Raw genomic sequence first — 1,153,433 nt, forward strand, 5'->3', positions numbered from 1 at the left:
TGATTTGGAGTGCCTGGGACTCACGTCTGAGCATACCCAGCCCACTCGGGGTGAAAATTGCAAAAAACACATTTGATGGACAGAATGCAGAACAATGTCTTACATTTACCCCAGTACAAAGATCTGGGCCTAAATCCATCGTTTTTTGCACTCCACACCACCCTAGGTCAGACAATGGCTATATGCAAATCAGCCTTGACCCTGTGCCTTATGGGAACAGTCCAGCCCGAACTACCAAGCCATGTCTTTCCTAGACCGGAATCAAGCATCCAAGGACCAGTTTCTGGCTATCAGCCTTCTTCAGCCTAGATAGCTTGACTCCAGTGATGTGGAGAGCCTGGGACTCACGTCTGATCATACCCAGCCCACTCGGGGTGAAAATTGCAAAAAACACAGTTGATGGACAGAATGCAGAACAATGTCTTACATTCACCCCAGTACAAATATCTGGGCCTAAATCCATCGTTTTTTTGCACTCCATACCACTCTAGGTCAGACAATTTAGTATTTATTTGAACGTCGTGAATAAACACGGCACAGTTTGTTCTATTCAATAAGAAGCTAGTGGGGTTTGATGTGCTGTGCTAGCTGCCCTGACCCGCGGTGTTTCTGAATAAGTTAAAGGTCCACCCTGACCTTCATGTGCTGCTTCTCATCTCTTTTCCTCTACTTGTGAGGAAGAGTGACGCTCTGAACAAACAAGGAGGCCCAATGAGGGGGTTGGTTGGGGTGCTCCTTTAATTTGCAATAAAAAAACCTTTCCAGTCGCTTCAGAGCCCCGCGACCTCTCTTCACCGAGGAGACATAACCGAGGTACGGTGGAAGGGAGCAGCACGTGGGGGTGGGGTCTCAGCCAGCATCTCAACTTCACGCACACAGGCTCTCTCTCCCACTGACCACGACCAGTCGTACATATGGCAATAGCAAAATTTCACTAACCTCACAGGGCCCTCCACCTCCAGTCTGTCCAGGCGGCCCCCGGTGTCACTGACTTCTCTCCGCGACGGTCGGTGTGAGTAAGATATTTCATGATTCAAAGGGGGCGGTAATAACAATAGCTAGCATGTGGTGCCCGAGCAGATGAAAGCCGGCCGGACGGTGCCGTAGTTATAGGCAGCGCTACCTCTAAAGATGATGACATGCTGCGCTTCCCGCAAACTATCCAGCAGCAAAATAAACTGCGCGCGCTTCTGCAGTGATGTCTCACCGTGATGACATCAGCCTGCCAGTAAGAGCCGAGCCGGGGCTGGGCAGTTACATTCAACCAGGATACATTGTACTAAAGCTGCCTTAGCTCGGCTGAATCCCAAGCCTGCTGAAGCTGCCACAGACTCTGTTTTAATCAGGCTTGACAGTCAGGCTTGACAGTGACAACCTCAAATACTGACAATGCACTTAGCTTTTAAATACTCTTATTTGCGTGACAATCCTTTAACATGCGGTAATGCGGTAATGTAACTAAAAATGCGTTAGTGTCACACCGGATGTGTGACACTTGGCAGGGCTGGCTCAACATCCTACGATTCAAGGTAAATCACATAATCTCCGCTGACTAAAAAAAAAATTTATGTGACCTTGTGCAATGTATCTACTGCTCATGAGAAGTGATCCAATACCTTTGGGTCATGTGTGCGCTACAAAAACAAACACACCAGGATCACATGACCAGCACAGTGCCTTCCTTTCACAGATGGAGACGAATCTCCCCTGGTTTTAATGGTGGAAGTCAAGAATCCTGCATCTCGGACTTGGACCCTAACACCATCAGGGAGAGAGGTGCATGGAAAGTTCCTCCGTGTTTAGGGTCCATGTCCTGGCTTCACATGTCATTGTCTCTCATCTCGAGCTCACTTGTAGGAACTGCCAGTCCATACGCCATCTGCGTAAGCATATGAATCCCATTTATCATAATTTATTTTCACAACAACTGATGTCTTGAAAATTAAAGGTGGACAACCGCGTTCATTTTGGTCAGAGTGCAAGTAACACCCCTGAGCTTGTTGCCCAGTGCTGCGGCACAGGTTGCGCTGCCCTAAAGCCAGCCCTGTTTTCTCTTCTCCAGGTAGTTCAGTCACTGGTCTTCAAGGCAGTTTGCAGCAGCAATTCTTCTTTTAGGTCAATGCAGGCAGTGCAGCATATAGATGCTGTATGCAGGGGCGTGGCTTGGGCGCCGATGGCGATGGTCGCCTGAGAGCTCGGCTCCGGGACTGAGCCCGGATTTATCCTGTAAATCGGAGGCTGCGGGGCACCCCAGACCCCGCATTCGGCTGAGCGGACCGACGAAGACCTGCCGGGGCCCTTGGTGGGGCTCGGACGAGGGTTGCTCCGGAGTGCAACCGAAGTTTGCGGAGTCGCGGAGTGCGACCCAACATGGCGCCCGGACTTCTTTGTCCCCCTGGCCGGACCCACTGACTTGGAGGAGCGTCGCAAGTGGCGACTTGCGCCCGACTTCGCCATCCCCGACTGCTCTGTGCACTGGCTGTCTATTGGATCGGATTTCTCACGACGAGTTTGCACTCGGTTGGGTGGCCGGGCAGATGCCCACGTTATAGGGGACCCCGGGAGCGGACGCCCTGTGATCCAGGCGGTGGCCCGTCTCGCGACTCCGCACCTAGCTTCGTCTTCCCGGCCAGCCCACTTCCATGGGAGGCGCGACACCTTGGCGCTACACATCGTCCAGTGGAGTTGGAGACCCTCACCCTGGATCTCTAGCGGGTGAGCGGGCCTGCCTGGCACGGCGACGGTTGTCTCCGCCCCCTCATCGGTGCCCTCGGACGCCGTGGCGGTGGCGTGAGTCGAAGCGGAGAAGTCTCCACAGGCCCTGGAGACGGAGGTCTCCTGTACTCGATCTGAGGACCAGTCGCCGGGAGGGTCGTGGTCGACACCTGCACCCAGAGACGCCTACTCCGGGACCTCCACGGAGTGCCCCCGGCGACATGGGGAAACCTAGAGGAGCCAAGGGGCCCACCCCGACCGCCTCGGACTCGGAAGCCCAGGACAAAGAAGAGCTTGGGGACCCAAAGAGTTCTGATGGCGCGTCGATGCAACGGCAGTTCGACCGCGTCCTAGAGGCGATAACGACCACGAGATCGGCCCTCCAACAGGACATTGCCCAGGTGGCGACGAGCCTAGGTCTCCTCAGAGCGGACCATGGCAAACTTTCGGACCGGGTCAAAGAAGTGGAGAGCTCGGTGAAAACCTTGGAGCCGGCGCAGCGAACCTTGGCTGCGACGATGAAGGATGCCCTGTCCCGAATTGCGTCCCTGGAGCAGAGGGCGGAGGATGCGGAAAGCCGCAACAGGCGGAACAACATTCGTGTCGTGGGCCTCCCGGAAAAAATCGAAGATGGCGACATGGTGACATACTTGGAGGCCTGGCTCCGTGACACGGTGGCCCCGGAGGGGCTATCCTCCTTCTACACTCTGGAGCGTGCCCACAGAGTCCCGGCGCGGCCGCCGCAACAGGGACGCCCCCCGAGGCCGGTGGTGGCGCGATTATTGCACTTTCGGGACAGGGATTTAATCCTCAACGCCGCCAGGCATAATGGTCCATTCAAAGTAGCGAACAGTCAGGTGAACATCTTTCCGGATTACACCTACGAGACTCAACGCAAGCGTTTCTCCTTCCTGGCGGTCAAGCGCGAGCTCAGGAGCGAGGGCATCCAGTACTCGCTTCTCTACCCTGCAAGGCTCCGCATCATAGTCGACGACAAAACTCAGTTCTTCGACACCCCGGAGGATGTCTGTGCCTGGCTCGAGCTCTATAGGGCAGGGAAAGATGGCTTCGGCTCCTCGTCCCAACAGGCAGATGAGCCGGAACAGAGGCGGCGATCCAGGAGGATCAGGAATCGCCGCGGCCGCACGGGAGGGCCCTCCACTGCAGAGACGTCGTCGGAGCGGAGGGGAGTGCTGGAAGTGTTGTCGGAGTTGTCGGGTGCACGGGACGAAGCCATCGAGGAGGAGGAAAACCTGGGTGAAGAGGTGGCACCATCAGACTCGGAGGACTCAGTGACTGATAGTGCCCATACACCGGTGATCACACCGAAATCGGTGGAGGACCTTTTGGATGGACAAGGGTAACGGGGTATGCTGCCTTATTTTGGGTGGGGGCCCGGCAGGGGGGAGGCGGTTGCCGTCCATAAGCTGCTGACAACGAGGGGGGGGGGGGTGCCCCTGTTTCTGCCCCGGGAGAGGTTGTCGGCACTGTTTAGGGCTTGCTATGGTCCTGGTGGCCTAAGCGTCGAGGGCCCACTGCCTCCACCCGGCCCGCACCTGGCCCTTAAGGCCTTCCCACGGTGGCGACCGTGGGATTAGTTGGGGTTATTGGGTTGATGGAAGGCGAGGTTTGGATGGGATCTAGATGGTATAGTTTGGGTCCTGTTCTGGGGTGGGTGGGTGAGGGTTTGGTTCGTTCTTGGGTGGTTTGGTTTTGGTTGGGGGAAATGGCCGCCATCAGTGCTGGGAGGAATGATGTCTTTTTTTTGTGGGGACCCGGATGGGGAGATTGTGCGAGAACGTTATGGGACAATGGCTGATGTTGCTAATTTGAAATGTGTCACTTGGAACGTAAGGGGGCTTCATACTATGTCCAGGCGCCACAAGGTCCACGCTTATTTAGTGCGTAGGGGAGTGCAAATGGCGCTGCTGCAGGAAACTCATCTGAACAAGGCGGAAGGGGCGGCGCTACAGCGTAGATGGCGGGGGCAGGTCTTTTCCACCTCGTACTCCGCTTATGCCAGAGGGGCGCTAATATGGATCAGGGCGGGGGTCCCCTTCCAGGTCACGAGAACAGTGGTAGATCCGGAGGGGCGATACGTGGCCATCTCGGGAACACTGGGAGGGAGGGACTTGAACGTTTGCTGTGTGTATGCTCCTAACATGGACCAGACTGCCTTCCTTTCCAGGTTATCGGGCTCGTTGGCCCACTTCTTCTCCGGGCCCCTTCTGCTTGGCGGAGACTTCAATTCTGTAGTGGACGTAGACATTGATCGCTCGCATCCACCGCTTCCCGATTCTCCGGTTCGTCGCACAGCTAAGGGTCGTCAGGATTGGCAGACTCGCTGGGGTTTGACGGACATCTGGAGGGCGCATCACCCCGCAGCTCGGGATTATTCATATTTCTCGAGCCTTCATGAGTTACATGTCAGACTAGATGGCTTTCTAGGGTCGCCCGAACTAGTCTCGGCGGCGGTCCGATCCGAGTACTTATCCAGGACCATCTCGGACCATAACCCCCTCCTGCTGGACCTTCGCTGGTTCCCCGGGAGGCCGGCGGTGCCCACCTGGAAGCTGCAACCCGAGACCCTTGAGGACAGTGTTTTCAGGGCGGACCTGGGGGACAAGGTGGTGGAATTTTTTGCGTCCAATGGCGGCACCGCGAGTACCAGAGCGTTAGAGTGGGATGCTTTTAAGGTAGTGGTGAGGGGTTACTGTATCTCTAAGAAGGTGGGCATGAGGCGTGTTATCCTAGCTGACTTAGATGCAGCGGATCGGAAACTCCGCGAGCTTGAACTTCGGCGCCCCGGGCACCCGGAATTGCAAGCGCGAACGGCGGAGGCGAGGGAAAAGGTGGCGGCAGAGGTCGAACGGCTCCGCTGTTTTGACTATAAGGCCTACACGGTCCGATCCATCGCAGAGGGGGACAGATCGAGCGCGTTGTTGGCGTGGTTGCCGAACCCTACGCGCCAATCCCAATCGACGACAAGTATGCGACAGGCAGACGGCACCGAGGTACACACCCAACCGGAGATTCTTAGCTGCTTCCGGCATTATTACGAATGTTTATACTGTAGTCGCTCCGCACGAGACCCTGACCGACTTGAGGATTATTTACGTCCACTGGAGCTCCGCACGGTGGAGCAGGAAGTGGCGAAAGCCCTGGGATCCGACATTGAGCTGGGGGAGATCCGTGGGGCCATCAAACGGATGGCGAGAAACAAGACCCCGGGCCTAGATGGCCTGCCGGTGGAGTTTTATGCAGCTTACGCTGACCTCCTAGCCCCTCGACTATTGGTGGTCTACAGGGAGGCGAAGAGGCTGGGGCGACTCCCGAGCTCGATGTGTGAGGCGTTGGTGGTTCCTCTCCTTAAGCCAGGCCGCGACTCGTCCGACCCGGGGTCTTACCGTCCCCTATCGATGCTGACGGTGGACTATAAAATACTGAGCAGCATCTTGGCCTCGAGGCTGCTAGGACACATGAGTTCCCTGGTGCATGTGGACCAAGCTGGTTTCATCCCACGACGGAACACGACTATGAATATCCGCAGGTTGTTCCGTTTGCTAGGGGAACCATTCGTGGATGCCCCGTCCCCGGTCGTCCTGTCGGTGGACTTAGAGAAGGCTTTTGATAGCCTGGAGTGGGACTACCTCTGCACGGTGCTGCGGAGATTCGGCCTCGGGGAGGGCTTTGTCAGGTGGACCACGGTTCTATATGCCTCCGCGTCGGCCAGGGTCCGGGGGGGACCGCTGGTCTCCTCGCGGTATCCGGTAGAACGAGGCACGCGGCAGGGGTGTTCACTGTCCCCACTTCTCTTTGCGCTGGCGGTGGAGCCACTCGCACTGCACCTTCGATCGGGAGCCCATTATACGGGCTTGTGGACGCCTGCGGGCCCGCATTATGTTTCACTATATGCGGACGACCTGTTGCTCTTCCTGGAGGACCCGCTCGACGCTTTACGTGGAGCGGCGGGGGCGCTCACAGAGTTCGGGGAGGTCTCGGGTCTCCGTGTGAATTGGCCCAAGACCTGTCTTTTTCCGGTACGCAGGGGCACTCCTGCCCCTGCCCTAAGTAGGGAGATTAGGTGGGAACCCGACTGCTTTAAGTACCTCGGGGTATTTGTTTATCACGACCAACCTGACCTCCTAGATGGGAACATTGCCCGCAGCATTCGGGCACTCCGAGGCTGCATGGCCTTTTGGGCCACGCTGCCGCTTTCGGTGGCGGGACGGATCGCCCTGCTTAAAATGGTGGCGCTTCCCCGGCTATTGTACTATTTCCGGACTCTACCGATCTGGGTCCCACCGGCCACGTTTCGACTGTTACGCTCCATGGTGGTCGGATTCCTCTGGGGATCGGGCCGCCGGCGGGTGGCCCTCAAGACCCTGATGAGACCGAAAGACGAGGGGGGGCTCGCGGTGCCGGACTTTGAAAAGTATTATCTGGCGGCGCAGCTCCAGACCTTCACCCAGGAGGTCGCCAGGGAATTCCGGGGCCCGGAAGACGGGAGGGGAACGGGCATGGCCAGGCATGTTCTATCCTTTATAGCGCTGCGACAGCGATTGGCCCTTCGGGACTTGTCGATGGAGGAGCGGACTATCCGCCTGTGTTGGAACCGGGCCCACGCCCGGGGCCAACTGAGGATCCCGTACGCGCCTGAAATACCGTTGGGGATGTTGACGGCCCTCCCCCATGGAGGGGATTGGTCACGCTTGGCGGCCTGGGAGGATGCCGGTTTACAGCTGGTTGGGGATCTATACGAGGACGGAGCGCTCTTGTCCTTTCAAGATCTTATTGACCGCTTCGAGATCCCCCGTGGTGACTTTCTGCTACACTCGACCATTATGAGAGCGATCCAGGCACACTGGAAGAACGGGCAGGAGGAACCCCCCTTATCTCAGGTGTGCCAGTACGTGATGATGTCGGCGGGCACGGTGAAGGCGGTCACTTGCCTCTACGGCAGGTTGATTAACGAACGGTTAGCTCCTCTCACCACTCTCAGAAACCGTTGGGAGGAGGACATTGGTAGGGAGATCCCGGAGACGACTTGGTCCCAGTTGGTGAGACGAGCCTGGAAGGGCACACGCAACGCCCGTTTTCAGCTGGTACACTATTACGTTCTCCATAGAGCGTACCTGACCCCGGTGAAAATCAGGCGATATTTTGCCACGAATTTGGCGGCATGCCCTAGGTGTCCGGCTCCGGAAGCGGACCTCCTACATATGTTATGGGCCTGTCCAGGTCTGTCATCTTACTGGCGGGACGTAGAGACGACCCTGGAGGAGGTGACGGGGAGAGCCTTATCATTCGATGCGGCGGTGGGGCTCCTGCACTGGTTCCCCCATACCCCCAGAAATAAAATTTCTAGTAAATTTATCGACCTAGGGCTCCTCCTGGCTAAGCGAGAGGTGACCAGGAACTGGAAGGCACGGGTTGGTCTGACAGGCAGCAGATGGCACAGTGAGCTTTTGAAATGGGCGGCGGGGGAGAGCGCGCTGAGATGTCAACTAGCTTGGAGGCAGCGTAATGAGAAGGCGCAGGAGGCCGCGTTGGAATGGGAAATGTTGGTTCAGGCCCTCAGGGATTATTGTGCCCCCAGCGACTCTGAAAGTGAAGAAGCGACTCGCCCCGAGTCCCGGTAAACATTTGTACTGATGGTCCTATTGCTTTCCCCGTGGGTCCCAAGGCAGATCCTGTATAGGTGGCTCCCTGGCGCTGGTGGTGGGGTGGGGTGGGTTTTCTTTGATTAGTAGTTCTTTGTGGGTGGGGGTTTTCTTTTCTTTTCTTTTGGGTTTATAGGCTTGTTTAGAAAAGCAGATGACGGACAGTGAATCATCCGGACCAGCTCAAGCATCCTACTGATCCCCCTCTGTATTTCGCCGCCCGACCCCAGGGTTGTGGGCCGGATGGCTGTGTTCGGGATTGAAGGTGGGGGGCCAATGGGTATTATTCTGTTGATACTGCCTATGATACAAAGCTGGTCGATACTGTAACGATTTACTAATTCCTGCAATAAAAATATATTAAAAAAAAAAAAAAAAAAAATAGATGCTGTATGCACTAGGATCCTTGTGTTTCTGGGTGAAGTCGGAACAGGAATTACGTGATATGAGGGGGAGGTGTTAGGGTGAGGTTCTGAGAAAGCATGACTTAATGTGCAGTGTGTGAATGAATGTTGAAGAATAAAGACATGTTTAACTGCAGCTCCTGTGTGTGGCGTAATCTATGGTCATGTTCCAGGGGCTGGAGAAGACGCTACAACTGGCAACGAGGGTGGGATACATGTCTGTGAAAAACAAGACTGATCCCTCTGAGACTTTGCAATGGTATTGCAAACTGCTCATGCGTGTCGTGTGTGCCCTGAATCGATGCAAAGCAGACTGCAACCGGCACATGTACAGTCAAAGCCCTGCCCCAGCCCACACCCAGCCACAGAAGCAATCGACGGACCTGTAGAGGAGCCTATATCAAAACGTCCGTCAATTCCGTCAGTGAGTCTGTCGGCAGAGATGCTGCACTGCACCCTGAACATAGAGCATCTGTTCATACAAAGCAAGAATATAACTACAACACCAACAAGGTACAAGAAACAGAGAGCATACTCTCAGCCAGGGGCGATTGAAACACTTGTACACATACATCTGCATTCAGCGGATGCTTGCAGAAGGTGTCGGAACCACCTTGCACACCAAAATCATTTGAACGATATGTTCTAACACAATGGTGGCAGGAGGGATCGCAAAATATAATGCATCCATGTTTTTAAAGCCACCCCTGCCATTTGACACATTCGAGAAACAACATTGGTGGCAGATGGACTGCATGGATTGATTGAAACATTTGATGACTTCATAGATGCACTAGAGGAGGAAGATGATAAGAAAATCATCAAATAATAAATCCTAGCAGTTGATGGAGTAAAAGAAGCACTAAATACATACCCCCTCCTCAACTAACCCGATCTCTACAATATATAGTATTACGCAAGAAAATAGGAGGCCACTACTCTCTAAACCACAGTCTGATTGGCAAAAAGACTTAGGCTGAGTAATTGATGATGAAAGCTGGTGATACTGTTGTGAGGTCACTAAGCAAATTTCCCTGAATGGCAAGCACCGCCTCATACATTTGAAATATGTCAATAGGACATACTACACTCCTGCCAGTCTGTACAGATACGGTCTTAGGGATCTGCTCTCTGTCATCGTTGCTCAGAGACGAAAGCCACCTTGATACACGTAGCATGGAACTGCCCCAGAATATCGCAGTTTTGAGAAAAGGTCTTTCAGACACTGAATGATATCACTGGCCTTTGGCTCACTCTTGACCCGTTCTTGGCGTTACTAGGCTATCATAAGGGAGTAGGCTGGGAAGAGCTGTGGCTAGTTGCAATAGGTCTATTGCTGGCCAAAAGAAGGGTGGCAATGCGCTGGGCCTGAGGCCTGACTCCTACTAAAGAGGAGTGGCCTAAGGACATGGTATACTGTAATTCCCAGGTGGACACGTACAGTGAACTCCTCCCCACACATAGCAGACACAAGTCCCACTGGCAACTGTTCCAGCAATACTTGGGGGCCAGGAATCAGGGGAACCTGATGGAACAGAGGACGAAGAACCCAGTACGCATCCCACCATTGCGGAGGCAGGGAAATAACACACGCATTACCCTAGGACAGCTTAAAACTGATTGTTTACTTTTCTGTGTCCAGGGCAATGAGGGACTTAGCTGTGATGAAAAGGCTATTGCTTATTTGAATTGTGCTGTTTCCTAGAGTACGCAACCTATGTTTTTAAGACTCTGCTTGCCTTCTTTTCCCTTTATTTTTTCAAGAAGAAGTCTAACTGTATTGGTGTTCTGTTGTTTGAAAAAGAATAAATAAAATAAAAAAAATAAAAAAGAAGCACTAAAGAAAGATTAACAGACTGACGCAACATCAAACCTAAAGGTGAAAGAAGCGCTGGAAGCCAAGTTCAATCAAATTCAGAGTGTTGGGCGATCACTGTCGTCCACACTCTGGAGCCCACTGGTGTTGTCATTTTTCCAACGCTTACATTGGTGGACACAGGGTAATTTTTTTACCCATTACCTTGTAGTAAATTATGGTAAATAGTTTTGGCCTTGGTTGCATAGGCCATTCATGTTTTGATGTATATATTGGTCACTGCCCTCCCTTTCTCACTTACCCTCACTTTCGCACATTGCTGCACGAATTCCGCTTTCTCCCATTTTGGGGCACCTCTGCACAACTTTATTGACAAATATGCTGTGTTTTGAACATGTAAACATATGTTCAACATGATTAAATGTGTTTAACATGTAAAGTATTGTGTGTAATTAATTTAACAGGCGATGTTGAAATCCATGTTATAGTTTGCTTCCACTGGGACCACCCCCTTCTTGTACAGTACTATATCCAGGCCCTAGTGACGTCTCTGGGTCATACCCATTGCTTTGTAACTGTAGAGAAAGAGTTGACTACACTTTTGAAACATGACATAATTGGGCATTCCACAGGACCCACGCCACGGGTTTCACCCATAGTAGTGGTACCTAAAAAAGGACTGTAGTGGAGTGGGGTACATTTGTGTTGATATGCATCTGTCGAAGAGAGCTATTGAGAGGGAGAGACACCCTGGTCCCCATATAGAGGGCATGATGATGCAACTGAATAGAGCTAAAGTCTTTTCGTGTCTTGACATAACGAATGGATACCGCCAACTCGAGTTAGAAGAAAACTGCAGATATATTACCTCTTTTTTCACTCATGTTGCGTTGTTCAGATACAGTAGAACGAGTTTTGGAGAATCTTCGGCTGCTGAGATATTTCAGAATGTTATCCGTTGAGTACTGGTCTTTTGGAGAACCCAAAAAGTAAACGATAAAGACCTCAGACAAGCGTGCCAGTTACTTGCTAACTGAGATTTCACTTTTAATGCAGTGAAATGGGAATTTCACAGGACCAAATGTAGGTTTGTATTTTGGGGACATATTCTCTATTTCTATTTAGAATTATTTATACAGCGCACGTACACCAGCGGTTTCTTGGCGCTAAAAACTGAAAGAGGTCAGAGCAGAAAACCCGGGGTAAGAGAAAGATGAGAAACTAAAATTTGAATTAAAGGATTTGGCGAAAAGGTAAGCCTTGAGTTGTTTCCGGAATAACAGGTATGAGGTTGAAGCTCTGAGCTCTGCAGGCAAAGAGTTCCAAAAAGTCGGGGCGAGGGTCGCAAACTTCGAGCCTCCCCATTTCTTTCTTCGAAACCGTGGGACAGTAAGAAGGGATTGGGAAGATGACCTCAGTTCCCTAGATGGAACATAGGGAATGATCTCCGAGGAGATGAAAGCAGGCGCCGTGCCCAGTCGTGCCTGAAAGGTGATAGATGCAAGCTTAAACTGGACACAGGCCCAGACAGGAAGCCAATGTAAAGATTTCAGGAGGGGAGTGGTATGGGAGGATTTAGGGAGTTTGAACACCAGGCGCGCCGCCTGGTTTTGGATCTGCTGCAAACGCCGAAGACTATATGCAGGGATACCTGCATATAGGGCGTTGCCATAATCCAGGCGGGATACGACCATGGCAAGAGTGATAAGTTTTAGGGCATCAAATGAAAAGAAACGGGACACCTTGCGGATAGTGCGAAGGGCCAAAAAAGAGGAAGAAACCACAGAACTAACCTGGGAGTGAAGGGTGAGTTGGGAGTTGAGCTTGATGCCTAGAGTTTTAACTGAGGTAGAGGGAACAGGTGGGGCACCAAGGGAAGGGGGCCAGAAGATGGGGGACCAGGGGCTGGATGAACCACCCGTCAACACCAGCTCGGTCTTGTCTGGGTTGAGTTTAAGATGGTTGTTGTTCATCCAGTCTCGGATGTGAATCATGATAGTTTGAAAGTTGGAGACAGAGTCGGGGGAAGAGGAAAGGTTGAACACAAGCTGGAGGTCATCCGCATAATTAAATACAGTGACCTCCATTTGTTGCAGTGAAAAGATAAGAGGGGAGATGTAGAGATTGAATAAGAGGGGGGAAAGGGAGGAACCTTGGGGAACCCCGCACTGAACGTCGCGGAATTCCGCAGTGAAGTCACCCAGGCGAACTGCCTGGGTGCGGTCCCTCAGGAAGGAGGATAACCAGACCAACGCGGTACCCCCGATCCCCGCCGCCCCGACACGGGAAAGTAAGATGGAATGGTCCACCGTGTCAAAGGCGGCAGAGAGATCGAGGAGAACCAGGGCCTGAGGTTGGTTGGTATCCATTCCCTCCCTGAGGTTATCAAGGACCGAAAGCACTACGGACTCCGTGGAGTGTGCGGGGCGAAACCCGGCCTGGCGGGGGGCAAGAGCCCCGTTCTTCTCCACGAAAGAGCTCAGGGCGTGGGTGACGTGACGCTCGAGTACTTTCGCCAGGAACGGTAGGAGAGAGATGGGACGGAAGTTGGCTGGGATTGAGGGATCGGCACCAGGTTTTTTCTGATAGGAGATTGACTCCAGATAAGGTACAAGCAATGTCATCCACTCCCCCCCAAGATGTTCCCATGCAGAGATCCTTTCTGGGCATGGACAGTTATTGCTTAAGATACATTCATTGATTCGCCACAGTGAGTGCCCCTTGCCAAAGCCAAATGTTCCTTTTCAGTAGTCTCCTGAATGCAAAAATGACCCTGAAATGGCCTGCTTCTACCCCAACCTACACACTGATGTCGCTGTAGATGCAAGCCCCATGGGCTGGGGGCAATCCTAGCTCAACACAACAGTCATCTCAATTCTCAAAGACACATTGTGGCCTATGTCAGTCAAAGCCTGTCTGAAACAGAACGTGCCTACTATCAGCTGGACAATGAGAGTTGGTTGTGGTGTGGGCCTAAGAACATTTTTATGTATTCCTCTATGGGAAATGGTTTACTGTCATCGTGGATAACCAGGTGTTGCTCACTATTTTTGGAAAACACAAGGCTAAGATGCTCCCCTGCATCAAAAGGTAGGTGTTGAGGATGCAAGAGTACAGCTGTGAGAATGTGCAAAAACCTGGGAAGGATCAGAACCCAGCAGATTACTTTTCATGGATGGTGCAACATCGTCCTAATTCAACATCCAGGACGGCGGAAGAATATCTAAATTTCATTGTGAGGTCCAGCACACCAGAGGCTCTTTCTGTGGACCAAATCATTGCTGCCACCAACACAGACAAAGACATGACTATCATAATAGTACTAATTTAGATACACACTGTAAATATTGGACCCAACAGTTGTGCCCTCTAGCCGATGATACTGAATTCCAAAAGTTCAAAAACATACAGGATGAGATCGCAGTCGCACAAGAAGGCATAATACTGAGAGGCTCGAGAATCATCATACTTGAGAGCCTAAGGCAATGGGTCATCAAGTTGGTCCATGAAGGACACCATGGCAGTATACTAGTAAGAGAGCATTTACAGACAGAGTGTGGTTACCTCAACTAGATGAGCAAGTAGAAAAGGAATTGAAAGCATATCTGAAATTGAAAGAACATCTGCAATAAGCATGCACAGAATTAATCAGCATTTGACTCACGAGTGAGGTTGCGCACATCAAATCAAATTGAACGATGAAGATGGAAGAAATAGGTTTTCAGTGTGGGAGGTAGCCACAGTAAATAAAAATAAAGGGAAAATATAGTTATTTGTTTTATCAATCAATCAATCATAACACTTGTATAGCGCGCTACTCACCCAGAGGGTCTCAAGGCGCTTGGGGGACGGGGGTCCGCTACTGCTCGAACAGCCAGGTCTTGTGTTGCTTCCTGAAGGAGAGGTGGTCCTGGGTCAGCCGAAGGTGGATGGGGAGGGAGTTCCATGTCTTGGCCGCCAGGTAGGAGAAGGATCTGCCTCCGGCGGTGGCTCTTCGGATGCGTGGTACGGAGGCGAGGTCGAAGCTAGCGGATCGTAGCTGGCGGGTGGGCGTGTGGAAGGTCAGGCGGTCGTTGAGGTACTTGGAGCCCAGGTTGTGGTGAGACCTGTGTGCGTGGGTGAGGATTTTAAGTTAAGTCTAGTTTTCTCCCAAAGCTCAAAGATATATATATATACACATATATATATATATATGTATATATATATATGTGTGTGTGTATATATATATATATATATATATATATATATATATATATATATATATATATATATATATATATATATATATATATATATATATATATATATATATATATATATATATATATATATATATATATATATATATATATATATATATATATACCCAGCCTGTCGTGATAGCGTAGATACCCAAGCCACTTGCAATGGCGGGCTGAGGTGGGGTCTCGAATCCCAATAAATCCAACCAAGTATTGTTGCAACAATGTAACAAACAATACGCCATGGCCACAGCAGTACTTTCAGCATGAATTTTTGAATCCAAAGACCAAATCACTTTACGCGTTTCGGAGCGTCCTGCTCGTTTTTCATGAGTAAAAGTGAATTAACATATATATATATATATATTTCTCCAACACACTTGTTTTTTAAAACGAAAGTAGACGGCACTCATGAGCTGTAGTTTTTAAAAGTGATTTCATGGCAGACCCCCTGCCCCCAAGACAACAGACGCGTTTCACCAGTAAGGCTTCTTCAGTGTCAACCCGTGCAAAGGAAATTACACCATTTTATCTCCACCTCTCTCACAAAATAGACAGAGAACTAAAGCGCCGAGTACTTAATGGCGGCCATCTTTCAACATGTTGCATTGTAAAAACATTGCAAAAAGTAAACATTCAACTAGTAATACATGGAGAATGGTGTCAGTAAAGTGCTTGTGCGATTAAAAACATGTTTTTCTACAACCACATACATTTACGATATGTTACTTACAAAGCGCATGTTAACCCGTTAGTAATTTAAAAGAGAACAACTAGAAAAATAATCACTTTTGGATTGAGACACAAAAAAATCCATATTTACAATTACAATTCATGAATGTTGCATGTATCATGAAACATTGACATGGTTTCAATCATGATTAAAAAGTGTGACGATTATATCACAAAAGCTAGTCTCATTGCAAAAGCCCCATTGAATATTTGATAAATACCATTACAAAAACGTTTCCTCTAGTTCAAGGGTTATCTAGATAATAACATGCCTACATTTTGTTGCACTGTATGTGCAATGATGATAGTATTGGTTGTTATTTGTTTGAATTCTTAAGATTTCATCAGGACCCTTTTGTTTCTTTTTTCTTTTTGTCTAGCCCTGTATGGGCAATGATGTTAATATGGCCTTATGTTATAGTCCAACAGTGCTGGGTAGAAGAGATACTTGGGGAAGTTATCAGTATTTATCTGTCTATTTTTCGGTTCTTAGTTGTACTGTATCATTTTAGATGTTTTAGATTTTGACCAGAGGACCCCATTTCACAGTATTTGGATCTTATGGTTATTCGAGGTGTACCCAAAGTTTCTCATCATTATTCAACCCCCTAGGCTGCAAAGTCCGGAGATCGATGATGTATTTAGATTCTAATGCCCTCAGAGATCTAATCTTGTCCCCACCTAGTTCTTTATTCTCTAGTTGGTCAATGAGAAAAAAGGTCAATAGATCCCTATTGCTTTTATGGTGGATTTCGAAGTGGCGTGCCACAGGATAGTTCTTATCTTTATTTGTTATGGCACGCATGTGCTCCAAGATACGCTTTTTTGATGGGTTTATGATACTCCCAATGTATCTCTTAGAGCAAGGGCAGACCAGGCAGTAAATTACAAATTCTGAATTGCAATTCAGAAATTTACTGATCGTCCTGGTAGGTCGTGGGTCATTGGGTCTTCCCTCGTATTTGGTCCATTTTTTACTGTGTTTACAGGCTTTGCCGTGCATGCAGGGGAAAAAGCCTGGAATTAAAAAATAAATAAATAAATAAATTAATTAATTAAAAAAAAATATATATATATATATATCCATAAGGTACCTTTATCCGTTAGAATAAAACGTCGCCGACACTCAGAAAGTTGCTGTGCACGATAGATTTAATAAGGCAGGAAAACAACGCATTTCGCTTTACAGCTTAATCACGTTTACAAAGTGAATCACCAAACCATTGTCCTTTTACGGTTTCTCTAAATCTAGAAAGAGGACAAACCACCAAGTGTCTAAAACATAGGTAACCTCATGGCAGACATGTTTGAAGGAGCAAACGGAGTTGTGCACAAATTGTATTCAAGATATAACTCAAAATATTTTCAGTTGTCGTCAAAAACATAATATAAGTAAGTGACAGGAAAGCCAAGCAAAACATAAATAATATAATTATATGTGAGATAATTGCGTTCTAGCGTTCGGCCCCATGGTTGTGAGATACAAAGTATTGAAACTTTATCAAATGCACAGAATCTTTTTGCTCAAGTGATAGTAGATTCAGCGAATAAATCACAAGAAGCCATGCCCAAGTGGGCAGACATCCCCGTCAGAGCTGCACACGATATTTGTAGTGTGAGAAAGTCCAAGCCCCAGTGGGCGACTGCACACAAATTATTTACAATGACTGCAATTAAGGTTCAATGCAAATTCCAGCACGCAATGTTCGTTTTAATGTGGAAAAGTCCAAGCCCCAGTGGGCAAATGAACAAAAATTATTTATAATAAATGCAATTAAGGTTCTGTGCAAAGTCCACGCCCCAGTGGGCAAATCATATATATAACCAGTCGTAAGATGTATATCCATCAGAGGAGTGTTCCATGACCAACGCTTCCACTGATTTTCAACGCAGTTTGCTTAGCTAGGTTTACTGGCTCCAAAGTCAGTCACATCAAATCATGAGGTACCTAAGCAAAAAATATCAAAGAGGGGAGGGGAAGTTAAAACATTTTAACTAAAATGCTATGCAGACAGTATAATCATTTCATATTTACAGATTCATTCAGCAAGATGTACTGCTAATTCTTCATGCAAATTCAATCCATTAGGGGTCATACTCTCAAAGTCAATGATGTAACGGGACTCGAGTTGCCCTAATGCAAGTTTCTTGTTGCCCCCTCGTGAGCCAAGGGCAACCTTATCTATAACTACCATCCTCACTAGGTTTTCGTTCTGGAAATGATGGCTGGCAAAGTGGCGAGCAAAGTACTGTAGGTTGAGATTTTTGATCGCCCTTAGATAATGGAGGACTCGTTCTTTCGCTTTCAGAATAGTACTGCCTACGTACCAGGGGTTGCATGGACAGATGAGTACATAAACACAATAGGTTGTGTTACAGGAAAGGGTCTTTTTGATCAAGAAAGTATTGCCTGTAGTTGGAACTATAAGTTCCTTCTAGTTAGTGCTGTTCCGGCAGGCCTTACAGGATCTGCAACATCTGAATCCTGGAGTGTCTCTTGACTCTATTTTATCCACCACAACATTCTTGCTCAAGTCGTCTTTCAGGGATCTACATTTCCTGAAAGTGATCTGGGGGTTGTGGCCCAGGTAAGGTTTCAAATGATGATCTGTTAAAAGAATACTCCAATGTCTATTGAGAATTTTACGGAGATCCTGTGACTGTGCAGAGTAGGTGGTAATGAATCTCACTTTTTCATCATTTTCCTTGATCTTGTTGGGATTGAGAAGTTCATTTCTAGTTTTGGCATCTACTCTTTTACAGGCTTGAGTGATCGTTTTATTTCTGTAGCCCCTTTCACGAAATCTGTTACACATGACTTCCTTCTCCAGTTCAAATGTTGCCACCGTTCTGCAGTTCCTCTTCGCCCGTAGAAGCTCACCGTACGGGATGCTGTCTACTAGGTTTCGAGGGTGAGCACTTCTGGCATTCAAAAGACTGTTGCCACCTATAGGTTTGCGATAGAGGCTGGTAGTTATAGTATCACCCTGTACCTCAACTTTAATGTCCAAGAATTCAATCAAGTCTTTCTGGATGTTTTCTGTGAACTTCAAATTAAAAGTGTTTATGTTTAAGGTCTTGACAAAGTCCCTAGCTGCATCGATGCTTCCATTCCAAATCATAAAAATATCATCGATGTACCTAAGCCACAGGGCCACTTCGTTGTTAAATTCGGCTAGTTCGTTGGACACCTGCTCCTCCCACCAACCCATGAATAGGTTGGCATAACTGGGGGCGAAGCAGGTGCCCATAGCCGTGCCCTGTGACTGTCGGTACATCTTGTCATCAAACATAAAAAAATTGTTGGTCAAACAAAATTCAATGAGAGTGACTAGCATTTGGGAATGGCCAATGTAGGAAATCGATCTGGACTTTAGAAAGTGTTGGACAGCCCTGAGTCCTAGATCGTGCCTAATGCAGGTATAAAGTCAACTTGATATATATCAATCACCTAATGGCAGTTGCCAGTAGGTAGTTATAGTTAGGACCTATTTTCCATAGGAAATACGCAATATTCTATTCCCAATAACTTTGGCGCCGGTCAACGAATCTTCGCGAAAGTTTGAAAACTCATGGGGCGCTCCGGTCCGCTCCTATCCTAAAAGTTTCAGGGTGATTCGTCAAGCAGGGGCCAAGAAAAAAGGAGGTCCCAAAACGTGTTTTCCTCATGCAATTTCCCATAGGAACTTTTAGCCGCAGCTACAGCCCGAACTGCTGAACGGAATTACACCAAATTTGGCAAAGAGGTAGCCCTTGGTTCAGAGTCGTGCCTTTTTGTTAAATGGTGTAAATCCGTTCAGTAGTTCCTGAGAAATTCAAAAAATAGTGGTGAAAAAATAATTTTCCCATTTAGACACTGTTATAGCAAAAACTGCGGAACTGAATGACACCAAATTTGGTAAAGAGGTACTGCTTGGCTCAGAAAGCGACCTTTTTAAAAATGGTGTAAATCCGTTCAGTATTTTGAGAAATTAAGGAATAAAGCTAGTGATATCTATGGCCGCGCAGAATCCGGGCACACTTGGCGCACCCTGCTGAGCACAAGCTGTATGCTAATTGTCTGTCAACCCTCCAAATCAGGAAGTGTTGGCAGCCATCTTGTGCCTCTGTAGAATCAAAGCACAAGAAAGCAGATAAAAAAACTGTGCAAAATGCAAAAGGGGGCAGGGTAGAAATACCCTGACCCCCTAGGCTTGCTTAGGGGGTCCCACAAGGACCCCCAGGGCCAACAACATATATATAAATATATATGAAACCAAAGCTCTTCCTCAGCACGCTCTGCACTCGCAGACACCGCTTCCATGCCAGCAAGAATAAGGAACGGACCAACGAAGTCAGCAAGATGTATATTTATTCCAACAGAACCAGCGACGCGTTTCGAGCAAAAGAGCCCTTGTTCACGCTGCAACATGTTAAGAATTATAGTGCTTTTTTATATACTTTTAGTGATGACATCACCACCCCCTAGTGGTGATCACCAGTGTCACATGTGTAACAAATAGTGAAAACATACTATCGCTGTTAGTCTTTCCTTGCCCATGTCACAAAAAGACAGAAAACGCAATTACTGGTTAAATCCAAGTAATGACCAACAAGCTAGATTTAGCCAGTTACTAGAGACCTAAATGTCACAAAATATAAACAATCAATATACATATTCAAGAAGGCATAATCAGCCATATGTAGTATTGCTTATAGCATGTGCAAATCTATACATTTAGCAGCGAGAGTTAAAGTGCAAACAGTGTATAAAAAAGTGCAAAAGTGGAAGAATCTCAGAAAGTGCAAAGTGCATGGATAAGCCGCGTTACCATCGGAACAGAGATACCTAATACTTCATATTAATCTACATTCTCAATTTCCTGAGTTAATAAATGACTGTATTGTTAAATAGAAGGTTCTCTAAAAGTTACAAATGGTAAAACTGTGTATTACAAAAGTTAAAAATGGGAATATGTAAAAATAATACCATATCCCATATATACAAATGATGATCTACTGTACAGTAAAAAACCTATACAAAAAGTGAAGAATATTTCATAATATGTCAGAATAATACAGTTCAATTGTATAACTTAACAGGAACTAAGTAAAGAAACTTTGATACCAGAATAAATACAAAACTGTAAGATGCTGTAAAATAGATGGAAGTGTATGTTAGAAAAATGCATATTCATGATGAGATCTTAACTTTGATAAATACATACAACAGTGAACCTAAAATCGGTACAATATAGGTGTTAACAGCTATGTTGGTGCTTCTGTGAAATGTTACTCCTAATAGGGAACCTAACTAGGAGAAGAAGCACCAAACGTCAAGGGATACTGGATAGCTAATACGTGCAGATAGCCGTGACTAGATGCATCAAAGAAGAAATTTACAAATATATATATATATACTTTAAAATGGCAAAATCCGCATAGGGTGCGCGGATTTAAAAAAAAATGAGGCACGGGCTCCTGCGCTTCCTTGGTAATTAGCCCCCGGAGGGCCAAGTCCCGGGTGCAATATTGTTAATTGGAAAGGGGACCAGAGGGGCCCCGGCAGCCCTGGTGACCGCCACCCCCCTGGGCTTTTTTTGAAATGTGTGCAGGTGACTCTGAGCCCCCGCCAGCCCGGGGACCGCCACCCCGGGGCTTCAAATTGAAATGGGTGGGGGGGGGGGCTCAAAGGCCCCCTCAAGCCCCGGAGACCGCCACCCCCTGGGGCTTCATGACAGTATATGCGGGGGACTCACGGCCACCCCACAGCCACGGGGACTTCCACCACACAGGGCTTTAAAGTTTATTCGTGGGGGGAACATCGAAACCCCCCCAAGCCCTGGGAACCACCACCCCCGGGGATTAAAATGAAATATTCAGTAGCAGGGGCACATGGCCCCCTCGCTGCCCCGGGTACCGCCACCCCTCCAGGGATTTTTTTTTATTTTATAAACCTGGGTGGAGGGGGCTTGAGCCCCCCCCCCACACACCATGGGGACCGCCACCTCCCCGGGGCACTAAGTTTTTACATTTGGGCGTCCTTTATCGACCCCCAAGCCCCGGGGAACATCATCCCCCGGGGCTTTGAAAATGTTGGGGGGTGGCGCGCGGCCCCCTCCTGGAGCCATTGATGGCCCTGGGGACCACCACCCCCAGGGCCGGCTCCTGCAGTGTCATGGGGTGCCCACCCCGGGACACTGCTCTTTGCTATGGCAGGGCGGGAGCCTCGCGGTTCCCGGCTTGTCATAGCAAACTTGGTTTGCATTTTAAAATAGAGAGCAGGGATGTCATTTGAGATGTCATGAGTGATGTCACTGACCATGTCATGAGTTATTTAATATATGACGTCATCAGCAGTGCATTGCGGGCGCGTGAGTTATAGTTAGCTGAACTAACTATAACGGGGGAATGTCTATGGTTTTGCACGAGTGAAATGCCCAACTAACTATAACGCCCCTGAAACCTATGGTTTGTTCAGTGAATTTCTAAGTTTTTTAAAATGCTAATTCCTAACTATAACATGTCTGAAACATATGGTTTTTTCAGTGAATATACAGGTTGTGGAGAGATCGTGATTACAGGTGTATATGTGGGATTTTCACTACCTTTTAAACAAGCAGACATAATGCTCTGTCATTACCTGTGCCTTTTCTTCAGTTTCTAATCCTGCTGATTAATCTTCTTGACATAACAGTATGACTTAGCAATAGCTCTATTTTACTTGAACAAAAACAAAACAAAAACAGCTTTAACTTGTCCATTATTTTATGCATACTGAAATTAAGAGTTCACGCATAGCATTAGATAGATTAATTTTGGATTGTTTTCATCGGCAGAGATTGCGAAATTTCACTTTATGAATTTGCAAGGTTTGTAACTTTTTCCAAGTCTCCAAATAAAAAAATAAATATCTGAAAAACTTTTCCCCAGAAATAGGTTTTGTGTTTTTTTCTTCACTTAATCTTTTTGCAAAGTTTTTCGTCCAAACCTTTTTTTTGTAAAACCTTCCTAATTTGGGAAGTAAAACTGAGTACCAGGGAATAAGCAACTTTGCTCAGCTTCTCCCATCCACAGTACTAAGCTCTATCGTTCAATGACATTGGTTAAGTGGTGCAATATTACATTAAATAGCTAAGTTCTCAATATTTTAATGCCTTTAACTAGTTATGATTTGAGTAGCCTTGAATAAAGATTAGAAACTGTTACATGGCCCTTCCTAATAGCACCTGGGGGCATATTATCAAGACAGGCGATACAATTATTGCTATTTTAGCTGCAGAAAACTGCAGCTAAAACGGCGATAATTTGCTTGATAATATGCTCTATGGAATTCCAATTGAAGCCCATGTTAGATGTCCTTCACATCTAACATGGGCTTCAATTGGAATTCCATAGAGCATATTATCAAGCCAATTATCGCAGTTTTAGCGACAGTTTTCTGCCGCTAAAACGGTGATTATTTTATCGCCTGTCTTGATAATATGCCCCATAGTTTCAATGGGCTTAGATTTACCAAAATGACCGGGGTAGCCGAAGTGACATCATGTATCCCTTGTTGCTCTGTGACATGACAGGAAGGGACATCACTTTATCCTAATGACAGCTCAGGAAGTGACATCAGGTGATCTTTGACTATCATGTTGTGATAGAAGGGGTGACAAAATGCCTAATTGAAACACTGGACAATGCAGGAGGTGACATCGTAGATCAAATACTATGTTAAATTAAGTAAAACACTTTGAAATGTAATTGAAGCACCAGCAAATACCCCAAATTAAACACAGTTAACTATAATTAACCAAAATTATATCAAAATGTTACCAAATAATGCTAAGATAAGAAGATAAAAATGCATGCAGAACTCAAAAGTAATACCTAAAGATGTTGATAAATTCAGCTCTAATGTGTAAGATATTCATGCCTGCAACATGTGCATTGTTAGCCTGCAGGGAATTACCACAGTAGTAGAATCAGAGACTCTTTGCCACTGCTGCTGGTGATCAAACAAAGTGATGGACGTGACGTCGTGCAGTACACATGCAGCAGTGTAGGTCCATCTAATATCCAGACTGTTAACAACGATGAAATAGAGGTAGATACAGAATGAGATATCTTTTTTTGTCTCAGAGCTAGTAATACAGAATGCAGGCATCTTTATTTAATGGGAATTCAGACTTTCTTGACATATATACTTTAATTAATAAAATGGAAAAGAGATGGGTACAGATTTAAATCAATGTGAATTTCTTGAAATCCAATAAATCTGTAGTTGCATCTCTTCTCGCTTATCGTTGTCATGTGGCGCATAGGGACATTGTCGCTTTTCACTAACTTAGCATGAGCACGTTGCAGCTTGCGTGCTGCTTTGCACACGTGTGGTTACTTTCTGCAGGTTCCTGGGATTTTGACTGAACATTATGTCAAGGTCGAACAACAATGCCCCTTGTTATTTTGTTCTGGCCAGTCTGTAACCTTTAGAAAAAATATACAGATGCAGCTGGTGTTTAGACTACGTACTTTGCTTCTTTGTGGGGTACACAAATTAGGGAACACACACTCGGAGAGGGATCTTTTCAGGGAGAAGACCGAAACAGCACCTGTAATGTAGATCTACCATCTATAGGTAGAGATAAGGGGTCTGCTGACAAAGCCCAGACATCTTCTATCATATAATAATACTTCTTCATAGCAAGGGCAGGGGGTTAGGCACTATAGTCCTTTCTCCATTGTCTTTTTATGATCAATCAATCAGGGATTTATAGAGCGCGCTACTCTCCCATGAGGGTCTCAGGGGGTTGGCGGGGTGGTGTGGGGCAGCTCTGGATCAGTCGAAAAACCAGGTCTTGAGTTCCTTCCTGAATGTGTGCAGAGTACAGGAGCGTTGTATGTTCACCGGGAGCTCGTTCCACGTCTTGGCTGCGATGTAGGAGAAGGCGCTCCCACCTGCTCTGGTGCTGCAGATGCGGGGGACTTCTGCCAAGGCGAGGTCGGAGTAGCAGAGATTTCTCTTGGGTACAGGGAAGGAAACTCTCTCTGTGAGGTATTTGGGTCTGATGTTGTTGATGGATTTATAGGTGTGTTTGAGGAGTTTGAAGGTGACCCTCTTCTCGACGGGGAGCCAGTGGAGGTCTCGTAGGTGTTGGGTCATGTGTTCATGGCACAGTGTCCTGAGGACGAGTCTGGCTGCGGAGTTCTGGATGGTTTGGAGTTTGTATAGCAGAGTTCTGTTGAAATCCGGCGTAGAGGGAGATGCCGTAGTCCAGTCTGCTGGTTATCAGAGAGTGAGTGACAGTCTTTCTGCAGTCGGGGGGATCCATTTGAAGGTCTTGCGAGGATGCGCAGGCAGTTGAAACTGGCGGAAGCAACAGCATTGATCTGGCGGGTCATGGAGAGGGAGGAGTCGAGGATGATGCAAAGGTTTCGTGTGTGGTCTATAGGGGTGGGTGGATTCCCGCGGGTGGAGGGCCACCAGGTGTTGTCCCAGGCAGAGGTGCAGGATCCGAGGATGAAGACCTCGGTTTTCTCTGACTTGAGCTTCAAGCAGATGTCTGTCATCCAGGCTGCGACGTCCTTCATTACTTCCTGGAAGCAGAATCTGGTGTCTTCGAGATTCTTCGTGAGTGAGAGGATGAGCTGGGTTTCGTCAGTGTAGGATACTATGATGAGCCCATGCTGTCTTACGATGGTGGCGAAGGGGCACCATGTAGATATTGAAAAGCGTGGGAATGAGCGATGATCCTTGGGGTACTCTGCAGTTGATATCAGTGGGTTCAGAGAGGAAGGGAGGGCATCTGATCCTCTGTGTTCTGCTGGAGGGAAAAGATTAGATCCAATCAAGGGCGGCTCCTTGTATCCTCCCGTCGTGAAGTCTGGCTGCTAGCGAGTGATGTGAAACAGTGTTGAAGGCTGCAGAGAGGTCTAGAAGGATGAGGACCGCAGTGTGTCCCTGGTATAGTAGCATGCAGATGTCATCAGTGACGGCAAGGAGGTCGGTCTCGGTGCTGTGGTTGCTGCAGGATACTGACTGGGAGGCATCTAGAACGGAGTTCTCTTCGATGAAGGCGGTCACCTGAGCGTTTACAAGCCTCTTGGTAACTTTGGCCGCGAAGGGGAGGAAGGGGATGGGCCTGTAGTTTTTTGGGTCTGTCAAGTCAGCCGTTGGTTTTTTGAGGAGGACTTTGCCCATTTCCAGTTGTCTGGGAAGATTCCAGATCTGAAGGAGGCGTTGCCGGTTCATCCTTGAATATGTGCTGTGGGCAGGGATCCGTTGGGGCTCCTGAGTGGGTTTTCTTCATTTTCGCGGTGATGTGTTCGACGATGGCCGGATTCCAGGATGTTACTGTAGGTTTGTCGCGGGGGTGGGGGCAGGGGAGGTGGTGTCCTGCATCTGTTCGCTGAAGTTGTCCTAGAGGACCTTGATCTTCAGATGGAAGTAGGAACTGAGCTTGTTGCAGAGTTCCTGGGAATATGTGACGTCCGTGGCTTCGCTGGGGGTTTAGTGAAATGCTGTATGACGTTGAAAAGTTCTTTGGCGTTGGTCGCATTGGTGTACACTTTGTCTCTGATGAAGGTCGGTTTTGTGTCTCTTATGCGCTGCTGGTATTCTTTCAGGGCGCTCCTGTGGTTGTTCCGTGGTTCCATGGTTTTCTGGTTTCTCCAGGTTTTCTCTAGTCATCTGCAGGAGCGCCTGGCTTCTTGAAGTTCAGTTGGTGAACCAGGCGGCCTTCAGAGGTCATTGTTTGATGGGGTGGCGGAGGGGAGCGAGCCTGTTGGCGCAGCTGGAGATCCAGCAGTGAAATTCTATGGCTGCAGCGTTTGTGACGGTCGTGGCGCTAGGGGGGGCTTGGAGGAGGGTGGTGTTGAGGTGTTCCTCTGTGACTTTGCTCCAGTTCCATCGAGGGGGGCGCGGGGCGGGCTTGGGTGCGGTGGTGGTGTTGAAGGTGAAGTGAACACAGTGGTGGTCTGTCCAGGGGGGCTGGGTGGTATGGCTGAAATGGGTGTTTGTCCCTCCTGCGAAGATGGGGTTAAGGGTGTGTCCAGCTTTGTGCGTGGGTGTGTTGACGAGCTGCTTCAGTCCGAGGTTGTCGAGGTTGTCCAGGAGAGTGGTGGAGTCGGGGTTGTTGCAGTTGTTGAGGTGGAAGTTCAGGTCCCCAAGTGGAATGTAGTCTGGGATGACATCTCCCTTCATGAATTATGGACTAGCTGCTATGCTGACTATATTTGTATTATGCATTTTTCTGTTTGTTGTGGCACGTATACTGCATGCTAGGGCACAATTAAAATAAATATTTTACACTATTATGTGACTGTTAGATCTTATTGTGGACGAGCACAAGACTGCGAGCGAAAGGGTGTGTCTTGCTATCCCAATTCCTGAGAGATCTGGGAGTGTTGTGTTCTAGGGTGTCTATTAATCTGCTTCTCTGTGAGTAGGAGAGCAAGTGAGACACTATAGCTAGTCGGTCCTGGACTCATGGGTACTATGGTGGTGGGATGACTCAGTCCCCATACACCATGGTCCTATAATCCTTCCCATTGTTCAGTTTAGTGCAGAATCCCTGCAACATCCTAACACACACTCCTGTAGTATGTGAACCCAAAAGCAGCTTTTTCATGTACCTCTTGACCTCCAGCCCCCACCTAGTGCAATTCCAGTTTTGGGTCCTATGTGCCTCCTACCATACAATAAGAACCACTTGTCTTTTAGTACTGGCACTCACAGACAGCTCCACAGTCACCTCACTCCAGAACAGTACATGCACCAACATGCAGCTATGCGGTTAGAGCTTAAGCCTTGTGTGAAGCACCCAGCCCAATTCTTCCAGTACTGGCACCTGAAGTCTGACCTGCAGCACTCAGCGCTAATACTCCTGTACTTCTGTACTGGTTCATGTTGTCATGTACATCAGTCATGCCTTGCAAACACACACCACTGTTCTTTGAGTACAGGGACCCACATGCACCCATACACCTCAGTCATGCCATTTTCGTCCAACTCTGCTCTTCCAGAAATGGCACGCGCATTGAGGACTGCCTTATGTCTCATTTCTTGTACGTAGCAATCATCAATTATTCTACTCATGCTAGGATGCCCCATAAGCTCCACCATGTTCCTCACTCCCCACCTACTGCTCTGCTAGTGCAGGGATCCAGAAGCAGCTCTATTAAACATCTGGTCGTCCAGTTGTAGGACACTGTTCTTCTTCTAGTTGTAGGATCAAAGGTAGGTATGTAGTCCCATCTATGTACCTGCCAATTTTTACAGTTTGTCTATGTGTGATGTTTCCATTTTTCTGTGCTCTTGTGTGTGACTTTTCAATCCCCTGTGTGACACTTTGACTCCCTATTGTGAGTAGAACACAGCAGTTAAGCCCAGGTAATCAAATAAATGATATTGTAGCCGTTACTCCTCGTAATGGTCTAGAAATAGCCTTAAAACATCTCTGATTCTCCTGAAGTGCTTATGTAATATTTCTTACCCATTTTGTTTTTCTAGCATGGTTGTACTGGAAACCTTTGTGATCAAGGTCGGACTGGCCTATATGGCAGTCAGCCCCAAAGGGCTGGTCTGATAGTTCATTGAGTGGGCCAGTTTATGACTGTTTATGGGCCTGTTTGTGTACTACTGATTTCCCTGTTACAAAAAAAAACATTGCCTGCACCAAGCTCAGATCCATACAGTCTCACATGGGGAACAGCGTTTACAATGCAACTTTTACAACGAAGTACCTTTACGAGGCAACCATTACAACGCAAGTCATTACAACGACTTGCGCTGGGGGGCGCTCTAGGATAGTGAATAGTTTTAATTTACTATCCAACACCTTCCCTACTATCCACGGGGACTGGAGTTGGAATAGTAAATTAAACTATTCACTATCCAGCGCCCCCCAACGCAAGTCGTTGTAACGACTTGCGTTGTAAAAGTTGTGTCGTAAAGGCATGCGTTGTAAAAGCATGCGTTGTAACGACGTACATCCGTCTTACATACCTAGCGAACATCTATACAGTGGGTCTTTACAAGTTAAAAACTGCCCCAATTTGCAAACATGAACCACTTTTTTTTTTAGCTTTCTAATTCACAAGTGGGGCTACTTTTATTTTGGTGACTGGGTCTATTTCTGTCCCTGTCTGGCGTTGAATGTGCTGCAGGAATAAACAATATACAGAGTCTTTTGGTGACTCTCCCTTTGTTTATTAAAGTTGCATGTTATGTCCAATACCAATGTGAAAGTACAAATCCCAGAATTCAATGTGTTATTGAGTAAAAAGCAGGCATGTTATTGGAAGTTATTTCAAAGGTTCCAAAATCAGCATGACCAAAAACAGAACACATTGCATGCCTGAATGCCTATGGTTTCTGCTGGAAGTTATTCAGCCTAGTTACTCATGTCAACATTTAAATAAGTATGCAAAATGTAACACTCACTACAATTCTACTAAATAGAAGTGTACAAGGTTCTGACGTCGAATGCAAAATTACAACAATTATAGAGCCCTCACTACAAATCTCCCCACTTGTGATAAGAATGAATGACTTGACTTGTAAAACTTCATAAACAATAAATATTTTCAAGTCTCAAACCCACCGACTGATACATGGTTACTGTCATGCATTGTAGAAATTGTGACATTCACTAGAGGTCACAGTCAACCCAGAAATGATCAGACAAGTAAGATGTCGTCCAAAATGATAACATTCATGTTTTTGTAACAATTTCAAACATTACCTAAGTATACAATCAATTTTATAGCAAATTATATCAATTGACCCAAAATCTGTGGCACAAAACGGGTAATACCTGCTACGAAAAATGATTCTGGCAGTTAGTGCAGCATCATTAACAAGGTGACATCATGACATGGTGAACAAGCTGTTGTTCCTAATAGTGGTCACGTGACCTCATTGTGTGACATTATCAGCCAGTATTGTCTTTTTAACTAATATGTTGTTTCATTCAGGTTGATGTAGGTTTTCTTATCATCATTTCAAGAATGGGGGGTTGGCTAAAACCCTAAACTGGCTGAAGGTATTACACATGCCAGCTACCTGTACTTTACATAATTAAGTTACTTAGTATAAGGGTAAGAGTTGGGGTAGGGTGCTGTTAAAGGTGGTTCCGGACACCAGACAACTTATCTCTCCCATCCCAGACAATGCTGCGCCTGCTAGCCTAGTAGTAGTATGCAGGCCAGCCAGCCAGGCACTCAGCTCAGCTCAAATCTTGTAGTAGTAGTAACAACAGTCAGTAACTAACTGTGTAGTACTACTCTCTTGCATTTCTTGTTCTTCATCACAGTACACGGGACCCACATCTGGGCATTCCCTTCCCACATAGGGTGAACAGCAAAAAACACAAGATGATGGACGGAATGTTGCACAATGGCAAAACATTCACCCCCAGTCACAGATCTGGGTTTAATCCATCATTATTTTGCTCACCAAGCCACCCCAGTTTAGTTATTAATGATGCAGCAGGTGCAGTGACACAAGGTTCTAGGGCCCCTGCTGGTGTCCAAAGCATTCCTCAGTAGCATGCAGCCAGTGCTGCAAAATGTCTGGCTTGCGGAATACCAATGCTGTGTAGTTTGATTTCACCTTGTGCCTCTTTCATCCACCACCATACACCCTCTACCACTTTATCAAACTAACGGATTGCTTTTTTTCCCCCTGCTTTCTACCATCTTCACCGTTTTTACGTCTTTCTCTTCTTTCTTTTCTGCCCTTCTCTCTATTATTCTGGGCCAAAGTCTGATGATGAAATACGTTTTTATCCCCAAAACTGAGTGGCAATCGGCCGCACCCGGAACCACCGGCTCAAATGAAGTACTGACTGTGGCTGTTGGAAGGGAATTGTGGCATGTCAGTCTGTTTGCACAAGGACATCAATAGTCCATTCCAAACGCCTGAAAACTGAACTCCTTGTCCTGTGCAGACTTATCTGTCATTGGAGTTGCACACCAATATTAAAAGCCCCCAGGACAAGGATTCTCAAGCTTGGGGCAGTCTGTGACCTGATAGGCCTAAGGGCGACATCTCCCCTTTTCAAGTTGAATTGTAATAGTTGCAAGTTGCAACTTTTACAATCTCAAGCAAGCTGCTGCCACGAGAAACCCCTGTTTTCTCAACTCTGGTGCATTTGAGCACAGGTAAGTAAAATGTCCCTGGTCCTTTTTTCCTGGTGCTGTCTTTTCTCATTAGAGGTCAGGGGTTGCAAGGGCATTGCTAGGGATCGCAGGCGACCTCCAAATTACGCCCATGAAAGTGTCCTGTAGTCATTGGTCAGGATGGTATGGGCTGAGGGGGTATATCTTGTTGAGTGATCCAATACTATTAACTCCTTCCATGCTCATGCCGAGCTGAGCTCGTCATTAGCCACGGCCTCCGGTGCTCATGACGCGCTCAGCTCATCATGAACTGTGGAACGCTCGCATGCGGGGATAATTCCCCTGCTGTGCTGAGCGTTCCACGGGAACAGGTGAGGTCATGACGAGCTGAGCTCGTCATGAGCACAGGAGCGCCGTGCCTCATGACGAGCTCAGCTCGTCATGAGCATGCGGGTGCCGTGCGCGTCCCCCTTGCCCCCAGCACAGCGGGAAAATAACCCCCGCAGCGAAGGGGTTAAGGAAGTTGATCTTCATCTGAGGACGCCAATAGGTCCTCTCTGCTGACACACAGTTTAGACATGCTACTGAAATCCGAAATTCCTTTCCCTCTTATTGAATTTTACCTCTACTTCTATTATCTTTACTGTAGTTGGCAATTTTCTTGCAGGGCAGTTTTTGCTCATTTACTCCTAGTTTGGGTTCCCTCAATAATTGGTGATTAATTTTATTTTCGATGATCTGATACATTGTTGTGGCCTAGTGACACTTTGATGGAGGGGGATTCGGCCAGCAAGAAAGCTGCTGATTTGCTCTCAAATACAGTTATTTTGGCATGGCAGTGTAGGGTCAGTAGGTGCCTTGGTGCTTTTGACCAGTCATTTGTTGCTTGTTCCATCACTGAGGTGACAAAAGGTTAGAATCAGTTATGTTTGTCTCTTATTCTGCTATAGGGATTTTTAAATATCTTAAACAATACAGTGATTTTGTTTGTGATCGTTTCCTTTGTTCTAAAAAGACTTCCGTTTTCAAACTACTTCTTTAGGTAAACCTTAGTGTGCATTTTGTAGAAATGTTTGTCTTGTTTTCTTATCGATTTTCACCCACAACATTCAAGTATACTTGGAAGTGCAAGCTGGACATGCTAGTAAAGTGCCCTCATGAGGCAGAAGACAGAGATCCTACTGAGAAAAGTCGAGATGCATTTCAACCTCTTTGTATTCAAATCTGTATGTAAGGAATCTACCATTACATCTAGGAACCTTTAGAATTATAGATGGGTAACAGTGAGTTCCTGGTTCTTTTTAACTGAGGGGTTCTGAGTGACATCATATAGGCAACGAGAGAGAAGATTGAGTTGTCTAGGATGTCACTCAGAACTCTGAGGTGAAAGAATCCCCATAATTTACTTTTTATATATCTATATTTTATGTTATGCATGGCTCCCAAAATGATCTGCCCCTGCTTTCAACTACTGCACGGGGGCTGAGGAATAATGGGGGAGTCATAGGTAACATGGCCTCCTCTCCCTGACCCAAAGGTAAAGAACAAATATCCTACCTGGCATCCTTAACCAGCCCCCACAACCTTTTCTGCCTTCCTCCCCTCTCTGGCAACTGTGCTTTCTGATATCAGTCAAAGCAGACAAGTAGCTTTGAGCTGAAAGACTCTCAGAGATCTGTCATCCTGACCTAGCAAGTCTTGATGACGTAGCAACTGGGGGTAAAGAGTTTTGTTATCAAATATTGCTATGTTATAGCAGTGAGTTATCAGATTTAGAAACAGAGAGCCATAGGTAACAATGCAAAAATCAACATGGAGAATATTGGATCAATCTAAGTATTTCAGACAGATGCCCTCTCTCTGCACCCTAAGTACTGCGTGTACACATATTTATGGGGGTTAAAATATATAAAGTCTACCAGCAGTAAAACAGAAACTAGAAAAATACGTTTTTGGGAAACCTTATAATAAAGGCGCCTCATATTAGAAGACACCTTAACTGACAAAGTATATCCCTTACAGTGGTATAGATGACTAAAGCTGGGTAAGACAAAAGTAAGGCATCCTAGCTCTGATTTACTAATGCTTTGCATCAGCACCAGTGAGTCAGAAAGCAGCAGCTGTGATTTCCTCATCATCACCATAAAATCTGTATTCGGTTGACAAAAACAACCATAAAAGAACACAATAAATAAAATACAAAATTACCTCAATAAACCTCTCATACATGAAATGCATCTCAAGTAAAAACCCATCATAAAATACAGAACAAGGAAGTCAATCCGGTCTGGATCTCCTGGATGTTAGTGCCGCCCGTAAAAAGAACGATTCAGAAAAGGGGGTGGTGATGAACAGAGTGTCTGAATTAAGCAGACCACTCTTACCCAGTCCAAAGATCAGGGCTTGATCCATCACCGTTATTTATCTCACTGCACCATCCCAGCTCAGAACCTGGCTATATGCAAATTAGTCTGTCCCTGGCCCAGTGCATCATGGGAACAGGGCAGACCAAACTACCAAGCCAATTCTTCACCAGACAGGAGACAAGCTTCCGGGGACTGGTTTCTGGCATTTCAGCCGTCGTCGGCCCGGCTTGCTTGAATCCTGATGGTGCAGTGAGCAAGGGACTCATGTCTGAGTATACCCTGCCACACCAATAGTGGCCAAAAACGGTTCAGAAAAGGGGGTGGTGATGAACAGAGTGTCTGAATTAAGCAGACCACTCTTACCCAGTCCAATGATCAGGGCTTGATCCATCACCGTTATTTAGCTCACTGCACCATCCCAGCTCAGAACCTGGCTATATGCAAATTAGTCTGTCCCTGGCCCAGTGGACGACGGCTGAAATGCCAGAAACCGGTCCCCGGAAGCTTGTTTCCTTCCCAGTATAAGAATTGGCTTGGTAGTTTGGTTTGCCCTGTTCCCATCATGCACTGGGACAGGAACAGACTAATTTGCATGTAGCCAGGTTCTGAGCTGGGATGGTGCAGTGAGCTAAAAAACGGTGATGGATCAAGCCCTGATCTTTGGACTGGGTAAGAGTGGTCTGCTTAATTCAGACACTCTGTTCATCACCACCCCCTTTTCTGAATCAGCCCGTAAAAAGAACAGCACAGTAAGCAATTTCATTGGGAAGCATCTGCAGATAAACAGGAGCTGGGTGTACTTGTGAAAAGTTCAGGGATTCCAACAGTGGTACTAAAAAGTGTTTTCTGGCATGCTATAATAATCACAAACTATTACTAAGTGAAGGGTGTCCTGTGGAGACCTATTGTCGCAGACGAAGGGCACCCTGCTCTCAGAATGGACCCAACCCTTAGGAGAGGCCAATAAGTGGTGTAACATGTTAAACCTAAACCTTGAACGTAAAAACCTATCATTCTGATTATGAACCTGCAGTAAGTGTAGCTCTATACCCTGAACAGTCTTTAGGAGCATATGCCCCAGCACAGAAAGTTTCTCATCTCAGTCTGTTCTCTTGCTAGCTGAGCCCACTCAAGGAACAATCGTTTGATACCATTCAAATCCTGAGAAGGCAAATAATGGGGTGCAGTAAAAATAGCTGATCTCTCATGCGAAAGAAAGGCTGACTTAACGTATAATAGCCAGGAGATTCTATATGCCTGGTCAAGGGCCATGCAATCCTCCCTTGGCCAGATCTTAATCTAACATACTAGTTGGCCAAGAGCCACTATGTCTGTTATATGACTAAACCCAAGCTCTGCATGCTCTGAGAATGCAGGGATGCTTTGCGGACATTGTGCTACTAGTTGTACAAACTGGTTTTCTGCTACTTGTAATTTATCAGTCTTTTCAAACCCCCCAACCTCGCTTCCATACCTTAACAGGGACAGACATTTGGCCTAATACATTTTTTGTAAGACACTTGGAGACCAAGATTCCATTCGAAGTGCAAAACTAAAAACCGCCACAGTGAATTTAAGAAACTCAGATATTTTTCCCTCTATGAGGGGATTACAGTTATTCTTTGCATCAAATAGCACCCCTAAATATGGGAAGACGGAAACTTTGCCATGGGTATGACCGGCCACTTTAAAGGTTTTAGAGCTGGTATGGCATGGGCCAACATTTATAACATTAAAAATTAACAGATAAGTCAAAACTTCCCATGAAAAACACAAAATTGTCCAGGGGAAGATTCAGACCCCTGGCCGTACGAGCCATGAGGACTGCGTCATCGGCATGTAACTGCACGGGAAGGGGTCTGGTACCCACCTTCAGGCAATCAGCCTGAGCAGATAGAAGGGAAGCTCCGGCTCATTTACATACAGGGTGAACAAAAATGGTGCAAGAATACACCCCTGTCGTACACCTCTTCTTGTAGAAAATCATTGTGTGCGAGCTACACCCTGTGAAAACCACACTGAGGCGGTGTTGTCTGCATTTAAATTGTCTAAAAAGGCCGCACTGTCCGATCCACACCCATCAGTTAGCGCAAAGGCCCAGAGTTTAACATGATTGACCCTATCAAAGGCGGACATGAGGACCATAAAAGCTAAATGAAGGGATTCAGACCAGGCAACTGTGTATTTGTTTATTATGAGATAGAGATTCAGACATTGGTGAGAAGTAGACCTATGCGGCCTGAAGCCATATTATAGGTCACCAAGGATCTTGTTCTCATTTGACCATTCTAGTATCCTATTGAGTATCGATGAATAAATCAATCAATCATATGATTTGTAAAGCGCACTACTCACCCGTGAGGGTCTCAAGGAGCTGGGGTGGGGAATGCTGCTACTGCTCAAAAAGTCAGGTCTTGAGGAGTTTTCTGAAGGTCAGCAGGTCTTGGGTCTGCCGTAGGTGGATGGGGAGGGTGTTCCAGGTCTTGGCGGCGAGGTGGGAGAATGATCTGCTGCCGGAGGTCGCTCTTCGGAAGCGGGGGACTGTGGCGAGGGCGAGGTCGGCAGAGTGGAGCTGGCAGGTGGGGGTGTAGAAGCTGAGTCGTCTGTTGAGGTACGTTGGTCCGGTGTTGTGGAGTGCCTTGTGTACGTGGGTGAGGAGCTTGAAGGTTATCCTCTTGTTGACCGGGAGCCAGTGCAGGTCTCTGAGGTGGGGTGTGATGTGGCTGCAGCGAGTGATGTCATGCAGAGGCGTTCTGAATGCGTTGGAGCTGTCTCAGGAGTTTGGTCGAGGCTCCTGCATAGAGGGCGTTTTCATAGTCCAACCTGCTGCTGACAAGGGCCTGGGTGACTGTTCTTCTTGTTTCAGTGGGGATCCACTTGTAGATCCTGCGGAGCATGCGGAGGGTGTTGAAGCAGGAGGAGGAGACGGCGTTGACCTGTTTAGTCATGGAGAGGGTGGAGTCGAGGATGACCCCTAGGTTGCGTGCGTGTGTGGTCGGTGGGTGTTGAAGCGGTTCCCAGTGCGGTCGGCCACCAGGAGTCGTCCCAGGCCAAAGGGGTGGATCCAAGGATGAGGTCCTCCGTCTTGTCCGAGTTCAACTTCAGTCGGCTGTTCCTCATCCATTCAGCGACGGCCTTCATTCCTTCGTGAAGGTTGGTTTTGGCGGTGTGGGGGTCCTTGGTGAGGGAGAGGATCAGCTGGGTGTCATCGGCGTAGGAGATGATGTTGAGGTCGTGCCGACGGGCGACGTGGGCGAGCAGTGCCATGTAGATGTTAAACAGAGTTGGGCTGAGGGATGAGCCCTGGGGTACGCCGCAGATGATCTCGGTGGCTTCGGAGTGTAAGGGGGGAAGGCGGACACTCTGTATTCTGCCGGAGAGGAAGGAGGTGGTCCAGTCCAGGGCCTTCTCTTGGATCCCGGCGTTGCGGAGGCATGTTCGTAGTGTGTGGTGGCAGACCATGTCGAAGGCGGCTGACAGGTCCAGGAGGATTGAAGAACCGGGTTTTAGAACCCAGCGGCGCCAGGGAAAACGCCCGATGTCTTCAGATTCCCCTGTCCTGGCAAACAGAGACACGGGACACTTCTAGGTGACATCAAGGACCAAGTTTATTGGTTGCAACCAGGAACAGAGATCTACGAAGCACAACACGGGTGGTTCGCTAGAGACTGCACACCTTCATAGAGCGAGACATCGTCTTTTATGCTAAAATTCACATTCCTGGCTAGCATCAATTACGTTCAAACTGGCCAATCAAACAGTGACATTTCAAACATATCGCATGACGACAAACCCACTTTTCCGTTGTCCAGCCCACCAGAAATGACTAGGCAAAATCCAACATTCCTGCTCGGACAGGCCGGACGAACCCATAATAAAAGGATCTCAACCCAAACCATAATTAAGCCATAAAAAGGAAGGAACAGAAACAGATGAGAAGCAAGATAGAAGGGTGTGTGCGTGTACAATAAACTCAGCAATGTCCTGCTCTTTGATATTTATCTGACCAGCTGCCTAACTAGGAACTGGCTCAACAAGGTCAGCTTCGGGCAAGGGAGTCAGCTCGTTCAGGTCACATAGAAGTCAGCTAAAGGTGTACGTGTCCCGAAAACTCGATAGGCCGCAGTCATCGGCCTATGTGAGGGCAACCACAAAATGGCTGCCGTACACAAAATGGAACCCGAAGGTTCGAGCGAAATCCCTGAATACATAGTGTTTCGATTGATCGATTATGACGAAAAACACTCGTACATGCTGCACTCATCATTTGTGGTCCGCTGATACCAAAATCGTCTAGATACGACGACCTTTATTGAACGGGTTCAGAATCACGGAACCTCAGGCCCTCCTTTTGACCTTACATAGGCAATAAACCCACACTCACGTCAATCTGAATCTAGGTCTATATTCATCAGATCATCAAGATGATGCTGTAGCATCATCCTAGTACTTAGCACCTCTCTCTGGACAGGTTTTCTTGCACACGAAGTAGCACAAAGGCCACAAATAGCAGGGGCACACTGTACACAGAGGCAGAACAGGAAAAGGATAGCTAAGATCATCCCAATGATCATCAGAATCTTCCATCCCCACGTGGATAACACTCCCCATAACCATCCCATCAACGACCAATCTCCTTTGTCCATATGTATAGACTCGGAGATCTTATGTAGCTTGGAAATGGCTTGGAAAACTGTCGGAGCGTTGTCTGGAATGAAAATGCAGCAGCTCGATTGAATCAATTTACACACCCCTCCTCTATCTGCAAGTATGACATCTAACGCAACTCTGTTCTGAAGAGTCATAAGGTGATCCGACTGGAGCTCAGCAGTCAAGTTACTAAGGGCACCGGCAGTTTCGACTATGGTGGACTCAACCACTCTCGTCAACTGCCGAATGTTCCTGCTATTAGCCATAGGTCCCCAGAACGGCAGAAAACCCTTCAGAAAATATCCCAATTCTTCTCCTTACTGAAGACACCTCTAGCAACTCTTGTCTTGTGGTAATCTGCCGCAGCTGTATACGTGGGAGGCAACAGGAACAAAACAAAACATGTGCCCGAGAAATCAGGGGGCAACCATGTGTACGCTCTATCGTAACAGACAAAGTAGGTACCCTTAGCTGCTAGAAACGAGGGAGAATTCCGGGACGCAAAAACATACATCTTAGTACAGATGCTCTTCCCTAACTGAGCTCTCGGATTCCTGCCATTACCTTGCAGACAATAATGACCCTGATGGGGCACTATCCAAATCGGAGGGGATCTTTTCGCTCGCTGGTTAACACTCAGACTAACTCCATATCCAGTCAAGTTCCATCCAACATATGCTTGTAACTCATCCCTGGGAATAGTTCTATACGAGTTGATATCTCTACTCATATTTGTAATTCCCATTACCAAGGCTTTATTACTCGAGTTACCTCTCGCGGAACGCAGGGGATAGATTTCAATGGCATAAGTGAACATCTTCTGAAAAGCCCACAGAGAACTATAGTAGCTAAATGGCAGAACCAGGTAAGGAATACCTTTATCGGTAGTATGGGGCATAAGACCACACACCCAACAATTAGACGTGTTTACTACTAGCTGGTGTTAGTGCAGAAGCTGAACGAAGGAATTATTAGCAAATTCCATTCTTCTAACAGTTTCATGTTCGGGCAGAGGGTGAAAAGAATGTGAAGAAACAGTAGGAGCAGGTATAGGTTGTGCAGTGGGTACAAACGTCACTTGAAAAGAGAATGTCACATATCCAATTAGAAACATCATTAAGCTGAACAACATAAACAAACACAATATTAAGCTTGAAGCTCATTCTTTCAACAGGTCTCTCCATTTTGAAAAACTCCATCCTCTAATCGTGCTGTTCGCGGCGGTAGGGTGTTCCGTTCTAGGGAATGCGTCTGTCAGTCCAGGGAACGCCCTTAGACCAACCAGAACCATCGACCTAACGTCTTCGGCTTGCACTCCAAAGACACCGCGACCTTACAGCTGAACCCGGATGGCGGTTCGAAAAACAAAAATCGATCAAAACAGTTTCTCAGAGGAGAGCTAAACCTTAAAAAAATAGCAAAGAAAGAATTTATCTCTTTATTAGTCCAACGACTCTCGGTCGCAAATTATAACGGCCTTTGCCAGGCAATGTCTCATCTTGAAACAAAAGCTCAGGTTCAGAAGTGTCCAAGCGATTCGATGAAGGCACAGCTTCTTGCAGAAGATCGTCGCTTTCTCGTTCAGTGTTCGTTTCAATCAAACGTGCATCGCTAAAAGGCAGAAAACGAGGCACGGTTTCAGTTTCTGAATCAGGAATGTCTTTCTGGACCCACCGGTCGTACGGCAGAGGCAAAGGAGCCCTCCTACAATGTACGCCGTGGATCCAGTTCTTTTTACCACGCACTCGCACTGCTGAACGCGTGGCCAAAAGCACCAAGTAGGGGCCAATCCAGCGGGGCTGCTCGTTCTTGGCCCGCTGTAAATTCTTGATTAAGACCCAAGAGCCAGGTTTGATAGCTTGTCCTGGATCGTCAGATGCTTGTGGCAGTGTATCATGAACCTGTTGGTGCAAAACACGCAATTTAGCCGTCAATTCATAAAGGTAATCAAGCAATACAGGGTGCTCTATCTTGCTAAATTTTGTCGGCCGCGGCACTCCCCAAATATTTGCCGGGCGACCAAACACAATCTCATATGGACTAAGTCCCATTCGCGAATGCACAGTCATTCTTGTGGACAAAAGTGCTAACGGCAAGGCATCTGGCCACTGCAGACCAGAGCTCTCTTGGATCTTGGCTAGTTTTAGCTTAAGGGTGCCATTATAGCATTCTACTAAACCAGCTGATTGGGGATGATTTGCAGCGTGAAACTTCTGCCTTATTCCTAATCCATCACACACTCTCTTCATCACTTGACCCACAAATTCACTTCCATTGTCACTCCAGACCATTCTCGGCAAACCGAATCTAGGGAAAAATTCCTTGACAAGGGCTTTAGCTGTGGACAAGGCAGTATTATCTTTCAAAGGGTATGCTTCCACCCATCTTGAGAAGGCACAAACAACAACAAGGACATACTTTAAATTATTGCACCTCTCCATGTGGATGAAATCTAGCTGCAAATCCTCAAACGGATACGTCGGAGGAGCAAAATGACCAGCTGGAGTTGGAGTTCCCTTACCAGGATTGTACATCAAACAAACCATACAATTCTTAATCAAATTCTCTGCACACTTAGGAATACCAGCATTTTGCCATACTGGAGCCAACAACTTGCAAATCCCTTTCACACTGATATGAGCCATTCCATGAGCCATCGTAACCACTGGAAGTACATACGCATCGGGTAGCAACCATCGCTGATGCTCTGACAACTCAATCCAACAACCATTCAAATCCAATTTACCCTTACTTTCTCTCCATTCATTCAACTCTTTCTCTGTAGCTTCAGCTTGAATGGACTTCACGCTCTCAATCGTATCTTCACACATACTTCCATCCGGAACCCATCTCGTCGGACCCGCAACATACATTCGACTCATCACATCTCTCGCAGTTTCTTTCGCAACTTCGTCTGCAAACGCATTACCACGACCAACGTCATCAGTAACTTTCTTATGCGCACTGCATTTCACGATCGCAACTTGCAATGGCAAAGTAAGTGACTCAAGGAGTTCATTCACCAACTGACCATGCTGAATCTTAGTCCCATGCGAAGTCAGGAACCCACGCTCTTTCCACAATCGTCCAAAACTATGAGCCACACCAAATGCATACTGGCTATCGGTATACACAGTCACTCGTTTCCCTTTCGACAACACACACGCTCTTGTCAATGCAATCAACTCTGCTGCTTGCGCTGAATTATGTGGGATACGTGCAGCTTCAACAATCGTATGCAAAGTCGTAACAGCATATGCCGCAGTCGTATCACCATTCGGAAGCTTGAAGCACGAACCATCAACCCATAAAGTACCATCACATTCTGCAAGAGGAGTTTCCCTAAGGTCTATCCTCCCTTTCATTTCTTCCTCTGTCCTAAGGAAGCAATCATGCTGTTCAACAACATCTGTCTCAACTGAAATCGGCAACAACGTAGCTGGATTCAACGTGTTGCATCTCTTTATATGCACATGACTCGCTAAGAGTGTAAATTCGTAACCTGACAACTGAGCACTAGTTAAGTGCTGTATCTTGGTACGATTCAATAAGGTATCCACTGCATGTGGAACCATCACCATCAATGTATTGTCCATCACCAAACCAGCAGACTGTCGAATAGAAACAGCCGCTGCCGCTGTAGCTCTCAAACAACTCGGCAGCGCTCTTGCTACCGGATCCAAAGTCAATGAAAAATACGTACATGGACGCTGCTTATCACCAAACTGTTGAGTCAAAACTGACAATGCACATCCCTCTCTCTCGTGGACATAGAGTGTAAAAGGCTTGCTGTAGTCGGGAGTACCCAACACAGGAGCCAAACACAACGCATCACGCAATTCTGAAAAGCTTTTCTGACATTCGTCAGTCCAAGGAATAGGATTTGGAGTATCCTTGACAGTAAGAGCTATCAAAGGTTTCGCAAGGAGTGAAAAATTTGGGATCCACTGTCTACAATACGACGTAATACCTAGGAAAGCACGTACTTCTCTCTGTGTCGTAGGCACACTCATTTGCGCAATAGCTTGAATTTTTTCTGGGGTCAACCTTCTTCCATCCTTCGATAAGAGGTGACCTAAGTAGATTATTTCTTGTCGACAATATTGCAACTTCGAAAGGGACACCTTATGATGGAAATCAGACAAATGACGCAACAACCACAAAGTAGCCTCTCTACAAATCTCTTCATTATCAGCAGCAACTAACAGATCGTCCACATACTGAATAAGAGCAGCACCACCAGGTAAAACAATCGAATCGAGTTGTGTTTTCAAGGCCTGACTATAGATCGATGGACTCTCACAATAGCCTTGAGGAGCGCGCTTAAACCGGAAACTTCAGCCTCCTAAAGAGAAGCCAAAAATATCCCTACTCTCGACGGCAATCGGGATGCTGAAGAAAGCATTCTTCAAGTCAATCACCAAAAACCAGGTAGCAGAAGCTGGAATCAGAGTCAGTAAAGCAGTGATATCTGGCACAACAGGGAATTGCGGAAACAACAATCTTATTCACCTCGCGAAGATCGATCACAAACCTATATACAGGCGGCTGTGAAGAATCAGTTTGTTTCAAAACAGGCAAAACCGGACTATTGCACACATTACCTCTTGTCTCCTCAATTACACCTTTCTCAATCAGATCATAAATGATCGCAAAAAGCGCTCGTTCACCATCACTAGAAATCCGATATTGGGGAATACGTGGCAATCTAGCATTCGCTTTCAGTGTCACAACATATGGCGGAATCTCCAAAAGACCCACATCATTAGGACCAGTAGCCCAAAGAGAATCAGGGAGAGAAGACAATTCAGCTGGAAGTCGATCTCTAGACAAGTACATCGGAGAGGTCACTCTCTTACCCAATGTAAGCTGTACTCCTGAAGGAGAACAATATAGCGTCGCATACAATCTTTTCAACAAGTCCAATCCCAACAAGTTCTCACCACAACCTGTCGTCAGAATAAGGGGTGCTTCGAATTCATAAGGTCCAACAGAAATAGACAACGGACTAGAAATCGGATTAGTAACCGGGGCGCCAGAAAAACCTACTGAAACATTCGTTAAGCCAGACAAAGGTGCGCCAGGGAGTTTAGAGTGCATAATAGAACTCTTTGCAGCACCAGTATCCAACAGAAAAGGCTCTGACACACCAGATGCAACCACTTTCACATAAGGTCCACTCTGATCTACTGGAACTGAAACAACTCCCTCTCTTTGTCTATGGCTGTCCTAGCAATCATTACCATTCATATTCTCACCTTCGACGTAGTAATTGTCCGCATAGTACTGAGCCGTCCTACCAGACGCACCATTCTGCTGATCAAAACTATTCATTGAATTCTGCGGAGGCAAGGGACGCGCATTCTGAGGCACACCACGTCCTCTACCTCTAGGAGCTTGCTGAACACCTCGACCTCTCACACCAGAAGCACCATTCGTGCGCTGCAACGAAACCGGACAACTACTCTTAAAATGACCCTCTTCTTTGCAATACGCACACTGATTAGGGCCTACAGAAAAACGCGGTTGAGAAGACTCGAACCTTTGCAAGTTTCTCTGATATTGCTGAGGTTGCTGATAATCACGCTGATTATTACGAGGCGGATACGCTTGCTGTAAAAGAACCTTCGTCTTTAATTCTTTAGTCTTCTTGTCGGCTCTATCTTTCTCGTCCTTATCTCTATTCTCGTAGTACTGGGCAGTAGCCAAAATCTGCGCTGGCGATGAGACAGCCCAAGCACTCTCTGAATCCTTCAACTTATTGCACAACTCGGGAAGCAAATTATGCACAAACTTGTCAACGAACAACCGTTGACCACCTTCCGTACTCATGTCCTGACCACTATGGTCGACAAACGTCTCTTCAAACCTAGTGAAGAAGTCAGACACACTTTCGTCTTTCTTCTGCTTACATGCAGACAGCTTGTCCCAATTAACACTCATGGCAGGCATCAAAGTCTTCATATAATTAACAATCCTACCAGGGAGGTCTGCAACTAAATCCTCTGGTTTAGCACCACCAATTTGTCTAGCATCTGCAGCACCAATATTAGCCCATTTATCACCTAACTGTTGTGCATGATCCGTATGACTAATCATTCCCCATGTGGGCTGTGGAACAACATTCCCAAACAACATATCTATGTCGGCCAGATTCATAATACATGAATCCGCAGTCTGTGATAATTCCTTATAGTACCCTGCAGGATTTTTACGTGGATCAGGCAAAGACTGCTTAAGGGCCAAAACTTCAACTCGCTTCCATGGAACATGTACCCAAGCACGCTGTAAATGAGGCAGAATATTGGATTAGCATTCGGATGTCCCTCCCTCCAAACTGGGGGAACCTCTCTCATCGGATATTGTCGCTCCTTTCTCCTAACTGAAGAATCAGGCTCAAACAACGGCCTAGAAGGAGTCTCACTCCTAAACGACAACAACGACGCAATCGCTCTCCCAACATCAACACCCACTATAGTTCCCTTCGCAAACTCAGACTGTAGACGGAACAACTCAGGCTTTGCTCGTCCCACTTCACCATCTTCCCATTCTTCACGAAGTAAAGTACACATCGTCCCAAAAAAATATCTCTGCTTCGGTTCTTCCCATTGCCGGAAGACATCCATAACAGACTCTAAATCATATGTCAAAGTATTAGTAACCCATTTACGTGCTAAATGATCCAACACTGTTCGCTCATCGGGACCAGGCAAATGGCTATGTAATTGTTTACACTCTAAAACAGGGGTCATACTCGATGACCCAAAGAAAGGAGACAAGAGACTAGTAACAGTATCTGTCATCCTCTGTCGAACAGAAGGAGAAGTTGATAAAAGAACAGGAGACAAAGCAGAATGAGAAGAAACCTGTAGTAAACTACTTCTCTGTGGTGCTCTGCTTATTGGAATGTTGATGACATCATAGAATGCCTGGGGTGACTCTCTGGCTCTTAGCGTCAGTTGATCTACTCAGGCTGAGCTGATGAGAGCTAGCTCCTGGTGGGGTTCTTCTCCTGTTCTACTTATCTACATCTGTATCTATTATCTTAGAAGGAACTTACAATAAAGGAACCTATACCTACAGTGGACTCCTGTACTTCCTTTACCACAGTTTGGCGACGTTTTAAAAGAGGATGAACCTGTGTGTGCATTAAGGATAAAGGTCAACTAAGGATCTAAGAGACTACAAGTTGAGGAACCTAAGAAACTAAGTACTTAAAGAGACTTTAAATTCAGACTACTAAAGGTAATGCCCAGCTGACCCAACCAGTGTCCTCTTCCACCTGGACAGCCTGCACTCTGGGCATGTGTTTTTTTTCGTTATCTTTATTTGATGTCTCCTGGCAATCTGCGTGGATTTGTGCTGCTGCTTCAGCAACTTGTTTGGATTCACTGTCTGCAAGTTTGATCGGAAGAAACAGTTTGCCAGCGTAGAGTGAGAGCTGTGTTCGAGTGGTTGGAGGCAGAAACAAGCGTTTTCAAAGTTGTCACTTTGGCATGTTAATGGTGACATCGATTGGCAGTTTATTCACATTTTCCAAGTGATTTATTGTCTTGCCAATGCCGTTCTCAGCGGGCGCATTCAGAGCTCACTGCTATATTTTTTTTCTAGCGCATTCAAACGGGGGCTTATCGTGAGAGGACTCGCCACAACGTTGGTCAATATAGCGCATTCAAATCCGCGCTTATCGTGAGGGGACGTGGCTCTACACTGAACATTAATCTCGGAGGAGTAGGCGTCATTTAAGGTGGGCCGTTGTGCGTGTTTGAGGAGGCTGGGCGCACACGCTGTTTTGCCGGCGAATGGGGAGGCACTTTGTCAACTGAAGGTATTTGTGCTTAATGACAGTTCAACCGCTGCTCTTCTCACGCGCACAGTCTTACCTGTCTCGTGCTGTCTCCATCGTCGACCGTTGGTCACAGGCGATCTTCTCTGCTTCCTGCCTGCTGCCCATCTGATGACGTCTCTAGAATGCTTTGGGGTATCAGCGAAGCTGCATTCTCTGCTCCTGTGACGCCTTCCTTGGAGTGACGTTCCTCACGCTCCTTACGTCTCTATGACTGACGTGGCAGCCATTTTGTGTATGTTTGGTTGCCAGGACAACAGCTTGTTCCGTTTCCCGTGTCTGAGGTCCGCTGTTTGTTTCCTTCATGACGCGTTGAACTCTCTCCAATCCCCGCGCTCCTGTGATGTTTTTGTTTTTTTTTCTTGCATACCGCTCCACAGAGTGACCCGCGTCAGCACGTCCTTTGACCATAAGCGGAGTATATTTACAAGCAACAGTGTCAGTCAAGCGGGGCATGCTTACGAGCAACAGTGTTTTTGGATCGTCTCAAGCCTACAGTTGTGCTTTTGGATCGTCTCAAGCCTTCACCAGTCCCGTGATGGTTCCAGTGAAAAGCCGCACTTGCAGAACTTATTTCTTCTGTGCATGGTCAGGAATTTTTCACTTGTGTGCCTTTGTTCAGCTTTTGCCTCGCATCTTCTGCGCTTTCGAGGTCTGCTAGTTTCAGTTGGAGCTGCTTGCAGGAACTCGGGTGAGAGATCGCTCACCGGAGCAATGTGTTATTTATTTATTTATTTGTTTCTTGCAGCTATTTTACCATTGCACATTTTTCAATCTAGCTTTATTTTGTGGTGGTCTGGTATGGTGTGTCGCAGACTTCTCTTGCTCTAATTTAAATTCTGTATGGTGTGTTTGGTCATGTCCTGGTTGGATGTTGTTGAGTAGTCAATTCTCATCCACATTTTTAAGGTTTGTTTTCTCAAAAGTGTGCTTAGTGGTGTGTGTGTGGGTAGTCATGCCCCTTTTGGGTTTCTTGAGTTTGCGTCATATGTTTGGTGGTAGTCCATGCCCTATTTGTTCCCACGAATATAGTCCTGCGGTGTACCCTACTTAGGGGAGGTTGTGTGTTTGAGTGGGTAGTCAATGCCATTTCTATGTGTTTTCTGTGGTAGTGGTCTGTGTGGGTAGTCCATGCCCCATTTTGGTTCCCAGGTATTGTCCTGTGGTGTACCCTACATAGGGGAAGTGGTCTGTGTGGGTAGTCCATGCCCCATTTTGGTTCCCAGGCATTGTCCTGTGGTGTACCCTACATAGGGGAAGTGGTCTGTGTGGGTAGTCCATGCCCCATTTTTGTTCCCAGGTATTGTCCTGCGGTGTACCCTACATAGGGGAGGTTGTGTCTGTGGGTAGTCAAAGCCCATTTCTTTTAGTTTTTTTTTGTGGTAGTGGTGTGTGCGTGTAGCCCATGCCCCATGTCCCAGGTTCGCTACCCTGCGGTGTACCCTTTTGAGGGGAGGTTGTTGATTTGTGGGTAGTCAATGCCCTATTTCCAGGTTGTCTTTCCTGTGGTGTACCCTACTTTGGGGAGGTTGTGATTTTTAAGTATTAGTACCCTGTCTTCCCTATTTTTGGTGGAGATTGTTGAACATCGTTTCTTTTTGACACTCTGCTTCTGTCAAAGTCTACCTGCCTGAGATTCGTGGCCAAGGGTTTCATGTTGGTGGGACTTTGTGTGAGAAGTTTCATTTTTTCTCTGTCAGATTGTTTTGTTAGGGGAGCTTGTATAGGGTCTGTGTCTACGCTTGCCTTTGTTTTTTTTCAGAGGGTGTTCTCTCTGGTGTACCCAGTTGGCAGCGTGACCATTTTTCTTTGCTACTCTACTTTTTATTCATTCATGCCATGTTTTTACTCTAAGGGAAGGGGATGTGGCATATAGTAGCATTTTGTAGTTTCTTTTTATCTAGAATTTAGCATGTTGTTCTACTTCTGCTCATACTTATGACTATAGTATTTCTGTTCATGCTAATCATACCTCATGCAGTACTTGTTGTACTTTATTTATTTGCGTACTTCACTTTTGTACTTTTATGCAATGTCACACTTGAGGTATCTTTGTCTGTGTTTTCTTCTTTCTTTCCTCATTCACTAAGGAGAGAGGATGTGTAGTAAACTACTTCTCTGTGGTGCTCTGCTTATTGGAATGTTGATGACATCATAGAATGCCTGGGGTGACTCTCTGGCTCTTAGCGTCAGTTGATCTACTCAGGCTGAGCTGATGAGAGCTAGCTCCTGGTGGGGTTCTTCTCCTGTTCTACTTATCTACATCTGTATCTATTATCTTAGAAGGAACTTACAATAAAGGAACCTATACCTACAGTGGACTCCTGTACTTCCTTTACCACAAAACCAAAGTCGGAACAGTAGCAGAAGGAGTAAACAATACAGGAGTAGGAGTCACAGACAAAGGAGGTAGGAAAATCGGCAACCCTTGAGAAGGCTGCGCCAAAGGAGTAGGAGCCATCTGAAGAGGAGCTGGTGGTGGCACAATAACAGGAGGTAAAGCAACCGGAGGTTGCGGAGGTGCTGTAGCACTTGCACATAAGGGGGTGGCGAATTCAGCAAATGAGACATCAAAGGATCTTTCTCAAGGTCTTTCTTTTCATCTTGCTGTTGAGGTAAAGCTGGATAGCATTTATCAATCGCTAGTTTACGTTGCCTTTGCAACTGCTCACTCTCTTGTTCTTCTACGTTATCTCTAAACTGTATAGCAGCTTGTACCATTGACATACCTCATTCTCTTTTATTTCTCTTCGCTAACTTAATTTCTTTCTGTTTGGCTTCCTTTCGCCAGAGGCGGAAAGAGTCAAACATCGCTGGCCGGGCTTTCTTCTTGAACAGTTTAACTTCGAGATTATCTAAAATCTCTGCATCATAACTACCATATTGGGGCCACTTTAGGACACCGTCCTTCCTAGTATACTTAATCCATACCTCATTATACGTGATAAGACCCACGCCATGTTTTAAATAGAGCTCATAGGTCGGAGTTCCAATCGGAGGCACCGGACACGAGTCCTCCAATCGGGAATCCCTATTACAACCACAACAAAATATCTTTCCAAATCTGCAAAGACCAGGCATCTTCGCTCACTAGTCTAGCTTCAAACTTCAAGGGAATATCGAACACGATAGCCTCGTGAATACACAAGTCCCTCGGCTTTGGAGCTTGCAAGTCCCAAATCAAAGGTCCCAAGGGGATACCCAAAACAAAACTAAGGACTGGGAGACGCTCCACTCATACTTAACTGAAGTATCGATGACGTCGCCAGAAGACCCGTTTATCGTCTCGCTATACAAATCGTCAAAAGGCTTCCAAGACAGGGCGACAGTCAGGGCAGCAGTCCTTCGTAGCCGTCGGAAAGCGGGGAACCTCGCAGCAAAGACTTTCGGACCACGACAACATACAGGGGGCGATGAAGTGGCAGGCCTTCCTCCAGAATTTTCGCACGAAGCCCCTCACGATCTTCAGGCTTGGACCGGTACCGCTGAAGTCGCCCCACGTTGGGCGCCAACCAAAGAACCGGGTTTTAGAACTCAGCGGCGCCAGGGAAAACGCCCAATGTCTTCGGATTCCCCTGTCCTGGCAAACAGAGACACAGGACACTTCTAGGTGACATCAAAGACCAAATTTATTGGTTGCAACCAGGAACAGAGATCTACGAAGCACAACACGGGTGGTTCGCTAGAGACTGCACACCTTCATAGAGCGAGACATCGTCTTTTATGCTAAAATTCACATTCCTGGCTAGCATCAAATATGTTCAAACTGGCCAATCAAACAGTGACATTTCAAACATGTCGCATGACGACAAACCCACTTTTCCGTTGTCCAGCCCACCAGAAATGACTAGGCAAAATCCAACATTCCTGCTCGGACAGGCCGGACGAACCCATAATAAAAGGATCTCAACCCAAACCATAATTAAGCCATAAAAAGGAAGGAACAGAAACAGATGAGAAGCAAGATAGAAGGGTGTGTGCGTGTACCATAAACTCAGCAATGACCTGCTCTGATATTTATCTGACCAGCTGCCTAACTAGGAACTGGCTCAACAAGGTCAGCTTCGGGCAAGGGAGTCAGCTCGTTCAGGTCACATAGAAGTCAGCTAAAGGTGTACGTGTCCCGAAAACTTGTTCGGCCGCAGTCATCGGCCTATGTGAGGGCAACCACAAAATGGCTGCCGTACACAAAATGGAACCCGAAGGTTCGAGCGAAATCCCTGAATACATAGTGTTTCGATTGATCGATTATGACGAAAAACACTCGTACATGCCGCACTCATCATTTGCGGTCCGCTGATACCAAAATCGTCTAGATACGACGACCTTTATTGAACGGGTTCAGAATCACGGAACCTCAGGATGAGGGCCGCCATTTCTCCGTTTTCCAGCAGGGTCCTAATGTCATCGATGGCGGCGATGAGGGCAGTCTCGGTGATGTGGTTGCTGCGGAACCCGGACTGGGAAGGGTACAGGATGTTGTTCTCCTCGAGGTAGCGGGTCAGTTGTTCATTGACGGTCTTCTCAATTACCTTTGCTGGGAACGGGAGTAGGGAGATGGGCCAGAAGTTCTTGAGGTCCTCGGGGTCGCCTTGGGTTTCTTGAGTAAGGCACTGATCTCGGCGTGTTTCCAGCTCTCCGGGAAGGTTGCTGTTGCAAACTCTTGGGCACACTTGGTACACTTGGTAAAGAGAGAAGCCTTGAGGAGTGTAGGGTCCACCTGCACCCATTTAAGTATTCTACCCTGGTCTACCAAAGTAATACCCCTTCAAGCCCCCCTGTTACCCACTTCGGATGGTAAAAACCTCAAAGGCTAGGGACAGGGGATTATGATCACTAAATGGGCTTCAATTACATCAGATTTAGAGATGAGCAGGAACAGAGGAGCAGATACTAAAATAAAATCAATAATCAATGTGCAGCACCTCCCCTTGAAGGTGGACTGGATGCATTTACAAGCTTGTCCAGGTCAAAAAACAGATTCTGGGATGCGAAAATGGCACCAAGCTCAACACCTCCCTTGGAGTGGACAAAATGAAGGCCCATTTGGTGCATGCATTTTTATTTTAAGGCATTGAATGCCAAGGGCCCATCACACAGATGACAATTGAAATCCCCTACGATAACTAATAGTTCCTTCCCCGTGCTAGTCGGCCAGCGGGCATTCAGGGCAGAGTTAAAAAGTGAAATACTGGAGACCCCGACCTGCCTCCCCATAGCATTATAGAAATTAAAAAGTGCTATTGGGGGGTACCCAGTACTGAAATCAAAAACCCTTGCAGCATTGGAGCTTCTCAGTGCAGGTCATAGACATACCCACTCAATTCAACTGCTAAAAAAGTAATTAAACCCCACATGGCCCTCCCTGCCCCTGAAGGAACAGCAGGTAGAAAATAAATCTTATAGCTTTCCAAGAAAAATGTGTTCTTTACCACCCACGTTTCCTGGAGGGAAATTATCTGATAGAAGTTAACAAACTGCTGCCAGTTAAGGTCAGTGAACCTAGCAGAAAGACTTGCGACATTCCAAGACAAAAGGTTCCAACAGTTAAAAGGCTTTGGGGAGACCTCTGGCAGTAAACAGGAAGCAAGAGGCAGGGGGAGAGAGCTCTGAGAAGGCAGTCAGTCACACAACTCCAGACCACTAAGGTGGGTAAACCTATTAGACGTGCTCAATAGGGGAGACTATCGATGATCCAAGTGATTACTGTCAAAAAGCCCTCCCTCTGTACTGCCTGAGACTGGGGGCGGACAATAAACCCTGTTGGGTTAATAAAAGAAACCCAGGGGGAGGGCGACTATACAAGACGTATCAGATATCCTCCTCAAAGGTAGGGCAGAAAACGCATGAGCCACAGTCGAGGGGTTATTAAAATTTACCATCAAACAGTTCCCTGCCCACCTCTTGATGTTCGTTCCTACCGAGCTAACTCTCCAGGCCTTTATGATGGACACAGCTAGCCCCCGACCAATATGGGAGTGCAGACTAAACCAATGTACCACCTTGTTATTTAATTCCTGAAAGGATTCAGGGTTGGTTCAGGATGGAACATTCCCTAGGACAACTATATAGGGAGTCACCTCCAAAGGCAAGTTAAGTACATCCCCAGAGTTAAGAAGAGGAGGGGACATAGGGGATTGTGTGTTAGGCCTTTTATCTGAGGTGTCTTGGATTAGAGGGTTCACCGGAGCCTCCATGTTGAAGCTCGCAGGTTTGAGCACATTTATAGAGGTACTTGATACAGCGGAAAGCATACCCATATGGGAGGCAGAGAGCATGTGAGCAAGGGAAACAGGGTTAACATGATTCATTTAAACAGCTTGGTAGCTATGCCCCTGCTGTGATGCCCTCGCCAGGTTAATGAAAGCCCAAATTTCAAAGATTCGTAATTCAATCTGTGTGTGCCTAGACATGATCGGATCTAGTTTAGCCTTTAATATTACCTTCAACTCAGATAGGAGATCCCTAACAAGAGGGAGGTCACCCTGAGAGGATCTCACTCCCTCCAAACATTAGAAAAATTCCAAACACGTCAACCTTCAGGAGAGAAGCAAAGGTCTTCCTAATGAGCAAATACCTACCCTAAACAACGATTGATCATCATCTGCAGAATGGTTAATTGCTAGTCGCTGCATAATCCTGTAGGATACATCCTACACAAGAAAGATCACAAGACCATCAAAACAGACATGGATACATCCTAAACAAGAAAGATCACAAGGACACCAAAACTGCCATCTACATAGATATAAGAGTTATGCCATATAGATATGATATAGGTGTTACCTCAACAAGACAATAATGCATGTAAGGATAAACCCACCAGTTAGTTATGAAGGCACGTTGGGCGGTACTCTCCTACAATTGATGGACCCTAATCGGATTTTGTTGTAACAAATACTAAATGTGCACATCGGAACCATCTGTATGATATTACTGTGATACCCGTTGTACTCCTAAATGAATCTAATCTTGTTCTGTTGAAACTGGTACGAAATGGTACGCGCAGGAACCATATGTATATATATATATATATATATATATATATATATATATATATATATATATATATATATATATATATATATATATATTACTACTGCTATAAATGTATTCGAAACAACTAATGGCATATAACTGTGAAGCGCTCTGATACCCATGGGTTATGTTCGGGCTATACAAAACTCTATAAATAAAATAAAATAAAAACATTATAGGGTTGGTTTGTGCTGCCATATTGACCTGCGAGCTACCCAGGACACTACACTGAACCGGCGAGAAAGACATGGAAATCGGTGACCAACCGTCCATAAATTTCACTGACTGTCCGTTATTTGGAAGTCACGTCCGTTGTCCGTGACGATCCTTCTTACGGATGCCTTTTGTCCGTAATTTGGGGGGTGACAGCGACCTCCACCGCTCACCTCTGAGAAGCCTCAGTGTTCTGAGAGCTCACTGCTGGGGTCGCCTTGCACTCCTCTGTGCTCAAGAGCAGCCCCTCCCCCAGGGCTTAATTTGAGCCGGAGCTTGCCGGTGCTCAGCACCGGCACTTAATTATGGGGGCCGGGTCTATCACTCGGCATTAAAGTGCACCTGTTCTCTGCCTCATTTTCATTTTTTAGACTCGTGCGTGTCTCTGTCTGCGTGCGCACTGACTGGTGCGTGGTGATGACTCTCTGGCAGGCACAGAGTGTGGCGCTGCTGTGTATTACTGTCAGGCAGTGGCACTGAGTTACTTAAAGAAAAGAAGTAAGATTCAGAAGAACAAATTAATTCCACTTCCCCAGGCGCGGCGCAGATCAGGGCCCCAGTGGGCGCCGGTCGGGCGGGAGAGTCCGGGACTTGCCGTTGTAAATTGTAACTTTTGTTACAGCCTTGCAGGGGCCAGGGGCAGGCACTGGGCAGGGCTTTGCTGCGGGGTTGGGGCTGTGCGCGCCAGAGGAAGTGACGCGTGCGCAGATTGCATGCAAATGCATTGCACGCGCATTTTCTCTGCTGCCCGCCCCTGCATAACCGCACGTCCGCACTCCGCACCTCTTCCCTCGCCCGCCCAAACTCCAAAGTTGCTGGTGGGTGGGGGAGTCGGGGGAGTCGGGGACTGAGACTCGACTCGGAGTTGGGAGCGGCCGGCGACTGCGGAGCCTCTTTAGTGGTAAGAAAGCGCCATACAAATGCTGCAATGCCTTCAATAAATAAGCTGCTAGTGCGATATTACCAAGAAAAACACTGCAGGGGTGTGCGTGACGGGTATATCTCTGTGGCAGCACAGGTAGCCCTCGTGGTGCATGACACCCGGTACAGACTGGCATAGAAGGCACCCCTGGCCTCCCCCCCCCCACCCCCACCTGCTCCTCCACCCCCACTTCTCCCCCACCCCCTTGCTATGACCTAGTGGCTTCGGGCATTGATTAAAAAGGCAATGTAATTAGGAGCGCTGAGACCTGCTGCCTCAGATAAGCCACTGATGCCCCCCCCCCCCCCCCCCCCCCTCGTAGGAGCCGTGAGTCGACCAGCGGCGGCATCCCACAGCCAACACCCCCCTAGAAACCCCTGCTACTACCAACACAAACTGCATGGATGCAATCCCCATTCCCCTATTTAAACTCATGCTACTGCCTGCGCAAACTGCATGGATGTAACTCCTTTCCCCCTCTCCCCCGTAGGAACCCCTGTCGCTACCAAAACAAACTGCATGGATGTAACCCCCTCTAGAAATCCCTGCTCCTACCAACACAAACTGCATGGATGTAATCCCCACTCCCCATTGACCCTAATGCTACTGTCTGCACAAACTGCATGGATATAACCCCTGCCCCCTGTAGAAACCCCTGCCACTGCCAACACAAACAGCCTGGATATAACCCCTGCGAGTGCTCACAGTCACTGCTCAGCAGGTGAGGGCGACCTGGGTGCGAGGCGAGCGAGGCAGGGCAGGGCCAGAGGCCTGGCAGTGGGGTGAGATTGCTTATTTAAATCCTCATATCTTTGCGAAAATGTGTATGTCTCTAGAAATCTCAGAGCTAGCCCAGAGGAACGCAGCATTTCACTGTTGGAGAGTTTCATAAACTTAATGTGTCTTTTAACAAAATTAAATAAGACAAAAAGAATGCAGGTAGAGCATAAACGAGGGATAACATGAGAGCGGAGGCACTCGTGCTCTGACGCCCTTATTATAGATTATACTAATGGCTCGAATTTAAAAAATGGCACTACAGAAGCTACATTCATGCTGACTGAAAGAAGACACCAGCTAGGAAACTACGTACTGAATCTTGCCAACACTGATTCTTATGGAGCCAAAATACAGGATTATTTTTCTCACATGCTGAAATTTGGTCGATGAAAAATATGGAATATTTATGATTAACACTGCCAGCTTCAAAACTTATCGCTAATGTAAATTAGATTTTAGTTTTCCTTCCTCGTTATGCTCTTTTGTAAGCTAGAAATAAATATACTTTAATTGTTTTGTGAGTAAATGCAGATTTGAATACTCTTGAGTAACACAAAGTACAAATAATTATGCATATTTTCATTGGTGTATATTGTTAGTCTCAACGCTTATATGCAAAATTATACATTATACCCGCATTGATATTTCGATCCGTTTATCTTTATAGACCAGCATTCTTAAAGTCCATAAACAAATAGCGAGACATGTATGGTGAGTTTATGTATCTTGCAAGGCATACCGTTGATTCTTCAAAGTGATTAGGGTAAGCAGGCGGCCTCCCGAGAGCACATCTGAACTGTTTAAGATTCCCTTCATCCAACGGCACAGCTTGCTACCTGTCAGGAATTGGAATTGTCAGACAACAGCTGATAGAAAGCCCATGGATGCTCCAATTTTCACTCTCTCATCAAACATGCTTTGGGATGCAGCCACAAACAGCTTTATTCAGGTGTGATGTTGTACACTTTGTGACGAGTGTTGTTCTCGATTGTTAAAAATCACATGCTCCAGCCTATTGAACCGTGGTCCGTGGCGTGAAGTGAGCGTGATTAATTTACTGGTGGTGGCCAGACCAGTGAGTCGGGTTTTTTAACACTGTGATTGGTTGACCCGACCGACCGACTCTACCTACCACTGCTACAGCAGCGCTGGCGCTGCCCTGGAGGCAGGGACAAGATGGCCTGGGGCGGTGGGGCCTAGCCCTGGGGGTAGGCCGGCGCCGGCCGAATTTGAAATAAGGCAGGCAGCTGAGGCGGCAGGTGAGTGAGGTGAGGCGAGGCGAAGCAGGGCTGGCAGGGCCTGGGGGCGGCGGGGGCCGCAGGCGCAGGATTACGTGTTTTTTTTAATTATCATTAATTTACTGGTGGTGGCCAGACCAGTGAAAATGTGGGTGGAGCCAATATAGTAAGTGGGTGGAGCCAGTGGATGAAGTGGGCGGAGCCAGAGAAAAGTAGGTGTGGCCTCTGGCAAACATTTGAGCACCTGCACTTCATTTTTTACAAATTAAGCACTGCCCTCCCCAATCTCTCACAGACTGTGATGGACCCATTGTTCGTCTGTCTGCCGGCTGATTGTGGCACACAGAATGACAATGGGGCAGACTAGGAAATTAAGGCATGTGTGGGCTTGAAGGCAAGGAAAAAGAAAAAAAGAAGTTACGCATTAGATGGAAGTAACATTGTCCAGTTACTTTAAAAAAAGAAGCATATGTAATCGGTCACACATTTGTACAAGTTGGAGCTTTTGGCATTAAAAATAACAATGTTTACCTAATACCTAATATAAACTCATTTTGACTTGCACTTATGTTGGTTGTCTATTTACTTATATATTATTGTGCGATCTCCTCTGATGTGTCTATAAAACTTACCTTTTGTTCAAACGTTTTGTCCTGAATTTTGACCTTCTGTCCTGAATTTTGACCTTTTGTCCTAAATTTTTACACTCACCATCCTGAATTTGCGCCCATGCCTGTTGGTCACCCTACATGGAAATAGGGCTCTGATGATGAATATGATCCCCCTCATTCACCTCCTGGCCTCTACCCTGGCATGTCGAATTGTGTGATTCATTCAGTACACTAGACTCCGGGGAGGGGCAAACTACAAGAGGATACCTATTTCTTTCGATACCACCACCACAGCCTGATTTAACCCCTTAAGTGCGGCGCACGTTCAGCGGACGTCCCGTGCACTACCTTGGTAGTGCTGCGCACGTCCGCTGAACGTCGCAGCCCGCCCGCTTAATAGAACATTCCGAACTGGGGCAGAATGTTCAGCGCAGCGGAGGGGTTAAAAAACCATCAATGGTGGAAACACAAGGGGCAATCGTCGGGGATTGTGCCTTAACAGGTGGTGCTTTCCTCTAACCCATGTTTATAAACCCTTAGGTCACCCCTCAAAACTCCCACTCCACTCAGCCCTGGGAAAAAAAATAACAAATCCTCAAAGACAAGAATAAACAACAAAGTCAAACACCCCTATAACAGCCCCCAGGATATATCCCTCAAAGGCCCGTACAGTCTTGAAAAGGAATGCAAGTATTCGGGGTGAGGATAATTGCTTAATCTATGTGCAACTAACCAGGTCCAAGATAGGGGGGAGAGCAGCATCCCTCTGGATCAGGACCCCCTACAAGAGATCAATATTTGTAAGTCTGACCCAGTGGGCAAACACACCTTCCCCTGTGGCACGAGCCCAGGTGGTTGGATAGAACAGGGGGTTATGGGACCTGTAGTCTGTCCCCAGCGGCAGTGCTGACACGCTCCGGGGTTCACCCCCACACAGATGGTAAGTCCTGGCATTCCTAGTGAGTAGTTATCAGGCGTTGGCCCTCCAAGGGCAGCCAAAAAAGACAAAGTTCACCCCTGGAACAGTGATGTCATTGCAGTGTTGTTGAATTGTGGGCGAGCCCATCTCTCCCAATTGCGTAGGGGAGAGATTAGTTGGGACCCCATGCACATGATGGCAATGGGCTGAACTGTCGTATGCCACTTCAGCGTACTAGGAGTTAATAAAAATCCCGGGGCTCCAGGCATGATTCAGTTTTCTGACCACCACCTAAACTCTGTGCGTCCCGTCCGAATTTGCGTGCCTTGTGGCTAGGCCTGTGTTCTCGCCACACAACACCACAGTGAGCAGGAGCAGCCCCACGCTGCGAGAATGCAGCTTCACTTAAGTAGCCCAGGTGGTAAGATAGAGCAGTGGGTTATGGACCAGTAGTCTGTCCCCAGCTGCAGCTGCAATAGGCGCCGTGGCTCACCCCCACACAGATGGCAGGGTTTGCCGTCCATGCTGAGGGGCAGATTTACAATAACTGGTGCATCCCTGCATATCAGCAGGGATGCGCCAGTTATTTTGTGTCACGGCAGACACCTCTTGCGCCACCATGGATGCGCCGCATTTACAATGGCAGTTCGGGCCGGACTGTTCCCATGAGGCACAGGGTCAGACTGATTTGCATATGGCCATGTCTGAACTGGGGTGGCTGAGTGAGCTAAAGAATGGTGATGGATTAAACCCAGATCAGTTGACTGGGGGTGAGTGTTTGATTTGCTTAAACGCTCCATCATCCCCTTTTGTATCGCTTTGTTCGCCCTAAGTTGGCAGGGTATGCTCAGACCTGCGTTCCTTGCTCACTTGGCCACCGGATTCAAGATAGCCTGGCTGATGAGGATTATGAATCCGAAACCGGTCCCAGGATGCTTGTTTCCGGTCCAGGGAAGACATGGCTTTTCAGTTCGGGCTGGACTGTTCCCATGAGGCACAGGGTCAGACTGATTTGCATATGGCCATGTCTGAACTGGGGTGGCTTAGTGAGCTAACTAATGGTGATGGATTAAAGCCAGATCAGTTGACTGGGGGTGAGTGTTTGATTTGCTCAAACGCTCCGTCCATCATCCCCTTTTGTATCGCTTTGTTCGCCCTAAGTTGGCAGGGTATGCTCAGACGTGAGTCCCTTGCTCACTTGCCCACCGGATTCAAGATAGCCTGGCTGATGAGGATTATGAATCCGAAACCGGTCCCAGAATGCTTGTTTCCGGTCCAGGGAAGACATGGCTTGGCAGTTCGGGCTGGACTGTTCCCATGAGGCACAGGGTCAGACTGATTTGCATATGGCCATGTCTGAACTGGGGTGGCTGAGTGAGCTAAAGAATGGTGATGGATTAAACTCAGATCAGTTGACTGGGGGTGAGTGTTTGATTTGCTCAAACGCTCCGTCCATCATCCCCTTTTGTATCGCTTTGTTCGCCCTAAGTTGGCAGGGTATGCTCAGACGTGAGTCCCTTGCTCACTTGGCCACTAGATTCAAGATAGCCTGGCTGATGAGGATTATGAATCCGAAACTGGTCCCAGGATGCTTGTTTCCGGTCCAGGGAAGACATGGCTTGGCAGTTCAGGCTGGACTGTTCCCATGAGGCACAGGGTCAGACTGATTTGCATATGGCCATGTCTGAACTGGGGTGGCTGAGTGAGCTAAAGAATGGTGATGGATTAAACCCAGATCAGTTGACTGGGGGTGAGTGTTTGATTTGCTCAAACGCTCCGTCCTTCATCCCCTTTTGTATTGCTTTGTTCGCCCTAAGTTGGCAGGGTATGCTCAGACGTGAGTCCCTTGCTCACTTGGCCACTGGATTCAAGATAGCCTGGCTGATGAGGATTATGAATCCGAAACCGGTCCCAGGATGCTTGTTTCCGGTCCAGGGAAGACATGGCTTGGCAGTTCGGGCTGGACTGTTCCCATGAGGCACAGGGTCAGACGGATTTGCATATGGCCATGTCTGAACTGGGGTGGCTGAGTGAGCTAAAGAATGGTGATGGATTAAACCCAGATCAGTTGACTGGGGGTGAGTGTTTGATTTGCTCAAACACTCTGCCCATCATCCCCTTTTGTATCGCATTTACAATGTGGCGCTCCATGGGGCAAGAATAGATAGATGCGTGACGCAGCATTGCTGGAGTCGCGTCGCAAGCGCGACGCAGCTCCAGCAAGGCTCGGGGTGCCCCTATGCCTAACATATGGCATCAATCCTTACGCCTGCTTCAAGTAGGCGCAGGGTTTTGACGCAGTACAGCCGTAAAAGTGACAGAGTGAAATCTTGAGGATTTCACTCAGCCACTTTTAGGAGGTGTTCCTGCGCCGTAACGCCCCTCCCCCCCCAACTGCGCCGGAACGACCTGACCCATCTCCCTAGATGCGTCACGTTGTAAATACCCTGCAGCATGGCGCTGGCTTTGCGCCGTTGCTGCGTCACAAAAGTGACGCAACGGCAGCGCAAATGTGGCATATGGGGCTTGTAAATCTGCCCCATAGTAGTTACCAGGCCTTGACCCTCGAAGGGCATACAAAAACAACTATGTTCACCCCTGGTGCAGCGATGCCGGCAGGAGCCGATGCTGGGTGTGGAGGACAGAGGGAGTTGCGCTGCAAGCTGGAAGTACTATGGGGGGGGGGGGTGGAGAGCCTCCCCAAGAGTCCTGGTACCAGCTGCCAGTTCACCGGGCTAGGTCCCCCTCTCCTCACCTCTACTCTTATCTGTGGTTGCTGGTGCCCACTATGGGGGAAGGTGAATTTATTTTCCATCCCAGAAGGTATTTTGGGCTGGAAAGGAGCCCTTTCACAACATAAAATCCACTTTGTGCTCCTACGTGTCAATGGAGGGTTTCTGGGGGTGGATCAGCTCAATCACCCCAAGGTTTTGATACTAAACCCAATCAACTAGGGTACCCTGGCCGAACTCCCGCCAAAAACGTATGCCTAGCAAAAGCAGGTATAAACAGTCTTTGCACATTCCCTACCAGGTTGTAATGCACAGCTTGGTAGGAAACATGCACAGCCTCCTAGTTCCTGGCAGACCAATCGCAATGCTGCTGTCATTGTAACAGCAGCGTCCTGATTCGCTTAGGGGAGCCTAGGTGCTTCCTGCAGGACAGGACAGGAAGAAGATGAAGAGGGCAGAGAGGAGGTGGCGGCTGGCCGTAGCCAGTTAAGTCCTTTTTTGTTATGTTTTTTTTCCCTTACCCTCGCCCTTTTGGCCCCACCACCCAAGTGACCCTAACACAACCCAATAGCACAAACATAGCCAAAGCTATGATTAACATCTTCTCAAGAGTAGTATTCCCAAGGGAACTATTAACGGATCAAGGGACCCCATTTGTTTCTAAACTCATGAGGTAGGTCTGCCAACAGCTGAGAATCAATCAAATCCGTACTGCAGCACATCCCCCACAAACAGATGGACTTGTCAAGCTCTATAACACAACCTTAAAGAGTCCCCTAAAAAACTTGCTAGATTTGGAAACACTGAAATGAGAAGATATGCTGCCCCTTGCCTTGTTTGCCATCCGGTTTAAAGAACAAAAAAGTATGATATTTTCCCCATTCAAGCTTCTTTATGGTAACCAGCCCTGCTCTCTTTTGGACATGGCTGCAGTGGGAGAAGGAGAAAGATGGAGCTAAACCCCAACTGGAGTACGTAACCACCCTAAAACCCCATTTGGGCCAAATCCACAGCATAGGCAAATCCAATATAGAACAGGCGCAAGATTGCAAAAGAAACAGCACAATAAAAAAGAAAGGAAAGGTCCTTCCACCTAGGGAATCCCACCCTATTAATGATGGCTTCTTCTGCTCACAAACTATTAGGACAATGGGGGGCCCCTATGAGGTCACAGAGAAGGGGGCTCCTGTCACCTATCATATAGAGTTAGATCGCAACAAAAAAAGTCCCTGATTTATCACATTAATCTCCTGGAATAGGAAGGCCCTGTGCTAGTAGGGCTGCTTAAGAAAAAACCTCTATTGTTTATGCAGAGCATGGATCCAGATCTTCCAGCTTCCCTTAAGAAAGAGCTAACCCAGCGGCTTCAACCCCTTCAGAATGTGTTTTCCCTGACACTTGGTAAAACTGCCCTATTGGAAGACCCATCCTTATTTCACCATGTAAAAAGGTACAGTTGGGACCATATCACATAACTGAGGCGAGAAGAGATACCATAGAACAGGAAGTAAAGCAAATGCTACAAACTGGCATTATTGAACCTTCAAACAGTGAATTGAATTCCCCAATTGTCTTAGTCCCAAAACCCGACGGGTCTGTAAGGTCTTGCATCGACTTTAGAGAGGTGAATAAGATTTCACAATTTGACACATACCCACTTCCAAGAGTAGATAAAATGGGGGAGAGATTGAGAGAAGCTCAATACATTAGCACTCTGGATCTCTGTAGGGGGTACTGTCAAGTAGCCCTTAGAGAACAAGACAAAGAAAAGACCTGGTTTTCTACTACAGGAAGGTTATATAACTTCACTGTATTGCCTTTCAGTCTTCATGGGGCCCCAGCAACTTTCCAGTGCAAGATGAACACTATACTTAAACCACATGAACAATATTCAGCTGCGTACACAGATGACATTATTATATACAGTTCATCATGAGACCAACATTTGGAACATCTACAGACTGTTTCCATCCTCTGGAAACAAGCGGGTTCAAAATCATCCCTGCCAAGAGTCACCTAGCAGCCCAAAAAGTCAAATACTTAGGGTTTCCTCTGGAGGAAGGTCACATATGACCCTAAGTAGATAAAGGAATGGTCATCTCCAATGTTTCCTTACTCAGAAACAAGAGAGGCCTCTGTGCCTTTTTAGGTCTCAAGAGTATTATAGAAAGTATATTCCCTGCTTCTCACAGATAGCAGTAGCCTTGATGGGTTTGCTAAAGATATCCACAAGCACAGTCAATGCTGCGATAACTTTCCTCAGAGGACCTGAAGGCCTTCCATAATCTGAAACAGACCATCACCTCTAAGCCAGTAATTATCAGCCCTGATTACGCTAAACCTGTCATCTTACAAACGGATTCAGTCGAAAGGTGTCCGGGAGCCAGATTGATGGTAAGGGAGAGGAACGCCCCAATGAGTATATCGGCAGGACACTGTACCCCAGAGAAAAGAACTACGCAATGGTGGGAAAAAAGCCCTAGCCATCAAATGGGCCATAGAAACATGACGTTACTTTCTAGAACGCTGAGAGTTTACCCTCTTCACTGATCATGCCTGTGGAATGGAATGTATCCTACATCACTGTGTAGAAGATACAATTAACGGGGCATGGGAATTCTATGTGGGGACAGTTGGGAGATAATTTGAAGATGCTGGACTGCTAAGATGAGATGCACAGTTGCTAATAAAGTACATTGAACATACTCATATCTCTGGAGTATACTTTACAAGTTGGCAACGGGGAGTAGCTCTGCATGAACACATGCAAGAAATGAGAAGTGAATGAAAAGGGAAAAGGGAGCTTAAGAGTAAAAAGAAAGAAGAAACTCCATTACCAAGGTGAGCCGAGTGCGAGCCAGGATAAACGTGAAAGAAAGCGTGTGGCGGAATTGAAAAAAAAGGAAGAAAGAAGTTGAAAGAACTTACGGCAATAGACTATTTTAGTAAATGGGTTGAGTTGGAAATTGTTGAGAAAGCTGATGCAGATACAGTAATTACATTTTTAAGTGATGTGTTTTTAAAAGAAGGATTGCCAAAAAGGATAATAAGTGACAATGGCACACATTTTACGGCGTTGAAAGTGGAACAATTTTTTTAAAGAAATGGTATAGTACACGCAAAGACATCAGTGTATCATCCCTCAGGGAACGGTGCAGTTGAGCGATTTAATTGTGGTATTAAGGGCACTGTTAGACCTGTCTGCTTTTGAGGGTCCTCTCACAATTATGATTTATTTTGTCCCCTTTGGCCTCTGAGTGTTATTATTCTTTTTTTTTTCATGTCCACCCAGATTTTTGGTTGTCAGCATTGACTGAGGGGCTAGGTGTTCCTTGAGTAGGACGTTTTGCCTTTCCCTTGAGGCCTAGTCATCCTCATGAAAATTTAGTGAGATCCAAGAAACATAAAATGGAGTCCACCAACTGTCATAACGGTCATCACCACCAAGCTGACCTATTGAGTTGCATGAGGAAGGTTCTGGAACCATCTGGCAGGTTCCAGTGGACTGGGGTCAGCCTATAAAAGGCCAGTACTCAGGTGGCCATTTTGTGTAAGCCTGTGACCAGAGAGGTAGCAGTGACCAGTGTGGAGAGAGGCGAATTACAGAGGAGAGCTTTGCACCAGTAGGGGCGCAATTGACCTGTGGCCGACTGTGTTCTACTTGGATGTGACCCCCTTGGATCCGACCAAACCCCACTGAGTGTGAGTATCATCTTCGCACCTGGACTTTCACCTCAAAGGCACCGGAAATTCCCTTGGTGTACTTTGACCTTAGCGGGGGTTCATACACCCCAGGGACACTCTCGCTACTATTCTCCCTCGTTACCCTGTGGTCCCGGCACCTCAGTAAAGAGGTTAAGTGAGCAGGAGACGTAATCGCCGCATTGTCAAGGCACACTCACCATGAGAAGAGAGCAGCAGTGTCCGTGGCAACTGCGGGGCGGAGATCCAGCTAACCTGTGGGGAGTTCTGTGAGGCGGCTTTGGTGATCCCGGGTTGTAGCTGTTCTGCGGAGCCGTCGGAGCAGACGACGGACCAACAGCAACCAAGGCGGGGCGAAGGAAGAGCTTCCGGAGCCGTCCTCAACGTCAGCGGTGAAGGCGGACCTACGCAGAGGGAGGAACAGCGCTCGCACTGGTGAGGAGATCGGGAGGAGTTGTGACGCGCCCTGTCAACACCATCGGTGGACGTCCCGCCCTTGACCCGGTCGCTGTGGAGAAGCGTCCCATGCCGGCCCCCTGACCCCTGAGGTGAGGCGGTTCCCGAGACTGTTTCGCACAGGCCAACGAACTCCGGCAGTGTCAAAAGTAAGCTGGGGCATTGCGGGTGTGAAGGCTGGAATCAGTTCTTGGAGGAGCGGTGCTTGAAAGGGTGACAGGCGATTCCCGTATGAACTAGAAGCCGGCCAGAGTATTCCCCTGAACTTGACTGCCACAATACGAATAAGCCAGTAAAGGACCAAATCTTACAAACACGAGGAGAGTGAGAGGATAGAGTGGAACTCGTGGGGGGCTGTGGAATAGAAATCAAGGAGGTGAGGAGAGATAGGCACAATCTCTAACATTAGGGAAAGTGTAGGTACCGACCATGGTCTGAGGTAACAGTATAAGCAGAACCTACTAAGCTGTATGAGTGTCAGCAGGGGTGATGTCACTGGGGCCAAAGTGAAATGTGATGTTAATGTGCCTATTCTTTCCTAGTGGAACAGCCGTGCCAACCCTTGTGACGTATTGTGTACAGTGAATGTTAAAAGTGATCTGAACCTGAAGCAGCGGGGGTGAAGTATACTCTGGTTCCTTCTTGGGAATCTTCTAACTCAATAATCTTTCTGTATGCAACTGAAATGTATTGATTTCTCTAAGAAAAAGGAGGGTCATGTAAACTGATACTGAAACGTGTAATGTAATGAAATGTAATAAGTGATAAAAACTGCATTCATTTGAAAGGTGATGTACTAATGTAACAAGAGAGCTATCAAACCAAAGAAAACAGAGTCTATTTTTATAAAGTACGAACCTTATTTTCCTAACAAGGTGTAGTGTCATTTTTGGAATGGATGGGCGCTGAGTTCCTGAGAGGTTTTATGCAAGCTTAGCACACTAAGCCTTTGGAAATAGTCTTCCCCTCTGCGCCATACTACCCACGTGTTGGCTAGGAAATCCCTAGGTCTAACAGGTACTATTCAAATTGCTTGTGAAAATAGAAAGAATTGGGAAGTTGTGATAAAAATAATGCTGTGGGGCTATCGTTTAACACCATCTCTTACAGGTCTCAGTCCATTTGTTCTAACGAGGGGAAAAGAACCACTCACTAAAGATAACATAGATGGATGGATAGCACTAAACATATTGAATGGTCACCAGAGAAAGTAAAAGAGAACATTATTAAGGCACAACAAGTGTATAAAAATAATTTTGATACAAAGAATGTGACAAAGATGGAAGATCCAAATGTGGGAGATTGGGTAAAAACAAAAAAATGGGGAAAAGTAGCTAAAGGAGAAAGTGTGTTTTCTAAACCACTTAAGGTGGTAGAGTGTTTAAAACATTCTGCAAGATTGAGTGACGATCGTGTATGGCATATGAGTCTTATAGCCAAGTGTAAGAATATTGAAAAAGCACAGAAGGAAGATGTTGGGGGAGCTACAACCATAATTGATGATTGCTTGTGGGAGGATGAGATTGAGATTGAGGATGGAGTGGAGCTAGAAGAAACACTTGGTGAGCTAGGAACCATAGAGAGGTCTGCAGAAGTACAAGAACAAGCAGAAATGGGTTCTAGAAGATTGGAAAGAATGGGAAGAGTCATTCATACTCCTCACAAGCCGAGAGTATGTGCTGTCATAGTTTTATTGTATATTGTAAATATATTGTATATAGTTGTTCAATGTTGTATCATTATCATACACAGGAGGGGAGGGTGTGGTGTTGATACATTCCATGTTTGGAATGTATCCTATATCACTGTGTTGAAGTTAGAATTAACAGGGCATGGGAATTCTATGTGGGGACAGTTGGGAGATGATTTGAAGATGCTGGACTGCTAAGATGAGATGCAGAATTGCTAATAAAGTACCTTGAACATACTCATATCTCTGGAGTATACTTTACAATGTCCCACTTGAATGGATGGCTTGCAGCATGGGCAATAATGAAAGGTTACTATGCTTGTCCTAGCCTTAGAGCCATTTCACTTTCAGGTCTTGCACAGGAAATGAACAGACAAGGCAAATGCAGATTGTATTATCTAGATATCCCCATGACCTGTTTCTTTCTAGTAAGAAAGTTAGGAAAGAGGGATGTGAGGAAACCCGCCCAACTCCCTCTACTTACTGTGTGTTTATCCCGACAGCCAACTGCAGGAACCACCGGAACACCTGTAGAGAAAATAAAGATAGGATTAGACCAAGGAAAAACTCAACCGCACTAACAAAGGACTATTGTGTCTTTGGGCAGAGAGGTGGAGTCACCATCAACCAGAGTCAATTCCGCAACAAAGGAGAAGTCGAAAAAGGTATCGGCATAGGTAGACCAGAGAGCAAAATGAGGAAAGAAAAAACTGATACAACAAAGAGCAGCAAAGCTGGACGCCATTCAGTGCAGTTGACGAGTCGGAGGATGCCGCCGACCTGGAAGAGCTTCCTGACTCTTAGTGCCAAGAGTGGTGGACACCCCAGGAGGACACTGAAGAGCCACTGCAACTCAGGAGAGTTGCAGTGTAGCATGTGAGTTACTAAGGGAAGGGTGGGGTGGTTATCGAGGTTGGAAGGGTGGAAGGACTGGTCACGGTGAGGGTAGGGCAATAGCGGAACGAGCACTCACTCGTTTTTAAAAGTACTGTAACTGAGATTTTGGAAGCAAGGACTCTTGTTGACAAGCTAATTTCCCTCACCTAAACCACACAGGGCTTTGAATTAAAGTAGCCTTTGATAACACCACCACTAATATTTGGGTAGAGAACAAAGGGGACACAAGCCTGTACCCTAAAACCAGGTGAGGTTAACCTGGTGAGAGATTCGTACTCTGTAAGAGGGGGGGAGATAATGTCTGCTTGAATAGGGCTGAGAAGCAAATGGTTCTCCCTAGGCACAAAACACTCCCACAAATACCAACCCTTTTTTTCCCAGTCTTAACCCCTTCCATGCTCATGACGAGCTCAGCTCGTCATGCAGCACAGTGCTCGTGTGCTCATGACGAGCTGAGCTCGTCATGACCACACCCATTTTAATTGTGGTCCAGCACAGGAGGAGAAACTTGCAAGCAGCGATGTGGTTAAGGATTCACCTAAGGGTGTGGTGACAGATAGGAAAATAAGTATTTATTAATGTATACTTACCGCTATTGTTTCTCATTTTCCTTTTGGGAACTCTGGGCAGGGGCGTATCCCAGGCCCCCGCAGCCCCCGCGGTGCGGTGGGGACCCTGTGCTCTAGGGGCCCCGCTGCAGCCGTCAGCCAGCAGACTGGTTGCAAGGTAGGTATTTTTTCACACTTAAACACATTAGAGCCACTTTACAGTGTTTGACAGAGAAGCGCTACCTTTGTTTTCTCCTCTCTTTGAACAACATTGTTTTCCCTTGGTGGGAATGTCCACCTTTCCTTGAGGTACTGAAATACCTGCTTGATGTGTGAATTGGAAAAAAATGTGTACAGCGGCTGTGTGTTCACAAATGTGGTCTTTTTAAACCACACTGCCTATGTTTTGTAAGGATATAAAAATGGACACTGAAACAGGTCCTTTCCGGGCCCTTTAGTCATTGCCTTAACTTTTTAGGCAAAAGCACTCCCTAATTTCTGAATAATGAGTGTAAAAGGAAAAAGGTAACCATGTTGTTCCTGCTTACATTTCACATGCTTGACTTAATCTTGCATTCCCTATGAGAGTTTGCTTTTTATAGTATGTTGTTATTTTTTTTAGGCAGCATATTACTCTTGTTTATTGCGTAACATCCAGTTGTTTATAGCGGGTCAGTGCAGTGCAAGTTTCTCTCAGTGGGGCAGTATGGTGTTCAGTGGGGGAGAGGATGTTGCACTATGGTCAGAGCTACTGAATTTGGAACTGAGAAACAGGGCCGGACTGGCCATAGCGGGCACCGGGCAATCCCCCCGTGCACCGCACGGGTTGGGGGCCGGTTTTGGGCCCCTGGGGGCCGTTTTTGTTACAGGGCCATTTTTTTTTTTTTTTTAAATTTTTGAAAACCTTTATTGTGCACATGAAAGGAAACAAATACGGGCCTACAACCACCAGGCCGGCCACGTTACATTGAGCACAAGTGCTAGCAATACGGTCCCCTAGCGGCATCAGGTGGCATAGCATCACGTAACAACAGTTACACTGGTAAAGTCATGCCGTCAAGGAAAAAGAGCGCTGAAGGTTACATTTTAAAGTTTTTTCCGATCCAGAGAAATCAATGAAGAATAGGTGCAAGGAGAGCTGAGTCCGTACAGTAAATCCCAACATGAGTAGGCAGCATAAGTAGTAGCAACATTTGGGTTGAGCATCTCGTCAGAGTGGCAATACAGTAGAGAAACAAACTGAACAACTGAAGTCATGCCTGCGCCACCCCCCGCGCCACCCACTCTCTACTAACCCCTATCACAGACCCAGAACAGAAAATAGGAGAAGAAAGCGCAGAAATTTGAGAAAAAGGCCCATAGAAACTAAATAAGAAAAATAAAATTTACCCCCCCACCCTACACCAACGCGGAGGCTACGGCCTACCCCCCCCGACAATGTGCCTGTCGCCCTTTAACGAACCCGAAATGCAGTCCAAGAGAAGAAAGAAAAGAAAAGGAAAAAAAAAGAAAAGAAGAAAAAATAAAGAAAAATTGGCTCTTATATATAGAGAGTGAGAAAAGGCCATCCTAATCTACAACTCTCACAAAATACAAGTGAAGCGGGAGGAGGAGCAATTCCGAATGTTCCCAGCCCCCCAGCCAAAAATACTATCCCCACACAGTATACGACAACTCAGAAATAGGTGATAATGCAAAAGCAGTGGGGGAAAGGCATCACATCATGCATCACTGAGCAATTTTAAAAGTCCTAATCTCACCCATTTACCATACTACATACACAGCATTAAATGCGGAAAAACATTGCTTCAGGTGAGAGTCGGAAGAATGTGCCCCCGGACCCCCCATACCGCACAGAACCGCCCTCCCAACTACAAAAGAGGAACAGCATGACCCCGCACTTTTGTCCATAAAGGGAAAGAACGTCACACACATCACAATCAACATTTGCAGGATGTAGACAAGCCTGGGTCCCCACTTGTCGATCGGAAGGCAGGAGAGATCAATACCACAAACTATCTGTACCACCGGTTGCGAAGACATCCTCTACCCCAACTATCAGTAACAGAATAGGACCGGCATGTTAAAATGGCAGTGCTAAATGTGTGCAAAAAGCAAACCAGAAGAAACAATTCCAGACTAGTCCCCGCCCGCCGGCATACCCTCACAATAGTAGAAACCGCCTAGCCCTGGCCCGACCGTGGGCGATCCCCCATCCCCTCCCCACACGCAAAGTCCATCCCTTCGGGGACAAAGAGACAAGATGGCCGAAGTGGGGGAGGGGGAGGGACACAGTCACAAAATGGACGTCGTCGGTCTCCAGGAAAGTCACTGAAACACATTGAAAGTCCCATCAACTCAGCCAGAGAGTAAAAGTTCCACCACCGGGAATTGGGAGGCCCCGGGGACGAGGCACGTAGGGAGGTTTCAGGCCGAGTATTTGCTGAGCCCGACAGCGGTAATGCTGAACAAGGCAGGAAGGCAGGTGCAATGACGGAGGAAAACAAAGTAGCACTAACCGGTCTCATAACTGGTCTCGAGTTGCAACAAGTAGCGGTGGATACAGTGGCAGCTTTGTCAGGGATCCCCGGATACCTTGTATCCCAATCAGCCAGCTGCAGGTGTGAATCCAGACTCCTCGATGAGAGAACTTTCCGCTCCCACTCCCGGTCGACCATGAGGGCATCAAGCTTCTCGCCCAGCTCACAGTAGCCACGTCTCAGCGCCACTCTTAACTCACCCAGAGCCACCATAACATCCCCGTTTGACCACACAGGCTGTGGGTCCTGCAGTTTCAGGGCAGGGAAGGGCGAATGGGGGCTGGTTCCCTGCCGGGACGTGGAGTCATAGTCCCAATGCGGAGGCAAGCCGTCGTCCTCATGGGGCAGGCAGAGAGGCGTCGCCATCTTTCAGGTAGAAGAACAACGGAGCCAGGAGTGGGGGTCCACGAAACAGCACCGATCACCAATTTAAGCCCCCATCAACTCCAGGGTCACCACTCGGCTCACGGTTCCCACGCGGAGCCGGAGCGACCCTTCTGTATAGTCCGGTTGGAGGAAGGGGAGGGCTCGCCAGCACTAAACAGGAGCAACAATGGAGTCGAGGCAGCAATGAAACAGCATCCAGCAAGGAGGTGCGTCACCCCTCCAATCTAGTCACGCACTCGGGCTGTGGAGCGAAGGAGATGTGATATTCCGCCGGCCCGCATATGAGTGTCTCAGCTGTAGACGACAGCGGCTCCGTCCCCACTGAAGTGGCGAGCAGGCAGCCCGACCATCACGGTGCTCAGGGGGCCGGCGGGACGCGGAGGTTCAAGCCGGGGTCCAATGCAGCGAAGTCGTTCCAGGGATAACTGCGGTTGCCGGGCAGTCAGAGGCTCCGGAGTAACGCTGGCGAAGTCAGCTTGGCATAACGCACATCCCGCTAGCGAAATGGCGAAGGATAGTTGGCAGGATGAAGGTGCGGGAAACAAAGGCTGGCGGAGCCGAGAGCCTATACGTCCGCTCCGGTCGCCATCTTGGCTCCTCCCCCTACAGGGCCATTTTTGCAGCATAGCTGCAGAATCGGTCCTGTACCAAAATCGGCCGACAACTGGCTTGGCAAAGAGCTCGGCGGCACCTCCAACCCCCCCGAGTGGGGCAGGGGGGGCAGCCGAGCACTTTGCCAGGGCCGGTTGGGGTTCCCAGTCCGAGCCTGCTGAGAAACCAGGTTCAGCCATTATGACCAGTCTCCCAGACCACTCTCCTGCGGGAGCACGTTCCCATGCTAGACCTTAGAAGGCCCGCAAGACTTAGAAGCCATGGTGTCTTAGCACCAGCAGGTGAACCCTAGCGGTGGCAAGTGCGGGGTAACCTTCTAGGGCTGTCCACCACGATCCAAGAAGATCACCTCCAGTCTTTGGGTCAGCAGCACACCCTAGAGTGACAGTGACTCTGTCACTGAGGTCACAGGACCCTGGAGCAGGGTGGCTCTAGGGCAGTGCGACCACGCCGGGCACTGACTTTGGGTGGGGGGTCGTGTTTATAAGTATAATATGGTTTTTAAAGCACTTGCTGCCTCCTTCCTGGCCTCCAACAATTTTCGGCAACAATAAAAATGTCATGATAATTCCGGTGATTAATGTTCTTAGTAGAGAGAGATGCTATTTGTCTAGTGAAAGTTTTGACTCATAAAAAGGAAGTGCAGAGGGTTAATGTGCCTGCTGCTAAGAACATGTACCATGCAGATCACAAAGTGCACATAATGTAAATAAGTCAGGGGGTTAAAATCCTAACATAGAACAGTGAGCTACTAACTGGCATGTAAAAGCTGCTTGCAAACTACAAGGTATAAATTAAAGCGTTATGGTTTTTCCCCAGTCGGTGAATATCCTAATGTTGCAAAAAAGGGTTCATTTGGGTAGAAATCAATTCTGATTATTAAAGAGAACGCCCAACCATGGTATTACGGTTTGAATTTTGGTTTTGTGTTTCTCCAGACCAATCACTATTAAACTATACTGCCTACTAGTATGGTTGTCATGTGACTCCTACACCTTGTAGTCCTTTGTCTTATATACCATTTCCTATACAGTGATTTACACACATATGAATGATTGTCTCTGTGTAATATGTATGATGTAAAGTGCTCTTACACCCTACACTGGTATTAGTGGCGCTGTACATTTTCTGATACTTTGTTATTTTGACATTTTTACATATGCTAACAGTCTCTGCAAAAATGTTTCCTTATTAGTACCAGTGGAACATACAACTGCACCAGTGAGAAAGGTGACCAGTCAACCTTTGCAAAAGGGCCTCCACTTCACAGCAGCACAAGTCAAATGTTTTAGTAACCTTTGATCCGTTTGAGCTATAAATAATTTGTTAGTTACATCGTCAGAGTATGCAGCAGATGATGTATTGTGCGGAAAATAAGGCAGAGCCATAATTATGTGGAAAACATTTGCAAACCAGGATATTTTGCCATTCATGTTTGAACTGCTCTTGTGGAAAAAGGGAGGAGAAGTGCTGATGGCAGAATCTCCACGGCTGGGAGACAAATGGCTGTGATTCCACTTTTAAGGATATTTGGGACATTCTGTGATTGCAAATATCCCACTTTGTGAGTGTATTTTAACGTCAATAACAGTTCAGTTCAGTTTTTAACGTCTTTATTTCGATTTTTCATCATAAAAGACACACATATAAACAAAAATTACATTAAATACAATTGGTGTGACAAAGTCATAAAGTCATAAATATTTAAATAACCATACTAAGCAAATCAGAAAAAACAAGACAAAAACAGTTAAGGCAAGACAGATATAGTTAAAAATCTCAATTAAACATGCATGTAAAGACGTCAGGAGAAATTATAAAAACATTTGAGCATATATAAAAATGGCAGATCATCAATACTGATAAAATCATAGGCCAAAAAATCAGTGGGATAACATAATATACAAGTTATTCAGGTCATAATACTATGAACTGACTGACTTAATCCTTATCAGCCAAGCCCACCCAAGGAATTTGGCCAATCCAATGGTTAGCCATTCAGAGGTGTTAGTTCTCAACATGTACAGTGCTTCACTACTCACTCGGGTGTTTAGTCTAGTACATATAGGTTTCAGCCACTTATAACGTGGTTCACGATAAGCAGTACAGACAAATAAAAAGTGACCTAGTGTTTCTTTACAAACGGTACAACAGGGGCAGAAGGTTGACTCCGTCCTCTGCCAGCCGCTAGTAAAAACCCTCAGAGGTAGTGTACCTACACGGAACTGATGGTATAGTTTCCTATCTAATGTTTTAAGGATAACATCCCAGTATACTTCTTTATTGGGAACTGCTTTATGGAGCAAAAACTGGCCTGTCCAGTTCGATTTCTCTGAAAATGCCACGTGTTCCGTTTTTACCATGGACCAAAAAAGAAGTTTAAATTCATTCTTGGTAGGAAAGGTTTGAGAACCTGGCTCTGACCAAAGCAAGGGAAGACCCATTTCGGTAAGAGTATTCTTAATTAGCTTTAGCCATGGTATATCACCTGCCCCTTGTTGCATTCTCACATCCTGTAGTTCACGGGCAAACATGGCCAGTTCCGGGGTGGACCATATGCGTCTCCATAACGCCACCATCCTATAGAGGGCCTGGTGTTTAATGGTATACATGCCCATGTCCATCAAAAGTGGAAGGACTGGTGTTGAGGGGGGGAGACTAACTAAGTTTCGAAGGAATTTATTCTGTATCCTATCTAGGACAGCCAAGTCCACACATCCCCAAATATCGGCCCGTATAATATGGCTGAGCTAATTTTAGCACTATAAATTTTAAGTGCGGGCAGTACTCTTTTAGTCAGGGAGCACCGCTGCTCTTTTACTAGACAACCGGTCAGGCGAGCAAATTTCAGACTGAGTGCCTCAACTTGATCTTTCCATCGCAACCTATAATCCAAAGTAACACCAAGATAAGTCATTACATCAACCTGCTCCAGTCTAGACCCATTCATTAAAACATGGCCCCTCAGTGGCTTTTTCTTAGTCAGGACCATGAACTTGGTTTTATTAATATTGATCTCAAGATCGTTCATATTGCAAAATTCCATAAATTTATTTATTGCTGCCTGTAAACCCTTCTGTGTTTTGGCCATTATGAGAGTATCATCTGCAAAAATTAAAAGAGGGAATTTGGTCCCACCCAGTGAAGGAGCATCAGTGGGGGTATCTGAGAGGAACTTGACCACCTGGTTAATGAAGAGTATGAATAGGGTGGGGGCCAGGACACAACCCTGCCTCACACCGCGGGTCACGGGGAAGGATTCGGTAACCTGGCCCTGACGACCCCATCTGACTCTTGCAAAGTTTCCCTCATGCATCCTAATGGTAAGTTCTAATAGTGCAATAGGGACCCCCATCCTTCTCAATGCTGCCCACATCTTCCCTCTAGGGACCAGATCAAACGCTGATTTGAGGTCCACAAATGCAGCGAAGATCTTCCCGTCTCTCAGTAACACAGTTTTCCAATAGATCATGACAAATCTTAATATCTGATCAACTGTGCTAATGTGGGCCCTAAAACCCGCCTGCATTGGAGACAGAATATCTACTTCTGACATCCACGTATGGATTTTCCCTAACAGCATTCTGGCTATTACTTTTTGTAGGGCATCAATGAGGCTGATGGGTCGGTAGTTTCCCGCATCAGATCTATCCCCTTTTTTGTGCACTGGCAAAATCTCAGCCCCTTTCCAGGAGTTTGGGATCCTAGTCCCTCTAGCTATAGCATTTGCTAAGATTATTATGTACGGGACCCAGTGTGTTTGATCGTATTTAAAGAGGTCCGCAGGAATGCAGTCCATGCCGGGGGCTTTGCCATTCTGCACTTGTTTAAGAGCAGAAATAGCTTCAGATTCAGTGAAAACAATGTGATCAAGTGAGGACACCTCAGACTGCACACTGGCATCTTCCCTAATAGTAGTAAGGGAGATCCGATCCGTGTGGCTGAACTGTGCCTCATAATGCTTGACCCATTGCTCTGCAGGGACGTGGTTTACCGGAGTATGTAGTTCCCCCGACTCTCCCCATTTCACAACCTCCCAAAATTTTTGTTGGTTAGATGAGGTGCTTGCCTGGTATAAATCTAACCAACGCTGATCATCCCATTTGATTTTTGCCGCTTTTAATGCTTTCTTATAATTCACCCTAGCTATCCTTATATCCGTACATGATTTGGATTTAATAGCACTTAACAGAGAGCTGTGGGCAATACTACAAGTCTTATCATACCATTTCAACCTAGTTTGTGCTGGGACATTATTTCTTCCTTTTACGGGTTTAATAAAAAAAGACTTAATTTTACTAAAAAGAGACTCATGAATCGTCCCGATTTGGTCAAGTGGGGTACCAGCCTCAAGTATGGGTACCATCAGTTTTGTAGCCGCTAAGACCTCCATGGCAACCCTGTTGGTAGTAGCAGGGTTGTCTAGGAACCTAGCCCATCGTACCCTTCTGCAATCATTTGTGAGACCAGCGTCTGCTGTATCAATATTTGTTGCAGAATTCATGCGGAGACCCTCATGCACTGATAATTTTATTACCAGGGGGTTATGATCACTCTCAGGTCTAGTGACTACTTCCATGTCCACCAATATTTTCCAAAACTCTATCTTTAACAAAAAATAATCAATGCGGCTCGATGTCAGGGAATTATCAAATGTAACTTTTCCCATCGGGTCTGATTTGGTCCTTCCATTCGCTGCGCGTAAATCCCATTCAAGACAAAGACCCAACCACTGCATAACTGCCTCCGTGACTTTTTTAATTGGAGGAATAGACAAAGGGGGAATATTCCAAATCTGATCAATTTCCCCATAACCCCCGCTATCAAGATTAGGAAACGGTTCGAAAGAACAGTTGAAATCACCTGCCACCATGACACATTTGTCACTACTAATGTTATTCAGTAGGGAGTCAAGTTCAGCTACCACTCCCGCAGGCTTCCCACCTGGTAGCCCTCTTGCATATATGTTGAACAAAAAAAGGTCCTGGTTATTTTTACCGGTTAATTTCAACGCTAAAATGTCATTGCTCAGGGTAGGAAGGTCTATGATAGTAATAGCTAAGGATTGTCTAATCCAGATAACTAGACCTCCTGAAGGGCGACCCTTAGGTCCTTTACAGGCTGGTTTATAGTAATTAAGGTAGCCAACCCGATAAATAGCGTCAGTTGACCAGCTTTCCTGCAGGATAATTACATCATGTAAATCCACAAAGGAGCCCCAATTGGCCTCTGACACTTTCCCCTTTAAACCCGCTATATTCCAAGACAAGACTGCGAGGGTGTGAGTTGTTTTCTCTGCCATCTTGGCAGTTAGGTTCACAACATCATTAGTGATCGAAGGTCTAGGAGTACTAGACGAAAAAGTTTCCCTTGTTACCACCCTCTGTGTTTTTGCACTAGACCCTGGGACAGTCTCTACCCCAGGGGCACTCACATTAATTGGAGAGCAAGTTACTACAGCACTAGAACGCCCAGTAACCGATTGTTCTACTTCATGTCAATCCACACCTTCCAGACCGGAAAGGGGAGCAAACCGGTTCGCAAGGTGGGGATAAAACATTGGATAAAGCGGGGTGTCAAAATGGAATCTCCCTCTAGACCTGTCCCTTCTTGAGTGATGAAACGGAGTGTGGGATCTATTTGCATATAAAGCTGGGTAAAAATAATGCAATAGTAAAGTTTGTACATCCCCAACTCTACCGAATCTTGGTTCCCTGCAGATGTATTCGGCAACCCAAGGCTCTCTAAAGCTAACCACCACACAATCCCCCTCAAGATCTTTCTTACCAAAACCTATCCAATCCACCCTCCTTACATTAAGTATTTCAGGATTTAGGTTAGGAGGGAGTGGCCGGTTTTTATTGAGCCAGAATGTAACCTTATTATAAAGATCCTTGTGTGTTTCCCTCTTGCCATCTACAAGCGGAGCCACGCCAGTTAAAATAATTGTATAAGGCACTGACTCCGGTGGGAGGTTCACACACTGTTTCTTTGGGATGGGTTTGGCAGTAGGCTGATGACTTATATTTTGGCCCCTAGTAGAAGTGGGGTTTTTCTGGACCTGCAGGTTTTTTACAGGCTTTGGCCTTGAAGGGTTCTCTGTAGAAGCTGCTTTCTTAGGAGCGGGTACAGTTTTTTGTGGGGCCTTGGGTATAGAGGGTCCCACTTGTGAACTATTACCCCTCGCTTTATTATTCATCATGACGGTGGGCTTCGGGATGGTCGGGACAGGAGGGGTCAGACCAGCAGTTGTTAAGCTGGCGAGGATTCTGTCAGAGGTCGCTATATTATCTTTCACTAGCAAATCTAAGGAATCCATTTTAGTGTTTAATAACCTTGTCCTTTCAAAAAGTGGTAAAAGTAGAGATTTGAACAGCAGCTCAATTTTAGCCAAAAATATCCCTTCTGTGATGCTAATCATGGTCTCACCTCCCCCTTGCTGGGCAGTAGTGTTAGTGATGGGTAGCTGTGGGGGGGATGGAGTGGCATTTCCCGACCCCTCAGTTTGTTCCTCCATGTCCGGTGAGTCTATCCTCTTGCGTTTCCCAGGGTTATGAGTGGGTGTTTGTTGTGGTTGGGAAAGGGAATCCATTAGTTCAGTACTAATATTGAGTTTTGGTGAGTCTGAAAGACCAGAATTATCCCTGGACTGATCTAAGTAAATGGTCCCGCTATTTGGTAAGTTATCATGCGCAGTATTAAAAGCACTTTCCTGGTTTGAATCCACTATCTCCACAGTGTGAGTCTCAGAAGCGGTTGCCAACATTCCTTCTACATTACTATCCGCGTTCAATGTGGAGAGTGGGACAGGGGAGACAGCCTCATTAATTTTACCTAGTGAAGAACGCTTGCCTGTAATAATATCAAGCGAAAGACGTTTTTCAACCAAGGCGATCTCCTTCTCTAGTATAGCAGTAGAACGTTTAAAAAATTTGATCAATTGTACCAGTGAAAGTACCATTAGAGGTGGAGACCTGAACTTGCCTCTCTTTACCAGACCTTAAGGTCATTTTTATTATTGTTTTTAAGATACAACGAGTGGGACTATTACCAACCTCAGTACTCAATCAGTAAAGCCACTCAGGCCACAGTATTTTTCCTTCCAGATATGGGGACTTAAACGTCACTTTAGACACAAACAGTAACAGTAATAATTATACCAGTTAATAAGGCTTAAAAATAAATAAATAGGAAGAAAATGTTAATAATAAGGCCCAGCCCGGCCTCCTCCGGCCCCGGACGGCCACAGACGGTCCCGCCCTTGTCCCGGACTTCTCCCGGTCGCTCCCGCTCGCTCCCGCGAAGCGGGGATACTACGCTCCTTATGACTCTACAACTATGTCCACATTGGATGATAGGCGGGGGGGCGTGGTCAGCCGGGAGAGCAGCCCAGGTGTTGGTGATTGGGCGCGCAGGGGCTCCTGGACACTGGAGTCCCCTGCCTATGCTCGCAGCCCCGCTGGTTCACTCGCCTGTCCCCGCGCTCCTCCTTAGGTCCTTGGTGCTGCCTCCTGGCAAGCGACGCGCTGCGGGACCCGCGAAGCGGGTCCGGCGAGTCGTAGAGACGGTTGAAAAACAAAGGGTCAGCTACACAGCAAGTCCGCCGTGCTCCTCTGGCGTCCTGGTGCTGGCAATCCGTTTGGAAAAGGGTCCCACAGGCACAAGGTAGAATCGGCTTTTACCTCCGTTGGCGGGGGCGTGGCCAGCGGGGAGAGCAGCCCAGGTGTTGGTGATTGGGCGCGCAGGGGCTCCTGGACACTGGAGTCCCCTGCCTATGCTCGCAGCCCCGCTGGTTCACTCGCCTGTCCCCGCGCTCCTCCTTAGGTCCTTGGTGCTGCCTCCTGGCAAGCGACGCGCTGCGGGACCCGCGAAGCGGGTCCGGCGAGTCGTAGAGACGGTTGAAAAACAAAGGGTCAGCTACACAGCAAGTCCGCCGTGCTCCTCTGGCGTCCTGGTGCTGGCAATCCGTTTGGAAAAGGGTCAATAACTCATATTAAACCTTAAATAAACATGTGTATCTATTGCTTAAATTAAATAACATAATAAGTTGTAGTTAGTTAGTTAAATGGGAAACAAATACTAAACATTGGGATATTTTGCTCTTTCTGCCACACCTCTGACCCAATCTAGGCATTACTACCGCCCTCTGATTCTCCGCCCACAGTTCCCCTACCTTTTTCCCCCCACTTCGACCACTGCTTCCATTGTATTTCTTATTATGGGAGGGGCCGCTATCTCGTTCTTGTAAAATGGAGTGCGCGTGGATCTGCTCATTTCTGGAATGGGTCAAGCTCATTACCATGGCGGCAGGGGGCACGCAGAGGAGAGAACCCGTTATAGGCTCAGGCAGAGGCGCAACTAGAGAGGGCCACATTTTGGGGTGGGGGGCTATCATCAATTTGGGGGGGGGCTAATTCTTCCAGTGATAGCCAAGAGTGGAGATGCAGGGACTCTAAGAAGGGGTGAAAGAACAAAGAAAGCCTTGTTAACAAGTAAATGGTCTTTTAAAGACTTGTGAAGTACTCTGGCGAGGCTGTGTGTGTGCCCGGGAAGCTGTCTCAACCCAGGTGGACACACATGATGCGGGGTGTATGGGGGTCGGGGTGAGATTTGAAGCTCTTTCAGCCCAATGGGGGTTGCACGCCTGAGCTCAGGTGCATGTTTTCATTGTGTGTAGGGGTCAATGCAGGAGAGGGAGTTTTGGGAAGATGAAAGTGCAGGATGGAGCTGCAGTTGAGTGGGGGGTGGTGCCATTGGGGGATATGGTGACTGAGGCAGATGGGTAGCAGCAATATTTAGATGTAGGGGACAATCATCTGATACAGCTGTAACTGGGAGGTCAGTCATACTGTGAGACATAAGTGTAGGAGAGTAGGATCTGCTTACTATGGTTACCCCCACTTTTTGGTGTGTTTCACTGGTTTATCGACTTTAGTCTGGCTGTGGCCCTGCTAATCAGGACCACAGCCTAGCTGGTCTCTCTCTAAATTGATATCATGTACAGTAGGTACACACCAGATTGGTTACTGGGTTACCCTTGTGAGTCCCTAGTATATGGTACCTTAGGTACCAAGGGCATTGGTACCTCAGAGGCCTACTAGGGGCTGAAGCATGTATTATGCCACCCCTGGGAAGCCTTCCAAAATGGCACCACAGGTCTGCACTTGCAGCATGGGTAAGATGGTGTAAGCATCCCTTACTTAGATATAGTATAACTATATCTACCTTTTAAAACAGACACATGTTAACCTATAAGTCACTCCTATGGCAGGTCTTGACAATCCTGAAGGCAGAGTGCTTGGTTTTGTGTGAGAGGATGCCCTAGCATGAGCTGAGCCCCTCTGCAGTTTTCTGAAACCCTTCCTTATAGCTGTTCTGTGATATGGCCATACCATATACTCTTAAGTGCATTATAATCCTTGTGGTTAATGCTAACTTTGGTTTGGCGTTATCAAAACATGTTATGTTTGGTGTCAAATACTTTAGAATACTAACCCCCTGCCAGTTCTGGCGGCGGGGGTAGCATTCCACTCTTCTAGAGGGAGAAGACATGTACACACTTAATTTCCCAGTGAGAGTTTAAAAGAGCCTCAGCATCACAAAATGGATGCTGCTGCCACAGACACAGGTCTGACCTCCTGCTGCTAGACGAAGCTCTGGTAGGGGCGGTCTGGACAATAGGTTTCCTGTCCAGGGAGGTTCCAGCACTTTCCCAGACAGTTTAGTGTATTGGGGCAGGGTGGGTTGCATTCAGTGAATGCTTTTCATACACTGCCTGGGGCACACAAGGTGCTCCATGTATTTCCCAATTCAAACCGGTTGCTGGGGCACTCTGCCCCAGGTCTGGCGCGAAACTAGGTGAAGGGGAAGGGGTGTAACCAACCCCCCCCCCAGGTCCTCCCATAGGTGGGACCTTAGAGTTAGTCCATCCCCTAAACTTAGTATAAGAACCCAGTCCCTAGGACTTTAGATTACCCTGGATGAAACTCTAATACAGAAATCTTGGACCTTCGACATTCCATATCGACTGTAAGATGGAAGGAATCTCCCTTGGGGTCAAGGAGTGACCTCCCTGTTCAAACAGGCACCAAAGAAGCATCTTGATGGTCTGCATTTTCGTATCCCGAAGAATCTGCAACACAGGACACAGACTTCCCGACATCTCCGATGCTAACACGAGTCCCCAGCAAAGCTGAGACCTGTAGCTATCAGGAGAGACGTGGGACCTGAACTCCTGGACATCCTGCAATTTTGTACGTGCGCCTACATACCGAAGTTTCCCGAAGTTGTGCATTGGGGTATTTGAAGCCCCTGCCCGAGCACCTTTTGCACCGAAGCTCAGAGGCCTACACTCAACGAGTGTTCTATGGGCCCGCTTTCAGCACTTCTGCTCGAGGCTCCTTCGCGATCTCTAGTCTGTTGGCTAGTGGATCCCCACGAAGGACAATCCTTTGTTTATTGGGCTTTCCTGGTCCCTTCAGATGTGCCCTGACTCCCCTCCAAAGGGTGAATCCCTCAGACCTTACTGGCCTGCACCAAAGCCAATCTTGTCATCTTGCGTGGGTTGCTGTTGCCAAGGCTTGTTGGGTACAATCCGTATTCTGAAGCTGCAGCATTCAACATCATTCGTGGGACAGCTCGAATCCAGCTCCTGGTCATCATCGACGCCTCCTGGTCCTCATGGCTGAGGAGTCAAGCTTCACCTACTTCACCTGAAAACACCGACATCAGCTGGCACCTTCTCCTCGCCATCCTGGTCACTGGCTAATGAACCAGACTCTGTCCCCTCTGCTTTCAGGTTCTTTTGATCTCTAATCCACCCTTGGATCCACCCAGACACTTTTCCTCTGGCCGCCTGCAGCACTTCTTCACAGCTCTCCATTCGAATCGACAACGAAACCCCAACACGAAAAGATACATATGCACCCGGCTTCCCTGGGTGAGGTAACACGAGTACTCTGGTGCTCCTGTGGGTCTTGACTCTTGAAGTGTCTAGTTCTGAAAGGGTTCCATCATAGTTCACTCCTAAGTGTCCTTCTTCTTTAAAATCGTAACTTTAACTTTCGCCATAGAATTCAATGGTGATTTGCGGCTGTGTTTAAACACTGCATGCGTCCCCCGTGGGTCTCCTGTGTCCCTACCTTGGGTGGTTCCTTGTTGCCCCAGCTGTTCTACAGGCCCTAAGCCTAAATTCTATCCCTCATGTGGTTCTTATACCATTTTCATAGTATATGGTTTGTGAGGACTCTGGGGCATAACGTATACTGTGCTATTTACTTTGTGCTATTTAAAGTTCTTGTATTGTACTTTTGCCTCTAGCCTCATAAAGAGACTAGAGGGGTTGTGTTTAGAATAAATACATATATATTTGATATATACCTTGTGTGGCTCTCCTTTCATTTGATTATTCAAGGGATTATAACCGGTAAAACAAGCTCCTTTACATTCCTTCAAGGCTTAGCCTGAAGGCTGCTCTCCACAGCTACCACTAGGATAGCTTTCTGTAAAGGTTGTCTTAAATCTACCATCAATAAGGGTCGTTTGGACTGGTGCAAGATGCCCACTAGAATAGTGGACATCATATGCCAGGCCAACTTCTCACAATAAGCACTGACCATGAGGTGGAACATGTTTCAGTCCTTGTGGAGGTGGGCTGCGTGGAAGGGAGGTGGGATCCTACAAAGCATTTGTAGCACAAATTGTGGAAACATGTTTTGCATTTTAATTTCCAGCCTCTGTGATGCCTCTCTTCACCTTCATCCCCACCCTTCCTTTTCCCAGTTCCACTGGCAACCATTAACCTATTAAGAGTCGTCACTAGCTCGGGCCGGAAGCACACTGGGTGCATTCCGTTGCGGCACACTCCACACTCCATTCCATTAATTTTAGGTGTTGCTACAGAGAGTCCTTGCTGATAGCTAAGGTTCATGTCACTAATAAACAACAGTCCACAGAGTGGGCTGTGGGTCAGCTGCCTCCAGCCACTGAATTGTTTGAGTCGGCCCCCTTCAGCATTGCTTACTTAAAGAGTATTTCCAATTTGTATAAAGCCATATGTGTATTGTGCTGCTTTACATTTTGGAGTGATGATTGGAAAAGAGTCTATCTCCACCATCTCATATGCACAGTTAATGTAACTTCTTATAACCATATTTTGTCTCTGTATTCAATGACTTTGCACCACCCTCCTGCTGACTTTGTGCCTAGAGTGATTTTGCACCTAAATGTTTTTTTGCCCCAAAACAATTTTTTGTCTTAATTTTATTTTTCCACCCGAAAGCGTCTCATCAGACCCAGCTCTTTTTTCATCCAAATCTGATTTTTCAACTAAATTCAATTTTGTTGAAATGTGTTTTTGCTCCTAAAAACGATTTGCACTCCTAAATGTGTTTCCAGGTGCCTGCTAAATATGCGCTCCATATATTTTTGCACCCATAAGATTTAGATCCAAGAGGTGACAGTGCACCCTGCATCATTTACACAAAGTGAATTTACTCATAAATGTGATGCTGCACATTTGTGTTAATAAACGTTTTGCAAACCTATGCTATTGTTGCACCAATGGTGCTTTTTCACATGAATGAGCTGCCATCATATCAGTGTGAAGATTCTTCTCGCCACGCAAGGACCCCCATTGGGGACCTGCTTTTTTCACCTTCCGAATATTCGTCCAGGGCATTGCCCCTGCCGAATTCTTCATTATTCACCACGGACTGCCCCGCGAAAATAGCTACAGACATTAGCTTATTTTGAAACACTGCGCTGAATTCCCTTCAGCTCTACTCCACCGTGGATGAAATTGAAATTGTTATTTCTTTAGGCAATTATTTTCTGTCCTGAGGATGAACCAATATTATGTATGGTTCGAAACGTCGTCAACCTAAGTGCAATAAATGCATAGCTGACAATAATTGTTCATGCATATGTGTATATAGTGGATTATCTGTTTATGATTTATGACATTCAGATGACCCGATTTTGCCTACTACTTTTGCGTTTTGTTTGTGTCTGTCCAGTGGGTTAGTCGGACATCGACTGGTGTCCTACTTCCATCACACTCTGTGTCTTATTTCTCTGTGATTACTTTTATCAAGATATTAAACTGTCCGGCTGGACATTTCTTAAAGAATATTGTCCTATTTAGTCTATATTTATTCCCTTAACATTCTTTCCTTTGTCTAAGGACCACTGTTTGTGAAAATAAATCATATCAGGTTCATGCACGCCGATTACCCTCTTGTGACAACTTTTTTCTGCAGTTTCTGTCTTTTTTTAGCGATTTTGCAACTTCATTTCATTTTACACTATTGCCACACTACTATGATAACCAGATCGTGCGACCCAAAAACCGTGACATTTCGCAAAAATTAGAGGAAGGACGACAAATGTACAAAAAATAAAGTGGCAAAGAATGACAGCCCTCATTCACATAGACACACACAGAAGAGACACTAAGAAAATAAATAAAATGTAATTTTTAAAACCAGCAACATACCTGTTAATTAAATTGCTTACTTATAACAGCTGCTTACTAGCCATGCTTTGGAACACCTAAAAAAGAGCCTCCCAGTGTTTCAGTTTACCCTCTCAAAAAACCGGGACATGAGGCACTTTTACCGCAATCTGACTGGACAACTGTTGAAAAAACGGGACCATCCGGGCATATCCGGGACGCCTGGTCACCCTAGTGTCACACTACTCCTGTTTATGTTGTACCAAATGTGATTTTGCACCTCGTTGAATGGGCATAACATAGGCCCCGCAGCTCCTGCGGCGAGAAGAAGCCCCCAAGCTCCAGAGGGTCCCCTCAGCACAGCACCCAGAGCCCCTGAATGAGTTGGAGGGGGCCCATCCACGTACCTTGCAGGGGGGCCCCCTCAAGTTTCGTTACGCCACTGACTCTGGGTGGTGCCATTCCAAGGGGAAAATACCTCTGAAAAACATGACGAATCAAGATGGATTACTTGAAGATCAGCAGGTCATGATTCATGTTTGCATCCAAGCTTTATTCTTTATATCAAGTTACAATAAACATGAAAATTAAGAAATACATTCAGCCTCCGCGTTTATGTTTCTGCCCAGCCGTCCCATAAAAGTATTTAATACTTCTTGCACATGGCGTTGTTTGGGGAACCCAAAAACAAGTCAGGTTATGTTGTGTGTTTTAAAGTGACTTATTTGATAAGCATGATGGCCTTTGGCAAAATGTCAACAAAAGTATGTGTCAGGACAGGTACTTATTATTCAGCTGGATGTCAGTACCGGCTCTGTTGGTTGGAATGTTGACTTATTGACTCTTGTTAGGGAGCAGATACTCTTTGGCGTCTTTTATAAAAGATGGCGTCTCTGGTCCCTCATGGATCATTCCAGAATCCGTGGCCACAGCATCTTAACACCAACAAGCGAATGATGTCACGTCCTGAATTGCACTGCTGTTTTTACAGAGGCAAGATGGCAGTGCAGTCATAATCTGCAAGTATCTCTTCTCAGAGTGTCTAACTTTTTGGAAATACACTTCTTGGTCACAATTGGCAATGCTAATATAAAAATCTGCTTCAGTGCCTGACAACTGGGTGCTTGCTGGGATGCTCATAAGAATATTAGATAGAGGTAAGCTTGATCACCATTCAGCAAAACAGTTTTATTCAAGCTATGTTTTTAACTGTACTGTTTGATAATTTTACTGTTGGGAGAAACCGGGTTCATGGTTGAGTGGGGTGTTAACCATGCTCAAACAACAGCCATAATCCTTGTCAGGGTGAAGTACAAAAGTCACTAAATCCACTTGAGCTTGGCCCAAAAGCAGTTAGGCTTAACTTAAAGGCAATGTGTAAAGTATTTATATAGCACCGAAAAAGTAATAAAATGAAAGCACATGACAAGAAAAAACCAACACCAATTTAGAAACACTAGAGTAAATTTTAATTAAATATTTGATACCAAAATTTTAATTAAATATTTGATACCAAAATGAAAAAAAATCCCATCAGTAGACACAGAGGGCCCGATTCACAGAATGAATTTAAGACTCAATCCTAAACTTACTACTATTTTGGTATTCACAGAATGAATTTACTACTTTTGTTATTCACAGAAGTTAGGATTTTGTCTTAAGTTTGTCTTAAGACAGATTTAAGACAAAATCCTAACTTAAGTCTGTCTTAAGACTGTCTTAAATTTGTCTTAAGACAAACTTAAGACAAAATCCTAACTTCTGTGAATACCAAAAGTAGTAAGTTCATTCTGTGAATGCCAAAAGTAGAAAGTGCATTCTGTGAATGTCAAAATAGTAGTAAGTTTAGGATTGAGTCTTAAGTTCATTCTGTGAATCGGGCCCAGAGTTCTGAATTTTGAAATTTAAGGTTAAAACTTGTGCCTAAAAAATCAAACCGCAGAGATCTAGTCAAACGATACCGGGTTAAAGTAAAAAAATATTGCAGAATGTGATGGAGCCTGAGTCGGATACAAAAAGTGGATTGGGTCCGGTCAGCGCTCACAGTTGGACTTTGAAGAAAAAAGTCTCTGAGAAGGGAGAATGTTAGATTTGGAGATCTCTAGTTGGCACATGTAGGTACTTGTGACAAATAGGGACCCTTGCCTCGAGTCAGGGTAAAGGGGTACACTCCTAAAATAAACCCTGCTCACCCCCTTGGTAGCTTGGCACGAGCAGACAGGCTTATCTCAGAGGCAGTGTGTAAAGCATTTGTGACCACATACAGTAACCAAGTGACAACACTACAGATGGACACAACACAGTTGTATATTAAAAATAAGTATTCTTTATATAGATTTAACACAAGACCACAAACAACAAAAATCCACAATACTATATTTAAAAATGGTAGTTTTAGCTTAGTTCTGTTCAGTTCTTAGGATGCGACACTTTAAGTCAATGTACCTTGTGATGCGCTGCACTTCCACAACAAACAGTGTTGCAGCTATGGTAATGCGTCAAAGTTCCGGTGCAAAGAAATAAAGACGTGAAGATCTTCCAGATGCGGCACACTTCTCCGATGATTCGAGAAGTATCAATTCGATGTGTCAGCTGCAGCGGCGACACCCTTGTTCAGCGATGCGACGGCAACAGCCTTGGCTGTGGCACTCTTCTCCGACGTTGCGAGAGGCTTCCACACAATGCGACAACTACAGCGGCGACATCCAAGATGCAACCGCAACAGCTCCGACAGCGGTACGCTTCTCCGTGGATGCGAGGTGCTTTTCTTGATGTGGTGCAATTGGACAGCTACAGCGGCGACATCCACGACACGACGGCAGCAGCAGCGACGGTGACACGCTTCTTCCAAGTTGCGAGACACTTCTCTCGATGCAGTGCAATACAACAGCTACAGCGCCGACATTCAAGATGCGACGGCAGCAGCAGCAACGGCGACACGCTTCCTCTTCGTTGAGGGACGCTTCTTTCGATGCGGTGCAACACAACAGCTACAGCCCTGACATTCAAGATACGACGGCAGCAGCTTTGGCGACACGCTTCTTCCTCTTGAGTTGTGCTTCCACGCAGTCCCTCAGAAGGCTGGAAACAGCAACAGGCACTTTGCAAGGAATTTGTTGTAAATATCATTTTATCTTGTTGCATGTTTTAGTCCATTCTTTATCTTTATGGTATTATGTCACATTGAGAATATGCTGTGTGTTCTTTGGCATCCTGGCTTCCCTGGCATTCCAGATGTGTCAGTTAGAGCTTGGCCAGATGAAGAGGTGCACGTTTCTTTCTGTACTGCAATAAATCCTTACAAAGCTACCTTAAGACATCTATTGGATTAATCTTTCATTTACAACATTTTTGGCGACTTGGGAAAAGAACATCTGACCAAGCAGTCGAGCAATTTACTCTGCAGTGGAATCTCCTACAGATCAGAAACGGTACCTGAACCCACGGAACACGGAGTTATCGTGTGCAGGACTTTAAAGACATCCTTATGATGATGTGGTATCAAGTTGGTGCAATTTCAAGTATTTAGGTAAGCGCTATTTAAAAAGGTAAAAAGATTACTTTTCGGATATCCAATAGCGCGTTGCCTAGCAACCAGTGACGTTTCAACAGTGACTGTTTGTTTCACATTGTCACTACGTTGATTACAGTTGCCAAGCAACCAAGTGCGTCGTGGTTATGGAGCATTGTCTTCCAAGCTTGATCATCACTGCATGGGTTCTTGTTGCCAAGCAACTAAGAGCGTCATAAGAAAACGTCTTTCGTTAGCCTGCCCTTCGTCAGCCCGCATGTATACGTGGTGCGGCAGCGGCCATTTTGCTGAATCCAGTAATATCGAGTTCATTTATAAAAGGAACCCGATCGAGTGTGCATTACGAAGCAAAGCATTTCTACAGAAATTAAAAAAGGTATTTGCCGTGATACTCTTAAAAGGATGAAGAAGCGATTGTTTTGTCTACAATAAACAGTATTTTATTTTTCGTGGATTAAAGTGCTTCACCTTCAGCGAATCAAGGCATCGTTACAGCTTAAAAGACCTTTGGTTCAATCTATTACTAACTGACTATTTCATCAGTGGAGATTACGATGTAGATTCCAACAATACTGTGACTATTTTTTATATATTTTTTTTTTTTTAGGCATAAGTGAACATTTACCAAACAACATATACTGTGTCTAATTTGCTTTTCAGTCAAAAGTAATTATTACATAACACTACCCTATTATCTTTAATACAATATCATAGTGATGTCTAAACAGGTAAATGTAGCTTTGCCACCACAGTTCTTAAGTGAACCTGGGAATCCTACAATCTCGTGGGAAAATTGGATAGCAATGTTTTATAATTACATAGAAGCGTTAGATTGAGAAGAATTCTCGCCTAAAAGGAAAAAAGCTTTGCTTATGACTACTCTTGGTAAAGAAGGGCAGAGAATCTTTAAATATTTGCCTCAAGTTCTACCTTCTAGTAGTCAGTCTGGATTAGATGAATTCAAAGAGGCAGTAGCTAGGCTTGAAGTAAGATTTGCCAAAGAAGAGAACTTAGTAATGAATCGTTACAAGTTTTATAAGAATAAGCAAAGGGAAGAAGAGTCAATTGATGACTTTGTTGCTTGCTTATGCGAGTTATCGGTGAAGTGCAATTTTGGTCAAATGACCGATGAGCTAATTCGCGATCAATTGATTGTTCACTGTAACAATCGTAAGATACAGGAGAGACTTTGGGCTGCAAACAATCCAGTGTTAAATGTAGCAATTGACCTGGCCAAGGTAGTAGAGGAATCTGAAAAATGCATGACAGAACTACAAAGAAGTAGTTTAGAGCAGAAAGTTTCTGAAGTATCAGAGAAAAGTTCTTGTGTCAGTGATATTAGTGATAATGAGTCTGCCGCTGTAGCTATTGTGAGGAAGAAAGGGTATATTTTACAAAAGAAAAATTTTAAAAGCAATGTGCAGAACAAAATGTGTTCAAAGTGTGGCAGTTTCACACACAGTTCAGTTGCAAAATTCTGTTTTGCAAACAATAAGGAGTGCTTGAAATGTGGCAGAATGGGGCATTTTGCGAAAATGTGTAAAACCAGTGCAAAGAACAAAGTAGCTTTAGTTGGTTATCAAGATAACTTAAAAAGGGATACGAACAAGATATTAGTTTTAGAAGATTCCAATGTTAATGTGTGTCAAGAAAGAAGAGAAATTAGACCACAAGCCAACTTTCGCTTCAATAACATAAATATATGTCTTATGGTTGATTGTGGGTCTAAGTGGTCTATCATTCCTAAATCAATGATGATTCGTGTTTGGGGTGATAAATCACTTATATCCAGTGATATTTCACCAACAGGTTATCAAGAAGAGAGAATTGATATACTTGGTTATTTTGAGTGTGACATTGTTTTTAAAAACAGGTCAACATTTGGAAAAATCTACGTATCTGTTGATTGCCCCCCCGTTCTTTGGATTTCTTATTGCACTTGGACTCAGGATGGGACTGGTGACCGCAGTAGGCGCATGCATGCTTGAACTTGCACTGCCCAGGGGGCCATGTGCACCCTTTACCATTGAATGCCCAGCATGTACCTTTCTTCTCGCCCGGCCCTCCCTGGGAAGTCCGAAAGGGCTGCCTAGCCGGGTGATCCCTATTGCTTACGCTCTCTAACCAAGCATTGACCTCATTCTGATCCCAACAAATGGAGGGGTTTTCTTTCTTCGCCCAGCGAAACTCCCTATCGTATGTCAGCCAGGCAGAACCGCCATGAGTGGCGTGCGCCTTTACAATCTTATTAGTATAAAACACCAGCGGAATCGCCAACTCTGGCCTTTTTTCCAACAACACCGTAACATAGACGTGAAAGCCGAACAACCAATTGGTTATAGACTCCTCTATCCTAGGTCTCCGATCTCGGAAGGAATGATCCTTCCCATCCCTGTCCTTGTAATCCTCTTCTCGCCTTTTCGGCCTGATAAGGGAGAATATATCTACTTAGGCACCTCTCCAAATCTTGTCTCGCATTTCCGTACTAACATGCGTAGCTGACATCCCTGACTGGGACAACACGTTCCCCTGACTAGTTCCCACCTCGCTGCTCCTTAGCGTAGTGTCACCAGGCTTACCTCCTGTAGGTGGCACCGCTATCGCTGTCGCGGGGGGCCGTGCTCCAATCGCTACGCTGGGCAACGCTTTGCGCGACTCAACTAAAAGCGCCAACTGCCTCTGAATATCCTGCAATGCGCCCTGTTCTGTGACCTGCGGGGGCACCCACGGTGCTGCCGCCCCAGCGCTCCCTCTCTCTAATAACCTTTCTGGGGCTGATAATTGGCCCACTAGGGTGGAAACTGACACCAGCAAGCTATCCAATGGATCGCCAGCAGTTGCCACTGCGGCCACCGGCTGCGGTGGGAGTGGTGCCGGAGGGATCGTGACTAATGGTACCGCGCCTCCCGGCGCCAACGCCCTAAGCACCTCCCTAATCTCAGACAAAACTGACCCCACTGGGTCTGCTGGTGTGACCACACCCGGCTCAGGATCAGAAGGAAAGACCCATTCTGCATCTAAAGGAGGAGTGGGGACGGGACCTACTGATCCCTCCGGCAGGGCTAGGCCTATTCTTCGTCCCTTTCCCTTTTGGCTGCGCCTTGGCCTTCTTCGTTAATGGCGGACAAGCAGCCTTCGGTAGCACCCCCCTGCGCAGCCGCTCTACTACCTTGGGCTGCTCCCCCTGGGAAGAATCACTCTCGTCCCCACTATCGGGGGTCTCCTTGCTCAACTTTTTTAGCAGCAATTTCATAATCTGCGCTAATTCAGGTTCAGAGTCCTTTCGCTTTTGTCCACCCTTTTTTGGCGCCATGCTAACTATCGCGTGCTTCGCACTACCTCGCTATAGCACCTAACGCACCCTGAGTTCCCTGTTCCCACACCCCTAAGCACCGTTCACGCCGCCTGGCAGGAGCCCGCACCACTAAGAACCCCGCACACAGCCGTAAGCCCCGTAAGGCAGCGACACTCCAATCCCTACCCTGCACCCACCGTGACTCACGGCTGCCCACGAGGCCCCCGAGGCACTCGACCCCTTACCTGGCTACACGAACGATGCTCAGTCCTTCTGCTTCTAGAATTTCGGAAAGCCGGCCTGGATCTCGAAAATGGCCAGGAGCCGGCGTGAGCAGTCAGGTATCCAGGAGTGATAGCGGGAACAGAGACCCCAGTCACAGGGAATTGACCCTAAATAGGCCCAGAGTCTCCACCCCCTGACCCTCGGGTCACGCGATATCGCCAGAGCGGAAATGGGTCGGCCGGACGCCGATTGGGCCGTCCGCCCGACCAACCACCAGAGACCAGGAGCGGGCGGGGTCCGGAGAGGCCGGATCCTAAGTGCGCGCGTCGTGATTCTCCACGCTTGTCAAAAACCAGGTCAACATTTGGAAAAATCTACGTATCTGTTGATGGTCCACCCATTTTGTGGTGGATGCATCAATATGATCTCCATGTCATTGTTAATCCCAGAGCCGAAGAACAGGTTATGGTGATTGATGATGTTAGCACTGATGATTTTTTACATAAGTTTCAAAATGTTTTAGAGAAGAACTAGGAGAACTCAAAGGTTATGATCACAAAATCTTGCTAAAAGAGAATGCAATTCCTACACAACATAAAGCAAGAAGAGTACCCATTTCGGTTAGAGATGAGGTGAAGAGTGTAATTGAAGAAATGCTTCAAGGGGGCATAATCGAGCCGGTAGAGGCTTCCACATGGATTTCTCCAGTGGTTGTCACCCAAAAACCAGATAAAAAAATCAGATTCTGTGTGGACCTTAGGTCTTTAAATAAAAATGTGGTTGCTGATGTATTTCCTTTGCCTAACATTGGAGAGCTGGTCACTACTCCACATGGTGCAAAATACTTTAGTAAGTTGGATCATAAACATGCTTATCATCAGATTCGCCTACACGAAGAGTCTAAACACCTTACGGCCTTTATCACCAGTGAGGGGACATTCCAATTCACAAGACTACCTTTTGGGCTCATATCAGCTGCCAGTGTATTTCAGAGGATGGTCTCTGAAATTTTTAAAGGTATCTCAAAGGTATTGTTGTTTCAGGATGACATCCTTATTTTTGGTGATAATCAGGCAGAACATAATGAAGTACTTAATCATGTTTTGAAAAGAATCGATGATGCAGGTCTCACACTAAGAAAAGGGAAAGATTCATTTTTAGTTAAGGAAATAGAATACTTAGGTTATGTGCTTGCTGCAGGTGGAGTTAGGCCAAAAAAAATGTGTTGTCTGCAATTGAATTGGCGCCTTACCCGGTTGACAAAGATCAGCTTAGATCCTTTATGGGGCTGATTGAATTCTATGCTAAATTTGTGAGGGATTTTTCCAGTAAAACAGCTATCTTAAGGGACTTACTTAAAAAAGTTGCAAAGTTTGTGTGGAACCAGAACCATACTAATTGTTTCAATTTGATCAAACGTGAATTGTGCAATGCAAAGGTACTGACAGCTTTTGATATTAAGCGCACTTCAATTCTTATGATAGATGCAAGTAGCATTGGTTTAGGGGCTATTTTACTTCAGAGACACGGCAATGAGGAGAAGACAATAGCTTTTGCCTCTAGACCTTTGACTTCTTCTGAGTCAAATTACTCTGTAATAGAAAGAGAGGCGCTTGCTGCTGTTTGGGGAACGACTTATTTCAGGACTTACTTGTGGGGTACCAGGTTCATCCTGCGTTCTGACCATAATCTGTTGGTGAATGTGTTAGCTCCTGGTGGTGCAGGCAAGGGTTCACATAGATTAGCGAGGCTGGCCTCTAGATTACAAGATGTCCAGTTTGCCTTACATTTCATTCAGGGATGGAAGAACATCCAGGCTGATTGCCTGTCCAGACTCCCTGCCGTTGATGTTAATTGTAATAATGTCACATTGGAATTTCAGGAGGAAAGTGCTGTTGCGTTCTTTAATGATGTGATTTCACTAGGGGAGGGTTCTTTCACTAAAGAAGAGTGGTGTCAATCTATGGAGAATGACTTTGTTTTGAAAAATGTCATGGATCTTATCAGAAAGGGCTCCAGACGGGAGAGTACTGTTGAACCATCTGTTAGGCCTTTTATAAAGATCATTGATGAACTATCTATTTGTAGGGACATGGTGATTATGAGAGGTGACTGTTTTGTTCCGCCTCATTCTTTAAGAGTCAAACTCCTTTGTCTAGCCCATGAAGGTCATCTAGGGCAGACTCTCACCCAGCGTAGAATCAAAGAAAACTTTTGGTGGCCATCCATGGATTCAGATACTGTCTCTTTTGTTGAAAATTGTAGTTTTTGCAAGGAAGGTGAAAAGAGATTAAAAATTGTAGGAAGTCAAGGTGCTGGGGAAATATTTTCATCCAAGGAGTCTTGCAACAGCATTAGTTTAGACTTTATCGGTCCAATGTCTGAGTTGCCTTTCGGCCAGCGTTTTGCGATTGTTGTTATTGACAACTTCTCTAAGTGGGATACTGTGTCTTTTGTTGGTGAAATAACCACAGATTCAACTATCGATTTTCTTAAAAAAGTCTTTATGGATGAGGGTTTCCCCTCTGTGTTGATAACGGACAATGGGACCCAATTGCTGTCTAGCAAAATGAAATTATTCTTGGTTAATTGTGGTATTTCACATCATAAGACCAGTTTGTATAACCCACAAAGTAATGACATTTGTGAGAGGGTGAACAGACTAGTTAAGGGCATAATACAAATGACTTGTTCTTCTGGGTCGTTTTCAAATGACAAATTTCAAGAAATGGTTTGGGCGTACCGTTCCACTCCGCACAAACAAGGTCAAAAATCACCATTTGAGTTGATGCGAGGTAGACCTCCCAACACAATGTTGACACCTTTTTGGTTAAAAGGGAAAAATGATGCTTTGACAACACCTACTGTTCTGGATACAGTCTCTTTGCCTATTGCAAAAGGTGATCTTGTAAAGGTGAAACCTGGGCGGATTTCTAAAGGATTGTCAAAGTTTAGAGGTCCTTTTGTAGCCAAGTGTGCCTATCCTCGTTTTGTTCTTCTTGAGAATGGGGAAAAGTGGAATTACCGAAGGGTGGCGTTGTACCAAAAATGTGGCAAAACCAAGTCAGGTCTTACAGCTTCTGCAAAGGTCGGTGACTCTAATGGTTATATGCTTGCCACGCCTTATGGTGCGTCTCAAGGTCGCATTGTGAGTAGAAGAAAAGAAGGTGATGTTGATGCCTCCCACAGTCTGGGTTCTCAAAGTGAAATCTGTGGTGCTCAGAATATTGATTCTTCTTCCATACCTAATGATTCTGCCAGGAGCTCACACATTCGCCGTCCTCCTGTTTATCTGGATAACTATATTTGTTGAGCTTCTGTTTACTTTATTTTATTTTATTTTTGATGTTATGTTTTATTGTTTTTTTTAATGATCAAGGGAGGGAGATGTGTTGTAAATATCATTTTATTTTGTTGCATGTTTTAGTCCATTCTTTATCTTTATGATAATATGTCACATTTAGAATATGCTGTGTGTTCTTTGGCATCCTGGCTTCCCTGGCATTCCAGATGTGTCAGTTGGAGCTTGGCCAGATGAAGAGGTGCACATTTCTTTCTGTACTGCAATAAATCCTTACAACGCTACCTTAAGACGTCTATTGGATTAATCTTTCATTTACAACAGAACTCTGGGGGGCTGGGGGTTGAAGTCTGTTGAAGTCTGTTGTCCCTGAGACTTCAGCAGGAGGCGAGCTCTGTTTCAAGCCCTTGGAGATCCTTACACGTAAAATTAAAGTACACAAAGTTCCTTTCTCCTTCCTTTGGCAGACAGGCAACCACTGCAGGCCAATCCCCCAAGCAGCACTTCAGCTTAGGGGCAGTCTCTTCTCAGTTTCTTCAGGTTCCTCTCCTCAGCAAAGGTTTCTTCTTATTTGTCCAAAAGTGATCTAATTTCTTGGGATCAGGGTCCCAATATTTATACCCCAAAATCCTTTGTCCTCTGAGGGCAGAGGGGCCTTTGCGCAGTGTAAACCAGTTCTGGAGCACTCTGTTTACATGACTCCTTCTTTCCTTTCACAGGGCAGGGCTGAAACATCAGAGGCCCCACAGGAGGCGGAACCAGCATTGTGTAGGGAAAGCACAGCCTTGGAGCACTTTGTTGACAAGATTCCTTCTCTTCTTTCACTGTGCAGGGCAGAGACATCAGCCGCACCACAGGAGGTGGAGGCATCATTGTGGAAGGCAGGCACAGCCCTATTCAGGTCCCAGGTGCTACTCCTCTCACCCATCTAGATGCAGATCTCTCTATTCACCACTGGGCTGACTCATTCTGTCTCTTGGAATCCCCCAGCCCTGTCACTCAAAAACACCAGACAAGGAATACACAACCTAGCAGATGCAGGCTTGGATAATTAGATAAGAAAATACCTACTTTCTAAAAGTGGTATTTTCAAACACAGAATGATAAAACCAGCTTCACTAAAAGATGCATTTTACCATTCTGAGTCCAGGCATACTAAACTCCAATTTCTACCATGTTCTCTGAGTCAGTTAGGATTATAAAATGTAATAATCTAACTGTCCATTCTGGCCTATGGAGAACAGGTAGCCTTGCAATGGTGAAAAAACGAAAATGGCTGCAATTCACTATTAGGACATGCCACACACACCAGGGCATGTCCTACCTTATACTTACAATGCACCCTGCCTTTGGGCCTACCATAGGGGTGTCTGATATGAAGAAAGGGGAAGGTTTAGGGACTGGCAAGTGGGTGCACTTGCCCAGTCAGCATGACAGCACCAGACTGCACACAGGATCTGCAATGGCAAGCCTTAGACACACTTTTACAGGCTGCTTCTTTGGGTGGCACAACCAGTGCTGCAAGCCCACCAGCAGCATTTGGATTACCAGCCCTGGGCACTCCTGGTGCACTGTACTAGGGTCTGACTCGTAACCCTAACCAGGCCATTATGGAATCACCAATTAATACATTAATTTACAATAGGGAGCACTTGCACTGTGGCACTGGACAGCAGTGGCACACTGCCCTAAGTATGTAACACCAGCAAAGACACATGAGGCAACGGCAAAAATGAAAGGGAGACCCACGCAAATGGTGCCAGGTCTAACAGAGAAGTTCCACGGTGCAAGGCTGCAGGCGGTGCCAAGGTGGAGGTGTTGTCGGCAGGGAGAAGCTATACAAAGTTGCAGTGGAAATTTATACGTTAGTGGCTTAGTCAAAAATCTGCAGTGGGAAGAAGCTGGCGACTGTAGTTGTTGGGAGTTCCACAAAGCTGCATATCCCTTTAGCAAAGGACCACTGAACAGGATTTGCAACTGCGAAGAAGAACATTGTGGTAGCAGCCCCAAAGGCAATGCACCTTAGGCAGCTAGAAGAGGTGTTTGGCCCCAGTCTCCTCTTGGTTCTCAGAGTACTTTTAGCTAAACATTTTCCAGGTCCCAAGTTTTGGATTTTGGCAACATTAACACCACCACCAAGGGTCCAGGACTGGCGGGGCACCACTCCCAGGTGTGCGTTTAAGAAGGTTGTATCCTTTTCTGTCCCTGAGGCTTTGATGAGGGGGCTAGCCAACTACCCATTGGAGTCACTCTGGTAGCAGGTCTGGGTTCAAGCAGGTGAACAGGGTTCAAGCAACAGGACAGGCCTCTGAGGGCTCACAGCAGGCTTCCGGCAGCAAACCAGTCCTTACAGGTGCAGCCAAGCAGTTATCTGAAGTACACAGCAGCAAGCAGTCCTCTGAAAGTCCTTTTGCAGGTCCAGAGAGTGAAGTTAAGTGAAGATCTGAGAGTACTATTTTTATACCTGCGCCTGCTTTGATGTAGGGAGATGCTTCAAGAGATTCCTACTGAAGTTCTTAGAATGTACTGCAGACACTCTGCACTGGTGTCAAGTCCTTAGTGTGAAGGAAGGGCAAAGCCTATTTATTTGCAAGTTAGGCTGTGCCCAGCTACACCCTCCACTCATCCTGCCAGTGATGGCCTTTACAAGCACACCTGATCCCTCTATTGTGTGGGTTTCTGGGAGCAATAAACTAATTCCAATTTCCAACTGCACCCAGAAATGTGACCCAGGAGCAGGCTACAAGCACCAAATAGGGCATAAAAACACCAACTTTTTAAAAGTGACATTTTCAAAATTGTAACTTAAAATCTGACTTTACCATCAAAGAGGATTTTAAATTACAATTTATCAGACGCCAAACATGAAATTACCACAAGAACTTTAGCACTTTTTAAATGTAATAAGGCAACCAAATGGAATCCTATGGGAGAGGTGCACCTCACAGTAGTAAAATATGAATTTGTGAATGTTTCACTCCAGGGCATGTAAAGCTGAAGAGTACACGTCCAATCTTTCAATTACAATTCACTGTGCTCTATGGGTCCATAGGCCCTACTATAAGGGTGACATATGTATTATAAGCAGAGTTTAAGTCTTGGCAAGGTTTTTTTCTGAGTTGAATTGGCAATTTAAAACTGTATTCAGTCTTAAAGGGCAGACAAGGGACATGTTTTAAATTGCAACTTAAGTGGGTGGCACAAAAAGTGCTGCAGGTCAACTAGTAGCATTTCATTTAGAGGCCCTTGGAATATAGTATACAACTTTACTAGGGACTTATAAGTAAATTAAATATACCAATCAGGTGTAAGACAATTTTACAATGTTTTAGGGAGTGAGCACAAGCACTTTGGCACTGGTTAACAGCAGTAAGGTGCACAAAGTCCTAAGGCCAACAAAAATAAATTCAGAAAAAATGGGCGGGGGAAGTCAAAATGTTTTTGGTTGGCACTGCAGAAAGGATCAAGACCAACAACTGTGAATAAGCTGTTAATTATTGCATGTTCTCGATAATTGTTTTAGTGTTTTATATTTTTTGTGTTCAACTACCATTTTGAATTGCCAATGAAAGGTTACATTACATTTTGAAAGAAGAGCTGTAATAATGCAGAACCCTGAAGCATTTCACCTGGCACCATTACCAAGTGGGGCATAAGGTGAGCCGTGACCCCTCTATTCCAGACCCTGTGTTGCTTGCAACCATCCCCACGTCTACTCTGACACTCTTGCTAAACTCCATATCCAGGCAAGGAAGAAATCATGGCAGCAACGGCAAAGGCAACCAAGGGGAAAGGAGAAGAGCATGCCTGGGAAACCCCTATCTTCAATTTCCATTAGGTCATCCACATGGTGACCAGTGCCAACTCTGTTCCTTGAATGTGAAAAAAGGTATCAAGCTATATTGTATTAAATCTAAATTAATGTTGATATATTGTGGGACTTCTTATACCTGAGTTTAGGAACAGTACATCTATTATTAGCCCCATCGCCGCGGGCCTAATTTACCCCCCACGACGCGGGGTGAGGGGGGCCGCGCGCGGCGCTGCGATGCTGATGACGAGCTTGGCTCGTCATGCAGCATGGTGGCGCTGTGCTGATGACGAGCTGAGCTCGTCATGGCCCCGCAAGCTCAATGGAACACCCAGCACAGCGGGGTAATTATCTCCGCGTGGGCGTTACCATCAGCATGGAAAAGGTTAGTTTACCTTCGCAATATTGTGGGCTTTAAAATTTAGGCCACACTATTTCGGATATACGATTATTTTTCAAAAATATTCTAACATACAGACTCAGACTTAAAACAGACTAAAGCAACACAGTGCAGCAAGTAACGTTGCTGCACTGCGTTCTGTGAAAAGGAAACAGCAAAACATTGTCACATCTATTAAGATCCGCCTTCGTTCACTCTCCCTGCACTGGTGCACATTAGGCTACCATGCGCCAATGCAGACATCCATGCGCCATAGTACATGGGAGTCTGTTTTGTCTGACGCATAGTGTTTTCTGGCACAAAGGATCCCTTCCTGGAAAAAACTATGGCTTTTGTCAATTTGTATGTGTACTGTACAATGCTGCACACATGTAAAGTGGGAAAAACGGAGGAGGCATGGGACTTTGGCACAAATCCAAATCTACAATTCTTTGTAAATAGGGATTTATGTCAAAACCCATGAGTGGTTGCATGAGAATCCCCATGCACCACCCATGGAGCTCCCCTTGATGCAAAGTTAGACAAAGCAGCGCATGGTGCAGCTTTCCCTTACTTTTGGTTACTATCCAATGAAGTTAGTAATGTGTGTTGGATAGTATATGCCACCTGAACAGCTTGCGTCAGGTCTGTGCTAGAAAAGAAAGGTAAAGCTGACATAAAGTATTTGTAAATCTGTGCCAGAAACACTGGGTCATAGTTATGGTGCCCACATGAAAGAAAAGGTTGGTCAGTGCCCACAATTGATGCACTGCCGACTGCCAAGAAATCAAAAAGGATAACAATTTAGGAAACTTCCTTCCTAATTCCTTGTTTTATTTGATAAGGGGGGACACAAAAGCTGAGCAAAGCTAGAGATTGAAAAAAGTTGCAGGAGATGAAATAACGCTTTACAATCTACCACGGGGAAAATAGGGAAAATAAAAACCAACGATTTGGCAGGTAGAGCTGAATAAAAATAAAATTATTAAAATTATTTAGGAATTTAATACCATAGAAAATTCAGTACAGCGGCTTCTGAGATTTCAGCCTGTATTATAGAAAAAAAACAGGACATTCAGGAAGCAATTTTATTAACTTCACAGATTGCATTTCCTTTTGAAGACCGGAGAGGGAGTTAGAGACCTTTTACTTTGAAGTTAGTGTCAGAAGACCAGATGGCCAGGTGCTGATGAGGGCTAAACCACCAGGGTCTCCAGCAGATGTTTAAAGGGCAATATTTCTGAGATTTAGTGAGCAAGTTACGGTTCCTCTGAGCACAAAAATGTGTGACGAATGATTCATGAAAGTGCTGGACAATTTTTAAAAAATTAAGTGCTGGATCTTACAAACACAGCGATAAATAGAATTGAATTGTCCATCATGAAGCATAAGACCACAGGGTCCTTTTGGAGAGGTTGAAGGAATTTGCTCCTATCTTTTTGGGAGGCGGAGCACGTATGCGAGTAATGATAGGGGAGTAAACCTTATCATCAGCTACCATCCCTACAGGTTGGACCATTATCCCCAACCTTGTCGCCTTGAAAGGGATAGGGAAATCAGAGGCAACACTAAATATTTGATAATTTCCCAAAGCAGGTTGGATTAACACAATTAAACTGTGTGTTAATGTGAAGAGGAGAAAAAGAAAGAGCTCCCATTACGTTTTAAGGCTAGAAAAAAAAAAGAAAGAGCTCCCATTATGTTCTAAGGCTAGAAAAAGTATGAGCTCCCATTTGTTAGAAAAAGAAAGAGCTTCCATTATGTTCTAAGGCTAGAAAAAGAAAGAGCTCCCATTATGTTCTAAGGCTAGAAAAAGAAAGAGCTCCCATTATGTTCTAAGGCTAGAAAAAGACAGAGCTCCCATTATGTTCTAAGGCTAGAAAAAGAAAGAGCTCCCATTATGTTCTAAGGCCAGGTTATGTTGGAAGTCAGAACTTATCACTGTCTATGGATGCTGAGTGGAATGCTGCGGGGTCATTGGAGTTTTTACTTGTGTGGGCCTAAATAGACTAAACAGCTCTTACAACCATTTCTAAGGGACTTGGCAAGACCCTCCTGGGAGAACTGGGAAGCTCTTTACCACCGAAACCATCCCGGCTGTGGCAAAAATGATCCGGCGGAAGAATATATGGTCATTTTCATAGCACTGCTGGATATGGCTTCCCCTGTGCATGGCATTGAGCTTTGCTTGACAGAATAGAAGTGGACCCAGAAAGACCCAGGAGAGAGGTGTGGCGCAGCGGCCAGGGCAGCTGATTCTGGAGTGCGGGGCTCATGGCTCGATCCCCGGCGCTGGCGGCAGCCCAGCCCAGCACCCTGTGACTCTGGGCAATAGCTGGCTTAATCTCCTGATGACCCCCAGCGCCTTGAGACCATTAGGGGTGATTAGTCTGTGCTTTACAAATACCGGGTTATGAAGCTGGAGCCATTTGAGTAAATTATGCACAGAAAAAGACTTACAATTTTGAAAATTTGATGGGATACATTTGTGAAGGACATGACTGAATCCAGAGCAGTGGGCAGCAGTCATTATCCAGACTCTGTCAGCTGGAATTTGGCACTGATAAGCAAGCTACTGTCTGATGGCCCATTCTCCAAACACATCATCCTGGACTCCGAGCTCAAAATGGACCGCCAGATCAACTCTGTCTCATCTTCCTGCTTCCACATCCTCCGCCTCCTTCGTAAGACCTTCAAATGGATCCCCCTCGAACACCAAAAGACAGTCACTCACACCCTGGTCACCAGCAGACTCGACTACGGCAACGCACTCTACGCCGGAATAAACAAAAACCTCATCCGCAAGCTACAGAACATCCAGAACGCCGCCGCAAGACTGGCCCTCAACCTGCCAAAACACTGCCACATCTCCCAGCACCTGCGCACACTCCACGGGCTCCCCGTCGAGGTGAGAATCACCTTTAAGATGCTCACCCACGCACACAAGGCCCTCCACCGCACCGGACCAGCATACCTGAACAGCCGACTCAAATTCCGCGCACCCCAAAGGACCCTACGATCAGCCCAGCTTTCCTACGCCGTGGTCCCTCGCACCAGAAAGACCAGATCGGGGGGGCCGTTCCTTCTCCTTCCTCGCGGCCAAAGCATGAAACGCCCTTCCGCTCCACCTCAGACAGACAACATCGCTCCCCATCTTCGCAAGAAACCTCAAAACCTGGCTCTTCGACAGACCCCCTCCTTGATGGAATGGAACCTGCACCCCCCTCCCCCCACCCCTAGCGCCTTGAGACCCTCACGGGTGAGTAGTCGCACTCTAACAAACTCCTGATTGATTGATTGATTGATTGATTGATCATAGGACCTGCAATCAGTTTTCACATCGCTTCTGCCTCTTTTTTTGAGTTACGTGTAAGGCCTCTACTGAGTGCTTTTCGTCAATCATTTTTTCTCAGTGGATGAGAAGGCTAGGTACTCTACTACACTAGAAGCTGTACTTTAGAAGCTGACGTGATATGGTGCTGTTGTGCCGTAGCAATTATTATTCTCCAAAGAGCCATTTAGATATCAGTTTCATAAGGGCATTTTCCAACACATGATAGGTTCCACACAATAGCTCCCTGCAGGAGGTTGCAACAAAACTGATGCATCTTAGCCAGGTTCACTCTTTCTGGCTGGGTGCCCCACTCATTTTGAGGTACATTTGGTACCAAGCAGAACAGAACTGATTAATGTATTGGATTCCAGTCCCATCACATACACGGAGGGGACTTCAGAGGTGTAATCCAATTCCATATCTAGGGTTGTTACACCAAGGGTAAGGCATCATTACAGGTCACGAGCCAGGGCATTACCTTGGTTGACATACTGGCCATCCGGAAACACACTTATGCAAGACTCAATCGGGACAGTTGTGCTTCGAAGGCAGTGTCCTTTGGCACAACTGTTCCTTTCTCTGTGAAATACCTATAAGCCATTTCAGCCAAAGACAGGTGATGCAGTAACAGTGATTTCTGGTGTTCTTGTGTATTGCAAATGTGAATTGATGATGTTTCATGGAATATGGACTATGATGGACAAGATGAATATGATCCTAAAGTCTTGGAAACATACTTGAAAGCTTGATTACTGATGCGGGGGATCATAGGTGCAGATGAACTGTACGGCATGTGGTAAATGCAACAGAGACAAATCTTCAACAGTATCTTGAGATGGAACAAAATGACTTTCAGTACTCCAGAAATCTGTTGTGCAAATCAGAGAAGAGTATCAACGATGACTTTAAGTTTGTTTTGAGGTAGCAGGTAATATGCATGCTCCCAAGAATACCACTCACATTACAAAAGGTCAAGGTAATGAAGGACCTCTACCCATGATTCCTGTTATTGTGGGGGAATGCAGATAGTGACTGTGGTGCTTTGTGTGAGTCTGAGTGGTGGAATATTTATAACATATGCATATATTTATAAAAGCGAGTCCCAAATTGATTGGTGAGTGATTGACTTTGTGGACGAAGTAAAGATTAAAAACTGTGGGACAAAATGCTGGCCCTCATGACATTTCGCATTCTACTAAGACAATGAACATGGCTGTAGGGATGTGGATCATCTGCTACTTTTTATTTAGAAAGTATTATATACTGTCCGAAACATTTTAAAATCCTTGCTTGCATCTTTCTCTTGAACAGTATTCAGTGATTAAGAATTTTGAAGGCTTTTAGAAGGGCAAATAATGATCTGGGTAAATGTTCCACTGTTAGAAATTGGGTTTCTGGTTGGCAGAGGTCGTCCTGCTTCGCGTTTGTTATGCTGCCATTTTGTTGTTGTGACTTCCAGCCCGTCTCTCCACCCCGCTCCCGCCTCCCAGCTGACCCTCCCTCACTCCGCCCCCCCACTATCCACTTATGACAGCGTTCTCGCGCTGCGGACGCGCCCCATGCGCGCCGAAGGTGCGCCAAAGGTAAGCCCGTCTACGCCCGTCCGCGCCTGGACCGCGCCCAGCGCCAGACCCGCTGGGCCCCGTAAAACCCACTCCACCCGCATAACATACGACGCCGCAATCCTCTCAGCACTTAACACCGGCCGACCGCCAAACTGCTACCAAGCCGCCCTAGGACACACCCATTGTCCCTTCACCTGCCACTCCTGCAAGTTTGACTGCATCAGGACCCACACCAAATCCACAAACTCCAAACAGAGCTCCGACAGCAACCACCTGAAGTGCATCCTGCTCAACACCAGTTCGGTCCACAGACACGCCATCGAACTTTGGAACCTACTCGACACTACATCGCCGGACGTCGCCTTTCTTACAGAAACATGGATGAACGCCTCATCAACGCCCGACATCGCCATAGCCATCCCGGACGGCTACAAGATCACCCGAAAGGACCGCATCAACCAAACAGGAGGAGGCATCGCCATCGTCCATAAGAACACCATCCGCATCACGACCAGTTCTGACGATAACCTCGCAGCCGCCGAACACCTTCACTTCCAGATCCACACCGACCCCAAGACCACACTCAGAGGCACCCTCATCTACAGGCCACCAGGACCCCGCACACAATTCAGCGATGACATCACTGACTTCACCAGCCCACACGCCCTCCCCTCTGAGGACTACATTCTTCTGGGAGACTTCAACTTCCACCTCGAAAAGAACAGCAACAGCAACACCACCACCCTTCTGGACAACCTTGCCAATCTCGGACTCAAACAACTTGTTGACACCCCCACCCACTGTGCCGGGCACACGCTCGACCCAATCTTCACATCCAGCAAGCACATCACCTTCAATCACACCACAGCTCTTCATTGGACGGACCACAGCTGCGCTCACTTCAACTACAAAAAGACTACACCCCACAACCACCCACAACCAATCCCCTGCAGAAACTGGAACAAAATCACCACCGATCAGCTCTTCACATCGCTTCACCAAAACCCTCCTGCCAAATCATCGGATCCAAACCTAGCTGGCACCAACCTCACACAATGGATCACCCACAGCGCTGACGAATTAGCACCCTTGAAAAACCGTCAAATCAAGCAAGGTAGCAAAACAGCCCCCTGGTTCAATGATGACCTTAAGATATCCAAGAAGATCTGTCGCACCCTTGAAAAAGCCTGGCGAAAAAACCCAACCACCGACAACCTAGCTACCTTGAAGAACGCCACCCGCAAACACCACCAACTGATCCGATCCACCAAGAAATCAGCATTCAAGGATCGACTCGACAACAAGGCCCACAATAGCAAGGAACTATTCAACATCGTCAAAGAGTTCACCAACCCCACCGCCGGCACCAATGACATCACTCCCTCCCAAGACCTCTGCGACTCTCTAGCCTCGTTCTTCCACAACAAAATTGCTGACATACATAACAGCTTTGGAGACCAGTCCGGAGACCAGTCCACCCCACCCACCTCCGAACTAAAACCCCCCTCCAACAACCTTTGCGTCTGGAACCCTATCACCACTGAAGACACCATCCACCTGATGCACTCCATCCACTCAGGATCGCCAACCGACCCATGTCCCCACCACATTTTCAACAAAGCAGACTCCATTATCGCACCCCATCTCCGAGACGTCATCAACTGCTCCCTCAACTCCGCTACCTTCCCGGAAAGCTGGAAACATGCCGAACTGAGCGCCCTCCTGAAGAAACCAACAGCAGACCCCACTGAACTTAAGAACTACCGCCCCATTTCGCTCCTCCCATTCCCTGCCAAAGTCATTGAGAAAGCCGTCAACAGTCAACTCGCCGCCTTCCTCAAATCCAACAAATCCCTCGACCCTTCACAGTCCGGCTTCCGAGCCAAACACAGCACCAAGACCGCCCTCATCGCAGCAACAGACGACATTCAAACTCTACTGGACAACGGAAAAACAGCTGCCCTCATCCTACTCGACCTCTCCGCAGCCTTCGACACAGTCTGTCATAGCACCCTTATACAACGCCTTAGCAACGTCGGAATACAAGGAAAACCTTTGACCTGGATATTGTTCCTCGCCGGAAGAAACCAGAGAGTTTGCCTCCCCCCTTTCATATCAGAGGCCACCGAAGTCATCTGCGGCGTACCACAAGGATCATCACTCAGTCCCACCCTCTTCAACGTATACATGAGTCCCCTAGCATCCATCGCGCGCCAACACAACCTCAACATCATCTCCTACGCCGACGACACCCAGCTGATCGTCTCCCTCACCAAAGACCCAAACAAAAACAAAACCAACCTACACAAACGGATGAAAGAAGTAGCCGAGTGGATGAAGAACAGCCGTCTAAAACTGAACTCGGACAAAACGGAAGTCCTCATCTTAGGATCATCCCCCGCCGCCTGGGACGACTCATGGTGGCCACCGGCCCTGGGAAACGCACCCATACCAAAGGAGCACGCACGTAACCTGGGCTTCATCCTTGACTCCTCCCTCTCGATGACCAGATAAGTCAACGCCGTCTCTTCATCATGCTTCAACATCCTACGTATGCTCAAAAAAGTCTTCAGTTGGATCCCCACCGAAACAAGAAAGACGGTCACCCATGCACTGGTCACAAGCCGACTGGACTACGGAAACACCCTTTACGCCGGAACCACAGCCAAAATACAGAAAAAACTCCAACGCATCCAAAATGCTTCAGCCAGACTCATCCTAGACATCCCCCGCCAAGCTCACATCTCCGGCCACCTGAAAGACCTCCACTGGCTCCCCGTCAACAGGAGAATAACGTTCCGTCTCCTCACCCACGCACACAAAGCCCTCTACGACCTAGGACCCGAATACCTCAACACGCGCCTGTCCTTTTACACCCCCACCCGCGAACTACGATTGTCTAATCAAGCCCTCCAAAGATCCACCATGGGGGGAAGATCCTTCTCCTACTTAGCGGCCAAGTCCTGGAATTCTCTCCCCATCCACCTCCGCCTTACGCAGAACCACCTCTCCTTCAGAAAACAACTAAAAACTTGGATATTCGATAAGTAAAGTCCCTCCCTCAAGCGCCTTGAGACCCTCTGGGTGAGTAGTGCGCTATATAAATTTTAAACTTGAACTTGAACTTGTCCAAGCCGGAACCACAATCCTAGTCATTGTAAGTCAGATGCACACTCTAAATTAACCTGTGCTCACTCTCTGGCTTAACTTAAGAGGCAATGTGTGAAGTATTTGTACAGCACTTAAGACAGAAAAACAGTGAAAAAACACACAAAAATATACTACACCTGGTTCGACAAATAGAGCTTGATTTCTTGAACAAAACAAGATAAAAATGACAAAACTGAGTTATGAATTTTTAAAGAATATCTGCAAATATAGGGACATATGTATCAAATTCCGTTGTTGTCATTCTCAAATAGTGATTTTTTGAGAATCGCTATTTGAGAATCGCAAAACGGGATGTATCAAATAATTCGCAAATATTTTGCGATTACTTGGCATTCCTTAATTGCGATTAGCAAATTGCAAAATCGCAATTAAGGAATACCTTCCCATTCATTCCTATAGGCCAGGGGGGCCATAGGAATTAATGGAAAGTCATTCTCAATTTGCGATTCGCAATTACAGAATCGCAAATTGAGAATAATTTCAAGGGTGTCATACTCATAAGGACACCCTGATGCACCCCTGAAATGAGCATGTGTGCGCATATTGCGCAATGCCCTAAGGGCATATATGTGTGCCACATGGCACTTTGAAAAATGCCAAAAAGTGCATTTTTCAAAGAGATCGCAAATTACCATCAACTTGAAGTTGGTGGTAATTTGCGATTTCTCAAGGAGAAATCGCACCACTTGGGTGCTTAATACACTGCATTTAAGGAGTTGCAATTTGCGATTCCTTAAATGCTTTCTCAAAATTGAGAATCGCAAAATTAGCGATTCCTTAATAATGTGATGCTAAAATGTCTCATACATCGCATTTAGCGATTTTGTATTTGCAAATGCAGTTTTTTTGCAAATTGCAGCGTTTGTGACTACAAAGTCGTTTGATACATGTGCCCCATAGTGCCCAAAAGCACGAATCATCAAACAGGGCTATCTGGTCGCATTTGACCAGGTCTAATCAAAAAGTTCATGTCAACCACGATGGTGTGCAGGTCGAATACAGGGACCACCTTGTTCTGCTGAAAAAGTACCTTGTTGCGACATCGACAGGGCACGATGCATATAGCAGAGGAGGGGATGAGTTATCCTCGATCCCTCACGACATATGCGATGTGTCGGTTCTGAGTCATGCAATTCAAGATTCAGCAGATTCTTCCAATGTAGGTGATGCGTTGTCTTTGAGCCGCATAGTCAGCGATGCAATGACCTCAAAGTTTGCAGTGGGTTGGTGCCAAAGGAGATGTGGCGGTTCTTCCCGGCACAACAATGGCGATGCACAGATTTTGTTAGTTGCAGCATAGAAAACCCACTTCCAAGGGCCCAGGACTGGATTGTCACCCCTAGGCAGGGCAAGACTCACAGTTGGCAGAGTCCAGGTGCAGTAATAGAGTTGTTGGAAGTCTTTGATGTCCCTGAGACTTCAGAACAGAGGCAAGCCTTCAACCTCCTGGGTCAAGCATGCCGCACCCCCGCTGCTGCTGCTTCAGAGACAAGGAGACAGTGAGTCTCTGCCGCAACCTTGGTGACTTAGCATTGACCCCGCGGTTCAGATGAGAGTTCTTCATTTTCCTTTTTTCTTTAATTGTACCCTCTATCGCCCTCTGTTGATCTATGTTTATTTTGTCACTGGTTCTTTTTGCTTTGCACAGTTGTTTTGTCACTGTTTCTTGATATTGCACTTTCTTGCTGTTTTTCCGCTCCTTGCCCTCCTGCCTCTCTGACAGCCCATCTCACCTCCCAGGCGTATTTGTGGAGGCTGCTGCATGGCCACACTGTGGACGCACAAAAGGCATGCTACATGAAAGCTTGTCTACGCCCATCTGCACCTGGACAGCACCCAGTGCTATAAACCCTGGTTCTTCCACCCTGCACAGCCACACCACTGTAAACCTTCAAGCCCTGGATCTCGGACAGATCAGCAACTGCTGCTGCCATGCATCCCCATGCACCACCAGAGGACCATTGTCCTGCCAAGACTGCTGCTTCACCTGCAGCACCGAAGCAACCAACAACATCAGAAACGCCGCAGACAGGACCGTGTCCACCACGTCAACGAAGACCACCGCAGACAAACTCCGGTGCAGACTACTCAATGCAAAATCACTCATAAGACACTCCACGGAGATCAGGGACACAATCTCATCCATCATCCTGGATGACATCTTCCTCACAGAGACCTGGGTGCATGTCATCTCCGAAGGCTACAAGATAACACACCGGGACTGGACCAACAAACACAGAGGTGGAATTGCCATCATCTACAGAGACACAATCAGCTGCACCACATCCCCAGATGACCCAACTCCGGTAATGGAGCATCTTAACTTCCCACTTCACTTCGACTGAAAAAATACCATCAATGACACCCCTTCCCACAGATCTCCAAGGCCACGCCCTAGCTTCTGCAACACCAACCTCATCACCCTGATCGCAATCTACTCCAAGCACTACATCTTCATAGGAGACCTCAACTTCCACCTCAATGAATTCAGCAACACCAACACAGTAAAAACCTGGACAGCATGAGCATTATTGGCTTTAAGCAACTGTTCACCGACCCCAACCACAATTGCAGGACACACACTCAACCTCATCTTCATCTCCAGACAGAGTCAAGTACAGCCACATCACACAGCTGACCTAGACCGACCACTACAGCATCCCCTTCACCATCTGAGAATCCACTAACAGCTCTGTGCCCCCTAGCTCCATGCACCAAGACTGAAAAAATATATCAGAAGGCCAACGGATCAACACCCTCTGCTACCATCTACCATCTCCCAGACCCAAACCCGAACCTAGAACAGCAGCAAAAAACATCTCCCAGTGGATCACAGAATGGGCAGACACTATTGCCCCCCCCAAGACAATCACATCCAAGCACCAACCAAAGAAGCAAGCTAGGTCAGCAAGAACTTGAATCTACCAAGTGCAACTGCCAGTAACTAGAAAGAAAGTGGTGCATCAGCAAAAAGACAGAAGACTGCACCACCTTCAAGACAGAACTCAACCAGTACCACCGCCTCATGAAAAAAACTAAGAAGAATGCTGTAGCAGACCGCATTGAGGCCAGCACAAAGGAACTCTTCGCCATCATGAAGGAGTTCTCCAATCCCGCCCCCACTGAAAATGGCATTATGTACTCCCAGGAACTATACAGCACCCTAGTGGACTTCTTCAATGACAAGGTCTCAGACATCCACGCCAACCCTCAATCGCCAATGGGATCAACCACCTCACACCTCACACCCACAAACCTCAGACACATGCCCACCCACTGGAACCTCCTCACCATGCAATACACTATCTCCATCATGAACTCAGTTCACTCAGGAGCACCCACGGACCTCTTCCCCGCCACATCTTTAATCTCAGAAGCAATTCAATCGCCAACAAATTTAGGAAAGTCCTGAAGACCTCAATCACCTCGGCCTCCTTTCCTGAAGACTGAAAATACACTGAAGTAAGAGTCCTCCTGAAAAAACATTCCACAGACCCAGAACTACCGAAGAACTACCAGCCATCTCTCTACTTCCCTACCCAGCAAAGGTCCTCGGGAAAGCGATCAACCAGCAACTCTCTCAACACCTAGAACCCCGCAACTTCCTGGACCCCTCCCAATCTAGATTCTGAGCCAACCTAAGCACTGAGACAGCACTAATTGCAGCCACCAGCGACATCAGAACAATCCTGGACCGCAGAAACAAATGGTAAGCTTCATGCTTCTGGACCTTTTATCCGCCATCAGTACCATCTCCCATCACATCTTGATCAACATACCGCACACATCGGAATCCAGAGAGAAGCCCTCAGATGGATCACCTCATACCTCACTGGAAGATCTTAGAGGATCCACCATGCACCGTTCACCTTGGAACCCAAGAAAATCATCTGCAGAGTACTCAAAGGATGGTCCCTCAGCCCCACTCTCTTCAATGCCTACATGACTAGCCCCTGGCTGACACCGTAAGATCACACAGACTAAACATCTTCCCCAGATTATCCTCTCGTTATTCAAAGCCCCCTCCACCACAAAAGCCAACTTCCACAGATGAATGTTGAATTTCGCTAACTGAATGAAGGACAACTGTCTCAAACTCACCACGGACAAGACAGAAGTCCTCATCTTCGGGTACAACCTATCTCCATGGAACGATGCATGGTGGTCCGCAGAACTCGGTCCACACCCCACCCCATCAGACCACGCCCACAACCTCAGCAGCATCTGGGACAGCAAGATACCCATGAAGAGGCAGGACAATTGAGTCTCATCTGCTTCTGCCTTCTTCCACAACCATTGCAAGCTCCGCAAGATGTTTAGGTGGCTCTCAAACAACACCTGAAAGACTTTCATGCAGGTTCTCATCACCAGCAGACTGGCCTACAGAAACACAATCTACATAGGATTCACCACACACCTCTGGATGAGACTTCAGACAATCTAAAACTCAGCAGCAGACTCCTTCTCGACCTCCCCAGATGAACCACATCATACCCTACAACAAGAATCTACACTGACTCCTGATCCATAAAAGATGCTAGTTCCAGATGCTGACCCATGCCTACAAAGCCCTGCACAACGAAGGACCAGCATACATCAACGAATGCCAGACCATCCACCAGCGGACCAGACACCTCAGATCTGCCTCCCTCTTCCTCACAGACAACCCATGGATCCGCAGATCCAACAGCGGAGGTCATTCTTTTTCGCACCAGGTTGCCAAGGCATGGATCAACCCTCCCCTGAACCTCAGGACCGCCCGCCACTCCAGCAATTCAAGAAAGATCTCAAGACCTGGATGTCCGAATGAGGTAAACCACAATGCAGCAGCCAAGAGAACCCGATGGGTGATTTGCCATGCTTTACAAATAATGGATTGATTGATTGATTGAAGCCAGCAAGCCTTTGGAATCATTTTGGTTATGGAGTGTAGAGATGCAGGTCCAGTTCTTCTTACTCCCAGGCAAGGACAGCAAGCAGCAGGTCAGACACAGCAGAGCAGAGCAGGAGTCCAGCAAGAAACAGCAGAATAACAGTCCTTTCTGCAGCAGATCAGTCTTTCTTCTTGGCCGAGTATCCTCAAGTCCATAAGTGTACCGATGTGCTAATGTATATATACCCAGTTGTGCCTTTGAAGTGAGGGAGTCTTCAAAGATACTCCTTAGAAGTGCACAGAGTCACTGCTCTTAATGCCCTGACTCCAGACTCACTACACAGGGTATGCAGCCCTTTGTGAGGGGAAATTGAGGTGTCAGTGTCAGCTCCTCTCTCACATCCTGCCAAGGTTGGCCCAACAGGATGTGTATGAGCCATCAGTCACACCTAAGCTCCCTTTGTGTGTGGCTATCTGGAAGGAATGCACAAAGCCTAGCTGTCTACCATCCCAGTCATGTATGCTGAGACAGGCACAAGGCGCAGAATGGTTTAAGTAGGAAAATGGAAAATTCCTAAAAGTGGTAGATTTGCAATTTAAAATCCAACTTTAACATATGTTGAGATTTTAAATTGTGATTCCAGAGACACCAAACTTGAAAAGTCAATCTTTTCCCAATTAGATATTACACTTATAAATGGTCATAAGGTAATCCCAATGTTAACCAATAAGAGAGATAAGCCTTGCAGTAGTGAAAAACGAATTTTGGAGTTTTACACTATCAGAACACATAAAAACCAAAGGTACATTTCCACATTTTTTAATACACTGCACCCTGCCCTTGTGGCTGTCCAGGGCCTACCTTAGCAGTAACATATATACATTAAAAACGTATTGCAGCTGGCAGAAAGGGTTACCTTGCCAAGTCCACATGACAGTTTAAAACAACACACACAGGCTCTGCAATGGCAGACCTGAGACATATTTAGGGGGGCTACTTAATCAGTGCTGTTGGCCCACTAGTACCATTTCATTTACAGGCCCTGGGCACATGTAGTGCACTTCACTAGGCACTTATAAGTATATTAAATATGTCAACTGTGGGGAAGCCAATGTTACCATGTTTTAAAACAGAGAGCACATACACCTTAGCACTGGTTAGCAGTGCTAAAGTTCCCAGAGTCTTAAAGTCAGCAAAAATGAAATTAGCAAAACAAGAGGTCAGAAGGCAAAACGTCAGGGAAAACCACGTCAAGGATGCCAGGTCTAACAGCCACTCACTTTAAGATTTTTTGAAGGCTGATGTTTATGCATCCGTCCATCCAGTCTTTGCATGAACAAGTTACTTGGTTTGGAAAATATTGAAGATGATATAGTAAAGGCAGTTGACCAGTGGCTTGTGGGTGCTAGAGAGTAGAGTACAGTGCTGAGTGGAAGAAGATACAAGAGCATACATGAGAGCATAACGATCACATGTCTTTAGTTCTAATGCCTTCTTTTCTGGCAGTGATGTCCAAGTGTCAAAGCACAGAATACAATGAGTTTCATCTCTTTCATTAGTATTACAGTCACTTTTGTAGCCATAGAGCATATTCCATTTTTCAAATCAGTGGTGTTGAGGAGTTACTCCTAACCGAGTTTTATAATTGTCTTCCCTTGTTTTTGATGTTAGGTAGGACAAGATTTTGCCTAAGTAAGATGTATTATTCCATTCTTTGCTCTGAACCACTTACTTCATGTAGGTCGTGTACATTCTCATAGATATCAGTGAGTGCAAGTATTGAATTTCACGGGAAGCTCAACCTGCTAAAACTTCAAAAGAAATTAGGTCATTTGGGAGTTGGCTAAAGTTAAGACTGGTCAATCTCCTTTCTCATAAGTGGGTGTTTGTCTTCCATGTTCCTGGATATGAGAACTTCTTTTTCATTTGGGCAAGTCTGGTCATTATTGGACCGCTGCGGCAAATACCGGGCACCCAACATTAAAGAAACAGGGGATCCTCACTTGTGTAATAACGCTCTAGACCTAGTTGACATGTGACTACTATGTAATTCAACTACAATAGATTCTTTGCAAGCCAGTTCATTCTGTACTGACACAGTTCTCATCTGGATCACTCCTCTCATCGTCCCACGCTCTTTCCATGTTCACCAAACCTTTAAAGAAATGGACTATCATCTGCTAAGAAGGACTATATTAAGTGAGGAGGCGGGCATGAAATTGTTAGCATTTTAAAAGTAAGTACTTACAATAATGTAAAGCCTGTTGCAAGGGATTTCTATGTATCATAGTGTATGGGAATAAGGAAACAATTATTGTCTGACATAAATTATCTGAACCACATATTGAAAGATTTGGGAGAAGAATAATTAGCAAGTTCGAGTTCACTAAATTAAGACTACTGGCATTGTATGCACAAACTGATCTTAATAATGTCTATTCACAAAAATCAACATCTTAAAAACAGGAACCGTAGATACATGATTTCTAAGCTACTAAGCACTAAGGAAAGTACAAGTGCCAAATGAAGGCGATGTTCATAGTAGGGCAGGATGTTGGCACAATTAGAGTATGACTGTGATGAAGTGACGGTCTGGTAAGCTTTGCTAGTGGATCTCGTAGTAGGTTTCCTTTGGAGTATTTTTTGCTATGAAGCTTTGCCAGTCTCAGTGGTCAAATGTTTTACTGTGGGATTCTGTTTTTGTTTGGGTTATTGGTGTCTCCCAGTGAGGTCAGATACCATGCTGAAGCCAGCAAGTATCCCAAGAGGCGGTTACTGCCAAAGTAAAGGGGTGGGGCGGGGGAGAGGGGGGCAAATAATAAAAAATGTAAAAATCACTTTCCTGCTGCTCCCACTGCCGGCTGCCTCGGTGCTCCTGTTTTCCTTGAAGACGTCCAAGGGCCAGCACAGGCTTCCAGATTCCCCACTCGATCCAGACGCTGCAGATGCTATGAGAGCATCACCAGGATTGCTCTGAGTGGCCTGGTTAGGCTCTCACTAAGAGACTGAGGGGCATATTACCTAGAAGTGTGTTAGAAAACGCACAACGCACATTCCCATATCACTGGATTTTTTCGCCGTGATAGCGCGCAATTATCAATGTGCATCACGTAGGCAAAATGAAATCCGGCAATAGTCGGCGATATGGCACATTAGCGCATGAAAACAAACCTTGTTTTCATGCGCTAATGTGTGCATTGATAATATGGGGGGGTGGAATCAGCATTATGATCCACACCCCCATGTTATCAATGCCCTAACACCTGGTCAGAGCAGGCTTTGGGAGACCTGCGATAAACGAGTTTATCGCAGGTCTGCCGCTCCCAACGCCTGCCTTGGTAATAGGGTGTTCCCACCTCCAACCACATTTTACATGTGGTTGGACGTGGGAACGCCCACTTTGCATGTCATTAGCGATGTTTGTCGCCGACATGCAAAGTGGGCTTGAGCCAGGCGGTAAAATGCCCTTGTGGATAGGGCTCTAGAAGAATCGCCGCTTTCTTGGCACAATTTGCCGAAAAAGCGGCAATACTTCCCCTTGCTAATATGCCCCTCAGACCCTATGCCATTTCTCCACCCGACTGTACAATGCAGCTGGGTTGGAAGTTTGCATGTCAGTCTGGCTGGCCAAACTGACATGCGCACTTACAGTGTTGCTGTCTGTCACTAGAGGACTACCCGGCCCATTCCCGCCCTACACTCGGCAGCATTGGCTGTCTTTGAAAAATTAAATGATAAAATTGTTTTATTATTGTTTTATCATCTGCAGTGGGGCAACGCTCCCCCGCCATTACGGAGGAGCCGCTGCTGAGCATCCCTCGAAGGGAGATACCTTTTCCTTCAAGGGAGAATAGGTGCAACCGGAGTATCAACCCTGCAAGTACAGTGCGAGCTTTTTTCTCTGATAGAACTTGAACAGATAAGGAAACTGCAGTGAAAACGCTGCTTCTTGATAGAAAAGTAAAGCAGAGCAGCAGTGGTCCAAGTGCCTAAATCTCACAAAACAAGTAGAGCTTGGGAAACAGAAATGCACGCTTCCTAGTCACAGAGCAGGTATAATGCGGACAGCAGCACTCACAGAGCAGGTACTATTTCATGTCACTGCAGAACAGATGCAGCATGTTAGCTGCAACGCAAGCTTCTCTCTCTCACAAAAGAAAAACCGAAGCAGAGCTTCCAATTCCTGCAAAACAGGCACAACAACAGCAACAGTAACACTTAAGATTCAATCACTCACAAATCATGTTCAGGTATGCCATCAGTGGCCTGTGGGAGATCTGTAGATCAGGTACTTAACATACAAGTGCTGCCACCACTTTCATTCAGGGCATATTTCGTGCTATCTCACTTCATGCCTCCTTCACCCCCCTCACAATGCTGCCAGAAATGTCCCTGTTATTTTTCGAAAGTCCTGCTGAAATCACTCTAAGTCCCTCCTTTGCTACTACAGCTATCATTGTTGCCACATCCTGTAGTCTTACTGCTCTTCTAGTTTTTCCTTCATTTCCTGCTGCTGCACTTACATTGCACATATGCCAATGAACCTAAGATCTCATAGGCTTTGGATTTGCTATATGTACTGAGAGATATCTTATTGCGGTGTTAAAGAAGAAGGAGGGAGAGGTTAGTGCTCAGTAGGGTCATTTAATGACAAACTACCGAAAACAAAAATGCACCTCCATGATGCTCTTATGTTCTTCCCATTTCTTCACTGTCCTTTCTGATCTCTATTTTATCCCCGGTAATTAATATTCTCCTATTTCTCTTGCTATCATCTATCTATTTTCTCCCTAGTCATTCTCTCACTTTCTTCTTTTTTGATCTTTTAAAGTCTCTACTTGCCTTTTTCACTCATGTTTATCTCTTTTACTAACATTTCTCTCTTCTAAATACATTCTTGCCTTCCTCTTGTTTCACATTTGTCTTCTCTCAATCTCTCCTCCCTTTCACCTGCTTGTATCTAACCATCTTCTTTTCACCAGCTCTCTTACACGTTCTCTCACACTCATCATTTTTGTCCCCTCATGCACTCCTCTACCTTTTGCATATGTCCTCTCTTACTTTCGCCTATCTTCTACTGCTATCGCGTTCTCCTCCACTTGGAGCTAGAGCAAGGATGCTGTAGCTGAATGCGCATCTTTTTGTACCACCCCCTCTAGCATTGCAGTGGTCACCATCTCATCTGACATGAATGTATGAAATTGGGTTATTAATTGTGGAGCAGTGTGGCCTGTACAAGTAATATGTACATAATTGAATTTTGCCCTTACTAGAAATCAAGTACTCAGTTGTAGCACTTGACTCTCTCTCAGGGTAGCAAAGCAGAGCAGTCGAAGGCCTACTCAGAGGGGTATTCAGACAGAATATCGCGTTTAAAATATTGACAGACAAGAATATCGAGTCAGAGATACTGTGACATGGAAATATCGACAGCAAAAATATAACTGCCAAGAATATAGATTGTTCTGTAAGTAATATTGATTTTTAAAATATCAAAGTCATTAATATTGTTTCCAAAATATCGTTGTTTAAAATATAGTTTTTTTAAATATTGTTCTTTATTTTAGTGTATATTTTAAATGTATATGATGTGATTTTTTAGTAGTTACTAAATTGAATTTGATAATATTTTGTGTTTTTATTTCCGTATCGAGTTGTGGGGTATAGGGTGGAAAGTACTTTAATTATAATACATATATGATTTTTTAATGATTAATTTTAGTGATATTTAACTATGTTAATTGTGTTATTATTTTTTAAAGGACATTTTATGTGTGGGTTGTGGTGTCATGGGGTGATGTGTGGGTAGTAATTTATTTCTACTTAATTATTCATTAATGATTAACATTCATTCATTCATTCATTGAAATCATGTTGTTGGATTATAGGGGTAAAGTGTGGGAAGTAATTTATTTTGTAATTAATAATTATTTGCTAAATATTATTAATGAATAATTAATTATGGTAATTGCTTAATTCGTTTTTTGGGTTGTGGGGTTATAGGAGTAAAGGGTGGGAAGTAATTAATGTTTCATTACTTGATAAGTATTTGGTAATTAATGTTAATTACTTGATAATTAATTATGTTATTTGTTTAATGAAATGCGGGCTGTGGGTTTTATAGGGGTAATGGGTGGGGAGTAAATGAATTTTAATGAATCAATAATTAGTTGTTAAATACTATTAATTTTTTATTTGACAATTAATGGTTTTAATTGTGTAATTAAATGTCTTTAGTTTGATTGTAGGTGTTGGTTATAGGAGTTATATGAGTAAAAGGGTGAGAATTTTGTTCATTTTAATGAATTATTATTTTGTTTTCAATAAATAATATTTGTTTAACCCCTTCCATGCTCATGACGGAACGGTTCCGTCATGAGCGTCGGTTGAGCTGTGCTCATGATGGAACCGTTCCCTCATGAGCCGATAGGCTCATTAGAACCTTCAGCACAGCGCGAAAATTCGCGCCGCACTGAAGGGGTTAAGGGTGCCCATTCAAGTTAGGCCACATTGCTATTATCTATCTAAAATCATTCTTTTCTAAATGCTGATATATCAGAGTGCTGGAAAGGATCCATTTTATGCCCAATATTTAAGAGCTGAGTGCGGACCTCAGCAGCAACCTATAGATTGTTTGCCCTACTTGACATTGAGGGAAAAGGTTATGCCCGATTTTTATTAGAACATTTAGAAGCCTGGGTAGCCAAGGATGACATCTTGCCTTTTTTTCAAACAGGATTCAGGGTTAGGACATCCACTGAAGACAATATTCATGCTCTCCCTTTCCTCAGGTAATGTGCCTTTCAGAAAAACAAGCCACCTCTCCTGTGGTGTTTTATAAATTACAGTGCAGCTTTTGATAAGGTGGACAGTGCTACCTTTTGAAGGTAGTTTGCAGCTTGGGGTATACTATCAAATCTGCTAAGAGCTATCATCTCATTACACACAGAGACTTAGCTTTGGGTGAAAACTGGCTCATTGACGGTTACACAGAAAGTTCAATCAAACCGTGGGCTGAAAGAGGCCTGTGTTCTGGCTCCTATGCTGTTCAATCTGTTTACGGCTGATTTAGGGAAAGTACTGGATGCCTGTAGTTTGGTTTCTCAAAAGCTAAGTTTGGTCTGCTTGAAAATAATTCAATACGTTGACAACATTGTGGACCTGGATCACACCAAGTTGGGTTTGCAAAGGGCTTTGGGTCCCTTAAATAGATTTACAAAGCCCAACCATCCACAGGTCAATCAGTCTAAAACCAAAGTCCTGATATTCAGTGGCTACCGACAGAAAAAGATGGGAACTTGGCATTTGGATGGTGGAAAGACCATCACTACAGCAAGGCATTAAAAGTACTGGATGTGTGTTTCGAAAAACTGGATCAGCCGTTGCCCAAGTGAAAGACCTTAAAAAGAAGGCAGCAGTTATTTCTCATAGGATTGGCCAATAAAATCGCATATTAAGTAGTGCCTCTTCTGCCCCTATCTGAAGAGTAACAAAGTCAACCTTAACCACAGCCCTGCAGCATGGGCATTTTGCTTATCCTGTTCACTAGACACTACTCTGGAGTTATGTCACATCAGAGCATACAAAAAACTATTCCATCAGCAGCGACATGTCCGAAACTCCAGATTAAGACTAGAGCTGGGGCTAGTATCTCAATCAATCGAGTGTAAGGCATCAATGTTAAAATAATACATCAAGAGCAGGACGGTTCCGAAGAACTTGGTAAAAAGCCTTTTGTATACCATGTATGAAAACTCAGTTAACCCATGGTCCATCAAACTAAATGAAGTGATCCTGTTATTCAAGATTGAAGTTTCAGCTTTTGGGAATGGTGACATCCCACACTCTGCATGGAGGACAGCCATTAACAAGCAAATGTAAGTGGCTTCCTGGGAACAGGATTTTTCTCGCTGTTGATAGCCAAGGGTTGGCGCAGCCTCTAAAGGATTCCAATCATATTGGGAAACCACAAACATATTTCTTGGATTCCATCAATGCAGTTACTTGCGCTCAAATCCTTTATATGGGACTACTTGTGTTACCAATAAGGGATTTTAACCCGCACTGGGCTGGCTCAGGTGTTAATAATTGCAGGCTATGCCACAATTATCACGAATCATGGTTTCATTTGCTGTGCTGCTGCCCCGCTTTAGATTATCAAAGGCGATTACTGGTAAAACGGTATGCTTTAATAGCAGATTACCTGGGGTGTCGAGAAAATGCACTAAAGTCATGAATATTTTAAACCCACTTTTGTTGAAAGCACAGGCCACAGCCACCTCTTTGAACCAGCGCCAAACGTTAATTACATAATTTGCAATGTGTACTGGGCTACCTGCTTAAGAGTGAGTTAGTAAGATCTGATTTGGGGAATTGTGTTCTTAAATAGTGTGCTCGTTTAATGGGTTAAAGCACAGCTTTCCAAACTTTTCATGTTGGTGACACACCCTTTTGTGAAAAAAAATTCAGGGACAGGGTAACACGAGGAAGCGCAGCGAGCAAGTCTGAACCACCTATGGTGGGTTCGGGCCCCACACCCCTCACACATCACACACACACACCCCACCCCACACACAACCCCACACACACCCCACCCCACACACACCCCACCCCACACACACATCTCCCACACACACACATAACCCCCCACACACTCAACCCCCCCCCACACACTACCACAAACATACAACCCACACACCCCCCACACACACACACCACACACCCCACTCACCCAACACACTACCCACACACAGAGACTTGAGGGGTACTGTTAAAGGGTACCAGTGAGGAAATCAGTGGCGGAGGTGGCCTTTCCCTCCATCTGTCTCCCTCCATCTGTCTCCCTCCGACTGTCGCCCTCCCTCCCTCTCTGTCTCAACCCCTCTCTGTCTCACTCCTTCTCTGTCTCCCTCCCTCTCTGTCTCACTCCTTCTCTGTCTCCCTCCCTCTCTGTCTTCCTCCCTCTCTGTCTTCCTCCCTCTGTCTCACTCCCTCTCCTTCCGACTGTCTCCCTCCCTCTGTCTCTCTCCCTCCCTCTCTGTCTCACTCCCTCTCTGTCTCACTCCCTCTCTCTCCCTCTCTCTCACTCCCTCCCTCCCTCTCTGTCTCACTACCTCTCTGTCTCACTCTCTCTCTGTCTCACTCCTTCTCTGTCTCACTCCCTCCCTCTCCCTCCGACTGTCTCCCTCCCTCTGTCTCCCTCCCTCCCTCTCTGTCTCACTCCCTCTCTGTCTGGTATGAACAGCATATATATTTATTTACCGACATTTTATGTGGTCAAGCTGATAATTGCGGACACCATAAGTTACTTTCAGAAACTCAAGGACAAATATTTGGAAACAAACACATTAATTTACTAAAAATGAAAAGTTGTTATAGGGCGACAAAAAATGATGTATAATTAAGAAAAATGACAAGGTATTTTTTTAAGGATAAAAATTTACTAAACATGGCAAACTGATATTTTGGAACAAAAGTCGTGTGCTTAATATATTTCAAGATGATAGTCGATTCATAATTTGAGGACACAGTGATGATATTGAATAATCGGTCAATTGCAGAATGATCTGCCTTACTGCTGAGACGGTTGTTTCATCGATAAAGTGGAGCCATCTTATGTTCTATATTGGTAGATTTTACTAGCTTGTTAAGAACACACATAACAGCTGCCTGAGAACAGATTCTCTTCCAGCAGAGTTGTCCGTCTCTGGTCTCTCAACCAGCAAGATTGAGCTAATCTGATAGACATCTCTGCTAACTGCTGAAAAGTGTGAAATCAGTAACGTTTCATGCTTTCATCAAATAAAGCAGATAATCTATCAAAAGAGGCAGGCGGTAAAACTGAATGCAAGAGGAGCAAAAAACGAACACAAAGTTTTCTGGGTGTTGGCAGTTTCACACTGCACACACACATTATTTCAACTACTGAAGAAAGCTGTTTTTGAAGATTTGAAAATTGCACTATCAATTCTTTTTGTAAAAGGCACCATTTGGTCCATTTGTTTTCCTTTGTCGAGTGGGTGTGTGATGAGATGTAGACAGGCGCGCAACACCCTTTGGCCTCAAAGGGCTTCAGCACCCCTCTCTCCCCCTCCTCCCCCATCGTGTGTGGCAGCCCGGGATGAGACACTTCCCAGGCCCGCTCACGGTCGCACCCGACCACTTCACAGGTCGTTAAAGACCTTGTGCCTGTTAATACAGCTTTGTTGTTGCTTGCCCCTTAAGAGCCCCTGCAGCTCCACTCTGCCGATGCGACACACCTACATGTGGGTCGCGACACAGTAATGTTTCGCGACACAGTGTTTGGAAAGCTGTGGGTTAAAACCCTTTTAGTATGGATGTCTTTGCATTTTGTATTCAGTTTGGTCTCTTTCAGTTGGTTAACTATAATGTTTTAGCAGCAGAGTTGTAAAGAGTTATTACTATTCTAGTTATAAGTGCTAGATACTTTGATGCATAGGTACCTTATGGGGCAAGCAAGGGTATGGGATTTAAGTGTTCCCTAAACGAAGATTATAGTGGGCATTTTTGGGGGGTATCTTCCCATTTGGCATCTCGCTCTTGGAGAGGGAGATGCTAGGAGGGTAGGCTAGAGGTAAGAGGAGTGATAGTTCTAGGCACCTTAAAACACAGGTGGTATGCTGGAGGTACTAGGTGTGATAGTTCTAGTCAGCACAAAGCACTTTTTCCTTCTTTATAATATTGTTTTATTGGTGTATATTGAAAGGCATTCGTTGGCAATTTAGGTTGGTTAATTGCATTTATGAAACAGCTCAGTGTATACATAGCCTACCTCGGACTGTGGCAACTTCTTCCCTTGATTATGAATTTTAGAGATTATGTAATTATGTTTTACCTTAAGAATGACACTGCATATTTTAGACCTGGTTAGACCTATGCCTGCATTTTTAAACAAGGTATATTGCTCAGATCACCCAAACAATGGAATTTTGCTAATTGTATTGTTAATTAAGTATTCTGAAAATTCAGTGTATCATGTTGATTTTTCTTTTTAAATTGATATGGTTTTAACTAACTATATAATTGACGTATTCTTTTCGTACTTACCATAGGGGTAAAGGGTGGGAAGGTCATTCATTTTAATGAATTATTGTTTAGTTTTAATAAATAATATTTGTTTAATTGACAATTCATTTTGTTAATTGTGTTAATACATTTTTTGTTTTAGACTATGTTTGGGTTGTGGGTTTTGTGAGGTTTGGGGTGTGAAGTAATTAATTTTAAGCAATTAATAATTAATATTTTAATTATTATCAATTAATAATTTTATTCTTGACTATGTTAATTCTGTGAATACTTTTTGTTACATTTTATGAGTGTGTTTTGTCGGGGTATATTGTGGGAAGTACAGTAATTTAACAAACTTCTGATTGATTGATTGAGTAATTATAAATATTTAATATTTAATTGATGAAAATTAGTTTGTTGATAAATATTCATATTAATAGTGTACATATTTATTTGATTTAAAGTTACTTTTTAGGTGCAGGTTGAGAGTTTTCAGGGGTTATATGGTGGGAAGTAACTAAATTAAATGCATGTAATACATTATTGTTAAAAAATAATTTTTGAATGAAATCGTTTACTTGTATGAAAAATATTTTTATAATATTTGTAGGTATTTGTGTTATGTATTTCAAATTGTAATAGTTTTTTAAATTAATAGTACATGTATGTGTAGATTTTTTCAACATATCTATATTTTTTTAATTTAATTTGTTTTTGAAGTAATTTTATTTTGTTCAAGATAATTTTTGCATTTTACTGTTGCACCAATTGGAGTGAGAATAGTAAATTATACTCCTCTACAATCCATCACTTTCCCTACTGTTGTACTGATTGGAGTGGGAATAATAAATGTTACCCTTCACTATCCAACAATTTCTCTGATGTTGTACTGACTGGAGTGGTAATACTAAATGTTATCCATCCGCTATAAACCAATTTCCGTACTGTTGAACTTATAGGAGTGGAAATAGTAAATGTTACCCCTCTGCTATCCTACACTTTCCCTACTGTTCCACTTATTGGAGTGGGACCAGCAAATGTTACCCCTACGCAATTCACCACTTTCCGTGCTGTTATATTGACTGGATTGCGGATAGTAAATTTTACCCCTTCGTAATAAAACACGTTTCCTACTTTTCTGCTGGCTGGAGTGGGAATAATGAATTTTACCACTCCGCTATCCAACACTTTCCCTACTGTTGTACTGACTGGAGTGGGAATATGTCCCTTCCTGCACATAAACAATCTGAAATGGTATTTTGAAACTTCTATTTGTGCTACTTAATGCATATCTAACAAGTCAATTTAATCAAAATACATTTATTTTATACAGTACATAAAAAGATCTTTTTAATTTCGTTATTACATTTTTTTTTAAAACCATCATGACAATTCATCTAATTATCAACAGTGAGTATTAATTTAAAAACTTTTCTTACAAATGTACAGTTGTCTAATTACAACATCAATTTTATAAACAAAGAACACATGTTTTTGTATCAAAGGACATTGTGTCACATAGAAAAAATTGTATCAAAGAACAAAGTGTCCATGCAGCGTTTCGGTGGTTCTTTTTGTTTTCTTGCCACCTTCTTCAGGACTTATTCAAATTTCACAACTTTTTCATATAATTCATAAAAGTCAGATAATACATCTAAGTTCCTATTAACAGGGAATTTCTGTACCTGCAGGCATATTCAAATCGTGTTGCATCTTTTCAAGGACATGTTTTCTTCAGATATTATCGTTTATGATATCTTGAGAAAATTAGATTTTTTTTCAGACTAAGTGGAACCCCTTGGTACGCAATCTCCAGTGAGTAAAAGTGTTTTCACCCTCAGTTTTATCTGTTTACTCTCCTGTTCCAATTTCGCACGTAGTTTAATTAGTCTCATCTGATACTTTCTCATTCCACTTTTATATTTCAGGGCCAATCTTTTTCAATTGATCAGACCCAAAGATACTCCTTTCCCCTTTTGTCTTCAGCGATTCGATGTAACAGCACTCTGGTGCCGTTGAAAACTGTACACCTAGGCTGCAATGGCATACATGTAACATGTTTAAAAAGGCAACTAAAGTGAGTGGCACAATAAGTGCTGCAGGTCCACGAGTAGTATTTAATTTACAGGCCCTGGGCATGTGTCAAACCACTTTACTAGGAACTTATGATTAAATGAATTGTGCCAGTTGGGTGTAAGCCAATTTTACCAAGATTAAAGGAGAAAGCACAAGTACTTTATATTGGTTAGCAATGGTAAAGGATGCAGAATCCTAAAGCCAACAAAAATACATTCAGCAAAACAGGAATGGGGAAGGCAAAAAGCAGATGAGGGCCAGGTCCAAAAGCATCTACGTAGTGCTCTCTTCCCCAAAAATTAATCTAACCCTCTACTTTGTCTGACATACAATTGTTTATTTATCAAACCTCCTCTTTTGGTCCCTTGCTTAGCATTCATCTGTTTTCCATTTCATAAAGGCATACTCTTCACACCATTCCTTTTCTCATGCCCTCAGCTCCCTTTTTCTGTCTCACGTTGTCTCCTCAGCCCTCCCATTTCACACATTTTATTTTCACGTCTCTCCATCTCTCGACAACCTAGGGCCATATTATGGCTATAGTGCACTGTGCCACTCTGTCCTGAGCCACAAACTTAATATGTGCACCTGACACTAATTACAATGCAGTCACATTCTCACATTTCCCTATGGAAGCATGTGCGCCGTTCAGATTACAATGCTCGGTTTCCGGGGGCTTGTACTACGCCCATCAACCGGTTGAGCACAAGCCCCCATAGGGAAATTGAGGTTGTGTTCATCCCTGCACCGCATGGCAGTCACTTCAACATGCTTGCCACAAGGTGCATGGACCAACAGGGGTCACCGTAGGTGCCCCCTCTATGGTGCACCCTCAGCCACCAATTTGAAAAAGGTCTATAGCCAAGTGAGAAACATTGATAATACTAAACAATATATATTGGAGACACTAATAAAATGTATAAAGGTATTGCCCAACAGTACAAAAACTAATTACCCAAATGATGGATCATTTATTTATTTTATCATTCATAGATCATGTGTGTATTTTATCTTTTTTTGACATTTTCTTTCTTTTTTCTCTTTCTTATATCGATGATTTTCAATTCATATACAAAAAGTTATTAAAATCGCACAACAGACAAACAAATAGCATAAGACAGGGCAGATGATGGAGGCAAAGCGGTAGGGTAGTTACTATGCATGTTTCGGCTAGGCAGGCTTCCTCAGGTGACCGTTTATTGAAATCAAAACTATCCAGGTCATATATAGAAAAATGAAAATGTATAATTGCAGCCAATCGTCGACCTCTCATTGTGCTTTTTAAGCTAGTAATACATGAGGGTAGATATGATGAACTGAGCCCCAACGTCCAATTATTGTAGTAGTGAATCCTGACAGTGGGCCTTGTATTTATAGCATATTTTTAGCCACGTTCGGTTTATATGGACTTGTACCTTGCCGGAAGGGATGACGATTCTGTGAATAATATGTTTAAAACAGTTGAGGTCCTCTGATCTAAATCTGACGGCTTGCGAGTAGCCGAGAGCCGGGAGTTGGGTGATATCTCGTGTTAAATATCTTCCTGAATTAGAAAGGCGGTGGCAAGGTATGGCTCTCGGTAACGATGTCGGTGTCTAATAGGTGCCTGGTTACAAACAGGCCACCTCAGCCACCGTAGGCCGTTGTTTGAAGGAGGTCCTGCTAGGGGCCCCCAAATTTGCTTTCCGACAGGCTTTCCATGTTGGAGAGCCTGGCATGGAAAACCTGCTGGAAACCAAGCATTGTAATCTGAACAGCGCAAAAAGCCGTCCATATGGATTACTTACTGGTTCTGACTGTCGAAAGCCAGTCGTAATGACCGGCTAGTTTCACATCTAACAGCCTAAATTTTAATTAGGCGGTCGGAAGTGAAACCGACGATCTCGGTCAGAAAGCCTCCGACCCAAGGTCTGAGGCTGTCCGACCAAGGTCGGAATCAGTCCCTATGTCAGAAAGCATATTGAATTACAAGTGTGCTGGTTCTAATGCAGACACAAACTTGCCAATGTGTGTTTACAGTCTGTGATTTCACCATCGAGCAGTTGTGAGACAGAAGGGGCACTGACTGATGCTGCTTCTTCATAGTTCTTTTTTCTAAGGGAAATAAAAACAAAAACATTTCTTTGTGTTGCTGATCTAGGCCATATCTGAGAAAATCCAAGAGTGGGGAAGAAAAGAAGCTACTGGGCTTCACGTAAGGTTACCAGGTAACTTTAAATTATGTGGAATGCCATGGTCTTGTGCTGAGCACTCACTTAACAACCTAGTGCATTCTGCCGCTGACTGTGTGACCCGCAGGGGAACATGGGCAGGATAGCGCTTTAGTCCCACCCGGCAAAACTCCAGCCGACACTGGTGGGGCGCCCCACCCCGTGTCCACCTTTCACAGGCCAGGGGAGGGCCTACATGTGGGAGGGGCGAACCTGGTATATCTGCCACGGTGGCCAAGGCCCGGCCTCTCTCCATCCCAGTCTCCCACGGCTCAAGCGCTGTTCCCACCCTGACCCAGCAGCTTGAGCAGCGGCGCGAAGTAATAGAATGTTGTAATGTTCTTCTTTGTGTTGCAGGCGGAGTTACAGGGCGATCTGGAAGCAGACGGGTACAGTAAGGGTACCTCTGCGGCAGAAGGGTACAGTAAGGGTACCTCTGCCTGGCACAGTAAGGGTGCCTGAGCCAAGGACCAGGAGCCGAAGGAGTTCCGGGAAACAGCGACGGCGCCCCGTTAGTCCTTCGGGCAGTCGGGGGGCCTGAACCAACCGGGGGTGTGCCACACCGCTCCGCCCCGACAGGGGGGCGGGAGTATAATGAAGTTGGTAATGTGCTGCACCGTCAGAGCATCGACTCGCCGTGCAAGATGGCTCCTTAGGCATGCAGGACAGCGAGGGGCTGCCTGCTTTGGATCGCCCGTAAGATGACCCACCTTTAAATGTCATATGTGTGTTGTATGAAATAAACCTGCAGCAGTTCTTTCCCATAAATATGTCTCCAGAGTTTCATTGGGGAGGAATTGTATATATGTACAGGCGGGCGGGAGTGAATGGCGGTGTGGGCACTATGGGGTTTACAGTTCTGTTGCACATCAAATGAATACATTGGAAAAAAATGGCGGATGACAGTGTGTTGCAGAAGCAAAGAGCGTGCTTTATGATGCTGTCCCTGATAACACTGATTCATATGATAATCTTTGTATTTGCATATGCAAATGTGTATTTAAAATAATATGATTTTAAAGAGACGATCCATTGATTTATTTTGAATTCAGCACTTGGAAAAGAAGGAGGGGCTGAGAACCTGCTCCCAGGGACCAGCAGGCAGCGCCTGAGGAGGTCTGTGCATTGTTACTCATTACCCACCTTAATGAAAGTCACATTGTTGGCTGGTTACAGGGGTCGCTGACTCATCGCTCCGCAGGCAGTGGTTAAAGGTTCAGAACAGTCTGTCCCAGGCCTCTTTCTCCTCCTTAGAAGCGGTGTGGGTTGTGTCTCCAGGCGCCTCGAGGCAGAGAAGGGAAGCAGCTCCTGTTCAGACTCCAAGAAGCAGTCATCATGGTAAAGACGATGCTGGAAAGAATATGTGGCTGAGAAATAGAAAGGCAAGATGGCGGGTCAGACCAACTCTTTGGACAATCTGATTTGCGTTTTCCTTTTAACATCAGTAGAGGTGAAAAATGGGAATGGTCTAGTGAAAGATATTTGGAAAGAATACGCAGCATCTTTGAGAAGCAGGGAGAGTTTCATGTAGTCCGGTTTTGGCGCGGGATTCTTTTCCTGTGGAGCTGAGAGGAGTTGAGCCTGGCCAGTCATAGATGTGCAAGGCACTGACGCATGGTTTGTAAGACGTTTCTACCTCTGAGCCACAAGTTATGAAACCTGAAGGTCAAGTCAGAGAAGGCTATGATTAATTAAAACAGGCCGGTTCTGTGTTAAGGCCACTGCAAGCATCTGCCTTATTGTCTCATCACAGGGTGGCGCATCAGGCTGCCTATTGTACCAAATTGACTCAAAAAGGCGGCGGTGCTACAGGAAGGGGAACTTGCAAGTGACAAAGTATTATTTTACCTGAGTTTCAGTAATTCTTTGCGCAAGGGCAGGCTAATGTCTATAGATGATGAGAACTTTTATTGGATAAATCAGTGGCAGTATGCTAAGGGTATGGCGTATGCGTGTGTATGGAAATTAAAACATCTTTGAATATAGCATATTGAATCAACGCTTGGCGATACAAAATCTAAAGATTCAGAGTAGTAGGGAGTGAGAGCAATACGATCAAAGAAGGTTTAAGGAAAATACAAAATATTCAGGAGGCAAAGAGGGTCTGGCGATTACCAATCACTCTAGGAAAACCATTTTAGAGGGGAGGCGATGGTTAGGAAATGGTGGTTGATTTAACTTTTATTTTTTCCTTCAGAGTATTATATAGGAGAACTTGACCCAAAGGTATCGGGTATCAGAGCGCTTTACATGAGCACCAGTTGCGTTACACAAGGACACATTCATTTTATTTTGTAAGGCACGATATGTCCAGAATCACAAGATCTTGTGCGTCTTTGCCAAGACTCGAAAAGATTTGAAGGGCGACCGCCCTTGCCATTAGGCCACATACGCCTAGTATAACTTATTTTGATCATGGGACCATTATGCTCGTGAGAGATTAGCTGGATACTAACCCCCCTCCCCCCCCCCCTAAATAGCTTGCTACCCTTATTCTAACAAATACATTTTTGTTGTATGCCGTTGTGGTGGTGCAACATAAGCCTTCATTCCAAATTCAAGGTTAACCTGAGAAAGAATGAATTTCCTCAGGGATCAGAATGAGGAGTTGTGTGATGATTTTTATATTCTCAGAGTTATCCCATGATAGATTCTGGCCGGTCAAACCTGCTGAAATATATCATGAGAAAATGTGTAGGTTAAGGCAAAATATGCAGAATGTGGAGTATTAAATACCAATTCTGCTCGCTAGGTCTCATTTCCATGTTAAGAATTCAGAATAGGAGGTATTTACAACAGCAGGGAAAAAACTCCTTGGCCTCTGATAAGTGGTCAATATCCTATACCTGCCCTTTCCCATACACAACGCAAGTACACGCACAAGCACATAAATGAAAACTGCACACATGCGGTTAAACACACACAGATACAACATGCACACACACACATATGCATATGCACACTCACACATGTATGCACACCCAGGCACACACATGCACCTAAGAACCCATGCACGCGCACCTGCTCGCATACACATTTAAAGGAGCTGCTGCACAGGAATGCATAGACCAAACAAAAGAAACATGTAACATCCTCAGGTGGGAAATCTTAAACAAGGAACATATTACTTCATGCGATAGAGACACGGTCACAGATACGGTTTTCTAATGTTTCTTGAGTTAGAAATCCCCTAAAAGCAGAAGACAAGTGGCATTTTGCAAAACAGTAACAGTTTTTTGATTGAACATTACAGCCGGGAGAAAAGTTACAGGCACAAGGACTGGGGAGGAGTGCACAATTTACAATCAGTATGAGGTAGTCTTTTATACAAAACATGGTGAGTCGCAAAAAGTTTCCAGCATACCATATATCATGAGGAACGTTGGTTGCTGCATTTGGAGTCGTAAATTAATTGTCTAATGGTTACTACAGGTGGAAAACGTGTCCAGATGTCCGGCACGGGTAGCGTGTGATCAATACCTGTGCTAGGTCCTGATTGGCTATGTGTTCCTAACTCATGTGGCATATGACTTTTTATGGTGTGTTAGGAGTGCGCCTAACCTCCAACGGCCATGTGCGCTTTGTTGGGGTTATCTCCCTCGACCCTTTGTGATGTTGCTGCGCCTATCTGTGGATTGATAGTGCCAGCTACACACCCTCCCACCTGTGACATATCATTCAGCAATCCCAGGCTTTGGTCTCGGGGCATGCTTGACTACATATTTGCGAGTCAAGGTTGTTGTGGAGTTTACAACGGCTATTCTGTTAAAAAGGATGAGATTTCATTTTCATCGATAAGTGCATCGATTTCCATATTAACACTAACTCTGAGCTGCAATGGGACACATTTCTGCTTTTTCATGATTTAGCCAATAAGTCTAGTCTGGTTAAATACAGTTTTTTGATTAGTGCCTATGAGGTGCAGACATCCATATTTTATGAAGACGCAATACTGCGTCCAAATACCACAGTAATCCTGCTCTGCTGGAGAGCTGTATGATTGAGCCAGAGGTTCACTAAAATGTCCACGTCAATTATTTCAAACTACAAAGACATTTTAACAATTTTTTCCTGTTTTTAAGTGCCCTCATTTTTGGTTGATAAGTTCAATGAAACCCAGGAAAATACGCTGATTCGTCCAGGATCGCACTATTTGTGAGGAGCTGAGATTTGGCGTCATAGCACCTTGATCCACATTTGATAATATAGCCAAAGGTCACCTCTCCTAAAACTTTTATGCAGGTGAATTTTGCAGAATTTTGAATTAATACAGAAGCAGCCTGCTTTAAAAGGCTTTGAAATATTTTCATGAATATGAACAAGGCATTCGAAATATTTATTGACTTCTGATATCCAGCAGAGAGAGCTGGATGTGGCGGTAAGCAATCTGGATCAATGAGATGAAAGTCTTTTTAATTTATGATGCAGTTATTAAATTCCAGTTGCCTGTTAGACCCTGAGTAATCACTGTTGCTGGTACGTGCCCGGCAAAGATGCCCTTCGAAGATCGTACTGGTAATATATTAATCTGGATGGAAAGAAAGCGAATCATTTACTGAGAAAATCAATTGACAACAAATAGCTAAGCCATCAGTAAAGCTACAATCTCAAGGACAAAGAAAAAAAATAATATTCTTCAAATCCTAGGCTGCCTTGGCGCTCTGCCGCTTTGGAAGGATTTTGCTCTGATTTCTCACTCCTACCGTTAAAATGGAGCTGTGTTCGCATCAGATGCGAAACAGTTAAAAATTTGCAAACATTTGTGACAAGATTTTTCAATTCTATTAAGGACATGGAGGCTCCGATTAATAAATGCAAAGAATGAGAAGCATAATCGGAGCCTACGGTCCTGACATAGAATTATTCCTCAGGCTCAAATATCCAAAGATTGGACAAACGACAAAATGGCTGCTGCCAGTGAGCACCTGTGGTGTAATAAAGAGTATTTTTGCAGATGGCGCGCATGGGCGTCCGCACCCAGTGTGTGCTAACAGCCGTTGTATCTAATTGGCAGTGATGGAAGTTTGAAAGCCTCCCCTGTTGCTGTTGGCCGATTCCAGAGCGAATAAACCTACGGGTGTGATTTGGAAGGTGCATATTAAATCGATGTTAGTTGAGTGGTATCAAAACATTGCAAGCAGCATGTGAAAGCATTCAGCTAATGTTCAATCAAAACAGTCAAATCAAAACAGTTTGACGATGACACATTTTTGTGTTGATTTTAGGCTATTTATGTAGCGCAACATTTACTCTAATTGAGAAACTAGGCTCTGTGGGAAGGATTGAATAAGGTGAAATTGAGCTATGGGTTTCCTGTGATTTAAAAAAACATGTTTCCAGGTCTTAGAGAAATCTGAGCACAAAGGGTTCAAGGTGCAGTTCCAGTGCTGGAGAGGTGCAGAGCAGGGCTCCTTGTAGTGGAAAGTTGACCATGAAGGAAAATGTAATAAATAATTAATTTTCCCTCGTTGTCTGTCGAAATCCACCCCCACTGGGCCCCCCCCTCTTAGCTGCATTGGCCACGGCTGTGCCAGGGAAAGATACGGATAAAAGGAGGCACCAGCAATTAGTATTGGAAGCTGTACTCAAAGTTGTCTTTGATAGAAACGTTGGCCCTGATAAAGTCAGTGGTCTACCTACCATAAACGAAACACGTGTTGGCTACATTTTCGTGTTGAATTGATCGGACACATATGAAAATTGAAAATAAGGTGGAGTTTACAACTACAACTACAACTACAACAACTTTTGTGGATAGTTGTAATTTAGACATTGGGGCTCAGGAAAATTTGAATTAAATATACTTCTTGTATTCTCCCACAAGAAAAGATGGCCCAGCTTCATGGAGCATTTCTGAGAAATACAGGTTGATTTCAAAAGGTTACTTTTATGGATGGGTAGCAATGTAGTAGGCACAGGCAGTTGGGAACAGAGTCAAACTTTTTAAAGTTGAAGATGCATCTCACCAAGATATTTTGGATTTTATGTAAAAAATTAATGGTCTTTTTCTGCAGATCTGAGTAGGTTGAGCTGCCATAGTCCAGTCACAAACAGACAAAAGCGTTAGCTACTGTCACTCTATGCAAGAAAGTAGGGAAGGGAAACATTCTGCACAGAGCATGAAGATGACTAAGGGATGTCTCTATAACTTGATTGATTTGGTTGTTCAAATCGAGCTCAGAGACTATTAAGAGGCTAAGATTCCTTACTACACTGGCCGGAGTGAGAGAAACTCAAATTCATGAGATCTAAAGCCAAGATTCCTTGTGGCATTCGATATTGTTGAATGGAAGAATTTCTGATTTGGCTGGGTTTAATCTAAGAAAACATTTGTTCATCCACGGGTTCATTTTTTCCAGGGTAGGGGTGGATCTAGTGATTGAATAATCAGGATTGCATCTGAGGTTAAACAAAATCTGTCTGTCACTGGTGTGTAAGTAAGTTATCACAATAAACAGTTCTAAAAGCATGGCCAGTGCACGAATGTATAAATTGATAATGAGGTGGCAAATAGCGGACCCGTGAAGGACATCCCAATGCAGAGTTAAGGTCGTGGATGAGAAAGGGCGTAGTTGGACTTGTTGACATCCGTCAGAGATAAACATTGGCACCCACTTAAGGACGGTGCTTTCAATGTGGTGCTGTTGTAACTGTTGAATTCATGAATGGTGATCAATAGTGGTGAAAGCAGTAAAGAGATCAAAGAGTATCTACTACACAAGGCCATCCACTGTTTGCCATCATTCTTAAGTCATCAATGACGGAAGATATTACTGTTCCAGGGCCTTCCTCTAGCCTCTAATATGCTTAGTTATTGTCCAGGATACTATTTTCTTCTGGAAATGACTGTAGTTTTGAAGTTGCAACCTTCTCTAGTAGTCCCACTAAGAATGTTAACAATACGAATGTCCCATAACATGCTGGGTCTTCTGGATTTAAAGTGTGCTTTTTCAAAAAGGGACATGTGGTAGATAGTTTGAATGCTAAGAGGACATTCCCTGCAAGGGAATAGTTAATGATCCGTTTGAGATAGGGAACAGTGATGGAGCTAAGAGATTTCCATTTGACAGTGGGACAGTTATCTGAAGGGGAACAAGATTTGTTGATATTATAGTTTGCAGTCTGCATCCAGTATTAACGAAAAAGTGGTTTGGATTCCTTACGTTTGTGGTTGGATCCAACTCATTGCTGGAGTGGACTATCGCTGGACCAGCAGCAGGGCTATTTTTTCTAATGTCATTGGCTTTGTTATGAAAATGACAAGATAATGCATCAGTGAGTTTTTGGCTAGGGAGGATATGTCTTTTGTATAGAATTTGGGCTTACGCAGCTGTAGTAGGGATTTGAAAATGTTTGAGATGTATTTTTGATGTTAGTATTAGTTGGGCATATTAAGTTCTTTATATTGTACTGACCCAGTGGTTGTATGTGTGCAGTTGCTTAACCTCATAGATGCTATTAAACATTCCTCCCCAGTGCTGCGCTGTCCATTGGAACTAGTGCTGAATGGACGTCCAATGGTCGTGCGCAGCACTGGGGAGGTAGTGCTGCCGTCGGCCAATGCACCGAGGCAGCACTTAAGGGGTTAATGTGTCTAAGTTTGCAAAAGGGGTTGTTTAACTTCGAGCAAGTTCTTTCTAACAGTTTTAGATACTCCTATTTTCTAAGTTTGGTGAAGAACTAGGGACAAGACTTTTGGAAATCCCTTTTTTCAGGGTGTGGTTTTATCTAGATTAGCAAAAACAAATAAATTAAAGTTATGCTCCATTCCATTAATATCTGTTAGCTCATTCATTTATCATGTGGGAGGCAATTAAATGAAATTGTTTGTTGAAGATTGATTCATTAACTAAACTCCAGTTACGAAGTATCTTACATTCTACATTTTGGTTGATGTTTGTCTGTGAGAAAATGTAGTTCCAATTTTATTCTAATTGAAAATAAATATGTTTTTGGGAGAGAGTGTGGTCCTCAAACATACACATTTTTGTTTTTAACAGATATTTGTAAGTCTGGTTATGTGTTGAAGGGGATAAGCGCCCACCTCTGGTAATAGTCACAATCCTTGTCAGAGTGAATCCTAAATTATACTGAGCTCAACCCTCTGGTCGGTATAGCACACAATAGATGGGCTTAACCTGTATTAGAGACAAAGTTGTAAGTATTTGTTCAGCACTAAACCTGTAATAAAGTCATAATGAAAAACAATAAAAATCCTTGAAGAAATTCAAAACATTACACCACAATAACAAAAATCTAATAAAGAGAACCAAAGATATGAATTTTTAAAGTTAAAGAAATAAAGTCAAGAAGCAAAAAATGACAATGACTGTCAATAGTCACATAGGAAGAGGAACTAGGCACAACTTGACCATGATGCGATGGAGAGTGGGTCAGATACACCAACCAGGTGTGTTATGTTCAAAGATTTAACTTTCTGACTTCAGTCCTTTAAGTCCCAGTCCACCACAGGAGAACACTTCTAAATCACCCCTCGGACCTCTAGGGAGGTATTTACAGACTTACAGGGTGCCAAGAAGAGATCAACAGGAGAGTCCAGTCCTGTTCCATTTGCCACTGGCCAGCTGGGCACCTGCAGGAAAAGGTCTCTTCTTGCTAATTGAGGTCAGAATTATGACTGTTGGAGTCCACTTCTTTGTCCTGGGTACAAGAGGGGGAACAGGTCAAGTCTTCCAGACTCTCCTGAAGTCTCTGACAGCAGGATCAGTCCTCTTCTGTTCTTACATAGGTCCAGGAGTGATTTGAAGTGAGTGAGTGGAAATGCCATATTTAGGCCTGTGGGATTACCCTAATGAATGGCATGAAGAAGCCTGGAGCTAACCGTACCCACTTTTGGAATTTTCAAGATGGCTGAAATGCTTGTCAGCACTGAGGGCTGGGTGTCTTTGGTGTGTATGTGGGCATGTGTGTTGGGTCTAAAATAGTAATCTCTGTGTTTTACCACATTTAGCTCCAACATCCACTTTGATGAAGTCCCTGTACCCCCAATAACATCAGATACAGAAGTGTTGTAAAACAAAGTTGAGCTTTCAACAACCATCAGTGAATACACAAAAATTGCTATGGAATTGTGTTTCCCTCCTTTGTGGTGATCCTCAAGGATCATATGACAAGACCCCCTTAGACCTTTCAAGTAAGATTTGGCATTCAAATAGGACATGAAACTTTAAAGTCAAAAAGGATCCTGTCAGCCCCCCTTGCATACTCTTTAAGATTCCGAGGGGGTCATCTAGGCCCATTCAGGCAGGCTTATAGTTTTGCTACTAGGGGCAAGTTCACAACTCATTCATGCCTATTAACCTACTGATTTTTCGGCTGGCCCAAGTAGGAAAACAAAAATGCAGATTTAGATTCTTGTGGCATCAGGCAGGGCAAATTCAACTTTTAAAATTTACATTTACATCTGGATTCACCATTGATTTGGATTTTTAACGACTATTAAGCATATTCAATTGTTTGCTAGTTCTGTTTCTGAGATACAGGATTAGTATTTAATATTGCATCCAATTGTTTTCCAATGGAACAGCCAAACCTGCTACAGTGAAATTTGCTTTGGTTGCATTTTCAATGTAAGAACATGTTTTAATATTAAACTTTCAAGGACAGAGCGATTATTGCGGGGGAAAGTGTCCCCTAGTTGCACTGCTTACATCCCAAAGGGGATGTACCTGAGTTCATCAAATTCAACACACTTTTTTTAAAGCGCTTGGCTGATGCTTGAATAAAGTTTCTTTTTAATTCATTTTCATGATGATGAAATTTAAAGCATCTAAAATGTACCCATTCACATGCAAATCAATGCACAAAATAATGTTTAATTCTCGAAATTAAACTATAACAATACATTTCGGGCTTGACGCCCTTCATCAGGGTATTTTAGGCTCTGTGGGATAATTAAAGAGAATGAAATTAGAAAGAGGTCTCAAGGGGTTCCAAGTTTCTTTCCCATCACCAGGTGGTATGTCTGACGGAACACCAGTAGTCGTAAAAAATGATTTATAAATCGGATTGTGAATGTGCTCACCATGTTAACAGAATTTTTAAACAGTGTGCTGGCATGCGACCAGATGGTCTGGTGCAACGAGGTGCCAATATGCATGAACAAACGATCCATGAGTCAGTGGGTGCTTCCGGAGTCAACAATATGTGAAGTACTCCATATTGGTTAATAAATCAAGGTTTGTTGTCGGCCTGTAATGACACCTTGAGTCATAGCTAGAGATTCCAATGTTTACAAGTGGGTACTCTTACAGACTAAAGGACACAGTGAGATATAGGTAGGGTTAGTTCAGGACACAAAACAGGAATGTAACTAATCGTTATTGCTCTAAGTGGGAATACACACCTACTAGCCCGCTGGTGTTAAACACAGGTCATAGAGGTATGAGACTGGCTTTGTAAGAATCATGGAGTGTTAACAACTATGTTCGGGGTGATCAGTGCAGGTTACGCACCAACTCGTAATTCTTACCCCACAAGTCCACTGTTACGAGTTCCAGTCCGTCACCATGTTCCTAGTGAAGTGTGGAGGTGGAAGTGGGAATGTCTTTATGCGTGCTAACGTTAGACATAAAGAAAGACTGTTGATAACTGCACCATTGGCGCCATTCGTAAATGGTAAAGAACACCGTACACACATTGTAAACCAATAAAATCAGTTACATTTGTGTGTTGCATATGAATATGTTATGTTATGTTATGTTATGTTATTGGTATTTATTGTGCGCACAGCTGCTCCAGCAAAGGAGCGTCCTGGCGCCACTAACAAGGTAGAACATAACACAGCAAAAGGTCGAAACAGCCAAAAGGAGAGACTAAAACAAGAAAGTTTTAATGGCTTTCCGAAAAAGCATGAGATCTTCCAGCAGACGAATTTCCACCGCGAGGGAGTTCCAGATGGTTGCTGCTTTAACACCGAAAGAGCGTCCACCGGCACGACAAAGCCTGAATCGAGGGACCACGGCAAGAGCCTGGCCCAAGGAACGCAGAGCGCGTGTTGGAACATAGAAAGACAGGAGATTAGACTGAATCTGGGGGCCTATGCCCTTCAAAATTTTAAAAGTCAAACAAAGGACCTTAAAATGGATTCTCTTCCTCACTGGTAAGCAATGCAAGGAACGAAGAACATTGGACAGAGGACAGTATCTGGGCAGGCCGACTATCGCTCTGGCAGCGGCATTTTGTACCCGCTGTAGGCGGGTAATTTCTGCCTGATTGGCACCCACCAGGAGAGAGCTGGCGTAATCCAGGCGAGACATGACTGTGGCCTGAATCACCACCTGCCTGGTTGGGGCATCAAACAATTTTAGAACGGGTCTTAAACCCCGAAGAACGCCAAAACAGCAAGCTGCTGTTTTCTTGGTATGGCCAACAAAGGTGATACCAGTATCAAGCCAGACTCCCAGGTTTCTTAGTTCCGAGACCGGAGTCGGAGTCGGTCCCAGTTCTGAGGGCCACCATCTGTCACCCCAGAGCTCCACTCTCTTGCCAACAATCATAATCTCTGTCTTGGTGGCATTAAGCTGGAGACAGTTCGCCGTCAACCAGCTGGCCACCGCCTTCAGTCCATTCTGAAACCTTGGGGCGCCTTGTTCCGCATCCCCGCTGAGAGTAACCGCCAGCTGAGTGTCATCGGCATATGACACCAAAGTTAGGCCCCACTGCCTAGCGACCTCAGCCAGCGGTCTCACGTACAGATTGAATAACGCGGGGCTCAGCGAGGATCCCTGCGGAACCCCCATGGCCAGAGGCTGGAATTTGGACTTGAAGGGAGGGATAGCCACACAGAAAGAACGATTGTCGAGGAAGGAGCGGAACCATTGCAGGGCCTGTCCCCCCACTCCGATCTCCTCTAGCCGGTGCAACAGAATGCTGTGGGAAACAGTGTCAAAGGCGGCGCTGAGGTCTAATAATACCAGCGCCGCCGTCAGAACAGCATCCAACACTGCACCTAGATGCTCTACCATGGCAAGAAGGGCTGTTTCCGTGCTGTGCCCAGCACGAAAGCCGTTCTGCGTAGGGTCCAAGGCATTGGTCCGGGCAAGATGTTCTGACAAGGCCAGGTTGACGTGAGCCTCCGCAATTTTTGCTGGCCATGGTAACAATGAAATGGGGCGGCAGCTTTCGGGTTTCGAGGGGTCCAACGAAGGCTTCTTGATGATTGGAGAGACCACGGTCTGCTTCCATTTAGTTGGAACCACCCCTGAGTCCAGTGAAAGATTGACTAGGGAACACACTGCCGAGCGCCCCAGAAAGGACTGTTCTCTAAAAAGAGCGGGTCTTACTGGATCCGACGAGAGCCAGATTTGATCTGCGAGGCAAGTTTATTAAACCCCTCCAAAAGTAGTGGGGGAAAAGAGTGCAGGGTAGCATCGCCTTGAACCCCATCTAGGACTCCCAAGACAGTCCCCGTACTGGGGAAGGCCCGGTAAATAGCCTGGACCTTCTCCAAGAAAAAAGACTTCCAGCAAGTTCTTTCTAACAGTTTTAAATACTCTTATTTTCTAAGTTTGGTGAAGAACTAGGGACAAGACTTTTGGAAATCCCTTTTTTCAGGGTGTGGTTTTATCTAGATTAGCAAAAACAAATAAATTAAAGTTATGCTGCATTCCATTAATATCTGTTAGCTCATTCATTTATCATGTGGGAGGCAATTAAATGAAATTGTTTGTTGAAGATTGATTCATTAACTAAACTCCAGTTACGAAGTATCTTACATTCTACATTTTGGTTGATGTTTGTCTGTGAGAAAATGTAGTTCCAATTTCATTCTAATTGAAAATAAATATGTTTTTGGGAGAGAGTGCGGTCCTCAAACATACACATTTTTCTTTTAACAGATATTTGTAAGTCTGGTTATGTGTTGAAGGGGATAAGCGCCCACCTCTGGTAATAGTCACAATCCTTGTCAGAGTGAATCCTTAAAGTCACTAAATTATACTGAGCTCAACCCTCTGGTCGGTATAGCACACAATAGATGGGCTTAACCTGTATTAGAGACAAAGTTTTAAGTATTTGTTCAGCACTAAACCTGTAATAAAGTCATAATGAAAAACAATAAAAATCCTTGAAGAAATTCAAAACATAACACCACAATAACAAAAATCTAATAAAGAGAACCAAAGATATGAATTTTTAAAGTTAAAGAAATAAAGTCAAGAAGCAAAAAGTGACAATGATTGTCAATAGTCACATAAGAAGAGGAACTAGGCACAACTTGACCATGATGCGATGGAGAGTGGGTCATATACACCAACCAGGTGTGTTATGTTCAAAGATTTCACTTTCTGACTTCAGTCCTTTAAGTCCCAGTCCACTACAGGAGAACACTTCTAAATCCCCCCTCGGACCTCTAGGGAGGTATTTACAGACTTACAGGGTGCCAAGCAGAGATCAACAGGAGAGTCCAGTCCTGTTCCAGTTGCCACTGGTCAGCTGGGCACCTGCAGGAAAAGGTCTCTTCTTGCTAGTTGTCTCCATGTACCTTTAACAAGAGGTCAGAATTATGACTGTTGGAGTCCACTTCTTTGTCTTGGGTACAAGAGGGGGAACAGGTCTAGTCTTCCAGGCTCTCCTGAAGTCTCTGACAGCAGGATCAGTCCTCTTCTGTTCTTACATAGGTCCAGGAGTGATTTGAAATGAGTGAGTGGAAATGCCATATTTAGGCCTGTGGGATTACCCTAACCAATGGCATGAAGAAGCCTGGAGCTAACCGTACCCACTTTTGGAATTTTCAAGATGGCTGAAATGCTTGTCAGCACTGAGGGCTGGGTGTCTTTGGTGTGTATGTGGGCATGTGTGTTGGGTCTAAAATGGTAATCTCTGTGTTTTACCACATCTAGCTCCAACATCCACTTTGATGAAGTCCCTGTACCCCCAATAACATCAGATACAGAAGTGTGGTAAAACAAAGTTGAGCTTTCAACAACCATCAGTAAATATACAAAAATTGATATGGAATTCTGTTTCCCTCCTTTGTGGGCCTCCTCTAGGATCATATGACAAGGCCCCCTCAGACCTGTCAAGTAAGATTTGACATTCAAACAGGACATGATACTTTAAAGTCAAAAAAGATCCTGTCAGCCCCCTTTGCACACTCTGTAAGATTCAGAGGGGGTCATCTAGGCCCATTCAGGCAGGCTTATAGTTTTGCTACTAGGGGCAAGTTCACAACTCATTCATGCCTATTTATCTGCTGATTTCTGGCTGGCCCAAGTAGGAAAACAAAAATGCAGATTTAGATTCTTGGGGCATCAGGTAGGGCAAATTCAACTTTTAAAATTTACAATTACATCTGGATTCACCATTAATTTGGATTTTTAACGACTATTAAGCATATTAGATTGTTTGCTAGTTCTGTTTCTGAGATACAGGATTAGTATTTAATATTGCATCCAATTGTTTTCCAATGGAACAGCCAAACCTGCTACAGTGAAATTTGCTTTGGTTGCATTTTCAATGTAAGAACATGTTTTAATATTAAACTTTCAAGGACAGAGCGATTATTGTTGGGGAAAGCGTCCCCTAGTTGCACCGCTTACATCCCAAAGGGGATGTACCTGAGTTCATCAAATTCAACACACTTTTTTTAAAGCGCTTGGCTGATGCTTGAATAAAGTTTCTTTTTAATTCATTTTCATGATGATGAACTTTAAAGCATTTAAAATGTACCCATTCACATGCAAATCAATGCACAAAATAATGTTTAATTCTCGAAATTCAACTATAACAATACATTTCGGGCTTGACGTCCTTCATCAGGGAATGTTAGGCTCTGTGGGATAATTAAAGAGAATGAAATTAGAAAGAGGTCTCAAGGGGTTCCAAGTTTCTTTCCCATCACCAGGTGGTATGTCTGATGGAACACCAGTAGTCGTAAAAAATGATTTATAAATCGGATTGTGAATGTGCTCACCATGTTAACAGAATTTTTAAACAGTGTGCTGGCATGCGACCAGATGGTCTGGAGCAACGAGGTGCCAATATGCATGAACAAACGATCCATGAGTCAGTGGGTGCTTCCGGAGTCAACAATATGTGAAGTACTCCATATTGGTTAATAAATCAAGGTTTGTTGTCGGCCTGTAATGACACCTTGAGTCATAGCTAGAGATTCCAATGTTTACAAGTGGGTACTCTTACAGACTAAAGGACACAGTGAGATATAGGTAGGGTTAGTTCAGGACATAAAACAGGAATGTAACTGATCGTTATTGCTCTAAGTGGGAATACACACCTACTAGCCCGCTGGTGTTAAACACAGGTCATAGAGGTATGAGACTGGCTTTGTAAGAATCATGGAGTGTCAACAACTATGTTCGGGGTGATAAGTGCAGGGTACGCACCAACTCGTAATTCTTACCACACAAGTCCACTGTTACGAGTTCCAGCCTGTCACCATGTTCCCAGTGAAGTGCGGAGGTGGATGTGGGAATGTCTTTATGCGTGCTAACGTCAGACAAAAAGAAAGACTGTTGGTAACTGCACCGTTGGCACCACTCGTAAATGGTAAAGAACACCGTACATACATTGTAAACCAATAAAATCAGTTACATTTGTGTGTTGTATATGGATACAAGTATGTACGATGTAAACCCTATCGATACGAATCAAATCGCACCAAATTATCATCCGAATATACATGAAGTCAGAAACTAGGATCTGTAACTAGGATCTGAAGCAGCTGTGTGGAATGTGGATAATTGTGGTAAACTTCTCATTGTCCAACCAAAGCCAAATGTAAAATGCTTAAGTGTCATTTCCTCATTCTAATCATTGGAATGTAGCCTGTGTTCAAAAATACTCTGTTCAAGAAGCTATATCTAAAATAAGAATGGGTCTGTACCCAACTCCGGAACACTTGGCATGTGCTATAGAGCACTTAATGGCAACAGAAATGTGCCTTGAGTGCAATTGTTAATATGTGCATAATGTTTGTTCATGCGTGTCTCTAAGAGGTAGATCTTAGTTACTCATCCATGATTGAATCCATATAATTGTATAGCGAGGAGCAATTATGTGTCATGTGGTTATTCAAACAAATGGGGTAATGTGTGTGGAGCCATGTGGTTATGAAGTGATTCACAGGAAGCAACTGGATTCAATACCATCCTTCAAACCATTCAGGATCAAAGTTTCCGTTCTCTTTATCCAATAAGTTTCTCTTTGGAGGAGATACTTTAGATTGTCTCTTCCCTCTTGACACTGTACAGTTTCCGGGGTACACAGTCAAAATATCGAATTTTTAATTTCGATTTACACTTATATCGAGTTGCTAATATCGATGGGACAGAATATCGATGTCCAGAATATCGATGGCCAGAATATCGACCCTAAGGTAAGTAATATCGAAATTACTTATATCGATAGCATATATATCGATGTAAGTAATTTCGATTTACTAATATGTGTTAGAAATTTTAGTTAAGTATTTAAATTAATTGTTATAATATGTGTTTAATATGTTTTTATAAATAAAAAATATATAAAAGTAAATAATATGTTTTACTACCAGAGCGGGTTGTGGGTTTTTAGGGGAATAGGGTGGGAAGTAATTTATTTGTAATTAAATAATTATTTTTTAATGATTAATTTATTTTACAAATACATATTAATTGGCAATGAATTATTGTAATTGATTAATTGATTAATTAATTGATAATTTATGTATATTTTTAAGTAAATTATATGTTTTACTACTGGAGCGGGTTGTGGGTTTATAGGGGAATAGGGTGGGAAGTAATTTATTTGTAATTAAGTAATTATTTTTTAATGATTAATTTATTTTGCAATTAAATATTAATTGGCAATGAATTATTTTAATTGATTAATTGATTAATTAATTGATAATTTATGTATATTTTTAAGTAAATTATATGTTTTATTACTGGAGCGGGTTGTGGGTTTATAGGGGAATAGGGTGGGAAGTAATTTACTTGTAATATTAATTAATTTTGGGTAAAGGAGTATTTTTAGGGTTCAGGGTCAGTTTTGGGTTTTTGGGTAAAGGGGTATTTTTAGGGTTCTGGGTCAGTTTTGGTTTTTGGGGTAAAGGGGTATTTTTAGGATTCAGGGTCAGTTTTCAGTTTTTGGGTAAAGGGGTATTTTTAGGGTTCAGGGTCAGTTTTCAGTTTTTGGGTAAAGGGGTATTTTTAGGGTTCAGGGTCAGTTTTTAGTTTTTGGGTAAAGGGGTATTTTTTGGGTTCAGGGTCAGTTTTCAGTTTTTGGGTAAAGGGGTATTTTTAGGGTTCAGGGTCAGTTTTTAGTTTTTGGGTAAAGGGGTATTTTTAGGGTTCAGGGTCAGTTTTTAGTTTTTGGGTAAAGGGGTATTTTTTGGGTTCCGGGTCAGTTTTCAGTTTTTGGGTAAAGGGGTATTTTTAGGGTTCAGGGTCAGTTTTTAGTGTTTGGGTAAAGGGGTATTTTTAGGGTTCAGGGTCAGTTTTCAGTTTTTGGGTAAAGGGGTATTTTTAGGGTTCAGGGTCAGTTTTCAGTTTTTGGGTAAAGGGGTATTTTTAGGGTTCTGGGTCAGTTTTCAGTTTTTGGGTAAAGGGGTATTTTTTGGGTTCAGGGTCAGTTTTCAGTTCTTGGGTAAAGGGGTATTTTTAGGGTTCAGGGTCAGTTTTAGGTTTTTGGGTAAAGGGGTATTTTTAGGGTTCAGGGTCAGTTTTCCCTACTGTTGCACCCACTGGAGTGGGAATAGTAATTATTGTTAAGTAAGTATATATTATATATGATTTTTAAATATTATTTTTCTTATTAAATATGTATTATTATTTTTTTTACCAATATTATATATATTTAAATATGTTTAAGTAATTAATAAGTATTATTTACAGTATTTTTTATGTTATTTTAAATCCAAAAAAAATCGATATATTTGACAACGATATTTTTAACATCGATATTATTTTTTCGATATTTTGGTACTTACCATGTTGTACATAGGGCGTCGATATTTTTGCTATCGATATAATTACGCCGATATTTGTGTAGGTCGAAATTCTGTCTGTCGAAATTCTGTCATAGATCCCGTTTCCGGTACCATGAACCACAGATGGTACAAAAGGGGGTGGTGATGGACGGAGCATCTGAATCAATCAAACACTCACACCCAGTCAAAAGATCTGGGTTTTAATCCATCACCGTTCTTTAGCCCACTCTGCGACCTCAGTTCAGACATGTCTATATGCAAATCAGTCTGACCCTGTGCCTCATGGGAACAGTCCAGCCCGAACTGCAAAGCCATGTCTTCCCTGCACCGTAAACAAGATTCCGAGGACCAGTTTCTGGGGACCGGTTTCTGGCATTCCAGCCGTCTTCAGCCCGGCTTGCTTGAATCCAGTGGCACAGTGAGCAAGGGACTCACATCTGAGCATAACCTGCCACACTTATGGTGGCCAAAAGCGGTACAAAAGGGGGTGGTGATGGACGGAGCATCTGAATCAATCAAACACTCACACCCAGTCAAAAGATCTGGGTTTTAATCCATCACCGTTCTTTAGTCCACTCTGCCACCCCAGTTCAGACATGGCTATATGCAAATCAGTCTGACCCTGTCCTCATGGGAACAGTCCAGCCCGAACTTCCAAGCCATGTCTTCCCTGGACCGTAAACAAGCTTCCGAGGACCGGTTTCTGGCATTCCACCCGTCTTCAGCCCGGCTTTCTTGAATCCAGTGGTGTGGAGTGCATTGGACTCGCGTCTGAGCATACCCATCCCACTCGGGGTGACAAATGCGAAAACCACAGTTGATGGACAGAATGCAGAACAATGTCATACATTCACCCCAGTACAGAGATCTGGGCCTAAATCCATCGTTTTTTTGCACTCCACACCACCCCAGTTCAGACATGGCCATATGCAAATCAGTCTGACCCTGTGCCTCATGGGAACAGCCCAGCCCGAACTGGCAAGCCATGCCTTCCCTGGACCGGAAACAAGCTTCCGAGGACCGGTTTCAGGCATTCCAGCCGTCTTCAGCCCGGCTTGCTTGAATCCAGTGGTGTGGAGTGCATGGGACTCACATCTGAGCATACCCATCCCACTCGGGGTGACAAATGCAAAAACCACAGATGGCAGATGCTATGGCCTGTCTTCATGAAGCGCATAGCCGCTGTGGATTGGGTGTTTTCTGTGCGATTGTTGCTGTTATTGACCTTACACCCGGTTTTCCTAATATATGTAAGACTACAAGGGCATTTCAATAAGTATGCAACTTTTTTTAAGTCGCAACCAGCTATGGTGTGAAGTTTGATTGTAGTGCCTTTCATTGGGTGGGTGATGAATTTCCCTCTAATCAAAATATTGCAGTTATAACAATTTAAACCGTGGATCGTTCCTTTATGATTGGACCTTTCTGTAGAACTTTCTTTAGCTCCTAGTAGTTCTTTGATCTTTTTCCCTCGTTCATGAACGAAAAGGGAGTTTTGAGAGAACATTCCCCTGACGTCAGGCTGTTTTAAACATAGCCTAATGTTTCATGACATTTCTTTTGAGATTAGCGCTTCTTGTGGAGAATTTAGAGACAAATACCATTCTGTTGGTTTTATTGTGATTGTATTTGGGTTTTAGAAGTTGTTCTCAGATTTTGTTGTTTTGCCTTTCAATGGCGCTGTTAAGGATCATGTCCAGGTAACCTCTGTCTTTGAACCTCTACACCATGTAGTAATTACTTTCTTCTAGGTTATCGAACTGGACACTATCCTTTTTACTCCTAATACTTGAGAATAAGGTAAATAAACGTTAGGGTTATTCTGATAAAAGCTGTTGAAATGTAGCAGGTTATTGCGGTTGGCGGTATTCCTGTAAACATTGGTGTCGAAGGGATTTGTTAATCTTGGTTATCAATATGTCTAAGTAAGAATGAAGAAAACAGAATCTTATAAATGGCACCCAGCCTGAAATGCTTTGGGATTTTTGAATTTCAAGAACTAAACCCTATTTTGTGCGTCGATTTGCATGTTAATGGATACATTTGAAATGTTTGAATTTCATTGTCATGGAAGTGAATTTAAAAAGTTTATTCAAGTATCAACCAAGCGGTTTAGAAATTTTTTGGGGAATTTGATGGACTCAGGTACAACAAAAATTTGAAACGCCTTAGTTCAAAAGGCGATACCCTACTGCATGCAAAGAAAACTGACAAAAATTCATGAACAATTTATTCACACAGGAGTGTTCCAGCCAGCCCTTTAGCATTACACGTTTGTATGCCCTACTTTTAAATACCATTGCCCTTGCTTCTATGGGCAATCAGGCTGACATAGGGGGGGTTCATAAATATTTAAAAGGAAGGTTTAAGCTTGTCGAAAGGGTTTATTTTGACAGGTGGAATTTGCAGTTGAAGCCTGCTCAGCCAGGCTACTGGTGGCAGGCCAGCAGTCACATTAAGATTATCATTGTAGTGGGTTGAACACCAGATGCTCCAGTCCACTTGTGATATTTAAATTACAGGCCCTAAGGACACATTGATACCATATACTAGGGAATTTTAGGTAAGTTAAGGTACGTTAAATATGGCAGTCAGGAGGATACCAATTTTACCATGCTGAAATGAGGAACACAGCACTTTACCATTGGTTACCGGGGTAAAGAGCACACTGTTCTCTAGCCAGCAAAAATAGTGTTTGGCAAAAAATAAAAAAAACAAAAATCAGACTAACCCTGCAAAAAGGGCAGCATTTCAACAATATTCTTCTCTTTTTCACTCAACTGGTCAACTTTTGCCCATCCACACTTCCTTAACCCTTTCCGTGCTGATGACGGAACCGCTCCGTCATCAGCTGCGGGTGCGCTGTGCTGATGACGGAGCGGTTCCGGCATCAGCATGCCGCCGCCCAGCGGCCGCCCCGCCCACTTAGCGCTGCGGCGGAATAGCCGCCGCAGCGATGTGATTAAAGTCTTCCCCTTTTGTAGATCTGGTTAGGGGCAGATTTAGCTGTTGTCCAAAGCTCATTTAATCACCAACAGGGAATTGAACAGCCATGTAAAGAGTGGGGTGTTTGCATCACCCATTTGTTGATCTTTATCTGCAAATGATTGTGCTAACCGGCCTATGATGTAGCTCTATCACTGATAACTGATGGAAATACTGTAAATGCAGATCCTTACAGCAGGAAGGTGCTTTGCGTGGTGTAACCCAGGGAAACATATAGTAGAAAGGGGTTGTGCATCATGAACTCTCTGCAAAATACAAACACATGTGCATTACGTTGTCAGCTCTGTGGAAAAACACCACAGAAATGGACATCATATTGTTAAAACATGAGAGACGCTATTACAGCAGTCTTTTGTTCAGGAGGAACAGCAAATATCTGTTGTTTTATGTTTTGCATTTAGGTGAAAGTGAATCATAGTACTTTTCTTTTTTCAAGTAAAATCTGTAGGTGATGATTGATTTACTAAGCACTGGCTTATGCTTTTAGAGGTTTTGAGCGTCTACCCTATATCACCTCTGAGAAAAACACAGCTATACTGTCACACAACCCTGAGGGTCAAGTGCCAAAGAATACACTACGGCCCACATGCATCATTATAGGAATTTGTGATTCCTAAATTGCGAAAATTAAGGAATCGCAATTTAGGAATCGCAAATTCCTATGCATCAAAAAATCGCAAACGTTTTTGCGATTTCCTAATTTTCCTTATTTGTGATTCCTTAATTGCGAATCGCAAATAAGGAATCGCTTTACATTGATTTCTATGGGCCTAGAGGCCCATAGGAATCAATGGGAAGGCATTCTTATTTTGCGAATTCGCAATTAAGGAATCGCAAAATGAGAATGCAATTTCAAGGTTGGGGGGGGGGTCCAAAGGACCCCCCCTGCACCCCTGGAATGTCATGTAAGTACATTTTACTCACACACATGTCCCAAGGGCATGTGTGTGTGTAAAATGTAAGTTTCAAAAATGCATTTTTTTGCATTTTTTAAACTTTTCGCAAATTACCATGAAGGTTCACTTCATGGTAATTTTCCCCTTCCTAATTGCGAATTCGCAAATTAAAAATAATCATGCATAGCATTTAAGAAATCGCAAAATTTGCGATTTCTTAAATGATATCGCAATTTGAGAAATCGCAAAAAATTGCGATTTCTTAAATTGCGATAATAGAAAAATAAATGATGCTTCCCAAAAAGTGATTTTGGAATCGCAAACGGCCGAATTTTGCGATTCGCACCGTTTGCGATTCCAAAATCGCTTGATGCATGTGCCCCTATGTGCCCAGTTTAGGCCAAAAAAAGAAGTGTAGGAAAGTAGAGTATTATGTGGTGTGGGGGCTTGACCTCACCATGTAACCATGTATCCCAAAGCTGGTCCTTGGATTCACAATAATAAATACTTAGCTCAGTCCTAGTAGCGTGGGAAAGTGCAGTCAGGTTTTACTACAGGAATATGTGTTAAGCATTTCAGAGTACTTACAAGGATGATAAGTAATTGGCACAACTGGAGAGAAATCTGACACCAATTTATAAAAGTAGAGTGCATTTTATCTTAATTTAGACACCAAAATGAATGGAATGGCATACATATAACCAGATTTTTTAAACAAAATTAAATCAGTGCAGAACAATACATGAAAAAGATAACATTGTGGTCAATGGGAAAAACCACTAGTGGGAAACTGTCACTTGAAGGTTGAGTTACATGGAACCCTTACAGGGTTAAGGTCATGCGGGCACCTGGACCAGGCCATGACTGAGTCCGGGTGCAGATTGTTCTTGGCGGAGCAGGAGCCTCGTGGGTGCTGATTTTAACGCTTATAGGGTGCTGCAAGCACAGAATGCAAAAACACAACAGATACACAGCTGCTGACTCTTCATAATGCTTGCTTGGTGTTCACTGTAGATGCTGCATTGAGTATGGGGGTCCGTTACCGGATTGGTGACCAACAAACCTTGGCTGCGGTAAACACAGCAAAAAGGTATTGGATATTCGCTGGGTCTGTGGGAGTGAGGTGGCCGCCTGAAACTTCGGAGCAGGAGAGACTACAACAATGCACTGGTCCTCCTGGATTTGACTGATCCCCCAGAGGGCCCGATAGCCAGCAATTCTTTGAATCCGGTGTGTGCTTTCACCTGAATTTACAGGGAGAAGTGCTACTAGTCCAGGGGATTCTGAGGGTGCTTCTGACTTCCACAGGGATCCCTCTCTTTGGGAGTGTTGAGTTTTAGTGAGGGTCATTCACTCCGTTCCAAGTCTGTTGCCACAGGGTCTTTTGCTTTGGTGCGGTGGGCAAAGTCCTGCTGTCGATGACACAGGTCTCCTCTGGGTCCTTCCTTGATGGAAGTTGTTCAGATATGAGGTTATGGTGTCAGGGGGTTTCTTACATCCTAGACCTAGGGAAGTTAGGAATGTGGGAGCCAGTAGCCAATGGGCAACTAGTTCTCCACTAGGAGTCAGCCCTGATGCATATAAGAGGCAGTGCAGCCTGGGAGTCCACCCTGATGTATATCAGAGGAGGTGCAGCCTTTGAAGCTCGCCATCTTGATGTGCCACTTCACCAGCCTGCTTGGGAGCAGGGAGGTGTGACCTCCTTCCTGCCTGAACCTTTGTTCCTGACCCCTGGGAGTGATCACACTGTTGGGCAGAAGACAGAATCCTGTCTTGGCGGCAGCAGATGCAGGAAAGCCTGTGCTGGTCAGTCGGAACACAGTAAAGCTGGGGCAACCAGGTGGGCAGCATCTAAGGTTGTTATCTGAATGCATGCCATGTCACCCAGGGCACTAGATTTGACATGACGTATTTCGGTAGTACCATAATGAAGCTGCTAACCTCAAGAATGCCCGAGCGACAGCCCATGTTCTCCTATATCCTACTCATAGCAGTTTCCAATGGGGAATGCCACTATTGGGACATATAGGCTTGCACTTATATGTCCTCACCTTTAATATAATGCACCCTGCCTCCCGGACTAAGGAGGACTACCTTGAGGGACCCTCACATATATTACAGGTAGTGCATATGGCGAGGGCAAAGTTGAGTTTGGGCAGTTTGCACTGCTCCTACAGTCTGAATGCGAAAAAGGAGAACAAGGGAGACCCTACTCACAATTGAACCAGGGTAAAGTGTTTATCCAGAAAAACAATGGTTCCTGTGGCATATCACTAAATAATTCTACAATACATTGGGCACTAAATGCCTATCCCACTATTGGAAACAGGGTGGCAAAGAGAAAAGACACAATTACGTCCGCATCAAACCATTCTTTTATGTAAATTTTTGATTGAAAAAATCAACAATGCTTTCGACTACAACATATACTACAATATATAAGGTGCAATGTGTCCCCAGTGATTTGTGAAGTAACCAAAGAAACAACGTGTGTACATTTAGGTGAACTATACAGGTTACAGTTGTGACTATTTACAAGAAAAGAGACATGACTCCAAGAAATTATTTAAATCAATCATAGAACAGTTGCTACACAATCATAAGCACTGTGTGAGTCTCATTCGCCTCCAGTACTTCGACGGCGTTTCGACCCTTAGAGTGAGGGTCTCATCAGGACAGGGAGTGTGGGACGACTAAAAAACATAATATATATTGTGGAATTATAATTATATGTAGTCGCCTTGAATATTAGTAAATATTCTTGGAAAGGTGAAGTGATTTACCTTGGAAAGGGCTAATGGATGTAAAACCCATGCGTGTAGAAGTAAAATAAATTTACTTACAGTGAACCCAGCCGGGCACTGTCAGAGGGCAGATAAGTAAAAGCATAGAATTAGCCACATGAGCGAAAACATCAGGATTATGTATCTGGAGCGACCCAGAATAAACAACTACGCCACTGTCATAGACACTTTGGTAGTTGTAGTATCTCTGTATCAAAAACGGATGATGACGCTGCTTAGCAAAATCACTCAGGGTTCTGTGAATGTAACAAATGGGGTCTAAATATTTTATACACTGGCAATAACTATATGTTTATAAGTGCTAAATACTCATCACATTGTGATGCCTACCTGAGCCCGATGTGGACTAGCACAATCGCTAGTTTCAGTAATTGAATTTGTGTGCAAACGGACGGTGCCGTCAATGCGCGAATTGGCCAGAGGATCTCTGCAAATATAGTAAACGATATCCAAGTTTAACATGGGCTGGCAGTCACCTAAAACTAACGAACGTAAAATCGTTTTCATTTACAGTGCCTACCTGGGCGCTTAAACCACTCGCTCGATCGCTGCCTTCTGGGATAGTGTGGTGGCTGGCGGGTGACGTCACTGCGTTTTAACACGCTCAGCGTTACACGCGTGGTCGATATAGAAAAGGGACTATGCTCCAATGTTTATGTTTTACGAAGAATAGTGTTACTCGCGCAAGGGTCTAGGTGGAAATGTGTTGGAGTACAAAGTATCTAAACAATACATACGCCAACTACAAAATAAAGGAAATAATAGAAGGAATATAAGGGCAAGGGTTTGAAGAAGTAAATAACATATCCTATATACAATTTCATGCATTTCTATATACCATTATATGTTATAAACAACGTTAAATGATCAAGACTTTTGCAACACAAACTCATTTCATCATCACCTACTTCATCATAGTTTATACATTTCTCAAAATCAATACATTGTTAATGGTGTATTCACATGGGGTACCATACACTTGATTGCTACATCAAAACACATTAACTGAACAATCTGTGTTGGTAATGCTCAGCACTCATTATGATATCATTAACAAACATATATATCATCTCTTAGATCTCTGCGACCAAGGTAATGTGCAGTTTCTAATATTACAGTACAAAGTACCAACAATTTAAGAGTCTAAGCAACCATAGATTAAGTCAATGTAGAGACAAAACCTCTCCATTCATCAGCAGAATTCAAACCTTCATTAATTGAGTTGATTTTATCTATCCAATGGCATTCACGGCGCTGTAAAATCTGAGTGATATCGCCACCTCTCTCAGGTAATGTTGCAATATCTATGACTTGCCATCGCATTTCATCCGCTGTGTGTTTGAATTCTTGGAAATGTGCCACAGGGGGCGCCGTTAGGACAGATTTTCTTATGCGGCTACGATGTTGCCCTATTCTGGCTTTTATCAATTGTTGAGTTTGGCCAATGTAGGATAGCCCGCATGGACACCATATGCAATACACGACATTCCGTGTATTGCAGTTCGAAAAGAAATCTAATTTGTGATCACAATTGCCATGTCTGAAGCTGGTGGTTTTGCAAGTTAGTGGGCAGATCACACAATTGCCACATGGATGGTGACCAAGGAGGGGGGAAGATTCCAAGCTGTTTCAAGGCTACTAATCTTCTGAGATGTTTTTTCAGTGGATGACCTCACTAAATGATCTTTTAGATTTTTCGCTCTTTTGTATGCAAACAACGGTACATCCATTTCGGGGTCAATACTTTGGATTATTTTCCAATTTTTTATAATTGTTTTACGAATCTTAATGATGTTGACACCGAAAGTTGTAACACAAATGATTTTGTTCATCTCTTTCTTCGGTCTAGTGATCAGTAGTTCCTCTCGTGGGCAATACCATGCCCGTTTGAGTGATCTACGCACTAATCTGTTGGGATATCCTCTTAGTATTAGTTTATTTTTCAAAACTTCTGATTCTTTCATATAGTCCTCTCGTCAGGCACAATTCCGGCGAATTCTCAAAAATTGGCCGAATGGCAGGCCGTCCCTCAATGCTCGCGGATGTTGACTTTTGTATGATAGCAGAGTGTTTCTCTCCGTAGGTTTCCTATGGAGAGATGTGATCAACATATTATCTGCGTTCAAGATGTTTAAATCTAGGAACGGAATTGTCTCTTTATGTATGGTTGAAGTGAAAGTCAAATGGATTTGAACAGTATTCAAATATGAGATGAATTTGGTGAAATCCTCTTCACTACCTCTCCAGGTTAGAAAAATATCATCTATATATCTATACCAGCAATTAATGCTGGTATAGTATGGATTTAGAACATTCAAGACAAAAGCTCCTTCAACGTGGTTCATATAAATATTTGCCAGATTTGGGGCAAAAATTGCACCCATACTGGTGCCACAACATTGTTCATAAAATTGGCCATTTGAGACAAAATAATTTCTCTGAAGTGCTATTTCTAACAGAGAAATAATAAATGAGGTAGGCACATTAAATGGACGTGGTCTTGTGTCGAGAAGTTCTTTGATACAACTGATACTCTCTTTTTGGGGGATGTTCGTGTATAAAGATGATATATCAAGGGTGGCAAGCCAGTCAGTCTCGTGATTGTATGGTATTTTCTCAACTAAATTAATCATGTGCATAGTATCACGCACATAACTCTGTTGTAGAGGAACAAAGTCCCTGATAAAAAAATCAATATACTTCCCAATTGGCTCTAAAATTGAGCCACATCCAGATAGGATGGGTCTACCAGGAGGGTGTGTTGTACTTTTGTGGACTTTGGGGAGAGTATATAGAACGGGCGTTCTGGGGTTAGATGAATTCAAAAAGTCAAATTCTTTTTTTGTGATAAAGCCTTCATCTAAACCTTCTTTTGTAATTTGCAAAATTTTCTCTTTAATCTCGGAGAGAGGATTACGGTTCAATTTTTTTTAATGTTTCTCTTCGGAGACATGTTTGTAATCTCAGTATCGTAGTCCGTCCTATTTTGAATTACAATCCCCCCACCCTTGTCTGCGAGTTTTAGTATTATGGAAGTATCATGTTTCAAATTGTTGAGGGCTTGTCTTTCTAGAAGTGTTATATTATATGGTATGAATTGCTTATTCTTTTTCAAATTTTCCATCTCCTCCAAAATCATTTTTTCAAACGTGAGTACTTCTGGTGGCATCATACTATTTGTAGGGTAAAAGGTAGATGGTAGTTTTAACCCTGTTGTCGAATCTTGTGTACTAAATTCACGATTTCTGAAAAAGATTTTTAAACGGATCTTTCTAGTGAGGTCATCCCCTGAAAAAACATCTCAGAAGATTAGTAGCCTTGAAACAGCTTGGAATCTCCCCCCCCTCCTTGGTCACCATCCATGTGGCAATTGTGTGATCTGCCCACTAACTTGCAAAACCACCAGCTTCAGGCATGGCAATTGTAATCACAAATTAGATTTCTTTTCGAACTGCAATACACGGAATGTCGTGTATTGCATATGGTGTCCATGCGGGCTATCCTACATTGGCCAAACTCAACAATTGATAAAAGCCAGAATAGGGCAACATCGTAGCCGCATAAGAAAATCTGTCCTAACGGCGCCCCTCGTGGCACATTTCCAAGAATTCAAACACACAGCGGATGAAATGCGATGGCAAGTCATAGATATTGCAACATTACCTGAGAGAGGTGGCGATATTACTCAGATTTTACAGCGCCGTGAATGCCATTGGATAGATAAAATCAACTCAATTAATGAAGGTTTGAATTCTGCTGATGAATGGAGAGGTTTTGTCTCTACATTGACTTAATCTATGGTTGCTTAGACTCTTAAATTGTTGGTACTTTGTACTGTAATATTAGAAACTGCACATTACCTTGGTCGCAGAGATCTAAGAGATGATATATATGTTTGTTAATGATATCATAATGAGTGCTGAGCATTACCAACACAGATTGTTCAGTTAATGTGTTTTGATGTAGCAATCAAGTGTATGGTACCCCATGTGAATACACCATTAACAATATATTGATTTTGAGAAATGTATAAACTATGATGAAGTAGGTGATGATGAAATGAGTTTGTGTTGCAAAAGTCTTGATCATTTAACCTTGTTTATAACATATAATGGTATATAGAAATGCATGAAATTGTATATAGGATATGTTATTTACTTCTTAAAACCCTGCCCTTATATTCCTTCTAATATTTCCTTTATTTTGTAGTTGGCGTATGTATTGTTTAGATACTTTGTACTCCAACACATTTCCACCTAGACCCTTGCGCGAGTAACACTATTCTTCGTAAAACATAAACATTGGAGCATAGTCCCTTTTCTATATCGACCACGCGCGTAACGCCGGGCGTGTTAAAACGCTGTGACGTCACCCGCCAGCCACCACACTATCCCGGAAGGCAGCGATCGAGCGAGTGGTTTAAGCGCCCAGGTAGGCACTGTAAATGAAAACGATTTTACGTTCGTTAGTTTTAGGTGACTGCCAGCCCATGTTAAACTTGGATATCGTTTACTATATTTGCAGAGATCCTCTGGCCAATTCGCGCATTGACGGCACCGTCCGTTTGCACACAAATTCAATTACTGAAACTAGCGATTGTGCTAGTCCACATCGGGCTCAGGTAGGCATCACAATGTGATGAGTATTTAGCACTTATAAACATATAGTTATTGCCAGCGTATAAAACATTTAGACCCCATTTGTTACATTCACAGAACCCTGAGTGATTTTGCTAAGCAGCGTCATCGTCCGTTTTTGATACAGAGATACTACAACTACCAAAGTGTCTATGACAGTGGTAAGTTGTTTATTCTGGGTCGCTCCAGATACATAATCCTGATGTTTTCGCTCACGTGGCTAATTCTATGCTTTTACTTATCTGCCCTCTGACAGTGCCCAGCTGGGTTCACTGTAAGTAAATTTATTTTACTTCTACACGCATGGGTTTTACATCCATTAGCCCTTTCCAAGGTAAATCACTTCACCTTTCCAAGAATATTTACTAATATTCAAGGCGACTACATATAATTATAATTCCACAATATATATTATGTTTTTTAGACGTCCCACACTCCCTGTCCTGATGAGACCCTCACTCTAAGGGTCGAAACGCCGTCGACGTACTGGAGGCGAATGAGACTCACACAGTGCTTATGATTGTGTAGCAACTGTTCTATGATTGATTTAAATAATTTCTTGGAGTCATGTCTCTTTTCTTGTAAATAGTCACAACTGTAACCTGTATAGTTCACCTAAATGTACACACGTTGTTTCTTTGGTTACTTCACAAATCACTGGGGACACATTGCACCTTATATATTGTAGTATATGTTGTAGTCGAAAGCATTGTTGATTTTTTTCAATCAAAAATTTACATAAAAGAATGGTTTGATACGGACTTAATTGTGTATTTTCTCTTTGCCACCCTGTTTCCAATAGTGGGATAGGCATTTAGTGCCCAATGTATTGTAGAATTATTTGTTGATATGCCACAGGAACCATTGTTTTTCTGGACCTACAGTCTGAATGGCAGTTCTTCTGTCAGTAGTTTGCATTTGTCACTCGTGTTGGCACAAAACCGTGCTGCAGCCCTAGGGACCCCTTTACCACCTATGCCCTGGGTACTCCTGGTACCATATATTAGGGACTTATAAGGGGGTAAAGTCTTTGCCATTTGGGATTATCAAATTGGACATAACCATTTTGGGAGAGAGCATAGGCCAGGCAGCAGACTCCAGTGCACTCTCAGAGTCATAACCATCAGCATTTGGTGCAGAAAGTAGGAGGTGGCCATACAAAAAGGGGCACTTTCCTACAATAAGGTAGTCTCAGTGTGCTGGCTCCATCGCTTTGTAGATCTTCTTCTTTGCAGGGATTTGATTGGTAGTTGTATTAGCCTGCCTATGAAGTAGTTACTTTGCTCATAATTGAAAGAGACAATCTCAACACAGACCACTGCTAATTAAATTAGGAAGCGGTCTTACTGGTTTTAACTATGTGACAAATTCAGTAGGAAGTATTTTAGTCTGTGAACTCTCAGACAAATGTAATAGGAATGGGATTTTCATTGTGAACTTTCTGGCAAACAGACAGGAAAGGATTTTAGATTTTGAACAGTTTGACAAATACAATAGGAAGGAGTTTCACAACGTGAACAAACACCTTAGAAAGGAGCTTTCCATTGCTTAACAATAAGAGACTTTATGCAGATCTCCAATTCAGGAAATGCTAGGGAGATCTGTTTTTCAATGTGTATATTAGTAATTTTGATTTTTGTACTTAGTTACTTGTGGATTAAAGTCATTTTTGCTTTCTGAAAGTAAAAGCACCGGCTGAACATTCACTTATTAAGTGTTAATTTGTGCTCTGAGGGCTTCTGAATTTATAACCCACCTCACCTCACCTGTCTCAGAAGGAGTCCTCTGCTTGGCTACCCTGGGAGTCAAGTCCTATTGGAAATTAACTGGTGCTCAGTTTGGGTTCAACAATCCGGTGAACCTGTTCTGCCGAGATAAAATACTACAAATGTCGCGTTTGCGGCTCAGTAACCCCTCATTGCTCTTGAACCTCCATTTTACAGCAGCAAGCACGGCACATTGTGGATTCCCTACTACTAAGGTGGCATCCGAAAGTAACAATGCAGCCGCATATGGAGTGGACTGGTGGGTGATGCATGTTTCAGTATATACATGCATGGTATTGCCCAGATGCTGTGGTGTGCTCACTGCAACACCACATCAGCAATCACATTAGGTATTGTTTTGAAAGCTGGCAGGCATCCCCCAGAACCGTGACAAATCCAACCCAGTGGCCGATTCAAGCAGTGGATGGCCTCTGTGCTATTCAGTCCTGGTTTATCTAGTGCATAAGTATGCTGTTTCTTGGTACATGCACAAGTTTATACTGTTCAGTACTTACACAACACAGTGAGTTTGTCTGTTGGCAAACCAGCATGCTCTCATAAAGCTCACTTTACAACACAAGCACCCTATGCAAGAAGGGCACGTTGCTGCATGGTGTATACACATACGCAGGAGAGCTGGAGTGTCTTTGGCATTGGCTCACTAGGACTGGCATCTGGGGAGTCAGAGGCAAAGTCCTGGTGCAGAGGGGGAGTGTTACAGTGAGCATTAAGCAGTCATAACGATTGGCCTTGCACTCTTTTCACTGGTGTCAGTTATGCCTGGTGCCAGCAGAAAAAACAGCTGGTTACGTACATGATGTGGCGTCAGCAATCCAAGTCGGGGTTGGCCTGACAGTTTTCCCTCTACAAGGGTTCACAAAAGTAAATAAATGAACAGCCTATGTCACTACTGCCCCCCAATCTGTAGGCCGCCACTATTAGGGAAATGGGACTGTAGGGAATTCAGTTCCTGTTTGAGGGGTGTAAAACCCTACTCAAGCAGCAATCACAATTCTTGTCGGGGGGGGGAACACAATCAAACCCCAAATTAACCTGTGCTTAACCCTTTGGTAGCTTGGCACAATCCAGGCAGGCTTATCTTACAGGCAATGTGTAAAGTATTTATGCAGAACTTTCAAACAGTAATAATGTGAAAATACAACACAAGAAAACACCACACCAATTTAGAGAAGTAGAGTAAAATGTAATAAATTATTTGAAACTAGAACAGCAAAAAATCAATTCGTACATTCGCAGCTATGTAATTTTGAAATATTTAAGTAGAAATAGTACTTAAAAGCACAAAGCACCACTTGTGGCTGTATGGTCGTGCCAGATGGGGACAAAGTCACAAGTTCAAGCCCACCGCCTTAGAGTGTGGACCGGCTAGAGGGTCCAAATTAGAACCACTGAACAAAGTGCCTTATGCACTTGGTGCACAATCTGCACTGCGATGCTATGCAAGGCTTTGTGTCACCCAGCCTCGGTTCAGATGAAGCTGTGCGTTGAAGGTTTGCAGGGCTTTGCGTCACTCTGCGTCAGTTCCGGTTAGCTCTGCGGCGCAGCTTTGCGGAGCTTTGAGCCACTCTGCATCAGTTCCTATGAAGCTGGCAGCTGTGTGGCGAGGTTTTGCAAGGCTTCTTGTCACTTCGCATAGGTTCTGATGGACTGGAAGAGCACCTTCAGGCCCACTTCCAAGGGACTAAGACTGGGGTGATACCCACTGGGATATAGGACTCAGCAGGAACAAATCAGGTGCAGGGTCCAGGGTTCTAGGTGGTAGGAGCCTTTTCTGACCCCAAGGCTCTGATCAGAAGGCCAGCCAATTAGCCCTTGGAGTCACTCTGGTGGTCCTGGGTTCAAGTTGAAAATCCAGTCCTTCTCACTCATGCTGCAGAGTAATAGTCCTTCCTGCAGCAGAGCAGCACAGCAGTCCTGAGTGTTCCACAGGTCGAGATGTTTACTAAAGAGTTGGGTCTGAGGGTCCAGTATTTAAACCTAGTGCCAGCTTTCAAGTGAGAGAAGCTTCTGGAGTTTCCCTCTACAGAGATGTCTGGAATTTCTTGCTTCCCGGCCACAGTTTGTCAGGGGGCACAAAAGACTAGTGTGAAACCCTTGATCAGTATGCTCAGGCAGTCTTTGTGATGTGCAGTGTGGTAGGTGACTGCTTCTCTGGCTCATCCTGACAGAGATGAATTCTTTAGACATTAAATTCACCATTCCTCTTTGCTTCCAATTGAAAGTTGTAGCTTATTAAATGTAATAAGTTAAAAAATGTAATCCTATGGAAGAGGTAATCCTTTCAGTAGTGAAAAACAAATTTAAGAGTGTTTCACTACCAGAACATGTCAAAGTTACACGTTCAAGTCCAACTTTTTAAATACACTGCTCCCAGCCTTCTGGAATTTGTAAGGCCTATCCTAGGGGTGACTTATATGTACTAAGAAGGAAGGTTTGGGCATGGCAAAAGGTTTTTATTTTGCCAGGTCAAAATGGCTGTTTAAAGCTACACACACAGGCTGCACTAGCAGGCCTGAAACATTCTTAAAAGGGCTAAGTGGGTGGCACAATCAGTGCTGTAGGCCCACTAGTAGCATTTAATTTACATGACCTAGGTACGTGTAGTACTATTTTACTAGGGGCTTCCAAGTAAATTAAATGTGTCAATTGGGTGTAAGCTAGTTCTCTCATGTTTAAAGAATGGAGCACAAACACCTTGGCACTGGCTAGAAGTGGTAAAGTATGCAGAGCATTTTTGCTAGCCTACAGCTAGCAAAAATGAACTCAGCAAAAACAGCAGCACTCAACGGAGCTGCTCACCCTCCCTCCCAGCACCTTGAGACCCTAACGGGAGAGTAGTTGTGCTTTACCAGCCCTGATTGATTGATTGTGAGCAACAAGTTGGGAGAAAACCAAGCCAATAATGTTAGGTCCAACATGAGAACACTACCCACCCCATGAGAGTTCTTGTCAAGAAAGCAGAAGAATCTGGAGAAACCATCAAAATGGCGTGGACATCCTTTGCACGGTGTAATGTGTATAACATATGATGACCCAATGTACGATGTGCATCTGACTGGAAGAGTTTGTTGTTTAATAAAAATACATTAAAAAAAACATTGTTGTAGACCGTTCAGGGGCAATGCTTCACTGTAAAGTCAATTCCCTGTAGGGAGAAGGACAGCCTCAACAGTTTGGGATTATCACCGCTAATCTGTATTTGCCATCTGAGGGGTTTGTGGTCTGTCTGAACCCGGAAGTGAGCCCCAAAAGGTTATGGTCTCAAGTTCTTCAGTGCCCAAAATACTGTGAATGCTTCTCTCTCTATTGCAGACCCCTTCTGTGCCCTGGGAAATAACTTCTGCTGATGAAAGCTACTGATTGATCGAGTTCCTCTTCCTTTAGCTCTGCGAGCACATCCCAACGCCATACTCTGAGACATCTGTCTGCATGATGAACTCTTGGGAAAAGTCAGGGACCTAGAGCATGGGTGCTGTGCACATGGCCTTCTTATGGGTGTCAAAACTGTTCTGGCATGCCTCCATCTAGATCACTTGTCTGGGATGCTACTCAGAAGTCAGCTCTGTCAAGAGAGCAATAATGGTACCATACCCCTTGAAAAATATCTGGTAGTACCTGGTGAGGACCAGGAAATCCCTTATCTCTGTCTGGGTCTTGGGGGGGGTTCCCAAGCCAGAATGGTTCCAATTTGACCAAGAGGAGCTGTACCCTGCCCCTCCAACTTAAATTAGTGATGCAAGAACCCTGCCCTATCTGGCTCTTACTGATCTTGATAGTCAAGCTTGTTCTCTGCACAGCCTGAAGCACTTCTCTGAGGTGGTACATGTGGTACACCCAGCTGAACTGCTGATCGTAATGTTGTTTAGGTAGGAGGAGGCAACACTGAAGTTCTCCAATCCAGCTGGGGCCTAATTGACCAACTTCTGGAAGGTGGCAGGAGCGTTCCTCATACCGAAGGGAATCAGCCAAAACTGTAAGTGGCCTTCTGGGATACAGAATGCAGATCTCTCTATGGCCCTCTCAGTTAAGGCTTTTTGCCAGTAACCACGACCTTTCTGACACCTCCTGTCTCATTGAGGCCCTAGAATCTTGCAGGCTTACGCAACGTGTTACGGGAGCCACACATCGTGCAGGACACACTTTGGATGGCATCTTCTCCAATGACCCCCGTTTGACTACCAAGGACCCGATCCACCTTTCCTGGTCTGACCATCTGGCGGTCCCCTTCCTTCTGAAACATCATAGGGTGAACTCCTGTAAAATAGGGAACCACACAAAAGAGACTACCAGAAACTTTAGGAATATTAATAGCAATTCCTTCGTGCCCTGGGCTGCAAGTCTTGCTACCACTGGCCTAGATAGCGTACAGACTGCAGTCGCTCACTTTGAACAGGTCACTACCAAGGCCTTGAATAAACTGGCCCCAGTACAATCTCGGCGCCGAGCTAGAAAGAGACCTTCCGCCCCCTGGTTCTCCGACTCCCTTAGGCTTCTTAGGCAAGCAGTGAGGAGAAAGGAGAGGCTATGGCATGCTAGTTGGGACCTCAAGAACAAGGAAGCTCATAGACTTCTTGTTAAAAAATACAAAGCTGAAATTTTGCAGGCTAAACAAGAATACTTTGTCACCGTGACTTCCTCGCTCTCCTCTCTGAAGGAGCTCTTTAAAACTGTTGACTCCCTGGTCAAATTGCAAGCCCCTGACCCTGTCATTCCCTCGCAGGATCTTTGTGATAAGATTGCCTCCTTCTTCCATACTAAAATCCAGGATATCCACCTGGCCCTCGAGGAACAAAGAGCTGTTCTCAGTGCATCTATACCTAGGGTAGAGATGAGCCTGATCACCACAGAAATCTCCCCACCATGCACCCTGGACTCTTTTCCCCCGCTGGCCTTGCAAGATCTTGAGCTACTGCTAGCCAAGACCAAGTCTGGTTCCCCTCTGGATACCTGCCCACTGAAAGTCATAAAGCAGTGTAGGGAGACCCTCTTACCACCGCTGCTAGAGATAATGAATCTAGCCATCAGAGATGGTACTTTCCCTGTAGAGTGGAAGAAGGCGGTAGTAAAACCCCTGTTGAAAAAGGCCTCTCTGGATCCGGGGGTCCTAAAAAACTTCCGGCCTATCTCCCTGCTCCCTGCCCCAGCGAAGATGCTTGAGACACATCTTAACAAGCATCTCGCCGTCTTTGTGGAAAGCTCGGGATGCTTAGACTCCTCCCAGCATGGATTCAGGAGAGAATTCAGCACCGAGTCAGCCCTCACCATCGTGCTCGACAAGATCCGCACGACAGTAGATGAGGGCCAGACCTCTCTCCTGGTCCTGCTAGATCTAACTGCGGCCTTCGATACCCTCTCCCCCTCAGTACTTACATCGCGGCTGAGGGAGGTGGGGGTGAAGAACGCAGCTCTGGATCTTTTGACCTCTTTTCTCACGGGGAGGGAACAAAGAGTCAAGCTGGGGGAGTTCCTATCTCCATCCCGACCTGTGCTATGTGGGGTTCCTCAAGGGTCAGCACTCAGCCCGACCCTTTTCAATATCTATGTTACCCCACTAGCCAAATTAATAAGATCGTTCGGGATGGAGGTAGTCTCGTACGCAGACGACACTCAAATCCTCGTCTCTCTTCCCCATTCAGATGAACTAATAGAGGCGGTTGGTCAATGGATGATCCAGAACTCTCTGAAACTGAATGGGGAGAAGACTGAGGTAATGGTGTTTGGGGGGAAAGAAAACATCTGGTCAGCCAATTGGTGGCCCGACTCACTTGGAACATGCCCTTCCCCCACATCTTCTGCCAAGAATCTCGGGGTGCTTATAGACCCTGCCCTTGACTTAGGCAGCCAGGTGAGCAGAACTGTTTCCACCTGTTGGGGCCTGATTCACACCCTACGAAGGATCAGGAAATATCTCTCCTTCCAGGCAAGAAAAAAATAGCCGTTGCTCTTATCGGCTCGCGTCTGGACTACTGTAATGCGCTGTATGCTGGACTTAACAAAGGACAGCTGCAGCGCTTACAGGTAGTCCAAAACGCCATAGCCAGATTTGTCCTGGATATTCCCAGACGCTCCTCGGCCACTGCAGCCAGGAAAACGCTGCACTGGCTGCCGGTAGAACACCGAATCCGGTTTAAAGTTCTATGTATGACCTACAGAGCCATTGCCAAAAAGAGCAATACTGGAATAGGATCCATCATCTCCCATTATGTCCCCCGAAGGAACCTGCGTTCCTCTGGGAAACTGCGTCTGGCAGCCCCCCGTGTACGAAGAGCCAAATGGGGTGGCAGAGCCTTCTCCACTCTTGCTCCTAAGTGGTGGAATGAACTTCCCCTGGATCTGAGATCTCTCCCGTCCTTACAGAACTTCCGCACTGCTTTAAAAACCCTTCTCTTTCAGCAAGCATATGTGTAGGGTTTTATGTCTTTCCTGATCATTCTCTGATCATTTGGCTAGGCGCCTTGATACCTGCGGGTTATTGTTCTGCGCATTATAAATTTCCTTTCAATTCAATTCAACCAGATGTCATATCAAACGTCCTGAGGAATGTAGCAGCCCTCAACTGATCAATGAGCTCATCAGCTTAGAGGATGGGATGGGAGTCAATATTAGTGACTGAACTGAGCCCTGGTAATCCACACAGAACTAGACTTCAAGGGTGGCTCCTGAAGGGGCAGCCTTGGGGACCAACACCACTGGCGTGGACCAAGGGAGACTTGAGAGTTCAATTACCCCTAAAGTCTGCATTTTGGAGACTCCCTACTCTATGCTGGCTCTCACCTTGTCAGATTGCCTGTAGATTGTATTCTTCACAGTCATACTGTCCTCATTGTCAATATCATGGGTACACCATGTAGTGAGCCCTAGGTAGGGTGAAGAGGGAGGTAAAATGCCCCCACAACAGCTAGTGACATTCCCTCTGTTTTTCTAGCATTAGAGTAGGGGAGAGACTGACACCCTACACTGGCCCATCCTGCTCCTTGGAAGAAAGGATGTCAGGGAGAGTTTCACTCACCTTTTCCACTCCATCATCTGTCACCAAGAGCATGGTTATTTGGGACTGTTCAAAGTGGGGCTTAAGGTGATTAACATGCAAAACCCATAAAGGTTGCTGGAGTTCTTGAGGTCCACTTGATAGGTGACCTACCCCTTTCTCTCCTTCACCTCATAGGGCCAAGACCATATGTCTTGTATTTGTATTTATTTATTTTATGCCTTTTTATATAGCGCAGACTTTATCCGAAGGTGTCAGAGCGCTTCACAATAGGAACAGTAGTGAAACATGAGGAAAAATTACAAGTGAGCATGTTACAAAAGCAAATGTTACATTACATAAGGCAATAGTGACATTTGTGCATGTATCAAGAGCAAACAAAATACAAGAGGTAGCAAACGATACGTTACAAGAGGAAAAAAAGTGACGTGTGTATGTTACAAAAGGGTACAGAGTACAAATAGAGGTATAATACTGCACTAAATAGCAGATACTCAAAACACAAGAACAAACGTTACGTTACATGAGGCAATGGTGGCAATTGTGCATGTATCAAAAGCAAACAAAATACAAGAGGTAGCAAACGATACATTACAAGAGGGAAAGTGACATGTGCATGTTACAAAGTAGTACACAATACAAGAAGTAGTATAATACTGCAACTCTGAAATCACAAGAACACATTGGGAAGGCACTTCTATAGTCATGTAGAACAGAATTTCCTATAATGGAAGGACTTCCTTCAGATAATAGAGAGGGCATGAATTAAATTTGGAAGTGTCTTTGAAGGAGGAGAGCTTTGAGGGCAGTTTGAAGGCCTGGGAAGAGGTGGTGGTCTGGAGTTGAGTCGTAAGTGAGTTCCAGATTCTCATCGCATTGCCTGAAAAGGATTGGGCCATCAACCTTTCCTTCTTGAAAGTGGGAAGTTCAAGCAATAGATTTTCCGCATTATGTGATGGTCTAGAGTCTGCAGAGAGTTTCAGTTTATTCGCCAGGTAGCGAGGAGAGGAGGAGTGCAAGGCTCTGTGGGTGATACAGGCAGTCTTGTAGATAGATCTTGCCTCGATGGGAAGCCAACGAAGGGTGGATAAAATGGGTGTGATGTGGTCGTTTTTTTTGGCCCCATATATGAAACAAGCTTCTGAATGGAGAACAGATTTAAGGGGGGACAGGTGGGATTTGGGGAGGCCAGTAAGAAGAGAGTTGAAGTAGTCCAGTCTGGAGAGAACCAGCGATTGGACCAGGGTTTTAAGATCATGCTCCGGGAAGAAGCGACAAATCCCCCAAAGAAAGTGCAGTTGTTATCGAGCTGACTTTGTAATAGAATTTATGTGGGAGAGTAGATTGAGTTTTGTGTCGAGTATGACACCAAGGGATTTTGCACTGTTGACAATGATGGGTTTATTGTTCAGTAGATTCATCTGATCCATCCATGATTGTGCCGGGGGAGGAGAAAGTGAGGAGGAGAGGAAGAGGAATTCAGTTTTAGAGGGATTCAGAATCAGTTGATGAGTTAACATCCAGTTTTGAATGGAGTCGAGAGTAGAGCTTAGGATGGAGAGATTGTGTGTGGGGGCAATTTTGAGGTAGATTTGAGTGTCGTCCGCATAGAGATGATAGTGGATCCCAGATTTCCTTAGGAGATTTCCCAATGGTTCTAAATAGAGATTGAAAAATGTGTGTGCAAGTATAGAGCCTTGAGGAACACCTTGACCTACCGCCAAACGAGATGAAAGACTATTCACTATTTTGATCATTTGGGATCTATCAGAGAGGAAGGAAGCAAACCATTTAAGCACAGTGCCCTCCATGCCCATTCTCTGTTGAAGAGTGTTAAGGAGAGTATTGTGATTGACAGTGTCAAAGAATGCAGAAAGGTCAAGGAGAAATAAGAAGACAAGACTACCCAGAATCGAGTATCCACAGCGCATCATCAATCGCTTGTAGCAGGGCTGTTTCAGTGCTGCGGTTTTGAATGAAGCTGGACTGGAAATTGTCAAGAAGATCATTGTCCTTGATATGACGAGAGAATTGTTTCGCTATACATCTTTCTGTGATTTTCGCAAGAAAGGGTAGGTTAGTGATGGGGCGGAAGTTGTTGAGGTCGTTCGCATCATCAGTGAATTTTTTTAAGCAGGGGGTGACCTGCCCAGTTTTGAAGGAAACAGGAAGGGAGCCTTGACAGAGTGGAGAAGTGTGGCTCAGGGGTTAGAGGCGGCAGACCCGGAAGCTGAGATCGCCCCTGGACCAGGGTTCAATTCCCCGCCTTGGCGGGTCTTGGGCTAAAAAATCCCACTGACTCGATAATTCTCGCTCCGGTGCCTTCTCGACTCACGGGTTCACACTCTGTGACTCTGGGCAATAGCTTGCTTAATCTCCACAACGGCCCCTCGTGGCAGGATGCCTGGCTTTCACCTTGTGGATACCCTGCCGGGGTTGTCTCACAGGGGAATACCAGGACGGGTTCCCTAAGCAAGCGCTTAGATACCGACCTCGGTCAGTGATTTGCGCTATATAAAGACATGTACATTTACATTTACATTTACCAAAGTGGTCCAATAGGACAGAGAATGGGTCTAGACGTCAATGGCAATGGCACTGGGGATGGGGTCAAGAGAATGGTTGGAAGGCTTTGTTCGAGGATGCATTTGAGGAGGGTATCTTCGGAGATGTGGTCAAAGTTCTGCCAAATGGCTAAGGATTTGCGCTCCTCTGGAGGGGTAAGATGACTGACCTTATCCACAAGTGATTTCACTTCTTCGTCAAAGAATATAGAAAATTCTGCTGGGGTCCACAGGAATTTGTATCTTACTCCACACTCGTCCTAGACAGACCTCATGTATGCAGATATAAAGTTGAAATCTTGGCTGGTACAGTCACTGTTTTCAGAGGTATAGCCTCTGGGTACCGGGTGGCAAGGTCTACCAAGACCAGGATGAACCTGTTACCTAGGGCTGTCTTGGGGTCTAGGGGCCCAACAACGTTGATGCCCTCCCGCTTTAAGGGGGTGTCAATGACTGGAAGGGGAACTAAGGGTGCCTTACACTTCCCTCCTGACTTCCACCAGGGGAGCCTTATGCTTCCCTCCTGACTTCCCACTGGCCTGGCAGCTAGGCCATGAGCTACAAAATGTATCTAAGGTCACTTTCATCCTGGGCCAATGAAAATGGGTGACAAGCCTGCCAAAGCTCTTGTCTTGCCCTAGATGACCTGCCAGGGGACCATCGTGAGCCAGCTCCCTTAGGAAATTCCTGTAGCACTGGGGGACCACCAACAAATGGGTGGTACAAGGGCCAGGGACCATAGGGCCGCTTTAGTGGAGACCATTGTCCCAGTAAATCAAGTGATCACCAGTGGTGTTGCCAGCTGCCTGCGCTTTGGCCTGCTGCCACTGGCCCCTAGAGTACGGAATCTTTATGCGCTTGGCAGAACTTCTCCTGGTGGGTCCCATTTCTGTCTGCAAATTTGTCAGTTCAGGTAGGTTCCCCGGGGCGGCAATGCCTTCCATTGTAGGTTCCGGGGCTATGCTTCAGGCTCAGCATGCTCCCAGATTGTGGGAGTTTCAGTAGTGGGCTTCCCACGCTGCTTGCCCTCCATCTTTTTTGTCAGGTAACTGGCCTATTTTTCCAGGCTCCAAGTCCTCCTGACTCCCCTCTTGGGAGGCCATGGACCGTGTAGTCAGACACACCCACCCAGGCAACACCAACATCTTTAGGTGGGACTGGAGCTCCACCTTTTTCCATCTGCTGTGCTCCTTGTCATTACTGAGCAGACAATCCATAGGCATGGATGGACTTATACTTATCCTCAGGTAACCTGAGATCCCCACCCGCATTCAAATAAAACCAGAGACTCTGGTTAGTGACTCTCATGGTTTCAGTTACTATAACCTCTTGGAATGCTTTAGGTATTAACTGCTCCAAGGACACCACATTTTATTTCAAAAGTTTTTTAATAGCGCGAAAATGACCTTTGCAGGTATCAGAGCACTTTACAGAGTTACAGCATGAGGGTCAGTAGAAAAACAGTAGTAATATATTAAATGAAAATTCACTCAAAACAAAGAAGAAAACAAAAAAAATAATAAAGTCTTTGTTAAGAACAGCATATTGTCTAAGTTCATGCCGGTGAATGAAGCAGGCAGAGATTAACAGCCAGGTATTGGTCAGTATTGGGCCGAGGAGAGCATTAGGTAGCTAGAATGGTCGATCGTGTGGGTGACTGGGAAGATAGGAGACATGTGATCTGGGGAAGAAATTTGATCATAATGAATTCTTTAACTTCGTTCTTGAAAGAGATGACCGGGAGATTCAATCTGATTTTAGGACGTATTGAGTTCCAGATTCTTGGGGAAATACCGGAGAAGGCGCGGTTGTAGGTTTTCTTCTTGAGGAATCTCTGAGCTTTCATGCGAAAGGTAGTGGAGCTTCTGGATGCTCTAGAGCCACTTAAGAGTTTGAATTTCTAGGCAAGGTAGTTAGGGGTATTGCAGTGGAGGGCTTTATGTTTCAAGCAGGCAATTTTTAGTTGGATTCTTGCTTCGTAAGGTATCCAGTTAAGGGATTTGGGATCCGGGTTGAAATTTATTTATTTTTATCTATTTATATGAGTTTTATATAGCACTGGCTAGATCCGGAGGTATCAGAGCGCTTTACATAAGGAACAACATAGGGAGTTACAAGGTATAGTAATTAAAACATTTGTTGCACAGAAATTACAAAGTAAATGGCAAATCATAAGAGGCAGACAAGATGGTGGGTCCGGATCATGGCAATTGACGGAGACCATCTCCAAAAATGGTGGGATGCACAAAAGTCACAGAAATCATAAATCCAGTACTAAAAACCCCAGAGAGCCTGATTACATAAAGTAGAGTCGGAGGGGGGATGCAGCCACAAAACTAAAGGCGACCGGAAGCCTGTAAGATGAGTGTCCAGGCTCTGGAGGACGGGGGCATTCGTGTAGACGATCCGCAAACCAAGGTCCAGGGAAGCCAGCTGGAAGTTAGGGAGCAGTCTATGCAAAAAGGGAGGTAGCAGCGAAGTCCGGGGGGGGGTGCCCCTCCCAGGCTCAGGATGGTACTGGAAAGCCCGAGAGTTTCTCACCGCAGCGCTGAGTAGGTTTACTACCACTGCATCCCCATACCTGGAGAGGACTCACGGGTCCCTGATGTCCGATCAGAGGCAAAGCTGGAGGGCGGGCAGTAAGGGAAGAAACTGCGGTAAAGCTTGGAGGGGCCTGGGGATGTTCAGGAGGGGAGAGCCTCGTCCCCGCTCTTCACCAGCCATCCAGGGAGCTCTGCGAGGGGTAATCACCATCGAGACTGGCTCCTTCATCAGCCGAACCATCAACAATTCACCAGCGTACGGGGGGAGGGAGACAAGCAGCGAAGGAATGATGGGCCATGTCTGCTGTCCGGCTGGGTAGGTGAGGGCCGTGGCGGTGTGCCGGGGACAGTCTTCCCTTTAGCTGGTGATGCAGCTCCACCGGGCAACGGCCATGTTGCTCGTCTCCGCCGGGTTTGAGTAAAGATTCTGCTATCATCCGACATCCAGAAACGGGAGACAAAGGAGAAATGGAGACCGCTGAAGAACGAGTGATCACCAGGTGAGTAGAAGGGACCAAGAGGGGGGTGGAAAATATTGGGATTTGAGCTAAAAAGGCAATCCTTGGCCGGGAACTCCAGCCGGAGCTCCTCACCTGTCGGACGTTTTGATACATGGCAGTATCTTTTTGAGCCAGTGATGAGTCTAGCGGCTGAGTTGAGTGAAACCTTTAGAGGAGTAAATTTAGATCTAGGCAATGCAGATAGTGTTGTGCTACCCTAATCCAATCTGGGGATGACTAAAGCTTGTACACCATGTTTGAAATTGTTGGGTGGAGGAGGAAAGGTTTTTGTTTCCTTAGAATACTCTTATGGTAGTTTGCTTCTTTTGTGGAGGCACGGATTTGTTTCTGCATGTTGAGATTCTTGTGAAGAGTCTCTCCCAGTGAATTAGCAGAGTCTATGATTTGTGGGGTGCAGGTAAGGGCTGTTAGCTGTTTCAGCCATTCTTCGATGATCAGTGACTGGTTGGGTGGGGTGATTAGAAGGCGTTCCGTTTTTTGAGTATTTAGTTTGAGGTGGTTAATTCTTAGCCATTTTTGAGTATTTATTAATGTGGTGTTAAGGGAGCTGATGTCATCTAGGGAGGAGACCTTTAGGCATTTTTTTTTAAACACAGTTTTATTGATTTTTTTTATATAAGCAATACAACCTATTATGACATTATTTTGCACATCAGGAGGCATCCATTGTTACACAGTTTTTTCTTCAATAATATACTTGTTATTTTACAAAGTTTCGTTATAATTGCTACAATCATCCAATATTTGCATGCACATTTTGTTACATTCTCCTGGATGTTGTGACTTTATTCATTTGTGATGACTCTGCTGTAAAGAAATCTAATCTAGAACACAGTAACATACCCCAACTCCCTAATATCCCACCCCCACCCTCCTGACTGGCTGACTCCCTTACTTAATGTCTTAGGGTCAAGTTGCACATTCTTGACAGGTGTGTTTACTAAGCATTTTCTTATTGGACAATATTATTCGGGGACGATACTACATGGACTCAGTGTCTTGTAGGGAAGGGGACGACACTCACTAGGGCCTAGAGGGTTCCGCCAGACCCGCAGCCTTTAATGTTTCCAGCATCTGGTCCCACTCCATGGAAATGGGTGTTTTATGCACCCCACGTAATTCCTCTCTTCTGATGATGGCACTCTACGCTCCACCCCATCGGACAATCTCTGTGTGCCAAGTGTGCAATGTAGGGGGAAAAGCTGATTTCCATCTCAAGGAGAGACCTTTAGGAATAGCTGGGTATCATCTACATATATGTGGTATTGGATTTTAGTAGAGCTTAGAAATGCAGCTAGGGGTTCCATGAATAAGTTGAAAAGAGTGGGCGAGAGTGAGGATTCCTGTGGTACACCCAGAGAGATCAGCCTTAACTGAGATAGGGGGAGATTAAGTTTGACTCTGAGATCTGTTAAGCAAGTAAGAGGAGAACTATTTAAGAACTAGGTCAGTGAGGCCCTTGCGGTGTTTCAGAAGGTCTAGGAGATTTGCATACTTCACTGTGTCAAATGCCGAAGAGAGGTCGAAGAGGACAAAAAGACAAGCTTGATTCTGGGCCCGCATTTTTGGTACATCATCTACAATGTGTGTCATAGCAGATTCAGTGCTGTGCCCAGCACGGAAGCCAAACTGAAATTCGGTCTAATAGGTGGAAATGATCGATGTGGTTGCAGAGCTGGGTGTGAACACATTTTTCCAGGAGTTTTTCCAGGGTAGGTATATTGGAAATAGGTAGGTAGTTGTTAAGGTCAGTTTGGTCCACTTTTTGTTGTTACTGAATGGGGGTAACTTGACCGGACTTGAGGTAGTCGGGATGGAACCTTGGAGGAGGGAGGCGTTAAAGATCCTGGTCCAGAGTTGAAAAATATTGTGAGGAAAGAGTTATTGAAATGGTTTAACGGTTTCAGTTCGAGTAAGATGTTATAATGGTTTCTTCGTCAGAGGTTTTAAAAGAGTTCCATGCAGCGTTGTTTTTGGGGAAAGGCTGAGAGATCATAATGTGATGCAAGAACTGGGAGGGTATGTGTAGGGTTGAGGGAGGATAGGAGCTTGTTCCATTGCCAGCTGAAGGTCATTTCTCATGGTTTTTGCCTTCTGTTGAAAGAAGGAGGTGAATCCCTCCCTCTTTGGCAGTGAATTGGTTCCCATCATTGTGGGTGGGTGCGTAGTTTGATTGTGCTTTTATGAGATCGAACAGTTTTTTAGATCAGTTACTGGCTTGATCAAGTTGGTTTCTGAAGAAATGTGCTTTAGAGGTTCTGATGTTTTGATAGTAGCTGTTTCTTAAAGATCTCAAGTGCTTGAGGTGTTCAATGGACCGGTTAGATCTCCATAGCCGTTCAGCTACACTTAGGTTACGTCTTTCTGTGTTGAGACTACCATTGTACCATGGTTTTGAAATTTTGGTGGGTATTATTTTTAGTTGTAGTGGAGCGACTACGTCAATAACATATTCCATGAAGTGCGTGTAGTGAAACGTAAGTTCGGGGACATCTGAGAGCTCTTCAGGGGGAGTCAAGATGTTGTGGCAGAGAGGACAGCGCATTCCCATTGCTATTGTGCATGTTCCTTTTCCAGGTTTTTGACTTGGACCATTGTGTTGGGTTGTTTTTTAAGACATTCGAAATGAGGAATGTGATTCAATAGTGGTTGGTCCAATCACAGGGTAGGATAGATGCCATCTGAATTGATTTGGGCTTTGCAATGATGAGATTTAATGTAAATCCTTTTTTGTGAGTGGGTTTGTCGCAAAATCGGTTCAGGTTCAAGTCTGCAAGGAAGGTTTTGAAACTGTTGATTATTGGATTATTCAGTTCATTCCAATGTAAATTGAAGTCACCAAGAAAGAATTGAGGGTAATGTTGATCAGCGTTTCTTCCAATGGTTTCCATGATTTGTTCAATGAAATCCATGTTGTCACATGGAGGGTGGTATATTATGTGTAACTTGCAAAGGGGTCTGTTGTTGCTTTTGATATCAAGGCAGAAGTATTTGCAGGGGGGTAAGATAGGAGATTGTGCATGTAGGCCTGCTAGGTTGAGGCTGTGCATGCAGGCTGTGTAGCAGGTGATGCCTCCACATGGCACCTGACAGTAGTCATACTGGCTCCAGTTTCAGAGCCTCCAACCACTGCCCATTGATGGTGACCCACTGCCTGTACTTTTTAGTGTTAGTAGGCATGTGGGTCATTGGCTTCAACTCTCCATCATACAGGGACACTAGGCTAACCTCTGCACCTCCCCCCATACAAACTGGGGCCACCTCTTCAAGTGCTATGCGAATCAACCCCAGTGACTGCCAGCCGGTGGGGGCTTAGGTCTCTTGGGGCACTTGAAATCATCAATGAAGTGCCCAACCTGATGTCACACATAACATTTAGGGTGAACTTCCCTAAGGATGTATGATCTGGAACCCTAGTCTTCTTTTGCTCAGGTGGAGATTTGGAATCCTCCCACAGGGAACTGTGTTGCGAATCTTTAGAAAACTCAGTTTTTGTTTTTCTATCTCTTCCCTCTCTGTTCTGGTGGTCACCCTGTCCACCATTTTGGTGAACCCTCCCCAGATAGTTTCTTGGACACCAGTGTTCCGCTTCCTTTCGAACCGTTCCGGGGTCAGTGAGCATTCTGTCAATCCTGTGCTTGCACAGCTCCAGAAAACATGTACTGAGCATGTGCTCTCGCAAAACAAGACTGTACAACCTATTAAAATCATTCACTTTGCAGCTCGCACCCAACCACTTGGTGCCTTACTGGAATAATCAAAGTAGTCCATGCAAGAATGGCTTGGTAGTTTCTGACTGACCCTAAACCTCATGTGGTATTTCTCTGGGGTGAGTCCAAACTTGACTATAAGGATGGGTTTCATGGGGGCATACTTCATCCATCTCCTGTCTATAGTGTGAGCAGGGTCCCTCCCCATTGTAGGGATATGCTTCCAGACAATTGCCCCCAATACTACTCTGAAAACCCATGTATCCTTAGGTCTACCTCATAGGCTGAGGACCACTTGAATAAGAATATTATTTTGAAGATAAACATTTTTGGATTTCAAGCATATTTGAATAATTCTCTTCATGAATTGATTTGAATAGCTTTGGCTTCTCCTCTCTTGTGGTATTGTGTTTAGGTTCAGTAAGGGGGTTTTAGGGCAGTTCGACTTCGGGGTGGAGGCACCAATTTTACACTTAACCATTTCTGCCAAGAGTGTTGGGATTAAAGTGAGTGTAAGTCCATTCTACTATGTTTAAGGGAAGGAGCACAAGCTCTTTAGCATTGGCCAGAGGTAGTAAAGTGCATGGAGTCCTAAGGCCGATGAAAAACGAATTCATCAAAAATAGGAGAGGGTGGAGGCAAAAGGTTTAGGGGAGATCACCCTAAGGCTGACAGGTCTAACACACATCATGCAGCATGCATCTTTGGAGCGCTTATTAACTAAGCTGACAACATTATCAAGACATAAATCAACCACACTGCACTGCCTCCTACAGACTATAAATTATGACACTGCGCCCTTGGGTCATGCATTCTGCACTGCAGACGAGGGACCCAACTCATCCCACTGCATTCTTGAGCTGTTCACCCACCACATTTCAATGGACCTTAGGAAACCTTATCAAGCACACTACAACTTAAAGGAATGAATACCCGACTCTTCCCATCAATTTAGGGACCTTCTGCATTCACACAGCTCCTTACAAGCACTAATCAATAACAGTCACTGTATACTAAGGACAATTACTTACCACATTGAGAAATGCCCTAAGGGTATCATCTCATCACACTACATTGTATTCTAGGAAGGTAGGCCAGCTGTACGTTACTGCATCCTGGGACAAAAATACATTAAGCTATACTCATCCTATGGGCTCTAAATGCTCTTACTGCACTCCACACTAACCTATCACATTGCAGTAGCAATAGGAACAACCACCCACCACAATGCAACTCATTTGAGATACACTGGCCTGTCATATTGCACTGGAAGATAGGGACATTCAACCAGCAGACTGCAGTGTGTTTAATGTCAAATACCAATCATAGTGCACAGTGATTTAGGAACACCGGGCCAGCATTGCATTGCACTATTTCTTAATGATAGTAGCCAACTTCCTTGCATTGCCTTTAATGAGAGTTACCCACTATGCTGCCCTTCTCCTTTGGGCAGAGAGCTCGCCATGCAACACTGCAGTTTTGTCCCGCCGCAATTGACAGGAAGGACACTGGATGGAGTATTCCATCCCATGCCTCAGGATCCTATAAACACGATATCAACATGCTTCTTTTCAGACTTGAGTCACTAACACATCATGATGGTTTGCTTCTGATGTTCATCAAACAGCTGCACTTCCCACCCTCTAGACTGCACTGCATCCTAGGACATCTGAAATACTGCACATGCAGCACAACATTCTAATGAAATGAAATGAATTTGTACTTGTAAAGCGCACTTATACCCCAACCGGGGTTTCCTGTCACTGTACTCATACCGCTGTGGGACCCTTCCTGGCTTTTCTCCTGTGAAATGTCCAGTCCTGTGCACCCCCAAGGTGAAGCCAGGCATCCCAGCGTTGTTGGGGCCATTGTGGAGATTAAGCAAGCTATTGCCCAGAGTTGCAGAGTGGGACCCATGATTAGAATAGGCACCAAACTGAGAATTATCAGGACTGAGGAAATTGAGCCCAAGACCCGCCGAGGTGGGAATTGAACCCTGGTCCCACGCTAGACCTCTGCATCAGGGTCTGCCACTCAAACCATTGAGCCACACTTCTCCACAATGACACAAAGCCTCCATCCTGTGCACTTGCTAAGGACGTAATTCCACCATGATGTAGTTGTTCTTGGATACTTGAAACCATTCACATATCCTAAAGAAATCATGAAACTTTAATGCAGTCACATAAAGCACTGCATTGCATCACATGGGCACCTCACCATGCTCCATGGTTGCCCGGGCACTAACTCACCGCACTGCAGTATAAACAAAAGGCATTCATCTATCATCCTCTACAGCATTCTAAAGATACAAATCACCGTATCATCATATAGGATTACGGGGACCCTGTGCAAGAAATATTTTGCTTGCCCCGGTTTGGAAAATCTTTGAATTGTATTACCTATTTTCTGCGAATTTAAGCCCTGTGTTACCAAACAGATTTTAACTATACATTACATTTGACATACAGAAATACACATAAGTGAACCAGAGAGAGAGTCCACTTTCCCAGGGGCCCCTGAAAGGTGAGGGTCCGGGGCAATTGCCCACTTTGTTCATGCCTTAAAACACCTCTGACTAATCCTCAACCGTTCACCGTATCCTACAAAAACCATTCCACCGCAGTGCACTTTATACTAGGGATATGAAGTGTCTGCATTGAATACTAACTTGGGGCACTGACTCGCTACACTGCCCTGCACACAATAGACATTCACCTATCACACTCCACAAAATATCCTATAGATTCTAGCATCGAACCTCTAACTGCACCTTAAGACATCCATTCCACCACAGTGCACTTTATACTAGAGATATGAAGTGCCTGCATTGAATACTAACTTGGGGCACTAACCCTCCACACTGCCCTACACACAATACACATTCATCTATCCTACTCCACAAAATATCCTATAGATTCTAGCATCCAACCTCTAACTGCACCTTAAGACATCCATTCCACCACAGTGCACTTTATACTAGAGATATGAAGTGCCTGCATTGAATACTAACTTGGGGCACTAACCCTCCACACTGCCCTGCACACAATACACATTCATCTATCACACTCCACAAAATATCCTATAGATTCTAGCATCCAACCTCTAACTGCACCTTAAGACATCCATTCCACCACAGTGCACTTTATACTAGGGATATGAAGTGTCTGCATTGAATACTAACTTGGGGCACTAACCCTCCACACTGCCCTGCACAGAATACACATTCATCTATCACACTCCACAAAATATCCTGTAGATTCTAGCATCGAACCTCTAACTGCACCTTAAGACATCCATTCCACCACAGTGCACTTTATACTAGAGATGTGAAGTGCCTGCATTGAATACTAACTTGGGGCACTAATCATCCACACTACCCTGCACACAATACACGATCATCTATCACACTCCACAATATATTGGGGTTTCAATCAAGGTGTAACTAATACCATAAAAAAAATTGGGAGTTCATATCGAGCATAGATTGAACCTATGGAAAATCAGCAGATGAAGAGTTTGAAAAATGTCCTTTCATTCGGACTTGAATCTGTTCTCATTTTTAAAGGAGGTATTGTATGCTAAGGACAGTTTGATGAGCTCTCCAATTTCTGTTTAGGAGCATAATGGCACATGTTTCCACAATATATCATATTTGTAGGCCTCACAATGAGAACACTGAACCAGCACACACCATATTTATTTATTTAAGGTTTTATAGAGCGCGAACGTGACCTGTTAGGGTATCAGAGCACTTTACTGGGATAACACGTTGTATACAGGTTCGACATAGGCAAAAAACAAGGGTAGGGATAGAGGGAAGTGACGACATTCGAACATAACCAGGGTACATAACATAGTCAGAGGGGCGACACAATGCATTAAAAACCTCGCTTTGCCACCTGAACCCTTAAAGACTAGAAAGTTATTTTCCATAAAATAGCATCTGTAATTGAGTGTAACAGTTGTTCAATCGTAAAGGCAAGGCCATTTCGCCTGTGTTTAGACAGGAGGGTAGATTGCTTGAAGAGGCCTTACACACATACAGTGACTAGTTTAAGGAATGCAGGTTCTGCACTGCCTGCAATGACTAACTTTCTTTGCAACTTTTGTACTCGAGCTCCCTGCCAGGGCTCTGGTGGTGCCCCAGCTGGTCATTACACTATTTTAATTGCTTAGAAGTAAATGTTTTATGGTAGAACTGGCCTCTCTTTTTGTGATTATTAATTTACATATTCTAAGTGGATTTTAATCTTCCTGGCAAGAGCTCAGCTTAACAGTCATAATGTTGTTACACATGGGCCTCTAACTGCTCCCTGCATAAATATAACTTCTTTAGCACTGTACACGATTCTAGAAGCAGGCGATTATAGTTTTTTAAATCCTCCAAGTTTCCCGCCTACCATGACTCACACGATTTGCTTTAAAATGTATGCCCAGGAAATCCAAAGCATCTGGAAACGGTACGAACATTAGGAATTAGTTTATTAACCTTTTCTATTATATTTATCTGTATGATATAATTATTCGTGCACTGCTCTGCTCTTTTCTGATACTGTAAATGGTTTTAATTCACTGACACAACAACATACTATGGCTTGTAGTGTCATTGGTTTCTCCTCTAATGGAGAAGTACTGGCCCACATGCATCATCCCGGGATTTTGCGAGTTCTAAAGTGCGAAAAATAGCGATTAGCATTTTAGAATTCGCAAAACGGGATGCATGAATATTTTCGCAAATTATTTGCGATTCGGTTGAAATCGCAATTTCTACCAAATCACAAATATTATGCGATTTTCAAAGTGCGAATTCGCAATTCACAATGATCCTATGGGCCAAAAGGCCCATAGGGATCAATGGGAATTGCGAATTCGCACTTTGAAAATCGCAAATCCTGATTGCATTTCAAGGGTGGTGAGGGGGGTTCAAATGAACCCCCCTGCACCCCTGAAATGTTGTTTTCGCATCATGTTGCACACACACATGTCCTAAGGACATGTGTGTCCGTAACATGAATGTTTAAAAAATGCATTTGCTGCGTTTTTAACACTTTTTGCAAATTTACCGAGTGGTTCAACCACTCAGTAAATTTGACACCCTAATTGCGAATTCGCAATTTTAAAACTAATCATGTATTGCTTTTAAGAAATCGCAAATTTGCGATTTCTTGAAAGCAATCGCATTTTTAGAAATCGCAAAAATGTTGCGATTTCTGAAAATGTATAATGCATTACAAAAATGGATTTTGGAATCGCAAACGGCCGATTTTAAGGAATCGCACCGTTTGCGACTCCAAAAACCCTTGATGCATGTGGGGCAAGGTGTATTACAGTTCTTAGAATTCAATGTAGTGACTTCATGGGGTGGATTGGTGTTCATGGAATGCAGCGAAGGGTTGAGGGTTGGGATCTTTAGAATACTGTGGAGGGTGATAGATGAATGTGTATTACATGCAATGCAGCGAGGAGGGTTAGTGCTCCAAGTTAGTATTCAAAGCAGGCACTTCATATCCCTAGTATAAAGTGCACTTCAGTGGCATAGAGGTCTTAAAATGCAGGTAGGGGTTGAGTGTTAGAATCTATAGAATATATGGGGAACATCCTTTACAACTCAGTAATGACACTGCAGTGCCATTACAACGCGGGTTTCACAACGCAAGTCGTTACCACGACTTGCGCTGGAGGGCGCTCTAGGCTAGGGAATAGTAGATTTACTATTCCAGCACCTTCCCTACTGTACGTAGGCTGGTGTTGGAATAGTAAGTAAGTAAGTTTATTTGCATAGTTAATAAAACCATTGCAATTCATCCATTTAAAAAATGACATGTATGTACTGTGCATTTTCACCATATCAATAATATAACGTATAAAACAATTTACAATTTTTAAAATCAGGAGGATTAAATACAATTTACCAAACATTATTAAATAAAATTCGTCTTAGTTTCATTGTTCTCTGAGAGCTCAAAGCATACTCATTTCTGCTGCTCCTTAGAGTTGGTATTATTAGGCAACACTTTAGTCATAGTTCAGCTTAACTGAATAACTACGAACTTGGTTGAAGGTTAAGTTCCTGCATCTTTTTCTCCACCACCTTCATAAACTTTACCAAGCTGCAGTTCAACTGCGGATCGTCTGGTGTGAAACAGGAAAAAACTGCATGTCTGCGAGTACGTATTCCTCGTTGGTTAAACTGGAATTTCAGCAAACGTTTTCTTTCCTCCAGCAATTTGTCGCAGGAGCACAACAGATGTGTCATGTCCTCAATTGCCTTGCCACATAAACGACAGAGGGAGCCCCCTTTATCCCTCAGCCAGTGTGGAAGATGGCATATACAGGGTAACAGGCCCAATCTGAACTTTAGAAATTTCAATTTTGTAATTCTTGAATACCCCTGGTCGAGGTAACTCTGTTGGCCTTGATTGGAATAAGAGTTTAGGATAATCCATCCGTGTGACCTCTTGGCAACAGTCGCCTTGTCCCCTATCCATGAGAGATATTTTGTTGTTTCCTTACTAATCTTTTGACCGTGGTGTGATAAGTAGGGGTAATCCACAGCTCCTGTATACGTAAGGTCGCCAAGCTTTTTTCTAAGTATTTGATAGCTGACGAGGCCGGATTTCTCTGTAGTTCTGCCCATAAGAAGTTGTTTAAAGTTCCCTTTTTGGCCTTCCTGATTTTGTCCCACGTGGTTATGTAGTCCCCTTGTCTTGCCAGAGACTGCTTTTGGCCACCAAACTCTAACCTAAGTTGTGCCGGGGAGGTATATTTTGGCAGACCTAAGATAATCCTATTTGCTGCTGTTACAGTTTTGTCCAGAGTCACTGCATCTCTACCTCTTTGTGCTTCGCTGCCATAGGTAATTGTAGGCAAGAGTTTAGCCCATATAACTTACATCAGGGGAAGGAGAGATGGACTGGTGAGTCTGCCATTTAGTTTTTTTAAGGAGATTGCTATCATAATACCTTTTTCTCTGATGTTTTCTTTTTGGATGATGAACTGTCCGCTGCTGTCAATTTTGACCCCTAAGTACTTGTATACTGACGTATCTTGTATGCGAATGTTGTTCCAAAACCAGCTATGAGGGTTTTTTCCTTTCTTATTAATTGACATTGTTTTGGATTCTCCAAATTTATTGTCAGTTGATTCTCATCAGAATACCTTTTTGTTGCATCCACAAGATTTTGCATCACTATTTTAGTATGACTAATTAGGACCAGGTCATCTGCGTATATTAGCTTTGGAAGTATTTGACTTCCTAATTTAGGTGCATGAGAATTGCAGTTGTTAAGAACCGGGATAAGATCTCCTAAAAACAGGTTAAAGAGAGTTGGGGCCGGGACGCATCCTTGTTTAAGACCATTATTTGTTGGGATGCGTCTTGATAAATGGGAACCGTCACCCAACTTCACCTGTACCCATGTTTCACTGTGCAAGTTGATCAGCAGGTCTAGTAACAGCTATGGTATTCCCCACCTTTCCAATTTTGACCATAAAAGATTCCGGTTAACATGGTCGAAAGCCGCCTTGTAATCTTTGAAGCACTAGTGGATTGGCATTTTAGTCATTTTTGCTTTATCAATTAGCAGACTCATAGTCAAGATGTTCGTTGTGGGCCGTACCGATTTAGAAAAACTGGTCTGATTTACAGAAATTAGGGAGTTTTCTGTAGCACAGGCCTGTAATTCCTCCAAAAGAATCCCAGCAAAATACTTTGCCTCATTATCCATAAGGGCAATCAATCTGTAATTGCAGGGTAGAGATTTATCCCCTGACTTGAAAATTGGGGAAATATTTGAGCCTGTCCAGGAGAAAGGTAGTATATTGAGATGTATGATTTCCAAAAACAGTGGCTCTAGAGCTTCGGCCCAATCCTTTTCCTCCAGTTTGTAAAGGATAGGAAGGATTCCATTCGGACCTGGAGCCCCCTCTCTTCTGCCTTTTTTGATGTAACGCCTAGATTTGTCACACCTGTAGTTGTAGTTCGGGCTATTTGTTTATTTTGAGTGACGCCCAGAGATTTTAAATTCTTTTCATCATTTTCCGTCACTAAACCATAGGTTGTATGTTGTGTAAAATGATCTTTAAGATGGTTTATCCATGTTTCTTCGGAGATGTGAGAGGAGACTCCATCGTGCCTAGGGTTTAAAAATGAGTTGATGGTTTTCCAAAATTTCGCCCCATCATTCTGCTTGGTGTCTGCATGTAATTTGGCCCACAAACTATCCTCCATAACCCTGTTTGCTTCCCATTTTGTTTTTTTCAAGGATGCTTTTAGTTCTCGCAGTTGGTTGTGCTTTACCGTTTCTTTTGGGGAATACCTAAGTTTGTGCATTGTTTGAGAGATACATTTTTTATGCATTTTATCTTTTCTTTGTGACTTTTTGAAAAATAAATCATGTTACTGTTCTTCTGTGCATATTGGAGCTTTGGAGTTGTAGTGTAATTTGCCATGGTTGTTGTGAAATTCTCCCATTTATGAACCTCGCTCTCTCCAGTTCTCCCATCAAAATGTAGCTTTGCTATTTTTTGTAGGTCTCCGTCTTTTACTGCAGAACACTTAATCCTTTTGTAATTAATGGTGTAAATTAAATCTTTCGATACCAGAAATTGCTCAAATTTAGGTTTACCAATGTTAAGTATAATTTCCTGAAGACAATGGTCGCTGTCAGCTTTTTCCACTATTTGAAATGAGACAATGTGGGGGAATAAGGATAGTGACATGAAAGTGTAGTCCAATATTTTACTGAATCTTGTTGTATAAAATGTGTATGCTGGTGGGGAGTCTTCAGTAAATCTCCCATTTAATGCTCTGATGTTATAGCACTGAAGATTCTCTAGCACATCCTCTCCTAATTTGGAGTGTTTGTATAACAGTGGAGGCTCTTGTTGCGGTATTTTCCAGGCTGTGTTTTGATAGTGATTCTCATCAATTGTTGTAATTCCCATCAAATTGAGATTGAAATCTCCGGTAATCATGAGGTCCATTGTCGGTGTATCGTTAGTGATTCTTCCAGGCATTTATATAGTTCTTTAACTACCTTTCCTTTCCTTTTGGGTGTATGTAGACATTGATCAATATAAGATTTATGCCCTTCTTGCCAGGTTTCAAGGTGGATACATTTATTATCTTTAAGTTGGGCGTGGTTGGTCCTGATTCCCTGATCTCATAAGCACTTGCAGCTCAGACATATGTTACTAAGCCCCCTATTTTGCTGTTCTTACCGCACTAGTAAAGAAGCGTAAAAATCCATGCAGGTGAGGGGGTTCTAGTTGCCATGTTTCTTGCAGGGACACAATATCGAAAGATCTTAGATAGTTGACAAATTCTATATCAGATATTTTGGAGGCAAGACCATTGATGTTCCATGATTCCATGTTGGAATAGTAAATTTTACTATTCCTAAGTCCAGCACCCTACAGCGCAAGTTGTGATAACGACTTGCGTTGTAAAACCTACGTTGTGATGGTCTGTGGTGTTTTATATCGCTTTGTACTGTCATACATCCTGATCTGCACGCAGGTGACACAGGCTGTTACACGTGGCAATTGGAACGTGCATGCCCAGCAACAAAGCAGCTAACAGAAGGTTGACGTGTGGGCACTCGCATGAGAGATGCAGCTCTCTCGTCGCCAGTGTGTCACTGAACCGCAGCTGCAGCTAATAAATGGAGACAACACTGTGCATGCACTTATGTGGTTTTACAACTAACCACGCTCCTTTCTCCTAGACTGTTTATTTGTGGCAAGGTGCAAGCGTCAGACTAAACCAATACTTTTACGCCCTCGGGTGATGATCTTGGGTCCCCCTCCCGTGGACGTCCCACATGGTGCTGGCTGATACATCGCAAAACTACAGTGTATAGATCACATTATTACTAATACTGAATTATAAGAAGCATATTGTTCATCCCTTTAGCTGTGCAGAGATCATGAAAGGGCCCTTTAGGGCAAATATTGGCAGCTAGGTATGGACATTCCGGTTGATCAAGGGGAAAACTGGCTAAATTCTGGGTTTTTTAGTGAACTGTTGGCTCCAAGTAAGAAAGAAGGGTCTTTGAATATTATGTCATCGAAAACCCAAGCAAGTTAATATTTGCATGGAAAACATCATCCAAGGATTTCTATAACTGAAAAAAAAATCGAGGGTGTAGGCCATAAGCTTTGCTAGTGCTTTTAAAAACTTTTTAGGTATATTTGGGAAGATAATACACTATCAGTTTAATTAAGTGGAGTTTGCTTTTCATATCTAGCTTTCATGTGCCTGGCAACTTTAGCCGCTGATTTTTATCACCTGCTGCAAAGGCACTGAAGTGTGTAAAGCTGTTTTTGCCGTAATAAATTCATAGAAATCCCAATTGTTTCCTTTTTTAAAGTGTTTTTGCGCGCATGGATGATCTGTGTTTATACCTATATGGCTGGCATTGTGGTGAGTCATGCTGCTTTGATTATGAGTCAGACATGTTAATGCTCACTGACAATAAGCAACGAACGAACACAGTTGGGCTTTCAGGATTACCACAGTTAATAATCATGATATACATTTGCATACTATGAAGCTTGGTGAGGGGTGTTTTCCATATTTATTGGTTTCCCTGAACACCTATCTGCAAAACTCGAGAACTGCTAGCATCAGGGGCGGCTCTAGGCTCATGGCGGCCCTGGGCAGGGAGCGTAGGTAGGGGGCCCCGGAAGAGGGGGTCCCGGGGGGGGGGTCAGGGTGTTTGGAAGTGGAACAGAGCCGGAGGCCGCCAAATCCCTGCCTCAGAGGATTATTATATTGAGGATGTATATTGGCATGGCAGCCCCTGGGGTTTGGCAGGCCCTGTGCAGGTGCACAGCTTGCACATGCCTAAGGCCACCCCTGCTAGCATGTGCCCACACTCTGCTGGCAGCTACAGTGGTGGCTCACAGCCCACAGAGAGGTCCTCTTCCTCTAGCCCCAGAAAAAGCCACACACATCAGCATTCAGGGATGCTAGTTTAAAGAGCCATTTTCTAATCCCAGAAGGCTCTGCCTCAAATTCACAGCTGACCCTAGGGGCAGCTCCTAAAGCTGACCCTAGGGGCAGCTTTAGGAGAGTGTGACTGGTGCAACTGAACCTGTGCCAAGCTCAGGGGGCGCCGTCAGTACCTACCAAGCAGCTCCGGACAGCAATAAAAACTCTACCGCCACCCGCAGACATTGCAGCGGCAACACCCCATGGAGCACCAAGTGAACCAGCGGAGCCCTGAGCCTAGGGCGAAAGATCGTAACTGACCCCTCGGAGCCCGCTGAAGACCCCAGCGATGGCAGAAAACCAGGAACAAAGTGCTGTGACAGGCATACACGAAAGGGCCGAAAGGAAAGATTTGCTACGCAACTTACATAGCTGGAACGCTAAAGGTAGGCAGGGGCACATCCCTAGCCCTAGGGAGGCCCCCTCCTCAACTCGCTAGCGAATTGGACACTGAGCGTGTTTGGCTCAGGGTACTAGCTACCCTGCAAAGGATATGCTGGTCACAAAATGACACGGTGCATGGTCCAGAAGGGTTAGAAACGCCATACTCAAATCACCTAAAAGAAGAGCTCACTGGCTGCACTATCCCAGGCATAGTGAACGGACCCACACCGAGGGTGGAGTACCCTGGCCAGCACAACCAGCGCAGCTACAACCACAGTCAAGACCTAGCAGCGATCAACAAGAGACCGGATACGTTATGCGGACAAGTCGAACAGCCAGCACTTTGTGAGGGGGGTGGTGAAGAGCAGGAAAACCGGAAGGCCGCGTGTGGAAGTATCTCCCGTGGTCAGGCAACGGCGATTACTGCACTCCCCCTCTATTACAACCCGAGAGATACTGACAATTTGGGAGGATGTGGCCAATGAACAATCCAAACCAATAAACTGGACAAATACACATTCAATAAATATCAACCGGATCCACCAGATCCCCACTCAGAGGCCAAGGACGGCCCACAGACCGCAACATTAAAGGAGATCACTTTGCAGGACATTATGGTAACCCTACACCATGTGCAAACATTGATTGACTCAATATCTACGGACATCACATTCCTTTGGGCAATCGTTTCAAAAATTAACTCCAGAATAACAGAGGTGGAGATCACCATGGCGGGTCTCTCCAAGGACACAGCAAAATTGCAATGGTAGGTACAACATCTGGAGCAAGTGACAAAACAAAAGGCCGCCAGGATTGATGACCAGGAAGGTCGATCAAGGTGCAATAATATCCGCTTGGTTGGAGTGCCTGAAAGCGTCAAGGGGCCAGCACTGGACCTATGTCAAAACGCAATTACAGCCAAGGGGAATATCTAACTTCTTCTCTGTGGAAAGGGCACACCGGGTTCCAGGGGGACGACCTCGACCAGGCCCCCCCCCAGACCCATCCTGGCACACATCTTCAATTACCGTTACCGGGATACGATTCTCCAAGCGGCACACGTGACACCCCCTCCACGGATAGACAATAGCACGGTCTCCCTGTATCCAGACTATACGGCGGCGGTCGCCAACCAATGTAGAAATTCCTGGATATCCAAAAAGAGCTGCGGAACAGAGACCTGAAGTATGCAATGCTATTCCCGGCAAAGCTTAGGGTGGAAGCGGAAGGGAAAAGCTGGTTCTTCTCAACTCCAGAAGAAGCACAGGACTGGTTGGAGGGATGCCGGCCTGCCAAAGGCCTCAATAGATAAGACCGAAGATGACAACACCAATCCCCAAAATCTTGAACGTCCTCACCGACCCGAGAAAAGGAATCACCAACCAACACACAAAGAAACTCGGAAGACAACTCTGACTAAACCAGCACCTACCTGGTGGACAAGCACGACCAGCACACCGAATCATTAATATCCTCTGAAACCACAGTAGCCAAACGAGACAATACCAAGGCTCGCCGACCTTGGGCATGGCTGACCAACTAATATTATGTTTGCACTGAAGACAACCCTGACTCATCAGGCACAATCACCTGTCACGGATTGTGCACTATGCAATGGGGAGGATGCACGAAGCTCGCTAAGTAGCTCTACCACCACAGTTAGTACAAAGTTATGGGACGGAAGCACTCTGCTAAGTTGGGGTGGCAGGTAGTTTTAAATCCGCTATGCAGGGATGCAGGGTGGGAGAGGGGGAATCGGGGAAAGTTGAATGGGTTAATGTTAATGTTCGTATCGGTACACACAAAAATGTTGAGATAGGATACAATGTACAGACAGGCAGCACAATGGACAACAGACGGAGCACGACACACACTTACAAACAGGATGGCACAAAAAAAGTTCTTCGAGATGTCAGCAGTTGACCCTACTACCGGGGATACAGCATACCAAACGACACACCCTCCCTTTTCGATACTCTCATGGAATGTGAATGGTCCTCGAGACAAAATAAAAAGGGGGTTGATCTTGCAGTATATTAAACGCAAGGGCCCTGCTGTCGCCCTAATACAAGAGTCACACCTGGTGGGCTCGACAGGTAAAGCCATGGACAGATGGGGCTATAAAATGACTTCACCTCAGGATCCCGGGGAGTAGGGATATTAATCAATAAACTGTTTCCACTTATAACGCAGGGGTCCAGGACGGATGATCAGGGGCACTTTGCATCACTAGCCTGTCAATGGGAGGAACGACCTTATAATTTGGTTTCACTGTATGTCCCCCCGGCATTGCATCAGACAACTTTCCCAGCCCTTTGCAAGTTTCTCTTATCACTCTCGCCGGGAGAACACCTAATAGGGGGTGACTTTAACACCACAATGGACGCATCGGTAGATAGACAACCCCCCAGACGCCCCAATGGACTGAATCGAAAGTTACACATATTCATGGAGGGGATAGGCTTAGTAGACGTCTGGCGTCTTAGACACCAGCAAGAGTGGGGTTACACGTTCCTTTCAGGGCCTCTCTAGAATCAACTATATATTCAAGTCAGCAACGGGGTTAGAAAAGACACAAGAGAGATCAGGTATTTCAGATCATTCCCCAGTGTTGCTTACCTATAGTTCACACACCATGGGAAGGCGTTGTATATTCTCTCTGTACGCTGGGTTCCTAAAAAACAGGAAAATAGGGAAAGGACTGGTCAAGACCACAAAACAATATTTCATTGAAAACGAACATACAGTCTCATCCCCGACGACACTATGGGGAGCCTATAAAACGATGTTCAGGGGGCAGGCCATATTCCTAGTGACAGAACACAAACGGAACAAGAGGCAACAAACCGAGACCTTAGAACAGGAAGTAGCCCAGGCAGAAACTGAATACACAGCTGACACTAACGAATCAGAGGCGCAAAGGCTACACTTAGCCCAACAGGAATACAAGGCATATGCGTGGGAAGAGGCAAAATCTAAGATTTCAAGCACCCAAAATATAGACTACGAGATGGGAGATAAAGCCGGAAAACTCTTAGCGTGGCTCGATAAAAAGGAGAAGGCTAGCAGGTGGGTGGTGCAACTCCGATTGGAGACGGACACACTCACAGCAAACCCGCAACAAAAAACTTGATGCTTTTGCTGTACATTTTCAGCGAATATACACGTCCCAGGCCACGACTACAGTAGCCGAAAACTTAGCTTTCCTCAAAGACATACAAATGCCAACACTGTGGCCTGAGGAGGCACAGGACCTGGAGCATGAGCTGACGAGTAATGAATTGCTGATAGCATTGGGGGCATTACACACGGGAAGGCTCTGGGGCCCAATGGACTACAAGTAGAGCTCTACAAAAGCGCAGTGACTCACCATATGCTCCACATGCTTAATATGTTTACAGAGAGTCTAGATAAAAAGGAATTACCTAGGGATCATTGCCTAGCGACGATAGTAATGATACACAAACCGGGCAAACCACCAGACAATTGCATCTCATATAGACCGATCTCGCTAATAAACACTGAGGCAAAAGTACTCGCCAAAGCGCTGGCCTTGCGGCTCCAGCCACACCTTATGACATTAATTCACCTGGATCAATCCGGCTTTATGCCGAACCATAGCACACACAGAGTAAATAGTGTCATGGCACGCAAAGACACGATTGAGGAAAATGCGTTTATCCTGTCCTTGGATGCCCGAATGGCATTTGACCGGGTGGAATGGCCCTTCCTCTTCGCGGTACTTCGTCATATGGGGTTTGGTCCAAACTTTTGAGCCTGGGTGGAGCTTCTCTATGCAAAACCACTGGCACAAGTGGTAGTGAACGGCCGCATCTCAACACACTTTCATCTGGGAAGAGAAACAAGACAGGGATACTCTCTATCCCCGCTACTCTTAGCACTGGTGCTAGAACCTTTGGTGGCGTGTATCCGGCAGGATCTGGTTATCCATGGACTGAAATTGGCAATAGGCTGGGAGGACTGCATCTCGCTTCATGGGGATGATATACTTCTCTACCTGGCGTCCCCCGCATGCTCCATAAATGTGCTACTAGATATATGTGCGGCATACGGGCGGCGTTCTGGCTACACGATACATTGGGAAAAGTCACTCATTTATGTGCTCAATGGCCCCCCACCAAGGCTTCCGCGACACTGCAACATACAAATAACGAATGAGGGATTAAAATATCTAGGCAAATGTATTACACATAGCCACACCCACTTCATCACAGAAAACCTCATACAGCCCCTGACAAGACTACACAATGTTGTCAAACATTGGCGCTCCCTGCCGCTGACACTGCCTGGGAAAGCAGCGCTCTTTAAGATGATGGCGCTCCCCAAATTTCTCTATGCCCTCCAATATACGCCCTTCCCGGTAGCCCCCACATACTTCACTGCAAAAAAAGTGGAATTGACAAACCTATTATGGGACGGAAAGACAGGTCGGATTGCCCTGCACAAATTCATGCGAGGATGGTATGATGGTGGAATCGCCCTCCCCAACATACAACAGTAATATTGGGCGTCACAACTCATGATCATAAACCAATGCCTTCATGTGCCGCAGGATGAGCCTGCATTCCGCATGGACAGACACCTCCTTGAGAGGGAAGGGATCATGGGGACACTATACAACAAAACAGTATGGTCGACACTCATGGGCCGAACGGCACATACCGTTCAAATATGGTTTGCTGCACAGCGTAAGAGGGGCTGGGAAGGAGTGATAACACAGGCTATGTCAATATGGGACACCCAACGCCTAGGCAAACTGAAAAATACAAAGGGGTTCAGACAGTGGGACCTGATAGGCATTACCAAAGTCGGAGATCTTGGGAAAAAAGGCAGGGCTGTGCCACTAGCTAGCCCAGTTGCAGATAACATATGGATTAGCACCGACAGAGACTTTTAGAAATACACAAATTAGACATGCTCTAGAAGACAGACTCCTCACAGACCATTTAAGTATAAAAGCCATCTCCCTGATATACAGGAAAATCATGAACAACCTGCCAGATCCCTTGGTAGCCCTTAAGGAACGATGGGAACAAGACCTGGGTAAATGGGATGAGACTGACTGGCAGGAAGAGCTGTCGTCCCCTAGAGAGGTAGCGATCCCATCTAAAATACGATTAATACAACTTAAAGTTCTACACCGAACATACTACACACAGAAGCTACTACATGAACTGGGAATAGCTGATACACCGCTTTGCCTTAGACAATGTGGCCTAGCCGGCACATTTCTTCACACCATCTGGGAATGCCCTAAAATCGTATCATACTGGGAGGCAGTCATGACCACAATCTCACAGGTCACGAGGGTAGAAGTTCCACCCTACCAAAAAGATGCCTAATCAATATATGGGAACCAACAGACCTTAATCAAAGACTGGGTAACACTGGGCATGGCACTGGTGAAGCGAAATATAGCTCAGAACTGGGGATCGGGACAAACTCCTACACTGCAAAATTGGTGTTGTGATATGGACAATGCTATGGTAACCAGGAAGGCAGTGTATGTACATAGAAGTTGCCCCAAAAAATGGACCCGGATGTGGGGTAACTGGAGCACCTTTCGTGGAAATATATGAACCATCGCAAGAGGAAACACTAACAGATGATAGTGACTAATGGAGACAACAGTAAAAATGCTCCGAACTGTAAAACAATGGCTTGGAATTGTGTGACCATGAATTACATTTATGAACTCTAAAGATGTATATGAGGAAACAATACATTATATATCTAAATACAATGATCGTGTACACTGCCTATTGAACAATAACCTTGTGCTGATTGAAGTTTTCTTCTGCAAAATAAAAAAGTTTTTTTAAAAACACAGCACAATATTCTCACACATTGACCTAAAAATCCAGCTAGTCGGTGAGCCATTGCAGGCCTGAGATAAATACTCGTTTTAGCCGGAGGTCCTCCTTGACCCTTGAGCCCAAATTAACAGAGCCACACACCAACCCCAAGAAAGAAACACAAAGCATAACCCCATGATGCAAAACAAGTACAAGAGACACCCATCCAAAGGCTGAACCATAAAATGGGGAAGCAGAACACCTGGGACAAATCCCAGCCCCCACCCTTGTGACCAAACCGTGTGATCCTAAGAAAGCAGTCTACCTCAGTGAGCCTCCCCCTCTTCCATCAACAGACAATGAGCACTGCCAAACACTCGAGCCCAGGGTAAGCACCAAACCAAAAACTCTCCTATGTTTGATCCAATATACTATAATGTTTCATGTACAGAGAAAATCTAGGCCACACAGGGAGCGTACCACACAATGGGGCTCATTAGGATTGCGGTTTTTCCACATCCTCGGGGCCGGGGGAAGCCACCGCCGGCCCAGAGGATGCGGAAAAACAGCAGCGGACTGACCAAAGACCCACCGCCACATTAGGATGGCTGGTGGGTCCTGGTTTCCGTCCGCAGCCTTTCCACCGCAGTTGGCTTACAACCGCGGCGGAAAAGCTCTAATATGGTGACGGTGTCTCTCAGACACCGTCAGCCATATTAGGATGGGCTGTCAAATATGCTTTTCCGCGGCGGCTTTTCCACCGCGGAAAAGCATACGGATCTTCACTGCGGGGCCCGTTGCGGGCCCCCTAGGTGAAGAGAGGGGTGGGGGGTGCACATGGGGGGTACCTATGGTACCCCCCTGCATTTGTATGCAGAAAGCAGCAGGCACCGCGAGGTGCCTGCCTCTTTCTGCATGCAAATGCAATGACTGCATTTTTAACATTGCCGCGGGTGCAGCTTGAAGCCGCACCCGCCGCAATGTTAAAAATAGAGGATGTGACCGCCAACGTGGTGGTCACATCCTAATCGCACAGGAGGGGACTCCGCAGCCCATGCGGACGTCCCCTCCTCCTCAGTGATCCGTCCGTGATCATAATCGGCCCCTATGTCTGCTGTCCGATGCCCTGATCACATCATCCAAGAATTAAGGACAAAGAACCAAACCTTGATACTGAAAAAAGGCATGTATTCTATAACAAACCTGCACAGCGTGAAAACGGAAAATCTTGGCTTCTCTGCGCCACTTAACCGTGTGATGCGAGGCAAACACTCCATTTCACTGAGCTGAGCCTGATGTATGATTCACCATCATACATCAGAACACCTTCAAAAAATGACCTCAGGGCATGTGCTGCAGAAAAAAAAAAATCTCTGTTTGTTGCAACAGATCATATACTTGCTCCATGCACAATAAACATCAGGCCGCATGTAGGGTTGAGCGATGTGAGAGAAAAGCCAGCAGGGCAAAGTACAAGACAGTACTGATGAATGTAAAAGCCACGATCCAGAAGTAAAAAGCAACAGTGATTAAAGTAACGGTGAATTCACACACACACTGCACTATACTTCAAACACCTTCCATGATTCCCAACCAAACTTTGAGACAGGACAAGTGGCGGTTCTTTTTCCTACATCATACCTTCTGATGGGGCATTAGGGCTTATGAGGGACAGGCCCTAAATCACCATTATCTGACATGCTGTGCTTCCTGATGCTAGTGCAGTGTGTCAGATATGTATTGCGTCTGTTTTAGGACCTGCTGCTACATTCCCCACCAGGGGCCTCATTTATGAAAAGTGACGCATCGCTTCGTGAAAACAGCGATGTGATGTACATGTATGTATTGTACATATGATGAATTCTTTGGCTTCGACAATGCATGTTAATACAGGTTAAACCTCCCACCTCTTTGGTGAAGTTGAATTGTTGAGGTCAGGCGTAAACTTTACGGACTGATATAGTCTTTACCTTTCACATAAACTTGTTGGATAAAATTAGACACTTACCTGGAGCAGCAAGAGAAAAAGGATCGCAAAATATTTAATCAACTGGCCTGACTACACCGATAATAAGCCCAATCTTCATAATTTTGCAATTACAATCGACAATAATTCTATACTTATAAAAAGATCTAACTTGTAACATAAAGGTTCAGTCCTTTGGGACAATGTAAGGTACATTTGTATATAGCTTCAACTGCTACGTGCTGTTAACTTATTTTTAAGCAGTTCACATGTCATCTGTCAACTTTTTAAGGCCAAGGTAGCGGCGCCTCCTAGTATTATTTTGTGTTTAGAAAAATATTTGTCCATTTTTGATTGGATTGTGAATAATTTACAACCATCTTGGGGAACCATGTCAAAGATTCATCCTGTAAGGCCATAATTGGCTTCAACATGATTTGTTTTGTAAATGGCAAGTAATTCAACATACTAAGCGCACATATCATAAGATAGTGACTTATTACACACCCGGTTTACCTGCAAGAGAAAGAAGCAGGCCCTTTGTCAAGAAAAATGCTAACTTTAGAAGGACACACTTTATCCAATTGGACTTTATCTACATTCCTTCCACTCTAGCATCGCCCCTTCTTTCTACCCATCCTTCCCAACTTGATTTGTTGATCCCGTCCTGGAATACTCATGCACTTCTTCACCCGGTGGAGAGGTACGAAGAGCCATTTGGGATTAAAAAAATGGAGTCAATATGTGTCTATGCAAGAGAAATTGGCTTTGGCAATATGGGTTTGCCGTGTTGTACACCAGTGTGCCTGCTGTTCAGCATGGCTAAAAGTTAGTGGCGCGGAATGTCCTAGAGTGGAGTGGAGAGAGTAGCATGTCGTAGACTGGATTTTGTTGGAGTAGAGTGTTGTAGAGTGGAGTAGGGAGAGTACAGTGTCAAATAGTTCAGCAGAGGGGAGAAGAGTTTAGTGGTTCAGTGGCAGAGAGTGCTGTAGAGTGCAGTGCCATAGAGTGCAATGTCATACAGTGGAATGGAATGGAATAGGGTTGAGTGGGTTGGAATGGATTGAGGTAGTGGTGTGTATTGAACTGGAGTAGTTTGGAGTGGGTTGATTTGGGGTAGATTTGGCTGGATTGAGTGTAGTGGGGTGTATTGGAGTGGGTGGACTGGGTGGGGTGTATTGGATTGTAGTGGGGTGGATTGAAATGGGTGAGGTGGATTGGATTTGAGAGGGGCGGATTGGTTTGGTTTGGGGTGGGGTGGATTGGGATGATTTGTGGTGGATTGGATTAGAGTAGGGTGGTTTGGAGTAGGGTGAAGTAGAGTGGAGTGGAAGGGGTGGATTGGATTGGAGTGAGGTGGATTGGACTGGAATGGGGTGGGGTGGGTTGGCGTGTGGTGGGCAGGATGGTTTGGATTGAGTGAGGTGGACTGAACTTAGGTGGGGTGGATTTGATTGGGGTGGAGTTGAGCGGATCGGAGTAGAGGGGTGTAGTTGGACTGCAGTGGAGTGTTGTGGATTGGAGTCGGGTAAACTGGATGTGGTGGATTAGGTTGGGGTGGGATGGAATTAAATGGGGTGGGGTGGAGTGGAGTGGGGTGGAGTAGATTGGAATGGGGTGGACTTTAGTGGAGTGGACTGTAGTGGGGTGGCCTTTAGTGGAGTAGAATGGAGTGAGATGGAATGGCGTGGGTGGAATGGAGTGGGTTGAATGGAGTGGGTTGGAATGGAGTGGGGTGAATTGAAGCGGGCTGGATTAGCTGGGGTGGATTGAAGTAATGTAGATTGGATTGCAGTATGGGGATTGCATTAGGTTGAGGTTGACTAGATTGGGCTGGGTAAACTGGATTGGGGTGGTGTTGATTGGACTGAGGTGGATTGGAGTGGGGTGGACTGGAGTGGGTTTGATTGGATGTGGCTGAATTGGGATGGATTGAATTGGTGTGAGGTGGATTGGATTGGAGAAGGGTGGATTGTTTTGGATTGGTGTGGGGCAGATTGTTTTGTACTGGAGTGGGGCAGATTGTTTTGGATTGGAGTGGGGCAGATTGGAGTGGGGGATTGATTTTGATTGCAGTGGGGCTGGTAGTTTTTGACTGGAGTGGGGCATATAGTTTTGAATTGGACTGGGACAGATTGGTTTGGATTGGAGTGAGGGGATTCATTTTGATTGGAGTGGGGGTGGTTGTTTTTGATTGGAGTGGGGAAGATTGTTTTGGATTGGAGTGGGACAGATTGTTTTGGTTTGCAGTAGGTTCGATTGTGGTGGATTGGGGGGGGTGTCAGGTGGATTGGATTTGTGTGAGATGCCAAGGAATGGAGTGGGGTAGATTGTATTGGGGTGAATTGGGATGGATTGGATTGGTGTCGGGTGGATTGGAATAGAGTGGGGTGGGATGGGATGGATTGTGGTGAATTGAAGTGAGGTGAATTGGGATGGAGTGGGTGGATTAGGGTGAGGTTTATTGAATTAGATAGGGCAAATTGGAATGGGACAGATTGGAGTGGGGCAGGTAGAATGGGCGCATTTGAGTGGGAAGATTGTTTTGGATGGGAGTTGGACGGATAGGAGTGGGGAAGATTTTTTGGGTTGTTTTGGATTGGAGTGGGGCAGGCTGGAGTGGGGCAGAGTGGAGTGAGGTGAATTGGAGAGGGGCAGATTGTTTTGGATTGGAGTGGTGCCGATTGGAGTGGGATGGATTGGAGTGGGGTATATTGTTTTGGATTGGAGTGGGGCAGAGAGGAGCAAGTTGGATTGGAGTAGGCATATTGTTTTGAATTGGAGTGGAGCCGACAGTTTTGGATTGAAGTGGGGCAGATAATTTTAGATTGGCGTGGGGCATATTGTTTTAGATTGGAGTAGGACAGATTGTTTTGGAATGGAATAGGGTAGATTGGAGTGGGACATGATGTTTTGGATTGGAGGGGGCAAATAGTTTTGCAGTGGAGAGGAGCAGATTGTTTTGGATTGGAGTGGGGCAGATTGGAGTGCGAAAGATATGACTGGAGCGCATTGTTTTGCATTTGAGTGGGGCAGATTGTTTGGATTGGATTGTGGAAAATTGCAGTGGGGCATATTGGAGTGGGGTGGGAGTATTCAAGTGGATTTGGGGAGTGGTTTGGATTGGGGTGGGGGGATTAGATTGGTCTAGTGTGGTTTGGACTGAGTTGGTTGGATATGTGTGGGGTGAGGTGGGGTGGATTCGAGTGGATGATTATGTGTTAAAGCATCATTTCAGTAATTACATATAAGAAAGAAACCATGTTGCTTTGCAATAACATTATCTTCAACTTTTGAAAACAAAACAAAAGAAAACATGAGTGCAATGTGAGAAAAGAAGACTTGCCAAAAAACTAAAAAGTTAACTATAGAAAATAAATCCTTGCAATTTTGTTTGTCCTGCGGCACATTTTTGCCAGTCACACGCCTTCTGTTTGCAGGGTACTAAAAGTTAAAAAGAACAAAACAGTACTTCAGCCATTTTGGAAGCAGCAGACAGGAACTGATTAGGTTGAATCAATCTGTGCTTGGTCCCTGCTCCACAGAGAGGAACAGGAATTATGTTAGGCCTGCCTTGATGAATTATGAGGCTGTAAGGAAGCATGCCACCCAAGCCAACAAATGGTAAGCAATGTACCACCCAGCGCCAGGAAACCTATGGTGACAGAGCGCTATACACGTCCCTCTTAAGATAAGATAAGATAAGAATGTGCAGGCTCCAAGTCCTTTTCTGTATCCAAAAGTGTCTCGCAAGCGAGATGCATGCTCTTGCAGGCTCGACCCTAAAAACTTTCTTTCTCTTTTATCTGTGACGGACAAAGCCCCTCCACAATCATGGTGAATTTTAATTAGGACATAGATTAATCAAACATTTTTCTCGTCCCAATGGAACTTTGACCTTCCCTGTGGGTAAAATTAAACATTTTGTGTAAGTTAAACCTTGGGTTTTATACCTTCCTCAAACAATGCATGATTCACAAACAGTGTGATCCATAAAAAGTCCTTTCTCTGTGATCCCTTGCATGAGCTGAATTTCCTCTCTTTTAGCTCCCAACGCCTCACAGTGCCATTGCAATCACTTCCGCTTTTTCTGTCGTTCTTATGGTATAACTGACTTGACATTTCTTAAACCTTAGCTTTAGTAATCTGAATTGTACACTCTTTAGAATTGGAAATGAGCCCATCTGACCAGAGGACAGTCTGGTCGCATTAGAGTATTATAGCACTGCCGGCTTTGCAAAGTCACTGCTAGAGTGAACATCAGTTGAATGAAGTGGTTGAATCTGTCTGGTGCTTGAGTGTTTACTGAAGCACAGGGTAGGTATCTTCGTCAGTATGGATGTATGACGTTACATCGCACACATTTACAACGTATACCATTACAACGCATTTTTTACAACGCAACATCCATTACAACGCATTCCATTACAACGCATGCCATTACAACAAATTTTTAAAAACTACCTTTACAACGCATTCCATTACAACGCATACTACCTTTACAACGCATACCATTACAACGCATACCATTACATTGCATGTATGGTAAGTATTGGATAGTGTAGGGATAAAAATTACTATTCTATCTCCAGGGGGGTGCAACAGTAGGGTAAGTGTTGGATAGTGTAGAGGTAAAAATTACTATTCTAACTCCAGGGGGTACAACAGTAGGGTAAGTGTTGGATAGTGTAGGGGTTAAAATTACTATTCTAACTCCAGGGGGTGCAACAGTAGGGTAAGTGTTGGATAGTGTAAGGGTACTATGTGTTGTAATGGTATGCGTTGTAATGGTATGCGTTGTATTGACTGCGTTGTAATGACATGCGTTGTAGTGGTATGCGTTGTAGTTTCATGCGTTGTAATGGTTGCGTTGTAATGGCATGCATTGTAATGGATGTTGCGTTGTAAAAGTTTCGTTGTAATGGTAGTGCGTTGTTAAAGTTGCGTTTTTAAAGGTTGTTTCTCGTCAGTATGATACAATTAGAAAATCTTTAAATTATACATTCTTCTTCTAGCAAATTGTTTTGATGAACTGGCTTTGATGTCGATTAGCTTTTTTGTTAATTCTTTTGAAAACACGCTTCTGTGTCAGCCTAGTTTTCACTACACACAACAGAAACGTCATAATTGGCAGCCCCAGCAAAGAGGCCTCTGAATGAATGACTAAATATCTGGCCCAGCATAGGAAATATGCACTATCAGACAACATTAATGATGCACCACATCCTAGACTGTTTCCTTTAATGAGAGGAATAAACACAGTACTAGTTGCATAGAGCACAGGGATATTTTTTAAGATGGATCCTGCCCTCAGATCATGGCTGGCGATGACAAGGCACAGAGATCTCCTCCTGCAATTGAAGAGTGACTACCATGAGAGACCTGGGGTCCTCACAACAAAATTAGATCAGTGAGTCCAGCAAGCATAATGTAAATGCACATTTTATATTTAAAAATCCCTGATCTGATTTGACTCGTTTTATTTAATTTTCACGTTTTTTTTCTGCAACTTTGTTCTCTATGTTCATCCCTCCTTTCAAACTCTTCCAAGCCTGCCCTTAGCTGAGTTCTATGTCCAAGGGATGCCAGATGTACAAAGCCCTTGCTACATAATATTAGAAGGTTTGCATCCACAAAAGGGCTTTTTTATATCTACTAAACTCATCTGGGTTTTGCGATCCATTCCGAATCGTAATTAGGAGGGGTCGTAAAAGGAGTAACCCTGCCTAGTTACAAACAGCAAAGGCATGAATAAGTTGCTACCATAATTGCGGTCCCAAACCATTGGCCAGTTACCAATGCCACAAAGGAAGAGTTAACTGATTCACAAAGAGGAAGACTCATTTGTGAACTGTGTCCACCGCCTGGGAGGGATTGGGGTAGGTGGGTTTAAGGCACTTGTCCAGGGGCCCAGTGCATAGGTCGCATTGCAAAGTAAAGGCTGGCCGTAAAATCTAGGTTCACTTTTTGTGCCCATCCTTTTGATACACCGAGGACAAAATGGCTTTTTAAATTACCAGGTGGATTTGAAAAGTGTCCCTTGTCGTTTCAGTCTTTACGGCTGGGTTGTTATTTGCTCTGTTAATGGCGGTAGCATAAAGTTGAAATCCATGGAGATTGTCTGGAAGTATGCGACAAGCACCCCCACCCCCCGCTAACGGCTCACCCCCTGCATAGCAAGCAGCGCCTTCATAAATGCTGGCCCGCGCGCCAGAGTCCCTTTATGAGCATCAGACGCCTACGGTGCAGCGAAGCGCGCATTCCTTAATGCCACCTGGATTGATATTTTATGGCACAAAAGCGAAATAACTGTCGGAAATCCCTCTGTTAAATGGCTGCATTAAGCAGACTCATGAAATGTATAATCCCCAGTAATCCTCAATCATGTCTGAATGTGGGGACTCCAAGTGTCTTTTAGGCCGGAACAATCTACTCAGTTTCACAAGTTAGTTGATGAAACTTCCACTGTTCGTCTAAATAAAAGAGTCCCTGGACGACAACTCCAAAATGAAAGAAAATATGCTCTAGATTTGCCATTGAGAACGTAAAAGACATATTTGGTCAATTACAAAGAGCTTCAGCATCTCACCAAATTGTTCCTCGACTAACACAAAGCATTGATACCTCCATCATCACCAAGATGGAGCACGTAAAGGCAACTAACTCCACGCGTCTGATGTACGAGTAAGACAGCTGCAACTAGGCGAAGAGGCAGGATGGCTCTCCCCACTGGCATGCTTCTTGAAAATGGGGGCTCCCTTGCGCTGTGTGCATCCTCTGTCTTACAGAAGCCCCCCTGTACTGCAGGTGTCTGTGAGCCCAGGTCACTGAGCTATGGCTTCGGGTGTTCTACATTATTGAATAGTAACTAGATCACTAGGATATCTGCGTATAAATGATAAAGATTAAAAATTAATATTATAATTACAATAGAGAATCTGATAGTGCCTGGTGTTTCTATTCATTGAAATTAATGTTGTTTGTTTTTCTTCCCCGTCTCTGTTTTTTATGTATAAATAGTGTGGAATTGTGTATCCTTTGTTTTTGTGGTGTTTCTAACCAAATACCCTCAAGAATTGCAAAGTGATTTGTATCATTTGGTTTTTAACTTGTATTGCGTCTTTGATATCATTGTTTTTTAATGAAATAAATTACAGTTTTTTATATTAAAATTCATTTGATTGGGATACATTTATGTTGTGATGATGTTCCTTAAATATATGCTGTGTATGCAATTGAGATGTGACTTTGAGTAAACCAAAGAGGACTTCTGCTTGTGTTCTACATTACATGAAGTCTTCATAGATGTGCTGGATGTGTGCCATCCAAGAGTTGATACTTTATTAACACGCCACTAACTATACTGGAGATGGGCCACGCTCCGCCCTATGAAGGAGGGAATCTTATCCTAGAACACATCCCCCTGTCTCCCCTGTATGGCTGTCTGTGGTCCACTTCCAAATGCAGACCAGGCATGGCTTTGCACCGAGAGTGAAAGTGTGACAAGGACCGCTTTGTCAGTATCCTTGCACAGGCACCTGATGCCAAGGCCCTTATGTTCTAAAAGATACCAGCATAGGGAGCAGAAAGTGAAACTTCACTCTGTGTACTCTGCATACATAGGCACCATTGCTAATGGTGCTAGTACGCATGTGCACAGGAATGTGTGGGGCTGATTCACAACCCTTTTTGTGTTTGATCATCTACGTTATTAGTGCACATGGCTATTTTTATGAGAACTAGGTAATCACAAAATTATACTGTAAACTCATAACTCTTGGACCCATGTGTAATATTACCTTAAGACAGAGTACAATCATGAAGATGTAAATCATGTACAACAGTGGGGAGTATGCAGTTCAAGCGTGGTACAACTTTAAAGTCTGTAAACACACACACACATTTTAGTTTGTGGCCATTCACAAACGTTCCTCTGACCCTTTTGCACCTACTGCTGTTGACATGGACAGACCAATTGTCTTTTCAGGATAGGACCTCAAAATATTGGATGGATGGATGTTTTTTCCTCTTTGGCAAGAGATTTAAAAAAATTGCTATTATAGACAGACACTGCAATTTGACGAGGCACAATTGTACCCAGCATACGTATACACATGGCTAAAATATCAGCACCTATGATAAAAATAGAATTCACAAACATTTCCCAGGAGTGCGACTGGAAACCACCAACTGGTGCTGTTGTATCCTCCCAGGTCTCTTGGCATGTTCAGCAGGACAAGATATTTCTGAAAATGCTTTTAGTTGTTTAGGTCTCGCCTGCGTTGTAGAGCATGTGCTGCTCGCCTTGGCGAGACCTATAGTCGTTGGTTTTGTGTCCCATTTCTTTGGGACCAGGGTTTGTATCCACCCTGTCTCCCTTAGGCCCTGCCCACCCGGACTGGAGCTCGCGCATGCTCGCTCACGGCATCTCTTCCAGACACGCCTGTTTATTTTTGCATCACGCTGGTGTATTCAGGGCCACTGGGCAGCACAAGGGGAAGGAACATGACCACCATGTGCCAACAGCGTTCAACCTCTTCAGAGCAGTTGCCCTTTGTGTAGGCAAAGCTATTTCCTTGCAGCAAATGTTTTAATTTTTTACACAAATAAAGTAATACGTTTAACCGTACCATTATCCTGTGCCTGCAGATTTTTCTAATGAGTGGGCCTCCTGCAGGCATGTGATATGGGTTGCACATTTTATATCAGTGTACCTACAACTGTTAGCTTCAAATGCTCCTAGAGGTTTCGAGAAGAACGTGAATGAACATTTCCAAATATATATTTTCCTATGTGGAATTGCTTGTTTGGTCAGATATAAATCAGTAAAGCATACCATGAAGAGTTCCTGGAAAGTTGTCCAGTTTGGTCATGGCCACAGGAATTTTGCAATCTTGCAACGTTTTTTAAATAATGATGAATTGGTCGCATTTTCGCCATAATCTGCAGATTTTTAACAAAAAACTTTACGTTTTTTATCTCAAACGGATCAAAAGTTTTAAATTAATGGTTTAATTAATTTGCTAATATACAAAACATGGTGCATAATTTAGTAAACTGTGTCGCATAATTTTACCCCCCTGTCGCTGTGGCTTCACTTCGCTAAATGCTCGTGTCTGACTTGGCTATTTTCCGCTGGTCACCAGTTCATGCCTCAAGCTTGGTCGGCTTAGTTTGCAATCCGTTCTGATTAAGTTATTGAGTGCTATGAAATTGAATAATTGTAACGCACATCTAATTAGAAACTGCAGGAGTGCGGTATCAAGCTCTACATAAAACCATCTTACAATGCAAGGGGCTTTCATAAACACCGTTAAAATTGAATGGCATGGCATTTATGAGGCCTACGCTGCCTGTGGTTCTTGGGGTTCCCAGTGGGTTGCCTACATGGGTCTGCGCTCAGTCAAGCACATACAAAGTTGTCGTACATTGTGGGACCTAGGATGTCTAGCCATCGTGGTTTTGTTGCATACCCTTTATGTATGTTACCTTTTAAATACATTATAGGGCTTCTTTTTTATACATCCCAGTGTTTCGTCACCTAATCCATATTGAGCACAGACTGTCCTTTTGAATTCCAATGTTAACGTTTTGAAGTTTTTAAAACGAACTCCTCAGGAATCATGTATACTTGCGTTGTACTTGTGTACTAAATATTAGATTCGATTCCGACAGAAAGATGATGCCATGAACTTAAACATGTAAGCATACTAATAAACAGTACGGGCATAGATGCAGTTATAGTTATTTAAAGCAGTCGACATGTAGCAGATGGCCAACGTACATTTTGGGTTACATTTTTTTCATGAGTCAACATCTGTTTAGGTCTCGCCGTCGCACATCATACCACAATTAATAATTCAAATACAACCCACATAATTCCACAACAAACCACAACCATCCATTACACTCCAAACTAAAACACATAGGTGAAAGACATTGTCATTTACAACACCCAATAGTTTCAATACTTTATTCGACAGCATTGTCATAAAAGCATTTTATCCCTGTTCTAAACATATATAAATACTACGCTAAGTTTAAGATCAGCTTAAAATACACATTAAATACAATTAGGTACAAAAAATGCTGGCAAATTCTTACAACTTTAAAGAATTTATACATTTTAAAAAAATCAGTGTCACAATGCCTAGTTCATGAAAAATGAGATTAGTCTTAAAACTAAATATTTTCCGTCATACATGATCAATCGCAGTTAAAGTGCGAGTGCGGATAATCCAGGCCCATCCCAAATATTTGGCTAGGGCGATTGCAAGATTGGGGGCACAATTTGATCTTAATATTCTTAGTGCTTCTAGATATTTTCTTACACCCAAATTCTTGCAAGCCGGTTTTACCCATCTACTTCTTGGGACAGCATACAAGAGGCAAACGAACAAAAAATGTGGGATGTCCTCAACGTGTACCTTACAGTAACAACAAGTATTAGCATTGCTTGGAGACCATTTGAAAGTAAAAGCATTTAGAGGTAGGGAACCAACTCTGAACTGGAAATACAGCTTTCTGTCCAAGGCTTTTGTGATCAAATCCCAGTACTGTTCACATTTTGGGGTTAATTTAGACTCCAAATACTGGGATGTCAGCATAGAGGATTGATTGGAAATTAAAACAGATTGATATACCATGTCCCAATAAATTTTTTTCAACAACGCCTTAGATGGAAAGGCGGAGGGGTCAGTGGTAGTCCATAAGTGGTCTAAGTGCAGTTTTTGAAGCAAGTTCCTAATTTCTTTAAGCCAGGTTATTTTATGGAACCGATCAGAGCTAATGATGTCCATGAGAGCAGATGCATAATGACCCAGTTCAGGAGTAGTCTTTATGCGCCTCCAATATAAGAGTGGGCGCAATCGAGCCATACCCTCGATCTTTTTTCTCCCAAGGTCATATAGGAGCGGGATTGATGGAGTACTCTGCGGGACACCAACCAACCGGCGAAGGAATTTGTTCTCTGCAATAGCCAAGACACTCAGATTGGTGAAGCCCCATAGCTCTGATCCATAAAGACAAGCGCCCAGCACTTTCATACTATAAATCTCCATTATAGGCTGAATGGGTTTTGTTAATGAGGATTTATATTTTTGTGCTATGGCCCCAGCCAACTGATGGAACTTTAAAACCACGGAATCAATATGAGATTTCCAGTTCATACTACGCTGCAAGGAGATGCCAAGGTAAGTGAAAGCGTTCACTTCTTCCAAAAAAGACCCATTAAAATGCATTTTTCCCTTGAATTGCTTAGCGGGATTCAAGTTAATAAACTTGGTCTTTGTAGTATTTAACTCCAGGCCCCGAATCCGACAGAAATCTCCAAATGCATCAATTGTCTTTTGTAGACCGCTAGGGGTCCGCGAAACCAGTAAAGTGTCATCAGCAAACATTAATACTGGAACCCGCTCCCCATCTAGCGTAGGGGCATCATTTGGGGATTTCTTTAGAAAGTCTACTACGCCGTTAATATAAAGGGAGAATAATGCATTGCAAATGCTTGTTTTAGATTGTGTCTGAGACGGCCTATGGGGTGTTGCTTGCAAGACATTTGTTAGTTTACAGGGGGCTTTAACTCCATCCATTGCTTGTCAGGCAGTCAGTCAGAAATACTTTATTCTGTAGTTAAAAACCATAAAAGTATTGAATACATAAAACACAGCAAGTTAAAAAAAGTAATTTTAGCAGCAATTAATGATCATTTATAATCAACAATCCATGTATAATCAATTCATTTATTTTAAAGACAGTTCCCATACTACGACCAGTGTCTAAAATATTTAAGACACATACATAGTAATAAAATCTAGTACCTTAAATTTAGTTAATCGCCTAAAATATTTAATTAAGTTTAAAAAAGTCTTATTCTTAAGCCTTAAGGCACCTGCCAGAAAACTTGCAGCAATAACAGTAACCAGGGGAGATGAAACGTTTGCTGGGTACAATTGTGCCTTTTGCAAATACAACATTGCCGGCTTCACTTGGTGAAAGTTTATTTCTTTTAACAATGGGGGGATAAACCGCCTTTGGAGTGGATGGTAAAACTCACAGAAAAAAATAAAAGTGTGCGGTATCTTGGGGTGAAAAATTATCACATGTACGCAGGGCCGAGACCTCTATCTTAATATATCCTTTATGGACTGCGAGGACCCAGTGAATCAACTTTGACCTGAATCTCATTCGTAAATATCGAGGATGGAGATTAGCAACCATAGTTAAATATGGCTCCATTGCTGGGCTTTTCAGTAACATGGTGTGTGCCCTCACCAAGGGTTTGCTGAGCTCCTCCCGCCCTTTCGGCGACCAATAATGAGAGAAGTACATTTTTAATCTCCACTAAATCTCTTTTCTCTTCCAATGCAGGGATGCTGAACAGATTCCCACCCTCTCTAGCCTATTTTTTAACATACCCAATCCAAGGAATTTGAAGACCTTAACTAGTGATAAACAGTCACTAAGCACTGGGTTTGTCCAATTTCTCAACCACCTCAAAACCAGAGCCATAGTAATGATGTCAGAGACATACCCAATGCCCAGCTCTTCATGGACTACATGGGATGGGGTACTTGCAGGAAATGTCATAATTGTCCTAAAAAATGTATCTTCCACCTGTTGCAGCTTCCTACTGGCCCTGTAGCCCCATAAATCAGACCCATAACATGCTAAAGAAGGCATTTTTCCAGAATAGACCTTTATTGATGCCTGCAGTGGTTTCGCCCCATGTATTCTAGCGAAGTGTGTCGTTGCTGCAGCAGCTCTTAAAAAACTATGCTTTTTCATATTTTGATGAGGTTTCCATGACCCAAGTAAGGAAAACTGGCTACCTTTGGGAGCTCAATTCCCTTGCTTATAAATTTTGTCTTAACTTTTTTTCGGTGACCTACTAACATTGTGTGAGATTTTGAGAAATTGATCGCTAGATCCAAGGAAACAAATACTATCTACTGGGGTCCTTGCTATCAGGCCTGCATCGTCCGCATACTTTAATGCAAGGATATTTTTATACCCGCTCTGTGTATATCACTGCAGGTAGCACTAAGTGTGGGCTCTAATTGATTAATGTAAAGGTAGAAAAGCACGGGCCAGAATGCTCCCCAGTCTGACTCTCCTCTTATTCTTCACAACTGGCGACAAACTACAGTCCTCCCCATACACAGGCCCTAAGATTTATATGAAAGGTATGTAGGAATGCCGCTAAATCATAATTGACACTTAATTTAATGAGCATGGACCATAATTTTGTTCTCCTTACTCGGTCGAAAGCTGCAGTAAGACCCATGAAAGCCATGTAGAGATTCCCCTGTTTGGCAATAGTACCCTTGCCAATAATAAGTTGCCAATTCATAAACTGGTCCAGTGCCCATAGCTCCTTTCCTAAGCTGTACTGGAGATCCGAAATGATCTCATACTCGTCTCAACAATCAGTGAACATAACCAGTAAAGCCCCCCCTATGATTTTAACTGCAGAAGATAGCAGGGAGATGGGGGGGGGGAGGTAACATTGGGGGTTGTCCCTAGCCCCCTTTTATAATAGTGGTACAATGACCGATTTTCACCAGGCCTCGTGTACAAATCTTCTACATGCTGCATTAAAAACCTGAGTTAATATTTTAGCCCATTTTGACGGGTCAGCCTTATACAAATCTGCTGGAAAATCTACTCCAGGCGCTTTACCCCCAACTGAGTCCATAAGGCCTTCATTGACCTCCTCTTCACTAAAGGTTAGGGGCCTGGCATCTCCATCTAGTTCCCACTCCAGCTCTTCGTCCTCAACTCTCACCTCCCCAAACATCTCTTGGAAGTGCCGGACCCATTTCTCAGGAGAGATTAGACATTACATATTATTGTTTTAGACGACCTGAGAAGAAGGCTCTATTTACTACCTCCCAAAGCGTACGACTATCCTGTAATGCCCTTGCTTGTAAAAGATCCTCCTGGGCTTGGTCTCTAATTCCCTGCTTCCATCTCTGTGTTGCTAGTTTGTACAATTTCCTACAGGCCCTTATTTCTTCCCTATCATGTGAGGTTCTTTTTAGGGCGGAAAGTAGGTTACTATGTGTTTTCGAGCAGTTTGATTCAAACCATCTCTCCCGTTCTCTCATAGCCATTCCTTTTCTGTGGACAGGTATGATGAAATTTGCCTACATAACCTGACAAAGGCCAGCAGGATCTCTCCCTTCCTTGTGCGAAGTCAGGCGCATTTACAGTGCAAACATTTTTTACGCAAATTTGCGGAATTACACTATCTCATTTTAATCTTCTTTGTTGGTCCTTTGGAAGGGTTTCAGGTTTGAGGGGCCTACTTCCTTTGCTCTATCTGTTTCCAAGTCCCACATTAATTCTGAAAAGATTGGGTTGTGATCACTAACATTACTCCAATGCAAGCGTAAATCCTGGGTTTGGTGTAATAGAGGGCCTGATACCATTATAAAATCTATTGTGGAATAAAAACCGTGGCCAAAAAATGGCAGTACATAATCTCCTCTCCCAGTCTGGTCAATGCACCACAAATTATTAATAGCAATGATCTCTTCGAGGAGCAGCCCTTGTGCAGAATGTTCAACATGCATAATATTTGGGCTATTACCATCCAATCTCTCTTCTTTTACACATCCTTTCTCACCGCTATAAATATTAAAATATCCTGGAAGGAGAAATGAAAATGGAATAACCTGTTTTTCCCCAGAATCTTCCAGGAAGCACTGTAAACTAATTAGATGTTTTATTTGCTCATCTCGGACAAAGGAATTGTAGAAATTTATCACCACTAACCGTGCTACCAGTTTCACTACCAGTAAATTACAAGACTCCGTATCTATTAGGTTCGCTATGTAAGGTAATTTAATTGCTACAAGAATCAGTAAGCCACCCTTCGCCCTTCTCGCTGGGGATGGTAATGCAGTCTTCAGAAAGGACGAGAAGCCCTCCAAATAGAATGTATTGTCTAAGTCCCAAGTTTCAAGCAAGGTGATTTTACAGTTACTCGAAATTATTCCGCTATCTAGAATCTTCTCTTTTTGCCGTAAGCCGAGCTATGTTGCAGCTTAGGATATTCAATGTATTCCTTTTCAGCGGCTGAGGCCCAGGCCTTTGGAGACCCTTCATTTCACATCTGCTCACAGGGGAGCTTCTGATAGAGCTAACTCCCACTTGTGAAGTGCTCAGTCAATCATTGACTTCTAAACTGGTCAAAAGGGGCAAACCTTTTCACTAGGATAGTTTCCTAATTCGGTGTCGATCTCCCCACTTATCTATTCTAAAGCGGCAGTGGCTTCACCTGATTTAGACTGTTGTCAGGTTGAGTTGGGGCTTGGGGCCCATGAGGTCGAAGGGCAGCCGCGGACAAATGCCTATAGAAAAAGCCCAGTGGCCAAATCCTTATTGGGGTAGGTTTGACTACCACCAAGGGGTTTCGTACATCTACAGCTATTATATCCCCTTTAAAATGCTTTCCCATACTCTCAATCCCTCCACTCAGTTTGTCAATAGGATCTAATTTCAGAAATACCACTGACCACACACATTAGAATTCAACCAATGCCATTCTTTATCAAGAGTGTGGAATTTAATACATTATCTACTTGTCCATGGGGCAGGCTGCTTCCTAAATCTACTTGTCCTGTAACAAAATCCACTTGCCACTTGTGTGCCATGTAATGCAGCGACAGATTATGGCAGCAATCTTGTTATATAAGAGCTCTGATATAGCCTCCCTGATTATGCCGAGACTCATACCATAGTAGGATTCGAATACTAGCCATTCCCTTATGTTGCCACGTTTCCGCAGATCTACATACAGGGGATGACGGTAGTGGTAAGCAATAGTTCCAGGGTTGGAATTCCCTTTTGAGTGTGTGCAAACCTACTTACTTGCATGTGTTAAGGGTTTTCACCAACTCTTCTCTAATCTTGTCCCATACTGAGAAAGGTTGGAACTTTACTCCTGGCCATGCCAGATGTAAAATTTCTTCCAGGGTTGGACGAAAAGAGATTGAAGGAAAAGTGAACTTGCAAACATCCATGTTTACTCATGCTAAAATGCAGTTCACAAATATTTCCTAGGAGTACTACTTCTTGCCCTACTTCTGTAAATTCTTGTGAATTCACAAAAGTTGTATATCTGCACTTAATGCAAGGACATATACCAAGGGTGCACTTTTGAAACTTTCTGTAATAATTGGGCTCCTAATTAGGACTGGCATTAACCATGAACTTTTGTGTTTACTAAAATGTTGTCTCTATCAGTCTATCGGCTGGCGTCACTGTCTGCTATTTCAACAGGAGCATATCTGCACACAGAGCAGTTTTGTTCAGTGCCAGGAACTACTGTGGCAAATGTGTGCTTTTTGGGACCAAAAACTACTTTTTCTTTTGCCAATGTATGTTATAATTGTGAGAGGCTCGGCAGCTCCCACACGAATAAGACTTTATAAAAACCATGCTAAAACAAGTCGCACATTGACAAAACGAAAAGGCTGCCCACTAATTTCAGATATGCTGGCTTTGCAAACGCTTGTTTATTTTCATGTTTCTCATAATCTTATTGGAACTAATTACACTGATTTTACATTCTGAGTATCTTTGGGAAATACCAGCATACACCAACACATTTTACCAAATGATGCTGCACAGAAATGGTACCTAATGGTTTACAGTAATTTAGCTAAATGTTTTTTTCCTAATTGCATTTTTTTGTAAACATTTTAATTTGAAGGAAAAAACTCATCAGTATTCCTTTCGAGCGTCCGCAAATGTTTGCATTTGATCAGACAGCATTCTGGAAGCATTATACATAGCCTCATATTGCTAAACTTTGAAAACATGTGTTCACATTTTTATACTGGAATCACTGTCAGTAGCGCACCCGAGCTTACAACATTTACTTAGGGCGCTCACCCAAATAATAAAGGCTTTGCATTAATGAACCATAAATACAAGTTTAAACAGCATTAACACATGGATACAAATATTAACTTAACTGCAGACAATGACCTTCCCTTATCTATAATGTGTTACTGTAAACTGGCAGCCAAAGTGTTTGTGCTGTAGGAGTTTGGGCCTACTTGTCCCAAGGACAAAATACACATTAAAACTTGTTGCCCTTGAATCCAAACAATATGTCCTGAGTGTGGGCTATAGGAATTCCAAATCCCTGTTCATTCATAAGTGCCCTAGTAGATTCTGAGGATCAGGGCGCAATCTTGGTACATTTGCCAGTGCTATAACATATGGACATGAGGCGAGTGGTAAATCTATCACTGGAAGAGATCCTGACTTTCGACTGCCATTGTCCACCGGATTACCGAGAGGTACTGTCAAAGTTTCATCCACTGGTCTCTCCAGCAACAAAGGGCAGGGCAGCTCTGGTGTCTCCGGCCCAAGTTTCGACGTTGGCGACTGCACCACATGCCCCACTCATGCAAACTGACTGTTGTTCAGACGTATTTGCCAATTCTTGCAAAGGATTAGTTCCTATATGCAGAGATTGTTGTGGCTTCTGGAAAAGCCCCTCACATATATTTCCAGTTTTCGACTTAAGTGTATTCAATTGTTCATAAACCGGGCAAAGTTTCAAATCCAGTAGATCACCTAGATGTGCACTCATGCTATCCCAGGAATCAACTGGTGGAGCGGGCGTATTCCTTTGATCTCTAGACCCACATACAGCTGATTTTTCAATACGTCCCTAAATCTTAGGTTTGACAGCTTTTTTCTTATGTTTCACCACTGGACCAGGGTCTGTGTCTGAATCTAGGGCTAAGATCTTGTATGCAGAACTATAGTTAGGAAAATTTGCAAATTATATGAAATCTACCTCCCCCCCCAGCAGTCCCCTCATCTTTAACCATCAATCCTTCACAAGCAGCCTCCTCTTCATTAGGGCAGGTCCCAAACCTGCCCCTAGTAGGTACACATGGTGGAACATAATTTTGTGTGGATGGGATATCCACTATCGGCAATGGATGCAGATCCAATTCATTAGTAGTTAGCAAAAGCCAGCGTTCAGCCGGTTTGATTTCATTTGATACCAAGTCCACTGCTCTCGTCAAAAAGTTATCAATGTAGTATGCGGGTGTGACCGTGGCTGTTGTTGAGCAATGGAGTTCCCAGATGCAACCTACCTCTTGCACATATTTGCCATAGGGGAAATTCAAACCACGTAAAAAATGTAAAACTAACAAGCTTTCCATTCGACGTGCTGTGGATGTCTCCATTGCTTTTGTTGTGCTCCTGCTCCTGCACCCAGAAATCCAAGGACCCAGAAAGGCAGCCTGGGATATGTAGTGCCACCCCAGCTCTCAAACTCAAACTGCGGCAAAGGCAAGAGGCTCCTGTGTCACTGGATGCCTCTGTTGCTTTTGTAGCACTCCTGCTCCTGCCCCCAGAAGTCCAGGGACCCAGAAAGGCAGCCTGGGATATGTAGTGCCACCCCAGCTCTCAAATTCAAAGGTACAAGGCTTATGTGTTGTGGGAACCCTTCGCTGCTTTTGTGGTACTCCGACACCTGGCAGTCCAGGGACATAGTCCCACCTCAGCACTCAAGCGCAAACTGCGGCGAATGTACGAGGCTTTCATTGCTTGTCATTGGTTGGCTTCATCTTCACTCTTATTTCCTTGATTCTCTTTGGTAAATGGGTGTTGGCTTAATTTCCGCTTCGTCTGTCCGTACTTCTTCTGTTGCTTGGTCCAAGTACTGTTGCTTGCACCCTCCCTCCTTCCCTCTGCTGTCTGTTGTGGCCTATCCCCTCCCGGGATAATAGTCATACTGGGCCGAGTCATAGCACTTTTTTAGAACTTTATTTTTTTTAATTAACCTGTGGCCCCTGTCACCTTGTTGCTTACCTTCTCTCACCCTCCCTTCCCATTCTGCGTTGCATACACTCTGGTTCCACCACAAAAAATATATATTCACAAAGGCAAATAACTTTTGTATGCATGAGAGCTATTTGGTTTCGTCAATGTCTTTTCAGCCATGTTGTACAGCAGCATGGCTTATGTGCAGTATGTTTGAAAGTAAAATAAAAAGAATTCTGTGATGAAAGTCATAAAGAGAAAAGTAACAAAATATAAGAGTAAAATAAACTATATACAAACATATGATCTAAACATGAACATGCATGTGCAAGTATGTAAAACACTCAATTAAACCAAAATGTGCAATCATGTTACATTACTAGAAGAACAAAATAACAAATAGAGATTGTTTGAAATATACAGTGAACACATAATATAATCCTTAGATTTTACAGGTCAAGTTCTCACTCTGTGATAATCTCCTTTGACTCTAGTCACATGCTTTTACTCTCAACCCTCTAGTGTTAACCCCCAACTTCTCACCTCTCTCATCTGAACTGGCTTCAAATACCATGAGAATCCTTTCTGGATGTGACCTGTTTTCTTCGTTCTCACCCACTCACCTAGTTTCACGGGCAATTTGTTATAATTCTCACCAACAGCATCATATTTCTGTTGCACTTAACATCTTAAATCCACCACGCACCCATTTTCACAGCATTAACCACTTTCTTGTCCATCCATTCTTTAATGAGCTTAGAACCAGCCACTCTACCTCTTAACAACGTAAAAGGTGACACTCCGGTTCTGATGTGGGCTGTAGTCCTCACCGCCCACACCATGTCCCTAATGTTATGTTATGTTATGTTATGTTATTTATTCTTTTGTATAGCGCACGGCTACTCAAAAAAAGTGTCCCAGCACTTTTTTGGAAAAGGAAGGCTGCAACACAATAACATAACACCGTTAAAAAGAAAAGGACAGAATGCCAAACAAATACATACAGGAAAAACAGGCTACTGGGTAAACAGCCAGGTTTTAAGGCCTTTTCTAAAAGCTAGTAGGCTGGTAGCTCCCCGCAGAGCAAGCGGCAGAGAGTTCCACAACTGTGGCGCCAGCAATCCAAAAGAGCGGCCTCCCAGGCGAGCTCTCTTCACACGCGGAACAATCACAGCCCTCCAATCCAAGCCATTCACCAAAGCTAATTGCATTTGATCCTTGATGATGCGATTCATCCTTTCAAACCAATCCATTTCTGCAGCGATTTTACAAGGCTGTCCTTGTGTACCTAATGCCAAAGAATTTTAGAAAAACTCCCACTTCCTTTCATACCAATGAGCACCGTTGTCAGTCACAATTTCTTCAGGATACCTTCCCTCAGAAACATCTCCTTTAAAAATGTATGACTGCATGGGAATTCACACTCCCAGCAAATTTAATTTCAGGCCATTTGGTAAAATAATCAATTAAAACAGAGGCATACTTCAGCACACTGCCCAACACTCCATATAACCACGATACATCGAAAGACAGCTTACACTATGTTGAATTAGCCGTGACAATAGGACTGACAGGACTAGGACTTGTTACTTGCACCTTGTCACTAATAACGTGCGCAAAATAATTCCAGACAAAATGTTCAACAGTCATGTCAGCGCAGGCCATCCAAAACCTTCCCTGACTCTTCACTTCATAGCATGAATCCCAGTGTTCCCTTCCCCTGACTCCTCACTTCATAGCATGAATGCCTAATTGGTAGGAAACAGTCTGTCTGGTTAGATGAAGCTTGGTTTGTATGGTAGGACTAGTAGTGGGTGCAATCAATGTAGGTAAGAGCTCCTAGCTGACGAGCAGAAATCTGGGCAGTCCACCATGTAGCAGGGTTACTACCCACCATTTTAGTTTTTTTTGCATATTACGCAAACTTGGCCCAAAGGGATCGTGGTGCTTCATGTGCGCACCAGATTGATATTGTTTTCCAGTAACTTGGAGATTTTGTGATTTGCCCATAATCATTGGCTATTGGGCCAACGCCGGGACTTGAACCTGGTTTCTCAGTTCCAAAGTCAGCAGCTCTATGCATTAGACCACCTTTCGTATCCAGGCCACTTAAATTCATCGGATGGCAGACAGTAAACGCATGGACAGTGGTGTAAAAAATGCAGAACAGACTGCACACCAGGGCAGAAGTGGGAAGCTGATTAGGGGCAGTCTGTACACATAAAGCACCCGTCTAAATGGAGACAAGTCACAGCAGAGTAAAGCAGGCAAAGACCCCATAAGATGGGATACCAGTGCAGACAGACAAGCAAGCTGTGCACCCGAAGCGGGGCCGGCTGAAGGGGGTGTGACCAGTGCAGCTGCACTGGACACTGACCTGGCAGGGGTGGCGCTGTGTTGATCAATATCATATGATTAAAAAACACCTGCTGCAGAGTTCCTTGTGCTTTCAGGGCAATAAAAATGCCATGATAACTCTTGCGATTAACCCGTTAACCGCGGCGGTAATTCCGCCGCAGCGCGGGCGTTTTCGTGCGCGGGTGGAATGCCGTCGGCCAATGGCCGACGGCAGCACTGGGGAGGTAGTGCTGCCGTCGGCCATTGGCCGACAGCAGCAGGGAAAGGGTTAATGTTCCTGCTGGAGAGAGAGATCGAAGTTTTGACTTGAGGCAGCTCTGACTCTCCATAAAGTAGCGTAGAGGGTTAATATGCTTGCTGCAGAAAACTGATCTGTATTTTATGTGGCTAGCTGAGTGAATCAGTAAAGCCAGCCTTTACCAGCGCTTTAAAACAAATGAAATGTATTTGAGATAGGGGTAATGGAAAGGGGCACTTTTGCCAGGGTCTAGTGTGGGAATCTGGGAATTAGGTCACATGGGGGGCTCACTGGGCACCACCCTGTGTTGCATCAAAGCATACTTAACTTGCTGTACTCTGCCTTTTTACTACACTGTGCAAGAAGGGAGGAGGCTGAATGAAGGTGGGGTGATGAGGGGCAGAGGCGGAGAGGATGCGAGCAGCCAAATACTAGTAGTTGTAGCTGCGACATCCTTGCCATATGTGATACTTTACTTTCTTTGAATGACTCTTCGTAGCATCCGTTCATACTTTATGTCATTATGGGGCATATTAGCAAGAATCTCGTTAAAATTATCGCCATTTTAGCAGCAGGAAACTGCCACTATAACAGCGATAATGGGCTTGCTAATATGCGTTATAGAATTCCAATAGAAACCCAGGTTAGATGTCCTGCGCATCTAACCTGGGCTTCTATAGGAATTCTATAACGCATATTAGCAAGCCCATAATCGCAGTTTTAGCGGCAGTTTCCTGCCGCTAAAACAGCAATAATTCTAACGAAGTTCTTGCTAATATGCCCCTATGTTTGTTGAAACGGTACGGTGCACACTTGCAGTTCTTCTTAGTTACAAGTAGTTATCATTTTTCAGTATGTAATACTTTACAATCGAAAAGTTTTTCATGCATGTTAATTTTATGGACTGCAATCTATAACTCAAATACATTGTAATTTTTTCTAGAAAACGGACAGCTTTAGCTTGCAGAATAAATTAAATAAGTTGCTAAGGCTTTGATGATGTCCTCTGTGTTCTACTTTTCATAGGTTCTGGGTCGCTGTGGTTACAAGTTCCAAAATTGGGCTCAAACATATGGCTCAAATCCAGAACTATTCTTCCAGCCATCAACAGCAGAGGAGGTCAAAGAGGTGAGAGTGATTTTACTTCGAATGGAAGATACGTTGGGTGAAGAAGGTATGGAAATGTACTGAATGAAATTGACCTGTCACCTGGAGCATGCTGTGGAATCCACTACCCATTTATCGAACTTGCAGACCTTTTTGGGGATGTTTGTGTAAAGTCTTGATCTGTGCCTGTAGTACAAATGACCAAGACCTGGTATTGCTTTTGTCTTTGGTAACAAAATGTCCCAGATATGCATTCCTCCCTCATGTGTTTATTGTAAGTCACAAATAAGATATTTGCTACTTCTGTTGTCCTTCGGTCCATTAATCCGGAGTTCTGCAAAGTCGTTCCTGAAGGGTCGGATCCATGCCAGATTTTAACCATATCCACATTCAGATAAATGTAGTTTTGAGACACCCCTGCACCCTTGCAATAATTCTCAAATTGCGAATTCGCAATTTGAGAATTATTTTGCATTCATTCCTATGGGCCTCCTGGCCCATAGGAATGCATTGGTAAGTATTCCTTAATTGCGAATTCGCAAAATGCGAATTCGCAAATAAGGAAGCTTAAGGAATCGCAAATAAAAAGCGATTTTGTTCATACATACCATTTTGCATTTCCTAAATAGCGAATCCTTAAAATTCGCTATTTAGGAAATGCCAAATAGTTTGATGATACATATGGCCCCAAGTGCTTTCAAGACTTCCTCCAAGAAATGCTCGATTTTCTCATAACCTAACCACACGTATGTAAATGTTCCCCTAGTAACATAATCTGTCCAGGATTTACTGAATATATTACACATATCTTTGAGGGTATGAGATGCTACATAACATAAACAACACAATTGTTTTCTTGGTTTCTCAACCTTGAGCTGGGGCAGTCGTTTTTCGTTTTTCTATTGTTTCTCATCCTTATATTCGATTGTTCTTTAGTGAAGCTTTTCCGCACCTCTTCTTCCCATACATTCTGGAAGTTGGGTTTTTCTCCCACTAGTGAATCTGGGAAATGAGGTGCTTTTTGTAAGAATTTGGGTTACTGCTTCATGGGGTGAAACTCTTCTCAAGAAAGAACCAACATTTTGTCAGGGTGAAAACAAAAAGCATACCCTGAATCAACTCAGGTAGCTTGGCATAGAGCAGTCAGGCTTTACTCAGAGGCAATGTGTAAAGTATTTGTGCAACATTTCAAACAGTAACAAAGTATGAACACACCACAAAAAAGACACCACACCACACCCCTTTTGGCTATAAAATTAATCATAAAACGGGACACAATCGCAGAGCTCACTCCGTGGCAGCCATTTTGATCCGCGCGGCCCTGTAACATAGAATTACTAATCAATTCCGCCTCCTCAGCGGCAGAATATTCACTTGAGCACTAGTTACTTACAGCTCCTTGAGCCTCTTATGCAGGCAGTACCTTCCGTATGGCAGACAATATAAAGTGAAAACCTTCTAACCAATGATTACTTGTAAGCCAAGGCCTAATCAGATGCAGCCCAAACTGCACTCTCCACATTGCGAATAGCTGCCTCTGGCCGCTCCAGTGACGTGTTTGAGTCAAGGCACGGGTTAGTCATCCTGGAGCAGGACGGCACTGGGAGCGTGTTGTGTTTACAGAGAACGCTTGTATGACCGAATTTGCCTTTGTATGTAGAACGAATGCATACATCAACATGCAGTATTCTAGCAATTTGTGATCCGGAAAGTGCAAATCCAATTATTGTGGTAAACATGAATTTCAGCATTGCGGGAGTCACTAGGGAGTCTGACACCTACACAAGCCTCTCGATAGTGAACTTTGCAAAAGTTTATCTATTTGCAGTTATGAAGCCCCAGTCACACACTCATCTCCATCTGAACTGACTGCATTAAAAAGCGAATGCTAATCTCCCATGCAGAGTGTGTGACCATTAAACAACGAGCCCCATTGAATCTCTTCTTCAAGCGCCACAACTTGCGTGCAAATATAAACTAGGCGCGTATTGACCCAAGAACGTTCAACTCCCCCCTAAAAAAAAACTTTGAATGAACTGGTTTTAGTCAGTAATCTCATTTCAAATGGTGGCATCAATAAATTGAAAAGTCCACTACTTGTGAGTCTTTTGCTTTAAATAGAGGACTGAGCACACTGATAGCTAACAAATACATTCATTTGTGAAAATGAATTGCTTCTACACGCCATACCTAATCTTTTTGGCAATTTGAATATGGATTTTGCAACAATTTGGGAATTCTTATGCTTGATCAAATTTTGATTTAGGGTTTGATGTTTCCCGCTGCTCTGATAACTGTCATTGTGCCTTTTGCTTCCACTTTTATTCTACAGTTTACAAGCATGAGATTACATTTCTATTGTAAAAAGAAACGCTCTTTGCTCAGGACACCATGAACGTGTTCCATTAGCGTGTGGTAAAGTTGTCAGTTATCGCTTTAAAGGCCTCTCTTGCTCTCTGACAGACAGGTCAAACAAACCAAGCCTGTGTGCCGATTACAAAGAAATCACAACATGACATATCATGACATAACAACTAAAACAAAACAACCATAATGAAACAACACAAAATATACCATAACCTGACATATATAACACATTCCACGTCATTTATTGCACAGATGTGGACCTCTGGTATTTTAGTTATTCAAGTTCCAGCACCTCATTGACAAGGAAGAGAGCATTTATTTGCGTCTGCAGCTAGGGGCATATTACTGTGTTTGCTCCACTTGGTGAAGCTGTGTGACTGTATAGGTGGGTTTATCATTTGACAGCGTGTGAGTTATTTCGCCCTATAATCCAATCGTTCTTGCTGTTTACCATCTGCTCCGATGTGTTCCACCTTTGGACTTCACCAGGGGTGTTCGGGCAACTCGCATCCGGTAATAACTTTAAATATTAGGGAAGGGCAAATGCAGTCTAGAAAGGCTGGGGCAGGTGGCAGACTTCCGATCCTTAAAAGCTGGCAAGCCTCCCAACCATTTTGATGGACATTTTAGGGGAAGTAAAACAATCTCGTGGCCACAGCCAGATGACAGAAACTAAGCCAACCCCGGAGAACTCTCAGTCGCGCAAGAGAAATCTCTCAAACGGCCCAAAGAAAAGCGAACAAATAACGGATAAAGTACCCTTACTAAAGGAATGTGGCCCAGATAAAGGAGACCCAAATATTGAAGAAATCGAACCATCCCACCAATCCACATTTGAGGAGCATCCTACAAAGAGACAAAGGAAAAGGGCAAGGAGGGCAAGGCTCAAATACAAGAACAATCAACATATAGACCAGGGCAAAACTTTCCCCATCTTTAACACCAATACCCTCAAACAAAAAAAATCTAACCTTTTGAATGGGCCGTCAGTGAGTGAGGAAATCCACATAGACCGACTCGACCACTCAAACACTTCATTCATATCAAGGGGTGATGGCCCCCGGTCAGGAGCCAAATCAACCAAATCCCCTTCCACAATGGAAATTAGTAAAACGCTCACAATATTGAACCATCAATCACAAGCTCCAGAACCGGGAAAAGAACAAATAAAGCCAAAACAGGTGGTCAAACAGGGAGGCATCGAGCAACATGAGCCGACCACAGCCCGGGTAAAAAATAGTTTGGATTCTAAATGTGACTCCAAAGAGGGCCACAATGTCGGTACAAAAATTACAATTGAGCAACAACTTTCTACCATATTGGAAAGTAATGCATATGAAACTCAAGGACCAGTAGCAATACCCGAATTTCAAACAGCCTCAACCCCCATATGAATCACAGTTCTAGCAAAGGAACGCAAATGTTCATTATTACAAAGGGGAGCAAAGAACGGCCCAAACGAAGTTAATCAACTCAGCCCAAACCCAAATGCAACCCTATAACTCACTACTTTGCAAAACTGGAACATCACAAATGGAGCTAACTAATTACCCAGAGTTGTCTGATTTAAAGCTAACTTTTATTCCCGAATATGTAACTAGGGGTTTGCAGGATTTCTTAAATCGAGGCAACTTGTTAAAACTGTTTAACGAACTATCGGCTTTAAAAGAAATCAGTTCCCAGGACCTCAACTCTGTTGAATTTCAACAAAATGCTAACAATGGGGCGATTGAGGAAACAGTTACAACTTGGGCCTCAAAGGATCTGGTAGAAAGGATATATCTTGAAAAACCGCAGTTTGAATCATGGGGAATATCAATAATGAGACATAAGCGCCCAAGGTACCCCCATCCCCTACAATCAAATACAATTGTCCAAGACAAGGGACAGGGGAGCAGAGGTCAAAACATCTCATGTCTATGTGGCGCCAGAGCTTCTACGATAGAGCCATTAGGCGAAAGTTGTAAAGCTCAAAGAAACGGTTTTCACCACGCTGATAGAACGGATTGGTCATGGATACCGAATGTCCTCGGCAATAAAGCTACCTAACCCAGATCCAAACTTCCCCGTAAACCAGCACAACAAAACGCTCCCCCAACCTAACAAAGAACTGATCAGTTTCAATTTGTTCATTGAACGTGCATGGTTTTCGAGAAATGGCCCATGATAGTGAAACCAGAGTTTTTTTCCAACGACAAGATATAATTCTGATTCAGGAATCTTGGAAACTGCAATCAACCCCAGTCCAAGGTTTCCATGAACATCAAACATACGCAGAAAGACTCTCCATGCATGGCCATCCTCGTGGTGGACTATCAACTTACGTAACCCATAAATATAATTGGGTATCTGAGGAAATAGACGTTAGCCTGAAGTGGGCCCAAGTGATCAAAATCACAGAAGTATCGCCACCGGGGACTGAACCATGGAAATTGTTAATATTTAACATCTACATCCATCCAGACAAAAAGGTACAAAAAGAAAAACACGCAACGTTATTGTCACTTATCAAGTCCATGCAAAGAACCTACTCGCAATACCCAATGGTAATTTCCGGGGACTTCAACAACGCCCTTATTGATCAAAACAAGGCGAAGGTGAAGATGACGGGAAATGGTAGTGGAAAAAAATTTGCATGCAACCAGATTAAAAGATCATGGTCTGGCGATTATGAATGGCAATACTAAGGGGGACATGCCGGCAGCGGTTACATACCTGAGCGGCAGGGTACACTCAATAATCGACTACTCCTTAGTAAGTGACAAATTAACTCCCAACATCAAATCATTCCACATAGAACATCGGGTAGAAAGCGACCACTTCCCACAAATACTAACCTTGAATATTGCACCAAGTATGACGCCAACAACGACCGCCCTTCTGCATCATGCATCAAAGTTCAACTTGAAAAAATTAAAATGGCACGGAGAGGGGTTGGGCAAAATTACGGACACAGTAAAATCACATATAGCCAATTTTGGAATTCAAAACGAAGAGGACCTCGTAATGAGCTGGGAGCAAATGATTTGAGTTCTGCAGCAAAAGTTCCCAGCAAGGGAAGGGAAGCATAATAACTTTAACATCAAGAAGGAGCCCTGGTTCAACATGGACTTAAGAGCCAGAAAATAGAAAGGTCGCTAAGGAGGTTCGAGCCGTCGCAAGCCAAAAAATGTCGGGGCTAGTGGTAAACAAACCTAATCTGAGGGGAGCAAAAAACATCTACATGAAGGCATTGAGGGCTGCAAAGTATTCATAGAAAGAATCTATTTGGAATAAACTGCTAATTGCGGGAAAACAACCTAATAGCAGGGTCTTCTGGGGCATCATAAACGAGCTTAACCAAGGGGCAAAAATCCTACAAGAAGCCGGGGTTGGAGCAGAAACCTGGATCAGACATGTGCAAATCCTATATAGCAATACAAATACAAGCCTTGTTAAAGATTCAGGGGCAGTTAAAGCCATCCTGGAGGAACCAAAAGGAGTGACGAAGAAGGACAATTGGAAATCCAACCAGGAAAAACCCCTCAAGGGGTCAACAGACCCAGCTGGCTTAATCATCAAAACTGAACTAAGAGGTATAATTTCAAGACTAAAGTCAGAGGGTGCAGCAGGACCAAACGGGCTACCGAATGCGATATTTAAGCATGACCCGGATCTGTGGGCAGAAATTCTAATGCCACCGTTCATTTGAATATACAATCTCGCAGAGATACCCACCTCTTGGGAGGGAAGTATCATCCACCCAATTTTTAAGCATGGCGATCATCGCAATCCTGCAAATTTTAGACTGATATCCTTACTAGATGTAGAGGCTAAACTCTACGCTTCTTGCATTTTACATGAATTACAAGTCTGGATATCAGAAACAAAGACCATGCCAAAACAGGCTTCAGGTAAGGAATGGGAACAACAACTAACCTAACCTGCCTGTCTATCCTAACGGACCAAGCGATAGCAAATGGCACTCGCTTGTATGCCTGTTTCATAGACATCAAGTCTGCCTTCGATCGGGTAAACAGAGTGCGCTTGTGGAGCAAACTAGAGATTTGGGGGATGCCTTACCATCTCCTAAGAGCCATCAAAGCTCTTCATCACCGTACTTGGGTAAGAGTAAAGTTGGGAAATGGTGGCAGTACCACCAGTAGCATCCAAACGCCCCAAGGCTTAAAGCAAGGCTGTGTACTAGCCCCTACCCTTTTTAACCTTTTTCTCTCTGATCTCACAAGCGCGATCGAATCAGCAGACAACCATTCCCCATTTTTGGCAAACAATCCAATATATTACTTACAATATGCCGACGATATTGTATTATTGAGCAAGACACCTATTGGATTACAAAGAGCTATTAATAAATTAACTCTGTACCTAGAACGGGAAGGCCTAGCACTTAACAAAGAGAAAACTAAAGTGGTCCGCCTAGTTGACCGGCAAAACTTAAAGTACAAATGGATGGCCCAAGGGGCACCAGTGAAAGAACAAGAACACTATAAGTACTTGGGAATTACAATAACAAAAGGAGCAAATTATAAGGACCACAAAATAACACTCAAAGCAAAAGTACAATCTTTAATCTTCGCGTATCGCTCTCTAAATGGACTGCCCCAACTACAATCATTTATTAAAAACAATGGCTGCACAGATTATGCCTACTTTATCTTATGGCTTAGTCACGTTGCGGTAAGGAGGTGGACCTATTAAATGAACTACAAATTAAAATTTATAAAGCGGTCTTCAATCTTCCTAAATCTGCTTCAGCCGCACAAGTCAGGCTCGAATTTGGACTGCAAAATCAGAAGCTTCGTGAACTTCTGTCATAAACTTAGATCTGCAGATCCTGACTCCTTGGACTGGCTAAGCTGGGAGGAAATTAAAAAACGAGGGGAAACTGAATCCATGAACAATTGGGGAAAGTAATTGACATTCTGCGTGGAAAAGTTAGAGCTAGAAGTCACTTGGAAATCAGGGACAGATAAAGTAAGTCTAAAAAAATCAGCCAATACAGCAGCAAAATGGAAATCTCTTTTTGAGGACAAAGAGTTATTGGCAAAACGGCGGCATGCCTGGACCATCCTGAACTGCTTCACAACCCCAAAAACACACACATATCTAACATCCCACTTCAGTGGTCATCTAAAATAGTCTTTTACAGCCTATTGGATGGGGATGCATGTCACAAAGGATTTACTACCGTCCTGGAAATCATCACACCAGACGAATCAATGTCGCCTTTGCGGGTACAAAACCTAAACACTTGTCCACCTTTTCTGCTTATGTCCGGCCCTGATAAGTCAGAGACGACTCTTATTGAAACCCATCTTCAATGCTCTAAACATTCGATCCTGCAGACACGCAGTCACAAGCTGACTCGGTGGTTCCAACATAATCCTAGTATGCCGTGGAGTCAAATTCTTGGCAGAAGCAAGAAAACTTTTAGACCTAATAGAATATGAGGACCATCCAGTTGGTGGGCAAACAGGGCCAGCTTAACCCCAGGACCTCACAAGCCCCGCCCCCAAACAAAACAATAGCCGAGAGACAATCATTTTAGTAATTTTTTTAAATAAATTTTGTATCGTTATTTTATTATGCAAATTTTGTATTAATTTTAACTAATTATGCAAATAAAAACCTTTGAAGCTTTGAACCTTTGACTTCCGATCCTGCAGCCAGTTTAACTTTGGACTAGCCTCAGCGACTTTCTGAGGGAAACTCGACACTTGGCCGATGGGCGTGTGGCTGCCGGTGGCGCTACTCATGGTAAGGAGGCTATTGTTGTTCCAGATCTGGATGGAACCACTGTCCTGTCATGCACAGGATACTTGCAGGAAATGTGGATGGAATTCCTCTTTTGTGGTTGGCATGCAGCCATTGTTCTTTTTGGGTGTTACCTTGTGTATTTAGCGAGAAACAGGCCAGGACAGACTGTTTTTGACACTGGGCATTTCCTCAGTGAATGGCCGCCTTTGGAGACCCTTTGTTAGGCTGGGAGGCCGCTGCTGGTGTCTCTGTCACTTCCACCAGCTTTATACAGCAGACAGGGGTCTTCAGGAGACTGGAGAGAGAAAGAGAGAGTAGAGACAGACAAGAGATCAAGAAGGAAGGACTCTAGGTGGCCTTTTGTTTTCATCCTACATCCCGCTGCAACCAGAGTTTGAAAACGCAGAGCCTTGACGCCCAGCGGCCCCAGTTTGCCTCATTTGCTGCCGCCAAATATCATCCTTGGGTTTTCAGACCATGACAGCCCGAGACGTGATATTTGTAATGTATACATTCTTTCAAGGAGAATTAACAAAGAACCACTGGAAGAACACATATAGTCGAGCATAAGTCACTATCAATGAGAAGCAACTCCAACTGCCACTGAATTTCATGCATTCTAGGGTCTGAACCTGCCCTATTCACTTTCTCCACATGAACATCCTTGGCACTTCTTTTGCCCTGGTGTTGACGCCATGTCAGAGACCAAAGGCAGTCCGGAGCCCGGCCCGAGCTCCGACACCATCATAGTCATAGTGAAGACCCCAAAAGACAAAGAAGAGTTTGCTGTGTGACAGAGAGCACGGTCCGCAAGGTACTGAGAGAGCGACGTTTAACGGGAAACTATCTGAGACACTCAAGATCGCGCATAGGAGCAGGTTGCTGTTATCACCCATCAACAGGCCGGAGAGCTTGTTCACTGAACCTTTCTAAGAGTGGCCGAGCAATACTCCACAAGCTCTGCTCAGTCCTACTTATAAATAAATTAAACATACCGATTGGGGATACACCAATGCTACCCAGTTTGAAGAAGTGAGCAGGCACTCTTTAGAACTGGTTAGAAGTTGTAAAGTGCTCAGACTTCTATTGCAAGCCAAAGCCAGTTCAGCAAAAAACGGGGGGAGCAAGGCAAAACGTTTGGGGGAAGACCACCCTAAGTCTGACAGGTCTAACACTTTTCAAATGTTGTTTTTTGGCATAATTTGTCAAAAAAGACCAACAATCATGTGGATGCTTTCTTTACATAAGAATGGAGTATCTGCAGATATCTATAGCATTCTATTTATCGGACCAAAAATGCACCTGAATCTCTTCAGACATTTTGATCTTACCCTTGAAAAATAGGTGGCCCAATTTACCACAGCCCTGATAGATTCACTGGTGAGCCCCGTGTAAATGCTGGGTTCCCTAACATCAGGTTAAACATATCTGGTAGGGAGGTGAGGCCCATTTTGGCATCTACCTGCTCTCAGACTCTCAAAGTCACTTTTGTGTTTGGGGAAAGGGACACATTAGTTAGTTTATTATTAGTATTTATCTATGCTATTTCCCAGAGTTAGTTTCTGCTAGTGTATGATCAAGGAAACATCAATTCTTTACAATATCTGCTTTGGACAATTCTAGAGGGTAAAAAAGATGTGGCACTTGTGTGCCCCCGGACTGGCTGAACAAAAGCTAATTGTGTTGGCTTCCTCCCCACCTATTTGTAGGGTGCAAGCCTGCTGGAGTTGGAGCAGGAATTAGGAGGGAAATGTTTGGGGCATGGTCCAAGTGATATAGTATTTTTTTTTATTGTTGAAATCTGGACAAACCAAGAAATGACTAAGTGTGCCAGCACTGATTCAATACCTGTTAATTGTGGTGTAATGTTATCTCTGTATGCATTGGCTATTCTTAAGTTCAAGTGGCCCCTAAATATTTGATTGTGCTTTCACTTTGGTAAAGAAGGAAATGCACTTGTACCCAGCTCAGCCGCGGACCGTGGAGTGAATTCCGGTGGGGCAGAAAGGCGGGGCAGTGGAGGGCCAAGGTGGGGGTTTATCAAAAACGGAATATGAATAATGGGAGGTAAGTAAACAATTTAAATAATAAAACAAATTTTGTAGCGCGTGCTGCATCGCATTTTGCGATGCACGGCACGCTACGAAATTCATTTTATTAATTAAATTGTTTACTTACCTCCAATTATCCATATTCCGGTTTTTAGCACCTCCCACCCTGACCCTCCCCCGCCCGCCTTTCTGCCCCACCGGTACTCACTAAACAGGCAGTGGCTGACCCAGCTGATTAGCTCTTCTGAAATGTTGCTCCGTAGTATCTCAGATTTGCACAGGTTGATTATAAAGAGTAAAACCTCACCAAACTGAATGATACTCCTTGTGGGTTTATCCCAAGTTTAGTTATGAGAGTGATTCTTGCTTGTGCCATAGATTCAGACACTACCCCTTGTTTGCTATTCCTTTAAAGACATTTGAAGGGCTAGGGATCAAGCTGGTGATCATTCTTTATGCAATTCAGAAGGAGGAAGCCATACATAGTAGTCATAATGTTTTAATTGCTTTGGGACGTCCTAGTGAGAGTTTGGCTGCTCAAGAGCCTTTATTTGTTCTTTAGAAACTTGATTAAGTGAAAGGAAATTAATTGAAAGACGTGTTTTCTTTGTATACAATCTACCTGTTCTTTTGAGCAAAGATTTTGGAAAAAGCCTCTAATGGTCTCAAGTTAATCATTGTCTTGTGTTCTCAGGGTTCCCTCCTATCTTTGTTTGACTTAAGGTATGTCTGAACTTGGTATTATTTCAATTTGGCTGTTGACATTCTCCCAGCTATGTTTTCATAGTCACAATAGCATTTTTGAATGCTCCCTAAAGTTTATTCTCCTTTTTTTCAAATCCTTAAGCTGCAATTGACTCCGGGTAGCTAATACTTTGGGCTATATTTTCTGTGGCTTTGCCTTCTTGAGCTCCCAGCAGAAATCTTGGTAATCTCTCTCAGTTTCCTAAGCCTTGCTGCTTCTGCAATGCACATCCCTCTCTGGACTGCTTTTCAAGGATCTCAAATTGTTAATTAGGGGCAGTCCTTTGTGTTGTAGAATTGTAAGAATTCTAATTTGTTCAATTATATTTTGTTTAGCAACTGTATCCCTAAGAATGCATTAGTCACATCTCCAGGTCAACTGGTTCTTTATCTCCCTCTTACCTCATCTCATTTCATTTTCCAAATCACTGGGGTATAGGTCATCAATCAGGACTCTCCAGCCATTTCTTTCCTGGGCTTTTCTTTCATTCGGACTCCAGGTCTAACCCCTCTCCTTGCAGTCAGACTTCGGACCTGAGCTCCAGGTGTTTCTTGGCCTTCCTCTTTTCCTTTTCTCTTGAGGGTTCTAGGTCAGGGCTTGCCCAGTGATGTTTGATGCAGGCTCGCGTAGGGTGTGGCGTATCCAGCCCCTGCGTCTTTACCTGATTTCTTCAAGAACAGAGAGTTTGAAAGTCTTCTTCCATAGGTCATTGTTGCTGATGATGTTTGGCCAGCGGATTTGGAGGATTTTCCTCAGACAGGTGTTGATGAAGGTCTTGACTTTGTTGGTGGTGGCCAGTGTTGTCCTCCAACTTTCTGCTCAATACAGAAGAACCGATTTTACGTTGATCTTGGTTTGCAGTGTTAGGTCCTTGGAGCACCAGATCTTCTTTAGCTGAATGAAGGCAGCCCAGCTTTGCCAATTCTTGCCTTGATATCAGCATCTGTCGTGCCCTGCTGGTCTATGACACTGCCCAGGTAGGTGAAGGCCTCAACCTCTTCAAGGGCATCGCCTGCAAGAGTGACTGCAGTTCAGCTGGCCGTGTCAGCCATTAGGATATTGGTTTTTCGTTTGTGGATGTTGAGGCCAACTTGTGCTGCTATGGCTTCCACATTGTTAGTCTTGTCTTGCATCTGCAGATGGGTATGGGAGAGTTAGGGCATGTTGTCGGCAAAGTCCAGGTCGTCGATCTGCGTCTAAGGTGTCCACTTGATCCCATTCCTTCTCCTTGCTGTGGATGGATTCATTATCTAGTCTATTGCTGGCAGGAAGAGAAAAGGTAGAGCAAACAACACTGGCAAACTCCAGTCCTTTTATTTTTATTTTACAGAGTTTTATATAGCGCAAACTTGGCCCAAATCGGGTATCAGAGTGCTTCACATAGCAACAGCTGCATTACATAAGGACAGATTCATTTTTGTTGGGCACAGGGATATTAAGTGATTTGCGCAGAATCACAGGATGTTCAGCGTCTTTGCGGAGACTCGAACCCAGCTCCCCAGATTCGAGGTGGACCGCCCTAGCCGTTAGGCAAACGCCTCTCCTTGGACGACTTCTATGAGTTGTCTTCCATGGACTATCTTGAAGGTCATTCCCTCGTAAGGGTTCCTGATGATTCTTACAAGTTTATTTGGCACACCATAGTGGCAGAGGAGTTTCCAAAGGGTCTCTCTGGCCAAGCGGCCGAATGACTTCTCATAGTCAAAGAAGTTCACATAGATGGGCGAGTTCCATTCTGACTGCTCAATGTAGATGCGCAGTGTTGCAGCCTGGTCTGTGCAGGATCTACCTTTGTGGAAGCCATCTTACTGGTCCCTCAACTGAGCATCAACTTGTGCCTCCATTCTGATCAGGATAACTCTGTTGAACACTTTGCCTGGAGTTAAAAGAAGAGTTTACCCTCTGTAGTCTGCGTAGTTACTCAGGTAACCTTTCTCGGGAATCTTGATGGGGTAAAGCATGTCTACTGATTTTTCAATGTCTGCCTTCAGTGCCTCTGCAGGAGTGTTGTCAGGTTCTGCTACCTTCCCATTTCTTAGATGTTTGATGGATTGCCGTACTTCTTCCTTGGATGGTCTGCTTCAAAGTCAATTGTTAAGTCCTTGTCAGCTGGCTGTATGTCTGCTGGAGACTGTGGAACGTGCTGGTTCAGCAGTTCTTCAAAGTGCTCCACCCACCCTCATTGTTGGCCTTTGTTACCCGTGATTATCTTCCCAGCTGTGTCTATAAAAGGTCTTACTGACTTGCTGTCATGTGTCATAGAATTCTGTCAAGTTTCCATGGGCCGCTGCTTCCTGGGCTTCTGTGGCAAGACCATAGATGAATCTTCACTTGTCTGCCCTTTGGCTTCTCTCTGCTTGCTTGTTGGTTTTGGAGTATTCTCCTTGAGCTTTCGCTTTTTCTGCTCTTGTGTGGCTGGTGTTGCCTGCAGCTTTCTTTTCCTTTCTGTCTTAGATTTTGCAGAGAGTTTTGGTGGAGATCTATTCTTTATGCAGTGTTTCATGGGATCCAGTACCTCCTGGCACACAAAAGAATACACTGTTTCTTTGATCGTCTCCCACTTACTTTTGAGTGGGTCTCTGTCACTCTACAGTTCTTGCAGGACTTGAAACTTTGTTACTGAAGGTGACTGAGTATTCACTCCATTTCTTTGCATCTTTGTGGAGGGTGATGTTATATTGCTGACGTTGGTTTGTCAGTTCTAACCATGCTTTCATCAGCTTGGGCCTGGCCCTGACATAGTAATGGTCTGATGTCATGTCCGTTCCTACCATCACTCTCACATTCTGCAGGTACCTCTCGAACGTCTTGGAAATGCAGACTTGAAGACTCTTTTGTGTGGGAAAATGCTACTGCCTATCACCAGACTGTTCAGGGCACAGAGATCTACAAGCCTTTCACCATTCTCATTAATGTCACCAAGACCATGGTTGCCCATTACTTCTTTGTATCCAGTGTTGTTGCTTCTAATCTTGGCATTGAGGTCCCTCATCAGGATTGTGATGTCTCTTTCAAGGCATTTCTCCAGGATGGACTGGAGTCTGTTGTAAAATTGTTCTTTTTCCTCTTCTCTGCTGTCATTTGTAGGTGCATAGCAACGGATAACATTCAGGTTAATCCTCTTTTTCTTTGTGTTAAAGATCACTGTGAGGATTCTGGGACTGTAGGCTTCCCATTCAATCAGAACTCTATTGGCAACTGCTGCTAGCATCTCCATGAATATGTGGGGCATTATCTTCCTCATGTCCAGAATACAGCAGCATTCCTCCTGTAGCTAGTCTGCACTATCCGGACTGTGTCCATCTGGTCTTGTTGATGCCAATCAGGGCAAGGCTGTATTTTTAAGTTGAGCATTCCAGACCTTTTATATATACTTTATTATATACTTATGTGTGTATGCACTTTGTGGGCTCTGGAGATCAGCCCTAGGACTTATCTGCTTCTGCTTAGGGACATTTTTTTTCTATTCAACTGCCTCTATTTAACTGTCTTGATAGAAAACTACCAGCAGAGGTCAGTAAAATACCGGAATTGCTTTAGCATTTTCCAGAGTCCAGTCCATAGAAATTGTCTTCCACGAGTACCCGCAGACAATAATATATTTTTCAAATCTTGTATTTTCAGTGATATGACCACCGAAGGCCCTGACGTTATATTAAAAAGGCAATATTTCTCTCCATATGTTCCCATACCTGGTGTGTCACGCAGTTTGGTGCTTACTTTCCCTCCATGTTAAAGAACAGTAGATGTTTCAGCACCTAGGCTAATGTACTGCAAAGGTAAATACATATAAGGTCCCAAATGCAAGACCGATTGCATTGCAAATACTTGTTTCATGTCAGCTGCCACTTGAGCTGTCTTGCCTGTCTCCTACATGGTCCTCATGTTCCAAGTCCTGATGGCGATAGTCTTAGTCGAAAGCATGTGACTCAGCTGTGTGGCTTTCAGGGATCTCCGGCTATCATCACAAGGCATTATAGCTCTCAGTGAAGGAGATTCCGCTCTCTCCAATGCTGCGGTGTCTTTTGGTTGATGTTTTTGCAGCTAGGATTACTTGCATGGCGGGGTAGCTAGCCCCGTGCACAACCCTTCTTCTTTCGCCGCTTGGCTTGGACCGCTCATGGCAGAGTTTAAAGGAACAAGTATTTAATTTATTTTAATGATCGTTGGTAACAAACTGATGGTGGTATATTGCATATAAACCTGGGAGCTGATTTGTGCCTACTTTTATGGTACTGACTGTGTTTTTGCTCTCTTTACAGATTCTTGACCTGGCAAGGCAGCGGAGTAAGCGGGTGAAGGTGGTGGGAGGTGGGCACTCCCCCTCCGACATTGCCTGCACTGATGACTACATGATCAAGATGGATAAAATGAACAAAGTCCTCAAGGTAACACCATTTTCACTTTTGCACAATTGTATTTCCTTGAGATGTACTCCATCGTTCCACTAGTTAACACATATCCCCTAATTGAATATCGACGCAGAGCCCTGTTCTACTCCAGAATGCACCTTCATTGGGAGCCCTGAGCACAGGCAGAAACCATGGGCCACGTGTATCAAATTTGAGAATAGCGATTACTTCATTGCGATTTTCTGTGAATCGCTATTAGGTAATCGCTATTCCCAATGTATGAAACTCTAGGAGTTTCCTACAGCGATTCCTAGTGGGTTGCAAATCAACCTACTTCATGAAAATTAATGAGGTAGGTCACAATTTGCGACCTATTAGGAGTCGCTAAAATCATGGGTATGGTGGCCTGCTGGGGCCAGCAGACCACCATGTCCTTGATTGCTTTAAACTAAAGAAAATGTTTTTTTTTAAAATGCAGCCCGTTTTCCGTGAAGGAAAATGGTTTGCGTTTAATAAAGAAAAATGAAAAGGTTTCTCTTCATTTTTTAAGAGCAGGTAGTGGTGCTACCTTGAAGTAGGTGGTAAATGTGAATGTTTTGCAACCGCATTTTGGTCACAAAACATTCCTACATGCCGCTGCGGTTTGATATTGGGAGGGGAGGCCTTAAACACACCCCTTTCTAATATGGAATCGCAAACCCATTTTGCAATTCAGTTATAGGTTTCTGAATCGCAAAATAGGGTTGGCTCATTGGAAAAACCTTTTTTCCGGTCTCAAACGGCCCGTTTGCGACCTTTAAAAAGGTACATACATGTGGCTCCATGTGCCTAACTACAAAGAAATGCACTCTCTCTTCTCCAAGGGTACGAACTTGTAAGTCGATCCTGTATTTGAAAAAAAATATTCTGCATACGTTTTCCAACGTGAGTGGATTCGATTAGAATGAAAATGACCAAATTATGTAGTGAAAAATACTTCACAATGCAGGGAAAAACACTGGTGCTCATTTAAAGCGCTCTGATACCTGATTTCTCAAGTCTAGTTTGCGCAATATAAAACTTAAAAAAAATATATATATATATGTGAAGGTAAAGTGGGAAACATACCAATCATCATGAAGGGTAACAAAAATCGAGAAGCAGTAAAAAAAAATTCATCGGCGATTAAAATCAGTGGCAGACATTGGTTAATACTGACCTAGCCATTCAAGGATTAAGTGGGTAGTATTATCATTTTCATCAACATTTATGTGTGGTAAAAGTGATATTTCCCACACTTTCATCGTGTATGACCTCACACATAACGAAATTAAGGGATATGATAGTGATTTGTCAATATTTTTTATTTCAAACTTTTTAAATAGGATTTTGTACCAGCAAAACAGTACAGCTGAACAGACACACAGAAAAGAGAGTTCGTGGTGGGGTATCAGCAAGTCGCATGGATGCCACAGAATAATACATAATAATACTTCATATAGCATCGGAGGGCCTGCATAGAGTGGTTTATCAATCTTTTTTGAACATCAGGGGTTCATGATCTAGTTCTTGCAAATGCCCAAGATTAGCTTAATTTCAGAATGCCCTTTTCAGATGATGCTATGATAGTTGTTGCAAAGGAGAGGCCGCAAGCTGCATCTAAGGTGTAAGGCTGATACCCCTTAATAAAAGTATGACTGTGCAGATAATAAAGGAGCAACATTATTAAGCTGTTGCACCACAAGCCAAAGCTGGAGACTATTGATACTTCATAATAATGATGTGTGATGGGGTGTGCCATCTGGGTCATTTCTGGGTACCACCCAGGGCCGGACTGGGAACCACAACCGGCCCTGGCACAGTGCTCGGCCCGCCCGCCCCACACTTTGCTATGCTGCAAAATCGGCCCTGTAACAAAATCGGCCCCCAGGGGCCCAAAACCGGCCCCCACCCGTGCGGCGCACCGGGGGATTGCCCGGTGCCCGCTATGGCCAGTCCGGCCCTGGTACCACCACTGAGAGCGCCAAGCCAAGGGCCAGCCAGAGTCATCCGTACTTAAGTCTGCAATGCAATCCACACCAAGGGGAGGATATTTTTATGTATGACGTTAAGACGTTTGATACTTTTGTCAGCATACTCTGGGACACACCCTGATGTGCTAAGTCATCCTTAACAGGACCAAAACGATTAATCAGCAGGTCACAGAAAGTGATTAACTCACTGAGACACCAAGGGCCGTATCATGATCATGTTGTCTGCACTGCACTGGCTCAGAAGGGATCTGTGTGATCTTTTTGGAAATTTTATTTATTGAAAATATCAAGAGACAGCGGCATTGCAATATAGAAATTCAATACAATATACCTCTACAATACACATACAGCAAACTTCAATATCACATTGCTGGACATTTTCATAACTTGGACTTAAGAAGATAGGTCTGACTCATCTGTTTGTATCATGGGTGCTTCACATATATCTCCTCTATAGGCATTTCAGACACCCCAAATTGGTGGCCATTTTTTGATACATCCCCGTGCAGAGTACACAGTATTTTCCCGGAACATGCACCAGTCAATATTCTGTTTCTATTTTGACAATGTCGGTGGTGTGGCAGACCCCCAGTGTTGTGCATGTCCCTTTTTGCCGCTGTTAGACCCAAGGTCACCCAGGTTTTTTCGGAAGTAGTAAGGTCAGTGGACTCCCATATGTTGAGGAGGCAACGCTTAGCCTCAGGTGTATGTTTTTGCTTAGGACCGCCCTGAAGGTCCGATGTATCGCTTGCCAAAACCGTTGAACATGATCGCATTCCCAAAGTATGTGCATATATGTGCCTGTCAGTCCACACCCTCTGCGACACTCACTCCCACCTTCTCTCTCCATTCGTACCAACTGTGATCCTGTAATATAAAACCTATGGGGGATCTTGAGTCGGACCAACCGTAATCGTCCAGAGATACCCACCTTGGGGGGACGCTAATGCCTCCCGTCACTCATCGTCATCTATTTCTAGTCCATCTGCCACCCAGTGTTCCATAAGTTTCTCTAGGGGGTCAGAGGTGTGGTGCAATAGTTTCTTATAGGTAAGGGAGACTGCTTTCGCAGGCAAGTATCCACTAGAGGATAGAGTCTATCCTCTAGTGGGGAGGCGTCTGGGAGGGGGGCGCCCTTTGGTATATCCGCGTAAGGAGCGTGGCGGATCTGCAAGTATCAGAAGAATTCCATGTCTGTCATATCATATTGTTGCTTTAACTCCAAAAACGGCACAACCTCTCCCTTGACCAGAGATCACCTATGCGCGATATGCCAATGAGGTCCCATTTATCAAAACCTTTAGAAGACCGCAGCCAACCTAGTTGTTCTGAGTCCCATAGAGGGGTGGCAAGGGTTAGTCGATCCCTCTAACCAAAACTTTTCTGAACGTCATGCCAAATCCTTACCACATGATTGGTTGTGCCAGTGAGCGTCAATTTAGTCCTAGGGGAGTACAATGCTACATTGAAGTTCCCGCCCGGAAGGAATGTATGATGTTACTTAGCATGCAATTACTTAGCATGCTTTTTCTATGAAGTTTTGACTTTGCAAGTGCCTTTATTTAGCAGCATTTTATAACGCATGCCATTACTTCGCATAAACATTGAAAACCATTAAAGTGGCATTACTTAGCAGTACATTACTTCGCAGCGTTTTAGTACGCATACAGATTCTGGTTTTTTTTTAAATAGCTTTTGGATAAGATTTACATTTCTGATCATACAGTAAACCTCAAACACTACTCTACCCTACACTACTCTAACACTACACTACCCTAAACCTTAAAACTCTACCCCTACACAACCGACCCCCTTCCCCCAATCCGTGCACTTCACTCTAACACTACTCTGTACGACCCCACTGACACTACCCTAAACCCTAAAATACTGCCCAAACACTACACATACACTACAACAATACCCTAAACCCTAAAATACTACACCCTACACTACACATACACTACAACACTACCCTAAACTCTAAAATACTACCCTACACAACACATACACTACAACAATACCCTAAACCCTAAAACGCTACCCTACACTACACATACACTACAACACCACCCTAAACCCTAAAACAGTACCCTAAACTACACATACACTACAACACTACCTTAAACCCTAAAACACCACCCCCTACACTACACATACACAACACCACTACCCTAAAACAGTACCCTACACTACACATACACTACAACACTACCCTAAACCCTAAAACACTACACCTGCACTACACATACACTACAACACTACCCTAAACCCTAAAACACTTCCCTGCACTACACATACACTACAACACTACCCTAAACCCTAAAACACTACCCTACACGACACATACACTACAGCACTACCCTAAACCCTAAAACACTACCCTCTACCCTACACATACACTATAACACTACCCTAAACCATAAAACACCACCCCCTGCACGACCCTCCCCATTCCCCACTCCTGTCCCTACACACAAACACTACACTGCACGACCCGCACTACTCCCCAAACACAAATCATAGCCCCTCTTACCTCTCTCTCCTCAGTGCACGTCCCTTGTCCTCGGCTGCTGTTCTCCACTCCTCACTGCCGTCATCGCTGCCTCATCGCCCGTCATCACTGCAATCATCCATTCCTGCCTCAAAATTCCGGGAGCAGCCATCTTGCGCCCGGGTCATCACCAGCACCTCTCGCCATCTTGCTGTTTCTTCTCCACTCCCCACTGTCATGCGCCGGATCCTCAACAGCACCTCTCCCCGCCATCTTGCTGAGTCGAATACAACGCATGCGTTGTAACAGCGCATGAGTAGTAATAACATGCGTAGAAAAGTCTACGCGTTGTTACAGCGCATGCGTTGGTACAAATGCGTAGTAATGGTATGCGAACAAACACTTGCGTAGTAATGGCTGTTTACCGCCCAGAAGGAGCCATCTATCCATGGCGTATCCCGGATCATGGGGGTCGCGGTAAGTGGCTTGATTAATGGCAGCAAGTTGGGTCGCCTGATTTTCTCGACTCCCTGGGGCTTACAGACACGTGGAGGACATTTCACCCTACCAGTACACAATACGCTTTTTTTTAGGAGCACGCAAGAGCCTCTCTCGCATCGACTATGTACTTACCCCTGCTACACAAACGTCTTACATCTGAGAGGCCAAACACCTAGCTAGGAGCATCTCGGACCACTCCCCCTTGTGGGTGCAAATGAGGTTGGGAGAGATACAGGCGGATAGGATCACACCAATCAACCCGTGATATTTGCGTAATCCACAGGTTAAAAAAGCACTCCTAAAATCTATCCGGTTGTACTTACAGGAGAACCAGGGCTCGGTTGAGTCCCCGCAGATACTGAGGGAGGCTTTTAAATCTGTTGTCCGGGGTAGTCCCATATCTCTCATAGCTGGAACCAAGAAAGAGAAACACAAAGAACTGGAGAAAATTGAGTCTGACATTTTGGACCTTGAGAGGCTCTCAGCGGAGGCTCCATCTCCGGACACACTGCACCTCCAACACTTCAAAAGGGAAGAATACAAACACATAGCAACAGATAAAGCCAGGGAATGGGGCGCAGAAAGAGAAGGTAAAATCTACGAATAAGGGGATAAGGCCGGCAAATTGATCGCCTGGCTTTATAAGAAAGAGAGAGCCAGTATACTAGTCCCCGAATTAACGATTGAGGGCGGTAACACGATTAGTGACCCCGTAGCAATAACAGATGCATTCGCAGAACACTTCAGTACAATATACAAATCCATATCGCCCCTGGAGGAGGAGGACTCTATAGCCCTCCTGCTAGATATTAGACTGCCTATGCTTTCCCCTGACGACAAGTTGTATCTGGACAGTATTATAACGACTGAAGAGATAGCACAGGCCATTTGGAGTCTTAAACTAGGGAAAGCCATGGGTCCCAATGGGCTCCCCATCAAATTAGACAAGCTATGCCCGGACCTGCTCTCCCCACACTTGAAGGCAATTTATGAAGAATGCAGAGATATAGGCTCACTCCCACCAGATCAGCGCTTGGCCTCTCTGGTAGTTATTCATAAGGAAGGCAAACCTAGGAATTTGTACTCCGCATACAGACTTATATCTCTTTTCAACGCGGAACCCAAAATCCTCGCAAAGTTATTTGCAACTAGACTAGTTAAGGTCATAAATTGTTTGGTGCTTGCTGATCAATCAAGTTCATGCCTCAGCGAAACACAGCCCTTAATATGCAGCGAGTACATGGTGTCTTGGGCAGGGTGGCTACGATCCAAGAAGACGCCATTATACTGTCCTTAGATGCCTCGATGGCCTTCGATACAATACAGTGGCCCTATCTGATGGAGGTGCTTGAGAAACTAGGTTTCGGGCCTGCTTTTGTGTCCTGGATTAGGCTGCTGTATGCACCACCACATGCACAAGTAGTAGTGTAGTGTAGTAGTAGCCGCAGTACCCGACAAGAGTGTCCGCTGTCACCATTATTATTTGCTCTTTCCCGCGAATCTCTGGCGGCCTGGATCCGACAAGACCCCATTATCCAAGGACTGAAATGGTCAATTGATTGGGAGGATCGCATCTCGCTATATGCAGATGATATACTTCTTTTTTTACCTCCCTCGTATGTGAAAGTTGAAGAAATTGATGTACATAGACAGCATTCATTCCCCTTCTTCTCCCACTCCTCTCCCTGTGAGCACCATGAATACTGTAAACTATTGGCCGTATCACTCTGCCAGTGAGAGCCCCTACCCCTATACGTATGTACAGCCAGTTTAGGCACCATGGCCTTTTACCCATTGAGATCCCCGGTTTCCCTCCTGCGCGTATCTTAACCCCCCCCCCCTCTCTCATGCATAGACCATGAAACCCTCTCCCTCTGCGCGACCCCGCTGTGAAAGGCAACTCTCCCACTTGACTCGCACAAAACCCCCCATTCCTTCTTGGAGAGGCATCCTTCGCCTTAGCTGACGTAGCCCTCCCCAGCTGCACCTGACTGCCCCCGCTCTCTCATGTACGGGTCATAAGATCTCTCTCTCTCTCTCTGTGTGACTCTGTCCCTGTGTCCACCCTGGCTACCCCTCCCTTCTCCTCACGTGGGCAAGTCATAAACCTTCTTCTTCTGCAAGACCCTGTCCTTGAGAGTCACGGCCGCGCCTGACCAACACCTCCTTCCCTTCCATGAATGCCCCTCTGTTGACAAGCCTTCCCTCCGCGCTCGATTGTCCACGCGGCATGAATACCACTCCTTTGATGACCCTTTTCCCCCGAGTCCGGCTGACCACACATGTCCGAGGCCATCGCCTGAGCCGGGAGATACCATTTACTGCCCTTATTGCATGAAGTCACTCCTCTTCAAAGGATCCTCTATTGGTCTTAGCCACCCCACCCCCTGGGCTATGATCAGGCGTACACATCCTACGAAACACTCAGCTGCGTGATTGCCCTCCCCTCTTATCAGCAGGTCAAGGGTCCCCATTGTGAATGTATATGGGGTAGGATCACCACGAGGATTATAGGATCACCACGAGGATTATAGGGATGTCTTTCTCTTGCGTCATACAGTCCTGATTGTGTTAACGAGTGTTCTGTAAGGTATAAAAACAAGAGTCTCAGCTCACTTGTTAGAGCACCTCCCGAAAGACACTGTGTTTCGTGTCCGAAATGACTGGCTCTCCTCATGAGAAATAAACTCTGTTCTTGATTCCTGCTTCCAGCGCCCGTCTCTTTATTTTGGTAACTATTCAACATGGGAACTAAGAGGCGGTTTGCGCCAGCGGCCTGGGCATCGATAGGATTATGGGCTCGTTTTCAACAATTGGCGTCCCAACGCGGGGTCCATCAGTGACATAGGGTCCGATAAGAGAGATCCAGACGAAGAAGTGAACATCTAAATGATCGGGGCATGCCTGCCTTGAGAGGGCCCTCGCCCGGCGGCCGATCGACAGAACTTCACCAATTCTGAACTGACCTCTCTTGAGTGACCTATTGTCCTGACTGGAATCCCACAGGAATGCTACATGGAGTAAGAGAACGATCGGGCGCTGGAGGAGGAAGTCGAAGAACTGTCCGTATGGTCCGGTCCGGGTAAGATTAAGTAGGGCGTTCTTACGCCTGATTGGTAGGGTGGTTCTATCCACCTGATTGATTGATTGTTTGTATTGAAAATCGGTATTTGTATACCGAAATTGTTGGTATTGGTTCATTTAGCTTTGAGGGCTACTTGACATATTGGTTCTCTTCTGAGAACGAGACATTCTCTGTTTGCAAACAGCGGCGAATAGGAACGTCGTCCCTCTTTGCAGATAGAGAAGGGTAGGTAATGCAGACTTTTGTCCCCGGTATTAATCCGTCATGCCTACTTTTCTCCCCACTGAATTGTTTGAAGTCGATTAATAATCGATTGTTGTTCTTTGAGAATTGTTTGAAGTCGATTAATAATCGATTGTTGTTCTTTGAGAATTGTTTGAAGTCGATTAATAATCGATTGTTGTTCTTTGAGATCTTCCCTGTCTACAAACTGAGGCGAGTAGAAATATTCTGTCTTCCTTTTTGGATAGCGAAGGGCAGGTAATGCAGACATTTGTCCCCGTTGTAATCCGTCATGCCTGTTTTTCTCCCCACTGATTGGTTGGTTGCCTGGACATTGTTGTTCCAGGAATTGTTTCGTTTGAGGTATTTTCTACTTGCAAACAACGTGGAATAGGAATATTCTATCTAGTCTTTGCAAGTAGTAAAGGGTAGGTTATGCCCCTTTGTGAATTCGTCAGTCCTACCCACTCCCCACTGTTTGGGGGGTAGCTCGCATGGTCCGCCCAGGAGACTACCCTTATGGAGGACATATGCTCCCCGCTCATGGGCCATTTAGTGGAAGTAGACCATCTGGTCCGTCCAGGAGGCTACCCTAGTAAATGGAAGTACATCGCTCGGTCTGTCCAGGATGATACCCTAATGAAGGAATATATGTTCCCCTTTTGATCGATAATCTCGTTCCACCCCGGACCATTTATTGGAGGGAACTCGTCTGGTCCGTCCAGAAGTACCCCCTAGTGAAAAGCACACATAAAAAATATGAAGTGATCACCGTTCCCTACTAACAGAAAGCTTTAGCTCGAAACACGCTAAGGAAGAGAAGGAAAAATAAAAAGAAATCAGGCTAAGTCAGTAACCCCCTGATGAGCTTTTGACTTCACTAAAAATAAGAAACATTAGAAATAGTTCGTAACAAGAAATATAAAATGGTGAAAAGTTTGAAGGAATAGCCACGAGGTAGCTAGGCTTCACTGCCTGTTCCTGCTCCCAACATGTCTGCCTCATTGCCCGCCACGCCCAAATAACGGTCACATGAAATAGAAACAATCCAATAGGTACCTACCCCCATTCCGGAAGCTCCCAAAGTGCAACAGGTCCGCGGTTACGCCCATCCGGAAGGCGAGGCCTCGAGGCACGAGGGGCTCGCCTGACCACGGTCGGGAGGAGATGATGTTGGGCAGGCGGTCCAAAGAATGGCAGAGTCCTCTCCTTCTCTCCTCTTCTGCTGCCCTGCAGGCCACGGGGGGGGGGGGCTGTCTTGCCTCAGCCACCGACCACCCCCCCCTTCTGTCTCTCGCCTGGTCCGATCCACGAAGAAGGCCGAAGCCGGGGACGAGAATGGCGGCAAATCAAGTAGTCCCGCCACATGTCAAATTCCTGGATAGTTACAGGTAGTGCCGCCACATGTCGACGCCTGGACAGTTCCAGATAGTCCCGCCACATGTCAAGAGAAGAGGGGGGGCTGTCTTGCCTCAGCCGCCGACCACCCCCCCCCCATCTTCAATAGCCAGCACGGCCAATATCGAAGCGACGGAGCCGAGGAACGGCGCGGGGTCGCTGGAAGGGGGAGGTGACGCGAAAGAGCCTCCCCCACCTCCCTCCAGGTGGAGGCTTCCAGCGACACCCCAATGCTCTTACTTAAAGAGGGTCAACATCATAAAGCGGTCCTCTGCCCAGGACGGGCACACGTTCCATGCCTTCTCCCCTCAACCTTGAAGATTCTATAAGAGCCGGGGGGCCCCGATCCCTCCGCATGGGTGCCCCCGCCCCCTTCACTGGGAACCACGACACCGGTGCAACTCCTGCCGGCACCAGCCTCGGATTGGAAATGGCTAAAATGAAGCCACGGCACGGACTTGTTCAGTTCCGGAGGAACGCCAGGATGACCCGGTAGGAAAATTGTTGCCGCCCTTCCCACTCTTTGACTCATGGTCCATATTTGCTAAACTGTTAACCACATAGCACAAAACTTTTTGAACTGCCAACGGAAAGTTCTGGGCCAACCACGCGAGACTAGAGACTTTCTGACTGTGCTGGAACTTGCCTGACCCCACCTAAAATGGCGCCGCCACAAAATGAAACGTATTTGAATAAACTTTGTTGCACCCTGATTGCGCAGCTTGTTGCCCCGAGATCTATGTGCAGTTTTTGGATAATGAAAGTAGATATGAAGGGCGTTGAGTATGTGCTTGGATAATGAATTGACTTAGGGTGGGTACTGATTATGATTTGGAAAATGAATTGGTGTAACTTAGATAACGAATGAGTATTGGATAATGAATTTATGAATTAATTAAAAATGAATTCTTGACATGCATCATGCTTGCTCTGTAAGGAATTTTTAATACGATTTTATTTGCACTGCTGCACTTTATGTAATGAACTGCCACCAATTTCGTTTATTAAAAGTATTTTGAAGAAGAAAGCATGGTCGTAGCAGTTGTATTAATGAGTTTTGGATGCCTTACTACTGTGAGCGAAGAGTAAGTATGATGAAGGATGTAGATCACAAGGGATCAGATATTTAGCAGCTACATTATGTGCCACAAGCAGCCGGAAAAGTGTTTCAGACACCCTTAAAATGACACCACAGAAATGCCACCTGACCGTCACCCTTGCACCCGATAAAGAGGGTTACGACCAAGTAGCTCATGTAGATACTCAGATCGTCAATGATTATCTATCTGACACCACTGGTCCCTCTGGGCTTAAACGCCGAGATGGCAAGGGAATGCAGTACGAGGAGATAGGGCGAGTATGTGGTAGGTAACAACATTTTCGAACTACTGCATGATGATGTGCTTTGAATGCTGCCCCCCCACCCCTTCTTTTCCTCCCTTCTGCAGGTCACGTCAGGACGTCGGCTGAAGTGTGGAAGAGCGACGGTTGGACCACCGACGAAAAAGGGAAAGGGGGAATATGTGTTTAGTCGTTATAACGATAAGTTTTTAAATGACATAGACCTAACATGACTGTTCCTCCTTAGGACATAGCGACTGAGAGGATGGACTGACATAGAAACTGGACAGGTACTGAATGACGAAAAATTGACTGGAAATGACGTGTTAAATAATGTAACTGGACGTTTGACTAGGTAGGGAAAGGACAAAGAAAAATTATACGGGTAAGGGTTGCCACGGCACCACCCGTCTAGGAAGTTAGAAATGTTGCTGATGTTCAAAATGCACTACCCCCTTTCTCACACTCTTATAGATATAGCCAAGCTGTCCGACTGTTCTCCCGATCAATACTTGCCGTTGCCTCAGCCTGGAGAACTTCCCACCAAAGGAGGGAACAGAAAAATGGCTTAAGATCCAACCATGGGTAACTAGCACGACCAGGTTAATTACTGATCGACCAGCCGAGGTGTGAGTATTGGTAATTGGGAACGCTCGCAGGCGTGACAAGCGAGAAGGGAAAGGGGGGAAGGGTAGAAAGAACTAAGCACGTAGATAAAATAGGATAGTAAAGATACGTAGGATATATATATATAAAAACAGATCCTGTAGGCTAACAATTGTTTCCTGTCTTGTCGTGAATGTCTTGTATATGTGTAATACATGTGCCGTCTTCCCTGTCTGAGTTTGTGTGTGTGTAATGTACGAATTTATGTCTTCCCTCTGTCTGTATCTGCGTGTTACCTGACCTTTGCTGTTCCGTGTTGTGAGCGCACTAAATGACCTATTTTTGTACACGTCTCTCTCTCTCTCTCTCTCTCTCTCTCTCTCTCTCTCTCTCTCTCTCTTTCTCTCCCTACATGTCATACGTGTACCGAATGGCTCGTTTAGGTTGCGGACGACTCTCACTCTCTATGAGAATCTCCCTATTTTCTCTCCCTCTTTTTGGTAAAATTGTGCCCCACCGGCACCAGTCTGATTTGATACATATTGAACGCGAAGGTGTTCAGCGAAATTGACCGTAACTAAAATGATTGTATCTCGCCATATTACTGCCTCTCCTTTCTGCAAAATGAATGAACTTGAATTGGCTGAGAAGGAAAGGACAGGTAAGACGACTAAAGTCCCCCAAATCTGGCCATTTATAGGGGAACTGTATGTCAATGGCACCTTATGTCTGTTCTTCAGAGACGAACGCCAACGTCTAGATTGAACCCCCAACGCCCGGATTGCCCCACCCCCTTTTTGCACCCAAGCGCAAGCGCCCGAAGCATCCCCGCCCCATTTTTGATAAACCCCAATTGCTGTCCCGAATATAAACATGATGACCATGAGTAGCTGTTGACCCCCGAGAAGACCCTGCTTTGCCTGACTCTCGATAATGGCACCCCCGCCCTGTTTGAAAAGGTTAGCCAGTCCTGATGGGAAATGCTCTGTAATGCTGAATATGATGTAATGCACAGTTGATGGGAATCTCATTTACCTCACTTGATTTATAAATAAGACGATGAATAGACCTGCCATGAACCCAGTAGGAATACTGACACATGCACTGCTTGGTAATGGACCTCTGACTGTGACCAATGAGCGTATCTCCCAAATGCGTAGAGTTGAGGGAGGAATTCACATGCGTAGATATCTTCTTTTGCCAATTCACTGAAACCTTGTCTTGTACCTATTCAAAGATTCACGATCACCGAAGGAGATGGGTCAGATGTGACGTACAGCCTGGCTGCGGATCTTGGGACTCGTGTGACCTCGACCAAAGGTGGAGCCGCAGAGCAACAGGATACCGGGACGAGACCGCAATTTCAACGTGGAAAATGAAAAACGGTGGGCCGCCTCGAAGCCCCCCGCCTGCTAACCCACGTGTGCCTGGAGTCTCCGTCCCCCTTCCTTGAGCCCGATGGATGGGCCTGCCTGCTTGTTATCCTTTGCTCCCTTGGTCCCTTTTTGTGTGTCCCAGGAACTCTGACCCAACTCCGCCCTCTCCCCTATCGACTATTTGAACCACACTCACCCTCTTTTCCACGTGACTTTTTGCCAAGGGAAAGAACCGCATTCCACTGGGAATAGGGTGCTGCCATAGAACTATGGGTGCCGAGCATAAGGCACCACCACCCGGATTGTTTAGGGAACAGGACTGTGGTCTAACAGCAGAGGACTGACCGCACCCTGCAACGCGTAAGGATAAGAACCGAGCTGGACCTATAGCTCCACCGCCGGTGCTCAACAGCGCCAACGAAAGTACTCGGACTAGAGCCTACCAGTGATGGCTCACTGACAAAAAGACACTGTGACGAAGAAATATTGTGTATTGAACTGAATTCCGCTCTCAACTGCCTGGTCAAAACTTTTCATTGGTCACATTTTTAAGTCAGAAAGATTTTTGCTATGTAGTGCGTTTAAATTGTTAGGAACTCAATGAAAAGCAATTTTCTATGTACTGCGTTCTGCCCATCACCTTAACTGTCTATGATTGTACGCCAAATGTTAGTATCGACAAAATGCTAATTCATCAACGATGCCTGTCTACCTGTAAACCCATCAATTGCAAATATGACTGCTGCTATGTAAAAAGGGGCGACTGTGAAAGTTGAAGAAATTGATGTACATAGACAGCATTCATTCCCCTTCTTCTCCCACTCCTCTCCCTGTGAGCACCATGAATACTGTAAACTATTGGCCGTATCACTCTGCCAGTGAGAGCCCCTACCCCTATACGTATGTACAGCCAGTTTAGGCACCATGGCCTTTTACCCATTGAGATCCCCGGTTTCCCTCCTGCGCGTATCTTAACCCCCCCCCCCTCTCTCATGCATAGACCATGAAACCCTCTCCCTCTGCGCGACCCCGCTGTGAAAGGCAACTCTCCCACTTGACTCGCACAAAACCCCCCATTCCTTCTTGGAGAGGCATCCTTCGCCTTAGCTGACGTAGCCCTCCCCAGCTGCACCTGACTGCCCCCGCTCTCTCATGTACGGGTCATAAGATCTCTCTCTCTCTCTCTGTGTGACTCTGTCCCTGTGTCCACCCTGGCTACCCCTCCCTTCTCCTCACGTGGGCAAGTCATAAACCTTCTTCTTCTGCAAGACCCTGTCCTTGAGAGTCACGGCCGCGCCTGACCAACACCTCCTTCCCTTCCATGAATGCCCCTCTGTTGACAAGCCTTCCCTCCGCGCTCGATTGTCCACGCGGCATGAATACCACTCCTTTGATGACCCTTTTCCCCCGAGTCCGGCTGACCACACATGTCCGAGGCCATCGCCTGAGCCGGGAGATACCATTTACTGCCCTTATTGCATGAAGTCACTCCTCTTCAAAGGATCCTCTATTGGTCTTAGCCACCCCACCCCCTGGGCTATGATCAGGCGTACACATCCTACGAAACACTCAGCTGCGTGATTGCCCTCCCCTCTTATCAGCAGGTCAAGGGTCCCCATTGTGAATGTATATGGGGTAGGATCACCACGAGGATTATAGGATCACCACGAGGATTATAGGGATGTCTTTCTCTTGCGTCATACAGTCCTGATTGTGTTAACGAGTGTTCTGTAAGGTATAAAAACAAGAGTCTCAGCTCACTTGTTAGAGCACCTCCCGAAAGACACTGTGTTTCGTGTCCGAAATGACTGGCTCTCCTCATGAGAAATAAACTCTGTTCTTGATTCCTGCTCCCAGCGCCCGTCTCTTTATTTTGGTAACTATTCAACATGGGAACTAAGAGGCGGTTTGCGCCAGCGGCCTGGGCATCGATAGGATTATGGGCTCGTTTTCAACACGTAGGTTTCTCAGGAGTGTCCTGGACATTTTAACAGTCTTTGGGCAACACTCCAGTTGTTCGATTAATTGGGACAAATCCGTAATGTACGTGCTTAAGGGAACCCCTCCCCATTTATTCGAGGATTGCCCCATACAGACTGCAGACTTTGTTATCTGGGTATCTTATTACTCCTGACCCTAAACTGCACAATGCTAGAAACCTGCGCCCACCTCTACAGAGACTGCAGCGGGATGTCACTGCCTGGGGGGCCCTGCCCCTCTCCCTCCTTGGATGGGCAACTTTTTTAAAAATGATGTCACTAACAGGTTTCCTGTACACATTGGAATATGCTCCTAATCCGGTGCCAGCCTGTTATTTTAGGGATACAGAGGGTTTGCAACAGGAACTGATCTGGAACGGGAGACCCCGCATAGCGCATAAAAAATTAGTCCTCAACTGGAATGACGGCGGCATGAGCCTTCCAGATATTAGGAAATATTACTGGGCGGGTCGACATATTCAGGTCTCTTGGAGGGTACCGATCCATGGATCCAGAAACCACCGCGTTGAAGTTCCCACCATCAGGAGGAGACCCTCAGGGAGTCCCAAGAGAAGCGTACCTAGGTCTGTGAATGTCGAGTGTTGGAGACCTGGGGGAACTTATTCTGAAATTAGATTTAGGGTGCGTCCCTCCCATTTCCCCGTGACAGACACATATCTGCCCCCTTCATCAGTACGTGAGTGTTGCGGAGTAAAGGGACATGTGTTTTTCAGGAGGATACCCACTCCTCATGAGCTTGTGGTAAAGCCAGCATGAGCGATCATCTTATAGCCCCATAAGTTGAGGGCTCCACAGGTGATTCCCTTTAAATGGTTCTCTTAGAGAAGCACTACGTCAGGGGAGTGACGTTTGAGGTATTGGAGGACCAGTGTTCACTTTAGCCTATCCCCTAGTCCATTTACATTCCTGCTAAGTAGCTTTAGGTGCGCGGGCATGTGTTTGAATATTATTTATGTGTATTGTGTGCAAAATATCCAGCCGTTTCATTTCAAATAGAAAACAGTTAGAAAAACCCCTCAAACTTCTCCCAACCCCAAGTCTCCCCCGCTACCCTGCATTCTGAGCTCCAAACTGACCAAATATAGTTACTGTGTAGAGTGCCTGTCACCCAACCTACAAACCATAAAAGAAAGTAACTATGGGGAGCAATCGCCCCCGCAGCTCGCCCCATCCGCAAAAGTAAGGTTCAGGTTGTTTCCTCAGCTAGGCCACCCCAGTGTCTTAATGTTCCTCAGTGGAAGCACTTCCCGATCAGAGTGTAGGGGAATATGCTAATCCTCAGTGTCCCACCAATGTCTCTCTCCTCCGGCCAGAGTAAGTATCCGAGTAGCGTTTTACCAGGTAAGTACGAGCTGCCTCTCATCGATCTGTGCGTTTCGAAGCCTCAGTCGGCATTATGGTCTCTCGCATCCCGCCAGCCTTCCAACAAGTCCCTTGTTTCCTCCGGGCATTTAACACCTTGACTGCTGCAGTAATTCTCCCTCTGTGCTGCAGTTCCTTGAATCCTATTATTCATGACGAGCTCAGCTCGTCATCAGCACAGCTCAACTGTGCCTCATGACGAGCTGAGCCCGTCATGAGCATGGAAGGGGTTAAAGAACCAGGCCTTCCTGTTGGATTCCACCCATAGGCGGGCAGGAAAGATCATCGAATACTTTATGCCCTTGTCTCGGAGCTGCCTCTTGATTGCAAGGAAGGAACGCCTGAGATTCTGCACATTTTGAGTAAAATCCGGAAAAAAGAAAATCGTGGAGTTAACATACTTGAGTGGCGGGGCGATTCTGGCGCTCTGCAAGATTACATCACGGTCCCTGAAGTTCAGCAGACGAGCCAGGAATGGTTGCGAAGGTGCCCCCGGTTTTGGTCTTCCACCTGGTACTCTGTGGGCCATTTCGACCACAAATAGATGCAACAGGCCTTTGGGGCAGAGGTGGTTCGTGATGAGGTCCTCAACGAAGAGATCCGCCGCTTGTCCTTCAGATTTTTCAGGCACCCCAATATTTTGCACATTGTTTCATCGGGAGCGCCCTTCAATATCATCCAGCTTGTCTTCTGCTTACTTCTTGAAAGTTTGTAGGTCTCTGAGTTCGGTTTGGAGCTGCGAGACATCATCCACAAGACTGGACAAAGTGACCTCAAGCTGCTTTACCTTGCCACTCATCTTGGAGCGGTCTGCCCTGATGAGGGTGATTTCTACTGTTATGGCGTCTCTTCGCTGTTCCATTGAAGTTCGCACTCCAGCAATGGCGTCCATTGTGTCCTTCAGAGTGTGTTCAGGAGGCGCACTCCCTGCCTCGATGTTCGTTTTTTCCCTTGCTGCCGGATCAGGGAAGTTTGCTTTGTGATAGGTGAAGCGGTCCAGTCTGGTCTGTGGCGGCGCTTTGGTACCTTTGGTGTTGGACATCATGCTGGGTTTTCAGTGATGCCCACTGTATTGGGTGCCCCCGCTGACCACACTAAACTTCTCAGGTCACAAGTGGCGTCCAACTAGACCATCACAGAGAGGTAGAATGGTTATGGAGAGAACGCTTAGATGGGGTCCCCCAGCTAGTAACTGCTCCGGAGCCGAGTGCCTTGTGGATCAGCTAGTATCCGTTATTGCATGCCTTTCAAATGGTCTGAGAAGCCCCACGTCGCTGCATTCAATGTTCAATTGTCTCTGGGATGTGGGGCTTGTTACGTAGGCAATCTGACAGGTAGCTCTGTGTCAAGCGCGTGCCCCTGCAGAGGGCACCCTCGGCTATATTGGCGGCCGCGCTGGGCGAAATTGTAGGGAGGACCAAGGCGGATTAGTCCCAGAGCTAGGCGAGGGTAGCGGGGACGATACCGCACCACTCACCACATGCCACCAGATTGAGGAAGTCTCTCGCCAGCCGCTAGGATAGCTGCATGTGTTTTGCTGTCCGTCCCGTCGGCGCGGCCCCGGCTTATGTCACCACAGTCCCCGGCTTTCCGTGAAGTGCAGGCCTCTACATTGACGATTCGTGTCAGAGCTGCGGAAGAACGTTTCAAGCAGCCCTCCGTGTACTCTAGCTCCGGGGGCTTCTTTTCACGGGTTACAAATGGGGGTGGGGTCACACACTACTCACACACCGGCGGTGTCGCCCCTAAGGACTCTGGTCAATGTAGGAAAGTGTTCGCGATGCATCATCTTTCGATCTTCTGCTATCTTCGCTGTCTTCGCAATCGCCGGTGTGTGAGTAGTGTGCGACCCCACCCCCATTTGTTCTTTTCACGGGTGTCCCATCCCTAAGGAGCGGATATCGGTGTCAGTATTGTAAAGAATGCGGCCGAAGCTGCGGGAGCTAAACCTCTACACGGCCATCACGGTCAAGCGCATAGCCACGCCCCTGTGTGATCTTTTTGGTGTCTTTGGTAAATACATGGACTTAAATATCTACAGATTCATGTATGGTTTGTTGGCAGTAATGTCCTCTTTGTGTTTCCGAGCTCGGCTAAAAGCAAAACATGCACTAACTTGGAGATATTTCAAGATAATGTATGTGTTCACGAGCCTAAAAAGAAGCACAGAGATCCTTGCAGCACCAACGCAGCATAGAAACCAGAGGCATGGAACGACCCTTAGCCACTTTTAGGGCCAGATTTACCGTTTTCGTTTTGAAAACTATTTATTTCGGTAAAATATCGTAAACGAGACAAACATTTAAAAAACATTAAACAATTGAATTTTTAAAAAGGCCATATTGATCAATTTCTTAACCAGAGCAGAGCAGCAGCCACAAATACTGCGCTGCGTGAACATGAGAGAGAAAGAGAGCGCGAAATGTACTGCAATATGCAAACTCTCCTCAGCTCTCCCTAACGCCGGCTCTGATATCAGCTGCCGTGCGCCACGGAGACACCTTTGTGCAATGGTGCAGGAGTGTCTCCCTGAGCCAAGCAAAGGTTTTGTACTGGAAGGATATACTCCCAGTGCAAAATACTATGCTTAGACATATTTTAAACATGTTCCCACATTGTATGTGTGCTGTACAGTGCAGCACACACGCAAAGTCTGAAAATAAAGGAGAATGAAAGAAAATCAGACAAATAAAATCGCAGTAAATCTTCCGCTTAGTATGATCTTGAAGGCGCATTTTGTGCAGTGTAAACAGACATGCAAATGTAGTCGCCTAAGAAAAATTGGGCAAACCTGCCATATATTGAATGCTCTGCTTTTTGCTGCGGTATAATCTCCCTGGATTGCTTTTCTGGGGCAATAAATCAGTTCAGGTGCAATTTTTGTAACTTTGAGCACAATCAAGCAGGAGCCATCTAAATTTACTGGGCGTGAACCTATTACTGTTGTCATCCCACATCTGTCCGGATGATGCATTGACAGGCACATCTTGAACACTGCAGCTGCTTTTACTCTTTGGTGTTCTCCTTTGTAAATATGCTCTTGAAATTGAATGCCTTTATGGTCTCTGCAGTGAAGGACATTTGTCATATGGCTTCATTTTATTGTTTATTTTATTGGTGGGGTTTATAAAGCATCTGCCTGCAGAGCTGTTTCCAAAAGTTAGGGTTTAGGAGACAATGGATGCTGTCGAAAGTGCATCACTGGATGTTCACATAAACTCGACGGTAAATGAAAAGTACGGATGAAAGCACATATGAAAATCTCTACAGATTTGAGTCAGGTGATTTAAAGGGGAAAGCAGTGCTTAATTTGTGCCAGTGCTTGGAGGTGGTAGGTGCTGGAACTCATTTTTGTGGTTCGAAAGTTGATGTTTATCTTTTCACTTTCACCCAGTTTGGAACTGCAGGAAGAAGGAGAAAGGCTTAGAGCGGGAAATAAGGAAGAAGAAAAAGATAGGGAAATAGCCACAAAAGAGAAGATACAGGGATGAAAAAAGGATATGCAAGAATGGGATAGATAGAAAAGAGGCATTAGGTATTGGAAGAAAGAGGAATGAAGTGGAATAAACACTTGATATTGGAAAATCCCAAAATTTGCCAGTGGCAGCTGTGGGCTTGTTAGAAATTGGGTTTGTGGTTGGCTGAGGTGTGCACCATGTCCAAGCAGGAAACACACTCCTGTTCAGGGTAAGGACACACACACCATAAATTATCCAGTGCTTACCCTCTAGTAGCTTGGCATAGAGAAGGCAGGCTTAACTTAAGAGGCAATGTGTAAATTATATGTGCAACAGGTCAATCAAAAGCCATGGCTAGGTGAGGCAGATAATCAGGACACTGGGTGGCGAATGGAAGAGGGCAGCAGCTACATAGGTCACTCCTCCAACTCACACTGCTCACCGTGACTCAGGTTACTAAAGTTGCAGGGTGCTTGGCACAATCACATCCAGAGCATGGCATAGGGGTGCGATATTTACAGCACCCCTTTGTTTGCCACTCACTGCGAGGCTGAAGGAGAAAGAAGGAAAATTGACCCACACCATGGCACATTATTGTGGAAGAAAAGGAACAATCATCAAATTCATCATTACACTCTCACACAAGTAATAGACAGAAGAGGACTTACCATTGTGGGTGCCAAACCATTGCAGCTTGATGTGCAGGGGCAGCATGTTGGCCAGCAAAGCTTGGGCCCCAGGTAAAGCAGCCCATCCTAGCGAGGTCCATCAGAGGCCCCCTGGCAGCCTCCAGACCCCTCCCCAGTCACCGGCACGCCATGCAATCCGAAGGCCCCTGCAGATTCCTCGCCCACAGTGACCGGCCACTGAGCTGGCCGAGTGGCTGCGCAGCCCCATGGTGGCCCCCCGCCAGCCGGGACTGTGCTTGAACATGCAATGGAGCTCCTCTTGCAGCAGTGTCTCAGCAGCTGGGGCTAGTCTGGCAACTCTGTGCTCTTGCTGGGCCAAGCAAGGTAGTGGCTTCTCCTCAGGCCAGCAGGCTGGCTTCCCTCACCGTCAGGCGCCTGCATGGGCAAAGAAAACAACACGTCTTTTAGCTGGAACACATTGTGCGGTTCTAACCTCGTTTTCAGTACGTATCAAGGAGCAAGAAACTGATCTGCAATTTGTCTTGCGTATTGAAAATGAGTCTTGAACCGCACAATGCGTACCAGCTAAGAAAGTTGCATGCCCGAGTCATCGTGATAACTCGCTGAAGGCTCCCGCAGACTGATTAGGATGAGCAAGTGGAGCAACTCTGCCTACTCTACCCAACCCTATATAAAAGTAGCTTATATTTTAAAAAGACCAAAATGACAAAAAATACTAAGATTAACTGGAAGTGTGGATTTTTAAAGAAAAGATAAAAATATAATGCTTAATGCTCCAATCAGGGATATCTGGTCGCGCTTCACCGGGGTCTATCCAAACAATCAGGCTGAACAAGATTGAGTGCGGGTCAAGATCAGCAGGGACCAGTTTTGGCCCGCTGAAAAGTACCTTGGTCCATCATCGACAGAGCTGAGTTTCAAGCATCAAAATGGTTGATGCGTCGTCGTCTAGCTTCCAGCTGAAGTCGATGCATCGGTTCTGAGTTGCACAAAGTCGGGGATGTGTCGGAAAAGCAGATAGCATGTTGCGCTGACGGCGTAGCAATGTCCTAGGTTCCCGCAGCGGCCAAGATGTATAGTTGTTGAGGGAGATGCGCCGGTTCCGAGCCCCACAACGAAGGCAATGCATGGATTCTGGCAATTCAGCACTATAAACCCATTTCCATGGGCCCAGGGATAGGTTGACACTATTTGGCAGGCTAAGACTTACAACAAGCAAAGTCCAGGTGCTATTGCATGTGAAAAGAAAAAGTCTTTGATATCCCTGAAACTTTAGAACAGAGGGCATACTAACATCCCCTTGGAGTATTCTGGGTTCAAGTGAGATGGGTCCAGCCTTCTTCAGCAGGGCAGAGGTTAGCAGCAGAGAAGCACAGCAGAGCAGAAAAGCAGTTTTCTAGAGCAGCAGTCCAGCATAGAGACAGTCCTTGTCACTGCACAGCAGTCCTTCCTCCTGGCATAGTTCTCCACAGGTCCTGTAGCTGAATTGGTGGGGTCAAAGACCCAATACCTATACCCAATTGTGCATTTGAAGTGGAGGTGACTTTAAAGAGGGGCTCTGAAGTACATATCGGTCCTCCTTTCCCAGCCATGGCTCCAGGCTCAGTTCAGGGGGGTATGCAACCCTTTGTGTATACGTGTCAGCTCCTCCCTCCTATCCAGCCCAGGATGGCCCCCCAGGATGCAGATGGTCACTCAGTCACACCTACCCTTCCTTTGTGTGTGACTATATAGAGGGAATGCACAAAGACCAGCTGTCACCCTCCCCAGACGTGTATTAGAGACAGTCTGCAGGTGCACGGAGGTTTAAGAGCAGAGAAATGCCATCTTTTTAAAAGTGCACACAAACGGAGATAGGTCCTTACCGGGGTAGAGGGAGGGCTGGACCCTATGTAAATCTAATAACAAGAAAAATGCCCCCTCTCTCTATAGTTTTAGATGAAGACCAAATAAACAACTTAATTAAATCTGGTCTGGTATATTTATTTTTACCTTTTACTTTTTTCTTTGTACAAAAGGACTTTCAAAAAAATGGCAGAGAAAGGATACACAATACAAACGACAATTAACGTTATTCAACAATCTTAGACACGGCAATGCTTTACAGACAATATTTCAACATTACATCCAACAAAAATCCACATCACAATATAACGGTATCTGTAATACAAAAATTAATTTAACAATCAAACTTATTGACACAAGAAAAAAGCCAATTAATTACAAGAGCAACACACGCATATATCAATTTTGTTTTAGATACAACTGGATGTTGTGATTCACTCTTGCAGGAGATGCCGACGCGTTTCAAGCTTGGACCATTAGTGTCCAAACTATCATCAGGGCTCAGTTATATGTCTAGTGGGATGTAGAAAAACAGAGTTTTAATACACCAGTTACCTCATTTTTGTTTATTTGAAACTAAACCGTTTGTCTTAACAGATAGACGCCAGCAATACTGAAGAAGAATAGACGCCCTGGGTACTTGTAATCCAGGTAGGAAAGTCATATGACCTAGAGTGGTCCGTCTTTAACATTGGAGACAAAGGTTTTAAAAGCAGTTTCAAAATCGGGTTTGTGTTGTTTACTTAGGTAATAAAGACAAAGAAAAAGATATCCCTCCGCCCCCTCCTTTTTGCATCGCAAGACCATTCAAACTAAGGTATGGGCTGATTTTAAAGTCATGGAAGAATATCCACAATATCCTGTTAAACCTAATAATCACGAGTAGTAAATATGAATCCATCTTTTTTGCTCAATCTCTAGATTGCGTTTGTGCAAAAGTATTCCCAGATGAGACCCGGAGACATGATCTGGGTCCATTGTTAGAAGCCAAGTAAGCTCCTCCATATAGGAAGATACAGGTACTTCCTTTATTTTTATCCAAACGGTTTAGTTTCAAATAAACAAAAATGAGGTAACTGGTGTATTAAAACTCTGTTTTTCTACATCCCACTAGACATATAACTGAGCCCTGATGATAGTTTGGACACTAATGGTCCAAGCTTGAAACGCGTCGGCATCTCCTGCAAGAGCGAATCACAACATCCAGTTGTATCTAAAACAAAATTGATATATGCGTGTGTTGCTCTTGTAATTAATTGGCTTTTTTCTTGTGTCAATAAGTTTGATTGTTAAATTAATTTATGTATTACAGATACCGTTATATTGTGATGTGGATTTTTGTTGGATGTAATGTTGAAATATTGTCTGTAAAGCATTGCCGTGTCTAAGATTGTTGAATAACGTTAATTGTCGTTTGTATTGTGTATCCTTTCTCTGCCATTTTTTTGAAAGTCCTTTTGTACAAAGAAAAAAGTAAAAGGTAAAAATAAATATACCAGACCAGATTTAATTAAGTTGTTTATTTGGTCTTCATCTAAAACTATAGAGAGAGGGGGCATTTTTCTTGTTATTATCTTTTTAAAAGTGACATTTCTAAAATAGTAAAGTTAAGTCCAATTTTGCCAGCAAAGAAGATTTTCATTACTGCTTTGAGGATATTAAACACAAGAGAGCTACTCCTTCTCCCCCAGTAATTATAGTTTAAACGTGTAAAAAGGAATTCCCAATGTTAACCTATGAGATGGGTAGGCCTCAGAGTAGGGAAAAATTAATGTAGGTGTTTTCGCTACCAGGGAATATAACACTTAAAATTACATGGCCTACCTTTTACTTACACAGCACCCTGTCCTAATGGCTACCTATGGCCTACCTTAGGAGTGGCCTATATGTGATAAAAGGGGAATTTAAGGCTTGGCAATGGGTTTAAAATGCCAACATGGAAGTTTAAACTGCTCACACAGGCTCTGCAGTGGCAGGCTTGTAACCTGGTTAAAGCACTACATGTGTGAGTGGCACAATAAGTCCTTCGGGCCATTTAGTAGCATTTAATTTACATCCCCTGGACACAGTTAGTGTACTCTACTAGGGACTTACAGATAAATTAAATATACCAATTGTGGGAAAGTCAGTAAATCTATATTTAGGGGAGAAGCATATCCACTGTAGTACTGCCTAGCAGTGGTATATTGCTCAGAGGCCAACGGTCAACAAAAAAATACAGCAAAAAGTGAAGGTAAGTGTAGGAGAGTAGGGTCTGCAATCCCATGATCACCCAGATTTTTTGCTTTTGTTTCACTGGTTTACGACTTTCTCTGGCTGTGGGCCTGCCAATCAGACTCACAGCCTGGCTGTTCTCTTTCTAAATTACGATATGTACCCTAGGTGCATTTACCAATTGGTACTGGGCCACCTTATCAGACCCCGTAACGCAGGGCATAGGTGTACCCAGGGCCGCCAGGGGCTGCAGCATGTATTATGCCACCCCTGGCTGGCCTCCTAAATTTGACACAACTGGCTGCATGACAGCTGGGGCAAAGTCGTGTAATCACCCTTTGCTTTAGGTATAGTAGCTCTATATCTAACCATACAATGGACACCCGAGTTCCTATCAGTCACTCCTATGGCAGGCCTTGACAATCCTGAAGGCAGAGTGCGTGGGCTCGTGTGAACTAGGTTCTGGCCCGAGCCGAGCCCGGTTGCAGCTTGCGGAATCAAGACCCAATGGCTGTTCCATGATAACGCGTACCACATCGGTAACTTCGGTGTCGCGTTATCAAGGCATGTCGAGTAAGGTGTCATACGAATCGGGATGCTGCCCCCTCACCAATTCTGGCGACGAGGTTAGCATTCCGCCCTTCTAGAGGGACACGACATGTACGTAACTGTGAACCCCGGTTAAAGTTAACTAAAGCCTCAGCTCCACAAAATGGATGCTGCCACCACAGACACGAGTCTGACCTCCTGCTGCTGGGAGTCCTTCCAGCGAGGAGAGCTTGGACAAAGGGTTTCCTGTCAAGGGCGGTGTTCGCACCGTCCCAGACAGGGTTTGTGTATTCTGGGTAGGTAGGGCTTTTGCGAGAAGGTGACTGCGGAGTGGCACCCCGGTGCTCACTACGCATCTGCCGGTCAGAACCAGTTCCAGGGGCGCCAGCCCTGGCCTGGGGAAAGTCCGGCAGGGGAGAGGGGTGTAACTACCCCCCTTCCTGGTCCCACCCTTAGGGCAGGACCTAGTCATGTACCCACCCCTTTCTTTAGGATAAAGACCGGAGCGGGGACCCTTCCAAATTAGATCATCTTTGAATCAAGAACTACTTTCTACGAAAGGACATTCGAGACTCTTCTCAAGATTTCTCCCTTGTGACTAAGGAGTAGTCACCCTGCATCAGCGGGCACCATCTAAGAACTCTGCGGTTTGCTGTAAGTCCTTCCTCAAGGAATCCGACGGCCCAGCTCGACGAGAACCGGCTTCCCTGGCACCTCTGACCTCTACCCACGTCATCAGCTCAGCTGTGATCTGTGGGTGCGACGAGACCTCGAGGGACCGGCCATCATCAAAACCTGCACGCTTTCTTAACCAGCACGATCATCGAAGTAATTCTCTGGTGAGTGCTCTGGGGTCCGAGAAGCCCCGACCCTGAGCCGCTCCAGCACCGAAGTGCAGTCTCCCAGCATCTCCACGATCTGCGTGGGGCCCTTCTGCTCGCTGCTCAGCACGTTGTCTGGTCATTAGCCGCTGGCTTGTGCCCTTCTGTGACGACATCCGACAATCAACTCTGCTGGTCTGGTTGCTCCAGACTGGCCCTTGCTTCCATCTTTGAGAGAAGCACCCCGGGCCCTCCTGGTCCACTCAAGACGCCATCTTAGGCCCACCACGTGGCCCTGAGATCTGCCAAGGCTTGTTGCCCCATCCTGGGCCCAGCGACGCCGACAGCATCATCCTTCGTGGGACAGCTCGCACCTCCACCGTGGTCGCCGACAACGCCTCCTGGTCCGTGAGACTGCAGAGCCTAGCGTCGCCCACTCACCTGGTCGAGGTGACGGCCAACCGGTGCCTTCCTGGTACCCTCTGACTACTGGCTAGTAGTACGAACTTGGTCCCCTCTGCTTTCAGGTATCATCCATCTCTGATCCAGGCTTGGATCTCTACGAACTATTCATCACTGGTCGCCGGCCAGCAACTCCTTTTCTTCCGGCTCCTGGCTCGTCAGCGAAGACCCCGACGCCTGTAAGACTTGTGCAGCCGCAGCCCTCGTGGCTAGGTAACTCGGCATTTCGGTGCCTGCATAGCCTCTTTACTCTAGGGTCCCGAGTCCCTCGCTTCCGACTTGCCTTATCGGGTCCGCCCGAGACCTTAAACTTTCCGTGTCCTCGGACACTTGTTTTAATTGTGCACTTGAAGTATTTTCCTAAGAGATTTGGTTTGTGCTTAGTACCCTGTCCTCATAAAGAGTCCAGGGCTGTTGTGAATCTTAATAAATATCCTGTTTATTTTCATAACACTTGTGTGGTGTCCTTTCACTGGGTGTTCAAGGGGTACATGTGTGGTAAACAGCTGGCTTAACGCGCCCTCTCGAGTCTTTAGCCTTAGACTGCTCGTATCCACACTACTAGGATAGCTGGTCTATAGGTTGACTTACAACCAAACACCATAAGGGTCGTTGGAACGATACATAGCGGTCGCTAGAATAGCGAACGTTGCATATCGGGCCAACTTCTCACAGTAAGCAGGCAGAAAACTGGGGAAAGACCACGCTAAGGCTGTCAGGTCTAACAGGGCCCCAGAGAAAATGTTTAGGGCCATGCCCTTAGTTTGTTTTACAACTATGCACTGAGGGAATGGGCTAGCATTGTCATAACAACGCGAAAATTCCATTAATTTGCTTACACACAAGTTAGACCACTTCATTTAAGCAGTTCCAATTTGCACTTTATTAAACACTAACAGCCTAATTTGGAGATGTAGTTCAGAACAGGAGGTCAGTCAGCTGACTCTTGGAACCGCAGGAGCTAGCTTCAGAGGCCTTTCTGCAACTACCCACCTCACCTGCGCCAACTGGACATGCCTGGACATGCAACTGGATCTGCCTGAGCCCTTCTGGCCTCTGTTTGAGTGCGTTCCCTAATACCCAAAAGGTGCCTCCCAGATCGTGGACTCTTGGTCGGGCGTCAGTTGCGATTCTCCTTAAAGAAAAGAAGAAACATGAAGTTTTGGGCTCTTTGCGACCGCAAACGGGCCTGTTCATGCCAAGATCTTGCCACCGGTGCCGACCGCCAACGTGATGCTCCCATCAACCTGACTCTTCATGCAATAGTGACTGCCAGTGGAGACCAGCAACGCGAGATCTGCACATTGCATCGAAAGTAGGCAGTGACCGCCAGCGCGTCTCTCCAGCAATGACCATCCTTGACGCCCGACAGGATCTTCGTGCTACAGTGATGACCATCTACGGCGCCAGACCTGCTCTTAATGCTACAGAAACACCCATCCATGATGCTCTCCATGATCCTACTGACCTCCTCCACTACAAATGAAAATCTTCGTGCTAGACTTAGAAGGTAATCTTTTCATCTGAACTGACCTAGCCCCTTTAGCTGGCCCACACTCCATCGTAGTTGGTCTGAACTTGTGACCCAACTCACACGACCAAGTAACCGTCAGTGGCACTTTGTGATATGAGGTGCTATACTTACCTCAAATCTTTAAAACTGCATATCTCTTGTTCTACTGATTGGATATTAGGTGTTTTAATGTCAAATAATGTATAATATTTTACTCTAGTTTCTAAATTGGTGTGGGATTTTTCTTGTGTTGTGTTTTCACTTAATTACTGTTTGTACCCTGCATAAATGCTTTACACTTTGCCTCTAAGTTAAGCCACACTTCTTTTGTGTCAAGCTATCAGAGGGTAAAGCACAGGTTATATTTGTGACCTTTTGTGGTTCATCATGACAAGGATTGTGGCTGTTGCTTAAGTACTGTTTCACCCCCCTCAACCAACAACCCAATTTTTCACACCCTCTGAAGAGAGTTACCTTCACACTCAGAAACTAGATTGGTTCAGATAGATTTAAGAGTTAAAATATAGTGACCTATAATGTCAACACACCTTGGTGGACCGTTGGTTGTTGCCCAAAAGTCGTAAAGGGAAAAGCGTTCTCCACTTAGGAGCAGGTGGTAAAACTTACATATTGAGGCCAATGTGGTTCCTTTATGAAGGCCTATGCAAATCCTCTCATTGTGGGTATGTTGAGCATATTGGGGTAACATGAAAGTTACAAAGTTCCTGTTATCATTCAGGGCATCAGAGTAATGCATTTGTTGCATGACTCCCCCTACATGAATGTGCAGGAGAGGCACCATTGTGCCAGCCGACTGGCTACTGGGACCCAACATCTGCTGCTTACAGCGGCTATCCGTTAGTTACCTTAGGTACAGTGATTGAAATATTTTGGTAAAACCCCTCAAGGAGCCATCCAGTGAATAGTTTCAAATGGTGCCTCACATTCCCAGCAGACATATTCAAGCAAGGCAGTACTCTGGAATGCTGTTGGTGATTGTTAGAGAGGCAGGCAAAGCTAACATTTTTTCCAAATCCTTTAAAAAGAGAACAAAAGAAAAAAAAGTTAAATCCGTGTAATTTTATTGATTACCCTAATGAGAGGTGCATGGTCTCAGAGTCTAATGCTAAAGCACAAAGAAAGGACACACCTTTTGACTTTGTTAGACAGCAAGTAGGCCTTGCACCCTATGTAGAGAGGTATTTCTTTGCCTTTAGATCACAGGTTCAAATCCAGGCCTAGCCACCATACTTTCCCATCATTTTAAAAATTGAATTGAGTTGCAGCTTCTACAGCACACAATGGAAGCCATTGACTTTGGTGCTTAATAAAATAAAACTGCCTATTGCATTATTATTAAAGTAGTGCAAAATTAAAGTAGGCAAATAGCTATATAATACTGTGTATTCAAAGAACATATCACTTTGTTTTAAACCTGTTCGTACGTTTTTGGTTTTAGGGGAAAACCCAGAGAGAAAAAAATAGATTGCAAAAACATAGACAGAAAAATATTACTGCTAAAATGTCTACCTGCTAAAATCCCAAACTTAGCCAAATACATTTTCGGGAACAGGTTGATTTCCTATTTTAAATCCAATCTTAGCAGATGTGCAGGTAAGTGCTAACAGTGGATGTAATTGGTATTAGAATTCTTGCAGCAAGATGTGTTTGCATGGTAGATTATTTGGCAACAGACAATTTAGTCTATTTATTCACTCTCTTTTCACCATGCCATGTTTTAATGATATTGTTATGTTATTTTATGTTATGTGTATTTGTGAAGTGCACTATCACCCGCCAGGTGACTTTGACCACTAGAGCCCCAGTTATGTCTGCAACATGTGTGTAATGTGTCTGTAAAAGAAAGGCTGCTTAGCATGTGTCAAATCGGGAACAAACTAGCTGCAGGCGGCGAGTCCGCGCGCCTTATTTGCAACGGTGCTGATGCGATGGCTCCTGTGATGTTATTGACGTCGTTAATCCGCCATATTGATTCCTCGTAGGTGGATAAAAAGGCGAAGCAGGTGACGGTGGAAGCCGGCCTTTTACTTTCTGATCTGAACGAAGAGCTGACAAAGCATGGCCTAGCCCTCTCCAAGTGAGTACCGCCCCCTCTGATCCACCCGGGATTGGTTCCTTCCCAGGCAGGTCGAACTGCATCTCCTGACTGCTAAGAAGGTTTCTGATGAGTGACTCATTTACAGTGTGATGCAGTCTAAATATCGCTTCTGCTTCTTATATGTGCACCGTTCAATGCATTGGCCAAACACAAGTCTGCCAAAGGGAATCTCTTGTGCAGACGCAGTACAATCAATAAGCTAAGGTGGTGCCCTGTCTTAAGTTGCTTACAATTTAGGCAAAAGTGTAATACGGTTAACACCTGCCAAATTCACGAATTTGACGTTATTTAATTACATACAATTTCACACATTTAAAAAACAAAAGCTGGTAGGCATGCTGTGACGTGCTTCATATGTGTTCGGAAATCAGAATGCACACATGAGAAGGGTTTTGCTCCTCTGCCTCATTCATTTGAAGAATTTATAATGTTAATGTGAGGAAACCGTGGGCAAATCTTGCACTAGGTATTTTCCACTCAGTCCAGTCTCATGTTGGAATCATGCTTGAATTTGAAATGAAAGATTAACACTTGTAAGACCCCTCCTAGTGAATTTTACAAAAGTTCACGTGATTTCAAAGTAGTTATGCGTGGAAAAAATTGCTATTTCACACATCCTTAAATGATGCCGCATCAGAGAAGAGTAAAGATCTTCAGTGTGCATCTCATTAAAGCTCAATAAAGAACATCCCCAGCCCAGGATATGTGACCCAATAGGCACACTCTCCTTCTAATGTATACAGTCTTCAAGTGTTCTCCCTACTCTCCTTGTATAGCGCATTATTGCTTTCCAAGCAGGTCCAAAATACTGCATAAATGCATATTATCAGTATGATAGAAGTATATGATTTATTAATATAGTGGATAATTTTGTAGCGTCTGTTAATGCTTCGTGGTTTGAAAATGCCTGTCATACAGTCTCTGGAAAGTTGTGTCCGCATGAAATATTTCTAGTAGTTCCCAGAAGCTGCAGTGGTGGTGAACAAGGGGTATCCCGGGGATGCAAGCCTCTTCCCATTACCTGTCAGAACTATGCTCAGGAGCTTTTCCCTCAAGTTGAAATCAAGGGTGAAAATACGGTTTCCAGCGAGCGATCCCCAAAATCTCCTGACGCTCAAAATGTTGCAGAAATGGCTGCCAGTGATGTCTCCACCATTTCTGCATCTTCTTTCCAGATTTGTTCTACATCCTGGAATTAGTCTGTGAAGAACCCTGAGTTTGACTTCTGCTTTGAACACTTGAGTGAGTCTTGACTGTAGAGTTGAAAGGAGAGAAACCTGGACCAATCGCAACTCTTTGCGCAATTAGGAAGAATTAAACTATTATGTTGTAAAACGAGCAAATAGAGCAGGTTGGCATGAATACTGCAGTTCTGGAATTGAGATTACCCCAGGTCCCTCCTGTTCTCGTCCCATTCATGATGTGGAGATAAATGTCTCCCGACAGAAAAAAAGAACCCTAACCCCACCCCCTCCCACTGGGAGTATATAAACCGTCTTTACCAAGCATTCAACCTGTTCTTTATTTCTTTCTGTGGACAGGAATGGAACAAGGTGCTGGTGCTGCTCCTGCTGGGTGTAGTGGCGATCTTCATTGGTCCCCGTCTGGCTGTCTGTCTGTTCTGGATGGGGTGTGTTCTGGTGTGCCTGCTGGGATGTTGCCGGCCGGGTTCTTTGTGGTGTGCGCCGGCCGGCCCTTTGCGGCTGGTGTGCCGGTCTCCCGCTCAGTTCCTGGTTGTAGGGCGCGTCTTCCTGGAGGCCGTGCCGGGTAGAAGATGCGACACAGACAATAGATGGTTATTTGGGGCTGTCCTGGTGGTGCCCCTGGAGTGTAAACAAAGTTCGCCTTACCTACTGAAACTACATCAAAGATTCATTGACCAGCCGGGACAGTGTGATGCATCGTCCAGATCCTCCAAGGGTGTTAACTAACACTAAACCCCTGGGTCAGAGATGTAGATTTAGAGCAAAAAACAAAGACAGGACCCAATGTTTCAGAAAAAATGAGTGAACATAGAGAGAGTACCTCACAGACGTAACTCCCGAGGGGGTTCCTGGTTAGCAATGTCCAGTGTACCCACTTCTCATCATGGGTTACTCTCTCTATATAGAGTGTGAGAAGAGATCAAAAAAACAAATCGTGGTATGTAAAGACAATAACCAATACCACAGTGCACTTTTATAAATAGTGTATCTATACACATGTGACCCCAAAACCAAAGAATAAAAAATAAACTGGTGTTTTAAAGTGCAACCAAAATATTAACAAGCATTTACAATGCAATGGTCTCGGCATCATTAAAGGTAGAGCTATTGGCATTGCTCATGACATTTCTTTTTTTTTCTTTAAATCATAAATAAATGGCATTGTCATTTACATTGCCAATACACAACACTCTGCACTCAACAGCACACACCACTCTGCACCTGCACTCACTACTCTGCACACACTCACTACTCTGCACACACTCACACTCTGCACTCAACAGCACACACCACTCTGCACCTGCACTCACACTCTGCACTCAACAGCACACACCACTCTGCACCTGCACTCACACTCTGCACGCACTCACAGCTCTGCACGCACTCACAGCTCTGCACGCACTCACAGCTCTTCACGCACTCACAGCTCTGCACGCACTCACAGCTCCGCACGCACTCACAGCTCTGCATGCACTCACAGCTCTGCACTCACAGCTCTGCACTCACTGCTCTGCACTCACTGCTCTGCACTCACTGCTCTGCACTCACTACTCTGCACTCTGAACTCACTACTCTGCACTCACACTCTGAATTAACGCTTCCCTGCAGGTAATGTACGTTTTCTCCATTTTGTTGCAAACAAAACCCTTCAAATGTCCTTGGAGGCAGCGCACTACAAAAATAATATTGGCGTGATTACAAGTGCGCATTCTTCTAAGGCACCCTACCAGCAGTGTGTTGCCCTGTCCGGCCCGGGGAGAGCCCTGCTATCTTATCGAGCCACTCACTCTGTCAGGTCTGTAAGAATGGACCTGGAGGTGAGACATGCACACAGACGTTTTAAGGCATGGGCCAAGTGGGCTCTGGCCCAGTGCCCCTGCCTTTTAGGGGCCTCCCTTATAGAGGCAACCCTGTTCTACAGAGTCTTTCCTTGATGACCTTGAATAATTCTTAAACAGATTGTTTTAAATAAAGTTTTCCTTTATTTTTAATGTGGTGTGCGATGTAAGAGTATATTACAGACATTTTGCAGAGAAATGTGTTTATGTTTTATGCTACATGCATAAAAAAGTTTCTTTTAGATCAAAACAGGACCTCTCCTAAGAGAAATAGGAGGGTGTCATAGAGATTATTTGCAATAATATTAGTGAGCTGATGCTGTGTTACAATATTGTCTCTATCCCTGAATATTAGATGCAAGCACATTTACAATGTGGATGTGTGTGCATGTGCACTCAGTGACCTGGCCAAGGAGGGCACGAAAAAGCTGAAATTAGATAATAAATTAAAGGTTGTTTGAACAGGGGGCTCCAAAATTCTTAAAATGTCCCTGCATGCACACCCTGTAATCTGGGGGGCACACCTAGCAGGTCCTGTAGGAAGTGTGCTGGGCACATTGGCTGGCGGAAGCAAGCCCTGGGAGGAAATGGACGACCCATGGGCTTTAACGGGTCTTAATATCAACGTGTACTTAATAGACTAACAGCATAAAATCATCATTCTGGAAGGCAGCAGTATGTGTTCAGAGGATCGTGTAGCAAGAGGAAAGGAAAGTGTTTCATCTGGAAAGTACGTTTGTTCTGTCCTTGAATGATATATTAATGATACACATATTTCATCTTTTTTCACATATAGATTTAGTACGGACTGGTGTGCAGAACCTTGGGGCATGCATCTCGAGTAAAATAAACCCGCATCACCCCGCCCCTCACCACCACCCATCCACCAGGCGCTTCAATGGAGCACATACACGGTATGAATGGAACGAGGAAAAGGCTGGAATACACCATTGTCATAGCTAGTATTTCCTCTAACCATTCATAAATTGTTGCAGAAAATTGGAACATATTTAGGGATTAATGCAAGACATTCGTGGGTGCAATTATTGCGCAGAACAGCCAAACTGACTTGGAGGGGGAAAAGTGTTCAAGCCTCAACAAAATATGTTTGAATCTTAACAGAATATAGCTGAGCTTCCCCCAATTCACCTGTTCACTGTCAGAGACATCTCATCTCCCAAGACCCTTAACTCTCCTTGAGGTAGTTCAGAATTTGCCCAATTTAGGGCACTTGAGTCTATTTTCTTTAGAAAATAGCCCAGTGCTAAAGTTGATCTCTTCAGGGCAGGCACCGCATCCACCATATCGCAGCGGACACTTTACATCTCAATCGGAGATTGCAACTAACACAATCAGTTGATTATGCCTAACAAAGTGCTGTGAAGTGGTGGTAAAGGGGCACGTAGGCGCTATAGAAAACAAAATAAACAAGTACACAAATAAATAAATACATAAATAAAGATTTAGAAATTATATTTGAGGCATCCCTCGCAATGCTGTAGCTGTTAGTGAAGCGTGCTAGACTACCCCTTTACCCCCAGCCCCCCACTGAGTAGCCCGAAGATGCTGCAGGTGCCTCTGGGTGTACTGTAAGCGTATTTCCCAGTCGGTGGTCGGCATTACATATGTGGATGCCGGATGCCTCCTCAGGGCAGCTGTCCAGCACTGCAGTCCAGGTCGGTCGAACCCAGAGCCTGACGGACGGTACCGGCCACGCGGACACACAGGCACGCGACCTGGGGCTTCCGCGAAGAGGCGCTCTGGGAGCCCAGGGTAGGTGCCGCGAGCGGTAGGCAGAAGGCGCGGGACCCAACGCGTGCGGGCTGTACCTGTGCTCGGTGAGATGCTGGTGGGGTTTCTCTCACAGCCGCAGCTGGCGGGGCTGCTAGAGCACCAGGTGACGAGGAGCGTCCCGCTTGCCGGCCAGCGTCCCCATTCTCTTCCAGGGCTCCTGCCGGCCGGCGTCCCCATCCTCTTCCAGGGCTCCACCGAGAAAGGCGACGTGTGGGACCGGCCAAGTCTCCGAAGGGAAATAAACAAGAAAAAAAGAGCAGGAAAATGGCGGCCGCAAAGCCCCATCTCTTTCGGATTCGGGGGCGTGTATTTGTTGTTTTGAGCGACGGATGACATCACTGGCGAAAGAACAGCAAAATGTACGCCCCGAATCCGAAAGAGACGGGGCAAAATTGGAGTGACGGCTCTCTCCTCCAATGGCTGGCCTCCGTTTAGGAAACCAGCCAATGGAGGAGAGGCGAAAAGAGAGGCAGGATAAAGCAGCCACTCTAAGAAACAATAATTCTCCGGACTTCCGGCTTGGCCTATGGCCAAGCCTACGGTCCCTCGACCTAAAAAGGATTAATGGTAAGGGTTGCTGGCTTTCTATTTTTATTCTGGTGCTGCAAGCCTTCCAAATTAAAAATGGATTTTCATATACCATACAAGTTCAAAGTGCCAACATGTTTCATTGCTATCCATTCAGCAAATTCATCAGGGCAGTCTGAAGTTCTAAGTCGTCACATTCATATGTATATCTAGGACCTTATGGTTGCCACATCCGGACGTACCGGCAACCACGTGTAGGACCCCGTGTCAGCTGATCACGTGTCCTTCGGTGCTTTGGTAAGACTCAAGCCCGCAATGCCGCGTCCCTCCGGCGCTTCCGACGGTCCTGCCCCTGGAGTGCCTGGCAGCCGGTGTGATTGCTTTCCTGCTGCCCAGGTACGGAGGGTGTTGGTGTGCACCTGGGCAGGCTGGTAGGGGCGATGTTTTGGCTATGTGGGCTGTGGTGTTTGATGGTCACACGGGTGAGTCCTACATTGAGGTTTGCCTGTTTCTTTCCTTCCTTTTTACTTTTCAGGTGATGGGCTATGGAATTTGGATTTCATTTTACCCGTTGCCCGGGCACTCCTCCTTAATTGGACATTCTTTGTACAGCCAGGAGCAGTTGCTTTGTGGCAGGGTCATGTGGATGTTGGTGTCACATGACCCTCTATTGCCTGGATTTGGTACCCACAATGGTGACACCACTGTGAGGAGGTCTTCTTTCTTTGGCCCTTGAGTGGTTGGCGGTCCGGGTGCTGTGCTGAGATTGCCTCTGGTATGTCGATTTGCCGGTGTTCTGGCTTGACGATAACCTGGGCGCTTTGTGTTGCGCACCAGGGCTGGCTGGTGGGGCTGTTGTTGGGGCTGGCTGTGGTGAGTTACGGCTGGCTGTTTTCTCCCCCCCTTTTTATCTGTGTGATGCCTCTGGCCCGGGCCTTTGGTATATGGGGGTGTCCTGTAGTCTCTAGCTTTCTTTTCAGGGTCTTCTATTTATTGTTTGTAAGGTTTTGACCTGATGGGTGGCTGGTCCCTCTGCGGTTGGGTTCAGGTCCTTGCAGTGGTGGGGTAGTCCTGCCGTTTGTGGCCTCGGCCCGCAGTTCCGGCTAGTGGAGTGGGGGCTTCCCGGGCCTGCTCCCGAGGGGTGAGTCAGTCCGTCAGCGTGTGCGCCCCAGCCTTTCCAGGCAGTGCAGTCACATGGTGTTTGTTCTTGCTGCCTTCGGTGTCTACCCGCCTTGGTGCTGGTTTTTCCTGGTGCTTAGCACTGTGGTTCGGGTGGGGTCTTGTGCCTCTGGCTTCTCTGATCCCCCCTCTTCATGGGCTGTTGTCCCTCTGCCAGCAGCTCTGTTTCCTGAGTTCACTGTGGTCTGATCTGTTGTGTCTGGGCCCGGTTTTCCTGCCATGGCCTGCTTCGGGCTCTTCCAGGGCTTTTGGTTGCCCTGTTGTGGCTGTGTGGGTCCAGTTTCTATCCTGTCCCTCTTCCAGCCCCTGCTCATTGGGGGGTGTGGCTGTGTGCCCTCCGGTCTCTGTAGTGGTGTTTCACGTGGCTTCCTGTCTGGTTCTGTGGCTTCTGCCTCTGTCTATTTTTATTGGCCTCACTGTTCTGTTTTTCGGGCCCTTGTTGACCTGTGCAGTTAGGTTGGTGTTGCGTTCTCTGCCCTGGTCTCCTGGTTGGGTACTTGCTAATAGAGGGAGCACTCTGGCCTTTGTGGGCATACTGCCTTTGGGGACACCTTTTGGGTGGCTGCCTGTGAGCCTTTCTGGCTTCCTTCCTCTTCCTGGTTCCTTGCCTGGGTGTGGGTCCAGTGGCTCTGTGCCTGGGTTGGCTGGGGTCAGTCACATTCTCCGCCATTTCCTTTTTGCCTGTGTTCTGCATCAACCTTCCCCAGGTCTGGGCTGGGCCATGGGCCTTCGTGCCCAGACAGGCAGCTCAGCTTCGGCCCTGGATTCTCTGCCACTATGTGTGGGGTGTTGCCTCTGTGGCCTTGGCTGTTGTTGTTTTTTCGTGGCTTTTCTCTCTGCCCTCAGGGATCGGAGTGTTTCTGGTTTGTGTCTGTTTGGCCCTGTGCCACTGTTTTCGGGCCTGTGTGGTTGCTGTGTTGGTGGACTACTGTTTCTACTGGTGGGTCTGTGGTTCAGACAGCTGGATTCATTGTTGCTTATGGGGTTTCCAGTTTGTATGGGCTGTGGGCCGCCCTGCTTGTCTCTCCTGTCTTTGTTTTCCTGGCCTGGCAGTGGTTTCCTGCTGTGCTTTTGACTGGGGTCTCTGGGGCTGGTGGTTTCTGCTTCTCTGGTGTCTCTGGGGCTGTCATGGGGCTTTGTGTAGACCCTTTCCGGGCTGGTGCTGGGTCTCCCATGAGGTGGTCCTGGTTGGGCTGGTTGTCCCCTTGTCCTGTGACCCTGTCTAGGCTGTTGAGTCTGGAGCTCCTCTCCGGTGGTCGGTGGGCTTGTCTTTCCCCAGTGCTGTTTTGTCTGCCTTTGGTCGGTCCCCGGAATTGTGCTAAATCTTCATACATTAATGGGCCAGCCCAGCGAGGGACCAGAAATGACATCTCCACCCCCTTGGCAAAAAGAAGATAATAAGGGACCATCTGCCTCCGTAAAGGTCACTGAGGCTCCCCACTGGGCTGCCGGCGGCATCTGACCTGCACAGACACAGCCCATATTGGCCACTACATTGGCCCTAAAAGTGGCCCACAGCTGCAACTGGGATACTCGCCCATTACCCGAGTGCCCGTCTTACCAATCCGACCATGGCCTTTCCGAGTTCTGAATTCCCTATTAACTCTGCTAGGCGACCATGGGTCAGAATTAGGAATTCTGGCCAGAGTCTCCCTCTGAATTAACAATGATTAGAAGTTAAAGTGCATGAAATGAGGACTAACCTGCCAGACCAGGCATTACAGCCTGTCCTTCAATAGTGCCGGCTGCGATCTTCTCTAGAAAACTTTGAGCCTTACCACTTACTGTTTTAGAAATTAGACACTGAACAGCCTATATTGAGGGCATCATTTGTGCTCTGGGTCTTAAAATTTAAAAATGTGGATGTTCCTTTAGGTGGTCATTCAACATGAGTAAAACATAAGGAATTCTGCATTTCCACAATTAACATTTTTGTTTATTCTCTACAAGGAAAAAAAAATTCTATATGGAAAATCCTCTGCTCTTCGTTCCCATGAAATATTGTTGTTCTGCTGTACCTTTATCAGTGTGGAAAAACATTTACTTTTGTCTTTCAATGGACATATTTTCATGATAGGGAAGTACATATTAAAGATATGTCAGTCGATCAAAACATGTAAGTTTTTGGGCATCTGCTTTGTAGAATGGCACATCACGGAAACCAGATCTGACCCCAACCCTAAATTTACGACCTAACATTGCAAGTACACTTTATCATCACAAACTACCACAAATCCTGCTTCTCTGATTCACAGTGTAGAAATACTAATCCCAAAATTATTTCCCACCAGCCTTTACACATTGTACTGACGCCACCACTCTTCTCAGATGTATGTCTTTATGCAAATAGTCTGTGATCGCTGAATTTATTTGATCAGAATACATGTTCCATTGCATACTGAGCTTACTTACTTGGAAGCAAATCATCTGCACTCTACTTACTTGGCAGGTCAGTTCCCCTGACAAGGATTTCAACAAGGGGCATATTCACAAAGGTAAACATACACATCTATTTTACTCACATGTATGTTCATTACTACACCTAGGAGAATATCTATCATTTTTTTAACCATTTACCATTTGCAAGACAAGATGTACATATCTACACCTCTTCAAATCAGGGAGTGGACCCTCCTATAACAGGATTTATGAGTTTCAACTTATTGCTAGTAACTTTGAACACGTTGGTGGAGATATCCACCCATGTGGGAAAGTGATTAAAGTTTACTATTCTTTATAACAAATATTTAAAATAGTTTGTTATCAAATATTAATATAAATTCATTATATTAATTTGTTTTTAATGCAGAATTAAATATAAAGCTACCACACTTATCTCATTAAACTTAAATATGGATTAAATAATTAGTTGAAATCTGTTAATTTGATTTATAAATAATAATTTTTAAACACTTATTTAGAAAATCCTATCCTCAATAACATTTCTATTTTAATTGGGGTATTAGGTGGTAAAGGTATTTTATTTTAGGGTGTAGGGCAGGGTAAGGGTAGTTTTAGGGTTTAGGGTTGCATAAGAGTATTGGGTTGTAACACTATGTTTAGTGTTTAGGGGTGGGTAAGGGTATAGGGTTGTAAAGGTGATTTTAGGGTTTAGGGATGGGTAAGGGTATTGGGTTGTAAGGGTGTTTTTAAGATTTAGAGTGGTTGACAATGATATTTCTAGGGTTTAGGGGTAGCTAAGGGTATTGGGTTCGGATTGACTTGCAGTACCTATGAGTGTCCATATATGGTGCTTGTCAAGTCTGGGCTCGGGTATATTTACATTTGTTTTGACACTTTAGGCCTGTGCTCACTTTAGAAGTGTAGGTTGTTAATAGAAATGGGCAAAATATGTTGTGGGCGTCTGTCTACTGGGGTGGAAGAGAAATGGTAGATGAGGGAGGAGATGCAGGCAGGACAAACCCCAGACCAATGTAAATGGACGTCATTACATGTAATGACTCACTGTTCAAAAGCATATCATTTTAAAAAGAAGAACAAGTAACCTGTGCGAGAAGATGCTTCAACTTTCTTCAAAGGGAACTTAATCCCCATCCTCATTAAGCTGTGATTTTCCTCTCTCCACCCTGGCAGATACTACTACATGCTTACAATGCTTACCTTCTAGCTTCTGGCATCCATTTGCTTCTGCCTTACCTTTGTGCCCTCTTTCTTCCATGATTCGCGGCTGTGCCTAGCTGTGTTGTGCGAGTGCGAAAAGTTCCTGCATGGATCAACAGCGGCCATACTGCTCCCCACCCCTATGTTCTGCACCAGGACTGGGATTGTGTGCAAAGGTCCTGAGTGGATCAACAGCGGCCTTACTGCTGTTCCTGACTTTTCTTAGCTGGAATGCAGGAAAGTTCCTGCGCGGCCAAACAGATTCCATCTAGCTGAAATAGCGAGCACATTAATTTCCTTTCTTTGGCACTTTTAAAGTCTCTAAACTATTCAATAGAGAATCTAGTTCAATGCAAGGAATTCTGGGGCATATTACCAAGCAATAGCGATAATTATCGCTATTGCTTGGTTAGCGAGAAAATATTATCGCCGAGTTGCGGCGATTTTTATCGCAGATAAACCTTGGTATTACCATGGTTTATCGCAAATGCGATAAAAATCGGCAATAATGCATGAATATCGCTGAAAAGTCCGCGATATACATGCATTACCGAGCTAATGCTCTTAGCCATGTTATCCACCTCCCATTGGATAACATGGCTAAGAACGGCTCAGGGGCAGGTGTTAGCTTTTGGAGATAGCGATGTTAGCGACTGTTTCCAGTCGCTAACATCTTGGCACGCCCACTTTGCATGTCATTAGTGATAAATATCACTGACATGCAAAGCGGGGCCCAAGATGGTCGCTATCTCCGACTAGCTGTTGCTAACTGGTGTTAGCGACAGCTAGGTAATAGGGAGATCATTTTATCTCCGCTTTCTTGGCTTTTAAAGCCAAAAAAGCGGAGATAAACCCCCTTGATAATATGCCCCTTTGTTTTTTTCTCAGTTACGATTTAGAGGGTCTTAATCACATCACTTTAAGAGCTTTCTGGTCCATTTGTTTCAGATCAAATGTTTTTCGTACTGATTACCCAAAACCTAAAAGTGGAGGAATGGTGAAATCATCTGTCTGGTGAAAAGGAAAGGAGGGAGAAAGTAAGGAGGGAAGACACTGAAGAAGAGGGGGGTGAGTTAAAGGGAAGCTATAACCTAACCTTTGGCACTCCACAGCCCAAGGACATACAAAGTGCACTTCTCATCTCTGATCTCCTCACCATTGCTTCTTGGGTCATTTGGAGCGGGGATTTCTCGCTGTCTTTCTTCTTTGAAACTACTGCATAATGCAAATCCCCACACATCAGTCTGAAGAAATCCCCCGGCTGCTGCCCAGGCACCGCGGCATCAAGCCCGACCTCTAATGCTGTTTGACAGCTCCTTTGTTTTACTCTGAAGTCAGGATTTGGTGTGAATCTGTCACAATTCTAACAGGAGCTGGAGCTTATAAATGATAAATACCAGAGGCGCTGATTGAATTTCGATTTGTGCGTGCCCCATACTTCAGATACTACGGCATTCTGCCTCGTCGCTCAGCGGACAACTTAAGCCGGGTGATCATTCAAGGCATCGGCTATTACAGCGGATCCGGATCCAGGCTTTCCAATCCCTACATAGAAATTTGTTGTACTACTTTGACCATCAGAGCTGTGACACTCGGTTGTGAAGCATCCGGACATAGGGGTTATTGAACATAGATGTGGGTGGATGTCCTTGCATAGGTGGTCCTCCCATCCCGCCAACCTCTTGGATATAGATCTCCATACTGCGGCACAGACCACCTTAAAGATGGGCATGCTGGGATCCGCCAATGGAGTCAAAGGACACTCAAGTAAATAAGGGTGCATTGGCTGCTTAACCTCATAAGTGCTGCGCCCAGTCCAACGGCCGACGGCACCACTACCTTGGGAGTGCTGCAGTCGGCCGTTGGACGTTCCAACTGCACCTGCGCAATGGAACGTTCAGCACTGGAGCTGGATGTTCCATAGCTGCTAAGGTGTTAAGGAATGCCTCTAAAAAGCAATACTTGTTAGTCATAATGTCATATGTTCATAATAAGTGTTAAAAAATCCTAACTGATCATTACTTTTTGTAAAAATTAGAACAGATTTGCTCTTTAATATTAATGTGAGAAAACTAGAGATAAATCTGGCATGTTGCCATGCTTTCATCTTTATTTTAGAAGCTGGATTTGTTGTGGGAAGATAGGATGCACCACTCTGCTACATTTCTGGCTAGTAGTTCTTCGAAATTCTAACACAGGTCGACTGCAAAGATTCTGCTTGGTCTCTATAAGTGGAGTTACAAAGCAATGGGGTTGACCCAGACACGTCACTAGGACCTGGGTAAGATGCGGTACAGAAAAGGGGTTAGTCCCAGTGGAAGCACAATATCAAATGAAAATCAACATCACCTATTAAATCAATTACAATCAATGCTTATTCATGTTGAACGTATATAATCAAATGTAAATGTAGTTGAGCTTATATAGCGCACAGCTACCCGCAGTGGGTTTCCCGGCGCTTGCTTAGGGAACCCGTCCTGGTATTCTCCTGTGAGATAACCCTGGCAGGGTATCCACAAGGTGAAAGCCAGGCATCCCGCCGCGAGGGGCCGTTGTGGAGATTAAGCAAGCTATTGCCCAGAGTCACAGAGTGTGAACCCGTGAGTCAAGAAGGCACCGGAGCGAGAATTATCGAGTCCGTGGAATTTTTGAGCCCAAGACCCGCCGAGGCGGGGAATTGAACCCTGGTCCAGGGCCGATCTCAGCTTCCGGGTCTGCCGCCTCTAACCCCTGAGCCACACTTCTCCATAATCAAGTTTCATCATATATTGTCATGTTCAAAAGACAGCACATTTGTCAATAAAATTGTGCTGAGGTGCCTCTAAGGGAAGGGGGAAACGGGGGGTGGGGGAATGGAGCAACGATATTCAAAAGTGAGGGTAAGTGAGAGAGGGAGGGCAGTGAACAATATATACATCCAAAACATAAAAGGCCTATCCAGCCTTAACCAAGGCTAAATTATTTACACAACCATAATGTTTGAAAAGACACAGTGAATCTATCACTGTTGTCTATATTTGGTAAATAAAACATAGAGCTGTCGATGTTTCGACCCAAGGTATATGTAAGGAATTCTAGTCCTTACAGAAGGGTCTTCATCAGGACCGCGGTGAGCACCTACAGCTAATTGAGAAAGGGACCTTTATAAGTAGTCATCAATATTCACATTTTTGCATAACAATGGTGAGAAAATATAAATACTTCTGCAATGTATGAAGACACAGCAAGGCCCTTCAGACTATGGAGGAGCTGAACGACAATTATTGTCCAAGTGCTCATGCTGCAACTTTTATTTTAGGGGTGTGTGAAATTCGTGTGATTCTGTATGGCAAAAAAAACCAAAAACGTACATGTGAGTTTGCGGAAAGCAAACCTATCCCTTTGCAATATATTTTACAGTGAAATTAGTCCTCACATCAATTTTTGATGTGAGAATGCATTAAATTAAAGACCTAAGAACAACAGCCACTCACATTGGTGTTCTCTTGCAATCACTATAAATGCTTACTGCACATTGCGACATGCGTAATTACGCTGAGTGGCATAAAGGCGTAATTTTAGGAATTTAGCATAAACAGCATTTCACAATATTCCCCAAAATATGTGAATTATACCGGCATAATTTCAGTTTCACCAAGGCCTATTTTGTTTATGGATTTTATAGCAAAGCTGCCCTATTTATTAATGAGAGATAGGCAGCTAGCGTGGCTAATCTAACCTGATGGTACCCGATGGTAGTTCTGCCATGTTTCTCCTTCCCTGCGGACTTTGTATCAAACTTAGAAACATGTCCTCGATCTCTGAAGGGCCCCATTTAAATTTTTTGACCTGAGCCCCGCATAAAAGTTCTTGGCCAAACCAACATGTGTTTACTTCAGGAAGATTGAGGATTAGACGAAAAAGTCTAAAAAATCACTGCTCTAGGGGTTATACTAGGCACAAAAGCATATTTTTCATATCAAGAAACTTCTAGATTTAATAATATACTGCTATATAGTCTTGTGTATAAAAATTAGATTGTTGGGTACCACTATCAATTTAGAGTAACCCTGGAACATATTCCTAACAAAATTACATTTAAAAGTTCTAATAAAAGATTCGGTCCAGTCAGCCACGTTTGCTTTTATGTAGGATGCACACAATGCGTTTAGACATATACAGAAACGCGTTGTCAATTGTTTGACCAGATAATAAACAATGCATTTTTATCATGCTGTTAGCACTTTTATAGCACATATTCTTTCATTGATGTATATGTGTAGTGCTACCAACAGTCTGGTGACTTTCCTATCAGTTCTAAGGACACTGTAGGAAATTGATTTTTTGTTCAAGGTGATGAGGACCCACTTCTAATACCAATCACAATCCATGGTATTATGAACCATAAAAGTCACTAAATAAACCTGTAGTGAATTAACCCTTTGATAGCTTGGCACAAAAGCAGTCAGGCTTAACCCATAGGCAATTCATAAAGTATCTATGCACGAACGAAACAGTAATACATTGGAAACACAACACAAGAAAAACTCAAACCTACTTTGGGGAATAGAGTAAATTGTGATAAATAGGTGATGCCAAAACAACAAAGTTCTAATTGGTAGAACTAGAGTTATGAGTGTGGGGGACAGTAGAGCAATGTGTGCCACAAGGGAACTGAATAGAAATGAATTCCCCCTTGTTCTAGGTTGACAACACCCTTAAGTAGGGTATGCATCCCCACCCTTCCACAGGCAGGACAGTAGACATGTGTCTTTGAATGAGCAATAGTCCGCCTTGTGTTTTCAGTGCAAATGCAGGGCTGGTTTAATTTCAGGCTGGCACACATCATTTATCGATTTTGTCTTGTGATCATTAATTTGTTGTAAATATCTTTGTCACAAATAACGTTTGGTATTATGTATGTGTTGTATATATTGTCTCGCAAAAGAAATGGTTCTAAATCACGCATACAAATGTGTTGCAATTGTGTAATTTACTAATGTGGCGTTTCCTTTTAAAAGACATGTTCAATTGATTACTGCGCCTTTCAGTAGGCCGGGTCACCCCCTTGCTCCCGCCGCTACCAGACGATCCGCAGAGGACTGCCGAGGACTCCCGCCCACCTGCTCCTGCCGCCGCTGCCCTCCCTGCACCCGAGCGACCCAGCCACAGCTGAGCCGCCCGGCCGCCAGTTTTTTCCCGCCGCTGACCCCCTGCGGCCCCGCCCACCTCCGCCCATTGGCGCCCCGCTCCTGCCTACCCAGCTGACCCGCCCTCCCGTCCCCATACTTATGACACCCCCAGAGCAACCACTCAGCGGACGCGCGCAGCGGGAGTGCCGACTGAGCGCCGAAGGTGCGCCAAAGGGAAGCCCGTCTGCGCCCGTCCGCGCCTGGACCGCGCCCAGTGCCAGGACCCCTGGCTCCCGCAGACCCCAGCCCACCCGCCGGACCTACGACGCCACCGAACTCTACGCACTCAACTCCGGTGGAACCCCGGGATGCTATCGAGCCACCCCGAGACGCACCCACGGACCCTTCTGCTGCCACTCCTGCAAGTTCACCTGCACCCGGACCTGCACTACACCAGCAACGACCAAGCCGAGCAGCAGCAGCAACCACCTCAAGTGCATCCTGCTCAACACCCGCTCCATCCACAGACACACCGTCGAGCTCTGGAACCTGTTCGACAACACAGCACCAGACGTCGCCTTCCTCACGGAAACCTGGATGAACGCCTCCTCAGCGCCTGACATCGCCATCACCATCCCGGACGGCTACAAGATCATCTGGAGAGACCGCGTCAACCAGACAGGAGGAGGCATCGCCATCATCCACAGGAACACCATCCGCATCACGACCAACACCGACGACACCCTCGCACCCGCCGAACACATGCACTTCCAGATCCACATCAACCCCAAGACCACCCTCAGAGGCACCCTCATCTACAGACCCCCGGGACCACGCACACAATTCAGCGAAGACATCGCCGACTTCATCAGCCCGCACGCCCTCCTCTCCGCTGACTACATCCTCCTCGGGGACCTCAACTTCCACCTGGAGAACAACAACGACCGCAACACCACCACCCTGCTGGACAACCTCGCGAACCTCGGTCTCAAGCAGCTGGTGACCACCCCCACCCACTACGCCGGACACACACTCGACCCTGTGTTCTCATCCAGCAAGGACATCACCGTCAGCCACGCCACCGGACTACACTGGACGGACCACAGCTGCGTCCACTTCAGCTTCAGTAGGACCACGATCCACCACCACCAGCAACAGGTTGCACGCAGAAGCTGGAACAAGATCACAGCCGACCAGCTTGCGACTTCCCTGAGCATGAACCCTCCCACCAGCGCAACGAACCCAAGCCAGGCGGCCACCAACCTCGCGAAGTGGATCAGCAACTGCGCAGACGACCTCGCCCCTCTGAAGACCCCGCCTAGCAGACCCGGCAGCAAGAAAGCCCCATGGTTCACCGACGAACTCAAGAGCTCCAAGAAGAACTGCCGAGCACTCGAGAAAGCCTGGCGCAGAGACCCAACACCGAACAACATGACTGCCCTCAAGCTCGCCACCCGAAGACACCACCAACTGATCCACGCCACCAAGAAAACTGCATTCAAGGACGACTGGACAACAACGCACACAACAGCAAGGAACTCTTCAACATCGTTAAAGAGCTCTCCAACCCCAACGCCGGAAACAACAACATCACCCCTTCGCAAGACCTCTGCAACTCCCTCGCCTCCTACTTCCACAACAAGATCGCGGACATACACAACAGCTTCAGCACTCAACCGACGCACGTCACGACTGAACCACCGCCCCCCACCACCACCCTCCACGCCTGGACCCCGATCAGCACCGAAAACACCATCCGCACGATGAACTCCATCCACTCCGGATCTCCGACCGACCCCTGCCCTCACCACGTCTTCAACAAGGCCGACGCTGTCATCGCACCCCACCTGCGGGACATCATCAACACCTCCTTCGACACCGCTACCTTCCCGGAGAGCTGGAAGCACGCCGAACTCAGCGCTCTACTAAAGAAGCCATCAGCCGACCCCACCGACCTCAAGAACTACCGCCCCATCTCGCTGCTCCCGTTTCCTGCAAAAGTCATCGAGAAGACCGTCAACAAGCAGCTGGTCGCCTTCCTCGAGACGAACGGATCCCTCGACCTCTCGCAGTCTGGCTTCCGGGCCAACCACAGCACCGAGACCGCCCTGATCGCAGCCACCGACGACATCCGAGCCCTGCTCAACAACGGAGAAACAGCGGCCCTCATCCTCCTAGACCTCTCCGCGGCTTTCGACACTGTCTGCCACCGTACCCTAGTGCGGCTCCTCAGCAACATCGGAATCCAGGAGAAGGCACTGGAATGGATCATCTCGTTCCTCACCGGAAGGACACAGAGAGTCCGCCTCCCCCCTTTCAGATCAGAAGCCACCGAAGTCATCTGCGGCGTTCCTCAAGGCTCCTCGCTCAGCCCAACTCTCTTCAACGTCTACATGAGCCCCCTCGCAGCCATCGCACGCCAACACAATCTCAACATCATCTCCTACGCCGACGACACCCAGCTGATCCTCTCCCTCACCAACGACCCCGCCACCGCCAGAGCCAACCTACACGAAGGGATGACAGACGTAGCCAAGTTGATGATGAACAGCCGCCTGAAACTGAACTCGGACAAGACAGAAGTCCTTATCCTGGGATCCTCACCCTCCGCCTGGGACGACTCCTGGTGGCCCCCCGCCCTGGGCAGCGCACCCAAACCAACAGACCACGCACGCAACCTGGGCTTCATCCTGGACTCCTCCCTCTCCATGACCAGACAAGTCAGCGCCGTCTCCTTGTCGTGCTTCAACATCCTACGCATGCTACGTAAGATCTTCCGGTGGATCCCCACCGAGACCAGGAAGACGGTCACCCAGGCCCTCGTCACCAGCCGGCTGGACTACGGCAACTCCCTCTACGCCGGAACCACCGCCAAACTCCAGAAGAGACTCCAGCGGATTCAGAACGCCTCAGCACGACTCATCCTGGACATCCCCCGTCGCAGCCACATCTCCGGACACCTGAGAGATCTGCACTGGCTCCCGGTCAACAAGAGAATCACCTTCCGTCTCCTCACCCACGCACACAAAGCCCTACACAACCAAGGCCCAGGATACCTCAACAGCCGCCTCAATTTCTACGCTCCCACACGCCAGCTTCGATCGACCGGCCACGCCCTCGCCGCCGTCCCCCGCATCCGAAGAGCCACCACAGGAGGAAGGTCCTTCTCCTACCTCGCCGCCAAGACTTGGAACTCCCTCCCGACCCACCTCCGCCTGACCCAGGACCACCTAGCCTTCAGGAAGCAGCTCAAGACCTGGCTGTTCGAGCAGTAGCGGACCCCCCCTCCCCTAGCGCCTTGAGACCCTCAGGGTGAGTAGTGCGCTATATAAATGCTTTGATTGATTGATTGATTGATTGATTTATGAATGTCTTTTTGAATGATCAAAACTAAGCAGAATAAATGCTCAAAAACCTCAGAATTAGTGGTCTCAGGTTTATCGCAAATATTTAAATAATACCTCTCTTGACACTTTTCTGTGATTTCAATTGTATTGTATTTAGGCTGTGTGGTGTTACTTATGTCATATGTAAAAAGTTGAACTGCGTGTAGCGGAAGTGAGTGTTTTGGGATACAGTACAGTTACAGTGCTCATCTCCATTCCCCACCCCTCAGCTCCGTCCCACTCCTGATTTCCGTCTGCCCCTGAGCTGCGCCAAATCTGACTGAAACTGAAGTAGTGCCGATCTGTAAATCCAAGAAACCACCTTACGTTAGCGCCCCCTCTGACGGTTAGGACAATGTGTAGAACCTGATGTGCTGGCGGTGGCTGCCCATGCTGCTTCAAGACGTGGATTGCTCCCACCTCCACTGCAAGCCTGCTTCAGTCACCAGGTCATAAAGTGATCATAGCCTGCCCTTGGCATAATAATCTCCTCTCCCACTGTGAGTTTATCTGCAGGAGTCCAAGCTCGCAAACTTTGGGCCATGAGAGGACCACCCCTATGCACTGAGAGGCCCATTAATGACAGGACCGGGGAGTAGGGCCGCGGCGGACTCAGTAACCTGGCAGACTTACCCAGCATTGCAACGTGACCCACAGGAGCTTCGGAGGTGTTCCTCTAGCAGGATGTTCCCCAATGTGAGTGGCACCGGCCAGCCACAGTCTGGGTCCACCCCATAAGGACCAATTATTCTCTGTGGCAGCCCGCGAACCACTGAGCCAGCCACTACACTTGTGCCACTATGTTTAACAGCTCGAAATTCGGGGCCTCAAGCTTGCTTTCCCTAGTTGGATGCAGGAAGGTGCGTAGGGAAGCGCTACACAATTCTAAATTAGTTGTCTCACCAGAGTATCTAGTGACTGAAACCAAGATCCAGCTAGCCAGAGAGAAAGGTTCACAAAATGGTAAAGCAGCCTGGGCAAGATGATCATTTTTGTGAGAGCTACCCAAAAACCAAAATGCCACGCTTCCCTTCAGGGATCGAAGCAATCCTCCCAGGTTAAACTCCCTGCTATCTGAATCACTATGAAAAATTCAGATCCCAAGGTATCAGAACATCTGGGATTCCCAGGGTCTTAGACAACACTCAGAGGGGCAGCAGTGCCCCCATGTACCGGGAAAAAACATGATTTCTCCCAGCTGGTGTGCAACTCTGTAGCGTCTCCCAATTAACGTAGCATTGAGACCACCTAGTGCACCTCAGTATGGGCGTCCTGCATAAAGAGGAGAATGCCATCTGTGTATAGGGAGATGTTATGTTCACCATCGTAGAACAGCATGCCCCTACCCTACCACTCCTACTGAACGGCACAAGCAAATGGGTCAAAGGCCAAAGCTAACAACAGGAGGGAAAGGGGGCACCCCTGTCTCGTGCCCTTGCAAATTTCAAGGTGGTCCATGATATTTTGCCAGGTTTTTACCCAAGAACAAGCTCCTGTATGCAACAGTGTTATTCATTTGGCCCAGTCAGGTACCTTGTTCATGCAACGTATTTCCATCTGCATATACCTCCACTGCACGGTATTGAAGGCTTTACTGTGGTCCACTGATAGTACTATTGACTCTGGGGAAGCGTCATGAGTGATCTCGACCAGCACCCTGATATTTAGAGAGGCATTGCGATGTGGGGTAAAGCCATTCTGATCCTTATAGATCAGCTGGTGCAAGTGGGGCGGCAAACAGGTAACCAGGACCTTGCTAATGATTTTGTAGTCGATGGTGAGCATGGACAAAGGGTGTTAACGAGGAAGTTTCCTCCGGGTTCTTATCGGGCTTCGATAGGGAAATCACAGTGACTCCTGGCACGTGGGAGGAAGGGTGTCCTCCAACCAGACCACTTTACATAATGCCACCAATCAGTGCACCAGCAGTGGGCCAAACACCTGATAGAACTCCGGTAGGCAACCATCCACTCCAGGAGTTTTACGCATCACCAGGCGTTTAATGGCTCCCCTAATTACAGGTTCTGAAATAGGTTGGCCATGGTCCTGCTGGACCATGTCCGGTAGACAAGGGAGGATTACCCCAGTCAAAAATCTGTTGATCATGTCATCAGTGGAAAGGCCAGACCCACCATATAAGTCCTTGTATTGTTGAACAAACTCCCCATGAATGTCGGATTGGGTGCACAAACGTGTGCCATCAACGGTCTGAAGTGTGTGTATGAAAGGCGACCGCCACTTCAACGATACAAGCCAGGTCTATTGCCTCCCCGCTCTGCCTCCCTCCTCATGTGCCCAAACCATGTGCTTTTTATAGGAGAAAAATGCCCAGCCAGTGTGTGGTGTCCTCGTGAGACACCCGTGTTTCCAAAAGCTCCGGAAGACAAGAGGGAACAAGCAGGGTCGCAGCTTCCAAATCACGCAACCTGGACTCCAGGATGTTGAGCTTGGATTCCAGGGTTTGGTGCACCCCGGCCTGTGTACCTGTGCATTGACCCCAGATCACCACTGTGACCGTCTACCAGACAACCGCCACAGACGCAGTACCCTGGTTATGCTGCAAAAAAAATGCTAATCTCATTTCCTGGGTAATTTCTGAAGATCAAGTCATGTAATAACTCTGGGCAAAGCCTCCACAAAGGGATCAGAGCCAGCTTCTTTCCCCAGTTCAAACGCGACATAAGCGGGTTATGGTCAGAGTAAGTGCGGTTTATGGTTAGACTAAGTACAGGCCAAGTACTCCGGCTGAGTGGCCCAGTCAGCTATAGTGGAGGATGCCCACAAGCCATCTAATCATGCTTGCAGGTCGTGCGCTGTGGAGTAAAATGAGTACTCCTGCTCTTGCCATGCTGGAGCTGCCAGAGATCCAGGAGGCCCCAATCAGCCGCCCACTGCGAAAAAAAAGCCCGGACAGGAGATTCGAGGAGAGGAAGGAGGTTCTGTCCCAAAAGACATCCACCATGTAGTTATAGTCTCCGCCAATTATCCTAGCCGCTGGCAAGGTCGCAGGTGCAGCGCCAGCTATTTCAGCAATGCTGACTGGTCAAGATTGGGGGCGCCGATGCACCCCAGCCCCAGAGGCCTCCCATCTAGTGTTCCACTAACTCCCCTCTCTATCAATGTGTTGGGATTCACAATAGAATAGAACCTCCGCCTGGATCCATATTAGTTTGCCCCTGGCAAAGGAGGAGTAGCTGGTTGTGAAGACCTGACCCCACCATCTCATGCATGGGTGTGCCAGCTTGGGCACCGCTAAATGGGTTTCCTGAAGGAAAGCAATGTTCACCCTCTCCTTACCAGATAAGAATGCATCAGGTGATGTTTGCAGGCAGAGTTCATCCCCCTAACATTCCAAGTAAGGACAATGTAACAAGTGAACTATACAACCATCTGATGATGTGTGTAGCAAAGGCATCCCCCCGGCCATCCAGTGCAACCCAACCCAGCCCCCCAAGTTGCATCTGCGTGGAGTGGAGCACAGTGTTGCCCACCTGCGCGTGAGGGGTCCCCATGAGAATGTATGAGAGGAGCTCCATGTGTCTAGCATGCCATAACAAACAAACCCCCTTTCAAAGTTTCAGTTCCAGTGGCAACGGTCAGGCGCAAAACCGTAACAAACCACCATTAGGTTGGATATGAAACTCCCATTCCAATAAGTCCTTGAATAATTTTTTCTAACTAGTACCTCAATGAATGTATGCATTATAAGGAATTATAATGTAAACCATTCTTTGTATTGGAGAGCCATCCGTGCCACAGTGAAAAACGACTTTGAAGGTTTTTCAATGCCAAGACATGTAAACCCTAAGTACACCAGTCCTTCTAATTAAGTATTATAAACCCTGCCCTATGGGCATTAAGGGCTACCTTAGGCTTGGATTTTTTTTTTAAACACAAAAGATGAGGTAAGAATGCAATAGGTCTAACCACTTGAAATCGATTGGGATAGCAGTTCAACCCATCCTTCGTTTGACCACCATGCCAACTCAGTTTTGACCAAGTTATATGCAAATCAGTCTTGACCCTGCTCCGAATGGAACAATACAGCCTGAATCATCAAGCCAGGTCCTCACTGAACTGGAACACAAGCAACCCAAGACTGTACTTGCCCTGATTGCGCCTTGTCAGTCAGGTGTAGCTTGGTTCCTGTGGCACAACCAGCACAGTCCCCACATCTGCAGTACATGAATCACACAAAAGATGATAGGAAGAATGCTATCAATAAGTCTAACCAGTGGCAATCACTTGGGGTAGCATTTCAACCCATTGTTCTTTTGCCATTCATGCCACCTCAATTGGACCTAGCTAAATGCAAATCAGTCTTGAGCCTGCTCCAATAGGAACTGTCCAGCCTGAACCGCCAGGCCAGGCCATCCACGAACCAGAACACAATCAGCCCAAGACCTGTTTCGCCCTGATTAGGGCTGTTCAGTCAGATGCTGCTGGGTTCCAGCGACACAGTGAGCACCGGACCCACATCTCAGTATTGCCTTGCCACTTACGGTGGTACATCAAACACACAAAAGATGATGGGAAGAATGCTTGCACAAATTCTAACCACTGGCAATCACTTTGGGCAATCACTTTGGGTAGCATTTTAACCCATCGTTCTTTTGCACACCATGCCACCTCAGTTTGGACGCAGCCATATGCAAATTAGTCTTGACCATGCTCTGACCCGAACCGCCAATCCAGGTCCTCTCTGAACTGGATCACAAGCAACTCTTCAGTCAGGTGCAGCTTGTTCTAGTGTTTTTTTTTTCTAGGTTGAAACAGCACTTTATAACTACACCACAAGCTGCAATAGCAGGCCTGTGACATGTTTCTAGTGCAATGTTAGTGGGTAGAACAATGCATGCTGCAACCACGTGTAGCATTTAATTTACAGACCATAGGTAGATATAGTAGGATATAATAGGTACTTATAAGTAAATAAAATGTGACAGTTAGGTGGATGCTAATTGTACCCTGTATGGAAGGGAGAGCACGTACACTTTACCCGTGGTTATTAGGGGCAAAATGCACAGAGTCCTAATGTTACTAAAAAAAGTTTCAGGTACAGAAGGCAAACATCTGTGGGAATGCCACTGAGAAGATCCTCATTTCTAACAGTCATCATATCAGTCTGTAGTCTATCTCTACTTGTGATGATGAGGTACAGGTATTTACTTCTGAGCCTGTTCACAATTAAGTGTCAATAACTCATTCATCAAGATATGGGAGTGTGCTTCTGTTGAGTTGTGGTAGGTCCTGGGTCAATATATGATTGAGAAAATGAATGGCAAAAGTGGGAATAGCTGAGTGGCTGAATGAATGAGTGAATGGTGTTTTGAGTGGATGAGTGAGTAACTTAATAGGTGTATGTATTGATAGATGAGAGGGTGAATAAATGGTAATACCCATAGATGAGTTACTGGATGAGTTAACAGCTAGGCCCATGGACACAAGTGAGAGGATCCATGAGTGAGCAGTCTAAGAGTGAATGTGTTTTTGCGTTTGAGTGAGTTCGTTTGTACATGTGTAAATAGGTGAATGCATGAATGGGAGTTTGCATATCTAGCTAGATGTGTGCATGTGTTTATGAGTAAATAGATGAGTATCTGTATGTAATAATGACTGTAAGTGTATGTAGATGACTGGGTATATATGGCAATGGGTATTTCCGTGGCTAGATGATTTATGAGGATTTCTGAATAAGAGAATTATTGGGTTCATATTTTGATAAATGAATAAGTATCTGAGAGAATGAATGCATGTATACATAAGTGAGTGAGTAAATGAATGGTTGTATGCTTAGTTGAGTGGATCAATTAGTGAGAAAAGTTGTACAGAGCCCTGAGAGTGATGGAATAAGGAATGTATATTCATCTAGATAGGTGAATGGATGGATTAGTAAGTAGGTGTATATATTTACAGCTTAGTGGCTAGAACAGTGAATGAGTGTATGTGTAGATAGGTGGGTGGATAAGTGAATGTTTGTGTTTTTAGATAACTTAATTTGTGGGTGAGCGAAAGAATGCTTGTACCTCTGACTTGAGTTCCCCATAGGGACTTTCTATCAGTTTTAGATTTTTGCCTTAGCACGCACAGCAAGAATGCATGCTTGTGAGAACTCCCATGAAGCATATAATGCTACCCAGAGCAGGTCTCTGTGGTTTGGAGGGGCACACCGCGTGCACCCTAGTTAAAGTTCTGTTAGCTCACCAGGCATTAGAGAACTGGCAGTAGTGGAAGCAGGAAGACTAAAGTGATGGGACATACCTTTTTAAATGTTGCAATTCAGGGAGAGTGCCTACTGATCTCTTCTGTTCAATGCAGGGTGCTAGTCCCTTGTAACCTTGTAGTTAGGTCCTTAACTACATGCATGAAGGAGATGGCTGTTGCATGTCTGAACACATGATGTGCATGTAGTATGATAAGTGTAAAGAGTGTGTGTATTTGCTCAATGTTGGAATACAGGAATCCATGTTGATTTATTAATATTATTATTATTCTTATATAGCGCCAGAATCGACACCCGAAGGGGTATCTCCGCGCTTGCCTTGGGAACCCGTCCTGGCTTTTCCCTGTGAGATAGCCCCTACAGGGCATCCCCAAGGTGAAAGCCAGGCATCCCGCCGCGGGGGGGCCGTTGTGGAGATTAAGCAAGCTTAATGCCCAGAGTTGCAGAGTGTGAACCCATGATTAGGTCAGGCACCGAAGCGAGAATTATCGAGTCCATGGACATTTGAGCTCAAGACCCTGCCGCGTCGGGAATTGAACCCTGGTCCCAGGTCTGACCTCTGCTTCAGGGTCTGCCTGCTCTAACCAGTGAGCCACACTTCTCCATTACGTAAGTGGTACATAGGATAGAGGATTGTCGGAAGCCTACCAGACAGCAAATGTATAGTATGGGGAACCTCCCAATACATCACTGAGGGTTTATAGAGCACCAAGCTCTAGAGAGTAGTAGGGTATAGACAGATGACCTGATTGAAGTGTAGGGAAAGCCACTGTCATTTCCTGCTTTATCATAACCTGCTCCCACATGTTAACTGGTAGCTAAGTGGGACAACCTCTCTTCCATTGTGCCCTTGTTTTGAGGTTCCCCTGAGAGGAGACTCCCAACTCCACCCCAACGTCCTGCTGACAACTGAAGACAAAGCCTACAGCTGGATCAGTATGGGAGGGACAGACAAAGAGAAAACCTGCTGAAACTGGTCGCAGTGCGGAACTTTGTACTCACTGACTTCTTGGAGGTACCCTTGCATGAAGAGACACTTCTTAGAAAATAACAGAACTACAGCAAACTGAGACAGGACACACTTTAAGGTGTCTGCGGCAGCCCCAGGGAACGGTCTGCACCACCATTCCACGTGATAATGTTCTGAGTCCATGGTGCCCTTGCTGTGTGCTCAAGGAGTTGTAGAACCTGAGATGACTAGGCATTTACGAGGATCACAATCAAATGTTATCCCTGCAAGAGTGATGTAGCCCCTGTGATGGCTTGACACTGGAAATGTTGCTATCATAGTCATTGGTCACTGCAGAAAGAAGCAAAGTGCCATAGGAGGCTTGAGTCTCAACACATCAGTCACTGTGAGCGATAGTGACTTCAGTGTTAGTACAAACCCATCCAAAGATCTACTGTGATCCCTTCTCTTTGTTTAGTGGTTTGTTGACCTTAGTCTGAGGAAGATCCCCCACATCAGAGATTCACCTGACCATAGTTGTGTCCAATGGAGAAATGCCTATACCCTGCTCCAGTGACTGCGTTGCTTCATCCTCTTTCAATGGATGCATAAACGCCAGAGGCCACAAGAGTGTTGGCTGGGCCACCACAAAGGCTGCAGGATTTTGTACAGGAGACACACCACATGGCACAGCACTCACCTATCACCAACAGCAGCAGACTCCGCTTACTCACACCGGAGACTAAAGAAAATCCCAATTAAGGTACAAAAAATAGTTTTTGAATAACCCAAGCTCGCGGCAACCACCATTGTTTAAATAGAGGGTGGAAGACAAACCAAATGGAGGCTATCGTTCTTATTCCTTGCAAGGCATGTGTTGGTATTTGCACTCACGGGGGCAGTTTAAGCAACATACACGACCTGCACCACTTAAAAGAGATTACCTTGTCCCATGTTCATCATAGCAGTGCCCTCCCACCGTTTGTTTACAGTGCTCATTGTGCAGTGGAGGAAATGGCTGGGCAATGATTTATTAATCACTGTGAGATGTTATAGTGAGATCTGACTCTTAAATGATGATTTTTTTAGACCGTGATTTGCTCTTGATGGTATTTAATTTGATGACATTTTAGATTGTCTAGGAGATATTATTTTATTATGATATTTTAAATATTAAGAACTGTACTATTATAATAAAGGAGAGACGTTTTTGCATTTAACAAGCCTCATTGCATGGTCGATGGATTGAGAGAGGTTTTAGTGAATGATTCCTGTGGATTAAGAGAGTTTGATGGACATGTGACTGTATATAGGGTACACAAAAGGGATTCACTATTGTTGCAAAATAGACTTTAAAAAAGAAAATCCAGTTCACAATGGGTAGTATACGTAAATGATGTGTCTTTTAATTTAGCAATCAACAATGCAGAGATGGAAACAATTGTATCTTTAAGACTCGAAGGCATATTATCAACGGTGCTGATAGGGAATTAGCGCCGCTTTAGCGGCCGTTTTCGGCCGCTAAGCGGCGATAATTCTGTCGCCCTATTAGCAAGTTGTCGCTAACTGCTGTTAGCGACAGCTTGTAGGTGATAGCGAGCGGTTTGGGGCCGCTGTGCATGTCAGCGATATTTATCGCTAATGACATGCAAAGTGGGCATAGCCAACCTGTTAGCGACTGAAAGCAGTCGCTAACATCGCTATCGCCTATTATCAACGCAGGCGTAGCGATGGAAATATTCGCGCTAAGCGCGAATATCTCCAAAAACTAACACCTGCTCAGACCAGTTCTTAGCCATTATTTCCAATGGGAGGTGGATATAATGGCTAAGACCCTGGTAGCGATAATGCGTGAATATCGCTGTATTCTCAGCGATATTCACGGATTTTGCCGCTATAGCCTGGGATTTTATCGCTTTTGAGATAAACGTTGCTAATAGCACGTTATCTCAGCGATAAATTCCAGTGATGCGCGGCGTTAAAAAATTAGCCGCTAAGCCTAGAAAGCGATAAATGCCGCTATTTGTTGATAATATGCCCCTCGGTTCTTCATTTTTTTTTTACTCCTGTTTTTTTCCACATGGTTGGTGTTTTATTGGAGTGTTCGTGTCATTGTCAAGTTACTTGTGTGGTGAAAAAGCTCGTATAAAATAGGCCTTTCACAGGAACAGAAAAATGCTGTTTCACATTTGCAATGATATGATACAGATTTGTAGACGATCAAGCCATCAGTATTCTGTTTGACTCTTACTTTCTATCAGGGTTTGGAAAAGAGCAGGCTTTGAATTTAATTCAATAAGGACCAACCTGAGGGTAATTGTACTGAACTAAGAGCATGATCGCAGCCACTTTCTTACCCAGTGGGATGTTGTTCTCTTTGAAATTGAAGTGTATTGATGTAACGCGGCTGCCAGAATGCTAACTCAGTGCTGGGAATTGCAAATGTAAATTAACCTCAGCGTGAAGTGATGGATAACTATGTTTGTGTGCTAACATAAGGGAAAGTCCAGGAATGGAAATATGCCTCAGTGCAAGAGAGTGACCTGTATTTTAATGTTACAAACCTAGAATACCTAGATGGAAGGATGGGATTTTAACTCTTTACTCTCAACAAGGCTCCGCTCTGATACTAGCAGAGAAGTCAACAGCATCAGTTAATGCGGGGGTGGGGGCGCCATATATAAGAGCAGAAAGAGAGGTCCTGGGAGAGAGCCCCCCTTGGGGTATTGCAGCCAGAACCTTTGGCATGCATACAGGTTTGCTGTTCCTACCCCAGTATCCTGAGCCATGGGGCACTTGCAGGAGCTTCAAAATAAACTGCCAGTATTGCAGACACTGTGCAAGCAAGGATCCCACTGTCTTTAAAACAGAGCACTGCACACGCTGTCCACTAGCTAGATATTACTTATATTTTACGAATGAACAAAGGGTCAGAGAAAAACTTAACTTTTGACTAGAAAATAAAACCCTTTAAAATACTCAACAACTCTCTTTATTGACTTAAATAATAATTGCATTTCTGACAGTTCATATTTATTTAAAGTCTCCTGAAGGTAATACATGGTGTGAAGGGCCTAACACCTTTTCAGCGGTAAATAGAGGTAGCATGAGGTTTTGGTATTGAGAAATTACCAGAAGAAATTACCGCTCCATCACACTGCACACGCTGTCCACTAGCTAGATTCCCACTTTGAAGCAAAATAATACAGACACTGAAAGCAGAATAGATTCGATCTTTAAAACAGAGTTCTGCAGGCATTTTTTGCAAGCTTGATTCTCACTTTCTTTAAATTACATTAACACAGACACTGAAAGCAGACTAAATCCCCACTGCCTTTAAAACAGAATTCCACAGACATTACCCACAATTGAGATTCTCATTGTCTTTTAAGTACAACAACGCAGACACTGGGAGCTGGATAGTTTCTCACTGTCTTTGAAAAAAGTACCACAGACATTGTCCACAGGCTGGAGTTCCACACTGACTTTAAGTATCATGATGCGGACATTGACAGTAGAATTGATTCTCACTGTCTTTAAAACAAAGTGTGCCAGACATAGGCAGCTGCCCTAAACAACACTGTAGTTTAAAAAAAAATTGTAGCAAAGTCCCACGTATCATGACAGTACCCCTCTTTGAAACTACGTTTTGGGAGGACAGAGTTATGGTTGGGCAATTATAAATGAGTGGAACTTATCTAGTGGGAAGTCTCTATAATCGGCATGGCATTACTATTATCTTATGGTACAATACTGGTAGACAGCCTACGTTTATGGATGTTCTGTACTTTCTTCATACTTTCACATCTTTTCTGTTTTAAATTCTTCTGAGAGAATATGATGTAGGAGGTAGGTGTAGGCAGAGGAGACATATGTTGGCACCACACGGACATTTCACACCTCCCATGCCATTATCTATCAGTGGATTGCGACGCAGACTACGGAGACCAGGAGAACACTTGCGACTAGCAACACTTGGAAATCATACTCTAAATAAATTGTACAGTAAAAAATGGTGTCAATTGTCTTTCCATGCGGTTGAGGGCCTAGACACACTGTTACAGGCTCTGATAACCTGTGTTAGAGTTACTGAAGAGATGATGATCATTTTAGCTAAGGAGAAAATTGGCTCCAGTATTTGTACCTGATTTTACAAATTGCTCCTTTGCAGGGTTCCCAGACAAATTGCACTTAGACACAAGTTTTTAGGTCTGGTCAGTCTCATGTTTCCCAGACAATTCATATGTAAAATGTAGGCCTTTTGGATAGCTCTCTGTATCCACTGGGTTGGTCAGATGTCTCTCAAAGTATACTCTGTCATGCCAAAGGACTCTGGGTCAGCCCACCGCAGAAATTAGATACCTTCACTTTGAGTGACCATATTCTGCTTGTGAATATATGTACATCTACCAGAGAGATATTCCCCAATATTAGATGTTTGAACATACTTGCATTTGCCAGGGGTTGCTAGAACCTATTTATAGTATTGTGTCATCACTTTGATAAAAATAAAGACATTTATTGAAATCTGCAATATTGCCTCATTCTCATGATCTACTTTAGCAAATGTATTTATATTATGGAAAACAAGCACAAAGCATTAAAATAGCAACAATGCATAGGCAAATGTACATATTGAAGCCTTAACCCCTTAGCTTTGTAAAGGTCATTTGAAGCACTTTCTTCTCAGTTTGAGGGGGACTCCAAGTAATCACTTGCAGCGCTACAGCTTCATAAAAGAATATCCAAGCTTCAGAATTTGACTCAAGAGTGACCTCTATTATTAATTTGTGGTACTGCAGTTGTGTGGAGCACTGTAGGTTTGTGAAAGAATTTTGAGGATTTTGCCTCTGACTCGATGGTACATCTAGTAATGATTTGAGATACTGTAGGTTTGCGAATGTCTTGCCAGCCTTAAGAAAGAAAAAAAACTATAATTTAGAAAGGCCCTGGGTATGGGTTTCCTTGGGGCCACAATATGCTCAGGGATGGTCCATATGGCCTCCCTCTCCATTTTAATTGAACTTGGACCCAAGGATGGGGTCCTCTGGCCTCAGACAGGGAGACCATGCAAAGTTTTTTAATTTAAAGTAATATTTTATTACCATACCTAACACCAACGGCAAGCCACGCATGGCTAAATGCCGTGGGCACCATGTGGTTGGTCGTAGGGCTTGGCCTGCAGCCAGGCCCTACTCTCAACCGTCTGCTGGTGCCCAACCCCGCTGTGCACAAGCCATGCACATCGGGAGTTGGGTGCAGGGCTTGGCACCCAAATCCCCACAGGTGTGCATGGATGAATATAAAGGTTTCCATTTTATATAAGGCAGACCTACTGACTTTGTTGAAGGGTCAGAACATCAAAATATAAAATAAAGTGGGCCTATTGGCTTTATGAAGGAGTCAGAATATCAACATATATAAAATATATGATTTGTCTTTGTTATCTAATCACCAATAAGTATAATAAAAAGTATATTTCATTAATTCACACAGTGCAATATTTACTGAAAGTGATTATCATAACAAAATGTAATGCAGATTTAGTGAAAAAAATCAACATGCCTTTGAGTGTAGTTTTTAACATTTTTCAAGCTACAAAGTGCAGCTACAGAGCCAACCACAAGGCTGTACACTCCAGTTGAAGGGCATTGGGCTCCAGCTAGAAGTGATTAAAGAAAATATGGTATGCAAAGTATATCTAGCAGTACATTGTTTGGTGTTCCTTGTCTGAACAATGAAAAATACATGAACGGCTGGTGACGCTCATTCATTATTCTTTTTTTGAGGGGGGGGGGGTGAGTTAAATAAGTTGGGTGCCGAAGTGCCTAGCTGGGGCACCTACACCATTTTGTATGTTGGGGACTCCGCAGCCTGCCTAGCTCCCTAGCCACCACTGTGGCAGGAGTTGGCCACTTTGTTATCTTTGGTGGGTGCCTCAGTGCCTACCCAGGGCACCCACAAGCTTGTTTTTGTTGGGGGCTGCGAGGAGAGCCCTAGGACCCTTGTGGACCCAGCTGACTCTCCCCAGCCAGTACCATACTAGGTGGTGGCAGGAGCCAGCACCAGTCCATTGCTACTGCATCTGCTGGAGCAGCATTTCACTCTGCTCCTGCCAGGCAGGAACAATGTTCTATTGTCTACACCTGAGAGTGCTGGCAGGGTATGCCTACTCTTTCCCAGGTAGAAAACAGCAGCATCATAGGGGAATTGGTCCCTGCAGGTAATGCATGCCCGGGGCACAACATAGGCTTATGGAGGGGGACACCACACAAGCGCCCTCCCTTTTCATAAATTACAGACCCTGGGGGAGTAAGGCCCCGAAAATTCAATGTGGCCCTAGAAATCGGGTCCCCAAGTCCTGCAAAATGCTTGGGGAGTGGGGCTGTGTACATGCCGCCCCTTTGGTAAATTACCAGCCCATGGGGATGGGGTCTCTGGGTCTTTTTTAAGACTTGGGGATGAGGGAAGTGTGCCCCCCTACCTTTAAGAAAGCAATGGGGCCCCAGAGAATGGGGTCCTCAGGTCTGTCAAAGGCTCACAGCATGTATCTCTCCCATTATTAAAGAATATTCACCGACCCACGAGCCCTGACCCACCCCAGGTGGGTGTTTTTTATAGTGTAGTAGCCAGCGCATTTTTTTGTAAATAGGTTTATTGTGGATTAGGCAATCCACCCCTTCTCTGGGCTCTTCCCCCCCACCCCCCAACCAGGCCTAAGGGAGGAGGGTTTCCCTACCCTAACCCCTTGCATATTTTTCATACTTTTAGGACAAAGGACTGTGTCCTTGAGTCTTAAGAGGGCTGCCGCCACATGTTTGTTGATGTGGTTGCAGTCAGTCAGATCTTATCTTGAGATCGGTTGGATCCGCCAATCCTCTGCATCCCTAGATAGCTATATAGTTGTGATAAAAATCTTAATGAATTTACAACAAATTACAAAAAGGCATGCCTTCTGGACCAAGATCTGGCTTTAAGCCAAATTTGGCGTAATTCTGTTCAGCAGTTTAGGCTGTAGCTGTGTCTAATTAATGTTGAAAACTCGGTTTGCACGCCAGCTTTTTCTCATCCCCCCCTTGATAGATCACCCTTTCCAGGAAGGAAAAGAGAGGGAAGAAAATATTTTAGGAGAAAGTTTCTTGAAGATCCCTCAAATGGCGGCAAAGTTATAAGTAACCAAAAACATGCTTTGGCTGTGGAAAGGTGGTCCTAACTACCAAGTGGGGACAGCCACTGGGTAATAAATACGTATATGTAGTATATATATTACCCAGTGGTGGTCGCCACTGGGTAGTTATAGCTAGGTTTGCATTTCCATAGACATAGTGGTGTTGCATGCCTGTGAGGTATTGGCCACAGGCCTTTGTGCTGACCCCCGCGCCACGCAGCCCTGAAGGCCTTGCACAGCTGTGGGTGGCTTTACATATGGTAATAAAATATTACATTATATAAAAAATAAAAGCTACAAATTCACTGAAAAAAACAAACGTTAAAGTGATGTTATGGTTTGGTGAAAATTTCAGTGACCATTTCAAGTTTTGATTTGAAAAAAATAACACTGAAATTCCCAGTCATACTATCTCTAGTAACTATAGCTCATGCCCGAAGGTAACTAAAACTTGCGCCCTCGCCATGCACAGCATATTACCCCACAAATTACACCACTCATGAGATGCTCTATAACTCCATCGATATCTTCACTGCAACATTTGAAATGACATCATTGATGACAAGACTGTGCATGGTGGGGCCATGAGCCCTCTCCCGCTATAGAAAGGAAGTCCCCGAGATGACGTCCCAAGGGCCAAGGAAACCTAGGAATGGGGATGCGTAACCCTCCCCTTATTTAAAGATAAAATCCCCGAGGATAGACTCCCAGGGGCCAATGAAGCACAGGGATTCGCCCACGCTCCCCCTAAAAAAAAGGCCCAGTTGGGTGGGGTCCCAAGTGTGAAGGAGGCATGTGGAGGGGCAGCTTGCTCCTCTCCTCTTATTTAAGAAAAAGGCTCCAGGAGAGGAGGTTCCTGGGGCCCAGGTAGGCTCCGAGGTCAAAATGCCCCTCTCCTCCTAATTAATAAAAGAGGCCAATCATTTTTTTAAAAGGTTGTCCTGGGTCGGCAGCGGGAAACCAATGTTAATCACTACTCCTTCATGGCGCGTCCCATAATTCCATTCAAGGGTTATTTATACATGTTTTTTGTTTTTGGTGATGCCCCTAAAAAGGCTCGGGCATCACCATTATTTTCTCTCTTGAGGGGGCTACAGGGAGATCTGCAGCTTCCCCGGTAACATTAGAAAAGACCAGTAAGTCTCCTGATTCATTGAATCCATGACCACAGGAGAACTTACCATATTTCTCAAAACACTTCCTAGGCTGGAGCTTTTGACGCAGCACCGGCTACGATATGGTTCTATGTTTGCATTTTATGTGGCTAAAAAAATATTGTCTTGTCATCATATACCAGGATTGGAATATTTACTTACAAAAAGGCAAACAAGCACAATTTATTAGAGAACCAAAAATGTGTATGTACAGTTGAAGCCACAGTTCTCACATTTGTAAAGGACATTTGAAGCAGTTGCATCTCCTGGGAGAGGGGCCTCCAGCAACGACTTGAGGTACGGCAGCTTTGTGAATGACTTATTAAGCAGTTAATTTTAACTCCAGATAGACATGCAGGAAAGTCTTGCAGCTCTGTGAAAGGCCAGACCGATTGGCTTTGCCAATTCTATTTTACCCAGATATTTCTTGAAGGCACTAGTTGAAAGGGATAGAATGCGGAAAGCAGTGCTGTGGAAGGAAATAATGTACACTAGCATATTTGCAAAGATTATTTCCACTTCCAAAAACCAACCCGATACCCATCACTGACATTATCTTCCCAGGTGGATTATGCACCTGATTATGACTCAGCACTCACAATAAGATCATAAACAGCATTCATACTTGAGCTTCCCATATTGATTCTCATAACAGTAGCAAGTGTATTTTTATCGTTTATATCAAATGGGTATTTCTGTGCTGATACCTGAAAGTCTCTTTCTGTGTCGCTGAATTCCAGGAAATCTGCTTTTCTAGGAGATTTGCCATGTTGCTGAAAGTCAATGGTAGAAGCGTTTCAAAGGTCAGACTGTCATAGAAGTCCACTCTGGCTTTCCTTTTTTTGCGTATGCCCTTTTAGCCATTGACAGTTTAATGCCCCTGTGAAAGGAATTGACTAACTGCATTGAACAAATACACTGAATGATGATGCATGCAAATCGGAATCAATCTATAATTACAACTCCCTAGGACATGAATTATGCAGCGGTCGAGTTTGCATCCTAAGGAGTCTCTTGATTAAGTGCTAGAAAGTTTGGTCTGAAAAGTTGTCCCTCATCCGCCATGAATGATCACTGCATCATGTCCACGCTGATCGGGAGGTTCTTGCAGCCTTTTAAGCTCATCCGAGGAAAAATGAGCCTTTTCTCCTTGCTGCTGTCAGCCGCCTGTAGGGGAACATTTCTGCACTGACACCTCTTCTATCTTGTACTTTATCACCTGGTGAGATGTCGGCGCTCCGTGCCAAGCCTCACAAAGGATTCCGATACGGAGGGATGTCCTCGTCGCCACTGCTATACCGCAGAGACCTTCTGCCAATGATCACCTGTCAGGATGTGAGGCTGCAGGGAAGGAGAGAAATGTCAGGGAGGCATTTGATTTTCTGTAATGCTTTCTAGGACTACCTCGGCAGTGAGCTTTTATTCAATGGGCCTTTGATGGGAAAATAAAGGCAGGATGGGAAGGCAGCAGGTCATTAAGAGTACCATGTGAACAAGGAGCTAATAAATAATGGGACATTGGAACAGGTAACATAGCGAATGACTAAAAGCCAAAATCTCAACAGAAATGCGTAGATCTACTGACTGAAGATGAATGCTTACGACTTGGCTAGAGTTATGCTTTTTCAGGACTTCTCAGATTTCTATAACACACAACTAGTTATAGCTTTTCAGACATGCTTGTCATCCATACTATTATAAAAAAGAGAGAGCCCAAACCTTTGAGGCGGGTAATCTCAGGAACCACAGCACAAATCACAACACCCAATACAGCGTTGGAAAGGGCAGTTGCAGCAGAAGGACATAGGCTAAGCAGACGCCCACCATATACATTTAAAAGGTAAAACAACCGTGCCAGCAAAGTAGTCCCTTGTGGGCGTGTCTGCGTTGTGCTGTGGGTGTGTGCTGGGGGCCTGACAAACACTGGGGGCGTGTGGTATGTTCCGCCCTTCATGCCATGTCTCATATCGTGTGCTGTGGGCGTGTGCTGGGGGCGTGGGCTGTACGGGGCGCGGGATTACGGAAAAAAAAGCAAGCGTTGTGCCCAATATTTCATTTTTTTTCTTCCCAGGTTCTGTACATTCCAGCTCCGGGTGTCCACCCTGCTCCCTTTAAATACCCCTGCACCCCATAATCATAATCCACCCTTACTCCTTAAAATACCCCAACACCCTTAAACACTAACCCATCTTAACCCTATAAATATACCCTGTACCCCAAAACCCAAACCTAGCCCTGAACCCTAAAAATACCCCTGTACCCCAAAACCCAAACCTACCCCTGAACCCTAAAATACCCTTGTACCCCAAAACCCAAACCATGCCCTGAACCCTTAAAATACCCATGTACCCCAAAACCCAAATCTACCCCTCAACCCTAAAAATACCCCTATACCCCAAGACCCAAACCTAGCCCTGAACCCTAAAAATACCCCTGTACCCCAAAACCCAAACCTAGCCCTAAACCCTTGAAATACCCCTGTACCCCAAATACCAAACCTACCCCTGAACCCTAAAAATACCCCTCTACCCCAAAACCCAAACCTAGCCCTGAACCCAAAAAATACCTCTGTACCCCAAAACCCATACCTATCCCTAAACCCTAATACTACCCCTGTACCCAATAACCCAAAACTATATCTGAACCCTTAAAATACTCAAACACCCCAAAACATATACATCAGTACCCCAAAACATATACCCCTATACCCATACTTACCTTATCCAAACAATAAAAAAAACATGCTTTTACCATTCATGCATTTCCACGAATTTTTTTTGTAAATGTATGCGTGGTAAAAGCATATAAAATGTAATGCCATGTGTTATAATGGCATTGCGGAGTCATGGTACTGTTGTAATGAAAGTATGCGGAGTGGTGGTATGCGGAATGAAAGTTGCGGAATAATGGGTGTTTACCCTCCCTGGTAAGTACATTGGTGGCACGGCGGCCCACATCTCCAGCAACATACTCATATTTTTTCACCACTGATTTGAAAAATGCAGAGGTCTCTCTCTGATGGCCAGCACCAACATACACTTTTAGACACACCTCCCGCCACAAGTTCTAGATTTGCGAACTTTAGAGCTGGGGAGCTGCGTTCGGATCTCGGCATCAGCTCAACATCCTGTGATTCCAGGCAAATCCCTTTGTCTCCGCATCCTACCACAAATGAATGTGTTCTTCTGTAATGTAAATTGTGCTCATGCCATGTTGTCGAGTTCGCGCTATATAATATTGCAAGGAAAAATAAAGTAGAGAAACTCGAGTTCACACACTATTGAACGCCCACTCTTAAGTGCATCAGCAGTGCATTGTGAATCGGAGCGTTTCACAGGCCTGTCACAGATAAGAAATGCTATCAAAACAAAATCCTACAAAACAATTTACTACTGGCCGGCAGTAGTATACCTGGACAACGTTGGGACGGGCTACTAGTATACTATAATTACTGCAGTAAATATTAAGCATGGTGCACAATCATTTGTGTGGGTTGTGGGCTCTTGTTTGCAGGGCTTGAAGAATAATACACCTCTTTTACCTCTGTCCTGTCATTCACCTACCCTCGAAGGCATTTCATGAAAAATGGAATAGAGAAATCAGTTTTTAAGGAAAGGCTGTTATCCAACTTGACTCTAAAGTGCTTCCCTTGCAATTGATCGCGGACATTAATCACTAAAAATAGAGAAGCATAAAGAAACCCAGCTACACTGAGTCGACACGTGAGGCTGTGCCTAGCACTAGTCAGGGCAACCATTGGCAAAGCCAGTAGGTCTGATTTTAATGTTTGAAATATGACACCAATATCTGCATTTGCTTCTATTGATATTTTAAAGGCAGGCCTATTGCTTTGACACTGCTTGTTTATGAGTGTAAATGGAAAGCCCCCATGATTAAACATTTTAAAATTATTTCTGAAGTGAAAAAAGAAAACAAAAAAAAACATTGATTTTGTTTATGGTGCATGTCCTATAAGGAATGTAATGTGTTTTTAATGTTTCAGTTTCCTTTGGAGATAGTCCCTCTTAGCATTTCAATGCATGCACTCCATAGGAGGTAGAATGGTACACCAAGCAGCCAATTACATGAAGTGGGAGAAAAATTCTCCGCCAAGGAGGACCAAAGCCCAATTTATTTATATTTTAAAGAATTGATAATAAAGGTTTGCACAGACATAAACAAAGGGCGTGATGTGATGGTTTCAGATCAGTTCAGTTAATGAAGCAAAATTATACGAATTATGGTGACAGTAGAAAGAATGATGCATAAACCTGCTGCTAGGTACTCTGAGCTAGCTGACTGCCTACAGTCTCTCTTGGACATGTACATCATGGGGTGGATTTACAAGAAAGTGACGCATCTGTGAAGATGGGTCACTTTCCTTGCCCCACTTTGAGAAACTATACCTGCCTAGATGCATCACGTTGTAAATAAGTCGCAACGTGGCACATTGTTTATGCCGCCGCTGCGTCACAAAAGTGACGCAACGGCGGCGTAAAAGTGTCGCAAGGGGCTCGTAAATCTGCCCCTTAATTAGCGGTGAGGTAAACCCCGCTTTTTACTATACGCATTGGTAAACTGTAAATGACTAATTAAGATTTAGAATCTACAACACGTAGTTCTAAATCAAAGAAAACATCACAACATAAAAGACTTCGCATATTCGGAGTGATTTACTCAAGTGTTATCAAGCATTATTCTCAAAGTCCTAAAGGTGAAAGGAATGGATTAATCAAAACAGTAAAATAGCAAAGTCCAACCTTGGTAATTGATTTTTTTTGTTATTGTAGATGATATACATATTGTATGTATTTTACATACGTTTCCTAGCCATAAGGAAGTTAGACGAAACAAATGTTGGCTAGTTAGTTTTAAGAAAGAATAAATACTAGACCAACTAAAGGGTTTTTTCCATTCCAATAGAGAGAGAGGTCCATAAAATATCTAGAGGTTCATCTTACACCCAAATTCCAGTTGCTGTTGCTGCAAATTCCTCTCCCTTGGTAGACAGTTGTATGAAAGACCTAGAGAGGTGGCATGACATGCACCTATCATGGTTCTGACATTTAGGATGTTGGACCTGCTGGGGATTCTGTTCATCCGCCACTCATTTTCAGCGCATGGGCCCAGGGACAGATTAGACAAGCTACACAAACTCCGAAATAATGATATCGGATAAGGAAAGAAGATAAAAGTAGGACTCCAACAAAGCTTTCTTTCAGCTAAATCAGGTGGCTGGTCAGCTTGGATTTTGAGATCAACTATAGAGTCACTCAGTGGTGATATATGTGGGAGTGGTCCAGAAAATAATTAACCCTGGGCGAAGCACTACGCTACGCTCGCGGAGTTTGCGAAGTTTGCGCAACTTCGCACTACGCGAGCTGCACGTAGCACAGTGCGAACACGCGTAGTGCAGCGTAGCGTAGTGTAGCGCTCATTTTTTTGCTTGTTCGCGGTCCTGAACGTCATGTTCGCAACCGCGAGCAAGCAAAATGACATCCCGGCGAGATTCTCAACGCGGGGAGGTAAGGTTTCTCATTGCGAGTGGTTGCGCATGCTCGCAACCGCTCTCAATGAGAAACTACCAGTTCGCGTTGAGAAAGCTGCAGCTCGAGTAATAATCTACTCGAGTAGCAGAAAACTACAGCTCGCACTGTGCAAGATGCCGTTTTCAATGTTTGCACAGTGCCGGATGCTTGTCCGCACTATGCAATCATTGAAAACACATCTTGCACAGTGCGAACATGCTACTACGCAGCTCGCGTAGTGCTACGTGAAGTTCGCGTAGTGCGAAGTGCACTTCGCGTAGCGCTACTTCGCGAACTACGCCCACCCTTAAAAATATTCAGAGCACCAATGGTACTTTTTGAACCATGTACTGGCATTCTGAACTCCCATAGATACTGAGGAGAGATAGAATAGGAAGGAAGTTCAGAAGGATTTGACGAGTTTCCTCCCCCCTTTACTCATTTTTTGGAAACTCATATTGCCAGACGCATATGGACCAGGAGGCATTCAGACAACAAGAGGCTGGCTGATGCATCCAGTTGAAGGACTTGCTTAACAAAGAGTGCTCACACCTTTTGAATATATTAAGAGGTGGGAGCTCTCAGTATTTGACTGCATATGAGAAACTCCAGCAAACAATAGATTCTGAGAAACATTTGACCCTGAAATTGTATCAGATCCTGTATCAGTTAAATACAACCTTAATGGAGCTTTCTGAATACATGGAAAAGAGAACTGGACATCAAACAGAGTGAATCAGGCTGTGTTCACATCATGAGGTATATAATTAAAGAAGACAACAACATAGTTGGGATGGAAGTGGGTTTCGTGCATTACTCCTCTATTAGATTACATTCCTTTGACTGCATGACGGTCTACCTCCTTCTGTAGGATATGTGGAGAGAAGAGATCCATATCTTACATTTTTTGCACTGCTCAAAAATTGCCATCTTCTGGAGAGTGGTCTTACAGGACATTACACTTATAACAAGTGTGGTGGTCCTTGCTTTGGCTCCTATCATTTTATGAGGATGGATGTCCAATGTCAACTAGGGATTGGCTAGAGCTACTAAGAAGTTGGTGCTCACAATGTGACTGGCAGCTAACCAGAATCATGTGGAAATTAAGAGAAGGATCTTCCACCTATCAAATATGACTGGTAGCACAGACATTTCCATGTATTGGGAATGGGGACGATAGCCCATAATTCCCCGGAGGTTGAAAAGGAATTTAATTAAAAAGGAGTCCCGCCTTTGGGAAGAGAATAAGGTCTCCGAAAGCACTTCAGGTCATTACCTTAGAAGATTTGTGCTTAGCAGGTGCAGACTAACTGGAGGAACTTTGTCCACCAATAATACTAAGGAAGAGTGCAGTCTGAGCTACCTTTTTAGTTGTGGTTCTTGTAATGTGACTATAGAATTGTACTGAAGAAGTACCGGGTGGGGGAAGGGGATGTCAGATTGCTTTTTAATCATTTGCAGGTCATGACCACAATCTTAGCATGGACTAAGGCTGAAAAATAGTATTTTCTTCCTGAAATTGTAGGAAAATTACTCTAAACTACACATAAAATATGTGAAAGGAACCTTGGAGTTTCACAAGTATAAATTGATTGCAAGGATTGTAAGGGCATATTTACACTCAAAAGCCACTTCAGATACTGCGAAGGAGAATGGTGAAGTGACAAAATCAGTCTTGCAACACATTTTGAGAGCAAACCTGTCTCTCAAGAGATATCTTCTACATTAAATCAGTCTTCTCCAGGTACAAAAGTTACACAAGTAATTTCTGACATTTTGCAAATTATGTGAAATGTATTATTGTGCAAACTATACAATTGTAATGCAAAGTTTTGCACATGATTAATGTGGACCAGGCATTTTGCTGCAGATCTTTTCACAGTTTAGCTTTAGATAACTAGCCACACAGTGTGCAGGCCTGCTTCTCATAGGATTTGAGCGGAAAATGATGTATGCATTTAATTCTTGCCTGTCTTTCTCATTGATTTTTACCCTGATCCAGAGGGCCATGGGAGGTGTAGTGAGGCTGCCCATGAGTGGTCTCTGTAATCCTGATTATCTCTGGCCCTGATGGGCCCTTTGACATGGGCATTTTAAACCTTTGCTCCTGTTGGCAGGCTTCAGCCTCCAGGATTGTTAGTTTTGGGTCTCTAAAAGTCTCTGATGTTCCTAATGAACGACTTTAAACATATTTTTGTAACCTTCCCTCCTGCCCCCAGCTCCTAGTAGCCTCCCTCTTGGACTTTGTTCTTCCAGCAGCAGCTCCTCGAGGCCTTCGAGACAGAGTGCATGCCCTCCCTGCCATCTGCAGACCAAAGGCCTTCTGGCAACTTGCAGGGAACTTATGTGACATACAGGAGTCTGAGGTACCCCTTAACCTGGAACCCCTAGTCAGGGTTTATACACAAATATCAAATGTTACCCTTTTCTCAGGGTCTCAGCAACTTCACCCTCTGCTGTCCCTGAGGGGGAGTGTGCAATGACAGTGTCACTAGGTCTAGGATCAGAGTTTTCTAGATTCCAATGATATAACTCCAGCGTGGGTCCCTCTACTTCAGCCACATGGTTGGTCCGTCGCCTTTCATCTTCTGTACCACTCCTATCTCAAAGTCTCTGCCCCTGAGAAATGGTTTAAAAGGAGAGCTGGAGAGTACTAGAAAGTGGGTGACCCTACTCAGCCCAATGGTGCCAAATAATAGCTCCCCAACTGACCACATTTATTGGGAGCAGCCCATAGACTTGTGCACAACGCTGTACAACATTTTGGGACTGCTCCACTCCTAACTGAGACTGCAAAACTGGTTTCTTCCCTCCAAGACTTCAAAGTGAACCCCTGCTGTGAGCAGTGGTAGATCTGCCTGTGCCACCTTTGTACCTGTGAGAAAGACTTATCAAGGCTTCCTATGGAGAATCCTGCCCCGCCTTTTCCTTCTTTTTTTGGAGAAGGAGAATCTTCCCAAATGGGTCTGTGGCCCAGGCACAGTTCCATCTATCAGCTGGCCTGTAGAGTAATGACCTGGTCCAGCAATGCAATTTAATACCAGAGTCTCATTAGCCCAGGCTCATGTCAATATCCAGGAAATCAAAAGGCATCAGGGAACACATGTAGATACAAATATTTTTCACAAGTTCGAGTAACAGGGACACATTGAAAGATTCATGCCTGTGGCTTCTTTATGTTGAGCCAGTCCACAACTGCATTTCAAACAGTGTTCACCCAAAGTATTAATACAGTTAAGCACCACAGGCTGACACTTTAGTCAAAAAGAAAAGGGATGGTTCTTTTTGATTTCACAATAAAATTGTAATTCCTACACAGACCATCACCAAGTTATTCTGGATCCCATTTGCACCTAGCAACTTGAGCTCTGATAGCAGGCTGAGTCAGGCGACACCCTGCACACACATACATGTGTGTAAGCATTACTGGAACAATCAATATATTTATTGGAGAATGCTTTTATTTGCAGTCACTGTCTTTGAAAACTGCTTGATGTAACCTGAGTTCAATGTTCAGCTGTGGCTTTTGGCTGGCTACAGGAGTCTGATGCTCTGCCATCTAGGTCCAGATTTGCTAACTATTCATGCAACACAACGCAGAAATCAAACTTTCTGCGCATCGTTGTGCAGAGGGGTAAACTCAGCTCAGAGCCATACTTATTTAGAATGGCCCCTTGCTGATGCCAGTCCCTGCCTGGGTCTATAAAGACTGGCTCACATGATACACAGCCTCACACCGTGCTTAATTTGATCTGGTGTTTTCCGGTGCTCAGTACCGGCACTTAATTGCCAGAATCTACACTTCCGACAGCTGCCTTATGGTGGAGTTATTTGTGTAACTTAAAGATGAGCAGAGAAACAGTTGTTTGTTACCTCAATATACATTAAAAACAACTTATACCGGCCACCAATCCATTCTAAAAGCTTTGGCAGCCCCAGTGTGAATTGACTTCAGTGTGAAGGTTAGTAGTTGTGTATAGACAGTGGCAATGTGTGGTGAAAACTGCGGTGGCCTCCTGATGAGGCCCCAGCACTTATTTGTTTACAGATTATGCACTGATCAGGCATTGAGTGTGTGCTTTGTACTGAAGCACACATGCACTGTGCTGTGTTTTCTGGTAGAAATGAACACATTCTTTTGTTTATGCTTGCTTGAAGTAGCTATTCGTTTTTGACACAAGCTCGGTTTAGCTATCTCAGTTATATGGGCTTTGTGTCAAAACCTATGGGCCTTTGCGCTGATTGGCCACAGTAACACCGCTCTGACACAAAGGCACACAAAGGTCTATTTGCGTTCAGAAAAAGGCAGCATTTTTTGCTGGTTTGTAAATATCATTTATTGGCGCTTTGTATCGTTTGCAACGCTTTGCACTGATGCAAAACCTTAGTGAATATGGCCCAGTTGTCTTCACTATTGATCCAAGGATACTGCCTATCAAAAAATCAAGTAAACGATGATACATGTTTTCCTAGGCTTGAATTTAACAAACATCCAAATAAAAATTAAAATGTATACAATATGCTCATCTGGTTCGTGCTTTAAATTGGTATTATGGGACCGTATTTTGCTGTTTTATAATAAAAAAATATGTCTTCATCCGTAGCATCATTAAATCTAAACTGTCTTACTGGACGTTTTTGGAGATTATATCTTAACAATTGAAATATTATAAAAAAGGAGAGGCACATATATTACAAGTAAAGAAATCCAATAAATGAAGGCATGTATTTATTTACTTAAAATAAATTCCATTTATCTGAAAAATTCACTTCTTGTAAAATGCGACTTAAACTACTGTCAAAATAGCCTGGATAACAAGATAAGCCGAAAATTCATGCCACGGAATAGCTTACTTTTTTCTTACAGTGACTTTCAACAAGGGAGACAAGATGTGTTTTTATGGCATAGTTTAATGTGCAATATGAAATTGAATCTTGCAATACATGCACTAAATTCAGAATAGCCTCATTCAGAAGTGACAGGACAGTTTAGATAAGCTGAGAGAAAACTGATAGCCAATGTTCAGTGCAATGACACATCTTTAGGACCCTGACACTATCTATTACAAAGCTAAAATTGTATATCTCATTGAAAATTTTAAATTCATGCTTTCACTTGATGCGCTTGGGCCTTGCTTTATTTGCATCCAAGGTTGTTTATAGGAGATCTATGTTTAAAAAACCTGAATACATCTGAGTTTTCGTTCGCATAATTTAAAAAACATTGGAAAGTATGATAAAAAGGAATACAAATAGCATCTAATGTGATGCAAAAAATTGATAGCGAGTCACCACGAATTATAGTTCATAAATGCAACCTCGAGGTTCTGGTGACATTTCCTAATCTTTTAGCTTCAGTGTCATGCTTACACATTTCATCAAAATTCTCACAGTAGAGGTAGAGTGCCGGAGAATGCTGCCTAATCGCTCTTAATCTCACAGATCTTTGAAGTTGCTGGGGCCACAAGGTTGTTTGAAAGATGGGATTGTATGGTTACATGTTGACCACGATGCTAGGCCTGAGGTGCAAAACTCACAAGGAGTCCGAGTAAAGTTTAAGAAAGATGGAATGTCCAATCAGGTTTGTTACTTAGTTTGAAAAAAAACATTTTAATAACTCCTAAAAATGTTTTTGGATAAATGTAGATGCACTGAAAGAAATTTGCTACTGATTACCATTGCTGGTTGTAGCATTGGGAGGGGACATCATTCATGAAAGGTAAAGTCCACTATGGTACAGTATATTGTGTTATAGTGGAGTGGAATGACGTGGACTCAGGTATACTGGAGTGGCGTACAGTGGAATGGCATACAGTGGAATGACCTAGACTCAATTAGGATACAGTACTGTGGCGCATATTGGAGTGGTATAGAGTGTAGGGGCGTATACTACAGTGGTATGCATTGGAATAGCATAAAGTGGAGTGTGATAAAATAGAATTACGTTTGGTAAATACAGTAGAAGGTATTTCAAGACTGGAGTGTTGTACACTGTAGTAGCACATATTGTACTATTGTATGCTGAAATAGCGTAAGTTGAGTGACATACAGTGGACTACGGTACAGTGGAGTGGCGTAAAGTGAAATAGCGTACACTGGAGTGGAATACAGTGGAGTGTATACAGTGGAGTGGCATACAGTTTAGTGATGTACATTAGGCTTACATAAAGTTGATTATGGTACAGTGTAGGGCTGTAAATTAAAAGTCTGGAAGTAAAGTGACGTATATTGGTGTGCAGTAAAATGCAGAGTGCAGAGAAGGATAGTTTATACTACACTGGGGTACAGTGCAATAGGGTACACTGCTATTGCATAAGCTGGAGTAGCATAAAGTGTAGTGCCATACACAGGAGTAACACATGAATGAGTAGTCTCCAGTGTAATAACGTTACGTTTAGTGACATGAAATCTTCAAACATATATTGAAGTGGCATATACTGGAGTACTCTACAGTAGAGTGTTGTACAATTGAAAAGGGTTAATTATCGAAGTGTAGAGTCCAGTAATAGACAGTGTAGTGTAATTTACTGCAGTAGTTCAGGATGTAGTCTTGTAAAAGTGTAATAGCACATAGTGGATTGTAGTACATTACAGTTGTGTATACTACATTTTATTAGAATGGACTGCAGTAGTCGAGTGGAGTAGCATACACTGCAATAGCGTACACTCCATACTGTACTATGAAGTAGGGCATATTCCAATAGCATATAATGGAACAGTGTAAACTAGAGTTGTGTACAGTGAATGGCATACAGTTGCGAGCAGTACAGTGTAGGGGTGTCCAGTAACTGCCATACTCAAAAGTATTATAGAATACATTGGTGAACAGTATAATAGCATAGATTATAGTGTTCTAGGCTGGAGTGGCGTATTGTGGAGTATGGTGGACTAACATTCAGTAGATAAGCGTACAATATAGTGGTGTATACTGTAGGAGAGTACAGTGGAGTAGCGTACTTTTAATCGCATACAGTGGAGTAATTTAGCATACTTGTTCCACCCGTTTCATTATTGAAAAAGAAAAGGTTTTGCAGGGTTTGGTCATGGAATTCCAAAGAAAAAAGGGGGGGTCCCAAAACGTGCTTAATTCCAAAGTATTTAACACACGCTTTTGTATTTTCCATTCCGTGAAAACCGTCAGTCGTATTTTGTTACAATGTGGCAGGATTACTTATTATCGTGCCCACATGATAATTTTTAGGTAGTAGTTTAGGTAAGTAGTGTAATTAGTTTATAAGTTTTAAGGTATTTCAAGTTAGTGAAAAGTGTAGTTGCGTTATTTTAGCAAAATATGGGGTATTATATATATATACTGTATTTTATAGTTAGGATGACCGGAGATAGGGTTTTTTTTTATTTTTGTCCCTTAATAACTTGGCACCCATTTGACAAATGTCCACAAAAATTTGAAGACCTATTGCTTTTGTTTCATTTTGGAGTACTTAAAGTTTTGCAGCTGTTCATCAAGGAGATGCAAAGAAAGAAATGGGGGTCCCAAAACGGGTGCAAAAAATCCAATGCATTTTACATAGACTGTTGTATTTCGAGTAGAGAGAAAACTGTTGGATTTTTACAACATTTGGAAGGACTCTATATGATGGTGCGCAGAAGATTCTTTGGGGGTACTGCAGGTAAGTAGGATAAGTATGTTTTAAATGTTTTTAATTTAGCTGATTGGCTAATGACTGATTTTACAAAAGTTAAAGGTAGCCATATTGTTTTCAGTTTGAGTTTCCAGTTCTGTATTACATCATTCAATGTAGGTAAGTATTAGATTTGGTACTTTTCCCATAACTGTTACCACTAGTGGTTATAGGTAGGAAAGAATATTTATAAGTGTTAGATAAAAAAAATTTTTAATGGGGAACCGGAAAGAAAATGTTTAAAAAAATCTTAAATACACTAGAAAATACTATCGGCTCACAAAGGGCCAGATTCTGAGAATCTGTCCCTTTGCGAGCTCAATTTTTGCATTTGAGATTCATCATCCCAAATGCAAAAATCGCTATTATAGAAATCGCAAATTTGCTAGGAATTGCATTTAAGGAATCTCTATTTGAGATTCCTTAAATGCAATTCATGAAACATTTTAAAATTGCGAAATCGCAATTTTGGGCCGCTATTTACCGCGAAGTCAAACCTCGTGGTAAATAGCGGAAACTTAGAAAAATGCACTTAAGTGCATTTTTCTAAGTTGTATGTTACACACACACATGTCCTTGGGACATGTGTGTGCGTAACACCAGCCTCCAATATTATTTCAGGGGTGCAACAGGTTATCCTTTGGACACCCCAGCACCCTTGAAATCGCAAACTCAAAATGCGAATCGCTAATAGCGATTCGCACATTGATATGTCTTCCCATTCATTCCTATGGGCCTTTAGGCCCATAGGAATGAATGGGGAGTTATTCCTTATTTGCGATTAGCAATTAGCTAATCGCAAATAAGGAAGCTGTAGGAATCGCAATAAATATTGCGATTCCTACATGAATCCCGTTTTGCGAGTCTGTAATAGCGATTCCTTATTAATCGCTATTACAGACTCGCAAAACATGCCGATGATGAATCTAGGGGTATGTTTCATAAATATAGTGTGTTGAAGTGTATTTTTAAAAAAATTACATATTTTCTGCGCCAACTACAAGGTAATTGTGCTTGAATTATTCTCAGCTACTTTCATTTGCTCGGGGCTCATTCCAGTCCATTTTTTTCACCCACCATGCCACTTTAGACAAAGGCTTGACTCATCCAAAGACCCAGTCTGTTCTGCACTGCCAAGTCCTTTCCAGAGGGAACCACTTGGAACCCAGGCGGATTCCGACATACTTGGGTCACATCAGTGAGGTACAGCTTGAGCCCTATTGCACAGTAAGCACTGTACTGACACCCAGACATTACCATCTCACTTAGGGCATCAACTACAACAAACGCAAGGTGATGGAGTGAATACTTGAATTAATCTCAGCCACTGAAATCGCTTAGGCCGCACTCCAGTCCATCATTTTTCACTCACCATGACACACTAGACAAAGGCCTGCCTCATTCAAATCAGTACAGGCGCTGCTCCTCCTGGTAGCAGTCTGTTCCAAACTGCCAGGCAAGGGCCCAACCAGAAGCAATCCTAGCCCCTTTCGACCTACTTAGGCTTCATCAGTGAGGTATAGCTTGAGTCCTATTGCACACTGAGCACTGGAGCCACGTCTGGTTATACCTGTCACGTAGAGTATCAATTGCATTCCCCAGCATCCATTTGTATAGAAAGTGGCATGGCTGCTTTTGTGTCTTTAAAAGAATAGCAAAGGCAAGTGCACTTCATTGCTAATCACCCATCTCTGCAGGAAGTGACATCGCTGCATTTCTCAGCATCCATTTATGCAGAAAGTAATATTACCAGTTACCCACTAAAACCATCTTTGAAAGAAGAAAACTAAGCAAACAAAATGTATTTCCTATCATCCATCTGCAGAGGAAGTGGCATTGCTGCATTTACCAGCATCCATCTGCACAGAAAGTGACATCACTTCCAGCCTTCACCCTACTTCAATCAACTCCTCATGATATCCCACCACTTAGTGTCCTGAGCAAAGGGGGGACACAGACAAGGGCATTGCTTCTTTTGGACTGTGACAGGAAGGGCCTTAGAACAGAACCCCTGTTCCACTAAAATCTAGGAAGCAAGATATAATCACTTTGCTCACCCAGCATCACAGCAACACATAGACAGCACACTCTCAAACTACAGAACATACATTCCAACTCTTGCTCTTCAGTGTTCCAAGCACCAGTCGTCGCAGACCTCAACGCCTATCACAAGCTGGATTCCCTCTTTATCACAGAAACATGGTTCACCCCACATCCTCATATTTCCTAGCTGTCCTTCCTCCCACAAGCTACAATCATCCATCATGTGTACGGCACAAATATGAAGGAGGTATGACTCTCTGTCATCCATACTTGCCCCCTAATCCTGAACAATATACAAGCAAGTGCCATACAAGCTCATGCATCTCCTGATATGCCCCTTCTTACTCTCTGCAGCTCAGACCGCTACCTTCTATCTCATGTAAAAGTCTCTTGGACATTGGTGAATTCTCAATCTCCCCACCATCTCATTGGATATACTTACACCACTCTCTTGGGTGACTTCACCTGCTCAAACAACACAAGTGCAAAACACAGGACACCTTCCTCAAGCTATTGACCATGCAAAGTGGCATAACCCATCACCTAACCACAATTCCAAAAAAAGGCCACATCTGTCACCTTGTCTTTTCAACAGCACCAATAATCCAATGCAAACCACCTATTCCCACGGGTTGGGCCTAGCAACTCCCCATCCCCTATCTGCTCCACTCCAATCAACACACCAAGGCCAATCAAATAGACCACACCTTTAGATCTTTCAAAGACTTCTCCATTAACAGATCCTTCAAGACATCTCCTTCAGAGCCTAATGCTCAAACTCATCTCTCGCCCTGCCAACTCCACATACAACAGGAGGTGATGGCTCCATCCCTGGATCACGTACCTTTGACCAAAAGTGGTGTGTAACTCCTCCTCACGTGTTGAGAGGTTGTGTTACATTGTACTTGCCAAGGAAGTCAGTACACATAGTCAGGAGTGACCAACCGGATCTCATGCAACCTTTGAATCCTCCAATCCTGGAGTTGCATAACCACTGCATGATGAGGGCATAGATAGTTCTTTTTTCTCCTGGACTTTTTCTGGACCTTTTTAGTCAGATCATCTTGGCACATCACTGGCTGCAATGCAGATACTTTACACAGCCTTTAAGGCCAGTTTCCTTATATAGGTACTGTCCTACTGGGTCTTTCCTGGATCAGTTTCAGCTAATCCATGTAGAATGTGTACTAACCCAGACACAAAACCACAAGACCAGATTCTGCAGGTATGCAGAGTGAGACCGGAATGGGGGCACAGGGAGCTGGTATCACTTTAGGAGAGGCACTGTGGCTACTTCAAAGTCTAAGGCAACCAACCACACCCACCCCAAAAAAAGCAACTGTACTCAAGCAGGGGGGAAAGGAATGTAGATAGTCCAGTCTCCTCATTCCAGCATTGACCCTGGGTATCCTTGCACAGGCCAACCACCATTTTGAATGCTACCCCCACATAGAGTCTATGGGTTTCCACCTTGCACAGACATGCACATCTACACCTCTTACGTTTGACCACAGATATATGCATGTATGTACAGATATCCTCCATGAAAGTACAGACATCATGAAGGAAAAGGCTGCACTCTCCTCCCACATGGAGAGCAGGAAAATGGCCCCACCTAGAATAGTGATTATGTTTCCACATTCATCTGTCTCCCCCAGCCTTGGTACAGAAAACAATGACTTCACACGTCGATAACAGTGCACTTTGGGGGCGCCAGCATCTTCTGAGTCCAGCAACGCGGCCTCGTATGAGTGAAACAGGGGAACCATCATTGAGAGGTTGTTGTCATTGCTGAGAAAAGCAACTGGGTCACACAGAAAAGCAGGGTAAGGGAGGTCAGCATGGCTTTCCAGGGCCATGCAAGGGACTTTTGTCACACCAGCAAGTTTGTATTATTAATGATATTATTATGAGCAGACCACTGTTTGAACTGGTTCATGCTTAGGTCCTTCTGAATGGCAAGTCCTTTTTAAAGGTTGAATTAGACCAGCATGTGACACTCCTTCATGAGACAGTAGACCAATTATGTCTCATCTGCATCCATGCTAGTAATGTCTCATTCACAAATCCTTTAACTGGCTTGGAGCAAAGTTCTGGAGTATTAGGAATTTGAAGAGCTCTTAAGAGCCCTGAGTCCTCATATGAATCTGGCAGTCCCTGAGTTTACTCGTAGGCTTAGCCATTTTCGCATATGGCAATGTCAAAAGGGATCATTTGCACAGTTGTAAATATGATGCAAAGATCTATTTGCTCCTGTTATATTTGCTTGGTTTCTCCAGGGAATTTTTTTTCCTCCATGTGTCTAAATTACTATACAATGCAATCATCAATTTAGGGGTAATTGTCCACCATGAAATGTTGATTTCAGCTTGAAAGGAGTAAATCACAGAGGGCCTGATTACAAGAACAGGTAAATACCGATACCGCAGGGTTCACCATTGACCAGGTGGGATAAATAGCACCTTTACGAGTTTCTGGAACATAACACGTGGATTCTGGTGCTTAAGGCACCAACACCTGCATGGTACGGTAAATACCGTATGCTTTTCCCTGTTAAATATCAGCAGGTTTCACCAGCCGAAATTTTGCAAATGTAGAGGTATTTAACACATCAGATACTTATCGGATGCGTTAAATACCTTCAGGGCCCGAATCTTTTTGGGGAGGGATATTCCCTGCAAAGGTTTGCTGAATGAGCTCAAACTTGCAAGTTTGCGAATTTGTGGGTGCTCAGTTTACCAGCTATTTCCGGGGAGCTATCCAATAATGCTTACAAATCTCACATGCATATGTTAATCAACTGGTATCATTTCCATGTGGGCGAATGCCAGGTTAGGAATGGGAGGTGATCCTGGTCAAAGATATCTTTTGTGCATCTGTCTACCTTCTACCAAGGTGCACAAGAACCTTTGGAATTCCGACTAATGCTATTTTATACAACAGTGCAAACAGCATCTGCTAAGGAAAAGGGCATGCATGAAGTGATGCACATCTATTTGTTAAATTAAAATGATGTATGTGGGCTTTATAAATTAAATCAGAGATTGACTCAATCCCTGAGGAAGCGGGAGGCATTCTGTAAGTTGCAGCTCTGCAGTTCTCATCTCTCCTACTGTCCCAAGGGATTATGTCTCCTCCTGATTCATTAATGGTCGACATCTGTGTCCCTGGTCCCATTTTGTCTCTGTGTTCAACAGACTGGATTAACTACTTTTCATGGAACAAGGCGCTGCGCGGGGACTCGCAGCACTGAGACACCACTACCCAATCTCTTCCAGTCCCAGAGGACCGTGGTCTCAGCTGAGCGCACATTTATTGCTGCTGACACCTCTAATCTGCAGGTGTTGCTGTGAACGCCACTTCTGGTGCTGTATAGAGAGACAATGAATAGGAAAAGCCTCAGCTGGATGGACAAGTAGAGTCGACGTTAGTGCTGTTCCCGCCTGTGCCCATCGGGGATAGCAGTGCTGCCGACTCCAGGGAGCCCGAGCTGCCCTTCTTGTGATGATCATGGGTTTGAGTTGCACACACTCTTCCAACAATAATTGCATGCAGCCCAAAGTGCTATCCTTTTCAACTTAAACATCAAATATATATTTCCCTTTAGGTTCGCTTGTTTTACAACCACACACACACACATAAAGACAATCCTGAATGGAGCACAAATTGGTGGGATAGCAGAACACTTATAAATTCAGTTTAATAAAAGCATTCAATAAAGTATACATCAAATTACAAATTAAAAACAGAAGTTTTAAAAACATAAATCCAGCAGATTTGGTGACATAAAAATTGGAAAAGACAATCACATTTGTCATAGAAACGTTAATTTGTGAAAATACATTAGGACAATAATAGCAAAGACACAAATTCTTGGTCAGAATGTGGTTCCGCGTTACACAAATTTATCAACAAACAAAGCGTTGACGCGTTTAAGGTGGGTTAAAGCGAATAGTACCACCTTCTTTGGGACAGTAAGCATATAACTTCTCTTCTCCTAACTGTTTTCATTAAAACCTATTTGAAAAAAGACCATTTGAAATCCATATTCTCATGATACACATTAAACATCCATATATGAACAATTCATTACTTTATCTGAATAAACAGTAAGTATTTCTATAGCGACAATCCCGTGTGCTTTCCCCAAGGTTAGGGTAGGTATTAAAAAAAACACCAAAATGGCATACATGCTTCTAGTATGCAATGTACAGTTTATCAGCTACACACCCCAGCCAATCAGGTTTCCCAATAGCCCATATCACTCATATTCATTTATACCGCTCAGAGGGTAAGTCAACCCAATAAAAATTGATATTAGCTCACCGGTGGGTAACACTCAATGAGACGCCGTTCTTATTAAAATAAATCCTGGTGAAGCAAACACTAACCTGCACATAGAAAGATAGACAAAGGGGGAAGAGGGACATAGTTGTTAGGCCATTCCCTCAAATCGTTCATTAGGTTGCCATACTTATTTTGAATGAAAGCATACCTATTCCATCTGTTGAATTAGTTGTGGCTTCATATAGTGATATTTCAGAAGTACATCTGATCCATCATAGGATTGATGAGTGGACTGGCTATGCTCCACCCCTTTGCCACCACTCCCCGACTATCTGTTAACGATATCCGTGTGAGGATGATATACACAATAAGCAATACCGTCAGCTCAAGAGTTTAACATTATCAAAAGAGTAGTTGGGTGCACACACTGTCCCAACAATAATTGCAAGCAGTCCAAAGGGTGATGTTCCTATCCCTGGCTATCCTTCAGAACTTCCAATATTCACGTGTGCTCTATGCATGGTAAACATGATGGCTTATTTTACATTTGTAGCCATAATGGATGATGGATATATACAGAAATGCAAATGAAATTAAAGTGAAAATTTAACTAAAAACATTTGGTAAAATTGTTGTATAGTAAAGTTGTAAAAGACTATTGAGAAAACTATTCCAGGTTCGCTCAGTTATGTTATTTGATGTGCACCTTAGTATAGACGTTTACTACAAGAATCATTAATTCCTGATCTTCTACAAAATTCTCAAATATTTTGGATGCGATACTTTGACTTAAGACTTCTTCGTACGCATTTTATTCCCAATGCACAGATCACACTGTATTAATTTCTGAGTATTAAAGGAATTCGGAAACTCTTATTCCAGTATTAGAGGCTTAGAAAGAAGAGGCCAGGAACCTTCTCCACATAGGTCTCTCTATTCCAGTTTGGCACATCATATGAGATGTTTTTCTCCGTGACCATTTTCTGAGCTTTAAGCATGTTTTGAAGATTTGAATTAAATCATCCTAGGAGATCCCTATGAAAAGCTGAACATCTTATTCCAAACCATGGAACGTATTTATATACAAGGGAATTTCTTATAACATTGCTCAGCATTGCTATGGAAGGCTTCATTCTGTGTATATATACACCGAACCACCACACTCTGCAGCGAACCTACTAGCAGCAATGTGCGGGACTGTGACTTCATGGTGGTACTCACACTCACTGTAGTGGTGGGTGCCTCTGCTCGCTGTAGTGACTTGCGGTTGGAAGTAAGGAGGTTTGATGCTGTTCCACCCACTACAAGATCCAGGATTCAGTGGGGCAGTTGCAGACACCGCCCACTTGGACAGGTACTTACAAAGGTGTTTCTGTAGCGCGGGAAGTTCAGACGCCTCTGAACGTCCGCCCCCCAACCATGTGGGAATGTCTCCAACAACTAAGGGAGGCGCTTTCATAAGTGGACAGTGAATTCTTTTTCGAGACAAACGGCATCTGAGGAAGGCTATTACGCTGAAATGCATCATGCCGATCGAATGTGTGCACTGAAATAAAAGGACGTACCAAACCTTACCTGCGTGGGCTGATATCCTTTCTGGTAAAGGGAAGGTTTTTGGTTTCATATATATATATATATATATATATATTCACTGAAAAAAACATAGGTTATAGACCATATATAGTTAGGGATTAGCATTTACAAAACCTTATTTTACTCACACAAAACCATTGAAATTCGCATATATAGTTAGTTGCACTAACTATATATCGTGCACCCGCAATCCACTGCTGATGATGTCACATATTACATCATTCATGACATGGTCAGTGACATCACTTATGAAATCACTGATGACATCATCCAGTGACTGTATGTTTCTGTAAAGTTAAAATATGTCTTACATATTGAAGAATGAGTGGATGTATAAGTGTCTGGATGAAGGATTTAGTAGGTGCATGACTGACTGTATGAGTGAGTGATTAAATGTGTCTCACTGAGTGCATGGGTTAGTGACTAAACTGTCTTAATTTGTGCATCATTATGTCTGTTGTTCTGTAAACTGCTGCTTGTGTTGATCAGTAGCTATATGAGTAACTATATGGGTTATTGATTGGTTGCCCAAGTATTTGTATGGCAGACTGAGTGTGTGTGTGGGTGAGGTGTGTGAGGTGTATGACTCTGTGCATAGATATGTGAGCAGTTGATTCACTAGATGTATGGGTTCAAAAGTGCATGTGGAAACAGCTGTATGGGCGGTTGACTGTGTGCATGAGTGTATTGGTGAGTGAATGGATATCTCAGTGCTACATGTCAAAGTAAGTACATATGTAAAACACAGTACATGTGAGAGTTGACATATATAAATAACTGTGCATAAGAGCCAGTGAATGTGTGAGTGGCTGTATGGATCATTGTCAACTTGTATTAGGGATTGTATAAGAGAGTAAATATGTGTTAGTATATGTTTGAATAAGTAAGGTGTGTATAACTGTATAGTTGAGGAAATGGAGGTGTGATTGATTCTTTGCATGACTGACTAGGTGTGTGAGTAACTCCATGGATGAGTGACAGTCTGTGAGTGTCTGTTTACACTGATTGTATCTAAGGTTATATTAGAGTCTGAAGAGGTTCATTGTATTATCACATAAATGATATCATCAGTGATGTGATCAGTAATGTTAAATGAGATGTCATCAGTGATGTAATCAGTGATGTCATTTGAGATGTCATCAGTGATGTCATCAGTGATGTCATTTGAGATGTCATCAGTGATGTCATCAGTGATGTCACTGACCATGTCATGAATGATGTAATATGTGACATCATCAGCAGTGGATTGCGGGTGCTCGATATATAGTTAGTGCAACTAACTATATATGCGAATTTCAATGGTTTTGTGTGAGTAAAATAAGGTTTTATAAATGCTAATCCCTAACTATATATGGTCTATAACCTATGGTTTTTTCAGTGAATTTTCAAGGTTTTGTAAATGCTAATTCCTAACTATATATGGTCTATAACCTATGGTTTTTTCAGTGAATTTCAATGTTTTTTTATAGCAAATATAAAAAGCTGTAAAATGTATTATTCTTTTAAAGGAAAAATATATTTTATATGTTTTTAATATAACTTTTTTATGCATCTGCCAAACCCTGACCTCTTAATAGTGCACTGTGGTGGAAATGATTTTGGGACTATGACTGGGTTGGTCTGGAAATGCTTTTAAAGGACACCTTTCATCAATTGATGACACTTTTTCCCCAAACTGCCTTGGTATATTCCAATATATGCCAAAGACAGAAATGGAAGTGGTCCAACCAATTTTTTCCACAATTTGAGAAAGCACGGAAACATGTGAATAAATCTGTTTCTGCTTACTTGAGAGACTTTAGAATGGGTTTAATATACAACAATAACTTGCGTTACAACATGCATAGAATATTCCTCCTGAATTTAAAACTGTGCATTGGAACCTACTTGTAGGTACCTAAATTAGCCACAGAACCCAATAGCTCTTGTCAGAGCTACCCTACCTCTGATCATTCAAAACGTTTATCTTTTTCTAACTTTTTTTTTTCCGCCAAAGTACGCTCCCCGGTTCGCTTACGGGTGCGTGTACCGGGCGCTCCCCCCGCAAAATTTTTCAATTTTTATTTTTTTATTTTTGCATATATCAGCGTCCTAAGCCCCCCTCAGAAAACCTAGAGGGTCACAAAGTGTCTACCGTGCCCCCTTCTACCCATTCCGAACATTGTTTGTCCTCCATCTTGTGTCTTAATTCTACCGATACACAAAATGGAGGACTCCCGTAACGCTGCCGGTTCGCGTACCGGGCAGCGCACCGGTGAGCGCTCGATAAAAAAAGGTGGGAGAGTAATTTACAGAAAAACCACTAGAGACACTTTCATCAAATATAGAATAGGCCCTACTACATAGCAGTCCCTACCATTTACCCACATTTGATGGAATTCCATTGAGAAAATTATGCTGTAAGCCTGACTAAATATCCTGAGGTAAATTACCTAACAAAAACACTTATGAAGTGTTAGAATTGGCAACCAATTAAAATGCTACTTTCATTATCTTCTATTATTTCATGACATTTGATTGGTTATGTACCTGAATATATATAAAGAAAGAGAGAGAAACGCAGCCATTTTGACTACTACTTCCTGAAGTACATTTCAAGTGCATTTCAACTGAGAACTTAAACTTCTTTTTTAAAGGTAAGATGTTATTTTAAAAACTGAAGTATGTTGTGCACTTTAAGTTAATTAGGAAAACATTTTCTGATAGTTATATACTATCCCTCTGTAATAGTTATAGAATAAGATAGACTTCTCTGTTTTAGTTATGGATGGAGTTAGGCTTGTCTTGTATAATTATGAATTTACTTAGGCTTTATCACATACATTTTTTTATATTTCTACTTCCAGTCTGATACCATACACTGCCCAAAGATAAAATTACTGTTAAAAAAAACAAACTACCTGTCTGAACTTAAACCCAACAGTGCCCTATCTGTACTGATATATTTTTTTTAAATTCAAATTACAGCACAAAAATGGAAGGAGAGCAAGAAAATACCATCGAAATTGTTCTGGAAAGCAACAAAGATACAGATATTGAACCCAATGACTCTGAATTCTTTGATGAATCACGGGACTATGAACTTCTTCAATGTGTAGAATCAGTAGATTTCCTGATTGAAAATTAGGACATTTCTGACAATCAAATATTAGAAGTTCTTTTAAATTTTGAAAACGAATCAGAGAAATAAATATATATTTAATAATTCAAAAATAGTTTGAGACATTATTCATTTTTATATGTATTTTTTAAACTAGTACCAAATTGATTATAATGTAAAATTAGACTTTAAATATACTGTGCAACTTTTTTGTGTAACATAGTAAGTTTGCTCATAGTTACTTCCTTTCTCCCACTATATTATCTCCAATGTGTATTTAACATCTCTTTATCATCTCCTGCCTCCATGGTGTTTCAGCTTTCCTGACAGACTATGCTATGAATTCCATATACCACAATAACTTCTGAAACAACATGCAAGATATCTACAAAGGAAACGGTGTATTTTTATTTTTAGACTCTGGATTGGTACCTACATGTTGGTACTTAAATAAAAAAAATTAAAAAAAATACAACAAAAAGAAAATCAATATACATACATTATTTGAACATTCTTTCATTCTATTTTCCCTATATTATGCTCCCCGCACCGCTTCCCGGTGCGCGTACCGAGCGCTCCCCCCGCAAAAAAACGATAATAAAAATTATTTATTTTTTCCCTGCGGGGCCCTTTTAAAGCCCCCTCATCAAACCTAGGGGGTCAGGGAGGATGTACTCTGCCGCCTTATGCTCATTTCCCCCTTTGTTTTTGCCACATCTTGTGTCTCGATCCTACCGAGACACAAGATGGCGGCCGCTCCAGACTGTTTAGAATGTTCACAGTCACCGGGGAGCCAATCCACTTCTCCTCGCGAAGTTCCGTTACGCGTCAGGTACGCGAACCGGGGCGCTAACCGGGACGCTGTCACAGATATATCTGTTTTTTTAAACATTAATTTCTCAAAATCCACTGGAGCACATATTTTAAGACATAGCAAAGGCACGTCGGGCAAACCATATCTACAATTTTGCCAAGTTTCGTGTAAATCCATTCAGCCGTTCGAGCTAAAAGTGATTCCAACCGCCCTATGGAAAAGTGAATGGGAAAAACGCGTTTTGGGACCCCCCTTTTTTCTCGGCCACCCCTTGACGAAACCTCCCCAAATTTTCAAGGGCTGCTCAGTAACAGAATGTGCCATTTTCCTGAAAATTTCAGCCAATTCCGTCCACAAACGCTAAAGTTATTCGACATAGAATTTTCAGAAATCCCATAGGAAAAAAATCCTAACTATATATACCTACTGGCGACCGCCAGTAGGTAATGTATATATATATATAGGGCTACATATATGGTTTCACAAATATGTGATATGTTTCCGGGGTCCCGCGCAAGGGCTGGAATATTCATGTGCTTATGAATATTGATGAGGATCCCCTGGAAGAGAAGGATAGGTTACTATGGGATATCTAGTTGCCAATTTCCTACAGAGTAGCCTAAATGAGGGAATACTGGCTTAATGGATCATGCTCATTTTCAATAGGTGCTCTAACAAGAGCATGATAAGGGTGTTATATAAGAATCTTATCATCAGCTTATCTTTTGTCCATATATGGGTTTTCCTTTAAGAAACCTATAAGAATACTCAACTTATCATATATGGACCACAAGTGAAAAAACCTAAAATATTTTTGGATTTTGGATACTGGAGTATTGTGTTAAAAGATTCCCTAGTTAAGATGCCTGTCAAATAAGGTGACTTCTCTTCCTGTGCATTCAACGGGGTGTCGAGGGATTTGTATTTGTATTTGTATTTGTAGTTGAATTTAAAGGGCGCGCAGCTACCTGCAGGGGGTCTCCCGGCACCAGTAGAGACGTGCTTACAGATCACAGTTATTATTGAGGGAAGAGCCAGGTTTTAAGGTCTCTGCGGAATTTCAACAAAGATGGTTCGAGTTTCAATGTCACCGGAAGAGAGTTCCACAGTCTAGGGGCAATGCAAGAGACGGAGCGTCCACCCATTCTCGTCAGTTTGAAACGCGGAATCAGGAAATTGCCTTGGGATGAGGATCTGAGAAGACGAGATGGGGAGTATTGTTGAACAAGAGACTGTAAGTAGGTTGGAGCTGACCCTTGTTTGATCTTATGCATAAAGCAAAGAGCTTTAAATTTGACTCGATTTTCAATATGGAGCCAGTGAAGGTCCTTAAGAAAGGGGGAAATAGAAGATTTCCACGGGCCCTTACAAAGGAGACGGGCTGCCGAGTTCTGGACAAGCTGAAGTCTCCTCTGAATCTCCAAGGTGACTCCAAGGTAAAGCACATTGCCGTAGTCCAGGCGAGAGGTAATCAGAGCCTGGACCACCGAACGCCTCGTCGAGACTGGGAGCATCCATAAGATCTTCCGGAGCCACCCCAGGATGGAAAAACAGGTGGCTGCCACCTTAAACACTTGGTGACGCATGGAGAGTGAATCATCCAGAACGAAGCCAAGGTTGCGGACCTGCGGCACTGGAAGGGGTGGAGGACCCATTTCTGACGGCCAATGAGCGGGGCTACAAAGGTGCTTGTGCTTGCCCAGAATGACCACCTCCGTCTTATCTCCTTTCAGTTTCAGGAGGTTTGCCTGCATCCACTCTGCTACTCGGCTAAGTCCTAGTTTAAGAGCAGATGGATTATTTGCTTCAGCCGAGGTGAGGGAGAAGAGAATCTGGGTGTCGTCTGCGTATGAGTAAAGGGAAAGACCTGCGTCTTCCACGATGGTTGCTAGGGGCCTCACGTAGATATTAAAGAGCATAGGGCTCAGAGAGGACCCCTGCGGCACCCAATACGCAGATGAACGAATAGAGGAGGAAAAACCAGAAGAAACAACCGGAAATGTCCGGTGGCTTAAAAAAGAGGCCAGCCAAGCAAGAGCAGAGCCAGTCACCCCGGCCGCTTTCAATGCTCTCAAAAGAATGGAGTGTGAGACCGTGTCAAATGCGGCGCTTAAGTCTAAAAGAATAAGCGCCGAGGTCTCACCATGATCAAGGCGAGTGCGTAGGTTCTCAGTGACCCCCAAGAGGGTAGTTTCGGTGGAAAAGTGGGAGCGGAACCCTGATTGGGACGGGTGTAGAAATCCTGTAGTCTTCACATGAGAAGTGAGATGTATGTTAACATGCCTCTCCAAGATCTTTGAGAACATGGGCAGCAGGGAGATGGGCCGGAAGTTGGCAAGCGTCTTGGGATCTGCGCCAGGTTTTTTTAAAAGCGAACCACCAATGCTCTTTTCCATTCGTCCGGGACAATGGATTCCCACAGTGAGGTGTTCAAAAGCTCTTGAATAACTGAAAGAACATCAGGAGATAACTGGCGAAGGATGTCCATAGGGATTGGATCCAAAGGGGAGCCTGAATTTACTTTCGCCATACAGGCGAAAAACGAGTTTGAATCAAACAGTGGCCACTCCGAGATCTGCGTTTCCGGAAGTGGGGGGTCTAATATGTCCAGAGTAGAGGAGTCAGGAGGGGACTTGGGGGAGGTCAGAGAAAGGGCACTGTAGATAGTTTCGACTTTTGATATAAAAAAATCTGCAATTTCATTGCATTCCACTTCCCCTAGCCCAGGTGGGGTGGGAGAGGTGTTAGAGCCTGCTAAATTCTTGACCATAGAGAAGAGAGCTTTTGACAGATTAATAGCCTTTTCAATAGACTCTGCGACAAAAAAGGCTTTCACCTTCCTGCAGGCTCGATGATATCTCCTGAGTGCTGATCGATAGATCAGTTTGTCATTAGGAGCGTAGGCTTTTTGCCAGGATCTCTCCCGGTGTTTACGTTCGGACTTCATTACCTTTAGATCGTCCGTAAACCATGGGGCTGGGGCAAGGTGTGGAATCGGTCGTCGAGGACATGGCGGCAAATGGGGCTTGATGTTAGAAGTTAGCCAGTGAGATACTTCCTGAACCAGAGAGGTGCACCTAAGTTTGGTGTCAGGGCGGGTGGCGGTGAGTGAGTCGTTAAACGCCGAGATGTTCAACCTAGTCCAGGCTCTGTGGTTGGCCATGGTGCCAAAGCAGGGCATGCCCTTCGCGGTATCAACAGGCAAAGTGAGGTGAATCGCAAAGTGGTCAGACCAATCAAGGGGAAGGGCAGGAGAGGTGCAGTCAAACAAGATGTTAGAAATGACAGGATCAAGTAGGTGGCCTGCCTGATGGTTAGGACCACGGTTGCGCAGTATTAAATTTATGGCCTCGCAGTCAGATAGAAACATTCTGCTTAAGCCATTATGCGTATCTTCCAGATGGAGGTTTAGATCTCCCAGGATGGTGAAATTGGCTGACTTCATCACATAAGGGGCTACACGTTCCGCGAAAGAAGAAAGCCATTGAGTTGGTTTATCAGGGGGGCGGTAGATAAGTATTCCCGATATCGTCAGTTGAGGCGTGACTGCCAGTTTGAATAGCGCGGCTTCACAGTCTGGGAGTAGAATAGCTTCCAGAAAACAGGAGTAGATATCCTTAAAGATAATTGCTATCCCACCCCCTTTCCCAGTGGCTCTGTCTTGCCTGACTATAACATAGCCAGGCGGCAGGGCACTGGCCACATCTGGCCCAGAACTGTCATGAAGCCAGGTTTCCGTAAGAAACAAGGCACCTGGCTGGGTGGAAGTTAATAGGTCAAATATATGATCTTTGTTTTTGGGCAGAGAACGGCAATGAATGCTCCAAAATGTGTAAGATGAAGTAGATGTTACTGTGAGTGCAATGTTACAGGTAAATTGATAGTTACAGTGTGGGCATTTGACCTGGGTGTTGAGCGAACAGGCGAGTGGTGCGCAGAGAGGAAGGCTGCAGTTAAGGCGGCGCAGCTCCTCAGATGAATATGAAATTGGGCGGTGGATTGCAGGCTCGAATTGGGCAGGGTTCCTGGCCGCTGGGCGCTTCAGGGCGCTTCAGGGCGCAGACGGGCGCAGACGGGCTTGCCTTTGGCGCGCCTTCGGTGCGCTGCCGGAGCGCCCGCTGCGCGGCCGGGAAGTGGTACGTACTATGTAGGATTGGGAGAGGGCGGGACTCATCCCAGCACAGGTGCGCACAATGACTCAACCCCCAATGGTGGCAAGCCCTACCTCCAACGCGTCAGATCCTAGTTGTCTGCTCGAGGAGTGGGCGGTGGGTGCGGCGGGGCAGGGTGAGTGAAGCGCTTGCTAAAAATAACACAGTTGCAAGTCTAAAAATGCAGTAAACAAAGAAGGAAATACAATGTGGGAGGATTGGAGGACAGGCATGAGATGTAAGCTTTTGTCAGTTTCTTGAGTGAGCATTTTTAGGCGGTAGGTCTGGTGTATTGGGTTGAGGGTTTTGCATTGGGGAATTAGAGAGGTTTCTTTTGTCAAGCCTGTGTACCAGATTTGCCTAAGCTTAGCTCTTGTCAACAGCCACGCTCAGTCAGTTTGAAAAGGTAATTTTGTCCGAGGGGCGTTATTGTGTCAAGAAGATATGTTTTGTCTGCAATGCATGGAGTGCTTTTTATACAATGAAGAGATGTTGAGGTGAGGTACAGCTGCTCATAACTTAGCAATGAGATGGGGATAGAATAGATAAGACATGATCTCAGCACCTGACTCCCATCTGAGAGTTTGACAACCTATTTCTAGACATTTTTCAGAAGTCACTTCTAACTAAGAGTGTTGCAAAGATGGAATTGGAGATTCTGGGATGTTGGTGCTACTTTTTCGCTTTTTGGGGTTTTGCAACAATTTTAAATGCTGAAGAAAGTGCTAAACAAGAAGATTCATATTAAGAGAAATGATAGTTTGGGATTCGAACAGGAATTTTATGGTTTTGTTCATGCCGACTTGTGACTGTAGAATGGGAGGAGTGATCAGTGAAAGAAAAGAAACTCTCTCTGCAGAACAGGACTCAAAATATATGACTAGGAGTAGTGGATGAATGGATGAATGAGCGTAGCCTCAGGGAAATACAGTGGATTTGTACAGTGAGGCAGTGCATTAGTATAAACACAGGATAGACTATTCTTTTTTTTGTAATAAAAGAACATCTAAATAGTAACAAGTATTTTATTTACCAACTTATTTTGTAAATCAAAATAGACATTGTGGGGATCAGAATATAACAAGAGAATGACGAACCTGTGTACAGAATGTATATTAAGACCCGTAACCAACAGTGGTTGCACTTTTTGCAACCAGGTCTCATTAGCAAGTGCACAATCACGGGGGATTGTCAGAACGAACTGCCCAATGAATATTAATTAGGCAGGTTGCTTTCTGTGACCACTCTGTGCTACCAACACAGGGATGAAACTGTGGGAAACAGCTGATCACCAGTCCTTTCCCGAACTTTTTTCAAGAGTTATGATCCTTAATGGAATAGGTGCTGCTTTAAAAAAAAACTCCCATTTGGGAACATGCAGAAGGGAACAACAGTAGTGACACATCTGCTTAGATGTGTCACTTTGTAAATAGGGCGCAACATGGCGCATTTTGTACGTCACCGGTGCATCACTTAAAAGTGACACAACTGAGGCGCAAAAGTGTTGCAAGGCCTCATAAATAAGGTCCACAATTTGTATAATGCATAGAAACAAGAGTGCAAGTAAAATGGCAATGTAAGCATACAAGTAGGAAGTTTTATTTTTTATTTTTAAACAGGAGAGAAAGAAAGAAAAAGGCATAGAAGAGGGAGATTTAGAATGAATAAAAAAGTTGAAAAGACTATAAATGCAAAATCAGCTTGTGACATTTATAAGTGTGCTTAAATGATTGGTGAGTCTGTACAACAAGATAAAAAGTGACAAAAATGACAATGTTAAATAATAAGTGTATACAAATTATGAAATTAAGTTATAAAGTAACTTTTATTTATTCAGTTAGGTTGGAGGGGAGGGAACAACCCCTCCTAGCAGTTTGTGACAGATAGATAGTAAGTGGCAGACACATCTGAGTATGCTTAGCAGATAGCTCTAGTGAATCAAGGTTATAGCTATCTTGTCTATGAGGATGACATACTAGACTCCACCAACAGTGAATATTGATATTATGTGTCTATTTCCAGTATGAAGTAATAACAGAAATTGCAATGGCGATCAAGAGATCAACACATTTCCCAAATATTCTATGAGAGATCCAAACATCATGTAAGCTGCCCTGAAACAATACGTCATATGAAAGGGGAATGTGAATCTGGGTGATAACCTTGATGCAATTCCAAATCAAGAGCCAAAATGCTGTTAAATTGACTCTGACCTCTAGTAATTTACAAAACATTTCCAGTTAGATTGCCTTTTACTTCTTGAGCCACCCTTCTTCACATGGGTCACTGGTCTTCTGCCATTTCATCATGGCAGCAGAAATGAATTTGTATATACTATTTTGTGTTTTTGGAATTCTTTAGTTATGTCTCCTTGTACAGTTGCTATTTTTCAACTCGTGCAGTTGGTGTCTTCAGGCTCAGCAGTCCTAGCGGTTTAGACTCTTTCCCTTAATATTATCCATAGATATTGCACTGAGTTTGTAACAACTACTGTGTGCCATATACATTCCTGTCTTCAGCCATGAAGGGGGGTCACGGGTACCCCACTGACTTGTAAAGAAAGCGAGTAATAAACTGTGCTGTTCTCAAGGCCACTAATGTCCCTTTGCCCAAATCCTTATAGACGTTGCTAACAACCGCACACACACACACACACACACACACACCCACACACACACTCACACACCTCCATCTCTCTCTTTGGTGGTGATAGACTAAATATTGGTGACTGCTCCAGTAAAGCAATAATAGCTCCTGTGAACTTAAATAATAACCAAGGGGCATATTATCAAAGGGGTTTATCTCTGCTTTTTGGCTTTAAAAGCCAAGAAAGCAGAGATAAAATTATCTCCCTATTACCTAGCTGTCGCTAACACCAGTTAGCGACAGCTAGTAGCAGATAGCGACCATCTTGGGCCCCACTTTGCATGTCAGTGATATTTATCACTAATGACATGCAAAGTGGGCGTGCCAAGATGTTAGCGACTGGAAACAGTTGCTAACATCGCTATCTCCTATTACCAACCAGCTAAGCGCGAATATCTCCAAAAGCTAACACCTGCCCTGAGCAGTTCTTAGCCATGTTATCCAATGGGAGGTGGATAACATGGCTAAGAGCATTAGCTCGCTAATGCATGAATATCGCTGACTTTTCAGCGATATTCATGCATTGCGGCCGATTTTTATCGCATTTGCGATAAACCTTAGTAATACCAAGGTTTATATGCGATAAAAATCGCCGCAGCTCAGTGGTAAATTTTTGTCTCTAACCAAGCAATAGCGATAATTATCGCTATTGCTTGGTAATATGCCCCCAAATGCCATAGGAATTCACATCGTTTTCAGCGGACGTAATGTGTTGTTATACAGCCTTTCAAATTTATTTAATAACGGCATGCATTTCCTCTGCTGAATTTTAAAAAAAATGAAAGTTATTGCCTTTGCTCCATAGTCTCCTTTTATAGTTACGGTTCCCTTCATTATATTTCCACTTTATCTTGCTAGGTCTTGCTTGACAGTACAGCTGTCACATGACCTTATTTATGTGATGAAATGAAAAAGAGCTTTATAAAGCACTACTGAGAGAGGGGATTTGGCTTCACCCCATATTGAATGTCCATTCTATAGGGCTCAGTGGGGCTGAAGATGTGTGCTTACATTTAATTAAGTGCTTGTAATGCACAAACTAGGATGAATACATGAGAACTGAATGGTTGTAGTGCCAATTCATTTACAAATGCTACAGAACTTATTGGGTCATTCGGAAATAGTATGGCATTGCCATTGGTTGGATTTGTTGATTATGGACATATACGAAAAAGGCTGCAGGCATGACATATTTATTGGGAAAATTGTAAGTTAAAATCAGTAGGACTCTATGGGTCAATTGTTTGTACACAGCCTAAAAAGCTCGCAGTGGGGTAATTTGTTACATGGGATCTCCTTTTTTTTTTTAAATTTATTTTATTTTTGATATACGAAAAAACACATTACGATACACATTGCAGAGTTGGTTTTTAAACCCAAAAAACATTACTAAAAAATAACATTGCACATCCATGTAAATAATCTAATGCTAGGCACTTGTGGAGCAGTTAACAAAATAGAAATCAATATCGGCAAGGGAATAATAGGCGACAATCATAAGAGAAAGAAAACAAATCAGTCAGTACCTCGTAGCACAGTGAATCTTTAGCCAACCCATTCAGACACCGGCGCCCAGATCCTGGTTGCCAATTGTCGGCTCCTCCCCCTTTACAAGAAAAGACAGAATTCTAACCTATGGAGGGCTAACAGTCTTGCTCGCCATTGTGCGAACGTTGGGGCTTCCGCAGATAACCACTGAGATGTAATACACAGATGTGCCTGGGACATAGCAATAAATAGAAAAGCTGATTTGTAAAAGGAGTGAGTACCAGCTGAGCTATTACCCACGTCGACCCCGAATATCACTAGTGCTGGAGTCAATAAACAGCTTATCTTGAGTGCGGAATTGATAAAATGCTCGATGTCGTCAAAAAACCCTACTAGTACTGGACAAACGTAAAGCATATGTATTATGTCCGCAGTCAATGAATTACAGCGAGCACAAGTATTACCCTTCCTAGCACCCCATTTTGCGATTTTCATTGGCGTATAGTAAAGATCTAACATGGCCATATAGCTTTGTGTCTTCAACGAACCTGAGACAATGACCTTACTGGCAAAGTCCATTACCGGGGCTAGGTCAATACCTGTCCTTCCTAATTTAGATTCCCACTTAGCACTTTGAGCTGACAAGTCATCCGGGAAGGTTGATACTATATATTGATAAAGTGCCCCTATTCTACTTCTTTTCCCAATCATCTCAATAATTGGTATCTTATCAAGTATAGCTGGTGAGGTCTTCAATTGTTTGTACACAAAGCTTTGTATTTGCAAGTATTTAAAAAAATCGCGCGGGATAATTTATATTTATTCCTGATATCACTGTATGCTAAAATTTGCCCATCCTCTACTAGGTCGCCCAGCATATAGGCACCCTGCCTTTGCCAGCCAAGCATTACATAGTCTTGAAAGATACTAGGAAACACTCTGCTGCTTTTATATGGCATATAGAAATTCAAATTTGGAATGTCTAATTTCTTCCTAATTTTCCGCCAGATAGAACATGCAGCAATCAGAATTTTGAAGCGTGTCCTTTTGTAATAACTAGGCTCCAAAACTTCCAGCAGTATACCCTTGGCAGCTTCACCTAACCCTATCTCATATATAGTAGGTTGGTTGGACATCGATACATTCGCCCTATCTCCACATATCAGCACTCCCATAGCTTGTAACATTGCTGCCCAATAATACATAACAAGGCTGGGGACCGCCCAGCCCCCCGATCTCGAAGAAGATACATCCACTTAGCTGCTCGTCGCGGGCGCCTATATCCCCACAAAAACCTACTGCACACCCTCTCTGCCTTAATCAAGCTATTTTGAGAAAATAACAAAGGAATGGTTCTAAACAAATATAAAAATTTCGGGAGGACTATCATTTTAAGGACGCTACAGCGACCATATAAGGATAAGTGTAGATTGTCAAGTCTCTCCAATTTAATGTTGACTGCTTCTATCGTTGGGAGGATATTTAGGTCCGGAATCCTATCGACTGCGGGACTTATCCGCACCCCTAAATATGTAGCTTCAGGAACAACAGGAGCGTCGGATATAGGCATATCGGGAGTCTGAACCACCATTGTTTTTGAGACATTGAGCTTATAACCCGACACTGCTCCGAACTGTTTAGCTAGTTCCTTCAATGCAGGGAATGCAGATGGGACATCAGATGTTATCACAACTATATCGTCTGCGTAAGCTAAGAGATTGTGGGAGATATCACCAGCCCTTATTGGAGCTATAGCCTGATTAGCCATGATTTTAGAGAGAAACGGATCTATATATAGGGCGAACAGCAGGGGTGAACAGGGACACCCCAGCCGTGTGCCCCTAGTAATAGGAAAAAAGCTAGTCTGCTGCCCTGAGATACGCAATTGGGCCCTTGGGGAAAGATACATAGCATAGACTGCATGTACAAATTCATCTGGAAACCCCTTCCATCTAAGTACCGCCCACAAGAACCCCCAGGAGACCCTGTCGAACGCCTTCTCGGCGTCCAACAGGATCAACCCGAGGGGAGATTTCGTGACTTGGGCCCAGTCTAACAATGCAATGGAGCGCCTGACATGATCCGCTGTGTCCCTGCCTGGAATAAATCCATGCTGATGTATGGAGACCAACGGAGTAATCACTTGCGCAAGTCGACAAGTCAAGATTTAAGAATAAACTTTCGAATCGCCATTAATTAGTGATATCGGCCTGAATGATGATGGGAGCAGCTCTGGTTTCCCTTTTTTCCTAAACAAAACTATAGTTGCATTTTGCCATGATTCCGGCACTATGCCCTTCTGCACTGCTCTAAGGACCTCAAGGAAAAACTATTTAATATCATCTAGAAAGATTTTATAGAATTCCAGTGGAACAGCATCTGGGCTAAAGCTAAAGATTTAACAGCCAGCTCCAATTCCTCCATTTTAATAGGTGACCCCAAAATTCAGCCTGTTCTTGAGAGATTTTAATTATTTCCATATCATTAAAAAACTCCTCCATAGCCCTCTCGATATCCAGCCTAGGAATATCTTCCCTATACAGAGAGGAGTAAAAATCCAAGAAAACTCTATTAACTGCCTCCTGAGTATCATATATTATTCCATATTGATCTTGGATTTTTACTACCTGGTTCTGTGTACTGCGCTGGCGAAGTCTCTTGGCTAGAACCCTACCAGTATTCTCCCCAAACTCAAACATCTCTGTACGGTATTGCAAGTACTTCAACGCAAGATCTTTTCCGAATGACTCCAATAATTGGGCTTTCAAAATTGCTACTTTTTGTTGACTCTACTGAGATTCGTGGCCATTCTTGATATTCAAAGTAAGTTCGATCTCTGCCTCCCTTAGCTCCTTAACACGACATGGGATCTCAAAGTATAGGATAGTAGCCCATAGTTTGAGTTTGGTAGCCCCCAGTTTTACTGAGATACTCCCTAGGGGTAAACGATATGCACTGTGATGATACTTCAAAACCCTCTTAGAAGGCATTTTATATTGTTTTGCCCATCATATTCCTGCACATATTTGTAATTGTATTACTAAATCCCTATGATATTAATATTTATTATACATGCAGTAAGCCAGTCTTATTGTGAACAACACATGTTAAAGCCAATAAGCCTTTGAGGGTGGATTGCTATCACACTAAGTTTAAGCCTGTAGACTGGTATTTTGTTACAGGGAAGTCCTCCTTTCGCAGTAAGCTGAGGTTTTGGTGTTGGTTATTCCATCCGACAAGCCATTTATACATGGAGGATCCCTTTTAGGACCACTTAGAAGGGCAATTTATTGTTTTGAGGACATATTGTTGATAGTGTGTACTTGTACTTTTCAATGTGGCCCGTCAGCTGTTTAACAGGCTCCTGAAATAAAAAAAAAACACATGCATATATATTCATAAGCATAGGTACTGAGGTTTTGTGTCAACCCTCTGCAGCCAGTGGACTGCTCAAGTGCCTTTCACATGCTCTGCTCATGACGGCATATAACAATAGGCAACTTGCCAGCCTACGTCCATGATTGGCTACATTACTCTGTGAGTGACAACATTGCACTCAGGCGGCCACATTTTCTGGCAGATATGCAAATGTGACCAGTGGCTTTTGGGCCACGTTTTTAGGTTCCCATTTTCACTGGTTCTATTTCATTTTATTTTCAGTCTTGCTGTTGTTCTGTTTGTAGAGTGCCTGGCAGCTCCCAAGAGAGTGCTCCCAAGCCGCCCACTTTCGGCTCATTTCATTTCCAGTGGGCTTCATCCTGCTTCTAAAATAGACCATCATCTTTCAATGATATTAACCACAGCGTATCATTGTTTTAATGGTCCAAGATGTCTGACAGATCAGTTTCAAATGAGAAGCAATTCTGGGACTTAAAACCAATGATACACTATACGTAATGCTATTCCAGGCTGGCTGCCAACTGATGTGTTTCACTTTCTTCTTGTAAGCCTATGCTGACCTCATTTAAGTGGAGGTATTAAAACATTTTTTTAATTCTTTTAAAGTATCTTACATTTTCCTCTTGACGGTAAGATAATTACAAAATGAGTCAATGGGTGAATGAATCAGTGGATGTTTGAAGTGGTGCATTCACATGTATAGTGAGTTATTGAGTTGGTAGTCACCAATTACTGAAAAGTTGTATTCATTTAAAAGCCAGATATGTTGGTTAAGCTAATATTTTTTTTGTGCACCAAAGTTCTGCAACAACTAACTATATTTTAATTAATGTTGACTCAAATGTTGAGTAGTGAGAGTTAGCCCGGAACTGAAACGTATCTAGAGTTTAATGGGTGGGTTGAATTAAGAAAACACAAATCTTGACAGTATCAAACGAAATCAAAAGATTGGGCTTTTTTACTCAAAGTCGAATCTAATAAAATAGCTAGACCGAGTTTTGTATCTCTGATTAATTTCATAGAGTATGTGTGGCAGCTTCAAGACATTCAATGTTGTGTGCATTTCTTTACTTTCAAAGAGTCTGTTCACCTTATCAGTTCTCTCTCTTTTACCAAGATATCTGTTGGTTCTCTGCTGCTTCTCAGCCATGCTGTTCATCACTTGGCAAACGTCATGTGTACTAGAGTTGAGAACATTGCCCTTAAGTCAAAAGAGTTGCTCAGCACACCTATTGGGTGGCTCAGCTTAGGGCAAAAAAACCTAAGAGGGACCATGAGAATGCATGTTCGGGCGGAAATTCCAAGCCAGGAACATTACATCAAGAAACATGAAGGAAAACCCCTGCAATCCTAAATATTAATGGGCAGTAGCTCCATATATAATAACCATGTCACCCACAGAAAAACTGGAGTCACAGTTATTTATTCAACATATTAAAGTCATTACTTTTTTTGGGTACAAAACATGTTTTTCCATAAATACTTTCTTTTTTTTACCCAAATCATTTTTTTGGGTTGCTTGCATTTTTATTAGTTTTCAACAAGTATAAAGCACAAAGCCACACAGGCCAGAGTAGAAAACACCCATAAAATGTCAAGTTATTTAAAATGGTAAAAAACAAATAACGGTGGGTAGTTTCATCATGATAAAAACTACTTCTACATGTCAGCAGCCATGAAAATAAGGCAAAAGGGAGGGGTTTGGGGTGGGAGTGGGGGAGGGGGAAGGGAAGACGGGGAGGGAATGGACAATGGGCGCTGTCTCCTAGAGTTCTTCTTGGAAGCAGGCAACCAGGCACTGGCGGGGGCATACGCCGGGGTCCGTTAACGCCGGGGGCCCAGATGGTTTACTGGGCTCACTGGCATGGCGCTTCCTCATCACCTCTTGAGCCAGACCACACGTGATCACGCCATTGATCACCCGGAAAGTTCCTGAATTCTCTGGGGTCTCCGACACAGTTGTCATGGCCGAATGGGTCGGTTTTCCGAAGAAGAAGTTAGCCTACCAGTGACCAGGATTCACTTAGGGGAGACCTGGGTGGTGAGGGATAACCTCCCCAGAGTACTCAACACTACCACAGGAGTTGTTACTGGAAGTAGATCTCAGACGTCTTCTGTAGTAGTAGTGGGTTGCAGCGATCGAGCCGCTGGATGGGATAGATGCCATTTTGCTTGCTGTTCTAAAAAGTTACTAGGGTGTTTCTTAAGGCCAGATGTTGTGTGTTGTTTCTTCTTGGCACTGTGCAGCAGCGACTTCGGTTGGCACTCGGCTCGGGAGAGCAAACGCTAGGCAACAGGGCCTATTTGTAAAGGAGATACTGGGAGTATACTCCACTGCCACAAGACTAAGCTCAGCTTGAGCTTTTTTAATGGAAAAAACGTGAAAACACAATAAATAACAACACACATATGTACAACAAGCGAAAAATCACAAAACAGAACAAGCCCTAGAAAAAAGAAAAGTTGACAACACTATACACAGAGTCAACTCACAGACAAATAGACCATAACTAAATGACAGACCTACAAGTGTGGGAAACTAAACAACTATCCTATCAAGAAAAAAAGAGAAAAAACATAATACAGAACATACAGTTCTGTATAGTGGTTTTAACTTTTCTTGTTTCTAGTTCTGTTTTGTGATTTTTTTGCTTGTTATACATATGTATGTTGTTATTTATTGTGTTTTCACATTTTTTCATAAAATTCTTTTTTAATGTAAAAAAAAGAAAGTATTTATGGAAAAACATGTTTTGTACCAAAAAAAAGTAATGACTTTTATTATGTTGAATAAACAACTGTGACTCCAGTTTTTCTGTGGGTGACATGTGGGTGACATTTTCTTTATATGGAGATCCATAAAGTTAGAGTAGATAAAAACAGCCGACACGTGTTTCGTCAGTACTATCAATCAGTACTCAGACTTTTTCAAGGCTATGAAGTAGGAATATCACGGCGCATGTGACCTCATGTCATATGCATATGACAATGATACTAAGACTCAGGAATCAAAGCAAAGAGCAGCAGTCCATGTCATCCAAATAAAGAAAATGAAAACATGAACATGAACTTTATTTGCTCTTTTGTCTTGTCCTGAAATCGAAAGTACAGGATACATACAACTTAAATATTGTGGATACTAGGGGCCCGATGTAGGTAAATGCCATTTACCGATTTTAAAATACCGAATCCTACCGATTCGGTATTTCAAAATCGGTAAATGGTATGTAGGTCACAACATCTGGATTCGTTACCGAATCCTTAACAATTCTTTAATTACCGATTCGGTAAATACCGAATCGGTAATGGCCATTCATTCCTATGGGCTTTGAAGCCCATAGGAATGATTAGGCATTACCGATTCGGTATTTACCGAATCGGTAATTAAAGAATTCACAAGGGTGCAGGGGGTGTCACTTTGACACCCTCTGGCACCCCCAAAACAGGCACAGGTGCCATGTGGCAGGCATACCTGCCCTAAGGGCAGGTCTGCCTGTCACATGACATAGGTGTGCATGCACACATGTGCATGCACACCGGAATCGGTATTTTACCATGGATTTGTATTCCATGGTAAAATACCGATTCTGTAAGCCATGTGCAGAAGGTACATTGCCTACCTACATTGTATTTTCGGAAATTTTACCGAATCGGTAAATATTACCGAATCGGTAATTATTTTACTGATTCGGTACATATTACCGAATCGGTAAATTTACCGATTCGGTAATGATACCGATTCGGTAAAATTTCCGAAAATGTGCCCCTACATCTCAATAGCCCTTTACCGATCGGAAACGGCCAAAAATCGGTATTTTCGGCCGTTTCCGACCGGTAAAGGGCTACCTACATCTGGCCCTATATGACCTATTAGTCTCTCGTGTACATATGTTTTAGGATTGTGCTCTCTTTGACCTCTTCTTTTTGGCTGTACATTTGTCAATCTATTGATTGACATTGATCCCTCTTGGTAGTGGGGGATAGTGGTCTATGTAGCACTCCGTCTTCAAAAACCCAAGACTCTTTACTTTTTTCCAGCATTATTGTCCATTATACTATCATTTGTGTATGTGTGGTTCTATCCATTTTGGATACACCACTACCGATCTCCTTATACACAATCTAATAACATAGCTAGACCACGTTTTGTACAAAAAACTAATGCCTTCTTGAAGAAGGCAGGAGCAGAGGGAAACGTGTTCATTTGTCAAAAATATTTATAGCTTGTGCGCTGCAGTGCACACCACACATCTAACACAGCAGAACCTTCTGAGTTTGTGTACGCATTTGAATTTGCATTGGAAGAGTTTACTTTACAAATCCTATAACTATAACTAGACATCCCACACTCAACTCTGCACTACGGTGCAAGGCTGTGCCAGTGCTGGGGGTGACACAAGCAGGCTAATCTTTGTAGGTGTGGTGTTGTGGTGTGTTCCACCTTGCACGACGACCCACAGGAACTTTGGATGGTATGCTGCATTGTATAAAAAATTAGTAAATCTAGGTACTATTTTCCGTAACTGTCACTCTGCTTAATCAGTTTTGTAGAAGCTCTGTAAACTAGTACGGCTAGGGGATATTTTGTATGTTTAATTCAAATATGTATATTGCACTCAACCCTGAGGGCATCCAAGTATGTGTGACCAGTGGCAAAATTGTTGAAGATGCTCGTCTTGAAGAGGATTCTTTTGATTTATTTTCTAAATGGCTCACTACCAGGCCGAGAATTCCGTATTATTGCCGCGTTATGCATAAAAGTTTTGCATCCGACTTTAATACTTTACAGTAACCACTGAAACGACTACATTTTTGCTGCCAGATCCCAAAGTGGTTGACAGAGCTTTAAACGTATTTGAATATAGTCCTATTCCATGTTTGGAACAATTTTTGATTATAGGGTAAGTCATTTATATGTAACCCTTTTTGTCACAGGCAGCCATTGCGTTATTTGTAAAAGTAATGCAGCCTCTTCAAGGAATATCCTTTGCTACTCTCACAAATTCATTCTGCATTGTTTGGAGTTTTTTTAACAGCAGTTGGTCTCCCCGGCCTTACAAAAGAGATAGCTGTATTCTAATCTTGCTCAAGTATGTGGTCCTTCAAGTATGCCTCATTCATGGCTCTCTGGAGGAGTTTAAGGTCACTTTTACCTGGCTGGTCTTGGATAATGTCGAATTTAACAAAACACCGGGGTGGCGGAGCAAAGGACCTACTTTCTCCATCAGCACCTTAATAATAACACGTGACACAACCTAGTCTTGCAGCCCATAATAATTACTAGTAGCTGAAACGTAATTCACGCACTCCACCCATCACCTTGTGTTTTCCTCAGCATGCCCCCAGTTTGTAACTGATTGTGGGTCCAGTGTCACTATGCCCTGGGAATCAAGCTGTTTCTCACCTCACTTGTGATACTTAAATAGAATAAAATTGGTCTGGGGTTACTTTTGTTCGCATCTGGAGGGTACCATGCCTGGCAGTTCGGGCTAGCCTGTCCCTATGATCAAGCCTGAAATGCATATGGCTGCACACTGTCTGAAGTTGCATGAGTGCATAGTGGACAAACAAATAGTGTACTCATCAGAGGCTGGATTCATGTATGGCATTCATTGTCATTTTGTTTTACTAACTTTAATTTACTGTGGGCCTGTACTGGAGCTGGACAGAGCCTCAAGCAACTGGAAACTGTGGTCTCAGATCTGAAGAACAAGCCTAAAAATGCAAAGATATTATCAAGATTCTTTTTAGCAAAAACATTTACTGCAAGGTTTAGAAGTGCAGCTGTGTTGTCTTGGCCCTTTTTTCAGGGTCATCCCTGAACTTTTTGCCTTCCTCCTGTATTTTTCTGACCTGTTGTTGGCTGTTTTATGGCTCTGGGCACTTCACCACTGCTGATCAGTGCCAAAATGCATATGCTCTCCCTATGGCAAATTGATGTATGGATTAGTGACTCCATGATTGGCTGATTTGGTTACTTGTCAGACCCTAGTACAGTGTGCCCCAGGCTTGTAAATCCAAATGCTTCTGGTGGGCTTGCAGCACTTGTTGTGCCACCCACAGAAGCAGCCTTGTAAAATGTGTCTCAGGTCTGCCATAACAGAGCAGTCTGGTACTGCCATGTTGACTGGGCAAGTGCATCCACTTGCCAGTCCTTAAACCTTCCCTTTTCTTCTTATCAGACACCCCTATGGTAGACCCAAGGGCAGGATGCATTGTAAGTATAAGGTAAGACCAGCCCTGATGTGTGTGGCATGTCCTATTAGTGAATTGCAGCCATTTTCGTTTTTCACTATTGCAGGGCTTTTTGTTCCCCATAGGCCAGAATGGGCAGTTTGATTATTATATCTTATAATCCTAACTGACTCAGGGAACCAGGTAGAAATTCGAGTTTAGTATGCCTGAACTCAGAATGATAAAATACATCTTTTAGTGAAGTTGGTTTTAACATTCTGTGTTTGAAAATACCACTATTAGAAAGTAGGTATTTTCTTGTCTAACCATCCAAGCCTGCCTCTGCTAGGTTGTATATTCTTTGTGTGGAGCTTGAGTGACAGTGACTGGGGGATTCCTGGAGACAGGGTGAGTCAGCACAGGGCTAAATAGACAGATCTACATGCAGATGGGTTCGAGGAGTTTTACCTGGGCCCTGAATAGGGCTGTGCCTTCCCTGCACAATGCTGGCTCCACCTCCTGTGGTGCGTCTGATGTTCCTGCCCTGCACTGTGAAAGGAAAGAAGGAGTCATGTAAATAGAGTGCTCCAGGACTGACCAGAACTGGTTTGGACTAGGCACAGGCCTAACTGCCTTCAGAGAACAAAGAGAAACTGTGTATAAAAAGGGGGACCCAGACCCCAGAGAATTAGATCACTTTTGGGAAACCAGAAGAAACCTTTGCTGAGGAGAGGAACGAGAGAGACTGAGGAGAGACTATCCCTAAGCTGAAGTGCTGCTTGGGGGATTGACCTGCAGTGGTTGCATAACTGCCAAAGAAAGGAGAGAGGAACTTTGAGTGTACTTTCTGCAACTTGTGAAGGATCTCCAAAGGCTTGAGAAAGAACTTGCCTCCTGATGAAGTTTCAGGGAAAACAGACTTCAAACATCAGCTCCCCAAGAGTTCTTTGGAGGTGCCTGCAGTTGTGTTGGGCTTTCTGAATAACTGTGTGTCGAAAGGAACTGGAAGCGCGACTCACAAGGAAGAAGCGTGTTGCCACTGCAGCCGCTGCCATCGTATTACTGAACAAGGGTGTCACCGCTGTAGCTGTCGCATCGCATCGCAGAAGCGTCCCGCATCACGGGAGAAGAGTGTCACCACAGCAGACACTGCCGTCATATCACTGAACACGGATGACGCTGCTGTAGCTGTCGCATCACATCACAGAAGTGTCTTGCATCATCGGAGAAGAGTGCCGCCGCCGCAGCCGCTGTCATTGCATCACTAAACAAGGGTGTCGCCGCTGCAGTTGTCGCATCGCCTCGCCGGAGCGTCCCGTATCACCGGAGAAGTGCGTTTCAGGGCCAGTCGCGGCTCAGAAGAATCGTTGAGTCACTGCACGGCCGTCGGGTATGCACGTATCATATCGCATCAAGGAGAAGACGCCATCTTTGTTTTCATCTCACCGGCTCTTCATCGCATTACGGCGTAGCGAGCCGCATCACCACGGAAGAGCAGTAAGAAACCGAAGCATCCCTGTCCCTGCGTGTAAGGGACCGAGGCATCACCTTCCCTGCAACACTTTCGTTGTATAGTGTTACTCATCCAAAGGTACATTGAACTCAAAGTGTTGCATTTTAAGATCTAAAGAGAACTAAGCTAATTCTATCATTTTAAGTACAGTATTGTGGAATTTTGTCATTTGTGGTCTTGTGATAAGTCTACATAAAGAATATTTATTTTTTATATAAAACTTGTGTGGTGTCCATCTGTAGTGTTGTCACTTGATTACTGTATGTGTTCACAAATGCTTTACACACTGCCTCTGAGATAAGCCCGTCTGCTCATGTCAAGCTACCAAGGGGGTGAGCAGGGGTCATTTTAGTAGTGTACCCCCTTACCCTGACTAGACGCAAGGGTCCCTATTTGTCACAGGTACCTACCTATGCCAACTAGAGACCCCCAAATCTAACAGGCTGTAAGTGATTTTAACTTCTTTTCTTTTAATACACTTCTTCAAATACATTTTCAGCTGAAGAAGCTCCTGGCAGCTCATTGATTTCTTTCAATTCCAAAAGCAAAAGGCTCTCTGTGGCTGACTTGAAAATAGATCACTGTTTTTCCTGGACAATGTACATTTTTGTCAATACATTTTTTACATTATTTTCTGCTGCAACATTTGATCCCTAAATCAGATTTATACAGTAGTATGCACGTGTATTCATTCAGTTCCTATCCTTTCAGTTTCTGTTTGAACTTTTAAGTTATTTATTTCCTAAGTGTGTTGTTGCTGTGGATGCCTGTTGCACTTGTACCCTATGTATTTCTCTGAGGAATACCTTGCTGTTTCACCCTTGGCAAAGATTACTCACAAAAGCAAATTGACCTTCTAAGGATCAAAATGTTGAGCCTTCAGTGAGCTTAGTCACAGCTTACAACTGGACTGTGACCTCACTCCCCGGTGAACATATATAAAACCCCACATCAAACATATCGAATGTGCATTGTGCTGCCTAGTCATCTGAAACCCATATTAACCATATGCTTGAACTGAGAGTCTGCTGTTAATGCATCATTGAGTATTTGTCTAAGAGATCTGGTACAGCTGTCACACTAACCAATATCATGTATCTTTTTTGGGAGGGTTATGAGAGCAGCATTTGATGGATGACAGCTTTATGTGTGGATTCAGTAAAACAAAGATGTGGGGGTCAACTTCTGATCCTTAATTTGTGAAGGGGCAACTTGAACCCCAAGGTGCTCTCAGACCCATTAGAACAAATTATGAAATGCACCGCTCCAACAGTCAGTTTTACACCATATATCGGTGATAAAGTCTGTGTTCAAAAAGAATTGTTCCAAATAAGAGAACGCTGAGTCCGTAATTGCAAAAAAGTGTTCAGGATTGCTTTAATGTTCCAATTGAAAGACCAGCCAACGCGTTTCGTTCCGTCAAGCGGAACTTCTTCAGGGCGTAGTGGTAGTTGACAAATGTAGATATTTCCTGAGCTGGGATCTCGTGTTGCGATAAATATCTTTATCCTCTATCTGGATTTTGACGGTTAAAGTAAATCTCAAGATGAGAGTAGCGAGTGTGATGGTCGCCTTATAGCTTCAAGGGAAAATACTCCTTTTGGAGACCCTCCTATTTCTTCATCCACGGTGACGGTAAGTTGTTTGATTTAATGAAGGGTATTGACCTTAGAGCATATGGTGTGCAAGTTATTCATTGTCACTTTGTTAAGCTTGTGCGATCCCTAGTCGGCTCCCAAAACACAGTTACATTGAGGTAGTTACCTGTCAGGGTCCTATTAGAATCCCCAGTCGGCGTCTCTGCAGTTTGCGCGCCGAACCTTTTCCAAACAATATTGTTTACTTTAACCGTCAAAATCCAGATAGAGGATAAAGATATTTATCGCAACACGAGATCCCAGCTCAGGAAATATCTACATTTGTCAACTACCACTACGCCCTGAAGAAGTTCCGCTTGACGGAACGAAACGCGTTGGCTGGTCTTTCAATTGGAACATTAAAGCAATCCTGAACACTTTTTTGCAATTACGGACTCAGCGTTCTCTTATTTGGAACAATTCTTTTTGAACACAGACTTTATCACCGATATATGGTGTAAAACTGACTGTTGGAGCGGTGCATTTCATAATTTGTTCTAATATTATTTTTCCCAAAGTTGTTGGGACATACTCTTGGGACAGGGAGTATTTGAAAACTGCACGCTATTTGAAAGATAACATAAAAATAGATACTGGTGACATATGGATTGGTGCTTATAAGGTGTCATAAGTAGTCCACTGTCCACATTGTGTCGTAGAGGTGCTCTCAGACCCATATTAAGACGATGAGGTAATAAGATGATTAAACTTCACCTTGCCCACCTAGAATGACGATCCCTGGTGGAAAGGGTTATCTTTTAGGTCTGTTACTATGTGCCCTCAAAATTCTTTCCAGGGGTATGTGCCAGCATGCTCCCTGAGTTATGCTAGTATAACTAATTACTGATCTTTAACTAGCAGGAGTAAATCGCTATGCTAGGTGCCTGGCATCCGGACACCAAGATGTCAAATGATCTTTCAATGATCTGTGGGAAAAGTGAAGGTTACCTGAATATTGATGAAGCTTCGAAAAATGTCAGACTCCCTGATCCGTCAACTACTATAAAGTGTATTGCTGTTGTTGCATTGATTCATCCAGCACCCCAGACCAGGGCGTTGAATTAGCTGTCATAAACATATATGTTAAGGTACTTAAAACAATAGCATAACATAATATTTATGATTACTGTGAGTATTGTATTTAACCTTATTGATCCTTGTCATACAGTTAACAACTCCTTCACTCTGGGGGCCCGCAGGGGGCCCCCAGAGTGAAGACCGCATGCCTTTCCGTGGCGGCAACGGCGGGGGGGGAATATAGTTGCGGATGGCGGGCGGATTGCCCCCGCCAGAACGGCGGTGGCTACCGCCAGCCTGGCGGGGGCAATTCGCCTGCCATCCTAATGGGCCCCTAGGTGTTTCTTGGCCTTCCTCTTATTCTTTTCACTTGAGGGTTCCAGGTCAGGGGTTGCCTGCTGGTATTTGATGCGGAATTGCAGAGGGTGTGACTTATCCAACCCCTGCATCATTTCATTAATTCTTAATGAGCAGGAAGTTGGAAGTTGAAGTTGGAAGTTGGAATGTCTGCTGCCATTGGTCCTTGTTGCTGAAGGTGTTTGGCCAGAGGATTTGGAGGATTTTCCCCAGGCAGGTCAGATGTCCTTATTTATTATCCTATGTTTCTTCTAAACATTTATTAGTTCTAGGTTAATAATAATTATTTCAAATGAATGTACATATTTATTTTACATTGAGTTTTTTATGTATTTATTGAATACTCAATAAACTTTATTATTACTCCTATACAGTATCATGAGGAGACTGCTGCCTAGGTGGCAGAGGTCACCGCCTACCTGGTGAAAGTTCCTAGTAGTAACTTTATACTTGTAAATTTAGTCTTAGATATCTCCACCCATGATTTGACGGGGTGGAGACATGTAAATCTTCTCTTAGATGTAAATCTAAAGTCGGAATTGGTAAATAGCAAAAAATGTGTACACTTTCACCTAAGTGCGGTAATAGATTTACAGATGAGTAAATCTTCACTTTTAAACTATCTTTGTGAATCGGGCTACAGAGTGTCAGGTTTGGATATGAACTGTCTAACTGCTTCCCTAGTCCTTTGGCAGTCCTTAGTGCTGGGTGGTTAAATCTGCATGTCTGTGTAGCTGAATTTCCCCCCAGAGAGCTCCCAAAAGAATAAGAACCAACCCCACCACCCAACTGGTACAGGGGGAATGTAGCACATTACAGAGCGTGCTTTTACCACGTGGTAGGTAACAACACGGCCGTTACAACAACCGCATTGTTACCACGCGTGCTTTTACATCGCAAGACTTTTCAACGACTTGTGCTTGGTGGCACACTGGACTTAGGAATAGTATTAATTACTATTCCTACTCAAGTTAGCGCAACAGCATGGAAGGTGTTGGATTTAAAATCCAACACATTCCCTGGTGATGCGCGCCACTTAGCGCAAGTCGTTGAAATATCTTGCGATGTAAAAGCATGCGTGGTAACAACGCGGTTGTTGTAAAGGCCGCGTTGTTACCTATCACGTGGTAAAAGCCTGCGTTGTAACATGCTACCACACTACCTGTGTGGTATTGACAGCGTTGTAAACTCTGTTTCCCGTACAGGGTACTCAAGCCGCCAGGTAGATCAGTCCGCCCAAGTCAAGGTCTTTAAAAGTGTCTATATATGAATTACTTGGGTTACACAGTATTCAGTAGAAAAGTAACAGAAACACTGTACACAAAAAATATTAGAATATTGATTGATTGAAGTTTTATTTCGATAAAAAAATATCTTAAAAGCATTGACAACACAATAAAAGACCACAATCTATACATCATTCATATTGCTGATCATTAAAACTTGCTTAAAAACAGAGAAAAACGACATAAAAAGATACAGGTGAAAACACTCATTAGATATGTACAGAAAGCCTTTTTGATCGGATGGACCAAGTCCATCTTAAAAATTTGGACACACCACATATAAAAAGAGTACGGGTATCTGACATCAAAATGCGAAGTGCCACGATAGGGTGCCGGGTGCCCAATTCCCTGCAAATTGGGCGTAACCAGCATTTTCTCGGTGCTTCATAAGTCGGACATTCAAACAACATGTGAGCAACGGACTCTACTCTAGTCAAACAGAAAGGGCAAAAAGATGAAGTCTGATGCGGAGGGTTCCAACGCGCAGTCAGTTCACCTACTGGGAGGATACCCACCCTAAATCTGAAATACAAGGCCCGATCAGATGGCTTCAAAATTGTATCAAGATACAGTTCATAAACCGCCACATCCTTGATCATTAAAAACTCTACAGTTGTTCTGCCATGCAACGAGTTAGAACTGTTTTTGCTGGATATCCAGCTCCAATATAACTTTTTGAGAACAGCTTTGGGGAGGGGGGGGGGGGGGGGGGCAGATCTAGTTTCCCAAGGATCCCTGAGTCCCAGTTCACCAAGCAGAAATTTAACGTCTTTCAGCCACTTGATTTTTGACCAGCCATGCAACGACATTACATCCCGCAAGCCGTCTGCATAAGAGGCTAGATCCGGCACTCGCCACAACCGAGCCCATAATAACAATGGACGAATTTGAGCCTGGTCTTTAACCGAGCGGCATCCCATATCTAACAACAAGGGTAAAGTCGGGGTACTCTGTGGGAGATCCATCAAATCCTTCAAGAATTTACTCTCGGATCTGGCTAACACATCTACATAACAAGTACCACACAGTTCAGCCCCATATAGGGCCGCACTAACTCCTCTAGCCTTATAGATGTCAACAACAGGGGCGATAGGTTTAGATGAGGAGGAGCGCTGCTCCTTCAGGAGTGCCCCCACTACCCTTTTATGACTAAGTAACATCTTCTGGATATGGGAATTCCACTGCATAGTGTCTGTGAGACGGATGCCTAAATAATCAAATTCCGCTACCCTCTCGAATGGCACAAGGTTTAACACCGGTGGACGTCCAAGTTTCTTCAGGGGGTTCAGCACCAAATACTTGGTTTTGTCTGTATTAATTATAAGCCCTCTGGTCTTGCAGAAGGACTCAAAACCATCCAAAAGACTCTGTAAGCCCAGAGGAAACTTCGAGATGAGGAGGGTGTCGTCAGCGAAAAGGAGAGTTGGTATACGCTTCCCTCCAGGGACGGTGCATCTGATGGAATTTTCGTTAAATGTTCAACCACTCCATTCACATAAAGAGAGAATAGAGTGGGAGCAAGCACACATCCCTGGCGGACACTCCTATTCACTGGCACCCTTTCGGTTTTCTGGCCTTGCGTACCCCACCTCACCTGGGCGAAGTTACCAGTATGTAACTTCACCAGCAAGGACAAAATGTATGAGGGCACTCCCATTTCGGACAGGACCCCCCAAAGCTGGTCCCGGGGCACTAGGTCAAAGGCAGTCTTTAAGTCTATAAACGCAAGGTAAAGACTGCCTTTGGCCAGAAGGACCACCCTCCAATAGATGAGCACTAGCCTAAAGGCCTGCTCAATGGTCCCTGTACCCGTCCTGAAACCAGCTTGGTAATCGGAAAGAATAATATTGTCTTTCACCCACTGGAGGACCCTCCCGAGAACCACTTTCCCAGCAACCTTCTGTGAGGAGTCAATTAGACTGATTGGTCGGTAATTGGCAGGGTCGTCCCTACGCCCCTTTCTAAAAATAGGGACGACCTCCGCTCCTTTCCAGGAATCTGGAACTGGTGCACCATTGTTGATGGCGTTGAGTAAGGACGAAATTATCCTCCCCCACTCGATATCATTGAGGCGTAGCAAGTCTCCCGGGATCCCATCTGGGCCAGCTGCTTTAAGGGGGACCAAGGTTTTAATCACATTCTCCACTTCCTTAGGTGTAAAGGGTAGCCCCGGTAGTTCCCCAGAGGGGTCAGTTGAAATTGAAAAGGGTATACAAGACCCCTGGCTAACCTCCTGATTGATGGTATATAGGGACGAGAAGTGGTTGAACCAGCTTTCACCCGAGATGTTGCACTTCATAAGTGTGTTATCTGGCCTATTCTTGGCCCTTACTATATTCCAGAACCCTCTGGAGTCCCTCCCCGCACTGGCTTCCTTTAACTCACACCAGTGCCGGTCCTCCCATTCTTCCTTAGCTACACTGATGGCCAGTTTGTATTCTTTTCTGGCCGACTGGATCTTAACCTGGGATTTGCTTTTAACTGCTATAATCAGTGCAGACTTCATCTCCCTGCATTTTTTGCTGTACCAGCTCAAATTATTCTTGAGTCTCTTGAAGACTGCTGGAGGAGTAACCCTACTTGCTACCAAAAATAGATCCCCCAATGCCGTAATAGTCTTGCAGAAAAGAACAGACACCTCACTGTTGTCCACAGCAGGACAGTCTAACTTATTCTGAGCTGCTGTCACTAACTCCCCTATTGCTTGAACTTTCCCCTCATCTATAGTGACCTTGCACCATTTGAGACGCCTCCCGCAGTTGGTGGGGCAAACTTCCAAGGTTGAGAGCATTTTAGTAGGCTTAACCGTGCCTACCGTGTTCGGCCACAAAGGGTGCAAGGCCAAGGAGAGCAGGTTATGATCACTGTCCACTGTTGGCAGAACTGCCATGTCGTGCATAAAACTCCAGAGCTTAACACCTTGGCTGCTTGAGATATTCATAAATACACAAATAGGGTCAAAGGGAATATTTATTGACCAAGCATTGTTATCATCCCTAATAATTTATACAAACTAACTACTAAGATAACAATGGGTCAGAAAATCAAACTATCTAGCAAAATCTGTGTTGTCTGATGGCTGCAACCACGGAATCTACAGAGGATAATTCGTGGTGAAAATAATATTTCCCATCAGATTCCCTTCCTGTGCTGCCTTACATCATTTGGGATCCTTCACCCCGAAGGAAAGTGGTGTTTATCCACTGTAGATTAGGTAGATTGTGGCCTAATCTGATGGAAAGGATCTCTAGTGTAGTTGCGAAATTAAATGGCATCAGGGGGTAAACTGATTAGCAGTGCAAGAAATGTGAAAAAAAAAACAGTGCTGAGTACGAAAAAAGGTTGGTTAAGATTGGGTTGTGGAAGTGGAAAAAGCAATTTTTAATGGAATCCTATCCACACCCAAAGATAAAAACAGTGCACAGTAGTGTTGAGCAAATAACTACTAAGAATGGTTGTAGGTCGACAAGTTTCTGCAGTGGATATAGAGTCAAAGGATCTCCTCCTGCTTCATCAGGACCTTAATACAATGCTACTGCTAAATGTGAAGAAAAGGTGAAATAAGTAAACTATATCACCTGGAATTCGCCTGTGGAGATGATCCATTGGTCACCGTGCTCCGTTTTACCTGAGCTGTAGCCAGGTGAGGTGGGGCGTGTATTCCCCAGAAATTGGGTGAGTGGATAGAATTATATCCTCTGTTCTCAGTCTAAATATCATTATGACCGCTGAATTGGTTACTTAATAGAATCCATTGACCATAAAAAGAATTGGCAAATGTATTTAAATACATAATGTGTATGCTTTGTAAACTGTCTTTAACATCTGTGTGTCTTTTCTGTCTTTTCGTTCACTGTTATTGGGTGACCAATGGATCATCTCCACAGGCGAATTCCAGGTGATATAGTTTACTTATTTCACCTTTTCTTCACATTTAGCAGTAGCATTGTATTAAGGTGCTGGTGAAGCAGGAGGAGATCCTTTGACTCTATATCCACTACAGAAACTTGTCGACCTACAACCTTTCTTAGTAGTTATTTGCTCAACACTACTGTGCACTGTTTTTATCTTTGGGTGTGGATAGGATTCCATTAAAAATTGCTTTTTCCACTTCCACAACCCAATCTTAACCAACCTTTTTTCGTACTCAGCACTGGTTTTTTTCACATTTCTTGCACTGCTAATCAGTTTACCCCCTGATGCCATTTAATTTCGCAACTACACTAGAGATCCCTTCCATCAGATTAGGCCACAATCTACCTAATCTACAGTGGATAAACACCACTTTCCTTCGGGTTGAAGGATCCCAAATGATGTAGGGCAGCACAGGAAGGGAATCTGATGGGAAATATTATTTTCACCACAAATTATCCTCTGTAGATTCCGTGGTTGCAGCCATCAGACAACACAGATTTTGCTAGATAGTTTGATTTTCTGACCCATTGTTATCTTAGTAGTTAGTTTGCTTGAGATATTCCCCTGCTGTGCTCAAGGTCAATAGAAATGGGTGTGGTCATGGCGGCTCCTAGCCGTCATCAGCACACGCCCACCATGACTCATGACGACTGGGCGCCATCATCAGCACCGTAGGGGTTAAAATCAAGCAAGATATAATCTATCCTTGAGGTGTGATCTACCTGTTAAAGGTGTGAGCTCCAGATGGGTCCGACATGGTTCTGCCATTTACTGCCCTCAATCCGAATTCTAAGGTCAGAGTATTCAACTGGATGGCCCGTTGGGACCACCTCCTTATAGGTTGGGTGGATAATGAGGATATACCCCTCCTAGCGTCCTCAGCAGCCAAACGATTGTGGACTCCTGACTGGTGGCCTCAAGACCTAGGCCCAGTCCCTGTGCCCAAAGGGGTAGTGAAAGATCTAGGAGTCAAACTGGATCAGGAGCTCGCCCTTAAACAGCATACAAATCAAGTGGTAGGCTCCTGCTTCCATGTTTTTGGTCTTCTCCGAAGGGTATTCCCCCTGTTACCTGATACCACCAGGAAAACTCTAGTTCAGTCGCTTGTGTTGAGCAGACTGGACTACTGTAATGGTTTGCTGTTAGCCGCCAATGAGGGCATCATTAACAAACTCCAAGTCGTGCAGAACACGGCAGCACGCTTCGTTCTGAATGCCCCAGCACGTACACCCTCAAAACCATTGCTGAATCAACTGCATTGGCTTACAGTGAAACAGAGGGTGTTGTTTAAAACGTGCTGCATCATCCATAAATGCCTCACTGGTAAAGGTCCTGACTATCTAACTAAAAGATTTGTTCCTTACATCCCCCCGAGAACTCTGAGATCTGGTGATCAAGAGTTGTTATGTGTCCCCAGGTTCTGGAAGACCAGACAAGGAGGAAGGGCTCTGTCCGTAGCAGGACCAAAGCTCTGGAACGATCTTCCTTACGACATTAGAGTCTGTAAGGAACATTTTCCTTTTAGGAAAAAATTAAAAACTTTTCTGTTTAACTACTAGTTCCGTTTAGGCATTACATAACCTTAAGATAGAGCCTGCTTTGGTCTCAGATGCTGCTAAAGGCGCGGAGATACTCCTCAGGGAGTCGATTCCCAGCGCGTTATAAGTATGCAAATAAGCAGCAGTGTCCAGAATGTCATCGGACGCGAGGGGCTCAAAAGTACAATTGAAATCGCCTGCGACCAGGCCATGCGTGGAGACCTGACACTGCCTAAGTTGGGCCTCGAGGCTCACAACTGTAGGAGACGGCAAGCCCCCTTTAGTGCCTCTAGCATAAATATTGAAGATTTCTAGGGTACACCCTCTCCGTGAACCCCTGACCAAAATTCTAAGTATATCAGGGCAGTTGGACTCTCTCTGGACGATTTGACAACCCAGCGAGATATCAAGCCATATAATAAAACCTCCGGAGTGGCTGTTTTTCCCTGAAGGTGAAGAAACCGCTGGAACATGATGATATGTGGTGTAACCAACCCTGTGGCAGGGCTCCCTCCTTCAGGTCTCTTGAAAGATGCAGATCGAAAAAGCCTCAACGAGGATATTCCATTCAGGGAGAACTAATTTCCGGGAGATTCCCGCTATGTTCCAGTTGAGGATCCTAAGGACTGGGTCCGTAACAGCCGGCTCCATAGGTGGCTTAGCTGCGAGCATACTGGACCTCCAAGGGGAAGTTATTAGCGTTCCCTCGCTAGTGTCAGACCTAAAACTACTCTGGACGGGGGAAGTAACGGGAACTACCATCAGCCTGGGACAGGGAGCATTTATGATAAAGGTACTAACAGTGGAGGGGGAGGGACTAGACAGTGCACTAACCTCCCTCAGCTGGCTAGACTTGGGTAAGAGCACTGACTTTGCAGAGTATTATTATCAAGAGTAGAAACCCAAGGTCAGTATCCTCGGCCCATCCCATAAGGTACAAGCCCAACTCCCTGGGGGCAAGGCATATGGGTCTGGTGGTTGGTAGAATAAGAACCATACAGCCTTCCTTCCCAGTGCAAGTTGCAAGCGTTGGGTGGGCCTGCTTATTTGCTATAAAAAAAACTTAGGTCAAAAGTCCCGATTCCTGTACTGCCATACCCATACTGTTGGTTGCAGATAAACCGCACGACCCTAACATCCTTAAAATTGACCAAAATACAGTCCCTTGAGCAATCTTTGAACCTATTGCTGATCCACCCAACCCTTCTAACATGGAGGACCTGTCCATCTAGATGTCTTGGGAGGGGTCTGTTCTCCTTGAGCCAGTACATGGTTTTATTTTTGAGCTCCTGATAGGTTTCGTGTTTGTCTGCTTTAAGTTGAGGGACACCAATGAGCACAATAACATACAGCAATCACTCTGGCGGAAGGTGAACATAAGGAGATCTAATAACATCCTTTACACCTGGGACGGGCTGTTGGGCCACTGGCGGAGGATTGGTGGTAAAACTCACTCTTTTGTTTGTGGACGGAATTGGGACCTGTCGCTGCTTAGGTCCCTTCGAACTGGCACCTTTTTGACCTAGCTGGTTTGAAGGATTGGCGGTTGAGCTGGCTGACTGCACACAATTGGATGGTCCGACTGATACTGCGTCAGAAGACCCACTCGTGGGCACAAGGGCCGCTTCAGGGGTTATTCGCGCCCGAATAGAATATTTGTATTGTTCCATTTACTTGAGACACGTCCTCACTTAATTAATGTCATTATGGGCCTTGTCCCACAAGTATGCATCAGTATTTTATTTCAGTATCTGCTGGCTGTATCCCAGATTACTAAAACGTACCACATTAAATTAAAACATTTTTCTCCACTTGAGCCTTCCTCGTACATTTTACTAAGAGAGTTTCAAACATAATTAGCCTCTGACTGCAGGCTAATTAGATGTTCCTTTAATTTTGTTTGTGTTCGGCAATAAGCCGATGTGGGCACTCCTGAAAGGGCAGGCTAGCTTCGAATCTGCAATAAAACCTTCTGGTTGCGTTCTCATTTTAATCAGAGGCGAACTGAAATTGGTATTAAATCCGCTTTGAACAATAAGACATCAAATATGATGCCTTGAATATGAGGATCGTTGACACAGCTTCTGTGTCCAAATTTCAGAGGTCATGCAAGGACACCGACAACATGAATGCCTACTCCAAATGGAATATGGTAGATCCTAAAACTAACATCGATATGAAGCATTATTTAGTCTTTGATATGCAAAGTAAAAGCATCCTGATATGCAAAGCATATGATAGACTTCTGGTGGGATACAAGAAATGCAAGTAGTTATGGTACTTCTCGGCTTCCGTCTGAAAAGCGAGTGGGTCTGGGGAAGTGTCAGCTACCTGCTATGGGAATCTGTATGTGTCATGACAAACATACATAAGAAAGGCTGGGAGGATGTGGCCTAATGGCTAGATCAGTCGACTTCGACAGGTTTGAGTCTCTGCAGTGATGCTGAAAATCCTGTGATTCTGAGCAAATGACTTACTCTCTCCATGCCTAAGAAACAAAATGAATGTGTCCGCCCGTAACGCAACTGGTGGTCATGTAAAGCTGTCTAATACCTTTGGATCAAGTTCGCGCTGTATAAACCCCCCCACCAAAAAAAGAAAACTGGTAGAACATTCCACAAGTCAGTTAGACCTATGAGGGACTGACATGTATGGGGCAGTGAGCCATGTGTCTTCCTAATGTCCTTGAGATGCTCTTAATTACAAGTCAGAGCTACAATAATCAATGACTGATGTCTTAATGGTCACCGGGGTATGGGTCAGTTCAGTCAGATGTGATCCAGTACCTAAACATTTTTAGAATCCCAGGGTCTATATTGTACTGCCAAATATCGAGGCTATGACTAGTGGAGTGCAATAAAATCATGTAGAAAATGTCAAAGACCCATGAGGCAAGATGGCGCCCACGCAAGTGAACGCATAGGCTTACCGCTCCCGGCTCAACCTACAAGCCAAATTATGGGAGGAAGGGAAGCGATATGAGAGAGAGGAAGATTGCAGTGCTGAGAGTGCTAAGATCTCCGCAAGCACTTACTGATTTAATATATCGTGGCAGTGGTGGAGGCAACAGCGGTGGTAGCAGTCAGTGTCCGGTCAGAGGCGAGAGGCGGAAGACGGAGCGAGTTTTTGTCGGCTTCTGCCGCCTGTGCCGTGGAGTGTTTGAACGCAGGAGTAGCAGCCGGGGTGATTCGGCGCGGGCAGGAGCAGCTCACAGGTGCGGGGAGGAGAATCTTCTGACCGCCCTAATTGCTCTAACTGCCTTCTCCGCTCCCTTCGTTAGAGAGAAGTAATACCAAACCTGTGCCGGGGAGAGCCTAAGAGTTATGCCTCCAAAAGGAGCAAGGGGGAAGGCACGAATACCGGAGGAGCAAGGGGAAAATGGACCCCCGTCCCTGAGGTGGGCAGAAGCGTTGCTGCCCCACCCTCCCCACCCCCCCAAATAAACATCAAAAATGTAAAAGCTCCACAAGACAACATGAAAGTTAAAACAAGGAGAGTAGAAAAAAACAAAGTTATACCGGCAATTTTTTCAGTTGTAAAGGACAAGTCCAAAGGGGGTAAAAATCAGATTATTACTCAAAAAGAGAAGGCTACCGCAATTTCTACAAACTCCTGGATGAGTGCTTTCACTGGAAGTCGATGTTCATGTAGCAGGCCCCTCAGATGCTTCCGGGCCTTAAAAGAATGGCTGAAATGTGTGCACATTCTTCGGCAGGTGGTCAGTAACTCGCACGCTGGACTTTCTTCACTCAAGAATTTTTTAACAACCAGGTTTATACAGTGCACCAAACACGGCACTCTGAAATAGTTACCCTTATCCATGGCCTTAACTACATTGGCGCCATTATCCGTGGAAACATAACCAATCTTGAGTTTTTTTGGGGACAGCCATTGAAATACCTTTGTGTTAAACTCCTGCAAAATGTTTTCTGCTGTATGACTTGACTCCATGCCAAACACAGCTAGTGTTGCATGTTTCCAAGCAGCGGGCACAGCGGGCGCGACGTAGGCGCGCCGGAGTCACGCCAGAGTCGAGCCCGTCTGCGCCCGTCCGCGGCCGGCCGGGGCAAGGGGCACCTCATTATGTCCCTTTACTTACATATTCTTGTCCCCTTCTCTGTTCGCACTGGAACCCCGGCTCGATTGGACCCGCTGTTACCGACCTTCTGACCCATCTTGGCCTACTCTCCCTCCCCTCCCGCACTCCTCCCGCGATTATATCACGACTGATCTCCTCCTCCCCCACCCTCCCGCCTATTCCCTCCCTCCCTTCCACTCTCCACACTCCGGTATTTAATACCACGGCCACGCTTCTGAACACCAGGTCGGCGGTCAATCATCAGTACGAGAAATTCGATTATATCGACACACATAAACCTGATCTCCTGTTTTTAACGGAGACCTGGTCCAAGGCCGACTCCCGGCCTAACGTTCTAGCTGCACTGCCCCCTCATACTCTGCCATTCGAGCGGACCGACCGGAGGGCAGAAGAGGCGGCGGAGTGGCCTTGATAGCTCGCACTGACCTCCACTTCCAGACCCTCCCTTTTCCTCGCATTCCCGAAGTAGACTACCTGGTAACCCGGTCGACTTCTCATCAGGCTCCCTTGACCTCTGTTCTTATTTACCGTCCCCCTCTTTTGTTTCCAGCCTCCAAGATCTCCTGGCCACACTGGTAATAAATAACTCGTCAGTGTTAGTCCTAGGCGACCTCAATTTCTGGCCGAGTGACCCTGCTGAAAGCTCCCTCTCTAAGGAGTTCACCGATCTCATGATTACCCTCAACTTTACACCTCACATTCATAGCCCCACTCACACACAGGGCCACGCATTGGATCAGATCTGGACCCTGAACATCCCCACCACACCCCCCTCCATCTCCCCTTGTTCCTGGCCTGACCATTCGCTAATTTCATTTTCCCTTGCCTTAGCCCCTGAGACTAAGCCCCCGCTCCCTAAGAACACCTGGGTTAGGAAATGGGGCAAAGCCGACATGCCATCTTTCTGCTAGTCTCTAGCCAATTCCAGCCCTGACCTTTCCGGCCTTGCAGCTCCTGATCAGCTGGCTACCATCAATAACTGGCTGACCCAAGCGGGCGACGAATTCGCCCCCTTGAGGCGAATCACGGTCAAACGAGCCCATGCTGCCAACCGCTGGTTCACCTTAGACCTTAAGGAGAAGAAATTGGCCGCACAGAGAGCCGAGCGAGCATGGAGAAGAGCGTACTGCCCTGTTCTAAAAGCCACTTACTTATCTGTTCTCAAGACATACAAACAAGGCATTCTTGATGCCAAAACTGAATTCTACTCTAATAGGATTCTGGCAGCGGAGTCCCAGTCAAAAGAAATTTTTGCCACTGTGCATGAACTGGCCTCATCTGATAGAGCCACGGCTACGATTCCCCCCTCTCAGCCCCTCTGCGATTCGCTCAACAATTTCTTCATTGAAAAGGTCACAAAGAATAAAACCAACATTCCTCCTCCATCCTCCACATTCATTAATCCCTCCCCTCCTTCCACCACTTCTAAACTAACCACCATTCCCCCCCTGACCAAAGCCACTCTCCTCCCCTTGCTTCAAAGGGTGAAGTCGGGCTCCCCCCTGGAGTTTGCCCCTGCCCATATCCTTAGAGAAATCTTTCTAGCTTGTCCTACTCCGCCCCTCACACTCCTTAATGATTCACTTAGCAATGGGGTCGTCCCTACCCCCCATAAATCCACGGTCGTCATCCCTATCTTAAAAAAGGCCGGCGCCGACCCATCATCCCCTTCTAACTATCGCCCCATCTCTCTCCTGCCTTACTTGGGTAAGGTTTTAGAAACCCACGAGACTAGCACCCTGAGAACCCACATGGAGACTAATCACTGCCTCTCCCCTTGCCAGGCGGGCTTTCGGCCCCTTCACTCTACGGAGAAGGTGGTGATCTCAGTGATGGACGGGCTACGTGAAGGCATTGACACCAACCTCCCGCAAGCCCTCATCCTCTTAGATCTGTCAGCCGCTTTTGACACAGTGGACCACTCCATCCTTCTCACCCGTGTCAGGGCGGCGGGCATAGAGGGCTTAGCCTTCTCGTGGCTCGAGTCTTTCCTGAGCGAGAGGGCTCAGGCGGTCCATCTTGCTGGTTTCACCGCTGCCTCCCGCAAGGTAGTGTTAGGTGTTCCCCAGGGCTCTTCACTTTCCCCTCTTTTGTTTAATTTATACATCTACCCCCTCATTTTTATGTTGCAGCAGCTTGAGGTCACGATGTTTCATTACGCCGACGAACTCCAGCTAATTTTCAACCTTTCCCACTCTCCCTCATCCGCCCAGAATGTCCAAACTGTCATGTTGTTCATTCAGGACTGGATGAACTGCAACCACCTCAAACTCAATCCTGACAAGACAGAGCTGGTCTTGACCGGAGGTGGTTGCAGCCCCTGGTCTCCGTCTCATTGGCCCCTTTCACTTGGTGTTCCCCCACTCTCAGTTCCCAAAGTCAAAACTCTCGGCATTCTTCTTAATTCCCAACTTTCTGTTCACTCTCAGGTTAGTTCTGTTGTGTCCTCTTGTTTCTTTTCCCTCAGGACAATTAGGAAGATTTCCTGCTTCTTTTCCCTCCCGGCTCTAAAAATCATCGTGATGGCAATGGTGCTCTCACGCCTTGATTATGGCAACATAATCTATAATGGCGCGCCGGCTTATGCTATTCACCGCCTGCAACTAGTGCAGAACCAGGCTGCCCGCCTGATTCATGGCCTGCCTAAATTTCACCGTGCCACCCCCCTTCTGCAGGCGCTACACTGGTTGCCTGTGAGAGAGCGAGCCTTATTCAAACTCGGCTGCCTCACCTTCCAGGCCAGAATGGGCACCGCCCCTGAGTTTATATGCTCTGCCATCAAGCCCTATATACCAGGTAGAGAACTCCGCTCCACTCACATGGCACTCCTGACCACCCCACGCTTCAAAAAGAAGAAGGCTGGTGGAACAAAAGTTGCTGTCCTCACCCCAGCTTTTTGGAACTCCCTCCCTGTGGGACTTTGCACTTCATCTTCCTACATAGAGTTCCAGAAAAACCTTAAAACCTTACTCTTCTCCCGAGCTTTTGCTGCCTAATCCCCCTTGCCATTGACGTTGGTCGTAATCTGCAAAGCGCCATGAAACCGCCTGGTAAAAGCGCGCTAAATAAATATTTTTAAATTCAATTTTTTTTTTAATTTAAAAAAGTTGTCCGGGTCAACACCTGCCCTTAGCTTTGCTGTAACTCCTGAAAAAGAGACCCAGTGTGCAGTGATGCACATGTAATCAGTGGCTGCGCAACTGGTCCACATATCTGTTTTCAGATGTATACTGTGAACAGCACTCTTCTTCAAAGCTGTCCCAATCGCCTCCAGCGCATCTGCATGTAGTGCTGGAACCGCAACTCTAGCAAAATAGAACCGGCTAGGAACCTTCCATTTAGGGCAGAGCATTGCCACTAATTCAAGAAAAGCAACCCCTTTCACAAAATAAAAAGGGAGAAGGTCCAGCGCTAGCATTTTAGCCAGCTTAGTGTTATACAGACGCGTCCATTGGGTAGTTGCGTTCAAATGGCGCTTCTGAAAACAACATGATTCTAATGGTGGGCTGGACCATGATTTTACGGGATGATGATGATGACTTCTTCGACCTAGTTACGCTCGGTGATGATGAACTTTTTCGCATTGGTGTCTCACTCTCTCCCACACTCTTAGGGCCCGGTCTAGGTGGCAAATACCGGTCGGAAACGGCCAAAATCGGCCGTTTCCGACCGGTATTTGGCACTTTGAGATGTAGGGGGCCAGTATTTACCTATTCGGTATATTTACCGAATCGGTAAATTTACAGAATCTGTAAAATACCGAATCGGTATTTTTACCGATTCGGTATCTTCCAGATGTAGGTGGGACTCTTCTGAGTCCCACAGGCCTTTCAGATTCGGTATTTTAACACCCAATCCAATTGGGTGTTAAAATACCGAATCCAGGTGTGCATGCACATGTGTGCATGCACACCTATGCCATGTGACAGACAGACATGCCCTTAGGGCATGTCTGTGTGCCACATGGCACACAAGCCAGTATTGGGGGTGTTAGAGGGTGTCAAAGTGACACCCCCTGCACCCTTGCAGAAATCGGTAATTACCGATTCGGTAAATACCGATTCGGTAATGCCCATTGATTCCTATGGGCTTCAATGCCCATAGGAATCAATGGGCATTACCGAATCGGTATTTACCGAATCGGTAAATACCGATTCCTTCTGATTCGGTAATTTTTAAAATAAAATTACCTACATCTGCCCTTCTCTTTTTTACCACTTCTTAAATACCGATTCGGTATGAATCGGTATTTATGAAGTGGTAAAAAAGATTTACCTACATCGGGCCCTAGGTGTGGCTCACAGGGGGTGTGCTGTTGACAGGGATAATGGGTGTGGGTGAAGAAATGTTTGACGCTTCTTCCTCCTCGTCATCATCAGATGAAACATCAACAGGTACAGTTTGTTGACTTCCAATTCAGGCATCCTTGATCTCCTTTAGGTGCGCATTCCATTGGACAGTGTGCTGTCTCTCAAGATGACCGCTCTGGCCTCTAGTACCATAGTTGGTACCAAGCTTACCACAACTAACTGCAAGCTTACAAATGCTACAAATGGCTATGTTTTCCCTTCTTGCGCAAACACTAAAGAAGTCCCAAACTGCGGACTTCAAATGTCTGTGGGGGGCGGAGGAGGCAATACTGGTCATGCTGCTAATGCCAGATGAAGTGGAGGATGTGTGTTGCCGAACTTTACTATGTTGTGTACTTGCACCACCACTAATTGAGGTCGAGGTGGATGGAGGTCCCTTCTGGCGAATAAAAATATGGAAGCGGTAGGTGGTGGTGTACTAGTTAACTCCAATGATGGTGGTCCCATTGCCTCCTCGTCGACCAGATCACGCTCAGCAGCTTTTCGGGCTAGGGTAAAAATGTCTGTTTGCTGCATGCCCGCTGAGGCTGGAGTGGCGTGTATGATGACTGCGTCGTCGCCGTGAGAGTCTTCATCATCAGGAGTAGTATACGCCACTTTTTCAGCATCGTCATCATCACACCCCATAACTATGAGTCTTTCGGGGAGCTTCCTTTTACGCTTAGCTAACTTTGTCAGATCATGGTGTGCCTCACTCTCAGACGGCAGTGGTGGTTCTCAAGTTGGATCCATATCATCAGAAGGAAGAGGGCTTGAAGAAGATATAGACACCATCCTTGATCTTTTCCTTGCTAGGGATGTGGAAGACAATGAATGATCAGGAGGAGTGGCTTCCTCAAATGATACCTCGGCTTGAATGTCGATTTCCTGATGTGCCCCTACTTCGGGAGGAACAACTATTGTTGGCCCTTGTGCCCCTCCATACACCTCTGCTTGCGCATCTCCTTGCGCTGCCTCTCCTTCCACATGTACTTGGGCTTGTACTTGCACATGTGGTTGTTGTTGCGGCTGTGGTTGTTGAACACTCGTCAGATGAGTTACAACAACATGTGTTGATTGAGGGACATTGCTGCTACTTTCTTGCGATGAGCCAACTGATAAGAGTGGCTCAAATCCACCTGAGCGACTTACCTCACTCATCTATCATTCTCATATAATAAGGCAGCCAGGCGAAGAATTAGAAATATATTTATTAGGACATCATATTCATTTGCAGATGGGCCCCGTCAGGTCTACACCCCAGGGAGTGCACCGAGAGGACTGCCTCATCTCATCACAGCAATACATTATAACATAGCATGGCTGAGTAAAACCACGCCCAGACTGGAAAAGTACTGGGCTTAGCAGAGGGTGAACAATGAATTCATCATGAGGCATCTGCACCTGCGAAGGCAACGCTGTTATCTCCCCTCAAGGCCACAGAGCCGAAGCTCTGCTACTCCAGGGCATGGAAACATTTCTGCAAAACTAACTCAAGGCAAGAAATGCTGAAACAGGGATTTTCTGCTCATAAGGGAGGGGGGAAAACTGTACCATGAGACATTGGAGCTGCAGAGCAAATGTCAGCATCAGAAATCTGTCTGTCATAGACAAGCTTCTCTCTCTAATAGGAAAGTATACAGAAATATCAATAATGGGAACCTAACCAAGGGAAAGCAATGTACCACATCAGGTTTTTTAACTTAGAAGGCAATACTAAGACAAAAGCTTACACATTACAGAAACAACTCTATCCAACGGAAGCTTGCATATTACAAAAATAGCTCAGTGGGTTGCAGCACATGAATAATAGGCTGTAACTGCATATTGGTTAGACACATTAGGCTAACATATTCACAACATCATTAGGACATTCTGTAACAGGAAAATTACAATCTATCAGACCCTCCTTTTAGCCTAATGTGGCTAACATAAGTGCAGCCTTTATTGCTTAAAGGAGGGACTGTACAATTCTAAAGGAGAGAACGGGGACAGCATTACTCATCAATCAAAGGGGACAGGAAGTGCAGAGGCAACAAGTAAAAGAACAACCCCTGCAATACCTACTAAAACAATAATTATTCTCTGGGTGTGAGCCACCTCCTTTTTGACTAATCTAAGCATATGTTCTCGGCTACCATTGCTCTATAACACCATGTCATGATCGGACTACTGAAAAATGCATCACAGTTCAAGTCATGAGCAGGAATAAATGCAAATAATATCAAACTGTCATTATCAGGGAAAACACCCTATTGAATTATATACTGAGGGCTCACTTGCATTATCAGCGAGGACCTGTATCTAACATCCATGAAGTAAATCTATATCGGGCGGGGAAATGTTTTTTACTAAACTACTCAAAGTATACTAACCCTCACAGCTACTTCCATAGGGCAAGAATACAAGCAACACTTTTCCACCCTTGTGTATGTATGAAGGCAATGACCCACACACCCAATAATCTGCAGTACTATAAGTAACATGTGTCTGGTGCAACAATGGAATACTACATCATCCTAATGAACTTCCCAGTGCTCCTCCTTGTGAGGAACTAGGGTCACTCTCATGTGGTGTTGGAATAGTACTCATGAGGGTATTCGCCAAGCAACAAGAAACTATTTCTCTAAAGAGAAATATGAAAGCAATAGTTAGGATACAAACAAACACAATATTAAATTGGTAGACCATAAGAACCAAATGATATCAGGGACATCTGGACAAGGGGCCGCAAAGGCCGCTCCTCCTGGGGAATAGGAACATTCAAAGGGACTCATTTTCCTAGCTAAAAGTCCAAAGTAAACTAGGGGAAAAACAGTTCACACTGAGACCAACCAGAGGGGATCTTCTCCCTTCAAGGGATCTTCTCCCTGTGTCCGTTAAAGCCTCACAGGCAGGCTTCTATTGTTCATTCCCTAACTCCCACGACTGAGTCGCACAGCTTCACGACTCAGAGGAGCACTTAATCTGGGCCCAGGCACAATCCTAGTGTCCCACCTGACAATGTCTCGACAGTGCACCAGGGCTCTTCCAGCAGTCCGTCCCTAACACTTTCTTTAGTCCTTCCCTACTTCCCTTACTCAGCCCTTCTTCCGGTGCCCTGCTCTTTTTTCCTGGGCCACAGATTGTATCGAGTGCTCCCTCGCACCTCTGGATCTGTGAACAGAATGGGGGGATCAATGGCAGGGGACTTATCCGCTGATGTTGGCTCACTGTGATCAAGAGAGACCTCACCACTAGCAATCAGAGCCGGCCTCTTCTCCTTTCGATCAGGCTCCTCACCTCTCAATAAAGCATCCGAGAAGCGTATTTGTCATCAGCGACGCCCTTTCTCACCCACTCATCATAGGGCAACAGAAGCGGGACCCTCTTTACGTGCGACACATGTGTCCACGCCTTGTGGCCCTGGATCCGGAGTGCGGTACGGGTGGCCAGTAGCACCAAGATTGGCTCGGCGCACCTCGGCTCCAAGCAAGACTTCCGCTGGTATCTTCGGATGACTACTCAGTCCCCGTGTTGGATGGTGTGTCCAGTCCCCTCCGGTTGCGGCTTCAGTGTGTCTGCTACCTACTGATGAAGGGAACGAAGATCTTTAGTCAAAGCATACAAATAGTCTGTCAACAAAGGGCATTCAATATCAGCAAAACAATTTGGTCTCGGGACACCCCAAACATTTGCTGGGCGGTGTGAATTTGAATGTGAAAACATCTCAGGCCTATCAATAAATTTGTGCTGACAATAGGTAATTCATTACATATCTGACTTTTTCCACTGTATTACCTGTGGACGGGCATACGCATTTACTGAATTCTAAGAGAAGAGAAAAAATAAAACAAAACAGAAATGTTGTATTCCCGCATTTTCACTTGAGAACCCTCAAAAAGGGAATTTCAAACCGCTATTCCTATAGCATGCACACAGCATCTACTTTGTGAACCTTCACTGTTGTGCAAAACTTCAAACACTTCTAATATTCATTTTTTCATTACGCAAAACAACTATATTTTGCTCATGACCATGCTCACATACTATAGAAACAGCAGGAAACTAACCTCTACAAAGCTATAATTTCAACAGAAAAAAATATTTTGCTGAGGATCACACAAGCACCTTTTTTTAGGGGAAAACCTGTTCACCAGCTCTAATAGGGATTGTCAGCTCAACTATACAGGCTAACTGATAAGAGACTTGTGATACCTGTGCACCTTTACTTAGTGCTGCACAATAATGATGTCTTTACCTAGGAATGTGAAACAAAACAAAGTACAGAACTATTGTTCCCTTCAAAGGTCAAATAAGGAAACACTAGTCTGGGGCGTCTGGGCGGGTCTTTTCATACCTTTCATCCCTATCCAATTAAAATAATTCTCTAATAAAGACTATCAGTTTATTTTCACAGACTAGCTAATAAAGAACTAGCAATGTACTCGCACGACTACAATAATGGTGTTATTACCCAACACTTGTAGAACAAAACTACCCACATCTAATTCCCCTTTTAGAGCAAAGCAGGACAGGCTAATAAAAATTTGAGAAGAGGAGGGAGCAATATACATGTTACCTAGTCCTAATTTATAGGAGAGCTAGCGGGGAGCTAGCCTCATCCCCCCAGATTTGACAGAAGGAAATCTGAAACATATTTCACTTCAGACAAGACCATCAACCCCCGGATATAGCACTGGGCATAAACAAAATTCTAGGAGATACATAGCACTTTTGAGAGGGCTAGAACATCTTTTAGCACATGTACAAATGTCATTGCCATAAAATGATGTGTGTGCCTATTAATATCGAATACAATGTAACTAAGGAGAATTCATTATAATTATTTATCTATTACAAAGCACACTACTTCTTTTGAGGCCTTTTATTCCCATGAAGGAGTAAGGAAAAGGAAATGGGACTGGGACACAGCTAAAATCCCCCATAACCAGGCACTATGCGACATTCATTAGGGAAATGGTGGCAAAAGGGAAATCTATAAAAGAACAAAAATTACTTAGGTAATGGTCAGGCTTGTGACACAACACCATGAGTACACCGTAGAACTCTTGTTTTTTTTCTTCTATACCATTTAACCAAATAGACATACACTGCTGAAGTATTGTCTGTGAAATTTAGGGACCAGAACAAATTCCCCACAGAGGAGCTTGTAACTAGTATCAAAAAAAGAATTGTCAAAACAATACAAAACAGAAACATGCATAAAATAAAAACAAGCATACCAAGGCAGCAGGTATACTTGCTGTGCTAAGCACAGAAAGCATAGACAAATCCCAGCAACACATGCAAAGGAGCTGTGACACACAATGCCATGCATTTCATGCACAGTGAAACTGCAGCCCAAAACCCAGTATGCTGGCCTCCTTAATTTGTCAGCCTTAAGATCGATCAGCATACCTACCACGCAGAACAGAACAAACAATGCACAATAAGCCAAAGAAAACATAAAACACACAATATTTACATGCGTATAACATAAAATAATACACAATAATATATATACCAAACACAAGGGCCACAAAAAGGAAAACACAATATTAGTTACTCAAAGGACAATATTTTTCTCATGCATGTCATGCATCATGCGGTGTCAGTGCACACTTAATCTGTCTAGCACAAAGTTGCATCAATACTCACCATAACACAGAGATAAAAATATTTCCCATTGCACTGAAACGAAACAAATCAAACCACAAAAAAACAACAACACACAAAATATTGGACAGAAAGGCAACCACTTAGTAAAAATACCTTCTACAAATACTTACTTTAAAACCTATGCTTGGAGCTCATTCACACCAATTCATCTATATTATCTATTATCACCCTATATATACTTATCCCAATCCTAAAGGAAAAAATAACATCCTTTCAATGTAAAAAGAACCCCAAGTTATCTTCTAAAAAAAACCCTGTCTGCTGTCTTAGACAGGACGAGCCCCCAACCTCCAGCCAAAAAGACAAAACATTTAGCAGCATTAAAAAAGAGAAAAAGATATACATTTACTTTCACAGCTTTCAATTGTCATGAACCAGGAATTTCCATATTGTGCGTAAACATTTTATTCTTGTTATTAAAGGTACCAAATCTATTTCTGCACAGACATCTTTCACTGTCTAAATCGACCTTTTTATAACCAATGCACTTTCTCATCTTTAAACAAAAAAAAGGGCATTTTACTTCTGGGTAAAATTACAGCTCTAACTGTGTTATGTTAACATTTTAAACTTCTGAATCATACACATTCAATCCTGTCGCCAACGGTATATTCTCACCCCCAGAACAGACTAAATACTCCAGTGCACACTAGCAGACATTTGCACAAAACACACACTCTGCACCTCCACTCAGCGGGTGGGGCACTGGGCCCACTGCAATGGTGTCCCATGGACAAACTGCATACAAATACTGTTACACACATATAGATATTACACACAAATATACATTCCCACCAGACCACTCTTATGAGCAACACAATCAATATAATTTACCTACTAGGTGCTATGCATTTACCTACACTCGCATGATCAGTACTCCCCAACTCAATATTTATTTAAATAGAAAACCTGTATACTATGACATGGACCAACAGTGAAACAAAAAAATTCAACAACAAAAATGGACACAACAGACAACCAATAAATCTCTTTTTCTTCTTGCCTTTAAACTGCACACAAATCAATCACTTATTCTGAATACGATTCAAACAATAGGAGTAACATGTGCTTAAACTATTGCATCTGAAACACTCACTAACATATTTAGTAAATTAATTTTTCTCTAACAATCCTTCTTTTCTCAGACTAGGCCTTTTTAAAGTGTAATTCTCTATGTCCAAATGGAATAACCTGTTGAAAGTTATTCATAATTTTGTTCCTGATACTAAATCACATGTGTTCTGAACAACTGCATTATGCTTTAGTTTAATCTTCTGTGTGTGCTCTGCGAACCCATTGGAATGCTGTTATCACACCAAGGTCACAACTGCTCTGCTCTTTCGCACACTGTTATTCTAAACCTTACCAGCCCAGAGTTCTACAACCCTTTTTATTTTATTGTGGACTGAAGCACATCCACTCAACAGGTCCTTTTTAAAACTAACTAAACAACTCCAGCTCTCCACATCCTTTTGAGGCCCGCTTTTGCCGTTCAGAAATGCATCTCTCGCAGTCTTCCAAGAGCTAAGAATTCTGGGCTGCTAGCCAGCCTCCCTGGACCCCCTGGCATTCATCACCATGGCCAAATCTGCCTCGCACTCTGCGCTCGTCGTTCTGGCGCTGACAAAGCCAATGAGCCTTCCTAACTCTTTCTAACATGCAATAATTAACCCTATTTTTAAAAAAAATACCTTTCTCTTTTTTTCACTTCTTTCTAACTTTACACTCTTTCTACATTCTCATTAATATATATTCTAATTACTGGTAATCAAATCCTTATTATTTTCTTCATCTTCTACTGTTCACAAATTAAGGCGATGAAAGAAACCAAATTCTTTTCCATAGAGCACAGCCCTGTATGCACTTTTAAACTACATGAAAAACACACTGATAGCCAGGCCAAACCATCTCAGGTAGCTCACAAGGACCAGACAATCTAACTCATGCAAAGAGATGCACTCACTTCATTCAAACAAACATTTACACAAACGAAAGGCAACCCACAGACTGCTCTCAAACCAAACCAATTATAACCAAATCAAACATATTACATGAAATACATACCCCATCCTCTTAATCACTGCTCACATTGGCTCAGTGAGCCATTACAAGCAAATTTAAATGGGAACACTCTGCAAATTCCAAATGTACACATTTTGTCTTCTTTTAAAACTAAACTTTCCTCTTTCTGCCACCACCTTAGGGAATCAAACATGCTCTGACAGCTGTGCCTAGCAAACAATCTCTCCTGCAAGTAATCTATCTCAGCTGCATCAAAAATATTAAACAAAATCAGGATAAATCCATATTCATATGCATCTCAAAAATTAAAAGAGTCTTCTACAGGAGCGGGTTGGCTCTCGGCCAATCTGACATCAGTTGAACTGCAGCAACACCTAAAACATCGCAATTTACTAAAACACGGCATCTTGCACACTCAATCAAACACCACCAAACTCACTCAATCAGATACTGCCAAAGAGCCCACACATACCCGGACACAAAAGACCAAGCGTTTATCTCCACACACAACCACCTACATTCGCCCACGCACATACATCCTATGCATTAAGTCCCTGCCAAACACGTGTTACCATAATGGGACAAGGCCTGTCGACCAAGTCCTGGGGAACCTGGACCCTACCGCAGACCGAACAGTACACTAACTGGTCTGAGGTTGTAGGACACATCCGCCACCCGGGCGGCACTACAGATCGCTGCGCACTTTACCACAGGAGACCTAGGACCCACTCCAGCCAAACCGCCACCCTAGGGTTTGGGGTGAGTTCCGGAGCCTACCCGCAATGAGCCACGCCTCCACCACAGTACCACCCGGTCGGATGACCACAAACAAGCATCCTCCCAACCTCCGTTAAGTCTGTCAGTGCACCACTCGCACTCTGAGTTCCCCGGAGCACACTAGGCCCAGGAGCGCACCGGCTCCTTTACCACTGGAGACACACCGGTCTCGGAGACACACCGGCCTCTTAATCACTGAAGACACACCGGTCTCTGGAGCACCCTAGCTCCTTCAATCACCAGTCCGACCACTCACCTCCTGTTCGCGGAACCCGACATCCACTGTTCTCCACCGCCGGCTGCTGGGACCAACACGGTCAGCTCCAAAGTTCCGCCTTCTGGACCCCGGCGCAGGATCATGAACCGGGACCTCTCCTGATCAGCAGGGTGGGGCAGCACTGCGAGAACCAAGTTAGGCATCAAAGTGGGTACCCAGACCCACCGTGTCGACCAGCGGGTCCCCGGCCTTCTGCTACCCACTTACGGGTGAGAAAGATCCTTATCGCGGGGTTCCTGTTCGGGCGCCATCTGATAAGAGTGGCTCAAATCCACCTGAGCGACTTACCTTACTCATCTATCATTCTCATATAATAAGCCAGCCAGGTAGTGGAGAAGAATTAGAAATATATTTATTAAGACATAATATTCATCTGCAGATGGGCCCCATCAGGTCTACACCCCAGGGAGTGCACCGAGAGGACTGCCTCATCTCATCACAGCAATACATTATAGCATAGCATGGCAGAGTAAAACCACGCCCAGACTGGAAAAGTACTGGGCTTAGCAGAGGGTGAACAATGAATTCATACATGAGGCATCTGCACATGCGAAGGCAACACTGTTATCTCCCCTCAAGGCCACAGAGCCGAAGCTCTGCTACTCCAGGGCATGGAAACATTTCTGCAAAACTAACTCAAGGCAAGAAATGCTGAAACAGGGATTTTCTGCTCATAAGGGAGGGGGGAGAACTGTACCATGAGACATTGGAGCTGCAGAGCAAATGTCAGCATCAGAAATCTGTCTGCCATAGACAAGCTTCTCTCTCTTATAGGAAAGTATACAGAAATATCAATAATGGGAACCTAACCAAGGGAAAGCAATATACCATATCAGGTTTTCTAACTTAGAAGGCAATAATAAGACAAAAGCTTACATATTACAGAAACAATTCTATCCAACTGAAGCTTGCATATTACAAAAATAGCTCAGTGGGTTGCAGCACATGAATAATAGGCTGTAACTGCATATTGGTTAGACACATTAGGCTAACATATTCACAACATCATTAGGACATTCTGTAACAGGAAAATTACAATCTATCACAACATCACTGGTCGATGGTGATTGAACAACTAGACTAAGTGCCTCTGCAGCACTCAAGGGCTTGAACTTAAGTTGGCGTGGTGGTGGTGGCACTGAGCCCAATGGAGCGGGGGTGCTGCTCCCAGCTTGGTCCCCAGCAGATCCTGCTGCTGCTGCAGGCGTACTTTTTTTTATTCCCAAAAAATGTGGCGGGGGCGGCACACTAGTCTCCTTGATAACTTGCTTCTTCTGCTCCTTACTGACAACTTTCTTGCTAGAGGAGCTACGGGGAACTTTTTTTGGGGCCATCTTCTTCAGATATCAGAACAGCAGGCCGCAGTTGCACGAGTTGCAGAGTTGTCTTGTCTGTGGCCACACGTGACGTCGCGTGACGTTATGCTGCACACACACCGCTGCAGGACTTCTTCCTGGCACTGGTGGTTCTCGTGTGCACCTAAAAGCAATGGAAGACAGAGGAACATCAGTTATACACCTCAAAAAGTCGAAAAACACATAAAAAGCAGCGCAATCCCATGCCATCCATGCCCTCAATGATGTTAAATTCAAGACACCCCACAGAAAGACTAGGCCCATGCACCACTCACTACCCCTGGGCATAATGGATGGAAGCTAGGCAAAATGGGTGCAGGCCTAAGAACACTGCCTGCATTCAAAATGGCCCCTTGCCCCCCAGCACATGGCCAGGGCCTGCCTGTACCAGCACTCAAAATGGCCCCCACCCACATGGCCAGTCCCCATCAACACCCCAAAAAATCGAAAAACACACAGAAATCACCACAATCCAATGCCATCCATGCCCTCCATGATGTTTACATTAAAGAGACCCCACAGAAAGACTCAGTCCATGCACCACTCACTACCCCTGGGCAAAAGGCCCCAACAGCAGCCCAAAAAATCGAAAAAACACACAAAAATCAGCACAATCCCATGCCATCCATGCCCTCCATGATGTTTAAATTAGGCCTGGGCGAAGCACTACGCTACGCTCGCTGAGTTTGCGAAGTTTGCGCAACTTCGCACTACGCGAGCTGTACGTAGCACAGTGCGAACACGCGTAGTGCAGCGTAGCGTAGTGCAGAGCTCATTTTTTGCTTGTTCGCGGTCCTGAACGTCATGTTCGCGACCGCGAGCAAGCAAAATGACATCCCGGCGAGATTCTCAACGCGGGGAGGTAAGGTTTCTCATTGTGAGTGGTTGCGCATGCTCACGACCGCTCTCAATGAGAAACTACCAGTTCGCGTTGAGAAAGCTGCAGCTCGAGTAATATCGACTCGAGCAGCAGAAAACTACAGCTCGCACTATGCAAGATGCCGTTTTCAATGATTGCACAGTGCCGGATGCTTGTCCGCACTGTGCAATCATTGAAAACACTTCTTGCACAGTGCGAACATGCTACTACGCAGCTCGCTTAGTGCTACGTGAAGTTCGCGTAGTGCGAAGTGCACTTCGCGTAGCTTCGCGTAGCGCTACTTCGCGAACTACGCCCACCCTTAGTTTAAATTCAAGACACCCCACAGAAACACTAGGCCCATGCACCACTCACTACCCCTGGGCATAATGGATGGAAGCTAGGCAAAATGGGTGCAGGCCTGAGAACACTGCCTGCATTCAAAATGGCCCCTTGCCCCCAAGCACATGGCCAGTGCCTGCCTGTACCAGCACTCAAAATCGCCCCCACCCACATGGCCAGTCCCCATCAACACCCCAAAAAATCGAAAAACACACAAAAATCACCGCAATCCAATGCCATCCATGCCTTCCATGATGTTTACATTAAAGAGACCCCACAGAAAGACTCAGTCCATGCACCACTCACTACCCCTGGGCAAAAGGCCCCAACAGCAGCCCAAAAAAATGAAAAACACACACAAATCAGCACAATCCCATGCCATCCATTATGTTTAAATTCAAGACACCCCACAGAAAGACTAGGCCCATGCACCACTCACTACCCCTGGGCATAATGGATGGAAGCTAGGCAAAATGGGTACAGGCCTGAGAACACTGCCTGCATTCAAAATGGCCCCTTGCCCCCAAGCACATGGCCAGGGCCTGCCTGTACCAGCACTCAAAATGGCCCCCACCCACATGGCCAGACCCCATCAACACCCCAAAAAATCGAAAAACAAAAAAATCACCACAATCCAATGCCATCCATGCCATCCATGATGTTTAAATTCAAGACACCCCACAGAAAGACTAGGCCCATGCACCACTCACTACCCCTGGGCATAATGGATGGAAGCTAGGCAAAATGGGTGCAGGCCTGAGAACACTGCCTGCATTCAAAATGGCCCCTTGCCCCCAAGCACATGGCCAGTGCCTGCCTGTACCAGCACTCAAAATGGCCCCCACCCACATGGCCAGTCCCCATCAACACCCCAAAAAATCGAAAAACACACAAAAATCACCACAATCCAATGCCATCCATGCCATCCATGATGTTTAAATTCAAGACACCCCACAGAAAGACTAGGCCCATGCACCACTCACTACCCCTGGGCATAATGGATGGAAGCTAGGCAAAATGGGTGCAGGCCTGAGAACACTGCCTGCATTCAAAATGGCCCCTTGCCCCCAAGCACATGGCCAGGGCCTGCCTGTACCAGCACTCAAAATGGCCCCCACCCACATGGCCAGTCCCCATTAACACCCCAAAAAATCGAAAAACACACCACTCACTACCCCTGGGCAAAAGGCCCCAATAGCAGCCCAAAAAATCGAAAACCACACAAAAATCAGCACAATCCCAAGCCATCCATGCCCTCCATGATGCTTACATTAAAGAGACCCCACAGAAAGACTCAGTCCATCCACCACTGAGTATCCCTGGGCAAAAGGCCCCAACAACAGCCCAAAAATCAAAAATTCCAAAATTGTAGTTGCAGCAACTGTAATGCCCCAAAGAAACTTACTTGTAAAATTTCTAATCCAAAAGTGATCCAAAGAAAGTAAAAAAGGCCTCAAATCCAAATATCCAGCAGCATCCACAAAAAGTAATCCTTCCAGGTCAAGAATCCAAATGAAAGTGACCAGCACATGAAGAAAGCACTGGGAGGAGCATGCTGGACAGGAACAGGAAGTTGGAGACTGTGGGGCACTTCCTTCCTCCCCACCCCCCCCCCCAAATGGACTCCTTGCAAAGAAAAGTGCAGGCAAATGTCAACCTGAGGAGTTATTCTGACAAAAATCATCATTTTCAGAAGGTTTATCCTGCTTGCTGGTGGATTTCTTGTGCAGAATTGCAAATTTTGCAATTTCGCGAGTGCGAGATTGTTGCTGCCCACCGCATCTACGTGTTCGCAATTGTTTACTCCCGCGATGCGTGATCACGAGCCTTTATGACGTACTCGCGTTGACAAACTCTCGCTGTGCAAGGTGGCGGGCGCGATGACGTAATCGCGGTCGGCAAACTCCCGCGGGATCACGCAGTAAGATCCAAAATGGCGCAGCACACGCAAATATGGAGAAACAACTCTTCAAACGCTGAATGACGGTAAGTGAACGCCGCGCGCCGCAATATTGTATTTGTCAAGCGCGACCAAGCAAAAAAATCTGCTGCGTGCGAATTTGCTAATTTTCGGCAAATTCGCAAGAATTCGCAGATCGCAAATTTGCCGAAAATCCGCAAATTCCGCGAGTGGAACGGATTTTACGCCCATGCATAGAAAATTCAACATTAATGAAAAACACCCATATATACCTTTGTTTGGGGTGGCCCCTCCAAATCATCTTTCTCAGTTCAGCACATCCAATTAATCAGTTGTGCAGCGGCTGAGAAGTATGGAGAGCTATGCACTTAAAGGCCACACATCCTTCAGCCAGGTGTCCTGTCCACACCCCTACGGCCCTCATGTGTACATTCTGCACTCCTAAACATTTAAAATATACTTTACTCCAGCTTTCCACTACCCTCTGTGCATTCCCTCTCTGCTCAAAATTGTGCTTGGAGATCCTGTCAGCATGTCACCATGGACTGCATATCCCTGTCAGGTCCTGGAAAGTAGAGACTGCAGTAGGTGGTGCAAGAGTGGCAGCCACATTCCCCTGTTTCCTTTGCATCTGGAGACCCCCAAGAGGGGCTGAAGAAGGCAGCTGGGAAAGTGGTTGATCAATGGCCATCTTTCCGGAGTCCTCAAAACCCAGCAGAGGTAACAGATCCGCATTCTCCAAAGCAGCAGCTTTGGGAGCTGAATTTTCACTGCTCTATTATCAGTGTGGAGAAGTGTGGCTCAATGATTAGAGCGGCAGACCCTGATGCAGAGGGCTAGCCTGGGACCAGGGTTCAATTCCCCGCCTCGGCGGGTCTTGGGCTCAAAGAAATTCCACGGACCTGATAATTCTCGCCTCGGTGCCAATTCCAATCATGGAGTCCCACTCTGCAACTCTGGGCAATCGCTTGCTTAATCTCCACAATGCTAAGGGTGCCCAGGAGTGGATGCCTCATAGGGAAAGCCAGGATTGGTTCCACAGTGGTATTCGTACAAGCGCCTTGTGACCCTTGCAGGTGAGTAGTGCGCTATACAAGTATCCATTTTTACATCAGAACAGAGAAAAAAATAAAGCTATGTTTTACTGCTGTAACAAGAGCAGTAAATACCAGGTCTTCAAAATCCATGTTTTAGGAATTAGATTCCTATAGGAGTCACAATAAAGATATTTCATTAGTCGCCTATTGTGTCATTATTAGAAATTAAGTCTCTCTACACTGGATTATCTACAGCTGTTTATGCTCCATCAGTGCTATATAGCATGGTGTGCCTTTCTTTACACAATCTCCCCCTTCTTGTATGTAATCTTCAGACAAAATATCGAACTTAAGCATCATCATACCAAAATATTGTCTCCAAAATACCATGATATGTAAATATCATCTGCAAGAATATCGTTGTCAAGAATATTGATATGAAGGTAAGTAATATCGATTTTTTAAATATCGAAGTCATTAATATTGTTTACTTAAAAGTGAATTTTACCCCCGCAATCCAACACTTTCCATTCTGTTGCACTTATTGACGTTCGAATAGTAAATTTGACCCCATCCGCATTCCAACACTTTCCCTACTGTTGCACTCAATGGCGAGGGAATATTAAATTGCACCCCACCACAATGCAACACTTTCCCTACTGTTACATTGACTAGAGTGGCGATAGTAAATTTGACTCCTCTGCAATCCAACACTTTCCCTTCTGTTGCATTGACTGGAGTGTGAATAGTAAATCTTACCCCTCAGTAAACCAACACTTTCCCTACTGTTGAAATTTGAGCTAGGATAGTAAAGTTTACATCTCCGCAACTCAACACTTTCTCTACTGTTGCTCTGACTGGAGTGGGAATAAAAAATTGTAATCCTCCGCAGTCTGGCACTTTCCCTACTGTTGCAAAGACTCAAGTGGAAATAGTAAATTCATCCTTCCGCAATCCAACACTTTTCCTACTTTTCTACTGACTGGAGTGGGGATAGTAAATTGTACCCCTCAGTAATCCAACACTTTCCCTACTGATGAAGTTATTGGAGGTGGAATAGTAATTTTTACCTCTCTGCAACCCAACACATTCCCTACGGCTGCAATGACTGCAGTGGAAATAGTAAATTTTGCCCTTCATAATCCAACACTTTCCCTAATGTTGCACTGACGTGAGTGGAATAGTACAATTTACCCCTCCGCTATCCAACACTTTCTCTACTGTTGCACTGACTGGAGTGGGAGTAGTAAATTTTACTACTACGCAAACCAACAATTTCCCTACTGTTACACTGATGTGAGTGGGAATAGTACAATTTACCCCTCCGCTATCCAACACTTTCCCTACTGCTGCACTGACTGGAGTGGAAATAGAAAATGTTACCCCTACGCAAACCAACACTTTCCCTACTGTTGCACTGATTGGAGTTGGAATAGTAAATTGTACTCCTCCTCAATCCGACACTTTCCCTACTGTTGCATTGACTGGACTGGCAATAGTAAATCTTACTTCTCCGCAATCCTGCACTTTCCCTACTGTTGCATTGACTGGAGTGGGAATAGTACATTTTACCCCTCTACAATCCAATACTTTTCCTACTGATGTATTCACTGGAATGGGAATAGTACATTTTACCCCTTTGTGATGTAAGAGTTTTCCTACTGTTGCGTTACATTAAGTGGGAGTAGTAAAGTTTATACATCTTTAGTAGAAGTATTTGTTTACTTTTGTAATGAATTGTAGTGGGAATAGAATATGTAATAAATGTAAAATTGTATAAGTTGTTTTATATTGATACACTTTATATTAGGTTTGTGCTTGTTTCAAATTATATTTATAATTATTAAAAATGGTTATTTGTAAATTCTTTTTATTTTATTTTAAATATAATATTTGTAGTTATTCATAAGGGTGGGCATAGTTGGGGGAGTACCACTACATGGAATTCTGTGGAATTGATCAAAAACTCCGTGAAAACCGCTCCGCAATTCCGTCTCACCACAAATCACAATTAATAAAACAGATACTTCACATACCCTTGGTTAAACGACAAGTAACTCTATTACGTGGTAAAATGCATATAATCATCTCCCGAAAGTGAAAATGAAAATGAATATACAGCAAGCAGTGAGAGAGGTGTTGATTTTGATGTCCTCACTAACCTAGGGAGAGAACCAAGCAGATGCCTTAAACACATAGAGCGCATCATGTTGAACGATTGGTGGTGGTCTCATCCTCCTGGGACCACCCAAAGCACAGTTATGGGCAAAAAATACAATCCCAACGAAAGGCCCTGCAAAGCATTATGTGACAATATTCTTAGGTGCAGTGAATATTATAGTATCCAATATCAAAATGTTTCTCAAGGGGCAGGTTCTCCGGCTCAGCTGAGATATAATATTCACTAAACTCTAGAATCTCGCCCAATAATGCTTTGCAGGGCCTTTGATTGGTATTGTATTTTTGCCCATAACTTTGCCTGGGGTGGTCCTAGGAGGATAGGACCATCACAATTATTGAGCATGATATGTTCTTTGTGTTCAAGCCACCTGCTTGGTCCTGCCTCTAGGTTAGGGGGGACCCCAAAATCATCACCTCTCTCATTGACTGACATTTTTCAAAGCTCACTTTTGTGAATTGGTTACATACTTTTTAGCATGTAACGGTAACATTGTTTTATCGATGGTATGTGGGTGCAGTAGACTATTTCAGAGTTTTTGTATGAACTCCATTGTCCTATATTAAAAAAAAATTTCAACAGAAATCTCACATACCTGTAGTAAAAAAAGTAATTATCTTCGCATGCAAGTAGGACCTTTAGTTAAACAATAAATATTTATTTCTTTATATGCTAAAATGCATATAGTCATCACACAAATGTGAAACTGAAAAATAGCAAGCAGTGAGAGACTTGATGATTTTGGAGTCCTTCCTAACCTAGGGAGAGGACAAGCAGATGAAATGATTTGGGGCTGGTCCCATCCTCCTAGGACCACCCCAAGCACAGTTATGGGCAAAAATACAACCCCAACCAAAGGCCCTGCAAAGCATTATGTGACGATATTCTAAAGTACATTGAATATTATAGTATCCAATATCAAAACACCCCCCAAGGGGCAGGCTCTCTGGCTCAGCTGAGAGCTAGTACTATAATATTCAATAAACTCTAGAATCTCGTCCCATAATGCTTTGCTTGGCCTTTGGTTGGCATTGTATTTTTGCCCATAACTTTGCTTGGGGTGGTCCTAGGAGGATGGGACCACAACCAAATCATTCAGCATGATATGCTCTTTGTGTTCACGGCATCTGCTTGCCCTCCCCATAGGAAGGGGGTGACCCCAAAATCATCACCTCTTTCATTGCCTTATGTTTTTCAAAGTTCAGTTTTGTAAATTGGTTATATGTTTTTTCGCATATAAAGGTAAACTCCATTGTAGCAGAGTTGGGATTCTTGCATGAATTCCGTGTTTTCAATGAAAAGCGTAGTTACCAAATCTCTGCAACTTCTGTTAGCGGAGCGGGGTTCATTGCCCAGGGTTAGTTATTTATGATATGTATTTAACATTGACATATGAATGAATTTAATTTCATTTTTGATATAAAATATATATGTATGTTTTAATATATTTATATTTGTATTTGTTTGCTATGTTTTTGCAAATTTTTGACTTAAAGAGAATTTCTTTCTTTCTAATGTTGCACTGCCTGGAGTAGGTATAGTAAATGTTACCCCCCCCCCCCCCTCAATCCGACACTTTTCCTGCTGTTGCACTTATTGGAGTTGGAATAGTAAATCTAACTCGAGAGGACACAGTAAATTTTACCCCTCCACAATCCAACACATTCCTTACTGTTGCACTCATTGGAGTGGGAATAATAAATGTTATGCACTGCCATCCAACACTAGGGAAACAAACGTTTCCCTAGTTTTGCACTGACTGGAGTGTGAATAGTAAATTTGACCCCTCCACAATGCAACCCTTTCCCTACTTTTACACTGATTGGAGTGGGAATATTAAAGTGTACCTCTCCACAATGCAACACTTGCCCCAGTGTTGCATTGACTGAAGTGGCAACAGTAAATTTGTCTCCTCAGCAATCCAACACTTTCCCTACTGTTACATTGACTGGAGTGGGAATAGTAAATTTTACCCCTTCACAATCCAACATTTTCCCTAGTGTTGTACTGAGTGGAGTGGGAATAGTAAATTTGACCTCTACGCATTCCAACATTTTCCCTACTGGTGTATTGACTGGAGTGGGAATAGTACATTTAACCCCTGTTTGATGTAACAGTTTTCCTACTGTTGCATAGCATGAAGTGGGAGTAATAAAGTTTATACATCTGTAGTAGAAGAATTTGCTTAAATTTGTATGAATTGTAGTGGGAATCGTATATGCATTAAATGTAAAATTATATAATTTAGTTTATATTGTTCCACTAAATATTATTATGTTTTTGCTTGAACCCAAGTATAATATTTATAATATTAATAATTATTCATGTTTTTGAATGTGCAAAATATGTGTATGAAATTGAAAGAAATGTATGTTGTTTACTTTTCTATTTTAATAAAAAATTGTTTGTTTTAAAAAATACTTTATCTTATTGATATATGTATTTGTATATATTTTGAATATATATATATATATATATATATATATATATATATATATATATATATATATATATATATATATATATATATATTTGTTGTAATATTATATCATTACATTGTTTAAAACATTCAGAAATTATAATATAAATTAAAATGAGTTGCTTAATAATAAACCTTTACTAGATATATGTAAATATATATATAATAATATGTCTAACTTTTTTAAACAACGTTTATTTGTTATACATTTTAAATATATATTAAATCTATTTTAATTGTATTAAATTAATGTGACTATTTAATATGTTTATTATTTAAATGAATATATATTTAGAAACAGATATTTAATACAATATTAATGAGAACAATATTTTTTCTTCGTTATTTTTGTACTTTATAAGTAAACTAGCAGCCCATCCCGACGTTGTCCGGGTATGAATTGCTGCTGGCCAGTAGTATATTGTTTTGTAGGATTTCGTATTGATAGCTTTTCTTATAAATGTAAATGTAAATGTAAATGTAAATGTAAATCTGTTACAGGCCTGTGAAACGCTCCAAATCACAGTGCACTGCTGATGCACTTAAGAGTGCGCGTTCAGTAGTGTGTGAAATCGAGTTTCCCTACTTTATTTTTCCTTGCAATATTATATAGCGCAAACTAAACAACATGGCATGAGCACAATTTACATTACAGAAGAAGACATTCATTTGTGGTAGGCACTGGGAGACAAAGCGATTTGCTTGGAATCCCAGGATGTTGGGCTAATGCCGAGATTCGAACGTAGCTCCCCAGCTCTAAAGTTCGCAATTCTAGAACTTGTGGCGGGAGGTGTGTCTAAAAGTGTATGTCGGTGCTGGCCATCAATGAGAGAGACCTGTGCATTTTTCAAATGGGTGGTGAAAAAATATGAGTATGTTGCTGGAGATGTGGGAAGGTAAACACCCATTATTCTGCATCTTTCTTTCCGCATACCATCACTCCGCATACTTTCATTACGAAAGTACCATGGCTCCGCAATGCCATTATAACGCATGGCATTACATTTTATATGCTTTTACCACGCATACATTTACAACGAAATTCGTTGTAAATGCATGAATGGTAAAAGCATGTTTTTTTTAAATGTTTGGATAAGGTAAGTATGGGTATAGGGGTATATGTTTTGGGGTACTGAGGTATATGTTTTGGGGTGTTTGGGTATTTTAAGGGTTCAGATATAGTTTTGGGTTATGGGGTGCAGGTGTAGTTTTAGGGTTTAGGTATAGGTATGGGTTTTGGGGTACAGGGGTATTTTTAGGGTTGAGGGCTAGGTTTGGGTTTTGGGGTATAGTGGTATTTTTAGGGTTCAGGGGTAGGTTTGGGTTTTGGGTTTCGGGGGTATTTTAAGGGTTCAGGGCTAGGTTTGGATTTGGGGTACAGGGGTATTTTTAGGGTTCAGGGATAGGTTTGGGTTTTGGGGTATAGGGTTATTTTAGGGTGCAGTGGTAGGTTTGGGTTTTGGGGTACAGGGTTATTTTTAGGGTTCAGGGCTAGGTTTCGGTTTTGGCGTACATGGGTATTTTTAGGGTTCAGGGGTAGGTTTGGGGTACAGGGGTATTTTAAGGGTTCAGGGCTAGGTTTGGGTTTTGGGGTACAGTGGTATTTTTAGGGTTTAGGGATAGGTTTGCGTTTTGGGGTACAGGGTATATTTATAGGGTTAAGATGGGTTAATGTTTAAGGGTGTTGGGGTATTTTAAGGACTAAGGGTGGGTTATGATTATGGGGTGCAGGGGTATTTAAAGGGAGCAGGGTGGGATTAGCACACGATATGAGACATGGCATGAAGGGCGGAACGTACCACATGACCCTGCACCTAACCTTTGTTTGCTACTGTAGTGTCGCTAGTGGATGATGGTGTTGCAATGTAGCAGCAATGGGTCTTGTTTTCTTCTTATGGCCTTTTTAAAGTGGGGGCATGTAACCTGTGAGATAAATTAACTTATCTGTAAAGAATTTTGAAATGTCTTATCCCAAATGTGGTTCAGATCAATGGATAAAAAGCCCAATTATTACTATTGTGTAAGGAAAACATTGCTTTCTGGATATCTTTCTCTTTCTTCATCTTTGGAACAACACAAACAATCCAAATGCGAGTGAATGTTCTTTGCATCTCATACAGTTTTGTGCTAGTTTTCCTATATGAAATGTTTCCCTTTGTTCCAAAGGGAAACATTGCTTGCAAAGAAAATAGCCCAAAATGCCAGATTGGCATTTCACAAACGAATGAGTAGTTTCCTGCAATTTTCCAAGCATTTCACATCATATCTGAAAAAGAAATTGTGGAAAAGCTGCCGAGGCTTAGTTACAATTACTATCACCTGGATAAAAGAGACTTTAGCTGCTTGAGAGTTATTCATCTAAGATCACCGGGAGGACACAGAGAACTTATTTTACACAGTAAAGAAAGCCAATGGATTCTACACATGAACACAAAGAGAATGGGCCTCAATAAGTATGTAGAATAATTCACTTCTTTGATGTAAAGATGATATACACCCATAAGGTACTAGGAATACTATGTTTTTGTTGCCTGTTGTGACCTAGTCTGTATTCAGATATGGAAATGAATACTGTTACAACAGTATCCTCTTATGAGGTTCTTCAACCATTGGACTCATTGGTGTAATCTAATAAATATGTCTGATATGGCCTGCTCTACATATAGTCGTGAAACTAAATGCTATTCGAACAGCACACTCCACAGAGTTTATTCAATTAAGAGCCTCTTGGTGTAATCCGAGAAACATCCATGGGTATTTATATATAGTGAATGAGTATCAATTGTCTGAAAAAGGGACTTAGCCCATTATCCACTACTTATGAGCACAAGAAAGTGACCTGTGGCCTGGATGCAGAAGCTTTCAGTCAATTGCTAAAAACATGAAAAGGTACTGAAGAAGATAGATTTTTAATACATTAACTGAACAGCATACTCTGTTCAGTTACTTACTTTTGGTTGCAATTCGAAATTATGGTCAGGCCTGCAAACAATCTATTCATGGATGTACACTGAATACGTATTGTTTTGTAGTGACAGGTGACTATCACTAATATCACAAGTGAAAGTGGACATGTGTGAGAATGCACTCTTTCTTCTTGTGCACCTGAAGGAAAGTCACTTTTTTCACTGAAGTAGATGTTGCAAATTGCACTGACCCTCAGTTGCTCTGTGTGAAGTTCATGTAGTTAAAAAAAGCACACATACCTATGACTCTTTGAAGTTTACAACTTTGCATGCTTGCCCCTAAGCAGTATCAGGTATGGGTTTGCTGTCATTGGAGCCTGACTAAAAGAGGTGTACAACTATCCCTCCACATTGACCTCTCATAATGATGCTGAGATGGGAATCTGAACACTATAAGACAATGATAGTGCTGTAGACATCAGTGCAGAATTGTAAGTGTGTGCAGTTGCAACGCTTCTTGTTCAAGACCAGCTGAAGGCTAGAACTATCTATACGGAGAACGGGGGGATAAAAGCCAATTGCTCCCTCAACCATTGGTTGTTGTAACTGTCATTCACTAGCTCTTAATCTAGCATTTATCAGACATTGGTTTATGTTAAGTGACATTCATGATGTATGACGTTTCACCATTACACCATCGTGCAGTGATATCAATGGTGCAGCAGTTCAAAGCAATGAGTCCCCTGTTGAAATCCAAGTGGAATGAGTCACTGTAAGAGGCACAACCATGATTTTAGCAATGTAGTAGTCCAGTGAATAATAATGTACAGTACACTCCCAACTACATGATCCCCGTTTCTTGTTATTGAAACCTTTTTTTCTCTTCTTTTGCAGCTTGGGAGCTGTTTCAGAAGTGGCTGCTGCTGGGGTCATAGGAACAGGGACACATAACACAGGCATTTGCCACGGCATTTTATCTACACAGGTAAGATAGGAGGAAACCTACAGCCAGATCATTGACAAATCAATATGAGGAATATTACATGCTAGGTCTTTTCTACGGGTGTGCAGTGATCTGTTCATCCGGTAATCCAGAGGCAGTAGAGGGCAGGTGAGTGAAATGTATATGATCTGAGATGCAAAAGTAGTTCATGATCCAGATCATAAATGAGATTGGTTTGGTGGGAGATTCTATTGACTCCAGCTATTACATATCTTTGTATCTTCCCTTTTCCCATTTTGAGCACAACTTCACCAAACCTTTAAAATGGACCAGATTTGATGGAGTATCTCAGAATGTAATCAAGGTTCATCTCTCCTGGATTACATCAGGCTCTCTATTTGATATCATTCGTCACCAAACAGTAATGGTATTTGCTTTCTTTTACTGCCAGGCACTCACGCGATCTACTCTATATCTGCCAAATCCGGGTTTACCCTTGACTTCTGGAACAATGCCATTATAATTCGACTCTTTAGAAAGTCTACTTTAGATCCTCTTCAACCATAGAAATGTCAGCCAATTTCCAAGCCACCATTCTTAGCTAAGATCACAGAAAGATGTGTCAGCTAACTTTCTGGAATCTCTCTCCTCAAATCGGTCTCTCATAACACCTTCTTAACTCTGGTAAAAGAGACGCCGGTATTGGGGGGACTGTGCTCAAATGATTTTCTTCAGTTTTTTTGAGTATCCGTGCTTAAGCTGTTTATTTGGCTTCTTCTCTTTTGTTTTCTAACCCTATTCTCTGTGGGTTTTCTTAGGGATTGACTCTTCGCCCTATCCTGTTTAACCTCTACATCACACATTTCGCAGACCTTGTTGTATCTTTTGGCTTGTCGTTTTTTTTTTGCATGTGCCGGTGACATTCAAACCATTATTAAAATCAAATACCATCTCCATATTGCCCATGCACAATGTCAAAATTGGTTTTAACCTTCTACTATTAGGACGAAAGCCATCTTTGTGCTCAAAGACAGATAAAGTGGCTGTCCAGATTTTTGGTTAATCTGATATTTGGTCCTCCGGTTGGTGGTCAATTTCTTTTGGTGTCTGCCCTCGCCAGTAAAATCTGCACACAATCTAGAAGTGATTTTCGACCGCAGTCTTTCGTTTAAAGCTCACATCTCAAAACTCATATCATCCTGCTTTTTCATGTTTAAGTTTTTATGAAAAATATGGTGACAGGAAGATGGTTGTGCAGTCCATAATCTTGAGCAGGCTGGAGTACTGTAGCTCTTTATATCATGGTCTTCCCACCTTCTCCAATCACAAACCTCAGCTCATTCCAAATGCTGCAGCTCGTCTGATTCTTGAAGCACCTACATTCTTCAGGCCTTATCCTTTGGTCTCTGCATTGACTCCCTGGCACTTTGCTTTTGTCGTAAGGCATCGTTCCCCTCACTGCAAAAACTATATGCCTGCTCTTTTTTCTAGTCGTACCTGCAGAACCTCTAATTCTTTACTGTTGTCCATCTCTGGATTGAAGCAAGTCCATATGAGTGTCAGGGGTCTTTCTACCATAACTGGCACAATCTTCCCATTGTATTACATTCTCAGTCCAATCTATTCAAGTTTCATGAACTGCTTGAGGGTTATCTGTTTACTCTCTAATCCAGTCTTCTGCAATTAGGGATGTTTCTTCCCACTCCAGCACCAGGCCACCTTTGGTCATTTGGACACTTTATAAAAAAATATCATAGCATCATAGACTACATGTGGTGCCATGGCCTGATTTTATTCTTGTAGTAATTCCATGGATGCTTCTTAGGATTTGGTCCTGATTTACCCATCTATCACCCGAATCACTGTGTAGGACATGACTGAATGCCCATCAACTGAGTGCTTGCCTTGTAGTGCAACATAATTGTGTCACTTCTAGGCAGAAAGAATGTACTCTTCTGAGTCTTCCATACTTATGGTGAATGAATACTTCTGGATGAACTGGATGTTATTTCACCATCTTCAGCCTTTACATAACACACAGCTTACTTTGTATATCTGAAATGTTACAATCCGGAATAAATCTTGTTGTTAAACAGTCATCAATCCTTCATGTAGTCTTCCTTTCAGAAGAAAACAGATCGTTCCCGCTCAACCTCTTTTTTCCTCCAGGACATATTCACTTATCACCCATATCTTCTCTGAAAGAAATACATAGAATTCCCAGTAAGTACCCACCAAGTACTTTGTCATTAAAAAGTCAAGATTCTAATAAACATGCTTTTGGTTTCCAAGGTACACGGTTTAGCATTTTTTCACACAAAACAATTTAGACAATTACATTAAATGATGGGAAGGGCACAGATTTATTCAAGGTTGGCTAATTTCCTTAGTTGAATCTAGCATCCACTACTGACGATGTAGATTCGATCACTAGTATACGTACATTAGAGACTATTTTACTAGATAAAATATTTGATTTGTTTTTCATGCATTGTTTTTCAATACTCCAAATAAAGGATCTGGTATGTGGGTTAGCCAGTTTTACAGTTAAAGTATTTCTTGACATTTTTAATGCTGGATAAAGGAGAAAAGGATCCAGGACGTCAAAGACATATAAGGCAATAGGAGGCGGTGTTTGGCTTCATAACATAGGGCCCGATTCACAGAATTAACTTAAAACAAAAGTTAGGATTTTGTCTTAAGATAAGACTTAAGACAGACTTAGGACAAAATCTTAACTTAAGTCTGTCTTAAGTCTGTCTTAAGACAAATTTAAGACAAAATCCTAACTTCTGTGAATACCAAAAGTAGTAAGTTTAGGATTCTGTCTTAAGTTAGTTCTGTGAATCGGGCCCTCGATGTTTTCGTTTTTCAACCCTCAAACAAGTCAGAAAGGGCTTAAATAGTGCATTGGTGGAATCCATATGTCTCAGTACTGTATGGGAGATATTCACTCTAACTCTTAACCTCATGCGCGCTAGCGGAATTCCGCTCCTGCGCTGAGATTTTTCAAATCGCACTTTACGTGACGAGCTGGGCTCGTCATCAGCGTGCGAGGAGGCTACGCCATGACGAGCCCAGCTCGTCATCAGCCTGGAAGGGGTTAAAGCATAGATTCATTCGATGTCTCTGATAGGTAACTCTGTAGTGCAGCTAGAGTATTCATCAAGCAAAATGCACACATTTAACCCCAATAAGACCTAAGATGTAGAGCTAGGCCAGCTTGTGTTCTTCATCTTTTACTTCACACATTATATTTTCTGGAATGTCAGTCATTGGTTCCAGTTTGTCCTTAAGGCATGCAGCCATTTAGAATCAAACCTGTAACCTGGAGAGTTTGGATTTCCTAAGGATGCTGCCAGGCCTTGTCAGGTACCATGACAGCAAGTCCAAATGAGGCTGCAAATATCAATGCTGGATCTCTCTTGTAGAGCCCACTGAAAACATTTAGAGTCTAGCTTAGCTCCAGCTTTAGAAGAGGATGAAATGAATTCCATAAATATATCAACCATTATTGTAAGCATAATGGAAGGGCACAATTGTTTCCAAATAAAAGCTTATAAATGAATCCATTGGATTTGGTGATTATGAAAAAAAGATCATAGGTTCCTTGTACGGTACCTTATTGTTGACAAAAACAGGACGCTTCCTGTGCAAAACTTTAATGGATCCAACCACTAATTTAATCTCAGAACGTAGAACGTAGACTATTTTGAATACCCATATATGGTACACCCAGTCCTAACACCAAAGCACTGTGCTTAATTAGTAAAGTAAGCTCTTTAAAGGGGCATACTTTTATCAAACTGTAGTAGCTGCCACCACCTCAATGCAGCCACTGAATCTTTCCATCAACAAGCCGTTAACAAATAAAATGAGAAGCCAAGGAAGCTGTACCTAAACCTAATGACTGAACATTCCTTAATTTCATATTTGCCTCTAACAATGACTACAGAGTTTATTCCTAAAGAATATTTTATGACAGTGAGATAATGTTCGAAGCAGGCCATAAACGTCCGTTGCTGCAGAGAATATGCACACTAGTTCTCCTCAGGGACGTCATTTAGGGTTCACCTTTGTGTCCCTGGTCTGCTCAGTGATGTCATAAATGATGTCATAGACCATATCATGAGTGATGTAATCTGTGAGGTCATAAGCAGGGCATGGGGTGGATTATTTAGTAAGCTTTGCTAACTGTAACTGGTGAATTTCTGTTTTCTTTTTTATTTAAAACATTAATGTTGTCTCTGACATATTCACCTAACTATTACATCACTTTAACCTTTGTTTTATTCAGTGAATTTCTTCATTTTTTTAAAAACAGAAACAGACTTTTCTATCACACCTAACAATAACGTTATTTTAACCTTTGTTTTTTTGTGTGAATTTCTTTGGTTTAATGTAAAGTAATATTTTATTACCATGTGTAAAGCCTGCCTCCTGCAGCACACATCCTTTGGCCATGCACTATAGGGAGTTCGCCACAGGGCCTGCTGCAAACCTCCCACATGCAGCCAGGGCTCGAGTCGGGGTACCACGTGGGTGGACGGCGTCCCCCCACTTATTTGACAGGGTGGTCGCCGTACCCCCTGCCAAACAGCTGCACTTCACCTTTTTAGCCTCTCTGGGAGAGATCGGAGCCCCCTTTCGTGACGTCACTTCCTGTCGTGACGTCACTTCCGGTGACCGCGTCCCCCCACTTCTTTTTTTAGGACCTGTGCCCTGCATGCAGCCAACCCCAGACACCTATTTTGGCCAAGGGGACCCCATGCCCTGGGTCCTGAGTTTAATAGGTGGGTGTCCTGGTTGCCACCCAGGGCACCCACCATACTCAATGTTGGGGGCTGGAGTGAGCCTTTGGGCCCGTGCTGGGCCTGCTGGCCCCCCGCAAGCTGCAGGAGCCAGCATTACTCCTACCTGCTTGGGGCAGCTATTTATGCTGCTCCCTTCAGGTGGGGACAATATCATGTTGTGTTGATATGGCATTTGGCGGTAGTTTTAAAAATGCTCCCATGAGGTGGGAGCAAGAATAGGCCTCCCTGCTCACATGGGTGTGGGCAGGGAAACTGAAGGGGTGGGCTCTCTGGGACACAGCAAGTGAGCCTGCCCTTGGGGAAAGGGACCTCGGGGGCTATTAATGGATCAGGAAGTGAAGAAGTCATCACAGCTTCGAGTAGAACCCTAATTGTTGCCAGAAACTAGAGCTAAAGAAATGAGTAACCGGACAAACAAAAAAACAAAACGAAGAAAAGTAAAGGAGAAACCAATCGCAAGTATCCCAGACATCAAGTACGAGCCCTAGTGTCATTTTAATTTATGTTCAGGAGCAAATGTCGGACTCCGGAGTGAAGCGGAAATGTTCTTTGAAGACTTGCACCTGGAAAGTGCTGATCGAAGGCAACAATTGGCGTTGTTTAATGGTGTTTGGCAGTTTCAGCACATAACGTGTAGAGAAGGAAACCCCTCTGGAGGCCCTCCTGATGTCACACTTCCAAACCGTGAGTCAGTTGTGAGTGCGTGCGCTTCCTTTACATTAGGGTGACCAACTGGCATGGGTGCAAATTCAGGACGGTGAGTGTAAAAATTCAGGACAAAGGGTCAAAATTCAGGACACAAATTCAGGCCAGGAGGTCAAAATTCAGGACAAACCTTAGGGACAAAAGGTAAGTTTTATAGACACATCAGAGTAGGTCACAAAATAGTATATAAGTAAATAAATACACAAACACTTAAGACTTAAGTACAAGTCAAAATAACTTTATATTAGGTTGAGACAATTGCGCAATTCACAGTTTTTCAGTATGTCCGTAGCTTGCTACCTTAGATGATTCAAAACTCGCATCTCGCTCCAGCAGATACATTAGTGATCAGACAATGGTAAATCACGCCTGAATATAAGTGAGGCCGCTTTTATTGTTGATTGAAAACTACTGGATATACAAGGATCTTTGCAGTGCCAGCCCCCAGTAACTAAACCGCCCCACCCCCCTTTCGAGCCTCCTTGGGAAACACCCGATCCCCGATCCGGCCAGTCCGGCTTGCCACCACCCTCCAATGGTGCTCCTCGTCTTCACATAAACTGTCTCTCATGTGTATTTAATTTCTTTAATAGTGTTACTCATCCCAAGTACGTATGGCAGGGTTTTGGAGTGTGATACATCACACACACATTATATAGAGACAATGACTGATATAAATGTGAAAGGAAATGTTCCTTAGGATAATGGGTGCTACTATTTGTAATTCTTTCATCTATCATTAAGTCTTTCACCATTCATTCTCTCCTTCCATCTGTGTGCCCATCTATATCCAAACATATTCAACCATTTGCAAACCTATCCACCATGTATCCTTCCATCCATCATTTTGCTCATCCATCCCTTCATCCACCCTTTCACTCATCCGTCCAGGATTCCTCCATCTACCCTTTCATCCCATCCATCCGTACACTCATCCATCCATTCTTCCACCCATCCATCTATTCACTCATCGATCCATCAATTTACCCTTCCACCCATTCTGCCATTCTTTCACTTACTCATCCATACACCCAGTCACTAGTCCTTTCACCCATTCACCCTTTCAGTCATTCATCCTCCCTTTCTCTCTCCATCCCCCTTTCACTTATCCATCCATCCATTCATTCATCCTTCCACCCACCCACCCATCTACTTATCCATTCATGAATCCGTCCATTGACCCTATTACTCATCCATCCTTTCATTCATCCATCCATCCGTTCTCTCATCCATCCACCTTTTCACTTCTTCACTCATCTATCTATCCTTTTGTCAGTCTACCCCCTTTCATTTACTCATCAATCCTTACATCCACACTTTCACTCATCCATCCATTCACCCTTTCACTTATCAATTAATCCATCCATCCTTTCACTCATCCATCAATCCATCCATCCTTGCACTCATCCATGAATGAATGAATGAAATATCATTTATAATGCGCAGCTATGCCCAGTGGGCGTCAAGGCGCCTAAATCAAATAACAGGCTGTTAGCAGAACAGAAGCAGAGCCTACTGGTATGCATTGATAAAAAGCCAAGTTTTCAGTGACTTCCTAAAGAGGTCAAGGGAAGGCAGTAGCTTGATTTCCAGGGGGAGTGAATTCCACATCTGAGGTGCCAGTATAGAAAAAGCTTTGCTCCCCCATCTAGCCTTCTTGGCTCTGGGAGTTACCAGTTGATTAAGCTCACTGGAACGTAGGCATCTGCTCGGAACGTATCTAATGAGTAGCGATCCAAGGGCATCAGCCGAGCCTGCAGTTAAAGCCTTATATGTTAGGCAGAGGAGTTTAAACGTAATCCTTGAGGGAATAGGGAGCCAATGGAGGTTCTTCCTCGCCAAGGTCATAGATGCCAGCCAAGGCAGGGCGAGAGCAAACCGCGCTGCCGCGTTTTGTATAACCTGCAGACGCTGAAGCAGGCCCTTGTTGGCCCCGGCGTACAGTGAGTTGCAGTAATCGAGCCTTGAGCCAACAAGGGCGATCACCACCTGCTTCCGTGCCTGTGGGGACAGATAGTGAACGATCCTTTTCAGGGTCCTGATGACGCCCCAACAGGTAGCCACCGTTCTGTTGACCTGAAGCTCCATAGAGAGCTGGGTGTCAAAGATGACGCCAAGGTTCCTGGCAGATTGTGTAGGTATGGGGCAGCTACCTAAAGAAGGAGGCCACCAATCACCTGACCACATGCCCTGGTCTTTGCCAAAGACCAGGACCTCTGTCTTATCCCCGTTCAACTTTAGGGAGTTGGAAATCATCCATTCTGCAACAAGTTGCATGCAGGCCCTAAAGTTCGATGCGGTTTCGTTCACAGAGTGGGTCAGGGATACCATAATCTGCGTGTCGTCGGCATACGACACTACCTCCATCCCCTGAGATCTTACTAGTCTTGCAAGTGGGGCCACGTAGATGTTGAACAGGGTCGGACTCAATGCCGACCCCTGTGGCACCCCACATTGCAAAGACTTAGCAGGGGAGAGGTACTCACCTAGCATGACACGCTGCTCTCGTTGGTGTAAAAAGGAGCTCAGGAGACTGAGTGCCGGTCCTTCTACCCCTGCATCCCTTAACCTAGATGTTAAGGTAAGGGGAGACAGGGTGTTGAATGCTGCTGAGAGATCCAGCAGCACCAGCACGGTGGTTTGACCCAAATCCACTTTTCTGCGGATGTTATCCATGACTTTCGTCAAGGCAGACTCCGTGCTATGCAGCTTTCTAAAGCCATGTTGGGACCCGTCCAGGAAACCTGAGGTATCAAGGAAGTTTGAAAGATGGAGGTTCAAACCATCCATCCATCCACCCATTCACTCACCTATCTACCCTTTTATTCATCCACCCTTCCACCCATACATTCATCTATTTACCTTTTCGCTCATCCATCCAACCTTCCACTCACTCACTCATCCATCCATCCATCCTTTTTCATTATCCATTCATCCTTTCACTAATCCATCCAGCCATTCACCCTTTCCTTCACTTATTCACTCACCCACCTTTTTACATTATGAGCTGAACCTTTGTCTGCAGAGTTGCAGACAGAAGATGCCCATCAAGAACTTCACCATTCCTATAGTTCCCAAAGCAAGGGATGCAGTGGTTGAGGGTTTACTATGCCCCTGCCCAAAGGCAACCTGAAAACGTAGAAGTCATGAGTTATGCATTTCTGCAAAGTGCCAGAACGTGAGGTGACTGTGACATGGTGGTGTTTCCAAGAATTTAGGTGGGGTAACAAAAACTGGGAGGTCTCTTAAAAGGGGGCGTTCGATGTAATTAAGGGCGTGGCTAAAAACAACTAGGCTAAAAATCTGTGTTTAGCATAGTGTTCCGCCCGATTGGAATCATGCTGTTTCTGTCATTGAAACCAGATACATAATACAGCAAGTATCATTACACTAACAGGAAGCCAGGACTATTGGCTTTGTCAATGGTTTTTAGTTGCTTAAAATAAAAAAAGCAGCAACCATGGCTTTGTTGAATATAATATCGATTTTACTTGTTTCACATGCTTCTTTATATTAACTGTATTCTCAAGTTGCAGCATGGGCGTTTTACCTTTTATCTATCTTACAGAATACACTGCTGTACACTGAATAGAACACAAAAAAAAGGGGACAGTCCATATGATCTGGATATTTATTAAACCATTGTCTAGAAAAGTGATTTTTTTCTTTAGTTTATATACTTTTAAAGAAATGCGAACATGAAAACTCCTAGTCCTTCTAAGAAGACATATCAAATTATTCATACATTTACAAACACTTACATATATTTACAACATATTACACAACAAAACAAACCAATATAATTCATCAACCAATGTTTCACAATTGATAGATTCAAAACTTTTTTGGTTAAGGGAAAAACCAATCACAAGCTGGGAACGATATATACAAAAATCAATCAATTTTACCTAAAGTTCCTCAGCATGAAACACAATGCCAGTATTAATGGAAATGCCTAATAATGCAACAGCCATTAATGCGGCTGCCGACGCCTCTCAAGCCCGGGAAGGGGGAGGGGGGCTCCAGGGGCGTCTTAGTTATGCACACATTGGCACGATCTGATGGAAGAAGTTTACTCCATCAGGCTTACTCCTGTGTCCTGTCTGGTGGTGAGTTGAAAACCCGGACTGGCCCTCAACAGTAGGGACGTTACGATTTTCCTACCTATTTCAGCTCGTATTCATGCTGTAAATTGTATTCATGGCAGGAGGAGGCCACCACAACAGCCCAGACTGCCCCATTGTCATTCTGTATGTGGCAATCATCAGCCCCATACAGAATGACTATGGGCGGGGTGGGGCTGCTCTTGTGCTCTAGCATGAGTGCAAGGCGGCCCCATCAGAGGGCTGAGGCCTCTCACAAGGAGCAGTGCTGCTCCCTGTGAGAGGCCAAAATTACAGACAAAAGGTGTCCGTAAAAGGGATCCTCACGGACAACGGACGTGAGGTCCATTTTACGGACGGTCCGTGAAATTTACGGACGGTTGGTCACCCTACTTTACATGCACTATCTCTGTATCAATACAATTGCAGTCTAAGCAACTTCTGCCACAAACGTGAACAAATGAAACGAGAAATCTGGAAACATGAGGAAACTAGGAAAATCTGACGAAGAATGCAAGGAAAGAAATTCTATGTCAGGACAGGAGGCTCCGATTATGCTTTTCCCCTTTCTTTATAATGAAATGCTCAGCAGCCAATTAGTAACAAAAAACTACATTACCCATGAACACCAGGGCATAACCATAGAGTATACAGTATAAAAGGTCACAATGTTAGTCCTTCTTCCTCTTTCTTTGCTGCTCCGCAGCCAGAGAAGTGCTTCTTACCTTATTGCTGATATATGCATGTTTTCAAATGTTGGTTTATTTCTGAGCATTGTACTGCCTGGCATTGTATTACGTGCTTTGTGCCTAGCGCTTTCATTGCGCTGTCTTTCGCGTCTTTCTTGCGCGCTCCGGCTCCGGCTGTTTGATTTGTGCCGCCGCCGTTTGTTCCGATATCTTTCGTCCATTTTCGGACTGCGGGAGCGCGTGTTCGCCTCCTTTTTGACCGGGCGCTAGCTGCCCGTGTTTTGTATTTGTGGAGCGGGAGCAGGGGTAGACGGCTTGCGCAGGGAGCGCGAGCGCTCCCGAGTCGTTTCATTCTTCTGCAGGCAGCCGTGCTGCGCATGCGCAACAGCAATTTCCAGCGTCTGAGTTCAAACGCTGGTTAAGTGATTGTCGTCCCTGACGTCGTTGCCCACCGCCTGTCAGACGAATTGACCCTGTATGACGCCTTGGTTCTAGGAGAGCTGGGGCAGTAATTTGAAGCATAGGCATTGCCTAGAGTGTGTTTCCTTTGCTACAGCAGGCCTTTCTCCCTCCACGTTCTATTACTATTTGGTCAGGTTTGTTCCTGCACTGCTGGCTTGCTGTGGGGTTCCTCACACTCCCCCTGCATAGTGACCTTGGCATTTTTTGACATCGCTAGTCATCTTGTGGGCATTACTGTACACCTAGTGTACCATGGAAGATTCTTATTATGATGATGAAGATGACTATTATTATGAAGAAGGAGACTCTGGTTCTCTTGAACATGATTTAGTTGAGGAATTGGACAAGGGTGTCCAACAGTCAGTAAATAAAGCGCTGGGGCGTGCCATTAATCCTCTGAAGCGCCATTTGAACAAATATGCCCAACAAAAGGGTTGGCTACCTGCTTCAAAAAAGTCCTCATAATCTCCTGTTAATCCCCAAAGGTCGGACTTTCAGAAATTGGCTAAGACTTTGGCAGCGGAGTCTTCTAAACCTTCAGTAGGTTTCTCCTCTTCTCATCCTATCACGGATTCTGATGATGCTCACACTTCTGCTTCTTCAGATCATGAGGGTCCATCCCCTAGGAAGAGACTGTGCAAAGAGCACTTCGTGGACGCTCCAGAGTATCCCCCTGCTCTGAACTTTGAACCTGCGGATATAGTTCACCCGCACTCTTCATCTTGGTTGCCTTCACCTGCAGTAGCTGCGTATGTCCAGGCGCACATACGTCAGCCGTTTGATAAAGATGTTCGCGCCAGGCTGCGTTCTGAATGTCCGAGACCTGATCTTGCAGACCATTTGGCTGAGACGCCAGAAGTTGATCCAACAATGGTCACCTATTTAAAGAAATATGCAAAGGACCCCAAGAAGGGCCTTGATAGATCTTGGCGTTCTTGTCAAGATAAGTTACTTGATTTGTTGGGTCCCTTGACCAAAATTCTGGATCTTGGATTCCTCGCTAAAGAAGCTTTGGCTCTAGTGGACCCAGATGAATTAATTGAATGGGCGCAGAGGGCGATATGCCAATTGGGTAATACCAATTGTGCTTTATCCTGCGAGAGACGCCGATCTATTCTCTTGAAGTTAGACCCCAAGTTGGCTGAGCTCTCTACTTCTGAATCGGGCCCAGAAGCGCAAGGCCTTCTATTTGGACAACCATTCTTGAAAGAATTGACGAAATTTGTTTCTGCATTCAGTGGATTGGACAAGGCGCAAGCTTCATTGCGACGCGCCATGCGTCCGGTTTTTGCCAAGGCCGGACGACATCGTGGACGCTCGTTTGGCCGAGGTTCACATCAACAGTCCCATCGAGGTAACACCTCTCAACGTGCAGGAGGCCAAGACTCCGGATATTCCACCAGAGCGAATTTTTATCCCTCCCGCAAGGGTAGAGGGAACTATGGAAAGGGCTGTTCCGGAGGACAACAGGGCCATTATCAAGACTCCAACTCTACAGGTGAGCCTAATTCATGCTTGCGATGTGATTTTGGGGGGCAGAGTACGGTTTTTTCTCCACAACTGGCGCATGATCTCCAGCGATGCATGGGTGCTAGAAACCGTTCAAGGGTTCAAGATAGAGTTCTACCAACCCCTGCATCAGACCCGTCCTCCCCCTCCTTTAAGTTTTTCCCTTCAAGATCAAGCTTGCCTCTCCGAGGAAATCGACGTTCTTCTCAAAACGATTCTTCCAACTGTCCGCCATCCGACGGGGTTTGTCAGCTCAGTCTTTCTGGTCGAGAAGAAAGGGGGCGGATCTCGCCTGGTTCTCAACCTGAAAGACTTCAACGGAGGGGTTGTGTACCGGCATTTCAAGATGGAGGGCATCCATCTCTTACGAGATCTCCTTCGCGAAGGAGATTGGATGGTCCGTCTAGATCTCAAAGACGCATATCTGTCGATTCCAATCTTCAAGCCCCATCGTTGGATCCTTCAGTTTCAGTGGAAGGGTGTTTGGTACGAGTATCAGGTTCTCCCATTCGGCCTTTCGTCAGCACAATGGTGCTTCACGAAGCTTCTGAGGCCGGTTGTGGAACATCTCCGAGCTCGGGGTATACATCTGATTATTTACTTGGACGACATTCTACTTATGGAGGATTGCCCACTCAGGCTCCTGACTCATCTGGAGTGGTCCATCGATCTTTTGCAATCTCTCGGTATTCTGATCAACATTCAGAAATCGGTTTTGACACCGACACAATCGATAGATTTTCTGGGTTTCAAGATAGATTCAGTTGCCTGTCAGCTTCTCTTGCCCGGCCAGAAAATTTGTTACATCAAGAGGGAATTGACGTCAGTTATTTCCAGACAGACTGTGTCATTGAGATCGTTGGCACGTGTAGTAGGTCTGTTAGCGTCTTCCATTCAGGCAATCTTTCCGTGTCCTCTGCATTACAGGGCAATACAGCATCTGAAAATCCAACATCCCCGGAAAGGCCTCAGGTACTCAGATCAGATTCCTCTGTCGGAGGAAGTGAGGTGGGAGATGCAATGGTGGTTAGACCACATGGAGGCCTGGAATGGTCGAGCTCTCTTCGGTGCGTCGCCGGAACTAGTGATAGAATCCAATGCCAGTCACTGGGGTTGGGGAGCCCTATGCGGTCCAGTCTCGACGGGGGGTCGTTGGTCTCCTCAGGAGTTATCTCTCCACATAAACTGTCTGGAACTCCTAGCGGGTTCCTTTGCGATCAAGTGCTTTACTCCCCATCAGTCCAACTGCTGCATTCTTCTCCGGATGGACAACGTGTCCGTAGTCCGCTATGTCAACAAGCTGGGCAGGACTCGGTCCAAGGTGCTTGCGGAGATAGCCAAGGAATTTTGGCATTTTTGCATGCAGCATAAGATCACTGTTATTGCGGAATATCTTCCAGGTCGCCACAATCAAATTGCGGATTGGCACTCGAGACATCTTCGGGACTTCAGCGACTGGAGTCAAGTCAAGTCAGGTCAAGAGATTTATATAGCGCGCTACATACCCATAGGGTCTCAAGGCGCTTGAGGGAGGGTGGGGGATTACTTGTCGAATATCCAAGTTTTAAGTTGCTTTCTGAATGCTAGATGGTTCTGAGTAAGGCGAAGGTGAGTAGGAAGTGTGTTCCAGGTTTTAGCTGCCAGGTAGGAGAAGGATCTACCTCCCATGGTGGTTTTGTTGATGCGAGGTACAGTGGCAAGGGCTTGGTTGGAGGATCGTAGCTGACGGGAGGGGGAGTAGAAGGACAGTCGTGTGTTGAGGCATTCAGGTCCAAGTTCGTAGAGTGATTTGTGTGCGTGGGTTAGGAGGCGGAAAGTAATCCTCTTGTTTACGGGGAGCCAGTGGAGGTTTTTCAGGTGACCAGAAATGTGTTCTTTACGCGGGATGTCTAGTATGAGCCTGGCTGAAGCGTTCTGGATACGTTGGAGTTTTTTCTGGAGTTTTGCAGTGGTACCGGCATATAGGGTGTTTCCGTAGTCTAGGCGGCTCGTGACCAGTGCGTGGGTGACCGTTTTTCTAGTTTCAGTGGGGATCCAGCGGAACGTTTTTTTGAGCATGCGAAGAATGTTGAAGCAAGATGAAGAGACAGCGTTGACTTGTCTGCTCATCGAGAGAGAGGAGTCCAGGATGAGGCTTCACCCTCGCGTGTTCCGCTCCCTTCTTCGGCGTTGGGGCCAGTATCACATAGACCTGTTTGCTTCTCGCCTCAACACGCAACTTCCGTTATTTTACAGTTGGAGACCGGATCCGCTGGCCCTAGCCACGGATGCCTTTCTTCAGGCTTGGCCGTCGATTCTGTGCTATGCGTTTCCCCCATTCATGATGATCCTCAGGGTTCTGGCTTATGCCAAACGGTATTGAGCGGATCTGATTCTGAATACTCCGCTCTGGAGGGCCAAGCGTGGTTCCCGGTTCTCCTGGAAATGTGTTGCGAGGCTCCCCTCCTTCTTCCCCAGAAGTGGAATCTTTTGCTGGATCCCCTCGAAAATCCGCATCCCTTGATTCTGTCTGGATCTCTCCAGTTGCTGGCGTGGCGGATCTCGGGGACCGCTGGACGATCCCAGGCATTTCTAGTGATGCTTCCAAATTCATTAGTGAGGCCTGGTCTCCCAATACTCACAAACGATACAAAGGGGCTTGGAAGTGTTGATGTGATTGGTGTGTTCAACGGGAAGTTGATCCCACTTCAACAGATTTCTCCTTGATCATTGATTTTCTGGCGTCCCTAGCCTCTTCACGTCTCGCTTATAGAACGGTCAACAATTTTCGTTCCGCCATTTCGGCTGGACATGTCCAGATTGATGGTAAACCTGCTGGTGAACATCCTTTCATTTCCAAATTGCTTAAGGGTATACGTCTTTCGAAACCCCCCTGTCCTAAGTATGTGTCTTTATGGGATGTTTCTATCGTTTTGCGGTTCTTGGAGGCTTGGCCCTCTAATCCGTTGTTGTCCCGCAAGCAGCTGTCTGCTAAATTGACCATGTTGTTGTGTCTTGTTTCTTGTAAACGTGTGTCGGATGTCCGTGCTTTGGACCTTGCGGGTCACAGTTTCACGCCAGAAGGCGTTACGTTTCGTCTTTCCAGGCGTACTAAATCTAATACTACTTTGATTACGTATCCCTCTTTTCCCTCTCATCCCAACCTTAGCGTTGTGCAGTGCCTCAAGGATTACGAAGTAAGTACTGCTTCTTTACGTTCGGATATGCAGGGTCAATTGTTAATTGCTTTACAGAAACCATTTCGCCCTGTGACACCAGCTACATTAGCGCGCTGGGTGCGATGGCTCATGTCGGAGGCTAGCATTGATGTGTCTGTGTTTGGTGCACATTCTTCATGTGCAGCGATGGCTTCCAAAGCTTTCTCCATGGGGGTCACTCTCTTTGACATTATGAAGGCCGCAGATTTGTTTTCTGATTCAGTTTTCAAAACATTTTATTATAAACCAATCGATCATATTGCTTCTGTGGTGGTGGATCAGCTTTGAACAAGCATAATCGGAGCTTCCTGTCCTGACATAGAATTCAAAATTTGCAAACATACGTGACAAGAATTTTCAATTCTATTAAGGACAAGGAGGCGAGGATTATCCCACCCATTGTAATTGATTTGCATTGTATTTTGCTGTGATCTGTAATGATGATGTTGCAAAACTCTCTCATACCTTGTTTCCCCCCCCCCCCTGGTTTACTTTCTTATTCTCTTGCACTATCTGACCAGAAGTAGAGTTTGCCGGTGCCATCCGTCTACGTTTCCCCTCTTTCCTGGTTCGGGGACCCAGTGTTTTTCTGCTGCCTGCTTCCAGTTCCTTTGGACATCTGCGGCGTCCTTTGTTCTGTTCCTTTTGATCTTTGTTGGATTGCCTTATTGGACTTGAACTGTTTCCTCCACAAAGAAAGAGGAAGAAGGACTAACATTGTGACCTTTTATACTGTATACTCTATGGTTATGCCCTGATGTTCATGGGTAATGTAGTTTTTTGTTACTAATTGGCTGCTGAGCATTTCATTATAAAGAAATGAGAAAAGCATAATCCTCGCCTCCTTGTGCTTAATAGAATTGAAAATTCTTGTCACGTATGTTTGCAAATTTTGAATTAGCTGCAAGTATACCTGACGTCACTCGACTTAACCATGAGTCAGTTGCTGGGCTACGTGTATCCCTCTCCCCACGCGCTATTTCTGCACATGCGCTGTGCGTTGCTAGGAAGCGCCTTTATGACTGAGACTGATGCAGCTTCCTCAAGACACGTCACCACGCCGGCTAAAACATTGCCAGGCAACAGCTTCACGCGCTTCCTCCTCCACATGCGGTATCTGCAGCATCAAAACGTTGCCCAGCAACAGCTAATGCTGAGATTAAGCTTGGCTGCGAAGCACAGTCTCTGGCTTTCTTCCTACCCTGTTCACTGCCGTTTTACAAGTGTTTGAAATGAATGATGGTGTCACGGGTGATAGGAGACATACCGTTGTTTTACATAAGCTGATCGGGCTCATAGATAGGGTCCCCCCATGAAGTGTTTATCGGGGCAGATATCGGACCCGGGGCAATGTGTTGGTATTTCTACTTTTAAAGGTGAGCACAGACATCGGAAGTTACTTTGGTCATCTATAGACCATAATGCGACAGTGAGATAGAAAATGGGCAAACAGTCCTGAACAGAAGCTAGAGTTGAAAAAAAAAAGTGAAACGGAAAAAAAAAGTTCAAAAGTATAGAAAGACTATGAATCTCAAGAGAAGATATGCAAACGAGGAAATTGGAATGTGGCAATTAGTATTTCAATGTTGTTCTGGAGAAAATATTGCAAGTAAAATATGAACCTGATTTGAACAAGGACAGAGAACAGAACTGGGAATCAAACTCCAAAAACCAGGAAAACAAAGTACTTAGGGAGTGAGCCCAGAACCGGGACAGCGAGCCCAGAAGCGGGTTAAAGAGTCCAGAGTGAGCCCAGAACCTGGACATAGAAGCTGAAACGGGACAAGGGTCGCAGAACTTGTGGCGGGTCGAACAAACCCACAGCGGGGACAAAGGTCCCAGAACCAGGAGGGGACAAAGGTCCCAGAACCAGGAGGGGACAAAGGTCCCAGAACCAGAGGGGACAAAGGTCCCGGAACCGGCAATGGACAAATGTCCCAGGACCAGGAGGGGACAAAAGTCTCAGAACCAGAACCGGCAATGGACAAATGTTCCAGAACCAGGAGGGGACAAAGGTCCCAGAACCAGTACCAGAAGGGACAAAGGTCCCAGAACCTCCATCAGGAGGAGACAAAGGTCCCAGAACCAGAACCGAGAAGGGACAAAGGTCTCAGAACCAGTACCTAATGGGGGCAAAGGTTCCAGAGCTAGGAGGGAGAGCCAGAATGGAGACAAAAGTCCAGATCTAAAACAAGGTCTATGAGTCTAGAACCTTTGAAAAAGAAGATTAGGCCAGGGACAAAGAACCCATAACTTGGGCATAGACTCAGAACCAAAGAAAAAAAAAAGCAAGACTGGACATAGCTTATCACAACTAAGAATAAGTGTCCACCCTCGAAGAAAGTAATCTTCAAGTTACAATAAAATTCCAAACTTCACATGCGGCACTATACTTGGAAACCTAGAAGAGTACCCAGGACTGTAGTATCTGTAAAGCATGGAGGCATCTGTTGAGCTGTTCATCTTGGAGCAAAAAGTGGTGGTGGACAGAAACAGAATGAAGAAAGTGAACTGTCTCTTCCTACTTTCAGTGGACAAGGACAGATTGGAGAAAGTGGACTGTTTTTTCCTGTTTTTGTCAATCTAAGGGGATTAGGTGGTGGTGATGCCTGTTAGTTGTTTTGTGTGATGTCTCTCATCTCACCCTTCACTCTTGACACTCTTTACCCCTAAACGCTCCTTTGCCTTCGCAAACTAAGAATAGTTCAAGATGTTGTAGACCTTCTATCTGTTTTAATGAATATTATTGTTGTCTCCTATACATTAAGCATACTTTTTGTGATTTGTTTATTTATTTCCTCTTCTCTGTAAAGGAGGAAGATGTGTTGTATATTAGTTCATCATGCAACATGCCTGGCAGTGGTCATTAGCCCTTTCTTCGTGTTCTTACCTCCTCAGCTTCTCAGAAGACATATGTGTATTCTAACTTGTACCGGAGTGTTCTGCTGAGGTCGGTTGATGGTCAGATTAGCTGTCAAGGTGTGCGCTCAGCTATGCTCTACAATACATCTACATGTAACTTAAATAGAAGTGTCCAGATCTTACTTACAACATGCCTCATTGTGCCACATAATTCCACTCATCTTGCCACATAATTTAAGTCAACCCTGCCACATAATTCCAGTGGTCGAGCATACAGCTTCGAAATTCTATAAGTCAACTTATATTTCTAGCTCCCTGACACAGCAACAGGTCGCTGCATAACTGTCTTAGATACACAACTGAAACGAGTATGTAAACTAGAAAAAGATGTTGTTCTGGCATTTCTGATGAATGTCTTTTATTCCATTTTGAAGAGTACTTAAATCACCTCCACATAGTTCATATTTATATTAAGTACAGGTCATTAATGCGATGCTTCCACTTATGTCACGTTTTTCATAAAAAAGACTATTTGGGAAAGTGTTCTGATGTGTCAGTAATGACCATCGGTACCCTCCTACTTCCTTGGTGCAGTTTCTCTCAATGATGTTCTTCTGTATGCTCTTTATTGCTATGCCACATAATCAATTGATGTACTTTTAAATGAACCTTGCTTTCAGTAGTCCTTTCTTTCTGATCTCACATTGCATTGTGAGTTGTTTATTTCACAAGGCATCTGTTACATCACAATTTCACGTTTCAGTAGCCCAAATTATCATGTTCCAATGCATGATGATCATTCCTTTTATTCAGGTGGTTAACATTTTCTTGCATTTCCTTCAGTGCATTTACTTATAAAAATGTTGCACTGTTAGAGCTCATCAGAGGAGTGTAGCCATGCAGAACCCTTCAGTACCTGTTCAAATAACAGTCTATGCTGCAAGCCAACATCTCTGTGGGTTTTCATGCGCATCCCCCAGGGCAAGGGAAGCAGAAAAGTTCATCTAAAAAGTGTGACTTGAGTGAGTTGAGGGCTGAGGGTAGCCTCTCAATCCACGAGGGCTCACTGGGAGAGAGCAGGTCACCCTCACAGGATGCAGTGCCATAGGCATATGGGCCATTTGCTGACAGCACAATAGATTTGCAGCAAGAGAAGACATTCTGTTGTGTAAAGGGGCATGAAAATACTCACTGCCAGTCCATTGACTGCAAATGGACGCAACAGTTATAGAGAGGATTGAGTAGGTGGATTGACTAATATACAGGATATGTGGTCGCAGGAGACAAGGATGGTTGGTCGAGGATATAGAGGTAACGCTAGAGATACAACATATCCAAGAGTGGGCAGGCTCACTTTGGCACAGGAACGCCCTGGCTGAGGAGGGACCTGCAGGGTTAAATAGAGGAGTAAGGTCAGTAGGACCACAAATTGAGTAAAAGCATAATTGAAAGTCTGACAAATATCGACGGACAGAAAAATCGACCTATAAAAGTACCGACACAGAAATATGAAAAAGCCAAAAATATCGACGTCCTATCTACATAAAGGTAAGTACAAAAATATTTAGAAAAAAAATATTGTAAAAAATATTGATGTTAAAAATATAGTTTTTTTAATGTTTTAATATTAATGTAAAGTTAAGAAAATAATACATCTAATTAAAAGAAATATACTTACAAAAATTAAAATATATTTTAAAATAATAACTAATACATCTAATGTTCAAATTAATTAAACACATACATATAAATTAATATATATACTTACTTAACATATTGCAACAGTAGGGAAAGCGCAGGATAGTGTAAGTGTAAAAATGACTATTCCCACTCCAGTGAGTGCAACAGTAGGGAAAGTGCTGTATAGCGTAGGGGTAAAAATGACTGTTCCCACTCCAGTGAGTGCAACAGTAGGGAAAGCGCTGGAGGGCGTAGGGGTTATTTAACACACTTATCAATTAAATATATTTTTGTAAATAAATAACATATTAATAATTAATTAACAAGAAAAGTATTAATAAATACCAATACATTCAAATTAATATTTACTTAACATTAAATTACTTCCCACACTATTCCCCCTTTAACACACAACACAGTACACATAAAAAAGCACAATTTAATTATCAATTAATAACAATTAATAATACATTAATTATAATCAATATATTTATAAATAAACCAATTAATAAAATTAATTACCAATTAACAGTTAATTAACCATATATTAATCATCAATAACAATAAATAAAAACATATTCATAAATTAATGTAATTTAATTACTTCCCAACCTATTACCCTATAAACCCACTACACATAAACAATCACATTATCAATTAACCACTTAATAAAAATGAATTGCCAATTAATAATTCATTAACAGTAAATTAATTAGGAATAACAATAAATAAAAATTAATAATAAATGTATTATTATTATTAGGTTGTTTTATAAAGTGCGCAGCTGCCCCAGCGAAGGGGTGTTCCGGCGCTGAAAGCGGAGTCAAAAAGGCAGCAGGACTAGCCCGTTGGAAACAGATGGGTTTTGATGGCCTTGCAGAAAGGAAGCAGGCCATCCAGGCGGCGGGTCTGAACAGGAAGAGAGTTCCACAGCTTGGCGGCCAGATATCGGAAAGAACGGCCCCCCGCTCTGAGACCTTTTAACCACGGGACCAAAGCCAAGTGTTGCTCAGCAAACCGTAACTGGCGTGTGGGGATGTAAGGGACAAGTAGATTAGATAGAATCTCAGGGGACGAGAGTTTTAGGATTTTAAAAGTAAGACAGAGTGCCTTGAATTCAATCCTTTTAGGAATAGGTAGCCAGTGAAGACGCTGCACTGCACCCGACGTGGAGCAGGTTCTAGGGAGCCTGAGCAGGACACGGGGGCAGCATTTTGGACTCGCTGAAGGCGATTCACCTCCGCCTTACTGGCACCTAACATCAAAGTGTTGGCGTAATCTAATTGCGACAGAATAGTCGCCTGGATAATCAATTGGCGTGTGGCTAGGTCGAAAAACCCCAGTATGGGCCTCAGACCCCGTAAGACTCCAAAACAGGTTCCTGCAACCTTTTTGGTATGCTCCTTTTTGGTATGCTCCTTATAATATAATTATAAATTAAATAATTATTAAAATGTAATTAACCATTAATAATTAATTTATAATATTAAGTATAATTAATACAATTATAAATTAACCAATGAATAAAACTGTATTAGCAATTAATGATGAATTAACAATTCATTAATCATCAATACCAATAATCAAAAACATATTAATTAATTATTTATAATTACATTTTTGCTCACCCTATAAACCCACAGCCCACTCTGATACTAAAACATAAAATGTACCTTAACAAAATTACTAATTTCTAAACATTTGTTTAAAAATGTATGAAAATACATTTTAAAAAATGTTGAACATAGATATAAAATACATACTAAAATACATAACACTAAAAATGTTTTCGATATTATTGACAGCGATATTTTTGCTTACGATATTACTTATTTTGATATTTTAAAAAACAATATCACTTACCATAGTCAACGAAATTCTTGACTTCGATATTCTGTCATTACGATATTAAAAACTGGATATTAAGGTAGGTCAATATTTAAAAAACGAGTGTGAGAAATTTCAGCTGAAAATATGTATTTGTTGGTTCTGAAGGTCGTAATAGGTTGTGCTGCAAAATTAGGCAAAGTGTGTGAAAATCTGAACTTTAAGCAACTAATATTTGACAATGTATTATACATAAGGACAATTGGCTACACATTAGTATAAAAGTACATGTTTTTATTATAAATTTATTTTGGACATAAAAGAAAACAATTGACATAAATAGAACGAAGGGACATTGAACACAATTGGAATTATACAATATCAGTAAAATTCATACATTTATAGCATTTTGTGTAAACAAGGTTAAAAACAAATATTATAAGTGGCGGAATGAGTCTCTACGCGCGTTTCGGCGAACCAGCGCCTTCTTCTGGAGTTAGCCACACAAACTCTAAAAAGATATATATAAAAAGGCATTAATTATACACCATTCAATTAAAAGTTGAGAACACATAATCTCCTAAATTCTAATATAGTAGCCAATTTGTCCTACTTCTAATCAAGGATTACTTTCTTTTCATTTCCTTGCTTTATCTGAGGTATTATCATTTGGATGAGAAGTTCGGAATGACCGAAACACATGAATTGATTCTCTGTTTTTCAAGACTTGGATTTTATAGAAAAACATGTCAACACTTATATAAAAACAGTTCAAGTATATGATATCCCCTTTGTATATATGTATATATTTTAAGGTAGCGAAACCTATATTTAACTACTCTTTTTAGAAATGATTTTCAAATGCTCTTTTTTCAAAGGCACTAGTTTTTAATGAATTTTCAGAAAATAGATAGACGTCTTGTAAATTAATGATACTTACAGTTAAAAAAAGGGGGAAGAAAATACACCGAAAGTTGATAGATAATTGGTTTAATGCCAGGGTATTTTCTAAGTTGATGAAGGATTGTAGAACCTTTAAAGAGGAAGAGGTTGAATATCACATCTCGTTTGGTAAGTCTATACATTGTTGCTGGCCATTAATGATTACATATTTATCTGGCTCCTTTGTGGTTACCTGATTTGATGCAACTTTTCTCTGTATTTCCCGCCAGCCGGAGACTCGTCATGAATTAATCATTTGTGATAATTTGGTATCATCTTCTTGTGTGTAACTGATTTATCTATTCAGGAAGTAGAAAGAAAGGATAATAATATCCTTCATTTATTTGTTATATTTAGATTAAGCTTTTGATGTTACTCTCTTTCATTTGTCTCACCTGTGTATGGATTACCAAGTAGGTAACCTAAATATATTTACATTCTCTTTTGGTATTTTTGTTGTATTAATCCCAAAAATATTTTGTCTCATGTATCACTGGGAACCCACATTCAGGCTTCATACTTAGAGTGATAAGGTATTTATTATTTTCTCCTTGGTTTTTACGCTGTAATTAATTCTTGTCTATCCCCGGGGGAAGGCTGAATATTCTGTTTATTTTATTTATTTAGTTCAATTTATTTACTGTTCAACTCGAAAATATTGGCAAGTACCAAGCTTACCTTAAGGTTTAAGAAAGAAGTTCCAAAGCTTGTAAATACCAAATATATGGCGGCTTATTTAAAAGATCTCCCTGCCTGTAGGGTGTAACAAGAAAAAAGGGAAGAAAAAAGGGAGGGAGGGTTTATGAAACATATTAAGTATAGAACCTGAAACAGAGTTCTAGTTTTAACTATTTATTTAGGATACACAGAAACAAGGCGTCTTACCCGAGTTTGTTCGGCAGAGCTCTTTCTAATGATGGTTAAAAGATCTCCCTGTCTGTTAGAAAAGAATAATGACTGGTATAAGGAAAAATATATAAAGATAAAATAAATGCAAAACAGAATGCTGGGAAATTAAAATTTAGTGGTGAGACTCTACTCTAATTATCGCAAGCAGGGGCACATCGTACCTGAAGATGTTCAGCAGGGCTCAAAATGTCCGGTGGCGGGACGTCGGGAACGGTGCGACTTGATCGTCGGTTCGGTGAGAGAAAGTGATTGACTTCCCTCCAGTTTAAATAGCGTGGGTAATTGGCTTGAAACGCCATCACCTGTAAGCTACCTCTTCGAGAAAAATAGAGATAAGACTACTCTTTTCAAAGGGTAGCTGATCAGAGAACAGACGCGGGGAGCCGGTAGTGCTCTATTAATTGTCTCGCGTTGATTCTTCAAAGATAAAGAACGGCAGCCGCTGTCTCTATCTGTGTAACTGCAGTTTAGATATTTATCGTTCGTGACAAAAAGGATTTGTTTTTATTACAGATGGACAATCCATCTACACATTGCGTGTTTACTGTGTACATGGTCTACATATTTCTTATGGGGCAAGGTATATGATTAACTCGCGTGAAAATACAAACAGGACTAATTTTTTTAAAAGAAAAAAGCATATCGGTCCGTATGAATCTTTTAATTAGTTTTAGCATGAAGTGAATTATTAAAAAACGAAGGATCGGTTTTGGTTATGTATCTTTTGAGTATGTTCATATACAAAACATACGGGTGGAGATAATGCTTACTCTAGAAAATATATAATTCACTTAGAGAGTGGGCAAGAAGCCAAGTTAAGTTTTGGTATTAGTCCACATCAGTCTATTTAATTATAAGATTCGATTGTCTGTAAAGGTGAAGTATTAATGTTATTTTAGCTGAGATTATTCTGGCCACATTAGTATTATATTCTAGCCTTAAGCGAAGATCTACATCTAGAGGGAGGTACAGAAGAGGTATGATGCTTATTCAATTCCTTATTAGATAGTTAGGTATTTTAGGGTGCATTTGGCGATTTATCTATTTTCTACTTATTCTTTTTATGGAAGAAGGAGTTTAGATATATAAGTCTCTTTTAACTATTTAAAAAGGTAAGGAACCCATAATAAAATATCTGTTTTACTCCTACTTAGATATATACGTCTCTTTTAACTATTTAAAAAGGTAAGGAACCCATAATAAAATATCTGTTTTACTCCTACTGAAGTTAGATTGTTAAAGTTTACAAATAATCGCATGCTCCCAAGGAATTTCACTGTTCATGCCTTGGTTGAAAGTATTAAATAGAAAAATCCAGAATACTTCTCTTTTTTTGCGTACGGCTGTACCTCCTTTTGATTCTGGAATATGAATTCTTTCTAGAATTCTCCATTTAAATTCTTCAGCTGTATGTCCTTTCTCTAAGAAATGCTTCACCATTGGGGAAGCTGTCTTCTTAGTCCTTATGGCTGAGCGATGTTCGCTTAGGCGCGTCTGGATCATGCGTGAGGTTTCACCCACATAGCCTAACATACAGGGGCATTGTATAAAGTAGATCACATTGGTTGATCGGCAGTTCCACATTTCTTTTGCTGTTGTTTTGTGACCATTGTGGGTGAATTCGTCACCTCTTATGATGTTATTGCATGAGGTACATGACGAACAGGGAAATGTTCCTTTAATTGGGTTGTTCGTGAGTATTGATCTCTGGGACAGATGCTCCTCATTAGTATAGCTTTTGAATCTAGAGTGGACAATGTATTCTTTAATGTTTTTATTTCTTTTGTGGGCAAAAAGAGGTTTTATTAGTTTCTGCTCCATAGAGCAGTTACTATTTAGGATGTGCCAATTGGAATTTATCACTTGTTTAAGTTTTGCATTTAACGTTGAGTGTTTCGTAATGCATACCAATTGGTCATTGGTTTTGGGAGGTTTCGTTTTAAGTAGACAGTCTCTATCATAGTAACGTGCTCGTTTGTAGGAGCTCCTGATTAGTCTATGGGGGTAGCCTCTTTCGATAAATTTTGTTCTCATCAGTGAAGCTTGTTTGTCAAAATCTGCTAGGTCAGTGCAGTTTCTTCTGACTCGCAGAAACTGAGAGAAAGGAATACTGTCCTTTTGTGCAGATGGATGGAAACTCCGATAATGTAATAAGGTGTTTCTTGCCGTGGGTTTTGTATGAAGATCTACTTTCAAGATGCCAGCGTTGTTTATAATTTCAACGTCAAGAAATTCTACCTTGTCATTACTAATTTTGGAGGTGAAGCGTAGATTTGAATTAGCTTCATTTATCCATAAAATGAATTCATTCAGTGAATGTCTCCCATCGGTCCAGATAAAGAAGATGTCATCAATGTATCTGGATCAATGGGAGATGCTTTCAAAAAAAGGGGCGATCTCATTGTGGATGAACTCGTTCTCAAAGGCTGCCATGAAGATATTAGCTATTGATGGGGCTACAGACGCACCCATACTCACGCCTTTGATTTGGCGATACATGTTGTTACCAAATTCAAAGATATTTTCAGTTAGAACGATTTCTAAACATTCAAGTAGAAATGTTTTGGGACAAGGGATGTCATGTAGGTCGATAAACCATTCAGTAGTTCTCATGGCATCTGTTAGAGGAATGTTACTATACAGGGACTCTACGTCCATTGTTACTAACAAATCTGTATTAGAATTAAAGTCTAGTCCTTCTGTTTTTTGTATCATATCACCTGTGTCACGTATATATGACATGATTTTCGGTATATATGGACGCAGGTAATTGTTAACAAACGTAGATAATGGTTCCGTGGCTGTGCCAATGGTCGAAACAATGGGACGGTATGGGGGGTTGTTTGAATTTTTATGTATCTTGGGAAGGCCATATATACAGGCAGTTTTCCCTTGGTTGTGATTCAAAAAATCATATTCTTTATTACTGATAAGTCCGTTGTCTAAAGCAGTTTTGGTGAGGGAAGTAATTCTTTTGGATAATTTTGAAGTAGAGTAGGATTTGATGGGTTTATAAAACATTGAATCATCCAGCATGCTCAGCATGTTCTTTTCATACTGTGGTGTGTCAATGATAACTATGCCTCCACCTTTGTCACATCCTTTGATCGTGAGATCAGTATTAGAGGAAAGAGACATTAGTGCTTGGTGTTCTTTTCTTTCCAAATTATATATGGGTTTGGGGATGAATCTGAGAGCTTGGTGTAATTTCTTTAGGACTACTAGCTCAAAGGTGGCTACTTCAGGCCCTAACTGTTCGAGAGATGGGCTGAAGGTAGATGGTAGGCAAAGTGGTTTTATTGGGGGGAGTTCTTCATCAAGTGTTGTATTTGAGGCAAAGAACTTCTTGAGTCGGATTTTGCGAAAAAATGAAATTATGTCACAGTAAAGTTCGAATAAGTTAGATGTAGAGTGTGGGACATATGATAAACCTTTAGAGAGCAATTTAATACTATGATCATCTAAGTTGTTTTTGGTAAGATTAAAGAATTACTTCCCTCACCAAAACTGCTTTAGACAACGGACTTATCAGTAATAAAGAATATAATTTTTTGAATCACAACCAAGGGAAAACTGCCTGTATATATGGCCTTCCCAAGATACATAAAAATTCAAACAACCCCCCATACCGTCCCATTGTTTCGACCATTGGCACAGCCACGGAACCATTATCTAAGTTTGTTGACAATTACCTGCGTCCATATATACCGAAAATCATGTCATATATACGTGACACAGGTGATATGATACAAAAAACAGAAGGACTAGACTTTAATTCTAATACAGATGTGTTAGTAACAATGGACGTAGAGTCCGTGTATAGTAACATTCCTCTAACAGATGCCATGAGAACTACTGAATGGTTTATCGACCTACATGACATCCCTTGTCCCAAAACATTTCTACTTGAATGTTTAGAAATCGTTCTAACTGAAAATATCTTTGAATTTGGTAACAACCTGTATCGCCAAATCAAAGGCGTGAGTATGGGTGCGTCTGTAGCCCCATCAATAGCTAATATCTTCATGGCAGCCTTTGAGAACGAGTTCATCCACAATGAGATCGCGCCTTTTTTTGAAAGCATCTCCCATTGGTCCAGATACATTGATGACATCTTCTTTATCTGGACCGATGGGAGACATTCACTGAACGAATTCATTTTATGGATAAATGAAGCTAATTCAAATCTACGCTTCACCTCCAAAATTAGTAATGACAAGGTAGAATTTCTTGACGTTGAAATTATAAACAACGCTGGCATCTTGAAAGTAGATCTTCATACAAAACCCACGGCAAGAAACACCTTATTACATTATCGGAGTTTCCATCCATCTGCACAAAAGGACAGTATTCCTTTCTCTCAGTTTCTGCGAGTCAGAAGAAACTGCACTGACCTAGCAGATTTTGACAAACAAGCTTCACTGATGAGAACAAAATTTATCGAAAGAGGCTACCCCCATAGACTAATCAGGAGCTCCTACAAACGAGCACGTTACTATGATAGAGACTGTCTACTTAAAACGAAACCTCCCAAAACCAATGACCAATTGGTATGCATTACGAAACACTCAACGTTAAATGCAAAAGTTAAACAAGTGATAAATTCCAATTGGCACATCCTAAATAGTAACTGCTCTATGGAGCAGAAACTAATAAAACCTCTTTTTGCCCACAAAAGAAATAAAAACATTAAAGAATACATTGTCCACTCTAGATTCAAAAGCTATACTAATGAGGAGCATCTGTCCCAGAGATCAATACTCACGAACAACCCAATTAAAGGAACATTTCCCTGTTCGTCATGTACCTCATGCAATAACATCATAAGAGGTGACGAATTCACCCACAATGGTCACAAAACAACAGCAAAAGAAATGTGGAACTGCCGATCAACCAATGTGATCTACTTTATACAATGCCCCTGTATGTTAGGCTATGTGGGTGAAACCTCACGCATGATCCAGACGCGCCTAAGCGAACATCGCTCAGCCATAAGGACTAAGAAGACAGCTTCCCCAATGGTGAAGCATTTCTTAGAGAAAGGACATACAGCTGAAGAATTTAAATGGAGAATTCTAGAAAGAATTCATATTCCAGAATCAAAAGGAGGTACAGCCGTACGCAAAAAAAGAGAAGTATTCTGGATTTTTGTATTTAATACTTTCAACCAAGGCATGAACAGTGAAATTCCTTGGGAGCATGCGATTATTTGTAAACTTTAACAATCTAACTTCAGTAGGAGTAAAACAGATATTTTATTATGGGTTCCTTACCTTTTTAAATAGTTAAAAGAGACGTATATATCTAAGTAGGAGTAAAACAGATATTTTATTATGGGTTCCTTACCTTTTTAAATAGTTAAAAGAGACTTATAGATCTAAACTCCTTCTTCCATAAAAAGAATAAGTAGAAAATAGATAAATCGCCAAATGCACCCTAAAATACCTAACTATCTAATAAGGAATTGAATAAGCATCATACCTCTTCTGTACCTCCCTCTAGATGTAGATCTTCGCTTTAGGCTAGAATATAATACTAATGTGGCCAGAATAATCTCAGCTAAAATAACATTAATACTTCACCTTTACAGACAATCGAATCTTATAATTAAATAGACTGATGTGGACTAATACCAAAACTTAACTTAGCTTCTTGCCCACTCTCTAAGTGAATTATATATTTTCTAGAGTAAGCATTATCTCCACCCGTATGTTTTGTATATGAACATACTCAAAAGATACATAACCAAAACCGATCCTTCGTTTTTTAATAATTCACTTCATGCTAAAACTAATTAAAAGATTCATACGGACCGATATGCTTTTTTCTTTTAAAAAAATTAGTCCTGTTTGTATTTTCACGCGAGTTAATCATATACCTTGCCCCATAAGAAATATGTAGACCATGTACACAGTAAACACGCAATGTGTAGATGGATTGTCCATCTGTAATAAAAACAAATCCTTTTTGTCACGAACGATAAATATCTAAACTGCAGTTACACAGATAGAGACAGCGGCTGCCGTTCTTTATCTTTGAAGAATCAACGCGAGACAATTAATAGAGCACTACCGGCTCCCCGCGTCTGTTCTCTGATCAGCTACCCTTTGAAAAGAGTAGTCTTATCTCTATTTTTCTCGAAGAGGTAGCTTACAGGTGATGGCGTTTCAAGCCAATTACCCACGCTATTTAAACTGGAGGGAAGTCAATCACTTTCTCTCACCGAACCGACGATCAAGTCGCACCGTTCCCGACGTCCCGCCACCGGACATTTTGAGCCCTGCTGAACATCTTCAGGTACGATGTGCCCCTGCTTGCGATAATTAGAGTAGAGTCTCACCACTAAATTTTAATTTCCCAGCATTCTGTTTTGCATTTATTTTATCTTTATATATTTTTCCTTATACCAGTCATTATTCTTTTCTAACAGACAGGGAGATCTTTTAACCATCATTAGAAAGAGCTCTGCCGAACAAACTCGGGTAAGACGCCTTGTTTCTGTGTATCCTAAATAAATAGTTAAAACTAGAACTCTGTTTCAGGTTCTATACTTAATATGTTTCATAAACCCTCCCTCCCTTTTTTCTTCCCTTTTTTCTTGTTACACCCTACAGGCAGGGAGATCTTTTAAATAAGCCGCCATATATTTGGTATTTACAAGCTTTGGAACTTCTTTCTTAAACCTTAAGGTAAGCTTGGTACTTACCAATATTTTCGAGTTGAACAGTAAATAAATTGAACTAAATAAATAAAATAAACAGAATATTCAGCCTTCCCCCGGGGATAGACAAGAATTAATTACAGCGTAAAAACCAAGGAGAAAATAATAAATACCTTATCACTCTAAGTATGAAGCCTGAATGTGGGTTCCCAGTGATACATGAGATAAAATATTTTTGGGATTAATACAACAAAAATACCAAAAGAGAATGTAAATATATTTAGGTTACCTACCTGGTAATCCATACACAGGTGACACAAATGAAAGAGAGTAACATCAAAAGCTTAATCTAAATATAACAAATAAATGAAGGATATTATTATCCTTTCTTTCTACTTCCTGAATAGATAAATCAGTTACACACAAGAAGATGATACCAAATTATCACAAATGATTAATTCATGACGAGTCTCCGGCTGGCGGGAAATACAGAGAAAAGTTGCATCAAATCAGGTAACCACAAAGGAGCCAGATAAATATGTAATCATTAATGGCCAGCAACAATGTATAGACTTACCAAACGAGATGTGATATTCAACCTCTTCCTCTTTAAAGGTTCTACAATCCTTCATCAACTTAGAAAATACCCTGGCATTAAACCAATTATCTATCAACTTTCGGTGTATTTTCTTCCCCCTTTTTTTTAACTGTAAGTATCATTAATTTACAAGACGTCTATCTATTTTCTGAAAATTCATTAAAAACTAGTGCCTTTGAAAAAAGAGCATTTGAAAATCATTTCTAAAAAGAGTAGTTAAGTATAGGTTTCGCTACCTTAAAATATATACATATATACAAAGGGGATATCATATACTTGAACTGTTTTTATATAAGTGTTGACATGTTTTTCTATAAAATCCAAGTCTTGAAAAACAGAGAATCAATTCATGTGTTTCGGTCATTCCGAACTTCTCATCCAAATGATAATACCTCAGATAAAGCAAGGAAATGAAAAGAAAGTAATCCTTGATTAGAAGTAGGACAAATTGGCTACTATATTAGAATTTAGGAGATTATGTGTTCTCAACTTTTAATTGAATGGTGTTTAATTAATGCCTTTTTATATATATCTTTTTAGAGTTTGTGTGGCTAACTCCAGAAGAAGGCGCTGGTTCGCCGAAACGCGCGTAGAGACTCATTCCGCCACTTATAATATTTGTTTTTAACCTTGTTTACACAAAATGCTATAAATGTATGAATTTTACTGATATTGTATAATTCCAATTGTGTTCAATGTCCCTTCGTTCTATTTATGTCAATTGTTTTCTTTTATGTCCAAAACAAATTTATAATAAAAACATGTACTTTTATACTAATGTGTAGCCAATTGTCCTTATGTGTAATACATTGTCAAATATTAGTTGCCTAGGTTGTTTTTTGTCATAAATTCTGTTTTACCCTGACCTAGGAACCATTGTATCCATAACTTCAGGGGGTCCTTGTTGAATACACACCAAAAATCTGAACTTTAGCCTGACTTGGTAATAAAGCAGGTGTTTGTGGAGCAGGAGTGTATCCTTGTGGTTCCTGTCCTTTTTCCAGTGTCCGTTAGGCTTGGACCTTATTTTCACAACACTCTCTCACTTTCTGCTCTCCAGTTGCATTGCATCCTTTGGAGCTATATATTTCACTGGTCACATTGCATCAGTTTGCAGTTGTATAAAGCACAGGTCTTGTTACGTCAGTCCACAGTGGGCTTTCAGTGATAGTAGGTATGAGCGGATTTTGCGGATTGGCAATCAGCGAATTTGCGGGGTTGCGGATTTGCGGATTGCCAAAATCCGCAAAATCCGCGAATCCGCGCGGATTTTTTTTTTTTATGTTCACACGGGTTTCTGCAAGTTCGCACGCGTTTTGTACAATTTCGCAAATTGCGAAATTGTACAAAACGCGTGCGAACTTGCAGCAACCCGTGCGAACACGAAGAGAAAGAAGCTCCTGGTCACAGGAACAGCACGGGGATTGCGCTCATGAAAGTCAAGGATGCAAAGGCCTCTACCCAGCATCACAGCTGATTTTCCACGGTAGATTTGGGAAGAGGCACACCTGTCCAGCCTCGAAGACGCTCATGATTGTTTTTGGGCTAATGAATGAGTCACTGAATTTGAGCATCAACTAGTTCGAGTGACCATGTGTGTGTTACTATGCAATCGCCCTGAAGGGCGCAGGGGTCCCTTGAGTGACCTGGCTGTGCTGGCTGTAACTATTTTACAATGGCGCCAGCAAGCTGCCAGCGCCGTTGTAAAATAGTTGCAAAGTTAGCTTGCACAGGAAGCACTTAGATAAAATAAAGCAGCACCTGCTTCGTTTTATCTAGTGGTTCCTGTGCAAGCTAACTTTGTAACTATTTTACAACGGTGCTGGCAGCTTGCTGGCGCCATTGTAAAGTAGTTACATGAGTGTGGGTTCAACTTTTGAACCCGTTACGTTCGCAGATTTTTTTTTGCGGATTTTGCGGGAAATCCGCAAAATTCGCGGATTGCGGATTTCCCGAAAATCCGCAAAATCCGCGAGCGTAACGGATTTCACGCTCATGCTTAAGTGATAGATGTTTCAGAGGAACCAGGTACCATCTTCCGGGCAAAGTCTGAACAGTAGAGCCGTCACCTATCCAATAGGGAGTATGGGATAGATTCCTAATGCAGACCATGGGAGAGAAGACACTTCTCCTTTTTACCCTTCCACATGAGGAGGAAAGCCTGAACTTGCCTCCCAACCGTCGTGCAAAGTTCTACATTGCATGTAAGCTTAATTCTATGCAGTACGCGCATTAACCCACTAAGCTGTTGGTAATGCCTCACTTTGGCGCCTAGAGTGAAAACAAAGAGCTGGACTATGCTATGGAGAATTTGAAGTGCCAAAAATATCCAAAAATAAATTAGTCATTGGATAGTGAGCCTCCCACAGTGGAAACACAGTTGCATTTAAAGTGCAACATGTATGTGTTGATTTTGGGAGTCTAGCTTAAATGTTGCAGAGGCTGCCCCCAAAGGGGGCTCGAGAGCCGGCGCCATAACTAGCGCCATGCCCCCAGACACAACCGGTACGGGCCAGTTTTTGGGCGCGAAAGCAAGCAGGGACGAAGGAGACGCCCGCCCCCCCCAGCAGCGGCCGCTGAAGATGCGCTGGCCAATGGAGACCGAGGCGGGATGCGAACCCCCCAATAGGCAGGGGGCCTACCTGGTACAGAAGACAAAGGGGGGGGGCATATAAGCACTGCTCCCCCCGGCAAGCTCCTATCTTATCAGAGCGGGGGAGCAGCACCGGCGTCGGAGCCCCAAATTGTTGTCCCACCCACCCACACCTAAGGAACAGCTATGTCGCAGGGCTGAGGACAAGCGGCGAAGAACTACGCTGATATCGGTTGGTAGGGAGGCACACCGGAGGGCGGTGTGCCAGAATAGGTACACTCACCTTCAGATGCCTCACGGCTGGGTGAGTTGGGCCTAAGGACAGGTGTGTAGGACCACTCACTCTGGGATGCCTCACGGCTGGGAAGTTTGCCTACCAAAGATGGGGGGGGGAGTAGCAAACGGAGACGGCGCTCGCAGCCCAGCCCCCGCCGGAAGGCAGGGCACAACAAGAATCGGACATGGTAGCGAGGGGGCCTAACTCCGGGACAGAAACTAATCCCCTCCCGTGCAAAGGGAGCGCAAAAAAAAAAAAAAAAACTACCAAAGGAAAACTACCCAGAAGGGCCAAGAGACAATAACAAGGACCTTTGCCAGGACATAACAGGCAAAATATGCAAAGTATATATATGTTTCCTTGTATTCCTAATAAACTGCGGCCAACAAATGACCACCACAAGATGATTGTGTACGTTGGCTTTTCTTGTCAAGATAAGGAATACTGTATGGGAGAAGGTATTGTGCATGTGGGAGTGGGGCAGAGTGCGGGGGTTATTTAACTTAATATATTTAGCAATGCAGGCGTATGTGGAGCTGCTGCCACAATGCCGCCCCTGTGACCCTCAGGTTCCTCCACTTCTGAAATGCTGGCGCTGTGTGTGTGGTTGTGCAGAGCATACTCGACAGCATCCAGGCAAGCTCAAACGCCTGTGTTTTCAGATAGCGGGATTTACCTCTGTGTGTAGGGGCACGATAGCAAAGGAAATGAATCCCGTGGAGTCACGTAGACGACTTGAGTGACGCATGTGGTAGACAAGTGAGGCAGGGGAGTCCCCACCTGCACCCTCTTAAAAAGGCAAGACACGAGTGCTTGTAAAATGCACATCAATGTTGTGTGACTCACAAAGAAGCACTTTTTTAGGGGCAAATTGTGCTCCCTGTATTTTTCCGGGTTCTAGATCACCTAAGTGTGTACAGTGGGCGAGCTCTGCCACTTTAGTGACAGTGGTAAAAAAACAGATTTACCACCCGCTTTGTTATTATTACTGAGCGCAATGTCCTCCTAGAAGGAGCTTCCCGCAGCTGAAGGAGAATAAATATCAATGGCGTGCAATGGTATGGCGGCAATTGTTCTGCTGCAATAAAAATGTTCACCACTATTTGTGTCTTTTGACACTGTACTCACTGAAGTAAACATGGCTGACTGAGGCAGGCTCCCTATTCAAGACTCAGCCTCATCACGTTACAGCATGGCATGGCTCTGAAGCTATGATGCAAAAAATGTAAGTAGATTTTGTGATTAGATAAAGGCTCACTGTGGTCAATTGATTGAACTAATGTTCAGGATTTCGTTTTTAAAATCACTCATTTGCCTTGCATCGGGGCCACTTTTAGCACTGAACATATGAAAAATGCCAAATAAATCATGAGTCATGGAACAACAAAAACAGAAACACAAAAACTGTTGAATACGTGGACTGCACTTTTAGATATGCATAATACAGAGCCCACACGCCGGATTTCAGGCCATTTCAGGTCGCTTAGCGACAATATAAAAACAGAGGCGTGCAAAATTAATAGCGCAGTACATAATGTTCAGACCAGTGATGAGCTCTGGAATTTAAGTGTGCCCTTTCAAGCAGCATGCAAAAACCACAGTTGATGGACAGAATGCAGAACAATGTCATACATTCACCCCAGTATAGAGATCTGGGCCTAAATCCATCGTTTTTTTGCACTCCACACCACCCCAGTTCAGACATGGCCATATGCAAATCAGTCTGACCCTGTGCCTCATGGGAACAGTCCAGCCCGAACTGCCAAGCCACATTCATTTATTGATTTATGTAGAGCCCGACGCTTTGTGACAGCATCCTCAGAACACCACGGACTCTTCCAAAGTAGAAAACAAGTCCAGAAAGTTACCATACCCTGCCCTTTCTTCCCCATGCTGCGGACTACACAGGTGGGTTATAAAAAACAGAACAAATAAATGGGCAGAGTGTGCGAGCTCTGCTGCTTTACTGAGAGTCATAAAAGTCAGATTTACAGCTCTCCTCTGAGGTGACATCTGCTGCTTGTGTTCTTATTACCAAGCGCAATGTCCTCCTCCGAGGAGCTGCACATAACTGCAGCAGAATAAATTTCAATGACGCGCTATGTGCACACCGTCTCATCCGCACCGATTAGCATGCATCGAAAGTCCAGAACAAGGAGCTTCTATTTATCTTTGCTGATCCGAGTTGGATCGGTAACCAAAAATTGAAAGAAAGTACAGATGCCAGCTTAAGTGTAATGGCAAGTGGCCCCTTGCGTCACCACAGCTCACACTAAGCATTCCTGGGATGCCATGGCTTTGACATGGGGGCAGGATGGGGCGATCAGTTTAGTAGCTTTATTAAACAAGGATGGAAAGTTAAAAAAAAAAACAGACGGGAGAAGAGCGATTTTGTTTTCTGTTCCCGAAACCAACTATAAATGAAAAAAAATGTAAAAACTGACGGGAGGAGGGAGTAGAGGCCATTGCATGCTATAATAATGTGAGGGCCAAACAAAATGTTCTGTTAGAGCAATCACCAGGGATGGAGTTAAGCACACAGACAAGGTACATTTAAACAAATGCACCAATAACAAGCCAGCATTTCTAAATGACACACATAACAACCTATGGCAAATGGTGGGTGTGCCAAAAGCCCATAGAATGGATACAACAGATCTTGCAGACAGTGCAAGCGCTGTTGAGGCTCAACCTAAAAAAACACTAGAAACACACCCAAAAAAAACCAGAGAAACCTCCATGTGATTTGCAACTCAAAACATGATTGGAAAGTTTTCATTTTAAGTAATGTAATTTTGTGAGAACATTGTGAATCAGATTCAATTTGCGCCTTTCACAAAGGGTTACTGGTGGAAATGGTCCTTTTTGCAAGGTTATCCCAAAACTTTTTTACTTCTTCATCCTATTTTTTCCTGACCTGCTGTTGTTGGCTTTAGGACTCTGGGAACTTTACCACTGCTAATCAGTGCTAAAGTGCATATGCTCTCTGTGTAAATTGTTATTGTGATTGGTTATCCATGATTGGCATATTTGATTTACCAGTAGGTCCCTATCAAAGAGCCCTGAGTGTGCTAGGGCTGGTAAATCAAATGCTACTAATGGGCCTGCAGCACTGATGGTGCCACCCACACGAGTAGCCCTGAAAAGATGTCTCAGGACTGCCACTGCAGTGCCTGTGCGCAGTTTGTTAACTGCCATGTTGACTTGGCAAGTGCACCCATTTGCCATTTCCTAACCTTCCCTTTTCTTACAAATAAGACACCCCTATGGTAGGCCCAAGGTACCCCCTGGGCAGGGTGCAGTTTATCTGAAAGGTAGGACATGTTCTGGTGTGTGCAGCATGTCCTAATACTGACATTCTGCCAATTTTATTTTTCACTATTGAAAGGCTATCTTGCCCCATAGGACAGAATCGGGAATGCTTTGTAACATTTACAAGCATATCTTCCCCTAGGGATAAGATGGAAAAATTGAGTTTGGTATCCCTGAAGTCAGGATTTAATAACACATCTTTTAGTAAAGATGGTTTTTAAATTGTGTGTTTGAAAATACCACTTTTAGAAATTGTCTATTTTCTAGTTCTACCATCCTGTGTGCCTCTGGCTGTTTGTGGATTGACTGTCTGGCTTTGGGGTGACAGGGGCTGGGGAGGTGCAGTGGCTCCAGGAGTCTGAATGAGTCAGCACTAGACTAAATAGGCCTGATCTGCATTTGGAGTGGTGGGAGGAGTAGCACCTGTACCTGAATAGGGCTGTGCCTGCCTTCCACAATGCCGACTCTGCCCCCCCTGTAGTGTGTCTGGAGCCAAGGCTCACACTGACAATGGATGTTGTTGTGCACTTGCAGAGTGCCCCAAACTGGTTTGAACTGGCCTCAGAGGCTCTTGCGCATAGAGAACAAAGACATTTCGGGGTATAAGTTTCAGACCCAAAACCCCATACTTTAGATCATTCCTGGAATTCAAGAGGAACCTTTGCCAAGGAGAAGAGCTGGAGAGACTGAGGAAAAGTACTGCCCTTCTGTGTGTATGGGGTTGGCCTACAGTTGCTGTTTTTGCTGAGGAAAGGAGAAGGACTTTGCTGTGTTCTGTGTCCCCTGCTTGTAGGAGATCCCCAAGGGCATGAACTGAGCTGGCCTCCTGTTCACAAGTCTCAGGGACGCAAAGATTTCATCCCCAGCTCCCCTGAACTCTGCTGTTGTGAGTTCTGACCTGCCTAGATATGCCTGTGCCAGCTTTGGGCCTCTGGAGGTTGTTGATGTTGTTTGGGAGCTGGAACAAAGAAGAAGCTTGAAGAACTACAGAATCGATGCATTGAGCGATCGCTGACGAAGAGGACTGACGCAGCGCCGCTCAACGCTGCTGCATATCACGCCGAAGCATCCCAGATTTTCATGCATCGTATCTGTGTGGCACGCTTTCCCAACGCATCATCTACGAACTGGAACCGTCATGAAGAATCATTGCACCACTCCCCCTACAGACCGGATTCGACACAACTTGTCTTCCGCGTGTCGCAGAGCTGTTGCATCGCCCGCCCAAGGTCTCAGGAGTGTTGCATCTCTTTGTTTTCCGACTCTGCGGCTGTTTGGCTTTGGAACTTTGATGCATCTACAGGTACTTTGGTGAAAAGTCACGCATCCATAGTTTTCTATGGTACAAGTTCTTGAAACCTTTTGTAAGTCATTTTTTTAACTGTGCGTGTTGTATTTTTGTCATTTTGGTCTTGTTTAGTTTAGATAAAGATACATTATTTTTCTAAACTACTGTGGTGTCCTTTTGTGGTGTTTTCACTGTGTTACCGTGAGTGTTGGCATAAATACTGTACACGTTGCCTTTGGGATGAGCCTGTGTGCTCGTGCCAAGCTAACAAGGAGGTGAGCAGGGGTTATCTAAAGTGTGTATGCCCCTTACCCTGATTAGAAGCAAGGGTCCTTATTTGGAAAAAGGCACATACCTCTGCCAACTAGAGACCCCCATTTCTAACACTTAAAACATGTGAAAGACAGGGGGTGTGAGGGAGACAAAGTGGAAGAGAACCAAATATAATAAAGGGGTCAAATAGAGAACAAAACAGAGAGATAGTGAGGAACAAGGTAGCGGGTTCAGTACAGCAGGGATTGAGAATAAAATGAGTTACAAAAATAGATAGCCTGTAAAAACAGATAAAAGCTGAAATATTGAGCTGGCTCATTGTGGACCTCATGACTTAAGTCGCCTGCCATGCACAAAACACCCATTTGCCTAAGTCACTGGAAAAAAAGGTAATCAAGCAAGAGTTAAACATGGAGGGTAATAATTTGTGCTGGAAGAAAGTCGGAATCAAATCATTCTGTTTATAATTGAGGCTGTTCTTTCTGGGATGCGAAGTATTATATATGCACAAAGTCCATTATGCAACTATTTAGGTTCATGCTGTTATTTCTGTATCTAAAGCTTTCATCCTGTGTTAGTTTGATAACCTTAACCCTTCTAACTCTCGTTTTGCATTCTGCTGCCCACTGGGTTGTGGTTTGTGTTTTATAAAGTATCTAAAAGGAATACATACATACAAAAACGAACAAGTGAATACATAAATGAATGAATAATAAATAAATAATAGATTATTTAAACCATTAAACAAGTACTTCAAGGGAGTACACAGTGGGATCTGAATATGCAGGATGCGTTCTGCCCTGACAGATGTGTGTCGTGATGGGCTGTGGGATCGCTTCTATAGGGTACAAAGGCAGAGTGTTTTCCTGCCAAGTTTGTTCTGCAGTCATCATGGCCTAGTGTGCCAAATAGTTACTGATGACTGTACTTCTGTGTCAGGTGGCTGAGGCGGACCCTACTCCTCCGAGGTGCTCAGCTTTTGTAGCCTACAGCGCGCTGCACGCTTGGGTAGCCTTGATGTATGTGCCTGCCCTTGCCTGGCTCCAGCATGGCGACGCATGTCACCTCACCTGTGTGACTGGCTCATGTGCAGCCAAGCTCGATGCGCTTCCGGGCATAGACCGCGTGAGCTGATCTGTGCCGCTTCAGGCGCCAGGACATGAAAGCCGTCTTTTCCTTGTCAGTTCTCCAACCTGAGCCCCAGCGGCAGGTATTAAATGTCAGAGAGGCTCATGAAATAGAGATGTACACGCCTGTGACAAGTGGCAGGGACAAATAGACTTTCAGTGCAGAGAATGACAGCCGGGCTCGGAGAGTGTGCATCTTCCTCGGTCTGATGTACTACTGTAGACTTCACTTTCTGCTATACAAATATATCCCCTCTGTATATTTACAAGTCATTCTTCTTGAAGGCAGGTTCCCGCGCCAATCTCTCTCTCTCTGAGGTGGGGTTTTCCTGACATTGCTCCTGGGCCTCCACAAACCTCTTCCAGTGAGGGGACGCGCCCAAAGGGATTTTTCTCCATCAGCAGATGGGAAGGGGTTGTATATTCATTAATCTCCCGTGCTAAATTAGCATTCTGTGGAGGTGTACATGGTAAAGGTAATGTCAGACAGGCTGCGGGTTGCTGCATATATAGAGAGGCGCCTTGCTGTGCAAAACTGTACCTATTTTAATGGAAACTAGAAAGGTTCTCTTTCTGAATGTTGTCGACTTCTAATAGGAGCTGCAACCATAACTTCAGAACAAAAAGGCCCTTCGCCGTTATAACATAAGATGGCATTTCGATTGTCAGTGCTCCAAATGCCTTATTTAAATGAGAATATTGCATGTTTATTTTGGCCTCTGGCTAGCAGCTTTTCTCTTTATTACCCCCCTTCCTGCAATGCTCTGGGTGTGAGTCTAATTTGCAGTGGTGGTGATAGAAATAGAGCTGGGAGTTGACGTGAGTACCAACTTGTTTTAGGTCTTGTAGACAGGTAATTATAGCTTTCTGTCAGAGAATTCATGCTACCAGCTCAGTGCAACATACATGCAGATACATATATGCAACACAGAGAGGGGACTTTTGTTAAGCCCCTTCAGCTATTGCCGTTTTGTAGCGGTTGGCACTGGCTGGGCGCGCTGGTTTTAAGTTCATGATTTACAAAAAGGGGGTGGTGATGAACAGAGTGTCTGAGTTAAACAGACCACTCTTACCCAGTCCAAAGATCAGGGCTTGATCCATCACCGTTATTTATCTCACTGCCCCATCCCAGCTCAGAACCTGGCTATATGCAAATCAGTCTGTCCCTGGCCCAGTGCATCATGGGAACAGGGCAGACTAAACTACCAAGCCAATTCTTCACCAGAAAGGAAACAAGCTACCGGGGACCGGTTTCTGGCATTTCAGCCTTCTTCGGCCCGGCTTGCTTGAATCCTGATGGAGCAGTGAGAAAGGGACTCATGTCTGAGTATACCCTGCCACACCTATAGTGGCCAAAAACGATTTACAAAAAGGGGGTGGTGATGAACAGAGTGTCTGAGTTAAACAGACCACTCTTACCCAGTCCAAAGATCAGGGCTTGATCCATCACCGTTATTTATCTCACTGCCCCATCCCAGCTCAGAACCTGGCTATATGCAAATCAGTCTGTCCCTGGCCCAGTGCATCATGGGAACAGGGCAGACTAAACTACCAAGCCAATTCTTCACCAGAAAGGAAACAAGCTACCGGGGACCGGTTTCTGGCATTTCAGCCTTCTTCGGCCCGGCTTGCTTGAATCCTGATGGAGCAGTGAGAAAGGGACTCATGTCTGAGTATACCCTGCCACACCTATAGTGGCCAAAAACGATTTACAAAAAGGGGGTGGTGATGAACAGAGTGTCTGAGTTAAACAGACCACTCTTACCCAGTCCAAAGATCAGGGCTTGATCCATCACCGTTATTTATCTCACTGCCCCATCCCAGCTCAGAACCTGGCAAATCAGTCTGTCCCTGGCCCAGTGCATCAGCGTGGAAGGGTATTCTCAGATGTGAGACCCTTGCTCATTGCACCATCAGGATTCAAGCAAACCGGGCCGAAGACGGCTGTATTGCCAGAAACCGGTCCCCGGGAGCTTGTTTCCTTCCCAGTGTAAGAATTGGCTTCTGTAGTTTGGTTTGTCCTGTTCCCATCATGCACTGGGACAGGAACAGACTAATTTGCATACAGCCAGGTTCTGAAACTGGGATGGTGCAGTGAGCTAAAAAACGGTGTTGGATCTAGCCCTGAACTTTTGACTGGGTGAGAGCTTTCTGCTTAATTCAGAGACTCTGTCCCTCACCACCCCTTTTTGTAAATATGGTTTTAAGTTCATGGCATTCGTTACATGAGCCTTAACTTGCCCTCTCTGGTAACCTCTCCACTATTGCCTGTATGATTCTGGCACCTCCTCGCTCTCTGTGCGCCCTAACCTTCAGGGCAGGACGTGGCTCCGACCATACTTTCAGAACCAATTTATTAGCATTTACAAAGCCAATACCATTGTCCAGGCGTGCATCCCCCATAGGGCTCAAAGTGCTGTAGCCACAGCCATCCCCGTGCCCCCATCGTGTGTGCCAGCCCGGGCTGAGACAGCTTCCCCACACACACACCCAGACAGTTCTTGAGCTGCTGTGGGCTGGCTGGTCTGGCGTCTTATCACAGCCGCACCTGAGTATTTCACAGGTCTTTAACCCCTTCGCTGCGGCGGCAGGGGGGCCGCGCAGCACCCATGCTGGTGACGGAACTTCTCCGTCACCAGCCGCGGTCGCGCTGTGCTCATGAGGGAGCGGTTCCGTCATGGCCCCGCCCGCTTAATGGATCGCTGAGCGCAGGCGCGGAATTCGCGCCGCGCTGGCGTGCCGAGCGGGCCGTGACAGAACCGCTCCGTCATCAGCACAGCGGGACCGCGGCTGGTGACGGGGCGGTTCCGTCACCAGCAGGGGAGGGGTTAAAAGACCATTTACTTGTTAACAAGGCTTTGTTGTTTTTTCACCCTTTCCTGGAGTCACTGCATCTTCACTCAGCTCATTCCTGAAAGTGGCAAATTACCTTTGCTACCACTGAGAATGTATTTCCTGAAAAGTAACCTTAAACTTTGTATTTTTGCATTTTTGTAGAGCCCAAACTCCACCCTAAGGTATTGAGGCACTTTTGCATGAGCACCAGTTACATTATACAAGGACACATTGTTGGAGGTATTAGCCCCCCGAAAATTGGCTTCACATTGCTAGAAGTATTCCCTCATCCCCAAAAATGTGGCTCTACATTGCTGGAAGTATTAGCTCCTCTTCCCTCCCCCCCCCCCCCCCCTCTTGAAATGTGTCTCAAGGTGCTCCCTGCCATTGTCTGACAGTCCAAAATGATAAAAAGGACGCACATCCGTGTTATTATGAAATGTTTTTTTTTAAACAAGAAAATTCATTGCAAGATAGCCACTATGTATGTGCAAGCATGTAAGGAGGACATTTTGGAATGGATTTTATTATTTTTGTGTAATTCATGACAAGATGGCTGCTATTCACAGCAGCCATCTTGCAAATGTGTTGCTCTTGTTCCACATGATTTACAGATAATCCCACATATTACAATTGTGATGCTGCAGATTGGCACCCTGATAAAAACATATGCATGTTTACTTTTGCCACTATGAGGACATTAGAGTAAACATTTACCTGTTAACACTTATTTAAGAAGACGGCATCAGAGCATTTCGCAATATTGATAAAAACATCCATATCGTTTTTAATTATATGTTCAGAGAGCAAAATGAACTTGACGCTGAGACTGCACACAGAAATAGTCTGAATGCCCTCAAATAAAATTGTTTGGGTGCACAGCAGTACAAAGGATGACATCATGTTTAAATTGCCTAATGCCAACCATAGGAAAATACAATTTGCTCATACCGTGGCACTGAGGTGATGTCACAGTAATAACAGTATCCAAAAGTTTAAAAGACCAAAAGAACAAAGCAGTTTCTATATTTGTCAATAGCTTTTACAGGTATCATTTACGTGTGAACAGGCTTTAAATAAAATAGCTTTTAGCAATTACAGCTCGGTGTGGCTCTGTTCTTGCTCTGACTTCTTCTATTGACTAAAAGCCCGCTCTCAGCATCACATTGCTGCAGTGGTCCAGCTCGAGCGCACAGACTCAGGAGCCAGACGTCAGAAGCCATTTCCATCTCTCCGCGCAGGTGAATCGAATGCACGGAGGCAGAGCAGAGCGCGAGGCAGATGTTGCGTCAGACTCACGCGCACAGGAGGTGGCACGAGAATGACTCCCTAGCGCCATCTGCCGGGTCAATCCTGATTCTTCTACCTGAACCGTGATGCCTGAAAACAATTATGCTGAAATGTAACTCCAGCTTTTTAATTCGCCCTGCATTCGGGGCTTCTTCGCATTTCATTCCACTCTTGCATCTCTCGTCTGTTCAGGTAGAACGAGTCTACAGTGAGTAGTTTTTATTGTAAAAATACGGTTACATTTAGAAAAGATTTTTTCTAAATAGTTATTTAGATTCATTGACATTTTCAAATACTCATATTTGTAGTAATCATCTTAGTTTTATTGTCTGTTCATTCCTGCCACTAAGAGTAGCTACTGGGAAGTAAGGGCCCGATGTAGGTAAACGGGATTTTCCGATTTCAAAATACCGAGGCGGGCCGAATCGGTATTCTGAAATCGGAAAACGAGATGTAGGAAAAAAATACCGAATGAAAACCGATTCGGTCGGCATCGGTAATGAGATTCGGTACGTTCCGATTCAGCTCGGTCCGAATCGGAAATTACCGATTCGGCCAACAACGAATCGGAAAATACCGAATCGGCTACCACCGAATCGGATATTTCCGATTCGGCGAATACCGATTCGGTAAAAGCCGATTCGGTAAAAACCGAATCGGCAATCATAGACCCATGGCGAAAAAGCCCATAGGAATGCATTGCATGACCCGATTCGGCTTTTACCGAATCGGATAATACCGATTCGGTTTTTACCGATTCGGATTTTACCGAATCGGTAAAAGCAGACTCGGCAATAGGCGATTCAGCCAATGAGGTGGCTCCCCCTCCCCCACCCAAACAGGGAGTGGCAACCCTGGCAGGTGCAGCCAATTAAGAAGTTTCTAGAAGTTTCTGGAAAGCCTGCCTGAGCCCAACACACAGTTAGCAACAGTGGGAGAAGGAGGTTGCAGACTGAGCAGGAGCAGGAGAATATGGCAGATCAGGCAGGAAGCCAGAAGTCCTCCCAAAAGAGGAAGCCCAAATTCACCACCACAGAACTACAGGTGCTGGTTGAGGAGGTGGTGAGGGTGCACCGCCAGCTCTTTGGCAAGCTGTCCCTCAACGTGCCAGACAGCACCAAGAGGAGATTGTGGGCAGACATCGCCCAGAAGGTCAATGCTGCTGGAGTCACCCCCAGGTCCATTGAGGAACTTAAGAAAAGGTTTTATGACCTCCGCAGCCTCACGAAGAGGAAGCTGGCCGACCTCCAAAGGCAGGCTGGACTCACCGGAGGAGGCAAGAACCCGGCGCCACCCCTCACCGAGCTGGAGGAAATTGTCTCCAGCACCATCGAGAGGGAGAGCATCGTAGGGATCGGGACCCTGGACAGCACTGCGATGGCCACAGCTACAGGTAAGAAGCATGCGCATCATGACACACCCTACCAGACACCTCCCCATTAGACACAATGCATAGGCAAACACCAGCACTGTACTGTCACCAACATACAAGAGACAAGCATCATGGTACATGTAGTCAGCAGAAGTTAGCCAAATATGTCAGTGCAGAATCACAAGACAGGAAACAGTGTGACACGGTGTAAGGAGATGCAAGGACATGTGGAATGCCATAATTGTACTGACTGTAATACATCGGCACTCAGTTTACAAATGCTTCTTTGTACCTAGGGGCACCATCAGGCGGCACCACTGTGGCAGCAGAGGGAGCTTCAACATCACATACTGCAGTGGCAGGGCCGAGCACCAGCCAGCCTGGCCAGGAGGAGGAGGAGGATGAGGATGAGGAAGGAGACACCCCAGGGCTTGGAATGGAGGGAGTCCTGGTGATTGATTTCCAGGCAGTGCACTCCCCAGTACTGCCCAGCTCACCCCCCTTGCAATTTTCACCATACAACTCCCCAACAAGGCAGACCATTCCGCCGACAACAGCTCCTGCCACAACCGTGGCCTTGCCACCCGTCCTACCTGTCCTGGGAGCAGGGGCTCCGGGACCGGCCAGCACCACACCACCACCAGTGGCACCCCAGCCCACTCAGCAGGCCGGAGGCAGCAGTGCCAGACGCCGTGCCACCACCACCACCACCACCACCACTGCTGCACCAGCACGGGAGGGCAGTGTGTTCCTGGGCCTGGAGGGCCAGATGGTCAAAATCCAGCGCCAACAGGCCAGATCCACCATGGCCTGCCAACGCCAGCTCCTGCAGCACAACCTGCAGATGGGGGAGTTGGTGAAGGGGTTCCAGGCTGTTGTGGACAGCAACAAGGAGGTGGCAGCAGGGTTGGGCAGGCTGACCACTGCCATCACCCACTCCTCTGCCAGGCAGGAGGAGCATGAGGTTGCGCGCAGGAGGGATGCCCGGGTGCTCAACCGGGCCATGGCCCGCCTTGCAGCGGCGACCGCACAGCTGTGCCATCGTAGCTCAAATCAGGAGTCGGTGCTGAGTCAGCATACGGCTGAGCTGACCAGGGGGATGGCCAGGATCACCACGGCCATGGAGGCCATGTTAATATCAAACGCCGCCTCCAATCCTGCCCTGGACCTGGGTGATGCTGGAGACAGCAGCAGCCGCAGCAGCCCGGCCAGCGCTGCATCAGAGCCAAGGAGGAGCACCAGGCGATCCGCTGATGCTGCAGGCCATTCGGAGGGGGCCGAGGGACACCCCAGTGGGTCTGGAAAGCGGGCCAAAAAATAGGCTGGCAAGGGGGGATGATCATACCAGAACCCTGGACTTTATTTGTTTTGACAGACTCCATTTTTTGATGCACTTCAGTGATGTAACTGTGGTGCACCACTATTAAAAATTTTATTTTCAAAGCAACATTTAGCTGTCTTTGCATCTGTACTCAGTCAGAAATAGTTCTCAGTGATCTCCTCACGTCTGTATCTGCCATCACATGGCGTACACACCCCAGCTGGCTGTGTCAGTGGCACAGCTTCGTCGTCGTCATAGTCCTCGTAGTCAGACAACTCCACCTCAGTGCGCTTCTTGACCGCAAGGTTGTGTAACATTGCACATACAGCTATGATCTTGCAGCAGGTGATGGGGGTATACTGCCTTGCACCTCCACTCTTGTGCAGGCATCTGAATCTACTTTTCCAGATGCCAAAGGTCCGTTCGACAACATTCCTGGTGCGTATGTGGGCACGGTTATACCTCCTTTGGCTGGGTGTGGAGGGGTTGAGGTAGGGGGTGAGTATGAATGAGCGGAGGGCATATGCACTGTCGCCTGGAAGAGAAAGGGGTCACATTAGACACATGCATACATGTATTACACCTACCTACTATGTGTTATGGGGGTCTGATGATGTGGCTCACCTAGGAGGTATCCTTCTCCAAAATCGCCAGCCATCAGCCGTGCATATATGCCGCTCTGTTGGAATATATAGGAGTCATGGGTACTCCCTGGAAATTTTGCTACCAGGTCTGTGATGGTGCACTTGGCATTGCAGATCACCTGCACGTTGATGGTGTGTGTCGATTTCCGATTGCGGTATATGTATTCGGTGTCCGCTGGTGGGCAAATCGGAATATGCGTGCCATCTATGCAACCGATGACTTGGGGAAAGTGTGCCATCTGGTAGAAGTCCGCTTTGGTTTGTAGCAGTTCTGCGTGGGTTGCAGGGAATGAGATGTATTGGTCCATCCTGTCTATCATGGCGTCAAGGAATATGTGGAAGAACCTTGACAGGCTGCTCTGGCTCACCCCTCCTGCTGCTGCTACACCACTTTGATAGCTGCCAGACGCTACCAGGTGTAGGCTGCATAGCACCTGGACGTGCGCAGGGATGGCGTGTGCCCTTGGGGTGTGGTGGTCCAAGTATGGCTTAAGGTCCCTGATGAGCTCAAGTATGGTGTCAGAGTCCAGCCTGTATCTCTGTAGGATCTCAGCCTCAGTGAGCATGAACAGGGTTATCCTCTGTCTGTAGACCTGTTCATTTCTTAGCCATTCCCTCAGTCCTTCCTGCTGTAGCCGTAGCCGCCTCGCAATGACATAGAAAGCTGCCATCCTGCAAGTTGCAATGCATTTTGGGACTGTTTATATGGGTTGGAGTTGGTTACCACCTGATTGCAATCCATGGTAAATACCGAGTGAATTCTACCGATTTTGAGCCGATTTCGGTGTTTCTGTGCCTCCCTACATCTCCCCAACTGTCGGAATCGGGGAATTTCCCGATCGGAGATTTATACGAATCGGCATGTTTTCCGAATCGGATCATGTCCGAATCGGTATTTTTTCCGATTCGGTACATGGACCGAATCGGTGATTTTCCGATTCGGTGTCACTAACGATTCGGTAGTGGGACCGAATCGGTGATTTTCCGATTCGGTGTCACTAACGATTCGGTAGTGGGACCGAATCGGTGATTTTCCGATTCGGTGTCACTAACGAATCGGTAGTGGGACCGAATCGGTGATTTTCCGATTCGGTGTCACTAACGAATCGGTAGTGGGACCGAATCGGTGATTTTCCGATTCGGTGTCACTAACGATTCGGTACATGGACCGATTCGGTCTTTGTAACCGAATCGGTGTTTTTCCGATTCGTTACATATCCGATTTTCGGTATGTACGTATCGGATTCTTTCACATTCGGTACACATTCCGAATCGGTTTTCTATCCGATTCGTTCTGTTTTTGGTTCCCTACATATCGATGGCTGTTTACCGATCGGTAAGGGCCAAAAATCGGTATTTTCGGCCGATACCGATCGGTAAAGCCCTACCTACATCGGGCCCCAAGTGCGAGGATTCTATTGCATTAACACCCACAGAAGGAGAGATTTATGTGATATTTTTGCACCAAGCTATTCCAGTGGCTGCTCTGGGGCATTAATGGTGAGGCGGGGAGAGAACCGGGGTAAAAAAAAAAGGAAAAAAAATATATAATTTACCTGCCGGCCGGCCTCAGTCTCTCCTCCGTCCTCTTCTCTTCATAGCTGCATGGAGGCACAGAGGCTCCCCGACTCCCCATGCCAATCATAACGCTGCTGTCACCAGCGTGAAAGAAGCATCGCGATTGGTCTGAGCGGCCTAGTTCGGTGCTCAGACAGAGAGTGGAAGCCTGGGCATGTTCTCCACCCAGGCTGCCCATTACAGCCGGGTGGAGAAAATGCGAAGTAGGCATGACTGTTTAGCTGGCCCAAGACAGCTGGCAAAACTGACATGCGCACTTAAGTGCACCAACCATTTCTCCCCCTGCTGGCTGTGGCGGCAGCCAAGCGCTGCCCGCCACAAAACCCGTTCTGCACAGAAGCTTAAAATGATAATAAGATTGTCAATCAATCAATCAATCAAAGACATTTATAGAGCGCACTACTTACCCGTAGGGTCTCAAGGCGCTGGGGGGAGGGGGGTGCCGCTACTGCTCGAACAGCCATGTCTTCAGCTTCTTCCTGAAGGAGAGGTGGTCTTGGGTCAGGCGCAGGTCGGTCGGGAGGGAGTTCCAGGTCTTGGCGGCCAGGTAGGAGAAGGACCTTCCTCCTGTAGTTGCTCTTCGGATGCGGGGGACGGCGGCGAGGGCGTGGTTGGCTGATCGGAGGTGGCGTTTGGGAGCGTAGAAGTTGATTCGGTTGTTGAGGTAGCTCGGACCTTGGTCGTGTAGGGCTTTGTGTGCGTGGGTGAGGAGGCGGAAGGTGATTCTTTTGTTGACGGGGACCCAATGTAGGTCTCTCAGATGTCCGGAGATGTGGCTGGTTCGTGGGATGTCGAGGATGAGTCTGGCTGAGGCGTTCTGGACCCGCTGGAGTCTCTTCTGGAGCTTGGCGGTGGTACCGGCGTAGAGGGCGTTGCCGTAGTCCAGTCGACTAGTGACGAGGGCCTGGGTGACGGTCTTCCTGGTCTCGGTGGGAATCCACCAGAAGATCTTCCGTAGCATGCGTAGGATGTTGAAGCACGCCGAGGAGACGTTGTTGACTTGTCTGGTCATGGAGAGGGAGGAGTCCAGGATGAAGCCCAGGTTTCGTGCGTGGTCTGTCGGTTTGGGTGCGGTGCCCAGGGCGGGAGGCCACTAGGAGTCGTCCCAGGCGGAGGGTGAGGAGCCCAGGATGAGGACCTCCGTCTTGTCCGAGTTCAGTTTCAGGCGGCTGGTCGTCATCCACTCGGCTACCTCTTTCATCCCTTCTTGCAGGTTGGCTCTGGCGGCGGCGGGGTCGTTGGTCAGGGAGAGGATCAGCTGGGTGTCGTCGGCGTAGGAGATTATGCTGAGGTTGTGTTGTCGTGCGATGGCCGCGAGGGGGCTCATGTAGACGTTGAAGAGGGTGGGGCTCAGCGAGGATCCTTGAGGGACGCCGCAGATGACTTCGGTGGCCTCTGACTTGTACGGTGGTAGGCGGACTCTCTGTGTTCTTCCGTCGAGGAAGGAGATGATCCATTCCAGAGCCTTCTCCTGGATTCCGACGTTGCTGAGGCGCTGTACTAGGGTGCGGTGGCAGACAGTGTCGAATGCCGCGGAGAGGTCTAGGAGGATGAGGGCCGCTGTTTCTCCCTTGTCCATCAGGGCTCGGATGTCATCGGTGGCGGCGATGAGGCCGGTCTCGGTGCTGTGGTTGGCTCGCAAGCCAGACTGTGAGGGGTCGAGGGATCCATTCGTCTCAAGGAAGGCGGCCAGCTGCTTGTTGACGGTCTTCTCGATGACTTTGGCTGGAAACGGGAGGAGCGAGATGGGGCGGTAATTCTTGAGTTCGGTGGGGTCCGCAGTGGGTTTCTTGAGAAGAGCGCTGAGTTCGGCGTGCTTCCAGCTCTCAGGGAAGGTGGCGGTGTCGAGGGATGTGTTGATGATGTCTCGCAGGTGGGGTGCGATGACAGCGTCGGCCTTGTTGAAGACGTGGTGAGGGCAGGGGTCGGTCGGCGATCCGGAGTGGATGGAGTTCATCGTGCGGATGGTGTCTTCGGTGCTGATCGGAGTCCAGGCGTGGAGGGTGGTGGTGGGGGGTGGTTGTTCGGTCTTGGTGTGCGTTGGTTGGTTGTTGAAGCTGTTGTGTATGTCCGCGATCTTGTTGTGGCAGTATGAGGCAAGGGAGTTGCAGAGGTCTTGCGATGGGGTGATGTCGTTGTTTCCTGCGCTGGGGTTGGAAAGCTCTTTCACGATGTTGAAGAGTTCCTTGCAGTTGTGTGCGTTGTTGTCCAGTCGGTCCTTGAATGCAGTTTTCTTGGCGGCGCGGATCAGCTGGTGGTGCTTTCGGGTGGCAAGCTTGAGGGTGGTCATGTTGTCCAGTGTTGGTTCCCTTCTCCAGACTTTCTTGAGGGCTCGGCAGTTCTTCTTGGAGCTCTTGAGTTCGTCGGTGAACCATGGGGCTTTCTTGCTGCCGGGTCCGCTGGGCGGGATCCTTAGCGGGGCGAGCTCGTCTGCGCAGTTGCTGATCCACTTTGTGAGGTTGACGGCGGCCTGGCTGGGGTTCGCTGAGCTGGCAGGCGGGTGCTGGCTCAGTGAGGTGGCGAGCTGGTCGGCTGTGATCTTGTTCCAGCTTCTGCGGGCAGCCAGTTGCTGGTAGCGGTGGGTCGTCGTTCTTTTGAAGGTGAAGTGGACGCAGCTGTGGTCCGTCCATTGAAGCTCTGTGGCGTGGCTGAAGTCGATGTCTGTGCTGGATGAGAAGACTGCGTCGAGTGTGTGTCCGGCGAGGTGGGTGGGGGTGGACACCAGTTGCTTGAGTCCAAGATTGGCGAGGTTGTCGAGCAGGGTGCTGGTGTTGCGGTCGTTGTTGTTCTCCAGGTGGAAGTTGAGGTCCCCCAGGAGGATGTAGTCAGCGGAGGGGAGGGCATGCGGGCTGACGAAGTCGGCGATGTCCTCGCTGAATTGGGTGCGTGGTCCCGGAGGTCGGTAGATCAGGGTGCCTCTGAGGGTGGTCTTCGGGTCGGTGTGGATCTGGAAATGCAGGTGTTCGGCGGTGGTCAGGGTGTTGTCGGTGCTGGTCGTGAGACGGATGGTGTTCCTGTGGATGATGGCGATGCCTCCTCCCATCTGGTTGGCGGTGCGATCCCTCCGGGTGATCTTGTAGCCCTCTGGGATGGCGATGGCGATGTCGGGAGCTGAAGAGGCGTTCATCCAGGTCTCCGTGAGGAAGGCAACGTCAGGAGCTGTGGTGTCGAGGAGGTTCCAGAGTTCGATGGCGTGTCTGTGGACGGAGCGGGTGTTGAGCAGGATGCAATTGAGGTGGGTGCTGCTGGTGTTCGGCTTGGCTGGTGCTGGTGCGAGGCAGGTCCGGATGCAGGAGAACTTGCAGGCGTGGCAGCTGAAGGGTCCGTGGGTGTGCTTCGGAGTGGCTCGGTAGCATCCTGGGAATCGGCCGGTGTTGAGAGCGATGAGGGTGGCGGCGGTGTACGTCAGGCGGGTCGGTCGGGGTCTTCGTGGGCCAGGGGTCCTGGCGCTGGGCGCGGTCCGGTCGCGGACGGGCGCAGACGGGCTTACCTTTGGCGCGCCTTCGGCGCACAATCGGCGCACCCGCTGCGCGTGACCGCTGCGCGTCCGCACGGTCGCCATATATGGCGAAGTGCGCGGGGGGCGGAGCAGCTGGGAGGCGGGAGCGGGGAGGGTACAGAAGGCAAAAGGGGCGGGGTTAGCGGCGGTGGCGGGAAGCGGGGAGGGAGGGCGAACGGCGGCAGGTAACAGGGGGAAAACAAATTACAAATAAACAAGCAATAAGGAACGACAAAACCAGACAGAAAACGGCGAAAAACAGCAGGGGCAGGGAAATACGATCACAGATAAACAAGCAATAAGGAACGACAAAACCAGACAGAAAACGGCGAAAAACAGCAGGGGAGGGAAATACGATCACAGATAAACAAGCAATAAGGAACGACAAAACCAGACAGAAAACGGCGAAAAACAGCAGGGGCAGGTCAGCCGATCACGGACCACGCCGCTCGGGGGCAGGGGGCGTGGTCACGTGGCGGCAGGCAGCAGCGAGGCAGTCAGGCAGGGGAGGCACTCGCAGCAGCTGGTGGCTGTGCGGCGCGGGGGTGTCCTAGAGCTAGGTCACACTCACCTGCGCCGCACGGTCGCCATATATGGCCAAGTGCGCGGGGGGGCGGAGCAGCTGGGAGGCGGGAGCGGGGAGGGTACAGAAGGCAAAAGGGGCGGGGTTAGCGGCGGTGGCGAGAAGCGGGGAGGGAGGGCGAACGGCGGCAGGTAACAGGGGGAAAACAAATTACAAATAAACAAGCAATAAGGAACGACAAAACCAGACAGAAAACGGCGAAAAACAGCAGGGGCAGGGAAATACGATCACAGATAAACAAGCATTAAGGAACGACAAAACCAGACAGTGTTATTATCATTTTATGTTTCCCTTTTTGCACTGCTGAGAAGTAGTGGGGCGATGATCCTTCGTCTTGGCAGAAGAACCACAGCTGAGTTATACTTATTCATCTCTCCTGCTGGGAGGATTTTTTGCTCTAAGAAGCACATTAACCTGCAATTCTTCTGTTTCCTCTTGCTTACTGTTCATGAGAGACTTATTATGTGTGGCTGCGAATGTTGGCCCTATTTTGTGCTTTCTTTTCTGGCTACTCTGCTATTTCAAAGGTCACGCCCAATAGATTTCCTGGGCACTAAAATGAAAGTGAAACCTGTTTGGGAAAAAAAAAACTACAGGAGTCTCTTACCTCTTTAATTGAATTTTACTCCGTGGAGTGGGGATGTTAGGAATAAGACAAACCCAGCCTGAGAATCTCTTACAGCAGCAGCTCATATGGTAGAGCTGAACCCTAAACCCCAAAATTCATACAGATGCAAACTTTGATCTTTTATTATACAGTTTACTTTTTCATGTTCCATTCTTGTTGAAAAGAGGTGCACAAGAATTATCATTAGAATAAACAACTCAAGTTGTCATCACACTTTCCTAATCTATTAGCATTTTTCTATATCGATTTTTAATTTTAGCTGATTCATAGCTACATTTATAACTTTAAAATATATCATAATAAATTCTGAACCATGCAAAGGCCCCTGCATACTTGCATTCCAGTAGGCCTGAAGTTGGAGCCCGGATGTTCAGCATCTTTCCCCGGCACATGGCCAGTCTGCTTGCCCCACTCCAGTTGCAAGGGTCTTCACTTTCTTTTTTGCATTAAGATCTATGGAGCAAGTTGGGGCTCTTTTCCTGTCAGATCCAACATTTGTTATACTGAACAGAAGAGGAAGGGTCTATTCGTTAATGAGGAAGCTTATGGCAGCTATATTGTTATACCTTTCTGATATTGCTGGCATACAAATTACACAAGGTTAATCTGCGAGCAGATTTCTAGCTTTGGTGCAGCAGAGAATAGAAACATCCATCTCTGTCTTTTATAATGTGCCCAAGAATTGAAACTAAAACATGTGTTAACAGAGACTTGCAGTAGTTCTAACTCACCTGCATTTACCACATGGCACACGCAAACGCTTTCGTACACAAGATACACATTTGTTAACACCTTAGGTGCTGCGCACGTTCGGCGGCCGACGGCACCATTACCTCTGTAGTGCTGCCGTCGGCCGTTGAGCGTTCAAACTGCACCTGCGCAATGGAACGTCCAGCACTGGAGCTGGATGTTCCATAGCTGCTAAGGTGTTAAGATACATCAAGGCCTGTGATAGGTGTAATATTATTAAACAGAAAAATATATGCTCACATTACTGAGAGTGCTCTACTTGTTTTCTGCTGCCATGTGATAGTGTTTACTGCTTCTGTTCATGAGGTAACAATTGTGGAGAAGGCATTCATACATACATGCAGATTTTTTATTTAAATAATTTAGGGCCTGATTTAAATTTTGGCAGACGGCCCGCTGTTCCACCAGGGTGATAGAGTAGATTACTCCATCCCCATGGTGGATGGACCAGCCGCTAAATTTATAAATGACCGTCAAGCCGGGTGTCATTTATAATGCATTGACAGGAACCGCTGTCACAGCAGTTCCTGCCAATGCATTTCGCGATTTGTTGCAGGGCTGCGTCGACATGACACGGCCTCGTACCAAACAGTTTTATTTTTTTGTTTTCCGAAAGAATATTCTGAAACAGGATTTTCTTTTTGAAAAAATAATACAATATGCCACCTTGCCATAGAAGTAGTCTGTTACAGCGAGGTGGGCAGTATTTCTATCTTACCGTCCCTCACCGCCAGGGTTTGTCTAGTGATCACGGACAGTAAAAAAATAGCGATATGTCCGCCCATCCTGATTGGGTGGGCAGGTATATAGCCATTTCTCCCATGGCACTTACTCCGTCGGACTGCCAGAGTGGTTTGTCTATGACGGTGACTGAGTAATAACCACCCAAGCCAAACCTATGGTCCACCCACATCTAAATCAGGAGGGCAGACAGGGGCGGCTCCTCCATGTAGGTGGAGGAGCGTCGCCCCACTGCTTCCTCGCAGTGCAAGAAGCAGAAACATAAAATGGTTGAATACCATTTTATGTTTCTGCTTCTGGCACTGCAAAAAAGCAGAAGGGTTTGGTTGGGGGTGGGTGGGTGGATGGGCCTGCCCTAGAGAAGGGCAGGGAAGTAGTCAGTCTATGCTGATGACATTCTCCTTTATTGTACTAACCCTACTGCTTCCCTTCCTCCATTTATTCAGCAAGTTGCCACTTTTTCCCAAGTGTCAGGGTGTCGCCTTCTCAATACTGATAAATGTGAGGTATTGCCTTTAACCTCTTAGCTGCTGCGCACGTTCGGCGGCCGACGGCACCACTACCTCCGTAGTGCTGCAGTCGGCCGTTGAACGTTCGAACCTCACCTGCGCAATGGAACGTCCAGCACTGGAGCTGGACGTTCCATAGCAGCTATGAGGTTAAATATTTTGTGCGGTAGGCAACTTTTTGATCAGACGGGTTTCAATTGGCAACCTACTAAAATTAAGTATTTAGGGCTGTATTTCTTAAACTATCAGGGACACTATAACATAACATTTTGGTTACATTCTTAACACATTAAATGATAATATTACTTGTTGGCATCCACTTTTTCTCTCTTGGTGGGGCAAAATCAACTCGATCTTTTGAGCGCATCCCTGAATCAGTATGTTTCCGCATACTGATTTTCCGCCTTATAGCTGTTGCACTTTTTACATTACTAGCTACCAATCGTTCGGCCTCTCTTATTTAGTAGTGTTACCGCAAAAAAATGAGGGACAGAATGCTGACAATGCAAACATTCTCCCTCAGTCAAAAGATCTGGGTTAAATCCATTGTTCTTTTGCCCACTATGCCACCCCAGTTTGGACCCAACCATATGCAAATCAGTCATGACCCTGTGCCCCATGGGAACGGACCAGACCGAACTGCCAGGCCAGGTCCTCCCTGGACCGGAAACAAGCATCCTGGGACCGGTTTCTGGGCATGTCACCCTTCTTCAGCCAGGCTAGCCTGAATCCAGTGGCACATTGAGTAAGGAACCCAAGTCTGGGCATACCCATCCCACTTACGGCTAAAAGTGTTACAGCAAAAAAATGATGGACGGAATGCTGACAATGCAAACATCCTCCCCCAGTCAAAAGATCTGGGTTGAATCCATTGTTCTTTTGCCCACTTAGCCACCCCAGTTTGGACCCAACCATATGCAAATCAGTCTTGACCCTGTGCCCCATGGGAACAGTCCAGACCGAACTGCCAGGCCTAAGTGCGCTAGGTATGCTCAGACGTGGGTCCTGGGCTCATTGTGCCACTGGAATCAAGCTATCCTGGTTGAAGAAGGGTGAAACCCCAAAACCGGTCCTAGGATGCTTGTTTTTGGTCCAGGGAGGACCTGGCTTGGCAGTTCGGGCTGGACTGTTCCCATCAGGCACAGGGTCAAGACTGATTTGCATATGGCCAGGTCTAAACTGGGGTGACATGGTGAGCAAAAGAATGATGGATTTAACCCAGATCTCAGGACTGGGGGTGAATGTTTTGATTTGTTCGGCATTCCGCCCATCAATTGCGTGTCTTTTGGTTTCTTACCCTAAGTGCGCCAGGCATGCTTAGACGTGGGTCCTGGGCTCACTGTGCCACTGGAATCAAGCTATCCTGGCTGAAGAAGGGTGAAACCCCAAAACTGGTCCTAGGATGCTTGTTTCCGGTCCAAGGAGGACCTGGCTTGGCAGTTCGGGCAGGATTGTTAACATGAGGCACATGGTCAAGACTGATTTGCATATGGCCAGGTCTAAACAGGGGTGGCATGGTGAGCAAAAGAATGATGGATTTAACCCAGATCTCTTGACTGGAGGTGAATGTTTTGATTTGTCCGGCATTCCGTCCATCAATTGTGTGTCTTTTACTCTCTTATTTATAAGTCATTACATGTTGTCTCAGATAGAATTAAATCAAGGGCTGAGTTGGCCTGGGAATAAGATTTAATGAAATGTTGGTCTACTCCATTATTGGACAAGTTATGGCTTAAGCTTCATAAAACTAAACGAGCTGCAAACACTAAGCAAACTCTTTATTTTGTTTATAACATTGGTTGTTTATCCCTATGATTTCAAAATCCTTTTCTTCAACTGAAAATTCATCATGTTGGTCCTGTCCAAGCTCAACTGCTAATTTAAAACATATGTTATTTGACTGTATCCTATTCTTCAGGTTTGGAAATTGGTTTGGCATCAAATTAACTGAATATTTAGAACTGATATCCCTTCTGAATATCTTTATGGAAAGTTTGGCCCCTCAATGGCTTTGCTTAACCTCTAGTTAAAAGGTGATAGATTTGTTGTTAGCAATTACTTTTCACTTAATAACTTCCAAATGGAAACAAACACACATTGTTACTTTTAGATTCTGGTGGAATGCCATTTGTTTTCATCATAGGCTAGATACAAATTATGTATCTCTTATATCCTTAGCAATTAAGAGGGACCTTTATGGATCCCAATAACTGCATATTTGTTGTCCTCCTATCAATAAAAGTATTATTGGGTCTGTTGAAGTTAAAAAAAACACCTCGAATTAACTAAACTGCCTCTGTATATTTATTTTTCTATTATTACACAATTTATATAATATCATCATTATACTCATGTATTTATGTTTACTTTTTCTCCCTGTTTTACACAATGTCTACAATTTTATTAGTATTATATTTTTAAGCTCTTTTGGTATACCTATTTATCTCTTCCTTCGCCTTCCTCCCTCCCTTATTTTTCCTTTTATCATTTTCATGTTTCATGCAGCATAGAATGCATATTTACGCACATTTATGTCTAGTTTTTACAACTTTTTTACCTTCATCTATTGTATTTCATTCTTCTTATCTTTGCTCTATTTCTTGTTTTTATAATATATGTAATTTATTAAATTGCTGTTTTGGCTGTTCTTACTAAACTCAAATTTGAAAAAAGAGATTCTTACCATTTTGCTGTGCAGGATTTTGTGCACCTGTTCATGTTGGAAGCCTGCATTGCTGTTGCCCATTCTGTACCTTTTCTGGTTGCATGTCAGATTATTTTTGCAGAAATAATGACTGACAAAAATGTCACATCCCAAATAGATTTTGAAAGTATTGTCTGATTATTAACTCCAAATTGGCCTTGTCTTTAGATGATATTATTACACAATGATTTGTAAACTGATAGTTAGTCCAAAATATTTTGACAACATATCACTGATATAATACTAGGGAATTTTTCCTGTACCTACAAAACATGAATGAGTAATGTAACTGGTGCTCATGTAAAGCGCTCCATTACCTACGGGTCAAGTTCACACTATATAAAACTGTAGAAAGATGTTTGATTCACAATATTTACATTATGGTTACGTTCATTTTTATAAAGTTACTTTTCCATCAATGTTTTAAAAAAATCTGATTTCTCCATTAAAGCTGACACTTTTTCAATATATAGTGTGCTGCTTTAATTTATTACTGCTACGGAAACAAATGATGGACAGAATGAATAATGAATAAATCATACATTCACCCTGTTAGACGGACCGGGAGGGTCGGCCGAGGATAAGGGGAGAGGTCTCGGGGGAGAGCCGTCTCCAGCGATCGTACAGACAAGTAACTTCCCCCCCACAGACGGACACCACACCAGGTTAAGGTTTAACGATACTTTATAAGCAATTCTCTAAGTACGGTGAAATGATACAAGGAGGTCTGGACTCAGGGGTCCCCTCGATTCTGGTCTCTGGATGGGGAAAAGGGTAGCGGGACAGTCTTGTTACCAAATGGATGGAATAGCTCTCAATCCTCGAGCTCGGCGTTCTAGATGGACGGGCCGCGGCGGAGCCAGCAGGTCCCGAGATGATTGAAGGAAGCGACGGTCCGCGGCGGAGCCAGCTGGTCCCGATGAAGATGGTGGTTACAAACGGTCCGCGGCCACGCCAGCAGGTCCCGACGACGATGAAGGTTTACGAAGGTTGCGGCAGCGCCAGCAGGCAGGACGATAGTTCGCAAGGCAGAGCTACGGCAGCGCCAATAGCCCGTCAAGGATGAGTTCTTCTCTGCGTCTCTCGACTCCAGGATACAACTGCCTTCCTGCTCTGGAGCTGCCCCAGTTATAGGGCTGGTGCCCTTTGATGTCCGGACCCTCGCACTTGGAGGTCGGGGGGTCCGGGATGTAGGAGTCCAGACACCCAGCAGGGGGTTGGAGCCAGCGCCCGGGGAGGTTGTGGGCGAGCGGTACCTGGCGGGGGAGAGCCATCGACACCTCTTTCTCCCATTGACCTGCCAAGTAGTCCGCTCACCTCCTGGGTGGATGGTGGTGCCGGGATGTCTGAGGCCTGGCCAGGCCCAGGGTTGGGGTCGATCGGGAGCCACGCGGCCTCGTGGTGGAGGGTCCAAGATGGCGCCCAGGCTGGGTGCGCGGGCCGGTAGTGGATCGGGCCCACGAGGTCGATATGTTCAGAGGCAAGGGTCCCGGAGGGGACGGAAAACGTGAAGTGGTGGTGTGTGACACTTGAGGGGCCGGGCTCGGGCCTGGTCGGGCAGAGGGGGAGCGGCCCTTCACGTGGCCTGTCCAACATGCGTCCCCCCCAGCTGAAGGCGGGGAGAGTCACCCATCCTCTTGGGGACTCTCCTCGTCGAGGCGGAAAAAGCGGGACAGGCCATCCGCGTTGGCGTGATCTGGCCCAGGCCGGTGTTCAACGGTGAAGTCCATCCCTTGTAGGGAGATGGACCAACGTAGTAGTTTTGGGTTCTCCCCCCGCATCTGCATCAGCCACTGCAGGGGTCGATGGTCGGTCTGCACCCGGAAGTGTGTGCCAAAGAGGTAGGGCCGGAGCTTCTTGAGGGCCCACACTACAGCGAAGGCCTCCCTCTCGATGGTGCTCCAGCGTTGTTCTCGAGGTAGGAGTCGCCGGCTGATGAAGGCCACTGGCTGATCAAGGCCTTCGGTGTTCAATTGAGACAGGACCGCTCCAATGCCGTGGTCGGAGGCATCCGTCTGGACGACGAATTCCCGGCTGTAGTCGGGGGCCTGGAGCACAGGAGCGGAGCACATGGCGGCCTTCAGTTGTTCGAAGGCTGTTTGGCAATCTGGGGTCCAGTTGACCTTCTTGGGTTGATTTTTGGACGTGAGTTCTGTGAGGGGCCCCACGATGGTACCATAGTCTTTCACGAACCGTCTGTAATAGCCCGTGAGTCCCAGAAAGGCGCGTACCTCGGTCTGGGTGATGGGGGGCTGCCAGGACTGGATGGCGGCAATCTTGAGCTGCAGAGGGGCCACCAGGCCGCTTCCCACCTGGTGTCCGAGGTAGGTTACGGACCCCTGACCAATTTGGCATTTGCTGGCCTTGATCGTGAGGCCAGCTCGCTGAAGGGCCTGTAGCACCGCTCGGAGGTGGTGGAGGTGGTCGGACCAATGGTGGCTGTACACAGCGATGTCGTCTAGGTAGGCGGCGCTGAATCCTTCGAGCCCGGCCAAGACCTGATTGACGAGCCGCTGAAATGTTGCTGGGGCATTCTTCATGCCGAAGGGCATGACCTTGAAATGATAATTGCCATCAGGAGTGGAAAATGCAGATCGTTCTTGGGCCCGGGGTGTGAGGCCGATCTGCCAATAGCCCGCCGTCAGGTCGAAAATACTGAGGTAGCGGGCAGCTCCCATGCGGTCGATTAGCTCGTCTGCCCGGGGGATGGGGTGTGCATCCGTTTTAGTGACCGCATTCAAGCCCCGGTAGTCGATGCAGAACCGGAGTTCCGGTGTGGTGCCGGGAGGGGCTGCTTTGGGTACCAGTACTACTGGGCTGGCCCAGGGGCTGTCTGAGGGCTCAATGACCCCGAGCGTGAGCATCTTGGTTATTTCTTCCTGGATGCAGGCCCGTACCCGATCTGGTACGCGGTAGGCCCGGTGGCGGATAGGGGGGCTGTCCCCCGTGTCCACGTCGTGCACACACCAGGAAGTGACACCTGGGGTGAGGGAAAACAGGCCGGCGAACTGCAACAGAAGGTCTCGGCATTCTTGGCGTTGTTCCAGGGTGAGGGCCTCCGAGAGTCGGACCCCATCCACAGAGCCATCTTTCTCCCGAGTCCGTAGGAGGTCAGGGAGGGGTTCGGAGTCTCCTTCGGCTCCATTGTCTGTGGCCATCAGGAGGCTGAGTTCTGAACGTACAAAGTGGGGTTTCAGTCTGTTAGCGTGGAGGACTCGGAGGGGGTTCCGTGAAGATTCCATGTCGATGAGATAGGTGACGGGACCCTTGCGCTCGACTACTTTGAAGGGCCCCGTCCACCTGTCTTGCAAGGCGCAGGGTTCGGTGGGGGACATCACCCATACCTGTTGTCCGGGTTCAAATTCAATGGAGGAGGCGTTTTGGTCATACCACTTTTTCATGTCCTCTTGACTGGCCTCCAAGTTTGCTTTTGCCAGCTCTCTGAACCGGCGGGTCTGGTTGCGGAGGGTTAGGAGGTATTTGAAGACATCTGGAGGGTTCTTTAGAGGGGGCATTTCCCAGCCTTCCTTGACTAGGCTGAGCGGTCCCCGTACGGGGTGTCCATACAATAGTTCAAACGGGCTGAAGCCGAGGGACTTCTGGGGGACCTCTCGATATGCGAAGAGGAGGCACGGCAGCAGCACATCCCACTGGCGACGGAGGGGCTCTTCCAACCCCCCAATCATCCCTTTGAGCGTGCGGTTGAACCGCTCAACGAGTCCGTTCCCTTGAGGGTGATAGGGGGTCGTGAATCGGTAGGCGACCCCACACTGTTGCCAGAGGGACTTCATATACTTAGAGATAAAATTTGTGCCTCTGTCGCTGACGACTTCTCGGGGGAAGCCCACACGGGAGAAGATCTCCATCAGGGCCCGGCCGACCACCGGGGCTGTCACGGTTCGCAGGGGAACAGCCTCGGGGTAGCGGGTGGCGTGGTCCACCAGTACCAGGATGAACCGATGTCCTTGTCTTGTACGGGGGTCCAGGGGCCCCACAATGTCTATCCCGACCCTCTCGAACGGGGTGGTGACCACGGGAAATGGTTGCAGGGGGGCTTTTAGTTTGCGGCCGCTCTTTCCACTGGCTTGGCACGTGGGGCAAGATCGGCAATGCTGGAGTACATCATTCCTCATTTTGGGCCAGAAGAAGTGAGTCACTAGGCGGCTGTAGGTTTTATCCTGACCCAGGTGTCCAGCCAGGGGGACATCGTGGGCCAGGTTTAGCAAGAAGTCTCTAAAACGGAGGGGCACCACTAGCACTCGGCTGGCCCCCAGCTCCGCGATCCTTTGCTCACTGTATAGCAGATCATTGTCCCAGTAAATCCAATGTGTTCCGGAGGTATCCCCTGCGCTCTGGGCGAGGGCTTGTTGGCGGAGTCCCTCGAGGGAGGGACAGGTCTTCTGCTCTTGTCGAAACTGCTCCTGAGTGGGCCCCCCCTCTTGATGCCACTGGTCGAGGCCAGCGAGGTCCGGAGGTTGAGCTGGTTCTGGGGGGACGGCACGGTCGGTGTCTTCGACTGGGGCGACTGGGGGAGGAGGCGCCGGCCATTCGGGTTCCTCCGGTCGGGGGTTGGCACGGGCGGCCATGGACCGGGTGGTGACGCACGCCCAGTCCGGGATGCCCAACATCCCCAGGTGTTCTCTTCGCTCTACGGCTGCCCACGGAGAACTTTCAAGGTCATTTCCCAGGAGGCAGTCTACGGGGGCATCATCCCGGACCGTCACTTTCAACATGCCGGAGACCCCTCCCCATTCGAAAGGGACGCAGGCCATCCGACACAGACTTTCCGAGTTATCGGCTGAACGGACAGGGCAGAGAATGTTTGGTAGGAACTGTTCTGGGGTCACCAGGTGACAGCGGACGGCTGTTACACTGGCCCCGGTGTCACGGAGAGCTTCGGCCTGGCATCCATTGATGCTCACCCATTGGCTGTACTTCCGGGTGTTAGCGGGTAGGGGGACCCGCGGGACCATGTCTTTCCCCCCTAAGCATGCTAGAGCCATGGCGGCTGGCTCCCATTCTTGATGCTCTTGCTCATATTCTTCCTGTTCCTCGGAGATCTGTTCTTCCCCCAGGGCAGCAGCGGCCACCTGGTGGGGTCTTGGGCTCTGGTACTGTGGGCAATTTGGGTCGTTTGCATAGTGGCCGACTCGTTGGCATCGGTGACACGTGACATTGGCTCTGTATCCCGGACGCGCCGGGGTGCTGCCCCGGTTGGCCGGGGGGGTGGTGCTGGTAGCGGGGGCGACCGGAGCGTTGTCTCTTCCTCGTCCTTGGCCCCCTCCTCCTCCTCGGGGACGGTGCTGACCGTTGTTGTTCCGGTTCTGTTCATAGGATCCATTTCGGCCCACTCTGGTGATTTCCCACCGGTCAGCTTCGGCTGCGAGCTGCCGTGGATCAGTCAATTTGGTGTCGAGGAGGTGCTGCCGGAGCTCAATGAAGCAATTGTTTGATAGATGCTCCCACACCATGAGATTGAATAGTTGTTCGTAAGTTGTGACATTGCTTCCTTTGATCCAGCCCTCGAAGGCTCGGCTAAAATAGTTCACGTAGTCCACCCAAGTTGTACCCGGGATGCGGGTGCAGTCTCGGAACCTCTGACGGTACATCTCGGGTGTGAGCCCATAGCGGGTGAGGAGGGCAGCTTTCATGTGGTCATAGGAGGTCATCTGGTGGTCCGGGAGCTGTAGCAGGGCATCGCGGCCTTCATTGAGGAATCTCCCCCATAGACCGGCTCCCCAGTCGCTTCGATCGATCCGGTGGGCGGTCATAGCGATTTCGTAGGCCTTGAACCATTGCTGGATGTCGTCCTCTCGGAAGTATTCTCGAACGACATCCTTGGGGATGTGTACCTTCTTAACTGTTGGCCCTGGGGTGAGGGGTTGCTCGGGCACTCCTAATTCTTTGTTCTGCTTGCGTAAGTCTATCTCAGCTAACTTGCGCTCGTGTTCATATGCCAGTCTCTTTTCCTCGAGCTCCCTTTGTCTCTGTTTTTCCTCTCTTTCTTCTCGGAGACGCAGGTGCTCTAAGCTCAGCTTTTGTTCGGCCAACTTAAGTTCAACGTCCATTTTGAGCCGGGCCATTTCTAGCTCATGTAGCCGTGTTTTTTCTCGTTCCTGGATCTCGTCTTGCGAGAGACCCTTTCTTTGCTCCTCGGGGGCCGTGGTGTTTTTTTCTACTGCTGCGATGCTTTGGTCGGTGGTTCCGCTGGCCCCGGTTTCTGCCCAGGACTCTAGGGCATGCTTGAAATCATCTTTGGTACTGAGACCGGTGGTAGCGATACCTAGTTCGATGCAGAATTGTTTTAATTCACGATGGCTGTACTCGTCCAATTTCTCCATCTGAAATTTCTCGGTGGATCCGCTTTCTTTGGTTGTCATCGTGATTTCGTCGTGGGGTGAGCTACTTTCTGTACGATTATGCGGTGATTCGGATCGCGCCGCTGGCCACCAATGTTAGACGGACCGGGAGGGTCGGCTGAGGATAAGGGGAGAGGTCTCCGGGGAGAGCCGTCTCCAGCGATCGTACAGACAAGTAACTTCCCCCCCACAGACGGACACCACACCAGGTTAAGGTTTAACGATACTTTATAAGCAATTCTCTAAGTACGGTGAAATGATACAAGGAGGTCTGGACTCAGGGGTCCCCTCGATTCTGGTCTCTGGATGGGGAAAAGGGTAGCGGGACAGTCTTGTTACCAAATGGATGGAATAGCTCTCAATCCTCGAGCTCGGCGTTCTAGATGGACGGGCCGCGGCGGAGCCAGCAGGTCCCGAGATGATTGAAGGAAGCGACGGTCCGCGGCGGAGCCAGCTGGTCCCGATGAAGATGGTGGTTACAAACGGTCCGCGGCCACGCCAGCAGGTCCCGACGACGATGAAGGTTTACGAAGGTTGCGGCAGTGCCAGCAGGCAGGACGATAGTTCGCAAGGCAGAGCTACGGCAGCGCCAATAGCCCGTCAAGGATGAGTTCTTCTCTGCGTCTCTCGACTCCAGGATACAACTGCCTTCCTGCTCTGGAGCTGCCCCAGTTATAGGGCTGGTGCCCTTTGATGTCCGGACCCTCGCACTTGGAGGTCGGGGGGTCCGGGATGTAGGAGTCCAGACACCCAGCAGGGGGTTGGAGCCAGCGCCCGGGGAGGTTGTGGGCGAGCGGTACCTGGCGGGGGAGAGCCATCGACACCTCTTTCTCCCATTGACCTGCCAAGTAGTCCGCTCACCTCCTGGGTGGATGGTGGTGCCGGGATGTCTGAGGCCTGGCCAGGCCCAGGGTTGGGGTCGATCGGGAGCCACGCGGCCTCGTGGTGGAGGGTCCAAGATGGCGCCCAGGCTGGGTGCGCGGGCCGGTAGTGGATCGGGCCCACGAGGTCGATATGTTCAGAGGCAAGGGTCCCGGAGGGGACGGAAAACGTGAAGTGGTGGTGTGTGACACTTGAGGGGCCGGGCTCGGGCCTGGTCGGGCAGAGGGGGAGCGGCCCTTCACGTGGCCTGTCCAACACACCCCCAGTCAAGAGATCTGGGTTGAATCCATCATTATTTTGCTCACCATGCCACGCCAGTTTAGACCCAGCCATATTCAAATCAGTTTTGACCCTGTTCCTTATGGGAACAGTCCAGCCCGAACTGCCAAAGCCAGGTCCTCCCTGGACCGGAAACAAGCATCCTGGGACCAGTTTCAATGTATTATCCCTCATCAGCTAGGCTAGCTTGAATCCAGTGTCACAGTGAGCAAGGGACCCACGTCTTGGCATACACTTCCCACTTTGGGCAAAAAGTGTTACGCAAACAAATAATGGATGGAATGCTGAATAAGTGTTTGATTAATTCAGCATCCCATCCATCATCTGTTCTTTTTGCTTCAATTTATTAGGCATTCTGTCTTGTGGGTTTTACAAGGTACACTTTATAGCTAACTTTTTAATATACAATAGTATATTTTTCGACATGGCAAAGGCACTATTCTTGCCATATGTTGCTGCAGGGCCTTTAAACAACAGCGTGGCCAGAGCACGCTGGTGCTCCTGGCAGGCATATATTTTTGGGCATCCATGTGGATTGTGGAAATACACACTTCAGCCCACATGTGAAATTTAACTGTCATGCCATTGTTGCACTTTCTTCGCCATCTGCTATCGCTTTACAAGAAAGTTAAATAGATAAATTGGTTGAAACTAATTTTATCAATATCAATTTTAGGGCTAGAGCACATGCACTGTAGAAATCATTAGAAGTGCCAGAGGGCACAGAGTCCAAACATCTGCAAAAAAGGGCCCAGAAAATGGTGAAAATCTGAGGTGCCATGCAGAACAGGCAAATTTGCTACAGTGGATAAGTCCTGAGCAGTTGTTGAACCCAAGCAGTGTAAAAAAGCGTGTTAAAATAGATCCTGTGCTGCACTCGCATCCATTTTCTTTGTGCATGCTACATTCAACAAATTGATAAAAATGTGCTTGTTTTTTTACAGTGTTCTGCAGTGTTACCATGTTGGATCCACTACTTGTCTATACCTTTTGACGGTGTTATTTATTCATTTTTTTAAGTTTTTCAAATATTGGCTTATAATCTAATCTTTTTAAGGTGGTATCCCTCACAATGATGACGGCATCAGGGGAAATTCTGGAATGCTCGGAGTCCAACAACGCAGAGTTATTCCAGGCATGTCGTCTGCACCTCGGCTCCTTGGGGGTGGTCCTTACTGTCACCTTCCAATGTGTATCATCATTCAAGCTGCAGGAGGTACAGTTTGCATCCACCATCACTGAGGTAAGACTTCTTGTGAGAAGAAAGGTATGTACCAAGGAGAAGCCTGGAATTGTGAATTTGCTTGTATGTCTGTCTCTTTAAACAGTTTGCTACATACCTTCTTTTCTATAAGCAGTCTAAACCCCTAGGTGTGTGAGGGCAAATTTGGCTATTGGTATTCAGAAATGCACAAACATTTTCCCAGAGTACCCACTTTCCACAAGAATAATAAGGCATTTTTATTTATTTTTTCCAATTTATTTTTATTGTATTTTCTTGGTTCAAAACAACCATGAAAGTGTCATTAAAATTAAATGTGGTAGGTAATAACGGGGTAAACCCTTGATACTCACCGACCTGGGTCAAATTGTAATTACAAAAAAGTGGTCGGCTACATAACATTTCATAGCACAATGTCATCAATGAATGCTTAAAGTGGTACACAAAACTGAGGAAATTAATGAGACTGAATTTAATTCAGCTAAATTCAGTCTCATTAATTTCCTCAGTTTTGTGTACCACTTTAAGCATTCATTGATGAAATTGTGCTATGAAATGTTATGTAGCCGACCACTTTTTTGTAATTAAAATTAAATGGTTACAAAAAATAAGGAGTTCAAACATACAATAAAAATTAATAAAGAACTTTGGGCCTGATTTAGTATTTGGCAGCTATTTGGCCAAGCCAGCGGTCATTTTTTCAGCAATTGGCAGGGACCGCCGTCTTGGCGGTTCCTGTCGATGCAGTTTACAGTTTGATGCATGGCTCTGCCATCATGATAGGGTTGGCCATCAAACTTATTTTTTTATTTTTAAACAGAAAATCCTAAATCGGGATTTGGTTTTGAAAATCATAATAATGCACTCCTTGCCAGGAGAGATAACAAGGGGAAGCAGTTTTCTCTGTCCCTTACTGCCAGGGTTTTCCTGGTTGTGATGGGCATTACAAATTGATGCCTAATCCCGCCCATCTAAGTTAGGAGGACGGAATAAGAGGTCAACCTCTGACAGCATCTCCGGTGTGATTAAACCTAAGGTCCGGGCGGGTGGACCATTATGTATAATTCAGGCAGGCGGACCATTATATTGGCATTGCAACGGAGTATCCTTACCGTCAAATATATCAATTGGCCCAATTGTGTCACTGGACATGATGCATCACTATTCTTAACCAACACAATCTTTTAAACAGCAAAACACACAGAGGGTTGAGGCAAGAGACTTGCACCTATTACCTCTAGTGGCACAATAGTATTATGATGGTGCTTAAAAAACCAGGAAGTACACCCCTCTTTACTTCCTATTGGGTAAAACCCAAATACAATCAAAGACACACAATGGAATTAGCACCCATGAATTGGAAAATAACATCACAATTCTTTAAAGCATAAAAAGTCCATGAAGAATAATAGAAGAGGCAGGTCCAGACTTTATGTGTAGTCAAAGATGAATGTTCTTTATTAATATATTCAGACGTTTTAAAACCCAATGTTCAAAGACAGGTTCTTTTAGCCAACGCGTTTCATCTCTGTGGAGACTTCTTCAGGGCTCCAAAATCAATTTTTGTGGTTCTGTTTATGCCACTGAAACACAAGAATGTGTAACGACACCAATAAATGAAATGCCAATAACAGTCTGAATCCAATACGTAGAGAACAAAGTACCAAAAATAGGCAGGGTGGCCAACAGCAAATCGGGACGTCTATGCTCGAGCATGGTAACTATGGTGTTGCGTGAGTTATGACTGGCATAATTCCTTAAGGGATGCCTTCTCACCCACGGGCTACATGGGTGAACTCGGATCAATGCACCTGCAACCAATGTGAAAGACAAGTTTTTGCAGCCTTGCAAAACACTATTCAATGTGCAATAGACATAGAAGTTTTGCTTTTGGCTTACTAACTATCTCATAAAGGGATCAGGGGCACAGCAGAAACAGCAGCAAACCTTATTTCTTTATTCACAGTATCAGAAACACGGTACTAAAAAGAAATTTAAAGACTTTATTACTACAGGGACAATCTGTTGGTCATTACATTTAAAACAGCTACACAAAATATATTATGAAAACAGCAACAGGACATGTAATAGAATGAACATTTCCAGCATCTTTAAAATGTAATTTAAAATATTTTCTAGACCCTAACCCCCCCATGCCTTCTTCTATGTGCTGTACTACGAGAGAAGGAATGGCAGAGAAACTTGCAATCTAGAGTTTCTTAGGTAGAAGATACCTGCATACCTCTTGACCGCAAAGGCTGTCTTTATCAGTGGAGGCATGAAGATAGACTGACTGCTACTGCAGTGGGTAAAACACCCACTGCAGTAGCAGTCAGTCGGTCTTCCTCTGGTACTTGTCTTAATCAGCTTTATTCTGTATCAACTGCGAGGTGCGAAATGTGCTGCCAGCAGATGTGACCATCTCTGGCAGAATCACAGGCGATAATCTGGAAGTAGGAACTCTCATGACAAGTGCTCAAGTGGCAGTCCTTATATCTAAATCTTATTGGAAATTAGAATTTCTGACATAAGTTTAGGAATGTCTTACATAGATTATGTGCATTAAGGTATGCCTTCCAGACATTTCCTTATACTCATTTAAGGCAAAAGGACATCAATATAGACTACATTTTTTGTTTATATGTCTGTATGTGTTATTTAACCCCTCCCATGCTCATGACGAGCTCAGCTCGTCATGAGCCACGTTGCTTGTGTGCTCCTGACGAGTTCAGCTCCTCATGGCCGTTAGAACGCTCACACGCGGGGCTAATTCTGCTGCTGTGCTGAGCGTTCTAAGGAAACGGGTGTGGCCGTGACATACTCAGCTTGTCATGAGCACACGAGCATTGGCTCATGACGAGCGGAGCTCGTCATGAGCACCGGGGAACTGTGCGCGTCTTCCCCACCCCCCAGCACAGCGGGGGAATAACCCCAGCAGCCAAAGGGTTAACCTTGACATAATAAGGAGAAGACATTTGACCCAGACGAATGTTGTGTTTGATGCTGTATCTGTGTCATTAATTGAAGAACTTGATGCTATCATCGTTTCTAGAAAGATAAGGTCTGGCGACATCTGCGTTTAAAGGCAGACATGACAATGATTCTGCATAAATCAGGGAATATAGTGGCTTCCGTTGTCTAAATTTAGGAAGATAGCGGCCCTTGTGAACTAAGATGGAGTCAGAGCCTTCATGAGATGCAGTCGGACCTTAGGGTCTTTACATCAATGGCAGTGATGTGCCTCTGGTATCTTAAATTCTAAAGATCGGCTATTGGTAAGTCACATTGAATTTCCATCTCTAAAAATACCTCGGTGACCGAAGAGAGTGGCTAAGGCAAAAAAAGCCCTCAGAAAAGATCTTGGGCAACTGGAGATGACATGCGTTTCCAGGGGCATAACAGAGGACCTGAAGCCACAGGGACGGCAAGGCCCAGCCAAGGGTCTTTGTTTTAGAGGAAGCCCCCTAAGTCCTTAAACTATGCTATTGCATGCTTGGCAGAACGTGTTCAATGGCATGGAATGAGAAACAGTTAAATGCTCGGGAAAGCCACTCCGTTGTTCCGAACAGGCAGAAACAGAATTGCATCACTCTTAATTAAATATTTCTGGCCGACAGAGGCTCAGCAAAAAAGGTATCCCATGTCTCTGATTTTCCATGGCAGGAGTGTAACTCAGACCTTTGAACTCCTATGGTGCAGGGGGACCCCCCACCCTTTAGGGCAGTCCCCTACCATTCAGTGTGCCCCCATCAAGCCCAAGACCTATACATTATATGTGTGATATGAGAGACTCTGGGGCCACTCATCATATTATGCAGGGGAGGGTCATCATTTTGCATTATGCCACTGTGCATTTCTCCATCCTCTGACTCTCGACTGAGGAGCCTCCTGTCAGCCTTATCAGCTCTATCAGAAGCAAGGATAGGCATGGAGAAAAATATTCTTTACCCCCCCCCCGCCCCCCCCTCTCCCAGTCTATCCTGCCTTCTGGTAGAGACTGCCACACTTATCCTTGTCAGCACACAGGCCAAGGAAATGTAGGCAGGTACACTGCCAGATTTGACACTTCGTCTGCCACATTTCTGCACCTCAAAGTTGGTGCTCACCTCTGTGTGTGCAAGTGGGCCACCGATGTGACACCCTTTATGCACCAACCACCATCACCAGTGTTTATTTGCCTCACAAATCTCCTCTTTTTTATTGTATTCATTTCCATAAAATGTGAATTCACCTCCCTTCTGGCATGTTGGAATATTCCCCCCACCCCTGGGATGCCCATGGAAGTGGGTAGGATCTGAGGGGCACAAGTATATTTAAGTAAAACAGCTCCCCTACTTTTCCTGGAAGGTTCCGACAGTTGAAATGCTTCAGCTGGAGTGTAAGGCAGGGAAGTCTCCTGTGACATGAAACCGAGGGAGAGGCAGACAGCTAAACAAGCCTTCTTTCCAGGGTGTCTGCTTGCCGGAAAGAAATGTAAATGTGCTCATCTGGTCAATCTGCAAATGTAAAGGGTGCTTGGAAGTCAGAATTGGTTTTAAATACCAGAATCACTTAAACCTTCCTGGTGGCACAGATGTATTTATTTTAAGTGGCATTGCAAGGGAGTTACCATTTCAGCTGTGAAGTGTGTTTTGAAAAGACAGTTATAAAAAAAATTGCAGTATAGACAGTATTTTTATTACTAAAATCTAAATGTTGGTGTCACTTTTTATCTTAAACCGTCCTGCTCAATTTATAGCAGCCTATATTATAATGTGTGTAATCCAATGCAAGCTTAAAAAGTGCTTTCTTTCACAAACTGACCTCTTAATACTAAACATACACACGTCACTATTCTACACTGCACCAACCAGGTTCCACTTTTGTGATACTCTGGTTAAACACACACATCTGCATTGCATTAACTTATGGAGGTTTCATAATGTACGATTGTGCATTTCCCACCGATTAACTTAACTTGCATGTATTTTTTCTTTAAGCTGTGCATTGTTTTGTATGTGGTTACCTGAAGGCAACCAAAAAATGTTGTAGTTTGTTTTATTTAGCCATGCCTTTGACCCCACTCTACCCCACCCCTCCATTGCCGGCAGCATCACAGTTCCCATACTTTTTTTTAATACACCGCCCGCTGATTTATATAATAATCTGTCAGCAGCTGTATGTTTGAATTTATCGAAGTCAGAACTATCCTCTGATATAAATATTCTGTCCTAAATTTCATGTACAAAAATAAGGTCCCATTGGGTCTAGAATTTCTATTATATATTTTTGAAGACAATATTTAGGAAACGATATTTTTTTCAGAATATATTCTGACCGCAATATACTGAAACCACATCTTTCCACTAACCATCTCTTGCACTAGACACTATATTGATTTTCTTTTTGATTCAGTGGCAGGGCTGGTGATGGTGATACAGAGAACAACTCTTGCCAATTATCGCCTTCTTAAACAACTAGGGGCAGATTTACAAGCCCCCTGCACCACTTTTGCGGCACTTTTAACATGGGGAAAGTGACGCAAAAGTGGTGCAGGGGACTTGTAAATATGCCCCCTAGTAGTTAACAGTGTTCTCGACATTTTAATCTTAATTTTTTGTTGCGCTGAAAAAAACCTTTTTACTTTTGAAAATAATATTTTGCCTTAAAAAGAGAGGACATTAAACAGGAGTCAGTTTTCTTTCAAGAGAACTACAGCCAGTTCAACAGGGCGTGTGAGGTCACTGTAGAGATTGACTTACAGTGCAGATCCTGGGGTTGCGCCAAAGGACACGTCCGGTGTCTAGCAACTTGGACTGTCAAGTGGGAATGTGTAGACATAAAAGGGTGACCAAGGAATAAGCCACATAAACTGAGTGCCAGCAAAAGTTCCCTGGACTGGAATCTCTTGGTGTTCTCAGCTGTGTTCCTACCTTTGGTGTTTGTATGTGGAGCTACAGTGTTTGTGCATTGAGTGTGTGTTTGTTTGAATGAGTGTGTCTGTGTATTTGCGTTGGAGCTGAATTGGGAATGTGTGCGGCTTGATTTATTTAATTGCTGAAGTTGTTGTGCTGGGTGGAATGTTATGGGTATTTAAAGTCCTAATGGAGTGTTATGGAATGTCAAGTGAAGTGTGCTGGGCCCATTGGTCTGGAAAGCACTTCTCTTCTCTCTTGTATACTCTCTCTCAAATTAAATGAATACAATGCCGTCATTTCATTGCCCTCCTCTTAATTTCACATTTATTGCTCTGCTCAAGAAATTCAGAAAAGCTGCTCTCCAGTAAAACACTGAGGTCCCGGTTTACTAAGGCTGTGTATAGAGCTTGCACGAGGCTATTCGACACAATATGTAACAATAGCCCTGTTTCTGAAACATTAAATTGTGCTATCGCCCATGAAAACTTTATTAAAGGAGGCTTGGATGCGCAGCAGTGGTGTGAATGTTTTCAAGGCATTATTTCTCTTTAAGTGGGTCCGCAGTGGAGTTTAGCCTGATGTACACTTTCGCCCAATCTCCTAGTACGTTGGGAGGGCATGTTTAAGTTTTTTTTAATATGTCTTTATTGACTTGAAAAATAAGCAAAAAATCGCATGTCACAAAAGTTCATGTGAAATACAGCATTGATACTTGTTAGTGCCCTTATCCACTCCCCATCACATTTAATAAACAATTGTATGCAATCTGGGACGCATCCACAGTGATGGGGTGCACATCATGAATTCGATGCTCAAACGTTGGGGATCAGGGAACCTGGGTTTGACATATTTTACAATCTGTATAAACAAACCTAACCAATTGCATGGGGTCCTATGAATTTTTGGGCGGGGTTCCAAATGTGGAGTCTACGGAGTATGAGTGAGAGTGGGATAAGAACTAGTCCTTTTTTTATGTGCTCATTTATTTATCTATTTATTTGGCACACCGGTATCAAGCACAGAGGCACACAGCAGCCCCTTCCCTGAGGGGCGTGGAGGAGAGAGATTGCATGAGTCTTACTAGTGTTATGAGAGGCCTGTTAATGATCTACTGTGGTCTATCATCGGACTTGGCCTCCAACTTCCTCCAAATCGTGGTGCCAGTCTGGAGGTACAGCCAGTATCAAGCAGCCGGGCCCACTCATGTGCTCTACATGCTGTTTTGCTAGAATGCCAGTGTGCTGATCCGGGAACCACCTCCGTTCACAGGAAAGGGTGTATACGATTTCCAGAGTATGGCTATTCTCCTTTACGCCAGCACAGAAGCAACATCTGTAAATTTGTTACCTGGCTTGCGCGCAGCAGTGCAGGGGGCAATGTCTAAGAGGCAATGTATACCTTCCCTACGGAGGGAAGTGCCTGTGCCTTCTGAAATGAAGTCCACAACCTCATACCAATAGGGGTAATATAAGGGCAATGCCACACCATATAGGCATAGTCGGTAGGAACTGTTCATCAGCGAGGGGAAGTGTCAGCGACCCCGGGTATATTTACGCCATAGTCGCGTATGTAGTCCAACAGATCTTAGCCACGCATATGAGTGTGTTGCCCTCTCTTCAGACCTCCACAGAGCCCAGAAGCATTCCCAATATTTGGAGCAGTGCTGCCCCTTCAAACCAATGCCATTGTTCTGCCCTATTTATACTCACAAGCCATTGCATGGGCCATTGAAGTTGGGCTGCCACACTTTACTGTTCATAATCTGGGGCACCCAGCCCACCTCCATCCAATGAAAAATACCATTTAGTAATCACCACTTATTGCCTACCTTCGTCCCATATTAATGCTATCAGGAGTGCCGGCACGTCTGCAAATATCCTGTTCGGAAACAGCAATGGGAGGGCAGCAAAAATATATAACTATCTGGGGAGAACCAGCATTTTGGAGTTATCTAAACTCCCTGTTGGGGAAAGTAGTAGTGACGTCCAGAACAGCAGGAAAGACCTAGAACTCGTAACCGCCATACCAGTATTTCCCTCTATCAGATTACTGTCCGAGTGATATACGCTGACACCCAGATATTTATTAGGGTCAGAGGACCAGAGGAGCGGAGTGTTTTGGAGTTCTCTTTACAGGGGCTCAGTGAGGCCTGACAGCGGGAACCACAGGTAATTTTCCCAGTTCACCCGCAATCAATCATCCATTTATATAGCGCACTACTCACCCGTGAGTGTCTCAAGATGCGGGGGTGGGGGGGGGTAACAGCTACTGCTCGAACAGCCAGGTCTTGAGAAGTCTCCTGGAGGTCAGCAGGTCCTGGGTCTGACACAGATGGGTGGGGAGGGCGTTCCACGTCTTGGCGGCGAGGTAGGAGAAGAATCTTCTGCCTGTGGTCGTTCTGTGTATGTGTGGGATGGTGGCGAGGGAGATGTTGGCAGAGCAAAGCTGACTATTCAGGGTGTAGAAGGCGAGACGCTTGTTGGGGTATGCTGGTCCGGCGTTGTGGAGTGTTTTGTGAGCATGGGTGAGGAGGTTGAAGGTGATCCTCTTGTTGACAGGGAGCCAATGCAGGTCCTTCAGGTGGGCAGTGATGTGGGAGTGGCGGGGGATGCTGAGGACAAGGTGTAGGGAGGCATGGAATTTGGCATGGTTCCAGAGTAGAGGGCGTTACAGTGGTTCAGTCTGCTGCTGACGATGGCGCAGGTGACCGTCTTGCTGGTTCCCGTGGGGATCCATCTGTAGATCTTGTGAAGCATGCGGAGGGTGTTGAAGCAGGAGGAGGAGACCGCGTTGACTTGTTGGGTCATTGAGAGTGAAGAGTCCATGATGAAATCCAGGTTGCGTGTATGGTCAGTGGGCGTCGGTGCAGCTCCCAGCGTGGCCGGCCACCAGGAGTCGTCCCAGGCGGAGAGGGAGGAGCAGAGGATGAGGACCTCCGTCTTGTCTGAGTTCACTTTCAGTCCACTGTTCTCCATCCAGTTGGCGACAGCCTTCAGTCCTTCGTGGAGGTTCGTTTTGGCGGTGGCGGGTTCCTTGGTGAGTGGGAGGAACAGCTGGGTGTCGTTGTCGTAGGAGACGATCTTGAGGTTGTGTGAGCGGACGATGTTGGCGAGTGGAGCCATGTAGACATTGAAAAGGGTAGAGCTGAGGGATGATCCTTGGGGCACGCCGCAGATGATCTTGGTGTCTTCAGACCGGAAAGGGGGGAGGCGGACCCTCTGGGTTCTTTCGGTGAGGAAGGAGGTGATCCAGTCCAGAGTGATCCAGAGTTTGGACCTGAAATTCGCAGCAATCATCTGTAGTAGTTGAATGAGGAAAGAACTGGGGTGTCATCCCATAGGAGTACAACAAAATAATGTGCCAGCTACTCTAGGCTTGAATTCCCGATTCGGAGGCATGCGACCGGAGCGCACAGACTAAGGGTTTCATGACTGGCACAAAAATCAGAGACAAAGAGCAACCCTGCTGGTTGCCGTGTCCTATAGTGAATGGGTCAAATGTGACAAGTCTCATCCTTACCTGGGCTAGATGCCTATTGTATAGCAAGGCACTCCATTGAAGGAACTTGTGCCTCATCCCAAGCTTCATCAGGAACTCCTTCAGATACTCCCAACTCAGAGTGTCAAATGCCTTCTCTATGTCCAGCAATACAACCCAGGGTCTGGCCCCCGTAGATCGTGTCCAGTCCATCAGCATGAATAGGCGGCACAGATTTAGGTAGGTATTCCTTCTAGGTATAAACCCCTTTTGATCGGGGTGTACTATGGATTGGGTTATGGGGACCAAACGGTTAGCCAGTATCTTCCCTAGGATCTTGTAGTCAGTATTCATTAGAGAGAGGGAATTGTAAGACCCCATTAATAGGGCGTCCCTGATGGGTTTTGGCAATACTATCTGTACTGCCTCCTAAAGGGAGGTTGGGAACATACCTGTGTCGAAGGTGGGATTCTATACCTTTAATAAGTATGGCACAAGCTTGGATTGAAAGGTGGTGTAAAACTCCAACGGCCAGCCATCCACCCCATGGGTCTTGCCATGGACTATCTGTTTAATCGCACCTGTGATCACTGTCATTAGCAAGGGGGCTTTGACGTCTGCCCATTGGGACATCTAAAGGTGCGGTAGTTGCAAAGTGTTGAGAAACTAATGCATTTGGGCCCTTTCAATGACAGGTGGAGCTGTGCAAAGTTTGGCATAGTAGGAGCAAAAAGCAGAATTTACGGTCTCCTGAATGATAAGTATAGAACCTGTCTCATTGCTAATGGCTGTAATGGGTATCCTGAGGGAGTCCCTGAGTACAATCCAAGTTAAGGGTCTACCTGCCTTGTCACCCTCTGTATGTTTCTTGGCTTGCATACCACTCCTCTAGATAAAGTTCCATGCTGAGGCCCTCACGATCTCCAGGAGGCCCACTATCTGAATATTACTATGCTGCAACCTGCCCTCCTGGTCATCAACACGTTTTCTGAGGTAGTCCAGATCTTCTTGTAGGGCCTTGATGTGAGCAGTAGTGTCGGAGACTGTCGGTCTTATGGAGGCCACATTTTCGACTTGGTCTTTCAGCTTTTATGGTCTTCTCTTAGTAGACCCATGTCTATCCTGAGAGCGCCAATTTACATTACCAGCATTCTCTTGATGTCCAGCATGGCTGCTAGGATTTCATCAAACCTGTTTGAGTGTGCAGCTAATAGTACATTAGCTGCACACTCAAACAGGTTTCAAGTGTTCCTGCTGGGCTTCGCAAATCAGCTTCAATTATGCTGCATGAGGATCCGCGTGCAGTGGGCTGGCCCCTATACTGTTTCATGCAGACCATGAAGTCGGCCTTTGTGGTTGGACATTGCCAGACAGAGGCACAATCTCCAGATCACCAAATATTTGCTGAGCAGGACTAACAGGAGGGATGTCCTCCCCACGTCGTGCTGTGTCCATACTCACAGGGTGCTGAGCATGGGGGTCCGAGTGTAGTGTAGGCTATGGGAGTGCAAAGGCTGGTCTCTCAGGCCGCAGGACAGAGTTCGAGTGTTGCCCGGGGGAGGGGTCTGAGTCATGGCCTCGCCGCCTTGTAGATCTCTGTGTCTTGCCCCCCTGTTCAATCAGACATATGCAGGAGTCAATAGGATGTAGGTCTTCCAGGGAGTGCGATCACAACCTGCAGGTCACGTCTCTGCAGTGTGGCAAAGTTGCTATTGGGTGCAGTTGTGTGCACTCCTCAATGCTGCTGACACAACCGAAGCCGCTGGGCGCTGCCGCACAGATCGCTGATGGGCCTCTGTAGGCAGTTGTCCCTACTCTGAATGCCGCCCATATTTTCTCTTGGCCAGGGCTTTGAGGTGAAGTAGTTGATGGGAGCGTTTGCACAAATTAAAAGGACCGCATCAGCTGCCCCATTCCAGCCACGTGAAAGGCCACCACATGTAGCTATCGGCAGGCGCCCCCGTGGCATCAGCAATTCCTTCGGGAAGGGAGAGGATTCCCTGTTCAGACTTCCCAGGGGTCTGAGGGGCTGTAGCAGGTATTGCTTCAGCAAGAACTAGCTTCAGGGGGCTTTGTACAGGGCCTCGGGCCTCCAAATACTGTGACTTACACAGTCGCCATCTTCGCTGCTCCCCAGGGCTTGTTTAAGTTAAGATGCTCAGGTGTTACAGAAGCACCCATGGTTGTAGCGTGTGAGAGCCATGACCTGCACTCCAAACAACTGATGATTGAGCTCTTTCCTGGTCACACTTCAGTTCTTTTTGATTCACAGACTAGGATACAAAGACATAACTTCTTATCCTTTTGTTTCACCAAGATTAAAAACTCGAGGGTGACATGCATATTAGCACAGGAGAGCATAGTAGGCAAAATGGCTGCCAACCCGCCTTATTAACTTGCTTTAGTTTTGCATGAAATATTCTAGTAGAGCTACTTATGTGTACTCATTCATCACAGTCACATCCCTGTGTCACCAGTGCCCACCCCTGTGCCTTGCAGTGAGTGTCATTTCCATTATATGTTTTTGAAGAAAAGGGCCGCTTGCGTTGCACCCTGTGCTTGTTCGCATGCTCATACCCTTGCCAGCACTTTGCCCTCTAGTAAGTTGGACAATGATTGATTGCAATTAGTTAATGAACAATGCCTGATTTATAGCCACCTCTCCGGTGCCAGCCTGGATTTATCTTTTCTACCTACAGCCTTTAATTTCCAATGCATATTATTTTCCTGGAAGGGTTGTTTTGGCATTCTTAAAGCACTTTAGTGCAGCCATCCATCACTCCTGGAGATTTCTGCTAAACAGACATACCTGCCTACCAGGGCAGCTTGGGTTGATGGGCGGAATGAGGATGATTGGGTGTATTTGTAAATGCATAATAATGCGAACGATGCTGCATCCGATGGCGGAAAGTATTTGTTATGTGAATGCACCATTCCTCTCCTGATGTACCCATCCGTCTATGCCTTGGTGCTGATATACGGTGTCCTGCTAACCCAGTCTGCGGCTTGTACTAGACCCACTAATCTAACCGAGCCTGGTGGTGTGTGCAGTGCCATCTACTTAGACAGTATTGCACAATTTTGCATAAAAATCGTAAGGAAGGCTCAGTTGGAAAAACCTTGTATGTCTAATAAATGTAGTATTTTGGAAGTAATGAGGTTAGATGGATGTATGACATTACAACGCATGCTTTTACCACGCAACTTTTACAACGCATGCCTTTACAACGCATAGTGCTTTGGGGCGCTGGATAGTGAATAGTTTATTTACTATTCCAACTCCAGTCCCCGTGGATAGTAGGGAAGGTGTTAGATAGTAAATTAAATCTATTCCCCATCCCAGAGCGCCCCCCAGCGTAATGCGTTGTAATGGTTTGCGTTGTAAAAGTTGTGTTGTAAAAGCACTGCGTGGTAAAAGTTGCGTTGTAAAGGAAGTTTCCCAGGTTGGATCATTGCAAGTCAGATTACATTTTTCATCCTCCCAAGTTGTCAAGTACCATAGACTGGGCATTAGTAAAATCTGTTACTCTGAGTACTCAAGAAGGGAGGAGGGTGGTCTACAAGAACGAGTTCGCCCTGCTTCATACCGTCACCATTTCTTCAGTGGAGTAACTAATTCTGCTTGCTGCAAATGGTCACCATTTTTGGACTCATACATAGGCTGCGTTGCTATTGAGTATGAATTGCTGGTGGAAAGGTGAACACCTTTACATACTTAAAGGAATTCATGAGCATTATGTTCAGTATATCTCAACTACCTCACTATGACATTTACGACCACATCCTTCAAGAAAGGAATTACATTTTAGACATTTGCCTGAGACCCAGGAATTGAAGGAGTTTTTCCAATCTACAAGTCTTATTTATTTTTATATTTTTTTAATTTTTGGTAAACCTTTATTGTAGATAAAGCAGATACAATCATGGGCAAGCAAATCAATAAAGCCATATGCATGCAACATTCCGTCTTCCAATTGCCCTATTGTAGCTCAGGAGAATGACCGTACCAGAGCGGTACCAGGATGGATGAGGTTTCATTTTTTAAATTTCTAGAGATTACAGGATCAATGCCAAGCAATCGTTTCAGGACCTACAGCTGGCCATCAAAACGTACAAAAGCAACCAGCTTAGCAATTAAAGTGGGAGTGAAGGGCAAATAAACAATACAAGGTAGCCAGCAATACAATCACTACACGTGATAAACCATTGCCCCACCCCACAAAAACTGGGTACGCTACAGGAACCCTGTGGAACGAAAAGGCAGATAAAGAGTAAAGAAAAAGGGCCATGGAACCAAGGAGGAAATAAGAGAATAGAAAGAACCCCCCCCTTACCCCCCACCCCGCACCCCTGCAGAAGGCCATGGCCTACCCCCCCAGCAGTGTGCCCGTCGCCCTAAATAGGAGACCCTAAATATAGTGAGACAAAAGAGAAAGAAAGTGGAGGAGGAGAGAAAATTATTATACTGGCCCCCAGCCACCCACCCGTCCAAACCCCAGCCCTTCTAACCGGCACTCGTGCGACCATCACTTCAATCAACAGAAGGCATGTCAGACATAGTCACCAGGAAATCAAACTCCGACAATCCAGGACACGACCTCAACCCTGTCCCGTGCGATCTGATGCACCAACGAAGTCCAACCACAATCGACCCATTCCCACAACGAATATTTCGAGGGAGCGAAGCCTCAAATCCAGTCCAGACTGCAGTCCACACACTATAAGGCGACACATCCGAATGCAAACACAGTCATCATCATGGCAGTCCAACGATCTCAACACCGCTCCGGAGCATGTAGTCCAGGTCGCATACAAAGTACCCGGGAGGAAGAAGGGAAACAGAATGTCCGACGGTATCTGAGGCATCTCTAGGGTCTTCGGGAGCATAGCGTATAGCGACACTGCCACCTCTGGATCCAGTGTTAGTCCCACCGAACAGTCCGAGCATCTGGAAGCCCGCGTGCCAGTTACCACATAAGCCGGGACCTCCGGTGCTGCAATGTTCACAAGTGCAGCCGTCACGCTCCTCCTGGGTACAGAACCAGGCAGGTCGTCGTGAGCCTGAAGACCGTCTAGCATCGTAAGGCTCGAGGTAGACACCATGGCATCCAATTTGGTCCCCAATGCTTGGGCGTCTTGTTCCAGGGTGGAGTGCAGGGCATTAAGAGCCGCCAGAAGGTCATAACACGTTAATCCGACTCCATGTGCCATCACTTCCACGCTCCTCATTTCCATGCACTCCCCTCCTTGTTGCAAGCCAGCACTCCGGGTGGTACACTTCACAATATCGCTTTGGGCAGCAAGCCGTTCCCTTAACTTATGGGACCGAGCCTCAAACAAAGGCATGTCAGGCTCCATAGTACTGCAGCGAGTCTGTGAGGGCAGTGTCAATAAATGCCCCACTGGCGGCATCCGATACGAGCCATCCGTGAAAGGGGACAGTTCATGCAAAAATTCGGGAACAGCCCGCCAGAAGCGGGCAGGGCGGCCAGCAGTGTCTGATCGGCTCACTTGTAAATAGACACGTTCTTACACAATCCTTAGAATTCCTACGCTGGGCATAATCCAATCCGCTCCGCTAGCTGTGCCATCTGTCCTCGGCAAGAAGCAAGCTGATCCTCACAGTGCTCCAGCGGACCGACTCCTCCCCCGCACGGGTGACCGCTGTTGTTCACTTAGTGCCTGGCCCCGTCTGCAACGCACTGTCCCGGTTCCGATGTCATTGCAGGCCGCAAAATGTAAATGGGTGTTTCTCCGGCCGTGTGTCCGGGAGAGCTGTCGGGGTCACGCGATCTGTGACCGGGCGTCCTCACCGACTCAGGAGCGTAAAATAAGACCAGGATCTGTTGCAGGATATCCGATCGGGAGGAGATGGGCCACGGAGCCGAGGTCTTAGGCGGCCATCACAGTCGCTGTCTTGGCTCCTCCAAGTCTTATTTATTGATGATCTGCCTTGTTGTATTTGATGCCTACAAGTTCCTTAAAATGGTTTTGATCTCTATTTTTCCAAACACATCAAAAGAAGATTCTATTTTAGGTCTGTCTCGATAATCCAATCCTCAGGATCTTCTGTAGATGTGATGGGCACTGGGTGTCGAAAATAGGGCATGAATGTCGTATTGAATGGGGTGTGGCTATAGTGCACGTTTTGAGACACTTGCTGAGGTCTGTTTTCTGTTTGGCGTCATTGCCCAGCGGGTTCATAATGCCTCTTTCTCACCTGCCAGGCGGCGTTTCTCAAATTAAGGAGTCAGCTGTAACCTCTGTAATTTGCATAGTGTAGCACTTTTGCGTCCTCCTATACATTGTGTTCTCCAGGGTCGGCTTTATCGCTGGTGGCGCCCGTTGCGACAATCATTTTTGGCACCCCCATACACCATGACCGCCTCTTCAGATTCCCTCACTACCACCAGGCAAAAGTGCCCCTCATCTCTCCAGTCATAAGCTATTGCTAAACAAAGCACCCCGCTGAGGTCAGCACCCGCTCCAAAGTTCAGCGCCCAGTGCGGTTGTACCGGTCGCGCAGCCCTAAAGCCAACCCTCGTGTTCTCTATTTGAGCAAATTGCAGGCTCACTTGTGGTGATCATCATTCCGAGGCCTGATCAATCTATCCTCCACCAGAGTTCTCAGCTGAACCCAAAGCTATATTGTTTTATCCCGCTTCTGTGCTTGAAGGATATTGGCAAGGGCCACCGATTGCGTAATCAGGTCTGGCTGGACCTGTGCAGATAAGTGTCTCCTACCTCTCATCTGAAGCAGACACAGGAGCAGAGCCCATCCAAGGAGTCAGTGAGGGCAGTACTTCTCCTCTACCCCTGCCATGGCGTATCACCCAGGGGGCAGACGAGAAGGATCGTCAGTGCATGGCTTTGACGACTGCAGCTAATGGAGTCACAAGCGCGCTCCGTGTTCGCGAGGCTGCTAGAGGCAGGTCCATGGGTATATTCTGTGATCGCTGTTCGAAGCGAATGCTTTCCACCAGGGTGTCAGGGGTATGGACACCATTGCTGGGGCTAGGAGGAGCCTTCTAGAAACAAGGTTACCCTTATGGCCACGCCTCGTGTTCACGCTGCTGCTAGAGGTAGGTCCATGGGTATATTCTGTGATCGCTGTTCGAAGCTAATGCTTTCCATAAGGGTATCAAGGGTATGGAAACCATTGCTGGGGCCAGGAGGAGCCTTCTCGATACAAGGTTAGCCAGTTCCCCTTTGGCCACACCTCGTGTTCAGGCGGCTGCTAAAGGAAGGTCCATGGGTATATTCCGTGATCACTGTTCGAAGCTAATGCTTTCCACAAGGGTATCAGGGGTATGGAAACCCTCGCTGGGGTTTGGAGGAACCTTATAGAAACAATGCTACCCCATTGACCTGTCGGCCAAGCACCCGCACCTTCAGCAAAATGTTCAACTATGTTTTGGGTCAAAATAGCATAACCTAGTTCTGTGCTGGCACATATCTATTAAAAAGTACTAAAATAGTTTTGCAATGTTTAATCTCGTTTTTCCTTGAAGATTTATTTTTTAGTTTTAGTTCAGCTATCAATATTAAACACTCGTACCTTTGTTCTACTTCGAATATTTTTTTCTTCTAAGACAAAAATCATTAATTTTGTTCTTTTAGAACTTCACAAGAGGTAGCTAGAACAGGGAAGCCAAAAACAATGAGGCCTGTTTGTTGAAAGGGTGGCAGAGAAACAGAAAGCATTTATTTGAAAACTGGAAGAGCTTTGAATAAAAGCATTTTCCTCAAGGAGACATCCTACAAAGTGCTTTATGTATTCCCACAGTGCATGGGCGTGTTTTTATTTACTGTTACCATGTTTTATTTCTCTTCCTCCTGGTGGTCCTATTTCTTATTCAGTAACTTAGCCATTCGGTGCTAGGCTCAAAATGAGGAGGCACAGAAAGATGCAGGTAGCACAAGACCATGAACAATTAGTCTGTATATTTGTACATACCTGCGTTTGCATACATTAGCACATGAAATCCAGAGCAACTGGCTTTACCGTGGCTTGGGCATCACTTGTGGAGCGAAAGCTTTAGACTTGCTACGAAAGAGGGAGCATTGGTTACTGTCAGAGAGCCTATGTTGTCTCATTTTATAGAACAATCAATGCCCATATTTAGGGGGGCAACATTTTATCCCCTTGTTTTCCACATATATCCAGACTTCCATTGCTTATAGCTGTCATTATTCTTTTCCTTGTTAATCACTCTCCAAGCTCTGGTTCTGGGTCTGCCAAAAAGGTGATTGGAAACTGGTAATGTTAAAGAATATTCAGGTAGATTCACGAAGCCGAAATCAGCTAACAAAGGGCCAGATTCTGAGAATCTGGCCCTTTGCGAGCGCAAATTTTGCATTTGGTATTCATCATCCCAAATGCAAAATTTGCTATTATAGAATTCGCAAATCTGCGAGGAATTGCATTTAAGGAATCTCTATTTGAGATTCCTTAAATGCAATTCATGAAACATTTAATAATTGCGAATTCGCAATATTGGGCCGCTATTTACCACGATGTCAAACCTCGTGGTAAATAGCGGAAACTTAGAAAAATGCACTTAAGTGCATTTTTCTAAGTTGTATGTTACACACACACATGTTTGGGACATGTGTGTCCGTAACATCAGCATCCAATATCATTTCAGGGGTGCAACAGGGTATCCTTTGGACACCTCTGCACCCTTGAAATCGCAAACTCAAAATGCAAATCGCTAATAGTGATTCGCACATTGATATGTCTTCCTATTCATTCCTATGGGCCTTTAGGTCCATAGGAATGAATGGGGAGTTATTCCTTATTTGCGATTAGCAACTAGCTAATCGCAAATAAGGAAGCTGTAGGAATTGCAATAAATATTGCGATTCCTACAGGAATACCGTTTCGCGACTCTGTAATAGCGATTCCTTATTAATCGCTATTACAGACTCGCAAAACATGCCGATGATGAATCCAGGGGTAAGTATGAAAAAAGTACCAGCGCTTGGAGACTCATCCACAACAAGAAGAGAGACTTTACATTGGAAGACTTGGATCTAGAGTGATGACAGCTATAAGAATTGAAGCCTGGTTATAGGAGGAAAACAAGGAGATAAAATGTTGCCCTCCCATTAAAAAGTATTTATGTTGAATTTTGTGGGCAGTCGAAACTCCAGGAGTTGACACAATATATGGATAATCTAATTGGGATTTTGACCTGTGCTGTCTAAAGATAACTATTGCCACCTTTTGGAAATAATCCCTAAATTTATTTATTTTGGAGTGAATCTACACACCCACTCACACCCCTGATACTAAAGGCATAGAAAATTCCCCAGATGTAGTTTATCTTCTGCTTTGATCTGTCCCACACCTGGACCCACCTGACTTTCTAAGTATGTTGAGCAAGGCTAATAAACAGGCAAACTATACAAATGAATAAACACAATTCAGAAATACAGACAAAGGGTACAGAGCTGGAGTTTGTATTCAGAGCCGTGCAGAATGTGTATGCTGTCACACGCCAACCATCTGTCTTGTCGTGTAGGCTTTTGATAATTGTATTTATGTGATAAATGTGTGGAGGTGTTAACTGCTTCCCAGTATGAAATAGAATATGCTCGTCATTCATTCGTCTTGGGGCGTCACATGCTGGAGAGGGGAGTCTACCGAGAAACGAAGATGATTGAAAGCAATGAATTCTACTGCTTATTAAAATGCAAATTAATAATTGCGCCGCCGTCTCATCCTCTTGTGGGTGTAACTGCTACACTCAGTACTCAACAAGGACTTGTTTATGAGAAGATGATTAATTCCAGAGTGCAAAGTGTCTTCACTATGCACCGCTTTCTACGAGAACAGTGGGTGAATCTAAATAATTACATTTTCACTTAAGTAAAAAAAAATATGATATACCAGTGTGCCACCTTTCAGCACTAGAGGCCAGAGCGACCAATCATTTTGCGTGGTCCTTGCGTCACACGAGTTGAAGCAAAGCCACGCAAGTGTTTACCTGACATTTACAAAGCCAGCAAATCGACATTTGCTGGCCTTGCGTCACTTTTTGCCAGCAAAGTAACACAACACAGCACCTTGTTCTGTCTTGAATTACCCTGCATTTGGGAGGTGTTATAGGGGTGGAGCATGAGCATTCCTGAGCATCCACCCAGGTATTTTGACGTAAACCTAGATTCACAAAGGTCATTAAAACTAGGTTGTGCCAAAATGGTGCGCCTACCCGACCATGGCGTACCAAGGAAAAGCACCTTTATTTCTCCTCGTTACTTCCTCTTTGCATGTGTGCCCCTTCCTGCACAAAAACAATCCTGCTCAGAACACAGCCACCCGCGCACGATGGTGCCTACCTTGGCACGAGGTAGCCACATGTGCACCAGCAAGAAAGGTGAGCTGAACAGTGCCGTATCTTACTAATTATGCACAGTTCTGCTTTCTCCCATTCATAAACTGTTAGTAAATATGGACATGGGGCTGCAGTGTAGAGGCTTTTATTAGAGACCATGGGCCATATGTATCAACATTCCCTTTTGCGATTCCTAAATAGCGATTTTTAAGGAATCGCTATTTAGAAATCGCAAAATGGTATGCATGTAGAAATTCGCTTTTTTTTTGCGATTTCTTAAAATTCCTTAATTGCGATTAGCAAATTACTAATCGTTATTAAGGAGTAATTTCCCATTAATTTCTATGGGCCAGGAGGCCCATAGGAATGAATGTGAAATGATTCTCAATTTGCGATTCGCAATTTGCTAATCGCAAATTGAGAATAATTACAAGGGTGAAGGGGTGTCTCAAGAACACCCTGCTGCACCCCTGAAAATGACATGTGTGCGTATATGGCGCACATACATGCCCTAAGGGCATGTATGAGCGTCACTTGGCACCTTTACAAATTGCATAAAGTGCATTTGTAAAAGAAATCGCAAATTACCACCAACTACAAGTTGGTGGTAATTTGCGATTTCTTAAGGGCATTCTGGATTTTTTTTTTCTTCATACATTGCATTTAAGGAATGGCAAAATTTGTGATTCCTTAAATGCAATCGCAAAATAAGGAATGGCAAATTTTGTGATTCCTTATTTTGCACCCAAATTCTTTCATACATACCATTTTGTGAAAATGGGTTCGCAAACGCTGACATTCTTTGAATTTCGGCGTTTGCGAACCCATTTGGCCTTGATACATATGATGTCGCCAATCTCTGTCCATTCAGCTGTGGAGTTTCCCACTCCCCTTTCCTACATACCACAGCGGGAAAGTTGCCCACATGAGTTGTAGGTAGAAATTGTGATGGCAGACTTTGATCTGCAATGCCTCTTTCCTTAGATATTCACGGATCGGCATTCCTTTTTTTGGATTTCAAAGTATTTGATTGATTTTATAAACAAGACATCAGCATTTCTGTTCAAGGTGCTTAGCCACTCGTATATTGTACAACCGTGTGCGAAACATATGCTTAGCTAACCCCACCTGATATGCTTTAGTGAGAACGAGAAAAGAAAAAGATGAAAGAAGAAAGCAGAAGAGAAAGGAGTGAAAGAAGGGCGCAAAGCAAGTTCTGTAGTTGTGACGTGTGTAGCCCCGTGATCAGCCGCCACGTCATTTGCTTGCGAGTTAGGGAGACACGTCGGTCCACGTTTACGCCCTAATATGCGTAGAATGTTCAAAGAGTGACAAAGCTTTTTTGGCTCAGGATCTCCCCTGATAATTTCTTAGTTGTCTGTTGAATGTCATCTCCTTTGGTTGGGGCCACATAATTCCTTCCAAATTATACGCTTTATTTATTTGTAAAATATATGTAGTGCCAAACTAGTTATAAGGGTATATAGTGTATCAAGCATAACATATTGCAGGCTAATACGGAGAATATTAGTAAGTTACATGTAACATATTTGAAGAGAACTCAATTTGGTAATTTATATACAGAAAGAGTGGAATCACCAAGTAGCACTTTCCTAAAACAGCCTAGATAGACAAAGACTGGTGTTATTAATTAAAGTAATTCCATTATGATGAGTTCAAGAGTTTTTTTGCACAGCTCATCATCTACATAAATCCTCCTTAGAGGAATCATCTAGAAGTGACCCAACATAGAACCTGCAAGCCTCTGTTCTCGACATTGATTAAACTATGGTCCATTGCAGTCATAGCCAACTAAAAATGACATGGAAGAAAATGTACAAAAAACCCAAACAGTGAGTATATTAAATAGTGAAAGATTAAGAATAAGTGAAAAAGACTGAAAATGGTAACCAGGCACAGATGTAAATTGGGGTAGCCAGTGTTGGAACTTCTACCTCTGGCTTGCCCAGGGGGCACCACCATTGCAATGCCTATGATTAGAGATCACAAAGACATTTGGAGGAATTGAAGGTAACCTGTGTTACTTTCTATAGTTCCCACACTTTGCTTTGTCCTTAATAATTCAGCAATTGCTTGGAAGCTTTTTAGGATATAGGACTGTATTAAAAGGGTCATTCCTGCGATATCATCATGGGTCAAACAGGGTCATTACATGGTTTGGGAAGTTAATGGAAATAAGCTGGAACATTGGGTATTATAGGAGAAAACCCTGAAAAGATCTTTAAGCATAACATAATACAGCCGATAGAAAAATTCGTTTTGCCTGAATTTTCAACTGTGAGAGAAGTTTTGTGAAGATGAAAAATTTGAAGTCCAAAAGGTATTGATTTTCCAGAAATTTGTTAGAGGATATTTAATTCTGTGAACTCTCCATTTTCTGTATGCCCTTCGGTCATTGCCCACGAAACACAAAGGGCCCCATTAGGATGGCATCCTATCGGTAATCGGGACCGCCCACCCTAAGGGCGGGGTCCCGCACGCACCATTAGGATGTGGCCGCCACTGTGGCGGGCACATCCTGTATTTTTAGTATTGTGGTGGGCGGAGCTCTGTGCTCCGCCCGCCACAATACTAAAAATGCTTTTCAGCATTTACTTAATCAAAGCGGCAGGCACCGCGTGGTGCCTACCTCTTTGATTATGTAAATGCAGGGGAGTACCACAGGTACCCCCCGTGTGCCACCCCCCTTTGGCCTTCACTCTGGGGGCCCACAGTGGGCCCCCAGAGTGAACACCGCATGCCTTTCCGTGGCGGCATTGCCGCCACGGAAAGGCATAGAAAAATGCCCATGGTAATATTGCGGGCGGTGTCTGACAGACACCGCCTGCATGTTACTCGTTTTCCGCCCCGGCCGCAAGGCGACCGGGGCGGAAAAGTGGCGGGCGGTGTTTTGCTCCGCCGTGGTACCCCCCACCATTCTAATATGGCGGGGGGGAATACAGGGAAGGATGGCGGGCGGATTTCCCCCGCCAGGCTGGCGGTGGCTACCGCCAGCCTGGCGGGGGCAATCCGCCCGCCATCCTAATAGGGCCCATAGTTTCACTCCTTTTCGGATTATTGTGTTACTTTACATCCTGTTAGTTCTCTGTGTTGTTCAAGTCTCCTATTTGTGTGCATAACTGATATAACCTTTCAATAGACATATTAATTTCTGAAGGTTAATTGATGCGATTTCCTCCATTGGGATCAAAGCACCACCTTGTCAGGGAATGACACATAGCAGTGTTTGATTAATTGTAATAATACCACTAGACATCCAACATTCCCAGGAACAATCATCTTTAATTTGCAGACTGTGACCCATCATAGCAAATAACTAGCGTGTGCCACCATGCATTAATTTTGTGACAGGTTTGATTTATAGAGTTTGACGTCAGGCAATGAACAACTGAGGTCAGATTGTGTTGAATGTCAACAACTGGAAGGACTACAGCTGCACTGGCAGGCATGATGAAATGAGAGCGGGTGTTAAAAGAGAGAAGCTGAGCAAGTGTGTTAAAATATTCAACAAAAAAAGTGACATTTAAATATTAATTTGTAGCATATTTAGGCCTTAATTCAGAGCAGTGAAAGGAACAAGCGGGTAAGTTCAGAAGTACAACTTTATTTACCAACAAGACAGGAGAGGCAATTAACCCCATCCACCCAGCAACCTGGTCCACCAGCCGTCTTCCCCACCTCCCGTTCCATAATACTTTTCCCAGTGAAATTCCACCAGCGCGTCGCACGGCAGAAAAGAAGAAAAGAACAACCCAACACATCTTCCCCCTATTCAATGACAACAAAAGCTTAGAAACATTACATCAAATTAAATAAAAACATAATGCACCAAACCATAACGAAAGGGAGGAAAAGGAGACAGGCTGATGCATAACATAGTCTTGAAATATTTGGGGCAAATTAGTTATCCTGGAGGAAGGAACATGATCCCTGGCCTCCAGGAACACTACTCCCTGATTGGCACGAGACACAAGGTGCTTCGACACAACGTCATGATGTGACATTGGAACAGAAATTGTGTTTTTGTTCCACCATATGCCATCCTCCAGTTTCACCACACTTTTGTTGAGTCTCACAACAGGCTTAAGATCAGAAAACGTGGATTCTCATTTGGGTAGAATCCGTGAACATTTTACCCTGACCATATCTCCAACTTCCACTCTCATCTCTCTAGTTCATGGCTGAACATATTTGTTTTGAGCTTCCACTCTCTTCTTGCTTACCTCCCTCATCTTTGCTTCAGGTAACTCAAACTCACCCATCCACTTCCTCAACAATTTCGAAGAAGGAACACGACATCTCAGTAAAATGAATGGAAACACGTCTGTATCGGTGTGAGGCATGGTGCGGTCGGCCCACAACAGATTTTTCAATTCATTTTTACAATTCAAACCGCTGCTTTTTGACAATTGTATATTTTCTTTAATTGCTCTGTTAAATCTCTCAACAAGACCATTTCTCCTAGGGTGGTAAAGAGAGGTTTTAGTGTGCTTCATACCCATATGTTTCATGAACTCCTCAAATTGTAACACAGTGAACTGACACCCATTGTCCGAAATCACTTCATCTGGAACACCTTCCCTAGCAAACAACAATTCAGGAAATTCTAATACAGAAACTGTGGTAGGCATTTTCACAAATGTAACCTCTGGCCAACGACTGTAGTAGTCCATCAGAACTATTCCATACTTAGGAACACCACAGACAGACAACAACATGGGATCAATGATATCAGTGGCAAATTAGGACAAAGCTTTAGAGGGTACATCTACTGCTTCTACAGTACTGGGCACCATTACTTGAGATTTGTCACTAATAGCACAGCACATGCAGTCCCTCACAAAGTGTTCAACCTGCTTATATAGACCAGGACACCAAAATCTTTCCCTGATTCTTCTTTTCCTGGCATGCATTCCAATGTGGCCTTTGTGAACTAATGTGAGAATCTTCTTTATCATGCCCTCAGGGACAACTAGTAAAGTAGGCTGATATATAGAAACCCATTAACAACTGATAGTGCTTCGAAAACATGTTTATATTTACCAACATTATCCCCTTAACATCCTCTTGTCCAACCTTTACACACAAAACTCATAACCTTTTTAATATCTTCGTCCACTTCATAAGCATCTTCCCTCTCACATTCCAAAATGCCACCCCCTGGATAACTCACAGTATGACAAATGATCTCAGAATCTGAATCCTTATCTTCATAGTTCTCACAATTGTCACGAGTGTTTTGACTACCAGGCAGCCTGGACAAGCAATCTGCCAACACATTTGTTTTCCTGGAACATACTCAACATTAAAATTGTGTTCTAAAAGTCTATATTGCCACTTGGCAATCTGAGAGGTTGCCCTGTCACCTATTCTTGGTGGTGAAAAGCTGCACTAGGGGTTTGCGGTCCACCCTCACTGTGAACTTGTACCACATACATACATAATGTTTGAAATGAACTATGCCCTACCAGCAAGCCAGAGCTTTTTGCTCCACCACAGAGTATGTTTCCTTCGGCTCTTCTCAAACGTCTGGATGCAAAGGCTATCACTTCATCTCTGCCATCTCTTAGTTGCAAAAGAACGGCTCCTAACCCTTTCTGACTTGCATCAGTTATGATTATCGTTTGAACGTTGATATCAAAGGGTTTTAGGAATGGCAGTTGCAATTTCTTTTTTGATTGACCTGAATTCCTCTGCACATTCGTCACTCCACCTGAACACTGCATTCTTTTTAGGAAGGTTTCTCATATGGTAAGTCTTAGCAGCAAAATTTGGTACAAATGTTATGTTATGTTATGTTATTGGTTTTTGTACCGCGCACAGCTGCCCCAGCAAAGGGGCGTCCTGGCGCCAAGGAAGGTATACATAACATCGCAAAACGCAACAGAATCAGGGATTTTTATTAAAAAGAAGGGTTTTGATGGCACGTCTGAACTGGAATAAATCTTCCAGAGCTCGAATTTCACTGGGAAGAGAGTTCCATAATTTGGCGGCTACTACTCGAAAGGAGCGGCCACCAATGCTCAGCAGAAAGCGTGGGACAACAGACAAATTCTGGCCCATCGATCTCAAGGATCGAGAGGGAACATATGGGGTCAGTAAGTTCATCAGAATAGGTGGGGCCGTGCCTTTCAGAATTTTAAAAGCCAGGCAGAGCACCTTGAACTCGATCCGCCGAGCAACAGGCAACCAATGGAGCGTTTGCAATGCTCTGGACACTGAACAACGTCTGGGCAGCCCTAATACCGCCCTTGCGGCGGCATTCTGCACTCGTTGTAGCCGCATAAGTTCTGCCTTGTTCGTACCTGCTAGCAGAGCACTGGCATAATCTATCCTAGATAGTACAGAGGCCTGGACCACGAGCTGCCTAGTGGGGGCATCGAAAAATTTAAGCACAGGCCTGATACCCCTGATTATGCCAAAACAGGAGGCAGCCACCCTCTTAGTCTGGCAGGTAAAACTAAGTGTAGGGTCCAGCCAAACCCCGAGATTTTTTATCTCCATAGCAGGAGAAGGGATCATTCCTAGCTCGGGGGGCCACCAGTTGTCATTCCACCATCCAGGTTGCTTACCGACCACCATCACCTCTGTCTTCTTTGTGTTCAATTGGAGACAGTTTTGGTTCATCCAATTGGCCACCGCACGTGGCCCTTCACAGAAGTTGAGTGCGTCCACAGCTGAGTCCCCACTTAATGTGACCGCCAGCTGCGTGTCATCCGCATAGGACACCATTGTCAGGCCCCAGCGTTTGACTACCGCAGCCAGCGGTCTCACATATAGATTAAATAGAGTGGGGCTCAAAGATGATCCCTGTGGGACCCCCAAGGTGAGCGGGTGAGAGGTGGATTTGCCGGGTGGTATCGCAACCTGGAAAGATCTGTTGGAAAGGAAGGAGCGGAACCATCCTAGAGCCAAACCCCTGACCCCAGCTTCCTCTAACCGCCGCAACTGGATCTCGTGGGACACCGTATCGAAGGCGGCACTCAGAACTAACAACAAGAGTGCCGCTGTTCGTCCGGTGTCCAGCAGGGAGCGCAGATGTTCGACCATGTATAACAAGGCAGTCTCCGTGCTGTGGCCTGCACGAAATCCATTTTGCGTGGGATCCAAGATGTCAGCTTTGGCAAGGTGGTCGGCCAGGATCCCATTCATGTGGGCTTCGGTGACTTTAGCAGCCCACGGCAGCAGTGAGATGGGGCGATAATTCTCAGGTTTTATAGGATCTAGGGTAGGCTTTTTTTAGGATGGGTGTGACTACCGCTTGCTTCCACTTGGAGGGCACAATCCCTGAGGCCAGTGACATGTTGATAAGGGGCAGCAAGGGTGAGCGACATGTTACCTGCATGTTTTTAAACTGGGCTGGTTTAAGTGGGTCCACAGGGGAGCCCGATTTAATTTTTAGGCTCAATAAATCAAAACCTTCCTCAGAAAGGGGGGGTAGCATATCCAGGGTCATATCATTACCCTTAGAACAGTCAACTGAGTCCGAGCGATTCATGATAGTTGGGAAGGTGCGATAGATTACTTGCACCTTTTGCACAAAGAAAGAGGCCAGACTCTCGCAATGAGAGTCTGTGCAAATTTCTGCTGCAGAAGCCCTCTTAGTCGTAAGGTCCTTTAGGACCTTGAAGATTAGTTTAGAGGGGTTAGGACTGTTCCGAAACTCCTGCGCATAATATGCGGCACGTGTTCGACAGACCGCTCTATGATATGCCTTGGTTAAAGTAAGGTAGCAGGTTTTGAGCGCGGGGTCATAGGCTTTCCTCCATCGCCTTTCTGCTTGCCTACACTCTCTCTTAAGAGACGCCAAGGTCTCATCATACCACGGGCTATGGGCCTTAGTCCGGCACTTGGAACGTACCAGGGGAATAAGAAAATCCAAGGCCGTGCTAATCCAGATGCAGAATGAGTCATACCCACAGTCAACATCCGAAAAGGGAGGTAAGGGTGTCTTTCCTAGTAGAAAGTAGAAGTCTTCTAGTTTTAATTTACTCCACTGGCGAGAAAGAGAGGTTTAATTCTGTGTCACAAAAAGATGTAATCTCTGGTTGTGTTGTTTTTGATTGACACCATACACTAATACATCATCTTGGAATGCCATCACCCTGGATATGCCCTTGAACATGATCTCCACAATCCTCTGAAAAACTGCAGACGCAAGACCAAAGGTCATACGTTTGAATTGAAATAAAACATCAGGGGTAATGAATGCTGTGTAGTGTCTGGAATCGGGATGCAAATCAATCTGGTGATATGCAGATGTCATGTCTAGCAAACTGAACCACTTACCATCTTTTAGAGTGGTTGTCATTTCTGTGATGTTGGGTAATAGATGTTGATCAACCCATATGTGGCTATTCAAATCGCAAAGGTCAACATATATGCGTAAAGCCCCATTAGCCTTGGGGAAATCCAATCGGAAGACTCAATTGGTTCTATGACATTGCTAGCAAACAACTTGTCCGATTCTTTTTTTAAGCTAAAGGTACCCTACAAACTTTGTGCATGACTGTTCCACTGCACCAACCAACCTTATCCTGCATTTTAAACCCTGAAATAGGCCCAACTCTTCCTTAAAAATGTAAGGGTACATTGACTCACATCCTTCTTCCTTGAAAGTTTGCACACAAAGCTTCTGAACTGTTTTATTGCTTTTTTTCTCTACTAATTGGTCACTAATCATCATCTTCAAACGCTTTGTACTCGCTTGAAACAGCCAAAATACGTAAGGCACCCACATAGCTAGATGCAGATCCTCCGGGTAACTGCACTCTTTTATAAAATGTGGGCCTTTCTAGAGTTTCATTTTTGCAGGCTTTGAATCTAGTGTCAAGAGAGTAGATGGCTGTGGCATATTCATCTTCAACACCGTCACCTTCACCTTCAACAATCAAGACTACAATTTTTAGAACATGTTTTAAAATCAGTCCTGCCCGCTAATTCCCGACATGTCTTCCCTCCTTGCTCTTTGAGGAGGAGGGATGATGGAATTGCAACCCCACTCTCCAACCTTAGCCATCAAATGATCATCATTCTGGGCTTCCATCCCCCAGGGACCCCGCCCAGTCTTGTGTAAAGGGCACCTTCCTTCATGCCTCGTCGGTACTCGTCTTCTTCCTTCTCCCTTATTTGAGCTCAAAGTCGAAAAAGGTGAAATACACAACAAAAAGTGTCTGTACTGTGTGTATGAGCCAATCTCACACCTTCTATAAGCATCTGTGAGAAGGGATGTGCATCTGTGAGGTTGCTTTAGGGCAATAACTCGGCCCCCCCTGCTGTGTTTGTCATTATTCCTTTCACAGCGACTCACTGCTCTCTCCAGAGAAAGACAAGAGTAAAGTTTTCTAATTAGGTGCAGGGATGAGTTATAGGTGCTGCTCTGAGCACTGACAGTAATACATCGTGACATGGCTTAGATCACACGCTCAAATATTTCAGACAGGCATAAGGGCGATGATGAAATAGTCATTATTTAATAGTTTCATTTAATAATATCAAAAAAGGCTCCATAATAATCATCAGTGTTCAGCTGCCAGATATGTATTCCACGCCTTCTGTACAGGAGCATCTGTTGTATCTGCGGATGGCTGTCTTGTTGACAATCAGTCTTGCTGCGAGCTGAGCACCTTTTCTTTTCTGTGCTGTGTATTAGTATCAGATGGCATACTTTTCTGCTGCCTGAACTACCTGTTCATGTTGATAATTTACATAGCATTCGATTGAAGAGTTCCTGTGGGGTGGTCCCGCCCTCCACCTACCCCCACCACACATACACACATCAATACACGCCCCCACTTTTATCCTAGAAATTCAAAATTCAATTTTATATTTCACACTTACAGAGCTCTGCGAGGGACGTTAGTAAGAGAAGAAAAAACTATTTATGGGAAATAATACATTTATTCTTCATTTGGCAACACAAAGTTTATTATAATTGTGTGATATATATTAAATGGGTGCTGCATCAACCAAGATTACCTTCTTCTTCTTCTAAATAAGCACAATCCCTTCATAAGAATGTTTCTTGCACACTGACTCTCCTTCATAACTGTTTAATTATGAATTCATCTCTCTAACTCCTAGCAGTGCTTACCCTGGATTGCTCACTGTAAGTAATTGCCTGTGCCACTCCCTAGTTGAGCTGCCCCTGTCTCAGTATCCCCATTGGTCCCCCTTTGCCAGGTCATTGAAGTATCCCTCCGTATTGGTCGCCTGCTCATGTCCCCCCTTCTCTTCCGCACACAGTATCTTTTTATTGGAATGCAGCTTAAGGGGAGCTGGTAGCCAACTGTGTACAACACCAGATTTAGACAAACAAATAAAATACTGATATCTAGCTGCATGGTCTAACCTATCCCCGCCACCCCCGCTCCGCTGACTTTCCTGTAGTACCTATCTTCAGGGTCATGAGGCCTTCCGCCATTGAACCCCATGGGTGGTGAGGGGGTACAGAGACCGCACACTCAACTACATGGATATCTTTCTCAGCACTGATGGATGCATCTCTCCTGATGCTGGAAAATTTTACGCCTGCGGACCTGAGATAAGCCTTTCATTTACATTCATTATTAATTGTGGTAAATATTATCACCCTTTCAGATTTAAGGGTCGCTGATGAAGAAGAGAGCATTGCTCAAAGGTGTGAAGGCTAGCGTTGCAGGAGCAGAGCGGTGGTTAGTAGTGTCTTGACATCTAAGCCCCGTTTCAAGTGATATTCAGTGTATGGAGTCCTTGTGACAATAATACTGGCTTTAGTAAATTAAGTCTGGCCATTATGGTGAGTAGAGTTTGGCCTGCCTCACTTCAGGGAGGTACATTTCTCTGTGTGCTGTTGTCTCCTATGTCTGTCATAATCTATATTGCAGGAGCTAATAGGATATCTACATTAGAAGAACAGCTGTTAGGTTCAGTTTGGGGACCGTGGCTTTTGTGCAGGTTCCTGGCCAGGACAAATTCAACTTTCATATTTGCACAGTAGGAGAAGGCAGAAAAACTTTACAAAACTTCACTGTTCAGCACGTGTGCTACTGTAATTTTGATTCAGTATCTTAGGTTTCATGTATGTGTTATGATGACAGTCACATGTCATGATCTGTTATATGTTGCTTAAAAAGTTAAAGAAGCAGGTCCTCCCAGGACTTGTACACTCTGGATTCATTAGAACTAGATTCAAACGCTAAACAAGCTGATCAATCATTAATACTTGCATCTTAGTTTCAGGAATTGTGTGGATTATTGTAGGGTCATCCCTGGCTTCCAGCTCTTTCAGAGTATGGACATGAGGCAAGCTTTTCTGCACTCTTTCTAAGGCAATTAGCTTTCAGTATTTAAAGGGTAGCACTAGGAACCAGATGAACCCAAGATTTGTTATACTCATGAAGCCTGCAGGGCACTAAAATGTTGGTTTTGTGTGTGCCAAAAACCACCGTTGCAAGTTACAAATGACACAAGTGGGTCGTAATGGGCCTTGTCAGTCACATAATTGACAGTTATGAGATTCTCCCAACCACCACAAAAAGATGGCTGGGGTGAGGGACTGGGACATGCAATAGTCTGTAATAATGTTTTGTGACAATAGCAAAGGTAACAAACCATTGACAGTAAAGTGGGTGGTATCCTTTACAGAGTTCGGATAGAAAATGCGCTGGTCCATGGAACTGCTGTAGGCGCTCTTCAACCGCTGCAGGCTCTCCCCATTGTCAGTTGAATCCTGACCCTTTTATAGGTCTGTGAGATCATGCGCTGTAGCTTGCGAGACTGTTGAGGTCAGTATTGGGCTTGAAACTCGCCCATAGCTTACCATTGATTATCATCATTGTCACTCTTTGCTGCCTTGTCATTGGGCAACCCCTGGATTGTGTCACTTTTTTTTCTTGGACTATGGATGAAGGTTCATTTCCTTTCATGAGTGCCCCTCTCTGGGCCATCTCCTGCAGCAGGGGCTATTTACACTAGGACGCAGTGAGACGCGGTCAATGCTGAGCGCGTCAAATCTCTTTGTTTTTCTAAACCTATGCTCTACCCTCTTATCCCCCCTCCCACTACTTAAAAGGTTCATCCACTAGAGGAGGGGCATAGGAAGCAACGTGCTGTTGATGAGGAACACTGCTTGGGTCGCAGCAGCATTAAAGAAATGCAATGCAATAACACTTTTGTTTTTTTATGTTACTATTTCTTTAGTATTCGTTTTGCGTGGGTTTGTGTCAATAATATCTAAAAGAGGGTGATATAGTATTTGTATGACTCTTTAGGACCTGAATTGTCATCTCCTGTTAAAACTTCTCATTTTAATAATTTTCACGCCCCAGCTTTAAATTCGGCTTTTGATTGGCTGGCTGGTGACTGTTTACAGAGATCTGAAATGCTAGACAATGGATTTGATGTATTGCATACCTTTTGGTGGCCATGTTGGATGTTGGTAAACATTAATGCCTGCCGTCTTATAGGACACTCATGGGTGACCTGCCCATTGTTGCTGTTTGCTATCTGAGAGTAAGTTCTTTCCGGTTCCCTCTGAGTTGTTGGTCTAACCCTCGGTTGTAGGAGTAGTGGTTGTTGCGCGCATTGTCTTAATGGCTTCATGTTTGGAAGGTGCGTGCAGTTCATTTGTTGGCTGGACCCCAAGTTTGTGAAGTGGGTGTTAAGTCTCCTCGTCCTAGTGAAGGAGGTTGAGAGGCATTTTGGGTGGCTTCATTTAAAACATTGGGCCAATTATAGAGGGAGACCGATCGGAAAGATTGGCATGGGAACACTTAGCAGGGCACAATGGTGTCAAAGTGATGGGTGCGGGGCACAGAAGAGACATAGGGAACAGCAATGCACTGCAGCAAGTGCTGTGACTGAACTAACGCGAACCCTTTGCTCAATGCGTGTTCTCTCTCACAGGCATACTGCTGTTTTTTATTCCCTCCCGTCCTTGTTTCTTCTTCCCTCCCATCAATGTTTCTTTTTCCCTATCCCACGCACCCTTTTTCTTATTCCCTATGTCTCTATTTCTAATCCCCTCCAACTGCCCTTCTATCTCTTTTTCCTATCCCCTTACCACCAGTCCTCCCGTCCCTGTTTCCTAGCACCTCCCACCTTCCCTCCCGTCCCTGTTTCTTATTTCGACCCGTCCTCCCTCCAGTCCCTGTTTCTTACCCCTCCCACCCTTCCTCATGTCCATTTATTATCCCGTCCCACCCTCTTTCCTGTCCCTGTTTCTTATCCCTTACGTCCCTGTTTCTTATTCTTTCCCACCCACCCTCCTGTCACTGTTTCCTATCCCCTTGTCCCTGTTTCTTGTCTCCTCCCACCCTCCCTCCATCCCTCTTTCTTATCCCTTAAATTCCTGTTTCCTATTCTTTCCCACCCACCCTCCCATCCCTGTTTCTTATCCCCTACCACCTGCCCTCCCGTCCTTGTTTCTTTTTTCTTTCCCACTCGACCCTTTTTCTTTTTCCTTATGTCCCTGTTTCTAATCCCCTCCCAACCGCCCTCCCATCCCTTTTTCTTATCCCCCCACCAGCCCTCCCGTTCCTTAAACCCCCTCTCCCCCACTCACTAGCCACACCCGCCCAATTGCCAAAGGCAATAGCTCGCCATGGGCAAGCTTTAGTGGCTTTATCAAAGCTTGTTTATTGCAGCCCCTACCCCATGCAGAACTAGGGTTGTAATGACAGCATATTTGGAATGTGAATCCAGGATGGAAGCCAGTCCTCTCGTGTCAGCTTCCATTCCTTTATTTTCAGCCACTTGCAAGCATTTGCAGATGGGTCCTGCTTCATTAACACTTTTGAGGTTAGTTCAAATGGTCGTTTTGTGCTGTGCTGCATTTGTACATGTGAGACACAACACAAAAAAGGATTGGGCTGCACCGCAGCACTATACAAAAATACAACTGCATCTTTGTAACCCACTCCTTCATAGATCAGGCGCCTTAGTTATTGGATGACATGCTGATATAATATTTTGTCCTCATGAAATCGGAATAGTACATTTCTGGATGTAAAATCCCTGGAGTGTCATTAGCAGATTGAGGAGACCTCACTGATATTAGAAGATCACATTCTAACTATAACTAAATAGCAGCAGTACTTCTAAGTCTTCCATGGGTACAGAAGTATACTGAAGAGTTCGGTCTGAAAGTCCAATATTTAAACCTGATGCCCACTTTGAAGTAGGAGAAGGTTATTGGGGTTTCCTCTGAGGTATCTGCCACTTGCTGCCTCCCTGCCCTGGCCCCAGTTTGCATGGGGTCACAAAGGACTAGTGTCAAATTCTTTGTAAGTGTGCTCAGGCAGTAGCTTTGAGAAATGCAATTGTGGTAAGTGACAGCCTATCCTGCCAACACCTACTCCATCTTTCTCTAACTGTCTGGGAGCTATAGGCAAAGACCAACTGCCAGCAACACCTAGTCCCGTGATTCAGGATACAGACTGCAGACACCAGATGGTTAGGGCAAGAAAAGGCCAACTTTCTAAAAGTGGCATTTTCAGAATTGTGACTTAAATTCTGACTTTACTACCAAAGAGAGTTTTAAATTAAAAATCCTTAGACACCAGACACAACATTCCTACCTGCTTTCAATTGAAAGTTATCACTTATTAAAGGGAATAGGTAACCCAATAATATCCTATGGGAGAGGCAGGACTTTCAGCAGTGAAAACTAATTTAAAAGGTTTTTACTACCAGGACATATAAAAGTTAAAAGTACATGTCCAGCTTTTTGCACACACTACACCCTGCCCTATGGACTTTTTAGGGCCTACCCTAGGGGTGTCTTATATCAATTTAAATGGAAGGTTTAGGCCTGGCAAAAGGTTTATTTTGTCAGGTTGAAATGCTTGTTTACAACTGCACATACAGACTGCAATTGCAGGCCTGAGAAAAGTTTAAAAGGTACTTAAGAGAGTGGAACAATGAGTGCTCCAGGCCAACTAGTTGCATTTAATTTACAGGCCCTGAGCACATGTAGTACAACTTTACTATGGGCTTACAAGTAAATTAAATATGCTGATTGAGTGGAGCCAGATTTACCATGTTTAAAGGAGAGAGCACAATTCCTTTAGCACTGGTTAGAAGTAGTAAAGGGCGCTAGAGTCCTAAGGCCAGCAAAAAGAGGAGGATTGAAGACAAAGCGTTGCAGGAAAACCACACCAGGGATGTCGTATTGAACAGGAAGCCATCAATGTTAATAAATAAATGACCCTAAATACATTCTAAGTTGCTTGCTGGTCTAGCAGGTCTACAGAGACTGTCCCCTTCAATCCCATCATTCAGCAGCCCTCAATTTGTAGTTGTACCAGTAAATTAGGACTCGATTTTAATGCAAATGAAGTGTTGGTGTATTATAAGACAGTGTTGGGGCACAGTTTAACTACATTATCAGTAACAGAAGACAGTACATCAGTTTAGCATTCAGTTCACCCCTCATGATCAAGTGGTAGTCTTTTTCGTTCTGAGGTTCATTACACAACCAGGTCTCTTAGATAAGTTTTCTATTCATAAATAAAGAGAATTAGAGACCAAAGCATTTCACATCGTGAGTGCACTACTTTTTTGGCACAACCACGACACAAAATGTATTTTGCAATATACAAAGCCACATAAAGCCTGATTTATGTTGCTTTGTACAAACAACAAGTAACGCAAGGCATTTAGCATTAATTTCCTTCTGGGAGGTGTTATGTGGGTGGAGCATGGGCGTTTCCGTGCATCAACCTATATATTTTGACACAAACTCAGACTTACTAATGGGTAAACCTGGGTTTGTGCCACACTGGTGTGCCTTAGCCTTACCAGATGGTCCATGACCAATTTACCATGAATTAAATTCAATTATATACAATATGTGTTGTCTGAAGTACTACACCACTGATACTCAATATCCCAACGGACTTCCTCGTACATACACTCAATAGTTATTCATGAATACATGTGTAGAGGACCCACACAGGAATTAGCGCCAACAAAATTCAATTACTTTCAACAACAATATTTATTCGATTTACTCAACAAGGTATTTCTTTTCAATATATATAGGTTGCGTGCAGGAAAGGAAGGAATTGGGGGAGTGGTGGTGGAGGGTGGTGAGAGGGTGAATCACAGGAATAACAATAGATACAATTTGGATAAATTCAGAGTTACTGGTAATCAAAACCAGACAAAGTAGACCTGTCCAATGAAAAACGTTCATTTACATGTAATCTGTGAATATACAATGTGCAATGAATGCAACTTCAAAAGGAATGTCGGAAAGGCAGTAGGTAGAGGTCTTGACAGGTGGAGAGCGCCGACGTTTCGACTCGGCTGATGCAATGAGGGAGATTGAAGCCTCAGCTGCGAGTCTTCTTCAGGACATGGTATGGCAACCTACAAGTGAGAATGCTGATTAGAACAGGCGCTATGTGTATGGTCAAGCTGTAAGGACAAGTGGCAATTACACTGACCTGCTCCTGGTGCCAAGCCTGGCTACACAGGTATGTGTCCAAACAATGTACCCAATGGTCCGATTCACCATGGGTCCAGGAATCAAAGGTGCGCAGAACCTTCATACACCAACTTCGTTAACATCCGTAAATGATGTGGTGTAAATGATTTCCTGAGAATCAATGATAAAACCGTGTAGTGTTTTCATTGTATTACTGTATGTGTTCACAAATGCTTTACACACTCCCTCTGAGATAAGCCTGTCTGCTTGTGCCAAGCTACCAAGGGGTTGAGCAGGGGTTATCTAGGAGTGTATCCCCCTTATCTTGACTAGAAGCAAGGGTCCCTATTTGGACAAAGGTGCTAACCATTGCCAACTAGAGACCCCCAATTCTAACAATAATGTTTGTTGGTAAGAGGAATCATTATTTTCTCAAGATGGCACTCATATTCATATTCCTCAACATACCTCCCATTTTGGTCGATTTGTATTACATAGAGGATTTTACACAAGTAGTCTGTGTATCACTTTGTGTCTCACTATACTCACTTTATATGGATTCAAGAATCTGTGAAAGTTCTTGTAGGAAATTGAGTTATTTGTTGAGGGGGGTGAACCCCTTCTCAAGCAGCAACCACAGTTCTTGTCAGGGGTGAAACGCAAGCAAACACCCGATTAATCTGTGTTCAACCCTGTCGTAGCTTTGCACAAAAGCAGTCAGGCTTAACTTGGAGGCAATCTGTGAAGTATTTATGCAGCACACAAACAGTAATAAAGGAAAAATACAACACAAGGAAAATCTCACACCAATTTGAAAACAACAGAGTTAAATGTAACAATGTATTTGATACCAAAACAACAAAAATCCAATTAGTGGAATTGGCGATATGCAATTTAAATGATTGAGGGTAAAATGGAGCTTAAAAACACAACGTACCAACTGTGGGCATCTTGTTGTGCCGTACCAGATCAAAGTCACACGTTTAGACTGACAGCCATGGCGCATGGGCCAGATACAATGACTAAGTTAGGTCTGCTGAACAGAGTACCTTAAATCCTGGTTGCAGAGCATTGTGAGGCCCTGCATTGTGGATGTGTTGCACAACGGTGGGTGCAAGGTTCTGCATTGAGGATGCATCACGCAGCAGCAGTTCCGGAGAGCTGCGGGACTTTGATGCAAGGTCCTTCATTGAGGAGGAGATGCACAGCGACGTTTCCAAGAAGCTGTGAGATCCCGCATTTTTGATGAGCAGCTCAGCGGCAGGTCTGATGCGGAGCTGCTAGACAATGCCCTGCACTGCACTGCATCAGTTCTGCTACAACCACAGCTGAACTGGACTGGCACCACTTGGGGGCAGTACTCACAGCAGGCAAAGTCCAGATGCAGAGTTATAGGTGGTTGGAGCCATTTCTGTCCCTGAGGTTCTGATCCGGAGGCCAGCCAGCTAGCCCTTGGGGTCACTCTGTGGGTTCAGTGTGCATGTCCAGTCTTTTTCTTTCATGCAGCAGGGCTGCAGAGCAGTAGTGCACTAGAGTAGCTGTTCATCTTGCAGCATAGCAGCACATCAGTCCTTCGGAGTCTTCCACAGCTCCAGGGGTGTTACTGAAGAGGTGGGTCTGAGAGTCTAATATTATTCCTGGTGCTCGTTTTGAAGTCGGGGAAGCTTTTAGAGGTTTCCTCCCCCAGAGGTGCCAGGAATTTCCTGCCTCCTTGCCCTGGCCCCAGATTGTCTGGGGTCACAATTGACTAATGTCGAACACCTTTGTGGGAGTGCTTAAGCGGGCATTTGTGAGGTGCAAGTATGGTAGGTGAGAGTTCCTCCCCTTTTTTAATTCCAATTGGCCAATCTTGCCAACAGGTAACATCCCTTTGTCTCACTGCCTGGGGCAATACACAAAGTCCAATGCCAGCTTCACATTGCCATGTGACCGAAAAACAGGCTGCAGGCTCCAAATGGTTAGGACAAGAACGGCCAACTTTCTAAAAGTTGCATTTACAGAATTGTAACTAAAAATACGACTTTACTATTAAAGTGGGCTTTACATTATAATTCTTTAACATCTTGGCTGCTAGGGGTTTTCCCCTCCTGTGCTGAAAATCCTTAATCATTATAGTTTCATGACAAGAAGTGGAGAAGTGGAGAAGTGTGGCTCAGGGGTTAGAGGCGGCAGACCCGGAATCTGAGATCAGTCCTGGACCAGGGTTCAATTCCCCGCCCCGGCGGGTCTTGGGCTAAAAATTCCACGGACTCGATAATTCTCGTCCCGGTGCCTCCTCGACTCATGGGTTCACACTCTGCGACTCTGGGCAATAGCTTGCTTAATCTCCACAACGGCCCCTCGCGGCGGGATGCCTGGCTTTCACCCTGTGGACACCCTGTCGGGGCTTCTCACAGGGGAATACCAGGACGGGTTCCCTAGGCAAGCGCCAGGATGCCCTTTGTGGTGACAGGTTGTGCTATATAAGTATACCTACATTTACATTTACGAGCTCAGCTCGTCATCAGCACAGCTCAACTGTGCCTCATGACGAGCTGAGCTCGTCATGAGCATCGAAAGGGTTAAACACCAAACTCAATCTCCCTACCTGCTCCCAATTGAAAGACATCACTTATTAAATGTAATAACCCAATGTTATCCTATGGGAGTGGAGTGGACTGCCTTGCAGTAGGGAAAAACGAATTGAAGAGCTTTTCACTACTAGCACACTTAAAAGTACATGTACTACTTTCTAAATACATTGCACTCTGCCCTGTGGACTGTTTAGGGCTTACCCTAGGGTTGACTTACATGTATTAAAAAGGAATGTTTAGGCCAGGTAAAATGTTTATTTTGTCAGGTTGAAATGGCTGTTAACACCTGCAGACACAGGCTGCATTGGCAGGCCTGAGAGATGTTGAAAAGGCTACTTAAATGGGAGGCACAATTATTGTTTTAGGCCCCTTAGTAGCTGGACCAAGACATTTGTACAGCCCCTTCTGTAATGTTAATGTTAATGTTAATGGAATTTATACAGTGCACGAATACTCGCCGGTGTCTTGGCCCTAACAGACTCAAATAGCTGTGCTCAAAAACTACTGATTAAAATAACCAAGTCTTCAGTTGCTTCCTAAATTCTAAATGATGGGTAATTTTCCTAAGATATAACAGGAGAGAGTTTCATTCTTTGATGGTGTTAAAGGTGAAACTCCTTCCACCCAAATTCATCTTTTTGAAGCTAGTTGGCTGCATAAGGTAGGCATTAGCCGAATGCAACACTCTATTTGGAGAATACATCTAAACAGGTCCTCCAAAAACTTTGGCCCCTGTCTGTGTAATGCTTTATGAGCGATACAGAGGCTCTTAAATGTTATCCTCTGACAGACAGGCAACAAAGGAAGTTTTCTGATTTCAGTTCTGACTGATTGGAATTTTGGAATATCTAAAATCATTCTTGCAGCCGCATTTTGCACTGCCTGTAACTTCCTCAGTAGAGCTGATTGAACCTTGACATACAAGCTGTTACAATAATCAAGTTTATTCAAAACTAAGGAGGTTACTAAAGATTTTCTATGTGATTTCGGTATGTATGGCAGAGCTTTTCTAATTGTTTTCGTCATCCAGAATGAGGTCGACACTACTTGTTTTTTAAAATTAAGCTTTCCATCTATAGTAACCCCAAGATTCCTAGCTTTATCTACAGGCATGGGAGGGAGTCCAAGACTGTCTGCCACCAAGCTGGAGACCATGCGGGAAAAAGATTTCCAAACTATCACCTCTGTTTTATTGGAATTCAACTTTAAACAATGAGTGCTCATCCAATGACTAAGGGACAACATGCAGTTATGAAATTTAAGAATGGTTTTATAATGGTCACATAACTGTAACCACCCCAAATTTGCTCCTGCACTATCGCAAGTGGGCATTTCCTCATATTCAGGTGCGCATGGATGCATGCAAAGGTAGTTTGTAGAGTGAATGGTCTATACCTAGGGACACAATTATGAAAGTGTTGCACAGTGATTATGACACAACACTATGAAGATCACAGAGTCTATTGATTTACTATTGCAAAAGCCCACATGTGCTAACTGCATTACATTGCAAGAACACCCACACTAACTTTAGTAAATGTGGACCCTATGGTCCACCTCTTTAGAAAGAGACTATTCGCTCCCTGCGCCTGGCAATGCTGCTGTGGAGAGCTATATGATCTAAGGGCTGCAAGAGATAGAGGTACAGGAAACAGAGGGGCTGTTTCTCGAAAAATAGAGATACTAAGCAAAGAGATGGATTAATTACTAGTGTCAAATGCTAGTGAAATAAGTCTGTTCACTACTGATATTTAAAAGAAAATGCACAATTAGCCTAACAAATAGTATTATATTTGCACACATTATGTGACGTATACATCCTTAAGAAAAGGTTGAAAGAAAACAATGGTTCTGGAAAGGTGGGATTTTATCTCTAGAATCAGAATAGCATTTCTAAAATCCCGCCACAGGTCGACTAGACCTTTTTACCTGTCATAGAGTGTAGAAGGCAATCTTTTCCAACATCGTAATGTCAATTTGAACTATCCCCATTGCTTTCCCCAAAGAACCACTGACAAAAAGTCAAGTTTAAAGATTTATTATAAAGCCAAAAGCAGCTCTGTATATAAACACCTCAGTAAAAGGTTCAGAAGGTAAACAGGCACTAATACAAACATGATCCTACGGAAAAGTCTCAATCGACTGAGAAATAGTACAAGAATCAATTCCAAAACCACCAAACTAGCAAGAATTGCTATAATCTGGGTTTTAGTAGGCATCGAAGAAAAGAAGAAATACATCCAGATTAATCTGTCCCTACACTATACTGAGTGACGTCCCTACTTAACAAAGTTCCCTCCTAACAAGGTGTCAGCCGTGGTGACTTCCCAAGAAGTACACTCACTTAGTTCGGACTTAGCCTAAGAACCCATCTCGCATAGGAAAGCTCTCTGCCTACCCAGCATCTTTCTTCGCCCTCATGCGCATCTGCTATGCCCTCCTACCGGGCTGCTGTCCCTAATACAAACCCCACAATAAGGGCGACACGCCCTAGGGTACGCCCCTCTCAAAAGTATTAACTTTCAAAAAGACTCCATTAAGACATCTTCATCCTTGTTCGTTGAAAAACGTCCTTGGGTCCCAGAGTCTTCTCCTCTTGAAGTTGCTTCCCTAAATTCCGCAGCCACTCCTCCATGTCTGGGCCTACTATCCTAACGCTCGTATACAATGGGCCCTTCTCTACTATCTTTAGTTAACCTTGCACCTGCAAAGGAACGCACATAAATCGATTCACAGTTCCATGCTACTTGCAATTAATTTTCTAAAGCAACCCTCTAGAGAAGACATTTCCATGATTTAATGTAAAAAGAAACATTCTTAGTTCGGCCTACACAATCCTCTCTCCCCACCTGGGCCTCTGCACGTTTCAGGATATCACATCCTAACGTTGGCAAACATTTTCCCCGTTCATTAGGCCTTCATCATTTTAACAAAAAGAATACTTTCTCTAACTTGAACCCTTCTATGTCGTTATATGAATACAATAAAGAATTTCTAAACATGCATTTAAATACATCAATGACTATTCGAGGATCCTTTAACTGAATTAATATTTCACTGCAAACAACATTTCTAAGTTAACATGGCATTTGTATTTTCAAAACACTTTACGTCACAGCTACGTAAATTCTGACACATTGTTTCATAGCTCTGTGTCACATTTAAACATGATTATAACCATTATATATGCGGGTGCTGATTACTCATGAATATGGTGCACCCCTACAATTTCTAACACAGTTTTGCGCTCTCTCAGTCCCCCCTTTGATGACCTGTGTCATCACCACCAACCCAACAATCCTTAAGGTAGGGACTGAGCTACACAGGACTTGTTGCAATGTTGCCTCCCCTTAGCATCTCTAATGCCCTTAGACTACGATATTGATTGTCCTGCAAGTTCTCCATTCTCTGTTCCTGTACTCTAATCGACCTTGCCAATCTGTTGGACCTATACCATTTGTACAGTCTCAACAAACCCCATATTCCGATCACACATGCCACTATGATGATAAGGGGTTTCAGTACGTATCCAAGAAAACGCCTTCCCAGGCTTGCAAACCAATTTCCAACACTTCCAAATCCATAATGTTACGTATATATTTCTTCAGATCCTTGGAATTATCTGGAATATACGTGCAACATTCCTGAACCTTTAGAAAGTTTACAGACTCAGCCCTCTTTCGCTCAAAGAACGTCTAAGGCAAGACGGTTCTGTAAAACCATCGCCCTTATCGACAACATCTCGCCCTCAATCAACACCAATGATTTTGCTGTACTCTCTGACAATTCATCCACCACCGTTGCCAACCGCCGTATCTTAACGTCATTCAAGATCACTCCCAACATTGGTATTGGAGCTCCAAACACATCTCCCACTATTGCACCAGCACTCTCTCCTCGCTTCACCCTCGTCAATTGTCCACCTTCCACCAGAGCAAAGTCCTCTGTGTGGTATATCTTAGGAAAAATAATCGCCAGGTAACATGTCCCATACCACTTATCCGGCAACCTCACATATGCATTTTTCCCACAGACAAAGTACACCGTAGGGATCACTTGGATCACACTCTTCAGGAAATCCTTGGTGTAATATTCCAACGTGAAAGTGTGTTCACAAGTTGTCTGGCCCACATACACATGTTCATAATATGTCTTTGGTCTGTGAAGGCACAATTTCCCTTTCTGTACCTCATCCAATGCTATCGGACCATAGCTTCCCCTAGTCTTATGCAACTTCTCCTCATCAGTCCAATCTACTTTACCTTGGCCTGACGCCTGCAACTGCTTCTGTTTTTGATACCTATCCTCTACCTGTTCTATGAACTTCTTCTCTACCTCTGCCAATGAACAGGTCAAATTGTGTCGATGAGCATATGAGGTGTCTATTCCTTGTGTTGGAATGAAAAAGTATCTACGTCCTCTGACTTATAATAGTCCCACTTGTTCAAATGCTTATAGTTTGGGACTTCCGGTAGCACAGCATCATAATTCACAAAGAAATATTCAAAATGGTTCCGCCCATAAAGTATGCTAAGCAGCAAACTACATGAAATTCCATACGTCAATGGCAGGTGATGGTATCTAATACCCTCGTCTACTGAAGCTGGCAACTGCATACACACATAACAATCTTTCGCAATCATCGCATCAATGTACTCATACAACAACTTGGCATACGCATTCTTTCCAAAGTTTCCTTTGGACAAGTCTGCATGTAATCTACGTCTTTCTTCTGCTAGCAAAGCTTTCTCGGCTCCTATGTTTACCTCTTTCTGGCTAGGAGTGGTAGGTGTAGGTGTTCCCTCGACCCCCGCTTCCTGCCCTTGTGGTGCTAAATAGGAAACTAAAACTACTAAGAATATAAAGAAAATCACTACCCCTATGAGTGTGCCTATAATACATTTTGCCCTACGAGTCGGGTTCCCAGCCTCCATGGTCTCAGACGGTGTGATTCGTTTCTAGCAGCGACACAGTCTCTTTCTTGGCTTTATGAATTTCTCGAACCACACCTAGAATCAGAGATCCCCTTTCAAATCTTCATTTCCATTTTGCATTCAGGCGACCCTGACCCTTCTCCGTCCTCTAAGGGATGTCCCTAAATTTCTTCTTCTTCCACTCAGCTCTAAGTGATTTCAACAGCTATTTACAAAGTCTTTACTGATCAACTATGAGATTTTCTCCAACTGCACAGAGTACGTAATCCAAGAGTTCCATATGAAGAACCACGATTCATAAGCAGGTATCTCAGGGCCAAATGTAGGAAAAACCAGTCTATTCAGGATTAAGTCATTTATCTTGCTTAGGAAAGGGGGATTGGGAATCGTGATTGTCAGTATACCTTCAATTTCCAGTCCAGGTACCAACAGTATCACTTCCAACTTAACATTGGGAGTCGTATCGGTCACAAGCACCGACCTCACCCTCCCGGATCTCAGTACACCTGCCATTTGTCAAAGGGTAGGTCCACTCCGGAGTGGCGTATCTTCGACAAGGTACTCTCACCCTCCTTGATCTCCTCGGACCTTTTTCCTCTGACTCTTTGTTTTCCCCTTCCGGGTCTGATTCTTCAGATACAGGTGCAAGATCTCTTTCAGAGGTCAGCCTCACGTTCAGCTTTCTTCGCCTTTCAGGCCAACTTGCCTCTGTGTTATTCACTCCTCTGCTTCTCGTCGGCACAACCTGCTCATCACTGCCTTCAGCTCTTTCAGGGTTGACATCACCTTCACAGCAGCTTCCCCTTCGGAGGCGGATTCGGTGTGACTGCCGTCGTGATCTCCCTCAGCTCGGTCAGATGAGTTACCAGCCTCTTCAGACGCCCCCCCAGCTTGACTTGTCCCCTCTAGTGGATCTTCCTCCACAGCTGGATTTCCTTCAACGAGAGGAGCTGTTTCTTCCAGGGGCGCTGGGACTCTTCGGGTGTGAAAAGCATGTATCCAGTTCGGCAATCCACCACACTTTACGGCAGTGTTCGTCACCAGGATAACTTGAAACGGCCTTTGCCAGTGCACATCCAAGCAGCTCTTCCTCACGTGCTTCCACACCAGGACCCAGTCACCGGGCCATAGGTCGTGACAAAGGTCTCTAGAAGCCGGGATTTCAGCAGTCTGCACCTGAAGAGACACAGAATGGATGACATCAGATAGTCCCTTGCAGTAGTCAAAAATCAGATCATCTGTGATATTTAGCAAGGCTGCTGAAGGGACGGACGGCAGTCTCATAGCTCTTCCCATCACCACCTCATGAGGTGAGAGTCCTGTCCTCCTGTCTGGTGTACTACGCATGCTCATTAACACCAATGGTAAAGCATCTGGCCATTTCAGGGACGTGGATGAACACACTTTCGCCATTCGAGCTTTGAGGGTTCCATTTATTTGCTCCACTATGCCATACGCCTCCGGTCGATAGCTACAATGCCATCTCTGGTCAATGTTCAGTGCAGAGCAGAGCATCTTCACAACTTCACTGTTAAAATGTGTCCCTCTGTCTGATTCCAAAGAGGTCGGGACCCCGAATCTAGGCACTAACTACCTCAACAATAATTTTGCTACTGTGAGTGTATCGCACCTACGAGTTGGGTATGCCTCAACCCATCTGGAAAACACACATACAATCACCAAGACACATCTGAGGCTATTACACTTCGGCATCTCAATGAAATCCAGTTGCATTCTGTTGAAAGGCCCTCCAGACCTCCCAACGTGACTTAACGTGACTGGTGTCCTTTTCCCAACATTCATTTGTTGACACATAACACATCTCTGACACACCGCTTCCGCAGCCGTTCTAAACTTGGGATTGTACCAAGTCTGCCTAAACACTCGTATCATTGCATCCCTTCCCAAATGCACAGGACCATGTATCTGTCGAGCCATCGGGCTCACTAGTTCATTCGGCAACACAGCTCTCCCATCAGCTGAAATCCACAAGTCCAGGTCCCCTTTAGTACAACCAGAAGTCACCCATACTCTTTTCTCAAAATCTGACGCTTGTTCCTGCATCTTCCTCAATTCATCCCAAGTATCTGCCACTTCAAGTATCATGTTTAGCTCGGTCCCTTTATGCATTCCATCAATGACTTGGTCAGTAAATGAGTAAGCTTGTTCTGCACAATAGCGTGCAACTTCATCCGCATAACGATTTCCCAGGGACACAAAATCAGCACCTTTGCTATGGGCTGTACATTTCACCACAGCGATTTCTGCTGGACCCTGCAGAGCTTCCAGCAGTAACCTGACAAATTCTCCATTCCTGATAGGGGAACCTGATGGTGTCATGTAACCCCTTTGAGACCACAACTGACCGAAGTCATGAACCACACCAAACCCGTATCGGCTGTCGGTGTATATGGTGACTCGAATTTTGTTGGCTGCCAAACAGGCACGCGTCAGCGCAACTGTCTCAGCCACCTGAGCGGAGTGTACTCCTTCTAAACAAGCAGCTTCGATTATTCCATGAATCGTGCAAACGGCAAAGGCCGCCCTTAACTGTCCAGCACTGTCTCTTATGCATGAGCCATCTACAAAGAGAATTTTATCAGGGTCTTCCAATGGCTCATCGACAATGTCTGGTCTAGGTTTGGTGCACAATTCAGTCACTTCAAGGCAGTCATGGTCTTCACAATCATCATCTAAAACATTTGGCAATGGCATCAACGTAGCAGGGTTCAAAACCGAGCACCTCTTTAGGGTCACATTCTCCGCAGCAAGTATAACCTGCTCGTAGCGCGTGAGCCTATTGTTGGTCAGGTGCTGCGTTTTGGTCCTGGTCATTAACAGTTCTACTGAATGTGGAACATGTACCACCAATGGATGTCCCATCACTATGCTCTCACATCTCTCAATGCTGACACCTGTTGCAGCAACGGATTTGAGACATCCGGGCAACGCTGCGGCTACTGGGTCTAAGGTAGCCGAGAAATAAGCAACTGGTCTACGGACACCTCCATGATCTTGGGTTAAAACTGCTAACGCGCAACCCTCTAGCTCGCAGCAGAACAATTGAAACAATTTGGTGTAATCAGGCATTCCCAGAGCCGGAGCACGACATAAGTCTTCTCTCAACTCCAGGAAAGCCATCATGCAGTCTGTGTCCCATGGTACCGGATCACTCACGTACTTGAGCATCAGTTTCTGTAAGGGCTTCGCCTTCAGGGAGAAATTAGCAATCCACTGGCGACAGTAGCCAACCATTCCCAAGAACATTCTAACTTCTCTCTGCATCGAGGGCACCATCATTTTCATTATTGCCTCTATTCTGTCAGGAGACACCTTCCTTATTCCCTTCTCTCTTCTGTGTCCCAAATACTGTACTTCTGGGAGACAGTATTGTAACTTGCTGGGAGATACCTTGTGACCATTTTCTGCCAGATGGTTCAACAAAGCGATGGTGTCTATTCTACAGGCATCTTCTGTCTCTGACGCAACAAGGAGGTCGTCTATGTACTGTACAAGAACCGAGTTCTGGGGCAGTACTAGACTTTCAAGATTCCTTTTCAATAATTGATTAAAGATCGATGGGCTCTCTGTATACCCCTGAGGGATACGACACCATGTTAGCACGCGATCTTCCAGCTTAAAAGCAAAAAGAAATTGGCTCTCCTCATGTAGTGGTATTGAGTAGAAAGCCTGACACAAGTCAATCACTGTGAACCACTCAGCCTGTGCTGGAATCTGAAACAATATCACGGATGGATTCGGTACCACTGGACAACATGGAACAACTATATTGTTTACCTTTCGTAAATCCTGCACAATCCTGAACTTCCCGCTAGGCTTCTGCAAGCCCATGATCGGAGAGTTACACGGACTGCCCATTACTTCCTTCAGAATTCCCTTTCTAATCATGGATTCAATCACAGGTTTTATTCCTGCAATTGTTTCTGGAGTCAGTTTGTATTGGGGTGTTCTTGGAAACTCTGCATTGGGTCTCACTTGAATCTTAACGGGCTCCACTCCTTTGATGAATCCAATCTCCTCTCCTGTAAAGTCCCAAACTTCCTGTCTGACTGTCTCTCTCAAATCCCAAGGGAGTTCCTCCACCGTTAGTGCAGGATACAGTTCTATGCACACAGGTGTGTTTGCAACCTTAAAGGCAGCATCATCATCATTTGTTGCTAGCTCCACTCCCTTAGGTGTACAGTAGATGGTGCAATTGAGTTTACACAACAGATCCCTTCCCAGCAAACACACAGGACTAGAGTCGCACACCACGAACTGGTGATTGTCCCTAAAATTTCCTATTTTTACTGGGACTGGCTCAGTCAGTGGGTTTGTCATCCTTCTATTTGCAACCCCTACAACCTGGATAGTTTGTCCGGAAAGTGGCAAGTTAGGAACCACCGCAGACCGTACAGTAGAACGAGTAGCGCCCGTATCCACCAGAAAGGTGGTGGGGTGTCCAGCTACATCAGCTTCTACAAAGGGTCCCCTCTGGTCTATCTCCAATACTGCTCCTAAGGTGCAATCTTCCCCTTCACTCAGACACGGCCCTGTCACTGGGTCGAAGTGATAGTACTCGTCTCCGTCTATAAGGAGAGGCATCTGTTGGTACACCTTGTTCCCTGCTCCAATCTTCGGTGGCTGGGGAACTGGAGCTCGAGGAGCGGAAGTCCCCCCTTTTGCCGCCTTGAGCTTACCTACTGTTGATCTCGGAACTTGAGGGGCCTGACACTCCTCTTCCTCCTCCTGTACCTGATTTTCTGGGTTATGGGGACACTCGCGCCTCCAGTGCCCGATCTCGTGACATTGATGGCACCTAGTTGTCTTTTTTAGAGTCGCCAGGTCTACCCTCGGCCTTGGACCATCCTCGCTGTCCCTTTTCTGACCACCCGATCTTCTCCCTAATGTACCATTTCCAGACTGACCCTGTCCTCCCGGTTACATCTGTACTAGCATCAACTTATCCTTGAGCTTCTTAGTCTTAGAGTCTATCTCATCACTGCAGTACCTTGCATACCTCAGGATCTCGTCTAAAGGTTTGTTCTACCAACAAATCAAATGTTGTTGTATCATTAAACAGATCTCGGGTCTCAGTCCCAAAACAAACTTAGACACAAACTGTCCCATGTCCTTCGGATCCATCACATCCAAGCCACTGCACTGCTTGAATATCTGCAACAGTCTCTCATAGTACTCATGAACTGTCTCCTTCGGTTCTTGCCTAGTTCGGTCTATTTTCACCCAATCTATGTCTTGTGGTGGCACCTTTGTTTTTAACCACGTGATCACCTGCTCGTATTTTATCATTACTCTTGGGGAAGGTCCATTTGGGAGTGCGTCTCGTTCTGGCTCCTCGGTGGCCCATTCAACACTGATCTTACATGCTACCCACAGATCTCCTGGAACCACAATGTCAAACAATGTGTTCAAATCAACCCACAGTACCTTCGAAATTTTGACAAACCTTTCTACCTGCTTGTACCATTCTACTGGGCTCTCTCTCAACTTGGGGAATGTATTTGTGAAAGCAGCCAAATCTCCCTTACTCCAGGGTACGTGCACATATCCTCCATGAGCTACTTCCCTCAAGGGGTATGCTTCTGCATGCATTAGCCCTGCTCTTGGAGGAGTCTCTATAGTGCTCCGCCTAACACTCTTCTTTTTTGACCACCTTTCCTCCCATTTATCCAGTCGTATCCATGTTCGGATTCCCACTATTAGTTCTCTGATGTGGGTTTTTAATCCGATCGCTCTCTTCTCGTCTAGTTCTTGATCTGAGTATTGTAACCTATGGCCACCTTGCAAGGCCCTTGTCCTGGTCAGATCCACTGAGTATTTGTTCGCTAGTTCTGTTAGCTTCTCGTGAGCTGTCCTAGCTCTGCGAGTAACATCTTTCGCTACAAACAACAGTTCATCTGGTTCGTAAAGTTCTATTCTTTCCAGGGGTATTGTACCTTCCACTATCTCCTCCACCTCTGATTTAAGTCTCAGCACATCTATTCTCCTTGCCTTTATTGCTGCCCTCAATGTGCCTTGACTAGAGGTTTCACTCTAGTCTCTCCCCTTACATTCCTGACTCACTCGTCTGTCTTCCTCGGGTGTGTTATGGGGAGCACTTCCTCGCTCCCATCTTTCACGGTCCCAGTCTTGTCTTCTATCTGTAGATGCAGGGGGGGACGCTCCCCTATTTTCCTTCCCCCTACAATCCCATTCATGCCTGCTTCCATAAGATGTACAGTGGGACACCCCCCTGTTGTCCTGACTTTCAGTGCCATTACCATCCCTAGACCTGTCGCTTTGGGCATACGCGATCGTCTCCCAGGTTCGCAGATCTGGTCTTAGTTCTCTGATTGGTCTTGGCCGTGGCCCTCTCAAATCCATCGGTCCTCTTAGACCCCCCTGTTCTCTGGATGAGTCTGCCGATGCTGCCAAAGGGGTGCTCCTTTCTACAGGTCTGGACCAGTGGTTCCACTCGTCCGCCACATTACTTCTACCTTCGCTGACATTCCTTTCTATATCTATTTGTGGCAGACTCTCGCTTTATGTCTGTTCTGGGTTGTACACTGACACTATGGGACCTATGGTGACAGGTACCGTAAGAGCATCGGGTAGCCTCTGAGCGCTGGCCCCCTCTTCACAGTGTACCTGCTGTACTGTGAATCTTCCCACTACTCTCGCTTCTGGGGTCCGTTGGGGTACCCCCTCACCTTCCACCGAGCCGGACCTGTCCCCTACTGGGCCTAAGTCGCTCTCTCTTAGGATTCCACCGTCTACCACAGATGTCTCCCTTCCTGTTGGCGGTGGTGACCTCCCTTCTACTTCTGGATCATATGGAGGTGGTCTCTCCGACAACAGTCTCTCTATCAGACTGTCTTCTGTTTCACTATCATCATCCTCTGTACTCTTTTTCTGCGTTTCTCCTGTATTGACCAACAATGGGTACAGTCTGTCTCCCTCTATGGTCTGCACTCTCCAACTCTTGGCCAGTGCGTCCCACTTCGCGTCCTGTACCGCCCTAACTGATCTCTTCACTCTTTCCTGTCTTCTATCCCTGTTCTTTTCGTGGGCTGCCCTGGTCCATGCATTTAATGCTTCAAACTGTGTTGGTCTAGGCAAAGGTCGCAAAGAAGACATAGTCACTTTTAACTGGTACAACACTTCTAATCTGAATGTTCCGTACCTAGGAAAAGTCAATTTCTCACTCCCGTCAGTCATCTTACACCAGTTCTCAAGCCACAGTATGGTATGTAACCCAACATTCGTAGCCATGTAATGGGCTGGCGTATCCTCGGGTGGAGCCTCTTCCCCACCCCGAGGTTCTAGCCTCTTTTCTCCCGAAAAACAACTACGCAATCCTTTTAAACATTTCATGATGAAACCCACAACGTTTCCTTGTTTACTATGCTCGTTTACTTCACAATGACAATCCACCAATCCCAGCGCGGCTTCACTCTGACCGTCCTATCCCAGCGCGGCTCTTTCCTGACGTCACTCGCTTCCCGCTAACCGCCCAATCTCAGCGCGGCTCCACACTAGCCGTCCTATCCCAGCGCGGCTATTTCTGACGTCACTCCTCCGTTTTGCAGCAGTTCCCCTCCTTCCTCCGCTCGTCTCTCGGTCATGCATGCGTCCCAATCATACACTTGAAATAGTTACTTCTGACCAAGCAACCACTTCCTTTGACTGTACCGCCACAGTCTAACTGTAATTGTCACGACTTTGCAAATGTCCGTCCGTTTAACGACCAGACAATCGCTTCTCTGATAGGTTACATACACACGGCAACTTCCGACCAGCGTCCGTTACCCACACATTCACACATTCGTTCCCCCTATCTTGGTCCTGCGGGCAGTCAATGGTACCTCATGACCCCCTTTCAATGGTCTACAATTACTGTAGGTGTTCGATACACTTGAACCACTTAAACTCTCCTTGAGCTTAAGATTTTTACTGGTTGCGCGCGCTCACAACCTGATCTCCTTTCACACTACAGGCATTCAACTCCGCTAGACAATACAATTCAGCAACCCAATGCACACCGCAATCTAACACGCATGACCCTTTTCATACTCACTCTCTTACGACCTGCTGCTTTCTGCCGCACCGTCACTCTCCGTCATCTTCCGTGGAACGCCATCCTCCGTCTGTTGCTCTATGGACGCACATCTCCAGATCTCTATGGGCCTTGGGGAAATCTTAGCCTACTCTAGATTACCCTCACTCCAGAAGATAAACCATCCTACTCTGCTACCAACTGGAAAGGTGGGATTTTATCTCTAGAATCAGAATAGCATTTCTAAAATCCCGCCACAGGTCAACTAGACCTTTTTATCTGTCATAGAGTGTAGAAGGCAATCTTTTCCAACATCGTAATGTCAATTTGAACTATCCCCATTGCTTTCCCCAAAGAACCACTGACAAAAAGTCAAGTTTAAAGAGTTATTATAAAGCCAAAAGCAGTTGTGTATATAAACACCTCAGTAAAAGGTTCAGAAGGTAAACAGGCACTAATACAAACATGATCCTACAGAAAAGTCTCAATCGACTGAAAAATAGTACAAGAATCTATTCCAAAACCACCAAACTAGCAAGAATTGCTATAATCTGGGTTTTAGTAGGCATCGAAGAAAAGAAGAAATACATCCAGATTAATCTGTCCCTACACTATACTGAGTGACGTCCCTACTTAACAAAGTTCCCTCCTAACAAGGTGTCAGCCGTGGTGACTTCCCAAGAAGTACACTCACTTAGTTCGGACTTAGCCTAAGAACCCATCTCGCATAGGAAAGCTCTCTGCCTTACCAGCATCTTTCTTCGCCCTCATGCGCATCTGCTCTGCCCTCCTACCGGGGTGCTGTCCCTAATACAAACCCCACACTAAGGGCGACACGACCTGAGGTACGCCCCTCTCTGAGGTATTAACTTTCAAACAAAATTCATTACGACATCTTCATCCTTGTTCGTTGAAAAACGGCCTTGGGTCCCAGAGTCTTCTCCTCTTGAAGTTGCTTCCCTAAATTCCACAGCCACTCCTCCATGTCTGGGACTACCATCCTAACGCTCATACACAATGGGCCCTTCTCTACTATCTCTAGTTAACCTTGCACCTGCAAAGGAACGCACATAAATCAATTCACAATTCCATGTTACTTGCAATTAATTTTCTAAAGCAACCCTCTAGAGAAGACATTTCCATGATTTAATGTAAAAAGAAACATTCTTAGTTCGGCCTACACAATCCTCTCTCCCCACCTGGGCCTTTGCACGTTTCAGGATATCACATCCTAACGTTGGCAAACATTTTCCCCATTCATTATAACAAAAATAATACTTTCTCTAACTTGAACCCTTCTATGTCGTTATATGAATACAATAAAGAATTTCTAAACATGCATTTAAATACATCAATGACTATTCGAGGATCCTTTAACTGAATTAATATTTCACTGCAAACAACATTTCTAAGTTAACATGGCATTTGTATTTTCAAAACACTTTACGTCACAGCTACGTAAATTCTGGCACATGGTTTCATAGCTCTGTGTCACATTTAAACATGATTATAACCATTATATATGCGGGTGCTGATTACTCATGAATATGGTGCACCCCTACAATTTCTAACACAGTTTTGCGCTCTCTCAGTTCCTTAGGGCTTCATGGCCTCTTCTGATCATACCTAAGAATGCAGCAAGAGAGTAAAAGTTAAGTTTGCAATCAATGTCGTCTCTAAAGGGTCGCTCCCTCCGCTGATGACCTGCTCTGATTGCCACCTCCTCTTCGTCAGAGTCAGAGCGGTCATCTCTGCAGGGAGAGCCCTTTTGCAGGCGGCTTTAGCCTGCCTTTCTAGGCACTGGCACAGAGAGGTAAAGGGACTCTTTCGATCCACTCCATTAAATGTACTCTGCTGCTGATTGCAGGAATTCAGAGGTGAATGGCAGATCAATAGTCTGTGACGACTTCGGCTTGTTTTCTAGCCGTGTGTTTTTCTCCCCATTCACTCAGGGCGCCGCCCCTTGAGCGAGTGTTAAAAGTGGGCGCGGCCTTACTGTGCAATAGTACATGTCATTGGCTAATCACAGTCTCTGTTTCAGTAGGACAATGGCGCTTGCCACAAAGCTCACACAGGTGCTCAATGGATATCAAAATCTTTCAAATGCAAACATGGTTTAAGTCTATGGGAGAGTGAGAGACAAACCGTTAAACTCACAGCCTTTTCTGAATGCTCATTCACTTAAATCTCATACAGTGATATTGTGTGTCTAATTACGAGTGCGGTGATGCTGAAGACCGCCGTTCTCGCAGTGGCGGTGCCACCACTACAGGTCCGCTTGCAATATTTCGAGTGTGGCAGTCGGAGCAGGGAAGAAATATGCTGGTGGTGTTGGTTCCGGCACCACGGAGCATATTATGACTTATCTGTCCACCGTCCATTTCATAGCGGGAATCACCCATGAAAAGGGTGGTGGAGATGCAGGTAAGAGGGGGAATGCCGGGGGTGAACATGTTGTGCCCTCCAACAAGTGCACCTTCGTTCCTGCATGGTGTGACTTGCACAACATGGTGCATGCCACGCCATACAGAAATGTGCAGTCGCCGTTCTCATGACAGCGCTCTGCATGTTAGGCTCTCCTATGATCGTACTGCTGTGAGACCGCCCCCTTCCTGCCCGCCTTCCCGCCCTCCCTTGATTCAACTCAGAATCTTGCGGGTGGGTACACTATGGCTTTAGTGGTCTTACTGTGGGTGTGGTGGTGGCGGTCCTACAGAAGGACAGCCAAAGTCGTGATAGGGTTTTAAGTCATGGTGAAGGGTAATGCATACTAAACATTCCTTTGGACTAGTGAATCTGCAACATTTTGGGAGGAGTTTGTAAACAGAAGCCTGGTTGGACCAGTCGACTGTGATGTCACACAGCATCTTTGGGGGCACTACTCGGGTAAACATTACCAGTTCATTCATTCATTCTTCCTGCTCTAGAAGCAAAAATGGAGCTCATCTTCCGAGAGGCATCCAAGTACCAGTGGCCCTGGTGTTCAGCACCGCACTCTTTAGGTACAGCAAGTATTTGCAAAACCAGTGGGACTCAAGCCCTAATAAGGATTGTTTGTTTGCTGCCTTAAAAAAATATAAATTTTGGCCTAGAAGGAATTCCTAAATAAATGCATTACCTGTTGGTGGCTGGACTTCACTCGTACAAAGTGGCATGGATGGTAGAGTTTGGGAGGGATCTGAGACCCCTCAATTAAAAGGGCACTTTTAGGACATGGTATAGTCTCTCAAAATGCATTGCATAGCATGGGCAGGGGATTTCCCCGTAATGGCATCTTCCTGGCATGTATAGGCGCACCCAAAATCATATTGACAAGGAGAAAAGACATGTATGGATGTGTTTGAAGCAGTTTTCTCACATTAGTACCGCTTCTTTTCTCTAATGTTCAGGCTGTATATATAGCAGTGCCCATCAAGTGTCAGCTCAATGGGAGCCACCCCATTCTACTCATTGCCACTTTATTTCAAATGCTTGTTCATTCTCTGCCGTGCGGGCAGATATCGTGGTTGAGCATAAGGCGCCCAGTGCTGGAAAGTACCAATTGCCCATGCCATTTGCACAGGTATAACTATAAACCCTTCCTTTGTACCTAACCAGGCGACTGAAACGTACCTGGTGTAGACTCTGCAGAATTGACCCCATTCAGGGTGGCACAAAATATGACCTCATTTCCCTTTAAATGCTTGATTTGAGTGACTTTGCTAGGATGTATTCTTCATTCACCGGATCAAAATGAGCACAAGTGTTTCACTTTGAATGATGACATTCCTCAATCCCATCTGGCAATTCACCAATACTGCTCCTGGCAAACACATGAGGCACTCTGTTACCGCATCCGAAGAGCCACCACAGGAGGAAGGTCCTTCTCCTACCTGGCCGCCAAGACTTGGAACTCCCTCCTGACCCACCTCTGCCTGACCCAAGACCACCTCGCCTTCAGGAAGCAGCTCAAGACCTGGCTGTTCGAGCAGTAGCGGACCCCCCTCCCCAAGCGCCTTGAGACCCTCCGGGTGAGTAGTGCGCTATATAAATGCTTTGATTGATTGATTGATTGATTGATTGACCACAGTGATTGTAATTGTGGCACTAACTAGGATGTCAGATGGTGGTTTCCCTGAAACACTACTTTTCTCAGAGTCTGCCTTTTATTGCAGCTGTACTAGAGAGGGAAGGAGGTTGGTTCGCTGTACCACACCTGGGGTTTCAATAAGCAAGTAGCCACAAAACAAAATACCCCCTCCCCCACTTTGAACTAAACCTCTGATGACACTGGATGAGTAAAGCAGGTAGGCCTGACACTTCCTAGAGTAGTTCTCTTCACCTGTACATCCTCCTATTAATCCTTGAACCTCTCGCCATACCCTTCCATCCATCCATTCTTTGATCCTTCACCCCACCCTTTCTTTGTTCCATCCATCCATTCATCCATCCATGCACCCATCCATCCATCCATCACTGCACCCATCTTCTATATTTTTGCTCATCCATCCATCCATCCTTTTACATTTTATATCCATCTATCCACCATCCTTCCATCCAATGACCATTCCGTTTGCATATCGATACTTCCATCCTTTCAGTCTTCCATCCTTGTATCCTTACACCCTTTTTCCAAACATCCATCCATCTATCCACCCATCCATCCTTTCCCACTTTCTTCCAACCTCTCACTAACTCACCATTTAAACTGCTAAAGTGAGGGGTTCCTTACGCCACTAGTTGTCAAGCACCTGGGACCTATCAGGGTAATTTATCTCAACAGCTGTCTGTACAAACGTTTCTATCCAGTGCTTAATGTGTAAAAAAATGATAAAATAGGTACAGGGGCCCACGTTATTTCATTGAAGGCCACTGCAGCGTGTACACCCTGCCAGGCCTGCCAAATGCAGAGAATATTGAAGTTTGAAACGATTTGCTGATGTGCTCTTCTGCAAAATAGTCAGACAGCCCCACCATGTGATGACCATCAGATATAGGTAGCGGTGCCAAGCACCAGCAAATACTGGCACAAATTAAGCACTGGTTCGATCAATATTGACAGTAAAAATATGCATTGTCAGTCCCATCCTATTCTACCCCCTTCCACCAACCCCCCACATTGCTTTCATCTCAGTACCATTTTTCCATTAAAGGCATCATAAATACTGCATCATTGTTGCCAGAATCTTCTGCACAACAGAACTCACACAGACACCTGTGATACAGATCGATAAACACAGGAAGCACCAGAATCATGACCTCTCAAGGGTTACTTTTGGTATGTATAAGACGAGGACATGGCTACAAAGCTATGCAGTGCAACGGCAAAGGGGAAACACGTTGACACAGGTAGGAGAAGGGTGCAAACCTTAAAGCTGTCACAGAAATATCGTTTTACATAAATATGGTCCAAAAATAGTGTGATGCTGGGGGGCGTGGCTGGCGGCCGAACATGGCGGCAGCATAGAGGACTAGCTCCGGCGGGGAAGCGACCTCTCCATCTATCCGCACGTTAATCCGTGAATATTTGTTACCTCCAACGGCAGCACCGAACGCCCGGGACCGGGCGGGACTGGCGGCAGGTCTCCAGACGAAAATCGAACATTGAATGACGGAGTTATCGTCGAAAGTTGAATCGACCGGAGCATAGGCCCACCTCCGGACCCTCAAGTGCTAGCTGAGACCGACCGGAAGTGCAGCCTGCCTGGCTGCCACAGACAGGAAGTGGTCGGTGCAGGAGACCCACGCCCAGTAACGGTCCTGCCCTGCGTCATTCGACTCGCTATCTCCAGCGACGACTCCTTGGAAGGGTGGCCGCAAACTACCGAAACTATCATCCGAACTTTGCCCGGCAGACCGTACAGGAGTCTCACTTTTAGCGACGGAGGTCCTTTCCGTCCGGCACTGAGAGCAGCGTGGTAACTACTCGTTTACCTGATACCCCACTGGACCGACGAACTGTATTCCCTCCGTGACCGAACGATGGCCGGGAAAGGTGTGAAAGGCGGCACAACCCAGACTCGTATTGACCGCTTCACCAACGACAGGACCGCTTCCCCTCCGGCGGAGGGAAGAACCCCCCCGTGAAACCAGGCGAGTCTGGGGGACCGAAGAAGGCGACGCTGGACGATGTCATGAAGGCTCTCACACAGGTCCAAGCAACGGTGGGCTGTATATCGACAGAAATCACCCTTATCCGCGCTGACTTTCACAAAATGGCGGAAAAGGTAGGCTCTCTGGAGCTCGTCACGAAGTCGCTGGTGGAGGATGTCTCGGAACTGCAGACGGCCATGGAAGCGGTCATGGCGGAAAACAAGCTCCTTAAGGACAAGCTCGACGACCAGGAGGGCCGCTCCAGGCGGAACAATGTACGCATTCTTGGCGTTCCGGAGTCTGAAGGTGTGAGGGCTACGGATCTCTACGTGGAGGAACTCATTAAGACTCATCTTCAACCTAAAGGCCTGTCGGCCTTCTTTTCTGTGGAGCGAGCCCATAGAGTCCCGGGAGGTCAACCGAAACCAGGGGCCACGCCGCGGCCGATCCTAGCGAGACTGTTTAACTACCGTGACCGGGACATCATCCTGCAGGCGGCACGTGTCTCGCCGCCGGTGAAAATCCTTAACTCTACGGTGGCTTTCTTCCCGGACTACACGGCGGAAGTGGCCAGGCGGCGGAAAACATTCTTGGACATTAAGAAAGAACTTAGGAAACGAGAACTCCCATATTCTATGATCTTCCCAGCCAGGCTTCGGGTGGTGGCGGAAAACAGGACATGGTTTTTTGACGACCCAAGCACTGCGCGAGACTGGCTGGACGGCTGGCGTCCTGCTTCTCACTCTCGTCGCCCTGGGCGGACTAAGACCGGCTCGCCTCACTCTGACTGCACCGCTGCAGGGGCCGAGGGTACGAACAGTGGCAGGAGTTCTCCGATACGAGATGAAGCAGCTTTGAGTCTGGAGGTGGACCCCTGAACACATGACTATGCTGTAGAAGTTTGGAACTGTGGCTGGAACCGTCAAGGACACTGGGCCGAGGGCCTCCGTGGAGGGTATGAGGGGCCGCTGATTCCGGAGCGCTCCTCACCCCCAACGAGCAAGTAACTGTGTGTTTTCTTTGGGGTGGGACGAAGCACTCTGCTAAATTGGAGTGGCGGGCAGTTTGGAGTCCGTGTAGCAGGGAAGCAGGGAGGGTGGGGTTGTTGGGAGTGGGGGGGTTGTGTTGGTTGTTTAGTTTGAAATGTTTGGCTCAACTTCTTGTTTTGAAACTGCTAGTGTTCACACTTGACCGTATTCCTGACACCGGGTATATTGCCTCTGCTCCTCGATCATTATATCGGTACACACACACACTTAGTTACACTGGCTTGGGGAATTTCCTATCTGCTATGACTCCGTCCCGCCCTCTAGGACACTCAACTGCACGCTTGATCACAATATGGCGGATCCCCCACGACCTGCTGTAGTAACGCATGACACTGGGATGGGGGCGGTACCGCCGCTTCGGGTAGTCTCCTGGAATGTGCGGGGGTTGGGAGATAATGTGAAGAGAGGGCTGGTCCTACAATGTATTAAGAGACTGAACTGTGATATCGCCCTCCTCCAAGAGACACACTTAATGGGGGTTGCCACCAAAGCCCTGGATAGGAGAGGGTACCGCATGCTAATACACTCGGACTTTACTTCGGGATCCCGGGGAACGGGAGTATGGGTAAAGAGGACGTCACGATTCATTCACCACTCCACAAAAACAGATCAACATGGCCGCTTCGCGGCGGTGCGTGGACAATGGGAGGGCGTGCCCATCAACGTGGTGTCTGCGTACATCCCGCCGGCGCTACATTCATCAGTTCTTCCGGACCTGGGTAAATTTCTTCTGGAACTCCCGGAAGGGGATTTGTTAGTGGGCGGAGATTTCAATGCATTGGCTGATTCTGATATGGACAGGTTCCCGGCTCGCCCCCTCCCTACTGGCCCAACGAAATTCAGGGACTTCCTGGAGGCACAGGGTCTGATAGACATTTGGAGACAGCTTCACCCTAACGATCGTCACTATTCATACTACTCCTCCACTCATGCTTGCCTGTCGCGCATAGACTACTTTCTCACATTGGGGGGCGGTAAACTCACTTTTGACAAAATACACATCGCACCACGGGGTATTTCAGATCACTCTCCCCTGATCGCTACACTGTCCTGCTCTGCCACGGCCCGCACACGTCTCTTTCCCATCTACCCTGGTTATCTTAAAACTCCCCCGATCCGAAAATCCCTTAAAACTGCCACTAAACTTTACTTCCAGGAGAACTCCGGGTCGGTGTCCTCACCGACGATTCTCTGGGAGGCATACAAGACGGTGCTCAGGGGCCAGGCCATTTCGACCATAGCCGACCATAAACGCAAACAAAAACTGGAATTGGTCGAACTGGAACTGCAACTGGAACAAGCAAATGTGACTCACATGGCCACACCGTCAGAGGCCACCAGGCACGCGCTGACTCTCTGCCAACTAAAGCATGACGACTTTCTCCGCCGTAGGGTGTTAGAGCGGATTGAATCAACGGCATGCAGAGTTTATGATGTAGGCGACAAAGCCAACAAGCTGCTGGCTTGGTTGGACAAAAAGCGGGATGGAGGCAGGCATATCCTGCAGTTACAAGACCACACGGGGACCTTTCACACGCACCCTCCCAAGATAGTTGACCTCCTGGCAGACCACTTCCAAACGGTGTACACCCCAGAAGTGGTGGTCACGTCGGAACAGGCGGAACTGGCACTCCAAGAGATTGAGGTGGAGGTGCTAACGCCGGAGGCGCAAACCGAGTTGGAAGCGGATCTCATGGTAGAGGAACTCCGTATGGCGATAGGCGCACTGCACACGGGCAGAGCGATGGGCCCGAACGGGATTCCAATCGAATGGTTCCAAACGATGTCCGACACACTGGGCCCACCACTACTGGCCATGTTCGAGAACTGTCGTGAGTCCGGAACGCTACCCTTGGATCAGCGCCTGGCAAGTTGGCAACGATAGTAGCTATCCCAAAACCTGAAAAACCTCCAGAATGTTGTGCATCCTATCGCCCGATCTCGCTAATCAATGCAGAGGCGAAGATCCTGGCGAAGGTGATTGCTAATAGTTTGACCCCACACCTAGGCCAGCTGATCCACCCGGACCAATCTGGCTTTATGCCTCACAGGAGTACAGCATTAAATCTCCGTAGAGTGCACGGCGCGTTGGCACGTGCGCACTCCTTGACAGAGCCAGCAGCCATCTTGTCGCTGGACGCCAGGATGGCCTTCGATATGGTGGAGTGGCAGTACCTGTTCGCAGTCCTGCACCGGATGGGCTTCGGTCCGAAGTTCCTATCCTGGATCCGACTGCTCTACACAGGTCCAGTAGCTCATGTAGCGGCCAATGGCCATATCTCCCGTGCGATCTCTTTGGCGCGTGGGACCCACCAGGGCTGCCCCTTATCCCCATTGCTATTCGCACTGGTCCTTGAACCCCTCGCGATCATCCTCAGAACGACACCACTGTTGAAGGGCATCAAGTGGACGGAGACCTGGGAAGATAGAATATCATTGTATGCGGATGATATGCTGGTGTACGTATCAGCACCCGAACTGAGTGTCCCGATTCTATTGGCGCTTTGTGACAAACACGGTGCGGCCTCTGGTTACACAATTAACTGGACGAAATCGGTCCTTTATGTACTGAAGGGCCCTCGACCAATCCTCCCGGAACACTGTCCGTTGGTGGTGACAGATGTTTCCTTCAAATATTTGGGTATCCATGTCACTAACGATATGACCGTCTTCACCAATCGAAACCTGGCGCCCCCCCTCCTCCGTTTGAAGGCAGACGTGCGGCACTGGTCGTCCCTGCCGCTCACACTCTTAGGCCGCGCTGCGCTGTTTAAAATGATGGCGCTCCCGCGCCTCCTATATATCTTTGAAAATACGCCTGTCGTGATTCCGCCCTCCTACTTGCAGAAAATTACCGCGATTGTTACCACTCTACTTTGGGGTGGGCGTCCCCCGAGGATAGCTCACCTCAAACTCAACCGCGGCTGGTACGATGGTGGAATTGCGCTACCAAACATACAGCTTTATTATTGGGCATCCCAACTTAAGGTACTTAACCAATGGATCCATGCATCGCACACTGACCCGGCATACATGGCGGACAGGGCCCAACTAGGAACACAGACTCTCCTGGCCCCCCTCTATAACCCTAGCCTCCTCAAGAACCTGATTGGCCCCACTAAACACACAATTACTCTATGGTACAGGGCACTCACCAAGCTACAGTGGAAGGGAGTCATCACGAAGCTTACCCCGCTTTGGGATACTAAAAAACTGGGCTGCCTGAGGACCAGTAGAGGGTTCACCCAATGGGACAATATAGGCATCTCTACAGTGGGGGATCTCTGGACGTCCACTGGGGTGGTACCCTTCGAGCAACTCCAACAACAATATGCGCTGGGCCCCACGGAAACGTATAGATACATCCAAATCAGGCACGCTCTCCTGGCGGTGTTGGAGCCGGGAACCACAATCCCGGAATCCTCGCCCCTGGAAGACCGGCTCCTCACGGATTACATGCAAACAAGAGCCACCTCACTCACCTACCGTAAATTACTAAACAATCTCCCTGACCCCCTACAGACACTGCGAGGAAAATGGGAGGATGAGTTGGGTGCTATGGATGAAACGGACTGGAACGCTGCTGTGGCATCCCCGAGAGAGGCTGGGGTTTCGGCCAGGTTCAGACTCATACAACTGAAAATACTACACAGAACATACTACACGAGGACCACCCTACACAAAATGCACAGGGCTGACTCCCCTTGTTGTCTTAGGGGATGTGGGGAGGATGGCACACTACTGCACACGTTGTGGGACTGCCCTCTCGTTGCCCGGTACTGGCAGCAGGTCATGCGCACGATTTCCCAGGCCCTTGGCACCTCCCTCACGCCCGAACCGCGCCTCTGTCTCCTGAATGTTTGGGAGGGCACTGACCTTAACCTCAGACAACAGCAGTGGGTTACAATTGGAACAATGATGGCTAAGCGTGATATGGCACAGAGGTGGGGGGTGGCCGAGCTACCTACTTTGTCGCTATGGTGTCAAAACATGGACAAATTGATGTTAACTGAACGAACTGTCTACAAACTGAGAGCGAACCCAAAGAAATGGAACAGGGTGTGGGAGGCCTGGAATAGATATAGAGGGGATCTGTGCGACCCGCTCCAGGAGGCTGAAGACGAAGACTCGGAAGATGAGGAGGGGATGCTTGATTAACCTGTGGGTTACTACGGGGCAGGACTAGAACTGTACTCGTATAATTGGAACTTTTGCTCACGTTCTGCGGGGGGTGGAGGGGGTAGGCCTGGGGTAGGGGGTCGGTGTGTTCTACTAGCGTCTTCTGTTCTGTATTGCTTCGTATCTAAGCACTACTATTGAGCCACTTTGTTTGGTTTGTTTTCTGATGTTTTATAAATGGAACAAATAACAAAAATGCACTTTAAAAAAGTAAAACGTCATGACTCCGATGTTTCCATCCTTATGGTCTGCCACATCATCCTCATCCTCTGCTGCCGGACCGGAGGGTTGTCGGCTAATTAGCTGTGTACAAATACGGGACATTCTGTTCTTCTCTCCTGTCATGATTACTGTGTAATTGTCTTGTTGTAAAATGGATGATGAATATCAATAAAAGTTTTTACACCAAAAAAAAAAAAAAAAAAAATAGTGTGATGCTAAGAATATCACGGTACAAACTATCGCAAATAGAAATATCATTTTTTAATGGACAGTTACCAAATGATTGCGTTACTTGATATTAACTCAAAAATATTTGCCGCTTTGCTACTTGCTTAATTGGGAATCTGGCAAATGGAAATTAATCTCATTCTCTTGAGTCAAACGGGGTTCTGGTCAGCAGCAAGCTCTCTCCTGCTGTCGCCCTCCTGACAGATAAATACTCCAGGAGAAAAATGGCTTTATAGACTTGCTTTGTAGATCTGACTAAAGCATTTGATCCGGAAGACAGGATCCGAGTGGCAAAAACTCATGGCCTGGAATATGCCACTGAATCCACTCGGAGGAACACAGGTTCTGTACTCAGAAACTGGGCCATGGTCACCCTTGGAGGTAAGAGGGAATCCAGATAGAGAGAGGCGTCAAACAAGAGTGTGTTCTGGCCCCTACTTTATTTAATTCATATCTAGCAGACTGGAGCCCTCAACTAGATTCCATCCGTGCTCACAAACCCCTAAATTTGGCCAACAACTTATGAATTCAATAATATATGCCGATGACACTGTTTTACTGAATGTATCCGGCATTGGCCCGCAAAATTTATTGAATTCTGTATTTCAGTACTGCTCTTCAAACGAGCTGAGAATAAACCTCAAGAAATCAAAGGTAATTGTCTTCGAGAATAGGGCGATTCAGAAGAAGACCTGGGGCCTCCTTTATGAGGCTGTGCGTCACTTTTACGCTGCTGGTGCGTCACTTTTTCTGACGCACCAGTGGCATAAAAAATGCGCCTTGTTGCACCATATTTACAAAGTGACGCATCTAGGTAGATGCGTCACTTTGTAAACCGCTGCGCCACATTATACCTGCGTTAGGTATAATGTATGCTGGGGGAGCGTATTGACGCAAGAAAGGGTCGTAGAAGTGACGCAGTGAAATCTATAAGATTTCACTGCACCATATCTAGGACACAAATGCATCAATTTCTTATGCCTGCCTCACAGCAGGCGTAAGACTGACGCAGGCCCTTTCACATGCGGCTTGCCCCATGTGAAAAGACACATTGCTGGAGTTGCATCACTTTTGTGACACACTCCAGCAATGCGTCACTTTTGCGCCCTACAGATACTTCATAAATACTGACTTATCTGTAACTCCTTGCGCCATGATGTGTCATACTGTAAATATGACGCATAATTGGTGTCGCAAGGAGGGCGCAGTGAAAAGTGACGCATTGCTGTTTTCACGCAGCGATGCCTCACTTTTCATAAATGAGGCCCCTGGTATTGTGGTAGCAGCCGCGTACCCACAGGAGGGAGTTATAACTATCTAGGCATACGGTTGCATGAGCGCTGGTTCCGCCGCCTGCACCTGAGCACTCTTAAAGCAAGGCTGTCATCACAAATTACTGCATTTAAGGCTCTGCCAACCAAGTGACAAAGCCCCTCATGGCAGCCTTGGGCAACAGCAATAAAATCAAAGTTTCGGCCATCACTGACATATGGCCTGGAAACCTCCCCGGGGAGGTCTTCAAGCATTTTTCAATAGAGTAAAGTTTATCCTCCCATTTTCAACTTACCGCTTAGCCCCTCACCGGACCAGGACAGACTTGAATTTGGCCTACGGGGACAAGAAGTTGCCCAAGAAGGGGCACTCCTCAAATGCGCTTCTTTACTCAAACAAGCTACAGTTAACAAAATAAGAGGGTTTCTATGGGAAGAAATCACACTCAGCGGCTCAGATCACAAACAGCTGGCCAGCAAAAACAACAGCTTCAATAAATCATCTGGAAGCAGAACTGCTTTGGAATATTAATCTGCCGCGCCAGCTGTTTCAGCGCGTGCTGAATAAACAACTCAGACAGATCTCCTGGTGGGAAGATGAAGTAAAATTCAGATCGAGCAAACAGGCATGGATGACAATCTCCAATCGTTTAATCCTATATGAATACTATCCTGGGAAACCACTTGAAAATTAAAGTGCTTCAAGGCAGATTTGAAATTTTACCAAATATTGACGACATACCAAAATGGCACCCACCAAGGGAGAAAAAGGCCTGCAGGCTGTCATTTACCCATGGCTTATAAAGTGGCATTGTCATCTTATCCAACTGGTGACTCAAGGAGTGAATAGCGTGAAAGGACCACTGGTCGAACTCTATGTAAATCTGCATCAACAGGATACCCACTGCCGATTGGCCCGATGACAAGAAAAGACCTAACCTGCTCTTCCTGCCCTATTTTTTTGTATAGTTTTAGTTAATGTGACTAATGGGCGGGAGGTTTTTAAATGTAATGACCACACAGCACTAGTCTGAACAGACTTTGCTAAAGTCAATATTGCAAATTTGCACAAATTAGTCCGTCTCTACGACAAGAGAAAAGGGCACTTTTTTCTTCGAACAGTTTTAAATGTTGTAACTGAAAGGGTGCAACATTTTTAAATCTAATGCTAATGTTGCACAAGGCAGAATTGCTCCTAATTACGTATATTTTGTTTTGTTTCAAGATGTTTTTATTAGCATTTATAGAAAAACACAACGCAGTACTTAGTACAACAATATGCAGATGTTTCAAGGCAATACTGAGGGGATAAGAACGAGACTCTATGGTCCATATATCATCTCAGGCAATGAGGTGTATTTTTAAAAGGGAGGGTGACTCAGGTGCAACCAATCTGCTTTTGGATTGGTGCTCTGAAAGCTGGCCGAACTCCCTTTGCCGTCTATGTGGACAACTGGATGAAAGTCTATTTTACGTTTTGTGCATCTGCCCTGCAGTTGATCAACCCAGACATAATCTACTTTGCCTCCCTTTTCAGGCTCTTAAAATAAGACCCTGCCACTGCGCAGTGGTGACATTACCGAATAGCAAATCAATCCAGCTGTCCTGTAGGGCCGCCAAGTTTCTTCTCGGAGTGAACAAATTATTATCAGTCCAACCTGTTCTGCTGGATAAGAAACTGCCGTCCTCTGGCACGGATACAATTGACCATGTCACCGGAATTCATAGGCTAATGGGGGCAGTTAAACTTTGTTACAAGCTAATACCTCGTCCTTATTATTATTATTATGTTTCTTATATAGCGCCTGAATCGACCAACGAAGGGGTATCTCCACGCATGCCTTGGGAACCCGTCCTGGCTTTTCCCTGTGAGATAGCCCCTACAGGGCATCCCCAAGGTGAAGGCCAGGCATCCTGCCGCGGGGGGGGGGGGGGTGGCGTTGTGGAGATTAAGCAAGCTTAATGCCCAGAGTTGCAGAGTGTGAACCCATGATTAGGTCAGGCACCGAAGCGAGAATTATCGAGTCCATGGACATTTGAGCTCAAGACCCTGCCGCGTCGGGAATTGAACCCTGGTCGCGGGTCTGACCTCTGCTTCAGGGTCTGTCTGCTCTAACCAGTGAGCCACACTTCTCCACTTACTTACTTAACAAGGGGGACCCTGGTCCTTAAACCCTAGTCCGGACAAATGAACTAGCTGGCTGCCAAATTCTAGAGCCTCTCTACCATCATATTATCACATCTGCATACACTGGGCGCACCTATCCACTGAGTACTTTAATGGACTAATGGTCTTAATGATTGAGGACATCTCTTTTGTACAGCATGACGTTTTAATAATGAGCTTTTAACAGTCATTTTACATTTCTTTGTGCTGTTTGACCTTGCAATGATTTTAATTAATCTTCAAATACATTTTTTCACAATTATGGTGCTCTGAAAGTGCTCCTGAATGTATTTTAGCCCTTAGTTGCGTAATAATGTGTGAGTCAATGCCATGCACTTTACAATTCTAGGCCTTAGATGGTTTCATGGTTATAACCAATGTCTGGGTGAACTGACGCATATTTGCCACCTTTTTCTTTCATTTTTGTAATTGCAATGGTTTTAATTAACTGCCCAAATAAAGATCTGAACCCCATCTTCTTTTTTCATGTCTAATATTGTTTTCTTAAATATGCTTTTATATAGTACCATTTTGTATTATTGTGTGATGTTTTTTGGTTTCGTGAGTTTTAAGTTATTAATATGTGATCATTTTAGCTTGTAATCTTTTTAGAACAATTTAATTGATTTGGCAATATTTGTAAAGTTTAGATTTTTTAGTTTTTCTTTATTATTGGCAGCTTCAAGGGTATGTAAGAAAGTGGGATGGGAAGATATTTAAATATGTATTTTAATTTTGTAGACATTGTTTACAATTGTTTTACATGTAATTGCTTCATCAGATTAATAATTATGTAAAACATTTATTTGTAATATTTAATTATTATTATTTTAAATGTTCATATAGTTTTTAATTGGTTAATTAGAACAGTTATGTATTTTTAAATAATTATTTATGAAATGATTGTTTAAATTACAAAATGTTTTTCTTTTAATTGGATAAGTATGTTAATAATGATGTTATTTATTTAATGTATTACATTTATTTATTTTAACATATTATGTTTATGTTTTTTAGGATGTACTGTTTGTGTGCTTTGTTGTGATATATTGTGATATATTTTATGTCATTATACTTTTTTGTAGGTGGTTGTGATTGTAGGCGAGGAGGGTAGGAAATTCTTCTGGTACACATCGTTTTTGTTTATTAGTAAATCATGTTTAAAGTAGTATTCTTTTAAAAAGTTATTTTTTAAATTATTTTTAGGCTTTGTCGTTGTTTGTAGAATTTGTTTTTTTTTTAAATCATAACTACACATTTTAAATATTTTGTATATTAATGTTAAATGTTATATTGTTTTCCATCACTCTCTCTACTGTTACTTATGTTGGATGGGACTAGTAAATCTGACCCCTATCCCTATACAAATCCAATGGTTTCCATACTACTGCTTATGTTAGAGTGGAAATAATAAACCTGATGTTTTCAAAGTTCAAAACATTCACCAATGTTGCTTAGGTTGAAGTGGGAAAAGTAAACCCAATGTATTTTACTTTCTGTTGCATAGCGGGGAGTGGGAATAGTAAGTCTCACGGCTGCAAAATCCTTCACTTTCCCGGCTTCTGTTTAGTTTAGAGTGGATGGAGTAAATCTGATCTCCCAAAGTCCAGTACTTTCATTACTGCTGCTTAGGTTGGCGTGGGAATAGTAAATCTGCCCTTCAACCTCCCCGAATGTCTGACATTTTCCTCCCTCATTTTTGCTTAGATTGGAGTGGGAACATTACACTTGACACGTCCAAAGTCCAACATTTTCTTTACTGTTGCTCAGGTTAGATAGGAAAAACTAAATGTACCTCGGTAGTAGAATAATTTCCCTACTGTCGTTTAGTATTGTAATGGGAATAGAGAGTCTCACCCCTTCAGAGTTCAATACTTTCACCACATTTACCTAAGCTTAAATGAGAATAGTATATTAGAGCCCTTTAAAAGTCCTACATTTTTTCAACTGTTGTTTAGGATGGAGTGGGAACAGTATTTGCAACCCCTCCAAAGTCCAACACTTTCCCTATTGTTGGTTAGGTTGGATTGGCGATAGTAAATCTGACTTCCAATAAAGTTCAATACTTGCATCAATGTTTCTTTGGATTGAGGGGAACAGTAAATCTCCCCCTTTCAAAGTCCTACCTTTTCTTTACAGTTGCTTAGGTTGGAGTGGAAAAAGTAAATTTCAGCCCTCTAAACAGTGGGAATACTCCATAACGGGACTAGGCTCTGTTGGTTATTCATGGGGAGTTATCGTAAGCAAATCAGATGCCATGGTTTGGTTCCCTTCAGAAAAATAATCGGTGTCACAAACCATCAGATCGGAGATTAGAGATTCCAAAAGAGGGAGTGCATTGGGATGATTAGGGCTATAATGATTAGCCGGTGTCCTACCATTAGCTATAGGACCCATTGAGGATCTTCTGGCAAGTGCCAGATCCTAAGAGACCTGCCTCTCCATTAGTGAGATACCCCGCCCTTGTACGTACTTGAACGGGCTTAAACGGGCCCGCCCTTGGCCTGGGCTTCGCCCACACTTCTCCCGCTCGCGTTCCGCAAGACGCGGAGGTAGGGGGTAAATAAGTAGGAAGTCAAAGAGGTCTGAGCGCGAAGCGGGGGCCGCGAGCCGTTAAGAGCTGCAGGGGGGTGTGGCGGGAAGAGGACCAGCTGCGGCTGATCGCACGCCGCAAGGCAGGCTGGTCCTCGCAGTCCCGTGAGGCAGTGAGCACAATCAAAGTTCCCCCCCAAAAACGGTAGGTTCTCCCAGTGTCCAGCAATCAAAGTCCCGGAGGTTCTGCCAGTGTCCAGCTATCAAAGTTCCGGCAACAGGCAAATACTACGGCTGGAATAGTAAAGCCCCAAAGTCTAACACTTTCACCACTGTTGCTTAGATTGTAGTGGGAATATTAAATCTCACCCATCTTGAGTCTAATACTTTCCCTACTGTTGCTTAGGTTGGAGTGGGAACGCAAATTCTGAGCCTTCCAAAATCCAACATTTTCTTTACTGTTGCTTAAGTTAGCATGAGAATGCTAAATATTACGCATCCAAAGCTCAACAAGTTCCCTACTGTTTATGTTGGAGTGGGAATAGTAAAGCTGACCATGATAAGTCCATCGATTTCCTTAATGTTGCTTAGATTGGACCGGAAACAGAAAATATCACCCCTTCAAAGTCTAATACTTTCCCTATTCTGGTTTAGGCTGGAATAGGAATAGTTAATCTGACCCCTCCAAAGTTCGCTATTTTCCCCAAATGTGCTGATAATAGAGAGAGGATATTACATCTGACAACTCCAAATTCCTATACTTTCCTTACTGTTGTTTAGGTTGTGGAGTGGAAATTGTAAAGCTGACCCCTCCAAAGTCCGACGTTTTTCCTTGTGTAGTTTATGTTGGAATGGGAATAACACATTTTGTTCTTTTAAAGTGCTACATTGTTAGCAATTGTTTTAATGTGAAATGGGGGTGGCAAATTTTATTCTTTAGAATGTAACATTTTTCTGACTTTTTGTGTTCATGTTAATGTTGTTTTATACATGTCTTTGGTTTAAGTTTTGTTTTAATGCAATTTAATAATTTTTATTTATTTGAAGTGTTATATGATTATTATGTTGGTTAGAACACCTAAAATATTTCCCCTATTAGCTGCAGATGTATCTGTTTTCGATATTTTGTTGTAGTGTTTTAAATTAGTATTTTTTGAAGTTTGTAAAGAAAAGGAAGGTGCACTAGAAAAAAGTCAAGGAGCTCCAGATGTATCCAAAAGTGTCCTTTATTGTAGTAGTAGTTAAAAATTGTACATTAGCCAATGCCTTTAGTTCCAAATGGAACTTTGTCAGGTCTTAATTAGATTAATTTCTGTCCAATCATTCTGTATGTCTGGGTCAGTAATTCCCAAAGTCAAATACCCGATAAATATGATCTGTAAGGTATAGTTTTTTTAATTAGTATTTTTTGAAGTTTGTAAAGAAAAGGAAGGTGCACTAGAACAAAGTCACGGAGCTCCAGATGTATCCAAAAGTGTCCTTTATTGTAGTAGTAGTTAAAAATTGTACATTAGCCAATGCCTTTAGTTCCAAATGGAACTTCGTCAGGTCTTAATTAGATTAATTTCTGTCCAATCATTCTGTATGTCTGGGTCAGTAATTCCCAAAGTCAAATACCCGATAAATATGATCTGTAAGGTATAGTTTTTTAAATTAGTATTTTTTGAAGTTTGTAAAGAAAAGGAAGGTGCACTAGAACAAAGTCACGGAGCTCCAGATGTATCCAAAAGTGTCCTTTATTGTAGTAGTAGTTAAAAATTGGACATTAGCCAACGCGTTTCGTTCCGAATGGAATGTTGTTAGGGCTTAATTAGATTAATCTTGGTTCAATCGTTCTGTATGTCTGGGTCAGTAATTCCCAAAGTCAAATACCGGATACGTATGAGCCGAAAGGTGCAGAAGTATTAGGCTTATCAGTTGTCTAGTGTCCCGCAAACATCTAACACTAGGTGGCCCAAAAGAGTGGCCCAAGTCACAGGTATATAGTGCCCCACAAGCATCCTGGAAGGATGGCACAAAAATGTTGGCCAAACCTGTCCACATCCACTTCTGCACCTTACCGATCAGCGTTGGCTGATGTCCAATTTTTAACTACTACTACAATAAAAGACACTTTTGGATACATCTGGAGCTCCTTGACTTTGTTCTGGAGCACCTTCCTTCTCTTTACAAATGTATTCATCTGGTTTCCAGTGGAGTGGAAGTGCGGCGATCTCCGGAAGTTGTTGCACAGACTCTTTAATCTTTTTTCCAATTTAAGAACTGAGGTGCTAAACCGTGGTCAGCCGCATTTGTTTATTTTTTATGTTTGTTTATGTTTTTATTTTACTTGTTTTATTATTTTGTGTTATTATTTACCGTATATTTTATTTAAATGTTATGTTTTTAGTGTTTGAATAATATTAGTCTTAATAATATGATTGGAAAATGTAATTTAAAACATGTAGTGGTTATTGTATAAGTTTACATTATTTTAAATGTATTTATATATGTTTATTGTAGATATTTTGCGTTTTTTAAATCTTTCTTATTATTAGTATTTATTTTCATGGTTGTAAAAAATTATTTTAGATGCACTGTTGCAACTTCTGAATTGTTGGATGGGTCCAGTCATAATCCGACCATGAGAGGTGTGGTCTGTTTTATGAACATTATTAGAAAGAGGTGAGGTTAGGAGTCAGTTTGGTCCGTTCAGAGGCAATCTGTGAATAGGATGAGACCAAGCAAGGCCACCAGACACTTTTTTTTTTTTTATAGAAAATACATTGTTTTTTCTCTTTATGGCTAATCTAATTCAAAATAACACTGACTCAGAAACTTCTATGGTATCAATGTGTGTAGATATGTCTATCTGAACAGCTATAGATACCGCATAAACACTAACACAGCGAGTCCTGAAGCATAGTTTGAAGTGTTGAGTTCCAACCTTTGTTTTTTTTCAGCACATTTAATTTCTCATTTTCAGAACAGCATGCACTTCACTATCATGTATTTAGTCCCTTGTTGGAGCACATAATATCTTGAATGTATTAGGACACCCATGCCCCCTGTATATCATATGTTCAGCAGATATGCTCCAGTCCATTTCTCTGGACCAAGCATCAACACTTATAAAGGACTAGCTTACCCGTTGTGCTTTACTGTGATCTCAGAAGAAAGGAGATTTAAGGAAACTTGTTATGATAACATTCAATTTGCATTGTGTCATTCTTATTGAAACTTATTCCTTTTAATATGGAAAACATTTTAAAGTGTTGTTTAAATTCTGTTTATTTATTTGAGTGCTTGTGGATACACAGTATTTTTTGTTTTTCCGTCTGGTGCGTACACGAATAAATCAAAGCCACGTACAGTTGTCCATGTGAGAAGTACGGACAACGGTATTTGTTTTTTCCGTCTGGTGCGTACACTAATAAATCTAAGCCACATGCAGTTGTCCATGTGAGAAGCACAGATTCTCTAAATCTAGTCCACAAACTTACAACGATTGTCCTTGTGCTTTGTTGATGGTCATTGCAAAAGCGAGACGCACCGGAAACTGTAAACATTTAGTATTGGCAAGATTATGAGGGCCCTGGGGGCCCGGGGGGCCGATATTTAACACATTTTTCTTATTCTTTTTTTTGCGAAAAACCTTCGCTGGAGTGTACTTAACAACTTTTAACAATTTTTTTAATATTTTTTGCCAGAAACCTTCGCGGGAGTGTACTCAACAACTTCCCAAAGTTTCATGCCGATCGGATGAATGTTGTAGTAATACATAAAGGACAAACAGACAGACATACATTTTTATATATATAGATGGGGGGGGTCTTCCTCACTCACAAGTTATGTTGTTTCTTGCTAGCTTCAGGCCTACAACATGCAAGACCTTTTAATACCTGAGCAAACTGAAGTGTACGCCACAAAGCCATGTGGGAGGGTGGGCGATGGGGGGAAGGTCCGTTCCTTCTCCTGTCCAAGGACTGAAATCAGTTTGGTGTATTTAGGGCCCTAAAATGAATGAGCTGCTGTACACCCCTGAAGTTTGTGCATGAACCTTTTATAAGGGGGTTCCTCGATTAGTCACATAGAAAACAGATTGGGCCTGTTGAAGTAAATCCTGTCACTTATGAACTTTCCTCGAATAAAAAGTGATTGAAAGGAGACATGCGCACCAGCTCAACTAGAAACAGCTAAAGTGAAACTTACATTTAGATGTTGAGTGGTCTGAATGCCTAAATCATAGGGGCTAAAATACTATGTACAAGTGTGGTGCGCAGCACTGTAGCATGATTATCAGTTCAGTTTTTCCCAGCTAAGACGAAGTCCATATATATGAATAACATATGCTATTTATGTAGCACACAATCTGACCTTGGATTAGCGTTGCAGTTCTTTACGTTGAGTTGCTACTACCCAAAGCAACTGAGCCCCGATCGCAAGTTGGTTGTTGAATTGTGCATTCTGGATTCCACCCGCAGACCATAAAACAGGCCCACAAACAGCCAAAAAATGGCCCAGACACTGACCTGTCAGACCAGACCATCGGACACTGCCTGGCGGCCATATAGACCAGTCTGTCCCTGGATACTTTGTACAGGATTCTTCTGTCCAGCCCCAGTCACATGCAGTGACCCCCTTTGACAGCCAGACCCCATGGTGCCCATTACAAAGCAGATGAAGTCACTGGCCCTGGGAGATCATTGAAACTGCACTCCCAGGGTAAGGGCCTTTCTCAGTCCTTGTCCTAATTATGTGCTTAATTTCATGGCCTCTCTCTGTGGACGGACATTTAAATTACAAGGAAGGTCACTGGAACCAGCACCTATTTCTCTTACACTGAAAGGAAATCAATTAACAATTAGATCCACAGGGCTGCATGTGACGTCTGCCAGGGAGCAGAAAGCCGGGGAGTCTTTTAATGGAGAAACCTAAAATTGGTCGCAGGAGTCCTGCTCGCCTGATTCTAAGTCCGATGTCCATTCGTCATTATGTATAGCTATATAATCCATAGGTTTTAATAAAGTTGTTCTGATGTATATACTATATCAATATGTTTTCTGGCATTCTCTTCTCGCGAATTCATGTTTTTTTTATTTTTATTATCCAAGACTTTTCGATTTTACTAAAATTATATGTACAATATACTTATAGGGCCTTTCAGCTAGCCCTCTTCATCCGATGTTCTGTTATTGTGTCTTTGACATTTTAATTTTGCCCACTACAGCATATAGCATGAGTCAGTAGGTCACCCAACTTCAGCCATTGCTATCTTTAGTGTGGGTGATGGCAGTCTGTCCTTTCATAAGAAGTACAACACTTCGCAGACATGTCCCTTAAGTGTCAAGGACTACGCCGGCAAAGCATGCCTTTTGAGACCAAACATATTTCTGATTTTAGCCAGTATCCCCTTTTTTTGTATAATGAGGGGGCTGACAGCTCTCTCAACAATATCGTTTTGCAGAAACCATTATAAATCAAAATAAACTTTGACAAAGCAAAAAGGCTGGTGACCCACACCAGACCTATTGACTTTGCAAATGCTTGTTTTTAAATGTATTTCTCCTTACGAGACCATTAATATAAACACTGTTCTCCTGTTAGCAGAAACATTTACATAAGGAATTTTGTTGACAGACTATGTATGATATGCATGTAATGTTCGATCCTTTATGATTGGCCCTTGCTGGATTATACTAATTATTGAGGGGCTGTGAACCTGCTCAGCAGTGGACAGGATGGGGGGGGGGGGGGGGGGGTGGCAGAGGGTGCGCTGCAAACAGTACTTTAATGAAAGTATAGCCGTTTATGTAGGTTGTCTCCATACTTATGCTTCACTACTGTGTCTGCACCACCAGTGTGCAAACCAGACACACTTCCACGTGCACTACCTGGAATACAGACCCTGCACTGTAAGGAACCCACATGCAGTGCCGGATACAGACCCAGCACTGTAAGGAACCCACATGCAGTGCCGGATACAGACTGCACGGTCTGTAAGGAACCCACATGCAGTGCCGGTTACAGACCGCACGGTCGGTAAGGAACCCACATGCAGTGTGCGGATACAGACCGCACGGTCTGCATGGAACCCACATGCAGTGCTGGATACAGACTGCACGGTCTGTAAGGAACCCACATGCAGTGCCGGTTACAGACCGCACGGTCGGTAAGGAACCCACATGCAGTGTGCAGATACAGACCGCACGGTCTGTAAGGAACCCACATGCAGCGCCGGATACAGACCGCACGGTCTGTAAGGAACCCACATGCAGTGCCGGATACAAACCACACGGTCTGTAAGGAACCCACATGCAGTGCCGGATACAGACTGAACGGTCTGTAAGGAACCCACATGCAGTGCCGGATACGGACTGCACGGTCTGCAAGGAACCCACATGCAGTGTGCGGATACAGACCGCACGGTCTGTAAGAAACCCACATGCAGCGCCGGATACAGACCGCACGGTCTGTAAGGAACCCACAAGCAGTGCCGGATACAGACCGCCGCACGGTCTGTAAGGAACCCACCTGCAGTGCCAGATACAGACTGCACGGTCTGCAAGGAACCCACATGCAGTGTGCGGATACAGACCGCACGGTCTGTAAGGAACCCACATGCAGTGCCGGATACAGACCGCACGGTCTGTAAGGAACCCACATGCAGCGCCGGATACAAACCGCACGGTCTGTAAGGAACCCACCTGCAGTGCCGGATACAGACCGCACGGTCTGTAAGGAACCCACATGCAGTGCCGGATACAGACTGAACGGTCTGTAAGGAACCCACCTGCAGTGCCGGATACAGACTGCACGGTCTGCAAGGAACCCACATGCAGTGTGCGGATACAGACCGCACGGTCTGTAAGGAACCCACATGCAGTGCCGGATACAGACTGCACGGTCTGAAAGGAACCCACATGCAGTGCGGATACAGACCGCACGGTCTATAAGGAACCCACCTGCAGTGCCGGATGCAGACCGCACGGTCTGTAAGGAACCCACCTGCAGTGCCGGTTTCAGACCGCACGGTCTGTAAGGAACCCACATGCAGTGCCGGTTTCAGACCTCACGGTCTGCAAGGAACCCACATGCAGTGCCGGTTTCAGAATGCACGGTCTGCAAGGAACCCACATGCAGTGCTGGATACAGACTGCACGGTCTGCAAGGAACCCACATGCAGTGCCGGTTTCAGACCGCACGGTCTGCAAGGAACCCACATGCAGTGCCGGATACAGACCGCACAGTCTGTAAGGAACCCACATGCAGTGCCGGTTTCAGAATGCACGGTCTGCAAGGAACCCACATGCAGTGCTGGATACAGACTGCACGGTCTGCAAGGAACCCACATGCAGTGCCGGTTTCAGACCGCACGGTCTGCAAGGAACCCACATGCAGTGCCGGATACAGACCGCACAGTCTGTAAGGAACCCACATGCAGTGCCTGACTTCCAAGGCTGGGGGTGAGCGCCAGCTCTGCTTCCTGCAGGGAAATCACTGAGCTGTCAGGAACCTAGCAGGAGAACCTTCAGCTGGTGAAGGCATCCGAGAAACAAGAATTATTTGTTTACGATGCTGCAACCCTGTGAATCAATAAAACGTTGTTGACCTTTGTAGGCTCTTAGTCGTGCTATAAAACACTGTTGTATTATTTTAATTAGGTTTTCAATGTCTTCCCATTTGTTACTTCCAGATTCCTCAGTCTAATTAGCGCCATCAGGAAGCAAACGTAGGTCAAAGGTGACATACGTGGTCAGCGCGTGGGAGTCATTGAGCAAGCGGTACTTCTGGGACTAGTTTTCATTGTTCCTTCTCCCTGTTCCTTGTCCTACGTCATCCTTCAATTGCTTCTTCAAATTAAAACTACCGAACATGACGTCAATAGCTGGCAACTATTTATGTCATTTCCGCCAAGAGAAGTGCTTTCAGAATAGGGTGTGAAGCTTCTGTTGAATACATGTTTTTTATGGTCTCATCCTGGGTTAAACTTAAGACGACAGAAATGTGTTTTTATTTTTTTGCGCCCATGTGACCAAAGGAAGCTACTCAGATGATGCGCATATTGCAGTACATATATTCAACATATTTACAAAGTTTAATTTCAAGGAGGTAAAATAGAAGAAAAAATGCAGCTTATGAGGAAAGATGTATCTTTTAAGTGAAATTCACTCTACATGACAGTCACTGCTCTGCCAGGTACCCAACCAGTTTATGCACGTGCTACCATCAAACTCAAAGTCAAGCGTGTAAGTAACAAAAGGTATCAATACACAAATCAATAGATATCGACGAGGGCCAAAGGGCAGCTATTGCTTTAATGAATCCATCGACCCGAGCGCGGGATCCCCCATGGTCCAATGAGCAGTGTGTGTGTAACAGGCCGCAGCTCTGAATTACTCTGGGTTGTTTATGTCTAGCTGCACCAGCACCTCCATGCCCATCTGCCTCGCAAGGAACTGGCTGACGTTTCAAGGGCCACGTGGCATTAAGAACCAATCGAATGTTACATTATGATATTTGCAGAGCTCACTTACACCGGCTTCTTGGCTCTAGGAACGGATAAAGCACGACACAAGATGTGCCATACATTTAGGATTTCTTAGAAAGTAATGTTTGACAAAGTTTGTTCTTTCACTTTAATTTACTTTCAGGCTCTAATTTTACAGCAATTTCTCCCTTATATGTTCGATACCTTTTAAAATACATTAAGCTTTGTTACCTTCATATGTATTTATTTAATTACAGTATCAGTGTTTCCTTTACCCTTGTTTCTCATCTCCCTTTTCCCCCTCTTTTCTTCTCTTTTTTTCTCATACGTCATATAACAACAGTTCTATGTGAAACTATTTTGGATTCTTTATTTCTTGTTTTCACATTGAGTTTTAATGCACTTCATGTTTTTAATTGTCATTTGTTGGCTTTTTGATTGCTTATACTTGGCTGCATTTTTTTTTCCAGAAATAAAATTTATGTTTAGAAACTTTAAAAAAATGATTGACAGAGGCAGCTCAGCCATTCCACAGTGCCCATTTACTACCTCTCGCAGCGCCCAGAGACTCTGTTTGGGGGCTCATTGCATAATGGGACAAACCCACAATATGCGATTCCGTAAGGTGCATCAGTCAGCGCTTGCATATTTATCGCATCCTTCTCAGATTCGGACTTTGGAACCAGTGGCGTAACAACACTTGAGCCCCCACCCCCCTTCAAAGTACACGGAGGGGGACCCCACTCCCAGGTCTACCACCTAATACTTTTGCTGAGGGGGGCCCGAGTTGTAATTCGAATTAGGGCGCAGAAAGGGAATGAAGGAGTGGTAACGAAGGCCATAGTTTTAGAATTTGCCCCACTTTCGATCCTATATTTCGTATTGATCTTTGCGGGTTATTGACTGTTTATTTAAATGGTGTTCCTTCAATGTCAGCGTATATTTTCATAACAATTGCTCACACCTACCATATGCTGTCAAAAATCTCTGTGAGTGAATGAGCATCGCAGAACTATTCTGTGAGGTACAAGCCATGAGTTTGACTCCTGGTAAAGCCGACTCGAACTTTCATCCTTCAAAGGTTGATACATTGAGAAACAATTAGATTACTTGCTATTTACAGTCCTCAGAAGCACTAGTGGTGTGCCATGGGGAAATGTTTCTTTATTATTGGATGCATTGAGTTTATGGACTCCTTTGCCACCACGCTGTCCTTGTGCCCCCGGAATGCCCTATGAATGAACACCGGGCTGCTGGGCGAGCCTTCGAGTTTGCCCCCTGCTGACGGAGTGGCCTGTATTTTCAGCCAGCACTGAGGAGTGGGGTGCAAAAGAGCTAGCAAAAAAATTGCATTCAGGGGTCAGGAGATATGGGAATTGAAAACACCGGGTGGGCAGATTTACAGTAACTGGCGCATCTCTGCACATTAGCCGAGATGCGCCAGTTATTCTGCGTGATGGAAAAATAACCTTGCGCCACCATGGATGAGCCGCATTTACAATGCAGTGCACCGTGGCGCAAGGATAGACAGATGCATGACGCATCTTGTCGGAATAAGGGCAGCGCATTGCTGGAGTCGTGTCGTAAGCACGAACCAACTCCAGCTATGGTTAGGATTGCCTATTCCTAACATGCTGCACAACTCCTTACGCCTGCTTCAAGCAGGCACAAGGTTTTGACGCAGTGGCGTCGTAAAAGGGACTCAGTGAAATCTTGTAGATTTCGCTGTGTCACTTTTACGAGGCTTCCTTGCGACGGAATGCCCACCCTGCATATATTATACCTGATACAGGTATAATGTAGCGCAGGGCTTTACAACGTGACACATCTCCCTAGATGCATCACGTTGTAAATATATGCATAGTGTTGCATTGTTTACGCCGCCACTGCATCACAGAAGTGACTCAACAGTGTCGTAAAGATGTTGCAAGGGGCTTGTTCATCTGCCCCAGGAAGCCTGAAAGTGCAAGAATGAGGAGAAAGAAAAGATGAAAGCGAGAAAGGACTATTCAACAACGAGAAGAGAAGCTGTGGCTGAGGAGCAGACATGAGTGGGACAGAGACTCAAACCAGTATTGAGTTAGGATAGGGCGATGAATGGGGAAAATGGAAAGAAAGAAAGACTAGAGAGAAAAGAAGGACTAGGAATGAAATAGCAGAGCAGAGGAGTGGCCTATGTTGTGAGATAGAAAGTACAGCGGAGTGTGGGAGAGAGAGCAACGGGCTGTGGAGTGTGACTGAGGAGAATTTAAGAGCAAGGGGATGGGGAGGAGAAAGTAGAAAGCAGACCAAAGAAATGAGCGAGGGCCTTCAGCAGGAATATGAGTGAGGAGCTAAAGTATAAGAAGAGATGAGATAGGAGAGGACCAGATAGGGTGGCGGGAGGAGAAAGACACAAAGGAGAGGAAGCAATGAAGTGCAAAGGAGGGCAAGAGAAGGTGGAGAAGTGAGAGCTGAGGAGAGTGAAGAGCAGGAGGCAGAAAAGTGGATGGATCCGGGAGAGAACTGAGGAAAGGGAGAGGACATACAATATCACTGAGTACTGAGGATAGGCTAATGCAGGGCTTTAAGTGGGCGGGGTCCTGCCGGTGCTCAGCACCCGCAGTTCTTAAAAGCAAGTGCTGAGACTGGTCCCTATCGGCCTCTCCATTTTTGCCCTCACACTGAGGGTGAAAAAAAATCTTAACTCTGTAGCAGTACCACCCTTCATTACCTTTGATGTAACTTCAAAGAAGCTCGTTAGAGTTCTTTCACAGTCTCATCATTTCAAAACGGAAGCATTTTCAATATTATGTACAGCAAAGCCATATTTATTGGTTATTTATCTTATGCAGCAAACAACCATTGACAAAGTCAATTATCCTGTTGTCGTAGTCGTAATATTACTCCTTGTATTGTATATATCTGGATGGAATGAGAGAAGCAGCAAAACACCAGGAGTGTGGCAAACTCTGGTAAGCACTGATTTTTAGCTTACGTACTTTAAGCCGCACCTTTAATTACATTGGCCAGGCCCCTTTGAGAGACTCCCCATTTTTTCATCCCACTTAAAGCTCTGTACTAGTGAGAAGATAGGAATAAAACGTGTGAAAAGAGGAGAGGGAACGGAGTGGTGTGAGGTGAGAGTACAAGCAAGAAGAGGAGTGAGTAGAAGGAACATTGGAGCGAGGATAGTAAAGAGAATGGAGAGAAGTAGCGGCCGGCACAGATCGTTAGTGGTGGGGTGGGCGGGGGACGGGTGTTGTAAAAAAAAGTTTTAAAATGTACTTTCTCGCTGCTCTCCCGCACTTCGTCTTAGTATCTCCTCTCCAGGGCCTGAACGAGAAGCAGCTGAGCTCCCTCCCCTAAGCCATGCAGCGTTGTGATTGGTCTGAGCGCTCAGCCAGGGAATGAGAACGTGGGCATGTTCACAATGCAGGCTGTAATGCAGCCTTCATGGAGAACATGCGAAGTGCGCATGACTCTTTTGGACGGCCCCAGACGGCTGGCCAAACAGTCATTGCACTCTTGGAGTGGGCAAACCACTCCTCTCCTGCGCTGAGAGCAGAGCCGCTACCCCCGCCCTGCAAAGCTGCGCAGCAGAAACAAATGCAATGATGATACTTTTGAGTATTATCCTTATACTTGTTCTTTCTTTCACTGCCTGGTAGCAATGGGGTAACGTTTCCCTGCCTTAGCGGAGGAGCGGCCACTAGTGGAGTGTTCATGGAATACAGGCGACTCATGATTATGAAGGGTTCCCAGCCATTGATGGTTGCAGATTAGGACAGGGAGAGCCTATGTCCTTGATCTAATCCCTCCACCCGGACCATGGGCATGATGTCTTTGTCTGTTCCATGTTCACAGCAGCAGGCACATACACCCCTAGGAGGAAGAGCCTAGAGGGGCTGTGTGAGATCTAAGAAGCCTCCCACACAGGGGGAGCAGGCAGGCACAGCAGGCTTCCACTGCTGTGTGTCTGCTCAGCTGGCCTGGGGCGTGTGTAGCCTTAGAGTATGCTAATGCATCAGGGGTATGTGGGGGACGAAAGACCCAGTGCTGAACTTCAGGGCTGGAAAGTACGTGGGAACGCTCGCGGGGGAGTGAGGTGGATGCAGGAAGACTCACACACTTAGCTAACTCACTCTGAGCAGGGGCATCACCCTCAGTAGTGCAGCAGGTGCAGTTGCACCAGGATTCCGGGGTATGAGGAGCCTAATAACCCAACTATGGCTTTATTTTACTGCCCAGATTTTCCGGGGGTGGGGATTCCAAGGGAAGGCATTTACCCTGCTTGCACCAGTGCCCAAGGCACCATTAATACCAGTCGTGGGTGGCCGGCATTGCTCGCAGGTGGGGGCAGAGAGGGGGGTCACGTAGTGAAGGGGGTTCTTGCGGGGAGGGGGGGCTTCACAGGGAGGGGGTGTTTCATTTAATAATAAAAAAAATCAAACTTACCTTTCCGCCGGCCGGGTCCTGCATCTTCTCAGCTCCTGCTCCTGTTCTCCTACCTCCGGCAGGAACAGGAAGCAGGCAGTCAGGCTCCCACCCCATAGCCAATCACAACGCTGCAATGGCAGCGTTGTGATTGGTGGGGACGCTGAATAGCCAGGGTCTTACAGGGAGGCAATGTTCTCCATGCAGGCTGCAATGCAGCATGCATGGAAAACGGGCAGAGAGCGCATGACTGGTTTGGGCGTCTCCAGAGGGCCGACCAAACAATCATTGTGCCCTCGGGAATGGGCACACCAATCCTCCCCTGCCTAGGATGCTTCCAGAGCAGCCCCGCCCACCCGCCTACCCCCAACCAAACATAAAATGGTAATAACAGAAAGTTATTGCCATTTTATGTGTTTGCTTCGCACACTGGAGAAAGCAGTGGGGCGACACTCCTCCGCCCTAGTGGAGGAGCCGCCCCTGATTAATACACCACAGATTTTAGGGTCTGGCACTACCAGAATTTATAGCAGTTGTCAGTGTCTTGGGTAGCCCCAGCGATACAGGAAGCCACCCCATTCTTCTACTCATTGATGGCTGTTGTCACCAGGGCTGGACTGGCCGCATTGGGCGTTTCCCCGGGAGGCTGGGGCTGATTTGCAGCAGTGGGGGCCTGTTTTGCATCAGTGCAGCAATATCGGCACCCAGTAGCGTAAGCAGCGGTGCTTCATACTTGTGCTCCCCCCTCATGCCCTCGTCACGCCCCAGGGACTAGTCCGACAAAATTGGCAGGGCTGCTCTGAGTTCCCTGTCCAGCCCCAGTTGTCGGCTGCCACTGCAGAGTGCAGAGTTGTCCTAGAGACAGGAGGTTCTGGCAGGGAGACAAGGCCCTGGCCTCTAATCAGTAGCAGCAGTTCCCTGTCCACTTTAAAGACCAGATCTGGGAAGGAGCCACAAGACAAGGGCAGCCTTCTCCACTTCCCAAGCTGAAGGTGCGAAGAGATGGGACAGCACAGTGGTGCAGACTGAAAAGCAGCCCATACTTGGACTGGATGGCAAACACTTGGACTTGGAATCTGCCATGCCAGACTCAGCATCTAAGGACAAGCACACTCAGAGCCTCCAGCGAATGGAGGCCCCATAGCTACCGCACACCGATGGCTCATGTTTAGAGTGTATGTGAGAATAAAAGGTGACAAACTGTGTTAGACTCAAACATACAAAGTCGGAAATCCTAAACCGACGCAAAAATCAAAGATTTGAAAAAGAAAAGACTTTAAATCCGTCACAAATCACATTGTTCATTGTACTCAAATACCAACAAATGACTGCTTTTAGAATTTTAGGTTTTATTTTTGATCATCTTTTTCAATTACTAAAATATCTAAGTATTTTTGTTAATCGATAATATTTGCAAGAAGTGAAATTATTCATCATCTTAATTGTTCTTATTTATTGCAGTTATTTAAACTGTAACAACCAACATGCATTTCAGAGTATGTAAAGGATTGATATAATCTGACTTGCATTTGGGCAGTCCAGTAATTAATTAACTATCAACATCTCCAAGCTTAACTCTGGTGAAGGTCCCACCCGATTTATCCTTTATGACATGCTTCAGATCTTATTGAAGTATACTATAGTGCCAATCTGCTTTTTTTTTTTTTTTTTGTCCTCATTAGCCTCTTTAACCCCTGCGTGCTGATGACGGCTCCCGTCTGTCATGCGTCACAGTGCTCCTGTGCTGATGACGGCCGGGAGCCGTCATGACCACGCCCGTGATCGGAATGTCCAGCACAGGAGCGGAATTCCGGCCGCGGGGAAGGGGTTAATAGAAAAGAAAAACAGTTGAACGTTCTTCTACCTCCACATTTTGATGGGTGATGATAGCCTGGTCACATGCTTATAACAGGTAGGGAAAAAAACAAGAGAGATCACTAACTGTGGGACCCTCGAATTTGACCTTCTTTTCCCATTTTTTGCTTTTATATGTCTCTACCCTCTCACTGTCCAAACAAGAGACATAATAAAAAGAACCTGTTGAGGCTGGAAAGGCTTAATCATCGGACCTCTGAACTCATCCACTGGCATTTAGATAATCAGACCAATCAAATCCCATAAGCGGGAGCAAAAATCATGGTTTCTATAAACCTTCATGTCTAAAGTGGCTATGTGTTTAGTAGAACTCACCCAATATTCGAATTTAGGAGGGGCTGCTGCTACCCATTGTTTACATATATCCCTCCTCACCAGTAATTTGGCATACAAATAAGCCTTGCCTGGTCCTTTGTTGTTTTAACTCCTGACTCCACATGACCACAAATAACAAGCATGACACTTTTCTCTAACATTTCTGACAATGCCCTACTTACGTCTCTCCAGAATTCCTGTATTTCTGGGCAATTCACAAACATATGGACATCGTCCTATTTTGAACTACCACACTTTGGACAGGTGACTTCACCTCTTTCCCCAAACTTAGACAATCACTTGGGGGACCTGTAAGCTCTGTGGATGGAAAAGAGATGATTTCTTCTCAAGTGTACAGTCTTTACTGTTTTTAAATAACATGATCATAGATACTTGCCATTGGTGTTCCCATGATGTCTATGGCAAGTATCTTCCCCATAGTTCCATTGGCAAAGTAAAAGGTCCATCTTCCAATTCAATCATTAGCCAATAAATAGCCACCAACTCCTTCCTGTGTGCTGTCTCTTGAATCATTCGCGTTTCCAGATCATTTTGTTCCCCGATCTTTGTCTCAAAGTCTTGATACCAGCTCCACATTTGGAGATATTTAAAGGATAAGTGGTGGGTTGCACACGTCCCATGATATAAAATTCCCATCTATAATCATGTGCTCCCATCGTGAAAAACCCGCCTTTAACAATGGTTTTGCAAGAGCATTCTTTGTCCATTCCGGAGGACCCAGTGTATCCCATATCGGAGCCATGTAACTGCGGTATGGAATCTTTAATACCTTTCTAACCTTATACCATGTCTCAGCAATCCCACTGAGTATCTTTAACCTGACTTTTTTGAAGAACTTTGGGTAAGTGTATTTAAACAGAAAGCCATGTGTACCACCTGACTCTAGACTTGACATTGTAGTCCATATACCTCCTATCTGAATTTGACTGGGTTTGTTAAACAGACACCTCCCATTCTTCAGTAGAAAAGCCTAAAGATTAGAAAAGTAAGTCCGGTAGAGCTAAGCCTCCTTTCTTGGCCCTCCTTCTCAGCTTTTTCCAGGCTATTCTTGGATCTTTACTTGACCAAAGAAAAGTGCTGATCTCACTTTGCAATTTCTTCAGCCATTCCTTCTCAAAAGGCAAAGGTATGGTAGCAAACAAAAAAGTGAGCTTTGGAAGAATTATCATTTTAACTAAATTGATTCGTCCAAAAAGGGATAACTGGAGATGGGACCACCTTTTTAAGAGTTTGTTGATCTCCTTTCTAGCTTTCGAAAAATTACATTTTGCTATTTTATTGATATTCAGCAATACCATGACTCCCAAGTATCTCATTTCTTCTTTTACACCTTCAGCCTTAATGCTCCAAGTCATGATCTCTGTCTTACAACTATTGATTTCATGGCCTGAAATCTTTCCAAAACCAGTTGTCGAAGATATAATATGAGACAAGGTGTTTCTTAAATGTGTTGTATAAATCAAAATGTCATCCACATATAGCCCCCATTTCTAATCCCAATTGTTGTACTTAAAAGATAAAATTTCCAAATCTTCTCTGATTTTCCTAGCTAAGGGCTCTATATAAAGATTAAAAAGAAGAAGTGACAAAGGGAGACCCTTCCTCGTTCCCCGGGATATTGGTATGGGTTCGATTAGGGAACCGTTGACCAGGACTCTTGCTTCAGGGGCTTGATAAAACCTGCCAAAGCCTTACAGAAATTTGACCATAAATTCAATGATTTTGCCACAGCTTTTAGATAAACCCAATTTACGCAGTGAAAATCCTTCGCGGCATCCAAGGCCACTATGACCAAAGGCAAACTGTGGAAGGTTGCAAGAGCTATTGAGCCAATTAATGCAAAAGTCAGATCTTTCAGGTACCTTCCTCGTATAAAACCCTTCTGGTCCTCATGCACCAACTCTACCATTAAACCGTTCAACCTATTTGCCAAGATGTTAGCATAGAACTTATAATCACTATTTAATATCGAAATTGGCTGGTAGGAATCACACTTCGAAGGGCATTTTCCTGGCTTTAAAATTAAGGAGCTTCCTTCCAGGAGGTTGGCATACCAGACCCTGCAATAAAGAGATTGTTAAAAAACTTCACTAAAATGGGTGTTAGAGTACTTGCTAAGCATGGGTGGAATTTGCAAATTTGTGATACACTAATTCGCCCGAATTCGTAATCGCGATTCGCAAAAATCTGGCAAACTCTGCGAGCTTACGAATTTATTTTTTGCAAGATTTTTTTTTTTTTTTTTTTTTTTTAGTCCTCATAAGTGCAATATTTGAAGTAAGGAGTTGTCGGGCCCCTTTCTCTCATAGAATCTTACCCTTCACTGTCCTAACATAGGGTGTGTGTAACTGGACAGTTCCCCTGGAGCGTCAATTAAGAGAGAGGAGGGACCCCTTGTTTCCAATACTTTGTAGAAGGATTGAGTACGGGGGGGTGGAGCTAGCCATTATGGCTACTCAGCAGGCCTTCTCCTGCGTTTCCATTGCTTACACATAATCATTGGACTTATGTAAACGTTTGTCGTACCAATCACACAGCCAGTTTTACATCTTGGATACCTCCATTATTTAATTTGCACCTTGCTGGTAATTTTCCCAGATTTCCCAGAACTTGAGTTTTTTTCTGGGGGCCTTTCTTTTATCAAGTCTATAGATTCTTAGTATGGAGTTTAACCAATCACTATGAGTTGGAGGAGAAGAGCTCACCCAATTTATACAAATTTCTCTCCTTGCAAGCAAAATTAATAAAAAAAGGAGATTTTCCTGGAGAGTAGAAAGCTTATCAAATGCATTTGAGCTCCTTACCCCAAAGATAATTAAGTCGGTACTTACATTTAGATGTCTTCCTAACACCCCATCCAAGGTCTTACCCACATCATTCCAGAAGCCGTCGAGAAGGGGGCACTGCCGAAACATGTGTAGATCGTCGGCTCTTTCCAGCCCACATTTGGGGCAGGCCTTCACCGTTGACCCAGCAAACTTCGATAACTTTTTAGGGGTCCAGTAGGCTCTATGAGAGGTGAAAAGATGGTTTCTCTTTAAGGCAGCTGAAGACAAGATTGTCCAGCATTTACTCATAGATACTTGCCATTGGTTGTTTAACTCCGGCGTCGGCAGATCTTTCCCCCATACTCTCTCCGGAATCCTGAAATCTTCCTCTCCTCCCAGAATCAAGGCCCAATACCAAAGTGCGATTTCTTTATGAATAGTGTCTGTTTTCTGCATTTCACTTTCCAGGGAAGGGTTCCCAGATCTAGATTCTTTTAATGATTTCGACCAACCTGAGAGTTGATAGAACTTGAATTTAAAAAGTGTTCCCAAAGTCTTGCAGGATAGGGTATTCCACTCCAAAAGGTTGTTTCCAGACATCAGTTGACCCCACGTGGTTAGACCAGCTGCTTTTATAGGGAGAGCTAGTTTGTCTTTAAGGCACTCAGGGGTGCCAGGAGAATCCCAGATGGGGGCCAGGTCGCTATAATAGGGAATGTTTAGAGTGCATCTTATGCTAAACCACAATTTGGCCGCGGATTTCAGCATCTTTAGTTTAATTTTTTTAAAGAACTTCGGGTGTCCGAATTTATAAAGAAAGTGGCTGGTTTTACCGGTCATTGTCTGGAAATACAAAGGGTAGCAATTAAAAACACATAGGAGCTTTCTATTAGATTTAAATTGGAAAGCTCTACAATAATCATAGAGATCAGGGCTTGCAATGCCCCCCTGGATTTTTTTCCTTCTTAACTTGTTCCAGGCAATTCTAGGATTTTTTGAAGACCATATGAAGCTTGTGATCTCGCTCTGGATTTTTTTTTGAGTTATTTTATTAAATTCAAGGGGGATAGCACCAAAGATGAAAGTAAATTTTGGCAGGATTGACATTTTAATTAAGTTCGATTTGCCTTGAAACGACAAAGGGAGACCCCCCCAAACTTTCAATAATCTTTTAACGTCCTTGTCTATTCTTTGGAGATTTATATGGGTGACTTTGTCTAAGTCTTTGACTAGGTCTATACCAAGATATCTAATTTTATCTTTGTTATGGGGGCTAATAAAGTTGTCGTTCCAGGTCAAGGTTTCAGTCTTGTCTTGATTGACTTGATAGCCAGAGATACTCCCGAACCTGGTCAATGACTCCTCAACTGTAGTTAGTGTCCCCCTAAGGTTATCTGTAAAGATCATAAGATCATCTGCGTAAAGCGCGATTTTTTTAGACCAGTCTTGAAAAGTAAAAGGAGAGATTAAGGGGTCTGATCTAAGACGTTCCGCCATCGGTTCTATAAAGAAATTAAACAGGAGAGGCGAAAGGGGGCATCCCTGCCTAGTTCCTCTCTTTATCTGGATGTTTGGGGTCAGACTGCCATTTATTAGGATTTGGGCTCTCGGAGAAGTATATATTTTAGAGACCGCGTTTAGTATGTTTCCCCCTAAATTAAACCTTTCCAAAACTCTGTTTAGGTATACCCAGTTGACTCTGTCGAACGCCTTTGCGGCGTCGATGGTAATTATCGATAGAGGGGTTTTCTCATTGGAAGCAATATCTATGGTGGCAAACAACTCCTGCGTTAAATCTTGTAGTTGTCTTCCCGGAATGAAACCCTTCTGATCGTTGTTTATTAAGAGCCCTGCTATTTTTCCCAGTCTCTTCGCCATAATCTGCGTGAAGATTTTATAGTCGCAATTAAGGATCGAGATAGGACGATATGACTCACATTTTCTTGGGTTTTTGCCCTGTTTTAAAAGGATGGTAATTATGGCTTCATTCCAAGAATCGGGAAGATTAGCTTTATCTACAAATATTTTATTCAGCAGTGAAGTTATAGGTGGAATCAAGACCTCCCTTAATTTTGAGTAAAATTCATTGGGAAGGGCGTCTGGCCCAGCTGCTTTACCATTCTTAAGGTTTTTTAATACTTCCTCCACTTCCTGAGTTGAGATTTCCGCATTTAGTTCCTTTCTCAATTCAGGCGTTAAACTGGAAAGATTTAGGGGGGCTAGGAAGTGATCTATTTCTTCCAAGTTAGGATGGCAATCTTCATTATATAGATCAGAAAAAAAGGAGAAGAATTCTTGTTTTATTACTATATCATCGGACCCATTCTCTACAATGTTTCTAGGGTCGACACAAACGACTTTATTCCTAGTTTGTTCTGTCTTCGTTTTCCAGGCAAGAAGTTTGCCACATCCTTCTCCATATTCGTAATGAGCTAGTTTGCTTGCTTCCCATTTTTCTCTCACTTTATTTTCTAAAATTTCAGCTAGGTTTTCTCTTTGGTTCATTCTGATCGCCTCTAGATGTTCTTTAAGAGCGGAAGATGTAGCTGCATCTATTTGTATATCCAGATTTTTTATCTTATCTTCCAAGATTGAAATTGATTGTTTTAGGCCCTTTGATTTGTGCACCGCCAAGTTACGAATATAGCCTCTTAATACAGCTTTATACGCATCCCAAGTGATCTGTGCAGAGGTACCTTCTTTATTTTCCTCAAAGAAAGTGCTAGTTCGTGATTTTAACTGGTCAATAATCTGGGGATCTAAGAGAATTGTGCGGTCCAGAGTCCATCTAAAGATGTCATTATTCGGCTCTAATTTCATGGTGATCTGGACTGCTGAGTGATCTGAGAGATGGGCGGGGATGTGTTCTACGATGACTGTTTTTTCAATCAGACTATGGTCCACAAGAAAAAAGTCAATTCTTGATTGTACTCCAAGTTTTTTGTTTTTAAAAGTAAAGTTGTTCTGATTGTCCCCTTTTAATTTCCAGATATCAACTAACCTCAAATCTCTTTTATAAACCCCCAGCCAGTCTCTCATTTTCGGCAAAGTTGTTTGTCTTCTTATGGGGAGTCGGTCTGTTTTTGGGTCAAGGATTATATTAAAGTCACCCCCTAAAACTATTGGAGCAGGGACCAAGAGTAAATGAGAATATAGTGATTGTAGGGGGACCGGATCATCCGAGTTAGGGCCGTAATACCCCACCACTGTTAGGGCGTTGTTTCGAATCCTTACTTTAGCCAGGGCCCATCTCCCCTTTGGGTCCGCTTCAAAAGCTTCCACTTTGACATTCAGAGATTTTTTAAAAAGGATGGCAATGCCTTTGATAACACACTCCTGGTTGGTGCAGACATATGAATCGACCCAGCGAAGTTTTTTCACGATGTCTTCCCACTCTTTTTTTTAATAAGTGAGTTTCTTGAAGTATTATTATCTCGCTGTCTACCGTTTTTAAGTATTCTAGTATTCTCCTTCTTCTACTCTTGATTCTTAGTCCATTGACGTTCCAGGAAATAATTTTAACTTGAGAATTATCTTTATTCATTTTATGTGGGTTTTTTTATTTTTGTTTTTATCTTTTGGGTGCTCCGAGTTCTCCTTCTGTTCATTCTGTTGCTGCTGAGGACTATTTTTTCTTTTTTTTCCCTAGTTTGCTCCCGTATCCCGTGCATATTTTTTATATTTTTTGTTTCATTAAATCAATAGTGTACCTATAAAAACGAGGTATATTAAAAGAGTCCCCCCCCCCTGGGGAAACCTCCCTTTCTTCTTCTTTGGGCTTACTAAAGCCCTCTTTGAGCTCCGTGCTTGACGAACGTGAAAAGGAAACATGAGGCGCCAACTAGTTCCTCATCTGATCTCGCAGTTGTTCTAAGAAATTTTCGGCTTCCTTGATGTCTTTTATGTTATGCATTTTGTTTCTCCACATTATCCGTAGAGATGCAGGAAATTTCATCTGGACTGAAGCGCCCAGAGCTTTCAGCTCCGGCATCAACTGCCCCAGCTCCCACTGCCTGTCTTGGGTAGCCTTGGAGATATCTGATCTGATCCTAAAGGACCAATCGTCCTTGTTGTGAGAACCACTTTTTATTGCTTCACTTAGTAGTCTTTCCTTGATGGAGTATGTTCGAAAGTTAATTAGAATTTTTCTTCCTCTCCTTACTTCTACCAAAGGGGTCTCTGTGAACCCGCTGTATGTCCTCCTCCAGTCCTAGGTCCTTGCACCAAGGGAAATACTCCTCTAGAAGTGCGATAATGAATTTTTTGATGTCCGTACTTTCTCTGCCTTCCGGAACATTTAAGACTCTCAGGTTATTACGTCTGGAGTGGTTTTCTAGCGTCTCCAGCTTATCTGCAAAGATTTTATCAGTTTCTCTTAGCTTTCTTATTTCCTTTTGGTTGGAATCCACTCTCCTGCATAGTGAGACAACCTCCGCCTCGACTGCCGTGACTCTGTCTCCAAGGGCATTTAGTTTTGTGTCTAAGAGATCACAGGCTACCTGTATCTTGCCTTGATTTCCCTCCGAGATCATAAATCTGGACCTCATTTCAACCATCATTTTCTCTAAAAAGACTTCAGTGGAGGATTTTGTCGGGAGCTCAGAGTGAGACTGGTCTGAGGTTAAAATAGGGGTCTCTGATTGAGGCTCAATCTGAATGGAAGGAGGGTCTTGGGGGATTAGAGGTTCCTCTTCCGTTAAAGACGGAGGCAGAGTAGACATCAGGCCGGCTAAGGTTTGGGGGGGGCTATAGTTGATACAAGGAGGGGCTCCGACCTTGGGCTCAGCTCCACTAGACACTTGAATGATGTTAAGCTCACCGTCCTTCTTTCTCTTTTCTTCCTGTTTCTGTTCTTGAATTTTAAAGAAGGATCTCAATGAGGGAGTCACTTTGATTTTAGGGGGGTCAACCCCCTCTCGTAGGTCAGTAGGACCCCCGGATTTTTTGAATGTCTTCCCACCCTTAGCCTGTACCTTACAGGCTTTCCTGGTTTTCTTTTTAGTACTTCGAGGAGGAGGGGGAACTAAAGGTTTTGTACTTATGGCAGGGTTGGACTTTAGAAATTGCCTGTTCCTTAGACAGTATGTTGATCTTCCTGAGCAATCAGAGGTCTGCCCCGTCACCTCCGGGACCTCCGGGATACCAGAAGATTTTTCTACAGCCCCACGACCCCCCTCTTTGTTTGAAGCCCCGGTATCAGTATCAGAAGAGCAATCCCCCTTATGTAACTTTTCCACGCTCTCACTTTCACAATTGCTGTTTGCTGTCTGTGCCTTATCGGGACCTTTTGCGCTGCACCCCGCCTTCAGGATCCCCCCCTCGCTTACCCGGATCATATGTTGTGTAGAAGAGGTTTCTGTGTTCTTCCCCTCCGTGTCTGCAATCAGGAAAGAATTCACAGCGAGCTCCGAGTCATGCCCCACTGCAGTCAAATCAAGCCTTACTGCTGTACACCCAAGTCCGGGACTCTTGCGGAGACCAGCAGCATTAGCATAGGGTGTGCTGCCTCCACCTCCCTTGCCCCGGAAGAAGACGGAGATTCTCCTTGCAGCCCTCCGGCAGTTTTCTGTAGCCTCAGAGGCCACCTCCCACCGGCTGAGGAGAGACTGGAACACAGAGCTCGGCTGCAGCAGCGGCGCCCGGTTCTCACGCGAAGCAGGTAAGGAAAACAGCGTCTCTGCACGGCTACCCCCGGTCCCAATAATCATGTCCGTGAGAGCTGAGGGGAGGAGGGAGGAAAGAGAAAATCCGATTTGTAAAGTGCGTTTTTAAACGCAAAGAGACGTGGTGAGGCTGACTAGAGTCCGAGCCCGAGTCCGAGTACGAGTGCGGAAATAGTAAAATCAGTGGAGAAAGGCTGCTAAGTTTAAAGTCAGACAAGCATGTTAGCAGATAGAGATTTGGTGCATTTTTTAGGCAAGATCTCAGTTGGCCGGTGCGCCGATAGCTTTCCGAAGGATGAGGCTAAGATGCTCACATTTTCTCAGGTCTGAAAGTTGAACGCGCCATAGTTTTTTAGGAGGTCAGCACGGAGCTCCCGACCGGACTCACAGACCGGCCGGCATCTTTTTCCCCCCTGCAAGATTTTTTTACCAGTTCGGGAACGACAACTTGCGCATGTCCTACCTCTACATGGCTGAAAGCCCTATGGGTTCGCCCTTGGAGCGTGTTATTCTTTAAATATTTTGTATCTGAGTTATCTGAACATATCGAGAAATAAACCAGAAGACTAAACTAACTAATGAGAAAAAACGAAAAAACAAAAAAAGAGAAGCATGCTCAGGGCTTTCGATAGGAACTTCTCCTTTAGGAAAAGGTTAAAAAATTAGGTAGAATTTTTCTGGGTTTGGTCCTATTTGTGTTTAGTCTGTACGGATCTCTGTGAACATGTTGTAGATCTTTCCCTATTTCTTCTTCAGTTTCTTCTATCTGTAACTCTTTTTTGATCGAATTTACTACAAAGGCTTTTATATCTTCACCTTCTCTACCTCCGGGACCTTCAACATTTTTATATTGTTTCTTCTCTGAAAATTTTCCAACTTTTCCACTCTATCTTAATACTCCTTTTCAGCTGATTTCAACTTTATGATCTCAGAGCAGTTTGTGTCTACTTTCTCTCTAAGCTCTTTGATCTCACCGTCTAACATAGTAGTCCTAATGGAGAGATTGTCTATCTTTCTTTCTAGAGTCTCACAAGCATGTCTTATCTCCTTTTGGTTCCCTTCCAATGTTTCAAATCTACTTTTAATCTCAATAGTCAACATCTTTAACAGCGTACCTATTGCCGGACCTTCCTTCTCAGTCTGCTCTGAAATTTGCTCAGGATTTGTTTGCAGCACCAAGTCCTGTCTCCCATCTGCGGAAGGCTGATCAGTGCTCCTGCATTCTTCTGTTTAGAGTACAGCAAGGACTTCAAATTCATTTGGTGACACAATTTAGTTCCAATCTGTCCCGTTCGCTGTGCCCAAACCTACAGAAATTTCTGCCTGATTGATTCTGCCTCCCTTCTCAGGAATTATTAGCCCCTCCATTCTATTGCCCGCCAAAATTATTGTTTGGGGCAGAACTTTAAAATATGTTTTAGGGACAGAGTTAACTTTATCTTTTGATCTAAAGTACATTTCCTCATCACTTTTTTCTTACACTGACTTTGCTACTAGCCACTGAATAGTCCTTTTCGCTAATAGATATATCTGTACTGCAAATATTTTTAATAGGACCTGTCAGATCCTTCTGCTCTCCCCGCTTTTCCTTTTTAAAACTTCTTAGGGCATAATGTGCCTCCCCTTGAGCAGCCCTACTTACCGCCTACTTTCTGGCCTTGAGAGACTTTTCTTGGACAGGAGAGACCTTGGTCGTACCATCTGGCATCTTCAGTTCTTCCGTTGATAGCATTTTCTGGAGAAGGGGCCGGGTTTGATTACCTGCCAACTCCCTTCTGCCTTGTTTTGACTGCTTTTTCAGTCTACTGTCTCTCTCTATTGTATAACCTACCCCACTGCCGCAACCTCCTTTACCCCGGAAGGGGATCCTCACTGCCGCACCTCTGCCCCTGCAAAGCTCTAGGGCCGCCCTTCTCCACGGCTGCTCTGTTGCTGCCAGCGCTTCTCGCTGCTTTCTCCCGATTCCTGATTCTCTAATTATTGCCCCGCATGAGGCTTGTAAGAGTAAGTACGATTGTTTCTCTCTTTTAGTTGCATATAATTTCACGTTTTCTGGAGAGAAGATAACATTCCTCACTCAGATCGGGTTTGTAATTTTCCCACTCCAAGGGTGCTCCCGCAACCCGCTACGCGTTGGCCGCCATGTTTCCGCTCTCTCGTCACTCTGCGTTTCGTGTGGCATGATGCAAAGTATTGTCTTGGGGCAATTCGGACCTTAGGATGCCACAGTCACGCTTGATCAGATGGGGTTCTTGGAGAGGACACATCTCAGTCTTCTGTAATTTCAACAGGTGGATTATTGCCAGTCATTTGGCTGGAGAGTTAAGACCGTTTAAACTCTTGCTATATTGCCCAGGTACTTACAGTACATTAGAAGACCTGAAAACTATGCTCAACCTCAATTTGTTGTACTGCAGGGCCTAGATTGTGTCATAGTCAAAACTAGATCATTGCTAGACTCAGCATGGAAATCTATACAGGAGATCCCTTGGACTCTATCATGTTGTAGCATATCACAGAGTCCATGTACCCATCTATGTTGGCTAGCCCATCCTGGTGTGCCCATTGTCTGCTCTCTTTGCCATTCACATACCTTGGACAAGTCACTGGAGGAGACTAATGGCCTGATTTAGATATTGGCAGGACTACCGTTGTCTTGCCATGGGTGCGGTTCTAAGTACTCTGTCGACATTCCGACCGCTGTATTTAAATGTGGCATCAACAGACTGCGGTCCGCCGCGCCGGCAGTCTTCTCAGCTGACTAACAGTACTGCGTCACCGTCAGGCCGGAGGCAGTGCACCAAGCCAATTCAGATGTTCCTGTGGTACTGACGGTGTCCTGATGAAGTGAGGCCATGGGGTTATGGAAACAGGTAAGTACTAATCATCATTATCTCATTACACATATATGTTGTGGATCTGTCAAAATGTAAATGTAGGTAATGTGTAATTCACTTTTTTAAAATATATACCATTCCACACCAACAACATACACAGACAATTGAATGCGCCCCCCCAGATTCCGGTGACACTGGGGTGGATTTGCATCCTGGTCAAGTAGTAGCAGCACAGGAAGGGCCTGGATGATGGGGTTCAAGTTTGAAATGGAAGTGGGAACATAAAAAAGGTAAGGTTCCACCTCTTGTTCCTTGATTGTGCCAACTCGAGTATGGAAGTGTTTCCACCACAGTTGCCTCGATGGAAAGGCGCATCGTAATCAGATCGGAGGTCTGCTTGGCGGGACTCCCTCCAAACGCTACTTTTGCCTATGATGCAGTCACGTGGCAGTAAGATTCTGCTTGAGTCAGCGGGACTAAGGCAGTCTTTCGACCACTGACCCAAGAACATCTACCATAGTGAGATTTCGTAGAAACTGTTGAAAAAGCCATGGCGGTACCTGATCCGCCAAGATCTAAATCAGGCCTAAGTTGGGGTGTTCTCCCACCCCCTGGCCATGTCGCTCCATGATCTGTCAGTTGCTCTTTCCTGGCAACAGCCTTACCCACTCATTCATATCCCTAACGTTAAGGAGGCACTGGGGATGGCCACATCTATCGTGGAGGCAGAACGGTGTTCTCTTGCTGTCCACTGGCATCTGATCTTTACTTTTCTGCACTGCCATCCCCAGTGGCCCCGCCTTCAGTGTGTGGACACAGAAAACAAAGATGACAGCTACCTTTCTAAGCTGGACTTTGTTGCAGGATATGTCTCCAGTGCGCAACTGCAGTACAGCACCGAGTCACCCCGATCTCCCGTTTTATCAGCCATGACATCCTTCCTCAGCTCTCAGAGAGGTTCCAGGGTTTCTAGGGAGCCAATTGTAGACTATGTTTGTTGTATATGAGCGAAGGTCATAGGTTTGTCCTCTGCTCAATGTTCCTAGTAGGTTACACCGCCTATTCAACATATAGGGGTCCATTAGGATGGCGGGCGCCACCCTAATGGAGAAGTGGACCGCCCGCTAACAGTGCGGGGGTCCCGACAATGGCAATAGGATGCGCCCGCCACACAGGCGGGCGCATCCTGTATGTTTACCATAGCGGCGGGCGGAGCAGGAATCTGCGCCCGCCTCAATGGTTAAAGTGCACGTTTCACTTGTCAACTCGCAACATGACAGGCACCGCACGGTGCCTGCCATGTTGCTCTCTGACTCCCAGGGGGCCCGCAAGGGGCCCCCGCAGGGAGTCTCTGCATACCTTTCCGTGGCGGCATTGCTGCCACGGTAATGCATTGTGTAAAGCACATTGTAATATGGCGGGCGGTGTCTACAAGACACCGCCACCATGTTACAGGTTTTCCGCCCCGGCCGCTAGGCGACTGGGGCGGAAAACAGGCGGGTGGTGTTTCACACCGCCACGGTCCCCTCCTCCATCCTAATGTGGTGGAGGGGAATTGGGCTGATGATGTCGGGCGGATTTCCTCCACCAGGCTGGCGGTAGCCACCGCCAGCCTGGTGGTGGAAATCCGCCCGACATCGTAATGGACCCCTAACTTTCTTGAAGGAAATGTTTGCCTTTTCAGTGACAGTGTATGTGTCTCTCAGCTCCCCTGACTGCCTTCACTGCTCCTCGATAATTGAACCAGCAGAAGCAGAACACCGGAAACCTTCCCTTAAACTTTCCTCTCACTGGTGTAAAGATCTAGGGCCAGATGTAGGTGTCTAAATACCAGTCGGTAACACCGAAATTCGTTAAATTTCAGTGTTACCGACCGGTATTTAGCCATGTGCGATGTAGGTGACTTGAAACCTACATGCAAAATAAGGAATCGCAAAATAGTGATTCCTTATTTTGCTCCTGCATTTAAGGAATCGGAAATACCGATTCCTTAAATGCAATGTAGGTAGCACTAGAAACAGTGCAACTCAGCCTTAAGGAATCGCTATTTACCACCAACTTCAAGTTGGTGGTAAATAGCGATTTCCTTACAAAAAGAACCTTTTTGCTTTTTTTAATGTGCCATGTGGCACACATCCATGCCCTTAGGGGCACACATGCACATTTCAGGGGTGCAAGAGGGTGTCCTTTGGACACCCTGGCACCCTTGAAATACCTCCCGCTATTAACGAGTCGGTAATACCCAATCGCTAATAGTTAATCTCTTCCCATTCATTCCTATGAGCTGACAATTCGTTATTAAGGAATGTTAAGGAATCGCTAATATTTTAGCGATTCGTACCTACATTACATTTAGCGAGTCCTTAATAGCGATTCAGTAATAATCGCTATTAAGGACCCGCTAAATGGAAGTTACCTACATCTGGCCCCTAATGTCTTGCAGGTACACTAAAACCACAGGCAAGGGACATTTACTCCGCAGACCATTCTCCCTCTCATGTGTTTGTGCATGCGTGATATGGCCTTGTTTCACTTTTTCTTTGAATATATCAACCAATTACATTTAACATAATATGTGCAATTTTGTGTTATTTTTATGCGGCGACTCATTATTTAATAAAAAAGTGGGTGAACTATTTTGCCCACCGTGAATCCAAACCTAAAATTGACATTTTGAATATGTTGCATTTTGAATAATTGAAATAATGTAGGTGAGTAATGTTCATGCAGATTTACTTACCTAAGTTCGACTCTTAGGGGCCGGTTATGTTGCCGGATGGACCCGAGTCCATCCGGCATCATTCTTGAACAGGAACCGAACGACCTTCAGTCATCGGTTCCAGCACAGGAATTAGGAAGCGACCGAACAGTGTGGCATATTACCAAGCAATAGCGATAATTATCGCTATTGCTTGGTTAGAGACAAAAATTTACCGCTGAGCTGCAGCGATTTTTACCGCAAATAAACCTTGGTATTACCAAGGTTTATCGCAAATGCGATAAAAATCGCCGCAATGCATGAATATCGCTGAAAAGTCAGCGATATTCATGCATTACCGATCTAATGCTCTTAGCCATGTTATCCACCTCCCATTGGATAACATGGCTAAGAACTGCTCAGGGCAGGTGTTAGCTTTTGGAGATATTCGCGCTTAGCGCGACTATCTCCAAAAGTTAGTAATAGGAGATAGCGATGTTAGCAACTGTTTTCAGTCTCTAACATCTTGGCACACCCACTTTGCATATCATTAGTGATAAATATCACTGACATGCAAAGTGGGGCCCAAGATGGTCGCTATCTCCTACTAGCTGTCGCTAACTGGTGTTAGCGACAGCTAGGTAATAGGGAGATAATTTTATCTCCGCTTTCTTGGCTTTTAAAGCCAAAAAAGCGGAGATAAACCCCCTTGATAATATGCCCCAGTGTTCGGTTACAATCCTATATTTTGCTATGAGAGCACGAATTCGGAATGGAATGCATGCTCTTACAGCAAAGAGCAGGGGTACAGTTCATCTCTGAGGTGCCTCCCACCAGGTGTAGGAACCAAAGGGGGCATTACAGGTGCCCCCTAGGCCACTCTTCGGCGGCCTTGCAACCATGGACGCCCTGCTGGGGTCCCCCAAAGCTATTTCCCAGTGTCCTTTTGTGCCGGAAAGGGCAGCACAAAAAGGCAGTGGGAAATGCCATTATAATCCCTCGGATGGAAAGATCCGGCCCGGAATTACTGTGGGCCTTCCAAATGGTGGGCAGGCTCTCCAAGCCGATTGTAAGCTATTCGGAAGCCTGATTCGCATGCCCTTGTGACAGAGCCCATCAAAATGGCTCAATCAGAAGGGAATCCGAATCGGTGATTAGGATGCGGGCCTGCATCATAATCGGGCCCTTAAGCAGTAAAGTCCAAATGGGTCTCCCTTGTCCCAGAGCACGTCAGACAGTGTCAGTTATATGGTAAGTACAATGATCTCACTAGTAGTCAAGTTTATTTGTTTCATTAATTAAAATCTTACAAAAATACATTTTAAAAAATATCATCGGCAATAAAAGCTTAAAACACCATGCACATAATTATTCTAGTATTATATCATTTAAAAAGGAGAAACCTAAATAATGTTTTCCTTACAGTTTTTGCCAATCACAGATAAAAATGTTACAAATGCAGAATTCATTAATACATCATTCGGGTTTAGACATGCCATTAACGCTTGTCTGCATGTTCTTACTCCTCGAGCATTAAATAATCTCTTAAGGATAACTTTCTTTTCCACCTCTATTGCAGAGCACAGACATAGCAGATGTAAAATTTCTTCTTGTAGAGAGAACCATTGTGTCCATCAAAAAGAATGTTTCGCTGCATTTCTAGTTCTCGCCTACAAAAGTGCATGCGCTCTCGCTTGTTTGGTTTCGCTTGCAACAACACATGCTCTCTCGCTTGCAATACATTCACTTGAATGTTTGTGCAAATGTGCACAGCTGCCTAAAATATAGAGCCCTTTAGTGTCATGCCTGGTGGGCAGTCTCTACTTTCATTTCATTTCATGTTTTGTTATATATTTCTGCAGTGTGTCTTTCTCCATTACTTGCAAACATGTATTCCGAATTTATGTGGCAGAATGTTTACTCTTTTTTAGAATCTTTTACTGCCTGTTGCATTTGTTGAGCAAGAAGGTGCTCCTTCCTGCACAAAAGCCATCCTGTCTGCAACCCATGCACCACAAGGGAGCCTGAGTTGGCGCTAGGCAGCACATTGTGCTCCAGCGCTAAGAAGGGACAGGAATGCGCCATATGATGTTAAATACGGCGCATTACGGTCCCTTACACGCAGCACAGTAAGGTGGCTTGCTGCATGAAATAATGATGACTCTGCCCCAAAGTGCATGCCTTCATTACTGAGAGGGGTTTTGCTGAAAGGATGGCACACTCTCCACACAGTGATGCCAGCTCTACGGGATGTGAACATCTGCTCTGTCCACAACAAACCTGAAGCTGCCAGCTCATTCTGCGTAAGCAGACTTTGATGAATATACCAGTCCCTGCCAACTTGGACCACTGTCTTGCTAGTGGCACAGGAGTGTAGGTCCATCAATCTTTCCTGCTCCTCAGTGGGCACTGGGTGTGGGCTGGAATGTTGAGCAGGGTTGAGTTTTGTTAGTGTTCTTGCATCAGACACATCTCTACTAAATAATGCATCAAGTGTTCACTTATACTGGCAGCAAATTAATTGAACATCTTTCCCATTCACAATATTAAGATCGGATAAAAATGATAACTACATGTTAATCTTGTGAATTTAATCAGCTTTTCATTCATTTATGCAGAAGGGCCCTGGAGACTATTTTCCTCCTCTATTCCTGGGTACCCAATTATACAGTCCCAATCAATAAAGGGCAGGCATGCATCATAAGTTATGATTGGGCTACATTTGATAGCATTTAAAATGCATTTGCTTATGAGTGCTCTTTTCCAATTCATAGCCTCATATTAACAATGTAGGCTTTTATGTCCTCGTTGCATAAGTGTATCTAGATGGATTTTTCGGAACGTCCACATTGGCCGCAATAAAAGTCTACACAATAAAACTGCCCGTCAATTAGTTGGTGAGTTACAGCATCATTAAGATTCCAAGAATTTTAATATTGTGCTTCTCAGAACAAATCACATATGATATATCAAGACTCAAAACTGGAATATTCTTTGTTAAATAGCAGACTCCATCTCAGATTTAGCAGTTCATGGTGCTCTAAATCATGTATTACTGGTCTCTAACTTTCCATGCACCACTGTACAAACACTGAAAGATGGCGGACTGAGTCTGTGCTTCCCCGCCTAGGAACTGTAGATTGTGCACATATCTCAGCAGCAGGCACTTAACTCACTGAGCTACTTTAGCAGCACAGAGATAGTTGATATGTAGCCCTTAGTTGCTCCTCCATAAAAAGGGGCTGAGTAATTGTCCATGGTACTTCATGCCCAACTTTCTTTTTGACTTAAACATTTTGATATTGGGACTGGCCAATGTGAGTCATTAACGTGGCCTAATAGATGAACAGGCAACTCTCCTGGACTGAACAGAATATGTACCTTAAAGAGGGACTGCTCAAGTGTATGTGACTTGGAATTGTGCTTTAATTTATCAGATGGATTTAAGCAGAGAGGGTAAGCAAGGAGAACATCCGCCTCTGCACTGTAAAAGTTGACGGCAACCTCATTTAGAAACCCAAGAGTAAAGAAATGGCAAAAAGTAAAAGCACCTATCAGGAAGCAGAGCATTTTGGTCAGCCACTCAAAGAACTGTGATTTTCATTACATAAAGCATTCTGTGCACATTTGTAATGGGTCATGATGAAATCTACAGATTGATATAAATCTCCATACTCAATTACTAATCTCAATTCATAACAATTTGAATATTTTCTTATGTTGTTACTTCTGGCGTTTTACTTAAAAAACAGTAGGAAAATGATACAATTGTTGACAGCTTGTTAAGTGTACAGAAGTGATTCTCAGCCTCCCTAAGAAAGCAAACCTAATGCATGATCTCAGATGAACAGCAGTGATTCTGGGCTGGCCTAGGTGAGCAAACATGCTGCCTGAACTTAAGTGTTCAGAAGTGTGCCTCAGCCTCCCTAAATAAGAGAATCTACTGCTTGGGCTCAAATATAAAGAGGGAAGCCTCGGACTTTCTAATGAGCAGACCTACTGTTTGAGTTCAGGCGAACAGTGGTGAGCCCCAGGCAACCTAATTGAGTAAACAACTTGAAAGCAAATGTAGAGCCGCCCAAGGAACCACAGCAAGAAACACCTAAAGGCCACACTTAGACACTATCACCATCAAGTGAAAGAGACCAAGAAAAAGGCCTTAACCCTGACACTTGAATCTATCTCCAATTGCAAGGAAATTTTCGCCATTGTCAAGGGATACACAAATCTAACGGCCAAAACCTGCACCATCACCCTAAACAAGAACTCTGTAACATCCTCTCCAACGTCTTCCATGAACAAATCACTAAAAGCTACTACAACTTTAAACCCCAGCCACCCCCATCAACCTTCCCAGCCTGCTAACCTCATCAGCCAAAGACTACAAACTGATAGCATCGAACCCTCTATCCATTGAGGCAGCAATAATGAAGGCAGTCCACTCAGGAGTGCCCACAGACCCCTGTCCCCATCATATCTACAACCTAAGGAGAGCCACGATCAGCACTGCACTCATTTCCATCATCAACACCTCCCTCAAAAAGATTGGTACCTTCCTAGATAGCTGGAAACACACCAAAGTCACCGCTCTCCTCAAAAATCCCTCGGCTGACCCCAAACCACTGAGCAACTACCGACCCATCTTGCTGCTCCCTTTTCCAGCCAAAGTCATTGAGAAGATCATATATGTAAAGAAGACTATAGCAAGCTTCTAAATACAGAAAAATGGATGAATGCTAGGTGTGATTACAAACTAGTTATAAAAAATTGTGTGAATCATCCACTACAATTGTAGAAAAATATTCTCATTTTATTAACTTTGTGCTTTTTAAGATCATCAACAGACAATTCTTTGACCACCTTGAACACCACAAACTCCTTGATGACTCTTAATCAGGATTCTGAAACAACCACAGCACCGAAACAGCCCTTCATAGCTGTCACAGACTACATATGCACCATCCTCGAGCCTGGACAGATTGCCTCCTTCATCCTCCTTGACCTTTCCAATGCTTTTGACACCATCTCCCACCACACACTCATCACCAGACTACACAGAGTTGGAGTATAAGGACCAGCACTCAAAAGGATAGATTCCTTCCATTCCGGAAGAACACAATGAGTTAGGCTCATGCCGGTCACATCAGATCCCAAGGACCTCATCTGCAGAGTCCCACAGGGATCATCACTCAGCTCCACACTTTTCAACATGTACATGATTCCTACGGCTAACATCCTGGGATCCCCCGGAATCAACATCTCCTATACTGACAACACAAAGCTAATTGTTTCCCTCTCAGTAGACACCATCACCACCAAGACAATCTTCAAATAATGCATGATCAGCGTAGTCAATTGGATGAAAGAAAACTGCCTAAAGCTAAACACCGACAAAACTGAAGTGCTGATCTTCGGGAATAAGAACTCACCTTGAGACTCCACCTGTGGCCCACTGACCTCGGACCCATACCAACGCCAACTGACAATGCTAGGAGCCTAAGCCTCATCCTGGACAACAGCCTCACCCTGAAGTCCCATGTCAATGCTGCCACTTCCTCAATCAATCAATCTGGGGTTAGTAAAGTAACTTTTAACCCACAAGGGTCTCAAGGCGGGGAGGTGGGGGGGGGGTGGAGGGATGGCTCAGTTGAGTGCTGGGGACATCTGAAGCGCCAGGTCTTGAGGTCCTGTCTGAATTGGAGCAGTGTGGAAACTTGCCGGAGGTGGAGGGGGAGATCGTTCCAGGCCTTGGCTGCAAAGTAGAAGAACTTTCCTCCCGTTCTGATCTTGCCAATGCGTGGAAGGTGGCCAGAGAGAGGTCAGCTGATCAGAGGTGCTTTTTGGTTGCGTGGAAGGAGAGGCTGTTGATCAGTTATGTTGGTCCAGTGTTGTAGAGGGCCTTGTATGTGTGAGTGAGAAGTTTGAAGGTTATTCTTCTCTTGATAGATGGCCAGTGGAAATCAGGGAGGTGTTGGGTGATGTGGCTGCAACAGGGGATGTCTAGGATCAGTATGGCTGCGGCATCCTGGAGTTTCTAAAGTAGTTTCTTGTTGAACTGTCTCAGAGTCTTCTCAGTACCACCCACAGAGCTACTAACCAACATCTGTCAGAGTATCAAATCTGGCTCCCCTAGAGACCCAGCACCTCCTCGGGTGTTGGGGGATAGCATCTCGGTACTAGAACCCTATATCAGGCATGTACTTCAGGTCTCTTTTTCCTCCGGTAGTCTCCCTGATGATTGGAAGAAAGCGATAGTTCTTCCCATCAAAAAGAAACCAAACGTTAGCCTTGAAGTGCTCTAAAACATGAGACCCATCTCACTACTGCCATATTTGGCTAAAGTGGCAGAGAAAGTGGCCAACACACAACTAATGGCTCACCTGGAGAATAATAACCTCCTACACCCCTCTCAATCAGGCTTTCGACCGGGTTTCTCCACTGAGACGGCCCTGTTAAGAGCAACAGAGACCCTGCGGTAAGGGGCGGACTCCGGACATACCATGGCACTGATAATGCTTGATCTCAGTGCGGCGTTTGACACTGTAGCTCATTCCATCTTGCTACAGTGCCTAAACAAAGCCGGGATCACGGAGTCCGTGCTAAGCTGGTTGAAAGCATTCCTTACTGACCGTAGCTTTCAGGCCCAAAGGGGCTCTTTCAAATCCTCTGCCATCACATTAGAACAAGGGGTGCCCCAGGGCTCAGCACTGAGCCCAAGCTTGTTCAATCTGTACATGGCCCCATTGGCAGAAGTGGTACAAGCGTATGGAGTGGAGTTAGTCTCCTACGCTGACGACACCCAACTGCTTATCTGTTTGTCACAAGCCCCTGATACAGCAGCATCCAACTTCAGGGCCTGCATGCAGGTCTTATCAGGTTGGATGAACTCACACTGTCTAAAGCTCAATGGCTCCAAGACGGAGGTTATGGTGATTGGAGGAAGCAACTCTAGCTGGACAGTGGACAGGTGGCCAACATGCTTGGGCCCCACGCCCAATCCTAGTAAAGAGGCAAAGAACCTGGGAATATGGGTTGATCCCAAACTGTCCTATGAGAGCCACGTTAACCGTTTAGTGGGTAAGTGCTTTGGAATATTGAAAACCCTCAATCACACATTGGATCTACTCCTGCTGGAGGCTCGACGCACCATGGCCCAAGCCCTGGTCACGTCCCGTATGGACTACGGCAATGTGCTGCTTTTAGGCACCATGGAAAAAAACCTTGGGCGATTGCAAGTCCTCCAAAATACTGCCGCCCGTCTAGTGCTGAGACTTCCTAAAAGAGCAGCTTCTAAACCGGCTCTTGCAACGCTACACTGGCTACCAGTCAGAAAGAGAGTGATGTATAAAGCACTATTAATATGTCACAGGATTGTATGGCATAAAGCTCCATCCTATCTTTCTGATCTGGTACATGTTTATGAGCCAACTAGAGCACTCCGCTCAGCAGGAACGGGTCTACTAAAAATTCCCCACATCAAAAAAGCGAAATTGGGTGGACGCTCTTTCGGACTGCTGGCAGCTAGCAACTGGAACAAACTCCCGATCAGCCTAAGATTAGAAGGATCTGAAACCAGGTTCAGAAAACTTCTTAAGACCCATTTGTATAACATCTAACTTTACAGCTGAATTGAGGAGTTTCTGCCTACTTTGAGTGACTTTCTCTCTCCGTAGCGCGGGGACATGCCGAGATGGCGTCACCAGGCGCTTTATAAATCTCTTTATTATTATTATTATTATTATTATTTGATTCCGGCATCGTGATTCCACATCCCCCATATGTTGCATAAAAAATTCAAGTGTCTCCCACTGGACACCAGATGTACCATCACACAGGCCATAATCACAAGCAGATTGCACTACAGCCATGCACACTATGACGGCATCCTAACCCATCTTCTTCATGGACTTCAAACCATCCAAAACATGTATGCCAGACTTGTGCGCGCCCTGCCACGCCCAACCCACACCAAACAACTCCTTAGAGAGGTCCACTGGCTCCCAATCCAAAAGCGTTGCCAGTTCAAACTTCTCACACATGCATTCAAGTCACTACACAACACAGAACCTGCATACTTCAATCATCAGTTTCACTTCCACCTACCCACCAGACAACTTCGCTCAGCATCACACTCACTCGCACAAACACCCCGCATGCACAGAAGCAGAATGGGAGGTCAATTATTCTCCTATCATGCTGCCAAATCGTGGATTGGCCTCCCCAACAAATCAGGACCTCCTCCTCACTTCCTAAATTCCTCAAGAAACTGAAGACCTGGCTTTTCTAGCCATCTCCCTGTGAGACCATCGAGACTGCCTGTACTCAGGCCCACCCTCGCCACATGCGTACACTCACCTACTCAGTGCCTGGATACATTCATGGGTGACAGCAGTACTCTACAAATCCACCTTACATTACATTTCTGCTGCTTGAACTCAGGTGTACAACAGCTATTCAAAGCCTGTGTGGGTGAGCAGACATATTGCTTGAGCTCAGGTACTGCAGTGAGCCACAGCCTACCTATGCGAGAAAACGCACTGCTTGAGCTCATGCATACATCTACATAAGCAAAGCTTTTCCTGTTTCAGCTCTGGTGTACAGCAGTGGGTCTTAGCCTATCTAAGTGAGTTAATCCTGTGAGTAGAGTGGGAGGACAGTCTATCTTTTTTGCCCCACATCCAACAGGTAGTCGGAGGATGCCTAAGCAAATTGAGGAACCTACGAAAATTTCTCCGGCTCTTGCCAGAGGGATGCCGAAAAACAGTAATCCATGCTATGGTCACTTCAAGGCTGGATTATGCTAACAGTTTATATTTGGGCCTTCTGAAATATTTGATTCAACGATTACAAACCGTCCAGAATGCGGCTGCGAGACTGGTAAAGCATATCCCATTTAAACAACGTGTCTCTCTGCATTTGTATAGACTACACTGGCTACCGGTAGCCAGTAGAATCAAATTTAAGGCCTTGACTCTGGCTTTTAGAGCCTTACATGGAACTTGTCCTAACTACTTGAAGGCTCGACTCCCCAGATATGTACAGTCGAGACTTCTTCGTTCCAACTCCCTGCTCCAACTCCGTGTCCCACGAGTTAGGCGGGCTCGGATGGGGGCAGGACTTTCTCGGCCAGTACGGCGAAGCTCTGGAACACTCTACCGCCGGGTATTCAGGGGGCACCAAATGAAACTATTTTTAGGAAGCTGTTAAAAACGTGGCTTTTTAAATAATTGAGCTTCTTTCTTCTTCTCTCTCATCATGCGGTCTTTTTCGCTTGCACTGCACACTCAGCGCCGGGACACCTCGTTTGAGGTAACTGTACGCACTCTACAAAAGTCTGTATTATTATTATTAATATGAATCTACTGCTTATGCTTTGGCATAGTGCAGAGAGCTCCAGCCTACCTAATGGAGTAAACTTTCTACTGCTTGAGCTCAGGTGCACAAGAGTGATTCTCAGCCTCTGTAGGTAAACAAACATCTTGCTTGTGCTCTGGTGTACTGCGCAGTGAACCATAGTCTACCTAAGTGAGCAAACCTTTTGCATGAGCTCAGGTGTAGAGCAGTGAGCCACAGTTTACATAAGTGAGCAAACATACTGCATGAACTCAGGTGTGCAATAACAAGTCTCAGCAAGTCTTTTCCTGCTTCTGCTGTGGTACAGCAGTGAGTCTTAACCTATCTAAATGCGCAAACTCCCTACCTCATGAGCTCAGGTGTACAGTACTTAGACTCAGCCTATCTGAGTGAGCAAACCTACTGCTTGAGCTCAGTGTAAAGCTGTGAGCCTCAGCCTACCTAATTGAATAAACCTTCTACTGCTTGAGGCCAGGTTCACAACAGTGATTCAAAGCCTGTGTAGGTGAGCAAACATATTGCTTAAGGTCAGGTGTATAACGGAGAGCCACATCCTACGTAAGTGAGCAAACATATTGCATGAGCTCAAGTGTACAACAGGGAGCCCCAGCCTACGTACGTGAGCAAACCTATTGCATGAGCTCAAGTGTACAACAGAGAGCCCCAGCCTACGTAAGTGACCAAACATATTGATTGAGCTCAGGTGTACGACAGAGAGCCCCAGCCTACATAAGTGAGCAAACATATTGCATGAGCTTAAGTGTACAACAGGGAGCCACAGCCTACGTAAGTGAGCAAACCTATTGCATGAGCTCAAGTGTACAACAGAGAGCCCCAGCCTACGTAAGTGAGCAAACATATTGATTGAGCTCAGGTGTACAACAGAGAGCCCCAGCCTACATAAGTGAGCAAACATATTGCATGAGCTTAAGTGTACAACAGGGAGCCACAGCCTACGTAAGTGAGCAAACCTATTGCATGAGCTCAAGTGTACAATAGAGAGCCCCAGCCTACATAAGTGATCAAACATATTGATTGAGCTCAGGTGTACGACAGAGAGCCCCAGCCTACATAAGTGAGCAAACATATTGCATGAGCTTAAGTGTACAACAGGGAGCCACAGCCTACGTAAGTGAGCAAACCTATTGCATGAGCTCAAGTGTACAACAGAGAGCCCCAGCCTACGTAAGTGAGCAAACCTATTGCATGAGCTCAAGTGTACAACAGAGAGCCCCAGCCTACATAAGTGATCAAACATATTGCATGAGCTTAAGTGTACAACAGGGAGCCACAGCCTACGTAAGTGAGCAAACCTATTGCATGAGCTCAAGTGTACAACAGAGAGCCCCAGCCTACGTAAGTGAGCAAACATATTGATTGAGCTCAGGTGTACAACAGAGAGCCCCAGCCTACATAAGTGAGCAAACATATTGCATGAGCTTAAGTGTACAACAGGGAGCCACAGCCTACGTAAGTGAGCAAACCTATTGCATGAGCTCAAGTGTACAACAGAGAGCACTAGCCTACGTAAGTGAGCAAACATATTGATTGAGCTCAGGTGTACAACAGAGAGCCCCAGCCTACATAAGTGAGCAAACATATTGCATGAGCTTAAGTGTACAACAGGGAGCCACAGCCTACGTAAGTGAGCAAACCTATTGCATGAGCTCAAGTGTACAACAGAGAGCCCCAGCCTTTTAAGTGAGCAAACATATTGATTGAGCTCAGGTGTACAGCAATGAGCCACACCTTACCTAAGTGAGCAAACCTACTGCATGAGCTTCGGTGTACAATAACAAGTCTCAGCCTGCCTAAATGAGCAAGTCTTCTCCTGCTTCAGCTCTGGTGCCTAGCTGTGAGTTTCAGCCTACCGCAATGCACAAACCTTTAACCTCATGAGCTTAGGTGTGCACTAATTGGGCTCAGCCGATCAAAGTGTGCAACCAACTGGTTGAGCTCAGCTATATAGCAGCAAGACACCCCGCCTTGGCGAGCAAACCTACTGCCTGAGCTAAGGTGTTTCTCAGCCTTCCTAGGTGAGTATACCTACTGCTTGGACTCAAGTGTACGACAGTGATTCACAGTCTGTGTAGGTGATAAACGTCTACTGCTTGAGCTCAGGGGAACAACAGTGTGTCTCAACCGGCCTACTTAAGAAAACCGTGTACTGCTTGATCTCAAGTGTCCAACAGCGAGCCTCAGCCTGCCTAATGAGCAAACCTATTGATTGAGCTCAGATATAAAAGTCTCAATTTGCCTAAGATAGGAAACTGCCTACTGCTTGATCTCAAGTGTACAGCAGTGAGTCTCAGCCTGCCTTAGTGAGTAAACCATCTACTGCTTGATCTCAAGTGTACAGCAGTGAGTCTCAGCCTGCCTTAGTGAGCAAACCATCTACTGCTTGATCTCAAGTGTACAGCAGTGAGTCTCAGCCTGCCTTAGTGAGCAAACCATCTACTGCTTGATCTCAAGTGTACAGCAGTGAGTCTCAGCCTGCCTAAATGCATAAACCTTCAACCTCATAAGCTTAGGTGGGCACTAGTTGGGCTCAGCCTATCTAAGTGAGCAAATCTACAGGTTGAGCTCCGCTGTATAGGAGCAAGACACCACACATTGAGCTCAGGTGTACAACGGTGCTTCTCAGCCTTCCTAGGTGAGTAAACCTAATGCTTGGGTTCGGGTGCACGACAGTGATTCATAGCCTGTGTAGGTGAAAAACCATCTACTGCTAGAGCTCAAGTGTACAGCAGTGAGTCTCAGCCTGAAAAAGTGAGCAAACCTATTGATTGAGCCCAGGTGTACAACAATGAGTCTCAGACTGTCTAAGTGAGCAAACCTATTGATTGAGCCCAGGTGTACCACAATGAGTCTCAGCCTATCTAAGTGAGCAATCCGTCTACTGCTGGATCTCAAGTGCACAACAGCGAGCCTCAGCCTGCCTAAGTGAGCAAACCTATTGATTGAGCTCAGATATAAAAGTCTCAATTTGCCTAAGATAGGAAACTGCCTACTGCTTGATCTCAAGTGTACAGCAGTGAGTCTCAGCCTGCCTAAATGCATAAACATTCAACCTCATAAGCTTAGGTGGGCACTAGTTGGGCTCAGCCTATCTAAGTGAGCAAATCTACTGGTTGAGCTCCGCTATATAGCAGCAAGACACCCCACATTGAGCTCAGGTGTACAACAGCGATTCTCAGCCTTCCTAGGTGAGTAAACCTAATGCTTGGGTTCAGGTGCACGACAGTGATTCATAGCCATTGTAGGTGAAAAACCATCTACTGCTAGAGCTCAAGTGTACAGCAGTGAGTCTCAGCCTGAAAAAGTGAGCAAACCTATTGATTGAGCCCAGGTGTACAACAATGAGTCTCAGACTGTCTAAGTGAGCAAACCTATTGATTGAGCCCAGGTGTACAACAATGAGTCTCAGCCTGTCTAAGTGAGCAAACCTATTGATGGAGCCCAGGTGTACCACAATGAGTCTCAGCCTGTCTAAGTGAGCAATCCGTCTACTGCTGGATCTCAAGTGCACAACAGTGAGTCTCAGCCTGCCTAAGTGAGAAAACTGTCTACTGCTGGATCTCAAGGGCACAACAGTGAGTCCCAGCCTGCCTAAGTGAGAAAACTGTCTACTGCTGGATCTCAAGTGCACAACAGTGAGTCTCAGCCTGCCTAAGTGAGCAAACCTAGAAAAAATGGTTAGGGGTTCTGCCCACCTCACCCTCCCGCACCTGAGCAGGAGACATCCAAAGATGAAAAAGTAGAAACAAATGGTACTGAAGGGATCAATCCACTTTTAATTATCAAACAAGATACAATTAATTGTCTTGTGTTATGCGAATTATACGCAGCAAAAATGTATATTAATTCATATACACATATATGAGCGAACAGCCAGAGAGGCACAAAGTAAACAACCTACACAGTCTATACAACACATCACATGTACACTATATACAAATATGCAAATACACAAAAACATTTACAGTGCCAAAAAACACTTCTCTGTATCCTTAAGAAAAAAAAGATATATACACCAATTTACATATGCACCTCCTCTTAATTTGGGGTGGAGTATACAACAAAATGGTAGTCCCAAGAACAACATACCAGGGGGTTGACTTATCAACCTAGCCTACATTTGTGTTGGTGCACCTAGGGAAAAATCAACTCTTCCTTAGAGTTTTACAGGGGACTCCGTTTCAAGCATAGGATGTCGGTGCAGTCGCGGACGCATTTCAGCCAGATGATATAGGCTTCATCAGGACATGGGTACTATTCTTCACGGCCCTGGCTAAATCTCGGGATGGTATCGCCGGCTCCCCCACACCACCCAAAGGGTGGGATAGGAACCACCGTCTCGGGTCTCTTCCCGTGGATTCTTTAAATCTTCACAGTGTCCGCCCAGATAGAAAAAATAGTCTTAAGTTGCTCAAGTCTCGCAGTCTTCCTTCGGCACCCACATAGGGTCAGCGGCACGTAACCTCAGTGCTCGCTACAACACCTCTCCAGCCCAACCACCATAGCACAAGACAATTAATTGTATCTTGTTTGATAATTAAAAGTAAGTGAGCAAACCGTCCACTGCTTGATCTCAAGTGCACAACAGTGAGTCTCAACCTGCCTAAGTGAGCAAACCGTCTACGGCTGGATCTTAAGTGCACAACAGTGAGTCTCAGCCTGCCTAAGTGAGCAAACCGTCCACTGCTGGATCTCAAGTGCACAACAGTGAGTCTCAACCTGCCTAAGTGAGCAAACCGTCTACGGCTGGATCTTAAGTGCAGAACAGTGAGCCTCATCTGCCTAAGTGAGCACATCTATTGATTGAGCTCAGGTGTGAAACAGTGATTCACGGTCGACATAGGTGAAAACACTTTGTACACCCTTTTTCCTTTGCGATGACTAAAGCACTGGCCCTTTCAGAAGATATAACCGCTTCTATTATGTGCCTGTCACAAAGTTCATCCAGATGTTTCCTTATATCCTCTCTGACACTGAGAGGAACATCACCTACCTTATGGGCAACAGTACCGCATTGACTATTAAAATTATTTTATGCCCAAATCCTATTTTATTGCTGAAAACAGAACTATATTTTCCAAAATCAACCTTCATTTCATTATCAAGGTGTTGAATGAGTATGACAGGGGTTTGGTACCAGGCTTTTAAACAATTCCCAACCTACCCTGGCCAACCCAACCACAGTAAATTAACTACCAGAAAAAGTTTTCAATTTCGTTGTCACCATACAATACTCTTGGATGTCAGGTTTTGTTAAAGATTTACCAAACCAAAACCGTTTGATAGTAGATTCAGGAGGTATTGTGATCAGGGAACCTGAATTCTCCATAGTGGGTAAATGTATATCATCAAAAAGCACACCACAAAAGGGTCCTTACTTATTGACTAACATCAGGCGGATGTGCCTCCATGAGAGCATAGGAGCGTCTCTCCTCCACTGGAGAGCAGGAAACATAACATGGTAATAAAACTGATATATTACCGTTGTATTTTTCTGTGCTGGTAGCAGTCAAGCCTGAGGGTGGGAAAGCAAAAGACACACAGATGATAGACGGATGGAGAGCAAATCAAACATTCACCCCCAGTCAATAGCTCTGGATTAAATCCATTGTTCTTTTTCTCACCATGCCACCACAGTTTAGACCAAGCCATATGCAAATCAGTCGTGACCCTGTGCCTCAAGGGAACAGTCAGCCCGAACTGCAAAGCCAGGTCCTTCCATTACCGGAAACAAGAATCCTGGGACAGGTTCCGGGGCATCACCCCTCACCAGCCAGGTTAGCGTGAATCCAGTAACACAGTGAGCCCGGGACCGAGTCTGGGCATACCCAGACTGCAATTAGGGGAAGAAAGCAAAAGACTTACAGATGGTGGACGGAATGCAGAGCAAATCAAACATTCACCCCCAGTCAATAGACCTCGGTTAAATCCATCGTCCGAGGGCGGGGCAGAAGCAGGAAAGAATAGTGTGCATGTCAGTTTAATTTGTGCATGTCATTTTGGACGGCTGTCTTGCGATGGCCAGCCTGACATGTGCACATTAAACACTCCAACCCCAGCTGTTTTAGACAGCTGGGTGGAGAGAATGCAGGGGCCCGAGCACTTCAAGGAGTGTTGAATCAGCATACTCCAGCCAATTCTAGTGCTTCTTTCATGCTGCTTGAGCAGCATGAAAGCAGCATCAGGATTGGTAGAGGGTAGTTGCTGGCTACAGCTCTGGGAGCCTGCGGTGCCGAGATAAAGAGGATCATCGGACATGAGGTAGCAGGTAAGTTAATGTTTTTATTTAAATATTTTTTTTTTAACTCAGTGACAGGCACTGTGAGAAACTCGTTGTGGTGCCTACAGTCTCAACTCCAGAGCTCTCAATCATTGCCTGTTATGCCTGTCAGTAGGTTAATATTCGCTAACACACTCTTGTCGCTATGCAGATGTACAGTTAAAATCAAAGTTTTCTTTCCTAGTAAGACTGTTTTTCTCCACTTCATTCTGGACACCGTTTTAACCAAGCCAATGTTTTGCTGTATGAGCCGGTACTTATGCTGCCTGTGCCTCACAGGCTTTGCTTCAAGACTCTCATACTTTGTATAATGTGCTGCAGACTGACGAGGATTATATTCCGATTCTAGCTAATATGGAGTGACTTGCCCAGTTTTTATCAGACATTAAGGGCCTCATTTATGAAAGGTGACGCATTGCTGCGAGAAAACAGCAATGCATCACTTTTCATTACACCCTTCTTGCGACCCCAATGATGCGTCATATTTACAGTATGACGCACCATGTCGCAAGGAGTTACAGATACGTCAGTATTTCTGACGTATCTGTAGGCGCAAAAATGACGCATTGCTGGAGGGTGTCACAAAAGTGGCGCAACTCTAGCAATGGGTCATTGCACATGGGCAAGTCCCATGTGAAATGTGCCTGCATCAATCTTACGTCTGAAATGAGGCAAGTCCCATTTGAAATGTGCCTGCATCAATCTTACGTCTGAAATGAGGCAAGTCCCATTTGAAATGTGCCTGCATCAATCTTACGTCTGAAATGAGGCAGGCGTAAGATATTGATGCAATTGAGTCCTAGAAACGGTGTCGTGAAATCTATAATATTTCACTGCATCACGTCTATGACCCTTTCTTGCGTCAGAACGCCCCCCTGCATACATTATACCTGGCACAGGTATAATGTGGGCAGGGGTTTACAAAGTGACGCATCTACCTAGATGCATCACTTTGTAAATATGGTGCATCAAGGCACATTTTTTACGCCGCTGGCGCGTCACAAAAAGTGAGGCACCGGCAGCGCAAAAGTGACGCACAGCCTCATAAATAAGCCCCTATGTTTGATAGCTTTTGGCAGCTTCCTCTTCGGCAGGGGCTTCAGTTATATATATATATACACAAGTGCTATGGCATTCTAAAAAGTCTGCGTAAAACCTTGGACCTACTCCCCGCTGCTGGTAGGAAAACGTTAATTTATACCCTTGACAATCCCCACCTGGACTATGGGAACTCACTGTATATCGGTTTGAGCAAAAAAGGATTGCACCAGCTTCAGTGCGTGCAGAATGCGGCCACCAGGTTGGCACTGAATCTTCCCCGGAAGTAATCCGGGAGTCGTGCTTTAGCCACCTTGCATTGGCTCCCTTTCCGTGAATGTGTTGTGTTCAAAACGATGTGCATGGCACAGCGCATTGCACAGGGAAAGGGACCTATCTATCTACAAAATCTGTTGACCATGTATCGCCCGAAGTGGCTACTGAGATCCCAAGGTAGTATGCTCTTCAGGGTTCCGCGTATTTATAGAGCACGGTTGGGCGGTCGCTCTTTTAGATACCTGGCTAGTAAACAGTGGAATGCACTTCCGATCGAGCTCCGTATGGAACCATCTGAGATGAGGTTTTGTCAGAAATTGAAGACTCACCTATTTCCCAAATAGTTTAGGTTCTGCTCTCTCCCTGGTCCTTTTGTGCTCTCTCTTGGACAGTTATGGTGGCTTTTTTGGTCTGTATCCACAGCGCGGGGACACACTGTTCTAAGTGTAACCAGGCGCTTTATAAGCTTTATTATTATTATTATTATATATACAAACATATATTTGATGTTTTAATAATGTACTTTTACAATGTATATGACTTTACCACACATGCATTTGCGTTATAATGGCATGCGTGATAAACTCATATGCGTTGTAAAAGTTTTAGAAATGTTGTATTTGCGGAGTAATAGTCCTGTGTTATAAAAATTGCCGAGTGATGGTATGCGGGATGTTGGCTTGCAGAATATCATCACATATTCCCGGGGGAGGGATAGTTCCTTTCTTGCTATTTCCGTGGAGGCGGGCCTTGTGTACGGATGTGCGTGGCGCGAGGCCTGTGCACAACAGAAGTGGAAAATCTCCAGTGTGCGCTTCAGGCGTCACCGGAAGTTAAGGCGAGATTACATTTTCTGCACAATGGCCCCTGTTTGCGTTCCTTTCGGCCCTTGGGAATAGCGCCATGCCTGACCTCCATACAGTAAAGCAGGTGCACGTCACTGGGAGCGCAGAGCAAGCACAGCCAGAGCTGGAATGTACAGAACCTGGGAAGAAAAAACAATGAAACATTGGGCACAAAGCTTGCTTTTTTTTCCGTAATCCCGCGCCCCGCACACGCCCACGCCCACAGCACACGATATGGGACATGGCATGAAGGGCCGAATGTACCACAAGCCCCAGCGTTTGTCACACCCCCAGCACACGCCCACAACACAACGCAGACACGCCCACAAGGGAGTACTTTGCTGGCACGGTTCTTTTACCTTTTAAATGTATATGGTGGGCGTCTGCATAGCCTATGTCCTTCTGGTGCAACTGCCCTTTCCAGCGCTGTATTGGGTGTTGTGATTGGTGCTGTGGTTCCTGAGATTACCCGCCCCAAAGGTTTGGGCTCTCTCTTTATTATATTAGTATAGATAGATAGACAATTCAAAATCATTCAAAGTACGTTCAAACAAGTTAATAACCAAAGTCTCCTTTGGCCTCCATTGCAGCACACTAGGGTGGCATTCGGCCACTCCTGGTGGGACCTGATGATGAAGCATGTCACCATCTAGGTTGGTGAGTGAGGCTTTATGAAAAACCTAAATTGGTTTCCTTCACAGATAATGTACAACTGTGTTGATTAACTACATGCTTGCTCTTCCAAAGTCTTTGAAAGAACACTCCTCTGTTGATTGTTTGACCTATTCTGAGGGGAGTTAGGAGTGTTTTCCTCTTTCCCTTCTTCTCTTGTTGTTTTAAGTACCAAACATGATGGTCAGCTTCTGTCAGTTCTCGACCTCAAGACTCTAAACAAGGAACTGGTGGTGGAACATTTCAAGATGGTGTCGGTCTAGTCTATTCTTCCTATGTTGCCTCTAAAGGACTACCTGGTCACATTGGTTCTTCAAGAAGAATACTTCCATGTCCCCAACCATCCAACAAGTCAGAACTATCTCCAGTTTGCTGTTGGTGGGCAGCACCTTTAGTTCCAGGTCTTGCCCTTTGGTCTGGCAACATCTCCAGGAGTAGGTACCAAGGTATTGGCCCAAATGGTGACACTTTTTATTTTTCCATACCTTGATAACTGACTCCTTTTTAAGGTTCAGGAAGAATACAAGCTGGTGCTTCAAACATCCAGGGGTTCATGTCACCGTCACAGCTGTTCTCATAGACACATTGTATACAGAAAGCAGATTTATTTTCACTGCTACAGACTTTTTAAAATGCTAGGAATAAATATTCAAGCTAGACCTGCCATATTGCAGGTGCTTGTTGCCTTTGAGGTTTGCAGACGTGGTAGCACAGCTTTTTGACTTGAGCAATAGAAGCAATATTGACTGTGTTTAGCAACCAGTGGAGAAACATTAAGGCAGGCCATTTGGTACCGGACAAGGCACAGAGGACATATGACTAATTCACAGGTATACAACCTTTATACATCTTCTTACAAATGGATGGATGCTCCACGCTACAGGCTTCTTCTCGCTTGAGCTAGACATTATTTTTGATACAATCCATATTGACACACATACTCCTCATAGAGAAATAATCATATATTTCTGGTATGTCTGGAAGGCAACCTGTTGCTTCACTGAGTCAATGCTAAAAAAAGAATAGGATTGCTCTTTAGGACAGATGAGAGGTTTAATAATGTCAGTCTGAAGCTATTCCTGTCTACTCTAATGCAAGGACAAAGGGTGTGCTTTGCATCCCTTAATACCCAAGCATCCATCGTACAGGAAAAAAGGTACCCTCTGTATTCAGTTAATTGTTTAATCAAGGTTCTATCTGAGCTCGCCTCTAAAACAGCAATTAACGTAAATGGTAGCCAATCAAGCTAATCAATGCTAATCTAGGGTAACTATGGCTAATCAATGCTCACCTTTGAAACATGCCTTCTCTTCCTTAAAGCATTCTGGTTCAAGGTTGTGCTTCACCGCAATTTTCCCAGTGTAGCTTTGACATGTAAACGAAAACTCATTAATTGCTCTGAATATAATAACTTAATACACTAATCCTTCAATGTAATGATTAAAGTATTATTGTCTCACAACATGGCCTCATGAGGTATTCATTACTGTAAAGAACGTGTGTCACTTTTGTACAGCATTCTCCAATTTCTTAAATGATAGAACTTGTAGTGTGTTTTTAACTACACTGCTGTCTGTCTGTCTGTCTGTCTGTCTGTCTGTCTGTCTGTCTGTCTGTCTGTCTGTCTATCTATCTATCTATCTATCTATCTATCTATCTATCTATCTATCTATCTATCTATCTATCTATCTATCTATCTATCTATCTATCTCTATCTGTTATGTACGACCAGGCTTGAAGCTTAGTCTGACATGGTCGCATATATACAGTCACATTGCACATGAGCTTACCTGTGTGGTTGGCAGTTGATGTCCAGCTGCCTGGTGTGAAGTAGTGACTTGTTGATAACTTACAGACTATTGGCAGCCTAATAACAACTGCCCTTGTGTGAGCTTGTCATTTGGGATACAGACTAGTCATGTGGGGCACAGACTCATCATCTGATTGAGGTTTTGTGGAGTCCTCTGGGTGAAGATAGGGATGTATGCGCTAATAAGTTAAAATGCATGTTCGGCTGTGCATGCCATGTTAAAGTGACTATCAAGAGTTTCCATATACTGTTGGCGTAAAGATTCCCGTATCAAATTCTAACTCATAGGATGCGACAACCTCTCGAACTGGGAGTGGTGTAGTCCTGATACCGACTTTAGTGCTCCCCGACTGGAACCTTGCCTTCAGCTAGGAAAACATTCTCATAAGAATGACAGACAAAGATTCTCTATGCCATGCTTTATTAAAGAATTCATTGGCAAATTACAGAAAAGACATTATGAGCAAGTTAGCAGCATAGCACATAAATCATAAGTATAAATAAGTCAGTAATAGGCCTTGGGGTGCATTAAAGAACTTGGAGGCTGGCCTAGCAGCTTACACTGTGTGACCGAGTGTTAAACAATTTCGGTTCTCTTCACGCTGTCACCCAGTGAGGAGACAAAATCACATGGTGGCAATAAAGACGAGCCATATACCACTTTCTAAAGTGGCTTTCCAGCTTGTCTTTTGAGGCTCTGAAGACCCCCTAGGACATTGGTGACAGCCTGAGTGATGCTTTATTGTTTGTTCTTTTTGGGAGGGGATAAAGGGCTTGGTGAGGGACAGAGTGCCTGTTAGGCAGCTGTCGACACAAGACCTTACACCCTCCAAGGGCCCGCCCCCTCCACACACTGTCACATTTATTTGTAAGTGAACAGAAGGTGGAGGAGCAGTGCAGGTTTTCATGACCTCTGAACACAGTCTGTGCTCTCTGCACCCTCCATATCTTTCAAAATATTGTCAGCTGCACATGTATACAAAAATGCCTACACTACACCAGACCCAAATACCTCAAAGACAAAATCCTCCTCCATGCGCCCAAACGCAACCCTCGTTCCACCAACCTCCTCCTCGCCAAAACCCTGTGCCTCTCCAGAGCCAGAGCAGGGAGAAGATCCTTCTCCTACATCGCGGCCAAGACCTGGAACGAGCTCCCGATCCACATCAGATGCGCCCCTTCCTGAACATCTTCAGGAAAACACTCAAGACCTGGAACGAGCTCCTCACCAATATCAGACGTGCCCCCGCCATGAACACCTTCAGGAAGGCTCTGAAGACCTGACTCATCGACTGATGCGGAACTGCTGACGTCCCTCCTCCTTACCCCCACCCACAGTGCCTTGAGACCCTCACGTGTGTGTTGCCCTTATAATTGCCCTGATTGATTGGTAGCCTTACAACAGGATGTGGAATCCATATTGGATAGAGCAGTGAATATCGAGGCATACAGAGGTGTCCCATCCAGATAACGGTGCAATCCAAATTGAGTCAGAGACGTAGATACAATTTAGCTGGAATTTAATTAATAAAGTGGAAGCAGGGCAGTGGTACATTATATATTTATGTGAAAGTTTTATTGGGGTCTGCCGTTATCTGGATGGGATCAGCACTTTTAATATTACAATGTACTGTGGAGGAGAGATTTAGCACACAAACTATAAATATACTCACGCTTCCCAGACTGAGCACGGATTTCAACTAAGACATCATTTCAGCTGATTTAATTGTAGAGAAATAAGTCACCTAATTTGTACTGGCATTACATTTTCTTTCATGTTCATAATTCTGAATTATACTTCATCATGTAATAATCCTGGCTACTGCAAATATTAATCATCATGGCCATTGAAAATAAGTCACGAGCACGCCTTCCTCTCAAAAAACGGTACCCACTATTACTATGGATGTAATGGAAGACATTTTTTTGACTCTTAGCTCATAGCTATTGGGAGTGAAAAGTTTTTCCGACAGCAAACCAGTGTGTTCTTCTCCTCAACTTAGGGGTGGAAGGAAGAAATATCAATGAGAGTCTTGATGATGGTAATGTTGAAGGAGAACCAAGTAACATGTTTGAAATGTCTCTTGCAGTGCAGGAGAGACATTCAGCATGTGCATTATTGTTGTCCTTTGTGAGGTTTAAAGTGAAAACAGAAGAGTGGGAAGGTTTGTGGTGTCTCTGAAGACTCTGGCTGGCACGTGTGAGTTTGGTACCCTCAGTGATAAGAGATCAGATAGAAGAGAAGCTACTTACTAAGAATCCAGACCTGAAGGAGGCAGTACCAATAACTGATAGGATGGGAAATGCCACCAGTTGTGTTTGGGAATTTCATGGTAGTGATAAAGTGAAAGAGGCAGGAGCGTATGGGGCCGATTACGGTGCGGATCAGAGGCTTCATCCAACGGACTGAGCCTTCTGAGCCGCATTGTAATGAGCTTGTCGGGTTACTTTCCAACTGCCTAATTGAGATATAGGCGGTTGGAAAGTAAACTGGCCGGTCATTCCGGCTGGCTTCTGTAAGCCTGTCGGATTCCGCCCAGTAATTTTCCACTGTTGAGATTACAATGCACGGTTTTCAACATGGTTTTCATGCTGGGCTGTTCGACATGGAAACCATGTCAGAAAGTGTTTGGGGACCCCCAGCAGGGCCCCCTTTGGTGCCCAGCCACTGATTGGAGGACCTGTTGATCCCTGCACCTTATGTCAGGCACCTTGTGGGGCCTGCCACGGATTGCAGGGATGAACAGTACCTTCTATTTCACTATGGGAGCATGCAGAAGTAAACAAGCACATAACTAGTCTTAACTTAATTGATCTCTACAAAAGGGTTCTTGGCACCACTTACTGGGTTGGCCAAGCCCTTGACTTAATTTTTACTAATATCGAGCATCTTAGCAGCTATCCCCCATATCCTTTAACGTGGACTGACCACTTTATGGTCATGTTTACCTATCAACCTCCGTCTATACTGACCCCAACCAGAAATATGGAACGGAAGAAGAAGGAATTACAAAGGCCTTGGCATAAACTATCTTTGGAATCCTTCAATGAGGTTTTCCACCCCCGTCCACAGGAATGTGGTTCCGATGACCCTGACATCTCTGGAATGCTCGAAGGTTTCAATTCTGATTTAGTGATAGCACTGGACCGCGCAATTCCTCAAACAATACATAGTCCAGTCCAGCCCAGCGGCAGCAATCCGCCCCCTGGTACAAAATTGAGTTAAAAATTGACAAATCCAAGTGCAAGACTCTGGAGAGACGATGGAGATGTAGTAAAGACTCGCTGGATAGGCAAGCCTATAAACTAGCTACCATCCAGCTACCATCAGAACATAAAAACGGCCAGGTAAACTTACGTCATGAATCAAATTGATCAGTTTAGTAGACAGCGCGGCACCTCTGGAAGCTTCTCTCTCGGCCAGCCAATCAGAGCGCGGCCCCTTTATTTCTTCTGCCGCAGCTCCGCACCGGGGACGGTTATCTCGGGATGATCTTGAGCCCGGGCGGCGGCGGTGATTAGCGTCAAGGTCCGCGCTGGGGTGCAAGTGGTCGGTAGATCACCCACGAGGCCACACAATCTTTGGGGGGCGATTCCTCACGCAAGGAGGCACTACGATCCTCAGGTCCCCCGCAGATATGTGCCGATGAGCACGGCGATCTCCACACACAGCCAGCAGATAGGAACACGCACTGAGGCAAACACAGCACGATCTTCACAGCGTTTGGTAGTTTCTGGGGAACCTTTTGACCCTGGGTTCCAGGACAGGAGTCCAGCTCTTCTCAGGCCCTTGGAGATTCTTGTAGATACAGCACACAGCAAAGTCTTGAGATCAAGCAAACAGGGGTCTCAGCACACAGCAAAGTCCCCTTCTTCTCCCCTTCAGTTGAACAGCAAAACAGGCCAGCCCCAGAGCACACAGCAAGGACAGTCTTCCTTAGTTTCCACAGCGGTTCTTCTTCTGGCAGAGGTTCCTTCTTGATTGTAGAATCTGAAAATCTGTTGTCAGGGGTCCTTCTCTTATACCCCTAAAAGTCTTTGAAGTCTTTGTGCAAGTGGGCTCTGAGCCCGGTCTAAACCAGTTCTGGGTGTTGCTGGAGTACTTTGGTTTCCTGGCTTCTTCCTTCCTTTCAGAGTGAGGGGCAGAGTCGTCAGCCGCCCAGCAGGAGGTGGAGCCAGCCTTGTGGCAGGCAGGCACAGCCCTGTTCACTCCCAGGTGCTATCTCCTCCCACCCCTTCAGTTGCAGATGCAGTCATTCAACCAAGGGCTGACTCAGACAACCCCCTGGGGGCTCCCCAGCTCCTGTCACCCTCAAACCAGACAGTCAATCCACAAGCAGGCCAAGGCACACAGAAAGGTCAGACAAGAGAACAGCCACTTTCTAAAAGTAGTGTTCTCGAAAAACAGAATTTAAAAACAACCTTTCTTAAAAGATGTGTTATTAAATATCAATCACGTATGTCCTATCTTGTTCCTGTGGGAAGATAGGCTGGTATCCATTGGGACCAGCCTCCCCCATGTTAGTCTATGGAGCAAGATAACCTTGCAGCAGTGATCACACAAAATGGCTGCTGTTCACTACCAGAGCATGTTACCTGCACTAGTACATGCTCTACCTTTCATATACACTGTACCCTGCCCAAGGGGGTACCCTGAGCCTTCCATAGGGGTGACCAATGTGTACACAAAGGGAAGGGTTAGGCCTAGCCAGTGGGAACACTGACCAGGAGGATATGACAGTTCACTGACTGCATGCAGGCACTGCGGTGGCAGGCCTGAGACACCATTTTAGGGCTACTCATGTGGGTGGCACAATCAGTGCTGCAGGCCCACTGGTAGCATCTGTCATCACCAGCCCTGGCACACCCAGTGCACTTTACTAGGGACTTTGTGGTGATACAAATATGCCAATCAGGTACATCCAATCAATAGGATAATTTCCATAGGGAGCACTTACACTCTGGCACTGATCAGCAGTGGCAGAGTGTCCAAAGCATCTAAACCAGCAAAAACGAAATCCAGCACAATAATACAGGAGGCAGAGGTAAAAAGATAGGGGAAAACCATGCGAAGGGTGTCAGGTCTAACACTTCTCAACTATTAATTCTCAGAAGCCGGCACTCTTAACGGGACAAGATGAATTAGAGATCCCATCAGCGAATACTCTTGACCAGTACGAAACAACCACGCTTGATGAGATTTCTAACTCATTATCGTTGGCTAAATCTGGTTCGCCCTTGTAATCTATGTCCTCCTAATCTATGGCCCTTCTATCTCCCAGTTGTGCCCCGGAAATTCTCAGAAATTGTAACTGTTCGATCCAATCTGGCATTATTCCTACCGTTTGGAACGAAGCATATGTACGACCTATCCTGCAAAAACCTAACGCCGATCCTTAGGTGCTTAGTAACTACTGACTAATATCTCTGTTACCCCTGTTGGGCAAGCAATTGGAAACCATAAAAAATAGGCAGCTAAGCTCATATCTTGAGTCCAATAAAATCCTAGACCCCTAGCAATCTGGATTTCGTCCAGGTTTCAGTACTGAGACTGCTATCTTGGCAGTAACTGACTCTGTGAGGCAGGTAATGAATGCCGGGGATCAGTAGTTCTGATCCTCCTAGATCTCTCTGCGACCTTTGGTACCATCTCACATTTACTGCTCATGGAGAGACTAAGGGCTAGATGTAGGTATCCAAATACCGGTCGGTAACGGCCGAAAATACCGATTTTCGGCCGTTACCGACGAGTATTTGGATACTGAGATGTAGGGCATCTCAAAATACAGATTCGGTAATTTTACCTAATCGGTAATTTTACCGATTCTGTAAAATTACTGATTCGGTAAAAATACTGAATCTGTATTTTGTAATGTAGGTAGCACTGTAAACAGTGCTACAGGGCTTTAAGGATTCGTTATTTACCACCAACTATTAGTTGGTGGTAAATAATAAATTCCTATGTAAATGCAAATATGTGCATTTACACCTGTGCCATGTGGCACCCATACATGCCTACACCCCCCTCCCATTGTTTGTGATTACTGCCGTTTGCAATGCAATATGTCACGCATGAATGCGAGTCCGATTGCATTTTAAATGCTTGGTTCTTTTTGGGCCTAGGTCAGCCGATTTGCATATGATTGTCTCTCTCTCTTGAGCGCACAGGAAAGCCCAAAAAGTGGTAAAAGAATTCTGAACTAGTAGTAGCCAAAAAAGCAATTTTGCAAGCATTGCAATCATGCCTCTATGGGTTTGTAGATTGAAACCACTGCATGCCTCAAAGTAAGCTCACCCAGTTTAGGTCTTCACAGCCTGGAGGAGTGGTTGACACACACACAAGCTCTCTGCTGCTAAATCCATTTGTGTTGAGGCTTAGTTCATGAGACAAAACAAGATTTTACACTGACATTTACTGCCTGCAAAAGGACATTTATTTTCTTGATATGCTTTCAATTGTCATATGAGCACCCATTATTTAAGGGGGTGGTTCCAACAACAAGATGAAAGTATGGACTAGAGCCAGCTGGTCTGTACTACAGTCAATGTATTAACCCTGTAGTTAATAGAGCATGTATTGTATTTCAGCAGCATTTATATAGCACTTTCTGGTCTTAAAGAGCTGCTGAAGGGTTTTGTGAATGAGCAGCTTGCCACTCCATGAGATGCTTGTAACACGCCTATTGGTTATTACAGTCATTTTCTTCAATTCGTCATTAGTGGAGACATTATGTTACAGACTTTCCTGGCTCGGTGCATGCACCGCAGAGTATTCTTATTGAGGGTGATTTTGTGCTTAAAACCATTTAGTAGCCTTAATTTCTCTCTGGAGGCCACTAGGAATTATTGGACTATGTCAGATCCCTCTCCATTGTTAGACACCAGGAGCACTAGTCCAGATGCAGTGGAATTTAAGGTGATCCCCATCTCACATGGTGACGTCACCCTACAGATTATCACTGCAATTGGTGACATACACCTTTCCAATTGTCTCCTTGTCATAATATTGGATATTTATGACTGTATAACCAAGCACACCAATCTTCGTACCACCATACACCACCAGATATCAGAAGACAATATTGTAATTTCATCATCACTAAATTTGCTTACCCCAATTTTTACACTGACCACACAGGGCACCCTGAGTCCGCCAACACTAATATCACCTTACAACCCATAGTTAATTTGCACTGTGGCATGACCAATGGCTCATACTTAACACCATTGTTCCCCCTTGAATTAGATTCACCTTCCTAACACCCTAAGTGATACATTAACATTATGAATTTCATCACTACAAACTCTGGCATAATGGCTCTTGTTCCCATATCTTGTCATATGGCATTTTTGGGTAAACATAGCCTGTTGGATAAACGGCCCCCACTCCCATACCTATAACTCTTATTGTGTGACTCCTTGAATTCTCTGCCACTAGAGATGGGTTTCCTTTCACCACTCACTTTCCACACACAATATTCTTCATTGTCATACAATGCCACCTGAGACATTAAGGCCCTGATTTTGATGTTGGGTGGAATTCCTTCTGCCCGACACCGGCTCGGTTTTGGGACCTGAGACCAACACCTGGTCGGCTGTCCAGGCCGCCTCATTAGGATGCGACTGAACACATTTCGATTGCATTCCTACATTTCACTATGAGAGCATGAATTACAGCCATAAACCAGCCATAATGCATGTTAGGATATGTTAATTGTATTTCTATAGCACGTGACTCACCCGGGGGCATCTCAGTGCTTACCTAGCGAAGAGAGGAGGAAACCGGTAGCATTTGATGAGTGTATTAAAACAGAAAGGTTTTTAGTTGTTTCCTAAGTACGAAGTACATTTTCGCAGGGCCATGGGGAGCTGATTCCATTACTGCGGGGCATGGTATGAGAAGGCTCTGCCCCCTGTGTGGCTTAGACGTTTTCGGGGAACCTTTAGAAAAGCTAACGAGTTAGATCTGAGGTTACAGCCCAAAACCTGCTATTGCAGGTAAAAAGGACCTTTACCATTCAAGGCATTAAAAGTATATTAAACAAATATTAAAAATGGATCGCTTATTTACTGGTAGCCAGTGGAGCTCTCTCAGCAAGGGCGCTGAGGAGGAGCCTGGAGGGCGGTTTAGAATCATCCTTGCTGCAGTGTTTTGAATCACCTACAGTTTGGCAAGCAATGTCTCACTGACTTCCGCCAACAGCGCATTCCCATAATCTAGGCGACTCATCACCATGGCTTGGACCAAGGTTCTATGATTTTTGATAGGCAAATAAGGAAGTATCTTGCTTAAAAGACGTAGGCTGTAATAACAAGAGCTAATAGTAGTTGCAATATGATCCTTCATAGTTAGTGCCAGGTCCAATTTTAATCCAAGATTTTTCACAGATTGAGTTGGAGTGGGAGCCGTTCCTAGCTGACCAGGCCACCAGTCTTCTGTCCAAATGGTTAAGGCTTTACCCATAAGCATAATATCGGTTTTGCAGGGATTAAGCTGGAGGCAGTTCTCGGTCATCCAATTAGAGATGGCGAGCATACCTGCTGAGGATCAAATTTTCTCATGTTCTAGATTGGAACCGATTGGGAACATCAGCTGAATATCATCAGCGTAGGAGATTATCTGGAACTCTAATGGTTCGGCTATTTTTGCCAGAGTTTAAACATTAAATAATGTAGGAATTAGGCAAGAGCCCTGCGGAACGCCCTTGTCCAGACAAGATTTCTGGGAAAGATACGTTCCTAACATTATCATTTGCCATCTATCAGACAAAAAATGTTCAGCCATTTTAGAGCTGTGCCTCAGGTGCCACATAAATATAGGGCTAGATGTACGTAATTTGGATTTACCGATCCATAAATACCGAATTTTACCGATTCGGTATTTATGAATCGGTAAATCCAATGTAGATAATAATTCGGTAAATAATACCGAATCAGCAGGATTCGGTATTTACCGATTCAGTATTTGCCATTGATTCCTATGGGCCTCCAGGCCCATAGGAATCAATGGCAAATACCGAATCGGTAATTATCGATTCGGTAAATACCGAAAAATTCAAGGGTTGCAGGGTGTCACTTTGACACCCTCTAGCACCCCTGATTAGTGCTTGTGTGCCATGTGGCACCCATACATGCCCTGTAGGTTAGTAATTGTGTTGGTAGTGTCATTGGTAGCGTTGGCAGGGGCAATGGGTTGTACAAGCTGCAGTGGCCTCCTGACGAGGGCCCAGAAATTTATTTTGTATAAATTAAGCACTGGGTGGAAAGCAGTACCATCGGTTATCTAGAAGAGCTACCCATAAATTCCAATCAACAGTAGTGACTGTCCTCCACTTCTGAGATGTGCACACTGGGATAGAATGCACCTGGAAGAAGTCCTGGATCTCCTGCCACCATACCCAGGCAACATTAGGGGCATTGTGGGCAGATGCCTTATGTCATCAGAAAAATGGGCACAGGAAAGTGCCAGATTGCAACAAATACCTTTTTGTGTAGGCTTTGGGAGCACCCACACAGTAAAATGTTAATGTGGTGGGGCTTTGAAAAGCCTTGCCACTTTACTTAATGATGATTTCATTTTTGTTATGTTTTGTAGGCATACAAAAAGAGTTTTTATTAGCTATTCCTTGTGCTTTAAAATGGAACTATAGAAGTGCAGGCACTCACATTTAGAGTACCTGTTTGCTCCTAAGAAGTGGCAGTACTCTCCATTTAAATGCATTGCATTAGTTCTGAGAAGTGCAGGTACTCTCCCTTTCAAATTAAAGAAGTGCAGGTAATCAGTACCGCATAGTAGCTACCCATTTAAAGCACTGACTATTCTTGTACATTATCTATGCATGCATTTTTTATTCCTATATCTGGCACATTTAGGAAAACAAATATTTACAACGTGGAGCAACCCCATCATCCAAAAACCCACAGGGAATAATATGGAGAAAAAAATCAGACACTGAAAGGGCGATCTGCTCCAAGCCTGTAGAGCTGTAGATTTTTTTTTTTTTTTTTTTTTTTTTGAAAAACCTTTATTTGTAGAAAAAGTACACCGCTATTCAGCCGTACATCCCGGAGGCCAGGCAGCATTAAGATAGCACAGAAAGTCGTGTACACAACAACACGCAGAAGCAATCAGGTTTAATTTTTATAATGAGGAACAGTATAGGAACCTGGAGAAAGGGAAGGGCCTCAAGAGGCCACGAAAAGAAAGTGCCGGAGCACAGAAGAGTTAGAAAGAAGAAAAAGTAAGAAGAGAAGTGGCTGAGGACAGAGCAAGCATAGTAAAGGGGCACCGTGGGAGGGGGTCGGGGGCCGCACATCCAACTCAACTCAGGTATATATGTGCAGCACGAGAGTACGATGGGGGGTTCTCACTTCAGGACGACCTGCCTGGAAGCACGGGAAGGATAGCATTCTATGGGGAGGGTAGGACGTCCACCTCCGGGTCAGGCGGGGGTTCACATAAATCGCCCCGGTAAGAGTTCCAGGCGCCCCACACAGATCTCCACGCTCTGGGCTTGCCCCTGACCACATACACCGTTTTCTCCCGCACCATGCACCAGTCCATGTTATTCATCCAAAGGGTAAGGGACGGGGGTGCGGGAGCGCCCCATTTCTGGGCAATGTCCCTCTTGGCCACCATATTACCTAAGGTCACCCACCGAGTCTGGGCTACACTGTAGTCATTCGGACACCACACATTGAGGAGGCAACGGCGAGCCTCGGCTGGCAGGGCCACACCCGTCACCTCCTCCATCACATCATGCACACGCTTCCAATATCGGGCCACACCAGGACACTCCCAGAGAACGTGGAGGAAGGTAGCCAGCAGACCGCAACCCCGCCGACACAGGCCATCCGTGGAAAGCCCCATATGAATGAGCCTGGGGCCGGTAACATATACCCTATGAAGGATTTTCAGCTGGACCAGACGTAGTTTCGCCGATATGGCCACCTCCCTGGGAGAAGACGCCGCCGACTGCCATTCCTCATCATCCAGTTCTATACCGTCATGCACCCAGTGCATTCGCAACCGTTCAAGCAAGTCCACCCTCACGTTGATCAGCTTCTTGTAGGTCAAGGAAATGGCACTGTCCGGCATATGGCCGTCCAGTACCCGATCCTCCAGGGGGGAAGATTCAGGGATGGCGTCACCGTCAGTGACGTGAGGGGAGAGGGCGTGGCTAAGCTGGGCGTGTCGGAAAAATTCCGTCGGCGCCAGCTGGTATTCGAGTTGCATCGAGGCAAACGATTTAATGCCACCCCGCACAATCATGTCACCCACTTTAGAAATGCCTATGGTGTCCCACCGGTCAAACCCTTTGGTCTTCCACAATTTCCCCAGCACGTCGGAATCATACAGGGGAGTAGCCAAAGTGATCTTATCCTTCCAGCCAAGGGTGTCCGTCACCGTGCGCCATACACGTACCATCGTTCTGGTTGGGCCCGTCAATCGACGGTCCAACGACCTAGAGTAGAGAGCTCTGTAGTAGTTGCCGTCCCCAACCAGCCAGCGATCCATAGCATAGCCCGGACTAACCGCTGGGCCATAAAAGCCATGGTTGATCGCCGCAAGCTGGGATGCCCAGTAATATCTTCGCATGTCCGGTAGCGCTATCCCACCGTCATAGCAGGGAATAGTCAATTTAGGCAACGATATCCTCGGCCGTCCATCCCACAGCAGCGTCCTCTGCAGGGACTCGATCGCACCAAAATATTTGGCAGGAATCGGATCCTGCGAGTTCTGCAGGGCATAGAGAAAGCGGGGTAGCGCCATCATCTTAAACAGCGCCGCCCTACCCATCAGGGAGATAGGCAGCTTTTTCCAGATCTCGACATCCCTCTTCAGGCGCTCCAACGGTGGCAAAAGATTGTGCGTGTAGCGGGCACGCGGGTCTAGCGACACGTAGATGCCCAAGTACCGGAAGCCCTGTTGGGCTACCTGAATCGAGCACCCACGGGGGAGGCGCGGGGTATCTCCACGCACCGTGTATAGGGAGGATTTGGACCAATTGATCACTAACCCCGAGTACGACCCGAAGACTCCCAGTAGGTCGAAGACCACGATGAGCGAGCGACAGGGAGAGGTAAGGTAAAGAAGGATGTCGTCCGCGTAAAGCGACACTCGATCCTCGAAGCCAGGCGACCACTTGATGCCCGAAACATCGGGGTGTGTCCTAATCCTTGCTGCCAGGGGCTCCAGCGCTAGCGCAAACAGGAGCGGCGAAAGCGGGCAGCCCTGTCTGGTACCTCTGTGCAGCGTGAAAGAAGCCGAGAGTCTACCGTTAACTGCGACATTAGCCAGCGGAGCAGAATATAGCAGCCGGACCCATCCAATATAGGAAGGTCCGAAGCCCAGCTTAGCTAAGACAGCCCACAAGTAACTCCACTCAAGGGAGTCGAAAGCCATGGTAGCGTCAAGGGAAGCCAGAACCGCCGGGTCACGGAGCAAGTGAGCACGTGCCAATACTGCGTGGAGTCTCCTCAGGTTAAGCGCCGTGTTCCGGTGTGGGATGAACCCAGACTGGTCCGGATGAACCAAGTCCGAGATCACTCCCACCAGCCGGTTGGCTAGCAGTTTCGCTAGGATTTTGGGTTCCGCATTCAACAATGAGATAGGTCGGTAGGACCGGGGCAAGTTCCGGGGCTTCCCTTCTTTGTGGATCACCACTACGGTGGCTAGTCTCTGGTCCGGGGGGAGTTCACCCCGCTCACGGGCCTCAAGGAACATATTGCGCAGCGGTGTGGCCAGCGCGTCCGCCCTTAATTTATACAGCTCCACCGGGATACCATTCGGTCCCGGCGCCTTACCGGACCGTAACGAGCGAATCGCCAGGGCAACCTCATCATCAGACAGGTCTCGGTCCATGTCCTCCCGGTCAAGATCCGATAGACAGGGGAGGTCAATATCCTCCAAATAGGAGGCTGAAGCGGACTCCGGGAGAGAGGTAGCAGAGGTGTAGACCCCCGCGAAGTATCCAGCGAAGGACTCGGCTATGGCCGCCGGGTCCGTCAAAGTCAGGCCGTCCTCACCCACCAACTCCGGGACCACCCGGGACGCCAACTCCCTCTTGTCCAACCAGGCCAGGAGCTTCCCAGCCTTATCACCGGAATCGTAGATCCTTCCCTGCTGTTCCCTGCTCAAGGCTTTAGCTGCATCAGTAGCCGTGGCTCGGAGTTCGGATTGCTTAAGCGAGAGGGCATGGACCAAGTCGGGCGACGGGCCCAGCTCCAGCTGTGCGTTTAAGTCTGCAAGTTCAGACTCCAGTCGTACCACATCTACATCGCGGCGGCGGCGCGCCTCCGCAATCAGGGAGAAGGCCTCGCCACGGAGAACAGTTTTAAAGGCCTCCCACAATGTAACGGCCGAGGCCACGGAGCCAGCATTCTCAGCAAAGTACCGGTCCATAGCTTTGGCCAGGAGAGCTCGAGTCTTCGGATCACGAAAATACCACGGGTTGATGGGGGCCACCCGCGAGGACGCCGGGACCTGAAAGTCAAATGAGATCCAAACTGGGGAGTGGTCCGAGACACCCCGGGCCAGTAGGCGCGCGGTGGAAACGGACTGCGCCTGGGCCGCCGGGGCCAGGACGTAGTCCAGCCTGGAGAAGCTACCGTGAGCTCCCGAGAGGAAAGAATACTGTCGCTGTGTAGGGTGGAGCAAACGCCAGCAGTCAACCATCCCCATGGAACATACAAAATCAGACATCCAAGACTGGGAAGGGCGAAGATCCCTGGGAGGAAAACGGTCCAGTTCCCCTGAGACAACTGAATTGAAATCACCGCCCACCAACAACAGTCCCTCGGGGAGACCTAAAATGGCGCCCCCCAAGTCCCTGAATGTGGTTTCCTGTAACCCCGGGGGTACGTAAACTGAAACTAAAACTAGCGTGCGGCCCTCCCACCTGCCCACCAAAGCCACATATCTACCCCTATCATCAGCCAGCACAGACTCCACCTCCAACGGAAGAGACGCACGCACCATTATGCCCACCCCCCTAGAGCCCGAGGAGAAGCCTGCGTGAGCCACCATTTTGTATCCCCGTCTATTCAAGGCCCGGCATGCATGACCCACTAAGTGAGTCTCTTGTAGAAACACAACATCTGGAGAGCACCGTTTAATCATTTGCAAAACTACACCCCTCTTAATACGATCTCCCAACCCGTTAACATTCCAGCTCAGCAAATGCAGCAGTCTACCCCCCATCATCAAGGACTATCCGCGTCCCCCCCCCACCCCCCACATCAGTGCCCAGTTCATCGGTATAACAGGACGCATACACCTCAGCCAAGAGAAAGAATCAAACAAAGAAAGAATAAAACACCACACATCCCAACTACCCCCCACCCTGCACCCCTGCATCAGACTAAAATCCACCCCAACTAGCAGTGTGCCTGTCGCCCCTAAAACTAACCTACAAAAAGCCCAAGAAGGAGAAAGGAGGCATCCCATCCCCTCCCGTCACCCCCCATATCAGTAGCAGAATGAGTCAATGGAAAGAACAATGTCTAAAGTCGAGGCACCTCACGGCTCCCCGCTCCTCGGACGATAACTAGCCACGAAATCACTCCTGTGCAGCCGCTCCTCCGGTGGCATCCTCCGTCCGGTCGGTAGATTCAGGTCGTTCCTGGGGTAGGGTGTCAAGCCAGTGTCCCGCGTCGTCAGGAAATTCGAAGAAGAAAGTCCGGTGGTCGCGTTCAATGCGAAGCTTAGCAGGATACAGCATTGAGTACCGCAGGCCCATCTCCCTAAGTCTTCTCTTCACCCCGGCAAAACTCTGCCGCTGTTTCTGGACGGCCTGGGTGAAGTCTGGGAAAAAGTTTACTTCCGAGTTCTGGAAATGGAGAGGGCCTGCGGTCCTCGACGCCTGTAGAATGGCGTCCCTGTCCCTATAATTAAACAGCCTCGCAATAATAGGACGTGGGGTTGCTCCCGACTTGGGCGGTCCACCAGGAACCCTGTGGGCCCTCTCTACCGAGAAGAATTTACTCAGGCCCCCCGGTTGCAAGTTCTTGACCACCAGGTCCTCCACAAACAGTTCAGTAGAGTCCTCCTCAGCTTTTTCCGGCACTCCGGTGATACGGACATTCTGGCGACACGCGCGGCCTTCGAACTCATCCAGCCGGCGCGCCAGTACTCCATTAGCCTGCCTCAAAGTGCGCACTTCAGTCTGGATGTCTGAGACATCAGTGGTCAGGCTGGATGTTTTAAGGTCCAAGGATTTCACCCGGTCGTTGGTTTTCCCAAGGTCCGTCCTGATGAGATTCAGGTCGATTTTCAGGGAGTCGACCTTGCTGGATAGCTCCTCGCGAAGTGTGTGCATCTCTGCCCTCATCCCCGATATCGCTCCCATAACGTCCCTGAGCGTTAATTCGGAGTCATCCGGCGACTCATCCCTTCTCGGGTCTTTCGATCGGACCACCTGTCCAGGCGATCCCTTAGATTGGGAGAAGCGCTCGGGAATCGTAGACTGGGATTGGGACGGCTTCCGATTGATCGGTTGAGTCTTGCCCGCATCCGAGCCGCCCTTGCCCGCCATGTTGTCGACCACAGGACAAAAGGGGGGGGGAGGGGGACACCGGGGCAAGAAAGTCCAGCGAGGTAGTACCAGTGCACACAGCTTGGAATCCGGGATACAAAGTCAGGATCAGCCAGCAAGGCGATCGGAGCCCAGGTGGACCACTCGGGCAGGAGAAGCAATGGCAAGGAGGAACTCCGTATGGACACCGCTACGATCCACCCTGGCACAAGCGATGCGGGAGGAGCCTCCGGGACCGTCGACACAACTGTGGCTAGGAGTGTCCGATTTTCAATCCGAGAACGGGGGCCGCATCAGGCCCGGCTCGGCGACTGATTCCCACCACCGTGGGACAGGATAGGCTGCAGGATTAATTCGGGAGACCGGGAGGTCTTCGGAGCTCCGAGCTCACGCGGCCATCTTGGTTGGCAGCGAAGCTCCTCCCCCGAGCTGTAGATTTTTAATCACCTCTCTCAGTATCCCAAAGCGGCAATTTCAATGAAAGCTTTATTACTTAAACTAAAATGCACTCTGGATTGAATCCCAACTTTTATTACATAATCAAAACTGTTTTATATACTTTTTCTAGTAATTTTAGGAGCAGGAACTGTAATTGAATTTCATTAATAGGACTAGAGAGCTGCTGAGCACATTGCCCAGGGATCTGAAATGAGAAAAGAGGGAGGCTTCTAATCCTGCCCACTTGTAGACCGGCACAGCCCTGCTGCCACTCTGCCCCTGCGAGGGACAGAAGATTGGGTAGGTAGTCCGAGATGCTTATAAAATATTCTGGTCTGGTGTCTGATTAGTGGCTTTACTATGAGCTTGATATAAGTAAGTTAAACATTAACTTTGGGGGCTATACAGTTAAGCTAATGCGTGACGCTAAGCGACACATAGCACTGTGTCAATTTACTTATTAGAAAAGCCTGAAGGCACATTGAAAAATTATGCTGCACTGGGCAAGTGCTCACACAATCTCGCAAATAACCTCATAATATAGATAAAGAGGTGCCAACTACAAGGTGTACCTACTGTCCACCAAAATAGTGATCATGTTGTATTATCAAAGTGAAGCAGACAAAAACTGAATGAACCCATGATCGTCTTACTAGCTGAACGGTAGAGTTCAGAGAAGCACAACCTGCCTTAAATCAGCGCTTTATTGGTAAAACAATACGTGTAGGGGCCCAAGGTTTTTTGTTAGGAGCCCGCTGCTTCTAAATGCCAATGTTGCTAAATACCAAGACTGTCTGGCCTTCATTCTAACTCGTCTCTCTTTTGTCCATCAATGATACTTCGAGGGGCACTATTGCCACGTTATCTGCACTTTATGGCAGCCAAAGTTGCGATAAAATTATCACCCTACAGCTGGTGCAAGCAGCCAATATCACCAGTTTACCTGCGATTGCAGCCGCCAAAAACATTGCCACAGATGATCCCCGCAACTATTGCTGATGAGATGCAGAGTAGGCTTTCCGTGCAAAGAGCCGTGACAACACCACTCCGCAACATTCTCAACAACCAGCCAGATCGGCTATACGGCCACAAAACAGGCAATAAGGCATGTTAGCAGCAGGAAATTAAGACCTGCTCTGACCTGGTGTAAAGTTGGACGGCAGCCGGCACCAGAAAAGGGAGCCCAGCCAGAGCCACACCTGAAGAACAACAGATGCCATTGAGCTACTGATCATGCAGCTCATGGCCCAAACAGGGCCACATCACCCACCACCCCCAGGCCTGCCACCACTCCTCTGACCCACCCCGCACCACCCCCCCCGGACCACCACAGAGGCAGCACAGACACAGGTCACGGACCTTCAGAAAACACACCAGCCTCACAGACTTAACACCAGAGAATGTCATTGCCAACTACAGGCTCAAAAGGACAACCATCCTCCGCATCCTGAACATCATTGCCCACAGGCTGACGGTACCAACACAGCTGACAACCAACATTCCTCCTCAGACAAAGCTGCTGGCTGTGCTGCATCTGTTGGCCTATGGTACCTTCCAACAAACAACCATCAGAGTTGGAGGAGTCTCACAATCAGCCCTATCAAAGTTCCTCAAACCTGTCCTGGATGCCATCATCAGCTTGGTACAGCTGGAGACCAAGAAACGCTTCTATGCCATAGCTGGATTCCCGCACATGTTGGGGGCAATAGACTGCAGACATGTCCTACTTGTGCCCCCTGCCGACACTGCACACAATTACCGCAACAGAAAGCTCACACATTCCACCAATGTGCAGGCACAGTGGACCACCCGGGACTCTTCACCAATGTTGTTGCCAACTACCCAGGCAGTGTGCATGATTCCTACATCTTCCGACAGTCCATCATCAACTGGCGCTTCCAGGATGGCACCTATGGAAATGCATTGCTCGTTGGTAAGTACCAAATGAACACACCACACAACTAAACTTCACAATCATGCAACTCACAACTCTGGGAATGCACATGTTACAAACTCACATACAGCATGCCAAACAACATGCCCACTTACCAGACACAACTTGCTGTGGTAAGCTGGGCTAGCCATGTACACAAGCCATCAACGACATGGCACCTCAGCCACACAATAGCAGATTGTGGGGAAAGGTAGGAACCAGGCATGTGCGAAGGAGGCAAGTTACCCATGAATAAGTATGTACACAATGCCAAATGAGGCGTGGATGTGCTGGCCAGACTACAGTATGCAGACCACACACATATCCATGTCAACACACACTGCTGGTGTTTGGAGTGTAGTGGACAGTGGACACAACCATGTCACCCCAGCCAGTGGGGGAGATCCAGGAAATGTAGCTTGTCATGTGCCCCCATAAGCGTGAGCAGAGTGGGATTGGCCCAGTGCACGCCAGGCCAGCCTAGGGGTGTGAATAAAAGGCACATAACTCTGGGCGTGGTCCCCTTCTGGAATGTCTAACGTCTCTTCCAGGGCCACGCCCCTCACCCCGCCACAAGGGCAAGATCGTGAGCAGTGTTGCCTGGGATCCTGTGGGCCTGATGCGCCCCGGGTCACTGTATCCCGAATCAGTCTTGCCTGCCCCTGCACACCCAGGCCTCAATGCCCAACTGCCAAAACTGGCGTGTGTCGAAGAATGCCCTCATGTACCGGTGCAAGCTCCAAGCCCAATGCCCATGACCTTGGCAGCCTCCTCGGACCATCTTGGCCTCCGCGACACAGGCCCGCTGAACTCCATTCTCATTGATGTACTCCACCGGCATACACAGTGGACAAGTAGGACACACATTTGGAACTGAGTCTTGATTACACCATGGCAGAGTACATTATTTAAGACTCAGGTTATGTCACTATACTCCCTTCAATGTGGTGCCTCCAAGGCTGTGCTTAGGACTCCCACCAAACGTGTCTGTGGGCCCTTGCTGACTGCAGCCTTCAGGCTACACTGTGGTCCTGCAGGTCTCACACCTATCCAATGCAGTCAGTCACAGGCAGGACACGGCATAGTTGCCGGCTGCACACCCACTCAGCTCTGGTGCCACTACCTCCGTCAGCCACAAATCTAATCCGCATGCCATTCGAAAGCCATGTGGTACAGATCCAGGAGGAGATGGCTGGACAGCGGTTAACCCACGCTGACTGCATCCTCCATCCGACACTGCAGCCAACTAGGTTGCACTTTTGGAACTGAGTCTTGATTTCTTCATGGCAGTGTACATGCCACATGTACGCAAGGAGAGGAGTAAGAGGAAAATGCGCTTCAGTCCAGAAGAGAAAAGGCACACCTTTTCGGAGGCGATGGAACACTACCAACAACTGCACTAGTGCCACTTACTCTGTGCAGCGCATGCCTACCACACGTGGCTGTGGGCCCCTGCTCACTGCTGGCTCCGGCACACACTGCGGTGGAGTAGGTCACACATTTTGAACTGATTCTTGCTCTCCACATGGCAGAGTCCATGTCATTTTATAAGCCTCATCACAGACTGCATCCCCTTCCAGCTCTGTTGCCCCTGAGTGTGTGCCCTGAAATTCATGGTCGATCTCTGTTTGTATGTCGGTGGCATCTGAGCCCATGGGCTGGAGGTTGTCTTCCTCTACACGTAGCTGATACTAACAAGGTAGAAAAGTGGAGTCTGTAGCATTCAACTCCCCCATTTGCCTTTTTCTGCTTGCTTCTGCCCTCTGCATCATGCCCTCCGCGACATTCCCTTTGGACATTGAGGAGTACATGCTCAGCTCACGTGGCCCTACCTCAGTGCACCACAAGTCACCGTCTTGTGGCGGTGTTCCTGTGCCGGCCGCAGTGCATTGGGGCCACAAACTCTGTGCTGCTCAAGTCAGGGACCCATAATGTCCGTAACTTGTAGTGCTGATTGTCTGCTCACTGTTGTGGTTTTTGTCAGCACCAACCAACACCTGAGTGGTGGCTTACACTACCCAACACCCATCCAGCACAGGCATCACTGGAGATGTGACCCTCTCAGTAAAAGGGGCCAGGCACAGGTGCCTGTAGCCAGTCCCACAAACTCACTCAGTGTATCCGTGTGGTCATTATGCATGCATGAGGGACCGGGGCCATTCCACATTACATTGTGCTGTGTACAGCGTGCGCAATCATGTCACCGCAGGTAGTGGGGTAGACCTGTGACATGTAACTGTGTCGTATCTTCATGTGAGCGAAAGCGGAGTGGACAGGTGCACAACAGTACTGTGAAGGGGTGTGGCTCCTCCACACGTGGATCTAGGTGTGGTTCAGTGTGGGCCTTGCCAAGCATGTGGCTGATGCGTGTGTCTCTGTTATAGTGTCTGCGCCACAGTCACACAATCCACAATGTTGCTTCGTGGCATGCCCCCGTGTGCATGGTCGGCCGAAGGGGTACATGGGGAGGGCATGCCCGCTCGGGGTCAGGGACACACATGCCAACTGTTGTGTGTGTCACTATTAGCGCAGCCAAAGATGTCCCCTCAACAGCATGTCGAGTTCAGCCAAGCAGGTGCTCTACATCTGTGTCAGCCCTGTCCTTGCAATAGGCCTACACACACACGGCCGGCCACATTCTGCACGGCATCATCACTGTGTCATAGTCAGGCTTGTGGACATGCACAGACGGGCATGTCAATGGTGTGCTGTAGGGGTGCATGTGGTGAAATCGCACTGCGCACACTAGTGAATATGCTCGGGGACGGGAGGTTCAGCAGTGAGGCTACGTAATACATAGTGATGCCGCTCATTTGCAACACGCAGTACATGTCAAACAAGAATCACTAAGTCACACATATCACACACCAATGAACCAGTGAGCCTGCCAACACATCATGCAGTGCATAGTCTTTACTCATGTCTCTCTGCACTGTCACAGGTGAGCAAGGATATGCACTCTGCGATTGGATGATGACACCCCTCCGAGCCCTGAACACACAGGCCCAGAGGCAGCACAATTTGGCCCACAAACACACCAGGGGCATAGTGGAGCGCACATTTGGCATGTTGAAGTCACGTTTCAGGTGCCTGGACATCACAGGTGGTAAGTTCCTGTACAGCCCAGACCTTGTGTGCAAGATGATCGTTGCATGTTGCACAACATATGTGTACGCAGCAAAGCCCCATGGATACATGCACTGGACGATGATGATGAAGATGAGGCAGGTGGACCACATCCCACTGCAGCCACAGCAGGAATAGCCCTTAGGGACTACATCATTGACAATTCCTTCTCTGATTGACGTCACATCGTGTGGGTCCTTAGCAGTAATTGCACAGTACGTTGACTGACCACAGAATCAGCATGTGCTAATAAAGGCATTCCGATACACATTATCTGCGTGCACGTCACTCATCTGTACAGGCACTTCACTCAGACAAGTCTGGGTGCGACATGTTGTGCTGTCACTTTAGGAATTTGTTAATGAATGGTGGGTGTGTCACCTCTGTTCAGTGAGGCTGTTTATGGTGTCACTTATTCGAACTGCCAGTTCTGTGTGTCACAGTTGTTACGGTATCCCACTCTTTGGCGTTTCTACATGTGTCCCAATTCATTCCATTTTGGCTGTCATTTGTGGCCTACAAGTGACAACAAGGATTCTTTTGGGCTCTGATATGTGCCGACATGAGGCAGGGATGCACCCTGTGACTCAAGTCCCATGACATGGGAAACATGTACGTAAGGGGGAGTCACTGCCCCTACATTAGTCCATGCTTTCATTCTTGTTTAATCATGGACATGACACATCGGTGTGCAGGGGGTGTTAATTGTCCCTCTGCATTGTAAAGGGGGAGATGCGGTTTTACAGTGTGTTCCATCTTTGTTTCCGCATTTGGCGCAGGTTACATACTGATTGCATGTCAATGTACATTGTGGCTGTTTGTGGGGACATGCCTATCTGATTTGGACAATGGTCATTTGTTCCGCGTCACAGCTGTGGGGTTGTGCTAGCACGTTGTCATCTCACTGTTTATTTACTCTGCTTTTATAGTGCATTTTCCTGCCAGACACGTGGGATTTGCAGGCCGATTGCTAGTTTTCAGTGCTTTTTGTACCGCGATTAGCCTCATCGCAAGATTTATTGCATTCGTGTTTTGCATTTTTGCGGCGTAACGTTGATTTTAACGCGGTCAGTTAACGCGTCATTAGGAGACTATCGCATGGTACCGCAGTGGTGAGAATACTTCATTGACAGGGCGTAACTTTCCCGCAATAGACTGCGAAGTTGGAAGTTGCGTTAAGTTACTTTTGCGATGGTTATCACACGTTCTTGAGAATATGCCCCCATGTCTCCTTATCTCACTCTTGCTGGTTCTTTTCCAGATGTGCTTTCCCTTTTTGCCACAATTTTCATGTTTCTCATATTCCTTCTTTTTTCCTTTTCCACCTGTGTCTCTTATAGTACGGATCAAATTCTGATGATAAAAATTGAGTCCCAACCATCTGCCACTACTGGCAAAAATGAAGCAGTAGATAAAAGGCAATGATGGGGGGAAATTAAGGAGCGGATGAGGGATGTATGTAGAAAAGAAGAGGGAGAATGTATAGCATCTTGGGGTAAATGTTTGAGGTGGAAGAGGGGAGGGATGAGGGTGTGCCAGCATCAACAATGATGAACATGGAGTCAAATGGTGGGAAAGAAATTTGGTAAGGCGTAAGTGAGGAGACGGTGACTATAATGAACAGAAGAGGCGGGGCAGGGGTTTTGGCAAGTGTGGAGCATCAGTAATGTTGAGAAACAGAAACTCAGAGGATGCCAGCACAAGAGTCATATGCAGCAACCAGGGGCATTGGGCAGATATGGAAAAGGGAAAGAGAAGGGGAAGCAACAAGGGCCAGGAGTTGAGAGAGGGATATAGGATGGGACAAGGTTAACAATGAGGGTGTGAAGGCCAGAGTAAGAGAGTGGTGTTGAACGTGGGTGGGATGACGAACAGTGAGATAGAGTCTGGGAGATAGAGAGATGTGGAAAGGGGTAAAGAGAAAAAGATCAACAATCATAGATTAGGATACTGTACTCAAATATTGGAGAGATGCAGGAGTATACAATATTGCGCTTCTCTCACAAAAAAGACTACCTCACACACCCCAGTTTCATACAAGGGATACAGTATGTTTTACACCACAATAGACTATAAACTTTAACCATACTCAAGACTTTTGTAAAAAACTAACTGGAATTAAATGTCTCTTTGTTTCGTGATTTTTGTAATATTTTTTACAAAAGTGTTGGTGTTGGGTTAGCACATTTAAACATGCAGTTGGCTTGTGCTCACACAGGGTGTATATTGGCTTATTAATTTGTTTGTTGAGTGTTTCTAATGGTGAATTATTGCATATGATTTTCCTAAGATGTTACATTGAATTGTCTCAGATTTAAGTAAATGATTTTTGAGTTATTGGTTTGAGCATGAAATTAACTGTCTTGCTCATTGCACAAAGAGATTGCTAAATTTTTCAAGTGAGATACTATTTTTTCTGGTAATACACATAATCGGTGGTGTCCCCCAAAGCTCCTCGCTCATCCCGACTCTCTTAAATGTCTACATGGCCCCTCTCACCAACATCATCCAACCTCACGGACTCAGCATAATCTCTTATGCCAATGACACCAGCTCATCCTCTCCCTCTCTCTCTCCCTCTCCGATGACACCTCTAATACTCAAACGCAGATCAACTGCATGCCTGAAGTTGCAAACTGGATGAAGACCAACTATATGAAGCTCAACTCCAACAAGACAGAAGTGATACTCCTTGGAAACAACATCTCTCTCTTGTCCTCGGCCTAGAGGCCCTTGAAACCCAACCTGTCAAACCAAGCCAGAAATCTATGGACCATGATTGACAATCAAATTGTAAAGACAACAACACCCGAAGAACCGTCACCCAAGCCATGATCACCAGCAAACTGGCCTACAGAAACTTACTTTATGTCATTCAGAACACATCAGTTAAACTCACGCTCAAACTCCCACCTGCACCTATATACCCACAGACCTCAAAGACCTCCACTGGCTCTGCAGTCACAAATGTGCCCTCTACAACTTCCTCAATCACACATAGAAAGCAATGCACAATCAGGGTTCTGCACCCCAGAAAAGCCAAATCAGGTTTTACACACTGATCAGACACATACACTCTGCCGTCCTCCTGCTCACCCACGTCCCCAGCTTCTAAAGTGCCAGAGCTGGTGGTCGCCCTTTTCGTACTTGGCTCCTAAAGCCTGGAACGACCTCCCCCTGAGCATCAGAACCACCAGCTCAGTCTTAGAATTCCTTAAAAAAAAATGAAAACCTGCCTTTTCAATAAGCCCCAGTCAGGGTGGCGCCCTCCTTCTCCTTGTGTTTGCTTTGTTCGCCCTAAGTTGGCAGGGTATGCCCAGATGTGGGGCCCCTGCTCACTTTGCCACTGGATTCAAGCTAGCCTGGCTAATGAAGGTTGTTACCCAGAAACCGGTTACAGGATGCTTGTTTTCAGTTCACGGAAGACCTGGCTTGGCAGTTCCGGCTGGACTGTTCCGATGAGGTACAGAGTCAAGACTGATTTGCATATAGCTGGGTCTGAACTGAGATGGCGAAGTGAGCTAAAGAATGATGATGGATTCAACTCAGATCTGTGACGGGGGTGAGTGTCTGAAAAGCTTCAGCGCTCCGTCCATCATCTGTTTGCCTCCTTCTCAAAGCGGCAGGATACCCTTCCGGGTGATATGAGTGCCAGTCAGATACACATGATATAATATAACACAACATAAACTAAACATAACCAAACAAAACATAACATAAACATAACCCTAGCCAGATCTATATCTTTTAAAGAAACTAGGGAGCTGATTTAGATTAGGGAATTATGGAATGTAATGTAAAAACCAAAACGCATTCAGTAACTCACAGCCCCCCAAAATAAACGTCTTCTGATATGACAAGGTGGGCAAAGTGTTCAGTGTGCAAATGTACCTCCAAATATGTACCTCCAAAAATGTACCAAAATGTACCAGATGTACCAAAAACGTACCTCCAAAGTGTTGCAGTGTGCAAATGTACCTCCAAATGTACCTCCAATGTACCTCAAATGTACCTCCAAATGTACCAAAATGTACCAAATGTACCAAAAATGTACCTCCAAAGTGTCTAAGGGGCCCATTATGATGTCGGGCGGATTGCCCCCGCCAGGCTGGCGGTAGCCACCGCCGGCCTGGCGGGGGCAATCCGCCCGACAACATCACCAGAATTCCGCCCCGCCATATTAGGATGACGGGGGCCGCGGCGGACGGAAAGACTGTCCGCCGCTTTTCTGCCCCGGTCGCCTTGCGGCCGGGGCGGAAAAGGAATAATATGGTGGTGGTGTCTAATAGGGTATGTAACTGTTACCACACATCTTTTACCACGCATACCATTACCACGCATACTTTTACAACGCAGGATCGTTTACAACGCATACCTTTACAACGCATTACACTACAACGCAGATACTATTACAACGCATACCATTACAACGTAAGTATAAGTATAGGTAAGTTTATCTTTTTTTTAAAACATTTATTAGGGGTATTGGGTTATGGGGTACAGGGGTATTTTTAGGGTTCAGAGCTGGGTTTGGGTTATGGGGTACAGGGGTATTTTTAGGGTTCAGGGCTGAGTTTGGGTTATGGGGTACAGGGGTATTTTTAGGGTTCAGGGCTGGGTTTGGGTTTTGGGGTACAGGGGTATTTTTAGGGTTCAGGGCTGGGTTTGGGTTTTGGGGTACAGGGGTATTTTTAGGGTTCAGGACTGGGTTTGGGTTTTGGGGTACAGGGGTATTTTTAGGGTTCAGGGCTGGGTTTGGGTTTTGGGATACAGGGGTATTTTTAACATATATATTTACAAATTATAAAATAAAAATTAATATAATTAATTAAAATATTTAATAATAAAATATTTAATAATTAAATTAAATATTTTAAATAATGTTTACAATATTTATTAATATTATATACTTACCTATACTTACGTTGTAATGGTATGCGTTGTAATAGTATCTGCATTGTAGTGTAATGTGTTGTAAAGGTATTCGTTGTAAAAGGTCCTGCGTTGTAAAAAATGCGTGGTAATGCTATGCGCGCTAAAAGTATGCGTGCTAACATCATAAATCCGTCTAATAGACACCGCCAGACATGTTATGATGGGCCAAAGGAGATGTCTTTCCGTGGCGGCGATGCGGAAAGGCATGCGGTCTTCACTCTGGGGGCCCCCTGCCGGCCCCCAGAGTGAAGGTGAGTAGAAGCAGCAGGCACCGCGCGGTGCCTGCCGCTTCTTGTATGCAAATGCATACATTCATTTTTGACATTGTGGGGGGCGGTGCGGAGAGCACCGCCCGCCACAATGTTAAAACTGAGGTATGCGCCCGCCACTATGGCGGGCGCATCCTAATTCCACCATCGGGACCCCCGCCCTTATGGCGGGCGGTCCCTAGTCTCGATAGGATGGTGGGCGGACTAAGTCCGCCCGTCATCCTAATGACCCCCTAAGTGTGCAAATGTACCTCGCTCCAAATATCCAGGTGCCTTGATTTACATCGTTTACTAGCATTAGCACTACGGAGATCAAAGAAGTACAAGCTTTGTGACCCAGGAGGAAGCCGAAGGAGTGACAGACATCTTTATTACACAATGTCTGGCTGCAACATTATCAGTACACGCACGTCAAACACAGCTGCAACCACATTATCCGCGCGTTTCACTGACTAAAATGGCCGCCGGAGAGCCCTGAGGCAACGTCCGCACAGAGACTCTAGAGAAGATAAAATGTTTTAAGGGCTGCTCCATTATGTCCCAGTAACAACTTTCCTGTGGTTGATCCTAATGTTTCCTGACAGGCCCTGTGCAGAGGTCACTCACAGAGTTGTCCAAATCGTTAGAATCACCTGGGGAGATTGCTGGCCTCGCGCAGCCGCGAGCTATTTCTTTGCAGCCGCACCTGATGCGCTGGAGCAGAAACTGGGGGTGCAGGGAGGGTTTCGCCATGTCAAGTGCCTGACAGGGAAAATGAAAAAAATATTTATGTAATATTAAAAAGAATCCAGACTTGTCATTCTTCGGTCCCTTTCAATATATGAGCCGGCGGCCAGCACACACTTGTATGTCGCTGTATATCCTCTTGCTGGGGATTTTTGAACAATATTTTGATAATCCTGCCACAGGAAGACAAGCCCAGGGGAAATAAAGGAACAGGTCTGAAAAGGCTTCAGCAGAATTACAGACTTACTTTGAGCAATCAATTTCACGTTTGCCTCAGATGGAAGATGGAAAAAAACACACACAGACCTTTTTTCACCAGCAATCCATTTCCTGAGGTATTTTTACACTGTAACCAGTGAATCACTTTAGAGGTAGTTTATTCAGCCACCATGAAAATTGCAAGGTCATGTTTAATGTGTTATTTCAGTATATTACACTTCACAGCCCTCTTTTTATCTATCATTATTTTTCTCTACTACTCTGTGCTTCTATCAAATCTTTCCCTCTTTCCCCTCTTATGTATTACTTTGCTTTCTCACAATTCACCATCTAGCTTTGCCATCTGTCTGTAGCCCCAGGAAGCACAGATGCCTCTTTAGTTTTATATGTTAATATCTTTCACTTGTTGTCTCTGGTAGCTCTCCTTCAATCAATATTCCTTTCTTTTTCTTTTTTCTCTCTCTCCTCTCCTCACCTTTCTCTTACATTTTTTGATGGTCCAACCAGGGAATTGTGTGCCCTTAAAAATTATGTCACTCTGTCCTTGGTCACTGCAGTGTTGTTAATGCTGCAATCCATGGGCCTCATTTATGAACCCTTGCATCACTTTTACGCCGCCGGTGCGTCACATTTTGTGACACACCAGCAGCGTAAAAAATGTGCCTTGTTGCACCATATTTACAAAGTGACGCATCTACCTAGATGCGTCACTTTGTAAACCCCTGCGCTACATTATACCTACGCCAGGTATAATGTATGCAGGGGGGGTGTTTTGATGCAAGAAAGGGTCATAGAAGTGACGCAGTAAAATCTATAAAATTTCACGGCGCCATTTCTTGGCCACTAATGTGTCAAAATCTTATGTCTGTTTTATAGCAGGCGTAAGACTGACACAGGCACTAACAACATGGGACTTGCCCATGTGAAAGTACACATTGCTGGAGTTGCGCCACTTTTGTGACACACTCCAACAATGCGTCACTTTTGCGCCTACAGATACGTCAGAAATACTGACGTATCTGTAACTCCTTGCGACATGATGCGTCATATTATAAATATGATGCATCAATCATGACGCAAGGAGTGCGCACTGAGAAGTGACGCATTGCTGCTTTAACGCAGCGATGCGTCATTTCTCATAAATGAGGCCCCATGTGCTTTATGACCCTCAGGAGATCACAGTGGCACTATGCCAGGAGACAAGGTCAATGCCGTCACACAACATGCACTGTCTACACCTCTCTTACATTATATACTTAAAATATACCGCAACAGGTAGAGGATTGGTGCTCCACGAAATGCTCTATTTCAGCCCTAAAAGGTCCTTTCACTTGGTATGCTTTTACTACTTGGCCTGCATACAAACAGGAATATAGTTGAGTAGAAACGCTTAACGTGGCATGTCTTGTCGATTCCCTTCTCATAAAGCTTTATAAAATACTCATTTGATATACGTGCATCTTATAATATATGAAAGAAAACCCCCTCTCGGTTGCTCATTCCCCGCGGTGCACCGTGCAGCGCCTGCCCTCCGAAGATTGGCGCTTTTTAGTGCTCGCCTGTTGGGACTCCATTTTGTGATCACAGAGTTTGTGCATGAGTCATGTATCCATGAATGGTGAGGGACTGTGCACTGGGCTTCAGTTCCATCCTTGCTGTGGGAGTGTATCTGTCTTACACAGTGAGAGATACACTAGCTTTTATGGCTTGCTGGAGTTTCTTAAGTCTGGTCCCTTCTTCAGAAAGAGCTATTGATTTGACGAGGACAGCCACGGTTTCCCCCGGTGTTTGAACAAAATATCGAGTTTTAAATATCGAGATACAGAAGTATCGTAAAAAAAAATGTTGTGATGCAGAAATATCTTTGACAGGATTATCGATGTTTGGGTAAGTAATATTGTTTTCAAGAGTATCTATGTTGTTAATATCATTTTCAATACTATAGTTGTAAATAATATAGTTTTTTAATTATAATAATTAAATACTATTATTTAAATCAAGTTTGTAATTTTAAGTGATTTATGATTTGTCATGTTATTGCTTTCAGTAATTTATAGTGTTGTAGCGGGTTGTGAGGTCTGTAGGAGTACAGGGTGGGAAGTTTATTAAGTATGATTATCAGTGATTAATTTATTATAAATGTTTTAATTGATTATTAATTATGTAAATTATATGGTTATATCTGTAAGTTATGTAATAGGTATAGGGTCAGTAGTTAATTAAGTAATAAAACATTAATAATTAATTATTAATGCATTATTGATTAGGTAACTGATTATTAATTATGTAAATTGTGTATTTATGATATTTGGGAGTTATATATTAGGTGCCAGTTGCTGGTCTCTAGGAGTATGGGGTGGGAAGATAATTAATTAATTAATGGATAATCATTAATTTATTATGAATTATTTAATTGATTATTAATTATGTAAAATATTTTCGCTTATCATATTTTTTAAGGTATATATTAGGTCTGAGTTGTTGGGTTTCTAGAAGTACAGGGTGGGAAGTTAATTAAGTAATAATTGATCAATAAAGAATTATTAATGTATTATTATTTAATTGATTGGTAATTATGTAAATTATGTATCAATTACATTTTTGAAGTTATGTATTAGAAGAGGGTTGTTTTTTAGGGGTTAGGGTGGGAAGTTAATTTAGTAAGAATGAATTCACAGATTATTTCTAAATTTGTTATAAATTATTTAATTGATTATTAATTATGTGAGTTATATATATTATTTGCGGGCAGTTGTGTTTGTAGGGGCATAGTTTGGAGAATTATTTAAGTAATAAATAATTAATAGTTAAATATGTATTTATTAACAATGATTTAATTGATTATTAAATGATGTTAATTGTGATATATTTATATTTTAAGTGTGGGGTGCTAGGTTTGTGGGAGCATAGTGTGAGAACTTAAATAATACATTAATAAACATTTTATATTCATAATTAATTATTCTGCTTTTCAATAATGATGTAAATTCTTTAATCGTTTAATAGTAATAGGGCTAGTGAAACATGTTATGTGTTTTAAGTGAAGTACCTTCCCTACCGCTGCACAGACGGGCACGGGAATAGTAAATATTACTCTTCTGGAGTCCAACACTTTCACTACTGTTGCATAGACTCACATGGGAATAGTAAATCTAACACTTCGGAAGTCCAACGCTTTCCATACTGTTGCACCAATTGGAGTGGCAATAGTAAATTTAACCATCTGAAGTTCAACCGTTTTTCTGCTATTGGACAGACTTGGAGAGGGAATAGTAAATTGTACTCCTCCGAAGTCCAACACTTTCACTACTTTTGCACAGACTGGAGCGGGAATAGTGTATCTTTTCTTTTTATTGTTTTACTTAAAAATACTTACATTTAATATGGTTTATTTACCAAGTTGCCCAAGCTATAAGAATGCACTCCACGGCTGTTTAGTTTACAAAACTTTTTTTCGGAAAACCGGCAATATTGCTGCTTGAATGCTCTTCCCCGACGCGTTTCGGAGTTCCCTTCTGCTTCTTCATGGGGGTGCCTGGCATGTCGCAAAGCTTTCCCCAGCACTTCCTTTTCATGATGAGGCTCCTCCCACATGGGTGTGATCGCCCAATTGCATGCTGGTCAATGAAGTGCTTGGGGATTAATATGGTTTATATATATATATATATAAATATATATTTATAAATATATATTTATTGTACAAACCTCTCCTTGTGGGAAAGCATGAGCCGCACACATTGCGGTAATTCACAGATTTATTTTCGTGTTTTGTTCCAATAGTTCTAATGCATTTCTGACAATTTTTGGCCTTCTTCAGAGATGGAGCTCGTAGACATCCAAAGCCGAGCACACAGAGACCAGGTAAATGCTTTGTTTTCATCTCAGTGATTTAACCCTCTAGTGGGCGCTGGGGTGGACTGGGGTTATAAAGCATTGTGGTCCAGGTAGTCAGCTCTTCAATTATTACCCCTCAGTGGTTGATGTCAGTGATTACAGCCAGTAGAATCTTGCCGCGATCCCCTTGCACACCATCTTCAAACGTGCTGGGGACTTTGCCGGGAATCAGTTGCTATATTTATATATATATATATATATATATAATTATTTATTTTGTTTGTCTGATTTTATGATATTTGTTTATACATAGATACGTTTGTTATAATTTTTCTAAAACATTCAGAATTTTATTTATATTACAGATTTTACATCTCATTAATTAGATCGTGTATTTTAATATTTGTTATGTGTTCTAATATTTTTGTTTTATTTAAATCTACATATATATTTATATTTATATATTTATGCTTTATAGTGGTAAATAAAAAACTACAAAAATTATATAAATTAAAATATATATTTGTATTAAAAGTGTTACATTTGATGTACATGTATATATAAACATATATGCGCAACACAAATCTAGGTTCCACTGAAGTGCAGTAGAAAAATGATGCATACTCCGACAGTGTGTCGCGGCTTAGCTTTTTGTTGGCATCATCTCAATGAACCAGCTGAGTGCTCTTAGCCCAACAAAAACATGACGCATTTTGGCGAACCTGTCGCCTTGATTATGGGTAGGAAAGCATTCACTCTGTGTACAGATATATATGTGACATTGTTGAATATGTGAAAATCAACAAAGGACTTGCAGGTCAGGTGCATGTTACATTTGTCATGGGGCTCATTTTAAGATGATACATAAAACATTTGAAGTCTGTCACATTGCAATTCCTAATCAAAATAAAGCAGTAAATCTGACACAAAAAAGTGCCAGAAAATATGTTTACAGAATATATATATGAAGAAACCATAGCAACTTCACAAAACCTAAAGGATTGAGGTCGTAAAATGGGAGTACGATCTCTTATTGCTGACACTGGATTTCAACAGTCCCTACACGAGCATTAAGCACACTGATGGTATTTTAGCGTGTAGACGCTTTCTTAGAGCACGGTCCCTCTCACTATTCTTACATATCGAAATGTTACTTGAGATGATCCAATTCTGCTTATAAAACAACTTTTTCATGTTTTAAGATAAATTCTTTAGGCGAAAGCAGGAGACAACGATGGGAACATACTACATACTGATCATGACACATACCATTGCAAGACTCTGAAAAAATGCACAAATAGCTGCTGTGCACCTCATATTTGGACCATAAAATACCAATCTTGTGGCAGCTCAACTAAAAATTAAAGAATTCAAATCAAGATCTTTTGCCTCACCTGCAAATGCACTGTAGGATATGCTTAGTAACCCTCCAAGTAAAGAAATAAATACCATAGCCTTCCCACCATCTCCCACACCTTTCATTCTTTGGGACTTATTACGGTCCCGAACGCCTAATTACGATCCGACCGCACATGGTGCAGTCGCATTTCCACATTTCCCTATGGGAGCATGTATTACAGCCGTAAACCGGCTGTAACACAAGCTCCCATAGAGAAATGGAAGATTGTGTTAATCCCTACACCCCATAGTAGGCACCTAAAGGTGCCTCCCTCAAGGTGCATGGATTGACAGGGGGCCACCGTAGGTGCCCCCTCTGCCTCCAACTTGAGTTCTCAAGGAAAAGGGGGCCCTTAAACAGATTTTCCGACAGGTTTTCCATGTCAGAAAGCTCGGCATGGAAAGCCTGCCGGAAACCGTGCATCGTAATCCAGATGGCGTAAAACGCCATTCATATGGATTACGGGCCGGTTCTGATTGGCCGACAGGCTCTTTGAGCCTGTTGGAAGCCAGCCGGAATGACCGACTGGTATTTATTCCAACCGGCTGTATTGTAATTAGTCGGTCTGAAGAGAAACCAATAATCTCAGTTGTAAAGCCTCCGACCCTACCGAGCTCGTAACAGACCCCTTAGTAAGATCTAGAAACATCAGAAGTGATAAGAGATTTGCAGTGCTGGTTCCCCGCCTCTCGAAGAACTTTACCTCAAGGATCTACCCTTCATGCCCGTCAGGTGCAAACTCAAAGCACAGTCCTTAAACTCCTACCAGTAATGCCTCTTCAAGGCAACTATTAACATGTTTACTTCAATGTGACAACTGAGAAAAGTTGCAGTTTACTCAGGCAATTACCAGGAATTATTGTCACTCTCTCTGTTGCCATGCTTGTAACTGTTGTTTGTAACTGTTGCATTTGCTGATTCTCCGCCTTCTGTGTAAGAGCATCTGCTTCTTCAGTTCCTTTCACCTCCCTTAGACCTGAACCAGTGATTGGAATCAAGCCTCCCTGCCCTGGGAAGCGCCCATTGTAAATGCCTAAAAGCAATTACGTTGTGCAGTGTGCATTATAAAATTAAATAAACAAACATACCACAGAGCCAGGAGTCCTTCGACTTGCTTGCTGGCCCCAGTTGCATTTCCACAAGTAGTTTTGGGCTGTAGGAGTCACTGCCACCTAGTAAGGGTCCTCTGTATAGCTCTGCCTGTCCTCTTTCTGATCACTGGCATCATTTACGATTAACTCCGGGCCGGACTGGGAACTGGGAAGTGCTCGGCCCGGGGGGGGGGGGGTAAGGGAGGGGGTTGTGGGAGTTTGGGGGGGGGGGGGGGGGGGGATGCGGCCGCGCTCTTTGCCAGGGCCGGTTTTTGGCTCATTTTGTTACAGGCCCATTTTTGCAAAAACGGCCCTGTAACAAAAACGGCCCCCAGAGGACCAAAACTGGCCCCCACCCTTGCGGCGCACCAGGGGATTGCCCGGTGCCCGCAACGGCCAGTCCGGCTCTGGCATACCCTGCTCCTCGTGGCCCATGATGTTCTAGACCTAGTTGGTGTTGTTTGGTCAGTCTAGTTGTCTTGTTGTGGACACTTGAACCTGGTTTAGGCCTTGGTGGGATGTCAATTATACCAGAGTAATCAGAGTAATTTCTGTAATTCCAAGTTACTCTTTGATACAAAATTACCGATAATAACACAATCATTCCCACTTACGTAGTTAAGAATAATTTAGACATATACTGAGATTCATCCAAAATATAACTCTCTGTCCATGAATGCTTACTTACTCAGCAGCCATTTGTCAGGGGGAGGGGGAGGCGGGTTCTACTCAGCTCGTTGCATTTAGAAAAACCTGTAGGTGAACAGCTTCTGCAGTTATATTGTCCCCTTTGTACCCTTTTACTTTGCTTTGAGTGATTATTGCTCCACAGATATCTAAGGTAGCTTTAAAGTGTCAAAAATGTACCAGTAAATATAGTTTGCAATAGTTTTATTTGGGAGTTTAGTTTGTCCAGGGACTTTTTTTGCGTTGTAGAATGCAAGCAGTCATTTAGGGGAATCCCCACATATTCTTAGGAGGCTGTTTGGGGGGGACTCACGTGCATTCACTCAATTAAGGTTAACCTGTGCCTAATTAAGGGCTGATTAGAATTGCGGTGATTCCGCATCCTCCGGGCCGGCGGAAGCCACCGCCGGCCCGGAGGATGCGGAATCACCGCAGCAGTGCCATCAAAGACCACCTGCCAGATTAGGATGGCTGGGGGGTCATCGGCGGACGGGAAAACCGTCTGCTGCTTTTCCGCCGCGGTCGCCTTCCCACCGTGGCAGAAAAGCTCTAATATGGTGGCGGTGTCTATCAGACACCGCCAGCCATAGTAGGATGGGGCAGGAAACATGCTTTTCCACTGCGGCTTTTCCGCCGTGGAAAAGCATGTGGTCATTTGAGTTTGGAGGCCCTTTGCGGGCCCCTAGGGTGTCAGGGGGTGGGGGGTGCACATGGGGGGTACCTATGGTACCCCCCTGCATTTACATACATTTTTAAATTTGCAGCGGGTGCTGCTTCAAGCAGCACCAGCCGCAAGGTTATTGATACAGGATGTGACCGCCAGGGTGGCGGTCACATCCTAATTCCTACGGAGCGACCGCCGCTGCCCCAGCGGACAGGTCCGTCTGCCATCCTAATGAGCCCCTAAGTCTGGAAATGACACGAGCGAAATCTTTGAGATGAACTATGACCTTGAATATTTGTACCAGTGCAAGAGACTTGTCTAAGGCAGGCTCCTCAACAAAGACTGCCTCGGTATTTGTAAACAATTGTGGCACATTTTATTTTGTTGGCTGAAGAGAGTTCTTATCACTGTAAGGAGTCTGCACTGAGTCTTACCATTGTTAAATATATATATGTTTTACCTTTTTTGACCATTGTTCACCCTGTTACAGAAAGACGTCTAGAAATATATTTTTATTTAGGCGTTCATTCGTTCCTAAAAGTCATACCATTATTGTGTTCTCTGTTCTACACCATTGCTTTATATCTATAAACCCCACAGTGTTGCCCCGTGAGGCAAGGCAGCTCGCTGAGACATCTGGCGATGTTTCAGGTTTCTCCTGCCCATGTGGCGAGGACCCACCTGGGACCTTTGTGATGTGTGGCCGGCTGCTTCCCCTCCATCTCCTCAGGGGAGGCCTCCCAAGAATCTTTCATGTCACTAAGAGGATGCGCCTGGGGCCTGTGCGGAAGTGATGCTGCTGTCTGCATCCCCCATCAGCGCCGCCTAAAGTGAGCGCGCTGACATACATCACAGAAACCCCCGTGCACTGGCTGCCGGCTCCCTCCACGGCCACCTTTATAAATTATCCAGCTGCTGGAAGGCATTTATGGAGCCCCCGAGAAAACATCTGCCAGCTGCATTCCGAATTTCTATCCATTGATTTTTGTTTTGATTGTTTTGTTAGAAACATAAAAAACAGAATGTAATTCATAGGATAGTGTTGCTTTCACTGGACATTTACCTGGGTGTGCTTTGACAATCAATCAATCAATGATTGGCTGGAAGGCAGAGTGATGTATTTCAAGCCTGCCAAGTGCCCCAGCATTGCTGAAGTAAAACAAGGTTACAAATGGAGGGAAGCACATCTCCAAAATGATAGGTCTTTTGAGAGGGCGTATGTAAAACTCATGTAATTTTCTCTACGGTATTTACGCAAATTACTACTAACTAAATTGAAATTACCAACAATTGTGTGAAAAAATGATCGGAACAGTCTGTTTGGATAAAAAAATCAAAAATGTAATTCTAATTGATCTTCAGTCACTTACATTCAAAACACTGAAGTCCATGTTCTGATTTTTAGTTGTATGCTAAAAATTATGTAAATGGTTTACTCCGGTAAAAAATCTACCTGAAATGTTTGTTAACCACCCACATTAAAGGAAGTGCCGCTCACATTCAAAACACTGCTGCTTGTGTTGGGATTTGCAGTTTGACACTCCAAAATTACCCGTATTGTTCATCCGGGTAAGAAATCTACCTGAAATGGTGTTTTTGTTAATAAATTCCCTGAATTATACGCCGCAAATATCTGTATAATTAATAACGCTAAATTATCATTTTAGTGTGTTTTTACCTCGTGCCAGGTTTTACGTTTAGGAGCACTGATAGTGATACTAGACTTTGGGAATTACTGTGAGCAGGAACAGAAGAGGTTCTTTCTTTGCACTTCCTAGTCCATTTTCGTGTAGCAGAAGGTGCCACAGAGGGCTGTGGGGCTCCCTGAGGAATACCCACTGCATGAATGTTCCAGAGAGGCTTGACCTCATTACTGTCTTACCTTCTGGTTACAACCGCAAATGTGTACCCGGGCCACACTGTAGGACAAATATTTTAGTACTCAGTTAACCAACATTTTGCTGCTCTGTCTGCTTTGGGACAAAATCTAAGAGAGGGACGTTGGGAAAGTGTCAACTAATTGCAGAATGAAGACATGTCCTTGTATTACATGAAATGAAATGAAATGAAAAGGGTTCTTATAAAGCGCATGGCTACCCGTAGGTTTCCAAGCGCAGTGGCAGTGACCAGAGAGGGAGCCCGCCTCTACGGGAAAAGCCAGGTCTTTAGATTTTTTCGGAACGTGAGGTGGTTGGGTTCTTTGCGGAGGCTCAGAGAGTGGGCATTCCAGAGTTTGGCAGCGTTGTAGGAAAAGAGCATGCAGTTCTCTTGGCTTTCTCCCTTTCTGTGCCCGATCAACAACTCATACGGTAAATGTTTGTGCTTTCTCGTGTATTGGCTCATGCTTGTTCTAATACTGAGGGCCCGATTCACAGAACTAACCTAAGACAAAATCCTAAACTTACTACCATTTTGGTATTCACAGAAGGCACTTACTCATTCCGGTATTCACAGAAGTTAGGACTCCTAACTTTCGGACTCCTATAAGCCTTCTGTGAATGGAGAAAGTCTTAAAATTAGGATTTTTCTAACTTTAATTTATTTTTTAATTTAATGGCATTTGTTAAGCGCCTGGTTGCACAAGGAACAGTGCGTCCCCGCGCTGACAGTCCCACTAAACATCTCTTCAGCTTAGCTCACAGAGGATGAACTCAGGAGTAGGGGAAACAGTATTGATTATGTTTTGGGGAAGAGATGGGTTTGCAGCCTCTGTCTGAACCTTGTTTCAGATGGTTCCATCCTCAATTCGATGGGTAGGTCATTCCAGTCTTTACTGGCAAGGTGTCTAAAGGACCGTCCTCCCATCCTTGCTCTGTGGATCCGCGGAACCACTAATAGCATGCTGCCCATTGACCTAAGATGGCGTGAAGGACGATAGATTGGGAGCAAATTCTGGAGATATGGAGGAGCTTTTTTGTGAGCTATACGATGGGTGATGCACATAGTTTTAAATTTAATTCGTTCCTTTATTGGGAGCCAATGCAGGGAACGTAATGCATGTTTCCCAGATGCCCTCCTGGGGAGGTTCAGGACAAGCCTGGCAGCTGCGTTCTGGACGCGTTGCAGCTGTGCTAGGCCTTTTTTGCTGAGTCCACAGAGTAGGGAGTTCCCATAGTCTAAATGGGAGGTGACCAAGGCATGTACCATTGTTTTCCTGGTGCTGGGGGGCAGTAGGTCCAGGATTTTCCTCAGGACCTTCAAAATGCCATAGCATTTACCGGCCACATTACCAACATGATTAGTGTAGGCTAGATTGGAGTCAAGAAGAATGCCAAGGTTTTTAACTGTGTCCACCGGGGCAGGGACAGATCCCAGTTCTATGGGCCACCAGGCAGATGTCCAGATGGAGGGACAGGGACCAACGATAAGAACTTCCGTCTTATTACCATTGAGGCGGAGATAGTTATGCTTCATCCACCCATCAAGTGCCACCAAGCAGGCCGAGAAATTCTCAGCATCCACAACTGGATCACGGGACAAGTTGATCACCAGTTGTGTATCGTCTGCATAGGAGACTATGTCAACACCGTATGACTCCACCAGTTTGGCAAGGGGTTCCATGTACAGATTGAATAACGTGGGGCTCAAAATTGAGCCCTGTGGAACCCCTACTAATACTAAACTGAGAAAAATCCCAATTTTAAGGCTTTTGGAATTCACAGAAAGCATTTAGGAGTCCTAAAGTTAGGAGTCCTAACTTTACTACTACTAAACTGAGAAAAATCCCAATTTTGAGACTTTCAGTATTCACAGAAGGCATTTAGGAGTTCTAAAGTTAGGACTCCTAACTTCTGTGAATACCGAAATGAGTAAGTGCCTTCTGTGAATACCAAAATGGTAGTAAGTTTAGGATTTTGTCTTAAGTTAGTTCTGTGATTCGGGCCCAGAGTATTTTCCCTGGGAAAAAGGATGTAATTGTGGTAGAAGGAGCAGATCTATAGGGATAAATCTACACCACCTACCTGAAGCAGTAGACCGTAACTCACACAGACACATTCATGGGCATGTACACATACACAGACACACTCAAACCACACTCATAGACACACACTCACCATTCCCATGTACACACACACACACAACAATGCACCCACCATGCCCATGCACACTCAACACCCACACACATTCTCACACAAAGTTGTCACCCTTACACTGGGCTAGCTACATGGTCCGGGCCTCTTTTTCGCCCTGGTCCTATGTCCTGTGTGCTTTTCCTTTGTGCTGGTACCACTACCCTACCAGGATAGTGACACAATATCCAGGGCTGGAACCAGCATCCATAATGACAGAGAATTAAGTGGTCATCGTACCACAAACATGTGGCTTAGCTGCACAGTGTACCTGCCGCAGTCACACAGCACCTTGTATGGAACCTAACACTTCCATAAATATGGCTCTGATGTTGAGGCCACTATCTACTACTCGGTGAACCTCCTTCATGGAAAGATACCATTTATTGAGATACTGTGCTTCAAAGAAGACACTCTGTATAGAGAGACGGTACACCAATTCACCTTTTAAGCCACCACCCCCCATCGATCTACAAAGAAATACAGTGGTCTTCAACATTCTCTGTAAAAAGGGATCAGAATCTCTGTTTCTGGCGGTTGTGCCGCGTGTTAAGAGAGCTCGCATTGGAGGCCCCTCCTTTGGACTGCTGGCACCACAGTTGTGGAACACCTTGCCGTTGGCACTCCGGGGAGCGACTAGTCTACTCGCATTTAGGAAAGGCCTAAAAACTTGGCTGTTTGCCCTTTAGGTTTTTTTCTGTCTTCTTCTGTTTTCTGCTTTCTATTTTGTTTCTATTACTGTGTTGTGTTATCCTGCTGTAGGTCTCATCTTTAAAAGCGCCGGGACACTCTTTTTGAGTAGCCGTGCGCTATATAAAAATAAATATAACATAACATAACATAACATAACTTATGCTCAATAAAAATCCTCCCAACTACTAATATTGTTAGTGTTGTAGCAGTGACCACATCAGATAAGTTACATTAGAGGACATGCAAGATTACCAGCAGTGAGCATCTCAATTCATCAACATGGTCGTCAGGAGTAAGGTAAAAAATGCTTCGTCAATGCAGAATGCCTCAATGGCTGTTACATAATGTAATGTCCCTGTCACTAAGGAAATAATATCAGAAATATGCAGTCTCCAACACCACATGATTCATCAACCAAATATCAGCTTTGAATATATCTTGGAAATTCAACCTTTTTTCCCGAAACATAAATTTTTGACTTGGCCATCTCTGCAGGGTCACTGGCAAACCTTTTGCCTTCAGCTCTCCTATTTTGCTGAGTTTGCCTTAAGACTCTGTGTACTTTACCACAACTGACCAGTGCTAAAGTGCTTGTGTTCTTGCCTAAAAATAGTACAATCAGTTTGCATCCAATTGCCACATGAATTGGTACTATTTGTACCAGAGCTGGTAAGTTGAATGCTAATAATGGGCCTCCAGATTGTGGCACCACTTAAGTAACCTTTTAAAACATGTCTCAGGTTTGTCATTGCAGCCTGTATGCAGTTTAAGCTGCCAATTCAACTTGGCAAAATCACGTGCTTGCCAAGTATAAGTTACCCCTAGGCCCTAAATAGCCTTTGGGCAGGGTGTGTTGTATTTAAAAATTTGGATAAGCAGTTTTGCAATTGTTTATGTCCTGGTAATGAAGAAGTCACAAATTCGTTTTTCACTCTGGTGAGACCTACCTCTCCCTTAGGATAACATTGTGTTATCTTACTACATTTAACCGCATCGCTGCGGCGGCTTTTCCCGCTGTGTGTGGCTTTTTTTCAAATTACCGCGTTACATGACGAGCTCAGCTCATCATCAGCATCGAAGGGGTTAATAAGTGATAACGTTTGATTGGGAACAAGTAGGAATGTCATTTTACACTCAAATGAATTGTAATTCAAATCCCTCTTAAATGGTAAAGTCAGATTTAAGTTACAATTCTGAAAATGGCACTTTAAGAACGTCTATAAAAAAATCGAAACATCTAGCTGACCAGTTGTGGGCTGCTAACTTTTAGGCAGACTCAGACCAAATACACTTGTCAATCGGTCTATTTCATGTAATTATTCATTTTCAAATCATTTCATTTGGTGAATTCTCTAGACAGATATCAGATTACACATAAGGGCAAACAAGTCAGTTGGTCAGATTCATTTTGCTGTTGAGCTGTAGTACTCAGAGTTATTGAGGAGCAAGGGGATGGGGTAGAATTATTTTGTTTTTATAATTACTGCCCCAATCTAGCTTTCTCCTCTATAACTCTGAGTACTACAGCATTATTCTGACCAACTGACTCATTTGCGCATATATGTATCTGATATCTGCTTAGAGAATTCACAAAATGAAATGATTTGAAAATGAATAATTACATCAAATAGACCAATTGACAAGTGTATTTGGTCTGAGTCTGCCTAAAAGTTAGCAGCCCACAACTGGTCAACTTAATGTTTTGATTATTTTATATTTACTGACCCAATCTAGCTGTTTGGTATAGGGCCCATCCCTTGCATTACTAAACTTTAAGAAAGTTGCCATTTTCATGTCCTATTTAGTGCCTGCAGCCTGTTTCCTCAGTCACATGACTAGGTGTAGCTGGCTGTTGGCCTTTGTGTATTCCTCCCGGACAGTATCAAAATCGAGAGACTGTGGGTTGGCAGGATGGGCTATTCTTACTTGATGAGGGGGCGTAGCTCTCACCTGTCACCCTTGCATTTCAAAGACACTGCCTTAGCTCACACACAAATAATTCACAATAGCCTATTGTGACTGCAGACAAAGTGGAATCAGGGCAGGGAGGCAGGAAATTCCAAACACCTCTGTGGTGGGAAAACTCCAGAAGCTTCTCCCATTTCAAAGCTATCACCGGGTATAAAGGTAGGACCCTTAGCCCCACTTTTCAATTCTCTTCTGGACCTGTGGAAGACTCCGAAGAAGGCCTGCTCGCAGGCTTGCTGCTGGAAGGACTGGCCTGTTTCTGTGCTGCCCTGATACCCTATAGCGTGTGGTAGGAAGACTGTACCTGCTTCTTGAACCAGCAGAGTGACTACAGGGCTTGATGGCTGGGCTCCTGTTCTGACCTGCAGGAGCATAGCAACCTCCAGACACCTGCCGTGCATCTGCCCAGCTTTCCAGACTCAACTGGTTCTGCCTGTGCCCTGCTACTGTTGTCTGCTGGAGTGAGTACTGATCCTCAAGTGGTGCTCCTCCAGATCCTAGACCCTTGGCTGGCATCACAGTGTACTTCTCCTGGCCCTTCTGTGGGTTTCCTCAGAACCGATGCAGTGCAACTCAACTCAATGCAGTGTGATGCAGAACCTTCCATTGCAGCGCTTGCAGTTCCTCATCAAAACTAACTCAATGCAATGTAACTTTATGGAGGACCTTGCATTGCAGCCCAGACAGCTCCTCCTCGGTACCCGACGGAACAAGGTGCAGCGCGACGCAACACTGCATCAAAGACATAAGGTAAAATTCTCAGTGGCATTAACCTAGGCCCTGTCTCAGGCTTGCTGTCCATCATGGTTGGCCTGAATTTGTGAATGTGTGCTTATTATTGTTTATGTGCTGCATTCATGCTTTCCACTGGCCTCTAAGATAAGGCTGGCTGATTTTTGTGCCAAGCTACCAGAGGGGTAAACACAGGTTAATTTAGTAATTGGTTTTTGTAGTTCACCCTGACAAGAATTGTGGCTGTTGCTTGAGAAGGACTCACACCCCCTCAACCAACAACCCATTTTCTCACAATCAGCTTGTGAGTTCTGAAAATATAAACATTTTCATCTTGAAATAATGCTTTACAATTTTGCAATACATATATCAAGGCAACTAAGTAAAAGCTTCTATTTAGTAGGCTGAGCTGTACCTATGCGAGATAAACTGCAAGTAACTGGAGAGCTCCCAGTAGCCTACAAGCTTCTCATTGGGGAAGCCTGGTCTAATGCAGGTGCCATGCTAGCAAGAAGTCCTTGAGCGCCCCCAGCAGGCCAAGAATGGAAGTGCTGTATCTCTCACCTCACACATCTACTGTAGGAGCCTTATTCAAGGCACTTGCGTTTGCTGTACTATCTGCCACAAATGCTCAGTGGTACTGTACATTCCTCCTTTCATCCGACTCTCTACAGAAAATGTGCTACTAGGATGACGTGAGTATGATGCTCTGTTCATCTGTTCCCCCTAATTAAACTTTCATGTCAGTGGATTCAGTGATCTGCAAGGGAGCAGCAAAAGAGCAGAAGGATTTACATTTGTACTAAAAGTGCCCACTCAGGAGGAGTTTTAAAGATGTTCTGCCTGTGGCAAAATGTGCTTTGAGATTGTAACCTGGAGGCAGGAAGGCATTATATGGATGGCATCTGAAAAACATAAAAGGCTCATAGGTTAGTGTGCTGGTGGATTATGGAAACGTGGAAACATGTCAACATTGCTCACTTTCCTAACATCTTTGAGGACGCTGCCCTCATCACCAGCAGCGGAGTGATTTTTCAGACTTCAGTGCTGCGGTTGCATATACTGGCTGACCTAAATTTCACATTTTCTTAGAGAGAGGGTTTGACATCTGCTCTCAACATGGGGAGAGGAGACGAGGAATCTGTCTGTGATGAAAACATGTTAAAGCTGATGGTGTACTGCTGACCCCAATATTTAGGATAGAATCTCAGTTAACAGGAAGTACATTTCATACATCTCCCAATGCGGATCAGCCACTGACCTAGCACCTCCCAGAAGGCGGGCTTTTGTCTTTGAATGGACCGTGCTGCTGTTTCAGTGAGCTGGGGAAGGGAAGAAGGAGTAGAGGGAGGGTAAATACTGTACTGGAGTATGATTAGGAGCCTCAGTGGGGTCTGGAACACTGATCTGAGCCCAGCAGTCCTTCTCTGCAACCAAATGCAATATATTTATATTTGAGATTACTACAACGTTCCACTCTCCTCTGACTTTCTTCTACCATTTGAAGTACTTGTCTCTGCTGCTCCCAAAAGCGACGATGGACCAGGGGTGGCTTCTTCAATTGAGCGGAAGAGCATTTCCCCACAAGCCCCAGAGATGAAAAATAAAACGGTAATACAGTTTGTTTATTACCATTTTATTTTTCAGCAACCCATTCTGAACTAAGGGCCTCATTAAAATGTAGGTCAGAAAGCATTCCAACTGACTCCTTGTCAGAATCCTTTCAGGCTGACTAGAGTTCGGGGAGTCCGACCGACCCATAACGATGTTTCTGAACTCCTGTTGACTTCAATAGAAGCCTGTGTTCCGACTGACAACGGGCTGAAAAAGGGGTGGTTGTGAGAACTTGCACCCTGTGGCGGGCACCCCATGAGACCTGCCACACTTTGCATGGTTGTAAAGAGGGGTCCCACGAGTACCTCCAAGGGCCCCAACCAGAGGCCTCTGGGTGAAAGGGGGCCTTCTACGAGCCCCCCAAATCAGTTTCCGATATCCGTTTAATGTCAGACAGACAGACTCGGGAAGGCTTTCCGAATCCGACATCTTAATATGTCGGACGGAAACACAGTCCATAGACCTGTACGATTCTGCTCCGATCGACTCGGTGTCTCCGAATGCTGGTGGGAACCGAGTTGAAAAGACCGACGGTTACCTTTCCATCGGAATCTGTCGGTCGTAAATGTTTCAGAGTCGGTCTGAAACATAAGTACCGACACGGGTTAGGATAATCCGAATCCCGTTCAGAGCATGTCCAACCTACAACGTAATCTGCCCCTAAGTGTCAGAACGGTGCGGGGCCAATGCTGCCAAGTGGCAGCAGGGAGGTGTGTGCTTTAAAATGCGCATGTCTCTTTGACCGGCCTGCTTGAGTCGACCAGCCAGACATGCGCATTTTAAAGTTCTCTAGCTTTGCTGTTTTAGACAGCTGGATTAGAGGAAGCGCAGGCCTCCAGTGTTTTTAGGAGCAGTGGGAGAGCCTGCTCTATCCAATCATGGCACTGATTTCACGCTGGATTGGGTTGCGCAGTTTCCTCCATCGGGAGCTTCCAGGAAGGAGGATGTTGCGCTGTGAAGCTAAGTGAATCTATTTATTTATTATTTGTGCCCCACCCCCTTCGGTACCGGCCAACCACCATAGCGATGGGCCCAGCTGAACTCTGGTGACTGCAGTCTTTCTGTCATAGGCAGCTGTTAATATAGATTCCTTCACACTCATCATTGGCTGAATGTGATCACAATTAGTGGATCCAATGTCTGCACAATTATAATCCCACTCATTAAATGCAGTCTTCTTTCAGTCATGATCCAACTTGAAACAGCAGCCTTGAATAAATATTGACACCCGTGCTCCAAAATCACGTAGCAAAGATGAAGTAAGGTAGCCACGACGTTAGTGCTCGCAGGGTAAATCGTCTCCCTCTCCCTGGTTGGGAAGTAAATTACAGCAATAATCAGGGTTCAGTAGCCCCCCTAAGCCTCTGGGCCCCAGTGCCACTGTACCTGCTGCACCATTGGTATCTTTGCCCTTGGCAATAATACATCTTTAGTCTTTGTGAATATAATATCACTCTTGATTTTGTTTTCATCAGTTCTCAGTATTAAGTCCATGGTCCACCAATTGACAGATGCATACATTTGTTGTAATCATTAAAGTCCCAAGAACCAGTTGTGTATTGCACACACTCCACCCAGAGCACTGTTGTCCTTTGTCGGCCCATATCCAGCTCAGCGTACGCCATCTTATGCCTGGCAGAACTCTCACCTCCAAACATTTTCCAACATTTTACATGCTACATCAGTGGACAGTTGCCTCTCAGGACAGGAACACAGGATGGCCTGGCTGCTTTGGGAAACAAACAAAAGCAGTTGGCAACAACACTGCATCATGAACAATACAATAGAACCACCAAATCCAAATACACATGTGTCGCACAACAACCCAAAATCTAGCTCAGAGGCAAATAAAAACAAACAGAGGCAAAGCCAGTAGTTCTCCCCTCTGAGACTTATCGGCCTGGCAATGCTTTCACCCATGCTGTACAAAAGGCTGTACGGCAGCGTGACTGCTGTACAGCCGGGCTTGAAATAATATAAAACAGCAAGGATGCGGTGTCGCGTCATTTTGTAGGTGCGCGTCACCACATATGCGCATACCAACAAAATGAGGCAGGCATTTTTTTGTTTTATTTACTAATTCCAAATAGATTAGTAAATACAAGTTGTGTAAAATGCACTTTCTATATATAGTGCTAATGTGTTTTTTTATTAAAAAAAATCAAATGGGTTGTGCATGCGAAGCAGACGAGGCAACACAGGGGTGGTATGGCGGAAGAGAAGGATGTATGACACATTCACGCATGATTTTACATTGCATGCCAATATAAAGCAAGCAATATAACACGCGTGTTGAATTTACAAACCTTTGCAGACATAAATAGAACGATTCTGCTATAGTGTTACTCCTATGTTTACAGCACGTTAACATCAATTTAGCAATTTACAAAGAATTTCTGGAGTAGTCCTGAACATCTTGACCTGTCAAAGATTTCCAGGAATGATAAAAAATATATATATTTGAAAGATTTTCAAGTTCTGAAACAAGTTGCAGATTTTTGCAGGATATCCATTAATATACAACTTTCCAGATGTTGATCAACTTTTTTTTTGGATCCATCTAGGAAGTTCCACAAATTAGCCAATGGCAGTAGATTTACTCACACAGAAATGGAACCATAATTGTGGAATTTCTTTTGGTCAAGTCCATTTTCAAGGGCAACCATACACTGTTTGTGACTGCAATTGGAAATTTGCCCCGAATAGTGATATATTCCCACATAAGTTCAACTTAGCGGCACTAAAAATGGGTGATTTGGGCCCAAAGTCAACACCCTATCACAAAAGTTTGAACTGACAAGGCAATCACTGAGTGGGGTCAGTGCCCACTTCTGAAAGATATCACAGTTGTCCTATGGAAATCCAGAAGGCGTCTTTGACTCCTTCCTTCTTCAAGTGGACAACTGTGGGTGTGTATTCACAACATAACATATCAAATGGCTGACACTGCTTCACCAGTGAACTGATCTCAATCCCCTGCGGATGGTACTGGAGTAAACAGCACTGTAAGTAGTATTGAATTCAAAAAGTTGCTGCTTTGTATGCAACTTTTTAGTTTTTGCTCTGTTAAAACTAATATTTTACTATGGGTCCAGCCATCTTGATAGTCGACTCACTGACACTGTCCTAAGGAAATTATGGGTACACAGCGATACATTACAGTAGAGCTCTGAGATTCATGCCTCCACGTTCATATCTCCTCTTTTAATATCAAAATATTGGATCCAAGCGCTAAATAAAAAACAAGGTATTATAGTTTCAATCTATCATCAAGAAACAGCTCCAAAGGCAGTGATACATAGAATAATTCAGCTCTTGACCAACAAAAATTCGCCTGCGGGTGCTAGTTCTGCTACATAGCAGAGTACACTTCGAAGGCGGCATTTCACTCTATATTACGTGTATTCATTGTCAGTTCCCATTTGGGGAAAATGTTGTAGTTCCCTCTGGGGACTCCCCACACCACAACACATAAGACCTCGGAGCCCCATTCATTTGCTGCCTTGTTCACTCAGTTTATCGCCAGTTTTAAATCTATCATTTTCTGCTCTGTTTTAATGCATGTAATGCCTCACACTATGTAGACTGTAATGGCTTCTCTAGTGCTTAACACGCGATATTGATTTTTCTAAGCGCCTGTATCAATTCCCATTACAATGCTAATGTAAATCTCTGTACTTGAAATTGCCCCAGTTACAAAGCCTCTCTGACAGCCTGAAGGACATTTAGCTGCAGGGTTTGTGGATTTATATTACTGTAAGGAATTTAATCGCAGTGGAGGGCCATATAACATTATCATACAGAACTGACAATTTGATTTCTAGCTATTGAAGACCCAGAGTCTGTTATACATTGAAACACATTTTTAAATTCACACATTACCGAAACAAACTGTTAAAGGCCTCTGCCTACACCGTTCACTCAGGACCAGTTCTGAGCAAAAGTAGTTAATACTAAGAGTGTGCAGAATTTGCGTAGTCGCACTACGCAAAGCTCTGTGAAATGGTAAAAAATCCCTGCGAGCACTCAGAGTTCTGCAAACACGTAGAATTGCTTGTTCCGCCCGTTCACGATGCTTTTTTCCTTTTCGCGAATGCTGTTTGAGTGCTCAGGGGAAATATCTTGCGAACACGGATTTTGAAAGTGCGAACAAGCAAAAAATTCTGCGAAGCCGCGGATCACAGAATTTTTGGCATTTCTGCGTTCTCTGTTGAACACAAAATTACCCACATTCAGCAAGCAGAACGGAATTTACCACCCAGGCCTAGTTAATAATGAATATATTAACACCTTTGGCTTAAAGACCTGTTTCGTCTGTATTTTCATTGAATGCTTGGCTTTCATGAACTACATGTGTTCTCCTATATGTATGAGTGTATAGGGTTTTAACTTTAGACCATGACATAGAGACATGTAGTAAGGGACACGATTGCTCTATGGTCCCCTGAAATCCTCCTAAAACTGGCAAACTATTCTATGAACCATATAGGGTAGGAGAAAATTATTTGGTTGTTATTGGAGAGGAGACGGGGGCACGCTTGTTGCGACACCTGCAGGCCTGTGGGAACCTGGAGAGGGGATCGAAAGCCAAAGATCAGCAGATCCTTCCCTTCAGCATCAGTTTCCAAGATGGCGCCTTAGCAGCGATAGGGAGCGGCGAGCCTCTAAAGATGGTTGCGAGACGCGGGGCTGTGCAATGAAGACCACCCGCCCAAGATTACGGAGTGTGGCGGGAGTGGCTGCAGCATGCAAATGGACAGTATATGGGAGACTGATTTGAGAGCCATAACAATGACTCTGTAAGAAGCTGAAGGTATGGACACAATACTAGCTCTCACTAAAGAGACCCAAGACAACATCAGAAAGGCTCACATCAATTCAGTCTGTATGCGGCGGTGACAGTGGCAGTAAAGGAGCTGCTCTATTTAAGGTACAACACATTGATGTGGAGGAGAGGATAGGGTGAGTATATTGTGATGTATAATAGAGAAAAGGGAAGCAAATGAGGTGATGATAGTCAAAAAGCATGCTGAAGCAAGAAGGATTCTGTACCTGGTGCCTCACATTTGACCTGATTTGCCTGATTGACCTGATTTGCTGCGTCACCAGGAGGCTCTGGTGCACAGTGGGATGGTTTTTGATCTGACATGTGCATACCTTAATAGTACTTAACCATATTGCACACTTCAAACTGTACAATGGTAAAAGAGAAGGTTCTAAAGCAATCCCAAGCAAATAAAGTCAACAAACAGATGCCAGATAGGGGCCAGGCATTGATGCAGCCAGCACAAGCTCAAGAGACATCATCTGAATGCCGCTAGCAAGCATCTGAGTCAACTCTTAAGGATATGCTAGCATCAATAGCAGACACTAAGGGGTTGATTCGGTCTCTTGGCTGCCCGATTATGACTCGGGCAGTCTGACTGCCCTGGGGCTGCTGCCAGGGAACCGCTGTTTCCTGGAGGTGGCGCAGCAGCCAGAGGCTGAAATGCGGACGTCCCGCCAAGCATAATACGAGTTTCCTCAATGCCAGGGTTTAAATGGAGATTTTTACTCCATGTAAACCCTGCGCAGAGGGAACAAAGAGGGCCCTACAAGACCCCCTTTGTGCCTCGTGCCCTGTGCCTGCACACCTGTTCCTGCACAGCACTGACTTTCAAGTTCCCATTGCGGTGCCTGTTTTTAAAGATGCTGTGGGAATGGCAAAAAAAGCCCACCAGACACAAGTTGAACTCCTAATTTGATGGACGGCCTCACCATGGGTTTGGCGGTGCGGCGGAGGAGTGGACCCACCGCCGCACCATTAAACAGGCTCTTACTTGTCACTTGAAACCAGAATGGATTGATTTACTGTTGACTTAAACCTGGTAAGGACTGCCCTTAAAAATGTCACAGATAGAGTTACATCAGTGGAAACATCATCCAGGCAATCAGAGACACAAATGTAGTAGATGGAGAAATAAATAGAAGAGTTGTAGTAGACTACCAGGTACCTGAAGACTAGAGTGGAAGATGTAGAAAGTAAGTCCAGGAGGGATGCAAGAGGGATCCAATAATGAAGCATGATGAGATCTATTTACACATCATCTTCAGAGGATATCTGCCCAAAAACTATTGACAAGGCGAGTAACAGACTTAGCATAAAGACCTGTACTGAACTCATGCCTTCTACCAAAGTCAATGAAAAGGAACACATTGCATTTGATTCCAAATATTCTTTTTTTTAATTTTAATTAAAAGGAAGAGGAAACAGTGAAACATAAAACATAGGAGCAAGCAGCACGGAAGTTGACGTATAGAACCAAAGAGCATAACTAATAAACAAAAAGAAAAAGAAGATCTAAAAGGGAAAGATGTAAACAGAACTCAGTGGGGGGGGGGGGGATATCGCTAAAAACACACTATTTCATTGACTGTTATGCATGAGATAAAGAATAAACCAGTAGCAGTTCATAGCAGATATCAAATTTCCTAAAGATTCAATCGTTCAGCCAGTTTAACCCAAACTTTTCCCCTAACTGCTGTTTCCAAAATCCTTCACAGATATAAAGACTAAACTCCAAATTATAAATTGCCAAAAATCTTGCCCTCCTCATTTCAAAAGACGGGGGCTCTCTATTAACCCAATTAGATGCAATACATATTCGAGCCACAACAGCTGGTACAAATACAAATACAGGGGCATATTATCAAGGGATTTATCTCCGCTTTTTTGGCTTTAAAAGCCAAGAAAGCGGAGATAAAATTACCTCCCTATCAGCAACAGGGTGCTAATACGCAAATTTGCATGTTAGCACCCTTTTTCTCTACGCTTCCCCTTGCATCTCTAATGAGATGCAAAGGGGCGTTCCAGAGAAAAATAATAGGAGAAATGTTGTTAAGCGACATTTCTCCTATCATCAAGGATTTCACTAACCCTGTTTGTGATAAAAAAAAGCAGCACTAACCGCGGTTAGCACTGCTGTTTTTACACCTGGTATTTTCCTGACTTAGTCATAATATCCTATGTAAGGTGGATATCATGGCTAAGTTTGTGAGCCCCCTATCATCAAGCTAACGCCCAACTTTGAGAGATTATCGTTGGTTTTCCAGCGATAATCTCTCATTTGGCAGTTAGCGCGAGGATTTTTATCACTACTGAGATAAACCTTGCTAATAGCAAGTTATCTCAGCAATACTTTCCGGCGATGCTTAGCGTTAAAAAATGTGTTGCTAAGCATCGTTAGCTGTAAATATCGCTAAACGTTGGTAATATGCCCAACAGTCTTTCCCTTAGCAGTCGACCAGGCTCCGTCTCATCTATTATACCAAGCAGCGTCATTGAGGGTGTGAAGGTAACAGATGTGCCGATAATCTCGGTCAGCAAGTGTTCTATCCCCTCGATTAACTGTCCGAGTATAGGGCACAAAAAAACACACGAAGAATCTCCGCCTGCATACTCCCACAGCGTTTGCATTTAACATCTGCTTGCCTGCCCCATTTGGCTATCATTGCTGGGGTATAGTACAGGTTGAAAATTGTTTAGTAGTGCTGCGCTCGAAGATTTGATGAAAGTAGGATCTTTTCTGCCATGTCAATCAAGTCCTGCAGTGCTACTCACTCCCGGCTAAGTCTTACATTCCATTTTTGAGTTTGGATCTCCAAATCATCTAATTGAGCCTCCAGAAGCCAATCATATAACACCCCAATTCTGTTCTTCCTACAAATCGCTTCAATTAGAGGAATCTTTATCATCTGGCCCATAGAATTCTTCTTTCTAATCAAAAAATCCGGGACTTGTAAAAACCTTAAAAAGTCAGATTGTGAAAGCCTAAGGTTATTTTGTAATTCTGAATAGGAGCTGATTTCAGAGTCAGTAAAGAAGTCGCCTAGCCTACTTATCCCTTTTGACCTCCATCTTCTTATCAATGTACCCCAGAATACCGAGGGCAGAAATAGAGAAGCTGACGTTGGTGTCTAACTTGCTTCCAGACTTTGTAGGCGCGAAGGGTAAGCTAGTAAATTTTTAAAAAGCTTGGAAATTCACTAAAACAAGCAAAGGTTACAGAGCTGTTATTGTTAGGAAATATAATTTAAAAAACCTTAGAAATTCACTGACAAAAACAGTTTTCACGGCTGTTATAGTTAGGAAATAGAATACAAAAAAACTTAGAAATTCACTGAAGAAAACAAAGGTTACAGGAACGCTCAGAACTCACTTGTGAAAAATGAGTAAAATTCAGCAATTATATTTATCTGAGCTAACTATAACGTATTCCCCCTCAATGCACTGCTTATGACCTAACATATTACATCAACCATGACATGGTCAGTGACATCAATAATGACATCACTCATGAAATCTCAATGGCCAGATACCAGGGGATGGGGCCTCCATCCACATTTACAAAAGATGCAGGGTTCCAGAGGATGGGGTCCCTGGGGGCCAAAATTGGCCTGGGGAGGTGGGCTGCACGCTTTTCTCACTTATATTTACAGCTGTGGGCCCCGGGTGATATGATCTCCAGGGCCAAAAATGGCGTGGGGAGAGGGGCATAAACCCCAACCCTTCCCTAAAAAGAATGTGCCATGCCCCAGGGGGTGGGGTCCCAAGGCTCAAATCAGCCATGCACTGCCAATTACCCCACATTTGACATCAGTCATGACATCTTCTGTGATAACATGACTGCAACATTATACCTAAAGCTACCTAAAATCTCTACCATGCATTTGATATCTGCTAATTGTACCATAATCACCACGCCCAGGAATAGTAAATAGTGACAATGCTTATTCACATTAAGTATGAATTATTGTATTCCATAACAAAGCAATATTTTCTCTGAATAGTGTCTCACCTGTTGAAAGGGGTCATGCAGAACTTTAGAGTATGATATCATCTATGATGCAGAATGTGGTGGGTACCTTTAGGGATGTCACTATTGCTACAATCCCTGAATCAACAATGGTAGGTGGAGACAACTACCTGTCAGTCAGCACATTGCAGAACCATGTGTAAAAATACTCCTGACGCATTACTCATAGTCTTACAACATGGCTGTCAGTGAACTGAATCCAGTGCATCTGCTACATATATTAAGACTGCCAGTGACCTCCAGATACCTGACCTTTGACAGGCCAGTGTGGGGCATCTTTAAAGGTTACCACCATAGCACACACCCAAATAATCAACACCACTATTTCCTTGACATTTTTTCCCACCTCCTTTTATTTGGACCACTTTATATCAATGATCCCACATTAAGTCAATCACTATCAAACTTTTATTCTTATGTAAGTCTGTGAACCGGAGGTGTTTTATGTCCTTTACAACATAATCATATCCTTAACATACACATGGAATGCATATTTCAGATAGAAAACATTGATTTTTCACTCCTGTGGTGTTTAGGTGGTTTTATTAATTTGATATGCCAGCATGCACTGTCAATGGAAGTTTAACCAGGGGGCGGATATCACTGCAATTATTTCAAATGAATAACTGAGATAGGCTTGTTACATTTTATTCTCTGAATAATGTCAAAATTAAATGACTATGGTAACCCAAAAACCCTTATTCTGTTCACAGGTTCTTGATAATCTTGACACCCATTTACATGCCTCAGAATACTTCCGGTTCCTCTGGTTCCCGCACACTGAAAACGTCTGCGTCCTCTATCAGGATCTCACGGATAAGGTAGGATAAATCATAAATCACTGATTCCTTCCTAGATCAGCACTAACTTTTTTTCTAGCTGATGCGTAATAAAAAACGATAAGCATGAAAAAAACTGGATTAATATTGATTTTGTCTAGTGACGTGTCAGTTTGATGAAGTTGAACTTTTTTAGAGTTAAAAAAAAAAGTTTGCTTCATTTACAAAATTGATGAATGATTAATAATGATGTTAGGTGAAAAGGACTGAGAAATAACTTTAATTGTTGACACATTGTCTAATAGGAACTTTCACCTGCAGATGATATTGTTTCAAAAGTGACAACATTCTTAACTTTGCGAAGTTTGTCATTTTCAGAAAAGTCATCTGGGAATTCTAGTTTTGCACACTCCTAGATGTAGCCTCTCAGGAAACAGAATGGATGTGGGTGGTTGAGAGTGTGTTTACTGACTGCACAGTTCGATTGCCTTGTGGCACACAACCATCTACGAAATAATATGGTTTGTGGATTGTGGTATTTATATTCTTATCTACACAACATTTCCGTCATTGCAAGTGAAGGATTGTGGAGATCCCTTGAACCTGAAACCCATCAACATGTGTGAACCGACATGTGTCTACGTTAGGGATTCAGGATGGTGTGCTTGGTCAAAACAGCAAGCTTTACAACATTTTTGATGAACTTTCATAGGGTTTGTTAACTTTGTGAAGTTTGCAACGCTGACAAAAGTTGAAGGAAAAGCAGTGCTTGTTGGAGAAAGACTCAGCAAAACCAACTTTTTTGTCAGGGAATTTCCCCATAACATTGTTTTAGATCATAAGGTGATGGGGTTACATTTGCAACTTTACCAAGTGCATGTCCTTCATACATTTCTGTGACATTTATAGGGCGTCAGACTGAAAAGTACTCTGGTTTCACATTCATTCTCTACAAAAACAATTTAAATTTATAATAAATAGATTATCACACATGGCGCTGGAATGGATTAGAAATATACTCTTGCTTCCATACTATCATGTATCAGCAGCAAGGCTCTTGGTGCTTTCAATGCTTTTGTAGTGTCTACAGGGATCTCAGTGACATGCAGAGGTGGATCAACACAGCTGAAAGGTGATAATACACCCATATTGGCATAATGTGCCCCTAAGCCCTCTAATCCAAATCATTTACACGTCCTTTCAAATCGCCGCTATTGTGCTGGGTTTTTGATTGACTATCATGGTAGCCGAAGGCACAAAGGACTACAGGCTTGCAGAAAGCGATCCCTTTGATGACCTCAAGTGAGGTCTCCTGCTTTGGTCTCTAATTCACAATCTTTCCCAACCCAGCACCTCTGACGTCTCACTTTGCACACATAGCCATGCCATTTATTAAAGGCGTTCTCCCTGACATAAGAATACTTCGGGCACATTCTGGACTCCTTTTTTGTTTTCCTGAGCAAAGAGAAAATACTAATGTATGGGTACATTTTGCAGTCACATCTTTGCAAAACTGGAAAACAAATTAAACCCCATTAACCACACTTCCAGATTTGCAGGTGCCAATTCTCCATGGATGTCTGTTGGTGAGAGGAGGAACTGAGAAGTGCAGGTCTGGGCTAGCCTGCCATGCAAAACAAAGCAGTGTCTGAATGCAAGCAAGAGAGAAGGAATGGGTCTGATGAGGTCAGTGTGCTCCTGAACCCCTGCCCAGATCATTACAAAAGGACCTGGATCTGGCTGCCCAGATTCTGCTGCCCACTTCCCTGCAGCTGGCAAGTGTCACCAATAGCTTTAGATATAGCTATGTGCTGGTAAGGGGTATCAACACGAACACTAATAAGAATCCTGCAAGGGGTCTTCCCGTTTCATTTGTTTTTGACTTTTGTGTTTAATAATGGATATACCACAAGCCCCCAAAAGACCTGAAATGCCCAAGTCAAGGTCCTGCCTTAATCTTAGCTTTGACCCATGCCGTACTCACTAAAAAATAATTCTGACTCCTACCGCATTTAGACAAGGTGGTAAAATGTGAATCAGAAATTAAGTATAATTACAATTATTTAAATTGGGAAGCACCGTAGTTCACAATGTCGTAATGCCTTAATCTTGGTATTGGATAATCATTCTTAAGTAAGTAGTGGTATTTTTTTAAAATGCTTTAGTGATTGCAGCTGACGAGTGTTCAGTGGCAACCACTTTTTGGCAGCTTAAAAATTATAATGAAATATAATCAGATGCTGAAGTGATTGTCACTGTTCATAATCAAGTTAGTTGTCTTAAAACATTTGTTCAATAAGTGTGTGTATAGTACAGTCTGTACCAGCTATGTTATTACATTTTCCACACATTGAATTGTGTCACTTTGCTTATTTGCACCGCCAGTCCCTGGTCCGCCACCGCTGATTGCTGATTGAAGCGGAGGGACGTGGCTCCTCCCCCTACCTTCCCTCACTTCCGGGGCAGAATTCTCTTAATTAGGATGCCTGACCGGACGAGCGGTGGACGCACGCAGCAGGCCCGTCTGCGCCCGTCCACATCCGGCTGGGGCCAGGGGCCATAACCCCTGCTTCTCGCCCATCTCATCGGATACAGTATGAGGCACAAGAGTTATGCAGCCTAGCAGGCCCGATACGGAATACATGTCAACACTCCATCTCACCCGCTAGCGACCCTCTCGAATGTTCCCATTGCAGATTCCAACTGACAATAAACTCACATTCCTATTCTATTAAAGCTAGGAAATATAAAATGTTCCTACTAAACTGCAGATCACTGCCCAAACATACGGTAGAAATCTCCATCCTTCTCGAAGAAGAAATGCCAGAGGAACTGTTTCTTATTGAAGCATGGCTTACTCCTACCTCCAACCCTGACCTTGTTCAGGCTCTCCCCTTGGCTATTCAATACAGAGGTTGGACCGGCCCACAGGGAAAGGGGGCAGGAAAGCTATTATCTATAAACACGGTTTGACCTGTCGGTTTGACCTGTCGTATGACTGGCAGCCCTGTGCCAGACTGTGAGAACGCTGTCTTCTCCATTGAATTTTCTCCAGATCTCACTTTCTGAGGTATATTAATCTATCAAATCCCCGGGTCCCCTTGGAATTTTGAAACTCCTTACCCGACCTGGCAGCAAATCTGGCTATTACTTCAGGCCATTTCACTCTATTGGGAGACTTCAACCTCCACTCGGATGACCCTCTACAGATGTCTGCAACCGAACTTACTGAGGATCTAGCAGACTTTCAACTCATACAAAAAGTCAGTGAGCCCACCCACATAAAGGGGCATCTATTAGATCCCATCTTCTCAAATACGGAGGACGTAAAGGGAGAGAGACCCACCTTTGTCCCATGGTTAGATCACTTCCTTATACCTTTTATATGGGCGTCTTCCCACATGGTCCCACACACGACACTCATCTACTTAAAAGTACGTCTAAATTGTCAATTGAACACTGGACCACAATACTAGAAGAAACTAGACCGGTGTCTTTTTAGGATGCAGTCATGGCCAATGATAACTTTAACAACTGGCTTAAGAAATCACTAGATGTACTCATTCCTGTAAAAAGGACTCACTCGAAAATAGGAAGTAACCGGAAGCCATGGTACTCAGCCAAACTTCGGGGCCTTAAACAAACTTGCAAAAAGCTTGAGAGAGATTGGAGGAAAAACTTCTTGATTGACAAGAAACTTGAATATAGAGAAACCATTAATCTATACAAAGCCGAAATCAGATTCAGGCAACCTACTATAAAAATAAAATCTTATCAGCAACTAACTCCGCCCGTGAGATTTTTTGTATTACCAAAACCCTCCAGAGTCCCAGTCTGCGTCCATGCTTGGAAGAAATCGCCAACTGGATGAACGAGTCCTTCCTGAAACTGAATGAAGAAACAAGCAAAGTCATGATTCTGGGAAATCGTTCTCCCTTCGATCGAAACGCAATCTGGCCGACCTCTATTGGCTTAGCCCCCACCCCCAAGACCCAGCTAAAAAGCCTGGGTGTTTGGATCGACCAATACCTTACATTTAATGGAAGACAGCAGCCATGTGCCTTGGTATCCTGAAAATGATTCGGAAGGTGCTTCCTCTCCTTCCTTTCCAGGCAAGAAAAATTATCGTCCAGGCCCTTATCCTGTCCCCGTTGGACTATGCGAACGCCCTTTATCTGGGTGCTCCCGCTGCTACTCTCTCTAAGCTTCAGACTATATAAAACTGGGCAGCTAGACTTCTATTAGGCATTCCTAACCATTATTCAGCCAAACCAGCCTTGAGATCACTCCATTGGTTGCCAGTCAGGGAGAGCGTTTTTTCAAAGCCCTTGTATTATCCACAAGTCTCTAGCTGGAACAGGCCCCATGAAAGACATGGCTTGGCAGTTCGGGCTGGACTGTTCCCATGAGGCACAGGGTCAAGGCTGATTTGCATATGGCCATGTCTGAACTGGGGTGGTGTGGAGTGCCAAACAACGATGGATTTAGGCCCAGATCTCTGTACTGGGGGGAATGTATGACATTGTTCTGCATTCTGTCTATCAACTGATGTTTTTGCATTTGTCACCCAGAGAGGATTGGGTATGCTCAGACGTGAGTCCCATGCTCTCCACACCACTGGAGTCAAGCTATCCTGGCTGAAGACTGCTAATAGCCAGAAACCGGTCCTAGGATGCTTGATTCCGGTCCAGGAAAGACATGGCTTGGCAGTTCGGGCTGGACTGTTCCCATGAGGCATAGGGTCAAGGCTGATTTGCAAATGGCCATGTCTGAACTGGGGTGGTGTGGAGTGCAGAAAAACGATGGATTTAGGCCCAGATCTCTGTACTGGGGTGAATGTATGCAATTGTTCTGCATTCTGTCCATCAACTATTTTTTTTGCATTTGTCACCCCGAGTGGGATGGGTATGCTCAGACGTGAGTCTTATGCTCTCCACACCACTGGAGTCAAGCTATCCTGGCTGAAGACGGCTGATAGCCAGAAACCGGTCCTAGGATGCTTGATTCCGGTCCAGGGAAGACATGGCTTTGCAGTTCGGGCTGGACTGTTCCCATGCGGCACAGGGTCAAGCTGATTTGCATATGGCCATGTCTGAACTGGGGTGTTGTGGAGTGCAAAAAAGCGATGGATTTAGGCCCAGATCTCTGTACTGGGGTGAATGTATGACATTGTTCTGCATTCTCTCCATCAACTGTTGTTTTTGCATTTGACAGTCCCCGCAACTCTTCATAGCACCATCCAGTCCTTCTGGCCCAACAGACACCATCACTCCAAGACTATGAATCTTGTCATTGTCCCTAGGATTAGGAAAGCCAAAAGCGGGGGTCGGCAATTCTCTTTTAATGCAGCCAGGCTCTGGAACTACCTTCCTCCCCACCTACGTGTAGAAACCAACCACCTAGCTTTTGCAAACTGTTGAAAACTTTGCTTTTCCCCCAACTGGTGAAACTCACCACTACTGCTGCTACCCGCGCTGGGATGCCTCCAGGTAGCAATGTGCTATACAAATGGTATTTCAATTCATTTCAATTCATATCTACATTCTCACTTGCATCAATTAATATTATCCACATAGTTATTTATAACAAAGATATTACATTATTACTTCTAATTCTTGCACTGGTGTCGCTGTAAACAAACTTTCACAATGATCACACTACTAAGGTGGCGGGAGGTAAATGACAATTGCACTCCCATCTTAGAAGGGGAGAAATAGTAGAAAAAATGATTATTCACTATTTTTCAATATCTTGACTCCTTTCCTTGTGCTGCAGCCTCCAGCCTCCAGTTCCAGCTGGTTTTGGGACAGTGCAGTCGGGTACTATTTACTGGAGTTCCTGCTCTGGATCAGGTAAGGTTGGCATGTTTCACGACTATTTCACCATATACTAGTATTTTTTTTGCACAGGGTGTGAAAAGGCAAGCAGATTGAAGAACATCTCTAAGCTTCTCTTCCACCGCTGATATTGTTGTCATTTGGGACACACTCCATGCATCTGTTAGAGGAAATCATAGCTCCACAGTAGTTTCAAACACTTGTCTTCACCAACAATCCATCAAGTGAGCTGCATTTGAGATATACTCTCTCTCTTTTGTTTTTACTTTAACAACGCCTGTCTTTGCACCCTTTTTATTCCCCTCGTCCAATTCTTTTTTGGTTCGGGCTGCGTCTAGGTATATTTATTTGCTGGCAAGGCAAGTTTAGGTATGACTGATGATGAGGCAAATGACATCCACCACATGGTCTGAATCTCTTTCCGAACATAATATTAAAATATTTTTCAATATTGAAAACTAACAGGAGATTCTCTAAAGGCTTAGTAAGCAGGACCAGGTAAAACTTCAATATTCCTGCTCTGGGGAATGCATTTTTCAAATATATTGATGTTGCAGAGAGGATCATAAATCTTCTGTCAAGTAAGTGCCTCTTTTTAGTATATTTCTAAAGTTCCATGAGAAAATAAACAACATTTAGGATATTTATAGTACACCAGAAGTCCCAACTTTTGGCCTTAGAAATCATGAGTTTGTCTTACATAATTAAGTGGGCATATCTGCTAAAATACGGTTATTTCAGGCTTATTCGCTGTTTGGGCTCATCTATTTGGGAATGATACCACATTTACTCAAAAGCCAAGTCAATATTTTCTAAGCTTTGATAATTACCGATCTATTGATAAAACCACAATTTGTCTTGGCAACTTGAGACTCGCAGCACCGGACACTGAGCAGAGGCTTTCCTGTACTGATGGGTGATGGGAAATGAGCAGATATTCACAAATCTGTTATGTGTAGATTTTACAAATGCCTTACTTCTGATGCATGATGTATTGTAGTAGCAGGACTAGTGCACAGGTGTGATCTACCCTGAATGAAAACAAGAGGTAAATCCTCTACACACCATAGTGTAAGGGTGTGTGTGATGTCAGCATTGGGTTAGTACTGTAAAGGAACCCTGCCAGTAAAAATACTTTGCTTAGACATAGTTTAACATTTTTCCACTCTGTATGTGTGCTGTGCAGAACATGTGCAAAGTTGGGTCTTATGCTTGCCTTGAGAAGGCGTTCATTTTTGATGCAATCCCATCAGCTTTTTTAGGTAGATGGGGTCTTGCATCAAAATCCATGAATGGTTGCTTGGGAACAATCCACGTACTGCCATGGAACACCCCTTGACGCAAAGTAGTACAAAGCACTACTTTGCGTTACTGTAGGGCTACTTTCCAACATAAATCCATAAAGATGTATTCTTTCTCTGAATCAGTCCCACGTGACCTTTTCAGATACAGCCTGCATTCACCCTTTAACTTGCACTACCCCTTATCACATTAAGCACTGTCTCACCCCAAATTTGAATGATTCCACGTTTATGGTCCATGTAGGCACACATGTGAAAAGTAATTCTCAGATGGAGAAATAAAAAGACCTGAGAGTTTCTAGATAGGTACAAAAAATCTATTAGGACCCTGAGACTGCCCTACTTGCTCCAAAGTAATCCTATTTCCACGGCTTCCTTACTGAACTGGAATCTCATATTGACTGACAAACCCCTCTGTATTCTAATTCTCCAGCAGTACTATGACTTACTCCTTCAGCTATGCTTGCACAATTACATCTCAATTCTGCTCTAAAAAAGCACTGCACTTCCATCCTCATCACTCTGTCTTCTCTGTTATGCGCCTACTGTTCCCTCTACTCAATTTAAGTTACCTCTTACGTATCTTATGTATCCCGCCTTTGAGATAGTGTTAGCTTTCTCACCAGACTATTCTTTTTAGGAAGAAAAATATACAATACATGCCCATAAGGGCTTTTGTCAACTCTTTTCATCCATTGGTCTGTTCAGTTGTCATTCACTTTTTTCTGCCTACCAGGGCACACAACATGGGGCACAGGGTCAGCCCCCCTCAGCCATTGGCTTATCTGACTTTGACTGAAGGCCAGAGACAGTCTTTATTATAATCACACATTATATGCCTTTTACATAAGGGAAAGGGAAGAGGATGGGAAGGGGAGGGAAGGAAAGGAAGGGAAAGGAAGGCGAGGGAAGGGAAGGAAAAGAAAGGGAAGGGAAGGGGAGCAGAGGAGGGGGGTGGGGAGGGGAAGCGAAGGGAAGGCAAGGGAAATTAAAGGAATGAAGGGGAAGGGGAGGGGAAGGGGGAGAGGAGAGGAGAGGAGAGGAGGAGGAGGGGAAGGGAAGGAAAGAAAGAGGAAGGAGAGGAGGAAGGAAATGGGAGGGGAGAGGTAGGGGAGTGGGGGGGGGAGAAAAGGAAAGGAAAGGAAAGAAAGGGAAGGGATGGGAAGGGAAGGGAGGGGAACGAGAGGAGAGGAGAGGGAAGGAAAGGAAAGGAAACGAGAGGAGAGGAGGACAGGGATGGGGAGGGAAGGGAATGGATGGGAAGGGAGGGAAAAGAAGGGGAGGAAGGAATGAACCTACTTTCGCTCATAGAAGGAGTTTTACATTGAAAGTAAACACACCTGAGCAGCATGTGAAAAACACCTGATGATCTATTCAAAGTGGCGTAGGAGAGGGGAAACAGCTCAAACATCTCGAGGTGTCCACAGAAAGCCAGATAAGATAGTACTTACCCAAATAGTGCAACGTGGCTTGTCATGAAATCCTACCTGCAAATCATTTTTTTCAAATACATGTCAAAAATGGGCAGATGCAACATCTTTGGATGTTTCCATTCTAAATACATTTCTGTAAAACTGTAGACATCCCAGGATTCACCCATGAGCGGTTGAGGGCACATACAGACTTACAGTAGAGTGTGTCTCATACAAAGATAGCCCGTGTTGGCCTTTGCAGCATGGCACAAAGGTAAGCCATGCAGCATCGTATAAAGAAGGCATTTTTAGCCCATGTGAGACTAATGTCATCATCGACACGTGACACGTACTAATGAAAGCACTGAGGGGCATATTACCAAGGAATAGTAATATTTATCGCAAATTGCGCTTAGCGCATTATTTTATATCGCTGCCTATAGCTGGATATGTTAGCGGAGAAAACATGCTATTAGCAACGTTTTTCTCCATTGTGCTAAAATATCCAGCGATAGCGGCGAAATGCGTGAATATCGCTGAGAATTCAGCGATATTCACTCATTAGGGACAAAATGCTCTTAGCCATATTATCCACCTCTCATTGGATAACATGGCTAAGAACTGGTCTGGGCAGGTGTTAGCATTTGGAGATATTCGCGCTAAGCCCGAATATTTCCATCGCTACGACTGCCTTGCTAATAGGCGATAGTGACGTTAGCGACTGCTTTCAGTCGGTAACTGGTTGGGTACGCCCACTTTGCATGTCATTAGCGATAAACATCGCTGACATGCAAAGCGGGCCCCAAACCGCTCGCTATCGCCTAAAAGATGTCGCTAACATCAGTTAGCGACAGCTTGCTAATAGGGGTGACAGAATTATCGCCGCTTAGCGGCCGAAAATGGCCACCTAAGCGGCGCTAATCGCCTATCGCCTGGCTTGATAATATGCCCCCTAGTGACTTGTTGCAGTTTACCCTCTGGAGCTCTGCAGATTTCTACAGAGTGCTTGTTGTACAGATCTCTATAAATTTGAACCCCACCCCGCGGTGAAGTGTGGCTCAATGGTTAGAGCGGCAGACCCTGATGCAGAGGTCTAGCCCGGGACCAGGGTTCAATTCCCCGCCTCGGCGGGTCTTGGGCTCAAAATTCCACGGACCTGATAATTCTCTCCTCGGTGCCTCTTCCAATCATGGAGTCCCACTCTGCAACTCTGGGCAATAGCTTGCTTAATCTCCACAACGGCCCCCACAACGCTAAGGATGCCTGGCCTCCACCTTGGGGGTGCCCAGGAGTGGACGCCTCACAGGGAAAGCCAGGATGGGTTCCACAGCGGTATTTGTGCAAGCGCCTTGAGACCCTTGCGGGTGAGTAGTGTGCTATACAAGTATCCATTTACATTTACATTTACTATCCAGCCATGCAAGGTTTGGGGCATTGATGGGAACTTTCGTTCCTGGGTCACACTTTAAAAAGACATCACCTCAAAAAAGGTAACTGATGCCATGCACAGAATTAACAGATTGTTGTAAGGTTATAATGCCTCTCTTCTTTCTTTGCATCAATATTCTCTCATCTGTTGTGTGATGTCCAGGAGTGTTGGTGTGAGGGCTTGGTGAGAGGGTCAGTTGAGGTTGAGAGACTGAGTAGAGGGAGACTGCTCCTGGTTGGGGCTACTCTACTATCGTACTTCCATCTTATTTACCGTCCTACTATCATCTTTTTACATCTACAATTGAAACTTGATAAAGGAACTACTTGGAACCTACAACTTTTCTGCATATGGATTTTCATACTACAACACAGATCCAGTGCAGAACCCCCTCCATCAGAAGAGAGGCTCTCACTGCTCCATGCTGCAAGGTAATTAACCTCTTGACCCCGGCTCGGTCTTGCTGTTAGCCTATCATCATTGGAACCCTGAGCGCCAATCGCTTTTGTCAGTGACACTCAATGGGATACAGTTTCCATCATTCTGCCAATTACGGGCTAATCACCTAAGAGCTTTTCTAAGGGCTCTGATAACCTGACAATGGTATTAACTAACTTCCCAGAGCATAGATCAGGACGCTCTAATGTTCCTGGCACTGGGGGGTGACAGACTCCGTGAGTAATGTTGCCATTTGGCAGGGCGGCTGGCCATTTCATCCACTCTATGCTGCTGATATGTTATACACTTCTCTTTCCTGATTTACTAATTATCAGCAGTGCAGTGTCCAAATGTACTGTGGTGCGTTGCACTAGAGAGGACACGCAGCGCTGCACAATATCTACAGAGATTGGCCTGATGCTGGTGTAATACTGGTGCAGCTGCACAAACAGGCTGCCCTGTGCAACACACAGGTCCAGATGGATCAAATTCTCACGCAACGCAGCAGCTAAAAATGCTGCGCTGTGTTGCGTAAGAAGGAGAGACCAGAAGAGCACACTTTCAACAGAGGTATGGCTCTCTTCTCCCATCTCCCTAGCATCGGCACTGATTTTTGCTGGCGAGCGCCACGCGCATGCTTTGCGCCATAGTGCAAGGGTGTCTGCGTGAGTCTAGCATCGTTTTTGAACTGGAAGAGTGCCTTTCCAATACAAAATACTTTCCTTAGACAACTTATAAAATGTTCCCTTCTTTGTATGTGTGCTGTACAGAGTAACACACATAAAAAGGAAAAAAATCTCCTTTAAAAAAAAAATATTTGTATTGGTATTTTGCATAGTACAAGAATATAAAACGTTGTGACATATAACAAATAGGGAGTTACACGGGCGTGCCAGTAGGGTTGCATGATTTACACTTGTGTCTACCCATACATTTCTGCTAGCGACATTAAACATTTAACACTGAACATATAGGTGTATGCGACTGGACGCGTGGTGTGATGTAAAAGACAAAAAATAGATGTGTTTTGCTGCTGTTTAGTGTTATATTATACTCCCTACGCTGTGTTATTAGCAGCTGGTCAGGCGTGTACTGTTGTTTTATGGAGGTTTGCATGAGCCGAGGAACTTGTCTAGTGTTGACCACATTCCTCGGTCGGGGTTTCTCCATGGTGTCTGTCTTAGTGCGGTGATGTCTGCCCCTCTTCGGAATGTGACCTAATTTCGCCACCCCTTGAATGTGGCTTTGGTGGTGTCTTTCCACTTGACTAGTACTGTTTTGACTGCCGTCGTCAGGAGGAAGAATGCCTTCAAAAGGCACTTTTGTTTTTAAACAAAACCTTGTCTCACATTTGTGGTAGATATTTTTTTGCGGTTTTGTGGTTGAAATGGAACGCCCATGGTGACAAGTAGCGCAAACCAGGGGCTGCTTTGATTACTTTAAGACAACTTTCCGGTGCAAAATAAGTTTTCTGCTGGAACGTAAACATCAAAAAAACATTTTGTGCTGGCTTGTATCACACAGAATGTTAGTAAATCTAGCCTCACAACATGTTGCACAGCTGAGTGTATGCTGTCTAGCAATTGATTTGTAAAGGAAGCATACCATTCCAGGACAAATCCCTTTGCTCAAGCAACTTTAGAAGGATCCCACACATTGGATGCGCGCTTTGCACTGCAACACAATATGCAATGCATTGGTCTCTGTTTTTTGTTTGGAAGATTAACACATTTCACCTTCTTTACTTCTCCTTCCAGAAGGAGTTAGTTTTGAGACAAAGCCCCGTCTGAATATCTCAGTAGATCTGGCTTTCTGTAAAAACATATGGGTATTTGCACTTAACCCCCACTTATGCTCCTTTGCTCCTTTTGCGCTGGAAAGTAAATACCAAGGGGCAGATTTATGAAGGGCTTGCGCCACGTTTACGCCGCCGTTGCGTGACACAACGGCGTGGAAACGTGGCGCATCCCTGCGCCCTATTTACAACGTGACGCATCTAGGAGATGCGTCACGTTGTACAGCACTGCGCCATGAGGAGGCGTTCCTGCGCAGGGGGGGCGTTCCTGCGCAGGAACGCCTCCTGAAAGTGGCTGAGTGAAATCTATGAGATTTCACTCAGTCACTTTCAGGGCAATGCTGCGTCAAAACCCTGCGCCTGCTTGAAGCAGGCGTAAGGCTTGAGGCAGCATTGAAATAATAGGCCCCCCCAGAGCATTGCTGGAGCTGCGTCGCGCTTGCGACGCAACTCCAGCAATGCGTCACTTTTACGGCACAGATGCGTGACGCATCTGTGCCGTTTTTGCCCCATGGTGCGCCGCATCATAAATGCGGCGCACCATGGGTGGCGTAGCAGTGGCGCACTGTGGCGCATGTTAACTGGCGCATCCCTCGGGATGCGCCAGTTAACATAAATCTGCCCCCAAGGGGCAGATTTGCAAGCCCATTGCGCCTCTTTTATGCCGCAGTTGCGTCACTTTTGTGACGCAGCGGCGGCGCAAAACATGCGCCATGGTGCGGGGTACTTACAACGTGACGCATCTGGGAGATGCGTCACGTTGTAAAGCCCTGCACCAAAAGGAGGCGTTCCTGCACAGGGAGGGGCGTTCCGGCGCAGGAACTCTTACTAAAAGTGGCTGAGTGAAATCTACAAGATTTCACTGAGTCACTTTTGAGCCCATGCTGCGTCAAAACCCTGCACCTGCTTGAAGCAGGCGTAAGGATTGACGCAGCATTCTAACAATAGGGCCCCAAGAGCATTGCTGGAGCTGCGTTGTGCTTGCAACGCAACTCCAGCAATGCGGCGCTTTTACGGCACAGATGCGCGACACATCTGTGCCGTTTTTGCCCCATGATGCGCCGCATTGTAAATACGGGGCACCCATGGTGGCGGAGGCTTGGCTCACAATAACTGGCGCATCCCTGCTGATAAGCAGGGATGCGCCAGTTATTGTAAATCTGCCCCCAAGACTTTGCGTGGCTGTGTGCCAGGGCCCAGCCTTCGCAGGTCGAGGCCTTCATGTACAAACTGAATCTTTGCCTTTAACCTGGATATAATACGTACAGACTTCTTCTACATGTATCTGTTTGCAAGAACATATTACAGCGAATGCACGAGAGAAGTAAACGTGTTATGTGGAGTTTTAGGAAGCTCCATGCTGCCACCTACTGGTGATAAAAGGATCACATGGTATTAAGGAAGATTTGGCTTCTTCCCTACTGCAAAACAGCACATATAACTGAAAAGACAGCCTTTTCCTAAAACCATAAGCGCCCCTGGCGTTTTTGTCTGCACGGGTCCCATCACACTTCATGTGTTTTTAAATATTCCCACCACGCTTCATTTCTTTGACTATTACTGTAGGAAAGTGCTTATTTTGACAGGTGGCCCTCCACTTTTTTCCTGAACATGATGTGGTTACTCCCTGGAGACTCACTTTGTCTCTTTGGGCACACAGGAGAGATCCACATCAAGGAATGAGGGCATAACCCTAATCAGTCCCTGCCTTTCACAAGGTCTGTGCCCTGGAACAATGTTCACTGCTGACAATAAAAGCAAAAACTCTTGAATTCATCGTTGGCTGTGAAATGTCCTTTGTTCCACTTATAAACTCATTGGTGAAAGAAAAAAAAACGTGATCCTCCAAATATCTATGCTGTGAAACATTTTCTGTCAACTACAGTCTGACAATATCACCAGACTGACAAAGCTCTTCGTTCTCACATGGGTGGATTACTACAAAATCATCTATGTTAGCGCCTCAATGCCTTCAATTCAGCAACTTAAAATAATTCTAAATCAGATGCCTGCAATGTGTCTCAACCTCAGAAATGTGAGGCATCCAGCTTGAACCTGGCGGCCTTCATTAGCTTCCTCTACAGCAAGCTCGAGGTGTATTGTATAATCCACAGGGCATTCCATTTAAATGCCATATATATCTGTAAAACTGTCCACACAATATCTCCCCACGAGGAGCTGGAGATCTTACACTGCTCCACAACTCCATCCACCCAAACCCAGATGAATAAAACACTGAGGAAAATGTCATTAAACACCTGAGCCCTCATCCCTGTAATGGTTTGCAGATGAAATGGATGGTTTAAAAAGTTAATGAAAGACATAAAAACCTACATTTGCAAAGATGCTTTCAGCAGTCTGCTGCAGTCACAGAACTACACTCCCCTCACAGGGACTGCATTAGAATTAAAGCTGTTTAACTGTACAAAATGCCGTATTGTGAACATTTTAATACAGAACATAAGACTATAAATATATACATGCAGAGGTAAGTTTTGTTCTACATATTCTAAATACACAAAGGGCTGACCCCTGATTACCTAAGTTCTTATAACGAAATTCACTGTATCCCTCTTTCCACCAATCATGGAAAGAGAACATGGCTTTGTTAGAAAAACTGAAGTGTACCAGGTGTGCAAATCCGGGGTTCTAGCTGCCTGACCAACTAGGGGCCTCATTTATGAAAAGTGACGCATCGCTGCGTGAAAACATCACTTTTCTTTGAACCCCCCTTGCGACATGCTGGATGTGTCATATTGACAGTATGATGCATCATGTCGCGAGGAGTTACAGATACGTAAGTATTTCTGACGTATCTGTAGGCGCAAAAATGACGCATTGCTGGAGTGTGTCATGAAAGCTACGCAACTCCATCAATGGGTCATTTCACATGGGCAAGTCCCATTTCAAATGTGACTGCGTCAGTCTTCTTAAGCCTGCTGTGAGGCAGACGCAAGATATTGACGCATTTTCGTCCTAGAAGTGGCGCAGTGAAATCTCATAGATTTCACTGCATCACTTCTATGAGACTTACTTGCGCCAGAACGCCCACCCTGCATACATTATACCTGGCGCAGGTATAATGTAGCGCAGGGGTTTACAAAGTGACGCATCTACCTAGATGTGTCACTTTGTAAATATGACGCAACATGGCGCATTTGTTACCCTGCTGGTGCGTCACAAAAAGTGACGCACCGGCGGCGCAAAAGTGACGCAAGGGCTCATAAAAAAGTCCCTACCTTTTTAACTCTTCCTTTTCTCGCCTCTTACTCAATTGAGTTGAGTCCACCTCACGCAGGGACCACTTGACTGAGCCAAAATTCAACCCAGCCCCATATTTTCCCAGCAGGCCCCTCCCCAACCATAGACATAATAAATTGCGGTCCTGGTCGCACCCCATCTTGCTTGTTGCATCTGCAATGACACTATGGCTCATGTTTATGCTTTGCTACCTATCCAGTTTACAGATCTATTTTAAGGTTCTTTACTTATTTATTTATGTATTTATTTTTGTGCTTTTATACAAGACGAACATGCTCGGCAACATCAGGCTCCATCACAATAAAGTCAGAGCATTTCAATAACAAATAGAAGATATACATGTATATTAAAGGTGGAGTGATGGTGGGAGTTGTCTCTCCCGGGAGGTAGAGCGCTTCACACATACTCATAACAAAGCAGTGGAGAGCAGGCGGCACAGCACAATGTGAGGGTCATCAATAGTTTGTGGGGGTTCAGGTTGGGAACCCTCTGGAGGGAGCCTGAGTAGATGGGCGAGGTTTAGCGCAGGTGCTGTTCAAAGAGAAGAGTTTGGATGTCTTTTTTGAGGATGCTATGATGTGGTTCACAGAGCAAAGCAGGAGGGAGTTCCAGATTCTTGTGGCGCTTCTGGAGAAGGATTGGTTCCTGCACCGTTCCTGCTTGAAGGAGAGGAGTGCAAGCAGGAACAGTTGAGTGTTTATTTTATCTCAGTCAGCGCCTGAAATTTTCAAGGCCATATTATCAAGAAAGGTTAACACCAGAACACCAGAACCTGGGCTTCTATGGGAATTCACAAGTGCATATTACCAAGCCCATTATCGCCGTTTATGGGGCAGTTTCCTGCTGATAAAAGCGTCGATAATGTATCGCTCTATCTTGATAATATGGCCCTCAGTCACTCGGAGAGGTATGAAGGTAAAGATGAGGGCAGAGCTTTATGAGTGATTCAGGTAACTTTAAATGGAGCTCGCTCTTCTAAGGAAAGCTACTGAAGGGAGATTAGAATGGGGGTGATGTGATTGAAATGATTGTGTCTTGTCAAAAAGCACGCTAGCGCATGTAGGACTGCTCAGAGTTGTCAGAGATGGACTTTGGGAATGCCTGAAAGGAGTGCAATTCCATCGGAAAGTCTGGAGAGCACGAGCCCCTGGAAAACAGAGTTCAGGTTTTGTGCTGGGATGAGGTTCCTGATCCCCCAGCCTCAGCTGGAACCGGGCACTCTTAGCCAAGGATGAGATATGGATCTGGAGGTTAAGATATCTGTCGAGGGTGAATCCAAGAGATGAGGCATTCTGAATGATGGTGGGGCGGCCCTCAGTTTCCGGCAGGGGTTCCATCCACTCTTGGAGCGCAAAGTTAGCATTCTTTGGAGGGATGAGAAGATATTATGTTTTCAGTGGGGTTTGTTTGAAATGGGTGTTTGCCATCTAAGCTTGAATTGTACTCTGGTAGGCAGGTGGTACCTGCTTTATTGAGGCAGAGCTGACATTCTACAGTGCCTACTCTTTGATCTGCAGTATGAGCCTTAGTGCTGCGGAGAGCGCCACTGGCTGTTGCTCAGTTACTTTTTCTGTGATTTGGTACTATGGGACTGGATGGACTGAGGTGCTAGGGCCAAGGATGGAACCTGCATTGGGCCAGTTCTTGCTCTCAGCATTAATGCTTCCTAAGCGATGAACTCCTCTCTCAGCACCTGGGTTCTGCTGTTCACTTTTGCAACTGTGTGGGACATGTGTGCATGTGGGGCTGCACCCGCCTGCCCCATTACAATGCTTTCATTTTTCATTCTGTGCTCCTTTAGCTGTGGTTTGGCCATTGTGGGAGGGTGTATCCAGGAGCATTATGGATCCAAGACAGGTGAGCGCTTCCTCAGCTGTGCATGGCTTGGTGACAGCAGCTTCCAGAGTCTGTGGTCCTTATTTGGTGCAGGTGTTTGGGTGAGGAAGGGTTGTGTTTGACCCTGCACTCCCTTTCTCCTCTTCCGCCTAGTTGCTGACCTAAGGCATTACCAAAACCAACAGGAGCTCTTGATAGACATCTAGTTGAGATGGTCCTGTGGCCTCCAGCCGGGTGTTATTCAGTAGCTGCAGTGATGGAGCACAGAGAGCCCTCATCTAAGCATAGTCATATCTCCTATAGTAGAGGCAGGAAAATAGAGGTTAGAAATGTTGAAGAATGTAACCGATGTCCCTTCACCTGTTTATGAGGTGCAAATTCGCAACTCGATTTTTCATCTTACTTCCAAATCCTAGGGGTGAGAAAAAAAAGCTCCAGAGAGGGTGCCTTTCCCTTCCCATAGCTCAACTGTGTTTTCATGGGCTGTCTCTTTTCTCTCCTCCTTCCTGACCTGGGTCTGTACTAAGTATGAGGTGGATCAGCACCCTGGCCAAAACCTTGTGCCCGCAGGATGATTGTCCAGCAGTCTGGAATGTCTGCCCCATGCCAGTGGTTTCTAGAGACTCTTCCCTTTCCTGTGGATGATGAATGGAGGTATGTTCCAACAACCTCAAGCGCATTCACTTAACAAGAAATTTAAAGAACTTCTTTTAAATAATGGAAGGATCATGAAAAGGCTACTTTACTGTTATTTCCCAACAAGCTGTCTTCTCTAGCTGAGGGCAAACATGACCTTCCTCTGCGTTTGAGTTTTAACCCCTTTGGCTGACCTGCACACCAGCATTCCTGCTTATAAATCCTTGTTTATGGACTGCCAGGCAGTGGCAGCCCTTCTGAAATCCAAGGAGGATTGTGAAGGGCACCTAGAAGTCATTGAGTTGCAGACAGGTTTCCTTTCTCTTGCCGCTTGTGATTTGCTCAAGCCTCCTCTTTTGTTCAGGCAGGGGTCTCCAAACCGATCCTGGAGGGCCGGATCCGTGCCAGATTTTTAAAATTACTACATGTATCTCAATGGGATTATCCAAAAAATCTGGCATGGATCCGGCCCTCCAGGACCGGTTTGGAGACCCCTGTCAGTTCAGGCTTCAATGTAACTGTCTGTTTGGGGAACAGCCAGGAGAGCTTTCTCCACATCCATTCGAGAATAAGTGGCTTGTGCAGGCATTTTGAGTGGCAGTCAGAACCTATAGATAACTTTCTAAGCTCCTTCTAAAGACTTTATCACAGATGCCCACCTTCCTCCAATAAGGGAAAATTACAAATTTCCTTTTATGGGCTCAGGAGGACACTTACCCCAAGAAAAACTGCTTTTGTTGCCTTTGGCGGAGCAGGCAGAGGAGTCTTCTCTCTCACTTCAGCTTCTTTTGAGAAGAAATAGCTACAGTCACAAATATCCACGGAGCAGTGGCAGCTGGCATTTACATGGCATGCGCACGCAAAATATTATAAAAAATAAAATACAAAAATAAACCTCACCTAACGCAACATCCTCGCTCCCGAGCTCTTCTCTGCAGGAACTGGAAATGGATGCTGGAACTCCCTTGCCCAATCCTGGCACTGCTCACATGCAGCATGTGAGCAGCGCCCTGATTGGTGGGAGCGGCCTCACTCGGCTCTCCACAGCGCACTGAAGGCCTGCACATACTCCCAACCCAGCGGTCTGAGTATTGAAGTGTGCAAACGTGGTTGACCGTTGCAAGACAGCCAGCCTAAAAAGACATTCACACTTTAAACAGTGCATTAGACAGCCCACCCTTCTTCCTGCTGCTGTCGATCAGCAGCGGCCCCGCCCCCATCCTGACGCTTGGCTTAGGACGGAGGATGAAAAGTAAAATGGTAACGAACTACCATTTTGTTTTTCATGTCTGGGGCTTTGGGAGCATTTTAAGTGGGGCGACGCTCCACCGCTCGAGCAGAGGAGCTGCCTCTGCCTGGGAGTTGTCATTGATGGTAGACTATGACTTGATTCTCCCATAGTCTGCTCTCCATCTGTGGCCACCGACGGAATATCAGACGTGACCATGCACACCATTACCATGTGGTCATTGTATATTTACATGTACCTGTGCATTTGTTTTCTAAATGTCTCACCCCAACTCCAAACCCCAAAACACCCTTACCACCCACCCTTACCCATCCTTATATAAAACCCCTTGTTACCCCTTGCCTCTACCATCACTCAAACCTAAAAAACCCTGAGTACCCCCTTTACCCCATCCATCCCTGAACTCTGAAAACTCCTTACTACACTGCACTCATTCCCATCCCTTAAACCTCATCATTACTTACTAGTCCTTACCTATTCCCACCCCTTACTTTTACAAGAGTCAATCTGTAGAGATTTCAAATCTTGGTCTGGCTCTCCCCCTGGGCCTTATTGATATTAGCGACTTGGACCAAGTTGATGTTTAATAACAGATGAGAGAGGGGTTGTGTATTTCTCTGCAGCCAACATCAGCTTTTTCAGAAAATGAGCCCATATTTTAGTGCTGTTTATTTTCTCTTAAAAATATGTAAAGAAGCTGGTTCTGGCAGAGTCATTTTCACCAGAATAGTTGAGTCTGGTTCTTAAAATATCATGCTTTATGGTCTCAAGTGCTATATATAGTTCCAACATGATCAGAAGAGTGGCCTGTTCATCATTGATGAAACTCAACCAAAAAATGAAATGGATCACACTTTGCCTTTTTTTTCTTTATGCGGTGCCTTTGTCTTTTGCGGTTCCCCTCAGTTACAGACAAAGGTTAAATTATGATCTTTTAGGCAAACATGATTGTTATTGTATGTGCCTATTTCTTTAAGTGTATGTACAATTACCCATGGTTTCCTTGATTGTTTTGACTAACATGTTTAATTGTGGGTGTATATATATATATATATATATATATATATATATATATATATATATATATATATATATATTACTTGCCTTTTTCAAAGTCTTAAGGGTGGGATATGTATTTTCACGTCGATTTTCTCGGTGGAAATATTTTGTTAAGGAATGCCTCATTGGATGTATCACTTTGATATCATTTTTTTGGAGTGTTACCTTAAATACAGTGAATATTTTTGGAGTAGTACCTTAAATACGGTGTTGGACTTGGCCTTTTCCCAAAAAACTTTTCGATTTTGACCCCCTTGCCTAGGATGTCTCCCCCATGGGATTAAACCTGTATAGGCCATGAGTGGTGTGAGACACCTTGCTAAAATTGTAATGCTATGTAATGGTGTGAGCACTTGTAAATTTCCCCATTTTAAAAATGCACCTGACTGAAATGTCCTATGTTTAAAATGGATGCCATGGCCATGGGTTTTGCCACTGGACTGCCATAGGTCAGCGGTCTAGGTAATATTACCCAGCTACCCCTAGCTTTTGGAGGGAATGCCTGGCACCCAGGGTGCTCACCTCCTCCCCTTGAGCCAGTTTAGGCCAGCTTTGCCAACATTCTAGAAGGTTCTGGCACTGCCTGGGAGGAGGGTATAAGTAAGGGGGAAGTGCCACCAGAGAATCAGTCAGCGCTGGGACAAGAAAGAGAGGGGACCTGCTGCGAGGTGCTACCGCCACATGGGCCTGTGAGCTGGGCCCTGCACCCCTAAACCCCCCTCCCCCCTCTGCTGTCCCCCGGGCCCCTGATGAAGGAAGGGCCCCTACCCAGGACACTGACGCTGTTTGGACCTGGAACTGCGCCAGCGCAGCACAACAGAAGTCCCAGGAGGTGAGGAGTGTGCCCCTGGGCTGCCTGGAGGAACTGTTGCCCCTTGTGAGGAACTGCCTATCAAGCGCTATTCTGGGGAGGTTGATGCCCCCAAGGAAGTTGTGGCCCGCTGTGGAAGCTCTGATGCTGTGAGGCACTGCCTGCCTAGCGCTGTATGCTGGAAGCGCCGAAGTTGTGTGTCCCGAGGAGAGGAGCTAAGCGCAGTGAAAAGCGCCCTCTTTCTTTGGTGTTCCAAAGAATTAATTAAAGGGAGCCTACCCCTTATTGCCGCCAATATCACCGCCGCAGCCCGAGGAGTGTTGGCGCTGCCTTGCGCCGGTGGTAAATTGGCAGAAATCACCGCCGCGGCCCAGCGCTGTTGTGGGGACTTCCCCACTGCTGTGGGCACCGTCGCGGCAGCCCCCGGTGCCAGGAGAGGGCCGCCGAAGTGAAGAAGGGCCGCGTCAGGCCCTGAGGCCGCCGACACTCGCGTCGCGTGACGGGGGCGTCCGGCCGCGTCATCGGCCCGCCCCCGCCAACGCCGCGCACGGATTGGCCCGCGCGGCCAGGCCTCCAGAAGGCCGCACAGGGATTGGCTGCCGGCCGCCAGCCCGGGAAGAAGAGCAACGCGAAGCCCTGGGTCCCCGTGAGGGAGGGGGACCCAGGTGAAGTATCGGTGCGGGGCCCCAATGGTCAAGGGGGAGCCCCGATTGGAAGTGACCTGAGCGGGAGCCCACCCCGCTGGTCTGTGGCCCTGAGTGAGGGGCCGGTGGACTAGGCGGGCCGGGGCACACTGTCGGTGCCAGCCCCGCCTCCGCAAACGGAGCGACTCGACGGCCGAGGGAGCCCCGTGTGAGGTGGGAGGAGAGCCAGGTGGGCTTCCTCCCACGTGTGCCAGGATACCGCGTGTGTCCCTTGAGGCCTCTCCGAGGCCATGTTGAAACCCCCGGGCCCCCGTGAGCAAGAGGGGCCCAGGTGACTCTGCCTGGAGAAGAGTGCCCCGTGTGTTGCTGCCAGCTGCAGGAGATCATAGGGGGGGGGCCTCGAGGCACGTGGTCGGTGCCTGTCCCCCCCCCTCCATGGGAGAGAGAGTGAGCCCTGCAGGGGAGGAGGACCCCCGGATTAGCCCGGTGAGTGGGGCCGTATGCACACTGTGTGGAGGGCTGGTGAGGGCGAGTCGGGGCATATGCCGGTGCCCGCCCCTGGGACTGCCCTTGAGTTACAGGTGCCCCGTCGAGCAGTGGGCACCCGCCATTGAAGAGGTGTATGTCGGGGCACAGGGTCGGTGCTCGCCCCTCCCCATCTTCGGGGAATCTGCCTAAAGGAAGAGCAGCCCCCCCCCCCGGGAGACATTGTACTGGAGCTCGTTGGCCCTAATTGCACACCAGAGAGAAGTACCTTTGGAACTGCCAGGCCTCTGAACTGGGCCAAGACATTAGTTAACCCCTACCTGGGGTCCAGGTGAATGCCAGCTAGTGTAGGCCTTGGGGTTTGTGTTAGTGTGGCGTAAGGCAGTGCTTTTGCTGAATTTCGCGCCTAGTGTGTTTATGGCCTAAGGGCACGCCCCCATATAGGTTGGCTTGAGTGGGCCGGGAGGGAACAGATGCTGAGGGAGCCTTCATTAAATGATGCACCAGTGGGGAGGATTAGGCTCATGCTCATGGTTTAATGCCTGCCATTGCTCTATAATGTGTATGCCTAATGTTCATGCAGAGGGTTGGCTGTTGTGTACACCCTGATGTTTTATGCTTATAGTGATGCCAACGTTCTGCCTGATGCGTGGAGACGGTTCCATGCCATTGTTTATACCCCCTGCCAAAGAGGAAACCTTGATGTGCCTTTTATTGCAGGTGTCCTGCCCCTTGATTTAGGCCTGCTCCGCCTGATGTTTAATACCCCTTGGTTTATGGTAGAGGAAGCCTTGCTGTTTTACTACAGGTGTTCCTGGTCCAGAAGTATGGCCCCTACCTGATGTTAATACTGGGTGTTCTCCCTACTGTTGGCCTATACGTGGCCTGACGTGTCATTCCAGGCCCCTGGTTATATCCCACTGCTTATTTAATACAGGTGTTCCTGTTTGTTGGGATTTACGGTGAAGCCCTGAAGTTTTCTTTTACAGAGGTGGGTTGACGTGAAACTACTAAGGATGAGAGTCTGAGTTGGCCCCGCCAGATTGGCCCCAGATCTAATGTCATTTTAAACATTCTTCTTAATTTGCAGCTATGGACTTACAGACTCAGCCCTTCCTCCCCATGTAAATAATCCCCCCTTTATACACTTGGCTCTGGCATCAATTGGCGTCCTGTTGTGACACTACTGTTTTGCATTTTTGCCTTGCAGGTTGGAAACACTACTAAACTACTTATTTTTTTCAAACTCAAACTGGTGTCCTGCCTCTTTTGTGGTGTGCCTGGTGTGTTGACTGTGGGTACTGCGTGTGGGCTTCACATGTCCTCCGAAGTTTGGCCTGCCCGCTTGGTTCCATGCTACCCCCTTGGAGATTTGGGTAACCCCCATTTCTTATATACGGTAACTAAGGAGTAGGGTGATTTGATGAGCCTGAGGTCCAGAGAGGCTCCTGTCCCAGGTTCTGGGAGCATCTGCCATGTTTGTGACGGAGCCTCTGTCTGCCGAAATCTAAATAAGGCCGTAAGCCCGGAGGCCAGGTAAACTGTAGGTTTGTTTGTAGTTGTAGAAACATTTCTCCTGTTTGCTTTACGGTATTTGCTTGCAAATTACACAAGAAGCTTCTAGGAGGTGCACCGTCAATAGGTAATGCCACGTGCAGCAAATCCAGCTGCCCAGGAGGATTCTTTTTACAGAGAATGCGGTCATTAAATAAACATTAAGGTAATTGGGTTACAAGATGTTTATTCGACTTGACTTCATTAAAAACATCCTAAGCATTACCCGTAATGCAGCACTAGATTCGCCTCCGTGCAGTATCAGAGTCATCCGTGGCAGACTGTGGACTCCAGAAGAGACATGCAGTCATGACTGATACAAGACACTTTCCTGCCATCATTCCGCAAATTACCGGCCCAGAATAAGCTGCTGGTGATGGTGAAACCTCTGCAGCCACTTCCACAGAAAGGACCAGCATTTCATGAATCTTTGTCAAGTTCTTAGTACTAGCTGCAAATCAGTTTCCCATACTGATTTCAGGACAGAGTAGCACAAATGTCTGTTGTGTATGCAAATGTATGTAAATAATATATGTATGCTATGAAGCTGGCCAAAAGGCAGTGGAGCACAGTACGGGGTCTAAAATGAGCCTAAAGTTATTGAATGATAGGAAAAGAAACTGATTTGTGCACAGGTAAAGCAATGTGACATAGTGTTCTTGAAAGAGGTGAGTCTGCAACTCTTTCCTTAATTGGTGCAGTGTTGGGGCGGTCCTGATCCATACAGGGATGTTGTTCGCGATCATGGGTGCATAGATGGAAAAGGCCCGCTGTCTTGTTCCTTTACCACTTCTAAGTCTGCAGTCTATGGTGCCCTGGTTGAGGATGTGCAGAGAACTACCAGACACAGAGAGCTTGTCTCAAAACAAGTGGGGGCGCTGGTCATGATGGCTTTGTAAATGGTGCCGATGGTCCTGAAGATGATGTGTGTCCGAAAGGAGAGCCAATGGACTGTCTTTTTCTTTTGCCAATGTGTTTTTTGAGGGTGAGGAGTGTGTCCAGGGTGAATCCAAGTGACTTCACAATTGATAACAGTCAGGGTTTGTACTGTTACTTGTTGTTTCTTCCTGGCAAATGACAGGAATTCTGTCTTGTTTGGGTTCAGATTCAGGCAAGTGTTGGACATCAAAGTCTGGATAACGTGCAAACACTATTTGGGGTGTTGGATATCTTAATCAGAGGGAACCTTCAAGTAGAGTTGTGTATCATCGGCACATCAGTAAATTTTAATGCTGCTGTCTGTGAGTGGAGCACAAAACAACTCCAACTAAAAGATGAAGATGTCTGGAGACAGTTTGAAACCCCATGGGGGACTCCACAGGTGATAGGAATTTTTTGTGACCTGGTAGTGCCCATGTGAACAAACTGATTTAGTTGAAAAAGTAGTACAATCATTAAAGAAAATTGCAAGTGAATCCCATTTGACACTCCAGAGTGCATTTAAGGTTGGGATTGTCAACAAAGTTAAAAGCAACTGAGATGCAGCAATATCAGAAGGCAGGGATTATTGTCATATGTGGTCAAGAGGGCATCATCTACGATGTGTAAGGTAGCTATCTATGTGCTGCAGCGTGATCTGAAGAAAGACTGAACATAGACTGATTTTTCAGTGATCATGATGAATGATGGGTGAGTGATGGGCAGGTGTTCGGGGAGGTCATCATGGCCTAGTGTAGGTTTCTTTAAGAGTGGGAGGATCTGGTCTGCTCCGACAGCTTCTGATACGATGTCTTGGTAAGGGAGGATTTGACAATGGTGAGTAGGGGTAGAAGAGTGCGCAGAGAACATCCTCCGAGAGAGCTTTGGTGAAAGTCGATAGTAAGACACCATTTTCATATGATGTGGCTTCGAAGGAGTTGATTATGTTGGTGAGATCTGGGAGAGATAGGGCTTGGAAAGTTGACCAATGTAGAATTCTACAGAAAGGTATGGGTGTAAGAGATGAAACCGGCTTGGTGTTGTCAATATGCTGTTGGATCTTCTGTATGTTTTCACTAAAGAGGTTGATGGCATTGCACTGTTCTGTGGAGTGAGAAATAGGTGGAAATGGCAGGGGGTTGATGCAGTGTTTGACTGTCTTAAACAGAATTCTGCTTCCGTTGGTGGCTTCATTGATAATGTTGGTAGAGTACATTAGTGATGTGAAGACCTGTTTGTGTGTTGCACAGAGTGACTTCGGTATCAAAAGGTCATAGGGAGTTCTATTCTTCTTCCATTTTATTTCCTGTCTGCAGATGGATTGTTTATTCTCATCAAGTTCTTTAGAGTACCAGGGAGATATAGGTTTTGGCTTGCACTTGTGTGCTGTAATTGGGACTTGTATATTCAGAGAGTTTTACCAAAAATGTGTTGAAGTTGTTCAGAAGGTTGCTGATGTCAGATGTGGAATTGATAGGATGTAAGATACGTTGAAGCATTAGGTTGTTCATAGAGACGTCTTTGAAGGTTCTGTAGATCTGGTCTTCTCTTTTGTGTTGATTGTCGTTTGTTGGTAGGAAGCTGAGCCAGGTGATAGTGATGGCAAGTGGTTGGTCCAGTCAACTGCTATGGGGATCTTGCATTAGATAGCTTGTGATTTTGAGTAGACAAGGTTGAGGATGTGGCCTTTAGAGGGTGTTGGTTGTGTGACATTCTGTACCACATTGAGTGTATTGATCAGGTTTTAACGAGTTTGAAAACAACAAATACACTATTGCTTCACATTTCATTGATATCCTTTAATGGCATAAGGATCCACCTAAATGAAACATCACTATCTAATTTCAACTTTATTTCTATTATGTAGTTTTTTTTAAATGTGACTTTAACTGTAAATACAGTTCTTTGATTGTTTCGATATTCTATTCTGGTCATTCAGAGCTCCTCCTGAAATTGATATTGGTAGATGTGATTTTTTCTTGCAGTTGTGTATAGAGAAAACTCAACCCAAAGTTAGAGGAGTTGAGTATGAGTTATGCTACTCTAGGACACGTTCAGATTTTTCAGGCACTCAGAAATTAATGGATTTTCCCAGAATCACAGAATGTTGATCTGACACCAAGACTGAAACCTGGTTCGTTAATATCTAAGTCGTCAGGTCTGACAGTAACCCTGCATTCTCTCTCTGATGGGAGGAACTGCTATGTGGTCAGTTTCTGGATGGTGCCAAAATCAATAAAAGCTTTTATGCTAATTTGTTAACTCACTCAATTAAAATTGTTACTTGATGTGTCTTCTAAAGATACTGGTGTTCAGAAATGTATATGTTTTCAGATCGTCATGACACATTAAAATATTGCTTTGATATCTATTTTGGTTACTTGAGGATACTAGGCTATTTCATGACATCCCCAGCACAGTGGAGCATTGTTAAGGGGACAGCATCAATGTATGTGTCCATTGTAATGTTTGAGGTTGCAGAAACCTAGAGCTGCTGTGTTGACACCTACACAACATATAACGGCTCACATTAGCAGAGTGATGGTGTAAACCTTCTTTTCTTTTAATGCCTGTGTGCACAATCCCTGCCTTCGAGAGGCCTCTAGAGTACATTCAAAGTGAATTGTAGTTCTAGTACCTGCAAGCCCTTGTCTTCATCTTCATTGCGGCACCCAGTCCTATACCAAAGTCCTATGTTCACGGGAGAAGAATCAATATGCTCCTTTGCAAGATTGGGTGCATGATCCTGGACTTGATCCAGAGAATCCTCTGGCTGAGGGAGTCCAACTGCTGGGTTGTCCTCATGTTTAACTTTCCTTGGTTGGCGACTTAACCCTGCCCAAGTACCATATCAAAATTGAGCAAGCCTGAAAACCATGCCTTCCAGTGGGGGCAAGTCATTTTAGATTGGAGGGGTTAGATGGGAAACACACACATAATCACTCACTCACACCCATGCATTCACACACAGTCATTCACAACCCTCACTCCCAAATATTCATACATACATGCATTCTAGCACCAAACATTAATACAAAAATCACTCTTTACTGCGGAGCTCTGCCTCGTTGGTCCTAGAAGGTTTGGAACTGCTGCCTTTTCTCGTTGGCTGACATTTGGGGAGGCAGCAGTCCCTAAAACATCACAGACTGGCATGAACTCAGTGAGAGTTGCTGACGCCACCTGACTCTGTGATGAGGTGTCAGTGATTGACAGTCATCACTGGTACTTCAGGGCTTAAAACTGAAGTGCCTAGGTTAGAGGCAATCAGTGATGCTCCCTTTGTCATGAGGGGGAGGGCCTCGAGGCTGAAGAAGGTATGCCCACAGGAGCTGTGACATCTTCAGCCAGGCAATGTTCAGCTCAGACAGCCAGGAGCCTGGGCATTTAGCACATGCCTAGCTCCTGGCTGCCTGACCTGAAAATAAAGAGTGTCTGTCAGGCTGCCCATTGCTCAGTCTGACAGACACTCTTCTTATTGGGTAAACAGTGAAGGGCATGGCTCCTCTGCCCTTTAGGACGGGCGACGGCTGTTGTCTTCTTTGAGGCTCTGTGACTGTGTATTGCAGGTTACCGCCAATGGTAATCAAGCATTGGGTATTATTGGAGCAATTTAGTGACTCTTCTGTGATATCACACTGAGAGCTCTTTAGGGCAGTAGCTGAAACTGCTGTTTTCATGGGCCCATTCATTTTTGTAAGGCCTTTAAAATATATTTCGAAAGTTGGAAACAATTGCGTCTTCTTAAAATCCAAGGGCCATATGTATCAAAGCAAATTGACTTCGCAAACGCTGAAATTCGCAGAATTTCGGCCTTTGCGAATGCAATTTGGCCTAATGGTATGTATCAAGGAAAATTGCTAGCAAAATAAGGAATCGCAAAATTTGCGATTCCTTATTTTGCGATTGCATTTAAGGAATCGCAAATTTTGCGATTTCTTAAACGCAATGTAAGAAGCCAAAAGAATTCGCAAATTGGCCTTAAGGAATCGTAAATTACCACCAACTTCTAGTTGGTGGTAAGTTGCGAATTCCTTGAAAATGCATATTTTTGCATTTTTCAAAGTGCCATGTGACGCACATACATGCCACATGTGCACCCATGCATATTTCAGGGGTGCAACAGGGTGTCCTTTGGACACCCCTGCACCCTTGAAAATATTCTCAATTTGCGAATCGCAAATCTCCCATTCATTCCTATGGGCCTCCTGGCCCATAGAAATGAATGGGAAAGTATTCCTTAATTTGTGAATTCGCAATTAAGGAATATCAAGAAATCGCTATAAAATTGCGATTTTCTTGATACATAGCAATTAGCGATTTTGAAAAAGCGATTTCTTAAAAATCGCTATACAGATTCGCTAATTGCTACCTTCATAAATATGGCCCTAAATGACACCTGATAAGGCATTTACTGATGAATTAATTATTCATCGACAAAGCATTAATTACATCACTTTCAAATGTAAAAGTTTAAATGATTGTGTCCTGGTGTGTTATCATGTTTCTATTCTGCATTTGCTAGGAAGGAAAAGAGTGTCTCTTGGCAGTAATTGCACGATTTACATAACCCTTTAGCCATCTTAGTAACTACTGGCACAGATGTTAATTACAGCCAAGAAAATGTACAAAGAGGTCAGATTTTTACAACATTAGGTCTCGAAAAGGTGGTTGATGGATAGGATCCTCAGGGTACAGTTGGGAAACAGTGTCCATGTGGAATGTAGAGAACCCAGCGTAACTTTGATGTTTTTCTCAAAAATCCCCAGTGATTCTCCCATCCTAGACCCACCCCTAACCAGGGGTGGCTCATCTGTTATGGCGGAGGAGTGTCGCCTCATTGAGTCAGTCAGGGCAAAATAAAATCATTATAAAACAATATCATTTTTTTTTTCTTCTGGGGACTGACTGAGCCTGGGAGTCTTGAGTGGGGTGGATGGGACATGGCAGGGAGGAGGAGTGGTAGGTGCACTCTAAAGTGTGCATGTCGGCTTGGCCAGCTGTCTTAGGCCGGCCAAGCAGATCTGTAACCCAGCTGAATTGGAGAAACAGCATAGACTCTGAGGAACTGTCAGAGCGGCCCACCAGGCCACACAGACCAATCCTGGCACTGCTCTCATGCTATTGAGCTTTTTTGAGAAAACTGGGCCTGACCTACTGTTTTAGAAATGCTGTTTAAATGAATAAACAGACTTAGACCTTTTATAATTTTCGAATGGGAAAGAAGTGTTGCATTGCTGCTTTCACGCAGCGTTGCAACACTTCTCATAAATGAGGCCTTGGATACCTTCTGCTAATCACCACTAACTGCTTCTGAAATTAATGTTGCTCCCCGATTGTTAGACACAGCCCTCAATAGTTATAATCTGGGCTCAAAATATAGGTCTAAAGCTAAAAACTCAAAACTAGTGCTACGCAATGTAATCATTGTAGGGACATGCAGTTGCTGCAATCAGCTCACTCACTACTTCTACAGGACCTTTTCATTAGAATAGTCCATACTACCATAGACACAAGCTTTAGACTAGCTGATGTAGCACCATCTGTGTTGATTACTACAGTGATGCAATCCTTCTGTGAGCCTCGGTCTCCTTATGGAATGTGCAATCAGCAATCGGAGAGTGGACAGGGTTCCATTCTTGCTGTTCATGGCAGTAGCTTCTCTCTATAGTATTTGTGGTTTGAGTCGACAGTAAAGACACGGCATGTATTGTGACTTTTAAGAGCACAAGGATGTCACAACTTCCTTCCCTTGCAAGCCAATAGCAAATATCCTACTGATTAATCAATCAATCAATAGATCAGATTTCTTGTAAAGCGCTACTACTCACCCAGTAGGGTATCAAGGCACTGGGGCGGGGGGTTGGGGGGTATGGATCTGTACTTCCGTTGAAGAGCCAGGTCTTGAGGTCTTTCCTGAATTGCGGCAGCGATGGTGATTGCCTGAGGGTATGCAGCGTTTAGAACGCAAGCATTACCACGGAATACCTTTACAACGCGGGCGTAACAACGAAAGTTGTTACCACGCATTGCACTGGGGGGCGCTCAAGGATAGTAAATGATTTAATTTACTATCCCAACACCTTCCCTACTATCCACGGGGACTGGTGTTGGAATAGTAAATTAAATTAATCAATTTTGCGCCCCCCAGCGCAATGCGTGGTAACAACTTTCGTTGTTACGAACGCGTTGTAAAGGTACGCGTTGTCAATGTATGCGTTCTAACGTCATACATCCTTGCCTGAGGTGCAGAGGCAGGGCGTTCCAGGTCTTCGCAGCGAGGCATGAGAAGGATCCTCCTCTGGCTGTGGTCTTGTGGATCATTTGGGCAGAGCGAATCAGGAAAACAATATATTTATCGTCTAGAAAATATTTTTGCAACAATTTGATTAATTGTCAAAGATAAATGAAGCAGTCAACACAGTGTTACCTTTGACCAAATGTGCATTTCATAAACCACCAAGTCAATGAAATTCCAGGTAGATCAAGTTTGAGCAGGCTGAAGACGTAACATAAAAGCAAAAATACCTTGGTGGAGTACAGCATGCTAAGAATAGGGAATACATTTGGATGTTCAAAAGAAAACAACATATAATGTGCTTGCCTGTGGTTCAGGGACAGTGAACCGTATCCATAGAAAAGCTTTTGAAATTGTGAGCCGTGTACAGACTGTGGCCTCTACTCCACTGTCTATGGTTAGGTTAAAAGTGTTGGACAGGGTGTGATCTTTCAGTAAGTGCTTGAAAATGGCAGATAAAAAGGCTGTGTTATCTTAGAAGGTATGATCAGTGAGTTTTCGGAGGATGTTCAGGTGTTTGTGTTTGTTTCTTTCAGGGAACTATTAGCCAGAGGCTTGTTGTGCTTTTGAACCCTGTAAGCCACCAGAAAACTTCCATCAGTTTTTGGCAAGGATTGACAGAGAGCTGCAGTGGGTGGCCTCACATGTCAGACCTGCTGTTTTAACCACATGCGTGCGGGGGTTATTTTTCCGCTGTGCGGCTTTTTTCCAAAAGCCGCGTTAGATGACGAGCTCAGCTCGTCATCCGCACACGACCACCGTGGCTGATGACGAGCTGAGCTCGTCATCAGCAGCGAAGGGGTTAAGGAAGATCTTGCTTCCCAAGGCAGCATTTTAAGTGAAGTACACAGAGGAATAATTTGGTCACTTACTGCCAATGGGGTGTTACATGGGTGGTACAGGAGCTTTACCATGCAGCCACCCATGCTTTTTGACGCAAGACCCTCTATACTAATAATATTAGATATGGATTTGCACCAAAACTGAACGCCATTTGAAAAAAGGCATTAAAAGAAGTGTTTCATTTCTCCTTTTCTTCCGACTTTCTATATGGGCCGGGATGCCCGCCACCCCTCCCAACACCCATTCCCCATGGGAAGAGACAGACACAGATTTGAAGTTTTGGAAGGCTGGGGGGCCTCACGACCCCCCCGGCCGTATTTATTAAAATATGAAACAAAATGTAAAACTTTAAATTAAAAACGTTTCATGAATCATGTACAAATTCAACTTCCATTACATTTTGATGAAGACAGGTATTCAGGCTAACCTTAACAAATCTCTAATACAAAGGTTTCCTAGCCGAGTCTAGCATCCTGACAAATGCATTACATTTGAATTTGTACAACCTAACATTAAGGGCCAACGGCAAGGTCTTAACCGGTGTCAGATCCCTATCACCAACTTCCCGCCCTCACGGTGTGAGTGGCGCATGCGCAGAGGACTTTACCCTCGCCGCTAATTGTAACTTCCCTTGTCGTGGGGGCCCCCTTTCACTCGAAACCATCTTAAGGTCGTCCGAGTTCGTGTGCGAGGTATCCGTAAGAAGGACAGCGTGGACTCCCCCCCTTCCCCACACTCTCTTCCGCCGGAGCGGATATCCGGCCCCCGGGAAATTCTGGGGAGGGGCCTACGGCCATCTCCCCCTGGGCGACCCATCCGTAGTGGGTGCCGCCCCCCCATGGGAGGGGCCAATGGCCGCCTCCCCCTGGGTGCTCCCATCCATAATGGGTGGCGCCCCCCGTAGGGACCTTGAAATCACTGCTCACCGATCATGACCTTACCGCCCGACCAAGACTAAATAAATACGACAATTAATTTTACCTACTTAGGAAAGAAAAACTATGCCTAAACTTGCAACAGCTTGATAAATCCCCTGATTTCAACATTGCTACAAAGGGAAAAAAAGGTCCTAAAGCAAAGCACAATCTTTATTGAATCCATTCCTTTACGTTTCTACAAAGGAAAAAAGGCCTACAAGCAAGCAATTAATTACGTGCATACTTTCGTCATTAATTTATGATGCCAGCAATGATTGCAATACATGTTTTATTACCATCAAATAGCAACATACGATATTTCTTCATTTCAAATACTTTGCAACAAGGGGCTGGTGGGTGGGTCAAAAAGTGCAGCTTGTTCCCTTGAGGGCTCACGAGCGACGAGTGGTGCAGCCTTCAGAGCGCAGGAACAAGAGGAAGCTTCCTTGGATTCACGCACCTTTTATCCAGCTGCGGGAGGGCGGGGCCCCGCCTCAAGCACGCCCATCGGTGTACGGACTTCCGGGCGGGTGTTTAGGACAACCCTTTTTTGGGCGGGAGGATCGTGTTCCGGCCACGCCGCTTTGGGCATACCAGCTGGGACACGCCCCCCGCCCACAATGGTTTCCCGGGGGATCGGGGCACCCGTCCATACGTTCGGGGGGACCTAGTGGTCTCTCCTTTCCATTTGGGCCGGGATGCCCGCCACCCCTCCCAACACCCATTCCCCATGGGAAGAGACAGACACAGATTTGAACTTTTGGAAGGCGGGGGGGGCCTCACGACCCCCCCGGCCGTATTTATTAAAATATGAAACAAAATTTTAAACTTTAAATTAAAAACATTTCATGAATCATGTACAAATTCAACTTCAATTACATTTTGATGAAGACAGGTATTCAGGCTAACCTTAACAAATCTCTAATACAAAGGTTTCCTAGCCGAGTCTAGCATCCTGACAAATGCATTACATTTGAATTTGTACAACCTAACATTAAGGGCCAACGGCAAGGTCCTAACCGGTGTCAGATCCCTATCACCAACTTCCCGCCCTCACAGTGTGAGTGGCGCATGCGCAGATGACTTTACCCTCGCCTCCTATTGTAACTTCCCTTGTCGTGGGGGCCCCTTTCACTCGATGCCATCTTAAGGTCGTCCGAGTTCGTGTGCGAGGTATCTGTAAGAAGGACAGCTTGGACTCCCTCCCTTCCCCACACTCTCTTCCGCCGGAGTGGATATCCGGCCCCCGGGAAATTCTGGGGAGGGGCATATAGCCGTCTCCCCCTGGGAGGGGCCTATGGCCGTCTCCCCCTGGGTGACCCATCCGTAGTGGGTGCCGCGCCCCCGTGGGAGGGGCCAATGGCCGCCTCCTCCCGGGCGCTCCCATCCATAATGGGTGGCGCCCCCGCTAGGGACCTTGAAATCACTGCTCACCCATCATGACCTTACCGCCACAGGCCAGATAGTTGACCGACTATCTGGCCCCCCCACACCTCCTATAGGTCATGTCTCCTCAAACCCACTAGCCAAGCTATGATGTCTCCTATCAGTAAGTCATTACGCACCCTGGACAGGTGTACCCCATCATTCGAATAACAATGATCGCCCCTGATACACCCATGAGAAATGCTTTGGAGATGAGCAGAGCGAAACAATTTCTCCATTTTATTGTTGACCCTCTTTACCGAGTGGTCAACGCTGCCGTAGACAAACCTCCTCGCCATATCCTCCTGGGAAACATGTGGGACCAGGCAATCGTACATCCCGGGAGCCTTTTGGCTAACCAGCTAACTACAGACAGTATGTGCTCAACTAAAACCCGTCTTCCCAGTCTCACCAAGTCATTGCCCCCTACGTGCACTATGACTACAGATGGCGGTGACCTGTGCCGCCCTAATAGTTCCTCCACAAAACTTTGCAATCGGTCAATACAGAAGCCGCCCTTCCCATGGAAGGTCACTCTGAACCCATATTCCTCAGATGTGTGGATCGCATCACCTGCTTTGAATATTTTTCCGGCACACCTCACGTATGAGTGGCCCAAGACCCAGACCACTCGATCTCCATTCTGTAATCCTGTCACGGTGGTCAGCTGATGCTGGGCCGATCCCAATTTCCGCCCCGCGTCACAGGTTTGTGAAACTGTAATCCAAACAAAAGACAACAAGCGTGAGTGGATTTCATCAGTCTTTTACAACATGTGCAGTCGCACATATCTCCTGAAACAATTCGAGCACCAACGGCCTAACTGTTTCACCTCGTCTGCCTGCAGACCCCGACCCGTAGCTTCTGTAGCGGCCCCTATTCTTAATGAATGGGTCCCAAAATTACACGGGTTGAAGCCCGCTGCTGCAATCGTAATTGCCAGCACCTTCTGAAATTGAAATCTTGTCAATGGGGTGCCGTCCATATGTCGAAGCAGGGCCCCCCCCCATGTTGTCAACCTTTGTTTCAGGTAGGCCTCCACATGCCTCACTGGACAACCGGGATTCCCTGGAGCGCGCTGCAACACCACACTATTCCCAGGGCCTCCTGGTCAATTTTTGACCTGGCTATCGAGATCAGCAGAGAATCCCCCCTTACTTGGATGTGATCCCTGCGCAGACCTCCTTCCACATCTTTCTTATTCACTGCCACTAGTTCACTCACCCGCAGGGCCCCATAGAATGCCAATGTGAAAGCTGCTCGGAATAGTATTACCTCGCTAGGCGAGGAGCATGTCTCGTCCAGTTTCGCCAGTAAAGTGGTCAATTTCGCAAACCCAATCGGGCGCCTGTTATCCTGTCTACAACCCTCTAGGCGCCGCCAGCCGCGGAGAGACTTCCTGACTAAAATGGAGTTCGTCGGGTCCCTTATCCCGTGGAGCTGTGCCATAAATGATATGGCGGCCTTATACCTATTGGCGGTTGCCGCCGACCGGCCTTCCTTATGAAGTGCCACCAAAAATTGGACCAAGGATTCCTCCTGCCCCCATCTATGCTCCCCTACTGGCCCCAGAAAGGCGCAGTATGAGCGGAACGCCCCTTCATAAGCTTTCCTCGTCCTGGGCGCTAAACTGGCTGCCACGAGGTTTTGTAGTCCGGGGCCATAGTGCTTCGGGGAAAGGTGCCGCCACTAGCTCCGCTAAGGGTAGACAATCCCTGAAAGCCTGCATTTTGAAACGAGAGAGCGCATCAGCTGCATTATTCAGTACACCCGGCACATGTTTTGCCCTGAACTGTACGTTTAATCTCATGCATCGCAATACAATCTCTTTCAACAGTCGTAAGATCCATTTGCAGCGTGCTGCCTGTTGGTTAATGCACTCAACCACAGTCATGTTATCGGACCAAAACACCACCGAGCGGTCCCTAAAGTCTTCCGGCCATGCCACCAGAGCCACCCAGATGGGAAATAGTTCCAGGAAACCAATGTTACTCGTCAGGCCGTTTGTTCGCCACCATGCCGGCCATTTTTTGCCCACCAGCGGTTTCCGAAGATTGCACCAAACCCCACGCTGCCCGCCGAGTCGGTCCATAAGCCGAGTTCCGCCGACGAGGCTGGGGGTTTGCTCCAGACCACTAGGCCGTTGAAGTTCGCCAGGAATGCCAGCCAAATGAGCATGACCTGGCGAACCTCTGCCGACAGTCTTGTGCGGTGGTGCCCTTCCCTAAGGCCCACAATGGATTGCGCAATGGATCGAGAGAAAGGGCGAGCCATCGGTATCACTCTTTATGCAAAATTAAGCTGACCAACTGTCTGTTGTAACTGGTGCAGGGTCACCTTCTCCGTCCGGAGACATTGTAACAGGGAAGCCCTAAACTTGGCAACCTTCTCCGTCGGCAAACGGAAGCACCCCTCCTCCGAGTCTAGTTCTATAACCAGAAACTCAAGGGAGGTAGTCGGCCCCACTGTCTTACCTGGCGCCAATGGAACCCCGAAACCCTGCATGAGCACGCAGAAGTCCTGCAATGCCCGCGCGCAGTCCCGAGTGCCCGCTGGGCCAAGAAAGAGGAAATCATCAAGATAATGCATCACATGTTTGTGCCCTGTGGCCTTCGTGAACGCCCACTCCAGAAACGAGCTAAACATTTCAAAATAAGCACAGGAAATTGAACAACCCATTGGCATGCACATATCCATGTAGTATTTACCCTGAAATGTGAAACCCAGCAGGCGCTGGTCTTGAGGATGTACTGGAAGCAACCTGAATGCAGATTCAATGTCTGATTAAGCTAACAATGCACCGGGGCCCAGGCGATTCAACAGTACCACTGCGTCATCGAACGATGCATACTTTACAGAGCATACCTCGGGGTCAATCGCCTCGTTTACAGAAGCCCCCCTCGGGGCCGACAGATTGTGAAGGAGTCTGTACTCCCCCGGGTCCTTCTTCGGAACCACTCCTAATGGGAAACACACAAAATCAGCCACTGGTGGGTCGCCAAATGGTCCTGCCACCCGCCCCAAGCTAACCTCTTTTGCGATCTTTTTCGCGGCAACTGTTGGGTTGTGTTGAATAGACAACTGGTTTTTACAGGAAGTGTTCCCACGAAAATTTCCCGCCGGGATCCTGAAGCCATATGAGAAGCCATCTCTCAGAGTGCCGGCGGATGCATGATCAGGGTATCTGTTTAGCCAAGGGGTCAAAGCCAAGATATCTACGGGTGAAGATGGTCGCTTCCGAGGCACCGTATCAATCCTGCTTGGGACCCCCCTTCCCTCTTGTGCCATTGGCCTTGGATCGGCAACTGGTTTCCGGGTGTGAGGAGTTTCCACAGCCCGAGCACACGTGCCGGAACCTACACGTTCCTTGCGGCCTGTTACACGTTCCCTTATTGAAGCCCCAACACACCCCTCGCTTGCTTCCGTTCCCGCCCGATCTAGGCTGGGACTCCCCCCGTAGTTCGCACGAAAGGGCTGTGACTGCCTCTGTGGGAACGCCCCGGAGTCGTTCGTGCTCGACCCTGAACCACTCACTGATCCTGGCAAGAGCTGTGCATGCCATGCTACTGTATCCAGACAATCCCAAGTCAAGGCCTCGTTAAACTCCTTCGCTTTTCTAAAAGCCATATCATAGCCTTTCCATTCATCACCTCCATACTTCGCATGGAAGTTCGTGATCCTGCTCTGATAACATGCCAAGTCACTCAACACATCTGGTGTACATTCTGCGATAATCGCCACAAAGATAGAAAAGGCCCTGATCCAGTTCATCATTGTCTCTTCGACCCTGAATTCCGCCATCTTGGCCCGCCACACACTGGGTCTTTGCATACTCTAACTCTCGATGATCAGTCAACAGTGAAAACATGTTAATGTACTTGTTGGCCCACACCATCTCTTTCGTAACCATGGGAACATGTTGAGCCAAGCTTTCCCGCCTTGAGGGTACCGCGCCCTCCCCCACCATCGGTAACGATCTCTTACCGGCTTCCGCCGCGCTTCCAGCCGCGTCCGTTGTTTTCTCTTGGTTGTCAGCCGGGACCACTTTCGCCACCTGTGGGGAAATAGAAGGCACATTCGCTGTCCTGGCATCCCTTGCCTGCCATAACTGCTCGATAATTAGTCTGGCCTCTTCGGCCGGGTCTCCCGCAGCCGCAGATCCCCCGCTCCCTTTTTCAACCATGGTAACACTGCCGCTAGCTGAAGCGCTAATTCCGGGGGCATCTGGTCGTTCACCAGCGGTGTGATAACCACGGGTATAGGCAACCCCCCATCCGGTACGGGTACCGGGCTGGCCGCTGGCACTACTGGAATTGGTGGAGTCTCTACCGGGACTGGGGCCTCGCTAGGACCCGCTTTCCCCTTCCTCTTTTTACCCTTATCCCCTGGGGTGACGTTCGGCAAAGCCGGGCCTATGACCCTCTTAGGTCGTCCCGAGGGGGCAGTTTGGGCCTCCACCTGTTTTCTGAGGGCCGTCAAGCCGCGATCCAGCCGGTCTACTTTACCGAATTTTCGGTCCATCACCACAACCTGATTCACCAATGTGCGCAGCATCCTTTCCATCTCGGAGCTCTTTCCGGGCTTCTTGCCAGGCATGTCCGCGTTTAATCAGCACGACCTGTCCTGCGGAAGCGACTCGATTTCCAGCTATGCCTTGACGACTGAACGAGAAAAACAAAGATTACAAGTTCTCAAAAAGTGCAGCTTGTTCCCTTGAGGGTTCACGAGCGACGAGTGGTGCAGCCTTCAGAGTGCAGGAACAAGAGGAAGCTTCCTTGGATTCCCGCACCTTTTATCCAGCTGAGGGAGGGCGGGGCCCCACCTCAAGCACGCCCATCGGTGTACGGACTTCCGGGCGGGTGTTTAGGACAACCCTTTTTTGGGCGGGAGGAGCGTGTTCCGGCCACGCCGCTTTGGGCATACCAGCCGGGACACGCCCCCCGCCCACAATGGTTTCCCGGGGGATCGGGGCACCCGTCTATACGTTCGGGGGGACCGAGTGGTCTCCCCTTTCTATGCATACTGCACTGTACAGCACACTTTCAAAGTAGGGAAAGTTTTAAATTATGTCAAAGCATAGTATTTTGTACTGGAAGAGTAGTGCCTGGCACTCAGTTGTAAAATTCTGCACCTGTGCTAGGGAGAGGGGAGGAAAGTGCCATTTATCTGTAGATATGGTGCTCTCCTGCTGTCTTCCTGTCACGCAACACAGCATTTTTGACTCCTGTGCTGCGTTGTGGGACAGTTTTGTATATCTGGACCTAAATCTCCTCTGCTGCTTAGTGCTGCTTTGTGTAGCGATAACGGGGCATATTACCAAGGGCCTTATCGCCGCTTTAGCAGGAATTTTTCCCGCTAAAGAGGCGATAATTTTATCGCCTTATTACCTAGCTGTCGCTAACACCAGTTAGCGACAGCTAGTAGGAGATAGCGATCATCTTTGGCCCACTTTGCATGTCAGCGATAATTATCGCTAATGACATGCAAAGTGGGCGTGCCAAGATGTTAGCGACTGGAAACAGTCGCTAACATCGCTATCTCCTATTACCAACTTTTGGAAATATTCGCGCTAAGCGGGAATATCTAACGCCTAGCCAGAGCAGTTCTTAGCCATTTTATCCAATGGTAGGTGGATAACATGGCTAAGAGCATTAGCTCAGTAATGCAAGAATATCGCTGACTTTACAGCGATATTCATGCATTTCGGCCGATTTTTATTGCTTAGGAGATAAACCTTGATAATAGCAAGGCTCCTAAGCGATAAAAATAGGCGATGCACGGCGTTAAAATAATAGCCGCTAACCAAGCATAGCGATAATTATCGCTTATTCTCCAACGTTCGTGCAAAGCATTAGTAAATCTAGGCCTACATTTGCTCTTCAGTGGCCATATTTTTATAATAAAGAATGGAGTAAATACACTGTTCTCCACTGTAAAAAAAACTGACAGATGAATCTAAGTTCGAGAAAAAATTGTTTGCTTTGTTTGGCTTCATGAAAACAGAAAATCTGGTTCCTTAGTTTTTTTTAAAGAATGCAATTCATTTGTTAAAAGTTGTACAACACAAGAACAATTATCTGCAATCATGCCCACATCTGACAAATGTTTCACAATCAGTGTACACTATTTCGCCCTGTTGTAATGTTGTTTGTCAACTGGACCACATCTTTATTTTATATGACAGCATCAACAGCTGTGCAAAGGATCGTTTGCTGCCTTTTTGCACAAATGCAACGTTTCTGCAGTTTACAATATGCCTTCCTTTTCCTTTCTGCTTCATTTCGCAGGAGTGCAAAAGGACCAGCAGTATAGCCGAGAGGTTGGAATAAACTTAAAAGTCCTCTGCATCTCTCGGGGGGACGCATCTTAATAGGCTCTGCCGCTTGTTTTCTACTTCAGTGATGATTAAACATTGTCAGTGAATTGACAGTGCTTACTGAGGCCTGAAGGAGGGGTCACACCTCTCAGTGGGTTGATCTCTGCTTAGCAATAATGTATGCGCATAATAGCACGTGCTCCCTTGGACGTAGGCAGCATTGCTCTGAAGTAATAGGGGTCATTTAAGGATAAGCCAAAATTCAAAATTCAGTGCAGTGAAGACATAAGTAGAAGCTTTATCTGTTACACAGTCAATGTAGCTGAATACATATAGCCCACTGAAAGAGATCATTTCAATCAAAAATGCATTAAGGTCTCAAAATATGCATTACGTATAAATCTTTCGATTTGCACAATAGGAAATACATTAGTAATCCTAGTGTCCAATTTCCCATCATACCCATACTGAGAGATGTTGCTATTGCCCAAAGGATTCTCCTGATGGTTCAGATCCTTACATACACCCACTTACAAGTAGCACCATGGGGAATCCTCCATGCTCCAGGGACAATGGAGTTTTTCTACCCTGCTTAGAATTAGAGACTCTGTGAAATAAAGTCATTACAACATCCTAGTCTTTTTTAATATAAGATGAGTCAATGACGAGAGGTTAAGATAGTTTTAAAGGTTTTATTTGTCACCATGGTTAGAATGTCATACCTTTATTTTTTTTAGTAATTTACAGCAAAAATAAAAGAGGGATTAGAAATCAGCAATTAAAATATGTGTTCCATAAAAGAACCCAGCAAGCTAACTAAGGGACCTATTCTAGAAAAGGGCCCAAAAAGAGTTCTGTTGGAATAGAGTGATAAATGAAGATAGAACTTTTCAAGAACAGTAGTTCTTGGAAAACTCAGCTGAGCTACCCACAATTGCAGTCTCAATAGCAATCTGTGCAGTAGCATCAATTACAAATTAAGATAGGAATCACCTCAAAATCTCAGGAAGGAAATAATCTCTCCATGAAGAACAGTCTTTTGCAGAGGAAAAAAAAACCATCAGCAATGCAACCGGACAGGAAAAGGGAAGTAGAGGTGTGATGATTTTTAACTACCTGGGACACTTGTTATTATAAGCTTTTAATACATGTATTGATTCTTTGAAGACACCTTCATTTCAATATCCAATCAGAACAGCTTGTAAGGTGGTGTTGTCAGTCATACGATGCATCTTCTTCTGATTCCCACAGTCTGAACTCCCATCATTGGCTTGTTACAGTTTTCGAACACAATTGTTGCATGAAGGAAGGTTCCCATGAGAACCCTCTTACCTAGTTTAAAGATGCACTATGAGTGTCAATGCCCAAACAAAGGCTAGTCAGCAAATGTGAAAACATCTATCAAGTGAATATTGAATCAACATTCATAAGTCTACATTACCATTTGCTCTTTACAGCTTCAATAAGTCTGTTATTCTTAGTGGAAATGATCTAACATGGGGTGAGTGGAACTGAATGAACATAATATTGAAGTCAGCACATTTCTAGGATGACATAAATGTTGAACCAATGCACAGTGTGCTTTACTATGATTAAAGGTCGAAAAGAAAGCCTTGGTCCTAGTCACAGCATAGGCTAAAGTATAGTTGTTTGTTGCACATTTTTGAAAACGTGATTATAAATGAAGCATTTCTAAATGTTTTTTTCGTGTCTACAACAATCACTCTACAATATTTCAGTTTTTAATTATTTGTTTTACTAAAGTTAATCACACAACTTGTAAGTCACTTCAAAACGTGCATTTCGTTTGTATTTAAACGTTCTAAATTGCATTTCTAATGGACTAAAATATGTTGATTTCTTAATATGTGGTCATCTCTCTCAATGTCCTTTACTTCTATATCGAAAATGTCTTTACTGTCAATAGATTAATTCAATTGTTTCCTCCTCTTATTTCCAGATGGCCCTTCTTAGGAGCATTTTTACATTTGTTCCTTCCCATTTCAGACCCTTGGTAGTTTGCTCGCCTGTTGTCTCGAGGGTTGACTATGCCAATGCATGACTACTTGGACCTTCCTGTCAGCTCTTTCTAAAAGCTGCAGAGAGTTCAGAATATGTTGGTTTATAAGGAAATTGATATAGATTCCTGATTCTAGACCACAAGGTTGTTTTTTTGTTTTGTTTTCATTCTTAAATACAATGACTTTACTAGATGTGTTCCAATTGTCCACATCATTTGATGTTCTCTTCTGGTCAACTTCCCCCGATTTAAGTAAACACAATTTGGCGGCTGCTCTTTTTCTGTGATTGCACCTCTCTTCAGAAGAGATTTCTGTCTGTGACAGACTAACAACCATAGTGCCTTTATGTGCCCACTAAAGACATACTTATTTTGTTGTTGAAATCCAGGAGCCCGAGTAGGCACATCTTACCCCTAGAAATGTATGAGTCAGTCCCAACAATTGTCTATTACTCCACACTTCGATGTGAGTTTCTCATATATTTTCAGGAGTATGATAGGTTTGGGGTTCAGGAGCCAGAACAAGCACTGCACACTCCTAGAAATCGAAAACTAGGTCACACAGGATGGGGGAGTCGAGCTGGCTATGATGACCACCTTGCAGAGAATCTCCAACATGACGGCCGCTAGGAGGTGCCTCAGTGGGAGACATCTTCCACATGGTACCACTGGGGCATCTAAGTGGGAACAAGGGTGGAGAGAGCAACACCTTAATAGAGAGCAAAAGGAGTCTAACAGCCTAAAGTGGTTACGGCTGGGTGCTCCTCAAGAACTGCATGCTTCACCCACCATTGCTTTGAGCCGACATCTCCCCGATCAATAAGCCCTGCACTTGGGTCACTTCTACCCTTTACATAATGACACATGCAAAAGCCTCACAGATGTTGTTGAGATTAATTGGGCATAGTTCATGATGCATTGCTTCCCCCACTCGCAGGTGGGCTTGATCAACACCTTCTGTACTTTAATCACATAGATTGTTCCACACACAAGTGGGATTTCATCATCTCGATAATACACATTTCTTCTGATCATTACCCTACATACCATCTAGATAATCATTGGCTCCATTACCTCCTCCCGCATGTTGGCAGTGGTGGATGCTTGAGGGAGTCTGGGCTCCTCTTGCACCCATCTCAGTACCTTCCCCCAGCTGTCATTGGACTGCAAGTGCCTTGCCCAAGCCGGAGCCTCCCAGAATGTCCTCTTCCTCCAGTTGTCCTGCGGTTGGGCATCCCAAGGCTTTTGAATAAGACGACATTTCTAGCAAACCTTGCGGCACTTGTCCATTAATTCATTTTGTATTCAGGTATATATTTCTTTTGCCAGGCCACAGAGATGCTTACATTCCTCGCAACTACCCCCATCTTTCCGCTTGCCCGTCTTGCGCATTATCTTAAGCCCACCAGCTCCAATAGGATGTATGACGTTACAACGCATACATTTACATCATGGTACATTACATCGCGGTTTTTACAATGCAAGTTGTCACAACGACTTGCTTTGGAGGGCGCTGAACTTAGGAGTAGTATAATTTACTATTCCAACTCCAGTCTACGTACAGTAGGGAAGGTGTTGGATAGTACATTTTACTATTCCTTGTCCTAGAGCGCCATCCAGTGCAAGTCGTTGTAACGACTTGGGTTGTGAAAACCGGGATGTAATAGCATCACAATGTAATCCCCACATTGTAAACGATGTTTCCCGCTCCAATATCCTTGTAATGTTGAGAAAACATTTTGATTCCCACCACTTTGATGTGCACTTGATTCTTTGCATAATACTCTGGCACCCTGTGATTTATAAGGCAATGTCTCCCCATCTCGAAACCCATACTCTTGCTGAATGTTCCCATTGCCACTTCCAGCTTCTTGCTCGATCTTTCTGCTGCACTATGCTTATATGCACCTCTTTATATGAATCTGGGCACTACTTCTGACCCTATTAAAGCCATCTTCCCCATCATCCTTGCTTTTGTTACCAAGTGCCTCCAGCAGGTTTTTCCGACCCATTGTTGTCGGGTCACTGCCCCCAGGTGTATCACCATGGCGTTGTGTGTGTGTGGGGGGAGGGTGAAGGGTGCTCCCTAGTGACCTTTTTGAGTACAGGAATTAACTGGGCCCACTTTATTTCTGGGTGCCTGAACCATTTCCCCTCTGTGTCACCTACCTACACCCCTCTGATTGTTTTCCTTGCCCAGCGCACTGCTGTGTCCGTGCTATGTATGAGTTTACCACTATACAAGCCACCTTCTTTTCTCCTTGTCCTCTGTCTGCTGCGAAGACAAACATTTATTTTTTTAAATAAATGTTTTAATGATATTTAGCCCTGTCTTATTTCTTGTCCTTAATGCACGCCTGGGATGCCACTCATTCCCTTTCTATTTTTGTGATTCCTCTGTCCTCCGCAAGTTGCAGGATGCTGAGCTGGGAACGGAGCAGCCGCCCGAGGTACCGACGGACAGAGTGGGCCTCTATTCCTGACCTGGTGCCAGGTGAGGTGAGGTCCATTCCTCGAAAGGCACGGGAGCTTACAGCATCCTGCAACCTGCGGAGAATCTTCACACCTGAAAATCTGGTTTTTCTGGTTGTATTGATTCCAACCTTGTATTTTTCTTTCACTAGTTTTTGATTATTCACTACGCAGTAGCAAATATTTTTAGTGGTCCTACGGAAGGCCAGGATAAATTTACATCCTGAATGGCTGAAACATGTAAACCAGAATCAGTTACATCTAAGCAGTTAATTTGGGCACACTGCTTTTTGCACTATTTTTAATTTGGATAGCAGAAGATACTTATTAAACTTTTTTCTTCTACTACCAATTTTATCATCACTTTTTCACCCTCAAGCACTGCGTCCATCACTCACATATACAGAATATCTCCTCACATCTGTAGTTTCTCAGTTATCCTCTTTACATTGAAAACATCTGTGAGCTCTCCTCTCTCAGTGAGAGGGTTGTAGCCCCTAGTTACACAATTGAGTAACCAGGAAGGAGAAACCAGATGATGAAGCATGTCACTTCAGTGAGCAATGGGTACCCGTCCTTTTCTAAGGATTTTCTGTTTTTTAAAAACTTTTTTCGCCTCTTTACAGGTAGTGTCCTCTGACGATAGGAATACAGCGCACTAGGTTTCTTGCATAGTGGATGGTCGGTTTACACCTTTTAGACCCATGGATAGTTTATTTGGTAAATGAGTATTCTTGGGGGAATATATCCATGCAAGGTCTCTAAACATTCCCTTAGACCCTCTATACATTGTTTGGTTGATTTTGTTCTGCCAAGCTACCAAGGGGGTGAGCATGGGTTATCTTGTGTGTCACTCCCTCACTCTGACAAGAGTAGTGGGTTCTGCCTGGATTAGGTGTATACCATACACAACCAGAAATCCCATTTCTAACAGGGGTTTGCCCTTTCACTGGCACTCCTCGGTCCTGCTTTCTTTTTTGCTGCTGTCGCCCCTCTTTTACTACACCTACCTGCCCTTCTGGTTCTTGGGATTAATCCTTCTTGCTCCTAGACTGACCGCCTGCACCATGTTGCAACTGCTGTCTCAGCCACTCCTTTCCTCTGAGCCCTACTGCTTGCATGGATAACTCTATGATGTCCTCGAAGCCCTCATCCTGGTGTTTCTTCTTTGCCAGTGGATTGGCTGCTGTTGATTTCCTTACCCCTTTGTAGGCTGCAGCTGTTCACCCTGGTCTCTCCTCGGCCTTGAGCTTTTGTCTTAAACTGAAGCTGGTAATAGTCTGATTCACCCCCTTCTTTGTTGGCACAGCCATGATTCCTGTTGTCGGCTTCTTCTGCCCTGCCATGGTTGCTTGAACAGTTTTTTGCAGTGGTCCCCACCATGAAGGTTGTGTCGCATGCTTCAGTAGGTGGTCCCTCAATTTCAGGGCCTACCCCACCTCTCTTGTGTCTCCTTGCTTGCCTAATCCAGCCCAGCAGTCGCTCCCTGTATAGCCGTCCTCACTGTCTGTGGTGAACTTCCCTTGCGTCCCTTTGTTTTTGTCAGCAGTGCTGGTTTAGCAGATTCTAATTGGGCTACCTGCACCTTGCTTATGGCTCCAGTAGTCTTGTACCTGTGTTAAACTGTTCAAGAGGCTGCTTCCTTTTGGTCTCTTGGGAGGGTGTTGCTTCCAGGTACTCCTGTGTGCCTTACTCGGACCCCCCCATACCGCATGACACTTGCTTCTCACCACTTCGGCCTGGAACTTTTCTCCTGCTGTTCCTACCCCTTTCGGGACTTGTTCTTCCCCGATTGGGCTGTTTGCAGCATTCCGCTCCAGACCGCCAGGCCTCCTTTGTTGTGTGTGGATGGACTTTCTCCACTCTTGGTCTCCCATTGGTCAGGCGCAGCGTTCTGATCCCGGCCGTCTGGCCCCCTCTGCAACACATGAAGGGTGTGTCTGCCAGCGCCGCAAAGACGTCCTGCTCCCCTCCCTTTTGCATAGGCTGATCAAGCAGGTTTGCAGGGTGGCTTTTTTTAGAAAGGCTGGTAACAGAATGTCTGCTGGTCTGCCTTTGGATCATCTCTTTCAAAAGGTGCTCTGAGTGCAAACAGGAAAAGTGGAAAAGTGTGCCCGTAATTACTTCCTGCACACATACTTCTTCCAGACCCAGGCCGGTCTCATGCCTTAAAATCATTCCAGAGATCTCCTCTGAAGAACTTAGTAAACTGCTCATAAAAATCAAATCTGGCTCCCCTGCAGATCCACTTAAGCCGGCTCAGATCAGAGAATCCTCCTTGCTCTGTCTGCTGCCTCTGTGCCAGCTGATCAATGCCTCCTTCTCATCTGCCACTGTGCCTGCCAAGTGGAAACAGGCCCCGGTTTTCCCCTGTCCTTAAGAAGCCCACCTTGGATTCAACGAAGCCCGAGAATTATAGACCTATCCCTCTCCTCCCCTGGGTGTCAAAGGCGGCCGAAGCACATGTGAATAGCATACTTACCAACTACTTGCTCTCTAACAATATTCTAGATTTAACTAAACATGGCGTCCGCGCCGGCCATAGCACAGAGACTGCTCTTCTTGCTATGATGGAACATCTGTGGACCATTCTGGACACCGGTCAAATGGCGGCGCTGATTCTACTAGACCTCAGTGCCGCCTTTGACACGGTCTCACATGAGGTTCTGGTCAGCGGCCTGGAGGAGATAGGGATCTCAGATCTGGCCCTTGAATGGTTCAGATCCTTTCTGACAGGAAGATCTTTTCGTGTGTCCACTACTCCATTCCTATCCCAAGCATATCCGATTGAACAGGGTGTACCCCAGGGCTCGGCTTTAAGCCCCACTTTGTTCAATCTTTATGTTCAGCCGCTGGCTGCTGTCACCAGAAAATGGGACCTCACCATGGTCTCTTATGCAGACGATACGCAGCTGGTGGTTGCTCTTTCGGATGGCTCGAGCCTGAACGTCTCCAAGTTTAAAAATGGACTTGCTGCCGTGGCAGACTGGATGATGTCAAATTGTTTGCAGTTGAATGCAAACAAAACCAAAGTTTTGATAGTCGGTAAGAACACTGAGCTACGGGGCGACCAGTGGTGGCCTACTGCTTTGGGTAAGGTTCCAGAATCTAGGAATGAGGTTAAAAACTTGGGGGTGTGGATAGACTCCTCTCTTAGTTTTCGCTGCCACACAAAAAAAAACGCTGCCAACTGTTTCGGCATTTAACGAGGCATTAAACCTATCCTAAAATATTTTGACGCATCCACTCGACAGCTGATAATTCAGTCTACCATCCTCTCTTGTTTGGACTACGCTAGCTCTCTGCTTCTGGGGGCTAATCAAGCCGAGATCACCCGGATGCAACGTATTCAGAATGCAGCTGCCAGGACCCTAGTTGGCCTTCCACGGTTCTGCTCTGCTGCCAACACCATCCGGAGGCTTCACTGGCTCCCTGTGGCACAAAGGATTCAGTTTAAAGCGCTCTGCCTGTCCTTTAAGATTCTGAAATTGGCCATGCCTAAAATGTTTGATAACCTGCTGACCCCATACGTCCCCTCGCGTGCATTGCGCTCTACGGTGCCTCGGATAAAACGCTGCAGAGGGGGAGGTCGTTCTTTTCGCTATTTGGAAGCTAAACTGTGGAATTCATTACCAACCCACATACGTGAACTAGATGACCTGCTGACCTTCAGGAAGGAAGTTAAGACCCATCTCTTTCCTTTAAAAAAATAAAATCTTGTTGAGCATACCTTACTGGATCTTCTGTAGTAAGCTTTTCTTTTTGCTTCTGTAAGCGCCGGGACGCCCCTTCGCTGGGGCAGCTGAGCGCTATATAAGTAGTTATAACATAACATAACATAAGATATTACCATGAATCTGCTGCCCCCCAGGGCAGCTTCGAATTACAATGCTCCCAGGGCGGGAATAATCTTTACAACGCAGTCATTACATCGCACTACCTTTACATAGCAGTCATTACATCGCAACATCCTTTACATCGCATGACATTACAACGCAGCCATTACATTGCATGTCACTACAACGCATGTCATTACAATGCATGTCACTACAGCTCATGCATGGTACCCTTACACTATCCGACACTTACCTTACTGTTGCACTCACTGGATTTAGAATAGTAATTATTACCCCTATACTATCCAACACTTACCTTAAATGCAATGTAATAGTATACATTGTAATGGAATGCGTTGTAAAGATAGTTTCTGAAACTGCAATGTAATGGCATGCTATGTAAAAGAATTCGTTGTAAAGGATGTTGCGATGTAAAAACTGCGTTGTAAAGGCATGCATTATAAATGTATGCGTTGTAACGTCATACATTCTCTCAGGGCAGCATATCCAGTGAAATATGGAGCAGCTGCTTCGAAGTACCTACAGGTTTCACAGTGGAGGCAGCAACCCTTCCGTCCACTTGATTTAAATCACTTGTTTTCTAGCTTTGTCTGAGGTGTTATTCTGGGGGACCATTTCCTCTAGGCACCAGCTGTTCAGCCACAATCACTTTAGTGTAGGCAGTCTCATGTTAATGCTCTTGCCTGCATCCTTTTTAATTTTTTTTATTCTTATACTTACAGTTGAGATGTCACTTTTCATCAATTTCAATCGTCTGATTAGATTTTCACGTCAATTAAAAAAAAAACATCTGAAGCTATTCTGATATACATTTTGTGATGCTGATATGTTTCTTTAATGCACACTGTTTATTTGTTCATTGTGCATGCTTGTCTTCAGTTGTTTTTAAATTAGTTTCTTTCGTGTATTTCATTGTAAAGCAAACTCAGCCATATGGCGGAAAGACAAATTGAGAAAATAATCATCTCTTAACATACAGTGGACATGGAACATTCTGTATGATAATCACAACCCCCTCCTTCGCCCCGCAACCCCCTGCTCCATCCACCCCCACCCCTTTCAGCAGCCATGTTCCAAGAGATTGCAGTCCAGAATCTTATTTGGATCACACCCCTGGAGTTACGGAAGATAAACAATAAGGGGGCGGAGATCTGAACAAGTATGCACATTCATTAGATTCTATTTGTGCCTTTATTCTGTTTTGAAACCACTCAAGAAGCAGATGCTGAGACATTCTGGACAGAGCTGGAATGAAGGGAGAACCAGCCAGATCCCTGGTTTCGGCAGCTCTAATCCAGCCAGATTGAAATCTGTCTCTCCCTATGAAATATGCTGAATTGGTCCCACGTAATTTTCCAACACAGGGCACAGTTGAGTAGTGCCCACTTGTAGCCTACATCCTGTTCGTAGCAGCAATGTATAGGCTGTGTGTTTTAAAAAAAAACAAAATTGGGTCCAAAACAAAAGGTGAATTTAAAGAGCCATCAGCCCTTCTTTTGCTCGAGTATAATCCTGCCGGGAACTATCTTCACCTAACACCTAGATGCCAATACAATGAAGAAACAAAGACACTCAGCTTGTTATCACTTCACATGTACTTAAGATTTTTTCACACCCTGTATATATATATATAGGAGATATGCATGTACTCAGACTGTCACATGCATCAGCATTTCCACCAATGACAAATTGATTAGCACTTGCTATCTTTTTAATTTCATAGTTTTGCAGTGCTGCTCATTACACTACGGGGTGTCAGAGCGCTTTCCATCTCAAGCATACATTACACATTGGCAATCAATCATACACGTGTGCAGTGTAAATCACTATACAGGATGTTACTGAAAACAAAGGGGGTTTCATTATCTCTAATGGTAAGGATTAAATGCTAAAACTGTATAACTGGGAATAGCTAACTTTGCTATACTAGAAAGATTCCAATTCATTTACTGGAAGTAATACAATGCTCTCTGAGTCAAAAGCAGTCACTCACATACCTATCTACTTAGCATCGTTGTAAGAAATTGGGTTGCTGGTTGACTGGGTGTGAAACCTGGTTAAACAGACACCACAATTCTTGTCGGAGTGAGCAACAAGTCAACCCTAAATTAACCTGTGTTCAACCGTCTAGCTTGGCACAGAGCAGTTAGGTTTAACTTAGAGTTAATGTGTAAAGTATTTGTGCAGCACTTCAAACAGTAATAGAGTAAAAACACCAAACAAAAAAACATCCCACACCAGGTCAGAAATATTGAACTTTCTTTAATAAATTAAACAAGACCCAAATGGCAAAAATCCACTTAGTAGGACAGGAGATTTTAAACGTTGATGGCTTTAGTTCAAATAGTGCCAGACAGCACAAAGTGCCAACTGTGGATATCTGGTCGTGGCGGACCGGGACAAAGTCATACACTCACGCTGCTTGTGATGGAGCACAGGCCGGCTACAGGGAACTGGTTAAGCCTGCTGAACAAAGAACATAAAGTACTGGTTTGCAGAGAGTTGTGAGGATCCACGTTTGTGCCGCCGAACTGATGCATCAGTTCCAAGACGTGACGAGGCTGCAAAGTGAGGTCCTGTGTTATCGTCAAGAATCCTATCAACAGGTGCCTGTGATGCCAAGTCCAGTGCTGGGGATACAACATGCAGTTGGGGCGATATGTTGGTTCCAAGGAGTGTTTTTTGTTGGTTCCAAGGACTGCGAAAGTGATGCAGGTCTTTGCAATACATTCAAACCACGAGGCGGCAGCGGTGTATCAATTCTGCTCAGGGTTGCACTGTGCAGCAGAAGAGATGTGTCAGTTCCACTGGTTCAACAGAGGCTATGAAGCACCGTTGACCCAGTTCCAAGGGTGCATAACTAGGGTGGCAGCACTTGCAGGGGGGGACTCACAGATGGCAAATTCCAGTTGCAGGTGCAAGGTTGTTGGAAGCCTATTGTGTCCTTTAGGCTTCAGATCGGAGGCCAGTCAAATAGCCCTTGGGTCACTCTGGAGTTCAAGAGATGTAGGTTCATTCCTTCTCACCCAGTCAAGAGGGCAGCAGGGAAGCAGTTCCTCCAGAGCAGCAATCTAGTATAATGGCTGTCTTTTCAGCAGCACAGCAGTCCTTCTTCCTGGAAGAGTGTCCACTGGTCCAGAAGTGTACTGAAGAGTTGGTGTCTCGGGTCCAATATATATACCTAGTTGTGCCTTTGAATTGGACAAAAGATTTTAGAGCCAGGCATTTGAAGTGCACAGGTTCCCTGCCTTTCTGTCCCTGGCTCCAGACAAACTACAGGTGGTATGCAGCCCTTTGTATGGTGGCAGGACACAACCTATTCAACGTTAAGTGAGCTGTGTCCAGCTCCTCCCCGCCATCCTGCCAGTGAATGCCCATCCAGGCACACCTAAGTCCCCGATTGTGTTTCACTCTCTAGGCGGAATGCACAAAGCCCAACTGTCGACTACACCCAGACATGTAACCCAGGGAGAGGCTGCAGGTATTGAATGACTAAGGCAGGAAAATGCTACACACAAAAAAGCCACTTAGTGATTTTCTAATTATTTATTCTAATCTGTAATTTTATGTAATGTATTCATGCCACACGCAAAAATGTGACGGGATGTCCTCACACAACACCAGGTGTCAAACGTCATTATAGGACTCACTGCGCTCTTCATAAACAAGGTTAGTCCTTAAAATGTAGAAAGTAATACTTCCCACCATTACGCACCATCTACACCAACATGCGTTCCTCCGTCCTGGCGATTGCAATTGACTCTGTTGAGACATTAGGCAGAAACATAATCACGGTTTAGTGGGTCTGGGGTACTAGCTCCCCAATTCCCCACACTTAGTTTTTAATACCAAGTGGCACTCAGTAGAGTATAAAGGTTAGACTGGATTGCCACATTGGTTTTTGGATGTATATATGTTCTAAAGGGGATGTGTTCATCTATCATATTTTAACACACCGGGTACATCCTTCTGGGACTCTGCTTCCACCATTGAGAGATGTGTTCACTTCTACTAGGTTTAGAAATGCCCTCAAGGCATATCCTGTCTAAGTAAAGGGACATACAACCAATACAGAGAGTTGTCTTTTGAGGTAGTGATCACAGTATGAAGAAACCAAGCAATCAATTAATCTCTTACTGGTATTTTTCTGCATACAGCCTATTCCTCTAAAGCTCTCTCTTCTTCTCTGCCTCCACTAGTTTAGATCTTCCTCCCTTCTACTCCAGCTACATTACGTGAAGCTAGGTTTTATTCTGAGATGTGTAGGGTCACGGAAACATAATTATCTAAACCCAGAATTAAAACGTGCCACTCCTGGTGTAATATCCTATGTCTTTGTGAATACAAAATGTTGGTAAAGCTCAGAACAGACAGAGAGCTTGAGTACTTGAAACCAAGGCAGTGTAGCATGCAAAATGCTAAAATTAATAGATAATGATCAAATATTAACTCAAACTCGAACATTGTAGTCTTCCTGCAAGCAAATGATGGCGCAAACGTACCACAGTGGTGCTTATATCTTCCCTGCGATTTTTTATCAGTTTTCGCTGGACCTGACTTTATTTGGTCCTTTTGAGCAGAGATTATTTGGTGTAATCTATTTTGTAAATCAGTTATATATTTCGTGTTGCCCTTTCCTTTGAAGAAGACTGCAAACAGATATCAGTTTATAGGTGTTAAGTACAACCTCGGTCGGTGTTTGTCCAGCTCCCTGATTAATTTCCTGTTCTGCACCCATCCTCCCAAATCCCAGAGTAGCACAAGATTTTCCTATCTCTTTCCCTATCCCATTGTGTGGGAACAAAGAGCATCTTCCAACAGGAGAAAGCTGGCACTTCTGGCCTTTTTGTTTCAGAATATTTATTTTGCATTTATTAGAGATTTTATTAAGCGCTGCACATTGCTTGGGCCACCTCGGAGAACTAGATACAAATAGAAGCAAGATGACTGAAGGTTGCTGAAGTAACAGAATTAGAGTTCATCTATAGGCAAGGTGTGGGTCTGGGTACAAATGTCTTTATTTGTCCTTCTGAGATTTTACATTGAATCTAATGCGAGTCTCAAAAGTTTGTCTTTCAAGAGTTTCCTGAGTTGATGGTAACAAGTTTCTTCTGAGACTCAAAGACTGAGGGCCTGATTTAGATATTGCTGAACAGGCTAATGTGTGGGATGTCTCACTTGCCTTATTATTACAAGTGCATTATAGCCTATGGCACTTGTTATAAGGTCGGGATACACACAACGTTTGTGAGGGAGTACCATCGGCAACCTCTAAATTTTGCCCTTAGTGTTTCGGGCGTGGATTCTGATACTTCTCTGCTCTTTAGTCTCACAAGAGGGCATATCTGTATTAGATGTGCTGGAGAAACCAAAGGCTCTTGATTGAAGCATAATGGCCAGCTTGAGTCTAGAGGTAGCCAGGTATTTTACCCCAGTGTTATGCATAAAGTAAAACTATTTAAAAAGTGTTCCTAAATTTCAATAAAAGTCAACAGAGAGCTTTCAAGGCTGGTTTAGCATGGTCAACATGTGCTAGTACATTTTGGTTGAATGATTTTGGCTATTTGCTTTTGCCTATCAATGACTGTTTGCTAGAGAGACTGGTGCAGAATATCTGGCAACAATTCAAACATTATATGAGATGGGACCACGTAGCCCCAAAGCCAGTCGCACAGCATCATGCCGCTTTTTAGAGTGCACGTTTTCTCACAATCATTTATCCTTTACTTTCAGTATTCCAACTTTTGACCTTGTTTCATCTCTTTTTTTAACATTTTTTACTCAATTCTGTCCAAAAATCCAACAACCGGGATGTGGTGCCAATTTTCAATTTTCTTATATTCAGACTGTGCCAATCCAGGCCTTCATGAAAGAATACGAATGATACAAAGAGTCCATCACAAGCAGTCTTTTATTTATGTAAAAACCCAATGCATTTCGGGCAGCTTCGTGCCCTTCTTCGGGGGTCACTACAATTAATAACAATATGAGTTAATTATTAGCACTTCTCATCATAAATAAATATCTTTGCAACATCAGTTCATTAAATGTTTCATTGCATCCTTCAAAACATGGCTTCCTAGTGCAAAATATCTTTCACTCTCCCATTATGCAGTTTACTCGCCGCACACCAATACCTTGTGCTCTAGATGTGAACCCATTTCCCCAACTTCCCAATTCCCGCTCTCAACCATACAAGTAATCTCGATGTTCCTCCCTCCCCTTCATTATTAACATATTCCAACCTTCTGATCACATTGCTGTACCGTCATTATTCAAAAAACGAGTTGCTGTTATAATCAAGCGTGTGAGCTTCAAAACATGTTAAATACTGCATTATTTACTCACTTTCATTATCGCGTATCGGAAACAAAATACCCCTACGCCTCCCCCACGCTTTATGATCTAAATAAAACCATGTCCTCTCACTTTTTTGCGTACCTGCTTTACTGGTTTTCAAACGCCTGACGTCCACGCCATGATTACTCAAACAGAAAAAGATTACCTTGTCCCACCCACTCTCTTAAATCACTCCACCCCTGCATTCTCCCTCCCAATTGGCTCAAGACCCATGGTTTCCTCCTTTTTAATGCCTTAAGTCTCCATGTAAACTACATTGCCCAGGATGCAAGTCTTTAATACCTAATTGTTAAGATAAAGAAGTCCAGTAGACAGCTCTTGTACTTGTAGTTTATTCCTTAAGTTACAGCTTAGTAAGTTCCAATGTAAGTTCCTAATATAAGCCCCACCAGGAGCGGCCTCCTGGCTGCTCAGCCCATCTTCTCTAACTGCTCTCACTTCAAGCACAAACCTCCTCAACATTCTAAATGACATCACATAGCAAGAGCATCAGATCCAGGGACATTCATTACATAAGAAGGAGATTACTACACATCTTCCCCTTTATAATATTTAACAAAACGAAATAGTATAACATAGGAAGAGAAGATAAACATTCCAGAAATACATATAAAAGAACACCATAATAATATAACCAAATCTTCTTATGTAATAATAATAATAATGTAAAAGTAAAGCAATAATGAGAAATGTAAGTAATAAAAATTATCCTTGCCTATGTACTAATAATAAATACAATGCAATAGTAATAACAATGTAAGTAATAAACAGGAAAACATCTTTAATAACTTTAACTACAATAATAGTACTGTAAGTAATAAAATAGCCTTCCCTATGTAATAACAATAATAATAAATGAATGGTAAATAGTAAATGTAGTAATAGCAATGTAAATAACAAAATATTAATATAGAAGTCGTAAACTTAAATAAATTGCAGGACCAGGAAATATCACATCCCCTCTACTGCACACATTGTAATAAATTGCAGGAATACGATGAAACAGAAGAAGGCAGAAGCAGAAAGGCAGGAGAAAGAAAGAACATAAATGCACCAGAAATAAACACCCTCTTCAACATGATGGAAATAAGAGTATCAAAGGAGAGCAGGTACAAAGGTTGTAGAAGCACTTGAATATTTTCTATTCCTCTAAAATAAAGCACAATAAAAATGACCTCAACTTCTCAAAGTAAATACATGAACTCCTCTAAACATAGAGCACAGTAAAAGTGGTTCATGACAAAAGGGCTCTTCGCAGAAAATGCACAACTTCTCTATCAATAGAATAAAACTGAGCCCATGCAGCTCCTCACAGTAAGTAACAGAAAATCACCAATAAAACTGAGCCCTGCGGCTCCTGACAGTAAATAGATGAACTCCTCTAACCATAGAGCACTATAAGTGGTTCATCTGAAATGACAATAAAATTGAGCCCCTATGGCTTCTAATAGCAAGCGCATGAACACCTCTAACAATAGAGCACTATAAAGTGGTTCATAACAGAAATAAACATCAAAATTGAGCATCTCTCTAGCATCACACTAGCTCATCATCACTAAGAATGAAAACAAATTGTAGCACTTCAACATAGTTAAGAACATAAATGACCCCAATAAGCATAACGCAAATCATCACCAAAATGAAAGCAAATGAGCACCTCAACAAAGGTTGAGCACAAACGTGGCTCCAGTAAAGTAGGCAATAATAGAATAAATTATTTCAAAATGTATCACTTGCAAATCCACACAGAAAAGAACATGTAACAGCATACATACATAACCTAGAAACAGAGTTCTAAGCATTGAGCATATAAATAGATATTTAGCACACCACAGTACTTAGAAGAAATGCACTCAAGGGTAAATTACAGCGCAAACTACACATTGCATACATTAGGAAATATGCAAAATTGTTCACAACATCTTAAATATAACAAATCAAAATAATAAAAGTAGTCACCGTTGTCATTTGAATGAAGGGAGACACAAACAGCTCTGTAGAAATGTCCATGGGAAAATGTAAAGAAAATCAAAAAGTACCTTGTTGGAGAACACAATTTTTTTTTCAAGGGAAATACATAAATAAATAAATCATGAAACAGCAAACACCGGTGAGCGATCTCTCACCCGGGTTACAGATCCAAACATAGTGTAATGTCAGAAATTAATGGTGTGCAGATCAAGTTCCAATTCTCGAAGTCAGGCATGTAGACAGACTCCCAAATGGTGTAGAGCCAAGCGCTGGCATGTGAATTCCAGCACAGTTTGCAGAGTATGCTCAGGACGTGGTTGGCAGAAATAGGCATCAGGTCTCAGGGTAGGCCACACAGCAAGCCAAATAACAAAGTAGAATAGCCGTCTCTTCACTCAAACTGCTAGTGCACAACCTCCAAGGTACCGAAACATGGAGTTCACACAGATTGATGCAGGCAGACTTTAATTTTAATTGCAGGTTGTAACGGTCCCAGTTAGTAGCGCTTTTGTAAACAGGAGACCTTTAAACAGCAGGTTGGCACAAGTTGCGCAGGCAATAAACTGAAGTCACAATGTGAGCTGATAATCTTTTAAACAGCAGATTTCAGAAATAGCACAGGCACACTTTCATTTAAACAGGAGTTTGCAGAAGTAGCACAGGCACACCTAGGACAGACAGCAGCAGCCACGTTACTCACGTAAAACGCTGACTCACTAGATGAAAACAGGGAGGCCCACATGCATCAAGCATTTTTGTAGTCGCAAACGGTGCGATTACTTAAAATCGGCCGTTTGCGAATGCAAAAGTGCTTTTTGGGATGCATGAAGCAATTTTAGAATTCGTAACATTGTTGCGAGTTCTAAAATTGCGGGTGCTTTTAAGAAGTCGCAGATGTGCGATTTCTTAAAAGCAATGCATCATTACTTTCACAAGTGCAAAGTCGCAATTAGGGTGCCAAATTTACCGATTGGTTGAACCACTCAGTAAATTTGGAAAAAGTGTTTAAAATGCTGCAAATGTTTTTTTTCTACATTCATGTTTCACACACATATGTCCTTAGGACATGTGTGTGTGAAACATGATGCGAAAAATACATTTCAGGGGTGCATGGGGGGGTCCTTTGGACCCCCCCCTGCACCCATGAAATTTTCAAAGTGCCACTCGCAATTTGCTGATGCCTTCCCATTGACTCCTATGGGCCTTTTGGCCCATAGGAATCAATAGGAATTGCGAAAATGCACTTAAGAATTCGGTATTCATTTGGGATTCGGTAAAAATTGCGATTTTTACCGAATACCAAATGAATACCAAAAACAATGATGCATAGCATTTTGCACTTCTTAATTTGCGATTCCTTATTTTTCGCAAATTAGGAAGTGCAAAATGTAACAATGATGCATGTGGGCCATCGTCCTTTAAGTTTGCTCTAGTGCCAGATGATTTAGTAGTAGTATTACTTCAGCAAAGGTTATTCCAATGCTCTGGGTTGAGACTGTTCGTTGGAACCAGACACCCGTGAGGCACCCAGAGGCAGGAAAGTAATTTTAAACGTTTCTCTTCTTGTCTTTGGTTGCAATGATGATCTCTTGAAATTCACTTAAGTTCCTTTTCTTTTAAATGAGTCCTATCCCACCCTCGTCACCAGTGTTAAGATAAAGAAGTCCAGTAGACAGCTCTTGTACTTGTAGTTTATTCCTTAAGTTACAGCTTAGTAAGTTCCAATGTAAGTTCCTAATATAAGCCCCACCAGGAGCGGCCTCCTGGCTGCTCAGCCCATCTTCTCTAACTGCTCTCACTTCAAGCACAAACCTCCTCAACATTCTAAATGACATCACATAGCAAGAGCATCAAAGCCAGGGACATTCATTACATAAGAAGGAGATTACTACACTAATATAATGCCTTTCTCTCTGTATATTTGTGCAAAATGTCACATTTTTTCATCTTTCCATTAACTCCATGATGCGTGCAATTTTCACGCCCCTTGCGATGAACTCCGATGTTTGCGCCGGTTATGTGGATCCAGAGGTATTTTTTTACTTTTCTTTTTTAATCTGTCCAATTTCTTTGCGGGTGCATTCCCTAGGTAGGGCTGTAGTTATGAATTTTTTGAGAGTGAAGGGATGCACACCTTTACTTTAAACCACGTTATTTGTTCTCCATTCTTATCATGATAAGATTAACCTTCAGACAGATGAAAAAATGTGACATTTTGCACAAATATACATAGAGAAAGGCATTGTATTAAGTATTAAAGACTTGCATCCTGTGCAATGTAGTTTACATGGAGACTTAAGGCATTAAAAAGGAGGAAACCATGGGCCTTGAGCCAATTGGGAGGGAGAATGCAGGGGTGGAGTGATTTAAGAGAGTGGGTGGGACAAGGTAATCTTTTTCTGTTTGAGTAATCATGGCGTGGACGTCAGGCGTTTGAAACCCAGTAAAGCAGGTACGCAAAAAAGTGAGAGGACATGGTTTTATTTAGATCATAAAGCGTGGGGGAGGCGTAGGGGTATTTTGTTTCCGATACGCGATAATGAAAGTGAGTAAATAATGCAGTATTTAACATGTTTGAAGCTCACAGACTTGATTATAACAGCAACTCGTTTTTTGAATAATGACGGTACAGCAATGTGATCAGAAGGTTGGAATATGTTAATAATGAAGGGGAGGGAGGAACATCGAGATTACTTGTATGGTTGAGAGCGGGAATTGGGAAGGTGGGGAAATGGGTTCACATCTAGAGCACAAGGTATTGGTGTGCGGCGAGTAAACTGCATAATGGGAGAGTGAAAGATATTTTGCACTAGGAAGCCATGTTTTGAAGGATGCAATGAAACATTTAATGAACTGATGTTGCAAAGATATTTATTTATGATGAGAAGTGCTAATAATTAACTCATATTGTTATTAATTGTACTGACCCCCGAAGAAGGGCACGAAGCTGCCCGAGATGCATTGGGTTTTTACATAAATAAAAGACTGCTTGTGATGGACTCTTTGTATCATTCGTATTCTTTCATGAAGGCCTGGATTGGCACAGTCTGAATATAAGAAAATTGAAAATTGGCACCACATCCCGGTTGTTGGATTTTTGGACAGAATTGAGTAAAAAATGTTAAAAAAAGAGATGAAACAAGGTCAAAAGTTGGAATACTGAAAGTAAAGGATAAATGATTGTGAGAAAACGTGCACGCTAAAAAGCGGCATGATGCTGTGCAACTGGCTTTGGGGCTACGTGGTCTCATCTCATATAATGTTTCGTAACTTATGGCAGTTGGGCTTGCCTAGCAGCCAATCTGCACGCAATTGTGAACAAAGGAATGATAAGAATGGAGAATAAATAACGTGGTTTAAAGTAAAGGTGTGCATCCCTTCACTCTCAAAAAATTCATAACAATTCAGACATGCCCTAATCGGAGGACATGCCAGCAATATTTGATTGTTAATTTGGAGAAGGGTCTTTCCAGAGAAGAGAAAGTGGTAAGGTATTTTCTTTAGATGGCAAAATTGAGAAACAAATTGAAAAAGATGTTCATATATTTACTAAGCCTTGGCATAGTTCGCGGAGTTGCAAAAAAAACTCCACCGCATTACCCGAAGCTCCGCGTGCAGCAGAGTGCATTAGATAAATGCCAGTTCATATTTCAGTGCCAGGTCCTTGTCTGCACTGTATAATCATCCCGAACGGCAACATGCACAGTGCAAGCGAGCGCTGCTTCCTTTCTGCCACTCGAGTAGATTTTTACTCAAGCAGCATCTTTTCTCAATACGAATGGAACGTTTCGCAACGCGAGCGGTTGCGAGCATACGCGACCACTTGCAATGAGAAATCTGACCACACGCTCGCCAACTTGATGTTGACAATCGTGAACAATTAAAAATCTTTCAGAGGTGAATTCTCCTCGCTTGCACTCACCAACTTGACGAACGCGATGAAGGAAAAAGAGTTTTTTTGGAACTCCGCGAGCTTCACGTAACGCAGAGTGCGGAAAACTCCGCGAGCAGGTTTCACCGTCCAGACCTAATATCTACTGCTAATGGTGGGCTTGGAGGTGTAGAAGTCTGGTTGGAAGACTAGTTGAAATAGAGTGACTTTGGACCCTCCCCTCCCGTGATCAGTCCTTTCGTCTGATCAGGCAGAAGAAGCCACCCTTCATCCAAAAATGCACTTGATTGCACTACTGTGGAAAAAGGTAAAAAGGAAGGACAATGTTCATCAATATAGCAAGTAGAAATTAATAGAAATAAGAAGCAAATCCTTTACCCCTTCCCCCTTACAATCATTACCCAACCAGGTACAATATTACAAGACTGATCTAGTGCATGCCATCCCAGCCTTTCATATCAAGTCTAAATCATGATGAAAGGAGTGACAAACTATTTTTGAGGCCATACCTAACAAAGAAATGAGATGTTTAATAACATTATGAAGCTGCAGGTAATCACATAAACAATTCTGCTTTAAACCCTAACCTCTTCGAATCCAATATATCAATTTTTTTTACTATTTAACTATGAAATGTCCATTTCGTATCCATGGGAGTAGGTTTATTTACAAGTAAATCTACGTTAGAGTAATTCATTTTACAAGTGTGAAAACGCCAATTGTGAATGTCAAAAGTGCTTTCATTGTTGTAAAAAGGAGATTTGGTAATGGAAGCTGAATGTATTTGTGGACACAGCATTGAAAAGCAGGCCCTGTCCCAGTCCAATGTAAAAGGAGGATAATGGGTAATTAGCATAATCCCGTTCTGCTAGTTAAGGAAGCCACTGGCATCCGCAATCCCTTCCGGGTTAACAATGGCTGATACCTGGGGGTTTATGCTGACTGTCCTATGCTCTTGTGACGTGGTACCCACGTAGGACCTCGATGTCTTCTGCATTGTCCTTTGATGATTTCCGTCCAACCTATTTGATTAAAACAGATTTTTTTAACCTTCTTTGGGGTGCCCGTCCGACCCTTGACCCTTCCAGGTAGGTCGATCCCCTCCGCACAGCACCACCTATTCCCGTTCTCTCCCTCGCTGCCCCCGTATCTCTCGGCCCGGTTTTCCCTTCTGATCCCCTCGCTGCCCCCGTGTCTCGCTGCCCAGTTTTGCCTTCTGTTGCTTAGCGGCCCGTGCATTTCTGTAACGTTTCTGCCTTCTGTGCCACTCGTTTTCCCCCATTTTTGTGACCTTTTCTGCCCTTTCTTGAGACCTTTGTGCCTCTGCACCACTCGTTTCCCCACGTTTTTTGTGACCTTTTCTGCCCTTTCTTGTGACCTTTGTGCCCTCTGTCCCACTCGTTTCCCCCTGTTTTTTGTGACCTTTATGCCCTTTCTTGAGACCTTTGTGCATCGGTGCCATTCGTTTCCCCCCGATTTTTGTGACCTTTCTGCCCTTTCTTGAGACCTTTGTGCATCTGTGCCACTCGTTTCCCCCCCGTTTTTTGTGACCTTTCTGCCCTTTCTTGTGACCTTTGTGCCTCTGTGCCACTCGTTTCCCCCTGTTTTTTGTGACCTTTTCTGCCTTTTCTTGGGACCTTTCTGCCTCTGTGCGACTCGTTTCCCCCCTTTATTGTGACCTTTGCGCTCTCTTTGCCACTCGTATCCCAACATTTTTTGTGACCTTTCTGCCCTTTCTTGTGACCTTTGTGCCTCTGTACCACTCGTTTCCCCCTATTTTATGTGACCTTTTCTGCCCTTTCTTGGGACCTTTCAGCCTCTGTGCCACTCGTTTCCCCCTGTTTTTGTGACCTTTTCTGCCCTTTCTTGGGACCTTTCTGCCTCTGTGCCACTCGTTTCCCCCCGTTTTTTGTGACCTTTTCTGCCCTTTCTTGGGACCTTTCTGCCTCTGTGCCACTCGTTTCCCCACGTTTTTTGTGACCTTATCTGCCCTTTCCTGGGACCTTTCTGCCTCTGTGCCACTAGTTTCCCCCAGTTTTTGTGACATTTTCTGCCCTTTCTTGGGATCTTTTTGCCTCTGTGCCACTCGTTCCCCCCCCCGTTTTTTGTGACCTTTTCTGCCCTTTCTTGGGACCTTTCTGCCTCTGTGCCACTCGTTTCCCCACATTTTTTGTGACCTTATCTGCCCTTTCCTGGGACCTTTCTGCCTCTGTGCCACTCGTTTCCCCACGTTTTTTGTGACCTTATCTGCCCTTTCCTGGGACCTTTCTGCCTCTGTGCCACTCGTTTCCCCACATTTTTTGTGACCTTATCTGCCCTTTCCTGGGACCTTTCTGCCTCTGTGCCACTCGTTTCCCCCTCAATTGTTGTGCCCTTTTGCCTTCTGTTTCCTTCATTACCCCTCACCGCTGCGTCCTCTGTGGCCCTGCCCCCCTGACTGCCCATTCGCTGCCCCCACCTCCTGCCTCCCAGCTGCTCCTTCCTCCCACCTCCTCACATAGGCCGGCTGCTGCGGGGTGAGGAGAGCGACCCTTGACCCTTCTAGGTAGGTTCTTCCCCCTCCGCACAGCACAGCCTGTGCCCATTCTCTCTCTCGCTGCCCCGTGTCGCTCTGCCCGGTTTCCCCTTCTGCTCCACTCGATGCCCCGGTGTCTCTCTGCTCGCTTTTCCTTCTGCTCCCCTCGCGGCCCCGTGTCTCTCTGCCCGTTTTTGCCTTCTGTTGCTTAGCTGCCACTGCATTTCTGTTACCTTTCTGCCTTCTGTGCCACTTGTTTCCCCCTGTTTTTTGTGACCTTTCTGCCCTTTCTTGTGACCTTTTTCCCTCTGTGCCGATTGTTTCCCTCCGTTTTCTGTGACCTTTTTGCCCTTCTTGTGACCTTTTTGCCTTCAGTGCTACTCGTTTCCCCTGTATTCTTGTGACCTTTTTGCCCTTTTTGTGACCTTTCTGCCCTCTGTGCCACTCGTTTCCCCCTCAATAGTTGTGCCCTTTTGCCTCCTGTTTCCTTCGTCGCACCAACCTGGGCTTCATCCTGGACTCCTCCCTCTCGATGACCAGACAAGTCAACGCCGTCTCCTCGTCATGCTTCAACATCCTACGCATGCTACGGAAGATCTTCCGGTGGACCCCCACCGAAACCAGGAAGACGGTCACCCAGGCCCTCGTCACCAGCTGACTGGACTACGGCAACTCCCTCTACGCCGGTACCACCGCAAATCTCCAGAAAAGACTCCAGCGTATTCAGAACACCTCCGCACGACTCATCCTGGACATCCCCCGACACAGCCACATCTCCGCACACCTAAGAAACCTGCACTGGCTCCCCGTCAACAAGAGAATCACGTTCTGACTCCTCACCCACGCACACAAAGCTCTCCACAACCAAGGCCCAAGATACCTCAACGACCGCCTGAACTTCTACACCCACACCCGCCAGCTTCGACCGACCAGCCACGCCCTCACCGCCGTCCCCCGCATCCGAAGAGCAACAACGAGAGGAAGATCCTTCTCCTACCTGGCCGCCAAGACATGGAACTCCCTCCCCACCCACCTCCGCCTGACCCAAGACCACCTCGCCTTCAGGAAGCAACTCAAGACCTGGCTGTTCGAGCAGTAGAGGATCCCCCCAAGCGCCTTGAGACCCTCCGGATGAGTAGCGCGCTATACAAATGCTTTGATCGATTGATTGATTGACCTCACCGCCCCGCCGCTGTGTCCCCTGCGGCTCCTCCCCCCTGACTGCCCATTCGCTGCCCCGCATCCCTGCTGCTCCTCACTTCCACCTCCCCACACATGCCTGGCACGGGGCAAGCCCGTCGGGGCCCACCCATGCCTGGACCGCACCCAGCGCCAGAACCCCTAGCCCCCGCACCAGCCACGACGAACGCCGCCACTACGATGCCAGCACTCTGCATGCTCTCAACCCTGGATGGACCCACAACTGCTTCAAGGCCACCCCGAAATGCACACACGGTCCCTTCACCTGCCGGAACTGCAGCTACACCAGCCACAGAGCTGATGAACCACCCGCCAAAAAAGACCTCAACCACCTCCGATGCATATTATTGAACACCCGCTCCGCACGCAAGCATGCAGTCGAGCTCTGGGACCAGCTGAACACAACCGCTCCAGACGTCGCCTTCCTGACAGAGACCTGGTTGAACAACTCCTCCGCACCGACAATGCCATAGCCATCCCAGATGGCTAAAAGATCACCCACAGAGACCGCACCAACGGAGTCGGAGGAGGAATCGCCATCGTCCACAAGAACAGCATCAGGGTCTCGACTAGCACCGACGATGCGCTCAGCACCGCCGAACACATGCATTTCCAGATCCACACAGACCCCAACTCCACCCTCAGGGGCACCCTCGTCTACCAACCCCCCCGGACCCCGTCCCCAGTTCAGCGACTCCATCGCCGACTTCATCAGCACGCACGCCCTGACCTCCACCGACTACATCCTCCTCAGAGACCTGAACTTTCACCTTGAGAACAACAATGACAACAACTCCACAATCCTGATCGATAACCTCGCCAACCTCGAACTGAGACAACTCGTCACAACGCCCACCCACTCCGCCGGCCACACGCTCAACCCTGTCTTCTCCTCAAGCCCGCACGTCTCAGTCAGCCACACCACCAAACTCCTCTGGACCGACCACTGCTGCATCCACTTCTTCTTCCAGAAACCCACCACACACCACCACACCCAACAGATCCCCCGGCGCTGCTGGAGCAAAATCACCGAAGACCAACTACATGCAAACCTCACTCGCAGTCCACCCACCGAACTCCCCAACACCGACGTCGCTGCCCACAACCTCAGACGCTGGATCGAGGACTGCGCCAACTCCCTCGCCTGCTGAAGAAACCCCTCACAGAGACACCAGCAAGAGGTCCAGCTGGTTCACCCCGGAACTCCTAGATTCCAAGCAAGCCTGCCGGCAACTAGAGAAGAAATGGCACAGTGAACAAACTCCGGACAGCCACGCAGCACACAAGGATGCCGTCCGCAACCACCACCACCTCATCAGGGCTGCCAAGAAGACCTCCTTCAAAGACCTACTCAACAACAACACACACGACAGCAAGGTGCTCTCCAACATCGTGAAGGAACTCTCCAACCCCAGCTCCAACACCAACGACATCCCACCGTCGCAAGCCCTGTGCGACTCCCTCGCCACCTTCTTCCACCGCAAGAAAGCAGACATCCACGACAGCTTCAACACACAGACAGCCCCAACAGACAGCAACACAACAGACCCTCCGCACACCATCGACCACGTCCCCTTGCTAGCCTAGACCAGCGTAAGCGTCAATGACACCATCAAGACCACAAGCACAATCCACTCCGACTCTCCGTCAGACCCATTCCCGCACCACATTTTCAACAAAGCAAGCAGCTCCATCGCACCCCACCTACGCAACGTCATCAATCTCTCCCGTGAGACCGCAACCTTCCCAAAGAGCTGGAAACACGCCGAGATCAACGCCCGACTCAAAAAACCCAAGGCAGACCCAAGAACTTCCGGCCCATCTCTCTGCTCCCCTTCCCGGCCAAGGTCATCGAGAAAATCGTTAACAGACAGCTAACCCAATACCTTGAAGAGAACAGAATCCTGGGCCCTTCCCAGTCAGGGTTCCGCAGCAACCACAGCACCGAGACGACCCTATCGCAGGACCCTGCTAGACAATGGGTAGACTTCAGTACTCATCCTCCTAGACCTCTCCGCCGCCTTCGACACCGTCTGCCACCGCACACTACGCGCACGCCTCCACGCCGTAGGGATCTGAGACAAGGCACTGGAATGGACCACGTCCTTGCTCTCCGGCAGAACCCAGAGTGTCCGCCTCCCCCGTTCCGTTCCGATGCCTCCGAGATCATCTGCTGCGTACCCCAAGGATCCTCCCTTAGCACGACACTGTTGAACATTTACATGGCCCCGCTCGCACACGTCCTCCGACAGCCTGACCTTAACATAATCTCCTAAGCCGACGACACTCAACTGATCCTCTCCCTCACCAAGGACCCCATCACCGCCAAACCCAACCTCCATGAAGGAATGAAGGCCGTTGCCGACTGGATAAAGATCAGCCGTCTGTAGCTGAACTTGGACTAGACGGAGGTCCTCATCCTCAGCTCCAACCCGTCAGCCTGGGACGACTCCTGGTGGCCAACGGCACTGGGGACAGCCCCAACCCCCACCGACCACGCATGCAACCTGGGAATCATCCTCGACTCAACGCTCTCAATGACCAAGCAAGTCAATGCCGTCTCCTCCTTCTGCTTCAACACCCTCCGCATGCTCCGCAAGATCTACAGATGGATCCCGACAGATACAAGAAAGAGAGTCACCCAGGCCCTCGTCAGCAGCAGACTTGACTACGAAAACGCCCTCTATACGTGAGCCCCAACCAAGCTCATCAATCGACTACAACGCATCCAAAATGCCTCGGCACGACTGATCCTCGATGTATCATGACAATGCCACATCACCCCCACCTGAGAAACCTGCACTGGCTCCCCATCAAGAGGATATCCTTCAAGCTCCTCATCCACGCACACAAGGCACTCCACAAGATCGGCCCAGCCTACCTCAACAGACTGCTCTCCTTCTACATCCCCAACCGCCAGCTACGCTACGCGACCTCTCACTCGCCACCGTCCCGTGCATCCGAAGAACAACCACCAGTGGGAGATCCTTCTCCCACCTCACCGCCAAGACATGGAACACCCTCCCACTGAGCCTACGACAGACACAAGAGCTGCTGACCTTCAGGAGGATGCTCAAGGCCTGGCTGTTCGATCAGTAGTGCCCCACCAGCGTCTTGAGACCCTTGCGGGTATGTAGTGTGCTTGACAAATGACGGATTGATTGATTGATTGCCCTTTGTGTGAGCGCAACGTTCTGAACAATGTTAGATTTTCAGACTAGCCAATCAACATACATAAGTTTGGGAAACACGCACTCATTCGTTAATCAATTACTGTGTCCCTGGTTTCCAATTTGATCATTCCTGGAAACTTTTGATGGCTCTGATGACGTGGGCCAACATTGGACACCCGTGATTCTGAGCCCTATGCAAAATAAGCTGTGGCTGGCTTCCGCTTTTTCCTCCCATTGCTGACACCTTATATCTTCGACTTCCCTTATGTCAGACAATACATTTTAAAGTCAAAAAAATTCCTCTGTAACGAAATGAAACCAGGATCACAAAGGGTGTTTTGTGCGTCTGAAGAGATGATTGAAAAAACAAAACACACTTACTTTCTCTCCCAATGCACCGCGAGCTCTATTTCAATTCAACACCCCTTTCAACTGGATTAACCGAACCACACAAACACTTCCAGTCTTGCCTCAACATTACAATGCGGTGGGTGCGCCGACAATGCTGCAATCGAAAGGTTTCCTTTGTATGTTTGTTATGCTCGCCCTGCAATCCTTTACACTTCACTGACATCGTGTGGCGAAATTGAGACATAAAAAAAACGAAAACAGGCGACATTGAAAGCAAGCATTGTTAAAGCTAATGGGTCTAGGCCAGCCTTTTGGCTTTGACAAAAATGGTGTTCTTATGTGATGATTTTTACAAACATTATTTCTGGGCTAGCTGCCAGGCCCTCAGCAGGCTGAAATATAATTTACTAAAGGATAAAAAAATGTTTGGGTCTCAAAAATCACACATTACAATAGTACTCCCTGGCACTAAAGGGAACCGTGTTTTGTGTGAAGGTGCTCGTTGTGAAAGGGTAGCATCACGTAACTCACAGTGAAGTTCTTCAAACTATGGGGATTTGGCCAATAAGTCAGCCTAATGCTATACCTCGTTAATATTATAAAGAACTTATTTGTCTTAGCTGTGGTTATTTACAATAACTTCCTTATTTTAGGTTCAGGATATTGATTACCTTAAACGCAGATTCTTTATTTACCAATTTCTTAATTCTTTCAAAAACATTTTTATACCAAAATCACTAAATCACATGCAACAAAGACCAGACAGGGTGGCCGTGCCTTTTCCCTTGTGGGACCGACCTTATGGAACAACCTTCCCCTCAGTTTTAGGCAAATCTCCAACCACTTTTCCTTTAGGAAAAAGTTAAAAACCAACCTGTTCTTAGAGGAATAATTGGTCGGGTCAGCTCACATTATCACAGATCATCTGCAAAGTCTCCTCCCCCACTACATCCTAGCGAGCAAAAGCGCGGAGATATCCCTGCCGGGATCGATACCTGCGCTATACAAGAAACTAAATAAATAAATAAATAAAACAAATGTATCACGGGCCCTTAGACCTTTGATCTAATTAACATTACATGTAATCAAATCAAAACAAGTGTTTCTTACATATAAGTTACATATAACACAACCATAACACAAACCAACACCTATTACCAAATACTAAATTGCTACAAAAACTAAATTAACCTGAAAACCAGTCTTGCACTTTTGGTCTCTTCAAAACCAAGGCCGTTTTTACTGAAAAATTAAAGCAATAAGCAACACCGTTTCAATTCACATTTCTGCGCACAATAAAAAAACTTATTAAAAAAACGTATTTTTTCCTTCTCCATACCATTTTTTTCGTGTACACTCTATGAAGGGCATTTTGTATTTTATGGTATTAAAACGTCCTACTGCTCATATCCTCAATTGCGTCTTTCAGGAATTTAGAATAAATTGCAAGGTGGCTTTCCACTTTTCAATCTCCTCACTGTTTGGAATGAAACAAATAATCAGCGAATCGGATTACTATTGTGTTTGTGCTTTTCTATTCATATACTCAGTAGTTGCACTTTCCTGTGCTTTCACTCTAATTCTTTTAACAGCTTTTTTTTTCTTTCCACTCTTTTTCAAATGCACATAATGGCATTCTGACTCACTGGCATCAATGTTGTAATCTGTAAAGCATCAGTCATTTTGCCAGCTTTAATTTGATTTCCACTCTCTTTCAATGCACGTCCTGGCGTTCTGCCTTACTGGCAACATTGTTGTAATCTTTACAATTTGGATGGAATTCATCTATGTTTGTTAAATGCAAAACTTTTCTTATACTTGCTCACGTTTCATATTGAGCCAAGGCTCATAAACCTTTCTGTTATAAATACATACCTCTATCCCACTTACTTTGTACAATTTCTGTCAGCGATCCAACGCGGCTTCTTGTTTTATGCAACAGTGCTCTCCATTTAAGCTGCATTACTTTCCTTTATATGCTCACCTTTCTTGAAGAATCGATTGACAATTCACCTTTTTTTAGGACGAGCTTGGCAGCGCGTGCGCTGCTCTGCGAGGCATGCTGGTAGGGACTTGATGCTCCGCCCACTCTCTGCCCATATTTTTCATTGGCTTGTGTCATTGTCCACTGTAAACTGTGGCTGTTCATTGGTCAAAAGTCTTATTACCCCCTCCTTAGTACCGCCTTGTCTCATTTTGTAACCTTTCATGGCGACACCCTGCGTTACGTGTGTTGTTGCTCGGTAGGCTTTAATTACAGCCTCCGAGTACTATTTTCACAAATATCATTGTCCTGCCTGCTCTTGCTGGCAGGACACGCTCTCTCCTAATGCTTTATTTTATTATTATAGCACCCATTTGCAATGCAATAGGTTTCCTATTTGCGAGCTTTTCAGCTATTGGCATTGTAAATGACAAAGCCTTTTATTTATCTGTTTTAAAAACAACACATAAATAAAAGGCATTGTCATTTACAATGGCAATAGCTCAAACTCTTATAAATGCGAGACCTATTTCATTGCAAATGCTTGTTTAGATATGGTACGCAATAGTCTTCATGATTCTTTACGGTTAGTAGTTATGTATGGTATTTTCCAAAGATTCCACTAGACTCCCTCCATATTCATGTAATACATTGGTGTATTCGTCAGTATTAAGAAGTCAGTTGCTTTCTCTCGTGTATTTTTTATGCTGGTGCATGATAGTTTTTTAACACTGAAGAATTGTGTACTGATTTTTTAGGGAATCTTTGGAGGATTTTGCATAGATCATATTAGCTACTTCTTTTGTTGGTGTCTTTCAACTCAGACAACTCATTGAGACATTTTAGTGTTGTGCTAAAAGAGAAAATGAGGTAAGCCTCTTTTTGGAGCAAAATCCTTTCAGCGTCTCCGCCTCTTGGGGTCGGTTGTATTACCATTAAAACCATCCACCATAGGTCATTTTTCGTATGGCCCATTTCTGCGAAGTGCCTCACTAGGGTTGCCGAAGTGACTTTTTTCCACATTCTTGATTATGCTGGACAATTCTTTAATGTACTTCCAGACTTGTTTTCCTGATGTATAATTTTTTACATCAGCAAATAATCCCTAAACCACATTTTTTTGTGTGACAATGCCAAAGCATAGTACGTTTCATTTTGGAGTTCCAATCCCTCTAAAGTTTGGTGGCAAATTATACATGTGCCACATTGTGAGGGTCTTGTATCAGTGGAAGTTGCCATTGCTGTCATAAACTCATTTTTGAGGGGCGTGGCCTGGTCGAGCACCAAGATGGTGGCTTGACCATGAAGCTCTAGAGCAACCGCGCTGATTAAACTGCATGCCGGCACGCTGATGGGGATTGCTCAGTACTAAACAGTGACATTTAAGAGCTGAGGCTGACGGGCATGCGGGGAAAGCTGCAGACGTGGGGCCTTATTTATGAAGGACTTGCGCCGCCGGTGCGTCACTTTTTCCCACGTTAAAAGTGACGCACCGGCGGCGCAAGGCCTTCATAAATAAGGCCCGTGGTGAGGAAGTCCCGAGGCACGCGCAACAGCTCTCTCGCGGCCGCGGCCTGACGTGGCTCTCGAAGGCCCCGCGATGACGGGGTTGAGCCTGACGGCTGGGCCGCGGCCGACTGGAGCAGCCGCAGATGATAATTAAGCTTGGGGAACTGTGGCCTGCAGCAATGTGGCCAAAGAGGACCTGCACCCTTTGAATACACACTTGCTAGCGGATGTCTGGCGGCATTGGTACCGGCCAGTCGGGGGGACTGCTTCTATTCTGCGCCACATGGTAGTTGGTCCCGCATAGATCGATGGATAGCTACCCCTGACTTGCTTGTCAACGTATGGGAGGTGGAACACCTGCCATGCACTCTCTCAGATCACTTGCCTGTCCTCTTGTCATTAGTTCTGCACACTTTTGTATGTCCATCTATGGCCTGGCTCTTCTACTGGGTCGGTACCTCACTATGCCACCCTGTGGGAAGCCTTTAAGGTTTAAATCAGCGGAATTTGCATTGCTAAACAATCTGGGGTGCTTCGAACAATTCGTCGGGAGCTGGAGGTCACTGAGTGGAAACCGTGGGAACTGCGGGAATTGGACGCCCAGTCATTGACTGGTGCGGGTCCTGCTCTGCTGCATCGGTGCGCTAGACTACTGGGTGAATTCCAGGAATTGGCGCAGCGGGAGACATCATACTTGGGGAAGTATGCCCGTGCCCGGGTATATGGAGAAGGAGAGAGGCCAGGGCGTACTCTGGCTGCTTACTTACTCTCAGGCACCATGCCACTTATATTACGCAGCTCCAGGAGCCAAATGGCACCCATATTACGCATGGTTCTGACATCCAAGCTTTCTTTTTATCTTATTACACTCACTTGTAAACTACGTGCTCACCACCGACTGGTGAGTCGTTGACGGAATACCTCAACAAAATAGCAATGGTGTAGATTGAGGGGGGGCAGCGAGACTTCCTGGCCTCGCCTATTGATACAGATGGAATTATTGAGGCCATAAAAGGCCTGGAGGGCTCACGGCCCCTGGCATGGATGGCCTCACTGGAGCATTATATAGGGCTTACAAGGAGCAGCTCATCCCGCAGTTACTGAAGGTTCCTGTAGTTCCTATATTACCCATACAGGACCTGCACGTTTGGATAATATAAACTGTAGGATTGGTGGCAGACTACCTCTGAATACCCCCACTGAGTATGTTAGCCTGTTTGCAATACATTAGCTCACAGTGCCACTATAATCTCCTCTTATCGGGGAAAGAATAGTTTCTGGCAACCTTAGAACATGACAACGCTGATTCCCCAGGATCGTGGAAACAATGTACTACCTTTCACTCAGTCTCATGCTCACTTAGTTTCTCTCAGGGAGTTACACAGAAGAAAAAGTTGGGCGTGTTACAATAAGTATTTATTGCACAGTTGTTCTTCTAGTGATAAATATATGTCCTGCAACAACAGTTAGACAGTAGCAGAGATATATGATCAGCAGTACAATGAATATAAAAGGATAGTACAGTTCTACCATTTTACAATAGTCATGAACACATACATCGATATAAAATGCATGATAACAGAAAGCGCGCGTACTCCTACGATGCCTATCTAGATGTACCTAAGTGTACCTAGCATGTGAGTAGTTGTGAAGCCAAGAATCCCTCTAGGTTTAGTCTAACCCCATTACCTGAAGCAAGAGAGTGTGGGACTCCGTCCTGGTCTCGAGTTGGACACCCTGCAAGGGATGTTTAGACTGCTGTCAGCTGGAGTGTCTGCATGCAGGAGCCTCGGCATCTCTGGTCAGTGTGTCGGCCTGGAAGTCTCGGTCCCCCCTAGCGAACACTACCAAGAGGTGCTGTATTTACACAGAAAGTATCTAAGGTTCCTTTGTCCCTTGTTTTACCCATTGTTGGATATCAGGATGATGTATGGGATGAACGTTGCACATAGATATTATGCAGGTGGATGTAGCCCCAGCCTAGTTTCCAAGAACCCTTATGAATATTCATTCATGCTGTGTCAGTCTAAAGATGAAGTCATAGAACGCTATTGTTCAGGGAAATGCAGTTCTGCACCCAGTACTGGAACAAGGTAAAGGTTCAATCCTAAAAGACCTGTTACTGTGTAGTGTAGGGAGGTGATGTTGGTAAAAGGGTATGATGTTCCCCGGGCCTATATTAGGGTACCTATATGAAACATAACACCTGCAGTTACTGGAGGTTTATGCGGAGGCGTGAGGCAATAGTAACTTTATTGTTAAAACCGGGTAACCCGGGTGGCAACTTTGCCTCGTACTGGCCGTTATCCCTCCTAAACCAGGATTATAAAATATTAGCTACGGTGCTGACCACAAGCATTTCGCTCATAATCGGGCAGATCATATCTCCCTTTCAGTCGGGTTTCATGCCTTACAGGTCCACATCAGTAAATCTATGCATGTTATTCTCAATCATTAACCAGATTAATCCTGAGCTCCCTGCCGCAGCAGTTTTGTCGGATGATGAAAAAGCATTTGACTCCTTGGAGTGGGATTTCTTGCATGCAGCATTGAGTAAACTTGGCTTCCCTCAAAGTTTTCGGTCCCTGGTCTGCCTTCTGTACACTAACCCAGTTGCACAACTACAGATAAATGGGGTATTGTCTAATAGATTCATGCTGTCGAGGGGCTCCTGGCAGGAATGCCTGCTATCGCCCTTACTTTTTATTATTGCAATGGATTCACTGGTGCAGCAGCTGCAGGAACGACACTTGCAGCGGGGGATAGGGTTTCATCAAGGTCCAATTCTAGCGTTACTATATGCGGGCCACATCCTTTTGTTTGTCCGTGAGCCTGCCCTGAATCTTCCACCTACTATGAGAGAGGTGATGCGGTTTGGCGTCTTCTTGGGGCCGATCATCAATTGAAAAAAATCAGAAATATTTCCTTTGACTGACGCCACCACGCCTTTCACTCTTGAGTTCCACCTGCGATGGTGTGATGAACCCCCTAAATATCTCGGGGTCACTATATACGGCGTGGCTTCGGAAGTAGTGCGGTTAAATTATGGTCCGGCAGACAGATAGATTGCTGGATTGCATTGCCTCTATTCATGGCAGAACGCATAGCCATAATTAAGATGGTTGTGTTTCTCAGGTTCTTGTATCTTTTTTTAAACACTCCCATCCTCCTCACGATAAACTCTTTTTTATAACCCTTAGAGGGATACTGACTGGATTGATATGGGCTGGGAGTCAGGCGCGAGTGGGCTGGAAAACACTGATTCAACCCTTCGAAAGGGGAGGGTTCGAGGTACCTAATTTTTACTTGTACTATTTAGTAGCGCAGGCACACTACACCTACTTTTGGTATCACCCGTACGCGCGCCTTAAATTTTTGAAACCCAAGCACACCCCAGGCCCGTCCTTACCCACTTTCCACTATCCTTCCACGGGGACTTTGGAGAACCCCGGTGAAATACATACCCTACAAACCACGAGCTGGACCTGGGAGCACCTGCGCAGGTACCTATGGGTTGAATACCTGTACACTCCACACTTGCCGATTTGAAATAATCCCTGGATAGCACCCACGACCGAAACATTGACACAGCAGGTTCTCATCTGCTGCCAAGTGCACAATGTAGGCGGCATGTTCCGAAAGGGTCAGCTGAGAACGGTAGTGGATATAACGGCGGATCGAGATGTAGCATGCTTAACCGCTTACTGGTACATAGAAAGAACGCGGACCGCGCTGGCAGACGCACTCCGCACACAACCCAGGAACCTATGGACCTTTCCCATTTGACTACAGCTATTGCAGCAGCCAATGGCACACATTTACTCGCTAGGCTATACCAACAGGCACAAGCGCTGCGATCAACGATGAGTGGTGGAGCCCGCGCAGCCTGAAGAGGGATTTAGCACATCCTGTGACTGATAAGATGTGGGCATATTGTTTTGAGCAGACAAGTTTAGTGTCCAATAATTCTAAACATAAACTCCTGCACCCTAAGTATCTACATAGAATTTATGTTACCCCAGTGTTATTTGCCAAAATGGACCGTTCGAAGCCCGATCAATGCCAGAGATGCGCGATGGCGCAGGCTGATTTTATCCATTTGACATGGAACTGTCCTGCTGTGCTGGCCTACTGGGAGGCAGTGTGTGGGCATATGGCTCAGATGGTTGAGACTGAGCTTTCGCACACACCCTTACTTGCCCTGCTGGCATATCTACTTCTGTTGATTCGGGGTATAAGGCGCTTTACCGCCATTGCATTAGTACTGGCTAGAAGACAGTTCACACTAAACTGGGAAGGCACTGCTTAGGGACATGGTGTTTTGTGATACGACTAGCGATGTGTACTCGTCCCTGCTTCCACTTGTCTCTCACCCCAAAAATATCTGGCAGCCACTCCGCTCCTATTTATTATTACATCCTGAGCTCACTGATTGAAGTATCAAATAGAACAAAATGATTATTGGATCGGTCATCCAGTCCTATTGACCGGAATTGCTAAAATGTCTTTATTACATGTACCTGTGTTGTTGCTTTTGCATTTAATGATAATGGATCTATTAATGCTAAGTGCGGATACATTTACATCAATGCTTGTCAATCTGTACTTCAAGTATTCCGCATTGTGACAATGATTCTGCATCTGCGGCTCTCAGTGATGTCCACTGGCTCCCTCTAGCTCAGAGAATCCAGTTTAAATCACTATGGGCTCCATTACGATGTTGGGCTGATCGCCACCGCCATAGTGGCGGTGGCAATCCGCCCGACAGAAATGCCTGCCCGCCACCCTTTCCCCCCCCGCCACATTACAATGGCGGGGGGGACCGCAACGGAGGGAAACACCGCCCGCCACTTTTCCGCCCCGGTCGCCTTGCGGCCGGGGAAGCTGAAAAGGAATAATGTGGTGGTGTCTATGAGACACCGCCAGCCATATTACAATGGCAAGAGTGCAATGCCTTTCCGCGGCGGCAATGCCGCCACGGAAAGGCAGGCGGTGTTCACTCTGGGGGCCCCCTGTGCGCCCCCAGAGTGAAGGCCAAAGGGGGGTGGCACACGGGGGGGTACCTTTGGTACCCCCCTGCATTTTCAGAATCAAAGCGACAGGCACCGCGCGGTGCCTGCCGCTTTGATTATGTAAATGATGCACAGCATTTTTAGTATTGTGGCGGGCGGAGCAGAGAGCTCCGCCCGCCACATTACTATAAATACAGGATGTGCCCGCCACTGTGGCGGGCACATCCTAATGGTGCGTGCGGGACCCCCGCCCTTAAGGGGGGGGGTCCCGATTTCCGATAGGATGGCGGGTGGGCAATGCCCGCCCGCCATCCTAATGGGCCCCTATGTATTGTCTTCAAGGCCCTTCATGGATTTGAACATTTGCCATTGCAGAAAAGGGTCATCTGGCACGCTCCATCACGAAATCTTCGTTCTTCCACTGCTCACCTGGTTTGTACCGTCAGAATAAGAACCTCCAGGTTTGGAGGGAGAGCTTTCAGCTGTGCGGCTGCCCTTCTGTGGAATAATCTCCTGCCTGATATCAGACAAATACCTTCAGTTTAGGAAAAAAATGTAAACTTATCTCTTCCCTAGGATGTAGTGCAGGCTATTTATCCGGAGAGTAAACAAGTGTATATGTAGAGGAACCGAGGGGCGATAGTGCACTTTAGAAATTCTGATTACATTACATTACATCCATCTAGCCTTGCCTCCCCTTTCTTTCTTTGTTATTTTCACCCTTCCTTTCAACTTTCTTTCCTTCCATATTTCCTTCATACCTCCTCCCCTTCTTTCTACTTCTTTTTGTTGTGTTTGAAGCTCTCTCTGTCCTTTTTTTCTTGTTTCCATTATTTCCTTGTCTTCTTCACAGAATTTAATGTACTTACCAGTCCCTGACCTCCGTGCCCTTGTATTCCCTCCAAGCATTTTAATTAACTTTTTGTCTGCAGAAAGAAGATGCCAATATAAACCTGATAAATGTTTTAGTGAGACCTAAGACATCAGTTGCCGGGCTAACCTTCCCTTTAGCTGCTAAAGCAGGCAGTGAGAGGGATGTGGGGAGGGTGGAAGAGAAGGGGGAGGGAGTTGGACAACACCGGTAATTTATTTCAGGAATTAGGGGGCATATTACCAAGCAATAGCGATAATTATCGCTATTGCTTGGTTAGAGACAAACATTTACCGCAGCGCTGCGGCGATTTTTACCGCAAATAAACCTTGGTATTACCAAGGTTTAACGCAAATGCGGTAAAAATCGCCGCAAAGCATGAATATCGCTGAAAAGTCAGCGATATTCATGCATTAGCAAGCTAATGCTCTTAGCCATGTTATCCACCTCCCATTGGATAACATGGCTAAGAACTGCTCAGGGCAGGTGTTAGCTTTTGGAAATATTCCCGCTTTGCGCAAATATCTCCAAAAGTTGGTAATAGGAGATAGCGATGTTAGCGACTGTTTTCAGTCTCTAACATCTTGGCACGCCCACTTTGCATCTCATTAGTGATAAATATCACCCACATGCAAAGTGGGGCCCAAGATGGTCGCTATCTCCTACTAGCTGTCGCTAACTGGTGTTAGCGGCAGCTAGGTAATAGGGAGATCATTTTATCTCCGCTTTCTTGGCTTTTAAAGCCAAAAAAGCGGAGATAAACCCCCTTGATAATATGCCCCGTGATTCCTAGGGACGCTCTGTAATTTCAGACAGTGATTGTGCTCGATACTGCTTGCCAATCTAACCTATTCATCTAACAATCGTTTCCATGTCTGTATTTCTATGTAGTAGAACATTACAACCAGGCCTATTTGCGTTGTCAATACTCATTTTTCTTTTAGAAACGAAGAAATACAAATCCGAGATTTCAAGGAAAACATGGACCTGATATTAAACAGCTGATACTCATTGGTATATAATGTGGAATACTGCTTATTTTAAAATATGGCAAATTTGCAATACAGGTATAAGAGGCATGCATTTGGTGGCATCCCAACGGTGGCAGTATAAGAGCTGTGCAGGGAGAAGTAGGGAACGATTTGCCAAGCTGGCTGCATAAATTATGGAAAGGAATCCATCCAGTGGAACTAAGCAGGCATCGTGGGCACGAGTGGACGGTGCCGTAGGGGTGGAAGACCATTCCTATGACAGCACTGTTAAAAAACCTTCAGACTCTGGCGTCCAGTAGAGGAGGTGGGGTCTTCATAGGTGCTCACCTACGATGCATGGGTCTGCAGTTTTCTTTGATTTCGGCATGCAATTTAGTTAGCATGAGGAGGACAAACGATTTGGGACCTCATCTATGAAAAGTGTTGCATCGCAAAACTTTTCAGGGCACCCTCGTTGCGACACGATGGATGCGCCGTATTTATTGTATGGTGCACCATGTCGCAAGGAATGACAGATACGTCAGGCATCCTGGTGTTTCTGTCGGCGCAAAACCCACATATTGCTGGAGTTGTGTCGGAAGCATAATGCAACTCCAGCAATGCACTACACTGTGTCACCCTACGCCTGCTGTTAGGTAGGCGTAGCTTGTGAAGCAGTAGCATCCTAGAAGTAGTACAGTGAAATCTATGCCACTTATACAAGGTTTTTTCACATGGGAACGCCCACCTTGCATACATTATACCTGACGCAGGTATGATGTAGCGCAGGCATTTACAAAGTGACGCTTCTGCTTAGATATGTCATCAACTGTTGTTTTTGCACTTTGTAAATATGGCGCAACGTGGTGCATTATTTACGCCGCAGCTGTGTCACAAAAAGTGACGCAACGGTTTCTAAAAGTGTTGCAGGACATCGTAAATAAGGCACTTCCTTTTCATCTGTGTAAAGGCATTCATTTGAATTATGATGCAAACGAAGGCTCTTTTGACCCAGTAGGAAAACCTATTTATGTGCATAATAGTTCATTTTGATTTGCCAACTTCACTAGTCTACTGACAGCATTTTCAGATTTTTAAGCCAATTCTAGTCCTCTGTATTTCAGACCTGTCAACTCGCATGGTACCACTGTGCGTCACACAATATCGGGTCCGTTCACTGGATCATCTGTTAAGGAGCTGATATCACACAGTGGCAGGGAAAATGTCCTGGAAACTACTGCAAAAAGTGGATTCCCAGCTGACCTTTCAAGGCTTTGAACAACCGATGTTCATTATGCGGTGTGAAAAGCAAGCCCAGAACAGTTTCGTGCTTTATGTCATTTGGAGGAGGGAGTTTGGTGGGGAGGGTGGGTGTCTCTGGAGGAGGCCCTGCACCATCCAAAGTCCTGACCCCTCCTCACAGAGTAATTTTTTTTTTTAGTTCCCAGGTCCAGTATTTGTACACAGGGGCTGAGCGCTGCCCCCGCAGCTCCTGTGATGCAGGCGGGCTGTCAATGCCACCAGAAGTCTCCATCACTTCACGGAGCCCCCATTCAACCCAAGGCTAATGACTATCTGTGAGATATGGGAGAGACCAAGGGACCCCTCTTCCCATTCTCTGGGGCGATGCACCATTTTGCGTTACGCCACCGTTTGCACATCAGTTTAGAGCGTCGTTACTGCTTGCGGCCAATGAGTGCCGCTTGCCTTACCTTAATAGGGCACCAATCCTCGCATCGCCCTGGCTTCTTTTTGTTTCCACAGTGAGCATGTTAAGAATAGCCTAGTCGTACTAGTGGAAAGATACAACAGTAGAGAGAGACAAGTGGAAAATATTTAACACACAAGACAATAAACTCGATTCAGGCGGGAAAATCCTGGGCCTTATTTATGAAGGCCTTGCGCCGCCGGTGCGTCACTTTTAACATGGGAAAAAGTGACGCATCCGTGGCGCAAGGCCTTCATAAATGAGGCCCCCTGATTTTAGCTTTATTTTAGCCGTCTCGTGGTTAAAATTGCCTCTTCTTAAATATATGTCAATGGGAAAAATAGATCACCCCGATTGTTTCTCAGAGTTTCCCACCTTATCCTTATCTTATAGTCTCTTCAGTTTTAAACTTCTTTCTCATCAATTCTTTCCTCTTCTGTTGCTGACAGCGCCAAGACGCCCGGGCAAAAGCACACTTTATAAAATAATTTTTTATTTAATTTCATTTCACTTTCCAGTTCTAAAATGTTGGCATGTACAGTTTGATATGAAAAAAACCTCGCATTTCAGTCTGGATGGAATGGTCAATGGATCTAAGGGGCAAGAAAACCTTTTTAAGTAAGGGAACAGTGCCATCTAGCGCATAACATTTCGAAATGCATCAACAATGTATAGAAAAGACAGCAGACAACAGGAGCAAACCAGTAGATGTTAGAGGCATGCATGCGGAGTGTGGCAGGGCTGATACATCAAATAAAATCAAAATAGAAATCAGTTCACCAAATACATTGGGCAGTGTGTTAAACAGCTGCCTCGCACGCTATTAAACGGACTAGTCTTTTACTCTCCTGGCACGCTTAAAAATGTTGTTCATGGCTGGATAATTAACAGCGCTGTATATATCCTAATAGAGTGATTAATTCAACCCCTGTTAGAAGGTGCCCGGCTCCCGTGATCTTGGAAGGCGGCCTCCTGGAATGAGAACATACAAAGGGGCAGATTTATGTTGCCTGGCGCATCTCTGCAAATCGGCAGAGGTGCGCCAGGAAAGATACGGCACGCAAGTTTATCCTTGCGCCACCCATGATGCGCCGCATTTACAATGCGGCGCACCATGGCGCAGGAATGAACAGATGTGTGTCGCATCTAGGGGGTGAAGTTGGCACAATGCTGTGTTGCGTGCGGCACGCAACTCCAGCACTATTCCAACTTGCCCTATCTCTAACATGGTGCGTCAAGCCTTACGCATGCTTCAAGCAGGCGCAGGGTTTTGACGCATCAGCATTGGTAAAGTGACTCAGTGAAATCTTGTAGATTCCACTGAGTCCCTTTTCAGGGGCGTTCTTGCCCCCCCACCCCCCGCGTAGAAACGCCCACATGAAACCTGACGCAACCACTAAAGTCTCAGTGGCAATTTCCAACCACAATAGGAAGAATATTAATGCCTCCCTCTTAATGCATGCTCCTTAGCAAAACACGCCCCACAGATGTGGTAAACCAGCTAAATTAATCATTGTTGAATCATGGTGCAGCACCATGGTAGGATCAGACATTGTTAACGCTGTTCCAACAGGAAGGATAGAGAAAAAAAACAAGCAGGTAGAATTGCCCTTCTCATTAAAAATGGCTACTCAAGCACCACTTGGCTTACCTTCTTACTGGAGCCTGAACAGATGGTGTTTCCATTGAAATTTAATGCTTCGGCTGCCCTTACAGGAGGTCTTATTTTTTTCCCACCAGAGCCCAAATCAGTGTTTCATAGAAACATAGGTGGAGCTATCTCCCCTCACATCATGTTACCCTCCCAATTTCTTCTTCTAGAAGACATTTAGTACCATTTTGATGACGGACAGAAATTACATGGGAGTCCTGGGGCTTTCCAAGCTCTCAAGTAGCCCAAACAGATTGTTAGACCTGACATCCTTGGCGTAGACCTTTTGCCTTCACCCGTCCTGTTTTGCTGAATTAGTTTTTGTTGGGTTTAGGACTCTGTGCACTTTACCACTGCTAACCAGTGCTAAACAGCTTGTGCTCTCCTCCTAAAACATGGTAACATTGGTTTACAGCTAACTGGCACATTTTATTTACATGTAAATGCATATTAAAGTGGTGCTGCATGCACCAAGAGCCTGCCCACTAAAGTAACTCTTTAAAACATCTCTCAGGTCTGCCACTACAACCTGTAGGGCAGTTTTAAAACTGCCATTCCACCTGGCAAAATTATCTTTTTGCCAGGCCTAAACTTTCCTTTTTGAACATTTAAGTCACCCCTAATGTAAGCTCTACAGCCTCATAGGGCATGGTGCATTGCATTAAAAAGTGGAACATGCGTGTTTTCCATGTCCTGGTAGTCAAAAACTCCTACAGTCGTTTTTCACTCTTCAAAGCCTATCTTTCCCAATGGCTAATACTAGATTACCTTATTGCCCTTAACAGGTGATACCTTTGGATTGGGAGCAGGTAAACATGTTATGTTATCATTTAAAACCCTATTTAATGGTGAAGCTGGATTTAAGTCACAATTCTAAAAATGCAACTTTTAGAAAGTTGGCCTTTTCTTGTCCTAGCCATTTGTGCTTTCAGCTAATATCATGTGTCACATGCCTGTAAAGTGCTCGGCTGTTGAGGTTTGAGTGTTCCTTCCAGATGGTAACACAAAGGGGGACTATTTGTGGGCAGAATTGGCCATTCTGACAGGATGATGGAGGGAGGAGCTGTTACCAGATTCACTTATACTCCAGAAGGCTTACCTCCAGCACACACAAAGGGCAACCTTGACACCATCCTTCTTGGATCCCTGACAGGGGATGAATCAGATGTGGGGGCAGTATAGGAAACCCCCCCCCTCTTCAAGGTTGGTACCAGATATATGTACTGAATCTAATAACCAACTTTTCAGTATACTCCTGGATCTGTGGACAATACAGAAGAAGGACTGCCTTGACCCCAGTACAACTTCCCTACTGCAACACTGATGCTTGAAGCCTGCCCTGTCTGGAAGGAAGACTGAACCTACTCCCTTCATCCTGTGCTACTTGAGAGACTTCACGGAGTCAGCTGTCTGACCTCCTGTCTGAGCTACAGGGACACAACCAATTCCAGAGGCGTCCCTATAACTGTTCAGCTATGCTGCTGCACTGGACCTTCTTGGACCTGCAACTGAACCTGCTTGAGCACTGCTGGCCTCTGCTGGAGTGAGTTCCTAATCATCAACTGGTGCTTCCCCAGATCCTGGGCTCTTGGTTGGCATCAGCTCTGCTCCTTCTGTGACAGAAGGATAAATCCTGAGGTTTTGGGCTCTTTGTGAAACTCTGCCGCACGTGACAAGTGCTAGTGAGAAGCTCTAGTGAACCAAGTCTTTGCCCTCCATCAACTTCCAGCAACAACCTGCAATGTGATATCTGCACTTCGCTATACTGAATTGACAGCCGGCGGTAAACATGAAGCAGTCTCCATCAATGACCGTCCACAATGCCCAACTAGATCTTCACGCAAAGGCGATGACCGTCCGCAACGCCAGGCCTGCTCTTCATGCTAGATTGTGGTCTGCTTGAACTTGTGACTTTCCCTTAGTCTAGCATGACTCGATGACCACAAGTGGTCTAGCATGACCAGATGACTTTTTCTTGTGCTTTTTGTTACCTTATCACTGTTTGGTGATGTGTCTCTGGGGGCCTAACAGTAGCACTGGAAGTAAGTGGAGTCAGGGGGCTCACCTGGCCCTCTTGGCGATCATGAGGAGCGGAGCAGCCCACTGACTTCCACTGATGCGGGAGTCCATGGCTGTGAGACTGCAGCACAGTGTGGTTTACATTGGACCTTGCTTTTGCCCTTCAAGGTGACTCCTTGGGGCGAGGTGAGGCCGAAGAGTGGGCCCATGCTTGCTTCCCCGAGCAGCCCTGAGAAAAAAGAGACAATGGGGTAAGAGGACGGGTCCTGCGTGGCATAAAGACAGCACAGCAGTGCAGGCTCCCTTGTCCTACAAGTGTCTGCTGGAGAGATGGCTGTGCATGTAGTCCCTGGAGGTGTGGCTCTGAGCACACTGGACACAAGACTTGCTGTTTGAGCCTTGCAGCCTGCTGACCACTACAGGCATTCTCATGCCCGCCAAGTTTGGACGCTTGGAGAAAGGCGGGCCCACGAGTGGGGCCTTACGATTGCAGCCCACGCAACTGTCTCAACTTGCAGGGCTGGTGGTAGATCCTGTGGGAGACCCATCCAGAGGCAGACCCGTCCAGGAGGAGAAAGCCTGCCCAGCTTCACCACAGTGCGTGGCCTGCCTGGGCAAACCCTGAGCCACCTCATGGGTCTAGAATTGTGGGCCGGAGTTGACTTGATCGTGGGATGACCATCTCCCCCTTAATTTGAGGTGTGCCCCTCCTGTGATTATCGGTACAAAAGGGGGTGGTGATGGACAGAGCATCTGAATCAATAAAACACTCACACCCAGTCAAAAGATCTGGGTTTAATCCATCTCCGTTCTTTAGCCCACTCTGCCACCCCAGTTCAGACATGGCTATATGCAAATCAGTCTGACCCTGTGCCTCAGGGGAACAGTCCAGCCCGAACTGCCAAGCCATGTCTTCCCTGGACCGGAAACAAGCTTCTGAGGACCGTTTTCTGGCATTCCAGCCGTCTTCAGCCCGGCTTGCTTGAATCCAGTGGCAAAGTGAGCAAGGGACTCACGTCTGAGCATACCCTGCCACTCTTATGGAGGCCAAAAGCGGTACAAAAGGGGGTGGTGATGGACGGAGCATCTGAATCAATCAAACACTCACACCCAGTCAAAAGATCTGGGTTTAATCCATAACCGTTCTTTAGCCCACTCTGCCACCCCAGTTCAGACATGGCTCCTGTGATTATCTGCATGGTCACCTCGCCTCGCTGAACTCAGCTAGAATGGCAGGGCACTTAAGCATGTCAGGGGGATCCGTGCCATGTACACTACTGTCAAGGTCCCTTAGTTTTGTCTCTACCTGCGCAATCATGTGGCAAAGTGACCGGAGCAATCCAGCGTGTTTGGAAATGCATATACCACTTGCGTATGCCTTAAACACTTCCCAGAGGGTGGCCTTGGAGTCTATGGAACTGACGTTCAACTGAAAATAGTCCACAATAGCTTATCCTAGTTCAGTTGCGAAAGCCAAGTCTCGTAGGGCCATATCTGAAAACCGCCACATGCGCTCCACCCCTCCAGCCCTCGGAATCTGTAAGTGCACCAAAACCGAGGACTGGTCAGACAACGTTCGCGGCAAATGCGTGACGTCTTTGAGCCAAAGTATTGCAGCCGCCGAGAGGCATCAATAGTCAAGTCATGTACAGGTGTTGTGGGGGTGGAGAGTAGTGTGTGTGTCCTAAATAGCGCACATAGTGGTGTCGCCACGCATCTACCAAATCTAACTGTTCCATGACATCCCACAGGGCGGTTTGGTGGCTGCTGCACGTGAAGTTCTATCCAACTCCGGGTTAAGTGTTAAATTAAAATCATCTCCCAGATATATATGGTCTGCCCCATGCGGATAATATGTGAGTCAATGTCATTAAAAAACTCAGGGTTGTCAACGTTCGGGGCGTAGATATTGACAAAAAGTACAGAGTGTTCTAACATATGGCCTTTAACCAACACATATCTACCACCCGCATCCCTGTATACCTCCTCCTCATGAAAGGGCAGTTCTCTTGTGGATAAGCACTGCCACTCCCCGGGCATATGAACTGTAACCGACAAAATATCTATGTGCATCCAGGCAGCTGCCACTGGTCAGTTACCATTCATAGTCAGATGTGTTTCCTGCAGGAAGGCAACATCCACCTGGTAGCGCTGTAAGAAATGTGTCACTTATTTACACTTGCGGGCATTGTTAAGACCCCGAACATTCCAAGGTATTAGGGCCACATTGGCCTCTGCCAGAACCTTCCTAGCCATATTCCACAACAATTGGACCAACTGACATTCTTATTCTTTAAACAGAATTGCTAAACCGCAAAGGAAATACGAATAAACATGCAAATCGTGAGGTTGAGCAACTGTCCCGAAACCTGGCCTCTCACCACCCATCCACCCCTCCGACTGTGGGGGGAAAGACCCTGTTCCTCATTATATTACCAAAATGTAAGAACAAACTAAAAACCAAAACACTATAACCCAAAAGGAACAGATAGGTGTGCATCCACACTTGAGAGGTGACAATACACCGCCCTCTCCCCCATACTATGTCATACCATACCAATTTATTCACACATCTGTGGTGGCACACTATGGTGCCAGCAGTATCTTACTGTGAGGATCTGCGACAAAACTGTAGCATAGCATTCAACTGCAACAACTTTAGAATAAGAGCACAGTACTAGGAGCTAACCAGTACCAAACAGTTCCGCACTCGCTCCTGAGTCCAGGATGTCCTGAGAGTGCGATGAAGATGTGACATTTTTCTTCTTCGCGGCTTCGGAGTATTGATGGCAGAACTCCTGAGTGTCATGGAGAGTATCAAAGATCCGAGACCGTCCGTCCACATCAGCTTTGAGGTGCGCAGGGTACAGCATTCCATATCGCAGGCCCAGCTTTCGCAGAGCAGCCTTGACCCCTGCACATTTCCGGTGTGCCCCCTGTACCATTGCTGTAAAATCAGCGAACAGGGAGATGTTGGAGCCCTGCCAATTCAGTTGACCCTTCTCCTGGGCCAGACACAGAGCAGTGTCCCTATCCCTGAAATTCAAGAGACGCGCTATGATCGGGTGGGCAGGATACCCTGGATTCGGACGCGGCCGATGTGCTTGTTCTATGACAAAAGCGTCGGTGAACGATTCCCTGCCAAAAAGTTCAGTGAGGAGTTTTTCGACAAAGAGGTCCAATCTGCCCGTGTTTGTTGTCTCGGCCACTCCCGTAATGCGGATGTTGTTCCTGTGGCCCCGGGCCTCCAAATCCTCATTCTTCATCGCTACAAAATTCTCTTGTGCTTTTTAGCAGTTCGGGCCACGCCTTTCTCCAGATCTGTGATTCTACTCTCTGCTACTGTCAAACACCTCTGATGTTTGTCTAACCGGGCCCCCAGTGTGTCTAGGCGCTGATCGAGGGCATCAAATCTGATGTATAGGGCTTTGAAACCAGCCCGTAGCTCAGCCAAGAGACCCTCTGATCTCATTGCTGTCATTGTGGGAGCCTTGCCGCCCTCTGCTATGGTAGACTTTTGCGCTGCCATGCCATGCCCGAAGCTTTGAAAGGTAGTGTGCCTTGTTGGGGGTCCTTGCGCCCCATACCCCCCTGTTGTACTGTGCAACGTGGGCAGTGGTGGCCAAGCACAGTGAACCAGCCGCCACAAGTGACACCCAACCACAACAGCAGGAACAATACCAGCCCCCTCCCAGCCCCATTCAGAGTGCAATCTAAGAGCGTAACAAAACTGAAACACTAAGGGCAGTTAGAACAGGGCCAGGCACCCCAGTAGGGTCCGTGATAGCAACGGGTGGGTGAGGGTGGGTAACTGACACATGTGGCACCAACAGGCAGGCGACAAATAGTAGGCAGAGGGCCCCAGTCTCTCACAGGTTTGCAGCTATGCAGTCCAGCATATGTATGTGCAAGATAGCCCAGCAGGCCGGTCACATGGTGCAACACCACTGATATTATCTCAGGGCAAGCAATGGGAGAGGGCATCAGTGGAGGGCCTGCGGAATGTCCGCATGGGGTAGGATGGGCAGCATCAGCCGCAGGCCGTCGAAAGGAACGCGAGTGGGGTGGGGGGCACATCCGTGGGGGCAGAGCTGCCTGCTGCAAGGCACGGCTGACCTGAAAACTCGTCCGCAGCTCCTGTCGCCGTTGGGCTTTCGAGGAAGCCCATACCCAGCCACGATTTAGGGGGAGCCTCAAACCCCACTGTAGCAGCTAACCTCCCCAGCCGCCAGTGTCCGATGCAGTCCTCCAATGCGGCACTGCACGCGCCGAGCTACGGCTCACTACCTCACACGAGGCCCCGGCTTCAGGCCCAGCCACCGGCCTCACTACACCAGAGCACCCTCCTCGGCGCTGATCAGCACAGCGAGCACCAGCCGGTCCTGTGGTGCATCCACCGCTGCCTCCTAGCTTTCCACACCTCTGGGATTCATTCTCGCGGCGATATCGCCATATGCGCCGCCACAGTAGTGACTTGAAGGTAGGATGACAGCGGAGCTACCAGCCTCCACGGCCATCTCGGTCGGCGGCTAGGCCACGCCCCCAACACATGACTTACTTCATGGTACCGCACACGGAAAGGAATGTAGGAGCTCCTGAAGGACCAATGTGAATGACTATTAGAGCTACTCCTTTTAAAATATATTTTATCAAGGATAATATCTCTCTATTCCGCAACTGAATTTAAATGCTATGTACTTAAAATGATACTGGGCTTTGCTAATTATAGGACTCCTTTGTATATTTAGTTCCAATGTCCAGCCTTTGTGCATATGAAATAAGTCTTTGTGACGTTCTGCCGATACATCTTTGTCAGACCCCGTTCAGGAGGTGTGGGGGGGGAGGGGAGGGCATGGGGCAGGCTGAGGGTCCTGCAGTGCTAAATTTGAGCCGGTGGTCTCCACGAAAGAAGGTACTTTTACCACAGAGTTGTACTAAATACCACAGAAACTCAATCTTCACGCAAGTCAGTGTCCCTGAGCGCAATTGTTTTTCAAATTTCTACACCCTTCCAACTCAGTCTGTTGTCCCCTTCCGTGTAGTCCCTCCCTATCTCAGGGAATCCCCCTCTGACTAAGTCAGGATATAGTGTGAATAAAGAACAGTTTCAGCATTCAGGCACACAGTAAAAATGTGCACTCAGTCACTTAGTATTACCCTGTTAATGCCCGGTGTCAGGTTTGAGCCCTCGTTCACCTCTCGCTGCCGCAGTGGGAACTTGGCTGTGAGGTCAGGAAGACACCAGCTCCGGTTGCACAGTAGTCTTTACAGTAATAATCTGCAGAGCACTCCCTTCTCTGGTCATACCAGACCTTTAACTTATAACCCGTAATTGGCTACCGGTAAAGAAGCAAATTCTCTTTAAAACCTTGTGCCTGGTGCACAAACAAGTGTATAAAAGAGGTCCTAGTTATTGGTCCAAGAAACTGAGATGGTACAAGCCTCAAAGAGAACTCAGATCCAGCAATGAGTCCCGGCTGACACCCCTGAGAATACAAACTTCCAGAAATGGCGGTTGTGCTTTTTCTTTTCTCGCCCCGGCTTCCTGGAACAAAATGCCCCTCCATCTCGGCATCATCTCTGAACACAGCCTCTTTCGAAAAAAGTTAAAGACCTGGCTTTTTGCTAAGTAAGCCTTTCTATCATCTACTTCCTATGTCAGAGCCGTCTGCGAGCGCCATGAGACTCCTCGGATGTGATTTGTGCGCGATACAAATGTCCCTGAATTGAATTGAATTGAATTACCCTGGCCTTGGAAGAAACTTCCTGTCCTACCTTCTACATATGTGCGTGACTTGGTACCCAATTCTCTTTCTGCTTGTGTCATCCATGGTATACTTGGGAATTGTTGTGGCTCTTAGCCTCCATTTGTCAATCAGTCTATTGAAAGTTTCACTCTTCCCATGGCTTGGAGTTATTCTGCTGCAGCGCACTGGTAACGCAGTGTGTCTATCAATTGTCAGCCAGCACTGCACGTTTCTATTGATCCTCCTCTGTTAGTCTGACAGGTACTGCCTCGGTTTTTCATAGGCTCTCCTCTTTGAGTCACGGTTACTATTAACTGGTTAAGAGCATGACAATCTCCATCATCCATCCCTCTCACCCACTCAGTTAAAGTCCCACTATGCCACATTAATCCGTCTCTCAAATGGAACAATATCAAATCTGTTGCACACCTTGAACCCCTGAAGGTAACAAGCTACTTTGTGCTGTTTCCTTTCTCCTTTTCTCTCCTCTTGTTCCCTATTCATGTATCTGTAAACCCATTCCCCCTGTCTCCCCTTCCTCCTTTCCCTTTGTCCTCGGTGAGCCAATCTCAACTTCTTTCTAACGTTCCTGGTTGTCTTTTCTTCTTCAGCCTATGCTTTCTGTAAACCCAACTGCAGGTTCAGAATCTCCACTAGACATAACCCTCCCAAGGGAGTGCGTTGGTTCAGTGGTACCCTTGAAGTTGATGGGTGGATTCAGGAAGGATTGCCTTGGGGGAAATACAGGAAAGCAAAATTTGGCTCACATTTCGTTTTGTGTGGGGAAAATCTGTTTTAAGGGTCTGAGACAGCCTGACACTATAGTGCTCCCTGCCTGGTGTTTCACCATGATACCCTACCCAGATTACATCCCATCTTCTTCCTTATCACCCAGCTTTCCTAACTGGTCCTGCGCAAAACCCTGTGCTCCCTGTCTATGTACCTGTGATCCTCCACCCCACTATCCAGACACAGATCCCTTAGATCACTGATCTAAGGACAGGATGTCAAGGTCTACCCCCACTAAACATTTACTATGGATTGTACTGTGGAGGTACTACTGTACTCGTGCAGAATTGATTGATCTGTTTGAGAAAGTTGGAACTGGCCTCTGCAGTTCTTACTATTGTGGTTCCTGCCAGATACCAGGATGAGAGATTGAGGCCCACAGTGTCTTTTCCAATGGTAATGACATGGAAAATCGACTACATATATTTACTGCCCGTGTTCACCTTTTAAGATAAGGCTAATGAAATGCACATGTGTGAGGGCTGTGCATGGGAGACTGCTGCTGTGTGTAGGGGTAACGGAGCTCAGGTAGCCTGGTTCAGAGGGGACCCTGCATGATTAGATATTGACCTGGGGTAGGCCTTATAATGTTAGTTTAAACTCAGGGAAAGTCAGTGTGGTTTAATGTCTTGCCTGTAGTCATACTTTATTATGCACATTGGGGGAACACTGCCTTAGAGTTCAGTTTCACTTCCCTTTGGCCTACAAAGTCCATTGACATATCAACATGGAGTGAAACATGCGCGCTAAAATCAAATCTGAGAGTTCTAAGAAACTATCTTTACAACTTATCGAACAACCAGAATTGTCATATTTCAGCTCAATAAAATGCTCATGCATCTTGTCAACCTGCTGGGCCTAGTTAATTACATTTCTCTCCAGTAGCATGAACAAACACCTCTGCACACAAAAGAAGTGATTAACAGTGTTTCCATCAGCTCCTGAGGTGAAAGGGCTGGATGAAAATCTGCATCTGTTAAATAATTACCTACCTGTCACACTGTACCAGGGCACAGCCCACGCCCACTAAACAGAAGATGGAGCCCAGACAATGGGATCCAACACTGAAAGGGCCTCCTCCTTGAAGTTTTTGTGGAAAAGGCTGTGGCAGTGAAGTCAGTGAGGGGCAGGGCTGAGACCCCAAACACAGATGTAACCAGTGACTCATGGATGACGTAATCTTGAACTGTTTCAGCATGTTGCACAGGAGGGTTAGGATAGGGGTGGAGAGGTGATGTGGCTACCTAGGATTGGCCAGGGGTGCCGTCCACCCCTTTTAAGAAACTCTTGCCAGGGGGAGAATGTGCCATTGGTGCTTTTATACTTTTTGCTGGACTGGAGGCGGCAGCCATGGACAACTGAAAGGAGGAACCAGCTATGCCCACCTGCACCAAGGACGAGGGAAGCTGGTCTCCTTACATCCCCTACGGACTAGTAGTGGGAAGAACTGGACTTCTTCACCAAGGAGGAGAGCAGCACCTGAGCAGAAAGAGAACAGGTGACTCAGAGAGCCAGTGGAACCAGCTCCCTGAAAGGGATGCCGCTTTAGAGGCCTGGAGGCCTAAGGAGAATGCTCCAGGTGGCTAGGGAACAAAGATCAAACAAAACAGCCCAAGGGGGTCTGAGAAACATGCAAGAGAAGAATTTGACCTTTGACCACCCCAGCGAGGTCACGGAGTGTGTGGAGCACCGCTGAAACTTTGAGCAATACCCCTGGGGTGTGCCAGGCTGAGGGGTCGCCGTAAAGGGCTCAGAAGGCCCAGGGATCCCAACACCCCCAGCAAGCTTTGATTTATGGAGGCCTTGGAGCCCAACTCTAGGCACCTCCACCAAGAGGAATTTGGGGAGCGCTGTCACGCCTCCAAAGTATATTAAGTGGATCCCCAACTCCAGGACGCGGCCAGAGAGAGGAAGGACAGGGGAGTGCTACCACATACTCAACATCTGTGGTGGGCCTTCACTGCTCCTCGTGCCGGTGTCAGGGGGAGCTAGCAGCCACCACCAGAAGAAGCTCCCTACCCGCAGGAGTGGGCAAGACATGAGAAATGCCGCAGTACGGGAAAGTGCTGCTTTCACGGAAAGCCAGTACACCAGCCTGGCTTGGGCTACCTGGGCTGCCCCCCAAAAAGGCACACTCAAAGAAAAAAAAACTAGAAAAGGGAAACTGAAAAAGGAAAGCAAGGCCGCACAGCACAACAAAGGAAAAACGTCCAGAGTCTCATTAAGAATGCACACTTCCCACGAGTGAGTGCCCCACCCCAGACCTGTAAGAGTGCAGCATATCCCCCCCCCAGGAAACTGCTAAGAAAATGTTTAATTATTGACCCTAAGTGTGCAGTGTCTCAGAAAGAAGGACCAAGCTGGGGTTTTATTTCCAGTTTCAAGCATTCCTCAGGCTAGAGCTTAATCTCTACTGCTTAGAGTAGTCCAGTGCCCTCTATGGTCTGTTTTGACAATTACATTTTTATATATATATTTTATATAAAACTCACGAAAACATATGTTATGTTTGTTAGAAATGGGCTTCTGGTTGGCTAGGGTATGCACCTCAGCCAGGCAGACCCCACCACTCTAGAACAGGGTAAGGGAGTTACACACCCAAAACAGCCCCTGGTCTCACCCCTTTGATATCTTGGCACAAGCAGTCAGGCTTATCCCAGAGACAATGTAAAGTGTTTGTGCAAAACACACACTAGTGACTTAATCAAGACACCACAAAAGAGACTCTACACAATATTATATCAAAATAGGTTTCTGTATTGCATATAAACATAACCAATACTTACTCTGCCAACCAAGAGGCAATTGCCATAACATCACATTTAGTGCAATAAAATAAAGACTGATATATTGCACGTCATAAAAACATCATCACTGTGCATACAAGGCCAATCCTGAAAAAGTATTAGTTATCCTGACAGTGCAGGAATGATAAACAGCATACATAAACACATCAGGGTATTACATTCAGCAGATTAGGAAATGCAAACATGAATCATTACGTGAGTGCAAGAACACAAAGCAGGTTATGACAAGTCCTGTGAATCACTATCAGTGCTTGGGCCCACTGAATACCATCATAAAAACAAGCGGTGCAGCTACAAAAAGCTCAGGAGCTGCACCTGCATGCAAGTTTCCTTCCTGCATCACACTGTCTGAGCAATGTCAATGGGCCTCACTCACAGAACCCACCTTACTCCCATGAAAGATTCCGGCTAGTCAGGTGGAGTGAGCCCAAAATTCATTTACCTGTAAGTGTACGATGCAGATGCCTTCACCCCATGAAATTCAGCTATTTTCTCACAACTAGGGCCCCCAGCAGGGTAGAGCGGCTGTATATTATGCACAAAACCCGTTAGGGTGATTCTTTTCCTGGCCGGGTCCTCCTCTGGGCACTCACAATTTTAGCGGGCCTAAGGAGCGGGGACTGCAGAGCACCATAACCAGTGCTTAATTTGTGCCGGAGCTTTCCGGTGCTTAGCACCGGCACTTAATTGGCAGGGCCGGGTCTACGCATCTCCCACGTGCGTCACACATGCATATTGATATTTTTTTAAATGTACCTAGTCTGACCGTAATTATACTCTGCTCAACGTGTTCAATGATGTAGGTCACAGCGAGCGGTTAACATCGGCTGTCCTGCCTGCCCTGAGGCTGCCTGCCTGCCTGCAGTGACGTCCATCCGGCCTGAGACAATAAAATGATGTATATTGCAGTTGCTTGCGATCATGGGGCCGCAGCCCTTGGTTAATTACTGTCTGTCACACACACTGATTTATTGGGGCGCCAGGCGCCGGCTGGATTCGGTTTCTGTTCCGTTGAACATTTATTTCACAGGAAATGCCTCGTTTGGAGCACTTCAACCCAAAATACTGTGCACACTGACTGCCCTAAGGAAACACTGGTCTCGCGGTATTGGAGAGCAAAGAAGGGTAAACAGCAGCGTGAGACGCCACCCAAGCAGATCTCTGCAGCAGGCGTGTTAACCCCCGAACTACCTCAAAGAGAGACGTGTTTTTTCAACCATATTGGCCGCGTGAGCTGCCAGGAGTGCTTTCAGACTAGTCTCCGTCCTCAGATGTCAGCCCATGCACTGCTCCTTAAAACAGAGGTGCATTGTGGGAGTTGTGTTAATGAGGCACTTCTAGGGTACAAGACAGGTGCACTCTCCAGTCGGGACACTGTGCGTGGGATATTGGTAGTGCTGCCAGCTGAGCATGCTGCTTGTACCACGTTGAAGCAGCATAACGGATGGGCAGCCTGCACCTTTGAGGTTCACCTGAGCCCGGGCTCTGGTGGCAAATGAAGCATTCACTGTGTGTTGTGACCCTGCGGCTCAACTGTGAGAAAACTGAAATGCTAAGTTAAATTATTTAATTTTTTAGATAACTACATTCCCTCTCTGCCCACGCCGTCACGTAGCCTCACCATCCCCTGGCACCGCCAGTGCTGCCTGCCCTAAGCCTGAAAACAGCTGTTACACACCCCGGGACCCCCGAGCTGCCGTGGGTGGCATTGGAGAAGGATGGGCATTCCCAGGAGCCCACATGGCTCCACATCGTATCGTGGCCGACCTCAGCAGCTAAAATGGCGGTAGGCTAGTCAGGGCATCTAACCCAGGGAGCACCCAGAGGCACCAACACCCGGCGAATGCGAGGGAGAATGAATGGAGACTGAGGTGAGACTTTCCTCGGCATGGCAGAGGCCCTTGGCTGCGGGACCTGCGACCAGCTGACCCCCCACGCCCTAAGCGCAGCGGAGTTAATGATAGATTATGGAGTCATAACGCAGCACCCAGCCCCACGGCGCATACTTCAATGATGGTACCCAGCGACTGCGAAGGGAGCAGAGAATGAGGAGAGACGAATATGTAAGTCATCATGTAACGAGAATGTGGTGCATTTTCTAATAAGAGCACATTAGACCCACACACTGTGAAATGCTGTTGCTCATCTTTATACAACCGCAAATGGTTAATAATTGTTCATGGAGCATTGATTCATTTTTCTTTTTCTTTTTGTTTTCAATGACGGGGTGCATGTAAACTTTTGTATCTGCATTTTATTATCGGGTTTAAGGTCATAGTTAATATATTGTTTATCTAAGCAGCAATCACTACATTTGTGTTTTTAACAATTATTGTGATTATCACCATTCATGGGAATTGGCTGAGGAGTTGAGTGATTAGTATCATTTTCACGTATTAGGCATGGTGAGTGCAGAGGGTCACATATTTCTTATATTTCTCGACACAACTTGCGGTCACATGTTTGTAAATGAACTCCGCCGCATGTTTAAAAGGATTGTTTATTACGAGTTTGCCAGTACTGGAGTTTGCTATCAGTTTGCTTGGAGGATGGTGTAATGGGGCGCTATGCTGCCAACATTGTCACATGGTGTGAATATGCTGGGTTCCACACTGGATCTTATCTCTACACATACCGTGAGCGTTTTGCTTATGTATTTTTTAGTTTTCTGTTGTTGCTTTTATTCAGGCCACCACTCCGCATGGGCCGCATTGATTGGCAGAGCAGCTCGCTAGTGCTCCTCGCAGGCGGGCCCCTGTAAGCGCACTTTAGTTCAGTTACTTCTTAGAGTTTCTTGTACATCAAATTGATTTTTGCTCGCAATCAAGTGTCACTCATAGTCGTTGAAATGTCACTCATAATTACAATGAAATTATGAAAATGTCACACATAGCAATCTGAAACCTTGGCAGCTATGTGAGTAGGATTTTGGTAGTGCTGCCAGCTGAGCATGCATGATGCTGCTTGCACCACGTTGTAGCAGCATAACGGATCCCCCGGGCATCCTGCACCCTTGAGGTTCACCTGAGCCCGGGCGCTGGAGGCAGATGAATCACTCACAGTTGTGAGCCTGCGGCTCAACTGTGAGAGAACTGCGGTAGGCTACGGGAATAAGTAAAACTAGGGAAAGGCCCTGCTGCCCTAGCCTACCCGCCCAGCCGCTCGCTGACTTGCCCAAACATGGCGGCTGGTGCGTGCAGCTGATCCCGATGGTTTCACTTTTTCGGGTCAGACTTTGGTGTGGTGGCGTGGCGTTGACGTTAACAAACGGCTCCGAGTAGTAAACACGGCTCGGGCAACACTCTCAGAGGGCAGGGAGACATCACCACACTGAGGCTGCAGACGCAGAGTGTGCCCGCCCGGTAGTGGGGGGGGGACGGGGGGGAGCATCACCGAGGCTGCAGTGTGACTGTGAATGGCAATGGCTCCATGAGGGGATAGGCACAATACCCCTTTGTAAAGAAAGGGATACAGCTTGCTTAACACCAGGTGGGAGAAGTCTCCCTGATCAAATCGAATTAGCGACCAAGGGCTTTGATGCTTTCTGCTTAACAAAGTCCAACTCAACTTCCATATGAGTAAACAGAGAAATTGCGTAATGCATATAATTTAAATTTGTCTGTGGTTCCCTTTATACAATCTATGTATGCAATGCTCTTTATTCTGAAAGTTCCTCTTATGTAACTACCTCACTAGTCTTCAGCTGCGTTTGGACTGTTAACTTTCTAGAACAGTTTTCTCAAAAACGTAAGTTATTTATTTTCTAGCATCTTGCTAATCCCCAGATACTCTGCCACTTTTACCATCAGCCAGAAACTGCAAAGTGCACTTCAACTGCAGCGGAAAACTAGAAATGTTTATCTCCAGCATAGCAACCGCAGCTGAGTATCATATCTTACCCAAGCCTCAAATCCTTCTTCAAATCTCTTTTCTCAAAACCAGGTTCCTCCTCAATAAATTATTATAAAGCAAAATCTATTATTGTAATAGTAGAGCTAGACCAGTACCCGTTCTCCTCAGTTGACAAAGTTGTAAACTTTACCACGCAGACTCACTTTCATATCCCCATACACAGACCTAGCCGTCTTCACTGATGCAAGGCTGGACAGTTGTCTGCAAGACACAGAGCCCAACTCAAACTGTTAACCTTGCCTTCAATGTGGTACACGGAACCTCTACAGCCAACCTCGTTAGCCCGATTCTCAATTTGTCTTCTGCACAGCTTTCATTCTGTCCACACCACCTCTTAAGTACACCTAGACCATCATGTGCCCTATTTAGGTTATGCTTTCTTTCATCTTCCTGCGACCCCTAATTGAAATTCACTTCCTGCTGACCTAGCAGTAGCCATGTCCCATCTCTAATTCAAGCACGTCCTCAACCTCACCCTCCTTGGCCTTGAGACTCAACAAAATTGAGTATTGCTACTTCAAGCAATTTAATTACTACCACCCCAGCATGCACTTTCCTTTATCAGACACCACTCACTTATGTAAAATCATTTACCATTTATTATATACTGTACATATGAATGTGCTAAAAGGTCACTGTTGACACTGCCACAAACCAACCACCATTTATTTACCCATACCCATGTTTCTACCTGAAACTACTGAATTATTTTGCATCGTCATTTGTTGCACTACACAGTATGTCTGACAGAAATGCCTCTACTACTCAATAAAAACTATTAACTGCATATAATTGTTGTGAATTCTGAAAGAGCTTTTGCTGGAGCCATCTCTAAATAAGTTCCCTGCTACAGCCTTGATAATTAATTTGGGATTTGGATTGTTGGTTCCTCGTTAAAAACATTGTTTTCTCTCCTTTTTAGCCAAAGCATTTGTATACTGACCATGGTTTGCTATGGGAATTACTCTGCATTGAATATTACTAAAGTGTAAATATGTATATCTGACTGTCCATACAGAAGCCCAGTATAATTATATCTGTAAGGGCAGAAAGATATTGACACCTTTTTGCTTGTTTGCGCAGCTTCAACATGTTACATTTACAAACGACCTTGGGAGTTTGATAGAGTTAACATTGCCACCTCCCTTTTTGAGCACTAAGCCTCCCTTCCCCTCACTTGTTGTGACATGTAACAATCATGGAGTTTTCGTAACTATTTCCAGCTTCTAGTGTGTAAGGGTTTCAACATTTTGGAGCACTTCCATCTACTGTGTGAATTTGGGATTTTCTCTGTGCAATATCACATTTTAATTGCTTGTTCGTTCGTTTTCATTTTCACCTGACCCGTAAATGGGGTCTTAAGTCAACAATAACCTTAGTGTCTTGTAATAATGACCTATCCTATTACTTAAATGTAATTGCTTTAAAAACCGTCCCTTGGCACTCACACTGTATAGTTTCCAGTTTATGACTAGTTATGATTGAGTTTTTTGAGGAGTAATCAAATACATTTCTAAATACAATGTTTTGACAGAGACTGAAGTGTAAACTGAAAACCGGTATGAATATATTGAGGAAAAGTTCAGTGTTTCAATAGTCCTGATCTAGAGTTTGGTGGAGAGGGTGCCCTTTTCAATGCATTAATACCTTAGCAAATCTATTCCAAAATTGTGCTTTAAATGCTCTTTTGATTTCATTTTTTAAAACTTTTCCTCAAGGGGCGGTGGGAACCTCCTATGAAAACCTTACTTGAGGAAATATCCCTTGCTGAAATTCATATCTGGTATTTCATTGGGCTTTCTGTGGTGCCAGTTGAGAATGCGGGGAAGCCACTAGCGCATGTGGGTGGAGCCAGTGCAGGAAGTGGGTGGAGCCAGTGGAAGTGGGTGTGGCATCCTAAAAAAAATTGAGCACCTGGACTTCATATTTTACAAATTAAGCACTGACCATAACCAGGCTTTCCCTTAGGTGGGGCTCAGCGGCAGTCACTCTAAATTCTTGGGGAAGGGCTCTCCCCGCACTGACGTTTGGTGGGTAGGGAGAAATCCAAGTGATGAGCCCCACATGCTCTAGGTTGCCACGACGAGGAGCAAGGAATGGCACTCTCAATGCTTTAATCTCGGCACAAGTACAGTTACAAAATACAGCACTTACCAGACATTATATTTGCAGGAACAACAACCAATTCTCACCATGCTTTGGGCCCCTGGGAGAACACTGGGGAATATGAGGTACCGGCTAGCAGCAGACCAAACACTGGGTTTCTTAGCAAAGTGGCAGAGTCTCTAGCAGCCATGCAGGCAATCTGGGCAGCACAACAGAGCGGAAACAGTACTGCTGGGTTGCCAGATTTTTTCTGGCAACCCAGCAGTACTTTTGTGTAGTATGTAGAGCCAACAACATCTGGTTCCATGTTCCGTGCAGTGTCTACAATTATGGGGTCAGAGCCCCTGTACTTATTCTCAAAATGTCTTTGAAGTGGAGGTAACTTCAAAAGAACTTGGGAAGTGCACAACAACCCAATTCAATCCCAGCCCTGGCTCCAGAAATCAGTAGGGGGAAAATGAGCCCTTTGTGTGAGAGTAGGGCCCAGCCTATACACATGTAAGTGTGCCCCAACTCCCTCTCTCCCCGTCCAGTAAGTCCATTCAGTATGCAGATGCAACCCTGTTACACCCAACCCTTCTTGTGTGAAAGTATGCACAAGCCCACAAGTCATTTTACCCTAGACATGGATTGGAGTCAGGATACAAAGCACAAAGAATCATAAGCACATAGGATTGCCCACTTTCTAAAAGTGGCATTCCTATAATAGTATTGAAAAATCTACTTACACCATAAGCAAGATTTATCACCTCTCTTTTAAACATGGCAGTGCTACTCCTTTCACATTAGAAATTACCACTGAAGAACTTATCAGGGAATTCCCAATCCAAATTTTTGAGTGCAGAAAGCCACACAGCAGTGAGAAACCATGTTTTGTTTTGTAAACAATGTTTATTGCGTCAATTGTCAAATACAATGCAGAGCTCTGTAACCCAGAGGCTGACTGCTGCATAGTACAACATAGATATTGCATCGACTTTTAATATATGCATTGTACAAAAATGAAATAATAAAGGAACAAAACACCCCCCAATGCACTGTCCTTGCACCACACACTAAGCAGCGGGTTTTCGCCCGCTCATAGATGACAAATCCCTCTGGACCATTTAGATCCCTGTACCACATTCCTGCCCATTTAACCCAGAACCGCAACGTCCCCTGCGGAGAGGGGCTCCAGGTATAGGCCTCTATAATTCACCCTCCTCCTCCCGATCTTAAAGTGCTTGTGCGGACACCCTCAAGCTTTACAAATAGGAGCCTCCAGACCCATATTAAAATCAATACAATTTTTTCATGCTGACAAAGAGGGCGGGGTCTCTGCCTTCCACCTCCGTGCAATGTCTCGTTTGGCAAGCTTAAATCCCAATAGCATCAGGTGGCACTGATACATATTTCCCCCCACCCCTTCTATTATATGAAGCAGCACCAGTTTTGGGAAATAGGGGAGCGCCCTCCCCAAAAATTCAGCTAGACAGGCCAGTACCCCCCACCAGAACTTCGCAATCACCGTACAATGCCAAATCGTGTGAAACAGGGTGCCATCAAACACTGCGGGGACGCTTCAAACCCGCCCTCCACAGCCTAACACGCTTATTATAATAGACCTGGTGTAGGTAATTGAATTCGATCGGTGGGAGGCGCATTGCCTCCCCCCGAGGGAAAGCCAGTGCTTCCGTCCAGTGCTTTCGTCCAGTTTTCTCCATCCAGAGGGCCAAGGTCTTCCTCCCATGTCTCCCTAAGTTTATCTAGTGTAGTGGGGCAGTTCGTCACTAGGAACTGGTATATCCTAGAAATGTTATGGCCCTGTAGGTCACCCATAAACAGCTTAGCTTCGATGGGACCGAAATCAGAGAGGGACTCCAAATCTAATCATGCCATGTTTAATGGAGGGAGCACATGCCCTTTAGCACTGACTAGCAGTGGTAAAGTCCCCAGAGTCCTAAAGCCAACAAAAACAGATCAGAAAAAATGCAGGAAGAAATGCAAAAAACTTGGGGATGACCCTGCAAAAAAGAGCCAGGTCCAACAATGTTATTTTTTTATTTTTATTGAAGTAATGATGCTGACAGTGATTACTGATGAAGGTTGATATTGACATTATAATTACTTTTACTCATAATTATTATTATTTATTGCATTAACTCCCAAAATGATGTTTTTTTTAAAGCGTGCTTTGTTGTTTCTGTAATACGATGAATGCAATAGGCCTGTTTTACCTAAAGTGATGCACTCCGTGTATGGTGATGTGTTGTCTGATATAGGGGAGCAGGGCGCTGTGATTGTCACGATGCTTTGGGGGTCAAATTCGATTTCATAATGTCTTATAAGGTATTTCCAATGTGCCTTATGTTTATATTTGTACATTAATGCGTAGTGTTTAGTGGTGTGTGTGTGTAATAAATATACTTTTTCGTTTTCTGAAGCAAAAGCACTGACGGGACAGTCATTTATTGAGTGTTATTATTATATGCCAGTGAATGGTGATTTCTAGCCCACACCACCTCTCCTGAGTAGGCCTTGGATTGCTCTGTGTCGCTACCCTGTGAGAGTCATTTGCCACCATGGTGTGGTTGGTTACCAGCACCGGTAAAATTGTGGACCTATTACATGCGAAGGCCTCACATCCTGAAAAAGGAATAGCTCGTTGTCCTACAATGCCCATATACTAAGCAGGGGGCTTTCCCGTCCCAACTGTCTTCCAAAGACAAGCCAAAACAAATGGCCGCAACATGTTGTAATCTTGGAATATTTCATAATTCCTGAGAAGATAATGTTTCTTGAATTAAGAATGGAGTTTTGTTTTCAGCAATTGTTGTAGCCAGCAAGACAATGGAGATAATGGTAACACCTCCTTACTGAACTGCGGGGCATATTATCAAGGGAGTTTATCTCCGCTTTTTTGGCTTTAAAATACAAGAAAGCGGAGATAAAATTATCTCCCTATTACCTAGCTGTCGCTAACACCAGTTAGCGACAGCTAGTAGGAGATAGCGACCATCTTGGGCCCCACTTTGCATGTCAGTGATATTTATCACTAATGACATGCAAAGTGGGCGTGCCAAGATGTTAGCGACTGAAAACAGTCGCTAACATCGCTATCTCCTATTACCAACTTTTGGAGATATTCGCGCTAAGCGCAAATATCTCCAAAAGCTAACAACTGCCCTGAGCAGTTCTTAGCCATGTTATCCAATAAGAGGTGGATAACATGGCTAAGAGCATTAGCTCGGTAATGCATGAATATCGCTGACTTTTCAGCGATATTCATTCATTTGCAGCGATTTTTATCGCATTTGCGATAAACCTTGGTAATACCAAGGTTTATTTGCGGTAAAAATCGCCGCAGCTCTGCGGTAAATTTTTGTCTCTAACCAAGCAATAGCGATAATTATCGTTATTGCTTGGTAATATGCCCCTGCATTTCTAATTCCATTCTGCAATTAGGACGGATTTGATCTGCCCACCCTGTGCCTTCTTCACTCATAATAATTGTTACCCTCTGTGGTGCTTTAGTACCTCTCCTGTTCATTACGTATAAACCTTTAAAAATATATATATTTTTTGAAATTGTTAAAAAGAAATCACACATAATATTGTGATCGAGTCATTTTTGTCCATCTCTATAATATTAATGAACTGTACAGATACTTTCCAGGGGTGTTTTATGAACCTCTCTTAAACCTGCAGATTGTTTAGAGATATAACATGACATTAATATAATATAATCATCATCAAATTCTTGGGGGCTGGAAGTAAAATGATAGATATAAGCCTGCAAGAATTAACGGTTATTTCTATATCATCGGATTAGCAGCTATTCAAAGTGCCTTTTCACATCTTTCAGATACAGTGCAAGAAGACAGATGGATTCCTTTCATAAAATTACAATTACAGATCAGTCTGCTTTCCAGGGGGCTCAAGGTTCCCGTATTTACCTTTCACCTCTTTTAGGAACACTGCTGAGGATCAAGACAATAGGTTGTGATCAACCCCTTGTGTTTCACTTATCAATAGACCAACCTTCAAGACAGGACAGCCACACTCTTGACATGAATGAGATCTGTTATGTGCTGTAACCATGGTTACATTGTAAAGTGTAAGGAAGGCAGACGCTTACATGTGTTGCTTCCAGCAGCCAGCATCTTCAACCTTTGTGTGTGCTGAAAGGATACAGGGAACATCCTGTCACATTTTTCATGACACATGTTGCCTTTCTGCTGTGAGTTCGCCCAGAAAGGAATAAATGAAGACAGTAATACTCGCATGTGCTCGCTGGGGGGTTGCGCCTCAGAATTACTCCTTTGAAAATCCTAAATTTGTATTAGAATTTTAAAACCTTCATCGGTTAATTTCACAGCGGAACAGAAATGTGTCAGTTTGTTACAGCCGCTGTTGTGATAAAAATACCTGTGCATCAGTGTACGGAACATGTCACCAAGTTGAAGCACCTGGCCTCCCTCTAAACTCAAAAGTTGTTAGGGCATATTACCAAGGGGACGATAGGCAATTATCGCCGGTTTAGCGGCCGTTTTCGGCCGCTAAGCGGCGATAATTCTATCGCTCTATTAGCAAGCTGTCGCTAACATCAGTTAGGCGATAGCGAGTGGTTTGGGGCCCGCTTTGCATGTCAGCGATATTTATCGCTAATGATATGCAAAGTGGGCGTACCCAACCTGTTAGCGACTGAAAGCAGTAGCTAACGTCGCTATCGCCTATTAGCAAGGCGGGCGTAGCGATGGAAATATTCCTGCTATCGCCAAAAACTAACGCCTGCTCAGACCAGTTCTTAGTCCTGTTATCCAATGGGAGGTGGATAACATGGCTAAGAGATTTTTGTCGCTAATGCATGAATATCGCTGTATTCTCAGCGATATTCACGCTATCGCCGGAAAAATTATCGCTTTGGAGATAAACGTTGCTAATAGCAAGTTATCTCAGCGATAATTTCCGGCGATGCTTAGCGATAAAAAAATCGTTGCAAAGCCTAGTTAGCAATAAATATCGCTACTCGTTGGTAATATGCCCCGTTATTTGCTCGGTGGGTGCAGGTTTTGCCCTTTATGCAAAATGTACCATCACCAAGTTAATGGAAGACCGTCTCTCCCTTTCACTCACTCTCAACCAGGGAGGAATTTGAAATAAACCGCCTGTCACAAACTCTACATTAACTGGGAGTTAGATTGGAGGCATGTTAGAATCTGTGGGAAGTCTGGTTTGATGTTTGGGATAAATCCCCTCACCAAAGGTATTTTGTCCTGTTGCTGGAAATCTAGTGCTGCACTTAGGTACATCCTGGCACCTCAAAGTCCAAATGGAGCAAATGCTAGCGTGAGTGACAACGGTGTCCAGCCCCTCCAAGCCATGAGAACTGAGAGGCTACTCTTTCTAAACTAAACAGGACTGCCACAACTATCTGTGTATCATTGGCATATGAACAGACCGAAAAACCATAAGCTCTGATCAACTGAATAAGTGGGGTGACGTACGCATTAAATAGAGTTGGACCTAAAGAGGACCCTTGAGGGACTCCACAGGGAAGTTTAAAAGGAGTGAAGGTATATCCTTCCAGCATCACTGCTTGGTCTCTATTGGTAAGAGAAGATGTGATCAATTTGAGAGACACTCCTTTTATACCTATCTTCTCAAGATGATTATTTGGTTCGAGGTGGTCCACCGTATTGAATGTGACCGATAAGTCTAATAGGACTAAGGCTGCTCTACCTCCTTTATCAACTATGTATCTGTTCTTCTCTATAGCTGCCGGAAGTCCCGACTCTATGCTAGGTTAAGGCCTAAAACTGTGTTGTGTGGGAGCAAAAAGGTTATTAGGGTCCAGTACAGAAATAACCTCTTTAGTCATAGTTTTCTCCAATATTTTTGCCAGTAATGGAAGGCGAGAGATGGGCCTATAAAATTTAACATAGGAGAAATCAAGAAATGTTTTTTAAATCAAGGGTCAAAGCAAAGAATTAAGAAATAACATTTCCAGATAACTTATTGTCACCAGGGACAACATTTTCCCCTCATGGGCTTGTTTTTCGCTAGCAACGAGGTCCATTCTGGTAAAATCTTGTTTCATATTAACAGAGTTAGCGCACTAGCACGGCCGACAAAACTAGGATTTTAAAAGTGAATACCCAGGACTCCTGATTTTCCAATTAACATGTAGTCATCTGGGAACCTTTCCAATAAAACATACATCTATTTTCAATTAGAAGACTAGTTGGTACCCAGCCAACTAAACCACTAAAGAGAGGAGGCACATGCAGCACTCATTTTAGGTTGTTTTTGTCACATGATTTAAATGCATGCAAATTGACTATTTGCACAGGATATGCCTGGCACCAGTGAAACAGAAATTAAACAATCAGTAAAAAGGAGCCACTGTCCTGAATGTTTCGTGAGAGCGGGGGTGGGTGGAGTCACGGGGGTCAGCACATTACAAACTTATGGTATTGGTAACCTACTACTGGGCCTTCTCGGGTATTGCCCAGAGAATTTGGAATTCCCTACCCCCTGAAATTAGACTGCTCCCCTCATCTGCATAATTAAAAAAATAAGTCAAAATGCTAATAATGAACACATTTCTGATGTAGAACCCACAAACTCTACGTATGGGGCCAAAATCTGGCACAGTGTCTACACTGGTCTACTTGATTCTCCTTCTTTTCCATTTGTAAAGCACTCGGATACACTCAAGGGTCATGTTTAACTAAATAAATTGAAATTCCAGTCCACCAAAATCCAAAATAATAGAAGAAGGCACTCACGTATGTCTGACTCTTCCATCCATCTCAGAAAACTGAAGACTACTGATAACATCAATGCAAAGTGATGTCGCAAGTCTAAATGTATTATTATTAAATTCATTGTACAGCACAGAAGCTAGAGAACCCATGTTTTAATCAAGAAATGGAAACAAGATGACCCCTGCACATGTATGTCCAGCTAGCAAAATGGATGGGTAACAGATGTGGCATCATGCACCCTTTGACAGCCCTGATGACAACAAAGGATTGACCGCTTGGTCCACGCTTCCCTCTGATTGTTATTTACACTTATCGTGCCCCACTCACTCCCAGAGGAGCATCTCGGCGCTGTGCACAGCAGGTTGGCGTGAATGTTGGCATCAGCAGCTATCTATTTGCGTCTCAGTGGAAGGACTGGAAGCCACAATTAAAGTCCTTGCAGCTGTTATTCTTCCCTTTGGAGCGTAGCAAGGGTTGTTTCAAAAGGAAGGGGTGGCACCAAAGGTCATGCAAGGCTGAACTTCCAAGGCAATGTTTAATAACACTGAATCTGAAGTTCATAAAGAATGTTTTTCAAAGGTCAGATAGTTTTCTTAAAGGATTTACAGTTTTTGTTCAGGAAATTCATCTGCTTGCCTGGCTTACATTTTTTTCCCCAAGGCTGTTGCTTTCTCTGTGGCAGCTCACTCTTTTTAGCTAAGCCAAATTAATGTGGTGTTTTTCAAGTGCAACAATGCAAAGAAAATTGGACTGTCTGTCCTTGTCAACATGTTCTCTCAGATACAAAGATGGCGGAGTCTCATGTCAGGCACAGAGAAAAGCCATGGCCCTCCATGTGACAGATAAACAGCAGAATGCTATGCTTTCAAGGGGCAGAATGACCGTGGGACATTGAATGGCGCGTCAAGTAGAAATCATGGTCGGTGATCGTTAATGCTATCTTGTTAGAACAGCGGCGTAGCATAGGCCCCTGCGGTGCGGGGGGAGGAGTCCTGAGGTCTGGGGAGCTCCTCAGTTTTGTCATGCTAGTGTGCTAGAAGCATCTTTTACAAATAATTCTTCGGGGGTAATGCAGAAGTGCTCCATTATGGAACAGATTATAAACTGTGCTTGAAATGGAAAAATAGAAGTGCAGGTAGTCTGTGATAGGGTCTGGCAATTTACTCTGGAACCCTTGGTCAATGGACCGGTATTACTTACTGAGAAGTGTAGAGGGGAGAAAAAACTCATCAAGGAAAACTACCAGCTTTAGGAACACGACTGAAGAATCACAGACTCCGAATCCCAAGTTAGTGGCTTAATTACAAAGCCAAAAACAACTGGACATACAGACACGTCATGCCAAGGTTGTAAAAAAACATAGGAACGAATACAAATCCGAACCTGTGGGCAAGGTTGAAACGCTGGAGCATGAAAAGAACGACATACTCCAGAATCAGAACGCAGGCAATGATTGCCCCCACATCAAGATCAGTCTTGATAAGTGAAAAGCATTAGTCTCTCCCTACACTACTACTGCCGTGACATGCCTACTTAGCACTCCCCAGGCAAGATCAGGAAAAGGTGTCAGCGCGTGAAGACTACCTAAGAAGTGCACTCACGTCGTATGGGTCAGGTAGCCAAAGCTACAGAGCTTGTTCTAAGATGCTTCTTCCCTCTCCATTGATCTCCTCAACTCTTCTACTGACCCAACCCCCGGGCACTGTTACTAATTCAAAACGCAAAAACACAGAACATGCCCACAGATTGCATCTGGATCACCTCACCCTGCTGGGCACTTCCCATAAGTGATTTTCCATTTTGTTTTGATGCTCCCAGCTCCAGGCTCGACTACCTTGATTCCTAGGCCTCCTCCAGTGAGAAGGAACTCTGTATCAGCATTCTTTGCATAAAAGTATCCTCTTCTCTCCTAGCTACTCCTAAAACAAAAGGCATTATTTTAACTAACAAAGACGACTTTCTCCACCTGCAGCAGAAACTTGAGAACAGAACAAATCCATCATGGACATGAAATTCAGCCTTCCCCCTCTATGGGAGTGTTAGACGGACCGGGAGGGTCGGCCGAGGATAAGGGGAGAGGTCTCCGGGGAGAGCCGCCTCCGACGATCGTACAGACAAGTAACTTCCCCCCCACAGACGGACACCACACAAGGGCAAAGTTCAACGATACTTTATAGGCAATTCTTTAGGTACGATGATGGTACAAGGAGGTCTGGACTCAGGGGTCCCCTCGGTTCTGGTCTCTGGTTTGGGAAAAGGGTAGCGGGACAGTCTTGTTACCAAAAGGTGGAAATAGCTCTCAATCCTCGAGCTCGGCGTTCTAGATGATCGGGCCGCGGCGGAGCCAGCAGGTCCCGAGATGGACGAAGGAAGCGACGGTCCGCGGCGGAGCCAGCAGGTCCCGATGAAGGTGGTAGTTACAAACGGTCCGCGGCCACGCCAGCAGGTCCCGACGACGATGATGGTTTACGAAGGTTACGAAGGTTGCGGCAGCGCCAGCAGGCAGGACGATGATGCGCAAGGCAGAGCTACGGCAGCGCCAGTAGTCCGTCAAGGATGAGTTCTTCTCTGCGTCTCTCGACTCCAGGATACAACTGCCTTCCTGCTCTGGAGCTGCCCCAGTTATAGGGCTGGTGCCCTTTGATGTCCGGACCCTCGCACTTGGAGGTCGGGAGGTCCGGGATGAGGGAGTCCAGACACCCAGCAGGGGGGTGGAGCCAGCGCCCGGGGAGGCGATGGGCGAGCGGCACTTGGCGGGGGAGAGCCATCGACGCCTCTTTCTCCCATTGACTTGCCAAGTAGCCCGCTCACCTCCTGGGTGGATGGTGGTGCCGGGATGTCTGAGGCCTGGCTAGGCCCAGGGTTGAGGTCGATCGGGGGCCAGGCGGCCTCGTGGTGGAGTGTCCAAGATGGCGCCCAGGCTGGGCGCGTGGGCCAGTAGTGGGTCGGGCCCACGAGGTCGATGTGTTCAGGGGCCGGTGTCCCGGAGGGGACGGAAGACGAGCAGTGGTGGTGTGTGGCACTTGTGTGACCGGGCTCGGGCCTGGTCGGGCCGAGGGGGGAGCGGCCCTTCAGGTGGCCTGTCCAACATGCGTCCCCCCCAGCTGAAGGCGGGGAGAGTCACCCATCCTCTTGGGGACTCTCCTCGTCGAGGCGGAAAAACCGGGACAGGCCATCCGCGTTGGCGTGATCTGGCCCAGGCCGGTGCTCAACAGTGAAGTCCATCCCTTGTAGGGAGATGGACCAACGTAGTAGTTTCGGGTTTTCCCCCCGCATCTGCATCAGCCACTGCAGGGGTCGATGGTCGGTCTGCACCCGAAAGTGTGTGCCAAAGAGGTAGGGCCGGAGCTTTTTGAGGGCCCATACCACAGCGAAGGCCTCCCTCTCTATGGTGCTCCAGCGTTGTTCCCGGGGTAGGAGTCGCCTGCTGATGAAGGCCACTGGCTGATCAAGGCCTTCGGTGTTCATTTGAGACAGGACTGCCCCAATGCCATGGTCGGAGGCATCCGTCTGGACGACGAACTCCCGGCTGTAGTCGGGGGCCTGGAGCACAGGGGCGGAGCACATGGCGGCCTTCAATTGTTCGAAGGCTGTTTGACAATCCGGGGTCCAGTTGACTTTCTTGGGTTGATTTTTGGACGTGAGTTCTGTGAGGGGCCCCACTATGGTACCATAGTCTTTCATGAACCTTCGGTAATAGCCCGTGAGGCCCAGGAAGGCGCGTACCTCGGTCTGGGTGATGGGGGGCTGCCAGGACTGGATGGCGGCAATCTTGAGCTGCAGAGGGGCCACCAGGCCGCTTCCCACCTGGTGTCCGAGGTAGGTTACGGACCCCTGACCAATTTGGCATTTGCTGGCCTTGATCGTGAGGCCAGCCCGCTGGAGGGCCTGTAGCACCGCTCGGAGGTGGTGGAGGTGCTCGGGCCAATGGTGGCTGTATACAGCGATGTCGTCTAGGTAGGCGGCGCTGAATCCTTCGAGCCCTGCCAGGACCTGGTTGACGAGTCGCTGAAATGTTGCTGGAGCATTCTTCATGCCAAAGGGCATGACCTTGAAATGGTAATGGCCATCAGGGGTGGAAAAGGCAGAACGTTCTTGGGCCCGGGGTGTGAGGCCGATCTGCCAGTAGCCTGCCGTCAGGTCGAAAATACTGAGGTAGCGGGCAGCTCCCATGCGGTCGATTAGTTCATCTGCCCGGGGGATGGGATGTGCGTCTGTTCGAGTGACCGCATTCAAGCCCCGGTAGTCGACGCAGAACCGGAGTTCTGGTGTGGTGCCGGGAGCGGCTGCTTTGGGGACCAGTACTACAGGGCTGGCCCAGGGGCTGTCTGAGGGCTCGATGACCCCGAGCGTGAGCATTTTGGTTACTTCTTCCTGGATGCAGGCCCGTACCCGATCTGGCACGCGGTAGGCCCGGTGGCGGATAGGGGGGTTGTCCCCCGTGTCCACGTCGTGCACACACCAGGAAGTGACACCTGGGGTGAGGGAAAACAGGCTGGCGAACTGCAACAGAAGGTCTCGACACTCCTGGCGTTGTTCCCGGGTGAGGACCTCCGAGAGTCGGACCCCATCCACGGAGCCGTCTTTCTCCCGAGTCCGTAGGAGGCCAGGGAGGGGTTCGGAGTCTTCTTCGGCCCCATTGTCTGTGGCCATCAGGAGGCTGAGTTCTGAACGCACAAAGTGGGGTTTCAGTCTATTGGTGTGGAGGACCCGGAGGGGGTTCCGGGCAGATTCCATGTCGATGAGATAGGTGGCAGGACCCTTGCGCTCGACTACTTTGAAGGGCCCCGTCCATTTGTCTTGCAGGGCGCAGGGTTCGGTGGGGGACATCACCCATACCTGTTGCCCAGGTTCAAATTCGATGGAGGAGGCATTCCGGTCATACCACTTTTTCATGTCCTCTTGACTGGCCTCTAGGTTGGCTTTTGCCAGCTCTCGGAACCGCCGGGTCTGGTTGCGGAGGGTTAGGAGGTATCGGAAGACATCTGGGGGGTTCTTTAGAGGGGGCATCTCCCAGCCTTCCTTGACTAGGCTGAGCGGCCCCCGTACTGGATGTCCATACAGCAGTTCAAACGGGCTGAAGCCGAGGGACTTCTGGGGGACCTCCCGATATGCGAAGAGGAGGCACGGCAGCAGTACATCCCACTGGCGACGGAGGGGCTCTTCCAACCCCCCAATCATCCCTTTGAGCGTGCGGTTGAACCGCTCAACGAGTCCGTTTCCTTGAGGGTGATAGGGGGTCGTGAATCGGTAGGTAACCCCACACTGTTGCCAGAGGGACTTCATATATTTGGAAATAAAGTTCGTGCCTCTGTCGCTGACGACTTCTCGGGGGAAGCCCACTGTTGGACAGGCCACATGAAGGGCCGCTCTCCCCCGGCTCAACCGGGCCCGAGCCCAGCCACGCAAGAGACTACACACCCCCATTGCACGTCCTCCGTCCCCTCAGGGACCCCTGCCCTCGAACATGTTAACCTCGTGGGTCCGATCCTCTGCCGGCCCACGCGCCCAGCCCGGGCCGCCATCTTGGACACTTCACCACGAGGCCGCCTGGCCCCCGATCGACCTCAACCCTGGGCCTAGCCGGCCTCAGACATTCCGGCACCACCCTCCACCGAGGAGGTGAGCGGGCTACTTGGCAAGTCAATGGGAGAAAGAGGTGCCGATGGCTCTCCCCCGCCCAGTGCCGCTCGCCCATCGCCTCCCCAGGCGCTGGCTCCACCCCCCTGCTGGGTGTCTGGACTCCCTCATCCCGGACCTCCCGACCTCCAAGTGCGAGGGTCCGGACATCAAAGCACACCAGCCCTATAACTGGGGCAGCTCCAGAGCAGGAAGGCAGTTGTATCTTGGAGTCGAGAGACGTAAAGAGGAACTCATCCTGGACGGACTACTGGCGCTGCCGTAGCTCTGTCTTGTGCACCATCGTCCTGCCTGTTGGCGCTGCCACAGCCGTCGTAACCTTCATCTTCGTCGTCACCGGGACCTGCAGGCTCCGCCGCGGACCGTCGTCCTTTCTTCATCCATCTCGGGACCTGCTTGGCTCCTCCACGGCCCGATCATCTACCACGCCGAGCTCGAGGATTGAGAGCTATTTTTTGACTCACTGGTAACTAAGACTGTCCCGCTACCCTTTTCCTCAGCCCGAGATCAGAACCGAGGGGACCCCTGAGTCCAGACCTCCTTGTATCATACTATCGTAACCTAAGAATTGCATATAAAGTCTTGTTAACCTTCAACCTTGTGTGGTGTCCGTCTGTGGGGGGGAAGTTACCTTTCTGTACAGTCGTTGGAGACGGCTCTCCCTGGAGACCTCTCCCCGTAATCTCGGCCGACCCTCCCGGTCCGTCTAACATTGGTGGCCAGCGGCGCGATCCGAATCACCGCATAACGTACAGAGAGTAGCTCACCCCACAACGAACCACAATGACAACTAAAGAAAGCGGATCAACTGAGAAGTTCCAAATGGAAAAACTAGAGGAGTACAGCCATCGTGAACTGAAGCAGTTCTGCATCGAACTAGGTATCGCTACCACCGGACTAAGCACCAAGGACGATTTTAAGCATGCCCTAGAATCTTGGGCAGAGACCGGGGATGTCGAAGCCCCCGAGCAAAGCACCGCGAAAAATACCAACACGGCCCCGGAAGGGCCAAGAACCAGTCTCTCACAAGACGAGATCCAAGAAAGAGAAAAAACCCGACTACACGAACTAGAAATGGCCCGACTCAAGATGGACGTAGAACTCAAGTTGGCCGAACAAAAAATAAACTTAGAGCACCTGCGTCTCCGAGAAGAAAGAGAGGAGAAACAGAGGCAAAGGGAGCTCGAGGAAAAGAAACTGGCGTACGAGCACGAACGGAATCTAGCCGAGATCAACCTGCGCAAGCAAAATAAAGAGTTAGGGGTGCCCGACAGACCGCACACCCCAGGGACCACGGAGAAAAAAGTACACATCCCCAAGGATATTGTCCGAGAATATTATCGAGAAGACGACATCCAGCAATGGTTTAAGGCCTACGAAATCGCGATGACTGCGCACCGGATCGATAGAAACGATTGGGGAGCCGGCCTATGGGGCAAATTCCTCAATGAGGGTCGCGATACCCTGTTACAGCTCCCAGACCACCAGATGACCTCCTACGACCATATGAAAGCGGCCCTCCTCACCCGCTATGGCCTCACGCCCGAGATGTACCGTCAGAGGTTCAGAGACTGCACACGCATCCCGGGTACAACTTGGGTGGACTATGTAACGTACTTTAGCCGAGCCTTCGAAGGCTGGATCAGAGGGAACAACGTCACGACCTACGAGCAGCTGTTCAATCTGATGGTATGGGAGCACCTGTCCAACAATTGCTTCATTGAACTACGCCAACACCTCCTCGACAGCAAGTTAACCGATCCCCGGCAGCTCGCAGCCGAAGCTGACCGGTGGGAGATCACCAGAGTGGGCCGGAATGGGTCCTACGAGCAGAACAGGAACAACAATGGTCACCACCGACCCAGAGGAGGAGGAGGGGGCCAAGGACGAGGAAGAGACAACACTCCGGCCGCCCCCGCTACCAGCACCACCCCCCCGGCCAACCGGGGCAGCACCCCGGCGCGACCGGGGTATAGAGCCAATGTTACATGTCACCGATGCCAACGAGTCGGCCACTATGCGAACGACCCAAGCTGCCCGCAGTATCAGAGTCCGAAACCCCGCCATGTGGCCGCCGCGGCACTAGGGGAAGAACAGATCTCCGAGGAACAAGAAACAGACGAGCAAGAGTATCAAGAGTGGGAGCCAGCCGCCATGACTCTCGCGTGCTTAGGGGGAAGAGACATGGTCCCGCGGGTCCCCCTACCCGCTAACACCCAGAAGTACAGCCAATGGGTGAGCATCAATGGACAACGGGCCGAAGCCCTTCGGGACACCGGGGCCAGTGTGACAGCCGTCCGCTGTCATCTGGTGACCCCAGAACAATATCTACCGAACATTCTCTGCCCTGTGCGATCAGCCGACAACTCAGAGAGTCTGTGTCGGATGGCCTGCGTCCCCTTTGAGTGGGGAGGGGTCTCCGGCATGTTGAAAGTAACGGTCCGAGACGACGCCCCCGTGGACTGCCTCCTCGGAAATGACCTGGAAAGCTCCCCGTGGGCAGCCGTGGAGCGAAAAGAACACTTGGGGATGTTGGGCGTCCCGGACTGGGCGTGCGTCACCACCCGGTCCATGGCCGCCCGTGCCAACCATCACCCGGAAGAACCAGAATGGCCGGCGCCACCGCCTCCGGTCGCCCCAGCGGAGACCACCGACCATGACATCCCCCTCGAACTTGCTCAACCCTCCGACCTCGCTAACCTTGACCAGTGGGCTCAAGAAGGGGGACCCACACAAGAACAATTTCGTCAGGAACAGAAGACCTGTCCCTCCCTCGAGGGACTCCGACAACAAGCGCTCGCCCAAAGCGCCGGGGATACCTCCGGAACTCATTGGGTCTACTGGGACAATGATCTGTTGTACAGCGAGCAACGAATCGCCGAGCTGGGGGCCAACCGAGTACTAGTAGTGCCCCTCCGCTTCAGAGACTTCCTGCTGAATCTGGCCCACGATGTCCCCCTGGCAGGGCACCTGGGACAAGATAAAACCTACAGCCGCCTGGTGACCCACTTCTTCTGGCCCAAAATGAGAAACGATGTGCACCAGCATTGCCGATCTTGCCCCACGTGCCAAGCTAGTGGGAAGAGCGGCCGCAAACTAAAGGCCCCCCTGCAACCCTTTCCAGTAGTCACGACCCCATTTGAGAGGGTCGGAATAGACATTGTGGGACCCCTGGACCCGCGTACAAGACAAGGTCATCGCTTCATCCTGGTACTAGTGGACCACGCCACCCGCTACCCTGAGGCTATCCCTCTCCGGACCGTGACAGCCCCAGTGGTCGGCCGGGCCCTGATGGGGATCTTCTCCCGTGTGGGGTTCCCCCGAGAAGTCGTCAGCGACAGAGGCACGAACTTTATCTCTAAATACATGAAGTCCCTCTGGCAACAGTGTGGGGTCACCTACCGCTTCACGACCCCCTATCACCCCCAAGGAAACGGACTTGTTGAGCGGTTCAATCGCACGCTAAAAGGGATGATCGGGGGATTGGAAGAGCCCCTCCGTCGCCAGTGGGACGTGCTGCTGCCGTGCCTCCTCTTCGCCTACCGGGAGGTCCCACAGAAATCCCTAGGCTTCAGCCCCTTCGAACTACTATATGGGCACCCAGTGCGGGGGCCGCTCAGCCTGATCAAAGAAGGCTGGGAGATGCCTCCGGCCAAGAGTCCTCCAGATGTCTTCCGGTACCTCCTCACCCTCCGCAACCAGTCCCGGCGGTTCAGAGACCTAGCAAAAGCCAACCTAGAGGCCAGTCAAGAGGACATGAAGAAATGGTATGACCAGAACGCCTCATCAATTGAATTCGAGCCGGGGCAACAGGTATGGGTAATGTCCCCCACAGAGCCATGCGCTCTCCAAGACAAATGGACGGGACCCTTCAAAGTAATCGAGCGCAAGGGTCCTGCCACCTATCTGATCGATATGGAGTCCTCCCGGAATCCGCTCCGAGTCCTCCACACCAACCGGCTGAAGCCCCACTTTGCACGAACAGAACTCAGCCTACTGATGGCCACAGACAATGGGGTTGAAGACGACTCCGAGCCTCTCCCTGACCTCTTGCGGGCCCAAGAGCAAGACGGCTCCGTGGATGGGGTCAGACTCTCGGAGACCCTCACCAGAGAACAACGCCAAGAGTGCCAAGCCCTCCTGTCACAGTTCGCCAGTCTGTTCTCCCTCACCCCAGGTGTCACTTCCTGGTGTGTGCACGATGTGGACACCGGAGACAGCCCTCCTATCCGCCACCGGGCCTACCGCGTACCTGATCGGGTACGGGCCTGCATCCAGGCGGAAGTAGCTAAGATGCTCACGCTCGGGGTCATCGAGCCCTCGGACAGTCCATGGGCCAGCCCGGTCGTACTGGTCCCCAAAGCAGCCGCCCCCGGAACCACACCAGAACTCCGGTTCTGCGTCGACTACCGGGGCCTGAATGAAGTCACCAGGACGGACGCACATCCCATCCCCCGGGCAGATGAACTGGTCGACCGAATGGGAGCTGCCCGCTACCTCAGCATCTTCGACCTGACAGCAGGTTATTGGCAGATCGGCCTCACACCCCGAGCACAAGAACGTTCTGCCTTTTCCACCCCCGATGGCCACTATCATTTTACGGTCATGCCCTTCGGCATGAAAAATGCACCAGCAACTTTCCAACGGCTCGTCAACCAGGTCCTGGCGGGGCTCGAAGAGTTCAGCGCCGCCTACCTGGACGACATCGCTGTGTACAGCCACCATTGGACCGAGCACCTCCACCACCTCCGAGCAGTACTGCAAGCCCTTCAGCGAGCTGGCCTTACGATCAAGGCCAGCAAATGCCAAATCGGACAAGGGTCTGTGACCTACCTCGGACACCAGGTGGGAAGCGGCCTAGTGGCCCCTCTGCAGCTGAAAATTGCCGCCATCCAGAACTGGCAGCCCCCTATCACACAAACCGAGGTGCGGGCCTTCCTGGGCCTCACGGGCTACTACCGAAGGTTCGTGAAAGACTATGGTACAATAGTGGGGCCTCTCACCGAGCTCACATCGAAGAATCAGCCCAAGAAGGTGAACTGGACCCCAGAGTGTCAAGCGGCCTTTGAACAGCTGAAGGCCGCCATGTGTTCCGCTCCTGTGCTCCAGGCCCCAGACTACAGCCGGGAGTTCGTCGTCCAGACGGACGCCTCTGACCAGGGCATTGGGGCAGTGCTATCTCAAGTGAACACCGAAGGCCTTGATCAACCGGTGGCCTTCATCAGCCGGAGACTCCTACCACGGGAGCAACGCTGGAGCACCATAGAGAGGGAAGCCTTCGCTGTGGTATGGGCCCTCAAGAAACTCCGGCCCTACCTTTTTGGTACCCACTTTCGGGTACAAACTGACCACCGACCCCTGCAGTGGTTGATGCATATGCGGGGGGAAAACCCAAAATTGCTACGCTGGTCCATCTCCTTGCAAGGTATGGACTTCACCGTCGAACACCGGCCTGGGTCAGACCACGCCAACGCGGATGGCCTGTCCCGGTTTTTCCGCCTCGACGAGGAGAGTCCCCAAGAGGATGGGTAACTCTCCCCGCCTTCAGCTGGGGGGGACGCATGTTGGACAGGCCACATGAAGGGCCGCTCTCCCCCGGCTCAACCGGGCCCGAGCCCAGCCACGCAAGAGACTACACACCCCCATTGCACGTCCTCCGTCCCCTCAGGGACCCCTGCCCTCGAACATGTTAACCTCGTGGGTCCGATCCTCTGCCGGCCCACGCGCCCAGCCCGGGCCGCCATCTTGGACACTTCACCACGAGGCCGCCTGGCCCCCGATCGACCTCAACCCTGGGCCTAGCCGGCCTCAGACATTCCGGCACCACCCTCCACCCAGGAGGTGAGCGGGCTACTTGGCAAGTCAATGGGAGAAAGAGGTGCCGATGGCTCTCCCCCGCCCAGTGCCGCTCGCCCATCGCCTCCCCAGGCGCTGGCTCCACCCCCCTGCTGGGTGTCTGGACTCCCTCATCCCGGACCTCCCGACCTCCAAGTGCGAGGGTCCGGACATCAAAGCACACCAGCCCTATAACTGGGGCAGCTCCAGAGCAGGAAGGCAGTTGTATCTTGGAGTCGAGAGACGTAAAGAGGAACTCATCCTGGACGGACTACTGGCGCTGCCGTAGCTCTGTCTTGTGCACCATCGTCCTGCCTGTTGGCGCTGCCACAGCCGTCGTAACCTTCATCTTCGTCGTCACCGGGACCTGCAGGCTCCGCCGCGGACCGTCATCCTTTCTTCATCCATCTCGGGACCTGCTTGGCTCCTCCACGGCCCGATCATCTACCACGCCGAGCTCGAGGATTGAGAGCTATTTTTTGACTCACTGGTAACTAAGACTGTCCCGCTACCCTTTTCCTCAGCCCGAGATCAGAACCGAGGGGACCCCTGAGTCCAGACCTCCTTGTATCATACTATCGTAACCTAAGAATTGCATATAAAGTCTCGTTAACCTTCAACCTTGTGTGGTGTCCGTCTGTGGGGGGGAAGTTACCTTTCTGTACAGTCGTTGGAGACGGCTCTCCCTGGAGACCTCTCCCCGTAATCTCGGCCGACCCTCCCGGTCCGTCTAACACCCACACGGGAGAAGATTCCCATCAGAGCCCGGCCGACTACCGGGGCTGTCACAGTCCGCAGGGGAACAGCCTCGGGGTAGCGGGTGGCGTGGTCCACTAGCACCAGGATGAACCTATGGCCTTGTTTTGTACGCGGGTCCAGGGGTCCCACAATGTCTATCCCGACCCTCTCGAACGGGGTGGTGACCACGGGAAAAGGTTGCAGGGGGGCTTTTAGTTTGCGGCCGCTCTTTCCACTGGCTTGGCACGTGGGGCAAGATCGGCAATGCTGGTGGACATCGTCCCTCATTTTAGGCCAGAAGAAGTGGGTCACCAGGCGGCTGTAGGTTTTATCTTGACCCAGGTGTCCAGCCAGGGGGACATCGTGGGCCAGGTTTAGCAGAAAGTCTCTAAAACGGAGGGGCACCACTAGCACTCGGCTGGCCCCCAACTCCGCGATTCTTTGTTCACTGTATAGCAGATCATTGTCCCAGTAGATCCAATGTGTTCCGGAGGTATCCCCTGCGCTTTGGGCGAGGGCTTGTTGGCGGAGTCCCTCGAGGGAGGGACAGGTCTTCTGTTCTTGGCGAAACTGTTCTTGCGTGGGCCCCCCCTCTTGAGGCCACTGGTCGAGGTTAGCGAGGTCTGGAGGTTGAGCTGGTTCTGGGGGGACGTCACGGTCGGTGGTTTCGGCTGGGGCGACCGGAGGCGGAGGCGCCGGCCATTCGGGTTCCTCGGGTCGGGGTTTGGTACGGGCGGCCATGGACCGGGTGGTGACGCATGCCCAGTCCGGGATGCCTAACATCCCCAGGTGTTCTCGTCGTTCTACGGCTGCCCACGGAGAGCTTTCAAGGTCATTCCCCAGGAGGCAGTCTACGGGGGCATCGTCTCGGACCGTTACTTTCAACATGCCGGAGACCCCTCCCCATTCGAAAGGGACGCAGGCCATCCGACACAGACTCTCTGAATTATCGGCTGAACGGACAGGGCAGAGAATGTTTGGTAGGAACTGTTCTGGTGCCACCAGGTGACAGCGGACGGCTGTCACACTGGCCCCGGTGTCACGGAGGGCTTCGGCCCGGCGTCCATTGATGCTCACCCATTGGCTGTACTTCTGGGTGTTAGCGGGTAGGGGGACCCGCGGGACCATGTCTTTCCCCCCTAAGCAGGCTAGAGCCATGGCAGCTGGCTCCCATTCTTGATGTTCTTGCTCATACTCTTCTTGTTCCTCTGAGATCTGTTCCTCCCCCAGAGCAGCAGCGGCTACTTGGCGGGGTCTTGGGCTCTGGTACTGGGGGCAGTTTGGGTCGTTTGCATAGTGTCCGACTCGTTGGCATCGATGGCACGTAACATTGGCTCGATATCCCGGTCGCGCCGGGGTGCTGCCCCGGTTGGCCGGGGGGGTGGTGCTGGTAGCGGGGGCGACCGGAGCGTTGTCTCTTCCGCGTCCTTGGCCTCCTCCTCCTCCTCGGGGACGGTGCTGACCGTTGTTGTTCCGGCTCTGTTCATAGGACCCATTCCGGCCCACTCTGGTGATTTCCCACCGGTCAGCTTCGGCTGCGAGCTGCCGGGGATCGGTCAATTTGCTGTCGAGGAGGTGCTGGCGGAGCTCAATGAAGCAATTGTTCGATAGATGCTCCCATACCATGAGATTGAAGAGTTGTTCGTAAGTTGTGACCTTGCTTCCTTTGATCCAGCCCTCGAAGGCTCGGCTAAAATAGTTTACATAGTCCACCCAAGTTGTACCCGGGATGCGGGTGCAGTCTCGGAACCTCTGACGGTACATCTCGGGTGTGAGGCCATAGCGGGTGAGGAGTGCAGCTTTCATATGGTCATAGGAGGTCATCTGGTGGTCCGGGAGCTGTAGCAGGGCGTCGCGGCCCTCATTGAGGAATCTCCCCCATAGACCGGCTCCCCAGTCGCTTCTATCGATCCGGTGGGCGGTCATAGCGATTTCGTAGGCCTTAAACCATTGCTGGATGTCGTCCTCTCGGAAGTATTCTCGAACGACATCCTTGGGGATGTGTACCTTTTTCTCTGTTGCCCCTGGTGTGTGGGGTTGCTCGGGCACCCCTCCTTCTTTATTCTGCTTGCGTAGGTCGATCTCCGCTAATTTTCGCTCGTGTTCATATGCCAATTTCTTCTCCTCGAGCTCCCTTTGTCTCTGTTTCTCCTCTCTTTCTTCTCGGAGACGCAGGTGCTCTAAGTTTATTTTTTGTTCGGCCAACTTAAGTTCAACATCCATTTTGAGCCGGGCCATTTCTAGCTCGTGTAGTCGGGTTTTTTCTCGTTCCTGGATCTCGTCTTGCGAGAGACCCGTTCTTCGCTCCTCAGGGGCCGTGGTGTTTTTTTCTATTGCTGCGATGTTTTGATCGGGGGTTCCGGCAGCCCCGGTTTCTGCCCAAGACTCTAGGGCATGCTTGAAATCGTCTTTGGTACTTAGACCGGTGGTAGCGATACCTAGTTCGATGCAGAATTGTTTTAATTCACGATGGCTGTACTCGTCCAATTTCTCCATCTGAAATTTCTCGGTGGATCCGCTTTCTTTGTTTGACATCGTGATTTGGTCGTGGGGTGAGCTACTCTCTGTACGATTATGCGGTGATTCGGATCGCGCCGCTGGCCACCAATGTTAGACGGACCGGGAGGGTCGGCCGAGGATAAGGGGAGAGGTCTCCGGGGAGAGCCGCCTCCGACGATCGTACAGACAAGTAACTTCCCCCCCACAGACGGACACCACACAAGGGCAAAGTTCAACGATACTTTATAGGCAATTCTTTAGGTACGATGATGGTACAAGGAGGTCTGGACTCAGGGGTCCCCTCGGTTCTGGTCTCTGGTTTGGGAAAAGGGTAGCGGGACAGTCTTGTTACCAAAAGGTGAAAATAGCTCTCAATCCTCGAGCTCGGCGTTCTAGATGATCGGGCCGCGGCGGAGCCAGCAGGTCCCGAGATGGACGAAGGAAGCGACGGTCCGCGGCGGAGCCAGCAGGTCCCGATGAAGGTGGTAGTTACAAACGGTCCGCGGCCACGCCAGCAGGTCCCGACGACGATGATGGTTTACGAAGGTTACGAAGGTTGCGGCAGCGCCAGCAGGCAGGACGATGATGCGCAAGGCAGAGCTACGGCAGCGCCAGTAGTCCGTCAAGGATGAGTTCTTCTCTGCGTCTCTCGACTCCAGGATACAACTGCCTTCCTGCTCTGGAGCTGCCCCAGTTATAGGGCTGGTGCCCTTTGATGTCCGGACCCTCGCACTTGGAGGTCGGGAGGTCCGGGATGAGGGAGTCCAGACACCCAGCAGGGGGGTGGAGCCAGCGCCCGGGGAGGCGATGGGCGAGCGGCACTTGGCGGGGGAGAGCCATCGACGCCTCTTTCTCCCATTGACTTGCCAAGTAGCCCGCTCACCTCCTGGGTGGATGGTGGTGCCGGGATGTCTGAGGCCTGGCTAGGCCCAGGGTTGAGGTCGATCGGGGGCCAGGCGGCCTCGTGGTGGAGTGTCCAAGATGGCGCTCAGGCTGGGCGCGTGGGCCAGTAGTGGGTTGGGCCCACGAGGTCGATGTGTTCAGGGGCCGGTGTCCCGGAGGGGACGGAAGACGAGCAGTGGTGGTGTGTGGCACTTGTGTGACCGGGCTCGGGCCTGGTCGGGCCGAGGGGGGAGCGGCCCTTCAGGTGGCCTGTCCAACAGGGAGCCATCAGGCAGAATACATTTCAGGCCTACAAAAATCAGTCAACATAAGAATTAACACATAGGTCCTACGAAAATGAACATTTTATTTAAGAGTTTCTAAACCATCATGTTATATAAACACATCAATGCGCAAATCATTGTGAGCAGCCTATGAAATCCTAAATTTAAAAGCCCAATTAACGACACCACGTGCAACTTTAATATGGCGCACGTTTAAATCTATGCATTTCATTGTAAATGAGTGTTGGACAGGCCACATGAAGGGCCGCTCTCCCCCGGCTCAACCAGGCCCGAGCCCGGTCACGCAAGCACCACACACCACCATTGCACGTCCTCCGTCCCCTCAGGGACCCCTGCCCCCGAGCACGTTAACCTCGTGGATCCGATCCACTGCCGGCCCACGCGCCCAGCCCGGGCCGCCATCTTGGACACTTCACCACGAGGCCGCCTGGCCCCCGATCGACCTCAACCCGGGGCCTAGCCCGGCCTCAGACATTCCGGCACCACCCTCCACCCAGGAGGTGAGCGGGCTACTTGGCAAGTCAATGGGAGAAAGAGGTGCCGATGGCTCTCCCCCGCCAAGTGCCGCTCGCCCATCGCCTCCCCGGGCGCTGGCTCCACCCCCCTGCTGGGTGTCTGGACTCCCTCATCCCGGACCTCCCGACCTCCAAGTGCGAGGGTCCGGACATCAAAGCACACCAGCCCTATAACTGGGGCAGCTCCAGAGCAGGAAGGCAGCGAAAGAGCACCATCGGGCTCCAGCATCTGTAACAGAGTAGCTGTTTGTTTCTGAGAAGTGCTGGTACTCTCCCATTAAAAGTATTACATTTCCTTCGAGAAGTGCCGGTACTCTTCCTCTCAAAAAAAAAAGTGCCAGTACTCAGTACAGGACAGTACTGGCTGTTAGCGCGGAAATATCCCTGTAGGGGCCAGTCCTGCGCTTTACAAAACTCCTCATTCATTCATTATCAAGCAAATACATTAAATTAGCACTCTATATGAAATGTTATTGCAGCCAATCAGAATGTTTATAATGCTAGCAATAATTTCTAGTGTTGGCTTTTAATGCTAAGTATCAACATCTGCCTCTCTGTGGTGGGTGAGATTAAGAGGCTGGATGCACCACTGCATCACCCACCTGCTGCTGTCCCGTACTTAATTTGAGCCGGTGTTGCAGGTGGGGACCACAGGCGCTCACATTTGGGGACCTGCACTTATTTTTCCTCCTCAGACTTTGATCTGGAGCAAGACACCGAAAAAGACATAAGGGGAAAAAAGGAGGAAGAGAAAGATGGAAAAACAGTGTCTACGGTGAAAAACAAGGATAAAAAGCACTTGCAAGAGTGAAAAAGAGACAGGAAGCTCTGGCTGGTGGATGAAAGAGGCATGAGGAGGAACCAACAGTATATATTCTTCACCCCTATCTTTGCCTCGGGATTCCGAACGAAACCTTGGGTCCTAGCATTTATTCTTTCACAAATTGTGAAGTCAAAAAGTAACAGTTATTAACACCTTCTTAGGAGGGCCTTAATCTTGGTTAGCACACAGAGCAAAGGATAGGAGTGTTTAATTAATATTCAGGCGTTTTTACCTTCTTACTGTTCAAACATAGAAAGATAAGTTACTGCATTTAGAGAATTCTTTTTTACCAGATAGATTAGTGATATTGCAGTCCAGATTTTTCACAACTAAATTCAGAATTAAGGACTCAACATGCACATGATTTCACCGTGACGAGTATCAGACTGGGTACCAATGCGGAAAATTCACAAAGGTAGACATTGAGATGTGTAAAATATACAGAGCCGGATTCACTAATCTTTCATCCAATGCAGCAAAGCCCCTTGCTGCACCTTGCTGCCCCTTGCTGCACCTTGCTGTCCCTTGCTGCACCTTGCTGCCCCTTGCTGCACCTTGCTGCACCTTGCTGCCCCTTGCTGCACCTTGCTGCCCCTTGCTGCACCTTGCTGCCCCTTGCTGCACCTTGCTGCCCCTTGCTGCACCTTGCTGCACCTTGCTGCACCTTGCTGCCCCTTGCTGCACCTTGCTGCCCCTTGCTGCACCTTGCTGCACCTTGCTGCACCTTGCTGCCCCATTGCTGCACCTTGCTGCCCCTTGCTGTCCCTTGCTGCCCCTTGCTGCACCTTGCTGCCCCTTGCTGCCCCTTGCTGCCCCTTTCTGCCCCTTGCTGCCCCTTGCTGCACCTTGCTGCCCCTTGCTGGCCCTTGCTGCCCCTTGCTGCACCTTGCTGCCCCTTGCTGCCCCTTTCTGCCCCTTGCTGCCCCTTGCTGCACCTTGCTGCCCCATTGCTGCACCTTGCTGCCCCTTGCTGCACCTTGCTGCACCTTGCTGGCCCATTGCTGCACCTTGCTGCCCCTTGCTGTCCCTTGCTGCCCCTTGCTGCACCTTGCTGCCCCTTGCTGCCCCTTGCTGCCCCTTTCTGCCCCTTGCTGCCCCTTGCTGCCCCTTGCTGCACCTTGCTGCCCCTTGCTGGCCCTTGCTGCCCCTTGCTGCACCTTGCTGCACCTTTCTGCCCCTTGCTGCCCCTTGCTGCCCCTTGCTGCACCTTGCTGCCCCATTGCTGCACCTTGCTGCCCCTTGCTGCCCCTTGCTGCACCTTGCTGCCCCTTGCTGCCCCTTTCTGCCCCTTGCTGCCCCTTGCTGCCCCTTGCTGCACCTTGCTGCCCCTTGCTGCACCTTGCTGCCCCTTGCTGGCCCTTGCTGCCCCTTGCTGCACGGTGGAAGGGTGCCAGGGTTACAAGTAGAATTGTTTTTGTGCAGGAAAGGACAACTTCCTGCACAACACCAATCCCTTTGGGCATTTTCCTCTGCAGCACTCATAGACAGAGGAAATAATGAGGATAAAAAATGTTTTTTCTCATTGTTACTCCATCCTGTGGAAGGCACTGCGGTTTCATGCAATCCCAGGTTTACAAACATTTGTACATCTGGGAGTGCGTGTAATCGACGGGATGCACGTGAACGCCCATGCTCCACTAATGGAATGCCTCCACGGAGGAACTGTAATGCAATGAGGCTCAAGGCAATGTGTTGCGTTACATTTCTTTACAAAGACACATGTGGCAGCGCAAATTGCCCCTTGCATGGCTTTGTAAATATCTACTAGCATTTTGCACTGTGGCTGCACCACAAAAGAACCGTAACCACAAAGCAAATAGTAAGTAGATATGGACACAATATTTGTTTTGTCCTCACACTTGGGGACAGTTAATACTTTTTGGGAACCTATATGACTTCCTTTGGAGCATATACATAAAATATGCAAGTTACATTGTACATGTGCATGCTGTTCATGTACAAGAAGTCCCTGAATCATTTGCACGCATATTGCGTACAGTACAAAGTTAGGCCTCTGTACCTTTAAGACAACTGTGGAATTGTACCTTTTGTTTTACTGAAATATTTTTGGTCCCTTCCTACATTTCATGGAAAAATAGTTTGTGTACTGCACTTTCCTTCATTTCTATCGCCACTTAGGTTTGTTGTAAATTAGGTGCTCAGTTAGGAATAAGAAAACCCTTGGTATATGTTGACAAACAACCAAAGGGTTGCTTCGAATTTGTTAGTATCCTAATTTGTATCGTCTTTCTTGGGGTCCTCTCAATAGTTCCCTAATGACATCCACTTTTCTCTTCTAAGTCAAAATGTTGTTTTGCGTCTTACCTAAGCACTTACATAGTAAATCACTTTGTTTGGTGAATCATAAATAAGGTGGGCTTGTGCGCAATACCTTTTTACTAGATATTGCTTTTTGGCCTGTAATTCCCTCATACCCTTATAGTTACCCATACTCAGGGCCACTGGAATTATGCAGCAGGAGAGGGCCAGATTGTGCAGCAGATTTGAGTACATTATGCTGTGGCTGCCATCTGTGCATTGAAAGAACCCTTATAGGACATCTATCATGTGGAGGCTGATCCAGGGCCTTCTGGAGCCTCCTTTTTAGCCACTGAAGGAGTCTTTGATGCCTCTGTTATCTGCTAGGGCTTTGAGTGCCAATAATCCCTGCAAAATGTTTGAGAGACCTGTGTGCATTACTGGATCATAAACAGTGTTTCACAAGAAGACTGTGCTTTTGCCCAACCATTGCTGATGTTCACACTTATGGCCCTTTTACTATGGTGTCCCAGGAGCAGGTAGAGTCAGCAAAGTTAGTGCCCCTGTCTTAGCCTGGGCCAAAGTAGGAAAAGGTGGAATCAAAGACAGGCCAAGGCCCTTCCCTTGCTTCCTTTCTGTGGCAGGGCTGCACCCCCATGTCCAAAGAGGGTTTTAAATTGCCGGGCCTAGCTTTGCAGCACTTTAGTGTTGATCAGAGGGCTACAGAAGACTTTGGGTACCCTTATCCCACAAATGTGCTGTGAGCTATTGTGTTATGGTTTCGGGAATACCATGGTGGGTGGGGCAGACAGCAGAGCAGTGATGGACTGGTTCATGTGCAGTAAATTGAAGAGCATGTTTATGCAGTGTCAACTAACCACATTGTTTTCAACACACAGGGGCAACCCTAGAACAAGAGCCATGGGCTATAATGACAATTGTCCAAACAGTGGCTCTTGAACAATACTCATACACACCTTAGATTGGATACCCATAAAGGTGCATCATGCATCCAAGAAAAATTAAAGAAAAAGAAACAGATAAAGAGAGGCCTGAAAGAACCATAATATCAAAGAAAACCTTGTACAATGTATAAATAGTTGTAATCATACACAACAACTTATTAGAACAATTACACTCCTACACAATATTAAACACAAGACATAAGAAAAAATCAATCAAAAGAACAATGGCAGAGAAAAATATTTCTACGGCAATCAACACACACAGAATATAATCAAAGTGTTAATGTCCTCAATGATTTAGGCCAACTAACCACATTGAGCATCAAATAAATGATAAGATAGAAACCCTTCCTTAAAATCCCAGGTCTGTCTGCCACAGACTCCTCACCTGTCTACCCTTATTCTCAACTGCAATTCTGACCATGTTGACCTACTTGATGCAGGCATAAGGCATCTTCGTCACTTAATTAGGTGAGCGGGGTGGCCAGCTCTCCATCTTCTGAGCTGTGGACCATCCTAGCAAATAAAGGGAAGTCTTGGTGTATGAGTCTCGGCTTGGATGTGAGAGGTCCTAGGTTCAAACCTGAGACAGTCCTCCAAATGATAAACCTGATGATATTAGAGATATTCTTACATAGACAGTAGCATAAAGGGCAATCTTTTCTTACCCAGTGCTATATCTTATATCCAAGTCAAGGAAGTTCCTCCTTTTTCTGGAAGCTGCTTTTCTCTCTGTTTTTAATCTTGGATTAATGAGGTGTTCTATATCCATTAATTCCTAGTCCCGATTTGCTGAATCTAGAGGTATCTACAGCCTCTGCCCAAATCATGAGTTTATGTTATTGGACCACATTAGATTGTTCTTTATTAACCCGTTCCGTGCTGCCGTTAGCCGACGGAAGCGCTACCTCCCAAGTGCTGCCGTCGGCCGACGCAGCCCCGCCCACCCTTTAGAACGCCCGCACCGCGGCGGAAAAACCGCTGCGGTTAAGGCGTTAAGGGGGAAAAATACCCAACTCAATGGAACATTACATCAGGAATATAGCAGAGTTTATATTTAATTAAGATCTGAATAGACAACCAAGATTCATGCGCCCCTGACTGCCTGGGATCAGCTCACAAATTTGGTTGACTATCTATAGTACTCAAGGGAACCGTTTAGACATGTCGACATTGATTGTGTGTCTTTAAAAATAAATTGTATTGACAGTTAGACATGTCTACCTTCCTGTGTTCTAAAACGTTACATATCAACCACCCTACATACTAAAACAGTGCACTTATTGGTTTCTGAATCAACAGATTACTAAACCTTTTTGTTCCCCACTTTGAGTGTGTCGTTTTATAGCCCTTTAAGGTTGCTGGAAAGTTTGGGTTGTCTGCAGACCAGGCCAGACTTTTTTTAGAAACCAATTTTTATTTTCACCAAAAGCAACACAATCAGTTACAGCACATCATTCATATATGAGTTGCATACATACACTGTGTCCATTCCATCAATGATGTCAATCTTGACATATGTACAATACCGGAAGGAGTTCTCGGTTCAGCCAGTGCAATTGAGAGACTTGCAAGAAAACACCCTCCAAAAAATACCCAACAGAAAAATGCAGTGACAATGCACCATCACTGTCAATGCTAAGATCCCCTTTGTCCTACATCCTTACCAGTGTAGATCAGTGAGTCCCTAGGGAGTCCCGGCAGATAGTCTAAGCGTGACTCCGCAAGATTACTCTTGACTTACAAATAGGTGACTAAGAGATTGGAGTGTGGGCACAGTGCATATATAAGCAGCAGTCACAGCCCAGTAGGGTATCCATTGCCAGGGGCTAGGGCCCACGGTGGTCGGGAGCTTAACCTCTGATGGAATAGGACCAGTAGAGGACACTCAGCAGTTAGCAAGTATTGAAGAGCGAGGCAATCAGGCCCTCGCTGTAAGTGTGTATATGAGCCAGCAGCGATTCCCAGTCAGCTGCGACTGGGTATTTGTGCAGTCCGCAAGCCTCTTCTTGCTGGAGCGTCACCACCTCTGCGTGCCCCCGCTTGAGGGTTGCATTACACAAGTTCAACATTCCTGGCAAAGTCTGTGCCTTCCAATGCATGGCAATAAGACGGTGAATGGTCAGCAGGGCTAAATCCATTATTCTGGCACTCACTTTTGCCCCCTTAGGACTTTTAAAGAGGCCCAGAATGGCTCCCTCCATTGTGCATACGTCTGAGCGACTAGACACTTCTCTCAGTGCCCCGAAACCCCCCCCCCCCCGACAGAGATGCCACTACCGGGCAAGCTCAGTACATGGGCAGAGGGTCCACTCCTAATTGGGGACATCTGAGGCAGATAGGCCCTATGGAGTATATTAAGCTGGCTGTATTGGAACTCTGTGTTCTGTGATACGTTCCTTGGGTAGCGTAACACATTTTCCCACTCCTTCTGTGTGAGCTCTCTCCCCATGTCCTTCTTCCAACAATCACGGGTCACCGCTAGTGGATCTCGTGTGGTGTGTGCCAATGCATGAACTAGCTAAGTAATGAGTTTGCAACCACCCCCCAGGATGTATAGTGTATGTATTAAGGCCTGTTGGGAAGGTTCAGAGTCTATGATACTCCAGTGCCACTCCAGTAGTGCTAGCAGACCACCATGCACCAGAAAGTGTCCAACCAGAAGGTCATGCTCCTCCCTGAAGCTGTTCATTTAAAAAAATATATATTTTTATTGATTTTCCCAGCAACATCTGGCAGTTTGACTTAGCATCAATAAGTTTCAGCATACTCCCCATCATTAGGCCCTCAGGCATCGCTCCCACCGCCCCCAGCCTTACTATTATATGGCACTTATATTACAATCCGTATCCCACGTCCTGCGTGTCCCCCAACGCTATATCAATCAAGGATCACCTGGAGGACTAGTCTCTACTATTAGCCATAGGAAGCCATTGTCATTCGAACGAAAGACACATCAATATTTAAGCAAGCCAGCCCTCTCCCTCCTCTCTCCCCTCCCGCCCCTTGCCACCGGTGCGTCCAATCTACATACAGCAGAATAGAAATTATACTACAACTTCCTTGAAGTCACTTAGCCCATTAGTTTCTGGGCAGTCCGTCTCAGCTCTGTTTCATTCCATTTCTACAGTAGCGCTACCTGGTCATGTCAGGGGCTCCTCTACTAGTCTTGTAGTTCATGATGTCCCCATCTGTGCATCTAGAACCGAACCGCTATCTGAGTCTGCCTCAGGAGCCTGTAGCAATGTAACTATGACCTACCACACCCTCGCAGTTTCTAACGCTTTATCATTATTAGCCGGCTTAGCACACTGAAGTCGCATTGTGCATTCACTTGTTGCCCATTTAATTAATTCTGCCTGCCACCTTGCAATGTTGGGCCCTTTCTTAGATTTCCAATGCGACGTAATATCCCTTTTAGCCAGTAGCAATCCTAGGTCCAAGAACTTACTTGAGACCTTTGCTTTAGCAGTATGTGGAAACCAATTTAGTAAGCACGTCCCTATGTCAGGCTCTATCTTCCTTACTGTAACTTTGCAGAGCAGTTCAATTACCTCCTCCCAGTACGTTCCCAATTGCAGGCAACCCCACATCATATGGTGAAATTCCGCTCCTTCCAGGTTACAACGCGGGAAATGAGCTGTGTTCACTTTAAAATAACTATTGATCTTGTAAAATACAGAAATGTGGGTTTCCCCTGATTATTCCGCACATCTACTTACTTGCATGAAGATAGACAGTTCATTTGTTTAATATATGGTCAGTACGGGGTGCTTACTACGGTGTCTAAACACCTACCCACTAAGGTGTTACTTTGCCCAGAGATTCAAAGAATCCTGGTATCTACATATGCACTATGCACCAGAGCACACCCAATCACTATATCTGTAATCCAACTAGTATGTCACATATGAATCGGTCTGTATATTCATAAGTCCTTTCAACAATGTGATTCTAATTCCCAAGTTGTCAATCAAAGGAAAGGATCTGCTCACACTCTTCAATCAGATCTGTATGTTTTTATTGTCCAGTCAGAAATTTGTTGAAACAACAGCAGCCGATGCGCGTTTCGCCCGCAGGGCTTTTTCAAGGGCTGCAACAAAATGATGTGTACACTCATTTTAGATAAAGTGTTCACATTATTGCAAACGCGTACACATATTAGTTATCTATTGTACTACAAATCCGATTTTTTTGAAAAAGCAATTCACAACCATATGTTAGTCAGTAATAATGACAGTTTTACCATTGGCGTTATATTAGAGAATGGTAAGTACAATACTATTTGAGAAGTATGAGGTGTATGGTCTCCTCATCCAATAGTCCCATCTATGTTGGTGGAAGGAGTATGGGAAAATGACAAAAGTACCCTCAGAGAGTTGATGGATAATACCCATTATATAGATGGTTTAATGAGCATGTCCATAGTGTACTAAGAAACGATCCTGTATAGTGTCACCATCTAAACCATCACCAAGTGTAACATATAATGAGATTCATCTCTAATCTCACCTTTGGAATATAACTAGAATTCATACAGTTTTCTGAATTTGTCCACCACCACAAACCTCCCTTTCGGATCCACCAAGTGTTGCGTCGGCTGGAATGGGACTGAATACGTCGTGCAGAAAAGTTGCCCCCTCCACCTACGCTTCAACGCCAACCCTTCTGCTCGATTCATATGAGTTTCCTGGAGGAATGCTATATGGACCCCCCTGCGCACCAAATAAGCATGCACCTTATGGCGTCTCAGCATTGTATGTATCCCCCGTACATTCCAGGTAATGCATTTTAGTTCAGGTAACGTCCCCATGATGTGACTTAGATCTCGTAGTTAACTGCTCGCTACGTATGAACACACCGGTGGCCCTAACTAACCCAAAAAAAAAAAGTTCCCCAACATACCCACCCCAGAACAGGCTCTAAAAATCTAGCACCCATCCAAACTAGCAAACAAACTGCTCCTCTGGTAGCTACCAAGGAACTACAAACAAGCAAAAATAGGGGAGGCAACGGAGAGCCGAAATGGTCCGATCTAGATTGCTGCCTTTATCCTGCGCCGTACCCCAAATGAAGAATAAGCCCCAGCATCACGTGAGGCAGTATGGTATAAGGAAACCACGTGCTTCAAACACATTTCCATCCCTGTCAGCCCCGCCAACCATTTTCTAGTAGTCACCCACAGGAGACCGGAGAACTAGCAAGAGGCAACACCACCTCCCTTCCCCCAAAGCACTCATGGTACGGTTCCACAGTGTTATGCATCAGCAAACTCGTCCACTGTCCTGGGTGTCACATGCGGCAGTCGAACACTTCCAGCATCTGACTCATCAGATTCCTTCCCCACAGAGCCCTTTTCCAGTTCTGTCGCCACCTGTGACATTGGTCCTCTTTCCTGAGATATTGCCGTGACGGCCTGCAATGCAGCCAATCGTTCCTTGTCTGTTTGAGTTTCTGTTGGTCTTTGAATGTTAGGTCGGTGCCATCTGATGCGCCTCGACCGGCGCGGACGCGGCCCCTCCGCTGATCTATTCTCCCCACGCCCTGCTTCACCCGTGCCCACTCTGTAAGATTCCAACCAAGTCCATGCCTCCTCCGGACTATCATGAAAGTATATTTTACCATCCATGGCCACCCTCAAGTGTGCAGGAAACATCAACAAGTACTGGAGGCCCTACACGGAGCACTTTCTTGACCTTCAGGAACGAAACCTGGCAGATCTATACTTCTAATGTGTAATCTGGGAACAGTGTCATGTTACTGTTGTTCACTTTGTAGGGGCTTGAAGAGCTAGCCTTGTGGAGCAGCAGGTCCCTGTCTTTATAATGGAGTAGCCCTGCCACCACCGGTCTGGGCGGCCTGCTGGAAGCCAGCGGCCGAGCCGGTACCCTATGCGCTCTTTCCAGGGTATAGGAGGAGGTCAGGCCCTCAGGGGCAACCATAGTCCCCTGCCAACTTTCCAAATAGTCCACCATATTGGCTCCTTCCGCCCCTTCCGGCAGCCCCACCACCCGTACATTATTCCTTCGGTTCTGCCCGTCAGCATCCTTGGCTCTCCGTTCCAGGACTTCTAAGCGATGCATGACGTCCCCCATCTGAACAACCAGCGCCTTCTGTGTAGTCTCTAGGGTCTCCAAGATTGCTTCTGTCTGTTTCACCCTATCAGCAAGCTTAGCATGATCTGCACGAAGGAGGCCCAGCCCTAGTGCCACATGCGCAATATCCTGCTGAAGGACATCCCTAGTGTCAGAAATGGCCTTAAGAATTTGGTCTACTTGCTGCTGTATCATCCCTTTCTGGTATGGTGCTATCACGTCTTGTTTCTCCTGTGCCCCAGTGTCATCCTCTGGTTCAGGGGGCGCTCCACCCTGTTTCCCACGTGGCTTCCCCATTACTGGCTATGTTGTGAGACCCAGCACCAGCATGAACCCTGAAACAACCTCCTGTATGACCCGGGTCTGCCACTAGTGCCAAGTTTTCTGCCCATCAGAGGTGTCTGTTTGTTCTCTGCCCACCTCAACAGTTTCCTGTCAGCGCTAGTAGCTCGGGTTCGGGGCGTCCCCCCCACCAGCTCATTCCACTCTCCCCAAGTATTACTCACGGTAGGCACTTCATGTAGTGGCTGGGGCCAGACGACACAGTCCCCACTCATCCACGTCGTCTCTCTCCAGGCCCAAAGGCGCCAGCTACTTCACCATCTCTTCTGCCTTAGCTTTGTACTCCAGTATCAGCCATTCTATGAGAAATGGCTTCCACTCACCCCCAGCAGTGGCGTCTCCCATCCGCGCTGTGATCAAAGTGGCACCTCAGGCAGTTCACAACCAGTTCAATATTTAACTGTATTCTAGTCCCCTGGGCCGATCCACCGTAGGGCCTCCCGCCCGTCACCACTCCTCAGTCCAGCTGCCACTCTCGCCACCACCTGGTCGTCTCCTCACCGGTCTCCGTAGCCGTTGTCCGCCGTAGGAGCACCCCAACTGCTGCCTCCACTTCCAGCCTACCAGGGCCCTAGTCAAAATCCTCAGCAGTCCCTACGGTGCACAGTCAGCAGCACTCCGCTCCCTTGGTCCTGCCCAGCAGTGCGTTTCTTTAGACCCCGCATCACAGGGCCCACTGCCGGTCCAATTAGCCAAAATGTCGGTCCGAGCCCCAAAATGGCGGTCCTATCCGGGGCCCGCTCTCTCGCCTATGGCCGCAATGCAATGTTCAAAGGGGCGAGATGCCGCACATTCCCTGGCTAGACGCCACCCCTCATCATTGCCGCTGATTGCGCCTCCGCTCCCTCTTGTCGCCATTGCCAGCCTCCGCACTGTCGTGCCCCTTCAGCTTCAATTCAGTGACCGCCAAGGTCGGCACCCCATGGCCCCCACTCTGATTATGAGGTCGGAACCTCACCGACGTCGCCGTCGGGTCTCACTTGCCTCATTCCGCTGTGCCCCCTCGATCCTCTGGGCCCTTTTCCCAGCGCTGCCTCCGGGTTTATTGGTTCGCCCTCAGCTCCATCTTGGCCATTCCCCAGCCGAGCGCAGCACCTCGTCGTCTCGCCTCGCCACCGATCACCAGCGAACACCCATTCTGGCGGATACCGTAGGCGTGACCTCCCAGCCACAGCGAACATTCTCACAGGTGTTCAGGGGATCGATTCCGGTTCCCAAGACCGGATAACAAATGGGGTCGGCGCAGAGCTCCAGGTTCACGCGTTCTTCCTCATCGGCTCCGTAGCCACGCCCCCCACTCCCTTAAGCTGTTAATAGGGCAAGAGGGCACCATCATGGAACAAGTCACCTAAAGTGCGCACTTCCGCTGCCTCCCATGCCTCCACCCCTGCCCGGTCTAACATGCTTGTTAAGTGTTCAAGTGAACTTAAAGGAATCTGGGGATGCCGGGCACAAGTTGCAAGCTGTGTTGGAAGCTAGTAAAGGCAATTTGAAAAAAAACATTCACATGGTGTGGGAGCCTGGCATTTGGTAAAAAGGCCTGCTGCACAACTTGCTGCACCTAGGAGTTGTCATGGAGGCCCCGTTCCTCCGTAACCAAACCCGCCAGCCAGCATATGTGCCACTGCAGCTGCACCACCATAAAATAAAGCTCAAAGTTAGGGGCTCCCAACCCTTCTTGCTCTGTGGACAATTGCAGTTTGTGGAGCGTGACACGCTTCCTCCCTTTATTCCAGATAACGCTCCCCATCTCCGCAAGCAGTGCACAGAAGGTGGATTTGGGATATGGACCGAAACGTTATAAAAAAAGTATAACAGTCTTATCAATACCGCCATCTTTGGAAGCGAGACCCAGCCTTGCACAGTCATGGGTAACATACCCCAGAAAGTCATCTGAGGTTGTAGCGAGGCTATGGCCCTATTAAGGTTGCAATCAATTACATTGTGTATCTCATGATACATATCTATCCCAAGATAGCGGAATGTACGAGATTTCCAACAAACTGGAAAAGAGGCAACCTCAAAGAACTACTGAAGGCAGTCGGATGCAAGGGAAATAGACAGGATTTATCCCAATTTGCTGACAAGCCGGATGCTTCCTGAAATTCTCACAACACCGCCTGTATTCTATCAATCTGCTCCTGAATGTCCCTTATGTAGATTAAGATGTCATCCGCGTATAACAAGACACTGTGTGTCTCGCCATGCGGTGGGATACCACAAGCTTGTCCCTACTGTCTCAGTCGCTGGGCCTGGAACTCCATTGCTAGGGTATAAAGGAGTGGGGAAAGAGGACAGCCCTGCCTCGTTCTCCTACTCACTGAAATGGAGTGGGAAATATAAGCGCCAATTTCAAATTGGGCGAAAGCCTCGGTGTATAGGAGCCGTAACCTCCCTGTGATGCCAAAGGCAGTCAAGGTAGAATAATAAATACTTCCAATCCACTGTATCGAAAGCCTTATCCAGGTCCATCACCAAGCAAGCTGCATAAGGCCACTGGACCCAGAAAAGCCCCAAACAAGCACTGTAAACAACAAATACTAAGGGCGGTGGACCGTCCAGGCACAAATCCGTTCTGGTCTGGGTACATCAGCCACGGCAGGTGTTCATATATGTGGCTGGCTGTGATCTTTCTCAGGGATCACTGACAGAATATAGAATGCCAAAATATCGACCTACCAAAATATAGTGGACAAAATATAGAATGCAAAAATATCGAATTCCTATCTACAAACAGGTAAGTACAAAAATATCGAATTAAAAATATTGTTGTAAAAATATAGTGAGTCAAAATATCGATTTTTTTTAAATGTCTTAAAAGTAATTTAAAATTAATACAATAATAAATATAATTAACTAAAACATACTCACAAAATACTTAAATAACATTAAAATTAATAAATAATTAATGTAAGTTAAAAAAAATAAACATACCATTTTATTTTTTAAAACATATATATATTAACGTAATATTAATAAGAAATATACAATATTTTTACCGTAGGATAGCGGGAGGGAAAAATGTACTATTCCCCCTCCAGTGAGTGTAAAAGTAGGGAAAGCGTTGGATAGCGGGAGGGTAAAAATTACTATTCCCACTCCAGTGAGTGCAACAGTAGGGAAAGCGTTGGATAGCGTAGGAGTAAAAATTACTATTCCCACTCAAATGAGTGCAACAGTAGGGAAAGTGTTGGATAGCGGGAGGGTAAAAATTACTATTCCCACTCCAGAGAGTGCAACAGTAGGGATAGCGTAAGGGGTAAAAATTACTATTCCCACTCCAGTGAGTGCAACAGTAGAGAAAGCATTGTATAGCGGGAGGGTAAAAATTACTATTCTCATTCCAGAGAGTGCAACAGTAGGGGAAGCGTAGGATAGCGTAGTGGTAAAAATTACTATTCCCACTACAGAGAGTGCAACAGTAGGGAAAGCGTAGGATGGCATAGTGGTAAAAATTACTATTCCCACTCCAGAGAGTGCAACAGTATGGAAACCGTTGGATAGCGGGAGGGTAAAAATTACTATTCTCACTCCAGAGAGTGCAACAGTAGGGAAAGCGTTGGATAGCGTAGGGGTAAAATTACTATTCCCACTCTAGTGAGTTATACATAAGGGAAAGTATTGATTTATTATATTAATAAAAATAAATTAAATATCAATACCAATAAAAAATTAAATAAAACGAATTACCAATTTAATATTATGTAATAATTAATCAATTAGAAATACAAATAAATATTAGTTATTAAAAATCAATTACCTATTCATAACTAATTAACAACGCATTACTCTTTAATAACAAAAACTATTTAATAATACAAATTAATACCAATTAATATTTAATTAACAGTAAATTAATAATCAATACACAAAAAGTATTTTTAATATATAATTAGTTACAATTAAATTACTTCCCACCCTATTCCCCTATAAACCCACAACCCGCTACAGAAAATAAATTTATAAAATTATCACAATTATCAATTAATCAATTAATACAAATTAATTACCAATTACTAAAGATTACCAATTAAAAATTAATTAACAATAAATTAAAAATCAATACCAATAAATAAATAAAAATGATTTACTGCATTGCAATTAAATTACTTTGCACCCTATACCCCTATAAACCCACAACCTGGTATGAAAAATACATTAATAACATTAACATAATTATCAATTAATCAATCAATAAAAATTAATTACCAAATAATACAAATTAAATACCAATTCAAAATTAATTCAAAATAAATTCAAAATGAATAACAATAAATAAATAAATAAAAATATTTAATTAATTACAATTAAATTACTTCCCAACCTATTCGCCTGTAAACCCACAACCCGCTACAGAACTAAAAAGCAAAGTTAAATTAAAAAAATTTAATAATTGCTAAAAATTAATATTTAATTTAATATAATTAAATTACTTCCCACCCTATTCCCTATAAACCCACAACTTGCTACAGAATTAAATCACGCAAAAATTAAATAACATAAAATTCATTACTTAAAAAAAATTAAACATACATTACAAAAATAATATACACTTTTCACACATATACTAACATACAAAACACTTTAAAAAATACGATATTAATAAAAATTCGATATATTTTAATGCCTATATTATATACTTCGATATTTTGACTTCGATATTTTGACAATCGATATTACTTACCTTCAATTCGATATTTTTAACGACTATATTGTGTCCTTTCGATATTTTGTCCATTCTATATTTTTACTTCGATATTAAGCCCATTCTATAGGTGGCTAAGCACGCAATGGCGGAGGTCGCAACCGGGTAGAGCTCCGAGCCGAGCTCCCCTTCCCCGGGCCGATTCTCCGTCGATTATCCTCGTAACCGCCCGAAATTGCAGGCGGACCACCATAGAGACATACCCAGCATTCTGGCTGATTTTTTAATCGGAGACCCGACACAGCAGCACCGGCCTTTCCTGAGAGCTTCTGGCGGAACTCACCGCCGCCCGGACGGCGAGGGTGACTACGAGAGACTGCAACTTGGGCCTAACATCTGGGCCTCGCCGCGTGGCCCGCGGCCTGGCCTCCGCGACCTCCCCTCACTTCGGGGCCGTGAATTGGGGGCCATCTCGACACTCTGACCCCTGCTCCCCCCTGCTCCTGGGAGACTACGGGAGGCTCACGCCGGGGTGGTGCGGAGGCCTGGCCGACGTGACACAGCCGTTGCGCTGGAGGCGGCCCAGATCAGGGACGCGGCTGCCTGGCTTCCTGTTCGTGCGCCCGAGGGTGGCGCGACCCCAGAGGTACGGCTAGCAACACACCAGCGGAACCAGAGAGCCAGGTGAGAAGGCCCCACGCTCTGGACATTGCTGGACGGCCGTGGCCACCTGAAGTGGCCCCCTCCCCACGCTGGTGAGGCGTTACTGTGGGGGACTGGTGCAAGCAGAGGCCTGAATTAAACACCATAGCCCACGCGTCAACGGCACTGAGACCTCGTCGGCGCCCCTCGCCCATTCAGAGACACGCTCTGCTGGTGGAGACGGTACATGTTTCTGTGTACTACGGACTCCCCCCCCCTGGACTCCTTGAGATTGGCGGGCCTCCAGAACCCTGGTGGCGGCTGACTAACAGCACCCCCACCGAAAATCCGACCCCATCGGGGACGCAGGAGGCGCGGTGCAGGGGCTCCGGCCCAGTGTGGCGGGAAGGGCCACGCACGCATTGAGAGACACTGCGACACAGACGCCTACCGTCGCGTGGGCCAGACTTCCCTGCAACGCATGGAGGTACACTGAGGCTGCGATCCAGTGCTTCTAGACTATCCAGCGAGCACACAGCGATACTCGGCCTACCCCACCTGCCCAGGGAATATCTGCGGCTCTCGCACACACAAGACACTTTGCTGCCACGCGGTCGGCTGTCTGCAGTGAGCACATCCCACTCAGTACTGTTGTCGGACGCCTTCTCCAGCGCACCACTACGCAGGCCTACCCCACGGACCGGCACGGAGGACACGCGAGGGGCCGGCTAACCAACTGCACAACACCCGGCGCAAGCGGCAACGCGCCGCGAACCGAAGGCACTGCCGGAGCCGCGCACTGGAAATAGCCCCATCCCCCGGCCGAATTGGACTACACTGTTAGACGGGCCGCCTTGCACATGTCCGGTGGAGTAAGAACTCGCACTGGAACTGGAGGGGCCCCGCCGAAGGAAAAAACCAGACAAAGTCCTCCCCACCTGACAAGCAAGGCTGAACTGATATCCAGGCCCACCCTACCACAAACCGACGGACATCCGATTCTTCTACGCCCCCCGACAGGACTGATATCCCAGTGGCACTGCCCATGTCCGGAGGGGTAAGAACGCGCACCGGAACTTGAGGCGCCCCGCTGAAAGGGAAGACTGGTAAGACGCTAAAGAAGATGCTGCCGACCCGGTGACCACAAGATTAGATAGCGTGCTGGCTGCCATGGAGCGATTGGAGGAGTCGCTACAATCGACCAGGACTTCACTGGAGTCAAAAATAGACAGCGTCGCCATAGACCTCACCCACCTGAGGGACGATCAAAAGAAACTGGCGGACCGGACCAAGACTCTGGAAGGCACATTGGCGGACCTTGAACCCCGAGTCACCCAAACAGATAAGCGAGTACAGGACCTCCTGAACAGAGTAGAGTTCCTGGAAGACCGTGCCGAGGATGCGGAAGGACGGGCACGACGAAACAACATCAGACTCGTGGGGATCCCGGAGAAATGGGAGGGCAACAACCCGGCCCAGTGGGTAGAGGACTGGCTGCGAGACATACTGCCAGAAGACACACTCTCGCCCTACTTTGTGGTGGAACGGGCGCACCGCGTGCCTACGAGACCACTTCCCACAGGCTCTAACCCAAGACCACTGCTCCTTCGGATACTGAACTACCGGGACAGAGATACGGTCCTGCGAGAAGCCAGGCGGCTTGGGGAGATACGAATAGACAATGCCACAGTTATGTTCTTTCCGGACTATACCATCCAAGTACAACGCCAAAGGCACTCGTTCCTGGAGGTAAAATGGAGGCTTCGTACAGCAGGCCTCAAATACTCCCTCCTCTTCCCTGCGAAGCTAGGAGTGGTCGCGCAGGATAATACTTACTTCTTTAACAACCCCGAGGAGGTGAGCTCCTGGCTGGACAACGGCACCGACACAGCACCCAGGCAAACACAGGGCTATGAATCGAGGCCACGGACACGTGGGCCGAGACGTCGCCGCAGGAACAGAGACCAGCAGGCCCGTCGCCCGGAAGAAGCAGCACGACGTTCTCCGCCCAGCGGACCAAATTCTTCAGGAACGGCGAGATGCACTCCGAAGGGTTTCACAACTGAGCAGTTCACCGACATCGGACAGCGCACCGGGCACCAGCCCACGCGTTGTCCCAAGCGACGATGAAGCCGTTTATGGAATTCCGGACTCTCAGCTCTCGGTGGACTTACCGGACATCACTCCGCAGACAGCTGACCTGCTTCATTGACATTACACGAGCCATCCATGCGGAACCTGCTGCAGCGGGAGGGGACGGCGGCGGGAGCTTGCTGGGCGCTGAGGCGTAGCTGGTGCCCGGTGCTGCCGGGAGCCTCTTTCCCCCCCTTGTCCGTAAGCTGGATGGTGGAACACTGACGCAGTGAGTATTGCCCCAATCGTGTAGACACAAGCAGGGTGCGATAGTGGTGGGGTTGTCTTGTGGCCCTTCCCCCTCCCCCACCTCCTCTGCCCGCTGGCCCCAACGAAAGGGGAACTAATACTGCCAGGGGCCCGGGAGGTGTGAACAGTTTTATCTTTTCCCCTTCTATGGCTGGCTGGACTGGGACCCCTGCACGGCAGGTGGCGCCACATTCCGGCGCAATGACTTTGGCTGCCAGTTGCTTATCTCGTATGGCCTGGGGAAGGACATTGATCTCCTTCTTTGACTAACTAACTGAACCGCCAGGACTGTGATTAGCACACGATACCCCATAGCTTTGAAAGGTTGTCCCTCTTTATCGAGAGTATGGATGGTGGCCCGTTTCGCTACTACCCCTTTGGCATTCTGGTGGGGTTCACCCACAGTTGGTTCTTGTTGTTACTTGTTTGCCCTCCCTTTAATGTCTTCCTGAACTGTGCTGAGTGTATTGGGGGGGTGGTCGTGGGAGCGCTAGGAGGAGGGATGCAATGGACCCGGGTCTGGCTGATGTTTATGGACATAGGGGGAGGACGCCTGCATTGATAAAATGTCTACGATAAAAATCTGCACCTGGAACATTAGAGGCATGCACACACCAGCGCGCCGTTATCAAATATACTCCTACTTGAAAAGGCACCAGATTCACATTGCACTCTTACAAGAAACGCACTTGAATAGGGCAGAGGTGGTCGCACTGCGCCACAGATGGAGGCCACCGAGTACTCTGCATATGCCCGTGGGCGCTATTGTGGGTGAAACCGGGTACTCCCTTTACAATGACAGACACCCACACGGACCCAGAGGGAAGGTATGTGTTAGTGAACGGCCGCATTGATGGGCAACCCGTGGTTCTAGCGTCCATCTACTCTCCAAACACGGAACAGGGGGGCTTCCTAGCACACCTTTCAGAGAAATTGGCGCCCAGGCATGGAGTCCCCTGGATTCTCGGGGGGGATTACAACACAGTGTTGGATGCTACACTAGACCGCTTGGCCCCACCCAGGCCTGATGCATCATCTCTTGGAGCCATGAAGGCACTCACCCAGTGGGCGAAACAGTGGGACTTAAAAGATGCATGGCGCGCCCATAACCCTAGCACTAAAGTATACTCCTATTACTCAGGGGCGCACGCGTTACATGTCCGCCTAGACAGATACATGGTGTCATCAGTGCTACTGCCACACATCACTGACTCTCAATACCTTGGCCGAACACACTCGGACCACAATCCACACACACTGCAAATAGCTTGGGAACGCCCACACCCGCCCATCCCTACATGGCGCTTACAACCAGCCCTACTGCTGGATGCTCCCTTCAGAGACTCCCTGCAAGCCTGTGTAGCACAATACTTCACAGACAACTCGGGCACAGCGTCCTCCCCGCAGATCGAATGGGTCGCCTTCAGGGTTGTGGTACGGGGACACTGCCTGGGTACACAGGGGAACATGCAGAAAAAACTGGAGACTGACCTGAGCCGGGTAGAAGCTGACTTGCTCCGCAGGGAGCAGGAAGCAGTGGCAGGGACAGACAACCAACTACGAGAGGCCCATGGGGAACACACGGCATTATTGGAACGACTACGCCACATCAATCACGCAACCCACTCGGCGCGTGTGCACCAGTACAGCGACAAACCCGGGAAACTGTTGGCCTGGCTAGTCAAACAAGAGAACCGTACAGAGCCAGTGTCCGCCATCCGAACGACCGAAGGAGAGGTAGTGTACACTCAGAGTAAAATACACCAAGTCTTTGTGCACCACTACCAGGCCTTATACAGGTCGCAGCTGAGGGTCTCATCGGAGACTATAGCAGACTATCTCGCGAATATTCAGCTGCCTTCCCTTATGAATACACAGCGGGGAGACCTAGGGGCGCCATTCATACAGGAGGAAATGCGCGAGGCTATTTTCGCTCTCTCCAATGGCAAATCACCTGGCCCAGATGGCCTACCCGCCGAATTTTTTAAAACATTCTCGGACACACTGATCCCGGACCTGCTCAAAATGTATAATGCTGCAATAGAAGACTTGGCACTCCCGGCTACACTTCATGAGGCTACCCTGGTTTCACTCCTGAAACCCGGTAGGGAGGAAACATGCATGGGCTCCTACAGGCCTTTGGCCATGTTAAACACCGACTACAAAATTTTCACTTCTCTATTAGCCCGGCGCTTAGCCACTGAGGTCCCAGCCTTGGTCCATCACGACCAAAATGGTTTTGTACCAGCGAGAAGCACCTCACGCAATATTCGCCGCCTCTTCCGAATACAGGAAGCCGCCACATTGCAATGGCCGAGATCGGGATGTCTGGTTCTGGACCTCGAGAAAGCCTTTGACTCCGTGGAATGGCCCTATCTCGGGCGGTGCTGGACAGATTCGGCCTGGGCGATGCGTATGCAGACATGGTTGGGCTACTCTATCAACGGCCCAGTGTAAGAGTACGAACGGGCAGATTGCTCTCGGAGGCGGCGCTGTTGTGGATGAGGGGAGCGGGATTCCGCTGGCTGACGGTATACATATAGTCTCGCTTTACGCAGACAACCAGCTTCTGTATGTGCGAGACCTTGCAGCTGTGCCGGGTCTATTGTCAGACATTTTCCAGTCATTTGAAGAGGTGTCGGGGCTTAAGGTCAACTGGGCAAAGTCCGTAGTGTACTCGTTTAGCCCGGACACACAGGAATGCGACATGCGCCTCGGAGGAGTCGGACTTACATGGTATCCCACCACATTTAAATACCTCGGAATGCACATCTATAGGGACACGCAGAGCATACTGGAGGGTAACCTGGTGCGCGCTATATCCTCGCTGCGAGCCCAGATGGCCTTCTGGAAGACACTGCCTCTGAATGTGCCCAGTAGGATAGCACTATCCAAAATGATAGCATTACCTAGACTGCTCTATCACTTCGCCAATATCCCACTGTATGTCCCACAAAGGTATTCCATGAACTAGAATCAATGGTCCGCAACCTGATTTTGAACACAGGGCGTCCCCGAGTGGCTCTGGCGAAACTCTACTCCCCAACTACAGAAGGGGGCTGGCGGTCCCTAACCTAGAGCTGTATTATCTGGCGGCACAGCTGCAATGGGTGACACACTGGCTGAGCGGCACACACTTAGATGACACAGCCACCGCTACCTACGTATGGACACACACACAAATATGCACATTGTTTCATCCCTTGACTAAGGGACCTCGCCCGCTACCACTACATGTGGCTGTGGCCCGCAAATGCTTCCTCCGTAGCCTAAAGCTGACCCGGGAAGTCAAGCCTTACGCCCCCGCGCTTCCCCTGTTGGGTACCCCCAGGAGGAGCGGAATGGTGACACTGTGCATTCTAGAGAGCTGGACTACGGCTGGGGTGGAAACTAAGTATGAGCTTAAAATCCGCTCCGCTCGCGGATTTTGCGAATTTTCGGTAAATTCGCGACCCGCGAACTCCCGCGAATTTACCGAGAATTCGCAAATCCGCGAGCGGCGGATCCGGGGGCAAAAGTTGAAGCCTGGCCTGTTGTAACTATTTTACGATGGCGCCGGCAAGCTGCCAGCGCCATCCTAAAATAGTTACTAAGTTAGCTTCAACAGGAAGCTCTAATAGATAAAATAAAGCAGGTGCTCGATTTTATCTATAAGAGCTTCCTGTTGAAGCTAATTTAGTAACTATTTTAGGATGGCGCTGGCAGCTTGCCGGCGCCATCGTAAAATAGTTACAACAGGCCAGGCTGGTGTGCTTTTTTCCCCAAATGTACCGTGGAAAATCAGCTGTGATGCTGGATAGAGGATTTTGCATCCTTGACTTTCACGAGCGCAATACCCGTGCTGTTCCTGTGACCAGGAGCTTTTTCTCTTCATCTGCTGAACTGATCTTTCTCTGACCTTTTATGCACACAAGAGGCATGTGAACTCGCATGGAAGCCCCGCACGTTTGGCCCCGCGCACACACTCGCGGTTTGCACCGTCTTCCCGCCATTCACCCACTATGATGGACAGCTCACTCAAGGGACCCCTGCGCCCTTCGGGGCGATTGCATAGTAACACACACATGGTCGCTCGAACTAGTTGATGCTCAAATTCAGTGACTCATTCATTAGCCCAAAAACAATCGTGAGCGTCGTCGAGGCTGGACAGGTGTGCCTTTTTTCCCAACTCTACCGTGGAAAATCAGCTGTGATGCTGTATAGAGGCCTTTGCATCCTTGACTTTCACGAGCACAATACCCGTGCTGTTCTTGTGACCAGGGGCGTCTTTCTCTTCATCTGCTGAACTGATCTTTCTCTGACCTTTTATGCACACAAGAGGCATGTGAACTCGCATGGAAGCCCCGCACCGTTGGCCCCGCCCACACACTCGCGGTTTGCACCGTCTTCCCGCCATTCACCCACTATGATGGACAGCTCACTCAAGGGACCCCTGCGCCCTTCGGGGCGATTGCATAGCAACACACACATGGTCGCTCGAACTAGTTGATGCTCAAATTCAGTGACTCATTCATTAGCCCAAAAACAATCGTGAGCGTCGTCGAGGCTGGACAGGTGTGCCTTTTTTCCCAACTCTACCGTGGAAAATCAGCCGTGATGCTGTATAGAGGCCTTTGCATCCTTGACTTTCACGAGCACAATACCCGTGCTGTTCTTGTGACCAGGGGCGTCTTTCTCTTCATCTGCTGAACTGATCTTTCTCTGACCTTTTATGCACACAAGAGGCATGTGCACTCGCATGGAAGCCCCGCCCCAAATCCGCGGATCCGCAAATCGCAAAATCCGCGGATTTTGCGGATCCACGATCCGCAAATCCGCAAAATCCACGGATCGTGGATCCGCAAAATCCGCCCATGCTTAGTGGAAACCATGGGCGACCTCTATGCGGATGGAGCCATGCTCCAGTTTGAGGAACTGACAGAGGGCACGGGTCTGCCGGCAGGGCAGTTCCTACTTCATGCGTCTATTCTGCGCGCATACACGGAGTCCTGGGGCGATATTCAGGAAGAACCACCGATACACCACCTAATGCAATACTTGCATGTTATGGGCAACGGTTCCCATATCATCCACTGGCTGGCGCAAGCCCTCCTCATGCACACACAGCGGTCTACACAACCACTACGGGACAAATGGGCGGCCCTCCGAGGACGGGACTGGACGGACAAGGAGTGGAACATGATCCTAGTCAGCCCCGTGAATATTCCACGTACTCCCGGTTCCAGACAATACAATTTTACATACTGCATCAGGCATATTTATCGCCGGACAAAATCAACCGGTATTTCATGATCAGCACCGCTACCTGTCCCAGATGCAACCTGCTAGGCGCGGACATTTTGCACATGCTCTGGCATTGCCCTTCTCTTGCCACATATTGGGGAGAGGTGACATCGCTCCTGACGCGCAGCGCTGGCTCAGGGCTACCGCACACATGGGAGGCTTGTATTCTAGGATTATACAAAAGAAATAAACTCAATAAAATACAAGCCAGGTACTGGGATCTAGGCCTTATCACTGCCAAGCGGTTGCTCACAAAACACTGGAAAAGGAAGGGACCACCGCTCACTAAATACTGGTATGTTTCCTTCACTAACTGGGCAAGGGCGGAAAGCGTTGCACTACACCGAGAGGAGGTAGCGGGCTTAAGAAAGTTCCCAATTGCACAACTCTGGGATGACATCATGAGCTCACAGAAGGATACAAAGTTCCCCGGGGAGAGTACTACAGTGTGGAGAAGGAACTAGGTGGGTTCCCTTGTCGGAACTAGAGAGCCTCACACACCCAGAGCGTTAGGTGTGAAACACACCCTGACTGTAGGATGTCCAGTCTCATCATCGGCTCACTGCTCCTCGTCAGACCGGCACTGCAATGTCTGACGGAGTGCCCAAAGGCACTCTTTTGGCGGAGTTCTTTTTTTCCTTGGCCATGGTGTGTGTGAGTGAAGAAGAAGTGTAGTCGGTGCAAAGTGAGTGAGTGTTAAAAAGGGTAAGCAGTCCACAAAGGGATTTATTGACGTGGCTGATTCCCTGATTAAAAGGGGTGGGAGGGGAGCTAGATACTGTGGAGTTATACAGCAAACTAACGTTAGTTTGCTGTATAACTCCACAGTATCTAGCTCCCCTCCCACCCCTTTTAATCAGGGAATCAGCCACGTCAATAAATCCCTTTGTGGACTGCTTACCCTTTTTAACACTCACTCACTTTGCAACGACTACACTTCTTCTTCACTCACACACACCATGGGCAAGGAACAAAAGAACTCCGCCAAAAGAGTGCCTTTGGGCACTCCGTCAGACATTGCAGTGCCGGTCTGACGAGGAGCAGTGAGCCGATGATGAGACTGGACATCCTACAGTCAGGGTGTGTTTCACACCTAACGCTCTGGGTGTGTGAGGCTCTCTAGTTCCGACAAGGGAACCCACCTAGTTCCTTCTCCACACTGTAGTACTCTCCCCGGGGAACTTTGTATCCTTCCGTGTGCTCTAGACTAGGACATGTACACTGGACCCCATTAAATATCGTCCTATCACTGTTCCCCTTGTTGTTTCAAATGACATCATGAGCTCCCTCAAGAAGGAGGGCACGACCAGAGGGCTCACTTAGGGATCGCCACATACGGGGAAACGCAGGTGGAGAAGATGTGGAGACACTAAGGACACAGACAATACTGTCCCCTCATGCCGCCCGCACGCCTGGAGCGCTGGAGATGTGGTGCTTCCAGATCGGAAGAAGTTCGCCTCCCCCCCAACCGCATCGAATAATGATTGTAACACACGTCCGACACGCTAGCCGCGGGTCCGGACACCCGCCCACACGATGAACCATTAGTCCATGACATGATACAATATTTTCCTGGTCCTTTTCACGACATCGCTCCCTCTTGTGCACTCTTCCACCCCACTCCCTCCCGCATAAATCTCCCCATTTATCTGTTTTTGTTTTGGGCTCTTGTCTCTCATATATAGCCTTTTCTTCCTTGAACGTCCCACCGGGAGGCAGACTCAGACGCTTGGCCAGCCGCAAGGCCTGCAGCAAGTCGCATCTCCCCAATATACAATTAGGCTATACTATTTATCCATGTAGCACATCACCCACTGCATTGATAATCAGTAGAGATTTGCTGCTCTGAGTAGGTGGTGTGAACCACGACAAGGATAGACCGAACACGTGTACTAAATACTCCTATCCAATGATACACTTACAGGGTCTGTCCGTGAACTTCATGAGTTTCAGTACAGTGGACACCGGAATGTTACTCGATGGCACAGCAAATAATTTGGGACAAACCGATAAGAACTGTTAAGTTTACAGAGTTAAATTATTTACTTATAAAACGATAAAACAAGACGTCATTTGAATGTAAGTTGAACTATGAGCATGCGTGATGCAAATGACGCAATTAATGTCATCTATCCTGATGTTACGGTCGGAAGGGATGTATACCTTTCTTTTGTTTTATTTTTCTTACAATGCATCGAAATGTTGCAGCCGGCCCCAAGGGTTGTAGGCTCCGCAATGTGTACCGCTCTCTATACCAGTAATAAACGTCTTACAAAAAAAAAAAGAAAAATTAAGTCCATTCTATATATTTTTTTCGATATTATGTCTAGTTACCCATTCTCAGCACCTTAAAGTCAGACCCCAGCATGGACAGTGGGCAGTAAAAGGCAAGTTCCAGGGGTTTCCTGCCTGACTTTGGTCGAGACACAAGAGGGGATATTCTTAAGGACTTATCTCCGATTTATCCCCAGCTTACCGCATCAAAAGTGCTGATAGATCTAACACCCCATTCACAAGCTGGTGCAAACGGCAGACATTGCCAGTATTCCTGTGATAACTGCCCCAAAATGTATCTCCAAGGTGGACACCACCAACTAACCCTAATGAGATGCAGAGTAGGCGTTCCCATGCAAAAACACATGAAAAAACCTCAACACCACTTTCACAACGAAATGCCAGATCTTTGATGCGAACTAAAAGCAGGAAATAAGCCGCTGTAGCAGCAGGGAATGAACACCTACCTTTTGCTGATGTTACGCAGGGCGACTACCTGCAGCATTAAAGGGAGCCTAGCCAAGAGCCACACCTGAAGACCCACAGATGCCATGAAGACAATGACCATGCGATTCAGAAAAGGGGGTGGTGATGAACAGAGTGTCTGAATTAAGCAGACCACTCTTACCCAGTCCAAAGATCAGGGCTTGATCCATCACTGTTATTTAGCTCACTGCACCATCCCAGCTCAGAACCTGGCTATATGCAAATCAGTCTGTCCCTGGCCCAGTGCATCATGGGAACAGGGCAGACTAAACTACCAAGCCAATTCTTCACCAGAAAGGAGACAAGCTTCCGGGGACTGGTTTCTGGCATTTCAGCCGTCGACGGCCCGGCTTGCTTGAATCCTGATGGTGCAGTGTGCAAGGGACTCATGTCTGAGTATACCCTGCCACACCTATAGTGGCCTAAAACGATTCAGAAAAGGGGGTGGTGATGAACAGAGTGTCTGAATTAAGCAGACCACTCTTACCCAGTCCAAAGATCAGGGCTTGATGCATCACCGTTATTTAGCTCACTGCACCATCCCAGCTCAGAACCTGGCTATATGCAAATCAGTCTGTCCCTGGCCCAGTGCATCATGGGAACAGGGCAGACCAAACTACCAAGCCAATTCTTTTACTGGAAAGGAGACAAGCTTCCGGGGACCGGTTTCTGGCATTTCAGCCGTCGCCGGCACGGCTTGCTTGAATCCTGATGGTGCAGTGATCAAGCCCTGATCTTTGGACTGGGTAAGAGTGGTCTGCTTAATTCAGACACTCTGTTCATCACCCCCCCCAGGTTCTGAGCTGGGATGGTGCAGTGAGCTAAAAAACGGTGATGGATCAAGCCCTGATCTGTTGACTGGGTAGGTGTATTCTGCTTAATTCAAAAACTCTGTCCATCACCACCCCCTTTTCTGAATCATTTTGTCCACCATAAGCGTGGAAGGGTATGCTCAGATGTGAGTCCCTTGCTCATTGCACCATCAGGATTCAAGCAAGCCGGGCCGATGACGGCTGTAATGCCAGAAACCGGTCCCCGGAAGCTTGTTTCCTTCCCAGTGAAAGAATTGGCTTGGTAGTTTGGTTTGCCCTGTTCCCATGATGCACTGGGACAGGGACAGACTAATTTGCATGTAGCCAGGTTCTGAGCTGGGATGGTGCAGTGAGCTAAAAAACGGCGATGGATCAAGCCCTGATCTATTGACTGGGTAGGAGTATTCTGCTTAATTCAGAAACTCTGTCCATCACCACCCCCTTTTCTGAATCGACAATGACCATGCAGCACCGATACCCATGAGAGCCACAACATCCCCCGCCACCACCCCCAGCCCCCCCCCCCCCCCCCGGTTCCCCAGACATACACAGACTGTGCATGACACAAGAGCCACAAAAATCGCATGATGACACACATTTGTGGCCAGAAGAACGAGAAACAGTCACACAGCACTGAAGTAACAACAAAAAACTTTATTGAAACACAACACAAAACAACAATGCATAACACTCCTGTCTGGTCCGTCAGGAACAACCTCGAAGTCACAGCCTGGAAAACAAAGCACAAAATCAGGATGTGTGTCATGTGCACATCAGTGGAGCGAGACACAGAGAAACAGAGGAGGAAGCAAGGAAAGGAAAGGAAGGGAGAGAGAGAGAGAGGGAAGGAAAGGAAAGGAGAGTGAGAGAGAGAGAGAGGGAAGGAAAGGAAGGGAGAGAGAGAGAGAGAGAGAGGGAAGGAAAGGAAGGGAGAGAGAGAGAGAGGGACACCGCCGCCCCTGCGCACACAGGCCTCACTGCTCACCTGCTTCTGCCGGTTTGTCCACCAGTAGGCACACCACATGGCCGTGCAAACTCCAGGCCCTGGTCCCACCACCATGGCATAGTCCACATCATGCAGGCCTGCCCCAGGGCCCAGCAGGTCCCACACATGACGCTGAGTCCTGAGTCATCAATGGTGGAGACCACAACAGTGCACACGTCATCATCGCAGGCTGCACACCCGCTCAGCTAATTCGTTGCAACTAACCCCTTGCAACACAAGTCAGCGCCACGTGGTGGTAGGCCCGTGATTCCGCAAAGTTTCTGATGCCACTAACCCTGTGCAACACAAGTCAGCACCACGTGGTGGTAGGCCTGTGACGGCCGCAAGGCTTCGGGCGCTACTAACCTTGTGCGCAACATCCCATGGGTCCTTTGTGATTGAGCACCGTGGAGCGTCCGTCATCCAGTCACAACCGGCAGAGGGGAATGCGACATTGTCGGCCACTTATATTTGCGGGGTCACATGTCCTGTGATGCCTGTGCCGGATGGGTGTTGCGTTTGTGCAAACGTGCCCTCAGGGAGTGGCCGTGACATGCTGACAACTAGACCAGTGAGCTGCACACCACCAGCATGTACGCCTGTGACAGGTAGCTATGGGGGCCCCCTCGGAGCGTAAGCGGAGTGGTCTGGCCTGGCGTACACTGTACCAGTGCAGGGCTTGCAACAATGACTCAGAGGCTCTGGGCGAAGTTCAGTCCATGTCCGGACAAGGAAGTGACTACTGCGTGTGTCCCTGTTGCAGTGTCCACGGCACACGGAACAAAATAGGCAATGTAGCACACTGTGAGTGGCATCCCACTAGATGGGTATCATTGACGTAAGGGAATCACTGTCCCTACATTCATCCACACATTCATACATGGATGATGAAAGACATGACACAGCAGTGCGGTACTGGATGTTTATTGCATCCAGTGGAATGTTGAAGCTGGAGAGGTGCAGGGCCATGCCAAGCACACTACACAGTATGGGCCCGTGGAGGGCCAGCCAGAGTCCATCCGGGGATGACAAGCACTGCGGAAGAGGAAGGGTACATTCCGCAGTCTGGTTGCTGTGTCATTGTTCATCAAACAGGATATGGCAGTCCATATTGTGGTCCAAGTTGAGTGCAGCGGAATGAATCGGGCCAGTGGAAGATCATGGTGGCATGTGCGGCACCAAGCAGAAACAGGCCAGGTAATGGAAATGAATGGTAGTGCCTCCTCAGACAAAAATCCCAGCCACGTCCTCGTCCTTGGATATGTGCTCTGCCCCACCTGTGGGTGTTGCAGTACCGGCTGCGGCACTGTGTGCCACTGACACATCAGGGGCCGGAGGAGGATTGTTGTCGGCACTGTGTGGCAGTGACACATCAGGGGCCGGAGGAGGATTGTCGCATGGTGTGGGGGCAGCAGCATTTATCAGCGCCACGCCTTGTAGCAGCAATGCCATGATGAGGATCTGCAGGGCATGGTAGATCCCATCTACATCTCCCTGATGTGTAGCGTGGCTGCCATCCTTCCTGCCTCTATCCGCACCATGTCCTCCATGAGCCTCTGCATGTGCCAGTCTGAGCAGACAAGTGTTCTTCTCTCTGCGTCATTACACCAGTCATTAGAGATCATGGAGCGGACCGTGGGTGTCCGTTAGGGACTGGAGCTGGTCCCTCATGGGACCTAGATACCCATGGACGGCGTCCAGTTTGGTAGCCATGAGGCCAAACCCCAACCGCACCTGCTCAGCTGTCTCCCTCTGGCCCTCCAGCACATGGTGTTGGAAGGCCATGGTTTGTTCCTGGGGGTCTTGAGAGACTGCCGGGGCTGTGGGTGCCTCCTGCTGGGTGGTTTGGGTAGTGGGTGGGGTCTCCTTGATGCAGCTGGGCTGCCCTGATCCTGGAGGTGAGTTGCAGATCATGTCCATGATGTGTTGGAGGGCTTGGGTGTCAATGCTGGGGTTGTCCTCCTCATCATCAGTGAAGAGTGGCTGGGACAGCTGTGCAGGGGGTGTTGAAGGTGTCTCTGCAATGTGAAGGGGAGATGGGGTATTACTATGTGTCCACATGTACGTGGCCGCATGGAACATGTTGACATACAGACAGCATGGCATTGTACATTGTGACAGTGTGTAGATCAGGGCCATGACCCAGAGTCATTGTGGGTGTGCATTGTGCTCTGCTTGATTGTGCATGTGTGCCATTGTCAGCCTCTCTTCACCCGTACCCCCAGTACCTGGTGGTCACTCACCCAGTTGCAGTTGTGTTGTGTCCTGTCGAGCAGTGTCCGTTCCCCCGACTCCAGCGACAGTCTCCACACTGATGACTGTTGACACCAACTCCTCCATGTCATCCAGCCTGAGCTGTGGTGCTGGGCTCCAAATTCCAGTCTGCATTGCTGCCTTCTGGTTGGCTGCGAGTTTCTCCTTGGTCTTCCGCTTGATGTCAATCCATCACCTCTTGGCCTCGTCCATTGACCTCTTGTGCTCCCCGACAGCATTCACCTTGTCCACGATACCCACCATACCCCATTTTTGGTGCCCGATGACATGTTGGAGGTGATGAACAGTTGTTGATGGTGTTCCATCACCTCCATTATCAGGATCCTGTTTTCCTGCGGACTGAACATCGTCTTCCTCTTCTTCTTGTCCTTGCCCTTCCCTGTTCCCGAGGTCCCAGGCTGGTCGTCCGGGGTGCTTGTGGGGTTGCGCTCATCCTCTGCGCCTGCTCCGGCTGCATCCATGTTGCTTGGGTGTTGGTCAGTTTGTGTTTGTGTGTTTTTTCTACTTTTATAGTGATTATTCCCACCTGCCTTGTGTGTATTGTAGGCCTGGCGCTGCTTATCGCTGATTTCCTCATCATGCTTTGGTCCATCACATTTTTTTGCGTTGCGGTTTGTGTTTTTATCTCCGTCGCAGTGGTTGTATCGAGGATATTGGCCACCTTTTCGGTGGAATATCGCATGGCATGGTGTTGTGAATTTCACGTTCCACGCTGTGTTGTAAATTCCACGTTGACACAGGGTTATTTTCTCGCAATAGGCTGCGATGTGTAAAGGTGCGTTAGCCTTTTTTGGTGATGTTTAGCACACGTTCTTGTGACTATACCCCAAGGAGTGAACCGTCTGGCCTGGATCAGGAACTGGGGACGGCCAGAAAAGCCCCTCTCTTTGGCTCAGGACCCCAATAATCAGCAGGACTGCGCAGCCGTCAGCAACACTTCCTGATCCCCCCTCAGTGGATCCTCCCTGGTTCAATGCGCGGTCTAAATCTCTGCCTCTGAATCATTCCTTAGTGATTCCTCTTCCTCGCATCAAAGCCCCCTGGATCACTCCTGACCTGAGCCCAGGTGGCCAAATGTAGCTGTCTCGCAACCCTGCTTGGGACCAGAACAATATTTAGTTCTGTTGCAGTGTTGGCAGTGTTGGTATAGAGATCATACTGTACACTGGGAAATGTCAGCAGACTGGAACATTATTAGTAAATTTAGCCTTAATTCTCCTGCGATCATTTATTCATTTGTCAGAGAAGCTCTGCTTGGCTACCTCCAGAACCAATGGACCATATCCACGTGTATTACAGGGACATTTGCAAATGTAATGTTCATTACAACAATAACAATCTGTGATCATCTCTTAAGATTCATTTCCCTAGGTTTCAAAAAACTATACATTATGTTATTTGAAAAGAATGTTTCAGAGGGTGCTCAACAAGGCTATTGTCCAGAGGCCTAATACCCCTCCTGGTTCATTATAAAATAGAAAAGAAATCAAGATAAATACAGCTCTGTTTTAAAACATTTACTTTCTTGATGTTTGTGGTACAATGCAAAAGCATTTCTCCCTCACAAATAATTGTCATGTATATTTATTTCCCTGGGATGTACACACTCTATAGCAGGAAACAACGTTTACAACGCTGCGATTACATTGGAGTGCTTTTACAATGCGTTTGTTACAACAACTGCGTTGGTAATACGTGATAACTTTACATCGCAAGTCATTAGATCGACTTGCTGTAGGGGGCACTCTAAACTAAGGAATAGTATAATTTACTATTCCAACACCTTCCCTACTGTTGCACACGCTCGAGTTGGAATAGTAAATTATACTACTCCTAAGTCCAGCGCGCCCCCTACAGCAAGTCAATCTAATGACTTGCGATGCAAAGGTATCCCAGTGTAATGGAACACAATGTAGTACCATGCGTTGTAACATGCTATATTCCTCTATAGCACTCTTGATTTCACATATATCACAGTTGTATTGGTTGACGGGTTCCAGGAGTCCATTTTAAATACAGGTCACCTGACCTGTATTAATAATACACTATTTAAAAGGTTCCTGGACCTTAATTAGACACCCGCCTAAAACCATCACCCAATAAGCCCTGCATGATCTAAAGCTGCCCTATATGCACATAGGTAGTCTTGTGCTGGGGCCCGCAGCTCCCTCCTTCTGAGCTGTCACCCAAGGACACAAGATGTAAGCCTGGACGAATTCCCTGGAGACAGAGAGCCTCCAAGCAAGGATCACTAACATAACTGAAGTAAAGGGCCTGATTCACAAAGGGTCTCCACACTCATGGCGGAAGCCCCACATGTATGGGGGAGTCTCCGTACCTGGTGCAGAATTTACAAAGAGAAAACTCTCATTGCGGAGATTCTGTCCAGTGGAGTAACAATAGCCCCCGTACCCACAGCGGTGCGGGGGCCCAAGCACTAGGGGGGCCCCCCTCCAGCACTGTGCATGGGCAGCAGACCCCTGGTCTTAGAGCTCCTGCTGGGTCTGGAGTGTGGGGGCCCCCCTCAATGTGGTTTGCAGGGGGCCCCCTCAAGTTTGGTTACACCACTGATTACGCCAATGCTTTATCAGAATCTACCGAAACTTGCTTTTAGTTCATGTTGTACATTCAAACTTTGGTTTTGGGGTACCTCTCTCTTTTATTAGAGTACATTCAAAGTAGACCAGGAAGCCTGGTGAAAAGTAACATGGGCGTATTCACCCCTCAACAGGCTGCACTCCATTCCTTCAGGGCAGTGGAGAGATGTACTTAGCAGCAATGCCAAATTACAGCTAAGGCTTCCTGTTTTCCGTTTTTAATGATTTTTACAGAGAAGTACAGACAGAAAACATTCATTTTCTTGTCTGTATTTATTTTTAAATGTGGATAAAAACAGAAATTGGGTTGCTTTTTCAGTAATTCTAAATACTGTCTGCCATGTCTGCCAGGCCAATAGCTGTGTGGATTAATAGGTAAGGGGGTAAAAAAAGAAAGGCATTTTAGTAAAGAGGCTTTAACAGCAGTACATTTGCACAAGGTTGGTACTGAAATGTGCATATTTTCATATAAGTGCACTGATTTATCTTCTGTGGGTGTTAATAGCACTGAAACCTGGCAGATATTCAAGCAGCGACTGCATATTTATCTGTTAAATAAATGTGGAAATATACTAATTTAAGCTTAATTTTTCCACAAACCCCAAAATAAATATGGATAATACAGATAAAATTAGCAAAAAATAAATATGGATAAATATAGACGGAAATGGCCCAAAAAAATACTATAACACTGGGAGCCCTAATTACAGCCCACCATATGTAGAGATCTCCATCTAACTGTTAGAAGTTTCTGCGCCTTCAGAGGAGCTTCCACCTTGGCAAGGTATCTGAAGGTGGTGAAGCTTTGCTGTGCGGGCACAGTATTCCTTGCGCTCACACAGCAAACATTTTTTGTTTCCACTTTGGCAGTTTGCTTTTGGAAAACAAAAGATAAACCCCTGATACTCTGGAGGTTTTTCCCATCATGTGAGGGCCATTTATCTGTTTTCCTGTTTGAGACCACCAGGCTCTTGCTGTTGGTCCTAAACAGAAAAAAAAGATGTCAGAATGTCGACCTAAATATGGTGAATGTTCTGAGGTACTATGACCAATATCCCAAAGTCAGACGTAGGTGAAAGATTTCCACCGTCAACAGAAACGTGATGGGTTGCTCGACAATAATAGAGCAGGCGAACCAGGAGTCTGTTAGAGCCGGGAGTCTGTTGGAGCCGGGAGTCTGTTGGAGCCGGGAGTCTGTTGGAGCCAGGAGTTTGTTGGAGCCGGGAGTTTGTTGGAGCCGGATGCCTGTTGGAGCCAAGAGTCTGTTGGAGCTGGGAGTCTGTTGGAGCCGGGTGCCTGTTGGAGCCAAGAGTCGGTTGGAGCCGGGAGTCTGTTGGAGCCGGGAGTCTGTTGGAGCTGGGAGTCTGTTGGAGCCAGGAGTCTGTTGGAGCCGGGAGTCTGTTTGACCTGGGACTTTGTTTGAGCCGGGAGTCTGTTGGAGCCAAGAGTCTGTTGGAGCTGGGAGTTTGTTTGAGCCGGGAGTCTGTTGGAGCCAAGAGTCGGTTGGAGCCAGGAGTCTGTTGGAGCCGGGACTTTTGTGGACAGGATTCTCCTGTTTGCCAAGATCCTGGTTCGCCCGGTCTATGAGACCATATTAACACATGTTATACTTTTATTTGTAACTGGGGGAAAGCAGTCAGTTCACTTATGCACGAAATCATCGTGAACTACTTTTGATCACACATCATAATTGTTTGCCGCCTTTGTGCAGAAATGCATATGATAAACTAAATTATTAGTGAGGGCAAATTTAGAGAATAAATTATTTTTATTACTAATCCGTGGGTGTGCATAGACAATCGCAATCATATATTTCCTCTACTTCAGTGTTTTCCTGCTGTTACTCAAGCTAGAAACATATCAGTGAACAAACTACTGTCACGTTTAAAGCAGGGTAATCAGCTACTGAAATTGTTATAAAAGAGTTTTGTTTTTGTAAGTTGACATTTTTTGTTTGAGTATGAAGAATTATAGAATTCCTGGACGAAGCCACCGGAATTTACTGCGATGAATTCCTTAAAAAATATGCGCATGCGATGTCTGGGATCACAAAGCTACTGGATATCCAAGTGTTTTTTTGTATAATTGGCAATACCCCAATTTATTAAAACCCACTGCAGCAGAAAAGATGCCACAAATCCGATTTAAATGGTGCATGGCGTTTAGACAGATTACATATTTGAATCGCTGGGCTAGCCAGTGGTCCGAGTCACACTTCTGTCCCTCCACCTTAATAGTTTGATATTACTTTATGAAAATGCAAACACGCACTTGATATGCCTGTGGACTATTTTGCTCTACTTGATTTCTGTTTTTGAACACGGTTTTTTGCACTGCAGGCTAACGAGAAGTATGCCCTCTTGTTTGCAAAGCCACATTTCTCAAGTGTTCTTCTCACCATTGCCTGTGCTTCTATTCTCATTCTTACAGCTCTTTCCTGCCCAGCCTCGTGCCCCTCATCAATCGATTCTTCTTCTGGCTCTTGTTCACCACCAGAATAGAGCGCATAGGCCTCAGCCATAAGATCTTCAACTATGACTGCCGCTTCAAGCAACACGTTCAAGATTGGTCCATTCCAATGTAAGTGGCTTCTTCAATTTTTTCCAGGGACAGCTTTTCTTTAAGCATAATTTGATGACTAATTCGTGTCATTCAGCGCACCAAAGGTGATGGGAGGGATGCTTGCAATAATTATATCCACCAGCAATCTCTTGGGGTAGCATTCCAACCTATTATTCTTTTGCCCACCATGACTCCTTAATTTTGACCCAGCCATATGCAATCAGTCTTGATCCTACTCCAATAGGAACTGTCCGGCCGGAACTGCTATGCAAGGTTCTTCCTGAACTGGACCAGAAGCAACAAAGTCCAGTTTCGCCCTGATCTTCAGTCGGGAGTGCCTGATTCCAGTGTCACTGTAAGCATGGGGCCCACGCCTGGGCATTCAGTTAGGTCATTCCATCAAACACTTATAAGGTGATTGGGGAAATGCTTGCAATAAGTCTAACCACTGGCAATCCCTTGGGTAGCATTCTAACCCATCATTATTTTGCCCACCATGACACGCTTGGCAAAAGAATGATGGGTTAGAATGCTTCCCGAGTGATTGCCAGTGGTTAGACGTATTGCAAGCTTTTCCCCAGTCATCTTTTGCGCGTTTGATGGAACAAACTTCAGTTTGGACCCAGCCATATGCAAACTAGTCTTGGCATTTCAGGCTGGAGTGTTCATATTGGAGCACGGCCAAGGATGATTTAGATATGTCTCGGTCTAGTGTGTGACCATTGATGAATGCAAATGACCACCTCTGCTGCCCATATGCCTTCATGACATAGCAATTATTCGAATCACAGGAAGAAGTGTTTGGGGCAGATTTTGGGCTTCGCTTGGCAGGTTCTCAAGTAGGTGTGAAGTGTCAACTCACTAGGGACTTTGCACAACATCATTGGCTGTCCATTGGGAAGAGCTTGGTCTTCAATGAATCTGTATTGCACATCTCTCTCTATGGTTATGGCCCTAAATATCGTCCATTAACGAGTTCTCTGTCAGTCAAACCCACCCCTTCACTGTCGTAATGACATTAGTTGCCTTAGAATGTTCTTTTACATTCCCTCTAGAATTCACTTATTTCAGAGCTATTTCTTATGCTTGATGATTGCTCAAATCTTGTGTATCATCCTATTTTCTACCTATTTTCTACCTTTCCCGAATCACCTTTTGCTTGTTTGATTGAATGGCCTAACTGGATGCCCTGGGGTGGGACCCACGCTCACTTTGACACTGGACCCAGGCTATTCCTGACTGAATATCTATGAACTTTGCATGCTTTTGATGAATCTCTAAAAAACATCAGACGTATAACTTTTTCTACATTGGCAGATGATGCAAAGTTTTGCAGAGATTCTTCAAGGTGGTGCAAAGAAAAAAAGGGGTGGGGGATCCCAAAGCAAGTTTTGGCACCAATGTATTTTGCTTAGACTTTATACGCATGCACAGCGCCCAAACCCCCAGTCAGATATACATGAGATTTGGTAGAATTATAGATTATGGTGTGCTGGTGATTTTTTTAGGAAGTACAGGAAAGTAGGGCACGTTTTTTTATGGTATAAGGTATTTTAACTTAGATATATCAGTTGCCACAATAGTTTCATCAAATTTTGCAAAAGTACCGCAGTACATGCCGAGGACAAGACATCATATGATTGGCTAATTACTGCTTTTACAAAAGTTAAAGGCAGTCATGTTGCTTTGAGTACACGTAGGCTGTGTTCCGTGTTTAGGTCTTAACTATAGGAATTACGTTTTATATTTTTCCCTCCATATTACCACTTTCTTAAAGTGGTAATAGGTCGGGAAAATTATTTAAAGTTTCTGTTCATATATAAAAAAAAGAATCAGTGAGTACAGCTGTACTAGGAAGTATTGCAGTGCTTGTAAAAATGTTTGTTAACATTTTTAAGCTGCACTATATTTCACAAATAGTACACTGTATTTTAAATATTTTACATATTTACTTCTTTACATAAATGTCTAATGAGTAACGCAGTAATAGTTACAAATACTGTGCTACTTGAACCATCTAATGAAAACATACATTTGCTAAAAATGACAAATACACTGTACTAAACTACATTTAAGTAAAATATTGGTCTACAGTTTTATATATATATGCAGCTGGGTATTTCATACCGTGACTTGCATCGCGCACCCTGTGAACACTTCTAGGCACTGAAGAAGGCTGTAAAGTATGCCGAAATGCATTTGCCGTGGTTTTGTGTTCCGAATAAAGGCCTCCAGAACGTCCCCGCCTGTGGTCTCTTCTTCTTCTGCTGGAGGAGTATTTCCTGGATATTTCCGCGTGGACGCCAACATCCACGCTCAGAGACCCCCGCATTACAAAGTGGCTGTGGTGTTGTTGGCTTCTGTTTCGACGGTCTGCTGTGTTCCAGGGTACTGGATTTTCACCACAACCCACCACCGATCTCGGGAGAAACTGGGCGGCGGGCTATGTGGAATGCTTTCCCGATGCCCCTGCCTCCACTTGGCCCAGAGGATTGGAGGTTTATGCGGCATTGGGGACCCAAGGAGGCATTTATTTTGGGAGGCACATTAACTTTTAGGGTGGTGAACTTTGTGATGTCGTCCCCCTCCCTCCCGGACATTTTCTTACCTGAAGATGGCATTCTGGGACTTGTAGGCGATATTTCACTTGCCACAAATTTGAATCATCAAGGGGGCGGAGCAATCACTCACAAACAGGGTGCAGCTGGGTATTTCATACCGTGACTTGCATCGCGCACCCTGTGAACACTTCTAGGCACTGAAGAAGGCTGTAAAGTATGCCGAAATGCATTTGCCGTGGTTTTGTGTTCCGAATAAAGGCCTCCAGAACGTCCCCGCCTGTGGTCTCTTCTTCTTCTGCTGGAGGAGTATTTCCTGGATATTTCCGCGTGGACGCCAACATCCACGCTCAGAGACCCCCGCATTACAAAGTGGCTGTGGTGTTGTTGGCTTCTGTTTCGACGGTCTGCTGTGTTCCAGGGTACTGGATTTTCACCACAACCCACCACCGATCTCGGGAGAAACTGGGCGGCGGGCTATGTGGAATGCTTTCCCGATGCCCCTGCCTCCACTTGGCCCGGAGGATTGGAGGTTTATGCGGCATTGGGGACCCAAGGAGGCATTTATTTTGGGAGGCACATTAACTTTTAGGGTGGTGAACTTTGTGATGTCGTCCCCCTCCCTCCCGGACATTTTCTTACCTGAAGATGGCATTCTGGGACTTGTAGGCGATATTTCACTTGCCACAAATTTGAATCATCAAGGGGGCGGAGCAATCACTCACAAACAGGGTGCAGCTGGGTATTTCATACCGTGACTTGCATCGCGCACCCTGTGAACACTTCTAGGCACTGAAGAAGGCTGTAAAGTATGCCGAAATGCATTTGCCGTGGTTTTGTGTTCCGAATAAAGGCCTCCAGAACGTCCCCGCCTGTGGTCTCTTCTTCTTCTGCTGGAGGAGTATTTCCTGGATATTTCCGCGTGGACGCCAGCATCCACGCTCAGAGACCCCCGCATTACAAAGTGGCTGTGGTGTTGTTGGCTTCTGTTTCGACGGTCTGCTGTGTTCCAGGGTACTGGATTTTCACCACAACCCACCACCGATCTCGGGAGAAACTGGGCGGCGGGCTATGTGGAATGCTTTCCCGATGCCCCTGCCTCCACTTGGCCCGGAGGATTGGAGGTTTATGCGGCATTGGGGACCCAAGGAGGCATTTATTTTGGGAGGCACATTAACTTTTAGGGTGGTGAACTTTGTGATGTCGTCCCCCTCCCTCCCGGACATTTTCTTACCTGAAGATGGCATTCTGGGACTTGTAGGCGATATTTCACTTGCCACAAATTTGAATCATCAAGGGGGCGGGGCAATCACTCACAAACAGGGTGCAGCTGGGTATTTCATACCGTGACTTGCATCGCGCACCCTGTGAACACTTCTAGGCACTGAAGAAGGCTGTAAAGTATGCCGAAATGCATTTGCCGTGGTTTTGTGTTCCGAATAAAGGCCTCCAGAACGTCCCCGCCTGTGGTCTCTTCTTCTTCTGCTGGAGGAGTATTTCCTGGATATTTCCGCGTGGACGCCAACATCCACGCTCAGAGACCCCCGCATTACAAAGTGGCTGTGGTGTTGTTGGCTTCTGTTTCGACGGTCTGCTGTGTTCCAGGGTACTGGATTTTCACCACAACCCACCACCGATCTCGGGAGAAACTGGGCGGCGGGCTATGTGGAATGCTTTCCCGATGCCCCTGCCTCCACTTGGCCCGGAGGATTGGAGGTTTATGCAGCATTGGGGACCCAAGGAGGCATTTATTTTGGGAGGCACATTAACTTTTAGGGTGGTGAACTTTGTGATGTCGTCCCCCTCCCTCCCGGACATTTTCTTACCTGAAGATGGCATTCTGGGACTTGTAGGCGATATTTCACTTGCCACAAATTTGAATCATCAAGGGGGCGGAGCAATCACTCACAAACAGGGTGCAGCTGGGTATTTCATACCGTGACTTGCATCGCGCACCCTGTGAACACTTCTAGGCACTGAAGAAGGCTGTAAAGTATGCCGAAATGCATTTGCCGTGGTTTTGTGTTCCGAATAAAGGCCTCCAGAACGTCCCCGCCTGTGGTCTCTTCTTCTTCTGCTGGAGGAGTATTTCCTGGATATTTCCGCGTGGACGCCAACATCCACGCTCAGAGACCCCCGCATTACAAAGTGGCTGTGGTGTTGTTGGCTTCTGTTTCGACGGTCTGCTGTGTTCCAGGGTACTGGATTTTCACCACAACCCACCACCGATCTCGGGAGAAACTGGGCGGCGGGCTATGTGGAATGCTTTCCCGATGCCCCTGCCTCCACTTGGCCCAGAGGATTGGAGGTTTATGCGGCATTGGGGACCCAAGGAGGCATTTATTTTGGGAGGCACATTAACTTTTAGGGTGGTGAACTTTGTGATGTCGTCCCCCTCCCTCCCGGACATTTTCTTACCTGAAGATGGCATTCTGGGACTTGTAGGCGATATTTCACTTGCCACAAATTTGAATCATCAAGGGGGCGGAGCAATCACTCACAAACAGGGTGCAGCTGGGTATTTCATACCGTGACTTGCATCGCGCACCCTGTGAACACTTCTAGGCACTGAAGAAGGCTGTAAAGTATGCCGAAATGCATTTGCCGTGGTTTTGTGTTCCGAATAAAGGCCTCCAGAACGTCCCCGCCTGTGGTCTCTTCTTCTTCTGCTGGAGGAGTATTTCCTGGATATATATATATATATATATATATATATATATATCCATCGAAGCAGGAACCCAATTTGAAGGAGGTCTCAGGACACAAATTAAGCCGTTTTGCAAGTTTTATTAACAGCAGGCACGTAGGAAACTTCTCAGTATCCCAAATCATGAAAATGTTCAGCCAAACGCGTTTCGGGACTCTTGCTGTCCCTTCTTCGGTGGCTTGCAGTTGAAGGAAAATGAAAGCGTGTTGCTTCGCGCACTTAAATAATGTTCACAGCATCTGCCTAGTTGGGCGTGGCCAACTGCATGGCCTTCTGGATGCTGTAGTGCGCCGCGTCTTCCCCAGTGGGTGCGCTCCATCCCCACATATACAAACAATGTCTCTCCCAAGTGGGTAGAAGTGGTTTACTGTTGTCACCTACTTCGCTTTGTTGCTGTAAATTCGGCAAGGCAAGCACCCCCCTGCAGAAGCGCCAACCTCTCTGTCCTTCCCACTAATTCAAACACCAGCCAGGTGCTTGGTAGGACCCGCTCTGTAGTGGACCTCTCCTCACGACCGGAGACAGCCGTTACACATCCATCGAGGCAGGAACCCAATTTGAAGGAGGTCTCAGGACACAAATTAAGCCGTTTTGCAAGTTTTATTAACAGCAGGCACGTAGGAAACTTCTCAGTATCCCAAATCATGAAAATGTTCAGCCAAACGCGTTTCGGGACTCTTGCTGTCCCTTCTTCGGTGGCTTGCAGTTGAAGGAAAATGAAAGCGTGTTGCTTCGCGCACTTAAATAATGTTCACAGCATCTGCCTAGTTGGGCGTGGCCAACTGCATGGCCTTCTGGATGCTGTAGTGCGCCGCGTCTTCCCCAGTGGGTGCGCTCCATCCCCACATATACAAACAATGTCTCTCCCAAGTGGGTAGAAGTGGTTTACTGTTGTCACCTACTTCGCTTTGTTGCTGTAAATTCGGCAAGGCAAGCACCCCCCTGCAGAAGCGCCAACCTCTCTGTCCTTCCCACTAATTCAAACACCAGCCAGGTGCTTGGTAGGACCCGCTCTGTAGTGGACCTCTCCTCACGACCGGAGACAGCCGTTACACATCCATCGAAGCAGGAACCCAATTTGAAGGAGGTCTCAGGACACAAATTAAGCCGTTTTGCAAGTTTTATTAACAGCAGGCACGTAGGAAACTTCTCAGTATCCCAAATCATGAAAATGTTCAGCCAAACGCGTTTCGGGACTCTTGCTGTCCCTTCTTCGGTGGCTTGCAGTTGAAGGAAAATGAAAGCGTGTTGCTTCGCGCACTTAAATAATGTTCACAGCATCTGCCTAGTTGGGCGTGGCCAACTGCATGGCCTTCTGGATGCTGTAGTGCGCCGCGTCTTCCCCAGTGGGTGCGCTCCATCCCCACATATACAAACAATGTCTCTCCCAAGTGGGTAGAAGTGGTTTACTGTTGTCACCTACTTCGCTTTGTTGCTGTAAATTCGGCAAGGCAAGCACCCCCCTGCAGAAGCGCCAACCTCTCTGTCCTTCCCACTAATTCAAACACCAGCCAGGTGCTTGGTAGGACCCGCTCTGTAGTGGACCTCTCCTCACGACCGGAGACAGCCGTTACACATCCATCGAAGCAGGAACCCAATTTGAAGGAGGTCTCAGGACACAAATTAAGCCGTTTTGCAAGTTTTATTAACAGCAGGCACGTAGGAAACTTCTCAGTATCCCAAATCATGAAAATGTTCAGCCAAACGCGTTTCGGGACTCTTGCTGTCCCTTCTTCAGTGGCTTGCAGTTGAAGGAAAATGAAAGCGTGTTGCTTCGCGCACTTAAATAATGTTCACAGCATCTGCCTAGTTGGGCGTGGCCAACTGCATGGCCTTCTGGATGCTGTAGTGCGCCGCGTCTTCCCCAGTGGGTGCGCTCCATCCCCACATATACAAACAATGTCTCTCCCAAGTGGGTAGAAGTGGTTTACTGTTGTCACCTACTTCGCTTTGTTGCTGTAAATTCGGCAAGGCAAGCACCCCCCTGCAGAAGCGCCAACCTCTCTGTCCTTCCCACTAATTCAAACACCAGCCAGGTGCTTGGTAGGACCCGCTCTGTAGTGGACCTCTCCTCACGACCGGAGACAGCCGTTACACATCCATCGAAGCAGGAACCCAATTTGAAGGAGGTCTCAGGACACAAATTAAGCCGTTTTGCAAGTTTTATTAACAGCAGGCACGTAGGAAACTTCTCAGTATCCCAAATCATGAAAATGTTCAGCCAAACGCGTTTCGGGACTCTTGCTGTCCCTTCTTCAGTGGCTTGCAGTTGAAGGAAAATGAAAGCGTGTTGCTTCGCGCACTTAAATAATGTTCACAGCATCTGCCTAGTTGGGCGTGGCCAACTGCATGGCCTTCTGGATGCTGTAGTGCGCCGCGTCTTCCCCAGTGGGTGCGCTCCATCCCCACATATACAAACAATGTCTCTCCCAAGTGGGTAGAAGTGGTTTACTGTTGTCACCTACTTCGCTTTGTTGCTGTAAATTCGGCGAAGCAACACGCTTTCATTTTCCTTCAACTGCAAGCCACCGAAGAAGGGACAGCAAGAGTCCCGAAACGCGTTTGGCTGACCATTTTCATGATTGGGATACTGAGAAGTTTCCTACGTGCCTGCTGTTAATAAAACTTGCAAAACGGCTTAATTTGTGTCCTGAGACCTCCTTCAAATTGGGTTCCTGCTTCGATGGATGTGTAACGGCTGTCTCCGGTCGTGAGGAGAGGTCCACTACAGAGCGGGTCCTACCAAGCACCTGGCTGGTGTTTGAATTAGTGGAAAGGACAGAGAGGTTGGCGCTTCTGCAGGGGGGTGCTTGCCTTGCCGAATTTACAGCAACAAAGCGAAGTAGGTGACAACAGTAAACCACTTCTACCCACTTGGGAGAGACATTGTTTGTATATGTGGGGATGGAGCGCACCCACTGGGGAAGACGCGGCGCACTACAGCATCCAGAAGGCCATGCAGTTGGCCACGCCCAACTAGGCAGATGCTGTGAACATTATTTTAAGTGCGCGAAGCAACACGCTTTCATTTTCCTTCAACTGCAAGCCACCGAAGAAGGGACAGCAAGAGTCCCGAAACGCGTTTGGCTGAACATTTTCATGATTTGGGATACTGAGAAGTTTCCTACGTGCCTGCTGTTAATAAAACTTGCAAAACGGCTTAATTTGTGTCCTGAGACCTCCTTCAAATTGGGTTCCTGCTTCGATGGATATATATATATATATATATATATATATATATATATATATATATATATATATATATATATATATATATATATATATATATATATATATATATATATATATATATATATATATATATAATATATATATATATATATATATATATATATATATATATATATATATATATACATGTGTGTATATATATATATCTATACTACTATTATAAAGAGAGAACACAAACCTTTGAGCCAGGTAAACTACAAAAGTAATGCACCAATCACTACACCCAATACACCATTTGAAAGGGGAGATGTGGCAGAAGGACATAGGCTATAGATATGTACAGCATATACATTAAAAAAGCAAAAACGCCAAAAGTGGTAAAGTAGTCCCTTGGGGGGCGTGGTCGTGGCCATGGGCGTCTCAAACAACAAATGTGGGCGTTTACAGGGCCGTGCCAAGTGCAAATAACAAACATAGGCAGAGCGACTTCACAACACACTTACATATGCACACATAGAGCGGAAATGCGCCTTCACTGAATTTAGAACGCACAATATGCAGACATAGAGCGGAAATGCGCTTTCAATGAATTTCTAACAAACATTTGCAAACCCCAACACATACAGCGGAAATGCGCTTTCAATGAATTTAAATTCACACATACAGCGCGGTAACACCAATATACAAAAACAGCAGAGGTGCGCGCTATAAGAAATATACACACAGTCATTGCAGTAACCCAGACAACATTGACGCCTTCGCATTAAAAACCGGGCGGGCCTTCCATCGACGAGGAGTGTCAAATGAAGCCACACAGGGGGCAGGATTAATCGCATACTACACCAATCACAACGCACTAAAGAAAACACACACACGACTTCAGCTTACCAAAAAAAAAAGTATTTAACCATTGGCCATTGACCAACGACATCACAGGGGGGTAAACACGAACAAAAAAAGCCGTCATTTCTTAACGGAGAAACGCAATCGACTGCGCATTCACGAGACTTTCCTCACATCTTGCGGACAAGATAAAACGCTTACAATAAGACATCCGAATAACGAAAATAACACAACTGCCCATAATCACTCGAGCACTGCCAGGACTTCACCACACAATTGACAAAACTAAAGGGAAACTTCTTTGAAGGGATACAAAAACGAACACACGGAAAGAGCCTTCGAAAGAAAAAAAAACATTAAACAGGTGACACAACACTTTCCTCACATCTTGCGGACAACATAAAACGCGGAAAACAATACATACGAATTAAAAAAATAACACAAGTGGGTCAAATTAGTTGAACAGGGCCAGGACTTGACAGACAACTATTCTGCGGGGCGGGCGGGGGCCCTGAAGCAGCCTTTTGCTCCAGGACGTCGGGACGGGCTGCTAGTATATATATATATATATATATATATATATATATATATATATATATATATATATGTAAAAAAAGAAGCAGAGAACTCTGGGTAGTTCTCAAGTTTAGGTGGAAAGCAGCTCCAGTATTGAGCACTCTTAACACCAGCGACACTAAATTTAATCACCTCAATGTCTGTTTTTCTAACAAAGTCTTTAAGCATAGGATTAGCACAGTGCCAGCCACGTTGAGATAAAAAGGGATGCAAATGGTCAGAATCTGACCTGCCCCTTTGCCACCGGTATTTTTGCATTTGGAATGCATCAAACCAGATGCAAAAGTTGCGAGTTAAATAATCGCAAAATTGAGATTACTTTATTTGCGATTGCATATAAGGAATCGCAATTTGTGATTCCTTAAATTCAATGCAATAAAGTTTATAAAAATTGCGATTTCGCAATTTAAAATCGAAATTTACCGCCAAATGAAAGGTAATTGTAAAATGTGATTTCTTTGAAAAATGCACCAACATGCATTTTTCAAAGTCTCATCTTACATACACACATATCCTTGGGGCATGTGTGCGCGCAACATGGATGCACATCACAATTACAGGGGTGCAAAAGGGTGTCCTTTTGGCACCCTTGAAATTACATGCGTAATTTACGAGTACCTAATGGGTACTCGCAAATTGCGCATGCAATTCCCATTCATTCCCATGGGCCTGTAGGCCCATGAAATGAATGGGAAGCCATTTCTTATTTGCGACTCGCTATTTGCGACTAGCAATTAAGGAATGTGTAGGAATCTCTATTTTCTTAGCGATTCCTACATGCATAGGCTTTTGCGATTCCTTAATTGTGATTCCTTATTAATCGCAATTAAGGAATCGCAAAAGCTATCCTTGATGCATGTGCCAGAAAGTCTTTTGCCATTTCTACTGCAAAGTCTTATATATATATAAAACGACTACAGGACGATTTCTCTCCCACAATATATCCCATCAGAGTGAGTACTAATGGCCCCGTGCTTTCCCCACCGAATACCATTGCGATGTTTAAGCCTGCAACCCTTGCACAAACCTATGAGGTCATCATGTCCTGTAAATCAGTTTCGCCATCTGATACCTGCCCTCCCTACATTCTTCATCAAATAGTCGAGGTCGTAAACCCCATAATAAATCAAATAGTGAATGAATCACTTAGTTCCGGGACCCTTCCTCCGGATTGGAAAAAAGCCATAGTCAAACCCCTGATGAAAAAGCAAAATAAAACCCTTCAGATCTTTCCAATCTCCGCCCCATATCTCTGCTTCCAGTCTTTGGTAAAATTACCGAGCACATGGTCCACCAAGAGTTGTCTAACTTTGTGGAGACACATAATATTTTACACTCTCATCAATCTGGCTTTCGTCCAAAACACTCTACGGAGACATCCCTCATGGAATTAGCGGATGCCATTAAAAATATACAAGATGAAGGGAAGAACGCCGTCCTGATTCTCCTTGACTTATCGGCGGCGTTCGATAACATCTCCCACAAAATCCTCCTCGACAGGTTGAGACTAAGTGGAATAACAGATGGGGCACTAAATTGGATAAGATCTTTCCTGTCAGAGAGAACTCCGAACATCGCCTTAGGGCCTTTTCGCTTGAAGGAGAAGGGTGTCACCTCAGGAGTTCCCCAGGGTTCCATCTTGAGTACCCTACCCTTTAACATTTATATGGCGCCCCTCATCTATTTAATTGAATCCTATGGGATATTAGTAACATCATATGCTGATGATACCCAACTAATAGTATCCCTTGACAAAAATTCCAGACTGGCCGAACAAAACTTCCAGAATTGTCTTACCGACGTCTTCCAATGAATGAATGACAATTGTCTAAAATGCAATTCTGGAAAAACTGAAATACTAGTTCTGTAGAAACGGTCAGGAATTTGGGCATTCTTTTTGATTCATCGCTATCTTTCGACCAGCAAGGTAGGAGTTTAGCAGGTAGCTGTTTCAACATCATCAAATCACTGAAAAAATTATTTGACTTTCTCCCCATTGATGTAAGAAAGTCTGTGGCAGCGGCCCTAATACTTTCCCGCCTCGACTATTGTAATGGACTTATGGCTGGTGTAAAAAAAAATGACATTAAAAAAACTACAAAGAGTCCAACATGCAGCGGCCCGTTTGGTATTGAAGCTGCCCAGAAAATCATCGGCCTCTGCGGCTCTTAGAAAATTACATTGGCTTCCCCTGCACAAAAGGATTCTCTTCAAAATCTTGTTGACCGCTTTCAGAGCTTTAAATAATATCGGCCCTAAGTATTTCTCAAAAAGATACTCCCACTACTGCCCCACCAGAGCTCTGAGATCAGCAGGCTGCAACTTAGTCAATATTCCAGCCTTCCACTACAAAACTAAAGGGGGAAAAACCCTCAGTGTCCTGGCTTCTAGGGCATGGAATGGGATGCCAAAGGAGCTAAGGCTACTTGATCGAGTAGTTCTTTTTCGTAACCAACTTAAAACTTGGCTCTTTAACCTGTCAAATGCTTATGTACTGGCTGCCATATAGATCTCACGTCTGTTGATTTCCCCCTTCCACAGCGCCAGGATGCTCCTTTCGGAGGGACAGTTTGCGCTTTATAAATTTAAAAATTCACTCCTATTACCACTGTAATAAAGTTTTAGTAGGTAGGGTCCAAGAAGAAAACGTACTACTTACCTATATCTAAGGCCCCAACTCAGAATGCAACCAATGTGTGCTGAAAAATATATGCCACCCTTTTACATTTTGTAAAGATAGTCATTCCCCAATCATATACTGCATATGAAGTCTACAAACTAAACTCTAAGCCACTGTATGCCACTCCACTGCATGGTATGCCACTCTACGCTTTCCACTCCATGTCACTCCACTCTGCATTACTCCACTGTATGCCGCTCAACTTTTCCCCACTCCACTTTACACAGGTGCAATCAATGCTTTTCCACTGCATGCCACTCTTTGCAACGCCACTCGAGGGTACGTTACTCCACTCTTCACTATTCCACTCTGCACCACACCACTGTAAGCCATTCATTTTTACGTTACTTCAAGTGCACTCAACAATTTTTCACTCTACGCCACTCCACTCTACAGCACTTCAGTATATGCTTCCAGACTGTACACAACTCCATACTACACCACTCCACTCTACGCTATTCTACATTATGCCTCTCAACTCAATGCTTCTCTACTCTACCCCACTCCACAATACAATATTTCACTCTACACCATTCCACTGCATGCCACTCCAAGCTATGCCTTTCCACTCTACGCAACTCCACTCCATGCCACTCCACTCGACTCCATTTTGCTCCACTCCACTGTACGCCACTCTATGACACTCCACTGCACAACACTTTCCATCACTGTACTGTATAACACTCCACTGAACAACACTTGACGACACTAAACAATACGATATGAAACACTTTTTTATATAAAAATAAAAAACACTTAAATAACTTTCATTTATATTTTACACACCAGATTCAAAGTGCTATAATGTGTGCGTCTCCAAACAGTGCTGTCTACTCGCCACCCACGCTGCAATAACTATAACTTGCACATTTACGATGCACTGCTTGTGCCCTTTCATATTACGTCAGTTATACTATGAAAAATCCTAGCTTTAATACCAAAATGTATAACATCTCAAATCATTTGAGGTGTTGAAATAAGAAGAAATCCAACAAACAATGAAATTCAACACTTATAGTTCACTGAGTGAAATGTGACCCTGTCATACACTGCTTATGACCTCACATATTCTATCACTCATTACAAGTTATATTACATAGTCTTTTGCCAATGTACATCCCAAAAGGGAATAAAAGGCAGGAAATATGAAGCAAAGAAAAAGCCAGAGAGTACAGATAGGGGCATAATACACACTAAGAAAGACGATGATATACATTTATAGAACACAATCGTTACCCCACAGAGTATTTTGGTACTTGAAGAAAAAAAGATCAAACTAGAGTAGGGAAACTAGGTAAGTGACAGATTCAAGATAATTCCCTTACGTAAAAGAAGCAAGGAAGGAGAAGAGTCTTAGGCATATCCAAGTCTAGTTATAAAGCTTCTATAGGTGGACTCCCATTGCAGCATAACCACTATGGTGGTGTTGCTGTGTAAGATGAAGGAACATCTTAATACACATTGTCTCCAATCAGCTGGGCAGCTCTCCAAGGGCCTGATGTAGGTAAATCTAATTTACCACTTCTAAAATACCGAATCATACCGATTCGTTATTTAAGAAGTGGTGAATTAGAGGGGGGGAAATGCAGGTAATTCAGATTCGGTAAATACCGAATCTGTAAGATTCTGTATTTACCGATTCTGTAAATACCGAATCGGTATCCCCCATTGATTCCTATGGGCCTTGAAGCCCATAAGAATCCATGTGGAATACCGAATCGGTATTTACCGATTCGGTAATTACCCATTCTTGCAAGGGTGCAGGGGGTGTCACTTTGACACCCTCTAGCACCCCAATTACAGGCTTGTGTGCCATGTGGCACACAGACATGCCCAATGGGCATGTCTGTGTGTCACATGGCACAGGTGTGCCTGCACAGATGTGCATGCACACCTGGATTCGGTATTTTACCACCCAATTGGATTGGGTGGTAAAATACTGATTCTTAAAGCCCTGTGGCACTCTGACATGTGTCAGCTACATCTGCATTTACAGAATCTGTATTTTACCGAGTCTGTATTTACTGATTCGGTAATTTTACCGAATCGGTAAATACAGAATCGGTAAAATACCGATTCAGTAAAAGCATGCCCTACATCTGAAAACCGCAATACCGGTCGGAAACGGCCGAATTAGGCCGTTTCCGACCGGTATTAAGGTACCTACATCGGGCCCTAAGTGATGCAAAGGTAGAAAATAGAATGATACACAAGATTTGAGCAATCATCAAGTATAAGAAATAGCTCTGAAATAAGTGAATTCTAGAGGGAATGCAAAAGAACATTCTAAGGCAATTAATGTCATTACGACAGTGAAGGGGTTTGACTGACAGAGAACTAGTTAATGGACGATATTTAGGGCCATAACCATAGAGAGAGATGTGCAATACAGATTCATTGAAGACCAAGCTCTTCCCAATGGACAGCCAATGATGTTGTGCAAAGTCCCTAGTGAGTTGACACTTCACACCTACTTGAGAACCTCCCAAGCGAAGCCCAAAATCTGCCCCAAACACGTCTTCCTGTGATTCGAATAATTGCTATGTCATGAAGGCATATGGACAGCAGAGGTGGTCATTTGCATTCATCAATGATCACACACTAGACCGAGACATATCTAAATCATCCTTGGCCGTGCTCCAATATGAACACTCCAGCCTGAACTGCCAAGACTAGTTTGCAAATGGCTAGGTCCAGACTGATGTTTGTTCCATCGAACGCGCAAAAGGTGACTGGGGAAAAGCTTGCAATCCGTCTAACCACTGGCAATCACTCCGGAAGCATTCTAACCCATCATTCTTTTGCCCACCATGCAAAGCAGCATTCTCAACCAGTGGCAGCTGCTGTCAATCTGACATGGGTGGGGAGGGCAACACAGGGGGAGGAATTACTTACCTTTCGCTGCCAGCCGCCACGATCTTCTGCTCCTGCTCCATGCCGCTCCTCTGCTCCCGGCACTGCAATCACAGGCTCCCAGACTCCCCAAGCAATCCTAGCGTTTCTCTCATGCTATTACTCTCAGCATGAGAGAAGCTCTGTGATTGGGCAAAGTGGACCAGTTTTACTCTCCAGCAGTGACTGGGAGCCTGTGCCTCTGAGTACTGCAGTTATCTCCAAGGAACAGCCTGGAGCTATCCAAGTGCACATGTCGGTTTGGATGTCCTAAGGTAACCGGCCAAACCAACATGTGCACTTTCAGTGCCTGCCACGCCTTCTCCCCCTGCTGCTGATGCTTCTTCATGGCCCCACCCCACCCTAAACAACCCACCTCTGGAAGTGAAAAATACAATGACAATAACATATTTTTATTGTCATTTTATTTTTCTTCTGACTGCTGCATTTCAGCTGTGGGACGATGCTCCTCCGCCATGGTGAAGGAGTCGTCCCTGATCCTCATTGATGGCTTTTGGAGATAATTTCCGGAAATAACCTTTGCCTTTGGCTGTTGCTACATTAAGGTCACTAATGGCATCTGCCTTATGGATACAGATTGACACAAAGTGACTAATACAAGCCTTGTTGATAATCCATAGACTGGAGCCGCCTTTAGCATTACTGTGTTTAAGACCATAGTCAACGTAAACAGTACCACCTATAGATGTGCAATCACAATTCACTAATGTAAACAAAACATTTTCTTTCCGTTTCTGGCTATGCAGAGAGAAGACCAAAGATGCTCTTCTGGAGCTGAAGGCCTGGTTAGAAATGAACCCAAAAGTGGTGGCCCACTTTCCCGTGGAGGTCCGCTTCACACGAGGGGATGACATTCTGCTGAGCCCCTGCTACAAGCGAGACAGCAGTTATATGAACATCATCATGTACAGGTGAGCAATCAACTCTCTACCAAGCTGGACTGAAAAAATAGCAATATCAAGAGCAATGTAAAGGAATAACTGTAAAACAGCCCTAAAAAATTCTATCATGTGCTCAATTAAAGGCATTCTCCCATTCACCATGACACTGTGTTGGATCCATTTACAAAAGGCATTAGCAAAGCGAATAGGTTCGGCTTTGGCAGTCAGCCTTTTGGCTTTGTCAATACTTGTTTTGTTTTGTCAAGGTGTCGAGTCCTCATCCCTCTACAAAAAGAAACACTTAAGGGAATTACTTTGGGGCCTATTATGATAGCGGATAATCTGCATCCTCCGGGCCGGCGGAAGCCACCGCCGGCCCGGAGGATGCGGATTATCCGCTGCGGACTGAGAAAAGACCCCCCGCCAGATTAGGATGGCTGGGGCATTTTTTTTCCGCCCGCAACTTTTCCGCTGCGGTCGCCTTCCGACCGCGGCGGAAAAGCTCCAACATGGCTGGCGGTGTCTATCAGACACCTCCAGCCATATTAGGATGGCGGAGCTCCTATGCCTGTCCACGGCGGCATTTCCACTGTGGAAAGGCATACGGTGTTTTCTTCGGGGGCCCGTTGCAGGCCCCCAGGTGTGAAGGAGGGGTGGGGGTGCACATGGGGGTACCTATGGTACCCCCCTGCCTTTGCGTGCATGAAGTGGCAAGCACCACGCGGTGCCTGCCGCTTCGTGCATGCAAAGGTAAACATGCATTTTTTAACATTAATGAGTGCACTGCTTCAAGCAGCACCCGCCGCAATGTTAAAGATACAGGATGTGACCGCCAGGGTGGCGGTCTCATCCTAATTCGCACGGAGGGACCGACGCTGCCCTTGCGGACGGTCCCCCCTCCTCTGGGGTGGCGGAGGGATACAGGTCCGTCCGCCATCCTAATAGGCCCCTAAGTGCGGATATTCCCCTTGTGAAAGGGTACTATGCTATAACTCACCGAAAAGTTAACGGAAGGCTGAAGTGATTTGACCCCTAGCCCCTTTCCTTATACTGCAGTGGGTGGATAAAAATTCTGATTGACAGAATAACAGACAAATGAATGAAGAGGGCTGCTGAAGTCATCGCTAACGAAGTATATTATACAAATAGGCCTGATTCAAAAAGGTAAATGTAGACCAAAAGTATAAGTTTATGACTTTAGATATTCACAAAGGTGAACTTAGACGAAAGTCCAAATTTATCACAAAGGTAAATAACGAGTAGTATCTTTATGTCTGCATTTGGGGCAGAATCTTTTCTCCCAGTACGGATATTCCACTCTGCACCCGGAGTGTACTCTCCGAGTGCAGAGAGTTGACTCGGGGTGCCCAGTGCAATCTCCACACGGAATCCCCCTAAGTGTGGACATAAAGATACTAGTCGTAACTTACTTTTGTGAATTCTGGAAGTCGTAAACTTAGACTTTTGATTAAGTACACCTTTCTGAATACCGAAAATAATAAACAAACAGTACGGTACAGTTGGTTGACTCCAAATGCATGAAAATGGGTCTCCCAAACTGTTTGTGACATAAACGTTCCCTTATTTTGCATATTTTTTTATTTTCATACATCTTTCCATTTTTGTTTGGGCCAAGCTTTTCACTTTCCAATCATAAAAAATATTGGGGCTCATGCATCAAACTCCCGTTTTGCGTTTCCAAATTTGCGAATTTTACCGAATCGCAAATATGGATTCGCAAAACGGGATGCATCATAGAAAGTGCAAAATATTTCCGATTCGGTAAAAATCGCAATTTTTACCGAATCGCAAATATTATGTGACTTCAAAATTGCGAATTCGCTATTCCCATTGATTCCTATGGGCCAAAAGGCCCATAGGAATCAATGGAAATTGCGAGTGGCACTTAGAAAATTTCATGGGTGCAGGGGGGGGTCCAAAGGACCCCCCCTGCACCCCTGAAATGTATTTTTAAATGGATGTTTCACACACACATGTCCTAAGGACATGTGTGTCTGTAACATGACATTGTTTAAAATGTAAATTAGTACATTTTAAACATTTTTCGCAATTTACCACGAGGTTCAACCTCGTGGTAATTTGCACTTCCAAACCTTGTTCTCGCAATTTGATTTCAGAATGATGCATTGCATTTAAGGAATCGCAAATTTGCGATTCCTTAAATGCAATCGCATTCTGGAAAGTCGCAAAATCAGCGAATTTCATTCAAAAATAATGATGCATCTGAAAAAGCACTTTTGCATTCGCAAACGGCCGATTTTAAGGAATCGCACCGTTTGCGAATGCAAAAGTGCTTGATGCATGTGGGCCATTATGTTTCACATGCTTGCTTCTTTAAAACGCTTCCTACAAGTATCAATAATGCCTTTTTCTGTGAGGAAATGAAATTGAAAGACTCTATTTGCTAGGCTAAACATATCACAACAGAGACTTGCCAGAATTGGACATTCAGGGAAAGAACGGTCTTGTCATGACCCCGCTGGCTAACGTCATCCGCACCAACAACACCAAGGTCCTGTCCAATGATCATGACACACAACTCATACTATCTCTCTCAGACAAAACCTCCAACATGAAGAATATGTTCCCTGCATGGATGTTCAAAGTAGCCACATGGGGCCTCATTTATGAGGCCCCTTGCGCCATCGGAACTTCACTTTTCATGAAGTTCCGTGGCGCAGAAGCCTGCGTGGTATTTATCAGGCAGCAGTACGCCACTTTTTTTGGCTTAATGCTGCCTGATAAATATCAGTCCCTTTAACGCAGTGTTCTGCGTTAAAGGGGCGTGCAATGGGTGTTGCTGGGGGCGTTCCCAGCAACATCCATGGCCTTTTGACACTGCCCCAGATTTACCAGAAATCGTAACTCTGAAGCAGTGCCAAAAGCTTACGCCTCCCCAGGGGAGGCGTAAGGGAGGCGCAACAGGGAGAAATGTCTTTATTTCTCCTCGTATTTCCTTTTTCTATGTGTGCTGCATTCTGCAGCACACGTAGAAAGAGGAAAAGCCTCTTGTGATTATTTTTGTACAGAAAGGTTTCCCTTCCTGTACAAAAATAATCTTCCCCGCAAACGCAGGCACCCTTGCACCATTGTGCAAGGGTGCCTGCGCTGGCGCAGGCAGCCCATTGTGCGCCGGTGCAGGGGAAAAGGACAGGAATGCGCCGTATCTTATAGATACAGCGCATTTCTGCCCTTTTCTTTTGCCGTAGGGAAGCGCAGCAGGAAGGCCTGCTGAGCTTCCCTGTGGCAAAAAGTCATAAATGAGGCCCCTGGATTTTTCTTGATTTTTTGTATTTTAACAGAGTTTTATATAGCACAAACTTGACCTGAATCGGGTCTCAGAGCGCTTTACATAGCACCAGTTGCATTACATGAGGACACATTCATTTTTGTTTGCTTGTTAGGCACGGGGAGATTAAGTGATTTGCCCAGAATCACAGGATGCTCAGCGTCATTGCCGAGACTCGAACCCAGTTCCCCAGATTCGTGGTCGACCGCCCTAGCCATTAGGCCAATTCCTCTCCTCGAGTCCAGGTGCCTCATACTGAACAATGACAAGACTGAGGTAGTGATCTTTGGGAAGAACTCATCCCCATGACACTCCAACTGGTTAGCAGCCAACCTCAGACCCACTCCCTCCCCTAGCGATCACATCAGAAATCTCACGATCGTCATTGACAAGCAGGACATGTCTGCCCCAGTCAATGCTTTCACATCCTGATTCCTCACCCTGAAGATGCTGAAGAAGACCTTTAAATGGCTCGCACACAACACCAGGAGAGCCATCACCCACACCCTCATCACCAGCAGACTGGCTTACGGAAACACTCTCTATGCCAGGATCGGCAAACATCTCACCAGACAATTACAAACTACCCAGAATGCAGCGTCCAGATTCATCCTCAACCTCCAATGCAAGCCCCACATCACTCTAATCCTAAGGAGCTTCACTGGCTCCTGATGCACAAGCACACAATTCAAGCTCCTCACCCACACTTTCAGAGCACTACACAACATGGGCCCAGGTTACCTGAACAGCTGTGTCTCCATTCTCCAACCCTCTAGGCACCCTTGACCAGCCGGACTCCTAAACACACTCATCCCTCACAGACAAAGAAAAACAACTGGAGGTCAACCCTTCTCTTTCATTGTTTCTAAAGCCACTCCATATCAGAGCCTACTCCTCCTCGCTTCTTAAATTTTGCAAGAAGCAGATGAACTAGGCCTGCCCTTCCATGGGGCCAGGGGCCAAGCTCTCATACCTGCCCAGTGCTGGAATACCCTCACAGGTGATGGTGTGCTTTACAAATACACATAACATAACAACTCCTTTACCACATCCACGTAGAGACTGTTCAACTCTTTTCTTTCCATATTGCCATCTTTCCGACATAAGCAAGATATGGTTACAAAACTGCACATATTGGCCAATCTTTGTAATTAATGGAATTGGGATCCAAAGATCCACACCATGTGCCACCAATTGTTATAAAAAATTTGAGGGTTCTGGATGTAATGGTCCTTCTGAGCAGCAACTGTGGTGGTAATAGGTATTCATGAGGCCTGGGTGAAATTAAAATTACACAGGCTTAATCTGCTAATTTCGGGAAGCTCGCATTTCGCTTGTTTCACAAAACTCTCAAAATGAAGCCATTACTCCAATTCATGTGATTATGCAGCTTTCTTGGTAAAATGATGCCACAAATGCACTGGAAGAAAAGAACACATTGCTTTTGTATTTTTGCTCTATCGTTGGAAATAGCCACCTTCTGCGTAATGTTCCCCAGACTTTTGACTTGATTGTTTTTCCTGGCAGTAGAACCCTGTGCACTTCAACCGTGCTAACCAGTGGCAAAATGCCTTTACTCCCCCTTTCAGCGTGACGCGATTGTAATACCCCTAATTGGCATTTTTAACTTCCCTATAAGTCCTTAGTATATAGCACAAATGGTACCAGGGACTGAAAGTTAAATGTCACAAGTGAACTGCAGCACCCATTGTGCTATCCACTACAGTGACAGTGTAAGCATGACTGCAGATTGGCCATGTGTAGTCTGATTGTGCAGGTTTAAACTGCATAAGCATCCTGTCAAATTACCCATCTTGACGGGCCTAAACTTTATACTAAGGCCCTAAAAACGTTTTTCACTGTAGAAGGTTTGGCTGTTCCATAGGAAAGCATTAGGATACAATAATAAACTTATCATTGATATCTCCAGCTATGAAGAAGCTCGAAATGAACTCTTGAACTTTTGTAAAATATTTATCGCAAGCCCAATTCACTGGTAATTGGATTTGTAACAATTATTTTGGGAAGGTACTTTTAGAAAGCTATCTAAACTTTCAAAAACTTTTTTTGGAACATCAATCTACCGGGCCACATGGGCAGCATCTCCTTTCTTATGGAATTGACATTATCCTGTTTTCCATTTGAATTTTGGCGGCAATTTAAACTTCACCTGTCCTGAGGCTTTAGATTAATGGAATTCGCCGGTCATCAATAGGTGAAATTACAGATAAAATTAAAAGGTTTTTCATTCTTCATGCTTGAATGCATTTTTATTGGATGTGATACTGTTGCTCTACAATTCAGAGTATTACAAAAATCAATCATGAAGGTATCATATCCTGGAGTGTGAGCAACAATTTGAGAAAGCGGATATCAAAAACAGTGTCCATAAGATTCTTTGTATGATAGTGTTTAATATACAAGATTGTTAGTATGCCATTGGTAGATTCACCCTGAGGAAGGTCCAAGACTGAAACGCGTTGGTGACATCTATGTCTTTCAACCAGTGTTTCCAAATCAATTATGGATATTAACATCTAATTCCAATCTTACATCCCAGGATCTACTGATACATTATTGTCAATGTCAACAAATAGTCTTCTCTTTTTTCTCATTTTTTCATTGTTGTTCTTTTGTTTTCTGTGTGTGGTCATACCTCACTATAATGGCTGATATATCAAATGGTGAAACAACTTTTTGTCTTTGACCAATTTTATTGTCGCTTGATTGGATGTAATGATATTTAATATTTTTGATAATAATCACAAATCAAAGATACAAAAAGAAAAAAGAAAAAAAATTATAAGAATAATAAACAGAATATAGTTTTGTATATCATGTGGGTCTAGAGTAATCATTTATTTGTTTGTATATCTTTGATATAGTTGTTAGAATTATTATTATTATTATAATTACATTTCTAAAGCGCTCAGCTACCCGTAGGTTTCCCGGCGCTAAAACCAAAAAGTGAGAGGGAAGAGTCAGAAGAGAACTGTTAGATGTCAAATAGCCAGGTTTTTATCTGTCCACGGAACCTGAGATAGTTAGGTTCAGTTCGTATCTGAAGAGGGAGAGAATTCCAGAGTGAGGGAGCCAGCCAAGCAAATGAGCGGCCACCCATTCTGGCTTTCTTGATTCTAGGAACCGACAGTAGGTTTTGATTAGAAGATCGAAGATTACGAGAGGGATGGTATGATTGTGCCAAGGGGTTGAGATAAGAGGGGGCTAAGCCGGAGTTTATTCTGTGGATGATGCAGAGGGCCTTGAATTTTGTCCGATTTTCAATTCGGAGCCAGTGCAAGGAACGAAGGGCATTGGAGGTAGGAGAAGTGTTAGGTAATTTGCAGAGAAGTCGCGCAGCCATGTTTTGAACTGTCTGCAGCTTACGCGTCACCTCTTTACTGGCTCCCAGAAGAAGGATGTTCCCGTAGTCCAGTCTTGAAGTAATAAGAGCCTGGATCACTGTCTTCTGAGTGTCCAAGGGAAGCATCCAAATGATTTTTCGCAACCACTTAATGATAGTGATGCAAGTGGATGATGTTTTAACCACATGGTTCTTCATAGACAGTTGATTATCGAAGGTGACGCCAAGGTTGCGAGCAGTTATAGATGGGATGGGTAAAGGGCCCATTTGTGAAGGCCAATGCTGGGGTCCCCATAAGGTGGTGTTGGGACCGAACAGAAGGACCTCAGTTTTACCCCCATTTAGTTGTAGTTTGTTGTCCAACATCCAGGCTGCGATGTTACTCAGACCTGTACGGAGGGAGGAGGATGAGGAATGAGAGCCAGAGGAAAGGGAGTAGATGATCTGAGTATCATCGGCGTACGAGTAAATAGTGAGCCCAGCTTGCTCTGCAATAGCAGCCAAAGGTCTGACATACAAATTGAACAGCAAGGGGCTCAAGATGGAACCCTGCGGTACACCGTACGCCGATGTAAAGGTTTGAGAAACAGAGGACGAGGAGAAAACTTGAAAGGTGCGGTCTGAAAGAAAGCTAATAAACCAGTTGAGAGCTGTGCCGATGATACCAGATGATCTGAGGGCATTGATAAGGATGGCATGGGAAACCGTATCAAATGCGGCACTCAGATCAAGTAAAATGAGTGCCACGGTTTCACCCTTATCAACTCGGCCCCTGATGTTTTCCGAGACCCCTAACAGGGTGGATTCAGTCGAGAAGCCACGTCTGAACCCGGATTGAGATGGATGAAGTAGTCCACTAGCCTCAACATGTGTTGACAATTGAGAGTTGATAGAACAGATGTATTAGGAGCACTTCTGCCCAGTGCCAATCTTTTTTCAAAAATAAAACCTAGGAAGCTTGTTTCCAGTCCAGGGAAGGCATGGCTTGGCAGTTCGGGCTGGACTGTTCCCATGAGGCACAGGGTCAGAACGATTTGCATGTGGTCATGTCTGAACTGGGGTGGCAGAGTGGGCTAAAGAACGGTGATGGATTAAACCCAGATCTGTTGACTGGGTGTGAGTGTTTGATTGGTTCAGATGCTCCGTCCATCACCACCCCCTTTTGTACCCAACTCTCACCAGGCAGCTGAATAGCTGCATTGATGAGGTGTAAACTTGACTTGTTCCCAGAGCTGAGACAAAGGTGTCCTTTTCCTCTGGCAGGATGAACATCTGGGCTGTACTTAGGAACTTATTTAACTTCAAAGAGGCCTACGCTGTCACAGGCAAATGTTAGCTGAAAGCTGGGCATGACCCTTCTTTTGTGCTAATCCTACTGGGACAGGAGCTGCACCAAGAGCTGCTTTAGAGGGAGTGGCCTGGGCACTGAGCGCGATGGACACGCGTTGATGAAGCTCCAACCTTCCACTGGCCAAAACAGCCAAAATATCCAAATGTTAATCCGCATGTACACCTCCAGATGAGTAGCGGAGCAACGACTCACCCAGCGGTTGATCCGGTATTGTGCTAAATACCGTAGAAAGAGGTAACAGCAGCCAACAGAAACACACTGACTGGGCTTGCAAATCCCTGGGCTCAAGTTTGGTCCGGCCGTTGGAAACATCTGGCGGAGGCGGCCATAAGAGGACACCAGCCGCGGATCCCGAATGACCAGGGGACCAACATCCAGGTTGGAACCCTGGCTATTGAACTGGCCAAAAGTCGTACCCCCCCTCAGAAGGGGGCTCTGGGAATTGAGTGGAGTGCTGACCGACTGCGTCCGAGACCGAGGTACAACTGATGGGAGAGAAGCAGCCCATGGAATGCCTTGGCGGTGCCTCGGGGAGACGATGGGTAGAACACCTCCTAAACTCCCCTGGAGCCCGAAGGCACTGGCAGAAGTGCAGAGTAAGTGCAGCTGAACCGAGCCAGAGAGGCTCTGGGCACGATCAGATTGCCGTCAGGGGAGGTCCCGGCCCCCAGGAGTTCAGCCCCATTTACAGCATTGAAAATAGTGCCCCCGCTGCCGTCTGTGTTGTTGACCATGTAACAACGGATCTCCCCTCTTGCACCCCGTGAGTCCTGCTGGGAGTGGAGGCTTGCCTTATTTAATTACGGTGTGGGCCACAATAATGTGGTTGGGAGGTGGGGAGCACAATCACCAGAGGGGCCCCTGTTGAAACTGAGCGTGGGCACAGACAGATTTGGGATTACAGCACTGTTATGGCTGGATTTTCTGATTAGATGGGATCAGCCCCTAGGGGCCCCTCCAACCCAGCCAGAACGTAATCACATCCCTCCTCAGGACCATCCATCCAGGCACATGGGTACCTACCTGAGGATGGGGAACTCGCAATATACAAGCTCATATTATTAAAAACACCACTAAATCTATAGGGATACTAAGAATACTCACTGATTACTAGGGATATCCATACCCTACACCACACTTATATTCACATCAGTTGGTCTCGCGGCCACCCCGACCCAGACCGGTCTACCCTAGGGCAGATATGACACACAATCCTGTGCGTCTACACATGGGCCTGCAGAACCCAATGCTCTCTTTTCCAAACGGTTCGCAATCCGGCAAACCTACACGCCAGTCTCCCACCTGACGTTCTCACTTACACAAGCCACAATCCTGTGGGTATACACGCTGGTCATCCTCCCCAACGTTCTCACTTACGCCGCATATCAATGACGACCACATTCCTATGAACACCTTCAGATATATATATATATATATATTGGGAAGTCTCTTCACTAAGGGTCTGCTACTACAATATTAGGAGTTAGCCAATTAATATAATGTACCTCTTATTCTTGGCATCATAGGTCCACTCACTCCCTATTTATGTGATCACCACTTACCTGATTGGGGTTACTCATCCATTCATACAAAATAGTAACCACCTAGGAGATACATTTACCTGGATTGAACAAGAATATAAGACACATGCCAGTTTGCTACAAACTGGGGGTTATTTTATTAGAACAATATAAACACTTACACAGATCTGTAACGGACAAAGACTATAGATAGAACACACCGCTGAAAGAGAAAAGATTAGCAATACAATAGCTTAGGGAATAAGGACAAGATTAAGATGCAAGTGTAAAGTAAACTAATGTGATGGAGTAGATATCACCTGATTAGTGTGAAGTCTTGTTCTAGCTGTCATCTGGGTTCCTCTCTCGTCTGTGCCTTGGCTCATCTCAGACTCTCTCTCTCTCCTGCACTCTTGGGTACACCTCTGCGCTGATCACTTTGCACTGGACTCCTCTTCCCACGAACTGTCTCCACCTTCCAGATTCACTCTAATGGTTCCTGCCGCTCTAATGCTTTTCATTCCACTAGCTTGTTCACTCTGTCTCTGCGCCAATGTCCAATTAACTCCCTCTGCTCCCACAGGTTAGTCCACGATCTCTCCTCCGTCTCTTCTAAAAGGCATTACTTCAGACTCCAGCTATTCACACCTCCTCCTGATAAGTAACTGCTTCTGACTGCTTCCTTCAGTTCCAGCTCACTGACTGTCTGTTTGTCTTCTCTCTGTTCCAAGCATGTCCTGTCTCTTTTCCTCTTGCAATTCCACTCCTCCAACTCTACCAACACTCTCTGCTCCTTCAATTCAGGTCAGCTCTCGCTCTAGCTTGAACCCTCTCTGCTCTGCCAACTCCACTCGACTGCTTGGTTCCGCCACCTCCACACGACTCACTGACTCCGCCTCCGCACTTCACTGATATAGAATGCTGTTTCCTCATGGAAAGTTCCAGCCAGCAGCTTCCTCCCACCAATCCCATGCACCAGGCTCCTTGCGCTAGACGCTCCCACAGTGACCAGTCTGCTTGTTTCGTCTAGAGACCTGAGCCCGGGAACAATTCCTGATTAGATTCAGCTCTGGCCGGTTCTCTCCGGTTCGCTTAGGGCGAACAACAGCCTTAACTATAAACTTTGCCTTTACCCTGAAAAGCCTCTCAGCTTCATCAAGATGGAGTCCCTCTAGCTCTAGGCCTGTAGGCCTGAAAGGGATGAAATGCCCCTTAGCTCTGCCAGAATACCTACATAAACCATACCAATGTGTCAAGTATGTCAAAGCCAATAGGCAATAGACAGGTTAAAGTCAAGAATAAAGGCATATTAAGCAGCTATCCTCTTCTAGGTCTGGAAGAAAGGGCTTAAAAGGGCCAACACAGGCTAAGAATACCTATACTAGATGTGAGCAAGACTAAGGTCTATATCACTGCTAAATAAAGCCAAAAACTCTGCCATTACATTCCACCCTTAGATCCTTATCTTGCGAACATCAATAATACAACAACATCCATATAAACAAACATCAACACAATCTATCAACAAATCAAAAACTAAAAAACTCTCTAAAAAGAAAGACAACTTAAGGAAATACCACCTGAAACTCAATTGTAGGGAATACAAACCTAACAACCAACTGAAAACAAATCAAAGCACCCTTGACTTGAATGCTGAAACATATCTAAGATTAGATCTGATAACAACAGAAACTAACCAAAGCATCCTCAAACTAAATGTGCCTCAACTTCTAGTGACAACTGGTGAAGTCTAGTGATGTAGGGACTTATGTGTTGAATGAAAACAGCAAGGGGCCTAAATGGGGCCTACCTACTTCGGACAACTTAAGAACTAAATGTGTCTCAACTTCTAATGAAAAAACAACAAAGGGCCTAAATGAGGCCTACCTACTATGGTCAACTTAAGCTAATGATGACACATGAAATCTATTGGTGTAGGGACTTAAATGTGTAATAAAAACAACAATGGGCCTAAATGAGGCCTACCTACTATGGTCAACTTAAGCTAATGATGACTCATGAAATCTATTGGTGTAGGGGCTTGTTTGTGGGATGAAAATAACAATGGGCCTAAATGAGGCCTACTGACATTTGTCAATTTAAGGAAACATTTTAGTGAAATCTGAGAAATAAACATGACAAATTGTTCTCAAGGTCTGGGCAAACATCAATACATAATCATACTAAAAGACACACCTCCCAGGACAACCTAAAGTCTATGGTAACCACCCTTTGATCAATCAAGGTGAAAATGTAATAACAGTAAAAAACAACCCCATTTCTACAAGATAGCTGGTGTATATATATATCACTTAGTTTCTTCACACTGTGGAACACATGTGTGCACCACCATTCAAAAAAAAAAAGTCCTTCATTGGCAAAAACTGTTTTGAAGAAAACAGGAAAACTATAATAGGTGACATGTTTGTGTTTTTTCTTAAAAGTGGGGCCTGCTCGTAGTGATTGCAAAGAAAAAAAAAACCATGGGAATAATGCAGGCCAAGGAATTACGTAACCAAATCCTTTTGCGATTCTGTCACAAATTAAAAAAAAAGTGTAATAGTTTTTCATCCAAAAAAAAAGTCCAATGTCAATTTTAGGCACCACCCGGCATCTTCGGTATCCGGACACTTCCTCCGATGCGGCCATTCACCACCCTTCCGGTCTGGTCTGGTCTGGATCCATCTTCCAAAAATAATAAACTAACATAAAAACATGAAAGTAAAAAACTAAAATAATAAAGGAAGTGGGGGGGGGGGGCGACCCACGCACCAACACCACAACCCAGCAATCCTAGGACAAGAAAACAAGTATCATTAATCTTGCAAAATAAAATTTTCCATTTAAAAAGCACCCCGGGTGCTTTTCATTATTGAAAAGAAAAGATCCTGATTAATTAAAAACATTCAAAATCTAATTTTTAAGGACATTCAGTAGGGCCTAACATACCCTAATCCTCACTGAGACAGCCCCTCCCTTCAGAGCAGGAGCCAGGCTACAGTATGAAGTAATTTGAATCACTGCCAAATGATGATCTCACAGCAGGAGCAGGGCGCTGTAAGCCTCCAATTCCCAGATCAGAGAAGCCCGCCTAAGCCTACTGTATCTAACTAACTCCAAGGGCAAGAGTCTACAAGAATCCCTTATCAGCAGGCAATGAAGCTGCCTGCGTCAACAGCCAGGAAGAGCGAGTTCACCCCACCCTTACATAAACAAGCCGTCCGCGGAACAAAATTGGATTATGGCCAATCAAAAACAGGACAGGCTGCACCCGAAGCCTGCAGAGGAAAAAAAAACTCGTCTTCACAAACCAGCTGGTCTGCCAAGGTCGACAAACAAATTCCTTGTAAGCTTGTTCCCAGGCCTGATTGCTCTAACTAACGAAAGCTAGCATTTAAAAAAAAAACAATTCTGTTACAATGTACTGCTACTTAAAAGCTCCAGTTTCTAAAAAGACTTTTGTCTAACTAATTCAGCATTTATGCAACATGCAGATCAACATAAAAAAAGGGGCAATTTGACATCTGCACACAAAATTATGCATTCTGCATTTGAAGAAAAAAAACGAATTATCATGGACCATTGTCAGCTGTTGAAAGAGAAATAATTTTAAAACAGCATAAAATGCAGATTTTGTTCAACCAGGGGCATCATGTAATTTTGCATTACAATGTAATTTATAGCGCAACCTTTTAAATTGAACCTAATAAAAGGGCCACATTCATATATTATGAAACAGCTATTTATTTTCTAACTGAGTATATTAACTTACCAATGCCGGTTTTGCTGACACATTTCACATTTAAAAAAAAAAAAAAAAAAAGGTTCAATTTGCATTTGGGAAAATAATAATAAGAACACACACATTTTTTTTTCAAAAGCACACAGTTGCCTTTCACTAATTAAAAGCACATGTTACCATGCACTGTCGGGCAAGATTGATTATTCTCAACCTGTGATCATTGCAACCAGCACATTCCTTTCTAGATGGAAAACCCTCAAAGAAATAATTAATGAAAACAGCCCCGTAGCGTGCACTCTAACAGGGCCATTGTTTTACCATTTCACTCATTTTAAATCATGCATTCAAAAATAGTTCTCCACATGTCAGTGGATGCATATTAAGAAGCGCATTTAAAAGAACACAGCTCTCTCCGTGCAAACCCTTATCTCCATCCGACTGGTTGATTTATAACCTAGCGACCCCTACGAGCCAGACACATGAAATCATCAGTTCCAAGGCAAACCCACACAAATTCGTAGACTCATTTCAAAAAGAATGTGAAATGAACAGAACCCTTTGCAAAGCACAAGATGTTACCTCTCCGTCAAGAAGCTGACAAAGCACGTAGGCAGACCTAGGAATCAGTAAAAGTCAAAATCAAACCATCAATCCTTAAAATAATACACTGACTTTTATAGTCAGGTCAGATAACCATGCAAGGTAAAACAGCATGTTTAAAAATAAAGACTGCCATCTCAATTCAAGATATTAACCCTTTGGCAGCTCGAGCACAATCATTCCCCAATGTCCATGGATACATGGGAAAGTCATGAGCACATCTCTTCACGTTTACAGATAACACGTACACACATTTTCAAAACGTTATCCCCAAGCACCCGAGAGAGATCCAGCTCTCTCCTACCTAACGTAATGATAACATGCCCTGTCCAAGCCATGACCACATGGCGCTATTCACAAGCCATATTTACAAGACAAACTCTTCACAAACAATATATCCAAGGCGCAATGCACAAGGAACACAGCAGGTCAACATGAGAACATGCACCTCACAAGCCACATTAATATGGCGCTATTCACAAACCATATTTACAAGGAGCTATATTCAAAGAACTCCACAGATCATATTACAATGAACACATTTCACATTGCACAGCATAAGCAGATGCAGCAAGCAATTTAATGGACAATTTAAAAGCATTTTTTACACACATTTATACAATTGGACCATCACAAAGATGTAACTGGCTCCCTCATGTAATGCCATCCTTCAACCCTGACAGTTCAAACACCAAGATGAAAACCATTCCTTCCACCCTGAATAAACCAAATGCCATGATGTAATGCAATCTCCTCATGCTGCAACTGTTCAAGCCCATAGGTCACACAGGCTACATAAACTGCAACATTACGCCAGATGGAACTGGCGCTCAGGGCACTCCCACACAACACATGGGAAACTCTCTAAGCACATGGCCAGGTCACACAGGCTTCGTAAACTGTTCGTAGACGCCAGATGTTATGGCTGGATTTTCTGATTAGATGGGATCAGCCCCTAGGGGCCCCTCCAACCCAGCCAGAACGTAATCACATCCCTCCTCAGGACCATCCATCCAGGCACATGGGTACCTACCTGAGGATGGGGAACTCGCAATATACAAGCTCATATTATTAAAAACACCACTAAATCTATAGGGATACTAAGAATACTCACTGATTACTAGGGATATCCATACCCTACACCACACTTATATTCACATCAGTTGGTCTCGCGGCCACCCCGACCCAGACCGGTCTACCCTAGGGCAGATATGACACACAATCCGGTGCGTCTACACATGGGCCTGCAGAACCCAATGCTCTCTTTTCCAAACGGTTCGCAATCCGGCAAACCTACACGCCAGTCTCCCACCTGACGCTCTCACTTACACAAGCCACAATCCTGTGGGTATACACGCTGGTCATCCTTCCCAACGTTCTCACTAACGCCGCATATCAACGACGACCACATTCCTATGAACACCTTCAGATATATATATATATATTGGGAAGTCTCTTCACTAAGGGTCTGCTACTACAATATTAGGAGTTAGCCAATTAATATAATGTACCTCTTATTCTTGGCATCATAGGTCCACTCACTCCCTATTTATGTGATCACCACTTACCTGATTGGGGTTACTCATCCATTCATACAAAATAGTAACCACCTAGGAGATACATTTACCTGGATTGAACAAGAATATAAGACACATGCCAGTTTGCTACAAACTGGGGGTTATTTTATTAGCCACAACAAATAATATCTGGGGGTCAAAAGAAGAGTAAGTAAGTCTAGCAGGGAGGACCACTATACCAAAAACATGCAAGACAGTATCAGTGAGAAATGATATTTAGTGAACGGTCAAGTCAAGACTCAAGAGTACATGGAGAAAAATGTATTGTTCCCATCAGAAGCCACACTGTACCGCCCTTGTTGTCATCATTTGGGATCTCCTTACCCAGGAGACAAGACGGCCGGTAAGTGATTACCGTGACCGAGATGTGATGTGAGGGCAGAACAGAAGGGTATGATAGTGGCTAATGAAAAAAGCAGTGTATTGTGATTGGAGTGGAAAAGTGAAGGGTAATTATAAAATTAGGTGAATGGGTGGAAAAAAGAAATTTTATTAATATCCCCCAAACCCTAAGATTAAAAGGCAGGTGTGGGTGCAGGTTTTAAATAATAACCGCACGTAATGGTGGTCGACATGTTTCTGCATTTCACAAGAAGAGATTTTCTAATGCATTCCTCAGGACCTAAAAATATACACTACTGCTTTGTAAATAAGATAAATAATAAAAGATATCACCTGAACATCCAGGCGTACTCAACCGTATACTGTCAGTGCATAATGGTAAGGGATCCAACATGTAAAACAAACATACAAACAAACGGAGAAACAAATAGGACATTTATTGTTATACACATTGTTTCTGTTTGTAATCATAATGGCATTGCAATATGTCCATTCATACTTGGACATCATCTCAAGTATACACTCACCCTTGTGTGTAGGTTGAGAGGCTTCACCCCACCTGGCTGCAGCGCAGGTAAAAGGAGCACCGCTCTGAGGATAATCATATAGTATTTACAGGGCGGTTAGTTGTGTGACACTAGACGAAACAAAGTGAAAAATAGAGTGCTTCGAGACGGGAGGTAGTCAAGACCTCTTATAAAATCATGTGGTGAGCAAGCTAGGCGAAAACGCCGTAGTCTTTCACAGTCAATAGAGATGACCACACAGCGTTGATATTATGGGGCTATCGCATTATTAATGGGAGCGTGATAATGTTCTCACTGAGCGCTCAAAACGGGAGTAAAGATGAGTCGTTCTAATTATCCGCCCAACATTTGTATAATCGTGCGTTAATTTACACGGAGAACTGTTATGCATGGAAACCGCTCCGTGTAAACACTGTTTAAGAACGCACAAGTAAGTAGAAGTCAATGCGAGACCTGCGACGCATCGTATTTGTACAAGCGGAGTGGCCTCTAGCGGCGTGTGTTGCTCCGTATCTACACAGGAAAAGTAAAAGACAAACGCCGCGCGCATTGGAAAAACAGGTCGCGCAGCGATCACTCACCTCTCCGTCGGTGTCTCCGGGCAGTCTTCAGTACTGCTCGGGGGGGCGCCGATCACGGAGTGAGGTAATGTTTTGTATGGTTGTGACTCATCAAACAACACGTGACACAGGCAGTCACGTGACGCTTGGAAGTCTGGGAGTTGTAGTTCGCTCCCAATTTCAGCCTCTAATTGGTAGAAAAAGAGGATCTATGGGTGCGCAGCAGTGGGTAAATATGTACATTGCTTGAAACTCACTCAATGGTGTTTAAGATCACAGCTCCTATGGATTGAATCACATACTGTATGCATACTAAAGCGTGGCTGATAGATCGCTTTCTGATAGGTAAAAGTATACGATGTGTAGTGACATTATACAGAGCACCACTCAGAGGGACCTTATGCAGTGTACCATTCAAAGGGACATCCAGGGTATAGGCTCATTTAGGCCCTCCTTGTCGCTGTTGAGACGATATACCCATTTTTGTTCAATCTTGAACAAAAAACGGCTGACATCCGCACATGAGTCAGGGATGTGCGGTTGCTCAAGGACTGTCCAGTAGAACTCTTCAGGACCATGACCCTTCTCCAGAAAATGTGCGGTCAGTCTGGTAGCTTGTTTTCGGCACCGCACTGTGCTTTTATGTTCTTGGATACGTGTTCGTACCTTTCTGGTGGTCATTCCGACGTACTGTAATTGGCATGGACATTTGATCAGGTAAATCAAGTTGCTACTGTTGCAATTCGTAAACTTGTTTTGTGTCCATGGGCGGTTAGTGCCGATGTCAATCTCAGTGGACTTTTTTGTCTGGGGACAGACGGTACAACTCCCGCACGGATGATGTCCCACCACGGGTGGAAGGTCCCATAGGGTACCCACTTGCCTCACCTCCTTACTGCGTGGGCGTGTGTGGACCAGTTGGTCTTTCAGGTTCGGTCCTCTTTTATATGCAAACATGGGTTGTGGAATGTCGTCACCTCCGGTTTTGAGGATAGACCAGTGTTTCCTTATGATTTTCTGCAACTGGTTTGATCGGCTATTGAAGGTATTGACGAAAGCAATACGATCCGTCTTCTCCTTTGGAGGATGGACTTCAAGAAGGGCCTCCCTGTTGTTATTGGAGGCCCTCTTTTTTGACCGGCGGATGATTTTCTTTGGGTATTGTTTCTCCTTCAGTTGAGCCTCCAGGTTTCTGGAGTGCACCTCAAAAGATTCCTTTTTGGAGCAGTTCCTCTGTACCCTGAGAAACTGACCAAAAGGTAGGTTGTCTCTCAGGGCTCGCGGATGGCAGCTGTCATATCGCAAGAGTGCGTTCTTGGCCATAGGTTTGCGATACAGCTCCGATTCAATGCCGGTGGAAGTTGCGTGCAGTTTCAGGTCAAGGAAAGCCAGAGATGTTCTGCTGTGCTCAATGGTGAACTTAAGATATGCATTTTTGGTGTTCAACCAACCGTGAAATGACAAGAGATTTTCTTCTGTGCCACGCCACACCACCAGGATGTCATCAATATAGCGTTTCCATATATATATTGATGATAGATATATATTGGTGGTTGCCAGGACATTTTGTTGTTCAAAATGGTGCACATACAGGTTCGCCAGGCTCGGCGCGAAAACACTGCCCATGCTGGTCCCGGACGTTTGTAGGTAGAATGTATCCTCAAAGCGGAAGTAATTTTCCTTCATAGCAATTTCAGCTAAATGCATGATGAAGGGTATTGGAGTGATGGATTGATGGTTGTTCTGCTCCAGAAGTGTACCCACTACTTCTAAGGTCTCAGTTTGGGGGATCGATGTGTAAAGAGACTCTACATCGAACGATACTAAGATATCAGTTTCGATGTTGTATTGTATCGTAGGAAGGAGTCTTAGGACATCTTTAGTGTCTTGGAGAAAGGTAGGCATAGCTTTAACCATTGGGTTTAAAAAGTGGTCGACAAAGGTGGAGAGAGGTTCTAATACCGACCCAATGCCTGATATAATAGGCCTGCCTGGTGGTGGCCTTAGTGGCTTGTGCACTTTAGGGAGACAGTAAAAGGGTTTTATCTGGCCCTCAAGGACTTGAATCTCAATCAGGATAGTATCCGCAATTCTTTTCGCGGTTTTGATGATCAGGACCAGCCAGTCCCTCGTACATCTCCAAGCTATCATGGCCCAATCCTTGAGAAATTCCTTATCGTCAAGGAAAAGGCGTGGTGCATTGGTCCTGATCATCAAAACCGCGAAGCAGCCGTGGAGAACGACGTCACAAACCTATACAGAAGAGAGGTCAAGCCCTTCATGAATCTTTCCAAAGATGAACAGCAAGCCTTGCGCTCACTAACCTCCAACGATAACATTACCATCAAGCAGGCCGATAAAGGCGGAGCCACCGTTATCCTAGATACTGAGGTGTATAGAAATGAGTGCCTCCGGCAACTAAGTGAACGCAAATCCTACCAACCGTTGATATCGGATCCGACAGAAGGGCCACAAACCAGAATAAGCGCCTTGGTAGAGGAAGCCACGAGTGAGGGATGGATAACATCACAGGAAGGACAGTATCTGGTAACCAAACACCCTACAATTCCATACTTTTACTGTCTCCCTAAAGTGCACAAGCCACTAAGGCCACCACCAGGCAGGCCTATTATATCAGGCATTGGGTCGGTATTAGAACCTCTCTCCACCTTTGTCGACCACTTTTTAAACCCAATGGTTAAAGCTATGCCTACCTTTCTCCAAGGAGAAACTGGGGGGAGGCTTGGGCCCTGTCACTGACCGGCCTAGGCCACTATCAATTTAAACAACAAAACAATGACCGGACAGTATTCGTTTGTCATCAAAGTACACAACCCTAATGTAATGAATCACTGGGTTGGACAACCATTTGTATTGATTGACTTATTTTTTTATAAAATGTTTTTGCATAAATATTTTTAGCATCAAAAGTTACATCACAACATTACATAAATTTACAAACAACACATTCTGTGAACTCAACAAAAGATCAGAACATTACAAAACACAAAGAAATTGTCATCATTAATAACAAAGACAACTGTGAAAAGGCCTCAAATTAATCGCTTTACAGAGGCTCCAATCCTGAATTTCTAATGGACAAGGGGAATAATCTAAACGTAAACCTCCTTGTTACAACCATCACGAGACACATAGAAAAGATACCACATCCGGTGCTAAGGCTAGGATAAACATAGGAACAGTAAAACAATTCCAAAATGGTTTTTTGTGTTAAATCCTAGCGTGCCCTGATAGTTTCGTGTCTCGGAGGTGAAAACGTCGACGCGTTTCGAACCCAATGTTATTCAACGGGTTCTCCTCAGGACAGGGACTGGGGGGTCGTTGTCACTGTGAATTAATTAAGACATTGTGTAAGTAAGGGATTTTCAAAGAGTAAGCTCATCGCGTGGACTCATCCACTTTTAAATCAAAGAAAGTACCTTATTTGTGAAACGGGGAACTTCTCCCTGCGGGAAGAATAAAAGATTGGATTTACATTAGATACACTAACCCTCTATTTGAGATGTGCTCTAAACACGTTGTGACAAAGAATCAAAAGCGTACCTTGATAGTGGGCGGGTTCGCCGCTATACAAGAACGTTGTGCCGGCCTTGGGTTGAATCTCTCCGTGTTAATCTGAGGACTGGGGAGAGTTTGGACTTAATGTTTGTTTTTATCAAATTACTGTGTTTACAACGCATAGGGTAGTAGAAAGTAATCCTACCTTTAAGCGTAGTAGATAAATCGAATTAGGCGCGTGGGAGGCGGCGGCCCCCGCACGGGCTGGCGTGCTGTCAAGAAAGAAAGTGGGGCGCGTTTAGAATTGGTATATGAACGAGCGTTCAACAGAGGGATACGCGTTCCTGGCGGGTAACTTACTTTTCAGCAGTAGATACTGGCTGTAGTGGTCCGGCACACGATGACTTCCACGGGACTGTTTGTTTGTTAAAAGGGGGGCGTGTCTCTTCTTGTATTTAAACGACCATTGGTCTCGGTGCATTGTGGGATTTGGAGTTTTTAGGTGGAACTGCCACAGCGGTATATAGCACGTAGAAATTCTATGAGGGATTTGTAAATCACGCAGTTTCACTACTATGGTACAGAACGGTCACTTCAGAAGCAGAGGCTAGAGCAGACTTACAGAGCGGGCAGACAACAAATTCATAGGTTGCCAAGTTCGTTCAAATCGTTCAGACCTGACACTGCAGTGTTGAATTTCAATATGAGGTACGCCTCTTTCTGTGCCAATCTTACATCTGGGTCTCCTCCGGAACCGGGAACATTCTTTATGCATGCCAAAATAGTCCATTTGAGATCATTCACAGTGTGACCTTTTTTCAGGAAATGTGAAACAAGTGGTGCAGTGAGTACTTTGTTGTTGATACGGGATTTATGTTGGATTATCCGCTGTCGTACTTCTTGTGTCGTCTTCCCTATGTAGATTTTCCCACATGGACAGGTTATGGCGTACACTGCATATTTCGTTTTACAATTTGTGAAATCCATATGGCGCCAGTGTTTGGTTCCATCGGTGAAATGATCACCTTCAATAGTCAGGCCACAAACTGAACAAGTTCCGCATTTATGGTGTCCCTTCACTGGGCCCATATTGAACAGTGTGCTTTGTGTCACTTTCTTACTTGCGCCCCTGGTTGATGAAATTTGCTGTCCAATACTTCGGTTTCTTTTCAATGCAAACAAAGGCTTACCTATGTCTGGGATAATTTCCTCCACCAGGTGCCAGTTGTTGCGAATGATTTTCTGGACTGGGTTCGTGTGTGGTCCAAATGTCGACACGCATACCATCCGATTCGTTTGTGGTTTCACCCTTTTCTCGAGTAGGTGTTCTCGAGGTGTCCACCTCGCCCTCTTCATAGAGTGTTTGACGAGTTTCTCCGGATACCCTCTGTCTCTCAGTTTGTTCATGAGGGCTTCGCCATGGATACTGAAATCTTCGGTTTTAGAACAATTCCTTCTCACCCTAAGGAACTGTCCATAGGGGAGGTTGTTTTTCAGGGTCTTTGGATGGTAGCTTCTATAATGAAGCGAATTGTTCTTATCCGTTTTCTTTTGATATAGGGTCGACTGAAGCCCATCAGGTGTAGCTTTAATCTCGACATCTAGAAATGGCATCACTTGGCAGTTATATGTCAGGCTGAACTTTATATCTGGACTCCTGCTGTTCAACCAGTTATGGAACTCCTCTAGAGTTTGTGGTGTACCATTCCAGATACACCACACGTCGTCTATATACCTCATCCATTGCCCAATCTGGGCTTTGTATGGGTTGTTGTTATAAACGAACCTCTCCTCGTACTGGGCCATGTACAATATTGCCATCTCGGGTGCAAATGGGCACCCCATTGCTGATCCTTTAATCTGTAGGAACATTTCCTCTTCAAACATAAAAAAATTCTTCTTTAGAGCAAGGGCCGCAAAATTGACGATCAGTTCCGTTGGTACTCTATGGGGACGTGGTCTAGTCTCTAGGTACATTTCAATCACGTCTACTCCGTCTTGTTGTGGGATCTGTGTATATAGGGACGAAACGTCCATCGTGACCAAGAGTTGGGTATTTGGGTCAAAATCCATGCCTTCTACTTTGTTGATGAAGTCCGTAGTATCACGGAGATATGACGGTACATTCGTGATAAATTCTTTTAGGAACACGTCCACAAATTTTGAAATCGGCTCGAGCACTGAATCGCATCCCGAAACTATCGGTCGGCCAGGTGGAGTCTTGGGATCTTTATGTACTTTCGGGAGGAAGTACAGGTGTGGAGTTCTGGGATAGCGTTTCACCAAAAATTCGGCTTCTTTAGGACCGAGGATACCTTGTTCTTTTGCTTCCTTAACTAGTCGTGTTATTTCAAAAGTTATTTCTGCTGTGGGATCCTGTGTGATGCGGCGATACCAGTTCAAGTTGTAGACATGACTTCTGCCTTCTGCTTTGTAAAGTTCCTTCGACCACAGGACCACTGCCCCTCCCTTGTCAGCTGGTCTGATGACCACATCTTGTTGGTTTTTTAGGGTCATGATGGCTTGTCTTTGGTCTTTCGTGAGATTCGCTGGTGTGAATCGTTTCTTTTTCTCCAGCACATTCAATGAGGACAGAACCTTTTGCTCGAAAGTGATGATGTTTTTGGCCATGTTGTTGCTAGGAGGGCAGAAGGAAGATTTATTCCTGAGGCCCGAAACTTCCAATGGCTGTTGATTTGTCGAGTCTCTAAAGAACCATTTTAGACGGATTTTTCTAAAAAATTCTATGATCTCAAGTTTTACTTTGGTGAAGTCCATGCGGGTATCAGGAACAAAAGACAGGCCCAACTGTAGCAGTTCTTCCTCAGCTTTGGTCAGGTTTTTATCAGAGATGTTGATAATTGAGGAATCCTTTACGACTTGTAGTTCCGTTTGCGAGTGCTCATTTCCCATTGCGGTTTGAATTTGGTCCTCTGTTGTGGTTGGCCCTTTCTCCAAGACACTAAAGATGTCCTAAGACTCCTTCCTACGATACAATACAACATCGAAACTGATATCTTAGTATCGTTCGATGTAGAGTCTCTTTACACATCGATCCCCCAAACTGAGACCTTAGAAGTAGTGGGTACACTTCTGGAGCAGAACAACCATCAATCCATCACTCCAATACCCTTCATCATGCATTTAGCTGAAATTGCTATGAAGGAAAATTACTTCCGCTTTGAGGATACATTCTACCTACAAACGTCCGGGACCAGCATGGGCAGTGTTTTCGCGCCGAGCCTGGCGAACCTGTATGTGCACCATTTTGAACAACAAAATGTCCTGGCAACCACCAATCCATATCTATCATCAATATATATATGGAAACGCTATATTGATGACATCCTGGTGGTGTGGCGTGGCACAGAAGAAAATCTCTTGTCATTTCAAGGTTGGTTGAACACCAAAAATGCATATCTTAAGTTCACCATTGAGCACAGCAGAACATCTCTGGCTTTCCTTGACCTGAAACTGCACGCAACTTCCACCGGCATTGAATCGGAGCTGTATCGCAAACCTATGGCCAAGAACGCACTCTTGCGATACGACAGCTGCCATCCGCGAGCCCTGAGAGACAACCTACCTTTTGGTCAGTTTCTCAGGGTACAGAGGAACTGCTCCAAAAAGGAATCTTTTGAGGTGCACTCCAGAAACCTGGAGGCTCAACTGAAGGAGAAACAATACCCAAAGAAAATCATCCGCCGGTCAAAAAAGAGGGCCTCCAATAACAACAGGGAGGCCCTTCTTGAAGTCCATCCTCCAAAGGAGAAGACGGATCGTATTGCTTTCGTCAATACCTTCAATAGCCGATCAAACCAGTTGCAGAAAATCATAAGGAAACACTGGTCTATCCTCAAAACCGGAGGTGACGACATTCCACAACCCATGTTTGCATATAAAAGAGGACCGAACCTGAAAGACCAACTGGTCCACACACGCCCACGCAGTAAGGAGGTGAGGCAAGTGGGTACCCTATGGGACCTTACACCCGTGGTGGGACATCATCCGTGCGGGAGTTGTACCGTCTGTCCCCAGACAAAAAAGTCCACTGAGATTGACATCGGCACTAACCGCCCATGGACACAAAACAAGTTTACGAATTGCAACAGTAGCAACTTGATTTACCTGATCAAATGTCCATGCCAATTACAGTACGTCGGAATGACCACCAGAAAGGTACGAACACGTATCCAAGAACATAAAAGCACAGTGCGGTGCCGAAAACAAGCTACCAGACTGACCGCACATTTTCTGGAGAAGGGTCATGGTCCTGAAGAGTTCTACTGGACAGTCCTTGAGCAACCGCACATCCCTGACTCATGTGCGGATGTCAGCCATTTTTTGTTCAAGATTGAACAAAAATGGGTATATCGTCTCAACAGCGACAAGGAGGGCCTAAATGAGCCTATACCCTGGATGTCCCTTTGAATGGTACACTGCATAAGGTCCCTCTGAGTGGTGCTCTGTATAATGTCACTACACATCGTATACTATTACCTATCAGAAAGCGATCTATCAGCCACGCTTTAGTATGCATACAGTATGTGATTCAATCCATAGGAGCTGTGATCTTAAATACCATTGAGTGAGTTTCAAGCAATGTACATATTTACCCACTGCTGCGCACCCATAGATCCTCTTTTTCTACCAATTAGAGGCTGAAATTGGGAGCGAACTACAACTCCCAGACTTCCAAGCGTCACGTGACTGCCTGTGTCACGTGTTGTTTGATGAGTCACAACCATACAAAACATTACCTCACTCCGTGATCGGCGCCCCCCCGAGCAGTACTGAAGACTGCCCGGAGACACCGACGGAGAGGTGAGTGATCACTGCGAGACCTGTTTTTCCAATGCGCGCGGCGTTTGTCTTTTACTTTTCCTGTGTAGATACGGAGCAACACACGCCGCTAGAGGCCACTCCGCTTGTACAAATACGATGCGTCGCAGGTCTCGCATTGACTTCTACTTACTTGTGCGTTCTTAAACAGTGTTTACACGGAGCGGTTTCCATGCATAACAGTTCTCCGTGTAAATTAACGCACGATTATACAAATGTTGGGTGGATAATTAGAACGACTCATCTTTACTCCCGTTTTGAGCGCTCAGTGAGAACATTATCACGCTCCCATTAATAATGCGATAGCCCCATAATATCAACGCTGTGTGGTCATCTCTATTGACTGTGAAAGACTACGGCGTTTTCGCCTAGCTTGGTCACCACATGATTTTATAAGAGGTCTTGACTACCTCCCGTCTCGAAGCACTCTATTTTTCACTTTGTTTCGTCTAGTGTCACACAACTAACCGCCCTGTAAATACTATATGATTATCCTCAGAGCGGTGCTCCTTTTACCTGCGCTGCAGCCAGGTGGGGTGAAGCCTCTCAACCTACACACAAGGGTGAGTGTATACTTGAGATGATGTCCAAGTATGAATGGACATATTGCAATGCCATTATGATTACAAACAGAAACAATGTGTATAACAATAAATGTCCTATTTGTTTCTCCGTTTGTTTGTATGTTTGTTTTACATGTTGGATCCCTTACCATTATGCACTGACAGTATACGGTTGAGTACGCCTGGATGTTCAGGTGATATCTTTTATTATTTATCTTATTTACAAAGCAGTAGTGTATCTTTTTAGGTCCTGAGGAATGCATTAGAAAATCTCTTCTTGTGAAATGCAGAAACATGTCGACCACCATTACGTGCGGTTATTATTTAAAACCTGCACCCACACCTGCCTTTTAATCTTAGGGTTTGGGGGATATTAATAAAATTTCTTTTTTCCACCCATTCACCTAATTTTATAATTACCCTTCACTTTTCCACTCCAATCACAATACACTGCTTTTTTCATTAGCCACTATCATACCCTTCTGTTCTGCCCTCACATCAAATCTCGGTCACGGTAATCACTTACCGGCCGTCTTGTCTCCTGGGTAAGGAGATCCCAAATGATGACAACAAGGGCGGTACAGTGTGGCTTCTGATGGGAACAATACATTTTTCTCCATGTACTCTTGAGTCTTGACTTGACCGTTCACTAAATATCATTTCTCACTGATACTGTCTTGCATGTTTTTGGTATAGTGGTCCTCCCTGCTAGACTTACTTACTCTTCTTTTGACCCCCAGATATTATTTGTTGTTGTATATTGAGTTTGGGGCTTATATCTGGTTGGTCGGTAAACTTGCCCTTAGACCCTCCCTAATTATTTGTTGAACGGGTTATTTTATTAGAACAATATAAACACTTACACAGATCTGTAACTGACAAAGACTATAGATAGAACACACCGCTGAAAGAGAAAAGATTAGCAATACAATAGCTTAGGGAATAAGGACAAGATTAAGATGCAAGTGTAAAGTAAACTAATGTGATGGAGTAGATATCACCTGATTAGTGTGAAGTCTTGTTCTAGCTGTCATCTGGGTTCCTCTCTCGTCTGTGCCTTGGCTCATCTCAGACTCTCTCTCTCTCCTGCACTCTTGGGTACACCTCTGCGCTGATCACTTTGCACTGGACTCCTCTTCCCACGAACTGTCTCCACCTTCCAGATTCACTCTAATGGTTCCTGCCGCTCTAATGCTTTTCATTCCACTAGCTTGTTCACTCTGTCTCTGCGCCAATGTCCAATTAACTCCCTCTGCTCCCACAGGTTAGTCCACGATCTCTCCTCCGTCTCTTCTAAAAGGCATTACTTCAGACTCCAGCTATTCAACCTCCTCCTGATAAGTAACTGCTTCTGACTGCTTCCTTCAGTTCCAGCTCACTGACTGTCTTTTTGTCTTCTCTCTGTTCCAAGCATGTCCTGTCTCTTTTCCTCTTGCAATTCCACTCCTCCAACTCTACCAACACTCTCTGCTCCTTCAATTCAGGTCAGCTCTCTCTCTAGCTTGAACCCTCTCTGCTCTGCCAACTCCACTCGACTGCTTGGTTCCGCCACCTCCACACGACTCACTGACTCCGCCTCTGCACTTCACTGATATAGAATGCTGTTTCCTCATGGAAAGTTCCAGCCAGCAACTTCCTCCCACCAATCCCATGCACCAGGCTCCTTGCGCTAGACGCTCCCACAGTGACCAGTCTGCTTGTTTCGTCTAGAGACCTGAGCCCGGGAACAATTCCTGATTAGATTCAGCTCTGGCCGGTTCTCTCCGGTTCGCTTAGGGCGAACAACAGCCTTACCTATAAACTTTGCCTTTACCCTGAAAAGCCTCTCAGCTTCATCAAGATGGAGTCCCTCTAGCTCTAGGTCTGTAGGCCTGAAAGGGATGAAATGCCCCTTAGCTCTGCCAGAATACCTACATAAACCATACCAATGTGTCAAGTATGTCAAAAGGCAATAGACAGGTTAAAGTCAAGAATAAAGGCATATTAAGCAGCTATCCTCTTCTAGGTCTGGAAGAAAGGGCTTAAAAGGGCCAACACAGGCTAAGAATACCTATACTAGATGTGAGCAAGACTAAGGTCTATATCACTGCTAAATAAAGCCAAAACTCTGCCATTACAAGCACCTAGGCTGCAAAGACACGTGTGCCCGAGTCTGAACTGGTGAGGGGCTGAGAGGCCTGCACACTGCTCTGGAGAGGGAATGATGGTGGAAGAATCATGAAGACAAACCTCCTGGAAAACAAATTGCAAGTTAATGCCGGGTGGGTTAATCTACACGACGTGGCCTAGATTTGATGTGGTTCTCCCGATGACCTGTATACCACAATATCCTTTGGTAACTAAACATTTTAAGAGCCCTGAAGTATAAGACCACTGGAAAAGCAGTCTGGAGAAAACACATTGAGTTAAGGGTAGGGCATAGGTCCTGGAGCCGGAGGCCCACCCTACTAACTCTGAGAAATAGAGCGCAGAGCCCGGAAGCATTCCCGGTTAGGCAAAATGCATATCTGCACAGACGGCCCCGTCAGACAGATAAGGGGGGAAATGATCCCAAGAGCAGGTGGGGGTAATACCAGCGAAGACTCTCCTTCAGACACAAGTAGACAGTATCAATGGCTGGCACCAAGGGGCAAAAGACTGCGCTCCAAACCAAATTAGATAAATATGCCACGCAAAAGCTGGGAGAAACTGACGCTGCAAGTAAAGGGGATACAGAAAAAACAACAGGCCCAGACAAAGGGGAACCAACGCTAGGAAGTCATGGCGGCTATTGTGGGGACACATACCTCACTGGAACAAAGAATGGATTCTATCTCTGTTGCAATGACATTGTTACGAGCTAATATGCATAAAATTAGTGAAAAGGTTACAAATATGGAACTGGTAAATACAGAACTCAGCAGCGAAACCCATCAGATGTGACAAGAGATCAATGACCTACAGGCTGCTCAGAAAATGACAGAAAGTAAGCAGGATGATTATGAAGGTCGGTTGCGACATAATAATGTTCGGATCATAGGTGTTCCTGAGAGGGCAGAGTGGCCAGCCGCCGACCTGTTCGTGGAGGACCTAATTATGAACCACCTGAAACCCAAACACATATCTCAATACTTCACAGTTGAGAGAGTGCACTGGGTCCCGGAAGCAGACCTAAACCGGGAGGCCCCCGCGTCCAATACTGGCTAAGCTTTTTAACTTCAAAGATCGAGGCATCATACTTCAAACAGCTCGTTCAAACCCTCCAATTAGATACGAGAACAGTGAGTTGTCTTTCCTTTCGGATTTTACCATCACAGTCCAAAGACAAAGAAGAACCTTCCTAAAGGTCAAGAAAAAACTAAGGGACAAAGGCATTCGATACTCTATGTTTTTTCCAGTGAAACTCAGAATTGAGGCATACGATCAGACCTGGTTCTTTGATACCCCAGAACCGGCGGAGGAATGGTTGGAGGGCAGGAGACCAGCAAAAGATCATAATGCACGACAAGGGAAAGCCCGCTCTCCCACAGGACAATTACCCTGAGGGGATCGGCATGCAAGAAGCATCGACTAGAAATGGCCCAGGCACTGACATGATCTTTTTGGGTGACGCCTTTGATTACAAAAATCGATGGATCTAGAGGACTCAAAAGCATGCTAAGTGACTGTTCTGGCATCAAGTGTACTGTAGTCATTGAACAAGGGGTGTATAGAGGCAGGCTGTCGGCCATGGAGGAGGAGGGGCAATCCCTCACTGTTTCAATTAGTCTACAAACAGGGCGACAGGCACTCTGCACAGTTGGGGACTTGGATAGTTTTAGGCTCACAGTGAGGGGAGCATGGAGGGGGGGAAGTTGAGGATTTGGATGCAGTTTATCAAAGTTAAGCAACTATAAAGTAGAATGATCAGTCAGGTGTGAAAGCGGTGGTACATGTAGATCACCAACCAATAGCCCCAACATGACCATGATTGTTGATGTAATCGGTAATGCGCATTCATGGGAGGGCTAAAGACAGTCTAAAACAATAGTGTAAGTATAGCACATATGGATCCATTGGGGGAAAGAAATTAAGACTTTTATCCTGGAACATAAACAGGCTGGGAGACAAGTTGAAGAAGTGAATAGTATTACAGTTCATAAAATGAAGCGCCCCAGAGGTGGTCTTGCTCCAGGAGACACACCTTGTAGGAATACATGCAAGGCACTAGATAGATGGGGTTACTGACTGGTTGAGCACTAGGGGTTTACTTCGGGGTCAATGGGTTGTGGCATCATGATCCAAAAATCCTTTCCTATGTCAATTGACCACACATGGATCGATAACCTGGGCAGATATGCCACAGTGACCGGGAAATAGGAGGGCTGGTTACTAACGTTGGTATCAGTATATGTCCAGCCGGGACTGCAGACAGTGGAATTTGGGGACTTGGGGAGAGCCATGATTGAGTTCCCAGAGGGGGGGCTCTTGCTGAGAGGTGACTTTAACTCGATGGGCTGTGGTAGACTCAATTGCTTTCCTTCCAGAGATCTGACGTCCGCACAGATGGCTATGCCCACCTTTTTTGACGCTATCGGTCTAACGGACTTATGGCGTGTACACCATTCCACTGAGACCCAGTACACATAACACTCTGGGGCAGATAACAGCCTCTCTCGGATTGATTACATCCTCATTCTAGCTGATCAGGATAGGCATATTAAAGAAGTCAGACATATGGCGCGGGGTATTTCCGACCACTCCGCAAAATGGGTGCAGGGAGGGATGAGGGTGAAGTTGGAAGAATAGCGCCTATCAACCCCTGGCATTTACGCAACCCCACCATAAAACAGACCATCACATAGATGATTGCAAACTATTTCCGGGACAATGAGGGTACGGTAAGATCGGCACAGACGTGCTGGGAAGCGTATAAGACAGTGGTCCGGGGACAGGCAATTTCCCAGATAACTGGGGCGAAGTGAGAGAGAAGAATGTTGAACTGACCAAACTGGAAGAGGAGAACCTAAAGTTAGAAGATGAATTGCTGATGGCAGGCGAACCAGACACCTGGCACAAACTTAGACTTAAGAAGGAAGAGGGGGGATAGAGCAGGCAAATTGCTGGCGTGGCTTGACCGACGCGATCGGGCAAGCCGCCTGGTCACTGAACTTAGAGCGGAGACTGGGGAATGAATAACAGACACACAGTCATTAGCAGACGAGTTTGCCAGATACTATACCCAGATATACAAATCTCAAACTGTCTTTCCAGTAGAAGAATCAAGGGCTCTATTGACTTATATAACACTCCCGACTTTATCGGAAGACTGGAACTTCCTTGAAAGTGCATTTACCAGCAATGAGGTCGGGAAAGGCGATGGGCCCCAATGGCCTCCCAATAGCCCAATAAAATTGCCAGCTACATCAAAGGTATGTGTGAGGAAAGCTGAGACACTGCCCGGCTTCCCCTGGACCAACAACTTGCCACAGTGGTAGTTATACATAAGGAAGGTAAACCTAGGGACCTGTGTTCCTCCTTAAGGCCCATTTCGCTTCTAAATGCCGAGGCCAAGGTATTAGCAAAATTGCTGGCGACACGACTAATCGGAGACATTTCCTTGTTGGTTCATCCAGACCAATCCAGCTTTATGCCATCCAGAAACACCTCCCTATACCAGCGCACACTCCACGGAGTGCTGGGCAGGAGGGAGACTTTAAGAGAAGATGTTGTGGTGGTGTCCTTGAACACCATCATGGCGTTTGACACAATTGAATGGCCATATCTCTTAGCTGTGTTGGAAAAGTTGGGGTTCGGCCTAGAATTCATCAGATGGGTAAGACTCCTCCCTCAGAACTATTGGCACAAATAAAAAATCTGAGATTTTCGCCCTTGGTAGGGAGACGAGGTGGGGATGCCACCTGTCCCTGTTACTTTTTGCTCTTACGCTAGAGCTTTTGGCAAGCTGGATCCAGAAGAATCCTATCGTGAGGGGGTTGAGATGGTCAGAGGAGTAGGAAGATAGCATCTACCTTTATGAAGACTACTTCTTGTTAAACTTAGCATCACCGCGAGCATTGATTAGTAGGGTCCTCAACATATTTACCAACTTTGGCAGATACTTTAGTTACACTATCAACTGAACTAAGTCGCTGACCTATATATTAAGGGGGATGTTCCCGCCCCTGCCTAGGGGATGTATCGTTACAGAGGCAGTAGATGGTTTTAAATACCTAGGTATATACATTGCCAGAGACCCTAAATCATACTATGATCACAATCTCCGTCCACCACTGTGGCGCCTTAAAAGTGTTGTGGAGCACTGTAAATCTCTCCCGCTGTATCTGCTGGGCAGAGTCGCTCTTTTTAAAATTATGTCCTTGCCCTGATTCCTATACATTCTACACAACTCGCCTGGTCCTGTTCCTGCGGCATACTTTGGGGCCATAGAGAGAGAACAAAGAATGTTATTGTTGGTGAAGGGCACACCACGAATATCATTCCCAAAGTTGGTGCGGGCTGGTATTATGGGGGATAGGACTTCCAGATAATAAAAAATACTACTGGGCGGCCCAGCTGGCAGCTATCAACCAGGGCATGTACCGGCCGCACGATGACCCGGGATATAGAATGGACAGATGCCTTCTGCCAGGTGGGCCTTACGCTAGGTCACTTTACTCTAGATTCGCCAATATACGACTGACGGGACCCACGCTACATTCAGTCCAGACCTGGAATACCACCCATAAAAGTCTAGGCTGGGACAAGAAAGTTACACAGACCACTCCCTTGTGGGACTCGTACCTAATAGGATCTCTTCGGAACACTAAGGGATTGGACAAATGGGATCTGATCAGACTGTCTCGCGTGGGAGATATATGGAAAGAGGGTAAGGTGAAAGAATTCCCAGTATTGCAATGAGAATATGAACTTGTAGATTCAGCAGTTTTTAGATACTACCAGGTGTGACATGCCCTAAATACACATATACAGTTAGGGGAGGCACTACCCGAGGCAACTCCACTGGAGGACAGGGTATTAGATGGGTATATACCTAAGAAATCAATATCCCTCACTTACAGAAAGTTAATCAATCACGTCACTGATCCTCTGGGGTGGCTTTGGCAAAAATGGATTGATGACCTATCAGAACGGGATGATGAAGATTGGACAGGAGCACTCCCCTCCCCTAAGGAATTTGCAATCTCATCACAACTTAAACTGGTGCAACTTAAAATTCTTCATAGAGTATATTATTCAGGTCTTGCACTGGTTCACATGGAATATAGGTGGGACTCCAGCTGTAGGAGACACTGTGGTAGTGAAGGCACATTCCTGCATATCCTGTGGGAATGTCCCAAAATCAACACGTATTGGACAGACATTCTCAATTGTATGGAAGAAGTTCTGGTCCTGGACCTGAACTTAGAAGCCAAAAGGTGTCTTTTGAATGTGTGGGGACCGACAAACCTGAGTAGCAAGGAGAGGATATGGGCAACCCTGGCACACATGGTAGTACTGTGTAATATTGCCAGAATGGGGGGGGGGCAAGTGAATCCCCAGGCCTAAACTCGTGGAAAAAGACATGGAATTGTGCAGATTTTGAGAAAAAATGGTATATGTTTCCAGGGGATGCCTGAAAAAGTGGTCTCAAATATGAGCCAAATGGAATACCTATTGCGGCGACATTTGTACTCCCCCTCCTGTTCCCCCCTTCCCTACTGGATGAACCTATAAAGAATAATCATGTTGAATATTGACCTAGCAAAGTGTTAAGGGGCTGGGGTGCTATCCAAATTAACACATCTTAAATCAGTATGAGCTAAACACCTGTTGTCTGAATGTGTACATTTAAAATGTTGTTCTTCAATATAAAAGATTTATTCAATTAAAAAAAATATTTTGAATAAAAGAGCTGCTTTAGAGTGACCACAGAGGATGGGTTGTTAATTTGCCTGGCCACTCCTCTGGCATGGTTATCAGAGGCTCTGCATAAGGGAAGAAGGGCTTCACCATGTTGGATTTAGGCTGAGAGGAGAACTGTAGGATTTTCTGCAGTAGGGCGCACAGGAAGTGCAGCAAAAAGGGGTAGGGTTGCCCATGGGAACTTCTACCCCATTAGCTAGGGAGGGGGCAAGTGTCACTCTCACCCACAGGCTGGTGCAAACATAAATGTGGCACACACAGTAACCTTGTTATAACACCTTCAGGAGCTGTGTGGTTGAACATAAGAGTACTGTACATTGATGAACACAGGATTGCTTCTGTTTCCTCTTCTTCTGTTTCTCAAAAATCAAATCTAATCTCCTTTGGCTTCCCTTTACTTCTTATCTTTCTTCTAACCCTCATATACGTTAACTCTTTCTCTTTTCTTTTTTCTTTATACTACTATTCTCTATCATCGTCACTCTCCTTCTCCTTTCATCTTCTTTCCTTTTCCCCCTTCTTTTTCTTTCTTTCTTTTTCTTATTGTCCTTTCCCTTTCACCTCTTTCTACAATATATTTACCCCATGTTATATGCCTGCTTGTTTATTTTCTTATGTACAATGTATTTTATTATGGCCTTTCTTTTACTTTTGAAAACTTAATAAAAATTTCCTAAACAAAAAAAGAAAGAGTACTGTACATGCTCCCGGTGAGCTAAGAAGAGCATGGAAGATTGAACCTGCTCTGTTTCATGCACCCAGGACAAAGAAGTAGAGCCCAAGTGACATAAGGCTGACCTACTGTTCAAACTAGAGGGACACAACAAGAAGCAAGATGCCTTTCTGCAAATTCATAGCTGACCACTTCCATCTAACTGGACCTGCCTCGGACCCTGCTGCTGGACTCTGCTGGAGTTAGTCTTGACCCCAAGTGCTGTGCCCAAGGTCCTGGACCCGTGGCTGGTGTCAAAATGAACTTCTACTAACATATCCTGAAACCTGGGACTTAGAAACATTTTGGCCCCAATGACCTCCAGTGGACCAGGACTAACCTGCCAAGCTGATTCAGCAAAGGTGCTCTGCCGCTGAATGAAAAATGCAAGTTGCTTCCACTCAGAACTTTTCCACAGTAGCAAATCTGATTCAGCTGGATCTTGCATAGAATGTATCTGGCCTCGTATATCTCTCTCCAGCTCCAGCCGGGAGCCTTGACCTGCTGGAAAATTTTGAGCTCCAAAAAAGTGACTAAATCCAAAGGTAGAAATCTTCACTGGTCGAAGGTGTGAAAAGTATCTAGCTGGCGTGGGACCTTTTCTGGGTGCAAAACTCACACTGCTCTCACTCTGGGATTTTCACACTCTTGCAAAGTCATACTGTGCCCTGGGCACCCCCCAACTTTTTGCTGACTGATACTGGTGATGACTGACTCTGACTGAGCCTAGGCTCGGCCTAACCATGCCCAGGGCCAGTGTTATGCTGAAAGAGACACATTAGAATACAGTTAAAACACCTATATACACTAGGGTACACAATGGTATGGTGGGGACCCCTGTGATTTGAATCACCTACCCTATAGGCCCCTAGTATATAATAGGGCGGGGAATTGAAACTATTTAGAAGTCCCTAGTATCCTAGGGCATGGCAGTTTAGAGTCCTGGAACTCTTTTTGCACTTGCATGTGTGCACTGCTGAAGCCTGGGTCAGTTTAAAAGCAGCCCTGGGTGCCAGGACTGCTTTTAAGAAGTACATTGTGCCCAAACTCAATAATGGCATTTGGGGCACTTGAAAATGGATAACCTACCAAGTTTTGGCATATTAGGGACCCCAAGGGTCTCCCCTAGGTATCCCAGGGAAGGGGGGTCAGGTATTTATAAGGAACACCCTTATACAATGAGTTTTTATATACCTGGGTAAAGTGATATTTTGCATTTCACTCCCCACATTGTGGTAAAGTGCCGCTCAAATTCGACTTTGATGATAGGAGCTCTGTGGAAGGTGAATCTGAAATATGTCTACAGATTCAGAACCCCTAAGGCAAGTACTTATAAAATATGTTTTTGTAAGTCCTGGTGCTGGAAAAATGTCCCAAGTCAGTTTTCCCATTGCAAATCCCCTGTTACATAGGTTAACATGGTAGGAAGTTATTGATTAATAACTCTTGACAGGAGAGGGACAGAAATGCCACTCAAAGACTTCCCAGAATGGTATTGATAAACCCCAAAATATCATATTGTTGAATTTCTCCTAAAGTGTACATACAAGACGTTATTAGACTTTCTTGTTTGTAAGTCCAAATTCAGCCTTCCAGTGGTCTGCCTTGATTGGTCAGAAGTGGCTTAGCCAGGCTGCCTTGAAGAGGTGATAAAGAGGCCCTGGGGTTAACCAGCTACACTGGCAGGGCAATGGGCTGTTCAATAGGAATGACAGGCCAGGGGGAGGAACCGTAAACTATGCTCTTCAAAGGGGAGAGTAGAGACCATTGTCTCTTACAGCTCTGAACTACCCACCTTAGGTAGATGGTAGGATTAAGGCAGATATGAGAAGATGCAGGTGGGGGGGGGGGTCTAAGTAAGTTAGCCATCCTAGGTATGTGTTTAGCCAGCTCTTACCTCCTTGCTGGAAAATCAGCCATTATGGATTTTGAAGATTTGATGCACTCTGGGACAAAATAATGGCACACTCTACAGGACGTGGTCATATATTGCAAGAGTTAGAAGTGACCAAATGCTTGACCCAGAGAACTAGGAATATGAATCTGAGAGGGGAGAGCCCTCCAGATCTGCTGCTTGAAACCTATGAAAGCAAGAAGTGCCCTGCTGAGAAGTTTTCCTGTGCAAAGAGTTCTAAGGCCTGACCTCTGAAGACAGCACCATCTGAAACTACAGCCATGTAGATTATCTTTCTGAAAAAGAACTAAAGAGTGGACTCCCTGAAAGCTACAGGTTAAAAGAGCTTATCTGGTACATCACCAACTAAATCTACACCTTGGAGAACTACCAGTGGATTTGTAAGGGTTTTGTACCAATGGATTGTGGGAACTGTAGTCCTCAACTTTCAAGGACCATTTTGGAGCTTCCAGACCCTTGGAGTGAGTTTAAGACACTTTGGGACCCCTTGAGGAACTTCAGGAAGAAGTTCAAGAAGTTTGGAAAACTTTGAAGCAACTTTGAAAAAAAGCTCCATAAAAGGATCGACTCAGGCCGCCTGCCTTCAACCGAGAGCCGGCCAAGCCAACCAGGTTTGTCCCGCTAAAATCTCCATCGTTTCAACTTCCGGAGATTGACCGGGACTAGAAGAAAACTTAAGCCGGCAAACTCTCACCGGATCTGGCTACATGAGGAGCATTGAGAGACCCTGCGAGAAAAAGCTCCAGAAAAGTTTCTAAGTCCGCTCGTAGAATAGGTGAACGGGAGCAACCGCGAAAGCCAAGCCGCCTGCCTTCCATCGCGTGGCAGCCTTGATTCCTGCGTTGCCCCGCTGAAGCGATCTTGAGAAATGTCCTAAGGCCGCTCCAGGGAAGTTGACCGGGACCTCGTCACAAGTCAAGCCCGCGAACCCTCACCGAATCCAGACTGGCTGGGAGTTCGAGGGGCCTCGAGGAGAAAAGCTCCAGAAAAGTTTCTAAGTGTGAAGATAGAAACTGAGACCGGGACCTGCCGCGAGCTGTAGCCGCTCAGGGCTCCATCGCGCCTGGCCTGAAACTTTGACTTTGCCCCGGTCTATCACGAGCAGGTATCACAGTATGGTGCTATAATCTTCTAAGTGCTCTATATTATTAAATCTTTGAAAATTCATATCTCTGGTTCCCTACATTGAATTTTTGTCGTTTTGGTGTCATTATAAAGATACAAATATTTCCCAATGTTATAAATTGTTGTTGGATTTTTATTATGTGTTGTGCCTTAAGTATTTACTGAAATTATGTTTTTAAATGTTTACATACCTGTCTTTGAAGTTAAGCCTGTCTGCTGGCAGCCACGTTAACAAGGGTTGAGCCAAGGAATAATTTTCTAAGACCTATTCTGAGTCCTATCATGTGTTACTGGCCTTATTGCCAGTGGCAGACCTATATTTGCCACTACGAATAACCCACTTTCCAACACGCACCAAAAGTCTATGGTTTCACAGAGACCTTGTCTGAAGGCTATCCGGAAACATGAAGCCCACTACGGCCACAGCCTGCTGCCTTGCCCTGCTAAGGGTTTTTGTCTTCCATTTCGAAGCCCCAACACATAATTTGCAAAAGGGACAAATCTGTTTTCTGTATCTGACCAGTGCTCTATCGCTGCCAGTATTAACTTGTGCCTAGGTATCAGTCAAGTGCAACCAGATGACCCCAGTTGGCACTTAATCCTTTTTGGCAGTATTTTCTTTCAAAACTTTAAAAAGATCATACCTCCCGTTCACAGTATTAGATGTTTGTCCCATGTCCAGTGTTCTGACAGGTTTATCCTCCCGTCCTTTGTTCGGCCATTCATCAGAAGAGCAATTGCGGTTTTAACTGAGCCGTGGGTGCATTTCAGTCTCCACTGGTGCTTGTACCCATCTTCTTTGGTCTCTTCCTGGGTGCCTTGTGAGAAGCAAGAGAGAGGTGATCATTCCAGACAAGCACTTGAGGTTAAAGGTCACTCCCATTGGTGCAGACAAACAGAATGCTGAGGACAGAGGTGCCCAGCCACACAAGTTCTTCTTAGAGTGGGGTCTCCATGCCGGGTCACACAATGAAGCAGCCCCTTTGTTCTGGTGCACAACAATGTCAGCAGCATGGGCAGAAACACGATGAAGCAGCACAGCCACACTGAGGCACAATGTTGAATGCAGTATGGGCACTCATGATGTTTTAGGCCTTCTTTCTTGTATGGCTCTCTAGTGCACAGTGCATAAACTCCCTGGCACAATTCTTCTGTGGTGGATCACTTAACTGGTTACTCTACGCAGTCTCATTCTTAGGTGGTAGCTACCACACTCCACCACGTAGGACAAAGGCAGGCCCCACAGCAGACAGATATCTGGGTTTTCCTCAAGGCAGACACTTTCAAGGGACTCCTCCATCCCCGCTCTGAGCACAGCAGTCTCCTTTTCAAGACAGTCATTTGTCAGGAGGGGTCAGTCTTCTGGGGGAATTGTCCCTAACCTTCTTGGAAAGCTGGTAGATGGAGCTGGATCACAGAAGTCATTCTGTACCGTGGAGGGAGCAACCTCTCATGGTCCTGATAAATCCTGGAACACTGAGTGAAAGCTCCAGCCAATCTTTACACAGTTCTTTCAAGTGTCCTTTGTTGATTGTAGGATTCTGTCCATAAAAGATTTTTGGAAAGTTCTATATTTTGGTGTATCGAAATATTGACAGATCCTTCATAGTGACCACCATCAAACTCTGGAACAGTCTTCCACATCATATCAAAACCTCTACTTCCCTTCTTTCTTTCCGCAAACAGATAAAGACCTGGCTGTTCAAGCAATAACTTTCTCATGGACTAGTTCAATAAACACTCAGCGCCGAGACACCCTCGGGTATTTGAGCGCTTAATAAATTTCCTAAATAAATACATTTCCTAAATAAATAAATATCGGCCCAGCTAATTCAGACACAGTCTTTATTCTTCAGGTGATAGTAGGAAGGAGGGAGGATCTAGAAAGCTTTTTGTCTGGGCTACCCAAAATACTGGTGTACAAAGGAGGACCTTTACATTTGCCATTCAGCTAAATTTTTCCTGTAGCACCTCTAGGAGTACCGCCATTCTCTTCAAAGACACTCCTTTCACTTGTTCTCCCACACATAGGGTTTTCATCATTACCAAATGGTTAGGTCTCAGTCAGGGTTCTGCAATTCACATAGACCTGTCTGAAAGGTGAACTCCATTGTGTAGAGAGCATACCCAAAGTATTTAAAAGGAATTCTGTAGTGGCCATAATGGTACAATTTGGTGACTGGTCAGTAGACATGCTTGATGTGTCCCTCCAGACCACAGATCTCTTCTGTGGGTCACAACACTTTACAGAACCCAGCTACACCGGCTCTCAAAAATGCAAAACTGTACAAAAATGTGCTAGCTCGTTAACTCAGGGCAGAGGATCATGCCCGCAATTCCTTCAGGGGTCATTCTTTTCCCTTCAGGGGTCATTCTTTTCCCAACAGTATTACTCATCGTTGCCTCAGCTAAAGTTGTACTTTTTTAACGAGTTTTATATACCGCGAACTAGACCTGAGACATCGGGTATCAGAGCGCTTTACATGAGCACCAGTTTTGTTACAGAAGCACACATTATTTTTTGTTAGGCACGAGGAGATCAAGTGATTTGTACTAAAACAACAAGTGCCCCTGCTCTAGGAAAGTATCACAAAGGTTCGGTAAGTCCTGATTATGGTACAATAGTAAACATGAATGGTGTTTCAGAATCAAAAAGCAAAAAAAGTTCAAAGAGGTGGAATCCTTGTTATGGAATATAAATTTATTGTTCCGTCTTTCGAACAACGGCACCGGGAACTACAGGAGGGAGAACGTTCATCTTCAGGTGTACCCGCCTGTGTTGTCTGATGTCTAGCGTAACAGCTTTTCACTCTTCTCCTCCCGGATAAGGTTTTCTCATAAACTCTTCAAGGAGTCAACCGACCACGCTCTCTAAACGCAGTAACAATACTTGAGGCCAAAACACTACTTCCGGCTTTTCTTTTCTAAGGCCCTGAAGATTCGCAGTCTGTTTCCCTGCGATGAAACACGTGTTGGCCAGAACAAGAGGAACAATAAATTTATATTCCATAACAAGGATTCCACCTCTTTGAACTTTTTTGCTTTTTGATTCTGAAACACCATTCATGTTTACTATTGTACCATAATCAGGACTTACCGAACCTTTGTGATACTTTCCTAGAGCAGGGGCACTTGTTGTTTTAGTACAAATTAGTGTGGGTCTGTCATCCACATTCTGAGCGGTTACGAGGGATTGCCGCCCGCCCCCTTGCCTGGATTTTGACATTCTGTGACACGATACTGTGCGGATATTAGGGAGTGCGCCTGTCCTAATTCTGGATAAACCTCAAACCCTCTCAGCGTACCAATAGATCAAGTGATTTGCCCAGAATCACAGGATGTTGAGCTTCGTTGCCGAGGCTCGAACCCGGTTCCCCAGCTTCGAGGACGACTGATCTAGCTGTAAGGCTACATCCTCCCCACTCCTCTACTTAAAACCTTGGTCATCACTTTACATGGGGGTAATTGTTTTTGCTTGCGCTGCTTGAAGTAGTGTTCCTGCTAACTTCCGCCTGGACTGTCAGTGCCCTCCTAGTATTACTCCTACATCTGCACGCCAGGTGAGGTTAAGATGGTGGTGAGTGTGACATGTGGGGCTCTGCAGGGGTGTGGGTGGCTAACAAGTACACCCACCACAACTGTCGGTGGATGCTTACTAGTTGTGGATGGTAAACTCTGCTACACATCGTAGGTGGAGTTTTTGCCAAACTCCGTCCTGCAAGCGAAGTGCAGGGTGACAAAAACTGTGTGAACTTCGTTGGCGCCCACCACTAGTGACCATCCTGGTACTCCATGTGGTTCCACATCAGTACTTAATTTGTAAAAACATAAGTGCCAGGGCCCTGTCAGGAGGTCACTGCAGCCTGCACCGCCCATTGCCCCTGACAGCGCTCCCAGTGATATTGCCTACACAACTACTGGCCATCACACTCCTACCAGTGTAACAATTCTGAATATTCCTGGTTCCCAAAGCTGTAAAAATGGCTTTGGAAGCCAGTATTACCTATTTTTAATATGTGTTATATTATTAAACAACTGTTGTTTTGCTCATTTAGAAACTATTCAAACAGCGCCACCATGTGGTGGACTGTTAAAAGTGGCGCTGTTGTCAATTAAGTACTTTATCCAAACACCACAAACCACTGGCTCAAGATAAGCACTGTTCCTCATACTCGTAGATTAAGTAGGACTACAAGTGATGTCAACATTTTTGAAGGTACGAGGCAGAAACAGATCTATTTTTGCCCTTGCACATAATTCCTGGGTGCATGTGCACCAGTTTAACTCCGCTATTAAAATGCTCGTTTTTTTACAAATATCAATAGATGTTTGTTCAACCTAATTTGTGCCTGATGTACTCGGATTCGAACCAGGGTCATTATTAGCTGTGCTGGTGAAAATACAGAACCCGCTGCAGTGTTCAGAAAGCTTGTTACCTTGTTTGCGTCATGGAACCTAACATCCAATAACATAGTAACATTTTCATGTCAATAACATAAAGAAAGAAATATCTGTGTTGTGACATGATAACAGCCACTAAATAAGTCCATCAATAACAAGGAAAAGGAACCCACTGGTTGCAGCCCTGTTAAGTTTCTCGGGTACATGTATGACTAGCTGCTCCTTCCACGGGGCAGATTTATGAGGGACTTGCGCCGCCGGTGCGTCACTTTTTCCCATGTTAAAAATGACGCACCGGAGGCGCAAGTCCTTCATAAATCTGCCCCCAGGTTTCTTTTCTCCATTCTGGGATTTTTAATCGTGTTTATCCCATTATAAAAGCAAGACTTCCGCATCCAAGGATGCAAAGCAAAACCCTGAACTGGATCAGCTACTGATGCACGGACCCAGGAAACATATCAGCAGGGTTTTAAGTGGGATGAAAAAACGTGTGGGTCTCTCAAAGGTGCTTGGCCGATGTAATTAGCATAGTGGGCTACCCGACTAGTAAGTTGCTGCTTCTGACATTGCATCTAGATATACAAGGCAACAAGTAAAATTACACGTACAACAAGCCAGGAGTGTTGGCTTTGCCAATGGTTGCTAGTTGCATAATATAAATAAGCATCAGTTTATTGTATAGAATATTGAAAATGCTTCTGTTCTGAAATGATGAGATTGTGAAAGAAAAATAACGAGTCTCTTTGAAGTTACAGCACAGGCAGAGAAGGGGAGTACTGCTGCAAAGTTAAGATTTTTTTTGTCACCCTAAGGGTGAGGGCAAAAATGCAGAGCCCGGTACAGACCCGCCTCAGCACCTGATTTTTGGAACTGTCAATTAGGGGTGGGCGGAATTTGCGTAGTCGCACTGCGCAAAACTCTGCGAAACAGTAAAATCTCAGCGAGCACGCAGAGTTCCGTGAACACGTGGAATTGCTTGTTCTGCCCGTTCGCGGTGCTTTTTTCCTGTTCATGGCCGCTGTTTGCGTGCCTCGGGGGAAATATCTTGTGAACACGCATTTTGAAAGCGCGAACAAGCAAAAATTCTGTGAAGCCGTGGATCGTTGAATTGTTGGCAATTCCGTGTTCTCTGCGGGACACAAAATTACTCAAACTCCACAAATTCTGTGAGCGGAACGGAATTTACCGCCCAGGTCTACTACAAAGCTGAGCGCCGGCAGGACACGGCCCACTTAAAGCACTGCTGGACAGCTCTGTTGTTTTCACCTGAAAATACTAGGGCCCTTGTCTGCTCGAAATAGTGTGATGTTTATAACATATGATGCATTATGACAATGTATGGATCAGAATATATCAGGCGGGATGAATAGCAACCAGTTGCTTAAAAAAAGGGTCCTAAAATGTAGGTTTTGGTGCTCACAAAAATGTGTATGGCCCTTTATTTAACGGACATTGTTGCCCCGATAAATGTTTTTGTTTTTACCTGCTGAAATTTACCAAGCCCTTCGCTCTTTCTGCCCCAGAAAAAACCTTCATATACCACTTTGCGCACTTCAAGCAGTACGCAGGGTCGTGCATCTAATTTAGTGCCCTTGTGACCATTCCACTTAAATGGAGCTGTTCTCAGCCCTAACCACCCAAAAAAGTTACTTCCAAGTCCTGGAGTGGGTAATCCTCACTCACTGGGGATTCAGGAGGCAGCAGGCAGGACTTCATGGCAGATTGGGGCAGCAATCCCTTACCTTTAGACAGGGTCGGGCTGGCATATTGGCAGGGCCACTGGAATTATGCAGCAGGGCAAGGCCAAATTATGTGGCAGGGTTTACAAAGTTTTGTAGCAAGAAAACACAAATTTTGAGCATCTTGCAGTGCATTTTGTGAAAATATCATCTCATTATTTTGCTATTTACACTGTCAGACTATCTGGGCAGGATTCTATCTCACGAGTAAGAGTCTGACACTCAAATACAGCCATCAGCATCACAAAGATAACCAGTTAACTTTTTGGGAGGGACTTCCACTTCATAGCAGCACGTTTTGCTGCGTAGTGACGTTTCATATATTTGAGCTGGAAACATTTTTTTTTGTTAAAATCTGCAAATATGGCCATAGGTAAACTGAAAACGCTTAATCCGCAAACTCACATAATTCCAGTGACCCTGCCAAAAGGGAAATGTGGCAGTGCCAGAAGGGCATGTCTGGCAGTTCAGTGTCCGGGTGGGTTTTCTCACTGTTTTTGGGCCTGTTATAGGGTCTGGTGAGCCAGTTTTAACTTTTGATTTCTGTGATATTACCACAAACTTTGCTTGTAGCAAGCACAATTGAACCCCATCTTCCACATCTTGCTAAACACATATACAGTTTGTCTTAACACGTTCAAAAATGCCCCATTTTGCAGAATGTTGGCCAATTTTTTAGCTATCTGGGGCTGTGCCCTGGGAGTGCAACAGGTGTGCGCATCCACTTTAAAGTCCTCCAGGAACCTATGTTATCACAGAAGAGGCCGCAGACGCATATGAGGCCCCTTCTGTAATACTTATAACGCTGGTACACTTGTAAATGCCAGCACCATCTTGAGAGCCTCATTCTTTATTTGCATGCGGCTTGGCCCCATCCAAATTCGGCAATCACTTTGCCTCTCCACCTGCTCTGTATTATGGACATTTAGAATACAATCAGGTAATCCAGCAGGGTTGGACTGGCCTATAGGGCAATCAGGCAGTGTCCGATAGACAGGTCTAACATAACAGCATGTGGGACAATTTTTAAGCAGTTTGTTGGCCTGTTTTACATCCAAGTGGGCCAGATTTTACTGTTGATTTCTCTAATATTAAAACAAACATTGCCTACAGCAAACACAAATGCATGCAGTCTCCCATAATACTCATGCAGAGTGTCTTCATAAATTCAAAACTGGCCGGGTTTACAGGTGTGGGCCACTTTTTAGCTATGTTTTGCTAACAGTGGGCAGTTTTATTTTGGTGCCAGGGCCTGTTTTTTTGTCCCTGTCTGATCCTACTCAGGAGATGAGTAAATAGTGTTAACAGCAAGAAACTCCTGAAGGAATTATTTAAATGATTTTTTGTTAGCAAGTTTTAGATTGGACAATCAGGATCCAATCAAGCCAACTCAGTTGATGAATATCATTTATGTAGGAAGAATTTTCAAGGGCAGATAAAAGGAAAGGTAAGTATTCTGTGCTATGATATGAAAATCAATAGTTTTAGTATTGACGTGAAAACATATATATACATTCCAAACAAAACAAGAAAGTACAAACCAAAATCTTGAAAAAAAGAATATGAAGGATTGTAATACAAATAGTTCTACTTGATATGGGCTGATGTATGTGATCACTAATAGTCGCATTATCTCTACACAAATAAAACACTATGAAAATAAATTCACAGACTTAAAGTGCATTGCCTTACACTTATAGGTATTGTCTGTTTGGAAGTTCCTTATCATTAGATGTTTTTTTTCGTACAAAATAATTTATACTGAGGATGGTCTCATGGATGTTTACTGATTAGAGACCAAAACGTTGACAACTCACGCATGTCAGCTGATATAAAGTAGAGCCATTTAGTCAGACCTGGCATGGTTGGGGTGGGTTTCCCATGTATTTTTGCCTTTGTCGCCTGTTATTTTGCTGCGTGCTGGATTTCGTTTTTGCCGGTAAAGGTGCTTTGGGCACTTCGCCACTACTGTTCAGTGCCAAAGTGCTAGTGCTCCCTGTAAATTGTTGTTATGGATTAGTGATTTCATGATTGGCATATTTGATTTACTCGTCAGTCCCTAGTACAGTGCACTGTGTGTGCCCAGTGCCTGTAAATCAAATGCTGCTAGTGGGCGTGCAGCACTGATTGTGCCACCCACAGAAGCCGCCTGAAAATGTAACTCAGACCTGCCAATGCAGTGTCTGTGCGCAGTTCGGTACTGCGCTGGGACGCTTTAGGGCAGCCATGCACTTTATAAATCCAATTTCATTTCATTTCATGGCAAGTGTACCCACTTGCCAGGCCCTAACCTACCCTTTTCTTACATGTGAGTCACCCCTAATGTAGGCCTAAGGTACCCCTGTGGGCAGGGTGCAGTGTGTGGGAAAAGTAGGAAATGCCTGGTGTGTGTGGCATGCCCTGATAGTGAAATACTGCCCATTTTGTTTAAGGCTTTCTGTACAATAGGACAGAATGGGATTTCATTTATAACATCTTATGAATCTAACTCCCTACTGGGACAAGATGAGAAGATAAAGTTTAGTATGCCTGCACTAAGAATATAAAGATGCATCGTTTAGCGAGGATGATTTTTACATTCTGTGTTTAAAAATAACACTTTTAGAAAGTAGGATTTTCTTGCTTAGCCATCCTGTGTGCCTCTGCTAGGTTTGTGTATTGACTGTCTGGCTTTGGAATGACAGGGGCTGGGGAAGTGCAGTCTGTTCAGACAGTCACTTGGGGGGGTGAGGTGTGCCCTGCCTTTCCATGGTGAGTCTGGGCTGGACTGAATAGACCTGGGCTGCACTCAGAGTAGGTGGAGGAGATTTCTTTCACACCTCAATGGGCCTTGTCTTCCTTTCACAATTCTGTCTCCACCTCCTGGCCAGAAGTGGCTGGCCAGAGAGGCCAGAACTGGCTGGGCAAAGAGGTTCTCTGCCACCAGAGCACAAAAGAATTTGTGCTATAAAGAGTGGGTCCCAGACCCCTGAACTTTAGATTACTTCTGGAATTCAAGAGGAAAATTTGCCCAGGAGAAGAGCTGGAGAAACTGAGGAGAAGTACTGCCCCTTTGCTGTGTGGTGTCTGGGGTTGGCCTACAGTGGCTGTTTCTGCCAAGGAAAGGACAAAAAGTATGCTGTGTTCTGTGTCCTAGGCTTGAGAAAGATCTCCAAGTGCTTAAGGTAGAGCTTGCCTCTTGTTTTGTAGTCTCAGGGATACAAAGACTTCACCCCAGCTCCCCAAAACTACTTTGCTGAGAGTTCTGACCCGCCAAGAGCTGCCTGCTGCTGTTCTGGGCCTCTGGTGGTTGTCCCTGCTGTTGAGAGCTGGAAAAGTAATGCAAAGAGAAGAAGCCAGACTCATCTGTACCTGTTTTGGATGCATCACCAAAGAAACCGACTCAGCGCCTGCCCGCAGCTCAAGAAATCGCCGCTCGCCGCATCGATAGAAGGCCAAGATTACCACACAGATTCCGATGCAGGCCCTGCTGTGCGGCTGCAAGAACCAATACATTGTGGGACCCCCGCTGAAGAAATCAGCGCAAGCGGCCTTGCCGCATTGAGAACCAACGCATCCCCGATCCTCACGCATCGCACCAGGGCGGCAAGTCGACAAGGACACAGAGGCCGCAGTAGGAAACCAATGCATCACCTACCCGCGCAGCAAGGAACTGACACATCACCCCCCCTTCAGTAAGGAACCGACGCATCACCTCCCCTGCGTGGCAGTAAGGAACCTTCCCTACGGCTGTTCATGCTTTTGATTTTGACGCATCCAAGGTACTTTGTGTTGAAAGTGTTGCATCTACAATTTGCTTTGAACAGAACTGTTTCTACCTTTTGAAAGTCATATTTTTATTACTGTATTGTGGATTTGTGTAATTTTGCTCTTGTTTGGTTTAAATAAAGATTACTTATTTTTCTAAACTGGTGTGGTGTCCAATTGCTGTATTTTCACTGTATTACTGTATGTGTGCACAAATGCTTTACGCACTACCTCTGAGATAAGCCTGTCTGCTCTTGACAAGCTACCAAGGGGGTGAGCAGGGGTTATTTTATAAGTGTATCCCCATTATCCGAGACTAGGAAGAATGGTCCCTATTTGGACAATGGTGAAAACCATTGCCAATTAGAGACTTCCATTTCTAACATATTTGTATTGTAATCCTTTGTAACCTTATTGCTAGGCTTTTGGTTGTTAGGCTGAGTAGTGTTGCTTCCCACATAGGACCTCTTGTGAATTCAAATATATCAGACATATGCACATCTTATTTGGTGAATTTTATATATGTAACCTTTCATTTATTTGTTTGTACTTACTTGTTTTGTATAGAATGTATATGTGCACGTTTTCCTGTAAAACTATTGATTTTTGTTCCGTGGTGCAGAGTACTTATCTTTTTTCTATGTCCTCAAAGACTCTTTCTACATAAATGATATTCATCAATTGATTTGGTGTGATTGGATCCTGATGTACAATCTAAAAAGGCATAACAAAAAATGATTTAAATAATTCCTTTAGTATTATGGACGTGGGGTGCTGAATCAGGCCCTTCTGAGGCTCACTGAAGATGTGCACCAGAGAGGGGGTGTACACTCAGTGCGCTCCCTAAGGGCAGCCCTCTCGAGAGATTAAACGGGTGTTCACTGACAGAATATCGAACTACCAAAAATATCCCTGTACACAAATATCGAGTATTTAATATCGATGTCAAAAATATCGACATCCTATATTTCTTATTGTAAATACAAAAATATTGAGAAAAAAATATTGTTGTACAAAATATCGATTTTAATATATATATAAAATATTATATTACATTTTTTAAATTAACTTCCCAAAAATTAATTTGATTTAATATACATTTTAATAAATATTACAAGTAAATGTAATTAAAAAATATAAACATACATATAAAAAATTTAATATATATATATATATATATATATATATATATATATATATATATATATATATATATATATATATTTACTTTAAAACAATCAATAAACTATTTATTTTAATTGTATTTATAAAAATTTATAAATAAACATATATATAAATACAGCTACTAGGGGGTCTGCGCCAGGCAAAAAAGTCCAAGATACTCTTGTAGTATGAAAAGTCTTTATTTCCAATTAATATATCCCAAATGTTAACGAAACATTCAGCTCGGCCAACTCTTTTCGTTCTCTCACGGAGAACTTCATCAGGTCTTAAGTCAGGCAAAGCAAAAGTTCAACAACAACTAGTAGATATGGTCCAGTGTAAGTGCTCCAGTGTAATACACTGGGCGCACTGGGGAATTCCCAGGGCTAGGTAATTTTAACATTAATTAACAACTGTATATCAATTCAACACAAAATTACTTCCCGCCATTTACACCTATAAACACCACAACACACACCTAAAATTAATAACACCAGTACCATAATTAATAAACAATTACTTAATTAAAATTAATTAACAACCAATTAATAATTCATTAAAAAAATTACTTCCAACCATTTATTCCTACAAACACCATAACACACACCTCAAATTATTTATGTAATTACTATAATTAATTATTAATTATTTAGGTAAAAATCATTAACAACCAATTAATAATCAATAATACATTAATTTGCACGTTTAACAGTATACGCTACAAATATCAATAGAACAAATATTAATAAATACAAATTAATCAATAAATGTAAAATAATTAAATTACTTCCCACCGTATTCCACTATAAACCTGCAACCTGCTACGGAAAAAAGCACAAAATTCATATTTAAAAAAACAAAACAATTATATAATTGGATTACTCCCCACCCTATTCTGCTATAAACCCTCAACCCGCTACGGAACTAAAAGCGAAAAATAAAAATATATTTTTTTATACATGCTAAAAATGTAACACATATATTAAAAATACAAACAATTCTTATACACAAAAACATACATCACATGCATATAAAATATACACTAAAATACATAATAATAAAAAGCTATATTTTTAACTATATTTTTGCAAACGATATTAAACACTTTGACATTTTTAAAATCAATATTACTTACCTGAATTTGATATTCTCGACCTTGATATTCTTGCTGTCAATATTTCTGACCCACAATATTTCTAACTCTATATTTGTGCACCTCAACATTTTGTACTCAATATTCTGTCTCTACACCTCAACGGGGTCCCATGGATCCTACACCTGCCTGCAGGATGATTTCTGTCCCCTCTTTAAAGTGGAAGACAGAGCGTCTGCTTCAGTCATCCCCTTCGTATTTCACTGCCGGTCCTGCCCCTGGGGAAGCTTATTATTTGTAATAGTGCACACTGTCCCAGTCTGCGCCCAGCATACAGGTTTAAAGGGGCGCTATGATGCAAACAGGGAAAGTGCACCCAGTTTATAATACAAGCACTGATTTAATTACAAGACCAGAGGCTACCATTATGCATAATATTTTATTGCCACTCCTGCCAATAAAAGATTTTGCTTAATGTTAGCCTCCGTGTCTTTAATGAAATCCTGATTCTCTTGTCGTGTCATTTTGAGAATCGTCATTCGGTAAGGCAGCCACATTTCTTTCGGTCCCAGGGCCTATTTTCTGTCTCAGTTCCACCCTGCCTTTAGGAGAGTGAAGAAAGTAAAGTGCACTGTGCTTAAAACAACACACAAGGGGCAAGACGGCATTTGACTTTTAAGTCCCCTTGACCAATCATTTCTTGCCAGGTAGATGTGACTTTTCAAAACCATCTGTGCCGGGCAAGTTACTATAGCCTTATAGCCCGCCGTAGCGGGCTATACCGGCTATCAAAGGCCCGCTGAATCGTTAAAGGCCCGAGCCGAAGGCTAGGGACTTTAACGAGACAGCGGGACTTTAATTGCCGGTATAGCCCTGCTACGAAGGGCTATAAGGCTATTAGAACATTCTGCCACTAGAGGGCAGAATGTTCTAACAAATTAAACAAAGGGTTCTCGAAGCTCGAGGGGATATACATTCCCTCGAGCTTCGAGAAGCCTTTGTAGAACATTGGAATGTTGCTCTGCAGGCCTTTACGGGCCCGTAGAAGCAGGGAGCACTCCATTGTCTGCAATCGAGCTCCCAACATTCCAATGTTCTAATTCAAGTTATTGCCTGACCTAGGGGAGAAAATGGATGGCTCTGAAGAATCTGGCATAGCTTCACAAAAGCTTTGGGACCCACTTTCGCTTCTTTAGCAGCGGTATGGTAAGTGCACTGTGTTTAAACCAATCATCACTTGAGATGCCTTTGTGGGTAATAGAACGACTGGCACCGATTGGCATAAATTAAACAAGCCCTATGAAATGTGAAAATAGTGAATTAATCCACTCGCTATTGCTTCTTAAATTCATTCATCCAATCTGTGTTTAGGCCATATGGAAAAGATGTCCCATTGCAAGAATACTGGTCAGCATATGAGACGATCATGAAGAAAGTTGGAGGAAGACCACATTGGGCAAAGGTACAGTACTTTGGCTAACTGTATGTGTGTCGTCTTAATTTAATTTCTATAGCTCATATATGCCAGAAAAACGAGCATCAATACCCATAGGAAACCAATAACTTCGACCAATCACAGAATGATGCAGCAGGTACCTAAAACATTAAAAGATGAGCTGTGCTTATGGCCTCAAACGCAGCAAAGTTCATGGTAAAAGTGAGAAAAGTTCTCTGTTCCATTCCTTTTTGGATCCCAAATTTGCTTGGCAAATTATGTATGTTTGTAGCATTTCTCTACAGCGTATTGACTCAACAACTTATGAGAATTTTGTTGACTTATGCAAAACAGCCCCATTTCGCAAAACAATTCCACCCAACATTTTTGTAAAAACTTGCAATTTCGCAGACACTTTAGCATTGTATCCATCAGCGAGAGAGTCGGAGGAGGCTTCCCTTCAGTGTTTGGGAACAGCATGTTGCTATGTGCCCTGCCTGCTTGTGAGACATGGACTTTCCCTCTGCCTCCTCTTTCTGACCCACTCCTGTTTCCACTGCCCTCCAGCCTTGTCTCAGGCGTCTAATGGTCAGGAAATGGAGAGGCGGTCTGCTCAGGAGAGGCTGTGCCAGAGATTGAGTGAGCCTTTACTGCTCATTCATGGGGCTACCTCTGTCTATCACTGATCTCACTTTAAATGCTGGTAAAGAGATCAGGGTCTGCACAGTTCACCTGGTGTCCCTCTTCAGGGTAGGAATGTATACTGGAGAGGAATTGCAAATGCCTATTGGCTTTGTGCATTGTTAATGGTGCATTGCCACTTTTGTATGTTTTTGAGCTTCACTGCCTTCAATCGTGCCTTTGATACAGGCCTCTTCCGCAGTCTCAGAAACACAGGCCTCATGTATGAGAAATGACGCACCGCTGCGTGAAAGCAGCGATGCGTCACTTCTCAGTGCGCACTCCTTGCGACATTCCTGATGCGTCATATTTAATGTATGACGCATCATGTCGCAAGGAGTTACAGATACGTCAGTATTTCTGACGTATCTGTAAGCGCAAAAGTGACGCATTGCTGGAGTGTGTCACAAAAGTGACGCAACTCCAGCAATGCGTCCTTTCACATGGGGCAAGCCCCATGTGAAAGGGCCTGCATCAGTCTTACGCCTGCTGTGAGGCAGGCGCAAGATTTTGACGCAACAGCGTCCTAAAAGTGACGCAGTGAAATCTCATGGATTTCACTGCGTCACTTCTACGACCCTTCCTTGCGTCAATACGCCCCCCTTGTATACATAATACCTGGTGCAGGTATAATGTGGCACAGTCGTTTACAAAGTGACGCATCTACCTAGATGCGTCACTTTGTAACTATGGCGCAACAAGGCGCATTTTTTACGCCACTGGTGCGTCACAAAAAGTGACGCACCAGCGGCGTAAAAGTGACGCACAGCCTCATAAATGAGGCCCCATGTCCATTTTTCACTCGCAGCAAGGGCCTCTCCTGTGTATTATGGGTTCTACAAGGGAAGCTATAGCCGAAGTGGTCAATCCATGCCAGTAACTTATGGTTTCACAGGACAAGGCAGTTCTGCCTCCGTAGCCAGAGCAAGATCAAAGACCGGTTCTTGATTCCATTTGAAGCAGACCTGGCCCCTCATTCCCTGGATATTTATCATATTATTGGGGTTTATCTGAACTGGACTAGAGCCTTCAGACAATTAGAGTTTTGTCCATTGCTTGTTGTATTGCAGACATGGTAAAGGCACCTTATTATTCTTCTGGACGTAAATAGATTGATCAGCCATCTGGAAGATTTTAGAGTTGTGCAAGATGAAAATCAGGAAACGTCACTTTTCTCAACAACAGGCAGAGTCTTCTGACATTGCCTGAGGCAAAGGGCATTTTTGCCAATTCTCAGCCCTGCAGCAGGATGTGGTGTCCAGCGAAACACGTCCTTCGGGACCCATTTTCTGCTCAGTCCTATACGCTTAGCCGTGAGTGGAATCAGGAAAACGCCAAAGCCTATCCTGAGCCGTCACTTCTTCTCACTCACTCTCTGCTGCTAGAAGTCCCACCCTGGGACTTCTGACAGCAGAGAATAGCCTATGCGCAGCTTGGGGCTTCAGAAAGGCAGAAAACAGCTTTTCCCTGAGTGGCTTTTCCTGTCCTTGTAAATACGGCCCCTTTACATGCAGCACTTTGTGTGAAAGGGACGCTCCATGGGTGTTTCTGTGTTTGTTCCCACGTGACACCCAGGGAACCTGACACATTTCTAGATTTATGAGAAATTGAAAACCTGAAAATGCGTCTGAATGCTATGCCTCCTCAGGGTAGGTGTAGGGAGGTGCAACAAGGAGAAATGTATTCATTTTTCATGGTTCTTTTCCTCTTCCTATGCGTGCTGCATTCTGCGGCTAACATAGAACGAGGAAATGACCTCTAATGGTTGTTTATGTGCAGGAAGGTGTCCTGCACATAAACAACCCTAAAAATAAAAGACATTTTAAAGGTTCTAAGTGTGCTAATGCAGCACACATAGAAGTTGAGAAACACCATTTCGGATCGTTTATGTGCAGGAAGGAACACCTTACTGCACATAAACAATCATCCCTGTGGCGCAGGCATCCTTGCACCATGGTGCACGGGTGCCAGCATCGGTGCATGGCAGCAAATTTTGTGCCAGCAATTTGTTGTAGATATGACGCATCCCTGTGCTTTGGAATTATCACTGCGCAGCACAACCAAATAGCTTGCGGCACTGTGCTGCTTTAATTTCTTGTAAATGAGGCCCCTAGTCTTCCTGGGTAAAGTCCTAGGAGCTGCCTTCCTGCAATTAGTTCTCACACATGGTGCGTAGGGCCATATTTATGAAAAGTTCAAGGAACACAGCAAGCTACCCTGCTGTGCTGTGTGAAAAGGAAAAGGCAGGAATGTGCCATATTTACCATTATACGGTACATTCTTGCCCTTCTCAAGCACTGGCACATGTATGGCTGCCTGGAACCAAAGCAGGCACACTTGTGGCATTTTACGAGGGTGCCTGCGTGGCAGGCAGGATTATTTTTGTGCAGGAAGGCACACCTTCCTGCACAAAAACATTACTCAGAGGCATGTTTCTCTTTCTAAGCGTGCTGCAGGACGCCGCACACTTAGATGAAACAACGAGGCGAAATTAAGATATTTCTCCTCTCTGTGCATCTGGTGGGGAGCCGTACAATTCTGATGCATTCACAGATCATCTGGGAATGTCTCATAATCCATGGGTGAATGCGTCGGAATATCTACACTCCATACATGGAATCCCTCCCTGCCGCAGACAAACACAAGGCAGCGATTTGTGCTGTCTTCCGTTACTCTAGATTTATCAAGCCAGTCCGGGCCATGCAAGGTGGCCTTGCTTGGATTGATAAATCTTATTTAGGTTTTGCATCGCCCTTGCGTCCCCTTGTGATGCGCAAGGTCGACACAAAACCTTGATAAACATGCCCGATAGTTTAGGTGGAAGGAGACACTTATGCAGAAAAGGAGAAAACATTGAAACAGAATAAGGACAGATCCCAGGGGTTAGTACTCTAGAGCAGTCTCTTGTATGTTTTGTAGCACCCGTGAGCGGCCTGTCTCATGGCAGCAACTCCACCTCATATAGGGCCAGATGTAGGTATCCAAATACCGGTCGGAAACGGCCGAAACTACCAATTTTCAGCCGTTTCCGACCGGTATTTGGATATTGAGATGTAGGGGCATGTTAAATTACAGAATCGGTAATTTTACCGATTTTGTAATTTTTCCGATTCGGTAAAATACCGAATTGGTAAAATTACCGAATCTGTAATTCAACCTGTAGGTAGCACTGTAATCAGTGCTACAAGGGTTTAAGAATTTGTTATTTACCACCAACTAGAAGTTGGTGGTAAATAATGAAAACCCTTCAAAAAGCATTTTTTTTGCTTTAAAAAACGTGCCATGTTGCAGACATACATGCCCTAAGGGCATGTATGTCAGCAACATGTGCACCCAGCACAATTGAGGGGTGCAACAGGGTGTCAAAGTGACACCCTGTCCCCCTTGCAAATTCGGTAATTTTACCGAATCGGTATTTACCGATTCGGTAATTGGCATTGATTCCTATGGGCCCCAAGGCCCATAGGAATCAATGGCAATTACCGAACCGGTAAATACCGATTCGGTAATTACCGAATCATTCCGATTCAGTAATTTCAAAAGTGAAATTACCTACATCCCATTTACCTACTCTTAAATACCGAATCGGTATGATTCGGTATTTAAGAGTAGGTAAATCAAGATTACCTACATCTGGCCCATAGTGCGGTCTGTGACAATGAGAAATAGAATTTAGAGTAATGGATTTTTCCATCCATTGATCAATACATGGTCCTTCTCAGTGCTTTTGTGTTTCATCTGATTGTACACATTTTCTTCCAGGCTCACACTTGCGTTCGGACAGACTTTGAGAAGATGTACCCGGGATTCCTGAAGTTCTGCTCCATCAGAGAGAAACTTGACCCAACTGGCATGTTCTTGAACGGCTATCTGGAAAAAGTATTCTACTAAAGAGAAGAGGAAGCAAGTGGACTATAAATATACATTTGTTGGAAACTGACAAAGTTGCAGAATAAAAAAAAAAGTGCTGATGAAACACACTCAAAGTATAAATTTAAGGGTATTGTTTGTCCAGGGGCTGTGTTATTTATGGAAATACACAGACCAAAGTCTCCATTTTTATATAGCTGATAGGCAAAAACTTTCCACTCTATTCATTATCATCATAAAATAAAAATAGAAGTTTTTGCCCTTTTTGTTCTTATGTTCATGGTAACATTTACGAGTTCACCGCAAGAAACCCCCTCTCTCTCTTGCTCTCGCCTGATAAACTAGTATACAATAATTTGTGTCTTCAAAATATGATGATATCACCATTGTACCATTCACCCATTTCTGACCAAACTATGACGTGATTATGAGGGGACAACTTTGGAGTACCACCACACACCAATATAAATAAATATGTGTTTTCAGATACAGTATTGTTCCAATTATGTGTGTTTTTGTACTGTCCTCTTATTAAAGGAGATGAATAAATAGCAGTGAAATCATATGGAACTTCAGAGTGCAGCTACAACCATGAAGAATTGTGGCTTACAGATCAGCTCATGCATGCTTGCAAACATGCTCACCGACATGTACACAAATGGATGTATGCACACACACGCACACACACACACACACACACGCAAGAGGGCCTGCTTGCGAGTGAAGGCATTATTTATCGCCCCAGATAACTAACGATATCACAGGGTATGTTATTTATCGAGTGCAATAAATAACACCTATTACAAGTTCATGGGGAATAACATGCAGAATTTGATGTTTAACACACCAAAATCCACATGAAACTCTAACTACAGCATGCTTTTCCTCAGTTAAATTTCAGCAGATTTGACCCGCCGAAATTAAACTCAGGTTGAGGTATTTAGCACATCCGATAATTATTCAACGCATTAAATAATTTCAAACTCGTAATTCCGATCCATACTTAAAGAGGAGTTTTACGCCTGGGTTGGAATATTACGAGGAACTCATAATCAGGCTTGAGGCCTCCAATCAATTTTGTCTCAGGACAGCATTGCAACAAAGGAGCTCTCTTCTGGCCTCGAACTCCAGCCACTACGAAGCAATTCAATCCAGTCTATGCCGAAAGCCTACCAGCACCTCTGCTGGTCCAGTCCCAGGATGTGCCATTCAAAGAAGAGTGAGTATGGATTGGGCCCTTTCTCTAAATTAGGTAATTGCCTGCAGAACTATTCAATGGCAAAGGGCAGGGCAGCAAAGCCAGTTAAGCCCTTCTGTCATCTCTTAGATATTGTGTGTCTCCTTGAAAGCTCTGGGCTGGAAGGTGGTAAGTGTAAATATCTCCCTATTTCACTTAGAACTCTTCACATTTGATATGTACCAAAACTAAAATATCTGATGGCAAATTTGATTTGAACTTTTCATTCCAAATTACCTGTGGGAAATAAATTAGACACAGCTTATGATGCAATCTAGAGGTCAGAAATTAGGACCTCCTTACACACAGAGTATGGGCTGATTATAAGATTGAAAGAGATCTTAGACACTACTAAATAAGCAGCACTAATTATTGTCTCGTTGGCATTCAGCAGGGAGGGATAGAGGAGAAGCATATCCAGAACAGACACTGTATGAAATCTCTCAGGAGGTTAAGTGGGTAGTTGACAAAGACCTTTGCCTATGTATGGCAAATCAGGAACAACAAACATCCTAGCTGTAGGCTAAGCTCAGGTCTTTGGGAGTGTGGTAGCAGGACAAGGAGCAAACACGAGAATAAGAAATACAGTAATCAGATAAATTAATTACTGTCAAATCACATTCTTTTTTTTTTAAAGTTCAAGTTTATTGAAACCGAACAGAAAATACAAAATGAAATGCATTATGAGAAAATACAATACAAGGAATACTGGAATAATTAACGCAAAAATAATTGAAAATTGGAATCAATAAACGATACACTCTTGTTCATGAAAAAAGGAATGAGAGAGGGAAAAAATAAAAAAGGGGATGAAAGTAAGTAAGAAGATCAAATTCAATTATAGCAGCAAATGCACAGATTACATCGAATGCAAAATAGCAAACAAGCAAATAATCATATAAATAACAGTTGATATACTGAAAAACGGTCTAGGAGTAGGCAAAAAGACAACGATATAATGTTCAAGGGGGTTTACGAACTGCATCTGGTATGGTAAGAGGGGCAGTAGTGACCGGAGGGGGAGAAGGGAAAGAAGTGGAGGAAAGGTAATCAGTGAGTGGAATCCAAAGGAGGTCACGTTTGATGGCAAGGGAAACAGGGGATACATCGTTGGTATCTAAACGATGATTAAAGCAAATAGCATTCCACCAGGCAGAATAAGTAAGTTTTGAGGAATCTTTCCAATTGGAAGTAATTAAGTGAAAGGCTACAGCAAGAAAAAGGTCAAACAACTTGTAATGAGAAGGGGATTTAGGTAATTCTGGAGAGAGGGAACCAAGGAAAGCTACGGATGGAGTGAAGGGGATTTGAAAATGGAAAATAGCGGAAATACGTGACCAAATTCCATGCCAAAAGGAGGCAACGTTAGGACAATGGAATAACATATGGGATAAATCAGCCGAAGAGGAGGAGCAGGACCAACACGCCGGAGAAAGGTCAGGGGAGAAGGAAGCCAATTTAGATGGAGAGAACAATAACCTTTGGTAAATAAAATAAAGGGTTTGTGTTGTATTGGCAGCACGGGAGGTTTTGTGAATCTTAATCCACAACTTATCCCATAAAGAAACAGACCACGTGGCTGATAAATCTTGTTCCCAGGCCAGTTCAGTGCAAGATTTAGAACGCTCCGAAGGTGTTAGGAGGCAGGAGTAGATACGAGAAGCAGAAGGAGAGAAGTTAGGAGTGGAGACAAAAGAGGATAAAGTGGGGGAAATTCAGAAGAAGCTGGAAGGGAGTGAAGGAAGGAAAGAAGTGCAGGGAGGAGCAGAGTATACTGCTTGTGAAAGGAGTTGGGAAGAAGATAACGGGATTGCAATTCAGAGAAGGATAAGGGAACTCCATCACAAAGCAACTGCGAAACCCATTTTATGCCTTTAGAGTGCCAGGATTTCCAGCAGAAGGAGCGGTTTTTAATGCGGAGCTGTTTATTGTGCCAAATGGGTTGATGAGATAAAGAAGCAGAGGATGAATAAGTAGAGGGGAGGAGAGGGGTAAGAACATGACACGAGTGTGCAATGATAGGAGAACGTAAAGAAGAAGTGTGAGCTGAAAAGGCAAGGAGTTCTGAAAAGTCAAAAGGAGAAATGAAGGACTTTTCCAAGGATAACCAAGTTGGTGGGTAGGTAGGGGGATCTGTAGAAATCCAACGAAGAGTTTGCCCCAGGGAAAAGGAATGATGATAAGTTTTGAAACTTGGGAATTTCAATCCTCCTTGAGACTTGTCTTTTTTGAGAGAGGAGAGCGCAATTCGAGGAGGTTTGCTCTGCCAAAGAAATTTAGATAGAAGAGAGTCCAATCGTTTAAAATAGTAATTAGGAATGAGAACAGGAATCATAGAGAGGGAGTATAAGATAATAGGAGCTAGCATCATCTTAATCAAATCTAGTCTCCCCCACCAAGAAAGTAATAGTGGATTCCATTTAGTGATAGAATCTGAAAGTTTCTTGGTGATAGAATCAAAGTTGAATTTTAGAGTGTCTGAAATGGAAGAGGAAAACCAAAGGCCTAGATATTTAATTTTTGAGGGTTGCCAGGAAAAACCGGTTTGATCAAAATAATGTCGTAGGCAAGAGACATTAAGGGGAAGGATCTCGCATTTATCACTGTTAAGACGATATCCAGAGACTAAGGAGAAAGCTTCAACTTGACGACGAAAGGAGGGTGTAGTAGATTCAGGATTGGAACAGTAAAAAAGAATATCGTCAGCGTAAACTGATAATTTGACTTGGGCAGGGCCAGGGTTGAAACCAGTAATAAGATTATCTTGTCTAATTTTTGTTAAAAAGGGCTCGAGTGCAACAATAAACAATAAGGGGGAAAGAGGACAGCCTTGGCGAACCCCTCTGGAGAGGGAAAAATAATCAGAAATCTTACCATTGGCGAAAATAGAAGCTTTGGGGCCAGAATATAAAAGAGCAATGAGGGAAATTAATTTTGGGGGAAAGCCAATCCAGGAAAGAGCACGGAACATAAAATCCCAGCTAATACGATCAAAGGCCTTCTCGGCGTCAAGAGCAATGGCAGCTAAGGGGTATTGAATAGTGGAGGCTTTACTAAGGACATTAAAGAAAACTCTCGAGTTATCAGATGATAAGCGACCTTTGACAAAGCCAGATTGCTCAGGACCAATGAGTTCAGGTAAAACGGGATCTATCCGGAGGGCAAGTAGTTTGGCAAAAATCTTGTAATCCGTATTTACAAGGGAAATGGGTCTATAATTCTTGCATAGGGTATGGTCTTTGTTGTCTTTAGGAATAAGGCAGATCATTGCTTCTTGAAAAGTACCTTGAGAAGAGCCATCAGAGATAAAGGAATTGAAAAGAGAAAGCAAATGGGGTAAGAGTTGCTTGGAGAAATGATTATAAAATTCAATAGTAAACCCATCAGGGCCAGGGGCTTTGCCACGACGGAGTACTGAGACTGCATGAGAAATTTCTGCTAAAGTGACATTAGATTCAAGCGGGGAAAAGTCAACATGGGAAGAGGAAGGGGGGGTGAGAGAATGAAAATAAGAAGTTAAATCATCAGGAAGAGGAAGGGATTCAGGGGTATAAAGTTGCTTATAAAAAGAAACAAAATTGTTTAGAATGTCTTCATCTTTGAAGTGTGAGATTCCATCTGAATCAGTGATGGAGGAAATCCGGGTCCTATCTTACGTGTTTTTAGATAATTGGCTAAAAGTTTACCCATCCTGTTTTGACCGCCATAGTAGCGGGCACTACATTTTAAAAGATAGGAGGATGCGGCATCAGTGGAGGCCTTTTTAAAAGCAACTTTCGCAGAAATAAGGTCCTTAAGAGAAGAATCAGAGGGGGGTTGATAGTAGGAATATTCCAATTTTTTGATTTTTGTTAAAAGGAGGGAAGATTGACGTTCGAAACCTTTCAGTTTTTTAGAGACAAAATTAATTATAAAACCTCTAGCCGTTGCCTTGAAGGAGTCCCAAATCATGACAGGGGAGGAATCAGGGGTAGAATTAGTATGAAAAAAGTCAGTAATAAAAGCACCAAACTGGTCTGTGAACTTGGAGTCAGCCAAGAGAGAATTATTGAAACGCCATCTGCCAGGTGAGGGTGAGAAGGGTATCAGGTCAAAGTCTACAAGGACAGAGGCATGATCTGATATGAGAATGGAGCCAATTTCAGAAGCAAGGACACATTGGGTAAGGGATTTACTAAGGAAAAGGTAATCGATACGAGATTGAGTTTTGTGAGGAGGGGAAAAATAACTGTATTCTTGGAGATCAGGATGACAGAGTCTCCAAATATCAGTGAGGGAATTACGACGAATAGTGGAGGTAAATTGGTTATGCATTTTGGATCGGATGAAAGTAACTGGGGAATGTCTGTCAAGGAAGGGATCATGAATCTGGTTGCAGTCACCACCAAAAATAATATAATTATCAGTTAGGGAAATTAATTTATCTGAGATGAGGGGCCAAAAGGTATGGTCAACATTGACTGGAGCATAAACATTAAAAATAACAATAGGCACATTATCAATCTTCATTCTTAATAGTACAAAACGACCATCAGTATCAATTTGAAAATGAGAATCAGTAACAGCAAATTTTTTATGAACAAGTATAACTACGCCATTCTTTTTCCCCAAAGAGGGAGAGGAAAAAGCATGGCCAACCCAAAGTCTTTTTAGTTTAGACGATTCAGTATCACTAAGGTGAGTCTCTTGTAACATGGCGACATCAGTTTTTAACTTAGCTAAATGAGCTAAAACACGCTGTCTTTTAATTGGACTATTTAAACCTTTAACATTCCAAGATGTAACTCTGAATGATATAAAGTAATAGCATTAACAAAGAAAATAATGCAAACAATGCAATAAAAAGTGCAAAAGGGAGAACCGTAGTGAAAGGAAAATATGAGGCAAAGAAAGAGAAGGAAATGATGAAATAGGGAATAAAAGAGATTAAAAAAGGTGGAGAAAAAAGATAGGGAAGAAGTGGAGGGAAAAGGAAAACGAAGAAGAAGTAGTGAGAAAATGGATGGAATAACAGCTGACGAGATAGTAGGAAAAAATGAGGAGTAGAAGAGAGAACAGAGAGAAAAAGAGAGAAAAAGAGAACAAAACAACCGGATAATAACATGAAATCGTGACATACCTACAAATGACGGATTCAAAAGGAACAAGGGGAAAGGAGGAACCAGACGGAGTGACGGTAGAACCGGGGTGAAACAGGACGGAGGGCCAGGAGGCATCGCAGCAAGGGGAGGGATAAACTATGGAGAAAAATAAGAGAACAATTGTCACAAACACGACAACAGGGGAAAAACATGTGTCAGCAATAAAACTAGGAACGCAACAGGACGAAAAGGTCAAACAGTGAGGGGTAAGGAACATAAATTCAGCCAGCAGTCGAGGAGGAGGATTCCATAGGATCAGCATGATGAGCGTTGATGAAACTTCGAAGGTGAAGAGGATCTTCAAACGTTGTAGTCTTATTATTGTAAGTAACTTTGAATAGGCACGGGTGAAAAAGACCATAACGAGCACCCATGTCCCGAAGAGCAGGTCTTAAATCCAAGAAGGCCATCCTCCTGTTAGCAGTGGCCTTGGCGTAATCCTGAGCAAAGAATAAAGTAGATCCGGACCAGGTAATGCGCTGAGAGGATTTTGCTGCTGAGAGAACCTTCAAAAGGTCCGTGTATTCCAGGAAATACAGGATCACCCCTCTAGGCTTCTGAGAAGGGGAGGTCGTGGATGGAGGGCGACCTAATCTATGTGCTCTTTGAATGTTCAGCAGGGTGCCTTCTGGCATACGGAGGACTTTGGGGATGAAGGATTTGAAGAAACCAATGGGGTCCGTCCCCTCTTGTCCTTCCTCAAGGCCGTAGATACAGAGGTTGTTGCGCCTGTTACGGTTTTCAAGCTCCTCCACTTGACGCTGAAGGGTAGAGACCTGAGAATGAAGAGGAGATATCTTCGCACAGTCATTCGCTAGAGATGAAAGCGATTGCTCCACAGTCGTAACCCTGCCGTCGAGCTGTGACCAAGAGTCGGTGAGAACTTGGAGTTTCGCATTAGTGTCTTCCTTAAAAGGGCGCAGAGCCCGAATTTCCTCCAATAATAACTCCATCGAAACAGGAGATGATGGTTTCGGAGGTGAAGGGGGATTTTGCCTGAGGCGTTTTGTGAGAGATTTCCCAGTAGGGACTGTAGGAGTCTCAGACGCCGCCATCTTGTCTTCCGAAAGAGAAGATAAAATAGATTGAGTTCGAGAAAACTCGGTAAAAATCTTCGAGTTTTTAATGAAAATATGCTTGGTAGGTGTTGCAGTCGTATTGCCTTTAGATCTACCCATAAATAGCTGCGATGCAATTGAAGTTGAAGCTGATAAGTGTCGGAGGTCGCAGGAGAGGCAAAATGGCCGCCGAGTGATAGTCAGTCAGAAAAGGCAAATAAAAATTACTCAAAAATGTGCGCAGAATGTATCATACCTCCAAGGAATAAAGGAAAAATGAGGGTGAAGGAATAATCACCACAGAGTTCCAAGAAAATCATTGATACGGTGACACAGCTCAGCCGGAGAAAAGACAAAATGGCGGTCGCAGCGCGACAATGCAGTTGCGGAACTTACATAGTTCGTAAATCCAGAAAGCCGCACTCCAGCGAAGCCACAAGTATCAGGGTAGGAGGAGTAGATGTTCCGACGTCCTCACATCCCTATATTAGGTTTGAGCAAGGTCCGAGCTAGTCAGTAAAGATGCCGTACACCGGACAATCCGAGGAGCCTCACCCGGACACCGCCATTCACGCTGGGCGCCAAGCCACGCCCCCCCGTCAAATCACATTCTAACATAGGAATTCTACATTAACTAGCTATCAGGGATTACAAAACAAAATATGAAGGAAAACTGGAGAAAATATGTAGGATAATATTTAGTTAATAGGAAATGGGCAACAAATCAGGAATATGATTGAATAACAACAGTCTCCAGTGGGAAAAGACACCTTCTTGCACAAAAAACATCACTGATGGTGTTTTCATACTTCAGAATGCAGCACACATAGAAAGAACAAAAAACGAGGGTAAATAAAGGTTTTCTCCTTGTTGCACCTCTTTAACACTTCCCCTGGATATGCGTTAGAAGCTGACACATTCCAGGGTTTACGAAACTTTGTAAATCTGGGAATGTGTCAGAGTCTATGGTGTTGCATGGGAACTCCCACTACAACACCCATGGAATCCCCCTTTCATGCATAGAAGTGCATAAAAGGGGGCTGTATTTACAAGCCATGAAAAGCCACGCAGGGTGACTATGCATTGCCTGGTAAGTATGGCTCAGCCACATGAGCGGCAAAAAACGTGACGCTCAGGTGGCATAGGTGCTTTGCAAATATGCCCCTTCGCTTATCAATGAATAAGGTCAGTAATTTCTTCAATTAGGTGATATTGCACCTTCTCGAGAAGTGTAGGCTGGTAATCCCTGATCTTTGATAGGTCTTCAGCTTTGATTCAGAGATTTTGGGGAGTTACGTAATTCGCTTAGCAATAAAGAATAGAGCTGAAATCAGGCCTATTTGGGTAACATCACTAACTGCAAGTGGGCGAAGTTTCCTTAATTCACTTTGTGACTTTTCAGCCACCTGGTCCCTACAGGTTATGATCCATGTAGCCTAGAAAGAACAGGACCAGCAGCTACGCAGAAGTGTAAGGTGTGCTGCTATACCTACATATCAATGGCTCAACACTGGCTTCCGAGTATTGGCAATTTACCCACTACTACTGAGACTTGGCTGTAGCTCTGAGCAGCACCCGCTAAACAGATGTCCCTCAGCAACAAGATACTAGTGCCCTTTCACTGCTGAAGGATGTAGTTGCTGGGGTGGAGGATTGGAGTGTCTAGCTGCTTAGAGCAAGCAGTTGATCCACCGCTGTTCACAGCCCTGAACAGCAGTGGGATCATTATACATTATTCTGCATGATCACTAAACTGACCCCATTGTATTTTAGGTTTCGCCTGCACAGCACTTGCACTGTGCTTGTGAAACCTCTTGCATTTAATACATCTTAAAAGAGAGCTCCTATCAGTTCCCAACTCCGAATTACTATCTTCATTTGCTTTTGCGTGGAACTTTTTTTTGTTCACTTCCCGTGCCTGAATGCATTTACAATACTTCTAATAAAGCTGTTCACATTGTTTAAGCCCCATTCACTGTCGAGATAAGATGTCTTCTCATGGACAAGGCATACAGCTTCTAACAGTATGCTTGAATGCTTGCTTTTTGTTCAAAGCAGATGCTTTAGCCTTAGAATATTTGTGGTATTTTCTATTCATGACTCAGTACCTTTCTTTGCACTTTATAGGCATTATCAGATGAATTTTTTCAACTTAATCTATTTGGTCGTCATGAGCAAATTCTAAATGTTATATTTTAGTCAAGTGCAGTTACTTTTTACACAACAGGGTTATGATTTGAATGGTGCAGCAGGTGCAGTGGCACTGGGCCCAAAAGTTGTCGGAACTCCACTAAACACCTAATATTGCTATATTTTACTACTAAACAGGCAGTCACAATTGCAGTTACCTTGCAGTTAAAAGGGACTTGATTTGAATGGTGCAGCAGGTGCAGTGGCACTGGGAGCAAAAGCTCTTGGGACCAATCTAAACCCAGAGATTTGCTAACATTTAAAATTAAACAGGCAGTCACAAGTGCAGGGTCATGAGTCCAATGCTACAGCAGGTGCAGTGACACCAGGACCAAGAGCTCTAGGCACCCCACTAAACACTTGTAATTGCTATATTTCACAACTAAACAGGCAGTCAGAAGTGCAATTACCTTGCAGACAACAGAATCATGATTTGAATGGTGCAGCAGGTGTAGTGGCACCGGGGCCAAAGGTTGTCACAACCTCACTAAACACCTAATATTGCTATATTGTACTACTAAACAGGCAGTCACAAGAGCAGTTATCTTGCAACCGCTAGGATCATGATTTCAATAGTGCAGCAGGCGCAGTGGCACCAGGACCAAAATCTTCAGGCACCCCACAAACACTGATTGTTGATATATTTTAAAACTAAACAAGCAGTCAGAAGAGCAGTTATCTTTCAGGCACTTGGCTCATGATTTGAATGGTTCAGTAGGTGCAATGGAACCGAGCTGAAAATTGTCAGAACTCCTCTAAACACCTAATATTGCTATATTTTACTACTGATCAGGCAGTCACAATTGCACTTACCTTGCCATTGAAAGAGGCTTGATTTAAATGGTGCTGCAGGCGCAGTGGCAAAAAGTTGTCATAACTCCACTAAACACCAAATATTGCTATATTATACTACTGTGATTTCAATAGTGCAGCAGGTGCAGTGGCACTGGGGCCAAAAGTTGTCATAACTCAACTAAACACCAAATATTGCTGTATTTGACTACTATGTTATATCAATGGCGCTAGAGGTGCAGTGACACAGGGGTCCAAAGCTCTAGGAACTCAGCTTAAAACCAAATATTACAATTTGCACTCCTCAGGCCTCCTACCAGCTCCTCCTTTGGTGGCCCACCCCTTAAAGCCATTAACAAATATGTTTTACATTTTTGTAAAATTCTGCAGGTGCCCTTTGCTGCTGGGCCCTCAGCTACAAAAATAAGCACTTTTGCACATGTAAAATATAATTTTTCTTTCATCTTACCTATCTAAGTGGCATACACCATCTCAAATTGGTCAGTAAAAAAGAAAATGGCATCTACACCATTGTTTAGGCCTGTGGATGTGTGGAGACGCTTGCTTGCCTACAGAATAACGCAACTAGAAACAGCGGTAGCAACATAGGTGTTGTGTTCTGCTGGTTACATGCTAGTGTTTCATACCAGCCTTTCCCAGAGGGCTGGCTTTCACCCCACACCCATCCAACATAGGAGGCACCAATCAAGTGACACTGCCAATAAAAGGGTCCAAGCGCACATGCTGGTGGCTAGGAGCGGCTCGTACAGGTAAGAGCGGTGGGCTGGGTGGGGGGGGGGAGTTGAAATACAACAGTGAGGGAAAATAGAATTTTAAAATAGAAAAACATCTATCTTGCTCTCTCCGCATCGCCAGCTGGGAGATGCGCGAGCATAAGGTAAGTGGTTTTCTTTCTTTTTATTTAATTTTGGCTCATCTTTGTTTGTCGATCCCAATCACCTTCCACCACCCACCACCCCCACACCCCTTGCCTCACCGCTCTTACCTGCTCTAGCCAGTTCAATAGCCAGTAACTATGGGGCTTATTTGAAAGCCCCTTGTGCCACCCGCACGTCACTTTTCCCATGTTAAAAATGACGCAAAAGTGGCGCAAGGGGCTTGTAAATAACCCCCTATGTGTCTGCGTAGTCCGGTATGCCAATTGCAGGTCTAGGGCCCAAGGGCCTCATTTATGAAAAATGACGCATCCCTGCGTGAAAGCAGCGATGCGTCACTTCTCAGTGCGCACTCCTTGCGACATTCCTGATGCGTCATATTTAATGTATGACGCATCATGTCGCAAGGAGTTACAGATACGTCAGTATTTCTGACGTATGTGTAGGGCGCAAAAGTGACGCATTGCTGGAGTGTGCCACAAAAGTGATGCAACTCCAGCAATGAGTCCTTTCACATGGGGCAAGCCCAATGTGAAAGGGCCTGCGTCAGTCTTACGCCTGCTGTGAGGCAGGCGCAAGATTTTGACGCAACGGCGTCCTAAAAGTGACGCAATGAAATCTCATAGATTTCACTGCATCACTTCTAAGAGTCTTTTTTCTGGGGAACGCCCCCCCTACATACATTATACCTGAAGCAGGTATAATGTAGCGCAGGGGTTTACAAAGTGACGCATCTGCTTAGATGCGTCACTTTGTTAATAGTGCGCAACCAGAGGCATGTTTTACACAGCCGATGCGTCACAAAAAGTGACACATTGGAAGCGCAAAACTGATGCACGGCCTCATAAATGAGGGACCAGCCCGATTCATCAAGCGAAATTGCGCTCGCAAAGGGCCAGATTCTGAGAATCTGGCCCTTTGCGAGTGCAATTTTTGCATTTGGGATTCATCATCCCAAATGCAAAATTCGCTATTTAAGAACTCGCAAATTTGCGAGGAATAGCATTTAAGGAATCTCTATTAGAGATTCCTTAAATGCTATTCTTGAAACATTTAAAAATTGCGAATTCGCAATTTAGAACCGCTATTTACCACGAAGTCAAACCTCGTGGTAAATAGCGAAAACTTAGAAAAATGCATTTAAATGCATTTTTCTAAGTTGCATGTTACACACACACATGTCCTTTGGACATGTGTGTGTGTAACATCTGTGTAAATTTACATTTATGGGGTGTTACAGGGTGTCCTTTGGACACCCCTGCACCCTTGAAATCGCAATCTCATTTGCGATTAGCTATAATCGCTATTTCAGACTCGCAAAACTTCACAATGATGAATCGGGCTGGGCCTTTGTTATGTATTTTTTCCCGAAAGCGCTATAAAACAGCGTTGGCAAAGCAAATAGGTCCAAACTGTGAGACCGATTTGCTTTGCCAATGCTTCTTTTTTATTTTATCCTTAACATGACAAACAAGCCCGGGTTCAGGCGCGCGCCGCCACCGCACTTTCAGACACACATGGGAAACTAATTAGTTCCCTGAGACAGTGTTCGTCATTTTGGAAGCTTTCGAAGGGCTCGGCACTGAATGTGCGCTAATAACACCAATTACAAGGAGCAGACACGGATCCAGCTGGGTACACGGCCCCTCGGCGTCGCTGCCCTACACACACGTCAAGGCTGCTAATCAGAGGCAGATTCAACTAAACTTAAACACACGGAATGAGTAATTTCGAAGCAATATCGAGAAACACTTTCACTACATTTAGATTCGCTGGAAGACAAACAGCCTTATTTAACCTCAGGATAATCTATGCATGTGCCTAGTTTCTCGTCCCCCAGAGGTGCATTAACTGGCATTACACTGCAACCCCAGAGGCAGGTAATTAAAACAGTGGCATGAAGAGCTCGAGTGGAACAGCAGCGCCTTGAACTCTGTGTCAATGGGAGTTTCAAGTGGCCCTGCAGCTTGCACCCGGAGATTTGCAATCTGATCAGTTAGGGGCATATGTAGGTAGGCGTTTGCGATTCGCAAACGCCAAAATTCGGCGAATTTCGGCGTTTGCGAATCGCAAACGGTGCTTTGGTATGTAGGTGCACATTAGCAAAATAAGGAATCGCAAAAATTGCTATTCCTTATTTTGCTCAAGCATTTAAGGAATCGCACATTTGCGATTCCTTTAAATGCTATGTAGGAGTGAATTTTAAAATGCGATTTTGTCTTAAGGAATCGCAAAATACCACCTACTCCAAGTAGATGGTATTTTAAGATTTCCTTTAAAAATGCATTTTTGGGAAAAATTCAAAGCGCCATGTGGCGCACAGACATGCCCTTATGGCATGTATGTGCGCCACATGTACTTAGAGGCACATTCCAGGGGTGCAACAGGTGTCCTTTGGACACCCTGGCACCCTTGGAATTGCGATTCTCAAATTGCGATTTTCTCTTAGAAAATCGCAATTTGAGAACGTATCCCCATTCATTCCTATGGGCCTCTTAGCCCATATGGATGAATTGGACACTCATTCCTTAATTGCAATTCGCAATTTGCTAATCGCAATTAAGGAATGTTAGAGATTCGCAAAAAAATTTGCGATTTTTTTACCTACATTCTATTTTGCTATTCTCAAATAGCGATTCCTTAAAAATCGCTATTTGGGAATCGCAAAATGGAAATTACCTACATATGCCCCTTAGTCTCTAGTGTAAGCATCACTCCGAGAGCGCTGTTTACACAGCGTGTAGTGAAATGAAATGCAGAGATAAAGTGATTGGTTGCAATAATATCAATATGAATTGCTTGAACCTAAAAACAACTATTATGCATACCACCACCCCCAGGGGGCATGCCTGGGCTTTATACTCAGACTTCAGATTTACAGCCTGATTCATCAAGCTGATTTGCGCTCGCAAAGGGCCAGATTCTGAGAATCTGGCCCAATTTGCGAGTGCGATTTTTGCATTTGGGATTCATCATCCCAAATGCAAAAATCGGTAATAGCGATTTCGCTATTTAGCGATGAATTACATTTAAGGAATCTCTATTGGAGATTCCTTAAATGCAATTCATCATCCATTTTGAAATAGCGAATTCGCAATTTCGGCCCGCTATTTACCGCGAGGTCAAACCTCGTGGTAAATAGCGAAAACGTAGAAAAATGCTTTTAAAAGCATTTTTCTAAGTTGCATGTTACACACACACATGTCCTTTGGACATGTGTGTGCGCAACACCTGTTGAAATGTGCATTTGAGGGGTGCTACAGGGTGTCCTTTGGACACCCCTGGCACCCTTCAAATCGCTTTCTTATTTGCGATTAGCAAATTGCTAATCGCAAATAAGGAATACTCCCCATTCATTCCTATGGGCCTTTTGTCCCATAGGAATGAATGGGGAGTTATTCCTTATTTGCGATTAGCAATTTGCTAATCGCAAATAAGGAATCTGTAGGAATCGCATTTAATTTTGCGATTCCTACATGAATCTCGTTTTGCGAGTCTGTAATAGCGATTCCTTATGAATCGCTATTTCAGACTCGCAAAACGGGTCTTTCATGAATCTGGCCGAAAGATTTTTAGATCCTTAGTATATCTTAGATCAGAAAAAGATTTCTAGAAGGAATGGCGTGCTCTATTGTAAGAATTTTTGACAACTTTACAAGATATTGGGGCATATTACCAAGCAATAGCGATAATTATCGCTATTGCTTGGTTAGAGACAAAAATTTACCGCTGAGCTGCGGCGATTTTTACCGCAAATAAACCTTGGTATTACCAAGGTTTATCGCAAATGCGATAAAAATCGCCGCAATGCATGAATTTCGCTGAAAAGTCAGCGATATTCATGCATTACCGAGCTAATGCTCTTAGCCATGTTATCCACCTCCCATTGGATAACATGGCTAAGAACTGCTCAGGGCAGGTGTTAGCTTTTGGAGATATTCGCGCTTAGCGCGAATATCTCCAAAAGTTGGTAATAGGAGATAGCGATGTTAGCGACTATTTTCAGTCGCTAACATCTTGGCACGCCCACTTTGCATGTCATTAGTGATAAATATCACTGACATGCAAAGTGGGGCCCAAGATGGTCGCTATCTCCTACTAGCTGTCGCTAACTGGTGTTAGCGACAGCTAGGTAATAGGGAGATAATTTTATCTCCGCTTTCTTGGCTTTTAAAGCCAAAAAAGCGGAGATAAACCCCCTTGATAATATGCCCCATTGTTTTTATTCCAGTCAAAACATACTTTTTATATTCTCGTCTCTTCTTGAAATTTATTAAAGAGGTTCTGAGGTGATGCAGCTAGGTGCTGATTATGGCATTTTGAATGTTATCCTGGCCTCGAGTAGACGTCGGAGGAGGTCTTCTAGGAGTGTACGTCATATGTATTTAAGGTTGCTGGTTCCAGGGATCATGTTAGTTCCTGTTTGTTGAACGAACTTCATAGGAATTAAGGAGGACAAGGGAAGCGACTCCGGTCCCGATGCATAGCTTCAAAAACTCTCTATAGAGGCTTCATGACAAAGAATCACTTTTCCCTTTATGGCACTCCACAGACTAGCATGCTGCCCCTTCGAGAATGAGCTTCGATGCCTTACTAGGAGTATGAAGCACTGAATACATGGACTGCAATAGAATTCAACATACTCAACCCCTACAGCACTGCAAGGCGTTAATAATGGCTATACAGAGCCATACAAATCTTTACTAACATCATCAATGCCTGAGTTAAATAAAAATGTACTGACTTCACTTAGACCCTGATTCAGAGTTGTGTTTTAGATTCCATTAATGTTTTCACACGGACCACAATTTTTCGTTGTGCAACAATTACCACACTTTCATTTTTCTCCAAACAGATTTCACCTGAAAAAGCCTGAGGGAATCTATCAGGATTAAATGTTGAGACACAAAAACAAAACCTGCAGTAATCTGTGTAGTAAACGTCGTTCACACATGTGAAGCTTTATTCTAAGTTGGGGAACTCAAGGGAAGTTAATTATGTTCCCCATTCAATATCACACATCAATCTAGAGCTAATTACCATAGGCTCTAATTATCACCCGATTTGTACATAACTTGAAACCATGGGTTTCAGCTCTGTTGTTGTGCTGTATATTAGTCTCAGTTCAAGTGCCAAGATACCCTGAGACATTTTTGCAACAACCCAACTCAAGTCATGTATTGCATATATAGATATTCAATATAGTTAGTGAGAGGCACTAAACATGTGGTCTGTGGACAACGTTTAAAGAAATCAAGCCAAAATGATGGGGGAGGATTGCAACCTTTGGGATAGCTCAGATACTTGGTGCATGACCTCTGGGTAGACTAAGACATAGCTCAGTTATGTGATGAGTGAACATATAATTTATATCACCAGAAGTTTATCTCTACCCCCAACATATGATCAGTTTCTCAGAGTGCATTGCAAGACAGATGAAGAATTTGCTTTAATGTATGCCTTTTTCTCTGGGATTGTGTCTATCTAGAGGAAAAATACCAGCACTCCTCCTCAGTAGGCATTACATCACGGTGTCCTGTCTCTTCAACTAGTATAGCATGGCAGGAAAATGCTTATGAAACACTTTTTCCATCAAACTAAGCCTGAGTCTCTCAAAAGCAGCATAACTCTGATATAGGGTACCAATGCAAAAACCTTACACAATGACAATACTACTTAGTGCACTACTTGTTCCAGTGTTACAATGACAAGCTTCTATCTATGTGTTTTCCTCTGTGTCTCTCTTGTGTCCCATTATAGGTTGCCCTGTTCTTCAGCCAGGCCAGGCTCATTGCTATAATTAGTATACACAATTAGGAACAACCATTATTGAGAATATTGTCATTCTCCTAAAAAAAATGTGGTTTCAATTTAAGATACACATTGCCTCTGCGGAATTTAAAACAACATTGATATTTTACCTAAATTGATATTTATGTGCTGGATGCTTTAGAACACAATTCCACTCATTTTAGAAATGTCAATATCTCCTAGTGACTTAGATACATTTTGAAGTTGTGGTGCTATCAATGGATTCATGCTTAAGTTATCAATAAAGAATTGTATTTAAATTGACGGTGATTCCTTTTTGAATCCCAAATCCCTGCTGATGTGAAATTTAAGTTAATAACAATTGGTTAGATATTGGCGGCTTGTCAAAGCAGACTTTCATAATGTTCTCAAAGGTCTCAAATCAAGTAGCCATAATAATGAACTATTCCTAATAAATTCAGATCTTCTACTCTCTAAGAAGTGAAGGCAACGTGCAATACATTCTAATATTGCATATGTTTCCTACCATCCAAACATGTCATTTTACTTTGTGGTAGCATTGCAGCACCTGTCATGTTCAATAGATAAATGCATGTCCAGATCAGGGCTGTGCCACATTTTTACAGTGAAAATATTGACTTTCATATATATGAAGATCATAATATCAACTCCGAAGATATTGTCACAGTGCATTTAATAATAAAAAACTACACTTACATTGACAGTATTACAGAAATTGAATGTAGAGTCCCAACATATGCGTAGGTTGATATTTTGGGGGTTGATAATGTGACATATAATTGTTCGGATCCACTACAAATTCTACGTAGCGTATATACAACATGGAAGAGATTTGCATAGAAAATGTTACTTATCAGAATAGATGTTTTTCAAGGGAATTTGAAATAAAACCAGGTCAAAATGTAAACCCTCACCAGTATTGTTGGACCTTTAAGAAAGTCTAAAATACTAAAGTTAACATGACTTGAACATGGTCCACAAGGAGGCTGCCTGGCTTAAAGATGGTGGAGCAGCTTATTTATGAAATGGCAATGCAATTCTGGGATGGGGGCTGAGATGGCAAAGCAGATGTCTAAAAGATCATTGTATAGCTTTTACCTTCTGTCCAGTTCGAATGTGATCTGTGGTTTACCGGCTCTACTAATTCTAATTACAATGTGACAGGACCCTTGCTATATGTTTCTAGCCAAAAAGACACATTTGCTACTTCATCATAGTAGCCATGCCTATATATCCAATTTGAATCAGATATTTGTTTAATTTAAATATTAGCCTCAGCCTCTGACAGAGATTGCTAGCTAAATACACCCACACAGATGTATCAACTCACAGCACCACCCATAAGTGGCATACAGAAATTGCTTAATATCACAAGGATGCTATGAGATGCTATGTGAGAGTTGGAGATACTATAAAAGACTGTGGCTCTCAGCAGAGGAATTCCTCTCATTTTATGTCCTCAGTCATGATTCTTTCATGGTGGACATGTGTATGAGGAAAATCTTTAATGTAAACTAATAGGTCTGGTCATTGTAGACATTTAATTGAAAGTATTACTGTCACTAACATTGTAATAACTACATATATAGGTTTCTGTGCATAAAGTACAATTTAAAATCTCACACAGTCAAACCAGATTACCACCATCAACAAGCATGTGACCACTGGTGGCCAGAGAGATACCCATAGCCTTGTTATTGCCCCACTAGATATCTGTGCAGCTAATAAAGAAAAAAACTCATTAATACACTTTTTTCAGACTATCTCTGTAATGCCCTCCACTGAAGGTAAGACAGTCCACACCCCTCCTTCAATTCACAAATCATTTCAAAGCATTCCTATCGAGCAAGAACCCCAGATGACATGTTACGAACAAACCAGCCAGAGAATCTACTCACCCACCATGGTGGGATCCCTGCTGTATACATTTTTATCGATCTATTCCCAAATCCACCAAATCCGGCACTCTTCAACCCGTCTCCTTTACTGCAATTGCTCCATGCAGTACCTGCGCTCCACTTGATAGCCTCATGTGATATAAAACGAGTCAATCCAAGTGTGTTTTGTAAACTTGGAATTTTGGTGTTACCATGGAATATTGCCAGCTGTAGACTGATATTGAGGATGATGATTTGCTGTCCTTTGTTAAGGTACATGATTTGGTGTTTCCAGGACACATAATTAGGGGAAATTAAGGGGCGTGGCTTGGAAGCCGATGCGGACAGCGATGTGAGCGCTGAGCTCCGCTACTGACACCCACATTTATCCTGTTCTAATACTATCTCCAAGACGGCAAGACGTGGGAAAGAAAAGGTCCTGCATGATATTGGGAAATTAATATTGCCGCACTTGCACTCACCGAATACCTTGATTTTAAATCAGAAGTAGCTGGAACTACAGGAGGCAGAGCAACGAGGGGCCTCTCAGAATGGATTGCACCAAGGTTAGACTGCAAAGTAATGAAAGTAACATCACTAAGGACATCTTCCTAACTTCTTCATGTAAGGCTGTCTTAAGGGCTAGAGGATAAACAAATGACAATAATTGATATAATCAATTTCCATTTAAGTACAAACTGGCATGAGTAGTCCAAAAGAACAACTCATATTGCTCAATGAAACACTAAGAGGGATTAAGTCTAATGTAAATGTTAATGTAAAAATGTTATATTAATATGTTGAGATTCCAATGTTTGTCCCCCAAAAGGACTGTGGGATTTTTCCTCAGCGAGGAGGACAGATATCCCTAACTCAATCAAAATGAAATCTGCTAAGTAATTCCAACCTCAGATTCCTGAAAGGGCGAACCACTTCAGACAGTCCAGTTATGCCCCTATATGGGAGCAGCAGGGGCTCAAACTTGATTGATTGCATCCTGTTTAGAAATAATCTGTGGCACCTGGTAGTGGATATGAGGGTAGTAGAATGCCCAGAGAGTGTTCATGATACCTTCTGTTCTAACTGAAAAACTCCTACGAGAACTTCGCCTGCTGCAATATATAACCCTGTTATTGTACCAGCTTCTAATAGGAGGACAATTAAAAAGTACATGGATAGACACTTAAAAGATAAGAATAGCTTGATGGATACCATAAAAGATAATCTCTTTGCCACCTATACCTCTGCTGAGGAAGTCTCTAAAACCATCCCAGACACCCACAATGAAATCTACAATAAACTCTCCATGTTCTGGTCAACCTCATGTAGAAGTAAATGTGGTAATTTGAAGCATGTCAGTTGGTTTGATGAGTCTTGTAAAAGGATGAAGCTGGAACTTTCAAAGGAGCAGAGTAAATAAACAAGAGGGCCAAATTAGTGCCAAGTCATGGGTGAATCACTTTCAGCCTCTATATTAAGGCAGTGTGCATCCCCTATACTCAAAAAGCAATGGTGCACCTCAAAAGCTTGTGCAGCTCATACTTCAGCCAGCGATAGAAAGAGCAATCAAAGCCCAGAAGGCTAATAAAGCAATGGGCCTTGATTTTGTCCCAGTCGACATGTTTCAACGAGATTCTAAACTTTGGTCTGAGGTTCCTGTTAACGTTGTCAATGCAGTATGGGCACCAAATCCATCCGCTCTTCATGGAAATCTGCTCTAATTATTCCTCTGCATAAAAGTGCAGCAGTTTCCTTCCGAGTAATTACAGACTGATATAACTTTTTAGCAAAATCTTCGGCTCAGTTTTACTTAATAAGCTGCAGGCTTAGGTTGACAAAGACTCAATCTTAATTGATACCTGTTAGACCTGACCTGGTGGTCTTCCCCTTACATTTTTGACTAACACCGCCATTTATTTCTGATCTCTTTATTGGCCTTAGTACAATGCAAAAAGAACAGATGATGGACGGAATGCTGAACAAACCAAATATTCACCCTCAGTCACAGATCTTGGTTGAATCCATCATTTATTTGCTCATCATGCCATTCCAGTTTGAATCCAACATACACAAATCCAAATCATTCTTGACCTTGCATTAGGACACTGTGCACTCATCCACTGCTAACCAGTACTCAAGTGGATATGCTCCCTCCTATACACATAGTAAAATTGGCTTACACCTAATTGGCACATTTAAGTTACTTCTGAATCCCTAATAAAATGGCACTACAAGTGCCTAGGGCCTGTATATTAAATAGAACTAGTGATTCAGCAGCACTTATTCTGCCATCCACTTAATAGCCTTCCAACATGTCTCATGCCTGCCATTGTAGCAAGGATTGACTCTCCCACAGGGTAACATTTGATTAACTTATTACATTTAATAAGTGAAAACTTTCAATTGGGAAAAGGTACAAATATCAAGTTTGGTGTGCAAAATATTGTAATTCAAAGTCTTCTTTAATGGTAAAGTCAGATTTTGAGTCACAATTCTGAAAATGCCACTTTTAGAAAGTTGGCCTGTTCTTGTCCCAACCATTTGGTGGCTGCAGCCTGTATTCTGGGTCACATGACTAAGTGTAGTTGGCAGTTGGTCTTTTTTTTTAAAGAAAAAGTATTTTTATTAATCCATGAAGCCACATCAGAGAACAAGAAATACATTTCAGTTATACAACCAATGGTTAAAAAAAAGAAAAACCCCACTCACATGGTCCTATACAGGAAAAAGAAAAAAGAAGATCCAGCAGTACTAGCATAAAGCATACATTTAGTAAAAGCAGAGGTAAAGAGTCATTAATGTGTCCAACTCTTTGCATTTTATCCCCTCTTTACAACAGTACCAAAGAGCTTGGTGCAGTGTACAAAATATATTGAATATTGCTTTTGACCCAGGGAGAAGAAGAGAAGAAAAGAGCGCAAGGTGCAATATAAGCTGCATGTCATAATTCCCCAAAATACATATGTTTATTTCATAGCATTTCATTCATCCAAATAGGAGACCACCGCCCCCCCCAAATGCCTCTACCTAACTTCCTCTTCCGAGCCCCCTTTAATGCATATAAGCTGTAGTCTGGATTAAAGATTGAAAAAAATCTTGCCCTCCATAGCTCGAAAGTCGGGGCATCCTTATGCAGCCACCGGGCTATAGCTATGACTACAAAAATCAGATAGCGGTGTCTGTATGCCAGCTGGTCGCATCCATCTCCCTCCGTTACCCCTAACAACACATGGGATACAGTCAATTTAATCGGGCCCCCGAGCAGTTCCGAAAACATTCTTTCTCGGTCCCTAAAATATTTACTTAAGTGCCCACATATAAAAAATATATTGACAATTCCTGCATCCTCTGCTCCGCACCTAAAACACTTGCCATCATTAACGCTACCCATTTTAACAACCTAGCTGGAGTATAATAGAGGTTAAAAATGGTCTTGTAGTGCTTTGCACAGAGGTTGACGGACATCAGTAATCTCCCCGCCAATTCAATGGAATTTTCCACCCGTGTCCCTTGACACCCAAGTCTGTTGTCCCAATTAGCATTTTGCCTATCTAAATCCCCTTCCTTAGTTTCTAGTAATACGTTATATAACAAGCCAATGTGTGCCGCTTTCCTTATACCTTCAATTACGGGATTTATATCAATCTTCCATTGGCTCTTAAGTAGGTAATCATGGATTTGCAGAAATTAAAAAAATTCAGTTCTGGGGAGGTGATACTTCTCATGTCCCCCTTCTCATATAGGTCCCCGATGTATTGAATACCTTTTGTCCACCATCTATCTATAATCCGGTCCCAAAATATCGGGGGCAAAAACATGGTGGCGGTTATACTGAGACCCTCTTGAATCTGTACCACTTTCGCACCACTTTCCACACCTTATACGCAGCTTCAGAACCTTAAATCTGTTTTTTTTATAGTAGCTGGGTTCCAAGTTGACAAACAACTGTTTTTTTGCATCACTACCCAATAACATTTGATATATTGAAGGTGATTCGGCAATATCAAATGGTTCTGTCCCTGTGAATAGAATGTTCATGTGCTGCAACACACACGTCAGATAATATAAAGTAAAATCAGGAACTGCTCATCCCCCTTTTCCTGTGGTAGAACCATATAGCGCATTGCTCTCCGGGGTTTCCCTTGGGCCCATAGAAACCTCCCACATATCGACTGTAATATAGCCAATTGTGCACCTGGAATTTCAGATCTAAAAAAATAGAAAACCTTGGGCAAATTAAGCATTTAAAGAGCATTAGACCGCCCAACAAGTGTCAGATGTAAACATTCACACCTGTCTAGCTGCTTTCGTACCGCCGTTAGAATATTACCCCAGTTCACCTCAACTAAGGATTTCAAACATGTTCTTGTTGTAACCTCTAGATAAGATACCTCGCTTGCAACCCACTGATCATTAAAACACTCTTGGTTTAAACATAGTAGTTGTGTTTTAGACACATTTAATTTATATCCTGACGTGGCTCCGAACTCTGCTGCTAATTGTTCTTTCTTGGAGATAGCCCCCCTAGGATTAGGGGTGACCTATGCCACGTCATCAGCATATGCAAGAACTCGATAATGTTCTTGTTTCGAGATTACTGGTTCTATTCCTGCACTTTGCTCCAGCATCAATAAAAAGGGGTTCATATATAAGGATAACAACAAGGGATAACAGGGACACCCCTGCCTTGTTCCCCGTGTTATATTTACTGAACCTGACTCAAGACCCATAATACATATCTTAGCCTTTGGGCGTCTATCTAAAACTTAAATAGCTTTAAGGAAATGTTGCTGAAAACCTGCCTGCCGTAATATCGCCCATAAAAATTCCCACGCAACCCGGTCGAACGCTTTTTCGGCGTCTAATAAAATCAAACTAATTTATTCCCCATAGTATTGGCTATATTTAACAAGGTTTCTACACTGCTAATATGATTAGTAGTTCCCCTTATCGGTATGAATCCATGTTGCCCTGCTGCGAGTCGCGGGGTTATAACGTCAGCCAACCGGGTCACGAGGATTTTGGCATAGATTTTGCCATCTACATTCAATAATGATATTGGCCGATACGAGCCTGGCTGTTCGGCAGGCTTGTCTTTTAAAAAAATATATATATTATGCTAGCCTCATCCCAGGACAGCGGGGGGCTCCTGTCTGTGCCTGAAGAAAGGTGGTATGCATATCCGTTTTAAGTTCCTTAAAAAAAGTTTTATATACTTCTAACGGTAGCTTATTGGGCCCTGCTGCTTTACCAGAGGCTCGACTATTAATAGCTCTTTCTAATTCTTCCATAGTAAAGGGTTCCGCAAGTCTTTCGGCATCTAATATATCTATTTTTTTGCAGTCAAGGCGCTGTAACAGCTTTTCCGCTTTTTCTTCCGATCCAACTTCCTCCAAAGTGTGACATCTTCTTGTTCCATGAAGCACTATACTTCCAAAATCCAACATGGGTAATTTCTCTCCAGAGGAGTAACAGCTAGCTAAACCAACCCACAGTGTGGAATATTTCCATTAGCTCTCACCCCCTGACCTCTGCAAATTCCTGTCTTAAATGTGCCATCTGGCTGGGACACAGGATGTGGGGTAGGTACGCCTGGCATTCCTTTACTGATATGCTCTTGCTTTGACCTCAGTTTGATTTACCCAGCCCCCTCTGAAGGACACATACTCCTCAGCTTCAGAGCTCTCTCCGTCAGATAACCGCTGCTCCAGCCAAGCACTTATCACCTAATCAAAACAGCCTGGCTAACCCTGTTAAGGCTGACAAATCAGAAGAGAGTACGCGCAATCTGGATTTTGGCTTACAGAAGAGAAAGTTCTATAACTCTTTCCTGTTCTAGTTATGGTGAATCAAGTTGTTGACTTTATCAATACTTCCCTTTTGAGTCCTTGAGTGACATTTACCTCCTTTCCTGGCAATAGTTATATCTGAAACAAATATTGCAATGTTAGCCTCTGGAGCTAAGTATCTACATTGAGGAAAAATGAAATGGCCAGGTTTTCCTCACCAGGGGATATACCACTTCTTTAAAAAAGGTCCCTGCTTATAGTTACCTGCCCCCACCCTGGAACACCTAGGGGAGTGCTGGGGGGTGCTTAATATATCCAAATAAGGTATATTATAACTTTTAAAGTTCCAATACCACCAAAGTTGAGTTTGAGCACAATTTACCTTTAAAGACAGTCTACAAAGCAAGGCTGCCTTTAAAGTGACAGCAGGTATTCAGCAGAGCACACATGCAAGTGCAGGAAATCTGCTGGGCCTCTAAACTTCCATGCCCCATTCTATACTAGAGACTTATTGGTAGATTGCACCCCTTGGCACTTTTACCTACTAGGGGCTTATAGGGTCTGTCATTGCCAATTGTAAGTGTACCCAATTACATGTACCTTTTTCCATATAGCACTAGTCCTGGGCCTGGTTAGCTGAGCCCAGGTTACAGTCAGAGTCAGTGTCCACTAGTATCATTCAGCAAACATCCCTTCTGGAGTGCTGCAGGGTTGTGTCCTTGCCCCCTAATGTTATCGCTCTTCTTGAATGATGGAAGGGTTTTTAGACAAATATGGCTCGGATGTTACAAAAGTTGGTAACGTGAAAGCAGCAATACTCCTTTTTAAAGATGATACAGTTATTTTAACACACACTTAGAACAAATTGTGCAAGTCTCCTTCAAAATTCGAGAGTTACTGTGAAGCTAAGAATTTACATATTAATCCTTTCAAGACCAAGATTATGGCCATGTCTCCATCACCATCATGTCTTATTGTGGCTGTGCTTAAACATCAATTCTAATGAGGCATCCTACCTACAAACTTTGGTTGAAGCATCGAAACATCCCCAAACTTTCAAATAATGCATAGGTACTTTGTGGTAAAAGAACTCTGCCTGATTCGGGGTTATAGTGATTTGTGGTTGAACCCTGCATCAATTAATTCTGAAGCCATACTTAGGCTTTTAGATTTCAAACTTAAAGCACAACTGTCTTACATGACTGATAATCATTTCTCTGTTAAACAGTCATGGGGACTGGAAAATAATTTTGGTAAATCTCTCTACAGGCATGTCACCCTTTATATATCCAAATCCTTTTTGGGGTTTCCCCCACTAGAGTCTATCCGTCCAAGTTTACAAACAATCAATGTGCAACTGAACTATGTGACTGTGATTTTAGGGGGCATGGTACTTGTTCAAGTAGGAGACAACCAAAGGTAAGATTTCAATGTATAAATAGCTTTATTGTAGCTTCTTTCGCAAGACAGAGCTCCCACACTCCTGCCTCAGCAAGCGCCCTCCTGGAATGACCAGAGGACCTGGAACAAACTGAAGTTCCAAGGATGACCAGTCAGCCTCACGTGGCAGGTCAGTGAGGAAAGATAGAGAACCATCATAACATATCTTCTTTTCTTACAGAAAACAAATAAACACAAAATAATAATAATACAAAGTGCATAACATATTGCAATAATCAAAACATACAAAAATGAACAAAGCATTATATCAATGGAACAAATACTGATAATACATATGGAAAATCCAAAATATATGGAAAAGAATAAAGAATTATAGCAATGAAACAATATATGCAACATATAAATGAAACAGTGCATGATAAATTTATGAAACATCTTCTTCCCTAAAGAACTAAAGAAAAAATCAACACGTAATAAAATCATCATATCTCCTTGGAAAACGAATCTCTCATACTGGTTTCGCTTGTTTTACCTCATGAAAGTTTTTGCAAGAAATAGATTGTTGTATAGGAGAATCTTCAACACAAGTACAGGCATCCTTCTTGGAATAAAGAGCAAACCTCCAAAAATTCCAACATTGGTCGTTTTCTAAAACAACATGCCACCTGTGCACCTCTTTAACTCTAAAAGAATCAGAACATTTATTCAACCCATGCTCTCTTCTACCTAGTTTGACCTTGACAAGATCACCCACTTCCACTCTTCCAGTTTTACTGGGATGGCCACCAATAGGGAAAGAGGTGTTCTCTCCATGCAGCCAATGAGGAATTAACTTAGTTTTAGGCACTCTACCACGCACTTTATCAAAAGGGACAACATTGGTAACACTATGGACAGTGGTATTATATGACCATAACATATCATCCACAGCTCTTTGAATGCCATGTCTGTCAGGATTGCACTCCGCAGGATCCGCATGCAGCAACAATGCTCCACCTCCGGACCTTCCGAACACCCCGAATATATATAACACAGGGTGTTCAGACGATACGGTGAGGGAAAAAACCCCAAAAGGGGAGAAACCCAAAAGAAGAAAAGGGAAGAAGGAAGGGTCAGCAGGGGATAAGAAGCTGCAAGACAAAACATACACTGGTTAATACAATTCTTTACCCTACTGTCATTACACTATCACTAGCCAAAAAGACACTTGATTCACCTGTAGGAATCCTTGTGCATACACCTTCATACTGCTGTTTCTTCTGACTTCCTTCTATCTGAACAACACACAAAAGAAACCTTATGAATACTGGGGTGAAACTCCATCTGCCTACATTAATAGTTCTCACTTGAAACATACTCCATTGCCTGAATGCAGAAAGTTCTGAGGAATGGTTCCAATGAAATTAAAAAAACAAGGTTCAATCCAAAGAAAAGAAAGGCACCAGGTTCGTGCAAGCAAGCCCCTTGCTTAGAAATGAAACAAAGGAGTCCCAGTTCCTGCCAGCAAAATCCTCCTGTGTTATGATAGCGCAATTGTTTCTCCACAGCACCATAAGTAAACAAGATCAAACCAAACACGGCATGGCGTAGTTCCTTCACTACTGCCATCCGCTTTGGCATTTATATTCCATAAGCAAAGTATTTCCTCGTCATGTATTCATGACGGTAATGCGGAGGACCTATTTCCCCCTGCACTCCGCCACTTGAATAAGTGAGCAATTCCCCCAAGAAATGAAGGCGCCCCTCAGCGAGGCTCTACACCAAAACGTAAGTCTAACATGAAGATTCTATGAGACCTCACAGCCGCGAGGCAATTATGAGCTCAGACACTCGCTCCAACAGAATGAGTACTAAGTAAACAAACGCGCTAGCCAACGCATTACCAAATACCGGAACTTCTTTCCTCCGAAGGACGGAATCCTAATACAGTTCCTTCGGTAATTCAATCACGAACGCCGGATACTTGGGAGCAGCCGCTCCCGCTGGAATACAAGAATCACAAGCCCCGATCACCCGGCTCCGCCCTGTGATATCCTGCTGTACCACCAGGAATTATGGGTACTGTAGTTCGGGCCCTTAGTATGATGGGAATTGTAGTTCTGGTAGGTGCGTGACGGTCTAAAACCTGACAGTACGCCCTCCTCCCAAGCGCCTCCTAGGACCGGGCTTGGTAGGAAACCTGGCGTGGAAGGAACGGATCGCCCTAGGTGCATGTACGTGATACCACGGCTCCCAAGAGTCATCCTCGGTCCCGTACCCCTTCCACGAGACTAGATACCAAAGCACCCCCCTACGGAGCTTGGAATCACGTATAGCCCTCACCTCATATTCCAGATTCCCATCACAAGCAACAGGTGGGGGCGCTGTTTTGCGCGTTGTGAGGGCTTTCTTCAACAAGTGCACATGAAACACAGGATGGATTCTCAACGTGTTGGGCAGCTTCAGTTTGTACGCTACAGGGTTGATTTGTTTCACAATGGGATAGGGTCCAATGAAACGTGGATGGAAAATGCTTCTCAACTTGCAACGTATGTACCTCGTCGAGAGCCACACCTTGTCCCCCACCTTGAACTGAGGACCAGGATCACGGTGTCTGTCCTCCCATCGTATGTACACCTATTTTGCCTTTAGCAGATGTTTTTGTACCCCTTTATGCACTTTTCTTAAGGTCTGAACACGTTCCCTCACAGAGGGCTGATTATTCAAATCAGCGGGGATATTGATCGGCAAAGTGTTGGCATCGTAGCCAAAATTAGCATTAAATGGCGACATGCCTGTGGAACTGTGCCAAGAATTGTTGTACGCCAACTCAGCCATCCACAGCAATTCCACCCAAGATTCCTGTGCTTCCTGAGAGTAGCAGCGCAAATACTTCTTTAATGTCTGATCCAGACGTTCGGTTTGTCCATCCGTTTGAGGATGGAAGCTGGTAGAGAGCGCTGACTCAATACCCAACGCCTTGCACCACATGCGCCAAAAGCGAGCGATGAACTGAGGTCCCCTGTCAGACACTATTACACTTGGGATGCCATGTAATCTTATGACCTGGGAGGCCAATAACTGCACTGTTTGACTGGCTGTGGGGAGATTTACACAAGGTATAAGTGTCCCATCTTTGTTAAGTTGTCTACAACCACCAATACAGCGGTTTTTCCCTGATCCAGAGGTAAGCCTGTGATAAAGTCTAAACTTATGTTCTGCCATGGGCGATCAGGTGTGGGCATTGGCATCAACAAACCCTTCTTTTTGGCTGATTCCCCTTTTGCTCTGGCACAAGTCTCCCACATCCCTACCCATCGGGTAGCGTCTCTGACCAAAGACTCCCACCAGAAATGTCTTCTAAGCAGACTCACAGTCTTAGTGACCCCAGGATGTCCAGCAGCTGGAGCATCATGACACCAAACAAAGGCTTTCTTTCGTATCTCCTTAGTAGGCAAAAACAAACACTCCCCCTGAAAAGGCAATCCCTGTCTCACCTTCCGACCCGGCTTGGCAGCAGCCCAACGGACCCAAGACCCCGAAGACCTAGAGCCCTTGATGTCGTCCAAGAACTTTTCAGCTTGGATCACACACACCACCTTAGCTGAAGGAATGATGGATTGTTCTTCCTCATGCTGTTCTACAGGTATCTCTTGTCTGGACAGAGCATCTGCCTTCCTATTCTCTGTGCCTGGATGAAAGGTCACCACGAAGTTGTATTCTGAAAAAAATAGCATCCAACGCATTTGCCTTTGCGTCAGATGTCTCGCTGAGGACATATATTGGAGATTCCGGTGATCGGTATATACCGTCACCGCCTGACAAGCCCCCCAGAGGTAAGGCCTCCACTCCTGAAAGGCCTTTTTTATAGCCAACAGTTCTTTCTCAGCTATAGTATAATTGACCTCCGCCGAGCTCAACTTCTTTGACAGGTAAGCTACAGGATGGAGCTGACCAGTGTGTGAATCCCTCTGGGAAAGAATTGCCCCTAGCGCTTTATCCGAGGCATCGGCCTCGACTATGAAGGAATGTTCCAAAACAGGGTGCGCCAACACTGGTGCTGTGGTGAATGCTCCTTTCAGAGCTTGGAACGCCTCCTCGGCCTCCCTTGTCCACACAAAAGTCTTTCCTTTTCTCAACAACCTGGTAATGGGGACAGCTATCTGCGAGAAGTGTAAAATGAACCGACGATAATAATTGGCGAACCCCAAGAAACTCTGCACCTCCCTCACGTTCTTAGGGGCTGGCCAATCCCTTACCGCCTGTACCTTCCTTCCAGACATCTGCAATCCGCTTGGGCTGAGATTCACCCCCAAAAACTCCACCTCATGTACACCGAACTCACACTTGCTCAGTTTCATGTATAAGCGATGTTCCCTTAGTTTGTCCAAAACCTTACAAACGTGGCTCGTATGACAGGAGACATCCTGAGAATAAATCAAGATGTCATCTATGTACATCACAACAAAACGGTCCACATACTCCTTCAAAACATCGTTGATAAAGAATTGAAACGCTGCAGGAGCATTACAAAGCCCAAAAGGCATAACCAGGTATTCATAAAGACCATATCGCATCTTGAACGCCGTTTTCCACTCGTCCCCCTCTCTTACCCTGACCAGGTGGTAAGCACCACGTAGGTCCAAACGAGTATAGATCTTGGCCTCTCTCACCTGGTCGAGCAAGACTGAGATGAGGGTAAGAGGGTAACGGTTACGTATGGTGTTCTTGTTCAAGACGCGATAGTCTACACACGCTCTCAGGTCACCGTTGGATTTAGCTATGAAAAACAGAGGGGAGGCAGCTGGAGAGCGGGAGGGCCGGATGAACCCCAAGCGTGAATAATGCTCGATGTATTCTTTCAAATGGTTGGTCTCAGGCACAGACAAGGCGTATACTCTGCAAGATGGTATCGTGGCCCCTTCCACCAAATCTATGCGGCAGTCATACTCCCTGTGGGGGGGTAGGGTTTCTGCCTTAATTTCACTGAACACATCCCTATAGGACACGTATTCAACGGGTAGTTGAACATCTGTTTCCACAGCGGTTGCTGCCAATAAAGGGGTGGCCAACACCGCAACATGAGATGTAACACATGGTGTTAAGTGATCCTGGCAATTCTTGGGTACGAAACGGAACGTTTTTGTCTGCCAATCCACCACAGGATTGTATTTACATAACCAAGGCATGCCCAATATGATCTCATATTAAGGTGCAGCGATAATGTTCAGAGTCAATCTCTCAGAATGCACATATCCTTGTGATACCACAGTCAACCCCAACTCACTGGTTCTTTCTGTTATCTGACCTGATGTTAAAGGTTGCCCATCAACCGCTAATACGTCTTCAGGGTTTTCCCTGGGAACACGAGGCAAAGCCAGTTGTGTTACCAGCCCTTCATCCACGAAATTGCCTGTTGCACCAGAATCCAACATCACCATTACCTGATATTGATCTGGTTCGCATTCAAGCGTCATGACAACCACTAAATGCGATTCCCTTTCGTCAATTCCTAGGGAGGAACAGGAGGTGAGTTTCCACTCATGTCCCCCTTCCACACTAGGGGCCTTATTTATGAAGGCCTTGCGTCAGTTTTGCGCCGCCGGTGCGTCACTTTTTGTGACGCACCAGCGGTGTAAAAAATGCGCCCTGGTGCGCCATATTTAAAAAGTGACGCATCTAGGTAGATGCGTCACTTTTTAAAACCCTACGCCACATTATACCTGCGTCAGGTATAATGTATGCAGAGGGGCGTTCCCCCGCAAAATGCCTCGTAATAGTGACGCAGTGAAATCTATGAGATTTCAATGCGTCACTTTTAGGACGCTGTTGCGTCAAAATCTTGCGCCTGCCTCACAGCAGGCGTAAGACTGACGCAAGCCCTTTCACATGGGGCTTGCCCCATGTGAAAGGACGCATTGCTGGAGTTGCGTCACTTTTGTGACACACTCCAGCAATGCGTCACTTTTGCGCTTACCGATACGTCAGAAATACTGACGTATCTGTAACTCCTTGCGACATGATGCGTCATACATTAAATATGACGCATCAGGAATGTCGCAAGGAGTGCGAACTGAGAAGTGATGCATCGCTGTTTTCACGCAGCGATGCGTCACTTTTCATAAATGAGGCCCTAGGTGTCTTGTCCTCCTTCTGTTCTATATCCTGCACCGTCTTAGATACAGCCACCTTCTTAAATCTGTTGGCATTACCCAAAGTCTTGGGTTTGGAGGGGCATTCCCGAACGTAATGCCCCTTCTTCCCACAGTACATGCATAAGCCCTGTACTCTTCTTACTTCCCTCTCCTCTCTCGATAAAGGTGCCCTGAGTGCTCCTATCTCCATTGGTTCTGGAGTGGTTTCTGATGCCCCCGTTACCTTACGAGGGCTCTTTTCACTACTGTATGCTCCTCTTTCCCATCTACGTCTATTGCTCCCTCTTTCAGACAAACGGCTATCCAGTCTTAACACCAAATTAACCATATCAACTTAGGAAGTAGGCTGAGGATCAACTTGTGCCACTACATCCTTCAATTCGTCCTTTAACCCTTGGTAAAAAAGGGACATTTTTTTCTCCTCTGGCCATTCCGCTTCTGCCACTAGCCTGTTGAAAGCAGTCAGGTAAGTAACTAGTTCTCCCCTGCCCTGTCTTAGTTCCAAAAGCTCTCGATCAGCACTAAATGACGTAGCCCTTCGGTCGAAAACCCTCTCAAATTCTGCTTTAAACGCTGTCCAATTCGACAGGATGGCATCATCGCGTTTTACTAAAGGCACCGCCCAATCAGCCGCATCCCCTACCAAATATGAGATCACAAAAGCCACCCTTGAATGGTTTGTGGGGAATGATGACGGCTTACAGGACAAAAATGCATGAGAACCTGAGTCATAAACACATGCACCTTGCGGGGATCGCCTGAGAATCTTTCAGGAGTAGCCAGCGGAATGGGAGGGGGCACAGTAACCTGTACATTAGAGGCCGGGGCAGAAGCGTTAAAAGGATTACCACTCAAGCGTTCCACCTTTTCCCGCAAAGGAGCGGTCTCGGCTTTAGAGGAGGCCAACTCCTGCTGTACCAAGACCAAAGCATGCAACACATCCTCCATGGACGCCATTGTCCCTACACACGGACCGGGCGGAGTGAAATTCTTGGGCTCGTGATTCTGTCAGGATTGCACTCCGCAGGATCCGCATGCAGCAACAATGCTCCACCTCCGGACCTTCCGAACACCCCGAATATATATAACACAGGGTGTTCAGACGATACGGTGAGGGAAAAAACCCCAAAAGGGGAAAAACCCAAAAGAAGAAAAGGGAAGAAGGAAGGGTCAGCAGGGGATAAGAAGCTGCAAGACAAAACATGCACTGGTTAATACAATTCTTTACCCTACTCTCATTACACTCTCACTAGCCAAAAAGACACTTGATTCACCTGTAGGAATCCTTGTGCATACACCTTCATACTGCTGTTTCTTCTGACTTCCTTCTATCTGAACAACAAACAAAAGAAACCTTATGAATACTGGGGTGAAACTCCATCTGCCTACATTACTAGTTCTCACTTGAAACATACCCCATTGCCTGAATGCAGAAGGCTCTGAAGAATGGTTCCAATAAAATTAACAAAACAAGGTTTAATCCAAAGAAAAGAAAGGCACCAGGTTCGTGCAATCAAGCCCCTTGCTTAGAAATGAAACAAAGGAGTCCCAGTTACTGCCAGCAAAATCCTCCTGTGTTATGATAGCACAATTGTTTCTCCAGAGCACCATAAGTACACAAGATCAAACCAAACACGGCATGGCGTAGTTCCTTCACTACTGCCATCCGCTTTGGCATTTATATTCCATAAGCAAAGTATTTCCTCGTTATGTATTCATGACGGTAATGCGGAGGACCTCTTTCCCCCTGCACTCCGCCACTTGAATAAGTGAGCAATTCCCCTAAGAAATGAAGGCGCCCCTCAGCGAGGCTCTACACCAAAACGTAGGTCTAACATGAAGATTCTACGAGACCTCACAGCCGCGAGGCAATTATGAGCTCAGACACTCGCTCCAACAGAATGAGTACTAAGTAAACAAACGCGCTAGCCAGCGCGTTACCAAATACCAGAACGTCTTTCCTTCGAAGGACGGAATCCTAATATAGTTCCTTCGGTAATTCAATCACAAACGCCGGATACTTGGGAGCAGCCGCTCCCGCTGGAATACAAGAATCACGAGCCCCGATCACCCGGCTCCGCCCTGTGATATCCTGCTGTACCACCAGGAATTATGGGTTCTGTAGTTCGGGCCCTTAGTATGATGGGAATTGTAGTTCTGGTAGGCGCGTGACGGTCTAAAACCTGACAATGTCCACCTTAAACAGCTAGTTGAATAGTTCCTTTCACCATTCTGTTCATGCGTTCCACTATGCCGTTGCCTTGTGGATTATATAGTGAAGTACACATGTGCCTGATTTCATGACTTGAGAGGAAGTTGGGCATGGCCAATGAAGTTAATTGAGTGCCATTATCTGTGACTAGCACACGCGGAAAACTCTCTTTAAAAAAATGGACCTGAGATGTTTAATAACAATATCAGTAGTAATATTTCTCAAAAACTCTACAAAAACCCAACTTGAACATACATCCACTAAAACCATGGCAAATTGATATTCAGAATAGAGAAAGTCCATCTGAACAATGACGTCTAAACAAACCTTTTCCCAAGGCAAATCCGCATGAATTGAGATGGAACCTGGAGTTGGAGAATTAATCTTCACCCTTTTCAACCAACCATTTCTCTACCCACCCACGAACATCGTCATCAATCCTGATCCCCAAAAAGTTAGCCTTAAGGCGCTTGACAGTCATGGTTTGTCCAAGATGACCTTCATGGGCCAAAAGAAAAAGTTTCTTCTTGAGAGACTTTGGTGGGACACATTTTTCACCTATCATCAGACATTTCAACACTAAGCTCCTCTGGCAATTTGGCAAAGCTGCGCAGAGAATGTTTTACCTCACCTTCACGCTTCCAACCAAAGCGTATATCATTAATTAATTCAACAAAATCAGGATCTTCACTAACCGCTTGATGCCTATCTTCAATAGAAATAAACTTAAATTCATCTGAGCACACATCCTCTATGCTTGCTACCAGACAAACATTTTCTTCCTAAAACTCACAAGAATACTCATACAGGATGGGTAGGCGAGATAAGCAATCTGCTTGAATATTCTTCCAACCATAAATATGTTCCAAAATATATGTGAATTCTTGCAATTTAGCAGCAAATCTCATCAACGGAGGAGAACCATTATTTGCACCACTCGGGGATACAATTCTAATGAGAGGCTTGTGATCAGTCTTCAAAGAAAATTGTGAGCCCCACACATACGTGCGAAAATGCAACACACCCCATGCAGCAGCTAAAGCTTCAAGCTCAATAACTGCTTAGTTTCGCCCAGAGCTACTGAGCGTGCGAGAAGCGAAAGCAACTGTTTTTTCAATACCATTTTTCTTTTGTGAAAGGATAGCAGCAATGCCATGGGCACTTGCATCAACTGTAATATAAGTGTCTCTACCAGGTTCAAAAGTAGTGAGGATACCTGCATTAACAATTTCATTTTTTATGTTATCAAAAGCCTCATTTTGTTGAGCTTCCCAAGCAAACTGTACTCCTTTTCTAAGTAACAAGCGTAATGCTTCAGTTTTATGTGCAAAATTAGAAACAAACTTAGAATAGTATTCAACTAACCCCAAAAATGATTTGAGTTGATCCTTGTTAGAAGGAATAGGTGCAAGTCTAATGGCCTTTAACAAATCCTCTTTTGATTTGACCCCAGATTGGGAGATGGCATATCCGAGATAATCTATTTCGTCAATAGAAACTTGCACTTATTCTTTCCCAAGGTAAGACCAACATTAAGTAGAATTTGTAACACTTTAGCTAAATTAGAATTATGCTCAAATTCATCATCACCAGTGATGAGGATGTCGTCTTGAAAATAATGTACGTTTCAAACCCTTCAATAAAGAATGCATCATACGTTGGAAAACGCTGGCTGCAGAGGCCAGATCGAAAGGAAGCCTTTTAAATTGAAAGACCCCTTCAATTGTTAAAAATGCTGTTAACTTCCTAGAATTGGTATGTAGTAACACTTGATGAAAGGCTGACCTGAGATCAAGTTTGCTGAAAGATCTAGCCTTATCCATCAAGAGTACCATCTCGATGAAATTAGGGAGGGGAAATTAATCAACGATGATGTTCTGATTAAGAGTCCCGAGGTCCACACAAAAACAAAGCTTACCATCCTTCTTTTGGGTAACGACCACTGGAGAAAGCCATTCTGAGGCATCAACCGGTTCTATGATGTCTTGCTTCTGCATGTCACCAAGCATCTCCCTAACTTCTTTTCGTATAGCAATGGGAATTCTTCTAAGGACATGTTTGACCGGTTGAGCACTTTCCTTAAGTTTAATTTCATAAACATACACCAAAAGTTTACCCAGATCAGAGCGAAAACCAGCATTATATTTTGTCAATACAGAATCAATATTTGGAAAATCTTCAACAACCAAAACTTTGTCAACAGATCTTGGATCTAAAATAATGTGCAGGTCATGTTGTTGTACCCAACCTAGAATTGCTGGACAATCTTCAGAAATGTAAACTTTTCCCAAAGTAAACCTTCCCTTGAATTCAAAAGTAGTTTCCATGACACCCTTAATATTAATGACTTCACCCCCATAACCTTTGGGTGTGATATCACTATTTGAGAGTGAAACATTAGGCCTACAATCTTTAAAAATGCAAAAGGGAATAATAGTGAACATTAAACCTGGATTGACTAAGAGTGTCACTGAAACACCATTCAACAGGAAGGAGGCTTTAGGTCTTTGTAAAACCGCAGGACAATTATCTTCAATACAAAGCGAAATGTTGAGGGGAATGATGTCTTCATCAGCAAAGGCAACCCTATTCTTAGATGGATTTCTACAAACTTTGCTGATGTGACCTTTTTTCCCACACTTCTTACAAAATTTATCTCGAGCAAAGCAACCATAAAAATCTGCAGCATGAGTCATCCTGCCACAACGATAACAACCAACAAATTTGGTTTTGATGTCAGAGAAAGTTCCTTTAGGCTTTGTTTTTGAAGTAGAAAATGTAGGTTTAGCATCAGTAGGCTTTGTATCAATATCTGAAGAAGAGTCTTTATCATTTTTGTTGACGACATTAACTATGTCTTCTTTCTTTGACTCAAGAGCATGCATCTCATGCAATTGCTTCCATTAGTGTAGGATTCTTAGCTTCCAAAAGCTTTTCTTGTATCCTTTTATTCTTACATTGCACTATTAATTGGTCTCTGATAAGGTGATAAGCCATCGGACCAAAATCACACTTGACAGCCAATTCTCGTAAGCGAGTTACCATTTGATCAACAGATTCTTTATCCTTTTGAGGAACTGTGTAAAATTTGTGTCTTTGCATAATAATGTTGACTTGCTTTCCAAAGTACTTCGAAAGTCTTTGTTTTGCCTCATTAAACGGATTGTCAATAGGTTGACCATCAGCACCTATAATTTCTGTCAAAAACTTAAAAACATGTTGACCAGCTTTTTCAAGTGAATTCAAAAAACAGCTTTTTTTCTAGAGGCTTGAAATCTGAGACCATCAATAGCCTCCAGGTAATTTTCAGTGATACCAATCCACTCCTCCCATTCAATTGAAGGAGTGTCGCCTTCAATAAGGAAAGGTGGAGGAGGAGCTATTGTTTGACTGGCAGCCATAAATAAATCGGCAAACAACTGGACGAAAGAGCTTGCAAAAAAATGTAAAAGCGAATAGTATTGATGGAGGTTTAAGCGGATTTAAGCTAAGGCTGGAGTAAAAAAACAATAAAAATTGGTTATTCTGGTCAGTACTCGTGGTTGGCAATCACAATTCCTAGGTGTAATAGGCCCTCGTGGTTGTTAACAATGTATAAATAGAAATCCACAAAATGTGTTATATTGTACAGCACTCGTGGTTGGCAATCAGTAAATAAACCGAAATGCACATAAAATGGCCACACATTACGTCCCTTGCATTCTAAGCGTATGCGCGATGACGATGTGCGAAGCGTTATCGTGGAGTAGAAAGAGTCACTGTGTTTGCATAGCAATGCACTGTATGACATGCGTAGCATTAGCCTGGAGTAAATAGAGTCACTGTGGTTGCTTAGCAACACGCTATACAAGATGCGCGCATAATCAATTTTCAGAGCTGACGAAACCGGCAATAAGAAAAAATAAATGAACAATACCTCAGTAGTCCGATGACTCGAAAAGTAATACAGTCACAAACCACCTGAATTGTGGAAACGGGATACAAACTGCGAGATGGACGATGTGCTGGATTCGTGCTCGTGGAGGAAAAATCCACTAGTGAACTGAAGATTGTCGCCAAAATGTTCAAATAGGTGAAAACCAAAGATAAGATTTCAACGTATAAACGTATAAATAGTTTTATTGTAGCTTCGTACACAAGACAGAGCTCCCACACTCCTGCCTCAACAACCGCAACTCCTGGAATGACTGGAGGACCTGGAACAAACTAAAGTTCCAAGGATGACCAGTCAGCCTCGCACGACAGGTCAGTGAGGAAAGAGCGAGAACCATCCTAACAATACTATGTTGCACTTACTTCTATTTTGTACAAGAACTAAATACTCATGCTCAGAATTGCTGGTTGAAAATATATAATCTCTACCCAAGAGCTACCCAAGATCATTAGAATGACTATCAAATGTTACAAAATGTATCAATTATTTCACCACACCTTTATCCTACCAATCCACTTATGGCATTATATTAACAGGAGATTTTATTTAAACCTACCGTTTATCATTTATTGGCCCAAGAAGAAGACAAAATTTAGAGTATCCCAGATCAAGCAATTTTTCTTAAGAGAAGATATGCTTTGGGAATGCTTGTTGGGTTCACCTTATCTTATCACGTTGCAGGTACTCAATGGTTTTCTTACAAACAATCGAATATGCTGCACTCCTATTGCAAGATTGCGAAAGGCCATTTTGGATTATACCATCAACTCAATCAAAATGGTGAATATTTTTCAAACATTTAAGTTTGTACAATGTCCGGAGGGTGGCCACGATTCCTAATCAATCACTCTAGGTCTAAATGGTTAATTGACACTTTGCAATATGGCCATTGGATGTATAGAAGGACTACACATAACCCCACAGGACAAAATAGAGCACTGCTATACATTCAAAATGTGAAAATTGGATTGAAAATTCTGCTTCCGACATTTCAAATTTTCTCATAGACACTACAAGAGTGGAGCAATAAATCCTACATGTTTGTATTGATCCTATTACGTTAAAAGCTACTACCATGCAGATAGAAACATGCCATTCAAAAACCAACAACTGTGGGCTCCATAACACATGGTCCCTCAAATTACAGATTTATAGCTTTTCTGGACTTTGAGTCCGAAAATTATGTAAGTCTCTTTCTAGAAGAATTGTGAAACTGGGAAAAGAATATAACATATGTAAGAAATTGAGTTGTTAATTAGGAGTGGTGGAAGTTCCACCCAAAGGTTAAACACAATTCTTTTCACAATGAACCATAAAAATCACTAAATAAACCTGAATTTAACAGTCTGGTAGTTTTAATGAATACAATGATACAAGAATAACAAAACTCTACTCAGTAGTACTGGACATAATATTTTTCAGGGGAAAAATGCCACTTGCATGCTGGACTGGGAAAATGTCACAAGTTCATAAAGTGGGGGCCGAATACAGGGACCATGTTAGTCCTGCAGAAAAGTTACTTTCTCAAAGTCTGCATAAAGAGCTCCTTTCATGTAGGTGGGGGCCTCAAGGTGGTCGTTGTAGGCATGAGGAGCAGGTCTGGTGTAGCAGGCGGTTGTCATTGTAGCACGAAGAGCTGGCTGTCGCTGGAGATTTGAGGGGCAGTCAAGGCAGGCTGTCACTCATGTCACGAAGAGCAGGTCTTGCAGGAGTTTTGCATTTGATTCTTGGCGTGAAAAGGTCACTTCAACCACACAATGCAATTTTCCAATGAAACAGTAGTTTTAAATCTCATCACTGACGTGCTGGAACACACTAAAGAAACTCAATATGTACTGTAGTTCAAACAAATGAGTTCAGTTCTGATAAGCCCAAAGTACTGAAATTCACCTGTCACTGGCACACTGAGGAGGGCCCAATTCTTCAAAATCGAGGGTGGATTTTCAAGTAACAGGAACATCCGAACCACCTAGCCGCATCTTCAAGTGATGGGGAATAAAGCAGCATCATTAAAGTTTTGACTCACAAAGCTTTGCAAAAAACGTAATGTTCAATCCAGTTTGTGGACATTTCACTGTGGGACAAACACAGACCCACTCTGGGCGCCAGTGGTGGTTGATGTACTTTTTTCTATTTTACTGCAGGAGGGGGCTTCCCCATGCTGCCCTCCACACTGGGCTCACAGGCATTTCGCCCCCTACAACCGCAGCACTGTTGAATTAAGCTCTGTATTGCAGGCAGCAAAATGCCCATCAGCATAATTAAGGAGGGCCAAAGTCTGCAGATCAGTCCTTCCACTTCTCAACATACTAAAGACAATATTCCTTCTATCTTTCACATATGGTTTGGAAGTATTTACAGGACAATTCAACAACTAACAAAATCAGGACCAGAGCAAGGGATACTATACTGATCGATCATTCAGATGCCTCAATCGGCAAAAACCAATCAAAATTACCTAGAGCTCAAATTAATTGATAAGTCGGTGGCACAAAAACATCTAGCTTCAGATTCTGGTTCAAACTAAAACGTGCTGAAAAAAGTCATTCAAAGGTATCCTTAATAAGGAATGTAGTTCATCAAAACATTCCTAGAAGCGTGGCACACTACCACCAGTTCACCACGACAGTGGGTTAAGTAACTTGATCCTGGGAAGCTAACAGATCAAGAAGCTTTACACATGAGCTTGCAATGGCTCAGCATCTAAACATTCCAACACTGCCTATTTTAACATTCTAGCATGCCGTTTTAGTAAGGCATTCTAGTAAACAGCTTTGAGTCAAAAAATGCGACCAACCTACGTGATTTATGTAATGTTTTAATTGTGCAAACTGATAAAAGCAAAATACATTTTATAAGGATTGTGCGCAAGTTGTAATTGAAGGAATGCCCATTGTTGCTAAATATTAAAGATGCAAGACTGGGAAAAGACAAAAAAAAATTCTACACCTACACGGCCTTGCCCCTTTAATGCCATTCGATCCCCTTTGTGCAGCATAGACACATGTTTCTATTAAAGCACAGATCTTAGTCAAAGGTTAAGGCCTAGGAATGCAAGAACAGCTTTCAGGAGTGTGAATGGCGTGCCCTTGGAGAAGGAATCGCATTAATTATCTCATTATCGCCATTATAATATTAATGACCTGAAATCCCATTACTGACAAATTGAGCTTTCTAATCGCATATGTATTTCAAACCGTTTTCTTGCCTCAAGAGGTAGGCCAGCGTGTTCATAATCCTCCCTGAATTTTATGTAAGTGAGATTTTGAATACTCCCTACTAAAAAGGAAGAAAATGTAGCGCCTTAGGATGGATCAACAGATAAATGTAGTCATTGTTAAATTGTAGTGTGTCAGCTGTGAACGAAGGCAGGAAACATGAAACAAATAATTGCAGAAAGAAACAAATAGTTTTTACTTGCTCAGGGATTGATGGAACACTGACTAGGAAAATTAGTCAGGTTTTCCAGAAAATCCACTATGAAAATCCATATAAAAATGAATATAAAATGTTAGTGTGAAAACCGGGTATATTTTATTACTAATTAGGAAATTCCTAATGTCGGAAAATATTGAGGCTTTGGTTTACATCATAGCTCGATCATTGCAACCATAAATAATATAATTCCCTGTTTTTAATACGTTACTGTCGAAAATGAGCATCATTTGCATGTGCCACATTACGGGAATATCAACAAAATAGGATGCATGTAAACAGTGGCTCACGCTCTGTTGTTCGCTGCATTTGTAGGGAATTGTTACGCGAACGGCGCGTAAATAGACAGGGGCTTATTTACAAGCCCCGTGCGCCGCAGATACGTCACTTTTCCCATATTAAAAGTGACGTAGCAGTAGCGCAAGGGGCTTGTAAGTAAGCCCCACAAAGTCTAATTCATTTCTGAAAGATTGTGTACCAAGCGTAACACGAAATTGGACAGATTACGCTGACATACTTCAAATTTTATACAAGCCTACATCGAATTTCTTTTTTTAAAAAATATTTTTATTTAAACAGGAAAATAAACAAGCATGACACCAAACAGACAAGCTATATGACATCAGATATAATGCACAGGTAATATATAACTACAAACAATACCAGGGCAAAAAGATTGATAGATCGAACTTAATAGCACTATAAAACCCACTCCGAAATAAATTCATAATAAATCTTATCTGAAGAATTTAAAGCATGATTCTCAGTGGTCCACATTATGATACAGCTGATACTCAAACATAGTCCCTACAGTTTATCCATTACATACACTCTGATCTAAAAATAACAAGACCTCAATAAGGCACATTCTTAATTGGAGTGCATACAAATCTAGCAGCAGGTATCCCTCTAACCACTTGAAAAGTGCAATGTGCAAGAGTTTTTTTAGGGGATACGAGAGGATCCTATTATATTTAAAGTGCATTGTGCTAATAACAAGAATAATTTTAAAAAATCCTAAAAAAGCACCAAGATCTTATAATCATCTTTCTTCTGCAAGCCCATTAAAAGAGACATTTTGCTAAATACGTCTAAATCTTGCAATTGCTCCTACACGTTTAGCATAGGCCTCCTCTAATCTAGAGGTCTTGGAAATTTTATTAAACCAGTGCTCGATACTGGGTTTTATTGGTTCTCCAGTTTTGAAGGACAAGTAACCTAGCGACTGCAATAGAGATTAATATAAAATACTGCTGGTATTTTGTTAAACATTTCACTTCTCCAGAAGAACCGAATAGCACCTACATAGCTGATGGCTCAATTGACAAGGAAATAATCAGAGAGATCTTGGCAAAAATCCCTTTCCAGAATTGCTGTAAATTATTACATTCATAAAATACTAGCAGCCCGCCCCAGCGTTGCCCAGGGCAGAAGGGGGCTGGGGGCAACATTTCAGGCTTGGGTGCACTCCCGCCCCGGTCCCCGCCTTCCACGACATTTCCCAGACCGCCGCCCACCTCCCGCCTGCCTCCCGCCTCCCGCCTCGCCTTTGCCTTAACCCGCCCGCCCGCCCCGACATTGCCCAGATCGCCTCCCGCCTGCCTCCGCCTCGCCTTTGCCTTTCCTGAGCCGCCGCTCCTCCCTGCGCTCCGGACTTCACCGCCACTCCTCGCTGCTCGTCACCGATCCTCCCCGCCTGTCGTCATCACGCACGTTGCGGACATCGCTAGGTCGCGGCCAGCACTTCGTCGCGGCCGGTGCTACTTTTAGGGGACTACTTTGTTTTTAAAGTTTCATTTTTTAATTTACGTTTTTTATTTTATTTTATGCAGCCTATGTCCATCTACACACCCTGAGGATTACAACAATGTATTGGGTGTGTGGATTGGCGCTGTGGTTCCCGAGTTTACCTTGCCAAAAGGTTTCTGTTCTCTCTTTATAATAGTAGTATAGATATGCACCCATCCACCATCACCATTTTTACTACATTGAAAACATTAAAGTTTGAATATCTTTATTCGGCAAATCGATCACCATAAAAGAATACATATACAATATACATTTCCAAATTTCCAATAAAATTATAAAATACAAATAAAAGAAAGATGTGCACCCCAGTCACTAGTTTGATAACAACGGATACAGCATCAGCCTATAGGACCCCCCGAATGCAATTTCAGTAAACGGGAACGCGTCATCCACGCACTACCCAGGAATTTTGCCACCCCGCAAATCGTAATGGAAGATGAAGAGTCCGTAGAAAGTACACGTAGTGCCTGGCTATGGCACCTCAACCCCGGTTCCCTGCAGACAGGTTTCAGCCAAAATTTCCGCGCCCCTTTATAAGCTGGGCAGGCAAAAAACAAATGAGCCACCGACTCCTTTGGTGCTACACAGCCTGTTGCGTGTTTATCTAGGTTCCTGATCGATACTATGACCTTATGCCCCTATTCGGCTATAAATCCATTTATTCCCTATATTGGCATAACCGCTCAAGTGCGATTTTCTGAAAAGTCATCTCTGGCCTCACACGAACAGAGCCACATTCCAGCATAGTTCTCTCTGCCACTTCCTTTGCGACCAATTAGTGCAATGGCAGAGCAGTAGTCACTATCTGATATTCCTAGATAACACTCGAGTTCTTCAACAAGATAAAAACTCAGCAAACCTGGAAATCCCCGCTTGCTGTGTTTTGATTAGTAATGGAACTCTAATGAGCAACTGATAACTATCACTTCCTAGTGACATCTTTAATTGACGTCTTATGTCCAGCAAACTTGCGTCAAACCCGGCACCTGTCAGGTATAAATATTACCAACGTTGCCTTAAGCAAAGCGAGCTACTGTTGCTGATGCCAGCTGCCTGCAAGACTCCGTGTTGGTAAATCTAGCACTCTGTCGCTGCAGCCTGCTGTCCCTGTGGTGGTGAAGCTGCTGATACCATTATCGCTGCTAAAGCGCGAACTATGGTGCAGTACGCTTAGGAGCTGAAGAGCCGTCCCTCTGCGAAGACATCCAGCAGATTCCAGCTGCCCGCGGACGCTGTCCCCCCTCCTTCCTCGACGCGCTGAAGAGACCCGCTGCCTTTCTCGTGCAGAGAAATCCAGCTCCGGCGTTTCTGGTCTACCCTCGCGGGTGACTGGGATATCGAGAGAGACCCCTGAAGGAGATACCAATCCTCCATCATTCTATTCAGAGGTATGGTGTTGACTAAACCCTTAGACGAGAATTCTTGAAACAAACCTTTTCAAAACCAACTTAACTTAAAGCTACTTACTTACTCCCCTTCCACGTGTTAGGCTTAGGTCAGGCACACTGGGGTAGGCTTAGTTAGAAGCACCAGTTGAGTATGTTAGCCTAATGTATATATGACTGTATATATGTTTTATTACTTTTAAACCATTGTATGGCTAAGAAACCATATCAATGCTTTTACAGTTCTATTTCGCAATACTTATCTTACTGTATGTACTTTTTATAATAACAATTCTTGCAATTGTGGCAATACATTTCTCTTGTACGAGAAGAAAGACTGTTCAATAAATGTTAACCTTTTATTGACAAACGCCCGTCTCTCTATTCTCTACATCTCGTGAAAGTAAACTGCACTAGACTGACTGAGTGAAATACATGTCTATTGTTTCACACGACCCTAGAGATTGACTCTTGATCTGAGGAGCAAAGTTGTCATGTTGCACGGTTGTTGGAAAGCTGAATCCCTTCTTGTCTGTGCCAAGGAAGCTGATCACTTCCTATGCAGAGAAGAAAGTTTCCAGTGACCTCTGAGCTAGTTGGTAACACAACCCAATTAAGTTTAGCATAGTCAGTGGAGGCCTGGAATATCCGCAGTTCCACGTCGATACTACTGTTTATGTTATTCCAATGCGCAGGGCCTAGTGGGAAACTAGGAACTACACTACATGGCGCCCAACGTTTGGTAAGGCGATAAACTAACGCAAGACAGTTAGAGTAACTCAGTCGTGCATATTTCACAGACCCCTTTCTCCCGTAAATACTCCAATAGACGTCTGGAGTGGGTGAAAGGTTAAAATCCGCCCGACCTTAGTAGGAAGAGATTCCTATGTAAAGCTCTGGTTTATTCAACGTTGAAGGATACAGTGTTCCAAAATATTGTGCACTTAATCTTTGTCTCCTTGGAGACCTACTCTGCAAACCTCGCATTTTTACAATGCCAGAAAACGGAACCTCTGGGGCCGCAGCAGATGCGACTCAGCAAGGTCCCGAATACACAGACCCGGATGCTATTATCATCCCGGTCCACTTAAGAAGATCTATAACTTTAAAACTTATAGAAAATGGACTGACACCTCAAGGTGGTACAGTAATTTTCGTGATAGAGGCTCACGAGTATCGGCAGACAGAGGTATTCTATTCATGGATAAACTTTCCAGCGGTAAACGCTAGAACAAAAGAGTTTCACTATTACAAAATAGAGAAACCTCCGGAAGAGTACGCTCCTTTCGAGGAGATTGAAATTCCACTTAAATTTCAAGAGCACCTGCTCTGGTTTAATGGCGCCCTAAAACATACTGATCACATAACTAGGCTCGGTCCACTAGGTAGACCAGGAGCCACGTGGCCGGTTCTAGCCAGCTACACACCACATCCTGACATTGTAAAAATGTCTAAGGAAGAGCTGTTAGTACAGCTAAAAACACTAATAAAAATACATAGGCAATTAGTCCAATATGTAATGCGGACTGCAACAGTCCAGCCAGCTGTTAATACACCACAGCTGACCCCTCATCAGGGGAACACAAATAAAATTACACCACAGAACATACAGTCATGTCTTGGTAAAACACCCGTAAAACGGGAACAAATTCCTTTCTGGTTAGCACAGAAAATCACTCAAATAGAGGCAGTATTTCCTGATACTACCCCTATTGAGAAACACAGAATCTTGACCATCTGCCTTCCTATGGGAATCGCACCACACGTGGAGGACTGTGACACTTGGGGTACAGTCTTTGCTTCCATTTACACCGTCTATGGCGGTAATACCAGAAGTGCTAAAACAGATTCAAAATGAATTCGGTCCAGAGCCCGCTTTAAATCTAGGTATGAAATTACTGAAAGACTTCAAGCAGGTCACGGCTATATTATTAGCCAACATTAAAGGAGAAGCAGCATCTGTGGCGATCCGCCAGAAGTTGAAGGAAACAGATATAAAAGATCCTGTTGAGCTTGCCAAAATCATAGAAAAATGCTATGAAGAATTAGGTAGAGACAGCTTGGGTGGAAAACCAGTTAAGCCCCAACTGCTCGAAAATCCTGAAAAATTATTTATTAAAAATAATTTAAATACTCCTAAAAAGAGCTGGGATGGAAATAAACAATCCACTCCCAAGGAAAAAGTTTTCCAGTCCAGAGGAAGGTCTCCTCGACGGAGGGAAAGAACTCCGACTCGAGAACGCCAGTCTCCCCAGAGGGAGCCCTCTGAGAAAAGATATAACCTTAGAAATAGGGATAATCTGAAAAAACCTGATAGATATCAAAGTATTGATACACGTCCCTCTCGATCTCTTCCACAGAATTCGGAAAGAAGAGGACGGTCAGACCCAGGAGAGCACACCAAGTCCAAAGACAAGGAACCTGCTCAAAATAAAAAATCTCAATTTCAGAAAAAGAAGGTAGCCAGTATTAGGGTAATCAACCATGCCGAGAATACTGAGGACACAGTTGAAAAACGGGGAGTGGGCATTGACAATGTTGGACAGTGCAGCAGAAATCAGTATAGCGCGCAAGATCTTGATGAGTCATCTGGATACAGTGGACACGAATGAATACATTCAGGTTGAAACTGCCGACGCCAGACTTAGCGAGCCCCATAAAATATACGAAATAACATTGCGTATAGAGGGTGATAAGACTAGGAAAATTAAGGGTCTATTTTGGGATAAGCTCTAAAAAGGCTATGATATTCTGTTAGCTGAAAAAGATTGGCCCCCGGAGTTTGTCAGGGAGTGCCCTCGCGGCGAAGAAGTGATTATGCCTGCCTTCTCGAATCACATTCCGATTCACAAAAAATATACTTATGCAAGGAAATGGGCAGTGGCCCAGGCACCTGCATTATATAAAAATCATGTAGGATGGGATGAGGACTCACCTCCTCACAAAATCCAACTGGCACACAAGGATTAGGCGGTACTCCGGGCTCTGGCCCTAGCCCTAGCCCTGAAAATATACAAAATTTGGCACCGTCAAAGCAAGCTAAATCTTTAAAGCAGCATCAAACTACACCCCGACCTGGCCCTTCAGTGGTTGACCTGTTAAGAAAAATACCAGCCCCGTCTACCCCGTCTACCCCTCACCTATCTACGACTACAGCGATGGATGATCCCTCCTTTCCAGGATTGGAAACTACAGGTGAGACGGGGAGCGGGACAGCAGATGGTGCTTGTGAACCTAGTCGGGAGGGGGAGAAGTCAAAACAAACGATTTCTGAACCTGTTAATAAACAACTGAAGCTTACAGAAGACAATAACCAACATACATCTCCCTGTGCCACCATTGCTCCCACAAACACTGAAGATACTGATGGGTCTTTGTCTCTAATAGACACTATGACTTTGACTGTGAGTAATGAGCAAGAGCCAGAGCTTGAGCACGATCGTGAGATAGAAATTGAAACTGACACTGCAAAATCGGCTATACATCAGGGGCAGGATGCAGGGGGGAAAAATAAACCTAAAGGAAGTGCAACAAAATCTTTAAAACCACATAAGGAGTGCAAGGACTATACTGTGTCCGATTCACTGGACACAGATAGAGATCCCTCTGATTTCTATTCCATATCTGAAGGGGCCGATGACCTGAGATGGTCACATAATTCAGAGGTGGAATCGGAGATCAATACAGGCACTGACACTGGCACTGACTCTGGTACTAGTGCAATAGAGAGTGACCACGACCCAGCTCGAAATGGCTCCAGAGAGGGCAAGAGGACAGTACGGAGGAAAAAAAGGACCCACCATGGTGCTGCAGATCTACAGTGGGATTATTCTCCATCAACAGCGCCGGTTCTGAACTCACAAGAGCATGCTTCTACATCTCTAACTGAGCCAAGTATACCTAATGAACAACAAAATGCCACACTGAATACAGTAATGGATACAGTTTTACAGGCAATTGCTTCCCATCGTGAGCAAACCTCGAGGGATGGTCGAAGAGCGCAATTAGCGCTACATAAGGTACAAGGTGTGGTTCGTAAACTATCAAAATCTGTTGCAGCATCGAACGCAAGGATGACGGAGATGGAGGATCGTATAGTAGCCAACGAAGCTAATGCCACAGCCACTAAAGAGCAAGTTGAATCCCATGAGGAAGAATTGAAAGACGTTAGATGGAAGCTGGAGGACATGGAGAATCGTCTTCGACGCAATAATCTCCGCGTCCTTGGGATTCCGGAAAAAAGTGAGGGAGAGGACATACGCTCCTTTATTATTCAACTATTCAAAGACACTTTACCGGAACTAGCCTCTTGGAACTGGGACTTGGAAGTGCAGCGAGTACACAGAGTTCCATCTAGGATGATGGCGTCTTCATTACAAGGAAAGTATCCCCGTGCAGTGTTGGTATACTTTGGTAACTTTCTCCTCCGTCAGGCCATTGCTGACAAAGCAAAACCCGAAGCCCGGCGAACTAGAAATGATATCTCTTATTTTGTCAGGCCTGATTTTTGCCACACTACCGTGGAGCGAAGATGGCGGCTTCGTCAAATGATTAAACCATTTATGGACAAAAACGCCCAAGTATATCTTAATAACCCTGCTAAATTGAAAGTTATCTACAAAGGCCAGGCTAAATTCTTCACGTCTGAGATTAAAGCCAAAGAGTATCTAGACAGTCTAACATAAGCCTAGAAAAACCTATATTTAGACATCGTGCTTAGCTTAGCTATATATTCTAATAATTTCTTGTTAGCTATGTAACAGGGCAGTAGATTCTAAAATAATCCTATTTCTCTAATTTTTTTTTTCTTTTTTTTTTGATACACTATTTGAGCACTCTTATTTTCTTGTGTACATGCTTTTCTAAGCTAATGGATTTAACTATGCATGTATTGTTCATGGTTGCTTTTGGTACTGGTCAGAGACCATCTCACCATCACTATAGACTCTATCAGAGTCTAAATGCCTCATGGATTGGTGAGTGGGGGGAGGGGAGTTGAGGGTGGGGGCAGGGGGGGAGAAATAAAAAAAAATAGCAACTTCAGACAAATAAATCAATTTCAAACATACTTTTTGCCTAGAATACGAGATCATGTGATGGCTAAAGGGAGGAAAGTGACAAATCAGAATAGGAACATGTGGATTGAAACATGTGTATATATATACCTTACCATGCGGTTAAGTCTAAGTTCAGAATTGCCATATTAAATGGGGAGATTAAAACTTTGTAATTGGAATATTGCAGGCTTGAATGACAGGAAAAAAAGGGCACAGCTATATCAACTATTGAAGCAAGATCCAGTGGACATACTGTGCCTGCAAGAAACTCATATAGCAGATTCAGACAAAGATCTCTTGAAGATCCCAGGGTATAATGTGATCGTAGCCACTTCCCAAACAACTAAAACCAGGGGGGTTGCAATTCTGGCCAAACCACTGCTTGGTAATCCTAGACGCAAATTAGCTGATAAACACGGAAGGTGGGCTATAGTACAATTAGAACAGGGTCTCACGATCTGTGCAATTTATGGGTCAAACTTAGATGACCCTACAACATTCAGGGATATGGATCTAGAACTAGCCTCCTGGCCTTCTCCTCTTATCCTCTGTGGAGATTTTAATATTTCAGTGGGGGGTTATGTTCTTAATCAATTGCCCCTGAACTACAATGGCCGTAAGCCTAAGGTATATAGGGCCATACGCCAATTAATGGATAACCATAATTTGCGAGATGTCTGGGACTTGAAAAAACACCATGACTCTGGTTTCACTTTCTTTTCATACCCTCACAACAAATATGTCCGAATCGATTACATCATGACCTCCTTGATGGATCCGGAAATATTAGATATAATCAAATCCCCAAGAACAATATCGGACCATAATGCACTTACCTTTATCATCAATCTGCCTAGTCATAATATACCCAAATCACAATGGACCTTTGACAGAAAGTTACTTGTCAATGCGGAATATATAACCCATATAACATCCTGGGCTCAGGGTTTTTTTGACTGTAATAGATTTAGTGCATCTAGATTAATTGTATGGGATTGCTTTAAAGCAGCACTAAGGGGTGAAACTATTTCTTTTGTTGCCAAAAGGAAAAAGAGGGAAGACATCAACAACTATGAGCTCAATCTGGAGTTGTCCAATCTCGAAGTTCAACATGCAACCCAGGTCCATCAAGGAAACCTAGCCTATGATATTCTTCATAAAATAACAGTTTTGAAAACTGAAATTAACAGCTCATTAATTAGGAAAGCCGCAGAAACATATGAATCAAACAAAAGAAGTCTATATGAGTCCGGGGAAAATGTTGGCAGGCAGTTAGCCTTACGTACACGCCAAAAACAATCATACAATAACATAAAAATGATTGAGTACGAGGGTCACCAATATACCTCCGCACAGGATATAATAGGAGTATTCCAGAGGTACTACCAAAAATTATATCAAAATGAAGATCAATATTCTAGCAAAGAATTAAAAACTTTTCTTAACAACTTGCTATTAGAGATAGGCCACAACCCACTGATTGATGAATCAATTAAAGAAGAATTGGATAGGGACATCTCGATTGTAGAACTGGAATGGGCGCTAGCAGAGCTCGCAAATGGCAAAGCTGCAGGTCCTGATAAAATTCCCTTGGACCTCTACAAAATATTAAATAAACAAATACTACCCTACATATTAGATCTTTTTCTAGGGGTCCAATGTAATTCAATACCACCAGAATCTTGGAAACATACCAATATAGCAATATTTGCTAAAAAAGGCAAACCCCCACATCTCCCATCATCATACAGACCCATTTCTCTTATAAACTCCGACTCCAAATTATATGCCAAGGTCTTGGCTAATCGGTTGAGTCGGGTCATCGAACGTCTTGTCTCCCCGTGGCAACATGGCTTTATCCCGGGGAAGGGTACCACAGATCATACCCGCAGAGCCATTGCCCTTTTTGACATCATGGGCGCCACGGGGGGTAGGATGTCGATGATCCTACTCGATGCCGAAAAGGCATTTGACCGTGTTTCCTGGCAATTTCTGTGGAACATACTGGCGTTGAACAACATCGGGTACAAATTCATCAATGCTATAAAAGCCCTATATGTTGGACCACTAGCTAAACTTAACATATGTGGGTCGCAGTCGGAGTTTATCGAGATACAAAGAGGTACAAGACAGGGTTGTCCCTGTTCCCCGTTATTATTTGCCCTTTATATAAACCCCCTTATTTTAAAACTTCTTTCCTCACCTCTTATTAAACCTGTTATGGTGGATCGATTCTCAACAAAAATTTTGGCCTACGCCGATGACGTGGCTGTTCTAACAACAAACCCAACTGAGGCAATTAGCGAAATTGAACTAATTACTTATACTTTTGGTATTTACTCAGGCTATTCCCTTAACAGGGATAAAACAATGGTCCTATGTACGAATAATACGATATTTGAAAGCCCTTATAAAGTTAAACAAGCCACATATTTAGGGGTCATTATATCCTCCAACGTGAGCGAAATTAATCACCTTAACTATACCCCCCTGAATAAGAAGATTAAAGAAGATCTTAGAAGAGTGGACAACTTACATCTGTCTATTATCGGAAGGGCCAACTACTTAAAAATGAACATCTTCCCAAAAATACTCTATCTATTTCGAACAATACCACTCTTGGCCGGAGGTAACTATATAAAGACTCTTGACTCCTCCATGTCTAAATTTATTTGGAGTTACGGTAAAATTAGAAGGGCTCTACCATACCTAACTCTACCTTTAGAAAGGGGGGGATTGGCTATCCCTAACTTAACATTATATTTATGGGCAACACTGATCCAACACATGGGCCCTCTGTTAAATTCACGTACTATACGTAATAATGAACATTACAATATCCCTTCTATTTATGAGCTTAGCCTGGGGACTAAATGTCAGGGGTTATTTCTGAGGCAGATTGAACCATCTTATTTTAAAAAAATTAAGTTCAAAGTGGTTGTTGATGCCTGGAAGGTCTGGAAATTTACATCAAAACAACTGAAGATCCCTAAGTTTACTAAATATACTCCCTTGTGGGATAGTTCAATTATTCCGGCTTGCCTTAACGATAGTACCTCCCGGAGATGGGCGAATATAGGTATTCAGACAGTGGCAGATTTCTTAAATCCAGTTGGTATTACTACCTTTGAATGGCTTCAACAGAAATACACCATTCCAGCCACTGACTTTCTTAAATATTTTCAAATTTCTACATATATTCGTAACTGCACTCCCAAAATTGAACTAAACCACTTTCATTTCTTTTCTATTGTTGGGAAACAATCTACCAGTATAGGCATCCTATATCAAATGCTTATGGAAAATGTTAAAGATGATTTGGAGCGAGTAGAGCAAGCCTGGGCTCTAAGGTTGACTAATCCAAATATAGACATTGATCTTTCATTAGCGTTATCATCAAAATTGTTTATCGCCTCCAACCTTAAAGCTCAATATTATAGAGTTATATATGACCTGTATTATACACCAGCCAAATTATTCTCATGGGGCCTACGAGCCGATGATCATTGCCCAAGATGTAAACAACCTCAAGCAAATTTAATCCATATGTTTGCTGAATGCCCCAAATTAGATCTATTAAAAACGATGATAATGAAATTTTGGGCCCAGGTTTTTGGTCGGAATATAAAAGACTCAGTAACCCTCTATGTGATGGGCCATGATGATTCTCTGGGCCATAGCATCGAGGAGCAAAGATCCATGTTCTTAGCAACTGCAATCTTACGAATCATTCTTGCTGCCCGGTGGAAAGATCTGGAGCCACCCACATTTCAGATGTGGCTTGGTCGTTTCCTCGCCACATATAAACAAGAGATTTCAATTTATAATACTAGGGGTAAAAAAACTAGACTTTTCGGGAACCAGATTTGGGCCCCAATTTCTAACTGGTATTCTAATGTGAAGTCTCCTACTCTGATTACGATATCTTGATTTGTTAAGATAATATTGTAGAAAATACGGTATTGAGTATATAATCTTGGATATGTTGATTTTTCTGTTTTGTTTTTTTCTATTTTCTCCTAACAGCTGAAGTAGATATTGATTAATAGGCATTATTACCTTGCTCTGATTCTTAATATTTCTGAAATATGTTAAATATGTCGGTTAATTTTGTGTTACTATATTGTTTGACTGAATGTTGCTACAAAATAAAGTTTAAAAAAAAAAAAAAAAATCCAATTAAAAAGTGAACCAACTGCCCATCGGCAGTATCCCATAAAGCAAGAAGCTAAAAAACAAGTCAGGGAGATCTTAGATCAACTTGAGTACCAGGGGGTGATTGAAACATGCACCTCTCAAATGAACAATCCTTTGTTTCCTGTCTCTGAGGTTCCGTGACAATTGTAAGTGGTGTTTTTTTGACTCGCACGAATATGGTCGAGTCTAGTATCTATGAACCGCAAATGACGAGTTTAGTAAGTGTGCGCAGTTTCGCTGTGCTAACTTAAACCGTTCGTCTGTTATGTGGGTTTCTCATCTGTACCCACGGGTTCCATCTTAGATACGGCATCCATTTTGTCTCTTGCCCTCAAGTAGTCAGCGAACGGACGCTGTCCGCTTCGCGACCCTGGGACTCCCAAGATACTTGCGGAAGACACATGTCCTTTGAAAGTGTCTTTATGACGAGGGGGTTGCTACGAAGACAGGTGGCGCCGCTCGAGGCTCATCTTGCCTCACGGACTTATTGTCTCAGCCGTGCATCTCATTAGGCACGTCCCTTTGATGCCTGTATCTCGTGCTTCCCGGCACCTCCCCTTTTACACCCTTTCCGATCTCCCCACTGTCTCCGTCTTCCTCTGCACCTGTCTTCGTTCCTGTTTCGATCTACTTTACTGCTGATTGGAATTTGCTAATGGTGGGAAGATGGGTTTTTACAGTTGGGAACCGCCAAATGTTTCCGCACTTATGTTCCGGACCTTGTATGTTTCAAAGCGACCAAAGCGACCCCTCTGGGAGCTAGATGTGGGAACTGAGTTGTAAACCTTTGTGTTCAATGTTAGCCTATGGGTAAAAACTGTATAAAAGGAGCGATCCACAAAACCAATTTGAAGCAGTCTCCCCAAGTTGCACGTGGTGTACTTGTCGTGACTTCTGTGTTCCCTGCAGTAAATAAACCTTGACTCTTTGACGCCGAAGGAAGTGTCCCGTGTCTCTGTGACTTGTACGCCGGAGCAGGTTACCCACGAAGGTTTCAGGTGTTGTGCCCTGGCACCGCTGGGTCCAAAAGAACCCAGTCCTTCAGTTGGCGCCCAACGTGGGGCTGCATCAGTGGTACCGGTCCAAGCCCGACGATCGTGAGGAACTTCGTGTGAAATCTCCGAGGGAAGGTGCACCCCGCTTCATCGATCCAGTTGTCGAAATAAGTGGCCCGAAGACTTTTCCCGCGAAGATTCCCGCCTCCTAACGGCTGCGACGGACTGCTGCCCTGACTGTAGACCTGTTTTGGCGCCTGGCGTAGACCTTGGTATAGCGAGACGATAGACGGGCCTTCCTGAGGACGCCATTGATCTTTGAGTTAAGTATTTGTGGGTCGCTCCCAGAATCCTTGGTTGTAGACACTTTAGCGAGTGTCTTTGTTGTAAACACTAGTGGTTTGTTGTTGTTGTACACGCTGTGTGAGTGTTTTTGTCGGTGACACTTTGCTAGCGTAACTTTGTTGTTGTATTTGTTTGACGACTGCAGCCGCCAAAGACCGAGGGTTTAGTTCTTTGCTGGGACTTGGTAAATCCCGAAATCCCGTAACCCTTGAAGTTTGTGAAACTCGGCTAGCGTGCAAGATGCCTGGTCGCAGTACTTTGTTCAGTTGCTTTAGACCTTGTGGTGCGGATTCCCTGCTGGAGGACTCGTGTCCGATACCTCCGGTAGGAACTCCTACTTATGACTTATATAGCAAACATGGGCTAGGCCCGATTGCTTTTAATGACTATTGGATAAAATATACAAAGAAAGACGGCGATCTTCGTTGGCCACCTCATGGTAGCTTCGAAGCGTCGATCTTAGATAATTTGGAAATTAAGTTGTTCGAACGTAAATCTAGGCCGGCCATGTTTGATGCCTTTCGATTGTGGCGCAAAGAAGCCCGACAGAAAGAGATCAGACAGAATAAACGTAGTGAGCGAGATAATGTTGCTACTATTGTAAAGAAAGCTGAGCAGTTTCAGCGTGATAAGGAGGATAAGGACAAGGAAGTGTTTGAGAGGCTGCAACGTATGACCATAGATAAATGCTATCCTGCTTTGCCTACGGAGTCGGATAAGAAGGAAGAGGCAGTTGAGGATCCTTTAATGTCCTATCTTATGAAGTCGCCACCTCCGTACGTACAGGGTACCGCAGCTCCTGTGGTCCCTGCCGTACCTGTTCTCCCACCTGTTATTCCTCCGCCTATTCCTCAACCTGCACCCGCTCTTCCGACTATTCCTGCTCCTGTGCCTGTGTCTATTCCTACTGCTCCTCCGCTTCCACACACTCCTGCTCACACTACTGCTCCTGTGTTGTTAACCCCTGTCGTTGCTAATGTCTCTACTCCTTCTCTTGTTAGTCCTGTGTCTTACTCTTGTCCCTCTACTCGTAACCGTAATTCCCCCATTGCGGCTAGCTTCTTTCAGTCGCTCGGACCTGTTTTTGGGTCCGCTGGTTCTGATGGCCCACCGCAGAGGCGTAGTCAGCTTCCTGGTAATAGGGAACGCGCTGCGCTATACAATATGGCGATGAGTTGGATCGACAATCCGCAGAGAAATCCACCCCGTGTTGTTCTTGAAACGTTTAGTCAATTCAACATACCGACTCAGAGATATGTGTTTGACGAAATGTGTAAACTTTTACGTGATCAGATAGCGGCAGTTGCGCCTGACGAGGTGCTGACCGCCCTGTCCAATCTTCGGCTTCAGTTCGCAACTGGACTGATAGTCGATACTAATGTCCGACGTGCTATTGAGCAGTTGCTGTCTTTCCGCCTAGCTCCTATTCCTCACGCACTGTTTGTAGAGGATCTTGAACGCCAACAAGCTGAGTCTGGTCAATATCCTATGCGTGAAGTTCCGCCAGTTTGGGTACCTGCTGATAATACCGATGTTAATAACCCAATAGCGGCGCATTTCCAGAGAGTGTGGATACATCTCCCATGGAAACGATCGGAAGTGCTTCAGGTGAAACAAACTTTGCCCGATCCTCGCAAGAATCCTGCTGGGTATTATAAGGAATTGTCGCAGCTCGTAGATGCTACGGTAATGAATCTTGCCGATATCGACATGTTGTTTGGCAATGTCGTACCGCAACCGGTATGGGCCAAGATTCGTCACCAAGATCACGCAAATGAATTAGGTGGTGATTGGAATGCTATTACAGCGGCAGACGCTGGACAAGCGGCTGCTACTAAACCCGATCAATTGATTGAACTTCTTCCCCAGCGAATCATTACGTTAATGAAAACGCTCATGCCAGCTATGAAGGTAAATTGGGATAAGTTGTCAGCCTGTAAGCAAAAGAAAGATGAGAGTGTTTCAGACTTCTTTACGAGGTTTGAGGAAACATTCGTTGATCATAGTGGACAGGATATGGGTACTGAGGGTGGACAGAGGTTGTTTGTGGATAAATTTGTATCGAACTTATTGCCCGACTTGTGCAATAAATTGAAGAATTCAGAAAGTGCATGGGCCGTTTCTACCTCAGCTCAGATTCTGGCTACGGCACAATATTACGAAAATAGAGAGAAAGAGGAAACTGACCGCGCTGATAAAAAGACAAAAGAGCTGAAAACTAAAGTGTTGTTACAACAAGCATATCCGCCGCGTTCTAATCAGAATGCGTCTCAGCAGAATAGATCACAGTCGCAATCGCATCGATCGCAATCGCGTAATGATTCCTCTTTCAACAGATCTTCATTAGGGTACAATCAATGTGCTTATTGTAGACAGGAGGGACACATTAAATTTGATTGTCCTGCTTTAAATGATCGTAATAGTGGTAATTCGTCTAGAGGAGGCCGTGGTGGTGCACAGCACGCATCACGTGGTAGAGGTCGTGGTGCTCAGAACGACCGCTCTGACAACTCATCAAACTCTAATAATTGTTTCGATCAACGTGGATCATCGCAAGGACGATCTGCGCAGTACAATGTAGACGATTATTACGTCGATCAGGGAACTGACGACAGTAATTACTAGGACAGCCACAGACAAGGAGAGGGAGTGGTATCAGTTCCGGTTGATCAGAGAGGGCCTTATGTCGCAGTTGCTACATCGGGCGTCGTTGAGCCTTTTCTGTTGGACACTGGTGCAGCGAAAAGTTCTATCATGCATTCGAAACTCCCTGGCGCACCTTTGTCTGGCTTAACAAATGTTTCCGTTGGATTCTCTGGCGCCCCCGTTAGCAATCCAGTTTCGCGCCCTTTGCCCCTTAAAATTGGGCCTCGTGAGCTCGAAGCTCCGTTGATTTTAACCACTGGTTGTGGTGAAAATCTTTTGGGTCTGGATTTGCTTAAACGTTTGTATGCGACTTTGTATTGTTCTCCTGCGGGTGTAAAGCTTACGTTCGGAGAGAAAGTAGTCTCTCCCATGTATTTGTCCCTCGATAAGCTTCCACCGGAATTGGATTCTCTTCCTGCGTCTTTGTGGGCGACGGGTCCAAACGATGTGGGCCTACTTGATATCTCCCCTTATGTTGTTCAGTTGAAATCGAATGTGCGATTGCCACGTATTCCCCAGTACCGTATCTCCCTTGATGGTGAACGAGCTCTGTTAGCGATCATCTATGATTTGATCGAGAAAGATGTTATTGAGGAGACTCGGGGAAACGTGTGCAACAGCCCTGTACTGCCCATTCTTAAACGTACTGATCCTACCAAACCGCCTGTTTATCGTTTTGTTATCGATTTACGGGAGGTGAATAAAATTGTGGTTCCTCAATTCCCTGTTGTGCCTGACATTACGGCGCTACTGACTCTGATTCCAGCTACAGCTTCATGGTTTTCGGTGATTGATTTGAAAAATGCGTTTTTCAGCATCCCGATTGCCGAAGAAAGCAGGGACCTTTTCGGTTTCTCTCTTGGTGGACGTAGTTTCCGGTTCAAACGCGCTCCTCAGGGCTACTGTGAAAGTCCATCGATTTACAGTCAAGCTTTGAAGGGTCAACTGGATGCGTTTAGGTTGCCGGTTGGTGCGGCTTTAATCCAATACGTCGACGACTTATTGGTGGCTGCTGATACTCAGGACATTTGCAAAATTGCTACAGTGTCGTTGCTGCAACATCTCTGTGAGTTAAATCACAAGGTGTCACCTTCTAAACTCCAATATTGTTGTCAAGAAGTAACCTACCTAGGTCACTTATTGTCAAAGGAGGGAAGGAGATTGACCCCAGAGAGAATTGCAGCGATTGCACGAATGGCTGTGCCAACAACCCAAAGAGATGTGCGTGCTTTTCTAGGTATCACGTCGTACTGCAGGCAGTGGATTCCAAATTTTTCATTGCTAGCGAAACCATTGGTGGCTCTTACGTGCAAGGATGTTCCAACTCCTTTACCATGGACGGAAGAATGTCAGAAAAGTTTTTCTGAATTACGTGATTCATTGTGTTCGGCTCCTGTGTTAGGTACCCCTGATTACAGCAAGCCGTTCACGTTATACGTTCACGAGAGGGAAGGTTGTGCGTTGAGTGTCTTAACGCAACCTTTTGGTGGTAAGCAACGTCCATGTGCATATTTTTCCTCGACCTTAGACCCAGTAGCTAGAGCATTGCCGAGTTGTTTGAGAGCAACTGCGGCAGCTGCGGTCTCCATCCGACAATCAGCAGGATTGGTCATGGATAATATGCTTACGGTGATGGTTCCGCATGCAGTCGATACTCTTTTGAATCGAACGAAAACTCAGCACTTGACGAGTGCGAGGTTATCTGGGTACGAATTGACGCTCTTGGCAAGCCATATTCAGATAAAACGTTGTAATGTCCTAAATCCGGCAACTTTGTTACCAATTAGTGCAGAGTCAGATGCAGTAACAGAACATGACTGTTACTTGCGGACAGAGGAGGAAACGAAAGGTCGAGTGGACCTTAAAAACACCCCATTGGAAGACCCTGACGGCACCCTGTATGTGGATGGGTCATGTTTCAAATTGCCGAATGGTGATGTGACTACTGCTTATGCTGTTGTAACATTGAATACTGTTGTTGAGACTGCGAGATTGAATCAGAATTCTGCCCAAGCTGCAGAGCTGATTGCTCTTACTAGAGCATGTGTATTAGCAAAAGATAAACGTGTGAATGTGTACACCGATAGCCAGTATGCTTTCGGTGTAGCGCATAGCTTTGGACGGTTGTGGCGAGAGCGTGGTTTCTTCACGTCGCATGGCACGAAAATACAGCATGGCCAGCTCGTGAACGATCTTTTGGATGCATTGACTTTGCCTGCTCAAGTTGCGATTGTTAAGTGTAGTGCGCACCGTAAGGTGACGGATGATGTTGGTCGTGGTAACGCGTTTGCAGATGAGATTGCTAAGGAGACTGCCCGGAACATTAGCACTCGAATGTATGTGACGAGTTCGGTTAGGTGGCCTACAGAATCAAGTATGTGTGAGAATACTATAGAGAGCGTGAAAGCAATTCAGAATGAGGCCACCGACACTGAAAAGACGAAGTGGAAAGAAAGTATGGGAAGGTTGGATGCGAATGGTTGCTGGATTGATTTGTCGGATCAGAAAAGATGGATGTTACCGGATGCGTATGTACTAGCCGTTGTGACAATGGCACATGGGTTAGCACATATTAGCGCGAAAGGTATTTGCAAGTTGTTGGCTGATGTGTGGAAGAATGATGGAATTACTAAGTGTGCTGAACGTTTGGTGAAGAATTGTATGGTGTGTATAATGTACAATCCTGGCAAAGGAACCCCAACTCCCCCTGGCAGTTTTGCTCCTCCTTCGTATCCCTTTGAGGTGATTCAATTGGACTTCATCCATATGGAGCGATGCAATAACCTGAAATATGTTTTGGTTGTGGTTTGCGCATTCTCCCGATGGATCGAGGCCTATCCCCTCAAAGACAATACCGCTTTGTCTACTGCGAAAATCCTACTGAAGGAATACTTTCCTCGGTACGGAATGCCTAGAGTCGTGTGGTCAGATAACGGAAGTGAGTTCGTTGGAAGTGTGATGAAGAGTGTGTGTAAGGGCCTTGGAATTAATCAAAAATTCCATAGCACCAATCATCCCCAGTCAGCTGGATTGGTTGAAGGTTACAATGGTACCCTTAAACTAAAATTAGCGAAGATTCAGGCTACGACTGGACTTTCGTGGCCTGACGCTTTGCCTCTAGCATTACTGTCAACTAGGGCGACTGTACACTCCCGAATAGGGCTTAGTCCCTATGAAATAGTGTTCGGCCGTCCTGCGAATGTGTGGGGGGTTCCTAGGCCAGGTATATTCGTTGATCTTGAGTATCCGATGTTGATTGACTACTTACATGACTTGACTGCTAAACTGAGGTTAATTCATCAACAGGTTTACGACGCCTTGCCGACGCAGACGGAGGGTCCAGGCCACCAGCTCCAGCCCGGTGATTGGGTTGTCACCCGTAATTTTTCGCGCAAGAAGAATCTGGACCCCCGTTTTGTTGGACCTCACCAGGTGCTCCTGGCCACGAGGACTGCCGTTCGTCTTGAGGGGCGGAAGAATTGGGTACATGCTACCCATTGTAAACGAGTCCCTATTCCTTTGCTGGCAGACCCGTGGGTGAGGAAAGGCATTGCGTCGACAGAAGCAGAGACATTGCCGGCGTTTGTACCTTTTAGCGACGCACAGCTTGTTGGTGAACACTCAGCGCAGCAGAAAGCCACTGTTGGAACATTGTCAGCAAAAGACTCCAGACCAAATCAACAAACTGATCAGCAGGACGCTGTCTCTTCAACGGATCCTTTATTTGACGAGCAGACACGTCCCGGGAAACATCGATATTCTTTGCGTTCTCATACTAAGGACAAATAAAATTGTTTTCTTGCTTTGCTAAAAACTGATAACTGCAATATCCTCGTTTCCCCTGATCAACTTTGAACATTTCGTATGATTGAAAATTGTTTGTACGTGTATTAAGATTTTTGTATCTTTTTCCTTCCACAGCTGATTTTTGTGCTAAATAAAATACATATTGTGTATTGAGGGCCGTAGGGCCGCGCGCGTACTTCCTTCTGGACAGTAGGTCTTGACGCTAGGTTAAAGGCCGTCGGTTCCTAGGAACTCCTGGGGATTGACTATTGCTGCACAGAACGAAGTGCGTCAAGAAACGTTGCGGACGGTCGTAGGGAAATGGCATTTTCGAAGCTGAATGATTTGGAAGGAGCTCAGGCGTATAGAGTTAAACTGCAGAAACTTAGTCGTACTAAATGTGTTGTATTCCAATTGTTTGTACTGTTTTTAACTGCTTCTGCATTCTTGGCGGGTGGGGTGTATTATGCTATGTCTTACTTTTTACTTCCTACCCCTACTCCTACTTCTTACCCTAACGTTACTCTTACTGCTACTACTGCTTCTCCCCATTCCTTTCATATTTTACCGGAACACGAACAGGCTAGACGTGTAGAATTCCGCAACAATTCCTTTATCCAGCTCCTCCATCAGCATCAGTTAGTGGTTAACACTACTAATTGTTGGGTGTGTGGGTTGATGCCACATACTACGGGTAAGGGAATTCCATATCTGGTGTTACCGTATAGTTCCCAAGGGTCAGCTCGAGCATACCAAACAATGCTTCGAAGCGCACTAGGTTTCCACCCCTCTCCAGAACGTTCCCCCAAACCTGGTCCTACCTCGTATCAGTGGGTGGTGTCGATGGCCATACAGGATTTGGAAGATGAGATCTATGATGCTTTTCTCATCCCTAAGGCAGAGGTACAAGCCTATAGGGCACCGAATCGAGGGGAATATAGTATGTTCACTAATGAAAGGCAGCTTAAAAACTCGCCACCAATATGGGTCGTACCCCACACTGGTAATCTTTGTCTCGTGGGTCGTGGTTCGCAAGCCTCACTTGGAGTAAGTGCTTGCACTGAGAGTTACGTTCTGCCAATGTCCCCGATCCCTGTGTTTCTGGCTGCCAAGGGTACGTACTTCATCTGTCATGATCGTGCATATACATGGTTGCCCTCAGACTTCATGGGCTCATGTTTTGTTGCAAATCTGTTGCCTCCGACGTTCACTGTAGATGCCGATTACCATAAGACTAGAGTTGTACGAGGCGTAATTAGCGAAGAGGATACTGCCGGTCAAGAGGCAGGAGACTTTTTCAAGGGTTTCCTCCCGTTTTGGGGACCTATGGTTAATAGTAGGAACCTGAGACATTTGACTCGAGTGGTAGAATTGACAGCTAATGTTACTGCCAGTGCCCTTGGTAATATCACCACAGAACTTCAGGCGGAGAGACTTATGCTTAGCAGATCGCGGTGGGGTATGTAAAGTGATCCATTCGAGCTGTTGCATTTTCATACCTGATAATGCCCCTACTGTCTATCAAGCCATCTCGAAGTTGCACAAGATCTCCGAATCCATACACGTGGATGTAGGGGATTGGACGCTACTTGGTTGGTTTTGGGGCCTGGTGTCGACTTGGGGTTGGAAGATTCTGATGATCATCGGGGTTGTGGTAGTGTTCCTGTTCACGTGTTGCCTTTGTGTGCAGTGTGGTCCTGCCTTATGTGGCCTTTGTGCTACAACGTGTATGAGACAACCACCTGCTACCAAGGGGACTCGCTCGGACAGATCTATGCTACAACGACATCTTGATGGTCTGATGAATATCGAATATGATTCCGACTAGTGCTTGCCTACATGAGGGCAAAAGGAGCGTCTGAGGTTCCGTGACAATTGTAAGTGGTGTTTTTTTGACTCGCACGAATATGGTCGAGTCTAGTATCTATGAACCGCAAATGACGAGTTTAGTAAGTGTGCGCAGTTTCGCTGTGCTAACTTAAACCGTTCGTCTGTTATGTGGGTTTCTCATCTGTACCCACGGGTTCCATCTTAGATACGGCATCCATTTTGTCTCTTGCCCTCAAGTAGTCAGCGAACGGACGCTGTCCGCTTCGCGACCCTGGGACTCCCAAGATACTTGCGGAAGACACATGTCCTTTGAAAGTGTCTTTATGACGAGGGGGTTGCTACGAAGACAGGTGGCGCCGCTCGAGGCTCATCTTGCCTCACGGACTTATTGTCTCAGCCGTGCATCTCATTAGGCACGTCCCTTTGATGCCTGTATCTCGTGCTTCCCGGCACCTCCCCTTTTACACCCTTTCCGATCTCCCCACTGTCTCCGTCTTCCTCTGCACCTGTCTTCGTTCCTGTTTCGATCTACTTTACTGCTGATTGGAATTTGCTAATGGTGGGAAGATGGGTTTTTACAGTTGGGAACCGCCAAATGTTTCCGCACTTATGTTCCGGACCTTGTATGTTTCAAAGCGACCAAAGCGACCCCTCTGGGAGCTAGATGTGGGAACTGAGTTGTAAACCTTTGTGTTCAATGTTAGCCTATGGGTAAAAACTGTATAAAAGGAGCGATCCACAAAACCAATTTGAAGCAGTCTCCCCAAGTTGCACGTGGTGTACTTGTCGTGACTTCTGTGTTCCCTGCAGTAAATAAACCTTGACTCTTTGACGCCGAAGGAAGTGTCCCGTGTCTCTGTGACTTGTACGCCGGAGCAGGTTACCCACGAAGGTTTCAGGTGTTGTGCCCTGGCACCGCTGGGTCCAAAAGAACCCAGTCCTTCATCTCCAAGCCAGACAATTCATATCGTCTAGTTTTGGACTACAGACACCTTAATACATGTTGCAAAACTTTTGCAGTACAAAACTCGCATAGTGCAGCCCTAATGAATAACATAGTTAGGAAAAAATATAAAACGACATTAGACATTTCTAACGGTTTCTTTTGTCAAAACATTGCGCTTTCTCCGCATTTGGGTCGCAGAAAAAATTCTGTCGACTCCCATAGGGGTTCAAGAACAGCCCAGGACTATTCTCAGCTAGGGTAACAGAGTTACTACAAATCTATGATGATGAAGCATTGTCTTACGTAGATGATATTTATCTCACAGACGACGACGTGGATACTCACTTGAGTGAACACCATTATACTTGGGTTCGCAGCAGAGGGTTACAAATTCAACTTTAAAAAGTCTTGAATTGCCCATCTGACAGTACTATTTTTAGGGTACGAATTATCAAGTGAAGGGAAAAGCCTAGCGGACAACTTCTTAGAGAAGTGCGCTGTACTCCAAGCTCCAAAAACGCTGAAGAATTTACAATCCATTCTAGGTTTCCTGAATTTCGGAAGAACTTACATCCTAAATTACGCAGAGAGGGTTAAACCTCTCTACGAACTAATTAAACCTGATTTTAAACAAATCAATTGGACTCAAAAACACACAGAAATTTTGAGATCACTGCAAACAGACATGTTAGCAAAAACTAAATTAGATACACGTGACAACACACGTGATCTTGTAATCCGAGTCATCCCAGGAAGATGCGGATTCACGTACCTGACCTCTAATGAGGGAGAAAAGGTACCAATTTCAATTAAATCTCACTTGTACACACAAGCAGAAAAAGCATTCAGTCCCACAGAAAGAACTGTGAAAGCAGTGCAAATCGCATTAGCAAATGAACGAGAACTAGCACACGGCAAACGGATTAATATCCTTACAGCGGAATCCGCCTTCGAGGCGCTATTCAGTCCGGTAAACCTGCCTACAGTGACACTGGATTCAAAGTGGATACAGTGTATAGATTCTCTAGGAGCGGAAGATGTGAAATACTATTTCGCCCCGCAATATGAAGAACTGAATGATTTAGAATATGAAGAAGAATATCCTCTGCCAATCGAAATTCTGCCTCTCCCACAATACGCCTGTATAATCTATACAGATAGCTCTGTACAGCATTTCAACGTAGAGAGAAAATCCTACGATGCAGCATGTGCGATCATTAAAGGTCGTTGGCTGTGCGGTAAATTCAGACCGAAAGTAACAAAAACTGAATCTGTAAGAAACTGTTCGGTTCAGAGAACTGAAATCAGATCTTTAAAGATGGCGCTCGACAATGCAGAACGTGAATTCCCGACACTTATAGTGTGCGATTCTCATTCTTGCGTCAACTCTTACAACAATAAACTGCAGAGTTGGATCGAAAACGACTACAAAGATGACACAGGTGCCACAATAAAGCATAAATTGCTCTGGAACGAGGTAGCTCTTTTAAGTAAAGAACTACAAAAGACTCACGTGATTCACGCACAGAGTCTTCGACGTGATGGCGTTCACGTTGCAGGGAATTCATTGGCTAATACAGCCAAAGCGGAAGCAACTAAACCGGCTTCCGTAGCCACAAAAAGCGTACAGATAAATACATAGACGGGGAAACCATGCTGGCAGTAAAAACGACCGTAAAAGGCGACTGTGCAGCACTGCCCGTAAACTATCCACTCAATTATGCATACATAATCGATGCAAACTCCGTTCCTTTTGCTCGAATCCCTGGAGTCGGGGACAGAGTAATTCCAAACAGGAGCAGGAGGGGCTTCTTCTTACTGGAAGCACACATGGGGTTGGGTCTGAGACACCAAACAATCAAAGCCTCTCTGAAAGAATTACAATCAGAGTACTGGTGGCCAGGAATGAGTATAGATATTCAATGTTTTGCTCAAAATTGTGAAAACTGCAAACGAGATCGCAGAAATGAACAGGCCAGTGTAGTTTCAGGATCCCTTCTAGACAGCATAAGGCGGTCTATCTGCGCAATCAAAGAAGAGAAGCGCGTCCCAGTGTACACCATTAAGACGAAAAGCACTTAAAAGATGAGGCCTCCAGCGCTCGGCTGACGCTAGAACGGTTATAAAAGATTCGCGAGTCAATATCGGCACATACGCAATTACCACGTTCCATTCTGACCAGGGTCCTGCTTTCAGCTCTCGAGCCTATAAGGAGGCCATGGCTAGCATGGGAATTGGGTTGCGGTATTCTTGTCCATCGCACCCCGAAGGGAATAGTGTGGTAGAAAGAAAAAACCGTGACATAAAGCAATCTATAACAGCGAAGGTATTAGGTTCAGGCGCTGGGTGGGTCAAACATTTAATAAGTGTCCAGACTAGTCTTAACAACATGCCAAGAAATTCTCTAAAAGGTTTCAGCCCATACGAACTATTGTTCGGAATTAGAATGCGAGTTCAGGACCTCGATAGTCAGATGTCAGTGGTACAAGAAAAAACAACAGACTTTGACATCAAAGATCGTTTGGCTGTTTTACAGGAACTGAATGAAACAAGAAAATCATTAAGCAACATAAAGTTAAAGCAACAGCCAAGTACCACTGACGAGGCACCACCCGCAACAGCCCCAGCAAGGCCTGTCTGGATTCCAAAGATTGGGGATCTAGTCAGAGAAAAGATCGCGGTTAAGAAGGAATTTGGGCCTTCTTACAGAAAAGCAGTACCTGTCTTAGCAGTCACCGGAACAAGATCAGTTGTGCTACCGCCCCTTGCTGGTAAAAAGGAGAACAGAGTCGTGTCTATCGATCTGGTAAAATCACAAGCATGTGGCCTATAATCAACAGTAGGCCCAGTGGACTCCCAAGGAACAACAGAATACCCAAATTTGCAACAATCCAAGAGGTTCAAACTGAAAGACTAATCACATTCGATCAGCCTGCAGTGCACAATGAAGGACTATGCAATAATGCCATGGAACTCGTGCCTCTTGAAACACAGATTGAAACAGTTCGTCAAGAAACAACACCAGTCTACAATGATGTGGCATCAGAAATTGCTACCGAGAGACAGATTGAAAGAACAATCCCATCAATTGACAGAACTGCCTCTGGTTATTTCATCAACTTCGACAACTTCTCTGAAGATCAAAACGATCCCGAAGTGATGCCAGAAACTAAAAAGACTTTTAAAGAAAAAGCAACGGAACTCTTTCATCAACTGAAGGAAATTTACCTAATTTCCACTTGGCTAGAGTTCTGGTTCGGCCTAGGTGTATTTTTCCTCCTGCTTTGGCTCATCATGGTACTGTGCTTGGGAAAATTCATTGAGGGAAAATATATTACAATGGACACAGCAAGTCAGAACATCAACCTAGTCCTGAAACCACACAGATCATCCCACGTGAAGAAAAGAGAACTGTCAACAGTAAATGTCACAGCAATTCCAATACCTGGTGGGGTAGTATGGGAGAAAACAGACTATGAGATCTATGGTCCGGTCGAAATCATGAAGTATCCTCATCAACTAAAGGTTTCCTTAAGTGACTTTGTGACACCAAGTACATTCTCTGATGATTGGGACTTTAACAGTATTAATGACATGATGTCTGATTTAGTAATGTCAGCTAGATTCACAGATCATGATTATTTACAAGGTTCATCTAGTTATGAGCAGTTATTCTGTTATACCCACTATGGGGATCATTACTTGCATAAATCTGCACAGCCTAGAAATGTTTTTATGTATAATCAATGGGAACATTGTTCTACACCACCTAAAAGCAGTTCTAAAGCATTTTTTGAGAAATTCAAATACTTCTTAGGGTTTAACACCAGTAATGCAGAAACGTTTTATTATAAACTATTAGATAAAACAGGAATGAAAACAATGCTGACAAATTCTAAATTGATATATTCAGAAGTATTTTATGACAAAATGATGACATTTGGTTTTGATTATTGGAAAAATAATATTGAAACGAAAACAATTTGGGGTACAAAAGATTGGCAGGTGCAAGGCATTGAAGCACTATTTAGAACCTGCATGATACCAGAACAAATGTTATTTTTAAATGACACAATACACCAAACATCTTGTCTTGGCCTAGCTAAGATCAAAGACCTTAAAACACCGTCTATACCGAAGCCAATACCAGAAAATGCAACCGCTGATATTGAGTTAGACGTGTCACACATTTTACATTTCAACAGAACACATCCTGATTGGAAAAAGTGGTTAATCTGGCCTACAGACACAAATAGCTGTCAGGATAGATTCCTGAATAAAACACAGGGGATAAAAATGACCAGATTAGACTCGAGATATTCCCAGAGACAGCATCCAGGGATTATAACAACATACAGTGTAGGGAAACTCTGCCTTGAATGGCTAAAAACATCCACACTGGCTGAAATTAAGCAACACTTGTCTTTACTAAAAGATGGTGCTGATTTGCGCGATTTCATTCTTGGACCACGCAAACAGCGTCAAAAGCGTTTCATAGCGACCAGTATCTATGCTGCTTACAACGAGGCTTGGAAAGTAAAGCAAATTGAAACTGCTGAAAAAATACGAGCAATTGATCGTATTAATTTGGAGAAATCACTTTCTGTGGTAGACAATGGGTTAATGACTGTCTTCCAGAATATATTCGTTGGACAATATTGTATCCTCTGCCTTTGATGTGATAGACAGAGATTTGCTAATGTTACAACATGGCCAGTCTCAATTACGCTCTATTATAGAATTAGGCTGGACGCTGCAAAATCTTCGTTCAGGCTATGTGCCTTGGCGTTTAATCAACACAACGTCATTATTTTCCAGTTTTAACCTTACTGATAAACAGATCAGTTTGGCACAGAAAGGAGCAGACTATACAATCCTGAGCATCGAAAAACTCGAGAGATTACCATTGACAATGTCAGAGAGTCCTGTCATTGAATGGATAATACACGGAATTATCACAATTCCGATAACAACTTTCCGATTTAAAAAGTGCCTTGAGTACATACCTGCTGGCCAGTATGAACAATTGGGTAAAGGATATGTAAAATCCGAATGGAAATTACCATACACTCATTCTTGCTATAGTGACAGTGACAAAAATGTATTTCTTAGTGGTGAAAATTGTAAACATTCACTAAGCGGTATACTTTTGTGTCAGGGTATTAATTTACACGGAGCATGTGATGGAAATTCAAACAACCTTTCATGCCACCAGCTAGTCACACCTGCAACTCAGATAGAGCCCTTCTTTATGCAACTTTCGAACGGGAGTTACATTCTTAGAACGGATCACAGATGTTGTGGCCTCGTGCCAGGGAAAAGTTATCTAGTAGAAGTAACATTCATGGTCAAATGCTGTATGCAAGCATTGTTTCCGAGTGGGCCTGCAGACATAGTGACTCCCATCTGGCCTCGTCTGAATCTCTATTCTATACGAATTGATACATTAAGCAAAATGAAATCTGTACTTTTACAGACAACAGTGCCTATAACGTCATCTAAAGAGACGTATGATCTTCTAGTTGCAAGGACAGCTACTGAAGTTCATGACCTTTTATCAACAAATTGCCCCGTGCATTTCGTAGAAATGTTCAGCCAACTCCTTAACATGTCTAGTGCAACAAGCATCCCAGGCATATTTAAGACAGTCTTTACGGGACTGCTAACACCCTTTCAGGCAATTTTGGGAATCTTTCCTAATTTTGTGCACTCCATTTTTGGCGGCATACCATTATTTTTGGGACTCGTCGCAGGGATTCTATTTTTGACCCTCCTGCTTCGTTATGGCAAACCTCGACTCAGACATAGCTCCCATGGGAATGGAAGAGACAATCCTAGCAATGCGCTACCGGGACAGGATAACTAACGTCCTTGGATTGGCCAGGCTGAGAGATCTAAACATGACCTGGTTCCTTTCATTCAGACCGATATGACAAAATTGCATTTTACCTGTGCTACGGTGTATGCTTTGCGGCGATGAATGCGTGTTGGACATCTGTCTTTCACTTCCATCAGCAGTACCAATGGACGTCGATACTTTGCTCAGTCCAATAACGGCTCACGCATTGTGTTGTCCCCAGCGGCTACCAATCCTGATGACGGCATTCGTGGAGACTCCTGTGCTACAACCAAGTGGTAACAGTGGAGCGAGTGACAAAAGCAACATCATCCAGGTACAACGTTCTGTGAGCATTGCTGGTCCTGCCTTCGATGACAGCAATCATTCTCACACCTGCCAAGTTACAGCGCTATCTAATTTGGTTGAACTATCACCTGAATTTGTAGACCAATTCTTTGAGAGCCTGTCTGATACGATGTTCTCACCCGTACAGAAACAATAACTTTTAGAAGCTTTCCGACACACAGCGTTCCCATGAACTCTGAATTCGGCCTTCAGTTTTGATCAACAAAAACTGCCAAGAGCTTTGGAAATCTATTTTCTTTGAATTGGACAATTTTTTTTTAATATTGACCCTTTTTTTGGCACGAACAAATCTTTGCTTAACGTAAAAACTATTCTTAGAGAACAGAAGCTTCACACTTCTATTTCTAAACACATCTAGAGACATAACAATATTACACCAGCCTCTAGCACACATGTTATTACAATGCATTTTTATGTGATGATTTATCTCGCCTTTCTTCTGTCAGAGATACTTCATGTGTAATTCCTTTTGCATAATCGTTCATTGATTTCATATGCAATAATTTTTTGAATGATTACTATGCTTTAAAAAACGTACAGTACCTAAATTTATGTATTACAAGTACGCCTATTTCGAATGCATTTATGTATTTTGGGGTGGGCAATGTTACACATGCATCTAATTGCTTTAGTTTTAGTAATTTTGATGGACATTAACCCGTGGAGTGGGTGTTACGTGTTTATCTAGGTTCCTGATCGATACTATGACCTTATGCCCCTATTCGGCTATAAATCCATTTATTCCCTATATTGGCATAACCGTTCAAGTGCGATTTTCTGAAAAGTCATCTCTGGCCTCACACGAACAGAGCCACATTCCAGCATAGTTCTCTCTGCCACTTCCTTTGCGACCAATTAGTGCAATGACAGAGCAGTAGTCACTATCTGATATTCCTAGATAACACTCCGAGTTCTTCAACAAGATAAAAACTCAGCAAAGCTGGAAATCCCCGCTTGCTGTGTTTTGATTAGTAATGGAACTCTAATGAGCAACTGATAACTATCACTTCCTAGTGACATCTTTAGTTGACGTCTTATGTCCAGCAAACTTGCGTCAAACCCGGCACCTGTCAGGTATAAATATTACCAACGTTGCCTTAAGCAAAGCGAGCTACTGTTGCTGATGCCAGCTGCCTGCAAGACTCCGTGTTGGTAAATCTAGCACTCTGTCGCTGCAGCCTGCTGTCCCTGTGGTGGTGAAGCTGCTGATACCATTATCGCTGCTAAAGCGCGAACTATGGTGCAGTACGCTTAGGAGCTGAACAGCCGTCCCTCTGCGAAGACATCCAGCAGATTCCAGCTGCCCGCGGACGCTGTCCCCCCTCCTTCCTCGACGCGCTGAAGAGACCCGCTGCCTTTCTCGTGCAGAGAAATCCAGCTCCGGCGTTTCCGGTCTACCCTCGCGGGTGACTGGGATATCGAGAGAGACCCCTGAAGGAGATACCAATCCTCCATCATTCTATTCAGAGGTATGGTGTTGACTAAACCCTTAGACGAGAATTCTTGAAACAAACCTTGGCAAAACCAACTTAACTTAATGCTACTTACTTACTCCCCTTCCACGTGTTAGGCTTAGGTCAGGCACACTGGGGTAGGCTTAGTTAGAAGCACCAGTTGAGTATGTTAGCCTAATGTATATATGACTGTATATATGTTTTATTACTTTTAAACCATTGTATGGCTAAGAAACCATATCAATGCTTTTACAGTTCTATTTCGCAATACTTATCTTACTGTACGTACTTTTTATAATAACAATTCTTGCAATTGTGGCAATACATTTCTCTTGTACGAGAAGAAAGACTGTTCAATAAATGTTAACCTTTTATTGACAAACGCCCGTCTCTCTATTCTCTACATCTCGTGAAAGTAAACTGCACTAGACTGACTGAGTGAAATACATGTCTATTGTTTCACACGACCCTAGAGATTGACTCTTGATCTGAGGAGCAAAGTTGTCATGTTGCACGGTTGTTGGAAAGCTGAATCCCTTCTTGTCTGTGCCAAGGAAGCTGATCACTTCCTATGCAGAGAAGAAAGTTTCCAGTGACCTCTGAGCTAGTTGGTAACACAAGCCAATTAAGTTTAGCATAGTCAGTGGAGGCCTGGAATATCCGCAGTTCCACGTCGATACTACTGTTTATGTTATTCCAATGTGCAGGGCCTAGTGGGAAACTAGGAACTACACTACAAGCCAGGGCATGAACGCAAGGGGGCACCAGAGTTTGACCACCTCACCGTGAAGTCATGCACCGGAAGCGTCCCATATCGCAATTTTAAATATAGCGCTCGATCTAACGGTTTGGTTATCAGGTCGAGGAAGGGTTCCAATTTTCTCACACATTTAAATAACAAAAATTGGTCCGTGAGTGAGCCCCCATTCGTAACCCTCAGAGCATTACTCTGTACCCAGTCCCAATATAGTTTTTTGATCACATCCTTGGGTGGCGGCGATTGTGACTCCCATGCCTCTCTTAGTCCCAAGTTGAGAGCCAGGTCTTTCAATTTGTTCAACCATCCTATTTTTTTACCCGTGTCCAGTAAAAGAAGATCGTCCAACCCTTCAGCATATTTTACAAGCTCCTCGGTTCTTCTTAAACGAGACCAGAAGAGCAACGGGCGTAGCCTTACCAAGTCCTTTAGTGCTCTTCTGCCCAGATCTAGTCTCAGGGGAATCAGTGGGGTGGAAGCAGGAAGAGCCACCACCTTCCTTAAAAAATTGTTTTCCGCTGTCGACAGATCTGAAACATTTTCGAACCCCCAAAGTTCGGAGCCATATAATGCCGCAGGAAGAATCTGACCCTCGTAGATGGCCATGGCTGGGGAGACTGGTTTACTACTTGATTCACGGAGCTCCCTCAACGTCACCCCAGATACTCTTTGGTGACTGAGTAACATTTTGGACAAGTGGTCCTTCCAGGTCATGCGACTGTTTATCCGGACACCAAGATAGTCAAAAGACTCAACCAACTCCAAAGGAACACCATTGAGCAGGAAGTTATTTTTAAATCTTTTAGAGGGGGAGAGTGCCATCAATTTGGTTTTCGATGTATTGATGGTCAAGCCTCGGATGGTACAGAAGGAGCTAAACCGATTCAAGAGTTTTTGCAGACCCACTGGGGATTTGGAGATTAATAAGGTGTCATCGGCGAAGAGTAAAGTGGGGATTCTTTCCCCCGCCAGGGATGGGGCATCCGCCTCCTCCCCCTTCAGATGGTCCACCACTCCATTTACAAATAGGGATAAAAGGGCCGGAGCCATAACACAGCCGTGGCGTACTCCTCTCCGCACGGGGACCCTATCTGTTAGTTGTCCCTGGGATCCCCATCTAACCCTCGCGTAATTCCCCTCGTGGAGCTTTACGATTAGGTTCAGAAGACCACTGGGAAATCCCATCTCTCCTAGTATCTCCCATAATTTTGCACGGGGGACCAGGTCGAACGCCGTCTTGAGATCTATGAAGGCCATGTATAAACTGCCTTTCTTGATGGTAACTGCCTTCCAATAGATAGCAAAAAAGCGAAAGACCTGGTCCATCGTGCCTACCTTCCTTCTAAAACCCGCTTGTAAGTGGGAGAGAATACTGGCCTCCTCCATCCAATCTCCTACTCTTGAAATGATGACCCTGCCGACCACTTTCTGAATTATATCTATCAAACTGATAGGTCTGTAGTTCGCAGGGTCATCTCTTGCCCCCTTCTTAAACACAGTTACTACCTCAGCCCCTTTCCAAGAATCTGGTACCTGATGACCCCTGGTGATCAAATTCATTAATGTGGCAATTAATTTGGCCCAAGCCTGTGGCTCCGCTATCAACAGATCTCAGGGAATCCCATCCTGCCCGGCTGCTTTCTTAGGGGTTAGGTGTCTGATCGCCATCACTACCTCTGTGGTCGTAAATAGAAGGGCGTCCTCCCCTAAGGAATCCCCATCACCCAAACTGTCTGCCCCAGGGCTAGCTGTTTCCTCAATACCTCCATATAGGGATGAGAAATGAGCAAACCATTGCTGACTAGTTATGTGTGCAGCCAATGGTTGCGATTTCCTCTGTCTAGTTCTATTGATCAGATCCCAAAAAAGGTTCGGGTTCCTACTGCTCACAGCATTGGAGAGGTCCTGCCAATGCTGTTCCTCCCACTCCCGTTTGGCCAGTGATAATGTTTTCAGGTAATCCTTCCTGGCCGCTCTAACCAGCAAAGGATCCCCCGAAATCAGGGCTTTTGTCAGGTTTTTTCTTTTGCCCTTACACTGATCTGTATACCACGGTTTATTAAGAGTGGGGGGTGTAACAGTACCCCTGTTACTTTTCCCTTTCGAGATAAAAAATTGACCAACATGATCTATTGTGGCTTTATAGACTGAGTCAAGGGAGGGGTATTGGGGACTGTTAATCCGGTTTTCACCGACCCAGACCTCCAAATCAGAAGACAAGCCCTCTACCAGAGATTTAATGATTCCTAAATCATCCTCCTTAAGATTAGCCTTATCCCATTTCAGTCTGCGATTGTTGTTATATGGGATAATCTCTTTAGATGTTTTTAAGGTGACATTCGCCCGCCTGTCTTTAAAGGTACCCCAATTAAACTTGCAACACAGGGGATTGTGGTCACTATCCTGACTTGGAAAGACCTCCATATCAATAAGGTCTGCCCAAAAACTAACATCCATTAGGATGTAGTCAATTCGGGACGGCCCAGTAAGTCTATTGAAGGTCAGTGCCCCTGCCTGATCGGATATAGTCCTGCCGTTAAGGGCTCTTAGCTTGTGGTCCCTAGTCAGTGCATTGATTTGAATAGTCCTAGCTGACCATTTCCTAATGGGGGGCAGGGATAAAGTTGGGATAGACCATTTTGAATCCTCCTCTTCAATACCCAAGGGGTCATCTCCGAGGAGGGGTTCAAACGTACAATTAAAGTCACCCCCCACGAGGATTTTTGCTGAAGAGGGGCAATTAGCTAAGGCGGAGTCCAGAGCTGTTAAGGTCAAGGAGGAAGAATCCCCAGGTGCCCCTCTAGCGTAAACATTGAAAAGGTCAAGCCTACTACCCTCCACCCTTCCTCTTGACGAGAGGTGGAGTATATCATTACACTCCACGTTGTGGCGTGTGACCACCCAGTCCAGTTCTATTTTAATCCAGACCATGAGGCCACCCGCTGGTCTACCCTTTCCCTTACTTACTGTGGGCAAAAAGTAGGTGGTATACCCCGATTTATGTAACGGTAATAGGCTCCAAGTTTCCTAAAACAGGCAAACATCAAACCTCTCAATGAACGTGTGCCACTCTGGAATTTCTAACTTCCTCTTTAACCCCGCGATGTTCCAAGAAAGGAGGTTTATTACCCGCCGTCCTTTAGGCACTGTAGTGTACCCCCCCCCATTCACACCCTCATTATCCACCCTGGTCATAAGGCTCCCCCCCTCCTGTGCCAAGGGAATAGGGGTTGCAGGACAACCAGCCATACTAGTCAAAGGCCCAGCTAACATAGAATCCTCAGTAATGTTGTTGGTAGTAACCATTTGGGCTGTAAGTGGACTGACTTCTCCTGTATCTATACTATCACAGAGTAGTAGTGGGGCCCCCTCCCCGGGGAGTTCACTTATCCCCCCCCCGGGCCCCGAACTTCAATCACAGTCTTCCAGCCCAGATAGCTGAGAAAACCGATTGTAAGTGTCCAACGGGGTAAAGGGTCTCAGATGATTCATCCTAGGACCATGGTTCATCATGTGTCTATAAGGAACCATAGACCAGGCAGGGTGCTGGTCAGGCACCAAGGCAAACTGATGCCCATACTGGGGATAATTGTTGTTGTAGGGCAGTGTAAGAGGTGGCCTATAGGACTGTAATTTGTTTGAATATTTAAAAGGGGTACCCTCTGACCTGGGATAAAAGTATGTTAAAGCCCGAGGGGTGATACAGGTTTCCCCATTTCCTGGTGGCCAGTTTAAGATATAATCAACAGCCCGAGGATCTCTGAAATTGACCACCACTAGGTCCACCTCTATATTTTTTGTTCTACTCCCCAGCCAGTTGATCCGTCTAACATGAACTATGTCCCCATCTATATTAGGTGCTATCGGCCTATGCGTCCTCAACCAGTGAATGATTTTATTCTTGAGGTCAACATACCCCTCCTTCTTATTTTCTGTTAACTGAGGGACCCCAGTTAAGATCACCACAAAGGGCACTGCTTCTGGAGGGATCTCTACTTGTGGGACCTTTTTATGAGGTATTCTATTATTTCTACCTTCCCCTTGGACGTTCTGGTTGTTACGCGTCGGGGCCTTTAGGATTGATTTATTTGGGGCATCACCCAATTCAATAGCTGGTGTCTTTAATTGTTTAGGAGGCGATGTATTTTGGGGGGGAAGGTCAACTCTACCCTGGGGCTGACGAGTTTGCTTGGCGGGAGCAGGGGCGGATAGATTTTTTGAGCTGTGGTAGGAGGGGGCCCTATCGAGGGTGTAGGATGCACCACCCCACTCCCTTTGGCTTTAGTGAGAGTAGCCATGCTAGTTATGGCAGCTTCCAGTATGGTCAGTCTAATTTCCACCTTTTTAATGGACTCATTAATAGGTAAAAGGAGAGATCTCAACAAAAACTCCAAGTTCCCTATCAATGTGGGGGGAGGTGGAGTAACAGCTGCAGTAGCTCTAGAGTTGCTATCAGGAGCCACAACCTGTATAGCTACTTCAGATGGACTGTGAACCAATGGAGGTACTACTGCTGGTGTACAATCCTGTTCCACTACTGGGGTAATCTCAGTTACAATGGGGGTTTTTGCCCCTTTACCAAAATCAGTATACGGGGTTTTGGCTTTACCTGGTGCCACCCTTTGTTTCCTCCTTTTTTTACTAGGAGGTGGGCGGTGGATCTGGGCCGCAAGTAAAAGCTTAGGTTTCTGTTTCCTAGGTTTAGATGTGACAATGACGCGACTAGGACTAGGGGTAGGAGAAACGATTATAATATTATCCAAGGGCAAACAGGGTGTGGATACAAAATCACGGAACAATAGAGGAACGCCGTCTTGACTAACGTTATCCTCACTCAAGTCTACAGAACCCCCCTCCCGGTTCAATACAAGCAGAGAACTATCAGTGAGGGGTCTATGTTTCATATTCTCAACTGAGCGGCGCCGCTCTGCCCTACGCTCTGCTAGGATAGAATCCTTTTCACCCTCGCTCTTCTTAGGAAAATAATTCTCCAAGGACCCATTGCGTAATCTACCTTTTTTCCCCGGAGTTTCCTCTTCTGTCGCCATATCCAACTTGTGGAAAGACACTGGCCACCGGACTGCAAGTGATAGGGGTCTGGCCCAGCCCGGCCTCCTTCGGCCCCTGACGGCCACAGACGGTCCCGCCCTTGTCCCGGGCTTCTCCCGGCGCCCTCCCGCGCGCTCCCGCGCAGCTGAACACTCAGCTGAAAATGTACTGACGGTAGAGTAAGGGGAGGAGCCCGATTATGAGGCGGGTGGGGCTGGGCGGGGCGGTCAGGGAGAGCGGGCCAGCTGGAACGGCCTGGGCAACCCGGGACTCCTGGGAGACTGAGTCCGGGTTGCAGCTCGCAGCCCTGTCGCACACTCAACGCCCAGCAGAGAACAGAGTACAGCCTCGGTTTACCCCCCCCTGCGACGCGGAACCCGCGAAGCGGGTTCCGCTAGCTGTGGTGAGAAGTCCGTGGTCAGCAGCAAAAGCAGGCGTCCTTGTGGGTCCCAATGCAGATGGAGATCACTGCTGATTATGAGGCGGGTGGGGCTGGGCGGGGCGGTCAGGGAGAGTGGGCCAGCTGGAACGGCCTGGGCAACCCGGTACTCCTGGGAGACTGAGTCCGGGTTGCAGCTCGCAGCCCTGTCGCACACTCACCGCCTAGCAGAGAACAGAGTACAGCCTCGGTTTACCCCCTCCTGCGACCCGCGAAGCGGGTTCCGCTAGCTGTGGTGAGAAGTCCGTGGTCAGCAGCAAAAGCAGGCGTCCTTGTGGGTCCCCAAAACATTGATTTGGGCTCGTTTGAAACATTATAGACAGTCTCTGGGGTGTCAAATATAATAACCACATAGATAAGAAATGTATTCCTTTGTAATTAGCGCCTCTAAATGCTTTATTCGCTAACTCACTAAGCTGTTTCCATTCTTTAACGTTGAACTTGCAACCAGTCTCTGAATACATTTTTTGTCAAAATCTCCTCAGATTGGGCCTTTTGATGAAGTAGCCGATACCAACAACTGACCCCACCATTTTATTTGCCATCTGCTTAGTTATTTGACGTACCATCTAGCCCATCATTGAACAATTCGTTTTAAGAAAATTGACAAGCTGTAGAATACTCAAAGAGAGGGCAGTGGTCAGTGTAGTAACTCGCAATCAAACCGTTTCCCAGGTAATTAATGTTTCATGGTTATAAAAATGCCAGAGCTGGGGCAAGCCTAGTTCTTGCCCTCTAAACAATATGAGACCTCCTACCTCACAATCCTGTATAGGGGTATATGCATGAAATGCTGGGATATCCAGAGATTTAAAAAATAACATTTCTTTGGGCTAATGCCAGTATCACCTTGTATCTCGTTTTTTAGGTCTCGCCTGCCTTGCAGCGCAGCTGCTCGTTTGCGAGATCTATAGTCGTTGGTTTTCTGTCTTGCTTCCTTGGAGGTGCGGTTGGTACATGCCCTGTCTCCCTGAGGCCCAGCCCCCCCCGTCGTCTGTTGCTCATCATGCGTGCATTGTGTCCTTGCCTCACTCGTTGTTTAGGCTTGATTTGGAGATGTCTGGCTACACACACGGAGACACTGGGCGGTTTCAGCTATGTGAAAGCGAGATCCAACCAGCAGAAAAGAAAATATGTTCGTAGCACTTGGAAAGTTCACAAGCACACATTGCTTAGCGTACCGGATTGCAGCTTTCACTCACCAACAAAGGGCGCTTGTTTTGTTTATATTGACTGCCCAGGGAGGCTTCAGTTTGCGCATGAACGGTGCAAGAATGTTAAGTGCTGCGGACAAAACAAACTCCCAACATCCACTAAGAAACAGAACAGTTGTTCAAGCCTTCCCTTGTAATTTGGCGCCATCTACTAGTGGCCCTGCTAGTTTACATCACCTTATTCAAAGACTAACGCACGTTTTCAAAGACTCGCCGCAAAACAGATCTTTACAGAATAAGAAGATCTGAGGGGGAAACTCACTCGAAGCCTCAGGACAGCACGTGCAGCACACCCTGTGGACTGCGTGCACTCGGGTCACACATATAATATTCGGAGGGGCATCTCAAGAATGTGCAACAAGGGGTGCTGCCAATGAGCACAACCTGATCCTGCGTCACAATCTGGTTAATTCTCTCAAACATACATCGATGGGCTGCACAGAATCAACATGCTACGTGTAAAGGGTGAGTAGGTATTAATGTGCATCTTTCGATCGGATCAAACTTTCGTCGTTTCAGGGAGCACAACAGGGACTGTCGAGAGAATGGGAGGTTCAGATGCAAGGAAATTACTATTGCTGTTCATGCAGCTCCCGGAAGTAAACTGTCCCCGCATCAGCTGTTCATGCAGCTCCGGGAGGCAGTGAGGGTTCTCCTGAAATTGGAGTAGGCTGTTGTGTGCTGCATCAAATCAAATCTTCAGAGACCTGATGCTGAAAAGAAACTGGAGGAATCCATCCTTAAGGCTTCCTATGGAGACAGGGCTTGACATGTGGCCAACCATGTGGTATAAGACCAGTGCTGTAAGCGTGGATGTCTCAAATAGAGGCGCTGCTCAGTAGCATTCCAGCATCTGAGGTACAATAGAGAATGGGGCACGGGTGACCCTTGGGTCAAACCACTTAAATGGAATGTCATCTCACTTGTTCAGAATCACTACCATAATATGAATTCCCTCGACAGAGAGTCCTTCACTTGCTCACTACACCTCCACCCGCAGTCCCGCACATGTCCACTGCCTGTGGGAAAATCGAGTGGCTTACATTCACACACTTAGAATGGCAATGTAAACATCTGCATTAAGAGGCATGTTAACATCTTTACCTACCCCAAGATCACAATGGAGTCGGAGGCTTTTAAAAGGAGAACAGTGCAATCACAAGCTGGAATTACCAAAGGGGCGGGTATAGTCACGGATTTCAAGGACTCTGAGCTTACTCCTGACATTTCAGGAGTAAGTCCGGGGTACACTGATACACCAACTCACAGCAAAACCTTTATGAATCTTGGAACCTGTGTGCATGCAAAGTATAAACGAAGGCACGTGCCTGTCCATCTGTCACTCCCTGGCCTGTCCTTATTAGCTTGCCATTTAAATTTACTCCCCGAACGCTAGATTACACCTCACATTGATGGAGTGTCACAGATTGAATCACCTCTCGCAAACTCACCACTGTCAAATGGGTGGGTCATGACACCTCTGTTTCAGGGTGCGACTGCAACCATCACGTTAAGTGCAGGGCACAAGTCCTAAACAAGCATTTGCAATGCAATAGGTCTCGCATCTGCAAGAGTTTGAGCTATTGGCATTATAAATGAAAATGCCTTTAATTTAAGTGTTTTGAAAACTTGCAATCGGTGCATAAACACGCATTTTGTTCTTATAGTCCTTGCTTACCAGAAGCAAGACTGGCAGTTAAGAGGCGCATTTACTACCAGCCTTGCTTCTCGTAAGCAACGACTTTAAGTGCAAAGTGTGTGTTTACGCCTCGCTTGTGGATTTTCAAAACACATAAATAAAAGGCATTGTAATTTACAATGCTAATCGCTCAAACTTTTGCAAATGCGAGACCTATTGCATTGCAAATGCTTGTTTAGGGAGTTTAGCCAGACGTAAAAAAACGTAGAGTCTTATAGCACTTTCCTTCAGCATATAAAATAGCAGAAAATTGTCAAACATTGACTTTTCCTCACCCAGTTGGTAAAGTAAGTTAGCTAAAGAAGCCTGATAATAAATTGAAAAATGTGGGAGTGCCAATCCTCCTAATGTTACATCCAATTTTAATGTAGCTATCTTAACCCGGGGGTGTTTATTATTCCATACAAACTTCCTAATTATTTGATCTAGCTCCTTAAAATAAAAATTCGAAATTTTCAAAGGCTGGTTGATAAAAAGTAACAAAAACAGTAGGAGCACCGAAATTTTGACCATCGAGATCCTCCCTATTAATGGTAATTGAAGGCGAGACCATTTAAATAATAACTTTTTCACTTTTGAGAGCATACTAGTATAATTCAAGGAGAATAATTGCCCAAAATCATTAGTAACATGTATCTCCAAATATCTAACTGGAGCAGTGTTTTTGACTGAATGGAAACTAGAATATACGAAGAAATCCCCTTGAATGTTAAAATTTCAGTTTTCGCTTGATTTACTTTATATCTGCCCACCTGTGTGAACTTCTGGATTTCATCAACATCATTCTGTACATTAACTGCCCCTGCTTTAAGATATAGAATAATGTCATCTGCATAAAGCTTAAGTTTTGCCATCTCCTCAATGGGAGGCAAAATCATTAAGCTCTCCCGAATCCTAACAGATAGGGGTTCAATGAACAATGAAAACAGAAGGAGGAATAGCGGGCATCCCTGACGTGTGCCTCGTTTAATATTAACCACATTGGGTTTCGGAACCATTAACCATGATTTTGGCTTCTGCATAGCTATATACTTCTTTGAGCATCTGTAAGAATTGTGACGGGAAACCAAAGGTATCCAAAATAAAAAATAAAGCACTCCAATCTACTAAATCAAAAGCCTTTTCGGCGTCCATCTTCATAATCACTGCATTGGTCTTATTAACGGCAAAATAATCAATGGCTTGCATTAAAAAATACATATTAGATGCCATCAGACATCCTGGGATAAAACCATTTTGGTCGCTATGAACCACTCGTTGTGCATAGGGTTCTATCCTTTTTGCCCAGATTTTCTTAAGCAATTTATAATCTGTGTTTATCAGACTAATAGGAGGATAAGAGCTGGGGTCGCAGGGATCTTTATCTTTTTTTAGAAAAACTACTAACACTGACTCCATAAAACTTTTGGGGATATCTATGCCTTCTTTAATTTGATTGAACAATTTTGCTATAAAGGGAAGTAATTCTTCTTGAAATGCCTTGTATACTTCCACCGGGATCCCGTCCACTCCGCTGGCCTTGGCATTGGGCATACTTTTTAACATGGATTGGACTTCTGGGATTCATATTTGGCCATTTAATGTCTCTGAAAGCTGCTGTGATAGCAGCGGTAGCTCTAGTTCTTCAATATATCTCCTCAATTCTACCTCATCTATCGCCTGTGTTTCTGCATGAATTTGATTAAAATGTGTAAGAAACACCTCAGCAATTGACAATTTATCATCTTCTAGCGTACCTGTTGATAGATTTTTACTTTGGGTAATTAATTGAGCAGCTTTTTGACATTCCGTGGACCACGCCACAAATCTACCCATCTGTTGGCTTTCCTTTAAAAAAAAAAATATATATTGGATTTTTTCCCCCAGTTTATATCAAGCAGGGCAGATTGCATAAATTGGTCAACAAATCCATAAACGAAAAGACGAGAGACAATTCAACAAAGGTAGGCTAGATCTGTGAACGTTCTGTTAAGATATGGAAGGAGAGCCAAACAACAGAACATCACATAGATAAAATTAGATTGGAATTTATCATCAAAGCATCAAAAAAAGAAAGGGCAAGGGAGAAAAAAAATAAATAAAACAATCAGCAAAGATAAGAAACACACAGAGGCAGAATCAGTCCAATTCCCCTTGAATCCAGTGCTGGACAGGCGCCCAAATCTTCATACCTAATGCTCTTTTTTTCCGACCCGTAGTTCTGTAGATAGCTAGTTCTAAATTATACATAGCTAGCAAGCGAGCTCTCCAGGAAAAAAAGGAAGGAGGTTCTGGACTGATCCACTCCTGTGTGATGCATGCCCGCATGATTGCCATAGAGATAAAAATTAAATTTCTCTTCCCTTCTGGACATAAGGCAGAAGACCGCCCAATCAGCACTAATTCCTCTGTCAAGGAAACTGAAACACCTAGCATCGTTGTTAAGAAAGTTTGAATTGTAGACACAAATGAGCTTAGATGAGGACACGAAAAAAACATATGTACTCTGTCAGCAGCAAACAGTCCACATCTATTGCATGATGTTCCCACCGTCGTCCCCCATTTAGAGATTTTCAAAGGAGTATAATATACATCGAACGCAACCATATAATGCTGCGTGCGTGATCTGCCAGATATCAAGATAGTATTAGCCAAAGGAATAGATTCCTCTAATAATATGATGTCAGTACCTAGCTTTTCCGCCCATCTCCCTTGATGAACCTCTATGTGGTCTGAGCATGATAAAACTAGTAAGTTGTAAAAAAAAACCCTATCCTTTTTTTACTATACATACTATCAATAAGAGGGATCCTCTGCAGGCCAAGCCGTTCCTGAGGTCGTAAAGTGTTAAAAAAACCTATAGAACTGCAGATACTTAAAATAATCATTACTTGTAAAATTATAATGAAGAATCAAGTCTGAAAAGAAATTAAATGATCATTCTGCCGTAGATCTCCCACACAATGAATTCCAAAATTGTGCCATCTAAGCATTATATGATCTCTAAAAATTGGGGGGGGAAATACTAGATGATGACAAAGGTGTATATAACAAGATTTGTTGAATCCCGAGGTGGCGCCTAATGAACTTCCATGCCCCAAACGCAGCTTTCCCGATCTTGAACTTGTTTTTTTTGTAATAGCTGGAATCTACATTTTTTAAAAGGCAGCAACGGGACTCCACTCCCAATGCAAATTCATATATTGATGGTGCATGACTCATTAAAATTCGTGCCTTATCACCTATTATCAGAGGGGTGATAAACTGTAATACTGAGGTGAGATAGTAATACATGAAATGTGGGACGCCCCACCGCCTCTTGCCTTTGAGAGAGTCATTTTCTTATATGATCTGCGCTGGCGTTTCTAGCCCCACAAAAATCTAGCAGCCGTCCTCTCTAATTGCTTAAAGCAGCTAAAATAAAATCCGAGAGAATTTGTTCGGAACATATATAAGAATTTCGGAAATATCATCATTTTTAAGACGTTATTCCGACCGTACAAGGAAAGGTGAAGATGATCGATACGCTCCAATGAAGAATTAGCTTTTTTAAGGACTGGGTTTAAATTAAGTTCTCGAATGACAGATACAGGGGTTGTGATTTTAATACACAGATATGTCGCTTCTGGGACAATATTAAGATGTGCAGGAGGGTTCTGACCAGCAAATAAAATTTGGGTTTTAAGCAAGTTTAGTTTATAACTTGAAAAGACCCCAAACTGGGTCGCAAGTTCCTCTATCTTTGGTATTGCCCTTGAGATATTAGTAGTAATCACAACAATGTCATCCGCGTAAGCGAGAGCTCTATAACTAGCAACCAGTGCGGGTACTATGTCCACCGCTTGATTCAATTTATTTAAAAAAATGTCGATATACAGGGCGAACAGGAGTGGTGAGGACGGACAGCCGTGCCATGCACCACGATGAATAGAAAACAACGAGGATTTTTTTCCTCCAATTTTTATATAGGAAGTTGGTGAGTCATACAGTGCTTTTAAAGCTGCGATCATCTGGGGGCCAAAGCCTTTCAGTAAGAGGAGATCCCAGAGGTACGGCCAGGCCACCCTGTTGAATGCCTTCTCGGCATCCAATAGGGTGATCCCAAGTGCCGTGTTAGTCCCCTGAGCCCAATCCATTAAAGCAATCACCCTCCGAACATGGTCCGCAGTATCCCGATTAGGGATAAAGCCATGTTGCCAACGTGACACGATAGCAGAGATTATACCCGAGATTCGGGAGGCTAAGATTTTTGAGAAAATCTTGCTGTCGGTGTTGATTAGAGAAATCAGCCTATACGAGGCAGGATTAAGAGAAGGTTTATCCTTTTTAGAAAGGCCATTATAGTTGATTGTCTCCACGAGACTGGGGCAATCCCTTTCTGGGCTTCCAAGAAGGTGGACAAAAGATCTTGTTTTAAAACAGCCCGAAATATCCAGAAAAACTCCAACGGGATACAGTCTGGCCCCATAGCCTTACCCACAGCAAGAGAGAGTATAGCCGCCTCTATTTTATCCCACGTAATATCGGCATCCAATGATGCTGTCTGAGCGGGAGTTCATTTGAAACTATTATCAGGAGCACAGAAATTTAAGATAGAATCAAAAGAATACAATGAGATATCCTCATCATACAACTTAATATAAAACTGCAGAAAAAACCTCCAAAAGTTCATCAGATTGATGGTGAATCTGACCCAGCTCATCCTGTATACTATTGATGGAATTGAATACTTTTTTTGCCTGATTTTGTTAGCTAGGATCCGCCCTGAATTTTCCCCCTCTTCGTATGTTTGTGACTGAAAAATTGCCACCTGTTCTGCAAGTTTAGCTGCAAATATCTCATACAGCCTAGATTTATGTATGGCGATGGTAGATTTAATATGTTCTGTATCCTGCGAGGAATCAATAGCGATGACTAATTTTGCTTCCCAATCCTGCACTGCTTTATAATAAGTGGCTCAATTATTGCGGGCATTTTTTTGCTTATTTATAGAGTAAGATAAGGTCTCTCCGCGTACTCCGGCTTTAAAAGAGTCCCACACAGTTTGAATAGAAGCAGATCCTCGATTAAATTCAAAAAATTATTTGATCCATTTACCCATGTGTTCTATATACGATGAGTCTGCCAGCAATTTCCGCTCAAATGACCATGATATCGGTTCAGCGGAACAGCCTGAGTCTGTTTTAACCTCTATCAAAACTGGTTTGTGATCTGATATTATTCTCGGGAATACCTCATAGGCGAAGTTACTTATAAGAGCAGAGGTGAAGAAAAAGTAATCCAAACGGATACATTTCTGATGCGGGGCAGAAAAAAAAGTAAAGCCCTGTGTCGAAGGATTTTTATCGAACCCAGCGTCACATAGCCCAAACTCTTCTACTAACCCTCATAATGCCTTATAGGTCTTTTTTTTAATCCCTGGATATGTCACTCACACCGGATATCAAAGGCTCTGTCAAGGTGTATATTAAAGTCTCCACAGAATATTAAGGGAGAAGGCCAACCGGCTAATTCTAGACTTAAAAAATTTCGAATATTGATTATGGCGGTTGGTGTCCCTGATGTCTGTGACTGCCAATACCAATGCTAATCCGATTTTGATAGTTTTCCTGTTTGTACATGGAGGGTGGCGGGAGGGGTTTGCAGAGATTCCTTACTCCTCTAGGGACTTTTTGTAGATTAGTTTATGGGGCGACAGGCACACTGCTGGTTGGGGGGGCTTCTTAGTCTGCTGCAGGGGTGCAGGGTGGTGGGGAAGTTTGTTTGTTTATTCTCTTTTCTCTCTTTCTATTTCTTAGGCAATGGGATGTATATACTGATCAGTTTCATTTGTTGTTGAGGCTTGTTGGGGTTGGGTGGGGCCGGGGACACGATGATGGGGGGTAGGAAACTACGAGTCCTCAGTTGGAATGTTAACGGGTTGGGTGACCGTATCAAGAGAGGGGTTGTGATTCAACTGATTAAACGTCATATGCCTGATGTCGTCCTCCTTCAGGAGACGCATCTGGTTGGAAACACGTGCAAAGCACTTAACCGTAAAGGGTACAAAATGGTGGCTCACTCTGGGTTCTCCTCGGAATCTCGGGGGGCGGGAGTTCTTGTTCGTACGTCCCTTCCGCTTGAGGTCGACGTCACTGTGATCGATGATAGGGGGCGGTACGCCGCTGTGGCGGGTCGATGGGAGGGGCGCGCCCTGACATTACTTTCAGTTTACGTTCCCCCGGGTCTACAATCTAGCACCTTCCAGGACCTTGGTGGCGCCATTTTGAATTTGCTTGCTACATTGCCGAATAGGGGGGGGTGATTTCAATTCGGTTTGCTCCGGCTCCTTGGACCGCCATCCGCCTGGAGACCTCCGTAGCTCCCAATTGTGGTTGCCATCTTTCCTCGAGACCATGGGGCTAATAGATAGCTGGCGGCTTTTACATCCCACGCTCTGTCATTATTCCTTCCACTCAGGCGCCCATGGTAGTCTTTCTAGGATCGACTATGTTCTTACATTGGCTGCACACGCGCCTGCTGTTTCTGAGGCCCGTTTTTTGGCACGGGGTATTTCTGATCACTCTCCACTGTGGGTCTCCTTCGACTTTGACGTTGTCATGTTGGACCGACCGGCGGTTGTTAACCCGTGGTACTTCCGCAATCCCAAGACTCGTAATCTCCTAGCCAAGGCCATCAACCTCTATTTTACTGAAAATGAGGGTTCGGTTGCGTCGGCCGCGACTCTATGGGAGGCGTTTAAGACAGTTTTGAGGGGTGAGGCTTTCGCTCTTATAGCGGAGGCCCGTAGAGTCAGAGATGCTGATTTAGTGCGTATCGAGGAGGAGATCATGGAGCTTGACTCCCAGTTGGAGGCAGGGCCCGATCCCGCTCTTCTGCACGACCTCTCCCTCAAACAGTCGGAATACCGTGACCTTGCTACAAATGCTGCCCTTGTTTTAGCTAAAGAACAGCAGGGTCGGATATACGACGTCGGCAATAAGGCCGGGAAGTTGCTGGCCTGGCTGGACAGAAGAGAGATGGCTAACCGTGTTGTACCCGAGATAATGGGGGAGGACGGAGTTGTCGTCACTGATCCAAGTGCCATTGCCGAGTCCTTCGCTGATTACTTTCGAGGCGTCTATACCTCTGTTTCGGACCGGTCTGAGACCACTTCGACAGCGTTTCTTTCGGCTGTCGATCTCCCGTGCCTTTCGGATGAGGAGCGCAACGACCTGGATAGGAACGTCTCTGTGGATTAAGTCGCCCTGGCGATCCGCTCACTGCGATCAGGCAAGGCACCTGGTCCCAATGGTATCCCGGTTGAGCTATAAAAGATCAGGCCGGATGGTGTTTCCCCCCACCTGCGTAACATGTTTCTAGAAGCGAGGGAGACTGGCCTACTTCCCCTGGACTGCAGGTTGGCCACCATTGTGGTCATCCACAAGGAAGGGGAGCCGAGAGACTTGTGTCGGTCCTACCGTCCCATTTCTCTCCTGAATGCTGAGCCTAAGATTCTCGCCAAGATAATCGCTAATCGACTGATTGGTGTTATCGGCGACTTAGTGCATCCGGACCAGTCGGGCTTTATTCCACACCGCAACACTGCCCTTAACTTGCGTAGACTCCACGGCGCCCTGGCCAGGGCCCACACCCTGGAGGAGCCGGCAGTCCTTGCGTCCTTGGACGCCACAATGGCTTTTGACTCTCTCGAGTGGAGTTACCTCGAGTTAGCTTTTGTATGCTGACCCACTGGTTAACATTGCCGTCAATGGCCGCATCTCGGCGACTTTTGCCCTTCATAGAGGCACCAGGCAGGGTTGCCCCTTGTCGCCACTTTTGTTTGCGCTCGCTCTTGAGCCGCTTGCGGCCCTGTTACGGACACACCCGGATCTGCATGGTATAAGCTGGGCCCCTGGCTTTGAGGACAGAGTCTCTCTTTATGCAGATGACATTCTGCTTTACCTCACTTCCCCCTGCAAGTCATTTATTGTGGCATGTGATGTACTTAGACTTTTTGGCCGGTATTCTGGCCTTGTTATCAACTGGGCCAAGTCTTCCCTATACGTACTGAAAGGGGACACACCGCGCCTCCCTAGAGGCTGCAACATCCAGGTGGCCAGCCAGGGCTTTAAATACTTGGGGATTTATATCTCTGGTAATGCGAAGGCGCGCTATGAGCACAATTTGCTTCCCCGTCTTCTGCGCCTCCGGCGTGAAGTGGAGGGTTGGCGCAAACTTCCACTTTCTTTACTCGGGCGCGCGGCATTATTTAAGATGATGTCTTTGCCCAGGTTTCTGTACGCCCTGCAGAACACCCAAGATCCGGTCCCCGCCCGATACTTCTGAGAGATTAAAGGCCTTCAACGTGCCCTACTCTGGGACGGCCGACCCCGCGTCGCTATCACGAAGCTCACGCTTCCGTGGTACGACGGGGGTATAGCACTCCAGATGTGCGCAGATATTACTGGGCCTCCCAATTGGCGGCTATCAATCACGGTTTCTATGGTCCGGAGAACAACCCTGGATATGCGATGGATAAGTGGCTCTTGAGTGGCGGCAACTACTACAGGGCGCTGTATTCGAGGTCTCTGGACAGGCGGATGTCGGGTCCAATGAAAACTGCGGTCCATATTTGGAGGACAATCACCAAGGCACAGGGCTGGCAAGGCAGGCTGACTAGGTTCACCCCATTGTACGATTCAGATATTTTGGGCAAGTTATGGCACACCAAGGGGTTTGACAAATGGGACCTCATAGGTATCTCCAGGGTGGATGATATGATATCGAAGGGTGAGATCAAGACCTTCTCCCAGCTGCAGGCTGAGTATCAGCTGGGTAACTCAGAGTCTTTCTGATATGCCCAGTTGCGACATGCACTGCTCTCTGCTAAACCAGCTGAGGGGGCGATTCCAGAAAGCTCCCTGTTGGAGGACAGGGTGTTGGATGGCCATATGCCTGACAGTGCCATCTCACTGTCTTATAAGAAACTTATTAATGTTCGCACTGACCTCCTCCTGGGTGTGCGGGATCAGTGGGTGCGTGACGGATTGGAAATTGATGATGAGGATTGGCAGAGTGCAGTTTCTTCCCCTAAGGAAGTCGCCATTTCCTCTCGCCTCCGGCTGGTGCAGCTCAAAATCCTGCACAGGGTGTACGTGACTGGCCCCCGGCTTGTGCATATGGGCTACTCGATCGATGCGCTTTGTCGCCGCGGCTGTGGCGCCCTTGCCACTTTTATGCACATTCTTTGGGAATGCCCCGCCATAGCCTCCTACTGGAGACGTGTGCATCGGATTATGGATGAAGTGACTGGGGTGGTAGCGACGGCGGAAGCTAGGAGACGCCTCCTCAACATTTGGGGTCCGACGGATCACAATGTGGCTCAGACGCAGTGGGTGACCCTCGGCAACATGGTGGCCATACGCGATATTGCACAGAAGTGGGGGGCTTCGGCAGCTCCCATGGTGGTGCAATGGAAAGCCAACATGGATTGGTGTATGTTCAGGGAAAAGACGGTCTATGTTGCCAGGGGTAAGCTCAAAAAGTGGTTGAAAGTGTGGGGGGCCTGGAATGCTTACAGGGGAGATATTTGTGTGCCCCCGGAACCTGTCTCTTTGGAGGAACATCTGTCGCCATAACCTGTGACACCAACTGTGACACGCTGTACTGTTGTATCCTGTTTCCTCTTCTCCCCCCCTTCTATCCTGATCTATTCTCCTGTATCCGTGCTTGTGTTCCCTGCTGCTCCCCCTGCCCCACTGCCAACGCTTCACTGGTTTCTTCTACCCCATTGCCACTCTTTATGCGCCTTTCCGGCGTCTTCCTCTTTTTCGTTCTCTATGTTCCTTATGAAACAAAATAATAAAATCAACCTTCATTGTACTGTGACATTTATTCTTGCGCTATTGCTCTCCTGCTTCTACATGCTGCCTTGCCTCTGGGATGTTAGGCTGAATAGCTGTGTGCACTTTTCTAAATAAAGGTTTTAAAACATTAAAAAAAAAAAAAAAATTGAATATCAGGATAATCCGAGTTTGGAGCGTAGATTGAACATATTGTCCAGACCTTACTACCTATACCGATTTTCAATATTATCCATCTACCGTACTGATCCACTTTCATACGTTTAAGAGAACCCAACCCTCTTTTCATAAGAATAGCCATCCCTTTTGTAGTGGTACCTTGACGAGTACAGCCCATTACTTGCATGCCTAACTCATTAAGGAATCGCCTATCATTCCAGGTCAGGTGCGTTTTCTGTAGAAAGAGTAAATCTATCCTCATACTCTGTATCATTTGTGCACAGACCGCCCTTTTTTTATTGTTAAGTCCACAAATGTTCCACGTACAAATCCTCAATTTACCCATATTAGTGTTTTACTTAAAAAATAAACAGTAAAAGAATCAACTCTATCTGAATTGGTCTCTACAATCCATGCCAAAAACAAACAATAATAAATGCCTCCAAAGTCTCTCTTACAAATAGCTGTTCTGCCCTTGCTTATCTGTTGGCTTTCCTAATAACGTTTTTGTTGATAGGCCTTACTCCCTGTAATTTCCTCTAGTAGGAAAAAAACCTTCAATTTCTCCTTGGCACTAAGTAGCTCTTGGTGTTGTGGTTTTATAATAGGCTCTGGTGTATCTGTTAGCATTACATTTAGTCTAGACTTTTCAATGGCAGTCTGTAGTGCCAGAATCTTTTGTTTCCGTACATTACTTATTCTTGCCTTATATGATATAATCTGGCCTTTGAAGGTAGCGTTGAATGCCTCCTAAACCGTAAACAAAGGGGCCATATTTAAATTGAGCTGGAAGCATTCCTTAATAAACCCTCTAGTTTCTGTCAACCAAGTAATATCTTGTAGTAAGGATTTATCAAACTGCCTTCTAGACCTCTTTTTGTAGTGCTTCCTGACTTTAATGTAAATGAAACTAGTGAGTGATCTGAAAAAGAATTGGCCAGTTCGATCATCTCTTTGACTCAATGATGAAGCTTCAATGGCTACAAGTTAAACAGGAGTGACACTGGCATATTGCATGTGTCGGTGTATGTCTCGCACTGAACAATCCTAGAATCCCAGGCAAAATTCTCAAAAAACTACTAAGGGCTTAATTACGAGTCTGGCGGTCTGACTTGCAAGGGCGGGACAGTGGCGGTTCAGAAACCGCTGCACCGGACCTTCATCCGCCACATTGTGAGTTGGGCAGTCGAACCGCCATTGCACTGCCGCAGCCACCAGGGAAGCGCGACAGTGAGGGCCTCAGTAATATGCTTGTGGTGCTGGTGCAGCACCACTATGCATATTGCGAGTTTCAGGACTGCCAGTGGTGTCATGGAGGATTTTCCTCCATGAAAAGGCTGGCGGTCCTGAAACAAAAGGAGCCCTACAGGGCCCTACAGGGCCCCCTGTTGCCCATGTGCATTGGGATGCTCACAGGGGGGGACAACATGTGCTCCCCTGTGTGCATGCATGCCAGTTTCTGCACGCCATTGGCAACCAGTTTATCTACTAGAAAATAATCCAATATGGAAGCTGATCTAAATCTTGCAGAATAACAGGTAAAATGAAAGGATCCATTAATGAGAAGTCTTTTGACAACCTGTTTATTAATTTTGCGGTTTTAGGCTTTACTTGGCGCTTCTCCTTGTTTGATGTATCAAGTGCCAAGTTCTGAATAGAATTAAAATCGCCACCCAAAATCAATATACCTTAAATTCGTACTGCTAATTTATAGATTTGGCTGAGTGCTGCAGTATCATTCTCAATAGGATCATAATAATTAACCAGATTCAGGACTGTTTCCTGCAGCTGTACTTTCACCCAAAGCCATCTACCTTTCCCATATTGTCAAACATCCTTACCCTGCCAATCAACGGTTTTAGGTAATAAGATCCCTACCCCACGAACAGCTAAATTGACAGATGAAAAATATGCCTGCAAATACTTCTTAGGAAGTAACATCTTTGGGGTGTCAGTTCTTAGATGTGTTTCTTGTAGAAATATAATCTCGGGAGAGAGGGAAGTTACCAGTTTAAAAGAGCAGCACTTTTCCATGGGTTAAGTAATCCGTAAACATTACATGTGACAATTTTTATATTCTCCATTTTTGGTTCCATCTTGTTTGACCTTCCAAATTTTTTCCCAGACTTTCAAGCTTGCATTTTCCATTATTTCGCCTCAAGATCAATTCCTGGAACTTCCTCCTCCCCTGCAAATTAATTCTAAATAATTTAGATCTTTCCTGTTAATTGTTTGCTATTGCTATTCTTATCAAATTTCTTTTTGCAGTCTGAAATTGGTGGAGTCCATCCAGCGGTGTTAAAAAGTGACCCACAGGCATGCAGTGGAGAAATCCTGCTATATTGTAAATGTTCTATACGATTTTATAAGCAAAGCAGCAGAAGAGCAACTCCAGCAGTGCACTGCTTAAAAGCAGTCAGAGTAATGCCCGGTACACAGACAGGCATAAGCTGGATATTGAAAGATGCCAGAAATGATCTAAAAGAGTCCACCCAGAAATCACAACGAGTAACCCAAAACATGCCCAGTCAAAACACAACCATGGTCAATGCTCTTTAGAGACCACACATTAGCAATGGAGGAGCAATCTGCAGGAATGCACTGGTTAAAGGCAGCTAGGGCACCAGGTCACATATGGGCAAACAGGATCACAATAAAGAATATAGACATGAAAAAGCAAATGAGGCGAGTAAACCAATCAAGGAGGCTAAGGCTTCATTTTCAGCTTGTACAGGTAGTATTCATCCTTCGTCAATACTGGTTACCAGGACCAGCCAAAGTTCAGTCTTTGCTTGCTAGAATCTATGCAGGAGGAGCAGAGAAACACCCCACAAAATGTTCATGGATTCCTAGCTGCCAGGGTAAATCAATCTAAAAGAATCTCCCAGCAGCAGAATAACCAGGATAAATGCTTCACAGGGTCCACCCAGAATCAACAGATGAGTAGTCAAAAGCATGCACTCATTACAGGCAGCCAGGATAAATGCTTCACAGGGTCCAGCCAGGATCAACAGACCAGTAGTCAAAAGAGCGCACTCATTACAGGCAGCCAGGATGAATGCTTCACAGGGTCCAGCCAGGATCAACAGACCAGTAGTCAAAAGAGCGCACTCATTACAGGCAGCCAGGATGAATACTTCACTGGATCCAGCCAAGGATCAACAGGCGAGTGGTCAAAAGCACATACTCATTACAGACAGCCAGGATAAATGCTTCACAGGGTCCACGCAGGATCAACAAACAAGTAGTCAAAAGCACACACTTATTACAGGCAGCCAGAAAAAATGCTTCACAGGGTCCACCCAGGATCAACAGACGATAAGTCAAAAGCGTTTAATCATTACTGGCAGCCAAGATAAATGCTTCACAGGGTCCACCTAGAATCAACAAAGGAGAAGTCAAAAGCAAGCACTCATTACAGGCAGTCAGGATAAATGCTTCACAGGGTCCACCCAGGATCAACTGACGAGTGGTTGAAAGCGCGCACTCATCACAGGCAGCCAGGATAAATGCTTCACAGGGTCAACCCAGAATCAACAAAGGAGAAGTCAAAAGCAAGCACTCATTACAGGCAGTCAGGATAAATGCTTCACAGGGTCCACCCAGGATCAACTGACGAGTGGTTGAAAGCAAGCACTCATTACAGGCAGCCCAGATGAATGCTTCACAGGGTCAACCCAGGATCAACAGAGGGGTACTCAAAAGCGAGGACTCATTACAGGCAGCCAGGATAAATGCCTCACAGGGTCAAACCAGGATCGACAGACGAGTGTTCAAAAGCATGCACTCATTACAGGCAGCCAGAATAAATGCTTCACAGGGTCCACCCAGGATCAACAGACGAGCAGTCAAAGGCATACACTCATCACAGACAGGCAGGATAAATTGTTCACAGGGTCCACCCAGGATCATCAGACGAGTATTCAAAAGCACACAGTCATTACAGGCAGCAAGGATACATGCTTCACAGTGTACACTCAGGATCAACAGTCAAGTAGTTAAACGCATGCACTCATTTCAGGCAGCCAGGATAAATGCTTCACAGGGTCCACCCAGGATCAACTGACGAGTGGTTGAAAGCAAGCACTCATTTCAGGCAGCCAGGATAAATGCTTCACAGGGTTCAGCAAGGATCAACAGTCAAGTAGTCAAAAGCGCGCACTCATTATAGGCAGCCAGGATAAATGCTTCACAAGGTGCACCCAGGATCAACAGACAAGTGATCAAAAGTACACACTTGTTACAGGCAGCCAGGATAAAGGCTTCCCTGGGTCCACCCAGGGTCAACAGACGAGTAGTCAAAAGCGTGCACTCATTACAAGGAGCCAGGATAAATTCTTCACAGGGTCCACCCAGGATCAACAGTTGATTAGTCAATAGCGTGCACTCATTACAGGCAGCCAGGATAAATGCTTTACAGGGTCCAGCCAGGATCAACAGACCAGTAGTCAAAAGAGCGCACTCATTACAGGCAGCCAGGATGAATGCTTCACAGGGTCCACCCAGGATCAACAGAAGATGAATGTCTGCTTCAACATAGCTATATTCATAGTGCTTGTTTAGCATGACTGGGTAGAACCTGGACCTGCGTAAACATTTGAAAGCTGAGCCCTCCAGAATGTGTTAGTTCATCATTAATATGAAAAACATTCACTTAGTGGATGCTGCAAAGCATTTACCTATCTGAACCACTCTCTAGCATCAATACCTTGTATTACATATACTTCCTTCGCCATCCAGTAAAGAACAGTACATACACAAACTACACATTACATATAGGTTATTGCAAGTAGGTTGGTGCAACCTGTAATCTAGCAATTTTTTCTGCCACTCACTATTCCTGATTAGTTATGCAAGTGTTTATTTAGTAATATCTAGATTAGTTACCAGTATTCTTCATCAGTCTGATTTTTCCTTCTAAATAACAACAGGTAAAGCCAGAAACACAAGCGGTTGTGAAATGTACGTAGCATAAGTTTCAGATCTCATAGCTTCTTACCCACTGGATCTGATCTTATAATATCTTCTGTCAAGAGGCGAGCTTGGCTTGTCAAGTTGGACAAAAAAGCTTTCGATGATCAGAGACTGCGAAGCTCCAATTTATCCTTGTCAAGTGGCTAAAGTCTTCCCATGAATCTTGAAACTGATGATCAGTCAGGATCTGTGCATTCTCTCTTACGAAGACCATAGATAGCTGATATTACTGGGTCAATCAACCAATCAATGAAGATTTGTAAAGTGCTGCTGCATCACCTGTGAGGGTTTCAAGATGCTGGGAGACCAAACTCATACTGCCTGTAATTTTATTGGTCGAAAACTCATATTTTGAGGTCCTTCCTGAACTGCTGGAGCGATGGTGAAGCTCTGAGGTTCAGGGGGAGGTTGGTCCAAGACTTGGTCTCGAGGTGGGAGAAGGAGCGGCCTCCACTGTTTTTCTGGTGGATGCGTCTGGTGGCTGCTAGGAGTAAATATAAACACAGACATACATTAATAACTTGTTTTATTGTGTTACTAATTTACAAAATATGCAAGCAAGTGGGAAATATGTGTTACTACATAAACATCTTGCCCCTCTTACCATTCACTTTTTCCTTTTTTTAGGCAATTGTGATGGCAGAGTTATCTTTTTAATATGAATGTAGACTAAACACCTACAATTAACTTCCTATGAGGAGTAGACTCAACTACACCAATCATCAAAAAAACCTTTACCAAAAACTTTAATTCAGAACCAAACAACCGATCCCTGACTGACCTCCTGCACCAATCCCAGTATGTATTGTATAATGCTGTATTGACCTTATGCATAAAGCACACTTATGCAAAAGCTTCAGGGTGCTAAAACCGGAGACATAAAACAGAACTAAAAATGTAATGTTGGTTAAAGAGATATGATTTGAATAGTTCATAGAAACAAATCTGAAACAGGTGGCAGGTAGGTTATTCCATTCCATGTCAACTCAACAAAGCAGCATGCAGCAGGAGTCTTTTCCACAAACAGGACGGGTTAGCCCCCATGATCCATCTGAATAAAAATTGGCCCATCAAAGCTAACTACCCACGCGGACCAGCGAGCATGCCTGTGCATTGTAACCACTTGAGGCTGCTATATCAGAGTGTGCCACAGCACCACTGTAATAAAGATGGGCCAAAGGACACTAGATGTTGACTCACTCAAACCCCCAGCATTAATATGAAAAGAACCTCCCAAACAGATAGGTGCTGGCATCATCCAAAAGAGGGTAAGAAAAATAGAGAATCGACAGAAAGTACCCAGGCAACCTTTGGAATAGCTGGAAAGAGAATACAGGAATGGGCACAAAAACAAAACAGGAATATGTAGGTGGTGTACTACAGTTTATAGGGTAAGGTAGGAGTAGCTAGAAACATAGATATAACAAGCAGTGGAAAAGCCAATAGGTCGCGCCTATGCAGGAGCTACTGATTTTGTCAATGTAAATTAGCCATGTTGTACAGCAGGGAGGCTGCTGTGCAACATTACTAAAAATTATGAAACCAGTGACAGCTCACATACGGCGTGCTGCAGGGCGGTGGGGTGGGTTGGGGAGGGGCAGGGAGGGGCATGGTGGGGGGATAGTATACTTGGACTTACGACGGAAAGGAGGAAAGTAATTATTATGTTCCTCCATTCCATTGTATGTCTGAGTTTACTACCCCCTCACCCTGCCCTCCCCCCGCCTCACCGCCCCGAAAGAACACACTTTGCAAGCCGCCACTGGACACGACGAGTCCTTTTCCGCTGGTGGGAGAGATGAGAGGCAGGCAATAACGACAGGAGAGGGGAGGCAGAGACACTTCAAGTGCTATAATAGGAAGGGGGCAAAGAACAATGATGGACGGGCAAGCGACGACCATGTAAGTGGGATAAGTGTGAGGGAGGGGAGGCAAGCAACAATGACGGCAGGGGTGGCAAACAACAACAGGAGGGCATGCAACAACAAGATGAGACAGTATGGAGGGGAGGAAAGCAATAATGATGGGGGTTTAGGGGTTGTAAACAACAAAGACTGCAAGCAACTATGGGCAAGCAATGATGATAAGAACATTAATGCAAGAACAAGCAGTGGAAGACAGTAATAAAGCAATTAATCAATACTGAGTCCATGCTCTATTGAAGGAAAAAACAGATGAAGAGAAAGTGAAACTTGTTACAAAATGGTATTAACCATATTCCAGGAAGAAAGGAGCAGAATCCGTAGATGAAGTAAGAAAGCTTTATTCCACATGTAAGTTCATGAACGTACAGTCTTGAATGCCGGTAAACTGTCAGTCTACTCGCTAAATACATACGACTTCCATTCAAACCACAACACGCACACGAGACACAAGATCTCCATACACACAGCACGCGAAACACAACACGCGACACTCACGCATTCAGATAACAACCAGACACGCATATTGTTTGTGGATGACGCGAGGCATACACGCGCGTCATTCCAAACAATAACATGACACCACACACCTCCCTCTTTTTCCTTTTTTTTCTTTTTTTTTAAGTAAGAATAAAGTCTCTGAACCATACAGGAGCCCTGCGACTTCTTGAACTTCTCAACAATTCTTTTGCATTAGAATCACAACTGCTTGAAACAACAGCTGACTCAGACAATCCTGAACTATTGGTATTGACATCCAAAAACACATTAGATGAATCATCTACATCCAAAAACACAGTAGATGAATCATCTTCAGAAAAGTGCTTGCTATTATTAAACTTTGAAACTCTACTAAAATGCCAAACGCTTCCATCCAGTACTCTTACAGCATTCTTAAATACTTCAACTACTTCAATTGGATCAGACCACTTTGCTAACCCCTTATGTACATAACCCCCTTTTTTTAATCTCACAAAATCTCCCACTTTAATAGGAACACAACTTCTTGTCTCTTTTTTTGACAAATCATTCTTCATGTTCTCTTTATAAGCATCAACTTTCTTGCGAATCTCCCCAAAATCAACCTCTGCAAAATCAATTCGACCACTATCCTTGTTCTTTAACCACAAAGGAACAAGATTGGTACTGGGTTTCCGCCCTCTCAGCAACTCAAAAGGAGATAATAAGGTAACTGCATTAGGAGCAGTTCTGTAGGACAACAACATGGACTGTAACGCCCTATTCCAGCATAGACCACCTTTGACAGCTAATTGAATAGCTTCCTTGACCACTCTATTGAATCTCTCTATCTGGCCGTTAGCCTCTGGATGGAATACCACTATTCTTCTATGAGAAATACCACACCCACTAAAATAACTTTCCATTTGCTTACTAACAAACTGTGGACCGTTGTCCGTTACTACCTCTCTACAAAAAACATCATCCAAGAATTGTATAATGACATCACTGGTAACCTCCTTGACCATCTTTATTTCTGGCCATTTTGAAAAGTAATCTATCAGCACTATGCCAAAAGAATATTGTTGTGGCAACACACTAAATGGTCCAATAATATCAATGCCAAGTTTATTCCAAGGTGAAACAGGTAACTCAACAGGTTGTGGTACACTGGGCAAAGCCTTAGCTGTTTTATCACTCTTAGCACATAATTCACATAATTTCACTTGTTGTTCTACAAAGTAATCATTGCCAGCCCACCAAAAATTGTATTTTAAACGCCTTCTAGTGATTGATATACCAAAATGCCCTTCATGAGCCAAATCAAGAAACTTCTTCCTGAGACCAAAAGATGGAATACATTTATCACCTCTTAATAAGATGCCATTTTCTATGGCCAGTTCATCTTTAATTTTATGATAACTCATTAAACCTCCGGTAAAATTCTCTCATTCAGGCCAACCCTTCAATATATACTCTTTCACTACTTTAAGTTCTAAATCTTTATTTATTTCTTCAACCTATGTCTCTTCCTGTACTACTGAATTCTCTCCAAATACTAAATTGACATCATTGAAAACATGTGCAACTTCACACTCATCTTTATCAACCACATCAGATTCCTTGCACGCCAATGGAAATCTTGACATGCAATCAGCATGAACATTAGACTTCCCAGGAATGTATTTCAAAGAATACTGGAAATTTTGTAATCTAGAAGAAAGTCTTGCCAATCTAGAAGAGAGTGTACGTCCCCCACCCGGTGACAATATGTGCACCAAGGGTTTATGATCTGATTTAATGACAAATTTCGTTCCCCACAAAAAAGGTCGAAAATGTTCCGCTCCCCAAACACATGCCAAAAGTTCTCTTTCAATTACAGAATAATCTCGTTCCGAGTCCCTTAACGTCCTTGAAGCCTATGCTACAATCCATTCTTTACCCCATTCTTCTTGAATCAACACAGCACCCAATCCACAATTACTTGCATCAACCATCACAATACATTTCTTCCCTATTACAAATGGTTTGAGACAAGGTGCACTAATGATCATTGACTTTACAGCATTGAAAGTTGCTGTCATAGAATCTGTCCACTCAAATTTGGCATTTTTCTTTAAAAGCAACCTAAACGGTTCAATTACAGTTGCATAGTTTTGAATAAACTTAGCATAGAATTCGACAAGTCCCAAGAAAGCTGCCAACTTTTCTTTGTTCTGAGGGATAGGTGCTTTGCTAATATTCTCCAAATGTGAAGTTTTAGGTCTGATACCATCTCCACTAATGCAGTGTCCAAGATATTCCACTTCTTCTCTCCTGAACTTACACTTGGAGGCATGAAGTGTTAGACCTTTATCTGACAGAGCATTTAACACTTTGAATACATTTTTGTCATGTTCAACACCATCTTTCCCAAAAACTAAAATGTCATCTTGAAATGCAATTGCCCCAGTTAAACCAACTAAAGTATCTTTCATCAACCTTTGAAATACCGCAGCTGCACTTGCTAGGCCAAAGGGCATCCTGCAAAACCTATATAAACCCTCAGGTGTAATAAAAGCAGTTAAGTCTCTTGAGTCTTCATGTAAAACCACCTGATGATACGCGCTTGCTAAATCCAAACAGGAAAATATTTTAGCATTGTCCAAAGTGGAAACCATCTCATGTAGGTTAGGTAAAGGATGTGAATCCACACAAATAGCATTATTCAAACTGCGTAGGTCTATGCATACACGAAGATCTCCCCCTGATTTAATCAAAATCACAATGGGAGAAACCCAAGGGGATGACTCAATGGGTTCTATTATTTTCTTCTCACACATATCATTGAGGATTTCCTTTAATTTTTGTCTATATGAAAGGGGAACATTTCTGACTTCATGATGGACGGGCAAGGCATTTGCATGTACTTTTATCCGAAGTTCAAATCCTTTATACCTTCAATCAATCAATCAATCATAGACATTTATAGAGCGCTCTACTTACCCGGAGGGTCTCAAGGCGCTAGGGGGGGGGGGTGCTGCTACTATCCGAACAGCCAGGTCTTGAGCTTCTTCCTGAAGGCGAGGTGGTCTTGGGTCAGGCGCAGGTCGGTCGGGAGGGAGTTCCAGGTCTTGGCGGCCAGGTAGGAGAAGGACCTTCCTCCTGTTGTCGTTCTTCGGATGCAAGGGACGGCGGCGAGGGCGTGACTGGCTGATCGGAGGTGTCGTTTGGGAGCGTAGAAGTTGATGCGGTTGTTGAGGTAGCTCGGGCCTTGATCGTGAAGAGCTTTGTGTGCGTGGGTAAGGAGACGGAAGGTGATTCTCTTGTTGACCGGGAGCCAGTGCAGGTCTCTTAGGTGTCCGGAGATGTGGCTGTGTCGTGGGATGTCGAGGATGAGTCTGGCTGAGGCGTTCTGGATCCGTTGGAGTCTCTTCTGGAGCTTGGCGGTGGTTCAGGCGTAGAGGGCATTGCCGTAGTCCAGTCGGCTGGTGACGAGTGCCTGGGTGACAGTCTTCCTGGTCTCGGTGGGGATCCATCTGAAGATCTTCCGTAGCATGCGCAGGATGTTAAAGCATGACGAGGAGACGGCGTTGACTTGCTTGGTCATGGAGAGGGAGGAGTCCAGGATGAAGCCCAGGTTTCGTGCGTGGTCTGTCAGTTTGGGTGCGGTGCCCAGGGCGGGGGGCCACCAGGAGTCGTCCCAGGCGGAGGGCGAGGATCCCAGGATGAGGACTTCCGTCTTGTCCGAGTTCAACTTCAGGCGGCTGGTCGACATTCACTCGGCTACCTCTTTCATTCCTTCGTGAAGGTTGGCTCTGGCGGCGGCGGGGTCGTTGGTCAGGGAGAGGATCAGCTGGGTATCGTCGGCGTAGGAGATGATGTTGAGGTTGTGTTGGCGTGCGATGGCCGCGAGGGGGCTCATGTAGATTTAAGAGGGTTGGGCTCAGCGAGGATCCTTGAGGGACGCCGCAGATGACTTCGGTGGCCTCTGACTTGTACGGTGGTAGACGGACTCTCTGTGTTCTTCCGTCGAGGAAGGAGATGATCCATTCCAGTGCCTTCTCCTGGATTCCGACGTTGCTGAGGCGCTGCACTAGGGTGCGGTGGCAGACGGTGTCGAAGGCCGCGAAGAGGTCTAGGAGGATGAGGGCCGCTGTTTCTCCGTTGTCCATCAGGGTTCGGATGTCATCGGTGGCAGCGATGAGGGCGGTCTCGGTGCTGTGGTTGGCTCGGAAGCCAGACTGTGAGGGGTCGAGGGATCCGTTCGTCTCGAGGAAGGCGGCCAGTTGCTTGTTGACGGTCTTCTCGATGACTTTGGCCGGAAACGGGAGCAGCGAGATGGGGCGGTAATTCTTGAGTTCGGTGGGGTCTGCTGTTGGTTTCTTGAGTAGAGCGCTGAGTTCGGCATGCTTCCAGCTCTCAGGGAAGTCAGTGCAAAATAATTTAGGGAATTTCCCTTTAATTTCTGAAATCAACAAATCTTCTTTCTCTTTACTTAGCACAGAATTAGAATTACTTGGTTCAGAATCAATTGAGTGAACAGGAGGATCAGCATTTGGATCAAGTTTCATTCCAAGTTGTTCCTGGTGTGGCCGACCTAATAATGAATCACCAGATTTTGTAATATATACTTTTCCATAAGTAGAACGACTCTTGAATTTGAGTTCAGCTATAAAGTAACCAATGAGTTGCAGTCTGTGGCCAGTATAGCCACTTGGTGTAATATCTGGTTGCATTAGATTAACACTAGGCCAATTGGATCTGAATAGAATATCAGGTAGAATGGTGTACCATGAGCAAGAGTCTACAAAAACTTTGGTAGATATTCCATTAATGATAATATCACAAGAAGGAAATTTTTTGACCTTAGGTTCCTTAGTTATGCACATTATAGTGTTAACATCAAATTCACAATCACTTGAACCTTCTTGTTCCTGATCTTGAATTAAACTGACTTTCCTTGGTGCTGATCTACAAACTTTTGAAAAATGCCCCTTTTTTTCACATCTCGAACATACTTTATCTAAAGCTGGGCATGACTTCGAGTTCCCTAGATGGTAACCACTACCACATCTAAAACAATACATATTATACATTCTTGAATCTGGCCTTTGCCAATTATTTGCTCTTTGATCCGATCTTTGCCAACTATTCATTCTCTGATCAGGTTTTTGCCATCTATTTCTATTTTCACCTTTGTACTGGTTATCACTCCTTGGATTAATAGTTTTCCTATACATGTCTGAATCCTTAGGCTTGTCATTTTCTCTATTAAGAACTAACACATCTGGTTTATTCTTGTTTTGTGATCGAATTTCATCCACAAATTTCTCAGAATGCTCAATTGACTTGGCTATCTCAATTGCAGTATTCAAAGTCATGTCAGAGGTTGTCCATAACCTCTGTTGTATCTTTTTATTATTGGTACACATGAGAATCTGATCTCTTAGAACTTGATCATAATTAATGTGTTCAAAGTCACACGTAACCGCTAATGCTCTCAAAGCAGAAACATAGTTGTCAATAGACTCATCTGTTTGTTGTTTCCTTGAATAGAATTTAAATCTTCCCATCACCATATTAATTTTCTTACCATATCTAATGGAAAGTTGTTTAGCTGCACTTTGATATACATTTAAATTAGAAGTATCACTTAAAGGAGGTAAACTTTTGAATTCTTTGAGTGCAATCCCTCCAAGACAATGCTTTAACAGTGCTAATTTTGCTTTCTGCTCCACAGTCTTCTTCTTCTAGGACTTCAACATACGCTAAAACATAGGTTCCCAAATGTCCCATTCAATTGGAGGATCACCTTTAATAGTTAAAAAAGATGGAGGAGGTTGAATCCCCGTCATAGTTATATAGACTAATCTAAATCAATGAATAAATAAATAAAGTTGTTGTACAGATTTATTTTCTTTCTTTTAAAATAAGAAGAAAATGTGACTCGCAATTTGTGTGTGCGAATCACAGAAGTCACTTACTGTTCATTATGTTGTTGCAGTAATGATTATTTGTGTTTCCTCCTTGTAAATATTTCCACAGTTGATGATAAACTGAATTCGATTCCTCATAGATGCAGCATTGCAGAGCAATATCCAATGAGAAAATCCGTCTGAAATTTGTGCTTACCAACAACCAATAAAAAGGATATAACAACATCCAATGAGGAGAGCCAAGAGAAAAGTCCTCCGCGTGAATAGCCAATGAAAGCAGAGTATCAACAAAAAAAAAATCAGTAAATCCTTCGAAAAATCCAATTTAACACACGTAGGAAAGTGTTCCCGATCGTCCATATTCCAGGAAGAAAGTAGCAGAATCCGTATATGAAGTAAGAAAGCTTTATTCCACATGTAAGTTCATGAACGTACAGTCTTGAATGCCGGTAAACTGTCAGTCTACTCGCTAAATACATACGACTTCCATTCAAACCACAACACGCACACGAGACACAAGATCTCCATACACACAGCACGCAAAACACAACACGCGACACTCACGCATTCAAATAACAACCAGTTATTATATAGTGCAGCTCTAATTTTGCACTTTATAAAGCGCGAACAGATCCGAATGTATTGGATCGCTTTAACGTATTATATTTCACAAGGGCACATTCCTGTTTTTAGGCAAGAGAAGATTATGTGATTTGACCAGAATCCCAGGATGTGGTGCGGGCCCAGAGACTCCAATTTTGTTCTCTGCTGCCAAAGTCTGCAGGTCTGTCGCTAGGGCCATGTCCTCTTGTTCCTGGGACCCCCAAAGGCACCCATACTCGCCACACAGCCTGACCTCGCACCTTTCCCGCACAGTGCATCATTGTGCACCTCATCAGGGTCCTCAGAACTCTTTGCAATCATGTTGCCCCCCAGACACGCATATTGTTTGTGGATGACGCGCGTGCATACACGCGCGTCATTCCAAACAATAACATGACACCACAAAACTGGCAGAGGATGACCAATGAGGAGCAAAGAAATGAGAGTAATGATAAAGTCAACCAATGATAAGCAATGGGTGGGCTCTAGGCCTCCTTTAAATTTAAGTTAACAAAAGATCTCACAAACAACAGTGCATGTACTGTTTCAGGCAAGACCTAAAAAGAAGCAAGGAATTATAGTGACGAGATAGAAGAACTGGGCCAAACTCAATAAGGTAAAGTAATGGTACCAGGAAAGAGATCATTATTGAGACTGGGGGCTTTATAAATTGGAAAAATGTCCTCAAAGAGATTCCTTGTGCCGCAGGAATAGAGGAATGAGATCAGCATGACTTAAGACTTAGAGGCAGAGTGGAGAAAGAGTAAGATCTTCATTTTTTTACTTTTTAAAGATTGAATGAATGAAATGTTTTTTAGAGACAAAGTCAATGAGTTTCAGAGGTGGAAGGAATATAGGAAAGCAAACGTCCCACAAATTGGGTTTTTCTCAGATAGCGACGGTGAAAAGTTTAGCTGACCTAGATTGGAGGCAACAGACGGACAAATAAGGTCTGAATTTATTCCTTAGATCAGAGCTTTCCTAACTCTATGTCGGGACACGGTGCTGTGTCGCCTGCCATGTGTGGGTGTGTCGCGGAGATGCGGTGTCTTAACTGCTCTGCCCCCAATTTACATGTGCTTCTTTGACCCTCAGTCCCTGCGTGGCTCGTCAGCCTCTCCCAGGCTTTCTTGCCATTTCAGTACCTCCTTTCACCCATGCCCTGCCCCCTTCCCCAGACACTACTCCTCTCTCCTTTTTCAACTGCCCTTATCATTCCTGCCACCCTGTACTGCTTTTAAGCGACTATTCGTGCCCAGAGTGTAATTTCTTGCCTGAAGAAAAAACTGATGTGAATTTTAATTAACCGGGAATAGTCCGTCTGTGGATACCACCGCCCAAGCACCTTTTTTTTCATAAGCTGACATGTTGCACCATACAGTGAGACGACGGGTATAGTGCAGCTCTAATTTTGCACTTTATAAAGCGCGAACAGATCCGAATGTATTGGATCGCTTTAACGTATTATATTTCACAAGGGCACATTCCTGTTTTTAGGCAAGAGAAGATTATGTGATTTGACCAGAATCCCAGGATGTGGTGCGGGCCCAGAGACTCCAATTTTGTTCTCTGCTGCCAAAGTCTGCAGGTCTGTCGCTAGGGCCATGTCCTCTTGTTCCTGGGACCCCCAAAGGCACCCATACTCGCCACACAGCCTGACCTCGCACCTTTCCCGCACAGTGCATCATTGTGCACCTCATCAGGGTCCTCAGAACTCTTTGCAATCATGTTGCCCCCTTCCCATCAGCTTGGATGCAGGCTGGCATGATAATTAGGCGGCGGCAAGCCGTTGGACCTAGATGTGCACTCCTGGGCTCATATTCCGTATAACTTATACTTATTCAATTACTCCAGAATTACTCATTGAACAACCTGCTGGTGTTTTCGTGATTGGCCACACTTCATGTGTGAAAAATTGTGACAGGTGAGAGCAATAGGTGATAGAGACACACATGTGTGACAAAGACACAGCCAAGTGTCAGACAGAGGAAAGTACCAGTGAATGTACCTGCGAAGTAATCGGGTGCGGCTGTGTGTGTGCCCTGTAAGATGGGGTGAGGTGACAGAGGGTGACAGGCAGATAGAGGGAGACAGAGGGAGGAAGATAGAGAGAGAGGGAGACAGAGAGATGGAGACACAGAGAGAGCGACACAGAGAGGGAGGAACAGAGGGACAGAGACAGAGGGACAGAGACAGAGGGACAGAGACAGAGGGCAGGAGACAGAGGGAGATAGATAGAGGGAGACAGATGGAGGGAGACAGAGGGAGGGAGACGGAGGGAGGGAGACAGAGGGAGGGAGACAGGGAGGGAGACAGAGGGAGGGACACAGAGGGAGGGAGACAGAGAGAGGGAGACAGACAGAGGGAGACAGTTAGAGGAAGAGAGAGGAGGGCGACAGAGAGAGGAGGGTGACAGAGAGAGGAGGGAGTGAGACAGAGGGAGCAAGACAGAGGGAGCGAGACAGAGGGAGGGAGACAGAGAGAGGGAGACAGAGGGAGGGAGACAGAGGGAGGTAGACAGACAGAGGGAGACAGACGGAGACAGAGAGAGGGAGACAGAGGGAGACAGAGGGAGGGAGACAGAGGGAGGGAGACAGACAGAGTGCATGAGAACCCCCCAAACGCCCCTGTTTCGGTCTCGCTACGCTATGCTCGTTCGCTATACTGCCTTGCTGTGTCCCAAAATGATGCATCTCCAAAAAGTGTGCCCCTAACATGAAAAGTTTGGAAAGCTGTGCCTTAGATACATAGAACCAAGGTCATAGAAAGAGCCTGGAATTTGGAACACTTTTTGTTGATTAGTCACTGGAGATCGGTGAGGTGAGACAAAGATTGGCGCAATAGAAAGATTCAAGTGATTTGCATATGATGACTAAGGTAATTGGGTAATCCTAAAAAGATAGGGTGGCAGTAATCCAAGAAGGAGGTGATAAGCACTGGGGTCACAACAATGCTGAATAGATCAGATGCAAACACCTCCAGCACTCGGGTCACAACAATGCTGGATAACGTGGATGCAGACACCATCAGCACTATGTAGCCAACAACATGCACTTGCATCACATCAATGCCGGTCAGCCCAGATGCAAACACAACCAGAACTCGCATCACAACAATGCTGGATAGACAGGATGCAAACACCACCAGCACTAGAATCACAACAATGCTGGATAGCCCGGATGCAAACACTCACTGGAATAGCATCACTACAATGACAGATAGCCCGGTTGTGGACACCACCAGCAGTATGCAGACACCACCAGCACTAACATCACAACAATGCTGGATAGACTGGATGCAGAGATGACCAGTATTAGCATTGCAAAAATGCTGGATAGCCCGGACGCAAACACCACCTGCACTAGCATCACAACAATACTGAACAGCCTGGGTGCAATCATCATCTGCGCCTGGTGCAAACACCACCTGCACTAGCATCACAACAATACTGAACAGCATGGGTGCAATCACCATCTGCGCCTGGGTGCAAACACCACCTGCACTAGCATCACAACAATACTGAACAGCCTGGGTGCAATCACCATCTGCGCCTGGGTGCAAACACCACCTGCACTATCATTGCAACAATGCTTGATAGGCTTGATGCAAACACCACCTGATATAGCCCCACAACAATGGTGGATCCTCTTGAAGCAAACCCCCACCTGCACTAGCATCACAGCAGTGCCAGATAGCCTGGAAGCAAATGCCACCTGCACTAGAATCGCAACAATGCTGGATAGCCCGGATGCAAACACTCACTGGAATAGCATCACTACAATGACAGATAGCCCGGTTGTGGACACCACCAGCACTAACATCACAACAATGCTGGATAGACTGGATGCAGAGATGACCAGCATTAGCATTGCAAAAATGCTGGATAGCCCGGATGCAAACACCACCTGCACTAGCATCACAACAATACTGAACAGCCTGGGTGCAATCACCATTTGCGCCTGGTTGCAAACACCACCTGCACTATCATTGCAACAATGCTTGATAGGCTTGATGCAAACACCACCTGCACTAGCATCACAACAATACTGAACAGCCTGGGTGCAATCCTCATCTGCGCCTGGGTGCAAACACCACCTGCACTAGCATCACAACAATACTGAACAGCCTGGGTGCAATCACCATTTGCGCCTGGTTGCAAACACCACCTGCACTATCATTGCAACAATGCTTGATAGGCTTGATGCAAACACCACCTGCACTAGCATCACAACAATACTGAACAGCCTGGGTGCAATCACCATCTGCGCCTGGGTGCAAACACCACCTGCACTAGCATCACAACAATACTGAACAGCCTGGGTGCAATCCTCATCTGCGCCTGGGTGCAAACACCACCTGCACTAGCATCACAACAATACTGAACAGCCTGGGTGCAATCACCATCTGCGCCTGGGTGCAAACACCACCTGCACTAGCATCACAACAATACTGAACAGCATGGGTGCAATCACCATCTGCGCCTGGGTGCAAACACCACCTGCACTAGCATCACAACAATACTGAACAGCATGGGTGCAATCACCATCTGCGCCTGGGTGCAAACACCACCTGCACTAGCATCACAACAATACTGAACAGCATGGGTGCAATCACCATCTGCGCCTGGGTGCAAACACCACCTGCACTAGCATCACAACAATACTGAACAGCCTGGGTGCAATCACCATCTGCGCCTGGGTGCAAACACCACCTGCACTAGCATCACAACAATACTGAACAGCCTGGGTGCAATCACCATCTGCGCCTGGGTGCAAACACCACCTGCACTAGCATCACAACAATACTGAACAGCATGGGTGCAATCACCATCTGCGCCTGGGTGCAAACACCACCTGCACTAGCATCACAACAATACTGAACAGCCTGGGTGCAATCACCATCTGCGCCTGGGTGCAAACACCACCTGCACTAGCATCACAACAATACTGAACAGCCTGGGTGCAATCCTCATCTGCGCCTGGGTGCAAACACCACCTGCACTAGCATCACAACAATACTGAACAGCCTGGGTGCAATCCTCATCTGCGCCTGGGTGCAAACACCACCTGCACTAGCATTGCAACAATGCTGGATAGCCTGGGTGCAAACACCACCTGCACTACCATTGCAACAATGCTGGATAGCCTGGGTGCAAACACCACCTGCACTACCATTGCAACAATGCTGGATAGCCTGGGTGCAAACACCACCTGCACTAGCATCACAACAATACTGAACAGCCTGGGTGCAATCACCACCTGCGCCTGGGTGCAAACACCACCTGCACTAGCATTGCAACAATGCTGGATAGCCTTGATGCAAACACTCACTGGAATAGCATCACTACAATGACAGATAGCCCGGTTGTGGACAACACCAGCACTATGCAGACAGCACCAGCACTAACATCACAACAATACTGAACAGCCTGGGTGCAATCACCATCTGCGCCTGGGTGCAAACACCACCTGCACTACCATCACAACAATACTGAACAGCCTGGGTGCAATCACCATCTGCACCTTGGGTGCAAACACCACCTGCACTAGCATCACAACGTTACTGAACAGCCTGGGTGCAATCACCACCTGTGCCTGGGTGCAAACACAACCTGCACTAGCATTGCAACAATGCTGGATTGCCTGGGTACAAACACCACCTGCACTAGCATTGCAACAATGCTGGATAGCCTGGATGCAGAGATGACCAGCACTACCATTGCAACAATGCTGGATAGCCTGGATGCAGAGATGACCAGCACTACCATTGCAACAATGCTGGATAGTTTGGTTGCAAACACTACTAGAACTAGAAGACCTTTCAAAAGGCAATCTTTTTCATCTTAATTTGTTTTGTGCTACTTCTAATAAGTAAGCCAATGCCATAAATAGCCCCTTTGCAGTTAAGAACCGACCAGATGCAAATGAGTTCCACTGAGACTTAACCTCAAATTCACCCCTTATTCCTAAATAAAATAGCATTTAATGTTCTCCTTGCCTGACATATTTGCAACCCTTATTCCAGGCCTGTTCACAAAAGCGTACACTATATTATGCAACTCCGCGGGGAGGCTGCAGTTCAATTTGCTAAAAAAAAAACACAGCACACGAGCCTTTACTTAAGGAACAATGAGATGGATATTGTTGAAAAACAACCATTAAGTCATTATGCTCCATGCCGAGGGTATGCTCGAAATATCAATACCACCTCTGCGATTTGAATCCCATGAGATCGATGGCGACAATTGGGCTGCCAAGAACAGATGAAGCAATTCTCATGAACAGCAAAACACCTGGAAGAAAAGCAAAAACTATGATTTGCAGTGTTTGTAACTTTCACCATGACGGTGAGTTGCTGAAAAGCACTGCCCATGACTGTCAGAAATGCTCTCAGTGGATCGCGCCTGCACCCTCACGACTCTCACTGACTTACCTTCCATCACCCCAGAGGCAATCAATGCAAGTGCAGTAATATGCATGATCTATGAACAGCAGAATAGATAACATTAACCCATTTTTTCGCAAACAGGCCATATGTTTCCATTTCTGCTCTAGAATTAAGACACATTTGATGTATGCATTTCTGTTTCAAAAACTGCTGTCAATTGCCAAGTTCCAATTACACTGGCAGCCTGTTGCTGATTGTCTCAGTACAACCATTGTGCACAGAGAATTTCTGACACCATAAGGCAATAAGGGGTTCAGAGTTTCCTGCATGCAATATATTACAGTATCACTCAACATTCTGAGGGTCAAAATGGGATATACAGTGATACTACATGGTTCTCTCCTCCCCCCCTCGATTCCAGCTGCAAAATTCTGAAGAGTGCTTGGTCGAGAAATGTGACACAGTGGTTTGGGTTTTAATAAGAACATATTTCTACCCATACAAAACCTTTTTAGCAATGATAGACTGGGGAAAACATAAGGGTGTAAACCTATAGTGTAGTTGGTATGCAGCGTTTTGATGCCAGTTCAAAGCTCACTTTGGTATATTAGAAACTTTGTAACTTATGATCTACAAGTGAGAAAATTATCTCTGCGACAAAAGCAGTAACCCACTGAGCAGACTACATAAAATACAACTCTAACAGTTACAAGCATCAACGTAGACTTTTGCAATTCCTTAATTGCGATTATTAAGGAATCGCAATTAGGGAATTGCAAAAGCCTGTGCATGTAGGAATCGCTATAAAATTAGCGATTCCCAAACATTCCTTAATTGCGACTCGCAAATTGCGAGTCACAATTAAGGGATGCCTTCCCATTCATTCCTATGGGATAGGCCCATAGGAATGAACAGGAAATTGCAGGTATTCGCAAATTGCGCATGCAATTTCAAGGGTGCTAGGTTGTCAAAAGGACACCCTGTTGCACCCCTGAAATTGCTCTGTGCACGCATGTTGGCACACACATGCCCCAAGGGCATGTGTGTGTGTGTAGCTTACAACTTAAAAATGCACTTTAGTGCATTTTTCAAAGTTTTTGCAAATTACCGTCAAGTTGAACTTGATGGTAATGTGCGCCCACTAGTAGTGAAATCGCTATACTAAAGTGGTTCTTGCATTGCATTTAAGGAATCGCGAAAATGCATTCGCAATTTGAGAAATCACAATTAATTGCAAATTCTGAAATTGCGAGTGCCTTGAACCTTGATGCATCGCAAATACCCTTTTTGAAGGCGCAAACGGACGATTTTTGCTAATCTCACCGTTTGCGCTCGAAAAAATGGTTGGTGCAAGATACACTGTAGACAAAACTCATCTCTCTACAGCAGGTATATTCATCACCAGTTATCTTGATATTTTTATTACTGCCTAAAATTTGCTGGGCACACAAGAACTCTCCAACAAGTGTGAGAATGTGTTTTAATAATATTGAGAAATTAACATAGATATATTAAACATGCAGAATTAACGTGCAACCTTTAATGGAAATAAAATGTGTTTCAATGCAAACAATTGTGGCAGGCAACCATATTTATTCTTACTAGACCTCAAATGGCTGAAGCAACATTGCTTGAAAAGCGGACCTGACTAGAAACCCTTAGACATGCATAAAATGATAATTTCTTGACCTCGCCATGAACACGTTTTTCTCAATAAATAATAGTTGGATGCATGTATTCACATCACTCTGCACTGTGTTTCTACTTACATCAGGATCACTGTTAACACATGATTAGTGTTTGTTATTTAATGAGGAAATGAAAAGATTCATCAATGGAGATGCAGCATTTGTAATGGATATGAATGGTTGCAGTGCAAAATTTTTTCTTTTTGCTAATACAGATGTGTCTACTTCTACATAGACTATTGTTACAAATTGAATAAGATTAATATATTAGAAGTTTAGAGATGTAATTCAAACTTGGGAAAGCAGTCCTGAATTAGAAAATGACCCACATGAACTTAAAAATGTTACAACAAAGTTGCAAATTTAAAATTGCTGACTCTGGACTATTGTATTCCTGTGAGAAGAAGAGGAGTGATTGTGGCATATGTCCCCTATAGGGCCCAGTGTAGTTTTCTCTTATGTCAGCACCACTGCACACGCTATGAAATCACATGCTTGTTTTTGTGGCACACTATTATTGCCCTGTTATTCTCTGTGGTCGGAAACCACACAATAGAAGAGTCCCAGTTGCTGTTTATGAGTAGGGCATTTCTTATCATATAAGCTGAGACTTGCCAATTTGAAAATAGAGAGGAAGATTGCTATCACAAAAAAAGGCCCCGGAACCAGAGTTCCAGCTTTCACAACATGAGATGCAGACCAACTAACGGTACATGCCAGGTAACGGGCCCATCACCATCCCAGAGATCTTTTGTATATTATTGTGAGGCTTGGCTTAGGCCGATTCACCAATAACCATGATAGGGCTTTTCATTGTGTATGGGCTACTGGTGAAGCTAATTACATAACTGAGTTTTCTATGTTTTCGAATGCCGGCCTAATTGCTTCATAACAGAGCACAATAGTTTGAATAAATATTGTAAACTGTTTTGTGTCTCATTTCTGTTTATTGTGGACAGGCGTGACTGAGAGAACAAAAGGTGATGATCTGTTACCGAGGCTCCCTGAGAGGGACTAGAGTGTTGTGTTCAGGGATGCCAAAGTAGCTGTTATTCTGGGAAGGCTAGGAGAGCAGGTGAGGCACTATGAGCTACTCTGGATTGGGGTTCATGGGCACTGATGTTGTATGGTGACTCAGTCACTACATACTAACGTTCTGTGATCCCAGGCATATTTCTGTTCCCAAACAGAATCACTGCAACAAACCTGTTCCCAGGAGAGCATTGGAAGCTGATTGGCTGACTGGAGACAGAAAGAGCAACATGTTGCAAACATTTTAGAATGTGTTGTCTATAATAGTGTGTGTTCCTAGAGAACGTCACCACTTTCCAGACATTTTCTTAGCCTGACTTATTCCACGGTGCTCTGAGACTCTACTGAGTTTCTTGAACCTCTTTTTATGAGAAGGTCTTTCTCTGATTGATTTTGGGTTTTGAACAGCTTTATGCGCCAAAGCTTTATGCTTCATTTTTCACTCTTGTAGTAGTGCAAAATCCACTTTTTATTAGTAGGGGTGCATCATAATCATGAGTAGTCCGCACCCACATATAATCCTTTGTCGTAGTAACTTGGGACAGTAGAACGTGAACTGTACTAACGTGAATTGTGGTGTGTTATGGATAATTCCATGTAAACATGAAGAGAATAACTTTGAAATTATATGTGATGACCTGAAAACTATAACGTGTAGAATTTGTACATGCTGCTGATAATTAGTCACATATTTAATATGCTAATGCAATGTCTCCATTTAGACGTGCTCAGTAAAGAGTGTTAATTTATATGTAATTTCACAATGTCTGTGTGCTATTTTCTTATGTTGGCTGATTTCTGTACGCCTGAAGTACATTTTCCCTGTAAGCTCCCGCATTAAGCTCCCGCATTAATAGTTGAATTTCAAGTGCATGTTGGATTTGTTCATTCTCACGTTTTCTGTTGCAGGTTGAAGAATCCTCCTTGTTAGTTAGAATAATGTCTTTTTTTAAGGAGTTGGGCTTAGAGAGGAGAGGGTACATTGAGTGTTGATACTGATAATAGAGAACTGTAGTACTTTCTCATCGGAGCAAGCCTGGGAATCAAGGTAATCTCACCAAAGCTTTGGAGCATCGCAGCCTAATGCAAAAGTTACATACATGGAGGTGGCCTGACTGGGTGGCATGATTTCGCTAAGCACCCTGGGATAAATACTACCTGCGGTATTGATGTATCGTAACTATGAAAAGTGTCCAGGGACTTCTGCCTTGCCTTGCGAGAGAGAGTATCTGAGAACGACCTATGTAGCTTCTTGCTTATTGACACAACTGACATGAAGAAGCTTCTTATGCAGGCTTCACACGCTGACACCTTAACTGATCTTGCCTTGGGAAAGGCTATGTAGGGAAGTCACTTTAGTGCTAGTGTGGGGACAGCTTAATGCTTTATACTCACGAACTTCTGATCTAGGAGAATCGGATGTCTGTTCAAAATTCTTTTGTATCCCGATTCTCAAACAAATCATCTTGTGCGTGTTGCACCACCTTAACTTCATTTGTAGGTTTGGCTTTGTATTAGTTCCAATGTATTTCGACACCCACACTTTGAGGTGCCTGTACGTTCAGTTATTTTTGGCTTTGTAATAAACTAACTAAACTTAATTGGGAATCTGTGATTCTTAAGAGTCATAGTAAATTGGAACTGCAATATTTGATTTGCTAATTATTTCTCTCTCCCTACGCTTTCATGCTGATAAAAAGAACCATTATCCTGAGGTTCCAGAGCAGATCTAGAACATGGAACCAGGCTCCTTCACTCTCTTGAACTGGAACTCCTTATGAATTCAGACTGGCACCTTTTCTCTTCAGATTACTAAAATATGGATTCTCTCCTTAATTAAACAGGCCTAGTGCATTTTTATTATAATTTATTAATCACTAACTGATTGATTATGATTTCTAATAAGATTTTATTGATTATTCTTGATGGATTTACTTATGATCTAATAAAGATGACTTACTAAAAGATTTTTAAAATAAAATCATTTAACTCATACCAAACTCTCTTTATTGACAGAACATTTTATTCAGAATTGTGAATATAATTTATGTGATGGTCAGCTCCTCATCTTCTCTAAAATAATAGCAAAGATCCATTTGCTTCAGACCAGAGACTAATTAGAGCGGGAATTAGCCTGTGTCATGGTAAACCAAGATTCAAAATTGAGAAACTGATTCCTGCTCCATTAAGTGCTATTAATCCCATAAGATATGTCAAAATGCGGTTCCCCTTGAGGTTACCACCCAGTCTTTCGGTGCCTGTTTCACCACCGTAAAGGGTGGTTCAAGTTTTAATCCTGATGCGGTTACGAACTTCTGTCTTTTTAAAAGTGGCATTTTCAGAATTTTGACTTAAAACCGACTTTACCATTAAAGTGGGTTTTGGATCACAATTCATCAGACACCAAACATGATATCCCTACCTGCTCCCATACAAATATTTTACTTACTAATGATAATAAAGTAACCTGATGTTATCCTATGGGAGAGGTAGGCCTTGCAATAGTGAACAACGAATTTGAGAGATTTTCACTACCAGGACATGTAAAGCTTAAGGTACATGTCCACCTTTTTAAATACAAAGCACCCTCCCAGTGGGCTATTTAGGGCCCACCCTAAGGGTGACATATGTATTAAAAAGTAAGTTTTAGGCCGGGCAAACTGTTTATTTTGCAAGGTCTAAATGGCAGTTCAAAACAGCACACACAGGCTGCAATGGCAGGCCTGACATGTGATTAAAGAGACACTTATGTGGGTAGTCCACTATTAACATTAAATTTACAGGCCCTGGGTACCTGTAGTACCACTTTTCTCAGGACAAATAAGTAAGCAAATCTGACCATGTTGAAAGGAGAGAGCTTAAGAACCTTAGGTCTTGTTAGCAGTGGTAAAGTGCACAGAGTCCTAAAAGCCAACAAAAACAGGTTCAGAATACAGGAGGGTTAATGCAAAACGATTGGGGATGGCAATGCAGAGAGGACCAAGTCCAACAGTATCATTTTGTGGCCAATTGTGTATATTTAGCAAATAAAGGATGAGTTTAATGAAATACCAAGTTCAAAATATATTGATAAAAATTGAGCTTTAAAAAAAATATGTATACACCTTTTCTATGACAAAGACTGACAACTGTTGACATGTCTTTTAGGTTTACTAAGAAACTAACGTTTTACATTCAATACACTATTAATGCATTGAGTAATAGTTTTCTAGCTCATATATTTTTTTCTTTTGCTTGTAAAAGAATCAGCCAATTCGGAGAGGAAGCTTTCCTATGGATAGCAGAAACAAAACAGGAGACAATGAAATATTCCGGAGAAGAGTTTTAATAGATCACCCAATTTCAGAAAAGCAGAAATCTGTGCTAAAATGTTTCAGCCATTTGGGTAAATAACAACTGCTAGAGCAGAGGCTTTGGCTCTCATCTATTTACAACAACTCTACACAGGAAATGGTTTGTGACACAATATGTATTAGCCTGCACATTTCAGGAAACACCAAGATGAAGTCCTGATTTAGATATTGCATCGTAAAACCATGCAGAATGTTAGCAGTAGTTTTTGTTACACATAGCAGTCAATAACTAAATGTGAAAGCTGACATTTTAGTGGCATGTGTTCTTATTATAAACAATAACGTAGACACTTTATGTAAGATTTGAATGCTATTGTGTTAGATAATGGATGGCAAATATTACAATGTATATCCTGTGCACTGACAATGACAAGAAAGAGTAGGTGCTACACGAGGTTATGTTAAGATTGCATTTTCATAAAGTTTACCATAAATGTGCCTTTAAACCTTGCATGCTGTAATCTATACTACTATTATAAAGTAAGAACTGTGAACCTTTGAGGCGGGTAAACTCGGGAACCACAGCGCCAATTCAAACACCCGATACATCATTGTAATTGTCAGGGTGTGCAGATGGACATAGGCTACATTAAAATAAAATATATATGTTGTTTAAAAAATTAAAGATATAAAAAAAGTAGTCCCTTGAAAGTAGCGCCAGCCACGACCTGCGTGCTGACATCAGGAGTGCGGAGAGGAGTGGCATACAGGAGCGCGAGGAGGAGCGGCGGAGATCAGCGCGGGGAGGAGCGGAGAACTTTGCCAGACTGGAGCGGGCTGAGGTACGTCAAGCGCGGGGAGGAGCGGTGAACTAAGGCGGACTGACCGGTAATCTTTGGCGGAGCGGGGGGAGGAGCGGAGAACTTTGCCAGACTGGAGCAGGCTGAGGTATGCAAAAGCAAACCCCGTTCATAACGTGCCATGGCGACTCAACCTCCACTACACAAAGCCAGTATGTACCCATTCCACACAGGGCTGCAGTCTGCCAAAGTTTACCCGTCAGCCCGCTCCAGTCCGCCTTAGTTCACTGCTCCACCCCGCGCTTGACGTACCTCAGCCTGCTCCTGACGTAGAGAAAGGTCGTTTGCAGCGTCGGATGTGTGGCAAAAGTGTTAGGGAGCATGGCGTGTGTGGCTGATTGGGGCACTGAAGGTGGCTGTGAACTTGGGCTGAGGAGGTGGTTGGGACCTGGGTTTGGGCGACTGCAGTGAACTAAGGCGGACTGGAGCGGGCTGAGCGGTAATCTTTGGCAGACTGCAGCTGAACGTGTGGAATGGGTACATACTGCCTTTGTGTACTGGGGGTTGAGTCGCCATGGCAGGTTATGAACTGGGTTTGGTTTTGCAGCGCACAGACAAATGTCGTTTGGGTCACCACAGTGTTAGGGAGCAAGCCTGATTGCCCCCGGACAACGTCGGGACGGGCTGCTAGTAACATATAAAGTGCAAATAGAAGACTTACACAATTATATGTCAGATTAATAGAGCTGAAAGATACAGAAGTCATTGGCATTTATATTTGAAGATTTCCACAAAGTTGGTGAAACAGTAGTTTGAATCTAGAATGGCTTCAATACTGATGAAGTAGCAACCTTTCTTAGTTTTGAAACATTTGCACAGTTGCTGCAGGTGGTACCAATTGAACATGGGTACAGTCTAAAGCTTGCAGGAGATGTGAAATTTGGCAAAACCCTTTTTTGACCTGTTTTTGTTTCAGAACAGTTTGTGAGAGATGCAGATATTGTACAATGTGCAAACACATGTCAATACACTCTACGAAATGGGTAGCCATTCTGGCACAAGTACTTTAAAAAGATCTACATCAAAACAGATGAAATACAGCTAAGAGCCTAACACGTGCTTGTATGATCCATGAACATACAATGTTAGGTCCACATTTTTCTAGTACAGCTATGAACCTGTCTTTATTGAGTTTATAGTATTAGATGACATCCTCCTCTCTTTAATCAATCATTGTAACCATCTGCCTATATATTCACTACTTCCTTTGTCTTGTCCTCTCACACATGCTGCCTGTGGAAAAGAATAACAATTTCCATAGCTTAAGAACCATGTATGATGGACTGTGCCAAGGTGCTTTATACACTAATGAGTTTGCCCTGGTTTCTGCTCCTACTATACCCAAGCATAGGATTTTCTCACAATTTGACACTTGTGTTACAATGCATGGGTATGCATGGAAATATTAAATCACATTGCTTTGGATTTGCTAGGGATTTGCATGGTAACACCCACCTTGCATACATTTAGAAAGTGTTCACACAGCACAATGTAGACTTTGCACTATGGAAGAGGTAAAAAATGCTCAACTGCTGCAAATCCTCAACTGCACAGCCTAATAAATTGCGCTTGCGCCATTGAGCTGGGCTTCATGAGGCAAGTTCATTGTAACAGCTGAGTAAGTCTCAACCAAAGTGTCTGGAAGGTGGAATAGCTGGCAAGGATTACACAGCAGGGGTATCCTAGTGAATGTATTAAGACAACAGAGCAGCCGTACTTTGTTTTTTTAAAAAGTGCATTCTGGATTCTAGGCCTCAAGTTAGTGACCACACATTAACTTCAGACAAGAGAGCTACTTGTGAAACAATCAGATAAACACATCAAATTAAACAAAACATTTTTGATGAGTACCCTATATACTAAATTACTTGCAATTCATATTGAAGTGGTATTAATACGCCTAATAGAAGAATATAATTCACTATTTGATGTAATGTGAGATTTATATTTTAGCGCACTTTCATCGTGTTCTGGCTGTATTTCATGAAGGCCTCAACTTTGCTTCCTTTCCTAGTATGAACTTATGAGTTGGATGGTCTGAAGCCTATGGGAACCTTTCGTAAAGTTGCCACTTGCGTTCTAACATTCAATCACCTTTTTTGACGTTTGTAGATTGCTTGACTAGACGTGCAACAGAAGTGTTATTTCTTAGAGAAAATGCTTGAGAAGGGACCGAGCATGAAATCGCTTACTTCCTAAATGTAACAAATTATCATATAACTATACTACAGTGTCTCTAAGTTAATTGTGAATAATGGATTACTTAATTCTTCCTGATCTGTATTATTTTAATTACTACACCATCTCATCCTATCCAGAGCAACAAATAGGACAGAGTGGTTCGACAAATTTGGTGATGTCAAGGGATGTAAACTTAGAATCAATGTATTATATTTGCCTCAATGTTTTAACCGAGCGGCTTCAACCCTTTAGGTACAGAGACTGACAATTGGGACTTCCAGAAACAATGCGAACTGTGACGAAATACTGTGTTTGCGCTTCGGGTTGGTATGCTATTGCAGTGGAACCATTTCAGCTGAAAGGGTTTGCATCAGAGCAGCTGTGACATTGACACTGAAGTGTGGACAGAGGTAGTCGATTCGGTCTATGAACTGAAACTGGTCATTTGACCGTTGCTGATTTTTCCTAAAGGGTTGGTATGAGACACAACTGATTTATCGCTAATCTACTATTCTTATGATAAAATCTCCCTCGGCTGAGGAAGATATGCTCTTTATATCTCAAACTTGCAGAGTTTGCAAATTCTTATTCAACCTGCTCTAATTTGAATTTAGGCTGTATGCTATTGATTTGAGACCTAAAAAGAAATATATATACTAAGACAAATTACTCTTGCTGATTCTGTCTCATTATTTGTTTGGAGTTAAGTTCATTTTGATTTAGTGGTTCCGAACTAGGGATGTGATCAATTGATAGCTACTTAAAATATTATATGTATGTGATTATCTTATTCCTGGTCATCATTTCACAGCTGCCCATCCTCTAAATATTTCAGTCCCTTTCCACACAGAACAAGATTCATCGGAGGACCAAGAGAATTGAAATGTAGTTGAAGTTAATCTGGGTTAAGAGAAATTCAAACATTAAAATAGTTCATGAGGCCCAACACGTTAACACTACAACACAACTTAATTGCCACCCTGCAGTATTTGCTTCCGAGAACACAATAAACATTGCTGGGTCAAAGTGGCTCCTGGAGAAATGTAATCCCCTTTGGCCCCAACAGTTTAACCTATTTCTGTGACTTATTTGTGTACATATGCAAATGCAACTGCAAGCTCTACCAGCTTTGGAGTGAGCTACAGCAATGAATGTCGTGCACATTAACATGAACAAGGGGTCTGTGGTCTGCGTGGAGCTGCAGGGCATAAGCATAAAAACAAAGAAACAGTTTTAAAAATGTTAATAAAAAGCAACTTTGTCGCCAAGTAGTCAAATTGAAGTCACCACTTGATGTGGGAATGAACACATTGTGCACAGGCAAAATGCCATCGCTCACACTGAGGGGAGAAAGTGACTTTATGTTTAAACAGTTTTTATTGGTTTTGTGAGAACAGACAGCCCAATAAAAAGACAGTATATAACAAAAAAACAGGGCAGCCAGGCTCAAAACAATTGAGCTGAAGTTTCGTACTGGTGACCCAATTTAGCATGGATATATATATTGGCTGTCCATGTGATGTCTCATGTGGGGTCAGGATTGAGACATACCCTGCCACATGCAGCAAGTCCAACGGTACATCATGTGAGAAGGACCCAGGATAGTGAGGGTCTTTGCCAGCCTCAGACACTTCATGAGCAGGGATGTCAGTCCCACAGCTGTCCTGTGAGGCCGGGTAGACACTGAAAGGGCCCCAAATGTCCCGAGGGCTGGAGCAAACAGGCATGAGAGCCCATTATTCCTTTAGCATCTCCCGGCAGTAAGCCCATTTCACCAATGCCCACCGGTGTATGATACAGTCTATGCAGAAATCTGACATGGATTGAATGTAATCTATAGTTAGGGAAAAGCGCACCAGTCTGGGTGCTACAATACTTACATTAATTATCTGCCAATGCGAGATTCAAGTCAAGACACCAGATTGCTGATGCCCCAGCAATGACCGCCAGAGCCCTATCATGCATAGTCCTGTACAGTGTAGTGATTAGTTATTTGGAAGAGGAAGAAGTGAGTACATTTCCCAGGGTTGGCAGGCCCATGCGCTCACAATGGAAGGAAGGATTCAGCGCCCTGTATAGGAAAGTTCAGAGTGATGTAGGAGAGCAAGTGACTTGAGTAGGTTGAACATCTGCCCCATGTTTTTTACTGGGGGCGAGGAAGAAAAAAAGGTGAATGACAATATAGCAGACCAATGGATGAAGCTGGAAGAGTGAAAGCCCCATTATACATATGCCTGTATTTTATAGGAATGTTTTGGGGACAAACAAAAGGTATTGGGTAATGTACTAAACTATTTAAAAATGGTAAGTTAGAAATGAAAAAAATAAAACCCATTTTCCTTAAGAAAATCTCAATTTTCTGCCCACACTACAAAACCAAACATAAGCATATTACCGCAGATTAACTGATACATTAACTCTCAACTTAAGACATGTAAAATACATTAAGCTGCATCCATCGAATCTATTATTAATGGGAACATAGAAACTTTAGGTTTCCTTACCTGATCTGAAAAACTGGGATCCGGCATCCCCCGTCTTTGAAACCTACTGACTTTGAAATACCATGGGAAAAGACTATGCAATGGACTTAATGTTAAAAAATTGTGGTGAAACTGAAATAAAAAATAGGCTGCAGTTAATTTAGAGTCAATGTAAAATTACTCAAAAATGATATAAATCTTATAATACTTTGCACATAGATACTTTAATTTTTAATGTACTTGAAAATATTGCTAAAATATTTTTAGACAATATAATTTATCTTATTCTAAAATACTTTTTATGTACTGTACTATATATAGGGTGACAAAACAACTTTATTTTTGATTAACATTTTGAATGCATTCACAAACTACATTCTGTAGGACGTTATGTTGTACTACAAATGTAGTACAAAATGACATTCATTCTGTCTCTCCTATCTTTTATGGAGGGGTATCTCTGCCCCAAATGCGGACATCTCCGCACACGTAGGTATACATTTTAGTAGAAATTGTGGCATGGGCCTGAGGAATGGCTTAGAAGAATGGGGAATACTTAGAAATAATTGAGACAGGTTTAGGAAGGCGTAAGAAGGGTTTAAAGGAGGGCTATGGAGGGGTTTAAGAAGGGACATGCATTCAACTACAAAAGAGAAAGCCGGTTCCTATTCATAAGCTGCGCTTCTATAGTTACTACAGTCAAAAGGGTCATTAATGTCCTCCAAGTCAGTACGGGAGTAAGTCTAGCACTACACATGGCCAATCACTGGTACTGCAACATCTGTCCATATAAAATAATGGGGGTAGAGGTGTTATTTTAAACAACACCCCATGGGAATTAATGTTAACTTATATTAACTTATTTTAACTTTCAAAATATGAATGCATTTACTTTAATGTTAAAAAATATATAAAGAAATATCAGTTTATTTTCAAATATGTTAAGAACCGTTTCTAAATTTAAACAATTAAGTAACTTTAATATCTTTTAAAAATGTATTAATTTAGTGTGGGGGAGTGGGCCTGGTTTACTATTCTAACTCCAATACCACAAACATTGTGAAAAGTGCATACACTGAGGAGGGTCAGAATTACCATTCCCACTCTAGACCCTCAAACAATGGGGAAAGTCCATATATTTGGAGAATCAGATTTACTCTTTTAACTTTAAAGCCACAAAAATTGCACTATGTGCTGATATTGGTGGAGTCTAGTGGAAAGTACATACATGGGACCGGGGCTGATTTACAACTTTAAATCCAATTCACAATCTACTGGGAAAGTGCATATACCGGACAGTCAGGTTAACTATTCTAACTATTACCCAAATTACATTGTGGAATGTGCACATATTGGTTTTTACATTTACTATTTCTAATCCACAGCCACAAGCAGTGGGGAAAGTACAATCTTTAGGTGTTTTTTTTACTATTCTAACTCCAATCCTGCAAACATTAGAGAAAGTGCATGCATTTACGGGGTCATATTTACTGCTCTAAATCCAATCCCACAAACATTACAGAAAGTGCATAGAATTAGACATTGTCACTTTTTAAGGAAGAAAATCACAGTACAAAGATGTATATCACATACATTTTTCATTGAAACATAAATTACAATATATTTGTTTCCCACCATGCAAGATTGAAAGATCATCCTCAAGCAAATGCACGAATATAAAAAGCCTGCATCGTATCTTTTCCACAAGCTTACATGTACATTTACTCTGAGGCTCAGAATGGCTAAAGTAAGAAAATGCCACCTTTCTAAAAGTTTCAGAAAAGGGGGTGGTGATGAACAGAGTGTCTGAATTAAGCAGACCACTCTTACCCAGTTCAAAGATCAGGGCTTGATCCATCACCGTTATTTATCTCACTGCACCATCCCAGTTCAGACCCTGGCTATATGCAAATCAGTCTGTCCCTGGCCCAGTGCATCATGGGAACAGGGCAGACTAAACTACCAAGCCAATTCTTCACCAGAAAGGAGACAAGCTACCGGGGACCGGTTTCTGGCATTTCAGCCGTCTTCGGCCCGGCTTGCTTGAATCCTGATGGTGCAGTGAGAAAGGGACTCATGTCTGAGTATACCCTGCCACACCTATAGTGGCCAAAAACGATTCAGAAAAGGGGGTGGTGATGAACAGAGTGTCTGAATTAAGCAGACCACTCTTACCCAGTCCAAAGATCAGGGGTTGATCCATCACCGTTATTTATCTCACTGCACCATCCCAGTTCAGAACCTGGCTATATGCAAATCAGTCTGTCCCTGGCCCAGTGCATCATGGGAACAGGGCAGACTAAACTACCAAGCCAATTCTTCACCAGAAAGAAGACAAACTACCGGGGACCGGTTTCTGGCATTTCAGCCGTCTTCGGCCCGGCTTGCTTGAATCCTGATGGTGCAGTGAGAAAGGGACTCATGTCTGAGTATACCCTGCCACACCTATAGTGGCCAAAAACGATTCAGAAAAGGGGGTGGTGATGAACCATCAGGATTCAAGCAAGCCGGGCCGAAGACGGCTGAAATGCCAGAAACCGGTCCCCGGTAGCTTGTTTCCTTCCCAGTATAAGAATTGGCTTGGTAGTTTGGTCTGCCCTGTTCCCATGATGCACTGGGCCAGGGTCAGACTAATTTGCATATAGCCAAGTTCTGAGCTGGGATGGTGCAGTGAGCTAAAAAACGGTGATGGATCAAGCCCTGATCTTTGGACTGGGTAAGAGTGGTCTGCTTAATTCAGACACTCTGTTCATCACCACCCCCTTTTCTGAATCACCTTTCTAAAAGTGGCATTTGCAGAACTGCAACTTAGAATTCAACGTTACCGGAAGCTGTGATTATAAATTGTGAGTCTAGCAACACCAAACTCAAAATATCTAACTTTCCCCAATTGGGAATTACACATAATTTGTAATAAGGTAATCACAAAGTTAACCTATGGGCAGGCTAGGCCTTGAAGTAGTGAAATTGACTTTCAGAGGTTTTCCCTACTTGGGCATGCAAAAATTAGAAGTTCATGTTCAAATGTTTAAATACACTGCACCCTGCCCATGGGGCTGTCCCGGGCCTACCTTAGGTGTAGTTTATTTGTATTAAAAAGGAAGAGTTGGGTCTGTCAAGAGGATTAAGTTGCCAGGTCGAAATGGTAGTTTAAAACTCCCACTGCTAGCATTTAATTTACATGTAAAGCACTTTACTAGGGGCTTAAAAGTAAACTGAATATGCCAATTGTGGAAATGCCAATGTTACCATGTTTTGGGGAACGAGCACATGCCCTTTAGCACTAGATAGCAGTGGTAAAAGTGCCCAGATTACTACGACCATCAAAAATAAAGTCCGCAAAGCGAAGATCAGAGGCAAAAAGCTCAGGAGGAACCCATGCCAAGGATGCCAGGACTAATAGTACCCCATTCTGACTAAACTGCTATTTTAGTCTTTCCGAAAGAGGTCGCACACTGCTCGTCCCATCAGCGTGTGACCCCGGAGCATGATGGTCGATGTAGTAGGTATCAGCGGGTGCGCTTCTACCCGAGTCTTGAGTCTTGAGGGTGTTCACTGCATCTACTGTGATGCTCTTGGGTTACACCCGCTGGTGGGTGGAGTAGTGTGCGACCCATGAACTTTTCATTTACAAATGGTTCCCTCGAGCCATTGGGCTGACGAGCTCGGACAACGCACCTACGCGCCGTGAGTGGTACCAGACCTGTTAATTTGGCAGCCTGCACAGCGAAACCTTGTAAAATACCTATACTCTGCTGATGAAGGAAAATAATCCTGAAACACCGGTGTCCAGAGTTGGTGCTGCAACTTTACTTTCTACACTTCCAGATCTACGAAAGGCATACACGCCTAGAAGAACTGCATCTACCGTGATGCTCTTGGGTTACACCCGCTGGTGGGTGGAGTAGTGTGCGACCCATGAACTTTTCATAAACTGCTATTTTTATCCAGTAATGCATCGCAGGGAACTTGCTAATATCAGTATGCATTTTTTTTCAGTGTGCACACATTTCGAGTTTTTATCATGAAACGTGGTACTAGTCAATGGTTTCCTCATGCAGAACTGCAAATCTGTTTTTTCCTTACTCAAATGTTCTCTGTGAGGCTTATGCTGATTCTGAGAGCCTGTTTCTTTATTGTGAAGAAAATGTATCTTCCAAATTTGTTTGGTGGATCAAGAATGATTCTGTTGTCTTTGAAGTGGACCAATTCCTTCAGCTCTAACATAGCTGTTTATCCCACATTCTCATGTCTCTGTGCACCATTGTTTCCTTTACAGTGACTTCTGGGGGCAAATTTATCAAGACTTTCTACTTTTAAAAAGTCACAGAAAGCAACACAAAGTTTTAACAAGGTAGTTACTTTCCATCACAATATTTGAATGTGCTGAAAAGTCGAGCTTAAAGTTGTTCTGTAAGTGGTGCAAACAGAGCTTTGCACTGCTTTGTGTCAAGGGGAGATTCCATTGGTGGTACTTGGGTATTCCAGCGCTACCATCCATTAATTTTGATGCAAGGTCAGATCTGCGAGGAATATTAGACCTGTACTTGCATCAAAATAAAATAATGACTAGTAGAGACAGGTTTTAAGTAGGAGAAATGTTTTTATGTCTCCTATTTGTTCATTCTTGCACCTGTACTAGACAGCGCTCACGTACACTATGGTGCAAAGGTGTTTGATTGAGGTTAGGGAGCATGTTTGTGTTCCAGTGCAAGGAAAGATTGCAGGAACAGGCGTATTCAGAAAACCTATCTCTGTACTGCTTTCTCCCTATAGCACAATGCTCCACTGTGTTATGCAATAATTTAGCAAATGTGGCCCTAAATTCACAAATAGTGTAGAGTCATGTCCTACTTTTTCTACTTCCTCCTTTTGTTACAATGCAGATTCATCTCCATGGTCCTTGTTCTTCAGGGTTCCTTTCTCTAACTCTTAGTTCATTGTGTTCTTTGTAGTAATACATCTTTTTTAGACAATTAGAACACATTATGGGCGATCTGTGAAAATGTGTGGTCCAAGTGTGATCCAAAGTTAGCAGAGTGGTTTCAATACTGTGACCCTCGCTACATCGATTCACAAAAAGGCAAAAGAATGAAGTCTACATTGAATAACCTAAATCAAAACCTTGGGAACGCCCTCCACGGATGCTCTGCTTTATCCCCTAACTTCAGAAAGTAACTTAAAAAATAGAAACAAATACTGTATTCTGCCAGTCTTACAACTATTCAATTTTCCTTCCTGTTACTAGTTTTCTGCCCCTTAATCCATGCATAATCATCTTCAGAAAAATAAAAAATGAAATTAACTTATCTGTTTCAATGGAAATGCAGGAAGGGGATACTTCAGAAGAAAGCATGCTTTCCACGTGGTTCAACTTTGGCCAGACACAATTCAGAATTGGAGGTACACTGCTTGTATCTGTGATTATTTTGGACTGAAGAAAATTTTATTTTGTGAGAGATTAAATTGAAATTTATTGTTTTGCAAGAATAAATATTCACAACATTATTTACAGGAAGGAATGAATGAATTACAGAAAATTATACTTTGAGTGACAAAAAATAGAACACAGTACATTCGGATACAAAACAAAAAAGAATCCCTCAAAGCTCCCTGTTATGCAATTCATAGAGTTAAGGAGTTTCAAATTTCCCGAAATTTGTGGAGAGCTATTACGACATTTGGGGAAGAGGAGTCTCATAGATTTACATACTCCTGCTAACAGGTCAATTTTATTTCTGTATTTTCAACACAGTCACTTACTATGCTGCATTGTATCGGTTTTGCTTGTGTACTGCAACTCTGGAACACGCTTAAAAATATACATTGCTCAACGTTAGAACGGTTTTCATGTAATCAGCTAGTGTTTATTTTTATTAAGGGATATTCAGAGTGTTCTAGGACCTTTTTTGTGAAATTTAAATTTAGAAGCAGCACGGTTTTTCTATGCGAGGTCTCAAATCTGAATGCATACCCTGAATGCATACCCTATTGTAGTTTTAATATGTGTTCTTACTTGAGAGCTGCACTGATGAGTCACTTCCCTTTTGCAATATTTTCTTGCCAACCAATTACTGACCAAGTAAACACCATAACACGAGGCAGAAATAACCCGCTGCTTCCGGCGAACTGCAGCAAGACACAAAGCAATCAAGACCACATAACATGTGTATTTGTAAAGCGCACGTTCACCCAGCGGTTTCTTGGCGCTGAATAACAGATGTTTATTGTTACCCAACTCAATGGTACTCATTTTATCGACCTCAGATGGATGAAAGGCTGAGTGGACCCGCCGGGATTTGAACCTGTGACCATGAGGTCGAACACAGGCCCCTGCAGTGGACGCATTAGTCCACTGAGCCACCAGACCCGGCCTATGGCACGAGGACAGACATTGAAGCAAACAAATATTAATTAACATTGCCTGTGCTAATTGGTCTTTGTTTGCTTCGATTTGCTTCCTGTGCTAGGCAACTGTGCTGTCCCCAACCCTTCTTTAACCCATGGAGCACCACTTTCCCTTTCTTATTGTTACTTCATACTGCGGGGCTATTGTTTGTTATTCCCCAAGGTTATCCTATACAGGACGGCGAGTGGCAGACAAGGAGAGGCCTAGTCACACAAGTAAATTCAGTCATAAACTTAAGTTTGCTACCGAACGTGCCTGTCATGCATTCACAAAGAGATTCCTGGCAGGCATAAGGATATTTATGAGAGTGGATTTATCTGCTACAGGTGTGGAGAAATCCACACCCCGAATCCCACTTGGAGCACGAAAAGGGGAACGTGCCAGGGAGTGGTTTGCCTTTAAAGTTTGGCAATGCTCACAAGCAGTCCTAATCTCCTCCCGACCCTCTAGTCTTGGAAGGGGAACAGACCAATCCCACATTTTGTGGGGGAAGGATTTTCAATGTAGAAAAAAATAAAGTACACCTTTATACATGTGACTCCTGTGGACACAGAAATTACCAGTAAATTACCATTAATCAGAAAACCCTACACACACAGCAGAGGTCTCCCATACCCCGTCAATCTGTCTCCACAGTCAAAGGATCTTTGCCACCATTTTAGAAAAGTGCCTAGACAGATTTCAAATATTTCTCACATAGATCATCGATTTATGGTACTTTTTTAAAGTTCACTAAATGATGAGTGGTTTGGTAAAGTTTTAAAAGCTTTATTTCACATTAAGAGTTGCCATTGTTTTCTTTTGCCTTTTATTCATTAGTCAAACGAATGCAATTGCAGAAATACCAATACAATTTTGGTTAGAGTCATTATGGAAAAATTTGCGTGTTCGATAACGGAAGTGGTCCCTGTCTTATGTTAAAGGACCTGTCTTAACTTAGCAAAAAAACTCAGCAAGAATTCTGAAACAAATTGAGCAAAAGGGTGAACTCCTCATGAAAGAGTAGTTCCACGAAACTCAGCCAGGTTCCTCAGAGTCGCAGTAGCAACCGTGATTCCAGAATAAAGGAAGGTAATCCCAGCAGTAGCTATGATCAGACATAAGAGAGAAAACCCTTCTCCGAAAAGCAAGGAAGAGAAGGGACAATCACTGTCAGCTGTTGCTCACAGTAATTCAGGCGAGCCCAGGAAAGAGCTATGGGTCATGGCAGGAGAATGGGGTGCATAGAAGGCAATGCAAAAAATGCCCTTCTCTTGAACTAGGAACAAGTACTATATAGAAACGTATAACATTATGTGCCAAATACAAGGGCATGAATCACGGTCAGCAAATGAGGTGAAGTATTCCGGTGGCCCGTAGCCTCTCCCCTCGGTTCGCACGAAAGTCTGCGAGTTTATGTAAGGTCATCTTAAAGCTGCTAAAACGTTGCACGTTTGTTATATGACAACAGTTTCTCATAAGAATCCTTCAAAAGCTTGCTCTATTACCCATTAAATGCCCCATTGTTCAAATGGAATAGTCTAATAAATGAAACATTTTTTACTTGCATGCAAACTTCTGGTTAGATCATGTGAAAACGCTTCTCCGCGGTAAGCATTAATGGTATTAAACATTATATTCATAAAAACACATAATCGGTGACTTCATCTATTGCAATGAAATCAATAAGTGTGAGGAACGTGAGAAATAAAAAAATATATAGGTAGGTACACATTTTCCAGGGGTGATACATTCTACCGTTTAATATTAAGATGAAGTCAGTATTTCTTTTTTTTTTTTTTTATTTCTGAAATTCTTTATTGTATATAGAAAAAAAAGGCATTATTTAATCAAATGGGAAGGAAAGAAAGACATAAACTTGAGGCCAAATTGTGAATGCAGACTGACAATGGAAGTTTTTCTACGAACATTAATCTAAACTTTTATTTTAATGCATTAAGTAAAAGCCTATTTCTCTATGGTGTGTCGCAATCACACCTTTTTCTTGTTACGGTCAAGGCACACCTCAAAACTTTCAATATTACTTCTAAGGCACATTTTAGCATGTTTTTTCAAGTGTATTATTGTTTAAGTTTGCGTTCACGCTCCCATTCACCTTGTGTGGTCTTCTCGAGTATAGATCACGTGTTGTATACGTAGATCTTCATATTTATTTCTATTTTGTGAATCAGGCTCATTTTTTTTTTTTTGTTAGACCTTTATTGCACATTATACATGTACACAGCGGTGTGCCTACAACCTACTGGTAGGGCCGGCCGCAATCAGTGTACCAGCCGTGGTAGCCGAACTCAAATAGATATCATTAGCACAAGTGCACAGCATAGAAAGGCACAGTTCGTGTAGGCACCACAAATGATCAAAACGTAATAGTCAAAGTACACCATAAGACTGTGGCCATATCGCCCTCATGGAATCTAGGTCTCATTTTACAGTTTTTGTGAAACAAACTCAGGCAACAACAAACCCCAACTCCCCCCTATTCACCCCGGTCCTGGTCCTTGTGAGTATTCCGAATCTGTTAGGTACAATGTCCAAGAGTCTCTCAATCCCCAAGTGGCAAGAAGGTTATCAAACAGGGTAGACAGTCATTGACAGGTATTCCCATCCTGTTACACAAAAGAGCAGGTGTATATATGGCCGCCAGTCCACGCTAATCTCTCATGGTGCATGTGGACCCCGTAGATAGATCCGTGGCTCATCCACGCTAAGCATGACATACGGTATTCACTTACGCAGGTGGCACTCATTCAGGTTCACCGCCTCCGTCCGATAACTCGGTAATCACACTTCTCTCGCTATCAGTGTCAGCTAGGGAAAGCATATATAGCGTATATGGAGCCCATACATCCCTCGGTCCCGCCTTCGCTGGCAGTCCCTCATAGTAACAATTCAGTTGCTCCCTGCAATAAGCCATGTCATTCAGCCACAGTTGTACATCAGGTGCTCTCCTCCCCCCCCCATCCCATAGCAACTCTCCGTTTAGCCAATTGGAGCGCCAACACAATGAAACGTCGCGACCTTGCAGATATACCAGAAGCTATTCCCAGGAGGCTAGGCGCACATCCAACGCAACTTCGGTCGACGTCATGGCAGTGAGTGCCTCAGACACCGCCTTCCAGAAGTCATACACACGTGAACATCCCCAGGCTAGATGCACGAAGTCAGCGTCATCTTCACCGCACCGGACACATTGAGCAGTCATTTGAAGGCCATACCAAACCAGCTGAACTGGTGTGTAGTACCACTGATGCACAAACTTATAATGAAGAAGGCGAAAATTGCCATTAATCACGTACCCCCCAGTCATAGTACAACATTCGGTCCACTCGTCATCACTCAATGGTTCTGGGAGACTCCTATCCCATCGAGCCCTAGCCAGGACCGCGCCACCTCCCTCATCCTCCTGTGCAGCCCGATATAGTTTAGAAAGCAACTTAGCCCTGTCCGTAGCGGTGTAAAGCAATTGTAAGGCTCCGAGTGTCAACGGCTCCTCCGGGTATGTAGGATATAGAGCATGAATAGCAGCCCGAAGCCTAACGTATGTAAAGGTAGACATAGCAGCATTAGTTGAGCGGTCTGTCATGGTCTGTAAGGAGAGTAACGACGCCCCAGGGAAGAGGTCCCCCATAGTTTGTAGTCCAGCTTCCCGCAGAACCTGTAACCCTCCAATCTCGCCCGAAACAGAAATCCCTGAGTGATAAAGAAGCGGCATAGCCGGCGCATATAATGGCAACCTGGCTGCCTGTCTGCCCAGTTCCTTCCAGGCAGTCGCCGTGGTTTGCACAGTGTCAATCTCCCCTTTATCAAACACCGAATGATCATTAACGATCATGGCCCTCAGGGGATGAGGCAGAACAGCACTGGCTTCGAGCGCTACATGCGGGGTATACGGAGGAGCACACATCCAGTAGGTCGCGAAATGTGCTTGCGCACATAGATAATATAGCTTCATGTCCGGGACAGCAAATCCCCCCAGTTCGTACGGCTTGGTCAATACCTCCCACGTTACACGCGGTTTCTTACCAGCCCAGGTGAGAGTAATCAGTAGGGATCTTAGCCTGGAAAAGAAGTGTGACTTCAGCGGGACAGGTATGTTGACGAAGAGATAAAGAAATTTCGGTAGCACCACCATTTTAATCAAAGATACCCGATCCGCTAGAGTCAGAGGGAGACGAGTCCAACGCGCCACCTGATCCACCAGCTTAGAGACAGCCACTCCATAATTAGCCCTTATAATTTCCCGGCAGTCCCTGTGCACCCAGACGCCTAGATACCGAACCGACTCTATTGCCCATTCCAACGGGAATTCCAAGGGGATCTGGTGGGTAGCATCCGTGAGGGGTAGCACAACAGATTTGTCCCAGTTGATGGTCAGACCGGAGTGGCGACCAAACTTAATGAACTCTCGGAGTATATTTTCAAGGTGCAGTGCCGGATCTCGCATATAAAGTACCATGTCGTCAGCTTACATGGACACTGCCAAAGACCTAAGAGGGAACTTCAGCGCCGCTTCTGCATACCTCTGCCGCAATATACAGGCCAGTGGTTCCATCACGATAGCAAAAAGCAAGGGCGAGAGAGGGCAGCCCTGCCTCGTTCCTCTCTGAACCGGAAATGGGGAAGAGACATGACCATTGACCCTCACTCTCGCTATGGGTTCAGTATACAAAAGAGTGACCAACGACGTAAAAAAGAAGGGTACCCCCATCCGGTGTAGGACGGCCATCATATATCTCCATGCCACCGAATCGAAGGCCTTGGCAGCGTCAAGCATGACTGCCACCGCAGCCAGCTCTGGTTTAAGCAGATGTAACACAGCAAATAGAGCCCTCAGATTGTGAGTAGTGGACCGGAGAGGAACAAATCCAGATTGATCCGGCAACACCATGACTGGGAGGAGTAAGCGCAATCTCGTGGCTAAAACTTTGGCTATTATTTTCACATCTGTATTCATGAGAGAGAGAGGGCGATACGAATCGCACTTGTTCGGGGGCTTCCCCGGCTTAGGCAATGCCACCAGCAGCGCCTCTCTCATTGTCGTTGGTAGCCGGCCGCATTCAAACGCCTCCTCCAGAACCATCGCCAAGTGCGGTATTAACAAATCTGCATATTCTTTATAGAATTCAGAGGGAAGACCATCCGTGCCAGCCGCCTTGCCATTCGGGAGAGCGGCAATTGCCTCTCTAAACTCCGCCTCAGTGACATGATGCATAAGGAACTCCTGTTGTCCCCTGGACAACCATACCAAAGCGATGTCCTTAAAATACCTATTTATTTCCTCCTCATCCGCCGTGTCCCTGTGTTCATAGAGCTGTGCATAGTGTTTCGTGAAGCAAGCTAGGATACCATCCGTGCTAGTCACTACGTCCCCTTGATCTTCAATCTCCTGCACCGTGCAGTGGCGCGCCCAGGGATCCCTGACCCGGTCTGCTAGTCCCCTTCCCGGCCTACCCCCTTCGCCATAATATCTAGCTGTAGTGTGTTTGGAGAGGAATTTCACCTCCTGCTCCGCCAGCTCGTTATATTCAGTGACTTTCGATCTAATGTCAGCTAACAATGATGCCTCCGTACATACCTCCAGGCGACGTTCCAGGACCAACAAGTCTTTTTCCAGCCTGGCCATGGAATCCCTAATGGACGTGAGCACCCCTGATCTCAGGCCAATACACGCCCCCCTCACAGTCACTTTAAAGGCCTCCCACACTCTACACATATTATCAACAGACCTCACATTTTTCGCAAAAAACTCCTCAATGATCTGATGTAATCGCTCACGCAGTACCTGATCAGATAAGACACCAGGGGAGAGACGCCAAGTAAAAGGAGCCGGTGCATGCGTCGGTAACTGCAGCACCAGTCGAACAGGCGCGTGGTCAGAGATAGTGAGAGGTAGATGTTCAACATCCAGCACCCATCCACTCACATCACGAGTCACCAGCCAGTAATCCAATCTCGACCACGTATCATGCGCCGACGTGTAACATGTTCCCTCTCGCCGGCTCGGGTGCCTCAATCTCCAGACATCCAACAGCTGTAGCCCACGCATACCCTCACAGACCGCATCCGCTGCTTTCTTTCTCACACAGGGCCTATCCTGTTTCTTGTCCAATTCAACATCCAACGTGACATTCAAATCACCTCCGCAGAGGACTGCCGATGGGGGAAGCATATAAATTTTGTTCCAAAGTGTAACATAGAAGTCAAGATCATCTACATTTGGCCCGTATACATTAAGAAGGGTGACCAGCGTGCCACACAATTTACCCTGCACAATGATATACCTACCATCTTGGTCAATCTCCTCATGTAGTATTTCAAATGGTACATTTCTCTTGATCAAAATCATCACCCCACGTGCATAGGAGGAATATGCCATAGCCAGCCATACCCCCGCCCACTGCTTACCCACTATTTCAGCCGCCTTACCCCGAAGGTGCGTTTCCTGAAGAAAAACAACCTGAGCACTATGCCTATTCAGAAACGCAAGCATCTGTCTTGTCTTTTGCGGCCGATTGAGTCCCCGCACATTCCAAGTGACACATGTGAGTTTACCCCCTATCCATGTTGCCAAACCTTCAAGCAACCCAGCAGCCAACAGACACCTCCCAGCTCCCACTGGAGGACCCAGCATCCGTTACCCAGCGACCCAGAAAGGTCATGACCTTCCTTGCAAGTTATACCGTACATATACCAACAGTGCTTAACACATCTTACAGTTATCTCAGATCCCTTACCACTGACCAGGAAAAACATCAACTCCACTTCAAACTCCAAGAACCCCTCCCCCATCCCTCCACCCACTTCAGCATTCCCAATCTGCCAAAGCCGTCCCTTACCCCCCACCCCCCTTACAACCCCCAACAATGCAAACAACTGTGTGTGGGGATCTCCCATATCCGGGGGCGCAGCGGCACACAACTCCCGCCAGAGAACTGACGAGAGTGCAGACCATTCTCAATAACGAACAACCCCAACCTCTTCCCCCCATTTGCATGGTCACAGGAAAAACAAACAGCAGCCAACCATCAATACATTGCCATAGGACTCCTATTGACACACTCATGGTTCAGTAGAGGCGCCAACTTATGTGGGCAGCGTCACAAGCAAACAGAGCAGCAGGCGCGTGCGTCCCATTTCAGCCGCAGCCATCCAGCCGGGCCCCAACAATCCCTACAGGATGCATAGCCCAGACAGTGGCACATATGGCGTAACAAAGGTGAATGCCACGGGCCAGTTCGCACGCCCCATGATAACATTCGCAGGGGGTAGCGCACGCCAATCCAGATACTGGGGCATTTCCGGGACGGGCAATAGCTACAAACAGGATAGCAGTTAAGGAGTACCAGTGCAGAACATCGCAGCTATGCCCTTCCCTCGGTGGATTATATGTAGCAATTTAGGCAACCTCGTCCTGCCGATCATCCTCACCATCCCGAAGCCCATTCGGCTCTCTTTTACGTTTTTTCTGTCTTTTGGCGTAATCCATGGCCGCCTTAGGGGAGGAAAAGATCTTATTATCTGATGGAGGCCCTATCCGAAGGCGAGCAGGGTACAGCATGGCGTACTGGATGTCCTCAGCACGCAAGAGCTGTTTCACTGTGGTAAATTCCTTGCGCGCCATTTGCACCGCCATGGTAAAGTCAGGATAGAACTCAAGTTTGTTACCCTGGTACTCAATGGAGCCCTTCTCTCTTGCAAGGCGTAGTATAGTATCCCGATCTCTATAATTCAAGACCCGGGCCACAATAGGACGTGGTTGCGCCCCAGGCGCTGGGCGTTTCGCCAGGGAGCGATGGGCACGCTCCACTATGAAGACATGAGACAACTGGTCCGCCCCAAAAATGTCTATCAGCATACGTTCCATGTAGTCCTCCATTCGGCCAACATTTGTGGACTCTGGCAGGCCCGTGACGCGTATATTGTTCCTTCTGGACCTCCCTTCCAACTCCTCATTCTTCGCCTGTATGACCGCCAACACCCTCTCCATATTGAAAACCTTAGATGAGACCATGGCGAGGCCATCCTCCGTGGCAGACACTCTCTGTTCCACCTCCCCCATCCGCTCGTTTTGGCGGTCAAATTGTGTCGCCATTTGGTCAAGGCGGTGATTAACAGATTCCATGGTGCCTTCGATGGATTGGAGGGTCTTTTGCATAGCCACCAACGTAGACTCTAAATTCGGGGTGCCCCCAACTGCCCCCCCCTGTTCAGAGTCAGGCGGTGCCTGGGAAGACATGAGCGCCGTTTTTTTGGCCTCAAACGTGATCTTCGGCTGGTTTCTCTCCGGCCTGCCCATGGCGGTGATCAATGCAGCTCCCTTGTCGAGGTTTCGCAAGCTCAGAGGATATATATCAGGAAAGGTGCCCCAGGAAGACACAGAGCACACCCCAGCTGCCCCGCACCAAAGAGTGGGCCCGGGACTCCACAGCTATCCCCAGCCTGGGACAGACAGCGCTATGGTGCCCAGCGGCGAAAGCGCGCCAAAATGTACATGAATCAGCCGCCAAGCTTACGTGGGCAATGTCAATCCAATGGCCCCCAGAATCAGGACCGCGGCTATATCGCCAATATTACAGACCGTGCACCAAGCAGAGCGTTCCCTCCAGGTAGCGTCCGTATCAGCAACTAGTATCCCAATGCAGCGCCCACCTCATAGTAGCCGTTCATGAAAGGAGGTACGGGGCCGGGGCCACAGCGAGTGGCACTCGCAGTCTCAGAGCACAAAATGGCGGGTCCACAGCAGGCTAGTGTTCAGCCGGTACAGAAGGCTCCCTCCGCCGCGCAGCAGCACCCTGCGCCCTCTCACAGCATGGTGGCCTGAAGCGAGGGCCCAGCCCCCACGAAGCGCAGTCCGACAAGCGGCGCAATTGGGGACCTCAGCGCCGCCACTCCACCCTTATGCAGGCCTCCCCCCGTGCCCCCGCCGGCCACAGCTCGCGCGGCGCGGCCTAGTGCGGCCCGGCACCACCTCCACAGCCCCGGGCTCGCGCAGGACCCCGCCCCACTCACCACAACCAGCAGGGCCGGGTCAGGCCGTACGAGATCCTGGCGCCGCTCGGCGGAGTCTTCACCGGCACCGCCACCGCAGGCACCGGGCGCCGCGCTCTTCAGGCTCTCCCCGCAGGCGGCAGAGGGGGTCTCCAGCCCGGTCTGCAGCAGGGCGGGCTCCCAACGTGGGGTCGATGCTCCGCAAGCGTGAGCCCAGCGCAGGGCTGCTCGGCTCCGGGGAGGTTCTCAGCAGCTGCCGGCCAGGAGAAAAGCACCTCAGCAAACCCCCAGAGAAAAGAGGGTGGTGCGCAGCTCGGCGATGGGGTTCAGGACTCGGGTTGTGCAGGATAAATGGACGAATGTTGGATGGTCTCAGCAGAGCCTCACTCACGTGCGGCCATCTTGCTCGGCGCCCTCAAGCGCCCCCCGTGAATCAGGCTCATTATTACTTCTCGGTGCAGTATCTGCTACAACCAAGCAGGAATGGTTCCTAGAATACTAAGTACTACACTGCTTACTATGGAGACAGTATAAGGAGAGGCAGGTGACCTTGGGCACATACAACCTTCCCCTGTGCTGCAGCCAATGGTTTCAGCCCAAGATCCATTGCCAGTGACCCAATTCATAGGTATATCAGCTGCAGGACCATTAGAGCACAATGACATTGTCACTGCAGTCAACAAGAAAACATAATGGCTAAAGAATATTGTTAGACCTGCTGTGGTTTCCCCTGACTTTTTGCCTTCTGACCTCGTGTTCTGCTGACTTCAGTTTTGCTGGCTTTAGTACTCTGGACACTTTGCCACTGCTAACCAGTGCTCAAGTGCACATGCTTTGGACTCAAAACATGGTAACATTGGCTTATCCACAATTGACATATTTAAGTATAAGTCCCTAGTAAAGTGGGCTATATGTCCCCAAGGATTGTGAATTAATTGCTACTACTGGGCCTGCACAACTGATTGTGACACCCAGTTCAGGAGCCCTTTTAACATGGCTCAGCCTGCCACTGCAGAGCTTGTGTGTGCAGAATAAACTGCCATTTTGACTTGCCACATTAACCTACTTGCCAGACACCAACCTTCACTATTATTACATAATGGTCACCCCTAAGGTAGGCCCTATGGGAAGGGTGCCTTGTATTTAAAATGTAGGACTTTTAAGTTTTACATGTCCTGGTAGTGAAAAACAGATACATTCGTTTTTCACTGCTGCAAGGCCTGCCTCTTCCATAGGTTAAGATTGGGTTTGGCTTAAAACATCTTTCAAGTGTATTTGATCAGCCATACAAGTGGGCGCCAAGATGCTCCTTGGAGCGATAGTTGCGCGGTATAAATAACCCCTTACATTACATTACATTACATTACATTACATTACATTTTCCAATTGCGAAAAGATAGAGATTTGGGGCCAGATGTACGACCCTTTTTTGCAGCCGCAAACGGGATATCTTCCCATTTGCAACCGCAAAAAAGGGAAATGGCATGTGCAAATGCTATTTTGTGAGTCAGTGACTCCCGCTATTAGGCAGGGGTGCTGCTTCCAAATAGAGAGTCATTATGCTATGTACAATTGTTTTGCGACCACATTTGCGCCCGCAAAAACACTCACAATTTAACACCTACTTCAAGTAGGTGGTAAATCACTCGCAAACGAGAAGGGGTCCCTTGGGAACCCCTTCGTGAGAATGTGAGAAAATATTTTAAAGAGGAGGTTGTGGTCCCACGGACCACTGCCTGCCCTTAAAAAACATTATTCATTTTTCTTTTTTAAATGCATCCTGTTTTCCTTTAAGGAGAATGGGCTCCATTTAAAAAAACAAATTACTGCTTTATTTAAAAGCAGTCCCGGACATGCTGATGGTACTTGGTGTTTGCTTTCACTTGGCAAGAGTTTTGACATTGCTAATGCCAAGCAAGAGCAAGCACAGTTGGGCACCCAGGGGCATAGCATGAGCTGTCCCTGGAGGATGGGGTCCCGATGGTCATTAATGGCTTAGGGATGGGGGCCCGCTGCCCTCCTCCCCCTATACATACACGGCCAGGAGATGGGGTCCCCAGGACCGAAATTGACCATGCTACCCCTCCATTTTCAATGCCTGGCAGGGCCCCAGGGTTTTCGGTCCCCAGGGCCAAAAACAGTATGCGGAGGTGAGCTGTGTGACCCCCTCACCCACTCCATTTACATCCGGGACCTGGAGGATGGTGTCCCCGGGGGAGAAATCGGCCTGTGGAATTGGGACCCGTGTCCCCCTCCTCCTTTACTTTGTAGCCAAGCTCCAGTGCATAGAGAACCGGGGGCCGATATCTGCCCAGGGATGAAGGCCAAGCTCACCTCGCTGCCCCAAATTATAAATATTTGAAAGAAACACAGGTTTCAGGGATGTTATAGTTAGTAATTAGCATTTAAAAAAACCTTACAAATTAACTGGAAAAAACACAGGTTTTAGGGACTTTATAGTTAGAAATTAGCATTTAAAAAACCTTCGATATTCCTTGAAAAAAACACAGGTTTCAGGAACGTAATAGTTAGTTGGACATTTCACTCATACAAAAGCAGAGAAATTTGGCCATCATAGTTAGTTGAGCTAACTATAACTCGCGCCCCGGCAATGCACTTCTGATGACACCGCATATTACATCACGCATGACATGGTCAGTGACATCACTGAGGATATCACTCATGACATCTCAAATAACATCAATGATGACATCGTCCAGAGTCTGGGTGATTTTTCAAAGTTTAAGAATGTTAATTATAGATACGCAAAGGTGTATTGAACAATGAGTGGGTTTATGAGTGTCTGAATTGATTATTTACTGGGTGCATGACTGACTGTGTACGTGAGTGATTAAATGTGTCTTAGTAAATGCATGGATGAATGAATAATCTGTGTGAATGTCTATATCAGTTTGTCAGTTGGTGTGTAAGTGGTTGCATGGTTTCGTGTGTAGCCACATGAGTGTCTATATGGGTTAATGATTGCTTGTCTGAGTACCTGTATGGGTGCCTGAGTGGTCGTGTGGTGGGTGGGGATGTGTGTGACCCCCTGCATGGATGTGTGAGTGGGTGATTAACTGGGTGTCTGGGCTCATGCTCGGGGCTGTATGAATGAGTAAGTGTGCGTATGGCTGTGTTGGTGAGTGAATGGATGTCATAGTGGTATATGTGTGAGTAGCTACATATGTGAGTGTGAGAGTATATTAGTGGCTCTATGTGAGATTGATTGATTGTGGGAGTGGTTGTATGCATGAGTGTGTGCTTGTGTCAGTGATTGTATCAGAGAGTAAGAATGTGTTAGTATCCATATGAATAATTGAGTTGGTGTGTGTATAACTGTATAATGAGTAAATGGCAGTGTAATTGATTATTTGGGTGACTAAGTAGATGTGCTAGAAATTCTATGGGTGAGTGGTGTTGTGTGAGTGTCTGTATGGGTGTATGAGTGCATATATCAGAGGCTGTATTCAGGAGTGACTGCGTGTATGACAGACTGTATGAATGACTGTATGGGTGAGTGATTAGATGTGTGTGTAGACATTTAGATCAGTGAGAAGTTATGTACTACCTGGTATTGGTGCCTCTATGGTTTTGAGAATGGTAGTCTGCATTTTAGAGTAGGTGTATAAAAGGTTATATTAGGGTGTGAGGAGGTGCATCAGTTATTAAGTGGATGATGGATGTCATCAGTGATGTCATTTGAGATGTCATCCGTGATGTCACTGACCATTCCCACTCCAGTGAGAGCAACAATAAGGAAAATGTTGAAGAGCAGAGGGATCAAATTTACTATTCCCACTCCAGTGAGTGCATCAATAGGGAAAGTGTTTGATTGCGGAGGGTTTAAATTTACTATTCTCACTTCAGTCAGTTCAAAATTAAAAACAAATAAAATATTGTCAACAAAATAAAAATAATAAAAATATATAAATATATTTAAATTAAAATAAAATATATTTAACATTATGATGGTAAATACATATCACAAATATCTACAAATAGTATATTAAATAAAAATAAAATAAAAAATCCAAATACTTTTTTATGTAGAAATTGTTTATCAACAAAACATTAATTATCACATAAATTTAGTCTATTTACTTTCTACCCTTTAACATCACACAACTCAAAAGCCACATTGAAAATAAACAACAAATCCATTTGCATAATTAGCACAATTAATTATCAAATAAACAAAAATTATTAATTAAAAAACAAATTAAAACACATAAATTGTATTAGTTCCCCACCCTTTGCACCTATAACCCCCAAACCCACACCTAAACTGAAAGTGTAAAAAAAATCATTACACAATTAGAAAACGTTGTAAATGAAATAACTAATAGTATTTAACAACTAAATATCAAGTAAGTAAAACTTCTTTGCTCCCCACCCTTCATGCCGATAAACCCCAAACCCACACACAAAAATAATTAAATAATTAGACTAATTAATTATCAGTTAATAATTAATTGTAATTATCAACTAATCATTAATTCATTAAAAATAAATGAGTTCCCACCGTTTACCCCTGAACACCCCACAACCTGCACCTAAAATTAATTACACAGTTAACATAATTGATTGTCAATTAATCAATAACATTATTAACAACTAAGGGGCCAATTACGATGCGGTTGGAAAAGGCTCTGACCATCGGGCAGAGACTTTACGACTGCATCAGAATTACCTGTTCGGATTATTTTCCAACTGACCCATTTTGATGCGGTCAGTCGGGAAGAAATCCGAACCAGATTTCTGAATGTCCTCAACGGGTTCGGAGAGCCTGGCTGCCATTCATAAATCCTTATCAATCCCTCAGGTGGCTCTTTCCATCCGATGGATTCCGCCACCTCTGCTCTGTTCAGAATGCATGTTCACATTGTAAAGAATAGGATTGCGACCAAATAGGGTTTGATCACATCCTACTTGCTCGGCGGAAACTGACGACAGGATGTCGTTAGATTCCAGTTCCAAACCAATGTTGGACGGACTCCGGTCCCTCTGACATTGGAATCAGCCCCAAATCATTAATAATCAAAAATACATTATGAATATTAATTACCAACTAATTATTAATTAATAAAAATACATTATTTCCCTTCCTTTACCCCTATAATCCCCACAACCCGCACCTACAATTTATTACACAATTACCATAATTAATAGTCAATTAATTAAATAATTAAATAATATCAATTAACAACTAATTATTAATTATTTAAAAATAAATTACTTCCCACCCGTTACCCCTGTAGGCCCCACAACCCGCACCTAAAATTGATTAAACAATTACCATAATCAATTGTCAATTAAATAATTAATAATAATTAACACCTAAATTAATAAAAAACAATTTTTTACCCCTATAAACCATACAACCTGCACCTAAATTTTACCCCCAAAAATTTAAAACACAATTAACATCATAAAATCTCAAATAAAAAATATTAATAAATAAATATATTCATTAATTTATTATGCTTAAATTACTTCCCACCCTATTACCTATAAGCCAACAATCCGGTACGCAACTAAAAAGCGCAAAAGTTATTAAAATAAAATGAATAACTACTGAAATTTTAACACATATATAAAAAAACCTAAATACTTCCCATACATTTCAAATGTATACTAACATACATAACACTAATTAAAAAAACTATATTTTAAACAAATATATTTTTTCAAATGAGAATAATGACTTTATTTATTTTTAAAATCGATATTTCTTACCTTAAAGTTTATATTCTTGACCCTTATATTCTTGTTGTCGTCACAATATTTAAAACTCGATATTAGTGTAAGTCGACATTCCCAACTGGATATTTTGACTGAATAGCCCAGCTGAGCAGTCCTTCTTTAAAACATGCCTAAAACAAGTTCTATTCGGAATGAAGGAGAGCTAGCTGTGCCTCCATTGAAGATCAGAACCCTGGGAATATGCCTCCCAATATAACTTTTGAGCCTTATGTTCCGACAAAGGCTGCTAAAATGGAGCCATAAGAATTATATTTTATGTAATTGGTAAAACAGCATAGTGAATTTACTTTTTACCAGTCTGCTAATTGCAAATTGTGAATATCTATTTGCGAATCACAAGTAGGTAATGTCACAACTTAACAATCAGAAAGAGCCTCGCATTGGAACCACGCAATGATAATAGCGATGATGAAGGCAAACCACGCCTCCACAACAAACCCAGATCTTGATGAAAACGGAGCAAAAGAGGGAAGGATACCATGGGAATATATCACCAAGAATGTTTTGAGGTTTTTTTTATAGTTTTTTTCCCCTTATTTTAAATTTTTGAAGGCATCAAATGCAATGTAATAAATAGTATAAAATGATTTTTTATGATAATTTAGAGCTCATAACAGAATTTGAAAAGGAACGTTTTCACCAATATATTTCTATATAAATGTTGAACACTCAAAACGTGTTTTCCTACATTCCTTTCAAAATAAGCAGACAAAAAACAGAAGTGTAAGCATCACTGTCTGCTTCTTTTTTAACTTTCATTGCACTCACTCTTCCACTAACTGAGGTAGCTGAAGTATCCTGCACCTCAGATGTTTGTCTTTTACTTCCCCTTAAAGTACTCTTCGCTTGCACCAACGAACTGCTGTGGGCCTCTTCACTCTCTTCAACTCTACCTCCCTCAGCCCTTCCATCATGTGTAGATTGCATTTCTTCCATTAAAAATATCCACGCCTTTAGAAACATTTCCACTAAAATGCACGAGCTCAATTTGCAGACTTGTAGATTTACTATCTAGTAGACTTGTGTCAATATCTTATATCTATAAGACTTGTGGCCGCGGCAAGACAGTCTACAGACCTTCTAAACCCATGCAATCTATTGCTTAACTGGCTATGTTAATGTTACACATGATTTCTGTCGGTGTGTAATAATCCATATGGTTACACCCTCTGCAAAAGCACAGATTTTGTAACAAATTGCCTTGTGTGAATCACAAATGTGATGAAAGCTAACTGTAATGGCTTGTGTTAGTCCAGGCTTCTCCAATGGGTTGATCCTGAGCTATTGGTTCCTATCCAGCTATGTGTAAGTAGCTATCCTATGCGCAGCCTAGTGAATTTAGGGGTCCATTACGATGGCGCTCGGACTTCAGTCCGTCTGCCATTGTATTGGATTTGGGACCAGCTGCCTATGAGGTGGCCTACTCACAATACGAATAATGATCCGACCGCCACCAGGCCGGTCGCATTACCTATATTTTGCATTGTGGCAGGGATGTAGTCAGCAGCCCTCGCCGCACTACAAAAAATAGAGTGCATACATATCCCTGCACTACGTAGCAGGCACCATGCCCTGCCTGCCAAATGATGCAGGGATATGTAGGGGGCACCATAGATGCCCCTCAGGGTACATTTCGCTGCTCCAGGAATTAAGGGAGCCTACTATGGGCCCACAAATTCGATTCCGCCAGCCATTTCGCTGTGAGTTGACTGATGCAGAACAACGGGGGGAAGGGATATCATAATCTCTACGGTGGTGCCTAGCAGGCACTGCTGCAATGCAGGTATTTGCACTTGGTCCGACGGGTGGTCGAATTTGATCTGCTCATCTGGACCGTGGCCGTGACCGTGACCGTGTCTTTCCGACCTCCACGCCTCCCCATGCCATCGTAATATGGTGGGTGGAAAATCACATTGCGATGGCAGAGGGACTGCCACCGACAGCATATCGGTGGCGGTCCCTCGGCCATCATAATGTGGCCTCAAGTTGGAATTTTGCTTGGGTAAATTAATGTATCAATACCAAAATTGTAAAGCGTCATAAACTAAAGCTTGGAGAAAAATGGTTGAATTTCCAAGATATTTTTCAAACTGATATTTGAGCGATAAAAATCCAATGGTGTTGGGGAGGCTGTAACTAGTGTTATTGACTTAATGGTTGGGTCACTGCAGCTATGGCTGTTACGTATTACCCATGGAGAGGCATTACACATTGACTAAGCATCTCTACATTACTGCTGACAACTGTGCCTTATGCACAGAGGTGATCCCTCCAAATAATCTCGCACATGGTGCCCATTAATGTAATCTTGTCTGATATGGTTACTTTTGCATCTATATTAATATTAGTGGCTCAGAAAGATTTTCATTAAACATAAATAGCTCTTATTGTAGAAAAGTTGTTGTTTTTGAAAGAGCAATATAGAAATGTCAATGTTTTAAAATGCCTCAACATGTTTTAATTCAGCTTGTTATGTAGGGGATAAATTAGCCCTAGGCCTTGCGTCAGCTCTACATTTTTGAAGCAATCTGCAGCGTGTAATGTCTCTACTCAAAAGGAGAAGGGGTTTCAGCAGTGTGCATAGATGTGGGTGAAACTCAGGGCTGGACTGGGAACCACAACCAGCCCTGGCAAAGTGCTCGGCCTGCCACCCCTCCCTACTAGGGGGAGTGGGGGGGTGGAAGTGCCGCCAAGCTCATTTTTTTTCGGGGTCGGTTTTCAACGATTTTGGTACAGGGTCGATTTTGCAGCTATCGGTCCTGTAACAAATCGGCCCCCAGGGGCCCATAATCGGCCCCCAACCGTGCAGCGCACCAGGGAATAGCCCGGTGCCCACTATGGCCAGTCCGGTCCTGGTGAAACAGTATGAGTTGGGTGTCAACTTTCACTTCTAAGCCAGAAGTGTAACATTCTCTAAACCTGATGGTAGGTTCAGTATAAGAGGATTCTCCCATTTCAGAATCATCAACTGTTGACACAAATGTCACATTGCTCTTCACAACGTGTGGTTCCACCTTGATATCTGTATTAAATTACACAAATTTTACTGAATCTTCAAAATATATTTTGCATAATGCATTGATGTTTACAACACAACACTCCAATGTGTTGAGATAACTTTAAAAATATTTTTATATCATATGAAAGAAATGTATCTGTAAGTGATAAATGAAACTAAACAGTTCATCCATTTCTACAAATGTTCAATTTTAAAATGCATTATGGTAGTTGTAATTTTCCTTTAAAACTGTTTCTTAGCACTAAATAGTCTAAAATGTATTACACTTAATATGATTAAAAGATGTGTTTTCATTTTTTAAATTAATGCTGAGAACAGATGTAAATGTAAATTATGCTTAAAACATATGTAGCACTAGCCTGTACTAGGTGGAGGACAAGTAGATGCATCAGTGTCTCTTACTTCAGAAACAGCCTCCAGCACAAATGTACTTTCAATAATTTCCTCCATAGGTTTATTAAGGGTAAGCACTGAAGAGCCACCACCAAAATGGCAAGCTTCACATTTTCTTTGCACCAGCTTATTTTTAGTACGAGACCGTAAATAATACTAGTGCTTAATGATGATTGCCGAAACCTCCTGAGGCACAGCCGGGAGATAGTTGTTGTTGCTCACTAGAATTGAATTTTTTTTAAAATTGCACGTAACTGATTTTAAAGCGCACGCTCTACCTGCCTGTCTTCCACCTGGAAAGCATCCCCAGCAGCGGTTGCCACGCTGAGAGGGAGAGCTCGTGGGAGGCTTCGCAGGCGCCATCAGCCCGACGGAACGAGGGACACGCCCACTTTGCGGACACGCCCCCCCCCCTCCGACCTATAATAATGTGCATGTACCGGAGGCGCAGCGGACGAGCGCAGCGGGCACGACGAATGCGCGCCGAAGGCGCTCATAAGGCAAGCTCGTCTGCGCTCATCCGCGCCGAGTCCGGGCCTAGGGCCAGCCCCCCTACTCCTCACCCCTCAGTACCTCTGCATTATAGCCCTGACACCCTGCACAGTCTTAGGACATCCACTAGCAAGGGATGCCTACACAGATTTCAAGCTGATACCTTACCCCCTACCTGCCCCAACTGTAACCTTCATTTGAAGCCCAAAATAACACCTGACCTGCTATATGACTACCGCATGTTCCTGTTGAACTGCCGTTCCCTCCCAAAACATAGGGTTGAAATTTCTCTCCTAATAGAGGAACTCTCACCTGACATACTGTTTTTGACAGAAACCTGGCTAACTCCTGACGCTGAGCCAGCGATTCTGGAAGCCCTCCCCCCAGGCTTTCAAATCTCTCACCAAGACCGGCCTAAAGGGAGAGGAGGAGGTCTAGCGATAATTTATAAAGATCAATTTCGCTGCCGTGTAGCAACCGTATCCATCCCGGACTGCGAGAGTATCACTTTTCATGCTGAACTCTCACCTAACAAATGCCTTTCCGGCACGCTTATCTACCGCCCTCCCGGCTCCCCGAATCAGTTCCATGTCTGCTTACCCTCAATCATAGCCGAACGCCTTAATCCTACATCTAACTTTACCGTTTTAGGCGATTTTAATTTCCATTTCGACTCGGACTTAGACCACATAGCCACTACTTTAACAGAAGACCTGGCAGCTCTACAATTGACCCAAAGAGTTACCTCCCCTACCCATGTTAAGGGTCATTTGTTGGACCCGGTTTTTAGCAACTGCATCAGCCTTATAACAGGATCACCCATCCACTTGCCTTGGACCGATCATTTTTTGATCCCTATCAGCTGGTCTGCACCGAAACCCTCTAAATTGACATCAACCACGAGACTCACAAGAGCCTAGTTCCACCTCGCAATTGATAAATGGACTAATTTACTTGCTGAGAATCCCCCCCTGATTAAAGATAACCATAACCTTGATAATCTGGCTTATTCCAATTGGATCACTCAGTCTCTAGACGCAGTTCTCCCCCCCAAAAAAATCACACTAAAACGTCTTCAAAAAACTGCCCCATGGTATACTGAAGATCTTAGAGCCAAGAAACGCTGCTGTAGGCAGTCTGAAAGAAGCTGGCGAGCTGATTACTCCTTAGAAAAAAAAAACTCTATCATGAAGCCATCAGGGAATACAAAATGTTAATAAAATCGACCCAAGCCGCTTACTTTTCGGAGAAAATCTCCCTTGCTAAATCCAAACCTAAGGAAATTTTCAGAATCATAAAAAAACTGACCAAACAGTCCCCCTGTGATCAGGCAGATGAGTCCATTACCCACTGCAACGATGTCGCTGAATTCTTTCATCAGAAAATAAATACCATCTACTCTGCTTTCCCACCGAACAACCTCACCCTCTCAATTCCTACTTGTCCCCCCATGACTCCCACTCTTCACTCACCCACATTAACACACTTCCCCCCACTAGAGCTGGCTACTCTTGAGCCCCTAGCACGGAGTGTAAAATCTGGTTCTCCCAATGACCCAGCACCTCCAGATATAATAATGGCAGCATCTCAAACTACCCTGCCTATAATTAAGGACATCCTAAACGCCTCCATTTCGTCTAGCGTGGTCCCGACTGCCTGGAAGCAGGCCATGGTCAGAGCCCTAGTGAAGAAGCCCAACCTGGACCCTAATGATCTGAGTAATTATCGCCCCATATCCCTGCTCCCATGGATCAGCAAGATTCTGGAAAAATACATCAATAAACAACTAATTACCTTTTTGGAAGATCACCAACTACTGGACCCGACCCAGACGGGCTTCAGACCCAAGCATGGGATCGAGACCGCACTCCTCATGGTCACTGAGGAAGCGAGAAAGATCTTGGATCAAGGAGGATCAGTGGCAGTGATCCTCCTTGATCTCAGTGCGGCCTTTGACACGGTTAGCCATAACACTCTGCTATATCGCATGTCCCAGGTTGGGATTGAAGACAAAGACTTGTCTTGGTTCAAATCCTTCCTTCAAGACAGATCCTTCTGTGTGTTTGAAGACGAGTCTGTCTCTGCCAGTAGACCTTTGAAATGTGGAGTCCCTCAGGGATCATCTCTAAGCCCTGCACTTTTTAACCTGTACATGAGGCCACTGGCTGACGTCGTCCGCCCGTATGGGATTAAGATCATTTCCTACGCGGACGATACGCAGCTGGTGGTCTCCATGACTCAGGAAGCCACTCCATCAGCTCCAGGCGGGCTTAGAGAGTGCCTTGAGGAAGTGAAGACCTGGATGTACCTTTCTTCGTTAAAACTGAATGGGGACAAAACGGAGCTGATGCTCCTGGGCTCCCCAGACCCCAGTATTCCCCCCTCTTTGTGGCCACCCAGCCTGGGCCCCCCACCCACTCCCAAAAACAGCATCAAAAGCCTTGGAGTGTGGCTGGACAGATCCCTGTCCTTTAATATACAGTCCACAAAACTTTCGGCCACCTGCTTTGGCATCATGAAGATGCTGAAAAGAATCCTCCCCCTCCTTCCCTGGGATGCCAAACAAACTGCCGTACAAGGCTTAATTCAATCGCGACTCGACTTTAACAATATACTTTATCTTGGTGCCCCCGAATCCACTCTCAGAAGGCTCCAGATAGTTCAAAACTGCGCAGCGCGCATTCTACTAGACCTCCCCCGCAGGCAGTCAGTGAGAGCAGGCCTGACTACCCTCCACTGGCTTCCGGTGCGACAGAGGGTCCTGTTTAAAGCCATGTGCACTGCGCACCAGGCCTTCTGGAACACTGGCCCTAAAATTACCCAAGACTTAATTACCCATTATGTGCCCAACAGAAGCCTCCGCTCCAGTCAAACATTTCTTGCAAAAACCCCCAAAATAAAAAGATCCAGATCCGGAGGCAGGACCTTCTCTTACAACGGTGCCAGAGCCTGGAACGCCCTCCCACTGCACCTTAGAGCTAATTCTAACCTCTCAACCTTCCGTAGACAACTAAAGACCCATTTATTTCATTCTGTTTAGCTAATTTCACCCCTAATTCTCTTTCGAGGCCTGCTGTAGGTATTCGGTTCTCCTAGCCCTTGGACGCCTCCGGGCAGCAATTCGCGCTACACAAATGTACATCCTATCCTATCCTATGATCTCTTAAATTATGACACTGGTAACATTGATTCGCTATTGTATGCACAACCATTTTTTTTGGGGTGGACCCAAACACTGTTAATGAACTTTTTCCAAAAGGTTTCTTATTGTATGCAACACATTCTTCTACAAGAATTTCTAGCTCCACATTAGGGAGAACGCGTCCTTTGTTTCGTGCACCCCTTTTAATTTTTTGTTGCTCCTGGCGGAACATTTTAAACAACCTCCAGTTGTCTTCTAACCCCCTGAGAAGTAAGAGCTACAAAATAAAAGAAAACAATGTGCTCCATCAAACTCACTTTCTGGTATAAACTGCCACTGGGATATTCAAAATGCGTAATTCTCTATTTGCTATTTTTACTGATAATATTGACTTTGTTTTTTTGGACTCCTAATTTGTAATTGTGAATCCTAAAAAGCGCAAACAGATAAACAAAACTAATAGTATACATAGTTTTGTGTTTCATAGATGCTCTTCAGTATTTATCGCAACTAAAGATTAACAAAATTATATGAGTTAGAAATTAGGTTAATATTTGGGATGGACGACTGCCCACCTCAAGGAACAACCACAAATCTTGCCTGGGTCAATCTTCAAAGTCATCAGATTAACCTGAGCTCAAGGCCCTAGTAGCTATGAAACAGAGTGAACAGATTTAACTTAGGGTAATGTAAAGCAGTTATACCTTTCCAAATTGGTTTTATAGTCATCATTACCAAGCAATAAAACTCTAAAACTGAATGAGAAAAATAAGTAAATTTTAATGAGTAAAAAGTTACTCAAACAAAGGGGCATATTAGCAAGAACCTCGTTAAAATTATAGCTGTTTTAGCGGCAGGAAACTGCTGCTAAATTGGCGACAATGGGCTTGCTAATATGTGTTATAGAATTCCATTAGAAGCCCAGTTTAGATGTCCTGCACATGTAACCTAGGCTTCTATTGAAATTCTATAACGTATATTAGCAAGCCCATTGTTTTAGCGGCAGTTTCCTGACGCTAAAACATTGATAATTTTAACGAGGTTCTTGCTAATATGCCCCAAAGTTTTGAAAGAAAATAGAGCCAATAAGTGGAAAGCGCCAATGGTATTCAAGGGTTGTGGTAGACGGGGACTTGGGTGCAATTTGAGGCCAACCACAATGCTGGTGTAGGATAAACAACCAAGTTTGGCTAGTCAGAGGTTTTACCTCTGGTGCTAGTCCTGTTTCTGTAAGTCAAAAGTCCTTCAGCGGTCAAGGCAGTAGTCTGTATCAGAGGAAATCTTCATGGAGTTCGATAGGAGTTGGTACCTTTTAAGCTGTTGGTTTTGGCAGGAAAGGTCAGAGAGAGAAATTCACATTTTGCACTCGGGGAAGTACTATCACGGTTCGGAGACTTTTGGCGTTTTTGCCTGGTTAGGATTTTTGCTTTTGAGTTTAGTCTCTTTATCGGAGCTCGGAATTCTTCAGCAGGGGAAGGCTGCAGCCGGATCCACAGTCGGGTTCCATGAGGCTGGATGCCTTCTTGTGAACAGTCCGGTGGACAGGATTTGCTGCTGCTGTGAAACTTCAAGTTGGTAAATTCAGGAAAAGGACTATTGCAGCTTTTGATCCACATAAGAGGTCAACCAACTAATCCTTGCAATCCACTTACGTGTCCTGATTGCAAAACAGAGCCAACCCAATACTCAGGGCTCATCTCAGGCCACAGACAACAGGTCCAGTACTCTTCTGTTTTTCCTCAGAGCCAGAAAGTGCTCTGATAAAGGTGCTTTGGGATGCCACACAATGACTACTGCATTAAAAGACCTGAAAAGCGACCTGTGAAAATAAACATGTTTCACAGGAGAAAATCTTCATTTTAAATATGAATAAACCATCTGTATGTAGGTGTTGCAGCCCATAAGGCAGGATGCATGGTATTTTAGAGTAGGACATGTAAAAATGTAATGTAATATGCCCTTACCTTGACTAGCATCCAAAAACTATTTTCACTATAAGGTGGTTCTGGTTGACCCATAGGAAATAATGGGAAGCAGGATTGAATATTAATTCTGCCCTCTCTGGATTGGGACAAGCGAGACATCTGATTAAACCACTCTTTTAAATATTTATCAAAAACCCAACTTAACGGTGAAGTTGGATTTTCCATGACCATTTAGGAAATGTCACTTTTAGAAATTCACCTTTTCCCTGCCTGAAGGTCCTGGAGGTTAATCTACATTAGCTTTCAGCAGTAGCCCAGTCAGACCCTTGAGCATATCGCGATTTGCAAAATAATCACAAAATCAGAAAAGGAGGGCAATGAACGCAATATTTACCATTTTGATTGCAAAAAAAGGTCTATGGGAAGACAGCCAAAAAATTGTGACTTCTTATTGGCTGTAAGCACACACGTCACTGTCACTGTGTGCTGCCATACCGCCATAATAGCTGCTTGCTCCTGCTGCAGTACAGTTTGTCTAATAACTGGGGTGTCTGTGGGTCATTGTGCCATTTCACTCATGTGCTGTGCACACACACTTGGGTGAGTCCACCCTCTGACCCACACAAAGGCGGCAGAACGCCCTTGATAACAAGAATGTGCTCTGGAAAGCCTGTTCTGGTGCAGGTGCATGTAATGCACTGCAGTGATATAGGCTGCACTTCAAGGTATGATGCACTTGTGCTGCAAGCAACCTTATGCTCTCAGGAGGAGGCTCTGTAGTGTTTATTTGCCTAAAGCTTATCCTCAGAAATGTTGGCTCTGTGGTGGTGACAGTGCTGCAAGCCTATCACCTGAAACATGGAAGGGCAGCTCGCAATACTGAAAGCCTGCCCTCTGATGGGTGGAAGGGTGGCTGTGCAGTGTTCCAAGCCTGTTGTCAGAAAGAAGGAATAGCAGGTTGCATTGCTGCAAGCTTGCCTCAGAAGGGTAGGTCTGCCATGTTGCAAGCTTATGCTCGGAATGGAGGTAGGGAAGCTAAACCAGTGCTGCAAGCCTGTCATCAGAAAAGGGGGACTGACACCTCTACAGTGTTGAAAGTTTGCTTTCAGAAGGGTAGTTCTGCAGTGCTGCAAGCCAGCCCTCAGAAAGGTGGTTCCAGAGATGTCCGAAGAGAGTGCACTGAAAATGGGATGACAGAGAGAGAAGGGAGCACAAGAAAGTGAGGAGCGAAATCTGAGAGGGGAAAGACACACGTATGGGCCTCTGAGTGTTATGGCTCTTGCTGCCCTGTTAATGTGGCAACCGCACAGCCGATGTATGATGTTACAACGCATACATTCACAACGCAAACCATTACAACAAAACGTTTACAACGCAGGATCCATTACAACGCATGCCATTACAACGCAGCTGCTATTACAACGCATGCCATTACAACGTAAGTATGGGTAAGTATTTTGTTTATTTTTTATTAATGGGAATGTAATAGTACTGTAAGTGTTGGATAGAGTAGGGGTTAAAATTACTATTCTAATTCCAGGGGGGCGTAGTAGTAGGGTAAGTGTTGGATGGTGTAGGGGCTAAAATGTAATTAAATACTTACCCATACTTACGTTAATATGGCATGCGTTGTAATAGCAGCTGCGTTGTAATGGTATGCATTGTAATGGCATGCGTTGTAATGGATCCTGCGTTGTAAAAGTTTTGTTGTAATGGTAGTGCGTTGTTTTAGTTTTGTTGTAATGGCTGTTTCCCCCGCACAGCACCATATGTGGTGCTCCATTTGTTAAAGTCGCAGAAAAACGATATTTTCGGGAAGAGGACAGGGGTTATAAGAGTTTAAGAAAGACAACTGTATTAAAACTCTGCAAAATATCCAGCGCACTTTTTAGTCTGAGAGTTATGTATCCAAATTCAATGACAATCAGTGCACCCACAGTAATGAACTCCTCAGATCTTCATTCTATCTATGTGGGGGACTCCACTGCCTGGGGAATTCATTTGCTAGCAGAGGGACTGTGGTGTGAATAGTCTCATATTTGGGGTGTAGACTGCACACACAGCACCTATAAGTAACATGGAGATGGGGGCTGCATTGTGAAAGAGCTTACACCCACCCTCATGCCACTGAATTGCCTAGTGCAATATTTAACGTACTTTTATGAGCTGTGGCAATGCATCTCCACCCCCTACAATCTGAGGAACCTGAGGAAGAGGTGTCATGCCTAATGGGTCCAGAAGGCAGCAGTGCCCCGGCAGGAATGTATACATGGATACTAGAACATCCCAGGGAGGAATATGGTCTCCTCCCATGAGGTTAGGATTGGAGTTGTCCTTCCATAGAGCTGCAGACACTGTAAACATGCCTATTTCAAAGAGGACTACTTTTCTAAAACAGTTTCTATTGAGTTAAGGCTGAAAACAAATGATTACGGGTAAAATAAAATGCCACAATAATACCACAGAATGTCAATTTTTGGGGAGCAAAATGTCTATTTTGTGCTGCAAAAGTTAAATTTTTGCGCCGCAGAATTTGCAAATCTATGCCGCAATATCCTTGGTGTCTGCCCATTGTGTGACTAATCCGGGTGAAGTGTGAAAACTGCTCCCAGAGTTGCTGCAATTGATTGAGTGTGGAGAGGAGTTTTCTCTTCCCCTGGCAGGAAAACCATTTGGGGTGTCCCCTGGAACGTAATTTACTTCAAAGGGGTTTCCCTGTCACAAGCAAATGTTAGGTAACACTTGGAAAGTCGTCATATATTGTCCTCCCAGTCAGGCAGGCAGGCAACAATCCTAGTGGGGGAAAGCTGTCAACAGAACTGGTTTGAAGTGACGGCAGAGGAGGAGACTGAATATTTCTGTGGCCACACCTCTTTCTTTTTTTCAACAAAGTTTTAAATAACGCAAACTTGACCCGATGGTATCGGGTATCAGAGCGCTTTACATGAGCACCAGTTGCGTTACATGAGGACACATTCACTTTTTGTCAGGCACAGGGAGATTAGAGGCTAGATGTAGGTAATTCACAAATAACGAATCGTTATTACCGATTTTTACCGAATCGGTAATAAGGAATCGGTATTTACGATGTAGGTAATAATTCTGTAAAAATTACCGATTCAGTAGAATTCGGTAATAGTTACCGATTCCTTAGAATTCGGTAAAAATATTACCGAAAACCCATTACCGAATCGGTAAAATACCAATTCTGTAATACCGATTCAGTAAATACCGAATATGTAATAAAAAAAACAGGAATTTTGGAATCAGCCAATCCAGAACAAGCACATGACTCCCAACCAGGAAGTGGCCACACCCATGCAGGTGCACTTAATCAGTTGGTGTTTGGAGAGATTGGGAGCAGCAGCAACAGCAGACGAGCAGAACAGCCAACACCCAGTTCACAGAGACAAACTTCACCATGGCCACATCTGATAAAAGAAGGGATTCTGCAGCTGGGAGAAAAAGAAAAAGAAAATTCAGTGAGAAGGAGTTGGAGGTCCTCATTGAGGAAGTAGTAAAAGACCATGGCCAGCTCTTTGGTAAGAGGTCACTAAACATGCCTGAGTCCCCGAAAAGGGCCATTTGGATGGCAATCCAAGAAACAATAAATGCCATTGGGGTCACACCACGGACAATTGAGCACCTGAAAAACCGTTGGTACGACCTGAGAGCATGTGCCAAGGAGAGGATGTCTGAGCACCCGAAATAATCAGGAAACACTGGTGGTGGAAGCTCCACAGCGCCTGCTGCTACTGCCCTGGACAACTGGTAGAATCTACCCTCCAGCCAGAGAGTGTCCGTGGAATTCGGGATGTGGATAGCTCTGCTAGACCTTCTGTTGTACACAATAAAAGGCAGGATACCAGCGATCAGTGAAGTTCAGCGTAGTAGTTTATTCAAACAGATGATAGGAGTAATCCCCTTCCCAGCTGACCCAACTCGTAACTGACACAAGTTAGAATCGTGAGGAGAGACAAGAGCATAGAACAAGCTAACGCTCTGGAACACAAAATGGGAAAGGACACAAAGGAAGGGCTAACCCCCATAAGGTGAAACACAGATCAGCTAAATTACAACACATCTTATCCCTTTAAACAATGCAACAAATAAATAACAATAAAGAATTACAATAACAGTAAAACAAGACATATTGAAAGAAAGTGGGCTCAACACAGATAATCATTCAAATAAGGAGGAGGGCGACGAGTTCTAGGGGCCCTTACAACAGAAGGTGAGTAAACATCAACAGGTAACGAAACGGCCTGTTGGCACACATTAGAAGCATCACCACCACCTTCTTCCCTAGGAACAACAGAAGGAATAGAAGGCACCTCTTCAAAAGAAGATAACATGTAACCAGAAGTTGAAGGTAACTCTGAATCACAAGAATTAGAAACCAGAGAGTCATCCCCCAAGGAAACAGAACTAGAAGAAAGACCACACTTCTGAAATAAAGCCACATTTCGAAGGTTCCATTTCTCACCATTCTCAAGAACAACATAATCAGGAAAAGAAAGTTTAACTTTAAAAGGACCTCTAAACTTGTTTAAGCCTTTACTCACTCTGCCAGGCTTAACCTTGACTAGGTCACCACAGGAAATCTTGCGCACAACGACATCAGGTTGAGACAGACCATAAAGTCCCAGAGACTTGTTCTTCAACCAGGAAGGATTCAATTTAGTACCCGGACGCCTGCCCCTCATCAACTCAAAAGGAGACTTGCCATTAGACTCATGAGGAGTAGACTGATACACCCAAACCATATCACGAACAGCATCATGAGAAAATCCACCTGCAGCCAAAGACATCTGAATAATCCCCTTGATGATTCTATTAGCCCTCTCACAAACACCATTGGCACTGGGATTGTATAGCGAAGTCCTGTGATGTGTTATACCACAACTAACTAAGAAATTACGCATATCAAGAGAAGTGAGGTGAGTACCGTTGTCAGTAACCAAAGTATGAGGACACCCCTCCTCAGAAAACAAGATAGACAAAAATGTTATTGTGGAATTAGTAGTTATATCACGAACAAATTTCACAGAAGCCACTTAGAGAAAAGATCAATGACCACAATAGCAAAACGCTGATCTAGGGGCAACTCAGAGATGGGACCAATGAAATCAAGGGAAATGCTATGCCAAGGTCGTTGAGGAACAACAATCTCACCACAAGTGTGAGCACCAGCTAACTTAAGTCTTTTCTCACTATTCTTACACCAGGAACAATTCTGAACCCAAGAAGCGATCTGGGCATCCATAGCTGGCCACCAAAAATCAGTTTTAACTCTACGCTGAGTGAAAGTTTGTCCCAAATGGCCTTCATGAGCCAAAGCTATAACTTTAGATCTTAACGAAGCCGGAGGAACAAACTTATCTCCTTGCATCAAAACAACACCATCAGAACAACCTAACGCTCTGGAACACAAAATGGGAAAGGACACAAAGGAAGGGCTAACCCCCATAAGGTGAAACACAGATAAGCTAAATTACAACACCTTCCAACACACAAGATAAGTTGCATTACATCATACTGTTTCCCCTCCCTAACCCCAATCCCCCTGCTACAATCCCACTCCAACCCATGTTTTATGTAAGCTGTGCAATGCATCATGGTAAATGTCGTCCCTATCAATGGGTAGCAAAACAGCCACTCCCCAATTAGCTTAGGCAATTGTTACACATCTATAGATGAGATAGCAGAGGTCAGACAGCTAGGATGTCAGTTGTGAAATGTATTAGCACACATTTGCTGCAAGAAAAGTAAGTAATAATACATTCTGTATCCACAGGCGGAACAGCTCCACAAGCTTCAGAGTGGGAGACTGTTGATGCTCCGAGGGATGATACAAGAAGTGATGAGGAAGTTCTGTCACATTCACCCATTGCACAAACTACTCCACCACCTACAAAGTCAAGGCGATACATAGTTGCTCCACTTCTAGAGATAGATGCCACAGAGGAGGACAGGCAGGAAGTCCAGCAAACATGACCAGTCACAGACAAACAGCCATCTGGGGTGCAGTCCCCCATGCGTGAACGCAGCACAGGTGTCCATAGGTGACGCACAAGGTGACAAAGTCCAGAATTTCAAGGCTCAAATGTCTTTGCAGGCCTGGAGGGCCAAATGCTGATAGTGCAGCGCCTGCAGGGGAAGACAATGCAGACCATTCAGAGGCAGATGGTGGCAAACAACCGGAAGGTGGATGAAATGAAGGAGGCCAAATACTGCCTCAACAATACAATGTCAGAGGGACTGAAGGAGGTATCTGAGGCAGTGAACAAAGTAAGTGACAGAATGGAGGGGGAGCGCGCTGCAAGGCGGAGAGACAGGCAGGTTATTGCAGGCTTCACGAAGTCTGTGAACAGACTGTGTAATGCCACCCACGTGCTGAGTCGAAGATCTGCGGCCATGCAAATGGCGATGGCCAAGTGCAGCCGTGAGGTTACCCAGGGCCTGGTCACAGTAACCAGTGCAGTGGAAATCATGCAGATCAACGAGATTGCTGCCACCGGTTCCGGGGACATTGAGGAAAGTGAGGAGGCAAGCAGTCTTAGCACTGAATCCCCCCCCCTTGCTAGAGAATAGGAGGCGCAGCGTGAGGCATGACTCTGCTTCAGGACACAGTGCTGCCGAGGACAATGTGCAAGCAGGACGCAGCACTGGTGTGCGGGGCGCAGGAGATAGGCACAGCCCTACAATTCAGATCTGTAGAGGGTGAAGTACCCCTTTTGAACACATAGCTGGTGTCATGGTGTGCTGATAATTTGCCTGATGTAAGGTCTATTAAACACCCTGACATAAATGCATTACCTGGCTTTGTCTCATTACTTACTTAAAAATAATTATTTGTGATCTCTGACCGTCTCTGTCTCCCATCTGCTGCAGCTGCGCCGCCTGCTGCGCTGTGCTGTGTCTGTGTACCTTCCTCATCCTCATCCTCCTCTTCAGAATCACACATTTCCACAGATGTCCCCTTCTTAGTGGCATGGCTATGCAGCATGGCTCGTCATACAGCTATGATTTTGCAGCAGACGGGGTGCTGGTACTGCCGGGCACCTCCACTTTTGTGCAGGCAGCGGAACCGGCTTTTGAGGAGTCCAAATGTTCGCTCAACCACACTGCGTGTCGATCTATGTGCAACATTGTATCGTCTTTTGCTTGGGGTGGAGGGGTGGAGGTACGGAGTCAGGATGAAATAGCGCACCACATAGGCTCTGTTACCTGTGTGTGAGAAGTAAGTAAGTAATTCACAGGCTACAATCGCAGCAACAGGTGTTTACTTTAGGGGGTGTCACATGTACTTACCTAGCAGGTAGCCTTCACCAAATTCTCCTGCAAGGAGCCGGGTATATATCCCACTGTTCCTGAATATATATGAATCGTGGGTGCTCCCTGGAAACTTTGCAACTATGTCGGTGATTATGTTCTTCGCATCACATATAACCTGTACATTGATGGAATGTGTGGACTTGCGATTGCGGTAGATGTACTCAGTCGTAGCAGGGGGGCAAATTGGTATATGTGTCCCATCAATGCAACCTATGACGTGTGGGAAGTGGGCCTTCTGATAAAAGTCCAACTTGGTCTTCAGCAGTTCTGCCTGTGTGTTGGGGAATTTGATGTACTGTGCCATCCTTTGCAACATGGCATCCAGGAATTTGCAGAAAAAACGCGACAGGCAACTTTGTGAAACTCCACCTGCCACAGCTATTACCCCTTGGTAACGGCCAGATGCCAGGGGGTGCAGGCAACAGAGTACCTGTACATGAGTGGGTATTGCGTGCGCCCTTGGTGTCTGGTGCTCCAGGAGTGGGTGCAGGTCCCGTATGAGGTCCAAGATGGTGTTTGGGTGTAGCGCTCATGGATTTCAGCCTCAGTCATTTGGAACAGTGTTATTCGCACTCTGTACACGCGCTCCTCCCGTCTCCAGATCCTCAGTCCTGCTGCACGCAAACTTAGCCGCCTTGCTATCACGTACAGGGCCGCCATTGTGTTCACACTGATGCATTTTGGGGCTGCTTTTATGCAGTGCAACTAATTACCACCTGCTTTTACTTAGTGTTAAATACCGATTCTTAATTACCGATTTTTGACGAATTCGGTATTACTGATTTTTGGTACATCGCATTACCGAATTTTTACCGATTCCTTATTTCCGATTCAGTATTTTTTTTCCGATTCGGTATTTCTTTTCCGATTCAGTATTTCTTTTCCGATTCGGTATTTTTAAATTCTCCGAATCTGTAAATAAGGAATCGTTAACTGTTTTTCCTTATTTTTACCGATTCCTTATTACCGATGCCAATCAGTAATACCTACATCGCACATGGCTAAATACCGGTCGGTAACGGTGAAATTTAATGAATTTCACCGTTACCAACCGGTATTCAGCCACCTACATCTAGCCCTAAGTGATTTGCCCAGAATCACAGGATGTTCAGCGTCACTGCTGAGACTCGAACCCGGTTCCCCAGATTCGAGGTCGACCGCCCTAGCCCTTAGGCCAACTCCTCTCCTCTGGGCGCACATCCTCTGCACAAGGGGAGAAAGGTTCCCCATCTTGCATTTCAGGAGTGAAGGGCACTGTGGGATTGTTTGCATTTTTTGACAAACAGGAACTGCTGCAAAAGTGGGTAGGGTTAGCCGATTAACGTTTACGCCATTGGTTAGGGAGGGAACAGGAGTCACTCTCGCTCACCAGCTAGTGCTAGGCATGGAGATGGCACTTCAAGATACCTTCATCAGAACACTGCTGGACATGCAAAGGGATACCAGGTGGACTGAATGTGTTGCACTGGACATCTTTTACCTGTGAGAAGGACCTGTGAAGGTTAGATACCTTTCCACTTAAAACCCAAGGACAGAAAGATCTCCAAGGATCACAAGGTTGATGCCCTGGTTGGCTCCAGAAACATAAAAGAAAGATGAAGAAGACATTCTGGTGAAGAATCCAGATGACCAGTGCAATTGGACGTAATGTGGACTTTGCTGCTGTCCTCAGTCTGGCCCCCTGATTTTCTAAGCCCTGCCCTTGAGGTGCTGGGGGCTTTGGAAGTGTAGTCCTGTGGTTGCTTGGATAACGAAGAAATTTGCGAAGCTTTAAAAATATTTTGCTCCAGAGTTCCAGAGTTTCAAGGGGATTAGCCATGAAGCCTATGACTGCCAGTTCCACTGCACTGGTCAAGCCTGTCTATTCAGTGCCACAGCGAACAGGGGTTGAGCTCAGGTTTAAATTACTGAAATCTTTGACTGGACCTAAGAAAATATTGAGCATGCTATTTGTTGTTGACACCATTCCACCCCAATTAATACATCACTTTCTTGCAATTCCCAAAGGGTAAATCTTTTTTTTTAAATGATCCAAGACCACTAACTGCTCCACAAAGTTGGCTGACAGGATACACAAAGAGGCTTCAAAAGGTAGCAACTTCCCCTTTGCAAAACAATTATCATCTTCTTTGTGGTGTTGGTAACTGATCAATGGTTTGCAACATCAATTGTGATTGCAAGCCTTGACAAATGCCATTGCATATGGTAGTTAGGAGGAAATTCCCATTTCATGGCCTTTTTGAATTGCGATTCGGAATGGATTACAAAAGCTATTTTGTAAGTCAGAAATGATTTTATGACTTGCAAATTGATTTAGTAAATCGTAAAAAAGATATTTTGTGGCTGCAAACCATGTGATTTTGCAAACGGCAGGGTTTTGGAATCCAGAATGGCTTTGTACATCAATTATCACGTTCTGTGGAATTTTGACTTTTTTGCTACCTACCACTTGTTAAACTTCACTAGTTGTCTATTTACTACTTTTCTCTGCATTCAATAAAGGTCCCTGAATCAGATGAAGCAAAGTGTGGTACGCTATGGCTGTGTGTTAACCTTGGTACAGTCCCGAAGTACCACGCCACCAATTACGTAACAAGGATTGGTGATGGGTACTTAGCCTTGGTACAGTCCAGCAGTACCACACCACCCATCATGCAACACGGATTGGTGATGGGCACTGCGTTCTCCTGGCTGGAACCTGGCATGCAGTGGCTTCTTTACAAAGGAGCCATGCCACCTGTATCCACTAGTGTTCTGGAACATTTCATGCTACAGGACCACCATTCGCTGCCACAATCTTGCACTGTAAAAAGGCCGGTGATTGTGGGATCTTATTCAGAGCCGTGTGATAGTGAAGCATGCATTTGTGCTGTCTTTTCGTGTGTTCCACAACACTTCTCTGAAGACAGACCATACATGGAAGGGGAAGAAGAGTCTCCTACACGGGCTTGCTTTCGAAGGTCATGCTTCCACACTAGGGCTGTGGCCAATGCTTTCTCCTGTGCCCACCGGAATTTAGCCCTCCATCCAGTCACCTCCATTTTATGGCACCCCTACCTGTACTGCAACCGCTGACTCTTGGACATTCCTGCAACTTTTTGACCCCTACCGGTAGGACCTCTTCAATTCTGCTGACTTGATGATAATAGCAGCTAATATTCATGGGCTCTTGAAAGCCATTTCGAATATGTGCAGAGCTAATGTGAAAGCACCTTTGGTAGGGTCACAATGGCCCCCACCTTGCGGGCCTGTTTCAGACTTTCACTAGAAAAGTGGTGGCAACCAGTTGAATGGAGTCACAGCCCAACATGCTAATCCATGTCTTGGCACATGAGACTGCATTTACAAGCACAGCACACAACCTCCTGTTAATTGAAAAACAACCTTAAGACACATGTCCTTGACTCTCCATCCTTTCCCTGCTGGAATATTCTAGAACGCGGTGTAGCTTTCAGTGAGTGCTATTCATTGTCTAACAATTTTACTGCCCTTACAAGTTTTGATCTATGGGTTCATAAGCACCGGAGTCTTTCCCCTGCCGTGTTTTATATAAACACGGGACATCAGCAGAGAACGCAGCGCCTGAACAACAACAAACCGGAGCACCGGGGGAAAGGCTGAATACACACTCTCTGCTCTGCACACAGCCAGCCTGCTCAATTAGGACATAAGAGGCACTCTTAGAAGACAATGTGGGAGGAGAGGGTCGAGGCTCTCTCTTCAGCTCATCCCTACCTGAAAGATAAAGGAATGGCAGCGTCACGCGGGGTCCGCCTCGACTCCTCCCCTTTCAGCAGCAGCATCAGCACCAGTGGTGGGGCGGAGGGATACCCCGGCTGGGAGCATCGCTCTTCCCGCGCGGGGACTGAGTGTTCAGAGCCGATCCCGGGAGGTGAGGAGAGGGGCAGGGACAGCTGCCTCCCGGCTGACCTCTAACCCCTGGAGCCTGAAAACTGACCACAGCGTCCACAACTGAACAAGGTAAATAACATTAAATTTGGATACAGCCGTCTTCCAAGGCTGCTAAATTGCTCAAATGTGAGAGGGGGCTGCCGATGTGTTTCTGTGGCATGTGTGTTTTGGGGGTAGTTTTCTGTGTGCGTGCGCCTTTCTATGATTTTCACGTCGCTCATTGGACACTGAAACGATGCTCTGATCTGCATCGCTCTGAGAAAGGACCACCGGCCAGAGCCGCCTGAGCCCTGCACACAGGATGCAGGCGGTAGCTCAAGTTCAGGTGGGCATGGCTGTGCCACTTGTGCCACTCCGGCATCAGTGTACTGCACCCCACTGCCTCTGTCTCGCCCACTCCCTCCCTTCACCTAACGAGACATTTGGGCACTGCTTTGATACCCTGTGCTCCAACCTTCTTGCAGACTTTTAGAATTAAAAGCACTTTTAGAAAGATATAAAAGTGTTTTCAGTTCTTTCTCTTACTTGACATTTCAGTTTTACTCTGCAAGGCATTGCAAGCATCTCTCTGCACCAGGGCTCAGGCTGTGGGTTTAGGAGGACATGTTGAGAACTAAGGAACACCCTGATCCTTTCAGAGTGTACTGGAAGAAGAAGAGAGGGAAGGAGCCTTTCATCTGCTCCTTAAGGAGTATGAATGAAAGGCAGGCGCTGAGCCCAGCTCCAGCTCATGCATATTCATGGCTGCTGCCCGCTCACTGGCTCTATATGTCTAACTCATGCATATTAAAGGCTGCAGCCCCCTCACCCGGCTGTACATCTCTAACTCATACACCACTCATGGACGCTCCCCAGGTAAAGCATCTCCAGCTCATACATAATCATAGCTGTTACCCACCCCCAGCTGCCACATCTCTGACTTAAACATATTCAGGGCAACTATCATCACCCTGGCTGCCACATCTCTAACTCATACATATTCATGGCTACTATCCCCTCCCTGGCTGCCACATCTTTAACTCATACATATTCATGGCTACTATCCCCTCCCTGGCTGCCACATCTTTAACTCATACACATTCATGGCTCCTATCCTCACCCTGGCTGCCACATCTCTAACTCATACATATACATGGCTAATATCCTCACCCTGGCTGCCACATCTCTAACTCATACATATTCATGGCAACTATCATCACCCTGGCTGCCACATCTTTAACTCATACATATTCATGGCAACTATCATCACCCTGGCTGCCACATCTTTAACTCATACATATTCATGGCAACTATCATCACCCTGGCTGCCATATCTCTAACTCATACATATTCAGGGCTACTATCCTCACCCTGGCTGCCACATCTCTAACTCATACATATTCATGGCTACTATCCCCAACTCATACATATTCATAGCAACTATCATCACCCTGGCTGCCACATTTCTAACTCATACACATTCATGGCTACTATCCTCACCCTGGCTGCCAAATCTCTAGCTCATACATTTTCATGGCTACTATCCCCTCCCTGGCTGCCACATCTCTAACTCATACATATTAATGGCTACTATCCTCACCCTGGCTGCCACATCTCTAGCTCATACATATTCATGGCTACTATCCCCTCCCTGGCTGCCACATCTTTAACTCATACATATTCATGGCTACTATCCTCACCCTGGCAGCCACATCTCTAACCATCACCCTGGCTGCCACATCTCTAACTCACACATATTCATGGCTACTATCCCCTCCCTGGCTGCCACATCTTTAACTCATACATATTCATGGCAACTATCCTCACCCTGGCTGCAACATCTTTAACTCATACATATTCATGGCAACTATCATCACCCTGGCTGCCACATCTCTAACTCACACATATTCATGGCTACTATCCTCACCCTGGCTGCCAAATCTCTAGCTCATACATATTCATGGCTACAACCCCCCCCCTCCCCGGCGGCCACATCTCTAAAAAAAAAAATATCATGGCTACTATCCACACCCTGGCTGCCACATTTCTAACTCATACATATTCATGGCTACTATGCCCTCCCTGACTGCCACTTCTCTAACTCATAAATATTAATGGCTACTATCCCTAACTCATACATATTCATGGCTACTATCCCCACCCTGGCTGCCACATCTCTAACTCATACATATTCATGGCTACTATCCTCACCCTGGCTTCCACATCTCTAACTGATACATAGTCATGGCTACTATCCTCACCCTGGCTGCCACATCTCTAACTCATACATATTCATGGCAACTATCATCACCCTGGCTGCCACATCTTTAACTTATACATATTTGTGGCTACTATCCCCTCCCAGGCTGCCACATCTCTAACTCATACATATTCATGGTTACTATCCCTAACTCATACATATTCATGGCAACTATCATCACCCTGGCTGCCACATTTCTAACTCATACATATTCATGGCTACTATCCCCTCCCTGACTGCCACTTCTCTCACTCATAAATATTCATGGCTACTATCCCTAACTCATACATATTCATGGCTACTATCCTCACCCTGGCTGCCACATCTCTAACTCATACATATTCATGGAACTATCATCACCCTGGCTGCCACATCTTTAACTTATACATATTCGTGGCTACTATCCCCTCCCAGGCTGCCACATCTCTAACTCATACATATTCAAGGTTACTATCCCTAACTCATACATATTCATGGCAACTATCATCACCCTGGCTGACACATTTCTAACTCATACATATTCATGGCTACTATCCCCTCCCTGACTGCCACTTCTCTAACTCATAAATATTCATGGCTACTATCCCTAACTCATACATATTCATGGCTACTATCCTCACCCCGGCTGCCACATCTCTAACTCATACATATTCATGGCTACTATCCTCACCCTGGCTTCCACATCTCTAACTGATACATAGTCATGGCTACTATCCTCACCCTGGCTGCCACATCTCTAACTCATACATATTCATGGCAACTATCATCACCCTGGCTGCCACATGTTTAACTTATACATATTCGTGGCTACTATCCCCTCCCAGGCTGCCACATCTCTAACTGATACATAGTCATGGCTACTATCCTCACCCTGGCTGCCACATCTCTAACTGATACATAGTCATGGCTACTATCCTCACCCTGGCTGCCACATCTTTAACTTATACATATTCGTGGCTACTATCCTCACCCTGGCTGCCACATCTCTAGCTCATACATATTCATGGATTCTATCCCCTCCCTGGCTGCCACATCTCTAACCTATACATATTCATGGCTACTATCCTCACCCTGGCTGCCACCTCTCTAGATCATACATATTCATGGCAAATATCCTCACCCTGGCTGCCACAAACTGCAGCTCATGCATATTCATGGATGCTGCCCGCTCCCTGGCTGTACATTTCTAACTCATGCAACACTCATGGCCGCGCCCCAGGTGTAGCTTCTCCAGATCATACATAATCATAGCTGTTACCCACCCCCCAGGTGCCACACCTCTAACTCATACATATTCATGGCGGCTACCCCCATCCTCGGATGAGCATCTCTATCTCATACAAAACTCATGGCTGGTACCCCCTCCGATGCTGTACATCTCTAACTCATACAATACTCATGGCCGCTCCCCAGGTGCAGCATCTCCAACTCATGCATATCTATAGGTGCTACCCACTTCCCTACTGCCACATCTCTAACTCATACATCACTCATGACCACTACCCGCTCCCCAGATACGGCATCTCCACCTCATACATATTCATGGTTGCTACCCACTTCCCAGATAAAGCATCTCTAACACATACACATTCATGGCCAACACCCACTAACTGGACACTACATCTTTAGCTCATGCATATTCATGGTCAATACCCGCTTCCTGGGTACCGAATCTCCATATCATGCATATTCATGGCTACTACATACACCCCAAACCATAAATATACCCTGACATCTTATACCCTTACCTACTCGTAAACCCTAAAATGACTCCTTACCACCTTATACCTCTACCCTCTCCAAAACCCTAAAATACCATTACCCTTACCCACCATTACATTTTAAAGTGACCCCCTTAACACCCTATACCCCTACCCATCCATAAACCCCCCAAAATTACCATTCTCACCCTATACAACTACTTACTTCTATATATGTGGAGAAGTGTGGCTCACTGGTTAGAGGAGGCAGACCTGGAAGCAGAAGTCAGCCCGGGACCAGGGTTCAATTCCTGGCTCGGCGGGGTCTTGAGTGCTAAAATGTACATGGACTCAACAATTCTTGCTCTGGTGCCTACTCGATTCACAGGTTCACACTCTGCGACTCTGGGCAATAGCTTGGCATTCACCTTGTGGATACCCTGCCGGGGTTATCTCACAGGGGAATACCAGGACGGGTTCCCTAAGCAAGCGCTTAGAAACCGGTTGGTGATTTGCGCTGTATAAATTCCTGTACATTTACATATATGTTATACCTGGCATCCTTGGCATGGAATTCCCCATAACATGTTGCCTTCAGACCTCCTGTTTGTGCTGACATTGTTTTTGCTGGCCTTAGGGCCCTGCACACTTTACCACTACTAACAAGTGTTAAAGTGCTTGTGCTCTCTCCTTAAAACATGTTAGATTGACTTATACCCAATTGGCTTATTTAATTTACTTGTAAGTCCCTAGTACTGTGGCACTACCTGTGCCCAGGGCCTGTAAATTAAATGCTACTAGTGGGCCTGTAGCACTGATTGTACCGCCCACCTAAATAGCACCTTAAACATGTCTCAGGTCTGCTATTGCAGCCTGTGTTTGTGTGCAGTCTTAAACTGCCATTTTGATCTGGCAAAGTAAACCTTTGTCAGGCCCAAGCCATCATGTTTAATACATATATATCTCTGCTAGGGTAGGCTCTGGACAGCCCAGAGAGCAGGGTGCAATGTATTTAAAAAGTACGATATGTACTTTTAAGTTTTGCATGTCCTCGTAGTAAAAAACTCTTACATTTGATTTCACTACTGCAAGACCTAACTCCTTCTTATGATAACGTTAGAGTTGCCTTATTACATCTTATATATGTAATTTCCAAATGAGAATAGGTAAACACTTCATAACAATTTTGAAAATTGCCACTTTTAGAAAGTGGCCATTTGTTTGCCTTAGCCATTTTGTTCCTGCAGCCTGTCTCTGCGTCACATGACTAGGTGTAGTTGATAGTTGGGCTTTGTGTATTCTTCCTAGACAGCCACACACAATAGGGAGTTTAAGTGTCACTCAAACTGAACGGACCATCACTGGCAGGATGGTAGGGAGAAGCTGGACTTAGCCCCACCTACACTTGAATAGACTGGGTCCTGGCCCCTCACCAAGGGCTGCATAGCCCCTTTAGTTAGTCTGGAGCTGGGGCCAAGAAGGAAGGGAGTGCACTTCAAAGGCATGCCTCTGGAAGCTTCTCCCCACTTCAAAAGTATAACTCGTTATAAATACTGAACCTCAGACACCAAATGTTCAGCACACTTCTGGACCTGTGGCACTCTGCTAGGAAGAAGGACTAATGTGCTGCTGAAAGGCCTGCCACTCTGCTGTACAGCTGCTCTGAAGGACTGCTGCCCAGCTGTGCTGACCTACTGCCTCTGGGACCAAACAGGCTTCCATCAACCTTGCACCTGCACCTTCACTCCGCCATCTGTGAGTCTACCCTGCCAAATGGTGCCACTCTGTCCAGGACCCTTGGAAGTGGGCCTAAGGTGCCACTGCCAGCCTCTGTGGGGCCAGTAGCTAGTGGAAGTGACGCATCTTCTGTGCTGTGCAGCACAAACCCAAGCAGAACCTACTTATCAACACTGCTACATGGATTGGACCTTTTGCAAAGACCACATTGCACTGGACATTTCGGAACCGCTGCTGAGCGGTGCATTCTAGGAGCTGGCTCTCACAACCCTTATCAACGGCAACCTCCACAACAACACTAGACTCCGCATCGCAACCTCGCAGTCTCTTTAAACCAATGCATCACCCCAACTGAGTTATTTAGCCACAATGCTGGACTTCACTTCACAGGCCTTCGTTTATGGGATTCTCAATGATGATGCAAGACCTCTCACCTCAGCCTCGCTGTATCTTGAAACTGTCTTGCCCCAGAGCACTGATTCTCCTAGGAGAGGTATTGTTAGAATTTGCTAATGGTCCCTCTGCCCAGTGGATCTGTGATTCGGGATCACTACAGGGAGGGAGGCCCCATTGGCAAGGGCTAGTAATCCCTCAACCGCCCCCATTTGTAATTGTCAGTCTTTCGGCACCCTCATAGAAGTAGAAAGGGGTAATTACCCCAGACCTGGGGGGTAAAAAGCCTTTTATTTAATAAAAATATAGGAGTGGGAGCTGCTCACCTGGGCATGGCCATACCCTCACCCATAATACACATGACAACAGTCTTTCTGCCCCACCACACAGGTGCAGATGGGGTTGATTACCCCAAATCTGTGCCCCTGGGGGTCCGGAAAGCCCACTAGACACAGGGGATTTATTATTTTTATATAAATATAGGGGCGCAGGCTGCCCACCGTAGACATGACCATCCCTTCATACCAGCTGTATATTTTAACCTTCTTCCTTCTCGTCCTGGGGAGAAGATTAGGGTTAATCACCCCTGATCTGCCGTCCGAGGGGAGGGGGGCCAAGATCCACTAGATTTCTCTTTTTATAAAAATATAGTAGGGGGGCTGACAAGCAAGTAAATGGGGCAACAATCTTTCTGCCCCTCCTGGGCAGCAGATAGGGTAATTACCCTGATCTGCTGCCCAAAGGGGCAGAAAGCCCACTAGACACCAGCGAAAGTTAAGAAAAACAATATAGTGGGGGAGTCTGTCCATAATGGGCATGGCTACTCACCTAACCCAACTAAAAGGGACAAAAATCTTTCTGCCCCCCATGTAGGCAGATGATGGTAATCGTCCCTGATCTCCTCCTGGTGGTCAGAAAGCCCTCTAGACCCTAGGGACTGAATACATGCAATATATTTTGAGGGGAGTGAACCCCCTTGGGCATGATCCCATGCTCCCTACCACCCTGGGCTAAATAGACTCTATGCTCCTCCTGGGGGGTGGATAAAGTGTTCACCCCAATCTGCCAACCCGCTCTTGGGTGGCAGAAACCACACTAGACACCAGGGATTTGAAAATGGCACTAAAATAAATAAAATAATTAGTGCGTCTTATCCTGGCCTCGAGCCATGCTCCTGCCAGTGGGGTGAATAGTGTCTTTTATGCCCCCCTGGGAGCAGATAAGAGGATTGTTCCATTTAAGGAGGTTGCCTCAAACTTGCAGCTGGGGAAAAACCCCACCTGACACCAGAGATTTTGCCTTTGGGGCAAAATAAATTAGTGTGGGTGTTCCACTCTGCATTGGCCACATTCCACCCTAAATGGGACAAACCAGTCTTCCCCCGCCCAGGGGAAGACAGGAGGTGTATCCCCAATTGACCCCGGGGGGCAGAAAGCCCACTGTATGACAGGAATATATATTTTTAAATAAAATAATGGGGTGGATCTTGGCCATCGTTACATCAGGGCCACCCTCACCCTAAAACCTCAACAGTCTTTCTGCTCCACTGCGGACTAAAACATTGCATCCCAATGGCAAGTGAGGTTGAGCCTATTGCCAACGACAGGAACAGATCAAACCAAGGTCAATGAGAGTCCCCTCGCAAGGGCTCCCATTGACCTTAGTTTGATCCGTTCCAGTCGCCGGCACCAGGCTCAGCCACACAAGTAGCATTTGTGTCTCCCCAAGGATTCTAGAGCATTCCATCAGGGAAATGTGAGGAAAATATGTTATTAGTCAAAATTTGAGGTTTGCAAGGAAATCTGGGTAAGAAAACCAGATAAGAGTCGCACAAGTCACTCCACCGTGGATTCGTGTAGATGTCTAGCTAACCACCAGGTAAAAAAAGTCTTAGTGGTGAGTGGAAAAATGTGATGTGCCAGTGTTCCATTTTGGGCTGTTTTCTGTTGCAGGTACTAGGCCTACCCACACAAGTGAGGTACCATTTTCATTGGACGATTAAGGAAAATGCTGGGTAGGTGGAAATTTGTGGGTCTCCACAAATATCAGAACTGTCCATTCCAGAAATGTGAGAGAAATATATTTTTTAGTCAAAGTTTGAGGTTTGCAGTGAATTGTGGTTAACAAAACCAGATGAAAGCCATGCAAATAACCCCAGCCAGGATTCCACTTGGTGTCTACTTTTAAGAAATGTACAGGTTTGCTGGGTTTTCTTAGGTGCCGGCTGCGTTAGTGCCCAAAATTCACAGCTGACCCCTTGCAAAAAAGAGGACCAGTTTTGATTAGAATAATGTGATGTATCCATGTTGCGTTTTGAACTACTTCCTGTATCGGTACTAGGCTTACTCACACAAGAAAGGTACCATTTTTATTTGAAGGCTTGGGGAAGAGCTAAGTTGAAGGAAGTCTGTGGTTCCCTGCAGATCCCAAAACTGTCCATCACAGAAATGTGAGGAAAATATATTTGTGGGAGTCAAAGTTTGAGGATTACAGTGAATTCTGGGTAACAAAACCTGGTCAGAGCCGTGCATGTCACCCCACCCTAGATTCCCCTATGTGTATAGTTAAAAAAATGTACAGGTTTGCTATGTTTCCCTATGTGCCAGCTGAATTAAGGTGCAAAATCCACAACTACCCACCTTCTAAAAAAGTCTCTGTTTTGAGTGGAAAAATGTGATGAATCCATGCTTCATTTTGGGCTAATTCCTGCTGCGGGTCCTGGGGTATACACCTGTTACAACGCATTTGTTACTCCGCACTACCATTACAACGCGACTTTTACAACGCATACCATTACAACGCATTGCGCTGGGGGGCGCTCTAGGATAGGGAATAAGTATAATTTACTATCCAACACCTTCCCTAGGGTCCACGGGGACTGGAGTTAGAATAGTAAATTATACTTACCACTATCCAGCACCTCAAAGCGCTATGCGTTGTAATGGTATGCGTTGTAATGGTCGCGTTGTAACGGTAGGTAGTTGTAATAATATGCGTTGTAACATGGTACATCCGGGTCCTGGGCTACAAGTGAGGTTCTAATTTTATCTAGAGACTTGGGAAATCCTGAGTAGAAGGAAATTTGTGGTTCCTTGAAGATTCCAGAACTTTCCATCATAGAAATGTGAGGAACATTTGTTTTTTTCTTCAAAGTTTGAGGTTTGCACCAAATTTTGATTAACAAAACCTGGTGAGATCATTTATTTATTTATTTATTTATTTATTTAGCGACTTGTAAAGTGCCTGGTGACCCGAGGGCATCCCCGCGCTATGAGTGAATTGTATCCTACTGAGAGGGAGAGGGCGGAGGGCTTATTTGGGAAACAGAAGGGTTTTAAGTTTTTTTCTGAAAATCAGATAGCTGGGCTCCAGTCTGAGGGAACGTGGGAGGGAGTTCCATCCAGTGGACGCTTTCACAGAGAATCGTCGACCTCCGGTGCGCGTCCTCTTGAATTTGGGGATGTTTGCAAGGTGCTCGTTCTCGGACCGTAGAGTTCTGGCTGCTTTGTAAGGAGTAACCAGGCCGCTGAGGATCGCAGGTCCCGAACCATTGATCAGTTTATAGGCCGTGCACATGGCTTTAAATTCCACCCTTTGGCGAACTGGGAGCCAGTGCAGAGCCTTGATAGCAGGCTTGGCGGACACTCTGGGGGGTACGTTCAAGAGTAGGCGGGCTGCTGCGTTCTGGGTTCGTTGCAGTCTCGCCAGGGTAGCTTCCGGCGCTCCCAGATAGACCATATTGCTATAGTCCAGCCGTGACAATATTAGGCCTTGGACTAGTAATTTCCTGGACACGGGAGGAAGTAAGGGAAGGATTCTGCGGATGGTCCGCATGAGCCCAAAACAGGTACCTGCAGTTTTGGCCGCTTGTGTCTTCATTGAGAGGTCGGGTTCTAGCCAGACTCCGAGGGTCTTGATTTCGTGTTTGGGGGTGGGGATTTCCCCGAACACGTCTGGCCAGACCGCTGGGGGAATGGTCACCCATTGTTTACCCATGAGCATCACTTCGGTTTTTGAACCGTTAAGTTTCAATGATGATTCACACATCCAACCGTGAATTTCGGTAAGACAGTTTGACAGGTTGTCTGGGTGGTCGTCTAGTTGGGATAGGGAGACGACCAGTTGTGTGTCATCAGCGTAGCTCACTATTTTTATCCCGAATGGTGTTACTACGTCTTCAAGGGGGGCCATATACACGTTAAAAAGCGTGGGGCTCAGGGAAGACCCCTGAGGAACCCCGCTCGTGAGAGGAAGGGTGGACGAGTGGAAGTTACCGTCCCAGACCTGGAACGTGCGTCCGGTGAGGAAGGACTCTATCCAGCTGAGTGCCGTCCCGGTGAGCCCTGCTGTCGCCAGCCGATGGAGGAGGACATGGTGGTTGACTGTGTCGAAGGCTGCGCTGAGATCCAGGAGGATCACTGCCACTGATCCTCCTGAATCTAGAATGCGCCTTGCCTCCTCGATGACGGCAAGAAGGGCGGTATCCGTACCGTGTCCCGGGCGGAACCCGGTTTGGGATTGCCGTAGGATGTTGTTAGTCTCGAGGAATTGGGAGAGTTGGCCATTGACCAGTTTCTCGGTAACCTTGCTGAACCCAGGGAGGAGAGATATTGGCTGGTAGTTTGCCATATCTGTTGGATCGAGCTGGGGCTTTTTAAGGAGTGCTTTCACCACCGCACTTTTCCAGCTGTCGGGGACCGATCCTTGTGCAAATGAGCAGTTAATAAGCTCCGTGAGCGTGGGGGTGATAATGGGGGCTACGTTTTTGAGAAATCTCATGGGTGCAGGGTCCAAAGGAGACCCGCTTTTCATTTTATTCAAGGTTACTTCCACCTCGTTAGGCGTTACTGGCCTAAATGTCGCAAGTTGGGGGCGTGTTCCAGTCTGCCAAGGGGACGGAATGTTGTTCCTGTGGATGGGGGGCAAGGAGGGGGAAGGGATGTTAGGATGCGGGCAATTTTGTCGTTGAAATAGGTGGCTAAATCATTGCTTCTGTCTACCTGGGGAGTGGTGGAGGAGGGGGAGATAGGTACTTTCAATAGCTCTTTCACGATGAGGTAGGATTCCCTAGAGGAATTTGAGGCTTCCTTTATCCGAGTGTCGTAGTGTGAAGCTTTGGAGCGCTTGATAGCAGTTTTATAGAGTTTAACTGAAGAGTGATAGGCCTCTTTGCTGGCGTTCTGCCAGTCTTTTCTCCAAAGTCGTTCGGCTCTCTTAAAGTTTTTGCGGAGCTGACGAAGTTCCGGGGTGTACCACGGGGCGGAGCCAGTTTGGTTGGTTTTGTCTTCTCGCGTTCTGAGTGGGAGCACGGAGTCAAGGGAGGTCGTGATCCACTTTCTAAAATTGCTATCGGCGTTAGCCGGGTCTTCTTCATGGGCCGGGGTAGTTGATATTAGGGTCTTGGCCCATTCTTCAGTGGGGAGTTTGGACCAGGTCCTATCTCTGGTGTAGGTAGGCAGTTTTTGAGGTTTCCTTAGAGTTCCTGGGAGTATGAATGGGACTAGGAAGTGATCCGTCCAGGGTAGGGGGAGGGAATCTCTCGCTTGCATCGTGGGGGTGCTGGTGAACACTGGGTCCAACAGGTGGCCTTTGATGTGAGTGGCTCCTGAGTTGAGGAGACGGATGTCCAGGGCCGCTAGTTCAGTGAACAGGTCGGCTGCTCCAGAGTCTGAGGGGTCGTTGAAGTGAATATTCAAGTCTCCCAGTAACATGAAATTCGTGACGGAGTGGGCCTGTGTTGCTACTGTGTCCAAGAGGGGGTTGGTAAAAGAGCCAGGATGCCCGGGGGGGCGGTATACTAGAATCCCTGAAAGTGAATTAGTCGGGTCTAGCTTAATTGTGAATTGTAGGCTTTCAGAGTTGGGAATTTGTGCATCGTTAGAGTTACAGGTGAGAAAGTCCCGGTAAATGATGGCGACGCCTCCACCCCTACCTAATGGGCGGGGGAGAGACTGAATGAGAAAACCCGGTGGGGTAGCTGACACTATGTCAGAGTCAGAGTGTGGGGTGAGCCACATTTCCGTCATGAAGAGGATGTCAATCTCATGGTCTTCTATTAGGTGGATGATCAATGTCGCATGTTTGGGGAGGGAGCGGCAGTTCAGCAAGGCGAGTTTGAGGGCTGTAGGCTTGGTCACTCGTGTAAGGAGTTTGAGCTGGGCTGGCTGGCAGTGAGTACAGCTGGTGAAAGGTCCATTCATGTCGTGAATATATTCACATGATGGGGCGGTGGGAGGTCTGAGACCTAGAAGGTCCCGACGGGAGTAGGTTACCTTAGTGACAGCTCTATCCACCAGGGGGTCTGGCCCTAGGCCCGGTCGTGCCCGGACGGGCGCAGACGGGCTTGCCTTAGGCGCTCCCGCTGCGCTCGTCCGCTGCGCTGGTATGGCCGGCACATTTGTAGTTGGTGATATGGGCGTGGCCTCGCAGTGGGCGTGGCTTCCACCTTCTGACCGCGCTGGCGGTGTGGGCGTTTCCCAGCAACAGCGCTGGGGTCGCTGTGTCAGGGGTGGGCTAGGAGGGCTGTGAAAGCGCTAACGACTCAGCGCTTCAGTGCAGGTGAGCTCCGTGGTATTTAAAATCCAAACACAAGAAAGAATAACAATTTTTAAAATCAATTTTGGGCACAGTCCTCCGGCTTCCGCCTCAGAGGATAACAAAATAAACAATAATGCGACGCGCTTGTTTTCAGCGTTTTGTAGTCTAAGATGGGTGTGGCCTCGCAGTGGGCGTGGCTTCCGCCTTCTGACCGCGCTGGCGGTGTGGGCGTTTCCCAGCAACAGCGCTGGGGTCGCTGTGTCAGGGGTGGGCTAGGAGGGCTGTGAAAGCGCTAACGACTCAGCGCTTCAGTGCAGGTGAGCTCCGTGGTATTTAAAATCCAAACACAAGAAAGAATAACAATTTTTAAAATCAATTGTGGGCACAGTCCTCCGGCTTCCGCCGCATCATGCAAATCACCACACTCTAGGTTCCCCTCGGTGTCCTATTTAAAAAATTTTCATGTGTGCTAGGATTCCCTGGGTGCGATCTGAGCTAGAGCCCAAAAAACCAAAGCTACCCACATTTGTAAGAAAGGTCAGCTTTGAATTGAATAACGTGATGACTCAATGGTGTGTTTTGGCCAGTTTCCTGTCACGGCCACTAGGCCAACCCTAACAAGTGAGGTGCCATTTGTATCGAAAGACATGTGGGAGCATAGAATAGTAGAACATTTGTTATTACCAATTGTATTTTTCAACATTCCTGCCTTCCAAATGTAAGCCAGTATATAACAAAGAAGACTTTTTGAAAAATTCCCGCTAACATTTATGATAGTACCGGTACCAACAAATTAATACAAATAACTACAGCTCCTAAACTTCAAATATTATGCCCATTTTAGAAATACATAGGTTTCCTTTGGTACCCATTTTTCACTCTACATATTTTATCATATGCATTGGTCTATACCTGATACACAATGAAAAACCATTCTATAGTGCAGCTAAGGTGTTGGGTCTGGGTACCTTGGGTTGTTAGAGAACTCAAAAAACCTATATATCCCAGCAACCAGAATGGTCTAGCAGACGTATTGTATATTGATTTTGTAAATCAACCATCATGACAAAAAGGTACAGATGAAAATGCTGTCAAAGTGGCCCTTTTTCTGACTCACTTTCAATATTTCTTCATTTCAACAGTTAGTTTCTTTGGGAAAATCATGAGGGATCTGCACATATGACCCCTCTCTGAGTTTAGAATGTTGTCTACTTTTGAGAAAACTACAGCCTTCCTTGATTTGATCATCATTACTTTCATATAAGTTTCTACCACAAGCTGGAAGTAAGTTGAGATCATGAAAAATAGAAAAAATGTGATAACTCATTGAATAATAAATTGTTGTAAAAAATTATATATTTAGCTCTGCTTGTTCTGGAAAGGTGGGAAGATGGTAACTTTAGCACAGCAAACCATTTGTTGATGACATTTGTAGAGCAAAAAATCAGACTCTTCTACCCAGAGCACTTTTACCTATTTTTCCCCAAAAACTAAAAATGTAGCGATAATTTGCCTATTTTCTCGTTCCCTCCAGGACAATCCACAAACTTTGGGTATGTATAGAATGCCCAGGATGTTGGAATAAAAGACATACATTTGGCATGGACATCTTATTTGGAAAAAAGTTATAGAGCACTAAGCACAAAATATACCTCAAATAATCAAAAAAGGCCTCAGCACTGGGGTGGATGGGGGAAGGCCCAGCAGTTCAGGGGTTAAAAATAAGGTATTATGTTTTTATTTTGACTATTATAATTTTATAGTCATAGTAGTTGTAGTAGTAGCAGCATTAGTGGTACTATTGCAAACATGATATGATTATTGCCAGTGTTATGGTTATAATTGTGATTCATAATCATAAAGATATATTATTTTTATCAGTATAGCTCTAGACACTGCAGATCTTGCTATTTCACAGTGCTGCAAATAATAGGTATTACTACTATGAAACCCAAAGAAGGTCTTCCATTGACCTCACTAATTTGAAAGACTGCAGTTGCTCAGCCAGAATTTCAACCTTTAACATACACGTTGCATGCTGAGTGCATCATTGATGGCATTACTTATTGGCCTATATTACCATGATAATGCCATGAATTATGTAGACCTTTCTGATAGCAGGCTGAAGAACACTTATGCAGTTCTGTAGTTTACTGAAAGAGTGCTGCATCAAAAAATGTACATATCAGAAGTGGTACAATTAACAAAGGAGGAGTATCGCCATAGGGAATCGTAGATTCTTAATGGGATGTATGTTAGAAAAAGGAAAGAATTTATCCTTTTATTAGAAACCCCTCACTCACCAGCCTATTGGTGACATGCTTCATCATCGAAGTCCACCAAGATGACCAACTATGACCAAGAGTATCTCTGTAAGTGGTCTGACCAGACCACTTACAGAGATACTCTTGGTCATAATTACCCTCAAAGTATATCCACATTTCTTTTAACATTGTCCAGTTACTTACGAATAAAATCTATTTTTTGAGTCAAACCAGGACAATTTTTAACACACTTTTTTTCACTCAACACTCACAAACCAGCTCCACTGTATTCCAGGTGTTGTAGCACACCCTGATGGCACTCGGTTATCAGGGTGAACCCCGATGAGGAAGCATGTCACCACTAGGCTGGGGGGTTTCTAATAAAAGGATGAATTCTTTCCTTTTTCTAACATACATCCCATTAAGAATCTACGATTTCCTATGGCGATACTCCTCCTTTGTTAATTGTATACCTACCCAGAGGAATAGGAGTAATCTCCTTTTCACATCTGGAGCAGGGTGCAATGTATTTAAAAAGTAGGATAAATAAGTTTTGCATGTCCTCGTAGTAAAAAACTCTTACATTTGATTTCACTACTACAAGACCTAACTCCCCCTCATGATAACATTAGAGTTGTCTTATTACATCTTATATATGTAATTTCCAAATGAGAATAGGTAAACACTTCATAACAATTTTGAAAATTGACACTTTTAGAAAGTTTCCATTTGTTTGCCTTAGCCATTTTGTTCCTGTAGCCTGTCTCTACGTCACATGACTAGGTGTAGTTGACAGTTGGGCTTTGTGTATTCTTCCTAGACAGCCACACACGATAGGGAGTTTAAGTGTCACTCAAACTGAATGGACCATCATCACTGGCAGGATGGGAGGGAGGAGCTGTAATTAGCCCCACCTACACTTGAATAGACTGGGTCCTGGCCCCTCACCAAGGGCTGAATAGCCCCTGTAGTTAGTCTGGAGCTGGGGCCAGGAAGCAAGCTTCTCCTCACTTCAAAAGTATAACTCGTTATAAATACTGAATCTCAGACACCAAATGTTCAGTACACTTCTGGACCTGTGGCACTCTGCTAGGAAGAAGGACTAATGTGCTGCTGAAAGGCAAGTCACTCTGCTGTACAGCTGCTCTGAAGGACTGCTGCCCAGCTGTGCTGACCTACTGCCTCTGGGACACAACAGGCCTCCATCAACCTTGCACCTGCACCTTCACACCGCCATCTGTGAGTCTACCCTGCCAAATGGTGCCACTCTGTCTTGGACCCTTGGAAGTGGACTTAAGGTGTCACTGCCAGCCTCTGTGGGGCCAGTAGCTAGTGGAAGTGACACATCTTCTGTGCTGTGCAGCACAAACCCAAGCAGAACCTACTTATCAACACTGCTACATGGATTGGACCTTTTGCAAAGACCACATTGCACTGGACATTTCGGAACCGCTGCCTGAGCGGTGCATTCTAGGAGCTGGCTCTCGCAACCCTCCTCAACGGCAACCTCCACAACAACACTAGACTCTGCATCGCGACCTCGCAGTCTCTTTAAACCAATGCATCACCCCAACTGAGTAATTTAGCCCCAATGCCGGAGTTCGCTTCACAGGCCTTCGTTTATGGGATTCTCAATGATGATGCAAGACCTCTCACCTCAGCCTCGCTGTATCTTGAAACTGTCTTAGCCCCAGAGCACTGATTCTCCTGGGAGAGGTATTGTTAAAATTTGCTAATGGTCCCTCTGCCCAGTGTATCTGTGATTCGGGATCACTACAGGGAGGGAGGCCCCATCGGCAAGGGCTAGTAATCCCTCAACCGCCCCCATTTGAAATTGTCAGTCTTTCGGCACCCTCATAGAAGAAGAAGGGGTAATTACCCCAGACCTGGGGGGTAAAAAGCCTTTTATTTAATAAAAATATAGGAGTGGGGGCTGCTCACCAGGGCATGGCCATGCCCTCACCCATAATACACATGACAACAGTCTTTCTGCCCCACCACACAGGTGCAGATGGGGTTGATTACCCCAAATCTGTGCCCCTGGGGGTCCGGAAAGCCCACTAGACACAGGGGATTTATTATTTTTATATAAATATAGGGGTGCAGGCTGCCCACCGTAGACATGACCATCCCTTCATACCAGCTGTATATTTTAACCTTCTTCCTTCACGTCCTAGGGAGAAGATTAGGGTTAATCACCCCCGATCTGCCGTCCTAGGGGAGGGGCGCCAAGATCCACTAGACTACAATGATTTCTCTTTTTATAAAAATATAGTAGGGGGGTTGACAAGCAAGTAAATGGGGCAACAATCTTTCTGCCCCTCCTGGGCAGCAGATAGGGTAATTACCCTGATCTGCTGCCCAGAGGGGCAGAAAGCCCACTAGACACCAGGGAAAGTTAAGAAAAACAATATAGTGGGTGAGTCTGTCCATAATGGGCATGGCTACTCACCTAACCCAACTAAAAGGGACAAATATCTTTCTGCCCCCCATGTAGGCAGATGATGGTAATCGTCCCTGATCTCCTCCTGGTGGTCAGAAAGCCCTCTAGACCCTAGGGACTGAATACATGCAATATATTTTGAGGTAAGTGAACCTCCCTGGGCTAAATAGACTCTCTGCTCCTCCTGGGGGGTGGATAAAGTGTTCACCCCAATCTGCCAACCCGCTCTTGGGTGGCAGAACCCCCACTAGACACCAGGGATTTGAAAATGGCACTAAAATAAATAAAATAATTAGTGCGTCTTATCCTGGCCTCAAGCCATGCTCCTGCCCAGTGGGGTCAATAGTGTCTTTTATGCCCCCCTGGGAGCAGATAAGAGGATTGTTCCAATTAGGGAGGTTGTCTCAAACTTGCAGCTGGGGAAAAACCCCACCTGACACTAGAGATTTTGCCTTTGGAGCAAAATAAATTAGTGTGGGTGTTGCACTCTGCATTGGCCAAATTCCACCTAAATGGGACAAACCAGTCTTCCCCCGCCCAGGGGCAGACAGGAGGTGTATCCCCAATTGACCCCTGGGGGGCAGAAAGCCCACTGTATGACAGGAATATATATTTTTAAGTAAAATAATGGGGTGGATCTTGGCCATCCTTACATCAGGGCCACCCTCACCCTAAAACCTCAACAGTCTTTCTGCTCCACTGCGGACTAAAACATCCCATCCCAATGGCAAGTGAGGTTGAGCCTATTGCCAATGACAGGAACAGATCAAACCAAGGTCAATGAGAGTCCCCTCGCAAGGGTTCCCGTTGACCTTGGTTTGATCCGTTCCAGTCGCCGGCACCAAGCCCAGCCACACAAGTAGCATTTGTGTCTTCCCGTGGATTCTAGAGCATTCCATCAGGGAAATGTGAGGAAAATATGTTTTTATTCAAAATTTGAGGTTTGCAAGGAAATCTGGGTAACAAAACCGAATAAGAGTCGCACAAGTCACTCCACCCTGGATTCGTGTAGATGTGTAGCTAGCCACCAGGTAAAAAAACTCTTAGTGGCGAGTGGAAAAATGTGATGTGCCAGTGTTCCATTTTGGGTTGTGTTCTGTTGCAGGTACTTGGCCTACCCACACTAGTGAGGTACCATTTTCATTGGAAGATTTAGGAAAATGCTGGGTAGGTGGAAATTTGTGGGTCTCCACAAATTTCAGAACTGTCCAGCCCTGAAATGTGAGAGAAATATATTTTTTGGTCAAAGTTTGAGGTTTGCAATGAATTGTGGTTAACAAAACCAGATGAAACCCATGCAAATAACCCCAGCCTGGATTCCACTTGTTGTCTACTTTTAAGAAATGTACAGGTTTGCTGAGTTTTCTTAGGTGCCAGCTGTGTTAGTGCCCAAAATTCATAGCTGACCCCTTGCAAAAAAAAGGGTCAGTTTTGATTAGAATAATGTGACATATCCATGTTGCGTTTTGAACTACTTCCTGTATCGGTACTAGGCTTACTCACACAAGAAAGGTACCATTTTTATTTGAAGGCTTGGGGAAGTGCTAGGTTGAAGGAAGTCTGCGGTTCCCTGCAGATCCCAAAACTGTCCATCACAGAAATGTGAGGAAAATATGTTTATGGGAGTCAAAGTTTAAGGATTACAGTGAATTCTGGGTAACAAAACCTGGTCAGAGCCATGCATGTCACCCCACCCTAGATTTCCCTATGTGTATAGTTCAAAACATGTACAGGTTTGCTATGTTTCCCTATGTGCCAGCTGAATTAAGGTGCAAAATCCACATCTACCCACCTTCTAAAAAAAGTCTCTGTTTTGAGTGGAAAAATGTGATGAATCCATGCTTCATTTTGGACTAATTCCTGCTGCGGGTCCTGGGCTACAAGTGAGGTACTAATTTTATCTAGAGACTTGGGAAATGCTGAGTAGAAGGAAATTTGCGGTTCCTTGAAGATTCCAGAACTTTCTATTACAGAAATGTGAGGAACATTTGACTTTTTCTTCAAAGTTTGGGGTTTGCACCAAATTTTGACTAACAAAACCTGGTGAGATCATGCAAGTCACCACACTCTAGGTTCCCCTCGGTGTCTTATTTAAAAAATGTTCATGTGTTCTAGGATTCCCCAGGTGCGATCTGAGCTAGAGCCCAAAAATCACAGCCACCCACATTTGTAAGAAAGGTCAGCTTTGAATTGAATAACGTGATGACTCCATGGTGTGTTTTGGCCAGTTTCTTGTCACGGCCACTAGGCCAACTCTAACAAGTGAGGTGCCATTTGTATCGAAAGACATGTGGGAGCATAGAATAGTAGAAAATGTGTTATTACCAATTGTATTTTTCAGCATTCCTGTCTTCCAAATGTAAGCCAGTATGTAACAAAGAAGACTTTTTGAAAAATACCTGCTAACATTTATGATAGTACTGGTACCAACAAATTCGTACAAATACCTACAGCTCCTAAACTCCAAATATTATGCACATTTTAGAAATACATAGGTTTCCCTTGGTACCCATTTTTCACTCTACATATTTTATCATATGCATTGGTCTATACCTGATACACAATGAAAAACCATTCTATAGTGCAGCTAAGGTGTTGGGTCTGGGTACCTTGGGTTGTTAGAGAACTCAAAAAACCTATATATCCCAGCAACCAGAATGGTCTAGCAGACGTATTGTATATTGATTTTGTAAATCAACCATCATGACAAAAAGGTACAGATGAAAATGCTGTCAAAATGGCCATTTTTCTGACTCACTTTCAATATTTCTTCATTTCAACAGTTAGTTTCTTTGGGAAAATCATGAGGGATCTACACATATGACCCCTTCCTGAGTTTAGAATGTTGTCTACTTTTGAGAAAACTACAGCCTTCCTTGATTTGATCATCCTTACTTTCATATAAGTTTCCATCACAAGCTGGAAGTAAGTTGAGATCATGAAAAATAGAAAAAATGGGCTAACTCATTGAATAATAAACTGTTGTAAAAAAATTATATATTTAGCTTTGCATGTTCTGGAAAGGTGGGAAGAAAGTAACTTTAGCACCTCAAACCATTTGTTGATGACATTTGTAGAGAAAAAAGCAGACTCTTCTACCCAGAGCACTTTTACCTATTTTTCCCCAAAAACTAAAAATGTAGCCATAATTTGCCTATTTTCTCGTTCCCTCCAGGACAACCCACAAACTTTGGGTATGTATAGAATGCTCAGGATGTTGGAATAAAAGACATACATTTGGCATGGACATCTTATTTGGAAAAAAGTTACAGAGCACTAAGCACAAAATATACCTCAAATAATCAAAAAACGCCTCAGCACTGGGGTGGATGGGGGAAGCCCCAGCAGTTCAGGGGTTACAAATTGGGTATTATGTTTTTACTTTGACTATTATAATTTATAGTCATAGTAGTAGCAGCATTAGTGGTACTATTGCAAAAATGATATGATTATTGCCAGTGTTACGGTTATAATTGTGATTCATAATCATAAAGATATATCATTTTTATCAGTATAGCTCTAGACACTGCAGATCTTGCTATTTCACAGTGCTGTAAATAATAGGTATTACTACTATGAAACCCAAAGAAGATCATCCATTGACCTCACTAATTTGAAAGACTGGAGTTGCTCAGCCAGAAATTCAACCTTTAACATACACGTTGCATGCTGAGTGCATCATTGATGGCATTACTTATTGGCCTATATTACCATAATAATGCCATGAACTATGTAGACCTTTCTGATAGCAGGCTGAAGAACACTTATGCAGTTCTGTAGTTTACTGAAAGAGTGCTGTATCAAATAATGTACATATCAGAAGTGGACCTTATGAAGTTAATTAAACATGTCACAATGCCAATTTTTAGGTCTGGTTCCAGACAGCATTATCCGTTTTGAAGACATCATTTGTAAATCCCTCAAAAAGAGCACAATAAGTACAAAGGCAGAGTAGGCTTCCAGCTGGCCCACTTCTGCCACTGGCTATCATGTAATCTTCATTGTTTACCACTCATTCGAATGGCTGGCCATCAAGCAAATTCAATTTTGTGAATTGTTACAATAGCCCAACTGGATTCCCATTAGATTTCGGTGATGTTGCATCAGGTAGTACCTTTGTTAGACTGCAGATAAAACCTAACATAGATTATAATTGAGAAGCAATGTGTGTTATTTTATGTATTTATTACCCTGGTGTTTTGGCATTTTAACTAATAATTTAATTTATATTTGTTTAAGGCATTCATGCTGTTTGAATGCCTTACCCTGTACTAAAGACAAAGTACTGCTCACTAATAACTGCCTTGCATAATATCTTTTACTTTGCTGTCATGATAACATCTCATTTATATATTTTTGTTGTTTACAAAGTAAATATGTGCATACACATTTTTGTAAAAATGCAGTGCATTAGCAAGTTATCAAAATTATCTACTGCGTAATACTTTGCTGTGCATGTCTTTCAAGCTTCCCTCTTACAATGCAAACTTCATCTTCTGACTCCTTTTCAAAAAATTCTTCCTTGAAGAAAGAGCTAAATTTTGCTATGTAGTCTGTTTATAAAAGTCCATACTGTTGTACCCTGAGATGTTGTTTCATTATGAGATTTTCTTTCTAGGATAGCTGAGAGCAGCGCCCACAATGTAGCCTAATTATTCTCATACTCTTCTCATAACAGAATGTTAGACCTATTGGCTATGTCAAATCTTGTTCATTCTTTTATTATTTTTTTTATATGGCTTTATTTATAAATATGATTACAGGCAGATGGAACAAAGACAAAAAAAAACAAGAGCGATAAATAGCATTTTCAAAGAGGTGATTTGATTGTTACATTAAAAACGTTTATCCCAAGAACATTTGATACTACAGAGTTAGGAAAGAACCAAGTTCTAAATAATGGACATGTAAAAAGAGAGCAAAAAAATAACTTGTCTCAAGTTCTTACTAGAGCTCTTCAGTTCACTTTCTCTGCCCCATAAAACCTTGGTATAGTATTTTGAGATGTCTTCTCCCTCCCCACCACTCTCCTTGGATGTTCCTACTGTTCCCCACCATCACCATCATTCTAGAACAGTTTATTCTTCCCCCCAAATTTGAGCAAACTTGCGGGCAGCTCCAACCATTAGGAATACAGTTTTTCTTTCTTTTTAACTTGGCTCCTCTAAGCCTTCCAATAGTCAAATCTTGGTGGTTCTACCATTTTCCAAATTTGTAGAAAAAGGATTTGGCTACTAGAGAAGCAATAAAAACAAACTGCTTTTGCTGAGTGAGTTACTGATCCCGAATAGGGCTGCCAAAGTATCAAGGGCTATATCTATTGAGACCTGCCTGATAACACATTTGAAAATCTGATTCTAATAATCTGTCAACCTTGGGCAAATGAAGTAGACATGAGTCCAGTCTCCTATTGAATAATTACATCTTAAACATTGTCCTGGGACTGCTGAAAACATTTTTTGTAGCTTTATCGGGGTCAAATTTGACTGCCACTTACAAAAGAATGGCATATGTTTGAAGTTGGCCCCTCGTATGGCCTTAGGGGACCATTCATTACATGCTGTCCACAATGAGGCTTCTATCCGACACCCCGTTGCCTCCTGAATTTTTGCAGGGTGGTAGGGACTGTCTGATTGTAAAATTACCACTGAAGAATTCGATACCAATTCCCTATCCCCAAAATTTGCCTCACATAAAATGCGTGGCTGATTGCCATGGGGAGTGGACCATCTGGAAGTTGAAATGTTCTTACTAAGCAAAATAGCTGAATATAGTATAAGGATAGCGTCTAGTGTAGTTTTCCTCCACTTTTTTTTAATTGCTCCCAGATCTTCAACGTCCCCTTGATCAATAGATCTTTTATTTGGTGAACTCCTAGCCTTTCCCAGCTCCTTATAGTTTGAGAACCCAGCTGGAATCCTAAATCCTTGCAATGTTGTATCCTAATATACGGCTGTTTTGAAATGAATTGGAACTCTTTTTTCATTTTTGTAAATCTATATACAATTATATGTGGGATCTTTTATCTATTACGTTTAGCTAATCGGGATATCTTAATAAAGGGTAGTAGCGGGATGTTGTTCTCTAATAAGATTTGCTGGGGATAAGAATGGACCCCGTAGTCATGGGACGTAGCCAAACGTCCACACCAATCCATAAATGCCGCTTGAAAATATTTTTTAATATTGGGCAGCCCGAGACAGCCTTCTTCCAAGTTCAGCTGTAAAGTTTCTAATTCGATGCCAAGTTTCTTGCTAGTCCATACAAATTTCCAAAACATTTACTCTATTTCCAGAAAGCAGTAATGAATAGGCCTGGGCGGTAAATTCCGTTCCGTTCACGTAATTTGTGGAATTTGGGTCATTACGTGTTCCGCGGAGAACGCGAAATTGCCCAAAATTCTGCGTTCTGCGATTTCGCGAAATGTTTTGCTTGTTCGCGTTCTCAAAATGTGTGTTCGCTAGATATTTCCCCCCAAGCACTCAAGCAGTGATTGCGAACAGTAAAGAAGCATCGCGAACACGCAATTCTGGGTGTTCGTGGAATTTCTGCGTGTTCGCAGAGATTTTTTACCGTTTCACTAAGATTTGCGTAACACGATTACGCAAATTCTATCCACCCCTATACATGATGACATTTGTAAAGATGGAAATGAATAGTGGGAAATGAATAGTGGGAGTGTCATCAATTTTATTAGGGCAGTTCTCCCAATCATAGAGAGTGGTAGAGATTGCTAATTATTTAGAATATTCTTAAATTTGATTAATGTCGGTGCATATTTAAGTGCAAAGAGCTGTGAAAAGTCATGATAAACCAAAATACCAAGATATAGAATTGAGGTTGATTTGGAAACCTGTATTCGCAAATCGCCGTGGAAAACCTGATCAGAACAATTAAATAGTAAGTTTTCTGATTGTGTATTATTAATCCTAAAGCCCCCTACATCATAGAAATTTCTAATTATATCAAAGTTTCGTTTGATGTTTTCAGAATCTGCTGCCAAATACAAAATGAGGTCATCCACAAATAACTTGAGTTTTGGTGCTCCTACTATGGGTACCTTAATTTAAGGGTTCTGACGTATCAGTGAAGCTATTGGCTCAGTAAATAAAGCCAACTCAAAGGAGGTCCTGCCAAGCTTTTTACTGCCTCTACACTGTCCGAGCCTGGTGGCTGCAACAGTGGTGTGGTGGCCCGACCGCCTCAAATGTAATAGGGCAGTTGGGAGACCACCACTGCTGTGCTCCCCGAGTTATGTGGTCCGTTGACCACCAGACTCGTAATCCAGCCCTTAGTTGTGTGTGTATTCATACAGATAGCATTGTTTGTACCATATCTTATATTGTATAAAGAATTTCTGTTCAAAATGCTCATGCTCCTAATTAAGTAAAATACATGATCAAATATTGAACTGCGCAAAGTAACAGAGGGAATCCATCTAAAGGTATTTTAACAAAATATTGAGTTTTTAATATGATGATGCAAAAATATCAGGTCAAAAATATAATTAGTGCATAACTATCATGTCACAGAGTATAATTGTTAAGATTACATTTTTTTAGTGTAAAATATAATTTAAAATACTATAGGGCCACATGTACGATCATTTCATTTTGCAACTGTCAAATTGCAATTTTTTGCGGCTTGCAATTTGTGACTCGCTAAATAAAATCTAGTGATTCCCAGTGAGGTCGAAAAAGACCTACCTTATTACTATTTATGAGCTAGGCCACACTTTTCAACCCATTCGGAATTGCCTATAATCACAGGGATGGTGGATTACTGGCGTCAGCAGACCACCATTTCTGTGATTCCTTTTTTAAATAAAGCAGATTTTATTCCTTAAATGCAGCCCGATTTCCTTAAAGGAAAAAAGATTGAATAAAAAAAAAATGAAAAATTTCCTTTTGATTTTTTAAGAGCAGGCAGTGATCCGTGGGACCACTGCCTGCTGATCAGAACATTTTTGCTACCATTCACAAAGGTGAAGGGGTCCTCTGGGGAACCTTCTCGTTTGCAACTGGCTTACCACCTACTTGAAGTAGGCAGTAAACTGCGATTGTTTTGTGACCGCACTCCGGTTGCAAAACAATTGTACATACCACAGCGACTCGCTATTAGGGGGACAACGCCCTGGCATGGCCCTTCCTAATAGTGACTCGCAAACCCTATTTTGCAATTCGGTAATAGGTTACCAACTTGCAAAATAGGGTTGGTACAAAGCAAAAGCCGTTTTAGCGTCTCAAATGAGCCAAATCTCTGTTTGCGACTGCTAAAAATGGTCGAACATGTGCCCCATATTTTTGTTTAATTTTGTTAACTTATATATAGTTGGATTGTTTTTCTGTAGTTTAATATATGTTAGTTATAATATTAATTTTAGTGGTTAGTATTATTATTGTTATTGCTATTTTTTTGTTTTATAGTCTAATTTAACATGTAATTTTTTTTATTAAGTGAATGATTTATATTGTAATAGCAGTTTGCTAGATTTGTAGGAGAGTAGAGTGGGAAGTAATTTGAATTGGGTATTTAAGGTGTAATCCTGGATTCTTGTTGAGGGGTGGTGATCAAGCCCATAAATAGCAGAGGAGCCTGTGATGACCCATCAAATTGGTGCTATCATCCAATGTTTATGCCCACATGTTATTGAGTGCCCTTAAGGCCTTGGAGTGGGCAAATTCTAGGAGAGCAAGGCAGATTTCGGCCAAGTTATTCCACAGTTGATCATTGCTCTGCACTCTGTGGTGCAGCTTGGAGGGCTGTTAGCACAGGGGGAAAACTCTGTTGTTGATTTGTGGACCTCAGGGCAGTGCTTGACAGAGTTAATCGGGGGCTTCTGTGGGATAAGCTGGCTTGCTGGGCCATGGCCTAAGAACATTTGACAATGATACAGCGACTACACGAGAATCATTCTGTGCAGGTTGTCTTGAATGATTTAGGTCCTCTAACTGATAAAATCCCGGTGAACAATGGGCTTGATAAGGCTGTGTTTTTAACAGATAAAATTGTAATATGTGTTTTTCTATATTTTGCGTTGTTATTGGAAGGTGTATGAAATTGTAATATGTATTTTTATCTCTTATTTAGATGCTAGTGTAATGTGTATATTTGTATGAGAGGTATAGGATGTATGTCTTGCAAATAAATATTACTACTAGTACTACTAATATATTAATGGTAATTATTGTTTAACTGTTTATTGGTTATTTGATTATTATCACAATTTTATTGTTAATTTATTATGAAATTGAAGATTAATTCTATAAATTGTTTCATTTTTTGATTGTTGGAGGTGTTTTAATTTTTTATAGTATATTTAAATGTTTTTATTTGTCTTGGTAGTTCATATTTTAGTTTTGGGTTGTTAGCTTTGTAGGTGAATAGGGTGAGCACTGCAGTCCATTAGTTTTTAAAATAATTTCTTTTAATGCTAATAAATGTTATTGTTAATTTATTATGCAATTGAGGAATAATTATATAAATTGTTTCATTTTGTAATTATATTTCTTTATGTTATAACTAGCAGCCCGTCCCGACGTTGTCTGGGTATGAATTGCTGCCGGCCAGTAGTATATTGTTTTGTAGGATTTCGTTTTGATAGCATTTCTTATCTCTGAAAGGCCTGTGAAACGCTCGATTCACAGTGCACTGCTGATGCACTTAAGAGTGCGCGTTCAGTAGTGTGTGAACTCGAGTTTCCCTACTTTCTTTTTCCTTGCAATATTATATAGCGCGAACTCGACAACATGGCATGAGCACAATTTACATTACAGAAGAACACATTCATTTGTGGTAGGCACAGGGAGACAAAGCGATTTGCCTGGAATCACAGTATGTTGAGCTGATGCCGAGATTCGAACGTAGCTCTCCAGCTCTAAAGTTCGCAATTCTAGAACTTGTGGCGGGAGGTGTGTCTAAAAGTGTATGTCGGTGCTGGCCATCAATGAGAGAGACCTGTTCATTTTTCAAATGGGTGGTGAAAAAATATGAGTATGTTGCTGGAGATGTGGGCTGCCGTGCCACCAATGTACTTACCGGGGGAGGGTAAACACCCATTTTTGCGCAACTTTCTTTCCGCATACCATCACTCCGCATACTTTCAATACGAGAGTACCATGACTCCGCAATGCCATTGTAACGCATGGCATTACATTTTATATGCTTTTACCACGCATACATTTACAACGAAATTCGTTGTAAATGCATGAATGGTAAAAGCATGTTTTTTAAAAATGTTTGGATAAGGTAAGTATTGGTATAGGGGTATATGTTTTGGGGTGTTTGGGTATTGTAAGGGTTCAGATATAGTTTTTGGTTATGGGGTACAGGGTTAGTTTTAGGGTTTAGGGAAAGGTATGGGTTTTGGCGTACAGGGGTATTTGTAGGGTTCAGGGCTAGGTTTGGGTTTTGGGGTATAGGGTTATTTTTAGGGTTCAGGGGTAGGTTTGGGTTTTGGGGTACAGGGGTATTTTTAGGGTACAAGGCTAGGTTTGGGTTTTGGGGTACAAAGTATTTTAGGGTTCAGGGGTAGGTTTGGATTTTGGGGTACAGGGTTATTTTTAGGGTTCAGGGCTAGGTTTGGGTTTTTGGGGCACATGGGTTATTTTTAGGGTTCAGGGCTAGGTTTGGGTTTTGGGGTACAGGGGTATTTTAGGGTTCAGGGGTAGGTTTGGGTTTTGGGGTACAGTGGTATTTTTAGGGTTCAGGGCTAGGTTTTGTGGTACAGGGGTATTTTAGGGTTCAGGGGTAGGTTTGGGGTACAGGGGTATTTTTAGGGTTCAGGGCTAGGTATGTGTTTTGGGGTACAGAAGTATTTTAGGGTTCAGGGGTAGGTTTGGGGTACAGGGGTATTTTTAGGGTTCAGGGCTAGATTTGGGTTTTGGGGTACAGAAGTATTTTAGGGTTCAGGGGTAGGTTTGGGTTTTGGGGTACAGGGTTATTTTTAGGGTTCAGGGCTAGGTTTGGGTTTTGGGGTACATGGGTATTTTTAGGGTTCAGGGCTAGGTTTGGGTTTTGGGGTACAGGGGTATTTTAGGGTTCAGGGGTAGGTTTGGGTTTTGGGGTACAGTGGTATTTTTAGGATTAAGGGCTGGGTTTTGGGGTAGAGGGGTATTTTTAGGGTTCAGGGGTAGGTTTGGGTTTTGAGGTATAGGGGTATTTATATGGTTCAGGGCTAGGTTTGGGTTTTGGTGTACAGGGGTATTTTTAGGGTTTAGGGATAGGTTTGGGTTTTGGGGTACAGGGTATATTTATAGGATTAAGGTGGGTTATGATTATGGGGTGCAGGGGTATTTAAAGGGAGCAGGGTGGGATTAGCACACGATATGAGACATGGCATGAAGGGCGGAACATACCACCCCCCCCAGCACACGCCCACAGCACAACGCAGACACGCCCACAAGGGACTACTTTGCTGGCACTGTTCTTTTACCTTTTAAATGTATATGGTGGGTGTCTGCATAGCCTATGTCCTTCTGCTGCAACTGCCCTTTTCAACACTGTATTGGGTGTTGTGATGGTGCTGTGGTTCCTGATATTACCCACCTCAAAGGTTTGGGCTCTCTCTTTATTATATTAGTATAGATATATGTCAATGTCTATATTTTTTTAGGAAAGTATATTTTAGTGTTAGACTGTTGGTGTTGTAGGGGAAGGTGTTGATATTGTAATATTGGTTAAAGTAATTGTTAATATTCTTTAATTGAGTAATTTCTAATTAAATATATTTCGGTTAATGTTGGAAAAGTTTTGTACATTATTTTTTTATTTATTAATTTAGTGGTAACTGATTTTAAAGATAATGTTGCAGGGATTCTGCTCCTACACAGAACTGTGCACAGAGACCCAGGACCTCAGTGAATTGTGGTGGACCAAAAAACTCACCTCAGTACCTAGAAACCCTAACCGACTAGCATCAGTGTCACATTAGCTCTTCGTCCTATAGCAAAGGAACCAATGATTAGACAACCCAGAACATGCAACTTAGGTTATACTCAGGAATTGTGGGAATCAAGAACACTCTTTCGTTTGTTATTCTCATACCAGTCCAAAAAAAAGACACAGGAAAGTTAAAATATTTATTTTAACAACGTACTCTAAGATTGTCAGGCCTGTCAAGCCTAGAATGAAAATTAGGCACGTTGTTTGTGCCTTAACAAATGCGCAAGTGAAGTTAATGGAAGGAAGAGCAAGGCAGAACCGCAAATGGACTCAGGCGGTCCACTCGTGGAATCTCAAGATGGCCGCCAACTCAGAAGACGAGCTGGCGGTCTAGTGTTGCTCCCAGATTTCAGGTGGACAGCTCTAGGTGAGGCGTGCTAGCAAATTCTACTGCGCACTTCACCGGAGCTTTTGGAGAATTCAGACGCACCTTGTAGGCCTTAGTCACCCGAGTTAGATATCACGTCACGTTTATTATTTTGTTAGTTAGGTTCTGACTATTCCCAGATACCGTCACAGAGGAAGAAGACAAACTCTCAGCTGGAAAAGAATCATAGTTACCGCTCGCCGTTATTGAGAATGGAGAAGTTCTTCCACTGGCAGACGTCTCTGTCACAACGGAGTTCCTGAGAAAGCAATGAAATTTCAGATAAGTCATTGATTATCGCGCATGGTATACTAATGACTGATAACCTAAGTAATGAATTTTGAGTAATTACAAATAGAAATAACAACTCATAGAATACTTACCAGAAGACACCAACCTTAGACTTCCTGAAAGAGAAACACAACAACTTAGTTAGTATCCCGTCAAGAATAGGATCAAGAGTACGAATAAAACACAAGGTTACAGAACTCTGGTAGGAGGTAAGAATAGTAAATAAACATTTTTATAGAAAACTCAGTAAAGATAGAGAAAGAGAGTAATAGTCTATAATTGTTTACAGATATTTCCACAGAGCAAGTGAGCAGAAGAGATCAAATAAAATCAGAAGAGGAGAAGAAGGAGAGTAGCTAAGCCTTAGATCAAATAGGTGAGAAGAAAGTGAGCTTTAGACAGTACATGCAGATATAACAATAGGAGGTGTTTTACCTTAATATTTAATGTGTTTGGATTAGGACTTCTTCGGCTAAATTCCGAAAAAGACGAGAAAGAAGAAGCTTAGAAGAAGACGATCAAGGGCAGCCTCTTCTTGTTGTTTGTTATTTTATCCAATTCCCCCTTCCCCCTTGAGGAATCTTGAGAGTCTTGTTAAGTAGAATTACAGACTCTGGGTGTCTTCAAGGTGGAGTTGGGAAAAGGTCTTCAGACAGTTACTGTGCAATCCGTGGCAAGGCACTGTATCCTTTATAAGTGAACTCTGACAGAGATGCAGTATCTTTGATAACATAAGCAGACATATGATTAGAAATAATATGATCAGCATTGTTACAATTCCATGAAAGACAAAAGGAGAAATCATATTGCAATGATACTGAAAACCGGTCTCATAGCTCCTAGTATATCACCCACCCTAGCTAGGAACTATGTTTTTTGTAAATATAGAAGGTCTCTTAAGCTTGTGTGGGGGACCCCATACCTCTAAGATCAGCAGGATTATATCACATCAGGATATGCAAAATCTCTCTGTCTCTCTGGAAATGGAATTCTTCCAAGTGTCTGAAATCATGCCTACAGTGCAATATTAAAGGCGCCAGAATCTCCGTTGGCTTGCAGCTACATGTGTGTTATGTCTAAAACGTGAGCTGATCATACTGAACAACAGCTACCTTGTTAAACCTTGGAGGCTTTAGCACTCACTGTGGAGACTAGGGTCGCAATGTAAGTCTAGGGATGGCAAAAACCAGCCTTTCTCATGTGAAATAATTCACGCAGCCTAACTTACAACAACAGCTATATGCAGTGTTGTGTGCAAAAGCTGCAAAAGGTAAAATGGTGTTTAAACTTCGAATAAGCCTATGCTAACATAGCAATGTGCGCAAACGAGGCTCAGCCCTCACTACAATAACATTTGTCATTTATTTAATTATGTTTTGTGTTAAAGTAATATTTTACAAATACTTTTGTGTTTACTGTTTTTCATTTATTTCCTGTACTATATATATATATATATACTCATACATATATATATGGCCTTGATGCTTGTTCTTCCTTGTGAAGAGAGGGTGAGGAAACCTCACCCTTTACATGTATTTTGGCCTGGAAGGAAGCACAGATTACTTTGGGTTAGGGCTGAGCACTCATCCTTTTCGTCCTAATGGTTCATGAAGCCGTTCAGCTGTCAGTGCTGTTTCTTCCCTTCGTGTGACAGGACAATAGAATGAACAGCACTCATTCATAAGCTGTTGCAGGCTCTTTGTTAGTCTATTGTGGTGAACTATGCCCATTAGAGGGACAAGAGTGAAGAACCAACTTCTTGAATAGGTTTACCTGCATGAAGTGTTGGAGATAAGATTCATTGCCTGATGGCAGAATGTGATCTATTTTTCTTATTGAAATGTCAAAGGAAAATGCATGCTGATGTTTGGGTTTCCTTGTAATGTTCAAATTGAATGACATTCATCAGCAACAACGCTACCATGATTGGATGAGACTGCCTTCATAATGTCGAAAAATGTATTTTTCCTATTGCGGCTTGAACTGTGGGTCGTGCCTGCCACACGATTCAAAGATGTTTAGGGTGACACCACAGGTCCACTCAAGGGTCCATTGCTGAGGGCCACAGGGGACAGGGGCCCTGCAAGGGGCCCCAAAGACCTTTTCTGCCAGCCTTTTCATGGCAGGTGAATTGACATGAAAAGGTGCATCATAATCCCCATGGAAGGGCCTAAGCAGGCAGTGCCTCCATTTTGGGGATTACGATTCGTTCGCTAGCCTGACGGGCTCCTTGAGCCTGTCGGAGGCAGAGCGAATTCCTCCCATAGGCATCAGCCAGACCTCATATATCGTAATATGGCGGTCGAACAAATCCCTCGAATGTCGGGTGAACCCCACCGACAAGCTGTGGGATGGCCTTCCACCCACCATCGTAATGAGGCCCTAAGAGGTTTTTTTATCTTCCCTTTAAACTCTCAGTTTTTTTTCTTTGTCCTTTCTTTTCAGACTTACCCACCCACATTTTTCTCTCCATCTTCCTTGTCTTATCCCCATGATTATTCATTTTGATTCCAACCTCCTATCTGTGCTCTCTTTTTCAATTTGCAATAAACCTCCCTTCTCTGATATTCCATTCTCTTATCTTTACTAGGGGTGGATGTAACTCGCATATTTCTGTGTAGCATAATCATCCAGAATTTACTAAAATCCCACAAGTTTGTAGAATTATGTGAGAACAGATATTCTGCATTTAGCACTATTTTCTTAGTGCAAAATTCCCCTCATGTTCAAAATGACACGAGGATGCATTTTGCGTTAAGAAATAGTGATAAATACAGTTATGGAACGGAACAGGAAAAGAAGTGCGAGCGCTAAAGCTACACTTGGGGTAGGATTTTACCCCAACTTAATCTTGGCATTTAGCACTAGTCTATTAGTGCAAAATGCATCCTTGTGCCCAAAATGAATGTGAGGATGTATTTTACACTAAGAAAATATTGCTTCGAGGAGGCCAAGAGATGTCGGCATGAGGTGACAACCTAAACCAGGCACAGACCAGCTGCCATACAAAAGGGGATTATGGACGAAGCGTTTGAGCAAATCAAACACTCACCCCCAGTCAACTGATCTGGGTTTAATCCATCACCATTCTTTAGCTCACTCAGCCATTCCAGTTCATAATTGGCATATGCAAATCAGTCTGACCCTGTGCCTCATGGGTACAGTCCAGCCCGAAATGCCAAGCCATGTCTTCTCCGGACCGGAAACAAGCATCCTGGGACCAGTTTTGGATTCATAATCCTCATCAGCCAGGCTATCTTGAATCCAGTGGCCAAGTGAGCAAGGGCCTCAGAGCCGGAAACTGTGAAATGGAAATGTACGCGTACGACCTCACATCCGTCATGTAGTCCAAATTTACTTTGTCCCACAGAAGAATCCAGCACCTCCCAAACAGTCACAATGTACATTGCCATACAGTCTGCATGCAAACCAGCCTCGATGTGCCAACATACATATCAACACAATGTCGACATGCATCTCCCCTTCAAATTGCAGAAGGGCATGCAACACCTTCAGCAGAGCACAGAATACAACACATCTGTGATTCCACAGAGGACCACCACACCGTCGACACCGACGCCCTACAACAGCCCATGGATATCCTATGAGACCCCCCACCAGGACCCATCCAGCCAAGCTACTCAGAGGAGAACACTGAGCCTGCAACAGACCACACAGTATGAAGCACCCACAAGCACATCTGGCTCACGACACTTCACCCACCCACACATGACACCCCAATGCCATGTGTCAGCACGCCAAAAGGAGGTGGCCCAACAGGTATTGGTGGGGGCTGAACCCATGGAATGCGAACTAGGACACATACGTAGGTGGCTATCACCCTTCGGGCCCACCCATACCCCACTAAGGAGACCCACACTGCCATAGAGACACATGCAGATGCACATTCACAGTACAGAACCACGCACAGGGGCGCTCAAATAGCAGTCACACACCCATGTTGGCTCTGCGTACAACGGCCCTGGCCGCTCCCCTTATGAATTGAGTGAGTGACGACAAAGCTACATGCCCAAACACCAACCCGCTGCCTGCGGTGGCATGTCTGCATTCGATGAACACAGCACAATGAAATGTGCCCTTATGCATTGAACAAGACCACAGGGGCACTAGCCGATATCATGTTGAACTGGCTACAGGCACTTGCGCCCAGCCCCTTTATTGGCAGAGCCATATGTACTGTGATGCCTGTGCTGGATGTGTGTGGGGTGAGTGCAAGACATTCTGCACGGAATGTCTGGTGATGGCAACCACTTGAACATTGGACACCAGTGCAACTGAAACAGAAAACACATGCATAACAGAGTCAACTGCTGAGCAACATGGAGTGAGCCGGAGAGAGTCCAGAGGACAGCCAACATGCAAACAGAAGTGTCCATTAGTTGCAATGCACTGGGGTTGGGACACCAGAGAAGAGCGCGCTCATGTGAAGAAAAAATCTCAGATAGTGTCCCTTGGATATATTCCTGATGCAGTGGGGTGTGTTAGACCTGCATCATGTTCCACATCAATGTCTCAGGGCCCCCACACTGTTTGAGGTGAAATAGCTGCGCAACCACTCCACAGCACAAAACACAATCAGCAACGGACAATGGCCTGCGGTGCACTGAGTCACTGCCACCTGGAGTGCTGAGCAGGGTTTCAGGCCGATGACGACATCCACGACAGGTCTGAACAACTCCGTAAGTCTGTCAGGACCACCCTTTCGACTCTGGCGGATGGCGGTTGGAGGTGGTCCTTGCGGCGGTGGCATGTGCCTCCTGTGGTGATGCGTCATCTGGGCCGTTCTGGAGTCGCTTTGGTGTGTGTGCCCTGGTGGGACGCATTTGGGCCCGGAGGCTGCGTGCAGCTCTAGGCCACAGAGAAATGGCGTTGATGACCCCAAGACCAACGCTACAGGGGCCATCCAATATCCCAGAAGAAGGAGTCCCGGCCCAGCCCAGCGCAGAGTTGGTGGCCCCAGATGCACTGCCGCCGGCACAGGCACCCAGCCACGGGACAGTGACTTGCGGTGCAGCCAGATGGGCCATGCGACCTAAGCGGGTCCTCATCAATGTCCGAGGTGTATGTTGCGGAGGGTTGCGGGGGAAAGTGGAAGGTGTCTTCCAGGGCACGATGCGGAAGGTTTGATTTTATCCAGAAGCGGCAAATAGTGGGGTGGAAAGCCCAAGCCTCGTTTTCACCACCAATTCGTTATCAACTACATGAGGATGAAAACTAGCCCCTAGTCCATAGACTCAGATGCCACCAATGTAGGACCAGTGATTGTCCATGAATGTTGGGGAACAGACTTAGTGGTACCGGAGCTGAGAATGGATGCTGTCTGCGATGATGCCAGTACTCTGATATGACCTCCGCCATTGCAAAATTAAGTCTCTGTGAGCTACTGGACCGCAGTGTAGGCCGGATCAGTGGTCAGCAGTGGCCCACATCCACGTGTCATTGGCTCAGGATGCACAGAGTTAGTGACACCAGGACAGTTGCCGGTAGTGTTCGATCACTTCCGTAATGATGATCCTTTTTTTCTCCTCTCCTTGCATGCAATATTATGTAATCAGCCTTTGTATAATCGATATTCAGTTCCAAATATGTAGTACATAGAAAGGGGTCCCAGTTGATAAAGTTTCAAGGACACAAAATCACAGTTCATAGAATATAAACAATGAGGAACTTCATGAGAAAAGAAATTACTTTGAGAGATGTTGTTTAATACACATCCTCATTTGTATATTAATGACTAATGCTTTACATAAACGCAAAATTAAACATTTTTTTTAAAAATTGCCCAAGAAAGGGGGGGCATGGGAAGGAAGGAAAAGTGAGAGGGGGGGATTGTGTTCAGGTTAGTGCAAAAATCAGATTAGTTGCAAAAGAAATAATACAGTGGTCTCATATACATTCAAAGTTAAGTCCCACATAGACATATATACGTTGTCATTCACGTATTTTATAGGCTACACATATTCGTATCCCATTCTCAGCTACCACAGCCAAACATGATCCGTTGTTGATGGGTAGGGGCAAGCAAGGGTGTGTCGATGTTTCGACCCCAAAAATGTTCCAAATATGTGACCTACTCGAGCGCAGCCTATGCCGAGAGCAGTGTAGGCCGGAGGCAACGGTCAGCAAGGGCCATTCACTGAGTGTCGCTGGCATAGGTTGGTGGCCCCACCGGCCTGCGTAATTCAGGTTCAGTGGCACCACGTGTTCGGTCACCTCCGTGGCTGTGACCCGGCTTTCGTCCGGACTGAGCTGCATCTTCCTCTTACTCCTCTCCGTGCGACCACTGTTGTGGACTCTGCCATTCGTGATTTGCAACTAGGTGCTGGATGTGAGACCTACTGGTCCGCAGGGTAGTCCTGGTCCCTCATCCACGTGTCGCCGGCTGGCATTGAAGAGGGTTTTTGGCACCACGTGTCGCCGGATGGCATTGAACAGGCTTTGTGACACCATGTGTCACCGGATGGCGTTGAAAAGGATTTGTGGCACCACTTGTTGCCGGCTGGTGTTGAACATGGTATGTGGCACCATGTGTCACCGGCTGACATTGAACAGGGTTTGTGGAACCATGTATCGCCGGATGGCATTGAACAGGGTTTGTGGCACCACGTGTTGCTGGCTGGCGTTGAACAGGGTTCATGGCACCACGTGTTGCCAGCTGGCGTTGAACAGGGTGTGTGGCACCACGTGTCGCAAGATCCCCATATGGAACTATGCTTCACTGATTGGGAGAGTCTGGTGCTGTGTCGCTGGCCTGGATTTGGGGTCACTAGGATTGAGGACCCAGGACACAGTTTCTCATATGGGATCTACTGGGCCGAAGAGGACGCCAGTGTAGTATGTGAATGAGGGAGGAGTAATGTGGGCCAGTGTCAGGTGGCCAGCGATGGTCTGAGAGGCTGGCATGGTCACAGGCCTCGGACGTAGAGCTTACACAAGCACGTGGTGGACCCTCCTTGACGCACACTGGTGTTGGCAGCTGATCAGTGTGGCCTGGCTGCCCAGGGGCAAGCCTGACGGGTTTGTGGTCCAGCAGGCCGGGGTACAGCAGGTGCACAGGATCACAGGCAACTCCGCTCACGAGGGTGGGCGGTGACCTCGTGGCGGGGTGGGAGGTGCCGCCCTGGCAGAGACGTTGGACTTTCCGGAAGAGGATACGTGCTCTTTATTCACACCCCTACGCTGGACCATTCCAGTCTGCTCACGCTTACGGGAGGCGAGCGTAAGAGGAAATGGATATGGATGAGTTCTGCATACTGCGGTCTGTGCAGCACATCACCGCCACTCTTGGCTTTGTGTACTACCCCAATCATGGTTCTACTGCATCCTTCACACATGCCTGGTTGCCACCTCTCCCCACATTCGGCTATTGTGTGGCTGAGGTGCCATGCCATTGATGGCTCATGTTCACGGCTTGCGCAGGTTACCATTGTAAGTTGTTCTGTCGTGTCTGGTTGGTGGGCATGTTGTTGTGCATGTTGGTTGTGATTTTGTGAAGTGTGCATTACCAGAGTTGGGGATGCATGGGTGTGGAGTTGAGGTCAGTGGGGTGTTCATTTGGAACTTGCCAAGGGGCTGTGCATTTCCCTTGGTGCCATCCTGAGAATGCTGGTTGATGATGGACTGTTGGAGGAGGAAGGAATCAGGCACAATGGCTGTGTATTTGGAGACGACATTGGTGGAGGTCCCACAGTGTTCCGATTTGCCAGCACATTGATGTGTGATATGTGCTTCCTGTTGCGGTGATGGTGTGCTGTGTCACCAGGGGATACAGGTAGGACATGTGTGCTGTGGATTGCCCCCAACACGTGGGTGCATCTGGCTACGGCGTATGGTCCTTGCTTGGTCTCCAGCGGATCTTGCGCATTGTGTTGGCCATATGGGGACTAGGGTGCCAGGGTGATGGTGGTGTCCAGAACAGGTGTGAGGGACTTAGATGTGGAAGGCCGTGAGACTCATCAGACTCTGGCGGGTGTTGGTTTGGGTGTGCCAGGGGCCAACAGGTGCAGCACAGCCAGCAGCTTGGTGTGGGGTGGGATGTTGGTTGTCCACTGTGTTGGTGGCGTAGGCCTGTTAGGCGATGGTGACCAGATGCGTAGGATAGTTGTCCCTTTCAGCCTGTAGTGGACAGTGACATTGTCAGATGTTGGGTCTGTGAGGCAGGTGCATTTCCTGGGGGTCTGCTGTCTTTTTCGGAGCTGCCTCATTGGTGGTCCGGGTGGTGGGGTCGGGTGGGGGTTGGGTTCCTGGGGTGGTGGCGGTGGATGTTGTGACCCTCTTGGATGTCCGGGCTGCATAATGAGTGGCTCCATGGCATCTGTTGCCCTTCCGATGATGCCCTGGGCTGGGCTCCCTTTTGTGGTGCAGCCTGCCGTCCGACTTTACACCAGGTCAGAGCAGTTGTTAATTTCCTGCTGCTAACGCACCTTGGTACAGAATAGGGGGTCCCAGTAACAGTATCACAAATAGACAAACAAAACAAAACATCTTCAGAACTAATGGTTAAGCACACTGTTATTTATTCACAATGCGCACATTCAAATTTCTTTATATATAATTTTTTAACCACATTTATTACAGTGCCCCAGGAGAGGGAAGGTGAGGGACAGTGAAGGTAGGAGGGGAATGTGCAAGGTGAGTCATTTGTGACATAAATGACAATTAATGATTCTTAAACAAACACTATGTCTGGCTTCAGAGCCCTGAGCCAGTATAATGGATGAGTTATAAATAGTCATTATTTAAAAAGGGAAACCATAGTGTTGATGCTACAAATAAATGAGTAGGATGGTGGTTGCATCGACTGATGGAAGGTATTAGCTGTCGACGTTTCGACCCCAGAAGTGTTGCTAGGTTGCGTCACACCTTAGATTAGGGTCTTCATCAGGAAGAAGGGTCCTGGGGGACACTGGTTTCTCTACAAGATACAAAAAGCGATGTATGCTAACGCACCTTATCACGTGTTTTGTGTTGTTATTGCCGATCTGGCTGGTTGTTGAGAATGTTGAGGCGTTGTGTTGTCGAAGCTTTTTTCACGGGAACGCCTACTCTGCATCTCATTAGCGATAGTTGTAGGGGTCCTCTGTGGCGATGTTTATTGCGGCTGCTATCATGGGTAAGCTGGTGCTGTGGCCTGTTAACACCAGCTTGTGAATGAGGAGGTAAATTTATCACAACTTTGGCTGCAATAAAGTGCCGTTAATTCGGCGATAGCTCATTGTGAGTATGCCCCTTAGTCAATTATTGGTAATTGTTTGTCAAAGAGTAATGCAGAATTACCGAAATTACTCCAGTTACTCTTGATTTATTACAATTTCTCCGTGGTCTAATCTTCACTCTTATTCCCTCTATGATTCCAACCCCTCCTGCTTTTTTCATTTTGTGGATTGTGATTACCCCCTGACCTCTCCCTCAGTTTTTCCTACACTGTCTCACTCTGTCTAGTTCTTCATTTTTCCCGGCCCATGCCACTTTTTTTCCTCCTCTCACATTCCTTTCCATTCTCTGACTTTTCACTGCCATGCACCTGCTACTCTATCCTTCCGATCCTTTTCCTTTCCTACACTCTCCTCAGCATTGTGGTATGAATGCCAAACTGACTACGTTCACCCCAAATTCTTTACTTTCCTTACTTTACCCATCAGGCTGTTTTCTGTTTGTTTTTTATTGCTACCCGAGACATCATATAAAAATCTGCTAAAATTGTTGGGCAGGTATGAATTTATTTATCATCGGGAACTCGATATGGGCACATGATCATTTGGTCTATTTTTGGATATTTGGGCATACTTTGGAATTTTACAGCACTGGCCTTCGTTCGGTTCAGTTTAGCAGGATGGAGGTTCGGAAGATGCAGATAGCAGAGGTGCAAGCGAGGTGCCCTGCACAAGTGCATCCATTCCTTTCCTGATGCAGTAAACAATGTCTACCCGACTGCTGAAAAAAGAAATATTGCTTAGGACTTTGATTTGTGGTTTCATTGCCTTTGTTCAAATGTGCATTGGTAGGAGTGGATTTTTAGTTCAATTTACAAGTTTTCGACTTTCTTTTTCTATTAACATGTCAGGACTTGGTTATTCCTTTAACTAGAAATTCAGGATGCTGGCTATTTATTTATTTATTTATTTGAAGTTTTATATAACGCTGGCTAGGTATCAAAGCGCTTCACATGAGGACCAATGAGATAACAAGTTACAAATTACATCAGTTTCAAGAGCATATTAAAACATGGGAAAAGGGAAAAGAAAAACAAGGTTACATCTACCACATCTAGAGCAAACCACATTTTCACATCGTGGCTAATGATTGTGGAGGAGTCTGCAGGGGGTCACAAACTGTGAGAATAGAATGATAGACGATACATGAGAAAAAAATAAAAGGGGAGGGGAAAGCAACCGGACGATTTCATAAAACGGGCAGAGAATGAGCATTGACAATGCAAATAGCCTTTTATTTGTATTGAATGCAGGGATTAATAAGCTGGATATGAGCATTTTATGTCTCAAAAATGATATTTAAAGACAATTACAATATGCTGCACTAACCTCTATGAGGCTGTCGAGAATTCTCTGGCAATGTGCTGTGTCTTTTAGTTGAAAGTGCTTTTGGCGAAAAAATCATTATGCTGCGGCCACCACCTCACCACGGCATCTCATTAAGTCATGTTTCTATTCCTCTGAAACAAAGCACCAGAGTGTGTTTTTCCGAGGGAATAAAAAAGAACTGTCCCCTACATGGGTGGAGTTTTTTTTAACATCCGGAACACTGCTGCTGTTTCCTGCCCGGGTCCACCAATCATTGCATGACAAGCCATGGTAAGAAAGTGATGGCAAAAAGCATGCAGTCGGGAGTGCCCACAGTTCAGATGGTAGAGCCAGCTGAGGCCCCACTGTCAGAAACTTGGTAGTTTTCCATCTGTAAAAAGGAACAGAGGAGTCGAGAAGCTCCAGTTCATGGCAAATGTCCACCCATGATGAGTATGGAAGGATGAGTAGTGCACTTATTCGAAATGCTGTAATCAATGGATAACATTCTTATGGCTGTGCGCCCCTTTATATTTGTGTGTGTAAAGTAGAGACCGTAAAAGTGCAAAGTCAGATGTGGATATTAATTATTATTTTTTAGGAAACAGGCAAAGTAAATAAACATTTTTCCAAATACCATCAGAGCAACCCTGCCTCACTGAAATATTCAGGAATCAAATTAAGTAAAATCTCAGAAAGGGGTGGCGATCGAACATTACAACTTCGAAAACTTGAATCCAGAATGATATTAGGCATGGGAACAGAAATCCCATATCGACATAACTTAGATGCCGAACTGTTTGTACACTTGTAAATATAAGAGGAGAGAAAGAGAGAGAAAATGAGAGACTTGTTTCACAAAACAGAGAGGTGTAAAAATATGTAAATAATATGTGAAAAAGAATATGTGATCAGATGTGATGAGATTAGGAACTGGACAACAAAGCATAACACACTAGCCAGAATTCAAAGCCAAAGTATTACAGCGTCCAAGGTTTTTTGATAAAGTGCACCATGAACCGTTGTTAAAATGAACTCGGGGAAATAAGGAAATGGATAAAAGCGGAATAACATAGAAGGCATGGGTGATGAGAATATAATAATGGATGTAATAACTTGTAATTTACAGGAATTCTCAGTAATTATTCCTCTCATCCAATGAACATGGCGCTATAAATTTGGTACTAATATATATGTACATAATCATGTAACACTAAAGGGACTGTTTACAGTAATTACTACAATGTAAATAGTGTACATATAAACCAGCGTGATAATAACAATAACTTGATTGAAAATAATGTTCAAAAACAATTTTGCTCAACATGTGGAATTAGTACAGTACTTTACTGATTATAAACGAGAATCAGTGGTTCATGAATTGTTAGAAAATCGAAAATGCTACAAAACAATGGCATGCAACAATTTGTTTACAAGTCGGTATGTATATATGTATAAATTATAATTTCGCTTTGAGTAATATTGTACAGCCAGAGTACTTTACGGAAATGTTAAAATATAAAATGGCCGTGTTGGAAAGTCAAATAAACAAAGAAAGAGAGGTTAAAGTATCCAAAAAGCCACGTAGAAGGAGCGAGACAACTAGTGGAGCTCACACCCTATTTGGGTGGAGAAGAAAGCCCTCACACACCGACCTGGTCAGTGTCATGCTTCATCATCCGGAAGTCGGGGTCCGGTTTGAGGATATACGAGGTGTATAAGTGGGATACGAGTGCTGAGGGCGATGTGCTCCAACCCCCCTCCCGAGACCCATGGTGCTACACTCCATAACTAGGAGTATTTTTTGGAATGAGCATCTTGCTCTTCCACTTTTTTATGCACTTTATCACATATATTTTTATTAATTTTTCACTTTCACGTCCCCAGGTTAGGGTGGACAATTAGAGAGTCCATACCGCCGGGTTTTATCTCTGTCCTGACGAATGCCTAGGTAAATTTATACCACCCCTAAGGCTGAAACATGTTGACTGATTTAATTCTGAATTAACCATCCATTACCTTTGGCACTAAATTCAGACACATAAACCTTTTATTCGTGTCCTAGGGATCATTTATTAAACTTTTTTGTAGATACCCTTTAGACACTTTTAATTTTAAGTTAACCTCACAACACGCCCATTTCACACAACCAGCTCCGCAGTCTTCTGGCGTCGCAGCACACCGAAGAGGCACTCGGCCTCTTTGGTGGGGCCCGATGATGAAGCATGACACTGACCAGGTCGGTGTGTGAGGGCTTTCTTCTCCACCCAAATAGGGTGTGAGCTCCACTAGTTGTCTCGCTCCTTCTACGTGGCTTTTTGGATACTTTAACCTCTCTTTCTTTGTTTATTTGCATTAAACCGGGGATCAAGAGAGTGTTCCTGAATTTCCCTGTCTCTCCCATTGTTATTTTGTCGTGTTGGAAAGTCAACAAGAACTGTGCAGGGTTGATGGTCTAGTTGACCATGGAAAGGGAAGAGGGTACTTACACTAGTGCACTTTAAAAATGATGTCTAGACGAAAGGACTCTATGGTCCAGTGGAAGGTTAGGAGTAGCCGAAACGCGTAGGCCGTCCGTTATTTGATGCACGTTATTTAGCACATGGTGTGTGAATAAACTACTTTTATAAACTGAGCCTGTTGCTGTGCCGTGACTTCAGCTGTGGTAACTATGGTGAGAAGAGACAAAGCATATATATATATATTTATATATATATATATATATATATATATATATATATATATATATATATATATATATATATATATATATATATATATATGTACATAGCATTTATGCAGCGCACACACACAGCAATAAAGTGAAAACAAAACCCAAGAAAAATCGCACACTAATTTTGAAAACATAGAGGACATTTTAGTATATAAAATCAAATCAGAATAACAAAAATCCAATCAGTAGAACCGGAGATATGCAGTTATAAGGTTTTAGGTAAGTATAGCACCTAAAAGCACAAAGAACCACTCTCTATCATCTGGTTGTGCTAGACTAAGGGATAGCTACAAGTTCAGGCTGATCACAATGGTGCATGGGCTAGATAAAGGGACCTGTTAGTCCCACTAAAAAGTCTGGAGGGAGGAGTCCATTTTGCAGTGCAGGAGGTGCGAGAAGCAATGAGAGCATCACGAATGGTTATCGATATGCCAAGAAGAGCAGGCCTGGCGTTGCGGACAATCATCACTGTAGCACAAAGATCCATAGAGCATCGCGGGCGGTTGTTGCCATGGGCTATCATTGATTTAGCACGAAGTGCAGATCTTGCATGGCCTGTCTTCGGTGGTAGTCACTGTAGAGCAAAGAGTCAGGTTCACTGTAGCTCCACTCTAGCGGTTGTCATAGACAGCAGAGTCTCTGAGCCAACGCCCGTTCACGGTTGCGAGAGGCCAAAACTTCAGTATGTTTCCTATCTTCACAGAGGAGAGCACTATGATTGCCAGACAATGGTCCAGGATCTTGGGGGGCAACTCTTGGGGAACAGAGACTCGTTGTAGCACAGGCCAGCAGGGTTCAGGCAGGTCCAAGTGCAGGCCCAGATAGATCCAGTTGCAGCAGGTCAGCTGGATGGCTGCAGGGAAGCCTTTAGAACTTGTTGTTTCCCTGTAGCTCAGAGCAGGAGTTCAGCCAACTGACCGTTGGTGTCACTCAGCTGGCCTGGAATAAAGGGTGCATGTCCACTCTTTCTTCACAAAGAGCAGTGCAGGCCTCAAGCAGCAGGGCAGTCCTCTAAAGAACAAGGTAGGCCTCAAGCAGCAGGGCAGTGCTCTGGAGAAGACGGCAGTCCTTCCTCTGTAATCCACATGTATAGGAGTGTACTGAAGAGGTGGTGCAGAAGGTCCAATACATTTGTACCTAGTGCCATCCTTTGAAGTGGGTGGACATCCTGGCTATCCCCTCATCTGGTTCTGTTAAATTCTTTCTTTCCCCTGCCAAGGTCTCAAGTAGTCTGGAATGACAAAAGGTTAAACAACTCTGTCTCACCCATCCTGGCAGGATGGCCATTCTTCCAACATTTAGTCTCCCTTTGTCTCACTCTCTGGCAGGAATACACAAATGCCAAATGCCAGCCTATTCACTGTCATGTGACTCAGGACACAGACAGCAGGCATCAAATGGATAGAACAAGAAAATATCAACATTCTAAAACTGTTTTTTCAGAATGTGACTTAAAAGCTGACTTTATCATTAAAAAGAGTTTTAAATTACAATTTATTTAAGTCCAAACTTGACACTCCTGTTTGTTCCCAATCAAAAGGTAGCACTTACTAAATGTAATATCTGCACGCATGTATACCTGCAAGAACAATCCTACAGGCACGCCCACAATCCAATGTCTCCTCAAACAGTGGCTACTTCGATCTTGGACAAGCAGGTTACTTTAAATGCAACAAGCAATTATAATTGGTGCTTGTAAACAGCGCCACTTCATAAGTCAATTCAATTCAAAGATGCTTTATTCGGTTTGTAAAGAAAATACAACCATATAGCAACAGACATAAAAATTTACACAATACTAAATTAAGCTACCATAAAAACAATGTAACAGGATAGCGCCCAAAAATAGAAACATTTAGCAGCATTGATAGTACATAATCATTAGGCCGTTCAAAAATGCTTTTGACTGTAATATTAACAATCGTACGGCCTTTAATTGTGTGCAAATATGCAGTTAAAGTGCTGAGTATTGTCTCTGTATTAGTATATGTGCAAATTGGAAGTTACAAAGAAAGATTTTGCAGCATCCTTCCTAAAGTGCAATATGCAATTAGCAGCACCTAGACTGGCTATGATAAATGTAACAAAGTGCAAGTGCTAAGCCATTCCTACGATGAATATTATACAATAGCAGCAATTAATTCAACGAACATATGTGTGCAAATTAGCATAAAAATACATGATATCAACAGCATCTTGTTTTAAAGTGCATAGTACATTTAGCAGCTGGGAAGATTCATGTAATAATTGATTTTCTTGCAGAGATACATTTTAAAATATAAGTGGCCACATAAAAACATACATCTGGGGTTCTAGATTAAACACTAGTGTCATTGCTGTTTGTAAATGATGCGTATTATGTTTTAAAAAGATGGGTTTCAGGTAATATTTCCTTAAAAAGGTATAAAAAGTACAAGATAACATAAAGTGACACGTGCTCTGTTTTGATTTGCCATCACATGGGCACAAACAAGTTCCAGGTTTTTTTGGCACAGGGAAGGCCACAAGGTGATGCACAATTCCTAGGCGGAGACGGGTTAGCACAAATCGATGGGAGGGAATGCTAACTGTTACAAGGTAAAATTGGAAGCCTACATTGATGTTATATTGTTGGTAAAGATTGAATGTACTCTGTTTAGTATATTTTTCCATCCTAGTCTCTTCTGTATATTTCATAAACGAGACCTTCAACTCCCGCTTTGATAATATAGGGTCAATTATTAAATCATTAAAAATGTCCAGTCCATATAATGTTTTATACCAATGATGTATATGGTTCAGCCAAGGAATATTCGATCTGCGATCAAGTTTGATACAATCAGTTATTACGTCCTGCGTAAACTTTGTTTCCTCCTTTGCCCATATTGAGCGCCATAGGGACAGGGGACGAAGGGCGATTAGGTCATTAACATAATACAAATCTAGTTCCTTATGTATTAACTCCGTTGAAGCCGTAACTGGAGCACTGATTAATCTTTTTAAAAACACATTCTCCTTCCCCTGGACAGATTTGGCACTCTGTGCATCATACCCCCATACTCCGGCCCCATATATAGCTGAAGAAATGCATCTGGCGTTAAAAAGGGTTAGCATTTCACGAATTCTGCGATCCCCTAATTTAGCAGCAAATCTAACTTTACAATTTGTATTCCGGGCCATTTTAAAAAGGACACTTTTTTGTTCATTTTTCCATGTCCCATCACCTGAAAAGGTGATACCTAAATAACAAAAACTGTGAACAGATTCTAATCTCCCTCCTTCTAAAAAAAAGGGCTTGTGTTTTCTTGGTTTCTTACCACAAACCATGGTAACTGTCTTCCCTTTATTAATTTTCAATTTCCTGTTCTTAATAAATACGTGGAATTGATTAATTAATTGTTGCAGTCCATCATGGGTCCTAGAAAGGAGGACTGCGTCGTCCGCGTATAAAAGGACTGGGATAGGGTTACCATTTATAGTTGGAGCATCTGCATTAATCATTCTTAAAGTTGTATCCACATGATTAATGAAAAGCAAGAATAGTAGGGGGGCGAGTACGCATCCTTGACGGATGCCTCTCTTAACTTCAAAGAAAGGGGTGCACTCACCATCTGTTCCAAACCTTACTTTGCTTGATAGATTATTGTACAAGCGGGCAAGCAGATGGATAATTTCAGTGGGGGCGCCCATTGCCAGTAATGTGGGCCAGAGCAGTGCGTGTTCCACCAGATCGAACGCGGAACTCAAGTCAGCAAAGCATAAGTAAAGATTACCAGATTTAGCTTTGGTATACTTGCCAACTATGAGTTCCAGGTTCACGCACTGCTCCATTGTTCCTAATCCCCTACGAAACCCATACTGCACTGGGGACAGGATGTTTTTCTCCTCGGCCCAAGCTTCCAGTCTCACTAATAGGGCTCGACTAAGGATTTTAACTGTCGAGTCCAAAAGTGAGATAGGACGATAATTCCTTGCCTCTGACCTGGATCCTTTTTTATAGAGGGGTATAATAATTGATTGGCCCCATGTCAGTGGTAAATTATCTTCCACCGCTGCATTAAAGTAACGAGTTAAGATTGGGGCCCATAATGATATTTCATGTTTATAAAAGTCCATGGGTACCCCATCGGGCCGGGTGCTTTACCACCCTTACTGTTTTTAATTGCATCTGTCACTTCATTTAAAGTAAAAAACAACTGCATTTTCTTCCATTTAAAACATAAGGTAGACCCATCTGGTTTAAGATCAGAATGGAAAGGGGCGACCACTCGGTCCCCCCGAACGTATGGTGGAGTACCCCGATCCCCCCGGGAAGCCAGTTTGGGCGGGAGGCGAGTCTCGGCTGGTATGCCCGAAGCGGCGTAGCCGGGGCGCGCCTTTTCCCGCCCAAGAGGGGGCTGTCCTAGACATCTACGCCGATGGCCACGCCCCGGAGGCGGATTGGAGGAGGGTCCACGCCCGCCCGAGGAAGGATAAAAGGAGCAACAAGCCAAGGAAGCATCCTCTTGTTCCTGTGCTCTGAAGCTGCATCTCCCCGTTGCACGTGAGCTCGAGACGGAACGAAGAGCCAATTTTGAAAATTTGTAATTTTCTGTTTTCTCTTTTAGCACTTCAAGCTTTGGTTCCAGGACCTTTCGGTCGACTATCGTGAGAAAATGCCGGGCAAAAGGGTCGGAAAGAAGGTTAGCACCGACCAAATGCTTCGTATGCTGGTAAAGGACATGGCGAACATGAAGAAGCAGATGGCGGCCATGAATGGTACGGGCCGGCCTAAGAAAGTCATCGGACCAGCATTGCCGGGGATAGTCCCTGCCGGGAGAGGTAAAAGGGCCAGGAACAGGGCGGCTGGGGATGAGGCACCGGTTCCCGAGTCTCCTCCGGCGAGCCCGGTCAGGCCAGTAGAAGCCCCAGTTCCGATTCCGGATGCAGGACAGCCGATCCCTGTTGTAGTTACCCCTGTGAACGAGGGAGATATGCCGCCTGAATTGGCTGCCCAGTTGGCGGCATGGTTGGGCAAAAATAATGAAGGTGCTAGTGCTCCGGGGGATACGGCCGAAGAGGCCAAATTAATAATGAAGCAGTTGCAGCAATCGCGAGATGCTGCGAAGGCACCTTGTCCTTTTGTTCCCTCTCAGGTTCCCGCGGAACAACCGTCCTCGAGCGTTGGAACAGCGGCTGCAGCAAGTTCAGCTGATTCGGGTAAGAAGCCGTTGCCAATGGCTGGGGAGGGGTCGGTACCCTCAAGGAGGGAAAAGGTGGTACAACATATCCCGTTGGCCACAAAGGAAATGATATGGGTGGATAAATATGTGAACATATTTTCGCTATTGACTGATCATTATGAAATAGAACATGTTAAGAATCAGAAAGAATTGTTGCATCCAAATGTATGGCGAGCAAAGATGGCGGGTTTCAGAGTTGATGAGACAATCGCTAATTGGGCCAGGGCTTTTGGGATGTTTACTGCAATCATGGGGGAGCGTAGGCCCGAGGTGTTGACCGAACTGGCTTGTTACCAGACACGGATAATGGAATTTTATGAATCATACAAAGGTGATCAATGGTTGGGTTATGATAACAAATTTCGTAAGGCCAAAGAGCACGACTCATCCCTGACGTGGGATTGTTTCGACTCCATTTCCTGGCAGTAACAGGTTAGGTCTAACTCGGCAAAGCCATCTTTGTTTGGCGGGAATGGGGCAGAGCCTTCCCGCCATTTCCCGTCGGTGCCCTTTCGAGCGGGCACCGGTAGTGATCAGCACACAAAGAGTAATGGGAACTCTGGCAAGAAAGGGGTCTGTTGGAGCTTCAATAGGGGGAAGTGCACTAGACCACAGGGGATGTGCAAGTTCAGGCATGAGTGTGCAGGGTGCGGACAGTCTTCACACCCCGAGAGTTCATGCCGAGCCAAGAATGGTGATACAGGGGGCAGAGGCGGCGCCAAACAGGTCTAATGACGGCCGAGGGGCGCTGCTACCTACTCCTATCGACATCATTGCAATGATCCCCTGGCTGAACGAATACCCTGATCATGTCTCCGCTGGGGTGTTGAGAGACGGTTTTTCAAGTGGTTTCCGCATCCCGGAGGGGGATTTTCGGGGGGAAGCACTGTGTAAAAATCAACTGTCGGTTCTACAGAATACGGTTGTTGTACAGGCAAAGTTTGCAAAGGAAGTGGCCCGTGGCCGGGTGGCGGGTCCTTATGCGAACCCGCCTGTTCATGATTTTGTTTGTTCACCGTTGGGTGTAGTCCCCAAGAAGGACCCAGGTGAGTTTCGGTTAATACAGAATTTGTCCGCTCCTAAGGGTCTTTCCGTGAATGATGCGATTGACCCGGGAGTTTGTTCGGTGCGGTATGCTTCCTTTGATGAGGCTGTCGCCATGTTGAATCGCCTGGGGCCCGGAGCGCTGATGGCAAAATCTGATATCGAGTCAGCGTTCCGGTTGCTCCCGGTACACCCGCAGGATCAGCGTCTGTTAGGTTTTGTGTTTCAGGGACGCTATTACATGGATAAATGTATGCCGATGGGTTGCTCCATCTCTTGTGCGTATTTTGAAAAAGTCAGTTGTTTTTTGCAATGGGCGTTCACCAGAGCCACAGGCTTTACACATGTGATGCATTACCTTGACGATTTTCTGTTTCTGGGGACAGCCGGGGACACGGAATGTGCGCAGGCTTTGAGTAAATTTTGTGATCTCATGAGAAGATTTGGTGTGCCATTGGCACCAGGCAAGACTGTGGGGCCGTCTACTTCACTCGAGTTTCTGGGAATTGAGCTTGATTCTGAAGAGGGGTGCTTCCGTTTGCCTAAAGAGAAAGTGTTAAAATTTAAGGCCTCGCTTGAGGCATGTATTGGCGAGACGAAAGTAACATTGCATCAGTTGCAGCAGGCTGTGGGTCAGCTTAATTTTGCCCTTAGAGTGATTCCAATGGCTCGCCCCTTCTCTCGCTCTATTGCTCAAGCCATGATGGGCCTTAAGGAAGGGCATCACAGCACAAGACTCTCGGCAGAGGTTCGCCAGGACATGCGCATATGGTTGGCATTTCTGGCGGATTTCAACGGTTGTGTCCTGTGGAACAAACCAGCGGTCTCCTCCGAGGAGCTGGGATTGTGGACCGACTCGGCAGGGAGTGTGGGTTTTGGCGCCATTTTTTGTAATCATTGGTCGGCACGAAAATGGCCGGCATGGTAGCACGAGAGTGGGCTCACGGGTAACATTGGGTTTCTCGAACTGTTCCCTATTCTAGTGGCCCTAAAGACATGGCCAGAGGGGTTCCGTGATCGTGCTGTGGTGTTCTGGTCGGATAACATGACCGTGGTGGAATGTGTCAATAATCAGGCAGCACGCTGCAAATTGATCTTAAGATTAATGAAAGAAATTGTCTTGCTATGTATGCAATTGAATGTTCACTTTAGAGCAAAACTTGTGCCTGGGGTACTGAACCAGGCGGCTGACGCACTCTCTCATTCCCACATGCAGGGCTTCTGGGGCCATCTGCCCTCTGCGGACTTGGTGGCGGCACCATTTCCCGAAGTTCTCTGGTCTCTCGGTGCCCCGGATTACAAAACCACGTGGGAGAGAGTCTAGCCCCCAGGACAAGGAAGGCTTATGAAGGGGCGTTCCATTCCTATTGGGCATTTTTGGGTCCAGCTAGAGAGGACCTTTGGGGGCAGGAAGAGTACGTCCTGAAATTTCTAGTATCATTGCATCAGACAGGCCGATCAGTGGCAACAGCCAATAGACACCGAGCCGCCATTGCGTTCATGGCGCAGGCTCATGGCATTCAGGACCCCACAGCGTCCTTTCTGGTAAAAAAGGCGCTGCGCGGGTGGCAACGCCTGGAGGGTCGTAGAGAGGACGAGAGGCGCCCGATAGGGCTAGCAAGGTTGTCCCAGTTAATGTCCGTACTCCCTGCGACTTGTTCATCTCAGTCAGAGACAGTGCTGTTCCGGGCCGCTTTTGCATTAGCATTTCATGGGGCTATGCGGATAAGTGAACTGGTAGCAAGGAACAAGCAGGATACGGGAGGAGGTCTGTGTCGAGAACACATCCAGATTAAGGGTGACAAGATGGTAGTCACTATAGTCAAGTCCAAAACCGATCAGGGAGCGATCGGAGACAGTGTGGTTGTTCAGCGCATGCTAGGGTCCCTCATGTGCCCAGTGAGTTGCGTAGAGGAGTACTTGGCGCAAAGGGCGGCAGCATGGGGGGGGAGCTTGCTGAGACATACCGATGCCACCCCACTGACCAGGTTTCAGTTTCAGCGGGTGTTAACAATGGCAATCGCGGCGGCGGGCTTGAACCCGAGCGATTTTGGGACTCACTCATTCCGGATAGGTGCTGCTACAGTGGCTACAGCCAGGGGTTTGAGTGTGGATAAAGTGAAACAGTTGGGGCGTTGGTCCTCGAATTGTTATAAGAGGTATGTGTGGTTGCACATGTTGTGAAGCTAATGTCATGCACTCACGCTTCTTGTTTTCTGTTTGGTTTTCAGTTTCGCGAGCAGGCTTTGCGGGGGGGACTGTGCAGTTGACCCGACACCTGGGGACCAGCGGTCAAAGATCACCGACTGAGGCAAGAGTGGTGTGGGTTGTCGGCCACTCATACGTGAGGCGCGCCGCAGACGTATTCAAAGCAGGTGACATGATTCACATGGCTGGGGAATACGGGTGCAGGGTGACCTTCTACGGAAGGGGCGGGCTCTGTATTGACCAGTTTCAAACTTTTATGGAGGGTCTGTTAGGGCGGACAAGGTCACCGCCATCTGTAATCATAGTGCATCTTGGGGGCAATGATTTGGTGACCACTGGTCGACGAGTACTTCTCGAGTTAATACTTTCCACAGTAAGTTGGTTGGCGAGAAGGGTTCCGGGGTGCACGATTGCATGGTCCCACATGATTCTGCGGAAGGTGTGGAGGGGGGCTATTTCTGTGTCAGCTTTAAATCAGTCGGTGAAGAAAGTGAATAACAAACTTGGTAGGTTGTTCCGTACAGGTACATTGCATTCTATTCCTCATGGATGTATCAGGGGGGACCATATGTATCTGGAGGATGGGGTCCATTTGTCCCGGGAGGGGAATGCTTTACTCATAGGGGACTTCTTAGCTTGGTTAAAGAGTTTGTGCAGCCATGACCTTTAAGTAGGAGTTTTGTGGGGGGTCCGGATAGCCGGTCAACTATCCGGCCTGTGGCGGTAAGGTCATGATCGGTGAGCAGTAATTGGAAGATCCCTAGAGGTGGGGCGTCACCCATTATGGATGGGAGCGCCCGGGGGGAGGCGGCCATTGGCCCCTCAAACGGGGAGGCGGTCCCCTTCTAAGGATGGGGACGCCGAAAGGGAAGGCGGTCATAGGCCCCTCCCTGGGGAGGAGGGGCTACGGGCCCCTCCTGGGAATTTCCCGGGGCCAGGACATCTGCGACGGCAGATGTGGTAAGCAGTGTGGGGTGGGAGGGGGGTCTACGCTACCTTCTAGACACCTCACACGAGTCCTCGGACGACCACTAAAGATGGCGTCGAGTAAACAGGGGCCCCCGTCAAGACAAGGGAAATTGGAAGTTGGCACAGAGGTACAGTCCTCTGTGCGCCCGCCCCTCACAAGTGAGGGGGGAGTTCTGGTATTAGGGATCTGACACCGGTTACGACCTTGCCGTTGGCCCGTAATGTTAGGATGTACAATTTCAATTTTGAGAAATGCATTTACAGGATGTTTTAGTATCGGCTAGGAGAACCTTTGTATTAGAGATGTGTTAAGGTTAGCCAAGAACATCATAATGTGTAAATGAAATTGTACATGATATGAAACTGTTATTTTAATGTTTTAATTTTTGTTTCATATTTTAATAAATACGGCCGGGAGGGTAACTCCCTCCCGCCTTCCAAAAGTTCAGAACCGTTTCCGTCTTCCCATTCTTGGGGATTGTGTTGAGAGGGGGTGTCGGGTATCCCTACCATATGGAAAGGGGCGACCACTCGGTCCCCCCGAACGTATGGTGGAGTACCCCGATCCCCCGGGAAGCCATTTTGGGCGGGAGGCGAGTCTCGGCTGGTATGCCCGAAGCGGCGTAGCCGGGGCGCGCCTTTTCCCGCCCAAGAGGGGGCTGTCCTAGACATCTACGCCGATGGCCACGCCCCGGAGGCGGATTGGAGGAGGGTCCACGCCCGCCCGAGGAAGGATAAAAGGAGCAACAAGCCAAGGAAGCATCCTCTTGTTCCTGTGCTCTGAAGCTGCATCTCCCCGTTGCACGTGAGCTCGAGACGGAACGAAGAGCCAATTTTGACCCACCCACCAGCCCCTGATGACAGCAATTTGTTTTGAATAAAGTTGAGTGACATGATCATGTTTCTTTTACAGGTTGTTGTGAATAAAGTTGATAATTTGGTATGTAATAAAGTGGTTGATCTTTCAGCAGGTATTCGACAAAGTAATTGCAGCAGAGTTAAATGTAGTGCTTAGTAGAAGTTATACTTTGAATTGCTCAGTATAATTGTCTGTTTTATTCTCTCTTATTTTAAAAAAAATGTCGTATTTATTTTGGTCGGGCGGTAAGGTCATGATCGGTGAGCAGTAATTGGAAGATCCCTAGAGGTGGGGCGTCACCCATTATGGATGGGAGCGCCCGGGGGGAGGCGGCCATTGGCCCCTCAAACGGGGAGGCGGTCCCCTTCTAAGGATGGGGACGCCGAAAGGGAAGGCGGTCATAGGCCCCTCCCTGGGGAGGAGGGGCTACGGGCCCCTCCTGGGAATTTCCCGGGGCCAGGACATCTGCGACGGCAGATGTGGTAAGCAGTGTGGGGTGGGAGGGGGGTCTACGCTACCTTCTAGACACCTCACACGAGTCCTCGGACGACCACTAAAGATGGCGTCGAGTAAACAGGGGCCCCCGTCAAGAGAAGGGAAATTGGAAGTTGGCACAGAGGTACAGTCCTCTGTGCGCCCGCCCCTCACAAGTGAGGGGGGAGTTCTGGTATTAGGGATCTGACACCGGTTACGACCTTGCCGTTGGCCCGTAATGTTAGGATGTACAATTTCAATTTTGAGAAATGCATTTACAGGATGTTTTAGTATCGGCTAGGAGAACCTTTGTATTAGAGATGTGTTAAGGTTAGCCAAGAACATCATAATGTGTAAATGAAATTGTACATGATATGAAACTGTTATTTTAATGTTTTAATTTTTGTTTCATATTTTAATAAATACGGCCGGGAGGGTAACTCCCTCCCGCCTTCCAAAAGTTCAGAACCGTTTCCGTCTTCCCATTCTTGGGGATTGTGTTGAGAGGGGGTGTCGGGTATCCCAACCATATTAAAAATCTCAGAAAAATGTGCAATCCATGCAAGACAGCTGACGTGGGAACTGACCTCAGGAATATTTTCATTCTTTAAGAATGGGCCATTTATCGTTTCCCAAAAGAGTTTATGGTTTTTAGTTGCAGCGGCCATATCAAGTTTATTACAGGCATCGTTCTGTAACTCCCTTTTCCTAGTTGACAGGGCCAGTTTATAATTAATACGTTCTTCTCTGACTCTTTCTTTATCTCTGGGTTTAACATCAAGTACACCTTTTAACCTTTTCAGAGTCTTGGCACAATGTTTGTCAAACCATACAGTTTTATTACTTTTAATCCTTCTGTTTCTTTTTAACAAGGAATTTTCAATGTGCATGTAATTTTCATGAAATTATAGAGAACGACAGACGCTATCACATTAGGTGCAAGGCAGTATTCAACCTCTCTGGTACATTTACAAATAATATCCTTTGTTAGTTTGTTAGGGTCAATTTTAATCCATTTAATTCTCGTACCATTCGGTCTCACAGCAGAAATCCCGTGGACAACTCTACCGTGCACAACGGTTTTTGGGCCCCAGCCCATTAACTCCACTGAAATGCTGTTGTGATCACTCACAGGCTGCTCTATTACCCAAACATTGGAGAAAACTGAACCATTAGACACCAAAATATGGTCAATATTAGAATGGGCATCTCTCCCCCTGAAAGTTGGGCATATTTCATTATTTTTGTTTTTTATACATTCAAGCAGTTCCAGATTAAATTTGGCTATTAAATTATTCAGTGCACTGCCATAATTACTGTGCGGGAAATGATTAACGTAAACACTGTCACCCCCTGCATGATCCTCGTGGTGACCAAATATCCCCTTCCGAGCATGTCTACAGGCTTGGATGTTAAAATCGCCTGCCCACAATATTGCAAAATTGTTCTTTGAAAGAACAATTGCAGCTTCGATAGCGCGTTCAAGGTCGGGGACAATCATATCACGTTTAGGGCCCACAATATTGTTATAAAAATTTACAATAATTAAATCCCTGCCATGGCTGTGTGTTAGTCGCAATACAGACGCATGCTGACAGAGTGTCCCCCAAGATTAAATTCTGTTAATTTGGTTGAAACCAAAGTCAGTAGGCCTCCCTTAGCTCTACCAGCTTTGGAAGCTACTGCTGCCACGCTGTAGGAGGTATAACCTTCAACTTCTATTTGTCCTGTATGCCATGTCTCTTGTAAACATATAATACCATAACCACATATGATGAAATTATCCCAAAACGGGGTACATAATTTCGAAACAATTCCTGCTATATTCCAAGTATTAATTATAAGGGAGTCAGCATGACTGGTTCCTTTACTTTCAGGGTGGTTAGACAAGGGTGAGGCTTCAAAACTTGCAATTGGGGGAACATTGACAATAACATTTGTTACAGTTAAATCCTTATCAATAACATCGCCTGTACATATCACATTATTTGGTAAAATTAGTTGTGACTCAGTTATATTATTTACACAACTTTCATCCCCCAACTCTTTCTCCAAAGTTAATGTATCACCTGTTGCAATACTTTCAGAATGTGGGATCAGGGATGGGACATTCAGTCAGTCATTCTCCTCAAGTGAGTTGAGCAACTGGAATCTATTAGAAGTTGGGATCGAAAAGTTGTCATATAGATTGGGGAGTAGAGGGGGACAGATGGGTACAGCATTAGGATATTTGATAAAGGCCGCTCTTGGATGCTGGAAGTTATGTGTAGTGATTTGTCTTCATGACTGGTTCCTGTAAAAGTAGTCAAGTGGGAACAGCGTGATGTTATATTCGTGGCTCGATGGCATAGGTGCATGTAGGATCGAATCTCTCGCCCATTCAGTAGTCCTAAAATTTATGATTATACAGTCCCCATCTATCTCCTTTTTATTTGGTCCTACCCAACCTACCCTCTGTGTAGTTATAATCTCTTCTGCACCTCGTATTGGGAAACCACAATTTTTCACCAACCAATGCAAGGTTTTATTTTTTAGGGTTTCTTGATTTTCAAATTGGTTGGGCAACAACTTGGGGACATCAGCGAGTATCGCTACAAATGGTCTACAATCAGGTGGCAAGTTAATAGTGGCTGGAATGACATTATTAATATGGCGCCTAGGTACCGGTAGGCTCTTATTATTATAGGCGGGCTCATTGATGTTTCTTTGGCCCCCAACTACTTTTTGCCCACCTACTATCTTGGGGGTGATGGTTGTTGGCCTCTGCCTTCCACTTGTAGGAGGTACCGGGTTTCCCGCCACAATGGGCACACTTGGAGTACGATTTACTGTACTTGATTTATTTTTGCTCTGGTTCCCAGAATCTACAATAGTTGTATGGGATCTGGCTTGCGTGCCCAGTTGTTCTAGGACATCCAAGTTAGCTATGCCCAGTTTCTCTAGGTTTTCTATTTTTTTACTTAAAGTTTCTAGAGATTCCATCACTGGTGTGATATACGTTTTTACCATTTTCTCGAGACATGCTGTAAATGCCTCGACATTAGTTGGAGTTTGAATTTCCAGTAATTGTATATCTTTTACTTGTCTCCCTTCACTGTTCTGCTGTATCTCACCCTCTCTTTCGTTGGTTTCTAAAATTTGTATAGCCCTCTTCTTTTTTCTTCTATGTGTTTTAGCCTGTTTGTTAATTATTAACCTTTTTCGACTTTGGGTAAATTTCCTTTTAGAAGGTACAGGCTCATAGTCAGTTTCACTACTTGACAAACTAATATCACTAATTTGTACAGTTGAAATGACAACATTAGTATCACGACCATCCAATTCCCCATTGTTTACAGGCACATCACTATATATTAGGGGCTGTGGCAATATGCTAGCTGACAGGTCGGGTGTTATAGACAATCTACTCTCCCTAGTACAAGAAACAGTAGGTTCTAAAGGTTGTGGTACGTCTGATTGGATTAAGTCATACCCTGGCAAACCAGCAAATGATTCCAATAAAAGTGATTGATGTGACAATGTTGTTTCATTTGTAACGCTAGCATGTGTATTAACAATTTGTGGCGTTTGACTTATTAAACACATACTCGCCGGTAAAGATAGTCTTCTTTCCGTATTTTCGATAGCGTTAACAACAACACCAATTGTTTGTTGCAGCATCCTATCAATTGCAGTTAAAGTGGGTAAAGGGGTTGGCGCCAATGTTTGTTTCCTTGTGGTTGAGCGTGTATGCATAGGTGTGTTTCTATCCGCCACCCTACTTTTGCTTTGACTTTTGGCCTCCATCAGTCCTATTACACACTGTTATCTTTATAAGTCCACAAGATGGGATTACTTTGGGTATGCGGGGGGTTGAAAATGTCAGGGGGGTAGCCCGGTCCGGTCTCCTGCGGTCTCTGAGGGCCTCAGAGGGCCCGCCCTTTGCCCGGGCTTAGCCCGGCGTGTCCCGCGTGCATCCTCGCTGGGTGAGGGAGGAGTTCTCCCCTTATGCACCTCCTGGCGCTACGCGCTGACGCTGGGGGAGGCGCTCTCACCTCAGGGCTGCTGGGGGTTGTAGTTGGAGGTGCTCCTGACCGGCGGAGCCAAGCCCGGCCAGCCGGAAGTGCTGTTCGTGGAAGCGCTGCGGCGGAGCAAAGCCCGGCCGCCCCTTCAGACCCTGCAGGCACTCTTCACTCCCCAGGAGGAGCCTCGGTGAACTGGAGGTAGGCTCTGTCAATGCCCCACAACCAGGAACTGCCACACGGTCCTCGGCAGGAGTTCTCCCCTTATGCGCCTCCTGGCGCTACGCGCTGACACTGGGGGAGGCGCTCTCACCTCAGGGCTGCTGGGGGTTGTAGTTGGAGGTGCTCCCGACCGGCGGAGCCAAGCCCGGCCAGCCGGAAGTGCTGTTCGTGGAAGCGCTGCGGCGGAGCAAAGCCCGGCCGCCCCTTCAGACCCTGCAGGCACTCTTCACTCCCCAGGAGGAGCCTCGGTGAACTCGAGGTAGGCTCTGTCAATGCCCCACAACCAGGAACTGCCACACGGTCCTCGGCAGGAGTTCTCCCCTTATGCGCCTCCTGGCGCTACGCGCTGACACTGGGGGAGGCGCTCTCACCTCAGGGCTGCTGGGGGTTGTAGTTGGAGGTGCTCCCGACCGGCGGAGCTAAGCCCGGCCAGCCGGAAGTGCTGTTCGTGGAAGCGCTGCGGCGGAGCAAAGCCCGGCCGCCCCTTCAGACCCTGCAGGCACTCTTCACTCCCCAGGAGGAGCCTCGGTGAACTCGAGGTAGGCTCTCTCAATGCCCCACAACCAGGAACTGCCACACGGTCCTCGGCAGGAGTTCTCCCCTTATGCGCCTCCTGGCGCTACGCGCTGACGCTGGGGGAGGCGCTCTCACCTCAGGGCTACTGGGGGTTGTAGTTGGAGGTGCTCCCGACCGGCGGAGCCAAGCCCGGCCAGCCGGTAGTGCTGTTCGTGGAAGCGCTGCGGCGGAGCAAAGCCCGGCCGCCCCTTCAGACCCTGCAGGCACTCTTCACTCCCCAGGAGGAGCCTCGGTGAACTCGAGGTAGGCTCTCTCAATGCCCCACAACCAGGAACTGCCACACGGTCCTCGGCAGGAGTTCTCCCCTTATGCGCCTCCTGGCGCTACGCGCTGACGCTGGGGGAGGCGCTCTCACCTCAGGGCTACTGGGGGTTGTAGTTGGAGGTGCTCCCGACCGGCGGAGCCAAGCCCGGCCAGCCGGTAGTGCTGTTCGTGGAAGCGCTGCGGCGGAGCAAAGCCCGGCCGCCCCTTCAGACCCTGCAGGCACTCTTCACTCCCCAGGAGGAGCCTCGGTGAACTCGAGGTAGGCTCTGTCAATGCCCCACAACCAGGAACTGCCACACGGTCCTCGGCAGGAGTTCTCCCCTTATGCGCCTCCTGGCGCTACGCGCTGACGCTGGGGGAGGCGCTCTCACCTCAGGGCTACTGGGGGTTGTAGTTGGAGGTGCTCCCGACCGGCGGAGCCAAGCCCGGCCAGCCGGTAGTGCTGTTCGTGGAAGCGCTGTGGCGGAGCAAAGCCCGGCCGCCCCTTCAGACCCTGCAGGCACTCTTCACTCCCCAGGAGGAGCCTCGGTGAACTCGAGGTAGGCTCTCTCAATGCCCCACAACCAGGAACTGCCACTTCATAAGTCAATTTTCTATAAGCAGTGGATATTTTTTTGGCTTCCTTCCAAGAAGGCCTTTTTATCTCCTAAACCTAGGGGAGATAATCAAAATATATCGATTCACTGCTGACCCTTGCAAAGTCTGCTGCCTGTGATTTATGCACAAGAGAGCGTAGAATTCCAAATGTTATTGCATGCAGGGGATTTTTCCTTTTACCATAAGGGGACCTTGGTACCTAATGAACCTGAAATTCATTCTCTGAGCCTTCAAACGTAACACCAGTGAGAGCTGTGTAGACAAGGAATGTGGCACAGTCCTTGGGTATTTTAAAGCAGTTTGCTGAGATTTTCCCTTCGGGCTGTTTGTGACATATCTACAGTAGTGGGTCTCTTTGCCCTGATTAGCTGGTGTCTACTGTTCTTATTCTGTCCTGATGATGACCCAGATCTAATTATTGTGCTAAGGGGATGAAACGTTGACAAAAATTCTATGTGGACTGGTTTTTAAATTTTGAATGTGTCTATTAGCACTCATACTATGAGTGCCAACAGCATACTGTCACAATCAGAAACATGCATATATTTTGTATATAACACAAGCGCACTCCTTATTCACTTTACCCACTCTCAATGCACCGTCACTGTAGGAACACCTTGGGCCTCATTTATGAGGCTGTGCGTCACTTTTACGCCGCCGGTGCGTCACTTTTTGTGACGCACCAGTGGCGTAAAAAATGCGCCTTGTTGCGCCATATTTACATAGTGACACATCTAGGTAGATGCGTCACTTTGTGAACCCCTGCACCACATTATACCTGCACCAGGTATAATGTATGCAAGAGGGGCGTATTGACGCAAGGAAGGGTCGAAGAAGTGACGCAGTGAAATCTATTAGATTTCACTGCGTCACTTTTAGGCCGCCGTTGCGTCAAAATCTTGTGGCTGCCTCACAGCAGGCGTAAGACTGACGCAGGCCCTTTCACATGGGGCTTGCCCCATGTGAAAGGACGTATTGCTGGAGTTGCATCACTTTTGTGACACACTCCAGAAATACGTCACTTTTGCGCTTACAGATACCTCAGAAATACTGACGTATCTGTAACTCCTTGAGACATGATGCGTCATACATTAAATATGACGCATCAGGAATGTCGCAAGGAGTGCACACTGAGAAGTGACGCAACGCTGCTTTCACGCAGCGATGCGTCATTTCTCATAAATGAGGCCCCTTATCTTTTGAAAAAGATGAATGCTGTGTCATTTTTTTATATAATTAAGAAAATAAATGCACTTATTGCATAACTGAAATAAATCTGTTGAAGATTTTCTTACGTCGCTATTGCCATGGAAGTCCAAGGCTACACTTCCCCCATAGAGACCACCTTTTTGATACAAGGGATAATCTTGGTTCTGGTGCCAAAGCCATGATCCACCCGAAATAGGATTAGTGATCAAAATGGAGTGATGAGTAAGTAGGGTTAGTCATTTTGCACTACAAGGGACTGAGTAGAGTAAGTTATGTGTTCCTTAAATGCCTTAAACATGCAATCATATGCATGTTTGTACATTGTTTCATAAAATATTATCAAGTTGTGAGAGTGTAATCTAAAATGTTGTAGCAGGTGGAGGAATAATCATACTAAGTATGTCTGATTGTGCTTATTTTGCTTGTATGCCTACTTACATGCACCTCACTTTCCTTTTATAGAAAATGTTATCATGTTGTGTGTAATGCCGATCTGAAGATAACGCACCTTAGTTAGAGTTTGGCAGGTGGGATATTGCGTCACAAACATTACGAACATCCTGTTTTCCATATTTTAAGTGCCCCAACTATAACTCACTTGTGATACGTCAGATGGATTATCCACCACGTTTGTGACTGTGTATGCCATCCCCCAAATCCTAAATAGGGCCCTAAATAGATATGGTGTTCAAGCATGCATGGGAGTTAACAGATTAAATGAGAACTAAACAATCCATCCAGCCATCCGTCCATCCAGCCATCCATCTTTGTCTTGCTCTACACATATCCAAGGAAAGGGCAAAGACAACCTGGATACTTAATAAGAATAGGATTAGACAAGATGTATAGTGAATGAGCGGACTACACTGACATCCCATTGTCATAATACTGAAGCTTTACATTAAAGCATCATATTTTGACTTTTAATTCTTTTTTTATGGGCGCGCATCCTGCAGCTGAAATAATGAGGTAGTGGGTATCACCAGAAGAAAAAGATGCAAGTCTTTCAGTTGAAAACAGCATTCAATCACATCAGAAGACAGCAAAGGGTGTGAGTGGCTAGCCATGCTTGTCACTTTTTCAAGGAAGATGAAAAACCATTTAAATGATCTAGCAGTGCATCAATGAGGCAATGCGTGAACAAAAGGATCAAATGTGTATGAGAGCTGAGATGGAATGAGATGTGCATCAGGCAGACAATGGGGTAGTAGGTTACTGCAGTGCTTGATTTAAAGCTAATTGTGTGTGTGTCTGTGTGTGTATCTGTGTTTTATGGTATTTTCTAAACAGAAATGTGTGATTGAGTTATTTATAGGCTGAATGAATTAGTTGACTGACAAAGTACTTATGTGGTTGCGCAGTGCAGGGCCAGACTGGCCGTAGTGGGCACTTGTCATTATCCCAGTGGGCGGAAAGGGTGGGTGCCGTTTTTCGAGCCGGTTTTGTTACTAGAGGCTGGTTTTGCAGCAGTGCTGCAATATTGGCCCCCTGTAACAAATGCGGCAGCAGTAGTGCTATAGAAGCCAGAAGTAGTGCTAAAACAACAGCACTGCTTCTCACTATTACCCCCGTGGGCAAGTCCTGCAGAATTTCCAAGGCTGGTTTGTGTTCTCAGTCTGGCTCTGTCACAGTCAATCAATCAATCAATCAGGGAATTTGTAAAGCGCACTACTTATCCGCTAGGGTCTCAAGGCGCTGGGGGGGGGGGGGGGGGAGGGGGGGAAGGTGGAGCTGCAGCTAGTGGTCGAAGAGCCAGGTCTTGAGCAGTCTTCTGAAGGCCGGGAGGTCTGCTGTCTGTCGTAGGTGGAGGGGGAGGGTGTTCGAGGTCTTGGCGGCGCAGTGAGAGAAGGATCTGCCCCCGGAAGTGGTTCTGTGGATGGGCGGGACGGCGGCCAGGGACAGTTCGGCAAAGCAGAATTTTTCTGTTGAGGTGCAGAAGGAGAGTCGGCTGTTGAGATAGGCTGGGCCGGTCTTGTGGAGTGCCTTGTGTGCATGGATCATGAATTTGAATGTGATTATTTTGTCGACGGGGAGCCAGTGCAGGTCTCTCAGGTGCGGGGTGATGTGGTCTCGGCGTGGGACGTCTAGGATCAGGCGTGCGGAGGCGTTCTGGATTCTTTGGAGTCTAATGATGAGTTTGGACGGTGCTCCGGCGTAGAGGGCGTTTCCGTAGTCGAGTCGACTGCTGACGAGGGCGTGGGTGACGGTTTTTCGTGTGTCCGCCAGGATCCATCAGTAGATCTTGCGAAGCATACAGAGGGTGTGGAAGCAGGAGGAGGATACTGCGTTGACTTGGTTGGTCATGCTGAGCTTTGAGTCGAGGATGACTCCTAGGTTGCGTGCGTGTTTGGTTGGTGCCAGGGGGGTTCCTAGTGATGTTGGCCACCAGGAATCGTCCCACACTGAGAGGTTGGGCCAAAGGATGAGGATCTCCGTCTTGTTCGTGTTCAGCTTGAGCCGGCTAGCCTCCATTGAATCGGCGACAGCCTTCATACCCTGGTGCAGGTTGGATTTGGCGGTGAGGGGGTCCTTGGTGAGGGAGAGGATCAGCTCTGTGTCGTCAGCATAGGAGATTATGTTAAGGTCGTGTAGTCTGGCGATGCGAGCGAGGTGGTTTTGGTGGTTCTGGATTGGAACAGGGGGAGGCGGACTCTCTGGGTTCTGTCGGAGAGGAAGGAGGTGGTCCAATCCAGGGCCTTGTCTCGGATTCCTGCGTCGTGGAGGCGTGTGCGTAGTGTGTGGTTGCAGACGGTGTCGAAGGCGGCGGAAAAGACCAGGAGGATGAGGGCTGCTGTCTAACCTTTGTCGAGTAGGATTCTGATGTCGTCGGTGGCGGCGATGAGGGTGGTCTCGGTGCTGTGGTTGCTGCGGAAGCCTGACTGGGAGGGGTCCAGGATGCTGTTGTCTTCTAGGTAGTGGGTGAGCTGGGTGTTGACGATCTTTTCGATGACTTTCGCTGGGGTGGTGTGGAGTGCAAAAAAACGATGGATTTAGGCCCAGATCACTGTACTGGGGTGAATGTATGACATTGTTCTGCATTCTGTCCATCAACTGTGGTTTTTGCATTTCGCTGGGAATGGGAGCAGGGAGATGGGCCAGAAGTTCTTGAGGTCGCTCGGGTCCGCCTTGGGTTTCTTTAGTAGGGCATTGATCTCGGCGTGCTTCCAGCTCTCAGGGAAGGTAGCGGTCTCGAAGGAGAGGTTGATGATGTTACACAGGTGGGGTGCGATGAGGCTGTCGACTTTGTTGATGATGTGGTGGGGAAGAGGATCAGACGGGGAGCCTGAGTGGATGGTGCTCATGGTCTTGATTATGTCTTTGGTGCTCAGGTTGGTCCATGTGGTCAGAAGGTCGTGGCCGGTGGGGTTCGGGGTGTTCGTCGTGGGGGGTCCGTAGGATTCAGCCGGGGGTTGAAGCTGTTGTGGATGTCGGTGATCTTGCGGTGGAAGAAGGCAGCGAGGGTGTTGCACAGGGCTTGTGAAGGCAGAATGTTGTTGGTGCAGGAGCTAGGATTGGAGAGTTCTTTCACGATGTTGAAGAGCTCTGTGCTGTTGTGGGCATTGTTGTCGAGGCGGTCTTTGAATGAGGCTCTTTTGGTGGTCCTGATGAGGTGGTGATGGTTCCGAATGGTGTCTTTGTAGGCTGCGCGGTTGGCGGGCGCTCTATCACTGATCCAGATGTTTTCAAGTTTCTGGCAGGTGTGCTTGGAGGCCAGGAGCTCCGGGGTGAACCAGCTGGCTCTCAGGCTGGTGTCTCTGTCAGTGGGTTGTCTCACTGGTGCTAAGGTGTTGGTGCAGTCTTCCATCCAGAGTCTGAGGGTGCGGGCCCCATCCTCGGGGTTGGTGGGGCTGGTCGGTGGGTTGAGTGCGAGGTGTGTTTCTAGTAGGTCCTTGGTGACTTTGCCCCAGCGTCGGTGGGGGATCTGTGGGGTGCGGCGGTGTGTGACGGGTTTCTGGAAGGTGAAGTGGATGCAGTGGTGGTCAGTGCAGGTGAGCTCGGAAGCCTGGCTGAAGGCAACGTGTGGGCTGGAAGAGAAGATGACATCGAGCGTGTGGCCCGTGATGTGGGTCGGGGTTTGTGGCGATCTGTTTCAGTCCGAGGGTGGCGAGGTTGTTGACCAGGGTGGAGAAATTTCTGTTGTTGTTGTTTTCCAGATGGTAGTTCAGATTGCCGAGGAGGATATAGTCAGTGGAGGTCAGTGCATGCGTGCTGATGAAGTCGGCGATGGAGTTGCAGAATTGGGGACGTGGGCCGGGTAGTCTGTAGACGAGGGAGCCTCTGAGGGTGGTCTTGGGGTTCGTGTGGATCTTGAAGTGCGTGTGTTCGGGGGTGGTGAGGGTGTCGTCTGTGGATACCATGATGGTGATACCTCCTCCGACTCTGTTGGTGCGGTCTCTGCGGGAGATCTTGTATCCGTCGGGGATGGCCACTGCGATGTCTGGGGCAGAGGCTTCGTTCATCCAGGTCTCGGTCAAGAAGGCCACGTCTGGAGATGTGGTGGTGAGTAGGTCCCAGAGTTAGACGGCGTGCTTTTGTACGGAGCGGGTGTGGAGCAGGATGCAACACAGCCGGTTGGGTTCCATTGCTGTGGGTGCATCGGCGTCGTTGATGCAGGAGAAGCTGCAGTTCCGGCAGGAGAAGGGGCCGTGAGTGCTCTTGGGGGTGGCTTTGTAGCATCTGAAGGATTGTCCTTGGTTGAGAGCGATGAGGGTGTTGGCGTCGTAGCGGTAGTCCTGGGTGGTGTGGAGGCCAGGGGTTTTGGCGCTGGGCGCGGTCCAGGCGCGGACTGGGGCAGCGGCCGCCGTTTAAGGGGAGGTGGGGAGGAGGGATTAAGCTGGGAGGCGGGAGGGTAGGACAGGCAGCGAATGGGCACGGGGGATAGGCCGCAGGGGAGGCAGCGGCAGGAAATACATGACGGGCAGGGGGCACGGGCACCACGCGGGATGGTCACAAGAGTGAAGAAGACAAAGTGGCGGAAATGGGCAGGGGACACATGCACACAGCACACAGCAGCGGGGGTACAGAAAATCAAGAAGGGGTCAGGGGACACAGGCACACAGCAGCGGGGTACAGAAAATCAAGAAGGGGTCAGGGGGCACAGGCACACAGCAGCGGGGGTACGCAGTGGCAGTGGCGCGAGAGAGCAGCCAGGGTGCAGGGGGCACCAGGAGCACAGGAGGCGGTATCAGGAGGGAGTCACTGGCACAGGTGGGGCTGCAGCGGAGGGGGAGCAACCTACCTGGAAAGTCAACAGTGACTACAATAATAAATTCAAGTTAAAATATGGAGCAAATAGAGCCATATTTGGCTCAAACAAGATCTCAAAAGCAAAGGCAATATAAATAAAGGACAAATGCTGTAAAATATCTGTAGAGTTTTTGTTTAACAATGTTGTTAAAGTATTTTGAGTTGACAGTAGTTTGAGATATGGCTTAAAAAATAAGCAACTAATGATATATAAACTATTCCACAATATTTTCAAGAGGCATATAGCCCAATATTTGCATAGAGGGCTTATACTTCTTTTCTGATGCAAATACTAATGCAATACTCAGTTAGTGAGAAATCAAAATGTTGGGTTTAATTTTTCCTTTTTGGTTGGACTATCCTGACTTTTTTTATTTTTAGGTCAGGCGTTAACTGATACTTTGTCTTTGAAAAAAAAAAATATTTAAGTGAACCCTCTTTATTCCTTGGTCTGCTGTAGCGTTTCCACATTTTGCTTCTGCCCTCCACAGCACATATCATGGGACAATGGGTCCGCCCACTACCCCATAGGCACACCTCATTGTGAGTGACAGCATTTTGCGTGTGTGCTATGTGCACAACTGCCATGAAAATATTTCCCTTCAGTAAGGGCTTGGAGGGCTGTTTTTAAATAAACAATAAGTTCCACACAACAAATTAGTTTTACATTTTTCTTCGCAGTTTACGAGTACCCAGAAGCCGCTAGACAGTGTAACCAGGGGACTCGCTTATTGGGGTTTATGTTCCCCCTTCTCCAACCAAGAACCAAAGCTTCCACACCGTAACCTGTTCATCTGTCCCTTTTAATTTTGAGGCTGTGGTGCCTGGAAGCTTGAAGTGATGGGAACTGTGTTCTATTCAAGCCACCTTCATGAAATACCTCTGACCTCACCTGCCTTTTGCCTTCAGGGGTCGTAATCTGCTGATTACCCCTTGGTTTTAGTAACTATGCGCCATATTTATCAAAGGTTTGCATCACCCTTGCACCACCAAGTTAACGCAAGTGCGATGCTAAACCTAGATTAGATTTGCCCAGCCACTCAAGGCCCTCTTGTGTGGCCCTGCAGTGCTTGGCAAATCTGGAGTGATGCAAGTTAGCGCTTGTCACTGCCTTGCGTAAATCTACTCCAGGGAGGCGTTCCGTGGGCAGAGCATAGTTATTCCCACACATCCACCCATGGATTCTGAAGCATTCCCAGATTTACCAAGACTGGTATTCCTGTAAAGCATCAGAATACTAGGCCTTCCCAGGGGAGGCAGGATGAGGAAAATATCTTTATTTCTCCTTGTTTTTTCTCTTTCTACGTGTGCTGCTTTCTGCAGCACAATTAGAAAGAATAAAAAGCCTTAGAGGATTGTTTTTGTGCAAGAGACTGCATAGTTGAAGCAGAACACTACACCCATAAAAAGATAGACCTATATTTTCTTTTTATGAGCAGAGTTCTCTGCCCCATCTGCGGAGTCTCCGCAGTCATACAGTTACTATTAACTCGTTTGTGGATAACCAAAAAAATGTAAACTTACACAAAAATGTAAAAGACCCAAAGTAAGCAACAGGGGGTATTTGAATGAATGCCCAACATTGTTGATGATACATATTATTTGACGCCATTAGATATAAAATAGTGATTGCTTATTAACTCCTCCCCTGCTGGTGACGGAACCACTCCGTCATCAGCCGCGGTCGTGCTGTGCTGATGACGGAGCGGTTCCGTCACGGCCCGCTTGGCACGCCTGCGCGGCACGGATTCCGCGCCTGCGCTGAGCGTTCCATTGAGCGGGCGGGGCCATGACGGAACCGCTCCGTCATGAGCACAGCGCGACCGCGGCTAGAGACGGAGCGGTTCTGTCACAGCATGTGCGTGCCGCGCGGCCCCCGCCCCCTTAGCACTGCGGCAAAATAGCCGCCGCAGCGAAGGGGTTAATTATTCAAGAAGTAGTTGTCTGCAAAATGTTCCACAAGGAGCAGAATGGCCTGCTTGCTCAGACTACTCCTTTGTCTGGTTGCCAGGCAGTGGTGTAACACAAGCTCCCACAGCCCCCGCAGTGCGGGGGGCCCCACCGCTACTGGCAAGTCCATGGCCTGGGCGCTCTGGACTGGATCCGTAGCATGGGAGTCTCCTTGCATGTATTCTGCAGGGGGAATCCCTCAAGTTTTGTTACGCCACTGCTACCAGGCACAGCAAACAGTCAGAATTCACATTCGATATTGCATATCACTGTCAGTCCGAGCTCGTATAAAGGACAGACATATTCTTGCATGCAAGAACAAACCAAAGAGTATGCTACTTCTTTCTCTCAACCACTAGCACACTGCACACAGACAGAGAAAGGAAGCAACGTGCTCACCTGCACCTTTACAGAGTAGTGCAACTCCAGCAATGACACTTCCAACAAGTGTGCCATCAAGCTTATAGGATCACAAAAACTTCTTTCCCTAATAGCCATGTAAGTTCTCTCACTAGTGATCTGCTACTGGCTTTCAGATTACGTTGCTCTTCTCAAGCAGTACTCGTATGTGATGAGGGACACTGGCATTGTGAGCTTCCTCCCAGCAGCTTACGGTCAGTGCTGCATGTTAGAAATTGGGTTGTAAGTTGCCCCCTGCATGGAATGTCTAGGTTACCTCCTTTGTTACCAGCACTACCTCATGTTATAACTTATTCTAAGATGGCTCACTTCTAGGAATGTGTATGGTACCCCTATAGTTCAGTGCTACTGTGTGTTGTACCTCATTCTCATTTTGAGATGGCTCACTTCTTCGAATGTCCATGTCACCCCATTTGTTACCAGTACTATAACATGTTATACCTCATTCTGAGATGGCTCGCTTCCTGGAATGTGCATGTCAACACTTTTGTTAGCGGTGCTACAGCATGTAGTACCTCATTCTGTAATGGTACGCTTCTTGGAATGTGCATGCCACCCACTTTGTTACTAGTGCTACAACATGTTAAGCCTCATTCTGAGATGGCTCACTTCTTGGAATGTGGATATCACCTGATTTGTTACCAATGCTACCACATGTTCTACCTCATTCTGAGACGGCTCACTTCTTGGAATCTATGTCAACATGTCATGTCAAGGCTACCACATATTATACCTCATTCCAAGATTGCTCTCTTCTTGGAATGTGCATGTCTCCCACTTGTTACCAGTGCTATAACTTGTTAAGCCTAATTCTGCAATGGCTCACTTCTTGGAATGTGCATCTGAACGCCTTGTAACCAGTGCAATTGCATGTTATACCTTATTCTGAGACTACATTACTTCTTAGAATGTTCATGTCATCACACTTTGTTACCAATGCTATTACATGTTATACTGAGACTGCTCACTTTCTGGAATGTGTGCGTCACCTCCTTTGTTACCAGTGCTTCCACATGTTTACCTCATTCTGAGACGGCTCACTTCTTGGAATCCACGTCAACACTTTATGTCAAGGCGACCACATGTTATATCTCATTCCAAGATTGCTCACTTCTTGGAATGTACATGTCTCCTACTTGTTACCAGTGCTATAACTTGTTAAGCCTCATTCTGCAATGGCTCATTTCTTGGAATGTGCATCTCAACACCTTGTAACCAGTGCTATAGCATGTTATACCTCTTTCTGAGACTGCTCACTTCCTGGAATGTGTACGTTACCTCCTTTGTTACCAGTGCTTCCACATGTTTTACCTCATTCCGAGATGGTTCCCTTCTTGGAATGTGTAGGACACCCCCCCTCCCTTCGTTACCAGTGCTACCGTATTTTGTACCTCTTTGTAAGTAAGAGCACTGGCTTCATTCTATCTACTATAATTACTGCAAAATTACTCTAAACTATGCATTACCTCTTAAGACGCGCAATCTAGCATTTCCACTACTCCGGAAAATAGCGCTCATGCTGCAGGATATGAACAGCAAAAGCCAGCAGCTGGTTTGTTTCTCTTGGTTTGTTGTTCCTGTGTGCCTGCCGTACAATTTATGCTCCAAATTACTCGTAATTGCTCAAGCTAGTGCAATTGCATAATTTCAGTATTTTTTTATTACAACAGTAACGCATAATTACTAAAATTACTCTGGCATAATTCACATTTTGCCCTGGTCAATTTCTGAGACTGCTCTCTTCTTGGAATGTGTATGTCACCCCTTTATTTCATGATTTTTTTCAACACTGGAGTATTACACATAAGTGCACAAAAACCAGCACCATAGTAATTTTGTAGTATCGGGATTTCCAGTGGTAAAAGATGGCGGTTCTGTCCAGTCTCAGTGATTCACAGAGCTTTGCTGTCTAGCAGGCACATGCCCTGAAAGGTCATATGTTTTTTTAAGGTTTGCTAGGTGCTTCAAGGGCAGCAGCATTAAGGTACATGAATGCATGTATGAGCGCATACCCACATGATCTGTCCGCATGTACAGCCCCCCACACACATATACCTCATACACAAAGAGACAGTTTATCCATCCATAACACACAAACTGGCCATTGCTCACCTTTACACAATTACCCATCAATCCACAGACATTTTTTAACATACATTATATATCTACAAACAGATATTGATTCATCCATCGGTTCACACAAATTCAGCAGTCATTCAAACATAAATTTATGAGCCATCGCACCTCTGACTCCCCCAACTGCCCACCAACTCACTCCTCCATCCTGCCAGAGCTCGATGTAGCCAATCACCCCCACTCCCAAATAGCAATATAAATTCAACCATTTACCCACTCAGCCATCCATACACTTACCAATCCACACAACTATACAGCAACACACACATCAACTAGTTAAGGGTGTTTGCACCGCTGAGGCACACTGTGCTGCACCTGTTACAAACAAGACAAACAACACGTAATGCTTACAACATGTACTTAAAAGACAGTTTTTGCTTTTATTTAGTGCAGGATTTCCCCCCTTTGGTTTCCCTTCCAATGGCGAGGTGAACATATGCGGATCAAATAGGTTGAAAAGAGGCGTGTTACAGTTGAAGACTGTGTGACTACTGGGGCACGCCCTGCACTCCTTCCATGTAGCGAATAGGCTACATAGCAAGGGCAACCGACGTGGAGAACCCTGCACTAAAAAAAGGCAAAAACTGTCCTTTAGGTATATGTATGTGTTGCATGTTTATTGCAAAGTCCTCCTGCGCCCTGTGCACCCCAATTTTTCGACTGACTGGTACTGGTGGTACCTGACTCTGACGCATACATATTGGGGTATGCTATGTGTTAGGGTACCCCTATGATTGGCATAACCTACCCTATAAATCCCTAGTACATAATAGGGCAGAGGGAGTAAAACTACCTTCAAGTCCGAAGTATATAATATGGCATGGCAGTTTAGAGGCCAGCAGCCCTTTCTGCACTTGCATGTGTGCACTGCTGAGAGCCTGAGGTCAGTTTAAAAGCAGTCCTGTGTTGCAGCACTGCTTTCAAATGTAAATTGTGCCCAAACTCGACTTTGGTGGTAGAGGAACTTGCAACTTGATAAACTACAATATATTGGCACATGAGGTACCCCCAGGTTCTCCCCTAGGTGTCCCAGGGGTGGAGGGGTGGGTCAGTTACTTAAATGGGGGGTCGTTATAATTTGTTTTATATGCCCTGGGGATATAGAAAGTGCCCATTTCACTTCCCTCATTGTAGTAAAGTACATTCCAAAATCAACTTTTGTGCTAGGAGCACTGTGGAGTGAGGATCTACATTATTGTTGCATATTCAGGACCCATAAAGTGTCCTCTATGTGTCCCAGGGGTGGGGGTGGTGGGGTCCTGTAGCTATAAGCAGGGCACTTATAAAATATGTTTTATAGGCCCGGTGTTGGAGAAACTGGACATTGCATTTTTCCCATTGTAGATTCCCAGCCACATAGAATAACATTGAATTAGTATATGAACTCACAACTATCACTAGGGATGAATGGAAATATCATTGCAGGACTTTGGAGAATGGTATTAATAAATCCAACCATATGTTATTGTTAAATTTATCTTAAAATATACAGAAAATAAGTTCTAAGAATTTTTTGTATGTATGCCAAATTGCAGCCTTCCTGCCCTTTTCCCTGATTGGTCAGAGTTAACAGCATTAGCCAGGCTGCTTTGATGAAGTGATAGGTGGCACTCGGGGAGAGATGCTGTCTGGTAGGAGAGGACTTTGCTAATCAATGATGCCCGAGCTGGGGGGAGGGGTCTTAAACCATGGAGGTTAAAAGGAGGATAGGACAGGCAGGGAATACCAGGCCCATATACCCACCATCCCCTCTGAACCCAACCCAGATGGCAGGCTTAAGGAAGGAATTTGCAAATGTCAGTGTAGGAGAGCTATGGAAATGAGCCACGCTGGAAGTTGGTTTAACCTGTTCTTGCTCCACTGCTGAGATTTCAGCCATATTGAATTTTGGATAATAGGAATAAAGAGTGGTCTCCCTGCAAGCTACAGGGTAACAGAGCTCACCTGGACCATCACCACCAATAGTTCCTAGCCTGGAGTTCGTCCAGTGGATTTGTAAGTGTTTTGTTCAAGTGAATTGTGGGAACCAAAGTCCCAAAATTTCAAGGACCATCTTGGAAATTCCAGACCCTTGAATTGTGTTTTGGACACTTTGGGACCCCCAGAGAAACTTCAGAAATAAGTTCCAGAGTTTTGGAGAACTTTGGAGCAACTTTGGAAAAAAGCTCCAGAGGAGGACCGACTCAACCCTGAGAGCCAAGCGGCGTTCTTCAACCGCGAGCCAACCTGCCGTGCTGGTTCGTCCCTCTGAAAAGCTCTGCATGTCTGACTTCTAGTGCATGACTGGAAGCTCCCTAGAAAGTACGCCGGCGAACCCTCACTGTACCGGAATGGTGAAAAGCATTGAGGGGCCCTGGTACAAAAAGCTCCAGAAAAGTCTTTAAGTCTGCAGGTAAGACTTTGACCAAGGCCTACTGCGAGGGGTAGCCACGCAGGGCTCCATACTGGTTGGCCTAAAACTTTGACTTTGTCCACCTCTAGCGCGACCAGTTGTCCCTACAGGCCCTCTAGGTTTCTATGTGATATATAGTGCTAAATCGTTAAAAATTCATATCCCTGGTTCCCTACATTGGATTTTTTCGTTTTGGTGTGATTTTAAAGATACAAATATTTCCTATTTTTATAATTTGGTGTGGGATTGTTATTGGGTGTTGTGTCTAAATTATTTACTGAATTGGTGTTTTTAAATGCTTTTCATATCTGTCTCTGAAGTTAGGCCGGTCTGCTTGAATTATTTTCTGAGACCTATTCTGAGCCCTAGACTGGGCTAGTGGCCTTATTGCCAGTGGTATATGCATATTTACCACTACTGATAATCTACTTTACAACAATGTTGTTTGGCTTGTTTGTGACTTAATAGTCTGAAGTCAAGACATAAATAGAAATAGACTGTTCCCAGGGCATTGAAAAATGTCTTTATAGTCCCGATCAAAGACCTGAACCCGGTGGCCCAGTGGAACAGGGGCGAAAATATGTTGAGTATCATACAGAGGGCATAGGATCATTACTTCCACAGACTCCCTAATAATATCCTTTTATTCATACCAGAAACACCACCAATAAAAGGGATACCGTAAGTGTTTTCTAGGTATTTTTAGTATAGGACCCTGACAGGAGAAATTATCCTAAGAACTCCCTGGAATATGGTTGAGCCCATCCAGGTTTTTAGGGACCAGGATGAGACTGGATTATGAAGCAAGAGACCAATTGGGTGTGTGAGGATATTTTAAACAATACTAAGTGATGACCTAACTGAGGACGGAGCTCCCCTTTAGAGAAATATAAAACCCTCCACTGGGAAGCGTTTATAGGTGAGATTTGGTCCAATATTTATACCTGGAGGCAGTCTTTAATGTGGAGGACATATCTAGGCTATGCCCACTTCTGGAAGGTTCTTTCCTTCGCCTGCCAAGGCTAAAAGTAGTCTAGAGGGCCAGAAACTGGTGTCAAGTTCCTTTATGAGTTTGCTGCAGGCAACCCTTTGAAATGTATGTGGGAAACTGTACAGTGCCACCCCATCCATTCTGGCATGATGAATCATTCTGCCAACAGCTAGTCCCCATTTGTCTTTCTGTCTGGGAGGAATACACAAAGGCTAATCACAGTCATGTGGCCCAGAACATAGGCCTCAGGCACCAAATGGTTAGGACAAGAAACATGATTCACAAGGAGGGAGGGCTAGAGGAGGTTTAAGGATCATCAATGATTTGCTCCCCTGATTCATATATCCAATCACAAAATGAACCCTCGGGTCTGTAAACTTGGCTGGATTAAACACACCTACCTAGAAGGCATCCTTTAAAAGGACGGTTTCATTCACCCACCAGAGAGGGCATGCCTCATCATTGAGGAACCTCCTTGTATCACGATACCTAGTCATAATATGGGCTACAACCCCCTCACTGAGAGGGTGGAGCTCAAGAATGTTTTGATGCTAATGGAGGTATACACCAAATACCCAGGGAATAAGCTGAAGTGGTCGTGTGGAATGCAATGCAATAAGGGGTGAAGTGATTAAAACTCACTACAAGGTTCGCTGCATATCTTTATTTGGGTGACCCTGGGCTAGGATAAAAAAAAACAGAAAGGCATGGCAGGAAACAGAAGACCTGCTCAAGTATCATCATCATTTTCCTTTATTTCGATCAAATAGATCATAAAAGGTGAGATCCAAAAAGTTAAACAGTACAAAATGTTATTGCAAATCTGTCAACAATAATTAAAAAGGCTTTAAAGTTTCCTGGGAACAAATCAGACAATATCAGAAGTTTACCTAACATACATCACACATTAGATTTTTAAAATGACAGAGATTTTGTACACTGTGTTTCAGTTAAAAATACGAACACTTTGGAAAGAAATTTTAAAACTGTGCCAAGTCTATATCAATGCATACAACGAGTACGAATGTACCACATCGCAGTTAAAAATGTGGCTACCGCAAACACAATTGGAGGCGATACATCCGTTTTTAATATTCTGTAGGCAGGCAAGTAGTGCCTGAACCCCAAGTTTTTAAGTAGGGGAACAAGCCAATACTTCCTTGGTTTCTGATAAGCCTTACAGAAGAAGATGACATGCAAATCAGTTTCCTGTTGATACAAGCATGCTGGACATAGCTCTGGGGTGGAGGGATGGGACCAGGTACTACTAAATGCTTTAAGGGGGAGTGTGCCATACCTCCACTGTAGAAATAGTTTTCTTGTCAGAGCAGGGCTAATTTTATCAAGGACAAGTTACCGTTGATAGGAGTCTTTAAATGTAATGAATAAATGTGTTTGGCACCCCATACGTGCATTCTGTAATGATGCTGATGTTTTGAATTCATAGTAGTCCTTTGGTACAGATTTACGGGATACCCTGTTACAAGCGTTGGCTGGGTCCAGCCACAGTTCCGGCCTTCCCAGACTCTCGCATATCTTTTTTATATATTTCAGCCAGGGAATGTTCGTAAGATTTCATAGAGAATAAATCTCTTGCAACTCCTTCCTGTAGCTCATGAGTTCTGGGGTACTCCAAATTCGACGCCAGAAAGTTAGAGGTTTTAATTCCAGTTCTTCCTCAATGGTTCTTAAGCCCAGATCTAATCTGAGCGGCAGAAGTGGGGTACTTGGCGGTAAGGCCACCATCTGCCTAATGAATGTGGCCCCACAACTCCCCCCGTGTGTGACTGCCCCCCGGGCCTGCATTTTGTAGATTTGGAGCACTGGGCCGAGGAGTTTGTGGGTTGATTTATTTGCCATCCTTGCGATACCACCCATTAACCGATGTGTGTCCCAAGTCAAGTTTTGATTGATGGTCACTGTGAGAAGTTGGCCCGATATGCAACGTTCGCTATTCTAGCGACCGCTATGTATCGTACCAACGACCCTTATGGAGTTTGGTTGTAAGTCAACCTATAGACCAGCTATCCTAGTAGCGTGGATACGAGCAGTCTAAGGCTAAAGACTCGAGAGGGCGTGTTAAGCCAGCTGTTTACCACACATGTACCCCTTGAACACCCAGTGAAAGGACACCACACAAGTGTTATGAAAATAAACAGGATATTTATTAAGAATCACAACAGCCCTGTACTCTTTATGAGGACAGGGTACTAAGCACAAACCAAATCTCTTTAGCAAATACTTCAAGTGCACAATTTAAAAACAAGTGTCCGAGGACACGGGAAGGTTAAGGTTTCGGGCGGACCCGATAAGGCAAGTCGGAAGCGAGGGACTCGGGACCCTAGAGTAAGGAGGCTATGCAGGCACCGAAATGCCGAGTTACCTAGCCACGAGGGCTGCGGCTGCACAAGTCTTACAGGCGTCGGGGTCTTCGCTGACGAGCCAGGAGCCGGAAGAAAAGGAGTTGCTGGCCGGCGACCAGTGCTGAATAGTTCGTAGAGATCCAAGCCTGGATCGGAGATTGAAGAAACCTGAAAGCAGAGGGGACCAAGTTCGTACTACTAGCCAGTAGTCAGAGGGTACCAGGAAGGCACCGGTTGGCCGTCACCTCGACCAGGTGAGTGGGCGACGCTAGGCTCTGCAGTCTCACGGACCAGGAGGCGTTGTCGGCGACCACGGTGGAGGTGCGAGCTGTCCCACGAAGGATGATGCTGTCGGCGTCGCTGGGCCCAGGATGGGGCAACAAGCCTTGGCAGTTCTCAGGGCCACGTGGTGGGCCTAAGATGGCGTCTTGAGTGGACCAGGAGGGTCCGGGGTGCTTCTCGCAAAGATGGAAGCAAGGGCCGGTCTGGAGCAACCAGACCAGCAGTGATGATTCTCGGATGTCGTCACAGAAGGGCACAAGCCAGCGGCTAGTGACCAGACAACGTGCTGAGCAGCGAGCAGAAGGGCCCCACGCAGATCGTGGAGATGCTGGGAGGCTGCACTTCGGTGCTGGAGCGGCTCAGGGTCGGGGCTTCTCGGACCCCAGAGCACTCACCAGAGAGTTACCTCGATGGTCGTGCTGGTTTTAAGAGCGTGCAGGTTCTGATGATGGCCGGTCCCTCGAGGTCTCGTCGCACCCACAGATCACAGCTGAGCTGATGACGTGGGTAGAGGTCAGAGGTGCCAGGGAAGCCGGTTCTCGTCGAGCTGGGCCGTCGGATTCCTTGAGGAAGGACTTACAGCAAACCGCAGAGTTCTTAGATGGTGCCCGCTGATGCAGGGTGACTACTCCTTAGCCACAAGGGAGAAATCTTGAGAAGAGTCTTGAAGTCCTTTCGTAGAAAGTATTCTTGATTCAAAGATGATCTAATTTGGAAGGGTCCCCGCTCCGGCCTTTATTCTAAAGAAAGGGGTGGGTACATGACTAGGTCCTGCCCTAAGGGTGGGACCAGGAAGGGGGGTAGTTACACCCCTCTCCCCTGCCGGACTTTCCCCAGGCCAGGGCTGTCGCCCCTGGAACTGGTTCTAACCGGCAGATGCGTAGTGAGCACCGGGGTGCCACTCCGCAGTCACCTTCTCGCAAAAGCCCTACCTACCCAGAATACACAAACCCTGTCTGGGACGGTGCGAACACCGCCCTCGACAGGAAACCCTTTGTCCAAGTGCTCCTCGCTGGAAGGACTCCCAGCAGCAGGAGGTCAGACTCGTGTCTGTGGTGGCAGCCTCCATTTTGTGGAGCTGAGGCTTTCGTTAACTTTAACCGGGGTTCACAGTTACGTACATGTCGTGTCCCTCTAGAAGGGCGGAATGCTAACCTTGTCGCCAGGGTTGGTGAGAGGGCAGCACTCCGATTCGTATGACACCTTACTCGACATGTCTTGATAACGCGACACCGAAGTTACCGATGTGGTACGCGTTATCATGGAACAGCCATTGGGTCTTTTCTCCGCAAGCTGCAACCGGCTCGGCTCGGGCCAGAACACAGTTCACACGAGCCCATGCACTCTGCCTTCAGGATTGTCAAGGCCTGCCATAGGAGTGACTGATAGGAACTCGGGTGTCCATTGTATGGTTAGATATAGGCTACTATATCCAAAGCAAAGGGTGATTACACGACTTCGCCCCAGCTGTCATGCAGCCAGTTGTGTCAAATTTAGGAGGCCAGCCAGGGGTGGCATAATACATGCTGCAGCCCCTGGCGGCCCTGGGTACACCTATGCCCTGAGTTACAGGGTCTGATAAGGTGGCCCAGTACCAATTGGTAAATGCACCTAGGGTACATATCGTAATTTAGAAAGAGAACAGCCAGGCTGTGGGTCTGATTGGCAGGCCCACAGCCAGAGAAAGTCGTAAACCAGTGAAACAAAAGCAAAAAATCTGGGTGATCATAGGATTGCAGACCCTACTCTCCTACAGTCACCAAATGTGTTAACCCTCTCTAATCTCAGTGTACCTATGGTGGGATTGGGGTGTGTTGAGAGAGGAGGACTAAGAATCATATATTTGGTTTTCAACACATTGATCTCCAGTCCCCGATCGACACAGAAGGCTACGAACCCATCCAAAACCTGTTGGATTCCCATCGGGGATTTAGACAGCAGCAGGGTGTCATCCGCAAACATGATGGCTGGCACCTTGCTGCTGCTGAGCTTGGGAGCATCAATGTCGGCTATCCTAGTCAGGTGATCAACTACCCCGCTGACAAAGAGGCAGAACAGGGTGGGTGCAAGCACGCAACCCTGCCTCACCCCCCTGTCAACGGGGAATCTTCCTGAGAGCATCCCGTTTCTACCACGCCTGACCCGTGCGTAGTTGTCTTGGTGTAGTCTTATCAAGATGTTCAGGATGTCCGAGGGAATACCCATCTCCACCAGCACTGTCCATAGTCTGGATCTTGGGACCAAATCGAAGGCGGCACGCAGGTCTACGAAGACCGTGTAAAGGCTGCCTCCTTCGATGATAGCAGTTTTCCAAAGCAAAAGATCGAGTCGGAAAATCTGGTCAGTTGTTGAGATCTTCCTTCGAAATCCAGCCTGGTAGGAGGTGAGAATGGAGAACTCCTCCATCCAGTTTTGGAGGCGATCAAGTATCACCCTACCAAAAAGGTTTTGGGACACATCAATGAGGCTGATGGGTCTGTAGTTGGCTGGAAGCAGTAACGATCCCTTCTTGAATATAGGGACAATCTCTGCTCCCAGCCAAGTACAGGGCACCTCCATGTCCCTCAAGACGGCGTTAAAGATTGTCAACAGGTAGGGGGCCCAAATGTCTGGCTCCTGTTTGAAAATGTCGACCGAGAGCCCGTCCAAGCCCGGCGCCTTACCTGAGGCCAGCCTTAGAATTGCCACCCGTACCTCGGACTCTGTGAATAGGTCCACCTCCAGCTGTGTTCCAGTGGTTGGGAATACCGCGGTTGCAGCTCTATCACCGTCTGTGTATAAGGCCTGGAAGTGTTCTCTTGCCAGACCTTGGCTGAAGTGTTGGGCTCAATGGCAGGAGGAAGGTCCTCCGACCCGGCGTTCACTAGGCGCCAGAACTTCCGAGAGTCCCTGACGGCTAGTGTGATGGACAGATTCTCCCATTTGTTATAGTCCCATTCAGCCTTGGCATGGGTAATCAACCGCTTATAGTCTATTCTCTTTTCCTGTATGAGTGTTCTGCTTTTACCCTCCTTAATGCTAGTCAGTAGGACAGTTTTAGCTTTGCGACATGCAGCGTTATACCAGGTGGGTCATTGTGGCTTTTCTCCCCCTGTCCTTCCCATAGGGAAAAGAACTTCTGCCAAGGATTTAATGAGGTCCTTGTGTACCAGTTAGAGTTTTGTGTGCGCCTCACCAATGTTAGGGTGTTCCATTAATGCGCATACCCTTTCAAATATCGGAATGACGTGGGCATACAGCCCACGACCTTCTTGGGATTTGATGCTAGCTTTTCCCACCTCACTCTCCATTTGTTGTTTGCCAAGGACAACCCCATATCGGGTACGTCTAAAGCAACCCCATTTGCTATGTCTGTGCCAGGGAGGGAATATTCTACTTCTAGCGCGTTGTGGTCACTATCCTCCCTGGGTATTACCCTGAAATCCTCAATGTGAGTCCAGGAAGACAATTGAATAAAGATGTAATCCAGTCTTGACTCCCTTCCCACTTTATTAAATGTACATTTTGGGGGGATGTCAGACTTTGTACGTCCATTACAGGCCCTTATGCCATGATTAAGGCTAGAGTGGTGATCTGTACTGCAAGTGGTGTCCAAGCTCTGGGGGAGAGGGGGGGGGGGGGGCGCCGTGGAGGGAACTCGACAAAACGCATCCTCCTCCGGTGATATTCCGTCTACTAATCCTGCCAGAGGCTCGAAATGGGAGTTGAAATCACCTCCAACAAGGAATGGAGTTCCATGTGGGAGGTCGCCGAGGAGGGCGGAAAGTTCCTCAATGGTGCTCGATTCCCTGGTTACATTCACCGGCCAGGAATAGACATTTACCAGTGCCAATTTACTGGAATTTGTCCACTTCAGAATGACACATTAGATGTCATCCGAAGCTGTGGGGTTGGATGCAGCTTTACAACCTAGGTGTGTGGCCACCCAGATTGCAAGGCCCCCAGATGGCCTCCCCTTGCCCCCCCATCTCGCAAGTGTGGAAAATACCGCAAAACCTGAGTGAGTGTGTTCCTCTCAAGCCCATGTTTCTTGGAACAGGCAAATGTCTTTACTACCCACAAATAAACTCCAGTCCGGGCATTCAAGTTTGTTTCCGACACCGGCCACATTCCAAGAAAGTATCTTTAAGGTATGCGATCTTGGATTGAGTGCGGGACATGTGGGGATCCTCTTGACTTGGGGACTGCGGGGGTATTAAAATTTCAGCCAGAATGCCTCTAGTGCCTGGGAGTTCCCGGTAGATGGGCGAGAGCCCCTTTAGCGGGCGTTGGCCTTCCTGATCTTTGTGCTGTTCAGCACGTGTCGGAGTCCCTGCAGTTCGTTCAGTGGGGTTATTTAATAGACTAAAATTATTATCCTGGTCATCCCTGGTTCGCTCATATCCCACCCCCCGCCGCTTCAAGGTGTGTCAATCAATCATATCCAGGCAGCTGAACCTGTTATATGTGTTGAATTGGGCAGGCTGTCTGTCTATGTGATGGTAGGAATCTCCTCTCTCCCAACCTCCCCGACCCCCTCGCCTAGGCACCCTCTCCCATCCCTCCTCATCGAACAAATTCATCCTAGGTGGATAAAAGAAAGAAAGAGGTAAGGATTGGATGGAAGCCTCCTGGTCATGATGTGGCCAGCCACAGATGTAGGATACAGTCCTGGTATCACGGCACAGTCCCCATTGATTGATTCCCGTGAGTTGGCAACCGAGGGGACTCTTCTTGCCATGAGGACCTCACTCACTATTCCTTGGGGGAGGGGTCGATTTAAAGAAAGTCGATTGGCCACCTTGTTCTTTAAAGAGGTGGCCGATTCGATGGTTTCTGGTTTTAGCTCCGGTATGCCAGCCAATATAGGTCTTTGTGTCGTGACTGGGGCTCTTGGAATGGCTGAGATGTTAGATCCCGAGTGGGTCGGTATAGGCACTCCCTCAGTTGGATGAGAAATTGTAGAGTGGGCAGTGGGCGGTTCAGGCTGGGTGGTTTTTGACGGCTGTCTGATATCCTTCACTGGTGCAGCTAGTGTACCCTTCGTGTTCTTAGGTTCCGGCCCACCCCTAACAGCCTTATTCTCAACTTTAAGGGCATCTGCTAATTGGACCATTGATTTTTCTATGGTCGAAAGCCTAGCCTCGATCTTTATTAGGCGGGCTTCTAAAGGGCTGAGGAGAGACTTTAGAAGCGCAGTAATCTTAGTAATGGAAATGTCTCCTCCTTCAGTCAAGCTAGAATTAAGGTTTGCGTGCTCCATTACCTGCAGCGGTGAATCCGCTATCGGTATCGATAGCGCATTCTCAGGTAGTGTGGGTGCAGCTTTACTAATTTCTACTGAGTTTGCTTCCAATAAGGGATTAAGCTTGGGAGCTTTAGCCTTGCGGCTGCATGAATTTTGAGTCGCTCTTTTCCTTTTCGGGATTGCTCCATCCCTAACTCCCTGTTTTAAGGAAGTGTCTCTAGTTTTGGGACTTACAATGTTAACAGTGAGGGGGCAGAGCTAGATTGTGTGGGGGTCTGAGATTGAATAGATGGGTGTGGTAGGTCGTTAAAAGAAATCGAAATGTCTACATCTGAGATAGCCACTACCCCGCTATTCCCAGTGACCCCTGAGCCAAGTGGTACATGATCAAGTTCTTTGACAGGAGTCCTTGCTTGAGCTATAGTTCCCATGGATGATCTTCTTACCCACTCAATTTCCTGGGAAATGCGACGTTCCAGAACTGTGATTTCATCAATCAGGAGGGCGCCTGCTTTAACAAAGTAGTTGCCAAAGGTGTCAGTGGAAGCTCCTCCGGCGAGGGTGCTTTTACTCCTAGTTTCTCTGGATGACATGGTCCTTTCGCAGCCGCCAGAGAACTTATTTAGGGATGCAAGCGGAGAGCCAAGAGGGGTGGCCCGGTCTGGTCTCGCACGACCTCGAACGGCCTCAAACAGCCCGCCCGCGTCCCGCGTGCGCGTGGGCAGGCCAAATTAAATAAGGGGAGGTGGGGGCGGGAAGAGGACCAGCTGCGGGAGATTGAACGCTGCACTGCCTGCAGGTCCTCGCAGTCCCGCTGGGATCCGGGGTCAGTCTCCTCCTCTGCCCGCAGAGTCAAACAATCAGCTACCCCCTCATGAGCGGCGCCCGCGGAGCGGGGATCGAGAGAAGTCGATGTAATCCGGGGATGAAAGGTCCATAGGAACAGCAGTCCCGCAGGTCAGCAGCAAAACTCCCTGGACACTTCTTGCCACAACAACACCAAGTAGGTGGAATCCTCACACCAGTTTATTGAGGCTGGAGGTGGGGACAGGAAGAGGACCAGCTGCGGGAGATTGAACGCCGCACTGCCTGCTGGTCCTCGCAGTCCCGCTGGGATCCAGGGTCAGTCTCCTCCTCTGCCCACAGAGTCAAACAATCAGCTACCCCCTCATGAGCGACTCGCGCGGAGCGGGGGCCGCGAGAAGTTGATGTAATCCGGGGATGAAAGGTCCGTAGGAACAGCAGTCCCGCAGGTCAGCAGCGGAACTCCCTGGACACTTCTTGCCACAACAACACCGTATCACAAAGGTCAACATATTTCAGCCTGTGACCCCGAAGGTGTTGTGGCCCTCTTCAGGACCTAAGGGTGCTACTGCTAAAAAGTGCTCAGAACCAAAAAGAATTTTGTATATATTCAAAGGTACAGATATACAAAACCAGTGATCCCTTGGAATGTTCAGGGCTGATGGATTCACTGTTGATACCCGTGAGGAAACATGAATGGAAAGGGTACGCTTCAAAAGATACTAGGAAATATTTTTTATTCTTCAGACAATGGTAACATGAAATAAACATGAGACACTTTTAAATAATCTTAAATTGTACCAATCAGCAATCATCTGGACCCTGGTCACTATTCAGTTAATTGGTGTCCATACCACCAGTGAGATCCGCTTCATTAGTGGTATAATATGGTCAGTGCCAACATCAGAATAATCTCTAATTGAGAAAAAAGAGGTTACCCACAAACGTCGGGTGTCAAATCTCAGCTGTTATTGGCAGGGGGGGCTCAAGGTGCAGTGGGGTCTCTGTCCTGTATAACAATCATAGGACAGAGCCATTAAAAAGGAGGAAGACTGAGAAAGAATACAATAAGCTAGGTAAGAGACGATGATTATGTCATTGTGTTCCAATAACTCCAGGAGTCATATCCCTAAAATAGTTGTTGAACAAGGTGAATCAAATGATTTCATGGTTAAAAAATGTAAAAATGTAAATGAAACAGGACATGAGCTACATCTCACAGGTGCCTCCCCCACCCTGCTTCTCTTTGATGACAGTGTCTTCACAGTGCTCTCTGATTAAAATCCAAGCAGGGCTGCAGTGTGACCCAATAGAGGAGGGCTGGCCCGTGATTAAATCTGGTATAGTTAAATGGTTTAACAGCGAGGGCTGTATTGAGGTGCTTAAACAGTGTATAAACACATACTGATGTAAAAGGGAACCACAGATTTCTTGAAAGTGTCTCATCTTTATATAATGCTATCACTGTCTTTCCTAGTACCTTTTAAATTGTACCCTTCCCATTCATGTTTCCTCACAGGTACCACCAGTGAATCCTTCACCCCTGAACCTTCCAAGGAATCACTAGTTTTATATATCTGTACAGTTGAATATATAAAATATTTGTTTGGTTCTGAGCATTTTTTAGTATTAGCACCCTTCGGTCCTGAAGAGGACTGCAACACCTTTGAGGTCTTGGGCTGCAAGAGGTTAAACTTTGTGACACTTGAGTGGTTCTAATGTTTCCTGCTGTTCCTTTCTGTTTTTTAATTCTAGCCCAGGGTCACCTGAACAAAGATATGCAGTGAACCCTGTATTTTTGTTTTAATCACTTCACCCATTATTGCAATGCATCCCCCACCACCACTTCAGCTCTTTCATTGGATATTTAGTGTATAGTGTAGCATCAAAACATCACTCAGTTCCTCCCTGTCAGTGAGGGGTTTGTAGCCATTGTCATGACTAGGCACCATGATATGAGGAGGTTCCTCAATGATGAAGGATAAGGGAAACCACCCTTTAAAAGAATGCATTCTAGGTATGTGTGTTGTCTTCAGCTAAGCTTACACTGTATAGACCCAAGGGTTTATTTTGTGTTTGGTTAGGACAAGAAAATACCAACTTTCTAACAGTGCCATTTGCAGAATTGTGACTTAAAATCCGACTTTACCATTAAAGTAGATTTTAAATGAAATTCATTTGAGACTAAACATCACAATTCTACCTGTTATCAATCAAAAAGTAGCAATTATTAAGTATCAAAAGCTAACCCAATATTATCATATGGGAAAGGTAGACCTTATAGCTTTAAAAAACAAATTTAGGAGTTTTTCAATACCAGGACACGAAAAACCTAAAAACACGGCCATTTTTAAAAAACATTGCTTTCTACCATAGAGGTAGCTTTTATATTTTAAAAAAAGTTTCAGGCGTGACAAATGGGTAATTTTTCCAGGTTGAAATGGTAGTTTAAAATGGTGCACAGGCTTCAAAGCAAGGCCTCAGACATGATTTAAAGCACTGCTGTAGTGGGTGGCACAAAAGGTACTGCAGACCTACTAGTAACATTTAATTGAGATGCCCTGGGCACATGTAGTGCACTTCACTAGAGATCTATAAGTAAATTAAATATGCATATTACCATGTTTTAGGGAGATAATACATGCACTTTAGCACTGGTTAGTAGTGGTTAGTAGTAGTAAAGTGCTCAGAGTCCTAATTCCAGCAAAAATGAGGTAAGAAAAAGTGGAGGAGGGAGGCAAAATGTTAGGGGGAAGACCACTGTAAGGCTGTCAGGTCTAACACTATGCCAATCCATCAGGGTAGTTTTCCTCTCAACAACCACCTTCTTTGGACACCAGCAGCATGAACCTTCTCCCCAAGGTCACTGTCACTCATGTTTTTTTTAAACGCTTATAATGCTGACCTTTCCCTTATTTTTCATAAAATAAAGTTATTATCTGTTGCAGGTCACTGCCACTATGAGTGCTTTACTCTTTCCATTATATCTTGTTATATCCTGCTACGCAAAGCTTAACAAGACAGGCAGGCTCTGCTGCATATTTAACGCGCTGAATTAATTTTACAAGAATGTTTTTAACTTCATCATATTTCCCATGGACAATGGACCACCTAGAGCAGGATCCTGAATAGGAGATCCCTGATAACCGCCCTTTTTTGCTGGAAACTGGTGGTAACTGACTCTGACTGTGCCCCGGGATCTGCTTACCAGACCCAGGGCCAGTGCTCTGATTATAAGGTAAATGGTTATCAGGTTTAATTACAATTTGTAGTGACAGCCTAGCTGAAGGTCCCTAGTATCTAATAGGGCATGTAGGTTTAGAAGCCCTGTAGATTAATGCACTTAAGTGTGCACTGCCTGTGTTGCCTGCTGTCATTTTAAAGGCAACCCTGCCTTTAAGGCTGCCTTTACATGTAAAGGTATATGTAAATACGGCTTTGGATTTAAGGGACTTCCAAAGTCTCAAACTACCTTAGTTTTACATATAGGTAACCCCTAAAGTCTCCTCTAGGTGAACCAGGGGTAGGGTGTCTTGTAACTATAAGCAGGGGCATTATAACATATGTTTTATAAGTCCTGGTGAGGGAAAAACTGCCAATTTCATTTTCCCCATTTTAGGAAACTAGCTCCCTAGGTTAACATGGGAATATTTTATTTAAGTATAAATGTTGACAGGAACACGCTAGAAATGTCATTCAAAGACTCAAAATGATAGTTATGATAAATCCAACAACGTGTCACTGTTAGATATATAATAACTATGAAAGGAAATAAGTTATAGACGTTTCCAGCCTTCCAGCTGTCTTTTCCTGATTGGCCAATCTAGGCCAATCTAGTGCAACTATGTGTCCCAAGTTGGCAAAAATTGTAGCTTTGCACCTACCATTATGAGCCATGTTAAAAGGGGGGTGTGTCCAACTGCCCGGCAAGGAGGACATGAGCTGAAAGAGCTCCGTCTCCTACCATGACACGTAGCTAATTATCCTGCATAATACCGGACCTGCAGAGCTGGGTCGTATATCCTAAGGCGTTGGAACCTCTCTGGAACCTGCATTACCTGATTCCGCGTATTCTGAATGGCTGCGCCAACGGATCTGGCGGATTGAACGGAGTGCCCTCTATAGCTAAGGAGGGCCGAAGTGTGGACGTAGTGGCGGCCCCCGTTCGGGGGAGTGGAGATGTTGTTTGAGGCGAGCACTGCCTTTTATACTTTGCTGTGCCACGGTAGCAGACCCCGGCAGACAAAATGGCGGACGCGACCAGCCCGGCCCAGAACCGGCATGTATGAGCATGGAGGCTGTTAGCTTTCGGGGAAGACTGAGTGTGTGCTGGCACGCTTGACACTGTGGTGAATGGAGACTGTGGACATTTCACCCCCCTCACCCCGTCCGGTGCATGGTTAATTGCTGCCTTCTGACGTGCTGAGAGGCGCGATATTGAAACCTACTGGGGTCGCTCCCAACACTGCGCCGATCGCCTCTGCTCCCTGCCACTAGTGATAGCGTGGCATTCTATGGTGGTACTTTACATACACTGGCCCCGATTGAGAGCTACATTCTGCATCCTTGTGCTCGATTTCGCTTTGCTGCATGGTGAATCTGCGACCGCTTATACCCCTGCCCACCTTGTCCAGTGCACACAAGAACTTAATGTTGTGACGCTCTTCACCTGCGGCTTGCCCTGGATATGGGGAAGAGCACAGGGCTGCATTGTTGATATGGTGCACCTTACACCACTGAGGCTATCCTGTTGAGCACTGGGGATGCGGTGCCTGACATCCCGGATAGGGTACACCGGGAGTGTGCAACAAAAACCAGAAGAGAAGGAATGCTCATAGCCTATGATCCTTGCTCCTCTGAGAGTACTTGAGGCACGCCGAAGACCTGTGTACAGCTGGGTGTGTAGTGGGTGCGGAGTGGGGCCCTCGAGACCACCTCAAGAGACCATCCTAGGACAGCAACGGATGGGTGGCCGCCACGGCGCGATGGGTCGCACCAGAAACAAACAGGCGGACGCCACCGCAGATGGTACACTGCAGCTCACATTTGGCAGTGATCCTTCTAACGCTTCTGACAATGACGGGATACCTCCTACTGGTACAGACCCCCACGATGCTAAGCTGGACTTGATCCTGAAGGAGATCCGCGACTTATGTATGGCGTTGGAGACACGCATAGACACGATGTCCACTAGTCTCAAGGCGGACCACAAAAAGCTAGCCGATACTCTCAAGTCGAATAAACTAGCACTGGATGACCGTATACCCCAGCAGACTATGGACTCCACTCAGCTTGACCAATTCCAGCGACAACTAAAGGGGTTGCCGGACAGGGTGGACGATGTGGAAGGAAGGTCCCGCCGCAATAACGTTTGCATACTTGGTATACCGGAACACAGTGAGGGATCCAACCCTACACAGTTTGTGGATGACTGGTTGAGAAACCATGTGACGACAGAGGGCCTAACATCTCTGTACAGTGTGGAGAGAGCACACCGGGTGCCTTCCAGACCTCCGCGGCTGGGCGCACCACCTCACACTTTGATAGCGCGCTTTCTACACTACAAGGACTGCAACACTATCCTGCGGGCTGCCAGGAGAATGCTCCTGTGAGCTTCGAGAACAAGACAATCTCACTTTACCCGGATTTTACCCCTGCAGTCCAGAAAGATTGGGCTACATTCTTGGGGTGAAGAAATCCCTGCGTGGCCGCAACTTGAAATGCGCACTGCTCTTCCCAGCTAGACTGAAGTTTGTCTATGGTCAGAAGTCGTACTTTTTTGAGAACCCTGAGAAAGTGGCGGACTGGCTTGAAATAACTTTTACACCAGAGAACTCCCAGATTTCACTGCCATCAGAACAACTACGTCGAGCCTCCCCGATACGAACGACTGGACTACCCCGATCGGGTCATGCCGATACTATGGTTATTATGGACTCTAGCCCAACCTCGGAACAGATCACAACCAGCCACAAGGATGCACTCCTTACAGCAGCGGCCCTTACGGTTCATGATACTCAAGCTACGGTGTCTTTGGAACACTCGTCTGATGCCGACACGGTGCACTCTGAATCTGACGCTAGCATGACACTGTTTCCCTCGATTACTGCCCAGGTTGCCAGAGACTTCTGATGTTCTGCTTCGGGATGCCCGGGAGTGGTAATGTATATGTAGTATATGCACTGTATATATTGCTGATGAGGTCTGCTTAGTGGGTCTTGAACACATATGCTTTACAGGAAAGTGTGCCAATGTAACAAAGACACGCTTGAATGCACATTATGTGGAGAAAATGGAGGGGACAGCTGTTTGCTAGAACATATTCAGCTTTCTCCAGGGGAGCAGCGGTGTGGCTAGGGAAAACTGTCCCTTTCAAGCTCTTAGAACAGAAAGTAGATGTAAACGGTAGATATGTGCTGCTTCATGGCTTATTAGAGAGGACGCATGTGGTCATGGACTGTATATATGCACCGAACATCGAGCAGGATAAATATCTGACTACACTGGGTGCAGCCTTGACGGAATGGGCTGCATATCCCTGGGTGATTGGGGGTGACTTCAATACTGTGTTAGATATTGACTTAGACAGGTCTCATCCCCCACTACATGCTACTGAAAGCAAAAAACAAGCAAAGGCGCTTTGGGGGCTGGTCGGAAGGCTGGGAAATATAGGACGCATGGTGAGTAAAACACACTGGGCACAGAGAATACTTTTTAATTCACCACCACACAGACTACACACTCGGATAGATCGATTCCTATGCCTTGGCGCCCTATTCGAGTCCATTATTTCGGTGCTCCAAATGGGGAAAACCCTGTCAGATCATAACCCTGTGGAATTAACTATGCAGTGGGGTAAGGTTCCAACTCGATACCGACTTGGAAACTACAACCTGAGATGCTGGAGGATCAGGTCTTCCGTACTACCCTCTCAGAATCGATAGTCAATTACTTCACCGAAAATAACGGGTCTGCTAGCTCCCGACAAGTAGAATGGGATGCCTTCAAAACAGTCATTAGGGGGGTGGCAATTAGCACTGAGTCAGGAGTGCGACGCGCTCTTATAGAGCGGCTTACAGAGACAGAGGGCAGGTTGGCCACGCTGGAGGGACAGGGGACCAATTGACACAATTGTGAGAGGCTAACATTTAATACGCGGAGCTGCTTGAAGAGCTGTGTGTGTTGGATTACAGGTTATACACACAATACAACACACACAAGCTGACAGATCAGCTCTGTTGGCGCGGCTGGTCCGGAACGTCCCCTTACCCACACCTATATTAGAAAACCGGAACAACATAGATGTGGTGGTAAACATGCAGCTAGACATCAATACCACGTTCAAAGACTATTATGAACTCCTGTACGGTCCACTGCTCGGCCTGGGAAACAACACTTGCAACGCAACTTTTACAACGCACTACCTTTACAACAAAACTTTTACACCGCAACATCCATTACAACGCATGCCATTACAACGCAACCATTACAACGCATGTCACTACAACGCATACCACTACAACGCATACCTTTACAATGCAGTCATTACAACGCATACCATTACAATGCATACCTACACTATCCAACACCTACCCTACTTTTGCACCCCCCTGGAGTTAGAATAGTAATTTGTACCCCTACACTATCCAATACTTACCATACTGTTGTACCCCCTGGAGTTAGAATAGTAATTTTAACCCCTACACTATCCAACACTTATCCTACTGTTGCACCGCCTGGAGTTAGAATAGTAATTTTTACCCCTACACTATCCGATACTTACCATATATGCAATGTAATGGTATGCGTTGTAAATGTAGTATGCGTGTAGTGGAATGCGTTGTAAAGGTAGTTTCAAAGATTTCGTTGTAATGGCATGCGTTGTAATGGAATGCGTTGTAATGGATGTTGCGGTGTAAAAAATGCGTTGTAAAGGTATGCGTTGTAAAAGTGTGCGTTGTAACGACATACATCCGCTCGGCCTTATTGACACTGAACCATTCTTTGATGGTGTATGTGTCCCCCAACTTACAAAAGATCAATACGACGACCTATTACGACCACTAACAGGCGCAGAAATACAGCAGGCAATCAAGGCAATACCACGTAATAAGACTCCGGGGAATGATGGTCTTCTGGCCGAATTTTAAGTAATGTACGCTGACTTGCTGACTCCTCACTTGCAATGTCTTTACCACGAATCATTGGAAGGAGGCGGGCTCCCCGCTATTACATTGCAGGCGTTAGTGGTTTCGCTTTTGAAGCTCGGGAGGGATGCTTTGCTTATTTCGAGCTATGGTCCATTATCACTCCTCAACACGGACTATAAAATCCTGAGTAAGTTATTAGCAACTTGCCTTAATCAGTCTATACCCGCGCTGATACATTCCGATCAGTGTGGGTTTGTTTATGTTTATGTTTTGGCAATTTTTATAGCGCTCAAATACCCTGAGGTGTCTCGGCGCTTTGGGTGATCAGAGAATGACAGTTACAAAATTTTTAATGTGGATACAGCCATGTTTTCAATTGTTTCCGAAAGCTGAGGAGGGTAGGGGAGGTTTTGATGGCGAGGGGAAGGGAATTCAGTAGTCTGGCTGTAGAAATCACAAAGCATCTATCGCCCCCTGTTAGTTTGACTTAGCGAGGAACCCTGCGGTACTCCACAAGGAAGGGAGAAAGTGGGAGAAAAGAAAGAGCCTAATTTTACCGCTTGAACGCGGTTGGCAAGAAACGATGCGAGAAAGTCTTTGGCCTTATTTTGAATACCCATGGCTGAGACACGGTCGATCAGGGTAGCATGTTCGACCGTGTCGAAGGCCGCGGACAAGTCAAGCAGTATTAAAACTGCTGCACCGCCTCTGTCCAGAGTCATTCTGATTTCATCAGCCGATTTTATGAGGGCTGTCTCGGTTCCATGCTCTTGCCTAAAGCCAAACTGGGTGTCATCAAACAGGTGGTTAGAATCTATAAAGTTGGAAAGTTGCCTATTCATTAAATTTTCAAATATTTTTGCGGGAAAGGGAAGGCAGGCAATAGGTCTATAACTGGAAGGTATTGCTGGATCGAGGGTAACCTTTTTTAAAAGAGGCTTGATGATAGCTTTTTTCCATACTGATGGATAGGACCCTGTGAGGAACATAGTGTTGGAGATGTTAGCTAAAGCAGGGGAGATGACATCAGGAATAAGGTTAAGGATAGAAGGGGGACAAGGATCCAGAGGTGAACCTGATTTGGTGGTCGTGATTAAATGAAACATTTTATCCTCATAAACCTGTTTGAACTCAGAAAAAGAAATAGAGCAGGATTGCCTAGTGGTGCTCAGTGATTAGGGGGATTTGTGATGAAAGGCAGAAAAGATGGCAGTGACCTTATCCAAAAAGAAACCTGCCAAAGAATTACAAAGTGCCTGAGAGGTATCAGGAGGGGGTTAGCGGGATTGGAAAGGTGGTTGACCACATGAAACAGTTTTTTTGCGGAATTATGTGCTTGGTTAATTTGGGCAGTGTAATAAGTGGTCTTTTCTGCGAAGATGAGTTCTTTATATTTGGAAAGAGCGCATTTATAAGATTGTTTATCAAGGGGATTGTAGTCTCTGTGCCAATGTCTTTCCAAGTTCCTACAATGTTGTCTTTGTAACCGAAGGGGTTCAGAGAACCACTGAGCAGAAATGGACCTTCGGTTACGAAAAGTGGTCTTGGGAGGTGCCAGAGTTGTACAGACCGTGTCTAGGTTTTCAAGGTAGTTAGCGGATGCTGATGACGGGTTCGGCTCTGCCACATCAAGGGCACTAGTCAGCATATAGGACAATAGGGGAATAATACATTTTTTCCAGTTTTGTGTTACGACTGGAGATGAGGGTGTGGTATGAGATGAGAAAGACTTTATTTTAACTGAAAAACAAACTGCAGAATGATCTGTCCAGATAAGAGGAATGGGGGTCGGGAGCGAAATGTCTGGGTTATTGGTAAATATTCCGTCTAGGGTATGACCAGCCTTATGTGTGGGCATGGTAACGAGTTGGTAGAGTCCTGCCGCTGCTAGATCACTAATAAGAGAAATAGTATCACTGTCAGTAGGAGATTCCAAATGGAAATTAAAATCTCCTAATATGGTGTGATGAGGAGCTCCAGCCGTGGTCTCAACTAAATTGTTGAGACTGGCGAGAAAATTGGATTTGGGGCCAGGAGGGCGATATAGCAGGGTGCCCATGAATGACTGGTTGTTGGAGAGGCCGATAGAAAAAGAACAGGCTTCACAGCCTATAAGGTGGAGGGCTGCCGATTTTAAGTTGTAGCATTCTCTATGTATAATGGCTATGCCGCCACCTCTTTTAATAGGTCTGTCCAATCTGTATACACAGTAGCCTTCAGGTTAGGCAGCTTTAAAATCTGGGCCAGAAGAGTTGTCACCCCAAGTTTCGGTGACGAACAAAAGATCTAAGTTGGGATGAGATAAACTCCAAGATATTGAGTTTATGTCTTGGAAGGGAACGTACATTTATAAGTGCTACCCAGACCTGTCTAGGAGTGGATGGTAAGGAAGCATGATTTCTGCAGGCAGAGCATTTGAACGGGCCTACCAAAGGGTCAGCGTGCTGAACTAAAGGGATAGAATGAGGAAGGGTAAGGGAAGGATTAAGAGCTAGGAGTTGTGAGGAAGTATTAGTGATTGGTCCAGTGCTAGCAGGAGTTTGTGAAATCAATTGACCAGGGGATGTGGCCCTAGGCCCGGTCCAGGCGCGGACGGGCGCAGACGGGCTTGCCTTTGGCGTGCCTTTGGAGATCCAACATGACCTATATAGGGGTGAGGGAGGGTGGGAATCACCACACCTCTATCAAGCTAGCGAAAACAAATTACTATACCAACCTGATAGAATCGTCCAACAACAACCAAAAAGAAATATTCCAAATAGTTAACAGCTTTAGAAAACCCAAAATATTATCACAGGAAATACCACCGTCTCAGGCTCTCTGCGATAAAATCGCGGAATATTTCGAACAGAAAATTACCAACTTCACCAAAGAATTTCCACAGATTGGCCAGCTAGCATCAAACACAATGGACCTTATCTCCCCTAAAGATACACCTGATACTATAATATGGGACAGTTTTACCATGATTGACTTAATTGAGTCATCTCAAGCTATTTCAAAACTGAACTCAGGCTCCCCTCTCGATCCCTGTCCACCTCTACTACTTAAGACCATAAAAGACGAGGTTAATCCTGTGATCAACTCTATTCTAAACTCTTCCCTGCGAACAGGAGACATCCCCACCTGTTGGAAAGTCGCAGTAGTTAAGCCTCTTCAAAAGAAATCTATTCAAGACCCCACGATACTATCAAATCTTCGTCCCATATCACTCCTCCCAGCACTATGTAAACTCACAGAGACATGTGTAAACAAACAGCTCACCGCATACCTGGAAAACAATAACCTTCTTCACCCCAACCAAGCGGGTTTCCGTTCTCACCATTCTACTGAATCTGCCCTCATCTTCTCAGCGGAAACAATTAGGACCGCATTGGATCAGGGCAAAAGAGCTGTCCTGATCCTACTTGATTTGTCCGCGGCGTTCGACACGGTGTCCCACGACATTTTACTTCATCGCCTGAGTAGCGCAGGCATAGGGGGCACCGTGTTGAAATGGTTCACCAACTTTCTCAGACAAAGGAAACAAACCATCATTCTAGGGTCATATCATTCTGAGGCCAGGGAAGTTAAATCCGGGGTACCTCAGGGCTCTAGCCTAAGCCCCATACTGTTTAACCTGTATATGGTCCCACTAATGAAAATCATCTCCTCCTTTGCTATCAGTTCGATAGCATACGCCGATGACACTCAACTAGTGTTAATTCTAGATGAGGACGCGGCAATCGCCGAACGCTCCCTTAAGGACTGTCTGGAAGCCACCTTCAAGTGGATGAACTTAAACCACCTGAGATGTAACACCGCAAAGACCGAAATTCTACCCTTCGGGAAAAATAACTTGTTCTCCCCCCAAACCTGCTGGCCACCCAATGCCGAAGCCCCGCCAAGCACTATAAAAAGTGCTCGCAACTTAGGCATCAAATTTGATGAGGCATTATCATTTAAACAGCAGACTATTGAAGTAGCTGGCTCATGTTTTAATGTCATCAAGAGCCTTTGGAAATTCTTTGATTTCCTTCCCTTATCAGCCAAGAAAACAGTAGCGGTGGCTTTGATCACATCCAGATTAGACTATTGTAACAGTCTATACGTAGGGGCCAACAAAGCCCTACTACATAAGCTGCAAATGGTACAAAACGCTGCAGCTAGATTAGTTCTAAAAACATCGAGAAAGTCTTCGGCATCGGCAGCACTAGATACTCTCCATTGGCTCCCCATTCAAAAGAGGATATTATTCAAACTGCTGGTAATTTCCTTCAGGGCATTCCACAAAACAGGCCCAACCTACCTGTACAACAAATTCAACCGCTACCACCCTGGACGTCATCTAAGATCTGCCACGGCCAACCTAATGATTATCCCAAAATTTCGACTATCCACCAGAGGAGGAAAGTCTCTGACGGTCAAAGGACCAAGAGCATGGAACAAACTCCCTCCTCAAATCCGGGAAATCTCATGCGAAAGTAAATTCAGGAAAGCCATCAAAACCTGGATCTACAATCAAACAGCTACTACCTGCAAAGCCCTGGTCTAATTCTGTAACATTTTCTGGGGTTGATACACCTTTCTCCCCTTCTTGATCCACACAATTTACATCCAGCGCCAAGATGCTCCTCGGAGCGATAGAGCGCTATATAAAACCCCCCAATCAAATCAAATCAAATCAAATCCCAGCACTGGTGCGCTGACTGCTTCAGACCCCCAATATGTATGCAAGCCCTCCCTCCAACGCGTCATATCCTAGTCGTCTGCGCATGGAGCAGGGGATGAAATGCGGCGAGGCAGGGGTGAGTGAGGGAGTTTTAGTTTAAAAACACAATATTAGGCGCAACATAAACAAAGCAATAAATGTTAAAAAAGGTATCTGTCTCGTCCTCCGGCTTCCGCCTCAGAGGAGTCGTAGTCACTGATCTGAAAGCGAGCGAGAGCGAGCAGTTTAAATAGGCGGGAGGGCGGGAATCATCCCAGCACTGGTGCGCTGACTGCTTCAGTCCCCCAATATGGCGGCAAGCCCTGCCTCCAACGCATCAGATCCTAGTCATCTGCGCGTGGAGCGGGCGATGAAATGCGGCGAGGCAGGGGTGAGTGAGGGAGTTTTAGTTTAAAAACACAATATCAGGCGCAACATAAACAAAGCAATAAATGTTAAAAAAAGGTATCTGTCTCGTCCTCCGGCTTCTGCCTCAGAGGAGTCGTACCTGGTAGGTGCACAGCACTCAACATCAGACGGCTACACCAAGTTATGTTAGGCACACACGGTACGGGAACTACAGAAGGCTTCATATCCCTTGATCGGAGGCAGGCGTTTGACTCCCTACGATGGGTTTATAAGTTCTATGCTCTTGCACGCTTTGGCATACCTGAGAAACACATAGCGTGGGTGCGCTTACTGTATGCGAATCCCACGGCGTGAGCACGAACAGGACGGCACGTCTCAGGACACTAATGTAGTGGCTCGGGGGACGAGACAGGGCTGCCCCTTGTCACCATTGTTGTTTATCCTGGCGTTGGAGCCACTCCTACACAGACTTCATGCTTTTGCAGGCTGTCGGGGTATATCATGTGGTCGTACATTCCACACTGTCTCGGCATATGCGGATGATCTTATTCTTTATATCAAAAATATGGGCGCTGATCCTCATCCTATGCCCACCATTTTTGAGTCATTCCAAGGTCTCTCTGGCCTGGCTATTAATGCTGCCAAGTCAAACGTGTATTTCTTTGACAGCGCTGAGAGGAACGGGATCTTTCAGGTGGGTCCCTGGACATTCCACATAGAACCCAACACCTTTAAATATCTCGGAATACAAATTTATCGCACTACCTCTGACCTTCTGGATGGCAACCTGGGGCGTGTGATTGCTGCTATCAAATCCCAGATTCAATTCTAGGTCTCACTGCCCCTGTCGGTGGTGGGCAGAGTAGCCATCACAAAAATGGTACTATTGCCACGGCTCCTTTATTTCTTCACCAACCTGCTGGTACTTGTCCCCATGAGGTCCTTTAAAGTGTTGAACTCACTGGTGACGGAGCTAATATGGGGCACAGGGCGTAGACATATTAGCCTGGCAAAGCTGCAACTTCACGAGAAACAGGGAGGTATGGGGGTGCCAGATTTACATGAATATTGCTATGCAAGCCAGTTGCAATGGCTGGCATATTGGCTTGCAGGTCGCAATTTACACGAGCTGGATATGTCATCATGAGATAGAGACAAGCAGATCATACACAGGCTCTTACTACCACAAGCCCCCCGTTGACGTTGATGCCCCACTTATTGAAATTAGCTGTCATTTATTGGTGGAGTGCGAGCAGATATACTGGACGGAAGGCACCGTTTGCCCCCACCATTCCGCTGTTGGGTATCCCCACACTTTCCAGGATAACCTCTAACGTGCTCTAAAGGCGTGGACTGAGGCGGGCATCACTACACGAGGAGATTTTTTTACGGATGGTGTATTAATGTCACATGAAACGTTAGTATGTGTCCATGGTGCCCCAGAAATGTTCCTATTACATGCACATATATCCTGATACATATGCTTCACGTGGTCGCCCGAAGACACTGAACCACCTGCGAACACACTGCTTACCATGCAGTACCAAATGGGTAACGGGGCTCGACTGACTAAATGACTAACTAATGGGATTCGAGTTGAGAGAGCGATCTCATTACAGCCGCTACGCGACAAGTGAGAAAGGGACGTGGGTAGTTCATTTACTGTCAAAGAATGGGACACTATATTGGGGTTCACCAAGAAGGTCTCCCACAATCCCAAGTTTAAATGTATTATGTTGATATTGCTACACAGGGCATATTTAACCCCACACACGCTGAGCACTATGTTTCGAGGGGTGAACGATGACTGCCCGCGCTGCCACGCACCCGACGCCGGATGGTACTCATGGTATGGGCTTGCCCTAGACTGGGACATTACTGGGCAGCGGTGCGCAAGACATTGCCGGCAGTGGCCCCGGTGCGTGGGAATGACACCTTGGAATACTGTATACTGGGTCTGGGACCCCGTGAAAAAAAGGGCAACCCTGCCTCACGTTTTGCAAACCTAGCGCTCCTTTAGGCCAAGAGAGCCATAACCACATAATGGAAAGCTACTAGAGCCCCGTCCTTACTGGAATGGCACACCGAAATGTTGAAGTGGGGTAGAGCGGAGGGGACTGAATTGAGAAGGGAGGAATTAAGGGGCCTAAGGAAAACACCGATTTCACTAAGTTGGTACGCAATGCTGGAAGAATACGCTGCAATAGATATTTTGTCCTACTAGGATACGTTAGGGCCGTCGCAGAGGAGTCTGATCTGCGAATATGGGACACTTGTGTTCCTCATGTTGCCTGTGTGCTGTGATAGGTAAACTAACAGGACTACACAGCTCCATTCAGACAGACTTTGAAGCCGAAATACACACACATGTGGTAGTGGATGATCTGCAAATACCATTGTTGGATGATAAAGGCGGAGCATGCGGGGAGGGAGGGAAGGTGAGGTGATTGTTTTTTGTTTAGATGATTTTTTAATTATATGGTATCCTCAAGGCTTTCACAATTTGCCATTCACTTCGCCAAACATTCTGGTACACACCGGGATACTGAGAATGATCTGTATCAACATTCCGTTTAAAAACTTATTCTAAGGGTATTGGATCCTTGCATGTTGCCATTTGAATGACACTTTTGGATTTTTAATATTGTTAAAGAGTATTATCCTGTGCTGATGGTAAATGGGTCATGTTATATCACATGTCTATATGTCCTTATACATTGCTGTATGATGTTTGACTCATTGTTTTGTAAAACCAATAAAAACAAATTAAAGAAAAAAATATTTTAAAAAAATATGACATGTTAAAAGATGGCATATGGGATGCCCAAGCAGACTTTAACTGCTTCAAGACAAGGTGGAGCACCTACACATCAGAATAAATAGTTGTGTCACGTTTAAAAAGTATGCATTCAACTTGAATTAATTAACAAATAAAATGTGCTTTGAAACTCACCATCACTGATGGATAGGTGATTAATGCATAGAAAGAAGTGAGGCATTTCAATTATGTAACTTGTATGTCTCTGAATTGAAAGTGCTACATACTAAACATCTTAAGAAGTCTTTGCAAATGCTTGTTCTCTGTCAATACATTATTAGAAATGTTGCTCATTATTAAAAATTCATTAGTTTGTGAACTGAGAATTTTAGTATAAATTACGCAAATCCGATATTTAGAAAAGGTGTCTATATTTGCGTATGCCCTGACAGCCCCACCATGGGTATATTTAGGGGAATATTTACAATAAGGTGGCTAAGCGTGTCATTAAGCCAAGAAGGATAACGACACACTTCATCACTTTAGAAACTTAGGGCTGAATCATATTTACAAGAATATGGTGCCGCCCTGAGATTCCCCCTGCGCTGGCGCTAACTTTAGCTGCCTAGCGCTAACACAGGCGCACTTGCACCGTAGTGTTGAGGGGAAGATTGTTTATGTGCAGGAAGGCCCCCCTTCCTGCACATAAACAATCTTTAAATGCAGTTTTGTAACTTCTATTTGTGCTGCTTAATGCAGCACAAACAGAAGTTGCAAAACTGCAATTTTTAACGATTGTTTATGTCCAGGAAGTGGGACCTTCCTGCACATAAACAATCATAGGCAGTTTGCTGCTTCTGTGTGTGCTGCACAAGGCAGCACACATGGAAACAGCAAATAAAGCATTTCTCCTCATTTCGCCTGTTAAAGACCTGGTTTTCACTGGTCTTAATTTTGGCGCTGACTCCTATTTTCGCTCCCCTTGTAATTAGGAGGCATTGTCAAATCAGCAAAAGCGCGGAGATACCCCTCCGGGAGTTTAGTCAGGCGCTCTATAAGAACATAAATAAATAAATAAATAAATCAGTGGGTGTTGAGGTTGCATGCCCACTGCAACATCCTTTGCCCTCTCCTTTCACACTAAATACAGAGGGAAAGGGTGCCTTATTTACATGGAAGCGTTAAGCCACGTTAAGAGGCTTAACGCTGCCTTGTAAATAAGGCGAGGTCCCCATCGCCATCACTACGGCACTGAAAGTGACATTGTGGTGGAGATAGGGGAGCTTAAATATTCTCCTTAGTCGCTCATTTTCTGCAGTGACTGTAATTAGATATCCTAAAGCCTAAAAAAAGGTGTGAAAAGTTTCATTATGCTCTGCCTGGAGAACAAAATGAGTCTTCCGTGGCACATACACTGCTGGGAAATTTCTATTATCTAGACAAGGAAAATATAATTAAAGGGCGTCACATACCCAGGAAACTATTTTTTTCACTTGATAGAAGATTGTCTGGTGGAAGAAAGTAGCTGAAACAAACTGACCCATAGAAGATATATTCTCATGTGCATGTTAAAGGGACATATGGTATGAGCCTCCCTAGAAGCACGCACCCGACCGCCGAACCAACGCCCCCCACCACCACCCTCTGCAACTGGACCCTGGTCAGCACCGAAGACACCACCCGCACGATGAACACCATTCACTCCGGATCACCAACCGACCCCTGCCCCCACCACGTCTTCAACATGGCCGACTCCATCATCGCACCCCAACTCCGGGACATCATCAACACTTCCTTCCACACCGCCACCTTCCCGGAGAGCTGGAAGCACGCCGAGCTCAGCGCCCTCCTGAAGAAACCAACAGCGGACCCGACCGACCTCAGGAACTTCCGCCCCATCTCGCTCCTCCCCTTCCCTGACAAAGTCATTGAGAAAACCGTCAACAGACAGCTCACAGCCTTCCTCGAGACAAATGGATCCCTCGACCCCTTGCAGTCCGGTTTCCAAGCCAACCACAGCACCGAGACTGCCCTGATCGCAGCCACCGATGACATCAGATCCCTGCTCGACAACGGAGAAACAGCGGCCCTCATCCTCCTGTATCTCTTAGCAGCGTTCAACACTGTCTGCCACCGCACCCTAGTACAGCGCTTCAGCAACATCGGAATCCTAGAGAAGGCACTGGAGTGGATCATCTCGTTCCTCGTCGGAAGAACACAGAGAGTCCGCCTCCCCCCGTTCCGATCCAAGGCCATCGAAGTCATCTGGGGCGTACCACAAGGTTCTTCACTCAGCCCTACCCTCTTCAACGTCTACATGAGCCCCCTCACAGCCATCGCACTCCAACACCACCTCAACATCATCTCCTACGCCGACGATACCTTGCTGATCCTCTCCCTCACCAACGACCCCGCCACTGCCAGAATCAACCTACACAATGGGATGAAAGATGCCATCGAGTGGATGAAGAACAGCTGCCTGAAACTGAACTCAGACAAGACGGAAGTCCTCATCCTGGGATCATCGCCCTCCGCTTGGGACAACTCCTGGTGGCCCCCTTGCCCTGGGCAACACTCCCAAGCCAACGGACCACGCACGCAACCTGAGCTTCATCCTGGACTCCTCCCTCTTGATGACCAGACAAGTCAACTCTGTCTCCTCATCGTGCTTCAACACTCTGCGCATGCTATGTAAGATCTTCCGATGGATCCCCACCGAGACCAAGAGACCGTCACCCAGGCACTCATCACCAGCCGACTGGACTACGGGAACTCCCTCTACGCCGGAACCACAGCAAAACTTCAGAAAAGACTCCAACGCATCCAGAATGCCTCCGCACGACTCATCCTGGACATCCCCCGACAAAGCCACATCTTCGGCCACCTGAGAGACCTGCACTGGCTCCCTGTCAGCAAGAGGACCACGTTCAGACTCCTCACCCACGCACACAAGGCCCTCCACGACCTGGGCCCCAAGTACCTCAACGAACACCTGACCTTCTACATGCCCACCCGCCAGCTACAATCAACCAGCCTCGCCCTCGCCGCCGTACCACGCATCCGCAGAGCCACCGCCGGAGGAAGATCCTTCTCCTACCTGGCAGCCAAGACTTGGAACTCCCTCCCCATCCACCTACGGCTGACCCAGGACCATCTCTCCTTTAGGAAGCAACTCAAGACCTGGCTGTTCGAGCAGTAGTGGACCCACCCCCTCCCCCAGCGCCTTGAGACCCTTCCGGGTCAAATGCTATGATTGATTGATAGAAGCTGGCCGTCCCATTGACACATTTGCACCTTTCACAAAAGCAGATATCAGATAGAAAGGACCACTCTGAATTGTTTTTCTATTGGTGGCCTTAGCAGTGTCTGCAAATAAAGCAGTCTTCTCCCACTTTAGAATACCAATTGCAGGATTTTTAGGGCTAGATTTCTGCATATGGTATGAAAGAGGATGCAAAGTTGGAAACCATCTAGTGAGGGACCTTTGTGGGGATAGGTGCAGGGCACTAATACAACTGCTGCTGAGTTACTACTATAGCTTTTGTCTCCCACCAGCTAGAAATGATAATAGAGCCTGGTACTTCAAGAAGCTAAGGGGAAGTACATTGCTTGATTGCATAAGGAAGGAATGAGATCAGGGATACTGGTTCCTCATATCTAAATGCGCGGGCAGTTGCTCAGAGAAGTTTACCAGCTTAAGTTCACTCAGAATCAAGGGCAAGCAGGCACAATAGAAAACGAACTGCACCCTAGTATGGATGGACTTTTGGCTGCTGCCCAGAGAAATAAGGAGTACAGAGGTTTGTCTCCCCATTGAATCTGTGCTGTTGATTTCCGCAGAAGGGCTCTTAAATGTTTGTATTTGGATCTTCCTGAAAGTATTCAACTTTTAAAAAAAGTGGGACTATGGAACAGATTTACTAACACTTTGCACCAGCTGTGTGTTACTTTTGTTGTGTAAATCCTGCGGGACACCCACCTGACGGGTGGACAGTATAAGCCCGCGCTGCTATTTCGCTACCCTTGCGTCCCATTGTGATGACTTATGAATGATTGCTGATAAATCCTGGGGCCTTGTTTCGGAGCTGATCTTAGTGAAGGGGTTGAGAGCTCGGTTAGGTGATACTCTGGCACGCCTGGGGGGGTGGGGGGACTGGGCAGGGGTGGGGAGCAGCTGGGGGGGGATCCTAGACGTGGGTGGCGGGGTAGGAATGGTTGAGGGGGTTACGGGGAAGGGGGGGGGGTTTGTTCATGAAGGGTGTACGGGGACTCCTGGCTCACACTGGACTTGGGACATGGAAGAGGGAGTGTTAGGACCCAAAAGCAGCTATGCCATTTCCCACCCACTTGGTGGCTACAGCCATGTACAGTACGATCCAGCGCAGTATCTTTGTACCTATGACTTTGCCGCTCGACCTCCGGGGTGCGAGCTGAATGGCTGTGTGATACTGGGGTGAGGGAGCGGCGCTTTCACTGAGCACCAAGGGGAATGGCTTAAATTTACTGTCTGCACTTCTGATCTTGCTGCAATAAAAAGATATTTACAAAAAAAAAAAAAAGTAAATCCTGTGCAAAATATTGTGGTGGTGTTTATTTACAACGTAAATCAGAAATTGAGTTGGTGAATTGGCCAAAGAGAAGCAAAGTAGCTCTATGCATTCTATTGCTTCAAGGGTGTTCCTTGGTGGTACTAAGTTGTTCCCATGCAACCACCCAATCATTTTTAAGCAAATTCCTATCTATTAACAATTGTAGACAGGCATTTGGGCTAAAACCATATGCATCCTCAAAATAGGCATAATGTATGAGGAATGGTTTAAGTCCTCCATACCTTTCAAAGCTTTATGTGTGCTGCATTGTAAACTGCATATACAGAGTTTGAAATGTATTAAATCATAGTTTTTGAACTGGGTGGCCTCCCTTCCAGTACAAATGCAATGTATGACAGAATGCTCACCACATTGCACTAAGGTGCAAGGGTGTGTGTGTGTTAGCTCATGGTAAGCTAGAGTGTTTCAAAGCTTGGTGAGATGCTGTTTTCCCTCTATCTTTGATGCATATTGGTGCAGCAACTTTGGTTAATTCCCTGCTTAGTAAATTTCCCTCTTAGAATTGTTTTTGACCTCGGAAGGACAGGGACAAGGTCCTCAGGCTACTTGACAAAGTCGCAGCCTGATTTGTCCAGCTCAGATATTTTTTAAATTATGCTAAAGACCCCATCTGAACTGCAGACACCAGGTAGCCACCCTAGTGGAGGCCTGTCTTGTCACAGCTCCTCCTGGACTTTGCCTGGTGGAGTATTTTGAGTTCCAAAAAAGTAAGTTTGAACGTATAAGCATGAGAGAGGTTAAAGATGCCAACAAGACTCCAGCATCAAAAGGGATTTGGGAGGTGCAGTCTTCAAGTTTGTCCCACTTAAAGCTGTTGGCACCAACCTTAAAGTCTTTAATGGACCCCTGAATTAAATATATATTGGGTCTTTTGTAGTCCTTGGTGGACACAGCACCCTACCGTGCACATCTACAGCGTCTTAACTTCCATCTTCCAAGTCAGAAGCTAAAACTATTAACAAGGGCAAACCCCTAGGCTTTACCAGACATATCTTCATTGCAGTTGCCCTAAATGGGTTGCTAGGGCCCAGTAATCCGTACCCCATTGAGTAATGGTGATTTTTCCATTTCCAATTGCTGTTTATAGATAGGTTTTCCTATTTCTATAAAAAGTCACAGTTGTTGATCCCTTTTAAAATGTTTGTTGTTTGGATGTCATTTTAATAATTTCTCAAATTGTTACTTAATTGGTTTCAGAATTGCATCTGTTCAATTTTCTTGCTCCAATGTTGATCTGATGCTGCAAAACACTTTCAGCAGCACCAGTACCTAGCAGCACTCCTTAGCATCTGGTGTGTGCCTAATGAAATAAACAAAAGTGGTTTGGCTCTGTATGATTGCATCATATTGGGAGAAGATTGAGCTCTGGCATTTCATGCAGCAAACAAAACTTTTTTGCCACTACTTGCATGCAAACTAAACATATTCTCGGTCGTAAAGATTTCCTGGATTGGCAAATTACAACTACTTCTCACTTACTGCACAGTACATTTAGATAAGGTGCACTCATTATAAATACTTCCAGTGCTAAATAGAAGAAGGGACATTTATTACATGTGTGGTCTTTTTGACCAAGAAGATAAAAAACATTTATTTTATGTGTGTGCTCATTGTATTGTAAAGGACCGAATGCAGCAAAGGTGTATAAAGTTTTGTTTTTGATTGTCCCGGGAAAGAGCAACCTCTGCCAAAAACCACAGCACCACTCAGCACACAATAGTGTGAACTATATTAAGCGCCTCCTTTAGCGTGTCCCCTGTAGGAGGAAAAGTCATAAAGTGCTAAAATACTCCTTCGCAACAATTTAGTTCTTGATTAAACATGTAAATAATGCAGAAGTAAACAGGGAAGAGAGAACAGATAAGCAAGGAAACCTGGCATGAGATCCAAAGGAAGATTCCATCTGTAAAGGCAAAATATCATGCCCAAAAATAGTAAAGTGATGACTGTGATGAAATGTAAAAGAATAAAAATGCTGCAACACCTCCATCACCTGTAAATTACTACTTATATGTGATTCAAAAGGGAACTGGCATCATAAGAAAAGACTGGACCTTACCTTAAGTCGGGAGCCTTGTCAGAGTCTCTTGAACAAACCACCATATTGTAAAGGGTAGTTCATAAGGTATATGCATGGCATTTTCCTGCACTTCGTGACATTAGTTTAACAGACAAAGAAGAATCCTAAGTTTAGCATCCTTTGCCCAGTTCAGAACTCTAAAGTCCTGTTGCTGCTGATCCCCTCTGACAATCCACACTGATCATGGACAAACTCTCTTTGGGCTAGATGTATCAAGCGTTTTTTTTTTGTCCCAAATGCTGCGAATCGCAAAATAGCAGCGCTTGCGACAAAAAAACAGGAAATGCGATGTATGAAAAAATCGATTCGCAAATTTAAGGAATGGCAAAATTTGAGATTCCTTAACTTAGGGCCACATGTATCAAGCAGTTTTGCATTCGCAAATAGGCCAATTCTCAGAACCAGCCTGTTTATGAACACAAACAATGCTTTTCACATCTATCAAACTCTATTTTGTGGTTTGATAACCTGTTACCAAATTGCAATATGGGTTTGCGATTCTGTATTTGAAAGGGGCGTGTTTAGGGCGTCCCTTCCAAATCCTAAATCGCAGCGGTATGTATGAATGTTTTGTGACCGTGAATGCGGTTGCAAAACATTCGCATTTTACCACTAACTTGAAGTTGATGGTAAACCATTCGCAAACGGGAAGGGGTCTCCAAGGGACCCCTTCCCATTTGTGAACATATGCAAAAACCTTTTTTAAGAGCAGGAACTGGTCCCACAGACCACTGCGTGCTCTTAAAAAATGAAAAATTAACTATTCTTTATTTTTTCTTAACACAATCTGTTTTCCTTTAAGGAAAATCGGCTGCATTTAAAAAAGTATATGCTGCTTTATTTAAAAGCAATCACGGTCATGGTGGTATGCTGACCCAGCAGCCCACCTTCTCCATGATTTTAGCGATTCCTAGGGGGTCGCAGATTGCGACCTACCTCAATACTATTAATGAGGTAGGTTGGTTTGCAACCCTCTACGAATTGCTGTAGTAAACACAGGGCCTAAACCACACATGTACAGATTGATGCATACAAACAAGCATTGTTGTCTATGTTAGTACAAATCAGGAACAAAACAAAATCTAACAAAACAACTATGTGTGCAGTGTCAATATCTTACACGCCCGGAACCAACTTCCTGTGCCCAGATGTCTTCTCAAATATGTAGATCATACAGCAGTGTAGTAAACCAGTGTCCCTACCTGGGTGCATCTCCCGGGCCTGATGTCACGCAGGTCAGAGGTGTCAGTGGAATGCCTTGGTATTAGGCCCACAGGTGCCAACTCTTGGAATGTTCTGTGGGCACCCTGTGGCTATGAATATTGGTAGTTCCAGACCCATGCCAAAATCCATGCCTAATTTCCAAACACCTAGTGAAGGAGGGGTGGTAGTCTTCCACAATCTAGCTGTATCACGTTTTGCTAGGGTAAGGCCCAAAAACAATAGGTGCTGTTTGCACTTGTTGCCCCCAATTTCATCGGTAGCATGTAGGAAAATCCATTTCAGAGAGGCATGCCATAACCTCCCGCCAGAACCCCGCGAGCACTCCACAGGACCATGTGTGTGAAGGAAAGTACCCTCCTCAGTGCTACATCGCAAGCATGTGGGGGGGTCACTAGGCCAGCTCACCAGAGTCAGAATAAGAATCAGAATATATCTATAGTTTAGTTAATTAAAACCATACCAATATACCAATAAATCTAAATACATAACACCATTAAAATGTACATTAAAATGTGCGTTGTAAAGGTTTCTTGTTGTAGCAGTACCATAAACATTCTGTAGGTGAGCAATGCATACGATAACGGAAAAAAAGGATGGGAGACGTAGTCTCTAAAGTGCCATTGTGGGTCTCCAATAACCATGTTATGATGCTTCCTCGTGTCTAAAAATAAAGATTTTACCGAATGACAGTTAATCTGTGGGCCATAAATACACAGGGTATACAGAGTAGATACATTATGCAATACATAGGATGATGAAAAGGAGACACAGGCCATAGTCTCTAAAGTGCTGTTGTGCATGGCCACTAGCTGTGTTTGAATATTTTCTCATAGTTAATTAACATTTTTATTAAATGAAGTCATTCCGATCTAGACATTTTAATATTGCAGTTCTACTAGAATGAATGCCTCATGCATTGAATAATTTCTTCAGCAGCTCGCCAGACTCTATGACATGTAAAGTATGCATGGTGCAGAAATTTGAATTGAATAAAACGTAGGCATGAGGAGATGGTAGAGCCTCGTGGGGGTTCTAGGGCCTCAGTTCAATCGTCATCCTCTATTGGACTTACGTAATTCTGCCATATTGCACGGAGGGCATCTAGCGTGGTTGGGCTGTTGGTAATTAGAGTTTGGTGTATTTTAGTAATTTAGGGGCATATTATCAAGGGGGTTTATCTCCCCTTTTTTGGCTTTAAAAGCCAAGAAAGCGGAGATAAAATTATCTCCCTATTACCTAGCTGTCGCTAACACCAGTTAGCGACAGCTAGTAGGAGATAGCGACCATCTTGGGCCCCGCTTTGCATGTCAGTGAAATTTATCACTAATGACATGCAAAGTGGCTGTGCCAAGAACATCGCTATCTCCTATTACCAACTTTTGGAGATATTTGCGCTAAGCGCGAATATCTCCAAAAGCTAACACCTGCCCTGAGCAGTTCTTAGCCATGTTATCCAATGGTAGGTGGATAACATGGCTAAGAGCATTAGGTCGGTAATGCATTAATATCGCTGACTTTTCAGCGATATTCATGCATTTCGGCCGATTTTTATCACTTAGGAGATAAACCTTGATAATAGCAAGGTTCCTAAGCGATAAAAATCGCCACAGCTTTGCGATAAAAATATTGCCGCTAAGCCAACATAGCGATAATTATCGCTAGTTGTTGGTAATATGCCCCATAGTGATCTCCCAATTCTCCCCTGAGTAATTTACCTTTCAGCCGATTGAATTATGGGAGCGCCTCCAAGTCCTTAATATAGTGGGGTCAGGGCATGGGGCAATTGTAGATATTTGTAAAATTGGATGTGTGGCATGGTAAATTATTTTTGGAGCTCCTGGAAGTATTTAAGAGTCCGCCCACGCATGACCACCCCCAATGAGGATATGCCAATATTGTCGCAACCTCGGAACCCAGACATAGCGGCCATCTGAGGGAGGAGACTGTGGTGTCATAAAGGAGTTTCTCATGTTAAGCGGCCCCATCCGAACCAACAATTGGCTCCAGACCCTGAATACTACTCTCGTCTCAGTCTCGAGATTCCACCTTGCTATACAAGAATGTGTGGATAGAGGTGTCACCCATCGTCCATCATTCCACCACATATGCAGGATCGTCCCTATCGCTGTACCACCATTTGTGAGCTCGGGCATAGTAGGACTGAATATCTGCAGCTGCAATGCTTCCACAATAAGTACTGATAGCAAGTTCGTACGGTCACATGGATAGGAATTGTCCCAGAAGTGCATTGATTTGCTGAAACCAAGCGGCTGGGATTGGATACCAGTGGTTCTGCAATTGCTATAAGGGGCGGAAAAGGGATACCATGTTGAAGATGGTAGATTGGCCATAAAGTGTGAGGGGTAAGTGGAACCACGATTTCACCTCCACCTTAGTGTGTTCCATCAAGAGAGTGAGGTTGCGCTCCCAGGCAATGGGTTCTGAGGCAGATAAGAAGACGCCAAGGTATTTCAATCCCTCTTTGGCAATAGTCAGATCAGCCGACCAAGTGCCAAGGTCATATGTCTCTAGTATCGACCACAGATGCCATTTGTAGGCATTCAAAAGTAATCCAGATGTCTCTCCAAAAAAGTGCATAATGTGGAAGAGTCTTGGGCCTGATTTGTGGGGGTCAGTAAGGAAAAATAAGAAGTCATCAGCGTATAAAGTGATCGGTCTGATACCTCACATGACCATTCGAAGCCTCGGAGCTGCGCGTCCATTCTGACGCAGGCCACCAAAGGCTCCATAGGTAGAACAAAGCGAAAGGTAGGCAGGGGATAAACCTGATGGGGACATCTGATTATAGGAAATCAGAGGGAAACCGAGCCGGACACTCCAACCGGAGCTGTAAGGTCCTTACAGAGTAGGCTGACATATGACAGAATGTAGGAACGATATGAAGGCGTCGCAGAAGTGGAAACCAGCAAGCAAGTCCAACTGACAGAGTCAAAGGCCTAATCTATATCGGCCAATAATGAAGCGTCCGGATGTCCCAGGCGACTGGCAGCAGCTATGGCATTGTGACCCCGATGAATATTGTGATGGGTAGCATGGCGAGGCATGAAGCCAGCCTGATCTGGGTGAAAAATGTTATTATATTTGGTATGAGCCGGTTAGCTTAGGCTTTAGCAAGTAGTTTGGCTTCAGTGTTCATGAAGGAGATTGGGTGGTATGAACAGTGGCACTAAGGGGGCAGGCCCGGCTTGAGGAAAGCCACCACTTGGGCATGCCTCCAGTCCAGGTAAAGTCGTCCCCCCGTAATGCGGCTTGCAGTGCCTTCAAGTAATGGGCGTCTAACCGTGGCATGCATGTTTTGAAGAATTTGCAGGGAAAGCTGTTGCGGCCCGGCACTTTACCTGGGCGTGGGTCAGCTAAGGAGATTGCAAATTGTTCAACCATGAGGGGGGGTTCGAACTGAGTTCGGGCAAAATCAGAGAGGGTCTTTGGGGGTAAGTCATAAATACATTTCTGAACAGAGGCCTCTGGAAGCCTATCCTGTTTTGCAAAGGGTGCCATGTAGCAATCAGCAAAACTATTCGCAATTGACAAGGGATCAGTGTTTGGAATGTGAATCGGCTGTAACTTGTGTTGACATAGTCAATGCAGTAACCTACTGGACTTATCTCCCCACAGATATATTTGGCTATGGGATGCAAGCCACACTGTCTGCACTGCTACTTACAGTTCTCCCTGGTATGATTGTTGCGCCAGGACCAACTGATGTTGCACCAGGTCCCCTCTCTACCCCCTTCCCTACTGTTCTATGGTCAGGGCGCGGGATTCCATTTGTAAGAGCTTCTCATGATGCTGTGTATGCCTTATAGACACAACGAGATATAGATTCCACAAAGAATCGGTTTCATGGCCTCCCATAGGGTCAGAGCCAAGGCAAAGGTCCCAGTATTCAGGGTGAAGTACCCTGCCAGACCCTGGTGCATGTGTGTCCAGTACTGATGGTCCTGTAAGTGCCAGGGAGATAGGTGCAATAAGAAGGGGGGGGCGACCACGGCCCACTTGGAGTCCAAGTGCCACCTGAGAGGGGTCTGACAGACTCCTGGGCAGTATCACAGCATCTGAGACGCTATAAACATAGTTTGTGGCCACAAGCAAGTAGTCTAGGCTTATGACTTATGGACATGTGAGTAGTAGGTGAAGCCCTGCTCAGTTGGATGAAGCATCATCCAGATGTCTACCCGTTCCATCCTGTCAACCGGGGTCACAGTCACGATTAACGCAAGCCCTCTAGCCCCCAGGTTGCACACCAACTGTCCTGGTGTGGGTGTAAAATGTAGTTCCAGTCACCCCCCAATACCGCTAGCCCCTCAGGTATGTCAAGTCAAATAGTCATTAATCATTCTACAAGGGCTTGAGTGAGGGGCTGGGGCCATATATACTACCCAGGACCACCTGCTCGCCGTGAATGAAGCCTTCCATTATGACGCATCTGCCCTGTGTGTCTATTCATGAGCGTGTGACTCTACGGTGCATCAGGATTGCCATGGGAGCCTCTAGTAAACCCAGAGTGAAAGATTTAGTCGTAGCCAAATCAGGACAGGCATGGGGTTTTAGTGCCCAGGAGATGAGTTTCTGGGAGTAGCAGAATGTCTGTGCTGAGATGCTTGACCAGCTGAAGCACCACCCAATGCTTCACTTTGTCTAAGACACCTCCAACATTCCAGCTAAGGATTTGGTGTTTACCCTGTGGAATACTAGTATCTACTTTTGTCATCTGGGCAAGTGGCAGATATAGAAGGGATTAAATCATCATGTGGTCACCGTATGAGAAGCATAAAGATCAATCATGGTAGGCACAGCCCATGCAACAAATTAACAATCCCAACAACCGCCCACCCCAAAACCGCATAACCATTAAATTATCTATCACGGAGGAGGTATACGTCCAGCCCCAACAGAGACTGGAGACTAGGCCCCTCCAATGGATCCCCAAAAACCATCCAATTAACATAGCGTCTCTCCTAGAGTTCGGGCAGTGTCACTCTAGGTGTGCAGTCCATATAGGTTGCCGTCGTACAGGTATATACATTTGACAAGGAAGTACATCTTCATTACGGTAGCAGCAGCGTAGCTAACATTGCGTATAGTCACTACAGACCTAAAGAGGTACGGACTAGTCCCCACTGCGAGGCCTAGATCTCCACTATAATCCTGATCTGTGCCTGTGTTTTACCTTGAGTTAGTATTGTCACGTAGAAGGTCGTCAGAGGAGGAGTCAGAGTCTAGTGGTGGCAGAGTATGCAGCTTCACACAGAGTTCTTCATCTGTCCATGCAAACACCTCCTCTGGGCATCAAAGAAGAGGGTAAGAGAATTGTATGTCACTAGCAGGCGGGTTGGAAATAGTAGCACATAGGAGATCTTAAGGCTTCTTAAACAAGCATTTGCTTCCATGAACGATTGACAACGCTTTTGGACCAACCTAGTGTAGCCCGGTAACATCATGATGCGCTGCAAGTCAAGAGAAAGGGAGCACTTCAGCCTGGCCCGTCGAAGGATTAGGCATGAGCGGGAAATCCGTTACGCCCGCGGATTTTGGGGATTTTTGGGAAATCCGCAATCCGCGAATTTTGCGGATTTCCCGCAAAATCCGCAAAAAAAAGTCCGCGGACGTAACGGGTACAAAAGTTGAACCCCCACTCATGTAACTATTTTACAATGGCGCCAGCAAGCTGCCAGCGCCGTTGTAAAATAGTTACAAAGTTAGCTTGCACAGGAACCACTAGATAAAACGAAGCAGGTGCTGCTTTATTTTATCTAAGTGCTTCCTGTGCAAGCTAACTTTGTAACTATTTTACAACGGCGCTGGCAGCTTGCTGGCGCCATTGTAAAATAGTTACATCATACATGCCAACATTTCAGAAGAGCAAAGTGGGAGATTTAAAAAAAAAATCGGGAGAATGGCAGGCAGAGAGAGGGTGATGCAAGTGCTGTGCACTCCCCACCCGTGGGCTTTCCAGGGCGCACACACAGCCGGCATGTCTGTTACATGAGTAGGCTGGGCACATTGTGTTCGCACGGGTTTCTGCAAGTTCGCGAGGGTTTTGTACAATTTCGCAATTTGCGAAATTGTACAAAACCCTCGCGAACTTGCAGAAACCCGTGCGAACACAAAAAACAATCCGCAAAATCCGCGAGAATTCGCGGATTTTGCGGATTTTTACAATCCGCAAATTCGCAAATCCGCAAATTCGCGGATTGCGAATCCGCAAAATCCGCCCATGCCTACAAAGGATATTATCTTGATTGAGTCTGATGAACCCTCTCGATAATAAAATACAGAGGAAGAGATCCAGCTGGTATGTAGCCCTGCAGCCAGGTAGTGAGGAACTAACGTCTCCAGACTCTCATCCCTCAGGAAAGCCGACAAATCGGAGTTTGTTCTTGTGGGCTTTCCCATCAGCACCCTCTGCCCATGTTGCAAGGCCTTTAGTAAGGTTCTCGAGGGTGTTTACCTTTTTCTGGAGGGTGGTCACGGTGTCCTCTATACCGGACACCCTTGTCTCAGTCTCCGTAAATCTCAACCCTGCATTGCATAGATCGTGTCGCAGTAGCATCACATTGGAGCCTACTGCACCTATTTTGGCCTGCAGCATGTTCCTAGATTGAGTAATGGCTGCCATTACTCAACAGCTGGACTCCCAGGGTCCGTGGCCAGGGCACCAGCCCCATGTAGCGGTCCACGGTGCTCTGCCTAGAGGCTGTGCCGGACGGTTGGTCTCGGGTCATTGTGAACAGGCCACGAGGTATTGTCTGTCTTAGTCTGCGTGAATAAAAACAGCCTCGGTCTGGGTGAAGGGTGCTTAATTAAAGGCAGAATGGCGTCTTCTAATGCGCAGGAGGGAGAAGGGGTGATTGCCACAACCTTGATCTAGTTTGATAGAGACCAGGTGGGGAACCACCACCCAACCACCTCCGCAGGCAGGAGTACCCTCCACCCCCCTAACGGGCACCTCACTGTACCCAATGGGCAATGCAGAGGGCCCGCTCTTTACCGTCAGCTGTAGGTCGCTGGGTCCGCAAGTCCATTCAGTACAGAGTGCCTAGAAAATTGACTGATTCCTGGTGTCTCATTTGAGCACCTTTCACCCCGTGATGGGGCCTCCACCATCCATGTCTCTCAGCACAATTGCGCGAGCCGGTGCTTTGACCTACAGGCGCCCCAATTAGGGTAAAAAATGAGGCCCTGAGGTAGGTTTGGGCACGTCAGATCCCACTCACTGTCGCGGCCTGGCTACCGAGTACAGTTAGAAATGGGATCTCTGGTTGGCTAAGGCTTGCGCCAAAGCCAGGCAGAGACCAACACTGTAGTCAGGGCAAGGGAGTTACACGCCAAAGATAACCCCTGCTCACCCCCTTGGTAGCTTGGCACGAGCAGTCAGGCTTATCCCGGAGGCATTGTGTAAAGCGTTTGCGAAATACACACACAGCAGCAACACACTAGGCAAACAACAAAAGAAACTCAACACGAGGTTATATAAAAAATAGCCTTTGTATTATCATAGAACACATTAGATGGTAATCACACAATATACACTGTGCCAACTGGCACTGGGCAATATTTACAGGGGATTATAAACACATGACAGGGCCACATGGACCACTGTCAGAATCATCACTTAGTAGAAATAGTAAAAGTAAGATTTATCATAACGTAGAGCACAACCAGTAATTGTAGCACAAATAGTATGTGTAGCACAACCAGTAACTACTGGCACAATAATGACCTCAGCATTATCATATTAGGCATAAACCATATTAGGATCACATCCTATGCACCAACCTCAAACGTACATTATGTAAGAATCATGAGGCATAAAACAGATTAGGAGAACGCATTACGCAATAGGCATCACAGCCATAAATACATTATGCAATACCCAGCATAAACCTTAGGAAATAAATTGGCATAAAAACAGTGTGCCCCAATCGGGGGCACAACACACTGAAACTGGCCCCAGGCCAACTGGCCTCTCACAGGGCTCAAAATGCCCAATGTCCAGAATGTCAGGGCAGGCTGCAAAAGCAGCAAAGCAAAGTGCGCAGTTGACTTGCCTAAATGTAGCAGCTGCCCACTACTTGCTGGGCACCTGTGCTGGCAAAAATGTGGGCATTGGCACTACACATGCCTAATCCACCCAGGGCCCCTGAGGGGACTCCTACGGGAATGCGGAAACTAAAACACAAATGCTCCCAAGATGCAGTTGCCCGCAACGGTGGTGCAACTGTGAGGAGATATGGGGCTGGTACTGCGGTGCTTCCTGAACCCCCACTGAGGATCTAACACCAAAAGATGCCCCACGTTGCAGGGGTCCGCCACTGCGGCGCCGCTGAGAAGCCACAGGAAGAACGGGCACTGTGCCTGGGAGCCCCACTCGAGGGACTCTTGGAAACAAATGCCCCCAACGTTGGAGTCCTGCTCTGGGACTCGGAAACACAACACTGATACTTAGGCTCACTCACCGGTCTCCTTAACATGCAGCAACATCTTTGCTTTCTCCCCTGCAGACAGCACTTCTCTCGTGGTGCGGGGCTGGGACAGACACAGCGCTTCTTCCTCCTCTCCTGGTCGCACTGTGGCTGCCCGCGGGACACCCTCTTCTCTACGGGGGTCCCGCCTGGAAGATCTCTTGGTCGCGTCGCGGCCTCACTGCTCCGGCCGGACTCAGCTTTCATCTCGCGGCCCGCCCTCTGAAGGTTGCCTGACTACCTGTTTGCCGCTCCGACGCTGCACTTTCTCTATTTGGATCTCGGGCCGAAGCCGTGATTTCCTTATTGTGGCGGCAATACGGGGTAGGCTCCCGTCTGTGGCAGAAACCACTGGGTGGGCAACGGCTGTTAAGATAAGGACAATAGCGGGTAGGTTACCGCAACCGAGCACCGCAATGCGGGGTGGGCACCAGCTCGGTTTTTGCAAAGTATGAATACACGGCAATATTGCGGTGGGCACTCGCCTTTTCAGAGAGTAGCGAAAATCGGCACAAGTACGCGGGGTGGGCACCCGCTTTCAGGAATTGGCAAAAGCAGGGAGAACCCTCACGCTGCAGCCTTGCACTGCAAGCTACCAGCGCTCCTGGAAATAAAAGAAAAGCGCTCGCAAGAAGCACAGTGTTCCTCAGCAATAAGGATGTAGCGCTTTTCAGCAAGAATCCAAGTAGGCGCTCAGTCAAGAGAAAAGTCCTTTAGGAGGAAGGGTGGAGGCAAAGGGCTGGGCTCAGGCAGGCCAGCTCACCGGGCCCTCCAGCAGGGAGGCAGTCCCTAGTGGCGGTTCCTCCTGGAGCCCAGCAGCAGCAGCAGGCCTCCCCAAGTCAGGAGAACAACACACACCTTTCATGGGGTCACAGCCCCTGCATTTATACCACTTTTCCCCTTGTGTCACAGCACATGGGTTGGGGATACCTGTTAGAACTGGTTTGGGGGAGCTTTGGAGCACTTTGTTTTGCTCAGCTCCTCTCTCCTTTGTTAGGTGGGGGCTCAGGGATTAGGCACACCACAGGGGGGCTGCGCCAGGATTGTGGAGGGAAGGCACAGTCCTATTCAGGTCCCAGGTGCAACTCCTCCCTCCCATCTGCATGCAGATCTCAATATTCACCACTGAGCTGACTCCCCCCTGGCTCCTGGAGCCACTCACACCAGCCAGCACCTGTCAATCACAAGCTAGACATGCAATTCACATCAGTCAGGCAGACACACCGAACACAAAAATGCCAACTTCTAAAAGTGGAATTTCTCCACCAGTCACCATACATCTGCGCACACCGTTGCACAGCATTTATTCTTACATGTTCATACATACTAAACTCGCCCCTGCACTCCCCTCATACCAGGAATTACCAAGGACACACATATCCCCCATGCATTGATATGGGAGGGCAAGCCAATCTCACCACACGCATTCAGAGCGCGCACGCACTTTACACTGGGCTACAGTGCTAAAGTGCACAGAAGCCAAAAACTACTAATATCAGGTCACAGAAAAGGCAAAAAGTTTTAGGGGTGAACCTGCCAAAAGGGCCAAGTCCAGCAAGGCCTATTAGTCACACTCCTCTGGTTCTGCAGGGGCGTTCAGGTGGGTCTGCCCCAGCACTCACGCAGCCGGCTCCGGGGCTCGATGTAGCCGCCGGATCAATATGGATCTGGTAGGGCTTAATCAATACCATAGCCCGGGACAGCCGCAGAGAAATATTAAGGCCATAGGCCGCAATCCCATTTGCTGTGCAGTCCCCGCGGCCGTCTATTTCCAACTTTCCCACCATCTCCTAGAGGTCTTGGGTAAGAGGCAGTGCCAGACTCCTCTCTATGTAGGGGACCCGGGCTTTGGGTCCCTGCTGCCTGCAATATGACAGCCGGGCTGAACCGGCATTCCTCGTCGCACCGGTCAGTCCGCATAGGGTGCAGTCCCAGCTCGTCCCGGCCACTGGTCTCAAGCAGGTCCTGGCCTTGGCCCCAGGATAACTCAGCCCTTCATGCCCGATGTTGCTTTTCAGCCACTCAGAGCCCCGCCTAAGGGGGAGTGGATCGCAGTTGGACAGGCACTTCCAGCAGGCCCTCCTCGGTCTCCTCTCGGAGTGTTTTCAGTACTTACTGGCGTTCCAGATCTGCTCCCCTCTTCATTGTTGAGTATCAGTAGCATCAAACCAACACATAGATAGCGTGAGTCGATGATGGATGCATTTCGGCAGGATATTGGAAGGATTAAGTATTGGGATGCTGGAGCTTGCCTAGACCGAGTCCACCATGTTGGACCGCCATGCCACCTCCCCTCATTGTTGCTGAATTTTAATCAGTTTCCTCCACTTGCCCATCTGATGGTTGATGATAACCAGAATAAGGATACAGTGCAACTCCTAATGTCTTTCACAGAGCTCTCTAAAAACGTGAAAGATATTTGGTTATATACATCTGAACTGATATTATGAAAACTATCTGTCAGGGCCACTTCTATTGGAAACTTGAAAACAACCAGACATTTTGGCTATATTTGAAAAGATGTATAATGTAACATTGTTACTCACTGTCCTTCAGTAGCTGTAAAACCTGTAGAAATCATGTGCCAAGGTATAGGAGCCATAGGTAATAGCAGTACCGCAGAGCATAAAATGGAATGAATTTTGTTGGACAGGCAAAAAGATTTTCTGGAACATCAGAATGAACAGTACGTGTGTGCAAAATGTACCTAATTTGCTTTCACATAGTTACCTGTAATTGTACACAATTGTGTGAAATGGGAATCTATCTTTCCGTACTAAAATTTAGCGAGACATGAATTCCTGTATTCATTTTAGATATGAGGACGCATTCTGCACTAAAAAATTGTGCAACAAAAAAAACCCACCACAAACGACAGTCGCTTGCATTTTGTTTTCCCGTTATGCTAAATTCTGAATTGCATGTAATTATCTATTGTCCTGTGGTCTTACAGTAAATGGATGATCCTCGAATGGAATGCAATTATGCAAAGAATGGCATAATTGTGTTAATTTCAGCTAACAAACATAGTCCCAAATAAAATGTACAATTTCTCTGTAATATAAATTTCGCCCAGGCCTAATGAACAGCTGACCAACTAAAAGGTCATTGAACTTAATACAACGCAGTTTTAACTCTTTTATGACCAGAAATGTCAGTCAGGATAGATCTTCCTTAGATCCAACTATAGTTCCATAGTTGGAATAAAAATATAAACGCGACTACATTTCTTCAGATTAAAAGGGGCTTTGGTTGAAGATCTTCCAATTGCAGCAACATGCTCTATGACTGCTCTGTACACACACCATTTTCTTTTTGAAACTCACAAGTTCTGGTAAGTTCTTGCCATAAATAAAACACCTAAGGATCTCTGTCGTAGGTGCACAAGAACATTTTTGTTTGAAAGAAAAATAAGAACATGCTCTGAAGCATTTAATTTATGTAAAGAGTTCATCATTAGGAAGAGGAGTTGGCCTAACCGCTAGGACTGTTTGCCCTCGAATCTGGGGAACTGGGTTCGAGCCTCGGCAATGACACTGAACATCCTGTGATTCTGTGCAAATCGCTCTCAGGCACATGCATCAAAGCTTTTTGCGATCGCAAACCGTTTGAATTGCAAAAATCATTTGTTTGCAATCACAAAATTATCTTTTGCGATGCATGAAACAACTTGCCACTCGCACTTTAAAACATCGCAATTATTTGTGAGTTTTCAAATTGCGTTTGCATTTAAAGAATCACAATTTCCGATTCCTTAAATGCAATGCAAGAACCACCTGAGAATAGTGATTTCACTAATAGGGGGCCCAAATTACCATGAAGTAGAACTTCATGGTAATTTGCAAAAACTTTGAAAAATGTACTTTTGTGCACAGTATCATGTTGCGCACACACATGTCCTTAGGGCACAGCTTTCCAAACTTTTCATGTTTGTGACACACTTTCTAGACCTGCATTATTTTTCGCCACGGTAAAGCAGTGTAGCGAGCATAGCGAGCTAGCCCGAACCACCTAAGAGGGTTTGGGGGAGGAGGGGCGGGTTCTCAAAGTACAGATGTTACAGGTGAGGTACAGTCTAGTAAGGACTAAATCAGGTTACTCTTTTAGTCTTTTTTTTCTAAAGTTAACATTTCAGGTAAAAAGCACCAGCCTCCGAGATCAGCACAGACTTCTAGCTGTGCCTCTTACTCTTTTTTGTTTCCAAATATATTATTTGCATTTTATAAACGAGAACCAAGAGGCTAGTACAGAAAAGTTGAACAAGTACTGCAGAGGTGAATGGCCAGCAAAAATATCAGAGGCTGCTGAAATGAGACCAACCAGCATACCGACTGGTAAGGCCTCAGACAAGCATGTGTGACACCACAGCCAGACAGAGAAGCAGAAAACAAAAGGTGGAGGAGCCAGAGGTCTGTGGACTTGGCAAACGGGACTCGGGCTGCAGAGAAAGCTCTGGGAATTGTCTCCTGCTGTTTAATGACAGCCCTGTAGGCATATAAGTGTCCCCCATTAGCATTTCTAAAGACAAAAAACACATCTTTAGAAATGCATTTGGAAGCGCAGCAGCATCACCATCAGCGACACTTCAGAGGCTCCACTGAAGTATTTACTGAATGCAGTGGAATCCTTTGTAGTGCGCGATGATTGTAGAGGGAACCATAATAGCAATCTGAAACCTTGGCAGCTATGCATCATCACGCGACACAGTACTGTGTCCCGACACAGAGTTTGGAAAGCTCTGCCTTAGGACATGTGTGTGCGCAACATGTGCACAGATCAGTTTCAGGGGTGCAACAGGGTGTCCTTTTGACAACCTTGCACCCTGAAATTGCATGTGCAATTTGCGAGGACCTATTGGTACTCCCGAATTGCGCATGCAATTTCCCAATCATTCCTATGGGCCTCCAGGCCTATAGGAATGAATGGGGAGCTATTCCTTATTTGCGACTCGCAAGGTGCGAGTCGCAAATAAGGGATGTGTAGGAATCGCTACTTTTTTAATAGTGATTCCTACATGCATAGGCTTTTGCGAGTCCTTAATTGCGATTGCTTAACAATCGCAATTAAGGACTCGCAAAATCCTACCTAAATGCATGTGCCTGATAATCTCCCCGTGCCTAACAAAATAAAATGAATGTATCCTCATGTAGTGCAACTGGTGTTACTTAAAGCGCTCTGATACCCGATTCGGGTCTAGTTCGCGCTATATAAAACTCTGTAAACCAAAAAAATCAATATTAAAGTGCAGTACTGTGAAATGAATGATCACACCTTACCGTGGAAGTGAAGATAGGGCCAGCCACCCAATTAGAATGTTAGAAACTGTGATCTAATAGGATGATTAAATAATTGGTGTCAAATGTTAATGTCAAGAAAGGGGACTTAGTTCTCGCTGTTCAAATTTGTCACATTCATATACTGAAGTATTTAAGGATTAGCTGTAAAAATTGATTGTATATAATAAAGATTTTATTATGACAGAATTTTTATGGAAAAATCAAATTAAAATGTGTTTTACCATTACCTAATAAAATATATTTCCCACACATTTTCTATGTGGAAATCCTGTCGCCTTGAACTACAACTATATGGTATACTATTTTACCTGAGACTTTTAAGTAAATTAAATATGCCAATCAGGTACAAACCAATTTTACGATGTTTTAGTGAGTGAGAACAAGTACCTTAGCACTGGCTAGCAGTGGTGATGTGTATATTACATTTTAGTTCCTTGTAGCAGATAAATAAAAACATGAACAATTACAGTTCATGCCAGCTTAATAAAAGGTAAATTCATGATATAGCTTGATTACAGAACCTACTTAAACCTACAATGCTACAAAGTCTAATAAAGGATCCTTAGACCTATCAGCCTTAGGGTGGACTTTCCTCAAACATTTTGCCTTACTCCTCCCTATTTTTCTGATCTTGTGCTAAAGAGTGTGTCCTCACTCCCTTCTACATGACAACATGGTTTACTAACCAATGACAGGTATTATTAATCTAATACATATAAGACATTTCATAACATTTTTCAGAGCACCGAGTCCTAAGGCCAACAAAAACAAAGTCAGATAAATAGGAGGGTGAAGGCAAAATATTTAGGCGAAGACCAATCTAAGGCTGACAGGTCTAACACACTGTATACAACCTTCTTGAAACAAGTTCCTCCAGTACGCAGGGCCAGTTCATGAGATGGGCTCGGCATTGGCTTCAGAATCAGAGCGGGAGGCTATTCTCTTCATGGTCTCTGGCAGTCATTTATTAATTCTTTGGATGAGCAAGCATATGAATCTTCTTTTCTTCTTCAACTTCAGCAGTTTCATTTCTGCAGTGGATTATGCATGGTGATGACCTCGCTCTCGCCACATGGCCATCTTGGTGATGCGGTGGGCGCAAGGTAGGTGGCTTTTTATTTATTTTATTTATTCCATTGTCTGTCACTACCCCCGCCTCACCACCCCACTGTGCTTGCGTGCACTGGCCGCCACTGCTTCTGGCCCTAAATACCTTCACTCTTCAACCCCAACTATGCACCAACCTGGAATCTTCACACAATAGTGGAAGACCTCATCACCACAGCAATGTCCAAATGGCTGCAGCATGGAGGCAGATCTTGGTAGGACCAGAAGTAATTCATGGAGTTGAATATAAATAATGAAAGCAAAATAAAAGGACATGAGCAACATGAAAAAAGTCAGATAAAAGATTGTTTGTCAGAGAGATGTTTTTTAATTCTTTTTATGGATTTTTACAAGTACAAAACAATCAAGTACAAATCTCATGTCAGGTGTAATCCATCTTATAGGAGCATAGACCAAGGGACATAGCAGTGTATCAACAAGAACAGTTGGGATAAGGAGAGACCCAGCCCCCCCCCCCCCCCCACAGGCCAATAATCAAGTGGACACAGACCATGTTCTCCAAATCTTAATTAGGGGTGGACCGAACTTGTGAAGTTACACAGCGTGGAATTCCGCAGAATGACATGAAAACTCCACAAGATTCCGTGAAGTTTGGAAAGGGGGCAAGAATCGGCATGTCGCACAGATTTATAGCACTGGGAGCTTCTTCCGCGCTCCAAAATCACACAAATAGCACCATGTGGTGTGGCAGAGAGCACTGTTTCTTTGCCGCCACTCGAGTAGAATTTCTGCTTGAGTAGAAGCTTTCTCACTGCAAAAGGTCACAACTGCCCATGACCATCAATGCAGAGAAAATCTCGCCGGTTGAAATCCAAGCACCTGAAAATCCGCACTGGGTGTGCCAATTCTTGCTCATGCTCGCCAACTTATCTTTGGCAAGCTGTGCGAGAGAAAAAACTCTGCCATGCTCAGGTTGGCAGAATTTTGCCATAAGTCCATGTAACAAGTGTAACATGGACTGAGCAAAATTCTGCAAACTCTGCTGGCGGGCGGAATTAACCAACCACCCCTAATATTAATCTGTTTCCTACAGACACCTGTGTTTTATACACCAGTTCCTCACACAGTTATCAATCCTCCCATTCACTCAGCAACTGTGGGGTGGGGGGGTCACCCCCGCCTCAGTGTCAGAATATCTCATGCTTGGCCACTATGTACCCCAGTGCTGCAAGGGAGTGAATGCTACGTGTGCCAGAAAAGTCGTCCATAAGGTCCAATAAGACAACTTTCGAGTCCAAATCCAGAGGGCCTGGCTACCACTCCCTCACCCTTCAATATACCGGCTATGGGGTGCTAATATCATTGGATACCCGGGCATTCCCAGATGATAAGGTAAAACATACCAGGTGACTCCACGCACCTCAAGCAAACTGGACTGGCCGCCCTACCCATGCGCCACAGCTTCTCTGGGTTGTAGTAGTACCTGTGAAAGTGCTTGAATTAAATGAGTCTGAGGTACATGGAAATCACCTCCCATCCCACGCAAAGTTTGTGAAGCAGGGCCGGTGGTCTTCTAGAGTTATGAAATAAACCCCCCCACCCCCCACTCAGCTGGTCCAGAATCAGATGAGTCTCACTCACTATGAGGGGTGAACGTTACTCAGGAATGGGAGTCCAGTCATGGCGACAGGGAATGCGCCGACTGGCATAAAGGGCCATGTAACAAGTGGCAAATTCTGTAGCTACATCACAGACCTATGTGCCGGAGTGCCCTTCAGATGTGTGCATCTCTGGGACCAGCCTTGGGACATGAATGTTGTTTTGAAGCCAGTAGGTCAGCTTTCCTGCCCCATTGCCCATTTCATATATTGGCAGCAGAGATTCAGATCAGGAGAAGATATGATAGTAGAATGGAAAAGCTTTGAAAAGAATAAAGATTTATAGAAATGATATGTCAATGTTTTGTTTGAAGAGGATGGTAAACCAATCTAATGTGTGAGGTGAGGAAAGGAGGATAGTTGAGTGAATGGGCCTAAGGGCAGTGGGGAAGGAGAGCAGCAATAGCAGAGATGGGTGTAAGGGCAGAATACTGAAGAAACATACCAAGTCAGCTCAATATGAATGAAGGGCAGGCCAAGGAAGATTAGTACAGTGGGATGGTGTAGTGGCAGATGGAAGAGAAAGAGGAATGGAGTGGTGCGTTATTGGAAGAAAAAAAAAGATAATGCACAAAATATGCTCAGCGTGCAGGTAATAGGATGAATAACAGAAATGATGGGTTATAGAAGTTCAGATGAAAGAAGGATAACAGGGAGTAGAGGAGAGGAAAGGAGATGAAGGAGGGGAGGGAGGAGAGGGGAGGATAGAGAGTGAGGGGAGGGGAAGGGAAGGGAAGGGAAGGGAACGGGGGACAGGAGAGAAGAGGAAAGGAAAGGAAAAGGAAAGGAGAGGCCGGGGGGAGGAGCGTAGAGAGAGAGGGAGAGGGAGAGGGAGAAAAGAGAAGAGAAGAGAAGAGAAGAGAAGAGAAGAGAAGAGAAGAGAAGAGAAGAGAAGAGAAGAGAAGAGAAGAGAAGAGAAGAGAAGAGAAGAGAAGAGATAGGTGTGAGGAAAGGAAACAAGTTGTGTGAACAAAGGAAACACAGAGGTGATGGGAAATGGATAAAGTAAATAAAATCATAAAAAGCAATGAGGGGAACAAATGGAATAGATTGGTGCCAAGACCTGTGTAGTGAGTCATGCCAAGATCAGTACCAAAAGCTTACCAGAGACTTTACACTTTCTGAGAAGAAATGAGCACTCCACACACCACTTGACAGCACACTTTTGAATTCGTTCTCAGCTCATGGCTGTACACCATCGCCCCCTGGATTGCTCTGACTTCCCCATGCTCATGGTCACCCGAGATTGTTCTGTGAATATTTTGGAGTGCAGACACTCATGGCAGTGGAGGGACTGCAGAATCCAGTACGAAGAATGTCAAGCCTGGGCTTCTTTATCTTTCAAATGAATGCAATGTATACTAGGAAGAGGGAGTAGGTACATTTTTTAAACAACTGCTTCCATGAATATCATCCGTCCATAATATTTTTACCCAAAGTTTCCATTTCAAGATGTAGTAGGGTATTTTCCTGTGATGTCAGTTCCTGTTTTGAAGCTTATATAAAGGAGTCAATCATGAAAAGATGTATAGCCAAGCGTTAGTTCTGATTTTTCGTTGTGTTCTTTTCCCCATTTCCTACCATGTTTGTCCCTGATTTTTTTCCTCATGCAGTTTGATCTTCTGATATATTGCCTGGCTCTTTTCTCCTGTCTGATGTCAGGAGATTTAGGGCCAGATGTAGGTCGCCCAATACAGGTCGGTAACAGCCGAAATTACCGAATTTCGGCAGTTACCGACCAGTATTTGGCTTTTGAGATGTAGGTGGCATGATTCCTGGATTCGGTATTTTACCGAATCGGTAATTTAAGGAATCGGTAAATTACCGAATTCTTAACATACCGATTCTGTAAATTACCGAATACGTAATGTAGGGAGCGCTCAAGTTCGTGCATTCCTGAGTTAAGGATTCGTTATTTACCACCAACTACAAGTTGGTGGTAAATATCGAAAACCTTTGGAAAAGCAATTATTTTGCTTTTACAACAGTGCAATGTGGCAGACATACATGCCTTTAGGGCATGTATGTGTGCCACATGTACGCCCATGCACTATTCAGGGGTGCAACAGGGTGGCAATGTGCCACCCCTGCAAATGTTCCCCCGATTACTGATTCGTTATTTACCGAATCGATAATACTGAATGGCTTCCCATTCATTCCTATGGGCCTCCAGGCCCATAGGAATGAATGGGAATTACCGAATCAGTAAATACCGATTCTTAATTACCGAATCCTACCGATTCTGTAAAATTTACAGAATAATTATCTGCATCCCATTTACCTATTCTTAAATACCGAATCAGTAAAATTCGGTATTTAAGAATAGGTAAATTGAGATTACCTACATATGGCCTTTAGTGCCTTTTTGACCAGTTCAGTGTTTATTGCCATCTCTAGTCAAGAGCTACAGGAGAAAACTCTTTTGTCTCTTCCCTCCAAACTGGGACCTTTTTTGGGAGACCCTAGACACCTTTCTCATATACTGTTCTATAGAAATGGACACCATGGCTGCTGTCAATCAAGAAGGGAACTGAAAATAACTTGTCTGTGAGAGAGCGCAATTTGAAAATAAAGTATATCGTAGCCATATCTAGATGTATATGTTATAAACGTAGGAATGAAACATATATCGTAATGTAAAGTTGACAACTATAGCATAAAGGCTAACTAACGTGATAATATGATATAAGAAATGTAAATATATTCACATGTTAAAAATACATTAGATTTTGAAGGCCCGTATACATGATGGGTAAATATAGGAATGTGTAGAAGTGTTTACGAAATGTAGAACGTGCACAGTAGAATTCGTGTACGTGTGTAACTTTACGTGTATAAATGTATAGAGAACTTACATGACGATTTAACCAAGGAGAATGCATAAGTTATACTCTACGCAGTCGTATTCTATGTATTATATATTCGATGTAAAATGTATTCAAGTATAACTAAGACTTTTTGCTAAAGTACGAGTATATAAATGTATGCCAAAGGTTATACTGTGTAGAGGGTTTCTGTAGGAATGCTGGAAGAGTTTAGGTCATTTGTGTTTGTAACCTAACTGACCAAGAGTTCGCAGGAGCATAGTCAAATGTATGTAATTTAGAGGGCTTGTAAAAGTCGTAAATAGCTTGATGTGGACGTGAGAGCCAAGAAGTCTAGCACTTGTTAGATTTAAGGTGACAATGCCGGACGGAGCTTATTGCTCGAACGTGAGGAGAGACACTTTTGAGGTGAACTGTGTTTTGACAAGACCATTCACAGGATCTGGAAGGTTGAAGAGTTGTAGGTATAAGTTAAAGCCTTGTCTAAGTTCATATGACATTCGATCTGAAAGAGTCAGTAAAAGTCGACGATGAGATGATGAAGATGACATCTAAGGAGAAGGGTCAACTTAACGAACGACGCAAGGAATGGACCAATGGAAGAAGCAGGAAGTTGACATCATCGGGGAAAGTCCGTGGTGGGCGTCAAGGGGCGTTCCACCCACACTGTGATTGTGTATTTTAGGGACAGCACCCCGGGGAGGAGAGCAGAACCATCAGGTAGCAATGAGCAATTAGCATTAGGCTAAGGCGAGAGCGAGGACAAGGGTAGATGCCTTGAGCAGATGCGCTGAGAGATCAGAGCGCAAGGGAATAGTAGGCCGAGGACCCTTTGAGAGAGCGGATGGGTAGGCAGATAGGGTACTGCTTCTGAAACTTAAGATTCCTTTAGAGGCTAAGAGAGTTTGAACTTCTTTGGAAGTCAAACTGCTGACACCTTTTTAGGGAAGAAACTTGCGAAGTAGGGATGTCACGTAGCATAGAGTAGGGACAGTTTAACTTGATTATTTTATCTTACTGCAGATGACGCAGAAGGAACCACTTCACATCGAAGCTTAAGCGGCTGATATTGTAACTGATTTTGTATTTTGTATACTTTGAGATTTTGTCCTAAGTGGACTGTATTGCATTCAAAATTACTTCATATAAAACACTTAAACTTTATCAGTTGTAAGTGGTTCTTCAGAGTGGCGTCAGTTAATGGGGTTTGTCTAACCTATGCGGGGGTTGCCTTTTACTCAATGACAGATAAAAATCGGTCCGAAGATGACGAATGAGATAAATTATTAAATTGATCATAATCATAATTTGATATCAAAATCTCATTCTCCGCAGTTGGTAGCAGAATATGATGGTTATCTTCTTGAGGAAGACGACCTAGGCCAGGTTAGTTTACCCCAAGGTCCCTAGTCATCGTCGACCAGAAGAAGAATTGCAGCCGAAGACGGTGCTGACGGTGCGTCAAGAGAAAAGCAGCAGAGTCGGTCGAGAGTGAGTATAAGGGTCATGCGTTGTAAGATTGCGGTGTTTTATGTTGTTCCTATGTTGTGATGTCAAGCGGAGTTGAATGCCTGTAGCGTGATTGAGGGAAGGTTGTGAGCGCGCGCAACCGGATGAAATCTTATGTCCAGAGGACTTAAGTGGTTCGGGTGTATCGAACACCCAGAGTAATTTGTCTACCATTGAAAGGGGGTCATGAGGTACCATTGATTTCCCGACAGACCGATGATAGGGGGAACGTATGCGTGAGTGAATGAGTAACGGACGCTGGTCGTACGTTTACTGTGTGTAAGTAACCTATCAGTTGAGGCAAGTGTCCGACCGTAAGAGGAAAGACGCTGTGCCAGTTGAGGTAGCAATTACAGTTAGACTGTGGCCGTACAGTCAGACAAAAGTGATCGCTTGGACGGAAGTAGTCATTTTTCAATGTATGAATGAAAACGCATGTGAAATCGTGAGACAAGTTGAGAAACGAGGGAAGCTGCTGATGAAGGGAGAAGTGACGTCAGCGTAGAGCCGCGCTGAGATTGGTCGGTTGGTGTAGAACCGTGCTGGGATAGGCTGATTAGCGAGAGTCGTACAGGGATTGGTGGTTGTTATCAAGACGCAAATAAGGAAGAAATATCGTACGTGATCAAAATGAAGTGTTTCAAGGGTTTAGGAAAAATCTTTAAAAGAAAAAGGAGAAATTTATATGCCGGAGAAGAAGCTCCACCAGAAGGCACACCAGCATATCATATGGCAGTCAATGTAGGCTTACATTCGATATTATGGATCTCCGAGTGGCATAGGCTAACTGAAGGGCAAAAAGAACTGGCGTTTCCAAGATTCGGAACGTTTAAATTAGAAGTGTTGAACCAACTGAAGGCGACGATGCTTTCAATGAGACCTCTACCGAGGCCAACACAATTTGAAGCTCTTGGTGTGTGGTTTAGAACAGCACACGAAAGGGGCGTAAAGAGGCGCCAAGAAAGAGTGAGAAGATCGGTAAAGGCAGTGCAGGATGCTAAATGGGACGATGAAGCTAAGAAATGGAGGGTGCAGAAGATAGAAGCGGACAAATTGTTCACCATGATAGAGGCCACGGGAGAGAGGAAACCTCTAGAACAAGAAGATGAGGAAAGCGAGTCGGAGGAGGATCTAATAGAAAGGTTGTTAACAGATAGACCACCTCCATACAGCGGTGAACTTGCGAGTCCCATATTACCGCAAACAGACGGAGCTAGGTGGGGGGAATATAAGTCGATCCCGGTAACGGAGTGGGACGCTAACAAGACCGAGGAAATACCCCAAACTAGTTCTGAACAGAGAGTAGTGGGAAGATTTGTGGTCCAGAAGGTGCCAGAGACGCAATGCGCTAGGTCGTACCAAATGCCAGACGCTTTGCAGGTTCCGGTTACCATAGGCCCTATTGTGTCAATCTACAACCCAGAAGGGGTCCAGCAGGAGGAACAGGCACGATGGGACAGTGAAGGAGCAGAAGTGGAGAATAGGAATGCCACAATGAATCCCCACAGGCAAACACGAGCACCAATAAGTCGGAGTACCCCATTAGATTCTGCAACGGGTCTCAGGGTAGAACAGGGAGGTCAAAGAGGGCCAATGGATTTGAGAGGTCCTAAACCAAAGACTTTTAAAGATTTAAGAGAATATTTGAAGGATTGGGACACTGCCGAAGAGGCTCGGAATAGAAGTTTAGAAACGGGATCCGAGTGGAGAGAGCAGGATAACAGGATTCTCTCTCATTGTGGAGCTGGCGAAAGCAGCCCCGAGTGGGAGAGAGGAAGTCAGGAAAGCAGAGGAAATAATTGTCCTACTATTAGCGGCAATAGGCAAATGTGCGACGACAGGAGTACAGGGTTTGGCGAAGTGCCTCGCGTCACGTTTAGTGAAGGAGAACAAAGGACGCAGGAGTACCGTAATACTTTCAGATGCACTCACCATACCCCGGGTGAAACAGTGCAACATTGGAATCACGGAAACATGGAGAGTCGCGAAGCGTCTCGACATGCATCCGGCGATAGTAGACAAAATCATGACAATGTAGGGAGTCGCGAAACGTCTCGCCATACTTCTGGTGATCAGGATCGAGATCGTGGGAGCATGGGGAGTCATGAAGGACCTTATCGTTTATTGAGCGACACCAGACAGCAAGCGAGTTACAGTGATGTTGAACAGAACGGTGGATCCTATCTCGTATCTGGAGAAACCGAGCCAAAAAGGCGCAATGTAGGGATGGGGGATGGAGTAATGTTCCACCACACCCCACGGGAAGATGAAAAGGCTTGGGATCTAGAGAGGTGGGAACAAAGAGATGGAAGGAAAACTCCTCATAACTCACCTGTGTTCAGGCGTAGGGCGCATAGTGGAGGTGAGAGGGGTATGAGCGAACCACCTAGGACTGACATACTGAGAGCTGAAATAAAAGCAAAACGGCTCGATGTAATGAGTTTAAAGTCAGACCTAGATGAAATAATTGATGGCACAGTGGCAATAGAGAGATTAGAATTGTACGCACCAGATGAAATATTGTTTTTATCCAAGGATGTTACTCGGAGGGCGAGGTCAGCTCATGAGAATTTAACTAATTTGGCAAATAGATATATGGTAGACCTGTCACGAACTAAGGCTTTACAGAGTAACCATAGGCTTACTTGCACAGATCAGGATCTGGATGAGCGTAGAACGATCGCGCTGAAGGTACACATAAGGGAATTGATTCAGAGTATTAGAATATGGAGAGATCTGGATAGATGGGAGGAAAGATGGTCTAAGAAGGGATCCGTAAGAAGGAGTTCACTTACAAGGTCCCTGGATACAGACCTAATGCGAATGGAAGCTTTCCCTTTGCGAGAAATCGCGAATGGAAGCTACGTTCACGTGCCCTGGAGTAGGGGGGATTTGGCGGCATTCACCAATTCCTTCCCAAAGCTTAGGGAAAATCCCGTCGAGTGGTACAAACAGGTAGAAAGATTTGTGAAGATCTCGAAGGTACTGTGGATCGATTTGAACACGTTGTTCGATATCGTAGTACCCGGAGATTTGTGGACGGCATGCAAGCTTAGTGTTGAATGGCCTACTTGTGAGCCACCGAGAGATACTCGGACAAATGGTCCATCAGTTAGAGTCATGGAAAAATACGAGAGGGTAATAACGTGGCTAAAAGAGAAAGTGCCAGTGCAAGACATAGACTGGGTAAAGATAGATCGAACTACTCAGGAGCCGAAGGAGACAGTTCATGAGTTCTATGAGCGATTGCTGAAAGCATTCAAACAGTACAGCGGGTTAGATGTGATGGATCCCAAGGACATAGGACAGTTTGTTTCAAAGTTTGTCCTCGGATTGAGACCAGAAATATGCCTAATGATCCAACAGCATCTAATCTGTTGGCAGAACAAACCTTTAGATGAAATTCTGAGGTATGCAAGGTACTGTAGTGACGAGATAGACTCTAAGGCAAAGAAGCTTAAAGAAAAGTTAATGCTAGTGCAAATGCAAGGTGCTGGAAAGGATAAACCGCGGCAGCAGGGAACAGGAACGCAGGCAAAGAAACAGAATAATCAGAGCAGAGATGAGGAAGAAAGACCGAGACCGAGAATGGATATCGCGACACTGAAAAAGACGACGAGATGCCATCAGTGTAACGAGGTGGGACACTGGCGACGCGAGTGTCCTTACAATGTTGAGTCAGGGGAATTAGAGCAGGAGGAGGAAGAGGTTCAGAACAACGTGGTTAAGGGAGCCACAGTCCCGAAGGGCAAGTTTGTCAAAGGGGGGACTCAGACTCCTCGAGCCCCGTTTCCTCAACCACCTCGCATCTCAAACGGAGGGAAAACCTACAGACAGATGCCATTGTTTGTAGGAGGAGAGGAATGCTACTACGTTGATCCACTTACAGGGCAGCGGGCGAATAGGGAGGAAGATTGTACTCTAGGAGCCGCTTTGGAAGTAGATCAGAGAGGACCATACGTAGAGGCTGAAATAGCGGGATGTCCTACAACCTTTTTGGTGGATACGGGGGCCACTCGATCCACGTTGAGATCTGCGGTAGTCCCAGGTCTGCCAATATCCGGAGCAATGGTTCAGGTGGTAGGAGTCGCGAACAAAAGGATGACGAATCCCTTGACCGAACCAGTGTCAGTAAGGATAGGGAATTACAGTGACGAACATCAGTTTGTGATCTGCGATTCTAGTCCTGTGTGCTTACTAGGGAGAGATTTGCTGTGCAAACTGAATTGCACGATACATTGCACACCAGAAGGAGTAGAAGTACAGACCAATGATGAGGATGCTGATTTTAAAGTCGTAAACTCAAGGGAGTGTGTGGAACTATATCCTACCTTAACAGTGGAGGAGCTTCCGCAGGACTTGAGGGAGAAAGTCTCAGCTGAGGTATGGGATTTTACTGGGGAAGAGATAGGATTGATCAAAGGAGTAGAACCGGTAAAAATCTTGGTAAGACCCCATGCTGAGTATCCAAGAACACCACAGTATAAGCTAACGCCAGAGACGATTGCAGGAATAAAGCCTGTGATCGAATCCATGATTAAGCAGGGAATACTGAAGGAGATCGTGGGTAGTCCATGTAACTCCCCGATCATGGGTTTGCAGAAACCTAGTGGAAAATACAGGATAGTGCAGGATCTTCGAAAGATTAATAACATTGTTGTCTCATGTTGTCCAGTGGTACCGAATCCATCAGTGATATTATTTCAGATACCGTTCCAAGCTGAATGGTTTACCGTGATAGATTTGTGCCAGGCTTTCTTTTCGATACCGTTAGACGAAGAGAGCCAGTATCTTTTCACTTTCAAGCTGGAAGATCGCGTCTTAACATGGTGTCGTATCCCTCAGGGGTATACAGAAAGCCCGTCGATCTTTAACCAGTTATTGAAACGAAATCTTGAGAGTCTAGTACTGCCCAGGAATTCAGTTCTGGTCCAGTACATAGACGACCTCCTGGTTGCGTCAGAAACTGAGGAAGCTTGCAGAGAAGACACCATCACCTTGTTAAATCACTTGGCCGAGAACGGACACAAGGTGTCTCCAAGTAAATTGCAATATTGTAAGACTGAGGTACAATATTTGGGCCATAGGATTGAAAAGGGAAAGCGGAAGGTGTCTCCAGACAGAATAGAGGCGATTATGAAAATGAACGCGCCTACGACACAAAGAGAAGTCAGGATGTTTCTAGGCATGGTTGGTTATTGTCGACAGTGGATAGCAAACTTTTCACTGAAGGCCAAACCATTATTGCAACTGACGCACAAAGGAGTAAGTGATCCGGTACCATGGGACAAAGAGTGTTTGATGGCATTTTTGCAGCTGAGGGAGGACTTGTGCCGCGCCCCGGCTTTAGGAATGCCTGATTACACGAAGCCATTTTTGCTTTACTGCTGCGAAAGAGAGGGATGCGCTTTAGCAGTTTTAGCTCAGATCCACGGAGATGCGCGCAGGCCAGTGGCGTATTTTTCGGCTACATTAGATCCAGTAGCCGCAGCGTTGCCCGGATGTCTCAAATCCGTAGCTGCAACGGGTGTCAACATTGAGAGATCGGAGAGTGTAGTAATGGGACACCAGTTAGTGGTGTATGTGCCGCATTCTGTGGAATTGTTAATGACTAGGACGAAGACTCAGCATCTGACGAATAGCAGGCTCACACGCTACGAGCAAGTCATACTGGCTGCCGAGAATGTGACTCTAAAGAGATGCTCTGTCTTGAATCCTGCAACTTTGATGCCACTTCCGAATGAAGTAGACGGTGAAAATTGTACAGATCATGACTGCCTCGATGTGACTGAACTATGTACCAAACCGAGACCTGATATCGTAGATGAGCCATTGACAGACCCAGACGAAATTTTCTTCGTTGATGGTTCATGCGTAAGAGACGATGTCGGTCAGCTGAGAGCAGCTTATGCAGTATGCACGATTACCAGAGTTATAGAAGCCGCTTGCCTGGAAGGAGTACACTCCGCACAGGTAGCTGAAATTGTTGCTTTGACTCGTGCTTGCTTAGCAGGCGACAGACTTCGAGTCACCATATACACCGATAGCCAGTATGGTTTCGGGGTAGTTCATGATTATGGGCAGTTATGGTCTCAAAGAGGTTACATGACCTCCTCGGGTTCTCCCATTAGGAATGGAGAATTCGTGAGACTTTTGTTAGAAGCTTTGCAAAAACCTATGGCCATAGCTGTGGTCAAATGTGTTGCGCATACCAAAAATGTTGATTTTGTATCACTAGGAAATAGATATGCAGACGAAGTAGCGCGTTACTGCGCAGAGCAGGGATATTCTCACACTGATGTAAAAGTGGGGGCAATCCAGGAAAGAACTGAATTGACCATGTTACTAGATACTGTAGATACATGGGATGAATTGAGAGCAGTACAGGAAAATGCACCAGATGATGAGAAAAGGAGCTGGGAAACAGCAGGTTGCGGGAAAAGTGAGATGAATTTTTGGGTTTCTGCCGACGGAAGGGCAGTATTACCAAATGAACTTGTTAGTCCAATGGCAAGGAAATTGCATGGATCAGCACACATAGGAAGAGATGCTATGGTGAGAGTATTCAGACAGACGTGGTTCAATCCTAAGTTTAGAGTAGCGGCAGAAGCAGTGTGTCAGCGATGTGCGATCTGTCAGCAACTAAATGTGGGAAAGAGAACACCAGTTACATTGAGTCACATTGGGAGGTCTGGGGGGCCTTTCAATAGGATGCAGATTGACTTCATAGAAATGCCTCCATGCAACAGACTCAGATACGTTTTAGTGATTGTCTGCATATTTTCTAGATGGGTTGAGGCTTACCCTACACGTAGGTGCGATACACTTACAGTAGCAAAATTGTTACTTAGAGAGTTGATACCGAGGTTTGGGGTGCCATCCTCTTTGGAATCGGACAGAGGAACTCATTTTAATAGCGAAGTGGTGAAGATGCTGTGTTCAGCTTTGAATATCGATCAGAAGTTACACTGCAGCTATCGACCAGAAGCTTCAGGGATTGTAGAGCAAATTAACAGTACTATCAAGTCCAGACTGGCTAAAGTTTGTTCATCGACATCCCTGAGTTGGCCAGACGCACTTCCAGTAGTTCTTATGAGCATACGTAGCACACCTGATAGAAGAACAGGCCTCTCTCCACACGAAGTGCTAATGGGGAGAGCTATGAGATTGCCATCTGTTCCGACTGCAGCGCTAGTGAACATCACAGACGATTTGATCCTGGACTACTGCAAGGGACTATCTGATGCCGTTAATTCTGTGTCCCTCCAGGTCCAGGCTGCAGAGGTTCCATCAGTACAAGACTTGTGCCATGACCTGAGTCCAGGAGACTGGGTCCTGGTGAAGAAGAATGTCAGGAAGAACTGCTTAGACGTGCGTTGGCGAGGACCATTTCAAGTCATACTTGTAACGAATACCGCAGTGAAGTGTGGAGGTCTGCCAAACTGGATACATGCCTCACACACCCGAAGAGTGCCAACACCTCCAGAAGACACAGCTCCTCTCTCGGATGAGAATCCGGCGGGAAGCGGAGAAGCCATAGAGGGGGAAAGCCAAGCTGTGGAGGTAATCGAAGAAACTGAGACAGTGTTGGAACAGGACGACGAAGGTCAGGACACTAGTGGGACCGAAGTCGCCTCAGGAGAAGAAAGTAATTGGGAGTCCGACACAGATATCGAGCAGACTGAGAGTGACCAAGAGACAGGTCCTAGAACAAGGAGCGGAAAGACAAAGAGTGAAGAAGCCAGTTGGCCGGAGAGAAGGAAAAGGCCAAGTTCGGAAGGAAAGAAAGAAAGAACTCTTGCCCCGATCGCTGAAGAATCGGATCAGGAGGAAGAGACGACAGATTCAGGAACGGAGAGTCCACGAAGATCGAGAAGGGTACGTGTGCCCTGCAGAAGGTACGCCACCCCAGAGTGGACTTATCTAGCAGATGTATTGGGGACAGAAATCTGGGAGAGTGAAGAGCGTGAAAGTAATCGATCTCGATCCATTTGTGGCAGTGGAGATATGGATGTTGGCGCCTGGACTCGAGACTGAGGGGTTACTGACTTTCACACTTCCCATACCCCCACGTTTGAGTAAAATTCAAGATTTAGTGCTAAAAAGATTACAATTTCCAACAGTTGGTCAGCAAATGTCAGAAGAAGAAGAAAAAGTAATTCGCTTTGAACTGTTAATAATTGTTGTGAAAGCTGCAGGTCCGAAAATAATTGTTGATGCATAAAAGACTTTTTGTACGTATGTTATAGAGAAGAAGATAACCTAACACCGAGTGGAAAGAAGAATAAAATTAGGGATTACATTTAGAGGACGGAGAAGGGCTAGGGTTGTCTGCTGCTAGGAAGAGAAAAGACATTGTGGTGAAAAAGATACCTGTTGATAAAAAGGCACTTTAAAGACTGAGAAAGTAAATAAGCAACCAAGGACTGGAAAAGAGAATTTTCGCTAGAGAACGAGGTACGCTGTTTGATAACATGGAGAACGGCAACCCAAACAGAAAAGCTAGATGTATGATAGGTACACTTATAGCAATAGTGATATTTCTCATAATCATAGTAGTAGCGATATCTTACATGACAGGATATGAGAATGATAAAGAAATAGCGAATGTAAAAACTGTAACGACTTTGAAACCTGCTCTTGTGGGAAAGAAGGAGGAGAGCACTGTTATACGTGAAAAGGCGTTACTTACAGATGAAGCTCGTAGATTACACGTAGACGAGTCACAGGGAAACTTTAGGTCAAATGCATATGCCAAATTATTGTACGAATATATCGATGCCATGGAGGCCAAAGATTGCTACGTTTGTATGCAATTGCCGGCTTCTGTAGACGAAGGCATTAGATATCATCATCTCCCATTAACTTATGGGATAACATGTAGTTTACTGCTTAGTATATTTTATGGTAGAGAAGGATTTGAGTACTACTTTTCAAATTATGATTCGGTACTGCCTGAAGTTCCGAATTATAAGCAAATGAATAAGTGGGACTATTACAAAAAGGAGGATAGACTGGCTAAATTCTTTCTTCCTTGGGATACATTAGATACATCATTTGCACGTAGAAATAATCTGACTTGCAAAGTGTCAGAGGTAGAGAAGAGGTTTATAGCACAAGTAGATGACCGATGCAGACGGCAGAAGATTCTAAAAATGTCAGGACAATGGAAAACAGATTGGACAGAAGAAGAGAAGGCACATAAAAAGAAAGGTAGCAATGGTCCAATAGCATTGGATAGAACGCAGAAAGGAAAGTTATGTTTAGCTCGAAGCAAAACGTATTATGAGAGTGAATTTGTAGGTGAAGTTAGTTGCGAGCACTCTTTTAAACTAGAGTACTACACGAAAGATTTTATAAAAGGGATGCAAGCTATTCCGAATGTGTATTTTGTATGTGGGAGAAATGCCTATGTGAAACTACCTGATAATTGGTATGGTTCATGTTACTTGGCAATTGTCTTCCCCAAAATATATCATGCAAAGGATTTGGCGATAATAGAAGGAAAGGCTTCGACGAGAACGAAAAGGGAAATAGGAGATGCAGAAGTAGTAGGAGATGTATTTGGAGCGATGTTTCCATTGTTAGGTTTGATCCTCAACGATGTTAAAATTAGAAGGTTAGCGACAGTCGTGGATAGATTGTCTGCCAGTACTGCAAGATCATTAATATTAGTAGAAGGTGAGATGCAGTCGATCAGAGCAATGGTTTTACAGAACAGACTTGCTTTAGATGTGATATTAGCAAAGGAAGGCGGAGTTTGTAAAGCTTTGAAAGTTCAGGAATGTTGTACTTATATTCCTGATAATTCAAAACCACTTGAGAAAGTCATACGGAACATTACACAGGTTCATCAAGAAATCGAAGATTTATCAAAAATAAATGTTTGGGAAAAAGTAGGAAATGGAGTGGGAAAGGTTGGAAGTTGGTTTGCAAATCTTGGCAAAGGTATAATATGGTATATATTAAAGCCTGTATTAATAGTATTAATTTGCATAATTACATTATTAGGATTGGTAAAATTGTATAAATGGTGAGGAAAATTAAATTTTGGCCATGTTGTGTTCCCTAGCGCGTACCCCACCGACTCCATGTACCAGCTTAAAGTGCATGTAACTTCCCTCCTGTGCCAGCTATGAAGACGCAAATACATTTGCGTCCACCGTCAACTTGTCCTCTTTCAGATGCACCATGAATGGATTATATAGTCCGTTCCTAAGTATGCTATGCCAACGTCTTTTTATAGTACACTTTTCACTTTTTCCTGCTCTAGCCAGAGTAGGCCCTGAATTCCTGCCATCTGAACCTCTTTTGTGGCTCCTGGCTCTGCCCAGGCTACCTCTGTACTCGTGAACTCTGTCCTACATTCAGCGCGGCCCCTCGCGCTCAGCTCAAGCCTGCTTTCTGCCAAGACTGACTATAACCTTCGAGTTATCTGTTTCGCTCCCCGAGAATACATTCCTGCCTACTAGATCCTGTAAACATCCTCTCCAGCCGCAGAGCCAAAAGGGCCGACCTGTCTCAATGCAAGTAATTCATAGCCTCCGTTGCCATGCTTCCATGGAAGGCCCCGTGCCCCCACGCTTCACATGTAGACATTCAGACGCTCATACACGCATCCACAGTTAGCATAGAATAGCCTCTACCCTAGAGACCTTTCCGCCCAGATAGTATAGTTCCTAAACATCAGATATCAGATATGATAGAAGCACAAGTTGATCTGACATGCCAGACTTCTGTCTCTTTCCGTCAGTGTAAATGTCAAGACCCCTGCACCCCGTCAATCACACGTCATGCAGCTGCGCGCGCATCCAAGCTTCCGATTTCTGCTGACATTGCAACATTTTGTTAGCACCACCCCTTGGTGCCACCCACTTGCGTCACCTATCAGTGACGTTTCTAGCACACACGCCTAGTTTACGCCTCTTGATGATGTATTGGTACCACGTGTATACTGTTATCTTGTCTTCTCTCAGCTGTTACGCCTCTTACATTGAACCTTATGATGTAAATCAAGTATATAAGCTATGTA

At 45.2% G+C, this 1,153,433-nt stretch overlaps 2 protein-coding genes and 1 pseudogene across 2 annotated transcripts in view; 2 read left to right on the forward strand and 1 right to left on the reverse strand.

Moving 5' to 3' along the window:
* Positions 1 to 128,259: 128,259 nt before the first annotated feature.
* On the forward strand, positions 128,260 to 850,677 carry LOC147709470 (L-gulonolactone oxidase-like). Its single transcript, XM_086928034.1, has 12 exons — positions 128,260 to 128,400; positions 216,057 to 216,158; positions 231,320 to 231,445; positions 261,319 to 261,413; positions 380,877 to 380,967; positions 447,785 to 447,970; positions 620,237 to 620,344; positions 626,078 to 626,154; positions 778,122 to 778,271; positions 794,469 to 794,633; positions 845,572 to 845,662; positions 850,079 to 850,677. Exons 1-12 carry the CDS (start codon positions 128,398 to 128,400, stop codon positions 850,205 to 850,207), a joined length of 1,323 nt encoding a protein of 440 aa, XP_086784160.1. The 5' UTR covers positions 128,260 to 128,397; the 3' UTR covers positions 850,208 to 850,677.
* LOC147709471 (pancreatic progenitor cell differentiation and proliferation factor A pseudogene) lies at positions 334,042 to 334,633 on the reverse strand (annotated as a pseudogene).
* Positions 850,678 to 1,015,026: 164,349 nt separating the features above from the next.
* Positions 1,015,027 to 1,153,433, forward strand: part of LOC147709472 (brain and acute leukemia cytoplasmic protein-like) — a 462,876-nt gene continuing 324,469 nt past the window's right edge. Inside the window, exon 1 of the mRNA XM_086925496.1 lies at positions 1,015,027 to 1,015,121. The gene's annotated coding sequence lies outside the window, so the exon portion shown is untranslated. The remainder of the gene's footprint in view (positions 1,015,122 to 1,153,433) is intronic.

The sequence above is a fragment of the Lissotriton vulgaris genome, chromosome 6 (genome assembly GCF_964263255.1).
Source record: "Lissotriton vulgaris chromosome 6, aLisVul1.2, whole genome shotgun sequence".
NCBI lineage: Eukaryota > Metazoa > Chordata > Amphibia > Caudata > Salamandridae > Lissotriton > Lissotriton vulgaris.

What these genes read in the sequence shown, in the direction of transcription:
- LOC147709470 (XM_086928034.1), top strand. An exon ending in ACGGCATTTTATCTACACAG is followed by an intron (nt 380,968 to 447,784) that starts GTAAGATAGGAG and finishes AATCTTTTTAAG; the next exon opens with GTGGTATCCCTCACAATGAT. An exon ending in ATGAACATCATCATGTACAG is followed by an intron (nt 794,634 to 845,571) that starts GTGAGCAATCAA and finishes ATCTGTGTTTAG; the next exon opens with GCCATATGGAAAAGATGTCC.